The 1,153,433-nt window shown below is 43.1% G+C and overlaps 7 protein-coding genes, 5 long non-coding RNA genes and 2 pseudogenes across 48 annotated transcripts; 10 read left to right on the plus strand and 4 right to left on the minus strand.

Annotated features, from left to right (window-relative positions):
* Positions 1-38,560: 38,560 nt before the first annotated feature.
* LOC309847588 lies at positions 38,561-65,431 on the minus strand. 2 transcript variants are annotated; one of them, XR_014302507.1, is made up of 5 exons: positions 65,359-65,431; positions 64,591-64,679; positions 56,491-56,646; positions 39,875-40,010; positions 38,561-38,784 (listed from the first exon to the last, which is right to left on the minus strand). It is a non-coding gene; the product is annotated as an uncharacterized lncRNA (long non-coding RNA). The 2 variants fall into 2 exon arrangements; XR_014302508.1 differs by lacking the exon at positions 38,561-38,784 and having other exon boundaries at positions 39,487-40,010.
* LOC309847587 lies at positions 53,165-55,544 on the plus strand. Its single transcript, XR_014302506.1, has 3 exons — positions 53,165-53,463; positions 54,995-55,039; positions 55,202-55,544. It is a non-coding gene; the product is annotated as an uncharacterized lncRNA (long non-coding RNA).
* A 141-nt stretch (positions 65,432-65,572) lies between the features above and the next one.
* On the plus strand, positions 65,573-72,084 carry XBP1 (X-box binding protein 1). The gene is given in 6 exon segments (XM_082698138.1): positions 65,573-65,880; positions 66,824-66,920; positions 67,797-67,931; positions 70,489-70,524; positions 70,527-70,634; positions 70,942-72,084. Coding segments are annotated over 6 exon segments (1,173 nt in total). The 5' UTR covers positions 65,573-65,641; the 3' UTR covers positions 71,500-72,084.
* A 3,283-nt stretch (positions 72,085-75,367) lies between these two features.
* On the minus strand, positions 75,368-87,718 carry CCDC117 (coiled-coil domain containing 117). Of its 2 annotated transcripts, none has more exons than XM_082698154.1 (5): positions 87,381-87,718; positions 86,698-86,748; positions 81,113-81,337; positions 80,542-80,679; positions 75,368-78,329 (listed from the first exon to the last, which is right to left on the minus strand). In XM_082698154.1, the coding sequence occupies exons 1-5, from the start codon at positions 87,560-87,562 to the stop codon at positions 78,092-78,094; spliced, it is 834 nt and encodes a 277-aa protein (XP_082554280.1). In that variant the 5' UTR covers positions 87,563-87,718; the 3' UTR covers positions 75,368-78,091. The 2 variants fall into 2 exon arrangements, with proteins under 2 accessions (XP_082554280.1, XP_082554281.1); XM_082698155.1 differs by having other exon boundaries at positions 81,113-81,258; positions 87,381-87,445.
* Positions 87,719-87,750: 32 nt separating this feature from the next.
* On the plus strand, positions 87,751-102,548 carry LOC309847589. Its single transcript, XR_014302509.1, has 3 exons — positions 87,751-87,866; positions 96,834-96,922; positions 102,469-102,548. It is a non-coding gene; the product is annotated as an uncharacterized lncRNA (long non-coding RNA).
* Positions 99,052-130,747, minus strand: HSCB (HscB mitochondrial iron-sulfur cluster cochaperone). 7 transcript variants are annotated; one of them, XM_082698149.1, is made up of 9 exons: positions 130,394-130,723; positions 128,883-128,979; positions 128,440-128,529; positions 127,497-127,641; positions 123,518-123,565; positions 121,058-121,149; positions 112,648-112,690; positions 111,571-111,659; positions 99,052-99,288 (listed from the first exon to the last, which is right to left on the minus strand). In XM_082698149.1, exons 1-9 carry the CDS (start codon positions 130,627-130,629, stop codon positions 99,271-99,273), a joined length of 858 nt encoding a protein of 285 aa, XP_082554275.1. In that variant the 5' UTR covers positions 130,630-130,723; the 3' UTR covers positions 99,052-99,270. The 7 variants fall into 7 exon arrangements, 4 of the variants coding, with proteins under 4 accessions (XP_082554275.1, XP_082554277.1, XP_082554278.1 ...); XR_014302501.1 differs by lacking the exons at positions 99,052-99,288; positions 111,571-111,659; positions 112,648-112,690; positions 121,058-121,149 and adding an exon at positions 113,946-114,083 and having other exon boundaries at positions 128,435-128,529; XM_082698151.1 differs by lacking the exons at positions 99,052-99,288; positions 111,571-111,659; positions 112,648-112,690; positions 121,058-121,149 and adding an exon at positions 113,946-114,083 and having other exon boundaries at positions 130,394-130,747.
* LOC309847580 (small ribosomal subunit protein eS24 pseudogene) lies at positions 106,550-107,136 on the plus strand (annotated as a pseudogene). The gene has a single exon. The product of its transcript is annotated as a small ribosomal subunit protein eS24 pseudogene (transcript).
* Positions 130,748-130,855: 108 nt separating the features above from the next.
* On the plus strand, positions 130,856-182,167 carry CHEK2 (checkpoint kinase 2). Of its 20 annotated transcripts, XM_082698122.1 has the most exons (18): positions 130,910-130,952; positions 131,107-131,369; positions 132,159-132,209; positions 132,579-132,631; positions 133,459-133,786; positions 154,348-154,472; positions 154,592-154,739; positions 157,474-157,564; positions 163,137-163,245; positions 165,833-165,886; positions 169,260-169,321; positions 171,102-171,201; positions 172,898-172,984; positions 174,748-174,911; positions 175,120-175,235; positions 176,270-176,355; positions 181,027-181,107; positions 181,924-182,167. In XM_082698122.1, exons 5-18 carry the CDS (start codon positions 133,465-133,467, stop codon positions 182,011-182,013), a joined length of 1,635 nt encoding a protein of 544 aa, XP_082554248.1. In that variant the 5' UTR covers positions 130,910-130,952; positions 131,107-131,369; positions 132,159-132,209; positions 132,579-132,631; positions 133,459-133,464; the 3' UTR covers positions 182,014-182,167. The 20 variants fall into 20 exon arrangements, with proteins under 20 accessions (XP_082554229.1, XP_082554242.1, XP_082554244.1 ...); XM_082698106.1 differs by lacking the exon at positions 132,159-132,209 and having other exon boundaries at positions 130,889-130,952; positions 131,107-131,217; XM_082698107.1 differs by lacking the exon at positions 132,579-132,631 and having other exon boundaries at positions 130,918-130,939.
* Positions 182,168-186,920: 4,753 nt separating this feature from the next.
* TTC28 (tetratricopeptide repeat domain 28) lies at positions 186,921-832,005 on the plus strand. Of its 7 annotated transcripts, XM_082697968.1 has the most exons (23): positions 186,921-187,104; positions 234,445-234,723; positions 527,971-528,118; positions 537,069-537,341; positions 538,289-538,419; positions 651,890-652,397; positions 716,207-717,548; positions 718,858-719,381; positions 722,856-722,965; positions 724,701-724,830; positions 727,006-727,224; positions 729,164-729,329; positions 784,961-785,101; positions 801,127-801,271; positions 811,689-811,868; positions 813,753-814,473; positions 816,630-816,754; positions 819,045-819,276; positions 819,792-819,868; positions 821,432-821,455; positions 822,185-822,314; positions 825,360-825,467; positions 826,682-832,005. In XM_082697968.1, exons 1-23 carry the CDS (start codon positions 187,009-187,011, stop codon positions 828,301-828,303), a joined length of 7,431 nt encoding a protein of 2,476 aa, XP_082554094.1. In that variant the 5' UTR covers positions 186,921-187,008; the 3' UTR covers positions 828,304-832,005. The 7 variants fall into 7 exon arrangements, with proteins under 7 accessions (XP_082554094.1, XP_082554095.1, XP_082554096.1 ...); XM_082697969.1 differs by lacking the exon at positions 821,432-821,455; XM_082697970.1 differs by lacking the exons at positions 186,921-187,104; positions 234,445-234,723 and adding an exon at positions 403,225-408,114.
* LOC309847581 (small ribosomal subunit protein eS24 pseudogene) lies at positions 577,623-578,266 on the plus strand (annotated as a pseudogene). Its single transcript has one exon. The product of its transcript is annotated as a small ribosomal subunit protein eS24 pseudogene (transcript).
* Positions 832,006-876,893: 44,888 nt separating the features above from the next.
* On the plus strand, positions 876,894-940,743 carry PITPNB (phosphatidylinositol transfer protein beta). 2 transcript variants are annotated; one of them, XM_082698172.1, is made up of 12 exons: positions 876,894-877,010; positions 881,951-881,981; positions 884,760-884,905; positions 896,345-896,436; positions 897,059-897,066; positions 897,576-897,650; positions 899,235-899,318; positions 919,126-919,203; positions 931,834-931,944; positions 933,800-933,922; positions 937,434-937,519; positions 938,698-940,743. In XM_082698172.1, the coding sequence occupies exons 1-11, from the start codon at positions 876,991-876,993 to the stop codon at positions 937,479-937,481; spliced, it is 816 nt and encodes a 271-aa protein (XP_082554298.1). In that variant the 5' UTR covers positions 876,894-876,990; the 3' UTR covers positions 937,482-937,519; positions 938,698-940,743. The 2 variants fall into 2 exon arrangements, with proteins under 2 accessions (XP_082554298.1, XP_082554297.1); XM_082698171.1 differs by lacking the exon at positions 937,434-937,519.
* On the minus strand, positions 894,085-900,329 carry LOC309847590. The gene is made up of 2 exons (XR_014302510.1): positions 894,780-900,329; positions 894,085-894,626 (listed from the first exon to the last, which is right to left on the minus strand). It is a non-coding gene; the product is annotated as an uncharacterized lncRNA (long non-coding RNA).
* A 38,898-nt stretch (positions 940,744-979,641) lies between the features above and the next one.
* Positions 979,642-1,027,445, plus strand: MN1 (MN1 proto-oncogene, transcriptional regulator). The gene is made up of 2 exons (XM_082697975.1): positions 979,642-985,001; positions 1,024,387-1,027,445. Exons 1-2 carry the CDS (start codon positions 981,209-981,211, stop codon positions 1,024,566-1,024,568), a joined length of 3,975 nt encoding a protein of 1,324 aa, XP_082554101.1. The 5' UTR covers positions 979,642-981,208; the 3' UTR covers positions 1,024,569-1,027,445.
* A 51,675-nt stretch (positions 1,027,446-1,079,120) lies between these two features.
* Positions 1,079,121-1,080,475, plus strand: LOC309847828. The gene is made up of 3 exons (XR_014302649.1): positions 1,079,121-1,079,213; positions 1,079,326-1,079,447; positions 1,079,870-1,080,475. It is a non-coding gene; the product is annotated as an uncharacterized lncRNA (long non-coding RNA).
* Positions 1,080,476-1,153,433: the final 72,958 nt, after the last annotated feature.

A 1,153,433-nucleotide genomic window follows, 5' to 3' on the forward strand; every position in this document is an offset into this window, starting at 1 on the left:
TGTGGCATTTATCACCTTCTAACATACTAAATGATTTGCTTATTTTTGTCTCTCTTCCACGCCCCGAATACACACATGCCAGAGAGCAAACTCTATATTGGCAAAGATCTTGTCTCGATCACTGACTTAGGCCAAGGCTGCCTGGCCCAGAGTAGGCACTGAATACATATTTGTTGCATGAATTAATGACTAAATGAATGAGTGATAAGCTCATCGTTTTTTTATCCCTCCCATTTTTCAGACATTTGAGGCAGCCTGTTAACTAACAGCTGCTTAGGAGAACTGGACTTCTTAGGACCAAAATAAATTCTGAATGTGAAGAAGAGCAACAGTCCTTCCCCTCAAAGACTGCAACGAAAACCCAGACAAGGGTCAAAAAAGAAACCAAGTTCAATTTTTAAAACTCTGTTTAAAGAAATACGTGGTCAGTAAAACACAGGCCAGCGACACAAAGGTAACATAATTCTTCTCTCACCCGTTGTAAAGTTGTTTAGGAATGGAGATCTTACTGAGTAATGAAGTTTCACCAAAATCTGATGGGCAGTGAGGGGAGATAGGAAATAACTTCAAATAAGAGATAAAACCCATTGGCTAGGAGCAAGGACTGGATCGAGTGAAAGGAGTGAAGAGAAGTCAAGCCCATTCATTATTTTAAATGGCTCATCCCTAGTTAGGCCATCCTGAGTGTAACTTATCTTGTTCTTTTCTTTACTGATCAGACGAAGCTCAGATGAAAATAACGAAGAACAGGTGCATCAGAATCAGTTAAAGCTGCCAGACCTTTGGCAAATCTCACTGACTTAGACCAAAAACCCCACAAAGCTTTGGGAAATGTTCCACCATCAATGTTCTATTTATATGACCAAAGAGGGAAGTATAGGAATTTCAAATCCATAAACATATCCTTTAGTACCTAAAGAGACTCCGTCTGTGCTAAGTAAAAACAGACATGGATATTCACTGCAGTCTTGTTTTTAATAGTAAAAGATAAGAAACAACCAACATGCCCATCAATAGGGAATTAGTTAAATAAATTATGGTACATTTAGTTAATATATAGGACTCATATTCAATAGCCATTTAAAAAATAAGCAAGCACTCTATGAACTTCTATAGAATGATCTTCAATATGTACTGCTAAGTGAAAGAAATGTGCATGCGTTATATTACAATGGACGGGGGTGGGTAAGTAGACAACAGATACGTGAGGGTTTGCAAACATTAACTCTGTATGGAAGGAGATATAAGAAATGGATAAATAGGACACCTGGGTAGCTCAGTCATTAAGCATCTGCCTTCAGCTCAGGTCATGATCCCAGGGTCCTGGGATCAAGTTGCCATTAGGCTCCTTGCTCTCTGGGAAGCCAGCCTCTCCCTTCCTCACTCCCCCTGCTTGCGTTCCCTCTCTCGCTGTCTCTCGCTGTCAATTAAATAAATTAATTAAAATTTTTAAAAAGAAAGAAAGAGACAGGGTGTCTGGGTGGCTCAGTGGGTTAAAGCCTCTGCCTTAAGCTCCAGTCATGATCCCAGGGTCCTGGAATCGAGCCCTGCATCGGGCTTTCTGCTCAGCAGGGAGCTGGCTTCCCCCTCTCTCTCTGCCTGCCTCTCTGCCTACTTGTGATTTGTCTGTCAAATAAATAAATAAAATCTTAAAAAAGAAAGAAAGAAAGAAAGAGGGGCGCCTGGGTGGCTCAGTGGGATAAGCCTCTGCCTTCGGCTCAGGTCATGATCTCAGGGTCCTGGGATCAAGCCCCACATTGGGCTCTCTGCTCAGCGGTGAGCCTGCTTCTCCCTCTCTCTCTGCCTGCCTCTCTGCCTACTTGTGATCTCTCTCTCCTTCTGTTAAATAAATAACATCTTTTTAAAAAATAATAAATAAATAAATTAAGAAGAAGAAAGAAAGAAATGGATAAACAGCGGCCTCTGGAAATGCATCTGGGTAACTGGGAAGCTGGTAAAGGAGGGAGACCTATTTTTTCCTGTCTCCACTTTGTACTTATTTAATTAGCTCCATTGCATATACTACCTATTGAAGGGTAATAAAATAAAAGAGAGTAGCCTGCTAAATCACATTCATTTTCTATATGCAAATGAATTCATTTAATAAACTTTATTGAACATCTAATATGTGCCACTGGAATAAGAAAAGGGATTGGCTGAGAGTTACGGAAGGTGCTAGCATTAGGGATATCTAACACAGGAACTCTCCGTACGACTTTTGCAGCTTCTTCCAATCATTTACAAATAAAAACTAAATTAAAAAAAAAAACTGGATGATCCAATCCCTGTAGTCAGGGAGTTTTCTTCCTTTCTTCCCTCTTTCCCTCCTTCCGCAAACATTTATTACTATACAGGACACAGAAATCATAAAGGGTGATGATAAAGTACACTTTATTTTACCAAGTAATTCTAAGAGTTTGAATCTCATCTTGCTTCTTTAAGGTTATTCAAATTTAAGACTTGCTAGCATTCTTCCACAGTATTTATATCTATTTCTGGAAACTTTCATTTATTGTATTTAAACATCATATAATTCTCTTGAAAGGTACAATAGATGTTATACAGACAAGTAGCGGCAGTTCTTTCAAAACTCTTAGAAGTGTCTCTTCCGCCTTTGAAGTTATACCATCAATCTATGTCTACTTTGAGCCTTGAGGCAGAAGGCCAATCTGGGCCCCGATTCATCAGTGGTTTAAACCTTGCTTCAACCTGTCCCTGATTTGCAATGGCCACCCAACCAGGAGTCACAAACTCAAACAATGCTCCAGGGGCCCAGCCGGGAATGTGACTGAGTGAGGTGGGCCAGGTGCAAGCAAAATAACTAGCAACGAGATGGTAAATGGCAAAGGGGCCTCAGGCAAGAATACCCTTGCCAGTGGTGGTCTAGGAAACATGGCCCATCCAGAGGGTTATTACCACACATTGTTGCTCTGGGGAATGTGGGCCCAGGATTCACAGATCTTGTGATTTGTTCAAAAAAAGAAAAAAAAAAAGATATATTTTTAGTGTTTCTTGGTTTTTAAAAGTTTTTTTTTTTTAACTGTATTGCTGTGTGGAATCAAATAAACACACCTACAAGGCATTTTTTGGTGAAAAATACACATAAGAGGAGTCTGGTAATGCAGACGCTGATTAGACCAGGTCATAAAACTATCATTTCTAGATTGTGAAGGCGGAGGAGGAGAAAACAATTCCTAGATCTTAGAAGTATAAATACTGCACTATATAAAGGAGACAGTTGTGTGTGTGGGCAACACCAGAGGCCACAAGAGGCACCTGTCTTCAAGATGCAATATTTAACTGCAGTGGAAATGTAATCGCATGCCTACTTGACCAAGAAAGGCTGTTAGTGGATGAGGGGGTCACTGGAGCTTCGGAAGATAAGATACGTTGCATTGAGTATACCTCTAATTGAAAATAAGGAAAAAAGGACTGAGAGAAAACACTGGAAGAAATTAAGGACCAGTCACTTGCTTTTGTCCAACTGTAGACAAAAGGGTGGCTTAGCACAGAGGTGAGTTAACAAGAGAGAAGAGAGAGTTTGAGTGAGGGTGTAGAAAGGTACACTCCATTCACACTAGGAGGAAAGGAACACCCATTTTCAGGGAGATGGTATTAAACAGGAATTGTTGACACTGCATCCCTTCCTTTGGGTAACCACCTCTTTCTGGCTCGCCTCATCTCTCCCCAGCTGTCAATCACAGAGCTCAGCTTCCGGGCATATGTGGGCACGTGACCCTGAATGACCAATCAAAGTATTCCATGCCCTAGTTACAGTGATGGCTCAGAAGTAGGCACGTGACCAAAGCCAGGCCAATCAGTGTCTTCCCCGAAATATCTGTTGGAAAACGGGGGAGAGAAGATCCGTCTTCGGTGGGATTTCAAAATGCAAGGAATTGATCAATTTAAGCTGTTTGTGGCTATTTTCCACAACTACATAGAAAGTGTTGCTGCTGTAGAAGAGAAGCAGAGAAAAGCCAAGAAGAGACAAATAAGAAGGGTAATGACACCAGATTCATCCTTTGAACCCCTAGCTATACCCTTAAAACAAAAGATTCCTGACAAATTTAACAGTAAGGCAGACTCTGTCAGTGATAGCTTCAGTGACAATAGGAAATAGACACACACAACATAAAACCGAAGAAACTCTGAAGTCGAAGTAGGTCAAGAAACCCAAATTTTGCTCAAAGCAGTTGAGTCAAACCCAGTTTTAGCTTGAGATCTCCAGAACTTCACCCTCCCAACAGCACACACGCAAAATTTTCCAAATCAAGAAAAATGAGAGGAGCGCCTGGATGGCGCAGTGGGTTAAGCCTCTGCCTTTGGCTCAGGTCATGACTCAGGGTCCTTGGGATCAAGCCCTGCATCCTGGTCTCTGCTCAGTGGGGAGCCTGCTTCCCCCTCTCTCTGCCTTCCTCTCTACCTACTTGTGATCTCTCTCTCTGTCAAACATATACATATTTTTTTTTATGAGAAAGAGAGGGGTGCCTGGGTGGCTCAGTGGGTTAAAGCCTCTGCCTTTGGTTCAGATCATGATCCCAGGGTCCTGGGATGGAGCCCCACATCAGGCTCTCTGCTCAGCACAGAGCCTGCTTCCCTTCCTCTCTCTCTCTGCCTGCCTCTCTGCTTACTTGTGATCTCTGTCTGTCAAAAAAATAAATAAAATCTTTTTTAAAAAATGCAGCTTAAAAGTTGCCCCAAAACCTGGTGACACAGAGTGGGAAATGGGGCATCTCATTCAGAAGACAGTTGGGTAAAATCAATTAGCATTTGGACTGCATCCACCCTTTTTTGGGGGGTGGTGCCAGTAATTTTTTTTTCTGCCCTTTAGATCAAACAAGTTCACTCATATAAACTGATTCTTCGGCTAGTTTTATGCCTGCATGCAAAGGTTTATTTTTTTAAAAGATGTTATTTATTTTAGAGAGAGAGAGTGAGCAAGAGAGAGAGAACACAAGCTGGGATGGGAGGCCAGAGGGAGAGGGAGAAGCCAACTCCCTGCTGAGTGGGGATCCCGACATGGGGCTCAATCTGGAACTCCAGGATAATGATCTGAGCCAAAGGCAGATGCTTAACCAGATAAGACACTCAGGTGTCCCCAAAGATTTATTTATAAGGGACCTTCATTTTATCACTATTCATAAAAGCCAAAGAGTGGAAACCAACATCAACAGAGCACAAGTTATGGACAGTCATACAAGAACCTAAATATGCTTTAAAATTTCCACTGGTGGAGGGAGTGTGGGTGTGTGTAAAGATGAACCTAGATTAGCCAGATGTTGATAATTATCGAAGCTGGCTGTTGGAGACTTAGAACTCCGTTAAACCATTCTCTCTTTCATATAAGTTTGAAATTTTCCATGATAAAATGTTTAAAAATTTAAATTAGGATATGGGGTGCACCTGGGTGGCTCAGCCATTAAGCGTCTGCCTTTGGCTGAGGTCATGATCCAAGGGTCCTGGGATTGAGCCCTGCATTGGGCTCCCTGCTCAGTGAGAACCTTGCTTCTCCCACTCCCACTCCCCCTGCTTGTGATCTATCTCTCTCTATCTCTTTCTCTGTCAAATAAATAAAATCTTTTTAAATTTTTTTAAAAATTATGATTTTTATAAAATTTTTTAAAGATTTTATTTATGGGAATTCCTGGGTGGCTCAGTCAGTTAAGCATTTGAGTCTTGATTTCAATCGGGTCATGATCTTGGGGTCATGAAACCAAGCCCTGCATTGGGCTCTACAGTGGGCATGGAGCCTCCTTGGGATTCTCTCTCTGTCCCTCTACCTCTCTCCTGCTCACTCTCTCTTTCTCACTCTCTCTCAAGAAAAAAAAAAAAAAAAAGAATGAACTTCAATGACTCACAACAATAAGGAATGTACAGAAGACACTGTTATCAGAATTGTTTGAAAAAAGGAAAACTGGAAGTCTGGGATAAGAGAGACTGACTCCTTTCTCTAATGATAACAGAAATTCAACTCCAACTGCCTTAAGCAAAAAAAGGGAATTTAATGATTCACACAACTGCAAGGTCCAAGGATAATTTTAGTTCCAGACATAGCTGGGTTCAAGGGCTCAGAAAATGTTATCAGTTGTCTTCTCTCTCTCTCTCTAGCTCTTCACTCTGCTTTCCTCTGAGATGTCATTTTTCTTGGTTTCAGCACCTTGGCCCCTCTCTTCCAGGCTCATATTATCTAAGCTGCCAACACTCACTGGAAAGAGAGAGCTTCTTTTCCTCTCGGCTGCAACCCGAGTCATGCGTTGTCTCTCATTGGCCAGAGCTGGTAGACACACCTCACTGAACCAATCACTAGGAAGACATGAGTTGATATTGCTCTGCCGTTTTACAAATGAGGAAACTGACTCAAAAATTTTAACAAATTTACCTGTGATCACATACTGCAGGGACAGAGATTGGCTGATGACTGGTTCCCCTTAGGAAGGGTTGAATGGATGCTGGGCAGACAGAACTCACAAAACCAGAAACAGATGCAGTAGCTGCTTTCTCCTTGTCAGGCTCCCCAGGGGTGGGGAGATGCTTCTCTGCCCTCTTCCCTTTCCTGTCATACCTTAAGCAGATCTCTTTTAGAAGTTGGGTCATGTTGCCCAACATTCATCCATTTCCATGTCTGTTTCCTCCTACAAACCACTCAGCTCCTTGAGAGTGAAGACCATGCCTTTCCCTTAGGTAGGAAATCCCTGGCAAAAGGCATTCCATTCAGTTGGCACATGATAAACATACCCAAGACTGTGCTTGAACTAAAGGACCCTGCCACTCTCCCTTGCTGTGCTTGGTTCTCTGGCTGAAGAAGTCAGAACCAGGGAACTGGTAAGTTGATGGGTAGTGCTAGAGCTGAGAGGGCTAGGGAGGCTGTTTCCTACCACATGAAGTGATTACAGTGCCTCCTGTATTGAACATTTATTATGCACCAGGCACTGTGTCTAGGGTTTTGTGTCTGTTCCTCCCTTGGATCCCCACATGGGACCACAGTATCCCCATTTTATAGGTAGGGAAGTGGAGAGGAAATGGCTTGCCTGAGGTCACAAATGTAGTACATAATGAGGCCAGGACTGGACCCAGCTCTGATACCCGAACCCTTGCTCTTATCCCCCAAACAGAGGGAAGAATAAAATAAATGTTCAGTGACAAATCGGACAGGGGCTCTGCACTCCCAGAAAGAGAGAGACAAGGGCACAGTGGCTGCCTTGGCCTTGCTGCTCCTGCCCCCTATTTTCTCAGAAGCCCAGCTCTGTTTACGGTCCTTAGGTTCCTAAATGCACTCTGAATCCTCAATAGTTCGGTCTCCTTTTTGCTGAAGCCAGCTCTGTTTGTTGTCGTCCACTACCGACAAGCTGTGCAGACAGGCAGTTTCTCTCCCTCTCTGGGCTTGGGTTTCCTGGGTCTGACAAATGTAGGCCATCCTTGCAGCACTCAGAGGGGCGGCATGAAGGTGACATGAGATGAGTCATGGGCCGTGGAGGGCACAGTGACAGACCCGTGGATGCTCATGATGGCTGTGAGTTCCGGTTCCCCCATCTCTGAGCCCAGGGCAGGTTCTGACTGTCATACATCTGTGCTCCCAGCGCCCGGCATTACGACCCGCTCACTCAGGAAATGCTTGCCCAGGAGCACCCCTACTCATAAGCCGGACTTCTTACCCTCCATGAGACTCCTGGGGCTGGAGATATGGCCCACACTCCTGTTTTGTTTTTTCAGTGAGTTAATAATTTACCTCCAGTGTTTAGTTTTGTTTAAACAGACATGACCCCATTGGTGCTCAAGGCTCTGTCCCTGCCAAAGTGGCCCAGGGATCAAAGAAGCCCAAAGACACAGAGAGCCCTCCCACTGCCCTGTCCCAGAACTGTCCTTTAGCCTGCTGGCACCCACCCCGCCTCGTTGCCCCCTTGACCTTATCCGCCCCGCTTTTAGTCATGCTCTGGTTAGCCCTTAGCTTCTCTCTGAGGTGATTCTACCTGTCTTTGGTCCTTGCAGCAGCTGATATGCTCACTCCCTCACTGCCCCGGCCTCCTTGAGGCTCTCCGGGGCCCCTACTGCCTCTCTCCTCAGCTGTCTGGAGCGGATGCACTCATTCCACTGAGGACCAGAAACCAGGTTCCTTCCACTGTGACCCCGTCATTTACATACGGCTTCCTTCTCCCCTCCTCGACCCGTGGGAGTGGGCTGGCCTCTTGGCTTGGGATTTGGACAGGCTTCATCCCACCACGCACCTCATCTTCTCTGGCCCTCCAATCTAGGCTCCCTGTCCATCAGCTTTTCAGGCTTCCTCCTCCAGCTTCCTGCCTGTATTAGCGTCCTAGGGCTGCCATCACAAACTACCCCAAACTTGGTGGCTTCCAAAGGCAGCACTATATCTTCTCACTGTTCTGGGAAGCAGAAATCTGAAATCAGGGGGTTACCAGGACCATGCACCCTGCAAAGACTCTAGGGGAGGATCCTTCCTTGACTCTCCCAGCTTCTGGGAGCTTCCAGAGTTCCCTGGCTTGCAGCTGCATCCCTCCAATCTCTGCCTGCGTCTTCACATGGCCTTTTCCTCTTCTCTCTGTCTTTTCATCTTCGGTCTCTTATAAGGACACTTGTCATTGGATTTAGGGTTGCCCCAGGTAACTCAGGATGATCTCAATTTGAGACCCTTGTTCCAAATAAGGTCACATTTATAAAAATTCCATGAGAGCGCACAGGCAGTCATTTCTCTGACATTGGCTGTAATGAGATTTTTCTAGATACGTCTCTTGATGCAAGGGAAACCAAAGCAAAAACAAACCATTTAAACTATATCAAAATAAAATCTTCTGCACAGCAGAGGAAACAATCAACAAAAGTTAAAGGCAACCTACTGAATGGGAGAAGATTTTTGCAAATGACATATCTGATAAAGGATTAGTATCCAAAATACATAAGGAACTTATACAACTCAATGCCAAAAATAATAATAATAATAATCCCATTTAAATAGGCAGAACCCATGGGCGCCTGGGTGGCTCAGTGGGTTAAGCCTCTGCCTTCGGCTCAGGTCATGATCTCAGGGTCCTGGGATCGAGTCCCGCATCGGGCTCTCTGCTGGGCAGGGAGCCTGCTTCCTCCTCTCTCTCTCTCTCTACCTGCCTCTCTGCCTACTTGTAATCTCTGTCTGTCAAATAAATAAATAAAATCTTTTAAAAAATAAATAAATAGGCAGAACCCATGAATACACATTTCTCCAAAGAAGACATCCAAATGGCCAACAGACACATGAAAAAAGATGTTCAACATCACTCATCATCAAGAAAAGGCAAATCAAAACTACAAAAAGACATCACCTCACACCTATCAGAATGGCTAAAATAAAAAATTCAAGAAACAATAAATGTTGGCAAAGATGCGGAGAAAAAGGAAACTTCCTACAGTGTTGGTGGGAATATAAACTGGTGCAGCCACTCTGGGAAACAGCATGGAGGTTCCTCAAAAAGTTAAAAAAAAAATAGAGCTACCCTATGACCCAGTAATCACACTATTGGGTATTTACCCAAAAAATATGAAAACACTAATTTGAGAGGATATATGTACCCCTAAATTTGTTGCAGCTTTATCTACAACAGCCAAATTATGGAAGTAACCCAAGTGTCCATTGATAGACAAAGGACAAAGAAGATGTGGTGTGTGTGTGTGTATATACATACTTATGTGTGTATATATATATATACACACATATATGGCTGGGAGAGTCAAGGAAGGATCCTCCCCTAGAGTCTTTGCAGGGTGCATGGTCCTGGCGACCCCCTGATTTCAGATTTCTGCTTCCCAGAACAGTGAGAAGATATAGTGCTGCCTTTGGAAGCCACCAAGTTTGGGGTAGTTTGTGATGGCCGCCCTAGGATGCTAATACAGGCAGGAAGCTGGAGGAGGAAGCCTGAAAAGCTGATGGACAGAGAAAGACAAGTACTATATGATTGCACTCAGATGTGGAATTTAAGAAATAAAAACAAATGAACAAAGGAAAAAAAAGAGACAAACCAAACTATCAAGAACAAACAGATAGTTACCAGAAGGGAGGTGGGTAGGGGGATGGAGGATATAGGTGATGGGGATCAAGAACACACTTACTTTTTTTGTTTGTTTAAGAGTACACTTACCTTGGGGCGCCTGGGTGGCTCTACTGGTTAAGCATCTGCCTTCGGCTCAGGTCATGATCCCAGAGTCCTGGGATGGAGTCGCGCATCAGCCTCCTTGCTCAGCAGGAGCTTGCTTCTCCTTCTCCCTGTTCTGCCTGCCACTCCCCCTGCTTGTGTGCGCTCTCGCTCTCTCTCGCTCTCTCTAAAAAATAAATGAGTAAAAATCTTAAAAAGATTTTTTAAATCTTTAAAAAGAAAAAAGAATACACTTACCTTGATGAGCACTGACTAATGTATGGAGTTGCTGGATCACTATATTATCTACCTGAAACAAATACAACTAATACCATACTGGAATTAAAATAAAATTTTTAAAAAATGAGATTATGGGGCGCTTGTGTGGCTCAGTCAATTAACCGATTACCTTTGGCTCAGGTCATGATCTCTGGGTCTTGGGATGGAGCTTCGCATCAGGCTCTGCTCAGCAGGGAGTCTGGGTGCGTGTGTGTGTGTGTGTGTGTGTGTGTCTCTCTCTCTCCCTCTGCCCCTCCCACATGCTTGTTCTCGCTCTGTCTCTCAAATAAATAGATAAAGAAAAAATAAGATCACAGGTGCCTGGGTGGCTCAGTTGGTTAAGCCACTGTCTTCGGCTCAGGTCATGATCCTAGAGTCCCGGGATTGAGCCCCACATTGGGCTCCCAGCTCCGCGGGGAGTCTGCTTCTCCCTCTGACCTTCTTCCTCTCATCTCTCTCTTACTCTCTCTCTCCCAAATAAATAAATAAAATCTTTAAAAAAAAAAACTCAAAAAAAAAAAAAAGATCACATTTACAGATTCCAAGTGGATACATCTTTGGAGGAGGTACTATTCAACCCAACACAACTAGGACTCAGACCAGAAGACTGTGGAATGCCAGGAAGGAAGAACAAAACCAGCAGAGGCTGGAGGTAATAGAGCCTGGTGGGTCGGGGCAGTTGCCCAGGGGAGTGATGGGAGGGAGTTAGTACAATACTCAGTAGACTGAGGCGAGAAGACTCCAGCTTCTTCTTGTGGCCCTGGAAAGCCGTGGGAGAGTTTTAAGTAGGGGAATGATATTTAGTCAGTTGTCACTGATTTCTGAGCATCTGGTAAACAGACAACTTATTATCCAAATAGTGAAAAGAGGGGGATCCCACATACCCACAAATCAATTCCAAGGATGTCAGATTCCTCAACTTGAAAAGCAAAACTTCAAAAGCTTTTGAAGGAAATAAAAGCGAATATTGTTTTGACTTTGGAGTAGGAAAAGATTTCTTAAACAAGTCACACCATAAAGGTAAAAAGAAGACAAATCGAACTTTAAATCTTCTGTTAAAAAGGGGGGGAGGGGTGCTTGGGTGGCTCAGTCAGTTAAACATCCAAATCTTGATATCGGCTCACCTCATGATCTCAGGGTCGTGGGATCCAGCCGGGTCAGGCTCTGTGCTCAACAGGGAGTCTGCTTGAGATTCTCTCTCCTGTTCCCTCTGTCCCTCTCTCCTTACTCCCCCACCCCCACTCCACGCTGCTCACCCACACGTGGGGCTCTCTTGTGCTCTCTCTTCCTCTCTAAAAGTAAATAAATGAATATTAAAAAGGAAAAGATACCAGGGGTACCTGACTGGCTCAGTCAGTAAAGCATGTGACTCTTTTTTTTTTTTTTTTTTGACAGACAGAGATCACAAGTAGGCAGAGAGGCAGGCAGAAAGAGAGAGTGGAGGAAGCAAGTTCCCTGCTGAGCAGAGAGCCTGATGTAGGGCTCAATCCCAGGACCCCCAGGATCATGATCTGAACTGAAGGCAGAGGCTTTAACCCACTGAGCCACCCAGGCGCCCTAGCATGTGACTCTTGTTCTTAGGGTTCTGGTTCGAGCCCCACACTGGGTGTAGTGATTACTTAAAAATACAATCTTCAAAACAAAGAAAAAGACACCATTTTAAAAAAAGGGAACATGAACCACAGATGCAAAGAAGATTCCTGCAATAGCAGGAGTGCATAGAGAACATCTAAAAATAAACAGGATAAGGGCACCTGGGTGGCTCAGTGGGTTAAGCCTCTGCCTTCTGCTCAGGTCATGATCTCAGGGTCCTGGGATCGAGCCCCGCATTGGGCTCTTTGCTCAGCAGGGAGACTGCTTCCCCCCCCCCCCCCGCCTACTTGAGATCTCTCTTTGTCAAATAAATTTTTAAAATCTTTAAAAATAAGCAGGATACAGATAAACCTCATAGAAAAGGAGGCAAAACGCAACTTGGTAATCCATAGAACAGGTGACCTGAACAATCAATAAATGTGTGGAGAAACTCACAAACAGGGAGGAAGAAGTTAAAACCACAATGGGACCCATTTTCCCCCCATCAGATTGGTAAACATGTAAAAATCTGACAATACCAAGTGTGGAGCCAGGGGCACTCACATTGCCCGGAGTGTGTAAGTTGGCACAGTGTGTTTGGAGAGCAGCTTTGCAGGATCTGGTAAAGCTGAAGATGCTGGATCCCAAACAGCCCTTCAATTACAGGCACAGCTGCAAAAAATCTTGCTCATGCGCACAAGGAGGCAGGTACAAAAATGTTCAGGGAGCACTGCTTGCAGTGGCAAAAAATTGGGGGAAAGAGGACCATTAAAGGATAGTGGATGGGCACCTGGGTGGCTCAGTGGGTTGAGCTTCTGCCCTCAGCTCTGGTGATGATCCCACATTCCCGGGACGGAGCCCTGCATTGGGCTTCCTGCTCAGTGGGGAGTCTGCTTCTCTCTCTCCCTCAGCCTACTGCTGCCCCTGCTTGTGCTCTCTCCCTGTGTCAAACAAACAAATAAAATCTAAGAAGAGAGAGAGAGAGAAGAATGAATAGATGTGGCACTGTCACCATGAAATACCACAGGGAACACAGAGTGTGCCAACCTGGTTGATTCATAAATTGCTAAATAAAAAGGTGGAGAAGAACACACACCAGAGCATTTCATTTAAATAAGCTGTACAAACGTGCAAAAAACAATACTATTTCTTGTTGAGGCATATATTTAGATGTAATACGGTTACAAAGATATGCATGAGTATAATAACCATCAAACTTGAGATAAAGTTTATCAGGGGAAACTGAGTGGAAAGGGTACAGATAAGATTCTGCAATTTGGGGGATGTTTTATTTCATTTCTTATAATTTTATTTACTTGTCAGAGAGAGAGAGAGGGAGAGAGCACAAGCAAGGGGAGTGGCAGAGGCAGAGAGAGAAGCAGGCTTCCCGCTGAGCAGGGATCTAGATGCGGGGCTCCATCCCAGGACCCTGAGACCATGACCTGAGCTGAAGGCAGATGCTTAACCGACTGAATCACCCAGGCATCCCAAGGAATGTTTTATTTCTTAAGCCATGTGGTGGGAACATGGGTGTTTATTGTACTATTCCTTATATCTTTTGGCATGTCAAATATATTTTAAAGATTGTTTAAAAATCTAGGGGCACTGGGGCGCCTGGGTGGCTCAGTGGATTAAGCCGCTGCCTTCGGCTCAGGTCATGATCTCAGGGTCCTGGGATCGGGTCCCGCATCGAGCTCTCTGCTCAGCAGGGAGCTTGCTTCCCTCTCTCTCTCTCTCTCTGGCTGCCTCTCTGTCTACTTGTGATTTCTCTCTGTCAAATAAATAAATCTTTAAAAAAAAAAAAAATCTAGGGGCACCTGCGTGGCTCGGTGGGTTAAGTCTCTGCCTTCAGCTCAGGTCATAGTCTCAGAGTTCTGGCATGGAGCCCCACATCAGGCTCTTTGCACAGTGGGGAGCCTGCTTCCCCCTCTTTCTCTGCCTGCCTCTCTGCCAACTTGTGATCTCTCTCTCTCTCTCTCTCTTTGTTGAATAAATAAATAAAACCTTTTAAAAAAAGATTTTTTTTAAAAATCTTTATGGAAATCTAAATTACTGGGGTGCCTGAGTGACACAGTGGGTAAAGCCTCTGCCTTTGGCTCAGGTCATGATCTCAGGGTCCTGGGATTGACCCATTGGGCTCTCTGCTCAGCAGGGAGCCTGCTTTCCCCTCTCTCTCTGCCTGCCTCTCTGTCTACTTGTGATCTGATCTGTCAAATAAATAAATAAAATCTTTAAAAAAAAAATCTAAATTATTTTGGGGCACCAGGGTGGCTCAGTTGTTAAGTACCTACCTTTGGCTCAGGTCATGATTCCAGGATCCTGGGATTGAGCCCCGCATCAGGCTCCCTGCTTGGGGGAAGCCTGCTCTCTCTCTCCTACTCCCCCTTCTTGTGTTCCTTCTCTCACTGTGTCTCTCTTGGTCAAATAAATAAATAAAATATTTTTTTAAAAATCTAAATTACTTTGTAAAAGTAACCTCCACATGCAATATGGGGCTTAAACTTAAAACCCAGAGATCAAGACTCATGCGCCCTACTGACTGAGGCAGCCAGGCAACCGTGGTCTGTCAAATATTTTATACTTTAAAAAGGAGAAGCTACCAAAGAAGATACACAAATGGCAACAAGCACATGAAACAATTCTCCCTGTCTTTAGTAACATCATGGAAACACAAGTGAAAACCGCAACGGGATACTACTTCATACCCAATAGGATGGCTGTAAAAACAAACAAAAATCCAAAGACAAACAAAAACAAAAATCATAACATAACAAGTGTTAGTGAGGATGTAGATAAACTGAAACATTGAAAATTGGACCTGCTTGGCAGATTCTCAAAAAGTTAAATGTTAAAAAAAAAAAAAATTAAGCATAAAATTACTACAGGATCCAGCAATTCCTCTTTGAGGTCTATCCCCACAAAGAACTGAAGGCAGGAACTTGTACACCAACATTCACAGCAGCATTATTCACAATAACCAAAAAGCAGAAACAACCCAATGTTTATCAACAGATGAATTGATCAACAAAGCGTGGTCTAGCCCCACAATGGAATATTATTGTCTTTTTTTTTTTTTAAGATTTTATTTATTTATTTGACACAGAGAGAGAGAGAGAGAGAGAGAGATCACAAGTAGGCAGAGAGACAGGCGGGGGCGGGGGGGGGGGAGCAGGCTCCCTGCTGAGCAAAGAGCCTGATGTGGGGCTCCATCCCAGGACCCTGAGATCATGACCTGAGCAGAAGGCAGTGGCTTAACCCACTGAGCCACCCAGGTGCCCTTCAGCTGAGGTCTTGATCTCAGGGTCATGAGGTCAAGCTCTGTGTTGGGTTGCACACTGGGTGTGGAGCCTATTAACTAATCAACTAACTAGCTAACTAACTAACCAAATAGAAGAAGAGCACCTGAGTGGCTCAGTGGGTTAAGCATCTGCCTTTTGCTCAGGTCATGATTCCAGGGTCATGGATTGGAGCCCCACATCAGGCTCCTTCCTCAGCAGGGAATCTGCTTCTCCCTCTCCCTCTGCCTCATCTCTCCCACTCATGCTTGCTCACTCTCAAATGAATGCATTTTTTAAAGTCTTTTTTTTAAAAAAGACTGTATAGCTAAGTGGCATGCTTCTGAATCCAAACTAGTTATCACCAGTATTTGCTTAACAAATATTTTAATTTAAAAGATTAACTCTTTTTTTTTTTTTTTTTAAGATTTTTTAAGTTATCTCTACACCCAATGTGGGGCTTGAAATTACAACCCTGTGCCCAAGAGTTGCACGCTCCACCAACTGAGCCAGCCAGGTGCCCCTAAAAAATTAATCCTTGAAAGTTAGGTTTCTGGGGCAGTGTCATGCCCATTATTAAGTAAACTTTTTATTGAAGATTAATATACTTGCCAAGAAGTGCAAAAATCCTGAGGACACAGCTAGATTACGTTTTACAAAATGAATACATCTGGATAACTTGCTATTAAATCAAGAAACAGAACATTATCCTGCCCACCAGCAGCCCTCTTAATACCTATTCCCTGCCTTATCTTCCCCCCAGGAGTAACCAGCATCTTGCTTTCGTTACCCCCAATGACTTTTGTACAATTTTCAACTTAAAACAAATGGAATTAGATGGTATAGTTTTGTGGGTTTTTTACTTATTTATTTGACAGAGGGAGAGCAGCAAGAGAGGGAACACAAGCTGGGGGAGTGGGAGAGGGAGAACCAGGCTTCCGGCTGAGCAAGGAGCCCAATGCAGGGCTCAATCCCAGGACTCCAGGATCATGACCTGAGCTGAAGACAGATGCTTAACAACTGAGCCACTGAGGCACCCTAGATGGTATAGTCTTTGAGGTGGCTTTTTTTTTGTTTGTTTTAAGTCATCTCTACAACCAACATGGGGCTCAAACTCAGACTCTGAGATAAAGAGTCACGTGCTCAAAAAAAAAAAAAAAAGTCATGTGCTCTACCAACTGAGCCAGCCAGGCACCCAAGATGGCACTTTCTTTTTTTTTTTTTTAAAAGATTTTATTTATTTATTTGACAGAGAGAGATCACAGGTAGATAGAGAGGCTGGCAGAGAGAGAGAGAGAGGGAAACAGGCTCCCTGCCGAGCAGCCGAGCAGAGAGCCCGATGTGGGACTCGATCCCAGGACCCTGAGATCTTGACCTGAGCCGAAGGCAGCGGCTTAACCCACTGAGCCACCCAGGCGCCCCGGCACTTTCTTAAAAAAAAAAAAGATTTTATTTATTTCCTTGAGAGAAGGGAGAGGGAAAGAGAGAGAGAGAGCAATGAAAGAGGGGAAAGGACAGATGGACTCCCTCACTGAGCAAGGAGCCTGACACGGGGACCGATCCTAGGACCCTGAGAGCATGACTTGATCTGAAGGCAGAGGCTTAACTGCCTGAGCTACCCAGGTGCCCCTGAGATGGCACTTTTAATTTAACATTATGGGGGCATTTGTCTGGCTCAGTTGATAGAGCGTGCAACTCTTGATCTCTGGGTTGTAAGTTTGAGCCCCACACATGTTTTTAAGGTTTTTGATTCATATTGCCTCTGGAAGGTTGCCCTAATGTACCTTCCTGCTAGCATAGGATCTCCAAAATCTTGAGTTCCTTGACTGAGTGCAAGATGATAAAAATGTCCCCAGATGGTCCCTATAAAATTCCATATCATGTATCTTACATTGCCTTTTGCAATGTACTTTTAGCTTTATGACCTCATTTGACCCTCCTAACATTAGATAGGTAGAGCAGGAATAATTACCCTCATTTTACAGGTGGGAGGACTGAGGTTCTGTGATGTTTAGTCTCTCAGCTTATAAAGGGTGAAACCGAGAATAGAACCCAGGTCTGACTTCTAGTCCAGCAAAAGGGTGAAGAGGACACATTTTCTTGTACCCATTTTTTTAAATGAATTTTTTTTAAAGATTTTATTTATTTGACAGACAGAGATCACAAGTAGGCAGAGAGGCAGGCAGAGAGAGGAAGAAGCAGGCTCCCTGCTGAGCGGAGAGCCTGATGTGGGGTTCGATCCCAGGACCCTGGGATCATGATCTGAGCCGAAGGCAGAGGCTTTAACCCACTGAGCCACCCAGGTGCCCCTCTTGTACCATTTTTAAAAAGATTTTATTGGGGTGCCAGTGTCCTGGAATCGAGTCCCACATTGGGTTCCTTGCTCCGCGGGGAGCCTGCATCTCCCTCTGCCTCTGCCTGCCACTCTGCCTGCCTGTACTCTCTCTGTCTCTCTGACAAATAAATAAAATAAAATTTAAAAGATTTTATTTATGTATTTATTTACTTACTTATTTATCTGAGGGTGGGGGGCAGAGGGTGAGAGAGAGAGAGAGAAACAGATACCCTCTTAAGGAAGGAGCCTGATGTGGGACTCGATTCCAGGATGTGGAGATCATGACTTGAGCCAAAGACAGACACTTAACCAACTGAGCCGCACAGATGCCCCATCTTGTACCCATTTTCAAGTGGATATGGGTATATGAGAGAATGGAGACATCTTCCAGGAATGAAGCCCAAGTTAGTTCCAAATTTATTTGGAAGAACCTGATCTTTGTGCCTAAATGTACCACATTCTGCCCCTGGATCTGAAAATTCCAAGCAAAGTTCTGAAGGTCAAGGGCAAAGCAAAGATGAGTACATGCTCTCCTACCCTCCCCCACACACACTTCTTAATTGCTTTAAAACATGCTGGCCAAACTCTCCACACAAGTAAAGGCATTTTGCTAAGTCAGTGGCATAAGCACCATAGTCTTCAAACACTGCAAAGCATTATAGTCACATAAAGCAAAAACTCTCTTGTCTCTACCCAGCATAAAAAGTCATTGAAATTTTGACTGAAACACCGCAGAACCAGCCTTCTGGTCAATGCAGAAAGGACTGTGCTATTAAAACCCCATTACCATAAAATGCTGGCACTGGAAGGACTTTTAGAAATAAATTAAGGTCAACAGACAAGATAAAAATGTTTTACCTCACAGGCCAACTCCTGAAAAAGATTCTGAGGGGCCTCTGGGTGGCTCAGCAGGTTAAGCCTCAGTCTTCCACTTAGGTCATGGTCTCAAGATCCTGGGATCGAGCCCCCATTGGGTTCTCTGCTCAGCAAGGAACCTGCTTCCCCCTGTCTCTCTGCCTGACTCTCTGCCTGCTTATGATCTCTCTCTCTCTGTCAAATAAATAAAATCTAAAAAAAAAAAAAAAAAACGATTCTGAGATTCTAGACTCACTAGGAAAAGGCTCTTGTGAGAGCTACCTGTCAGACACAGGAGGTGGTGGGAAGGTATATAGGAAATGCATTTGTCATTATACGTCTCTTCCTCCTTTAACACGTAGAAACTGACACTCAGAGGGGAAGCCATTTGCCCAAGGTCACACCGTGTGTCACGGAGCAAGCTGGGACTTCACTGCAGTTCTCCTAGCATTCAGGCTCTATGCAGGAGACCTTCCCACCATTTGGAGGGTTCTCATCCAAACATCATAGCAAGACAGTATTACTCAACCATTCTCTTTTCCAAAGAAAATCTCAGTCTATATCTCAGTTTTTCCTTCTTCTGAGTGTCTGTTTGCCATTCACAGACAATTCCTTACTCAAATGCCATCTCTCCAACCACAATCATGAACCATGACAGAAAAATGATGGATCCAAGATTTCATGGGTGATCCAGCTCTGTTCCCTTTGATGGAAGGTTGAGTCTCTGACCAGCCATAGAAGGCTTAGATTTGCCAGCTTAGATTTTCAGAAGAGGTCGAGGAACCAAAGCAGAGCGCAGTTAGTTTTCCGCATCAACCCTTTTATCAAATAGCCGGAACTAGAATAGCAGAATACGTGCCAATGATCTGGTTGGATTGCCCCCTGGTGGCAGAAACAAAAACAGCACACTAGGGGAGTTGTAATATTTTCCAGCCGCAAAGTGATCTCAGAGATCTCAATTCGATCAAAACCCTTTATTTCAAGTTCTTATAAGGACACTAATCCTAACAGATTAGTAAGGAAGTTGAGGAAGGAAAGGGAATCACCAGAACATATGGCGATGTAGTGGTGAAGTCAAAACTAGAACTAAGTCCTAAATTTTATCTTCGGTGTTCAGACCACTTAGCAGAATGAAAAACTAGAAAATAATTTTTTTTCTTTTTTTTTTTAAAGATTTTATTTACTCATTTGACAGACAGAGATCACAAGTAGGCAGAGAGTCAGAGGAGGAAGCAGGCTCCCTGCTGAGCAGAGAGCCCAATAGAGGCCTGATCCCAGGATCCCAGGATCATGACCTGAGCTGAAGGAAGAGGCTTTAACCCACTGAGCCACCCAAGCGCCCCAGAAATAATTTTCTTAAAAGAAGTAATGACCCCGGGACACCTGAGTTACTCAGTCAGTCAAGCATCTGCGTTCCGCTAAGGTCATGATCCCAGGGTCCTGGGATCGAGCCTCCCATTGGGTTCCCTGCTCTGTGGGGAACCAGCTTCTCCCTCTCCCTCTGCTGCTCCTCCCTGATTGTGCTTTCTCTCTCTCTCTCTCTCTTTCTCTCTCTCTCTCTCAAATAAATAAATAGATAAATAAAATCTTTTTTTTTTTTTTTTTTTTTTTTAAGGAATGGGGGCGCCTGGGTGGCTCAATGGGTTAAAGCCTCTGCCTTCAGCTCAGGTCATGATCCCAGGGCCCTGGGATAGAGCCCCGCATCCGGCTCTCTGCTCAGCAGGGAGCCTGCTTCCCTTCTTCTCTCTGCCTACTTGTGATCTCTGTCAAATAAATAAATAAAATCTTTAAAAAATAAAATAAAATAAAAATTTTTAAAAAAGAATGACCCAGGGGCGCCTGGGTGGCTCAGTGGGTTAAGCCGCTGCCTTCGGCTCAGGTCATGATCTCAGGGTCCTGGGATCGAGTCCCGCATCGGGCTCTCTGCTCAGCAGGGAGCCTGCTTCCTCCCCTCTCTCTCTGCCTGCCTCTCTGCCTACTTGTGATCTCTCTCTGTCAAATAAATAAATAAAAATCTTTAAAAAAAAAAAAAAAAGAATGACCCAACCTAGTACATGCTATAAAACAGACAGCAAAATGCACATAACAAGTCTTTCTTCTAGAAAGTAAATTATTTGAAGGCAGAAACTTTGGCTAATATATGGAGTACCCTAACGCTTAAGAAGGCATGATGATGATTATGGTGTCTCTTATCACTTATTGTATATTCCCACATGCCAGACCCTCGGATTAGTAGCCTTTGGCAGCTATGTCCACAATTCTACCCACCTTCTTTCATTCATCCAACAAACACTCATGGAACTTCCTTGCTGGGCACTGTTGTTGGTGCTGGGGATGTCAAAGTACCAAAACAGAATCTCTACCCTCAGGGAGATTAGATTCCAAATGAGGGGAGATGAATGCTAAACAAGTCAATAACACATATGTTGGTGTCGCGGACTGAGTGTTTGCATCTCCTGCCCTACCCCAAATCCATACACTGAGGCCCAAAGCCCCGGTGTGACCATGTTCAGAGATAGGGCTTGTAAGGGATTAATTAAGGTTAAATGAGGTCATAAAGGTGCGACCCTGATCTGATAGGATTAGTATCCTTATAAGAAGAGATACCAGCAAGCACTCCCTTGCTCTCTCTGTCCCCAAGTACACAAAGAGGTCGTATGAGTACACAGTCAGAGAGAGCTCTCACCAGAGATAAAATCAGCCAGAACCTTGATCTTGGACTTCCCAGCCTTCAGAACTGTGAGAAAGTAGCTCTCTCTTGTGTAAGTCTCTTCGTGTATGGCAATGTGTTACGGCAGCCAGAGCTGACTAAGACAGCTGGGTAGTCATAATGACCATGAAGAGAAACAAGGCAGGGCCGGGGCATCAGGATAGTGGGGGGGGATATGGTCCTTCCACTAAAGTGTTACAGAAAAGGTGCCAGGGTACAGCTTGAGGAATTTGATGTATATCAGACTCACATAACACCCATTCAGATCAAGATCTGAAACACTTCCAGCATGCTCCCTCATGCCCTGCCCCCAATTAGTTCTCACCTAAGGGTAACCATTATTCTGACTTCCATCAGTACAGGTTAATTTGATCTGTTTCTGAACTTTATAGCAGTGGAATCTGATAACGTGTTGATGGACACTTGGGCTGTTTCCAGTTTGAGGCTATAATGAAGAACGCTGCAAAGAACATTCTTGAGCATGTCCTTTGGTAAATATAACATTCACTTCTGTTGGGTATATGCCCAGGAGTGGAATTGCTGGGTCACAGAGTTTACATTTAGATTTGGTAACTAGTGCCAAATATTTCTTTGAAGTGGTGGTATCAATATATCTTTCCATCAACAAAATAAGAGAATTCTGGTTGTTCGTCATCAATGCTTTGTAAGTCAGTCTCTTTAGTTTTGGCCATTCTGATGAGATTGTCATGGTACCCTTTACGGTTTCTATTTACACTTCTGTCATGGAAAAAAAAAAAAAGATGTTGAGCATCTTTTCATATTTTATTGGTTATTTCATAGTTTATTGGTCATTTTGATATTCTTTTCTGTGAAATATCTCTGCCCATGTTGAAACCATGGATTATCTACCTGTAGAATGGGAGGACGTCGGTACGAATCATGTAAGAGACTAGTATCCAGAATGTATAAGGAATTCCTGCAACTCCATGACAAAAGACAAACAAGCCAACTATAAAATGGGCAAAAAACTTGAATGGATGTCTTTTCAGAAAAGATATATAAATAGCCACCAAGCACATGAAAAGATATTTGATGTCATTAGTGATTAGGGAAATGCAAATCAAACCCATAATGAGATATCACTTCACACCTACTAGGATGCTTATTAAAACAAAGAAGGGAAGATAACAAACACTGGCAAGAACACAAAGAAATCAGAACCCTTGTACATCGTGGGAAGGTATAATGGTGTAGCCACTGTGGAAAACATTTTGATGGTTCCTCAATAAGTTAAACACAGAATTACCAAATCCACTCCTGGGTATATCCTCAAAAGAATTGAAAACATACAACCACATTTGTATAAAAACTTATATATGGGGGCGCCTGGGTGGCTCAATGGGTTAAGCCTCTGCCTTCGGCTTTGGTCATGGTCTCAGCATCCTGGGATCAAGTCCCACATCGGGCTCTCTGCTCAGCGGGGAGCCTGCTTCCCCCCACACCCCCACCTGCCTCTCTGCTACTTGTGATCTCTCTCTGTGTCAAATAAATAAATAAATAAATAATCTTTTGAAAAACTTGTATGCAAACGTTCTTAACAACTCGATTAACAATAGTCAAAAGATGGAAACAACAACTTGAACATTCATCAATTGATGAATGACTACAACAGATGGGTATATATATATATACACCCTTATAATGGATATATATATATATATATATATATATCTCATATCCATATAATGGAATGTTATTTGGCCATAAAAAGGAATGAACTAGGGGAGCCTGGGTGTCTCAGTTAAGCGTCTGCCTTCAGCTCAGGTCATGATCCTTGGGTCCTGGGATCGAGCCCTGCATCAGGCTCCCTGCTCGACAGGAAGCCTGGTTCTCCCTCTCCCACTCCCCCTGCTTATGTTCCCTCTCTCACTATGTCTCTCTTGATCAAATAAATAAATAAATCTTAAAAAAAATAAAAGGAATGAACTACAACATGACTGAACCTTGAAAACATCATGTTAAATTAAAGAAGTCAGTTCCAAAAGGCCACATATTGTTTGATTCCATTTATATAAAATATCCGGCCTAGGGAAATCCATAGAGACAGCAAATTAGTGGTTACCAGAGCACGAGGGGAGGGGGAACAGGGAGTGACAGCAGAATACATACAGAGTTTCCATTTTGGGGTGATGAAAAGCTTCTGGAATTAGACAGAGGTGATGGTTGCACAACATTGTGGATGTATTTAATGACACTGAATCATACACTTTGAAATTTACAACGGTAGGTATGCCTGGATGGTTCAGTGGGTAAATCATGAGACTCTTGATCCCAGGGTGGTGACTTCGAGTCCTACATTGAGAGAAGAGATTACTTTAAAAAAATTCAAACGTATGAGGTGCCTGGGTGGCTCAGTCCATTAAGCGTCTACCTTCAGCTCAGGTTGTGATCTCAGAGTCTTGGGATTGAGTCACTTGTCTGACTCCCCGCTCAGTGGGGAGTCTGCTTCTCCCTCTGCCCCTGCTCATGCTTCCCTCTCTCTCTATCAAGTAAATAAATACAATCTTTAAACAAAAAAAAAGTTAAAAAAAAAATAAAAAGTAAAAACTTTAAAAAAAATTTTATTTATTTTTTTGACAGAGAGAGACAGAGAGATCACAAGTAAGCAGAGAGGCAGGCCGAGGGGAAGGGGGAAGCAGGCCCCCTGCTGAGCAGAGACCCCCCCCATGTGGGACTCAATCCCTGAACCCTGGGATCATGACCTAAGCTGAAGGCAGAAGCTTAACCCACTGAGCCACCCACATGGCCCCAAAACGTAAGAACTTTAAAAAAGTAAGAACTTTAACAAAAAATTTACATTGGTGAATTTTATATATATTTCACCACAATAAAAAGAAGTATTATCTGCCATTTCTTATTGATTTGTATATTCTGGATGTGAGTTTTTTTCCAGATATATTTTCCTGTTCTCTAGGTCTTAGCTTTTCACTCTCTTAATGTTATCTTTTGACAAATGGCAGTTCTTAATTTTAATGATAGCCTAATCCTTAATCTATTATAGTTAGTGCTTTCTTGTGTCCTATTTAAGGAATCTTTGCCTATCCCAAGGTCATGAAATATTTTCCTATTCTGGATGCTTGTTTCAGATTTAACTTTATGATCTATCTCTAATTAATTTTTGTATATGGCATGACATATGAGTCAAGGTTCATTTTCCTCCATACAGAATTTAAATTTACCCAGATCATTTATTGAGAAGACTAGCTTCCCCCAATCCCCACCCCCAACTGCACTGCAAGGCCACTTGTGTTAAAGTCTGCTGACAATTGACATGGGGGTCTGGATCCTGTGTTCTATGTGTTGATATGTTTGCTCACCTTGCCCCAGGACCACATTGTGTAATTTGTTGTAGCTTTTCAGAAAGTCTCAAAATCTGGTAGTGTCTGTATTCCAGCTCTGTTCTTTGATATTATGTTGGCTATTCTGGGTCTTTTGCACCTCTGTATAAAATTTAGGATCAGTTTGCCAATACACACACACACACACACACACACACCCTGCTGGGATTTTGATCGGGATTCTATTGATGCTATAGATCAATTTGGGGAGAACTGACAGAGGCAAGAGGCCAGTTGCCATCTTTCTTTCAAGGAAGCAGGGAAAGACCCTGCTCCATCAGGTTCAAGTGACCGTCTCTGTTTTCCTGTCACCTGTAAGATTCCATTAATGCTACTTTCTCCCAGAAATACTGGTTTCCTCATCTGAACTCCCACAGAACGCCCTTTACATTCTGTTAATGCATCTCGACACAATTCTACATTGTATTAAAGTCACTTGGTTACCTGTGGTCTGGAAGTTTCTAGAGAACAGGGAATCATATCACTCCTTTGAGAGTGGATAGGGGAAGCAGTGTAATAAAATGGGAAAGGTGTAGACCACCCTATTCCAATAGAATTTCTGTGATGATGGAAATGGGCAATATTTGCACTGTCCCATACTGTAGCCAATAGCAGGGATGGCCACTGAGTGCTTGAAATGTGACCCGTGTGACTGAAGAACAGAATTTTTAATTTCTTTAATTGTAATTAATTAAATTTCAATAGCCCCATGTGGTTGGTGTGGCTACCATGGGAACAGATTTTGGAAGAAAGCAATTGGCTCCCAGCTCTGCCACTCATAAGCTGTCACCAAGCCCTGTCTATTCTATTTCCCAAAGGTGTGTCAGATCCACTGTCCCCTCCCCATCCCACTGCAACTCTTGCCTAGATCACCCAGGCCCCAGCCCATTCCAGAAGGTTCTTCAGCTTCCAAACTAACCTTTTGGATCAAAAATCTGATGTTAGTGAAAATGCTTTAGTCCTCCCACTGGCTAGAACTGCTTCTCAAACCTGGAGCTAATGACATATTTTGGGGGACTCCCTGCGTTCTCTATATTTTTTTTAAATTTCAAACCCACAGAGAAGTGGAATGAGCAGTTTATATAGTTTTCATTTAGAATTGCAAATCGTTAACCTTTTGCCCTCTCTTTTTTAAATTTAAATTTGTGTTAGTCAACATAGAGTGTATTATTAGTTTTCAGGGTTGTCCTATCTTTCTGTTTCACTTTTGCCAAACCACTTGAAAGTAAGTTGCCAATATGAAAACATTTTACTCCCGTTTACTTAAAAATACATCTCTTAGGAATAAGGATGTTTTCTTCCATACCTACAAGGTTATGTTTAAAAGCATTTTAAGCATGTTTAAGAGTTTTGCTTTAATAATGTAAACAACTTAATCTAAACACATTCTGGATCATCCAAAGGATATATACATTATCAATAAATGACTGTATTGCCATTCAAAGTCGGTGTCTGTGTTAGTCAGGATAGGCTAGATTATGCCTCAGTAACAAACAGCTCCCAAACTCAGTGTTTTGTAACAAAGTTTACCACTATCTCATGCTACATATCCTTTCTATGTTGGCTGATGCTTAGCTCCATGTCACTTGCCTCCAAACGCCAGGATGGTATCAAAGTAGCCCCTATTTGGAATACTTCTGGCTGCCATGACAGAGGGAAATAGTTCTCACACCAGGGAGCCTGGGTGGCTCAATTGTAAGTGACTGCCTTCAGTTCAGGTCATGATCTCAGGGTCCTGGGATTGAGCCCCGCATCAGGCTCCCTGCTCAGTGGGGAGCCTGCTTCTCCCTCTACTGCTCCCTCTGCTTGTATTCTCTCTCTGTCAAACAAATAAATAAATAAATAAAATCTTAAAAAAAAAAAAAAAAAGATCTTACACCAGCCCTTAAATGGTCTGACCCAGCTCACAACTTTGAGCCCTTGGGTGCTCAGAAGACAGAGAGGCAGAAATTTTGGTGAACACAGTTAATGAACATTGCAATGCCCAAGTTTTTGTTGGTGTTTGCAATCAGGATGGAGAGGAGATAGCACTACCTTTTTTTTTTTTTTTTTAAGATTTTTATTTATTTATTTGACAGACAGAGGTCACAAGTAGGCAGAGAGGCAAGCAGAGAGAGGAAGGGAGGCGGGCTCCCTCCTGAGCAAGCCTGGGATAATGACCTGAGCCAAAGACAGAGGCTTTAACCCTCTGAGTCACCCAGGCGCCCCAAGGAGATAGCACTACTTTAATCACCATAGGCTAATTAAAAAAGAACAGAATCGGGGCACCTTCGTGGCTCAGTCATTAAGCATCTGCCTTCGGCTCAGGTCATGATCCCAGAGTTCTGGGATTGAGCCCTCCATTGGGCTCCCTGCTCAACAGGGAGCCTGCTTCTCCCTCTCCCACTCCCCCTGTTTGTGTTCCCTCTCACACTGTCTCTCTCTCTCTGTCAAATAAATAAGATCTTAAAAAAAAAAAAAAGAACAGAGTCAGACTTAATATTCAAAATTTATATTTGCGTTAAGTGAAGTCTGGTGCCATCCCAGCATGGTGTGCCATGGAGTGTTCCAGACTCCCCCTTCCCCTCCTTTCTTGCTCTCTCTTCCTTCTAGCACTTACACTACCATGAGGACAAGGGCATGGTGCTCAGTATTTTACACAAACTACTTCATTGCCGTCTCCCTGTGAGACGGGTATTATCACCACCATTTTGCTCTTGAGAAACTGTGGCTCAGAGATGTGAAGTCTTCGGCCCAAAGCTCACAGCTGGTAAGTGGCAGATCTCATGGTCTACCGCAGCAGGTGACTCGGAGCCCACACTACTAAGATGAGCTGTTGTAAATATTGACATGGAGAAAAGCTGTGGGCAAACAGGGCCCGCCTGACCCGAGTCCTATAAACAGGCTAAACTCAAAGAACTGGGCCATGGCACCGGGCATCCTCCCCTTGTTTCGAGAGGTGATTAGTTTCAGCAAAACAACATCACCCGTCACATTAAGTGGTAGACAACTGCAATTTTTACTTGTCAATTTGCTTCCATGGTTCTGTAAGGAGTTTGTATCTAGTGTTACGTTTCTACATTACAATAAAAGTGCTTCCAGTGAATACTATGGTGGAGAGAGGGTCAGGAAGAAGGGTTCCCGTCCCCCCTTTAGAAAAGCCCACTTACACATTATTCAGGTTCAAGGAAAAGCCTCTGGGATAAAGCCCAAGTTCCTAAGCAAGTCTTCAAAGACTTTGTGATCTTGCCCCTGTATGTACCTCCAGCCTCATCAACTCTGTTTCCTTCTCTTCACTCTTCTGACAAACTTGTATCTCCCCACGCTTCTTTCTCAAGCCTTGTACAAGTTAGGAATCACCTTGGCTCCATATAACTGAAAACCCAGCTTATAATGGGTTAACCAGATAGGGCTCTTATTCCTCTCATGTAGTAAGAAGTCCAGAGGTGTGGGGAGCTTAGTGCTTGTAATGGTGGGTTCTCAATGCCCGCAGAATCTCCTACTCCATTATTCCTCACCCCAAGTGTGTGGGCTGTCAGCCTTGGGCTCATCCCCTCACAGTCACAAGATGGCTGCTCCATCTCCAGCACCTCCTCTACATTCCAGGCAAAGGCAAAGAACGAAAGACATGCCAGCCTGGTCTACCCTCTTTCTAAAAATGTATCCAAAAGCCCCTCTTAGCATCATCTGTTCACATCTCTTCAGCAAGATCTCTGTGATCTCTGTCCCACGGCCCCTAAACGTTCACTTACCTGCTGGTGGTGAAGTTGAGTTAATTAATAGGATTGCCACATCCTGGACAATGCCTGCTTCCATCACAAAAAGTTCCCCAAATACAAGTATATCAGCTCATCTTCTCCAAAAAGCAGACACCAGGATGGGATTAGATTTATGGGAGAAACACCTGTGGACAATAAAGGGCCAGGACTAGAGAAGGCAGGGAGAGCCTTTAGACCTTGATGCAGGTCTCACACCTGTGACAGAAGGGGGAGGGAGGAGGACTGGGTAAGAAGAGTCTCAGATTACTATCCAGTTTTGTTACAGTTTCAGCCAGCTCCATAGGGAGTCCTGGAGCCAAACTGGTGTGTTGCAAGGATCCCATGTCTCCTATGGATGGACAGCAGTATCCACACTGTGCTCGGTCATCTGCTGGGAAGCCTTGGTGGGAAAGCTAACACAGGGTGAATTCAGAAGGGAAGCACGTGGGTCTGCCAGTCAACCCTGCTCCCCCAGCAGAAGATCTAAGTGATGCAAATTTGTGACCTCCCCACAACATATTAGATCCCCTTGCAATACCAATAGAAACAGGTCTGAAGTTCAAACACACATCCTGAATGTCCTGTGCTCTTCTCCCCTGCACCCATTCCCCAGGATGGAAGAGGGAGTCACAATCATTGAGGGTTGAGTGTCTGTCGGGATTGTTTTTGGTGCTTTTCGATCCCTATGTAGTCATCGAAGGATTCTGCGAAGCGGTTATTGCCTCACTTACAATAGGGTGACCAAGCCTGGATGCTTAGGGGCAAGGGTAAGCCAGTATTTGAGGTCTGGAGTTTCTGGGGTGGAAAGTGGGTTCTTCCAAGGCTTACATAGTAAGGAACTGCATACACACAGAAAGGGGGGTGGTCCATGTGCTAGGCAGGGGGACAAAAGGAAAGAAAGAGAAATGTCCCCTCTACCTTTTCTGAACAGGACCCCTGTCCAGACAGGGCGGCAACTCTCTCCTTGTGCTCCCTAGGAGAACTGGTCCATTACCGTGGCCTTGGTCTTACCGGTGACGAGCGCTCGGATTTATCTTCCCATTGTAACTCCTCAGTTACGTGCGTAGGGTTGTCATCGCTCATTCTTTCATCCCAGTGAGCACTGGGCATTCTGTGGTAAAGGAAATGGACACTATCCCTGCCCTACCCAAGCTTCTGGTCTGGTGGGGAAGAGAACAGTAAAACAGGAAAGATACAAAAATGGGAAATAGAGGGGCACCAGTGTGGCTCAGTTGTTTAGCGTCGGCCTTCAGCTCAGGTCATGATGCCGGGGTCCTGGGATCAAGCCCCGCATCGGGCTCCCTGCTTGGCAGAAGCCTGCTTCCCCCTCTCCCTCTGCCCCTGCTTGTGTTTCCTCTCTCACTGTGTCTCTCTAGGTCAAATAAATAAATAAAATCTTTAAAAAAGAAAAAGGAAGGAAGGAAGGAGGTAAGGAAGGAAGAAATGGGGAGTAGAGAGTCCCATGGGAGGGCACAGCAAGGTAATGAAGCTGGGGCCAGCGGGGAGGGGAGGGGAATTATTTTTTTTTTTAATTTTACTTATTTATTTGACAGAGAGAAATCACAAGTAGATGGAGAGGCAGGCAGAGAGAGAGAGGGAAGCAGGCTCCCCGCTGAGCAGAGAGCCCGATGTGGGACTCGATCCCAGGACCCTGAGATCATGACCCGAGCCGAAGGCAGCGGCTTAACCCACTGAGCCACCCAGGCGCCCGAGGGGAATTATTTTAAAGCCCATGCGAGCTACATAGCTTTGGAGCCGATGATAGCTATTGTTTTGAATGCCTGGAATGCTTTCCCCTGCCAGCCTACCCTTTCCCACGTCCTGTGGTCCAGGCAAGGCTCTCATTCACAATGCTCTGTCCCTCTCCCACCACCACCCAACCGAGTGCTGAGCATGTGATCTAGGGTGGACCCTGAGAACACCCATCCCCATGGCCACAGGGATTGGTTTAGGCCTGGTTATGGGAGCCCAGGAGAGCCAATCAGAATCTTCCCTGATTCCCTCTTCCTCTAAGATCACAAGTCATAAAGACAATGTGGACTGGGGCTGCTTGCCATTTTCCCAGACCACACGGGAAAAGCCATCTGTGAATAGATAAGAATGAGGCCAATGCACATGGGGAAGTCAACAAGGATGGGGTCAGCCATGCTGAGATCTTTCAAGGGCCTGGAACCATTCCTGTCTGAAATCTGTTTCTAGAGTTTTAGTTAATGTGAATCATTAATGTTTCTTTGTTTGTGTGTTTCTGTTTGTTTTTTGCTTATTTGTTTAAACTACCTTATGTAGAGTTCTGTCACTTGTTAACAAAATCATCAGACTGATACACTGAGCCTTTCATCCTGAATTTTTCCTGCTTAGCCCAGGGTAAGGGATCCATAAATACTTGTTAGATGGATAGAGGTTGATATTTTAATTCCTCCATCCTGCTTTTCACCTTTTGAAGGTTAGTAAATGAAATGCTCTGTGAAGGGGCACCTGGGTGGCTCCATCAGTTAAACATCTGCCTTTGGTTCAGGTCATGATCTGTGGGTCCTGGGACTGAGCCCCAAATTGGCCTCCTCACTCAGTGGGAAGTCTATGCAAGGATTTTCTCTCTTCTTCTCCCTCTGCACCTCACCCTGCTCATTCTCTCGATCTCTTTCACAAATAAATAAATTTTTTTTTCTTTTTACTTGTGCTACTTTTATTTGTGTTATATGATCTGACATTGAGAGAAGGCTCAGTGGTTAAAGCCTCTGCCTTCAGCTTAGGTCATGATTTCAGGGTCCTGGGATTGACCCCCACATCGGGCTCTCTGCTCATCAGGGAGCCTGCTTCCCTCCCCCTCCTCTGCCTACTTGTGATCTCTGCCTCTCTGTCAAATAAATAAAAAATCTTTAAAAAAAGAAAAATTTTTATAAATAAATAAAATCTTCAAAAAAAAAAAAAAAAAAAGAAGAAGAAGAAGAAGTAGAAGAAGAAAAAGAAGAAGGACACCTGAGTGGCTCAGTCCATTAAGTATTTGCCATTGCCTCAGGTCATGATCCCACAGTCCTGGGATCAAGTCCCACCTGGGCTCCTTGCTCAGCAGTGAGTCTGCTTCTCCCTCTGCCTGCTGCTCCCCCTGCTTGTGCTCTGTCTCTCACTCCAACAAATAAGTAGATAAAATATTTTTTTAAAAGATTTTATTTATTTGACAGACAGAGATCACAAGCAGGCAGAGAGAGAGGAGGAAGCGGGCTCTCTGCTCAGCAGAGAGGGGCTGGATCCCAGGACCCTGGGATCAGAAGTCAGAGGCTTTAACCCACTGAGCCACCCAGGTGCGCCAAGTAGATAAAATCTTTAAAAATAAACAAACAAATAAATATTTTTAAAAAAGAAATGTTCTGTGAATAATTCCTGAATTCACTTCATTTTTAAAAAAATAATTTATTATTTACTTTTGTTTCTACCCTTACTGAGATATAATTGACATGTAACATTCTGTAAGTTTAAGGTGTACAACATGTTGATTTGAAACATACTTCATTTTTGATGTCTGAAAAATGCAGCCATACAACTATAGCTTCATGGCAGCTTACAAGCCCTTTTTCATTAGGCACAGAGGGATTATCTTTAGTAACAAATGACTTGGTTTTGCCCCTCCCAAAATTAAAAGTTCCAAAATGTAACCCCAAGATCTCTAACAATAAGGAGTACCATGACTGAGCACCTTTTGAGTCCAGACTTTGGTTTCTAATAGCATTTTCCCAGTACAGGAACCAGAGCCCCTTGGAGAAGAACCTGATTATAGGACTGGGACAAGAAATATACAAATGGGCCTGGAATGCCTTGTAGTGACAGGATAAGGAAGGACCCAGCAACAATCATACACTAATGGAGCTATGTCAAAGGGACACAGATCAAAATGATCAAAGCTGGAACAATAAATTGGACAATAAAACAAAGTAGTAGTGTTAGATTCTAGCCCAAAGGATAATGTAAATACCAATGAGTCGATACTGATACAATGATTGAAAAAAGAAACAAGACAGATCTCCCATGCAGTAGAATTCCAAATAATGTGTAGCTACCCTGTCCTCATGGAGGGTGTAACTCCTTCTTCCTTAAGTGTGGGCTGTGTACGGTGATGTCCTTCCAAAGATTACAGTACGGAAAGGCAGGCATAAAGAGAATTTTTACAGTGGAGAAAGCTGGCATGCACCACCTAACTCAGGTAATCAAGGTCACCATCAATGGTGACATTAAGATGAGTCAAGTCAAAAAAAAAAAAAAAAAAAAAAAAGATGAGTCAAGTCTTGGGCACCTAGGTTGCTCAGTGGGTTAAGCCTCTGCCTTTGGCTCAGATCATGATCTCAGGGTCCTGGAATCTAGGCCCACATTGAGCTCTCTGCTCAGCAGGGAGCCTGCTTCCCCTTCTCTCTGCCTGCCTCTCTGCCTACTTGTGATTTCTCTCTGCCAAATAAATAAAAATATTAAAAAAAAAAATGAGTCATGTCTTGTTAGACTGTGGTGAAAATGGCACTTTGGGGGCACCTGGGTGGCTTGCTCAGTTAAGTGTCTGACTCTTGACTTTGGCTCAGGTCATGATCTTGGGGATGTGAGATCCAGCCCCACATTGGGCTCCATGCTCAGTGGGAAATCTGCTTGAGATTCTCTTCCTCCCTCTGCCCCTTCCCCTGCTCACATGCACACACTCTCTCTAAAATAAATAAAATAAAATCTTTTAAAAAAAGAAAGAAAGTGGCACTTTACCTCTGTGGTCTTCCTCCTAAAAATTCCTAACTCTGGTCTAATCATCAGAAAAAAAATACCTGATCATTACTCCTCAAAACCATCAAGGTTTTCAAAAATAAGGAAAGTCTGAGAAACTGTCTCTGCCAAGAGAAGCCCAAGGAGATCTGACAACTAATCGTAATACAGCATCCTGTACTCTGTTACTAACAATGTTTTGATAGTGGCTCATTTATTATAACTGATATAAGATGTTAATAAAGAGGAAAACTTTATTACTGGGTGTGGGCTGGGTGGGAACGATCTGTACTATCTTTGCAATTTTTCTTTGTATATCTAAAAGAATTCTAAAAAATTAAGGTGTTTTTGTTTTTGTTTTTGTTTTGCTTTTTTAATGTATTGTGATCCGAGTTAGCACCAAACACAAGTAGAGAGCAGAGACATTGTCATGGTCATCACTGGCCTTAAGACCTCACCCTCCTTTCTTGAAGGCTGGAGGATTTGGAAAGTGGACCCACAAAAAGCAGAGAGCATGGGCTGACTATTCGGGTGTTCTATGTAAGGCCCAAAACAACCCCAGAGAAACACAGACTAAAGGAAGTACAACAGCTTCCTTTTATTCTAATGGAGGATTTCAGTTCAGTTAGAAAATACCTATCTCCTGTGGTAGGCCAGGCCAGTCCTGCTAAAGGGAAACCTCTGGAATGCCTTCTTGGGCATTGTTAGAAGGGCACCTGGGTGGCTCAGTCAGTAAGCATCTGCCTTCGGTTCAGGTCATAAGCCCAGGGTCCTGGGATCGAGCTCCACATTGGGCTCCCCGCTTGGTGGGAAGCCTGTTTGCTTCTCCCTCTCCCACTCCCCCTGCTTGTGTTCCCTCTCTCCATGTGTCTCTCTGTCAAAAACAAACAAACAAAAAGACAGAAGTGACAGGGAACTGTGGCACAGCAAGGAGTTTTGAATTTATAAGTCAGACAGGCGTTGACATACTCCCTCTTCCAGAATAAAAAGGAAAATTGGCCCCTCAGCGAAAAAGACCCCTCCACTGGGGCCCATTCCTCACTCCCCTAGGAAAGCTGAGGACACGGGACTTCAGGTGTACTCCTTTCTGCACACCGGGGCCAAGGGTACCTTCCATGTCAGATATTCCTTTAAGACAGCTCTTTGGCAGGTTCTGCAGAAAAGCAAAGGGAAAATGATTTCAATGGGGTCCAAGCCAGCTGCCTCACCAGTTCTCCTACCTGGCCCAGCCTTTGGGGGTCTGGCCTAGCTCACGGTCTTGCGCATTTTGGGTGGCCACACCACAGGGATGAAGGTAAGGGTGGCAAATGGCCTCACGGGTGAGCCAGCCCTCCAGGCAGAAGGCCTGTTAGTGAGAATCACATATGTAGTAAGTTGGAATCCCCCATCTGATACCATCAAGGCTTTCGCTTTTCATTTTATGGTGCCATCTGTCAAACAGATACTTTTAATTTTGATACAATCGCATTAAATATTTTTTCCTCAAAGGCTTGGAGTTTTTGCATCCTATTTAAGAGACCCTTTCCAGCCTGATGTTCTTTTCTTTTCCTTTTTCTTTTCTTTCTTTTTTTATTTTTAAGATTTACTTATTTTTTTTAAAGATTTTATTTATTTATTTGACAGACAGAGATCACAAGTAGGCAGAGAGGCAGGCAGAGAGAGGAAGGGAAGCAGGCTCCCTGCTGAGCAGAGAGCCCGACGTGGGGCTCGATCCCAGGACACTGGGATCATGACCCCAGCCGAAGGCAGAGGCTTTAACCCACTGAGCCACCCAGGCGCCCCTAAGATTTACTTATTTTAGAAAGTCCGCGAGGGGCAGAGGGAGGGAGAGGGAGAGAATCAGAGACTCTCAAGCGGACCCCTTGTCAAGCGAGAATTCCCTACAACAGGGCGGATCAAACGACCCCAAGATCAGGACCAGAGCTGAAACCAAGAGTCGGACACCTCACCGACTGAGCCACCCAGGCGCCCCTCATTTTTTTCCCCATTTAGACAGCTTTGATATATCTGACATTCATTTATCGTCTGGTGTGACCTAGGGAACCAATTCTTTTTTCCATATGAATAATCGGCTGCCACCCCTTCACCATTGACCTGGTCTGCGCTGAGTCAAAGCGAGCGGTTTAGACTCGGTGGAAGGCTGTGAGGGCCGCCGCCCGCCTGGATGCTCAGTTTGGGCCTTGCAGCCTCTTAGAAGCTGTGTCGATGAGGGAAAACAACTCTTGCGGCATGCATTTGTTTGTTTGTTTGGATGCTTATTTATTTATTTTTAAGTCATCCCCACACCCGTTGTGGGACTCAAACTCACAACCCTGAGATCAGGAGTAGCATGCCCTGCCCCCAACCCACATAAACACCCCCTTCTGGCTTTTAGAAAAGTTGCAATTTATTTTTTATTTTTATTTTTTTTTAAGATTTGTTATTTATTTATTTCACAGAGGGAGACCACAAGTAGGCAGAGAGGCAGGCAGAGAGAGGAGGAAACAGGCTCCCTAAGAGCCTGATGCGGGGCTCGATCCCAGGACCCCGGGACCATGACCTGAGCCGAAGGCAGGGGCTTAACCCACTGAGCCACCCAGGTGCCCGAAAAGTTGCAATTTAAAACTGCAGAAACTTTCCAGGCTGCGTGCAGAGTGGTACACAGCCGTAGCTCCGGATCCCGGCTTTGAAGTGAGACAGCCTCAGAGGCCGCGCGTTCCTTCCCAGCGCTCTGCGTCCCCTCCCCCAATCGCCGTGGGCTCTGGACAAGACGAGCCCACTCTTGGGGACTTGAATTTGGGCTCCCCAGAAGCAGAGACTGAGGCAGGTGGGGACTCGCCTGCGAGGGGTTGGGGGAGGAAGGGCCCCAGGGAGAAGCCTGTGGAGAAGCAAGGGAAGCTGGACAGAGCCGTGGGGAAGGAGCCAAGCAGACAGGAGCTTTCCGGAGAGGTCCCGCCGCAGCCCGACCCCGCGGGGAAGCTCTGGGGATTCGTTACAATGCGGGGTTTGTCCTGCCCTGAGGCCGGGGAGCCGGGCTTTGGACCCCACCCTATTAGTCATTCATTGGCCTCCCGCCCGCGCTGGCTGTGTGTGTCACCTCCCAGGCATCTCCTGGCAGGGCAGCTCCCATTCGCTAAGAGAATCCTCCAAAGATGGATGGAGTCGTGAGCTTTTAGCAGCCAACACCCAGGGCAGCTGGAAAGTAGGTGCTCCCGCCTCTGCAGGCGGGCAGGGCCCCCAAGACCATCAACCTCAGAGACCAGCTCTCAGTATACGCTGCCATTCAGTGTGAATTGGGGAGACACAGTCTCAGCAGGGACTGGGGACGTGACCATGAGAAAAAAAATTAGTGAAAAAGATGTACTTAGACACAAAGCCATATCTGGGATTCATCTATTTTACTATGTGATGCTGGTTACCTTTTTTTTTTTTTTTTTTTAAGATTTATTTATTTGACAGAGAGAAATCACAAGTAGACAGAGAGGCAGCCAGAGAGAGAGAGAGAGGGAAGCAAGCTCCCCGCTGAGCAGAGAGCCCGACGCGGGACCTGATCCCAGGACCCTGAGATCATGACCTGAGCCGAAGGCAGCGGCTTAATCCACTGAGCCACCCAGGCGCCCCGATGCTGGTTACCTTTTACTGGATTCATTGAATTGTCCTTTGGTTTTCTTTTTGCTGATGACAAGAAAAATCTGTGTTCATTGTAAAGGACCCAGATGCTAAAGTAATTCATTTCTTAGAAAGTAAAACTTGCCTGTAATGTCATACAACCCCTCCCCACACTCCTATCCTGATATAACCCCTGTTTTCCTTTAAGATTTTATTTATTTATTTATTTATTTATTTATTTATTTATTTATTTTAAGAGGAAGAGAGGGGTTGAGGGGGCCAAGGGGGTGAGAGAATCCTAAGCAGGCTCCACACCCAGCACAGAGTCCCATGCAGGGCTCTATCTCAAAACCCTGAGATCATGACCTGAGCTGAAATCAAGAGTCAGACGCTTAACTGAATGAGGTACTCAGGCGCCCCTGAGATTTTTTTTTTTTTTTAAGTAATCTCTATACCCAACGTGGGACTTGAATTTACAATCCGGAGATCAAGAGTCACATGATCTGATTGAGCCAGCCAGGGAGCCCCTGATAATCACTGTTCAGAGTTGGAAATATATTACCTCCAGTATTAGCTATAGAAATCATTGTTTTGAAAGGTCCAGAAAGCAGAGATCTTATTAAATATGATCCACTAAGAACCCTTAGCAAACAGAGTTAATGTTAAGTTTGAAAGGTTCCTTTCTGAGATAGGGCACAGGACAGAGATACCCGCTTGCATCACAGACGTTCACCAATGTCCTAAAGGCCTTAGGCCATACAAGAGGGCAATCATTACAAAAAGCTTGGACAGAAAGAAGTAAAACTGCCATTATTCAACAGTGACATGATTGTGCACAGAGAAAGCCCAAATGAATCTAAAAATAAAGTATCAGAATAAATAAGTTACTTTAGCAAGTTTGCTAGACACAGGTCAATACAAAAAACAGACTTCTACACATAGCACCAGTTATAAAATGAAATGTAAAAAGGTGCTTATAAGATGGCATCAAAAATTAAAATATCTGGTGGGACACCTGGGTGGCTCAGTTGGTTAAGCAGCTGCCTTCGGCTCAGGTCATGATCCCAGCGTCCTGGGATCGAGTCCCACATTGGGCTCCTTGTTCGGCAGGGAGCCTGCTTCTCCCTCTGCCTCTGCCTGCCATTCTGTCTGCCTGTGCTTGCTCTCCCCCCCCCCCATAAATAAATAAAATCTTTTAAAAAAATTAAAATATCTGGAAATCAATATAAAAAGATGTGTGTATGGGGGCACTTGGCTGACTCACTGGTGGAGCATGTGACTCTTGATCTCAGGGTTGTGAGTTCGAGCCTCACAGTGGGGATAGAGATTACTTAAATACAAAATCTTAAAAAAAAAAAAAAAAAAAAAGCTGTGGGACACTTGGGTGGCTCAGTTGGTTTAGCGCCTGCCTTCGTCGGCTCAGGTCATAATCCCAGCATCCTGGGATCAAGTCCCATTTGCCAGCTCAGCAGGGAGCCTGCTTCTCCCTCTGCCTCTGCCTGCCACTCTGTCTGCCTGTGCTCACTCTCTCTGACAAATAAATAGTCTTAAAAAAAAAAAGATGCGCATGATCTTTATGCAAAAACCACCAACAAACCTATAAAACATTATTGAGAAGAAATGAAGGATTTTTGGGATACTGCTCAGGAATCTCGTATGAAGTCTTTTACGTGGGCCTATTTGGGTGGGTGAATTTCTGTCCCTTTCGTGGGCTACACCGTCTTTCCATAAGTGTTGAATAAACCAATAGCAATATTTACATGTTAGGAACAGCCAAAAATACATGACATGCATGCTTCCCTTTATCTTCAGAACAAGCCTGCCCACTATTACTATATCCATTGTACAAGAAGAAACTGAAGGTCAGAGAGTTTAAATAACTTGCCTAAAGTCACCCAGAGAGCAAATTCTAACCCAGGCCTGTCTGAACCAGGAAACACCGCTCAGAATCACCATTCAATGGCTGGAAGCTCAGTCTTCGCATTTAAAGCAAGGCAATCCTTTGAAGTCAAAGGCTGTAAGAACATTTATAAAACGAATTTCAAAAATGCCACAAAGTAACAAGGGTTGATCCTTAACGCCAAAAACTCTTAGGTGTGAGTTCTCCATTTGGGGGCAGGATTGGCAGGAACAGCGTCACTCACACTGCAGTGTGGACATCTGGCCACTAGATGGCCCTGCAGCTCTTTGCGGTGCCGTCTCCACCCGCCTTCGTTGGTTTGCTCCTAGTGGCCAAAGCACACAGGAAGAGCAGAGAAATGAGAAAAGTAAGCACAATGTAGAGCATTTTTAAAAAAGATAAATGTACTAAATTGAAAGGCCATTCTACATTCTGAGAATGTGTCCTTCCTACTCTTTTTGGGTGGTAACGGACAATTGTTCCTATGGTGGGGACCCTTCCCTGCCACCCCCTTAAAAAAAAAAAAAAAAAAAAAGTCTTACCCAACTGTGAATTCTGAAAGTCTGGAATCAGTAAAGTACCAGCTTCCCATGAAAAACAGATCCAAGTCAAATATCTTAACGTGGTGTAAAGATCCCCAGCCCTCTGAGCAGTGTTTCTGGAAATAAACAAGCTAAAGTGCCTGCAAAAGTTAAATACAGTCATCCATGTTATACTTAGAAGCTCTTTTTCGTGAAATAGTTAGTGAAATGAAAAGATGTTGATAAAAGAGTCGTGAAACCAAGGAAGCTCCGAGTGGGTAGGAATTTCCCCAGGGAAACAGTGACATCAGTTCTTAAATGATGGGACCATGAGGAGGACACAAAATATAGGAAGTCGGTTCTAGAGAAAGTAAAGCAAAAGTTCGTATAGCCCATTGAAGGTCAAGGCACAACTGAGGGGTTCACAAGAAAGCTCAGACCTGCCACAGAGGATTGGGGAATGTTCTGAATTGGAAGGGAGAGCAAGACAGAGGAGGAATCCTGGGTAAATACGGTCTTTTCTTTCTTACTTAAAGATGGAGAGTGTCCAGGTCTCTGGCTGTGGTCAAAAGTGTCAGGTCCCCAGGGATGGGCGTAGAAGACCATCCAGTTAAGACACAGCCATGTTTTGTTGTGTAGTGTTTTTTTCTTTCAGAACTGTTGACATCTAACAGTTTCTGCTTGCTGTTTGCTTCCAGAAATCTTCACTCACTCCAAGTGGCTTCCCTCACCCACACCAAGCCACCTATCCGCTGCTGTTTCCTGGCATTACTCGAAATTCTACTTCAGTGTTTCTTTACCTAGTAATCTCCTTAAACCTACCCTGTGCCTAACACAGTTCTTACTGCTAGACATCTTGAATCTTCATAGTAAGAATCTTTTCTCCCAAGTCACCTGTGAGGAGCCTGAGACTACAGACAGGTGCGACAATTCCCTCAGTGTGACATTTCCTCTCGGTTGTGTAGGTAGATCCTGGGTTCTGCCCAGGCCAGGGCTCCAAGGGCTGGGCTGAGGGTGGAGTGGCCTGCAGCTGTGGAGGGCGGGGAGGAGTGTCAGAGGAATTAGAGCCTGAGCTTGAGTGAGAAAACCAGGGAAAGTCCCAAGTGTCAAGTTCAGGAAAGTAGAAGTTGGGTAAGAATCTGATGGGAAGCCAAGGCTGGGCACCTGAGAACAAGCAAGATGGGCCAACAAGTTTGGAGAGCAGTGCTGTAAAAATTCCCAGAAATACAGGAACTGGAGGGCAAGAGCGCTCTGGGGATTGCCACTGGAATCCATAACCTCAGATGGTGAAAGGCGGCAGGAAAAGAGGCCCAGTGTCCTGGTTCCTGAAGGAGGCCACAGGCACTAGACACAGCTGGGAAGATGGAGGAGAACGTCCTCTACTAGGACAACTGTCTTCCAGTTGTCTCATTTGTCTCCTCCCTCTAGGTGCTCTGAGCTCTAAAATTAACCCCATGTTTTCTGAATAGGAAATGGGCATGCCAAAGAGTTCAACAGGTTTGAGGTTTCCATTTTTTAAAATATATTTAAGGGGCACCTGGCTGGCTCCCTAGAGCACACGACTCTTGATTTTGGGGTTGTGAGTTCGAGCCCCACGTTGGTGTAGAGATTGGTTCAAATATATTGAAAAACATGCATAAAGCTTGTTTTGTTTTCAGGCAAGGCAGATTTAAATGGCTTACAACAGGGGCACCGCGGTGGCTCAGTCTATTGGGCAACCGAATCTTGATTTCAGTTCAGCTAATGAGCTCGGGGTTGTGAGACTGACCCCTGAGCTGAGCTCCACATTGGGTTCCTCACTCAGCCTGGAGTCTGCCGGGGATTCTCTCTCCCTCTCCTTCTGCCCCTCCTCTCCCTGCCGCATGCACACATGCACGCGCACTGGCTCTCTTTCTGAAATAAATGAATAGATAGATAAAATCATTAAAAGGATTACAACAAAATCCAGGCTGCCTATCCTCCCCCTCCCCTTCCCCAATCTTACTCCTCAGAGGAAAGTTCTTTGCTATGACTTCCTGTTTTGTCATCTTCATTTTTCTTTCTTTTTTTTTTTTTTAAGATTTTTTTTTTTTAAGATTTATTTATTTATTTATTTGACAGAGAGAAATCACAAGTAGGCAGAGAGGCAGGCAGAGAGAGAGAGAGAGGAGGAAGCAGGCTCCCTGCTGAGCAGAGAGCCCGATGCGGGACTCGATCCCAGGACCCTGAGATCATGACCTGAGCCGAAGGCAGCGGCTTAACCACTGAGCCACCCAGGCGCCCCTTTTTTTAAGATTTTATCTTTAAATAATCTCTACCCCATGTGAGGCTTAAATTCACAAACTTGAGATCAAGCATCTCATGCTCCACCGACTAAGCCAGCATTACATTGCTCTATCTCAATTATCAATCTTTGACTTCATTAACTGACTTCCACATGAGGAATTAATTCTCTTTTCACAACCACTTCCACTTCCCCTCTTTCTCCCAATCTATTTTATGTCCCCATTTTTATTAATGGTGTGCATTATTACAATGATGTCATTATTCACAGCTGAGATGCACAGTATACGATAATTAAACTTTATCTTTTATACCTTTTTGTTTTTCCTGTAATTAATAACTGCCTTGTTTTTCAATTGCCTTACTTTTCTGTTTTTCTATTGTGTTTTGTGTGTTGATTTACTTTTTTTTTTTACCAAACACTTAATAGATCTTTTTTTTAAAACTTCCTATCTAGAGCCCTCCTGCCCCAAAGCAGACGGTTTGCTCTCTTGGCCTGACACCACCTTTCTCCTCAGGTTCCTTTTAAACCAGTTGCATCCTATGTGGGAGCCCCTGTTTCCTGGATCCCATGCCTTCCTTTCTTGGAATACTTCCTTATTCTCATGAAGTACTTCCGGCCTTCACTTTTTTAAACATATCCAACATATATTATTAACAGCTTAGTTTAGATATAATCACATTCTATACAATTAACTGGCTTGACATATAAAATTACCCTCCTGACCCCTCCTACCATACCACCATTCCAGGCCCTGGCAACCACTTTTCTGTCTAGAAACCTGCTTGTTATGGACATTTCATAAAAATGGAATCATAGACTGTGGCCCTTTGTGACTAGCTTCCTTCACTCAGCATAAAGTGTTCAAGAGACATCTGTGCTGCAGCATGTATCAGTACTACATTCATTCATCTGTAATCATCATGAAATAGCTGTAAGAAAAAATTCACCCTCTTAACCATTTTTCTAACAATTTTATTTATTTATTTGACACAGAGAGATCACAAGTAGGCAGAGAGGCAAGCAGAGAGAGGGGGAGGGGGGAAGCACACTCCCTGCTGAGCAGAGAGCCCGACATGAGGCTCGATCCTAGGTCCCTGAGAACATGACCTGAGCCGAAGGCAGAGGCTTAGCCCACTGAGCCATCCAGGCGACCCTTTCTTAACCACTTTTTAAGTGTACAGTTTAGTAATGCTAAGTACACTCACATCACGGTGTGACCATCACCACCATCCATCTCTAGAACTCTTATCTTGTAAAACTGAAACTCTGTATTCATCAAACAGTTCCCTATTCTCCCTCCCCTCAGGCCCCGGCAATCATCATTCTATTTTCTGCCTCTGTGACCTTGGCTACTCTAGGTATTTCCCATCAGAGGAATCATATTCTGGCTTGTGACGGACTTAGTTAGCACAATGTCCTCAAGGCTCGTTCTTTTTTTTTTTTTTTTTTTAAGATTTTATTTATTTCTTTGACAGAGAGAAATTACAAGTACACTGAGAGGCAGGCAGAGAGAGAGAGAGAAGGAAGCAGGCTCCCCGCTGAGCAGAGAGCCCGATGCGGGACTCGATCCCAGGACCCTGAGACCACGACCCGAGCTGAAGGCAGCGGCTTAACCCACTGAGCCACCCAGGCGCCCCGAGGCTCGTTCTTGATGTATCAGAATTTCTTTCCCTTTAAAGGCTGAACGATATTCCATTGTATGTATATGACACATTTTGTTTATCCATTCTTCCTTTGGTGGACACTCGGCTTGCTTCCACCTTTTGGCTATTTATGAATAATGCTGCTGTGAACATGCGTAATCCAAATATCCCAAATCCCTGTTTTCAATTTTTTTTTTTTTTTTAGATTTTATTTATTTATTTGACAGACAGAGATCACCAGTAGGCAGAGAGGCATGCAGGGAGAGAAAGGAGGAAGCAGGCTTTTCGCGGAGCAGAGAACCCAATGTGGGGCTCTATCCCAGAACCCTGGGATCATGACCCCAGCAGAAGGCAGAGGCTTTAACCCACTGAACCACCCAGGTGCCCCTTCAATTCTTTTTATGGCCAAATAATATTCCATTGTATGGATATGCTACATTTTATTCATCCATTCATCATTTGATGGACATTAGGTTGTCTCTACTTTTTGGTTATTACAATAATGCTGCTATGAAAATGTGTGTGCGGGGTCCCTTGCTGGCTCACTGGGTGGAGCCTGCACTTTGGATCTTGGGGTTGTGGGTTCAAGCCTGCACTTTGGATCTTGGGGTTGTGGGTTGTGCATTTGCTGTAGAAATTACTTAAAACCCTTTAGGGGTGCCTGGGTGGCTCAGTTGGTTGAGCATCTGACTTTTGGTCCAGCTCAGGTCCTGATCCTTGGATCGAGCCCCAGGCTCTGCACTCTGCTTAGAGTTTGCTTAAGACTCTCCCCCTCCCTTTGCCTCTGTCCGTCCCCACTGCTCTTTCTAAATAATTAAATCTTATTTTAAAATATAAAATAAAACAGAATCTTTAGGGGCACCTGGGTGGCTCAGTTAGTTAAGCATCTGCCTTCAGTTCAAGTCATGATCCAAGTGTCCTGGGATTGAGTCCTACATCAGCCTCCTTGCTCAGCCGGGAGCCTGCTTCTTCCTCTCTCTTTGCCTGCCACTGCCCCTGCTTTATGCTCTCTCTCTCTCTGTGTGTGTCTGTCCAATAAATAAATAAAAATTTTAAATAGAATCTTAAAAAAGAAAGAAAGAAAATTTGACATATTTTCATTTCTCTTGGGTATATACCTAGGGGTGGAATTGCTTGGTCATATGATAACTCTGTGTTTCTTGTTTTGAGAAACTGGCAGGCTGTTTTCCGAAGCAGCTGCATCACCTTAAACACTGCCCCTATTAGCCATGTTGTGAGGGTTGGTTCCAATTTCTATCCTCATCAGCACTTGTTATTATGTCCTTTATATTATAGCCTAGTGGGTGTGAAGTAGTATCTCATTGTGCTTTTGACTTGTATTTCCCTAAAAGTCTGTTGAGCATCCTTTCATGTGCTTTTTGGCCATCTGTATGTCTTCTTTGGAGAAACAATACTCAGATCCTTTACCTACTTTTAGTTGGGTTATTTGTCTATTTATTTATTTTTATTTATTTATTGTCAAAGAGAGACACAGTGAGAAGGAACACAGGCAGGGGGAGTGGGAGAGGGAGAAGCAGGCTTCCCGCCGAGCAGGGAGCCCGATGTGGGGCTTGATCCCAGGACCCCGAGATCATGACCCAAGCCAAAGGCAGCTGTTTAACTGACTGAGCCACCCAGGCACCCTCAAGCTACATTTTTTTGAGTCCTCGAATGTTTGAAGAAATCCTTTATTCTATCCTAACACTCAGTTAGTGGGTCTGGCTGGGTCTCAAAGGTTTGGAGGCTGGCAAGTCCAAGATCAAGGTTCTAGCCAATTCAGCTTCTGATGAGGGCTTTCCCAGATTACATGTAGCTACTTTCTAGGTGTGTCCCTATGACCTCTTTGTGCAGGGATGGGGGCCCAGAGGGAACAAGTGAGTGTTCTCTGGTGTCTCTTCTCATGAAGACACTAATTCTGTTGGATCAAGGCCTCATCGTAGGCTTCATGTCACCTTAATTACTTCCTCCAAATACAGCCGTACTGAGGGTTTGGGCTCCAACATATGAATTTGGGGGTTGCGTGGGGGACCAACAGTCAATTCATAACCATTGTTTACTAAAAATTGCTTGTTGTTTATTTGAAATTCAAAGGTAACCAGACAAGCTCCATTTTATGTGGCAATCCCACTCACCCAGCCATGCTGTCTCTGCCCTTTTCTGTGCCAGGCCCTGGGCACTGGCTTAGCCCGCCCTCACAACAGCACTGCGAGGGAGACAGCATCCCTGCTTTTCCCCCAGGAGGAAGCCTTGCCTTGAGAGAGGTTAAGCAACTTGTCCCAAGTCACACAACTACCAAGAGGCCAAGCAGAGAGATGAGGCAAGAGTCAAATCAGGTAGGGGCGAGAGCACGTGACCGCCGAACCAAGGCATGACAACACCTCGTCATGGCCTGAGACCAGGCTCCTTCAGCCCAAAGTACATGAAGTATCAGGAATAAAATGTACAAAAGCCAGAAGCCCATGAGTAAAAGCGCAACCTCCTCGCCTCCAAAAACTGTATTCATAAAACAAACAACAAAGTAACAGAAGGTAGTTCTTCGGTGTAATACATTTAAAAATGGATGAAATGGCTCCCGGGAAACTTGAATCAGATACTGCCAGATCCTTTGCCTTTTTTTTTCCTCCCCAGCATATTCACCTTTCCTTTTCTTTTCAACTTAAAAATTTTTTTTCTTTCTTTAAAAAAATATTTATTTGCCAGAGAGAGAGAGAGTTCATGCAGAGGGGACAGCAGGCAGAGAGAGAGGCAGACTCCCAGCTGAGCAAGGAGCTTGATTTGGGAATCGATCCCAGGACCCTGAGGTCATGACCTGAGCCAAATGCAAACACTTAACCGAGTGAGCCACCCAGGTGTCCCTCATTTTTATTTTTTAAATGAGGTAGAATCAACATCAATAAAATGCATAGATCTTGGGGCACTGGGGTGGCTCAGTCCATTAAGCATCTGACTCTTAAGCTCAGGTTATGATCTCAGAGTCGTGAGATCAAGGCCTGTGTCAGGGTCTGTGCTCAGTGAGGAAACTGCTTAAGATTCTCTCTCCCTCTTCTTCTGCCCCTGCCCCCTCTCCTGTGCTCTCTCTCTCTCTAAACAAATAAAGTCTTTTAAAAAGTGCATAGAGGGAACCTGGGTGGCTCAGTGGGTTAAAGCCTCTGCCTTCGGCTCAGGTCATGATCTTAGGGTCCTGGGATTGAGCCCCGCATTGGGCTCTCTGCTCAGCGGGGAGCCTGCTTTCCCCCCACCACCTGCCTCTCTGCCTACTTGTGATCTCTGTCAAATAAAATCTTTAAAAAAAAAAGTACATATATCTTAACATACAATTTGACACTTTGCAACAAGCATATATACTCTGTAACCACTGTCCAAAACAAAATAGAGCATATTTTCATCACCCCAGTAAGTTCGCTTGGGCTTCTTTCCTCCCCAGCCCCATGGCAACCATTTTTCTGCTTTCTATCACCATAGATTAGTTTAGCCTGTTCTTGAAGTTCATATAAACAGATTCATACAGCTTATACTTGTTTGGATCTGGCTCCTTTCACTTAACATAATGTTTTGTTTGATTTTTATTTTGCTGAAATTCACATAGCCTTAAGTACACAATTCTGCGGCAGTTAGTACATTCACAATGTTGTGAAGCCCCCGCCCCTGTCTAGTTCCAGAGCCTTTACATCACTGGCCCGAGAGAAGACCCTGTCGCCATTCCATACTCACTCTCCAGTTCTTCCGACCGCTAGCACTTGGCAACCACTAATCCGTTTTCCATCTAACCTTTACTATCTATGAGTCATCAGTTCGCAACTGTCTGGTAAAACCCCACAAGAAGAGAGAATTACCAAAAAAAGGCTCCAAAAGAGGGGAGAAAGACAAAACCAATGCTAGGTAAAGTAAAATCAAGCCAGATGACTAAGCCACGAAGGACATTTCTCACTGCCAGTGAGATGAAGCCTACTCTTCCTCTTAAGCGGAAGGTCTCTGCTCCAATCAGTCTTGAAGGTTGCGGTAGCCTTATCTACACAAGTGCTGTTTATTTTCCTATGGACGAAGCCCAGTTCAGTGGCAATATTGAAAGAGAAAAGGCCCACAGCTGGCTCCTTCTGCAAATGGCATTGACATAAAGACCAAAGTAAATGTTAGCATCCTGCAAACAGCAGCAGGTGTTTGAAACACAAGAATAGCAGCCACTCGGGAGAACAGTGACCACCTGCTAAACAGCGTCTACTCAGAACCCATTTGAAACAGTCCATAGGGATGATTTCTGATGTGTGGGTGCACTTTATTACTGGGTTTTTGTGGGTTTGGGGGGTAGGTCTTTTCTTGCATTGCAGGGGATGTTTAGATAATGTCTGATTTTTTTAACTGGGTCCTTGCTCACCACCATAGCCTTAGCACCTAATACCTAGGATTACGCTTGGCACATAGTAGGTGAACAATTAGACATTTTGGAATAAATGAATGAGTGAAATATCTTTCCTACCAACTATAAAAGTGGAATCATAAAATTACTGTGTTTTAGATTCAGAGGAGAATGAGAAAGAAGGAAAACAAATAAATGTCCTCCCATAAGGGATCATGCAAGGTGGTTTCTATATATTACCTTATTGAATCCTCACAAATACCTTAAATATATGGTGCTGACTTCACAGATGGCGATACTGATGGTCACAGACGCACCCTGCTATGTCCCAGAACAGTGAGTCCAAGCCTTTCATTTGGTCACTGAAGACACTCAGAGCCAAAGCCATCAGGGGTCTTGCTCCAGGTGACAGAGCTAACCTTGTCGAGTGGCCTACCTAGAATGTTCCTATGTCTGTCCTTAGCTGAAGGCACAATATAATGATCCTTGAAGCCAAATGCCTATCTTTGTCTAAGGCACAGAAAGTTTCAAAAGGCAGAGTATTTGCTTGTAAAAAAAATGGAGGGGAGAGGGGAGTGCAGCTTCCTGGGCAGATTTTAGGCAAAAAAGCCTCCACTGGATTCATATTCCCAGAATCTTGGAGGATGGTTATGGGTGAGCAGCAGCAGGCAGGACACTGGGGAGGCCAAGAGGCTTGGGGCTGGAGCACCAGGGATTTGCCAGTGGGTGCTGGCTCAGTCACTGTCAGCCTTTCTGTGCCTCAGATAAGCAATTGATTAGCGACGTACTGAGTGCCCGCCAAGTACGCTGCCAGAAAGGGCAAATTGGATCGATACCACTCGGTGCAACCCAATGGCTCAGGGGCACAAAAGTGCATACGATCAGGTCCCTGCTTCCTACTCCGACAGGACAACCAACCACAATGGTTTGCTGTGACTATGTCAATGTATCCCACTAAATGTTCTGAGTTCTGGGAAACTGCTCAGTCCTGGACACACCAGGGCAGCGGCCACCTATGAGAGGTTTTGACGGGCAGAGGAAACCACATGCACAGTTATGACGAACACTATGGGTAGCATGTAAAGCCTGGTCTAATACAGAGACGCCACCAGACATGGGCAACCGTAAAGTGCCAACTGCGCCAGGGCCTACAGCAAAAGGAAAACCCAATGATAATGACCCTTCTTTTTTTATTTTTTTTAAAGATTTTATTTATTTATTTGACAGACAGAGATCACAAGTAGGCAGAGAGGCAGGCAGAGAGAGGAGGAAACAGGCTCCTGCTGAGTAGAGAGTCCGATGCGGGGCTCGATCCCAGGACCCTGGGATCATGACCTGAGCCGAAGGCAGAGGTCGTAACCCACTGAGCCACCCAGGCACCCCAATAATGATCCTTCTTGATTTACAAATATGATAGTTTGTGGGGCACCTGACTGCTTAGTTGGTAGAGCATATGACTCTTAATCTAAGGGTTATGAGTTCAAGCCCCACATTGGGCATGGAGTTTACTTTTTTAAAAATGTGATGGTGCTTGGGTGATTCAGTCAGTTAAGGGTCTGCCTTTCAGCTCAGGTCATGATCTCAGGGTCCTGAGATCAAATCCTGTGTCAGGTTCCCTGCTCAGCAGGGAGTCTGCTTCTCCCTCTCCCATTCCCCCTTGCTTGTGAGCATGCTCTCTCTCATATAAATAAAATCTTTTAAAAAAGCTTTTAAAAAGGGTGCCTGGGTGGCTCAAATGTTTGGGCATCTGCCTTCAGCTCAGGTCATGATACCCAGGTCCTGGGGTTGAGCCCCGAATCGGGCTTCCTGCTCATGGGGAGCCTGCTTCCTCTCTCTCTGTGTCTCTCATGAATGAATAAATAAAATCTTAAAAAAAAAAAAAGCTTTAAAAAATGTGATACTTTGGGGCGCCTGGGTGGCTCAGTGGGTTAAGCCGCTGCCTTCGGCTCAGGTCATGATCTCAGGGTCCTGGGATCAAGTCCCGCATCGGGCTCTCTGCTCAGCAGGGAGCCTGCTTCCTCCTCTCTCTCTCTGCCTGCCTCTCTGCCTCCTTGTGATCTCTCTCTGTCAAATAAATAAATAAAATCTTTAAAAAAAAATGTGATACTTTGCACATCACAGATTTTTTTCATTAACTTCGGTTTTTTAAAATATTGCATTAAAATTGCATAAAAATACATAAAATAAATATTGTATCAAAATATATTCCATCTTGGGGCACCTGAGTGGCTCAGTGGGTTAAAGCGTCTGCCTTCAGCTCAGGTCATGATCCCAGGGTCACGGGATCAAGCCCCGCATAGGGCTCTCTGCTGGGTGGGGACCCTGCTTCCTCCTCTCTCTCTGCCTGCCTCTCTGCCTACTTGTGTCTCTGTCTGTCAAATAAATAAATAAATTAGTTATATAATTTTTAAGAAATATATTTCATCTTGATTACTGACTTTTGGGGCACCTCCTTAAATTTTGCATCCGAGGGAAGTGCCTCTCTTGCCTTACTCTCTGCCAACCCTGCAAGGTCAGCCCTACATGTTAGCCCCATGCCTCCAATATAATCTTTGAGACCTGGGACAAATCTCTTGGCTTCTCCATCTGAATATCTTCCTCTACACTAAGGAGGGTGAATTACACAGCCCCTAGGGGCCCTTCCATCTCCAGGTTCTGTGCCTTCATGATGAGATGTTGGGAAATGGAGAGGAACAGAGGACAGATAATGCTGGGAACAATCAAGGAATGGAAAGAGTAGTAGCATTTCTGCTTGCCTACGATTAGAGAAAGAGAACCAGTAGGACATTTTTACATATTAACATAGATATGTGATGCATGTATCATATAGCATATGTGTATATATATGACATAATCACATATCATATCTACCCACTATATATATGATATATGATCTACATATATGTGATTTATCTCAGGGAATTGGCTTATATGATTGTGGGTTTGGCATGTTTGAAATTTTTGGCACAGCCTGGCGGGCCAGACACTTTGGGCAAGAGTCAACACCGCAATCCATAGGTGAAATCTTGGGACACCTGGGTGACTCAGTGGGTTGAGCGTCTGCCTTTGGATCAGGTCATGACCCCAGGGTCCTGGGATCAAGCCCCACGTCGGGCTCACTGCTCAGCAGGAAGCCTGCTTCTCCCCTCCCACTCCTGCTTATGTTCCCTCTCTCACTCTCTCTCTCTGTCAAATAAATAAAATCTTAAAAAACAAACAAATGGGGGCACCTGGGTGTCTCAGTGGGTTAAGCCGCTGCTTCGGCTCAGGTCATGATCTCAGAGTCCTGGGATGGAGCCCCGCATCTCTCTCTGCCTGCCTTTCTGCCTACCTGTGATCTCTGTCTGTCAAATAAATAAATAAAATCTTTTTAAAAAACATGAAACAAAAACATAGGTGAAATATCTTCTTTGAAGATACCTAGTTTAGCTTTAAAGCCTTTCCCCTGGATTGGATGAGGCCCCATCAGACACTCTCCTTTCGTCGACGTTAAACTGCGTCTACAAAATACCTCAGAGCAAAGCCTGGATTACTCTTGAAAAGAATACCTGGATATTACAGCTAAGCTATGTTGACTCATAAAATTAATCATCACAAGAGGAGGAAATTGCTCAGAGACGTGAAGTCGATTGTCCAAGATCATCCAGCTGATCAGAGTCAAAGTTGGGACTGAAAGTGTGCTATACATGGACCCCAAGGTCCACATTGTCCCAGGAATCTTGCTGTGTCTGGGCCTCCAGAGAATTTCCTGAGGCATCACAGCAGATTCCTAATCCCTGCATGACCCTGTGACTTCTCTGTCATAGCTATTTTTGTGTGTCTCCTTCTGGACTGGGGGTTCTTTGGGGAAAGATCCCTGCATAAATATCTTTTTATGATCCACAGTACTAGTGAAAAGCCCCACATCTGTCAAGCATTCAGTGACTATTTGTAGAATTAGTGAATCACTAATAATTCCCAATGTGTTGTTTCCTATATAGGAGCACTAAACTAAGCTTTAACTGTAAGATGTTAACTATAATTTCCAAGATTTTTCTAAAAAATTTAGTTGAGAGAGAGAGAGAGAGCATGAGCAGAGGGAGAGGGAGAAACAGGCTCCCCATTGAGCCAGGAACTCCACAAGGGACTCAATCCCAGGACCTGACCTGAGCCAAAGGCAGACGCCCAACTGACTGAGCCACCTAGGTGCCCCTAGATTTTAGCTATAACTTCTAACTTCTCCTTCACCTCTATCTGCACCTCCTTGTCCTCCTTCTTCTAGTTTAACTTTTGCTTTAATTGAATGTCAATTTCCCCACCAAAATAAAAGGGAAGGACCCTTGTGGCCATGGCAATATATTCTAGAAGCCTGCTGGGCATTCTAACTTAATGTCTTGACAATAGGTCAAGTGGGGTGGGTTCTACTATGATTCTTAGATGCATGACAGGAAAACAGAGTCTCTGAAAAGTTAAAGACCTGTCTAGGGCACCTGGGTGGCTCAGTGGTTTAAAGCCTCTGTCTTCAGCTCAGGTCATGATCCCAGGGTCCTGAGATCGAGCCCCGAATCGGACTCTCTGCTCAGCAGGGAGCCTGCTTCCTCCTCTCTCTCTCTGCCTGCCTCTCTGCCTACTTGTGATCTCTGTCAAATAAATAAATAAGATCTTTAAAAAAATTAAAAATGTTAAGGACCTGTCTAGAGTCACAGAATTTGTGACTGGACTCTAACTAACCTCTAAACTCCCCCCGACCAACTTCTGGGCCACACTGCCCAGGTCAAATTGTTCCCGGCAGCCACACTGGAGCTCGACCTCATCAAGCTGAGGAACTGAGAAGCACACGTGTTAATAATGGCAGCACCACAGGACGCCTGGGTGGCTCAGTCAGTTAAGCATCTGCCTTCAGCTCAGGTCATGGTCCCAGGGTTTCTGGATCAAGCCCCACATTGGGCTCCTTGCTCAGCTGGGTCTTCTCCTCCTTCTGCCTGCTCTGCCTGCCATTCCCCCTGGTTGTGCTTTCTCTGACAAATAAATGCAATCTTAAATAATAATAATAATGGCAACACCAGGACCAGGGCTCTGGGCTCCTGGCTTCTAGGGGCACATTCTCCTGGTTGTCTCTCAAAGCAAGGCCTCACTGGGGCCCTTGCAGGCTATGCCTGGGCCTCCCCGAGCTATTTACTCGGCTAGGTGTGGGCTCTGCCTGGCTCCCAGTCTGTTGTTTGCCCAGTAAACGTTACCTCCGCCCCACCAATCTACTACCCAACAAAGGAATGGCAACCGATGCTGAAAGGAACGTTCTTTTGCTGGTTTCAGACACCTTGTTGACTTCAGTTTTCAGTTTCTGTCTAATAAAATGCAAATCACTGAAAGTGGGGGTCGCCTCAGAAGCCTCACGGCCTCCAAGCAGTGAGCCAGGCCTGGGTCCTTTTCCCGCCAGTGCAACCTCTGGGAATCAGGCCATATATGAAGTCGGCAGGGATTTAGGGTCAAATCCCAGTTCTCCTGAGTGGTGTAACCTTGGGCCTCACCTCTCCAGCTTCCTCCTCTGAGAAACAGAGCCAGGGCTTACCGTGCAGGAATGAGAGAGAGAAGGGATGCCAGTGCCTGGCACAGAGCCCCATACTCATGGGCTGTCAGTCCTACTATTGGCTTAGTCCGCACAGCCTTGCACTTGTTTCCTTGACAATAAAAGAAGCTTTAGCGTAAGGACAAAAACAAGGCTTGCTGTCCGTGGCTACTCTGGTTTCCTACCACCTGGCTTCTTCCTGGAAAAAGGTTCCAAGAACTTTTTAGAGGTAGAAAGCGAACAAACAAGAGAGATTTTAATCAGTAAAAACAGGTTCTGTCTTTCTCAGGGAGGCGGCTGCCTACAGCTCCAAGCAAATCCTCTCAAACCGTAATGTTACCTCCGCGATCGATTTGCAACAGGAGGTTCTTGTTCTGGAACCCGGATACGCAAACAAGGGCGCTTTCAGGAAGGGAGGGGGGAGGGAGGGCGCAGGGCGTCCTTCGGGAGGCGGATTTCATCAGCTGCCCCCTGTCCCCGGGGAGCCCGCGGGACCTGTCAAGCCGGTGGCCCAGGCCAGAAGGCAAGCTGAACGTTTTAAAGTCCACGGGGCCTCTCTTCTGACCTTTTCATTTAAGTGGGCCACATTTAAGAAATGCCAAGGAGGAAACCGTGGTGATTTGTGGTTGCCAAGCCAAGTGGGGCGCTGAGAAAAAAGCGGATGAAATGGAAAAGGTCAGCTACCTCCGCTGTGCAAAGCAAGGAGGCTGGCTGGGTCCAGGCAGCACAGTCTCAGGATTCTGAGCTGCTGTGCCAACTCCTGACCCCAAGTGTTAGCCTGTCTCTGGGACTCAGAGATAGAGTGACTAAAGTCACCCTCAAGTCCCTTCTGGCTACTTTAGAGAAAGAGGCAGAGCAGGACCCCGGAGAGGGGGAGTGACTGCAGAATTTAAAGCCAAACAAGGATAGGCTGAGTGTGGGGGTGGCAAGAAATGCTCCCCCACATTCTCTCATATTCCTGCCTCCAGTTTTTTGGAGGTTTTTTTGTTGTTGTTTAGATTTTTATTTATTTTAATTGACAGATGTTAATTGACAGAGAGATAGAGAAAACAAGTAGGCAGAGCAGCAGATGGAGGAAGAGGGAGAAGCAGGCTCTCCGCTGAGCAGGGAGCCTGATGCCGGGCTGGAACCCAGGACCCTAGGATCATGACCTGAACCGAAGTCCGCCACTTAACCAACTGAGCCACCCAGGCGCCCCTTTTGTTTTGTTTTAAGGTTTTCAAATACATATTTTAACACCGTGGTGGTAAGATGCCTTCACATCCACTGCAGAAGTAGAATCAGAAATTAGGGAAGGGGAAGGGTGAAGGAAGGAAGGAAAGAAAAAAGAAAAGAAAGAGGAAGGAAGAGAGGGAGGCAAGAAGAAGGGGAAAGAGAGCAAGGAAGGGAGAGAGATAGGAAGGAAGGAAGGAAGAAAGAGGAGGGGAAGAAAGGAAGGAAGGAAAGAAAAGGAGAAAGGAAGAGAAAGAAATAGTGTATAAAGTATTTCCTTCCAGTAAAGATGGCCCTCAATCAAAAAAAGAAAAACGAGGGCGCCTGGGTGGCTCCCTGCCTACTTGTGATCTCTCTCTGTCAAATAAATAAATTTAAAAATCTAAAAAAAAAAAAAAAAAAAAAAAGAAAGAAAGAAAAATGAAATTCAGGGAAAGAGCGCCTGGGTGGCTCAGTGGGTTAAAGCCTCTGCTTTCAGCTCAACTCATGATCCCAGGGTCCTGAAAAAGAAGAGGAAATTCTGACTAACAATTTTGTTTTTGATCCTTTTGGCAAGGGTCATAGCTAAAGTCAGAGCTCAGAGACCTGGAACTGTGGACCACTAGTAAGAGCTAGCTGGGAGGCGAGGGCACTAGGCGAAGGATTACTGTGACTCCATGACCTGAGCGGATGGCAGGAGAGAAGAGTCCTGCCTCCAGTTTGAAAGAAAAGTTGTAGTTTATTTTTATTTATTTTTTTAAAGATATTTAAATTTGAAAAGTTGTAGTTTAAATAAGAAATATTAAGGACATCTTTGAGAGTGCTGAGGATAAGGGGATGGGAGGGACAAGGGATGTCCTGGGAGAGTTAAAATGAGTACACAGAAATTCAGAAGGAACTCCTCATACACTTCGATTTGAGCATATTAGCAGATGTTAAAGGTTGAGTATCTGTTTTGTGTTAGTTTCAGATCTTTTTTAGCACCAGATGAACTATTACCGCATTTCTCTCTCAGGGTCCAGGCGGCATCTGTCTTCTCTAGCAGGGAGAAGAGCCCAAGGTAAAAGAAAAATTAAAATCTTGGGCAAACTCCTACTTGTCCTTCAAAGTCCATGCAAATATCTCCTTTATGAAGACTTTCCTTATGGCCCTTGCTCCTTGGTGCCACCACCGGGCTGGCTGCAGTTATAATGTGGAATTACTTATCTCTTTGCTCTCCCAGGTTCCGCTCCATTGAGAGTAACATAAAGGTAACCCAGAGCCCCGGGGTTTTCTGGCAATGGATCTGATCATAATGTTGGAAAGAGCAGTATATTGCGTGTGGACACCCAGCTTCTGGAAACCAAGTAAAAATCATTGAATACAAATGGTTGAACACAGGTGTAGGGTGAAGATTTCCAGGAGAACCCCAAGTCGATACAAAGGCAAATTGTCACTTCTTCTTGCTGGAAACTGGGTTGGGGCGGGGACACTTGGTTGATCAAGACGAGAGTGTCCTGGGATGCCAGGGTGGCTCAGTTGGTTGAGCCGCTCCCTTTGATTTGATTTTAAATAAAATCTTCAAAAAAAAAATGCTAAGAGAATCCTTTTAAGAAAACTTTGTGGTCATTTTTCCCCCCAAAAATGCAAGTAAAACTTAGACAATTCACTTCCTGTAAGCCTAAGCAATTCTGATTTTTCAGGACACTTCAATTGAAAAATGTGATTTCCCCATCCAGAGCTATACACAGGACAATCTTCTTTACTCCTTTATCTCTTCCAGAAGGTAAGAAAAATTAGACTCACAGACACTTTGAGCTGTAAAGTCATCTGATCCCCTGGAAGGTGAATCTAAAAGACCCCTCGGGGAGCCTTGGTGGCTCAGTGGGTTGGGCATTGCCTTTGGATCAGGTCATGATCTCCGGGTCCTGGGATTGAGCCACGTGTCGGGCTCCCTGCTCAGTGAAGATTCTGCTTCTCCCTCTCCCCTGCTCTTCCTCATGCTCTCTCTCAAATAAAGGGAAAAAAAAAACTTTTTTAAAGACTTTATATATTTATTTAATAGAGACAGAGCACAAACTGGAGGAGCGGCAGGCAGAGGGAGAGGGAGAAGCTGGTTCCCCATGGAGCAGGGAGCCCAACTTGTGGCTCCCTCCCAGGGCACTAGGATTATGACCTGAACCAAAGGCAGATGCTTAATCAACCAAGCCACTCAGGAACCCCCCAAAAAATCTTAAAAAGAACAAAAATAAAAACAAAAACAAACTTCCTTTTCCTCACCTGTTCTGTGCAGAACAGCCGCCACAAGCCACCAACCCCCAGTTATGGTGTAAGCCAAACTCAACCCCAATCTCACCATGGGTCACAGGTGTGTGTGCTCAGCAAATGTTTGCAGCCCTTTGCTGGGAATGTTATCCCAGGTCACGTTAACAGGACAGATCACGGGCAGCCTGTCCAGGGTCTGGACCACCCAGGGGTCAAGTGGGCATTTTGTTCTCAGGGTAGGGGAGGGAGCAACTGGGGAAAACTCACCTGGTGTTCCTTGCTGTGCCATTTTTCCTCTTTGTGGACTCTGTCCCAGCTTATGACCAATGACCGAATTTTATACTTGGACATTTATTTTAAAGACTTGAACTCCCAGTTGTTCTGCTTAGACTTCTGGGACCTGTCAAGCTTCTTGGCTGTCAACTGGCAAAAGATGGAGGAAGGATGAGAAGAATGGTAGACGAGAGAGAATATGGGGATGCCCAGACGCATGAGGGGAGGTGGCCCTTGGCAACTGTAACACTTCACACACGCAGTTCATGCTTTCCCTGTGTCATGCACTGTGTTCAAGACAGTAATTTGTTCAACGCTTAATTCTCATTTTACCTACAAGGAAACTGAGGGTCAGAGGGTTCGTATGTGTTAGAGCGAGTATGTGTTAGAGCTGAAAACCTACCCTATGTCGATCCATTTCACAAGCCAAGGTCCCCATGCCCCCAGGCTGTTATGACCATCCTCACAGGGTCTAGAAATGGAAGATGGTTGGCCTCTGTCCCAAAGTTCTTGGAAGCAAACAATTATATGTCTTCCTCCTCTCTCAAAGCTTTTCTCTTCTCATCTCCCCTTTATTCACCAAACCAGAGTTTCATCTATATTTTACCCAACTGGCTCTTAGAACCACATAAATCTTGGCTGTTTTCATGAAAAAAAACATTATAAGAGAACAGAAATGGTATAGTTTGTAGTCTTTTCCCACCTGATTATTAAATGTATAAAGTTAGCTATAAATAAGAGAAATTGAAGGCTGAATCCAAAGACAACTTAAAGAACCTAAGGTTGGAGATAAAGTACTTACTGATCCTGAGCACCTGAGATCTCAGGACTCTGAAATCAAGACCTGAGCTGAGATCAAGTGTCAGATGCTTAGCCAACTGAGCCACGCAGGCGTCCCTCTTTTCTTTTTTGGCGTTGAGAACCCCTAGGCCATTCTCAGGAAATCCAGTCTCCTATGAGCCAAGTCAAGCAAAATCTCACAGCGACGCCTCACAGATGAGGGCACCTCACCAAAGGAGGAGGGGTTCCGTCGCTATTACTTTGGAGTCAAAACCTTGTGTGTGTCTGGGAAGGCTGAACTTGAGTCCAACTTCAGCTCTTCAGATAAAGGTCATTTGCTGAAATTAGTCGTGAAACGTTTCACAAAAATCGATACACCACACAGAAGTTAAGAAATTAAAAACAAGGCGGGATCTTCAAACAGGAAACAGACATTAAGGGAAGAAAACGTTGAAATCCAAATAAAGTCCAGAGTTTAGTTAATGGCAGGGTGTCAGTGTTGGTTTCTTAGTTTTGACAAATGTGTTATTTGGTCATGGAGGCTGAGAACATTAGGGGAACTGGCACCAGGGGTGTAGGGGGATATATGGTAATTCTCTATGCTGGACTTGCATCTTTTCTGTAGACCTACAATTATGCCAAAACAAAAAGGTTATCTTTTTTTTTTTTAAGATTTTATTTATTTATTTGACAGAGAGAGAGAGATCACAAGTAGATGGAGAGGCAGACAGAGAGAGGAGGGAAGCAGGCTCCCCGCTGAGCAGAGAGCCCGATGCAGGGCTCGATCCCAGGACCCTGAGATCATGACCTGAGTTGAAGGCAGAGGCTTAACCCACTGAGCCACCCAGGCGCCCCTTTTTTTAAAGATTTATTTATTTATTTGACAGATCACAAGTAGGTAGAGAGGCAGGCAGAGAGAGAGAGGGGGAAGCAGGCTCCCCGCTGAGCCGAGAGCCCGATGTGGGGCTCCATCCAAGGACCCTGAAATCATGACCTGAGCTGAAGGTAGGCACTAACTGACAGAGCCTCCCAGGTGCCTCCAAAAAGTTTAAAATTTTTTGAAACTAGTGATTTGAAATTTATTCTCCGAGTACTAATGAAGGGAGCCTGCTGCACTTCAACTGCACTTAAAACTCCTTTCAAGTAAGATAAAAGTAAGATAAAACTTGCCTCTCTTGCCACCTTTGAACCTTGGTGTCAATAAAGGTATGGACAATGGAGTGTTTGCACTTTTCTTTAAAAGGACAAAACCAAGTGCAGGGCCATTTACTGCTCTGGATCAATGCCAAGTAAAAAAGAGAGGCATGGGATATCTTTGCATTTTCCAAATAAATCTTTTCCTTTTGTTGTTGTGTCCTTTAGCCCCTGTTGAATTTACTGGGCAAATGAACTGTAGCATTTTGCAGAAGCCAAAGGAGTATTGAATTTCTTAGAACTTTAATACACACAAATGAAAGTCAGGAAGTGTCGCAACTCTTCTCCAGAAAGGGGTGGGCAGCCACAGGATTGAAGGAAACATTCGTCAACATGACCAGGAGGATTTCCTGTCCACATGCTCAGTGTCTCAACATTACTTAAACGGTTTGTAAACGTCTCACTTTAAAAACATATTCATAAAGTTAAAAGCAATAGGATCACTAGTCCTGGAAAACCAAAGGACTTCATTTCTACAGGGTAGGGAAGCCAGTCCTGAGCATACATACAGGATTGGTTTCGTAGTTGTAACAGAAGGACCTCAATTGTGTAAAATGACCAGGGAAGAGGAAACTGGAATTGGGGGAGGGGTGTACATAGCTCTTTGATTTCACTAAGGAAACAAAAATATTATATAGAATTTGGCTCTTCACTCTTTCCCGTATTGTTGAGTCTTTTTTTTCCTTGTGAGAATATAAAAAGTTGCCTTGGAACGTTTGCTTTCCTTTTCCAGTGTAGCTGGTGTTAGAACAAGAGTCATTAGTACTCTTTTTTTGCTAGAATCTGCCTCTTGACTACAGCGTGAGAGTCTATAAAATAGGATGCCAAGCAAAGCAAGCGAACACATGAGTCTTTTTAACCATGAATGTCAAAATCATGGCATCAGAAAGCCAGCATTCCTGAATTCTATTCTCATTCTTCTCCTGAACCACTTTAAAATCTATTTGATCAATAAACGGGGGATTATAAAGATGAGCCCGATGTCTTTGCCTTCAAGGAGCTTATGGTCATTTAATATGGAGATCCAGGCAGGTAAATTTCAACTGCCAAGTGTCACAGGGGTTTTGCTGGGAGGACTGACTGCATGGGAACAACCACGTGCAGAGTGGGGTTGATGTTTTGCAAGAGTTTAGAGTAGTGGTTCTCTTTTTTTTTTTTTTTTTTAAGATTTTATTTATTTGACAGATCACAAGTAGAGATAATGACATTCACAGGAAGTATGTAGACTGAAATCATTATTGAAATGGCATGAAGGGTCCTGTGAGTGGTTCAGTCTGTTAAGCATCTGCCTTCTGCTCAGGTCATGATCCCGGAGTCCTGGGATCAAGTCCCGCATTGGGTTCCCAGCTCAGCAGGGAGTCTGCTTTTCCCACTCCTTCTGCTGCTCCCCCTGCTTGTGTTGGGACATGTCAGAGAGGACATATGTCAAAAACAGGCTACGACATAGATAGCCTTGAAGACATTATACTATGTGAAATGAATCAGATACAAAGGGACAAAAGTGTAATTCCACTTATATGAGGTATCTAGAATAGGCAAACTCACGAGACAGAAAACAGAGAATACAGAACAGAGAATACAGTATAAAGGTAAGAGGGGTTGGGGGGATAGGGGAATGGAGCATTATTGTTTCATGGACACAGAGTTTCTGCTTGGGATGATGAAAGAGTCCTGGAGACGGATGGTGGTGATGGTTTTTGACAATGTGTAGGTACTCAAGGCCACTGGATTGTATCCCTAAAAATGGTTACTATGTTAGAACTTATGTTGTGTACATTTTACATTTTGTGTTGTGTACAATTGAAAAGGGGGACTCTCATTTGCAATGACGTGGATGGAACTAAAGGATAATATGCTAAGTGAAATAAGTCAATCAGAGAAAGATAATTTTCATATGATCTCTCTGATATGAGGAATTTGAGAGGCAGGGTGGGGGTTTGTGGGAGGTAGAGAGGGAAAAAATGAAACAAGATGGGACCAGGGAGAGATACAAACCATTAAAGACTCTTAATCTCAGGAAACAAACTGAAGGTTGCTGGGGGTGGTGGGGGTGGGATAGCGTAGCTGGGTTATGGACATGGGGGAGGGTATATGCTATGGTGAGTGCTGTGTGGTATAAGACTGATGTTTCACAGACCTGTATCTCTGAAGCAAATAATATATTATATGTTAATTTAAAACAATTAAAAAAAAAGGGGGGTGCTCAGGGCACCTGGGTGGCTCAGTCAGTTAAACATCTGAGTCTTAGTTTTGGCTCAGCTCATGATCTCAGGGCCATGGGATTAAGCCCCACACCGAGCCCTGCATCAGGCTCCATGCTCAACATAGGGTCTGCTCTCTCCCTCCCCCTCTCCCCTCCCCCCAACCCCCTTTCTTTCTCTCTCAAATAAATAAATAAATAAATAAATAAATAAAATCTTTTTTAAAAGGTTGGGGGGGCTTCATTTAGCCAAGCCTGAGACAGTTTGAGATCAAAATAATAAATTATTTCGGGACGCCTGGGTGGCTCAGTTGGTTAAGCAGCTGCCTTCGGCTCAGGTCATGATCCCAGTGTCCTGGGATCGAGTCCCACATCGGGCTCTTTGCTCCGCAGGGAGCCTGCTTCTCCCTCTGACTCTGCCTTCCACTCTGTCTGCCTATGCTCACTCTCTCTCTGACAAATAAATAAATAAAATCTTAAAATAATAATAATAATAATAATAATAATAAATTATTTCAACTTTTAATAATTTTTAAAGTAAAATAGGACTTTATGAGTTGATAATTATATAAATAAATAAATAAATAAATAAGGGGCGCCTGGGTGGCTCAGTTTGTTGGGCCTCTGCCTTCGGCTCAGGTCATGATCTCAGGGTCCTGGGATGGAGCCCTGCGTCTGGCTCTCTGCTCAGCAGGGAGCCTGCTTCCCCCCCTCTCTCTGCCTGCCCCTCTGCCTACTTGTGATCTCTGTCAAATAAATAAATAAAATCTTAAATAAATAAAAAAATAAATAAATAAGAAGGGAAAGGTCCACTGCACGTAGAATTCCACGTAATAAATACAGAATGATGGAATCAGGAAATCACTATTTGCTAATCATTAGTATAACCATTAATTTAGGCAAGAATCATCAATGGATCCTAAAACTGGTAGGTGCAAGTCTAATGAGAAACAGGATAGGTAGATATTTTAAAATACCTTTCTACAAAATACCTATTATTAGTAAGTATAGTACTTAATAATTAACTTCACAGTGGAGAAACTTAGCAGACCTCATTTAAACCAATTGATACAAGTTACTATCATTAGTAATGGGACAAACTGACATCACATGCCTCCTGATATCATGCACTAAGAAGAACATAGCAACACGCTGTGGGATTGCTGCCCACCATGCATAAATCATGAGGTAACATCAGACAAACCCAAAAGGAGGGGATTTCTACAACTGTGATTGACCTGTACATTTCAAAAATGTAAAGGTCAAAAAAGACAGAAAAGACCAAGAAACTGTTCCCAATGAAAGGAGCTCTCAAAACAAAATTAGTACAAATTTTGTAAGACTTTTTAAAACAATATACATTCCAAGCTTTGGTATATAATTATCAAACAGAGGGTAAAGTGATATTGGAAATGTATCTTTGGATTTACGTGTCAATAAATTAATAGTACTGCAAGAATGTGACAGATTCTGGCATTAATTTTATTTCTTTTTTAATTTTCTCACTTTTAAAAAAGAGGTCAGTGTCTTCCAAGACAATGTTCATTTAACTAAGGTGTGGGGAAGGGAAGCATTTTGTTGTAACAATGTCCTTCAATTGTTTGTACATCTTTCAAGTTAGAAGCCAAGTCACATAGTGATATATCATCAAAAAGTAGTCTATTGAACTCTCAGCTAATAATTCAATTTTGTCTTTCATCAATTTTTTTAAAGATTTTATTTATTTATTTGAGAGACAGAGATCACAACTAGGCAGAGAAGCAGGCAGAGAGGAGGAAGCAGGCTCCCTGAGAGGAGCCCAACTCGGGGCTCAATCCCAGAACCCTGGGATCATGACCTGAGCCGAAGGCAGAGGCCTTAACCCACTGAACCACCCAGGCACCCCTGTCTTTCATCAATTTTATTGAAAACAAAGAATTAGAACCAGTGCAGCTGGAAAGGGATTTGATATTCACTGATGAGGGTCACTTCCTTTCTCAATACCATCACTAATAGCTAAACTGGCCAATTTGTTTGCATGCCCAGAGATTTTTCTTTTCTTTTACTTTTTTTTTAAAAAGATTTTATTTTTAAGTAATCTCTATACCCAGCAGGGGCTTGAACTCACAAACCCAAGATCAGGAGTCACATGCTCTTCCAACTGAGCCAGCTAGGTGCCTCCTGTAGCACACTTTTTATTCCCTTCCCTCTCTTTGCCTGTGCCATCTCCCACATTGATATCATATAGACCAGCGCTATCCAACAGAAATAGAATGCAAGCCACTTCTTGTATTATTTAAAATGTTCTAGTAGCCAATTAAAAAAAAAAAAAACAACCACAAAACCAATTTCTAAAAAGCTGTTTAGGTGTGTGTGGGTAGCTCAGCAGGTTAAGCATCTGACTCTTGATCTCGGCTCAGATCTTGATCTCAGGGTCAGAGTTCAAGTCCCAAGCTGGGCTCCATACTGGGTCTGGAGCCTAATTAAAAATAAAATAAAAATTTTTTAAAAAGCAGTTTAACTCACAATATCAAATATACTATCACTTCAACATACAATCAATATAAAAAATGATTAACAAGGGGCGCCTGGGTGGCTCAGTGGGTTAAAGCCTCTGCTTTCGGCTCAGGTCATGATCCCAGGGTCCTGGGATCGAGCCCCACATCGGGCTCTCTGCTCAGCAGGGAGCCTGCTTCCTCCTCTCTGTGTGTCTGCCTCTCTGCCTACTTGTGATCTCTGTCTGTCAAATAAATAAATAAATCTTTAAAAAAAAATGATTAACAAGATATTTTACATTGTCATGTTTTCATGTCTTCAAACCGAGTGTGTATTTCACGTTTGCAGCACATTTTAATTCAGACTGGCCACATTTCAGGTGCTTGATACCCACATGTGGTTAGCAGCTACCACACTAGAGCAATTTTTGAATTCTAGTTTCAGATTATAACTGGGTTTTGTTTTGTTTTACATTGACATTTATTTTGACTTAATGACCTATGGTTTCTTTGCATTTCACAAAGTCTAAGAACTTTGCATTTTATGTTATCTCTTATCACAAGTGCCTAGTAAATGTTTTAAGATATTAATGGCACCTGATGCAAGAATTATCAGATTACTCTTACAAAGAGGATATGAAACTGTTCAAAGGTTTGGAGTTGAGTGACACTTGGTGGATGGCAATCTGCATTAGGTCAAATTACTGTTTTTGAGCAGGATTTTAAATGTGTATCAAAGTTAAAAGCCTTGAAAACAAAGCTGGGGAGTTAATTTCAACATTCCATTTCTACCCCATTAACCAAGACCAAAATGCAATCCAACCACCTTTTCTCCTCTGCCCCAGCATCTTGTTCCTTCTCCACATGGTTACTCATGGACACCTTGCTGGACTAACAGGGGCCTCACCGCATTTTCTTTTTATGCCTACATGATTTAAATTTTAGCTTCACTGGGACTTCTTACATTGCACCAGACATTCTCTTGGTGTTCACGAATGATAGCTTAACAAAAAGTTGCATGACAGTTACACGACTTTTCTCAGAACCTCTTACAGCTTTCTTTAAAGGTATAGGTCTCAGCCAGAAGGCACCCCAAAGACTTCTCCCAAAGGTCTCAGAGGGCAGGAGTGAGTCTCCCATCTGGGGAGGTAAGTTAGGACCTGGATAGCTCCCCACCGATGAGACTTAGGAAGGAAGCAGGCTTCATTGTGCGGAGTCTCTGATCTCCCCACCTCTTTCTCAGGACTTTGAAGCAGCATGTGTTCAGAACGCCCTCAGTTTCAATAGTCACTGATTTAGCCCTGCCAACGTGGAGGAAGAAGGCAGGCATGGGAGACTCGTGGCCCACTCCAGGGAGTAAAAGAAATTGGCACCCTTTACGGAGTTGATTTAATTCCAGCTTCCCATCCTTTTTCCTCCTCACCAGAATATAACTGAAGAGCTAACCTGACTTAATGACACTGCAAAATTACCTGAACCATTCTGCCTTTTCGCTTTTTGCTTATTTCCAACCACCCCATAGGAGTTTTACTAATCTGTAAGCACAGAGGAGAACAGTAACTACTTGTTAAACAAATTATCACTTTGTAACTCTAGGGAATTTCACATTTTGTGATTTACTTCAAAAAAGGCGAATGCGCGGGGGGGGGGGGGGGGTGTCCCGGATTGCCCCATTCTAATATCCTCGAGCCTAAACCGCTCCCCAGCTGCCAGGGCAGGAGCCTCAAACCTCCCCGCGTGCCAGCGGGCTGAGGGCAAACCCCGGGACCCTCGTCTGAACACATGAAACAAAAAAAGTATGCTCGTAGCTGACAACTGGGAAATGCACATTAAAGTACTTCGCATGCACTCCTACCACGCGGACCTGACGACGCCCGGGTTTGTGCAAACTTAAGAGCCAAGCCTAGTTCTAAAACGCCCAATTTCACTTTCTAAAGGCTATTTCGCGGAATTTCTTGCCAGGCTTTTTTCTCATGCAAGCCCGACTGGCTCGCGCTGTCTGCCCCCCGCGATTTTGCGCTCCGCTCGCGGCGCCGATGTGGCGCAGGAGATAAAATGTGGTCGGGCAGAGGGGACACCCGTCCGTCAGTCTCGGGGAAGGGTCATCAGTCCGGAAATCTCCCCGTTTGGAATTAGACCCAGTCGTCCGGGTGGAAATCCGTCAGCCTAGGGGGTAAAATCCGTCGGAGAAGGAAACCCCGCCGGGTTCCGTACCCTTCCTGAGGAGCCAGGCAGTCCCCAGGTCCTCCAGGGCGGCGAGCGCCAGACCCCGCGGGTCCCCCGCCCCCCACGGCCCCTCCTTTCCCGGATTGCGGCCTCCACGCTGGACGCTCCGGCCTCGCCCCCTCGGGGCCCGCAGGACCAATGGGCGCCGAGAGCCGCCGCGCGTCACGCGCCGCTGGCCAATCGCGGAGGGCCACGACCTTAGAAAGGCTGGGTGCGGCGAGGCCGCGCGGCGGACGGCGGCGGCGCGCACTGGCGTAGACACTCTCGGGCCATGGTGGTGGTGGCACCCGCGCAGAGCCCGGCCGCTGGGGCCCCCAAAGTGCTGCTTTTGTCCGGCAAGCCCGCTGCCGCCGCCGCCGCCGCCGCCGGAGCCCCGGCCGGCCGGGCTCTGCCACTCATGGTGCCGGGCCCGCGAGGGGCCAGCCCCGAGGCGGCAAGCGGGGGGCCGCCCCAGGCACGCAAGCGACAGCGCCTCACGCACCTGAGCCCCGAGGAGAAGGCGCTGCGGAGGTGGGCGAGGGTCGGGGCGCGGACCCTGAGGGCGAAGGGCTGGGAGCCGGATCCGAAGCCGGGCGCTGGCCGACTGCCGCGCTCGGGCGCCTTGGGCCTGGCAGGTGGGATGCCAGCGTGGCGCGGGGCGGGGCAGGAAGTCGGGAGTCCCGGGCTGCGCCAGCCTTTGTCCCCCACCCCCTTTTCTGACACATTAGGGATGCGTAGAGCTGGGGGTTCGCGCCCTGGGGTTCCAGCCCTCTTGCTATGTGACCACAGACCTGTCATTCAGTTTTTCTGAATTGGGGCGGTGGCTTGGACTCGATTGACCTACTTTTTTTTGGAGGCGTGCGGGGTTGAAATGACAGTTGTGGAGAGGGCTGTGAGCTCTGTGAGGCTCACTAGTCAGACTTCGTCTCCACGCTCTTAAGAGGGATTTATGTATTCATGAGTTCTTTGGAAGGATTGAGTGAGAAAGACGTAGCACCCAACCCAGTTCTCCGTAAATATTAGTTCTTTTGTGGTCATTGTGCCTTTTGTGATATAAGTGCCTCCTTGAGCTGACGCGGGGCCCAGCCGTCCGGGGACTGCCCGGAATGCCAGCCAGGGCTAAAGGCATCGGCCTCTCCTCTGTTTGAGTTATACGGGGGAGTAAAAATGGGAGGAGGAAGTCTCTTATGATGCAAGCTGAGTAGTGCTTGTGTCCTTCGTGCTTGCTGTGGCCGGGGTGCGACGGGGGTGTGGATGACGCAGTATGAGGGAGAGTGAAGCAGTTCTTCAAGCCAGATCCGCGAAACGCTGTTTTTTGTTTTGTTTTTATTGCGGGGAGGAGCCTGGAGTGTATTTTACTTTAGTTTACCTTATATGAATAGTAAATGAAAATGAAAACACCAGCTGGCTAAGTTCTCAAAGATAAAAATAAGGTTTGAGATGACTTAGTGTGGTATGCCCCTTTTGTTCTCAGGAAACTGAAAAACAGAGTAGCAGCCCAGACTGCCAGAGACCGAAAGAAAGCTCGAATGAGTGAGCTGGAACAGCAAGTGGTAGATTTGGAGGAAGAGGTAAAAATACTTAAGGTCAAACTCTTTTATTGTATATCCTTCCTTGGTGAATGTTCTGATTTTGCTGCCCATCCCAAGTTGTTTCTGTCTCTTTAGAATACAGTTGAACGTTAATTAAAAGTTAAACTGAAAAAAAAAAAAAAGTTAAACTGAAAAAAAGAAGAATCTAAATTAGGATAGATAGATAATTAAATGATTAAGTGGTGAAGCTTGATGAGAGCAGAAGTAGTTGACCCTCTGGCATTTGGTGCTAGATCTGACTCAGAGTTGGTGAATTACATTATAACTTTTATCAAGTTAGTACTAAGAAATTCATAAGAGCAGATAGAAAATCATTGCTTAAACCTGAGACCCTTCCTGGCTTGGCCAAAAGTCCACTAACGGTTCCCTTCCCCTTCTAGGGCCCACTTATTACCTAATCTTATATTGTTGCCAGCTATACATCTTGAATATATAAGGATTTCACACACACACACACACGCGCGCACACACACACACACACACACACACACTCTTTATAACATATTTTGATTTTATGGTCCACCATTACCACTTCTGTTACAACCTGCTAGTTCAAGATAGGATTTTTTTTTTTTTTTTTTTTTTTGGCCATCATATCAAAATTAAAGCCACAAGTCACCCTTTGCTGAGGTCTCAATGAGTAGTTGCAAGCATTGTTATTTGTGACCCACACACACACACCCTGACATGGCACTTACTTTTCGTAACCATGACCTTCCTTCAAATACCTACTGTGAACCAACTGTATAAGCAGGGTTTTCCAAAAGGTCAAGGAGAAGGAAAGGAAACCAACCATAGTGAAACTAAGTGAAAGAACTGGATGTTTTAATAGCTTCTTCTTGAACTTACTTCCAGAACCAAAAACTTTTGTTAGAAAATCAACTTTTGCGAGAGAAAACTCATGGCCTTGTAGTTGAGAACCAGGAGTTAAGACAGCGCTTGGGGATGGATGCCCTGGTTACTGAAGAGGAGGTGGAGACCCAGACCAAGGTAATACATCCCATTTATCTGATGTCTTACGTGAGAACTGGTTCTAAGTGACATGACCCCTTAATGACACCCATTTTTCAACTGTGTAGTGGATAGTACTAATTCCTAGTAATTAAAGCAAGTTACACAGCTCTTTAAGAGCAAATACTAACAAATACCGATAGCCAATGAGATGTACCCTATCACTGGTAAGGAGAACCAGAAAAAGAGAGCCAGTCAAATCTAACTGAATGCTCCTAAAACTGTAGTAGTTCTTTGATGAATATGAATGAGTAGGGAAAGGATTTACTGTGGTAGTGACACCCCTCTGGTAGAAGGTGATTATCGGTTTTAATGCACAGACATGGCTTATTTATTGACAGCACCTGAGGGGTCTAAGATTGATAGTAGGGCAGTTGTACTCTGTGAAGGTAATGTTCAGAACAAACTTAAAAAATTACTGTCCAAAAGGAATTGGGGCCTAAATTCACTATGGAACTTTATTACTTAAGAAAATCAGTATGGGGGTGCCTGGGTGGCTCAGTGGGTTAAAGCCTCTGCCTTCAGCTCAGGTCATAGTCTCAGGGTCTTGGGATCAAGCCCGGCATCGGGCTCTCTGCTCAGCGGGGAGCCTGCTTCCCCCTCTCTCTCTCTCTCTGCCTGTCTCTCTGCCTACTTGTGATCTCTGTTTGTCAAATAAATAAATAAAATCTTTTTTTTTTTTTTTTTTTTTTTTAAAGATTTTATTTATTTATTTGACAGAGAGAAATCACAAGTAGATGGAGAGGTAGGCAGAGAGAGAGAGAGAGAGGGAAGCAGGCTCCCTGCCGAGCAGAGAGCCCGATGCGGGACTCGATCCCAGGACCCTGAGATCATGACCTGAGCCAAAGGCAGCGGCTTAACCCACTGAGCCACCCAGGTGCCCCAATAAATAAAATCTTTTAAAAAAGAAAATCAGTATAGGGCAGGGGCGCCTAGGTGGCTCAGTGGGTTAAAGCATCTGCCTTTGGCTCAGGTCATGATCCCAGGGTTCTGGGATTGAGCCCCTCATCGGGCTCTCTGCTCCGTGGGGAGCCTACTTCCTTCTCTCTCTGCCTGCCTCTCTGCCTACTTGTGATCTCTGTCTGTCGAATAAATAAATAAATAAATCTTAAAAAAAAAAAAAATTAGTATGGGGCACCTGGGTGGCTCGGTCAGTTAAGTGCCTGCCTTTGGCTCAGGTCATGATCTTGGGCTGGGATCAAGCCCTACATCGGGGTCTCTGCTCAGTGGGAAGCTTGTATCTCTCTCCCTCTGCTGCTCCCCCTGCTTCTGCTCTCTCACTCTCTGTCAAATAAATAAATAAAATCCTAGAAAGAAAAGAAAAGAAAATTATTATGGAAGGGCGCCTGGCTGGTTCAATTGCTAGAGCATGAGACTTTCAATCTCAGGATTGTGAGTTCAAGTCCACTTTGGGTGCAGAGATTACTTAAGCTAAAATCTGGGGAGTGGAGTGCCTGGGTGGCTCAGTGGGTTAAGCCTCTACCTTTGGCTCAGGTCATGGTCTCAGGGTCCTGGGATTGAGCTCCACATAGGGTTCTCTGCTCAGCAGAGAGCCTGCTTCCCTTTTCCCTTTGCCTGCCTATCTCTGCCTGCCTCTCTGCCTATTTGTGATCTCTTTCTGTTAAATTAAACAAACAAAAAAATCTTTAAAAAAAAATTAAGATTTTGGGACGCCTGGGTGGCTCAGTTGGTTGGACGACTGCCTTCGGCTCAGGTCATGATCCCGGAGTCCCGGGATCGAGTCCCGCATCGGGCTCCCAGCTGCATGGGGAGTCTGCTTCTCCCTCTGACCTTCTCCTTGCTCATGCGCTCTCTCACTGTCTCTTTCTCAAATAAATAAATAAAATCTTAAAAAAAAAAAGATTTTATTTATTTGAGAGTGTACATACATATGTACAAGCAGGGGGGACAGGCAGAAAGAGAGTAGATTCCCTGCTGTGGTACTTGATCCCAGGACTCTGAGATCATGACCTGAGTTGAAGACAGATGATTAACTGACTGAGCCACCCAGGTGCCCCTAAAAGTAACATTTTTTTTTAAAGATTTTATTTATTTATTTGATAGAGACACAGCAAGAGAGGGAACACAAGCAGGGGGAGTGGGAGAGGGAGAAGCAGGCCTCCTGGGGAGCAGGAAGCCAGATGCGGGGGTCTACCCCAGGACCCCCGGACCATGACCCAAGCCGAAGGCAGACACCAAACGACTGAGCCACCCAGGCGCCCCTAAAAGTAACATCTTAAAAAAAAACACAAACATTATTATAGAGAGTATAATTGAAGATATTTAGGAATATCAGCCCTTCCTGAACCTTTGCTTGGGGCATAAAGATGTTTCATTGCATAGAAAATGACAGAAATTAGTCTTCCATCCCTTTTCTCTTCTTGAGGACTCAATAAAATGGAAATAAATGAAGGTAAGGGAAAGATTTCAGCTCTAAAGCATAGTTTTCTAGCTTTCTTGAAAGTTGAGACTCCCAGGTGCCTAGTGAGCATTTCCTTGAGGACTGCAGTTTGAGCTGTTGCATTGGTCTTTGCAGGGGAATGGAGCGAGGCCAGTGGCCGGGTCTGCTGAGTCCGCAGCACTCAGACTACGTGCACCTCTGCAGCAGGTGCAGGCCCAGTTGTCACCCCTCCCGAACATCTCCCCATGGATTCTGACAGCGTTGACTCTTCAGACTCTGAGGTAGGGGTTTTTTGGATTTTGTTAAGAGAATTATAACTAGTTAATTCATCTCTCTGATGTCTGACATTCCCAGCCATTCAGAGGAGGTCAGTAGAAGTTAGTTTTGGTTGGGTTACAGGTGAACATCGACTACCTTCCTATCTCCTTGTGATTTGGACGTAGAGTGAGGTATAGATGAATGGGTCTGTGGGACTCGGTGGTCATCCTATTATGATTAATTTACATTGTGGGACCTAGTAATAAGTATTCTAGGTAAATTTCAGTACCTTCTGATGGTTGGATTCTATTTAACTTTTGCCTCTTGCAGTCTGATATCCTGTTGGGCATTCTGTTCAACTTGGATCCAGTCATGTTCTTCAGATGTCCTTCCCCAGAGTCTCCCAGCCTGGAGCAGCATCCAGAAGCCCATCCCGAAGGACCCAGTTCCTTACCAGCCTCCCCTTCTCCATCACTGGGGACGTCATCAGCCAAGCTGGAAGCCATTAATGAACTGATTCGTTTTGATCACGTATACACCAAGCCCCTAGTCTTAGAGATACCCTCTGAGACAGAGAGCCAAGCTAATGTGGTAGTGAAAATTGAGGAAGCACCTTTCAGCCCCTCAGAGAAAGATCACCCTGAATTCACTGTCTCAGTGAAGGAAGAACTTGTAGAAGATGACTTCATTCCAGAGCTGGGCACCTCAGATCTACTTTCATCCAGCCACTGCCTGAAGCCATCTTCCTGTCTACTGGATGCTTACAGTGACTGTGGATATGAGGGCTCCCCTTCTCCCTTGAGCGACATGTCCTCTCTGCTTGGTGTAGACCATTCTTGGGAGGACACTTTTGCTAATGAACTCTTTCCTCAGCTGATTAGTGTCTAAGGAATGATCCAGGGCTGTTACCCTTTTCTTTTGACCATTAGAACTGCCTGGAAGATAGCAAAGAAGCCTGTGCTTCATTTTAAAAAGCCAAAGTAGAGGGTGTACAGTGCTAGGGAATTCCCTTAAAGTCTGTTAAACTGTATAGGTCACCCCAAGTATTGTCTTTGTCATCCAGCAGTCCAAAGTACTCAGATATATTACTACAATCCAGAATTACAGTTTTTGAGGTTGTACCCTTAAGGGCAATAGTCTGCCCTAAAATTCTTATGTAAGGGTCATCAGACAAGCATCTTAGACATGAAATTTATGAGTGGCCCTTTAACATTTCTTTTACTCCTTCTTGGCATCCCAGGCTTGCCTCCAATTTTAAGTCCTTTAGTTTGCTTCTGCAAGCAGAGAACCTACCTGAGGGGGCTCCTTTCCCTCATGTACAGTTCACGTAAAGATCAAGAATCTTGTGTAAAACTATGGAAATTTACTATGTAAATGCTTGATGGAATCTTTCCCTGCTAGTGTAATTTTTGGAAGGTGCTTTCTCCATTTATTTAAAACTACCTGTGCAATTAAAAAGTGCAATGCAGTGTCTTTGTTCTTGGGTAAGTCTTACTGTTTTCTCTAGGTGTTTCATTGTTTGCCATGATAGTGATTAACCCAGCTTCAGTGAGCATGCCACTTTTTAAAGGTTTTTTTTTCCCCCTTAGTTATTACCTGCTTCAGTTTCTGACTGCTGTGATATAATCTACTCTTTGAGCAGTTACTGTATTTCTGAGTTTCTTTAACCTAACTGGCCAATATCACAGATTAGTAAGTGGCAGAGCTAGAATGCTTAACATGCTAAGAGAAGGACATGCCATTAAATACCAAGATTCTCTTGCCATTATTATAAGGATTAAGAACATTTTCTAGACTCAAACTCCCCTGGGTTTAACTCCGCCACTGGTTAGCCAGATAACCCTGGACATATATCACTTCCTCACCTATGCAGTGGCATAACAGTCAACCTCTCTAAAGGTTGGTAGAGGATTCAAAGAGATGATGCGTCTTAAGTTCTTGGTATACATATACCAGGCACCATCCCAAGCACTCAAAAGTTAGCTCTTCCCTTAATCCACTTTGGAGAGTTTGAACTTAGAGAATTAGATAACCTCTAGAACTTGCTTCACAGAAGAATGAACCTGTTTAAGAAATAAAACCTGACACATTACTATTATCTGTAAACTATAGAAATGATAACCTCATCATCATCCAGGTGTAAAACTTTTCCTTGGGAATCTTTTATTTTTCCCCCTTTGGGAATCTTCTTAAAAGACACTGAAGGACTTCCCTCAGTTATAGAAAACATTTCACCTATACCAGGATCCTATGGCAACATTAAGACTACCACTACAGCAGTCAGAGTGAATGAGTATAGACTAAAGGTAGGATTCAAAAGATCTCAAGCAGCAAGACCAAGCATGCTCTACTTTCAGCCAAGTACAAGAGATAGTGGGGTGACTGGAAGCATGTCCACAAGACAGGCTAAAATCCCTGGTTTACAAAAGCCAGAGCTCAATCCTAGTCTGTGGCAACACAAGCTTACCTAGGCTCAATTTTCCCTTTTTTGTTTTAAAATTTATTTCTCTTAGTAATTTCTTCACCCAATGTGGGGCTCAGACTCACAAACTGAGATCAAGAGTTTCACATTCTTCTGAGTGAGCCAGCCAGGCACCCCTAGGCTGTTTATGGTAAATATAGAGAACCTCCAGCAGTCCCCATGATTAAAAATCTGATCACCTGATTTTCTATAACTGAAAACTTAAGTGCTGGGAATCTATTTAAGGATTGTCTAAGCAAATGTAATTACAGATGCATTTTAGCTACTCTCCATAATAGAAGCATCTGGAGATTGAGGTTCAAATAATTTACATTCAATGACATCACATGAAAGCAGCAGCTGTACTGGCAGGAATAACACACAGGACATATATAACCTGTGTCGGTCATTGGGGTTTTCATTTTCTGCACAGAGGGGTGAAAATGACTAAACACTGCCCAGTCTTGAGAAAACACCCGGTATTTAAGGAGAGCTCATTGAAACAAACTGGTCAGAAATAAAAATCAAGACATTTGTCTGCAAGGGGCTCCTGGGTGGCTCAGTGGGTTAAGCTGCTGCCTTTGGCTCAGGTCATGATCTCAGGGTCCTGGGATCGAGCCCTGCATCGGGCTCTCTGCTCCACAGGGAGCCTGCTTCCCTCTCTCTCTCTCTGCCTGCCTCTCTGCCTACTTGTGATCTCTGTCAAATAAATAAATAAAATCTTAAAAAAAAAAAAAAAAGACATTTGTCTGCAAAACCAAAGCAAGATTTCTATTAAATGCAGAGGGTTGTCCATAAATGAAACAATCAGGTGGCAAATGTCTTCATACCATTTCCCTAAGCCTCGTAACACCAATCTATGTGTGCCTCCTTCCTTTTCTACTAGGTATGCTATTGGAGCAAAATAAAGACAGAACTGTAGGCAAAAGGTAACTTGGCCAACTCCAGGAATATTTCATGGCATCAGTTAAATTCTAATATCCTATGAAATTTTAACTTCATGACTTCTCGAATTCATTAAAGGACAGGAAAACTGGCTTGTTTACCCACTCAGCAGTTGTTGAAAGACAACACCCTTGTCTTGCTGGAGCTGTAGTCAAAATGCATGCCATTCATCTCTAAAATGCCACTGACAGGGCGCCTGGGTGGCTCAGTTGGTTAAGTCACTGCCATCAGCTCAGGTCATGATCCTAATGCTGGGATCAAGTCCCATATCAGGCTTCCTCTACTCTGCAAGGAGCCTGCTTCTCCCTCTCCCTGCTTGTGCTCTGTCAAATAAAATCTTTAAAGCTAAAAAAAATAAAATGCCACTGACAGAGTATTTGCACCAAATGGATATATACAAAAGTATATTTTCTCAAGGGGTTTAATGTTACATTGACTGAACCACACTTTATTGTGGATTATGTTGATGAAGTCTAAATGACATTTTAGATATTCTATGAAAACACTATAAAACCACTGGTCAAGTGGGAAGAACACTGAAGCTGGTTAAGTTCAATTATAATCAAAATTATCACTATCTATTTAGTTTTAGTTTCCAAATATGTAAAATAAATTAGATAGCTCTTAGCTGTGATTTCCAAATTTTGGTGATAAACAATATCCTGAGTTTTCTGTAATTACAACCCAAACTTAACTCTGCCTCACCACACATCAGGGACCCACATCATCAAGCCAAAGTTGTAAATATGCAGGCAATACTGCCACCCAGTGACCTGTCAACTCTTAAAGAAATGACCACATAACTGAACATTATGGAATTTACCTATTCCATTTTCAATGGTCCTAAACCTGTAAAAAAAAAAAAAACCAACTGTGAACTCTACCATTTCCAGCTGTTTATTTAAACATTTTTGAAGACTGTCACTACTGTTGTCCGAACAGTGGCAGTCAATTACCACTGCCGATCAATGCTGTTGACAGCAGTGAACTGGTAGAGTGGTAAGCATTCTGTAAGCATTTAGAACAGCAAAACAGTCTGCCTATTTTGGAAATACTGAATTCACTTATACAGCTTAACTTTAACCCAACATAATCACCCTCTCAAATTTAAGACCCTCACTGATACAAATGCTTTTTCTTTTTTATTATTTTTTTATTTGAGAGAGGGGAGAGGGGCACAGGGAGAAGCAGACTCCCCTGGACTCAAGGATCACGACCTGAGCCAAAGGCAGATGCTCACTCAACTGAGCCACCCAGGCACCCATGAATTCTGCTTTAAATACAATTTAGAAGCCAGCAGAGGTAGCTGATTTTGTTTACTTATGGCAGGAATACAAATACCTCATGAAGTCAAAGCACTTAAGAAGTTTTATTGAAAACAATAAAATACAGAAACACCAGATTCTTGTTTGAAAGTAAAATTGACAGCATCTCCCAGAACGTTCCTAGTACTGTACCATTCTGGTCACTATTAATGAAAAACCAAGTTTTCAAATCCAAAATAATTAATGAACCTGCTTATAATAAGCATCGTTCTCATGGTTCTAGCCCCTACCCTCTTTTCCTAAAATTTTACATTTGCACCTTTTCAAAAATGAGCAAGTTTTGTTTTTGTTTCTTCTTTTTTAAATGACTGATTAAATTTGTGAGAACTGAACTTTATATTAAAAAAAAAAATACACACACACACCCTACTCAAACTCAGAGAAAATATACATTTGTTCATTAAAGCTCACCTGCTTTAGATCATTTTTCTCTTCACACATTAGCATAGTAAGCCAATGTTTGATCCATGCTTCAAAAGTTGTACAAAATAAAAAGACCTGTTGATTCCCTAAGGAAACCTTAAGGCAAAAGCAAAAGCCTTACACTACAGAAGAAAAACAAAGCAGAGGCATGGAGACTGTGGAGACGGCTCAGATGAATAAGCACCACAAGGATGAAGAAAATTTCTGTACAAACATATGCAAAAGGATAAAGTTTAAAAAGGAGCATTAAACATCCATTTTCCTGCAGAAATAATCACGTGAGATAATCTGACTCCTGAAACAAGTTGTTTGGATTTTAATTAACAGACTCTTCATTCTCTCCTGTATTTTACCAGTGGTATCAGAGCCCTGTTTTGGAGCTCTTCTTCCTTTTCCTCATACAGACCTTGGATCAGAGGCCTGGCCCACAATTCCTACCAAAGACTATCTTAGTGTGTTTTGGGTCCTTCTTTGGAAAGTTGTCAACTCCCCTTCTGCCCACTGGGACTAACTCCAAATCCTGGGCATTCACTTCATGTTTTTGAGTCATACCAGAAGAAACTTTTAGGACGGCGATTTCTTTAAGGCTACAAACTTTTTAAGTTGGTCCCATTAAACAATGACCTAAAGGCAGGAGTTTTTCAAACGGCATGAATCAAACACTTGCACATCTCAACAGAATACAGTTTACATTCATCTCTAAATCTGAGATTAAGAAACTATTAGCTGGTTTCCAACTGGTTTTAATACTGGTTTGAAGTTTGAATAATTTTATTGTGTAGACATTAAATATTGTTTAAATATTAAACATTAAATCTTTTCCTGACTGTCCAGACAGAAACAGAGAAAGCAGGAACAGGCAAGGGAAGAAACAGTCCAATTAACAGACTTGTTACTTCTATGCCATCTGTAACAAGGGGAGGGATTTCAGCATGGGTTTCAAAAATGTCTGGGAGCTTGTTTCTAAAAAGTCACCTCTACTTGGCATAAGCCATTTTTTTTTCCCTACACAAGGTATCTGAGTCCTACAAAGGGGGAAAAATACCCAGAAAACAAAACAAAAAGAACTGGGGTGGTCTCCTGTTGTGTGATGTAAGGGCAAGTATTACACTATTACACTCATTTAATAAGTTATAGTGGATACTTCTGTAGCACTAAAGGAAGTGTTATTTTACTCGGCACTACTGAGTCCTTGCCACACAGAAGAGCCCTTCCTGAGAAATAAAGAACTTCAATCATGGTTATCCCCAAAGGGCACCTTGAGCCTGGTTTAGTTCCTCAAGATGAAGATGTCCCGCACTAGCAGGAAGCCATTCTCTAGGTTTACTGCACAACAGCTGAAGTACCAGGCAAAGAGGTTGGTTCAGTAACTCTCAATGTCACTTACCATTTCAGTTAATTATTGTCATTGTTTTCTACATTAACACTAAAAATACTCAACTTGCTAATATAGGTACAATCTTTTTAAAAATACCTATCAACGCTGGGCTTTGCTGACATGGCAGTTCCTTGGGATTACTTAAGGGAGGCTTCTCCCATAGCTAATATGAACATAGGGTTACCTCACTATCACTTTTTAACGATCACTCAAAGTTAATTAAGTTGTAAACATTCCTGAATAACCGGGCTTATCAATTATGCAAGGGAAACCAAGGAGCAACTGTAGCACATGGCAAAAAAGCCTTGAAGGAAAAACCTTTTTTGTATTTTCATTGCCATTTTCAGAGGCTACTAAGTGAGCCACAATGCTACCAGCTATTTAATCAACGTAGCTACACAGAATTGACAATATACAAGTTTCAGAGCCTCTGTTAAATCTCTTGGCAATAGGCTAAGCTACCTTCCTCCCTCCTCTTCCCAATTTTACAGAGTCACCACTATAAACAAGCTCTGATCTATATACGCAGTTGTGACTCGGCTGTCAGGGTACAGCCATAGTAGGAGCATTCTTCTTTCTTAATGCATTGTTTCAAATTCAAGTGTCTGAATATTCGCCAACTATCTGAATGGTTTAGACAATGTGATAGATGATTTAAGTCACCCTCAGACACACAGCTTTTATACTTGCCTTTGCAGGCTGCAAGTTCCATTCCCTTAATAAGCCCTGTGGAAAACTCCTTTCCCTTGAGACAAGCTTCCATAGCAAAAAGTTGGATTCACGAAATGGCTACCCAAAATGAGAGTCCCACCCCAAATCACAGGTGGAGATATTATTACACCCGTTTCATAAAACTTTCAAGTCCCTATACTATACAAATACAAGTAGGCTCACAACTAAATACATGAGCCTTCTAAAATTTGACAACGTTAGCATAGAAACTGGTTTCTAGAGTTCCATCTCTTCTTCTGTGCAAGCAGCTGTCTCCAAACTATTGTAAACAGGCAGCCCTGTTTGCTGAGGTTCCAAGAACAGTTCAGTTCTCCCAGGGAAGGCAGGGCCAGCAGCTGCATGCTTAGTTTGGCTCTCTCCTGTATAGTTCTTAGTATTAGATGTCGGCTTTGGCTTATCAGAAAGAAGTTCAGGGAGAGGTTTCCACAGCACAAGCTCCATGGAAGGACGGCTCCTAAGACATAAAATACAGTTTCTTATAAAAAAAATTTTAGGATATGGAAATAAAAGATACATGTTGAAAATTTAATGTTTGCTACCAAATATCTAAAGAACTGAGAGAATTAAAATAGGAGATTTTATGATGATCTAAAGAGATCTTTAGAAAGGTCAAACACATACAATTTTATAGTTCTGCTCATATTTTTAAGAGATTTATTTAGAGAAGACACGCATGTGTACAAATAAGTGAGGGGAGGAGCAGAGAGAGGGAAACAGAGAGAGAGAATCCCAAGTGGACTCCCCACTGATCATGAAGCAGGCCATGGGGCTCGATGCCAGGACCCTGAATCATGACCTAAAGTGAAACCAAGAGTCAGATGCTTAACAGACTAAGCTACTCGGATGCCTCTGTTCTGCATGTTTTTAACCAACCTACTAGTTGTACTGATGCTGTGATTAAAAGTAATATAGGAGTGCCTGGCTGGCTCAGTCAGTAGAGCATGCAACTCTTGATCTTGGGGTTTTAAGTTCCAGCCCCATGTTGGGTATAGAGATTACTCAAGATCTTTAAAATAAAAGCAATATAAACATCCAATGTAAAAAAATAAAGGCCCTTGATTTAATGTAAAATTCCTTAAACTGTGGTTAGTATTAGTAGGTATGAGCTACTACCTTGTACTAAACCTTTATAAATGAAAATGAAATACTGACCAAACACATTAAACGTATCTCTGTTATGCATTCTGCTTAGTACAGCTACAAAGCAGAATGCTTTTTGCAGTAAGTACAAACGATTATGGCCCCAATGCCTACCTGCCCCCATGGTTTGATAGTTTCTGGGACCCAAAGGCAAGTAAGACAAACCACAATGAATAGTACCCCGAAATGCTAGCTTCTGGAAAACTACCAAGAGCAAAAAGTGCTCTTTTTTAGGCTGTAGGACAGCATGGCCTGCTTACTCTTGGCTAAATTAACTACCCACCCTTAGAGTTAGGTAGTTAATTATATACCCAAGTTAGGGAGCTAATGCAAAACTTCTGTGATCTAACATCAGCTGATGGGCGCCCGGGTGGCTCAGTAGTTTAAGCAGCTGCCTTCGGCTCGGGTCATGATTTCAGGGTCCTGGGATCGAGCCCTACATCGGGCTCTCTGCTCGGCGGGAAGCCTGCTTCCTCCTCTCTCTCCGCCTGCCTCTCTGCCTGCTTGTGGTCTCTGTCAAATAAATAAATGAAATCTTAAAAAAATAAATAAATAAAAATAAAATAAAATAACATCAGCTGAACCCATTGTGGCCACAGGCAATACTTATCTACCTGGCATCACTCAGACTGCTGTTCTCAAGAGATTTTTTCAGATACCTGACACCTACCCTCATACGGAGTTATCAAATCTACCTGCAGTTTTTTCTAGGCAATAAATAGCACTTTAAACCGGACGATTATTTTACACATGCTTCAGATCATGTAAGCTCAAGGACTATAAGAATTACAGAGCTATCATTAGTTCTGGTGTTAATAGCCCCAGGCTGCTTCATTTTTAAGGCTCTGATGTTTGCTTTCTAGTTTCCTCTCCTGTCCTCACACTATACTGTCACTACTCCCTAGGAGTTTTTTTCCCACTTCCTGTTCCAGTGTTTCTACTCTAATGGAAACCAGGTAACTGAGCTCATTAAACTTTGTGGTACTTCTATTGACTATTGGGAGATTTCTTTTGGTATGTTTTCTAAGTCTCAGTGGTCTTCCTGGATAACGGAGAGCCTGGTAAACAAGAACTTTTGAAATGTGGTTCCTATATCCTATGACACGAATTTAGGAGAATGGGCTCTCTTGCCAATCCTCCCAACCCCAAACATTAGACAGTGTGTTTCAGGACTTCAAAAGAATTGGGGGTTAAGGGATGCCTGGGTGGCTCAGTTGGTTGGACGACTGCCTTCGGCTCAGGTCATGATCCTGGAGTCCCGGGATCAAGTCCCGCATCAGGCTCCCAGCTCCATGGGGAGTCTGCTTCTCTCTCTGACCTTCTCCTCGTTAATGCTCTCTCTCAAGTAAATAAATAAAATCTTAAAAAAAAGAAAAAAAAAAAAGAATTGGGGGTTAAGAAGGTAAGGCAGCCACTCAATGCTGAGTGTGCTTGTCCGTCTCCCTCTGCTCCTCTCCCTGTGCTGTCTCTAAAAAATAAGTAAGTTTTTAAAAATAAATAAATGGAAACCAGGAACCAACACTTACATGGACTCAATCATTTTCTTTGTAAAGACTTCATCAAACTCCCTCTTCAAACCTGTTTTCATGGTGTCAGAAAGAACAAGACTGGGGAGATGGTTAATATTTCTGTCAGCTTCCACTTCTTCATCCTCATCAATTATCCTAAGACAGCAGAAGCAGAGAAAGAAAAATTTAGTCGAGTTATTATATATTTTAGCAATTAGACAAAATTAAAAAAAAAATAAGAGCAACAGGTGCTATAGGAAAAGATCAAGTAAAATATGAGGCTCTGAGTGAAAAAAGTACATACAGGAGAGTTACTCAATGTTTCACTTAAAAATTTTTACATCAGATGCAATCACATTTAAAGAATGTGTCCCTGGAAACTACCATAAACCAAAAAATTAATATTCCCAGATAGTGCAGTTCTATGAGAAGAGTTTGACATTAAATGTGTCGACTTTGAGTTCTCAAATTTTCATAGTCTGAGAGGTTGAAGATTACTGTTACCACCAAATGATGAATTAGACTAGCTTAAGAGTAGAGATATCACACGGGAACTGCAATAAGCCAATGATACAAGCTACCCGTTTACCTGTCCTCGATTTCTTGAAGCCTCCTTCGTGCAACTTCACACTGTGGTTCTCCTGTTGTCTGATCCATCTCTTCACATATAACATCTAACATGCCAGGTGCAGAGAGGCCACTAGTGCACGGATTTACTCCATGACTCTCTATATCCTGATGTGCACAAAGAATCCAGTCATTAGGACCAGCACAGAGCCCTGCTTCAGTTAGCCTTTTCTTTCTTACTGGACAACTGGAAAAACAAAAAACAAAACCTCAATGAAAATTCAGTCATATAAATGTTTATCATTCCTTTCTCTAACCAAACTCTTATATTAAAAAAACTCTGATTTTTGTCAGTGTGTGATTACAAGACAGAAAATCATGCATTTCCTTTTGTCATTCTGACAGCTTCCTTAAGATGTTTTCCTCTACTGCTCTCTACCAAATTAGGCTACACCTGCAAGATTGTGCTTTTTCAGATTAGTGTTCAATGTGGGAATTTAGAGTCATTCCTACTTATTTGGCTCTGGATAGGTCAAGTGGAAAGTAAAGAAACCAAACCACAAGCACCAATTCAGAACCAGCCATATTTTGTCGTGATTCTGCTTGCTCCCTATGGGGATGTGATCCACAGGCATCCTGTCTTCCCTTAGGGCAAAAGATAAATGCTTTATCAGGTCCATTCCAGGTACTCCAGGTTGCAGAGGATACTGTGATTTCTTGGTCCTCTCAGAAATGTCCAAAGACTGTCATTTGGCTCTGAGCCCCTTACTAATAAGGGTGTAAGTTTTTCTCCCGCTTAAACCATTTTCACTTCCTAGAAAAATTTGTATTACAGAAAGCCCTTAGAGTTCATCAATTTCTTTGTTTTGCAGATTTGGAAACTAAGACCTAGAAAAGCTAAAGTGGCCCCTCCTAAATGTCACATAAGGCAGAGCTGCACGTCGGGCACCAGAAGGCAGAGCTCCAAAGTCCTAGCTCTATGTCATTTTCACTGAAACTTATGGCCTCCTTAGGGAAGTTCAAGCTCTTACCATGAAGTAGTATTTGCATATGCTGCAATGTGCCCAGGATGGCTGAAAACTGTCTGAAGAAATTAGACAACTGGTCCTACTCTACTTAAGTGCTCTGACCAGGCGGACTTTACTGCTTGGGCAGCAAGTGTGGCCTCAAAACACAGCACAGCTCTGCAACTTAAAAGAATTCATTAATGGCTACCACAGCTTACGAGAAGGAAGTGGCATGTATTCTACAAAAAGAAATTTCTATTCATGTTAAGACTACAAAAATCAACATTAGGGACACCTGGGTGGCTCAGCTGGTTAAGTGACTGCCTTCCACTCAGGTCATAATCCCGCATCAGGCTCCTTGCTCAGCAGCGAGTCTACTTCTCCCTCTGACCCACCCACTTCTCATGCTCTCTCCCGCACGAACGCTCTCTCTCCCTCTCTCTCTCTCAAATAAATAAATAAATAAAATCTTTAAAAAATAATAAACATGAGTCTCTGGCAATATAAAATCTGACAAATAATGATGTTCTCTTGAACCTAGACTTTTACTGGAATTGACAAATCATTTTTTAAAATGTTTAGTTTTTTGTTTTTTGTTTTTAAGATTTTATGTATTTGGGAGAGACAGAGAAAGAGAGCGCACACACACAAAGGGAGAGGGAGAAGCAGATTCCCCGCTGAGCAGGGAGTCTGATACCGGGCTTGATCCCAGGACCCTAGTGGGATTATGACCTGAGCCAAAGGCAGATACTTGACTGACTAAACCACCCAGCGCCCCTTTTCTAAGTATAGTTGACATGCAAAGTTACATTAGTCTTAAGTATAAAACAGAGTCTATAATGCTGTATCTTCTGCTATACAATTGTAGCTATCATCTAAATATAAAGAACCCCTCACAAATTTGCATATCACCCTTGCACAGGGCCCATGCTAATCTTCTCTGTATAGGTCCCATTTTAGTCTACATGGTACCAGAGTAAGCACAAGAATAGTTTATGATTCGTTTTAATTGATAAGAAAATACTAAGACTCTCTATCTATACATCACATGTCTCTGTAATATTTGGATAGTTTTATGGTGTAATGTTTTGAAATCAGAAGAAAACTATACACATAAAACCAGCTAAGAAAAAGCAGAATAAATCTAGAAGGAACAGGTAATTTCCTAGCGCATCCAACAATGCAACAATGAAATGCAACAGACTGTAAGAGCTGGGTTCTAATCTCTGACTTCTGACATGATTTGGACTATATTATTTCACACTTGTAGGTCCATTTTGCAAATAATCAGAGATCAATGATAATTAAGTTTCAAAGAAAATGTGATATAAAAGACTTCGAAGTATAGCTAAGAGATATGAAGTGGCAGGTGGGCAGCACACTTATGGGCATTAGATATTCAAATGCCAAGTTCCTCATTCTCAGGGCCTCTGTCTCTCTATCTGTAAATTAAAGGAAGCTAACTGTTATGTATTGTTATTTATTTTTTTAAAAGCAAGCTCTACACCCAATGTGGGGCCTGAATTCACAATCATCCCCACCCTAGATCAAGGATCCCATGCTCTACAGACTGAGCCAGCTAGGAACCCCAAAGCCAACAGATTTTACACTTCAAACTTTTCACACTGGAACTCTTTACTCAATTACCTCTCTCTCTCGCCTTTTTTTTTTTTTTTTTTTTTTTTAAATGAGAGAGCTCACAAGTAGGCAGAGAGAGAGAGCAGGAAGCAGGCTCCCTGCCGAGCCGAGAGCTCGATGCAGGACTCGATCCCAGGACTCTGAGATCGTGACCTGAGCTGAAGGCAGAGGCTTAACCCACTGAGCCACCCGGTGCCTCTTTTTTTAAAAAATTTATTTATTTTGGAAAGAAAGCAAGCAAGCAGGGAGAGGGGCAGAGGGAGTGAAGCTGATTCCCGCTGTTTGTGGAGCCTGACACTGGACTCCTCTCAAGACCTTGAGATAACAGCCTGAGCCAAAACCAGGAGTCACAAACTCAACAGACTGAGCCACCCAGGCATCCCTATTCAATTATTTCTTCGAGTGTAGTCCAAAAGACAAAAGCAAAGAGAGCCCTTCTGCAGCAATTCCAAGGCAATAAAGAATATAAATGCTGTCTGGTCTGGTGGTTTTTAAACTAAGGCAACTTTCAAATCTATTTAGCTTATGCATCAGCAAGGTTAGAAAATCCAGTTTCTGCTGGCCAAAAAACAAACAAGCAAAACATATACAAAGTTAAAACAAATGACAGGGGTGCCTGGGTGGCTCAGTGGGTTAAGCCTCTGCCTTCAGCTCAGGTCATGATCTCAGAGTCCTGGGATCGAGCCCCGCATGGGGCTCTCTGCTCAGTGGGGAGCCTGCTTCTCCCCCTCTCTCTGCCTGCCACTCTGCCTGCTTGTGATCTCTCTCTCCATCAAATAAATAAACAAAATCTCTAAAAAAAAAAATAAAAGACAAATGACATATTTGGGGAAACATAACATACACAATAAACTACTGATTTCTTTAGTAAAGATTTCTTATAGATGAACATGAAAAAGATCATTAAGTAAAAAAAAAAATCAATAAGCCAACAGAAAATGTCAGAAACTGGAACAAGACATACAAACACAAATGGATTAAACGGAAAGATGTTCAACTTAACTTCAATTTACAATATAAATTAAAACAGTGGTCTTAAAAAAAAAAAACAACGATCTAATTTTAACTTTAAGATCCTATGCTCATACAATTCAATGATTAGAAAACATCCATCCATTAAAATAACATTCAAGGAGTGCCTGTGTGGCTCAGTCAGTTAAGCAGCTGCCTTTGGGTCAGGTTATGATCCCAGGGTCCTGAGATCGAGCCCCAAGTCTGGCTCCCTGCTCAGTGGAGAGCTTGCTTCTTCCTCTCCCTGTTGCTCTGCTTACTTGTGCTCTGTCAAATAGTTATATAAAATCTTAAAAAAAAAAATTCAAGATGTAGATTGTTGTCAAGACTCTAAAATGGTACTCTATTTCCTTCTCCCTACAGGTAAACACTTTGTTATAGTACTGTATATACTCTTGGTATGTTTCTTTTTACCCATATTATGTCTGAGACATATCCCTTGACAGGCGTCATATATTCTTTACCCCCCCCCCTTTTTTTTGCCAAATAGAACTCCACTATATGAATTTATAATTTACTTTATCCATTTTACTATAGAGGGACATACAGGCTGTTTCCAATTTTGAGCTATTATGAACAAGGATGTTATGAACTTTCTTGTGTCTCCTGCTGAGAGCATGAACACACTCAAGAGGGGAACTGTTGGGAAATAGGGTATGTATGTCTTTAACTTACTAGATAATGCCAAACTATTTCCCAAAGTGCTTGTACCGATTTACATTCTCATCCATAGTATTGCAGAGTTACTGGTGCTCCAGTACCTGGTGGTAAAGTAACAGATCTCATTTTGAGGCTTTACTAGGCATTTATTTCCCTGATAAGGTTGAATGAACACCTTTCATTTGTTAGTCATTTGGATATCCTCTTTGAGCGATTCCTTTGCTCATTTGTCTATTAGACTGTCTATGAGATGTAATTTTTTTTTAACCTATGAGTGAAGTGAAAACATTTGAAAATACAGTTCTGGTGAAGATGGAGAAACACGCATTTCCACTGCTAAAAGAATATAAATTGGCAACAACTCTTGTTCAAAATTTAAAATGCACACAAGGAGGGTAGGGAGAGGGTGCTTGGGTTATGGACATTGGAGAGGGTATCTGCTGTGCTATGGTGAGTGCTGTTAAGTATGTAAACCTGGCGATTCACAGACCTGTACCCCTGGGGCTAATGATACATTACATGTTAGTAAGAAAATAAATAAATAAAAATAAAAAAAATAAAATGCATACAATTCACCATCAAAGAATCCATTAACCTATTTGCAAATATATATAAGGAACTTTAAAAAGGACTGGCATGGTAGATTTAATCTACAGTAAAAGCAAAAACTTACAGGTAACTTAAAAATCTATTAACAGGAGACTGGTTGGTTAATGATCTCAATATATCTGGACCTTACAATAGTATTCTATTCAATGTTGCAGAAGAAATTAGGTAGAACCCTATGTGCCTATATGCAAGGAACTACAGGAGAGTAAAAAGATCAACGTGTTGCCAATGTCAAGAGTTACCTTCTTACAAATACATAAAACCACAGGCATATACAGTTATAAAGTTTTCAGATTATCTTCCAAAGGAGAAACAGGCAGCAGGTAACAGGGAGAAAAGCGGAGTGTGCATTCTAAGACTTTACAATGTGTATCCTTTCGCACACGTGAAATCCTTTTACTCTCCGCATGTAATAATACTCACATGGATGAAAATTCAAACGTTACTAAAGATTACAGGGAGAAAAGTTTCTCTCTGACATGCCAGCTATCCAGTTACTTTCCCTAAAAGGAAACCACTGTTACCAGTTCCTCCAGCCTCCTTGCAGAGATACTCGCCGTCCCCCACCCTGCCCCGCCCAGATACTTAATGTTTCACCTTTTCACTCAAAGTAAGTAGTTGAGGATATAAAACAAGTTAAACTAAGTGACCATAAAGTGAATAAATGGCACTTGAAACTTACTCATCATCTTCCTCCTCTCGCTTGTGTTTCTTTTTACAGCGAACTGAAACACTGTTGAAACAAACAAAAATAAGTCGAGAAATTCAGAGTCTGTGTTTTCGGCATCCACTCTCCCGTTCCTCAATAATCTCGCCCGTCCCAGAGCAGCGAGCGGCTGGCCCTTTCCTTGCTGCCCGGGATTGGATATACAGATCACAGATCGCTCAGGTTGGGTGACCCACATAACTAGAAGTTGAAATTTCAACTTCTAACTGTGTCAAAGGAGTGGGAAATAAATTTGGGGGTACGGCACTGGGCTAAGCGCTTTACTTCCACGATCTCACTAGCAGGACCCATCTCTGTCCCACTCAGAGGATGAGAAACCGAGTGTCCGAGAGACACGGAAAGTTAGCGCCGGCGGCCGCGCCGAGGGCACCGCCAGGCTCCGGTTGGCCCAGGTTCCAATCCCGGCCCGACTTGGGCGAGCTCGGCAAAGTCTCCTCGACTCTCGAAGGGCGCAGGCCGGTCGAGGTCCGACCCGGACTCCCGGGCTGAGCGGCCCCGGGCGACTTACAGTTAACGTCCCCAGGATCAGTTTCTCGTCTGCTATCTGGGGGCTCAGGAGCCCCCTACGGAGAGTCGGGAGGAAGATTAACGAGCCCGAGCTGCGCGCCCGCACGCCCGGGACCCGCGGGGCTCCTTACCGTCCGCGCGCCGCGCTCCCGCCGGGGCTGCTCGGGGCGGCGCGGAGTCCCGGCCGCGGAGCCAGCTCGGCGCCTTCTGCTCCCGGCTGGAAGGCCCGGCCGGGGAAGGCCGGCGGCGGCTGTAGGAAGTCGGGGCCGCCACTCAGGGGGAGGCCGCTGAAGGGCCGGCCGAGCGCGGCCATGTCCGGGGAGACGAGGAGGCTGCGCCCGCGGCCCCGGCCGCCCGCGTCCCCAGGCCCGGCAGCTGCGGCCACAGCGACTACTGAGAGGCGCCCGCCTCTGAGCCCGCTCTCGACCCTACGTCACGCCTTCTAGAACCCTCCACCCCGGGCCGCCCAGGGGCACGCCGGGATTTGTTGTGTGTGGAGAGCGGCTACCGTGGGTTGCCGGGAGTTGCAGTTCCAGCGGACTACAGCTAACATGGCTGCCTCAGCTTAGCTGGCTGGAGCTAGCTGGAGGACCGCTCTGGTGAGCCTTGAATGTGAAGTAAGTTGGTTCCAACCCTCACAACTCTGTACCTCAGTTTTCTCAACAGTAAAACCTGATGATAATAATAATACCTATCTTCTTAGGGTTGATTGGGAGAAGTAAATGGATTTAAGACATGTGGATCCTGGGCACCTGGGTGGCTCAGTGGGTTGGGCGACTGCCTTTAGTCCGGATCATGATCCCAAGGTCCTGGGATGGAGTCTTGCATCTGGCTCTGTGCTGGGCAGGGAGTCTGCTTCTCCCTCTCCCTCTGCCTGCTGCTCCCTTTGCTTGTGAGCTCTCTCTCTTCCTGTCAAATAAATGAATTTAAAAAAAAATATTTTAAAACATGTGGATCCTGAGGTGTCTGGGGGGCTCAGTAGAGCATGGGACTCTTGATATGGGGGGGGGGTTGTGAGTTTATGCTCCCTGTTGGGCATAGATCCTACTTAGAAAACAAACAAAAACTAGGTCTCTTAGAATAGTGCTCAGCACGTGGCACATACTCATTAAACATCACCTATTAATTCTTTCCATATTTTAATATAAATGAAGTTTGGTGTTGTCTTAGGGGGAACAGCTTGGAGGCTCTCTCTGTAAAAACCTCAGAGTGCTTTGAGAGGTACTGGCCAGTCTTCCAGCCTCTGTCTGGCTCCAAAGAATGTCTTTTCAGAGGGGCTGGCACAGTTGATTGACCCCAAATTGTGTAGGAAGCAAAGGCAAAAGAAAAATTAAATTTCCTTACTAATTACAGTCCATTGACAAGTCCTTGAAACAGGTAGAGTAACATTCCTCTAGGAACTCAGAGCTACCTCACTGTTAATACATTGCTAAGGGCAAAAGGTAATCTTAGCTTGACATTAGCCTGAACTCCAGGATCCTAAAAGTCTACTTTAACATATAAAAATTCCTCTGGGGGCACCTGGGTGCCTCAGTGGGTTAAGCCTCTGCCTTCCGCTCAGGTCATGATCCCAGGGTCATGGGATCAAGCCCAGCATCCCCTTCTCTGCTCAGCAGGGAGCCTGCTTCCCCTCCCACCCTCCCCCCACCCTGCTTCTCTGCCTACTTGTGATCTCTCTCTCTCTCTCTGTCAAATAAATAAATCAAATCGTAAAAAAAAAAAAAAATTCCTGGGGTGCCTGGGTGGCTCAGTGGGCTAAAGCCTCTGCCTTTGGCTCAGGTCATGATCCCAGCGTCCCGGGATCGAGCCCCACATCAGGCTCTCTGCAGGGAGCCTGCTTCCTCCTCCAATCTCTCCCTCTCTGCCTGCCTCTCTGCCTATTTGTGATCTCTGTCTGACAAATAAATAAAAATCTTTTTAAAAAATTCCTTTGGAAACTTCCTTTATCTCTACCCTCCAAGATGCATGTTAGCAATCATCCTCCAAGCATGACCCACTGATAAACATCTAAAGGATCTCATGACTAAGGTTTTATTAGAAAGTGATAAATGACCTTTTCCTAACAACAGCGTGCCCCCTCAAGGTCCTGGAAAACTTGCTTCAAAAATTCCTTAGATGGGCGCCTGGGTGGCTCAGTGGGTTAAGCCACTGCCTTCAGCTCAGGTCATGATCTCAGGGTCCTGGGATCGAGTCCCGCATCGGGCTCTCTGCTCGGCAGGGAGCCTGCTTCCTCCTCTCTCTCTCTCTCTCTGCCTACTTGTAATCTCTCTCTGTCAAATAAATAAATAAAATCTTTAAAAAAAAAAAAATTCCTTAGAGACAACGCTATCCCTAGCCCTCTCCCAACTTGAAAGTATATAATCGGCCACTCCTAATGAACACAGAGCAGCTCTTTCTGCCCACAAGTCATGTCCCCGTGCTTTAATAAAACCACTTTTTTGCACCAAAGAAATGTCAAGAATTCTTTCTTGGCCTTTGGCTCCAAACCCCAACACTTTCCTATAGCACCAACCACTGGTCCTACCACTTTTTCCATTCCAGAGAATGACATTATCATCCAGTCTGGGTGCTCACACCAAAATCAATGCCCTTTAGCCAAACCCCCCGCCCTGAAAAGACACCTATAATGGAACAAAGGTTTCTGGCTGTTTACAGTGAGGAAGTATCTCAGTAAGGAGGTGTTAGAAAAAGCTTGTAATGGGACTTAGGACTGTCTTAGGTGATTTGGGGCAGGGTTCAAGAAGGCAGGGCTTTGTTCTGGAATTAATATTGTCAGGAAGTAGGGATAATTCTGTGACTGGGTAACTTAGTCGATATTTTCTAGAAGGTAGAAAGAAAGAAGGGAAGCTAAACCTGTAATTGGTAAAGAGGCGAAGTCCTTCTTATTAGCCAGGGGGATGTTTGGACAATTTTGTGGTTTGCACAATGTTCACATTTTCATCTGTGTTTAAACATGATTATGAAGAGGTCTTGTTTTTATCTTGATCCATCAAAGTCACTGTCTCAGGCCTTGTTTGATGTTGATATTTTGTGGACTTATTTAACAAGAAGACACCAAAGCTGGGCCACCTGCTCAGTGGGTTAAAGCCTCTGCCTTCGGCTCAGGTCATGATCCCAGGGTCCTGGGATGGAGCCCCACGTAGGGCTCTCTGCTCAGCGGGGAGCCTGCTTCCCCCCCTCTCTCTGCCAGCTTCTCTGCCTACTTGTGATCTCTGTCTGTCAAATAAATAAATGAAATCTAAAAAAATTTTTTTAAAAAGACACTAAAGCTGATCTGATAGCTAATACGAGGCTAGTTGTCAGAAGATGCTTTTCTCTTTCTAACCAAAAACCCAAGCATCATCATTAATGCTTCTTTTTTGTTTACCCCCATATTTAATCAATCAGCAAGTCCTATGTGCTTTACTTGTGAAATGCTTCCAGATTCTCTTGATCTTTCTCCCTTTTTTCATTGAACTCAGTATGGTTTAAGAAAAAAAAAATGAAAGAACCTCTTTTGCCTAATGTAATATAGTGGATTTAAGTTTTAAGTTTTACGATTTAAGGTTTAAGTTTTCTTAGTGGCATTTACAATCCAGTTTTGCCTCCAGAAGGCAACACCCTACTTACTTCAGCTGGGTATAAAAGATAGTCTCCTGGGTCATTTCTACAAAGGACCACCTTATTCTTCCCCTGAAAAAAATATCCTTCCAGATGATGGTATAGACACATATAAATTTAAGTATATATTGATGAGGGGCGTCTGGGTGGCTCAGTCATTAAGTGTCTGCCTTCGGCTCAGGTCATGATCCCAGCATTCTGGGATCAAGCCCCACATTGGGCTCACTGCTCAGCTGGGAGCCTGCTTCTCCCTCTACAGCTCCCCCATGGCTTGTGTTCCCTCTCTCGCTATCTCTTTCTGTCACAAATAAATAAAATCTTTAAAAAATGATATAAATGTATGTTGATGAAAAGGGAGTGTCAGGGAGGAATAATTTTCCTCTGCCCTTGAAGACCTTGAAGTCCCTCTAGCTTGATGAGGGAACAGAAGCCTGGCTGAGGACAAAGTGAAAGCCTGGCTGAGGACAAAGTGAAAGCTGCAACTTTCCCCCACCCCCACTCCTGGGTGGGACATATGTAACATTCTTTAGGAATCTCCCACCTATCTTAATGTTAATACCTTGCTAATAAGGGAAAAATAACTTTGACAATGGCAAGACCTCTGGTATCCAGTATCTTGGAGGTTCTCTTTAGCATATGAAAGTTCTGTTGAAACCTCCCATTTTCCTTACCTCCCCCAACCCCATAGTATATAACCTGCCACCCCTCACAACCTTGGGGAAGCAGCTCTTTCTGCCCATGGGTCCTGTCCCCGTGCTTTAATAAACCACCATTTTGCACCAAAGATATCTCAAGAACTCTTTCTTGGTCATCAGCTCCGGACTTCACCCCACCAAAACTCACTTATATTGTAAAATTTCATCAGACTGAGAATCAAATTGACATGAGACAGGTTAACAAGAGAAAATCAAATTTAATTTTGTGCATACAGGAAATCCACATAGACAAAAGAAATTCTAAACATAATCAACAAGAGGCTTACATGAGCTAAGGAGAGGGGTAGGAGTAAAAAATACAAAGAGGAAGACCATTAACAGGAAAGTGAGTGTTGCTTTTAGAAAACAAAGGTTGCATTATTTTGAATGTTAAGTTTCTTTGGTAAAGAGGAATCCCTGTTAATGGCTCAGTTCCTGGCAAAGCAGGCAGTTGAGGGGGTGGTAAGAGCTTTTCTCAAATCTGCTGGGTTTTAATTGTTTTTAACTCAAAATAATGTTCATGCAAAAGTGGCCTGTCTTGTGGCAGCCTGCCATCGGCCCTTACAGTTCTCATACTCTACATCATTCTGAAACTCTTCTCCACCTAATTATATTTGTTGAATGCCTACCCAAATTCATTTTTTTTTTTAAGATTTTATTTATTTATTTGACAGAGAGAGCACACAAGTAGACAAAGCAGCAGGCAGAGGGAGAGGGAGAAGCAGGCTCTCTGCTGAGCAGGAAGCCCAATGCAGGACTTGATCCCAGTACTCTGGGATCATGACCTGAGCCGACCGCAGCCACTTAACCGACTGAGCCACCCAGGTGCCCCCAAATTCATTCTGTAGTTCACAATTCTGTACTAGGTTGTATATCTCTTAGCAGACAATGTACTAGAATTATTTATTTATTTAAATATTTTATTTATTTTGGGGGGAAGAGCAAACAAGCAAGAACAGAGGGGAGGGAAAGTTTGAGAGGGAGAAGCAGATTCCCTCTCCCCTGAGCAGGGAACCTGATGTGCGGTTCTATCCCAGAACGCTGGAATCATGACCTGAGCCAAAGGCAGACGCTTAACTAACTGAACCACCCAGGCACCCTAGAATAATTAAGTACTGTTTGCCCATGCTCTTTACCCAAATTCAGTTCCTCACTATAACGCCGTGAATTGGATGGACCCATAAGAAAATTGAGGCTAGTTTTAGTCCCTAGTTCCATATTTATAACTGAAGGCATTCAAGCCCAGGTCTGAGACACTAAATCTTGTCCTAAACTGCTAGGCTTTACTCTATCCCATTGAATTTCCTGGCAGAGGGTGCTTTGGAAGAATAAAGGAAAAGCCTTACTAAAGTTTGTCTGAGAGACTGACTCCTTTTGGTTTCAGACCCTGGAAGCAAAAGACTGAGTATTATTGTACATTGTCCCCTACAGAAACCTGAGAAGAGCAGGTGTAGAATCTAATGGTGGCATCTCTTCTTTTCTGTAGGGTAGACCTGCCTCTAGGTAACTTCCAATTGTCCTCTCAGGCAGTTACTGGATCAGACATATAGACATTTTTTTTTTTTAAGATTTTATTTATTTATTTGATAGAACACAAGCAGGGGCAGCGACAGGCAAAGGGAGAGGGAGAAGCAGGCTCCCTGCTGAGTGGAGAGCCTGACATGGCACTCAACCCCAGGACCGTTGGGATCATGACCGAGCCAAAGCAGACACTTAACCCAGCCACCCAGGCACCCCAGACCTCAAGACAATACCCTCCTGACTCTGTTTTCTTGATGACTAATCTTATCTGTTATATTTTTAGAAAAAATAATATTTTTGGTTATAAAACTAACAGTCTAGGGATATCTGTGTGGCTCAGATGGTTAAATGTCTACCTTTGGCTAGAGTCATGACACAGGGTCCTGGGATCAAGCCCCACATCAGGCTTCTGGCTCAGTGGGGAGCCTGCTTCTTCTCCCTCTGCCTCTTCCACTTTTGCCTCTCCCCCTGCTCATTCTCTCTCTCTCTCTCAAAAAAAATTTTTTTTTAAAGATTTTATTTATTTGACAGACTGAGATCACAAGTAGGCAGAGAGGCAGGCAGAGAGAGAGGAGGAAGCAGGCTCTCCGCCGAGCAGAGAGCCCGATGCGGGGCTCGATCCCAGGACCCTGGGATCATGACCTGAGCCGAAGGCAGAGGCTTTAACCCACTGAGCCACCCAGGCGCCCCTCTCTCTCTCAAATTAATGAAATAAAATCTTTAAGAAAAAAAAAAAAAAAAACTAACACAGTCTAGTAGAAAATAATTGGGCATGGTGCTAAAATACAAAGAAGAAAAAAAAAAGCCTTCATACTATCCCACAGGAAGGTCCATTATATGAATATCCTTCTTTTTTTTTTTAAGATTTTATTTATTATTTATTTATTTGTTTGACAGGCAGAGATCACAAGTAGGCAGAGGCAAGCAGAGAGAGAGGGGGAAGCAGGCTCTCTGCCAAGCAGAGAGACCCATGCAGGGCTCGATCCCAGGACCCTGAGATCACGACCTGAGCCGAAGGCAGAGGCCTAACACACTGAGCCACCCAGGCGCCCCTATGAATATCCTTTTTAATGTAGTTTTGGATTGTTGGTGAGGTTCAAAGCCAACCGCCAAGAAAGAATTGTTGAGACCTCTTTGGTGCAAAAAAGGTGATATTATTAAAGCACAGAAACAGTACCCATGGGCAGAGCGGCTGCACTGGTCTTGTGAGGAATGGCTGACTATAAACTTGGGCTTTGGGCACCTCCCCCCGCCAGGATTTAGAGAGGTGTCCAAAAGAACTTTCAGATGCTAGAGAAGACCCCTGGGATACTGCAGGCCTGACTATTGTCAAGCTAAGGTTGTTTTCTCTGGAGCAAAGGATTAACCTTAAGATAGATGGGAGTATCCTAGAAGAAAGTCACATGAACTCCACCCCTGGGTGGGGGGGGTAGTTGCAAGGTGTCAGCTTGTCCTTTGTCCTCAGCTTGCCTTCTGCTCCCTCACCACTTCTAGTCTTTTTTTCTTACTTGTGTGGGTATATGTGTGCACGCAAGAGCTATCTTGTGCAATTACAGACCCCAACGGTTATTTCTCATTGCTCTTTCTTGGGGCTTTGAGAACTACAACATTGCAACTGCCAGTTCCGAAGAGCCCCCATAGCAAGTGAATGCCTAGAAGGCCACACCTCATACCTTCTGTGTCCTTGATGGTGGGCCGAACATCCCAAAGCCCAGCCGTAATCACTCCCTGTCTGCCTGTTCTCTTACATCCCTGTAAAAGTCTAGGTGTCCGGCTTGCAGGCAAAGAGGCCATTTGTTAAGGCTTGAGTCAACCACCTCCACCAAAGTAAATTTCTCTCTCCTTTCCCAACCCTTGTCTTTTGAGAGATCGGGCTTCACTTGTTACAAATTTATCTGGGTTGGTTTAGCAAAGGTGTTGGCAAACCCAACCAGGAGCTATGCTTTTGATTTGTCCAGCCCTTCTGGGATTCCCTGGGATGGAGCAGTTGGCTGGGCATTGCGCCAAGGCTCACTAGTTCATTTTCTGAGTTAGTGGCTATGATAGGTCATTTGGTAACATGTGCACATATACATCTGTGTGCTACTGTATACTGATGAGGGAGCAGGAGGCAAGCTGAGGGCAAAGCACAAGTTACCACCCAGCAACACCCCCTCCCCCAGGTGGGATCTGTGGATCATTCCTCAGGTACTCCTGGCTGCCCTAAAGCTAAGGGAAGGGAGAAACAAATGGTTACCTTATAGAAATTATGGTCCTGTAGACAGGATTCTTCCTCATTTTACAAAATGTCTTAATGAGATATATATACATATATATATATATATATATATATGTATATGTATATATGGCATTCTTATTAGTAACCTAACTTCCAGAAGGAAACTCTCAGCTGAATGCTTTACTAGAGGGAGGAACAACCTTAACCTGACATGGCAAGGCCTCCAATATCTCATAGCTTTTTCTCCCTAGCATACAGAAATTCTTTTAAAAACCTCCCTTTTGGGGCATCTGGGTGGTTCAGTAGGTTAAAGCCTCTGCCTTTGGCTCAAGTCACGATCTCAGGGTCCTGGAATGGAGCCCTGAGTCAGGCTCTCTGCTCAGCGGGGAGCCTGCTTCCCTTCCTCTCTCTCAGCCTGCCTCTTTGCCTTCTTGTGATCTCTGTCAAATGAATAAATAAAATCTTTGGAAAAAAAAAAAACCAAAAACCCCTCCCTTTTTCCTTACCCCCAGCTCCCAAGTATATAATCAGCCAGTGCAGCAGCCCTTTCTGCCCATGCGTCCTGTCCCCCTACTTTAATAAAACCATCATTTTGCACCAAAGACGTCTCAAGAATTCTTTCTTGGCCATCAGTTCAGGACCTCACCCAACCAAACCTCACCTTATTCCAAAACATTACATAACACATACAGATCTCCACATTTTCTCATTTTACTCTCATAACTGGACCCCATGTATATATATTTTTCTTTATAAAGGTGATAAAACTAAAACGAGAGGATAAGTAATTTGTCTACCTAATTAATCGCCATCAGTTAATAGAATTTAGCAAGAGGGGCACCTGGGTTGCTCCCTCAGTTAAGCCTCTGCCTTCTGCTCACATCATGATCTCAGGGTCCCGGGATTGAGCCCCAAGGTGGGCTCCTTGTGCAGCGAGGAATCTGCTTCTCCCTCTCCTTCTGTTCTGTCTCTCCCTCCCAAATAAATAAATCTTTTTAAAAATTTTTGTTTGACAGAGAGAGAGCAGGAGAGCACAGGCAAGGGGAGCAGCAGGCAGAGGGAGAGGGAGAAGCAGTCCCCCCACTGAGCAGGGAGCCCAATGCAGGGCTTGATTCCAGGACTCCAAGATCATGAACTGAGCCAAAGGCAGACATTTAACCAACTGAGCCATCCAAGTGCCCCTCAAATAAATAAATAAATAAATAAGCAAGAAACAACCTTCTTAGGATATTAATACAAAAGTATTAACCTTCATCCCCTCTGGAAGAAAAGACATAAACCAAAATATTGATGGCAATGACTCATGAGAGGTGGGGTTATCAGAACTTATACTCTAAGGCTGTAAATTTCAGGCTTTTGTTCTTTTCCAAGGAATACGTGATATTTTATAGTCAAAGGATAAGTGTTTTGGTTCTTTTTTTTTTTTTATTTTATTTTTGGGGGCTCCTGGGTGGCCCAGCTGGTTAAGCATCTGTCCGGTCAGTTATTTGTGTTACCCCTCTACCCCAATTCAAATGTTGAAATTCTAATCCCCATTGTATTGGTATTAGAAGGTGGAGCCTACGGGATTCAGGGATTCATGAATGGGATTAACGCCCTTTTGGAAGATTCAAGATAACTCCCTTGGCGCTTACACCAGGTGAGGACACAGGGAAGCGAGGGCCTTCTTTGAAGGAGAAAATGGGTTGTGTGTAAACCAGTCATGGGAAATCATAAAAAATGGAGTTGGGAGGTTTTGGCAGGAGCTCTCATGCCTTACCATTCACAGTCAATTACAGACCCAACAGGAATAGAGGGACTTGGGGTGCACTTGGCACTTTTTATTTTGAAGGTTGTTACCAGACACAGGTTCTGCTGGCACCTTACTCTCAGATTTCTCAGTCTCCAGAACCATGAGAAACAATTCTCTGTTATTTATAGCATTTGTTATATAAAGCCTGACCAGACTAAGACACAGGGTTAAAGAAGATGAGAAGCAATTAACACTAGCTGCAAGCATTTCCTGACCATTAACTATACCAGACACTGTGCTAAGTGTTCTACTTTTTGTCAGTTTCACCAAAACTCAGTATTTTGGCGTCAGTAGCACTCCTTTGCAGAATCAGAGGCTGAGATGTCTCAAGGTCTCACAGTTACTATTGATGGTTTTAGATTTGTGTGATTCCAAAGCCAGGATCACAATCGTGGCTTTCCACAGCAAATGGAAATATTCTTTGCTGTTGAGCGCCCCCAGAATGCATATTTGAGGGAAGATCCCTCTATGAGTCAGGGTTCTCCAGAAAAACAGAACCAATAAGATATATATTTAAGAGGAAATCTATTATGGGAACTGAGTCACATGCTTATGGAGACTGAGAAGTCCCAAGTCACTTCTGTTTGTGAGCTGGAGAACCCTGAAAGCTGGTGATATAAGTCAGCTGGGTCCTAAGGAGGAGTTGATGGTGGAAATCTCCACTGAGTCTGAAAGCCTGAGAACCAGGAGCATGTTTTTGTTCATGGGCAGAAGAAGATGGATGTTACAGCTTGAGCAGAGCCAGTTCCTCCTTCCTTTGCCTTTTTGTTCAGTCTGGGTCCTCCCTGGATTGCATGATACCCACTCACTCCGGAGGGCCATCTGCTTTACTTAGGTCACCTATTCAAATGCTAATCTCTTCTGGAAACACCCTCGCAGACATATTCAGAAACAGTGTTTTAGCAGCTACCTGGGCTTTGTTTAGCCTAGTCAACTTGACACATAAAATGAACCATCACAATCCCTAAGGAATTAAATAACTTAAAAATGGCAGGATCCTCTCTTATCGAGGATGGGGTAAACACTGCATGGTCAGATGTTGCCACTAACATTCCAAACGTGTGGCACCTTCTCAGAAGCAGCATTTATTCATTAATGTTTAGATCATAAAACTATGGAAATACTATGGCTAGAGGTATGAAAAAACTGCATATGAAGATAATAAAGGGCTATAATATGTTTATCGAAAATACTGTGTCAGGTCATGGGTGTTTTTCATGATTCTTTTCTTTAAGATTTTATTTATTTAGGGATGCCTGGGTGGCTCAGTGGGTTAAGCCGCTGCCTTCGGCTCAGGTCATGGTCTCAGGGTCCTGGGATCGAGTCCCATGTCGGGCTCTCTGCTCAGCAGGGAGCCTGCTCCCCTCTCTCTCTCTGCCTGCCTCTCTGTCTACTTGTGATCTCTCTCTGTCAAATAAATAAATAAAATATTAAAAAAAAAATTCAGTTAAAAAAAAAAAGATTTTATTTATTTATTTGTCACAATGAGAGAGAGGGAGAGCACAAGCCCAGAGAGTGGCAGGCAAAGGGAGAAGCAGGCTCCCTGCTGAGCAAGGAGCCTGATGTAGAACTCAATCATTGTGACAGGAGCTGAAGGCAGGCCCTTAACTGACTGAACCACCCAGGCGTCCCTTTCATGATTATTTTATTTTATTTTATTTTATTTTCCTAAGATTTTATTTATTTGACAGAGGGAGAGAGATCACAAGTAGGCAAAGAGGCAGGCAGAGAGAGGAGGGGAAGCTGGCTCCCTACTGAGCAGAGAGCTCGATGCAGGGCTTGATCCCAGGACCCTGGGATCATGACCTGAGCCAAAGGCAGAGGCTCAACCCACTGAGCCACCCAGGCACCCCTTCATGATTATTTTAAAGCAAATCCCAGAATAATATCTTATCTGTGAATGTTTTGGTATTGATCTCTAACAAATACTTAAGAAAAAAAAAACACAATGCTATTATCACATCTAACAAAATTAATAATTTTTTAAAAAGATTTTATTTATTCATTTGTCAGAGAGAAAGACAAGAAAGCACAAGCAGTGGGAACAGCCGGCAGAGGGAGAAGCAGACTCCCTACTTAGCAAGGTGCTGGATGTGGGACTCCATCCCAGGACCTGGGATCATGACCTGAGCCAAAGGCAGATACTTAACTGACTAAGCCACCCAGGTGTCACCAAAATTAATAATTTTTTAAAATCACCTAATCAGGGGCACCTGGGTGGCTCAGTGGGTTAAGCCGCTGCCTTCAGCTCAGGTCATGATCTCAGGGGACTGGGATCAAGCCCCACATCAGGCTCTCTGCTCAGCAGGGAGCCTGCTTCCTCCCCTCTCTGCCTGCCTCTCTGACTACATGTGATGCCTCTCTCTCTGTCAAATAAATAAAAAATATGTTTAAAAAAAAATCACCTAGGGGCGCCTGGGTGGCTCAGTGGGTTAAGCCGCTGCCTTCGGCTCAGGTCATGATCTCAGAGTCCTGGGATCGAGTCCCGCATCGGGCTCTCTGTTCAGCAGAGAGCCTGCTTCCCTCTCTCTCTGCCTGCCTCTCCATCTACTTGTGATTTCTCTCTGTCAAATAAATAAATAAAAAATCTTTAAAAAAAAATCACCTAATCAGTAATCACATTTTCCAAAATGTCCCTAAAAGGTTTTTTTTTAATTATTATTTTTTTAAAAAAGATTTTATTTATTTATTTGACAGAGAGAGATCACAAGTAGGCAGAGAGGCGGGGAGAGATAGAGGAAGGGAAGCAGGCCCCCTGCTGAACAGAAAACCCGATGTGGGACTCGATCCCAGGATCCTGGGATCATGACCTGAGCCGAAGGCAGTGGCTTAACCCACTGAGCCACCTAGGTGCCCCTTAAAAGGTTTTTTTACAGTTGATTTGATGGCATCATAATTCAGCAGTGCGTTATCTTTCCTTGTCTCTCCAGTCTCCTTTAGTCTAGGTCCCCTGTCTGCTTTCTTCTTTGTTAATTATTAGTTGAACAGCTGTGTCGTCTGGACATTGGCACGGTTGTGGTGAGCACTGGTAGTGGTGATGAGGCATCTACACGTGGCTTCTCAGGTCAACATCAAGAAGGGAACCTAGAGCAGAAGAGAAGGGACGTGGCAGATACTATTAAACCTGTGTGATAAGCACACTCCCAGCGTGTGGCAGCTTCCTCATCTAAGCAAGTAGGACTGCCCAAAACTGAGAATATCAGTATCACCATGACCCCATAGGCTCCGTGATCTCTTTCTTGCTGGAATATCCTAGCTAGTCTCCCTACTCAACTCTTACTCCTCCAGCCTGTTAAGTATGGCACAGACAGAGGTTATTCGTCCAACATGCCATCCTGATGTGTTCCTCCCCTGCTCTAAAACCTTCCATGACTCCCTATTGGTCTTCATGGAGGCTTAGCCTCCTTACCAGACTCCAGTTCCTTCAGGATCCCTCCCCTTCCTACCTTCCACCTTCATCTCTTCCCACTCCCCACCTGATGTCTGCATGTAGCAGTTTGGATTTTCTTCTGTTTTCTATTGAATTTCTTTCTTTCTTTTTTTCTTTTTTTAAAGATTTATTTATTTATTTATTTATTTGACAGACAGAGATCACAAGTAGGCAGAGAGGCAGGCAGAAAGAGAGGAGGAAGCAGGCTCCCTGCCGATCAGAGAGCCCGATGTGGGACTCGATCCCAGGACCCTGAGATCATGAGCTGAGCCAAAGGCAGCGGCTTAACCCACTGAGCCACCCAGGCGCCCCTGTTTTCTATTGAATTTCTCTCAGCTCTTCTCACTCACCTCCAAATTCTTGTGTACATTTGTGATTCTCTCTGGTAACACTTGCCATCTTTTGCATCCAAACAGACCTTTCTAGTATATTAAATGTTTGTGGTGCTTTTGGAGCCAGAAGAGGGAATGAAATGGCACATGGTCTTATGTTAAACTCTTGAAGTACCTTATGGAATGTATTCTGCCAAGAGTAGGCTTGAAAACATGAAATTAGGGATTTTCACACATCTCTGGGGTTAATGTCAATGAGAATGCCCACAAATTTTCTTGATTTCCTTGATGCCCATGACTGGGGCAGAACAAATAAGCAATCGGTCTGAGCAGTGAAGCACCTCCCTTGCATTGTCCCAAGGAACAATGGGCTATTGTACACATTCTTAGTTATTCATTTAATTTGTTTTTCACAGTTCTCACGTGTTTAAAAACAAACAAACAAACAGGGGCGCCTGGGTGGCTCAGTCGGTTAAGCGTCTGCCTTTGGCTCAGGTCATGATCCCAGGGCCAGGGATGGAGCCCCACTTCCGGTTCCCTGCTCAGCGGGAAGCCTGCTTCTACCTCTCCCTCTGCCTGTGGCTCTGCCTACTTCTGCTCTCTCTCTCTTTTTGTCCAATAAATTAAAAAATCTTTAAAATACAAACAAACAACAACAACAAAAAAACCCTTGGGTTTGTTAATAAAGTTTTACCCAGAGATGTTTGCCTGCATAACACTGTGATGTAGTCTACAATTTTCTTTGTATTATTTCTGCACAGTGTGACAGAACATGTGTTTTGGCTTTGGTCCACCGCAGGGCTGGTATGCCCCTCCCTTACCACATACACACTCCTGGGGTAGGAAGGAGATTTTTTTTTTTTTTAGATTTTATTTATTTATCAGAGAGAGAGGGGGAGAGAGCAAGCACAGGCAGACAGAATGGCAGGCAGAGGCAGAGGGAGAAGCAGGCTCCCTGCCGAGCAAGGAGCCCGATGTGGGACTCGATCCCAGGACGCTGGGATCATGACCCGAGCCTAAGGCAGCTGCTTAACCAACTGTGCCACCAGGCGTCCCTAGGAAGGAGATTTAATCAAAGGCAACTCCTTTGGGTGCCTGGCTGGCTTTGTCAGTAGAGCATGTGACTTATGATCTGGATCTCAGGGTCATGAGTTCAAGCCTCACATTGGATGTCGAGCCCACTTAAAAAAAAAAAAAAAAAAAAAGCAACTCCTACAAGTGCTTCAGCTATCTTTCACTCTTCTGAACCCTAGAGGTTTCTGCTCATTAACATAACTGACATTAGAATGAGTTTTTCCATTGATACTATGAGTGATGTTTAAAATGTATGGATTAAGCTTTGCACAGTGGCAGGCAGTTTTGTAGCCAATGAGGTTTATCTGAGGCTGATTATTGCTAATTAAAATGTATGGATTAAAAAAACTAAAAAATAAAAATAAATAAAAATAAAATAAAATATGTGGATTAACTAGAATTGGTTTAGAGGTGTCTTTACCCTGGCATTAGTAAAGTATAAAAACCTCATGAACCCTTTACCTTCCATACTCAAGACAGCCTCCCAGATTTGATTCTTTTTTTTTTTTTAAGATTTTTTAAGTTTTTAAAAAACATTTTATTTATTTATTTGACAGAAAGACAGCAAGAGAGGGAACACAAGCAAGAGGAGTGGCAGAGGGAGACGTCTCCATCTCAGGACTGTGGGATCATGATGTGAGCCAAAGTCAGACACTTAACCCACTGAGCCACCCAGGTGCACCTGGAAGGATGCTCTAAATTCTTGGACTCTCCTGAACAGTAATTGTGTCTTTGTTATTCTTGAGCATCTTGGATCACTCCTGAGTTTATGCTAATGAATGAGATTACTCCAGATGGGGGCTGGTCACTAGAAAGACCCAACTCTGTGATTAGAAGATGGGGACTTTGAGCCAGCCCAGCCACCAGCAAAGGGAGGGAGGCTGCAGATGGAATTTAACCACATGGCCAATATTCAGTCAATGATATTTATAAATAACCCCCGAAAACAACTTTGGACACCAAAGCTCAGTAGAGCTTCTTGGTTGGTGAACACACTGATGTGCCTGGGATGGTGACATGCCCTAGGTTTCCATAGGGTGAGGTCTTAGAGAAGCTCTGTTTAGCATCCTCCCAGATCTTGTGCTATGTGTCTCTTTATTTGTATCCTTCATATAACTGTAGTCACAAATATAACTTTGTTTTGAGTTATGTGAACCATTCTAGTGAACTGTTGATTCTAAGAGGGGCCATGGGAACCTCTTGAATTCATAGCCTGTCTGTCATAAGTATGGACGACCTGAGGACTCCACTTGAGGCTGACATCTGAAATAAGGGCAATCTTGTTGGACTTAAACCTGTGCCTTTAAGCCCACGAAGTTAGTGACAAACACCTTATAAGTAATAGATGCTTGCTACCTTGTTCTCTATCTCCTGCTCACTCATGGAACAGAAAAGCACTCTTTCTCTAGCTCATTGTGTTGGCCACCTCTCCATATATCTCATGCCTTTCTCACCTGCCACCCCGCTTCTGGGATCTGTAAGTAATAGATCCTGTGACTTGACTTCCTTTGTGTGTGTATGCATTGAAACTGTGCGTTCAATCATGACAACCGCATGGTTTTCACTTCCCCAAACTGGGAGCTCAGATGTTGAGAAAGCTACTTACTGATCCTCTGTGGATGGTTTGTGTCCCCTCATTCACCAGGTCATAAATCTGCATTTTCTCAATTTAGTACACTGGCTCTAGCTTCTCAACACATTTTCCAATCCCGAAACAATGTCATACAGACATGAGGATGAGGTGTAGATCAATGGGATAGAATTAAGAATTCAGAAATATACCCATACATTTATGATCAACTGATTCTCAACAGGGATGCCAAGACAATTCAATAGGGGGAAAGAACAAACTTTTCAATAATGATTTTGGAGTAATTGGATAGCCACATGCAAAAGAATGAGGTTAGATCCCTGCCTAACACCATATACAAAAACGAACTCAAAATGGAGTATGGACATAAATGTAAGAGTTAAAAATATAAAACTCTTAGAAGAAAATGCAAGGGTAGATATTTGTAACCTTGGGTTAGGTAATATTTTCTTAGCTGCAACACCAAAAATAGAGTAACAAAAAAGAAGACAGGTGATTGACCTCATCAACATTAAATACTTTTGTGGTTCAAAGGACATCATCAAGAAAGTGAGAAGATAACTCACAAAATAGGAGAAAATATTTCCGAGCTATCTATCCAATAAAGGAATTGTATTACCATAGATGAAAAATCAACTCGATAGTAAAAGGACAACCCAGTTTTTAAAAGGGTAAAGGATAAGAACAGACATTACTTCTGATCAATTCTGAAAAGATTTATAAATGGCTAGTAAATATGAGATAATATGTGCAACATCATGAGTCAGAAATTCAAATGAAGACTACAGTGATTAGTAGCAAATGAAGATGCAGTGATACAGTCGGTTAAACACCTGACTCTTGATTTGGGCACAGGTCAACATCTCTGGGTCCAGTACAGAGACTGGGCTCCTTCTCTTTCTCCCTCTCTATTTTCCCTGCCCCCATCACTTGCTCACACTCTCTCTCCCCCCATCTCAAAAAAAAAAAAGCAAAACTACAATGAGATATCACTTTGCCACCTACTAGAATGGCTAAAATTAAAAAGACAGTAGCAAGTGTTGCCACAGATATGGAGAAATTGGAAACTTTATATACTGTGATAAGAATATCAGTAGTACAAGCACTTTGGAAAACAGTTTGGCAGTTTATCAACAGATTAAACATATAGGGACCATATGACCCAGCAATTCTACTCCTAGGCATAGATCCAAGAAATATGAAAATATATGTCCACACAAAAATGCGTACATACAGACATTTATTTATTGATTTAAAGATTTTTTTTTTTAGATTTTTATTTATTTATTTGTCAGATAGAGAGAGAGCACAAGCAAGGGGAATAGCAGGCAGAGGGAGAAGCAGGCTTCTTGCTTCCTGGGATCTAGTCCCCTGATGTGAGACTAGATCCCAGGGCCCTGGAATCATGACCCAAGCTTCAGGCAGTTGCTTAATGGACCGAGCCACCCAGATGTCCCTAAAGATTTTATTTTATTATTATTTTTTAAAAGATTTTATTTATTTATTTGTCAGAGATAGTGAGCACAGGCAGACAGAGAGGCAGGCCGAGGTAGAGGAAGAAGCAGGCTCCCCGCCAAGCAAGGAGCCCGATGTGGGACTCCATCCCAGGACCCTGGGATCAGGACCCTAGCTGAAGGCAGCCGCCCAACCAACTGAGCCATCCAGGTGTCCCCTTAAAGATTTTATCTTTAAGTAATCTCTACAACACCCAATGTGGGGCTCAAAGCTACAATCCTGAGATCAGAAGTCACATGCTTCAATGACTGAGCCAGCCATGTGCCTCCAAAATGTGTACCATTTATGCTAAAGGCAAGAAGCCAGTCACAAAAGACCACTCATTGTATGGTTTTGTTTGTAAGAAATATCCAGCCTAGCAAATCTACAGGTTAATATTTGCCTCGGGCAAGAGGTGGGGAGGATAGAGAGTGACTCCTAAGGGCACAAGATTCCTTTTTGAGATGACAAAAATGTCCTAAAATTAGATCCTGGTGATGGTTGCATAGCTCTGTAAATAGGTTTAAAACCACTAACTGTATACACTTCAGACAGATGAACTCTATGGCACATAAATTAAATCTCAGTACAACTTGTAGAAAGCAAATCTGGTAGCAAGGTTACGGTAGAGCAGCTAACTTTGACCTACCCAGTATTCTTGGTGGTTTCTGATACCTCCCAACAGGAACCCAATATCCATGGATGGGCAAGGTGGCTTAGGTCCACGTGAAGTACAAAACACCCAGCCTGCTAGTGTGTATGCCATCCTTCTTTCTAACATATGCCAGGAGGTTCTAGTGGTATGTGCCTTTTTTTTTTTCCTAATGCTGGAGGAGGTGTTGGTAATTATTGTGAATAAGAGATACATAGGGGTTATAGTGAGCTTTCCTCTACTCTGAGAATTTGAAACTAAGGAAGCCAGACAGAATATAAAACATCATAATGATGAAAGCACACATATACAATAACAGCAGAGAGAGTGAGCCAACACTTACATATAACTGGTAGTTAGAACCATATTTTCTTTCTCCCTTTTTTCTTATTGTGGTAAAATATACATTAAATGGGGCATCAGGCTGGCCCAGTCAGTAGACCATGTGACTCTTGATCTCAGGGTTGTAAGTTTGAGCCCTATGTTGAGTATAGAGATTACTTAAAAATAAAACATTAAAAAAATAATACATAGAACTTACCATATTAACTGTTTAAAAATATTTTATTTATTTAACAGAGAGAGAGCACATGTTGGGGCGGAGGCGAAAGGAGAAGCAGGCTCCCTGCTGAGCAACGAGCTGGACGCAGAGCTCTATCTCAGGACCCTGGGGTCATGGCCTGAGCCCAAGGCAGACGCTCAGCCAACTGAGCCACCCATGTACTCCAGTGGCTCTTCAACCACATAAGGGTTGGTGCCTTCAGTTCAGGTTGTGATCCCAGGGTACTGGGATAGAGCCCCGCATTGGGGGCCCTGCTTGAGGGGATCCTGCTTCTCCCTCTCCTCCCACTTATGCTCTCTCCCTTTCCAATAAATAAATAACATCTTAAAAAAAGAAAGAGAGTCTTTTTTCCTCTCCGGCTGCTTGAAGCTCGGCCGCCATCATGAACGACACAGTAACTATCCGGACCAGGAAGTTCATGACCAACCGACTACTTCAGCGCAAACAAATGGTTATTGATGTCCTTCATCCTGGAAAGGCAACAGTACCTAAGACAGAAATTCGGGAAAAACTAGCCAAAATGTACAAGACCACACTAGATGTCATATTTGTATTTGGATTCAGAACCCATTTTGGTGGTGGCAAGACAACTGGCTTTGGCATGATTTATGATTCCTTGGATTATGCAAAGAAAAATGAACCCAAACATAGACTTGCAAGACATGGTCTGTATGAGAAGAAAAAGACCTCAAGAAAACAGCGAAAAGAACGCAAGAACAGAATGAAGAAAGTCAGGGGCATTGCGAAAGCCAATGTTGGTGCTGGCAAAAAGAAGTGAGCTGGAGATTGGACAACAGAAGGAGTAAAGATGCTGCAGTGGCTTTATCTTTGGTGATTGTGCAGATTTTTCATGAGAGGATTAATAAACTAAGAATGTTAAAAAAAAAAAAAAAGAAAGAAAGAAAGAAAGAGAGAAAGAAAGAAAATCCACATATGAGTCCTGACTTCCCAAAAACTTAACTACTAATAGCTAACTATTGACAGAGGCCTTACCAATAATACAAATAGTTGATTAACACATATTTTAATGCTGTACGTATTATACATGTGTTCTTACAGTCAAGTAAGCTAGAGAGAAGAAAATATTATTAAGAAAATTATGAGGAAGGGCGCCTGGGTGGCTCAGTGAGTTAAAGCCTCTGCCTTCGGCTCAGGTCATGATCCTGGGGTCCTGGGATTGAGTCCTGCATCGGGCTCTCTGCTCAGCAGGGAGCTTGCTTCTCTGTCTCTCTCTGCCTGCCTCTCTGCCTACTTGTGATCTCTATCTGTCAAATAAATAAATAAAATCTTAAAAAAAAAAAAAAGAAAATCATGAGGAAGAGAAAATACATTTACAGTACTGAACTATATTGAAAAATTTCTGTGTATAAGTGGACCGGCAGTCCTGAAACCTGTGTTGTTCAAGGTCAACTGTACTGCTCTTCCTGACCTGGCTATCTCTCTCTCAAGCTCCTCTCTGGCCCAGGGCAATAGGATTCTTCTTCACTTGCATGCCACATCTGCTTATCTACCTGAAAATGCCAAATGCCTACAGGAAGCATCCATAATTCTGCCCCTAACCCCAGGTTGAAGCCAAGGTCCCTTCCTCTCTGCTCCCATCTCCTTCCGTGCTTCTATTACTATTTGCTGAGTACAGTGGCCTCCTTTATATACTCATCACTCCTGATGTCCCATTTACATGTCCTCATCGTTGAGGGTGGTGCTATGGCCATTCGTGTTTTACAGACAAGAAGACCGAAACTCAGACACTAAACTGCTCAATGTCACACAGTGAGTTAGAGGAAGCACTAGATGGGAAACCCAGTTCTGTCTGATTGTGTGAAAACTGGATATCACAAATATAATTTGTAACCTGATTTCTTCTTTCCTTAGTCCACTGGGTGAGTGCTCCTTCCTTCCTTCTTTCCTTCCTCTTTCTTTCTTTCTTTTGACACTTTACTCTCTCACATCACCTCCTCTGCAAAGCCTATCCTGTTCCTTCCTTTACCCCAGCTGAGTTAGGTATCTTGCTTGGGGCTTCCATAGTCCTGGCAGCCCCAGGGAAATATCCTTTTAAAATCTCAATTTTAACGTCTCTCTTGAAAAAAAATCATGAGACTGTCAATACAGTCTCCATGGCAACGATAAGAGTCTAGTACTATCTCCTCCGTAGCTTGAGATGGGGCACCTACTCCATTTCCTTGAAGACCTCACCCCGTCCCCATACATCGCTCCTGCCCCCATCATCCATGTGCTGTTTTCTGTCTGAAGCCCTTAACCCTTGGGAGTCTGATGATGTGTTTCTAATGATTCTTTTGCCCCTTGGACTCCTTGCCCCTTGCGACTCCTGGAAATGAAAAATGGTGTGTTGTAATTTTTCATCCAGCCACCTCTGATATAGTCAACATGTCACATAAAGTGACAGAACCAAAGAAATTCTTAGTCAAAGTAAAGCTTTACATCCAAGGCATTGGTCACCTGCTGTTGAACACACTAGGGGGCATGACTGCTATCTTGACTCAGAGCAAAGCAGCATCTTCCTATTGGCTTGGTGGCAGCCACACAGACAGGAAAAATCCAGTCAGCAATGGAGGTGCCTTTCTCTCTAGTGGTAGATGATTGGTTGTATAATTCCCTCTGCTATAATGGGAACCCTGCCTTGGCTTCTGTGCAGGAAAAAGTTAACATGGCAGTCCTGAGTTTGCATATCCTTTAAGCCTTTTTTTTTTTTTTTAAGATTTTTTTTTTTTTTTAATTTGACAGAGAGAAATCACAAGTAGATGGAGAGGCAGGCAGAGAGGGAGAGGGGGAAGCAGGCTCCCCGCTGAGCAGAGAGCCCGATGCAGGACTCGATCCCAGGACCCCGAGATCATGACCTGAGCCGAAGGCAGCGGCTTAACCCACTGAGCCACCCAGGCGCCCCCTGAGTTTGCATATCCTTAGAAAAGCCTGAGGACAAGCTTAGCCCTTGATTGGGAATCTGGATTTGGGGAGAGTTTCCTTATTCCCAGAATTGATAAGACTGGCCCATCATGCCTAAATTGTTTGTAGGAACAATATAGTGTATGCTGAATACCTGTTTTCCTTCTGGGAGTCTGGAATTCTGGCACACGCTAGGGAGAGAATACGTGTGACCAGTGTCCAAGAACTAGTCTGGGTATCCTTTCACTGTAATACATCATACCATGAGTAGGAGTCAAGTGATATTTCCTAGAGAGTCACTGCATCTAGGGTGGGTCTTGGGGACATCTGACACAGCTTCTCTCTGACTGTCCCGATTCTATTCCCGCTCTTCCCTGAAACCTTCTTACCTGGTTACTACATCTGGGAGTGATCCCTCCCTGTTCACAGTGAAGCTGTTTGTGCAGACCTTGGAAATAGGGACTTGCATCAAATCTGGCCTCTGTTTGGCAAGACACAAGCCCTGGGAAATGGCCCCTAGTTACAAATTGTTTAATCTTCTTGGCTGGGACTTAATTTGATAGGTTCAGCCTCCCTAAGAATGTAGGCTTAGTTGGACCTGGGTTTGAATCCTAGCTCTTGACTCTTATCTTCTGGGAGCTTGTTTCTTCATCTGTACAATGAAATTAAATTGGATTTAATTTGATGGGTTCAGGCAAAGTAATACACATAATAACTATGGGGCAAATGGGAACTTCTTTTTCCTGATTTTTTTTTTTTTCATTTTTTAGGAAATCTGTACACCCAGTGTGGAGCTCAAACTCACAACCCTGAGACCAGGACTCACAGGCTTCACCAACTGAGCCAGCCAGTCTCCCCAGCAAATGGGAACATTTATTATTATTTTGATGATTGGTATAAAATCCCTCTCCCCAAATAGACAGGAAGCTTCTAATTGTTCTCTACATCTCTCCCAGGGCTGAACTCTTGTTTACACAGAGTAGGGGCTGGAAACTCTGCTGAAAGGGTCGTGTTTACTCTGCTGTGAAAGACATGACTTTGTTGCCAAAATAAAAATAATAAAAGTCATCATTATAATTTTTTTAAAGATTTTATTTATTTATTTGCAGAGATCATAAGTAGGCAGAAAGGCAGGGAGAGAGGGAGAAGGAAGCAGGCTCCCCACAGAGCAGAGAGCCGTATTTGGGGCTCGATCCCAGGACCCTGAGATCATGACCCAAGCTGAAGGCAGAGGCTTTAACCCATTGAGCCACCCAGGTGCCTCTCTAGTGGTAGATGATTGGTTGTATAATTCCCTCTGCTATAATGGGAACCCTGCCTTGGCTTCTGTGCAGGAAAAAGTTAACATGGCAGTCCTGAGTTTGCATATCCTTTAAGCCTTTTTTTTTTTTTTTAAGATTTTTTTTTTTTTAATTTGACAGAGAGAAATCACATTATAATTTTAAAAATCATTATAATTTTAAAAATCACATTTGAAGACAAACCATAAGTGACTCTTAATCTCACAAAACAAACTGAGGGTTGCTGGGGGGAGGGGGTTTGGGAGAAGGGGGTGGTATTATGGACATTGGGGAGGGTATGTGTTTTGGTGAGTGCTGTGAAGTGTGTAAACCTGGTGATTCACAGACCTGTACCCCTGGGGATAAAAATATATGTTTATAAAAAATAAAAATTATATTAAAACAGTAAAAAAAAAAAAATCACATTTGAGTGCTTACTATGTGCTATGCATTGGACAAAGACTTTGCTTAATTAATTTCATTTAATCCTTCAAAAACCCTGTAAAATACGTTCTGTTATCACCATGTTGAAGATGAGCGAATGAAGCTTAGCATAATTGTGGCCTCACACTCAGATGGGGCAGAGCTAGGATTCAAATCCAGGTGTATCACTCAGGTCAGGCCCACAGAATAAAATACAATGGAGTGGGTGACTTCACAACAGCAATCAATTTTCTTATGGTGTGGAGGCTGGAAATCCAAGATCAATATGCCAGCATGGTCAGTTTCTTTTCTTTTCTTTCTTTTCCTTCCTTCCTTTCTTTCTTTTTTCATTTATTTATTTATTTATTTGTCAGAGAGAGAGAGAGACAGAGAGAGAGAGACAGAGAGAGCAAGAGCAGGGGGAGTGGCAGGCAGAGAAGCAGGCTCCCCACTGAGCAAGGAACCTGAATTGGGGAAATCCCAGGACCCCAGAATCATGACCTGAGCCGAAGGCAGCCGCTCTGACCTACTGAGTCACCCAGGCGCCCAAGGTCAGTTTCAGTTTTTGGTTAGAAGTCACTTCCTGGTTATCTCCTGTCCCCCAACCCTCGTGCATGAGTGTAGGGAGAAAGTGAGGGGGCTCCCTGGTATCTTTTCTCATAAGGACACAAATCCCGCCTGATGAGAGTCTTACCCTTATGACCTCGTTTAACCTTAATTAATTCCTTAAGAGGCACGACCTCCAAATATAGCTACACTGTGGGTTAGGGCTTCACCATATGAATTTTCCAGGTGGAGGCTGTGCACATCCAATCCGTAACAACGGATCTGTCTAACAACAGAGTCTGCAAAGAAATAATCACAAATTAGTCAAAACCTCTTATTTGTTTTTGTTCTCTTAAAGATTTTTATTAGGGCGCCTGGGTGGCTCAGGGGGTTAAAGCCTCTGCCTTCAGCTCAGGTGATGATACCAGGGTCCTGGGATCTAGCCCCGCGAGCCCCGCATCTGGCTCTCTGCTCAGCAGGGAGCCTGCTCCCCACCCCCCCACCCCACCCCCGCCTGCTTCTCTGCCTGCTTGTCATCTCTGTCTGTCAAATAAATAAATAAAATCTTAAAAAAAAAAAGGTTTTTTTTTTTTTTTTTAATTTATTTGAGAGAGAGAGAATGAGAGAACATGAGAGGGGTGAATTCAGAGGGAGAAGCAGACTCCATGCTGAGCAGGGAGCCCAATGTGGGACTTGATTCCGGGACTCCAGGATCATGATCTGAGCCGAAGGAAGTCGCTTAACCAATTGAGGCATCCAGGCACCTCTGTTCCTTTTCTTGTCCCCCTCACCCATTTTTTAAATGATTTTGTTTATTTATTTGACAGAGTGCACAAGCAAGGGGAGGGGCAGGCAAAGGGAGAGGGAGAAGCCGGCTCCCCGCTGAGCAGGGAGCCCAATGTGGGACTTGGTTCCAGGATATTGGGATCATGACCCAAGCCAAAGGCAGACACAACCTACTACTGAGCCACCCAGGCTTCCCCAAAACCTCTTAGTTGTTCTGATAAATTTTTTCTATATTGGGAAGGATGCTGGGGTGGGGTGAGTGCTTAATTTGCTTCACTTGGTCAGAAGTTTTAATTCAGGGTCGCCTAGCTGGCTGGCTCATTCGGAGGACCATGTGACTCTTGATCATGAGTTCCAGCCCCATACTGGGTATAGAGATTACATAAATAAATAAACTTAAAAAACAAAACCAAAAACAAACCTTTAGTCCAAATAGGGCTGCCAACTTTCCAGAAGTCTAGGAGCCTACCTCCCCATAGGGCATTCACGGGGAATACTTACAAAGTTTCCTGAATTTAGAGTCCCACTGAACTTGGGCTTTACCCTAACAGGGAAAGAATTTGGAAGAGTGAAGGAAAAAAAGACAAAAAACAAAAGTAGTTACACTGACTCAGAGATAAAGTCTTTTTATTTATCCCATAAATCAGAACTAGGCCCCGTGGCCCCGTGGCCTTTCCAGCTGATGGCAATCGGTAGGGGAAACGTTTCTTTGAAGTTCCTCCAAAAATGTTTATCTGATTTCTTTTTCTGGTCAGATTGTTTTGGTCCCTACCATCTTTCTGTAGAATAAAGATAGTCTGCAGAAGTATTTCGGTTCTTACTGCTTTGCAGAGGCACCCAATTTAATCATGACATATTTGCTTGCATTGTAATTGTTCACTTAAAGACTCCCTGTGTGTTTTTAGACCAGGAACCCATTCTCCTTATAAAATGTAAGAGGGCTGCTGATTATACTAATATTCCCAAATACCATGAAGCCAGACAGTTGCTGTGGTTAATTTGCCTTCAGAAGATCCATAAATCCTAAAATGATAACAAACTGAGTAGAACAGAATCAGAATTCACAAGATATAAATTCTAAGACAAGGCTGAGGGAGGACGCAAAGGGACTGCAGTAGTTTTAAGCTTAGTTCAGAGCTCTGATTTTTCCATTGTAAACAAGCAATGCTCTCCAAGCGTTGTTATTTCTTTAAATTTTTCTTTTTTTAAGCTTTTTTTTTTTTTTTAAATCTCTGTACCCATCTTGGCCCCACAGGATTAACTCTTGATAATATTATCTACATTTTGAAATGCAGGCCTGAGAGATCCTTAGGCAGCTATGCATGGTTACCAAACTGAATGCTCTGAAGATTAGACTAACAAGGGCACTAGTGAGGGGCCTGCCATTAGAAAGAAGATATGGTTCTAGGGCAGAGGTTGGGGAATCCCTGGGTCAAATCTAGCTCACTGCCTGTTTTGTAAACAAAGTGCTACTATGACAGTCGAGCAGTTATAAAAGAGGCAGGACGGGCCACAAAGTCTAATCATTTACTATCTGGCCTTTGCAGCAAAGGTTAGCCAATCCTTTCTCCAGAGCCCTAGGTTGGCCCCATCCCCACTTCTTTTACTGGCCTATATGGGGAGCATGCTGTATCAAGTATGACACAACTGACTGGCCAAGCTCCGGGTACTCTGTTTCCTCTCCTGTGATAAACTCCCATCCCTTAATGCTTGAGCTACAGGTTTAACTAAAATGGTAAAATTAGTAAAAACTAAAATGGTGAATGCATCCCTAGTCTCAATGAACAGAAGCCAGGAAAGAAATATACAAGAACTTTATTTTTGAAACTTTTAAACTAGTAATCATTAGAAGGGAATCTTCTTTAACTTGATCTTTTCTTCTACATTTGAAAAGTATCTCATCTTTGTTAACATTTCCTTGGCTTTTTCCAAATCATCTGAAATAAACAGAGACATTAAGGTGAAGCTTCATTTCATGCAAGAATAAAAATAACTCTGTTGACCAAGGTAGCCAGTCTGAATCACAGTTTTAATATGAAAACTGTGAGATCTGTATTTGCATTTGTCTGTACATTTATCTATGTCTGGTACATATATATATTTCCCTATCTCCCGACGGTATTACCAAATTAATTTATAAAATCCCTTATAAGAGCTGCATCCTTCCTGCAACCCAGCAATTGCACTAGTGGGTATTTACCCCAAAGATACAAATGTAGTGATCTGAAGGGGCACCTGGACCCGAATGTTTATAGTAGCAATGTCCACAGTAGCCAAACTATGGAAAGAGCCCAGATGTCCATTGACAGATGAATGGATAAAGAAGATGTGGTGTGTGTATATATGTATACACACACACACACACACACACACACAGAGGAACATTATGTAGCCATCAAAAAAAAATAATCTTGCCATTTGCAACAACATGGATGGAACTGGAGGGTATTATTCTAAGCGAAATAAGTAAATCATAAAGACAATTATTGTATGATCTCACTGATATGCGGTATTTAATAAACAAGGCAGAGGACCATAGGGAAAGAAAGGAAAAAATGAAACAAAATGAAACCAGAAAGGGAGACAAACTATAAAAGACTCTTAATCTCAAGAAACAAACTGAGGGTTGCTGGAGCGGAAGGGGGTGAGAGGGATGGGGTGGCTGGGTGATGGACATTGGGGAGGGTATGTGCTATGGTGAGTGATGTGAACTGTGTAAGACTGATGAATCACAGACCTGTACCCCTGAAAAAAATAATACATTATATGTTAATTACTTGAATTAAATTAGAAAAGTAAAAATTTATTTATTTTTTTTTTTAAAGATTTTATTTATTTATTTGACAGAGAGAAATCACAAGTAGTCGGAGAGGCAGGCAGAGAGAGAGAGAGAGGGTAGCAGGCTCCCTGCTGAGCAGAGAGCCCGATGCGGGACTCGATCCCAGGACCCTGAGATCATGACCTGAGCCGAAGGCAGCGGCTTAACCCACTGAGCCACCCAGGCGCCCGAAAAGTAAAAATTTAAAAAAAAATTGTATCCTGTCTTAGAAATAAGTTCTTACATAAATTTAGTCTTCCTAAAACTTCCAGAAATTCAGGAATCAACTCAAATATTTTTCATTGTCACATAACTTGTATAAATCTTTGGTAAATAAGACTAGTTTGGCATTGTTGGTTTAATAAACTAGGTATGCTTCCAGAGTTGTTAACTTTAAATTATAATGCAAACATACATTTTATTTATTATTTTAAAAGATTTTATTTATTTATTTGACAGAGAGATAGATATAGAGAGCCAGAGAGCACAAGACGGGGAATGCAGAGGGAGAGGGAGAAGCAGGCTTCCTGCTGAGGGCAGTCCATCACAGGACACTGGGATCACGACCTGAGTCTGATCTACTTAAATGAGCTACCCAGGTGTGCCTATAGCTTTTTTTTTTTTTAAATGAACTTTATTTTTTAATTTTTAAAAAAGATTTTATTATTATTATTTTTAAATATTTTATTTATTTATTTGACAGAGAGAGAGACCACAAGTAGGCAGAGAGGCAGGCAGAAAGAGAGAGGAAGAAGCAGGTTCCCCGCTGAGCAGAGAGTCCGATGCAGGGCTCGATCCCAGGACGCTGGGATCATGACCTGAGCCGAAGGCAGAGGCTTTAACCCACTGAACCACCCAGGCGCCCCTTTATTATTATTTTTTAAGTGATCTCTAAACCCAACGTGCAGCTTGAATTCACAGCTCTGAGATCAATACCCATACACTCCACTCACTGAGCCAGCCTCACCTCTTGAACTTTAATCTCAATAGTGTACTGACAAAACCAGAGTTTGTTTTTCTCGGTAAAATTAAAAGTTTTGGGATGTCTGGGTGGCTCAGTCAGTTAAGCATTTTCCTTCGGCTCAAATCATGATCCCACGATCCTGGGATCAAGTCCACATCAGGGTGCTAGCTCAGCGGGGAGCCTCTTCTTCTGCCTGCTGCTTCCCCTCTCCTGGGTGGCTCAGTGGGTTAAGCCTCTTTTGGCTCAGGTCATGATCTCAAGGTCCTGGGATCAAGCCCCGAATCGGGCTCTCTGTTCAGCAGGGAGCCTGCTTCCTTCCCCCGACCCCCTACCTGCCTCTCTGCCTACTTGTGATCTATCAAATAAATAAATAAAAATAAAATCTTTAAAAAAATGTTAAAAAAATACAAAGTTTTTTTGATTATTGGTCTAGTCTTAATAAAAGACTGAGAGATTTTTCTTTACCTTTTAATCTGCTTAGGTAGCATATATTGTGTCTTATCAAAATAATTTCCTGTGCTTTATGTTGTTTTTATCATCATGTCCTTTGTTACTTAAGAGAACAAAGTCTTCTCACTATTCAGAGGTAAGGTTCTTTATTTTTCATTTGCCTTTGCCTTTGAATTTTTATCACCACTTTGGTTAAATGGATAACTAAGTATTGTTTTACAATGACCTGTGATCCTATGTAATTAAATATTTAAAGCATTTAACAATTTGGGCAACTTCCCAAAATTGAATTCTAAATAAAGTCTTCCTGACCTCAAACTAACTGAATTTTCTGAGAGGATTACTGGAAAACCTCAAAGGATTTGTTTTCTCACCTTCTAAAAGGAGAGATGTTAAACTAATTAGGTTTATTTGATTATTATTCCCATTACATGGGAACCACTGTCAAAGAAGAGATATTTAACCTTCTCTAGGTTATATTTGTATGGGCAGAATGTTACTATTTTAGAAATTTTATAAAGTTCCTAGAAATTTGTCAATAGTCTCACTATAATATGCCCAGCTATAATATTTAGTTATTATGTTAAAATGTTCTATGTCACAGAAGCAAGCAAATTTCCCTGTCGACTGTATTATTTTTATAACAAACTCAGATCTTTAACTGTGGTGGTTTTATAGATAGTTGTGGTTTTACACTGATGTTTTCCTAAAAGCTCCGGCAACCAGCTATAAGCCAGATGGTGTATTTAACAAAAGGATACAGTCTCAGAGACCCATGGAAAAGGACTGTACCAGGTACAGGCTTCTGATGGCATTGCTTCAATACCCTCGAGATCAAAACAATAAATTAGGATTTCCAAAACTCCAATGAAAAAGCCAATAGGTTCATGACTTAACAATCTAGTAAGTCGTGCTTTTTTTTTTTTTTAAAGATTGAATTTATTCATTTGAGGTAGAGAGGTACAGAGTAAGATCGCATGAGCAGGGAGAGAGGCAAAAGGAGGGGGAGCAGACTCCCTGCTGGGCAGGGAGCAGAACTGGGGAGGGAGGGCTCTATCCCAGGATTGGGAGCTCAGGACCTAAGCTGAAGGCACTTAACCACTGAGCCACCCAGGTGCTCCAAGTTTTACTAAAAAAAAAAAAAAAGGGGGTGCTTGGGTGCCTCAGTGGGTTAAAGCCTCTGCCTTCGGCTCAGGTCATGATCCCAGGGGCTCTCTGCTCAGCGGGGAGCCTGCTTCCCTTCCTCTCTGCCTGCCTCTCTGCCTACTTGTGATCTCTGTCAAGTAAATAAATAAAATCTTAAAAAAAAAAGTATACACACACACACGTGAGTTTTTATTTAAATTACAGTTAACATACAGTGTAATATTAGTTTCAGGTGTACAATTTAGTGATTCAACATTTCCACACATAACTCATGCTCATCACAGGCCCTCCTTAATATCCATCACCTGTTTAACCCATCTCCTTAGTTACTTCCCCTCTAGTAACCATCGGTTTATTCTATATTGTGAGACTTTATTTCTTGGTTGCCTCTCTTTTTTTTCCCCCTATGATAGTTTTGTTTGTTTTAAAAGATTTATGTGTTTATTTTATTTTATTTTTTAATTTTTCTTTTTAAAGATTTTATTTATTTATTTGACAGACAGAGATCACAAGTAGGCAGAGAGGCAGGCAGAGAGAGAGAGGAGGAAGCAGACTCCCTGCTGAGCAGAGAGCCCGATTCGGGGCTCGATCCCAGGATCCTGGGATCATGACCTGAGCCGAAGGCAGAGGCCTTAACCCACTGAGCCACCCAGGCGCCCCTATGTGTTTATTTTAGAGAGAGACTGAGAGAGAGAGGACAAGAGAGAGGGGCAGAGAGAGGGAGAGAAAATCCCAAGCCAACTCCACGCTGAGTGCCAAGCCCAAGGGGGCTCTATCTCATGACCCTGCAGTTGTGATCTGAGCTGAAACCAAGAATTGGAAGCTTAACTGACTGCACCATTCAGGCACCCCCATTTGTTTTCTTTCTTTCTTTTTTTAAGAATTTTTATTTATTTGACAGAGAGAGAGACAGTGAGAGAGGAAACACAAGCAGGGGGAGTGGGAGAGAGAGAAGCAGGCTTCCTGCTGAGCAAGGAGCCCGGTGCGGGGATTGATCCCAGGACCCCAGGATCTGAGGACCTCGGACCCCATGACCTGAGCCGAAGGCAGACGCTTAATGACTGAGCCACGCAGGCGTCCCATGTTTGTTTTGTTTCTTAAATGCAAACTGGTGCAGCAACTCTGGAAAACATCTGGAGGTTCCTCAAAAAGTTAAAAATAGAACTACCTTACAATTCAGCAATGGCACTACTAGGTATTTGCCCAAAGAATACAAAAATACTAATTTGAAGGAATACACGCACCCCGGTGTTTACAGCAGCATCATCTACATTAGCAAATTATGGAAAGAGCCCAAGTGTCCACTCTCTGATGAATGGATAGAGAAGATGTGGTATATATATGTATACATACAATGGAATATTATTCAGCCATAAAAGAGAATGAAATCTTGCCACGTGCAACGATGTGGATGGAGCTGGAGTATAATGCTAAGTGAAATAAGTTAGAGAAAGACAAGTGCCGTATGACTTCACTCGTAGGGAATTTAAGAAATATATTTTACTTGTGTAAACAAAATGAAAACATTTATCTTTTCTCCTTCCATGATTCCTCAAAAATACTCTGAAACTATTATTGAACATTCTTATTTTCATGGCAATGTAACTATTTGCATAGGCTCAGCAAGAAGCTGTCCTCTTTGTGATAGGACATAATTTAAAACATTGATTATATGACCAAGGCTTTGACTGGAACGTGACATTTGAAAATGATGTATAAAATCAGACAGAACAGACAATTTTAAGGAAATAAGGTTGACTTTATGGGGCCAAAGCTCACTAAGCCCTTTTGGAAAAAACCGGGTTGACACCTGGCTTATAGGGTTCTCAGCATTATAGGTAAATAAAGAAGGTCACTAACCTGCAGGCCCAGGAAATTTAGGATGTTTTTGGGGAACCTCAAGAATAGAGGAATTCACCCAAATCTGTAGGTATTACAGGTGACATCTGATGGCAAATTCTTCGTTTGACTTCCTAGCATTGAGATGCTTTTTTTTTTCCCCTTAAAGATTTTATTTATTTATTTGACAGAGAGAGAGAGATCACAAGTAGGCACAGAGGCAGGCAGAGAGAGAGGGGAAAGCAGGCTCCCCGAAGAGAGCCCAATTCGGGGCTTGATCCCAGGACCCTGAGACCATGACCTGAGCCGAAGGCAGAGGCATAACCCACTAAGCCACCCAGGTGCCCCTTGTTTTCTTTTTTTTTTTTTAAAGTGGGCTTCCATGCCCAGTGCAAGGCTTGAACTCAGGACCGTGAGATCAAGACCTGAGCTGAAATCAAGAGTGAGATGCTTAACAGACTGAGCCACTCAGGCGCCCCTCATTGAGGGGCTTTTTAAGTTCAATCTGAGATTCCTTATGAAAACTTAAGGGTGCCTGGGTGGCACAGTCATTGGGCGGCTGCTTTCGGCCTGGACTTGCTGCCACTTGGGCTACCCAAAAAGCCACCAGAACATCTGTGTGTCTTCCATGCTCTGCTCCCAGTGTCCTGTAATTGAGGCCCACATTGAGCTCCCTGTTCAGTGGGAAGCCTGCTTCTCCCTCTCCCGCTCCCCCTGCTTGTGTTCCCCTCTCTGTCAAATAAGTCAGTAAAATCTTAAAAAAAAAAAAAAAAAAGAAAAGAAAACTTAAAAAGGTCTGTATTGATTACTATTCTTGTTGCATTCATGTAAATAATTAGGCCAACTTTAATGTAACTAAAGGTATTTTGTTCACAAAACTATTCTTACCTTGATTACCTTTGATAGAAATTTTATGACAGTGGAAAAGTATACCACACCCAGAATCTAGTCTTGAGGTTTTATTATCTTCCTATAAACCAAGCTGGATCCTGCCATCTTAGACATTTTGTCAGCCTTCAGCAAATTCTTACTTCTCCTAGTTTCCTTTAGCATCTGGCTACAACTCTCCAAGTGCTGTTTCCCATTTTCCTCCTCTCCTGAGAAAGAACAGTATGATCACTGAGATCTAAAACCTAATCCTTTTTGGGACTCAGGTCCTCTTGTGGTCGCCCTTTCCTCTGGGATCTGAAAATACCTCGTAAGCTAAGCCCAGACAATTTGATATAAGCATCAAAGAACTCATCACTACAAATCACGTGCTGGCAACCTTTGTGCCTGGACTTGCTGCCACTTGGGCTACCCAAAAAGCCACCAGAACATCTGTGTGTCTTCCATGCTCTGCTCTCAAAAATAGCCATGGCTGTGACACTGACGTCTATGCCATCACTACCAACATTCAGACTATAAAACAAGAAATCTATCAGATTGCCTCTGCTGTCCTCACACTACCATGTAAAGATGCTTAAGGGGTCAGTGTCTTCTCAAGTGACTGCCCAGTCTCTGAACTCAGAAACTGGGTTTATAGTCTGTTCCCACCATTAGCCTTTGTTTTCTTTTTGTTTCCATAGAGATGCTCCTCATTAAATGCCTGATTGCTCACGTCATCCACCAAATATCCTCTTCTACCAAGTCTCAACAGATGGTTCAGCTAGTCCTTAATAAACAAAGGGCAATCAAATGAGAAATGGACTTACATTGTTCGGAGAAAAGAAAAATGTCTCTTCTTCCTGTCTCTTACTGTTCGTTGCAGCTAACATCAGAAGGTAGGACTCCTGTCTCCCAGTGTCTGAGGGAGGGTAGAAGCCTAACTTCGATAAGCCCCAGTTAGCAAACCCAGATCGTACATGGACCAAATCCCACCACCTTCCCTTTTTCCCATTTTTATAATTTTCCAATTCCCAGACTCTACCGAGATCATGCTCATCCCCCTCCCTACTCCTTCATTCTCCCTTTATTTTTTTAAGATTTTATTTATTTATTTGAGAGAGAATGGGTGGGGGAGAAAGAGAGCATGAGCGGGGGGAGGTGCAGAGGAAGAGGGAGCAGCAGACTCCCTGATTCAGGGCTCAATCACAGAACCCTGGGATCATGACCTGACCTGAAGACAGAAACTTAACCAACTGGGCCATGCAGGTGCTCTTCATTCTTTCTTTAAAATGCCTAGTAACGCCTAGTAACCTCTGTATAAATCAGGAATTCAGTTCATATCAGACCTTCCCTACTGCAATAGTTGTTACTGATTGAAATATATCCTTACCACTCTAAGTAGTGTCTGGCTTTACCTTTACAGCCTACAAGCATCTCTTGGAGTCCCTGCTGTTAATTCTTCAGGTATATTCTCAGAAGTGGAATTGTTAGCTCTTACAGTGATCCTGTTTTTAATTCCTTGAGGAAATACCATAGTGTTTCCCATAGTGGCTGCACTATTTTACATTCCCATCAATAGTGCACAAGGGTTTCAGCTTCTCCAGACCCACAGCAATACTTGTTATTTTCTGGGTTTTCTACTACTAGCCACCCTAGTCGGTGTATGTTGTTGTAATTTTGATTTTCATTGGCCTAACGATTAGTAATGTTGCATATCTTTCCATGTTCTTATTGACCATTTGTATATCTTCACTGCATGTTCTATTTCTTTTTTTTTTTTTTTAATTTTTAAAATTTATTTACTTGACAGAGATCACAAGTAGGAGAGAGGCAGGCAGAGAGAGAGGAGGAAGCAGGCTCCCCGCCGAGCAGACAGCCCGATGTGGGGCTTGATCCCAGGACCCTAGGATCATGACCTGAGCCAAAGGCAGAGGCTTTAAAGCACTGAGCCACCCAGGCGCCCCTGCATGTTTTATTTCTTAAGCTGGGTGGTGGCGACAAGGGTATTTCTTCTGTTTTTATTCCTTAAGTTCTACTTAAATATTATTTATTCTTCTTAAAATCTACAAAAAAAAAAATCTACAAAAGTGCAGTAGGAGATGGGGGTAAACCCTGGTGGAACACGGAGTAGCCAGTGGCTTGGGTTCGTGGATTTCAGGCAGTCATATCAGGCTGTTAATCTGCATTTCCCTGACATCTTTTTAGAGGCCCTCCCTCTGCCTGTGTGTCAGAACAGACTTCTACTGCCCATGCAAGCTGGACAGCACACTGTGTAACCCTGTCCCCTCAGTACTAGCTGACTGGACTCGAGTGGACATCTGGCTCAAGCTGGACCAAGCACATCCCCCCTCTTGGAATCTAGAGTTGGGTCCAGGGAACTCCAGTCAGATGGTCAAAGTCCTTGTACTTATTAGGTAATGGACCTAGGCGAACTAAGAAGTCACCCAGTGCAGGAGGCCACTTTGGAGCACTGTACACTAATGAGGAAGTGGATGGAACTGGTTTATAGTGAGAAGAGGATAGAATGAAACTTGAGAGGCATTGAGTCCCAGTCCACAGCTTGGTTCCAGACTGCTTTCTGGCTCCCAGGCTTTGTCCCAGAAGAGCTCTTATCCCACTGTATACTATAATCCTCACAGGGACTTTTTTTTTTGGATTTGGGGAGCTAGTCCTAATTCCTTATAATAACGTCCTTTTTATCTGGGCTAGCCTGAGTGGCCTTTTGCTTCCTGCAGTCAAATGATCCTTCAGCCCAAGGGCCCATTACTCCTGTATTTGAGGGGTGGCACAAGTCTGGGATGGAGAAAAAGACTGTTCTTACTTCAAAATAGCCAGAAATAGACTGAATCTCTTCCAGCTGAAAGCCAGGAGCAATGGGGACCAGGAAGTTTGGGCACAGCTCTGCCATGGGCTTCTCCTTCTGGGCTTTGCAGAGGAAAGGGGCGTGCAGGCTTTGCCAGATGTCAACTATGCAGCCTTGCCCTCAGGATCTGCTTGTGTTGGCTTCAGCCTACATCCCGTACCTTAACTTCTCCTACTTGCTAATGGGAGACAGAAGCACTTTCATCTCCTCTTTCACTGGCATATCATGGTTTTTGGCAAAACTTATTTCTCCAGCAAGGCTGTGAATCCTTGAAGGGAGAAATGTCCACTTGCCTATATTTTATAGCTCCCTACGTACTTATTATAGGATGAGTATATAACAGTTACTTATTCAATCGATGGTTACACCTCAGTGCTTACAGTTTCTTTCCATATTTAAGAAAGTCAAGAAATGAAGAAAGTACCTTGTTCAAAAGCTCTGCTCACATTGTCAGTCAGTTCTTTCTGTTTAGCTGAAAGAGAAAATCACTATCTTAATTTTTCTATTTATACAGACTTGAGATGTGAAGATAACACGTTTTTTTTAAAAAAGATTTTATTTATTTCTTTGTCAGAGAGAAAGCACAAGCAGACAAAGAGGCAGGCAGAGGCAGAGAGAGAAGCAGGCTCCCTGCTGGACAAGGAGCCCGATGCAGGACTCGATCCCACGACCCCAGGATCATGACCTGAGACGAAGGCAGTGGCTTAACTGACTGAGCCACCCAGGCGTCCCTTGAAGATAACACTTTATAGCTGGTTTCAGCACAACACAATAGTGAGCTTAGATTCCAGGTGAGGCCTCATAAGCCCTGTGTCCACATGTCCCAAGACAGCAGCTGTGTTTTAATTTATTTGCTTTTATTTGAAAGAGAGAGAGAGAGAGGATGAATGCATGTGCCCAGGGGAGGAGCAGAGGGAGAGAGAGGGAATCTCAATTAGACTTCCTACTGAGTGCAAAGCCTGACTCCAGGCTCAGTCCCACAACCCTGAGATCATGACCTGAGCTGAAACCAAGAGTCATGTACTCAACAGACTGAGCCACCCAGGCTCCCCGGCAGCTTCTGTTTAGGGCAGTGTTGTTTTTCTACTCTGTAACGTCTGAGGGGCAATCACTAAGGCTTGTAAAATGGCTATACAATCATTAAAAAAAAAAAAAAAAAAGGATAAGGAAATGCTTTGATTATTTCCACCAAGCAGTATGAATTTTTTAGCTTATAGGTAGAAAATTAGCAAGCTGAGATTGCCTGTGGGCATCACAATGTTTCAAATAACCACTTGCAACTTACACAGCCTCCCAGGAAAATGAAACATTTAGATCCTAGATCCTAAGAGAGAAGATGCCAGATAACGTAAAGGAGCAGCTACCTCCTGTTTCTGCTATATCTTCATTAGGAAATGAAGAATTTTACTGTAAGTGTGTTTTCCAGATATAAAAAGTATCCATCACTTCTAGGTCGCTTGCTTTCAAAGCACTTTCAAATACATTATAACTCCATTGTAGGCGGAGGTATTGGGAGATGTTGGGAGACGGCCCTGCTCATATGGTTGGTTGAGTGGAGGAGCTGGGAGCAGGCCCTATCTATAGACTCCTAGACAGTGGTGAGAAACTAGCAACATAGTGTTGACAAAACACTGGATGAGGAGTCTAGAGGCTCAGAAGTTCTGCCCAGATCTAACCAGCTCTATGCCCTCGAATATTTGCTTACTTTAGGTCTTAGCACATGCCTATATGGGAGGAAACTTAGGAATTAATCTAAATGAAGGTCAGTGACCTGTCCAAAACCAGACATTCACTATAGGGCTAGAATAACCCCCACCAGTGACTGAGCACCTGCTATGGGTCAGGCACTGTTTTATGTGTTTTACATGTTTTATTTGATTTAACTTAATCCTTGCAACAACCAGTACTAATGTTATCTCCATTTTACTGATGAGGAAACTGAGGCTCAGAGGGATGAAGTCGTTTGCTCAAGGTCACATGCAAAGTCAATGGCAGTGTTAACACTGCACTCGAGACCCCCTCACAGCAGATCATGTTCCTCTGTCTTCCACAGCTGTGCAGAGGATTTTTGACTGTGAACCTTGAGGTCTTCGTCCAACACCACCCAGCCTTAAGGCTGTTGATACATCTCTAATTGATAGACTAACGCCCAAACCCCGATTTTACTGATTTTAGCTTCCTTTTTCATTATTTACTCAGTTTATTTACTGAGCCCACGTTATATACACCATGTACATGGGCTGAGCAGAAAGTCTCTGCTTCTATGGATTTTCAGTCTAAGGAGGGAGGGAGGTTAACATTGGTCAAATAATCTCATGTGAAACAGTAAGGTTATAACTGTGATTAGTCCTATAAGGGAGAGATACCCACTGCCAAAATGTTATCAATAAAGAGGTTCTCTGAGGAAGTGCTGACTGCCCCCAGATCGGGTAGAGGAAGAGTTCACTAGAGGAAGGAGAAGAGGGTTTTAAGCAGAAGAACAGCATGTGCAATGGCCCCAGGGTAGAAAGGTGCTTGGAAGAGATGAAGAACTAGAAATGGCCTGTGTGGCTAGAGTGGACAGGAAATGGGAGGAAGAGGAGTTCAGACTATACCTGGCCTTGTAAGCCATACTAAAGACTTTGGTCTTTAACCTGAGAGCAGTGAGAAGCCACTTAAAGTTTTAAAGCAACTTTAAAACTTAAAAGTTACCTAGGATAACCTAGGTAAAGATTAAAACCCAGGTAAAGATTAGATTTGGGTTACAAAAGCTCTCATAAGTGACAGTGTAGGAATATATTCGAAGGAAGGTATAGCTAGACCAGTGTGGAGCTATTATAGCTATCCAGGTGAGAAAGAACAGCAGCTTGGAACAGGGTGCTGGTGGTGCAGACAGACAGATTTAGGACACATTTAGAAGATCAGCATTTCAGGATTTGGTGATGACTGCCTATGGGGTAAGGGAGGACAAGTTTTTAAAAACACCCCCTCAGCGGTGCCTGGGTGGCTCAGTGGGTTAAGCATCTGCCTTCAGTTTGGGTCATAATCTCAGGGCCCTGGGATTGAGCCCTGCATCAGGCTCTCTGCTCAGCAGGGAGCCTGCTTTCCTCCTCTCTCTCTGCCTGCCTCTCTGCCTACTTGTGATCTCTTTCTCTGTGTCAAATAAATAAAATATTTAAAATCAACAAAAAAAACCCCACCTCCTCAGTGTGTTTTTTGGACTTGTGCAACTGGATGGTGTCATTCACTTAGAGAACATCAGCAGAGGAATAGGTTGTGGTTGTTTTGTTTTAGGAGGAGGGGAGAGGCTCATGAATTCCATTTTGGATTCACTGTGTTGGAATATATAAACTCCATGAAGACATGGACCATGTCTTTCTTGTTCACTATGTTTGCACAATGCTTGCTACACAGTGGGCATGCCAAATATTTGTGAAAGTACATATGTGCATACAATTGGAGCGAGAATGTGGAACTTTTTCTATGTGGCATGGTTAATTTTATGTGTCATCTTGGTTGGGCCCAGCTGTTCAGTCAAATGCTAGTCTAGATACAGCTGTGAAGGTATTTTGTAGATGTGATTGACATCTATAACCAGCTCACTTTAAGTAAAGATTAGCTTGGATAACGTGGGCACAGAAGCCTGCTTGAGTTTCCAGCCTACTGGTCTGCCTGACATATTTTGGACTTGTTAGCCCTCACAATTCTGTGAGCCAATTCCTTAAAATAGGTTTCTCTCTCTCTCTCTTTCTCTCTCTCTACATATATACATGTATACTATCGGTTCTGTTTCTCTGGAGAACCCTGACTGATATAGTGTGAAATAAAGCAGAAAACAAAGCAATATGCGATCAGAAGTCAGTTTTTCAATCTTTGCTCTGTAATGTGACCTTGAGCATTTCAATGAACTTCTAAGGCCTAATTATTCTTTTTTTTTTTTTTTTTTAAAGATTTTATTTATTTATTTGACAGAGATGACAAGCAGGCAGAGAGGCAGGCAGAGAGAGAGGAGGAAGCAGGCTCCCTGCTGAGCAGAGAGCCCAATGCGGGGCTCGATCCCAGGACCCTGGGATCATGACCTGAGCCGAAGGCAGCGGCTTAACCCACTGAGCCACCCAGGCGCCCCAAGGCCTAATTATTCTTGTCAGGGACAATAATAACATCTAAATGATGTCATGGGTAGGAAGGAGGATTTTAATCTGCAAAATATTATGATGTTCTTGGTTTAAGGCTGCCTTCTGGAAGGTTAGAGATGCTGCAAGTCTAACTTCCAGACAAAACTGGTTTCAGTATCACCAAGAAAAAAAATACTCCCTGAATCATTATGATGACCTATATGTAGTCTTTATATTCATTTTTCATTTAACCTTGAACATGTACTCAAAACAGCAATAAAATGCATTCAGTAGTATTTTATCTTTTACCTCTGACAATAGATTCAATCTCTTTCATGGCAGCTTCACTTTGAGCTTCTGCAAGTTTTTCGTTGATTTCCATTATTTCCATGAGGAACTGCCTGTCCATTTCATAATCTGTCCCTTCAGGAATCTCTACTCCATGGAGCTTTAGCTATTGGGACATAAAGCAGAGAAAAGTAAGGTTGATTGAAGAGACTGTGGCTAAAGTCATAAATCCTACTTACAGAATATAACAGAATATGATTCATTAAAAATCAAAAGTTGAACTGTCTCAATAGTGAGAATGTAAAGGTAGGGTATGGGAAAGTTACCCTGAGACAGGAGTGCTGGGACAGGATTCCTTTCTGCTACCTGGAACTGTGTGACCCCGGGGAGTTGTTTCTCCACTTGGGAGACTGAATTAGGTATCTGTAAAGGCTCTATTAAATCCTAAAATTCTAGGGCGCCTGGGTGGCTCAGTGGGTTAAGCCGCTGCCTTCAGCTCAGGTCATGATCTCAGGGTCCTGGGATCGAGTCCCATATCGGGCTCTCTGCTCAGCAGGGGGCTTGCTTCCCTTCCTCTCTCTCTGTGATCTCTTCCCTTCCTCTCTCCTACTGTGATCTCTCTCTGTCAAATAAATAAATAAAATCTTAAAAAAAAAAAATCCTAAAATTCTAAGGTGCTAAACTCTTCCCTTCCACACAAAAAATGCCAAAATTACTCTTTCCAGAACGCTATCACCATCCAATCCCTGAAATTTACAGAAAGTGGTACGAAAAAAAATGCACTTTGGCAAGTAAGATATACAAATACTCAGAGAAAACTATTCTCATTCAAGGCTAATTATCTTTGGGTCCCTAGACTAGCTCAGGTCGCAAGCACTCTTCTGCTGAATACAGGGCAGCAGTTGTCCCTCAGCCCAATGGATACCATGTAGTCACACATAGAAGGGTTGGGAAATCACCTTACAAGGTATAGTCCCCTGCTCAGGGGAGCCAGAAGGGTCTTATAGGCATCATTCACCAGGGTTGAATGCTTCTCTGAGAAGTCCTTTTCAGTCTGTTAGTGGAGATGAAGACAATCTCATTACCATCCAAATTAGCCACATTACATTCCCAAACTCTTTAATAAAATATGGATGGGCAGACAACTAAGGAAATCTCCTAGGTAGAACTGGTGTGGGATGAGCTGTCTTCATTCTCAACCAGTGGGTTCTAATTCTTCTGGGAAGTCAGGTAAAAGTTGTGAGTGCAAGGCAGGTTCAGGGCCTAACTACTAGCCGGGGTCAGGCTGTCCCAGGGTGGAGCTGGTTGTTTAGCTCTGTCTCTCATAATCACATCACCACAAGGCCACTGCCACCCACCCTGTGTACACTAGTGTTTGGGTATGATTAGGGGTGGACAATAGGCTACCTGAGACCTCTGGCTGAAGAAATCAGGGTGGACAAGACGCTGTAGTTCCTGGTACCTAGTCTGAAGCTTTGCTGTGTCAACTCTGAAGGCACGGTTGCTGTAAGGAAATTGGGATATAAAATTCATGTACCAAATATTTATAGATTTGTGTACTATGGGTCTGGTTCCTCTTCTCACAGGGGTAAATGGAATAAACATGGAGAGAGAATTTCAAAAAGGTCTGTGAAGGAAAAGAAAATAGGGTCAGAGAAAATGGTAAATGTCATGGACAAAGAAATGACATTTGAGTTGAGACCTAAATAATGATGAAAAATAAACAAAGATCAGAGAAAAAAAGTCATCAAGAGGCAGAGTGAACATGCAAAGTCTCTGAGGTGCGGACACGATTGGCACGTTTGCAGAACTTAAAGGATAGTGTCAGGGCAGCACATCATAAATGCGGAATGACTGGTAGGCACCAATCCCAGAGTTAAGGGGAAGGACCATTCCGGAATCCTACCCTGTATTTTGAAAGCCCAAGTCATCTTCGCCTCTCATTTTATTTTAACCCAGTTCCTTTCGCTTTCCATTCCCAGAGCCTTCCCTGTCTTAGCAGTTTAGCTCTGCTGAAATTTCAACACCTCTCCAAGCTCCTTAAGGTTCGGAGGAAAACCGGAAAAACAGCCACTTCTGACACTCTCCCTCCAGTTCTCATTTCTCCCTTAGACTCAGCCCACAGTATTAGGTTTTCCGGTGCTATTACACCCCACTCTGTTTTTCTTACTAGATTTATTTTATTATAAAAGGATGTAACTCAGGAACAACCACATGGAAAACATGCACGGGTGAAAGGGCGGGAAGCTTCCAAGCCTTCTCCAGGCACACTCCTCTTCCATCTCCACGTGTTCACAAACCTGGAAGCTCCTCAACTCCCTTATTTTGGACAGCACCTCAGTACGCCTTTCTTAAAAGTCTCAACCCAGCGGCGCCTGGGTGGCTGAGTGGGTTAAAGCCTCTGCTCAGGTCATGATCCAGGGTCCTGGGATCGAGCCCCGCATCGGGCTCTCTGCTCGGCGGGGAGTCTTCTTCCTCCTCTCTCTCTCTGCCTGCCTCTCTGCCTACTTGTGACCTCTGTCTCAACCCAACTTTAACCATTCTGATCCTATCCATCAACTCTAAGCAGCCCCTCTAGCACACTTCCCTCAGGTCCCGCCCCTCAGCTTCCCCTCTCAGGGCCCAGCCCTCAGGTTTCCCTCCACTGAAGCCTCCCTCCTCCAATTTCCCCTAAATTCCTTCCCCACCCCTCCACTCCTCCCTCCCTTCTCGTCTCCATTCCTCAGAGGCCCTATCCTCAGGCTCACCCCTCAATTTCCTCACTCACCCACCGCAATGGCACCCTACGTGTTCCCAGGCCCCGCCCCTACGGCTCCGCCCACCGATCTAACCGGTCCCGCCTTCTCCTTTGCAACCCCCAAATCGCCAGCCTGGCGTCTCTCTTGCCCCAGCGTGTTTCTCGAAACCACCTCCCGTACCAGTCCAGGAGGCTGAAGTAATCTCGACTGGGGTCAGGTGGCTGCAGCGCGCGGCACTGTGGACAGAAGAACCCGTCCCCACGCATGTGGCTCCCTGGGCCACCGCAGTTCCAACACTGGGGGGAACTGTTTCCCGCCAGAGACGCAGCACTGCAGCTTAGCGGTCTCCTTCCGAGGACCCCTGCCGGCCACAGGCCTCGCACCCGGAGCAAGGCGCCAGCTCTCCGGCCCCACATCTGGCCGCGGCCTATGTCGCCGCGGTCACCTGTTCGGGGGTTGGAGAGAGAGCGGCCGACCCGACCCGACTAGTGCTGCTCATTGGCTGAGGAACTGACGGGGCGGGATCCTGGATTCCGAGTGTCCCGCTCCTCATTTTAAACTACAACTCCCAGCAAGCATTGAGGTTACGTGTGGACGGCCACATCCGCCGCTGTTCATTGGTCCGGCAGCGACGAAGGGTGTTCTGATTGGCTGAGGGTGGAGTTTGTATGTGCTTGGTTAGCGCCACGCTGCTGGCTGCAGCTGCTGTTGAGTGTTTGACCTCAGGTGGGCTCACGCGGTGAGTCATAGTGGGGAACTTCTCTTGGGTGTTTGGGGTTCGATTCCAGTCCCCAGGGTATTAATGCACGCTGAATCTCCAGAATTTTCTCTTTGTGTGTTTTTTGAGCTCGGTCGGGGGGAGGAGAGGAATGGGTGACTGTCTTCCATTGCAGATGAACTTCGAAGTGAAGTTCACTTCCCCTGTTACTTACAAGCTGAAACTGGCCCAGACGTGCAGCGTAAGAAAGAACGAAGTTGTGTTCTTCAAAACCAGAGGGAAGTTGGTTTGTAAAGAGTTATTTAAATCTTAGTAATTACCATATTTTAGATTCAATTTCGGAAAAAACGTATTAAGAACCCAATCTTAGCAGCTAGGCGCTGCAGGAGCTGGAGACACACTGACTTGTGTAGGAGGATGCCCAGCGAGTGTCCATAAGTAAGAGTGTGGGATGGGGTGGCGAGGAGAGGGTAGGAAGGCACCAGCCCATCTTGGGGCTCAGTTTCTGTATTTGAAAAAAAAAAAAACTGTGTTGCACTTGTAAACCCCTTTCCGGCTGTCGGATTCTTTGGGACTGGAATTCTGTTCTCCCAATGATCAGGCATTACTGGGGGAGGAGACTTAATGTGTCATCTCATTTAATTATCAAGATCTACCCATTCAGTGAGGTGATCTACCTGAAGGTCATGCAAGGATTTGACTCAGGCATCCGACTCCAGACTTGTTTACCTCTAATATTTCCATATACTTCCTCCTCCTCCTCATAGCTGAGGCTTCTGTGGTTTCCGTCTGTCTACTGGACCCTTACCATAACCGGGGATAGCAGCCATTTCTTGACCGTCTTTTGTCAGTTCTCAGGGTGGAGAAGTCTTGCTCAAAAGCTGTAAGAGGTTGCAGCCTTGATTGAGGCAGTAGTATTAGAGCTTTAGGTCCTGGAGTGGCACACTCAGTTGGGATCACTTTCGTGGTGTGGTTTAAGAAAAAGTCATCAGTATCTTTGTATCTGGAAAGCTATCTGAGTATGGCTAACTGGAGAGAAGAGAGAATGCCCCCCCTTTAATAAAAAAGGAATCACACTAGGGATTTAAACTTAGGGATTGACAGTTACTTAGACTTGACTGTTATCCGAGTTTAAGTGTTCATCGAATTAACTCTAAAGTGAGGGTGGGAACCTGTTCTGGTCCGCTGTGATGAGCTTGTTTTCATAGGAATCTGTTGGGCTGAAAGGCCTTTTAGGATGAAAGGTGAGCACCGATAGTTACTCAGCATCACAAAAGGGTAGGTGGAGTTGTTTGTGGGAGACTTCTTTGTGTTACTGCTTCATTAATAGCCTGGCCCTCAGTTAGGAGTCAGGGAATCTAAAGTGAACAAACAGGATGTGGTCTTCACCGTCCTGGGGCAGGCTTGGGGGAGGAGGGGTATCTGTGACATTTAATGTAAATGGTCACCCCTGGCCTGGTGCAGTGAATTAGTTTATGTTTCTCTTTGGCTATCTTTTACCTGAAGCCATATGACCCTTCCTCTTCTTTATTGTTCCTAAACTTGAAATTTAAGTATAGTGTTGATTGTATCAATGAATACCTTTTAAGTTTCATTTCTAATTTTTATTTTTTTGAGATTTTATTTATGTATGTATTTGTTTGACAGAGAGAGAGCAAGCAGTGGGAGCAGCAGAGGGAGAGTGCTTGAGCCGAAGGCAGGCGCTTAACTGACCGAGCCACCCAAGTGCCCTTCATTTCTAATTTTTATTTTTATTTTACTTATGTATTTATTTGACAGAGAGAAGGAGGGCACAAGGAGGGGTAGAAGCAGCCAGAGAGAGAGGGAGAAGCAGACTTGCCACTGAATAGGGAGCCTGACATGGGGCTCAATCCGAGGACCCCAGGATCATGACCCAAGCTGAAGGCAGGCACTTAACTGACCAAGCCACCCAAGTACTCCACATTTCTAATTTTTAAAAATTAGATGAATGAAAGCTGTTATAAAGTCTTCCTTCCCACCCCCGACTTAGTTCATTTCTTTTAACTTATTTATAACCTTCAAATTATTTTTTGTCTTCTTTTCCCTGTGATTTGTGGCTGTCATACAAAAAACTGATCTAGTTTGAAATGATAGGATGAAAAGCTCAACCCAGAAGAGCTATAGATCAATCTAGTCTTAGAATTTTAACTTTTGCAGAACATGCTTGCTCTGGATTTTTTTTTTTTCCTGACGTTAAATATGCCCATCCTTTACTTTTTTATTTTTATTTTTTAAAAGAGAGAGAGAGATTGCCCTTGTGTGGGTGTGGGGAGAGTGGAAGAGCAGGAGAGGGAGAGAGACAATCCCAAGCAGGCTCCATACCCAGTGCAGATCCTGGATGTTGCAGGGCTGGATCTCATGACCCTGAGATTATGACCCGAGCTGAAATAAAGTGTCTGAGGCTTAACTGATAAGAGCCACCCAGGTGCCCTTGCCCATTCTTCCCTCTTGAACTTTTAGTCTTGTTTCTTGAAACTTACCTTATTATTGGACACTTACTTTTGAGGTCGTGATGTCTCGAGAGACGGAAGGGAAGTGTCAGCAGTCCCATGGCAGTGGCACCTGTTCCCAGTCCCAAGGTGGCTTCTCTCAGTCTCAAGGCATCTCCTCCCAGACACACGGCGGCTCTTCACAGTCTCAAGGCACGTCCAGCTCCAGCAGCACGGCACCCACATCTAGCCAGTCCTCTCACTCCAGCTCAGGAACGCTGAGCTCTTTGGACACAGTGTCTACCCAAGAACTCTGTTCTATTCCTGAGGACCAAGAACCTGAGGAGCCTGTCCCCGCCCCTTGGGCTCGATTATGGGCCCTTCAGGATGGATTCCCCAATCTTGGTAAGACCTTTTGTTACATCATGTAAAATGTTAATTGTTCACAAAAATAGTTCGAGAAAGCTGTAGCAGAGAGCTCAAGGCACTTCTGGAATGATTCCGAAGTTTGAAGGTGATGAAAGATGGAACCAAGGAAGCAGTTTTGGGGGGAATTTACTTTTACCTGCTGTGGATCCCCCCCTCATTTATCTGTCAACAAATATTAACTGGGCATCTGTAATGTTGTCCATTGGAGCATCTGAAGAGTGCAGCAAGCCATTTCCCTAGCAAAATGCTGATTCATGCAAACTTGCAAACAGTAATGGACAAATCCACAGAAACCACCACTTAACCTCTGCTGTGGCAGCTTCAGAACATCCATTTTACAGTTTCAGAATAGGGAAGGCTGTTTGTTGACTGTTATTATTAACTCAAAATAGCCAGCCTTTTAATTTAAATCTGCTCATCCTCTATCACATTTTCTGATTCCAGCAGTAAGATTTCACTCTAGGTATGTTTGAAATAGCATTTTGATATTAAAAAAGAATGACTAATATATTATTTGTACCTTATAACTCACTGTTTCATCTCCAACATTGATGACTTCAAAAAGAAACTGTAAAACTTAGAGAATAATAGAGGAATGTTCATAGGTACGACTTCAAATTTAGAAGTAAGTACTTGAAGCTGTTTTCTTTTACTCATGTAAGCCATAGTTTTAAGATAGATAGGCTCACGGCTTATATGGTGAATGGGAAACATATGGTGAGAAAGGGTGAAGTGGGCTGGATCACTATGAAAAGTGAGATTATAAAAATCTGAAAATTCTGGTAGGGGGAATAGCATAAAGTGACTGCTGCTCAATAAATAGGATTTATTATAATTATTAGTTATTGATGCACACCTGTTTTCTTCTAAATGTTTTATAGATTTACCCCATTGATGCATTTTGAGTTGCTTTTTGTATATGGTATGAGGTGGAGGTCCAGATTCATTCTTTTCATGTGACTATCACAGTTGTGTAAGAACTTTCTTGAAAAGACTCTTTTATTTATTTATTTTTAAAGGTTTTATTTATTTGAGAAAGAGAGCATGAGAGACAGCATGAGGGAGAGGCAGGAGCAGACACCCTGCTGAGCAGGGACCCTGATACAGGGCTCAGTCCCAGGACCCCTGGGACCATGACCTGTGTCGAAGGCAGACACTTAACCTACTGAGCCACCCAGGTGCCCCTTGAAGAGACTATTCTTTATGTGCTGAATGGTCTTGGCACCCTTGTCAAAATCATTTGGCCATAAATGTGAGGGTTTATTTCTGGACTTGCAGTTCCATTCTCTTGATCTATGTGTCTGTCCTTTTATGCAAGCACCACAAAATCTTGATTGCTGTAGCTTTGTAGTGAGTTTTGAAATCCAGAGTGTGAGTCCTGATTTGTTCTTTTTCTAGATTGTTTTGACTATTCTGGGTTCCTTGTCCATATGAATTTTAAGATGAGCTTGTCATTTCCTGCAAAGAAGGCAGCTTGGATTGTATTAGGGTTTACATTGAATCTATAGATCATTTTGGGGAGTATTGACTTTTTTTTTTTTTTTAAGATTTTATTTGTTTTTTATTCTAGAGAGAGAGCAAGGGCGGGGATGGGGAGGAGTAGAGGCAGAAGGACAAGCGGACTCTGCCCTGAGTACAGAGCTGGATGTGGGGCTGGATCCCATGACCCTGAGATCATGACCTGAGCTGAAACCAAGAGTACAATGCCCAACTGACTGAGACACTCAGATGCCCCTAAGTATTGACATCTTTTTTTTTTTAAGATTTTATTCATTTATTTATTTTAAAGATTTTATTTATTTATTTATATGACACAGAGAGAGAGATCACAAGTAGACAGAGAGGCAGAGAGAGGGGGAAGCAGGCTCACTGCTGAGCAGAGAGCCCGATGCGGGGCTTGATCCCAGGACCCTGAGATCATGACTTGAGCTGAAGGCAGCGGCTTAACCCACTGAGCCACCCAGGCACCCTGACATCTTAATAATACCAAGTCTTGGGGCACATGGTTGGCTCAGTGAGTTAAGCCTCTGCCTTCAGCTCAGGTCGTGGTCTCAGGATCCTGGGATCGAGCCCCTCATCGGGCTCTCTGGTGGGAAACCTGCTTCCCCCTCTCTCTGCCTGCCTCTCTACTTGCCTGTGATCTCTCTCTCTCTCTGTCGAATACATAAATGTTTAAAAAAAATTAATTCTAAGTCTTCTGATCTGTGAACATGGGATGTCTTTCTGTTTATTTAGGTATTCTTTGATTTCTTTCAGTGGTGTTTTGTCATTTTCAGTATGTAAGTCTTGCATTTTAAAAAATGTGTTCCTGGGGCGCCCAGGTGGCTCAGTGTGTTAAGCCTCTGCCTTCGGTCCGGGTCATGATCCCAAGATCCTGGGATAGAACCCCGCATTAGGCTCTCTGCTCAGCAGGGAACCTGATTCTCTTTCTCTGCCTGCTTCTCTGCCTACTTCTGCCTACTTGTGATTTCTCTCTCTGTCAAATAAATAAGTAAATAAATAAATAAAATAATTAAAAAATGTATTCCTGGGGTGCCTGCCTGGCTCTATCAGTAGAGCTTGCGACTTGTTTTTGGGGTTGTAGGTTTAAGCCCTGCATTGGATGTAGCAATTTCTTAAAATCTTAAAAAAAAAAAATGTACTCTTAAGTATTCTTTAAATGTTTACTTAGTATTTAAAGTTTTATTTATTTAGGTAGTCTCTGTATTCCACATGGGGCTTGAACTCAGGACCTCAAGAGTTGCACTCTCTTCTGACTGAGCCAAACAGGCTCCCCATGTTTACTTATTTTTGTTGTGGGAATATCTATATAATGAAAAGTTTTGCCACTGTAAATGGTTTACATTAAGTAAACCATTATGTTTAGTGTCTTTAACTACATTTATAAAATGTCGTGCAACTATCACCATTATGTATTTATAAAATTTTTTCTCTGGTAATAGTCCTCTCCCTGCTCCCCCAAGCTTTATTTACATGTAATCAACATGAGACATTGTTTAAATTTAAGGTATACAGTATGTTAATTTGGTACAGTTATATATTGCAAAATGATTACTACCTCTCATCACATCGCATAATTACCATTTCTTTTTTGTGGTGAAAATACTTAAGAGGTGCCTGGGTGGCTCAGTCAGTTAAGTATCTGCCTTTGGGTCAGTTCGTTATCCTAGGGTCCTGGGATCAAGCCCCACATTGGGCTCCTTGCTTAGCGGGGAGTCTGCTTTTCCCTTTCCTTCTGCTTGCCACTCCCCCTGCTTGTGCTCTCTCTTTCTCTAGCAAATAAATAAAAATAAAACCTTTAAAAAAAAAGTATTAAAAAAAAACAATTTAAGATCTATGTTCTTAGCAACTTTCAAATATATGATATAGTATTACTAACTGTAGTCACCACACTGTAAATTAAATCACCAGAACTTACTATCTTGTACTTAGAAGTTTGTTCCCTATAACAAACATCTCCCCATTTTCCCACTCTCAAGTCCCTGATAACCAGCACTTTCTATTTATATGAGTTCAGGTTTTTCATTATTTTTTTTTTAAAAGACTCTTATTTATTTGCCAGAGAGAATGAGAGAGAGAGAGAGAGAACAAGCAGAGTGGCAGGCAGAGGGAATTGACTCCCTAGCAGGGAGCCTGATGTGGGACTCAATACCAGGACCCTGGGATCATGACCTGAGCCAAAGGCAGATGCTTAACTGACTGAGCCACTCAGGCGTCCCAAGTTTAGATTTTTTAGATTCCCCATATAAGACATACAAGTGAGATTGTACAGTATTAGTCTTTGACTTATTTCATTTACAGTGCCTTCAGAGTCCATCTATGTTGTTGCAAATGACAGGATTTCATACCTTTTTAATAGCTGAGTAATATTCCAGTATGTATGTGTGCATTTGTGTGTGTGTGTATATATACACATATATACACATATACCATATTTTCTTTGTCCATTGACTTTTGGACATTTAGGTTGCTTCTAGGTGTTGGCTGTTGTAAACAGTTATGCAGTGAACGTGGGGGTACATACATCTTTTCATAAATACCTGGAAGTGGAATTGCTGGATCATATGGCAGTTCTGTTTTTAATTTTTGGAGGAATCTCCATTCTTCTTTCCATAATGGCTGCACCAATTTACATTCCTGCCCGCTTTGCATCAGGGTACCTTTTAATCCACTTCCTGGCCAACACAGCAAACTTCTTGTCTTTTATTTTCTTTTTAAATTTTATTTATTTATTTATTTTTCGAGAGAGAGAGAGAAAGAAAATATGAATGGGAGAGAGGTAAAGGGAGAAGCAGAATCCCTGCCGAGCAGGGAGCCCATGTGGGGCTCGGTTGTGTGATATGACCTGAACTGAAGGCAGACGCTTAACCAACTGAGCTACCCAGACACTCCTTAGCATAATATTTCAAAAGTTCATTCAGTTTAGGGGTGTGGGTGGCTCAGTTGTTAAGCGTCTGCCTTTGGCTTAGGTCATGATCCCGGAGTCCTGGGATCAAGCCCAGCATCAGGTTCCCTGCTCAGCCGGAAGCCTGCTTCTCCCTCTCCCACTCTCCCTGCTTGTGTTCCTACTCTTGCTGTCTCCATCAAATGTATAAATAAAACCTTAAAAAAAAAAGTTCATTCATTTTTATTATATATCAATTTTACTTCTTTCTTGGTTAGATAATATTTCATTGCATGTATATATCACATTTTGTTTATCCATTCTGTTGATGGACATTTTGGATTATTTCTTTGTTTTGGCTGCTGTGAATAATGCTGCTATGAATATTCACATACAACTCTCTGCTTGAGTACCTGTTTTCAGTTTTTTTGTTTATATCTAGGAATGGAATTGCTGGAGAGTATGGTAATTCTGTTAAATTTTTTGTGTTTTTTAAAAATTTTTATTTATTTACTTTTTAAAGTTATTGTGGTCTTTGTTTTGTTTTATTTTGTTTTTTAAATTTACCTTGACAGGGGCGCCTGGGTGGCTCAGTGGGTTAAGCCGCTGCCTTCGGCTCAGGTCATGATATCAGGGTCCTGGGATCGAGTCCCGCGTCGGGCTCTCTGCTCAGCAGGGAGCCTGCTTCCTTCTCTCTCTCTCTCTGCCTGCCTCTCAGTGTACTTGTAATTTCTCTCTGTCAAATAAATAAATAAAAAAAAAAATCTAAAAAAAAAAAAAATAAAAAAAAATAAATTTACCTTGACAGAGGGCGCCTGGGTGGCTCAGTGGGTTAAGCCTCTGCCTTCAGCTCAGGTCATGGTCCCAGGGTCCTGGGATCGAGTCCCGTATCGGGCTCTCTGCTTGGAAGGGAGCCTGCTTCCTCCTCTCTCTCTGCCTGCCTCTCTGCTGCTTGTGATCTCTGTCTGTCAAATAAATGAATAAAATCTTTAAAAAAAAATGTTTAAAAAAAAAAATGACACTATCACAGTGTCATTTAAAAAAAAAAAAAAAATTTACCTTGACAGAGAGAGACAGCAAGTGCACAAGTAGGCAGAGCAACAGGCAGAAGCAGAGGGAGAAGCAGGCTCCTCACCTAGCCTGGAGCCTGACAGTTTCAGGTGTACAATAGAGTGTTCAGCTATACTATACCTTACCCAGTGCTTAGCAAGGTAAATGTACTCTTTTTTTAAAAATTTTTTAAAGAATTTTTTAAAGGTTTTATTTATTTGTTTAACAGAAAGGGAGAGTATAAGCAGGAGGAGCAGCAGGCAAAATCGGAGGGAGAAGCAAGCTCTCTGCTGAGCCAGGAGCCAGATATGGGACTAGATCCCAGGACCCTGGGATCATGACCTGAGCCGAAGGCATCCATCCACTTAACGAACTGAGCCACCCAGGTGTCCCAATAAATGTACTCTTTTTTTTTTAAGATTTTATTTATTTATTTGACAGAGAAATCACAAGTAGCCGGAGATTCAGGCAGAGAGAGAGGGGGGAAGCAGGTTCCCTGCTGAGCAGAGAGCCCGATGCGGGTCTCGATCCCAGGACCCTGAGATCATGACCTGAGCTGAAAGCAGAGGCTTAACCCACTGAGCCACCCAGGTGCCCCCCCAATAAATGTACTCTTAATCCTCATCACATATTTCTACTCATCCCCCACCCCCCACTTCTCCTCTGTTCTATAGTTAAGAGTCTGTTTTTGGTTTGTTTGTTTTTTTCATTGTTGGGATGCCTCCAGCTTTGCTTTTAGTTTTCAAGACTGCTTTGGCTCCTCCAGGTCTTTTGTGGTTCAGTGCAACTTTTAGGATTGTTCTAGCTCTGGGAAGACTGCTGTTGGTATTTTGATAGGAATTGCATTAAATGTGTAGATTGCTTTGGGTAGTACAGACATTTTAACTATTTGTCCTTCTAGTTCATGAGTATGGAATATCTTTCCATTTTTTTGTGTCATCTTCATTTTCTTTTATCAGTGTTCCATAGTTTTCAGTGTACAGGTCTTTAACCTCTTTGGCTTATTCCTAGGTATCTTATTGCTTTTTTTGTCGCAGTTGTGAATGGTGTTGATTCCTTAATTTCTCTTTCTGCTGCTTCAGTTTTGGTGTATAGAAATATAGCAGATATGGGGCGCCTGGGTGGCTCAGTGGGTTAAAGCCTCTGCCTTCGGCTCGGGGAGCCTGCTTCCCTGCCTCTCTGCCTGCTTGTGATCTCTTTCTCTGTCAAATAAATAAATAAAATCTTAAAAAAAAAAAAGTAAAAAAAAAAAAAAAGAAATGTAGCAGAAACAAGATATGTCAATCTTGTATCCTGTTGCTATTTAATCTGGTTTTCAGTATTAGTACTTTTTTCCTGAGTCTTTTTGGATTTTCTATGTGTAGTATCACATCACCTGGAAATAGTAAATGTTTTACTTCTTCCCTTGCCAGTTTAAATGCCTTTTATTTCTCTTTGCTGTCTGATTGCTGAGGCTAGGGCTTCCAGTGCTATGTTGAATGGAAGTGATGAGAGTGGACATCTCTGCCGTGTTCCTGACTGTAGGGAAAAAGCTCTCAGCTTTTGCCCATTTAGGATGGTACTAGCGGGGCACCTGGGTGGCTCAGTGGGTTAAGCCTCTGCCTTTGGCTCAGGTCATGATCCCAGGGTCCTGGGATCGAGCCCCACATCGGGCTCTCTGTGCTGCAGGGAGCCTGCTTCCTCCTCTCTCTCTGCCTGCCTCTCTGCCTACTTGTGATCTCTGTCAGATAAATAAAGAAAAAATCTTTAAAAAAAAAAAAAGGATGGTACTAGCTGTGGGTTTTCATATATGGCCTTTTATTATGTTGAGATATGTTCCCTCTAAACCTACTTTGTTGAGGTTTTTTATCATGAATTTATGCTGTACTTTGTCACATGCTTTTTCTGCATCTACTGAAATGATCATATGGTTCTTATCATTTCTTTTATTAATGTGATATATTATTTTGCTTGATTTGCCAATATCAAGCCACTCTTGCATCACAGGAATAAATCTCACTTGATTGTAATGAATGATTATTTTAATGTGGTGTTGGATTCAGTTTGCTAGCATTTTGTTGAGGATTTTTACATCTGTGTTCGTCAGGGGTATTGGCCTATAGTTCTCTTTCTGTGGTGTTTTTGTGTGGTTTTGGTATCATGGTAATGTTGGCCTCATAGAATGAATTTAGAGGCTTTCCTTTCTTTTCAATTTTTTGAAAAAGTTTGAGAAGAACAGATACTAATCCTTTAAATGTTTGGTAGAAGTTGGCCTATAAAGCTATCTCATCTTGAACTTTTCTTTGTTGGGTTTTTTTTTTTTTTTTTTAAGATTTTATTTATTTATTTGACAGAGATCACAAATAGGCAGAGAGGCAGGCAGAGAGAGAGGAGGAAGCAGGCTCCCTGCTGAGCAGAGAGCCCCATTTGGGGCTCCATCCCAGGACCCTGGGATCATGACCTGAGCTAAAGGCAGAGGCTTTACCCCACTCAGCAACCCAGGCACACCTGTTGGGGAGTTTTTTTTTATTACTGAATCAGTTTCTCCACTGGCTGTTGGTCTGTTCAAGCTGTTTATTTCTTCTTGCTTCAGTTTGGTAATTTATATGTTTCTCTGAATTTATCCATTTCTTCTCAGTTGTCCATTTTGTTGAAACACAGTTTTTCACAATATTTCTTATAATTATATTTCCATGGTGTTTGTTGTTATTTCTCTTCTCTCATTTATGATTTTATTTATTTGCATCTTTTTTCTTCTTTTTGGTAAGTCTGGCTAGAGGTTTACCAATTTTATTTCATTTTTCTTTTTCTTTTTTTAAGAGAGGGACAGGCTGGGGAGGGGTGGAAGGAGGGGGAGAGAGAGAATCTTAAGCCACTCCAGGCATGATCTCACAACCCTGAGATCATGACCTCAGGCGAAATCAAGAGTGGGCCGCTTAACAAACTGAGAGACCCAGGTGTCCCATTTTTTAAGTTTAGTTTTTCAAATAACCAGCTCCTGGTTTCCTTGATCTGTTCTGTTGTTTTTTAGTTTTTTTTCTTTTTTTTTTTTTAAGATTTCATCCATTCATTTGACATAGAAGGTCACAGTGAGATAGGAAACACAAGCAAGGGGAGTAGGGGAGGGAGAAGCAAGCCTTCCACCAAGCAGGGAGCCCCACCATGACCTGAGCTGAAGGCAGATGCCCAATGACTGAGCCACCCAAGTGCCCCTGTTTTATAGTTTCTATGTCATTTATTTCTACTCTTATCTTTATTGTTTTCCTTTCTTCTGCTGGCTTTAGGCCTCATTTGTTTTTCTTTTTCTAGCTCCTTCAGGTGTAAGATTGTATTGTTTGAGATTTTTCTTGCTTCTTGAGGCAGACCTCAAGTATATTGTTACATACTTCCCTCTTAGGATTGCTTTTGCTGTGTAGGATGGAATGTTCTGAATATATCTGTTAGATCCATGTAGTTCAGTGAGTCATTCAAACCTATTCTTTGGGGTGCCTGGGTGGCTCAGTAAGTTAAGTGTCCGCCTTCTGCTCAGGTCATGATACCAGCGTCCTGGATGGAGCCCCACACTGGGCTCCTTGCTCAATGGGGGAGCCTGCTTCTCCCTCTGCTTGCCACTTCCCCTGATTGTGCTGTCTCTTTCTCTCTCTCTCTCTCTGACAAATAAATAAAATCTTAAAAAAAGAAAAAAAGCTATTCTTGTTGATTTTCTTTCTTTCTTTCTTTCTTTAAAGATTTTATTTATTCATTTGACAGATAGAGACCACAAGTAGGCAGAGAGGCAGGAAGAGGGGGGGCGGGTAACAGGCTCCCTGCTGAGCAGAGAGCCCTATGCAGGTCTCAATCCCAGGACCTTGAGATCATGACTTGAGCTGAAGGCAGAGGCTTAACCCACTGAGTCACCCAGACACCCCTCTTGATTTTTTGTTTGGAATGATCTATTCATAGATGTAAATGTGTACTGTTAAGTATTAGTATTGATTGCTTCCTTTATGTTTGTTTTTAGTATTAGTATTGATTGCTTCCTTTATTCTTGTTTTTAGTGCTTTATATATTTGGGTGCTCCCAGGTTCAGTGTATAAATATTTAAAATTGTTATATCTTCTTGTTGGATTGTTCCCTTTATGATTACCCAGTGTCCTTCTTTGTTTCTTTTTTTTTTTTAATATAAAGATTTTTATTTATTTATTTGACAGAGATCTGAAGGAGGCAGAGAGGCAGGCAGGCAGAGAGAGAGAGGAGGAAGCAGGCTCCCTGCAGAGCAGAAAGCCCGATGTGGGGCTCGATCCCAGGACCCTGAGATCATGACCTGAGCCGAAGGCAGAGGCTTAACCCACTGAGCCACCCAGGCGCCCCTCCTTCTTTGTTTCTTATTATAGTCTTTGTTTTAAAGTATTTTGTCTGAGCATTGCTGTCCTGGCTATCTTTTCTTTCTTTCTTTTTTTTTTTTTTTTAAAGATTTTATTTATTTATTTGACAGCGAGAGATCACAAGTAGGCAGAGAGGCAGGCAGAAAGAGAGGAAGGGAAGGAAGCAGGCTCCCTGCCGAGCAGAGAGCCCGATGCGGGACTCGATCCCAGGACCCTGAGATCATGACCTGAGCCGAAGGCAGCTGCTTAACCCACTGAGCCACCCAGGCGCCCCCTGGCTATCTTTTCATTTCCATTTGCATGATAAATCTTTATCTATACCTTCACTTAAAAAATCTAATTTATTTATTTATTTAAAGATTTTACTTATGTAAATAAATAAACTTATTTAAATAAACTTATTTAAATAAATAAGTAGGCTTGATCCCACAACCCTGAGATCATGACCTGGGCCGAAGGCAGAGGCTTAACCCCTGAGCCACCTAGGTGCCCCAGGATCTTCTTTAAATAAATGTCTGTTTAGAGCCTTTCATATTTTTTAGTTGGATTTTTTATTATTGACTTGTGTTCATTATATATTCTAGATCTAGATCCATTATCAGATACATGTTTTACAAATATTACTTCCATTCTTTGAGTTTTCACTTTTTTCTTTTTAAGATTTTATTTATTTATTTGAGAGAGAGGGAGCATGAGCACAAAGTGGGGTAGGGGCAGAGGGAAAGGGAGAAACAGAATCCCTGCTGGGCACAGAGCCCAATTCAGGGCTGGATCCTAGGACCCTGAGATCATGACCTGAGCTGAAGGCCAAGGCTTAACCCACTGAACAACTAAGGAGCCCCTCTTTTTCACTTTCTTTTTTTTTTTTTTAAAGATTTTATTTATTTATTTGACAGAGAGAGATCACAGGTTGGCAGAGAGGCAGGCAGAGAGAGAGAGAGGGAAGCAGGCTCCCTGCTGAGCAGAGAGCCCGACGCGGGACTCGATCCCAGGACCCTGAGACCATGACCTGAGCCGAAGGCAGCGGCTCAACCCACTGAGCCACCCAGGCGCCCTCTTTTTCACTTTCTTGATTATGTTGTTTGATACAGTAATTTTAAACTTTAATTATGTCCGATTTCTCTATTTTTTCTTTTGTCACTTGTGTTTTTATTTTTTTTTTTAAAGATTTGATTTATTTATTTGAGAGAGAGAGAGAGAAAGCACAAGCAGAGGGGAGGAGGAAAAGGAGAGGGAGAAACAGAATCCCTGCTGAGCAGGGAGTCCTATTTGGGACTCGATGCCAGGACCCTGGAATCATGACCTGAGCCGAAGGCAGACACTTCAGTGACTGAGCCCCCCAGGCACACTTGTCACTTGCGCTTTTAGTGTTCTATCTAAGAAAACATTGTTTAACCCAAGATGGCAAAGCATCATTACCGTTCTTTTTCCTTAGAGTTTTATAGTTCTGGTTCCCATTACTGTTAGCGTTTGATTTTGTTTGAGTTGATTTTTGTATGTGGCATGAGGTAAGGATTTTAACTTGATTTTTGTTTGTTTTTAAAGATTTTATTTATTTGAGAGACTGTGAGACAGAGCACAAGTGCGGAGGGCGGGGCAGAGGGAGAGGAAGAAGCAGCTCCCCCTGAACAGGGAGCCTGATACAGGGCTCAGTCCCCAGACCCTGGGATTGTGACCCAGAGCCAACGGCAGATGCCCAATCAATTGAGCCACCCAGGCACCTCTCAACTCTTTGTTTTGAATGTGGATATCTACTGGTCCTACTGGCTTTTATTGGAAAGACTGTTCTTTTGCCAGTGAATTGTCTTGGCACCCTTTTTGGAAGTGAGTTGACTGTAAATATGATTTCTTTTTGGTCTCCTCATTCTTCTCTTTTCATCTATATGTCTGTCCTTACGCAGTACTGCACTGCCTTGATGGTAACCTCTGCCTGCCATTATGCCTGCTGCTCTGCCTACTTATGCTTGCTATCTCTGTCAAATGAGTAAGTAAAATCTTTTTTTTTTTTTTTTTAAAGATTGTATTTATTTATTTGAGAGAGAGCACAAGCCAAGGGGAAAGGCAGAAGGAGAAGCAGACTTCTGCTGAGCAGGGAGCCCGATGCAGGGCTTGATCCCAGGACCCCGGGACCATGACCTGAGCCGAATGCAGAGGCCCAAACAACTGAGCCACCCAGGCGCCCCTTTTTCTGTTTTTTGTTGTTTTTATTTTTTTGTTTTTAAGATTTTATTTATTTACTTGACAGAGATTACCAGTAGGCAGAGAGGCAGGCAGAGAGAGAGGGAAGCAGGCTTCCTGCTGAGCAGAGAGCCCAATGTGGGGCTCAATCCCAGGACCCTGGGATCATGACCTGAGGCGAAGGCAGAGGCTTTACGACTGAGCCACCCAGGCTCCCCAGGGAGAGAGAATCTGAAGCTGATTCCATGCTGGGCCTGGAAGCCTGACGTGGGGCTCAGTCTCACAACCTAAAGACCAGGACCCATGCTGAAGAGTCGGAGGGCCAACTGACTGTGCCATTCAGGCACTCCCTCTTTGATTTTTGTTAATATGATGGTTGGAACATGAAATCCTAATGTATTACTTTTTTTATTTTAAGATTTTATTTATTTAGTTGAGAGAGAGAGAGAGAGAGAGAAAAGCAGACCCTTGCTGAGCACAGAGCCCAACATGGGGCTCAATCCCAGCACCCTAGGATCATGACCTGAGCTGAAGGCAGATGCTTAACCGATCGAGTCACCCAGGTGGCTGTATTATTTTTTAAAGTTCATAATTTTTAAAAAAAATTTTTATAAACATACATTTTTATCCCCAGGGGTACAGGTCTGTGAATCGTCAGGTTTACACACTTCACAGCACTCACCAAAGCACATACCCTCCCCAATGTCCATAACGCCACCGCCCTTCTCCTAACCCCACTTGCCCCAGCAACCCTCAGTTTGTTTTGTGAGATTAAGAGTCACTTATGGTTTGTCTCCCTCCCAATCCCATCTTGTTTCATTTATTCTTCTACCCCCTTAACCCTCCATGTTGCATCACCACTTCCTCATATCAGGGACATCATATGATAGTTGTCTTTCTCTGCTTGACTTATTTCACTAAGCATGATACCCTCTATTTCCATCCACTTTGTTGCAAATGGCAAGATTTCATTTCTTTTGATGGCTGCATAGTATTCCATTGTGTATATATACCACATCTTCTTGATCCATTCTTCTGTTGATGGGCATCTAGGTTCTTTCCATAGTTGGCTATTGTGGACATTGCTGCTATAAACATTCGGGTGCACGTGCCCCTTCGGATCACTACGTTTGTATCTTTAGGGTAAATACCCAGTAGTGCAATTGCTGGGTCATAGGGCAGTTGTATTTTCAACATTTTGAGGAACCTCCATGCTGTTTTCCAGAGTGGTTGCACCAGCTTGCATTCCCACCAACAGTGTAGGAGGGTTCCCCTTTCTCCGCATCCTCGCCAGCATCTGTCATTTCCTGACTTGTTGATTTTAGCCATTCTGACTGGTGTGAGGTGATATCTCATTGTGGTTTTGATTTGTATTTCCCTGATGCCGAGTGATATGGAGCACTTTTTCATGTGTCTGTTGGCCATCTGGATGTCTTCTTTGCAGAAATGTCTGTTCATGCCCTCTGCCCATTTCTTGATTGGATTATTTGTTCTTTGGGTGTTGAGTTTGCTAAGTTCTTTATAGATTCTGGACACTAGTCCTTTATCTGATATGTTGTTTGCAAATATCTTCTCCCATTCTGTCAGTTGTCTTTTGATTTTGTTAACTGTTTCCTTTGCTGTGCAAAAGCTTTTGATCTTGATGAAATCCCAATAGTTCATTTTTTCCCTTGCTTCCCTTGCCTTTGGCGTTGTTCCTAGGAAGGTGTTGCTGCGGCAGAGGTCGAAGAGGTTGCTGCCCGTGTTCTCCTCATGGATTTTGATGGATTCCTTTCGCACATTGAGGTCCTTCATCCATTTTGAGTCTATTTTTGTGTGTGGTGTGAGGAAATGGTCCAATTTCATTTTTCTGCATGTGGCTGTCCAGTTTTCCCAGCACCATTTATTGAAGAGGCTGTCTTTTTTCCATTGGACATTCTTTCCTGCTTTGTCGAAGATTAGTTGACCATAGAGTTGAGGGTCTATTTCTGGGCTCTCTATTCTGTTCCATTGATCTATGTGTCTGTTTTTGTGCCAGTACCATGCTGTCTTGATGATGACAGCTTTGTAATAGAGCTTGAAGTCCGGAATTGTGATGCCACCAACGTTGGCTTTCTTTTTCAATATTCCTTTGGCTATTCGAGGTCTTTTCTGGTTCCATATAAATTTTAGAATTATTTGTTCCATTTCTTTGAAAAAGATGGATGGTACTTTGATAGGAATTGCATTAAATGTGTAGATTGCTTTAGGTAGCATAGACATTTTTGCAATATTTATTCTTCCAGTCCAGGAGCATGGAACATTTTTCCATTTCTTTGTGTCTTCCTCAATTTCTTTCATGAGTACTTTATAGTTTTCTGAGTATAGATTCTGTGCCTCTTTGGTTAGGTTTGTTCCTAGGTATCTTATGGTTTTGGGTGCAATTGTAAATGGGATTGAGTCCTTAATTTCTCTTTCTTCTGTCTTGTTGTTGGTGTAGAGAAATGCAACTGATTTCTGTGCATTGATTTTATATCCTGACACTTTACTGAATTCCTGTATAAGTTCTAGCAGTTTTGGAGTGGAGTCTTTTGGGTTTTCCACATATAGTATCATATCATCTGCGAAGAGTGATAATTTGACTTCTTCTTTGCTGATTTGGATGCCTTTAATTTCCTTTTGTTGTCTGATTGCTGAGGCTAGGACTTCTAGTACTATGTAGAATAGCAGTGGTGATAATGGACATCCCTGCCGTGTTCCTGACCTTAGCGGAAAAGCTTTCAGTTTTTCTCCATTGAGAATGATATTTGCGGTGGGTTTTTCATAGATGGCTTTGATGATATTGAGGTATGTGCCCTCTATCCCTACACTTTGAAGAGTTTTGATCAGGAAGGGATGCTGTACTTTGTCAAACACTTTTTCAGTATCTATTGAGAGTATCATATGGTTCTTGTTCTTTCTTTTATTGATGTGTTGTATCACATTGAGTGATTTGCGGATGTTGAACCAACCTTGCAGCCCTGGAATAAGTCCCACTTGGTCGTGGTGAATAATCCTTTTAATGTACTGTTGAATCCTATTGGCTAGTATTTTGGTGAGAATTTTCTCATCTGTGTTCATCAAGGATATAAGAAGAATTTGGTCTAGAGCTCTCTTTTTTGATGGGATCCTTGTCTAGTTTTGGGATCAAGGTGATGCTGGCCTCATAAAATGAGTTTGGAAGTTTTCCTTCCATTTTTATTTTATGGAACAGTTTCAGGAGAATAGGAATTAGTTCTTCTTTAAATGTTTGGTAGAATTCCCCCAGGAAGCCATCTGGCCCTGGGCTTTTGTTTGTTTGGAGATTTTTAATGACTGTTTCAATCTCCTTACTGGTTAAGGGTCTGTTCAGGCTTTCTATTTCTTCCTGGTTCAGTTGTGGTTGTTTATAAGTTTCTAGGAATGCATCCATTTCTTCCAGATTGTCAAATTTTTTGGCGTAGAGTTGCTCATAGTATGTTCTTATAATAGTTTGTATTTCTTTGGTGTTAGTTGTGATCTCTCCTCTTTCATTCATGATTTTATTTATTTGGGTCCTTTCTCTTTTCTTTTTGATAAGTCTGGCCAGGGGTTTATCAATTTTATTAATTCTTTCAAAGAACCAGCTCCTAGTTTCATTGATTTGTTCTGCTGTTTTTTTGGTTTCTATTTCATTGATTTCTGCTCTGATCTTTATGATTTCTCTTCTCCTGCTGGGCCTAGGGTTTCTTTCTTCTTCTTTCTCCAGCTCCTTTAGGTGTAGGGTTAGGTTGTGTACCTGAGACCTTTCTTGTTTCTTTTTTTTTTTTTTTTTTTTTCCTTTCTTGTTTCTTGAGAAAGGCTTGTACCGCTATATATTTTCTTCTCAGGACTGCCTTTGTTGTGTCCCACAGATTTTGAACAGTTGTATTTTCATTATCATTTGTTTCCATGATTTTTTTCAATTCTTCTTTAATTTCCCGGTTGACCCATTCATTCTTTAGAAGGATGCTGTTTAGTCTCCATGTATTTGGTTCTTTCCAAACTTCCTCTTGTGGTTGAGTTCTAGCTTCAGAGCACTGTGGTCTGAAAATATGCAGGGAACGATCCCAATCTTTTGATACTGGTTGAGTCCTGATTTAGGACCGAGGATGTGATCTATTCTGGAGAATGTTCCATGTGCACTAGAGAAGAATGTGTATTCTGTTGCTTTGGGATGAAATGTTCTGAGTATATCTGTGATGTCCATCTGGTCCAGTGTGTCGTTTAAGGCCTTTATTTCCTTGTTGATCTTTCACTTGGATGATCTGTCCATTTCAGTGAGGGGAGTGTTAAAGTCCCCTACTATTATTGTATTATTGTTGATGTGTTTCTTTGATTTTGTTATTAATTGGTTTATATAGTTGGCTGCTCCCACGTTGCGTGCATAGATATTTATAATTTTTAGATCTTCTTGTTGGACAGACCCTTTGAGTATGATATAGTGTCCTTTCTCATCTCTTATTATAGTCTTTGGCTTAAAATCTAATTGATCTGATATAAGGATTGCCACTCCTGCTTTCTTCTGATGTCCATTAGCATGGTAAATTCTTTTCCACCCCCTCACTTTAAATCTGGAGGTGTCTTCGGGCTTAAAATGAGTTTCTTGGAGGCAACATATAGATGGGATTTGTTTTTTTTATCCATTCTGATACCCTGTGTCTTTTGATTGGGGCATTTAGCCCATTAACATTCAAGGTAAGGGCGCCTGGGTGGCTCAGTGGGTTAAGCCGCTGCCTTCGGCTCAGGTCATGATCTCAGGGTCCTGGGATCGAGTCCCGCATCGGGCTCTCTGCTCAGCAGGGAGCCTGCTTCCTCCTCTCTCTGCCTGCCTCTCTGCTTACTTGTAATTTCTCTCTGTCAAATAAATAAATAAAATCTTTAAAAAAAAAAACCAAAAACATTCAAGGTAACTATTGAGAGATATGAATTTAGTGCCATTGTATTGCCTGTAAGGTGACTGTTACTGTATATGGTCTCTGTTCCTTTCTGATCTACCACTTGTAGGCTCTCTTTTTGCTTAGAGGACCCCTTTCAATATTTCCTATAGAGCTGGTTTGGTGTTTGCAAATTCTTTCAGTTTTTGTTTGTCCTGGAAGCTTTTAATCTCTCCTTCTATTTTCAGTGATAGCCTAGCTGGATATAGTATTCTTGGCTGCATGTTTTTCTCATTTAGTGCTCTGAATATATCATGCCAGCTCTTTCTGGCCTGCCAGGTCTCTGTGGATAAGTCAGCTGCCAATCTAATATTTTTACCATTGTATGTTACAGACTTCTTTTCCCGGGCTGCTTTCAGGATTTTCTCTTTGTCACTGAGACTTGTCAATTTTACTATTAGGTGACGGGGTGTGGGCCTATTCTTAGTGATTTTGAGGGGCGTTCTCTGAACCTCCTGAATTTTGATGCTTGTTCCCTTTGCCATATTGGGGAAATTCTCCCCAATAATTCTCTCCAGTATACCTTCTGTTCCCCTCTCTCTTTCTTCTTCTTCTGGAATCCCAATTATTCTAATGTTGTTTCGTCTTATGGTGTCACTTATCTCTCGAATTCTCCCCTCATGGTCCAGTAGCTGTTTGTCCCTCTTTTGCTCAGCTTCTTTATTTTCTGTCATTTGGTCTTCTATATCGCTAATTCTTTCTTCTGCCTCATTTATCCTAGCAGTGAGAGCCTCCATTTTTGATTCCACCTTATTAATAGCTTTTTTGATTTCAACTTGGTTAGATTTTAGTTCTTTTATTTCTCCTGAAAGGGCTTTTATATCTCCCGAGAAGGTTTCTCTAATATCTTCCATGCCTTTTTCAAGCCTGGCTAGAACCTTTAGAATTGTCATTCTGAACTCTAGATCTGACATATTACCAATACCAATGTCTGTATTGATTAGGTCCCTAGCCTTCGGTACTGCCTCCTGTTCTTTTTTTTGTGGTGAATTTTTCCGCCTTGTCATTTTGTCCAGATAAGAGTATATGAAGGAGCAAGTAAAATACTAAAAGGGTGGCAACAACCCCAGGAAAATATGCTTTAACCAAATCAGAGGAGATCCCAAATCACAAGGGAGAAGAAAGGGGATAAAAAGAGGTTCAAAAAGAAAGAAAGAAAAAGGAAAAAAAAAAAAAGAAAAGAAAAGAAAAGAATTTAAAAGGGGGCGCCTGGGTGGCTCAGTGGGTTAAGCTGCTGCCTTTGGCTCGGGTCATGGTCTCAGGGTCCTGGGATCGAGTCCCGCATCGGGCTCTCTGCTCTGCAGGGAGCCTGCTTCCTCCTCCTCTCTCTCTCTGTCTGCCTCTCTGCCTAATTGTGATCTCTCTCTGTCAAATAAATAAATAAAATCTTTAAAAAAAAATTCTCTTTAAAAAGAATTTAAAAAAGAAAATGAATGAACAAAAGTATAAAAAAGAAAAAATACATATATTGGATAAACTAGTTAAAAAACGTTAAAAAAGAAAAGGGCAAAAGTTAAAAAAATATTTTAGCAGAAGAAAAAAAAAAGAAAAAGAAAAAAATTAAATTAACTGCAAGACTAAAAAATCACAGGTTGAAAGCCATGAGTTCCGTGCTTTGCTTTCTCCTCCTCTGGAATTCTGCTGCTCTCCTTGGTATTGAAACCGCACTCCTTGGTAGGTGAACTTTGTCTTGGCTGGATTTATTGTTGATCTTCTGGGGGAGGGGCCTGATGTAGTGATTCTCAAGTGTCTTTGCCCCAGGCGGAATTGCACCGCCCTTACTAGGGGCCCTGGCTGAGTAATCCGCTGGGCTTTGCTTTCAGGAGCTTTTGTTCCCTGAGCGCTTTCCGTAGAGTTCCGGAGGACGGGAGTACAAATGGCGGCCTCCTGGTCTCCGGCCTGGAGGAGCCGAGAGCCCAGGGCCCCACTCCTCAGTGCGCCCTCAGAGAACAGTGCCCAGTAACTCCTGTCTGCCTGACCTCCGGCTTCACTCGGAGCTCACTGAGCCTGCGGCTGGTTCAAGGTAACCCCGAGCTGTGATTTTACTGTCGGCTCTGTCTCTGTAGCCAGCTTTGTGGTTCCAACACCCGCAAGCTCTGCGACACTGACACCCCCGATCCTTCTATGACCCTGTGGGACCTGAGGCCACGCTGACCTCGCGTGGGCTTCGCCCCGGTTTAGCCTCTGGAGCGATGTTCCTCAGCGGAACAGACCTTTAAAAGTCCTGATTTTGTGCTCCGTTGCTCCGCTGCTTGCCAGGATCCCCCCGGGGTCTATCTTCCCGTCGCTTTGGATTCACTTCTCCGCCAGTCCTACCTTTCAGAAAGTGGTTGTTTTTCTCTTTCTAGAATTGCTGTTCCTCCTCTCTTGGATCTGCCGTTGGATTTGCAGGTGTTTGCAATCTTTAGATAAGCTATCTAGCTGATCTCCTCCTAGCTGAAGTAGTCTCAGGCTGCTACTTCTCTGCCATCTTGACTCCTCCTCCTAAAGTTCATAATTTTTTAAATGTATGCATGTTTTTGCATTTCTTTTCTTTCTTTCTTTTTTTTTTTTTTAAGGATTTTATTTTTAGGTAATGTTAACACCCATCGTGGGGCTTGAACTCACACCTCTGAGTTCAAGAGTTGCATGCTCTACCAGCTGAGCCAGCTGGGCACCTCTTGCTTTTAAAAATTTCTTGTGTTGAGTTACCTTGTCCGTTTTTTCTTATGTTTGAGCTATTTGTATTTCTTTCTCTTGTAAATTGTCTCTTCCTGTCCTTTATCCAGTTTTTACCGGATTGTCTGTTTTTTAGTTTGTGGTAACTTAACCCATATTACAGAAAGTACTACTTTGTGATATGAGTTGCTAATATTTTGCCTGGTCTGTCTTTCTGTCAATATTTACTTGCCTACTATATTCATGTTCTGGGTGCTGAGCTATGTAACACAGGAGATCCAAGGCTGGCCTTCTGGAGTTTGTTCTAACGGGGGAGTTCAGGGAGACTATATATAAATAATCAAGATAACTTCCGGGTATGGCCCATTCTCGGTGGGCAAGAAAACAGGATGTCATTGTAATGGGTGACTAGGTAGGAGTCTGCTTATATGGAATGCTGAGTGGAAGATGATAATTTGAGCCCAGACACAAAGGCTAGATGGCTGTTCAAGTTGCTGGGAACAGAGAATGCAAAGGGCACCAGGGGGGTTGACCCCAGCATATTTGGGGCAGTGGAAGGTACCAGTGGGACTGGGTAGGGTGGTCAAGCAGAGCAGTACAAGGTGATGGTGGGAGGGAAGGAGGGGCCAGATCCTGAGCATCAGTCCTGCCATGGGAAAGAGTGCACATTTTACACTAAGTATGGGAAGCTTCAAGAGGGTAATAGGTAGGAAGGTATTAGATTATAAGTGTTTTTTCAAATCATTAATAATTGCTTGAGAACTTTTAATGACTGCTTATTATTTCATAGTTATATATAAACCACAATTTATTAAAGTTGTTGGAAAATCGTCCCCCCCCCCTTGTTTTTACTCCTATAAAATTCTGATAGATAGCTCAAAGCTTGATTGCTTTCTTAGGTTCTTTTTCTACAATTAGAGTTTATGAGCAATTTTTAAAGGTGTTCTGGGCATGAAATTCCACAGCACTCCGGTGTGTACTTTTGTGTTACAGAGTGTGTTAATGACAACTACTGGTTTGGGAGAGATAGAAGCTGTGAATACTGCTTTGACGAGCCAGTGCTGAAAAGAACAGATAAATACCGGACTTACAGCAAGAAGCACTTTCGGATTTTCAGAGTAGGTGACAATGTATTCTTGTATTTGGGAGAACCGATAATGTCGTCACCATGCTGAGATATCTTGGCACTCTAACTCCCCACTGTTAAAACTTTGAAATAAAATGTTCTCTATTTTAGGAAATGGGTCCTAAAAACTCTTACATCGCATACATAGAAGATCACAGTGGGAATGGAACCTTTGTAAATAGAGAGCTGGTAGGGAAAGGAAGACGCCTTCCTTTGAATAACAATTCTGAAATTGCACTTTCAGTGTGGAGTAATAAAGGTAACATTACTCTCTTCTGGTTACTGGATCTTTTCTTCCTCTCCTATAAAGGGAAAATTGATGTTGTGCCCTTCGCAGAGTAAGGTTCGGATAAATAAAGTAAGAAGGTTAGTATTCAGGATCCAGTGCAGCCCTAGGGGCATTTTTAAACGAACGAAAAATTTCTACCAAGGTAGATTTTGTAAGGTTTGATTGGTTGGGTTAGTTTTGTGTTTAACGCTGTTTGCTGTCAGTGGAACGATACTCCTTAAGATGGTTCTTCGTTCATCGATGCAGTTTATAGCCCATCAGTCTTTGGGGTCGATGAGTTATTTTAGGCCATGAATTCTTCTCCCTCCCTCCGTTCTTCTCTTCCTTTCTCATTCTTCCCTTTCATTCCTTAATTGCTGCAAGTATCAGTTGAACTTCATGGGCCTGCCAGGCGTTAGGGATTTTTGGGCAGAATCTCATGTTAAAGCTTCTCCCTTAAATACCACATGGTTATCCCAAAGTGTTCATGTTTATTGTCATCATCGGGCAACATTTTATAAGCAGCCACTGCTAAAACTTTACCAAAATCACATGCAAACCAAACAGTTGTCATTCACCACAGAATAGTTAAATGTAATCTCACAATGATTCTAAATTCTTGGATAGGAGGAATATACTCTTGTTTCTTGGATTGAAAAGAAAAAAAAAAAAAAAAAAAAACCCAAAACAGAACTTTACAAATCCACGTGAGAGTTGATTGGGAAGGATGTCTGTGTGTGGGGGGAAGGCCTTAAAAATACAGATGCCCCCAGGTGCTGTCTGAAAGCTCCTGGTCCAGGAGTCCCAGGGATATAAAAAATCTTGCTTAGCTGATTCTCATACAGTCTCTAGACTGGCATCTGGGAATGATGGCTGTCCTGGGCATCCTAAAGCACGTTTTATGATAGTTTTACCTGTTGCTGTTCTGTTTTCTATCTGATGATTATAGTCAGGGCAGCTGTGCAGGTTATTGCTGTTTGAGAGCCCCTGGTAGAGGGGACAACCAGGTGCTAAGATTTGGTCCGTCTGACAGGCTCTGTGCCACCTTTTCCTGGTTGGTCTATCCAAGGAGCACCTTTTCTGCTTTGAAGAGAGGTGTTATATGGGCTAAAGGTAGAAATAGATTAGGTCACTCTGCAGGTTGCATTCAGTTTATTGGCATTTTATTAGACATTCGCTGTTTGTACTTGAACGTGAAAATCCAGGTTGCTTTGAGAAGGTGGACCGTCTGGCCATACTAATCCTATAACCCCATACCTGGAGCATTTGCCAGTGCTCAGTAGAACCTGCCTTTTATCAGATGCATGATATGTTTGCCCATGCCAGTCCTCACTGCTTCATGTTGTCTTACACTCAACCCAGCCCTCACTGTGTGTATGAGACCTTGGCCTCTGTGGGCAACTGAGCTTGCAGCTCTTGAAGTAGACCTTGACATCTGTGAGAAATAGCTCTCCAGAACCACTCAAATTTCCAGATTCTTAGATGCCACTGGAACATGTAGGTTCATAAGTATCTACAAGCATAGAGAAATAGTTGTATCTTGAACCACTGGCAGATTTCTTTCACTGCATGGGTCTGTCTCATGTGGACCGGCCTGGAATGAAGCACACTCAGGTGGCTCAGATTTGTGCCAGAGACTGGAACTCTAGGTTACTCCAGGGAGGTCGAAACCTGTTTCCTGAAATAAGAGAAACTCAAGGGTTTCAGCAAATTTCCCTCTTTAAGAGGATATAGGCAGTTGGCAAATTTACCACTGATTTTGTAGAATTGAAATGTTGATAATTGCAGCCTTGGCCCACATGGATGGTTAAATTTTTAAATGACTGGGGTTATTTTTTCTTTCTTTCGTTTTTGTTTTTGTTTTTTTTTTTTTTTTTTGGATACAGCCCAGATAATGGAGAAATAAGGGGATTTTGGGGAAAATGCTATTTATTTAATTTTCAAAGTAGGTTCAAGATGATTTGCACTTTAAAATGCAAGACCTGGGGCACCTGGGTGGCTCAGTGGGTTAAAGCCTCTGCCTTTGGCTCAGGTCATGATCTCAGAGTCCTGGGATCGAGCCCTGCATCAGGCTCTGCTCAGCAGGGAGCTTGCTTTCCCCTCTCTCTCTGCCTGCCTCTCTGCCTACGTGTCATTTCTCCCTCCGTCAAATAAATAAATCTTAAAAAAAAAAAAAAAATGCCAGACCTGTAGAGGAATATAAATGGCAAAGAGAAGAGAATACTTATCCTTTAGTATGGTGACCTGTGGTCTAATTTTACTAGGGTGTTTTTTGGCCTATAAGATTTTTTTCTGGGCTCAGACTAATTGCTCTTCAGTTCACTTGTTGGTCTGCATAGGTATTTTTTTTTCTGGCTCCGGCAGGGACTAATCTTTCATGGGTATTTTACATTAGTTATAATTGATAGATGAATCTGAGGCAAAGGAATGAGACTAGCATGTATGTATGGATTTCCTGCATGTATGTATAGTGAGATGATGCTGTGTATTTTTATGGAAGAATGAGATTTCACTGTCATTTTCATGGATTTCATAATATGCAGATGAAATATAATTTCATAATATTACAAAATTATTATTATCCTGGGTAAATAATTCCTTTAGAGTTACATGTTAAATATGATTAAAAATAATTGTCTCATATTACGTGTGTTTACTAAATCTTAGGACTTTTTATCTTTATTGAGTGAATTAATGAGACTTATTTCTGCCCTTTTCCCCTTAGTTTTTGTATTTTTTGATCTGACTGTAGATGATCAATCAATTTATCCTAAGGAATTAAGAGACCAGTACATCATGTCAAAAACTCTCGGAAGGTAATTTTTTTTTGTTATTATGGAAATTGCCTTTCATTTTTTTCTAAACATTTGTCATTGATTAGTTTTTATTCTTGGTTTTATAACATTCATTAACTTTATATTTGTAGGAAACTTGTTTGTGATAGGTGTGTTATTGATTTAATAAATTAATTTTTTTTAAAGATTTTATTTATTTATTTGACACAGAGAGAGAGATCACAAGTAGGCAGAGAGGCAGGCAGAGAGAGAAGGGGAAGCAGGCTCCCTGCTGAGTGGAGAGCCCGATGTGGGGCTCGATCCCAGGACCCTGAGATCACGACCTGAGCTGAAGGCAGAGGCTTAACCCACTGAAACACCCAGGCACCCCTGATTTGATAAAGAAATTTAAAAAAGTTTTTATACCATATAATTCACCCATATGAAGTATATAATTTAATGGTTTTTAATATATTCAAAAAGTTGTGAAACCTTTACCACAATCAGTTTTAGAACATTTTATTACCCTCCAAAAAAGAAGCATTTACTGCATTTATGCCCTCTTCAGAATCTGTGAAATCTTGAGAAGTGAAATGAAACAGACCAATCAGGGCATAGTTCTCAAAATATTTGGTTTCAGGACCCCTTACACTCTTCCTTCCTTCCTTAAAAGATCGTATTATTTGAGCGAGAGAGAGAGAGCATGAGCAGGGGGAGAGGCAGAAGGAGTGGGAGAAGCAGATATTCCACTGAGTGGGGAGCCCTACGCAGGGCTTAATTCCAGGACCCTGAGATCATGACCTGAGCTGGTCAGACATTCAATGACTGAGCCACCCAGTTGCTCTAGGATCCCTTATGCTCTTAAAAATTACTGAGGATGTCAAGGAGCTTTTGTTCACTTGGCTTAAATCTGTTGATACTAACTGTATTAGAAATTCAAATGCAGACATTAATGATACTAACTAATGCATTAAAAAACTCATCTACATTAAGATAAATAATGTTTTTGGATTGCCTGGGTGGCTCAGTTGGTTAAAGCGTCCAACTCTTGATTTCGACCCAGGTCATGATCTCAGGGTCCTGGGATTGAGCACCCCCCCACCGATGATTCGGTCTCCCCATTCATTGGGGAGTCTGCTTGGGGTTCTCTTTCCCTGCCCTATCCACTCACTTTCTCTCTCTCTCAAATACATAAAAAAATCTTAAAAAAAGAGATAATGGGGGCGCCTAGGTGGCTCAGTGGGTTGAGGCCTCTGCCTTCAGCTAGGGTCATGATCCCAGGGTCCTGGGATTGAGCCCCGAGTCGGGCTCTCTGCTCCGCAGGGAGCCTGCTTCCTCCCCCTCTCTTTCTCTGCCTGCCTCTCTACCTACTTGCGATTTCTCTCTGTCAAATAAATAAAATCTTAAAAAAAAAAAGAGATAATATTTTTAGTGCAAAATAATTTTTTAAAAAGATACTTATTTACTTGAGAGAGAGAGAGGTGTAGCGTGCATAGGCAGGGCGAGCAGAAGAGGAAGAAGCAGTCTCCCCATTGAGCAGGGAGCCGGATATGGCGCTCAAACCCAGGACCCCAGGATCATGAACTGAGCTAAAGGCAGCCACTTAACTGACTGAGCCAAGGAGGGGCCCTGCAGAATAATTGTTTAAATAAAGATTAGTGAAAAGAGAGACATCATTTCACATTTTTGCAAACGTCTTCGATACCTGGTTTATTAGAAAATGGCTAGATCCTGATACTGCTTCTTTGTTCAGTCCATTATATCACATGTGGTATAGCCTCTGGAAAACTGTATGCTCCTGAGGGAATGAGAATGAAAAAGACAAATAATGTCTTAGTATTATTCTGCAAGTAGTTCAGGCTTTGTGGACATCCTGCAAACAGCTTGAGGTCCCTTAGGGGTTGCTTAATCCTACTTTGAGAACCACTTCCTTAGGTTTTTTTTTTTTTTTTCCTTTTAAGATTTTATTTATTTATTTGAAAGAGAGACAGTGGAAGAGGGAACACAAGTAGGGGGAGTGGGAGAGGGAGAAGCAGGCTCCCTACTGAGCAGGGATTCTGGCTTGGGGATTGATCCCAGGACACTGGGACCACGACTCAAGCTGAAGGTAGATGCCTAAAGACTGAGCCACTCAGGCGCCCCACTTCCTTAGCTTTTTAAGTTTTATTTAAGTAATCTGTATACCCAATAAGGGGCTCGAACTCATGACCCCAAGATCAAGAGTCACATGCACTCTCAACTGAGCCAGCCAGGCGCCCTGAGAACCACTTCCTTAGGGACACCTTTACCACATTGCATCATGTCCTTCAATCTCCCACCCCTCCCCGACCCCAGAAGCCTTTCTTTTAACATTTTTGGAAACATGAAAGTAGAAGTTAATAGAAGGAAATAATTACCTATATTCCTGCCACATAGAATCAAACATAGTGTACTTTATGACCGTCTGTGGGAGATATTTTAGTTTGTAGATGTTAAATTCAGTACCTCACTATGTTTTTGTATTTGCATTGGTGCTTGGAAATTTATAGTGAAATTTGTGCCCATCCTTAAGAAATATATGTGACTTTTTTTTTTCCCTAAGGGAAAATCTTCTAGCTTTTAGCAGGTGCCAGAATCTTAACTCACATGAGTCAGAAAAGAAAAGAACTTTACTGACTCTTGTAATAGGGGCACAACTGATTTCAGGTATGACTGGATCAGGTAGCCTTTAGGGCTTTGTTTCTCTCTTTGAGTTCTGATTATCTGTGTGGCTTTACCTGTGGCTGGATGTAAGGGCTCCTAACTGTTGCCAGGGCTCTGGTGCCTTCACTTGATTCAGCTACTATAGATTTGCTTTCTCTTTGTGGCAGGAAAGATGGCTTCCTGGAGCCCCATTCGTATTTTCTTCCTTCTAGAAGCCACTGTAGGCAAAAATGTTTCTCTCCCAATATCCGCATTTGAGTCCAGGGAGAACCTTGACTGGCTCAATTTTGGTTACAGGTCCATCCTAGGTTACTGTTAGAGATCACCCACCTGAGCTGCATAGACTCAGGAAAGACTTCGCAGGCAAAAGGTGACTTGATCACCTTTTGGGCAATGTTTTGGACAGATGTTAAAAAATAATAGTTATATGGACTGTTACCTCACACTATCTGCAAAAATGAAAAGGAAAAAATGAGGGGCTCTTGGGTGGCTCAGTCAGTTAAGTGTCTGCTTTCGGCTTAGGTTAAGATCCCTGAGTCCCAGGAATGAACCCCGTATCAGGCTCCCTGCTCAGCAGGGAGTCTGCTTTTTCCTCGGACCCTTCCCTCTCCCATACTCTCTGTCTTACTCTCAAATAAATAAATAAAATCTTTAAAAAAAAAAAAAAGGAACAATCTAAATGTAAGAAATAGAAGTATTAAACTATAAGAAGAAAACAGGGATAACTCTTCATGATCTTAGATTTGGTGTTGGTTTCTTAAATATGGTACCAGAAGCATAAAAAAAAATGATAAAGGAAGAAAAAATGGATAAATTAGACTTCATCAAATGTAAAAACTTCAGTGCATCCAGATACTGTAAAGGGAGTGAAACAGCCACGGAGAGAAAAACACTCGCAAGTCAGTATGTCTAATAAGGATCTAGTATTCAGAATAAAGAACAATGAAAGGAAGAACTATCCAGTTTAGAAATGGGCAAAGGATTTAAATAGACTTCTTGAAAGAAGGTATACAAATGACCAACCACCACTTGACATGATGCTCAGCATCCTTGTCATTAGGGAAATGCAAATGAGAACCATAGATACTAGTTTGCAGCCAGGAGGATGGTCATAGTAGAGAAATGGAAAGTAACAAGTGTTTGTTAGGATGCAGAGAAATTGGAAACTCCATGTACTACTGATGGGAATGTAAAATGGTGTAGCCACTATGGGAAATAATTGATTGGTTTATCAAAAAGTTAGGCATAGAATTACCATATGATCCAGCAATTCCCCCTTGAAGGTATATAACCCCCCCCAGTTGAAAACAGGTGTTCAAAAAATAACTTAGGCATGGATATTCAGTTCCTCTCTATTCACAATAGCCAAATATCCATCAACAAATGAATAGCTCAACAAACTGTGATATATCCATACAATGGAATATTCTGTATATTTTTAAATTATTTTTAAAAAGATTTTATTTATTTGTTGGAGAGAGCATAAGCAGGGGAGCAGCAGGCAGAGGGAGAAGCAGGCTCCCTGTTCTGTAAGGAGCCCGATGTGGGATTTGATCCCAGGACCCTGGGATCATGAACTGAGCTGATGAAGGCAGACACTTAACTGAATGAGCCACCTAGGCATCCCACAACGGAATATTATTTAGCTATAAAATGGAGCGAATTACTGATGCATTCTACAGCATGGCTGAACCTTGAGAACATGCTAAGTGAAAGAAGCCAGACACAAAGGGCCACATGTCAAATGATTTCATTGAGATGGGATGTTCAGAATAGGCAAATCCATTGAGACAAAGTAGATCCATGGTTGCCAGTGGCTGGTTGCAGCATAGAATGGGGTGGGGCTTCCATTTGGGCTGATGAAAAAATTCTGCAGCTAGACAGGGGTGATGGTTGCATGACAGGAGGATGTACTTATACTTAATGCCACAAATTGCACATTTTAAAATGATTACGGGGGCGCCTGGGTGACTCAGTGGGTTAAGCCTCTGCCTTTGGCTTGGGTCATGGTCTCAGGGTCCTGTGATGGAGCCCCGCATCAGGCTCTCTGCTCAGCGGGGAGCCTGTTTCTCTGTTTCTGCCTGCCTGCCTCTCTGCCTACTTGTGATCACTCTGTGTCAAATAAATAAATAGAATCTTAAAAAGAAAAATGATTACAGTGATAGATTTTGTTAGGAAAAAAAAATGTCTTCACAAACCCATCATCCCATTCCAGAGTCATAGTAGTTACAGTCTACTTCGGGCATGTAATGAGGGATTGATATTTGAGTGGCCGTTACCTTCACTTGACCCAAGCTTTGGAGAACAGAGCCCACCGGGTTACCTGTATTTTAGGTGGTATCCTGGGTATCATTCCTCCTCCATTACAGTGTCCCAATTAATTGTAAATCTTTGAGAGTTTGCTACAAGCAGGTTAGTTGCATAAATACTTATGTGTTTTAGGCATTGTGATTTTATTTAGGGTGAAATTCCTGGCATTGACTGCTTATATAGTTCGTTTGAATAAGAAAGACGATATCGTTCAAAGTAATTCATTTGCAGATGCTGTTTGCTATAACTTGTGTCAGTCAAACTCATTTTTGTCTAGGACTTTGTTCGACTTGATGTGTTTCTGAATCTAGGATGAGTAATTTCTCTATTTGTTTTTAGTGTCTTTCTGAGAATTTCACACACTGGGGTGCCAGTAAGACTTAAGTCTGTATCTCAGCTCAAAAAGTGGAATTTGGAGCTGACTCAGTGCTATTGGATGATCCACATTCACTTATGCCCTTGACATTTTAACCTTGGTGAGGTTTCACTGTGTTGTCTGAAAATAGGGACAGTGGCAAGGTTGTGTGTGGATGGTATTTAACTTGTTGAGGCCAGCTCAGGAATGATGGGTCTCCCGATTAAAATCATTCTGATAATCGATCATTTTGTGTTTCTCATGCAGTGGTGCCTGTGGTGAGGTGAAGCTAGCTTTTGAGAGGAAAACGTGTAAAAAAGTAGCCATAAAAATCATCAGCAAAAGGAAGTTCGCTATTGGTTCTGAGAGAGAGGCTGTAAGTACCTGTTTGTGGATGCTCAGCTGTTTTTAACACTTAATGTCCCCCAAATAATTTTAGAGTGGCGATGTTCAATGTCAGGAAGAAGTCACTGTTCACATATGTGAATTTGTATTAAACAACACTGATGAATTTTGAGTATTGGGGCTCCTGGGTGGCTCAGTCAGTGAAGCATCTGATTCTTGATTTTGGCTTAGGTCATGGCCTCAGGGTCGTGAGGTCAAGCCCTCTGTTGCATCTGTACTGTGCGTAGAGCCTGCTTAAGATTCTCTCTCTGTCCTTTTGTCCTCACCCATTAAAACCATTAAAAAAAGTGTGTGTGTGTGTGTGTGTGTGTGTGTGTGTGTGTGTGTGTATACACACACACACACATACATGTAAACCTAACCTGGAAATGTACTTATCAATAGCTTGGTTCCAAAAATACTTCATTGTACATAATAATATACCTAGTAGGAAGTGGTGTTACAAGTTGCTACAAGTTTTTACGATACATGAAAGGGAATTGTTGGGTCGTGGGGCAGGAAACCCAGCCTTATCCCTTCCACTTTAACTCTACAACTGTTCCCAATATTCTTTTTTCTTGTAGTCCTTTTTCATAAAATTTGCATTTTTAGATGGTTGAAATCATATTGTATACATCATTTTGTATTCTGGTTTTCCACATAAACGTTAATGCATAAACTTTCCCTTAGTAGATGCCTTGTTTTGTTTTTTTTTTTAAGATTTATATTTATTTATTTGACACAGAGAGAGAGGGGGAGAGAGAAAGCACACTGGCAGAGGGAGCTGTAGGAGAGGGAGAAGCAGGCTTCCTACTGAGCGCAGAGCCTGAGAGATGGGCTCGATCCCAGGATCGTGGGATCATGACCTGAGCTGAAGGCAGCCGCTTAATTGACTGAGCCACCCATGTGCCATGCTTTGTCATGATTGAGTCTCTCTTTTCTGAACGGTATTATAATTTATTCACCCATTGTTCTGTTTAATCTTTTGGAATAATTTCTAGTTCTTTGCCCTTCCCAATAACGAAACAGTGAATATCTTAGCATCTGCAGATTTTTCAAAATCTTAATTAAATTATTTAATTAAAATTTTTCATTTTATCCCATTTTCCCTAATACATGTTTACTGCATTGGTGAAATGGTGAAATGTATTGGTCTTTCAACACATGACCCTACAAATTAATGTAAAGTGAGGTCTCTAATCACATTTTCTTTTGTGGCCAGCTGTTTCTGGCCATTATACTTTTAACATTCTTTCAAGATCGATCCGGGCGCCTGGGTGGCTCAGTGGGTTAAGCCGCTGCCTTTGGCTTAGGTCATGATCTCAGGGTCCTGGGATCAAGTCCCGCATTGGGCACTCTGCTCAGCAGGGAGCCTGCTTCCCTCTCTCTCTCTGCCTGCCTCTCTGCCTTCTTGTGGTTTCTCTCTGTCAAATAAATAAATAAAATCTTTAAAAAAAAAAAAAAAGATCGATCCCCCATCCTCCACCCGCGCCCCAAGGACAATGCCATTCTCATATGGCAAGAGCAATTTCCTTTCTGTGTTCACTTTGTGGTAGATCCTTTTCCCCTGTGATTCTGGGTTTGTTTTCCATTTTGAGGGGAAGAAAACACCTACCGGATTCTTAATGACTTGGAGCAAACTTACACTTCTTAATTTCATCTTTCAAATCAGCTTGGGCTCTTTAAGACCTCTCTATCATCAGAGTATGCCCTGACTTGGTAATGAGTTTAACAGCTTACAGGAAGAGGCAGGCTTTTAAAATTAAACATCTGGGTTTCTTAGCTGAAGTCCATTTTACATAAATATGTAATTCTATATCCTCTTTGCTTGGGAGGGTGTAGCCCCTGAGGCTGAGTGAGTCGATTCATCCTTTTGGAATTGCAGTGGAGAGCAACTCCAGTCCCCTGATGCTTCCTCTCCTTGCTGCCTCAGTAAATATGTCAGCCTGCAGCAAATTGGAGTCTGTGTCTGCTCCGTTATTAGAAATTTGGCTTGACGTTTTCCTTTTACAATTTAATTGAATACCTCTTATCTGTGGTTTATTTATTGTATCATTTTTATGAGTATAAACAATTCCACAGCCAGAGAGACAGAGCTTACAACCAATATTACATTGTATGTTAACCAACCGGAATTCCAATAAAAACTTAAAAAAAAAACAGAGAGCGACAGAGCTCACCAGGTAAGTGTGAGAACCATGGAAATACACTTGTTTCTGGCTTGTGAGAACCGGAGCGAGTGGCTTCCTTTCTGTGTGCCTTAGTTACTCCATCTGTGAAATGAGGATAATCATAGAACCCAGTTTACTTCGGGAGTATGAGACTTCTCTAAGATGATTCTTTCAAAAAAAGAGGCTGACATTGGGCCTGGTCATTTACTGAATGCTATTTGCCACGCACTTTGCAGACTGTTTTTTAGGTGAGCAATTTAATTCTCTGACCCCAACCCTTGAATTGTCTGTATGAGTAAGGCTGGGTGTGTGGAATTCAGGCAGCTTTTACCCAAATAACTTGTAACTAAGTATTTTCTAAATATTGACTATTATTAACAAACTTTGCTTTTTTTTAATTGATCAAAGGATCCAGCTCTCAATGTTGAAACAGAAATAGAAATTTTGAAAAAACTAAATCATGTAAGTATTGCTATAAAATATGAACCATACTTAAATCCACTTCTCTTAAAATATGGGAGGAGTACAAAGTATTTCAGTTTAATAAAGCTAGTATGAACTTGGGTTCCTTAATTATGTGTGTCTGTGTTGTGTGTGTACATGTGTGGGTACACATTCATGGGGGATATGTATTTAGCTGGAAAGAGCTTTATCCTGAAATTTTGAGAGGACAATACTGTATAAAGATTTCATGTTTTACTTCCACTGAGTGAGTTTTGACCAACACCTACATTTCCTAAGTATTTCATCTTAATAGGGATTTGATCAACTGATTATGTTTGGGAAGACGATGCTAATTTGGTAAATTTAGTTTAATTATACCTGAAGTTTCAGTACCTCTGAATTATACCTTGAAGGTGCTGATGTCCATTTATCTCAGCGGGTATAAATAGTTCCTATCTTTTGTGTAGTGATGAGCTTGTCTCACTGGAAAGAGAGTCTTTTAAGAAGTGAGAAGAGAACTTTAGACTGATCCATCTTCCTTTTTATTGTTTTTTTTTTTCTGTTTCTTCATTAATTCATGAGCCCCCGTGAAGTCATGAGCTAGGTTGGCACTGGAATTGAAACTTGCAATTAGACCTCCAGTCTGTTCAGCTAAGGATGATCTTATTTTAATTCTTTTTTTTTGAATGGGGCTAGGGGCAGAGGGGAGAGGGTAAGAGATAATTTAAGCAGACTCCATGCCCAGAGAGGAGCCTGATGCTGGCATTTGATCCACAACCTTAAGATCATGACCTGAGCCAAAATCAAGAGTTGGATGCTTAACCAACTGAGCCACCCAGATACCTGAATCTTAACTCTGGTTCTTAACCTCTAAGCAATGAAAAGATTTCTTCTTTCTCCACCTCCTCAAATGCCTCAGACAGTAAATAGAAATTATTTACCACAATAGTTGTGCCATCACCACAATAGTTGAATAGGTGGGTCTTGAAAGCCAGAGAATCTGAGTAGCCAGCATCCTGGCTTTGCTTTCTTCTAATTCCCTTGCAACTTCCTCCTCTTCCCCTGAATTAGCCTTTTTTTCCCCAAGGGATCTGTAATCTCTCGTTCAAGAGAGGAGTCCTCTAATCTGGGGTGGGGTTGCTTCAAACATACCCATAAGATAAACACTTCAAATCCTCAGGGAATTTTTCCTGATGTCAGAGGATCCCCAAACATAACATTTACACAAATCCAATGTCCACTGCAGTCGAGAGGAATTTAGAATCCTCGAGAAAGATCTCTGGAGATACTTTCTTGGCAGTTTACAAGGGTATGTGGAAAGCTCTTGGAAATTGAATATAGGCTCACGAGTGCATTTGGGGGATAATGAGTAGAGCCTGATAGCCCAGCACAGCCTAGTGCTTGGAGCCAGGCATTGATCCAGTCAGTCATCAGACACTGTGCCAGCCTGTCTTCTAAGACCTGGGTGGTGCTGAGCACAGATGGATTTGGCTGTCCCCCCTCTCCTGTGGTTTCAGCCTAGTGGGGGAGATAGACCTGGGTTCCTAGTCCCATCTTTCTTACCTCCTGGCTCTCAGGTGGTCATTTCACATTTCATAGCCTCTGTTTGCTCATCTGTGCAGTGGAGACAAACCATAAAGGTCAGTTGGGAATTCAATGAGATTTGCTCGCCAAGCTTTCTGTGTGGAGAACATGCTTGGGGAGTGACAGCAATCTGTCACTCCCTAAACTGTTCCGTGCATGATCTAAGTGGAGGGTTTAGGGTAGTAGCTCTGGTTCAGGGGAGATGCCTTCAGCTACAGTGCTGCAGCATGTGAATGACCCTAGAGGTGGTGGTGCCTACAGGCTTGGACTGCCGGGGACATCCTCGTGCTCTACCAGCTCCCAGACCCATCTGTTCCCAGGTGGGCCCTGGCCCTGCCGGGTGAAGCCAGGCAGAACCAAGCAGCTCTCATTTGTTCCTCTGATCTCCTGGTTCTTTTCCACGTGTGTCTTCTGCTTCTATATTTCATCAAGATGATCACATGCATAGAATCTAGAGAGTCAAATCTTGCTCAAAGGTTTATACACAGACTGTAGCTCTGCAGCCCCCTAATCCTCCCCTACAAACATTTTAGAACTCTTTCATCTGTTTTTTTTAAACCAGTGCATCCATATTTCTATATGATAGGCATAAAGTGCTGTTTCTTGATGTATCAATTTGAGATAGCCTGTTGCCTTCCTGTTACGGTATATGAGAATTTCAGTTTTCCTTTCCTCTCTGTTTCTCTTAATATAACACTATAATACATATCCAGTGTCTTCATTATTGTGACAATTAACAAATGGTCATACAGAGCAAGGATATGCTATGATCATAGGTAAGGAGTGGTGGAGCCGGTCTGTTCTCAGCCTCTCTCCCATGGTTGTGTATGCTATGACCAAAATGGGGCCTGCGGGGGCGCCTGGATGGCTTAGTTGGTTAAGGATCTGCCTTTGGCTCAGGTCATGATCACGGAGTCCTGAGATGGAGTCCCTGCATTGGGCCCCCTGCTCCTTGGGGAGCCTGCTTCTTTCTCTGCCTGTTGCTCCCCCTGCCTGTGCTCGCTTGCTCTCTTGCTCTCTGTCAAATAAATAAATAAAATCTTCAAACAAAATGGGCTGGCATAGTCTACCCTCAGTTGGTGGTGTTTTGTTTGTATTAATCTGGGCAGCATATGAATGTCTCCTGTGTGCCAGCTGCTCTCTGAGTGTTGGTCCTAGAAAGATAAATAAGACTCGGGTGTTGGGGGCGGGGGGGGACTCAACCCATGAAGTGCCTGATGGAAGGAGACCCATGGTGGGTATTAGTTTCCTTTTTCTGCCCTCCTGGAGCTCACAGTCTGGTGAGATAGACATTGAAGATGGGCGTCAGGCATGCAGATGAGAACCAATGCAGGGAACTGTGGGTGCATTCCAAGGGTGACATTGACCTAGGCTGACCTGAGGCTGGATACCCAGAGGGCTGGATCACCAGGCAGGAGGATGGTGAGCCGAGTGTGACATTGGGAATCTTGGGCAGGCAGGGTGTTTCATGGTCCAGAGAGGAGGAAGCACGCTAGTGTTTGGTTCTTTGGGTTCCTTAGGTGTCCTTCAGTACCTGGGTTCTGGGACAGTCAGCAGGGATGTTGGAAAGACACTGGCCTGCCTTCCTTGGTGCCATCCTTGTGTGTGAAACATGACCTGTCCCTCCCCAGCTTGGTGGGATGGAGGATTTATTGCACATTCTCATTGAAGAGCCAGCTCAGTGATGTGCTGCCTTTTCTGCAATACGGACTTCAGTGTCTTGAGGCAGGGGACCAAATGCCTGAGTCCTGCTCCTGTGGTTTCCCTCTTGGGAGCTTCTTACTACTTTTCCTCTGTTCTCTCTTAGCCTTGTATCATCAAGATTAAAGACTTTTTTGATGCCGAAGATTATTACATTGTCTTGGAATTGTAAGTAATAAACCTTTCTATTTGTTTCTATTTCATTGCTTATAAGCCACCAAAGAATTGAAGGCTGGCGTGCTTTTTTCCCATCCTGGGAACCCTCGTATGTATGTGGTCGTGGGGCTCACAATGTGTGCTTGTGGCGTCAGTGTTGATTCTAAAATCCCTCCAGTGTTTCCAGAAGCACGTGGCTTAGAAGTTCCAGGCCCTGAGTCGGAGGCCTGAGTTTGGATACTACTCTGCAGGTGACTGCCCGTGAATGAGTTTCCTTCATGTCTCTGAGTCTTTAACTTGTATCGAGAAGGTGGGTATGATGATACCCTATGCACAGAGTCATAAAGTTTCATCCCATGAGGGATGGAAAGTGCCCAGCAGAGCCTCTGGCACACATAGTTGCTCAGACACACGTGCATATTAATTACCCTGAAACACCTGCCCAGGTAGATCCTGCTTGGGATTGAAGTCCTGGGCGGTATGGTGACACCTGATTTTTTTGTTGCGGGTTTACTTGGTGGTCTTTTTCAGTAACCACAAAGTCCTGTCTTCTGTGGTGTGAGCAAAACAATTTTTGGTCCTGTCCTTGCAAGAGGCTTGTCTTAAGGCTCATTCCTGCCTAAATACATGGTGTTTCTGGGAGCGGCTCTTGTGGCAGACGGGCGAGGCTTTGCTCCTGAGTGGCACATAGTGGCTAAGCAGGTTGACCACTAAGATTTTAGAATAAATAGCCTCAGTCATAGCACTAGAAGACTGGGTGACCCTTGGGATGCTTAACGGAATATCTGTTTCTGTCTGACCGGACCTACTTAAAACAGTTCAATAATGGGGTGCCCGGGTGGCTCAGATGGTTAAATTCTGCCTTCAGCTCAGGTGATCCCAGCGTCCTGGGGTCCAGCCCTGCATTGGGCTTCCTGCTTGGTGCGAAGCCTGTTTTCCCTCTCCCACTGCCCCTTGTGTTCGTGCTCTCGCTGTTTCTCTTTGTCAAGTAAATAAATCTTTATTTACTTTGTCAAGTAAACAAGTCTTTAAGAAACAAAACCAGTTTGATATATTTAATATAACAGTCACCGAGACTAATGAAGCACTTAGTCTGAGCCAGTTCCTGCTCTGAGCATTTCGTGTGAATTGACTCCTTTACCCTTTGTGACGGTCATCCAGGTGACTCACAAGTTACTGCAGGGTTCCTATGTTTAGCCCCCCTTTACGGAGAAGGAAACTGAAGTTCAGAGGGATTGAATAACCCCACCAAGCAGCCACATTGTGCCAGCTGCCTTACCTATATTAATTATCTCTTAATTTTTACAACAGCCATCAAGTTAAAGGTTGGGTGGGGGGTGGTTATCCCTGTTTTTTTAAGAGGCAGAAACAAGCTCAGAGAGGTGATATAACTTGCCCAAAGTCCCAAAGCGGGGAAGTGAGGGAACTGGGGTTCAGCCCCCGCTGACCTGATTGCTCCAGCCACAGAATCCCCTGGGGCCTGCGATAAAAATGCAAGCTCATGGGCTCCACCTGGGGCCCAGTGAGTCAGATTCTTAAAACCTCCTAAGTGTGTCCAGTGCCCTCTGCCCACTCCTTCCATCTGTCCTCATTCCTTCCTTTCTAGCGGGGACCTCTTTACGGTAGAGAGGAGACTTAACGAGCTCACTGCTTTTCTTCCAAACAGGAGTCCTTAAGAGTGAGTAACAAAGGCAGCTCTTTGCTTGTCTGAAAGAATCTTGTTGGTGTTACTGTGTTAATCCAAGGGAGTCTGCCTCCAGAGGGAACCCCCTCCTTTGCCTATGTCTTCCAGGATGGAAGGAGGAGAGCTCTTCGACAGGGTGGTGGGAAATAAGCGCCTGAAAGAAGCTACGTGCAAACTCTATTTTTACCAGATGCTCCTGGCTGTCCAGGTAAGCGAAGCCCTTGGATCTTTTGACACCCTGCTCGTGGGTGAATTATTCCCGAAGTCAGGCAGAAAGCAAGGGATGGTGCGTAAAACCCAGGGTACAGAGTCTGCCTGTTCTTGTGTTGTTCTGTTCTTGGCAAAAACACCCCCCCTTTTTAAAAAGATTTTATTTATTTATTTATTTGACAGAGGCACAGCGAGAGAGGGAACACAAGCAGTGGGGTTGGGAGAGGGAGAAGCAGGCTTCCTGCTGAGCAGGGGCCCTATGCGGGGTTTCATCCCAGGATCCCGGGATCATGACCCAAGCCGAAGGCAAATGCTTAACAACTGAGCCTCCCAGGCGCCCCATCCCATGCCTTTGACTCAGATGGGAAAAGTCTTGCTGGGAAGCTTAAGTGACAGTAACAAGGGGAGTTAGAGAAATAAACAGGGCCCCACATGTCTTCTCTTTAACCTGGAGCAATATCTGGAGGGCACTGATCTCTTCTTGGGCCTGAACCTTGTAGAAAACCTCTTAACCTGCTGGGAGCTTGGGGGGTGGCAGGCAGGTGGGAGAGTAAGGGTGGGAAGGTGGGGTGGTTGTGACAGATGGATACCCCCCCACTCCAGTTCCAGGTGGCCCCCTTAGGTGCCTGTGAGCCCTAGCAGCAGGTGGGTGGGCATATGCTCCGCCTGCTCTAGTCTGTGGGGATGTTGGGTGAAGGAGTAGCTGGTGGTACCCTGCCTGCTTCTGAACATCACGTTTTCAAACCAAATTCAGCTGTGGCGATTGCCTGGCAAGACTTCTTCCCTTGAAGACCTACTCCACGATGGAAACCCAAGTGTTTGGAAGCAGTTCTCCTATGGAGTGGGGGTTGAGGGAGATTTTCCTGCGGCTGGTTCACCTGGGTTTGCCCTCCCTGGGGGCTTTGACAGGTCTTTCTCCTGTTGAGGGTGTTTTGGAGGAGTTTTTGTTCCAGGCCAGGGTGTGTGTGTGGCCGGGGTGGGGTGGGGGGCGGGGGCGGTGCATTCAGATGAATTGAAGTCCGTTAGCCCCTAACCAGTACTTTACTGTCTTAATAATTGATTCTCTCCCTTCTGTCATACCAAGAACATTAAGATGTGTTGAGTACAGATCCGTGGGTGGGGGAATTTTTTCCCTAAAGAAATGACTTGGTGTATAAAAATGGTGACCACAGAGACAACATCAACGTTCTATTTCAGGCATAGAGATTTTGAAGATGAACTCAATTTTTGTGTTGAGGAATACGTGAACTCTGGGTATTTAAACAGATAATTTATAGTTAGGTGCTTTACAGAGGCCTTTAAAAACTATCCTCAGGAAAAGAATAACCAAATACATTATTATAATTTTTTAAAACTTTTTGGAAAGATTTTATTTATTTATTTGACAAACAGAGATCACAAGTAGGCAGAGAGGCAGGCAAAGAGAGAGGGGAAAGCAGGCTCCCTGCTGAGCAGAGAGCCCAATGCGGAGCTGGATCCTAGGACCCTGAGATCATGACCTGAGCCAAATAAAGGCAGAGGCTTAACCCACTGAGCCACGCAGGTGGCCCTGGGGGAATATGGTTTTGAATAGCCTGGCTTATGGTTTCACCCAGCTGTAAGGGGTGTGTGTGTGTGTGTGTCTGTATCTGTGTCTGTCTTTACTCACTTACCTACTCCATAAATCCAAGGGTCATGCCTCCCTTTCTGTGTAGTACCTTCACGAAAATGGTATTATACATCGGGACTTAAAGCCAGAGAATGTTCTGCTCTCATCTCAAAAAGAGGACTGTCTTATAAAGGTAAGAAATTTATGTTCTGTTTGTGGCCACTCTAGTAGGTTTCTGTCCCCAAACTTATAAAATTCGTCAAGTAAAAAGTGGGAGCATGAAAAGGTAGAGAATTTGACCTTTCCGGTATTAGCGGTTTTTTAGTGATCAGATAGTATTGCTCCAATCCAGATTTTATTTTATTTTTTTTTAGAAGATTTTATTTATTTATTTGAGAGAGAATGAGTGAGAGAGAGCATGAGAGAGGAGAATGTCAGGGGGTCAGAGGGAGAAGCAGACTCCCCAAGGAGCTGGGAGCCCGATGCGGGACTTGATCCTGGAAGTCCGGGATCATGACCTGAGCCAAAGGCAGTCGCTCAACCAACTGAGCCACCCAGGTGCCCCCCCCTTTTTAAAAGATTTTATTTATTTATTTATTTGACAGGCAGAGATTACAAATAGGCAGAGAGGCAGGCAGAGAGAGAAGGAGAAGCAGGCTCCCCGCTGAGCAGAGTGCCCAACGCGGGGCTCGATCCCAGGACCCTGAGATCATGACCTGAGCTGAAGGCAGAGGCTTTAATCCACTGAGCCATCCAGGCACCCTATTTTATTTTTTATTAAAGATTTTATTTATTTATTTGACAGAGATCACAAGTAGGCAGAGAGAGAGGAAGAACCAGGCCACCTGCTGGGGAGAGAGCCTGACATGGGGCTCAACCCCAGGACTCTGGGATCATGACCCCAGCTAAAGGCAGAGGCCTTAACCCACTGAACCTAGCGCCCCCAAATCCAGGTTTTAATGAGCATTTATTGTCCTCTACTTTATACAAGCAATTTTTGTTTAAAGGGGAAGGACCGGGGGGGCGCCTGGGTGGCTCAGTGGGTTAAGCCGCTGCCTTCGGCTCAGGTCATGATCTCAGAGTCCTGGGATCGAGTCCCACATCAGGCTTTCTGCTCAGCAGGGAGCCTGCTTCCCTCTCTCTCTCTCTGCCTGCCTCTCTACCTACCTGTGATCTCTCTCTGTCAAATAAATAAATAAAATCTTTAAAAAAAAAACAACAAAAAAAGGGGGGGGAGGAGGGATCTAGATGGATGAGAGAATCCCATCCCCTATCTACCATTGCTTTTCTAAGGCAGTGTGCTTCCCAACCCTGGCTTCAGTATAGAATCTTCTGTTGATTAAAAAAAAAAAATCATGATACCCAGCCTGCATCTCAGAATTTTTCTTCCAAGCTCCTCAAGTATTTGAGTGTTGAGATTGTTTGAGAAACTAGGATCTAAGAAAAACCATGGATAACTAATTAGGTCCCTAGAGTCTGGGTTAGATAAGGATTATAAACCTTTCTTTAAGGTACAGAGAACCACAGGTAAATTGGAGAAGAAACCTTGAGCTTCCTTGGCTTGGGATGTTTAATTTAAGCAAAATAAATTTTTGTTAAAATTTTATTTACTTATTTGACAGAGAGAGATCACAAGCAGGCAGAGAGGCAGACAGAGAGAGGGGAGGGGGGAAGCAGGCTCCCTGCTGAGCAGATGCGGGGCTCAATCCGAGGACCCTGAGATCATGACCTGAGCCGAAGGCAGAGGCTTTAACCTGTTGAGCCATTGAGCCACCCAGGTGGCCCAAGCAAAATGAAATTTAACTTGCAGTGTTAAAGATTCCAGTTTAACAGGCACGAGCTATATAGGATGGGAACTGATCTCGCCTGCGTTGCCTTTTAGGACTGGCAAGACTATGTTAGTCTTTTTATTTTATGACACCATTAAAAATGATTCCCTTTTGTCCTTAATTTTAGATTACTGATTTTGGGCAGTCTAAGATCTTGGGGGAGACCTCTCTCATGAGAACATTATGTGGTACTCCTACTTACCTGGCTCCTGAGGTTCTTAATTCCTTTGGGACTGCTGGATATAACCGGGCTGTGGATTGTTGGAGTTTAGGAGTGATTCTTTTTATTTGGTAAGAAAAGTTTCATTGCTTCAGAGTCTGGTTGGAGGTAACTAGGTAAAGTCAGAAACGTGTCCAGATAGAGAGCTTGTGTTTAAATTGGGTGACCTTTTTTTTTTTTTTTTGACCATTTATCTAAAGAAAAATCTAATCTGTATGTCTAAATGCCACTGAGGATATAATTTGATTTCTTTTCCTTTCTCTCTCTGCCAATATTAAGCCTTAGTGGGTATCCACCTTTCTCTGAGCATAAGACTCAAGTGTCTTTGAAGGATCAGATCACCAGTGGAAAATTCAATTTCATTCCTGAAGCCTGGGCAGAGGTCTCAGAAAAGGGTATGGATATGAAAGGGTTAAGAATTTGTGGTTTGCCAAGATGTGTGTGTGCTGTGGTGGAAATTTCTATTCATATTCTTCATATTCTGTTAGGTTCCTCCTGTTAATTCTTAATTTCTGTTAATTGTTTTACACCTTTTGTGGGGCAAAGGAAGTTGAGAACAGAGCCTCCAGACAAGGCTTACTGAGGCTCATATTTTGTTTGGGTCTGCTACCCCTAGCTGTGTGACCTTAGGCAAGTTACTTAATGTCTCTGAGTTACCCTTTCCTTTATATGTAAAGCAGGTACAGTAGACCCCTCCCTTAAAGGGTTTTAGTGAGAGTAGGTATAACCTAAGCAAGTGGCTGGCACCTAGTAAGTGTACAAAATAATGACTAACTTTTCAGTTATAAAGTCTCCTTGGAGTGAGCAAGTAAGAGCTAAAGTAATTTCTTTGTGTTTTAGAATTTAAAAGTGTAACTTTGTACTTCTCAAAAGGAAAACTAGAAAAGGAAAACTAAATGTCAGGCTATGTAACATAGACAATTCTGTTAAATCTTAGAATGTTGAAGGAATAATATTGTTGCAATACAAAAGCCAGCCTCTACTTGCTTGCTGTCAAGCTTTGTTTCTGCCAAGCCTGCAGTTCCGAGGAGCCTGTTGCTGGCTGAGAAACTCTCACTGTCAAGTTGGGAGAGTTGGCTGAACATCCTAAGCACCCTAGAACTAGGTAGAAGTTCAGATTTAATTAGTTTGAACTTGAGTCCAGCAATGAATGGGGGGAACGGGGAGAGTTGAGGAGGTGGTGATGTGTGAACAAGGAGAGACGGGGGGGGGGGGGGCATTATATTCATTCCTGGTGTTCTGAATACAGAGTGAGGACTGGGGCGTGGGGGTGGGGGGCCTTGGACACCACACCTGCTGACTTGCAGTGACATCAGCCCCTCCCTCTCTTTGGATGTTGGCCTGTGATTCTGGCACACTTTAATTTTGCTGATTTAATGTATCTTCCCTTTCCACTAAGATTTGATATTTGATTATCTTATTGCTTTAGCTCTGGACCTTGTCAAGAAGTTGTTGGTAGTGGATCCAAAGGTGCGTTTTACGACAGAAGCAGCTTTAAGACACCCATGGCTTCAGGTTTGTATGGGACAACATTTGCTAGCATGAACTATGTGGGGACCTGAAGGATAAAGGAAGAAGTTGGAAATGTTCGCTTTGTTGAGACTGTTTAATGCACCTTCCGTATCTAGGGTATGTTTCTGTGTGTATATGCGTCATGAGCATAGGCGTGTCTTTGGGTACAACCTTTTCAACTTAACTTGTGGCTTCTGGAAGGCCAGGACAGGTCACTGGCCTTTCCTAGTCCCACTTGGGTTCCCCAAGTCTGCAGTTTGGCGGTGGCACCTTGAGAAGTGGTTCTAGCTCAGAACCTCCACTGCCACTCCCACCTGTGCCAGCCTCTTCCCTCACACAGGTGGGATGGGCTTCCTCCCAGCTGTCCTTGTCCTTAAGTCGGAGAGCAGGAGGAAGAGGAGGAGGGCAGCTTCTCTGGGGGAAAGGGGTGCCCTTTCTTAAGCCTAAGTGAGCATACAGGGTCCCACTTATTCCTAGTGAGTAAACAGACCATGAGCGCAGGCTGTTACTGCACCTTTCCAGTCTGTATTATCTCTGTATCCTTGATGTGGGTTTTACTGGATTATACTGTGACCTCATTCTAGCTGTCAGACTTAGAAGTCCTTTGTGGTTTTGGTGGACTGATCTTTGGTTTTAGAACTAGCTATAGCACGGGACAGGTTTTCTGGCGGATGTCAGGCCTCCTGTGAAATGCAGTTCCACTCAGTACAGCCGTACCCCTTTTTGTTGATTTCCATTTGGTCTGTTTCCTGTGGGGATGGGGAACTTAACCAGCTAGCTGGAGCTCGGGGCTCAAGTACTCTGGGGATTATTGGTCCAGAAACTCTTCCGGACCATCCAGTCTCAGGACTGTGCTTGCGGGGCTCTGGGAAGACTGTCCCTATTCTTTCATTCTTCCAGCTCTCCATACCTAACGGTTTTGCTCAGGCCAGCTCAGGTTGAGAACAACAAATCCTTGGAAGAAAAAAAAAAAGTAGATGCATTTGTTTGGGCTATTGCCCTGGAAACAGCGGTCTTCCCCCAGAAGAAATCTGTTGGATGATTTAGCACTTCGTAGACCACACAGATTTGAAACAGCAGGACCCTCAAGAAAAGGAATTTGGAAACAAGGGTGCCTTTGCGTGTGGGGATTTAATTTTGATGAAAAAGAAAAACATGCCTCTTGGCTCTTTTGATGTGCCCTAATAGGGAAACTTTTGGGGCCAGATGTGGAGGTGCAGGAGTTGTGCTGGTCTTGTTTTGGGGGGTTGGGGGGGTAGGATGTAGCTTGCCAGTTAGGCCAGGGCACTGAGTTTGTAGCTGCCCACAGCTTACGAACGTGCCTAACCTATTTTTCTTGTTCTGTTTGTCTCAAAAGAAAACTGTTACTAACAACTGAGGAAAAGGTGAAGTTCAGTGCTCCCCAGGGGTCTCACTGGAAAACTGTTGTCCACATTTTGTTTTTGCTGCAGAAGGTGGAGGGAACACAGAGTGAGGACAGGAATGCAGACACTGGCCGGCATTACTTATCTGCTAGTGATAGCTTAGGTTTTATTTTGGGAAATTTCAGTGCTTTTGAAGAAGCCAAATGGCTTTGTGGGTCTGGCCCTGGACTGAGTGTTTGGAATGTGAATTCCAGTCTGTCTTGCTCTTAACTGTGTTTGGTTTGGGGAACATCCTTTATGTGATCCCATGACACCCCATAACATCCACTCTTTGGCACTTCATACTCAGTTTCTGAAATGGAGAACTCCTTCCGGCTTGCCTTTGAGGCATTTTACAATATACATTTTTGAATAGATTGTAGACATCTCCAAGGAAGGTGTTTGCAGATGCACATTGTTACCTGTGGTATATAATGAGTGCCTTTTCCATATTATTGCTACTAATTGTTAATTTATTATTATTATTATTTTTAAAGATTTTATTTATTTGAGAGAGAGAGAGAGAGAGAACACAAACAGGGTGAGTAGGAATGGGAGAAGCAGGCTCCCCACCGAGCAGGGAGCCCAATGCGGGACTTGATCCCAGGACCCTGGGATCATGACCCGAGCTGAAGGCAGACGCTTAACGCCCGAGCCACCCAGGTGCCCCAGTTGTTTTTTTTTTTTTTTAAGATTTTATTTATTTATTTGACAGAAAGCACAAGTAGGCAGAGGTAGAGAGAATAGAGAGAGAGAGAAAGAAGCAGGCTCCCTGCTGAACAGAGAGCCTGATGTGGGGCTCGATCCCAGGACCCTGAGACCATGACCTGAGCTGAAGGCAGAGGCTTAACCCACTGAGCCACCCAGGTGCCCCCCCAATTATTTTTTTTTTTAAGATTTTTTTTATTTGAGAGAGAGCAAGCGCACACGAGTAGGGGGAGGATCAGCCAGAGAGGGGGACAAGCAGACTCATGGAGTCTGATGCCGAGCTTGATCTCACGATCCTGAGATCATGACCTGAGCTGAAATCAAGAGTCAGACGCTATACTGACTGAGCCACCCAGCTGCCCTGATGATTTGTTTTAAATGTAGGCCTAAATAGGCTTGTGGGCAGTTCTGGCTATACAACAGAGCTGCCGTCCAGTGTGTTGCTGTGTGGGTTTGTTCTTTGTGTTCGTTCTTTCAACGACAGTTAATGAGCTCATGTGTCAACACGTAGATACTGGGGATGCAAAGAAGAGAAAGATAAGTTCTTGCCTTGGGGAGCTGACAGTCTGGGTGGGGGCCAACCCCGACCATAGTCATCACAGCACAGTGGAATACATGTGGCAGTAGGAGTAGGTGTAGAGCATGAGGGGGGACCCTCAGAGAGAGACAGGGCCATGGTCCATTGGGTTTCAGGTACTCATGGGTTCACACAGTATGAAGAGGTTCTAAAGGCTGAGTGGCCTGGGGATGACATGGGTGTATTTAGTTTGCTAGAGCTGCTATAACAAAATACTGCAGACGGGGTGGCTTAAACAACAGAAGTTTATTTCCTTACAGTTCTGGAGGCTAGAAGTCCCGATTTCAAGGTGTTGGCACACATTTGGTTTCTCCTGTGGCATCTCTCCTTGCCTTGCAGATGGCTGTCTTCTCCCTGTCCTCACATGGCCTTTTCTCACATCTCTGTGCTCACATCCCTGGCGTCTCTTTCTCTTCTTGTGGGGAACACCAACCACACTAGATTGGAACCCCACCCTAATAGCCTCATTTTAACTTAATTGCCCCTTCAAAGGCCCTGTCTCCAGATGGTCACTGGGGGTTACCATTTCAACATTTGAATGTAGGGGGCAGAGGTGGGGTGGACATAGTTTAGTCACCATGGGTGGACCTCATTTTCAGTCCCTCTAGATGGAGGCCCCTGTGCGTTTTACAGTGCCTGGCACCTAAGGCTGCTCAGGAAGTATTTGTTCACTGAGTGAATGACAGCGGTGGGTGAGGGGGATGGGCAGGATGGCAAGGAGGGCATTCCTGGTGGGGGCTGTGAGCGGGAATAGGGGGAAAGAGGGGAAGGAATTTTGAGAGTGGCATGGAGTAGGAAGTAAGATCCTACTGGAGATTGTGGAGCAGAATCCAGATGAAGGTGGTGCTCTCAGAATGGGCAGTGGGGGACGCTACCCAGAGTGCCTCAGTAAACAGTGTGTTGGAAGCAGGTGATTCAGCCGCTAGATGAAGAACAGGCGAGTTCATTCTTGAGCACTGTAATTTTTCTGTACGTATCGAAGTGCTGAATGTTGGAGGCCTTCACTCCTATGTCCTCTGCCCCTACCTACCGAGGTGCTCTTGGCTTAGTGGGAGGAACGGGAGAGGGTTGGATGGGAAGGTTCATGGGGCCTTGGAATCAGGCTGCTGTGGGTCTGTCTTGTGCCGTGCTACTTTTGAGTGGCTGAGCTGGGCTTCTAGCTGGCCCCATCCTAGTCATGGATGTTTCACCTTTCTGAAGATGGGGAGAGTTGCACCAGGTTACTTTTCAGGATTCCCAGACACAGATCCTTAAACCCTGTAGAAGTAACACTCACGGAGGTGGGAATTACCTCATAGACATCTGGGCAGGAGTTCTGTGTGTGCACATGCACCTTCCACTCCCCCTTCTTCCTCTAGCAACACGAAACACCTGTAATGCTGTGGTCTGTTCATCTGTCCTCCTTTCTCTTTAGCTCTGGAATATTGTGGGCTTTAAAATTGTGACTTGTGTAGTATTTGCTGGGAGAATTTTCTGGGATGCTGGGTTGCTTTGTTAGGGAGGCCCCAGTAAATGCTCTTATTCCAGGCACCTCCTGGAAAGGTTTGGGGAATTTTATAGGGTCTGCTCTCAGATCCTATAAAGGGTCAGGACTGAGTCAGTCCCAGCCTCTGACTTCCTGATTGCCCTTTCTCAGGATCTGGGATGCTGGTTCTGAAAGTCTTTCGACTGCTAACATCTGTGGTTCTCCCTGACCCAATGAGAGCCCTGAGGCATGTGGATGTGATTCAGCCGGTGTCCACCGAGTCTGGACTCTGATTAGACTCCTCTGGGAAGGCAGAGCTGTGGAGTGCATGGCCCATTACCTTCTGAGCCTCAGCAAGAGTGTGCCTTTTGGTGGACAGACTGGGTGTCCTTACCAACTTTCCTCTTTCCCGGGCCAACTTAGCCCTGTCTTTTTAGGAGCTTGCTTTCCTTCAGACACAGTCTACTGAGGTTTTTTTTTTTCTTTTTTTTTTTTTTTCTTTTCTTTTCATTTCTTCACAGGATGAGGACATGAAGAAAAAATTTCAGAATTTGCTTTTTGAAGAAAATAAGTCGGTGTCTCTACCCCATGCCCCAGCCCAGGTATTTCCAGATGATGGTTGTTAAATGTAGGCTCAGTTTTAAAGAAAGAGCTCATGAGCAAGACTGATGAGCTCAGAAGGTCTCTTTAGTAGCAGTTGCTTAATATATTTTTGGAATAGTGTGGTAGATACTTTGTTTCCGCTCCATCTGCCCTAGTGCCCTTAGAAGACTTAATAAGGAGGAGTGAGTTGAATGCGTTAAAGAAACACAGCCGGTTTCTTTCAAGAGGTCTCCTGCAAGGCAAATTGGAAGACTCTATTAGAAGTTCAAATTGAAACTTGTTGGAAATTTAAAATCTGGGCAAGTGGTTGATTATTGATTATAATTTTATACCTCCAAGGTTCTTTGTTAGGATTAGTTAATATCTGCTCATTCGTATTCTACCTTCTTTTGCTGAATTATACTCCCCTTCCCACTGTCCCCTTGAAATTTTATAAGTGGGGAAACAAAGACACAAAAAAGATGATCTTTCCACAAAAGAGCAAGATCTGGGGCTCCCAGCAAGAGGTATTGTAGTCCCTTTGAACTTCATAATTTCGGAGGAGATGCTAGAGAGGAGGGAAGGTGTTCATGCTGCGTCCTTTCGGTATACATTAAGTGGTCTGAAGCCACAAAGGAGAGAAATGTCCTTGAATAAATATGTCTGAGTCTGGGCACGTTTGGTGGGGATTCAGATGTCAAGGGGGAATGACTCCTAATTCTTGGCACTAGAAGCTTCACGTGAAATGCTCCAGGTTTACTGGCAGCACAGTGGAACACTTTGATAATTTTAGAGCCAGTGGTTTTCTTTGAATATTTCTTCCTTTTTACTTCCAGCCGTCCACGAGTCGAAAGCGGCTTCTTGAAGGGGAAGCAGAGGATGCTGATACCACAAAGCGTCTGGCTGTGTGTGCTGCTGTGTCGTGAACACTGGTTTGACATGAAAGGAATCTGCCGCCTTGAACCCTGCTGCCATTTTCTTTAAATCTGTTTTTTTGTTTTGTTTTGTTTTTTTAATTGTGTATTGTAATTGTGGGGAAGGTTGCTTTTTCATGATCATCAATACACAATCCCAAACATAGTGGAACCTGGGCTTTGTGCTTTTTGCTTGATGATGGGCTCTTTGGTGGCATGCCTTTTTTGTGTATTTGCAGTTCCGTGCTTTTTGTCTGGCACTCTACGTTGGCTGGAACCAGGTGGGTAGCCCTAGTCTCAGCCTGGGCAAACTGCATTTGAAAGACCCTTTAGAAAGCTGCAGGTTGGGGTGGAGTTTGTAGAGTCTGGCTGGTCACCAAAGTCCTAATGAGATGAGAGGTATCTTGGTACCGTATATCACAGACCAGTTTTAAATTCTCATCCTCACCTGCATAAAGATATAGGTCCATCGTCGCTGAAATCGTTGGACCAAAAAATTTGTCAAATCCGAAATTTTCGTTCTTTCTTTTTTTTTTTTAAGATTTTATTTATTTCTTTGACACAGAGAGAGAGAGATCACAAGTAGGCAGAGCAGCACAGAGAGAGCAAGGGGGAAGCAGGCTCCCTGCTGAGCAGAGAGCCTGATGCGGGGCTCAGTCCCAGGACCCTGGGATTATGACCTGAGCTGAAGGCAGAAGCTTAACCCACTGAGCCACCCAGGCGCCCCCAAATTTTCCTGGTTTTAAGAAGGCTCCATGGCACATTGACTTTCTTATTTGTAACAGCCAGTAGAGTACTATAACTAAGCACTGTAAATACTCTTACAGCAAATACAATAAAAGAGTTAAAAGAGAGAAGACAACAAGTGCCTCATGTCAGTTTAGGTCACTTCTGTCCTGTCAAAGGAGTTATGGATGACACTCAGGTTTCAAAGCTGTTTGGATTTTGGAAATGCAAATGAGGCATGTGGGCATTTCTTGTTGAGCCAACAGTGACCAAGGAGACCCTGTATAAAGCCCTTCCTTTGGCTGGTCTTGTCTAGTTCTCACAGTAATACTGTGGTATAAGTCCTCTGGCTGCCCTGCTGTTGTAGGTGAAGAGCCCAGAAGGAAGTAGTAAGTTGACTTGGTCAGTATCACACAGTAAGTGGCAGAAGGAAGCACCCAACCCAGGTCTTTCTGACTCTTAGTATTTCTCATCTTCTCAGGTTCATACACAGTCAGATTCAGGATTGCTGACTCACATTGACAAAACTCACAAGGGACTGATATTTAAATCCTGAATGCGGTGTGTTCAATTATTATAAGAGGGTACAGCCCCACGATATGTGTAAGTTGGGACACCTTGGTGGCAAGGAACAGAAGCTCATTCAGATTACTTCATGAGAAAGGGGATTTGTTTCAAGGTTATAGATGTCAGAGCCTGGCATCCATCTGGAGCCCAGGCAGTTACAATGCTTGGTTCCTCTTGTCTCTTTCTGACCCACTGATTTTGCTTTTTTTTAATCTTTGGCTGGTTGATAGTGGGCCACATTGTAGCTAACTGGTCTTGCCATGAGTTGAATGCTTTGGTTCTGATGCCACTGATGAGCCAACCAGGGCCTTGTGCACACAGCTGTTGCCGTGGGTAGTTGGGTGGTGGTTGGCAATTTCCATTAGAATATTGTGCAAACATTCTGAGGCTTGGTTGGCCTGATGTGTGTAGTGGGGGGTTGGAGGGGCTAGATTGGGATTTAAGTGGTTTGCATATTTAAAAGAGTAAGGTGGAGGTTGCCAAGTTAGATGGGTTTTTAGCTCATTTGAATATTTAATGTGAAGGCTGTGGTTTCTTAGGGCATTTTTCCCTTCTTGGGGCAGAGCCAGCCAGCCCTTCTCTGTTTCCAGAGCACTTTATGTTTGCTCCCTCTGATTATTCCCACCATAGTAGACAGACTAATGGCTCCCAAAGATGACCTCATCCTCATCCCCAGAATATGAATACGTTCCTTTACGTGGCAAAAGAGACTTTGCAGATATGATTTAAGTTAAGGATCCTGACATAGGAAAATTATCCTGTCTTTTCTGGGTGGGTGCCAGAATGTTTCTGGGGCGGGTATGTCATCAATGTTTTCTGAGAGGGACACACACAGAAGGAGTTAGAGTTAGAAGAGAATGGAGTGAGCTACTTTGAAGAGGGAGGAAGGGACCACAAGCCAAGGGGTACAGGTGGCCATGAGAAGCTGAAAAAAGACAAGGAAATGGATTCTCCCCACAGAGTCTCTCCTGAAGGGACCAGTCCTTTACACCATGACTTTCACTAGTGGAAATGATTTCAGACATCTGAACTATAAAATTATGTAAGAACAAATTTATGTTAAGCCACCCAGTTTGTGGTAATTTGTTATGGAGGCCATAGGAAACTAACATACTCATCAATAAGATGTCACTGCTTATTTGGAGCCACCCAGCATCCACTTCTTCCTGACCTCACTCCAGTTTTCTTTTGAGGCAATTCTTTTTCCTTATCCCATGAAGTTAAGGGGAGGAAGGGGGAAATGGTAAAACTAAATGTCTGTCTGCCCTCTCAACTATGGAAGCTGAAGGGGGGGTACCAAGGGGTTCCTTCCCTGGTGGAGCTCTTCCCATTGGCCTCCTACCTGGAGGTGGGCCCAGGACTTTGAAACACAAGCAAATGGAACTGGAATGGCAATATTGGTGGTGAAAACAATATTGTGCCAATCTGAGCTCTCTGCACTTCCTGACTTTGGCTTTGAAATTGCTCTTCCTGACTTTGGCTTTGAAATTGCTGAGCTTTTATGTCCTTATCTATAAAGTGGGTGCAGTAGGAATACCAGCCTCATATGGTGTTTGTGAGGATTGAATGGGGGAAGGTCATTTAAAGTGCCTGGCATGGGATAAGGGATCTATCAGGGCTGGCTTCCATCCTTAAAGGTGGGAGGACCACAAAAGTAGCTGGAGGGAGCCATGGAAAATTCTTGAGCAGGGATGTAATATAATCTGTTCAGTTTCTGGGGGGCATGGGCACACACAAGATGGGTGGATAATTGAGATGCCTTTGACTTAACATTTGTTAAATGCCAGGACTGGGTGGATGGTGGGAGCAGAGGTGAGGGCGTATTTCCCAGTGCCTGAAGTAACTGCCACTCCCTTCTGCAGAAACAGGCATGTTGTTCCATGGTTGACCTGCTGCATGCTTGGATAATGGTGCAGTGGGCACCTTTTATTTGTGCCGGTCTTCAGCTGATGCTTCTTGTAGATGACTGCATTGTTATTTTTCTGGGGAATATATCTCTCTCTCCTCCCACTCACCCTGGATCCCATGCCCTTCCTAGAGGTGCTCAGTATAGCCAGGATTGGCCAATTTTGCTGTGATTGGCTCAAGTAGGGACTTAAATAATTGCAATGAAAGTCAGTTCTGAGACTGGCTGGAATTATTGGCAAACAGCTCCTTTTTTCCTGGTCAGATATGAGCTGGGTGCCGCGTAGGATGCTGGAGAGTGCTACATGAGAAGTCATCAGAAAGGGAAGTGGAGGTGAAAAAGACCAAGCTACAGGTCACTGAGCACCTGGATCCAGCTATGCCTGAAGTGAGCTACCGTCCTGAGACTTTTCAATTTGTTCTTTTTTTTACTCCAGGTTGAATTATTGTTATTGTCACTAGTACCTGGAAAAGGTCGAATTAATAAATTCAAACAGTTACAAACTCTGAGAAACCCTTGGAGATTGTTTTCTTTTTTCTTTTTTTTTTTTTTTTCTAGTAGGGAAAAACATTTGCTGCTGCTGTTTTTCTGCCAACTTCAGGGTTTTCAGAGAGGTTTGGGGCAGAGAATGGAAAGCGAAGATGTGGGAAGTTAACAGTCCTTCCAGCCCCAAGGTTGAGCGAACCCTCCCAGCTAATTATACCACAGAGTTTGGGAGTAGAGCCCCTTTCATTAAACTTTTAGGAGTCTTGGAAGGAAAGGGCCAGAATTATATAGCGGAGCCTGGAAAGCATGGTGCTGCCAGGCGTGCTCAAGGGACATGCATCTCTGAAGGCTCACCTCAACCCTGTGAGGTATTTCTGCCCCTCTCCCGTTTGCTGACTTTGAAATCAAGGCACTCTGCTTTGGTCAAGTGTCCTGTTAAAGGTTTCCCAGTTTGCAAGAGGTGGAGGCCAGACTGGAACTGAGATTTCCCCTCTTTAGAGCCCTTGGTATTAGCCAGTACAGAAAACTTGTTTGGTCTTGTCACTGATACTCAGTGAGTACTCAGTGAGCACTAGGAGCTGTGCTGACACCATCCGGATTGTTTCCTTCGGTCCTCCCAACATCCCTTAGTTATATCGGCCTTCCTGATTAAGGAGGGACAGGCTTCCCAAAGACCTGACCTTAATCACGCAAAGGTTAGTGGAGATGTGGCACTCGAACTCAGGTTCTCCACTGAGTCTGGCTGTGCCAGGGACATGGGCATTTACTGTGCCACTCACTCCTGCGCACGTGCTTGCACACTTCCCTCACGGGGATCTCATCACCTTAGCAGCGTTCTTCCCCCGGCACTTATTGGGGGTAATTATCTCCTGGGTTAGACTTTCGCCGCAAGGCTGGAATGACCTGTGAAGAATATGAGGCAACGCGGGGAAGGGGAGTACCCCGGTCTGCCCGGGGGTCGTCCGCAGTGCGGCAGGCGGCTGCGCCAAGTCCAGAACCGCGAGCGCTCCAGTTAGGCCGGACGGGTGCGGAGGGGGTGGGCGCGACGCCGGGAACAGCGGCCGACTCCGGAGGGCGCGAGGCGGGGCGCGCGGGGAAGGGGCGCGGCGAGTGCGCGCTTGCGCGGTTGGGGGGACCCGCGGAGGCGCGCGGGGCGCTGGTGCGGCGAGTGCGCGCGTGCGCGGTTTGGGGGGGGGGGGGGAAGTGCTGTGGGTTGCCGCGGCGGCGCGCGGTACGGCGGGAACATGGCGCGCGGGGCCGGCGCGCGCGCCTAGCTGGCGGGACCGTTAGCTCGAGGCGGACGCGGCCCGGGCCCCGCGGGGATGGAGCATTCGCCGCCGCCGGCGCCCGAGCCAACCACGGGGGCGACCCCAGCACGGAATCGTAGGCGGCGGGAGCCAGAATCGCCGCCGGCGCCGGTGAGTGCGTGAGGGGCGCGGGCCGGGAGACTTTCTTTGTGAAACTCCGTCGGTGCGAGCCGGGCCGGGCCTCGGCGGCTGACGAGCGTCCGCGAGACGGAACCCGCCTCACAGTCCGGGTTCGAGCTGTCCCGCCTCGCGCCGCTCAGCGGCGGGATTCGGTCTGCCGCCTGGCCGGCTCGGTTTCGGATACAGTGTGTGAACGCGCGCGTGCGCGGGGGGAGGGGGGGCGGTATACAGTTGGCGCCTAATGCGCACCATGTCTCATCTGTTGCCTTCGCCTCCGCGGGGCGGCGCCTCCCCTGCTCTGGACCCACGGGAGAGGTGGATGGCAGCCGCTTGGAGACAGGTGTCGGTACTGCCGTGAGAGACTCAGGTGCAGACAGCCCCAGGTGGAATCAAAAGGAGTAATCTGTCGGTCCATGGAAGGAATCAGGTCTGACTTTGGCTCAGCACAGAGTGATTTTGGAATGCTTGACATCCATCCCAACTTCGCAGTGTCTTTGGGGTATCGGTCAAGGTGAAGGATGCTGAGCAAAATGGACTTTGGAGGTGTGGCTCTCAGAGGATGAGATGGGATGGCCCTGAGGATTTGGCTCCCAAAACTGCCCAGGCATAGGAATAATCTGTAGCTTTATAAAAAATACTGGCGTCACAGTTCTTCCCAGGGCCACAGACTCAGACTTTCTAAGGCAGAGGAACAGATTTTGAATTTTTAACAAACTCTCAAGTTGTTATGATCAGGCAGATTCGAAAGGCACTATTTTAGAGTAAGGTTCCAGGGATGGGGGACCTGTTCTGTTTATAGCTCACCATGGCATCCTGGTAGCAGGCGCAGGGCTTGGCACATGGTAGATGGTCATTCAATATTTGTAAGAAGACTGAATAACTTAGAGGGTTTCCAAAATAGAAGCTCTTGAGACATTTTCAGGAGCTTTTGAGATTAGTATCTCTGTCGGATTTACTGTAAAATGTGATTTTTCTTGGTCCCAGCTTAACTTCTGTGATTGTGACTGTTTATATTGCCATGTTTTCAGTATGTTCTAGGCAAAATCAGAATACACATTGCTTAGTATAAACCATCAACTATGTATACCCCAGCTAGGTTCAAATTAGTTCTAAAACAAAACCTGAATAAAAAAATGCATGCTTCTTTCTCTTCATCATTTGGGAACACTAGGCTTATAGGATTTTGTTCCTTTGAGGCAGGTAAATATTTATGTTTTATCAAAGCAAATCTGCATTACTGTTTATTCAGAAAAGTTGGCAATTTGCTTAGACTTGAGTATTTGTAGTTTTTTTTTTTTTTTTTTTTTTTTTTTTTTTTTTTGACAGACAGAGATCACAAGTAGGCAGAGAGACAGAGAGAGACAGGAGGAAGCAGGCTCCCTGCTGAGCAGAGAGTCCTATGCGGGGCTCGATCCCAGGACCCTGGGATCATGACCTGAGCTGAAGGCAGAGGCTTTAACCCACTGAGCCACCCAGGCGCCCCGAGTATTTGTAGTTTTTATGTAACATTTTGAAATTAAGATTTATGTTTAGCTCAGGGTCAGTGCTAAAATAGAATTGTTTGAAAGTTATTTGATATTTCAGGGCTGTTTTTTCACGTTGTTTTGAATTTCAGTAGTTGATTTCATTTCTTTCGACTGGAAAAAATGTAAATATATAGAAATACAAGACTTTAGAAGTTGGGATTGGATCTGAAGAAAAATGGAAGAATTAGATGTTTTATTAGGTGTGTGTCATTTTTGTAGTTTATATGGATATTTTTTGTGGATTTTTAAAAAATTCTTTTTGTTGGGATACAATTGATATATAACATTAGTTTCAGGTCTAGGACATAATGACTTTGTATGTATTGCAAAATGATCACTGCAGTAAGTCTAGTTATCATCTCTCATCATGCATTGTTACAATTTCTTATGATGAAAACTTTCAAGATCTACTCTTAACAGCTTTTAAATATATCATTCAGTATTAACTATAGTCACAATGCAGTATGTTACATTTCCATTCTTGTCTTTTTTTAAGTGTTTTAAAGAAGAAAACAAAACAAACCTAGTTTTGTTCACCTACCATAAAATCAACTGTTTCAGTGTACAATTTCATGGTTTATAGTGAATACTCACTATATGTCCAACATTACCATTATCTGCTTTTAGAGCATTTTCATCATATTTCAAAGAAATACATACCCATTAGCATTCCTTGTTCACCTTTATCCCAGCTGCTGGCAATGCCTACTTTGTCTCTACAAATTTTACTATTCTGGACATTTCACATGTTGTTATCTTACAGTATGTAGTTTGGCTTCTTTCACTTAGCTCAGTGATTTTGTAAGGCTCATCCATGTTGTAGCATGTATAAGGACTTCATTCCTTTTTATTACTGGGTAATATTCCATTGAATGGATATACCACAATTTGTTTATCCATTTTTAAGAAAGTATTTATTTATTTATTTGAGAGAGAGAGAAAGAGAGATGGAGTAGGAGCAGGGGGAGGGGCAGAGGGACAAGAAGAAGCCTCTCTCCCCTCACCACTGAGTGAGGAGTCCCAACACAGGGCTTAACCCTGGGACCCTGAGATCATAACCTGAGCTGTAGTCAGATGCTTAACCGACTGAGCCGCCCAGGTGCCACTTGTGTATCCATTTATTTCCTGATAGACATGTAGGTTTTTTCCCCCACTTTTTGGTTATTATGAATAATGCTTCTATGAACATTTATGTATAAGTTTTAGTATGGACATATGTTTTAATTTTCTTGGGCATATCCTAATTGTTGGGTCATATGGTAACTTTTTAAATCTTTTGTGGCGCTGACAGACTGTTCCTAAGGTACTACATTGTTTTACACGCCTATGAACAAAGTATGAGGGTTCCAGTTTCTCTACATCCTTGCCAATACTTTTTTTTTAAGTTATTGTCTTTTTTTTTTTTTTTTAACTTTAGCCATCCTAGTAGGTATAAAATGGTATCTCATTGCAATTCTGATTTACATTTCCCTGATGACAAATGATGTTGGGGATATTTTTGGTGCTTATTGGCCATTTGTGTATCTTCTTTGGGGAAATGTATATTAAAATCATTTGCCTGTATTTTAGGTCCATTTTTTAACTGAGTTATCTGTCTTATATTGAGTTGCAGGAGTTATTTAAAATATTATGGATACTAAAACCTAGTCAGATACATGATTTACAACTAATTTCTCCTCTATGATATCTTTTGAAACTTTTTTGATAATGTTCTTTGTTGCAAAAAAAAAATTTTTTTTTTGTGACAATGTCCAGTTTATCTGTTTTTTCTTTTGTTGTTCATGCTTTTGTTGTCATGGCTAAGAATCCATTGGGAAGTCCAAAGTCATAAAGATTTATCCCTATGCTTTCTTTTAAGAATTTTCTGTTTTTAGCCCTTATATTTTAGGTTGTTGATCCATTTTAAGTTAATTTTTATATGTGGTGTAAGGTTATGACCCAATTCATTCTTTTGCATGTGATAATCCAGTTGTCCCAACAGTATATATTGAAAGGATTGTTTGTGTCCCATTGAATGGTCTTTGTACTCTCTTGAAACCCAGCTGACTATATGTTAGGTTTTATTTTTGGACTCTTAATTCTATCCTCTTGTCTATCCTATGCCAGTATTACTGTATTTGATTATAGTAGCTCTGTAGTAGGTTTTGAAATTAAATATAAGTCCTGTTTTTTTTTTCCCAAGGTGTTTTTGCTTTTTTCAGTCCCTTACATATGGATTTTAGGATCAAATTTTAAGTTTTTGCCAAAAATTAGCTGGGATTTTTATAGAGAGTGTGTTTAATCTGTCCTTTCAGTGGTGTTTGGAGTTTTCAGGTCCAAGGTTGCACTTCTTTCAAAAATTTATTCCTAAGTATCTTATTTTATGTGATGCTATTCTACAAGGAACTGTTTTTAAAAATTTCATATTGCCATTATTTATCATTAGTTCATTGCTAGTATGTGGAAGAAATATAGTTGAGTTTTGGATGAATTTTTTAATCTCATCATTTAGTGGTAATCTGTTCAAGTTTCTAGGTTTTGGCTCTGCTACTTACTAGGTGTATGAGTTTTGACAATTCTTAACTGTTATGCATCTCAGTGTTCTTTTATGTATAATGGGACAGTAATATCCATCCCAAAGAATTGTTAAAGAATATTGATAGATATTAAGATATTGATAGATATTAAGAACAATGCCTTACATGTGGTAGGGATTTGATATTTGTTGTTTCTCTTCTTTTACTAAATAACTCCATTTAAAAGCAGACCAAAAAATAAAAAGCAAACAAAACACCAAATCCAAACAAACAAAACCAAAAAACCCCACAAACAAACAAACCTTAAAGCAGAGACAAATCCACCCTCCCTCAAACCCAAAACCCACAAAGAAAAGCCACAAGAAAAACCTCAAACCTCTTCCTGTCTCCATTACTTTTCTGTGATCTAAGACATCCCTGGGAGAGCTTGAGAAACAGTGAAAGTCTCTTACACCACACGATTTTATTGTAAAAGCCCACTAAATCCAGGTTACTGTGTAAGGCATTTGACAGTGCATTCATAAGTATTACTAAAAATAATAGAACTGTGGGGGTGCTTGAATGGCTCACTCAGTTAAGCATCTGACTCTTGATTTTGGCTCAGGTCATGATCTCAGGTCCTGAGATTGAGTCCCGTGTTAGGTTCTACATTCAATGTGGAGTCTGGTGGAGACTGTCTCTCTCCCTCTGCTGTGCCCCCCCCCCAAATAAATAAATAAATAAAGTAACTCAAAGCTGTTTGTTTTTACCCCATAATTCTTATTAATGTGCTGTTCTTTTATTAATTAGCTAAAAGCACAAGCAATAATTTTTCCATTAAATTTGCTAGTTATAATTTTTATTTATTTTGAATGATTGCTTTTTAAAAAAACTCTGTTATAGCCAAAACCTGATGTTTAAGCTTAATATTTTACTCTTATTGTGGTGTTTCTTTAGTAGCCAGAGTAGATTGCTGTTTTATATGGGAAGAAACCAGAGACTCAGTATAATCCAAATTTGATACTTAGAATGTAACCTATTCATTGAATGTATATTCACTGTGATCCAAGGAAAATAATTGTTTACCTTGTAAATATTATTTTGACATTAAAAGCTTACCTTTGAACTCACAAATATAATTAGTTTTGTAACCCACAATCCCACAGATTGATAACTCACTGATAGGTCTATAAGAAAATTTTAAATCAAAGTTGATCTTTGTTTAAAAAACCCCTTTTAGGGGCGCTGGGTGCCTCATTTGGTTAAGCGTCTGCCTTGTGGTCAGGTCTTGATCCTAGGGTCCTGGGATCAAGCCTTGCCTCAGACTCCTTGCTCAATGAGGAGCCTGCTTCTCCCTCTGCCGGCCATTCCCTCTACCTGTTGATGCTCTCTCTCTCTCTGACAAATAGATAAAATCTTAAACAAACAAACACCCTTTTATTATGAAAACTGCACATACACATTTTATTTAAAAAACCAGGGGCGCCTGGGTGGCTCAGTGGTTTAGGCCTCTGCCTTCAGCTCAGGTCATGATCCCAGGATCCTGGGATCTAGCCCCACATCGGGCTCTCTGCTCAGCGGAGAGCCTGCTTCCTCCTCTCTCTGACTGCCCCTTTGCCTACTTGTAATCTCTGTCTGTCAAATAAATGAATAAAATCTTAAAAAAAAAACCAACCCACCCCATTATCAATATGGGGATGACTACTATTAATACCTTAATACATATCTTCCTGGAACTTCTTCTGGGCATCTTTTTATCTAACAGTACTTACTTTTTATCTAACAATACTTTTTTCTAACAATACATATACAGATGTACACAGGTATTTTAACTAAGACAAGATAAAAATGCACAAAATGTCTTTAAAAATTGTCTTTATTTAGATATCAATTGCATACAATAAAATTTACAGATTTTATTATTTTTATTTTTTAAAGATTTATTTATTTATTTATTTGACAGAGATCACAGTAGGCAGAGAGGCTGGCGGGGTGGAAATTATTCATTATTTATATTAATAATTATATTAATTAAATAATAATTTATTATTAATAAATGATTTATTATAATCACTAAATAATTATATTATTTATGACAATATAATATATAAATATATAATACATTATATTATATTATATTATTATTATTATAATTATTTTAGAGAAAGAGGTAGCATATAAGTAGTGGGGAGGGGCAGAGGGAAAGGGAGAAGCAAACTCCTTGCTGAGGGGCAGTGCTATGTGGGGCTTGATCCCAGGACACTGAGATCATGACCTGAGCTGAAGGCAGAAGCTTAATCAACTAAGCCACCTAGGCACCTCTGTCTAAAAATATTCTTTTTTTAAAGATTTTATTTATTTATTTGACAGACAGAGATCACAAGTAGGCAGAGAGGCAAGCAGAGAGAGAGGAGGAAGCAGGCTCCCCGCTGAGCAGAGAGCCCGATGCAGGGCTCGATCCCAGCACCCTGGGATCATGACCTGAGCTGAAGGCAGAGGCTTAAACCACTGAGCCACCCGGGCGCCCCTAAAAATATTCTTTAAAGCTATATGTAAAAAAATAAATTAAAGCTCTGTGTCAAAATCAGTATCTAATCCAGGACCAGGTCTTAATTAATGTCACGAAAGTCTCTTTTAATCTTGCCTGGTTCCTTTTTTCATGGTACTGACTCATTGGAGAGCCCAAAACAGTTGTCCTGAAGAATATCCTATATTCTAGATTTGTCAGGTGGCTTTCATGTGTTATCATCATTTATCTTGTTCCTGTGTTTCCTATAAACTAGGAGCTATATAAAAAGACCCCACAAGGACACCTGGGTGACTCATTTGTTAAGCATCTGCCTTTGGCTCAGGTCATGGTCCCAGGGTCATGATCCCAGAGCCTGAATGGGGCTGCCTGCTCAATGGGAAGCCTGCTTCTCCCTCTCCTACTCCCCCTACTTGTGTTCCCTCTCTTGGTGTGCCTCTCTGTGTCAAATAAATAAATAAAATCTTAAAAAAGAAGACTTAATGGATACAAGTTAATATTTTGACTAGATTATACATTGGTAATGTCTACTTAATGCTGTAATATAAAGTTTGTTTTATCATTAGTGTTTTCTTACTGTTATTTCCTATCTTCTATATACTGTGTTCTTACTAGTCCTTTTTACTAAAGATCAAAAGTGGTATTGGGAGAGTAATAAGGCAGTAACAGTAACTAGAGAGTAGAACAGAAAAAGGGGGATGGGGCGCCTGGGTGGCTCAGCGGGTTGAGCCTCTGCCTTCAGCTCAGGTCATGATCCCAGGATCCTGGGATCGAGCCCCGCATTGGGCTCTCTGCTCTGCGGGGAGCCTGCTTCCTCCCTTCTCTCTCTCTGCCTACCTGTGATCTCTGTCAAATAAATAAATAAAATCTTTAAAAAAAAGAAAAAAAATAAAAAGGGGGATGGAAATAGGTGTGATAGTATAGCTCTAATTGTCCTCATTGTGACCACTACCAAAAATCCCTTTTTTATTTTGTGGCTATATTACCTCTAAAGGAGGGTATTTCTGTCTGAAGAACATTTATTATTATTATTATTTTTTAATTAAGTAAGCTCTCTGCCCAGTATGGGACTTCAACACACGACCCTGAGATCAAGCGTCACATGCACTACTGACTGTGTCAGCCAGCTGCCCCTGACTGGCATTATTTTTAATGATTAATAGTGTAAAGATAACTTACAGCAACTTGGAATGTGATTTGTTGAGACTCTAGTTGACAAATAATTGATGATTTATGATGAAGATGTGTACTATTTTGTGGATAAAGAACAGAATTGCTAAGAAATAGTAGGTGATCTAGGTAACACAGCAAACCTGACTTTGTGTTGTTATTTTGCAAGAGAAAAAAACAAGTTAGTTCTGATTGTTGAGTAAGGGAAGGTGTATTATTTTATGTGGCTTCCCATTCTATTATTATACATTTGGCATTTCCATGCTATCATTGGCTAAGTTTGCCATAGTGGAAGTTCAAAAATTGCCATGTAATGTTTCAACTTACTATAGACTTGGGTCAGCAATTGGTGGAAAAATTTGTTTTTAGTAGTCATTCCACTTATAGACTTGCATAAAGAATATCACTTTAATAAAGATGAAGATTACTAAGATTATTGTTCTAGTGTTGGTAGTCATCATAAAAGAAAAATCAAATTAAACTTGATAGTATATTTTGCCAAATCATGCATATAGAAAGTCATTAGTGCTCATTTTTAGATCACACACAAGAAAAAAATAGTTTTTGAAAGATGAAAAGGGGAAAGTAATGATAGAATAGACTAAAAGAAAAATAAGTATTGGAATGTAATCAGCCAAGTAAGTAAAAAGTGAGGGGTGCCTGGGTGGCTCAGTGGGTTAAAGCCTCTGCCTTCTGCTCAGGTCATGATCCCAGGATCCTGGGATCGAGCCCAGCATCAGGCTCCCTGCCCGGCGTGGAGCCTGCTTTCTCCTTTCTCTCTGCCTGCCTCTCTGCCTACCTGTGATCTCTGCCTGTCAAATAAATAAATAAAATCTTTCAAAAAAAAAAAAAAAAAAAGAAAAGAAAAAGTGAAAATGGGAGGAGAAAAGAGGGTAATGGTTAGATTTAAAAGGTAGACATTTAAAAAAATATTGTTGGGGGATGCCTGGGTGGCTTAGTTGGTTAAGCCGCTGCCTTCAGCTCCCATCATGATTCCAGGATCCTGGGATGGAGTCCCATGTGGAGCTCCTTGCTCAGCAGGGAGCCTGCTTCTTTCTCTGCCTCTGCCTGCTTGTGCTTTCTCCCTCTGACAAATAAATAAATACATAAAATCTTTAAAAAAAATATATTCTTGGGATCTCTGTGTAACTGGATCACTTTTCTTTTGTGATTGAACTCTTAAGCATCAAGTAAAGCTGGAATGGATTCAGTTCTTTGGGGTTGCAGGTACTTTTTGGTTATTTTGTTTTAGCAGTTGGACTGAACAGTTTAAGAAATTTAATTTTGAAATAAGAATAAGTCTAGTTTGGGGCGCCTGGGTGGCTCAGTGGGTTAAGCCGCTGCCTTCGGCTCAGGTCATGATCTCAGGGTCCTGGGATCGAGTCCCGCATCGGGCTCTCTGCTCAGCAGGGAGCCTGCTTCCTCCTCTCTCTCTCTGCCTGCCTCTCTGCCTACTTGTGATCTCTGTCAAATAAATAAATAAAAAATCTAAAAAAAAAAAAAAAAGAATAAGTCTAGTTTTTTGTTTTTGTTTTTTTTAAGAATAAGTCTGGTTTTGATATCCCATGTTCATGGACCAGAAGACTTAACATTATTAAGATGGCAATATTTTCCTAAGTGGTGTACAGATCAAGTGGATTCTCTATAAAAATCACACCTGCCTTTTTTGCAGAAATCTACAGGCTGATTCTAAAATCCATGTGGAAGTATAGCGTACCCAGAATAGCCAAAGACAATCTTGAAAAAGAAAACAAATTTAGAGGACTTATACTTCTAATTAAAAAATTGTTTTAAAAATTAATTTATTTTGGGGCACCTGTGTGGCTCAGTTGGTTGAGCAACTGCCTTCGGCTCAGGTCATGATCCTGGACTTCCAGGATCGAGTCCCACATCGGGCTCCCAGCTCCTTGGGGAGTCTGCTTCTCCCTCTGACCTCCTCCTTTCTCATGCTCTCTTTCACTCATTCTCCCTCAAATAAATAAATAAAATCTTTAAAAAAAATTAATTTATTTTGAGGAAGAGAGAGTGCACACATGTGTGAGTAGGGAAGAAGAGCAAAGGGAGAGGGAGAGAGAGTCTTATGTAGATTCTGTGCTGAGCACAGAGCCTGATGCGGGGCTCGATCCCATGACCCAGAGATCATGATGTGAGCTGAAACCATTGCACCACCCAGGCACCCACACTTCCCAGTTTTAAAATCTAAAAAACTACAGTAATTACGTAGGGGTCCTACTGGCATAAGAATAACATAGATCAATGGAATTGAGAGTCCAGAAATAAACCCTCATTTTTTTTTTTAAAGATTTTATTTATTTATTTGACAGACAGAGATCACAAGTAGGCAGAGAGGCAGGCAGAGAGAGAGAGAGGAGGAAGCAGGCTCCCCGCTGAGCAGAGAGCCCGGCGCGGGACTCGATCCCAGGACCCTGAGATCATGACCCGAGCCGAAGGCAGCGGCTTAACCCACTGAGCCACCCAGGCGCCCAAACCCTCATTTTTATGATCAATTGATTCTCAACAATGGTGTGAAGACCATTTGGTGCAGGAAAGATGCTATTCTCAAAAAATGGTCCTGGACAACTAGATTTCCACATGCTAAAGAACGAATTTCAACCCTCATCTCTCACCATACACAAAAATGAACTCAGAGGGGCTCCTGGGTGGCTCAGTGGGTTAAGCCTCTGCCTTCAGCTCAGGTCATGATCTCAGGGTCCTGGATCGAGCCCCACATCGGGCTTTCTGCTCCGTGGGGAGCCTGCTTCCCCTCTTCTCTCTGCCTGCCTCTCTGCCTACTTGTGATCTCTCTGTTAAATAAATAAAATCTTAAAAAAAAATATGAACTTAGAATGTGTCAAAGACCCAAACATAAGAGCAAGAACAATAAAACACTTATTAGAAAACATAGGAGTAAACCTTTGTGACTTTGGGTTAGGCAGTGATTTTTATTTAATTTATTTAAACATTTTATTCATCGAAGAACAAGAGAGAGAGACATGGAACAGGGAGAGGGGCAGAAGAAACTCCCCATTGAGCAGGGAGCCTGAGGTGGGGCTTGAACTCATTACCCAGAAATCTAGAGTTACATGTTCTACCTAGTGGGCCAGCGAGATGCCCCATAGGTAGGTATTTCTTAAATATAATACCCAAAATACAACAAGAGAAAAAGTAGATAAATTGGACTTAATTAAAATATTGTGTGTTAAAGGACAGCATCAAGAAAGTGAAAAAAGGTCTTTCACAGGAGGCTTGCATGCTGCCGTTAGAACCATTGCCTGTCGTTAGTGATTCCTGAGAATTCCAGCACATTTGTGAGTACTCAACACCAATATCAATGGGCAGTGGAAAAGAGCCTTTGCCATCATTGCAGTTAAGGGTGTGGGGCAAAGATACATGATGTTGAGGAAAGCAGACATTGCCCTCACCATGGGATCAGGAGATTTCCCTGAGGATGAGGTGGAATGTGTGATTACCATTATGCAGAATCCATACCAGTATAAGATCCCAGACTAGTTCTGAAATATACAAAATGAAGGGGCACCTGAGTAACTCAGCCGTTAAAACTTGGACTCTTGATTTCAGCTTCGGTCATGATCTCAGGGTCCTGAGATCAAGCCCCCCTGTCGGACTCCAAGCTCAGTGGGGTGCCTGCTTGAGATTCTCTCTCTCCCTCTCACTATCCCCCTCACCCCTCTCATACTCTTTTTCTCAAATAAATAATTTTTTAATTAAAAATTAAAAAAAAATTAAATTAACATATAATGTATTATTAGCCCCAGGGGTATAAATAATTTTTTAAAAGATTTTATTTATTTGTCAGAGAGGTAGAGAGAGAGGCAGTGCGAGCACACAAGCAGGGGAAGCAACAGGCAGAGGGAGCCCCATGTGGACTCGATCCCCAGACCCTGGAGTTATGACCCGAGTCGCAGACAGACACTCAACCGACTGAGTCACCCAGGTGTTCCATAAGATAAAATACCTTTAAAAAACCCTCCAAAACCCCAAATTATGTGAAGGATAGAAAATACAGCTAGGTTCCGGCCAGTGGTCTGGACAGCAAACTTCATGAAGACTTAGGATGAAGAAGATTCGAGCCCACAGAGGGCTGTGTCACTTCTGGGGGCTCCGTGTCCCATGCCAGCACAGCAAGACCACGAGCCACTGTGACTGCCCTGTGGGTATGTCTAAGAAGAAATCTGTAGGCCTTATCTGTTAATAAATAGTTTATACAGTATGGCTTTCTTGTTTAAAAAAAAAAGTGAAGAAATCCCACATAATGGAAGAAAATATTCACATATTATGAATTGATAATGGAGTTGTGTCAAGAATATATAAAGAACTCTTACAACTCATGATAAAAAAACCTAATTAAAAAATGGACAAGGTGTTTGAGTAGACATTTCTCAAAGAATATGTACAAATTACCAACAAATGCATGAAAAGGTATTAGTCATCTGGAACATACAAATGAAAACCACAGTGAAATAACCACCTTCACACCTACTAGAATGGTTTAAAAGTAAAAGAGATAACAAGTGTTGGTGAGGATGTAGAGAAATTGCTGGTAAGAATGTAAAATGGTACAGCCATTTAGGAAGACACTTTGACATTTCTTCAGAATGCTGAACATGGAGCTGCCTGCCAGATGGCACAGTAATTCTACTCTGATGTATATATCCAAGAGAAATGAAAGCATTTGTCCACACAAAAACTTGTACATGAATGCTCATGGCAGTATTATTCATAATAGCTCCAATGTGGTAACAACTCATAAATGTATCAACTAACTGTTGAATGGATAAACAAAATGTGGTATATTCATATAGTGGAATATTATTCAGCCATTCAAAGAGAAGTATTAACCCATGATACAATATAGATGAGCCTTGAAAGCATTTTGAGTGAAAGAAGCCAGTCACAAAAGATCACATATTGTATGACTCCATTTATGTGAAATATTCAGGATAAGCAAATCCAGTAAGTGGAATAGTATTTGCTAGGGACTTGGGGAAGTGGAGTAGGGAATGACTGTTAATGGGTATGGGGCTTCTTTTGGGAGTGATGGAAATATTAGAATTGTAATGGTTATAAAGCTCTGTAAATAAATAAATACTGAGCTGCCCATTTGAAAAGGATGAATTTTATGCTATGTGAAATATATCTCCCTATAAGTATTAAAAAAATAAAGTAGTGGGGCACCTGGGTGGTTCAGTGGGTTGAGCCTCTGCCTTCGGCTCATGTCATGATCTCGGGATCCTGGGATCGGGCCCCACATCGGGTTCTCTGCTCGGTGGGGAGCCTGCTTCCCCCTCTCTCTCTGCTTGCTTCTCTGCCTACTTGTGATCTCTGTCTGTCAAATAAATAAACATAATCTTTAAAAAAAAATCAAGTAGAAAATCAAATAAAAAGGGGTGCCTGTCTGGCTCAGTTGGTGGAGCATGTAACTCTTGATCTCGGGGTCATGAGTTCAGGCCCCACATTGGGCATTGGAGCCTTCTTGAAAAAAAAGAAAAGAAAAAATATTTAATGTTTTAAAATGCTATTAAGAGGGGCGCCTGGATGGCTCGGTGGGTTAGGCCACTGCCTTCGGCTCATGTCATGATCTCAGAGTCCTGGGATCGAGCCCGAGCCCCGCATCGGGCTCTCTGCTCGGCAGGGAGCCTGCTTCCTCCTCTCTCCGTGCCTGCCTCTCTGCCTGCTTGTGATTTCTGTCTGTCAAATAAATAAATAAAATCTTTTTAAAAAAATTTTTAATTTATTAATACTTTGTAATAATTAGATACATTTTGAGAAATACTTGAGATTTGTAGAATCTGTCTTTACAGTATCTAAAATAAAATGTTCACCAAGCATTTATGTAGAGAACACCTGAAATTAAGAGGGATAAGAAAGTTTCTGTGAATTAAATGTCACATGAACATTTGGGGATGTATAAATTATATATATTTCTTTATATATGTCTGAACTTCCTTCGTAATAATCAGGCCTGTGACATTTTTAAGTGTAAGTGTAAGCGTTTTTAATGCAAGGACATTGACCTTCATATGCTTATAAGATTACTGAGCTAAGTTGTAGAACAGAGGAAACTGTCAACTCCATAAGACTTTCCCAGTGACCTGTCCTCTGAGACTAGAAGCTTAGTTTCCTGATACTTTGTTAGTGTAATTTGATGTTGAGGATTGTATATTTAATAAGGCTCTAAGCACTTGGATTGGGATAGTACCTTTTATTTTGTAACTAACCATTACACATCTGGGTATGTTCCCTCAGGAATTTGCATGTTACTAATGTGATTTTGGAATTCAGGGACCTTTATTGGACATTTGGCCTTGTGAGTATGTTGTTCCTTATCGGTAGGAAAAGTGTATTACAGCAGATTGCACAATTTCCTGAGACAGTGCTAAAAACACTGCCACAATTCCTTTTGTCTTACATGTAATGTTTTTGTATTGAGTGTTGTTTTGGATCCTTATGGTTTTAGCTTTTGTATTAACAGGATTTTTGAAAGTTGTTCTGTCAAATAATGCTCTTATTAAATTCAGGAGCTTTCTAATCTCCACAAAGATTTATGAAAACCATTTATAAAAATTGTTCTGGAAATTGGCCATAAATATAATTATATTAAAAAAATAAAATTTCTAAGGCATATTTGGAAAAACCATGTAAATTGTAGAGTAGTTGTATGGAGGGCAGTGTTCCTTCCATGGTATAGGGTCTGTTGGTTTCAGATTATTATAGCTAATGTATTATATTTACTAACTGCCATAATGTCATTATGTTTAATGTCATAATGTCATATGTTTAACGAGCCTTTGGCTCAGATCGAAGTCTTTTTTGTATCTTACCTAATTTAGTCCTCATAGCTACCTCTTGAAGTAGGTACTTTTGTTATTCCCGTTTTACACAAGAGCAGACTGAGGTACAGTGAGGTTAAGTAACCTGATCAAGATCACATGGCTAGGAAGTTGAATTATTCTGGACTTAATTTGAGTTAGCAGTCTTGCTCTAGAGTCTATGTTCTTTTTTTTTTTTTTTTTTTAAGATTTTATTTATTTATTTGACAGAGAGAGATCACAAGTAGGCAGAGAGGCAGGCAGAGAGAGAGAGGAAGGGAAGCAGGCTCCCTGCCGAGCAGAGAGCCTGATGCGGGGCTTGATCCCAGGACCCTGAGACCATGACCTGAGCCAAAGGCAGAGGCTTTAACCCACTGAGCCACCCAGGCGCCCCTCTAGAGTCTATGTTCTTAAACATTGTACTAGTTGGGTCTTTGATTTAAATGATCATTAAGCAAATAGTGATCAATTATAACTATATTTTGCTACTGAAGGTTAGATTTATTGCAAAACAGTAATGTAGCCAATTCTCTTGAATATCTTGTTAAAACCTAGTTTTACTGTGAGGTTTAAGGTTATGTTGGTGCAGTATTCTGGAATTTAAGTCTTTATAATGATAGAACAAAGAGTATTTGATACTACGTTTATTCTTGAATTATATTATCTAGTAACTTTTTATCAGTCAAAAGTTAAAATTAACTACAATGTAAATGGTTTAATTTTTTAAGTATTTGAAGTTACAAAATTGTAACTAAACTACAGTACCTGACATAAATGTTACTTGAATGAAGCATGGGAATTAAACCAGATAATGAAGAAAAGTATTAAATGAATTGAGGCTATATAAAAACAATGGTTTTTGGGGGGAGGGGGGTTGGGAGAAGGGGGTGGGATTATGGACATTGGGGAGGGTATGTGCTTTGGTGAGTGCTGTGAAGTGTGTAAACCTGGTGATTCACAGACCTGTACCCCTGGGGATAAAAATATATGTTTATAAAAAATAAAAAAATTAAAATAAAAAAAAAGAAAAAAAAACAATGGTTTTTAGAATAGTAAAGGAATGATTCTAGTTTCATATGTATTTCTGAAATAAAAAGAATTATAAAATAAAATCACAGCTTTTTGTTTGTTTGTTTTATTAGGTTGTCTCTATTTATTGTTGGTAGGGAAGATCCTCATGAGTTAAAATATTGCCTACTTTCTCCAGAAGTATGCTGAGGGAGGGGGTCCTAGAGTGCCCCAGATCGTTTATAGCAACAGTGCTTTGACCAAGAGCTGCTGGGCACATTCCCTCGGGAAAAGGCAATTGCCCCCCCCCATTCCCTGGGGGGGGGGGAACCCTCCTCCTCACACGTGGCCATCTCAGTGGGGTGGGTGGCCATCAGTCCTTGGTGGAGAATAAGTGGAGAGAGAACAGAGAGTAGGGGAGCATGAGAAGATAGACTGGTGATGACTACATGCAAGAATGGGCCCATGATCCCCCAGCCCTGGGGCGATATGGGAACGTCTAAATGAGGGGTCAGACTATTCAATGTGTTAAACAACCAGCAGTAAATCACTGCTTTATCTTCCTTCTTTTACTTAAGGAGGAAATCAGTCTTTATAATGCAAATTAAAAGTTGTTAAATAAAGACAAAACATATTAATATTGTAAATCATTTATTAATTCAGAATTTTAGCCTAAGGCTAGGTTTGTAAAACAAACATAATTTCCTGAAATAAGTTTTTTTGTTGTTAAAAAATAGATTCCTGAGGGGCGCCTGGGTGGCTCAGTTTTTGGGCATCTGCCTTCAGCTTGGGTCATGATCCCAAGATCCTGGGATAGAGCCCAGCAATGGGCTCCCTGCTCAGTGGGGAGCCTGCTTCTCCCTCTCCCACTCCCTCTGCTTGTGTTTCCTCTCTCATTGTGTCTCTCTATGTCAAATGAATAAATAAAATCTAAAAAAAAAAAAATTCTAGAAATTCTTCATTAGAGTATTCTTCATTTGAATTTCCTATGTGGCTAAAATATGGGTATTTACTTAATAAATATTAATTTTTGGGCTTATTATTCTTGAAATAGAGTTGAAACAGTTGAATGGAGACATTTTACACTGCTATATTTTAAGTCATGTCTATGTGTGAATTCAAAGCTACTTAGCACTTTTAAATAAAAAAAAAAGAGTTCTTTTTATCCTTTATGAGGTGGGTAAACAGGGTAGCAGGTAAGTAGACATATGATTACTCTTCTACTCTGGAGTTCATATTTATTTCTTGTTGAGGTTGGAAGAGCTGAAATTAATTCATGTGTTTACAGTTAAAATTTTTTTGAATGTGCTTGTTTTCCTACCATTGTCACAGTATTTTGATTGATTTTACAGAAGGAGTTGAAAAGTTTGTATTGATTTGGCTAAAATTAAAAAAAAACACTAAATAAATAAAATTTATTTATTAGAGAACTTCAGTCCATGAGCATGGGGAGGGGCAAAGGGAGAGGAAGACAAGCAGACTCCCCACTGAATGAGAAACCCAACATAGGGCTCAATTCCAGGGCCCAGAGATCACCACCTGAGCTGAAAAACTAAGTTGGACACCCAACCTACGAAGCCTCCCAGGCGCCCTAAATTTTGTTTCTTGTGCAGTATTATATTACTTTTTATACATAGTAATAGATGCAGCAGTATTTTACAATTGTCTTTTTGTAATCCTGAATATGCAGTCCTGAAACTAAAAACACATATAATTATGTTTAACAGTACTGTAGGAAAATAAATATTTTATTCAATTTATATTTATACAGAGTTTGTATGTAGGACATGTATTTAGTTTTTTAAAAATTTTATTGATTTGAGAGAGAGGGAGCACAAACAGAGGGAGTGGCAGAGGGACAGATTCCTCACTCAGTAGGGAGCCTGATGCAGGGCTCAATCCGGGCACCCCTGAGATCATGCTCTGAGCTGACGTCAGATGCTTAACTCATTGAGCCGCCCAGCTGCCTGACATGTATTTATTTAGTTTTAAAGATCAGGAGCTCTTTATTTTATATTCTCACCCCAGATATTTGTGAGCTTCAGTCTATAGAAATAATTTATACATATCTACTATGAATTAACTTACTTCTGGTTTCTGAGTGTGACAATAGTGAAGGTAGTAGTTTTATTTTGCAGTATGTAAGATTATTTCATTGTTTAATTTTCTGCCCATTTTATCCCTCATTGGTTGGGGTACCAGGAGTTTGTTGTCAGGTTGGATGTTCTTAGCAGTCTTGAAAAATACATGTGAGAAAAATGATATTCTATCTAGTTACAAATCCCGAAAAATGATATTCTATCTAGTTACAAATCCCGATATGAACTTTGAAGGAACATAGAAGCAAGTTGTGTTCAAGGAGTGTTGTATTTCAAAGGCTGCCTTACATTTAGAGAAAGTTGAGTATCATGGCACTGTAGCATATGTAGTGTATCAAAAGTGTAGGATCTGTATCTTATTGTCCTGTCTATAAAGTGAGAATATTACCATTGCCTACTTCACAGGTCTCTTGTAAGGATTAATGACTTAATATATATATGCTATTTAAAACAGCTCCAGACATATAGTAAATGCTAAATAAATGTTAGATTGGGTTTTGTTGTTTTATTACTATCGTTATTGCTCCCCAGGTAGCAGGACATCATTTAGTGTTGGACACAGATTGATATAGGTTTTTTTTTAGACTTTATTTATTTATTTGAGAGAGAGCGAAGGCGAGAGAGATCACAGAGGGTAAGGGAGAGGGAGAAGCAGATTCACCGCTGAGCAGAGAGCCCAAAGCAGGGCTCCCTTCTAAGGCTTGAGGCAAAGGCAGATGCTTAACTGAATGAGCCACCCAGCTGCCCCACATTGATACTGATTTTGATCCCCTGCACAAAGTTGTAGATTATTTTAAACAGTGTATGTGTTATCTTAGAACAGAAGGTATTTTGCCAGTCATCTTTTAGCTCCAAATCTGTCTTGTTTATTCTGGTTTGTTATCCTGGGGGCTAGGACTCTGCAAGCCACATTTCTACCCATTCTGCTGCACCCTCTGGCTGCAAGATTGGTGGCAGTAAAGGGCTGGAGGGTTAGGGAGGGACTTGCTCTTTTCTTTTTTGCTTCCTGTAGCCTTCCTCTCTGCTGTTTCCATGAGTACTACCCTAACAACCCTTCTTCATCCTGGCTGCAGCAGTACTTCCTATGGTACTTGCTGGGTCCTGTTTGCAATTTTTCTAACACTTTAGAGGACCGATTTCATCAGGCTTTCTTCAGAGACCACTAATACAAGCCCACTAACGCCGCCCCTTCTTAAAGGTCTGGGTCCCAGGTCCATGGATTCTCTCCTGGGAAGTCAGAGACACCAGTACCACCTGAACATGCCTTCTCAGAAGTCTGACTTTAAGTGTTTGGGCCCCTTCTAAACTTTGTTAGCCAAACTTGGACTTGATAGGTGCTTTCAGCATCTGCTGCCTCTGTGATCCTTAGAGTTCTCCTTTTTGCCCCTTCAGCTATTTACCTAGAAACTTCATACTCCTTAACAACTCTCAGTATTAACTTCTGTCTGTTCAAAGAACAAGTATGATTCCTTTCTTCTGACTGATCCTTACTGATACAGATAGAGGTGGTAAGGACTAGTAACCAACATGGGTTTGTTAGGAACTTGTCATTACCATTTTTTTTTTTTAAGATTTTATTTATTTGAGAGAACAAGCATGAGCAGGGATGGAGAGGTGAGGGAGGAGCAGAGGGAGAAGGAGACTCCCTGCTGAACAGGGAGCCCGATGATGCTGGCTGGATCCCAGGACCCTAAGATCAACACAGGGCTCTATTTTAAAAATCTGGTCTCGGGTAGGGATGCCTGGGTGGTTCATTTGGTTAAGTATCTGCCTTCAGCTCAGGTCATGATCCCAGGATCCTGGGATGGAGCCTGCTTCTCCCTGTGCCTGCTGCTTCTCCTGTTTGTGCGCTCTCTCTTTCTCTCATTCTGGCAGATGAGTAAATAACATACTTTAAAAAAATAAAAAATAAAAGTAAATAAATCTGGTCTCTTGTAATAATACTGTTTCTTGGATGAAGGCATGAAAGTTTCACAAATATGAGATGGGTAGATACCACACTGAAAAAATTAGGATTCAGAGGTAGTAATATACCAGACAACAAGATGAAACTGTGAAGGTATATATTCTGTGATCTTGAGGGCAGGGACTGTAAAGTTTTATAGGCGAGATAAACACGACACCAGGCGAGGTAGGTGCAAGGCAAGATTTATTAAAGGCACTCTCTGGCGAAGTTTCAGGGCTCAGGATAAGGAGAGCCAGGAAAGTCCCACCGGGAGAAGGTGGGCACCCTCGGGTGAGGTTTCTCAACTCTGGAAAGGGGAGTGGGGGAAGTCACGCTAGGAGGGAGTTGGTGGGGGCCAAGGTAGGGCATGGGCTCACATCCATATTTGGTGATCGGAAGGTATGGGGTGAGGGCTCCTGATACTCCTGTTTCCTGCATAGGTATCAAGTTACCTGTGGAGACGTGACCTGGGCATATACCCTTTTGGCGGGAGAGTCTAGGGTTAAGGAAGCCAGGGAGGGGACTGGAAGATGGCGGCCCCTGCCGTCATTTCTGTTGTTCCTCCTGCACTCCCAGAACTGCCCACCCAATATTGACCATGTCTATTTCCTTTTTTATGTCCAGTCCTTACCACAGAGTATGTGTTCAATGAGTGAATATGTTGATAAATCAAGACAAAATTAATTATAGGTGAGATTTTCCATTTAGGCTCAAAAACATGAAAAAAACCTTATTTATCAAACATTTATGGGAAGAAGCTTTGGGTTGTCTATGAGCCCGACATGAACTGTCTTCAATCACTAAGAAGCTAATGAAGGCAGTTTTAGTGTTCATTAGGGAAAATGGGAGTGTTATAGTCTTAGAAAGCTGGTGTTGGTTCTCCTCCATTCTGAGTTTGAGAATATCATTTCCCACTCCTCACCTGAAGACTTACTGGTCCACTGGGGATGGTTAAAGTGACAAATTTGTGATAACTTTTCTTAAAGGTTCAGCACACAACCGTCTTAAACCACACGCTATAGAAGCACATAAAAGATGTGGGAGTTGTGTATAATATCTGAAGGCAGAACACTTAATGTGTTTTAGGGCAGAAAACTCAGACCAAGTAAGTTATCAGGAGGCAGATTTAGGTTAATGAAAGTGTAACCAAGCCAATATGAGTTTGCTCGTTGGTGAGTCACAGAAATTATACCAGGTGAGTTGTCATACAAAAAAGTTTATTTGCAGCAAATAAATAGCTTCCAAAGCCATGATTTCCAGAATGAGAGAGAGAGAGAGAGAGAGAGAGAGAGAGAATGAGTACCTTTTGTTTAGAATTAGATACAGAAGCCTTGTCATCGTATATAGAGACAGGAATAAGGTCACACATGTGCCATAAGTAAGTAAACATGCCTGTTCCTACATTGTATGTTATGTAAATGAGGCTTGTGCTCCTCCTCAGACAGAGATTTTAGTATTGTGATGAGGTGAGGGTAATGGCCATTCATTCCAGGGGTCATTCCACAGTCCCTCTGGGAACAGGTGAATGTGAGGGCTTTAGCTCTACCAGTCTGGTGGTCTGTGCTGGTGGGAGGTCTTGTCAGGGCAGTTGCTGTAAACTGAGAGATAGTTTTGGGTTTCATTTGCCTAAGAGATAAGCCAAAAAGAAGAGCTTAAGGAAAAATGTTAAGACAAAGATTTAGTGAGCACAAGCACTTGGGCAGTAAAGGTCAGTTCTTGGGATCTCGCTGGTGACAAAAGAAAAAACCTTTCCAGACAGCAAACAATAGGAAGTTACATTTTCTGTTGAGTGCTTGGTATATAGGGTTTTCTTTGGTGTACCCTGAGAGCATATTTATTCAATAGGGATCAAATGGGCAAATGGTAAAGATACAGTCAGTTTCCTTTTTGCAGTATTGAGTTGCTTAACCTGGTGTCTCATCTAATTGAAGGACCATCCTGCTAACTGCCAGCGTTTTCCAAAGAAATATTTGTCTGTTTTGGTCCTAGAACAAAAAATAATCTCAATGTTTTGCAATTAAATCTTGGCTAAGAAGATTTTGATCTGAAAAATTTTGGAGCAGACATCTACATAAACTATAAAACAAAATCTCACTAAGGTTTCTATAAACTTCTAGTTCTGTGTAACATAAATTCCTTTTGAATTTTCCAGGTCAGATTACTATGAAGTACTCCTTTAAATAACTAAATAAATCTAGATTATTGAGGTTTTTTTTATATTTTGAAAGATGTCTGGCAAAAACAATAGAAGATTTGATATTAAGACTGTAAAGTTTTTTTCGGCGAGATAAACACAATACCAGGCAAAGTGGGTGCAAGGCAAGATTTATTAAAAACACTCTACAGTGAAGTTTCAGGGCTCAGGAGAAGGGGAGCCAGGTAAGTTGCACCGGGAGGAGGTGGGCACCCTGGGGCGAGGTTCCATGACTCTGGAAAGCAGAGTGGGGGAAGTCGCGCCCAAGGCAGGGAGGAGGGGGCTTTTAAGGGGTCTTGGGGGGGTGCTCAGGGGTCTTTTGGCAAGTTTCCCTTATTTGGATATTTCGCCTGCTTGTCGGGGTCCCATTGGTCCACTGGACCCCGGGGCAGTGGTCTCAGATTCCTGCTTGTCAGCGTCCCATTGGTCCAGGGAGCCTGGGGCCGGAGGTTCTCAGATTCCTGCTTGGGCCTTTGTTCTCCAGTCGGGGCTCAGGTCTTGTGGCAGGAACTTTTGCCATCTTGGGCCTTTGTTCTCCTGTCTGAGTTCAGGTTTTGTGGCGGGAACTTTCGCCATCTTAAGTAGCTCTTTCTGCCAGCCCAACAAAGACATTTCAGGTGGGGACGCTGCCTTTGACTCTGGTCATGATCCCAGCGTCCTGGGATCGAGTCCCACATCGGGCTTCGTGCTCGGCAGGGAGCCTGCTTCTTCCTCTGCCTCTGCCTGCCATTCTGTCTGCCTGTGCTCGCTCTCTCTCCCTCTCTCTCTCTGATAAATAAAAAAATTAAAAAAAAAAAAAGACATTCCACGTAACAGTTAGATAGTAGACTTGATTAACCAGAATAGCTTATTACTCTCTATAGCCAGGAAACTTCTACCAGATCATTGCTTCCTACTCTTTTGTGGACTCCAATTGGAAGAGGGCTTGAGCTCCCTCCATTTTGACCTCAAACTTTCTAATTGATAAGTTCTTTCCAGTTTATCTCTTAACTCTGGAGAAAGACTCTGAGGGCAAAGCATCCCCTGAGGGGAATGGAAACCAACCCCCAAGCAATCAGGGAAGCCCTGAGCCAGCAAGACCCTGCCTGATTGATTTCATGACAATGATCGCCTGGACCTTCACTGTCTCCCTGCACAGACCCACCAACCTTTCTCCCACATTTTCCTTCTATAAACCTGGAAGTATTTTAGGCACTTTGGAGATAGTCTTTGAGATGCTAGTACCGTCTTGCTGGTGTTGTCCTCACTGAAATAAATTCTTTCCTTATTTTACCACAACTCTTTGCTCTGTCTTTTGTCAGCTGCAGGTGTTCAAACCTGGTCTGTTTGGGATCCCTGGAGCCAGATGCTTCTGCACCCCTGCTGTATAAGGGAGGTCCATGGGCTGGATAACATGTATGCCAAGAATTACACATAGAAGAACTAAAAAAATAACTTGTTTACACATACTTTTTTTTCCCCAGATTTGTTCAGATACTTTTAGGATTCATAAAATATACATGTATTTAAAGGAAACACTGAATTCAGAGTAGCCTTTCCTATTTGTATTTTTTCAATTAGCGGTCTTAAAATGTACAATTAAGAAATCAGAAAAAGATTTTGATGCTTAAAAGGAGTTCAGGGACTAGGAAGTATTGGCAGTGATTGATTTAGATCAGAGGTTGGCAAACTTTTTCTATAAAGGGTTCGATAGTAAATATTTTAGGCTTTATGGGCAGTGCAGTCTTTGTTCTAACTACTAAGTTTTGCCGTTCTAACAAAAACAACCTTAGACAGTGTTTTAATAAATGGGTGTGGCTGTGTTCCAGTAATACTTTATTTCCAAAGACAGGCAGCTGAAGTTTGCTGAGCCGTGATCTAGACCTTGTTAAAGTGATTTCAAATTCTGAAAATTAACTTTAAAAAGATGGAGGTAAGAAGAGGGGTTACAGCTTAATCAGAACACTAGTCATGTTGATGAGAACAAAGTCAAAAGAAATGTAGATAAAATTAAGTTTCCTTACAATTTGTGACCCACTGACATACCTGAGAAGGTAGAGTATGAATTCCTTAAGGAATTCACAACTGCTTTAATATTAATGCTTTGCTGAAGCCAAAAAACAACTCTAGTTTAACAACAGGTAAGTCTTTTTTAACATATGAACATCCCTTTAGAAACTTCCTTTATCTCTACCCAACCCCACTTTAAAGTATATAATTGGGGCGCTTGAAGTAGCTCAGTGAGTTGAGAGTCTAACTTTTGATCTCAACTCAGGTTTTGCTTTCAGGGTCCTGAATTTGAGCTCTGTGTTGGGCTCTGCCCTGGGCATGGAGCCTACTAAATAAATAAATAAATAAATAATCATAAAGCAGCTCTTTCTGCCCATGGGTCCTGTCACTGAGCTTTTTTTTTTTTTAATATTTTATTTATTTGACAGAGAATAAGCAATGGGAGCGCCAGGTAGAGGGAGAGAGAGAGAAGCAGGCTCCCCACTGAGCAAGAAGCTACCCTTGCTCAGGTGTGTTCCTCCCCACTCCAATATGTTTTAGTCAAAACACCTTTTTTGCATAAGAACGTCTCAAGAATTCTTTCTTGGCCATTTGTTTCTGGCTCACATCACATCAAAGTGATTAAGTACCTTTCCCGCCAGCCATGATCCTTACATTGGTTTAAGCTACACATATTATGGAGGGGAGCAGGTGGAGAGGGGGTGCAAGGCGCCAGCTTTTGCTCTGTCCTCAGCCAGCCTCCTGCTCCCTCATCATTACCCCCTGAACAATTTTGACCCTTAAATCTTTAAGGTGGTTGACGGTGGAAGGTCTCATCTTCTGTAACTTCTTCCTGCTGTATAGGGGCATAGAGCTGTCCCTACCTGCTCAGGTCAATATTGATCAGGGTAGGAACGTATAAGGGAGTTACGAAAGGTGGAGGCTGCTGAATCCAGCGCTGACAGTGAAAAGGCGTCCTCGCGCGTGACAAGGATCGTCTGTCGTGGTGAAGTCATTGTAGTGATGGAGTCTCGGCACCACGTAGAGAAACATCGAACAAAGCAACATATTAAGGTTAATAAGGCGATAAGAATGAGAAGCCTGAAAAGGAGATTTGGCCATAGCCCTCCTCCAAACCAGGAACTTAACCAATCTCTAAGAGAGGGAGAAGGATCTTGTAGAGCCTTAGTCCTGTGACATTCTTGTGATAGTCTGGGATGTACACGCAACATTCTGTTTTGATAATTGCGCATGTGCCACCCTGGGCTGCTGTCAGGACATCTAAGGCCATCCTATTTTGTAGGACTGACTTGCGTATTTATGAGACTTCGGTATTAAGGAGGGAGATGCTATTTAGTGAATCATTGAGTGCCTTTGTAGTGTATTTATTAAGGGCTTCTACATGCCACATGACATCCTCTAGTTTCTCAGATGGAACAAAAATGGATGCTAAGTGATCATACCATTTAAAAACAGATCGTGTCCATCTTTGTTTCAAGTTGGGGAGATTAGCTGGAGTTGTAATGGTTTTAGTCATGTGCCCATGAATCCAGGCAAATCCTAAAGTACAGTGACCTATCCACCCTGGAGGAAGCCAGGGCCACAGGTTGGTTCCACACATCCAGTGGGTTCCGTTTGGAGCTGGCCATCTAATGCCAGGTCACCTTACCCAATCAGTAGCAAACCAGTCAGTAGTCTGGAGTACTATTATTTGGGAACACAGTTCTTTTTTTTTTTTTTTTTTTTTTTTACAGGTTTTTAAAAAAAATTTATTTGTCAGAGAGAGAGAGAGGGAGAGAGAGCGAACACAGGCAGACAATGGCAGGCAGAGGCAGAGGGAGAAGCAGACTCCCTGCCGAGCAAGGAGCCCGATGTGGGACTCGATCCCAGGATGCTGGGATCATGACCTGAGTCGAAGGCAGCTGCTTAACCAACTGAGCCACCCAGGCATCCCAGAACACATTTCTAATGATAGCTATCCTCGATGTCATGTGTTATTTGCCCAAGTACCTTATGTATGATTTCTTTTGTTCCCAGCATAAAACTGCCTTTTGACTGAGCCTTCCAATCAGTGTGGGTATGAACCACGAATATGTATCCCAGATTTGATATACACCAACCTTAGTATAGCGATAAGGAGGATTTTGTAACTTAGGCCCATATTTGATTGGGGAGTAATGGCTTGATAGCAAACCCCTTTCCTTCCAAATAGCTCTATGTGCATGTAGTACCAGGAAAGCATATTTGGAGTCAGTATAAAAGTTAATTCTTAGGCTTTGGCAATTGCAAAGTGCTAGTGAGCACTACGGCACACCTAGCTTTTCTTATTCTTTCTATGAAAACTACTGTCATCAGAAAACCAACTGTCATTCGTGTTTTTAACAGGGGCATCTTAAATCTGGCCATATAGAGTAAGCAAGATCAATAACCTCTGAACATTTTTGCTCTATAGAGAAAGAAGTACAGTGGTCAGGTTCAGACATACAGGTAACTAGGTTTAAAGTTTGACAAGTTTTAAGTATTATTTCTGGCATATCTGTTAGTGTAGTCCAGTATTTAATAAGTCGGCCTCCATCATCCATTGGTGGCCTTTGGCTTCTAAGACAAATCTGGACCTGATGTGAAGTCATTACAGTCAGGGACTGTCCCATAGTGAGCTTTGAGGCTCTTTTTATAAGGAGGACTGTTCTCTGCTTAGCTAAAGCATCTGTTTGCAATTGCACCTCAACAGAGGTGGCCTCTAGGATAAATATGACTAAGGGATGAAACCAATAAGACAACCTTTTGAGTGGTCCAGGCTTAACAATATCCTGACTACAAAGGATCACTGGCAAGTGGGAGAAAACTTGTCAAGAGATAAGGGGAGTTCCCCATGCATCATCCAATCCAATCATAAAGAAAGTGGGGTCATCCATTGTCTCCACAAGTCCATAGTTCATATCCTATGGAGTGCGATATGTTGGCTTTTAGGCAATTTCATTATTCCAGCCTCACACAAGGTGTTAGTTAAGTTATACAATTGTTGGGGAATCAATCCCATTTTTCCAGTTGTTTAATCATGTGCCACGGGGTTCTGCTAATATCCCCACAAAATAATAAGGTCGACTAAAGAAGCTATTGTGCAACTTTTCTGAAGTTTACCTCAAATTGTTTAGCTTAGGTAAACATTTAAAGACAATCAAGTCTAGAATTTAACATCCATAAAGGTGTGTTACTAAAACAGAATTTTTCTCTCTAAAATAACCCTCATTTCCAGAGATAGCCAAATCAGAACTAATTCACTTGTGAAACATGTCCAGTTTTAACAAACTTGGCCTAATTATTTACATAAGCTCAGCAAGAACAGTGAGTATGATCAATAGATCTTTTAGAATCTGCTTTGCTGGAACTTCTTATAAGGAATCTCTAGGTTGAACTTTTAGTAGCCTCTCCGGGCCAGAAGCCAAGCAAGCCCTGTACTTGCCATCAGGCATGCCTGCAATACCTGTCAATTTGGGCGAATTCCTCTTCTGAGACTGTACCTACCAAGGAGTGACATTCTTTACTCACCTGGTGAGGCTGCTGGGAACTCTGTAAGCAAGGTATCAGGCCAACAGTCCCAAAGGGCTTTATGGCTCCAGGTTTCATAAAGTCAACCTTAGTTTGTCTGGTCATATCTGAGTCTTTTCAAATATGACATCCCAGTCAAAGCCTTGGTAAAATAACCCGTGTTTCCAATTCTTTCCTGTTACAAGGAGAATAGATTCTTATTGAACTTATGCAAATGACTGATTGCCATGGAAGAAAGAATACTTACTGAGACCTTTTGGTTTCAGAGAGTTCAGATAGAGAGAAAAGTTGAGTGCCTTGATTTGTTTACAAATGAGCACTTTTACATCTCTGTAAGTTACAGATAACTAGGAGGAAGTATTCCTAGTCTGTAAGAGCAAACATTAGGGAGAACCAGCAATGTTTAAAGTAAGACAAAATATTAAGAGACACAACACTATAATCGTTTAGTTTATTTAGTCCTATGTTACTAATTCTGGTGAATGCGGCTTTAGTCAGTTTTGGAAATTCTTACCCATTTCAGTTCTAGGATTTTCAAGTATATCAAATATCTGTATTTGTCCTGGAAGTCCTTTATAGGAATCTCCTTGAAGATAAAACTCATTTTACAAGAGAATTAAAACAATTATAAATGACAAAAAATCGGAATGGATATGGTTAGAACTGAAGAGACGGGAGTTTACAATTTAGCTGCAAGGAAATCAGGTTACTTCTGTGACACATAATATTTTCATAATTACAGTATCAAGAGATGATCTCTCAAAACATCAAAACTTTAGGAAGTGCATAGAATCTCTAGAATAGTTATAGCATTTTCCCAAATGTAATCCAAGGTTTATCATTGGTTCAGTAGTACTTCATGAGCAACTTCACATACCAAGGAAAAGCCTGAGTTAAAGAGATTTACAATTTAAATCTTGTCAACATTTGCTAAAATCTTAGAAAGTTTTGAAGCACATGCCTAAATATAATTAGGGGTGTTAAACACCTGGAAAAAAAAAAAAAAACATAGGAACTGAATTTTCTGGGCAGGCAAAGAGAAAACCATTTACATTTTCTTAACAGCAGATCAATTGATCTAAGAAAATATTGTCCTTTTGAACAGAGACAATTTCAGTCTTGTACCAATGTACCTTTAAAACCCATTCATTTCAATCTTAGTCCATTCTTGACCATAGCTAAAATTCCTTTTCTGAAGATTTCCCTTCACAAACCTTCTACAACTTTCCTTTGCATTCAGGTTTTGTCCCAAGCCATTTCCTTCCAAACAACCATCTCATTTAGGACAAAATTACCTTCCCTTACCTTCAACAAAATGTATTCCCATTCCTTAAATCTTTCTTACATATCTCCTACTTTCCTACATACAGAGTTTCCCTTTATTTCCATCAGTCTTGGTTACACTAAGCAGAACTTTGTATTCTTGGAAACACCTTTAGGTATTAACCAATTGTGAACTGTTACAACAGAATTCTTCAGGTGGCAATTTATGAATCAGTTAAGTGGAAAACAAGTTTACCAGCAGATTTAAATACTCTTAGTTTCTTTGCAGTTAAGAAGTCAAAAACATAAACCTACATCTAGTAATTAACAACTTAGCATTTTATCCTGTTTGGTTAAGATATAGATGTCCACAATTCAATTCCATTTGTCATTCAAGCAAAACTTTAAAACTTTCAGGTTACCAAAGACTTTGAAAGCTACTTCAGCAATTACCCATTAAAACTTTGAGACAGACAATTAACCATCAGTAGTCATTTCTTTGCTAACAAATTTTAACAAGTAACACAAGCTTATTTGACCTTCAGTAAACTTCGAAGTTTCACATTTACTACTGTTAACTTAAAAGACAGGTCTTATCTTAATTAAACCAACAAACTTAACTTAGTTCCAATAGTGATTTACGCTCCACCTGGGCCCACTCCACTTTGAATGTTTACCTGAGACATGCATGGGAAGATCTGGAGTGGGGAGGTGTTAGGTCCAGGGGGTGCTCTTCTTGCTCCTTGACAGTGAAGAGAGAAGGAGCTGTGGTGCATGATCTAGAGGCTAGTCATGCAGGCTGCACGCACATTGGTGCAGAAACAGAAGGGGGAAACAGAGGAAACAAAGTGCTTCCAGGAGGCAGGGAAAGGATTCCCGGTTTTAGAGCTCATAAGGCCCAACAGAGGAGCAGACGCCATGCTTTCCCACCAGCAAGGGCGGAGGGGTTAGGCAGTCCAAGTCAGGCCAGAGAACACAGGGAAACTTCGCCGAAACAAAGAGAGTTTCGGCAGCTGCTTGGGAATATTCCTTACAGTCTCTGTCTCGAGTTAGACTAACCCCAGTTGGCTCCAGTTATAGCCATTAACACGGGAAGTGAGTGAGAGAGAAGCCCCCACATCTATTAGGAGAAACAGAGAGAAATAAAGCCAGAGTCCCCTTTGCTAGGGATGGCCCAGCAACCTGGGTTTACTAGAAGAAGGCTTATTTACGTAATTATCATTGAATATGTCAGGAGAAAGTTTACTAGCTGACTCATTTGGGCAAACACATTCCACAAAAGCCCCTTAGTCTGGGGTCCTGGTGTAGAGCAATGAAGGCCTAGGTATGAGCAATGCAGGCACCCTAGGTTCATTTGCCCTGTTTCCTGCAGAGGAGATCTAACTGATAGATCCCACTGAGGCCATGCAGTGTTACAGGAGCTCAGTCCTTTCCTAAGTTTTGCAATCCAAATTATTTCCAGTGGGTTAAAAGGCACCCCAAGGTAGAGTTCTTGGTAACTGAAGAAGCCTACTGAGGCCATGATTCCAGAAAAGTAATGAAGGTCCATTACCAAATCCCCCAACTCCTGGGTGGCGTCCCACACAGGGTATGTCAGAGGTTTTAGGTGTCAAAAGCAACCGGAGCCGTCCCTCAAGATATCGCTATTGATCACCATCCTGCCTTAAAAGGCCCTGGAGGGGTGCCGGCGTCCCTCCACTTCCCCATCGCATCCTAGGCTACAGATGGGTGCCTGGTGAATGGACTAGGAAACTGTGCCATGCCATTTTCTGTCCTGAAGACTGCATACTGTTTTGCCATATTAACCCATGGAAATACTAGAAAAGTTTGGCAAGGGGAAATTACCCAATTTCATAGCTTTAGGCAGTTTGTAGAAGACACTGACAAGAAATAGTAAAGACTGAAATCCATCATGGTCTATGCGACATTCCAACACATGTGGTCCTTAGAGCCAACTTCCCTAGGAAACGGTCCCCGTTTGCGTTTTAATTCAATCGGGTACTGATTTCGGCCGGCTCCCAGTGGAGGTCTCGCGGCCAGAAGTGGCTAGGCCAGGGATGTGGAGAGGATCACATTAGATCAATCAGGAGGAAACCTCACACGGAAGTCTTAAGATTGGCAGCCATCCTGGTGACTTAGGTGGCTGTCCCGTGCCCAAGAGAAACAACCTTCTATAAGAACAGGAATAAAGAGAGGCCATCAAGTTTCTGGGTCTTATTGCCATTCCGGCCAGGATACTAACTTACAGCCAAAAGGCAGCCGCTCTCCTCCCCGTAGAGCAGCCACGGGCTAGAGGGCTAGAGGGTTACAGCCTGAGCAATTGACATGCAAATGTTCCAATAAGACCATACTCCTTGAAAAGCCCTGAAATGAGAGTAAAGGAAAAGGAGAGGAAGTACTCACCAATTTTGCACCGAAGCTCAGAGTCCAAATGTAAAGACTCACAGCCCCACGTTGGGCGCCATATGATGAAGTTCTGGAACCTAGGTGAGGTTCAGTGGGCTGAGGTCCGGAGCCGATGAGCAAGAAAGAATTCTTGAGACATCTTTGGTGCAAAATGGTGGTTTATTAAAGCACGGGGACAGGACCCGTGGGCAGGAAGAGCTGCTGCTGCGGGTTGTGAGGGTAGGCATGTTATATACCTTGCAGTTGGGGGGATGGTGAAGGGATGGGAGGTTTCAACAGAGTTTTCACATGTTAAGGAGGGCTTACAAGGTGCCGGGGGGGTGGGGCTTGCCCTTATGGCCTGATCAATGTCGTCTTTAGGTCAGGCATTAACATCAAGATAGTTGGGAGATTCTTGGTGGGGTGTTATGATCCTGCTATGATTTACATTCCCTTCTACCTCAGCCTCCTCCAGTTTATGGTGGGGAGGGAGACATTAGGGTTTCAGGAACTGAGAGTTATTTGCCTCTGGAAATTTGTGCTATTGATAAGGTAACCTCCCTGTTTAGATCTCTAGGACATCTGTAGAGCAAGGGAGATTCCTGTTCTGCAGGACCGTGATCCCAGCAAGTTAACTATTTATCGTTTTATGGCAGTCAGGGGTGCCTGAGGAATGCTACACATATTATGGAGGGGAGCAGGTGGAGAGGGGGTGCAAGGCGCCAGCTTTTGCTCTGTCCTCAGCCAGCCTCCTGCTCCCTCATCAGAGGGACAGTCGATTTCACATTGCTCCTCCCCTGAAAAGGCCAGTTGGTATCTATTTAGAAATTCATTTTAGCATTTCTGATTGCCAGTACATGTGGGATATTTTGAATTCTCCTCTGAACTGATTGTAATATTTTATTGGGTCGCTCATTAATTAATGAGTTAAGTATTCTTTGATGTGTGTTCATTCCATATTTGTATGGCAATCGTGATTTTATCTTTACAAAAATGGATGTTGTAACAGAAACAAGGTCATTTATCTTTTTTTTTATGCATTAGTTCATCTCTCACAAAATGCCTATCAAAAAAGAAGAACATAAAAATATCACTAAGTTCAAAGATAAGTTATACCCTCAGGAATTTTTATTGTCGTAATTGCTTAAAAATGCTCTTAAAATTTAATGGCATGATGTAAATTACTTATGCTTACATGTTTCTTTTTTATAAAGATTTATTTATTTATTTATTTGACAGATAGAAATCACAAGTCGCAGAGAGGCAGGCAGAGAGAGGGGGTGGGGGAAGCAGGCTCATGCTGAGCAGAGAGCCCTATATGGGGCTCGATCCCAGGACTCTGGGACCATGACCTGAGCTGAAGGCAGAGGCTTTAACCCACTGAGCCACCCAGGCACCCCAATGCTTACATGTTAAATGTGTAAGTTGCATGTATTTGTGACTTGGTTGAGTTTGAATTTTTAGTAACTAATTTTTACCTGTGTATTTTGATTACCTGTTGTTAGGAGTAAACAAGCTAAACTATTTTTCTATATTAGTCTTAAAAGAAGGGAGTTGAGTTTTAACCTAATAAAATGGTATTGACTTATTTATAATCTCAAGCAAATAGAAGAGTGTAGAAGCACAGAGTTATGAATATCAGATTTATGTTTGTTAAAATTCAACTAGGTAGATATGAAGATGTCATTGGCTTTATTTAATGATTCTTGAATGGAGCAGCATTCCATTAAGCTATGAGAAAGGAGCTCTGGGGAGCTGTACAGAATGGAGGGATTTATAGGCAGAAGGGGGCAGAAAAAGGAAGTTTCTAACAAAAATTGAGTTGTTATAGGCAAGGTCACCTTCCTTTGGGGGAAGGGTGGCAGTCTGTCATGCAAATTACCTCACTAGTGCTATTCAGGTAATTCTAGATTGAGTTGTTAAAAGATTACATCCCTGAGAGAGGCTGGAACTGCAATTAGGTTAGATATTAATTCTTGTTTTGCTGTCATGGGGCAAGAGAACTCCACTTTGGGCCCGTTGTTCTTTTTTTTTTTTTTTTTTAACAATTCGTCCCTTTTGATCAGACTCTCACATTAACTAAGAGATAAACATTTAAAGATTAAAAAAAATTTTTTTTTTACTTATTTATTTGAGAGAGAGAGGAGCGCACACATACAAGAGGGGGGTGCAGAGGGAGAAGCAGACTCCCTGCTGAGCAGGGAGCCCCATGCAGGACTCCATCCCAGGACCCTGGGATCATGACCTGTGCTGAAGGCAGATGTTTAACCCACTGAGCCACCCAGGCGTCCCGGAAGGAGTCACCTTTTTAAGCCATGTGGCTTGCTCAGTGATCCTATGTAACTGAATTTCAACTTCCCCATGGGTGTTAATCCAGGTACAGCAGGTGGTGTTGGCTAAGGAAGTAGGGCCCTGCCAAAAGAAGCAAATCTTGAATCATGACTGCCTCCTGGTAATTCCCATTTGAAATTGTGGCTCAGTACTGCAAAGGCATGGAGGCCAGTAAAATTTTAAGGGTCTGTGGACCTCACAGGCGTTATTTCCGGTTATCCTTGCCTATGTCTCTTTCTTTGTGTAGAATATGGACACAGAGTTCCCCAAGTTTGGGTTTTTGTTTTGTGTTTTGTTTTGGAGAGGGAGAGAAAGAATCCCAGGCAGCCCCGCCACCCGCTCCGCCCCCCTGCCCAGGGCAGAGCTGATTTGGGGCTGGATCTCCTGACTGATGAAATCTTGACCTGAGCTGAGATCAAGAGTCAGATGCTCAACTGAGGCAATCCAAGTTTGGGGTTGTTAACCAGAGACAGGGAATCAGACCAGGGGTTCTCTAGCATCATGGATGGATCGGAGTTTTTTGTTTTGCTTTTTAAAAAATTTTACTCATCTATCTGACAGAGAGAGCACAAGCAGGGGGAGCAGTTTAGGAAGAGGGAGAAGCATGCTCTCCCCTGAACAGGGACCCTGACCCGGGGCCTCGATTCCAGGACCGTGGAACTGAAAGACCCGCGGATCCCCTTACCCAAGAATCCAACACTGCCACTGGATGCAATCAGCAAGAGGTTCTTTATTGTTACGCAGGCACCTGCGGGTGGTCAGCACGCGCCTGCGGGTGGTCAGCAGCTCCTGCTAGCTGAGCACACCCGGCTGGGGTGGTGCCGGGTTTTTATAGACAGGTGCAAACAAGTTTTGGGTGGGGCACAACTGGTTGGTGGACAGTTTGAACTTTTGAAAAAGGCATTCGTGGAGTTTGCTGATTGGCTTTGGGGACCCGCTCGCGCGAAGAAAGAGGCGGGAAGGGGGAACAAGCTGATTGGTTCTGAGGGCCCGCGCGTGGGAGGAGAGAGGCAGGGAGGGGGAACAAGAAGGGGGAAGGTAGGAATGCCATCATGGCGTCTTCTATTATTTCTATAAGCCAAGCAGTTACAGAAGGGCAAAAGAGCAATTAATCACGCAATTAATAACCTAATCTACGCCTAAAAGCCAGCGGTTCACAGAAAAGCAAACAAGCGGTTAGTTATCCTATCTTCTAGGGGAGGGGGCTTTCTGGGGGAGGGGTTTTTCAGAACCATGACCTGAGCCCAAGGCTGGTGCTTAATTGACTGAACTCCTAGGTACCCGCAGATCAGAGTTTTTGATGAAAAATTCAGCATTTAAAATCCATTAGTAATGGTCTGGGAGACATAAATGGTGGCGTTATCTTTCCAAGCCAATGCTAGAATGAAGGAAAGAGAAGAGAGGGGTTCATGTTTATTTTTTATTTTTAAAATTTTTTTCTTTTTAGGATTTTATTTATTTATTTGACAGAGATCACAAGTAGGCAGAGAGGCAGGGAGAGAGAGGGGGGGAAGCAGGCTCCCCACTGAGCAGAGAGCCCGATGCGGGGCTCCATCCCAGGACTCCAGGATCATGACCTGAGCCAAAGCCAGAGGCTTTAACCCCCTGAGCCACCCAGGCACCCCGGGGTTCATGTTTAAAGTTTGAGGTTTTGATATGGCATTTTGGGAGCAATTTACCTTGATGTCAGCTTCTACTCTTTTTCATTAGTTTGATTTTGACGACTCCAGCTGGTATATAGGACAAGATAGAAGTCAGGTGGAGTCTTATTCAGCTGTGAGATATATAGCCAAGATTCAAGTTTCTGAAGATTGGCTGCCAGCTGGATAGTGAGGAAGACCTGGTTGTAGACCCTTCCAGGAATATTCAAGGGGAGTCTTTGTTCTTGGGGAGTCTAAATTAGAAGGGTGGAAGAAATTGGAAGTGTTTGTTTGGAGAACTGTAGCCAGATATTTGAGGAAACTAGAATTCAGGATCCAGTTCAGTTACAGGTATATAACGAAACCTCAAAGGCAGTTGACAGGATTCAAGGCTAATATAGACAAAGGTACACAAACATAATTTTTCCCTCTATAATTACCCCCATTTTTTTATAGAAGATAATCATGGTAAAATTAATTTGTTTGCATCACTCATGACCTGATTAGTTACTTAAGTGGAGCAAGAATATTAATGGACCATATAAGCTCTTTTTAAGGCTGTTCTGCTGAAACTTTTTATCTCAGGTTGGACTTTTAAAAGCTTCTGAGGCCAGGAAGCCAAGCCAAGGACTCACCATCAGATTTTATCTGCAGTATCATTCCAGGCAAAGCCTTGGCTGTAGTTTCATTTTTGTCCCGTTATATGGATAACAGACTTTTATTGAACTTTCTAAAGAACTATATTGCTATGAAAATACTCAAGAGCTTCTGAATTCTAGAGGGATCAGATAGGGACAAAAAGTAAATTTTTTATCTTTGTTTACAGAAGTCTACTTTACCAAATTGTGAGTCATAGGTAGCTTAAAAGAAAAGGTTAATTTAAATATGGGGGAAAACACCAAAACAGCAATGTTTCAGGCAAAAAGTCATAAAAAATCATTATATTCATCCTTAGTTAATTCAGTCCCAAGTAGTTAATACTTGTTTTGCTTGAATCCAGTTCAGTTTTGTGATTTTTTTTTAAAGATTTTATTTATTTATTTGACAGACAGAGATCACAAGTAGGCAGAGAGGCAGGCTGAAAGAGAGAGAGGAAGAAACAGGCTCCCTGCCCAGCAAAGAGCCCCATGCGGGACTCGATCCCAGGACCCTGGGATTATGACCTGAGCCGAAGGCAGAGGCCCAACCCACTGAGCCACCCAGGCGCCCCCAGTTTTGTGATCTTAAAACTGTCAGAAACCTGTACTTGTGAAAGTCCTTTCCATGAATCTTCTTGAAGATGAAACACTTTTGCAGCAACTCTCTTACAAAAACATCTGAGTAAAACAATTACTGATAAAGATTTAAAAGGCCCATTGTTAAAGACCAGATGAGAGTTCATAAGGGATTTGACAAGGAAAGTTGGTTATTTCAGTGATGCACAACATTTAAAAATAACTGGAATTATGGCTGATAACATTATATATCAGATTTCTAAAAGTTTCATACGATTTCTAGCATACTTTTAAGGTATATGTATACAAAGAAGGCTTAGGATTACTTCTTATTTGATAATGCTTCTCATGTAATATCAAATAGCCCTAATTATTTTAATGTTTCCCTTTTTAAAGATTTAATTAATTTATTTGAAAGAGAGAGTGAAGAAGGCTAGAGAGAGAGGGACAGGCAGACTCCGCCCTCAGTGTAGAGCTCCATGTGGGGGCCTCATCTCACCACCCTGAAATTCGAACCTAAGCTGAAATCAAGGATCTGACACTTAACTGACTGAATCACCCAGGAGCCTCTAACATTCCTTTTTTTTTTTTTTTTTTTTTTAGAAGGAGAGAGAATAAATATTTTCAGATGTTCCAGAGACCCTCCGAAAAATCCCAAACTTAAAATGACATCATTTAGGATTTGATTTGGAGAAGTTTGTCAAAAATATCAAAGGTCCTAAAATACTTTGTGAAATAGGTCATTATGAAACAACACCCAGTTTTCCATTTAACCAGAGTGACAATAAAAGATTTTGCATGCGAAAAAAAAAAAAAACCCACAAAAAAAACAACTAACCAACCAAAACGAAAACCTTAGCTCTTTTAATAGAGACGATTTAGCTTTCTTAAGTAATCAGATACCTGATAAAGTCAACAGAGGAAATTATTTTGCCAAAACACAGAATCTTTGTTTTAATTTTATTTATTTATTTGACAGAGAGAGATCACAAGTAGGCAGAGAGGCAGGCAGAGAGATAGGAGGAAGCAGGCTCCCTGCTGTGCAGAGAGCCCGATGTGGGCTCGATCCCAGGACTCTGAGATCATGACCTGAGCCGAAGGCAGAGGCTTTAACCTACTGAGCCACCCAGGCGCCCCATCTAGGAAGTTTATGTTAAAGAAAAACCTTTGATACTCTTTTATCAAAAGCAGACCATTAGTCCAAGAAACTTTGTCCTTTTAACAGAGAGAAAACCAAATTCTAATTTTGCAGCTACTTACTTTTTTTTTTTAAGAAATTTTTTTTAAAAGATTTTATTTATTTATCAGAGAGAGAGCGAGCACAGGCCTACAGAATGGCAGGCAGAGAGAGAGGGGGAAGCAGTCTCCCTGCCGAGCAGAGAGCCCGACGTGGGGCTGTATCCCAGGACCCAACCTGAGACCATGACCCGAGACGAAGGCAGAGGCCTTAACCTACTGAGCCACCCAGGCGCCCCTGCAGCTACTTACTTTTGATGTTGAAGCTCATTTGCTTAATGAAATTTGTTCTAATCTTAGCCAGTCATGACCATGCATGAAATTCTTTACTAAAGATTCCTTTTGGGGCACCTGGGTGACTCATTCGGTTAAGTGTCTATGTTTGGCTCAGGTTATGATCTTGGGGTCCTGGGATTGAGCCCTTTGTTGCGCTCCCTGCTCAGCGGGGAGTCTGCTTCCCCCTCCCTCCTACGTTTGCTCCCTCACCTTCTCTCTGAAATAAATAAATAAAATCTTAAAGAAAAAAAAAAGATTCCTTTTCTCCAAAAAAAGCCCTGAATTTTTTAAAAAAAGATTTTATTTATTTATTTGATGGACAGAGATCACAAGTAGGCAGAGAGGCAGGCAGAGAGAGAGGAGGAAGTAGGCTCCCTGCTGAGCAGAGAGCCCGATGTGGGGCTCGATCCCAGAACCCTGGGATCATGACCTGAGCTGAAGGCAGAGGCTTTAACCCACTGAGCCACCCAGGCACCCCAAAGCCCTGAATTTTTAATGAAAATAGAGAAGTAAACAATTATTAACTGTCTCTTATATTAACATTCTGTGGATTGGCAAACTTATAAATACTTTTTATAATTTCTAGAAATGTATGTTTTCTCATGCTGACTTTTTCAATATGACATAAAATATGTTTATTAATAGACCTTCATTTATTATCTCCTGTATTTTGTGTTTTATATACACATATTTTAAACTTCAACAAGTCATTGTAGTTGAATAGTAATTATTATTCCTTTCTCACTACATTTCCATGTTTCTATCTAAGATCATTTTCCTTCAATATTTCTTTTAGTATTTCTTTTTGTGTAGGCCTGTTGTTGATGAATTCTCTGTTTGGTTTGTTTGTACAAGTATTTAACATACCCTTTTAAAAATTGAGATATAATTTACATATCATAAAATTCACCATTTAAAAGTGTATAATTCAGGGGCGCCTCAGGTGCATCAGGCTCCCTGTTCAGCAGAGAGCCTGCTTCTCTCTCTCCCTCTGCCTGCCGCTCTGCCTGCTTGTGCTCTCTGTCTGCTTGTGCTCTCTGTCTCTCTGTCAAATAAATAAATAAATAAAATCTTAAAAGAAAAAAAAAGTGTATAATTCAGTGTTTTTTTTTTTTTTTTTAAGTAAATTCATAACCATCAGCACTAATTCCGGAACATTTCTGTCCCCTTCAAACAAAGTCCCGTATTCATTGGGTCACCCATTTTTCCCTACCTCTAACACTGTAGCAACCACTTTTTGCTTTCTATTTCAATGGGTGTGATTTTTATGGATATTTAACATAAATGAAATCCTACAAGATGTGGCCTTTTGTGTCTGGCTTCTTTCCCTTAACATAGTGTTTTAAAGATTCATCCATGTTCTTATGTACATCAATATATTATTCCTTTTTTCATGTTCCATTTTTGGCGATGCCACATTTTGTGTATTCATTCATCAGTTGGTAGACATTTGGGTGGTTTCCATTTTATGGCTTTTATAAATAATGCTGTTATTAACATTTGTGTACAAGTTGTTGTGTGGACACACATTTCATTTGGGTAGATGCTTAGGAGTGGAAGTACTGGGTCATGTGATAAATCTATGTTTAACTTTTGAGGATGTGCCAAACCTGTTTGCCACAACTTTACCATTTAAAATTCTACAAGCAATGTATGCTGGTTCCTGTTTTGAGTTCATTTTTGAATAGTATTTTCTCTGGGTATAGAATTTTGGCTAGCTGCTATTTCATCTTTTATCATTTGTGTTAAGCTTAAAGCGTTGAGGATAATTAATATGTCTTTCCCTCCTCCACTGTTTTAACATTTTCTCTTTGTTTTTGGTTGTTAGGAGTTTGTGATGTGTGTAGGTCTAGTTTATTTTGTGATATTGTGGGGTTGGATGAAGTTCTTTTTTTTTTTTTTTTTTTTGACAGAAATCACAAGTAGGCAGAGAGGCAGGCAGAGAGAGAGAGAGAGAGCAGGAAGCAGGCTCCCTGCCGAACAGAGAGCCCGATGCAGGGCTCGATCCCAGAACTCTGGGATCACGACCCGAGCCGAAGGCAGAGGCTTTAACCCACTGAGCTACCCAGGCGCCCCCCCCCCTTTTTTTTTTGATGACGTTCTTAAAGCAGTTGGTTCAATATTCTATGAGTTGATATCAGTTTTAGAAAATTCTTAGTCATGGGGTATTCAAATACTGCTTCTACTTTCTTCTCTTTCTTCTGGAATTTCAATTATATGTGTGTTAGACTTCTTGGGCATGTTTCTTATTGTGTCTCTTATATACCTTCTTTCTTCCCTCAACACTTTCTTTTTGGGTATATTTAATTTTTTTTTTTAAGATTTTATTTATTTATTTGGTAGACAGAGATCTCAGGTAGGCAGAGAGGCAGGCGGTGGGTATGGGGAGGGAAGCAGGCTCCCTGCTGAGCAGAGAGCCTGATGCAGGGCTCTATCCCAGGACCCCGAGATCATGACCTGAGCCAAAGGCAGAGACTTAACCCACTGAACCACCCAGGCGCCCCCTAGTATATTTTATTTTGGGTAATTTCTATGGACTTTTCCTCCAGTTTATTAATCCTGCCATTTGTTATGTCACATTTCATAAACCCATCTACAAAGTTGTTAATTTGAAGTGATATATAGTTTAGTTTTGGAGTGTACATTGAATTATTTATTATATGGCCAATTTTCCTGTGAAATTTTGTCCTGTCTTTTAAAAAATTTTTATTAAGATTTTACTTAGTTATTTGAGAGAGAGAGAGAGAGAGAGAACCTGAGCAGGGGAAGGGGCAGAGGGAGAGAACCTCAAACAGACTCTGAGTGGAGCACAGAGCCCAGTGTAGGGCTTGATCTCCTGTCCCAGATTTCACAACCTGAGCCGAAATCAGGAGTCAGATGTTCAACTGACTGAGCCACCCAGGCACCCCATTATCTATTTTGTTTTTAAAATACACAACTTATGTATACCCTCTGCTTAGGCCTATGGGACGTTTATGTAAATTAAAAAATGGTCCTACTCTCTAGGTATAAGAATAGCTTGGTGAATGGAGAGTGACTTTGTAAGGTTTAGGAAGTGGTAGCCCCAGGGCGACTGGGTGACTCGGTCTTCTGTCTGCTGTGGGCTCAGGTGGTGATCTTGGAGTTCAGGAGTCCTGGGGTGGAGATCCACCTCAGGCTCCCTGCTCAGCAGAGAGTCTGCTTCTTCCTCTGCCTCTCACCCTGCATGTGTTCTCTTGCTCTCTCTCAAAAAAAAAGTTTAGAAAGTGGTAGTCCCCTTCCTCTAGGCTATGTAGCTCTGGGCCAGGGTACAAAGGTTGGCTTGTTATCTCCCTTTTGTCTTCTCAGCCAGGCACACTTAGAAAGTGAAGAGATTTGGGACCCCTAGGTGGCTTAGTCCGTTAAGTGAATGCCTTCAGTTCAGGTCATCGATCCCAGGGTCCTGGAATTGAGCCCCCCACTGGGCTCCTTGTTCAGTGGGGAGTTTGCTTTTTCCTTTGCCTGCTACTCCCCCTGCTTGTGCTCTCTGTCTCTCTCTCTGACAAATAAATACCTTTTTTCTTTTTAAGAAAATTTTTAAGGTTTTATTTTTTCAGTTAACAGAGAGGGAGAGTACAAGCAGGGAGAGCAGCAGGCAGACTGGGAGGGAGAGGCAAGCTCTCTGCTGAGCCAGGAGCCGGAGGTGGGATCCCAGGGTCCTGGGATCACCACCTGAGCCGAAGGCAGCCGCTAAAGGAACTGAGCCACCCAGGCGTCCCTAAATAAAATCTAAAAAAAAAGGTGAACAGATTCTACAACTGTGTATGTGTGCCCTGATACATAAAAGTAAGGTATGCTCTGTTTTCATAGTTTTTTTGTTCATATTTTGAAAAAAATAGGGAATATACGCATATAGTAAAATATCAGTACAAAATGGAAATGTAGGTTACTTTCCTGCTCCTACCTTCCAATTTTCAAACAACTCTCTTTTGAGGCAGTTATTCTACTGGTTTATGTATTGTTTCTGTCATAAGTAATCTATATAAATACATTTAAGCATGTAAGTGTGTGTACATGTATGCGTTATTTCCTTTCCCCTTTTTCAGTGGAAGGTAACATACTCTATATCTCTTCTACAACTTGATTTTTTCTATCTTTCCATATCAGTATATAAAATCTGCCTCATTCTTTTGGCTGGATTTGTAGTGTCGATTATATTGGTCTATGAAAATTAATTGATCTGTTTTCCTGTTGTCTGACATTTGATTATTTCTAACCTCATGTTAATACAAATGATGATGTTATGAATATTCTTGTATATGAGACTTTGTTTACATCGGTAAGTGTATCTATAATTTACCTGAAGTGGGAAAATTTCTAGAATTCAAAGGATATGTACCTTTTACATTTTTGCAGTTATTCCTTAGTTGTTCTATATAGAAATATCATTTTCTAGTTCCATCAAAAATGTATGAATGTAACTTTTTCCTTATCCCCTTACTATAAATTACATTTATCTTACTATGATAATTTTTTTTCCATTAGTATGAGAGAAGAAAAATAATATCTTATGGTTTAATTTTTTTTCAAAATAACTAAAGTTATAGGGCACCTGGCTGGCTCAGTGTGTAGAGCTGCAGCTCTTGCTCTCAGGCTTGTGAGTTCAAGCCCCATGTTGGGCATAGATTTTACTTGAAAAAAAAAACAACAACAAACTGAAGTCACACATTAAAAAATATGCTTAAGGGGTGCCTGGGTGGCTCAGTGGGTTAAAGCCTCTGCTTTCGGCTCAGGTCATGATCCCAGTGTCCTGGGATGGAGCCCCGCATCCGGCTTTCTGCTCAGCAGGGAGACTGCTTCCCTTCCTCTCTCTCTGCTTGCCTCTCTGCCTACTTGTAATCTGTCTGTCAAATAAATAAATAAAATCTTTAAAAAAATATGCTTAAAAGCCATATGGATTTCCTTTTTTTAAATAAAAAATTTAAATATTTTATTTATTTGACAGAGAGAGAGAGACTGAGAGAGGGAATATAAGTAGGGGGAGTGGGAGAGGGATAAGCAGGGAGCCCCATGTGGGGCTTGATCCTAGGACTCTGGGATCATGACCTGAGCCAAAGGCAGATGCCCAATGACTGAGCCACCCAGGCGCCCCTGGATTTCCTTTCTTATGACCTGTGTGTGCATATCTCTTGCGCACTGTTCTATGTCTATTGGATTGTTTTTTTCTTGTTTATTTGTAGATTTTTATATAGTAAGAAAATTAGCCTGTTATTATGTGTTGCAAAGAGTTTTTAAAACTGATTTGTCAGTTCATCTTTTCCCCTTTTTTAAATCTATTTTTTCTGTGTAGATATTTAAAATTTTTATGTTGTCAAATTTATCTTTATGTCTTTAGGGTTTGTGTTGTACTTAGAAAGGACTTCCTCAGTTTATATGATGAAAAATTCTTCTGTGTTTCATTTTAGTAATTTCATTATTTAATAAACATTTGATTCTTTGATTCACATACAAGTTTTTAATATAAAGGATAAAAAGTATTTCTCTATCATTTGAATAATCAAAATTTATAACTGGTCTGGAAAAATTATGGTTTGGTAATTGTATATGGCTGAATATTTTGAGCCTATTTCATCTGTATGTTATTGCCACTACCATTTCAAGATGAGTTTGTCAGAGGTCAGAGAAAAATATCAATGATGTTAATATATATTGACATCCATAAACTGTAAATATGTGAAATATATGAGGAAAGAAAGAATATCATAGGCAAAGTAGTGATTCCAAATTTTATTGTATTTTAAAAAATCTCTGTAGGTAGAACTATTCATTCCAATAATTCCTGAATTTAATATGTCCAGTTATTCCAAGTACTATATATATATATAATCTGAAAAATACACGCAAGATTCTTTTGTTTTCTCTGTTATGCCGAGTTTTATCAGTAGCTGAGAAGATAAACAGGGACTAGATAAATTATATTCCTTTTTTTAACTACACAGAATGCTATTTATTAGCCTCCTAAGGACCACATTGTACCGAGCTTAGTAGGAACAGGCGTATTTTGACAAATTAGAAGCTTCTGAACACTTACTGGAGTGCTTTTTTCTTTTAAATTTATGTGCACTTGGTGGTGATGATGATGTTAGAATTCTCTAGTATTTATAATCTTTCTGTACTAGGACTTTTCCATGGTGTTTTACTTAGCTCTTAGAGACTTTATTTAATAGTTTACATCAGAGAGTTTGTCTTTTTTTTTTAAGATTTTATTTATTTATTTGAGAGAGAAAGAGAATAAGTAGGGAAGAGGGAGAAGCAGACTCCCGCTTGAGCAGGGAGCCTGACGTGGGACTTGATCCGAGGACCCTGGGATTATGACCCGAGTTGAAGTCAGATGCTTCCTCAACTGAGTCACCCAGGCCACCCCTCCCCCCTTTTAAAGTAAGCTCTATGCCCAACATGGGGCTTGAACTCATGATCCTGAGATCAAGAGTTTTGCATGCTCTGCTGACTGAGCAGCTAGGTGGCCCAGTTCATATCAGAGTTTTAAGCAGTTTCTTGTCTGTCAAGATACTCTATCAAAAAGACCCCCTGATCTCATATGTATGGTTTCTCCCCTCTTAGATTCACAGTGTACAAAATAAAAGCTCTGAGAGCTCTTCCACTAAAGCAGAAACTCATTTAACTTTGTTTATCCAAGTATTTTGAGGACCTAAGAGGTCTTGGAGGAACATATTTTGGGAAGTGTTACTGTATATGGAGATAATAGAATGCAGGACCATCTATCTATCTATCTATCTGTCTATCGAGAGCATGAGTTGAGGGCGGATAGGGGAAGGGCAGAGGGAGAGGGAGAAGCAGACTCCCTGCGAGGGGGGCTCCATTCCAGGATCCTGAGATCATGAACTGAGCTGAAGTCAAATGCTTAATTGAGTCACCCAGGCACCCCAGGACCCTTCTTTTTTAAATTTGATTCTTATCTATATTGGCACTGAACCAAAATTTATTACTCTGACAAGCAGGAAATGCTGTAATAGTAGGAGCGTGTCTTTTTGCTTTTAGGTTACATTTGAATCTAACCATTTTACTTTTTAAGGCTGTTATTTGTATTTTTATGTCATACCCTTGAGTTTTCCAATACAAGATTGGTTTCCGTAACTTTTGGCTAGTACTGCCTGTATTTGGAGTCATGATGAGTATATTTTTCAAAATGGAATCAGTTTTGTACATAGTACCTCATACTTTGGCTTAATGATGTAGGTAAAATAATTAAAAATCAAGATTCTTTAGGAAAATCCTTATTACTTGCCAAATGTTGCACTAGTCCATTCATTTTCAGGCGGTATGTTTCATGATCATAAACAACAAACTAATTACAATACATTTTTAGTTAACCACTTTGAGTATCAGGAAGTTGAGGAACATAAGGACACTGATGGGTACTTGGGTGACTCAGATCGTTGGGTGTCTGCGTTCGGCTCAGGTCATGTTCTCTGAGTCCTGGGACTCAGTGTTGCACTCCTGTCTACTTCTCCTTCTCCCTCTGCCTGCTGCTCCCCTGCTTGTGCTCTCTCTTTTATTTTTTTAAGTTTTTTTTTTTTTAAGATTTTATTTATTCTTCAGAGAGAGAGGGGGAGAGAGCGAGCACAGGCAGACAGAATGGCAGGCAGAGGCTGAGGGAGAAGCAGGCTCCCCGCCAAGCAAGGAGCCCGATGTGGGACTCCATCCGAGGACGCTGGGATCATGACGCGAGCCGAAGGCAGCTGCTTAACCAACTGAGCCACCCAGGTGTCCCATTGTGCTCTCTCTTTTAAAAATAAACAATAATAATAAAAAGAACTGGACACTGATATTTGAAATTTCTAGGATATTTTAATGTTTCAAACTATCCTCAGAGTCTAGGATGTGATATCCCTGTAAACAGGAAAAATAATGGTGGCTTATGTAGGAGATCAGCTCTGCCTTTCTTCCCTCCTTTCTGTGGAATTTGTCCTTTTTATAACATATATCTCTATGGGAGTCCATTATTTTTCTAAGTATTGGTGTATTACATTATGAGATCTCTTCTCTTTTGAATGGAGGAAGTGGATTTAGTCTTAAAGACATGGGGAGACAAATTATACTTCACACTTTTTGTTTCGATTTTATTCATGACAAGCCTCATTAGAATTAGAATCTGTGTGAATACTGCTCTCTGAAGTTTCTTTTCTTGGGACCCTGATGCATTTCATCATTTTACTGTTTTAAAAATGAGTAACTTTTTTTTTTTTTTAAGATTTTATTTATTTATTTAACAGACAGAGATCACAAGTAGGCAGAGAGGCAGGCAGAGAGAGAGGAAGGAAAGCAGGCTTCCCGCTGAGCAGAGAGCCCGATGCGGTGCTGGATCCCAGAATGCTGGGATCATGACCCGAGCCAAAAGCAGAGGCTTTAACCCACTGAGCCACCCAGGCGCCCCTAAGAATGAGTAACATTTGACTCATTCACTCTTTTTGGTTTTAAGGTCACTGTTACTAAGTCATAGAAAGTGACTTGATGATTTGGAAAAATTCAACTTTGTTTTTTATAACAGGTCTTAAATTGCCAAGATACAGTTTACAGCAGATTGTTTTTTTCTTCTTGATTTCCCAAAACTGGCATTTGTCTTTGAAATTCCATGGTAACAGCCAAATTGCTAAATCTGCCAGTCTGAAAAGATTCTTTGATACATTACAGTTTGTGTTTTTTGTTTTGTTTTGTTTTAAAGTAGACTCCGTGCCCAGCCCAGAACCCAATGCAGGGTTTGAACTTATCACCCTGAGATCAAGACCTGAGCTGAGATAAAGAGTCAAATGCTTAACTGACTGAACTATCCAGGTGCTTCTAAAATTGATGTTTTAAAAGTTTTTTTGTTGTTGTTTTTGTTTTTTTGCAGTTTAAAACTAGGGCGCCTGGGTGGCTCAGTTAAGCGTGTGCCTTCAGCTCAGGTCGTGATTCCTGGGTGCTGGGATCCAATGCTATATCAGCCTTCCTGCACAGCAGGGTGTCTGCTTCTCCCTCTCTCTATCCCTCCCCCTCCTTGTGCTCTCTCTCTCTTCCAAATAAATAAAATCTTTGATACAAAAAATTTAAAACTTAGGCTCATTGCATAACATTTGGATACAAAAAAATTTTAAGAAAATAAAAATAACCCACAGTTTTATATTCAGAGATAACTTAGCATAGTTAATATTTTAATCTTGTTTCTTTCATTTTTTAAGTGCAGCCCTCTTAATATGGTTGAGATCATATTTTCTATTTGACTTATATTTATATTCTTTCCCTTAATAAAACTTTTCATATGTATGTATGTAATCATATGTATGTAATCACCCAATATGGGGCTCGAACTCAGGACACTGAGATCAAGAGTCTCATGCTCTACTGACTGAGCTAGTTAGTTGTCTTCCCTTAGTATTAACTGTAAATTGCCAAGGGAAAGCCAGAGTTTTCTTTTGCATTCATTCACGCTATCAAAAAAAATTAAATATATATGTTTATAACCATATGTATATATAAAAACATACGCATATAGGTAAGTACGTATCCAAGGTACTATGTTGGCTGCTTCTTGGAAAGTTTATGGTCTTTCAGGGTACCAAAGTTTTCCACGTAAAGCAGACCGTGAAGAATGTCCCTGTTCTCTTGAAGTTCAGAGGAGGATACTCTCTGGATTATCTGACAAAGTTTCTTTGTTTGTAGATTCCTCTCTTTGGTGCTAAGACTATTGGTCGGAGAAGTCCTGATGGACCAGTGTTGAGCAAAGCTGAATTTGTTGAGAAGGTTCGTCAGAGTAACCAGGCCTGTCATGACGGAGATTTTCACACAGCTATTGTTCTATACAATGAAGCCTTGGCTGTTGACCCTCAGAACTGCATCTTATACAGCAATAGATCTGCAGCCTATATGAAAATCCAGCAGTATGACAAGGCACTGGATGATGCAATCAAAGCTCGACTTCTCAATCCCAAATGGCCAAAGGTAGAAATTTCATTTACTTTTGCAGAATCTTTTTTGTGCTGATTTCTTTTTTTTTTTTTTTAAAGATTTTATTTATCCATTTGACAGAGAGAGATCACAAGTAGGCAGAGAGAGGCAGGCAGAGAGAGAGAGGAGAAAGCAGGCTCCCCGCTGAGCAGAGAGCCCGATGCGGGACTCGATCCCAGGACCCTGGGATCATGACCCAAGCCGAAGGCAGCGGCTTAACCCACTAAGCCACCCAGGCGCCCCTTGTGCTGATTTCTTATTTTAATGTAACATTTTATTGAATTTGCAGTTATTAATCTTTTAATAGTCTGTATATCTGCAAAGTGTAGAATGGCCTCATTGAGCTGTACACTAGTGAATGGCTTCCCTTTTTAATGCTTGGGAACTGTGCTGTCCATGTTCAAGTTTAATTCTATATGTTTGAAATTTAACATCTTTTTCACTTAGCTCCTTGATAGGATACATTTAAGTCATTTGTATAGGTTTTGACATCTTCTTTTTGCACAGATGTTTCAGATGGAGATGGTTTGTTTCTTTCAACTTAAAATAATTAATTTTATTATTCCCTGTCAATGACTGCTGGTATTTTGGGGCATTACCAACTGACAGGTGGTATTTAATCAGAGAAACTTTTTTTTTTTTAATATATCATTTTAATTATCTATGTTTCCTTGCACAGTTTAAGGTTTGAATTATCTTTGTTTTGTACATGCTTTGTTTTCAGTGTGCCTATTCACCATCTAACCCCCAGTCTGTTTTAGATTTCTTAAGATGTACTAAAATGTTTGAGATTTTTTTTTTATTGAATCATAAAAGCATTTGATCCCATTCTTGGCTTTCTATTATGTTAACAAAAGTTAATGGATATTTGCTAGAGATTTAAAAAATATCCTTACTCTCTTATTAATGTCATAGTTATATTAACTTATACTTAAACTCTGGTGGTTACTTTTGGCTTCATTCAGAGGAATTTCCAGTGTTGCTGCTGCCTCATGAATTGTTTAGTATTTTGTAATTCCCTAAAGAAGTTCTATAATTATTGTAGATTAAACAAAATCTGTTTTAAAAAATTGTTATTTGACAATTTGGAAGTTAGAATGCCGTTACCAAAGGACAGACCCAGGTTCGAATTCCTTTTCTTTTGTTAATGACAGTATGGCTTTTGGTAAATTTCTTAACCTCTCTAGGGTTACAAACAATAGACTAATAATACTTTACTTGTAAGGCTACTTGAGAGTCAGAGATATTTTGTTACTTGTTCATAATAGATGTTTGGTGGATAATAGCTATGATTGTGACATTTTTATTAAGGGTATAGATTAGTAAATTATTCTAGCAAGGCTTGGCTTGTTTCTTCTCTTTCTCTTCCTTTTTCTTTTAAAGCCTGTGTTGAGGGTGTCTGGGTGGTTCAGTTGGTTGAGCAACTGTCTTCAGCTCAGGTCATGATCCTGGAGTCCAGGGATCAAGTCCCACTTCAGGCTTCCGGTTCTGGGAGGAGTCTGCTTCTCCCTCTGACCTTCTCCCCTCTCATATTCTCTCTCACTCTCTCTCTCTTTAAAAAAATAAAATAAAATAAAGCCTTTGTTGATGCAATGAGCCTGTTAAATAGCTTAATTTTCAAATTAAGTATCTCCGTTCCTTCCTTTTCTGGATCTACTTATTTTACGTTCTTCTTAGATTTGTGAACACTTAATAAAAAATATTTATTTTAGATAGAGTGAGTGACAACAGTGGGGAGAGGCAGAGGAATAGAAGCCTTTTTTTTTTTTTTAAGATTTTATTTATTTATTCGACAGAGAGAGAAATCACGAGTAGGCAGAGAGGCAGGCAGAGAGAGAGGGGGATGCAGGCTCTCCGCGGAGCAGAGAGCCTGACGCGGGGCTTAATCGCAGGACCCTGAGATCATGACATGAGCTGAAGGCAGAGGCTTAACACACTGAGCCACCCAGGTGCCCACCTTTTTTTTTTTTTTTTTTAAGGTTTTATTTATTTATTTGACAGGTAGCAAGAGAAGGAACACAGCAGAGGGAGTGGGAGAGGGAGAAGCAGGCTCCCCGCTGAGCAGGGAGCTCCATTCGGGGCTTGATGTGGGGCTTGAGCCCAGGACTCTGGGATCATGACCTGAGCCTAATGATGATTAGATGCCTAATGACTGAGGCACCCAGGCGCCCCAAGGGATAGTATTTAAGCAGACTCCTGATGTGGGCCTTGATCCCATGACTCTGAGGTCACGACCTGAGCTGAAACCAAGAGTTTGACACTTAACCAACTGCCACCCAGGCACTCCCTATTTGTGAACACTTTTGGACTTTTATCTTTTTCCTTTTTCTGTCATTCCACTTTCTTTTGTTAACTTCTTGTGACTTAACACACAAAAAATTGGCTTTAAAAGGTGCACTTTTATTATTATAGATGAGAAATCAGCCTTTTAAGGTAACTTCTATCAAGTTTAAGTCTCTTTTTTTTTTCTTTTATAAGTGAAGTTGTTGTATATTTACAGTTGCATTAATATTTTAGCTCCATATTTGACTTCAAGCAAACTTAACTTTGGGATATCTAGAATTATATAAAATATAAATTAGTTTTTATTATTGAGATTATAAACAGGCTTTCATAACAATGTGATTCATAATAAAATCAATTTATAAAGAAATTTCTATTGCTACATAAATTTTTTTTCATTTCAAAAAATCTTGATTTTAGGGGCTCCTGGGTGGCTCAGTGGGGTTAAAGCCTCTGCCTTCGGCTCAGGTCATGATCTCAGGGTCCTGGGATTGAGGCCTACATTGGGCTCTCTGCTCAGCAGGGAGCCTGTTTCCTCCTCTCTCTCTCTGCCTGCCTCTCTGCTTACTTATGATCTCTGTCTGTTAAATTAAAAAAAAAAAATCTTAAAAAAAATCTTGATTTTATACTTATTTTTCTAGGAATATATTCACTGTGTAAAAGAAGGTTCACTTGTACTCTTTTGTCCTAAAGATACGTCTTGAAATTTTATCGTTTCATTTTTCTTTTTCTTTTGACTTTTAAAATTTTCAGTATAATTCTTTTGCCTTCCTGAAGTATTTCTCTGAAATGTATTACCTAGTTTGATGAGGGAAAACATAAATTCCAGTTTTTTTTTAAAGATTTTATTTACTTATTTGACAGACAGAGATCACAAGTAGGCAGAGAAGCAGTCAGAGAGAGGAGGAAGCAGGCTCCCTGCTGAGAAAAGAGCCTGATGTGGGGCTTGATCCCAGGACCTGGGGATCATGACCTGAGCCAAAGGCAGAGGCTTTAACTCACTGAGCCACCTAGGCGCCCCTAAATTCCAGTTTTTTAATGTATATATCCAAGGACTCCAGAGATGGTAGAGAGTCTTTGATTTATGTCTACTTTGGCTGAATAAAAAATGATTTTGGTTTGATATGGGCTGCAAAAGAGGTATGAACAAAGCACTGTGACAGCCTCCCAAAAAGAATAAGCCCAGTCTTAGTACTAAATTATGATACTTAACCCTGTCTCTTGGCTGTTGTCTGTTTATTTTCATTCTTTTTGTGTCCTGTTTAAGAAATATTGATCTTACTCAGGGTTATAAAGTTTTTCTTAGTTTTTCTTGTAGAATTTTTAGTTTTTTGTCCTTAGGTCTATGATTCATTCAGGGTATGGTATGAGATAGAGGTGAAGACTTATTATTATTTTTTAAGATTTTATTTATTTATTTATTTATTTATTTGACAGAGAGAAATCACAAGTAGATGGAGAGGCAGACAGAGAGAAACAGAGGGAAGCAGGCTCCCCACTGAGCAGAGAGCTCGATGCGGGACTCGATCCCAGCACCCTGAGATCATGACCTGAGCCGAAGGCAGCGGCTTAAACCACTGAGCCACCCAGGCGCCCCTATTATTATTATTTTTTTTTTTCAGTATAGATAACCATGTTTCAGCAACAGTTTTTGAAAAGACTATCCTTTCCCCATTGAATTATCTTTGGTACCTTTGCCACAAACCATTTGATCATAAAAGTATGGGGGTATAATTGGTCTCTATTTCGTTCCATTGTCCTATTTATCTGTCCTATGGCCTAACCATAGCCTTGATTACTGTAGCTATTGTATGTCTTTATATCACGTGTTATGAGTCTTCCATCTTTGTTTTTCTTTTTCTAGGTTGTTTTTGTTATTCTCTCTGTATTTTAATATAAGTTATGAAATCAGCTTATCAATTTCTTCAAAAAGCCTATTGGGAAATTAATGTGATTGCACTGAACTTTTAGAACAATTTTGAGAGGATTGCCATTTTTTTGTTTTTATTTTTAATTTTTTTAATTTTTAAAATAAAAAAAATTTTTTTTGACAATTGCCATTGTAACATTGCTCAGTCTTCTAATCCATGAACATGGTATATCTCTCCATTTACTTTGTCCTTTTTCATTTTCTTTTGCAAATTTTTAGTTTTCAGCATTCACTTCTTGTACAATTAAAACAATTTATTCCTAAGTATTTTGCTTTAAAAACAAAGATTTTATTTACTTATTTTAGAGAGTACGTGCTTATGCATGTATGTGCCTGCAGTGGTGGAATGGTAGAAGGGAAGGGACAGAGAGGGAGGGAGAGGGATAAGTGGACTGACACAGCGCTCCATCTCATGACACAAGTTCATGACCTGAGCCAAAACCAAGAGTTAGATGGTTAAACTACTCAGTCACCCAGGTGCCCTATAAATATTTTGCTTTCTGATGCTATTATAAATTGATTTAAAACTTTTTATTTTCTATTTTCTCATTGCTAGTCTATAGCCACTGAGGTGCCCTATTGTTAAGAGTTTTTGCATCTATCTTTATGCAGTACATTGATCTGTGTTTTCATTTTTGGTGATGACTTTGTCTGGTTTTAGTATCAGAGTGATACTGGCCATATACAATGAGTTGTGAAGTCTTCTCTCTTCTTTTAGTTTCTAGGAGAGTTTATGTTGATGGGGGCACTTGGGTGGCTCAGTTACTTAAGTGTATGCCTTCTGCTCAGGTCATAATCCCACAGTCCTGGGATGCCTGGCATTGGGCTCCCTGCTCAGCAGAGGCATCTGTTTCTCCTTCTCCCTCTGCCCCACCTCCCTTGCTTGTGCTCTCTCTCTCTCATTCATTCTCTCTCTCTCAAATAAATAAATTCTTTTAAAAAATAGTGTTTATGTTGGATTGGTATTGTTTCTTCCTTAAGTATTTGGTAGAATTCACCAAGCAACCATCTTCACATGGATTTTTCTTTGTGGAAAAGTTTTAATTATGAATTCAATTTCTTTGATTGATAGAAGACCATTCAAATTTTCTAATTCTAATTAGATTAGTTTGGAATTTTGTTTCTTTCAGTACACTTTTTTTTAATTTTTAAAGATTTTATTTATTTATTTGACAGACAGATATCACAAGTAGGTAGAGAGTGGGAAGTAAGCTCGCTGATGAGCAGAGAACCCAATGTAGGGCTTGATCACAGGACCCTGAGGTCATTACCTGAGCTGAAGGCAGAGGCCTAACCCACTGAGCCACCCAGGCACCCCTCTTTCAGTAAATTTTTACATTTAATTTGGGTTGCAAGGTTATTGGTATCAAGTTGTTAATAACATTCCCTTATTATCATTTCACTTTTTGTGGGATATTTAGTAATGTCCTTTCTTTCATTCCTGATATTGTTAATTTGTGTCTTTTCTCTTTTGTTTCATTAGTTTGCTTAGAAATTTATCAGTTTTATTCATCTTTCCAATCAGTATTAATTTCATTGATTTTCAGTATTATTGTACATTTTCTCTTTCATTAATTTCTACTCTTTATTATTATTTCCTTCCTTCTAATAATTTTACATTTAATTTGCTCTCTCTTTTTTTCTTTCTTAAATGGGAACTTAGGACATTGATTTTAAATATTTCTTCTTTTTTATACACATAGCACTTAAAGCTAAAATATTCTCTCCTAGCACTGCTTTTGCTGTATCCTACAAATTTTGACATTATATTTTGTCATTCTATTCAGAAATATTAGAATATTTAAGAAATATTAGAAATATTTAATACCTTTTTAGTTTCCTTGGGAGTGCTTCTTTGATTCCTGGGTTATTTAGAAGTTTATTGCTTAATCTTCTAATATTTCTTATTTTAAAAGTTATCTCATTTTTGATATCTAATTTAAACCTTTTGTGGTAGATGACTACATTTGGTATGATATTAATTTTTAAAAATTTACTCGGGCTTGTTTTATAACTCATTGAATATTTTATCCCGTTGAACCTGCCATGAGTGCTTGGAAAGAATATGTATTCTGCAATTGTTAGCCGTGCTTCTAGAGATATCAGTTTGCTCAAGGTGACTGACTATGTTGTTCATGTCTTCTATGTCTTTGATACTTTTTGTTTTTTTGTCTTATTATTCCATCAGTTATTGAAATAAAGACGTTAAAATCCACAATTAAGATTTTGGATTTGGGGCGCCTGGGTGGCTCAGTGAGTTAAGCCACTGCCTTTGGCTCAGGTCATGATCTTAGGGTCCTGGGATCAAGTCCCGCATCCGGCTCTCTGCTCAGCAGGGAGCCTGCTTCCCTTCCTCTCTTTCTGTCTGCCTCTTGACTACTTGTGATCTCTCTCTCTCTGTCAAATAAATAAATAAATAAAATCTTAAAAAAAAAAAAGATTTTGGATTTGGCTCGTTCTTTAATATTGACAATTTTTGCTTCATGTTTTTTAAAGCTCTAATATTAACATATACCCTTTAATTATTATTCTGTCTATCTTATTTATTGATCCTTTTATCATTATGCAAAGTCCTTTTTTATCTGTGTGGTAATTATTTTCCTAAAATCTATTTTGTTTGATATTAATATAGCCATTCCAACTTTCTTTTACTTAGTCTTTGCATTATATATCTTATTACACCCATATATTTTCAATTTCCCTGGCCCTTTACATTTAATATTTATCTCTTTAAGATAGTATATAATTGCTTTTTGCCTTTTAAATAAATTTTTTACTCTCTGCCTTTTAATCGGAATTTTTGTCCATTACCATTTAGTGTAATTATTGATGCTGTTGATTTTTTTTCTGTACCATTTTTTTCTTTGTATTCTGTTTTTCTTCCTCTGTTATTCATTTCCTATCATCTATTTTTTTTTTTTAGAGTGGTATTTTTTTAAACTGCATTTTGAGTTGATTTGTTTTTTTCTCTTGAGAATTTTCATTTTCATTTTCATTTGTTTTTGATTGTTGTTGATGTTGTTTATCTTGGTTAAAATAGTATTGCATACTTTGTTTCTTGAATTGCAGCTCTAGTTTCAGTGCAGTTATTTTGTCCTTACTTGAACTGCTTTAAATTTCTTCTGTATACATATAACTTGAGGGTTAACTATAGATGTAGGTAGACAGAATTTGAGTATCCTTTTTCTGGTTCTTTTCTTGCTGGGATTGCTTTCCTCCATGCCCAAAGTCAATAGTTTCCTGTGTTTCAGTATTCTGATTTCTCCAGCCAGAAAGGCAGTGTTCCTGTCACCCTACTCACCAATCTGATTGGGAATTCACCTCACAACTCTCTTCCTCCAGGAATCTGTCTGCTTTCTCTCCACTCTCCAGTGCTTTCAGGTAGGCTCTTTTTGATTATATCTAATATAAATATATATGTGTGTGTTTATATCCAGTTCTATCTTTTTGTATTATATCTGTATCTAGATTTTATAGTTGTTTTCTCTGTGGGAGTGGGTTCACTAAGATCTTGCTTAGTAGTTAGTGGAAGCAGAAATGATAGCAGAAGCACCAGTGATATAAGGTTACTCATGTTTAGTGGATCCCCAACAATGTCATCTTGCCTCCTTAAATCAAGTGGATTTCTTAATGTTTTGAGTTCTCTTTTTTTGGGTCATTTTTCTCAGTTCCTGGTCTCATTCATTTATAATATTTAGTTCCATTTCCTTGTTCATTCTTTGAATTGGTTAGTAACTCTTCTGCATTCTTTCTTGAATTATTCCATATATATCCTATGCAGTTTATTTCCACAGCCAGTATTAAAGTCTAGGTTGTTACAGTTTCAGCCTTATTATGTCATGAATTTTTTTATTGTAACAGTGTTCTCATGAAAAACTTCCTGTTGTTTTATGTTTCCAAGTGATCTGATATTCAAGATTCTGCACAAGTGGTCTCATTTGTCCCTTTATTTCTTGCTATTGTGCTGACAAACCTGCTTTTGTTGGTTGATCCAGTCTTTTCTTCTTTCTTTCCTTCCTTTTTATGCCAAGCTCTGTGCCTGCAGTTTCTTCCCTTGCTCTATTATATGGTAAAGTAGGTCTAGTTCAGTTCTCACTTTCCCTGGAAGCTACATTGAGCTTCTGTGAATATAACATTATCTATTGCTAATTTCAATTATTATTTATGTTGTTATATAGACATGTTACTTGAATTTTATCTCAGTCTTAAACTAGCTTGAAAATTCCTTGCAAGTTTGTCTTCTCTTTATTTTAGAGCCTAGACCTTGCTGGACACCTTAAATTTTTAAACTTAAGAATTTTTTTTAAAACCTTAATGTCTAAATCAATGAAAAAATTAAGAGATGTAACTGTGCATTTCTTTTTTTTTTTTTTAAAGATTTTATTTATTTATTTGACAGACAGAGATCACAAGTAGGCAGAGAGGCAGGCAGATAGAGAGTGAGAGAAGGAAGCAGGCTCCCTGCTGAGCAGAGAGCCCGATGTGGGACTCGATCCCAGGACCCTGAGATCATGACCTGAGCCGAAGGCAGCGGCTTAACCCACTGAGCCACCCAGGCGCCCATAACTGTGCATTTCTTATTGAAGACTTCTAAGGATGCAGATATCACAGACCATAAACTTATTGCTTTAACAGTTTAGAAGTTTTTGCTTGAAATTAGCCAAATTCTGCAATAACTTTAGTCCACTTTCTTTTTAAGAATATTATTTATTTATTTGAAAGAGAGACAGAGAGAGTGAGAGAGAGAGCACAAAAGCATGAGGGGCAAAGGAAGAAGCAGACTCTGCTGAGCAGGGAGCCCGGGACAGGGCTTGACTTGGGACTCTGGGATCATAACCTGGGCTGACAGATGCTTAACTGGCTGAGCCACCCAGACACCCCTGTTTAGTTCCCTTTTTAATCACTTTTGGAAGGAATCTAAGATTTCTTTCAAATCTCTTGTGTTAAAACCTTATTGTGTTTAGTGAGATAGCACAACGTAATGTAGCTAGGACACATGGGATCCTTGCTTTGCATGATAACACAGTACCATAGAAAAGACTGTACGAACGGAGAAATCTTGCAGTGTGAACTTTGCAACAATTTTGACTCTTCCGTGACCTTTAAAAGTTTTTGTCGAAATATTAAAAACTCTTACTGTGGATTATGAGGGTATAAGGAATGGAAAATTATTAAAACTAACATTTATTTAGTACACTGTGATTTAAAATGGTAGAAACATTGAGAATTAGTTTTATTTTTCTATAAAAGACTTTTCTGTAGTTATTTGAATAGTACTTACTGCTTTCTTCTCATATAATTTAAAATACAGAGTATCTTTTCTATGCCTTGGCAAATTGTCATACTACTTTCTAGTTTGGATTGGCTTCTAAAATGTTAATTTTTATTGACTGAGCCTTCCTGTAGTTACAGTAATTTTGCCAGCATCATGTTCTCTGGCACCTTTTCAGCCTTTTTGTCACAACTACTTTCCTCATTTATGTTGACAAGTTCATCCTCACTAAGTTCTTCTGACTGGACCTCTTGAACAGTGGCTATGTCAGCATTCCCATGGTCAGCTGTTTTCTTTTATGTTCGAGAATTTTACCTTCAGCATTATCACTCTTTATGTCTTTGCTGCATTCATTTTTATTCTTCAGTTTATTTTTTAAAAAAGATATTTATTTATTTATTTGAGAGAAAAAGAGAGGGAGAGAGAGAGAGAGAGAACATGAGCGGGAGGGCCTGGGAGGGAGGCAGAGAGAGAATCTCAAGCACACTCCACACTGATCCACTCGTGGGGCTCAATTGCGGGACCCTGAGATCATGACCTGAGCTCAGACCAAGAGTTGAGTCGAATCCTTAACTGACTGGGCCACCCAGATGCCCCTTTATTCCTCAGTTCTTCTTCAAAACCCCATTTTTATAAAATGACCACATAGGTTTCTCACTGGGAGATGAAGAGGCAACACAACTACCTTTTTGCTGTTTCTGTGTGAGCTGAATAACAGATGTTCAGTGACCAGACACCACAGACTTTGAAACAAGTGATGTGATTGGTGAATAATCAGATGCATATTTCTTAACTAATAGCAATTGTGGATTGAAGAACCAGCAGCGACATTTGTATTTTTTGAATTTACTTACAGTTAATATACCATTGTAATTGAAATTTAAATTGCATCATTAGGGATTTGGAGTCATTTAACTGTGGTAACTGAAATTCATGTGTATTGAAACAACATACTTACGAAGCAAGAACTGCTGGGTCTTTGGAGTTGGAACTAGGGTGTTTCCTCCTTACATCTTGCTTTACTTTACCTCCATATGTCTCACTTTTCCCATTTGTAAGCTGGGTGAACATCACAAACCTTGAAGGGTTGTATTGAGGGTTAAGTAAAATAAGGTTAGGTGCTTATTAGGTTAGCGTTTTTCACATATAGATTATAACATATTATGGTTATTAATGATGATCATTATCATCATGATGATATTTGTATTTAGACACACATAACTTCTTCTCAAACTACCCAAATATCTTTTGAACATTTTTCTTCCCTTTATAATAATTTTGGTAATCTTCCAAATACTTGCCGTTTCTGCTGATCATTTTTTAAAAAGTGCAATGATGAAATGGATAAAATAATCCATTAAGATATATGTGTTGCAGAGGAAAGAGGAAGAATTATTTTTTGCCAGGTATAGAGGACATACACTCTTTTGAATAACTTATCAGATCCTATTGCTCTTTTTAAAATGTGTTATATTTCATTTATTTGATTTCAGTAATTATCTGATAGGCATTTATTATAAGAAAGCATAGGTCTGCCACTGTCTTCTCTGGTAACAGTATTTAGTTGATTTGTCTTCTTTTTAAAATTTAGCATATTAACCTTTTTTTTTGAAGTCTTTTTTTTTTTAATTTTTATTTATTTATTTGACAGACAGAAATCACAAGTAGGCGGAGAGGCAGGCAGAGAGAGAGAGGAGGAAGCAGGCTCCTCGCTGAGCAAAGAGCCCGATGCGGGGCTCGATCCCAGGACCCTGGGATCATGACCTGAGCCGAAGACAGAGGCTTTAACCCACTGAGCCACCCAGGCGCCCCTTAACCTTTTTTCATTGTTTTGGTATTCTGCCTCTTTTCCATGATTAAAAAAAAAAAAAGAATGCATTGTTGATCTGTACTTGCATCAATTAGTTTTTGTTTTGTAACAAATCACTCCAAAACGGTGACTTAAAATAACAAACAACCATTTATTTAGCTCAAGATTCTATATGCCAGCTGAGTGGCTCTTCTGATCTGGACTGACTCAACTGATTTCTGCTGAGCTTGCTCATGTGTTCAGGTTCAGCTGGAGGTTTGCCTGATAGATTATCTAAGACAGTCTCACTTACATTTCTGACACTTGGTATGCTGTTGGCTAGGAGAATAACAGCAACTGGGCTGTGTGTCTCTTACCATCTTGCAGGTTTTCCTAGGCTTCCTCCCAGGCAATTGTAGGATTCCTACATCCGCAGAAAAGTGGAGGCAACAATGCATAAGCATATTTTGAGTTTCCTTGTACCATATATGCTATTATTCCACTGGCCAGAGGAAGTCACATGGCCAAGCCCAGACCTACCTTAGAAGGGGATTACCTAAGGGCATATATAGAAAGCAAAGAATCTGTAGCCATCCTTATAATTTACCCAGTATTTTTTGTTAGATTATATACGCCTTCCTAGATCATATCCCTTTTCAGTTGTATCTGTTTTATTTCAACTTTTTACCCTTGATCTTTCTGGTTTGGAATTTTCTTGAATCACATCTGTTTAGACATATTATTTGTGAAGTAGTTTATATAATTTTTGTGTGAATTATGAGTTATATTCTTTAAGGGTACCATAGGTAAAGAAACTTAAAGGAATAGTGGCTTTTCATATGGTGTAACTATATAAAAATTATATAAGGGGAAGGTCTACAGGGGAACTTTCCCATTAATTGTAAATATCTTCTCTTTCTGCATGAATTTAAAGCTCTTCTTATATTCTCATTCATTGATTATACTGGGTGACCAAATCTTATTATCAGGTATAATACTTGATGAGAGAGTATTATATTTTATTTGTTATGTATTAGACCTGATGAGGGTTAAATGTAAGAAAAAATGTTAAAAGATATCTTGGCCTCGTGTTTCTTTTTGGTTTAGCAAAAAGAAAATATTTTATTTTATTTATTTTTTAAAATATTTATTTATTTATTTGTCAGAGGTTGAGAGAGAGAGAGAGAGAGAGAGAGAGAGAGACAGCAAGAGCCTGATCACAAGCAGGGGAATAGCAAAGGGAGAAGGAGAAGCAGGCTCCCCACTGAGCAGGGAGCCCAATGTGGGGCTTAACCCCAGGACCCTGGGATCATGACCTGAACTGAAGGCAGATGCTTAACCAACTGAACCACCCAGGCATCCCTGTACTCATAATAATCTTATGTAGATATTATTATCCCAACTTTACAAAAGTGAACATTTATTCTTAGTGAGAGATCCAGGTAGTAGAAAAATAGAAGAGTTGGACTTTCCATCTTTCTAATGCCCCTAACCTAGATAATCTTAATAGTGTGCTTTCATTACATACTTTTGGAAGTATATCTACTTTTTATAATTTCAATTAATTGTTTTAGGTAAATACATTTTTGGGGAGTTGCCTGCTTGTGCACTCTCTCTTTCTCTGATAAATAAATAAGTAAATAAATAAAATCTTTTAAAAAAAGAAATTTATTTATTGAATGTTTCTGCATGCTAAGCAGTGTTCTTTAAAAGATTTATTTATTTTTGAGAGAATGAGAGAGAGTGTGTGCAGGGACCAGGGAGGGGCAGGAGGAGAGGGAGAGAGAGAATCTCAAGCAGACTCCCTGTTGAGTGTGGAGTCTGACACAGGGCTTGATCTTACAACCCTGAGCTCATGACCTGAGTTGAAATCAAGAGTCAGTCACCCAACTGACTGAGCCACCAAGGCGCCCCATAGGCAGTGTTCTAACTAAACCTTAGTGATTCAGCCAAGAACAATGCAGAACAAAGTTACAACTAACATTCCAGTGGGGAGAAGCAGATAATGAAGTTTGAAAGTAATAAATGCTCTGAAGATAATTTCAAACAGAGTAAAAGGATGGGAGAGTACTGAGAAAAAGAGATGACAGAATTATGGACAAGAGTTTGTGGGAGAAGATGATTCAGATGAAACCTGAAAGAACCAGGTGTGGGCAGAATGCGTTGTAGGCAGAATAAACAGCTAGTTTGAACGTGGCCGATTGAAGAAAATAGCACAAAGGCCAGTGGAACACAGTGAGTAAGTGAGTGTGAGTGAAAAGGAGGTGGTGAGAGATAGTTGTTGAAGTAGGCAGTGGCCAGGTTATATTGGGCCATTTAAGCCATTATAAGGAAGTAATATTTTATTCAGATACTCATGGGATGTCATTAGAAGATTTTAACTAGACAGATGACATACTTAATTTATGGTCAGTCTAGTTAAATGTTATACATATGTTTAACTTCCACATATTTATAACTTTCCAATTTCCCTCTGTTACTGATTCCAAATTTCATTCCATTCTGATTGGAGAACATACTTTGTATCATATTAATCCCCTTAAATTTATTTGGGCTTGGTTTATGGCCTAACATATTATCTGTCTCCAAGAATATTTCATGTGTACTTGAGAAGAATGTGCTGCTCTTGTTGGGTAGGGTGTTCTATAGATGTCCATTAAGTCTGGTTAGTTTGTAGTGTTTGTTGTTCAAGTCTCCTGTTTCTTTGATGATATGATAGATGCCATAATTCATTATTGAAAGTGGGATACGAACTCTCCAATTATTGTGGTTGAATTTTTTTTCTCTCTTTCCCATTTCCCCCTCCCTCCTTTCCTTCCTTTCTTCTCCTTTCTTTTTTTTAAGGTTTACTTAAATTTTTTTAGTAATCTCTACATCCAATGTGGAGCTTGAACTCATGACGCTGAGATCAAGCTTTTCTGACTAAGCAAGCCAGGCATCCACCCCCTTGTCTTTTTTTTTTTTTTTTTTTTAAGATTTTATTTATTTATTTGAGAGAGAGATAGTGAGAGCATGAAAGGGGAGAAGCAGACTCCCTGTGGAGCTGGAGGCCCGATGTGGGACTTGATCCTGGCACTCTGGGATCATGACCTGAGCTGAAGGCAGTTGCTTAACCAACTGAACCACCCAGGTACCCTAAAAGTTGAGTTTTCTATTTCTCCCTTCAGTTCTGTCATTTTTTGCTTCATGTATTTTGGGGGTTTTGTTTTTGTTTATTTGTATTTTTATGATTATTATATCTTCCTGGGAGACTGATCTTTTTGTCATTCTAGAAATATCCTTTGTCTTTAGTAACAGTTTTGGTTCTAAAATCTATTTTGTCTGAAATTAATATAGTCATTTCACGTCTCTCTTGGTTACTTCTTGCATGAAATCTCTTTTTCCATACTTTCCTTTTCAGCCTGTTTATGTTTTTGAAACTAAAGTGAATGTTTTATAGACAGCATACAGTTGTGTAATTTTTTAAAAATCCATTTTTCCAATCTTTGTTCTATGATTGTAGTGTCCCAATATTAGTCCATTTTTATTTAATGTAACTGCTGATAAGGTATGATTTACACCTGCCCCCCTTTTTTGTTTTGTTTTGTTTTTTTAAAGATTTTATTTATTTATTTGATAGGCAGAGATCACAAGTAGGCTGACAGGCAGGCAGAGAGAGAGGAGGAAGCAGGCTGCCCGCTGTGCAGAGAGCCTGATGTGGGACTCGATCCCAGGACCCTGGGATCATGACCTGAGCCGAAGGCAGAGGCCTTAACCCACTGAGCCACCCAGGTGCCCCCTCTTTCTGTTTTTTTAAAGATTTTATTTTATTTATTTATTTGACAGAGAGAGTGAGAGAGAGCACAAGTAGGGAGAGCAACAGGCAGAGAGAAAGAGAGAGAGAAGCAGGCTTCCTACTGAGCAGGGAGCCTGATGTGGAGCTTTGTGGAACACTGGACATTTTAAGTAATATGATATGGCAACTTTGAAAATTAGATTTTTCGCCTCCCATCCTTCCACTGGGTTTATTGTTGCTTTTGTTGTTGTCTTCTTTGAGTTAGTTACTTCCCTAAACTAATTTTTTTTTAAAGATTTTATTTATTCACTTGACAGACAGAGATCACAAGTAGGCAGAGAGGCAGGCAGAGAGAGAGGAAAGGAAGCAGGCTCCCTGCCGAATAGAGAGCCCGATGCGGGGCTTGATCCCAGGACCCTGAGATCATGACCTGAGCCAAAGGCAGAGGCTTTGACCCACTGAGCCCCTCAGGTGCCCCCCTAAACTAATTTTTTAAAGTCTTTCTTCTTTGTCATGTGCAGCCACAGAAATCTGTGCTCGGACGACTTAATGGTCAGCTGTTAATGGGACAGAGCTTCCATAAATTCCTTGAACCAATAAGTTTCCCTCTCTTTGTTGAAAAGTTCCCTGTGTGTTGAACATATCTTCAGTACGCTGGTAGTTTATAATTCTGTCTTAGCCTTTACTTCCTGCTTGTGTAGAACCTCAATATCAGGGGTGCCTGGGTGGTTTAGTTGATTAAGTGACTGCCTTCAGCTCAGGTTATGACCCTGGAGTCCCAGGATCAAGGTCTGCATCAGGCTTCCAGCATCTCTTGATTTTTTAAAGAAACATTTTTCTTTAAGGACACCTGGGTGGCTCAGTTGTTAAGTGTCTGCCTTCGGCTCAGGTCATGATGCCAGGGTCCTGGGATCATGCCCAGCATTGGGCTCCCTGGGTGGCAGGAGGCATTTTTCTCCCTCTCCCATTCCCCCTGCTTGTGTTCCTCTCTCTCTATGTCTCTCTCTGTCAAATAATAACAACAGCAACAACTATAAAAAAAAACAAACCCAAACATTTTTCTTTAGCCTCTTTTTTTACTCAGCTTATATTGCTACATCAGGCAGCTGTCATCTTAAGCAATTGCCACTGATTTTGTTTGACATATGCCCTTTGGAGAGGGCTGTTTGCTCTGAGTTATTTCTGAGCCAACTCAAAGAAAGTCCTGTGAATGGAGCTTTTCTAGGGAGCTGCCGGACGAGTCAAATAGTGGTAATTTTCTGGGGTGAAATCTGGGGATTTTAGGGATCCCCAAACCATTATGATCATACCATTGACTCCAGACCTTCTGGTTTTTGTGGCTATTGTTATCTAAGTTATATATAAAGTTTTATCATAAGTTATGAGTCAAATATGTATTACATTCATAATAAATATTTACAGTAAAAGTTGACTATTTTCCTTATGTAATTCTTTTGTATAATTTTATTCTTGTTTTTAAAGAGGTGATAATTTAGTTATTCAGAAGCTTTTTGTAGGCAGTTAGAATGACAAACGGGATTTTTCATATTCAGGAACATGACACCTTAAATATAACTGAAATTCTATTATGCTATTGTAAGCAAAATTCATCTCATGTAGTTGTTACTTCTATTAATGTTATAGATCTCATTACCAATTTATCTTTGGGACCAAATGGTTTCTTATTAATATGGGCTATTTTGTATGTTTAAATATATGATTTTATGACAGGCTTATTATTTGTATGCCTTTGAAGTATGTTTCAGGTGTGTGTACACGTACACACATATAATTTTTTAATTACAAAGGAAACTCAAAATTACTTTTGCAAAAATATCAAACTATAAAATTGTATTTATCTTATCCACTGTGCACTCCATTGTCCCTCTGCCATTTCAGTACTGGAGTTGACTATTTTAAATCTAATTTGAGTATTTTTGAGACCTTCTGCAATATGTCTATAGCTATGCACACATGTACACATATTCCTACATTTTTTGAGGAGGCTTTATGCCCAGTGTGGAGCCCAATTCAAGGTTTGAACTCATGATGCTGAGATCAAGACCTGAGCTGAGATCAAGATCTGAGCTGAGATCAAGAGTTGGGTGCTTAACCTACTGAGCCACCCAGGCACCCCTACCTATATACTTTTTAAAATTTTTAAATTATTTTTTACATTTTAAAAAATATTTTATTTATTTATTTGATAGAGAGAGACATGGCGAGAGAGGTAACACAAGCAGGGGGAGTGGGAGAGAGAGAAGCAGACTTCCCTCTGAACAGGGAGCCGATATGAGGTTTAATCCCAGGACCCTGGGATCATGACCTGAGCCAAAGGCAAACACTTAATGACTGAGCCCCCAGGCATCTATACTTTTTAAATATCAGATTTTGCAATGTGTTTATTTTTCTTTTTATTTATACACCTAATTATTTTTAACAGCTATATAATATTCCACAGCATAAATATGCCAATGTAGTATTTTTAATTTTTTTATTTAAGAAGTAGATAGTAGTTTATAATAAGAAGTGATGCAAAAGTGGTTTGAAAGCTTTTTCCTTGGGTATATATGTGAGGATGAAAGTAGTCTGTTTCTTTGTTATTCAAGAAAGGTTGCAAACGGACTATAGACAAAAGTACATTTTCTGGTTGCCACCATTTGATTGGTAGGTTTTTCTATTTGATGTTGAAGTAACTCTATCTTAAGCTCACTGGTCATTGTTTATTTATTTATGCATTTGGTTTTTATTATTGTTGATTGAAGATGGAAAATCAGTTCTTTACTGGGAGGAATTTTTTCTCATAAATGTCAGCCTGAGGTAATGCTGAGTCCACAGCATCTCCTTGGGGACCAAGCTTTTGTGGGATAGAACCAGCTGCTTTGTCCTTGGGAAATGATTCAGGAAGTCTGGCAAGAAGGGAAGTCTTGCTATAAAGGAAATTCAGGAAATAGGAGCTCAGTTATTTAAATTCTCAGATTTGTTTATCATAATTCATTTCAAGAATGTTCTAGTGACAAAGTTATAAACATATGATAAGTAACAAGTATCCTTCCAGCTCCCAGTTGGTACATATTTATAACTAAGGAATTTGAATGCATTGTTGTAAGTGAAGTGAAAGTTTTCTTGTCATTTATACTTGACGGTTGATTAAACTGTAGATATACACTTTGTGGGTGCTATTATTTAAAATGTATTAGCACACCCAGACTTTAATGATTTCTATTTGTCTTGGTTTCTGTAATAAAAGTTTGGTAGCATTTTTTATGTTAATGAAGAGAGTAGACTATCCGAGGGGTTTTCATAGTCATTTTTTTTTTTAAAGATTTTATTTATTTATTTGACAGAGAGAAATCACAAGTAGATGGAGGCAGGCAGAGAGAGAGAGAGAGAGGGAAGCAGGCTCCCTGCCGAGCAGAGAGCCCGATGCGGGACTCGATCCCAGGACCCTGAGATCATGACCTGAGCCGAAGGCAGCGGCTTAACCCACTGAGCCACCCAGGCGCCCCATTCATAGTCATTTCATAGAAGTGTTTTTCAGTAGTCTAAAAAATTTTCAGATTAGAAGCTATGGAAACAATTCCAGAAACAATGACCAAGAAATAGTTTCTATGAAAAAATGTTTTTATTTTTATGTATTTTCTATGAGAAAATACTTTATTTATTTGCCAGAGAGAGAACAAGAGAGAGAGAGTTCAAGCAGGGGGAGCTGCAGGAAGAGGGAGAAACAGGCTCCCTGCTGATCAAGGAGCCTGATGCAGGACGTCATCCCAGGCTGGATCATGACCTGAGTCAAAGGCAGACACTTAACGGACTGAGACACCCAGGAGGTCCCCACAAAATATTTTTAAATGATCAGGTTTGTAGGTGACCAATATATGTAAATAAAATCAGTCTTTTTTGGGACATGAACTATTACTGGTACCAAAATTAGAGCATGCTTTTTATATTTGTGTTACTATAGCAACACTGGAAGTCCTTGAATAAATCTAGTCATTGATTAAATTTAGTAATTTTTTCTTACAGATTGGATAATGTTTCAGAAGTGTTGATTACATAGTTTCAGTTTTGAAGTGGACTATGAAAAGCATTATTTTTATATTATATTTTAAAAGATACCTGTAGATAACTTTCTAGAATATTTATCTTGTTGCCTTTGCATTCTTTGGAAGGAGTACGTTCTAACTTAAGGGAAATATTTTTTCTTGCTGATTCAAGTCCAGTGAGGCTTTTGAGAACTGGAATTATTATTGGAGTACCTGGGTGGCTCAGTTGGTTAAGTGGATGACTGTTGGTTTTGGTGCAGGTCATGATCTCATGGTTGTGAGATCGAGCCCCTTGTCGGGTTCTGTGCTCAGTGGGGAGTCTGCTTGAGATTCTCTCTCCTCCTTCTGTCCCTCCCCATTCCTGCACTCTCTCTTTAAATAAATAAATCTTAAAAGAAGAACCAAAGTTATTATTGCTTCATGTGTTTATTTGTTTAGATAATTTTTGAGGTATACTGTATTGTTAAAACATTTCATTTACTTTAATTTTTAACTTTTAATTTTGAAATAATGTGTTTATTAGTTCAGATATTTCTTTTTTCTTTTTTTAAGATTTATTTATTTGTTTTTATTTAAAAATTTTAAAAAGATTTTATTTATTTATTTGAGAGAGAGAGAGAGATCACAAGTAGGCAGAGAGGCAGCCAGAGGGAGAGGGGGAAGCAGGCTCCCTGCTGAGCAGAGAGCATGATTCAGGGCTCGATCCTAGGACCCCAAGATCATGATCTGAGCTGAAGGCAGAGTCTTAGCCCACTGAGCTATACAGGTGCCCCCAAGATTTATTTATTTTAGAGAGAGAGGAAGAATATGATTGAAACCAAGAGTCAGTAGCTTAACTGACTCTACTACCTAGGCGCCCCTAGATATTTCTAATTTTTTTAAAGATTGTATTTATTTATTTGACAGAAAGAGACACAGAAAGAGAGGGAACACACACATGCAAGGGAAGTGTGAGAGGGAGAGGCAGACTCCCCGAGGAGCAGGGAGCCCGATGTGGAGCTCGAACCCAGGCCTCTGGGATCATGACCTGAGCTGAAGGCAGATGCTTAACTGAGCCACCAAGTTTCCCCTAGATATTTCTTTCTAAATATGCTACACTCTACTGTCAGAGCAAGTATAAATTTTATTTACTTTTATGTTTTAATATTTTTAATTTTGAAATAATGTAAAACATACAGAAAAGCTGTGAGATTAGTTCAAAGTATTCCTGTATATCCTTCATCTGGACCCTCCAGTTGTTTTTTTTCTTTTTTTAAAGATTTTATTTATTTATTTAACAGAGAGAAATCACAAGTAGGCAGAGAGGCAGGCAGAGAGAGAGAGAGAGAGGAGGAAGCAGGCTCCCTGCTGAGCAGAGAGCCCGATGTGGGACTCGATCCCAGGACCCTGAGATCATGACCTGAGCCGAAGGCAGCGGCTTAACCACTGAGCCACCCAGGCACCCGACCCTCCAGTTGTTAACATTATACTGTATTTGGCTTGTAATTGTCCCTTACCTGTTATTGTTGTTGTTATTTTCTGAACTGTTTGAGAATAGTTGAATACCTGATGTCCCATTATCCCTAAATCCTTAGGTATATATTGGGAATACTCTAATATATAACCATAATAAAGCCACTAAAATCAAGATATTAACATTGATGAAACACTGCTATTCAATCCATAGACCCTAATAAAATTTTAGTGTTTGCCGAGCACTATCCTTTATAGACAGTCTTTCCTTTCTGGTCCTGGATCACACACCTGGTAAGAAATACATTAGGAGTTTAGTTCAGATAGACTGTAGAATCAGGCCTGTACCACCTGCTCACATTATAGGTAATTTACTTGATTGACTGGACTTTGATGGCTTGTGGGTTCCTAACTGTTATTTTCTTGGTTTGTGCCCTGATCTTTGATCACTAAAATAATATATTCCTGATCCTTCACTATCAAATGTCAGACAGCCTTTTCCCATACTGCCTAACCTACAGCTCACTGCTTCCAGTCTGGACTTTTCTTGCCTATCTTGATCCTAGCAGTCAATTTACCTCTCTTTTTTTGTATCCTTAGCATAATATGTGAAGTATAAGTAATATTTTTGTGCCTGTGAATATCATGCCAGGCCCTCAAGTTGGGCGCCTGTTCTATGTAGGAGTTAGGCACAGTATAAAACTGTTGGCATTTGGGGGCACCTGGGTGGCTCAGAGGGTTAAGCCTCAGCTTTTGGCGTAGTTCATGATCTCAGGGTCCTGGGATCGAGCCCTGAATCATGCTCTCTGCTCAGCGGGGATCCTGCTTCCCCCTCTCTCTCTGGCTGCCTCTCTGCCTACTTGAGATCTCTTTCTCTCTCAAATAAATAATAATAATAATAATAAAAATACAAAACCTTGGCATTTGGAATAATTTCACGTGTCACAGCCAGCATTATGACTGTATAAAGCTGAATAGAGCTGCATACCTAGAACTCTGTGTGTGTGTATTATGTTCTGCTGTGAATCTTGGGGTAAGCAGAATGTTCTTTGGAATTATTTTGGATTATGCTCCTGCCTATAGCCTCCATTAAGTTTTAGTCTGGTCGCCTCACATACAGAAACTCCTCAGGTAGTTCATTATTTCCCAAAAGAGTGAACTAATCAAATCATAGCCTACTATTTAGGATCAGTTGGCAACTCCTGGAATAGATATCATAGACAGAATATTCACTGCCTGAAAATTAAATAGTTGATATTAGTATGATATATAGAACTTGCATCAATTTCTAAAAGTCAGAGGTCTATTTCCTATAATAAGTTTATTATGGTTGTAATCACTCAAGCTTTAATGATATTTGAAAATAGGCATTTTATGAGTTGGCCAGCTTCTAAATAATAGGTTTTCTGAGGAGGTTTTAGATTAAAAGGTGGCATAAACTTTTGATTAAAAGTCTTAATTTGGCCTGGTGATTCACAGACCTGTACCCCTGGGGATACCTGTATCCCTGGGGATAAAAATATGTTTATAAAAAATAAAAAAATTAAAAAAAAAGTCTTAATTTGGGGCACCTGGGTGGCTCAGTGGGTTAAGCCTCCTCCTTCAGCTCAGGTCATGATCACAGGGTCGTGGGATCAAGCCCGGCATCAGGCTCTCTGCTTAGCGTGGAGCCTGCTTCCCACCCCCTCTCTCTGCCTGCCTCTCTGCCTACTTGTGATCTCTGTCTGTCAAATAAATAAATAAAATCTTAAAAAAAAAGTCTTAATGATAAAAATAATAAATTTAGGGTAAAGTCAATTTAGATAGGGAATTTGTGTTATCAAAGAAACAGGGACTTGATTTCTGGGCAACATATTGAGAAAGGGAAATATTTTTAGTGTAATTGCCTCTGGTGCATGCATAAGGAATCTTTTATAAATCCATATGACCATACATTAAAAGCTGTGAATATTTGAGTAAAATGCATGTTGTCTTTGGTTTTATGAATCTTCCAGTCTTGTGCGCCCTCTTGTGTTTAATTTACAGTTAGCACTTAATTCTACATTCTGTGGCTTTCAGTAGTTTGATGTATGTGCATTTTTTGAAGAGATTAAAAATATACAAATATAATGATAAATATTCAATGAATATTACCAGTGTTGTTATTATAAGAGGAAAGAATGTTAAGTGTTTCCCTCGTTCTGTTTCCTAAATTAACTTTCACATACTCAACATCAAATTTTATTATGTTTAATGAATGCATTTATTGAAGTATATGTCCTTGACCATAAATTATTTTGAAAAAGGCTTAGGAGGTTTAATTATAGTATTATTTTTGGGGCGCCTGGGTGGCTCAGTTGGTTAAGCATCTGACCTTGGCTCAGGTCATAATCTTGGAGTCTTCGAATCAAAACTCACATCAGGCTATCTGCTCAGTGAAGAGTCTGCTTCTGTCTCTCACTGTCCTTTTCCTTCTGTGTGTGTGCGCTCTCTCTCTCTCTCTCTTTCTTTTGCATTTGCTCTCACTGTCTCTCAAATAAATTAAAAAAAACTTTAAAAAATTGAATTATACTATTATTTTTCTATGAAGGTTTTTGACTGTTGTGAGCTGTGTTGGGTGGTCAAGCTAGTAATAGTGTTTGGCACATTGGAGACATTCAGTAAATATTTGTTGAATGGAAGAAGGGAAGTCTTATAACTGATGACTTGTATTTTCTTACTGACTGAGAGAATTGAGTTTAATCGGATAATTCCCAACTTGTTACTTTGGTTAAGGATAATTTGTTACTTTGGTTACAAAGACACCTGGAAAACAAGTGGCTTTTGATCTTTGGGACCATATTTAATTGAAGTATAGGAACTTTACACTTCATGGTACTTTTTTTTTTTTTTTTAAGATTTTATTTCTTTATTTCGACACAGAGACAGAGATCACAAATAGAGAGGCAAGCAGGGGTGGAGGGTAGGAGCAGGCCCCCTGCTGAGCAGGGAGCCTGATGCAGGGCTTACTTCCAGGATCCTAAGATCATGACCTGAGCTGAAGGCAGAGGTTTAACCCACTGAGACACTCAGACGCCCCTACCTCATAGTACTTCTAATCATATTAAAATCTCAGTCTTTTTTTAATTGGCATGGAACTAGGACTCCTTTTATCTTGAGCCATTATGGACTATTACTTTGATTTTGTGGATCCCTCTAGAATCAGATTAACTTTGGTGCAGGTTTATGAGCCATTGTGTCAAGTGATTATGGGAAGTTAAGAAATAGTGTCATAAACAAAGCATTCCTTTAAAGGGGGGAGAAATTAAAAAGGTGATTATAAAGAGTTTGTTATCAAAGTCTCAGAATTTGAGAATGCCTTGCCTGCCTACTGGATAATAATAAAACCCTCTTACATTTGATTTGTGTAGGCAATTGGAGGCTAAATTGGTACCATTAGAGATGGAGATGAAGTACTTTGTATGGCTTTTTAAATTATATTCTTAAATTTAATACAATGTCTTAAATTTTAAAGAGTAAGATGTAGGGGTGCCTGGGTGGTTCAGTTGGTTAAATGACTGCCTTCAGCTCAGGTCATGATCCCAGAGTCCTAGGATCGGGCCCTGCTTCGGGCTCCCTACTTGGCAGGAAGCCTGCTTCTCTCTCTCCTACTCCCACTACTTTTATTCCCTCTCTCACTGTCTCACTCCCAAATAAATAAATAAATTCTTAAAAAGAAAGACAAAGAGTGAGATGTAGGATTCAAATCCCACATAGTTCTGTAACCATACAGTGTCACAGAGAAGTAGATTTGTTCTTGATTTTAGTGGTAATTTGTCCTATACGGAATCTTGCCTGTGCTTGTGTTCTTGTAATTTTCAGTAGACAAGGAATTCACTGAATGTTTTGCAATTTATCAAATCACTAATTCAAAAAGAAATTACTTTTGGAAAATTTACTTACATATAGTGTATTTTTGTAAAGACTTGCTGCTCTGTATATCACAAATAACCACACCCGTAATACTGCCCCTTCTTGTTCTTGTTGTATATAATATGTAGATTGGTATTTTGATCTTTTAACTTTCATCTCACCATTAGCAGATTTAAGAGAGCTCATTTTCTGTGCACCAAATAGAGGAAACTCTGTTTTCTCTTTCTGTTCGGTCCACTCTATAAAGTATTTGATAAATACTTAGTAAATTGTAGTTGTATACATAGCACCAGTGTCAACCATTCTTTGGGTATAAGGAATACATTGTTTTGATTTATCTTTAGACAGTTTATATATATGTAGAAGTGTTTACACCTTTCAAATTGCATTTACATTTATTATTTCAGCTTTTTCCTTGTTTCAACCCTAGGAAGTCAGCATGGCAGGGATTTTAATCCCATTTTTACAGAGACTGTGACTTTACTAAATGAATTGGTGTATGCAGAAATTCCTTCTAACATATAAAATAGAAGATAATTCTATTATTATCTATTAGGCTATTGTCAAATTTCAGTCTTTTTAAGTCTAATATTCTTTCTCCCAATGTATATACTGTGTTTTTCCATATGGATGGGTAATATCATATTGATTAGTTGCCCTACTGCTAGCAACCAGTAATTCTGACAGTAATTATGGTGGATTGGAAATAGTATAAGTGTGTATTACAATATAATTCTCCATGACTACTTCTGTGTTCCTTTCTACATAGTAGAGGCAATTCTTAGTTCTCATACTATCTACATTTTGGTTTAGGAAACAGGGATGAAATTGTATTTAAACAAAAACAAACTAAAATACCATCTGAGAAGTTTGTACACAGGGGCAGCTGGCTGGTTCAGTTGGTAGAATACATGACTCTTGATCTCAGGGTCTGAGTTCAAGCCCCATGTTTTAAAAATAAAATCTTAAAAAACAAACAAACAAACTTGTGCACATAATTTCTTTTAGACAGGCTGTACTATTATCAGTTAAAAAAACTAGGAGTGACATAGAAACACAAAATAGAATGGTGGTTGCCCATAGCTGGAGGGAGGGGGAAACGGAGTTGTTCATTGGTTATGGAATTTTAGTTTTGCACAGTGAGAAAAGTTCTCGAGGTTCATTGTACAACAATGTGAATATACGCAACACCACTGAACTGTACACTTAAAAAGAGCTAAGATGGTAGTGTTATGTGATGTGGTTATTTATTTATTTACTTATTAAGATTTTATTTTTTTATTTGACACAGAGAGATTACAAGTAGGCAGAGGGCCAGGCAGAGAGGAAGAAAGCAGGCTCCCTGCTGAGCAGAGAGCCTGATGTGGGGCTCCATCCTAGGGCCCTGAGGCCATGACCTGAGCCGAAGACAGAGAGGCTTAACCCACTGGTGCCTCATGATGTGGTTTTTTAAAACCACACTAAAAAAGCACATTGAAAAGGGTAAAAATGCACGAAGTTTAATGTCTCTCATGTTCAGGAGCCTACGACCTAGAATGAGATAATGATAATGTTTTCTCTGCAGTGACTATTTGTGAATTTAAATTTAACTGGATCTTGGTGTTCTAGTTGTCGTATTAGCCTTGAGCATCATTTTCAGGTGAAATATAAGTCCTTAATTTTTAAGCCTTTGCTGTATTTTGTTCAATTAATATGGTGAGAAGTGTTCTTGCTTCTAAGCATATGTTACCTTTTTCATTCTGGTTTCTCTAGTAAGAGGAAGAGATTTATTATGTTTAATGAGACTTCCTGCTCTCGCTCAGGAACCTCCTCTCCAGATGTCTGTCTGGCACTCATCATGGGCTGTTTGTAAAATTCATAAGCAATTAGCATAAGATCCTAGAATAGTCATCTATAATGTACAGTGGTTGATGCGAGAGCTTTTCAATTTCTTCCAATAATGGCTGTCAAAATCTCATTATTCTAACTTCTATTAAAATATTAGTAGATACTGCTGTTTTATCCTTTAGCCTGAAGATTTAATTATAAAATAACTTTTCACTAAAAAGTAATTTATTAAAACAGAAAGGCTCCCTAACCAATAGCATAGTAATTTTCCTTTTAGTGATACCTAATACTCAAGTGCAGCAATTCAAATGGGTAAGTACATGTTAGGGAGCCTTAAATAACTTCTCATCTCTTGTAGAGTAATATTCTTATCATGGCCAAAAAAAATGCCCTCATTTAGCTCCTGCCCACCTCTCCGATTTCATCTTTTATCCCTTACTCTCTGGCCTACTTTAATCACAGTTGTTTTTTTTTTTTTTTTACCTGGTCCTTGAATATTTGCTTTTTTTTTTTTTTTTTTTGTCCTTTATGGACCTTTTGCATTTGCCACCTGGAATTATATTTTCCCCATATAATTATGGCTGGTTGTTCCTTAAATCAGCTTGAATATTATTGCCTAAACTAATGTAACTACTTATTCATCTGTAGTCATGTTGCCCTCTTTAATTTTCTCGATAGCTGTTCTTAGTACCTTAGTACCTTCTTAGTATAGTTTTGTTTTTTTTTGTTTTTGTTTTGTTTATCTTCCTTTGTCTCCAGAATATATGCTCCATGAGAGTAGATAGCTTGGCTCTCTTTTTTACCACGGTATCCCCCATGTCCAGGACAGTGTTTGACTTGTAGTTAGTGCTTAATAGTTGGGCAAATGGCTGAATGATTCATTGTTGTGCCTAGCTATGCTCTAGATGCTGCAAAGTTCTGTAGAGGCACAGAGTTTAATCACAGAGACTGGCAATTCAATAACTATAATGCAAAAATATTAAGCCTTATAATAGAGGGATCTATAAAATGCTATGGGGCCACTGATAAAAGAGTAACTAATTTCTCCTAGAGGTAGGTCATGGGGTATTAGAGATGAGTTAATGTATTAGTGCTTCATATTTCACATTAGATTATTCTGCCCACTTTGCCGATTACTTACAGACTAGTTCTTGAATTTCTAATATTGCACTTAACCTTGCTATTTATTTTTCTGTAAAAAGATGGTGGTGATACTGACCTCAACAACGTTGTAAAGATTAATAGTTTAATGTTGACTAAGTGCTTTGAAAATGCAAAATGCTGTATAAGCCTTGATGTTCTCAATCATATTAACAACCACTTTCTGTAATTAACTTTTATTATGTACTTTATTCCCAATTATTCAGATAGAAATACATATGATACTATGTTTTTTAAAAAAGAGATTATTTAGGAAAGGCCTACTTACTATTTGACATAGACTTTTTGAATTGTGTTTTTAGTAGAAAATAATATCTGTATTTTCTATTTATACCACTGGTTTCTCAGAAGAGTAGTAATGTACTGTAGCCCCCAGGAGGCAGTAGTATACCAAGAAGATTTTGTGCTTCGGCAAACCAAAAAGCCCTGTGAGCTGTTAGTGTTTAGTGACCTGATATAATATGCAGAGACTCCTTTTCTTATTGATCAGATAGTGAAGGTTTCAGCAGATATTTTAAATGTTCCTTTTCTCATAGTATTGGGTCATCTTGTGTTTAAGAGTGTTTCCTTCCTCAGAGAGAGGATTCTATCTATTTTAGTACTTGGGAATTGTAAAGATATCTAGGGATTATTATATACAAAGGGTACCTCACTTTATACTATATTATATATCTTATGCTGTATAATTGAGCCTTGAACAATGCAGAGGTTAAGGTTGCTGATTTCCATGTGGTTAAAAATTGATGTATAACTCTTCAGTCCCCTAGAAATTAACTGCTAATAGCCTACTGTTTATTGGAAGCCTTATCAATAACATAAACAGTTGATTGACATGTATTTTGTGTGTTATATGTATTGTATGTATTGTTTTAAAAGATTTATTTATTTTAGAGAGAGCACAAGTGGGAGGGGCAGGGGCAGAGGGAGAGAGAAACTCAGGGAGACTCTGCGCTGAGTGCAGAGCCGGACATGGAGCTTGATCTCACCACTCCAAGATCACAACCTGAACTGAAACTAAGTGTCAGGTGCTCAACTGACTGTGCCACCCAGGCACCCCTTGTATACTCTATTCTTACAATAAAGGAAGCTGGAAAAAAGAAATTGTTATTAAGAAAATCATCAGGAAGGTAAAATACATTTATTTATAGTACTGTGGACTATAAGGTGGACCTGCGGGTTCAAAACCATCTTTTTCAAGGTTCAACTGTATTATAGAATTTTTTTCTGGAAGTTATGAATAGATTGGAATTTTAATAAATTGAATCTTACTTAAATTCATTTTGGCATTGAGTTTCAACTTTTGTTTCTGTCCTAAAGTGCTAAGGGATAAGACGCACTTAACACTCTTAGTGAGTGATTTTCAACCTATAGCACTTTCCCCCCCAGATCTTAGAGGGTCTCATGTTTCATTATCTATTTAAAGAGTCCTACTTCAGAGAATTAGGGTTAGCTATCTTCCAAGAATTAGGGTAGCAGCCCTCAAAAAGAATAATTTTCTTCTTCTTCTTCTTTTTTTTTTTTTTAAGATTTTATTTATTTATTTGACAGAGCACAAGCAGGGGGAGGGAGCAGCAGAGGGAGAGGGAGAGGGCAGTCTCCCTGCTGGACAGGGAGCCTGATGTGGGACTTGATCCCACACTCCAGGATCATGACCTGAGCCAAAAGTAGTCATTTTTTTTTTTTTTAAGATTTTATTTATTTATTTGACAGACAGAGATCACAAGTAGAGAGGTGGGGGGAGGCAAGCTCCCTGCTGAGTAGAGAACCCAATATGGGGCTCGATCGCAGGGCCCTGAGATCATGACCTGAGCCAAAGGCAGAGGCTTTAACCCACTGAGCCACCCAGGTATCCCCAAAGGCAGTCATTTAACCTATTGAGCCACCCAGGTGCCCCCAAAAGAATATTTTTCTTAGGGATACCTGGCTGTTTCAGTTCATAGAACATGTAACTCTTGATCTCAGGGTTGTAGGTTTGAGCCCAACAGTGGGTGTAGGGATTCCATTGGAAAAAAAAAAAGAATATGGGCACCTGGGTGGCTCAGTTGGTTAAGCAACTGCCTTCGGCTCAGGTCATGATCCTGGAGTCCCAGTATCATCAGGCCCTCTGCTAATCAGGGAGCTGGCTTCTCCCTCTGCCCCTCGGCCCTTTCATGCTCTCTCTCTCTCTCTCAAATAAATAAAATCTAAAAAAAAAAGAATACTATTCTTAATATTTTATCCCTGCATCCCACTTATCCTTAAGGTTTTTTATATTAACATACAAGTAAACAGTGTTTTGTAAAGTGCAGAAATTTTAAAGATTTTTTAACAGTGAAGCAGTTGGGCATTTATAGGCTCTTCTTGGGGGCTCCTCTGTGTACTATCATGATATCTAAGTACTGATGATAACCCTATCCTAAGTACTGACTTATCATCGTTAATCTCATCTGTATTCCTGGACTATGAGAGCTTCTTGAGGGCTGGACATTGTCTTGTTCACTTATGTTCTCCAAGGACAGTTTAGTGCCTGAGACATACTAAGTGCTCAACAAATATTGTAAATGAATACTGAATTTATTAGACTTGAGATATTTTAAATAAAAATAATTAGTGCAGAAACAGAAAGAGGCCATTTACCAGGGTTTTCTATTATTGAAGGCATTTAAGGAGTTGTTTACACAATACAGTGTATTGTAAAATTTTAGGAAATTCTTACTGGAAATACTGGTTTCAGAGCTTCTAGAAAGTACCAGTGGATACTTAAAACTGGTTTTATTCCTCTGTGACACAGGTATGGATGCAGGCTAGATAATATTTTTAGGAGGTGGTTTGGCACGTTGTTTAACTAATTACTAATTTTTAGAAATTAACTATTTTCAAAATAGGGTTGCGACTTCGTTTGAATTATTTTGTACCAACCTTTTTTTTTTTTTAACACTTCTGTATAAAAGGCATTATACATTCTATGGAGATTTGAAGGTATTAATCCCCTCATCTTCCTTGTGTAGTACTCTACCCTTATACCTACATGTATATTTTCCTGATACCGATTTCAGAGTCAGTACATGTGTATAGTTTAGGCCATTCTGTCAACCCAGGTAGCTTCAAGAGATTTGCAACATAAGTATGCTGTTCTTCTGTTGTTCAGTTCTAGAGATGTAGTCGTTGGCTAAATTTTGATTGACTGCATTTTCACCTGCGTATCCACCCTCATTACTAATAACTGTACAAAAAGCTGCCCAGCTTTATGTTACATAGATTGTATTTTGTACTTTTTGTTTTCTGTCATCCAGAACATGAGGCAATGTTTTTAAAAATATTTGAACTCGGGGGCACCTGGGTGGCTCAGTCGGTTAAGCCTCTGCCTTCAGCTCAGGTCATGATCTCAGGGTCCCAGGATTGAGCCCCGCATCGGGCTCTCTGCTCAGCAGGGAGCCTGCTTCCCCTCTCTCTCTGCCTACTTGTGATCTCTCTTTCTGTCAAAAAAATAAATAAAATCTTAAAAAAAGAAATGAACTCGGGAAAAAAAAGAACTTGGGGCGCCTTGGTGGCTCAGTGGGTTAAAGCCTCTGCCTTCGGCTCAGATCATGATCTCAGGGTCCTGGGATCGAGCCCCACATTGGGCTCTCTGCTTAGTGGGGAGCCTGCTTCCTCCTCTCTCTCTCTCTCTCTCTCTCTCTCTCTGCCTGCCTCTTTGCCTACTTGTGATCTGTCTGTCAAATAAATAAGTAAAAATCTTTAAAAAAAAATTTGAACTCTAATATAAGACTTCCCACTATAATTATTAATTTACTTTTTTGGGGCTCACTAACAGGGAAGTGCAAGGAATTTCTTTTCCTCCATTGTAATTTTTAAGAATTGAGAAAGAACTTAAAAAAAAAAAAAAACACCAAACTATTGGGGCACTCGGGTGGCTTAGTTAATTGATCAGCTCAGGTCATGATCTCAGGGTGGTGAGATCCAGCCCCTTGTTGGGCTCTAGGCTCATCAAGGAGTCTGCTTGGGTCTCTCTCCCTTTCAGCCTCTGCCCCACCCCCACTCACGTGCATGTACTTGCTCTACCAAATAAATAAATCTTTTTTATTTTTTTAAAGAATTTATTTATTTATTTAACAGACAGAGAGAGAGAGAGAGAGAGAGAGAGAGAGAGAGGAAACACAAGCAGGGAGAGTGGGAAAGGGAGAAGCAGGCGCCCCAGTGAGCAGGCAGCCCGATGCGGGGCTCGATCCCAGACCCCGGGATCATGACCCGAGCCGAAGGCAGACACCCAATGACTGAGTCACCCAGGCGCCCCATAAATAAATAAATCTTAAAAACAAAACAAAACAATACCCAACTATTCAGTTTTAAAAGGTACCTAGAAACCCTGAATTCTTTGGGAGAGAAATATTACCAGGTGCTAATGGCTTTGATACCAGAAGATAGGGAAAATATTCTAATGCTTCATTTTCCTAGGTTCCTAGAATGATTATTTGAGGTTAAAATGTCCAGTAAACTGGTAATTTATATAATATCCAATTTTGTTTTTTAAAGATTTTATTTTTAAATGATCTCTATATGCAATGTGGAGCTTGAATTTACAACCCCCCTAGATCACGAGTTTCAAGCTCTACATACTGAGGCAGCCAGGCACCCCTATAATCCTCAATTTATTCTAATTCCCAGATTGTACTTTTGACTAGTTCACACTTTCAGAGAATAAATGTTGAAATTATCATTTTCACAGTAAGGTTAAAAAAAAAACCTATAATTCTCTTTGGGGATAAGAACTAAGATTAGCTTATTAGCAATTAAAAAATAATGCTGGAAACTAAGTGTTCTCTAAAATTCATTTTGTCTTTAAAGTTTTAAGCACAGCATCAATGTCTCTCATCACAAATTCCAGCACTTTATCTGTGCCTTAATTATAGCACTGTGGACTTTTTTATTTTTGTCTTTGTATCACTTAAGAGTGATTGTTAAGTGGGGCGCCTGGGTGGCTCAGTGGGTTAAGCCGCTGCCTTCGGCTCAGGTCGTGATCTCAGGGTCCTGGGATCGAGTCCTGCGTCGGGCTCTCTGCTCAGCGGGGAGCCTGCTTCCTTCTCTCTCACTGCCTGCCTCTCTGACTACTTGTGATCTCTCTCTGTCAAATAAATAAATAAAATATTAAAAAAAAAGTGATTGTTAAGTATAACAGTGAGTAAATGAGGAAATTTTTTCCAAACTTGAGAAGCATTGACCAATAGATATTTTCCTTGTGATTACAAAACTTCATTCCTGAGAAGTCATTTTCCCCCTCCTATGCCACTTCTCTTTATAGCTCAGAGGTTTGAGAAGGGACCATAGATTAAAAAAAAAAACTCTGGTTTTGTGGGGACCATAGGGACATATAACAATAATTATGTGGGCATATAACTTTTTTTTTAAATTAAAGATTTTATTTATTTGACAGAGAGAGAGAGAGAGAGAACACAAGTAGGAGGAGTGGGAGAGGGAGAAGCAGGTGCCTCTCCGAGCAGGCAGCCTGATATGGGGCTCGATCCCAGGACCCTCAGATCATGACCTGAGCCGAAGGCAGATGCTTAACAACTAAGCCACCCAGGTGCCCCAACTTTTAAATAATTACTTCATTTTTGGACAGATGCGTATATGCTTATAGTATGAAATTCAAGAAGCTTCAAAAGGGCATATAGTAAAAAGATAAGTTTTCCTTCCATTCCTATCCTCTAGCCATTCAGGTTTCCTCTCCAGAGGCAATTGCTTTTACTACCTTGTTTCTTCTGTCCTTCCCAGGGTATTTGACAAATGGTTAAATCTCTCAATTTTTTAAAAAATATTTTATTTATTTATTTGACACAGAGAGAGAGAGATCACAAGTAGACAGAGAGGCAGGCAGAAGCAGGCCTCCTGCTGAGCAGAAAGCCCAATGCAGGGCTCCATCACAGGACCCTGAGATCATGACCTGAACCAAAGGCATAGGCTTAACCCGCTGAGCCACCCCGGCGCCCCTAAATCTCTCAATTTATATAATAATCTTTGTGTATCTATATCCACATATGATTAGATACATTCATCTATCTATCTAATCTATCATCTATCTCGATACCTAATCTATATATATGTGGTTGTTAACAGTTTGGGATTGGTAAGGAAAGTGGAATATTTTAGGAATGATTTGGGCATTAGGGCTTATATGAAGCTTAGAAAACACTGGTGGGGTGAATGTCAGGGGTGAATGTCACCCTGGAAGGTCAGGAAAGCTTCTGCTGGAAGGTCAGGGGTGAATGTCAGGGGTGAATGTCACCCTGGAAGGTCAGGAAAGCTTCTGCTGGAAGGTCAGGGAAGCAGACAGTGAAGACCTTCAGGGTTCTCAAAAGCTGACTGGGAAACTGCTGCAATTATCAAGCCTATTTGAGAATGCTTCTGTCATGTGTCTGGGGCTGGGCTGCAATAATGGAAGTAAGTGATTCTCAAACAAAAGCTGCTGTGCCCCAAAGCTACTATGTATCTGACATCTGCCTCCAGCCACTCCCAAAGAGAAATGGCTTCTCCTCTCTTCAGATCTCACATGCATTCCTTTCACTGGCAAAATCTGACCCAGCTCTATTTAGGGAAGGAGTTTCTGGGAAATGTTGAGGTGTTTTATTTTATTTTATTTTTTTAAAGATTTTATTTATTTATTTGACAGAGAGAGATCACAAGTAGGCAGAGAGGCAGGCAGAGAGAGAGAGAGGAGGAAGCAGGCTTCCTGCTGAGCAGAGAGCCCGATGCGGGACTCGATCCCAGGACCCTGAGATCATGACCCGAGCCGAAGGCAGCGGCTTAACCCACTGAGCCACCCAGGCGCCCCTGTTGAGGTGTTTTAAAAGAGTAGGTGGTTGGCCCTAAGTAACCAGACAATGCCCAGTAGATTTTAGCCCAGGAGAACTGCTGTGTTCCAAATGGGACTGTGTTCTTACCTGTACTTTAAGAAAGGGCTTGGAGGTTTTTGATAAAAGGTAATAGGTTATATACAACAAAAAGACCACAAAAAAAGGAGACTTAAGGGAGTGCAGTATCCTGAAAGCAAATGAAGGAAAAAATTTCCGTAAAAATCCAGCAGCTAATTGTAAACAGTGCTGTCATGGGGATAAAAGGGAGGAGGAAAAAGAAATACACTCAGTTTAAAATTGAAGCATGGTCATGGTCATTAGTGATATTCAAGAGTAGTTTTTATGGATTATCCAGAGCAGAGATGTCTTACAACTTGTCAATAGTGTCATCATAATCAGCCACGTAAGTGAAGAAAAGTTTATTAAATAAACTTTCCCAACTTTACCATTTTCTAGTCATATCTTACAGCTCCTTTTCTGCTATATTGTTTATATTATTAAACATAAATACCCAAATGGAATGTAATACTCCTATAATTGTCAGAGTAAAATAGTATTTACATAGAAACTACCTCTTAGCTCGTTTATATAAATTATCTTCACTGGAGTTTAAAAAAATTTTTTTAAATGATTTTTTTTTTTTTGAAAGGTGGGTAGAGGGAGAGTCTTTTTTTTTTTTTTAAGATTTTATTTATTTATTTGACAGAGAGAGATCACAAGTAGGCAGAGAGGCAGGCAGAGAGAGAGGAGGAAGCAGGCTCCCTGCTGAGCAGAAAGCCCGATGCGGGACTCGATCCCAGGACCCTGAGATCATGACCTGAGCCGAAGGCAGCGGCTTAACCCACTGAGCCACCCAGGCGCCCCGGGAGAGTCTTTTTTATAAGTTTAATAATTAGGGATGTCACGGTGGGTCAGTCGTTAAGCATCTCCCTTCAGCTCAGATCATGATCCCAGGGTCTTGGGATCAGGCCCTGCAATGGGCTCCTTGCTCAGCAGGGAGTCTGCTTCTCCCTCTCTCACTCCCCTGCTTGTGTTCCCTCTCTTGCTGTGTCTCTCTCTGTCAAATAAATAAATAAAATCTTTAAAAAAATTAAAAATTAAAAACATTTACTTTAAACATTAAAAAATTTAAATTCAATTAATTAATGTATATTATTGGTTTCAGATTATAGGTCTGTGATTCTTCAGTCTTATATAATACCCAGTGCTCATTACATCACATGCCCTCCTTAATGTCTGTCACCCAGTTACCCATTCCTCCACCTCTTCCCCCCAGCAACCCTCAGTTTGTTTCCTATGATTAAGAGTTCCTTATGGTTTGTCTTCCTCTCTGGTTTTTTCTTGTTTTATTTTACCCCTCTTCTCCTACGATCTTCTCTTTTGTTTCTTAAAATTCCACATATCAGTGAGATCATCTGATAATTGTCTTTCTCTGATTGACTTATTTCACTTAGCATAATACCCTCCAGTTCCATCCATGTCATTGCAAATGGCAAGATTTCATTTTTTGATAGCTGCATAATATTCCATAACACCATATCTTCTTTATCCATTCAACTGTCAATGGACATCTGGGCCTCTTTCTATAGTTTGTCTATCGTGGACATTGCTTCTATAAACATTCAGGTACAGGTGCCCCTTCGGATCACCACTTCATTTATATCTTTGGGATAAATACCCAGTAGTACAATTGCTGGATCATAGGGTAGCTCTATTTTCAACTTTTGAGGAACTGCCACACTGTTTTCCAGAGTGGCTTCACCAGCTTGCATTCCCACCAACAGTGTAGGAGGACTACCCTTTCTCTTCATCCTCACCAACATCTGTCATTTCCTACTTGTTAATTTTAGCCATTCTGACTGGTCTAAGGTGGTATCTCATTGTTGTTTTGATTTGTATTTCCCTGATGCCAAGTGATGTTGAGCATTTTTTCATGTGTCTGTTGACCATTTGGATGTCTTCTTTGGAGAAGTGTCTGTTGATGTCTTCTGCCCATTTCTTGACTGGGGTATTTGTTCTTTGGGTGTTAAGTTCTTTATAGTTTTTGGATAGTAGCCCTTTATCTGATATGTCATTTGCAAATATCTTGGGAAAGAGCCCTAAGCAGACTCTGTGGTGAGTATGGAGCCCCACGTGGGCTTGATCTCATGTCCCTGAGATTACAACGTGAGTTGAAACCAAGAGTTAGATGCTTAACTGACTATGTCACCCAGGCCCCCAAGAAAAATCTTTGATTCATGTTGTTTGTGGTCCATTATCATTCCCAGGTACGACAATAAAAAGTATATAGACCAATATCAATTCATGGTTTTGATAGCATACTATTTTATATAAGGTGTAACCACTAGAGGAAACATAGCAGTACATAAGTCCTATGTATTATTTTTGAAAATTTCTCTGAATTATTTTAAAATTTTCAAAAAGTATGTGGACTTAGAATTGAATCTAGGAATCTCTTCTAAGTAGCTGAGTCACCCTGGGAAGTTCACTTAACTTCTGTTAACCTTATTTACCATATCTATAAAATAGGGTTGATGATAATATACCTATATAAGGTTCGAATAAGAGTTATTCTGAAAATAGTCTGTAGATAGCAGAGCTCTATGTGAATCTGACTTAAAGTTATATACTTTTTTGGGGTTATGGGGTAGCTCAGTCAGTTAAGCATCTGACTTCAGCTCAGGTCACGATCTCAGGGTCCTGGGATTGAGCCTCATGTTAGGTTCTGTAGAGCTCAGTGGGGGTTCTGCTTGAGGATTCTCTCTCTCTCCCTCTGCCCCTTCTCCATGCTCACTCTCTCTCTGTCTCTTCCAAATAAATAAATCTTAAAAAAAAATAAGGATGCCTGAGGGCTCAGTTGGTTAAGTGTCTGTCTGAGTTCAGCTCAGGTCATGATCCCATGGTCCTGAGATTGAGTATAACATCAGGCTCTTTGCTTGGTGGGGAGCCGGCTTCTCCCTCTGTCAGCCACACCCCCTGCTTGTGTTCTCTTCCTCTCTGACAAATAAAATCTTAAAAAAAAAAAAATAAAATTTTACACTTCTTGCAATTAAGAATATTTTTACCTATTAGGGTCATCTTGTTTTTTTAATAGACCATTTCACAGATTCATTAATATCACTTTGAAGCTTTGAATTTTTTTTGTTTTTTTTTTTTAAGATTTTATTTGTTTATTTGTCAGAGAGAGAGAGAGGAGCGAGAGTGAGCACAAGCAGACAGAGTGGTAGGCAGAGGCAGAGGGAGAAGCAGGCTCCCGGCTGAGCAAGGAGCCTGATGCGGGACTCCATCCCAGGATGCTGGGATCACGACCTGAGCCGGAGGCAGCCGCTTAACCAGCTGAGCCACCCAGGCGTCCCTGAAGCTTTGAATTTTAATTCTACTTTCTAAAGTTATAATTCTTTCAGACTCGGTTTTACTTGCAATGACTATACTCTTAAAACTATGTGTATGCAACATTTTGCAGTGGGGTATGGTAACTTTTGGATTATATTCATATTTTTATTTTCTTAGGAACAACGGCTTGAAATCATCATGTGCAAAGCTTGCATTATCTGCAGGGCTAGGGTTTTATAATCTATTTGTGAGGCTAGAGTGAACAAAAAGAATCACGGCTCATGGCTCTTAGCAGTTGTGGTCCATTATCATTCCTCAGCCACTAGCTGGCCACTGATTTTTGAATTTGGAGATTTTCATTCCATAAATATTAATTAGATATCTATTATATGTTAGATAATGTAGGCACTTGAGATATATCTGTGAACCAAAAGAAAAAGTTGCCATCAACTGGGATGGAGAGAAATAAACAGTAAGTAAAATAAATACATGGTACATTAGAAAGTGGTAAGTACTACAGAAAAAACCAATGTGAAGGTTGGGAGTGAGGATAGGTTTTATGCAAAAGGTAATATTTGAGTAAAGAGTTAAAGGAAGTGAGGAAGTTAAATGTGAAGATATCTGGTGGAAGATTAAGCAGAGGGAACAGCTAATGCAAAGGCCCTTAGTCAGGAGGGTACTTGGCCCATCTGAAGAAAGAATTTCACATAGCTGGAATGGAACGAACAGAGGGGAAATTAATAGGATATTAAGGGTGATGAAGTTCTAGAACCTAGGTGAGGTTCGGTGGGCTGAGGTCTGGAGCCAATGACCAAGAAAGAATTCTTGAGACATCTTTGGTGCAAAATGGTGGTTTATTAAAGCACGGGGACAGGACCCTTGGGCAGGAAGAGCTGCTGCCCCGGGTTGTGAGAGTAGGCATGTTATATACCTTGTGGTTGGGGGAAGGTGAGGGGAAGGGATGGGAGGTTTCAACAGAGTTTTCACATGTTAGGGAGGGCCTACAAGTTGCCGGGGGGAGGCTTTGCCCTTATGGCCTGATCAATGTCGTCTTTAGGTCAGGCATTAACATCAAGATAATTGGGAGATTCTTGGTGGGGTATTATGATCCTGCTATCATTTACATTCCCTTCTACCTTAGTCTCCTCCAGTTTATGGTGAGAGGGAGACATTAGGGTTTCAGGAACTGAGAGTTATTTGCCTCTGGAAATTTGTGCTATTGATAAGGTAACCTCCCTGTTTAGACCTCTAGGACATCTGTAGAGCAAGGGAGATTCCTGTTCTGCAGGATTGTGATCCCTGCAAGTTAACTATTTATCGTTTTATGGCAGTCAGGGGTGCCTGAGGAATGTTACACATATGGAGGGGAGCGGGTGAAGAGGGAGTGCAAGGCGCCAGCTTTTGCTTTGTCCTTAACCAGCCTCCTGCTCCCTCATCAAGGGGACCAGATCATGTAGGTCATTGTAAGCCACTATAAGAACGTGGGCCTTTACTGGGGATATGTGGAGCCATTAGAGGGTTTTAAACAGGGAAGTGATAATCTAACTTACCTTTTAAGAGGATTACTCTGGCCACTGTGTTAAGAATGAGTTGCTCAGAATCAGAGCACAGAGACCAGTTACTAGACCACTGCAGTATCCATGTGAGATATGATGGTGGTAGTGTAGACGTAGTGAGAAGTGGGCACATTCTGGATTTATTTTGAAATAGTGCCAACAATATTTTTTGACAGTTTGGAGGAAGTCAAAGATGATTCCAGAGTATTTTGCCTGAGCAACTGGAGGAATTAGATCTTCCATCATCTGTCACAGAGAAGGTTGTGGTTGGAGTCGGACTGGGAAAGAGATCAGGAGTTCAGTTTTGGACATACTGAGTTTGAGATACCTAAAAGATACCCAAGTGAAATGTTAAGTAGGCACTTAAATATGCAGGTCTGGAGTTCAAGAGAAGTGTGAACTGGTTTTGTATTGAAAACCATAATACTGGATGGAATTACTAAAGAGAGTTAGGTGGAAAAGAGAGAGGTCTATGGACTGAGTCTGTAGGTTGTTTTCCATTTAGAGGTCAGGGAGAAGAAAACAATGAGCAAAAGTGTGATGGGCGATGTGGATAAACAAGAAAAGATGGCATTTTGGAAGCATCAGTGGGTCAGTTGTCATTGAATGTGAGCACGATTCAGGTATATGAAAATGTGTATGACATCAAGATGCTTTGTGACTATCATTCTTAAAAGTGGTAGATTTAGTTTAAGTGGGTATGGAAATTGATGATAGCATGTAGAAAACATTCTAGGAATTTTTTTTTTTTAAATTACAATACCTGTAATTATTTTGCAAAAGTTCCTTAATCATGTTACTTCATTGCATAAGTAAATATTTTGCATCATTGCTGGAGATTTGGGGAGTTCTTGCATATTTATTCCAAATTTTTCATGGAGAAGATTACTGAGGACCCTATAAGATTAGAAATTGGAAGATGCCGTGAGAGCAAATAGGAAGTTACAGGAACCTTTTCAAGTTCCTCTTATTTTTTTCTAAAGATTTTATTTATTTATTTGACAGAGAGAGATGCAGTGAGAGAGGGAACATAAGCAGGGTGAGTGGGAGAGGGTCAAGCAGGCTTTCCGCCGATCAGGGAGCCCAATGCGGGGCTCGATCCCAGGACCCTGGAATCCTGACCTGAGCCGAAGGTAGCCACTTAACCAACTGAGCCACCCAGGCACTCCTGTCCTTGTTATTTTATCAACTGGAGATAATTACAGGAAGTTGCCAAACTTCCATAGGCTCCATAAAATTGGGCTTATGTATAATAGTCCCTTTGGGGACAGTGTCACGAAGACTGTACAAGATTCTTTAGATGAACTGGAGGTTGAAAGATAGGGGGCTGGTAGTTTTATCTTTTAGCAGGTCTCATTTCAGCATATCTCAGTGCTACTTTATTTTCCTCAAATGGTAAAAGAGAAATGAGAGATAAAAAGGCTTGTGCATAGTATGACTGTAAGTTAAGGATGCTGCTCAATGAAAGATGCATAGTTTTTTTCTCTAGGATCTGAAAATCTGAGATCAACTTTATCTCATCAATTATTTTTACATAAAAGTCATTTACTTAAGGGTTCTAGTCTTTGGAACAGAATAACTAATCAAAAGGCTGTTTCATAATATGCAGTCAAATGCTCTAGGCTGTTTCATAATATGAATGAACAGGTTTTCAAGAATCCCAGGAGAAGTGTGCAAACCCTGGGTTTAGGTATTCCCAGTCATTTTGTAAAGTTAAGAGTAAAGGTGCAAAAGTCCATCCAAAACTGAAGCTCTTTCTGTAGTTCTGGGATTGAGGTTTGGCCTCGTAATATGTCTGCTAGTGGGGGTTGAGGGTCTTCAAGTTCAAAAAAGTACTTCATTTTTTGTACTGTTGTGCTAGTGTCAGATCTGCTGGTTGTGCTAGATGCTAGGGAAGCAAAGAGAAATGAACTTGGGATCCTGCCTTAAAGGAACTAAGAATCAAGTTGGGGAACTAGACCTAAAGTTATGACTTTTTCATTTCAACTATTGTCATTTTTTAAAAGGCTTTTCCCACTATTCTGCCATGTTAAACTCCGTGATTTTAAATTCCCTGTATGTTAGTTCCAGTATTTGGACTGATTCCGTTGATTGTATGGTCTCTTGGCAGTGTGTTATCTTTTCTTCTTCATGTATCTCATGTTTTGGTTGAAAACAGACATCTTGTGTAGAGCAGTAGACACTTAAGTCACTATTATTTATGCCTGGAAGTGGTGATGCTGCTTCTTTTGCTTGGCCCTTGTTGTAGGAGTTGTGTTAGGTTAGTCAGAAGCTGAGCTGAGTTTGGGTTTTGTTTGTTGTCCTTTTCTTCAGTCTACCACTGCTTCAAATTCATTTAGTGTTGACCTTGTTTCAGGGTGCGAGTTGGCTTACTAGAGACTTTTTTTTGAAGTCTGATCCACCCTAAGTCTCCCTTTGTAGCAGAAAGGGCCTTTTTCCACATTCTTGCCTGTAGCCCAGCTGTGGATCTTTTATCATTGGTTATTCAGTGCCTCCTAACTTGGTACTAAGGAGCCAGTGGAAAGGGTGTTTTCTGTTGTCCTGGTGCATCCTCAGCCTTGGGCAGGTGGTGGGTTTGGGCCATGTTGGTGTTCCCAACTCAAGTTCTTTCATAGGTGAGAGATGGTCTGGAGCTAGAATATAGCCCTGTCTCTTCCCCTGCCTCGGGTCTTTTTCTGATCCTCTCTCCCAGTCAGCTAATGGCTTTTGTTCTATAGGGTAGAAGGATTCGTAAATGGCTTCAGGTGTTCCCTGGAGCAGCGGTTGCTTCCCTCTCTGGGCTTATACAACAAGGGAGGCCCACTCTGCTTTCTTATATTGCCCCCACACTTTCTCCCCACCACCAGACAAAGTGTCTAGAGAAGAATATGTGAGTGGGTGCACTGCCTCTTGTTCTGTGCCTCCCAGGGTTTCTCCACTCTCATGCTGGCCCACATTTTTGGCTTTTAGCAATTCATTAATTCAGCTAATTTAATTTTGGCTTTTAGCAATTCGATAATTCAGCTGAATTATTTCTACAGGTGTGTAGCACCTGATATGTACTGCAAGTAATCAAGTGTTCTCTTTGGAGGCATCTGTCTTTCCTTAGATTTCAGAGTAGTTGGTTGTCCTACAACCTTAGCTCTCTAACAATTTCTAGAAAAGTTATATTTGCTTAGATTATCTTTTTTCTTACTGTTAGAGTGGGAGCAACTCTGTTTCCAGCATTTTGCATGCTAAGTGGAGACAGGAGTTATTTATGTTTAAAAAAATGTTAACTTTGTTTCTGTCATAACCAAGCTTTAAATTAACAATTTAAAGATAGTTCTAGTTATTAATGACAAGAAAGTATAGTGGTTTTTTACTGAAGTTTATAGCTTTATACGTATTTTTAATTATGTAGGCTCTTAGTAGCATTATCTTTTTATTAGTACATTTTTTTTCCTACTGTAGGGAAAAATCACTGATACTTTAGAAATTTGAAAAATAATTTAATGTTTGGGACACCTAGGTGGCTCAGTCAGTTAAGCGTCTGCCTTCAGCTCAGGTTGTGATGCCAGAGTTGTGGGATCGAGCCCCATGTTGGGCTCCCTGCTTGGTGGGGAGTCTGCTTCTCACTCTGCCTCTCACTCTTCCTCCTGCTCTCTGTCAAATAAATAAATACCTTTAAAAAACTCAAGTTTATTTAAATTAGGAGGACACTTACTGTTCAGAATTCAAGATAAATAGATCTGCAATGTCTTTATAAAAAGTTCAAATTATGATACAAATGAATGGTTTTAGCATTATTAATTGTAAAATTATCAATTAAACACATTTAGTTTTGGGATGCCTGGGTGGCTCAGTCAGTTAATCATTTGCCTTCAACTCAGGTCATGATCCCAGGGTCTTATGATTGAGTCCCACATTGGGCTCCTTGCTTAGCAGGGAGCCTGCTTCTCCCTCTGCCTGATCTGCCTGCCACTCCCCCTGTCTGTGCTGTCTCTCTCTCTCTCTGACAAATAAATAAATAAAATCTTTTAAAAAGTTAAACAACAACAACAAAAAAGTTAAGCACATTTAGCTTCTTTTCTTTTTTTTTTTTAGAGAGGGTGGGGGGAAGAGAGAGCAGGGGGAGGGGCAGAGGGAGAGAGATAATCCTAAGCAGGATCCATGCCCAGCACAAAGCCTGATTTTATGTTAAGTGTATTTACCACAATTTAAAAAGTTGGAAAAAGTATAGCTGAAAACTATACACGTATCAAAAGAATGTTGATCTAACATAGGAAAACATTGGTTTAAGCCCTTACTGTATATGCTTTTAATAGGTTATGCATTCAGCATTATTAGCTAAATAAGAACTGGTGATAAAAAAGAAGTATATTTTCTGGTCTAAGACCCACTCCTCCCTTTTTCTCCATCATGGCTAGGTCAGACCATCATCTTTAAACTTTTACTCTCATCTCACACAAGTCCTTGCCTCCTGCTTTACAGGGAAAATAGAGCATCATCAGGTTTTATTAACTTCACTTAATTTATTTTTAAAAGATTTATTTACTTATTTTGGAGGGAGAGAGAGCACGAATAAGAGGGAGAGGGAGTGAGAATTTCAAGCAGTCTCGCCACTGAATGAAGAGCCTGATGTAGGGCTCCATCCCAGGATTCTGAGCCTGAGCTAAAACCAAGAGTTAATGGACTGTGCCACCCAGGCCTCCTGAGATCATCAGGTTTTAATTTAATCTATTTCCTGCCATCTCTAAACCCCTTGTACAATAAACACACATACATTCACACTTACTGGATTTCTTTCTTTCCATCTCAGAGGAAGTGATTTTCCTGTTCTCATCTGAAATTAGTATCTTTTATCTAGACTGTTTCTCCCTATCTTCTCCAGAGCCTTGCCCCATCAATTACTGTATCACTCTTTTACATCTTTAATCTTTCCACAGATTCTTTACTGCTTCAGTGCTGCATTTCTATCCTCATTTCTACAGTGACCTTTAAGAGAATGAATTCTGGCCTGCAAAAGACCCTAACTTTATAATTCTAGTCCTACCAGAGTGTTTCTGGGCAAGTTAGTCCCTCTGAAGCTTAATTTCTCTAAGTTGAGGTTTATACAAGTTTGTTTTGAGGATTTAGTAAAGGTAAATGGAGTAATCAGTATGAATTCCTTCTTTGAAATTCTAGCGCATGATAAATTTCTCCATGCTATTTGTTGTTCCCTACTTCCTTTCTTTCTTCCTTCCAAGCCAGATTTCTTTCTTTCTTTCTTTTTTTTTTTTTAAGATTTATTTATTTTAGAGAGAGAGCGCATGAGTGGGGGAAGGGGCAGAGGGAGACTGAGAGAGGGACTCTTAAGCAGACTCCCCACCAAGTGCAGAACCCAATGTGGGACTTGATTTCACAACCATGAGTTCATGACCTGAGCCAACAAGAGTTGGATGCTTACCTGACTGAGCCACCCAGGTGCCCTGGAGCCAGACTTCTTGAAAGAGTGGTCTGAATTTGCAGTCTCTATTTCCAGTATAGTTTGTAACTCCATTATTACTCTAACTTCTCATTCTGAGATTACCAATAATCTCCTAATTGCCAAATCCAATGAGTACTTTTCAGACCTCCAACATTTTCTTTCCCTTTTCAGCCTCTAAAATCATATTCCCACAAAACAGCCAGAAAACACTTTTGAAAATGTAAATCCCGCCTTTTAGTAATTCTCTATCATCTATGAGATAAAACAAATCATTTCTGGTAGGAAAAGAAGTACTCTTGCTCTAAATTTGTACTGTCTCTAGTAGATTACTAGTCGTATGTGGCTATTTAAATTTAAATTCATTTGCAGTTGAATAAAATATAAAATGTCAGTTCCTCAATCAGACTAGCCACATTTCTTTCTTTCTTTTTGTTTTTAAAGATTTTATTTATTTATTTGACAGAGAGAGAGATATCACAAGTAGGCAGAGAGATGGGGGGTGGGGGGGAAGCAGGCTCCCTGCTGAGCAGAGGGCCCAATTCAGGACTCGATCCCAGGACCCTGAGATCATGACCTGAGCTGAAGGCAGAGGCTTAACCCACTGAGCCACCAAGGTGCCCCACACTAGCCACATTTCATGTGTTCCATAGTCACATGTGACTAACCCCTACCAAAGGCAGTTCAGATACAGAATATTCTCATTATCATATGAAGTTCTTCTGGACAGTGCTGATTTAAATTCAAGATTTTTTTTTGAAAAGGGAGTCAGATTGGCATTATATCAGACCTAGCTGGATTAGGCAAGAGAGGATGATGCTCAAGATCTCACTTTACTAACCTGCAGAGTCAAGGTTCTTGGGGAAGAACCTGGAGCTTCCTGGAAATGAGGAATACTTTGAAAGATCAGCAGGAGTGATGGTGGTATCAGGACCGGAGGGTCTACTTCTGTCATTATGTTGAACCATGGTTGAGGAATAAAATGAATCTCATTGATTAAATGATACTTTTTGCATTAGGTTGGGCATTTATCTCAGAAAGAAAAAAAAAGGTGTCTACTTTTTTTATTACAAGAAAATAATAAATTGAGAAATAGTTTCTTGGGATTTTAACCTTTTGGTAAATGTTACCTCAGATCTGATATTAACCTGTCTGCTTTTTCGGCTTATAGGAAAATTTGGCAAGTATAAATGTTTTTGCCAAGCTCAAGGAGATATTTTCCCCCGTATATTCTGTAAATAGTCATCACTAGTCTTTAGATTTATTTTCTGCTCAGCTTATAGTTAAGAATGCTGTGATTGTTTTACTCCCATCTGTGTAAGTTATTAGTGCCGTGATTTTTTTAAGCTCCTGGATATTAACGTTTTAAGTTCCCAACCTTCCACAAGACAGGGTCCATACTAAAGAAGGCAGTTGTAAAATGCAGGTGCTGACAAGCAGAAAAACAAAGAGATTTTTCACAAGGAATTGTGGGTATTTAATGTAACTCTTTAGTTCACAGTTCAATAAAACCGTGTTGTTTCCATAGTACTACATTCTGTATTAATCTTCTGTTGTATTGCGCAGCTAATTTTAAGGAAAAAAGATGTGTTAATGTTCATCATCTGCTTCCTATCCTGCATTTTAAAGATTTTTATTTATTTATTTGACAGACAGAGATTACAAGTAGGCAGAGGAGATAGGCAGAGAGAGAGGAGGAAGCAGGCTCCCCGTCAAGCAGAGAGCCTGATGTGGGGCTCAATCCAAGGACCCTGGGACCATGACCTGAGCCGAAGACAGAGGCTTTAATCCACTGAGCCACCCAGGCGCCCCATCCTATCCTGCATTTTAACTTTCAGTCCTCAGAAGGCAGGAGTTCTACTGTCTCAGCACAATTTAATCTACCTATAGTTTTGTCCACATTTGTATCTTTTACTTATTGATGAGGAAACTTCAATTTGTATTTTTTCATGCCTGTGAAAGTGAAAATGAATCACAAATTATAAGTGAAACTGACTAATTTACACTTGCTCCATTTTCTCATTAAGTCCTTTTAAAAAATAAGTTTGTAAATTGACAGTACTGCAGTACTGTAGAGGAAGAAAGGGAGAAGAGGTGGTTGCATTGTGATGGTGGTTAAAGGGGCAGGCATAGAGATCACTAGGCAACAGTCTGTGAGAAATGTAGCATTTCTCATTTGTGTTGTCATGTAACTATGGAGGAACCACCATAGAGCCTAACCTGGTATTTCTTTTTAATCAAGTCCAGCTGTTGGTCATGTGACCATGCTCTTTCCTTTGGGTGTTTGGGGTATGTTTTCTCCTTCCTTACAGTATCTTACATGGCTACTTACATATTACCTGGAATGTACCCATGTGTTCTAGGAGCCCCTGTTAAACTTTTTTTACTTACACTGATGCTTTATGAATCAGAAGTAAAATGTTCACCCCAAGTTGCATATAAAAATTTCAGAACAAAGAATGTGACTAGACCACATAAGTATTCTTTTCTTTTTCTTTTTCTTTCTTTCTTTTTTTTTTTATGAATAGGGCTCTTGTTTTTAATTTGATGAGCAGGGAACTTTCCAACTCTAACCCTCTCTTTACAATCTGTCTTTAATTTGTAAAGAAGACGCATTCCAATTTTTCAGACATAAAACTTTAATGGACTTTTTTGGATTCACTAGTTCTCTCTTCATAATGGGTTATCCTGAAATTCAACATATACAATTTCATGGATTTCAGTCTCCTTTTCTCATTTGCACATTTACTACTTTGGTATTAAAAAATAATTAGATGTCATCTCACCTTAGTCTTCCTTAAATAATACACAGTTGCAGCTGTTAGACTGTTTTCATAGAATGTTGTTACCAACCAGGTATTCTCTGGAAGAATTATGAAGCATTTTCAACATCTTGGATGATTTAGTTCATTTTACCTGTCCTCTGTGAGACATAATCTATGTGTATTTTTAAGGCTACTTGGTGCGTAGGCAGTGAACTTTTTATTCTGTATCTTCTTGGTGGCACTAAGAAACACTTTTTCCTTTGTTTTCTGGCATCTTCTTTTCCCCATCATTCCTTAATGTTATAGAAAATATTTAAGACATTGTAATTCTAAGTATTTTTTTAAAGATTTTATTTATTTATTTGACAGACAGAGATCACAAGTAGGCAGAGAGGCAGGCAGAGAGGGAGAGGGAAGCAGGCTACCCACTGAGTAGAGAGCCTGATGTGGGGCTTGATCCCAGGACCCCGGGATCATGACCTGAGCCGAAGGCAGAGGCTTTAACCCACTGAGCCACCCAGGTGCCCCTGTAATTCTAAGTCTTAACACTGGGTGAGCTTGGTCAATTAATTACCCATTCTTAGCTGAGAAAATGGGTAGTAATTATAGGTATGAATATTTGCCTTATGAGCCATAAAATTATTATAATAATACTGCTTTGTTTTAAAAAAGTAAACCACAAATTATTTTGAGATAATATCATGGTGTTTGCCAAAGCATTCTAAGTAATACAGTCTTTTCAAAAGTTTACAAAGCCATTAACTGTCTTTTAGGCCTTATATCAGAAACTTGAGAGGGCATATACATCAGTGTGTTGTTTAGGGTACACGATCTATTAGTATGATTATGCCAAGTAACTTAGATACATAGGAAAATAGCCATGTGACAAAAGGAAGAAATATTCTTGCAGTAATATCTGCAGATAAAAATCACTGAATTCTGTTAGTGGTATCTTCCTCCTACCTGTGGAAATTTCAGATTGTATGTATGTTTTTAATACTTACTCATGATTATTAGTTTCTGTAAATACTTTTAATAGTTATTTAGACCTTTCTCCACTAAATCACAACATATATTTATTGTTTGGAATTTCCTGATATTACTTGATTTATTACCAAATTGCTATTTTGTGATGTTCTAGGGTATGTTAGTTATCTCAAGGGATAATATGAAACTGTTAAAATAAAATTAATTTTTAAAAAGATTTTATTTATTTGAGAGAGAAAGAGGGTGAGCACAAGTTGAGAGCAGAGGCAGAGGGAGAGGGAGAGGGAGAAGCAGACTCCCTGCTAATAAACAGGGAGCCTAATATGGGGCTTGGTCCCAGGACCCTGAGATCATGAGTGGAAGGCAGATGCTTAACTGACTGACCAATCCAGGCACCCCTAGTTTATTGTATATAAATATATTTTAAAAAATTGTTTTTGAAGAAAAGAGCTATTGCAAAATCAAACAATGATAGTATGAGAATATTTGGTTTAAACAAAGACCAATTTTCATTAGTCTTAGAAGATATACAGTTGACCCTGAATAACAAAGAGATTAAGTGTACTGACCCCCACCCTATGCAGTTGAAAATTCCTGTATAACTTTTCACTTCCCAAAAATGTAATACTAATAGCCTGCTGTTGACGGGAAGCCATGCTGATAACATAAACAGTTGACTAACATCTGTTTTGTTTGCTATATGTATTATATACTGTATTCTTACACTAAAGTAAGCTGTGGAAAAGAAAGTATTACTAAGAAAACATTAAGTATTGAGGCGCTTGAGTGGCTCAGTGGGTTAAGACTCTGCCTTTGACTCAGGTTATGATCTCAGGGTTCTGAGATCGAGCCCTATATCGGGCTCTCTGCTCAGCGGGGAGCCTGCTTCCCCTTCTCTCTCTGCCTGTTTCTCTGTCTACTTGTGATATTTTTCTCTCTGTCAAATAAATAAATAAAATCTTTTTAAAATAATTGATTATTTACTATACTGTATTAACTGGGCAAAATTCACATATAAGTGGAACCATGCAGTTCAAACCCATGTTGTTCGGCGGTCAGCAAATGTAGTTTGAAACTGTTGGGATTTAGCTTCCTAAGATAGCCTTTGCAGTGCTTTTCAAATGAGATTGATAACTAAAACCTGAAGACCCAGTTGTTTTCTCCCCAAATGTCGTATGTTATACAATATTTTAGGAATTAATACCAGCTTTGTCAAAGAAAAGCAAGTGAAAATAGTTACGATTCTATATGTAGTAAGAAGACTATTTCATTCTAGATCTTATATAGTATTTAGTATTATGGGTATTTGATAAATATTTTTATATTTTCTCCAAGAAATGCTTAATTAAACATAACTATGTTTGAAATTTGTATAAAAATGACATTAGTTCTGGGGTACCTGGGTGGCTCAGTTGGTTAGACATCTGACTCTTGGTTTCAGATCAGGTCATGATCTCAGGTTGTGGGATCAGCTGCGTCAGCTCTGGGCTCACCGGGAAGTCTGCTTGAGATTCTCTCCCTCTCATTCTCCCTCTGCTTCTCCCCCAACTCATGTTCTCTCTTCTTGTTCTCTCTTTCTTTAAAAATAAAACAAATCTTTTAAAAAATGATACTAGTTCTAAGGATATAGGTAAACCCCCGGGACTCCTAGAAAAATCAATGTGGCATAAAGACAATCTCTGTAGAGAAGTAAAGAGATACAGTAGTGCCCCCTAATCCACGGGGCTTATGGTCCAAGACCCCCAGTAGTTACCTAAAACTGTGAAGAGTCATGAGCTCTATATATACTGTTTTTTCTTGTAAATACATACCTAAGATGAAATTTAATTTATAAAATTGGCACAGTAAGAGCCTAACAATAGCTAATAATAGAACAATTATAATAATATACTGCAATAAAAGACCACATATGAATGTGGTCTCTGTCTCAAAATATCTGACTGTACTCTTCTTTTTGTGATGATATGAGATGATAAATGCCTATGTGAGGAGGTGAGGTGAGGTGAATGATGTAGGCCTTGTGACTTACTGCTAGGCTACTTCTGACCTTCTGATGATGTATGGGAAGACGTATCATTTGCTTCTGGGCTGTGGTTGACTGTACATAACTGAAATAGTGGAAAGTGAGACAGCAGGTAACAGGTGGACTACTGTAGTGCCAGATGACCCTGGTACCTGAAACAGAGAACAGATTGGTGGTTATTAGGTGAGGGGTAGGGGGGTGAAGAAATGAGCGAAGGTGGTCAAAATGTACAAACTTCCATTCATAAGATAACTAAGTTCTGGAAATTTAACGTACAGCATGATGACTGTAGTTAACAATAGTGTATGGTTTATTTGAAGGTTGCTAAGAAAGTAGATCTTCAAAGTTCTGTTCACAAGAAAAAAAACGCAACTGTGAGGTGATGGATATTAACTGAACTTATTGTAATCATTTTGCAATATATACATATCCCAAATCATTATATACCTTAAATTTACACATAGATATGTACCAATTGTGTCTCAATAAAACTAAGGAAAAAAGTGAAGACATTCATTGAAAACTAAGGAAAGAAAACGAAAATATTTTTCCGCAGTGAAGATGTCATGGTACTTTAATAAGATTTGGGGAAAAATTGCATTAAAAGACTCATCACTGTAATGAGAGAATTAGGAAGGTGCACCTGTACTTCCAACCCATATAATTACCTACTATTTGGTGGAGAAGTCATAATAAAAAAATATCTGCAGGTTGGACAGAGTATCCCCTTTCTATATTTCCTTATTACCCTGGATATATCCTTATCACTCTTTCTCATTTGACACATTGAAATTTGTTTGCCTAAATATGTATTTTAAAGAAAAAAAATAAAACGCAAAGGCATTTCAAGAAAATAATGAAAAATTGTAAACAACCCACAAGCCTCTCTTAGGTAGATAGTCATATAAATTTCAGTTTATCTATTTGAGGGAGTGTGCTGTATTGGCCTGTCATCAGACTGGTGGCAAGTTGGCCACAATAGTTCCAGATACAACAATCTCCAGACGGTGAAAGAGAGCTCTCTCTTCCTGTCTCTCCTTTATGAGTGTGAAAATCTTTTCTGGAATTTCCCAGCTGACTTTCCCTTATTTCTCATAGCCTAGAGTTGGGTTTCATGCCAAAGGCATTGGCAAAGGTGATAGGATTTATGGTGATGAGGATTCGATGACAATTACTGCTACAAAATGTTAAAAGTGGTTTTATTTTTGTAGTAGGAATAATAGATGCATTAAAAATTATTTATTTGTCACAGAAAGAGAGATCACAAGCAGGCAGAGAGGCAGAGAGAGAGGGGGAAGCAGGCTCCCCACTGAGCAGAGAGCCTGATGTGGGGCTCAATCCCAGGACCCTGAGACCATGACCTGAGCCGAAGGCAGAGCCTTAGCCCACTGAGCCACCCAGGTGCCCGCCTCCTTGGTACTTTTTAAATGTTTATAAGGTTTAAAGATTTATTTATTTTCTAGAGAGAGAGAGAGAGAGAGAGAGAGAATGCGTACATGTGCAAGAGGGAGAGAGAGAATTCCAAGCAGACTCCCAGTGAGTATGGAGCCTGATGCAGGGCTTGATCCCAGGACCCTGAGATAATGACCTACACCAAAACTGAGTGAGACACTTAAATTATTGAGCCACCCAGGTGCCCTGAATTTATAAGGTTGAATGAAAAAATATTGCTTTAATCATCAGGATAAAATAGATACTTAATTAAAATATTTGGTTTTAATTATTTGGTTTTGTTGGTATGTCTTTGTCCCCAAACCATTCAAGGGCAGGACAGTGGACTGTGACTTCTTTATCATCATATCACCAGTGCTTAATCCATGCCTCGTGTGTAATAATAAGTTCTCAATAGTTGCTGAACTGAATCAAGTATTTGAAGTTAAAAAGAGGGGCACATGGGTGGCTCAGTGGGTTAAGCATCTACCTTTGGCTCAGGGCATTTGAGCCCCACATTGGCTCCCTGCTCAGCAGGGAACCTGCTTCCCCCCCCCCCCCTGCCTATTTGTGATCTCTCTGTCAAATAAACATAAAATCTTAGAAAAAAGGTTTTAAAAAAATGAAGTTAAGAAGAAGCAAGCAATAAAGCAAAATTTTATTACTTTTAGGTACAGTTCACATTGTGAACCACTGTATTTAAATGCTAATAAGTGAAATAATTAATGAAAAAGTTATTCACAATAGGCTCACATTAATTGCAATACATTTTTCTCATCTTAATTTTTAATGTTCCTATTTTTATAGGATTAATTTTTCTTTACTTTTTGAGAAATATTAAATAACTTCATGTAAAATGTATATGTATACCTTTAGAGATTAATTAGAAAGTGAACAGTTCTATAACAACCTCCAAAAGAAATAGAACATTACCAGTACCTTACATAGCACCTGTATGCTCTTCCCTATCTCACTCTCCTAACAAGGTAAACACTATTCATGATTTTATAATAAATCACCCTCTTGCTTTTCTTTATAGTTTTGCCATCTATTTATCCCTAAACAATATATTATCTAGTGTTGTTTGTTTTTGAAATTTTTTATAAATAAAATGATCTTTTAAGTATTCTTCTGTGATCTATGTCTTTAGGTCATTCCCGTGTTTAAATATTCATTCATTTTGATGAATGTAGTTGTAGCTTATTCATTTTTATACCTTTATTCAATTCCATTGGCATAAACATACTGTAACTTATTTATGTATTTCAATCTTTGTATTGTTTCCAAGTTTTAGCTATTGTGAACAGTGCTGCCATGATCATTCTGAATGTTGCTGTGAACAATTTTTTATGGGAGTTTCTGTTAAGAATTAAATTACTGGGTTGCAGAGCATACACATTTTTACCTTTAATGCATAATACAAAATTGTTTTTCAAAGTTTTGTTCCAATTGTACCCTGCCACCAGCAGGATATATTTGAGAGTTCTTATTGCTCCACATTCTTGCCAATACTTGGCTATTACAAGTTAAATTTGCCAACTGAGGGTGCCCGGGTGGTTCAGTCATTAAGCATCTGCCTTTGGCTTGGGTCAGGATCCCAGGGACTTGTGATGAAGCACTGCATTGGGCTTCCTGCTCTGCAGGAAGCCTGCTTCTCCCTCTATTCCCCCACTTGTGTTCCCTCTCTTGATGTCTCTCTCTTTGTGTCAAATAAACAAATAAATAAAATTTAAAAAAATAAGTAAATTTGCCAATTGAATAAATTGCAGTGCATTTCTAACTCTTAAATAACTAAAACTTACAGCTGATTCTTGATTTAAAAGCATAGTAAATCTTTAATTTCAAAACATGACTTTTTTAAAAAAAGATTTTTATTTATTTATATGAGAGAGAGAACAAGCATGAGCTTGATCCCAGGATCCCAAGGACCTGGGATCAGGTCCTTGATTCTAGGACCCTGGTGGGATCATGACCTGAGCCAAAGGCAGACGCTTAAGAGGGAGAGGCAGAGGGACAAGGAGAAGCATACTCCATACTGAGCGTGGAGCCAGACATGGGGCTCCATCCCCTGACCCTGAGACCATGACCTGAGCCAAAGTCAGTCGCCTAACTGACTGAAGCACCCAGGGGCCCCTTAAAACATGTTCTTAAAAAGGATATCTTTTCTGAATTATTATAAATTCTGAATTTGTGGCATCTAAATTATTAAGGGGTGTACTAGAGAGTTTGCATAATTTCATGTTAAACTCATTTATCCAAATTGTTTCCCTCAATTAGAAGAGATATCTAGGGCTCTAGCTGTGATAGAGAAATTTGAATCAGGTAGAAGAGGTGGTGGGCCAAAGATTTACTGTGCATAGTTTTATTTTGCTTAATCTGGCTAATGTCCAAAGTTGCATGCAGCCTCATATACTTTGAGTAATAGGCGCATAAACTATTTTTGTGAGCCTAAATCTATTCAGGTTGTATGATTTCCTCAAATATTCATGCATATCATCATTTTGTGGGTTGTACTTTAAAGATCAAATTAAGAGTAGTCTAAATCTTACCTATATAGACAGAAAAAAACCACCAACTTTAAAATTTCCTGAATAGTTTTTTTAAGTTTAGGGTTCAGGTTTGTCAAAGTTATTTATATAACTCTTTTAAAGGCTCAAGGAGGAGTGCCTAGGTGATGCAGTCAGTTAAGTGTGGACTTCTTGGTTTCAGCTCTGGTTGTGATCTCAGGCTTGTGAGATCCAGCCCCGTGTGGGGATCTGCATGGAGTCTGCTTGGGTTCCCTCTCCCTCTGCCTTTGCCTCCCCTCAAATAAATAAATGAATCTTCATAAATAAATAGATCAAGGAACTCTTGCACTCCCCTGTAGTGCCCTGCCTCTCCTTACCATCCTTCAACCATCTAGTTTCCTTGCTTTTTAGAGGTAACAAAATTGAACTCTTAATTTTACACTTTTGCTTTTACCTTTTCTTTTATTCTTGGTTGTAGAAAATATATAACATAAAATTTACGATCTTAACAATTTTTTAAAAAGATTATTTATTTATTTGACAGAGAGATAGTGAGAGAGGGGACACAAGCAGGGGGAGTGGGAGAGGGTGAAGTAGGCATCCTGCTGAGCAGGGAGCCTGATGCGGGGCTTGATCCCAGGACTCTGGTGGGTTCATGATCTGAGCCTAAGGCAGATGCTTGAGGATTGAGCCACCCAGGTGCCCGTTTCTTAACCATTTTTAAGTGTACAGTTCAGTGGCATACATCCACACTGTCACACAGCCATCACCACCTTTGCTGCTACTTAATTTTAGAATATTTATTGTACCGCATAAAAGATGAGGATTTAACTCTTTCCCCCCTTTCTTGCACATATGCACACTTCCTGTGCTCCCATCCTCCCAATATGATTATATCCAAAATTTGTGTAAATTGAAATTGATTATTTATATTGGTATTACTCTGAAAAGGTAATTCACAGCTGAATCATTTGGTAAAACTCTGTTTTCTCTTAAATTAATCATAATTGTCCCCCAGTTTCCCCCTTGTATTTATCATTAATCCATTCCCAAATTATCCTCTAATTCTCCAAAATGCTCTCATTGCACTGCAAACACACTGAGTACTCTGTCAGTTTCATCTTCCCATGGTGTCTTGTGTGACTGGTTTCCATTATGAGTGGTGGTTCTTTCCTGAACACATAGTTGTTGTTTTCAGATCTCCTTTCCTCATCCATCTGAAAATTCCCTTTGTTTCTAGCTTGTGTTGACTACTGGTTCTTGATTCCGTATTTTCTTCCTTGTTCATTCATTCCCTCCTTTTCACGGTGTACTTTCTTCAGTTGCTTCCTGAGAACGAGTGGGTGGGAAGTAAATTGGCTGAGACACTGCAGGTTCAAAGATTATCTTTTTCTTTGACTTTCCACTTGATGTTTTGACTGCTTATAGAATACTGGGTTAGAAGTAATTTTCCCTCAGGTTTTACTTGTCTTCTGTGTAGGTTGTCATTCTACTGGACTTTCTCAATCTGAAGTTATTCTGTATCCTCTTATCCTTTTCTTTGTCTGAAACCTGTTTATTCCATATGGAAGTTTTAAAGCATTTTCTTTTTAATCATAGTAGTATGAAGTTTCTTGTTGATATATTGTAAGAATACTAGACTGGGTCTGTATGATCTGATGATATCTTTTAACCTGAAAACTCATGACATAAATTCTGTTTTCCTTTCCTTTCTTTCTTTTTTTTTTTTTTTAAGATTTTATTTTTTTATTTGACAGACAGAGGTCACAAGTAGGCAGAGAGGCAGGCAGAGAGAGAGAGAGAGAGAGGAAGAAGCAGGCCTCCCGATAAGCAGAGAGCCTGATGCAGGGCTCCATCCTGGGACCCTGGGATCGTGACCCAAGCCGAAGGCAGAGGCTTTAACCCACTGAGCCACCCAGGCACCCCTTATTGTTGATTTCTACTTTAAAAAAATTTTTTTTTTATATTTTCCTTCTTGCACTTCTCTTTTATAGATGTTGTACTTCCTAGACTCTCTAGTTTTATTATCTTTTCTCTATGTTTTTTGTCTTTTTGTAGCATATTTTCTGTTTTTATTTCATAATTCTTTCATGGGTTTTTGTTTCTGTTATCTTTTAATTTTTTAATAAAATATTTATTTATTTATTTTAGAGAGCACAAAAATGGGAGGTGAGGGACAGAGGGAAAAAATCTCAAGCAGACTCCCCTCTGAGCATGGAGGCCCACATGGGGCTCAGTCTCACAACCCTGAGATCATGACCTGAGCCAAAATCAAGATTAGGTTGCTCATCCGAATGAGCTATCCATATGCCCCCTTATTTCTAATTTCTAAGAACTTTTCCTTTCCTTTTCTTTTTTTTTAACCACTCCGGCTTGTTTCATGGAGTAGTGTCTTACCTGAAGATATTGGTGATAGTAATTTTTTAAATTTTTTTTTTTATTTTTTAAAGATGACAGAGAGAGAGATTACAAGTAGGCACAGAGGCAGGCAGAGAGAGAGGGAGGAAGCAGGCTCCCTGCTGCGCAGAGAGCCCGATGTGGGGCTTGATCCCAGGACCCTGGGATCATGACCCAAGCCGAAGGCAGAGGCTTTAACCCACTGAGCCACCCAGGTGCCCCATGATAATAGTAATTTTGAATCTTGATTTGTTTTTGTGAAATGGGAACAAAGAAAAATGAAATGAACAAAGAAAAAATGAAATAAAAATCACCATACATTGTTAGCCAGTTTGAAAATGTTGCATCTTACTCAAATACTCAAGAAAATAGGACTTCTTTATTTTTGGTAATGACTCTAATTTTTCTTATAAGCATCTTATCCAGTTGGGTAATGTTAGGCAAGGAGGGAGACAGAGTATTAAACAGCTTGAGTTTGCTGATTAATCTTTCTTTCTTTTTTAAAATTTTTTTTTATTTTTTATTTTTATTTTTTTTTAAAGATTTTATTTATTTATTTGACAGAGAGAGATCACAAGTAGGCAGAGAGGCAGGCAGAGAGAGAGAGGAGGAAGCAGGCTCCCTGCTGAGCAGAAAGCCCGATGCCGGACTCGATCCCAGGACCCTGAGATCATGACCTGAGCCGAAGGCAGCGGCTTAACCCACTGAGCCACCCAGGCGCCCCTCTTTTTTTTTTTTTTTTAAACCTAACCAACTTCTTTTTTTTAATTTTTTTAAGATTTTATTTATTTATTTGACAGAGAGAGATCACAAGCAGGCAGAGAGGCAGGCAGAGAGAGAGGAGGAAGCAGGCTCCCCACTGAGCAGAGAGCCCCATGCGGGGCTCTATCCTAGGACCCCGAGATCATGACCTGAGCCGAAGGCAGTGGCTTAACACTGAGCCACCCAGGCGCCCCTGATTAATCTTTCATTAGCTAATTCATCTTCTCTCTTTCTCTCTCTCTCTCTCTCTCTTCTTTTTTTTTTTTTTAAGATTTTGTAGATTTAGGGGCACCTGGGTGGCTCAGTGGGTTAAGCCTCTGCCTTCGGCTCAGGTCATGGTCCCAGGGTCCTGGGATCGAGCCCCACGTCGGGCTCTCTGCTCTGCAGGGAGCCCGCTTCCTCCTCTCTCTCTGCCTACCTCTCTGCCTACTTGTGATCTCTGTCTGTCAAATAAATAAATAAAATCTTAGAAAAAAAAAGATTTTGTAGATTTATTTGTCAGAGAGAGAGAGAGAGAGAGAGTGCATAAGCAGAGGGAGTGGCAGGCAGAGCAAGCAGAGGGAGAAGCAGGCTCCCCGCTGAATCTGCCGAGCAAGGACCCCCATGTGGGACTCAATCTCAGGACTCTGGGATCATGACCTGAGCCCAAGGCAGTGGCTTAACTGACTGAGCCACCCAGGTGTCCCAGTTCATCATCTTCTTATTTTTTTTTTTAAAGATTTTTTTTTTGGACAGACAGATCACAATTATGCAGAGGAGGCAGACAGAGAGAGGGGGAGGCAGACAGAGAGAGGGGGAGGCAGGCTCCCCGCCTAGCAGAGAGTCCGATGTGGGGCTCGATCCCAGGACCCTGGGGTCTTGACCTGAGCCAAAGGCAGAGGCTTTAACCCACTGAGTCACTCAGGCGCCCCCCAGTTCATCTTCTCTTGGGTATATGCTTGGTTTTCCCGATACTCCCCCTACCTCTTTCCCCTGCTGTACTTCACGATGCTGTTTAAAGTGCCATGGAGTTGCTTTAATTGATTTTGTGAAGGTGGTAGAGTATCCTGGAATTCTGTACTGGTCATTGGTCTTCCATAGTATCTGCAGTAGGTAGCATCTCTAATCTTGTTTTGGACTTACTTGACTGCTTAGATGGTTCTTCTGTCCTTTGGGAGTGTTATTTCCAGAGCTTATGGAACTTCTGGATCCTCTCTGTGTATGGTCTTCATGGGAGCCAGGAGTATTGCCTCAAACTCATTTACGTGCTTCCTTCCTCTCCTAAGGTTCTGTTGGATCACACTGCATGGTGGTCTTCTCTCAGGATTTCATGTAGGGAGGTAGTCAAAAGCCTCCTGTTACTTTTGACTTTTCCCTTGTTTACATACTACAAGTGAAAGGGATGGGCTTTTTTTTTCCTTCTCATGTTTGGGTGGTCCTTTATTTCACTGCTCTTTCTTTTCTGAAGTAGTATTTGCCCCACTCTCTTAACTGGAGCTACAATGGCAGATGAGGTATAGGGAGAAAAACTTGCCAATAAGAGAGAATTCAAAAATACTATCCCTATTATATTAATTAATTGTTCCATTATATAGGAGGAAAAATTTTATCATCTCCTTTTAAAATGATTTCAGCACTTCTGAATTTTTTCATCTGTAATAGTAAATATACGTTCAAACTGAATCAGTCATTCTCAGTCATGATTTGTGAGATGTATTCTCAAAACAGAATTTGAAATTAGTAAGCAGTTAGAGCTATTTTTATATTCTTATGGCATTTCCAGAAGTTGGCTGGGATGTGCAGATTCCATTTTAGCTGCTTTTCGTTTGGGAACTCTTGGATCAGATCCAGTTCTTTGAAAGATGGATTATGTGAATATGTGTGTTTTAAGAGTACATCAAAATGTGTAATCAAGGAATCCCTTTTGACAGTTTTGTAGCACTTTAGGACTAGCCACTCCAAGAGCCACATATTATTAAATTCTGCCAGTTATCATAAAACGTCCTCTTTGGTACATTTGGAGAAATTCAATTTTTTAGAGAAATTTTGGTAAATTAAATTTTTTCTTAATATTCCTTATATACCCTGGTATATTGTTTCTCTTGTCTTCCCAGCTGAAGTGAGTAATAGTTGTTCTCTGCTGTGGATTGTTAAATTGTCACCCTAGAGAACTGTACTATATATGGATGAGCCTCATTGAATGTAGCAGAGATTTTCACCTTTGGTGGGAGTGGGTCATATATCTCTTAGAGAGTCTAATGAAGGCTATTGATCACTTCCCTCCTGTACCTTTATCCCCAAATAGTACATAAACACATTTGTTTCTACTTTAGTTTTTTTGCATTGGAATAAATATAATTTATAGACCAGTGAGTGGTTCTCAAGATTGATAGCAGAGGTGGGGCAAGGTGAAATGAGTTTGGGGAGAGAGGGATCAGAATGATTTGAAATATTTTGAAATTTTTATGTGTTTTCTTGTTTCTTTGAGGTATTCTCATATTCCTTGAAGTATGACTAACTGTTTGAGACTTCACTGCTATAGTGAGCCATTTTCTTTATGTATCGTGTAGCATTCTTCAGATGTCTAGAGTGTTGGGGTGGAAAAAGTATGGAAACCCTATTTCAGACAAAAATTAAACTGTAAAAATTAAACTATTAAACTATAATAAAATTGTCTATAAGGCATTATGTTAATACCATTTTAATATAAAAACTAAAAACTTTGTGGTTACTTCCTTAAAAAAATTGAAATAAAACCAAATTTGGCAAATTAAAGAATTAAGTCTGAATAGACCATTTAATCTATTTTGTGGAATACTCTTTGAAGTGGCATCTTGTAAGTTCTTTGACATTGATTTGATTTTAACCTTAGAGGTTTTTTTTGTTTGTTTGCTTTCTTTTTTTTTAAGATTTTTCTTTATTTATTCAACAGACAGGGATCATAAGTAGGCAGAGAGGCAGTCAGAGAGAGGGGGAAGCAGGCTCCCTGCTGTGCAGAGAGCACAATGTGGGGCTCTGATCCCAGGACCCTGAGATCATGACCTGAGCTGAAGGCAGAGGCTTAATCCACTGAGCCACCCAGGCGCCCCTCAACCTTAGAGTTTAAAAAAATAATTTTTTTAAAAGATTTTATTTTATTTCATTTTATTTATTTATTTATTTTTTAAAAGATTTTATTTATTTATTTGACAGAGAGAGAGATCACAAGCAGGCAGAGCGGCAGGCAGAGAGAGAGGGAGAAGCAGGCTCCCTGCTGAGCAGAGAGCCCGGAGCGGGGCTCGATCCCAGGACCCTGAGATCATGACCTGAGCTGAAGGCAGAGGCTCAACCCACTGAGCCACCCAGGCACCCCTCAACCTTAGAGTTTTAAAAAAATATTCTTTTTTTTTTTTTTTTTAATCAGATAGAGATCACAAGTAGTTAGGGAGTCAGGAGAGAGAGAGAGGGAAGCAGGCTACCACTGAGCAGAGAGCTCGATGCAGGGCTCGATCCCAGGACCCTGGGATCATGACCTGAACCGAAGGCAGAGGCTTTAACCCACTGAGCCAACTAGGTGCTCCTAAAAAAATTATTTCACGGGTACCTAGGTGGCTCAGGAGTTAAGTGTCTACCTTCAGCCCAGGTCCTCATTCCAGGGTTTTGGGATGGAGCCCATGTTTGGCTCCCTGCTCAGTGGGGACTCTCCTTCTGCCTCTGCCCCTGGCTCTGCTTATGCTGTCTCTCTCAAAAAAATAAATCTTTAAAAAAAATCCAAAATTTTACACTTAAAAAAAGGTGAAATTGACATTAAATAAAAGTAACAATTTTAAAGTTAACAATTCTGTGGGATTTAGTACATTTGAAAATAGTGCATCTACCACCTCTGTTTAGTTTTTCTAAAACATTTTTTCATCACTCCAAAAGGAAATGCAATAGCTATTAAGCAGTTTTTCTCCATTTTCCTTTTCCCTTAGTCCCCATCAACCACCAGTCTGCCTTCTCACTATGGATTCACCTGTTATGGAATTTCATATAGTTAGAATCATAAAATATGTGATCTTTTGTATATGGTTTCTTTCACTTTGCCTAATGTTTTTGAAATTCATCAAATTTGTAGCACAATACCACATTCCTGTTTATTAGGGAATCCCAGTTCATTGTATGTATACATTGTAACTATTTTTCCTTTTATGGTCTTTTAAAAAATCATTTAAATTCGATTTGGTTAACATATAACATATTACTAGTTTCAGGGGTAAATTTAGTGAATCATTAGTTGTATATAATACCTGGTGCTCATTATATCAAGCCCCTTCTTAATGCCCATCACCCAATTACCCCATACCCCCCAACTTTCCCTCCAGCAACCTTCAGTTTGTTTCCTATAGTGAAGAGTCTCTTAAGTTTGCCTCCGTCTCTGTATTTATCTTATTTTTCCTTCCATTCCCCTGTGTTTATCTGCTTTGTTTCTTAAAGTTCACATATGAGTGAAATCATATGGTATTTATCTTTCTCTGACTTACTTGGCTTGCAAAAATACCCTCTAGTTCCACCCACATCATTGCAAATGGCATGATTTCACTCTTTTTTATGGCTGAGTAATATTCCATTGTGTATACATACCACATCTTCTTTTCCATTCATCTGTTACTGGACATCTGGGCTCTTTCTACTGTTTGGCTGTTGTGGACATTGTTGCTATAAACATTGGAGTACATGTGCCCCTTCCAATCACTATTTTTGTATCCTTTGCATAAATAACTAGTACTGCAGTTGATGAGTCATAAGGTAACTCTATTTTTAACTTTTTTGAGGAACCTCCATGCTGTTTTCCAGAGTGGCTGCGCACCAGTTTGCATTCCCACCAACAGTGTAAGAGGGTTCCCCTTTGTCTGCATCCTCGGCAATGTTTGTTGTTTCCTGAGTTGTTGATTTTAGCCATTCTGACCACTGTGCAGTGGTATCTCATTGTGGTATTGATTTGTATTTCCCTGATGCCAAGTGATACACATATTTTTTATACATACTATACTATATATATATATATATACTATAAATTGTTTCTTTGTTCATCCATTGATGGACATTTGGGCTAGTTGCACCTTTTGGTTATTGTAAATAGTGCTCCTATGAACTTATGTGTACATTCAATTGTTTGAGTACCATTTTCACTTTTTTGTTTTAAAAAGTAATCTCTATGCCCATCGTGGAGCTTGAACTCACAATCCTGAGATCAAGAGTCACATGCTTTACTGACTGAGCCAGACAGGTGCCCTGTTTTCACCTTTTTAATGTATATATCTAGGTGTGGAATTGCTGGGTTAAAGAAGAAAACTGTAGTTTCCTCTTACACTTTTATAATGCCTCTGACACCAGATATATGGGTTTTTCACAAGCAAACAATTCTCTCATTCTCTGTGGGCACAAACTGGATGTCTACAGTTTAATTTGGTTCTGACCTTAGCCACCTGGAGTTGACACTAACTCCACAAATTAAGGGATCAGTCTCATAAGACTGCCCCCACACTTCAGATACTAATTGCAAGTCTTAGGTTGTCACCTGAACTTCAGACCAAATGGCTATAAATTGGGTATTCTCACAAACCCCTCTATGGGTTTAGTAATTTGCTGGAGTAGCTCACGGAACTATTTACTATTACCCATTTATTAGAAAGGACACAATTCAGGAACAGCCAAATGGAAGAAGAGGCATAGGGCAAAGTATGTGGAAAGGGGCGTAGAGCTTCTATGGTCTGTCTGGGTATGCAACTCTCCCAGGACCTCAATTCACCAACGTGGAATCTTTCTGAACCCTGTCAGGTAAGGCTCCATTATGTAGACTTGATTGATTAAAACATTGGCCATTGATGATTGAACTCAATCTTCAGCCCTTCTCCTATCCCCAGAAGTTGGGGGTAGGGCTGAAAGTTCCAGCCTTCAAATTACATGGTTGGTTCCTGTGGCAAGCAATCCCCAACCTCCAGGAGCCTCCTGTTAGCACACACTCAGGCATAGATGAAAGGGGCTTGTTATGAATTAAAAAAGACTTTCCTCTTATCTTGTCACCCAGGAAATTCCAAGAGTTCTAGGAGCTCTGTGCCAGGAACTGGGGATAAAGACTGAATATAAATATAAATATAAATATAAATATAAATATAAATATAAATAATATAAATAGATATCTTCTACGTTTAACTTTTTGAAAAACTGCCAAACTGGACTTGGGACTATTTTACATTCTATGAGCAGTTTATGAGGGCTCCAGTTTCCCTATGACCTCACCAGCATTTGTTATTTCCATTTTTGTTGTTGTTGTTTTTAAAATTATAGTCATCTTAGTGAATTGGTACCTTCCTGTGGTTTTAGTTTGCATTTCCCTAATAACTAATGATGTTTAGCATCACCCCCACACTGCCCCCACCCACTGTGCAAAAAGATGTGTTTGTTGGTTAATTTATTTGACAGAGACACAGCAAGAGAGGGCACACAGGTAGGGGGAGTGGGAGAGGAAGAAACAGACTTCCCACTGAGCAGGGAGCCCGATGCGGGGCTCCATCACGGTCCCTGGGACCATGACCTGAGCCAAAGGCAGACGCTTAATGACTGAGCCACCCAGGTGCCCCCCAAAAGGTGTTTTTATTAAAGTATGAGAACAGGACCCTGGGCAGAAAGAGCTGCCTGTTGAGCATTTTTTCATGTGCTTATTGGTAATTTACTTATCTTATTTTCATCAGTCTTTGGTTTTGATGCTAAGAATTGTTAAACACCTTGATTTACAAAGGTATATAGTAGTAGCAAAGCAAATTTTCAACTCACATTTGCTCTGACAGAAATTACTTGCTTCATATCGAGGAATCCCAGAAATTTCCAAGACTTGATTAATGTAATGTTATATTGTTTGCTCTGCCCTTTAGCAGGATCCCAACATCATTGACAGTGTCTTCTTTAGTAAGAAATGGATAATAAACATTTCCCATTTAAGGTCTTTGAGCAAAATTCTTTAAAAATATTTCTATGGGGCACCTGGGTGGCTCAGTCGATTAAGCCACTGCCTTTGGCTCAGGTTATGATCTTGGGGTCCTGGGATCAAGCCCTGAGTTGGGCTCCCTGCCCAGCGGGGATTCTGCTTCTCCCTCTGTCCCAACGCCCATGCTCTTTCTGTCTCTCTGTTTCTTTTTCTCTCATGTAAATAAATAAAACCTTAAAAAAAAAATTCTATAGATTTCTATCATTTCTGTCTTTTTTATAGATTTTATAGATTATATATCTTTTTTATAGATTTTATAGATTTTTTATAGATTTCTATCATTTCTTTTTTATGATTGACAATTTTTTGTTGATTAATAGGTATTCACTTTTATTTTTATCACTGAAATACATATCAACATATAATGTTATATTAGTTTCTTTTCTTGAAACACTTGAACAGCCTTCATCTGATGAGGAGATTGACTTTATTTTTAAAATTTTAAAATTTTATTTTATTTTTAAAGATTTTATTTATTTATTTGACAGAGAGAGGTCACAAATAGGCAGAGAGGCAGGCAGAGAGAGAGGAGGAAGCAGGCTCCCTGCTGAGCAAAGAGCCTGACACAGGGCTCCATCCCAGGACCCTGAGATCATGACCTGAGCCAAAGGCAGAGGCTTAACCCACTGAGCCACCCAGGTGCTCCAACAGGTTGATTTTAATGTCAGAAGTTAAGACTTCTCTTGGGTTTTTGGCAATCTTTGACACTAAACTTTGTGGGCTGGTTGGTCAGCTATGGTTTCTCAAGCTTCAGACCTACCCTTTTATACTTTCTGATTCTGGGGGTGGGATTCTGCCAGCTCTTTCCTTCTTCTGGTGCAAGGTACTAGAAGACTAGAAGTCTTCAAGTAGAATTTATACCCTCATTCATGTTTGCTTGCTTTCTTCTTCTTTTCTTCTTCTTCAGATTTATTTATTCAATTGAGAGAGAGAGAGAGGGAGAGCAGGAACAGGGGGAGGGGCCAATGTAGAGGGAGAAGTAGGCTCTCCACTGAGCAGGGAGCCTGACATGGGGCTCAATCCCAGGGCCCTGAGATGGTGACCTGAGCCAAAGGCAGATGCTCAATGGACTGGGCCTCCTGGGGACCCTTTGCTTGCTTTTTGCAATGTCACTTTACCCGGACAGCGACAATTAGTTTGAGTCTCTGGTTTTTACACTGTCCTTGAAACCAAATTTATCTTGCCCGTTCAAAGATAGCGGTACCATGAAGTCTTCATGACAGTGTCTCTCAAACTCATCTTTACATGTCGTAAATGTAAAATAACTTATTTTGCTCAAACACCTATACTTTTATAATGCATCTATAATGAAGAAGTTGAAAGCATCATAGACATAAATACAAAGTAATTGTTCCTCTGGAGGTCTTCTATGCAGCTGTTTTTAATTAGCTTGAATAAAGGTGACTGTATTTCTTACTCTCTTCTCCATGATTGAATTTTCCATTACAATTTTTTTGCATCTTTTTTTTTTTAACTAAAAGGACTTAATTAGTATGCTTGTTCAGCATTTTAAAAGTGGTCTAAGTATCTGATTCACTCTTTAGTGTAAGTGATTGATCTGGGATTTCATAAATATTTGAGTATCTCACATATAACAGATATTGTCATAGATATTAGAGATGTGATGATATACAATTCAGACATGCTCTCAAGGAATACTTATTTTGACAGGGCATATAGCTATTGAATAATTATAAAACAAATATTTCCTGATAGGGAAAAAACAGGATAGTATAAGAACACATGGCAAGGGGTCTAAGAATGGTTCACCTAGTTGGGTGGTTCCAGGAAAGCATCTCTTATGTGATATTTAAGATGAGACTCAAACAATTTGAGTATAGGTTAGCTGGATTTGAGATGCAGAGGATATGGAAGATCATTCCAGACTCAACATTGAGAGTGTGTGTAACCACAGTGCCACAGTGCCAGATGAGGCAGGAACCATATCACAGTGGGTTTTATAATTTATGTTAAATAGATTGGAGTTTATCTAAAAGCCAGTAAGAAACAATTACAGAGTTTTAACAGAAAAATGACATTATATTCATTAAATACATACAGCATGTCAGATGCTGTTCTAAGCCTGGGGATACAGAGGTAACATGGCAAATTTCCTGCCTCTTAGAATTTGCATTCTGATGCAGGCAATAGATAGACAAATATACAGTATCATTTCAATATTACTTCTTGATAAATGCTGTAGAAGAAACAAAGTAAGGCAGGGAGATAGAAAATGAAGGAGAGGAAGTAATTTTAGGTAGCTTGATCAAGGAAGTTCACCTTGAGGAGGTCATCCAAGAAGGTCTCTCTGAGTAGACATAGGAGCAGAGACCTGAATGAAGTAAGGAAGTGAGTCATATGAAGATCTGGGGAAAGAGTCTCAGTAAGAGAAAACAGATGATGAAAAGTACCTGAGTGGGAATGAATTCCCTTTGTTGGAGGAACTACAAGAAGTTCATGAGTGAAAATACAGGTGTGGGATGAGGTCAGAGAGATTGGCATGGCCCAGGTCATTGCTCACAGGACTTTGTGAGCCATAATAAGAAGTTGGGTTATATTTTAAATATGATTGAAAACAACTAGAAAGTTTTGAGGGGAGCAGTGTGATTTATGTTTTGAAATGGTTGCTCTGGCTGCTGGTAGAGTATAGAGTGTAAAGGGTCAGGCTAGAAGCAGGAAGGCCAATTAAGAGTCCGTTGTCACAATCTAGGAAAAAAATATGATGACTTGGGCTAGTATGATAGCTATTGAAGTGGTGAGAATAGTTGGATTTAAGATATATTTGGCAGATAGAGTCAGTAGGATTTGCTGAGGAGTTTGAATGTGGCTTGAAAGAGAAAGAGAGGATGACTGCTAAGTCGTTGGCCTCTGCAACTGGGTGAGTGCAGATGCCATTTCTGAGATGGGAGAGATTGAAGGAGAAGTTGATGGTTTTTTGGAGGGGAGTATTACAAAACCAAGAGTTCTGTTTTAATTGGTTTAATTTTTAAAAATTCTGTTGAAATTTGAGATTCCTCCTAAATATCCAAGTGGTGATGACAAGTAGATATTTTGGCCCATGGGAGAGGTCAGTGCTAAGCTATAAATTTGGTATTCATTAGTACATAGATGGTAATTAAAGTTATGATAAAACTTGATGAGATTCTTAGAGAATGTATATATGGAAGAGGGAAGTTCTGAGAACTGAGCCGTGTGGCATTTCAACATTTAAGCAAAGAAGCCTGAGGAAGAGCAGCCAATGTAGTAAAAGAAAAACCTAGAGAATATGATATCCTAGAAGTTAAGTAAAGGAGGGGACTGATCCATTATGTCAAATACTGAGATATATTCAAAGACCACTTTGATAATAGTATAGATGATAGACTAAAAAGGGAGCAAGATTAGAACTGGGAAAATGAAATACTGTTGCACCTACCCAGAAGAGAAATGATAAATAGCGTCTTATTCTGGGGCAGTGACAATTGGGATGGAGAGGTGTAGGCAATTCAGGAGGCAGAATAAACACACTTGATAATTGGGTAATGGATATGGGGATCATCTTAGCCATAATATTTGAAAAGATTGAACTTTAAAAAAACTAAAATATTTAGGGGCACCTTGCTGGCTCAGTTGGTAGAGCATGGGACTTCTTGATCTCACGGGTTGTGAGTTCAAGCCCCACGTTGAGTGTAAAGATTTGAAAAAAGACATCTTAAAAAAAAAAAAACCTAAAGTATGTAAAGAAGCAAACAAAAAACTGAAGTTACTGTAGCCAGAGTACTTTTTGATACATTGGAGGCTGAGGTTTTAGTTTTATTTGAACTGGTCAAGATTACACAAGTTTGACTAAGTCAAACTATAGTTGGCTCTTGAACAACATGGGTATTAGGGCACTGACCCCTCACTGTGTGGTTGAGAATGCATGTGTAATTTTTGACCTTCCCTACAACTTAACTACTAGTAGTCTGCTATTGACTGGAAATCTTACTGATAACATAAACATAAACAAAACATATTTTGGATGTTATGTGTTATATATACTATATTCTTACAATAAGGTAAGTTAGAGAAAATGTTATTAAGAAAATCACGAGGTAGAGAAAATACATTTACAGTCCTGTACTGTATTTATTAAAAAAATTTTTATGTAAGTGGACACATGAGGTTCAAACATGTGTTGTTCAAGGGTCAACTGCATTTAATGACAGGTTAACCAATAGTTTGGATTAGGGCATATTAATTAATCTTTGCAGAAAAATTTAAATATATGGATTAAGTAAGATTGCTAGGGGCATGTTCAACTTACCTAAGCCCTTTTTTAAGCAGTCAATTTTCAGCAGGCCTTCTACATAGCGGCCCCTTTTAAGTACACCATGGACTTGGAAAGAAACTGAAATTCTTCAGGAAATATGTTATTCAGACTTTGGAATATCTCTGACATGCTGTGTTCTCATTACATGCTAATGGCGACATCAATGGCATCCACAGTAATGAGGGGCTATATGATTAAAGTACTGCAAGGTTTTTGGGTTTTGGTGATAATCTACATGTTACTATGCAAATGAACTCTATTGATGAGTTGCTTATGATCAGTATTAAAATGAGTCCACGATAGGGGTTCCTGTGTGGCTCAGTGGGTTGAATGCCTGACTCTTGATTTTGGCTCAGGTCATGATCTCAGGGTCATGAGATCGAGCCCCACACTGGGCTCTATGCTCAGTGGAGAGCTTGCATGACATTCTCTCCCCCTTCCTTTGCCCCTCCCCTGCTTGTATGATCTCTCTCTCTCTAATAAATAAATAAATCTTCAAAAAGATGAGTCCATGATAGTTTCTCTGAAAGTATTTAACTGATAAAAGTTGAGTGGGTAAGAAGAGTACTTGAGAACTTTTACTTTTGGTATTTATTCCTAGTATTCTGGAAGAATACCAGGCAGATTAGATTAAAAGGACCTTTCACTGTAAACCACCGGATAATGCATTGCTGGTTTTACAGAAACTAAGGGAAGTCTTACAACGTCTTTCAAATGCAGAGCAAAATAAGACAAAACAAGAAAACAACACTGCAACTAAAAACTGTGAACTGAAACAGGAACCATGAAAGATTAACACACCTGAAAAGTTACCCTGCAGGTAGATGCCCATATCAGCACATAAGTTAAGAGTCCAAGCTTTAGGCTGATGACAAGGTAAGAAAGCTGAATATGAGATTCCAGCTTTAAGCCAAGGAAGCTTAAGTGAGACTGATAGAGCCCCAGGGTTCCTGAAGAAGCAAATACAAATTCTCTATGAAGGAAAATATTCTTCAGTTGCCCCCTAGGATTTTCTCAGATTAAAATCAAGCAGATATGTAGGTCACAATCAAAGATCACCAACCATATGAAGAAACAAGTTGTTATTATATGCATAACTATGCATAAAATATTTGAAGAAGTAAGAGATGGAGTCACAAAAATGAGCAAGCAATAAGAGATTATCAACTATGACCAGGAAAGAACCAATTAGAATATCTAGAAGTGAAAAATGTTGTTGGGATAAAAACTTCAATGGCTTGGTTAAACAGCAAATTAGACCCAGATAAAGAGGGAATCCATGAACTTGAAGATGGATTTGAAGATATCACAGAATACATCACAGAGGCAGGAAAATTGAAAATATAATAGGTTAAGAGAAATGGAATAAGAAGGTGTAATATAGGTCTAATCAGAATTCTAGTAAGCTTACCTTGAAAAAATTACTACCATCCCATGGGAAGTATCAAATGGGGAAGATTTGAAGCCTCCTTCTAACAGCTAGAGTCAACTTGTGAGGAATATAAGTGAACTACCTTGGAAGTGGATCCTCTGGCCCTGCTCAAGCCTTCAGATGACGAAGATGATGATGATGATGATTTTTAAAATATTTATTTTATTTTTTGTGAGAAAGAGACAGAGAGTGAGAGAGAGAGAGAGCACCACCAGGAGAGAGAGAGAGAGAGAGAGAGAGAACCACCAGGAAGGAGGAGCAGAGGGAGAGGAAGAAGCAGATTCTCCGCTGAACAGCGAGCCTGATGAGGGAATTCATCTCAGGATCCTGGGGTCATGACCTGAGTCAAAGGCAAACACTTAATGACTGAGCCACCCAGGCACCCCAGATGATTATTTTTTAACTGGAATTTTCCAAGATTATTGTTTATTGTGTCAGGTTTACATTGGTAAAAGGCAGGTTGTGAGATGTGAGTTAGACTGAATAGTTCTATCATTTCCCTCTATTGAGGTAGCATAAATGTCCAGATCTCCCCACATTTCACCAGTGGCTCAGGCAGCCATATCATTCTGTATTAACAGATAATGGTTCTCATTGGCCAGTAAAAATGCAGAACATCTGATGTATTTTAAGTGCATGGTTACTCAATGCACCCAGGGTTGTCTTTTGGAATAACTGAAAATAGCTCCCTTGAGATTGTTTTTTTTTTTTTTTTTTAAGATTTTATTTATTTATCAGAGAGAGAGAGAGCACAGGCAGACAGAATGGCAGGCAGAGGGAGAAGCAGGCTCCCTGCTGAGCAAGGAGCCCCATGTGGGACTCGATCCCAGGACGCTGGGATCATGACCTGAGCCGAAGGCAGCTGCTTAACCAACTGAGCCACCCAGGCATCCCTCCCTTGAGATTGTTTTGCCAGTTTTTTAAATTTTTGTTTTCGTGCTGAGAGTGGTAGGGAAAATTCTGTCAAGACTCATCAAATGGTTTTCTAAAGTGCAAGTCCATTTAATCATTCTATTTTTGATGTCATTATACAATAAAATAGAACTTATGGAACATGAGTACTTTTTAATGTTTCATTCTTCTCTTTTTATAGCTTAAATAGAGCAAAAATAGTTTTAGAGACTATTTTTTTATGTTATCTTTGCCACCATACAAATGAGAAACTTGCACTCCTGGGCAAGGAAGCTTGACTAATCATTAGCAGTGTTGGTTACAGGGAAAATACATTGCAATTACAGTTGATTCCTAGACACTAAGTTATTTGAGTAGGTATAAGAATTCTTGTGATTGATGAAATGAACTAAAACAGTCTTGTCTTTAAAGAATTGTAGCTTGAATAAAGAAAAATGAAACCATATTAATGTAGATAAAACTTACTGACATTTTATACTTTTGAGGGGAAATAAGGCCTTAAGCTGCTTTGGCTAAAATTTCAAAATGAATTGTAGTCATAATTCTGGCATTATGGCTCTTTGGCCCCGAGAAATTCTTTAAAAGAATTTACTGTCTACTTTGGTAAAATGTCAATAATACCACTTACCTCTTTTTTTCAGAAATATAGTGAGAAGTCACTCTTCGGAAATGGAAAAATGTTACCTATTAAATTGTTATATCTTGTCACTAGGAAATATCTTTTCACTGAATGACTATAGAGAAGATGGTTGTCATTGATCTTAAAAATTTATCCCACACTTCACTAAAATTTTTGGGAAATTAAAGCACACATCTACTTGTGAGCAAAAGTAACTTTTAAACTTTGGCTTATGAAATATAGAAGGGTGGGTATTTGGTGTATGAAATAATGATTTATAGCTGTGTTTTATATAACTAGTGAGGTTTGATCTTTAGTTGAGGAAAAGGGTAAAGGCCACAATTTCTGTATTTTTCTCTTCCTGTTAGCAAATCAAGCACATTTTTTGTTTTGCAAATATGTCAACTATAATAAGCATATAATATAGCCTCTGCCTTCGGCTCAGGTCTTGATCTCAGGGTCCTGGGATCAAGCCCCACTTCAGGCTCTCTGCTCAGCAGTGAGCCTGCTTCCCCCCCTCTCTCTGCCTGCCTCTCTGCCTACTTGTGATCTCTCTCTCTGTCAAATAAATAAATAATTCTTTTTAAAAAAGGGAAATAATTTTATTTTATTTTTTTTAAAGATTTTATTTATTTATTTGACAGACAGAGATCATAAGTAGGCAGAGAGGCAGGCAGAGAGAGAGAGAGGAGGAAGCAGGATCCCCGCTGAGCAGAGAGCCCGATGTGGGGCTCCATCCCAGGACCCTGGGATCATGACCCGGGCCGAAGGCAGAGGCTCTAACCCACTGAGCCACCCAGGTGCCCCAAAAGGGAAATAATTTTAAAAAGAGGTATCTGAACTATAAAAAACAGTTGTGTATTTTTAGATTTAATGATGTTTCTGTTCATTTGTAATTGTCAAATATTTGATTACTTATTAACATTCTAGGTACTGTGATGAAGGCAAAAGAATTAAGATACATTTTTTTTTAAAAGATTTTATTTATTTATTTAACAGACAGAAATCACAAGTAGGCAGAGAGGCAGGTGGAGAGAGAGGAGGAAGCAGGCTCCCCACTGAGCAGAGAGCCCGAAGCGGGGATCGATCCCAGGATTCTGGGATCATGACCTGAGCTGAAGGCAGAGGCTTTAACCCACTGAGCCACCAAGGCACCCCAAGATACATTTGAAAACAAAAAAGGTAGGGATGTCTAGGTGGTTCAGTTGGTTAAGTGGCTGCCTTCAGCTCAGGTCATGATCCCAGGGGCCCGGGATCGAGTCCCACATTGGGCTCCTTGCTAACTGGGGAGCCTACTTTTCCCTCTGCTGCCTCTCCCCCTGCTTGTACTCTGTCTCTGCCTCTCTCTCCCTGACAAATAAATAAATAAAAATCTTAGAAAAAAAAAAAGAAAAGAAAACAGAAAGGGTAGACTCTAAACCTTGGAGAATAGGACTGCTTATTTTTATTTTTGTATTCCTGATCCCTAGCAGAATGCCCAGCAACAATAGGTTTTACTGAAGGTTAGTTGAATGAATAGATGAATGAGAAGAACTTAATGGTTTCCCTCAGGAAATTTAGAGCCCTTAGATATAATAAGATGAATATACACAAAGCCAGGCTGAACAACAGACAGTAATAAGTATGTGCTAAAAAAAATATAAAATTTAGTTGTGCTTCTTGAACAAAATTGTTGATTTTTCCTTATTGAGGAGACCAGATGATGAGATCCAAGTGACATAATCTTTGAGTTTTCTTTCAGTCCTAGAATTTATGAATTTCTGTGGGCAATAGAATAATATATCTGGGAATGAAATTCATAGATACATATAATAAAACACCTGACAATTGTAATATGGGTAAAAATACTTAATTGGGGATGTGTTCATGTTTCTAACAGAGTGAAGCTAACAGTTGTTCATAAGGTATATACTTTCTCTTATATGAGACAAAAGTATCTTTTTTACTGTACTGCTCAATACTTGGTTAGCTTTATTTATATTTATATTATATATAATACAGTTTTTTTTTTTTAAAGATTTTATTTATTTATTTGTCAGAGAGAGAGAGAGTGAGAGCGAGCACAGGCAAAGTGGAAGGCAGAGTCAGAGGGAGAAGCAGGCTCCCTGCAGAGCAAGGAGCCCGATGTGGGACTCCATCCCAGGACGCTGGAATCATGACCTGAGCCGAAGGCAGCTGCTTAACCAACTGAGCCACCCAGCCACCCCCCGAAAGTAATACAGTTTATATGAACTGTCCAAGTGCAAGCATTGTGAATTAATTTTAGTTTCTCAATTTTTATTAATCTAGTAGAAGTAGAATTAGTCTGCAAATGCCTGAGCATTAAGATATAGTAACAGTTTAATGCAAAATAAACCTTCCAACAGATACCTACTTATAAGATCTGTCTAGTTTAGTAGAGCCTCCGGAATATTAGTCCATGGTAGAATAGATCTGGGATGCCCAGTATAGACTGGGCATTTATTTATTTATTTTTAAAGATTTTATTTATTTATTTATTTGACACAGAATGAGAGAGAGGGACAGCAAAAGAGGGAACACAGGGAGGGGAAGTGGGAAATGGAGAACCAGGCTTCCCACTGAGCAGGGAGCCCAATGTGGGGCTTGATCCCAGGATGCTGGGATCATGACCTAAGTTGAAGGCAGATGCCCAATGACTGAGCTACCCAGGTGCCCTCCAGTCTGTCTTTTGATACCCTGGTCAAATCTCTAAGAGGATATTTTGGTTGGGGACTGATAGGTGAAGGCACAAAGTGAAGTTTATTAGTTCGTTTTATTGGAGTGAACCCTGTCCTGCCCCAGAACAGAGTTCAGTCCCCAGACTTGCTTTGGGGCCTACCTTATCCTTCCAAGATGATTTGGAACTAGGTAGATCCCTTATGGTGACCACAAATTATACTCCTCTCCCTTGGTATAAATCAGTGTCAAGGACATGGTTGCTGAGGTGGGGAAAGAAAATCAAGTATTGATAGAGCTTTTGTCCTTTGTTAGACAATATTTAACTAATAATAAAAAACCTGGCACATAAGGATTATGTGACGTAAAATAATTTCAAAAGAGAGTACTGATATTGGGTGATTAGAGAGAAATTAGAGACATAATTTTCATATATAGTATTCTTGATGGAGTGATTGTAATGGTAAAAAAAAAACTGTAATCAAAGATGTCCTCATTTAAACACTGGGTTAAAAATTACTTTTTACTGTCCATTGTTAAAACACATATTTTTAGAGAATGGTCCATATTAAGCTCATTATGAATGATTTTCTCAATCTTTCCCTAAGACCAGATTTTAATAGGGAGATGGGTAGAAAGAGCATTTTGGTACATATCTCTAGAATTATGATACTTTAAAAAATTAGTTAATTAATTAATTAACTAGAGAGGGAAGGAGAGAGCCCAAGCTGGGGGGAGGGGCAAAGGGAGAGGGGAAAGCAGACTCCCTGCTGAGCAGGGAGCCCCGTGATATCAGGACCCTGAGATCATGACCTGAGCTGAAGGCGGTTGGTTAACTAACTGAGCCATCCCCAGGTGCCTCATATCTTAAGATAGTTTTTTTTTTTTTTGAAGATTTTATTTATTTATTTGACAGAGAGAGACACAGTGAGAGACACAGCAGAGGGAGTGGGAGAGGGAGAAGCAGGCTTCCTGCTGAGCAGGTAGCCCGATGCAGGGCTAGACCGCAGGAACCTGGAATCATGACCTGAGTGAAGGCAGACACTTAATGACTGAGCCACCCAGGACCTCTTAAGATTTTTTTTTTTAAGATTTTATTTATTTATTCGACACAGAGAGAGAGAGAGATCACAAGTAGGCAGAGAGGCAGCAGAGAGAGAGAGAATGGGGGAAGCAGACTCCTTGCAGAGGCTTAACCTAGAGCCACCCAGGTGCTTCAAGATAGTTTTTTTTAGAAAAAGTAATTTCTAGGGATGCCTGGATGTCTCAGTTGGTTAAGCATCTGCCTTAGGCTCAGGTCATGATCCCAGGGTCCTGGGATTGAGCCCCACATCTGGCACCTTGCTCAGCGGGGAGTCTGCTTCTCTCTCTGCCTCTGCCTGCCACTCTGCCTGCTTGTGTTCTCTCTGACAAGTGAATAAATAAAATCTTAAAAAAATAAAAAGTAATTTTTACACTTTAACATGGGGCTCAAACTCATGACCCCAAGTTCAAGAGGCATATGCTCTGATGACTGAGTCAGCCAGGTGCCCTTATGCTACTTTTCTTTAACATGAATCAGTGTTAAAATGTCCTTAGGAATATTGCATTATATCATAAGAGTCTGACTCTGGAAGGAAGGCAACCATATTACTGGGAGTGAATTTTTCATGACTGCAGCTCATAGATGTTAAATAAAAAATGATAGCTTTTTGGATTTGATTGCAGTATAAAGTTTGTGACTTAGAATAATAGATTCATAGACTAGAGGTGGAAAGACGACAGGACACTTAGTATGAGAGGCAGAAATGTTTTGCATACTTTATAAGAGATGAGAATCTTGAGTGTAGTTTTACATCACTTATTAATGATAGAACCACTTAGTTGAAATGAATTAAGTGCAGAGGCTTTTAATATTTCACCTTCACTTATTTAGCTGGTGTATAAGAGGATGGTTGTGATTAAATGAAACTTTGGCTGCATTTATTCAGGGGAAAACTTACTTAGTGGTCCCCATCACTGGAAGCACAGTCATGGAAGATTGCGGCATAACTGGAACACACACACACACACACACACACAGGAAAAGGAGGAGAGGGAGAAAGTGCCCCCCATAAAAAGTGCCCACGTGTTTGTGCCATTTTACACTCCAACAGCAATGTAGAATTCCAGTTGTGTGATAGTCCTTGTCAATGCATGGTGTGCTCAGTCTTGTTGATTTAATTTAATTTAATTTTTATTTTTTATAAGATTTTTATTTATTTGAGAGAGAGACAGAGAACATGAGTGGGGCGAGGGGAAGAAGGAGAAGCAGGCTTCCCGCTGAGCAGGGCTTAATCCCATGACCTGGGACCATGAACTGAGCTGAAGGCAGATGCTTAACTGATTGAGCCATCTGGTAGCCCCTCAGTCTTGTTAATTTTAGCTATTTGCATGGGTATATCATGATATTCCATTGTGGTTTTCACTTGTTTTACCCTGATTACTAATGTTGAGCGTTTTTTCATGTGCTTACTAACCATTTGTATATTTTTTATGAAGTGTCTATTCAGTTTGTGTTTTTAATAGGTTGTTTATAGATTTACTCTTCGTTAGTAGGAATTCTCAATATTTTCTGAAATGTTTTCTTATATCTATATATTATGACTATTTACTCCTGGTCTGAAGCTTACCTTTCCATTCCTTTAATTGATATATGCCTTACATATAACATTATATTAGTTTTAGGTGTATAGCATAATAATTTGACATTTGCATTTATTGCACAATGATTACCGCAGTAAGTCTAGTTAACATCCATCATCATATATAGCTGCAGACTTTTTTTTTTTTTAAGATTTTATTTATTTGACAGAGAAAGAGAGAGAGAGAGAGCATGCATTTTCTGGTGGTGGAGAGAGAGAGGGGGGGAGAAGCAAGGCTCCTCGCTGAACAGAAAGCCTGATGTGAGGCTCAATCCCAGGATCCTGGGATCGTGACCTGAGCTGAAGACACACACTTAACTGACTGAGCCACCCAGGGGCCCCATACTTTTTTCTTGTGATAAGAACTTGTAAGATCTACTCTCTTAGCAAATCTAAAATATACAATTCAGTATTATTAACTATAGTCACCATGCATTATACCTCCATGACTTACTTATTTTGTAACTGGATATTTGTACCCTTTGACCATCTTCACCCATTTTGAACCCCCCCCCCATTCTCTACCTCTGGCAACCACCAATCTGTTCTCTGTATCTCTGAGTTCACTTTTTTACTTATTTATTTTTTAGATTCCACATCTAAGTGAGATCATACAGTATTTGTTTTTCTCTGTCTGAATTCGTTCACTTAGTGTAATGCCCTCAAGGTCCATTCATGTTTTTGAAAATGTAAGAATTCCTTCCTTTTTATGGCTGAATAGTATTCCATTGTGTGTCTGTGTGCGCACGTGTGCATGTGTGTGTGTGTGTGGGTGCATGCATGCATATATGTGAGTGTGTGTATTACATTTTCTTCAAATATTCATCCATTGATGGACACTGAAGTTGTTTCCATGTGTTGACTATAGTATAATTCTACAGCAAACATGGAGGTACCTATATCTTTCAAGTTAAGTGTTCTCATTTCCTTCATTGAAGAAGTGTCATACTGTTTTCCATAATGACTACACCAATTTACATTTCCATTATCTGTGTATAAGGGTTCTCTTTTTCCCACATCCTTGCCAAGCCCTCGTTTCTCGTCTCATCTTTTTGATAGTAGATATTCATTGTGATTTTGACTTGCATTTTCTGGTGGTTAGGGATGTTGACTATCTTTTTATATATCTGTTGGCCATCTTATGGAAAATGTCTCTTCAGCTACTCTGCCAATTTTTTTAATTGGATTGTTTGTTTTTTGGCTGTTGGGTTGTAGGAGTTCTTTACATATTTTGGATATTAACCCCTTATCAGATATATGATTGCAAATATTTTCTCTTATTTGGTGGGTTACTTTTCATTTTGTTGATTGTTTCCTTTGCTGTGTAGAAACTTTCTAGTCTGATATAATCCCACTTGTTTATTTTTGCTTTTGTTGCAGGATTTTCTGCTTTTTTGTTAAATCCAGAAAATCCTCATCAAGACAGTTACCAAGGAGCTTGATATCTCTCTCTTTTTTTTTAGGAGTTTTATGATTTCAGGTCTTATGTTTAAGCAATTATATCCATTTTGAGTCAATTTTTAAAATATATTTCATTATTTTGTCCGTGATTGTCCAGTTTTCCCAAAATCATCTATTGAAGAAACTGTTGTATATTCTTGGCTCCTTTGTTGTAAGTTATGTGTGGATGTGACTATATATATATGTAGGTTTATTATTAGGCTCTTTATTCTGTTATATTGACATATGTATTTGTTTTTATGCCAGTACTATACTGTTTTGATTACTTTAGCTTTGCAGTATAATTTGAAGTCAGGAAGTGTGATGCCTCTAGCTTTGGTCTTCTTTCTCAAGATTCCTTTGGCTATTTGAGGTCTTTGGTAGTTTCTTACAAATTTTAGGATTGTTTGTTCTATTTTTGTGAAAAATGCCATTGAAGTTTTTTGTGAAGATTTATTTATTTTAGGGGTGCCTGGGTGGCTTAGATGTTAAGTGTCTGCCTTTTGCTCAGGTTGTGATCCTAGGGTCCTGGAATTGAACCCCACATGGGGCTCCCTGCTCAACAGAGAGTCTGCTTTCCCCTCTGGCTCTCTCCCCTGCTCATTCTCTCTTTCTCTCTCTCAAATGAATAAATAAAATCTTTAAAAAATAATAATAAAAGTTAAAAAATAAGAAAATATATTAAAGATTTATTTATTTTAAAGAGAGAGCGAGCATAGCAGGAGGGGCTGAGAGAGAGGGAGAGAGAATCCCAAGTAGTCTCCTTATTGAATATGGAGCCCCATGTGGGGCTCGATCCCAGGATCCTGAGATCATGACCTGAGCTGAAACCAAGAGTCAGATGCTTAACTGATTTTACGACCTATGTGCCTTTGCAGTTGGAATTTTGATGGAGATTGCATTGAATCTGTAGATTACTTTAGAGAATATGGACATTTAAACAGTGTTCTTCTAGCCCATGAGTATGGAATATCATTTCATTTGTTTGTGTCTTCAGTTTTACTTTTTAATTTTTTTAACAGTCTATGGAAGAGATTTTAACATTCTGACAAGATCTAATTTATAAATATTTTCATTTATGGAGTATGTTTTTTATATATAAAAAACTTTCCACCCCCAGGATTTTCTCCTATGTTTTCTTCTAGAAGTGTCACAGTTTTCACTTTTACATCTAAGTCCATGATCTACCTCAGGTTAATTTTTGTGTATGGTATAGGGTAGTGTTGACATTCATTTTATTCCCCATGGATCACCTGGCACTTTTGTCAAAAATTAGTTGACTATATACATAGTATATTTCTGGATTTTCTTTTACATTTTACTGTTATAGTTTATTTATCCTTATGCAAATACCACACTATTTTTTTAAAAAGATTTTATTTATTTACTTGACACAGAAAGAGAGATCACAAGTAGGCAGAGAAACAGGCGGGGGCAGGGGAATCAGGTTCCCTGCTGAGCAGAGAGCCCAATGCAGGGCTTGATCCTAGGGCCCTGAGACTGTGACCTGAGCCAAAGGCAGAGGCTTAACCCCCTGAGCCACCCTGATGCCCCTACCACACTATTTTAATTACCACAAATTTATAATAATCTTGAAATCAGGTAGAGTAAACCCTCCAATTTTTTTTTCCCAGTCAGTGTTCTAAATTTTAGATGAGATACTTTGGAGACTATGAATTCAACTATTGTAACTCAGCAGCCCAAACAATTAAATTGTGTGTTTGATTTTTAACAAGTAAACCCAAGGACCCAAAGAGAACAATCCCAGAATCCTATATTTAGAAGTTTTTTTCCTGGGACCTCAGCCTATAATAATCTGGTATCTGTCTGTGTCCAGTCAGGAGACAGTGATTTAAACATGGGAAGTTTAGTGTAAAGAATTACTAAGCTCTGAGAAAAAGGTATCTGTAAGATTTAAGAGTACCTTAATGTTTAGGGAGGGTACCCCAAACAGGACAAACCTGGAAGGGTGTCCCTTCCTCAGGACTGGAGGGAGACCTTGTTGGAGAAGGTGTAGTTGTAGCCTATTGGATGGTAGAGTTTTCTGGTTTGCCTGGGCCAGATCTGGTCTTCAGTGTATAAGCAAGCATGAAGCAACTCTCAGGCACCAGCAAGCCTTACACTAGTCACCTCAGTCTGGTGACCAGTCACATGAGCATGCAGATTAAATGTAGTACCACTCATGCGAGAGGCCTGGAGTATATGGTGTCCACATTGGTAGGGATATGGCACTGGGTTGAAGGAACCTCAGGGGAAAGGAGCAAGCAGGAGTTGAAGTATTATTGCGGGTGGGAAGCCTAGAGTGTGCAGCATCTGTGTTGAGAGGGTACAGAAAAGTAGTCAGCAGCCTGAGTCAGAAACTATGAATTTGTTAGGGGACAGAATGTTCTTATTTATTTCTTTTAAAGATTTATTTGTTTGTTAGAGAGAGGAGAGTGAACGCAGCAGGGAGGGACAGAGGAAGAGGGAGAAAGAGTCTTAAGCAGGTTCTGCTGAGCACAGACCCTACGCAGGGCTCAACCTCATGACTCAGACCTGAGCCAAAATCAAGAGTCCAACTGTACCATCTAGGGGTCCCAGGGGACTGTTTGTTCTTAGCACGTGGCAGGGGCAGAGTGCCACTAGATGTCCTCATACCACTGATCCTGAATGCAGCAGCCAGAAAAAATCAGAACTCTTGCTTCCTTCTCTGGCCCTCTAGTGCCCTCTACTAAGAAAGCTCAGTGTCAGGTTTAGGGGAGACTTCCATCCATTACTGCAAAGCAGGTATTGAAGGGTGAATTGAATGTGAGGCTGAGAGACGATAAATTAATAACAGACAAATCCATCACCTAATTCTTCAGGTCAGTGAGACGCTTTCAGTTTGAGTCTTAGCTGCTCTGCACTGTGTGGACTGGGAGTGTTTTCAGACAAGAAGCTATACACACACACAGACAGACACAGACACACACACACACACACACACACACACACACACAGAGTTCTTGCCAACTGTAGTCCTTTTCCTTTAGGGGTTGACTCCTTTCCACTTTCTGCCTGATTTTGGCTGTTATTTTCCTTTAATACTTATTTTTTAGTTTATCATTTATAAAATTATTTTGGGAGGGCCTATATAGGTTCCTCTGTCATTACTGGAGGTGGAAACTACATTTTTATTATGGAAAGAAAAATTTAAAGCTCTGAAAGATATTTGTTAGAATAATTATATCTAACATGTATTGAACATTCACCATGAATGAAATGAAATATGTTATTTTATTTCAACCTCAATGCTAGGTAGTTATTATCTCTAGTAGTTTTTCAGATCAAGGATATTGAAGCTCAGAGAGGTCCTTATTTTACTAAGATCATATAACACAGCTAGCATTTGAGTGCAAATGTGTCCTACTCTACAGTGCATGCCCCATACTTACAGATAATACGAATAAGTGCATATTTGTTTGTAGTGTTGGTATAACAAGTCAAAAAAATGTTCTGTAATGTTTCGACTTGTGCATTGGAATTACAATCTTTTAAGTGCAAAAATCGTGTGCCATCTCTTTTTTGTGATGAATTCTTATATTATAGGGAGCATAGTAGATTTTCAGGTATTTGCTAAATTGGATTTATTTCAATCTAAAAAGCCATGCAAATATTTCTAAGTACTGTACTATGAAGTTACGAAGTAAAAATACCTTTAGGTTTATAATGAGCTTGTTAATTCTTCTTAAATATCTATTTTATTGGTTTTCAGATTTATTTTCATGTTCCCATGAGTTTTAATTAATATTTAGGATGCAAGAATGAATTCTTTGTTATATTCATGACACCTGCACAGACTCCATTTATAGTATTTATGTCCTCTTTGTTGGAAACTTCACAGAATATAGATAATCAGAGTATTTAAATAAAATTATTTATAAAGGAAGAAATGCATTCTGTTGTGTAAGTTTAAAATGTTTCCCGTTCCCTAGAGTGATCCTACTTTTAATCATCTATTTAAAAAAAAAAGTGAATGTGTTTCTGCCTGAAAGATTTGTGCTAGAGAGTAACTAATAAAAACAAAATTTTGAATGAAAAGATTTTTTTAAAATACCAGTATATTTTAGTTGTTGACCATTTTAAAGATACATTGATTATAAAGAAAAATTACAAGTAACTTAAGCTCCAGTAAGTCCAATAAATGCTTTTTTTCCCATCTGATATTTCCTGAACACATTTCATGGCTATAGAAAGTTTTGAAAAATATGACTTGGAATAATTAAATACTATTTTATTATATGCAGGTATTATATTTTTATTATCATTTATTTCTTTCACTATTTTTCTATTTGGGTTCATGAAGATAGCTTCCAGTTTTCAACATGAAAATAGTAACAAGCCCATGATTATTCCTTAGTATAAATTCCCACAATTACAATTAAGGAGTGCTATGATTTTTGTGGCCAGTGAGATGGAGTTCCAAATTGTACTCCAAAAAGGTTTTATTCATTTATATTTTCATCAGAAGCATATGAGAGTACTTATTTTCACCATCCCTTTGCCAATGCTGGAAGTTATAATTAAAAAAAAAACTTCATATTTTTGTGAGGTAAAAGAATGGTTTCTTTGTCAATTTGCATTTCTTTGATTCTTGTGAGGGTAACATTTTGCATATATTTACTGACTACTGTTAATTTTTTGAGGGTAAATTACTTATTCATATTCATTTATCACCCTTCAAAAATGACTTTTTAAATTTTCAAACAGATTGAATTGAAATTAGTTTTCAATAAGGCTGAATTTTGATAAAACTGGTTTATTCAGAATCTGCTTTTTCATACTATTTCTCCTCCAGGTTTTCCTACTCTAAGTACTGTTTTGCCTTTATGCAGATAATAAGATGGGAAAGGAAAAGTAGGGGAAAAGGGAGAAGAAGGAGGGAACATATGAGATAATCAATGTAAGACTCTTGGCATTTATTAACCACCTAAAAAAAAATCCCTAGTATTGTCACTGCTGTTATTGTTATATTACCATTAAAATATACGTGTTTTCGGGTGCCTGGGTGGCTCAGTTGTTAAGCATCTGCCTTCAGCTCAGGTTATGATCCCAGGGTTGTGGGATGGAGCCCTGCATCAGGCTTCCTGCCCTGCGGGAAGCCTGCTTCTCTCTCCCAGTCATGCTCCTGTGTTCCCTCTCTTGCTGTGTCTCTCTCTGTCAAATAAATAAAATCTTTAAAAAAAATATAGATAGGGACGCCTGGGTGACTCAGTTGGTTAAGCAGCTGCCTTCAGCTCAGGTCATGATCCCAGCGTCCTGGGATCGAGTCCCACATGGGGCTTCTTGCTCAGCAGGGAGCCTGCTTCTTCCTCTGCCTGCCATTCTGTCTGCCTGTGCTCGCTCTCTCCCCCTCTCTCTCTCTCTGATAAATAAATAAAATCTTAAAAAAATTAATAAAAAATATAGATATATACATACATATGTATATATACATATATATATAATATATATACATATGTACACACACACACACACTTGTTTTCTATTGAATTTGTTTAGGTTCCTACTTTTTAAGATTTTAGCTAGTTGGGTTCTGGCAGATCTGCTTTAGTTTACTGCTTTACTATTTATAGATGTGACTCTGAACAAATTATCTAATCTCTCTGAGCCTCAGTTTCCACCTCTCTAAAATGGAAATAATAGCATTTATCTCACAGGTTTCCTGTGAAGGTTACATGTGGAAATGAGGTGATGTTTAGCTCAGTGCCAGCACATACTAAGTGATTAAATCATGTTCGTATTTGAAAAGATATTCATGAGGGGCTCCTGAGTGGCTCAGTTGGTTAAGCCTCTGACTCTTGGTTTTGGCTCAGATCATGATCTCAGGGTTGTGAGTTCAAGCCCCATGTGAGGCTCCATGCTCAGTGTGGAGTCTGCTTGAAATTCTTCCTCTCTGCCTCCACTCCTGCCCCTTCCTTTGCATGTTCTGTGTCTCTCTCTAAAATAAATAAATATAATCTTTTTTTTTAAAAAAAGATACTCTTGATTTAATAGGTTAAATCTCAGCAATTATGCATTTTCTTATTAAAAAGATCTTTTGTAGTGCCTGAGTGGTGTCTGGGTGGCTCAGTGGGTTAAGCACATGACCCTCTTGGGGCTTCTCTCTCAGCATGGAGCCTGCTGGAGATTCCCTCTCTCACTACCTCTTCCTATCTACCCTTCCGCTTGCTTGTGTAATTTCTCTCTCTAAAATAAAAATAAAAAAATTAAAAAAGGATCTTTCTGAAAATTATGCTTTTACCAAAGAAGTAACTTTAGTAGAGGGGATTTCAGACAGTATGGTAGGTAATAAGGGAAAACTTTTTGAGTAAAGAGCTTCTTCTGGTGAGGAGAAGGAAGCCTGAGGGAAGTAAAAATATTTTTGAAGGGAAAGAAGAATTCACAAATGCAGAGAAAAATTTTGTGTGAAAAGTCAGCTATTCTTGAGCTTGAAGCCATCTCCTCAATTGCTGCTGTGTGGTGATGCATTTTGAAGGTGCAAATATGTGTTCAACAGACTACATGGGTTGATAGAAGACAAAAAACTATTAAATAATGGCATCATTAGCTTTTTATTTTCCTAAAGCAAGTCCTTTAGGGAAGTTACTTACTAATGAAGCTAGAACAGCTGATTTATCTTAATCTAGGTTCTGATATAATAGGTTATGATTAGTCTCCATAGTTCCCTGCCACGTAGTATTGCAAGCTTAAAAGTTTTTATTGATAGTGGTTTCCAAAAGGTGTAGGGAGACTGCCATATAAATAATATTTGGCTGGTTAATTCCTCTTCTCCTGGGACTCAATAGACTTCAGGCTTTGGTAAATTATAAGGAACTGAAGCAAATGAAAAATGGAAGGGCAAAATCATCATTATCTCAGTCCTTGTTAAATAATTACTAATATGACCTTCTGAATAATTGGTGTTTTATGGCTTCAAGTTAAAGGCAACTGGTCCAATTCTTTGTGATTTTGTTTGGCTTAAAAACTTCCACTTTTGGGGCACCTGGGTGGCTCAGTGGGTTAAGCCTCTGCCTTCGGTCATGATCTCAGGGTCCTGGGATCGAGCCCTGCAGCAGGCTGTCTGTCTGTTCAGCAATGAGCCTGCTTCCCCCTGTCTCTGCCTGCCTCTCTGCCTACTTGTGATCTTTCTCTCTCTCTCTCTGTCAAATAAATAAATAAAATCTTTTTTTAAAAAAACAACAAAAAACAACAACAAAAACTTCCACTTTTGTCTTGTTCCTTAAATTTCTAATTTGCTTATAGTCATCAGCAAGCAGTTTTTGTTTTGTTTTTTCCTGGAAGCTGAAAGCTTAGTGGTTTATTTAATTTATTTATCTATATGGTTTTTTAAAAAATTAACATATAATGTATTATTTGCCCCAGGGGTACAGATCTGTGAGTCATCAGGCTTACATAATTCACAGCACTCACCATAGCACATACCCTCTCCAATGTCCATAACCCAACCACCCTCTTCCTACCCCCTCACCCCCCAGCAACCCTCTGTTTGTTTTGTGAGGTTAAGAACCTCTTATGATTTGTCTCCCTCCTGATCCCATCTTGTTTCATTTTTTTTCCTCCCACACCCTGCCCTGCCTCTCAAATTCCTCATATCAGAGAGATCATATGATAATTGTCTTTCTCTGATTGACTCAACATAATACCCTCTAGTTCCATCCATATTGTTGCAAATGGCAAGATTTCGGGTTTTTTGATGGCTGCATAGTATTCCATTGTATGTATGTGTGTGTATACACACACATATATACACATGTGTGTATATATACACATGTGTATACACACATATATGTATTATGTATGTATATACACACACCACATCTTTATCCGTTTATCTCTTGGTGGACATCTAGGTTCTTTCCATAGTTTGGCTATTGTGGATATTGCTGCTATAAACATTTTGGTGCACGTGCCTTTTTGGATCACTACATTTGTTGTATCTTTAGGTAAATACCCAGTAGTGTGATTGTTGGGTTGTAGGGTAGCTTTATTTTCAACTTTTTGAACCTCTATACTGTTTTCCAGAGTGCATCAGCCTTTTTTTTTTTTTTAAAGATTTTATTTATTTATCAGAAAGAGAGAGGGAGAGAGAGCCAGCACAGGCAGACAGAATGGCAGGCACATGCAGAGGGAGAAGCAGTCTCCCTGCTGAACAAGGAACCCAATGTGGGACTCGATCCCAGGACGCTGGGATCATGACCTGAGCTGAAGGCAGCTGCTTAACCAACTGAGCCACCCAGGCGTCCCTGCATCAGCCTTTTTAATTCTCTATTTTTCTGATGAAAAAATTACAAAAATGAAAACCATTGTTCGTTTTTCCTCATATTACCTAAATTATTACTTAACCTAGGATAAATTGTTTCAGTGCTTAAATTTTTCTGTCAGTGTATCCCTAAAGACAGAATTTATTACTGCTTCTTATAAAGTTTGTTCAGAACTGGCTAATGTGAATGGCTGAACTCTTATTTAAACTTAGTGACTCACATGAAATTTGTATTTTACTTATTCCATACTTTTTGTATTTATTTTAATAATAGATGATTCAGGTCATCTTCCAGTGAGCAAAATTGATATTGCAGGAAGTTTTATTGTATTTTTCTGTGGTTTGGTTTTCTTCTCCATCTCTGCCTCTTTGCCAGGTGATTTCCATATCAGTTTGGGAATTACAGAGTGTTGTTTCTGTCTTTTGGATATTTTTTGGATATTCTTTTGGAATTAGAGGGACTGCTAGAAGGTTATAGAGGATACTTTGCAAGGGCTTCATCTGGGACTTGCTTTCGATCATATTCAGGTTGTTTACCCTTTTCTTGCTTACATAAGGTTTCTGAAAAGAATGTAGTCATTTCAACAATAGGCTTGGCATTGAACTGTGGCTCTGCTATTTTCCTTGCTAGCTGTGTGACTGTGAATAACCCACCTAATCTTTCTGGGGGTTTGTGCCCTTGATTATAAAATGGGAATAATGATGCAGCTTATTCATTGGGTTATTTCAAGGCTGGATGAGACAGCACATGTAGAATACCGAGCACACCGAGGACTCTCAGATATGGACTTTTCCTCTTTGTCTCCAGTGGCCCAGAATTCGCTCTGAGAGCCTGAGAGAGCAGAACTAGAGCTCACTGAAGTGCCCGAGGTGTGGATCTGTGTGGCTGCCCAGGCTGAGTGTTGTTGATCTGTGCTATCTGGAACAGTGTCTTTAGAGATTGGGCCAGCCCATCCGGGTGATGGTGGCAGTGATGGAGGTTGGTGGGTTTTCCTTTTTGAATGGGCTCACACCCTTTTTACTGAAAATTTTCTGTTAGTAATAATAAACACTCAGATAATCTGGCTTTCAGTAGTATGGAGCCAATCAAAGGGTGGAAAAAAACACACCAAGATTCAACTCTGAGGTCTCGTGGCACACACAGTGGGAAGGCCTCAGGATTTTTGAGTTGCCAGTCCTCATTAAGGCTATAGTGAGAACAGACCTTTGCAAATCTGTCGCGAGGTTAACTGAATTATTTATTTTAAAATTAATATCCCAAATACCTGAGAACAGGGATCTTTGGGCTTCTCTCTCTTTTTTAAAAGATTTTATTGGGGTGCCTGGGTGGCTCAGTGGGTTAAAGCCTCTGCCTTCGGCTCAGGTCATGATCCCAGGGTTCTGGGATTGAGCCCCGCATCGGGCTCTCTGCTCAGCAGGGAGCCTGCTTCCTCCTTCTCTCTCTCTGCCTGCCTCTCAGCCTACTTGTAATCTCTGCCTGTCAAATAAATAAATAAAATCTTTAAAAAAAAAGATTTTATTTTATTTATTTGACAGAGATCACAAGTAGGCAGAGAGAGGAGGAAGCAGGCTCCCCGCCGAGCAGAGAGCCTGATTCGGGGCTCGATCCCAGGATTCTGGCTTAACCCACTGAGCCACCCAGGCGCCCCTGGGCTTCTTCTTCTTTTTATTTTTTTAAAGATTTTATTTATTTCTTTGACAGAGATCACAAGTAGGCAGAGAGACAGGCAGAGAGAGGGGGGAAGCAGGCTCCCTGCTCAGCAGAGAGCCCGATGCGGGGCTCAATCCCAGGACCCTGGGATCATGACCTGAGCTGAAGGCAGTGACTTTAACCCACTGAGCCACCCAGGCGCCCCTGGGCTTCTTTTAATGGCAGTTACCAACTTCATATTGTATCCATTTTGCTTTTGACGTTCTTTTAGGTGCTGGTGATCCAGTAGTGAAAAAACAGACTCAGAATCTGTGACTACAGAATTTTCATATTTATATACTAGTTGAGAAGACTGACAATAAGTAAAATATGTTAATTGTGATAAATGCTAAGAGATAAATATTAGGGAATACACTATTAGGGAATAATACGAGAGACCTGATTTAAATAGGGTAGTTAGGGAAACATTTCTGAGAAGATGACTTTTAATGTGAGACCTGAAAGCTAAGAAGCATTGAGCTTTGTGAGGAGATTGAAGCATATTTTCTTTGAGGTAAGAGAAATTCTTTGCGTTCTGTGTACTGGCAGAGGGACTCCAGTTTGCAGTACAGTGCTTGAGGGGCAGAGTGGTGGGAGGTGAAATTGGACAGGTGGCAGGGTCCAGAACATGTAGAAGCTTTATTTTAAGAGCAGTAGATGAATTTATTTTAAGAGCCATTTGATGGGTTTAATTAGAGGAGTGGCATGACCTGAATTGCATTTTTAAAAGATAACTCCAGAAGCTGGGAGGAGTATAGATTATAAGGGGGCCAAAAGTAGAAATGGGGAGATATGAGGCTACTCTTTTTTTTTTTTTTAAGATTTTATTTATTTATTTGACAGAGAGAAAACACAAGTAGATGGAGAGGCAGGCAGAGAGAGAGAGAGGGAAGCAGGCTCCCTGCTGAGCAGAGAGCCTGATGCGGGACTTGATCCCAGGACCCTGAGATCATGACCTGAGCCGAAGGCAACGGCTTAACCCACTGAGCCACCCAGGCGCCCCTATGAGGCTACTCTTAATCTAAGTGAAATGTGGTGATATTTTAGACTGTAGTAGTAGTATTGAAGGTGGAAAAAAGAGGTATAGGAGGTAAATTTCAGAGATAGCACTAATGGGAGTTGCTAGTAATGAGATGTGGTACAAGGAAAAGAAAGAGGCAAAGATGACACCTGTCAGAATGGCTAAAGCCAGAAGCACAAGAAACAGCAAGTGTTGGCGAGGATGTGCAGAAAAAGCAACCCTTGTGGCTCTTGGTAGGAATGCAAACCGAGGCAGCCTCTGTGGGAAACAATATGGAAGTTCCTCAAAAAATTAAAAATAAAACTATCCTATGATCCAGCAGTTGCACTATTGGGTATTTACCCAAATAATATAAAAATATTAATTCAAAGGGATACATGCACCCTCTGTTTATAGCAGCATCATTTATAATAACTAAATTACGGAAGCAGTCCAGGTCCATGGATAGATGAGTGGATAGAAAAAATGTGATATATATACATAATGAAGTATTACTCGAAGAATGAAATCTTTGCATTTGCAACGACATGGTTAGAACTAGAGACTATAATGCTAAGTGAAATAAGCCAGTCAGAGAAAGACAAATACATATGTTTCACTTATATGTAGAATTTTTTTTTTTAGGTAGGTGAAACTTTGTTTATAATTATCAAAGTCTAGAATTCTGTTTTATATGTAATCATAAAGTCTTTTTTTTTTAAAGATTTTATTTATTTATTTGAGAAGAGAGAGTGAGAGAGTGATTATTAGAGAAGAGAAGGTCAGAGGGACAAGCAGACTCCCCATGAAGCTGGGAGCCAGATGCAAGACTCAATCCCAGGACTTGGGGACCATGATCTGAGCCAAAGGCAGTCGCACAACCAGGTGTCCCAATGGTTGTGCAACTGCCTTTGGCTCAGATCATGGTCCCCAAGTCCTGGGATTGAGTCTTGTATCTGGCTCCCAGCTTCATGGGGAGTCTGCTTGTCCCTCTGACCTTCTCTTCTCTAATAATCACTCTCTCACTTTATTTATTTGAGAGAGAGAGTGAAGTGCACAGAGGAAGAGTGAGGCAGAAGCAGACTTCCCGCTGAGTAGAGAGCCCGAGTGGGGCTTGATCTCCCAGGATCCTGAGATCATACCACAGCTGAAGGTTGTTGAATGCTTAACTGACTGAGCCACCTAGGCGCCCCCAGACTCTTTTTTTCTTTTTCTTTCTTTCTTTCTTTTTTTTTTTTTTTTTTGAAGATTTTTATTTATTTATTTGAGAGAGAGCGAGAGAGCAAGTAAGCATGAGCAGGGGTGAAGGGGGCAGAGAAAGAAGCAGACTCCCTGCTAAGCAGGGAGCCCAATGTGGGGCTTGATCCCAGAACTTTGGGATCATGACCTGAGCTAAAGGCAGCTCCTTAACAGACTGAGCCACCCAGATACTCCAAGAAACACTCTAAACCATAGAGAACAAACTGATGGTTACCAGAGGGGAGATGACTGGGGGAATGGGTTGAAATAGGTGATGGGGGTTAAAGAGTACACTTACCACGATGAGCATTGAGTAATGTATAGAATTATGGAATCACTATATTGTATACCTGAAACTAACACTATGTTAACTATACTGAAGTTAAAAAAAAAAAACAATATTTTAAAAATACATACCTATATGCTGAAAGAAATTTACAGATCAAAGTAAAAGTGGTCAATACACATGGCACTAATAAAAAAAACAAAAGGAAGGCAAAGATGACTTTGAGGTTTCTGTTTTTTAGTAACTGTGGGGAGGGATAGACTAGTGCAGGAGAGGAATGAAATCAAGTGTTCTGTTTAGGACATGTTAAATTTGAGACACCTTGGATATACTCAAGGGGAGGTATCAGATAGGCAGTTGGATATTTGAATCTGTAGCTCAGAGAAGAGGTCAGGGCTGGAGATAAAAATTAGGACTTATCAGCATGTAAATGGTATTTAAAAACTTGGGATAGTATGAGATCACTATGTATCATGTGTACTTTAAGTAAGAGAAGAGGGCTTGGTGCTATATCCTGTGACTCTCCTGCATTGAGAGATTGAGCTGAAGAGTCAGCAGAAGATACGAGATGAAGTATAAGTGGAAGAGTGCAGGGTCACTGAAACTGAGAGAGACTTCTGTTTCAATAAAGGGTCATGGTCAAATGTGCCAAAAGCAAGTGAGAGGTTGAGTAAGATGATTTCAGAGAAGTGACCACTGCATTTGACAATATAAAGGTACTGTTGGCTTTGGTAGGTGTTTTCAGGGGAATGGTGCTGCCAGACATTGTATTCATATAAGAGGAAGAGTGAAGGGGGTTTTGAGAAAGTTGGGGGTTAACCAAGTTGGAAGACAGTATTTTGGGGGAAGCATAGCTATGAAGGGAAGCAGAGAAATGGGGTGATATTTAGTATTTTACATGCCTATATATTGTACCTGCTTTTAATCCAAACTTGTGAAGGAGGCATCGAAGGGTGCATTGTCCCAATGTGAAGTTAAGAGTCAGCGATACATAGGACTTGAACTTGTTTTACTCTTGTTTGTCAGAACATGATGAAAGAATACCTTCTGTTATAATCCTTTCTGTTCAAATTATTCAGATTTTATTCTTACCCAAGGAGATATGATAATGATCTGTTATTTAAAAAATTTTTTTTTTAGAGATTTTATTTATTTATTTGACAGAGAGAGATGACAAGCAGGCAGAGAGGCAGGCAGAGAGAGAGGAGGAAGCAGGCTCCCCGCTGAGCAGAGAGCCCGATGTGGGGCTCGATCCCAGGACCCCGAGATCATGATCTGAGTCAAAGGCAGTGGCTTAACCCACTGAACCACCCAGGTGCCCCATGATCTGTTATTTTAAACCCAACTGGATATTCAGTTCCTCTATGCTCTTGTAGATTTTCTGTCAGCTTTCTCTATCAGCCATTAAAATAGGTATTTGAAGTTTTCTACAATTAAATGTGGCTCTGTCTTCTTTCCCCTTTCAGTTTAGTCAACTTTTGCATTATATATTTTGATATGTTACTGGGTTGTATTAGTTACTCCGCTTTTGCGGCATTAAAAAAAAAAAACCTTAACAATCTCTGTGGCATAGAATGATAAACATTTATTTTTTTGCTCGTGGATGTGTGGGTGTGGGGTTGACTTTGTAGTTATGCTTCAGGCTACAGGCTGAGTTTAGTTCTCCTTCATGTGTCATTGTTTTGAAGCCCCCGCTGAAGCGGTAAAGCTATTTGGGACATTCTCTTCTTACGGTAGATCAGTGTGCACATTTAAGGGCTCTGCTCATGTAATGCTGAGAATCCGTTGGGTGATGCAAGTAATGTGCCAAGCCCAACATTTAGAAGAGTGGGGGAGAATACCTTTAGTGAGATGCAAAAAGGAATGTATGTTTGTTGAATAATAACTAAATTTATCATATGAAAGTATATGAATTTAGGATTATGATAATATCTTAATGGATTAACTTTTAAAATTATTGCTATGAAATGTCTCTATCTCTGGGAATGCTACTTTTGTTAAAGTCTGATACTCATGTTGCTATGCCAGCCTTCATTTGATTTGTGTTGATTATCCTTTTCTATCCTTGTGCTTTTGACCTTTCTGTATCCTTATAGTTAAAGTGTATCTCTTGGTGTGTCTGGGTGGCTGGGTTGGTTGTGTCCACTCTTGATTTTGGCTCAGGTCATGATCTTGGCGTCATGAGGTTGAGCCCTACATCGGGTTCTCTACTCAGTGGGGAGTTCACTTGGGATTCTCTCCTTCTTCTCCCTCTGCCCCTCCTGCAGAGGAGCCCTTCACTCTCTCTCTAGCTCTCAAATAAATAAATCTTTAAAAAGTGGTTTGGGTGCCTGGGTGGCTCAGTTGGTTAAGTGACTGCCTTTGGCTCAGGTCATTATCCCAGGGTCTTGGGATCGAGCCCCACATTGGGCTCCTCCTTCTGTGTGGGGAGCTTGCTTCTCTCTCTCCTTCTGCCTGCCACACCCCCTGCCTGTGCACACACACACACTCTCTCTCTCAAATAAATAAAATCTTTGTTTGAATTTTTTTTTAATTTTTTAAATAAACATATAATGTATTTTTATCCCCAGGGGTACAGGTCTCTGAATCGCCAGGTTTCCACATTTCACAGCACTCACCATAGCACATACCCTCCCCAAAGTCCATAACCCCACCACCCTCTCCCTCCGCATCCCCCCAGCAACCCTCAGTTTGTTTTCTGAGATTAAGAGTCTCTTATGGTTTGTCTCCCTCCCAATCCCATCTTCTTTCATTTATTCTTTTACTACCCCCCCAAGCCCCCCACGTTGCATCTCCACTTCCTCCTATCAGGGAGATCATATGATAATTGTCTTTCTCTGATTGACTTATTTTGCTAAGCATTATACCCTCTAGTTCCAGCCACGTCATCACAAATGACAAGATTTCGTTTCTTTTGATGGCTGCATAGTATTCCACTGTGTATATATATACCACATCTTCTTTATCCATTCATCTTTTGATGGACATCTAGGTTCTTTCCATAGTTTGGCTATTGTGGACATAGCTGCTATAAACATTCGGGTGCACATGCCCCTTCAGATCACTATGTTTGTATCTTTAGGGTAAATACCCAGTAGTGCAATTGCTGGGTCATAGGGTTGCTTTATTTTCAGCTTTTGGAGGAATCTCCATGCTGTTTTCCAGAGTGGTTGCACCAGTTTTTCATTCCCACCAACAGTGTAAGAGGGTTCCCCTTTCCCTGCATCCTCACCAACATCTGTCATTTCCTGACTTGTTAATTTTAGCCATTCTGACTGGTGTTAGGTGGTATCTCATTGTGGTTTTGATTTGTATTCCCCTGATGCTGAGTGATGTCGTGTATTTTTTCATGTGTCTGTTGGCCATCTGGATGGCCATCTGGATGTCTTTGTAGAAATGTCTGTTCATGTCCTCTGCCCATTTCTTGATTGGATTATTTGTTCTTTGGGTGTTGAGTTTGCTGAACCCTTTATAGATTTTGGATACTAGCCCTTTATCTGATATGTTGTTTGCAAATATTTTCTCCCATTCTGTCAGTTGTCTTTTGGTTTTGTTAATTGTTTCTTTGCTGTTCAAAAGCTTTTGATTTTGATGAAATCCCAATAGTTCATTTTTGCCCTTGCTTCCCTTGCCTTTGGCGATGTTCCTAGGAAGAAGTTGCTGCGGCTGAGGTCGAAGAGGTTGCTGCCTGTGTTCTCCTCAAGGATTTTGATGGATTCCTTTCTCACAATGAGGTCCTTCATCCATTTTGAGTCTATTTTCGTGTGTGGTGTGAGGAAATGGTCCAATTTCATTTTTCTGCATGTGGCTGTCCAATTTTCCCAACACCATTTGTTGAAGAGGCTGTCTTTTTTCCATTGGACATTCCTTCCTGCTTTGTCGAAGATTAGTTGACCATAGAGTTGAGGGTCTATTTCTGGGCTCTCTATTCTGTTCCATTGATCTATGTGTCTGTTTTTGTGCCAGTACCATACTGTCTTGATGATGACAGCTTTGTAATAGAGCTTGAAGTCTGGAATTGTGATGCCACCAACTTTGGCTTTTTTTTTCAATATTCCTTTGGCTATTCGAGGTCTTTTCTGGTTCCATATAAATTTTAGGATTATTTGTTCCATTTCTTTGAAAAAAAAATGGGTGGGATTTTGCATTAAATGTGTAGATTGCTTTAGGTAACATAGACATTTTCACAATATTTGTTCTTCCAATCCATGAGCATGGAACATTTTTCTATTTCTTTGTGTCTTCCTCAATTTCTTTCATGAGTACTTTATAGTTTTCTGAGTATAGATTCTTAGCCTCTTTGGTTAGGTTTATTCCTAGGTATCTTATGATTTTGGGTGCAGTTGTAAATGGGGTTGACTCCTTAATTTCTCTTTCTTCTGTCTTGCTATTGCTATATAGAAATACAACTGATTTCTGTGCATTGATTTTATATCCTGACACTTTACTGAATTCCTGTACAAGTTCTAGCAGTTTTGGAGTGGAGCCTTTTGGGTATAGTATCATATCATCTGCAAAGATTGATAGTTTGACTTCTTTGCCGATTTGGATGCCTTTAATTTTTTTGTTGTTGTTGTCTGATTGCTGAGGCTAAGACTTCTAGTACTGTGTTGAATAGCAGTGGTGATAATGGACATCCCTGCCGTGTTCCTGACCTTAGTGGAAGAGCTTTCAGTTTTTCTCTATTGAGAATGGTAACAAATAAATAAAATCTTAAAAAAAGTGTGTCTCTTATAGGTCACATATTGGGTTTTATTACATTTTCCCCCCAATAATAGCTGTACTGAGATATAATTCACACACAATTATATCCTTTGAAAGTATATAATTCAGTAGCTTTTAGCATCTTCATGTAGCTATGCAGGCATCACCACTAATTCCAAGAACATTTTTATCAGAGCAGAAAGAAAGTATAAATATCCATTAGCAGTCACTACCCATCTTCCCTATCCCCTCAACCCCTTAGCTTCTGACAACTATGAATCTACTTTCTGTCTCTATGGATTTGACTCTTCTGGATTTCATATAAATAGAATTATACCAGGGGTGCTGGCTGGCTCCAGGCAGCCTGTGACTTTTGATCTTGGTGTTGTGAGTTTGAGCCCCACATTGGTTACGCTGGTTATAGAAATTACTTGAAAATAAAGTTAAAAAAAAAAAAAAAGAATCATGCAATACCCGGTCTTTTGTACATAACTTCATTCATTTAGATCATTTTTAAGGGTCATCTATGTCATAGTATGTATTAGTCCTTCATTCTTTTTAAAATATTTTTCTCTTATTCTTCCTCAGTTCATTATTTTCTATTGGCCTGCTTCTAGTATATTAGTAATCTGCTGTTAAACTCATCTCTTGAATCCAAATTTCAGTAGTTTTTCTGCTTGATTGCTTCCATTTTATATTTTTAGTATATTTTAATCCTCAGCTGTAATTTTCCATCTTTTTTCAATATTTTCTATTTGTTTCTCCATTTTCTTTTCTTTTTTTTTTAAAGATTTTATTTATTTATTTGACAGAGAGAGAGATCACAAATAGGCAGAGAGACAGACAGAGAGAGAGATGAGGAGAAGCAGGCTCCCTGCTGAGCAGAGAGCCCTATGCGGGACTCAATCCCAGGCCCCTGGGATCATGACCTGAGCCGAAGGTAGAGGCTTAACCCAATGAGCCACCCAGGCGCCCCTGTTTCTCCATTTTCTTAAACATGTTATCATGGTACTTTAAAAGTTTTTAATTGCTAACTCTATTTTCTGAATCACCTGTGATTTTCTTATTTTTCCTCTTGGTTTCTGCCTTGTTTTTCCTGGCATATCTGGTGAATTTTGATAGAGAGGTGGACATTGTGTATAGATATGGTGCTTTCTTCTGGAGAGGTTCTGTTTCCTCTGCTAAGGCAGAGTGGGGCTGTTCACTTTAATCAGACTGAGTTGAGGCTAGCCTTCTAAAACTTGCAACTGAGTGCTCTGTGTGTTTACCAGGGCTTCTTGCTCTGATGGTTCTAAATTCTAATTCTTATCTCTTTTTCCTACTTTTTGAAGGCTCTTTGCTTAGCCTTTTGTTCCGCACTATTGCAAATGTCTTAAGGAGAAAGCTGGCTGCATGTAACGTTTAGTTCTCTACCTCTCTCTTCTCCCTTCAGATTTCTAATTTTTTTTTTTAGTAGCACTAGGAGACAAGCAAAAGCTCTGCTTATTTCTGTTTTCCAGAAGCAACCTTCTGTCTGGAGGGAAGCCTGGATGGATTCTCAGCCTCTTGTCCTTTGCCCAGAATTAGCAATGCCCCCAGGAAGGGGAGAGGGGCAGCTGAATATTTGTTCACCCCAGTTGTTCTTTTCTCCTTTCTGGAATCTTGGCTTCTCTATTTTCTATTGAAAGTAGAAGTTGCTTTATCAACTCTCTCTGATGTCTTTAGACCGTTTTTTTTTTTTTTTTAAAGATTTTATTTATTTATTTGACACAGACAGAGAGAGAGCCATCACAAGTAGGCAGAGAGGCAGGCAGAGGGAGTGGGGAAGCAGGCTCCCTGCTGATCAGAGAGCCAGCTGCTGGGCTTCATCCTTGGACCCTGAGATCATGACCTGCTGAAGGCAGAGGCTTAATGCACTGAGCCACCCAGGCTCCCCTGTCTTTAAACAGTTTAAAAAATATATATTATTTGAGGAAATGTCTATGCTACCTAAAGCAATCTACACATTTAATGCAATTCCTATCAAAGTACCATCCATCTTTTTCAAAGAAATGGAACAAATAATGCTAAAATTTATATGGAACCAGAAAAGACCTCGAATAGCCAAAGGGATATTGAAAAAGAAAGCCAACGTTGGTGGCATCACAATTCCGGACTTCAAGCTCTATTACAAAGCTGTCATCATCAAGACAGCATGGTACTGGCACAAAAACAGACACATAGATCAATGGAACAGAATAGAGAGCCCAGAAATAGACCCTCAACTCTATGGTCAACTAATCTTCGACAAAGCAGGAAAGAATGTCCAATGGAAAAAAGACAGCCTCTTCAATAAATGGTGCTGGGAAAATTGGACAGCCACATGCAGAAAAATGAAATTGGACCATTTCCTTACACCACACACGAAAATAGACTCAAAATGGATGAAGGACCTCAATGTGCGAAAGGAATCCATCAAAATCCTTGAGGAGAACACAGGCAGCAACCTCTTCGACCTCTGCCGCAGCAACATCTTCCTAGGAACAACGCAAAAGGCAAGGGAAGCAAGGGAAAAAATGAACTATTGGGATTTCATCAAGATCAAAAGCTTTTGCACAGCAAAGGAAACAGTTAACAAAATCAAAAGACAACTGACAGAATGGGAGAAGATATTTGCAAACGACATATCAGATAAAGGACTAGTGTCCAGAATCTATAAAGAACTTAGCAAACTCAACACCCAAAGAACAAATAATCCAATCAAGAAATGGGCAGAGGGCATGAACAGACATTTCTGCAAAGAAGACATCCAGATGGCCAACAGACACATGAAAAAGTGCTCCATATCACTCGGCATCAGGGAAATACAAATCAAAACCACAATGAGATATCACCTCACACCAGTCAGAATGGCTAAAATCAACAAGTCAGGAAATGACAGATGCTGGCGAGGATGTGGAGAAAGGGGAACCCTCCTATACTGTTGGTGGGAATGCAAGCTGGTGCAGCCACTCTAGAAAACAGCATGGAGGTTCCTCAAAATGTTGAAAATAGAACTGCCCTATGACCCAGCGATTGCACTATTGGGTATTTACCCTAAAGATACAAATGTAGTGATCCAAAGGGGCACATGCACCCGAATGTTTATAGCAGCAATGTCCACAATAGCCAAACTATGGAAAGAACCTAGATGTCCATCAACAGATGAATGGATCAAGAAGATGTGGTATATATATACAATGGAATACTATGCAGCCATCAAAAGAAATGAAATCTTGCCATTTGCGACAACATGGATGGAACTAGAGCGTATCATGCTTAGCGAAATAAGTCAAGCAGAGAAAGACAACTATCATATGATCTCCCTGATATGAGGAAGTGGTGATGCAACATGGGGGCTTAAGTGGGTAGGAGAAGAATAAATGAAACAAGATGGGATTGGGAGGGAGACAAACCATAAGTGACTCTTAATCTCACAAAACAAACTGAGGGTTGCTGGGGGGAGGGGGTTTGGGAGAAGGGGGTGGGATTATGGACATTGGGGAGGGTATGTGCTTTGGTGAGTGCTGTGAAGTGTGTAAACCTGGCGATTCACAGACCTGTACCCCGGGGGATAAAAATATATGTTTATAAAAAATAAAAAATTAATTAAAATATATATATTATTTGGGGATAGCTGACTGGCTCAGTTGGAGGAGCATGTGACTCTTGATCTCGGGGCTGAGTTCGAGCCTTACACTGAGTGTAGCGATTACTTCAATAAACATTAAAAATATATTTATTTGGATTTTGCGGAATATTTTTGATGAGAGAGTTGGTGTGTAGCAAACTACTCCATTATACTTGAAATCAGTGGTTTGACCTAACTGGATAATCTCACTTCTTTTGTTAACGAGTGTGCTGAGCAGAGTTTGTCACAGAAATATACTAACTTTTATAGTTTATTCATATCTATGCAGAGTTTATTCATATCTTTGCAGTTTACCACCAGTTATTCACTGTGAGGAGGTCAAATTTTGATATGAATTACTTCAAACCTTGGAGTTAGAGATTTTTAAGATGTGTGTATGAAACACTAGTTGGTAAAAAGCTTTTATATAATTACAAAACACTTAGAAAGATTTAACTTCATTTGGTCTTTTCAACTTTGTGAGAATAAACATTATCTTTAAGTTTCCAGCCAACAGTTGAGCTTGAAAAGACTATGACTTGCCTTCTATCTTTCATTTGTTGCTATTGAGTAGAATTAGGTCTCAAACTCAGACCATATGACCCCCAATCCAGTATTCCACCCCCCAACCCTTCCCCTTTTAGAACTTGAGAAATTGGTTCTTGTGTAAATCAATTTGTCTTATGGCCTAATAAAGTATTATAAAATATTATAACTACAAAGTAGTGTATAGCTTACAGATGTATTCAAAGGATACACTTTCTCTCTTTAATTTATCCTAAGTAGAACATGGGTTCACAAACAGTTCTGTGTTTTGCTTTAACTGTCAGCACTTGAAAGTGATAAATTTTACTTATGTCTTGTCTGTTTTTCTTCATCCTCAAGTTCAGTAAAATGACCAAAGCACAATTGAAGTGCCAGAAGAGAAATAAGGCCTTGAATAATCCATAGACAGCAGAGTTGTTTTCTTCCATTACTAATAGACCCAAATTACTGTGAAGATCCCTGATTATTATAATATTTTGGTCAGCTTCTACTTAAGCTATTACCAATGGTTTGATTCTTGTTAGACTTTCCTCTTCTCTCTCTAATTAACTATCTTTGTTTTGCTGTTGTTTGGGAGGCTAGATAACCAAGGGCGTTCAGATTCTCCTAAAAACTAAGAATACCAGGCGCCTGGGTGGCTCAGTCTGTTAAGCATCTGCCTTTGCTCTGGGTCATGATCCCAGGACTCCTGTGACGGAGTCCTGCATTGGGCTCCCTGCTCAGCGGGGAGTCTTCTTCTCCCTCTCCCTTTGTCCTGCGTATGCTCTCTCTCTCTCTCAGTTTCTCTAAAATAAATAAAATCTTAAAAAAAAAAAAAGAATACCATTTTAGGACATTAGAGGTTAGCTATCTGGGGTGGCGTTTTAAAATTTTATAGATAATGAAATTGAGATCCAGAGAAATTAAGTGCCTTGCCTAAAATACATAGCCAGGTGGTTAACAGGGCAGGAAGAACTGAATCTTCTAGAGACTACAGCCTGGTCTTTAATTTTTCTACCACTTTTATTTTTCAGGCCCTGAGGCTAGCAGCCTCTAATGAGTAAATCATATCTTTCCTGAATGTTAAAGACCTTTTTACTTCTTTCCTAATTGATAGATGAAGCCTGTCAGACATTTTACTTCAGCATCAGTTTGGTTTGTTTGTGTGTATGTGTTTACACTTACTTAATCTTACATACTAATTATCAAAAACTTATGTCTGTCATCTGTGATCTTAGAATAGTTTTCTGTTAATATAAACCAAGTACTTAACATCTCAATTCACTGAAATCTCTGCTGAAACTCTATAGCAGTCTTCATTTTCATGAATCTGAAGTTTCCATGCTGAAGCCAGAAAAAGCCAATGATAGGAATATTTGAAGATTTCTGCTAAAAATTGCTGAGCATAATATATCTACTATTTATTCTCAACCTCTTGACCTTTGCCCAGCATTAGCAATGCCCCCAGGGAAAGAGAGGCAGAAGAATACCTGTTATTTATAGTAGGTATATTATAGATGTGTAATAAATGTTTAAAAAATCCTCCATCTAAAAACTTCAGAAAAGAAAAATTGCTTTGTTGTTATTTTGAATGAGTTCACATTTAATATATTATGAAGTTTTAAAGCAGTGTTGGGGAAATAAAGAGTTGAAAGAATTTTCTTCCTGACTAATTAGAATAGTCAGATTGTTGCTTTAGTAAGTATTTAACAAGTATATTTAAGAAAAAAATTTTTTAAGACTTTATTTGAGAGAGAGCAAGAGTGAGAGAGAGAGGGAGAGAGCATGAGCAGTGGGGAGGGGCGGAGGCAGAGGGAGAAGCCAACTCCCCACTAACAGGGACCCCAATGCGGGACTCTATCCCAGGGCTCTGGGATCATGACCAGAGCTGAAGGCAGATGATTAACTGACTGAGCTACCAAGGCATCCTATATTTAAGAAATTTAAATGACTTTATGAAGTTTTTTCAGTTAAGATGAACTGTGGAACTCTAGGCTAACCTGCCTATTGGGAAAGGAAAATCTTGAATTCTTAAAGTCTAATAGTTGAGACATTAGGTAGCTTAGGGGTATAAAAGAGTTTTTTTTACCACAAAGATAGCCTTGCCATTAGCTTATATACTGGACCTAACTAGAAGTTCACTAGCTAGGATTCTGTCTCCTCTAAGCTCTGCCTAGAGTTCTCTGTCTGTATTTCTTTTGGGGGCAGAGGGTAGGTGAGAGGGTGGGTACTCTTTGAAACACTTGGTTTGAAAACCTGGCTCTACCACTTACTAACTGCAACCTTGGGCAAGATATTTATTGTCTCTGAGCCCAAGTTCCTCAGCTTTAAAATGGGTTGTAGTGAGTATTACCTACTTGCTCTGGAGCAGTAAGTTGTAATGAATATTAATGATAACATATGAAAACTATTCTATTATCCTAGAGTGTGGCATGTATTTTGCATTTAAAAAAAATAATTTTATTTTATTTATTTGACAGATCAAGATCACAAGTAGGCAGAGAGAGAGAGAGAGAGAGAGAGAGAGGAGGAAGCAGGCTCCCCTGGGATCATGACCTGAGCCGAAGGCAGAGGCTTAACCCACTGAGCCACCCAGGCGCCCCTGTATTTTACATTTGAATCATTGATTTTTCAGAACCATTATTTTTTTTAAAAGATTTTATTTATTTATTTGACAGAGATCACAAGTAGGCAGAGAGACAGGCAGAGAGAGAGAGAGAGAGAGGAGGAAGCAGACTCGCCGCTATATAGAGAGCCCAATGTGAGAGAGCCCAAAGAATGGCTTTCAGAACCATTCTTGTGTCTTAACATTTCTAAATAGATTTTGGTTTTGAGATGCTTAAATACTTCTTTTTTTTATATAATTTTTAATTTTTTTTAAATAAACATTTATTTTTTATCCCCAGGGGTACAGGTCTATGAATCGCCAGGTTTACACACTTCACAGGACTCATCATAGCACATACCCTCCCCAATGTCCATAACCCCACCCCGCTTCTCCCCACTCCCCTCCCCCCAGCAACCCTCAGTTTGTTTTGTGAGATTACGAGTCACTTATGGTTTGTCTCCCTCCCAATCCCATCTTGTTTCATTTAAGATGCTTAAATACTTCTTAAGAAGCATCACAATGTCTAGCAGACATGCTCATGCCTCAGAAAATTCATAGCATTGCCATACTCATTTACTATTTATGTTAAAATATGGATAAAAAAATAATCCAAATCATGAATTCACTGAAATTTTCTTATAAGTGGAAATATGTTACCATCCACTTTTGTAAAAAATGATGTAATGAGTTTGTTATGTAATACCTGACTTATTTTGTGATTTGTAAAATTTCAGGCCCCACTGAATGTACTATGTATAGGCCAACCTGTATACCAGCTTCATGTGAGGAGCGCCAAACGAAGAGATGCTGAGGCCTTTAAACAAAGAGTCCTGTACTCTAAACTCCATTGCATTGCTCAAAGATTAGGTCTCTTGATATTTGCCTTAAAACCCTGAACAGTTTGTGCTAAGGGCTCTGGTATTTGCTAAACTACCTCAGTAACCAGCATGCTATGAATCAAGACCCCACCTGAAATCTTTCAGCAATATCTTTTAACTTTAGTTTTCTTTCCTTTTTTTTTTTTTTTTAAGATTTTATTTATTTATTTGACACACAGAGAGAAAGATCACAAGTAGGCAGAGCAGCAGGAAGAGAGAGAGGGGCAAGCAGGCTCCCTGCAGAGCAGAGAGCCTGATGCGGGGCTTGATCCCAGGACCAAGAGATCATGACCTGAGCCGAAGGCAGAGGCTTAACCCAGTGAGCCATCCAGGCACCCCTTAACTTTAGTTTTCTTATACTTACACGTGTGGTTGATTATTATAGACCAATGGAAAAAAAACAATAATTTTATGTGAGTAATGTTGCCTTTTCCTCCAGTTTTTTCAGTGGTTTAAGAATAGTTAAGGACCTTTGATACCCTTTTGAAAATAGTTACCAAGGTTTTTAGCTATCTTGAAAGGTTATAGACTCCATTATATAATCATTTAAAAATCTTTTAAGTAGAATGTTTAAATTAGAAAATCAGAAAATTATTGAAAGCTTTTTTTTGATAGAAAAGCTGCTTTGATTTTTATTTCATCATCATTAATTAAAAATATCAGTTACACGAATTATGATTTACAACCCGCATAGTAATTTTCATCTGTCTTCATAATAAAAATTCACTCTGTAATCTCTTGCATAAAAAGACAGTAAACAGCACCTGCCAGAGCACTGTAGCACTAAGAGCCATCAAGTGTGTATTCACTTCACTATGCAAAACAACAGTGAAAGAGTTAATAAAAGCTGAATACATTACAAGATTACAAAGGTTTTTATTTATTAGGGGATAGGGAGGGTATGGAATATATGGGATGAAACATTAATAACCTCTTCATTCTGCCGGGCTGACCTGTTGCTTTGGAACTACTCTTTTAGCCCCACAGGGACTGTGAAACTGTGTTTTGGTGGTCTATAGGAGAGGTTCCACTTGGCAAAGGTAATGGTGAATGATGTCATTGAATGCATACCATATGTATCGAGAGTCAGTGAATGCTATTCTCACTGCCGTGCACAGGCATATGTAAGTGTTGGAATGGAAAAATCATTTTTATGAAAATACAGAGAAGTAAAACAAGAATGTTCTGTCCTGAGCCTGATCAAATCACCAGTAGCTGCCAAGTACGAACACTCCATGTAAGGTTTTCTCTTCTTCACTCTCCAGCTTCCGGACTTTTGTTGGCTCTCAAAGTATCCATTCTGAAGGCCTTATTCAGCATGTTCTTTCTATTGATATGATATGAACACCAAATGAAAGTTCTATTTTCTCCATTAAAGTAAAGCTGGGGGAGTATTTTAGTGTGCGTGGTTTGTACCAGATGGAAATGATTAATTGATTCAGCTAACTTGCCAAATTATTCTCCTTTTCCCAGTAGAGCTGGGTTATCTGAGAGATTCGTACCACTAATCATTGTTCCACTCATTAATATATAAGAAAGGATATAATTGCTGTGTTTTAATTATTCTCATTACTATTATTTAAGACATTATGCTCTAATGGTACATAACGGATATGTCAAATAAATAAAACAATTGATTCCTGTTAGGAATTTATAGCCTAGAAGATAGAAGAATACATGGAGATGCAAAAATGTGAATACCCAGTTATTTTATTCTTAAGTTTTTATTAGCAAGTCACAGTGTTCTTAGTAAAAGTCCAATGTCATTTTTCTTAAGCTTGAATATATGCCGTCTTAAAATATAGAACTCTTTTGTATTATATATAAAGACTACCTCATAGAAGAAACAATATGATTTTAATTATGTGAAAACAAAAGCCGTATTTGCACATTATAGGGCATTAGATCATATAGTAAATGTAAATAATGAAATATATAACAGAATTTTAACATTTTGATATATTTCCTTCTAGATTTTTTCTTTTCTTTTTTTTTTAAAGATTTTATTCAGGGGCGCCAGGGTGGCTCAGTGGGTTAAGCCGCTGCCTTTGGCTCAGGTCATGATCTCGGGGTCCTGGGATCGAGTCCCGCATCGGGCTCTCTGCTCAGCAGGGAGCCTGCTTCCCTCTCTGCCTGCCTCTCCGACTACTTGTGATTTCTCTCTGTCAAATAAATAAATAAATAAAAATCTTAAAAAAAAAAGATTTTATTCATTTATTCGACACAGAGAGATCACAAGTAGGCAAAGAGGCAGAAAGAGAGAGAGGGGGAAGCAGCCTCCCCACCGTGCAGAGAGCCCATTGGGGGGCTCGATCCCAAGATGCTGAGACCATGACCTGAGCCGAAGGCAGAGGGCCAACCCACTGAGCCATCCAGGCATATACATAAATACATGAACGTGTGTGTATAGACATAAGTGTATGTTTTAATTTTTATAAATTTCAGAAATCCTTTGAAATGAACATTTTCTTGACTATTTTTACTTAATAGTGTATCATGAGATTTTTCTCATATCATTAAAATGTTCTTAGAAATCTCATTTCAGAAAGAAATGAGTTTTCGTTTTAAAAAGAAAATGCTGCCTTTTGGACTAGAAAAAAATCAGTGTACCCTTCTATTTCAGCTTCTAAAATTTGAACCAAGGAAATAGTGGGTGGGATTAAATAGTGAGGTGGCTAAAATTATGACTTGACACATTAACTTTCACTTTGGATCTTTTCATTTTGTATCAGGGCATGATTATTACAGGGAAAATGCAGGAGTTAATACCTTCCTGACTTTGCATCAGAAAGTCAAAGTGTGGACTGGTTAATAACCACTACTTAGGGGCGCCTGGGTGGCTCAGCGGATTAAGCTGCTGCCTTCGGCTCAGGTCATGATCTCGGTGTCCTGGGATCGAGCCCCGCATCGGGCTCTTTGCTCAGCGGGAGCCTGCTTCTCTCTCTCTCTCTGCCTGACTCTCTGCCTACTTGTGATTTCTCTCTCTGTCAAATAAATAAATAAAATCTTTAAAAAAAAAAAATAACCACTACTTAGTGTGCTGTTCAGAGGATGAGTATAAAGAAAAAGTTTCCTGGGAAAATATTGAAAAAAGAAGTACAGTATGTAAAATTTATATGGGAAAGTGCTCTTTTTCAGTTAAAAAGTTTTATTATGGAACATTTCAAACATATGCAGAAGCAGGGAGCATAGTATAATGAATCTATATAAAAGTTTAAAAATTAGCAGCTCATTAGACAATCTTATTTCACCTTTACATCACCCTGGTCTTCCCACTGGATTTTCTTGAAGCAAATAACAGACATTATATGTGTGTAATGTCTGTCTGCCTGTATGTGTGTCAGGAAAGCATTTTTTATTAAGCGCATGTTTTCTTTCAGAGCTGGGAATGGACAATCCCAGAGGCTGACTGTTATAAAGTATAAGTCAGGTATCAGAAAAAATGTTATGATGGAGAGAAACTGTAAAATCCTTTCAGCAAACATTCACTGAATACTTCTTATGTTGAAACACTGCACTAGGTGGGTTTTTTTTTTTTTTTAAAGTAAGCCGTATACCCAGTGAGGGGCTTGAACTCGTGACCCTGAGATTGGAGTCTCATGCTCTACTGACTGAGCCAACCAGAAACCTGAGGGTACAGAATTAAAAGACATTGACTATACCTTCAAACAGTTCACTTTCTAGGAGAAGATGCAGATAAACACTGTATAATTATAATACAGTATAGCAAGTGTTGAGTTTATATACACACATGTGTGTGTATATACATGTGTATGTATATGTGAGATGAATGTGTATGCATACACACATACATGTATACATACATACTATACATACACATTCACATATGTATAGGATACTATAGGAATATCTAGGAGGAGTATGTAACCCAAGCTGTAAAATTACATATGATTAATGATCACCCTTTGTGCATCTAGCTTTCAGTTACTTACAGTTTTTTAAAAGTATTTTTTTAAAAGATTTTATTTATTTGACAGACAGAGATCACAAGTAGGCAGAGAGGCAGGCAGAGAGAGAGAGAGGGAAGCAGGCTCCCTGCTGAGCGGAGAGCCTGATGCGGGACTCGATCCCAGGACCCTGAGATCATGACCTGAGCCGAAGGCAATGGCTTAACCCACTGAGCCACCCAGGCGCCCTAAAAGTATTTTTCATGAAGACATTTATCAGAAAGAGATACCTATAAGGGATTAATGAACAATTATTTTGTACTTATTTCACAGATAAGAGGGAAAATAGTTTTTTCCTTTATCATATTCCTGATCAGATTACTATAAAACACGCGAAAAATGTATACTGTTTTAATGCCAGGTTTGTATTAAAGATCAAAGTTCATAAATGTAGCAAATATAACAAATTATTGATTTACATGAGTCTATTGACTCAAGTATAGTTGTGAGTGAACTGGAGAAGCTCATTTTTCCACTATTGATCCACACTTTAACTGGTGTATTTGTTCATGAGTCTGGCTCCATAGAAAATTCTTCTTTCTGAAGCATGATTACAGTGGGCCTGCCAGGCTTTCATGTGAGATGGACAATTATTATGAAACTGGCAATCGTTAGATCAGTGCTTGGAATCTGTCACAGTCTGCTACTGACTGGAACTAATGACTGGTTATTAATTTTTGTCAGATAGTTCCATTATTTATTAGCATCTTGATAATCTGTAAGATTTTTTAAAGACTTTAGTTAATACTGTTAAGATACAGCTAAAGACAGCATTAGCTGTAATGCAATGTGAAATATCATTGCTGAAAATAGTAATGGATTAACATTTTCATACATTTTAAGGTTTAGTTTACCATAAATCCCAATAACTCAGTAAGGTAGACTTTTCATTATTATCATTTCATAGATATGGAAACAGAAGCCAGTGATATTAAATGACGTTTTCAAATTTACTTAGTAAGTTGTAAAACTAGTATTCAAATTCACTTATTTATTAACAAATACTCATTTTGAGTCTGCTTGTAAAAGGCACTGGGAATAAAGTTGTGAAGACTCATGGCACTTACATCCTAAGGGAGAGCAAGATATTAAACCAATCAATCACAGGATTAATTATTTAATTACAATAGTGATTAATGGTGTGAAGGAGTACAACTCAGAATGAGAGCGTACAACGCAAAATGAAAGCATACAGCCAGGAAGACCTGACCTAGTCTGGAATTCCCTGGAGTTGTATTTTATCTGAATTCCGAAGAAAGTGGAGGAGATGGGGGTATTATTCCAGGTAGAGGGAGCAGCACGGACAGTAGTTCTGAAGGAGAAAGAGTGTTGTTATACTTAGAAACTGAAATTAGGCAAGTGTGTTTGGGGCACGAAGAATGAGTGAAAAGATGTATAATGAGGTAGTTCGGGTTAGGGTCCAAATCTAATGCTCTTTAGCAAAAAGTTCAACAAATTGCTTAGTGCCCATCATCCACGAGGCGGTGTATGATGCTGTATCACACAAGCCAGCCATGGACTTTTATGGGTACATTTATGGTATTATATGGTCAATTTTTATTAATAACATATGTAACCCGAACTAGGATCTGTTTGCTTTTATCCTTGATTTAAAGGATTAATCCCTTTCCTCTGACTTTTGTAAGAATCGAAGACGATCTGCATCATCTAAGATTTCTGCAATGACAAACTTATTGTCACCATCTTGTAGGAAGCTCTTTAGACTTTGGATGCTGCCTTTGCATTTTCTTTTATAATTCCTTCAGAAAGGAATCTGTTTGATTCCTGTTGTGTTGTCAGATAGTAAGTAATACTTAGTAGTACTGAAGTAAGCTGATGAACATTTTCTGAGCTGCAGCTCAGGGTGCAGGGATAATGTGGGTTAGGCTACACTCAACAAATTTTGGTGCTCTGTTGCAGAAACAGCAGTTCCTCTCTGATTGTTATCAGATGGATAGCACCAAAATTAGTAATTCTGTCCTGTTCCATTTGGGAAATATGTATGAGAGCACTATATTAATTATGTAAGTCTTAAAGAGATTTGGTGAAAAAACATAATGCTTTTATAGATACTAGAGAAAGCTTTTAGTAACAATCAGCTCTCCAACTTAAAACATCAGAACGTGCGATGAAACCCAAAACTTAATGGCATTTAAAAAATTCATTGCTTGAAAAGAGAATGATCTAAAAAAGCAAAGAAGTAAGTGATGATTTCAAAAAATATATTTTTCAGTATCACATGGATTATGTGAAAAAGCAAAAAGAATAGCATAATGAAAACACTCTTAGCTCATTTTACCTATTTGCATGATCACAAAGATAAGTTTTGAAATTTGCTTGGGAAAGAACTCAGTAAGATTCTAGTCCACTTTTTAAAAATCTGGATCAGCAAATAGATTTATTAAAAATATTCAAAAACTTAAATCAAAATTATTGAAGCAGAGTTTGTTAAGATGTAGAATAGGAAAGGGGCTTGGGTGACTCAGTTGGTTAAGCATCTGACTCTTGATCTCAGTTCAGGTCTTCATCTCAGGGTGGTGAGTTCAAGCCCTGAGTTGGGCTCCATGCTGGGGTAGGGCTTACTTAAAAAAAAAAAAAAAAAAAAGAAGTAGAAGAATAAATATCATATTTCAAACTGACTTTTACCAGATTTATAGTACAGCCATTCTGAGATTCAAAATTTGAAGTATCTACACAGGAATGTGCAATATAGGGTATATGTGTTGTGAGGTAATGTCCTGATGTTATAATATTTATTTTGTATCCCTTACTACATCAATTAGAGCAACTCTTTTACACTGTTGGTGGGAATTCAAGTTGGTACAGCCACTCTGGAAAACAGTATGGAGGTTCCTCAAGATGTTAAAAATAGAACTACCCTATGACCCGGTAGTTGCACTACTAGGTATTTACCCCAAAGATACAGATGTAGTGAAAAGAAGCAGCATATGTACCCCAATGTTTATAAAAGTAATATCCACAATAGCCAAACTGTGGAAGGAGCTGAGATGCCCTTGAACAGATGAATGGATAAAGAAGATGTGGAACATACCTTCTTTATCAGTGGAAAATTATTCAGCCATCAGAAAGGATGAATACTCAGCCATTTGTGTTGACATGAATGGAACCGGAGGGAATTATGCTAAGTGAAGTCAAGCAGAGAAAGACAATTATCATATGGTTTCACTCATATGTGGAACATAAGCAATAGCACAGGGGACCATAGGGGAAGGGAGGGAAATCTGAGCGGGGAGAAATCAGAGAGGGATATACACCATGAGAGACTATGGAGCCCAGGAAACAGAGGGTTCAGAGGGGAAGGGGGTGGGGGGATAGGGTATTGGGTGATGGGTGTTAAGGAGGGTACATGTTGTGATGAGCATTGGGTGTTATACGCAACTAATGAGTCATTGAACACTACATCAAAAACAAATGATGTACTATACAGTGGCTAACGGAACATAATTTAAAAAAAAAAAACTCCTGTATCAGAGCATTCTGCAATTAAAAAAAATAATTCCATCTTCTCTTTTCTATTCCCACTGCCACAGCCATAGTTATGACCCACATTAACTTAGAAGTCCATTTTGTTTATATATAATATACACAGAGAAAAGTGCAAAATCATGAGTGTGCAAGACTGAACATACCCTTATAACCACCATTTAAATTGAAGAAATAGAATATTATCAATGTCTTAGAAGCACCTCCTTTTGCTCTCTCTCAATAATTTACTGCCTCACTCAACTTTGAAGGTAGCCACTGTCCTGATATCTAACATCATAGATTCTGACCCTTCTTTATTTTTTAGTCTTTTTAAAAGATTTTATTTATTTTTTTAAGTAATCTCTACACCCAATGTGAGGCTCAAACTCTGGGATCAAGAGTCGCATGCTCCACAGACTGAGCCAGCCAGGTGCCTTGACCCTCTTTTAAGTGGAGTCCAACCATACACATTCTTTAGTGGCTTCTGAGTGTTTTTGACTCCTTTAGCTCCACATTATATTTATGAGATTGACTTATGTTACATGCAGTTGTAGTCTGTTCATTTTTATTGCTGTGTATATAACAATTTACTTTAACATTCTGTTGTGGTGGTGTATTTGGATTGTTTCTAGGTTTTGGTTATTATGAATAATGCTTTTGTGATTATTTTAGGATATATCTTTAGATGCATATATACACACACATTTCTGTAGACTATACCTGGGAATGTAATTATGGGGTCATAGGGTAAGTGTGTGTTCAACTTTATAGGTAATGCCAAACAGTTGTACCAATTTGAACTTTTACAAGCAGTTTATGAGATTTTCCACATTTTTGCTGACATTTGGTATTTTCAGTCTATTTAATTTTAGTCATTCTGGTGATTGTGTAGTGATATCTCATTATGGCTTTTATTTATGTTTCTTTCATGATTAATGAAGTTGAGCACCCTTTTGTTTACTGCCATTTGGATATCTTGATTTGTGAAGTGCCTGTTGAAGTTCCTTGTTGATGTGTGTGTGTGTGTGTGTGTCTTTTTCTTACTGATTTGTAGGAAAAGCTCTTTATATAATCTGGATACAAACCCTTGGTTAAGATATGCATTGTATATATTATCTTCCACTCTGTGATATGACCTTGTATTTTTCTGATGATATCTTTTGATAAACAGAAGTTCTTAATTTTTTTTTTTAAGATTTTATTTATTTGTCAGAGAGAGAGAGGGAGAGAGAGCGAGCACAGGCAGACAGAATGGCAGGCAGAATCAGAGGGAGAAGCAGGCTCCCTGCTGAGCAAGGAGCCCGATGTGGGACTCGATCCCAGGACGCCGGGATCATGACCTGAGCCGAAGGCAGTCGCTCAACCAACTGAGCCACCCAGGCGTCCCCAGAAGTTCTTAATTTTAATGTAGTTCACTGTACTATTCTTTTTCCTTATGACAGTGCTTTTATATCTTTATTCCCATTCATCAAGGTCATGAAGATACTCTCTTATGTTCTAAAAGCTTTATTATTCTTTTACATTTAGATTTATAATTTACCTGAGTTGATTTTATGTAAATGGTAAGAGGTAGGGGTAAAGTGTTATGCTTTTCCAAGGGTGGTTAGGATGGAAATTTAAACAGTATGATGTCTTTTTTTTTTTTTAAAGACTTTATTTAATTGACAGAGAGAAATGGCAAGAGAGGGAATACAAATGGGGAGTGGGAGAGGGAGAAGCAGGCTTCCCGCTGAGCCGGGAGCCTGATGCAGGGCTCCGTCTCAGGACCCTGGGATCATGACCTGAGCTGAAGGCAGAGGCTTAATGACTGATTCATTCCCAGTATGAGGTTTTTTAATCCATGAACATGGATGTCTTTTTATTTATTTGTGTCATCCTCAGTTTCAGTAATATTTTATAGTTTTTATTGTGTACGTCTTTTGTCTGCTTTGTTAAATTTTCTTCTGACTATTCTTTTTTATGCTAAATGGGATGTATATGGGATTGTTTATTTGGATTGTTCATTGCTAGTATATAGAAGCACACTGATATTTGTGTGTTAATTTTATATACTGAAACTTTGCTGAATTCACTGATTAATTCTAACATTTTTTTAATATATTAATCTTTAGGGTTTTCTATATATAGGATTATGCCATCTGTGAACAGAGATAATTTTACATCTTCTTTCCCGGTTTGAATCCATCTTATTCCTTTTTTTTTTTTTTTTTTTGCCTTATTGTTCTATGAGTTCAAGTACCATGTTGAGTAGAGGTGTTGAGAGTGGACAGTCTTGCCTTGTTCCTGATCTCAGGGAAAGCTTTCAATTTTTACCATTGAGTGTGATGTCAGTTTTGGTTTTTTCAGATATAGCCTTTATAATCTTGTGGGTTCCTTCTTTTGCTGAGTGTTTTTTGTTGTTTTTTTTTTTTTAATCACGAATGGGTGTTGAATTTTGTCAAATTTTTTTCTGCATCAATTGTATATTCATGTGGCTTTTGTCCTTCCTTCTGTTAATGTTTTCTTTATACACTGATTGATTTTTGTATGTTTAACCACTCTTACACACCAGGGGTAAGTCCCACTTGGTGTGGTGTATAATCTTTTTAATGTGTTATTGAGTTCAGATAGCTAGTATTTTATTGAGTATTTTCACATCCATTGGTCTGTGGTTTCCTTGTAGTTTCTTTATCTGGCTGTGGTATCAGGATAACGCTGGCCTTGTCAGCTGTGTTTGGAAGTGTTCTCTCATCAATTTTTTGGAAAAATTGGAAGAGTATTGCTGTTAGTTCTTCTTTATTTTTATTTTAAAAAGATTTAATTTAAGAGAGAGACAGTGAGAGAGAGCATGAGAAGGGAGAAGGTCAGCGAGAGAAACAGACTCCCCTTGGAGCTGGGAGCCCCATGTGGGACTCGATCCCGGGACTCCAGCATCATGACCTGAGCTGAAGGCAGTTACTTAACCACCTGAGCCACCCAGGTGCCCTGTTAGTTCTTATTTAAATGTGTATTAGATTTCTTCATTGAAGCTAGTCTATAGTCAACCTTGAGTTAATTTTTATGTAGGTGTGAGGTAAGGTTCTGAGATGTACTTTTTTTCTATAAGACACCAAGTTGTTAAGGTACTGTTAACTGAAAAACCATCTTTTTCATCATCGAATTAGCATGCTAATTTTTTTGAAAATGATTTGACTGTATATACCTGGGTCTGTTTTCAGGATTTTTTATTCTGTTCCTTGGTTTCTACATGTATTATGACATGATGACAATATCATCACTGTCTTGACTACTATCTCTTTATAGTAAGTCTTAAAGTCAGGTAGTGAGTTCTCTGACTTTGTTCTTTTTAAAAACTGTTTTGGCTATTCTAGGTCCTTTGCATTTCTATGTATGTTTTTGAATCAGCTTATTAGGTTCCACAAAAAAAAAAAAAAAAAAAAAAACCCTAACTAGCCTTTTAATTGGATTCATTGATTCTGTAGATAAATTTGGTAAGAACTGACATCTTAACAATAGTGGATCTTCCAATCCATGAACATGGCATATACTCCATTTATACAGGTCTTCAAACACCATGTCATTTTATTTGAGATTCAGATGATTTCCTTACCTAGAAGACCTTGCATATCACATCTTCATATGATTAATAACAGGCCCAGAGTCAGACAGCCTTTGAATCCATCTAAAGATTTTAAGGTAGTACTTATCTCATGTAAGTTGCTCATTAAATGTTAGCTTTTATGACGCTTATATTTCCTGTGTCCACTAGATTGTGAACTCCTTAAGAACAATGACCACTTTCATTCCTTTATTAGTACATCTAATGCCTAATACAATGCTTGGCATGTAGTAAATACTCTATAAATGTTCATTTTATCAATTTTTGCAGAAGTGTAGAAATGGATACTGAGGAATATTTTCTGAATTGTTCAGATTTCACACCAGGAAGAAATATTCCTCTGGCCTCTGAGATTTTATCAAGTAAGATGCTCTGTTTTTTAGTATGGTACTGGCACAAAAACAGACACATAGATCAATGGAACAGAGTAGAGAGCCCAGAAAAACACCCATGCTTATATGGTCAATTAATCTATGACAGAGGAGGCAAGAATATGCAATGGGGAAAAGACATTCCTTTCCCAGACAAATGGCGCTGGGAAAATTGGACAGCTACATGCAAAAGAATGAAACTGGTCTGCTTTCTTATACCATACACAAAAATAGACCCCAAATGGACTAAATACTTAAATGTGAGACTTCAAACCGTAAAACTCCCAGAAGGAAATATAGACTGTCAATAATTTTTTTGACATAGCCTATAGGGAAGTTATTCTAAATATGTCTTCTCAGGCAAGGGAAACAAAGGCAAAATTAAACTATTAAGATGCATCAAAATAAAAAGTTTTTGCACAGTGAAAGAAACCATTAGCAAAATGACAAGGCAGACTACTGAATGGGAGAAGGTATTTGCAAATGATATATTTGATGACAGATTAATATCTAAAATTTGCAAAGAACTTATACAACTCAACACAAAATCCTCCCAAATAATCCAATTAAAAATGGGCAAAGGACCTGAATAGACATTTTTCCAAAGACACACAAATGGCCAACAAACACATGAAAAGATACTCAACATCACTAATCATCAGGAAAATTCAAATAGAAACTACAATAAGACCTTACACCTGTTAGAATGTCTAGAATCAAAAAGACAAGAAATAACAAGTGTTGGTGAGGATGTAGAGAAAAAGGAATCTTGGTGCGGCTTTGGTGGGAATACAAAGAGGTGCAGCCACTTTGGAAAACAGTGTGGAGATTCTTCAAAAAATTAAAAATAGAACTGCCCTACAATCCAGTAATTGTTTGACTGAGTATTTACACAAGGAATATGAAAACACTAATTTGGAAGGAAATATGCACTCCTGTGTTTATTTCAGCATTACTTACAGTAGCCAAGATATAGAAGCAACCCTAGTGTCCATCAATAGATGAATGGAAAAAGAAAATGTGATATATATATCACATGTATGTGTGTATGGCTGATATCTATATCTATATCTATATCTATATCTATATCTATATCTATATCTATATCTATCTATATATATGTAGTGGTATCAGCCATAAAAAGAATGAGAGCTTGCCATTTGCAACAAACAGCATGGATGGACCTAAGAGGGTATAATGCTAAGTGAAGTAAGTGAGACAGAGAAGGACAAATACTGTATGATTTCACTCATATATGGAATTTAAGCAACAAAACAAATGAACAAACAAGGGGCACCTGGGTGGCTCATTGGGTTAAGCCTCTGCCTTTGGCTCAGGTCATGATCTCAGGTCCTGGGATCCAGCCCCGCATTGGGCTCTCTGCTCAGCAGGAAGCCAGCTTCCCCTCTCTCTCTGCCTACTTGTGATTTCTTTCTCTCTGCCAAATACATAAATAAAATCTTAAAAAAAAAAAAAAACCAAAACCAAAAATAAATGAACAAACAAGAAGCAAAAGACAAAAACAGAGACTCTTAAATACAGAGAGCAAATTGATGGTTGTCAGAGAGGAGGTGGGCGGGGGAGGGAAGGGTAAAATAGACAAAGGGGATAAGAGTACATTTATTGGGATGTATTGTATAGAATTGTTGAATCATTATATTGTACGCCTGAAACTAATGTAACATTGTATGTTAATTATACTTTAGTAAAAAATAGATACCCTGTTTTTCAAGTGTGTAATCAAATTAAAGGCAAGTATGATGGAGTGATGGATGTGATTTTTATTCCAAACAGAGTGCAGTACCTCAAATGATCTGTTTCTAGTTTCTCTTCCTCTTGTCTCATTTTGTGAAATTGTTAACTAAATTTTTATTTTATTCTTTGTACAACTTTATGCAACTCAAGTTTCAGGAATCATGTAGAAGACTGTTACTGCTAACAAATAGAAATTATTACTGCTAATGAAAATTATGGGATTATTGTGATAAGAAATTGTCTATTATAGATGTTGAGGTTTCTGCATATTGTATACTTTAATGTAATTAGCTGTGTCCTAGCAAGATGATATAGTAATCAAAAGATAAAACTAATCTGAATATTAAGGGATCAATTGGACCTACATCAGACTACTTCTACTGTCATTATTTTGTAATCATCTTCTGTTTGTAATGATAGATCCTTCTACAAGAAAAACATTTTTGTGGGGTGCCTGGGTGGCTCAGTCGTTATGTGTCTGCTTTCAGCTCAGATCATGATCCCAGGGTCTGGGATTGAGCCCTGCATCGGGCTCTCTGCTCAGCAGCAAGCCTGCTTCTCCCTCTCTCACTCCTGCTTGTGTTCCCTCTCTCCCTGTCTCTCTCTTTGTCAAATAAATAAATAAAAATCTTTAAAAAGAAAAAGAAAAAAAAAGACAAAAAAATTTTTGAAAGATTATTTCATGTCTCTGAATTCTTAACTTCCTATTTTATGAAAAGGCTTAAGAAAGCCATATGGACATAATGATTAAATTAAATGATCTAAACCACACTGACAGTGGCATTCTAATAGCAGAACATGTGAATGGATGATAACAAATGCTAGAGCTCTCAGAGGGCTCAAGGTAGTCCCTTTTGTTGGTTTGTTTTTTAAAGTAGACTCCATGCCCAGTGTGGAGCCCAGTGTGGGGCCTGAACTCACAATCCTGAGATCAAGATCTGGGCTGAGTTCAAGAGTCAGATATTTAACCGACTGAGCACCCAGGTGCCCCTTGTGGTAGTCTTTTAGGTTAAGGTGGTGATGGTTCTTTTTTGAAGACTTCTCCCACTTTTGCAGACTCTTCAAATGATTTAACATTAGCACATTGCATCCACACAACATTAGCACAATTAAACAAATATTATTTAGTACTTATTATTTATATTGTTTAGAAGGATGCTAGAATTAAAGTATATTATTATTTTTGTCAGCTTCATTGAGATATAATTAACAAAATTGTAAGGTATTTGAAGTGTTCATCCATAGTGATTTGGTATATGTATATACATTGGGAATGGGTTCCCTCCATTTAGTTAATGTATTCATCACTTCACATATTTATTTTTGGTGGAAACATTTACATTCTACTTAGTGTCGTCAACTATAGTCACTATGTTTTACATTAGATTCTCAGGTCCTACTCATCTTGTAGTTGAAAATTTGTATCCTTTTATGACCTCTCCCTATTTCACCACCCCCTAGCTCTTGGCAACCTCTGTTTTATTCTGTTTCTTTGAGTTTAACTTTCTTCTTTAATTTTATATATGTAGGTGAGAATATACAGAATTTGCCTTTCTCAGTCTGGCTTATTTCACTTAACATAACGCCCTCAGGGTTTATTCATTTTGTCACAAATGGTAGGATTTCCTTCTTTCTCCCGGCTCAGTAGTATTCTATTGTATATATATATATACCACATCTTTTTTTAATTCATTCATCTCTTGATGGACACTTAGGTTTTTTTTCATGTTTTGGTTATTGTGAATAATGCTGTAGTGAACATGGGAGTGGAGATGTCTCTTCAATATCCTGTTTTCATTTCCTGTGGTTATATACCCATAAATGGGATTGCTGGATCATATGGTAGTTCAATTTTTAATTTTTTGAGGACCCTCCAAACTGTTTTCCATAGTAGCTGCACTATTTACATTTCTACCATTAGCGTTTAAGTGTTCCCTTTTTCCACATCCTCATTAACACTAGATATTATCTGTTGTCTCTCTGCTAATAGCCATTCAAACAAGTATGAAGTGTGATATCTTTTGGTTTTGACTTGCGTTTTTTTGATTAGTGATGTTCAGCGTCTTTTCATATACCTGTTGACTATCTGTATGTCATCGTTGGAAAAACATCTATTTAGTTACTCATGTTTATTTATTTATTATTATTATAATTTTTAAAAAGATTTTATTTATTTATTTGACAGAGATCACAAGTAGGCAGAGAGGCAGGCATAGAGATAGAGGGGGAATCAGACTCCTGCTGAGCAGAGAGCTGATGCAGGATTGATCCCAGGACACCGGGATCATGGCCTGAGCCGAAGGGAAAGGCTTTAACCCACTGAGCCATCCAGGTGCCCCTAATTTTTGTTATATTTTTAAAAAATTATTTGAGAGAGTGAGAGAGAGAGAGGGAGAGAGATAATGAGTTGGGGGAGGGGCAGAGGGAGAGAATCTTCAAGCAGACTCCCTGCTGAGCATAGAGCCCAATGTGGGGCTCAGTCTCATGACCCATGAGATCATGACCTGAGGCAAAACCAAGAGTTAGATGCTTAACCAACTGAGCCAACCAGGTGCCCCTAGTTACTCTCTGCATATTCATATCAGATTTGTTCTTTCCTTTTGAGTTGTATGAGTTCTTTATACATTTTAGATATTAACCCATTATCAGATATATGATTTGCAAATAAATTCTCCTATTCAGTTTGTTGTCTTTTCATTTTGTTGATGGTTTCCTTTGCTTTGAAGAAGGCTTTTAGTTTGAGGAAGTCCCTAAGGGGTGTGTGTGTGTGTGTGTGTATGTGTGTATATTTTCCAATTCCAATAATATGTGTACAGCTTTATATGTATACTGTTGTGTAAGTCTGAGGTGCATAATGTGATGATTTGATATACACATGTATAGTGAAATGATAAAATTCATTTTCAAAAATCATAGTGTTGGGCCCACTGGAATGGCTAAAATGGGAAAAAAAAGGAAGACAGTAATAAATATTCGTGAGAATGTGGAAAAACTCAGATCCCTCATACACTGCTGGTGGGATTATAAAATGTACAGTCACTTTGGAAAATAGTTTGTCAGCTCCTCAAAACATTAGGGAGTTACCATATGACTCAGTGATTCTACTCTCAGTGATATACAAAGGGAACTGAAAACATGTTCACACAAAAACTTTTATAAGAATGTTTTTAGCAGTTTTATTCATAATATCAAAAAATGAGAATCAACCTGAATGTATATCTGATGATTGAGTAGACAAAAATGTGATATAGCCATACAATTGAATATTATTCAGCCATAAAGGGGAATAAAGTATTGATAGATGCTACAATGTGAGTGAACTTGAAAACATTATTCTTTTTTTTTTTTTTAAGATTTTATTTACTTATTTGACAGAGATCACAAGCAGGCAGAGAGGCAGGCAGAGAGAGAGAGAGAGAGAGAGCAGAAAGCAGGCTCCCCGCTGAGCAGAGAACCCGATGCAGGGCTTGATCCCAGGACTGTGAGATCATGACCTGAGCCGAAGGCAGAGGTTTAACCCACTGAGCCACCCAGGTGCCTTGAAAACATTATTCTAAGTGAAAGAAATGAGACCATATATTGTATAATTTCACTTATATGAAATTTAATATATGAAATTTCATATAAGTGAAATTATAACAATAGGCAAATTAGTAGAGACAGTAAATTATTGGTTTCCAGGGGCATAGGGGGAGGCAGATGGGGAGTGTCTGCTAATGGATATGAAGTTTCTTTTTGGAATGATGAAAATGTTCTAAAATTGATTGTGGTGATGGATGTAGAACTCTGAGATTATACTGAAACGAATTGTATACTTTAAAAGGATGAATTTTATGGTGTGTGAATTATATCTCAGTAAAGTTACTATTAAAAAAATCATGGTGCTGGAGTTTACCTAAGAGGCTAATTTAGAATTGCAATCTTAGATTATCTTATCCATATATGCTGTCTCTTTAACTATATTTTAAGGTTTTTTTTTTAATGAATTTGTACTTCCTTTAATTCAAGGGCCCAGCAATCTCTCTCTGTATTACACCGTCTGTACGTATGTGTGTATACACATATATAAGCACACAAATGTATCATATCTATGTATTTTTTTAATTTATTTGAGTTTTCACTCTATTTTTCTTAGTCAAACTAAGGTTTTGTCAATTTTTTTTTTCCAAAAATCAACTCTTAGTTTTGTTTTTCTATTGCTTTTCTGTTCTGTTTCATTTATTTATGCTCTGACCTTTATTTGTTTCCTTCTACTAACTTTGGACTTAGTTTGTTCTTCTTTCTCTTGTTCCTTGAGGTGTAAAATTAAGTTACTTATTTGAGATCTTTTTTTTCTTTCTTTCTTCTTTTTTTTTTTAAAGATTTTATTTATTTATTTGACAGAGATCACAAGTAGGCAGAGAGGCAGGCAGAGAGAGAGGAAGGGAAGCAGGCTCCCTGCTGAGCAGAGAGCCCAATGTGGGGCTCGATCCCAGGACCCTGAGATCATGACCTGAGCTGAAAACAGAGGCTTTAACCCACTGAGTCATCCAAGCACCCCAAGATCTTTTTTCTTAAAGTAGGTATTTGTTACTTCAGCTTTCCTCCTAGAACTGTTTTTTTCCAGCATTCCACAGGTTTTTGTGTGTTTTATTTCCATTTTCTTTTCTTTCAAGATTTTTTTGACTGTTGGACTTGACTACATGGAATTTACCAGCTACTATGACAGAAGCAGATTTGGTGGGGTGATGGGGGCGAAAGCCTGTTTGCCATGGGTTTAAGAAATGATGGGAAGAGAAAATTGGAGAGGTGAACATATATTATGAATTAAGTTGCCTAAATCTCCCTGACTGTGTGAAACTTATATGTATATGTTCAGACATATGAAACATTCTGACAATTTTATATTCTTGAAGAAGTCTCTCTGGAGCCTTCTGAACTGCTTTAGTTTGTACTAGTTCCTCTATAGCTATTGTGTTGACCTAACCATTTACTGTCAACTGAGGGAAACCTCTAATCCCTCTTTTATGTTTGATTCATTATTTTTTGGATCCCATGTCATCTTCCTATCTGTATTGTTTAGAGGTACATATTCTCTGTTTTGTAAGAAATGAAACATGAAGAAAAATGTTGAAGTCTTGCATGTGTTGCTAAAAATGTCTTTATTTTACTGTCACAAGAGATGAATACTTTGGTTATAGTAATTTTGGAGTAATTGATTATTCAGCCCTTGTCCTCTTCTCTTTTTGCTGTTGAAAATTCTGATGCAATTTAAAATCTGATCTTTTTTTTTTTTTTTTTTTAATTTGAAAACGTTCTTAGCTCTGGAAGCTTATAGAACCTTCTTTGTCTTTGGTGTGTTCTAAGCAGCATTTGTTTTCATCACTTGTGTGGGATACTTAGTGGCTAACTTCCAATTAAAAAACCCATGTTCTTTAGTTCTGGGAAGTTTTTTTTTTTTTTTTTTGAATGATTTCTCTAAAGATCTCATTTTCATAGTTTTCTCTATCTCTTTTCTTCTATCTTCTGACACCTAATCTCTCAGCTAATTTTCTAATAATGTTTCCCTCTTTTTTGCCATGTGTCATGTTCCTGAATCTTTTTTCTGCAATTTCATCAGCTCTATAATCTAACTCCTCTGTTTAACTTTTATATTTCTATCTTTTTATTTCTAAGAATTATTTTCTCTGATTTTTCCTTTTTTTCTAGCAGCCCATTCTTGTTTCAAAAATGTAGTAATTTCTCATTTCTCAAAGAGTATGATAGTTGTTTTGAAATTTTCTTCTTTATTTCTTCCAAGTTTCCTCTCCCTACTGCTTCCCTACCTTCCTTCTATATTTTAAGTCTCTATCTTTCATACTCAAATGTTTTTCTTAAATGTCATATGGTCTTTGAACCTTGTGTTATATATGAGGGCGAGGGCCATGCTGGTACTGTTGACTGGCTGGGCTGTTTCTTTGGGAGGAATTCTTGATGTCAGTCTTTTTAAAGGTCTTTTCTCTTGGGATTGTGAGATTGTGTAATGAAGACTATTTCAGTTTCTGGCTTGACGTGTACTCTTCTGACTACCAGTGCTCGCTCGCTCTCTTTTTAAAGATTTATCTATTTAGAGAGAGTAAGAGTGGGGAGGGGGAGGTAGAGGGAGAGAGAGAATCTCAAACAGTCTTCTTGTTCACAACCCTGAGATCATGACTTGAGCCGAAATTAGGAGTTGCGTGCTTAACTGACTGAGTTGCCCAGGCACCCTATGGCTTCCAATGCTCTTGAAGTCAAGTTGAAGAAGGAAATTAGAGAAGAATCTCAACATTCATCTAATAAATTTTAAATTAATTTTTATTTCATGCAGCTACACTTGATTGTTCCTGGTGTCCTTATATCAGAACTTATATCAGTTTCATTTATTTATCCTCTCCAGAGGACAAATTTTTGCTGTCTTATGCTGGGATAGGGGAAAGTAGCTCTTACATAGTTTGAAAATAGATATCTGGGTGACTGGGGTTGTCTAACTGCTTTATAAACTATTTCTTATGAAAACTTTAGGTACACACAAGTAGAGCATTTCCTATGTGCAATTATTAACTCATGACTAATCTTTTTTTTTTTTTTTTGGTCTATTATTTTGAAGCAGTCTTAGACATCATTGTTTCGTTTACAGATATTTCATATGTATTTATAAAGTCAATAGACATTTTTAAAAACAAGGAACATAATGCCATCTTTACACATAAATATAATTAGCAGTAATTTCTCATTGCTGTCAGATAGTTTGATCATTGTTGAGATTTTCATCATTGTTTCATTAATGGTTCCCATTTCCAACCCATAGCATGTTTGATTCATGATCTAAATTAAGATCTACATATTGCTTGCTACGTCTTATAGATTTCTTAATCTCTTCCCCACCTTCAAATGTTCTTGTTCTCTCTCATTCTCTGGCTCTTTAATTTCTTGCTTCCTCTATCCTCTTACAAATTACTCTTTGAAGTAACAGAGTCAATTATATCGTTTTTTCAGTCTGGACTTTGAAGATTATGTCCTTGTGGTATCCTTAACATGTTATGGCATCTCTTCTATTTCTGAAAAACTACAACCTAACAGTTGGAGTTTGATGCTTTGGTACACTCACTATTGCAGTTGCGTGTGTATGTATGTATTGGGGGGGCAAAATTACTTCCCAAGTGTTGATGCATACTTCTGTCATGAGGCACTTATGTCTTATTTTCCCTTTTGTGTTGTTAGCAGCCACTGATGATCATTGCTGGATCCTTAAATTAATTTGGGGCTGCAAAATGAAAATATTCTTATTCCTTTTGCCTTTATTAGCTAGAAAACTTCTGTAAACCTATCTCCTGTGCCTCCCCAGCTATTTGGTTCCTGTAGATGTGGTTCCTATAGAACTGCAGGATGAATGTTTCTTTCTCTCATCTTCCTAATTTCACAGTAATGAACCAATTCCTTCCCATCCTCCAAAGGAGACTAGTGAATTATTGTTGCTGTTGTTATTATTATTATTTCTTCTCCCCTTCCTCCTCCTCCTTCTCCTCCCTCTTCCTCCTCTTCTTCCTCACCCTCTTCCTTCTTTCTTCTTCTCCTCTTCTTTCCCTTCCTTCTCCTCCTTCTCTTGTTTTATAAGGTAGAATTCTTGCAGTTTGTATCCCTGATTGAGGACTGTAAAGAGGAGAGTAATGGACATAAAGGAGAGCAATTAAAAAACCTTGTTACTTAGAGCCACAGTGACTTGGGGCTTGGGTTGTATAGTGTGACCTAGTCTTTCTTTACTAACACACTATGAATGTAGACTTAGTTACTTGGAAAAATGTGGTCTTGTTTCCCCCATTTAGGCAGTTAAGAACAAAAAGCTATAGATGACTGATTAAAAAAACAAAACAAAACAGTGCTGTTTTAAAATCAAGCTTCAGTTCATGAGGGTGAAATTTTAAAGTTCTTTCAAGGTGAGATTTTTGGAGAAGTATGTTCTTCATACTTATTCTTATTACTTATACTTATACTTATTACTTTATTCTTATCATATCCTTGATAGATATGGCTAAATCATAGGAAACAGAAATGAAGCTTTAAATTCTGACTTTGTGGAAAGCTAATTATCTTTTAATATAGAGATAAAATATTGCTTTCTTTTTTTAAGGAAAAGCAATATGCTTGGAAGTTTAAATCTGTTGTGTTCTTTTTGCGATGTCTCACTCATGGTGGCTTATTTCCTTAAATGGTTTAGTTATTTTATTTTTATTTTATTTTATTTTATTTTAACTTTTTTAGAGAGAGAGAGGTGGGGGGAGGGCCGGAAGGAGAAGGAGAGAGACAGAGACTATTTAAGCAGGTTCCATACCCAGCACAGAGCTGGATGTGGGGCCCAATCTCACAACCTGAGATTACGAAAATCAAGAGTCGGCTGCTTAACTGACTGAGAAACGCAGGTGCCTGGTTTAGTAACTTTAAAAAACAGTTCGTCATTTCATATTTATTTGAAGTTAATCTGTGAAATTCCTAAGGGCCTAAGTTGGGGATTATTTATATCAGGAAAGATTTGCATTTCTTTTTATCAGACCAAGGGTTCTATAGACCTGAGACCACTTTAGCACTATCCAAGACTCTTTACTTAATTTCTGGGCAGAAGATTGTCATTTAGTTCATCCAGGGTTATTTCCTCCATGCCCCATCTCTGTTTCAGCTCATTTTTCTTTCTCCCCTTTAGAGCTTTTCCTTACTTACTCACATATAAGCTCAGAAATAGATTAAAATGTAATTTTATATCTTACCCTGGGTCTAACTGTATAATAGAGACAGAATCTTATTTTGTTCACTACGAGCAAAAGTCTTAGAAGGGTCATTATTAAGAATATTCAGAGACATCACATATACTTGAGGTGGACATTCATAAAATACTGTTCCACTGATAATAATGACACATTACATTCATATAATGCAGATGTATCAAGAGTTTTCACATGTCCTATTTTTCTCCATAGCAACAACAAAGTAGGATTTTTACCTTAAAAACAAAGGTAGGCATGTTTATTATTAAAAAAATAGTCATTTTCAAGAATGGCAATTGGTCTTATAAATCACAATCCAAGAAGGATATATTGATATTAGTACTTATAACAAAGTATCTCATTTGTTGTATTAACTATTCCATGCAGCAACATAGAATATTCTTATAATGGATAAAGAAAGAATATAAAACTGCATCTTTTGTGATTATAATTATTTCAGTTACAAATCATATTACAATTATATAAGCATCAGAAATGGATGTGCCAAAAATAAAAACACTTGATTGAAGTTGTTCGGATTGTTCAGACTTTATTCTGGTATTGTTCTTAAGATTTTATACAGTTAATAAAAGACATTCAAAGTCTATTCAAAGGCATTAATCTCTTAGTTTTTATTAAAGTACATATATTTGTACAGATAAGAAGTCTAAGATGGACAGATGTGTGATTATGTTTATTGGTAGATCAAAGTGTTAAACATTTCTATCTCTTGAAATCTCTGGTGGGATTTCAAGTGATTAAAAAATAATTCTTTAAAAAATTCTTTTTTTTAGAAAGGCTTATTCATTTATTTTAGAGAGTGAGTGTGTGAGAGCAGGAGGAGGGGTAGGGGGAGAAAGAGAATCTCAAGCATCTCAAGCAGAAACCCCGCTGAGCATGGAGCACCTCACAGGGCTGGATCTCACCACCCTGAGATCATGACCTGAGCCAAAGCCAAGAGTTGGGTACTCAACCTACTAAGCCATCCAAGTGCCCCTTAAAAAAATTATTATGATATTTTTATAATACTCAGTTTTAAAAACGAATTGATTAATTTCACCATTATAAAAATGATAAGGGTATTTTCATTTGGGGAAAAATGTTTTATGTGTTATAAACCTAGGCTTTGATTTAAAATTTTATCTTTTCGTGGGACTGAGGAAAAAGCGTTTATGTCCAAAGACGTATGTGGTAAAAGTACACAAAAATTAAGGACTAAACTTCTCAAGTAGATGTTGAGTAAGAGTCATTTAGCTTCAAAAGATCACATAGTAGGGCGCCTGGGTGGCTCAGTTGGTTGGGCAACTACCTTCGGCTCAGGTCATGATCCTGGAGTCCCGGGATCGAGTCCTGCATCGGTCTCCCAGCTCCAGAGTCTGCTTCCCACTCTGACTTTCTCCCCTCACATTCTCTCTCTCACTGTCTCTCTCTCAAATCATAAAATAAAATAAAATCATATAGTATACTCAATTTGTGAACATTTAACTGTAAATATGAGATATTTAAATAAATATTTGCCTGATTTGTATACTTCATTAGAGGAATTGACCTTTACTAAGGTAAGAGCCAGGTAATTTATATACATGATATTTAATGTCACAATCATCTCACAATGGCCCTACAGTGCTGGTATATCCTTCATCTTGTATTTTTGCAAAAATTGAGAATCTAGAGATTAATCTGGATTAATCTAGATTAATCCAGATTAATCCAGAGATTAATTTTAAACCCAGTTCTGAAAGATTTGAAAGGCTTTGCTCTGTCCAGCATGGCTTCCCATGATGAGTACACCCTTCCTGTTGTTTATCTTACTTGGTTTTGCTCTGTATTTATACCATTTTCATTTGGCACTTGGTTATTTCAAACAAAGGGAGATATTGGAAAATACACATAAAAGTTGATTAGTTGTAATTCTCATAAGATTTGAGAGATCCCTCCCCCCTACCCCGACTTTTTTGGCAGTGTGCAAATGGTTAAACTTGATGAAATACTAATGAAGAATTACAGAGTTATTTGTTTGACTTTGCCACTTGGGACACTTGGCAAATGAGACAATTCATCTCAGTGTGCAGCTAGTCTCATTTCTTAAAGAAAATTAATTAATGCAGTTTGTCTTCCTCCCATATCTCTGATTATGTCCTTTTATTATACCTTCACTTTCCTGCTATACTTTTCTTCCCTGGAAATATCTGTTTTTCAAGGCTTTCTTGTTTCTTTCTACCTGATAAGTAAAAGCAATTTTCCTCAGTATGAGTGTATATTTGTAATTTTATAACACTTTAGACAAGACAAAGATATTTGTGCAATATCCATAGGAAGAAAATTCCATACTAAAGAATTTCAAAGGCATCAACCCCTCTTTTATAGTGATTTAATCAATTCTATAATTGTCTTTATTACTCTTTGTCTTCTTTTTGGCAAAATGGGTTAGCATTGTGTATATTTGACCACAGTTGTCTTCCACCACAACAGCTTATTACTGAAATTTATTAACAATGTAATTTTGCACTTAATACCTTTACGTTTTAAAAATAGTAATACCTATGATTGGGGGGCCATAATTTAGTGGTTTTTAAAGAAGAGGGAGTTGTTTCCTATAATGTCAACAGTTATAACCAGAAAGGCAATTTCTTTTCAGAAAATGGCTTGAGCAGTTTATTACTCAGTCTCTTTGAATACATTTTTTCTCTATTTTCACAGTGGACTTCTCATTTTAAAGGTAGAATGACTACATGCTCATTTTCTTTCTCTTTTGATATTCATCTGAAAAACTGGGATTTCAGAAAATCTAGCATTTAAATCACTTTTAACATTTTTTTTTTCACTCCACAGACCCAGCAAGGAGTCAGTTTGAAAAAAAGTCAGATTGTTATCAATCATCTCTCATACCAGTGTTGTATAAAAATTTTTTAATCAGGCTAGTGAGAACATGGAGAATTGGCATGAATATATTTAAAGTCAACCAAAGGAGAAAAGAAAGGGTGGAAGTAAAGTCAATTAGGAATTAAGCAAGGGCCTTGTGTTAAGATAGCAGTTTGTAATTTTATATTTAAAATTAAATAAAGGCTGTATAAAAGTCACTGATACAGATTATTCTGGTTTTCAGATTATTTTATAGTATATATTGACTTCTATATAGCTAAAAATGAAATGGAATGGAATGGCTTGATTCACTTATGATATGATACCATTTAACAATAGAAGGATTTTATTTTTCCTAAGATTTGGTAGCCTTTCTAATTTTCTCATCAGACTAGGTTTTAGAATCATTGAATCATTTCATTCACTCACAGCCTTTTAAAAAATGTTGACTCTATGTAGATTACAGAAATACTGTTTCATTATTTGCCTCTGTGATCGCTGATGTCTGGCAGTTGAAGGAATGGTAACCTTTAAAATGAAATAACCCTGTCATAATATCATGGCAGAAAACTGACAGGATAGTAAAAATATACTGGACTTTGAGGGGCATTCTAGGGGGAGCAATTTACAGATATTTTTATTAGGGAGATTTACAGACGCTATGCTATTCAGTATACTTAGTGTCAAGCTGAGGAGACAGATCAGACACATAAATCATGTTTGAGGATGCTAAGATAACCCAGAAGAGTGTAGATGTCAGAGAATGGTTGTGAGGTTGGTCTGCTGTTCTTTTCTCTTAACCTTTTGCTTACTTCCTCTTGTTGTACACTTTCACTGGATTATTTCAGTGGAAATCTACATAGTTTTGTTGTTCAGGGTTCTTTTGGGATTGGAATTATGGAGGGTTTTCCTGTCTGACCCAGGCTATCATGAGTTTAATATCCACAGGAGTGATCTTTGATGGAGGACCCAGGGAGCAGAGGAAGAGAATAACTATAGACTTAAACTTAGGACTCAAGTATAGGGAACATTTTTGAGGTTGTCTACCCCTGAGGCTCCCAGGGAGGGATCAGGGGAGCTCCAAATATTAAAAATAACATACCATGGGGTTTCCCCTTTTTTACATATAAGTTTGACATTCTGAAGTGCTGGAATCATAAAGCTTTTAATAAAACTTTTGGGTGATGACTGTAGCAGACCTTTTGAAGAGTAAAGACAAAAGGCTTTTGCTTATCAGTCTTTATAGAATTTAATTATATATTATGAAAAAAATATAACCTCACATTAATTTTGGTGAACAACCTGTTATGAAGTGGTGTATTTCATGTCACTTTTTGTATGTGTAGCCAAACATTTAAGAATTTTTCTACTTCTTCAGTACCCTGTTAAATTTCATATTGGATCATATACTTAATAGTAAGCTGTAAACCCAGGTTCTCCCTCCAGTGATTATGAGTTAAGTTTACGCTGTACAGATTGCTCAAAGATTCTTCTAGCGTTGTCCTGGACCTCATAGCAGAGAAAACTATTCTAGTAGGTTAACTGTTCTGATATCAAGTAATGATTAGGTAAGATTATTATCTCACAACTATTATCTAAATAAACTTTCAGCTTACTTAAGTTTAGAAGGAACTAAAGTTCTCTGAAAAGTCTTCAGTTCAAATGGATAAAATGGCAAGGTTTTTTTTTTTTTTTTTTTAAGATTTATCCATTTATTTTAGAGGCAGGCAGAGAAAGTGCATGTGCGAGTGAAGGGGGCTGCTGAGGGAGAGAATTTCAAGCAGAATCCCTAAAAGCATGGAGCCTGACATGGGCCTCGACTCCAGGACCCTGAGATCATGGCCTGAGCTGAAACCAAGAGTCAGACGCTCAACCAGTTTGACCCACGCAGGCATCTCTGCAAGCCCTTTCTAATAGTATTCATCTAGCTGATACCAATACTTCTGAGGAGGAATGTCCGGGTTCACATTTCAGCTCAGCTACTTACCAGTTGTTATGTTGGGCAAGTTAATTCAACTCTTTTGTTTAGATCCCACATCTGTAAAATGTGGGTAATGATATTTCTTACCTCATAGAGTTGTTATTATCAAATGAGATAATACATAAAGCATTTAGAACAGAACCTGCTATATACTACTCAATAATTGCTGGTATAAAAACATATAATTAAGTGTGTTATCAGTATATAGTTAAGTATATTTTAAATACTTTAGAACAAAATTTCCTTTATTGTTTCAGCCATTATTTTATGAGCCTGTGCAGTATACAAAGTACTGACTGTAGAAGTTCTCTGGAGATGGAAAGAAGATTTAGACCGATTCTACCTTCGTGTTAGTACAGTATGGGTTATTGATATTTAAAGATTTTATTTATTTATTTGAGAGAGAAAGCATGCCCACAAGTGGAGTGGAGGGGCAGAGGGTGAAGCAGACTCCCTGCTGAGCAGGGAGACTGATGTGGGGCTTGATTCTGGGACCCTGAGATCATGACCTGAGCTGAAGGCAGAGGTTTTAACCCACTGAGCCACCCAGGCACCCCGAGGATGGTTTAATAATAATTTTGACTGATTAAAAAAAAACACACTTTGTAGGCTTGTTTGTTCACTTACTCATTTATGTAATAGATATTTGTTAAGTATCTGCTATGTGATAGGGATTTTTTTTTTTTAAGGTATCTGGGATACGTCAATAAACAAAACAAACCAGATTTCTGCTGTCAAATAACTTACGTGTTTGTGACAGGAAGCTAGTGATAAATACGCTAGAAAAACCATCCCAGATAGTGATAATGCTTTAAGAAAATAAAATGTTTGATGAGCTAGAGTGATGTGGATTCAGTGAGGAGATAACATTTTAAACTGAGACCTGAATGACAAGATGGAGCTAGCTGCATACAGATTTGGGGACAAAGCTTCCTGATAGAGAAAACAACAAACACAAAGACCCTGAGAGAGAAATAAATGATTTTGGTATACCTGAGGTACAGGAAGATCAGTGTGCAGGAACGAGGAGAGCAAAGAGTTGTAATAGGCAATAGTGTCAGGGAGTTTGTTAGAGACAAGATCATGAGGCTTTGCAGTAGGCTATGGTAAGATGTTTGGTTTTCATTTAAATATAGTGGTAAGCCACTGAAGAGTTTTAAGACTCAGATTGCCGTCATCTCATCAGTGCTTTAAAAATATCACTCTGGGGCACCTGGGTGGCTCAGTGGGTTGAGCCGCTGCCTTCGGCTCCGGTCATGATCTCGCATCCCGGGATCGAGTCCCACATCGGGCTCTCTGCTTGTCAGGGAGCCTGCTTCCTCCTCTCTCTCTCTCTGCCTGCCTCTCTGCCTACTTGTGATCTCTCTCTGTCAAGTGAATAAATAAAATCTTTAAAAAAAAAATCACTCTGGTTGCTGTGTAGATTATGGAGGTCAGGAAAGGAGATCAGTTATAGGAGGCGAGTCTTTTTTTTTTTTTAATTTTTTAATTTTTTAATTTTTTAATAAACATATAATGTATTATTAGCCCCAGGGGTACAGGTCTGTGAATTGCCAGGTTTACACACTTCACAGCACTCAACATAACATATACCCTCCCCAATGTCCATAACCCCACCCTCCTCTCCTTCCTCCCCTCCCCCCGTCACCCTCAGTTTGTTTTGTGAGATTAAGAGTCTCTTATGGTTTGTCTCCCTCCCGATCCCATCTTGTTTCATTTATTCTTTTCCTACCCTCCCAAACCCCCCACGTTGCATTTCCACTTCCTCATATCAGGGAGATCATATGATAGTTGTCTTTCTAGGAGGCGAGTCTTACTGCAGTAGTTTGAGTGAGTGAGAATGAAGACTTGAACTAGGGAAGTCGCAGTAGAGAAGGAGAGGCAAGGACTTTGGTTGTAGAGCTGACAGGACCAGGTGGTAGGATGGACATGGGGAGGAAGGAAAAGTAAGAATTAAGAATGAATCTTGGGGCGCCTGGGTGGCTCAGTGGGTTAAGGCCTCTGCCTTCGGCTCGGGTCATGGTCCCAGGGTCCTGGGATCGAGCCCCACATCGGCTCTCTGCTCAGCGGGGAGCCTGCTTCCCTTCCTCTCTCTCTGCCTGCTTGTGATCTCTGTCAAATAAATAAAATCTTTAAAAAAAAAAATGAATGAATCCTAAGTTTTAACTGAGTGGTCAGTTGGATGGAGGTGCTATTTATTGTAATAGGAAGACTGGAAGAGGTTCAGATATAGCATGGAAAGTATAAAATTATGTCTTCTTGTTGTTAAAGTTGAGATTCTCTGAAACATCTAACTAGAAATGTTTTAGATGCAATTCAGTATAGGAGTGTGTATCTGAGTAGAGAAGTTAAGGCTCATGATATAATTTGGAAGTCATAAGCACAAAGATGATAAGGATCAATGAAATCACCTGGAGACAGAGTGTAGGTGGAAAATATGTTAAGAACTAGTATTCTGCAATGGAGAATTTTGTTAAAAGATATGTCGTTTGTGAAAAAAGAAAAGTCAACTAAGAAGTTAATAAGGGAGTTTGAGTTTAGATTGACAAAATATAGGAGGCAAATTGATGAAGAAACTTAAGAAAATTGATTAGATTTTAGCCAGGATATTGGGTTTTGTTTACATCCCTGGTTTGCTTATATTAAATAAAATATTACAAAACTTAGTGAAGAATGTTATCTTTAGTCATATTGTTAAGTTCTTTCACTGTAATAGTGGACTTTAAATCATTCAGTCCTGAGTTAGAATCCCACTTTTACTATGTATATTTGTATGATCTTTAAAATTTACTTTATCAAAGTCTTTGTTTCTCATGTGTAACTGAGAGTGAGGATACTTACTCATATTAGCTACATATTTCTCTCTGTATGTATTCATATAAATATATATATACATATATATATCTAACTATACCAGGCATGAACTAGATACTCAAAGGATAGCTTTATGATGTTCAATGCTGAGCTAAAAATCTTTCTGTATATTATTACTACTCTTCAATATACATTATCTTCATATTAGGGTTCCTTAGCAATGTAGATGGTGATCCTGGTTTGGGGTGTAAACTTCTGATTTCTTGCTCTATCTATATAAACAGCCTGTTCTGTAAAGTTGGATTATGGATAGCCATTTTTTCACTCAACTAAATTGACTTAAAGGTAACAATGTACTGTGTCATTGCAGCATTATGTTTGGGATTTTTTAGCTATCTTTTAGAGGCTTCCAGCTGTACTATTCAAAATATATTTCTTAAACTTTAGACCAGAAGGAAGTTAGACATCATTTCTCCCGCACCTCCACCACACTTTCTGAAAATTGAGATACAGAAAATGTCACTGTCTTGCCCAAGGTAGTAGAGCAAGAAGTAGTATTAGGGTTCCTAACCCTTAGCCAGGAGTATTTGCCCCATGTTTGGAGTTTAACACTTTATCTGAGTTCATGATTTGCTAGTTATATTCTTTTGGAAATGGATGGTTTGAGATTATAAAGTCTTGACATTACACAACATTTTATTTGATGATTACCTCTAAACTGTAATCATATCTGAAATATAGGTTTGTTGCCACAGGGCATACTAGTGTTCTGCAGAATTCACCAGGTGGGTTTTATTTATGTATTGAACAAAATAAATAGTAAGAATCTTTAGATAAAGTTACCGGTCTGAATTAGCGTTCAGAAAAAAGTTACAAAGGGAATATTATTCTAGCCAAAAAGATGAAAGTCCTTTGAAAAAATGCCATATAAGCAATACCATTTCATAAAAAATAACGTTTCACTGCTGTTGAGGTGTCTGAAAGTATTTAATGATCTCGTTTCATGTGTTTATGTATCAGAGGCCTTTCCTGACCACTCTATATAAAACAGTGCCCTCCCACAACTCTCTGTGCCCTGCTCTGCTTAATTTTTTCGTATCATTTACCAGTACCTGATATGACATTTATATGTATGTGTATTTATATATGTAATTAGTAATTAACTAGTTTATGATTTTTCTTTCACACTAGAATGTCAACTTCATGAGAACAGGGACTTTATCTAGTCCATGGTCGGCATTTAGAAATGCCGGTTCAGCTGTGGAAAACAGTTTGGCAGTTACTTTGACCCTGCCCTTTTATTCCTAAGAATATACCCAAAAGAATTGAAAAAAAGTACTCAAATAAATATATATACATCCACGTTTATAGCAGTATTGTTACATTAACCAGTACCTCCATCCAGTAGATAAATGAATTAAAAAATTGTGGTCCATACATACAATTAAATATTATTTAGGCCTAAAGAGAAATGACAATTTGACATGTACTACAACATGAATGCACCTTAAAAATATCCTATTAAGCGAGAAAAGCTAGACAGAGAAGGTCACATATTATATGACATTTATATGAAATATCCAGAATAGGCAAATCCATAGAGACTGTATACACATTGATGGGGTTGAAGGACAGGGCTGAACGGGGAGAAACTGCTTAATGGGTGTAGGGTTTTACTTTGGGAGTGATGGAAGTGTTTTGGAACTAGATAGAGGTGGTGGTTGCACGACATTGTAAATGTACTAGCTGCCACTGAATTGTTCACTTTAAAGTGGTGAATTTTATGTTACATTAATTTTATTTTCAAAAAATTATTTTTAAAAACATTTGCTGCTGAGCAATGAGTGTGGCCAGTTTTGAGTGTTTGCTGTGCACAGGGTACTGTGTAAGACTACCAATTATTAGCTCTGGAATCTGAGCAAAATGGGAGAGTAGGAACAAGGAATGATTAGACTAAAATTCTAGAAAAGTTTTTGATTCATATGGGAGAAGGAAAATGCTTGATTGACATGGAGCACACATAGAGATATTTCCTACAACCTGAATTACCATGAGAGACAGAGCAGAATAAGATTGGTGGTGCATATAGAGTCTCTGTGACTGTGACGTTCACTTGTCAAGTTCAGAAATGCTAATCCTTTTGCTCTTTCCTTCCCAAGAGACTGACTGCCTGTATGACAGAGCTCATTTTATCTACCCTTCCTTACTTTATCCTTATTGTGGATCCTATATTACAGCTGAAATCTTCCCAGCTTGGAGGTACGGTAGAAGCATTGCAGCCCAAAACTGTCCTTTAATTGGCTAGAAGTATCACTCTTGAGTGACATGATCTTTCTTCCTAGGGGAATGAAAAAGAACAGTACCAAGAAATTAATCCAAATTCTGTCTCAACATTTGAATCCAGTCATTTTACCCCAGCAGCTAGAAAAGCTTGCCCTTCTTCAAAATAGAACAAATTTCCTATTCCCATCTTTTCACTAAGTTTCATTCTGTTGCTATGTTGAGCTCCACGATGATTGTCTGTCACATGCAGACTTTCTGCATTTTGCTAATCTGAATCCAGATAGATTTGGATTATTGTAAATTATAACTAAGTGTCCAGACTTGGTATTTCGCATATTAAAGTATAGCATTTTATGTATGTTCTGTAGTCACAAATTACTTTTTTCCCCTTAATTATCCTATGTTCCCTTTCCTGTTTATATTCCCATGTGTTTAATTATTAGCAATGGTTTCCCTATTACAGGCATCTCTCAAAATGGGGGAATATCTTAACAGTAAGCCCAGGGTTATTCTCAAACATAGATTGTAACTGCTTTTCTATGAAAATTAATAATGAACAACAAAAATTTCTGTGGTATGTCACCTGTCATGTAAGTGACAGAAATAAAAGTTGAAAATAAACATTTCATTCTTTTAAGAGTACCTGTCTCGAAATAGTTAGATTTTTATGTTGGGTAAATTTTATAGATGTAATGCAATATATAAGAAAGAATAGAATAACAGAGTAGCATAGTGGTTAAGGGCCCAGGCTTTTGGAAATAGACCTGAACTTGCGTCCCTTCTCTGCTATTTGCTAGCTGTGTGACCTTGGAGAAACCATTTAACCTCAGTAATCCTCAGTTTAGGGGCACCTGGGTGGCTCAGTGGGTTGAGCCTCTGCCTTCAGCTCAGGTCATGATCTCAGGGTCCTGGGATTGAGCCCCACATCAGGCTCTCTGCTCAGCGGGGAGCCTGCTTCCCCCTCTCTCTCTGCCTGCCTGCCTACTTGTGATCTCTCTCTCTGTCAAATAAATAAATAAAATCTTAAAAAAAAATCCTCAGTTTATCCATTTACAGAATGAGGATGATCAACCTATCTGGTGTGTAAAGCTCTTAAAAAAAAAATGGGATCTGACATGTCACCAGGGGTGATTATGCTTTTAAATGAGTGAATTTGAAAATACAACAAGAAAATCTGCAAGGTAATTTCTGTTTTTTGGAGCTGTGACTGCATTTTCTCTTTCTTGGTTTGCTTTCTTCCCTAACTATTCTTACCATTGTTTCATCTGATAGGAAACAGTCTTAGAAGCATAGAAAAGCATTAAAAGTAGGCTGATCTACAAATGAAATGTCTCTTCCTCTTCCAGAACCTCAGTTTTTGACTTGGTCCTTATGTACATATGCAAATGAAACTCTGAAGAACTGTGGAAGAGGACCTAAATAAAACATTGGTTTACCAGTCATCAGATTGTTAGTGTGCTAGAGAAATGTGCCAGACTGCTTTTGACAGACCCAGAATGAAAGGCTTTTTAAACAGCATGCCAAGTACTAATTAATTTTTTGAACATTTCAAGATTCCTACTGAGCTTATATTCCTAAGTCTTTCTGTAGAGTCTGTGACCTGGTGTTATTGCCAGTAAGTTGATGGTGAGGTCACAAGTATAAGAGCTTAGTTTTATAGAAAGATAGTTGGTATCAAACCTTGGGCTCTATGCAGAGCTTACATGAGAAACGAGTGTCTGAAAAACAAGAGAAAGAAAATTGTTGGATATGTTTGCAAGAATTTTCCCAACTCATTAAACAAATGCTTTTAGAATGAATGCTTGTAGCAGCACTCTTGTTTCTCATATATAGCCTTTGTGAGATTGCTGTGGTAATCATTGTGACTGACAGTTCACATCTGGAGACTTGTAAAATCTGCATATTGATAACCCCCATTTGGCTTTGCCTCATCTTCTGTAATATGAGCTTGCTGTTTGCCTTTTTCTCCCTCAGGAAGGAGATGCTCAATCCGATAGGTAAAAATGATATCTTTTTATAGTTTTATTTTTCATTTCTTTTATAATTCAATAAATATTTTAAAAATATGAATGGGTTCATTTTAACAAAAGCTTGGAGGCGAAGGAAAGAAAGAAGAAAAGACGAGGGACTGGAATGGGTGTGGAGAAAAAGGAGATAGGAAAGGGGAGAGATAAGTTGAGAATGGATGGCAGAATGGCAAAGGTGAGGAGACTGGGGGTACTGGATATAAGAGTGGGGGAGATGATTATTTTGAGGGTAGTGTCAGAATTTACACACTTGTTGTTTTAAGCTGATTTGAGATTCTGATTATCGCCTGTTACCTGTTGTCCTTTGAAAATGTTTATTAATTTTGATTCACCAGCTTTAATACTTACTTCATTAGAGATTTCATTCCGAAAGGGGAAATCAGAGCAATCAGAGCAATTTCCTAGAATGGAAATTCTCTTAGATGCCACAAGTAGTGACTGGTGTAAAATCATATCAAGGTCAGATTTGTTATCCTCTTATGATTAGATAGATCTTTTATAGCCCCAAAGGAAAAAAACACTTTTTACCTTTTGCATTAGAGTATCTTGTGAATAAATAAAATACATGTGCGTTAACACTGAAGCTCACCCTAATGGGGTTGTACTCACCCCTAATGCAAGCCCTGGAAATTCAGTGGTTATGGAAAAACCAGCCCACTTGTAATTCACAACCTAAGCTAAAGTAGCTCTCCTCATTCCATCTACTGTTTGTATATTTTCAAGAGAGACAGTTTGATTGGATCAGCTTGCTTCTCTGCATTGAGCACCCCGTTTGGTTGTAGTTCTGTGAACACATCTCAGAAGTGTTTTTCTCCCTTGTATTTAGCCCATGTGCATTGTCTTGACTTATGCATTTCAAACTCAGCTCAGGCAGCTGTGGTTTGAGTTCTTTATCTTTTGAGTGCCTATAAGTCAGACGAATGCTAGATGCTAGAAAATCAGAAGTGAACAAGATAGGAAGACCCCTGCCTCACAGAGTTTACATTTTGGGACTGTGAAGATAGTGACATAGAAAATAAACAAAGGAATGAACAAGGTCATTTCAGATGGTCATAGTCTAGAGAAGAGAGTCATCAGGGTGATATGCTGCAGACTGATTGGGAGAGGGTCTGTTTCAGACAAGGTAGTCCAGGAGAGGCTTTCTGAGAAAGTCACATTTTAACTGAGGTCTCAGTGAGCTCTAGAAGTAGTAGTAGCAAGTGCAAAGGCCCTGAAGTTGGTTGGCTTAGATTAAAAAACAAACAAACAAACAGGAGCCCATCTTGGGGCTCAGTTGATAGAGCATGCAACTCTTGCTCTCGGGGTCTTGAATTTGAGCTTCACCTTGGATGTTACTTAAGAAAAAAATCCTTGGGGACCTGGGTGGCTCAGTTGGTTAAGCGACTGCCTTCAGCTCAGGTCATGATCCTGGAGTCCAAGGATCGAGTCCTGCATTGGGCTTGCAGCTCCATGGGGGGTCTGCTTCTCCCCCTGACCCTCTCCCATCTCAAGCTCTCTCTCATTCTCTCAAATAAATACATACATACATACATACATACATACAAATCTTAAAAAAAAATCCTTAAAAAAATAGAACCCTCCAATTTTAATAATGGGAAGATTCAAAGAGAAAAGCACAGAGACAGTACATGAGAGTATAATGAACTCTCATGTACTCATTATCAGTTTCAATGATGAAATTTCCCACCCCACCTTCATATTATTTTGATATCATATTACTTTCTAGACATTATATTGTTTTACTAAGAATATTTCAGTGTGTATCTAAAAGATAAAGCTCTTTTATTTTTATTTATTTTTATGTTTTTATTTTTTTAAGGATTTTATGTATTTATTTGAGAGAGAGAACACAAAGGGAGAGTATGAGAGAGAAGCAGATTCCTCACTGAGTAGGGAGCCTGACTTGGGGCTTGATCCCAGGACCCTGAGATCATGACAGGAGCCAAAGGCAGATGCTTAACCAACTGAGCCACCATGGTGCCCCGATAAGGCCTCTTTTAAAAAAATATGAGCAGAATATTGTTATTATAATAACTAGAAAAAAATTGAACAATTAAAAAAATCATCAAATATCTAGTCAGTATTTAACTTTCATTTGTCTTAAAAGTACTCTACTGGTTATCTATTATCACAATTATGCAATATAACAGCCACAAAACCTCAGAAGCAGACAAGAGTAAACATGGTCTGTGGATCTGCTAGGTGGTTCTGTTGCTCTAAGCTGGTTTTGGGGGATTCACTCATATATTTGTGGTCAGTTTTGGGTTGACTAGGTGATTTTGTTAACCTTGGTTGGGCTTTTTCACATATTTAAGGCCTTGACTGGGCTGATTTGATTCTACCCCACTTATCTTTTCCTCCATTTGGCAATCTTGGGCATATTTTCATGATGAAAATAGGAGCAAAAGCAAAGCCTGATTGTTCAAGAGAGAAGATGCAAATGAATGAGTGCTTTTTAAGCCTCCGCTTGTCTCACCTTTGCTAATGTCCCACTGGGCAAAAAAGCAAGTCAGAGTAGGAGGGACAATAAGGATGCAGGACAAAGGGGGTGAATTCGGGGAAAGCCATCCAATGAGTTTATTTATGTAATCAATCTAACACAAATGCTGTAAATGATTTTCTTTCGCATTTTGTACGAATCAGAATGCAATTAAAGTCACATATTGTGATTATTGCTATTTCTAGGTTCTTCTCCCTCCTCTTTTTAAACTTTTTTTATTTTTAAAATATTTTGTTTATTTACCTGACGGTGGGGGGGGGCAAGTTAACCCAAGCAAGGGGAGAAGGAGAGGGAGAAGCAGGCTCCCTACTGAACAAGGAACCTGATGTGGGGCTTGATCCCAGCATCCTGGGATCATGGCCTGAGCTGAAGACAGATGCTTAACCAACTGAGCCACCTAGGCACCCTTGTATTTATTTTTAAAAAGAGAATTTGGAATTTTTAATAACTGTTGAAAAGGCCAATGCGATTAGACTGTGGTAACCAGGGATAGAAAAATAGGCAGGGTTTTGGGGGATACAGGCTAATTCATTCAATGCCTTGTGGGTCATGGGAAGGAGCTTGAGTTTTAGTCTAAGAGCAGTTGGGAAACTGTGCTGGGTTTGGAGCTGGGGGATGACATGATCTGATTTATGTTTTGTTTTTGATAAATCCGAGGTATATTTACATGTGGTAAAATACACTAATGAGTTTTGATAAACGTGTATACCCACATAACCATTATCCTTATCAAGATGTCCATCATTTCCATTACCCCAGAAAGTGCCCTCCTGCCCCTTTACAGTCAGTCCCTCCTTTTCCATTCTAGCAACCATGAATCTAATGTCTACATTAGAATCACGGGTCAATTATACCTGCTCCAGAACTTCATATCAATGGTACTATTCTGATATATTACTTTGTATCTGGCTCCTTTCACTCAATGTCTGTAACATTCAACTTTATTGTCTCAGGCATTAGCAATTCATTTATTTTTATTGCTATGTAATAGGTAATGGTTTGACTATACTACAATTTCTTTATTCATCTGTTGATGGACATTTGAGTGATTTCCAGTTTTTTGACTGTTATGAATAAAGTTGCTATAAATATTTTTATATAAACAAGTCCTTTGTCAATATGTTTCAGTTTCTCTTGAGCAAATAGTTAGGAATGGAATTGTTGATTCATTTGATTTAGTGTATTTCAGTTTTTTTTTTTTTTTACGAGTTTATTTCTTTAACAGAGAGAGACAGTGAGAGAGGGAACAGAAGCAGGGAGAGTGGGAGAGTCAGAAGCAGGCTTCCCACTGAGCAGGGAGCCCGATGCAGGCCTTGATCCCAGGATCCTGGGATCATGAAACAAGGTAAGGGCAGACGCCTAACTACTGAACCATATAGGAGCCCCTTGTGTATTTCAGTTTTATTGAAACTGCTTTTCAAAATTGTACCACCTCATTACTAATCAAGGAAATATAAATTAAGACCGCAGTGAAATACTATGTTCACCTAGTAGATTTGTACAAGTGCCATTATAGGGGCACCTGGTTGACTCAGTTGGTAGAGCATGTGACTCTTGATCTCAGGGTTGGCAACTTTGAGCCCCATGTTGGGTATAAAGATACTTGGGGAAAAAAAAAAAGAAAAAAAGAAGTGCTATTGTAGAAGTGCCATAGTGGGGATGCTAACTGGTATGACTGATTTTGAAAATAGTTTGGCAATATTTAGAAAGTTGAATTTTAAACTTTATACTCTACAACCCAGCATCTTCACTTCTAGATAGAGAAAACTCTGATACAAGCACACTAGGAGCTATGCATTAGCATTTTGAGAGTAACACTGTTTATGATGGAAAAAAACTGGAAAGTACCCATATCCGTTCACAGGATAAAGGATTAATTGTGCAGGTCCACACATTACAATATTACACAATGGGGAAAATGAATGAACTATAATTATATGCACCATTGATAAAGTTAATAAGCAAAACAAAGTAATATTTTGTTCAGGCATACTGTGATAAAACTATGTCAAAAAAGGCAAGGAGATGATAAACTCAGCATTAAGAGTATTTCCTCAGGCAGGAGGCAGGTGGAAAGAGTGGCAGAGGTAAACACAAGTTGTTGGTAGTGTTTTGGTCTTGGATTGTCTTATAGTTTAAACACAATCTTCAGTATGTCTCTTGGTATATCAAATATTATATTTATAGAGTTCATACAAATTAAACAATTACTTTGGCTTTTGGGTAAAAAAATACATTGTAAAGAGGCAAAAGAGGGACTGATTTCATTGAAAGCAGAATTTGTTGCAGGTATTGCAGCAAAGAACTAGCTCTTGCCTTCTCCTTGGAAGGGAACACTGTATTTGACAGAAGTGGACAGACATGGTAACCTATCCTTTACACTGTGGTTCTTGGATTAGTGATTCCCCATTCATGCTTCTTCAGTGTATGGGTCCAAATTCCCGTTGAATGGGCATTTAGAAACTTGGAAACATCTTACTTAAAGTACATTTATAGCACTAATTCATCATTTATTAATTCACATAGTGTCTGACTGGCATCTCCTTAACTATAACATTTATGTTGTCACTTGGAATATAAATAAGGATAAAGCTTTACTGATGGATTCATGAAGACTGATTCTTATTTTTTAAAGATTTATTTATTTATTTGAGAGAGCGAGAGAGAGAGAGAGGGGGGGGGGAAGAGGGAGACGGAGAACATGTGAGCAACCTGTGAGCAAGGGGAAGGACAGAAGTGGAGGGAGGGGGAGAGGGAGAGAAGCAGACTCCCCACTGAGTGGGTAGCCCTACAAGGTTCTATCTCTCACCCTGAGATCATGACCTGAGCTGCAATCAAGTGTCGAAGCTTAACCGACTGAGCCACCCAGGCACCTTAAGCCTGATTCTTTATGTAAAATATACAAGAGCCAACCAAAGGAGGTAGTAATTTACTTTGTGATTTGAGACTCCCCTCTCCTTCACCCTCTTGTTTTATCTCTGCAGCATAGCTGTTGTTCCTTGGGGGAATTTGTTTCTCACCTTTTTGGATCTTTTCCATGGATCCCGTGTATTCACTCATCTTTTTGGGTTTATTCTCTCATTTTGGCAGAGTATGCTCTCCAGTACCTTCCTAAGAAAAGGACCATAAGAGATGTTCTAATCTCACAATTAATTTAATTTTGCCTAGAAATAGTTTTTCCTCAGAATTCTTATGACATTGATTCATTGTTTTCTCATTTTCATTGTGCCAACAGCGAAGTCCAGTACTATTCTGATTCCTGATTCTTGGTATGAAAGCTGTTTTATTGCGTTCTTTCTTTACAAGTTTACAAGATCTTTTCTTTTTCCCTAGCATGCTACTGCTTCACAACAATGTACCTTAACGTGGTTGTTTTTATTCTCTGTGTTCTGGTAAATGTTTTACAGAACTTAGAAGCATAGAGTTTGATAGTTTACCTTATTACTTTTGCCCATTCTGTCTTCCTAGAATTTTTGTTACTGGGATTTTCAACTGAATAGACCCACCATTGAATTTTCTTACATTTTTTGTCTCCTAATTTCATTACTTTTTCATTTTGCTCTACTTTTAGGGGCCTATCCTCTAGTCTGTCTTTCAAGTCTATTGAATTTTAATTTTTTAATCATATTTTTAATTTCAAACATTCCTTTTTGAGATACCTGGCTGGCTCAGTTGGTAGAGAATGTGACTTAATCGCACAGTCATGAGTTCAAGCCTCAATTTTGGCATGGAACTTACTTAAAAAAAAAAAAATCTGTTCAGGGGCACCTGGATGGCTCAGTTGGTTAAGCATCTGCCTTCACCTCTGGTCATGATCTCGGGGGTCCTGTGATTGAGCCCTGCTTTGAGCTCCCTGCTCAGTGAGGAGTCTGTTCTCCCTCTCCTTCTGTCCCACCCCACTATTTAGGCTCTTTCTTGCAAATAAATAAATAAAATCTTTTTACAAATCTGTTAAAAAAATTTCTTCTTAAAAAAATTGAGATAAAATCCACATACCATAAAATCCATTAAAAAAAATGTCCAATGCAGTGGTTTTGAGTTTACTCATGAAGTTGTGCTACCACCACTATAATCTAATTCCAGAACATTTTCATCATTCCAAAACCTCTACTCATTATTCATCTTCTTTCTCCTAATTCCCCAACCCCTGGCAAAAACTAATTTACTTTCTGCCTCTATAGATTTTCCTTTCTGGACATTTCATAGAAGTGAAATCATGTAAAATGTGGCCTTTTATTTCTGGCCTCACTCAGCATAATGCTTTCAAGGTCAGTTTATGTTGTAGTTTGTATGGCCCCGTCCCAGTTCTTTTTTTAGTATACTCTGTCTTTGTTTCATTCAAACAGTATTTTCTCTCACTGTCTTTGGGGGGATATTAATGATAAATATTTGAAATTTTTATCTGTGAACATATTCTCTGTTTTTCTCAAATTTTTTTCCTGCTTGTCCTTGTGTCTGCTTTTTATATTGGGTATTTTCTCAAATATGTCTACTATCCTTTTTTTTTTCCTGCTTAGATTTAAAAGTGAGGTACAGTAAAACTTAATGGACTCTCTAAGCAAAGGGTGAGACTTATTTACTGCACTTTTCATCACATGGTGTTCTGGGTGAGCTGTGGAATTCCTTTGGGTCTTTTTTACCCCTTTTTGGGTCTAGATAGATCCTCTAGCACCAACTCTTCCATTTTCCTGCCTGAGGATTTATGTTTGGCTGCCTGTCAGTGTTCTGAGAGCCAAACATGTAAGTCTTTAATTCATCCACATGTTTTATTATGGAATCCTGCAACTTCGCCTATTACCTCTCAGCCCAGAGACTTCTGTTTTCCTTTCTCCAGGCTTCTGCCAGAAGAGGGAGGAGCAGTCATCTGGGAGGGTAGCGGCTTCTTAAACGGACTTTCAACCTATCTTCCTGTTTCTTGCCTGCCTTCATCTCAGCTTCCAGGGGGTGTGTGGTTGCTGCCACTTCCCCAGCCTGATGGGGATTCTGTAGTATAAATTGGGTTGCCTCATGGTTTTTCTCAGTGGCTTAAATTTTGATTCTGCTAAGTCACTTACCACTGATCCATCTGTTTTCTAGCTTTTAAAACTTTGCTGTTTTGCTTCTTCTCCTGATTTTTTTCATTGTGAGTTTATGCTATTTATAAGAACCTTTTATTATCATTTTAGTGGAATTTTGGAAGACAGGAGACCTAAATGCATGTGTTTAATTCACCATGTTCAACTCCTAGTAATTACTTTAACAGGGTATTAAGAAAATTGTACTAGCTTGCCAGGACTGCCATAACAAAGTACCACAGACTAGATGGCATGGCATAAACAGCACAAATTTATTTTCTCACAGTTCTGGAGTCTAGAAGTCTCTGATCAAGGTGTCAGCAGGGTTGATTTCTTCTGAGACTTCTCTCCTTGGCTCGTAGATGGCTGTCTTCTCCTTCTAGCTTCACGTGGTCTTTTCTCCATACATATCTGGTCTTAATCTCCTGTTCTTAAAAGAATACTAGTCATGTTGGATTAGGGCCCACCCATATGAACTCATTTTACCTTAATTGCTGCTTTAAACATCCTGTCTCCAAATAAAGTCACATTCTGAGATACTAGGGGTTGGGACTTCAACATTCAGTCCATGACAAGAATATTTTTTAAAAAAGATTTTATTTATTTATTTGACAGAGATCACAAGTAGGCAGAGAGGCAGACAAAGAGAGAGGAAGGGAAGCAGGCTCCCTGCTGAACAGAGAGCCCAATGCGGGGCTCAATCCCAGGACCCTGGGACCATGACCCGAGCCGAAGGCAGAGGCTTTAACCCACTGAGCCACCCAGGCATCCCAAGAATATTTTTGACATTTATTAAATGAGTTGATTTTATTGTTTTCAATCTGTATACCTTTTTTTTTTGTTACATTGTATTTATTTTATTTTATTTTTTAAAAACATATATTTTTATCCCTAGGGGTACAGGTCTGTGAATTGCCAGGTTTACACACTTCACAGCACTCACTATAGCATATACCCTCCCCAAAGTCCATAACCCCACCCCCCTCCTCCCTCAATCTGTATACCTTTTAATTTTCGTTTCGTTATAGTGTAAAGAGATCTTTTAAGTTTATAGGAGCAATTATGGGTCATTTTTTTTCTATTGAGTTATACTTTCCTCAAATATAATTGAGATGGGTAATATTTTAGCTAAGGCTCTTTTGCCATTCTTTTCTTTTCTTTTTTTTTTTTTTTTTTAAGATTTTTTACTTATTTGACAGATCACAAGTAGGCAGAGAGGCAGGCGGCGGGGTGGGGGTGGGGAAGCAGGCTCAGTGCTGAGCAGAGCCAGATGGGACTTGGGCTTGATGTGGGGCTCAGGCTTGATGCAGGGCTGGATGTGGAGCTCAATCCCAGGACCCTGAGACACTGACCTGAGCCGAAGGCAGAGGCTTAACCCATGAGCCACCCAGGCGCCCCTCTTTTGCCATTCTTTTGTAAGGATTAGAAACTCACACAAGGCTTAAATACTGTTGAGAAATCTAAAGCCATTCTGATTCTAAATCTTTTCTTCATGATGCTTTAATATTTTCCTTTCTCTAGAAGTTCGTAAGATTTTGAGTGTTCTGAAATTTCCTGATACAATGCCTTGATCTAAGTGTATTTTTGTTCATTGCATGGGGCGCTTAGTAAGCTTTTTCAGTTTGGAAATTAATTAACTTTAGAGTTTTCCTTTTTTAATTAAAGTATAGTTAACATACAATAGTGCATTAGTTTTAGGTGTACAGCATAGTGTTTCAACAAGTCTATACTTTATGCTATGTTCACCACATTTGGAATTTTCTTGAATAATTTCTTTGATGATTTTCTTCCTGTTTTTCTTTATTTTCTTTTGCTGGGATATTTGTTATGAAGATATTGACCTTTCCAGATTGGTCTTTGAATTTTTCCCCTTGGTTTCAGACCCTTTTCCTTTTCCTTCCTTAGTTTTATCTTCCCATCTCTAGTGCGTCCTGAATTTTTGTTATATAGTTAATTTCCAGGAGTTCTTTTTGATTCTCTGAAGTGTTTTTTATTGTTGTTGATTTGTTGTAAGGTAGCCTGTTCTTATTTCTCAGTTTCCCTGTTTATACATAGAGGATACACACACATATTTTCTTTTTGTCAAAATGTAATTTACAAACAAAAAGGTAAAAACAAGATGTATAATTTATCACTGACCAAACACTTGTGAAATTACCCCCAGGACAAGTAATAGAATGCATTTCTTTAAAAAATTTTTTTCTTAAAATTAAATTCAATAGAATGCATTTCTTCTATCCTATCCTTTTTACCGCCCATCTCCCACAAGAATTGTTTCTTCACTCCTTGAGACTCAACCTTCACTGGTTGAAGAATAACTATATAAGATAGTCTTCACCATTATTCTTTATAAAGAGAATAGCAGCCATTTAACCAAAGAAATGTCTTTGTATTAAAAAGAGAGTGATAGGGACATCAGGAAGAAAATCATCCAGGGTGGAGAATTGGAATGTGAAAAGTAGATATGATGTTGGGTGTAAATTAATAAAGAAATTAGATAAAAGTAGATACTCTTTTGTGTTTCTCAGTTGGTTAGAGTATGATAATGTATTTTGGGCTTTAATTAGGTATACAAGAAAGGCAGAGTCTTTGAAGAAAGGTTTTTGAGATTAACTTGTATCATTCATTTATCAACCAATCATACATCATTTATTAAGCCTTGAAGATTCAAAGACGCATTGAGCACAGTCACTGCCCTCCAGAGGCTCAAAGATGCTCTCTGACTTCAAATGGACCTTTCTTTAAAAGGTAGATCCTAATGAAGGTCAGAACATGAGGCATTAAGTTTTTGCCTGAGTAAAAGAAATGTATCTGAGACTGGCCTGGTAAGAGATTGGAATATTATGTTAATGTTCTCAGTGCTCTTTCTCATCTTATACAGAATTGCACTTAACTGATTCCAAGGTTCAGTGGATTAGAGTAAAATCTAAAACCCAGGAAGATTAATTCAAATCCTGTATTAACCTATTTGATCATTTCACAGTATTAGTGGATAATTTGTAATTAGTGACAAGCATTTAGAGTTCACGAATAATCCTGTTTGGGTGATTGCTCCCTTGTTCTGACCTTCCAAACTCTCTGTTGTTTCCAAGTGATAAATGGGCACTTTAGCTCTCCATTGTTCAGGACATTCTGGTTTTTCTTCACCAAATAATACAGTATCTTCCCAATTTATGTTTGGAATTCATCCCATCTACTGCACCCCCCTTCCCCACCCCCCAGATCTTTTCTTTTGTCTCAGAGTCCTTGCTAGGTGAGTATGTCTTTATTTCCCATGATTTTAGCTGTAGTATTTAAACCAGGATTAGGTTTCTGTTATGTTAGGATTTTGTTTTTCTGCATCACCAATCAAATAGTTTCTAATGACATCTCATCTTTTAATGTGAATTGAAGATTGAGGTACTAAGAATTCCAGCGCTATCATGACCTGTCCTATAAAGGTACTACAAGAAAGTTGAATACATTTTTTGGAAAGAGAGCTGTGCATACATATCATTAAAAAGATAAAAGACTGACAGACCAGTAATTATTCATAAAAGTACAACTTCCCAAGCTTTGAAACATGAAAAGATTGCTGAACCTGTTTGTTTCTCATTGTTGAGAATGGAAAACGACTTCTCTTATTCTGCTGAGATCTAGTGATTCATGTTGGGAGAGTATGATTTCTGGACTAAGCTCTTAAGATAGCTGTGATTTGTGAAGCACATATAGTTTCTCTGTTGATCCTCTAAATCTGTAGGCCTTAGGCTGATACCTGGGGAAAATCTGCTCATGTCAACTCTGGGTTTTCTATCTCATTATCTCTTGGTACCCCTTTCTTGTGTACTGTTCCCTTCCTTTTAAAACCTCCTCTTTTCTCATTGCTAGTATGTGGGGTTTTGCCACATCAACAACCAATTCTCTGATTCTCCAGACCCACCATTATTCTCCAGACCCTATAATTCTTCTCCATTATGGTACTAAGTATCCAGAGTTGGCACAAACTGGTTAAATAAGAGGTCCATCTTACAAGACTGCCCCCACTGAAGATAACTTTTACAAGTTCCAGTTTGCCACCTGTACTTCTGACCAAATGACTATAAATCAGGGATTACCATGACCTCTCCTCAGGTTCTGTAATTTGCTGTAACTCATATCACTCAGGGAAACACTTTATGGAAGAGATGAATAGGGCATGGTGTGAGGGGGAGGGAGATAGCTTCCATGTCCTCTCTGGGCATGCCACCCTCCCAGCACCTCAATGTGTTCACCAACCCAGAAGCTCTTGGAACCTCATTACTTGGGGTTCATAGGGAGGTTTCATTGTGTAGACATGATTGATTAAATCACCGGCCTTTGATGATTACTCAGCATTCAGCCCCTTTCCCTTCTTTAGAGGTCAGGGGGTAGGGCTGAAAGTTCCAAACCTCTAAAGATGCCTTGGTCTTTCTGGAAACCAGCCCCCTTGGACCACTCATCTCATTAGTATATCAAAGACAAATACCACTCCAGAGATGCCAAAGATTTCAGGAGCTATATGCCAAGAACCTAGGACAAAGACCAAATATGTGTTTCTTATGTATCATAATCACCTTACTGAATTTTCCTTTTTTAGATGCTGTTTTAGGTTCCTGTCTCTTCCCTTGTCCTTCTTGCAAAAGTACATTTTCTTTGTCCTATTTTTTAGGGCCAAATATAATAACACTTTGTTACATTAATTTGTTGATAAATCCATGTTGATATGTTCAGTTGATGCATTTATATTGGGGAATTCCACTTTCAGATAAAATAGGGTTTCATTTTAAGGCAAGACATTCTAGAGATAGTATCTAAAGATACAAGGATGACTATTGTGGTAGAAATTTGGGACATTGTTTTTGACCTTGTGGCAAATACATATTTAATCTGGAGACCATACATTATGGTTCTTTTAAAATTATACTGCATAGCTTCTTATGCTTTCACTTTTGGGCTTACTTTTACATTTTAGCTAATATTCTGGTTGGCCTAAGTAAAAATGTTGATATTTGTAATGAAATACTGGTATCTTGTGAAACCTCATGGCAAAAGGTGCAAGCTAGTACTTGAAGGAATTAAATCAAAAGCAGTTAGAAACTCAGGCAACAGCTTTCTCAGTCTCTCTGTCAAGGGCTACATGGTCTCTGTATTAGTTTCCTTTAAACAAATTATCATATAGTTAGTGGCTTAAATAATAAATGTATTCTCTTTAAGTTGTGGAGGCTCAGAAGTTTGAGATGGGTTTCATTGGGCTCAAATCCAGATGTTGTCAGGGTCATGTTTTCCTGGAGGCTGTAGGGGAGAATCTGTTTTCTTTGCCTTTTCCATCTTCTAGACCTCCATTTCTTGCTCTGTTTCTTCTCTCGTGTACCCTTCCTTCCTTCGTCTTTAAAGCAGCATGGCATCTTGCTTCCTCATCACACTGTTTTCTTCTGTAGTAGCATCTCCGCTTGCTTCTCTCTTATAAGAACACTTATAATTATATTTAGGGCTTACCTGGATAGTCCCCATCTCAGGATCCTCAACCTAACACATATGCAAAGTACTTTCTGCTATATAAGGTAATATTCCCAAGTTCTAGGGATTAGGACCTGGATATATTTGGGAGCTGTTACTCAGTTTACCAGCCTCATTGCTGCTCCTCTGTCTGCAGCTATTCATGCTTTTCTCTTTTTCTGAAAACCAGTTTTCTCTGTTTGGCCTGTAGACACTAAGCATGTCTAACCCACAGTGGCAGTCTTAGGTTCTGGGTTCAGAAGAGAATGGTCCAGATTAATAGAATAGTAGAAAATAGAATCGAGTGTCAGTTCTAGACTCCTAGAAGAGGTATTTTGAAGCCCTAACTTGGTCCAGTCCTGGTCCAGCTTCCTCTGGCTGGGTAGCAGATACATGCAGAACAAGCATGGTTTTGGACTCTCAGTCATATTGAGGAGTTGCAGTTCTCAAAGAAGGATAAATAGGGGACCTAAATTGAGGTTGTTAAATCCATCATAACTAGAGACAGAATAAATACATGTTTTAGAAAATTGCAGTTGGAATGTTTTGATTGTATCAAGAAGGATGACTCCGACAAGAAATGATAGAAACTTGATGATTACTATCCTTTGTTCTCAAAACCTAATGAGAGCCTATTCTACAACTGGGGCCCTCAACACAGCATCATAAGAGGTAAACTCTTATATGTGTGACACAAGTAGAGGATGAAAGAAATGATATTCCGAATTTAGAGGAGGGACAGGACACAGTCTATAGACTTGAGAATCAGATAGTTGTGTGTCTTTCCTGTTTGTATTTCTCCTGAGATTGCTGTTTAAATAGCTTTTCCATCATTCAAATAAATAGATTCTTTGGGTCTTGGGATTGCAACCCGAACAATAGTTGCAATTCCAATTTACGTCGTGAACCTAAAGATCCCCTCCCTTAACTTCTCCCACTGTTTGTAGACCAGCTGCAGATTTGCCATGGGGAACTACTCAGCTTCTTTTCAAAGAGGATTGTGTCTGTTGCCCCCAAATCATGCTCACATTCTTTCAGGATATTTTCCTTTTGGACACGCAATTATATTTGCATAGCATCCTTACTTTGAACTTTGTTTCCCTAAAAGAAACAGGTGTTTTCTGGGGTCTTTCAGATTTCTTTCATTTTAGGATATAAAAAAATTCTAAGCTTGTGAGTGCTCGAGGCATGCCTTTCTTTTATATCTGCTTGTCATGTATCATCCCTAATATGACAATTCCATACTGAAGACTAATTGACGATCCATTAATTGATGGCACTTGAGATTAGATGAAAATGACCATATTCAATAGTATATTGTTAGTCTAGAAACAAATTGCTACCACAGCTGCCTCACTGAATAGGCTCACATGATGTGTCTGGTTGGAGCTAGATGCCAACTGATCAATAAGTACAGAGTTATTATAATAATTGAAAATCAGTATTAAAATTTAACAAATAAAAGCCATGGTTTTGTCATTTTTATTGAATTTTCAAGAATTCCAGTTATTTGTGTGGATTATTCTTTAAAAGATGGGATAGGATTTATACTAGTAAAATATACGATTCCTGTTTTTTGGTAGGGGTGCTGATTTTTCACAAATAGAATAAAGAGCCCCTTTTCAAAATTATCTTCTGAATATGTTCTAAGTTAAAGTGATAGTGGCCTTTTTCCATGCCCCTTAGCAGAGTCCAACAGATGTTGGCCTTGGCCTGTTGGATATGAGAATGCTGATTATGGGACATGGGGAAAAATAAGAATAAAGGGGTGATGCTAGGAAACTAATGAAGAGTGAGGGGTTGGTACTGCCAAAACCTGGGCACCCATAAAGTACAGAAGATGTGGGTGCTGACCCACGAGTATGCAGAGTGCTAGTCTCTAAAACCATCTGGCTTAATGCATTTATATGAGCAAATTAGAGATGTAAATGTGGCCATGCAGGATTAATCACGCACTGTGCTGCTCTTTGCTAGTCTTAGTGCCAAATCACATTTCCCATTCTTTGTACTCTGTATGATTTCTTTAGATTTATTTCGTTTGGTATACCATCTTTTATACAACATTAATGCTCTACGGTGGAATTTTTTTTGGTGTCTGTACCTATAATACAGAGGAGGGAATCTCAAGGGGAACGAAGAAACAGAGCATCCAATCATAATTGTTTTCTTTTTTTGTTTGTTTGTTTTCTTTTTCTTTTTTTTTTTTTTCATTGCTCAAGTGTTATCCAAAATCCTTAGTAAATTTACTGTTGTCTCTAGGTTGATAATCTGTTGGCATTCTCAATATAACCTTATATTTACTGCCATTTTTCTTTCTTTATCCCTTCCCTGGGGTTTATTGAGATATAATTGACATGAGACATGGGTAAGATGCTTATATATTGCAAAATGATTACCACCATAGGGTGAGCAAACACTCTATGATGTTGCATAATAACCATCTCTCTCTTTCTCTCTCTCTCTCTTTCTTTTTTTTTGGGGGGGGGTGAGAACATTTAAGATCTATTTTCTTAGCGACTTTCAAGGATACAATGTGCTATTATTAACTGTAATCCCCATGCTATACATTAGATCTCGAGAACTTATTCATATTATGACTAGAAGCTTGTACTCTACATATGTCTAGTTGATTTTCTTCATGCCAAGAGTTGAGAGACTTTTGAGTGAGGAAATGTAAATTCACTTGCCTGAGGTCACAATTTACGTCCTGGTGCTCAAAAACAGTGAAATGTGATCGTCGCTGTGGCAGAAATTTCTCACCATTCCCCAATATTCACTTTCTTTTCTTTTGTAGCAATAAACTCTGCAATTATTAACTAGACTTTTGGCCACCCAGAATAAAGGATACATTTCCCAACCTCGCAGCTCGGGGTTACTCATAAAACTAAATTCTGGCCAGTGGGGCGTAATGAGAATGTCAAGTAAAATTTCTAGGACATATCTTTATAGGGATGGGTGGGCTTTCTTCCTGTTGGCCGAAATGTGGATATGATGGCTGGTGCTTAAGTAACTACCTGTACTCTAGTTGAAAGCTGTGTGTTGAAGATGGGGGTAGGCAAAAGAGGGGAATGGGTCCCTGATGGTAGTGGAGATGGTATATTAGCCTTGGCCTTCTGATCTCTGGACTTTGTCTGTATCAGAGAAATTTAAACTTCTCTCTCTCAGTTAAGCTTCTGTTATTTTGAGTTTTCTAGTACCTGCAGCTAAATCTAACCCTGAATAAAATAATCATCCCAAGATAAGACTTATTTTGTGCCTGTAGTAAAGTTGGGGCATTGACTATTTCTAGAATTTAGAAACATATTTTTAAAAATTAAAATCTGGCTTTTGGTTTTCGTCTGAACTGTAGTATTCCTGCAGTTTCCCCACACATAGAATTCACCTGTTTTTCAGGAAGATAACTAAAGAAAATGGTTTTCTTCCAAATGACAGAAAGTACTTAAGTTGGTAACCAGAAAATGTAAATCTATGATGTTTATAGTTATGCTGATTATATATGACCACTGGACACAGAGGTGTAGAAATGCAGTAAGAAACTGAAGTTTTGGGGGAGTCTATAAAATGGAAAGCATCTGGTATGAAGTCTATAAAAGGCCACAGTATCAGGTCAGGTTCTTTTGTGAGTTGAAATTTGGCTTAATATAAATGGCTTCCAAGTGGTATTGCTTCCTTTTGTTCTGGAAGAGGATATATTAAAGCAGTGAGGAATGTTATAGTTCAGTTAGGTGGATATAAAAATCCTGGGAGGGTCAACCGTGGTAAGTATCATCTTCTCCAGTATTACAAATGAAGTGATAACAGGGGGAGCTAGTAGAAAAAAATGGAGATGTCATACAAGTCCTGAGACTGAGAGGGAAAGAAGATGTTTTGTTTAAAATACTCTACTAGGGGTACCTGGGTGGCTTAGTGGGTTGAGCCTCTGCCCTTGGCTCAGGTCATGATTTCGGCATCCTGGGATCAATCCCCACATTGGGCTCTCTGCTCAGCAGGCTTCCTCCTCTCTCTCCTTCTCTCTCTGCCTGCCTCTCTGCCTACTTGTGATCTCTGTCAAATAAATAAATAAAATCTTTTAAAAAATAATAAAATAAAATACTCTTTTAAAGATACAGTCTGAGACGTTTTTCCCTTGTGAAGTGAGCAAATGAAGACCAATAGAATCTTATCACATTCTAATTTAGTCTTTTTCATAGCTAGGAGGGAAAGCCTTTCCTAAAGAAAACTGAAAACTAAGCATCATCAAGACGTTATAAAAGATATGCATGTAATCAGGAAAATGAAGGTGCCGTTATGGTAAGTTAGCATCTGGCTTCTTCACCAATTTCATGTACAAACATGACATGGTTTTTCTTTTTTTCTACAATCACTTCTTCCAACCATGCTCTGCCAAATCCCTCTTTCTGGGCAGTTTCCAGATTCCACAACTTTCTTTGTTCTTTTGGGTATTAAAAAATTCATTCTGGTCCAATTTAAAACTCCAGTATTACATACAGTTTAAAGTTCTTCCCTTCTCCTTTCTCCTGAGGCAATGGTCCAGGCTTCATCCAGAAAATTTTTTCCCCATCTCTTTTGGGCCTCCCATGAGAAAGTTAATACATAGGGTTTTCCATGTATTAGAAGGAGAGAGATGGAAAAATGTTATATGTTTCTCTCACTTTACTGGTCAATTATAGTTCATTCACTGTTGATTATTGCAGTTTCTTTGGTCAGTTTTGGCAGGTGTCCAAATACTAGTTCTCTTAAGGAAGCACATGAATGAATATTTTGAAGGACCTTTTAGGATCTTCCCCATTGCAGTTTCTTAATAGGAGAGACTAAGTTCCATTTCTGTCTCTTACAGGCTTTCAGTGTCCACCTCTAGCGGTATACTCTAAAGCCACCTGCTGCTAGAATCTTCTCACCCCCAAGGTAGTCGTCTGGGGTGGGATAGCAGCGAAGTGTCTCAAGCCATCTTCTGGGGTATCTAAATATTGGAAATTCTTGCATCTTTGCCATGCCAATGATGGGAGCTTAAACTATTTCACTGTTGCTCCCTTTCTGCTAGTTCTCTCAAATTATCAGGCCCAATCAATTATTCATTGCCTAAGCCAGTTATTTTTCAAATGTGGTGCCTAGACCAGCAGCATCAACATCACCTGGAAATTTACTAGTCATGTAAGTTCTCGGTCCTGATGGGGCCCACTAATCTGTGTTCTAAAATGCCCAAACAGCTGGTCTAACTGGTAATCCAAATGGGAACTGAGATGCCAGTCTTCTTACCATAGGTACTCTCAATCTTTATGATTAATTTTCTTGGAAGCCCCCAGCCCCACTTTGATTAGGTTTAGGGAATGCCAAATGACTCTCCAAGTAACTTCTTGAAATTTGTAATGTTGTTGTTCTTGTTGTAGAGACTGGAAAGGTAGGGGTGGGGAAAGCAGCAGCATGAGGAGTATTATTTGGAAATATTAGCTTATGCTCTATTATGGTGGGGTAACGATGTCCAAATCTCTATCTGGGCTTTGTCTGTATCAGAGAAATTTAAACTTCTCTCTCTCAGTTAAGCTTCTGTTATTTTGAGTTTTCTAGTACCTGAATAAAATAATCATCTCAAGATAAGACTTATTTTGTGCCTGTAGTAAAGTTGGGGCATTGACTATTTCTAGAATTTAGAAACATATATTTTTTTAAAGATTTTTTATTTATTTATTTGACAGAGAGAAATTACAAGTACACTGAGAGGCAGGCAGAGAGAGAGAGGAGGAAGCAGGCTCCCTGCCCAGCAGAGAGCCCGATGCGGGACTCGATCCCAGGACCCTGAGATCATGACCTGAGCCGAAGGCAGCGGCTTAACCCACTGAGCCACCCAGGCGCCCCTAGAAACATATTTTTAAAAAATTAAAATCTGGCTTTTGGTTTTCATCTGAACTGTAGTATTTCTGCAGTTTTCCCACATGTAGAATTCACCTGTGTTTCAGGAAAATAACTAAAGAAAGTAGTTAAATTAAAATCAATTAAATAAAAAAATATCTTGCTATAATTAACCTTTACCTTACCCATGACTTTATCTCTGGACTCAAACGTCCTAATACTAATGCCTTCATGTTCATATACTTCAACTCCCATCTGGCTTCTTTCATTTATTCTTTTTTTTTTTTTTAAGATTTTATTTATTTATTTGACAGAGAGAAATCACAAGTAGATGGAGAGGCAGGCAGAGAGAGAGAGAGAGAGAGGGAAGCAGGCTCCCTGCTGAGCAGAGAGCCCGATGCGGAACTCGATCCCAGGACCCCGAGATCATGACCTGAGCCGAAGGCAGCGGCTTAACCCACGGAGCCACCCAGGCGCCCCTCTTTCATTTATTCTTTCATCCTGATAAAAGTAGTCTGCTTTACAGACTCATCAGAGAGTTGTTCTTTTCCTATAGATTCTGAAGTTCACTTCTATTTTTTTATTTTCATTTTTTTATGGTGGTAAAATGTACATGGCATAATATTTGGCATCTTGAGCATTTTAAAATGTATATTTGTTTGTATTGAACTCTTTTTCTCAATGAGCCATGTTTCTCCACTTCGTCATTCTTTCTCTTTAGGGCGAGCAACATTTCCTGAAAGGACAGCCTTAAAGCTGATAGTTACAGTCACGCCTGGAGTATTGAGAATAGAGGACAATCTAGACAAGAAGACACATACCAAAGATCAGAGCTAGATAGTAGGTCAGGTGTCAAGGTCTTCTTGAGGGCAAGAACCAGTCATTGGTTCAGATTTCTGGGTATTCAGATACAAAGAAGAAAAACTTGGATAAGGAGCAGGCACGAAGGAGTCAGGTTCAGCTTTGGAGACTTGGGACAAAGGCAAGGTAATTGAGTAATATAGATCAGTAGCAGTAACAAGAAAGAGAGACTGCTTTCTGCAAATACCTTTCTGTCAAAAGCTGGATCTGCTTTTAGAGTATGGGTGGGCCTGGAAGAGGGAAGCAGGTGGCACTTTGACCCTGTTTAGAGAGAAAGGTGAGAACAAGGCAGTTTCTGTCAGATTTTATTCACCTTCTTTAGGCTTTCTGTTAGGAAAAACCATAGTAACTTGGAGTAGGGATACAAAACTCCCAAATGAAACTATTTGCCACTACCACCCCTTCTGTCAACACGTGTACACACACACACACACACACACACATACACACACACAGACACATGCTGCAGTGAGGAAATCTTTTGCGCTGTGGATGTTGTGTTCAATATCTTTTACTGGGATGCATGAGATGTTAATGATCTGATAAAACCAGAGTATGCTGTTATTATTCTGGTAAATATTTTAATACTATCTTTCAGAAACTGACTTTAAAAAAAGATTAAGCCTCTTATTTAGGACCATATCTTTTGATGTTTCTGTCTTTACCAAATACTGGTTTATATTAGTACCTCTATTTCAGGGGAGATTATCAAGAAAGTTATTGAAAACCAGGCTTAGATACATCTGGAATTTTTCAAACTGTCTCATCCATTTAAGAGTAGTTGTTATATATAAATTTGAAATGAAGTCCATACTACCTTCAAGCTAAAATCTCCTTTGGTAGGTTTTGTATTTCTGGATGAATTTGTTACCTTGTTTGTTTAATTTATTTTGTAATAGAGAATCCTTAGATTCTGCTTTCTTATTAATTTAAATGTGCTTTATTATTTTTTTGAATTGTATTCTAAATTTTTTAAAAAACAGATATTTATTTATTTATTTGACAGAGAGATCACAGAGAGGCAGGCGGGGGTGGGGGTGGGGCAGGGGAAGAAGCTCCCCGCTGAGCAGAGAGCCTGATGAGGGACAAGATTGCCTGAGATCATGACCTGAGCTGAAGGCAGAGGCTTAACCCACTGAGCCACCCAGGCGCCCTTGTATTCTAAGTTTTTTGAGGTAAAATGTTGAAACAGACTTTTATATCAAATTAAGGCAAAGATATTTACTGCAAATCTACTTAATCCCAAGAAAATCCAAATAAGTTGACTAAGGTACTAGGAAAAAAATGAGTTTAATAAAATAAGTAACATTTCACTTAGCATTCCACCTAAGTTAGAAAATCTAGTGGAAAAAAAAAGAGGTACATTTATCATAGTAAAAATTATTTAAGAATAATGTAAATAAGAACTATGTATGATTTTATGTAACAAAAACATTTAAACTATCAACTAAATTTCTCCTGAAATTTGACATGATTAATTTGAAATTTATGTGGAAGAATAAATAGGTTAGAATATCAAAGATTATTTTGATTATTTTGAAAAAATAAAACTAATAAAAGTGCATTAATTTTAAAATAAAGCATACTTTTTAAAAGCAATTATGAAAGCAGTATGATGGTATTTGATTTGGTTATTATAACAATTTAAAACTCATCTATATAAGTTTAACTATAGGAAGCTAGAAATTTCTATGGACAGCATGAGTTTTGGATTTTCAGAAAAGCGGATTATAAATTATTTGTTGTTAAGATATGACGGTGCTTCAGGAAACAGAGGTTTATTTGTTTTGTTTTGTTTTTAGATTTCTTTTAAAGTTGGAACAGATTTTGATACTTAGTATATATAGTCCCTGTGTTTTAGGATTGGAATTTTAAAATTTTATCTTTGAAGCAGTGGTGTTAAAATTGGTGAGGATTATCAGAAATAGCCTTTCCATTTGCTTTTTCTGTGGGGTTAGGAAAGGTTTGTGTGAAGGTTTTTTTGTAAGAGTTTGTAGTCACGGATGAGAAATGTTAGGCTAGCATATTTGTTATAAAGATTAGTTTCAACTTTATTTGGCCTATTAGCTTTGTTCTGTTTCAGTGGTTCTAATGGGGGTGCCTGGGTGGCTCAGTGGGTTAAAGCCTCTGCCTTCAGCTCAGGTCATGATCCCAGGGTCCTGGGATTGAGCCCCAAAAGGGGCTCTCTGCTCAGCGGGGAGCCTGCTTCCCTTCCTCTCTCTCTGCCTGTCTCTCTGCCTACTTGGGATCTCTGTTTGTCAAATAAATAAATAAAAATCTTAAAAAAAAAAAAGAAGAAGAAGAAGACACCATATACAGCCATGGTGTTCTTGGTAGAATACTATGAAATAGTGACATCTTTTATTTTATCTTTCAAATGCATATGGACAGTGATAATTAGAAAATGTTTCTGTGACATGTACTTATAATAAATTTGTATCATCAGCACATGTCTGGAATAAAGTAGCCTGTTCAACTAGGAATGTTGATTTGTTTTTTCAGGTTTTCATGCTAACATTCATTTGCTAATTATTTATTTATTTTTTGTCTGGTGCTAGAAGACAAAAGGTAGCTCATGCCAAAGACTTAAAAAATTTGTGATAGAAAAGTTTTAAGTACAGAGAATTATGTATTAATTTGTGAATTGGAGAAAGCTGACCACATTTTTAAATAATAGTTTTATTACAATATAATTCACCTACCATAAAATTCACCCTTTTAAAAAAGTGTACAATTCAGCTATTTTTTTCATATATTCTCAAAATTGTGCAGCCACTATCCAATTCCAGAACATTTTCATCTCACCTTAAAGAAACCCGGTATCCATTAGCAGCCACTCCTCATATACCCACCGCCCCCCCTCACTCCTCAGACCCTAGCAGTCCTAATCTACTTTCTGTCTCTGTAGATTTTCCTGTTCTGGACATTTCACATAAATGTAATCATACAATCAAATGTAATCACACAAATGTAGTCACTCTCATTTTTTGCAGCAAAATATCTGAATCCGAACACATCAGCAATCTTACCAAATCATATTTGAGCAAAGCTTTAGCTTTATTGCTAGGCTGTATTCCACATCTCAGGAAGTGGGTGACTCATGAAAGTGTGCATTCGATGGTGAATTCGTCAAACTAATAAAGGGAACATTTCAAGGAGATGCTCTTTTGTTTAGAATTATTGGTATTACAAGAGGGAGGAATGGTTAGGAGAAATGTGACTAAGACAACCCTTTAAGGTATTAAATGAGAAAAGAAAATAATTAAAAATATTTGTGCATTTTAGCTAAATCTTTACCCTTGTTTCTGTGGTTTTTTGCTATTCAATTTTTGCCATTTACAATACAAAACAAACTCCAGCTGCTCACAGGAGGAGTGATCTTCCGCATTGTATTCCATATGCAGACGACTGCTAGTTACTGTGCTCACTGGTGTAATTGATAAGTTTTTGTAGTGATTGGATCTTCTGAATTCCTTACTATGCAGGTCAGTTAGTTGCTATCTTACATTCAGAAAAATAGAAATTTCTTTTGGACCTTAATTCTGTTGCTTAATTTGGTAATCAGAATGTCCACCGTCTGACCCATTCATATCCTTCTGAAATAAGAAGAAAAAGCCCTTTCCTGTTTTTATATGGGTGGCCAGATAGACAGCGCTTTTAAAAATTAGCATATGAATGTTTTGACTCTCTTACTTAAGACAGCCTGTCAGTTTGGCAGCTCCGAGCCTGTTATTGCTGTGTCTTCTCTTTTTTCATTTTCATGTTTTGACAAATGAGATTGTACTTTTGACAAGTGATTCGTACTTCATCTAAGGATTTCAGAGTGTTTTTAATTTATTTATTAAACTATCTAAAGATCATTTTATCCATCCATTTTTGGGTAATGTGAGATTTTCCCTCATACAAATGAAAATAGAAAGTGATAGTATTGAAATTCCTTCAATAAAAAAAAATTGGACAAATAAATGATTTTTCAGAATAATTATTTTCAGAAGCTTGTATTTCTCATAATTGAACATCTTTAAACTTAGGCCAGGTGTAGTGCTCACTTCAGGGAAATGGCCCCTTTTTGAGTCTGAAATCCTTTTAGAACTGAGGGATTTTACAAGTACTCCTTGATAAATGAGTAAGTTCCATGCTGAAAATTTTACAGCAAAGGAAATTATATGTGTTTTATCTTACCATGTAACTGACATTAAATTGACTCATTTATTCAACAGTCATTTAATGAGGACCTAGCATGTGTTGGGAACTCTCCTAAGTATTGGACTTTTATAGTGGTGAACAATCCAGATACCATTCCATAGACATTAAAATCTGTTGGGTGACACACATATCAAATGAATAAATAATACAATTTCAAATTATAATATGTGGGTTGAAGAAAACAAAGTAATAGACTATATAGTAAATGTGGGGAGGGGAATTAATTTTGGTGAGGAGGCCCTCTTGAGGGCTTGCTGTTTGAAAGGAGAATTGGATATTGAGAAGGAAATACCTATTCTAGAGGAAGAGAATTCCAGGCAGATAGAATTGCAACCACCAAGGTCATGAAAGAAGCATAAGAAGGCAGGTCTGGCTGCGGCTAAGTAGAGGGGAAATATGGCAAGAGATGAGGGTGAAAGGTAGAAGCCAGATCATTTAGGGTCTTGTAGGCCACGGTAAAGGCTTTGTATCTTATTCTTTGTGCAAAGGGAGGCCTTAAGGGATCTGTATTTTTAATCTTATTTTATTTTAATTTATTTAAATAAATTAATTTGTTTTTGGTAGGCTTCACATCCATCATGGAGCCCAGTGTGGGGCTTGAACTCATTCATGACTCTGGGACCAAGACCTGAGCTGAGATCAAGAGGGGACATTTGGGCATCTGGGTGGCTCAGTTGGTTAAGCGACCACCTTTGGCTTAGGTCATGATCCTGGAGTCCCGGGATTGAGTCCTGTATTGGGCTTCCTGCTCCATGGGGAGTCTGCTTCTCCCTCTGACCTTCTCCTCTCTCATGCTCTCTTCACTCTCTCTCTCTCAAATAAATAAATAGAATCTTAAAAAAGAATGGGACATTTAACTATTTTTTTCTCTTTGTGAAAGGTGCCCCCCACTTTAAGATATAAATTTAAGTAATCTCTGCACCAAAGTGGGGCTCAAACTTAAAACCCCAAGATCAAGAGTTGTATGCTCTGCTGACTGAGCCAACCATCCACCACCACCCCCACCCCCGTATGTGCATAATCTGATTTACGATCATTCTAGAGGCACCTGGGTGGCTCATTTGGTTAGGCACCTGCTTTTGGCTCAGGTCAAGATCCCAGGATCCTGGGATCGAGCCCTGTGTGGGGCTCTCCACTCAGCAGGAGTCTGCTTGTGCCTCTGTCCCTCCTCCTGCTTGTGCTGAAAGACCCCCCCCTTGTCGTTAAGTAATTAACTGCTCTTTTGTTGTGTAAAAGTACCCCTCCTCTCCTTGCAATGAAAAGACCCTTCCCCCAGGGTTGAATTCAATGTAACTGCTCTTTTGCCTTTCTGTAACCGCTTGGCTTTTAGGGCATGACACTTGACTCCTGTTTGAACAAGATACCCTCTCCTAATAGCCGGGGCATGGTCATGTAGGCAAGGGGGCTGCATGGTCACATAGGTCACGTAGACAGGATGCCTTTCTGCTGAGTGATGGGGTCAAGCTTCTCCTCTTTGTTTCTTCTTCCCGCCCTTTTTCTTCGCGCATGGGGGTCTTCCAGGGCCAATCCACTAACACCAAGTATGCCTTTTTTCAAATGTTCAAATTGTCAGCCAATCGGCCCTGTCCCATCCGGGACTTGTTTGTACCTGTCTATAAAAATCCTGCACCACCCCAGCCAGGTGTGCTCAGCTAGCAGGAGCTGCTGACCACCCGCAGGCGCCTGCGTAACAATAAAGAACCTCTTGCTGATTGCATCCAGTGGCAGTGTTGGATTCTTGGGTAAGGGGATCCGCGGGTCTTTCAGTGCATTCTCTTTCAAATAAATAAATAAAATCTGGGGCGCCTGGGTGGCTCAGTGGGTTAAACCTCTGCCTTCGGCTCAGGTCATGATCTCAGGGTCCTGGGATCGAGCCCCACATCGGGCTCAGTGGTGAGCCTGCTTCCCTCTCTCTCTCTATCTCTCGCTTTCTCTGCCTCTCTGCCTACTTGTGATCTTTGTCAAGTAAATGAATAAAATCTTTAAAAAAAATAAAAAATAAATAAATAAAATCTTAAAAAAAAAAATCATTCAGGCTACATGGAGAGACCAAATCACAGGAAGCAAAGTGGAAGCTATTATAGTAGTCCAGGTGGTATTAATGGCATAAAGAAGACGTGGTAGAGGTAACACGAAGTGGCAGAATTTGGATAAGAATTTGTAGATAGAAAGTTGAGGACTTGTTAGTTAGATGTTGAGGACAAGTCAAGGAGAGGAATCAAGGTAACTGTAAAGCTTTTGGACTGAGCTCCTGGGTGAATAGAGATGTCATTAATCGAGATAAAATACAAAAAAGGACCAGATTCTTGGGGGGAAAATCAAGAGTGATGTTTAGGTTATATATAAGTCTAAGATGTCTGTTGTACTTCTTAGTGGAAATGTTGAGTTGGCAGTCATTTCTACAAGTCTGGAGCTCAGTAGAGAGAGAGGTATTTGAGGCATAAATATGGGTGCCATCAATTAAGAGATGGTATTTAGAGGCTTATGAGTGGCTCACATCTCTGAGGGAGTAATTATAGGTAGACAAGAGGGCAGAAGACTGGGCCTTAAAATGTTCCACCTTATACATATTGGTTCATGTAAAAGAAACATTTATGTTTCAATATAAACAAAATCAGATGTCTCTGTGAGAGTCAGCCAAGGTTCTTAGTTGCAAGTAACAGAAAATAATTGCAACTGTGTAAATCAGAAGGTACCTGTAGCTTAACCATAAGGGTGCCACAGTAGCCCTGGGTGCCAGAGCTGGAACTGCCATTGATGGAGCTGGATGATGGAGGCCATGATGAGCTCTGCTGGCACTAATGACATGGTAACTGGATGTGGCTGTGGCTACTGCTGGAGTAAATTCTCTTTGTGTGACTATTCCTGTGTCACTTGCTTTACATTCAAAGCTCTGGCAAAGAATTGAACCTAGGTATGGGTCTTCATCCTAGCTACAGGGTGGTGGGGTAGAGAAATCATCTGACCTTTTTGGTTTCAGTCATGAAAGATATTTCCTACATTCATCAAGACTTAGCTAATGGAGAATTACCTAGGTAGCTGAGTCAGTTAAGCGGCCGACTCTTGGTTTCAGCTCTGGTCATGATCTCAGGGTCCTGGGATAGAGCCCTATGTCGGGCTCCCCACTGTCAGGCTTCCCACTCAATGGGGAGTCTGCTTCAGGATTCTTTCTCTCCCTCTGCCCCTCTCCTCACTCTTTCTCTTTTTCTCTCTGAAATTTAAAAAAAAAAAAAAAAAAAAAAAAAAAGACATAGCCAATGGAGAATTTACCCTCAAACAGAATGGGAATACAGATATTGGGCAGTTCAACAAACACCATAAAGAAGTGTCAGTTTTGTGAATGTAATTTATTTGGTTGCTTATAAATTCATAACTATAAAGTTAAATAGGTTATTAGAGGGCCTCCAAATAGACCTTAAGAATATTTCTACTGACTTTCTTTTCTCATAGCCTATTTCCTGTTCTAGGGTTGAAAAGAGATTCCTTTTCCCTATACATATATATATATATACACATATACATATATATATATTTAACCATAGCCAGAGGAATATAGCCTCTTTTGGTTAAAACACACAAATAAGGGATGCCTGGGTGGCTCAGTGGGTTAAAGCCTCTGCCTTCGGCTCAGGTCATGATCCCAGGGTCCTGGGATCAAGCCCCAAATCAGGGTTTCTGCTCAGTGGGGAGCCTGCTTCTCCCCCCACCCCCCGCCTGCCTCTCTGCCTACTTGTGATCTCTGTCTGTCAATAAATAAATAAAATCTTTAAACACACACACACACACACACACACACACACACACACACACACACGAGTCCCAATTTCAAGCATCTTTTTTTTTTTTAAGAAAAACTTATATATGGGGCACCTGGGTGGCTCAGTGGGTTAAAGCCTCTGCCTTCGGCTCGGGTCATGATTCCAGCGTCTTGGGATCGAGCCCCGCATCAGGCTCTCTGCTCGGCAGGGAGCCTGCTTCCTCCTCTCTCTCTGCCTGCCTCTCTGCTTACTTGTGGTCTCTGTCTGTCAAATAAATAAATAAAATCTTTAAAAAAAAAAAAAAAGAAAAGACAAACTTATATATAAACACACACACAATTACTACACTTATACACTCAGGATTTCTTTTGGAAGGTTAATAAGTCCAGGGGTGCATATTCTGGTCCAAATATCTGACCACTTAATTTACTTCAGAGAAATTCTATAAACTTTAGCTGAAGATAACATATGCTAAAATTTCTTCTAGATTGATAAATTATGTAACAACAAAATTACATATGCTCTGTGGCTATGGCTCCCTGATAGAAAGAAGTAATAAGATTATAGCCCTAAATAGTATAGTTTATTGATCATATTTATATGAGAAAATTTGTAACACAGTTATAGTATCCTTATGAAGGAAGATTAACTGCTTGTGAAAGAGATAACAGAGTATTTCCAGGTTAGCATCTGTGTCCTTTAGTAAGTATCATTGGAAAACGAATGCTGGGCTTTTTCATTAAGTGCTAGATTTTGTTGTCTTCCTTCAAAGAGTATTGAACTTTGTTCTGGCAGATAGTTAAGTCACTTGTAGATTAAATATGCTTCTTTCAAGGTTTTTTTTTTTTTTTTTTTAAAGATTTTATTTATTTACTTGACAGAGACCACAAGTAGGCAGAGAGGCAGGCAGAGAGAGAGAGAGGAGGAAGCAGGCTCCCTGTAGAGCAGAGAGCCTGATGTGGGGCTTGATCCCAGGACCCTGACCTGAGCCGAAGGCAGAGGCTTTAACCCACTGAGCCACCCAGGTGCCCCTCAAGGTTTGTTTTTAAGATAATTAAATTACTTATAAATTAAATATGCTTCTTTTTAGGTTTGCTTTTAAGCTTTTTTTTTTTAAGATTTTATTTATTTTACAGACCGAGATCACAAGTAGGTAGAGAGGCAGGCGGAGAGAGAGGAAGGGAAGCAGACTCCCTACTGAGCAGAGAGCCCAATGCAGGGCTCGATCCTAGGACCCTGAGATCATGACCTGAGCTGAAGGCAGAGGCTTAACCCACTGAGCCACCCAGGCACACCTCTGTGTTTCTTTTCTTAAAAGATGATGAAACATTTTGAGATCCTACTCTTTCTGTCCCTTTCGTGTAACAGGTTCTTAGAATCTGTTTGACTTGGGAAATGTCTCTTAAGAAGGCCCCTTTTCTGTTTCTGCTGCTCTAAATCAAGGCCTCTTCTCTCCTATTGAGCTGTTGCAACAGAAACTTATTTGGCCTTCCTATCTTTATGGTTCTCCCATTCTTTCTGTTGCTCACAGTACTTCCAGCATAAAAATCTAATGTGTTTGCCAATATCTTGATTAAAACCCTGTGCCGCTCATCATTATGTTTGAAGTCAGAAGTTACGAACAAGGCTTTAGAATTGGAGTTAAATTTCCTTTTGACCACTTTCTGGCCATGATAATTTGAGAATTTACTTCACCCTTAGGCTTAATTTCCTCTTCTGTAAAATGGGCATGCTAGTAGTTCCTCCCCATGAGGGTGTTAGGAAGAATCAATGAAATAAAATATATAAAATACTTTAACGGACTCAATAAATGATAGGCATTATTGTTAAGATAATATCATTGTAAGATAATATCACTGACAGTCTTCTAACCTTAACTCCATCACACCTTGCCCCACATTAGGTCTAAGATCTATTGGATGACTTACTAATGTGACCCAGATTTCATACTTCCATGTTTTGGCTCATGCTCTGTTTCTTCAATCTGAAACACTCTTCCCCAAACTCTTTCTCTGCTTGTTGAAAGGATACTGTGCCACCTCTCCTGCAAACCTTTCTCATTTACCACAGTCAGAATTAATTGCTCATTATGGCTTCCATAGTCTTAATGAGAGAATATACCATTAGTTAGTCCATTCTTTTAGCACCTAGCTTGCACTAAGAGCTTGGGCTCTGAAGACTCAGACAAATAGTGAGATCAGTAAATGTTAGTTAGTTGCTATCATTGTTGTTATTTTTATTAGTTGTCTACCTGTCTTCTTCTTCAGCCTCCACCAGACTGCTGTCTCCTCAAGGGCAAAAATCATGTGATGCTTTTTTGTCTTCTTCCACACTGTCTAGTACAGTCCCTTGTATATAATGAGTTCGTGAGTCCATGTGTTTTGGATTTAAAGGGTGGGGCTTTTTTTCCCTGACACTGCCTGATAGTGGAAAGAAGTGAGGTGGTTAAGGTTAGGGGGGTCCTTTCTGGATGTTATGGAACAATTCCCTCCTGAGGATTAAGACGATGGTCCTGCATCAGCTTGGCTGTTGGGGCAGAATTCTTACTGTAACAAGTTATATTAGTTTTCTTTCTTTTGCAAAGCAAGGCCTTCATATTCTGAAAGCAACCAATTGTGTGAAATATCACTAATGAGGTAAAAAAATTTTTTATCTCAAATATCCTTCTACTTTTGTCCCTTTATTTCCTAACACCTCTTTAAATACTTGATACTTGAGAATAATTTGGTCTTTAGGAAAATTAATATATTTTCCAAATACTGTTTCACATTGAGTTGAATATTCTACTTATAAACACAATAAATGTAAATAAGTATGAGGCTAGCTTTTTCAGGCATTTACCCTGTGATCAAAGACAGACATATCATTCCTAAAGAAATCTTTTTTTTTTTTTTTTTTAAAGATTTTATTTATTTATTTGACAGAGAGAGATCACAGTAGACAGAGAGGCAGGCAGAGAGAGAGAGAGAGAGAGAGGGAAGCAGGTTCCCTGCTGAGCAGAGAGCCCGATGCGGGACTCGATCCCAGGACCCTGAGATCATGACCTGAGCCGAAGGCAGCGGCTTAACCACTGAGCCACCCAGGCACCCATTCCTAAAGAAATCTTAAGAAAATTTACAACAACGAAAAAAGGTATGTTTTCTTTATTCATTTCCTCTTTCTTGCTTTTGTTAAGATTTGAATAGGCAAGTAGTTATTGAGGAAAATACTATTTTAATAAACTGTTTTACAATATCTGCTTGTAGAGAAGTGATTTGTGAAGTGCTCTGTTAAAAAATAAAGCAATTGTGAAAAATGCCTTTTAGTAGCTGTGGATCTGAGAAACTGTGTTCTTGCTGTTTGATACTGGATCTTTTTGAAATAGCAAGCTAAATTATGACATTTTGAACTGTGTTAGCTTGGTAATTTTATATAAATAATTACTAATGGAGAAAGTATATTGGTATAATAATAATTCTATAAATATTTCAGATATAATTACCAATTCAATTTGGATTGAGCAAAATAAAGACATAAAATAAGTAAGGTGATTTAAGATAGAACTGGTATTTAATGGTCCTCTTTTGAGTGATACCTATTGGATGAAACCTGAAATACTCACCATACAGCAGGGGAAGAAATGCCATACAAATAAGTGAGCCAAAGAAAATACACTGAAATGACTGAAGATGAGTTTAAAATCTCGGATCACTTCAAAGTTTTCGATTGAATCTGTCTTTCCATAGAGACACAAATATAGGGGTACCTGGGTGACACGGTTGGACATCTGGCTTCAGCTTGGGTCATGATCTCAGGGTCCTTGGATTCCTCTGTGGGGCTCTCTGCTCACAGGGGACCCTGCTTCTTCCTCTCCCTCAGCCTCCCCTCCCCCAACTAGAGCACTCCCACACTGTCTTTCAAATAAATTAATAAAATCTTAAAAAAAAAAGAATAAAAAAGGAAAAATATATTTTCTCTGTATTCTTTCCTGATACAGCTCACTGTTCTCAGACCCCTGCTCTCCCCTAGTTTGAGGAACTTTGTCTTTTATAAAGTCCAACATGGTCTGGGTATGGGAGATTACTCTTCAGTCCATAGACCATGCATGGTGGTATGCATATGGATTCACAGATGCCTTCAGAAACCACCCCCTCCCCAGATTAGGAACCATATAGGTCCCTTAATTTGCATATGGGAAAGTGAGGCCTTGAGTGGCCTAAGTCAGCAGTCACAAATGATTCCATGCAGATGGAATTTAGACCTACAGGCATGTTTTGTTTGGCCTGTTAGGATGCTTTAAAATTTTCAAGCAAACAGTTAAATACAGGAGATTTTTAGCTTCTCATGAAAATTTAGAGTTTTTGGCAGTGTTAGACTGATACTCCTGCATGATATCAATTGAGAAAAGTTATGTCTCAGCTACCTCTTTTACATTACTCATGTATCTTCAGCTTTACAATACTCACAGTTCCCTTGTGTCTTATCCCTGTGTGTCACTTACTCATGTCACTTGCCCTGCCCTTCTGAAAATTTTTGTTATACCAGTAAATCAGAGACAGAGTAGAAAATAGAAACTTTTCTCTTCACCCCTAAGCAACTGTAGATTTCTGCTTTCATCACCCAGTCATTGATTTATAAGCCTTGGGCTCTACCCCTTTCATTGCCATTGACTTGCTGTGTGGCATTGAGCAAGTTACTTAACCCCTTGGAAGTTTAGCTTTGATATCTGTCAAACGGTCCTTGTAAGTATATTCATAGTTTACATAGTTTAAAAAAATCTAAAGGTTTATAAAAAATAGCCTTATAATATTAATATTATAAAGTTAATATTTTATTACATATCATAGTGCTTAAAAATGCTGCTTTACCTAAAAAATGAAAAAAACCCCCCACTAATTCAAAGGGATACATGCACCCCTGTGTTTATATAGCAGCATTATTTACAGTAGCCAAATTATGGAAGCAGTCCAAGTGTCCATGGATAGATGAATGGATCAAGATGTGGTATATATCTATATAGCTATAATGGAATATTACTTAGCCATAAAAAAGAATGAAATCTTGCCATTTGCAACAACATGGATGGAGCTAGAGACTATAATACTAAGTGAAATAAGTCAGAGTAAGACAAATACCATATGATTTCACTCGTGTGGAATTTAAGTAACAAAGCAAATGAACAAAGGAAAAAAAGAAAAGAGAGAGACAAGCTAAGAAACAGACTCTTAACTGTAGAGAACAGACTGAGGGTTACCAGAGGGGAGGTAGGTAGGGGGGATGGGTGAAATTGGCATGGGGATTAAGGAGGGCACTTTTCTTGATGAGCACCAGCTGATGTGTATGGAAGTGCTGAATCCCCCTATTGCTCACCCGAAATTAATATAACACTGTATGTTACCTACATTGGAATTAAAATTTTAAAAAATGGAACTAGATGACTGGGAAATTAATAGTAATCTCCAATATACAATTTACATACATGTATTACAATGTAAAAAATAAAATGCTGCTTCACTTATGCCCTTTGCCTACTATGAACACCTTCAGTGCCCTGCGTTCTATAGGATATAGTCCAAATTTCTCTGCCTTATAATGTTCCCTACCATTTGGTTGCGACAGACCTTGCCAAAGTACCTTTTACTTTTATGGAATAGAATTGACTTTGACTCTTTCATCATTCATCCCCTCACCGTTTACAGTGATTTCTTCTCACTTTGGGAACACCTACTGACTATGTAACTCCTTTGTTGCTTAACTGACTGAGGCAATGCCTGCTTGTCTTTTTATAGGTAGATTTTCTGTTTTGTCCTAACTTCTTTGTAATTTCTTGTAGCCTAGGGTCTTCTTAGAACTTTCTGTCCCAAATGTTACTTTGTACCTAGCTAGCACTTAATACATGTTTGTTTCGTGACACCCTGGCCTCAGATGTTAGCAGCAGAAATTTGAAAGTGGTGCCTAAGAAGCGATAGAACATGGTGATAGAGGAATGATAGAGGAATTCCTTAACATAAGGAATGATGTGAAGGTTTTTTATCCTGGAAAAACGGCAGAGCTATGGACAGGTAAAGGAAAGTTGAGAAGAGAAACTGATTTTGGGGTAGATTGCTGAATTTGCTTTGCAATTTACTGAACTTTCCATGCTAGTAGGATATCCAGGTTAAGCTGTGTGGAATCATTTGGATATGTCAGAACATAAATAGAGTGTTGGTGTTATTTACTGGTATTATTATTACTGGTGTTATTTACTGGTATTTACTGTATATAATTTCAAGAGCAGGGACAGCCTCTTACTCATATTTCTAGTGCCTGGAACAAAGGCTGGCAAATTATAGGTGGTTAAGCCATAGGCACTTTGTAGTTTTACTGGAATGAAAGGTAGCTGTGATGCACGTCATGAAAGGGTCATAGGCTCTGGAGTCATGATACTGTGGGTCTGAATACCAGCCCTACCACCTTCCATGTGTTGTGGTCTTGGTTGAGCACCTGACCCCTCTGAATCTCAGCATCCTCATCTGGCACATGAAACAGTAAGACCTTCCTTGCAGGGCTTGAGATAATGAATGTAGGCATAGGTCCTGCCAGATAGTAGTGGTTTATGAAGTAGTACCTATTCATTCAGCTCTAATGGTTAATATTATTACCATAAAAAAGACAGTGCTTTCACCATTGGATTTCAGACACTTTGGCTTGGAAAATATCTCAAAAGTAATGTTTCAGGTACCTGTTTTAGGTATTTTAATAACATTTGTAATCAGGTATAGTTAGTGTTCAATCTGCATAAAATGACCCACATCAACCAATCCTGTCAATGCAGCTAGAACTTGCAGAGTAATAAGTTAAACATTGTTGGAGCCTGGACTCATAGTACATCAGTTACTTATTATTAGGTACATTAGTATTCTGGTAGCTTACACCACCCATTATATTCCCATCTATCAAAATAGCCTCGTGGTGGGATAGGAGTTGATAGACATGTTGGATGACAAATAATAGTGGAATTACATAGTATCTCGTGTTTGGAGAAGTATCTCCAATAAGATGGAATCATTTAAATAAGATGGAATCATTTTACAGAAGACGAATTAAACAATCTCCATAGCAGTAGTTTATAATAATAAAATTAGTGCTAGATTTAGAGAAGCAGAGTTTATTCTTGATTAATTTTTCAAAAATCTTTTAAGATTTCTAAAATCTTTTGTCTTCAGATCACACATTGAGATTTTGTAGCCTTTTGGTCTGGAGTCCCTTTTTTTAAAAAAAATTTATTTATTTATTTGACAGAGAGAAAGAGATCACAAGTAGGCAGAGAGGCAGGCAGGGGGGGGGCAGGCTCCCCGCTGAGCAGGGAGCCCAATGTGGGCTCCATCCCTGGACTCTGGGATCATGACCTGAGCTGAAGGCAGAGGCTTAACCCACTGAGCCACCCAGGTGCCCCATGGAGTCCCTTTTCAATTCCTTTTTTCTCTTCATGTGACTCCCAAATTCAAATACATCTTTTGAAATGGTTTCCTGAATTTGTAGATCTCTCCTGGCTCTGATTCCTTAGGAGTTGTTAGGTGCCTCTCAAACTGTATGCTTACTTTTTGCTTTGGAGCAGATGTCGTGGCACTAAGACCCAGAAGCCGTTTGCTCTGTGTGGCTGGAGCTGGGCAGGCGGTGCTCACAGTGAAGGGAAGGAAGTCATTAGTGCAGACTGAGCTGTGGAGTTGGGTTCTTGCAGGATTTCCTTCCAGCCTTTCCCCACTAAGGTTCTTGGGAATTAAAAAAAAAAAAAAAAAAAAAAAAATCTAAACACACAAACCAAGTTTTCCTATTTACAGTGTTCAGGGAAGGTAGGCATTTCGGGAAGGGCAGATCCTTCTCCCAAGTTAGCCAAGAAGGAAGAAAAAAAAAAAAAACAGCGTAAAGAAGCTCTGATTACAGATCTTTGGAATTTTCTTTGCTAAATTTTACAAACGAGAAATACACCCAGAATTTTGGGAATTGCTCCAGGCTGCGCGTGAGGGTTTGATTGCTTGTCTAATCTTTTTTTTGAGAAGAGGAGAATTCGCCAAAAGGGGTTTGGATGGCAGGAGCCCGGCTCGGTTTCTGCATCAGCTCTCGTCCTGAATCTCTTCTCTGAGGGAGGGTCTCTGCAGCCGGCTTGGAGACCCCCTGCCGCAGGCTCCTTTTGCAGGCGCTGGCTCGGTGGGGGGGCGGGAAAATGCCCCGCTCTCGCTGGAGTACGCTGGTTGCTGCTGGGACTTCCTAGCCCGGTGGGAAGTGTGTTCGTGGTGTGGGGATACTTTTCATTGAACTGAAGGCGAAAAGACTGGACTCTCCTGGGCATTTTCCCTTCGCAGTGAATATGGGAAAGAATTAGGGGGTGGGAGGGAGGCAGCATGACTTGCAGTCGCTGCTGCCCTGCATCTGCCCCCAGCCCCCAGCCAGCATCTTGATGTTCCACGTATCGGCTGTACAAATATGATGAAATGGCAGCCCCGGAAGAAGGTAAGTGTCCTGGAGTGGGGACGGGGCCCTGATGCCCGACACAGGGAAGGGTGACTGGGGGCGGTTGCCCTCGGGTCCCTCCATCCCTTCCGTAGTTCGCTGGGCTGGCCGGACAAGCAGCTCTGTCCCTTTAGGGACTTGGCGCCAGTCCCTTAGGGACGAGTTACTAAATCAAGTCTGCGTCCACTGCCCTCTTAAGTTTTTCCTTCTTCATATGCCTGGACTCTCAGGGGTGACAGCTCAGGAACACCCGTATGCTTTAGAAGCCCCATGAAGCCAGCGACACGGTTAGCTTTGCAGGACCCAGCCAAGTGCTGCCAGAGTCCAAGGACTCGGTGGCGCCCTGTCTCTGGGGGGCCATTTGGGGTTGCACCCCGACACATTCCAGTGTCCCTGCAGGTGGGTGTTGTAGCACCTACTTCCCCAAGGGGTTAATAGGTTGCGAGCCGCTGGCAGCTGCTTCCCAAGGGCCCCGCTGGGGGGCGAGCATCCCCAGCACAACCGCCCAGCAGCTGGTTCCCGGGCAGCCGGGCCTCGGGGCCTCCAGCCCCAGCGCCTGGGGCCGAGCGGGGCCTTCTGCCTGCGGGGCTCCCGGGCAGCCGCGTGGGCCGGCGCGAGTGCGCGCGCCGGCCATTGTGCACGGGTGTGTGTCTGTGCGTGTCCGCGTGCACGGGCGTGTGTGCATCGATCGTGGGGAAGAGGGGGAGGAGGCACATTGCTTTTTGCGAGATTATTTCCTAATATGGCTCCTTTGTTGAGAACTCAAGGAAAAAAAAAATCCAGTGGTTCTATCAAAATAAATTGCTATTGGTCCCAGAAATAACGTTTCTAAATGTGGGACTGGTCCCTACCACAGGACGCTCAGGGAGAAAGACAGCTTTCTTCAAGTTGTTGGCGGCTGAAGGTTTGGCTAGGGCTCCCTTTTGCTAACTTGTCTGACTGGCGCTGCTAGGTGAACCCAGTGGTTCACTGCATAGCAGGACTCTCCCCCCACCCCCCCTTCAAATACCTCATTTGGCTATGGTTTTTATTGACATTCTTCTGAAGGAAAACACAGCGAACTGAATGTGCTATGCTCCTCCCCAGCCTTGACCTGTCTCCGTTAGCAGCTGCCTGGTGTTTTACTTGAACTAGCTAAACTGACTCTTTCTTTGTGGCATGTGTGATACGGTGTTTTACATCAGAGTTGAAATAGGAATCGTGTGTGAAATGATTCTCACATATTGTGCATTTGCTCTGTTGCTAGAGAATCTAACAACCTTTCTTTAGGATAGCCTAAATTGAAAGGTTTTCTTTGATATCTAATTAATACAGTTTTGATCTCTGACACTAAGTCATTTCTTACCTCATTCTGAAGTCCGAATCCCTTTTATATTTGTTCTCATCATAGAGCTTCTTTCGGTGAGATTGGTTTGATTTGCTTTAGTTAAGAGATCCCCCCTCCAATCCCCAGCAAAAATTAGGAGTCGCATTAAGGAAAACCATAGAAGGAACTGTGTAATTAAGCAATTTAAATAGATACTGTGTATTCCTAAAGTGCTCCCCCCTTTCTTCTAGGTTTGTAAATTGCATATTTATGGGTACTTTTAAGATGTCTGCAAACTATACATTCATAAATGTCTGTTTTTTCTATTTTACCCAATATGCAGTAACTCATGTAGTTATGTCTGTGGAAACCCCTCTGGGTACTGGTATTGCTTGAACCACGGAAGTATTATTCTTGGCAGTCAGGTGGATTTCTGGACTCTGGAAGATTCTGTTTCAAGTGTTAGGATTCACTCTGCAGTATTTACTCACTCTGTGATGCTTAAATTGCTATACCAGAAGGTTGTGTTTATTCACTGTATTCATAATCCCAAACTGTCATGTTATAAAGATCCAGATAGAATTTTTCATAGTTCGTGGAAGATTAAAAAATAAGCTGAGCCATCAAATACTGTATGATTATTTGGTGGTGGCTTGAGAACAATTCTTGCTTCTTCTACATTGGAAATGGAAGCTCCCTTGGATGATACTCAGTGTTCAAAACCGGTCGGGCACCAGTAAGTCTTTACAAAGATTAGGTTTATTTTCTTATTCTTGAGAGAATACGCTCATGACCGGATCATTGCCATCGTTTCTGGCTGGGTCTGGCTGGGTCTGCTAACACATTTGTAGTGGAACAGTCACATGCCATGTGTTTTGCCAAACTGTTTCATAAAAAGCATTTACACTACAGATGAAAAGTGATGCTGCATTGATGGGATTTTAACAAAGCTAGGAAGAACATCTATAGAATGCTGGCTGCCCCAGGTAGCATTTGCCTGTAGCTGGGCTTTATGACTAGGATTGCTTGGTAACTTGCTGTCACGGGGTCCTGTCAGCCACCAGTGCTGGCTTTTATAAAATCTGGGCTAACTATAAGAGAATGACCATAGGTTCTAGGTTTCTTCGTTTCTGAGCATGCAGCTGGGGTACAGCTTCTTAGTCCTCTTTGCTTACTTGCTGAGTTAAACTAAATACTAAAATTCAAGATGTGCACTCTGAAGTATTCAGTCAAGGTCCCCTAACTTTTTCGCAAAGAAACCACCACAACATGATTAATCACTTTCCACCTTAGAATTAGTGAGGAGTTTAGGACCCAGTCTTCCCAATCCTCCCACCAAGAGCTCTGTAATTGCCCTAGAAGGTAAGATTGGGTGCAGTCGCATCATGGTAAGAATGGCATTTAATATCATGCATTGTTAAAGCTACCATTTTTAAAGCACCTGTGCTGTGCTAGTAGGCATCTCTGCTTGTTCTATATACATTCATTTAACTCATATCCAGGGAGATGGTAGGTGTTACAGTTGCATTTTACAGATAAGGAAACAGGTTTAGAGAGGTGATGTGACTTACCTAGAGTCACACAGTGTGGCAGGGAGAGAGCTAGGATTGGACCAGCCCTTGTTTACCTCAAGATGCATGTTTTTCACCATTGTACTTGGGAATCTATCCAAGAAAGGTAAAGCCTGACTGCTGAGGCGATCTCAAAATATAAGGTCTGCCATAGTTTTGCTCCTGCATTTCTGGATACTGGCACCAAGATTTTCTTCTTCCCTCTCCTTCTTGAAGAAACATGATCATTTTATCTATCTTTAAATTCTTGGAGCATTTAGAATCTATGTTCTTTTAGGCTGTCTTTTGGGTTGTTAGCAACCTTTTAAAAAAAATCTCTTTATGTATGTATCTAATCTCTCAACTATACTTCAGGCTCCTTGAGTTCAGCAACCATTTTCATGGTTTTTTGTTTTTGTTTTTGTTTTTTTGGTGCCAAGGATAATATAGTTGCTCAGTAAGTTTTTTTTAGAAGAGAGAAAGAGGGAATCTTAAGCAGGCTCCATGGCCAGCACAAAGCCCTATATGGGGCTTGATCTCAGAACTCTGAGATCATGACCTGAGCCAAAATTAAGAGTTGGACCCCCAACTGACTCAGCCACCTGAGCACCCCTCTCAATCAGTATTTGGTATAAAAGTAAATAAGAACTATTACTTTGTAAAATTTGTATTTTTAGACTTTCATATTCTAAGAAGTAGTCAGAAGTTTAAATGTAAAAAAAATTCAAAAATTTCAGTTGACTCATAGATATTATACTGTGGTGGATTATTAAAGAGCTCCAGATTATATTGGCACTGAATTCTGGTCTTTTGTAGAGAATATTAGGAAGGGGACAGTCCTACTTTCCACAAGATGTCTATGGCAGTCATTGTTAAGGCACACTACCAGAATCCATGGACCAGACTCCTGATTCAGGGTCACTATCCTTTTATTAATGTAACCTTATTGGCCTGGCAAAATATACTTTCCCCTGTTTACACATTAAGAAGCTATCATGTAGCACATTATTTTTATCTTGTCTTGCAGAAATGATAGTAATTAAAATGCTTATCTCATAGAAACATGTTTGTTTACAATTCTGAAGTATGCTCTTTAAAATCCAAGGATTAGTATCAGATAACATTGTGTAAATAAGACTGCAGTCAAAACCTGAGCAAAGCTGCTGCTGATTGGATTTTTTTCATTGCTTATCTAATGTTATTTTACTGTTCACACATAATAAAAGATCATTAATAGGAATATGCCATATAAGCTACATTAATTATGTCATTTGAGAATCATATGATGTATTTATCTTGTTATACTTGTCACATTAATATAACATGAATCTAGCTTCTTAAGTGACTTCTCTGATGGAGCTTCATTTAAAGAACTTGTTTGGAAGATCACTTGTAAGGATTCCATCCTGTAACTTTGTGTCTTGAAAAAAGAATGTTAAAAAAAAAAAGAGTATATTTCAAATCCCTATACTTTCTCTATGGCACAGTATTTTGTTTCTGGATTAGAAAGCTAAGTCTAAATTTTAACTTCACTAAATTATGTACTTATCTGCCTGAATGCTATACTATGCTAGTTATTATTGATACTATTAATTTTGGACCACAGCTTCTATTAATAGTATAAAATTTGACAAAAAAATAATCAGACATTGTGGACAAAAGTAATTATAAAGAGAAGTCTCACAAATTTCATGATAAAGGTCTTTCTGCAAATCCGTTCTCTATACTATTCCCAGATCAGTGCAACCTAGGGACCCAGGTTTTAGTTCTGGCACTTCCCATGCCTTGTGTCCTTGGGCATGTCATTTAATCTTTCACATCTGACTCCCCACTGTTACAGGTTAGCACCTCATTATCACTTGCTGGATCTATTGCAAATGGCATCCTAATGATTCTCCTTTTTCTGGCCTCCTTTTCCCCTGTTTTTTTTCTTCTTACTCCTTTTAGAGTAATTGTTAACCCTCTCCCCTCAATCTGTTCACATTATTCACCTCCTTCAAATCCTGCTGTGTCTCTCCGTTGTCTCATAGAGGTCTTCAAAGTAGGTAAGCACACCTTGGGTTAGGGCCTGTGCAAGAAAATGACTGGGATATGGGGAAAATATGAGAACGTCTGTTTTAATGTATTTTTTAATTTGAAAGAATAAGAAATAAATTAACTTTTTCTGATCTTTCAGTATGGCTTGCCATTCGTGCCCTCATTTGTTCACAGGCCAACAGGGATTTGCAGTGGTGCCCACTCATTGTTCATGTCAATCATTTGTTCACCTTCAGTGTGCTGTGGGGTACTCTAGTTTCCATCATAAAAGATCTTGCCTTAGGTGGTTGGTTTTATTAGAAGAAGAAAAAAGAAAAATGTGGTGTAGATTGTATAGTGATGAAGAGATGGGCTCTGCAGCTAGACTGCCTGTGTTTGAATTCTAGCTCAGCTGGCTTAGTAACTGTATAGCCATTACTTACCTTTTCTGTGCTTCTCATGTCCGCTCTACTGAAAGGTGAATGGCACCTAGCTCTTCGTGTGGCTTAGAGGATACAATGTAAATGTGTACAAGGAGTGCACATAATGGGTACACATAAAATGTGCTTACCAGGTTTTTCCTGTGAGTGTGACTCTATCCTACAGTGAAGCTGGCCGTGGCTCATCAGGCGCCTGTGCTTTTGCATTTACTCTTTCCTTGGCCTAGAGTACCTTTTCCTTGTCCTCTCCTTAACTTGCCTTCCTTTTGCCACTGGTCCTACCCTTAAGAGCTAACTCAGTCTTCTTCTCCTTAGTGAATCCTTCTATCATTGCTGTGCATAGTTAGCCACACCCTCCTTTGACTATACTTGTATGGGCTACAGTCATAGCCCTGTACTATAACTGTCAGTGTGTCTGTCTCTACCTGTGTAAGTTTTCGAAGGCATAGGCACAGAGTAGGAATTGAATGAGTGAATCTTTGAAAAAATGTAATGTGTTTATTGGACAAGATGGTCAACGATCTTCTTCTTCTTCTTCTTTTAAGATTTTAAATATTTTTTTTTGACACAGAGAGAGAGATCACAAGTAGGCAGAAAGGCAGACAGAGAGAGAGGGGGAAGCAGGCTCCCTGCTGAGCAGAGGCTCTGATGCTGCTCTTGATCCCAGGACCCTGAGACCCCATGACCTGAGCCGAAGGCAGAGGCTTAACGCACTGAGCTACCGAGGCGCCCCTGGTCAATGATCTTCAGCCAGTTGGCAAGATTCTTCGACTTGCCAGTTACTGGAGATGCCCAACTTGCAAGTTTATCTCTACCCATTTCTCACCCTCTTAGAACACCATATGGACTATGAGTGAGGGTGATTTGTTAAAGGGGTATTCTTAACTATGCACCTATTAAAAATAAAGTCCAAGTGATGAGGTAGTGTTGCACAATATTGTGAATGTACTGAGTGTAGTGGTATCGTATAGTTTAAAATGGTTAATTTTGTATTATATGAACTTCCCCTCGATTGAGAAAAAAGGGGGGGGACTAGCAGTTATTTGTAACACATCAGTACAGCAACACCAAGGTTGTAAAACCCCTGGAGTAAATCTTTGCTTCCTTTAACCTGAAATATTTTTGATTCTGTAAGATTGGTAAGGAATGGTCATCTATAGAAAACTACTTCCAGGAACATTCGAGAAGCTGGGAATGGTTGATAGACTTGATAAGAAGTGAAGGAAGTCAGCAATGAGAAAATCTGATTTGGCACCTTTAGTGTTCAGGAGCTAGCCAGTAAACATTGCTGGTGTGAGAGGCTATAGTTTAATTGGCCCAACCTCAAAAAAGGGCGCCAGCAGCCACCTTCATTTTGCCAGTCAGTTACAGTGATGACATGCTGTGGAAAACACTGTGGAAGCAAGAAAAAACCTGAAGTTGTGGCCGGCTCTGTCAGCTTTTGCTTCCACAGTGAATTCATTAAAATATTAATAACAATGTATGTCTCAGCTTTAAAATTTGCTTTTATTGATATGTTAAAACCCTGTAGTGTTTTTGAAAGCTATAAAAATTATATCATTTAACTGACATTTTCAGGATTTACATGAATCTTTTGTCCTGAACTTTCTTGTTAGTGCCCCCTTCCCTTTTTGTTTTTTGTAGCTAAAAGGAGTATTCTCATTTGATTGAGTCCTTTGTTATTTATTGTGTTAGAATGTTGTCTTCATTGTTTTGAGTAGTCTGTGCTTTTAGCATATATTTTAAGAAAAACCAGAAAATTGTGTCCTTTGGCTTATATCTTCTTTGTAATAAATTTAGCATTCTAGAAAATGTACACGAAATTGGCTTGATGGCAATTGTCAAAGTTGCCCATCAGCTTTTTGCTGGTAGATGTCTCTTAGTTTGGACTTTCATTTTTTATTTTTTAAAGATTTTTATTTGTTTATCTATTTGACAGAGAGAGAGAGAGAGAGGTCACAAGTAGGCAGAGAGGCAGGCAGAGAGAGAGGGTGAAACAGTCTCCCCACTGAGAAGAGAGTCCTATGCGGGGCTCGATCCCAGGACCCTGAGATCATGACCTGAGCCGAAGGCAGAGGCTTAACCCACTGAGCCACCCAGGCGCTCCTCAGTTTGGATTTTTAAAGGACTGAAATAAATTTCTCTAGCTTATTTCTGATTATGTAAGTAAATGTCCATTCATGAATGCACCCATATTTCTAGCATTATTTAATTGTGGGCTTTAATATTTTGGATTTCTATCATGTCAGGGACTGAGACTTGTAGATGCACAGATTTTGAGGCAATTCTGTTAGAGAGCAGTTAACATTTAGAATAGGGTCAAAGTAGAATTGGGAGCCTAGAGGTCATTGTGGGGACTCACTGTGTTTGGGTATGTACTCTCTCGACATGCAATATACATACACTTGAACCTAGAAAGATAATAGCTGGGGGTAAGGAAGGAAGAAACTCATAAGGAAACTTGGTTGCACACTCTGGGATAACTTTGTTGTATCCCATATTGTCATACCAACACTGACTAGATTAGATAATGGGTTTCTTTTCCATTGACAAATGATTTTTTATTTTAGTTTGTCCAATGTGTGTGTTTGTTTTAAGGAAAATCAAAATACAACATTTTGAATCTGAAAACAGACCAAATGCCAACTTGTTTTATGTAACCAAAAACTGTGAGTGTCCATTATATTTATCTGGATCACTACTTCACTTCTCTGACAATCAGTTGTTAAGCATATTTTATATTTTTAACATTTATAAATGAGCACAGCAAGTATACATGCACACATTTCAGGATTACGCTCAGTTGTGGTATCTGTGAAAAACTATAGTGTTTAAGCCCAGACTTAGGAGATCTTTTTGGAGTTGTGTTTGTGGAATTGAGATTATCAGGCATAAATAAGATTGTTGTTTTTGAAGAGTAGAGAGAAGATGTCATAATGAGTGATCGTGGACTCATATTCATTTTTATTGAGTTTTGGGTCTTCATTACTTTAATAAATAGTTTTTTTCCAATAGAGGGTGGGCTTGAGAAAGAATAGATAAAATGCAAACCACTTTGTTTTACTGTTAATTTTGGTAAAGATTTTAGGTTGAACTGTGTGAAATTGCTGATGTTTGATCATCTTTTACCTAAAGAAATGGAAATTTAGTATGGTTCAATTAATACTTGGGGGTTAGGAATGGTGCTGATAAATATTGAAATTAATACTAAAATGTGTTTGGGGGATTAATTATGAATTAATTTCAAAGTCACTACGGTTCCCATGAAAAATTGCTACAGTAATATTTAATTTGTCTATGGTGTTCTTGTGAATTTCTTGTTAACTCAAACTTAATTCATTAACTGCCAGCCATTGTTAAATTTCAATCATTTTTTGATGTGAAATTTTCTAAAATATGTTAACACATTTTCTGCCTTCTTAAACAGAAGGTACTAAGTGTGATTTAAACTTCTCTTGGTTACTTAGGATATTAATCACAGACATGAATTATTCTACTTTGCTATAATATAGCAATACTACTGAAGCTTTTAAGGAGTATAGAATTATTTGCTCCTATACTGAATTACCCGAGTGCTCTTTGTTTCTTTTAAAATACTTTTATATCTTCTTTGTACAGTGTTTTTCTTTCTTTCTATGTTGCCCAAAGTAATGCTGCTGTCATGTGCCTACCTCTTGCAGTTCTGTTGTGTGTATCTGTTTCCTGTCTGTGGTGGTTAGGAAACCCAGCTAACTGAGTCTTACTGTGATTAAGATGAAAGTAAGTACTGTGAATGAAGGTTTCTCTTATGAGCGTGTGAACTTTATAGAGTATGAACCGTGGCTTTCTATTTTGTTGGCATAGAGGTTTTTTGTTTTTTGTTTTCAGACTTTCTGGCTTTAGGCTGTGTTTTAAATAGTTGAGGTGGTTAAATCAGTGACCTTTTGATAAGTGAGGTATTTATTATGCTGTTGATGACCGAGAGTTAGATATATTTGAGGATGCACGGCCAAAGGAATTGAAAACATTTGAGTAATTTGATAAATAACACTATAGTTTTCTCGTCTCTGTCTTTGCTTTGGTATATCTGGCTTGGTATTTTAAAAAATAGCTTGTTCAAATATATACACACAGTAAAAGACTACGGCAGAAGAAACTAATAGCAGTGGCTCATATGAAGGTAGAATTGCATATCCTTAGGGAGTGTATGTGATTGCCTTTGAGAAGAAATGACCAAAGAATGTGGGATTTATTTTAATATTAATTAGTTACATATTAATTGATATAAATATTATTTTTATAGTGACACAAACATTACTTATTTTAAACAACTTCTTTGGCTTTAGCTTAGGCTCTTGCTAGACAGTATTTATGATACTGAGACTAAGACATTTTTAGAAATGAAAGCACCTTAAGGGGCACTTAGATTACAGATTAGGAAGCAGAGCACCAACTGAAAGGGTAAACTGGCCCCCTCAGAATCATGTAGCTATTCTGAGGCTGGCTTAAATCTGGGTATTCCAAGGAGAGACCATATCTACTGGAGTGTATTGCTTCTACTTCTCTAGTAATTTGGAATAGGGTTGGTCTTGTTTGTAAGAAAAAAAAAAAGAAACCACTTACATGGATGGTATAGTTCAAAGACACAAGAAATCTTTTGCTTTCAGATACCTCTTCTGTGACTTATTTTCCTAAGATTGTCCTTTGTGCTCATGCTTTAAAAAGCTAGAGTAAAATGCAAATATGATAGTAGCATTTGTTTGCTGTTTAATAGCTTTTTAAAAAATACTTTATTTGTCAGAGAGAGAGAGAGACAGAGAGAGAGCACAAGCAGGGGGAGAGGCAGACAGAGGGAGTAGACTCCCTGCTGAGTAAGGAGCCCGATGTGGGACTCGATCCCAGGACCCTGGGATCATGACCTGAGCTGAAGGCAGCTGCTTAACCAACTAAGCCACCCATGCATCCTGCAATTTGTTAGTTTTGCTGTTGCTTAGTAAGACATTCAGGAATGGTATAAAGACCTTTAAAAAAAAAATGTTACATTAGTCACCACACAGTACTTCATTAGTTTTTGATGTAGTGTTCCATGATTCATTGTTTGCATATAACATCCAGTGCTCGTTGCAAAATGTGTTCTCCTTATTACCCATCACCAGGCTCACCCATGCTTCCATTCCCCTCCCCTGAAATATGTATAAATACCCTCTTGTCATAGCTGGTAGGGAGAGATTCTTGAGTCACGAGGACCTTCCTTAGTCACTGAGAGGCCTGCGTTGTGGTGGAGGATGGGGTCACTTTGATGGGGACCATGTGTAGCCAAGAAGCAGCATTAAGGGGGCTAGGAGTTCTGAAACACTGACTCCATCTTTGGCCCTCCATCTTATTCCTGCCAGTGCAATGACCTGCCTCATTGCTCCCTGTTCAAGGCCCCTGGAAGTTCATGTATGCCTTGACTGGAATGTAGGAAGGCTTGTTCAGATCTTCTTTTAAAGTGGCACACAGAGACTCCACTTTAGACAACTAGTAGAGGTCCTCTGGTGAATAGATGTGCCACTTGAGATAACTCCCCTGGGATTTTACCTCTGTGCCCTAGCTTTATAAAAGCTATGGCTTAAGGTCTGAACAGGGCAGGGAATGCGGTGGAGGCTGGGGCAGAGAATGGTTGTCTACCACCTGGATCATCCATCTGCCAGATGCCCCCTGTCAGTAAGTTGCCCTGAGTAAAACTCTTTCTACACCTATGGGGTGGTTTGCTTTGGTTTTTGGTCTTAAAGTGCCTTCTTGGTCTGGAGAATATTGACCCTCCTCCTCCTCCTTCTAACAAGGAGTCTGTGATTTAGGAGGACAGTTGAGAGTGAAAATAGAGGATATTGGCCACAAACTTCACATACTTCATAATTTCAAGGGAGGGCCAGTTCTAGGTCAGAGTAGTGGATACAAAAGGACCAAGAGTAAGGGAAGAAAAATTAATGAGTATTATCAATAAAGATCAAATAATGTCTCAGAAAAGTAAATGGTCTATGTAGGTTTATACAAATATGAAATAGACCTCACTGGTAAGTAAATCATATCAGGATGTACTTGTCTCTGTTCTAATTATTTCTGATGACAGCTATGATTCTTGAGAAATTTTAATGAAACATATAAATGCTATCCCTTTTATGGTGGTCACGAAACAATTTAGAAGAACTGGGTTATTATGGAAACCAGTGTATTCAGTAAATAAGTGTAACTGTGGGTAAATTGTCTGTGTTAATTTGAACAGAACTGTTTTATTTTTTAAAGTGGATACATAACAGATCTTTGCATTGCATTGTACAGACTTAAGAATGAACAAGAATGTAAAATTCCTAAAGCTAATTTTTAAATTATACATTTATATAATTTAAATTATAAATCTGTAGACTATTCTGCTGACAGAAGATTAAAAGAGGATAAAAATGTGGAGAAAGTAACTCAATTTCTTCATCTCTGAAAAATTTAAACAGAAAAATTCTAACTTTAAGAGATACCAGTTAAGGGGCACCTGGGTGGTGCAGTGAGTTTAGCCTCTGCCTTTGGCTCAGGTCATGATCCCAAGGTCCTGGGATAGAGCCCAGCATCGGGCTCTCTGATCAGCAGGGAGCCTGCTGCCCCCGCCCCCCACCTGCCTCTCTGCCTCTCTCTGTCATCTAAATAAATAAATAAAATCTTAAAAAAAAAAAAAAGAGATACCAGTTAAAGGAAGGAAGGATCTTCAGTTATAGGTCATTGACTATGTTATTACATAAGCAACACTTATATTGCTTATCAGGAAAGATTAATTGGCACAAAGTTTATATAATCTCATCATGAATGAGTTTTAAACACTGATATAAAAATGTACAAAATTTGGGTAAGTAGGACCAGATAGTTGTTCAGTGTTTAAAATGTTTAGAATTTCTTAATGGATTCTGTAGCCATTTCAGAGATTGTTTCAATGATATATACTTTCATTTAATTTTTTTTTTTAAAGATTTTTATCTATTTATTTGACAGAGATCACACATAGGCAAAAACAGGCAGAGAGGGGGTAGGAAGCAGGCTCCCTGCTGCACAGAGAGCCCAGTGCAGGGCTTGATCCCAGGACCCTGGGATCATGACGCAAGCTGAAGGCAGAGGCTTAGCCCACTGAGCCACCCAGGCGCCCCAGTGATATATGCTCATCATTTGAAAGATAAGAGTAATTTTAAAGCCCAAATTTCTTTTAAATGATCTAAGTGATTAAGCATTTACTAAAGCTGTTGGAGATGCAGATATAAATAAAATACATTTTCTGTGGAAGGAAGGGTGAGGCCAGTGCAAAAATACCTGAACTGTGGAGCGGTGTGTGTTTAGTAATTACCAGCGAGAGTCCATAAAAAGAGATGTCACAGCTGAGTTGGTAAAAGAAGGGGAAGGATTTGGAGTTTGGGATAGAAGTTCATAGACCAAGAGAGTCTGCCTGGTAGAGTGGCATTTCACCTAGACTTGGTGGGCTGATTTTTCCCAGATGGAGATGAGGAGGCCATTTCAGGCAGTGAGAATAACGGAGGGAAAGGCAAACTCTGAGCATGTTTTTACAACATGGTGAGGAATCCTAGTTTGGCTGGAGGTTAAGCTTCAAATGCCAGCTGAAATCCGGACAGTAATTGGCCCCAAAGATGGTGAAATTAAGTTTTCACATGCTTATTCTCCTCCTAATGCTTGGTGAGTAACTGATTTTTCTCACACGTTCTTATTAAAGGAAAATGAAAAACTGAGTAGGTTGCAAGTGATGGGATTTTATTTGACTCTGCAAGGATTTTTATAAATACTACAGCAGCTGTTTATATGTTTTTCATGATTGCCCTATGCATATCAGAATGATTCTCTTCATTGTTTCTGCATAAGTCCACATTTGACTCAACTTTATCTTTGAATGTTTGCCATTCTCATTTTGTTTGTACTCCCTTGAGTAGTGTTAGTTACCTGATGATAGGAATATCATAAATTTGGAATTCCAAGCACTTCCAACTTCAGAATGTCATCTCTTTACTACACATATTATGTAGTACTGTTAAACAATCAGTTTGAGGTCTGTAGCACAATTCACAAAGCAACAGATCTCTCCTGTATTTCCAAATAAAGTCCTTGAAGGGAATATTTGCAGAATGTGCTATGGTGGTAAATTTAGAGAGTACAAGATAATTACTTGTAATTATGGCAATTTCTGTAAGGGAAATCATCTTAATTTGTTCCTACTAAGAAATAGAATTGCTCTACTCATAGCATTTGAATCTTTTTAGGAGATTAATGCTGTGTGCCTTCATTACTTTGAATGGACATTACAGCTTTTCACTGCATCTGAAATTACCCCTTTAATTCACGCTTCTGTGTGAATTTCTGTTAAATGCAGCCTTCACTTTTAAAAAATCATATTCCAGAGCTCTTGTTGGAGAGAACTTACAAGTCCATCCTAAGCAAATTTTGAAAGAATAGTAGTACATCTCTACCAGGAGAATAAACTCCCAAAGAAGCCATAGTTTGGATGGTGAAAAGAGTCTTTAACTTGTGCTTAGAGCATTCACCTGTCATGTTATTCCCTGAAGATTTTAAAATTTAGATGGCCTTTAGGCTGATGGGTAATTACTATGGCTTAAAAGGAATGCTGTGTCTCGGCATTTTTAAGAAGACGGCATTCTGACTACTTTTTATTTTTAAGTATTTAATTATACTGTCTGGAAAGGTAACTTGTATGTAGTTAAGACAAAATTGGAGTGGGAAGAATGGGTTTATACTAGAATATAATTAATTGGAAAGAAGATTGAAACAAATGATGGACATATGTCTCCACAGGTGACAAAAGTACTAAGTATGGAAAGCTAACTCATTGTTAGGCTGAGATTGTCTACAAAAATAAGTGGTTTCAGTTTTCAGAGCTGGTAGAGTGGCTTAAACAATTCTGAGTTTTCAATTAGCACCTATTTCTTCACATTATACAGGAATTCTTTTGGCTGCATGGAGTTGAGACTGGGGACTTGGTGTTAAAATTTCTGTCTCCCCCGATGTCAGGTACAATACTTAGTAATCAGAAGTCATGCTCGAGTATAGCAGCTTGTAAGCTTGTAGGTAGGATCAGGCAGAGCTCGAGAGAGGCAAAAGCTACAAGTTGTTCTTTGATTTTGAAATGTCCTGCCCTTTCTACTAAGAACTAAGCTTGTAGTCAAACTTGGGTTAACTGATTGAATAATTATTTCAATATGCATTTGTTGAGGACCCATTATGTGTCAGATGCTGACTATTTATTTCATAACGAGGAGGAAAAATGAGTAATGCTTAATGGTAACTCCGTTATCTCAAAATTTGGGATAGTTCAGTTTATCCTTATGAATGTTTGCTCCGTAAGTTAGTAATTACTGAATTTGAGAGAACCAACTAATTTACTAACTATAAGCACTCTAATAATTTATGAAGTGTTAGACATTGGGAGTACAGATACAGATATAACATGATCCCCATTCTCAAGAAGCTTACAGTCTAGACAGGAAGTCAGAAGAGAAAATAAATTATTGCAATACAATGTGATAACAACAGTACCACATATGGGGTGCTATGGGAACATTGAAAAGCTGGAGAAAGGAGGAGGAGGAGGTGAGGTGAGCTAAGCATTGAACTATGTATGGAAGTTGTCTAGGTTAATAACTGGTGTGTATTTCTAGAATAAAGACTTCCTTAACATTTATTCTTTCATTTTTATTACAGTGATTTTCAAAAGTAAACTAATTTATTTTAATTTAATTTAGTTCATTTACTTGAGAGAGAGAGCATGAGAAGGGAGAGGGTCAGAGGGAGAAGCAGACTCCCTGCTGATCAGGGAGCCTGATGCAGGACTCAATCCCGGGACTCTAGGATCATGACCTGAGCCCAAGGCAGTCGCTTAACCAACTGAGTCATCCAGGCACCCCAAAGCAAACTAATTTTAAAAGGGTTCAGCACATTTTGATTTCATTTATTATTTCCATGTTATCATATCATAGTTTGATTTCTTTTTAATACTTCTAGAAGATAAGTATGCATTTCCTGTGTATTCACTTACAATTAGATTAGTTTTCGCAGTTGGATTCTTAATAAAATGAGTGCTACCTTGAGTCTGTCTTTTCGCTCCTTCCTTCCTTCCTTTCTTCCTTCCTTCCTTTCACCTTGTGGCATGATGTTTTCCCTTTTAAATATACTTTAATATACAGACCTTTTGAATGTATTATACCCATATTATTTTTTTCCTTTTTTTTTTTTTTTTAATTAGGAAAGCAGTTCCCAAAGTATTTTTCACTAGATTTGCTGAGGAGGAGAAAACCCAACGGTAAATAAATTTGGAAGAAGTGTACACACTGTTTTCCTTTTAGAGATTCATTTGGCATTTTGTGAATGTTCTGAGAAGTCCAGCAATTAAAAAAGAAAGAAAGGAAGGCAGGAGAGACTTCTTCACCTTATTTAACAAAAATCTTTCCTAAATATGACCTCTTGTTTTCATAACATAAGAACATAAGTATTTTGGGAGTTTGTTTTTAAAAAAAATTATATATTTAAAAATTTATTGACATATAGTTGACATACAATGTAATACTAGTTTCAGGTAGGACATAATGACTGGACAATTCTATACATTACTCTGGGCTCACTACAGTAAGTGTAGTTATCATCTGTCACCATACAGTGTTATTATAATATTATTAACTATGTTTCTTATGTTGTACTTTTCATCTCTGGGACTTATGTATTTTATAACTGGAACTTTGCACTCCTAATCCTCTTCCCCTATTTCACCCGTACCCCCTGGTCCCTGATAGCCACCAATTTGTTTTCTGTATTCAAATCTTTTTTAAGTTTTATTTTTTTAATTTAAAAATTTATTAAAAAATTTTTAAAGTAGAGTTGACACACATAATGTTACATTAGTTTCAGGTGTACAACATAGTGTTTTGACAAGTTTATACATTATGCTGTGCTCACAAGTATAGCTATCATCTGTCATGCTATTACATTATCATTGACTATATTCTTTATGCTGTGAATTTTATTCCTGTGATTATTTATTTCACAAGTAGAAGCCTGTATCTCCCACTTCCCCCTCCCCCCACTCTGGTAACCATTAGTTTGTTCTATGTATAAGTCTGATTCTGTTTTTTGTTTATTCATTTGTTTTGTTATTTAGATTCCATATATGAATGAAATCACATGGTATTTGTCTTTCTCTGTCTGACTTATTTCACTTAGCATAATACCTTCTAGGTCCATCCATGTTGTTGCAAATGGCACACTCTCATTCTCTTTTATGGCTGCATAATATTCCATTGTGTATACATATACACATATTCCTTATTCACTTGTCTATTAGTGGACAGTTAGGTAGTTTCTGATTGTTGACTGTTGTAAATAATGCTGCAATAAACATAGGGGTGCATGTGTTTTTTCAAATTAGTGTTTTCATTTTCTTTGGGTAAAGATTGTAGATTATTGGATTATATGATAATTCTATTTTTAATTTTTTGAGGAGCTTCCATGCTGATTTCTACAGTGGCTGTACCAATTTGCATCCCCACCAAAGGGTTCCTTTTCCTCCATGTTCTTGCCAACGCTTGTTACTTCTTGTCTTTTTGATTTTAGCCATTCTGACAGGTATAAGGTGATACCTCATTGTATTTTTGATTTGCATTTTCCTGATGATTATTGATGTTAAGCATCTTTTCATGTGTTTTTTTTGCCAACTGTATGTCTTCTTCTTTTTTTTTTTTTAAGATTTTATTTATTGATTTGTCAGAGAGAGCGAGCGAAAGTGAGCACAGGCAGACAGAGTGGCAGGCAGAGTCAGAGGGAGAAGCAGGCTCCCTGCAGAGCAAGGATCCTGATATGGGACTCGATCCCAGGACGCTGGGATCATGACCTGAGCCGAAGGCAGCTGCTTAACCAACTGAGCCACCCAGGCGTCCCCAACTGTATGTCTTCTTTGGAAAAATGTCTATTCAGGTCCTCTGCCCATTTTTTAATCTGATTATTTTTTTGGTGTTGAGTTATATAAGTTCTTTATGTATTTTGGATATTAACCCCTTGTCAGATACATATTTGTAAATATCTTCTCCCATTCCATGGGTAGCATTATTGTTCTGTTAACAGTTTTCCTTTGCTGTGCAAAAGCTTTTTATTTTGATGTAGTCCCAATAGTTTAATTTTGCATTTCCCTCGCCTTAGGAGACATGTCTAGAAATCTATTCCAATGACCAGTGTAGAGAAATTACTTCCTGTGTTCTCTTCTAGGATTTTAATGGTTTTAGGTCCCACATTTAGGTCTTTATTCTATTTGAGTTTATTTTTGTTTATGGTGTTAGAAAGTGGTCCAGTTTCATTCTTTTGTATGTAGCTGTCTAGTTTTCCCAGCATTATTTATTAAAGAGACTGTCTCGGGAATTGCTTTGTTTCTTAATATATCTTTGTTTTTGGGTTAGATGAAAGAATTAATACACATAACCAATATGGAAATATTTTTTTCTTATGGGCTGAACTTAATTAGAAGGAAATAACAAGAAAAAAGGCAAAAGAAAGAATAAAATGAGAAGGCTATAGAAATATAGGGATGTAATAGAAAAATATTGGTAGCAGCAGAAAGGTTAAAAAATTCTTGTAAAGGCTGCAAACTGTTATTAAAATGTGACATAGTGAAATCCATTTATCAGGTTCCTGGATTTAACATTTCCCTAGAGATAAGAAAATATTGCTAAGTGCCAAAGTATTTTTCTCACATTTAATTTTTACAGTACTTAAAACATTTTCCTACTTTTTTTCCTGAAAAATATTATGAGGCTTTCACTTTGTTATTAAAGGACTAAAAATTTTTAACCATGTAAAGTTAGATAAGAGAGCTGCTTTGTTCCCTTAGTAAATTTCACAACTGGGAAAACATTTTCTCCTTCCTGATTTTTTAAGGGTAGGTAAGTTTGAGGTGGTATGGAAAGAATCTCTTAAGTTTGATGCTGCCTGTGATGGTGTGAACTGTGGTAATTAAGTCTCCAGTAAAGCTATGAATTGTTCAGTTGTTTGGTTACTTTTTTGTTTGTTTTTGATGGAGTGCTTTTATTCTTTTTTTTTAAATGTATTTATTTATTTGACACACAGAGAAAGATGGCACAAGTAGGCAGAGCAGCAGGCAGAGAGAGAAGGGGAAACAGGCTCCCCACTGAGCAGAGAGCACAATGTGGGGCTTGATCCCAGGACCCTGAGATCATGACCTGAGCCGAAGGCAGAGGCTTAACCCACTGAGCCACCCAGGTGCCCCTGGAGTGTTTGTATTCTTTTTGAGCTCTCCTCGATGAAAGGGCATTTCTGAACTTGATTAGGGGGAGATCAGGAGGAGGGCCTTTGAGTCTGTCTACTCTTGCCGAATAGCTTAGATAAGAACAGGAACTGAGCAGGTGGAGCATGCTCTAAGTCTTGTCAAAATATTCTAGTTAGCTCTTGCTTGGTGCAGAACTCAGTGGTCCCCTTCCATCACAGCAGCCTTAGGAATCAGAAAGACACCTGGGAAATTGTAGAGACCCTTTGGGGTTAGAATGTGACTGTTTTAGATTAGAGATTCCTGGGGACAGCCAACTAACTGCATGAAGATGGATTCAGAAAACTGACTGTGTAAGTAAGACTTTATATTTAATTATATTAGTTAATAATGGTTTTTGCTTAGGTTTTTTTTTTTTTTTAAGACTTTATTTATTTGACAGACAGAGATCTCAAGTACGTGGAGAGACAGGCAGAGAGAGAGAGAGAGAGAGGAGGAAGTGGGCTTCCCGCTGAGCAGAGAGCCTAATGTGGGGCTTGATCCAAGGACCCTGGGATCATGACCTGAGCTGAAGGCAGAGGCTTTAACCCACTGAGCCACCCAGATGCCCCAGTTTTTTTTTTTTTTTAAACTTTGGTATTTGAAGTCTTGTTGGAAACGACCTCAGCTGTACTGAAGAGAACAAAAGGAAGATTTTGCTGTTGTTTTCCTCTATTCCCCCTAGGTTAGTTCATTCATTGAGCAAATATTTACTAAGTGCTTACTGAATTCTGATGAGGGAAGCAACACACCTATTGGTGCCAGTGAGATGGTGACAGTCACTATCCAAGTGACAAACTGACTAACCCCAGGCCAAGTGAAACTTTACTGGAAACAGCTCTGACACAAACACAGGAAATACTACTGGGCTCTGTTAGCGAGGAAAATTTTCCCTTACTCTGTCTCCATAGTACCCCATTCCATTTCAGTTTTATCAAATTGAACTCCTCAGGGCCTCTCACACCCTCTTCTCTCTGAGGCTCTCTGAGATCCACCAAGCTGAATTAATTCTTTCTTTCACTGCCCTGTTTTAAATCCTTATTAGGGCAGTTACTGGGGTTTGATCAGTTGATCAGTGAATTGATTGATAAGTTCATTTGTTCAGCGTATGTTTGTTAAACATAATGAATCAGTCATTCAACATATCAGAAGAAGGGGGCTGATGAGTAAGACTCTATCTCTGTCTTCAGTGAGCTAATTGTGCATTGCTTATTGCTTGTCTATACCGCTAACTCCTACTACATCTTAAACCCATAAAGAGCAGTGATGGTTCTTATTCCTCTTCTCCTGGGTGCCCAGCACAGCACCTGACTATAACAAGGCATTCAGCAAGTGCCTTTGAATATATTGAATTTGTTTTTGTTTCTGTCACAAAGAACTGAAGATGCATGGATATTGCTCCATTATAGTTGAAATTTGTATAATAGGCTTATATTGGAGGAAACCAGACAGCTTATATTAAGTGACACATCCAGCTGTATTTAGTAAGTCTGTAACAGATGAGTTCATATTTGATACTTTTATGTTAATTTACAAGCCACTGAACTATTGTGACTTACTTTAGCTTATTTTAAATAAACTGAAAAACTGAAGAAATATGTATTTGAAATATAATTTGTAGTAGAAACGAAGGGTTGGATCTTTGTTTATCCTGCACAATGATTTAGTAAGCAATAGAGTCAGATGTCAAAAGGCTTTTAGGTCACTGGATGAGTAGAGTTGTGGTTTATTATTTACCTTTTGCCTACCACAAATGTTCTTCTAATCCAAGAACCCAGAGTAAATGTTTGCTGAGAGTCTCTGCAATGCCTAAACAATGAAATATTCACATGCTTTAGTGGTAGCAAAATTGAATGGCAAACAGCTGCCAGCAGCCATTCCTAACTGATCAAATCCAGGAGGTTTGTGAAAGGGGAACATATGGATAGGAGCTAACTGGAAATTAGCAAAGATCTAAATGTTTGACTAAATGTGGTTATAGTTTGGTATGGTAAAGCCCAGAGGTGAGAAATGACCTCGTATCAAAGCCAAGTGGTGGGAAAGAGCTTTACTGGAAACAGCTATGGCACAAACACAGAATTAGGTATGAGATGCTTTTTCCTGGGACTACATTCAAAGGAAGTTGTTATTAGACTTACACTATGGCCTGAATAAGGATATAATACTTCAAAATGACTTAAAAAGGCAAAATTTCTGCCAGGGTGTAGTTGGGAAGCATATATTACTATCTAATTATAATACAGTGTTCTCAGTATTTTTTTTTAAAGATTTTTATTTATTTATTTGACAGAGAGAGAGAGAGAGAGATCACAAGTAGGCAGACCAGCAGGCAGAGAGAGAGGGGGAAGCAGACTCCCTGCTGAGCAGAGAGCTCGATATGGGGCTCGATCCCAGGACCCTGAGATCATGATCTGAGCTGAAGGCAGAGGCTTAACCCACTGACCCACCCAGGTGCCCCCTGTTCTAAGTATTTTAATGAAAGTATATACTACAAATATGGGACCACTGAGAATGGAATTTATTTATTTATTTTTTTAAGATTTTATTTATTTATTTGACAGAGATCACCAGTAGACAGAGAGGAGAGGAAGCAGGCTCCCTGTGGAACAGAGAGCTCGATGCGGGGCTCAATCCCAGGACCCTGAGGTCATGACCTGAGCTGAAGGCAGAGGCTTTAACCCACTGAGCCACCCAGGTGCCCCTGAATGGAATCTTGAGGGAAATAGAGGTTTCCCACCTTTGCAGAAGGTTTTGTTTCAGACAGAAAAACCTATGCAACATTATAGGCAGAAACAGGAAGGTGTGAAACACTAGAACACATTTGTTTAATACTTGTTTGTTTATTGTGGGAGTGTAAAACATGATGGGTGTAACTAGTAAGAGCCTAATTTCCTGTATTCCTTGATATAAATAGTACTAAAATATGATAATCAGGAAAATGTATTTCTTTCGGTCTTAGTCATATTTTCTTACTTTTTTTTCTCTCTTTTGAGAGAGTGTGCACATGCAGTGGGGGAGGGGCAGAGAGAGAGGGAGAGAATCTTAAGCAGATGCCATACTGAGTGCAGAGCTGAACACCAGGCTCAGTCTCACGACCCCGAGATCATGACTTGCACTGAAATCAAGAGTTGGACACTTAACCCACAGAGCCACCCAGGTGCCCCTTAGTCATATTTTCTAAAGTTTAATGCAGCATCTGTTAAATGAATGCAAGAACAACCTTTCATTGCATCTTTTCATATGCAGTTATTTTATTAGGTATTTTTCCAACTTATTTCATAAGGTTACTTTTACATGAGTTAAATATACCAAAGAGCCTGGCATTTCCAGATGTAACATTCAACATCCAAGTTTAAATTGCTCTAGTGATCCCAAAGAGTGATAATCTGTGATCTTGATAAAGCACACAGTGGACCATGTGTCACCTGTGAGTTGCTTAAGTTCATAGGAGAGCGGAACTGGCTACCCAGCAACCTCATGTTAACCTCTTTACAATAAACATTTGCATTACTGCTAGTGTCCCCTGCCTCCTCCCTGCTATGCAGTGTCCTCCATCCTCCTCTTCCTTACAATGCCTGTGTGCTATCCAGTGGCCATCATCAGCACTTGGAAGCCTTGCTCTGGTTTTGCACAGACAGATGAGGTTAATGTTGTTCCTATAATGATGGACCTTAATGGACTTCAGAGTTTATTTGCATGGCAGAATTTATTTTAATTGCCTCATAAATTCTTTTAGTCCAGTATTTATAGAACCATTGAGGGTCTGAAAAGGGTTATCTAAAATTTTCAGTCATATCTTGTGAATTTTGCAGGGGATTTGGAATGATTCAGAGGTCTTTAGGAATATCAGGGATCTGTAGCAGTTTCAAGTTTTTGACTGTTAATCTAGAATCTTTTTTATCTCAGATACATGGTATGTAATAGCTATATTTTATTCATAAAAAAAAAAAAAACTGACCTGTGCTTTTGGTATTTTGAGTGAAGACTGGAAATGAGCAAATGATAATACAAGTAAGTAATTTGAATTCTCCATCGATAGAAGTTGTTAATGTTAACAATATATTTAAAAATATATATATAATTGATTTTAAAATAAAAATTAGACTTTTAGTATTTATGAAATAAGGGCTTCCTGAGTTTTAAAATGCTTTCAAGCCTCTTATAGAGGCAAGGATAAAACTTATTTAATGTTATTGAATGGCAAAAGGTATGGACTAAGAATTTAGAGATATATGAGATTTTAAATTACATATGAAAAAAATGTGTTCGTCATGTTGAATTACATGGTTCCAAAAGCAGCTTTTGACCATTAACCTCTGAATCCCTCTGAATCATAAGGATGTATGTTTGCCCATTTGTATATAACCCTCCTTCCCCTGCTTACTGCTCATCAAAGCCATTTATCAGAAAAGGCATTCAGATTTAAAGCGAGAGGAAGACCACTTCCTTTTCATGTTCTTGAGCTCTACATTATTATTATTTTTGCATTGAATATAACATTTGGTGCTTTATGGACTTATCAGAGATACTTCTATTCATTTACTCCTCTCCTTTCCTCTTTAAAAATTCCAATGATTATTTTTTTTTTAAAGATTTTATTAATTTATTTGACAGACAGAGATCACAAGTAGGCAGAGAGGCAGAGAGGCAGGCAGAGAGAGAGAGAGAGGAGGAAGCAGGCTCCCTGCTGAGCAGAGAGCCCGATGCGGGGCTTGATCCCCTGACCTGGGATCATGACCCGAACCGAAGGCAGAGGCTTAACGCACTGAGCCACCCAGCCGCCCCTCCAATGATTATTTTTAAGAGAAATACAAGTGAAGATCATAATATCCCCAATGAATCTGTTTAAAGATTATATATTAGGGGCACCTGGGTGGCTCAGTGGGTTAAGCCTCTGCCTTCAGCTCAGGTCATGATCCCAGGGTCCTGGGATCGAGCCCCGCATTGGGCTCTCTACTCTGCAGGGAGCCTGCTTCCTCCTCTCTCTCTGCCTGCCTCTCTGCCTACTTGTGATCTCTGTCAGATAAATAAAGAAAAAAAAATCTTTAAAGATTATACATTAGACCACATTTCTTGCTTTTTTTTCCCCCTTGACTATGTACTTATTATAGCTCTTCCTGATTTGCAATAGCAACCATAGGCATTTTGTTAAATGCCTTAAACAACTATATAATTTCATCAGTTCTTGTGTAAATGATATTTCTTCTTTAAGTAGATAATTAGCCATAACTTGATAAATATTGCTAATATATATGGAAAAAATATTCCAATCTCATTAGTCATCAGAGAGATATTATGTACCTCTTTTGGACTCCTATTTCTTTTGATGATGTGCTTCTTTGTAATTTTTTTTTTTAAGAAATCATTAAATTACCCTGTAAAATGGAACCAAAACAATTCTTTTTTTTTAATGTATTTCTTTTTAAATTAACGTGTAATGTATTATTTGTTTCAGGGGTACAGGTCTGTGAATCATAAGGCTTACACACTTCACAGCATTAATCATAGCACATACCCTCCCCAATGTCCATTACCCAACCACTCTCTCCATACCTCCCCCCCCCCCCCGGCAACCCTCAGTTTATTTTCTAAGATTAAGAGTCTCTTATGGTTTATCTCCCTCCTGATCCCTCTTTAATTTTTTTCCTTCCCTACCCCTCAACCCCCCCCACTTTACCTCTCTGCTTCCTCATATCAGGGAGATCATATGATAATTGTCTTTCTCCGATTGACTTATTTCGCTCTGCACAATACCCTCTAGTTCCATCCATGCCATTGCAAATGGCAAGATTTCTTTTCTTTTGATGGCTGCATAGTATTCCATTGTATATATACACCACATCTTCTTTATCCATTCATCTGTTGATGGACAAGCAAAGCTTTATTTCGCACCAAGCATCGAGAATCAAACCGATTGTTCAGGGCGAGAGGGCGAACAATCTTACAGAGAGGGCGACCCCTCCCAGCCTCACAGACTAACTTTTATAGAGCAAAGGCCATGTGGTTGAGCCTGGCCATACATGGTGGCCAGTTGAATTACAATTCACCCCATGATGGCTATTTGAACTAGCCTGTCACCTTGGTCAGAATTGGTGCCCAAAAGGCAGGACCCACACTCCTTGGTAGCTAGGGAGACAGTATACGTGCTTTACTGATCAGATGTCTCCACTTGGCCCAACTCATCCCTGCATTTGGGCTCTGTTAGCCGGCACTGGTCCACCGTATTCTACTGGTTTCCAGGACTTGCTTTTAAGTAAGTTTCCCTGGGGGGGGGGGGTCAGTTTAAGTTTTACTGCATAAACAACAAAATCACTGTTTAACCAACCGGATGGAATCACTCTGGCTAAATAGGCCCTTACAATACTTTCCTCTCACAACTGCCTTTGCTGTGTCCCACAGGTTTTGAACAGTTGTGTTTTCATTATCATTTGTTTCCATGAATTTTTTCAAATCTTCTTTAATTTCCTGGCTGACCCATTGTTTCTTTAGTAGGATGCTGTATAGCCTCCATGTATTTGGGTACTTTCCAACTTTTCTCTTGTGATTTAGTTGTAGCTTCAGAGCATTGTGGTCTGAAAATATGCAGGGAATGATCCCAGCCTTTTGATATCAGTTAAGACCTGATTCGTGACCCAGGATGTGATCTATTCTGGAGAATCTATGTGCACTAGAGAAGAATGTGTATTCTGTTGCTTTGGGATGGAATGTTCTGAATATATCTGTGATGTCCATCTGGTCCAGTGTGTAATCTCAGGCCTTTATTTCCTTGTTTATCTTTCACTTGGATGATCTGTCCATTTCGGTGAGGAGGGTGTTAAAGTCCCCTACTATTATTGTATTATTGTTGATATGTTTCTTTGTTTTTATTAATTGGTTTACATAGTGGGCTGCTCCCACGTTATGGGCATAGATATTCAAAATTATTAAATCTTCTTGTTGGACAGACCCTTTGAGTATGATATAGTGTCCTTCCTCATCCCTTCTTATAGTCTTTGGCTTAAAATCTAATTTATCTGATTTAAGGATTGCCACCCTAGCTTTCTTTTGATTTCCATTAGCATGGTAAATTGTTTTCCACCCCCTCAATTTAGATTTGGAGGTGTCTTTAGATCTACAATGGCTTTTGTGTAGACAGCATATTGATGGGTTTTGGTTTTTTATGCATTCTGATACCCTGTGTCTTTTAATTGGGCATTTAATTGGGGCATTTAGCCCCAACTTTTCAATAAACTATTATTTTCAATAAACTATTTTTAGTTTTTAAACTTTTAAATAAACTATTATTTAGTTACCATTAATTACCATTAATATAGTGCCATTGTATTGCCTGTAAGGTGACTGTTACTGTATATTGTCTCTTTTTCTTTTACGGTCTACTACTTTTAGGCTCTCTTTTTGCTTAGAGGACCCCTTTCAATATTTTCTTCAGGGCTGTTTTGGTGTTTACAAATTCTTTTAGTTTTTGTTTTTCCTGGAAGCTTTTTATCTCTCTTTCTATTTTCAGTGATAGCCTAGCTAGAGATAGTATTCTTGGCTGCATGTTTTTCTCATTTAGTGCTCTGAATGTATCATGATCATGCCAGTTTTTTCTGGCCTGCCAGGTCTTTGTGGATAAATCTGCTGCCAATCTAATATTTTTACCATTGTATGTTACAGACTTCTTGTTTCAAGCTGCTTTCAGGATTTTCTCTTTGTCACTAAGACTTGTTAGTTTTACTATTAGATGATGGGGTGTGGACCCATTTTTATTGATTTTGAGGGTGGGTTCTCGGTGCCTCCTGGATTTTGATGTTTGTTCCCTTTGCCATATTAGGGAAATTCTCTACTATAATTCGCTCCAATATACCTTCTGCCCACCTTTCTCTTCTTTTTCTGGAATTCCAATTATTCTAATATTTTTTCATCTTATGGTATCACTTCTCTCTCGAATTCTCCCCTCATGGTCCAGTAGTTGTTTGTCTCTCTTTGCTCAGCTTCCTTATTCTCCATCATTTGGTCTTCTAGATCACTAATTCTCTCTTCTGCCTCATTTATCCTAGCAGTAAGAGCCTCCATTTTTGGTTGCACCTCATTAATAGCTTTTTAAATTTTAGCTTGGTTAGATTTTAGTTCTTTTTTTTTTTTCTTTTTTCTCCAGAAAGGGCTTTTATTTCTCCAGAAAGGGTTTCTCTAATATCTTCCATGCCTTTTCTGAGCCCATGTAGCACCTTGAGAATCGTCATTCTGAACTCTAGATCTGACATATTACCAATGTTTGTATTGATTAAGTCCCTAGCCTTTGGTACTGCCTCTTGTTCTTTTTTTGTGGTAAGTTTTTCTGTCTTGTCATTTTATCCAGATAAGAATATATGAACAAGAGAACAAAATACTAAAGGGGTGGCCAAGATCCCAGAAAAAATGTATGCTAACCAAATCAGAAGAGATACCAAATCGGGGTGAGAACAAAGGGGGTAGAAAGAAATTTTTAAAAAATTTAAAATAAAATTTAAAAAGATATGTATCTTTTTAAGTTTTATGTGTGTGTGTATATATATATTAGACTGGTGAATAGAATGAGCCACCCACTTGATTTTGGGTGTATTTTGGTCTCTTAGAAGAAACTACATACTATATTCAAAAATAAGGGTAAACATGATGAGGGGATGGAATATGACTATAACGATGAAAGTTTAAAAAAAATTCTAAAAAAGGAATTGATAAGATATGTTGGGTGGAAAAAGAAAGAAAAAAAAAGTGGAGAGAATTTGTTCAGGCTGGAGACTAGACCAAAGCCCTGTAATAGATTTAGGGTATATTTTGATCTATTAGAAGAAATTATATCCCAGAATTTTTTCTAAAGAAAAATCCCTGTATGTTTACAAAAAGTTAAGTTAGATACAATGAAGGATATATCTATAATAATGAAAGTTTAAAAAGATTTTTTTAAGAATGGTATTGTTAAGATAAACTAAAAAACATTAAAAGAGGAAAGAGAAGGAGCGCCTGGGTGGCTCAGTGGGTTAAGCCGCTGCCTTCCGCTCAGGTCATGATCCCAGGGTCCTGGGATCGAGCCCCGCATCGGGCTCTCTGCGCAGCAGGGAGCCTGCTTCCTCCTCTCTCTCTGCCTGCCTCTCTGCCTGCTTGTGATCTCTCTCTGTCAAATAAATAAATAAAATCTTAAAAAAAAAAAAAAAAGAGGAAAGAGGAAAAGTTAAAAAACATTAGAATAAGAAAATATAAAATTAAAAAAATTTAATTAACTTTGCAAGACTAGAGAATCATGGGGAGAAAGCCATGAATTTCATGCTTTGCTTTTCCCCTCCTCTGGAATTCCACTGTTTTCCTTGATCAGTGAACTTGGTCTTGGCTGGTTGTTCTTGTTGATCTTCTGGGGGAGGGGCCTGTTGTAGAGACTCTCAAATGTCTTTGCCTGAGGTGGAATTGTGCTGCCCTCGCCAGCGGCCAGGCTAAGTAATCTGGTTGGGTTCGCTCTTGGGAGCTTTTGTTCCCTGAATACTTTCCATAGAGCTCTAGAGGATGGGAATGAAAATGGTGGCCTCCCAAACTCTGGCCCAGAGGAGCCAAGAGCTTGGGGCCCCACTCCTCAATGCACGCTCAGAGAAAACCAGTCAATCACTCTTGTCTCCCTGGTCTCTGCCCGCACTCTGAGCTCACCCTGCCTATGACCGAGTGTTTATGTCTCTGGCACACATCCCTGTTTGGAGTCTTCAAACCCCCAGATTCCTGCTTGTGGGTCTTACCCAGTCTACCACTTGTGGGGATCCCTGCTCAAAGAGCAGTGGTCTGACTGTGCCATGGATCACAGTTTAAGGTAACCCCCAGCTGAAAGCTCACTCCTCAGCTCCGTCTCTATAGTCGGCTTCCCCGCTCTGATATCTGCAAGCTCTGCTACTCAGACAACCCCTATCCTTATGTGACCCCGCGGAACCTGAGACCACACTGTCCCCGCGAGGTCTCCACCCACGCTTAGCCTCTGGAGCAATGTCTGTCCATGGAGCAGACTTCCAAAAGTTTGGATTTTGTGCTCTGTTGCTCCACCACTTGCTGGGAGCCGGCCCCTTCTCCTGTGATCTATCTTCCCGTGGCTTCGGATTCACTTCTCTACATGTCCTACCTTTCAGAAAGTATTCAATTTTCTGTTTCTAGAATTGCTGCTCTTCTTCTCTTTGATCTCCTGCTGGGTTTGTAGGTGTTTGGAATGGTTTGATAATTATCTAGCTGAACTGCGACTGATGACATCTCAGTCTGCAACTCCTCCACCATCTTGACTCCTGAACCCCCAAAACAATTCATTTTAAAGGGTTTGCTATGATTTATATTTTCCTAGATTGGGACAAATCAATTTTCTAGGGCTGAAACTTTATTTAATTTTGAAGGACAAAGTGTCTTTTAAGATGTTTTTTGGATATGCACATAGAAGGAAGGAACAAAAGAGGATATGTCAAACTCTTTTTTATAGTTAGGTGATATAGGACAAAAGCAAGGAAGAAAGTAGAAAGAAGTACTTAAAAATACATGGGAACCGAATTAGAGGTCATATAGCATCTTTACAGATTGCTTGTCAGGTAAACCAGATACGTTGTGCCTTTTTGCTGTATGCTTTGTTGTTGGTTAATAATAACCAATATTAACCAATTGCTCTAGCCTCTGCAGGTTGCAACTCTGTAGAAGAATAAAGTCTTTCTTATGCCTTTTTAATGGTATGGAACTTTTTATTTGGTCAGTCATAAATATGTATAGTTGTGGGGTAAAATATGGCATTATGCATTTGAACATACATCAATTAATAATAAATGTAATAAAAAGAAGGAAAACCGGGATGCCTGGGTGGCTCAGTTGGTTGGACGACTGCCTTCAGCTCAGGTCATGATCCCGGAGACCTGGGATCGAGTCCCGCATCAGGCTCCTGGCTCCATGGGGAGTCTGCTTCTCCCTCTGACCTTCTCCTCGCTTATGCTCTCTCTCACTGTCTCTCTCTCTCAAATAAATAAATAAAATCTTTAAAAATTTTTTAAAAAAAGCAGGAAAACCTCTACTGTATTTTCTCAGCTAAAATTGTGTTTTAATGTTGTATTTATTGTTTTTTTGACTCTGAAAACAGGAGAGTTGGTTTCTTTCAACTGCTTGGGGAGAAAAAAGAGATAACCAGAAGGTCAGAGTAAAGCATGTGCTTTTTCTTTCAAATCTCTCCCTCTCTCTTTTTAAGATTTTATTTTTTTTTTAAAGTAATCTCTATACCCAATGTTGTGCTCCAACTTACAACCCCAAGAGCAGGAGTTGCATGCTCTACCAGGGGAGCCAGCCAGGTGCCCCTCTACTTTTAAGTGTGATTTTGGGAATTACAGAGCTGCAGAGAAGAGAAACTACCAGAAAAGTACTAAACTTTCACCTGGTTTTGTATTTAGTAATTTTGAATTGCTCTCAAAGTAGAAAAATAAAATTGGTGTTTCAAATAAATACACTTGAACTTTTGTATTCTACTCATGCCTTTTTAAAAATTAAAATCCTACTTATTTGTTAATAGTGAATTAAAAATAGATTTTTAATATGGAGGGAGAGAAATAAGCATGTTTATTACTCAAGATGAGCAGTTAGTCATCCAGCCAAAAGCTTTCATCTGTCTTCTTTTACAATTAAAACAAAATCTATTAGTTCTGTCAATCAGTAGTCATCTGGAGTGATGACAAGGGCTGTACAAACACCAGTAGCAGCTTCCAGAGAATCAAAGATGAAACTTTTCAGAATGAAGCTTACCTTATATGAAATAAATCAGCCTTTCATGATAAGCTGGGTAGCTTGAATGCTCAACTTCAATAAACCTGTAAATTAATATCCTGTAATATGGATTTGGGAACATTTTCCTTTTACTTAGTAATCATCTGGAGTTCTTTTCCTTGGAAATGCACTGAATCTCATTTTCATTTTAGAGCTGCTACTGAGAAAATAACATTCTCAGCTCTCTGGGTATTTATAATACTTGGAAGAAGTAAAGTAAAACAGAGAAAGTGTGCAATTTTATACTGAGAATGTGACTCAGATTTTATTTAAAGTGAAGTAAACAGATTTTTTGTTTTCTTGTTTTGTCATGGTCAGTTTGCTCATACTTGAGTGCTCAAGTTTAATCAGAATGCTGACATACCATTGTTTTCTTATTTAGAATGTTGCTTTGCTATTTACAACATCTTTTCAGTAAGAAAAACTTAAGTCAACTGCGTTTCTTAATAATGCTGTCAGACATAAGAAAAGACTTAAGATCTCTTCTGGTTTGTGAGTTTAATTCAGTTAAACAAATATGTTCAGAATATCTGCTTTGTGCAGGAATTAAATGCTGGAATAGAAACAGAGGTTCTCAGTAGATATATCTTAATAGGGGAGGTTCCATCTGTTAAAGAGTTTAACTTCTTGACTAATGCAAACAAGCTAGTGTAATATAAGGAAGATTATAAGAAACCTACTATAAAGTACTGTGGAACATGGGGGAGGAAACAAGTCCTGCCAGGGATCAGAGAGAAGACTCCTTGGAAGAAATAGCATTTTAATTTCTCATGAAAAATGAGTAGAATTTCAACAAGTGAATATGGAGGGAGAGGGGAAAGTATTTTAAAAAATGATGTTCATTTTTCTAAGTAATGAGTTTGCAAAAGGGAAATGTAGAGACAGTGAGGAGCTGTGACTTCAAATAGTCATATCGAATTCTTAGTTATGATTCTGTGTTTATTTAATAGAGGTTGTTTAGCTTCTTCATTCTTTAAGAGAGACAAAATATCCAATATAATGGTGATTCCTAAACTTGGGTGGTCATTGTAATTATCTAGGCCTAGGAGTCTTAAAAACTACAGGTTTCTAGACTCTGCTCTTAGACTGTCTGTCTCAGTAAGTCTTGGGTAGGGTTCAAGTTCAAGACTTTAAATTCTCTTGATTCTGTCCAGCCAGGTTTGGAAGGTAGCCTTCCTCATGAGCTTTTATTGCTCACTAAAAATACAATCTTCCTCCTTTCATTCCCAAGTTCCCAAATTGGAATAAAACAAATAGACATGTTTTATTTCATTCTATACTTAGTTATTTGATCCTTGAAGTTTCAATGTTCAAGTGGAATTGGAGTTTATTCTTAGCTATCGGCTCATAAGTGCGCAATAAATATGTGTTGAATAGTTAGAAATGTACTAAAAAAATTTAAGGTTGTATTGGAGAGTACTCCACAATAAATTCTTCCAAGGGACTCACCCTTTTTTGTTGGTTTCTTTGTTTTGTTTGGTCTGTTCTCTCTGTTTTTGACTGTAGTATGAAATGCTCTTAGATTTTTGGAAAAGCCCTGCAGGTTCCTTGTAGCCCTTGCTTTGAGCATCACTGATAGCGATGTTCCTATAACATTATGAAAGGCAGCTAGACTAAGCAAATCCTATTGCTGAAAATTTCTTTAATGTTAAGCCTCTTTGTAACCTGCATTTTTGCTTGTTTCTTCACTCAACCAAAAATCTGTTTTCTTTAGATTCTGAAAAGGGAATGGATGCTTATGAGTATTTTGAAGTTCTAAGCAGTTCAACTGCTGTCATTGGGGGTTGAACTGTGCAGTATTATTTGATTTGTTATAGCTTCTTTATTCTACTCACTCAGCATTTTCCTGGCAGTTAATTACACAGTGGCTTTAGGGTGCATTCCATAAGATGCTGAAGACACAGCTTCGCTGAAGTCTGACACACTTTCTTCCTTGGTTACATAGCTAATGGCCACTCTGGGATAATTAGTGAGAAGAAACTCCAATGGCCCAATTACTGTCTTCTGAAGGTTTTCCCTCTTAATTCTTCTTTACTCAGATCTTGAGAGATTGCCTCCATTGTGCTTCCAGTTTTAAACACCTGTGTCCTGTTTAAAACTGGGTTTTCCAAGTTGCAGTCAGACAAAAGGTAAAAGATCTGTGTCTTAGTGTGTTGGGAGTACTGTCAGAGGTTCCTTGGAATTTAGAGAAACCATAGAGTAGTACTATTCAGAGCAGAGATAGCTAGTATTTCCAAAGCCACAGTCATTCCTGGGTTAAGAGTCATACCAACTGTCCTCATCTATGTAGTGAGAGGTCTTGAGGTTTCAGGCTCAGAACTGTTGGGTTTCTGTAGCTTTTCCTGTTATGTAGATTAGTAATCAAAGTGCCATTTTTCTGTCAGGCAGCTTGACTTGGGGTATTGTAACTTACTAATGTAATGAAAATGCATGTGCATATGCCTTGGTAATGAAACTATGTGAACATGTCTACCACAGTGTTTGGTAGGTAGATAGAATCTAAATCTTATAAATTCCTGAGTCATCTAAGTCAGCCATATGTCGTCTGCCTTTTTAGAATTTCTTTCCAACATAGAACACAGTGAGTCCATTCTTTTTGCTAAGGTTCATGTCAACATAAGGTACTTCTCATTGGAATTGTGAAGCAAATGTCTGTTTCTGAATTTTGTCCAAACTTGGGGGAAAAAGTGGCTATGTTAAAAGAAACTGCTTTGAGAAATTGCTTTTTGGAAAGTTATTAATATTATGGCTATGCTATGGATGTGCCATTTTCTATGAATGTGTCCTTTATATAGAGAGAAGGTACTCACTGAATATCCATTGATTGAATTGATGTCATGATGTTTTATCATAGGAATTCTAAATCTTGCCTTTCGCTGCAGTCTTCTTCTTTGGTTTGAATGTTCCCAGCTCTCTTTGTAGAGCATGTTACTAATTCACCCAGCCTTTTGCTTCAGTGTTGTGTGCTGTGCTTTCCCAAGTGGCTCATGAGGATTTGTAGGGGTAACTTAAAACCTTGGAGTGGTGAAACTAAGCCAAAGCCACGTTGCTGGAGCTCACCCTAAGTTGTCATGTTTTATCGAAGTAGTAAGATTGATGGACATAAGAAAAGAATATTCTAGCAACAAAAAGTTCTGTTTTGCAGCCTGGCAAATCTTCCTCTGGTTTGTCTCCAGCAAATTAAAAGTTCTTTAGATGTAGAGGTTGCGGAGTTTGTATTCAGTATGCAATGACCACATCATGTTCAAATAATTAATTAATCTCTCACCTCAGATTGACACATGGAGGGGCATTGCCTGCTGGGACTGTTTGGAATTTTGTAGGAAATTATGATTCTACTAGTATATTTTCTTCTAATATACTCTCAGTTAATGAATATCTTTGCTAAGAGGAAATCTTTGAAAGGGTAAAGGAAAAATAATCAATTGATCCAGAGACTATTAGGATCTAGTATGCTGAAACAAACAGAGCTAGAGTTGGAGAATAAGACTATTGAACAGACTCCTTAAAACCACGGAGATTGGCCTCTCCAGTGTGGTTTTTTTAGAGGGGGGAGAGGGATAGAGAAGGGGAGACAGAGAATCTTAAGTAGGCTCCACACTGAGTGCGGAGCCCCACATGGGGCTTGATCTTATAACCCCGAGATCATGACCTCAATTGAAATCCAGAGTTGGGTGATTAACCGACTGAGCCACCCAGCCATCCCTCCGATGTGGTTTTTGAAGTTCTGTATACTTGCACAGAGAAAAAAATCAGGCAATTTATAGAGTCTTCTTTCATACGGAGATATTTAGGAAAATTCATATTTTAATCTTGAAATGTTGGAACTTCTTTAAAAGAAAGCTTTTAAGTCCTCCTTTCTCAAGGACTTTTCCAGAAGTCTCTGCCTTTGTAAATATATACATTCTTAAGTTTTTTATTGAAGTTTGCAAAATTGGTTGGAAAATATGTGCGTTTTATATTTTAAAGATTTTTTTTGAAATTATTTTGGCCCTTTTAATAAGTTACATCATTATTTGGATTTTGCCCAGTTTAGAGGCTGAAGTGCCTGATAAAGCATTGAAGGAAGATTTACAACTGTAGTTAGCATAAGCTTTTTTTCCCAGTGATGTTATCCCTTTCCTTTCATTGAAATAGAAGTCAGCAAATTGAGGTTTGCTGGCATTTCTTCTACGTCCTAGCTATGTGATCACAGGCACATTATGTACCCATGCAGAGCCTCAGGCTTCTTATCTGTAAAATTGGATAAGGAACCTTGCCTGTCTCAGAGGGCTGTTATGAGGGTCTTGAGGGATAATATATGTGAAAGCATTTGGGAACTGTAAAGCAATACATTATTATAATTTCTGTAAAAGGGAGTTTCAGATCATATTTACCTTGTGGTCACTATGGTCTATTATAAGTAAATCTCTATTTAAACTGCTTTATATTAATTTTCAAATGTGATTTCCCCATAGTTCTAGACTCACATTGAACATATGTTTCATTCTGATTGAACAAAATAATAGATTTTTCTTTAAATGTGTACCATGTATATTATTTTTTCTAATAAAAATGGTAATTGCTTATCTGTGTGACTTCCAAAGGATAGGCTCCACTTTTCTGTAATTATTTCTTTGCTTAAAATTTTTCTTATTTATCTCAAGGGAATTCCGTCTATCTGATATTATCTTATTTTTCTCTTGTCATTTAGGGAGTGTGTTAATTAAACTTAGACCTGATACCAACCCTGGCATATGCAGCAGACCCTCCTCCCATTTGACATATTTTCCTTTATCATTTTCCTATGTGATCTCAGAGCCACTTTTCAATCCATCTGGCAGTGTTCATATTAGGCCAATTTTAATTAAGCTTGTGAATTAGACTCTGAGACCCTGTCTAAGTTATTTTACTGGAATACAGTTTAGATCATTGGCTTTGCCATAATTCAACATATTATGCCATTAAAATATTAAAAGTAAATCGATCAAGTCTGTCCAATCTGATTATACCTTTTTTTGAAAGTTGTAAATATTGGACTGATTATTGCTTATTACTACATTTATTTCAAAAGAAGGTATTTCTTGAAGTTTCAATACAAAACAGGAAATTGTTTGAACCATACAGATTGGAAATTTATTGGACACTTAGCAGGGTTTTACTCTACTTGTGCTTAAATCACTGCTTGTTCACCTTTCCTCCCTCAGAGATAGACTTACATCCCTGTCCTGTCCTCACTTCAGTTCTTCCCCCTTCCCCCACTAATATAAATATTTGGACAGATACCCTTGGCTTTTGAGACGCTTGTTCCTTTGCATCCTGTTTGTCTATGTTGCCCCTTCGTGTCCAAAGCACTTGCCTGTGGGTGGTTTGTCGCTAACAAGAATGCTTTTCCCACCACAGGCCAGCTCTGCTGCAGTCTTCAACTCTGAACCGACTTCTCAAACCTTAGATAGTCTGACAACCACCGTCCTCTTAGAACAGAACATGTTGGGCTTTTCCTACACTTGCCATCACGTTACATTATTTTAGAGGGGTGCCGTTAACATCCCAGATGTTTCAAATATTCCTTCCTGCAGGCACTCCCTAGTTACTGTCTGATCAGCTTCAGATTGACTGTTGATCTCTAGAGAATGATGCTGCATCTGTGCACGGTGTTTGTTTCTGAAAGGTCATTTCCTGGTGTGAATTCTGACCAAAGGAGATCAAGCCAGAATGCAGTCTTCTTTCTCTTATGTCCTTATTCTACTTAGGAGAGAAATTAAGTCTCTACTCAGATGTGTTGCACAGAACAAAAATATTAGACAATGATGTGACATATTAATAATAGACAGAAATAGGTTAAAATAAGAACATTGAAGCTCATCCAAGCTTTGACATGTGTAATGGCTTCATAGTGAATTAAATAGAGAATTGTTTCTGAGTTTGGCTTAGTCAGTGGTTTATTTTCCTCCTCATTGCTTATAGTATCCCCTTCAAAGCTTAAGATAACATGGATTTGTACCTCTGTGTTGGCTTTTATATTGTTTGGCTATCCTTGTACTTTGCTTTTGAAAAACCCAAAGCAAATAGCTCTCCTTCATTTGTTCTGCTGTCAGTATCACAAGTGATAGGGACCACAGCTCAGGGGGATGGTTGGGGATGTTACCCAGTTTTTTTTTTTTAAGGATTTTTTATTTATTCATTTATTTGAGAGAGAGAGAGAGAGATCACAAGCAGGCAGAGAGGCAGGCAGAGAGAGAGGGGGAAAGCAGGCTCCCCGCTGAGCAGAGAGCCCAATGCGGGGCTCAATCCCAGGACCCTGAGATCATGACCTGAGCCGAAGGCAGAGGCTTAACCCACTGAGCCACCCAGGCGCCCCAACCCAGGTTTTTTTTTTAACCCTCAATCTTAATTCAGAATTTCTGAAAGCATAGATTTGTTTCTTTACCATCCTAAATGATTTTGACAAGGTGTTTTGAAGTATAAGGCATTCCTTCTGCATTATACATTTAAAATAAGATTCCCTATAACAAAATTGATTCTCCTTAACCCCTGTGGCCGCCTTCTAGGCTGTTTCTGGGATCAGCATAAGTGCTACAGTCCATTAGAGCATTTTAAGATTTTATCTCCCACTATTTCATGAAAATAAAATCGAGCTCGCATTGTTTTTCAGTAATACATCAGATGCTTGGAAATAGTCTGATCTAAAGGAGTCAATTAAGCATGTTGTTATCTAGATTCTTCGTAGAAGATCACCTGAATGTGCTTCTAGATGTTAAAGATCTAAATAATGTAGCAAGTGAGATGATTTTTTAAAAGTTGACAACCAGGGTTTAGAGAAAATATTTTAAATGGAGAATGTTTGCCTACAGCTCTTTTGCATGGCTGTCTACTTGCAGCCCACCTTCCCCATTCCCTGCCCGTTCAGTCCCCAAACATCACCTGAACACAGAAAGAGAAAGTAATATAGAAAAGCACAGTATGTGTGAAAACTGCGAAATCAATAGAAGAACAAACTTGAATCCTGAGAGCAGGGTTCATTTTGTTCAAGGAGATACATTTTGTCAGATGGAGAAGGGATCGGAGGGAAGGTTTATCTGGCACAGATTTGTGAGACACCTGGCCTACCTGGTAGGTGGAGAAGATCACGGTGGTGGGCTTTTAATGAGTTTGGTGGGAAGTTATAAGGCAGTGAGGCAGGGGAGACAGATTGGGTCATACTGTGAAGGCCTTGTATGCTAAGATAAGGAGCTTTGGTTTTGTTCAGGAGCCAGTGAGCATCCCAGATTTGTTTTCCAAACTGGTTAAGAACTGTGCTCATCTTTTCTCTCTGTTACTGTGTCTCTCTGGCTACATGGCACAATGTGAACTGGAAAGGAATAACTGTGGAGAAGGAGTAGCAGGAAGACCTTCTAACTCCTGAGGGATTCTGCTGGAGTTCTAATCAAGTGGTAACGAGGTTGGACTAAGATATTGATTCTGACCATCTGGCATAGCCTTCATTCATCTTCTCCATGATAGATCCTCAGATGTCTGAAGGCAGGCTTGTGTCTTTTATCAAGGCATATTTTGAGGGTGGGAGGGGAGAACTTATGAAGTCCCAGTTTCTCTTTCAAACTAGAACAGGGTCAGTAGTGACTGGTCAACCCAACTGTGAACTTGTCTTATCTCTTCTCATAACTTTTATGCAACTGTCCTCTTCTTATTACTTTGAAATTACAGTGCTTTAAAATATTTGTTTTGGCAAAAACATTGATGTGGGGGCTTTAGTTTAGAAAACTCCAGCAAGATTTAGAACTGTTGGAGAACAAGATCTGGAAACGTGTGTGTTACGATTCTGTTTGCCAGATCTCAGACTGGCCACAAAGAACCTTGGTTTTGGTTGTTTCGCATATCTCACATACTCTGGCATTCCATTTGCTTCCACTTGTGTTCTACTCTCTAATAGGAGAGGTTCTAGCTGTCGTTCCTACAGTGATTGGGACTGTTCTTTTTTTTAAAAGGTATTACTTTTGCTGTCTTTAATACTATGGAGAGCATCAATATGTGAAGGCCACTAAACTGACATTGCAACCATTGCTGGGAAACTGGTGCCTTCCTGCTGGTGTCATTTAATCCTGTGCATTTTTTGGAAGATTGTAGTTCTTGTTTAGCTGTCAAGGAACACAGTGCTATCTCATGAGCACTGCTTTCTGATGAGCTCTTGGAGCAGAGACCCTGTTCTTTGTAGAGCCTCTTCTTGAGGTTCTAAGGATGGATAAAAATGAACTTCTGAACCCAAATTCTTTTCAACGGTGTGTTTTGGGAATGGACTATTAGAGGAAGCTTGCTTTTATATTACTAAGTGTGATAAACATGGCTGAACTGTGGTGGTAACGCCTTCCCTTAAGAGTTAAATAACTTTGCAGTTGGTTTTCTGGCCCCAGATAGCTGGGATCTGCAAGTGTGACTGCTATTGACTCTGCAGCTGGATTTGAGAGAAAATTTTAAGGGTGGCAGAGTATCATAAAAATATAAAACTACTTTTATCTACAATCTGTTAGAAGAATTTGATCTAGGGGTGCCTGGGTGGCTCAGTGGGTTAAAGCCTCTGCCTTCAGCTCAGGTCATGATCCCAGGGTCCTGGGATCGAGCCCTGCGTCGGGCTCTCTGCTCAGCGGGGAGCCTGCTTCCTCCTGTCTCTCTCTCTGCCTGCCTCTCTGACTAATTGTGATTTCTGTCTGTCAAATAAATAAATAAAATCTTTTAAAAAAAAAAAGAAGAAGAATTTGATCTGGAGTTTTGCTGAATGTGGTTTAAAAAAATATATTTATTTATTTGAGAGAGAGAGAGAGAGAGAAGGGGGAGCCACAGAGGGAGAAAGAGCAGGAGAAAGAATTTCCAGCTGACTCCCTGCTGACGGCAGAGCCTGATGTGGGACTTGATCTCATAACCCTGAGATCATGACTTCAGCTAAAATCAGGAGTCAGATCCTTAATCAACTGAGCCATCCTGGGATTCCTTGCTGAATGTGTTTAAAAAACTAATGCCTTCTGGACAGATTTTCATTGGAATATTTTAAACTTTACCAAGTTTACAAGAGACTTGCTTACAGTTCATCACTTTTTTTTTTTACAAACATGAAAATAAAAGAATTGAGTAAAAATTAAGTCTTATACATAGCATACCCAGATTACTGTTTTAGAAACAGCTGTTTGGGGGGCACCTGGGTGGCTCAGTGGGTTAAGCCTCTGCCTTCTGCTCAGGTCATGATCCCAGGGTCCTGGGATCGAGCCCCGCATTGGTTTCTCTGCTCAGTGAGAAGCCCGCTTCCTCCTCTCTCTCTCTCTCTCTGCCTGTCTCTCCACCGGCAGGGAGCCTGCTTCCCTTCCTCTCTCTCTGCCTGCCTCTCTGCCTACTTGTGATCTCTGTCTGTCAAATAAATAAATAAAATCTTAAAAAACAAAAAGAAACAGCTGTTTGGTTATCTTTTTGTTTTGTTTTAATTCAATCCAAGGTGAGGAGAATTTTTAATGAAAAAAATTGTACATTGAGGTTTATATTATTAAAGATAGAAATCTTTTCTTCTGAAAAGATTGGAAAAGGATTCTACCCTTTCTTTTATTCACTCTCTTTGCTAGTTCACTAAATTACTACTTTTCTCTATTTTTTGAACATGTATTTATTTATTTTAGAGAGAGAGTGAGAGAGAGAGAGAGAGAGAGAGAGAGAGTGCGAGCAAGCAGGGGGAAGGTCGGGGGAGAGAGAGAATCTTAAAGCAGGCTTCCCCCGAGCTTGAGCCTGATATAGGGTTCCATCCCAGGACCCTGGGATCTTGACCTGGGCCAAAGTCAAGAGTTGACCACTTAACTGACTGAGCCACCCAGGCAGTCCACTACTTTTCTCTACTTCTAGACATTTATTTATTTATTTTTTTATCCTTATAAGGGTATCCTAATCTCTACATACATAAATACATACATACATACATACATACATACATATATTCTTAAATTTATTTTTTAAATTTTAAAAAATTTATTTATTTGACAGAGATCACAAGAAGGCAGAGAGGCAGGTGGGGGGGGGGGCAAGTTCCCCGGTAAGCAGAGTCTGACGTGGGGCTCTGTCCCAGGACCCCAAGACCATGACCTGAGCCAAAGGCAGGGGCTTTAACCCACTGGACCACCCAGGTGCCCCTAAATTCTATAGTTAAACCCTTTCCTTATTTTATCTTACTAAATAGCAGCTTTGTTATCCTCATATTGCTTTAGCCTTTCTTGGGCACCTCCCAGCCTACTTGGCTATTATCTCTGTGACTTCATTCTTTCTGAATCCCAGACATCATCTGTCAATTCCAAAAGACAGTGTTTAGAAGTCAGTTTCCTCTTCTCTCTCACATTAATACAATCTATGTTACTTTTCACTCTGAAACGTTTACTAGAGGTCTGTAACATTTTTTTTTTTTTTCATTTGAGAGCAAGTGAGAGAGTGAGAGAGAGAGGGAGAGCGCATTAGCGGGAGGCGGGGGGTGAGGTGGGTAGAGGCAGAGGGAGAAGCAGGCTCCCCACTGAGCAGGGAGCCTGATGGGGGGGACTCGATCCTAGGACCCTGGCATCATGACCTGAGCTGCAGGCAGATGCTTAACCGACTGAGCCACCCAAGCGCCGAAAACGTAAGTAACTTTAAGATGAATATAGAGGAGCTGGAGTATGCTCAGAATAGCCACCACAGCCAAAACAGTAGATGACAAGGATGCCTTTTAATATTTGAAGTGAGAAATGACAGAAGGAAGTGGATATATTTATTAATAGGAAGGGGCCTATTATACTGTCTTTAAGTATTGAAAGGATTATCATGTGTAAGAGGAATTAGTTATGTTCCACATTTTCTTAAAAGGTATGTAAGGATAACTTTTATGATATATGAATTACATCTTCAAAAGAATTGTGCAAGGACCAGCCAGAGGAAATGTCAGGGACATGTTTTGGTTTATTTGTTTCATATAGAGGAGAACTTCCAAAGTTAGGAGGGTCTCAAGATATGGCATTCTCTCCTGGAAGAAGTGAGTTTTCTGTTTCTGGAGGTGCTTAGTTAGGAGCTAGAGGGCAGCTGTTGATGGGATCTAGGCATCAGGTAGAAGGCTGAATTAGATGACCTCTCTACATTGGATTTCTTTGATTCTCAAAGATGTATTTTTCTCAGCTCTTTAATAATATAGGAGTCCGTAAACAATAGACATGATTATGAGAGTGACCTCTCTTTTAGTTTTAAGGTTAGAACCATATTATTTAACAATTGTTATTTTTCTTCTCATGATTATCACCAATTTTTCACAGTGGGAGAAGGGTGGAGTGAAACTCCCACATCTTGAAGGCGGATATTGTATAACATTGCAAGGAGGACAGGGAAGCAATGATAAGAGTCATAAATTGCAGCTGGAAGCTTGGAACTGATTCCTTTACCCTGCGGTAGCTCGGAAAGGATTCGGCTCCAAGTTTAATGAATACTGAAACATGATCTGAAGAAATTTTATGCAAGAAATACTTTGTTGCCTGGTTCTTAAGTGACTTGTAGTAACTGTATCTTCTGCTGTGCATGAGAAGCAGTTCGCCTCCTTCACCATCTCTTTCAGAGTTTGAGGTGATCAGGATTTGCTTGAAAAGCTTATTTTAATTATAGGATAATTTCACACACGTTGCTGGCCTGTGGTCGTTGCAGAGCAGATGTAGAAAAACACTGGCTTTAAGACTGAGCTTTTACAATGAAAGTTGGGGGGCGCCTGGGTGGCTCAGTGAGTTGGGGCCTCTGTCTTCGGCTCAGGTCATGGTCCCAGGGTCCTGGGAACGTGCCCTGCATCGGGCTCTCTGCTGCACAGGGAACATGCTTCCTCCTCTCTCTCTGCCTGCCTCTCTGCCTAGTTGTGATTTTTGTCAAATAAATAAAATATTAAAAAAAAAAAAAGAAAGTTGGGGACTTTTTCCTCAAAGCATTTGCTGATTGTATGTATTATGAAATGAAACATTACCTTCAGAATCATGGAATCTTCTTGGTGGAAGGGACCTTAGAAGACACTTGATCCAATCTCCTTATCCTGAGGGACTGAAACAACTCATTGGTAAATGGGGCTGACAAGTTGTGTTTGCCACATTCAGCAGTGATAGTTCAGAAACTTCTTTATTATTATTTTTTCAACCCTTTGCAACTTTTAGGAAGCTTGCTTGCTAGCATCTTATTAACTAAGTCTACTCTAAAAATGTATTTATAAAACAGGAAAAAGCAAAACAGGAGAGGGTATAGCTGATTTTAGAGTAATTCTTCCACAGTGTAACAGAAATATAAGAGATTACTAAACATTCACAAACATTTTTTTCTGGAATACTATCATTGAACAAAACCAGCCTCTACTTGTCATTCTAATAGTTAATTGAAACCCTGTAGACTTAACTTTGGTATCTAACTCACTTCTCTTAGACAGGATGTTGACTCTCTGGCATTCAATTCAGTTTCTTGGGTTGTATACTTGGCATTGTGCCAGATCCAACAGACTGGCCCGTTGGTCATTAAGCACCAGTAGAAGTGATTGGCTGTATGAGAACTAGAAAAATGGTGATAAGAGATTTGTCTCCACACTAATTCAGTCCTTGTATTCATTATATGTATAAATCACAGTGTGTATTATACTGCAGAAATACCTAAAGATGTTATTGTACCTTGTAACAACTAAAATTTTTTCTTTCTTATGAAGGAAGATTAGAGCTCAAAAAATTTAATCAGTGAAGCAGTTAAGTGGATTATTAGGCTATACCTACCTTGACCATCAGCCTTATAGAAAATGAAATGATATTGTTTTATCCAAACACCAAAACCTTGTATAAAACACTGAGAGTGTGTGTGTGTGTGTGTGTGTAAAAACAAGTATGCAACAATTCTTTCATGTTCCTTTAGAGCCCAGGGAGCCTGGGCATGCTGGACAGGCACGCCAGGGAAGGAACTTCGTTCATCACAGCCGTGGAGGAATACTAGGCACAGCGTACCATAGTCCCTGGAAATGAACATTGGTGTGCTTGTGTTTGCTTTTCTCCCTCCTATTTTCTCCAGAAGTTTTTTTTTTTTTTAAAGATTTTATTTATTTATTTGACAGAAATCACAAGCAGGCAGAGGCAGGCAGAGAGAGGAGGAGGCGGGCAGAGAGAGGAGGAAGCAGGCTCCCTGCTGAGCAGAGAGCCCCATGCAGGGTTCGATCCCAGGACCCTGGGATCATGACCTGAGCCGAAGGCAGAGGCCTTAACCCACTGAGCCACCCAGGTGCTCCTCCAGAAGTATTTTTTAATGCCAGGTCTAAGAAAAGACAAGACAGGCTAGAATAAGAACTCTTACTACTTTTCTTCTTAATTAGGCCAGAAAATAAGTAAAATAAATGAATTTTTTTCCCCCAATGGATTTGTTCTCAAGAAGCAAGTTGATTTTCAACTATGAAGTACCAAAAGGATAGCACTTATCCAGTTCGTAAACATAAAATGTGTTCCTTTGTAGTTGTTTTTAACGTGTATCCAACTTGCTTCAGGCAGACCACATATGTACTTCAGCAGGGGTTAGAATTTCTAGGGCCTGTGCCTCCTCAGAGGGTCAAAACTGACCCTGTAAATATTCCTGTGAATTTGTGAACAGCCTTTCAAAGGTTTAAAGCATTTCCATGAATTAATAGGCTTTAAAAAAAAAAAAAAAAACCCTCCTTTCCAACAGGAAGTAAAGCATTAGAATGGAACTCTGTTATGAGTTCTGTTTCTTATCTAAGGGGAAGGGTCCAGTGGAGGCAAAGTGTAAACTCCTCCAGGTTAGCCAGAGGACTGGGGTTAGACCTTGGGCCCCTGATGTTCTCAGTAGTGTTATATATGACTTTGAAATTTAGAGACTTGTTTTTGAGCTAAAGCATTTCTTCCCATGATTAGATGTTTACTGGTGCCAGGTTTTGAACTTTTAATGTAGCAGATGTTACCAAAGTTTCTGATTGTCTTTCTGGGTGTCTTTAGGATTGTTTGCTATATCCCAGTGGAAAATGCATTTCTAGGCCCACAAGGCTGTTCCTCTGCTACACAGCAGGGCCAGGCTCTTTCCCATCTGTCTCAATCATAGATTTCCCCCTGAAATTCAGGAAAACGTTTGCCGTGTTAGGTCATTAACAACTGTTTCAAAACAGTCTGATTTCTAACAGTTGGTGCATGTGGAGATACCTAATTGAAATAATTCCAGTCTCGTTAATAAGATAAGTGTGTTTTCTAGATGCTACAGGATTATTGCTATCAAATACAAAGTGTATGAGGCTTAGTTGAGTGAATGATGCTTGTATTTGGGTCCCTTTACCAATTTCATTGTGATTTAATAGTTAAAGTCCTTATTTTGGTTTCTTACATTTTCATTTCAATGACTGGAAGAGGTAACTGGAGAAGTATTATGGACGGGAATACTAACAACAGAGTACCTGTAAATTCCAGAGGGGTTTTAGGCACCCAGAGAAGTTCACAAATACTGAAATGCTGGCACACAGTGAAACAGCATCTTATCTGAACCTTCTATCACCATCTTTTTCACCAGCCCCTCCATTGAAATTGATTCCTTCCTTCTCTGAATTCCCAGAGTGCCTTATCTATCTCCTTCTACTTTATGCTGTGGCTATTTGTGCGTACATGTTATATAAATATTTATCATTACAGCCAGCCTCTATAACTGACCACTCTCTGGTCTCCCATGGAGTCTAGTGCAATGGCTTGCACATTGACATTCACTCAAAAATATTTGTTGAATATAGCTTAAAGAAAGAAATGACATCTGGGGTGCCTGGGTGGCTTAGTTGGTCTGCCTTCAGCTCAGGTCATGGTCTTGGGGTCCTGGGATCCATCCAGCCCTGTGTTGGGCTCCCTGCTCAGTGAGGAGTCTGCTTCTCCCTCTCCCTCTACCCCTTCCCCCCTCCTCCCGCTCTCTCTCAAATAAATAAATGAATAAAATCTTTAAAAACATATAAAAAATAAAAATAAAACCCCGTATGAAGATAGAATTCTTCATTAATCAGTGATAGCTCTGAGCTCTGCACAAAGTTTACTGTCCTGGCAACAGACACTATTAAATGCTAAACTAACAGGCAAGCAGAAAAAACTGCCACTCATTTGAGGAAGTATTAGAAAGTAAAATATTTGATCAAGCCCTGCTTTTATCAGTCAGAGTTCATTCCCAGCCCTGCATAACTTGGAAAATAAATTCTACAACTGCTGTCATGCACTTTCCTGGCTCTTGGTAGTGACCATTATCATTCTCATCTCCCCAGATCCCATCTCCCTTAAAGTTCTGTCCTCCCTAGGTAATTCTTATAAAATGAACATTAGGATTTTGGCAGCTAATGATAATGCCACTATTAATGCTGCTAGTAACAAATCCTATGGGAACACTTGAGAAAATAGGAGAAAGAAGATCAGGGGTGAGTGGGAGAAAGGTGATGGGAGGAATGATTGGAGAGAGGGAAGGAGCTGGGAGGCAGGCAGTGAGTGAGAAGCTATAGGGAAAATGGAATAGGATGACAGGTAGGCCAGTGCCTTGGAGAGGATAACAAGCATCTGCAGAATGATGGTCCATATCTGCCAACATCATTTCCTTTTTGCATGTTTGTCTTAACAACAATGCACATATTCTGTTTTTTCCCATCTTATTTATATTCAACTTGTCTTTTTATTGGTAGTTGTGTGTCTTTTGCTTCTAGAGCCTGTCATTTTGGAAGCAAATAGATCAAAAGCTAAGCCAGTCACATGATGAGGACGGAAGCTTGTTACTTCAGCTTTTTCAGCAGATGTTTACTTTAAAAAAAAAAATCTGTCTTTCCGATTGCCTTTCCAGCTCTGACTGACCTCCTCAGACCTGTGGTGTGAATGGCTACAGAGGTTGTTTTTATGATAAAATGAGACACGTCACTACTTTGAAACACACAAAACTGTTCACCACTCTTGGCACGAAGCCACGTAAAACCTGTCTCGTGCGCTCCTGTAGCCTCTTACACTCTTGTCATATGTAAAGCAGAAGAAATAGGGCATTTGTGAGAGAGGATGCTATTTACTGTCAAGAGACAGCTTTGATTGGCTACCAGATATGTTGGGAATCAAAGAGACCCCTATTTAATACTTTTTCTGAAGCACTTGGGTAAGATAGCTTGGGGAAGGTCAAAATGGACCTTCATGGACACAGCTGACTCTGGACAGTATCTGTACAAAGGGCCTAAAACAGGAGGTAATGTGCACAAATGTTAGCCAAACTTTGACTTTGGGATTTGGTGCCATGTTTAACAGGGGAGTGGGGTAATTGTCCACTTAATAAGTTGAAGAGTCACATGGAATCATTCTGTCCCTTCTCTGCCACACCCCTTTTGGACTTTAGTATCATTAATATTATAAAGGGGGCATCACCTCTGTTCATAACCAAATAGTCTGTGAGTAAAACAAAATGTTTTGGACCAGTTGTTTTTCCATGTGTTAACCTCCTGGTAGTCATGTTGGGGATCTGGCACCAGAAATAATATACAATTGGTCAGTAGTGAAGAGCAAAGATTGTGATCTGTGTTCCCTCCGTTAAGTTTGGTGGGAGTCCGTTGGTAAGCTTTTGTGTGTGACTCTGGGTTTGCTTAATGAACAGATTGATGTACTGTGAAGAGATACAAAATCACAATATCTGTAACCCTTGACACTGACTACTTCCATAGGTTAAATTGCTTTCTAGATTGGGAGATTGTATAGAAGTTACATAGCCCCCTTACAAGTCTGCGACCTGAAAATAACTAGACCATCTGAAATCTTGCTTGTAAGAGCATGATTGGAGATGAAACCTTCGAAAGTCATTTCCAGTTTTGCAAATGGAACTACAACAGAAGCACAGACAAAGTGGAGGAAAGTTGTCAACACTAATGATGGTAATAGCTACCATTTATTGAGTGCCTCCTGTGTGTGAGGCGCTGTGCTGACATCATTACCTACTTACATCCTAACAATACTGCAAAAGGATTTTAGAATGACTGTTTTACAGGGGAGGAAACCAAGTCTAAGACTGGGTCAATAACTTGCCGACAATCCAGGAATTCATAAGTAGTGATCTGGGATTTGAACCTGGGACTGTCTGACACAGGTGTGCTGCACAATTTCTGTAGTTGTGTGCTTTAAGAGGAAAAAAATTACAGACAGGCCTACAAAGAAGTACTGCCAAAACTTCTAAGGCATGGAAGCCCAGGAAGGAGAGCTTTCAACACGTTATCAAAGATCACAAAACAGTAACATGTGATGATCAGAATGAATTATGGAGTGAGTTACTTAACTAACACTCCGGAGTAATTTCAGGTAAAGGAAAGTATTAATAGCTTTTATTTTTGCATTTGTCACCACCTGATTTTTAATGACTTTCTATGCTTTAAAAATGATAGTGCTTGTAAGCCCGGTGTCTCCTGTCACCACGTTAGGCATTATTCAGTGCAGACACCAGGAACTTATTTTTCCTCCTTCATCCATTCACTGCTGCTACTGAAAACAGATGTTCCCCTAAGCCTACCCTCCCTGTGCTTCTTCTGACAAGTTCACGTAATGTGGTGGTATTGTGTTTCTCTTCCTACTCTACTGTTTCAGAAGACTTGAGTCTCTAGTACATTAGTGTTTATAGATAGATGTATTCTTTGGGAGCCCATATTTAAGTGTAATTAGTATTGAAATCAGACTTTAAATTTGGACTAAGGGTAGGGGAGCTTGACCAGTAAGCGTATGGGTGGGAGATCTTGGCTTTTACGTAAAGTAAGGGTCATTATCTGAAACATGGCAGCTGTGAATTAAGTGTGCAGATCTTTTCCAATGAGCATTGGTATTTAGGTTTGGCCTCATGGATCAGTAAATGAGATGATTATGTCTGTTTTGCTGTGAACCTAATGGCTTAGTTTGTTTAGTGGATGACTGAGATGGTAGCCTACTGAGAATATTATTTGGACTGGGTAAAGTGATAAGGTGGTGGTGGTGGTGGCTCTTCTTCTTTTTGTCATAAGGATGTTTTATGGTTTAAAGATCTGACTGATAGGCTAATGAAGAGAAAACATTAGTTTGATAGTAAATACCTTGACATCAGGGATGTGTGACAGTGCATGTGCATTGGTCAGCATAGAGCTTACAACTTTGGGATTTCAACCCACACTTGGGAATGAATGAAAGAGGAGAGTGTATTTCTGAATTTGAATTCTCTCAGTTTCTTTTATAGACATTTAAAAGCTTTGGATTTTATTTTATTTTGGTCATATTACTTGAGTAATTGCTTAGTGAGCAGTCACCCTGTTGCTACTAATCTAAGGAGGTGCCTTTAGTGAAAAGGCCATTAGATATTGGCTTCTCTTTTACTGGTTCCTCAACTGGTGTGATAAGCCTTTGAATTTTCCTTTTGTTTCCCCTTCTCTCTGGTTCTCTACCAACCTAACTTTATGTTTCCTTTTTATTTATTTTATTTATTTTCTTATTTTTTAAAAAAGATTTTATTTATTTATTTGACAGACAGAGATCACAAGTAGGCAGAGGCAGGCAGAGAGAGAAGAGAGCAGGCTCCCTGCGGAGCAGAGAACCTGATGCGGGGCTCGATCCCAGGACCCTGAGACCATGACCTGAGCTGAAGGCAGAGGCTTTAACCCACTGAGCCACCCAGGCGCCCCTGTTTCCTTTTTAGACTATAAACTATTCTGCATTATATTTCTTTTTTTTTTAGATTTTATTTATTTATTTGACAGACAGAGATCACAAGTAGGCAGAGAGGCAGGCCAAGAGAGAGAGAGGAGGAAGCAGGCTCTCCGCAGAGCAGAGAGCCCGATGCGGGGCTTGATCCCAGGACCCTGGGATCATGACCTGAGCTGAAGGCAGAGGCTTTAACCCACTGAGCCACCCAGGTGCCCCTCTGCATTATATTTCTTATCATACCTCCCAAATCCCCATTTTTCCTGCCCTTACATCTATCTTCTATCAACTCAAATATAAACAAGAATTAAAGAAGCTGTAACATTAATTTAAAATAAGATTAAAATATCTGCCTTTTCAGTGTTTGAATATGTATGTGTATTTTTAAGAAAATTTCAGAGTCTTAGAGTTGAAGAAATTGGATCTCATTGGACTTCTTATGCACACACACTCGTTTAAAATATAGGAGCCTTAAATAGTAATACTGGAAATATATTAGTTAAGTGGTCTGGGGAGTAGTTGCTATGCTATTGCTTTTACCATCTGGGCTATCCTAAATATTTTAGACAATATGTACATATTAAGTCACAAATTCATTTAGATCTTCTCAATCATTCTTGATGATAGAGCCTCCAAAATGAAGGTTCTTCCCACCCCCCACCCCCGCCCCCCACCCAGGCTGAGGACAAGTTGCTTTCTAACTCAGAAGTTTTTGCTTTGTGTTAAGCTCTCTATGTGTGTGATAAGGAAAGGTTTCCAAGTATAAGGTGGTGGTGGTCCTGGTGCTTCTGCCACTACTATCAGTGCTGTGTACAACTAACTGTATGTATACGGGGGCTCAGGGGTCGAGACCTGGCACTTTTTGAGATTCTGAACAAAAAGACTTGCACTATACTGATGGGCAAAGGGAAGAAGGCAGGTTGTACCTGGCTTGGGAGATACAGCTTAAAGCTAATATTGGTTGATGATGATTACATGTTTGACAATAATTTGGACAAACCAGCCAGGCTCCATGTGAGATAACTGAATTTGGTCTGGGCATTGGATGAGATGAAAACTTACTGAAATAGAAAGGTAAGTGCTTTAAAAATCAGGTTGCAGAAGAGTAGGTGCAATACAATTTGTGTGTGTGTGTGTGAAAGCCACACATACAAATGTATGTACGTGGGCCAAAGGAATAGACCTAATAAGATATATATCAAGATGTTAGCAGTACTTTCTCTGGATATGGAGATGTGAAATGTTTATTTAAAATTGTTTTTGCTCATTGACATTTCCTAACTTTCTACAGTGCACGTGCTTCTATTACTATGGTAGAAGGTTGTTTTGGAAAATTGACTGTTAAAGAGGACTGTCTAGTAGCTTTTCTTTTCATTGTAGATGAGGCTGGCTGTTGCTGTGGGGCCAGGTCAGGCAAGATGAGGTACTGAGGGCCTCAAGGCTTAAGTACGGTGACTTTGATAATACAGAACATCAAGAATAAAAAGAACTTCTTATCTTCTAAGTGATAGTATTTCAGATAAATTTATCAACTCTTGTGATTATGAGAAATTTACCTTCCTAATTATGTTTCAGAGCGATAATAAAATTAGTTTCTATTATAAGATTATACACAGATTACAGTAGAAAGAGCTCAGAAATGAGCTGGGTGGCTGGGGAAGCCAGCCTGGGATTTAAATTTTACAAAGATAATGCCGAGTTCATGGTACTAAGAGTTTGGCAGAAATCCCCAGGAGTTAAGAAATTTCAAACAAAGGCTGACAGGAGACAGTTGGCAGGAAAATGAAAAAGTCTGGTACAGTTGAAGTGCATCATATATTAGGATCATCAGCAATGCAATGAATTTTCATTGCCAAATCACTAAAGTCAGAAGTTTCAAAAAACAAAACAAAAAACAACTGTTGGTTTTTTTAGTCCATGTTTAAAGCTTTAAAAAATCCCATTATTTTTGAACCAGCTACTATAGTCCTGTTTTTCTAAACTGAAATAGGTGGAAGGATATAGAAATGATAAACTGTAAATTAGGAGAAGAAATGGTGGCCAAAAGCTGGGGATTCTCAGATGGTAAGGAAGTCATGTTTACCCTGAGAAAAATATTATGAAGCTGCACCTTACTTGGGAGGTCAGTTCCAAAGTCAGTACCTAAAGTGAAAACTAAAATAGTCAAAATGACCTTGAAAAATCCCTTTAAAAATTCCATGTTAGAGGGACACCCGGGTGGCTCAGTCAGTTAAGTGTCTGCCTTCAGCTTAGGTCATGATCCCAAGGTTCTGGGATCAAGCCTCCTGTTGGGCTCCCTGCCAGGTAGGTTTTCCCTCTCCCAACCCCTTCATATTCTTTCTCACTATCTCTCTCAGATAAATAAATTCTTTTAAAAAAAATTGCATGTTAGAGATCAGTACATTTAATACAGCAGATTTTTCCTCCAGTGTTAGAACAAAGCAACATTTCTTTGATTGAGTCCCAGACATACTTGGCTTGCATCTGTGGGCATGATGTTTAGGGAAAATTAATGCTTTTTACACTAGAACCACTGACAGCATGGCAAAGTGTTCACACCACGAGAGGCTCAGAAACTGAGGCTGAGGGGTACCTGGGTGGCTCAGTCATTTGGGAATCTGACTTTTGGTTTTGGCTCAGGTTATGATCTCATGGATTGTGGAGGTCCACATTGGGCTCCGTGCCCTCAGCAGGGAGTCTGCTTGAAGGTTCTCTCCCTCTGGCCCTCCCTGCCTCTCATAAATCTTTTTTTTTTTTTTTTTAAGATTTTATTTATTTATTTGTCAGAGAGCATACAAGCAGGGGGAGCAGCGGAGGGAGAAGCAGTGTCCCCATTGAGCAATATGCCCATGTGGGACTCAATCCCAGGATGCTAGGATTATGACCTGAGCTGAAGGCAGACACTTAACCAACTGAACCACTCAGGCGTCCCTAAATAAATAAATAAATTTTAGAAAAAAAGAAACTGAGGCTGACTGAAGGGAAAGCACATTCACAATTTTCATCCCTTATTTATGTTTAGATTTCTATTTCTTCTTCCCACACCTTTACTTTCCTTATCCCCCGCCACATTCATTCTCTCTCTTTCTGCCTCCCTCTCTCCCTTTCTTTTGTCCCGTTCCTCCCTCTTCTGCTGTCTTTCTGTCCTTGTCCCCTCTCTCCAGCTCTAGAGCATACAGGTGGGGCAACTAAAAGCACTTGGGGTTCTTTGTTCTTTCTATGACCATTTTAAGCAGTTACAGAATCCTTTTTGGTTCGAAATGGGGTGGGGGCAGGGGACACTGGTGTTCTGGCTTGCCAAGATTTATACTGTACCTTATATAACACCTATGTTTATGGAGCCATTTAGTCCTGGGGCAACTAGTGTCATCTTGAAGATGAGGTCTGAACTGGACTTTCAGGACTTCCAGTCCAGTCTAGGCCCCTTTAAGATATTTGGGCTGTGTTCACAAATTCTGAGGAATGTGAGAGTCCAGGGATTAATTTTGAGGCTACCTGAGACTCAGGATATACTCAGGGTTCCTGGACTGAAAGCCCTCTAGAGTATTAAAAGAGTCTTTTCCAAAACGAAATTCATGTGACCTGAATTTCCTTTGCACAGTCTGAGAGACTGTATTTTATAATAGGAAGTGCACTGAATGAAAGATGGGAAATTTGGTTCTCTACCACGACTTACTCGCTCTGTTCTGAGGTCATTGTTTCTCAGCTTTTCATGTTTGTGGCACATTTTCTAATAAGAGTTTTGGGGACATAATTGAAGGGAATAAAGCAAAAATAGCACTAAACAAGTTGACAACGATTCAGTAGAGTTAAAGTCAGAGCATCACAGTCTCTTAGAGCCCGCGAAAGCATCCTTGGTGGGGATATTTTTATTTGGTCACTCTTACAGCACTGTTTTTCTGCAAGAGCTGTTCACTGCCTGACTGAGCTTTCTCACTCAATTATGATGCAATAGTATTTGTGGTTTCATTAAATACACTCTTTAACACTGGCTTTGTGGTGCATTGCTCCTGTTGCCTCTTATTCATAGCACGTCTGTACTCTGAATTTGTGCTTTCATCTGCTATGAAATTTATGCTTTCATCCTCTTTTTTTTTTTAAGATTTTTATTTACTTATTCAACAGAGAGAGATCACAAGTAGGTAGAGAGACAGGCAGAGAGAGAGGGGAAGCAGGTTTCCCGCCAAGCAGAGTGCTGGATGTGGGACTCGATTCCAGGACCCTGAGATCATGACCTGAGCCGAAGGCAGAGGCTTAACCCACTGAGCCAGCCAGGCACCCCTGCTTTCATCCTCTTAACAGACAGGTAGAGACACTGTCTTACCTACCTCAGGACTGATGTGAGGATCAGGGAGTTATAAAGGATGCAAAAGTTTTATAAGACTTTTCTAAGGTTCTGAAGGGCTGTAGAACTGTAGGGATTTTTTTTTTCTTTAAAGATTTTATTTATTTATTTGACGGACAGAGATCACAAGTAGGCAGAGAGACAGGCAGAGAGAGGAGGAAGCAGGCTCCCTGCTGAGCAGAGGACCCGATGTGGTGCTTGATCCCAGGACCCTGGGATCATGACCTGAACCGAAGGGAGGGGCTTAAACCAATGAGCCACCCAGGTGCCCCAACTGTGGGGATTTTTGTTAGACTTTTGTTTTTTCTCTCATCTCTTTGCCTTGCTAGACAGATGATTGGAACCAAGGACTGGGGTTTTTTCTTTACTTAGTCCTCAGTATGTGGCTTGATGTTTGGCCCATAAAAGTGAGTCAATAAATATTTATTAAATTGAAATGTAAAATAATTTTCATTCTTAATACTGGACTGGTTTGCCACACAGCCAAGCTCCTCTGTGCAAAGCAGAATGAATGAGTAACACAGAGACCCAGCTGTGGCCTGGTAGATCTCATCCTGTGTGCAGAGGAACGAGGTGAGTAAGTGGCGCTTTTGGTGGGTTTGGAGGTGGAACAGGACAAAGAGACAATCAGAGATTTAGGTTCCCTCTTTTGAGACGCATTCCTCCTACATGTAGTCAGCTGGATTCTCGCATCACTGCTGTGTACAAGTAGAGCACAGCATCTTGTTTAGTCTGGTTTGAAATGTTCTGAGTGGTTTTTATTATTATAGTATGTCTATTGGAGGCTCATCCACAGCCTTATAGATTTCATTTTCTTTAATTGGGATGGGGAGGGAGAGAGAACAGCATTTACTTGGCATTCTTGCCTTTTAGAGCTGTAGGTTATTGATTCAGGGGCCTAGAATAGTAATGCTTGGAAGTAAAGGTTCCCTTGGGAGCACCAGTGTTAAAGGGCAAAGGGAAAATGATTAGAATTTAAATCTCTAGACTCCACTGAATTCGTGGCTTCATTAAAAAAGAGGGGGAGGAGGAAATGATCTGGGCCGGTGCTGTAGGCTTTGTTTAACACTTGCATCCACAAACTGATAACTCGGAATTACAGCCTTTACATGTTGAGCTATGTGGCCAAGTGTGAACAGCCAGGCAGTGGACACACTGCATTTACTGCAAGATAGCATTTTGGGCCTTGCTCAGTTAGGGCCAATCAATTCTAGAAAAATATCTCTTATTTTCTAAGGGAGAATGTAACCTTTGGCTTTGGCTTTCTTTGAATTAGTGAAATCTTTTCTGCTTGTTTGTGGAACATGTAATCACCAAATTACACACATACTTTGTTCTTTGATGTGTCACTCTTTAGAAATTCTACTTCCCCCAAATCAGGTTTCCTTTTTAGACTATTTATCTGATACCTTGTATTGCTGCTTTAAATGGTACATTCCCTAACTTGTCTATGAGCAGAGGAGAACAATGAGAAATAATGGGAAGAACATTAGACTATAATGACAAACAGGTTCTGCCACCAAACAGCTGTGTGACCTTGGACAAATCACTTAACCTGAGTATCAATTCCTTTGTGTTTAAAATGGAGGATGGTTTCTGGGTTTCTTTGAACTTGGGAATTTTGTCATTCAATGACATATAGTCTTGTTAACCTTTCAACTTTCAGCTAGTCAGAAAAATAATGTCTTTCTCTTTCTTCTTTCTTTCTTTCTTTCTTTCTTTCTTTCTTTCTTTCTTTCTTTCTTTCTTTCTTCTTTCTTTCTTTTTCTTTCTTGAATGTATGTGTTCCTTATAGAAAAACCATGTAGTATTAGTGGTTAAGAGCTTGGGCTCTGAATCTAGGAGGTCTGGGATAGAATCCTTGCTCTGCAATTTACTAGTTGATATTTGATCCTGGTTAGTTCTTTAATCTCTTTATTTCAGTTTCCTCATCTATAAAATGGTGGTATTAATAATGTCTACTTCTGGGGTGCCTGGATGGCTCAGTGGGTTAAAGCCTCTGCCTTCGGCTCAGGTCATGATCCCAGCGTCCTGGGATTGAGCCCCGCATTGGGCTCTCTGCTTAGCAGGGAGTCTGCTTTCACCCCTCTCTCTCTCTGCCTGTCTCTCTGCCTACTTGTGATCTCTGTCTGTCAAATGAATAAATAAAATCTTTAAAAAATAATAATAATGTCTACTTCCCAATATCGGTAAGGACTAGATTAGGTTATATACTTCTTACAATGCCTGGTACTTTACAAGTGTGACAATTAATTGGCTGTTTTCCTAATGAATTTGCTTCCTAATGATTCTACTTCAATAAATATTTAATGCTGCATATATTTTCTTAGCACATCCCAACAGGTGGAAAAGGCTGCCAAAATTGTTTGGGGTTGCAAGGAAATGTCATGTTGGTATCAGAAATAGAGAACACTTTCTAAGAAGAACACAGAGAGTTAACTAAGTATGGTTGCTAAATTAACATATGTAATTCAGAAACCTACAAAAAATTCCTGTCAATGATATTTTCCTTGCTTGAATTTATTTCAGAAGCTGCTTTAAAATCTTTTTTTTTCAGGCAGTAAAGAGAAGAATTGTGGTACTCAAGAATTAGTAGACCTGTAATTGTAGCATCGTGACCTTGGACCAGTCACTTCCACACAATAGGATTAAATTTTCTCATGTGAAAATGAGATGGCTGCGGTGCCTGAGTGGCTCAGTGGGTTGGGCCTCTGCCTTCAGCTCAGGTCATGATCCCGGACTTCCAGAATCGAGTCCCGCATCAGGCTCCCAGCTCCTTGGGGAGTCGGCTTCTCCCTCTGACCTTCTCCTCTCTCATGCTCTCTCTCACTCATTTTCTCTCAAATAAATAAATAAAATCGTATTTTTTTTTAAAGATTTTATTTATTTATTTGACAGAGATCACAAGTAGGCAGAGAAGCAGGCAAAGAGAGAGAGGAGGAAGCTGGCTCCTTGCTGAGCAGAGAGTCCGATGTGGGGCTCGATCCCAGGACCCTGGGATCATGTCCTGAGCCGAAGGCAGAGGCTTAACCCACTGAGCCACCCAGGCGCCCCAAATAAATAAAATCTTAAAAAAAAAAAAAAAAGAAAAAAGAAAAGAAAAGAAAATGAGATGGCTGAAGTATCTGATCTTTTAAGTACCGTCAGGTTCATATTTTAGAATTTAAGACCTAAGGGCATAACTCAAAAGTGTTTTTGTTGTTGTTATTGTTGTTGTTTTATTTTGGTCTATATTAGCCATAGTTGTGAATATTTTTCAAATTCTGAGAAATGTAAAATTTATCAGTACCTTTCCTGATTTTGCCTGCTTTGATGAAGGATGAGCCACAGTTCATATCCAAATGGTGATTAGGCCTTGAGTACATCATATTTAAAAATGTTGCTTTTGTTTGAATATATTTTGTAATGTAAATAATTTGGTTCAGCTGCATATGTCAGTGATGACATAGACCTGCAAGGACATGGGGGTTGTTTATACAAGGTTTATATAAATACACAATAACAATGAATATTGGGTTGTTGCTGTTTTACAAAGGAAAATGTTTTCTGGTACCACGACTGCCTCCCTGAAAAATAAAGGAGAAAGGAAGGGAGATTGATCAGCTTTATTAAGAAATATATATGTATGGTTGATATTTGTATATGTTAAAAACAAATTCTGTTGCTGTGTCCATGAAAATGTACACACGCACGTCTCTAAACTGGGTTAAAGAAGCATTGTCAGACCTGACTGGGGATATAGTACACTGTATTTCTAATCTTTTTGAACTGAAACTCAAGTCTCTGCCTGGGGACTTGAAATTAAAAATTAAAGTGTGGAGGCTTTTGCTTAAAATGGTATGCTGGTTATTCATCTTGTTGACAATAAGTAGATCATTTAAGCTGGTTCACTAGGAGTCATAGTGACTGTTATATCTCCAGTGTGTTTTTGACTATTCTGAGGAGGAGAGAGACAAAATATCGAGCAACGGGGGACAATATAATATCCTGAAGGCTTCACTATTGAAATGCCGTGTGTTCTACATGCTATAGGTTTCATGAAAACAAAGCAAGAGACCACCCTCATTAAGGAGATTGGGCAGTAGCCCAAGCAGCTGTGAAAGTGAATAGAAAACAGCTCTTGTTTGTCTCGGCTTTTCCATTCATTTTGTCCAGAAGTTTAGTGTCACCAAGCACAGAGGTCACATTGGTTATTGGGGTATGAGACTCATACTGTGATATTGTTGCAGATGAGATCTTTTTATAACAGTAGGTTGAATCTTGTATCAGCTGAAGCTATTTTGGTAGTGATTTTGGTGTAAGGAATAAAAACCTTAGCAGGAAAGGACTTCTTATGTGGGGCTGAGGGGTTTTAGGAACCCCAGAATCTGGATTTTATATTTGAGATCATGGAAACAGTGGTAACATAAAATGTTTTTGGTTATTTTCAAAATTAAATGCAATACACTTTAAGTGTTATAATCAAGACGCTGGGCTAGTGACTTTGGATAAAAAGGCATTTTACTAATACATGATATATCTACAGAATTGTACTAAAAATAATAAGGCTTGTGGGAAAAAAATGAGGGTAAGTGTAGATGTCGCAGAACCTCTGCAACTTTGAACCATGGAACCAAACCCCAATAGTTTTACAGCCCAGGCAGGCAGCTCAATACGTGTGGAAGTTACCACAGATATTAAACGTCCTAAAAAGAGAATTAAGAAAATGCCAGCTTGCAGAAATGTTAGATAATGCATTCGAAAGTGGAGCCCTGAGCCAGTGGGTTTGCCATTGAGGTGGGCACAGAAGGAAGTAAGACTTCCCCTGAGATGAGAACTAGAAATTATCCCTCTCTTAGCCTTGTGTACAGGCATTCTCTTTTCATTAAAATGGAGCAAAGGGCCATGTCTGTGTAACAGCCTAGCTGAAGCCATTTTACTTTTCCTTGTAAAGGTTATAATTCTTGTCTACTCTCCAGCTCCTCTTGCCTAAGAGAACAAAGAAAATCACATATGAATAAATGTTACTTCAGTATTCTATTGATATGAGCTAAGTGGTGCTTTAGAACCATGTGTTGTTGCAGAACAGACTATAAAAGAGCAAGAGATGCACTCTACCTATGTGAAACTGATCATCTAGTTGAGAATATGAGAAGTAAAGTTAAGTGATGGAAGGTCTAAAAATGGCTCCAGAAAATACTGCAAGAAATAACAAAGTGTAGTATATGATTATCAAATGATGAACATTATGGGTTACCAGAGGGGAGAAGGGGGGGGGGATAGGTGGAGGGGATTGAAGAGTACAGGACACTGAGTAAGGTACAGAATTGTTCGATCACTGTATTGTACTCCTGAAACTAATATACCAGTGTGTATATTAATGATAGTGGAGTTAAAGTAAAAAACATAATAAAAAACAAGTAAATGCTTCTGAGGTGTTACATAATATTTAAGATTCTGTAGCTATTGGGTATTTATTGTTTTGTTTTGTTTTTTTCCCTCCCACATATTTCCTTCCTTTTACTCCAAGGCATATTTTATTTTTTATTTATTTTTAAAGATGCATTTATCCATTTGAAAGAGAGAGTGTGCATATGTGGGGAGAGGGGTAGAGGGGGAAGGAGAAGGAGAGAATCTCCAGCAGACTCCCCGCTGAGCCCAGAGACCAGCCCACAGTGCTCGATTCCAGGACCCTGGGATCATGACCTGACCCAAAATCCAGTCAGACAAGTCAGATGCTTAACTGACTGAGCCACCCAGAAGCCCCCACCCCGAGGCTTATTTTGAAAAGCTCTCAATGGAGAGTACTTTATAGAATCATAGTATAGGAAGAATACTTCTGTTTGACTCAGTTCCCATTAAAGATAGGTATTTTAGGGATGGATCTTTAGCTTTCTCTTCTAGTGATGAGTAACTTGTGTCAACAGTTTTTTTCTGAATACCAAGTATTGCAGAGCACTGTGCTAATTGCTGAGTAAGATGTGGCCCCTGGGTGGGATTATGGACATTGGGGAGGGTATGTGCTTTGGTGAGTGCTGTGAAGTATGTAAACCTGGTGATTCACAGACCTTTACCCCTGGGGATAAAAATATATGTTTATAAAAAATAAAAAATTATAAAAAAAAAAAAGATGTGGCCCCTGGTCATCAAGAGGGAGAAAGAAAAGAGGCATAAACAGAGTAAAGTGGAAGTATAGGAGAGAGAGAGGGATAAATGCCAAGTGATAAAACTGTGCATGTTTTCTTGAAAAAAATGGAATTGGAGTGGGGTTTAGAAGGATTGCATGATTTTGGCAGACATACTGGAAGAGAAAAGTACTTTTGGCAGAGGTGGAGCAAAGAATACACATAGGAAAATGCTGAATGTGATCAGAACTAGTGAGTAGAGTTGTGGGTGGAGTAAAGTTTGTGTGGGGGCTCATTGATGGGGGTATTTTTAAAAGATGGAAAAGCGGATTGGAGCCAAACTGTGGAAGTCTTTAGATATCAGAACTCCAAAATTTGATTTATTCTATATGTATTGATAAGCCAGTCAAAGTTTCGAGCCAAGGAATACATGATCAGAGTTCAGAGAGGAAAGAAAGAAACCTGATGATAGTTGAGTGCCTACTATGTACTTTGCTGCTAACAACATTATATGCTTTATATTCTTGTTTATTCCTCATAATAGTCCTGAAAAGTAGGTATTATGAGTATGGTGGAATTATATAGGAACCCTTCCTACCTTTTGCTCTGTCTTGCTGTGGACCTAAAAATGTTTTAAAAAATAAGGTTAATAAAAGTTTTAAGAGTAGGTTTTATTCATGGCCCATTGTAGAATGGTGATCCTAATATGTTTTAAAAAGGGGGGGATTAGACATGTTTCCATGTACAATATGAATGTAAGTGTATAGAAGAGCCTGGAAGAAAGCATGGTCAGTGGCTAACAATGTTACTTACCTCTGTGGAGCGAGGTGGAATTGGGGGTGATGTTGCTGAGGAACCATCTCATGTTACTTAAGTACTTATCTATTATTTGAATTTTTACTAAAATGTATTCATGTGTTTACCTTTTTTTTATTAAAGATTTTTAAAAAGTTTATTTATTTGACAGAGATCACAAGTAGGCAGAGAGGCAGGCAGAGAGAGAGGAGAAGCAGGCTCCCTGCTGAGCAGGGGGCCTGATGTGGGGCTCAATCCCAGAACCCTGGGATCATGACTTGAGCTGAAGGCAGAGGCTTTAACCCACTGAGCCACCCAGGTGCCCTGTGTTTACCTTTTCTTAAACAACAAAGCTAAAAAAAAAAAGTAAGCTCAATTTAGTTACAAGTGAAGAGACTGTAACCCTGAACCCATTGTTCAAGGTCACATAGCTGGTAATTGACTGCTCAAGGACGTCTATACCTATCTTATTTTTGAAGTCATCTTTCCACTTATGAAGTGCATTAGAGAAGAGTTTGGATTCAGGAATGTAAGCCTGTTGCAGAAGATACATGATGTGAAGGTGAACTAGCAGTGGTAATATAAACAGACTATAAAGAGGTGTTATGGATGGAGACTTGACAGAATTTAAGAGATTAATGGGATGAGGGTAATAAGGGAGGGGAATTATTGAAGATACCTGTTTAACCAAGAGAATGTCTTCATTTGGTCACCAAATATTTAATGCACATTTATCATATACCTGGAACTGATTTAGGCAATGGGGTTTCAGCCCTGAACAAAGCAAAGTCCATGCTTTCATGTGTTGGGGAGAGAGAGACAATATGTAAATATGTTGGGATAGATGCAGTTTTATCTGGGTGGAAGAGAGAGGCATTTCTGAAGAAGTGGTGTATAAATAGACACCTGGAGGAAGTATGGGAAAAAAGCTATGTCGTTCTTGGGGGAAAAAAAGACTAGTTCAGGCAGATGGATCACCCAGGGTAAAGGCCCATAGGAGGAAATATGCTTGAACTCACAGTATAGGAAGGAGAACAATTTGGCTAGACTGGAGAAACTGAAGGTCCTAATGGTAGAAGATAAGATCAAAGAGGTTGCTGAGGGGAGGGCAGATCATATAGGTTTTGAGGGCCATAGTAAGGACTTCAGATTTTATTGTAATGGGAAGACATCAGAGGGCTTTGAGCAAAATAGTAACATGGTCAGACTGATGCTCAGTCGAATCATCGTAGGTGCTGTATGGAGAATAGACTATACGGCACAAGGATCAGATCCATGAAACCAGCTGGGAGGCCACTGTTTCAACGTAGGCAAGAGAAAATGATGGCTTGGGCCAAGGTGGTGACAGTAGAGTTGCGGAATTCATTTGGTTCTGGACATTTTTTTGAAAGTAGAACTGATTAGATTTGCTGAAGGATTTTATATGGGCCATGAGAGCAAGAATGGAACCAAGTTATTTGATCTGAGCTACTGATAGAATGGAGTTGCTATTTAGTGAGCAATGGGAAGAATGTAGACAAAAGAGGTTTTAGGAGAAGGGAGTTGGAATTAAGAGTTCAGTTTTTGATGCCATTAGAGATCTAAGTGGAGATTTGAGTATACATTTGGAATCTAATGAAGTTATAAATTTTAGAGTTGTAGATTATGAGTGGTCAGTTGCCCTGAAATCACAAACTGTGAATAGAGCTCAGTAAGGAAATGTGGACAGTATGGGATTAACATGTCACTACTGGGGACAAAGGAAAGTGTCTCAATGTCTTTGATTTTCATTAAAGAAAATCTAGAGAAGATATCTGAGACCCAAATACTGGGGACTGGAATATTTAGAAAAGAGAATCAGAAACAGGGAAGGGAAACCAAGAATGAATGGCCACTGCATGAGTGACTACAGCTGTTCTTTCTGCATCCAATCTTTTGTCTAATGAACTTCCTAACTGGAAAGATGGGAGACTTGAGAAGAATGGAGAGAGAATGGAGTCAATTGAAGCCAAAAGAGAAAGATGTTTCAAGGGTGAGGAAATGATAGGTCAAATAAGACTCTTGAGAGTTGATCAATGGATTTGACAGCATAGAGGTCATTGGTGGTCTTGCTTAGGGAAGTTTTGGTGGGGAAAGTTCAAGAAAATGGGAGATGAAGTACTGACCAAGAATAGATAACTTCCTGTGTCTTAAAGCTCTGTTATGAGGTGCATACACATTTATGATGATAATGTCTTTCTGATGAATTTGCCCTTTTGTAATTAGGAAGCATCCCTCTTTGGCTCTGTTTCTATTCTTTGTTTTAAACTCTACTTTGATATTAATAGACCATTTGCTGTAGCCACTTGAAGGCCTGTGTGGTCTAGTTCAGCTCTCATATTCATTTGACAATTAAGATTTTAAGTTAAAGGTATTTATTTTCACTGTGGGTGTGGTCCAGTGTTGTGCATTCTCGTTCTCCTGTTCATTTCCCCCTTCACTTGTGTCGGATAGCTGATGAACTTAGAAACAATTACCAAGGTCAGGTCCAGAGAAACCCTGTCAAAAATCAAATCTGATCTGTTACCTATACTTTCAAGATGACACAGGTAAATATCACGTTTTCTGTGCCTCATTTATGTCAGAAACATTGTCATAATTGCTACTATGATACCGTAGATTAGTATATTCACTTTTGTATCTTGAGGGAAAATGCAGAGAATTTACTTTAATTTGACATTTGGTTCGTTTGGATGATGGTTTGCTTTATTTCTTTTGATAGCTTGGATCATCCCAGCAGTCACGTTCCTTCATGACTACTGCACGCATCCCTTAATAAAGCTCATGTTGCTCGTTACAATAGAATAATTAAGTTCTATTGAGTCTGGGCTGCTTCCATAATGCTTACCTTTTAGGAAATTTGAATTTGGGTCTGGCTGTCTACTGTTGTCCATTTTATTCTTTAGCCAAATAATGAAGAGTAGGTACTTTCTCTTCCAGTGCCTCCTTCCAGTACACATCAGATACGTCTCAGACTAGCGTGGAGATTGAAGGGATGCTTAGTTTTTAATCTAATCTATTGAGGTATCAGAGAAATATGTTTTGAAATATAAATAGAACATAATTTTTAAGGAAAAAATACTCTTTAAATCTTGCAGTTTTCTTTGGCAGAGGAACAGTATTAACATCTGGTTACCAAACTGTGGTACCCTTAAGAGAATTGGAGGTGATCCAATTTCCAATAAAATATTGGATTAAGTGACTTCACTTGAGTTTTATTATTTTTAAGTACATTTTTAAACCTCTGTTCTCCCTGTAATTTGCAGTTTGCATTTACTTGCAAGCAGTGATTTTAGTTTACATGATGAATCACTCTCTATACCAACATTTGTAGGATACCACAAAAAGTATCGTCAGAGTGAAAATGCCAGGTTACTAAAACGCTGCAGACAAGAAGGCACCATTTACTAATAAGACAGCTCCATCCTTGAATCTTTGTGTTGGGAGGGAAGGAACTGATATCTCTGGGCACTGATTTTGTACCAGGAGAGTACATATTTTATCATATTTTAGGTTTACATATTTTATCTCTTTTAGGTTTGCAACAAGCCTTTGAAGTAGCCTCATTCATGCCTCACAACAATCTGCTGAATCAAGAAGGACAGATATTATAATTTCTGCTACACTAGTTTGAAATCTTAGAGAGAGGTTTGTGAGTTGCATAAGACCAAATAGCCAGTCAGTGGTGGAGCTGGGACAAGACCCCAAATTCCTCATCTTTACTTTATTCCTTCCACTGGGTCTCCTGATACTTTCTTTCTTTCTTTTTTTTTTTCTTTCCTTTCCTTTCCTTTTCTTTTCTTTCTTTTTTTCTTTTTTCTCTTTTTGGAGATTGTGGTGGTAAGAACTATGAGAGACTTTAGTGGATCTTTTTTCTAGTTAGTTCAGCATTCTCACCTAACCATCTCTCTTCGAACAACTGCAAATCTAGTGCATGTATGTGCCTGATACCAAGGTAAATACTGTCCCACCCTGTAGGAGTTCAGAATAGGGTAGGTAAGGCAGACATGAGGCAAATGCTTGCAGTGACATTTAAATGTTCGTTTCTGAGGGCCCAAAGAAGTTGTAATTCATGTAAACTTTCCCAATGACATAGTGGAAAAGTTAGGACTAGAGCACTCACCTGTAAAGATGGGGATAATAGCACATTCTTCTCAGGCTTGTTGTGAGGATTAAATGGATTATTAGAGAACCTACATAGAAAGTATTTAGTACAGTACCTGGCACAAAGTAGCTAATCAAGAAATTTAGCTTCAGTTTTATGCTTTTTTGACTCCATAAAACTGCCTCTCCAGATTGAAGTGGATAAGACGGTTGAGAATTCTCTGTATTTATCTCATAGACAGAAACAGTAGAGAAAGAAACATGTTGTTTCTTATGGAAATTTAACCAACAAATTATTACTCTTTAGCAGAAGGGACTGATTATAAGTAATTGGATTTCATACAGCATAGAGAATTACACAAACCAGTCCTTTCAAGCATGTGCTTAATTCTGAGCTCCTCCTACATTTCTTACGTGCCTGGATCCCCACATTTGTTGGGTTAGTTTTGGGATTTGTTTTGCTGTCACATATGTCACAACTTTGGGAAGGGGACATTTTTTATTTTGATATATGTAGACAATGATTTTTATGCTGTTCCAGCAGTGTTCAATGCCTTTATTCTCCTGTATACTCCTATTTAAGACAAACAGACAACATAAAATTGCTTCTCTTCTCCAAGTTAGACCTCACTTTGGAGTTTATTCATGTGTATTAACAGGGGAACTTTTTTTTTTTTTTTTAAAGATTCTATTTATTTGACAGACAGAGATCACAAGTAGGCAGAGAGGCAGACAGAGAGAGAGGAGGAAGCAGGCTCCCCTCAGAGCAGAGAGCCCGACGCGGGGCTCGATACCAGGATGCTGGGATCGTGACCTGAGCCGAAGGCAGAGGCTTTAACCCACTGAGCCACCCAGGTGCCCCAACAGGGGAACTTTTAACTCTTCTCAGAAGTGGTATGCTAACAATGCTTTCTTCTTTAAAAAAAAAAAAACCAACTTTTTATTTTGAAATAATTTTAGTCTTACAGAACAGTTGCAAAAACAGAACAGAGAGTTTCTATATACTCTTCACATAACTTTCTGTAATGTTAACATTTTGATTAGGCATAGTATAATTATCAAAACTAACAACTTAACATAGGTACAAAATTATTAAATAAACTACAGCCCATGCAATACCAGTTTTCAACTAATGTCCATGTCCTGCTCTAGGATACAATCCAAGATACCACATTGCACTTGACTGTCTTACCTTAAGCTTCCTCTACTATGTGGGCTGTCTTCCTTGTCTTGGTCAGTCTTTAACTTTTTTTTTTTTTTTTTTTTTTTTTGGTAGTATAGTGTTGCTAATGATGAATTTTTTTTTCAGTTTTAAAAATCTTTTTATTTTACTTATTTTTAATCATGATGAAATACACATAACACAAAATTTGCCATTGTAACCATTTTTCAGTGTCCAATTCTGTAGAGTTAAGTGCATTCACATTTTCCTGTAACCAATCTCCAGAACTCTTTTTGTCTTGCAAAACTAAAACTGTATACCCATTAAACAATAGCTCCTCATTCCTGCCTCCCCCATTCCTTGCCAATCACCATTCTACTTTCTGTCTCTATGAATATGACTACTCTAGGTATCTTATATGAATAGAATCACGCCATATTTCTCTTAGCAAAATGTCCTCAAGGTTCATCTTTGTCGTAGTCTGTCCCATGTATGTGTGTATCAGAGTTTACTTTCTAAGGCAGAATAGTATTCCATTGTACATATGGATTTACTGCATTTTGTTTATCCATTCATCTGTCAGTAGAAACGTGGGTTGCTTCCACCTTTTGGCTATTGTGAATAATGCTGCTGTGAACCTTATTATGCAAATATCTGAGTACCTGCTTTCAAGGATTTGGGGGTATATACCCGGATGTCAAATTGCTGGGTCATATGGTAATTCTATTTTAATTTTTTGAGGAATTGCCATACCGTTTTCCATGTTAGCTTTTATATATCTGAAAATATCTTTTTTTTTTTTTTTTTGCTATGGTATTTGAAAGATATTTTCATGAAGTCTAGAGATTTCTTTCAGAGATTTAAAGATGTTGCTACACTTGTCTTTCTTGTCTTTCTCAGCTTCCCGCTGAGCAGAGAGCCTGATGTGGGGCTTGATCCCAGGACACTGGGATCATGACCCGAACCAAAGGCAGATTAGCCTTTGGCCGACTGAGCCACCCAGGTGGCCCTGGTTTGGTTTCTATGGATTTATTCTTCTCCTCATTAAGGCTTATATTTTCCTGCTTATTTGCTTGCTTGATAATTTTTGATTGGATGTCAGGTATGGTGGATTTTACAAAATTGGATGCTAGGTATGCTTGTATTTACATGATGTTTTAAAATTTTCTTGGTAAGTTTTGTTGTTATAGGTTACTTAGAAATAGTCTGACCCTTCTGAGGCTTGCTTTTTAACATTCGTTGGGTGGGACGAGAGCAGCCTTTAGTGCAGGCTAGTTTTGCTCCATTATTGAGGCAATACCCTGCAGATGCTTCATGTCCCATGAATTGTGAGTTATTTGTTTGTTTGTTTCTTTTTCTCTCGGGGTGGTGAGAAGAATATTCCTGGCCTTCTGTGAGCTCCGGAGAGTGGTTGGTTCCACCTGCTTCTTTCTGGTGGTTCTTTCCCCAGTCTTGGATAATTTTCTCAAACTGATATGCTGTTCAACTCTCAAATGAAGACTTGGGATGGGAGGACTCTCTGAAGATCTCTATAGTTTTGTCTCGGTGCAGCTCTCTCCTCTCCAGTATTCTGCATGTGAATTCTACTCACCAGAGCATTTTGAGCTCCTTACATGGTCTTCTCAGCTGAGGGGGAGTGCTGGCTTCTTGGCTGCTGCTTCACAGAGCTACAGCTGAAAACTCTGTACAGTGAGCTTGGGCAGTCATAGGGCTTACCTCTAACTTTGTCCTCTCTCAGGGATCATTGTCCTTTGCTGCCTCTTGTTCAGTGTCTGAAAACTCTCATTTCTTCTCTATTTCCTTCCAGTTTTTCAGTGAAGTAATTAGGTATATAGGCCTTGTCCCTATTATTCCCTCTTGCCTAGAGACAGAATTTGAGCAAGTTATTTAATCTCCTTATGTTCTAGGGTACTCATCTATAAAATGAAGTTAATATTTATGGATTTGGAGGATTGAATAAGAAAAATCACATAAAGCACATACTATAGTTCCTGGCCAAAACTAAGTACTCAGTGAATTTTAGTTATTATTATTAGCAACAAAGAGGGAAGAGAACTATTAGTGAAAGTGTTTTTCCCTCCCCTTCCTCCCACCTTACTCTTCACTCTCCTTTTTATTTATTCATTTTTTTTAACAAGACCTAAAGATTTTTTTGTATATATACTTTATTACTTTTTTATAGTACATCATTAGTTTTTGATGTAGTGTTCAACTATTCATTAGTTGGTATAACACCCAGCGCTCATCACAACACGTGCCCTCCTTAATAACTATCACCTGGCTAACCCATCCTCCCCACTCTCTTCCCTCTGAAACCCTCTGTTTGTTTCTGGGAATCAGGAGTCTCTCGTGATTTTTCTCCCTCTCTGATTTCTTCTCCTTCAGTTTTCCCTTCCTTCCCCAGTGGTTCTCCATGCTATTCCTTATGTTCCACATATGAGTGAAACCATACGATAATTGTCTTTCTCTGCTTGACTTATTTCACTTAGTAAACACCCCTCCAGTTCCATCTATGTAGATGAAAATGGTGGGTACTCATCCTTTCTGATGACTGAGTAATATTCCATTGTATATATGAACTACATCTTTTTTATCCATTAATCCATCTTAATACCCTAATCAATGTAGAAGGTAGTAACTTTCTCTGAAACCTTTTCTCCCCCCAAAGTCAGAATAGTATAACAGTTAGGAACTTAGTCTATAGAGTCAGACTTGTATTGAAATCTTTGCTTTCCCTTTTACTAATCTGCAACATAAGTATTGTGCCTCATTTGTAAAATGGGGCAACACCACATATTTCATGTGGTTTTTGGGAAAATCAAATTAATGTGTATAAGATCCTTTAGCACAGTAGCTGTCACACAACTAGAACTTAGTAAATGGTAGGTAAGTGGTAGCGATTAGCTTTACTAGTAGTGAAGTTCACACCAGAGATCTAAAATTCAAATAATCATATCTAATTCCAGTGTTGTAGGCAGTGGTTTCCTTGTAGTAGTCTTTTCATTATACAACTAACCTAATAATATTTGAATATGACTTTATAGTTGGCAGAATATATTTACATACATTATCTTGTTTGATTCTTGAATCTATATCTCTGTTTTCCAGTGAGGAACCTGAGACTCAGAGAGGATAAACAATGAACTTAGGGCCAGACAGCTAGTAAATAATAGCCACAGCTAGACCCATGATTACAGAACTCCTGGTTGGGTGTTTACACTATCCATGTTGCTTCCTAATGAAACATTTCACTTGTGTCTAGATTTGCATATTGTATCATCAATAATGGATGTTCTATTCTACCATGGCAAGGATCATGGAGAGTCTTAACTGTTTATATTTTACTTAGTGGCCAGCATTCAATGTGTAGATATTATTTACATGCTATCTATCAAAAGAAAAAAATATGATTTTTCTTTTACTGCTTACTTCCCCCAAATGAGGGTTTATTGAGAAATTAATACATATTTGTGTGGGACACTGTTAAATGGTAATTCTTTCTTCAAAATGTAGCTGCGTAACTAGACTCTTGAGAGATTTTCATTTTGGAAGCAAATATCTTCTATGTAGGTAAATGTATTGCATTTTCTTCTCAGGATAAAGCTTTTCTAGAATTACCTCAAATAGAACTGCTATTTGCCAATTTCATGGAAGTTACAGTAATTCCTTTAGTAGATCCATTTATAGATCAAATGTCTATGACTAAATATAATTACTTACAGCTAAATTTGATCAAAGCAATAGGCTCAAAATAACTTATGTGGCATTTAAACCAAAGAAGGGAGGCAGGATGTTTCAAATGATGGACATTTCCAATTGTTCCTCTTGAAAAATTACTTTGAAAATGTCTATGTTCCTCCATGCTTACTTTCAGAAACAAAACAAAACAAAAAACACTTCAACTTTTATTTGATGGTTTTTGCACTAGAATATCCTTACAGGGAGAGAGTTTCTTTGGGGCAGTTAATTACATGTCAATTATCATGGCCTATTTATGGTTTTGATTTCCTTCCCTATACTTCCCTAGTATTAGAACAGTTGTACTCTTTTAAGGAGCCTATTTTGGCCAGTTTTTGCTATTTTACCATACTATTTATAGATATAGGCAAAAGATTGCTATCATTTTCAGAAACTAGTTTTGGTCAAATTCTCTTTATAAACTTAACATAGTTATTTGGTGGTTATTTATTTCCTTAGCTACTGCTTATACCCTACATAATTATCAATGGAACAATCTTTTAAAAAATATAAAACAGATTACTCTAGATGATAAAGCTGTAGTCAGTGGTCTTTGCTCTCATAATTAAAATATCTAGTGAGTACAGATGTTAAACAATGGTATTTTTGAAGATGTGGTTAGAATCCCTGGATTTGAGTGTTCTTCATCTTCTCTTCTGCAATGGAAGAGTCTGTCAATAGGCCTGTAATGCCCTAAGATGCTAAGTGTCACTATGTAAGTAAAGCAGCCTGAGCATTTGGGGTTCTCTTGATTTGCTTGTCTTTTATAAGTCATTGGATACTTATAAGCAATTAAACCTTTGTCTATCATATGAAGGAAGGGCTTCATAAAGTATCTGATGGAGTTAAAATAAAAGACTCCAAGGTGGTGTGTGTGTGTGTGTGTGTGTGTGTGTGTGTGTATTTGGAGAAATAGGAATGAACTTGCCTTCTATTTTCATCTTTCCTGCACGATACCTGACATTTAGTAGGTAATCGATACGTATTCTTTAAGTGAGTGAAAGAATCCAGTAAATAATGCAAGGTACTTCCAAATACAAAATTATCTCTAGGGTTGAGCTCACCAATATCCAGTGTTCTCCTCCTTTCTCTTTTACTTGCTCTTTGTGTTAGCCTACCCTACTCTTGTGGTATTCTTCATCTCTTTGTTGTATATTAGAATAAAAGACAGGGGTACCTGGGTGGCTAAGTGGGTTAAGGCCTCTGCCTTGGGCTCAGGTCATGATCCCAGGGTCCTGGGATCGAGTACCATATAGGGTTTTCTGCTTGGCAGGGAGCCTCCTCCCCGCCCCTCCCCACCTCTGCCTGCCTCTTTGCCTACTTGTGATTTCTGTCAAATAAATAAATAAAATCTTAAAAAAAAAGAAAGAAGAGACAGATTAGAAACATAGACTGTTTTGGAAGGGATTTAGCTCACCCACATTTTACTGATGGAAGTATTCCTAGGTTTGGAAATGGTTCTGTTCTCCTGCCTCCCGTGTTTGCTCCCATGTAGCACAAATCTTATTGCTTTTCCCACTTAGACATTTGCTAGCTGGGACATATTGACAGAGGTGAGGGGTCACGGAGACTGACTGAAAGGGAGAAAGGAAAAGGAAAAGGAAGGAGGAGGAAAAGGACAAGCTGACCATCTGCATCTAAGAGTCCCCATCCTGGCCCGTCTGTTAGGAATAGTTATTGTTTCTATCCAGTGCATAGAACAAAGAACATTATCTTGGAAAAATAGACATCAGTGTCTTACACTTACTTTCTTCCTTTTTTAAAAAAAAGTGATAAATAAGACAAAGAAAGAACAATAGGGAGGTGGGGGAGAGGAAGTGGCAGCTGGCAGAGGGTTCAGGGAATATGGCTGGGACTGTAGGGAGAGAAAAAACATTGCCCATGTGGGTGAGTGAAATGCTGGAGTTTCAAAGCGGGAGTAATTTTACACTGAAAATCCTATAATTATGTGCTTGGCTGTTTAATAAAAACATCCTGTGGTGAAATTACTATATATTTACTCTGTATCTGAAATGCAGAATATCTTAAATACATGTGTCATCATGGGATGGGTGCTACATCTTAAATTTTTTAAAAAAGGAAATTAGATGTTTTTAATAGCAGCTGCTCAGAAATTTTCCCACTATGAACGATCAATTCAGAGTTACCTGATTAAATCTGTCATTTGTCAGTCTTGAAGGTTTCCTGTTTTCTGAACTCTTGAAAGAAAATTTCTATGGACACAAATGGTTATATCATTAACTTCTTAGATGTGAACCGACTCCGGACCAAGAAAAAAAAAAAACAACAACGTGGTAGCAGGGGTAGTTGGGTTGAATATGTATGCCTGCATGCAGGCTATCTGGTCTGAGATTTAAATTTTTACTGAGTTTCTAAGGAGTGGCTCCATATGACTTTGTCTGTAGAAACAGTTATTCACTGCTTTCATGACAGTTAGAATGACCTTGAGTCGGTGGAGTTAACTGCAGCATTGTCCAGGTGACCTGACGGTGTTCTTAAAAACACAGATTCTGATTTGGTGGATCTGGGGCCAGCCCTGAAGTTTCTGCCACCTAAAATCTCAGGTGGTGCTAATGCTTCCAGGCCGAGGACAGCACTGACTAGCAAGGGTTTGTAGTGTTTGTTACTCTCCTCCTCTTTGTAGTTCTGCCTTTTTTTCTTTCTTTCTTTCTCTCTCTCTCTCTCTCTCTTTTTTTTTTAAAGATTTTATTTATTTATTTGACAGAGAGGCAGGCAGAGAGAGGAAGGGAAGCAGGCTTCCCACTGAGCAGAGAGCCTGATGCGGGGCTCGATCCCAGGACCCTGGGATCATGACCTGAGCCGAAGGCAGAGCCTTTAACCCACTGAGCCACCCAGGCGCCCCTAGCTCTACCTTTCTTGATCTATGTGTCTCTCCACCTCTGCTTCTGTTTCTCACAGTTTCTGCCTTAACTTCTCTGTGTGTAACTCTGCCTTGTCCTTCTCTGCTTCTCTCTGCTTTCCCCTTCTCTGCCTTCCCTCTTCATCTCCTCTCACTGACAACCTGCCTCCCTCTGCTTACCTCCTCCTTCAGCCTACTCCTCCTTCTCCTTCTCATGCATGTGCACAGCACATTCACAGAATTGTACTGTAGGGCACAGTCATGCTCAGTGAAGAATGTTGACTAGTATTTAATGATGTTGATGATGTATTTCCCATTTTGAGCCTAAGCCAAATCCTTCTTTCTCCCCGTTCTCAGAGATAAGGAACAATGCCAAGGATGGGGTGTGGGGTGCTGAATTTTTATTCACCATTCAGATTCTCGACATTGAGACATTCTACAGGTGATCATGGTTACCTCAAAAGTATTAGAAAAGCACATAAATCCCCCAGGCTGGTTTGGTCATTACAGAAGGTTGCAGTGGTCATTTGGAATCTAGTAATCTTAGCTGATGAGCTGAATTCCTCCCCCTAATTTAATTACTGCCCTTTAGGAAGTCATGCTTCTTGCAACCATGCATCTATTTGCCCCTGAGATTTAGTCCAGAACAGCTAGCTGGTAATTTTGAACTAATTACTTAAACCTTGGGCATTGAGTTCCTCATCTGTAAAATATGAGTTTAACTAAATGGTCTCCAAGGCTTCTTTTGGCTATGACATGCTGTGATCTTTAAAGTCACTAGGTAAAGAACATTTCAAATATTGGATGTTCAAATTATTGTTTGGATCATTTTCTCATGAAAATATAAATTTCTGAGGCACCTGTGTGGTTCAGTTTATATAAGCATCTTTCCTTTGGCTCAGGTCATGATCTTGTTGTTGTGGGATCAAGCCCTGCAGCATCTTGCTCAGTGGGGAGCCTGCTTCTCCCTCTTCCTCAGCCCATCCTCCCACTTGTGCTTTCTCTCTCTCTCTCTCTCCCTCCCTCTCTCTCACTCACTTTCTCCCTCAAATAAATAAATAAAATCTTTAAATATATATATAAATGTCTTTGTCTGTAAAATGGGGCTTGACTTGTTATATTCTAGATTTAATTAAGATTAATCAATATATTTCATCTTTCAATGATCCAAAGTAATATAGGTAAAGGGTAACATAAGCAAAAAAATCACTTTTATTTGCTTTAGAATACACTAATTACAACATAATTTTCTTCCCGATTGGTTTGCTTGGGCCGATATTGGGTATAGTTAGTATTTGTGAAGCTTCCTGGAGCTATGATTATCTACACATAGTATCTAATACTAGATGATCTGAAGATCTAGAAGCCCAGCTTAGTGCCTTTTACTTTTCAGTGCTCTGGATGCTCTCTACTTCTTATCACTGAACAGAAGGACAATTAGTAACTGTTTTAGAAGACACCACTGTTTTTGGAAGCATCCATCATATTTTCTTTTGGTTTGGGTGGGGAAGAAATGAGGATGCAAGGTAGAGTAGGGCTTTGCCAAGCTGAGTCTTTTCTTGTATAAATGGTCCCTATACGTGTTAGATGACTGCAGTCCTCATATGCTGGTACTAGTTTGAATGTTCCTGGGATTCACTATCTCAAAGTTTTCTATATTATATGTTTTCTATAAAATTATTTAATTATCAAGAAACTGTAGGTGATTATTTATCTTCTGTCATAAGACTTGACTTCTGTCATGATTTATGATTATAAACTCAGTGATAATGCAGATTGGGATGTGCCATCACCGGTGCCACAATGAAGGCTGGGCTGGATGGGGATTATGAGATTGCACAAAATGTAGACTAGTCTTTAGTATATGTGCTGTAGACTAGTCTTTATATAAAACATTCATTTATCCCTCAAACCAGGTATATCTTGCTTTAAAGAAATGCAGTATAGGGGCGCCTGGGTGGCTCAGTGGGTTAAGCCGCTGCCTTTGGTTCGGGTCATGATATCAGGGTCCTGGGATCAAGTCCCGCATCAGGCTCTCTGCTCAGCAGGGAGCCTGCTTCCTTCTCTCTCTCTCTGCCTGCCTCTCAATGTACTTGTAATTTCTCTCTGTCAAATAAATAAATAAAATCTTAAAAAAAAAAAAAAAAAAGAAATGCAGTATATAGTAAGTCAGGGTTTGGGGCGCCTGGGTGGCTCAGTGGGTTAAAGCCTCTGCCTTTGGCTCAGGTCATGATCTCAGGGTCCTGGGAGTGAGCCCCGTGTAGGGCTCTCTGCTCAGCTGGGAGCCTGCTTCCCTTCCTCGCTCTCTGCCTGCCTCTCTGACTACTTGTGATGTCTGTCTGTCAAATGAATAAATAAAATCTTAAAAAAAAAAAAAAGAAAGTCAGGGTTTAACTGAAGGGAATTTAGTGAGGGCACCATTTACAGAGGTTTGTGGAGGGTTAAGGTCACTGAAAAAGGATAGTGCGATATCTGGACCTGATACTCTGAGGAAGCAGGAGAGCTGGCATTGAAGAAGAATGGTGTGAGGGAAGCTATAGCTGCAGAGGAATGAAGTCCCTGAAACAGTCATGCCAGGGCTGAGGGGGAGCTGAGGGGTTGTGGGAGAGGGATCAGGAATAAATGCTCTGATACTTCTTTCCTCTTGCTCCTGATCTCTCATTGGTTGAGCCCGAAAGCCCAGGGTACAAGAACCATAGTTGTTATATAGGTTGGCCTCCTGGTGCCTAGGGGGAGCCACCAAGGCAGGGTATGGATAAGGTGGCAGGAGAGAGCAAACAGAATTCTCAGCACAGAAAAGGTTTATTTTGATTTACCGATTGAATTCAACTTCAAAGTAAAATGAAGTGCATCTGTGATTTTATCTCATGCTGACTATATATTCCTGTTAATCTTTGGATATATTTTTAACATCTTTTAAACTTTTTACAAGTAATTTTCACTGTGCCTTGTGAATACCTTAAGAAGTAGGAGTTCAAAAAAGGAGAAGAAGAAGAAGAGGTAGTAGTAGTAGTTCTATATGGAACTGAAAGCCAAAATCAGCTTGTTCCAGAGGTTTTATTTACTTCTGTAAATCTTTATTACACTCAAGAAAAGGAGATATGCTAGTTGGTCAAGTTGACATTTTCTTTTAAAGCTGATGAAAGATACTTTAAATTAAGCATGAACCTTTGAAGAACCTGCCAGTTCATTTTTAAAACATGACCAGTTCTCTGATGTACATGGATTGTATTAAGAAAGGATTCTGTTTTAGCACCTGATCTTTTCTTTTGAGTGATGTGCCATTAATCTAATTATAGTACTTGTTACAACTGATCACACGGAATGTAACCTTTTTCAAATGTGTCTGTAATTGACATACCTTCATGATACAACTTGGAACTCCCCATTACCTACTACTTTTCTAGAGGCTTACAAGTCTAGTTTTATTTATAACCCATTAGAGGCCCAGGCAGTGTGAGATCCTATCTTTTGAATGAGAAAGTTCTGTCTTAACAACAAGTAAAGCAACAACAACAAAATCCTAACAACTTTTTAGTATATTTACAAACAAGTAAGTTCCTCTGTCTGCCCTTAAATGTAGTCTTTTTGTGTTCAAGATATGGCCTTGCTAGTCTCGGTTGTACTACCTACTTAGAGGGAGCTCCCCCTAATAAGTCATACCCCTGGCCTTGATGAGGAGGACAGGTATCTTCCTGTCACCTTGGTTCATTTTTAGTACCTGATCAGCATACTCTTCAGAGTATAATACTATGCCAGTATTAACTTTTCAAGCCTAAACTTTTAAGAAAAGAGCTGGATTTTCCTTGTTTTGTTTTTTAGGTTTGGTTTTGGGGTGTGTGTGTGTGTGTGTGTGTGTGTGTGTGTGTGTGTTTGCAAAAGTTGTTTAGGGTAGATGAAGAGCAGTGGATGCTCTAAGTAGTGACTCCTTGAAAAGCCACATACCGTCCTAAGTCCTTGATTCAAATCTAAAGCGCAGCGACTTACTATTGTAGTTTGAGAGTAACTTCAGGTGTATGCATGCTCCCATTCTGGACTGTTGGATCACCTGCTTTTTAAATATTGTTTAATAGTTATATTTTTTTAAAGCATATATATATATTTAGGATATATAGGTAGGTAGGAAAGCTGAGGTATTGAAGGGTAGTGTTTTTTTGGTATGTTTTTATTAAGTCTTGAAATGGGTGTTGTTGAAAATTTTAAAGTCTTCTCAGTCTCTTAAATGTTTTTGCACATTCTTTCAGCACCACTCACGGTTCTATCAGTTTAAACACACATCTACTAGACAGTGCATTTACATGTTGTAGTGTACACATTCAGATGTGATTTCACAGTAATCTTGCAGCATCCTGTTTCCGTGAGGGGATGGAAGCGTTCTTTGTAGTTTTTCATCATGATAGTAAAAGAAAGTGTAAAATAAGACTGTTGTGTATCACTTATCTTTTGCAGTCATGGAAGAAATCAGGAGTCACATAAATTGTTTGGGTAGCTTAAGGAAAAACAAAATAAGGAAAAACAGCTAGTTTATAGGTAGCAGATTTCTTCTGGAGGTACCTGGAGGTACCTCCAGAAGATCTGGAGGTTGGTCCCTTCCAACTCGCATATTCCATCCTTGTCTACTTTATTCGCTTTGTCATATGTGGCCTTGTCACAAATACGGAAAACTATCTGAAGATGTAGACATCAGAGAGTGCCTTTTTGTATTGTTTCACTTATTTTTTGTTGAGGATTTTATTTATTTATTTGGGAGAGAGAGAGCTGTATTGTCTCAATTCAGTTCTCTTGAAGAAAGAAAGCAAGGTAGAAGTGAAATGATTGTTAATACCTGAATATGATCCTTTAATGCTTTTTATTTTATTTTTATTTATTTATTTGAGGGAAAGGGAGAGAGCTTGAGCGAGAGGGATGAAGGGAGAGAGACTCTGAAGCAGACTCCAGTGGCATGTGTTGAGCCCAGTGTGGGGCTTGACCCTGAGATCATGACCTGAGCCCAAAACAAGAGTCAGCTGCTTAACCTATAGTACCACCCAAGCGTCCTATCCCCCACTTAATGCTTAAAAAAAAATTTTTTTTTTACTGAGATACAATTGACATACAATAAACTGCACGTATTTAAAGTGTACAGTTTGATAAATTTTAATATATGTGCCTGCCCATGAAACCATTCTCACAATATTCACCATCCCCCAGAAGTTTCCTTGTATATGCCTTTTGTAGTTCCTACCAGCAATGTACTCTCCAGGTAACAACCAGTAGCCATTTTATAAATTAGGTTGCATTTTCTAGGTTTTTATAGAAATGAAATCATAGCATATATACTCCTGTGTATGGCTTCTGTCACCCAGCATCATTGTTCTGAGATTTATCCGTGTGGTTGCATGTGTCAGTAGGTCATTCCTTTTTTCTTTCCTTTCCTTTCCTTTCCTTTTCTTTCCTTTCCTTTCCTTTCCTTTCCTTTCCTTTCCTTTCCTTTCCTTTCCTTTCCTTTCCTTTCCTTTCCTTTCCTTTCCTTTCCTTTTCTTTTCTTTTCTTTTCTTTTCTTTTCTTTCTTTCTTTCTTTCTTTCTTTCTTTCTTTCTTTCATTCTGTTTTAAGATTTTATTTATTTATTTGACAAAGAGAGAGAGGTCACAAGTAGGCAGAGAGGCAGGCAGAGAGAGGGAGAAGCAGGCTCCCTGCTGAGCAGAGAGCCCCATGCAGGGCTCGGTCCCAGGACCCTGAGATCATTACCTGAGTCAAAGGCAGAGGCCTAAGCCACTGAGCCACCCAGGTGCCCTTCATTCCTTTTTCTTGTGGAATAATAGTTCCCTTATATGGATGCACCACAATGGGTTTATCCATTTGCCTCTTATTGGACATTTGGGTGGTTTCCAGTTTTTGTATAAATAAGGCTGTTGTAAGAATTTGTGTACAAATCTTTGAATATATCTGCTCTTGCATAAATACCTAGGAGTAGAATGGCTGGATCATATAGTAGGTGTATGTTTAACTGTTTAGGAAGCTGCCAAATTGTCAAAAATGGTTGCATCATTTTACATTTACTCTGTGAGTTTATGAGAGTTCTAGTTTCTCCTCATCCTTGCCAACACTTGGTATGCATGGCCAGTCATTTAATTTTAGTCACTTTAATGGGTGTGTAGTAGTAATATCTTGTTATGGCTCTAATTTTCATTTTGGTAATGACTAATGATGTTGAACAATTTTTCTTGTGATTATTTGCCATCCATATGTCTTTGATCAGCTAGTTTTTAAAAATTGGTTTGTTGGTCGTCTAATTATTGAAATTTGAAAGTTCTTTTTTTTTTACCCTGAATATAAATTTATGAGATAAATTCTTGACAGATTTTGTTTCAGTCTCTGGCTTATCTTTTTGTTCCCTTAATTGTTTTTTAAGGAGCAACAGCTTTTACTTTTGATGAAGTCCATTTTTTCAGTTTGTTACATTATAAATTGTGGTTTTGGTGTCATATGTAACAAATCTTTGCTAACTCCAAATTCACAAAGATTTTCTCCCGTTTTCTTCTAGACATATTATAGTTTTATGTTTTGGTCTAAGGTTGATTTTTAGTTGTTTTTTTGTATATGGTGTGAGGTATGGATCTACATTTTGGAAAGGGTGAGGGACATATGGATATTCAGTTGTTTCAGAACGCTTTGTTGAAAATACTATCCTTTCTTTACTCCCTTGCTTTTGTTCTTTGTCCAGAAACAATAGTTTTTTCTTATTGTACCCTTCTGCTTTTCTTCTATGTTGTTCAACACTGTGAAAACAAAAGGAGAACAGATAAAGACCAGACTCTGGAAAATAAACAAGACCTTTAATATAATTCGGCCCCAGTTCAACTCTCCTTGTTCATCTTCTGCCACAACTAGCTTCTTCCAATCTCCCCCCGTTTTACTATGTGGAATTGCTTTCAGTTCCCTGACTGTGTCATTGGCTTTCATACCTCTGTGCTTTCCCACAAGTTTTTCCCTCTGCCTGAGATACACTTTTCCCAGTGAATCATCAGCTCCTTTGTTAAGACCATCCAAATGCTGCTGAGAAAGCTCCCATTGTTAACTGCTCCCTCCTTTGTGCCAACAAAGCACTGTGGATCTTTACTGAGTATTTTTTTTTAAAGATTTGTTTATTTATTTATTTATTTATTTGAGAGAGAGAGCACGCACGAGTACATACAAGCGGGGTTAGGGGCAGAAGGAGAGGGAGAGAGAATCCCAAGCAGACTTCCTGCTGAGTGTGAAGCTCAATGTAGGACTCAACCTCACCACCCTAAGATTATGACCCCAAGATCATGACCTGAACCAAAATCAAAAGTGAGACATTAAATCCAATGAGTCACCCAGGTGCCCCTACTTACTACTTTCTATTGTCATTATCTTCATTACCTGTCTTTCTTAACAGACTGAGTTCAGAAGAAGATGTGTTCAAGGATCATGGCTAATTCATCTTTGTATCTCAGTGGGTAAATCATGAAGTAAGAAAATCTTAAAAGAATGGGTGCTTGAGAGAAGGGTAAGGAAATTAGAAGTGAGTATTTTAAGAGGAAAACTCATTGAGGAGAAATACATTGTGTTTAGATTTGGTTTACCTTTGTGGGCAGAATGTCCAATGGGCTATAGGAAATCTTAGATAGGACTGCGTATTTGTCCATGAGTTTCTTTATCAACTTCACAGGCTTCTTTGATGAGATTTGGTTACTGTGTCTTTACAGAGTTAAATACAGTTAGTAAATTATAGAGGAAAATAACAAAAGACAGTAATCAAGAAATGTATGTTGAGAGTAGTATTTTCTTTCTTTTTTTAGAAGAGTTTATTTATTCATAGAGAGAAAGAGAGAGCACAAGCAGGGGGAGCAGCAGGCAAAGGGAGAGGGAGAAGCATGCTCCCTGTTGAGCAGGGAACCCTATGCAGGGCTTGATCCCAGGACCCTGACAAAAGCAGACACTTAACTGACTGAGCCACCCAGGTGCCCCGAGAATGGTATTTTCAACATATATACATATAAAGGAAGAGGAAAGAAATTGTTGAATTAACAGCTGCTGAATTGTGACACATGCTGGGTTTGTTTGTTTGTTTGTTTGTTTTGGTGTGGGCGGGGAGTGTTCAGGTTTACATAGTGTTTAGCACTTAAACATGTGCAAATTGGTGTTTAATAAATATATGATTGATATCTGCCATATTTCCTGTTACTGCTTTTAAGCTGCTTGCAGTGAATGAAATTCAGTGCCACTGCCTTTTTGCACATAGTTTTAAAAAATTCTTAATCCTGATGAAAGGGATTTAATTAGAAATGTCCGTGGGATCTAATTTTGGTACTCATTTTCCCTTGTGTTGCTCAGTGATGTTTGGCAAGATTTCTAAAGACTAATAAATTCAAATTAAAGGAAGAAGTGATTAGAAGTAATACACAGACAAATATGCGTGTGTGTGTGTGTGTGTTAATGTCAACACACTGATTTCATTTTTTTCTTGCTTATGAGACTGGACTTCACCAAACAGAAAAAGGTTTGTGTTCTAGCATTTGCAGAAACAGTCTTCAAACAGAGGCCCTGAGCCCATTAACACTAATGAAAAGAGTCACCCAAGGGAGTAAGATGGATGTCTTGTGTTTGCATGTGGTAATTTCATGTATGTTTTCTGCTACAAATAATGTCCCAATGCTTGCTTCTGTGTTTTTAGGTTCATGTGCCTTTTTCCTGATAGCTAAACTGTTGGGAATGACACTTAAATGTTTCATTACAGCCAATCATTTCATGATCTTATTTCCTAATTTTGAATATCACCTAAATAAACATATCACAGCAGAGTTGTTTGTATATGCTGCTGGTATTGAAAGAAAATCGATTGTTTCTCAATTTCAGGTTTGGTATTGAAGTCTTAATGAGAAGGATACCCTTATACCCAGCTTTGAGAATGTTGGACTTTGGTTTGTTTATTTATTTATTAGATTTTTATCTATTTATTAGAGAAAGGGAGAGAGAGAGAGCATGAGTAGGGCAGAGGGGCAGAGGGAGAAGGAGAGGCAGACCCCCCAGTGGACAGACAGCCCAACATGGGTCTCGATTCTAGGACCCTGGGATCATGACCTGGGTTTAACTGAGTCACCAAGACACCCCTGGACTTTGTTTTAAAACAAAAATAGATGTGGCTCAGAGGATTTTTAGGACAGCAACACTACTCTGCATGATATTTTAATGGTGGATACATGTTGTCATACATTGTCTAAACCCATAGAATGTATAATTTTAGTGTAAGCCTTAATGTAAACTATGGACTTTGGAGGCTAGGGGTGTGTTAGTGTAGGTTTATCAACTGGAAAAAATACAGCGCTCTGGTGGGGGATGTTGATAATGGGGGAAGCTAAATATGTGTGGGGGAATATAGGAAATTTCTGTACCTTCTTCTCTGTTTTGCTAGGGACCTGAAACTGCTCTAAAAATAATTAAGTCTTTAAAAAAAAAAATCCCCCATGAAAACAACATTTTTAAAAACGACTGCCTTACCAACGTATACTTTGCTAGTGTTTCAGAAAATAATAGTTTTATATAAAAATATGATCCTAATTAGTGTTTGCACACAGCTTTATTACAAGCTATCAAGGAAGAAGTTTCCATGATTATAATATTCTGCCTAGGATCCCAGAGGAGGCTGCAGGCTTGGTTAAGCAGGTAGGATTCTGGCACATACGTTCTGTCTCCCTTCTCTGTTTGCATCTAAGCAGGCCCCTTTTAATCTGTTTAATATAGTGGATTTCTAGTTAAATTTTTGTTTGGAGAAAGATACTGGCTGCTTCAAGATGTTGCTGCTACTGATAGAGGTGGGAGGGAGGAAGGAGGAAGAAGAGGAAGATAGAAGGGAGAAAGAAGGAAGAGAAGGAGAAGTAAATGTTTTGGATTAGGGATTAGATGTTTTGGAATCAAGCGTAACTTGACTAGTTCCATGTCATCTTGGGCAAATAACTTCTGGGCCTTGATTTTCTCTTCTATAAAAGGGGACAGAGAAGTTTAAAGTAGGTGATCTCAAGGTATACAGTATCTCTACAACGCCCTATGTATTGCTCAGAATAGGGGCAACCTGAGCATGTGTAGATCAGAACTCTGTGCTCTGGCTCTGCCAGTCTCACATCCCCAGGCCAAATGGTCTCATGAAGAGCCATCAAAGCCTGACATTGATAAGAGGCCACCCCAGTGTCTCAGAATTTCCTTCTGTAGGGTGGCCTGTTGTGATCCACAAATGTAGCTTCTCCATTTACCATTGTGCATCTGCTAGACAGTTAACTGGGGGCACGTGGGCTTACCAAGAGCCATGTTCTGTTTCTTGGGATCTGCCCATATACTACTTATCACTTGATAGGCCGGTGAATGCCACTGGATCCAGAAATGATTGCACTCCCCCACCTCCCACATATCCTTCCGCACCAATATCTTAGGCTCTAAGGAAAAATCTGAAGCATATTCGGAAACACTACTCTGTAACTCCAATAAAATGTGTCTCATATGAGGAAAAATGGATTATTGGATTCTGGCTGGCAGCTCTTTTCCTTCAATCACTAAACCAAATTTGCTTGATCAATTCAAAATCTGATTTGAGAGGCGATCACAGACAAAGCTTATTGCTTAAGTGGGTGAGGTATATGACTACAATCAAACAAACCTTTTTTTTTTTTTTTTTCCAGTATGATTCTGTTGTAACACTTGAGTTAACCACTGGAGATAATGGAAGAAATTTCCTTTAAAAGTCTTTTCCTTTACTTACTGTTTAATTTTACTCATTACAATCCATATTCTAGAATTCAATCCATAGGCTCAAACCTGTTAATAGTTAAAATTATGCCAAAGTGTTTTTGCGCCCGTAATGGGTGTTCCTATTAATGAAATGATCTGATTATTAGAGTTGTTATTCTGTTTTAGTAATTTTTTTAAAAATATAGTTTAATAATTCTAGAAGGTTAGAGGAACCAGGATGCGTCTCAGGTAAGATCCCATCCTGTTTTACTTAGAGGGCTGAAGACAGGTGATGTGAAGGCCACATAGAAAAGGGGACAGTGGAATAGTAAACAAGGACAGGGTCAAGAAGAAGAACCCATTGGGAACTGAATAGAAGCGACAGCGAGGAGGGTCAGAGGAATCATCATGGTCCTCGTTCACTCACTGGTTGCAGCTCTTGCATTCGAGGCAGCTGGGAACATGGGTATGTCAGACTGCAAGCAGACAATTACTTCAAAATAATAAGTTCCTTGGCATGAAATGTTTCATGTACTGAGTAGTAGGATAAATTCTGTGATATATGAGGATATTACTGGCTTAGGACAAGGCTTTCTTTCCTAATTGGAGGTGCTTTGTGGGCTCACCATTAGCATACCAGCTGATTCCTCTTGTGTTGCACTGCAAATTGCTGATTAACTGCTTTTATGTATGCAGAGCTGACAAGTTGCCTCATTTAGGAACAAACAGTAGTGCTCTAAGGAACCAGTCAGAAGTTCAAACTGACATTTAGAAATTGTAAACCTACAGACTTCTTGACAAGTAATGCTGTCAGTTTAAATTATAGCTTTTCTACCTAGAGATAGGATAAAAAGAGCTCGTAATCTAGCCTGTGACCAGTGTATTAGAGAGAGATTCTGCTCTAGTGAGCTGAGAGATTGTGCTATTTGGATCTAACATTCAGTTGCACTTCTTTTTCCTTGGATATTTTCTGGGTGATCAGCCAGTGTGAAGGGTCACCAGTGCGAATGGTTGTAACAAATGTATATTAGTTCAACCAAAAAATGCTCACTTCTGCTCTCAGGGGAGACTTTTGAGTAACTGAATTAGGAAACGAATGAGTTGAGAGTTCCAGTCTCAAAATAAAGTACTTCATATTAACATGAGGAAGTTTAGCAACAATTTCACTATCTGGAAAGATTGAATTCTGTGAAATATGTAGAATGATGGTAGGGAAGAGTCAGTAAATAGTTCCCTCCTCGATTTTGGTATCTCCTAGCTAAGTACTTCCCGTCATCCCTTCTGTTACTATCTGTCTGGCATTTTGATGAACTTTCTCCCAAGTAAATCAAGGAAAGAGCTCTCCTGTAGTGAAAGTATATTGTATCCCAGAATAGCATGGTTTCATATGCTGGCTCTGTAATCCTTTGTGATGGACTGCTGGTGACTGATGTATGAACTGTAGGGGGTCCAAGATTGGTGAATCAAGTTGCATATTGGGGGTACTTTGGGGAAAGAAACTAACTTTGTTGGTGTTACTTTTTCTTTTTTTGGACTACATGTTTATATAAAACCTTTGAATTTTAGAATGGTGAAAAATCACTTGAGTTTTCAAACTGACTGGAATTGGCAAAATTTGACAGAAATAATTTCCAACTAATGATTAAACCAGTGGCTCATGTAGAGAAATGGTCCCTGTTCTCATCCCCTCCCATCTGCCCTTTGCTTAGGAAGCACATTACATTGGAAAGAACTTAGAGTCAAAGTCGTGGGTTTAACACCTGCTTTTCCATGCCTTGGGCAATGCATTTCACCTCTGAGTCATTTTTTCATCTATAAAGTAAGGATATCTGTTCATCTCTATTTATAGGTTTATTGTGAGACTAAAATAAAATTGGAACTATTTCGTGGACTGTGATGTTTTTCGCAGATGTTAGGTGGTATTATTATCATGTAGCATAGTGAGGACCAGCTTCTTGGGCAGGCAGCCAGTGTAGTTACCCAAGATCCTGTGCTCAGAAGTGCTTGGAATTTAAGGTGCTGTGGTCATCGTCCTGAAATTCTGAATCATTGTATCTTTGAAATTGTATTTTGATGTGAAGTCAGATGGGGCAATAGCACATGTGTTGTGGGCCTGGTGCCTCTATGAGCCAGTGTTTGGCCACTTCTCAGCTCTCTGGGGTGAATTCTTGGCTGCCCACTTCTGCCCCTGCCCAGAGACTGCTGCCACCCTCCATTCCTGGCAAGAACTGGGGTATGGGCCTAGGGGTGGATTTAGTGTGTACCCTACATACCAAGTCGTGGGTGGTTCCTAGGTGCCTGTGAGAATCTGCATTGTCCCAGGAACATCCTCATGCCCCCATATTAAGTAGGAAATTAAAAAAATACCATAACTTGTTTAGAGAGAGATGACAGAAAATAGGGAAAAGCTCCTTTTCCTGCTTTTAAACAAGAGGCCCCACAATTTTCACTTTGTACTGGCCTCCACAAATTAGGTGGCTGCCTCACAAAATATGTAACCAGGCCCAAGCAGAGTAATTTTCAAACTCTGCCCTTCGGAGCCCTACAGATTTCATTGAGCCCCTTCAAGGCCCTCATGGGGATAGGTGATAGAGACTTTGACAAGAACAGTTTGGAAAGGGTGGTGTAGGGAGTAGCCAGATAGGAGTATATGTAGGAGTAAGTGAAAGATGTATTTTGTAGGGCTCCTGGGTGGCTCAGTTGGTAAAGCCATTGTCTTGGGCTCAGGTCATGATCCTGGAGTCCTGGGTTTGAGTCCCACATCAAGCTCCCAGCTCTGCAGGGAGTCTGCTGCTCCCTCTGAACTTCTCCCCTGTCATGCTCTCTGTCTCTCTCTTAACTAAATAAAATCTTTAAAAAATTTTTTAAAAAAGAAAGATGTATTTTGTAGACAGCAACTGAAACAAACTTGTTCAAAAGATTGGCCTGGAAGAGTAGAGAGGAATGGAAGATAAACTAGAGGGAAGGGTTGCTTGTTTTTGCTTTTTTTAAAATTTTAAATAGAGTACTGAACATATTTAGATGGTAATAAGGTAATTGTGAGGGAAAAGTTAAATACAATCATTTCCAAATATTTGCTGAAAATATATTACATGGTTTTTCTATACTTTCTTGAACTGAGGTTCAAAAGTTTTCATTTTCCAAAGCACCAGAAGATGCTTTAGATTTTAGTCTTTATACCCAAATACGGGAGGGCAGTGTGAACCCCCTTCCTGTGGCTCAGGGCCATCCATATTTGGCTGTCTTTTCAGCTGTCATGGACTGGTGCTGAAGCAGAAGGCCACACAATCCGTTCTTCTTGACTCAATAGTACAGCAGGATGATCTTCTGCCCTTGCACACTGTGTTTGGGTGTGAGATCTGTTGGGCTTTTGAATACTCAGCCTTGCAACATGCTGGGGGCAGCTGTCATATTGGCTCCTTCAGGTATCTGGGATAGCTTTTGGCAGTGACTACTATTCTTTGATTCCCTAGGCAATTGGAATTAATTGGCTTCTACTTGAATAGAATATTTATCAGATTTTGAAAGTGGTGAATAAGAGTATTGTGGATTACTATATTTTTGTTTCTTTATCTGTAAAATATATACAATTCTACTACCAAATTGAGAGGATTAAAAAAGATAAAATACATAAAATTCTTAGTACAGTGTCTGGCATATGATTCAATGCTTGGCAAATATTACCTTCCTTTCTCATTCTTTTTTTTTATTAAGTGTTATGAAGATATGCCTTTCTTGATGCGATAGAGATTGTCACAAAAATGTGCAAAATCAATTTAAAATTTTAAATTATGTTGGATGAATTTTCCATTGCAAGAAAGCTTTCTGTGGTAATTCATTTTCCAAAGAGGAAAAAATGCTTTTGTAAAGAAAATTATCTCTTGTTTGTTTATTTATTTAGAGTGCACATACAAGTGGGGAGGAGTGGGGGGAGGGACAGAAGACAAGTGGAGACTCTTAAGCAGGCTTGAATGCCCAGTGCAGAGCCAGACCTGGGGCTCAGTCTCACCCTGAGATCATGACCTGAGCTGAAATCAAGAGTCTGTCTTTAACAACTGAGCCACCCAGGCACCCTTCTCCAGTTGATTAAAAAAACGAATTTTCCTTTATAGCATTTATATAAGTAAAGGCAAGTAGATTATAACCTCTATTTATAATCTCCTTTATTTGTAAAGTTAGGATAATATTAATATATAATGTGGTGGTGTTATGAAATTTATTTGAGCATGGCGGCTGACATAATATAAGTGTTTAATAAATATTAGCAATAATTATTATTTTATTTTGAGATTAAGGATTCTGTTTTTAAATACTTATACCCATATTTATGATAGTAAAACAGTATTTTTCTTTATTCTTTAAGATGTTCATGATATGTTAGTATATATTAGTAACATTGGGAAGAGGCATACTATGAGTCACATGCCAGTTCTATTTATTTTTTGTGATAAAATATATATACCATAAAATTTATCATTTTAACCACTTTTAAGTATACAATTCAGTGGCATTAGTACATTCACAGTTGTGCAAACATTACCAGTCTCCAGTTCCAGGATGTTGTCATCACCCCAAACAGAAACCCTGTACCTATTAAACGCTAAATTGCCCATTCCTCCTTCCCCTTGCCTCTGCTAACCTCTATTCCACTTTTCGTCTTTATGGATTTGCCTATTTAGGGTACATCATATAATTGCGATCATGCAGTATTTGTCCTTTTATGTCTGGCTTATTTCATTTAGTGTAATTAAATTTTTTTCTCTATTTAGCATAATGTTTTCAAGCTTCAGCCATGATGTAGCATGTATCAGAATTTCATTTTCTGGTATGGCTGGATAATATTCTATTGTATATGTATACCACATTTTGTTTATCCATTCATCTGTTGATGGACACTTGAGATGTTTCTACCTGTTGGCTATTACTGTGAATAATTCTGCTATGAACATTGGCATACAAGTATCTGTTTGAGTCCCTGCTTTCTATTTTTTGGTGGGTATATGCCTAGAATTGGAATTGCTGAATCATATGGTAGCTCTTTGTTTAACTTTTTGAAGAGCTGCCCAACTGTTTTCCATAGTAACTCTACCATTTTACATTTCCACCTATAATTCACCAGATTCTTTCTTTGCATTTTCACCAACACTTTTTTCCTCCCATTTTTTTTTATATTAACCACACTAATGAATGGGAAGTGGTATCTTACTGTGGTTTTGATTTTCCTAATAACTAATGACATTGAACATCTTCTCATGTGCTTGTTGCTCATGTTTAAATCTTCTTTGGAGAAATGTCTATTCAAGTTTTTGGCCCATTTTTGTATTAGGTTGTTAGTTTTTGTTGTTGTTGATTATAAAAGTTCTTTATATATTCTCGATATTAATCTATTTTCAGATTTGATTTGCAAGTATTTTTTCCCCTTCTGTAGGTTGTCTTTTCACTCTTTTTTTTTTTTTTAAGATTTTATTTATTTATTTGTCAGAGAGAGAGAGAGGGAGGGAGAACATAAGCAGGCAGAACAGCAGGCAGAGGCAGAGAGAGAGAAGCAGGCTCCCTGCTGAGCAAGGAGTGGGAGTTGATCCCAAGTCACTGGGATCATGATCTGAGCCAAAGGCAGCAGCTTAACCAGCTGAGCCACCCAGGTGTCCCGTCTTTTCACTCTTGATAGTATCCTTTGTTACATGAGTTTGATAATGTTCAGTTTGTCAGTTTTTTCTTTTGTTGTCAGTTGTTTTGGTTTTAAACCACAAAACCATTACCAAATAGGATGTCATAAAGCCCTACCTCTATGTTTTCTTTTAAGAGTTGTATACTTTAAGCTCTAAAGTTTAATTCTTTGATCCATTTGAGTTAATTTTTTATGTGGTATAAGGTAAGGGTCCAGTTTTATTCTTTTGCATATGGATATACAGTTTTCCTGGCACCATTTGTTGAAAGAGTGTCCTTTTTGCATCAAATGTTCTTTGCACCTGTATTGAAAATCAATTGACCATTTATGTGGATGTTTATTTGTGGGCTTTGTGTTCTATTCCATTGTTCTATGTCTGTATTTATGTCAGTATAACACTGTTTTGAATGCTGTATCTAAGTAGTAAGTTTTGAAGTGCAAGGGTGAGTCCTCCAACTTGGTATTCTTTTTGAAGACTATTTTTGCTGTTTGGGATCCCTTGAAATTACATATGAATTTTAGGATAGTTTTTGTTCTATCTGCTTGTAATACATTTGTTCATTTATATTTTAAAAAGGGCAGATTGAAAAAAATTTGTGAGTGCTCCAAAAAATAAATTCTTTTAGGTTTCTTATAGCTGCCAACATATAAGGTGATACAAAATATACCAAATTGATCTATACACTGAAAAAAAATCATACTCTCAAGTGTACAGTGAGACTATTGTATAATGGATTTGATCTTTGTAACTTTTAGAGATGCCTTATTATTTTAAAGCTGTATCACTTTGGAGACATTGTTATATAGTGTGTGAGAGTATGGAATCAGACATACCTTTGTTTAAATCCAGGCTCTGGCATTCATAAGTATGCCTGGGCAAGTGACTTGTCTTTGAGTTTTGGTTATCTCAACTGTAAAAAGAAAATAATAATAGGGTTGTTATAAAAGTTAAATGTAATAACATACAAGGATTTGTAGTGAAGAGTCAGATACAATTTAATACTCAAATGGTAAGTAGCTAAAAAAAATTTAGGCTTATGTGATTTCTTTTTAATGCGGTTATCCTTTTGGGTAGATGTTCGATAATGGAAGAGTGGGCAGCTGATGATCTGTGTTCTGCCTGCTTTGCCTCTAACAAGCTTGTAGGATTGAAGATGATTCTGGACTGGAGTTTTGTCATTTGTAAAATAAGGTCTCTTTCAGCTATAAATCTTCAGTTATGTCTTCATTTTTATTTTTCTCTGTATTCTCTTTCGGAACCCTTGTTAGATGTATTCTGACCTATCTTATTCTGTCTTCCTTGTCTCAACTTCTTTTTCCTGTATTTACCTCCTTGTCTGTCCTGCATTTGGAGTGATTTCCTTGGGTTAATCTTCCTAGTTGCTAATTATCAGCTGTGTATTGTTCAGGCTAGCTGTCGAGGTCCTCGCCACCAAATAAGATCCCTCCTCCTTTTATTTCTAGTTCCTATTTGATTCTTTTTCAGATATGCCTGGTCGTTTTCATACTATCCATTTTACCTTGTTACTTCTCTTATTTGTCTTCTTCAACATTTCAGACACAGTTGTCTTAAGGTTTCTTTTAGTCTGTTGAATGAGGCCTAACTCTTGTGGTGCAAATTCTGCCATCTGCATCACCGCTCTGGGTGGTGGGTGCAGTTTTTCCAGTCTGCATGGGCAGACCTTGGCAATTCTTGGCTTTATTCAGGTAGTTCTTGTCCACTGAGCAGCATTCATAAAAAGTGCCACCTGGGCACCTCTCACCAAGGTGTCATCAGTGCACCCCTCCAGTGGCTGAAGCCCATGACTGATTCTAGAACTCCTTCTTCCTGGGAGTTTTATTGGCTTTAGTTCCTGCTTACTGTTCTTTCTTTATTTCCTTTGTTTCTAGCATTTGGGGGAGTTCCCTTCCTTGGGTATAAACTTGGACATGTAGCCTAAAGTTCTTTTCATATATTCTACCCACTCTGTGTTTTCAGATTGACAGATATCTTCCCACAGGAGACGAGTAGACCATTTTTGTCATATTGGAAGCCCCTGCAGACATGTACTTGTCTATTTCCCTAATAAGTCTTTGGACTCTTTGATTAAACATACCCCCTGCCTTTTAGCCCTGGAGTAAAACTTAATAAAGTTGGTACTCAGTACCTAGCTGTTGAATGAGTGAATGAATGCATGGTTTCCAGTTTTGAAGTATAGTATACCATTGGCAAAACTTTAAACTTTATTGTTGCTTAGTTGTTTTTTTTTTTTTTTCTGCTTTATTTTCTTTTTAAATCAACTACATAACCTATTTTAGTTAAAGTGAACTGAATTAGAGGGTGGGTTGTGGAAGGGAGAATTACCCACAAACCAAAACACAGTAGAGAGTTCAAAACTGCATCAGGAATTAGTATTCCAAAGAGAGAGGTAAATATCAATAAGCCACTAAAAGATATTCTTAGAATCAGTGAAAAGCCCCCAGGGACCCTTCTGAAAGGAAAGAGCAGTGTTATCAGCTCCCCCTGTACCAACCATTTATGTTTTTTCATGAAATTCACCTCCTTATCTTTATAGGCAGACTTTGATAAAAGATTGCCGACTAAGTAGTGTGTTTTTTCTTGACTTCCAAAACCGCTTTAATTTTCTCATAAATACCAAGATAATCTCACTTAAACTAAGTGCCTCTTTGCATCTCAGGCAGAGCCTATTTTTCTGCTCTTCAGCTCGAGGAGGGTTAATATTGGCTTTGAATGAACATCTGCTGGCCCCATATTGACACAGGAATAAATTATTCAGCATGTAGTATTTGGGAATTTAAAAGCTCCATGATGAATTCTACAAAACTATATTATGTCTCTGACATTCTAGGGTTTCATTATTTTGTCTTCAATTATTCACAAAGGCTTTTCCCCTCTCAGAGTACATATGGAATTCTTCAGATCAAGTGAGCCCAAGGCTGTAAGGATGGAAGACTGTATTAAGACGTGATGTTTTCCTTTTTGTTTTGGTAGTATTTTTCTTTTTAGGTGGATTAAACAACCCCCTTTCTACACATACAAGAAAGAGATATGTTTGTTGTGAGAGTGAGTTCCTCTGTTTGCAGAGCACACGTTGTTAGGACGCACTCTGTGTGCAGTGTTACCGGTCCTTTCTTAACAGCTTCAGAGAAATGTTTCTTGAAGATTATAACAGTAATTCTCAAAATTTATTTACTATAAAAAAATTGTCTGTTTCCTATATGTGCATAGATTGGTGTTTTAAAATCCAAAGTTGAGGGCGCCTGGGTGGCTCAGTGGGTTAAGCCGCTGCCTTCGGCTCAGGTCATGATCTCAGAGTCCTGGGATCGAGTCCCGCATCGGGCTCTCTGCTTAGCAGAGAGCCTGCTTCCCTCTCTCTCTCTGCCTGCCTCTCCATCTACTTGTGATTTCTCTCTGTCAAATAAATAAATAAAATCTTTAAAAAAAAAAAATAAAATAAAATCCAAAGTTGAGCAAAGGCGGTGGCGGGGGGACAAGAGGGGGTCTCCTAAATATCTCTTGAATCTTTTTTCCGTTTCTCCACTATTGGTACATTAAGTCCGGCCCTCTTTATGTCTGATGGCATTGTTGTGATGACTTCCTACTAACTCAGGGATTCTTAAGTGTGTGTGTATGAGTGTGTGGGGAGGGGAGGGTGTGTCTGTAGCAGTCTGGTGTAGCCTCTGATTACAAAAAAGACTGTAGAAATATGGCTTCATCCATGGAGTCTTGTACAGCTCAAAGTGTGAAATATATTCTAGTTTAACCTAAGCCAGACTCAAAAAATATTTCATCGAAGCTAAAACTTTCCATTCTTGTGATTAACCCCAAAGCAAATTTTTGAAGTCTGAGAAGAACACATTAAACCATGAAAAAAACAACTTTTTTTTTTTTTGGATGAGCAGATAACTAATACTATTAGTTATTCAAAAAGCCTAGAAACTAAGAATAAAGACCCAGATTTTCTTAACAGCATTAATTCATATACACAATCCATTCAATTCCTAAAATTGCTAATAAATCTTATAGATGCACAGAATGTATAATATAAAAATAAGTTAAAACAGCTATGAGAAAATTGTGCTTTATCTAGGATGTAGTTAATGTTTAAACTAGCCACTTGAACACTGCTCTTATAGCTCTTGTTAGTGACTATTTTATATACAATGTGTGTAGGAAGGGACAAAGAAAGGTGAGAGATAATGGATCTGTTTCTCTCCAGTGCTTATGTTGCTTTCTGCTAATGAGTTAGATATGGGAAAAGGTGCATTTACTTACTCTTTCAACCTTCTGGGTATATACTGGAAAGGTATGCTGGTTTTGTACATGAAGATAACATTACTGTCTCATCTTCACTGTAACATAATGCTGGGTTAATTTTTAGAAGTGTCAGGTACTCTGGGGGATTAAGGGAAATGTGCTGGGATAATGTCATTCATCTGCTTTTTTTTTTTTTAAACCAGCTTGTTAGTGGAAAGTTAATTCAGATCTTTTCTGGGTTACAGTAGGAAATGATTTGTTTTCATATTTTGCCCCACATACATAATAGCATGAATTATAATAATTGCATACCTTTGTATCTAACTGTTTACGGAGCATTTTTTACTTATTTGATCCCATTTTGTCTTCACAGTAACTTGTGACACGGGTATGTCAGGGATTATTTATCTCTGTTTCACAGAAGAAGAAACTGAGGCTGAGAGAGGCTGTGACTTACGTAAGGTCACAGAGTAAGTAAGTGGTAGAGTGGAGATGGGATCTCAAGCCCTCTTAGCTCCTTCCTATGCCCTTTTTTTTAACTCCAGGCAGAGAAGCTCTTTGCGTTCTCTTCAGTATCTTTTTGTACTGCTCAGGCAGATGGATGGGCGTTTGTTCAGTCTTGGTAATGGACATGGATTATGTCCCCATCTGCTTGGTAGAAAATCAGTCACTATACTGAGCAATGTCCATTTAAAATATTAAATTGCATCAAAACTTATGACATTTAAAGTGCATTTACAATTTAGTTAAGATAACAATTTCATCTGTTTCTATGTAATTACAGAGATTTTCAGTCACTTTAATTTAGCAGACTGGAAAAATATGACCTCTGGCTACATGGCCTTTTTACTTCACAAATGTGTGTGTGTGTGTGTGTGTGTGTGTGTGTGTCTGTAACTGATGAACTTGGGGAGGTTTCATTACTTTCTGCTCTGCTTTTCCAAGGGCTCTAATTGTCTCTACTGCAACCCCCAAGCCTCTTCCTCCTGTCTGCTGACAGCAGTCAGGATTTCCACGTGACATAGAGCAGCAGATTATTGATTTTGTTTTTTGTGTCAGGGCACTGTGTGTGTCACTTGAGGTGGTCTTGTGGGCATTTAGTTCATCAGCGATTATGCACAGGGCCCACTTTAGCTTGAGCTGGGAAGGAAATGTCAAACAGGGAAGGGCTGGGACGATTCTTTTAAGAGTGAGCATCAGGGAATTTATACCAGAGAGAAACACGAAGCTGTCACTTCTCCTTCAGCGTTTCACTTTGATTTCCAGTTGGCATGTTTAAAGAGCCTGACATTTCGTTTCTCCTTGTTCACTTGAGCAGGGAGTATGGGATCAGAAGCCATCGATTGGTTAGCAGTAGTCTATAACTCTTAAATAGCATTCGATCATGAATGAAAGCTCCACATATTTGAAAGTTAGCCCCCAAATAATTGGGTATATCTTCAGCCCGTGGATTTCTTTCCTGTTTTGGTTCAAACATGGGAAAGTCGCTCCAATTCTACTAGGTTTCTCTGAAGCCTCAGCTCTTTTCAGGTGAGAGCAAATTCCAAGAACTTATGGAAATCTGTGTGCTTTATCCTGTCCTCAGATAATCTCAGGAGGCCTACTACACTAGGCCTGTACCTACTATCTCATGAGAACCCCAGTGAGTCCTGAATATCATGTCTTCCCCATGGCCCCTCAGCGGCATTATCCCTTTCAAGGATGGGAGGCACATGAGAGGACTTAAGTGCTGCCATGCACGTGCGTAGAGGCTGGGGTTGCATCTACTGCTTTCGGTTTTGTTTGTTTGTTTGTTTTTGTTTTTACAAACTGAGACATCTATGAGCTTTGCAGTTGTCCCTGGCATCTAGGAGAGTCATGGTTGTTTTCTTCTATGACTTTTACCCAAGGAGGGATTTTTCTCCTCTCACAGCCCTCAAGCACTAGGTGAACTGTCTGAAACCAAGGCACAGGTTCTAGACTAACTTGGAACACTGGTAAGGCATGTGCTTGGCTCTTTCTGGCTGGCTTCATGCTTGAGTGGCAATCCTGCTTTCAGTTTTAATTGGTTGATACCAGTCTGATAGTTCTGAAGGGAGATGTCAAAACCCCATCGCTCTAAGTCCCTTTCTCAAAATGTGTGAGATGGTGTGGATGCTGTTCTACCTGCTGCCCTTCTCTATGGGCCTCACCTAGCCTGAATGGGGCATTACCCAATTTTTGAGTTTTCCCTCACTCCTATCACACCTTCCTGGAACAATGGATTGGACATCTTACTTTCATGGTACTCTCTGCTTCCTCCCCTTCCTCTAAATTATCTGCATCGTCTGTACATAGAAAATGTTGTATGTTACAGAGATTGGCCGTCTGTGAAGTATGTACCAAGAATGGCTGTTAGGAAATTTTCATGGCTACTCAAGGAGGTTATGTCCACAAGTCCCACTCCTTGTCACCCATAGGGGCTTTTGTCAGCTGCATACCCTAACAGGTGGTAGCTTTGAGATCTTTCCCTGATATAGTGGTCCCCTGTCTACCAACTTGGATGCCATTCTCAAACTCTGGTGAGTTTGGAGCTGGTGTCACCCCTCCTGACTTTTAGATATTTCCAGTGAGCAAAAAGTAGACCCAGTATTTTCAATAAGAGCTGTTGGCCGACACATGTCTTCATCCCCAGCTATTTAGGTTGTTGTCCCTAATCCAGTGTGACACATTAGAATGAAAGCAGTGTGAAACTTGGGTGCCCCATTTTGACAAGGTTGGTAATGTCTGGTATAAAGAATGATAAACCATGAACTGACATGGGAAGAGTTAGACCTGAGTGTCTGTCCCAGATCTCCCACCTATTACCTTATGCCCTTGGGTAACTTATTTACCTTTCTGAACATTAACTTCTGCTTTGAAGATGGGCTAATCGTACCTATTTCACAGATTGTTGTTGAAATTAAATGATACCAAATTAAATGATACTATATATAAAGACCATCCAGGGTAGTGAGTACATGACATTCAGTGTTTGTTTTCCTTTCTTCCACATGAACCGTCCCTACCACCAACTCCCACCCTGAAGATTTAATAAGGACTTACAGGTTTATAAGACAGAATGAGTGATTCAGTTTAGTTATAGAGGAAACAGTTTCTTGCCCATGAATGCCAACTTTTTTTTTTCTGAGAGAAGGTTTTAACATTGAATGAATTCTCAATTATTTTAAATACTTTAATATAATTTTGTTTGAAGTGAAATGATAGACTGTGTAACTATTTAAGATCCCTTCAAGCCCTGGAGTTTTATGATTCTTTGTAGTTTTTGAAAAACCAATATAATATGCCTTTCTGGGTTTTAAGTTCTGATTTCTATGCAGTAAAAGTCTTAGAAAAAAAGAGAGAGCTTCATAAGAAATTTTTCTTGTTTATGTAACCGGAGCATTCATGTTTTTGTGATGATGTTTTCTTTTAAAAATAAAAACAACTAAAAATGAATTTCTTTGCCAAACTCTCAAAGTGGTTTTGCCTTGGGCTCTGTGAGCAAGCTCGGGCAGATCCATAAAAGGTCACTGCAGGCACCTCAGCTAACTCCGTGTCCTTCGCTCTCTAAGGAGATGGGGGCTTGTGGGGAAATAGAGCAGGAGGCCCCGGGGAAGGAGACGGTTCTGGACTTGAGGATTCAATAGTCCCGTGCACTGTATAAGGAGTTTTAGGGGGTGATTATTAGCATTGTGGCAACAGTTATTTTTCTTTCTTCCCTGTGAGCTTTTATTTTGGGGGTCTAGCTTTGGAAGTTCTGTTAACTAGCACTTTATTGGCTGTAGTATGGCATATTCCTTTGTGGTTCAAAATATTTGTGGCTGTTGTGGGTTTTTCTTTTTAATTTCAGTTCCTGTAATATTAAGACCAGCTGGTTAAAGTTATTTATTTTGATACAGAAAGGTATTATGACTAAACTGTGCTAAATAAAACTTCAGTCAGGGAGGCGGCATACTATAACGGGAAAGAGCAGAGGCTTTGAAAGTTAGATCTGAGTTTGAGTCCCAATTCAATTGGTAATAGAGTGTGTGTGACATAGGGCAAGGTGCCCAGCCTCTCACAGGCTCCTATCCCTCACTTGAAAAAATAAGTTACTAATTCTTATGTTTCAGGGTGGTTGAGAGTGTTAATTTATATCATGTGTTCTATATGTAAAGGTCTACCCACGTTAGTACCTTTCTTACCCTTCCTCTTCTACTCCTTACTCATAAAAGAATCCAACCTCTGATTTTCATAGAGCTAGAGCCTTACCAGATCCTCTGGAGATGAAAGAAGAGAAAAACCCTGCCTTCTTCCTCCTAATTAAGATCGGGGAGACTCATTTTCTCACCCCTTTGGGAAACTTCCTTATCCCAATGGTGGGCTATATCTTATTTCATGCAGATTATGGAATTAGGATGATTATAAAATAGCTTTGATTGGGGCATAAATGGAGTGTCTGTGTGGTTGGTAATTATAATAATTCCAATCAGAAGAATGGATTTATTATTCTCAGTTGTATTTCTTTTAAACTACTATATTTTCCAGCATGTGAGAGACTCAGTCTTATAACTTCCTTAATGCTTTCAGACTCTTGGGTTTGGCAGGTAGTATCAGGTTTAGTACTAGCAGCCAGGTATTTGTCATGTGTTGATTTTTACACATATTTCAAAAATACCTAGATTCTTTGTATCAAGAAGGAAAGCTGAAAAAATTTTGAGTTGAGATTATTTTAGAGACAACACGGTTGAATTTGCTATTTTCTTGGAAATACTGCTTCAGGGGGTATGAATTTCATTCTCTCTGGTTAGCGGTTCTTCAAGATGCAGCTTAAAAGCCCTTGTTTTGAACATGGTCTAATTTCTGAGTTGTGAGACACCGCACTAGATTGCTGGACCAGTGATCCCAGGACAGGCGTGTGTATGTGTTTGTGTGTGTGTGTGTGTGTGTTTAGCACATTCTTTCACAGGCCTAGATCAGACAGCAAATGACTTGTAGAGTGACTAAGGCTGTTTAAAATAATAAGTGTTTTTTGTTTCTATTGTATTTTATAATATTGCTAAAAAGTAATAGTGGTGTGTGTGTGTGTGTGTGTGTGTGTGTGTGTGTGTATGGCTGTGTTCATATATAAACAATAGCATATATTCAATGTTGAAATAAAGAATCCTTTTCTTCATCCTCTTTGTAAGCTCCCAAGGAAATTAAAAATAACAGAACACCGGGTTAATCCAAGTTTTTAGTGTTCATGTAATTTTTTAAATAGGTAGAAGCTAGTTTTATATCAGCACTGGAAAGCTGTGGAACAGCCAGCTGTACTGGTGTGCAGAATACATAACTCAGTGAAAATGTTGCTGCAGACAGCCTGGGCTCCAGTAGATGTTTATAGATGTTTACACATGTTCCAAATTAAATTATATTCATCTCCGGTGCCATGTTCTACAAATCTCACAAAAAAGACTTACCTGTGATCCATAAAAGTAATCCTTTGGAATTCTCAAATTAAACTGAGGACATTGTTGCTCCTTTGTATAAGAAACTTTTAAAGACATATGTGAGTTTCCCATCCAGGCTTTTCTGTCTAACCTCTACTGTATTTTATTCTAAATTTAAACAACTTCATGGATTGGGTATTTGGGAGATAGTTGACTGTGAGGTAAATTTATAAAATTTTGTGTATCTCATTTATGAGGTGTATTTTTCATTATGTGTACATGTGTATGTATGTTCCCTTCTGCTACCAACTAGAAGTTGTGAGTGAAAACATTTCTTTTCATTTAACCGTTTGTGTGTGTGTGTGTGTGTGTGTGTGTGTGTGTGTGTGTGTGTGTGAATAGCAGAGGCTGATGTGAATTAAAAGGTGTTTGGAATTTCCTCTTGTGGGTATAGTAAAAATTTTAGTCTGGGTCTGAACGTGTATTTGTTACTTTCTCACACTTGTTTGAAAAGTGCTCTATAGTTTAAGCTATTCTAGCTTCTCTTATCTCTTAGCCTCTGTGATATAGTTATAACATGATCAGTAGTTTGCTGTACAAATTAGACATGCTGCATGAATACATTTATCATACATACATCAATATGAAAGATGGGTTTTTAACATATGATTTAACATATATGCATGTGTATGTAATTTTATACACATTTTTGTGTGTATCATGCACACATAAAATCATGCACACATAAAATCGTGGGTCTTGTAAATTAACTTCCATCTTGTGTTTTGTCCACTTTTGTCTATGAAGATTTTATAACCAAATGACTATTTTAAACCAATTTAAGCCAAAGCAAAAAGTGAGAGTAATTCCAAATTTTATAAAATAATATATATCTTATGTTTGAATAGAAAAATACAGGCAATATGTAAGTGATCTCTGTGTGATAGGATGAAAAGATGAGTTTACTTTTGTTGTGCTTTTGTATTTTTCCCAAATTTTTTAGAATGAACACATATGAGAAAAATACAAATACTTTAAAATAAATATAGTTTAAATCTCATTGAAAGAAACATCTTAAACCTATTCTACCTCTTAGTGGAGAAATACATGTTTATATTTGATTAGTAATATGGTAAATGTGGTAGCATAAAGAACTTGGGTCCAAATTGCAAACTTAACTGTAAAATAATTAAGTAATATTACCTTTTTATGTCACCATCACATAAACATGTTAATTAAACTCTGAGAACACATTTTTCTAACCTAGGCCATATGTAGCAATTAGGAAGTTTAACACAAAAAACAACAGTTTTTAAGTTACGTCCAGAGTACAATACATACCAAAATCTGCCAACATGAAAATATCTTTATGATATAGGCTGAGTTAGTTTAAATATTGGGGGGGAAACCCCCATAAAAATTGGGAAGTCTGACAAATTTCAAAAGAAACATGAAATTTAACCATGTTATTATGACTTCGCAATTAATTGAGCAGCTTTTTCCCTTGCTCTGTTGTCTTGATGTATTGGTCTTCAAATGCCCACAATTCTTGTTTTCTTTTATCTTCAATTCATCTTAATTAGCCAGTTGAACTAAGGCAGTACTCTTGACCTTTGTGATAGATGTATCTTAGGATCATCAGTGCATTAGTTCTTATTGGGATTGTTGTAGGCTTCTTGAAGATGCCACATGTTGTACTCTTTGGAGATACTAAAGTATTTTCTCTTTCTGGTCGTCTAGTTTAATTCAGTATTTCAGGGGCTGTTAATACTGGAAAAAGTCATCTGAGGGATGAAAAATGTGGTATTTGCAAGGTATTCATTAATCTGTAAAATATTATTTTCTTTACTCTGGTCATTTTATTTTATTATTTTTTTTTTACTCTGGTCATTTTAGAGAGAACCTTGGGTGCAGACCCTATTTATTAGAGACTCCTGAATGCATAAATCAATTTTGACGTTTTCTTTGGTCTAATGATAATGTGACTTGTTAATAATTACTGTAGTAACTTCCAATTAATGAGAATTGTGACTTCAGATTAGGTTCCTTCTAATTAGTACTTTGTCATTTTACTTCATCAGAAAGTGGTGTTTGCTGGTCTGGAATTAAGAAGAGTTCCATTTGGCAATAGGTGGTTCATTAACACATGGAAAGAAATAGACTGGCTCACACCCTTCTTTGCCAATTGCGAATGTTTTGTTAAAAGGAAAAGCTTGCCTTCCTTTGTGGGGGATGGTTGTGACAGATTTCTTATACAAAACTCTTACATTAGGTTTTCTCTTTAGGGAGGAGGTGTTTGAAAAGGAGACATTGAAATGAAACCAAGTGTTATAATCACAAGGCTCTCAATGATAGTGAATGTGGAAGAATTTTTTTTTTTTTTTTTTTTTTTTTTTAGATTTTTTATTTGTGGGGAGAGAGTGAGAGGGAAAGAGGAGGGGCAGAGGGAGAAGGAGAGAAGCAGATTCTCTGATGAACACGGAGCCCTACAATCACTGAGCAGGACGCTGAAGTCACTATCTGAGCCCAGATCATGACCTGAGCTGAAATCAAGAGTCAGCCGCTTATCTGATTGAGCCACCCAGGAACCCCGAACATGGAATTATTAAGAAGAAATTTGGAATGCCTCAGCAGTTAACCACTCTATAAATAAAGAAGATCTCATTTCATAGAATAAGATTTTAGAATGTTACAGCTTTAAAGAACCTTAAGATATCACTTAACCCAGCCCCTCACTTTAGAAATGATGGAATTAAGGGCCAGAGAAGGCAAGTAATTGAAATTAACGTAGCTGGTCAGTAACAAGGGTAAAGGGAGCCCAAGGTTTCTTTACTCCTTGAACAGTTTTCTAGTTTACTACCATATATTATTACTTCTTAATTGTGCTCTCAGGAAATTTAATCTAGCCTAAATGTTTTGCAGGAAATGTGATTATGATTGAACTAGAGGCTAGAAAATATAGCAATTTGGGGCACCTGGATGGCTCAGTGGGTTAAACCTCTGCCTTTGGTCGTGATCTCAGGGTCCTGGAATTGAGCCCCTCATCAGGCTCTCTGCTCAGTGGGGAGCCTGCTCCCCACCCCCGTCTGCTTCTCTGCCTGCTTTTGATCTCTGTCTGTCAAATAAGTAAAATCTTAAAAAAAAAAAGAAAAGAAAAGAAAATATAGCAATTTATTTTTTTTTAGATTTGTCAAAAAATTTGGTACAAAATTATGCCAGAGAGATTTAACTTCTTTCACCATAATTAAACAAAGTAAGTGATGAATAAATATAAGGATTTTGAATTTGGGCATGTAAATTCTTTTTAAATTAAATGTCATTTTGAATAAAGGAGCCCAAATATGTAATTTAAGAGATTTTCCTAGAAGTAGGTATAGCTACTATAGAACGGTGGATAGAGGCACTGAATGGTCAGGTCAGAATTGAATGTTGGCAGAACAATGAGCATAACCTCGTTCATTTTCATGTAGAAGTAACCCCCTAGCATTATTGAAGAGCTTTCTCTGTTGTTGCAATGTGAGACAAAAGCTTGAAAGGATTGGGTTTTGAGAGGATACTGATGTCTCCAGACTATTTTGATTTCAAATACACTGATATCTGTATACAAAGTTATATCTATTTATGTTGAAATCTAGAGGCCTTCACTCTCAGGGGAGGATGAGCAAGACAGCAGGAAGAGATCAACTTTCTAGGCCTCCCTTTTTGTTTTTATTACAAGGTGTTTTTACAGTTGTTACTTTTGTCCAGTTTTTAAAGCAAACTATTCAGATTGTTTGAAATAACCATAAGAAAATTTGAATGATTTTCAAATAGACTAAATTGAGCCCTTATAATTTAAAATCGTTTTATTTTTGTTTGGGTTGGCCCTACTTATTGCTCTGAAATATTTCTTGAGGAAGGACTTCTTCGGATCTGTGGTCTCCCTGGCAAATGAAATCAGTGTAAGCTCTTGAATTTCAAATGCATGTTTTTTACATTTAAATTACTGTCCTCTGCTATAGGAAGAGCTCATGGAAAGCATGTATAGTTCATAAGGCTGGACTCTTGCAGTGAAATTAGAGGCCATTAGAACTCTTGGTCTTATTTCCAACTGAATTAGTTAACTGCCTGTTAAGGTTCAGAGCTTATTGACCAATAGGCATTTATTACCCTGGCCATAATGACACAATGATTTCCATTAAATTCCAGAGTTTATGGAAATAAAAAAGAGATCTTGTGAAGAAAGTGGTGAGTGGTTGCTTTTAGTTATTAGGATTAATTAGGCATTTAAATGTAGATATAAAGTATGTTTTAAAAACAAGTATTTCTCTTTCATTGCTCCAAGCCAATTGTGCTGCTGGAAATGAAGATTTTGTTGTTGTTCTTTCTTAAAGTACTCCGGGCTCTCTTGTTTCACAAAGTGTCTACTCTGAAATTGTTGAGCCATGTCTTTGGAGAGTACTTATCAATATTACAGGATATTTGGTAGTTTAACATTTGCCATTGATAATATTCAGGGTAATTTCAAAAATAATCAACATGGTTGGTATAGGATATTAAATGTGTTCATCTGGGAGCTTAAGAAAATGATTTGTCTTTTTTCCAAGGACTTTTAGTGTAAGAGTTTCAGAACCTGTTTTCCCATCACTTCTATATTTTTATTTAATTATGGTCACCATTTTATAATTAATAAGGATTCTTTACATAAGATATCAACTAAATTAGGGGCTTCACATATCGTTTTTTGAACTTGTAGTGGTTAAAAATGTATCTTAGGAGCTACTTAAAAGAACTTATTAAAAAATTAATGTATCCTGAAAGAAGGTAGAGAGAATGACAGATTATGAAGTAGAACCTAGTTTTTAAGCTTTTGGGATTCTATCCATTACATTAAAAATTGATATGGGATCTGAATATTCATCTCTAAGATCATTTGAAATGATAAGCTGCAGAATTAGAGCTACTTCTCTGTAGAAGGCTAATTTGCAAGTGTCAGGCAACATTCCTTTCAAACAACTTGAAATGGGTTTCTTAATTTGCTTTAGAAGTGTAGTTTCAGAAAGTTGATGCAAGCAAGCACATTTGCATTTCCTCTGGACAGGATAAATCCACTTCATTGATATTAGTTTGGATAATTTTTCCCCAAGGGGCAGTGCATCTTTTTCAAACCCAGAGATCCAAGAGCTTTATGGGTAAAGCTTGCTAGGTTAAATTCTTATCTGTCCTGGCTGGGGAGCATGCTGAGCCACATAAAAGATGTAAATATGGATTAAGTCTTTCTGGATTTCAGCATCTAAGCAATGGAAGGAGAGAACTGAGATTTTGAAAGACATTAAGTTCAAGGCATGAATTTGGAAGCAGTCAGGATTGCAAATTTAGGAAAAGCAGAATGAGAGACCTTGTAGGTGGAATGGAATTCTTTAGTTAATAAATATTTATTGATGGATAAATTATATCTCTATGGTAGGTTGTATGTATATAGATATGAATAAAAAATAACCCCTGCTTTTGAAGAACTTATTTTCCATTAATTTGTTCGTTTGTTTGTTCATTTAGTAATCTTTGGGTACCTACTGTGTATCAGATAACCACACTGGGGATACAAAGATGAAAATGCATCGTCTTTGCAGTGCAAGAGTTTTCACTCTGTGGAACACATTCCTGAGATACCTGTTTGGGCATGGAAAAAGTGCTCCCTTATCAATGCTGTTTTAGAGGGTAGCTACATGCTGTAGGAGTGGAGACCTGGCTTCAGAGTTGGATAGTTCTGGGTTTGAATATGTTCTGTTGCTTACAGCCTATTACTTTGGGCAAGTGACTTAACTTTTATCAGCTTCAGGACACTTATCTTTAAAGAAAGGCATCATAATAATCTAACTTACAGGATTATTAAGACTAAATAACATTACTTATGTGAAAGTTCTTGCCATATCCTAATAAACATTAGTTCCATTTCTGATCTTTTCTGTAATATTGCTAGTCCTGTGATTTACTGACATTTTGTATGAACTAGGTATTATGAACTGGCTGGATAATATAACCATACATATAAATTACATATAAACCATACATACAAATTATAGCATAATTTGTTTACGGTAAAATGCTTAAAACATTCTGAGCAACTGACTTGAAAGTGAACTTCTAGAAAACACTAATTTTGTACGTTGGGGAAGACCCATAATCAATTCTTACATGTACTTGTGTATATGTTGTTTTGAAATAATTCTTTCTTTTAAAGATTTCATTTATTATGGAGAGCATGCATTTGCATACATGCAAGTTGGGGGAGGGGCGGAGGAAGAGGGAGAATCTTAAGCAGATTCCGCAGAACCCAGTCAGTATGGGGCTTGATCTCAGGACCTGAGACAATATCAAGAGTCAGACACTCAACCAACAGAGCCACCCAGGCGCCCTGATCTTTAATTATTCAATATGCAGTTTTTATATATCTCCCCACATTGACTCTATGCTTTCTGAAAGCTGAGATTAATGATCTCTTCCTATATACCCCTATAGCAGTGAATTCATTTATACACAGTAGGTAGAGAACACATTTTTTTTTTAAGATTTTATTTATTTATTTGACAGAGAGAGATCACAAGTAGGCAGAGAGGCAGGCAGAGAGAGAGGAAGGGAAGCAGACCCCCCTGCCGAGCAGGAAGCCCGATGCGGGACTCGATCCCAGGACCCTGAGATCATGACCTGAGCCGAAGGCAGTGGCTTAACCCACTGAGCCACCCAGGCGCCCGGAGAACACATTTTTGATAAAAGGTGAAACAGTTACAGAAAAAAAAAGTGCCAAAGATTAATTTAATTAAAAATATGAAATCATTTTTGACTCTGCAGTTTAAAACCCGATAACAAAATAATACTAGAAAATGTTTCAGTCCAAAAGTTTTATAGCGGGCTTAAATGATAGAGGGAGCAATGTTAGCAATTTGTGATCTCCAGGAGCGATGCGTCATTGTTGCAGCAAAAGGTACCTGTCAAGTAAGCACACTAGAGTTATGTGGTGCAAGAGACCTTACCGGGTCAAAGAGGAGCACGAATCTGGAACTGTTTAGCCAATCGAGCCACCACTTGTCTGTGAATGTTACTATTTATGCATGATAATCAAAACCTAAGTTTATTAATAGAGTTACGCAGTTGCTTTTGGTGGCTATGCTTGTTTTCAAATGATTTTGCAAAGTATAGATAATCCCAGTGAATAGGCATGTGATATTATATTGATTATATTTGATATGTATATTACATTGATAGTATATCTGAATAAAATCTTCCAGACATTTCTCAGTCAAAATAATCTTTTAAGTTTCTAGTTATGTAGGAACTGCTATGCTGTTCTGATGGCTCTTTTTTGAAAGGGAATTCCTTTGTCCCATCCCTGCTGTTTCTTTTTTGGAATTGCCATAATTTCAAGAGGAATGCATCACCGAAAGGACTTCTGATGAATGAAAGCTGCCTGTGCCTGTTGGCAGGCACTAAGTAGGCTCTAAGCAAACTGCAATTCATTGAATCTTAGCAGGGCTATTAAGAAAATAAGTGCAAATTGTCAGGAGAAGAGAGGTTTCCTCCTTAACATCATCCTTTAACTCTTGGGTAAGAAATGTTAGGCAAGAAAGAGACTGTTTCAATTTGTCATCCTCCTGAGACCTTAAGATGTTATCTGTAGTGTTGAAATAAACCATTTCTTTCTATAAGCAGAGAAAATGAGAAAATGGTTTATGCCCAGATTGGTCCATTTAGTTAGGAGGACAGTCACATAAATAACTACCTAAGAAAACAAAAACAAAGAAAGAAAACGGGAAACCTGAATCCCTGGCATAAACCCTTTCAGGATTCAAGTCTCTGTAAATAGGATGTGCAGGACAGAACTGCCTGCTTACGGCTGTAATGGGCTTAGGGGAAGTCATTGTGCACCTTAACCTCTTTACGTAGTTTTTCCAACTGTAACATAAAAGCCATTTTCTTTTCTAAGGGGCAAGCTAGATTATAAAGTTGTAAACGACATGTGGGTTTGTTGTTGTTGTTGTTTGGTTTGTTTTAATAAGCAGTTTACCTGGTTAGATTCAGGGCATTTTATGGACTTTGGTTCCAATGCCAGTTAGGTTTTCAGAGAATTTGTGGTTCTTTTGTGTGTATCATCCATTGACCAGTCTGAGAATTGGGTGGTAGTTTAGTTCTCAAAACCTTGGTATGCTATTTAGTGTCATATCTAGAACACATCTTTATGGGATTATTCTCAAAAGTTCCCTTCTCTATCAGATGTCCCTGACACTTTCCAATTCTCTGGCTGCCCCCTTCCCTTCCCATTCTCTAGCTGAAACTGGGACTTTAGTTTCCCTGCTTTGCCATGCATCACATATATGAGGCATCAAATAGTGAGAGGGCAGAGAGAAAGAAAAAAACATTGGGACTCAGCCTGTACTCTTGAGAGTAGAGCTCTTGGGACCAGAGAAAAGGGTCCCTCAGAATTTGGGATGCCAGTCTAGCAACCACTGCTTTTGCTATTCCTGTTAATTGCCTGGGGTGTTAGACTGGGAAAGAATGGAAAGAGGACTTAAAATACAGAATTTTTTCCACTCTTACCCTCAGGAGTCCTCCTTTTTGCTGCTTTGATCAGAAGAAGGAGACTTCTTATTTTGAGCTGCTTTTGAGTCCGAGCCTGGTAATACCAGGTGGAAAGGATAAATAAAACAGGAAACCCATTGCCAGTTTGGTACTACTTTGAATTCTGGTCTCCTTCCTCAGTTCATTTGCTACCATTCACTCTTCAGAATCCTCAGAGAGCTGTCCCATAGAGTCTTTCTAGGGTATAGTTGTATTCAGTGGGGAATGGAACCCTTCTTTTTTGAAAAGATACAAAGTATATTATTACATTTTTGTGCTGGCAAGTATTGGGAGGCAGACACTTTCCTTTTTCTTGCTTTTCATTTTTGGTATGTGGTACCCTAACATACACATGCCAATGTGGAAAGATTATATAAACAGAAAGGAGAAAGATACAGGCAGCGAAGTTTACCATGTAGAAAAACATGAGTGAAATATTTGTGCAAATATTTGGGGGGCATATATTCTTACTGTGCAACCCTCCTCTCACCACCTGGTCATGTCACCCTCTTCATATCCCTCTCCCCAATACCTCCTGTTTTGCGGAGACTCTTTCTGATAGCTCGCCACTAAAGCCATTGACAAAAGTAGTTGTCCGTGGCATAGGCAGTGCTTCTCAGATTTTGCTTTGCCAAACCCCTGAAGTCAGAAGACAGGGACTCTTCCAGGGATTGGGGCTGTAGGCAGAGTGAAGATGGACATTTCCTTATGTTTTCTTTAAAAAAAAAAAATTATGTGAGCTCTTTATTTTCTTCTGTAATTTTTCATATAAAAATAATTCCCCATTGATGTTGAAAAACTAGCACTATGGTACCAGATGTTGATAGTGTGGGAAGTCCTGAGTATGTCAGAACAATGGTTATAATGGGAATTCTTCCTATTTTTCATTCAGTTTTACAGTGAACCTAAAACTGCTCCAAAAATAAAGTTCATTAATTTAAAAAATTCTCTCCCAAAAGCTTCAAATACATTTGGTTTTTCAGGAGATGTTTTGTGTCATTGTATAGTTTTACCCTTCTCCATGGTTCAATGCTACGGACTCCCATTTAAGTTACAATTTTATGAGAAAAACAGAGTTGGTCTATCAGCAAGATCATGGAGTTACTTATAGTGGAATTTCATCTGCTCAAGGAAACCCAATGTATGGCACTTACGGTTATAATTTCTTTTCTTTTCTTTTTAAAAATTTATCTGTTTATTAGGGTGAGAGAGCATGAATGGGAGGGGAGGGCAGAGGGAGAGGGAGAAGCAGACACCCCCTGAGCTGGTACCCCACCCCCCACCTGGGGCTTAATCCCAGGAATCAGATCAAGATCTGAACTGAAGGCAGACATTTAAGCGACTGAGCTACCTAGGTGCCCTATGATACCTATAATAATTTCTAATAGACTGCTTTCTGGAAGGAATGGATTCCCATTTTTTTGGCTTGGTTTAGATATAACTACACTATGGTAGGTGAGATGCCAAATTTTCTTTCAGCGATTAGTGAGACTTCAGTCTCTTTTCATTCCTATACTGTTAGCTTCACTGTTTTCCCACATCCACCAGTCTCTCTGCCCACCATTATTTTTTTCCATTTTGCTTCTGGTCTTACCACATTCCCCAGGACCAGGCTATGTGTGTGAAGGGGCACAAGCTCTGTATTCCAGGACTGGGGGAGGATTGGTAGGGCAGGGGCATAGAACTCATGCTAAAGCCAGATGATTTCTTGGAGAATGTTCAGGAAATTCTCTAGTTTTCTTCTTGGCAAGATTTTATACTCTTCCTATGCCACGCCCATATAGCAAAGGCACAAGATATGGAAAGTTCAGAACCATTGCTCTAGGGTACTTCAAACTTCTTTCACTGTTTATTTTTAAAGCTTGGAAGAGAAACTCCAGATGATGGTACACACATTTTATAATCTGACATAAACATTAACATTGGGAATCCCTCCAGCGCTAGAAAATGACACCTACTTAGTTAACTCCTGGTTGTCATTTCATCTTTTCTTTAACTTCTTATCAGATTTCTAATTTCTTTTTAAAATATGATTTTCCCATAATTTTTTTTAACCTTAGCACTTTTGATACAGTTAGCTAAAAATTAATTTGGGGAAAAGGAATAACTGATATGGTATGAAACAATCAGGACTGAGAGCAGATTAAATGGTCCAAAAGCCTATGTTGGGGAGAAAGACAATTCACAGCTGCAGATTTGGTTAGAATATTATGTTTAGACCACTTGGGCCTCTGACTCCAGGTTGCAAACTCAATAATGGTGTTTTCTAAAATAGCTTCCAATCTCTTGCTTGTGCTTTCAGCATACAATAAGGCAGACTAGTAAAAAATACAAGTGTAGTTTTCTGGAGAGATAGGAATGATTACTCCCAGCTGAGCAGGTTAAACATATTGCTACATGAAGAATGTACTCTTTGCTGATTCTCAAGGTTTTATTTATTTTTATTTTTAATGTAAAGTGTCAGCATACAAAAGCAAGAGAAAATTCATTTGAAAATGTCAGAAAATAAAAGAAGCATAGCAAGTTGTATTGCAGGTAAAAATCCATTTTAGCCAGCAAACAAACAAGGAATGGCTGAGAAGCTTGCTGATGGCTCCTTTTGTTTCTCTTTGATTTAAAGCCTCATGCCTGTAATCTAATTAACATCGAACTGAGTTGCAAGTACAGTGGCCTGTTTGGTTCAATAATAATACATTTATATGAAAGGTTAATGAAATGAATTTTTCCTCCATTCAATTCATTAAAACTTGTTCTACAATCAACGGTTGCTAATGGAATAGAGATTAAATATTCATGTTCATAAATTTTCTGTGTCATTTCTGATTTTCCTTCATTTCTGCCTCCATAGGTTGAATTTTGCGAGTACAAGAGTTCGCAGACAAAAACCTTGATTTAGAGGTTAATTGCACGCCATTAATTCTTTTATCAAAGAGGTAGTGTGGAATAGTGGAAAGAGAAAGAGTTTGGCAACGGGTTTGTCTCACTTTGTAGCTGTATGATTTGGGGCAAGTTTCATAACCACCTCTTTTGTGTAACGGGCATTATAAGAACGTCTCACAAGACATTGTGAGGGTTAGTGATAAACTGTAGAAAGCACCTAAGTGTTGTGTGGGACACAGAGGTAACAGTTCAACAGTTGATAACCAGAAAAGTGTTTGGAAAATAAAACACCTACATATATTCAGTAGAACTTAGTGATGATTTATAGTGGCAGGATGGCTGTGGTAGGATGGGCTTCTTATTAATTTTAAAATAGTTGTCAGGCTTGGGCCTTGTAAACCTTGTAATTCTCATGATCAGTGTGTCAGTGTAAAGAGGAAAAATTGTTTCATATTTCTGTACATAGATTTTTGATCATCTATTTTCTGCCACTTCCTTTTTCACTTGGGCCAGTGGACCTTATTTATTTAAACTGCATATGATGTTTTTCCCGGATAATGAATTTACAAGATAGTTGAAGCTTAATCGACTGCCAGAGTACATACCTTTTATTTTTTATTTTAAGAGAGGAAGGGGGGACCAGGGGAAGAGGGAGAGAGAATCGTAAGCAGACTCCACTCCCCCCAACATGGGGCTCGATCTCACGACACTGAGATCATGACCTGAGCAGAAATCGAGAGTCAGCTGCTCAACTGACTGAGTCACCGAGGCACCCCTACTTTACAAGCTTCTTAAACAGAAGATGCCAAACATAAATTAACTATTTCCCTAGTGATTCAAGGAAATCATTATGGTCATTAATTTTTGTTTTGTGTCTAATTTTTGTCAGTCTCTGGCCTACTTCACCAAAGGTGATTTCTTTTTTTTGTTAGCAACTTCTTTCTTAATATATTTACTTTTAACTCCAAAGTAAAATATGCTTTTTGCAGAAAATTAGGAAAATAAAAAAATATATATGGAAGAAGAAAATAAAACTGACTGAAAGCCCTTCCCTCAAAGGTAATTCTATTAGCATCTTGGTTTTTCTTTCAAAAATAAGCCGGGCGCCTGTAGTCCCAGCTACTCGGGAGGCTGAGGCAGGAGGATCGCTTGAGCCCAGGAGTTCTGGGCTGTAGTGCGCTATGCTGATCGGGTGTCCGCACTAAGTTCGGCATCAATATGGTGATCTCCCAGGAGCGGGGGATCACCAGGTTGCCTAAGGAGGGGTGAACCGGCCCAGGTCGGAAACGGAGCAGGTCAAAAATAATACATAGGTACTCCTATTCTTTTTAAGTCAAATTGATATCCAAGTATATAGTTTTTTTAAAAAGATTTTATTTATTTATTTGACAGAGATTCAAAGTAGGCAGAGAGGCGGGCTGGGGGGGCGGGGTGGGGAAGCAGGCTCCCTGCTGAGCAGAGAGCCCAATGCAGAGCTCCATCCCAGGACTCTGAGATCATGACCTGAGCTGAAGGCAGAGGCATTAACCCACTGAGCCACCTAGGCGCCTCTATAGTTCTTTATTTTTAAATTTTTCTTATTAACATATAATGTATCATTTGCTCCAGGGGTTCAGGTCTGTGAATTGTCAGGCTTACAAACTTCATAGCACTCACTGTAGCACATACCCTCTCCAATGTCCATAACCCAACCACCCTCTCCATACCTCCCTCCCCCCAGCAACCCTCAGTTTATTTTGTGAGATTAAGAGTCTCTTATGGTTTGTCTCCCTCCCGATCCCATCTTGTTTCATTTTTTCCTTCCCAAACTCCCCACTTTGCCTCTCAAATTCCTCATATCAGGGAGATCATATGATAATTGTCTTTCTCTGATTGACTTTTTTCGCTCAGCATAATACCCTCTAGTTCCATCCATGTCGTTGCAGATGGCAAGTGTCATTTCTTTTGATGGCTGCATAGTATTCCATTGTATATATATATACCACATCTTCTTTAACCTTTCATCTGTTGATGGACATCCAGGTTCTTTCCATAGTTTGGCTATTGTGGACACTGCTGCTATAAACATTCGGGTGCCTGTGCCCCTTCGGATCACTACATTTGTATCTTTAGGATGAATACCCAGTAGTGCGATTGCTGGGTTGTAGGGTAGCTCTATTTTCAACTTTTTGAGGAACCTCCATGCTGTTTTCCAGAGTGGCTGCACCAGCATGCATTCCCGCCAACAGTGTAGGAGGGTTCCCCTTTCTCCACATCTTCGCCAGCATCTGTTGTTTCCTGACTTGTTAATTTTAGCCATTCTGACTGGTGTGAGGTGGTATCTCATTGTGGTTTTGATTTGTATTTCCCTGATGGTGAGTGGTGTGGAGCACTTTTTCATGTGTCTGTTGGCCATCTGGATGTCTTCTTTGCAGAAATGTTTGTTCATATCCTCTGCCCATTTCTTTTCTTTTTTTTTTTAATGAGTGAAAGAGAGCATGAGAAAGGAGGAGGTCAGAGGGAGAAGCAGACTCCCCAAGGAGCTGGGAGCCCGATGTGGGACTCGATCCTGGAAGTCCAGGATCATGACCTGAGCCGAAGGCAGTTGCTCAACCAACTGAGCCACACAGGTGCCCCCCTCTGCCCATTTCTTGATTGGATTATTTGTTCTTTGGGTGTTGAGTTTGATAAGTTCTTTATAGATTTTTGGTACTAGTCCTTTATCTGATATATCATTTGAAAATACCTTCTCCCATTCTGTCAGTTGTCTTTTGCTTTTGTTGAGTGTTCCTTTTGTTGTACAAAAGCTTTTGATGGTGGTGAAGTCCCAGTAGTTCATTTTTTGCCCTTGTCTCCCTTGCCTTTGGCGATGTTCCTAGGAAGAAGTTGCTGTGGCTGAGGCCGAAGAGGTTGCTGCCTGTGTTCTCCTCAAGGATTTTGATGGATTCCTGTCTCACATTGAGGTCTTTCATCCATTTTGAGTCTATTTTTCTGTGCAGTATAAGGAAAGTTTCGTTTTTCTGCATGTGGCTGTCCAGTTTTCCCAACATCATACCAAAGGTGATTTCTGATCTGCAAGCTGGTGAAGCAGATGAGGAACTTGATTATACAACAAATACCAAATAAGAATAATAGTTAGTGAAACATTCAGTTCTGTTCATTTTAAAAAATGGCTACTCTGTGTTCTGTATTTCATATGTGCTATCAGTCAGCAATCATTGTTATAACCCTTTGAGGTCATCATCATTCTCCTTTCTTGAAGTGGAAATGGAACATGAAGTTTGGGGGCGTTAAGTGTCTCGTCCATAAGTAATCAGGACAGGATTCCAGCGTCAGCATTGTGAGTCCTTTCTCTTTCACCACAGCTGCCGTGGGAATAAGGCACATAGTTTTTGAGCTTTGGTAATAGTTATTTCTCTCATTTAATATGTCCCCTTTCAATTTCCAGTTTAGATTTGTGTTTGGAGACTTGTTGTTAGAGGAAGACCAAATTTTAGAACTGCAGTGTACAATCTAGTAGCTACAAGCCACCCTTGCCTATTTAAATTTGAAGTAACTAAAATGAAATAAAATTGAAAATTTAGTTTCTTAGTCACTTTAGCCACATTTCAAGTGCTCAGTGGCCAAGTGAGTGGCTAGAGGCTGCCATTATTCGAGAGAACAGAGAACAGTCTATCATTGCAGGAAGTTCTATTAATTTCTCTCTTTAAGTCGAACATATGTAACAAAATATATAACAAAAATAGTTTGCCTGTAAAAAAGAAAAACTAATTAGCATGTATGTGTCCATACAGGTGCCTATTTGATATAAGATGGTGAAAACTTACTGAGGAGGTACCTGAGTGTCTCAGTCAGTTAAGAATCCAACTCATGGGGCGCCGGGGTGGCTCAGTGGGTTAAGCCGCTGCCTTCGGCTCAGGTCATGATCTCAGGGTCCTGGGATCGAGTCCCGCATCGGGCTCTCTGCTCAGTAGGGAGCCTGCTTCCTTCTCTCTCTCTCTCTCTGCCTGCCTCTCAGTGTACTTGTAATTTCTCTCTGTCAAATAAATAAATAAAATCTTTAGAAAAAAAAAAAAAAGAATCCAACTCATGATTTCGGCTTCAGTCGAGATCTCAGGGTCCTGGGATTTACCACCGTGTTAGGGTCTGGGCTCAGCACAGAGTCTGCTTGTCCCTTTCCCTCTCACTCTGCTCCTCCCCCTCCTTGTGCTTGTCTCTCTCAGGTACAAATAAAATCTTAAAAAACAAAACAACCTACTGAGGACATGGGTTCTGTGCCTTCACTTCTATGTATCACATTTTTATAGGATATAATATATAATTTATAATAGAAAATAAATGTGATAGTAGGTAATTTGCATATATTTACATTTTGCTGATATGTGTCACATCTGTTTTAAGTAATAGTCTTTTATTTTCCCATACAAAGCGTTCCTGAAAGTCAAATATATAAAATATTTAGAAGGAAAATATTAAACCAGAGATTGACATGTTCAGTGAGTGGAAAGTGTTAATTCCTAGATAACTAAACAATAAAATCTCCAATCATGCCTTTCCTTTTCAAGAATCATTTTTTCATATTCCCTAACTTTATTCTTTTCCATCACAACTGAGCATAGTTAGTTGTTCTGTGTACATCAGTGATATTAAGGTTTTTCTGCCTTTGGCACTCTGTAATCATTTTCATTTTGACCCAGTTGTGTTAAATTATAGATTAATACCGCTGCTTTTTAAAAATAAGAATTGGTGTTTCTATTTTCCCCATTTCCATGCATTTTTAAATAAAATAATAAAGTAAAATTCAGTAAAATAGTTCTGCAATTTATAAACGTTGTTGAGAAAGATGGCGATGATGTGGTAGCAGGTGGTATGATTGGCTAGTAGGTATATCACCATGTTATAGATGTATTTATTCTAAAGAAAATGTAAAAATGTTCAAACAGGAAAGAATATTACTAGGAATATAAAGTATAACATGAGAAAGTACAGATTAATTGAAAGCAGAATATTTGTGAATACTTGAACTAAGTAGTAGATTGTACATGTAAGCAAATATGTTTAAATTTTTTTTAAAGATTTTATTTATTTATTTGACAGAGAGAGATCACAAGCAGGCAGAGAGGCAGGCAGAGAGAGAGGAGGAAGCAGGCTCCCCGCTGAGCAGAGAGCCTGATGCGGGGCTCGATCCTAGGACCCTGGGATCATGACCCAAGCCGAAGGCAGCGGCTCAACCCACTGAGCCACCCAGGCGCCCCATCAAATATGTTTAATTTTATGTAGCATTACATATCACATTTATTTGTTCTATGTTTTATGTCCTAAATATATACATGTGCCCATGAGCATAGTAATGTACATCACTGACTTGAGCAGTGATAGAGTAGCATGTTTGTGAGGACCGATTTCACTGATGTTTTAGAAATGGAAACCAGAAATGGGATGTTGAAAGTAAAGGCTTGTGGGTCCTTCACTGGTTCCAGGGGTGCTTGAAGCGTGAAGAACTGTTCCCCACGTTTAGTCTTTGTGTGTTTGTACTTTAACCCCGTTTAGTCCATCTGGACTGTTGTAACCAAATACCATAGGCCAGGTAGCTTAAACAACAAACATTTCTTGTTGGGAAGTCCAAGATCAAGGTGACAGCAGATTTAGGGTCTGGTAAGGGCCCACTTCCTAGTGTCCGTGCCTTGCTGTGTCCTGACATGCCAGAAAGGAAGAGGGAACTCTTGGATCTCTTTTATAAGAGCACTGATCTCATTCCTGGGGGTTCCACTCTCATGACCTAACCACCTCCCTAAAACTGCACCTCCAGATAGCATCACGGTGGGAATTAGGTTTCAACATACTAATTTTGGAGGGATACAAACATTCAGTCCACTGCAGACTCTCTGAGATGAGAGGAATGGCCACATAATAAAAAGCAAATACTAACAATTTCAACAATGGGCGTAAATACTTTGGTAGTTAGTTACATTTTTATTACTGCTGAAATATTACAAGCCCTTATTATTAGTAAGCGGCTACTAAAGTAGCAGTCACAACGTTTAGAGCTTTTTATATTCTTCCCCTCTGGATTGTGGGTAGCTTGAGGCTGAGAGTCCTGCCTGTTTCTTTTTACAGTGCCTGGTGCTGTAGATTTTTCGGGAATGCTAATGGAAGGAAGGAAGCATGGAAACTTATTCTTGTAACCAGTTGTATTTCTATTATTTGTGAGGTTATTTAGTAGTGTGTGTGGAATAATCATTGAGGCTTCTTTGTGGTGAATGACTCTGCAACACTCAAAACTCGAGGCATCTCACCTTCAGTCCAGTGTATTCACCAAGTCCTTTTAAATTTCTCTTCTTGGCTAAAGCTTCAGATTAAAACCATTTTTCTCAGGGTATAGGTGCTCTAAGTAGTGAACCCACTATGCCCTTCCTTCTCCATCTGCTGCATAACCTGTGGCTAGAATGTGGTATGTGTGGGGGGGTTGCTGTGGTTGGCTGGGCACCAAGGGTTCAACATTGCTGTGTGGGGCCCCCCTTCCCTTGCCATGCTGAACATATGCTGCTTCTGCTCAATCCTTAATGATAAAAATTTGCCCCTTTCCCAGATGAAGTAGGTTCCTGTGAAACCTGTGAACTTCTCTGGTGTCTGTAAGAGAAAAATTAGCACAAACCAGTAGAGGAGAAGCAGATAGGCTACAGCAGATCACATCAATTCTCTTGAAGCTACGGTAAACAGCTGTGCATCTCAGCACAGAAGGTCCTGTGAGTGGCTGCTGAATCTCTCAAGACCAGATAATACTAATTTGTCTTAGTTGGGTGGATCAAATTTTGTCTGGGAGCCTTGAGTTAAAGCTATGAGTTCCCAGTTGCAAACAGTCTCTTAGGGAGGAGGGGAGGAATGAATAAAGCAGTGATAGGAATTGGATCATGTTATATTGAATAGTAGAATTTTGAACTATTTCTTGGACTCCCCTTATATTCTGTGGGTCTGTAATTATGTATTCTTATTGTGATTCTTTTCTCATTAACTAATCAAAATAGCTACTTTTATTGTGTATTTACTCTGTGTCAGGCACACTGTGCTAAATTCTTTTTATTCTGTCCCAGTAACCAACAGTCCTTGTTTTATCATCATCAGTTCAACTCCATAGTGGTATTTCTCTCACGAAAGTACAGATAACTAATATAGATAGCTAATATTTTTTCAACAGCTGTCTGTACATGCAATGAATATTGTATGGAAAAAGTTGGGGAGTCCCGATCTATGAGTTTGGAACAGGGGTTTGATCACAGTTTGATCACAGGGGTTTGTCACAGTTTGATCTAATTATGCTTCGTCTTGACAGGGATACAACTCTTAAGATTTTTAATTGAGGAAATCTTACAAAGTTGAGCTTAGGGTTCTAGAGGGGCATAAGGCAGGACCAAGGGAAACTTTTGAGCCTTCTCTCTTATACCTCTTTTCAAAATCTTCTGAAAAAAGGAAGCTAGGATTGTGGGCAGCATGACCAAGTTGTACTTTTTCTCATCTCATCTCTTGAGTGTCCTAAGAAAACAAAATGTGCACACTCTTCTTGTGTAACTGCTGTGTAATCTGTGACCCTAACTTGCATTTAACACTGTACTTTGCCTACCTGGACAGAATAGCTAAATCATACTTTTCAGTGATTTCATTGTCAGACATGGAAAGCAGTTGTTCTTTCAGTGAAGTAATGAATGATTAAGTTTTGTTTTAAATATACAAGAAATTATCAAATTCAGGGGCACCTGGGTGGCTCAGTGGGTTAAAGCCTCTGCCTTCGGCTTAGGTCATGATCTTGGGGTCCTGGGATCGAGCCCTGCATCAGGCTCTTTGCTCAGCAGGGAGCCTGCTTCCCCCTCTCTCTCTGCCTGCCTCTCTGCCTACTTGTGATCTCTGCCTGTCAAATAAATAAATAAAATCTTTCAAAAAAATATCAAATTCATTGAGACTCTTATAAGGTTTTTGTGTGTATTTTCTGCCCAATTTTATTGAAATAACAGCACTGTCTGTATTGGTTGAGGATGTATAGCATGATTTGACTTCCATGTATTGTAATTATAATTGAAATAATTACCACAATAGATTTTTGTGTTTCTTAAAATACATCTTTAAATCAAAAACTACAGCCATTTTGTCTCTCTCCATAAATAATAATAATAATTTACAGATATTTGGCAAATGTATGTGTATACATAAATAAATGTACTTTTTTTTAGTTTATGTTTTCTAGAAATGCTATATTAAAGCTAAACTGTAGTTATTTTTACTTGGAATGTGGTATATATTGCCTCTTGGATTATAGAAATCACCTAAAACGTGACATGAAAAGAGTAGTGACAAATGTCTATAAACACATTAAAGATTAAAACCGTCGCTGAGTCCATTGAAAGGAAGTGATCTTATGAATTAGTAATGAAAGTGCATTTACAGGTTATTGTCTTACTAGGGTCTGAGTTTTAACAGCTGCTGGTAGTTTAAACTAATAGAAGTCTGAATAGCCCATAATTGAGTATTCATTCTGTTTATGGATTGTTTCTTAAGAGAAACACTTAATAGTATTACCCATCCTAAATTACTTCAACAGGGAGTTATAAAAATGAAATAAGATAAGGTAAGTCCATATGTTTTGTATACATGAAAAGTGCTCTCTCTCAGTGTATATAATATAAAATTATGAAATTATGTATTAAATTTATTGAGTGGCAGTTTTAGGAGTTGTTTGAAACTTTATTTAGATCCCATGAATACAATTTGTGATAATTTCAAAGTATATTGGACTAAAAAGTTAAATGTGTGTTATAAACATATAATAGTATAAGATTATTTAAGTGAAACAGGAGGCCACGTATTTTAGAAGATGTCATATAAGCAATGAGTGTATTAATTATCATTTTTCTGTGTCATTTAATCAGCTACAAAGTCCTTTGCTAGTTATGTGCTAGTAACATTTTATTCATTTACTTCTTTTTTCTCTTTCTGCTCATGTCTTAAGACTTTTCTAAAATTTAAATACTTTACTAACTTTCTGGCCCTTTCTGCAGTTAGCTGGAAGGATGTTTTCTTTTAATCAGAGTTGATAACACTGTTTTTAAACTAATCCAATTAAAGAATACAAAGGACAATAATCTTATTTTGTTTCTGAGCAAAGCACACATATTTTAGATAACAACTTTTAGGTTTTTTTTTAAAGATTTTATTTATTTATTTGACAGACAGAGATCACAAGTAGGCAGAGAGGCAGGCTGAAAGAGAGAGAGGATGAAGCAGGCTCCCTGCCCAGCAGAGAGCCCGATGTGGGACTCGATCCCAGGACCCTGGGATCATGACCTGAGCTGAAGGCAGCGGCTTAACCTACTGAGCCACCCAGGAGCCCCAGATAACAACTTTTAAATACTATGTCTGAAACACCACATTAAATGTAGCCATGTTCTAGTACTCATTGTTAAAATTATCTTAAAAACCATCAAACACTGATATTTCCCTTTAATTATATAAAAGGGGAAAATGTGAAATAAATGGAATTTGAGTGTCTTTCATTTATCTTGTATCATACCAGATACTTTGGAGAGATATATAAAAATCTCCAAACACTGTCATTGAGGAGTTTATGTTGTTAAAAGTAGGATAAAAAATATTTTAAAATCATTGGGGCGCCTGGGTGGCTCAGTGGGTTAAGCCGCTGCCTTCGGCTCAGGTCATGATCTCGGGGTCCTGGGATTGAGTCCCGCATCGGGCTCTCTCTGCTCAGCAGGGAGCCTGCTTCCTCTTCTCTCTCTCTCTCTGCCTCTCTGCCCACTTGTGATTTCTCTCTGTCAAATAAATAAATAAAATCTTTAAAAAAAATATTTTAAAATCATTAAAAAAGCAATTTGTAAATAAATGCCAAAGGATGTGGTAGAATTAATAAGTGTTCTTGAAGTGAAAAGAGTGAAAGTCTTAAATTTTCTTGAAAAAAGAATGCTCACATTTTAGGATGTTGGAAGAAATCAGAATTGATTTTGAACTGTTTACTAGAATTTTGAACCCAGGCAACCTCCATCTTAGGTATGCTGACCAGTTGTTGTAATAAAGAATCACCATCAGTCTTGGAGCATAGTATATAAGTATAACATGCATTATCTTTTCTTTATTTCAAGGCATACTTCCGACAGGGTGTTGCCCTCCAGTACCTCGGACGTCATGCCGATGCCCTGGCAGCCTTTGCCTCTGGACTGGCTCAAGACCCCAAGAGTCTACAGCTTCTGGTGGGGATGGTAGAAGCTGCCATGAAATCTCCCATGAGAGGTAAATAGGATGAAAGTATTGGTCTGACAATAATTTAAAGCAGGACATGTCTAGCTGTTGAAGACCTTGGACTCAGGCACTGAAAACTGATAGGTTATCAAATTTGCCAAGATTGGATATTTTACTCAAAGGAAGATCAAGAATCACTGTCGATAGCTGATGTTAATGAAGTGCAATGGGATGGTGGTAGGGCCACTGGCCCAGAATATTATGGACTGGGATTCTATTTTAAATTTTTTTTATAAACTATATGATTGTGGGTGAGTGAATTAACTTCTCTGGATTTCAGCATTATCTAAAGAATGCTTTTTTTTAAAAAAAATAGTTCTAAGATTCTGTACCTCTAAATCAAACACCGCCAGAGGTAAATTGATTGACTCAGTTAGACTGATATGCCATCTAGAAATAATCAAATAAGAGACGATATTAGACATTCTAATATTTCATAAAAGGAAGTATGGATCTAACTGTAAGCTGTGTCTAACATTTTTCAGAGGAACATGAAAAGATTATGTTGGATTAAAAGGAAAGAGAAAAGATAGACACGAGTTTACATGGTTTTCTCCTGCTCTTACTTCTGTTTTATACCAATTGATATTCTGGAAGAACAATGGATTGAAAATAGTACTGGAGGTTGGAGGCATTCTAAGGCCCAAATCCGATTGGCTTCCCTTCGAGGAACATTGATTTTTGCAGTAGCCCTTAGACAGATTGGGCTGAAAGGATACACCAGGTACCATCTTTGCAGTGACCGAGACACTAAGGCAGATTGATGTCAAACAATAGACAGCTAATAATGTTCCATATTAATTAGATTATGTCAGACAGAACTCTGTTTTATCTCTGAAATGGCATGTTTTTGAATGAACCTAAAAATTTTAATGGCAGTGTCATTAGATATTTTGTCTGGTTTTGAAAATATTTGTGACATGATATAGTATTAATATATCAGCTAGTACAGTATTTGGCTCATAATAAGTGCTAAGTAAAAGTCTGATGAACTAAATGGGACTCATATAGTCTCTGGGTGATTCATAGCTTATAAAAGTGTTTTCCTGGAAGTGGAAGGTTGCATGTTTTAGAAAAAAAGAGATAAGGAAATCTCTCCTCATGTGATTTTATAACCCCACACAAAGCTGAGTCTGCTTGTAGGAACCTAAATGGCTTCTTCCACTGGGGGACCTGCTGTTAATAAACTCTGACTTAGAGCAGATGCGCTTTGGAGCTCCAGGGCTTGCAGGGGGAAGTGGACAACAACAACAAAAAATCAATGTCTCTCCTTGCCATTTTCTGGCATTTTCTGATTCTCTTCATATGCCCTTCTGCAAGCAGTTTACCTGGAACATTTTTTTATTTAGTTTGTGAAGATACCACTTCCTTATTCTGAGATGCTTCTGCTGCTGCCTTAGAATACTGGAGTGAATGTGTTGAGATCAGCAGAATCATACTTACCATTTTGCCTTTGCAACAATTTGTTTAGATAAATGTAAGGAAATCTTCCCTGCCCTGTGAGAAATCACTCAGTGCTGCCGTCCCCCTTAGGGTTTTCTGTGCCATGTTCTTTCCCATCTTATACTGAGTGACCTAAGGCTGACCCCGGAGAAAGCTGCATCTTACAGGTGCCTGGAGCGCTTCAGTATTTTCTCCTCTTTCCTTAAGGCAATTTGATTTATCTCATTTATTTTTAGCATTGCCTTTACTACCGTGTCTATTCCAGGTGGGTTTCTCTTATCAACATTTTATAGAGGCTGTTGCTTTGCACGGTGTTGTTCTGGGCATCATCTCACATCTTAATGACCTCTCTTTTTGTCATATGGTTGTAATTCACAAAATCTGTCATCATTTGCTGCCCATTTTTTACCCACTGTTTATTTTAGCTTCACGCCAGTCAGTTTGTGCTGTTGTTGCATAGCTGTGCAGTTTGGGTCACTTTACATAGAGGTCTGATCTGTTGTTGTATCAGTTTTTTTTTTTTTTCCAAGATTTTATTTATTTATTTGACAGGCAGAGATCACAATTAGGCAGAGAGGCGGGCAGAGAGAGAGAAGGGGAAGCAGGCTCCCCGCTGAGCAGGGAGCCCGATGTGGGGCTCGATTCTAGAACCCTGGGACCATGACCTGAGCCAAAGGCAGAGGCTTTAACCCACTGAGCCACCCAGGTGCCCCTTATCAGTTGTTTTTGTTTTGTAATTCTTAAATGTCACAGAGGAAGCTCCCTAGTCCGAGTACTTCGATAAAGAAACAAAGCTCCAGTGATGTGCACAGTATCCCTGTGGTTTGGCCTTTTGGAGTAGTGTCAGGATTTCTTTTTTCTTTTTTTTTCTTTTAATATATGTGCTGCTGAAGTGAGCACAGGATTTCATTTTTTTTTTTTAAAGATAGGGCTGATCCACATCAATATGTCCTTGTTCCCAAATAAATGTTATATTTATCCATGTTGAAACTTACTTGATTTTTTTTACTAGATTTTTTATATTGTTGCTTATACTGCTAACTGGATTAAGTCTATTTTACTTTATTGAATCATTACTTAATGGTTTCACTCATGTTCACCAACCAAGATAACAATTAAACTACTTCTCCTGTGAATATATTTACATCCTTATACATACTGTATTTCCTTAAATCGTTAATGAAAATATAAAAATAAGTATAAATATAAAATGATATGCTTTTTCCTGACCTCTCAAGTTATCCTTTGCCTATTTTTCCATTTCTCCTTTTCAGGTAGCCTTTCAGCAGTTTCAGCTCATTGTATCTTGTAAATGTTTATGCAAATTTGCATGGTAGAGCATAGTACTACTGCCAACCAAATTCAATAGTATAATTACAAAGTGAGATTGAGTTTACCTTTATTTGTTCCTCTAAAGACGCCAGGGCTGCTTCTCGCTGAGGGTTCTCTTGTGTATATTTTCTCTCCTCCCGTTAATTCGGTAATCTAGACTATTACATTTATGGGCTATCACCTGCCGTGGTGTTTCTAGCAGCTCCAGAGGATCCAGGGAAGCTAATTTTATGGAGTGCTTGTGGAAAATGGCTCTGGAATAGATAAGCTTTTCTCTCAGGGTCAAGTTGGGGCTCACCTTTCATTTGCCTAATTGCCACCCACCCTCAGAAAATACTTTCCCTTTGATTTTCTTTTGGGTGGCCATCACTTCACAGGAGGCCTAGTTCTGAAATGCTCTGTTAGGAGAAGATGGGAATCTAATCCCAGGGCTGCCATTTGCTGTTGCATCGACTGAGTCAGGTTGCTTCCCTTCTCTATGCCTCAGTCCTCACCTGTAAGAGGGAAATGACAAGATATACCTCCTAGTACTGTTTTGTGAATCTGCCACTAGAAGGTATAAGCAGGCTCTTGCCAGCCACCTTCCCTGCCTCAGTGTGATGCACTTCTCCCTGAGGAGTGCACAGAACAGCCGTGTTAATCTGCTCTTGTATTTATGATGGGCACGGAGGTCTGGGTGTGGGAGGAATGCCGCACCGCCCAGGGGGGCCTCTCGTGTCAGCCCCCAGTGCCAGGAAAAGCTGCATTTCTCCTGAGTGGTGGTGTATTATTATTATTATTTTTTAAATGGTCTGGGAATTTTAGATGTGCTCTTTATCCTTTTGCTTCATCTTCTGTGAAGTGTAGAGCCTGAAATGTCCTGGCCACCTTTAGGAAATGGGCCGGGGCTTAGAGGCTGCCTGTCTGTATGCTGAGGTGTTTTTGTTTTTGTTTTTGTTTTTGTCTTATCCTTACTTTCTATTCATTCTGACATTCTGACTTCTGTATTTTCTACTTTTATTTCTATAGAAGGCCTTTGAATCCTTTTGGAACAAACCTGGGAAAATGTGAAATGGCTTAGACAAAGCACTAATAAGCGTCAGTTGTTTTTCTTTTCTTTTCCTCCTTTATTTTTTTTATTTTTTTATTTTTTTAGGAGGGTTCAGTTTTACTTTTTGTATCAATCAAAAGTTTTCTAATTGTGGTAAAATATGTGTAACATAAAATTGACCATTTTAAGCAGTTTTAATTTTATAATTCAGTGGCATTACATCCATCTACAGGGTTTGTGTGACCATCACCACAATCCTTCTCCAGAACTTTATCTTCTTTCCAAATTGATACCTTGTCCCCATTAAATAATAACTCCCTGGGACGACTGGGTGGCTCAGTGGGTTAAGTGACTGCCTTTGGCTCAGGTCATGATCTCAGGGTCCTGGGATTGAGCCCCTCCCTCATCAGGCTCTCTGCTCAGCGGGGAGCCTGCTTCTCCCTCCCCCTCTGCCTACTTGTTACCTCTCTCTTTCTCTCTCTCTCAAATAAATAATAAATTTCTCTCTCTCTCAAATAAATAAATGAAACCTTTAAAATAAATAATAACTCCCTATTCCCCCCCGCCCCCACCCAGCTCATGGCAACTACCATGCCATTTTCTGTCTCTGTGAATTTAACTACTCTAGGTACCTTCTTTTTTTTTTTTTTTTTTAGAAAGCGCATGCATGGGGGGTGCGGTGCAGAGAGAGAGAGGAAGAGAATTTTTTTTTAATAAATATTTTATTTATTTATTTGATAGAGAGAGATCACAAGTAGGCAGAGAGGCAGGCAGAGAGAGTAGGAAGAAGCAGGCTCCCTGCTGAGCAGAGAGCCCGATGCGGGGCTCGATCCCAGGACCCCGAGATCATGACCTGAGCCGAAGGCAGAGGCTTAACCCACTGAGCCACCCAGGCACCCCTCTAGGTACCTTCTATATGTGGAATCATACAAAAGTTGTCCTTTCGTGACAGCCAAGTGGTTTTTAATTTAGTTGCCTCTTTAAGGAATCACCCTAATAAAAGGTGACCATTAAAATTAACAGAATGTTATGAACCTCTCCTCTAAATTTGGGGTTTTGGGAGTAGTTTACATTCATAATACTTTGCTTACTTTCTTATCTTTCATTACTTGCTATTCTCTCTTTGGATCATTGTTTTGGAGATTTATTTCAGAATGGTTTCCATCAGTCTCCTGGATTTGCAGTGCAGTACTATATTTTAGTGATGTATCCAAGAGTAAGTGGTAGTGGTATCACCAGGTTTTTATAATCATCGATATATGGAAATGTTATAAGGGTAATTGGAAGCCTCTGGGTCTTCATAGTGCCATAGACAAATTGAAATCTGTGAAAGTGTTAATTACCTTGATGTTTGAATGATGACATAATTCTTTCTTGCGATTTAACTTTTTATTTTATATAAACTGAAAGAGCTCTATTGGACCTATTTAGACAGATCACTGTGAGGCACCATCATGTTTAGAGATATTAAATCCCAAATCCAGTGATATTAATATATGAATAAATGTGTGTCTCAGAACTGATGAAATATAGTGTATTTATTCACTGAGTGAGATTGTTTATTAATAGTCTCTACTATGTTCCTACAAGCTCTTCAAATGTCAAGAAATGTGACTTCGTTCATCTTAAAATCTTAAAGCCTATGCATTTTGAACGTACATAAGTGGTATTCAGTGAATGTTGCAGAGGCCCTCTACATTTTTACGTAGTTGGTTTAACATAGGCTATTTCATATATCATGCATAGTTTCTAGAAGGAAAACATCTTAATGGCTACAGGCTGATAAATCTGTTCCACCTAGCCTGATAAAATCACAAAGTTTGTCTCCTTGCTAATAGCCTATGTTTACTCTAGAATAGGAATTAGAGCAATAGAAAAGTAGAGTTGGAAAGAATCTCAGAGATAGCTAATCTAGCCTATTTTTTTTTTACATCAAAAAAAAAACCCTTGTTCTACCACTTTTATTTATCAAAAGCATGTATACCTGCTAACCAGAGCTTCTGACTAAAGAGTGTGGGCCAATGAGATATAATTACAGGCCAGAGCAGAGAAATTTGATATTAAAAATTTAAATATACAGAAAGTGAAATGGACTTTTATGTATATATCTGTGCACATACATATCTATGCACATAGATGTACATCCATGTATGTACATATGTATTTGTTTATGTGAATGTGTCCACAAGTATATATAGACATAGGCATATCTATAACATTATAGATTTATATAACCACTACCAGAGTCACAATCTATACCTGACAAAGTAAGGAGGTAGAAGTTGTGTGGCTTTGAAATCCACGTCTCTTTTTCCTTAGCTGAGTATTTCCGCCCATTATTCCACATCTGCTTCCTTTCCTATAATAGTCTCTGGTCCCTTCAAGCTGGCCTGTTCTTCATTCTCTGTCATTCCATGTGCCTATCTTCTCCTGGCACCTTTGTTTAGGACAAATCTGCCTAAAATACCCTCTACTCTCACAGGGAAAAAAAAGACACCAAAGACTTGTCCAAATCCTACCTACTCTTTCTCCAAGAAATCAAGTTGTGTTTCCATGAGGCTTTCTGATTACCCTTAATAATCACTCCCTTTTCCAAACTCTTATGACATGTATGTATATGAGCTTACATTTATTTTGTCTGTTAATGTATTTATAGTCTCTTTCCAATGTACTGCAACTGGAAATTTGTTCTTTTACCTCTTGTTCCTTCAACTGTGTTTTTATTTAGTGTAAATTTGTACAATTGAAGATTTCTTTCTTTCTTTCCTTTTTTGGCAGGGGTCATCTTCCAGGTATTTCCCTTAGTCCTTTAATTATGGCAATGTTTTCTTTTCTTTCTAACATGATACAGTTTTAGAGTTCAGTTAGAAGGCTCCTTTTTTGGCTATGATTGCTATGGTTAAAAAAAAATCACCAGCTAAAGCACGGTATCTTTGTTGACAAGTAGTCATTTTGGTCTCTCTGTGTCTGAACGCTCTTCCCGTGTTTTGGGAATTCCCTTTTCTACTTCTGCCCCCTGCCTTCCACTGTAAAAGCTGAAATCATCAGATCCTAATGTTCCCATCCTCCTTTGCAGCTAAGAGCCACCTCTGAGTTAGGAGCTAAAGGTTCAAAGAAGAAAGGTTAGCACAGAGTTTGTTCGGACGGTGTTGGTTGGCAGTTGTGACATCTGTTTTCTAAAGGTGGCATTCAGTGGTGGCGGAGGCAGCATTGGAAGCTGAGGTGTCCTGGGTTTAGTTTTGATGGTCATGTTGCTTTCACTACAGAGTTTTTGTGGCACGATTTTGACTGTGGGTCTGGAGGCCTGCTTTTTTGCCCTTCGCAATAGATCTTCAGTGCATTTCTTTTCTACTTAAAACCAGCCAAGATTGGTTTCTTTTTTTCAATAACTGAAATTTTTGCCTGGTATGGATGGCATCAGAGAGCCTGGCCTTAGAGCCCTGCAGTGGGTTCTGGTCTTGGCTCTGTTCTAAGCTGTCTGAACTTAGGTAAATCACTTCAGAACTTAGAGGCATCATTGCTAAGATGGGTATTTTCAAGGTCTTTTCGGCTTCAAAATTCTGTTATTTTTGCTTCTGCTAATTGGCTGGTGGGATGCTAGTAAGATCATCATTGACTCCCAGACCCATCAGTGGGTACCACCAAATTCTGCTCACATTGATGGTTCTAATTTCTATTCTAGTTATTCCTGGGTTCTTGTGCCTGTATTTAGCCCTATTGGTCAGCTAGTGTTTACTGGTACTACTCACACTTGCATCTTGACAGGTGTAAAAATGTTCTTTGTTCTCTATTTAGTGATCTGATTGAAGGGGGAAAAATGCTTTAGGCATCAGTAGGTTTCGAGGTTTCTGTGGTAATGTTGATTCAGATGAGAGCTCCTCAGTGTGGAGTTGAAATTCAAAGCCATAAATTATAAAAATTACATTTTAATGCAGTACCGTTGGCTGAGATATTCAAGATTTAAAGAGACCAGGGTTTTAATAGTTTTTTTTTTTTTTTTAACATATGTACAGGGGAACAACTAATGTGAAATAGTTTTTCATGAAAGCTAACAAATGTGTTATAAGTGCCACGTCATTATAGGGTTATAGCCAGTGGCTCTGCGATTGTCTTTAAAAAAAATGGGGTGGGGGGAGAAGGCACTTAGAGGTCATTCTCTAAGACTCAAGTGGAAAGAATCTCTTTGTGGCTTTCAGAGCCCTAGTCCATGTCCTTTCCAGATACCACATGAAAATAAAATGAGATCAACCTTAATTTTGTCTTCTGTCTTACCTTAGTATATTCAGGTGATGTTTTTCTTTTATGCTTTCATTTGTCACCCCAACAAAAGCTGGTAATACTTTTTTATTTGGTCATACTGGTCTTAGAAGAAGCAGCGGATGCTGGGTTGCAGTGAGGATGATGGGGATTTTGTTGGGAGAGTGTCTTTGAGTTCATCTTCCAGGGAAAAGGTAGATGGAGTTCTATTAATCAGTCATTCAGATTCAGATTGCACAAACGTTTATTGAACTCCAGATGTATTAGGGACTATCACCTGTGTTGCAACAGGAAGCTTTCGATTTAGTGTCCACATTGTGCCAATTGCTATGGCATTATTATAAAGCATTAAACACTCTATAGCAGTGTTCGCATTTAGCTGGGGAAATGCCTTAAAAATTAACATACATGGAACAATTCTAAAATAGTTAAGGGTAGAACAGCAATACCTATTATAAAAATGCAGCCAAAGTTTAGATATGAAGAGTCAGGTGGGCTGGAGGGCCTGGGAATACCATATGGTGGAGTCCAAACTTTAGAGTTGTGTTTATAAGATTTTGAGAAGACAGCAGGATGGAGGAGGGAAAACTGTCTGGGGGAAATGGCATGCTAAAGTCAAAGAAAGACCAGAAGAGAAGGTGGGTGTGGCTTACGCAGGTGCAGTGTGAAGAAGGAGACTACCTACCAGACGGAGGCTGAGATTACGGGGTCATATGGATAAGTGGACACTCGGGGTGGTGCTAGATTAAGGGCTGAAGAGTTTGTACTTGAAATGCCCCATAAAGAGGTACGATACACATTTGTTTCTAGAGCATATTACAAAAGATTGTTTTGTATATCATCCTACATTCTCTTGTTTCCTTTTTCTTTTCTCCCCAGACTCCCTCGAGCCCACTTATCAGCAGCTTCAGAAAATGAAACTGGACAAGAGCCCCTTTGTGGTCGTGTCTGTGGTTGGGCAGGAACTCCTGACAGCTGGCCATCATGGGGCCTCTGTGGTTGTCTTAGAAGCTGCTCTCAAGATTGGCACCTGCAGCCTCAAACTGAGAGGTTCTGTTTTCTCTGCCCTGAGCAGTGCTTACTGGTCTCTCGGAAACACGGAGAAGAGTACTGGATACATGCAGCAGGACTTGGATGTAGCCAAGACCTTAGGTAGGGTTGCTTCTGTCTTTTATTTCAATACAGAAAGGAAATAAAGCTGATTAGCCTCACATGGATGGGAATAACATATGCAATGAAAAGTGAGTGTGTCTCTAGAATGTTCTCTGTTTTACACCACTTAGGGCTTCAGGGCTTTTCTTATAAAAAAAGGCCGAGTTCTGTGGATTAACATATTAACATATTCATTGCCCTCTTCAGAGATTTTGGCTAACAGATTTAATATCCCAAGTGATAGTATTGATGGGTGAATCCTTCATCTTAATTTTAATTTTTGTCTATCTTAGAATGCATCAGCATTTTGTCAGAAGTAACAGTATAGTGCAGTGGTTGAGAGTGGGGCCTGTGGAGCCAGAAGGCTGAGTTTAGAATCCCCATTCTGCCACTTACTAGCCATATGACCTTCTGCAAGTTGCCTCACCTCTTGGTTCTACCATTTCCTCATCTGTAGAATAAGTGTGGTTTATGATTATGATCGTTGTTACAGTGATTATTCAGTGACTTGCAGCACTGCAGGAAGAGAAGAGTATAGTCGATCTGTCATCAGCACCGTTGTAAAGAAGCAACATGTCATAGTGGGTTTAGTTAAATGACTGAATCAACATGCTGATGGTTGTTCAGAATCTGAGGTCATTTAGCAGAGCATTGAGGTGACTCATAGCAGCTTGTTTGTGTCAAGGTCTTTAACCTCTCATTTCCAGGATACCTATGTCCCCAAATGTAGTTTATGTTATAACAACAGTTATTGTCCAGAGCTTTAAGTTCTAGGACCATAACTTACTACACTGAGTCTTGTAGAAAAAGAAAATACTTTTCTAAAAGAAGGCAAATGAAATCTTAGCTAATAAATCTGTGGTTCTTAAATTAAGATGGGCATTATAAATTACAATTAACACTCTAACTTAGAGAAATTTTATCTTTTTTTTTTAAATCCACTTTAGGTGACCAGACAGGAGAATGCCGAGCTCATGGAAATCTGGGCTCTGCATTCTTCTCCAAAGGAAATTATCGGGAGGCTCTCACTAACCACAGGCATCAGTTGGTGCTTGCTATGAAACTCAAGGATCGAGAGGTAGGAAGTTTACCTGCAGACCAAAAACACGTTTTTTGAAACATGGAGTCTTTATTGCTGTTCCGAATGTTTTACATATCGTAAAATATTACTTTTAGAGGTTAATAATCATTGCCTCTATCTTTAATGACAATCAGGTGTAGAATGTCTACCACATATGCACCTTGGGCCTATAGAATTGAGTAAGACTTTGGTCCCTGACCTCAGGATCTTAACAGCTTGCATTATTCGGATGCATGACTCTTATTCTATTCAAATATGAAAGGAGGAAACCCATGTAAAATTAACAAAAAATGGTATCTTCATGATATATCCATTAAATTAAAGAAGCACCCATTTGCTTTATTTGAGATGGAGTATTAGTACTGCATACTCCAAACTCTTCATTTTATTTCTTTGGCGGATTTTAAACTCAGGTGGTAGAAGCATATTAAGTGTGATTGAGAGACCTGAATTACAATGATGAAGAATATTATCCTATCTTTATTAGAGAAATGGAATGTAATATTCTCAGAGAGCTGATATCCGGTAGATACAGCATGAGAAAGTGCTTGCAAAGTAGAGAGAGGGTGGAGTTTGGAATAAAATAGACCCAGACTGGAATCCCTGCTCTAGTACTTTCTGGCTCTGGAATCTTAGGGAAATTATTACTTAGCTCCTCTTTGCCTCTGTTTTCTTTCTTAGAAAATAATGATTATATTTCTTCCTTACACAATTATGATAGGATTATAAATAATGTATATGTAAAATACCTAGAATGGTGCTTGGAAGTCCATAAATGGTAGCTTCTAATACATTTTATTAATAAGGAAGAGATGGGTAATAGAGGCAACAACAAATTTATGAATCAATCTATGTATTGGGAAATATATTTAGTTACATCTTAGCATTTCACTGTGGAATATTATAGAGATTATTTTTATTATTTAAATGACCTAGCATCTAGAACATGGTCATCCACTAGGAGGGGACTGGGGAAGAAAAAAGCCTTTGTTTTAATAGTGTGCTGTACTCTCCTCTTGGGAAGGTGAGAGACTTCCATAAAGTCTCTCTCATTTGTGGGTGTCAGAAAAAAAGCCTTTGAAAGCTACTAAAATGTATCATTCGAGAGAGATTGACTTTAGGTGATAATATTTTCAAGAGAGTTACCTAACTACTTTTCTCTTTGCCTGTTTACTCTTAGTTTACAAACAATTCTTATAAGCCAGATGATCTGACTTCTTGATGTTAAGAGATTGAAAAGAGGGATCAGACTTCTAGACACAGAAAAGCTGATGGCATTAAGTGAGAACCAGGTTTAAGAACTAAAACAGCTTAGTTGTCTAGATAGGGCCATTTAGTGAAGGCTGGGATGGCTCTAAGTATTTCAAAAGCTGCATTTATACTGTATTTTCCTGACCTTTGGGATGCATATGTATTAGCCCAGTTACTGGATGGGGTAGAAAGACTTGTAATTAGGATATAAGATTATCATAGGTATTAAAAAGAAGAAGTGAAAAAAAAAAAGGAGAAGTGAAAGTTTTCTGCCTTCCTTATTCTTAATATTGTAATTTTCTTTAGCCTGTGTTTTCTGGGTTTTATAAACCTTTGCTGTACAATACATTATTAAGAAATCACTGGTTATAAGGATGGAGGGGACCTTGAGATTGCATTGGAACCAATTCCCTCCCCAAATATTCCCTTCTTGGAATTTCCACTTGGCCACAGACACCCTGTTTCCTCCTCTTTTGGTCTCTGGTTAACCACTACTACAGTAGTTCACAAGTCTGTCTATTGGGAAACCTTCCTTATGTATAAGTAAGAATGATTTTAGCCCTCTGGGACTAGATAGAGAATGTTCAGCTCCTGTAATTAATGGCCTATGGCTTCTCCTTTTCCAAGTTGAAAAATCCCATTAATTTTCTTTTTTTTTTTTCCCCATTAATTTTCTCTTCAAATTTTCTCATTATCAAAACTTGAATAATTTTTACAATTCTCTTCTGGCTCTTCCACTCTCCCTGTTGCCCACTCTGCTTATTGGTTAGCCATAGGTTGGCCACCACAGAAGCCTTCTTTTGGGAAGTTCTTTCTAGCCCATGCTCCTGCTCTGTGTTGGCATATTTATCTGATTTCGAGACTGACCTATAGAATTTCTCTTGACTCTCACTGTGTCTCTTCTGTTGTATTTGCCTCTGGAATCATAGGGTACTCTTCATTTTCTTGAGAATGTAATGTCATTTTCTTACCTTTTTTCTTAATTTTTAATGTTGTATTTGAGTGCTGCTACTTGTCTTTCTGCATTTAGCTGGAAATCTTTATTCCCACATCCCTGAAACCAGCCAGTAGCTGTTAAGACTAGAGTTGATATTGGTCCAGAACTTAAAGGAACATAAAAATGCCTAAGGAGAACTATTGCAATCATATATATTTCATTCAGTTTCAAAGTTTTGGTTGGCCAGTCTTCTGTGATATGATTCAGTTAAGTGTGATATCTGCTTGCGATGTATCTAACATGTACACAACACTGTGCTGAGGGTTCTGGGTCTAGGCAGTAGGGGTGGGGTTACTCCCCGTGAGGGGTTTATGTTATCTTTGAGACAGACTTTAAGATAACAAAAATATCAAAACAATGCTTGAGCAATAAATAAATAATTAATCACTGCCAAGATGCTCGAATACCAGAAGAGAGAGAGACTGGTATAGACTTGTGGGTGCTTTGTGAAACAGGTGGAACTCATGTTGGCCCCTGACTGTGATGTAGAAATTGGCATGCAGGCTTCTCAGATCTGGTTAACATATCAGTCAGGTGATCCCTTATATCACTTGTGAGAGATGAGATAGTTCATACCATTAGCAAAGATCAGATACTATTTTCTGCCATCCTATTCGTTATGCTCATAAGTGTAGCTGTTTTAAAAGGTAATATTTATTAGTTTTATCCAATTATATAAAAAAACTCATGAAAATAACCAGCCATAAGCCTTAGATTTTCATATATATACATAATGATTGTTTAGACCTATCCAAACAAAAATTGAAATCCTCCTGTGATAACTTTTATACCTTGTTTTTTCATTAATATTTTTTCACTTAATTTTTATACATTTATGTATTTTATTAAATGTTCTCCTGAAAGTCTTATGATTTGGTCACAAATCATTTCATCTATACCCTTACTATAATACATTTAGTTTGTTTCAGAAGCTTTGGTATTATGAAATCTGGAAAAACATCTTTGTAAATACATCTCTGAACATATCCCCCATCATTTCCTTTAGCTAAATTATTAAAAGTGGGCTTCTTGGGAAAAACATATTAAGGCTTCTGATAATTACTGCTATATAGCTCTTGGGAAGGCTATATCTGTTTTTAGTCCTACCAGCAATGTATCAGAAGTTCCATTTCCCTGAACTGGCCAACACAAGGCATTACTAAAGAGTAAATAAATTAAAAAGTCAAATTGATGAGTAAAAAAAAAGTGATATCTTACTGTTTTACACTGCATTTGACTGCTATTGAGGCTACTTTTTTCCCCCCTAAGATTTATTTGTTAGAGAGAGAGGTGGGGAAGGGGCAGAGGAAGAGGGAGAGAGAGTATCTCAAGCAGACTCCACACTGAGCGAGGAGCCCCCTGCAGGGCTTGATCTCATGATCCTGAGCCAAAATCAAGAAGTGGGTACTTAACCAACTGAGCTACCCAGGCACCCTAGGGCTGACTATTTTAAAAAATGTTTTTTAAAAAGAGCTTTAATACTCATCCCGTCTTTTTCTATTGTGATGTTGGTTATTTTACGTTTTATTTTATTTTATTTTTTTATGTTGGTTATTTTGTGTTGATTTGATCCTGGGCCTAACTCTATCAGCCCAGTGAGCTGTTGGACAGTTTGTGCTCAAAAACAAATTTTTGCTTATTGTTGCTTCATTATGCATTTTACATCTGCTACAAGTTTCATAACATTATTCTTTTTAAAAAAATGTCTACAATATCTTTTCTCCCCTCACTACCCCCAAATACATTTTAAAATCATTTTGTCAAATTTTGGAGACTCTTCCATTGGTATTTTTGTTGGAATTTACATATAATTATAGATAAATTGATGTCTTTTCAGTAGTGAGTCTTCTATTCAGGAGCCTGATCTGTGCTTGCATTTCACTTTTTATGCCTTTTAGGGTCTGAAACTTTGAGGGGAGTATTGATGGCATACAGGAAGGGGGTTTGTTTTACATGTTTTGCATGTTTTGCCCATATGAAAATTCTCTTATAGCTCATAATTTTTTGTTGATTCCTAATTAATTTTCTTGTAATGGGAATTTTTTGCAAATAATGATAGTGTTGTGCATTTGTATCCATGTGTTATATCCCTACTTTTTTACCTCTTAATTATTACACCGTTAGAACTTTGAAAACTCCCCCCAAAAGTATCACTCTTCCTCTTGAGTACAAAAAGTTCAGAGAATGTACTTTTTATGACTACCCTATTCTCATATTATATCTGTGACCTCAAACTGTGCCTTGGTTTCCCTTTTACATTATTTTGATATTGAGATAAAATAATAGGAAACTGCCTTTTGAAACAAAAGCTAACCACTGTGAATGCTGTGACTATAAGAATAACAAGCTACCTCATTCTGCATTTCACATCTTTGGCTATAGTACATTTTAATATTTTCCCAAATAGTGACATAGCAGCCTGGAACCACTTTGTCCACTTACCTTAAAGAACAATAGGTTTTTCTGCTATACAGTCACCATCATACTTAGTAGGGGAGGTGATACCTTCTCCACAGGAATTTTTCATTCTAACTAACCTTCTATCTGCTTTAATGGTTTGAAAATTAATTTCAGGTGCCTACAGAGACCTTCCTATGAGCCAATATTAATTGTCAGAAGAACGCATAAATTATGTTGTATTAGCAATGTTGTTCTCTATTCAGGGAATCTGATATGCAAATATGCTGATGACTCTGAAGTTTTTTTCATCAGTCTTATTTCTCTCCTGGGCATCATATTTCTTTATCCAGTTGCCTCCTGGACACCCACCTTCAATTCTGTATGCCTAACTTAGCCCTCAGTCTGTGCCTATGTCTGCATTTCCTGTTTGTCCTGTTGTCCAAGCCACCTAAATCTCATGTTTGGCTTGTTACTGGGTTCTCTTTTTTCTGGCAGTCTCTTTGCTGGCCTGTGCCTTCCTCTGTGCCATCATTTGCCTGGACCCTTGCAGAACTTCCCACACTAACATGCACTCTCCATCAAGTGAAGAGGAGAGAATGTTTACTGCTTGGACATATGAGTATAGCCTGGAGTTGCTGCCATAAGTGGGTAATGTCTTTCTTTCAAGTATAGTTCAGTGTAGTTGAGAGTGTGAACTTAGGTTAGAGACAAACTTGAACTTTGGCCCTGCCACTTATTACCATGTGATCGTGAAAATTATCTAAACTCTTCTAAGTGTGATGGACAGGAGAGCTGTTTCCAGTTTTTGGCTGTTATGAAAAAGCTACTAATAAACATTCTTGTATATATCTTTTGGGAAACATCAGCATGTGTATCTGTTAAGCATTGGGTCATGTATATGTTTAGATTTATTAGATGTTTACCAGCTTTCCATAGTAGTTGCACCAAGTTATACCATCAGCATTGTGTAAGGGATTGTGAAACCTTAGTAGCAGGTAAATAAAAAATAAAAAGAATATGGAAACATAAATATCTGAGTAGATAATTCTGTAAGGGATTGTAATAGTAACTACTTTGCTTATTGTTGTAAGGATTAAACGAGTTCATATACAGTGTATCCTTAGCACAGTGCCTGAGACACAATAAGAATTCAACCATGGTGCTACTGTTATTATTGGCATTACTGTTGTCACCATCATTTAAATGATTCATATACAGTTGCATATGCCTATGTAATATCAGGGCTTAATTCAGTGTAAAATTGTTTTCCCCCAGATAGTCAAGTAAACTGAACATGCTTGGAAAAAGTATTGTTTATCCATTAGGTAACTTTGCATACTTCTTGTCACTCTGGAGAATGTAAACACTGTGATTTGTGAAATGTTTTAACTCTGCCCTGATTCTAATTTCTTCTTGATTTGATCCATCACCTAGTGAGATCTTTGAGTTATCCCTCGAAAATTCAGTTCTCATCATGCAATTTTCCTGCTTAAAAGCCTTTGATAGTTTTTTCTTGCCTTCAGAATAAAGTTCAAACCCCTTCATAATCTTTTCCCATTACTTCATCTACTCTGTATGGCATACACCTTATCATCTGTTCATACAAACCTACTTGCTGTACTTTGTTAAACATGCCTTATATTTTACCCTCCATATCTTTACTCAATCTAGACCCTCTGCATAGAAGACCCCATCTTTGACCCCTCAGCAAGGTTTTAGTATGCAGGTTTCATTAAATAGTCTCTGCATCACCAAAGCTCTCTTTTTCAATTTTTATTTTTTTTATCCATTATCATACAAATGTCTGTGAAGCCTGATTTATCAATCCCCTCTGACCCCACTTTAAAAAAAAAAATGGTTTGTGCCTTTTGTGTTCTGTTTAAGAAAATGTTTGTGTATCCCAGTGTCATGAAAATAGTCTTCTGTGAGGCTTTATTGTTTTACCTTTTGTGATTAGGTCCCCTGCCACTTGGAATTTACATTTGTGTTTGGTTTGTGGTAGGGATCAAAGTTCAGCTTTTTCCCTCATATGAGTATCAGTTGACCCAGTACTGAATATTCCACAAGACTGCACTGTGTGTGCTGCTTTTGTCATAAAGGACTCTCTTTTCTGTGCTGTTGATCTCTTTGTCTATCTTGATGCCAATAGCATATTGCCTAATTACTGCAGCTTTTTAATGAGTCTGGAATTCTGATCATGTAATTCTAGTAGCTTTGTTTTTCTTCGAGATTGCTTTGGCTATTTCAGGTTCCTTACATTTATGTACATGTAAGTAAATGTATGTATTTTAAAATTAGCTCTTGGTTTCCCCATCTTTCCCTCATGGTAGAGCATTGAATCTATATATCTATATCTATATCTATATCTATTTGAATCTTATAGTCTTTGAACTTGGTATATTTCTCCATTTATTTAGGCCTTATAAAATCTATTTCTACAATATTTATAGTTTTTTTTTAAAGATTTTTAATTTTATTTCTTTCAACAGAGAGAGAGATCACAAGTAGCCAGAGCAGCAGGCAGAGAGAGAGTGGGAAGCAGGCTCCCTGCTGAGCAGAGAGCCTGGTACAGGGCTGGATCCCAGGACTCTGAGACCATGACCTGAGCTGAAGGAGGAGGCTTAACCCACTGAGCCACCCAGGAACCCAATGTTTATTAGTTTTCAGTGTAGAACTATTGCATATCTCTCTATAGTTTAATCTTGAGGTTTTAGGTGTGTGCATGTGCATATATGCATGCTGTTGTAAAGAGTATTTTATTATTTTCTCTTTTAATTCAGTAGTATTTTATTTTTTTAAAACTAGTGTGATTAACATACTCTATTATATTAGTTTCAAGTGTACAATATGGCAATTCTATACATTATTCAGTGCTCATCATGGTAAATGTACTCTTAATCCCCTTTACCAGTTTCTCCCAAAGCCTCACCCATCTTCTCTCTAGTAACCACCAGTTTGTTCTCTATTCTAAGTGGCATTTTAAGGTTTATATTTTCCTGCTTCTCTTCTTCAGCCCAGATATTGAGCAACCCTCGGAACAGGTTTATTTGCGCAGCCATTCATATTCCCATACTACTTTCTTTTACCTTTTTTTATTTTTACCATTATATAATTAATATGTGAGTTAGTTGTTGATGTAAAAGATTAAAACATTATCTTTACCAGAAGTAACTCCTGTTACCAGTTTGAAGTATTTCTCTTCTAGACCTACATTGTCCTTTGTGGTAGACACTACTGTGTGTGGCTGTTGAGCATTTAATGTTTGAAATGTGAATTGTTTGAATTAAGGCATTATATAAATGTATAATACATTATATAAATGTATTTATATAATACATTATATAAATGTAAAATACATACTGAACTTTGAGGACTTAGAATGAAAAAAAAAGGAACCCCAAATATCTCTTTTTTTTTTTTTTAAAGATTTTATTTATTTATTTGACAGAGAGAAATCACAAGTAGGTAGAGTGGCAGGCAGAGAGAGAGAGGGGAAGCAGGCTCCCTGCCGAGCAGAGAGCCCGATGCGGGACTCGATCCCAGGACCCTGAGATCATGACCTGAGCCGAAGGCAGCGGCTTAACCACTGAGCCACCCAGGCGCCCCCCCAAATATCTCTTTACTAAGTTTTTATATTGACTAAAACACAATAATATTTTGGGTACATTGGATTAAATAAAATGTTGTTAATTCCACTTTTCTTGTCTTATATTTTTATGTGGTTATTAGAAAGCTTAAGTTATTTCTATTAGGCAACATGGCTCTAGCCCATTTTCTCTTATAGTTTTGTTTTTCATATGTGGGAATATGATATTGTTTTCCAAATGGTTTTTTCACTCAGTGGTCTTAAACTCCTTTTCATGTTAGCACATGCAGATCAACCACATTTTCTTGAACTTCTGTTTAGTGATGGTGTACCATTAGTATTTAGTTATGATTGTGCCATTCATCTGCTGATGGAATGTTTAAGGAGATTTTTTTACCCCCTTTTGCAAGCATGGTTGCCATAAAAAAGACCTTGTACAAATCACTTTGTACACATAAGGAGTCGAGTCGTGTCTAGCAAGTGGAATTGCTGGGTACACAACTATTATACACATTTTAAATGAAAAGATTTTCTCAAATTGCACACCAAAACGGTTGTTCTAAACCCATAAGCCCTTGATATTAATCTTTTATTTTTTTTTAATTGATTAGCAAAAGGTAGCTTGTAGTGATACCTCAGTTATAGTACTTACCATTTGTTTGTAATGGCTGTCTTCTCCCTGTTGTATAATTGGCAGCTTCTGGAGGGAAAGGAGAATAGCTTATTTATACTGATAATCCCATTCATTCCCTTATTCAACACATGTTTACTGCTCAGTGCTTACTGTGTCCCAGATGCTATAATGCCTTTGTGTATAAAGATGGATATGCCATTGTTCTTGCCCTCAAGGAACTCAAATATTCTAGCGGGCCATCTGCAGTGTTCCAGTCCCATGTCAGTAAATGCTTATTAACCTGGAGGAAAAACATTGAGGCTTATATAGTAGGTAAAGAGTGCTCACATCTCCTTGGTTCTTATGAATGGTGGTCTTCATTTTGTTCAGAGCTGGAGAAGAAGACTTATGGAAGCTCAGTTGTAAATACCAACTAAGTTTACTTTTCTGCAGCTACTTTGTGTCAATAACTAAAACCTATAGTTTACATTCAAAAGGATACTTCTTATATTCTGATTATACCCACCATATAAAACATTTTTTAAAAGACTTTATTTACTTATTTGACACACAGAGAGAGATTACAAGTAGGCAGAGAGGTAGGCAGAGAGAGAGAGAAGCAGGCTCCCTGCTGAGAAGAGAGCCCGATGTGGGGCCCAATCCCAGGACCCTGAGATCATGACCCGAGCCGAAGGCAGAGGCTTAACCCACTGAGCCACCCAGATGCCCCCATATAAAACATTTTTAAAGTGAAATTTCATTATTTGTAATTTTGAAGATTAAAGGTAAATTATAATCATTATCAACTTATGAAACCTCTGGTTTCACAAGAACTGTTATTTTCCACCCCTCCCCAAGGACTACTTGACTTTTTGAGAAAATTGATCCTTCTAGATTTCCTTTAGGATGTAGCTACAGGAAATTAATTAGACAGTTTTTGATGACATCACCCCAACCACAGCACTTTCTCTGAAAACAATTCTATTTTTCTTGGACCTTTTTGCAGCATTTTTTGCACTGTGTGTATTAGTGTATTAGTATGAAGTCCACACAAAAATTTGTGGAGGGGGGGGTGACACATACACACAGGGACAGAGACAAAGAATATAGTGAAATAATTATAATACTACCAGTAGTACAGGGGAGAAGGTTAAAAGGTAAAAAGCATTCCATTTTAGCAGAGAACCATATCCTCATAGGGAGTATTAAGTTCAGGAGGGGAATGCTTGGCAATGTTTTCAGTGGTGTGTATCTTACAGGCTTTTAAGAAACAAATAAGATTCTTAAGCTGTAACTCTTCAAATCACTGAAGAGTTGCAGAGTAGACACTTGTGAAGAATGGCCATAGGACATCAATTTCTTGATTGTACTCTTTGTACTTTGTATTACAAATTAGCTGAGCCAGAGCTTTTGAGCCTGTAATGAGTTATAAAAAAGCTCTTTTTCTTATACTGATAAAATAGTTATTGCCTCAAAAGAAATTGCACACCCAGTGAGTATATATGTATGTATGTGTAATGTCTGATATGTTTGCAAATCATTCTGCCCTTGGCTGTTCCATTTTCCAAATAATTTTTTCAAGTTCTACTCTATCATTACTTCTTCCATTATACTTTTGGGTGTCTTCTTCCAGCTAGGGTGTTTGGCAGTCTCTTCCACAGAGTAGAAGAAACCTCAGACTCAGAATGAGGAGATCTAAATTTGAATCCTGGTTTTGCTATTAGTGGCCTTATATTCTGGGAAGTCCTCTTGTTGCTGGCTCACCATCTGTAAACAGAAAGACCAAATCAGATGATATTTTACTGACCAGTGTAGTAGCCACAAGTAGTTATATTAAATTAAATGAATTAGAATTAAGGTAAACAATTCAATTCCCCAGTCACAAATAACCGTATTTTAAGTGCTCAATAGTCTATGTGTTTAGTGGCTACCATATCAGATATCATAGAAAAAAATTTCTGTTATCTAAAGTTTTATTGAATAGTGTGACTCTAAAGTAGCTCTAAACTTTAGTCAGAAGGCAAAAAGTGCGTCAGTGTGAATCATAGACCAACTTTATTTTTCCACAGTACCTGATATTTATACTAGAATCATCTGTATTTTCTTTTGATAAACAGGGAAGGAGGGAAGATTCTGCTTCTGATAATGGCAGAGTAGCTCAGCCACATATGACAACTGTGAACTTTGGGAAAAATATAAAACAAACAATTACATGGAGGTACTGGAGAGTGACCAAAAGCTAGCAGAAATTGAAGGAGAATTAAAACCTGGAAGAGGGGAATAAAACTAGATGAATTTCCCATTTTTTAAAATTTCATTTTAATTCCAGTGTAGTGTTGTATTAGTTTCAAGTCTATAATATAGTGATTCAACAATTCCATATATTACTCAGTGCTCATCAAAATAAGTGTACTTTTAATCCCCTTCACCTATTTAATGCATTCCCCTCCCCACCTCCCCTCTGGTAACCATCAGTTTGCTCTCTATAGTTATAAATCTGTTTTTGGTTGTCTCTCTCTCTCTGTTTCCTTTGTTCATTTGTTTCCTAAATTCCACATATGAGTGAACTCAAATGGTATTTGTCTTTCTCTGGCTTATTTCACTTAGCATTATACTCTCTAGATCCATCCATGTTGCTGCAAATGGCAAGATTTTATTCTTTTTTGTGGATTAATAATATTCCATTGTATATATGTATACAATATTCCATTGTATATATGTATCACATCTTTATCTCTTCATCTATAGATGGACACTTGGGCTACTTCCATAATTTAGCTATTGTAACCAATAATTTCCTGGTTTTAATGTCTTTATTGCCAGAGTGCCAATGCCATACCCGACAATGGTACCGAAATGTGTATAGAAACCTGTAGACTTATTGATTGTGGAATTGGAGGACCTATTTGGCCTCACGACAGTAACCGGAAAGAAAGGAGGAAATTCTGGAAAGAGATATCTACATAGAGAAGCCCCAGATTCTGTGTTTAAATTCTCATCAAATCTCTGGGTAATCTCTGCAGTAAGCATATGAGGGCAGATTCCAAGCAAGTCGGCTAAGGCTGAAGGAACTGAAGCGATTTCAGCTGCTGTTCACTTTAGGGCAGTCTGGTGTTTGAGTTTGTTAGGGTTAACTGCTTGCAAAAACAAAAAAGCCGATACTCTGTAGGGTAATATAACAAAGTCCTGAGTGTCTACAATGTATCATTCACAATGTTCAGGATATATTCTAAAATTATTGGACATATGAAGAAACTGGAAAATGATTTATACTGAAGAGAAAAAAATGCATTCAATGAGACCAACCCTGAAATGACCCAAAGGTTGGAATTAATAGGCAAAGGGTTTTTAAACAGTTATTATAACTATGTTCAAATCTGGAAAGTAAAATATGCTCATAATGAATGCATAGAAAATCTCAAAGGGAATAGAACCATTCTATAAGAAAGTAAAGAAAGCAAAATGAAAATTTTAGCACCGAAAGCCCAATATCTGAAGTGAAAACATTTATGATGGGATGTTGTTGTTTTTCTTTTTAAAATTTATTTGTCATTATTAAAGATTTTAAATTATTTATTATTTGACAGAGAGACAGCGAGAGAGGGAACACAAGCAAGGGGCGTGGGAGAGGGAAAAGCAGGCTTCCCACCCAGCTGGGAGCCCAACATGGGTCTTGATCCCAGAACCCTGGGAACATGACTTGAGCTGAAGGCACACACTTAATGACTGAGCCACCCAGGCGCCCCCAAGTTTTTCTTTTTTTGGTGGGGTGGTAGGGCAGAGGCAGAAAGCAAGAGAGATAATCCTAAGCAGGCTCCCTGCCTTGTGTGCAGCCTACAACTCAGGGCTTGATCCCACAACCCAGAGATCATGACCCAAGCTGAAATCAAGAATTGGACACTTAGCTGATTGAGCCACCTAGGCACCCTCACTGAATGGGTTTAATTGAATATTGGAGATGACAGAGAAGGAGATACCAGCTTGAAGATAGGTCAGTTGAAATTATCTAATCTGCAAATCAGAGAAAATAGATTGAGAAAAATTAACAGAACCTCAGTGTCTTCTTGGATAATGTCAAAGTGTCTTACACACACACACACACACACATACACACACACGTATGCATGTTGCAGAAAGTTAAAGAGAATAATGGGGGAAAACACTGGTAGAGAAAGTGGCTAAAATTTTCCTAAATTTAGTAAAAATAAATTTGGAGATTCTAGAAATTGAGCTAACCTCAAGCAGAATAAATATAAAGGAACTATACCTTTGCGATTTATAGGGAAATGACTATAAGCCAATTATAAAGAAAAAAATTTGAAAGTAACCAGGGAAAAATGACCTGTAACACAAAGAGGGACCAACTATACTAATGATGGCCGATTTCTTAGGAGAAATAATTGAGTCCCAAAGACAGAACAAAATTTTCAAAATGCTGAAAGGAAAACATAAAAACATAAAACTCTGTCAGCCCAGAATTCAAGAATGAGAAAAAATAATTTTTAAGAATGAAAGCAAAGTAAAGGTATTTAAAGAGAAGTGAAAACCAAGAAAAATATAAACAGAGCACGGTAAGAAAGGTTGAGAGAGGATTTTTAGGCTGATGGGAAATGGTATCAAATGGAAACTTAGACCTTTAGGAAAAGAGGAATAGCACCATAAATAATAAATATGCTGGTAAATATAAAATACTGCTTTTATTTTTTTTCTTCATAATTAAGAAACATGCCTATGGCTGTTGAAAGCAACAATTATAACATCAAGTTGTAGGATATAAGACATAGATGGTTGTCACACGTTTGCTTTTCCTATGTTGGAAATGTGAATGGTAAAACCACTTTAGGAAAAGGTCTTACAAGTATCTTTAAAATGTAAACATACAGAACACGGGGGTGACTCAGTTAGTTAAGTGTCTGCCTTTGACTCAGGTAATGATCTGGCTCCTTGCTCAGAGGGGAGCCTGCTTCTCCCTCTGCCTTCCTCTCCCCCCGCTTGGGCTCTCTGTCTCTCTCTCTCTGACAAATAAATAAAATCTTAAAAAAATAGACACTGACCCTTTGGTCCACCAAGTTCACCCCTAGGTATTTACCCCAGAGAACTGAAAACATGAGTCTGCAAAAGGACTTGTACAAGAATGTTCATAATAGCAAAATCTGAGAATAGCCCAAGTGTTTCTCAACAGAAGCATGGATATAACCCACTATATCATTGTAAAATACATGCAGTGACATGAGTGAATCTTAGAAACATGAGATTGTATAAAAGATGTAAAAAAACAGAAGAGAATGTATTTTATGATTGCATTAGCAACAAGCTCTGGAAAAAGCAAAACTAATCTGTGGGGAAAACAGATCAGTGGTTGCCTTTGGGAGCCAAGTGGGGACCAGGATTGACTGAGAAGAGATACAAATGAACTTTCTAGGGGAAGCACATTTAGTAAATTGCTAGTAATTGCAGAATCTTTATATTCTGAGATATATATATATATGATTTATTTATTTATATATTCACTATATAATTCTTAAAACTTTCCTGTGTCTTTGTAGTTTTTCACTATAAGATATCAGAGAATTTAAAGAATAAAGGATTTGGTGGTGAAAGAAGGATAAGCAGTAATTCTAGTGATCAGTCTGTTGGTGGGAGCTGACCCATGTGGAATACATTTCACTGGATGCCGCTGTCTCTGGCCCCAATGCTAAGAAAAGAAAAACCTCACCACAACTCCCTTCTCCTTCCTGTCTCTATACCCAACATATCCTGGAACAGCATCGCAGCAAAATACTCCTATGTGGGAGTGACCAGGTTTAACTCAATGTCAGAAATCTGTGACTTGCACAGTAGCCTTGCAAAGTATTTTGGGTGGTGTGAGTTGAAGGAGGGAGCAGGTGGCCGTCTGATCTCTGCTTTAGTGAAGGCGTGAGCTCTTACGTTGCCTGCATGACCAGAGGCCTTTTCTTACAGCATTGGCTGTGCAGATTCACCTCTTCCTTATGGAAAGGTGGTAGGACGGGGTAGGAAGTAAGGTATAGGTATCATGGAAAAAGTACCTTAGGCAGTTTATTAGAAGTCATCAGAGCTAATCCTTTCCTTTTATCCTTTTTCCTTTTAAGGAATAAAGGGCCTATAGAAATTAAGTGACTAATCCAAGATCAACAGAGAGTTGCTTCATATTGTTATATTTAAGAATAGTTTTTCTTTTGTGATTAAATGTGGCACTTGTAAAGATCTTAAAGTAGTCAATATTTTCTCTATAATATTACAATCTGGAGAATGTTACCTGTGTCCTAGTCATCTCAAATGGTGACCAGTGATAATGAATTGTGTGTGTGTGATTAATGTTTACTATTTACCAAAAAATTCTTATTTTTTATATCTTTTTTCATGTTATTCTCATACAACCTAGAGCAAGGAATGGATTTTTGTATAGTTTGATTTACTTCAGTAATTTCCCAGAGAGACAGGCTTCCTGGGCTATATACCAAAGCCTCTTGCTTGATAATGCATATGGTACACCATCATTAGGGAGCATGAACTGAACCTAGAGAGAAGAAATTTGAGCACAAAGGGTCAGTGTTAACTCAGGAATAGATAGAATCTGACATATTGCTGGTGGCAGCATTATCTTAGGACTAAGGGGAATTTGAGGGCTATTGTTCCTGAAGTCACTAATGACAGTCTGTAATGGGAAGAACCTGTCATTCTGGTGTGATAGGTGGCATGATGCTTAACAGAACAGCCACGGGATTAACTTGCACTCCCTCCATTTTTAACCTTGGACTTCTCTTTTATTGGGGACTCTGGAAACTTGGAAAAACTAAAGCAAATTCATGGTATTTTTCTTACTATCTAGATGAGAAAACCAAGGCTTGGGTGATTTTTCTTTAGGCCACACAATAAGGACTAGAATCATGGTTTTGGAAAACAATACGGAAACACATTCTACTAGCTACTTGGAATAGAATTTTTTGGTACACATCATTAATCCTTGCTGAAATGAAATCCATCCTGTGTGTGCAGTTTTTAAAAAGATAATTTCCAAAACAAAAACAAAAACCGTTAATTTCCTACAGTCCATTTTAATTCTGTAAGGACATCGCTGAGGTTTGTTTAATTTTATGTCATTGTGGGTTAGAACAATTAAAATCTGATGAGAATAGATTGTAAGAACAATGCCCTTCCCATCCACTGCTACAAATGATCCAAATTAGGAATCCTTTCTTATTTTCAATTTTAGTTCACTATCAAAAAGTCTGTTTTCAAAGCAATAATCAGAATCTTTTATTCTCCTGAATAAAAGCACTTTCCTCTAATTACCATAAAACACGTACGAATCTCAAAGTTCTTCTTTTCTACAGAGAAATCACATCCCAAAGAAATCACTATTGAATTGTTTATTGCTTTTCTTTCTTAATCCACATTCTTCTGCAGACTCACTAACCAGGTGTCCTCTGGTTTCTAGAGGTATATTAGAGCATGTCTTTGGGCCTTTCCTGGAGATAGAGGTTAAGAGTGCTAAGAATTTTCTAAAAAAATTTTTTTTATCATTTTAGCCTCTGATAATACTTCCTAATGAATTAGTTAATTAAACTGATTCTATTTAGAATTTATGATAATTGGTTAAAGCTAAATGTTTACCTTTTAACTATCTTATAGGAGGTTTGACCAGGCAAATCAAGAGGCTAAAATGATTACAGGATGAATAAAATTCTTTTTTTTTTAAAGAGTGAGCTACCTTTTTTTTTTTTTTTTTAAGATTTTATTTATTTATTTGACACAGAGAGAGTTCACAAGTAGGTAGAGAGGCAGGCAGAGAGAGAGGGGGAAGCAGGCTCACCACTATGCAGAGAGCGCAAAGCAGGGCTCTATTCCAGGACCCTGAAACCATGACCATGAGCTGAAGGCAGAGACTTAACCCACTGAGGTGCCCAGGATGAATAAAATTCCTAAGACAATAAACATTCCCAAATTCTCCGGAAATATTAGGCATATAAGGAATTAATTATGCTGATCGGAATTCATAAGCAGAATATGATTAACATCACATAGACTTTGGCTGAGTCCTCACTCTGACACTTATGTAGTTGAGGGACTTTGAGTAAGTTACTTAAAATTTCAGCCTCAGTCTGCTAATCCATAAAATCGGGGTAATATGCAGTAAAGCATTCAGCCCAGTGTTTCACACATAGCATGTGGTTGGTCGGTAAGTGTTAGCTGCTATGGGAGTCTCTGGCATTATTCTTCTTGGCCATGAAAGCTGTTAGAGCAGATCTAGTTACTTTCCTTACTTGACAGTATCATACTTCTATTTATCTAATCAAATCTTAATTAACTCAGATTCATCTGTCTCCTGAATCCAAACCAGTGAGATGTTTATTTTTCCTTTGACATATAATTTTACTCTATTACTTGATCCCAGTGTTTTAGGCTAGCCAAGTTTGAAATATTGATACATTTGAAGTATCCCTATAAAAATAGTGGTGACAGTCCCCACTTTGCTGATCTCTCAGCCATCTATAAAACTGTCTCTAAGGCCTGTCACCTTCTGTCTATCACTTACTTTGTTGTAGGGCACTGCTGCTTCAAGTGGGGGGATCAGAATCACTTGGCCAGCTTTTCCAACCCAAACATACCAGATCCCTTCTAATACCACATCTCCTGATTCAGTCTTCTCATCATCTCAGTATAATGGAGCAGAGTGGTCGACAGCATAGTTTGAGAAACAATTTTTTAAAAGAAACCTCCTCTTCTCCCACTTGAGAGGTTAAAAACCTGTTATTTTCCTCTAGTGCAGAATACTTTTACTTTCTCCAAAAAAGCAACTGGAGTGTCTTCTTTCAGCAAGAAGAGGTACAAGAGAGCATTTTCATCTAAGAACAATGTTAATTAAGTTCAAGTAGGAATATTTCTGTCAGCGACGTCTTTCCCAAGGCTCAGCATAGTCTGATAATAGTTTCCTTTACTAAATTACTGGAATGGAAGAATATTCAATAGCTGTAAAGCCTAAGAAACAAAACAAAACAAAACCATGTAAAGCCTGCACTCGGTTTCTGGTTCCTAGCATTGTCCAGTTTTAAAGCCACCATCACTGAATATGAGATCCTATAAGGACTAGGAAACAACAGCTGCCAAATCAGAAAGATGGCTTTATTAACAGTCTTTACCACAAACCACAAACTGATTTTTGTTTTACGTAAACTCATGGTGGTCGTGGGAATTTACTTTAAGGGCACGCTCTTTGTTCCAAGTGAAATGTGCGTGAGGTGGGAAAGGGCTTTGCTAAAGCTTTTACACCAGACTGATGGATTTTCTGAAAGTTGCCTTAGAAATGTCGAACTTCTTATAAAACTTACATAATAGAGCTTAACTAGTCCATTCTGTTTTAAAGTTCATGTTCAGGGTGCCTAGGTGGCTCAGTGGATTAATCAGTGGATTAAACCTCTGCCTTCAGCTCAGGTCATAGTCTCAGGGTCCTGGGATCAAGCCCCACATCGGGCTCTCTGCTCAGTGGGGAACCTGGTTCCCCCTCTCTCTGCCTGCCTCTCTGCCTAATTGTAATCTCTCTCTCCTTCTGTCAAATAAATAAATAAAATCTTTAAAAAAACCTCATGTTCTATAAGTGATTACTAAATTTCAGTCTGTCACAAATGGATCCCTTGCTGTAAGATCCAAGATATTGTATCTATTTTTTTGATCCATTACTATCAAATTACTCATCTCCTAATGCATTCTTACTAGCATCTTTCCTTCAATCCATATTCTTTTTTGCGGGGGGGGGGGAGTGCTCTTATTAAATAATTACTTCCCTCTTGTCTTAGATTCTTTTCATTTTGCTTATATTTGTTTATATACTGTTTTCATATAGAAACAAACATCTTATGTGATCAAGTTTCCAGCTTGGCCCTTAGCACCTTAGTCACTTTATAATCTGTAGATGAAGTAAAAGCTTCATCTCCTATTTCTGAGATTATCTCTCTCTTGAGAGTCTTTTGAACCCAAAGAATAGGTGCTGGAAAGATAAGTTAAACAATAGAAAGGAGGAAACAAATTGTGTATGGACCATTTGTGAAGTGAATTTGCAATGTGAGGACTACAGTTACATATTTATGTGTGTATGTGTTTAAGTAAACTTTTATTAGAATATAACATATACATTGAAAAATGCACATATCACTTTTTAAAATGATGTTTCACGTAGTGAACATGCCTGATTAACCTACGATCAGGAACTAGAACGTTACCAACAACCTAGTAGCTTCGTTCCTGTCTCCTTCCAATTTTTTTTTTTAAATATTTTATTTATTTATTTGACAGAGAGAGAGATTACAAGTAGGCAGAGAGAGAGAGGAGGAAGCAGGCTCCTTGCTGAGCAGAGAGCCCGATGGGACTTGATCCCAGGACCCCAAGATCGTGACCTGAGCCGAAGGCAGTGGCTTAAACCACTGAGCCACCCAGGCGCCCTCCTTCCAATTTTAACCACCCTCCAAGGATAACCACCATCCTGATTTATAATCTTGTAGGTTTGTTTTCCTGTTTTTGAACTTTGTACGGATGGGACTCATATAGAGTAGCCTCTTTTGTGCTTGGCTGCTTTGGCTCAGCCTTATGTTTGTTAGATTCATTATTGCTGATGGCTGTAACAGTGGTTCCTGTATTCTCATCCTTGTAGTTTTCTATTTTATACACACACACACACACACACACACTAATTATTCATTCATTTTGGCCATTTCTGGTTTTCTTTTGAAAATTCTGTTTCAGTGTTATTGTTGATCCTTTGAAAGTATCTTTTCCCCTCTCTTCTGGCTTTTTCCTTTTGTCTTTGGTTTTCAGCACTTTTACTGTGATATTGCCTAGCTGTGGTTTGCTTTGTATTTCTTCTGTGTGACGTTCTCTGAGCTTCTTAGATTGTGGCTTGATGTTTTCATCAGTATCCCAACATTGTCAGCTATTACCTCTCAGATATTGTTTCTATATTTTGCTTCTGGCCTCCTGTTCTAGGATTCCACTTACATGTAAGTTGTACCATTTCACCGTGTTCCATTTGTATCTTTTGCTTTCCATTGCATTTTCCATCCATTTTATCTCTGTATTTCAGTCTGGATGTTTTTACTCTCCTATATTGTAGATCACAAATATTCTCTCTTGAGCTGTTTCTAACTTTTATTAAGCCTATCGACAACATTCTTTTTTTTTTTTTTAAGACTTTTTTTTATTTATTTAGATAGGGCAGAGGGGGAGAAAGAGAGAGAATCCCAAGCCGACTCTGTGCTGAGCACAGAGCTTGATGTGGAGCCCAGAATCATGGCCCCGAGGTCATGACCTGAGCCAAAATCAGGAGTCTGACACTTAACCAACTGGGCCACCCAGTCGCTCCTCTACCACAATTTTTTTTATTTTTTATTATTTATAAACTTATAATATATTTTTATCCCCAGGGGTACAGGTCTGTGAATCGCCAGGTTTACACACTTCACAGCACTCACCATAGCACATACCCTCCCCAATGTCCATAACCCCACCCCCCTTCTCCTAACCCCACTCCACCCAGCAACCCTCAGTTTGTTTTGTGAGATTATGGTTTGTCTCCCTCCCAATCCCATCTTGTTTCATTTATTCTTCTCCTACCCCCTTAACCCTCCATGTTGCATCACCACTTCCTCATATCAGGGAGATCATATGATAGTTGTCTTTCTCTGCTTGACTTATTTCGCTAAGCATGATACCCTCTAGTTCCATCCACGTTGTCGCAAATGACAAAACTTCATTTCTTTTGATGGCTGCATAGTATTCCATTGTGTATATACACCACATCTTCTTTATCCATTTATCTGTTGATGGACATCTAGGTTCTTTCCATAGTTTGGCTATTGTGGACATTGCTGCTATAAACATTCGGATGCACGTGCCCCTTCGGATCACTACGTTTGTATCTTTAGGGTAAATACACAGTAGTGCAATTGCTGGGTCATAGAGTAGTTCTATTTTCAACATTTTGAGGAACCTCCATGCTGTTTTCAAGAGTGGTTGCACCAGCTCGCATTCCCACCAACAGTATAGGAGGGTTCCCCTGTCTCCGCATCCTCACCAGCATCTGTCATTTCCTGACTTGTTAATTTTAGCCATTCTGACTGGTGTGAGGTGGTGTCTCATTGTGGTTTTGATTTGTATTTCCCTGATGCCGAGTGATATGGAGCACTTTTTCATGTGTCTGTTGGCCATCTGGATGTCTTCTTTGCAGAAATATCTGTTCATGTCCTCTGCCTATTTCTTGATTGGAATATTTGTTCTTTGGGTGTTGAGTTTGCTAAGTTCTTTATAGATTTTGGACACTAGTCCTTTATCTGATACGTCGTTTGCAAATATCTTCTCCCATTCTGTCACTTGTCATTTGGTTTTGTTAACTGTTTCCTTTGCTGTGCAAAAGCTTTTGATCTTGATAAAATCCAAATAGTTCATTTTTGCCCTTGCTTCCCTTGCCTTTGGCGATGTCCCTAGGAAGATGTTGCTGGGGCTGAGGTCGAAGAGGTTGCTGCCTGTGTGTTCTCCTCAAGGATTTTGATGGATTCCTGTCTCACATTGAGGTCCTTCATCCATTTTGAGTTTATTTTCGTGTGTGGTATAAAAAATGGTCCAATTTCATTTTTCTGCATGTGGCTGTCCAATTTTCCCAACACCATTTATTGAAGAGGCTGTCTTTTTTCCATTGGACATTCTTTCCTGCTTTGTCAAAGATTAGTTGACTATTCCTCTACCACATTCTTAATTTAGGTAATTTTGTTTTTCCAGAATACCAGTTTGATTATTGTTTCATAGATTCTAATTCTCTATTGAAATTCTCCACGTTATCACTTTCTCATGAACATATTCATCACAATTAGTTTTTTTTTTTAAGATTTTATTTATTTATTTGATAGAGAGAACGCAAGTAGGTAGAGCGGCAGGCAAAGGGAGAGGAGAAGCAAGCTCCTTGCTGATCAGGGGGCCCGATGTGGGGCTCAATTCTAGGACCCCAGGATCATGACCCACACAGGCAGATGCTTAACTGACCAAGCCACCCAGGTGCCCTCATCACTATTAGTTTAAATTTCATGTCTAGTAAACCATGGGCTTGATTCTATTTTCTTCTTTTTTTCCCTTTTCTTTTATCTCCTCTTTTTCTCTTGGTCTTTTTTTGTTGTGCCTAGTTCATCGTTTTTGGTTTTTTTTTGTTTGTTTGTTTTGTTTTTTTATTGAATGCTTCCTTTGTGTATGAAAATAGTAAGAGATCTCAATGATACTGTCTTCTTCCAGATAGAATTTTCTTTAATGTCTGATAGGCATATAGGGGAGGAGGAGATCATCCTAATGCAGTCAAGAGTGAGTTATTTCAGAGCTGTGTTTCAGTCACATCAATTTCTGATTGAACTTCATATGTAGGTTTTTACTCCTTCAACAATCTCAACTGTAAATGTCAGGGTACTTACCAGGACCACCACCGTGGTAGGCTCTGAGCATTAATTTTTATCTTACCAGTACCAATGGGAATGCCAGTAAGGTGATTTCCTGCAGTTCCTCTCTGCTTGTCTTCTCCTCCTGTAGATGTGTGCTAGTCTAAAATAGTGACTGTCTGGAGGATTAAGATGGCTCACTTTTCTGTAGTATTGGTCAAATCCCAGCTTCCTTGGTAGCCCTCAACTTTGATTTTATTTCTGTAGTCCCATGTGATTACCAAAAGCTCTGCTCAGGTTCTGGGCTTCATAGTAGCCACTTTGTGCTTGACCTCTCTACCTTTTTCCCATGACCTTTTCAAATTGGAAAATTTCTCCAGAGCATGTCAGGCTCACCTCAGTGAGTTTTCTCTTGTCTACAGTCTTGGTCACTTAAGTCTTGAATGCCTTGATACTGCTCACAGTACTTTTTGCACAGTACTTGGGTTTTTTTAATCCAATTTTTTCTAGTTATTTTTCACAAATGAATTCTGCTACAAATTAGTCGGTCATAGCTGGAAGTAACTTTGTTATGTACTTTTTACTAATAAATATTTTTATTCCTGATGTTTGTTTATTTAGAATCACAATGCTGGGATCATATAAGGATCTTAGAGACACCTTGACCTCATTTTGTAGTAGAGACAGCAAGAGCCCTGTGATAGGAAGACCCACCCAAGGACACACAGCCCATTAATGGCTGTTCCCATATCGGGAGTCTCAGCTTCTAGTCCATTGGCTTTTACACCGCATCGCTGATAATGTAGTATTTGTGACTTCTACTCACTTACTGAGGTCATAAACCATGTCTAACCGGCATTCTATAAAATCAACTCAACCTTGACCCAGTTGAGTGATGATAGTGCTCTGATGGACTTTATATTATGAAAAAAGAGCTTATATTTTGAAGTTGCTATAGCGTTGTAAAATTGTGAGCACATCCTTGAAGCCTTATCTATGCTATTTAATACACCCACATTTAAAATTAGAGTTTCCCCCTTTGGTTAGCTTCTACATTTAAAATTAGGTTTTTGGGTTTTTTTTTTTCAATCTAAAGAGGATAATTTATAAAGAACATTACCAGATTATGCCCATCTCTAGTGCTCTAGAAAAGTATGTATTAACTACAGTAGCTTAGCTCTGTAAGATACGTATAGTTGACTATGCAATCACGTACGGAGGGTGCTGAACCAAAGACTCTTGTCTGGGACCTCACAATTTACCTTCAGAATGTTTGGATAATTTTTTTAAAAAGATTTTATTTATTTATTTGACAGAGAGAGATCACAAATAGGCAAAGTGGCAGGCAGAGAGGGGGAAGCAAACTCCCCACCGAGTAGAGAGCCTGATGCGGGACTCGATCCCAGGACCCTGAGACTATGACCTGAGCTGAAGACAGGGGCTCAACCCACTGAGCCACCCAGGTGCCCCTGTTTGGATCATCTTAATCTTATCTTAATCTTTTCAGTCATGTTGATACCTTCTCGTACAAAGGAAAACTTACTGTAAATTCAGAGGAACTGCTGTAGAGTGAACGGAGCTGTTTCTGGTGAAAGAGTCTAACCTGGCTTCTGGATCCAGAGAGGAGCCATTGACAATTGCCTTACGGTAGCATAGCTTGACTGGCTGGCTTCTCACGCTGTACAAGGAAGTGTAAGGTAGCATCTGGGTTGCTTATCAACTTACCTTTTGGTTTTTATGTTAGGAAAATGTTAGAAAACAGGTAATGGAAATATGTAAATAGAGAAAAACATTAATGGGGAATAAATATTGCTTAGTGTTTGACCTCTGTACATATAAAAGCTACTTGGAAATGCTTTTTGTTTGTTTTATTTTTAAAATGACAGAGTATAATCTGTACTTGATGACAGTCTGGGAAAGAATTCTAGTGTTGCTTTGGGCTTGCAGCTTTTCCAGACAAAGTACATTTGTTAGGCAATGTCTGATCCAGGGATTATTACTATTTAATAGTATTGCCAGAGCATAATTTTATGTGCCTGTGACTTTTTTCATCTCTCTGTTGTTATATTTTGAAGAGTAACATTTCTAACATTTGCTTTTTTTTAAATGCAGTTTTAGGATTCAGATGTTTCCCCAGTGTGCCTTTTGTTTGTCTTTTGCCTTTTACTTTTTTTTTTTTTTTTTTGGACAAAAATTAAAATATAAATGAAAATAGCTAAGGTGAGCAACAGGAGACAAATCAGTGATTCCTTTGTATCTAGGCCCAGAGACACAAAAAAAATTTTAGAAATAGAATTGTAGAGATGGAAAGGACTTAGGGAGATCATTGCTGGCACTCTTCTCATTTTATAGTTGAAGAAACCTAGTTGCCCGGGTTGTCTATGTAGCCAGCTGACGAAGAGTAGTTTTGGAACTAGTCTGCAGGCTTTCTGATCCCCAGCTCTGGTTTCTTATCTTTGGTCCTTACTTTTTCACCTGTGCTTTCTTATAACTTATTTAAAGTAAGGTTGTTCTTTGGTATTTATCTTTGTGCAGCTTGGATTTAGTCTTGGGCTTTGCCCCACTTTTCAGATGCTAGAGATTGACTGGGGTGGTACAGATTGGGCCCAGCACTTATCACTTGTTACTTTCTTGGGTGAGAGCTCTGCTTCTCTCAGTTATGAAAAAAGCTTTTAAGAAAAGCACATGGTTCTCTGCCGAGACCATTTCATAAATGTTTTTCTTTATCCCAATAAATGATCCTTGAAAAATCACTTGACTTCTCCCAACTTTTTTCCTGATCAGCATAAATTCAGAGCCAAGCTTTCCAAAGCTTACCTCCCAAAGTTACATGTAGAATGACATCGAATGACTTGGGCATTTCTTCATGCAAGGTCTTATTCACATCATGAGCTGCTCTATTGTTTTATAGAAATCAGTATTGGTACATTGTGCAAGAAGTCAAAAACTCCTCCCCTAAGACAGTATTGTTAAATGTAGCTAAATAGGTCTGGGTAGAATGGGCAATGTACAAAAATAACTTTAAAGAACAAAACTGGGAAGAGTGTTGAGAGACCACAAGGACTTGAAAGCAGAAATTAAAAGGAAAATGAAGAGAGCAAAGCAATGTGTTTCTCGTTGGGCAGAATTCCCCTGAGGGACCCTGTATTCAAATACTCTTTGACATTGCATTTGAATTCTTAGCTTCCAAAGGCCACTGATACCACAGAGACCCAACAGTGTGTAATGGTTCCTTCATCTCATGGGCCTCTAGACGCCTCCTATTACAGGCCCACATTTAAAAATAGCAGGGAAATGAGAGAAAATCATAAACTCGCTATAATAAAATTAGTGCTTGCGTGAAAGACTATTGCCAGAGAACAGCTTTTAGAAGGCCCATGGCTGCCAGAAGGCCGTTGGGCGTTGGCACTATTCAAGTATACACTGGCCAGCACGTAAAGACCAGAATTAGGCATTTTATTAAAGATAGAATGTCTTTTCTTTATGATCATGAGTATAAAAAGATTTTTAAATAGAAAATGGATAAGAAAAAGTGAATTGCCATAGTAAGTAATAGTGCTACTCATTCTCACCAAAATACTGAAGTAGAGATTAAATAATTTTGACTGACAAAGAAATGTTACTGTTTTTCTCAAAAAGACTGATTAAGTGAAGGGTGTCTAAGAGCTCACACCTAAGGAACTAGATGTCTAGTTAAGGAACACCACCACCGCTGACAAAAAGCTAATTCTTCAGTAATCTGTAAAAGGGAAAATAAAGGTCTGGTGAGGTATGGTGAGGATCATTGCATTTCCCATTAAATGCATACTTGCAGAAGATCTGGAATTCTCATTACAACTTAAAAGGAAAACTGATTCTCTCTTAGAATCAGATAGTTTCAAACTAGTATGTCACAGAGCCTGCTCTGGGTCAGTGGTTCTTGCTACTAAGTATGCATTCCCGTGGCAACTGGCTTTCGTTCCCACATATATCATTAACATAGATGAGTCTTGAAGTCAGTCTGCTTTCAAGGATGTGTTTCAGTGATCTGGATGAAAAGATTTTTACCCAACCTTATGAATCAGTCTTTTAAAAGGATTTTTCTTGGCACGCACCCCACCTTGTCCCTGCTGTTGAACTTGTAGCACTCCTTTCCTACACCCACTGCAGGCAGTAGTCTGGATCACGTTTCTCTGCAATATTCTTGTTTCTAGCAGCCTTGGAAAGAATGAGCTGGAGGATTTCAGTACAAATACAGTTACAAGGGCCATTTGAGTGAGAACCTCGGTTAAATCTAAAAAGTTGGATCAGCATCCGAAGCTTTCATTTTAAGTAAACTCTGCTAGGGCTGCTGGGGCCAGACCATTAATCTGGTTCATATAGTCCATTTGCTTTTAATCTCTTGAGTGTACAGAATATGCATCTCCATTCTAAATGGACAAAAAAAGAGCCTGTTCTTGATGGCACACTTGACTTCGACATACCCTTTAGATTTAAATAAGATAAATACCTGATATTAAACTTTGAAAATGTCAGTAAAAGGATTTCACTGCAGCTGACCAGCTCTGGTCCCAAAGAACTTGATCTCTGTCCTGTACTATTACCTAAGAATGTGGGATATCAATCATTTTAGAGAGATTGCTAAACAATTACTGAAACCTTTGAATTTAATGTTTGAATTTAGGAACACTCTAATTGTTGTGATTGGCTTTAATATGTCTAGAGAATGAACACTTCTGATTATTTACCACCCAGTTTAATTCATGTGTGGGCACTGGACACTAGGATCAGTGGTGCTAGGCTAATTTATATGAAGATCTTCCTCTGAAGAAATGAAAATATTTTATATGTCTTAGCACATTCAGTATTATGACTCTAAAACATCCATGTTTTCTTCTCATTCTATTTTATCTCTCTTGGTTACAGAAAGAATTGGACATAGGTAAAGGATCACAAAAAAGCAATTACTTGGCTCCTCCTCCCACCAAATTTCAGAAACAGATATTTTGGCTTGCCTTGTTCCCATTTGCTAAGTGTGATTTGCCCTGGCACCTAGCTGTTTTCATGTCCTGTGTGGCTATTAAAAGGAATGAATTTCCCAGCTTATAAAGTTTCTTCTAGATTGATATGCCAAGATTAGACTCTCGAATACTAGAGAAGTCTTTCCAGGAAATAGAACTAGAAATCCAGCTGCTTTTTCTTCTCCCTAGAAACTAATGTTTCTGTATGTTAGGTAACTGACTTCTTTCAAGGTATAGAATAAGGAATCACAGAAATTGAAAGTAGGAAAGATACTGTAGGCCATTTAGCCGGTGTTTAGTATAATACCTTACTACTCCCCCACAAGCATCTAGGAAGTCTGTTACTATGCAAGACAGTTTTCTCAAATGGATAGAATCTTAGCAACTCAGTATCCTTATTGCCTTCTGATTCTGAGTTTAGAAGTATCATAATAGGAAAGGTTCCTTATTTGATGCAACTGCTCATTAAAATCTGTTTACAAACACCTTAAAAAGAGTGATTTCCCAAATCTTTCTTCAAATACATACAACTTGGGACGCCTGGGTGGCTCAGTCGGTTAGACATCTGCCTTTGGCTCAGATCATGATTCCATGGTCCTAGGATCAAGCCCAATGTCGGGCTCCCTACTTAGTGGGGAGTCTGCTTCTCCCCTACCCTCTACCCCACCTCCTACCCCTGCTTGTACATGCTCAAGCTCTCTCTGTTAAATAAACAAACAAACAAACAAACAAACAAACACAACTCATATTATTGTTGAGATGCTGTCATGTAGTCATTCTGGTGGAGTCGGGGTTTTTGTCAGGTTAGTGAGTAAATAATTTTCACATGTTTAACAGTCATGTCGATCAGTTTTCTGTGGCTACAGTAATGCAGTAAGATAAAGCAATATACATTTATTTTTGCTTGCATATCTCTGATCAGAGCTAGGCTTGGCAGAGCTTACTTCCATGTCTGTAGTCAGCTGAAGTCAGCTGACTAGTAGCTAGGCAGCTTCCCTAGCCTCTCTCTCATATCTGAGACCTACCCTAGGGCAACTGGGTCAAACAGACTGTGTTCCACATGTCTCATCCTCCAATAGATCCCCCTGGGCATGCTCCTACTTAACAGTGAAGGTAGAGTAACAAGTGCTTGTCAGCCTTCTGCTTATATCACATTTGCCTACATTTTATTGCCCTAAGCAAATGAACTTGACTTAGCCCAGAGTCCATATCAAATCCTCAGTGGGAGGAATGAAGAATTGGGGCTATCAGTGCAATCCCTCTACCACAGTGTAATGGCATCATTATCTCATCAGGAACATGACTGTAACCCAGTTTACAAATACCTTTATAGGTATTGTTTTCCATGATTTCTTTTGAGGAAGTAATACACTTGCTGTCCATATCCTCAGAAGAAAGAACAGGACATAGGTTGACTAGAATCAGTTTACCTGGCACTTTCTTATTTTTTTCCATTTCATCCCCACAAAAATCTATAAGAACTCTTAATAATTCTTTTTTTGTTTTAAGATTTTATTTATGTATTTGACAGACGGAGATCACAAGTAGGCAGAGAAGCAGGCAGAGAAAGAGGAGGAAGCAGGCTTCCTGCTGAGCAGAGAGCCCGATGTGGGGCTCAATCCCAGGACCCTGGGATGATGACCTGAGCCAAAAGCAGAGGCTTTAACCCACTTGAGCCACCCAGGCACCCCAAGAACTCTTAATAATTCTAGTCATTTTTGCTATCCTTGAAATACTGGGCTTCTTCACTTCTATCTGGATGTGTGAAAAAATGTTGATAACTTTTTTTTAAGATTTAGGTACTTATTTGAGAGAGAGAAAGAGAGGAGAGAGAGAGATTGGGGAGAGGGAAAGAGGGAAAGAGAGAGAATCTCAAGCAGACTCCCCGCTGAGCATAGAGCCTACCTTGGGGATTGATCTCAAACCCGTGACACTGTGACCTGAAGTGAAATCAGGAGTTAGGTGTTCAACCAACTGAGCCACCCAGGCGCCACGGGATATTGGTAAGTTTTTAAGGCTGTTTTCTACAGTAAGGTTTTTATGACACAGTGGTTACTACATAGTTTTTCTAAGTATCTGACTCATTTACTATGTTATCTTGGCCAAATGACTTTGACCTTTTGTTTCAATATTACTGTTTCTAATATTAGTCTTAGAATTCTGAGTGTATAAATAAGTTGCTATCAGTCAGTCATTAGCAACCTGGCATAGGAGATGAGTTTTGAGTAGTGCTGCTGGTCATTTGGCAACACTGTGACATTATGTAATAACATTTGCTACCGTCTACTGAGCCTCTCATGTCCTGCAGGATATATGCAGTATCTTCTCTAATTTTTGCAGTAAGCCACAGGAGTTGGCTTTGCAGATGTAGAGACAGAGGTGCTGTCACAGAGGAAGCATTTCAGCACCTGATCTGGTGCTCAGAGCTTCTCATTTCTTCCTTCCACAAAGACTGACTGGGAAGGGAGTGAATTAATGAGCACTGATAAGCCATTTGGAAAGCTGTAGTTACTGGTTCCTCACATAGGCAGAAAAATCATAGGCTGGATGCATTGTATGTATGACTCCACAAAAGACATTTGGTTGAAATTACAATTGAGCAATCCGTCAGTCTTACAGTTCCATTAATTGTGTAATTTGTGTAAGCTGCTAATAAGAATAATTTTTTAAACCACATTAAAAATCCATGGGCATACATAAATATATGTTCCTCATTTTATTCCTTCCAGACTATTTGTGAAATATCTGTTGCAGATTTAGTTTACAAATACTGTACATTTACATATTATCTTTTTCCAAGGAGCTCACAGATAAAGTAGACCATTTTTGTAGGTCAAAAAAAAAAAAAGAGTATTGGTAGTTTCTTGTGGTTTAATTTAATATTCAGGACTGTTACCTGTAAGGGAAAATGAGGAGTCACTCAGAAATCACTAGAATTATGTCTTCATCCTAGACCTTGCTCTTAAATTTCAAACCCTTCTTTTAGACTTCCTTCCCTACAGCTCTGCCAGCGTGTGTCACACATGCTCTCAGCTCATCAGCTTCCCTAAAATTCACTTTGTCCATTGTAACCTTTATTCTGGAATTCTTGTAGACCATCTTCTCTGCTTGCCTGCCCTCCTCTTCCTGTTTTTTCGAGGCCTAATTCCTGACCCACTCCTGCCTGCCTCCCTTATTTAGGCTCTGTAACTTGGCTCCTACCTCGTACCAACTGTATTTACTTGTCAATCACATTGGACCTCTCGTGGTCTCATGAAAGACTGACTTGTGATAGTCATTCTCTGGTTTCCCTTTGAGGAAAGCCCTGGTTCTTCATTGTGGGATGACAGATTTGTCATATTTCCCTGCCCTGAGGACAGAAAAATAAGACCCTTCAGGCTAATATTTGGCCATTCCCTGCCTTAGGGCTTATCTGAGTGATTTGTGTATGATACATGACTCGTTGGGATTCTTAACAAATAGTCTTATGCTAGATCTGTCAGTCTAGGTCCCTTCATTAAGACTGATTTTACTTTATACATAATTTTTAACTTTAAAGGGAAAAAAAATCTCCTTGTTAATTGTATCAGAGATGAAGCTCTAGAAATAGGCTGTTAGTTAAGTTTCAGTGACTCAGAGATATTCTGGGCATGTGAGACTTATTTGAAATACTTTGATGTGAATAAAAGAATATCAGAGAAACAAATTGGATAATGAATATATTGCTTTGAAAAATCTAACTTTAATTTAGCCTTGCTGCAGTGTGGAAAACCCTATTTTTCTAGTTTAGTGGCTCAGAACTATTGTTTGCATAAATTCTAATTTACAAAGTCTGTAGCTGAGATAAACATTTGTGTCAGATACAAATGGATATGGGTTATGTCAAATTCAAGTAGCTGCATGGTTATGTTAGTCCTAATAGTTCAAGCTGTAGAGCTACTCCTGTGTGACAACCAAGCATCAGTGAGGGGTCCTCATTCAGAATGACTTTGACTTTGATTTTTGCCTAGTTTCACAGTATGCTGAGGGAGATTTTAGCCCTGATTATGCTTCCAAGTATTCCCGATTCCCTTCTCTTTGTCATTATTTCACTGTATCAAGAGAGAGAAAGGATAGATAGCCAACGCCTAAAGTTGTTTCATCTACTTTTCGTAACAAATCTCGTTGACCCTATGTAATAGTGGTTTTGTTTTTTTTAAATCTTTTTTTTTCAAGATTTTATTTATTTATTTGACAGAGAGATAGAGAGGGAGAGAGCACAGGTAGGCAAGCGGCAGGCAGAAGGAGAGGAAGAAACAGGCTCTCCACTGATGGAGCCTGATGCGGGGCGGGGCTCCATCCCAGGACCCTGGGACCATGACCTGAGCTGAAGACAGCTGCTTAACTGATTGAGCTACCCAGGTGCCCCTCATTAGGAATCTTCTATTAAAATATTTCTGATACAGAAACTTATTGGATCTCAAAGGACCTTAAAAGATCATTTAGGCCCGTTTTCTCTAGATTGGGTTCTGAACTGGTCCTGGAAGTGTGAGAAGGTGTACTGATAATAAAAGAGTTTTATGGACATAGTGGGTATGTGATACCTAAGGTTAAACAGTAAACTTAGTAGGCCCTTTCCAGCATGAGTTCTCAGAGCTTTAAATGTGTAAAGGCACTTTGTTAATCATAAAGGGATTATTTAGGGAGGGCTAATAAAGTAGGGAGGGCGACTCAAATTTGTTCAAATTCTTTTTATGTGGAACACCTGTTAACGTCTACCAGAAGGATCTAGTTAAAACAGTAACTCAGAGTATGCCTCTTTCGCTGCTCAAAACTAGTAAAAGATGTTCCCATCTCACCAAATAAAAGCCAAGATTCTTACAGTGGCCTGCAAGACCCTTGTAGCCCAGATCTTTTGTTTTTCTCGAACCTCTTTTGCTTTTCCCTACCCTGGTTCAGGTACACTTGTCCTTCTCAGTGAGGCCTGCACAGATCATCCTGTTGCCAATATTCCCTCTCCCTCTTCCTGCCCTATTTTTCTCCAGAGCATGTGATATCTTCTCCTCAACTAACTACATCATTGCCTTAGTTTTTTCTATTGTCTGTTTCCTCCTACTTGAATGTTGTTCCATGACAACAGAATTTTTGGTAGTATTTTGTGCTCTATTGTATCCCCAGCATCTACAATACTGCTTCACACCAAGTAGATTCTCAGTAACTATTTGTTGGATGAGCTAATTGTCCTTGGGAGAAATCAAGAATCTAAATTAGGGTGATATCCTCAGGCTAAGAGAAAGGTATAGATTTTTACCAGCTCCAACCGCGGCGGGCCAGGCAGGGAAGAGAGGCTCACACACAGTTGAAGGGTCCCTTCCAGGAAGTTACTGTAGGAGGACACAGGAGTCCTATTTTGGTCTTGCACTGTGAATGCGGTGACAGTTTCCTTCCCAGAACAAAGGGTGAGAAGAAGTAGGAGGAAATTAGGAATGATGATTCAGAAATAGGAATAGGTGATGGGGCTCATCTCACTGTGCTCTTCTCTCCTGTAATTACAACCAGTGCCCCATGAAAGAACAACGCAGCCCTCTGGCATGTCTTAAGAGTGAACCCTTAGTCCAGAGCAGAACTGGTTCCAAGTCCAGGAAACTTAGCCTTCTAGTGTTTTTTGAAAGTTCTATGATGATCATTCTAGTTCTTGCCACAAAGAAATAGAGGTTTTATTTTTTAGCTGTCTGACTTGTTGCAATTCCTATCATTTATTTATCAAAAAGAAATAAGAAAGAAATTTTTAGTCCCGTTCTTTTCTAGATGGATAAAATACACCAATTCTGTCCCATTTGCTAAAAAGAATAGATACAGTAGTGTTCTGGAGAGTTGTCCAACATTTGTTCCCTTTAATGCAAAATTTTGTAGTTCAAAATCACAACTACTAGTTTTCTACCTTTCCACTCCTGCCTCATAAAAAGAGAATTGTTCAGAGGTATGTTTTTGTCCCATGAGATTATCCTTTAGGACATGTGATTGCCCTAAACAAAGCACAGGCTCTGCTCATTCCTAATAAATTATTATGTCTTCCGCATCTGTTCCCGTCTTTTCTCCAAAGCATTCATCTAAGAGAACAGAGCATTAATTGAAAATACACGCATTGTGGCAAGACATTTTTCTGATAAATGCATTGACAGTTGATTTGTTGTGATTAGAGGAAAACCTCAGGAGTTGAGGGTTTGGGGCTGAAAACTGACTTTCTGCCTCTACTGCCAGACAGCGTCTCCTTCTGCCCTTTTCCCCTTTTCTCGCAATTTCCTCTGAGAGAAATCATGTGACCCTGTCACCACAGTTTTCAATGCCAAATATCTAAGTGTCTTTAAAATGCAGCACAACACTTTTAAAGGCAAATAGTGAAGTAGTTTCATCTGACATTTCCATTATAGCTGCTCTTAGAGGATTCTAGACATCATACATAAAGGTGGCTGGCTGGTTCTTTTTTAAAAAAATCATGATGCAAACCCATTGAGCTGTCTTTTCATATTTGATGCTCCATCCGTTGAACATGAAGTGCATTTTTTTCTTAGAAATGTGATTTGATCTGAGGATCTCTACAATAGTCTGGACTAAATTTTTCTAACATTTGTCTTATATTTTAGAGCTACATCCATTTTTTCTAGTTTTGTGATATACCTAAGCATTTCTGAACTAACATCAATTACTTTGTTATCTCTAGTACGCTGAGTCCAAACTGAAAAAAACAAAATGTTAAATTGCCACCATTATTGCCATTACTGTCAGAGTGTTGTTTTATGTAGAAGTGAAAATTATATTCTCAGACTTTGTATGCAGTTTGTTTTTGCATCTGAAAAGTTTTATTAAATTCATTTTTATTCATTTATTGAATACTTAATGAACACCTACTATGGGTTAGAAATAACATCTGACCATAATGATACAGAGATGGGCAAGATTCATTCCCTGCCTTTGAAGAGCTCACAATTCAGAAAAAAGGCAGGTGGGTAATCAGGGAAATTACAACAATTACAGCAGTAATAAGTTGCTTCTAAAGAGCTGTTGCATGTCCATGATATGTGCACATCTACCACATTTTACCAGTTGACTCCTCCCCAGTAATGGAAAACTGGGTGGCCTTTAGCTTCCTCCCACCACAGCAGTTCTTTGAAGATCCCCTTTGTATTTGTTCCTTTCTGGGCCTGTATGAGAATTTCTTTGAAACATATAATCGGAGGTCAAAGTGTGAGGTCATAGGATATACATACACTTGATTGATCCAAAACGGCCAGATTCTTTGTTGGAGTAGATGTATTAGTCTATACATCCACAAATATGTTCCTGCGTCCCACATCTCAATGGAGACCTGGCACTCTTCAACATTCTAATTTTTGATGACCTAATAAGAATAAAATGCTTCCTCATTGTTGCTTTAATTTGCATGTCTTTCATTACTAATGAATTTGAGCACCTACAGATATTCTTGTTAGCCTTTGAGTTTCCTTCTTTATAAATTGTTAGTCATTTTGTTGTTGTGGTGGTGGTTGCTGTGCTGTGAATTGGCAGGCACTTTTCACGTGCTCTTGAAAGCGTTCAGGTCATTCACCAGTGTTAGACTTTGCAGATGTCTTATTGCCATCTTTGTTGCGAGTGCAATTGTGTACTTATTTGTATATTTTGCATTTCACCCTTCATAAAAATGAGTGGGAAATTTAAATATCAAAGTTCTAATACTAACAAAAGAAGATTTGTAGGTCTCACAAACTAATACAGTTGAGGTAAAGATGGAGAATTATTGGTCCTGCCCCACATAATATGTCATTTTCCTCCATCTGGCTGTTTCTTTGAATTCTCCTGGTAAGTGAGGGAAAAGAATAAGACTGAAGAACATATATAAAATGCTGAAAATGTATATTTGAAGATCCCATCTAAGAGCTTCTAACTGTAGAACAGGAATTTCCCTTAGAACATGAAATTCCATTGTTTGACCTGTGCACATTCAGCCTTTTGTTCACGGTTTCAAGAACAAATTACCAGGAGCAGGGCCCAAGCTCTGAGAGACCAGTCACAACAGAGTTGCTAAGTAATGTCCACCACTTTAAGGCACCAAATAATTCCAACTTGAGTATGTTTATAGCATTATATTTGGCTTCTCCTAATGAAGGTGGAAGATAGGAGAACTAAAAGAATATGGAGGGCAAGTATTTTATTCTTTGGGGAAAATTTTGGAGACCTTTTATTCAGTGGCTTTTAATTCATAGAAAGAGAAGAGTTAAGTTTTCTATGAGGACAATGGTGGTAAGAATCAGCTAAGAATTTCTATAGCATTTGCTTAAATAGCTTAGTAAATTAAGTAAGTGATTAATGTAGTTTTTCTTTTCTGTCTTTAACACTTAGTTAACCTCTTTCTCCTCACCATCATCCTTACAAATATCTACAAGTCTCTTCTGTTTTGTTTTATTTTATTTTTTTAAAGATTTTATTTATTTATTTGACAGGGAGAGTGCACAAGTAGGCAGAGAGGCAGGCAGAGAGAGAGGGGGAAGCAGGCTCCCTGCTGAGCAGAGAGCCAGATGTGGGGCTCAATCCTAGGACCCTGGGATCATAACCTGAGCTGAAGGCAGAGGCTTAACCCACTGAGCCACCCAGGCTCCTCAGTCTCTTCTATTTTAGAATAAAATTCCCTTGACCTTGTGTCCCTTTTAAGCTACTATGCTATTTCTTTACCGCCAATGTGGGCCATATTTCTCAAAAACATAATCTACAGCTAATACTGACACTTTCTGACTCTGTAGTCATTCAAACAAACAAACAAACAAACAAACAAAAAACCTCTTTAATCATGTTGAAATATTTATTTTATAAACTTTTCTAAACCAAACTCACTTTAGACAGGACAGGCTAGGTTATCCTACAATCATAACCAGTTAGCCCCAGATCTTAGTGGTTTAGCACTACAAAGGTGCATTTTTTTTTTTTTTAATGCTGTATCAGAGACTCTCTGTTCATTGTAGTCACTCAGAGACCCACACTGAAAGATCAGCCACCATCTTGAGCAACACTGGTTACCATGTGAGAGTGAAAAGAGGGCCTTATACTGGAACTAACACGTTACTCACCTACAAGTAGGCTAAGAGGTGTGATATTTCATGTCTATAAGGCATAGGGCTGGAGATATTTGGTATTAGCACTAATGACAACCACAGTTAAATTATGTCACATATCAGGGGTCCAGGTTCTTAATTCTTTGTGTCTTGTGATGTCCTCATGGAGAACGTCTTTCTTGTGTGGTCTGTGCCTTTTTCAAATGGTGCAATCATCTATATTAGGAGTGACTGTGGAAGACTTTCTGCAGATTGGCTTTGCACTGGCTTCTGCTGAAGAAACTAAGATGTTTCCCTGGTCTAGAACTTGTTCTGTTTCTTTCTTTCTCTCTTTCTTTCTTTCTTTCTTTCTTTCTTTCTTTCTTTCTTTCTTTCTTTCTTTCTTTCTTTCTTAAGATTCTATTTATTTATTTGATAGAGTAAGAGAGCAGACACAGGCAAGGGGAGTTGCAGAGGGAAAGGGAAAAGCAGGCTTCACTCTGAGGAGGGAGCCTGACTTGGGGTTCGATCCCAGAACCCTGGGATCATGACCCGAACAGAGGGCAGACACACAACTGACAGCCACCAGGTGCCCCTAGAACTTATTCTTAATGTGGATTTCTTGGTTTGAGATTCCATAAAGTTTGGTAGGTTTTTTGTTTTTTGTTTTTATTTGACAGAGATCACAAGTAGGCAGAGAGGCAGGCAGAGAGAGAGGAGGAAACAGGCTCCCCGCTGAGCAGAGAGCCTAATGCGGGGCTCAATCCCAGGACCCTGGGATCATGACCTGAGTGGAAGGCAGAGGCTTAACCCACTGAGCCACCCAGGTGCCCCAAAATTTGGTAAGTTTAAATTCAGACTCGATCAGGGGCGCCTGGGTGGCTCAGTGGGTTAAGCCTCTGCCTTCGGCTCAGATCATGATCCCAGGGTCCTGGGATTGAGCCCTGCATCAGCAGGGAGCCTGCTTCCTCCTCTCTCTCTCTCATCCTGCCTCTCTGCCTACTTATGATCTCTGCCTGTCAAATAAATAAATAAAATCTTTAAAAAAAAAAAGAGAGGGACGCCTGGGTGGCTCAGTTGGTTGAGCAGCTGCCTTCGGCTCAGGTCATGATCCCGGTGTCCTGGGATCGAGTCCCACATCGGGCTCCTTGCTCGGCGGGGAGCCTGCTTCTCCCTCTGCCTCTGCCTGCCTCTCTGTCTGCCTGTGCTCGCTCGCGCGCTCTCTCCCTCTGTCTCTGAAAAATAAATAAAATATTAAAAAAAAAAAAAAAGAGCTGTGTATTACATAGTCCAGGATTTCAATCTTTAACTGGGTATGATATTTGTATACAACAAGACAGATAACAAGGTTTCTTAAGTCTTTCTGGGACAGGTTATCTAGTCCCCTCTTCATGGAGTTGGCTGGGGTGAGGGTTAGAGAACTGTTCCAGCGTCCTTGTTTTATACAAAGGTATCATTTGGTTCTCTGCCTTCTGTGAACCTATGGCCAGGTTTCCTTCTCCCCATTCAGGTAATCTTCCTCATTTGGGGGCCCCTAGACCACCACTCTATTGGCTCCCATATTTAATATTTTGGTTTTGAATTTCCTGTTTTTAGCACCTGGGAGATTTTATCATGTGGTTATATCTGAGATTTCTATGTGTTTTAGTGGGAGGAAGTCCACATCCAGGCTCAGCCACTCTTTATAGCATGTCTTTTCTTTCCTTAATATACGAACCCCCTTTTTTCAGTGGTTCTTGATTGATTGCCATTTTATCAAATCCCAGAGATACTTTTCAGCCTCTTAGCGTACCAGACATTTTTTGCGCATTCAGTATTCTTGAATGAGCACTCTGTTTGAGATAGTCTCCTTCCTTGCTTGGCTTTTCTGTCCTGATTCTTTTAGCACTTTGAATTCTTTCAGTTCATTTTTGGGCTTTCCCAGATATACTCACTCATCAAATGTTGATGTTCTTCAACTTTATTGTTCACTGTGTTTTTCTCTACATTCTCCCTTTGTATGATCCCATATATTTTCATCATTATAACTATTACCAAAAATATATTTTTAGACTTACCCTTCCTTTCCTCATATACCCACTGGCCTACCAGACGTACACAAACTAAGCTTTTTAAAACCAGGGCTAGGGGACGCCTGGATGGCTCAGTGGGTTGAGGCCTCCGCCTTTGGCTCAGGTCGTGATCCCAGAGTCCTGGGATCGAGCCCCACATCGGGCTCTCTGCTCAGCAGGGAACCTGCTTCCTCCTCTCTCTCTGCCTGCTTCTCTGCCTACTTGTGATCTCTGTCTGTCAAATAACTAAATAAAATCTTTAAAAACAAAACAAAACAAAAAAAAAAACCAGGGCTCATTACTTTCCCCTCAAAACTCACTTCTCTCCATAAATTTCTGATTCCACTTAATGATGCCACTGTTTTCCTGGTCATTCAAACAGGAAGCCTGACCTCTTACCATAGATTCTTCCTCTCTTCCTCCCTCAATGCCTCATCTAGCCAGATATCAGGAACTATAGCTCTTAGATCTCGCCCCTCTATCCCTACCACCATATGGAGTTAAGGTCCTCATTGTTCATTCATGTACTCACACAACAAATATATACAGGTTACCTACTATGTGCCAGGTATTGTGTGCTGAGTGCTGAGGTCACAGTAGTGACAAAGACAGTGACGTCCTTGCCCCATGGAGCTTCCATTCACACACAGGATATAGTGAACAAATCAATATGTAATGTATGAGATGACGCTAGGGAGCAAGAAGCCATTGCTTTGCAGAGACATTGTATTGTTACCTAGTGGTGATTTAGGTAACTTGCAGGTTTGGTGTTTGGAATGTGAATAAAATCTGACCTGAAGATTCAATCTGTTATTAAAATAAGTTCCAGAGCTCAGCCACCATCATGAACGACACAGTAACTATCTGGACCAGGAAGTTCATGACCAACCGACTAATTCAGCACAAACAAATGGTTATTGATGTCCTTCATCCTGGAAAGGCAACAGTACCTAATACAGAAATTCGGGAAAAACTAGCCAAAATGTACAAGACCACACCAGATGTCATATTTGTATTTGGATTCAGAACCCATTTTGGTGGTGGCAAGACAACTGGCTTTGGCATGATTTATGATTCCTTGGATTATGCAAAGAAAAATGAACCCAAACATAGACTTGCAAGACATGGTCTCTATGAGAAGAAAAAGACCTCAAGAAAACAGCGAAAAGAACGCAAGAACAGAGTGAAGAAAGTCAGGGGGACTACAAAAGCCAATGTTGGTGCTGGCAAAAAGTGAGCCAAAATTTTTCACGAGAGGATTAATAAACTAAAATGTTAATGTGAAAAAAAAAAATAAGTTCCAGAAAATGCCATACTACGACTATTTCCCTTAAGTTTGAAACATGCAAAACAGCATTTACTTTAAGTAGTTTGGAAGTCAAAACAGTTGTTTCCATTACATTACTGAAATGTGTTCCTATAAAAAGTAATTTGATTATATAGATATTTTTATTTTATTTTATTTATTTATTTGACAGAGAGAGATCACAAGTAGATAGAGAGGCAGGCAGAGAGAGAGAGAGAGAGAGGGAAGCAGGCTCCCTGCTGAGCAGAGAGTCCGATGTGGGCCTCGATCCCAGGACCCTGAGATCATGACCTGAGCTGAAGGCAGCGGCTTAACCCACTGAGCCACCCAGGTGCCCAATTATATAGATATTTTATATGGTGGTTTTTTCTTTAGTTATATTTAGAAAATTTCCCAGAAGTAGAAATATACACTCCCTTCTCAGGAATATTTAATTTTCTTTTAATTTAATATTTTGTTTCAATTCTCTGAATTTTATTGTTTTTTTTTTTTTTTTTACTTTGTTTTTTTACAATTTTTATGTAGACATGTAAACTTTTTTTGGGTGTCTTTAAAATTATGTGACTTTTTCAGAAAATGATAGCAAGACAAACTATGTTTATGGAATGAGCAGGGACTAGAGTACCTAAATCCTGTCTTGGCATTTAACAGGAAGGGTGTATATTTGGGTATCTTTATACCCACATTATGCTGTTCTTTGGCTTGCTACTGTTGGTGATGAATTTGTTATGTTTCTGAAACAACTATGTAACTGATAACTCCTGTTGGGGGATGGGCAGGGGGCAGAACATTGATTGGGGCTTGCTGGACGAGTTAACGGCCATCACACCTGTCCCTGCAGTCCGCTTCTGCCAGAGAATGGTGCCAGGTCTTTTGTGGTCTTTGAACACAAACCTGAATCTTTCCCCTAATGTCCTCATCTTTCAAAGACTCCAGCAGGGCTAAATGGAGATGAACCTGCAGTATGAAATGAGGGAAAAAAAGATCCCAGCATCCAACTTATTGCAAATGAACAGCTTCTCTCTGGTTTCAGCTGTTTCATTTAGATAAATGCTTCTAGGAAGATGAGACACCATTTGCATTTATGGGTTTAATCGTGGCAGTTACACCTTAACTATCTGGCTTCGGTTTTGTAGAAATACCTACCATCGTCCACCTCTTCCCCTCCTTTCTTGATCTTGCAGCCATCCTCAACTCAGGCCTGCAAAAGCTGGTGCTGCGGTTTAAAAAGGGTGATCGGAGACTTCACAATCTTATTTCTCACGGTGCTATACTGGACTTTTTTTTTTTTTTTTTAAAGATTTTATTTATTTATTTGATGGAGAGAGAGATCACAGGCAGGCAGAGAGAGAGGGAGAAGCAGGCTCCCCGCTGAGCAGGGAGCCTGATGCGGGGCTCAATCCCAGGACCCTGAGATCATGACCCAAGCCGAAGGCAGAGGCTTAACCCACTGAGCCACCCAGGCGCCCCGCTATACTGGACTTTTATTCTTTATTTTGGTTATGGATTTGTCATTGATGTTAACCAGTGGCTGTCGCTACTCTTGGATAGTGGGACAGGAGTTGTTGAAAATCTGTTGAAGTTGCCTTATCAATCGAGTTGGAGCAGAAGATAGCAGTGGAATCACTCCATATTGGCCCAGGGCTTTTCTCTTTTCTGAAAAGAGAGTCGTAGCATGTTATTCATATGCACAAATTATGATACTGAATAATTTTGTGGCTATTTCTGAGTTGTGTCCTCACTGCGTATAAATACAGTTTAATTTTCTCTCCTAAAAAAGTTAGTAACTGAGTGGAGAATGTCTTACAGCTAGCTGACGTGGCTAATAACCAGTTGTCTTGGGAGTGTAGGATAAATGCTCATGGCCTTGTTATGTGTTTGTTTTGCTTTTAATCATATGAAATATGAAATACTGAGGCAGGGAGAGGGAGAAAGGGGGAGAGGCTTTCTGATTCAGGATATTTTTTAATGGATATGGAGTAGAAGTAACCTATCTCATAGCCCTTTTAATGTTTCAAAGTATACACTTTCTCATGTTTTCATATCATTGGTTCCCTGCATTAGACTGTGAAACACAGCTCAAAATAGGTTAAATAAATTGATTAAAATGATTCCATTAATTAATAATCCTATGCCACCGTGTATTTGTGAATCACTTTACCTTTTAGTTGATAACTCATACATATTATATTTTTGTTTCTTCCAGCAGTGTCAGAGTCAGGTATGGAGTCCAGTTCTCATTTCCAGTTCTGTGGCTATTCCTCTAAAGTTGGCGCTGGCCAACTTTTTCAGTAAAAGACTAGGTTTTTTTGGGCCAGTAGCAACTATGCAATTCTGCATAGTAACACAAAATCAGCCATAGACAAACTAATGGGTGTGACTGTGTTCCAATTAAGCTTCATTTCAAAAATAGGTGGTGGGTGGGATTTGGTCAACTCTTTGTCTAAACCAATAGCTTCTGAAGTTCCCCTTACTAAAGGGCCTTTTGTGGTTCCCATTTGTGCATCTTTCCAGACTCTCATATTTTAAAAGTTGGACTTCTTCTTCTTCTTCTTCTTTTTTTTAAGATTTTATTTATTTATTTGAGAGAGGGAGGCTGCGGAGGGGCAAAGAGAGAGGGAGAAGCTACTCCCACTGAACAGGAAGCCTGATGCAGGGCTTGATCCCAGAACCCTGAGATCATGACCTAAGCTGAAGGCAGACGCTTAACTGACTGAGCCACCCAGGCACCCCACAAACTCAGTACTAAATCATAAAGATTTCAGTCTCCCATTTATAAATTAATGCTAATCAAAACCTGTCATGGCCATGTTTCTTGAAAGCTCTGACCACTGAGTCAGATATTGCCTTGTGATACTCAGATTCCAATTTCCTGTCGAGGGCATAGCCACGAAGATGATGATTTGAAAATTAGAAAACTCAGGCCCTAGGCTAGTGGCTTGCCTCCTTCTCTAGCTTCTGTAGTCTGTTACATGCCAGCCACAAAGAGGGGCCCACTCTGCCATCAGGGGGTGGGAGTAAGCTCCTGACATCTCCCTTTGTAGGCGGGCATCCCAGCCAGTCTCTCAATCACCAGACAGCCTCAAGCAGCTAACTTAACCCCCAACATTGCTTCCCAAGATAAGCCTTAATACTGTTTGGGAGGGCATAATCATTTCCTTAGTGAGTAAGCATCTTTTTAGAATTATGTATTGAAATATAGATGTGATTCAAATTCAAATACTGATATTCTTGTGTTAGGGATTATATACTTTAAAAATTTAAAAGAATTTGGTTTATTAGATTAATGGGTCAGCCTTGGGATTCTTAATATATGTCTCTGAGTAATTGATTAGACTTGTGATTTTGAATTAGAATGCCTAAGTTTATAAACAATATCGGAATATTAGAGAGCCAAAGAATGATCATATTTAAACATTTACTTATATGAATTATCTATGGGGTGCCTGGGTGGCTCGGTCAGTTGACCGTCTGCTTCTTTTTTTTTTTTTTTTTTTTTTGGACCGTCTGATTCTTGATTTTAGTTTAAGTCATGATCTCAGGGTTGTGAGATTGAGCCGTGAGTCAGACTCTGCTCAGCACAGAATCTGTGAAATTATACCCCTTTCCTCTCCACATCCCTTCCCCCTGCTCACACTCTCTCTCTCAAATAAGTAGGTAAATAAAATCTTTAAGAAGAAAAGGATTACCTACATTCTTTCTCTGTCAGATAACTAGAGAACTTCAAAAGAGAACTGAATATATTAAATTTATAAATGTAATTTAAAGCATGTAAGTGGGGACGCCTGGGTGGCTCAGTTGGTTAAGCAGCTGCCTTCGGCTCAGGTCATGATCCCAGCGTCCTGGGATCGAGTCCCATATCGGGCTCCTTACTCCGCAGGGAGCCTGCTTCTCCCTCTGACTCTGCCTTCCACTCTGTCTGCCTGTGCTCGCTCTCACTCTCTCTCTCTCACAAATAAATAAATAAAATCTTTAAAAAAAAAAAAAATAAAGCATGTAAGTGAATTTAAAACAATCTCTATTTAAATGTGAGAGTAGAAAGAGAATAATCAGAAAACTGAGCTTAAAATCTTAAGAGTGGAGTTTTGAATTTTGAAATATAATAAATGAATAAATAAAACAAGAAACACCTGTATAGTCTTTTCTCTGTATGTCCTCTAAGACATTAAAAAGAAAAACATCACACTGAAATGATCAGTATGAATATCATCATGACGGTACTGTGCTGATGGAATTCAAGGCACACCAAAGAAATGTGACATTTTAGTTAGATTGCACACTTTACAGTTTCCTAGGGGCCTTTGAAATATTGAAAATGGTTTATGAATCTCACGACTGTCTTCCAGGACCATGATTTGCCAGTTACTTACATTAGACACCTCTCTTATGTGTAGAATTAACTTCTTAGTTGAATGTTAATTGAAATGTTATATTTAAGTGGCTGGGAGTCCTCATTTTAATCACAACAAGAGGAATGAAATCTCAAAGATGCTGCTCTGAGGAACAGTGAATTGGTCTCTACATGAAATAGTGAGTGAGCGGCTGGTCTTCAGGCCTGACCTCTGAGGTAATGTCTCAGAACTGAGTTTTCAATAAAATAGATAAAGAATTTTTATTAAGTTTCCTGAGCTGGAAACACATCCATCCTCTCATTTTGCTGGACAATGTGTTTACCATTAAGGGACTGCCCGTCTCAGGGAGAGCTCAAGGCGGCCATAGAGGGCACACAACCCTGCTGCAGGGGGAAGTGAAGCTTGGCTGAATCCCACTTGCATTATGGGTCCTGGTGGAGGTGCTGCCCTTTTGCCCTTGTCCTTGGGAAATTCATCAGTTTTTCGAGCTACGAGAGATTACAAGACATTATCTCATTCAGCCCTCTGACTCTAAGGAGGAATGCACTTAAATTATCTATGGCAAAGGAGAATGTCTTCATGTACTACTTGTATAATTCAAAATTAATTTTGAAGATTGTATTTTTTTTTAATTACCTGTGGGAGATTCTGTTCTACCTACTCCTAAGATCTGCAGGGATGGTGAATCGCCTTGCTACCCTTTGAGAAGTAGTGACAAGAAAGATAATTAGAGCTTATAGATATCGAACATTTTCTGTGTGCCAGATACTGAAGCAGAAACTTTCTGTGCATTCACTTATTTAATCCTCACAGCTACCCAGTGGGGCAGATACTGTTCTTGTCCTCATTTTGCAAATGAGCAGACTCAGGGTTAGAGCTCCCGAGTGGTGGAGCTGGGATGTGAAACTTGGGTTTGTCTCATTTCAAGAACTGTGCTTTCAAATCTTCATGTTACTCTCACTTCCCAGTTGTGGTACTTAGTTTGTCATATTGTGTTTTTCTTCTGGGAATAGATTATTAGACTATACAAAGAATTATATCATACAGTGCAAATGGGAGAATTGGGGGCATTAAGGAATTCGTGTTATTCTGCGAGTCCTACCTATTATTAATTAATTGTGCAGTATTTATGTTTGGAAGGACGTTTTTACCCACATGGTATAGACAATATAAAAGGAAAAACCGTTTGTATAGTTCTGTATATCCTCCCTGTGTTAAATACCCCATAGTGCTTTAGGTTTTCATTTTGTTCCCTCTATGTGGAAAAGTGGAGAAGCTAGACTAGTGAATTATCAATCCTTTGCGAAATGAATTAGGAAACAACCTGCAAGAGAACCTTGATGTGAAATGAGAGTGTGGACCTTTATTCTTGACCTCTTGGATTAGAAGCCATATAGGTTTATGAGGTACTTTGGGCAGAATCCTTTCTTTTTCCCTAAGTAAACATCAATGGAGGGCGCAGTCTAGTGTGGCTTCCTTGGGTGTATATTATGAAGGACAAAGCAGCAGCCAGAAAGAGGGATCTTACTCCAAGTCTTTCCTCTTTACTAGTTATTGAGCTGAAAAAACAAAAACAAAAACAAAAAAATCCCTACCTATTTATTTGAATGGTGTATATGGTGTAGGGTATATATTGGCCATTTTCACAATATTTTTGTAGTTGGCAGTGTTGAGAATTGTGTTCTGTTTCAAATTCTAATGTCCTCCTTAATTAAAGAGCACCTCTGGAATTAAGTCTCATTTTTTCCATGGCGAATGAGACCCTAAGAAAGGAGTAGAGATTAAAGTAAATTCAACCCCCAGCCTGGCCCCTGGTTTCTAAGCTGGCTACAGTGAGAACTGTCAGGGAGATAGATGGGGGCTCTAAGGTTTCCTGGAGTTTTCAGCCATGTGTGGGCACCACATGTGGTGTGTTCAGTGAATACAAATACAAGAACACATGCTGTTTCCATTAGGGACACTTCAGACCCCTCTCTGTCCCCAGCCTTACTACAGAGTTGAATGGGTCATTTATCATAGGCCACTTACTGATACTGACTGGTGCTCAGGCCCTGTTACAAGTAGGCAGCAAACAGTGTGACTTAGTTCTTTTAGAATGTTTATTATACAAGGATATTATTTCTTGAGAATATCCAAGCTCATTTTCACAGAAGAAACATTTTATTAGGTGCTTGTAGCAGGGAAATGTTTTTAAAATGCAAATCTGACCATGTGTCTACCTTGCTTCAACCTTTCAGTGACTCATGATAGTCAAAATCATTCAAGACCAGGTTCTGCCTTCTCTGTAGCCTCATCCCCTTTGTTACCTTTAGAAGATTAAATTGCTGTTAGCTATCCACAAGTATCAGACCATTTTTAGCCTTCCCTTGACCTCTGCTTCTTGTGCCTTTTGTTGACAAGGCCTTTCTCCTCCTTGAAAAGGTATTCACATTTTATAAGACTTAGGTCAGGTATCATTTCCCCCAGCAAGCCTTCCCTATTTCTCTTCTCCCAACCTGGGTTTAGCATTTTCTTCCCCCTTTTGCTCAGAAAATGGGGAGATGTCATCTGTTATAGGGAGCTCTTCTCTCTCTGTATTGAAACAGTGTTTCTGCCCCCTTCTCCTGGTGCGAGCGGCTAGAAGGCTGGCTTGCATTCCTTTTCTCAGCCACCTTTAGGTGCCCAGCCCAATGTCTGGAGCAGCACCGAGGCAGCCGCTAGTGATTCTTGAACTCAATTGGGCTGCCTTGTAAGCAACTCTGGGCTTCACTCAGGCACAATCACATGTGATTCTCATTATATCCCTTATCCCAGTGCCTCGCACACCCACATCATGAGAAAGTTCATACTGAAGAACTGGCCGGCAGTGTGACTCCTTCAATTTTCCTTGATTGAAGAGTGCAGATACCCAAAGTGTACAGTCTGTTTTCCTTCATGAGTGTTGTCACTGGAGACACTCTCTATTGAGTGTTGTCTCTTGTGGGCCCCTGAGGCACCCAGCAGCCGTATCGTCTATTGTTTACAGTTAGCAGGAAAGTAGTATCTTAGAAAGAGCACCTCATATCTTGATCTTAATCATTTTTCTGTTTTATTTGGCATAGCTGTTCAGAGTCAGACAGATCTTGTCCTCAGCGAGGGCTCTGGTAGTTTCTCGTGGTTTCAGTGTGTGTTTGCATGCTGTTTACTTTCAAGAAAGGCATTTTCCCAACCAGGTGCTGGGATGGACACATGGTTGTTTGGATTTACTCTATCCCTGCCTTTTTTTCTGTCTTACTGTTTTTACTCGTTTGCTATCCTTGGTCTTCCCTCTCCTTACCATTCCTCTAGGAGACCACATAGCACAACGGGAGTAAGAGGAGCTTTGAAGCCTGGGATCTGGGGTAACCACTTACTAGATTATGACTGGCCTGCAGTTCAGCCCTTTTGAGCCTTAATTTTCTTGTTTGAAAATGGGGATAGTTCCTATGTCTTAGGTTGGTGTGAGGATTTAGTGAGTTAACATACATATAAAGTTGGCAAATACTAGGTCACTGCGATCATTACCACATACAACTCTGCTAGGGTCTATGTGGGGTATAAAATACTGACACATGAGACAAGTAAGTAGCAATATAAGGTATTATATGCAAAGAGACAAGATTAGCTCCTTGAAGAATCACAAAATGTTAAAAATCAGGAAAGAGCCTTGGAGACTAGCTAGTCTAATCCTTCCACTAAAAACAGGGTTTAAATTTTGACTATATCATTTATTAACTATATCACCTTAGATTTACTTCCTTATCTATAAAATAGGGAAATCACTAATATGTATCCCTTTACGGAAGTGGCCTAAGGATGAAATGGTATCGTTACTGTGCATTAATAAATGATAGTATTGGTATTACTGTAATTGTTAATAATAGAAGGTCTGTAATCTTCCTGCTGCGTTTTGGTTTTATATTAAAAATAGTTGGAAGTCTGTGATATTTTTTTTCCCCGATCATGACGCATGGAGAACCCTTAAAACTGTTACACAGTTTTCATGTATCTGCTAAAGGAAATTTCTACCTCTAAATCTTATCAAAACCCCAAAGGGAAGCTACTGTTCCCAGCCATTTGTGAATGTAAGCATGACTTCTGAAAAACAACTTTCCACGGTATAAAAATGAAGGTCTGGCCTGCTTTCTCTCTCCCTACATTCTGTTCTAACAAGCTGTAAGGGCATCTGAATGATAACTGCTCTCTCTCTCTTAATACATAATGTCTCCGCTTGAACTTATCTTGCTTGTAGGCATGACACAGTAACATCAAGGCTGGGCACTCTCAGTAGACCTCCTCCTAGGTGTATGTGGATGGCCAGCTAGATCACTTTCACTTCACTGAGCTGTGAAATTGACACCAAATTGTGCCATTAGCTTGTTTCTGAAGGGTATGTTGTGCTGGATGTTCTCTTCTTGCTTGCACAGTACATGAAAAAAGATGACAAGATAAAAATGTCCCATAAATGAACATGAGGGAGGAAATTTAGATGTAATTTGTCGTGAATTAAAAACATTGAATAATGTATCAAGAGCCCCTGGAAGCAGGGGTGCTGAGAATTCAGAGCAGGCAGCCAGTACTTGGGGGGAAACTGTAGAGCTTTAGGTTTTTCTTCTAAAGCTTTTTCAGATTTTTATTTGCCTTCTTGATACCCTGCTAGCAAGAGGACAGTCTTGCAACCAGTTAAATCATTCAGTAGCAGGATCTGTCTGTTTCCTGACTTAGGTGTAGTGGTGTGTTAATGTGTCTTTTTTCTCTCTAGATAAATAATTCTTTGCCTGCCTTTTGATTTAAAACACTGAGATAGATTATTTCTTAGTAAAATCTTTCTCCTATAGTTGAAAGGAAGCAAAGGTTACCTGTAAATGTGGGAGGAAGAGATTTCTCGGAGTGGATCCACATCATCCTCATGAAAGCGTTCTGCACGGTAAAGCAGTGGCTGGTCTCCATCTAGCCTTTGTGTTTTCCCTTTGTTTTTCTCCCAGCTATCCACTTAGCTCACTCTCTTACCCCTGCAGGCTTTTCTCCTGCCTGTCTTCCCTCCCTGCTTTATTTTCTCCTCCGAACTTAGCACCATCTAACTTCCTGCCATGTTTATTGCTTCTTGGTAAATATATATATGTTTCACACTTTGACATCTCTGAAATTGGGATATCTCTAATAATCAATGATGTCCTAGATTATGAAAAATAAATATGTGTATTAGTTCAGTTTCCTTATTGTCTTTTTCTCACCTTTAGTTATAAGCTCCACAAGGCAAAGATTTCTCTTTATGTTGCGCATTATATATATCCAGAGCCTGTGGTATTATGGGAACTCAGTATTTGTTGACTGATTTGATAAACTGTCTCAGTTCAGGGAATTTTGGGGAAAAGTTATTCTACATTTATTCCTTTGTCCTTGTCTGAACCTCCCTTAGGCCCCCTACTCTTCACCTTTATCTTAGCTTGCTTATCTTATCTGTACCAGAGGATACTCTCACTTTGCCTGGCCTCCAGTCTTCTCCAGCTAGCTTGTGAGGTCACTAAAGTAGTGAGGTGGGCAGACAGAGGATATCTGTTCCCTATTTCCTGTAATTCAAGCCTAAACTCTAAGAATTTCCCTGCCAGCTCAGACCTTACTTTGCCTAGCTCTATAGTTGTTTATAGTCTGTAGTCATGATAGGAGCATAAAAGCTTGCCCTGCATTAGGGCAGGGCTTTTCAAATTCTGTGGCTAAGGATCAGTCTTTTTTTTTTTTTTTTTTTTAAGATTTTATTTATTTATTTGGCAGAGAGGCAGGCAGAAAGAGAGAGAGGAGGGAGCAAGCTTCCTTCCAAGCAGAGAGCCCGATGCGGGACTCGATCCCAGGACCCTGAGATCATGACCTGAGCCAAAGGCAGAGGCTTAACCTACTGAGCCACCCAGGCACCCAGAATCAGTCTTAAATTAACAACCCATCACAGGGGTCCTGGCTGACTTCAGCCAGTGGAGTGTGAGATTCTTGATCTCAGGATTTGGGTTCAAGCCCACCTTGGGTGTAGAGATGACTGAAAAATAAAAAACAAAAAACAATTCACCACAAATTGACATATTTGTAAAATACAAAAAAACAAAAAGCAAAAATGAAATACATTTTTAAAAAAGATCTTTATTAGAGAGAGAGAGAGAGCATGCAACATGAGTTGGGAGGGACAGAGGGAGAAGGAAAGCAGCCCTCTGAGCAGGAAACCGAATGTGGGGCTTGATTCCCAGACCCTGGAATCATGACCTGAGCCAAAGGCAGATGCTTAACAGACTGAGCCATCTAGGCACCCCAAAATAAATTTTTTAAAAGATAGATATACAAGCCACAATTTTTAAATTAGATTAAATAGATATATCAATTTGATAAAAATGTTTCTATACTTACTCTCAATTTCTGTGCTTATCTCATTGCAGACCAGTTATAAACAGTTTGTAGATCAGGGACAGCCTATGAACCACAGCTCGAGAAGTTGTCTTAGAGCATGGTTGCCCAATTCTCTGTCTGTTCAGTTTTAGCATGCCCTCTAAAAGGAATCTGTTACTATTACTTCTGCCTTTACAGGTTATTAGTCTTAGGTATTAAAGTTGAAACTTAACCAAAACTAGGCAACAGCAGTAACTGATTGGTTAATGGGAAAAATCATTTAGAATAGAAATCATAGCAAGGATATGTACATATCCAGGCATGTTGTTTCAACTAAAACAAACATGAAAAACGCCCAACAACTTTAACGTGTAGAACCAAGGTCTTTTCTTTTAATCTGGGCCTTAGATTTCAGCCGACTTGTTCTTATATAAACTGTATACATTTACAAGTTCAGTTTCTTCAAAGACATGAAAGAATTGAGTGCAGCATTTACAAAGAAACCTGGGTGCAGAAGTTCTTTAGATTTTTATGATTTAAAGAAATTGATAGTTATTGCACCTACATTGGATTCACCACAAATTCATTGTCTTTCTAAAAAAATTCATTGTTGGGGTGCCTGGCTGGCCGAGTCGGTGGAACATGTGACTCTCAATCTCAGGGTTGTGAGTTCGAGCTCTGTGTTGGGTGTAGAGATAACTTAAAAATAAAATCTTAAAAAAAAAAAAAAGAAAGAATTCAGTGTTTTTTTGGGGGGAAAATAAGAGCTTTGTTTTTGTGCTCATAGTTAATTGATTTACCTTCTATAATTCCTGTAACAAATAAATGTGACACACTGGTTTGGGAGCAGTCATAGCAGACTCTTGGTAAACGAACTGTTCCATTAGGAGAAGTTCAAGGTGCCAGGGAATACTGGAGAGTAGACGGCAGTCCCAAGTGGTTGGTGTGCTTGGCACTGGACAGTGTGTTCAATGGAGGGAACAGATAGCAGGGGATAATCTGTGTGTTTGTAGGAAAAATCCCTAAAAATAGTTTCTTTTTTGCCATTTTATTTATGCTTCCTTTCTTCAAAGTGCCACTTTTAAGCTTTTGGTATTTATAGTGTTCTGTTTAATGAATCTGTTTTCAGCCATCCTGTTTATGATTATAAATGCTTCATTCATATTCTTGCTTTTTAAAAATTATTTTATTTTATTTTTTTTACTTACAAAAGAGCCTGGTCTTTTTAGTATATAACCATGTGCTACATCCCACTCCTTTGATTGTTTTAGTTACCTTTCTCTGGTTTCACCATCACTTTGTTACATTGTTATAACCCAACTGCTTTAAGTCCTGTGTCTGAAACATGAGAGGAGAGGAAGCACATTTTTTTTAGCTTTCTGTTTTTATATAATATCAAACTCACAAAAAACTTGTAAGAGTAGTACAAAGAGTACACTTATCATGATGAGCACTGAGGAAGGAATAGAACTGTTGAATCACTATATTGTTCACCTGAAACTAAAATAACATTGCATGTTAATTATTCTGGAAAAATTTTAAAAACTCTTAAAAAAGAGAAAGTAGTACAAGGAACTCTTGTGTGCCTTGTACCCCGGTTCAATCATTATACTGACTTTCTTTATTGTGTTTTCTCTCTCTTCATATTTTTTTTTATCTTGAATCTTAAAAAAAAAGATTTATTTCCTTATTTTGGAGAGAGAGGGTGTACACTTGTATGAGTCGGTGGAGAGGCAGAGGGAAAGAATCTTCAAGAGAAATGGGGCTCTATCTCAGGATCCATGAGATCATGACCTGAGCCAAAACCAAGACTCAGATGCTTAACAGATTGAGCCACCCGGTACGCCATCTTGAGTATTTTGAGAGCAAATTATGAAAACTTGCCTTTTATCCTTAAACTCTTCAATTTGTATTTACTGCAAATAAGGACCCACCCTCCCTCCCTCCTTCCTTCCTTCCATCCTTCCTTCCTTCCTAACCATATAGCACAATTATCAAAGTCAGGAATTTATGTCAATTCAATACTATTATTAAATCCACAGCTCTTACTCAAATGTTGTCAGTTGTCCCAGTAACTTCCTACCTGGTTGTTTCCTGGTCTAGGATCCAATCCAGGATTATACATTGCATTTACTTTTCATGTCTCCTTAATCCTCCTTCAGTCTGAATAGTTTCTCAGTCTTACTTTGTCTTTCATGACCTTCACACTTTTGAAGAGTGTGGGCTATTTCTTCGATGGAATTCTCCTCTTTGGGTTTGATGAAACCCCCAAATTTAGAATTTGCATTTGTCTGATGTGTCCTCATGATTAGATTCCAATTATACATTTGGGGGACAGGAATCCCACAGAAGTGATGCTGACTTTTCTCAGTGCACCCTCAGGGGCCACATGGTTTTGGAGGCCTCCTTCCTAGGCAGGTGAATTTTTATCACTTCTTTCAGTGGGGGTCTGCCAGGTTTCTGTACTGTGCAGTTACTTTTTTCTTTGTAATTTCTAAGTAATTTGTGGAGATACATTTTGAGACTAGATTACATATATTTCCTGTTTATCCCTTTTATTTTTCTTTGTTGGCATTTTATCAGAAAGAAGAGCTTTCCCTTTTCTAACCTTTATTCATTTATATCAGCATGGTCTCATGGATTCTCATTTTATTTTGTATTTCATTAAATGGGTTAAAAAACCTGTTTCTATTTTTATTTAATTTGATTTGATGCTCAAGTTGTCCCAGACTTGGGAGCCCTTTTAACCTGATTCCTGTAGCCTTTTGACATTATCCATTATTCTTTGAGCATTTCTTTACTTTCTGGTACAATGAGACGTTTCAGGCTCAAAATCTGCTTTTCCTGCCCAGGTGTCAGAATCAGCCATTTCCCCAACTATCCCTTGTTCCTTTTAGAAGGGAACGGTTTTTAGACATCAAGATCTCAACTACAGGTGTGCTCATTCCTAATGAGTTAACAATATTCCTCTCTGTAAACTAAGATGGGGAAAACTAGTTGTATACATATTATCTCTATGTCTCTATATATCTTTGTGTAGCTCACATCAGAAATATGTGTTATACATGCACATACATTTGTATATAAATATATACATAATACATACATATATGTCTATAGCTATTTCTACATTTAACTGTATTAAAAATCATGTATTAAAAATCATGACTCCTTGCAAATACCTCCAATTCCAGTCTGAATCATAAGAGTGTTCATTCTAGTCTTTCCTCTTTCCATATTTATAACCCTTTTATTCAGGAGTGAGAAACCCGACTTCTGTTATCCTCAATGTATGTTCTCAGTCCTTCCATATACAAAATTTGTTTCAGAAGTGCTAATTCAAATCATGAAAAACAAACTCCCTAACTGGATTCAGTGTTTGTTTATATCTGTTTTTGTCTTTATGTGAGGGTACATAATCAAAAGTTCAAGAGCTTGATTCACAAGTTCCTTGGGTTAGTTCCCATTTTTTAGTATAATTATATAATTCATCTGAAATACAATTAGCTTCATTTATTTCTGTCATGTAATAAATAGAGTTCAGGGATGTTGCTAAAAATAAACATCCTACAATACACAGGATAGCCCCCCACAATATTATTTATCTCCAAATATTGATAGTACCAAAGATGAGAAACTGTGGTGTATAACCAGTGAGATGTGGTGAGGGCCTGGGATGGGGATAGGTCTTAGGAAGATTAGTTTCTTCAAGGAATTCCCTTCAGGAGAGGGTCTCAGGCAAGGGGACCCTTGGAGGCTTTAGGTCCTCGGCATCATAAGACTATGCCTGCTATCTCCATTCCTTTTTTTAGGGTCCCATTCCTTTTTTCTTTTTCTTCCCTGTGAGAACCTGGTAGAGTGGCTGGAGGATAAACCCCTCTTTCTGCCGAAATTTTCCAGGAGCTTTATGTTATTATGCTAGACCATATTAAGCCTTTAGCAATTTGTTGACATTTTTTAGTTTAGTTTTCTTATTGGCTTTATGGTGTTCGACAGCATATGTCTCAGGTAGCAAATGCTCAGTCCTGTTTCTGAAGTTACTTGTATCTAGATTTTAGGTTAGTTCTCTGCCCTGTGACCTCCATCGTCCAATCAGTTCAAGACACTGATTTGTACTTTGTCCAGTTTTTTCTTGCTTTAAGATGGAGTGATGCTCTTTCCAGTTTTCTACATTTTTACTCTGAAACCAGAAGTCACTAGCCACATTTTAACTTCTCAGTAGCCACATGTGGCTGTTGGCTACCATGTTGAACAGAAGAGATTATAGAATATTTCTTTCATTGTAGAAGGTTCTATTGAACAGCACTGTGTTAGATAGGAAATTGGGAGGCAAGAAGGAAAGAAAAAGGATAAAAATTCTCCTTTGGTCATAATGGAATAACTAGGATTGAATTAGTCCTTCCACTGTAAAAAAATCTATAACTCTGGCTAATACCCATAAAAAAAAACATTTTCAGTCATTAAACAAACAGTTCAGGACTGTGATCCCTGAGAAAGAGGAAATAGAGAATTGAGTCTTAAATTACCCTGGTTCTACCTAGAGCCACTTAACCAGTTATGGTGCAGGGAGTGGAACCCAGATGGCACCCAGTGGTCTCACTGAATGGAAGAAAAATAGATCATAGTCTGAGGAGTCTGAAATATCTAGAATTTGTGGAGCAGCAACAGGAAAAGTTGAAAAGAGAACAACTTCCAGAAATCAAGAGGCTATATGGATCTTCTGGGTCTTTGGATGTGTCCTAAATTATATTTGCATAAGATCAGTTTGAATGACGTCAGACAAAAGTAACTCCTGGGACAAAAACCACTACCTGGGATCTGTGTCGATAAACTGCTGGAACTACCACAGGACCAGACTGGAAAGGCCTTGTTGAACAGCCACAGCATTTAGTAAAGAGCCTAAAAAGACCAGAAGTAGGACTAAACATCCTTGGTAAAGGCACTGCTGCATGCACTCTAACAGACTTCCAAAGAAGTCTTGAAATAAACGAATCCGTGAATAAGTGATACCCATGATGGAATTAATAGGCAAGTACTTTACAACAGGTATTATAAGTATGTTCAAGGATTTCAAATTGATGGTTGATAGAGGGGAATAGGATGGAGGAAATGGGAAGAATAGGTGAAGGGGATTTAAGAGGTATAAACCTCCAGTTATAAAATATGCAAATCATGGGATGAAAGTACGGCATAGGGAATATAGTCCATAATATTGTAATAACTTTGTATAGTGGCAAAGGGTGCTTACACTCATCATGATGAGCATCTCATACTGTATATAACTGTCAAATCACTATGTTATACACCTGAGACTAATGTAGTAGGCCAACTATACTTTAAAAATAAAAAATAATAAACATGTTCAAGGCTTTAAAAGAGATCATTTGATATAATGAAGGGAGAAATGGAAGCTATCCAAAAGAACCAAATGAAACTTCTAGATTGGGAGAATACGATATGAAAAATGAAAAATTACTGGATGGGCTTAATAACAGAGTAGACACAGCTAAAGAAAAGATCAAAGAACCTAAATGTGGAACAAGAGAATCCATCCAAACTGAAGAAAAGGAAAAATGGTCTAGGAAAATGCATAGAGCCTCAGTGGTCCTCTGGATATTTTAAGTGTTTTGCCACATGTGTAATTGAATTCCTGGAATAGAGCATACAAGTATTGAAGAAATAATGACCAAGGAATGTCTAATAGTATGAAAATTATACAACCATGGAGCTCAGTGAACCCTGTCCATACAGGATGAACATGAAGTAAACCCACACCGAGGCACACTACAACCAAACTGTTGAAAACACATGATAAAGAGAATGTCTGAAAAGCACAGAGAAAAAAGACATTACATACTGGGGAACAAAGATGAAATGATTTCTAACTTCTCCTCAGAAGCAATACAAGAAAAAAAAAAATTCCCAACAACAATGGAATGATGTCTCTGAAGTATTAAAAGAAAAAAACAGTCACCCTAGACTTCTTTAAGGAACCATAATATACTTCAGAAGTGAAGATGAAATAAAGACATTTTCAGATAAACAAAAGCTGAAAAATACTGTTGTCAGCAGACGTGCCCTAGATAACCGTTAAAAGAATCTTTCCAGGTGAGAGGAAAATGATTCCAAAGAGAACCTCAGCTCTACACAAAGGAAAGAACTTAAAATGCAAGTATGTGGGTACATATATGGATGCATGTAAATGCCATTTCCCCCTCATATTTTCCATTTGTTTAAAGATAATTTACTGTGTAAAGCAGAAATAATAGTAATGTGTTATGGGGCTTATAACATGTTGAAGTAAAATGTATTATTATAATAGCTCAGAGGACATGAAGCTGGTGTAAAGCCCTTCCATTATACATGAAGCAGTGTACTGTTATTTAAAGGTGGGTGGTAAAAAAGTTAAAGATGCATACTGGAAACCCTAGCAGCCTTTCTCAACTGGAGTTCCGCATATCAACTACAGAACACAGAAAATGATCTGAGTGACTGTTGTCTCAATTCTCCTAAAGGTGGAATGTAATTAGTACCACTCTACAATGCATAGAAGAGTTAAATCATTACACATAGTGGATACCTTAGAGCATTAGGGGCTTAATTCTGTCATAGAATCCCAGTTGAAGAGGGCTGTAAGAGCAACCGCTGAGAGAAAGAGAGAGAGAGAGAGAGAGGTATGGGGGTTAGGACAAGAAGGAGGGGGAGCTAATAAGCCAATAGAAGAGAAAAATGAAATCCTAAAAACTGCTCAGTTGATCCAGAAGAAGGCAGGGTAAAAGAGGGGGGAAAGGGAACAAAGGAGAGATGGAAGTTCCAGGTTTTTGTCAATCATTCAAATTGTTAGAGCCACTTCCGGTTACTTGAGCTCAGTGAACTTCTACGAATAAATTTGTTCTGCATTATATTCCTTTCACTGTAGCATCCAATACAGTCCTCAAATACAGTCCTTGGGTTTCCGTTGGTATGAGCTACAAAATCTCATAATTCTGCTGGTGTTTGTTTCCTCCTCATAGGTCACCCCTGAAGCTGCCAATCCTTGAGACTAGTTATTGGCCTGGAGCATTTCATTGTTCTCAACAGGAGGCACTTCTCCACCCCCCTCCTCCCAAGCACAAAGGGGACATTTGGCAGTATCCCATTTAACCCTGGTGACAGGATCTCTAATACCTCTAAGTGTAGTCAGAAAAGAGAACCAATTCTAGATTTGCTTTCATTCTGTTACCTTAGAACTCCACTTCCAAGACCAATGGTTATATCGGTCATGCAGGCAAATCCACTGTGAGTGTTAGGGGATAAAGGATTTAATATAGAAATTAGATCTTACACAAATGGGGGTATAGCTAAGGAAATGAAAGTCCACATGGGGGGGGGGTTTAGCGGATCAGTGGAAAAGTCACTAATCTTTCCTCCTCAAGCACTGGCACAGTGGACAAGCTGGAGCTTACAAAGGAATCTCAAAGGCTGAGCATGTTCAGCTGCTGAAGTGGGATTGTGAAGGGGAAGTTCATAGAGGGGTCTGTGGGGAAGCCCCTGCCATTGTGTCACTACTGCCGTTGGCCAGCTGTGGTTAGCGGAACAATGGAGGAAGACACACTGGAATATACGAGGTAACTCTCCACCTGTTCACCCCCGTACCTGACCATGAAGCCTCTCTGAGGGCAGTAATTTTGTGGTCTACTCTAACCTGAAGCCATGTGAGGAAGGGGATTCCAGGAAATGTAGTTCAAGTTAACAATGAAACAATCAGAGGTTTTGGCTTTTGTATTTTTATCTGTGATTCATTTTGAGTTAATTCTTGTGTATGGTCTGAAGTATGGATCTGGTTTTCTCTTTTTTCCAAAAACGATTCAGTTTTCCCCATCAACATTTATTAAAAATCCATTTCTGCCTCGGTGCCTTGAGAAGCTACTGTAATCATATTCTGAATTTCCTGATGTACTCTCATCCATTCTGACTTCATATTGTGTTCCATTGTTCACTTTGTCTGTTCAGGTACCATGACTACATCGTTTCATCCTAGAGACTTTTGGTGTCTCTTCATATCCGATGGGGCTAGTCTTCCTTTATAGCTTGAAAGCCCATGTTTAAATAAATAAACCCACTCTTACCTTACTTTAGTTAGAGCCTCACTTAAATCAGTGTTTCATCTTAAATATAAGGAATCATTAATGGGAAGGACAACTCTGAGATTTAGAGACCACTAACTTTGCCACTGATTATCATGGAGTTTCTGTGGGGGAGAAGCTGCTTTCCTATATGGAGCTAAGTAAAGGAGTAGATCCAGATAGCAAATGTCACTTCCTGGTCTCTTGGTCTTGCCTATTTTAGGAGGGAAAAAATAAAAAATATATATACCAATAAGATAGCATTAGAATAACTGGAGGAACAGTAAAGTCTGGACTAAGAGAAAGTGATTCCGGGGACTGGTGGTGGCTTTGACATGACACCTTTTGTGCCTACGGAAAAGTTGTTTCACCTCTCGGGGTTTGATCTCCCATCTGCCATATGAGTGGACTAGATTAACCACCTCAGTCTTTCCTTTTCTAATATTGTTTGCCTCAAACCTCATCATACTGTATATCAAAAATGACTCAGAGCAGAAGCACTCGTAATACATATTAGCCCTTTCCTTGAATATAATGTTAAAGATCACAACTTAAGTTGGAGCTTATCATTGGCTGATTGCCTATCAGTGAGCATATTTTAAGAGCTTATTATGTGTAAGTTCTCAACCCCACTGGAACAATTCAGCATTGTAGTTCTAACTTAGAAGTAAAATATAGTGTCTTCCTAGCAGTGTTCCTTTTAGTGTTCAAAGATTTTATTTACCCCTTTGTTTCACTAGGTATGGATAAATACTTCCAGGGATCTCAGCCTCTCTTTTATTCTGTAAGGTCTTTAAGTTAGAAGATGAGGCTAGTATAATAGAAAATGGAGTTTCGGGTCCTGATGAATTCCCCTTTCCCTAACAATTTTATAAATTCCTCCATTGTCATTTAGCCAGTGATGTATTAGGCTGTAGAATGCACATTAGTTATGGCCCCTTGTGCTCTTGTAACAAATACGACACATGACTTTGAATGGTGTAATGTATTGCTGGTGAATTTTTAATGTCTGAAGGGTATTTGGAATATATATGTGCAACAAGGGAATCAACCCCTGGGTTGTTTTTTTTTTTAATCATCATTTTATTTTTCACTATTTTACTAGTTATATAATAGACAAATACTCACATGTTCAATAACTTGGCAGTATTCTAGAAGACTGTGTACATTAACAAAAATGTATGCATGTCTTTGAGGTATAAAGACATGTTCTTATAATGAAGGGAAATTAAAATAATTAAACTATGAGCATAATTATGTGATATATGTGATGCTATTTAAAAGCAATGAAGTATGAAAAAAATATCCAACACTCAAATATAAATTGCTTGGGAGCACTTTAGATTATTCTTTCTACCAATGTAGTTGATTTTCTGCAAAATTATCACTGGAAGAAAAATCCAGAATTTTAATGCTTAAATAATATTATATTATTAATATTCATAATATGATATAGGAAATATAAATAAAATTTATATGTAAACTTGAAAATACTATATAAACAATATAATATCATCAAAAGAACTCTAAATAAAGGAAAGAAAAAACAATGTAGTCCTAAATCTGCAAAATACATTAGTCAAATTATTTTATGTGTTCACTCTACTTTTCTGTCTTGAGCCACATACAAGAATCAGTCTTAGCCCTGCTACTCAACTTTATTTTTTTAATTTATTTATTTTCTTTTTTTTAAAAGATTTTATTTATTTATTTGACAGAGAGTTCACAAGTAGGCAGAGAGGCAGGTAGAGAGGGAGGGGAAAGCAGGCTCCCTGCTGAGCAGAGAGCCCAATGCGGGGCTCGATCCCAGGACCCTGAGATCATGACCTGAGCTGAAGGCAGAGGCTTAACCCACTGAGCCACCCAGGCGTCCCGCTACTCAACTTTATTTAATTACACCAAGTCTCAGTTTCTTCACTTATAAAATGAAGATTGTACTTATGTATTTTGAGTTTCAAGAAACAGAAATCTGTGAAAAGCACATTAAGAAAATGGGAGTTTAGTGTGAGGATACATGTACCTGGACTAGAAACTCCATTAAGGACCACCACCTTTCACTGGCTTTACCCCATGAGCCCATCAGGGTTTCTCTTTTGAGGTCTCTGCTGCTCTCTGAGAGCCATTCCCTCATCTTCTGGCCGTGCCATGAGTGTCCCAGCCCCCAAAGCTGCCTCACGAGGCCTCTCTTTTTAGGTGTCCTTTTCAGCTTTGGTTTTGCTCTAGGTTAGACCTCTTTTTTTTTTTTTTTCCCTATTCCAGACCCCAAACCAGGTCGTTGGTCATCCAGCTGACTGGCTGTCTTTCAGTCAGATCCCAATGCCGTTCAACTAGCTGTGATGGGTGGTTGAAATACTGTGGTACTCAACATGGCCAGCTGTGGCTCTCAACAGGGGCTGGGATGAAGAAGGAGTTTCCTTTAAAAAGGACCTGTGGGCTGGCATTCCCCATCATTGGATTGTCTGATGTAAGAGAATTTATACTTGACTTACATGGCTATAGGTCCACACTTGAAAAAGTTATCCATGGCTCCCAGGTCTCTGCTGGGTACTACTTTCTTAGCACTACTGAGAACGACTGTGGCCCATAGGTATGTAAGTCTGGAATAAATATTTAAGCCTTATACCAAATCAGGAAAAAAAAATTCCTTAAAATTTCAAGCTATTGATTGATATTTTAAGTTCTATACAAATAAATTAAACCATTTTAAATTGTTTCTCTGCTATTATCAAAGCTGGAATTAATGTATGGTGAGAAGGGTAAATGACCTGATGGTTGACTTCTTATATTCCTTGGAACAACAAATATCTTCCTTCCAGACATTTATTTTCATGGACTTTTCTAATGGCCCTGCCCGGGCTGTTAGAGCTGAGCTCCTGAAGGCTCTTGTATAGCCTCTCCCCCATCAGCCATGTATAAACTGCTAACATTCCACGACCCCCCACAGGACCTGTAAACCAAACAGAACTCGGAGCTATTCCCAGCTGTGATCTACAGACACCAGCCCCTCTTGTATTGGATTTACCTTGTGATTCTAGGAGGAGTTAGAAGAGTTACAGATACAAGCTGTGCATTTTGACCTCGGCAGGGATTTGGAATTAAAAATTAGAACTAGGACTCTAGGCTCTTTTTCTTGCCTGGTGTTCAAAAGCCAGAATCAGATACGATGATTTTCTCTTAGAGTTTCCTTAGCTCCTGTATTAAAGCACTTATCACATTACATAGGCCTTTGTTTCACGTATCTGCCTCCTCCTACGGACAATTTGATTCCTCAAGTGCAGACACAACACTTAATTCATCCGCGCATGCTCTTCCCTACCCTCCCTCTCCTGCAAGTAATATATGACTGGATTCTGTAGTCTGCATTTGTGCATGAACAGGTTTGAAAGAAAAGCTGGAGATACTAGCTTTAGAACATACCCACCCAAATAAACGCAAGTACAGGGTTCAGCAGTGTTACTAATATTTATTATCATTCATACCTGTAAAATACTTGAAACATATTTTACCAGTACAAGCTTCCCATGTGGCCATACACATCTCTTGTACTTAAACACTTTTTTGCCTGAAACTCGCACAAAAAATGAGTAATGAGGTTAGACTTCCTATTACGTCACTTGTCTTGGCTGAGGAGGATTAGAATCCTGGGATCGGAATGAATGAGAGCTCAATAGTTTACAGTTCTGGGAAACTTTTCCTACCCATAAAATTTGGGTTCGACTCACTCTTAACTTAATGTTCAGACCCTTACCAGGTGGCATGATAGGGTATATATCTCCAAGGAAAAATGTCCCATTGCTGCTAAACCCCTCCTCGTCTCCGTCTGTGTCCCCAAATATTGGTGTGATGCAAGAAAAGCCACTGGGTGACTCTGTCATGGCATGTGTAGGAGATGCTCTGGAGGAAGGAATCCACTTGGAACACCCCCTCCCACCCCTCGTGATATCCAGGTTTCACTTAAGGATGAGAAACTTGTTTTCTTTTCTAGGCCATGAAAGACCAAGAATTTGGCCCTGGTGTGAAGGTGCAGGCTTCTCTTGCATTCACCTGTGAATGGATTGTAATAAGTCTTGTCTGGATCTCATGAGTTAGATTTAATAATGTTGCAGAAAGCTTCAGCAGGATCAATAAGCCTTTTACAGCTGACAGAGCTCCATGCCTGCCGCTGCTCAGCCGCGAAAAGTCAGCCTCGGCTTCGCTGGAAGGGGCCTTTCCGAGGCCAGGGTTATTTGCTTTCAGCCTTTGGCTGTCTCTCTTGTACATCACACTGCCACTTGGGCTGATGTGACCATGGCGAGTAGAAAAAGAGCCTGCATTTTTCTTTGTCAGGATCTGTGACTTTTCACAGAAGCAACGCCAATCCGAATCTGCTGTTAGAGGAGGCAGGCTACTGCCACAATGGCTTTTTCCGTTCTTGAATTTCCAACTGTTCTGTCAGCTGGTGACCAGGCTGCAGAGAGCAGGTTCCCACTATTTGACTCTTCCGTCTGGAGCCCAGACACACTGTGTATGTATCCTGTTTATTACCACATCATGAGGTAGTCATTAGCAATAGAATTTTGCCCTTTTTAAGATTTTTTTTAAAAAATTAAATGTCTCAGAATGTTTTCTAGAACTGTGCTTCTCAGAATCCTCTCATTGTAAGTGCAAAACATCATCATGTATATCTGATAGAAGAGGAAATTTGTGAGAAGTTATGCTGTGTCTAACCCCAAGAGCTCAGAGTGAGGCTTCAGAGTTACTGCTATCCACTGTGGGTGATTGTTCTACACGCCTGGTCCTTATGCCTGTAGAATGGAAGGGGTCCATGGGAAGTAAGTTTTCGCGACTGGCAGCCCTTAGGAACCTGTATTTTGCCTTCCATTTTACTAACCTTGAGCATTGTTTTGAGGACCCCTTGACTTTAATTATATAATCTCAAATAAATGGTTAGGAGAACAAGAAAATAATGAACTGGTTGAATCTGGAGTATTCAAATGAGCTAGTTAGGTCCATGTATTATTTGAATGCATTAGAATAGGGCTGCCTGGTTGAATTGAATGGTTTCAGAGTTGTCCTTTGCTGGGAACGTTGGTAGTAGTTCATTATTATAGCTGTTAAAGTTAATTATCTTCTTGACCCTCTTGATCTCTCATTTTTACCTAGCTTAACTTAGTTTTTTAGTTTGTATTTTACTTTTTCCTAAGATTTTATTTATTTGAGAGAGTGAGCACGCAAGCGTGGGAGAGAGAGAGCATGAGCTGGGGGGGAGGGGTAGAGGGAGAAGGAGAAGCAGAATCTCTTCTGAGCAGGGAGCCTGATGTGTCTCAATCTCAGGCCCCTGGGATCATGATCTGAGCCAAAGGTAGGCGCTTAACTGACTGAACCACCCAGGCGCCCTTTAGTTGGTATTTTGAAGCAGAATGGAGGGCTTACTTGTGTTTTGTGTGATTTTTAAAGACAGTAGATAACTTATTCAAGAGATACAAGATTAGCTCTCTTTCCCTTTGAAACTAACTTTATTATCTTATTGTGGTGTGTTTTTGTATTTAAATCATCTAGAAAATATTTTTATTCCATTTGTTGATTTAAATAAAAATTTAAAAAATAGTTTTTACCAGGGAAGTAGTCTTCACTGTCTTAGAGTGTGACTCTTATCAGATCTGGGGTGTAGTCTGAGCATGTGTACTTTTTCAAATTTATTTTTTATTTTGGTAAAACATAACTAAGTTTACTATTTTAACCATTTTTAGGTGTATAGTTCAGTGGCATTAAGTTACTTGACATGCTTGTGCAACCATCACCACCATCCATCTCCAGAACTTTTTCTTCTTGTCCGCTTAAACTGTATACCCTTTAAACACTGACTTCTCATTCTTCCCCCACCACCCTCCCAGCCCCAGGAGACCACTATCCTACTTTCTTTTTCTATAAATGTTACTACTCTAGGTATCTCTTATAAAGGAATCATGTATTTGTCCTTTGTGTCTGGCTTATTTCACATAGCATAATGTCTTCAAGACTCATCTATGTGATTACATGTATCAGAATTGCCTTCTTTTGTAAGTCTGAATAATATTTTATTTTGGGTATATACCATGTTTTGTTTATCCATTCATCAGTAATGGACACTTGGGTTGCTTCTACCTTTTGGCTTTTTGTACATAATGGTCTTATGAACATGGCTATGCAACTATTTTTTTGGGTCCCTTTTTTCACCTCTTTTGGAGTAATACCTTGAAGTAAATTGCTGGGTCATAGGGTAGTCTTGTGTTTAATTTTTAGAGGAATCACCATTCTGTTTTCCACAGGTAATGTTTATATTAACACCAGCAGTGCTTAAGGGTTCCAGTTTTTCCGTGTCCTCACCAGTACTTGTTCTTTTCTTTTCTTTTCAACATATAATAGCTTCCTAATGGGTGTGAAATGGTATTTCATCATGATTTCTTAAAGATTTATTTATTAAACAATCTCTACACCCAATGTGGAGGTCGAACTCACTAGCCTGAAATCAAGAATCACATGCTCCTCCAACCCAGCCATCCAGGTGCCCCTCATTGTGATTTGGATTTGCATTTTACTACTGACTAGTGATGTTGAGTATCTTTTCAGGGCCTTGTTGGCCATTTGCATGGCTTCTTTGGAGAGGTGTCTATTTAAGTCCTTTGTCTGTTTTTGAATTGAGCTGTTTGTTTTGTTTTGCTTTGTTTTAAAGATTTTAGTTATTTATTGGACAGAGAGAGGGAGATCACAAGCAGGCAGAACAGCAGGCAGAGAGAGGGAGAAGGAGACTCCCTGCTGAGCAGAGAGCCCAATGTGGGTCTTGATCCCAGGACCCTGAGATCATGACCTGGGCCGAAGGCAGAGGCTTAACCCACTGAGCCACCCAGGAGTCCCAAGCTGTTGGTTTTTTGTTGTTGAATTGCAGAAGTTCTTTGTATATTCTGGATATTAATCCCTTATGAGGTGTATTTTTTAAAAATCTTTAAAGGATTATTTATTTGAGAGAGAGAGAATGAGTGAGTATGCACAAGCAGGTGTGGGGGGCGGCAGTGATGGGAAGGGCAGAGGGAGAGGCCGGCTCCCCGCTGACTCCAGGGGTCAACCACAGGACCATGGGATCATGACCTGAGCCAAAGGCAGATGCTTAACTGACTGAGCCACCCAGGCTCCCCCTCCAACCATCACGTATATTATTTACAAATATTCTCTCTCATTCTTTGCATTGGCATTTCACTCTCTTGATAGTGTTCTTTGTATACAGCTTTTAATTTTGATGAGTTTGTTTTCCAGTTTGTTGCTTATGCTTTTGGTGTCATGTTTAAGAAACCATTGCCAAATCCAAGACCATGTAGATTTTCCCATATGTTTTCTTCTAGGAGTTTCATAGTTTTAGCTCTTTGATTTAGGTCTTTGATCAGTTTGGAGTGAATTTTGAATATGATGTAATGTAAGGGTCTAACATCATTCCTTTGCATGTGTATATCCAGTTTTGCAGACTATTTGTTAAAAAGACTGTCATCTACCCCTTTGGATGGTTTGGGCACTCTGATGGAAAATCTATTGATCATATATGTGAGAGTTTGTTTTTGGGCTGTTGTATTCCTTTGATCTATATATCTGTCTTCATGCTAGTACCATACTATTTTTTTTAAAGATTTTATTTATTTATTTACAGACAGAGATCACAAGTAGGCAGAGAGGCAGGCAGAGGGGTGGGGGGAAGCAGGCTCCCCACTGAGCAGAGAGCCCGATGCGGGGCTCAATCCCAGGATCCTGAGATCATGACCTGAGCTGAAGGCAGAGGCTTTAACCCACTGAGTCACCCAGGCACCCCAGTACCATACTATTTTTGATTACTCTATCCTTCTAGTAAGTTTTGAAATTAGGAAGTATGAATATTCCATTTTTTTTCTCTTTCTTTCAAGATTATTTTGGCTATTTTTCCCTTCAGATTCCATGTGAGTTTTAGAATGGATTTTTTTTTTTATTTCTGAAAAAAAAAAAAAAAAAAAGCCATTGAAATTTTGTAGGAATTGGATTGAATCTGCAGATAATTTTGAGTAGTATTGTCATCTTAACAATATTTGGTCTTCTAATCCAAGAGTGTGGATTAGAATCCATTTATTGTTGTCTTCTTTAATTTCTGACAACCATACTTTGTGGTTTTCAGTGTATTAGTCTTTCGTTTTCTTGGTTGAATTTATTTATTCATTCAATTTATGTTTACTGCTTTTAGTTATTTTATCATTTTTATTTTTATGCTACTGTAAATGGGATTGTTTTCTTGATTTTTTTTTTCCATTACTAGTGTATAGTAAAGCAATTGGTTTGAACATGGACATTTTTGAAAGGCTTTTTAGAGACTTTTGATGCATGTCTTGGGTTAAGCACTCTGCTTCCAGACCCTCTTAAACTCCCCAATAGGAATTGCAGCTAGAAAATGGTTTAAATCTCACATCTTCCTGGCTTATGACCTTGGACATTTCCTGATAATTAAAATGGAAATTATACTATTGATCATACAGGTTTGCTGTGAGAATTAAATGAGATAGCTGTGTGTATTACCAAGAATTTAGTAAACCTTCAATAATGAACAGCATTCATTTTGTTTATTTATTTAAAAATTTTTTATTTCACTATTGTTCCTGAATAGATAATGCTTGAAGTGAGTTTCAAAGCCAAGTAGAATTTAGGTGAAAGAAGGGTTTTAGCAGGAAGTAGCCCCACATACGAGGTGTGAAACAGTTTGCCATGTTGGGTAACTACATAGTGATTAAAACCATGGGGTTTGGAATTGAGTAGATTTGTATTCAAATTCCAACTTTTCTGCTTCTATACTTTATGTTCCTGGGCCAGTCATTGAGCCTTCCTGACATGAATTAAAAAATTCAAAATGGAAATTATTAAGTATTTTTAACTGAATGGAAATATACACTGCAAAAGCAGCACTGGGGGTGCTATACTGTAAAAGGAGAGTGGCTATACTGTAAAAGGAGAATCTTCCCAAATCAATGACTTAAGCTTCTTAAAAAAACTAGAAAAGGAGGGTAAATTAAACCCAAATTAAACAGAAGAAAGGAAATAATAAAGATCAGAGCAGAAATCAATGAAACAGAAAAAGGGGAACAATCCAGGACATCAGTTAACTTTGAGAAAATCATTAAACTTATAAATCTGGCCAGACTGATAGGGGGGAAAAAAAACCCCAAAAAACCACAAATTACCAATATTAGGAATGAAATAGTGAATATTGGTACAAATATTAAAAAGATAATAAGGGAATATTATGATTTATGCCAATTTATGCCCCCCAAAAATCTGACAATTTAGGTGGACTGGACAAATTCCTTGAAAGATAAAAATTGCCAAAATTATTCTCACTCAAGAATAATTAGATGACCTCGATAGCCCTCTATTTACTAAAGAAATAGAATTGATAAAATGGACTCCATCAAATAAAAACTTATGCTCTTCGAAAGACGTGAGAGGATAATAAGAAATACAACTTAAGAATTGGGAAAAAAAGGGGGGTGCTCAGTTAAGTGACTTCAGCTCAGGTTGTGATTTTGGGGTCCTGGGATTGAGCCCCCATGTCGGGCTCCCCACTGGTGGGGAGTCTGCTTGTCCCTCACCCTCTGCTCCTCCCATCCCCAAATCATGCTCTATCTCTTTCAAATAAATAAATAAAAATCTCTAAGAATTAAAACAATAAATAAAATTTGAAAAAAGAGGTGAATAAACATTTGATTGAAGAATGGTGACGAATGGAAAACCAATATAAAAAGATGCTCAATACCAGTAGTCTTCAGGGAAATGCAAATTTAAACCACAGTGAACAACCCTACGTATCTGTTATAATGATATGTCAAGTTTTTGCTACAGATGTGGAAGAGCTGCCATTCCCATACACTGCTGCTGAGAATATAAAATTGTATTACCACTTTGGAAAACAGCTTGGCAGTTTCCTAAAAATTTAAACACTTACCATAACTATCCAGCCATTTCACTCCTAGGTGCTTACCCTAGAGAAAAGAAAGCATATGCCCAAAGACTTGGGCATAGCAGCTTTATATTTAATAACCAAAAAAGTGAAAAAAAAAAAACCCAATGTCCATCAACAGACAAATGGATAAACAAATTGTGGTTATATCCAAACAATGGAATGCTTCTCTCTAATAGAAAGGAACAAACTATTGATACTTGCAACAACATAGATGAATGTCAAAAGAGTTATGTTGAATGAAGAAACCTCTCTCTGCCACCAAGGAGTACATATTATATGATTCCATTTGTATAAAAGTCTAGAAAATGCAAACTAATCTTTAGGCACAGAAAGCAAATCAATAGTTGCCTGAGAATGGGGGCAGATGGGAGGGGGGTCAAAGAATAGGGATTAAAAGGGGCAGGAGGAAGCTTTTGAGGAATATGGGTTATGTTCACCATGTCGCCCATCATGATGTATGCAAATGTCAAAGCTTATCAAACTGTACACTTATTTCAAATATATGCTATTTATTTTATGTCAATTACCTCAGTAAATAAATTGCATGCTGTTTTGAATTATCCAAACAATTCTACTCTTCTTCAGATCATTATATTTTCTTTTAATATATGTGTTATTGTCCATCAATGGTAGAAAAGTTTGTTTATCTCAACTTGAGGAGTTGATTGGAGACATTTCCCCCGGCAGGAGCAAGAATGAGTAACTTGGGATCATGGAATGAAAATTTGAGGAACTCTTGTTTTTCTAGGAGCTATGGCATAACTGTAAGGTTTATTATGGGATCATCAGTGGGCAGACTGTGTAGTTTAATGAGCATGGGATTTGGGAGTAAATATTTTGGGCTTTGCCTTTTACTGATTCTTAATGACATTTGGTAAGTTTGTTAACCTCTGAGCCATTGCAGGATTGAGGACAACCATTATGAACATGATTTAGTCAGGAATCAATAATTTTAAGTAAAGAAACCTCCTTAAACTGGTTTAAACAAAAAAGGCAATGTAAGCACAGGATAGAGAGATATCTAATGAATTTTGGGTCAGAAAGTTCAGCTGAAGCTCAGGAGGGACTAGAACCAAGGTAAGATCACTCTCATATTTGTCTTCCATCAGGAATTGCGTCCCTCCTTCCCTCCTTCCTTCGTTTTCAATCTCTCCCTTCCTCCCTAGTTTAGAACCTTCTGTTTGTCTTTGCACATTGGCCTGGTCCACAGCCATCCTGAACTGTGTGTTCTTGAACCACCCCTACATCAGTTTCTAGTTCCCACAATTGATTGCTGGCTCCTGGTTTTCAGCAGAAACCCTCTATAGTTCCTGAAGCCTGATGACAGATTCTTAGAAGAGCTTATCTGACTGGCTTAGCTGGATACTGGGGTTCATCAAGGTATAATGAGCCATGGCTGGAAGGATAAGATCATGTAGCCTACTCACTGGGGGTTTGAGACCAGATTCTTGAGAAGGGCTGCTTTGGACAGGCACACTGGATACTACATGGGATATTGGACCTTGGTACTTAGTGGATCAGCAGCATCAATATCACCTGGGAGCTGCTGAGAAATACAGTATCCCTGGCCCGGCCTCAAACACTGCATTTTAACCTCCCATGATGCATGGGCACTAAAGAAACACTGCTTAGTGTAGGACTTCTCCCCCTCAGCATTGATATATGGGGCCAGATCATTCTTTGTGCAGGGAGGAGACTTTCCTGGCTTCATAGGATGTTTAGTAGCCCTTGACCTCTACCCTTGAGTTGCCAGTAGCAACTCCCACCCCAACCCCAGCTGACAACCAAACTTGTTTTTAGGCATTGCCACATGTGCCATACAGGAATATCGCCCTTGTTGAGAACCATTGCTCTAGCGGACTGAAAGATATAATGAGTGAAGTGTTTTATAAACTATTAATATCTGTATAAATATTAGTCAGTCTGTTGGGATTTGACCACAAAAGCCAAAGGCCTTGTGAAAGAGTAGGTTTAATATCAGGATTTTGGTGAATTTTTATTTCTTCCTCATATTAGTTTATGTAACATTCTTGTACACTTTACTGCATTAAATTAGAAAGCCATTCCTTTTCCATTTTTCTAATATAGTGATAAAATGTTTGTTTACATAGATATCATGTACACATTAAATCTTGAAATTAGCCACTTGTTTAATTGTATTTGTTTTCTATAAAATACCTCTTGCCATTTAACAGAACTTTTCAAATAAATCTCTTTGGGAAGTTCAAGCTCTAATCATTCAGGAAGTTCTACTGCTGTGGCCAACTGTAGAGATGTAAAAACAGATCAAATACAGTTCACATAATTACTTTCTAATGCACAGATGTTTGAAGCTCATGGAAATGGATTATAAAAGCCAAAATCATTATAATAGCTTTCCTTAAACTTTTAACAATGAACAGTGGAAATAAATATTTTCTCAATTTCAATATTTTTTTTAGAAAAGTAAGCCAAGTATGCTTCCCAAAGGGACTTTGTTGGCTTCACCTAATGTGGTTTAAAACTTCCTTTTTTACATCCTTAATTTCTTACTTATGCTACTATGTTAATCCTGTTTTGGAGGAGTCTATTGTCATAATAGCACTGAGTAAGCTCTCAGTGAGTGTCTGTGGAATGGAAAGAAGGAACGACCGAAGAGCAAGCAGGTGTACATGATGGTACGTACAGGAGATGCTGGTTCTGTCCAACTCTCCCCATGGAATGCACCTGCTGTTATGCTGAAAGCATCTTGACAGAAGGGCCTTCCAGGTTCTGGACACATTCTCTCCACTAGTCTGACTCTAAGGACATATTAAGCAAATTAGTTCTTTTTTGCAGGGAGGGGGTGGTCAGCATAATGCTTGTTCCTCGTTATGAATGGAGTTCTTTATTGTTGTAGGCCAAAGGGCCATTTAAAAACCTGGATCTATGCATATTTTAAAATAAAATGAAAAGATGTGTGTATAATTTGTTCCCATTTCCAGGGTTTAATATCCATATTAAGAGCCAGAAAGGGATCGTGTAGATTAGCTGAGACCTTGTTTCCAGCCACTCCTGGTAGGGGTCATCTTGTACATTAACAATCAGATTTGAAGGATTCATTTCAACTTAACATCTTTCACCATAGAAAAGAATTGACTGATACTGTTGTGCATGTCTGAGGATGATGAATAGCCCTTCCCTCTCTTGTCCAAGTGAAGGTACACAGCTTCAGAACATTAGTAGTGCTGAACTCAATAGCCAGCCTCAAAAGTAGTCATTGCTGTGTCTGTGATCCAACTTTGTGCTTGTACATTAGGTTTAGTCATTAAAATCTCACATGCAAGGGCAGAAGGAAGCCATTCTCACATGCAGATTGAATTTTGAAGAGGAAATAGTTTAGCTGTAGCTTCATACACTAAAGATACCAAGTGCCAAGGCTTATGTTTTTTTTGTCAGTACAGGGAGAGGGACTTAAAATCACCTTCAGGTCGTGTGGATTTTCTGGGTTACCCACAGTGGCAGTTGTGAACCACACTTGGGATTTTCGGTCTTTTGAAAACATGTGGGTGTTGTGTTCTGCTTTACTTCTCACATCTGGTGATCAGAGCTCAGGGTCAACAGGGGAAATGTCTGACTGTGCACGCAGATTTGCAGTTTGTCCATAAAAGATTTAGTGCTGTTTTTTCAGCCCACGATCTCAGGCTTCAATAGTATTAATGCTCATTAAAGAGCAGCAGTTATGTGAACCCAGGCATACACACAGAACTGCCATCAATATTGCACGAAGTACGGTGTGCAGCAGCAACAGGATAAAGGGGTATTGGCGAGGGTCGGGGGAAGGAATTAGACTCCTAACACAAGATCAAGAAAGCATGATTTAATTGCTTCCTGGGTTTGTCATTTCAATAACTTTTATTGAGTAACTATGAGATGCCAGCCACTATTTCAGGTGTGAAGGACACAAAGTTGAATGGGTGGGTAGATAGAGCCTTTTCCTTCCCATACTCCCAGTCCATTAGGATGAAGATATGCAAACAATCATAGCTTGGTAAATGCCACAGTAGTGGTCTGGAAAGGAGGCACATTTCACAGGGAAAGTAGCATTTGAACTGGGTCCCAAAAGGTAGTAAGAATTCCCCAGATGGAGATGGAGGAGATAGGGCACTCTGGGCAGAGTAAACAAAGAGAAGACTCAGAGGCATGCAAGTTCAAGCCACATTTGGAACATGGCAGGCTGTTCTAGTGGTTTCAACCTTAGGAGTATCAACATGGAGGCAGACAAGACTAGATGGGCAGACTGAGGCTGGATTTGGGGTGACATTCATACCATACTATGGATTTAGACTCTACACAGTGTCCTATAGATCAGCAAACTATCAGAACTGGTTCCTGTCTTCTCTTGTTTAGTTCCCAATATCAATACCTCCCTGGCCAATGCGTCACTGGAGCAAAGGTTGTTCTGGGTTATTAGCCAATGGAATCTAGAATTAGTTTTGCTGCCCTAAACTGTGGTATGCCCAGATACTCACAAGTTCCCTAAGTTCTGTAACTGGACCTTTACTATATTCTTGTTCACCTGGTGACTGGGCTTATATTTCCAGATTAGCTTTCCAGTTCCCAGAACTAGAGCTTGCTTCAGGGTTCTGCCTTCCCAGCTAGAGCCCAGACATTGGGTCTATCTCTTAGTAGTCCTCCTCCTAGAGCTTCGGTTCTTCTTTCCATATTTCAGTGGCTCACTAGGATCCTGTTCCAACTGACAGCTTTCCTTGGAGCTACACCAGACTGTTAGCAACTTATTGTGAGTGCCTGTTAATTCTTACAGTTGTATCCAACCCACCAAATCAGATCATCTATACAGCAGTATATTCCAGTTCTCATCTGGATCTGTTGCATCTCTATGTATATAAATTTATATTGATAATAGGCCCATAACCTTGTTCCCCATAACTATCAAATTCATGAATTATTACCCTAATTGTGGCTCTTCTCAACTTTCTGTTTCCCCCCAGCCATGTTGCATGTTCTAATGTATCTGTGGTACACATACTCTTAATGTGGTCCCTATGATCCCTGCTTCCTGGTGTTCATGCCCTTGTGTGATCCCTTCCCCTTAAATATGGGAAGGACTTGTGACTTGCTTCTAACCAATAGGATATGACCAAAGCAACATGATATACATGCCATATTGATGTGATTATATTATATAAGATTATAGCGCCCATCTTGCTTGAGTCTTTCCTTTGCTGGCCATGAGGAGCCAAGTAGCCATGCTGGGGAAACCCATGTGGCAAAAAAAAATGCACGTAGTTTGAGGAGCTGAGGGCAGTCTCCACTGATAGCCAACAAAAAAATGGAAGCTCTCAATCCTGCAACTGCAAGGAACCGAATGCTGCCAGTGATTATGGGAATAGGAAAGCAGATCCTTCCCCATCCAAAACTCCAATTGGGAAACCCTGATTACAGCCTTTCAGAATACCCAGCTAAGCTGTGCCTGGACTCCTGAGTCAAAGAGCTGTGAGATAACAAATGTGTGTTATTTTAAGTTTGCTAAGCCTGTGGTAGTTTTGTTATGCAGCAACAGGTAGCTAATACAATGTCTCAGCAGAGCAAAACAAGACAGGACGGTTAGAATATCTGTTCCGGTTAAATACTTGACATCTGGTAATTAGATGTGTAGCTTTGCTTTATTAAACATTTTCTCTCTCGCTCCTACTAACACTCCTAAGGAAATGGGAAATTTTTATTTTCTACAAGGAACTGGCTCATCACCTTAATTGTCTCATTCCTGAAACAGGTGTCCTAGCTAAAGGACACCAGATGGGATCCAGCAGCTGCAGTAGAGAATTATGTTGAGTGCAACCTTGTGTGTAGCAGAGAACAGAGGAAAAACAAATGAATTCTTTTTTTTTTAAGATTTTATTTATTTATTTGACAGAGAGAAATCACAAGTAGGTAGAGAGGCAGGCAGAGAGAGAGAGGAGGAAGCAGGCTCCCTGCCGAGCAGAGAGCCCGATGCAGGACTCGATCCCAGGACCCTGAGATCATGACCTGAGCCGAAGGCAGCGGCTTAACCACTGAGCCACCCAGGCACCCCCAAAACAAATGAATTCTTAAAGATGTTCTTGAAAGACTTAGGGAAGGTGTCAGTAGTGTCCGAAGTACAATACTACATGGTTCAAGATGAGTCCAGTGAGATGTTCTACAAATGTTCACTGGCAGAGAATATAAACATTTGTCCAAAGCATTTTAAAATCTCTCTGTCTCAGAACAGATTAGATCTGTTATTTATGCATCATTCTTACAGTAATTTCCCCAGCTATCCTTAGTGCTTCTGATCTTCAGTCGTGTAATCTCTCTGGGCTTTAACATAGATGGAGAAATGAGATCTTCTCTATTTTTTCTAGGGGAAAGAAAATTAGAAATAACATTTTATGAACAACATTTTATGGCCTGTTTCTCATCTCCTGCGATCTTCACAGCAGGTCTATGAAATGGAATGATTTCTCAATCTTCCTTTTGTTAAGTGAGCAAACTAAGGCCGGAGGGGTTAAGTACTGTGCCCCAGAGCACACAGTTAGTAAGTCTCAGAGACAGAACTTAAATCCTAATGACTTCAGAACTCCTTTTCCCTCTCAAAGCCGGATCTGTGGACCCCCTCCAGTCCCTGAGGTCCTTTTAGGGAATGCATGATGTCAAAATTACTTTCCTAATGATATTAAGGTGTTACTCCTGTTTCAGGTGGTGGTGGTGGGGTTTGTTTTGTTTTTACTGCGCTGATATTTGCCCTCACAGTGCAGAAATGTTGGTAAGAAAAGCTGCTGGTGCCTTAGCATGAATCTGGGCAGCAGCACCAGACTGTCCTAGAAGTCATTATATCTTTCACTGCTATAAATTTGCAGTTAAAAGGAGAAAAAAAGCAAGTTTCATATAAGAATGTTCTCAATGAAGCAATAAGAAACATTAGTTTTATTGAAACTCAGTCCTTGAGTACGCCTTTTTAATATTCTGTGTGACCAAATGGGTGGTGTGTAGAAATTACCACTGCCACACACCCGCCTAGGTACTAGGGTCGTTTCAAAAGGAAGGCACTTGTGCAGTTGTATCATTTGTGAGCTGAATGACTGGTTTGTTTCTTGTTTTTTGTTTTTGTTTTTTATGAAACACATTTTTTGCTTGAAAGAATGACTGACAGAAAAACCGGTTATCCAGTCCTGAGAAGATGGAGAGATTTTATCAAAAACGAGTGAGTGACAGATGAGGGCAATGAAAGCTAAAATAAACCAGTGGGATTACATCAAACTAAAAAGATTTGCACAGCAAAGGAGTCCATCAACAGAATGAAAAGGCAACCTACCAAATGGGAGAAGATAATTGCAAATCATTCTTCTAATAAAGGGTTAATATCCAAAATGTATAAAGAGCTCATACCACTTAATATCAAACAAACAAACAGACAACCTGATTAAAAAATCGGCAAAGGACTTCAGTATACATTTTTCTAAAGAAGATATACAGGTGGCCAAGAGGCATACCACTAATCATCAGGGAAATGCGATGAAAACCACAGTGAAATATCACCTCAAACCCATCATATTGGCTATATATACATATATAAAGTTAAATAAACAAATGGGGTTGCATCAAACCGAAAAGCTTTTCAACAGTGAAGGAAACCGTCAATAGAAAGGCAACCTACTGAATGGGAGAAGATATATAGAAATCATGTGTCACGATGCACACGCACACACATGTGTGCACTGGACTATTACTCAGCCATAAAAAAGAATGAAAGCTTGCCATTTATGACAATATGAATGGACCGGGGGGATATCATGCTAAGTGCAGTAAGTCAACAAAGATAAATACTGTGTGATTTCACTTACATGTGGAATCTAAAAAACAAAATAAGCGAACAAGACAAATCAGAAACAAACTCATACTCATAGATAGAGGAAACAAATTGTTGGTTTCCAGAGGGGGAGGAATTGGAGAGCAGGCAGAGTAGGTGAAGGGGATTAAGAGGTATGAAATTCCAGATACAAATAAGTCATGTGGATATAATTTACATTATAGGGAATATAGATAATAATATTATAAAAACTTTGTATGGTGACACATGGTAACTAGACCTACCATGGGGATCATTTTGTAATGTATAAAAATAATGAGTAACTATGATATGTACCTGAAACTAATAGGATAATGTATGTCAGTTATACTTCAAAGCATGAATGACTGAAAAAAAATGAATAAATCTGTCATTTTAAGAAAAGTAGTATTTTTGTCAATTCAAGTTCTCAAGGAAAACATAGAATTTTGGGAAACTTGTGTTCATCAGTATGACTGTAAGTTTACTTCCCAGTACTTTTTTTCTGATGAGATTGGTAGTGAGGCTTTCATGTTGTATTATGAAATGTGTCAGCATTTGGAAGAGCTGTACACTCAGTGAATGCTATTTTCCAAATAACCAATGGATGATGTTACAGATGAATAGGTAAGAAATCCGTTCAAAGTGCAAGCTAGACCAGTGTATTTTAATGTAGCAGAGTATGGAAAGTTTATTGATACAGTCTCAGATTCCACACTGTGGCTAACCTTTAAAAATTATCACTTGTCAAGTTTTTGCATATTACTACAGAATAATATCCATATTTATCCCTTTTCTACTTCCATAGCTGTGTGAAGCTGGATTTTATATATTTCAAGCCAAACGACATATTGCAACAGATTGAATAGAGAAACAGATATGAAAATCCAACTGTAGTCTATTAAGCAAATATTTAAGGTTTTTAAAAATATAAAGTGATGCTACTCTTTTCATTGTTCTGTTTTTTTAGAGAACCTAGTTACTTTTCAGAAAAGTGTGTTGTTTATATTAACTTATAATTGATTTAATTATTATTAGTGGTTAATATTTAAATTTTCTTATAATTTTAATTTCTCACATATTAAAGGGTTCCTGAGACCAAAAAGTATTTTTAGAACTGATGCTTTATGCTGTATTGTTTCCTATACCTACATGTTCATTCTGAATGAAAATGAAATGTTGTAAGCAGACTAATTTGATAAGGCACTTTAAAGATACATTGTCTCATCCCTAGATGATGAGCCCATTTCACCTTGATTCTAACTGTTAGCCTTGATTTTGCTATTGAGAAAGAAATCTGATGCTATTAGGAGATTATATTTAATTACCACTTTCCTCCATCACGACAATTTCTTTCTACTAAATAGAATCCATAAATTAGACATGACTTGGCTGAACTGATATAAATAAGTGTGTAGTGAAACTTGTTTTATAATCATGTCTGAATTTATTGTTAGGTCATTTGTAGATTTTTCTGGCAAGTTACACTCAGTTTTAATGGTGCAAAACTGTAGACTGTTTTACTGACCAGTTTATGTAGGTTGCAGTCAAACTTGCCATTGAAATAATTCCTTAGTCATGCTGTCTGGGAGCAATATATATTGGGGCTGTTAATTATTCCCCTTCAATCTTTCTTGTATAGTAGAGTGATTCTTGGGACCACAGCTTGAGGACGGTCTGTATCTTGGGTAGTCATTAACACTCACCTTTTAGAGGCAATGAGTTCTTGACTTGGACCATTTAATGACACCTGATGAATATGCTAGGACAGACTACAGCAAATCTCTTGCTTATATCTGAGGGTGTTCAGTGTTTTTTCCACATTTGAGCTAAATGTTTTCATCACATGAAGTTTATTATTGAAAATAATATTTACTGTAATCAACAGCTTTAGTGGACACAAGGATCAATAATGACTGTGGTGTTGCTGGACCTTTGTGGAAGCTGCCAATATCCTTTCTTCCTCTGTGACTACCTCTTGTTTTGTTTTTTAAACTTTCCCTTCTATAGAAATGAGGCTGTGTAAGGCATATTGATTCTGTGCAGTAGGGTTATACATAGCAAAGATGACATAAACACCATTTCTCTCTTACTACACCCCACTCTGCAACCCCTAACTCACGTGGTATCACATGTCTCGCTCCAAATACCTTATCACTAAAGGAGAGTTAGACTCATTGAGTTTATGCACTGAAGGCTCTGTCCAAGTTCACCTCCTGTGCAAAAGGCTTTTCTGACTTTCTGTCCACCCCCACTCACTTAACCCAGTCCAAATTGATCACTCCCTCCTTTGCCCTGACTACACGAACTTCCTTCCAGATCAGCAATGGTAATTACTGCACTTGTCATGTGCTGACTCTCCATATGGAGCCCTAAACTCTTCAGTGACAGGGACTGTGTCTCATTCATTCATTCTGCAGATATCAAGTGCCCCGTCTCTCCGTTGCTGCACTAGGTGGTGAGGATGCAGCAGTGAGCCAAAGTGCATACCCTATCAGTACTTAGATGGCTGTGCCTATGCACCTAGCCCCATAGGGTCTGCTAGAGTAACAGCTTAACAAAAATTATCTGTTGAATGGTATGACGCTTTTCATTCACTGTCTTTTCTAGTGTTTAAGTTTTTAGTGAGTCACAATTTAATGAGCTTGTAGTCCATGTGTGTCTTGACTTTTTTTCTGTCTGATTTCAAGGTACCTTTTGTATAATAAGAGTAAGAAGAGTTAATAAATATATGTCTTATATTTGCCCTATGCCTGATAATTAACAGATTCTGTCCATACTTCTTATTTTATTTGATTCTTATAGCATCCCTAAGATAAGTAGAGAAGATGGTTTTATTTCCATTTTTAACATGGTCACTAGAATTCTGGTCTTCTGATTCCACCCCATCATACCTGTGCTGACAAACATATCCTCACATACACATGTGTGTCTGCTCTAAAATCATTTTAGAGATCTGCCAACTTAAAGTGGCCTTGATTTTATTCCCTTAGAGATATATTCTATAGTGAGACCACTATTGCAGGGAAGAAAATTGCCAAATAAGGAGACAAGGAACAAAGAGGGCAGGGGAGACATTTTTCATAGCAAAACCCAGTTAATGTGACCCATCTTGAGAACCTCTGCCTTCTCTTGGTAAAGTGTGAAATGGTAGCACAGTGGTGCAGCCGTGAATGAACTTGGAATTTCAGTGCCGGAAGCTACCATGTAGAGCATCTGATCCCATCTCCTTTGTTACAGCTAAGGCAACTGAGGTGCAGGGAAATGAAATGACTTCCCTGAAGTTTCTCAGCTGGTGTAGTGGTGGCTAGTCTATAGATCAGTCAGTGTGAGCATAGAAAACTATGAGAGCAGTGGTCTCTCAGCGTACACTAAGTCTGATTTAAAAGACTGTGTGTCTGGGAAACCTTTTAATTCAACTGACCTGTTTTGAGTCAGTGGCTACAAAGTAATTTTCTTTGGCAGGTCCCAGATGATTCTAATGAGCAATTGCTCTTCTGAATGATTGGCGATTGACCCTTTAGTATGTAGAGGGAAAGCACCTTCAGTCTAAAATCTGAGCACACAATTTTCTGACAGAACTTTTCCCACAGGCTGAAATTGCTTTCAGGTCCATCAAGTCTTAGAATCAGTGTTAGATGTTGACTACAGCTTTTTCCACCTTTGAGGCTTGAAAATATATTTTTTAAACTTTGGTTAGACGATAAACTACTGTATTTTAGAAGACCATGGATTGTTATAACTTGAACTCATAAGTTATTAACATATGTAGAAAAAGACAAGGTAGTATTGTATAAGCAGAGACTGTAGCTATCACTGGTAACCTAGGGGAGGTCATAGATAAATGTGTGGCTGTTTTTATTCCTAGATTTTGAGAGTCTTTGAACTTCAGGGTTTTCTTGCTGTGGCCCAAAGAAGTTAGAAATTATTCAGACTCAGAGCTGTGACCTGAACCCCGTTCTTCCAATTCCTCTAGTGTGGTGCCCTTTTCATCACCCCACCCACTGTCAGTGTGCAGCAATTCCAGCAGTCTCTGCTGTTTCTTTGTTTTAGCCACGTATCACATGGACAAAGAGCCTAATGTCATGGGGAGTTTACATGGAGGCTGGTGAGTGGGATAATGAGAGCCACAGTAAAGCTATTAGATTTGACTAATACTATGTTACTTCATCTTTCGTCATTAAGAAATGAAGATTTGTGTTTCCAAGAAACACTGTCAGTGTTTCTTGGAAAATCTATGCCTCCTTTGTTTATTTATTTTTTTTTAAAGATTTTATTTATTTATTTGACAGAGAGAAATCACAAGTAGATGGAGAGGCAGGCAGAGAGAAAGAGGGAAGCAGGCTCCCTGCTGAGCAGAGAGCCCAATGTGGGACTCGATCTCAGGACCCTGAGATCATGACCCGGGCCGAAGGCAGCGGCTTAACCCACTGAGCCACCCAGGCGCCCCTCCTTTGTTTATTCTGCAAACACTAAGTACCTTGCAGCATTTTAGACAGGTTGCAGAATGGAGGGGAGAGACTACACATACGACCACACACCACCTGTAACTTCCACATTTGCTGTATTACATAGGACTTGTAGAACCAAGGTGGTTGTAAGGAGCAGTCAGAGTGCAGCAGGGTGTGTTCATTGTCCCTTGGTACTCAGCTTCCTGAGACAATCCCCATGGAAGTCAAGTTCTATGACACTGAGTACCTCCTACTTTATAACCTTTTAAAAAACTATTATACTTTATCTGTTATTTATTTTAAACCACTTTACTGGTATGGTTGATATACACAAAGCTATACCTGTTTAATGACTACAACTTGGTGAGTCACACACATCCTTTTATTTTTAGGATTTCATCAGTGTGCCAGAGGAACTTACACTTACAGGATATGGGCTTCATTTAAGGATGTTTACAGACACAGGCTGCTCCTGGGTTCTCCACCAGGCTTAGTGTGAGCAATGTCAATTCCCTATTGAAGGAGAGAAAGTAGAGAACATCCCTGTGTGTTCTTGAACCATGTCTCTGCCTTCAGCTTTCCAGTGTCTCTGAAGTCCTCCCTTTGATGTTGATCTTGAGGGTTCTAGTGCTGAGTTTAGAAAAAACTCTTTATTCTGTACACCTACTGTGTTCTAGGTTCTCTTCTATAAGTTTATATCGTTAAAAATCTACAAGGACAGGTGTTGTTGGCCTCATGCATATTAAGTAGCATAGTAGAGACCAAGATTCATTTCCACATCTTTCTGATTCCAAAGGAGGCCCCTTCCCCTTTTCACTCTGTCATACAGTCAAAGACAGTGTTTCTAACTCAGTGTTTTCTGAGATTTTTGGTATTTCTCTGCTGAAATGCTATAGTGGGTTTTAGGATGAATTAACCCACAGTGATTATACTATGCCACAACAGTAGAAGAGGTATTTATCAAAGGCCTAATTTTTGTGCCCCTTTGTACAGCTTCTCAGCCTCATGAAATCAAGTGGCATCCTCTTCAAAGGGCTTAGTGGCTTATTAGTTATTTGAATTTAGAATTTTCCCATTAAGGGTACTACATTCAACTCATAGATAACCTCGGTAATAAATAATCCCCAAATGGAACAATCTAAGTATCATTTACGTTTGGAGGATTGTCCCAAATTTACCTAATAACAGTTTATATTATCCAGTCTTGAAATGTTAGAATGAATTACTAGTCCTGACCTGTCCTTTCTCTCTTTGTCCTTTGAGGTTTTATTGCCTTTGCCCCTCCCCTTTCTGCCCAGAGTGCAGACTTTTCCCCATTATCTGTAACAACATGAGTCAGTTGCACTTAAATTACTTTTGAGTGGCTATTTCTTGCAATAGTGCTGAGTTAAGTACTAATGAGGATGGTGACTAGAATATAGTGTGGCTCCCAGGATAGAAATGTGTCAGTTTTCTTTTTCCAGCTTCCCCATAGCCAAAATTCAGTGACTTTTCAAACCCCTGATGAGAAGACCCATCTCTTTTGTTTATGAAGCCCTAGTGCTATTTAAGGCAAAATGCAGCTCCCAGATCTTAAATGATTTAGCAGAGAAAATACTAATCAGAGCTCATCTCCTGCAAGGGACATATTAACCAGATTTGTACATCAGCAGAGTAGGCTAAATTTTCCTTTATGGCCTAATGTCTGAGCTATATGATAAACTATGTTCTCTTGCACTGACTCTGGACACTTAACTGCTGCTTGGGCTAGCACAAATACTGTAATTAGCATCTCATGTTATTAAAGTTGAAAGATGATTAGAAAGTGGACATGTTTTGTTACTTCTCCATTAGAATTAAACAACAAAAGATCTGGAGGTGCTATATGATCATAACTTTTACGAGAGCCCACAGTAAACAAATATTTTATACAAAGAAATCTGAGGAGACTAGAGCATTTGCTCACCAAAACCTTAGGGTTTTCCATCCTTCTGTAAATGCATAGATTTATCATCGCTTACCAGGATGCGATCATGGGCTTTTGTATTTTAATTAGCAATTACTGCACAGCTGACCTAATTCATAATTAGAATAATCATGGGAGTAGATTTTGCAAGCTGGCTTCCAAGGGACTTAGGTTGGAATTTTAAAGCAGTACTGTTTTGCTTTAGATCCTAGGTTAGAGAACCTCTCCCTTTCTCAATTTTCAGTAATGTTCCCCTCTTTTTTGACATCCCATGGCTATTTAGGGGTTTGTGCATACAGAGTCTACAGTAACCCTCTTATACTCATCAGATACTTAAACCTTAGCATGAATCAGTGTTGGGGGGGGCGGTTGGTGGATCAATGTTTTTCATGAAAATCAATGTGCTGCTTCTTCCAAGGGGTTATTTCCATTTAAGCCGATCTCTAGTGGTAAAACAAATGATTCTGTGGCTTGTTAAAGGAATTCGTGCATGGGGAAGGGGAGCGGGTTTGGGCTTATGTGGGCTCCTTTCCTGCTCTAGGAAATCGTACCTTCATTTCAGAGTTGGCCCTGCTCTCAAAAGCTTAATTTGTGTATATCCCATCAAATTTTTATTCTGTTGTTCACTTAACAACTTAACATCTTCATCCCTGAAAATCTGCGTTTAATTCATACCAACCAAATAAGTCAACCATTCACCTCTCTGATATTTTCTTATGTTAATTTCAATCCCCTTAGTCCTTTGGAAGCCGCTAGATGGAAGTGTCATTTTATGAAAATTTAATATCAATTTGACCCTGGAATATGGGCAGCCAGGCAGAATTATCACCAGGTGTAAATTCTGGTCTGGGCTTCAGGTGCACATGATCTTTTGTGGTCTTGTCACAGGTATTAATTATTGTGCTGTACCACCTTGAACAGAGGTTCTGGGAAAAATGAATCTTAAAAATTTGAGGATATTTATAAGGGAGAAAAATCCAGGTGTACTATGGACAAGTAAATGAGTTTGAATAGGGGTGTGTGTGTGTGTGTGTGTGTGTGTATGCACATGTGTGCTTCTAGCATCAAAGTAAAGGAACATCTCTTCATCTTCACTGTATTCATCTAAATTCCCTGTTTCAGTCCAAGAAGGTGCAAAGAAACATGAAACCAATATAGGTAATATTTCACAATGCCCCTTATGATAGACATAAGGCCAATAGTGAGTTTGTTGTATGGTCTCCACTAAGATCATATTTTACCTGAAATGTATTAGTCTTTGGCATTTGGTCTGAAATGAAGAGACTAAATAAATAATAAACAGTTTTAAGAGGAGGGTAGGGGAAATGCATATAATAGAGTAGTATTTATTGCTACCAAGAGTCCTTATCATTTAGACCCTTAATTTTCTTTGAAAAGAGCATAGGTATGTACCTGTCTTCCCTGTAGTGTATTTATAAGTGTTCAATAAAATTTTATCACAATTAATATCCCAAGTGGATTGGGATTTTTTTTTTCTAGGAGTTGAAAGTACTAGAGGCTTAGGAATCTTGGGAAAGATTTTGTTTTTCATGACTTGCTATTTGGCTGTGCGTGAGTGCATCCTGATTTTCTTTATTCGTTGTGCTCTTTGGTTCTGTATTGCAGGTAGTCCTCTCACAGAATGATGAGAGTCAGGCTAGAATTTATTACATTGGACACGTGGAGTGGGAAGAGAATGGCCTCATAGTTAGACCTGGATTTGAATTATAGTTCAACTGCAGTCTGGAAAATGGAGACAATTCTACTTCTCTTTCAGGGTTAATTAAGAATAGAACTAATAAAGAACCAGGCATGGCAGAGGCCCCGGATAATAGGGATTATTAATATCCCCAGACAAAGATACTGAATCCATGTGGCTATCAGAAGAAGCAGATTAGCGTATTCTAAGTGGTAGTTTTGGTTGGTGTATTAGCTAATGTCCCATCACAGTGTACCAAGTGATGAGTTCAATTTAGCACATTCTTTTTTTAAAAATAGTCTCCTTGCCCAGTATGGAGACCAACACGGGGCTTGAACTCACAACCCTTGATATCAAGAGTCAGATACTTAACTGACTGAACCACCTAGGTGCCCTTCAGTTCAGCACCTTATTATTATTTTTTAATGGTTTTTTTTAAGGTTTTATTTATATATTTGAAAGAGAGAGAGCATGAGTGGGGGGAGGGGTGAGGAAGAAGCAGATTTAAGCCAGAGGTAGGGCTCCATCCTGGGATCATGACCTGAGCTTAACCAACTGAGACCCCCGGGTGCCCAGTTCAGCACATTCTTAATGAGCGTTTCTGAATCCTATGAGAAGTGAGTAGGATGTCTTTCCGGACAGGAGCTTGTAGAGAATCAGGGCTACGTAAGGCTTACTACCTGCTGAGCTCTGGGCAACAGGCACATGCCCTGGTGTTGAGAAGAAAGAGAAATTATTACCCTGTTGGGGAGGGGAAAAGTCAGGATGGATTTCATGAAAGAGTTAGTAGTTTGAAAGGAATCATGAAGAATGGATGAAGTTTTGAAAGGCAGAGGTAGGTATGAGAAGTGGGATCAAGGGATTAAAATAAGGCGATGAATAAACATTTTTCTTTCTTTTTTCTTTTTTTATGGAGCAATAACATAATCAGAAGAGCTTTTGAAGGCACAATATCAATCTTCTTATGACAGGTGAGGCCAAGATGACATAAACAGCAATGCTTTTGCTGATGTCAGTATTGAGCCTGGATTTAGCATCTTTATTGGAAACACAGATGAATGCTCATTAAATTTATAGGTAACACAGAATTGTAGTGGAATGGCTTGGTCTACAGGGAGGTGGGCAGGAGAGGGGTTGGGGGGACAGGATTAGGCTTAAAAGACTGCTGTCAGTTTGATTCCTGATGACAGTCCTATAGAATGGCATTCGGTAGAAATCAAAGGCTTAGTGGTTTAATTTGGCTATTATAGTGAACAAACCAAGCCCAGCTGGGTAGGAGAATATATAAAAATTCACAGAGACTTGACCTGGAAATTATAACACCTCCTGTCACATTAGTACAGTCATGGGGCTATTCAAAGACATAGGATTCCTGAACAAATGTGAGGAATTCCACAAGTTACAATAAAAATAGCTGCCATTTATCGAGTGTACACTATTTTATTGTGACAAATAACAGTTAACATCTATTAAATATTTGCTTAGTGCCAGGCCTAAAGATAGGTACCATCTAATACCTCCCAATAGCTTTGCTAGGTAGCTTTTTGTCCCCATTTTACAGATCAAGAGACTGGAGCTTTGAAAGGTTCAGGAACTTGCCTGAGAGCCTAAGTGAAAAAGCCACGGTGCAAAGCCACAGTGCCTACCTGGTCACCCCATGCATGCTTGCCTCTCTTCAGCAGTTGTGTCCTGCTAAATAAGGCAAGTGTGTGCAAATAAGTATGGGGAAGCAAATCTGCAGAGGGATGTGTACAAAGTTACTGTTGATGTACAATTTGAAAACATACCAAAACACAACTTTAAGGAATTCACAGTAGCAATGATAGTATCAAATATATGTGGAGTGGTAAACACCAATGCCACAATAGTGGTCACTCTGGAAAGGGGAGAAGGAGGTGAACTGTATCTGTAATGTTTATTTTCCTTAAAAAAGGAAAGAGAAAAATCTGAGGCAAATACGGGAGACTGTTAAGACAAGTTAAAGCTGGGTTATAAGTATTCATTATATTATTTTTTTCATGCTTTTCTCTGTTTCAAAGTGTCAGAAAATGAAAAACAAAAAGAAAACCAGCCCTAAATTATCACGTAGAAAGTTTTGGTGGCACTCGCATTAGAAGGAGGGAAGAGACAGACTGTAGGCACCTCTGAGGTCCCTCTAGGACAGCTATAAAACTCAATGGTTCTTAGATGACCAAGGTCCCTGCCAGTTTGACACCTTTATAGCTAAGATACAAGAATGATGATGCAAAGAAAATTCTACCTACCCTTGTTTCTCTCCTTCTTAAAAACCACTGAGGAATAAAGCAGGATTTCAGAGTTTCTGAATTTATTTAGATGTGTAATGGTATTTTGAAAAGAGCCAGGGCCCTGTGAAGTCAGACGGACCCAGGTCTGAATCCCAGCCCTGCTACTTGACAGCTGTGAGACAGAGGAGAAGTTGCTAAACCTATCTGAGCCTCTGCTTTCTCTGTGAAATGAGGTTGAACACTATCTCACAGAGTTGCTGTGGGATGAGATGTTGTAGGATATCTTACATGACATGTATGCAGAGTTGAGCACAGACTACGTGCTCTTTTTAAGTTATTTCATTTGGCCATGAAAGCTCTATTCAAACAAGAGTTCCATTCAGTTCTGTACTTCAATATTTCTCATATCTGCTTATTTCTCTCTAATTCTAGGATCATGACCTACATTCATCTCTCGATAAATAGCCTCTTACCTGATCATTCTGTGCTGCACTGGGTCCCCTCCAAGTGTGTTGCTTCCAGTAGTCAGGTCTTTCAGAAACCTGAGTCAGACTACAGCCTTTCTTTGCTCATTTCAGCCTTTCATGCTCTGTGCTGGGCACTCCTTGAGCTGTCCCTGCCATCTTCTCTCATCTTCTTTCTCACTGTTCTTGCTTGCATCCAGTGACTCACCCATACGGAGTTTTTTTCTAGTGTCTTGTTTCTTGTCTACCTACCCTGCACCTTGCCTTACCTCACCTTTTTAATTTTATTCATTTTTCAGGCTTTACCCCACACCTTCTTTTTAAAATTGAGGAATGATTGTGCCTGGGTGGCTCAGTCAGTTAAGTGTCCAACTCTTTTTTTTTTTTTTTAAGATTTTATTTATTAATTTATTTGACAGAGAGAAAAAGAGAGATCACAAGTAGGCAGAGAGGCAGGCAGAGAGGGGGAAGCAGGCTCCCTGCTGAGGAGAGAGCCCAATGCGGGGCTCGATCCCAGGACCCTGAGATCATGACCTGAGCTGAAGGCAGACGCTTAACCCACTGAGCCACCCAGGCGTCCCAAGTGTCCAACTCTTGATTTTAGCTCAGGTCATGATCTCAGGGTTCTGAGATCAAGCCCCATGTCTGGTTCCATGCCCAGATTCTCTGTCTCCCAGGGTACCTGGGTGGCCCAGTGGGTTGAGTGTCTGACTCCTGGTTTTGGCTCAGGTTGTGGTCTCCGGGTCATGAAATCAAGCCCCACATCGGACTCTCTGCTGGGCATGGGGTCTGCTTAAGATGCTCTCCCTCGAACCCTCCTACACTGTTGGTGGGAATGCAAGCTGGTACAGCCACTTTGGAAAACAGCATGGAGGTTCCTCAAAATGTTGAAAATAGAACTGCCCTATGACCCAGCAATTGCACTATTGGGTATTTACCCTAAAGATACAAATGTAGTGATCCAAAGGGGCACATGCACCCGAATGTTTATAGCAGCAATGTCCACAATAGCCAAACTATGGAAAGAACCTAGATGTCCATCAACAGATGAATGGATCAAGAAGATGTGGTATATATACACAATGGAATACTATGCAGCCATCAAAAGAAATGAAATCTTGCCATTTGCGACAACATGGATGGAACTAGAGCGTATCATGCTTAGCAAAATAAGTCAAGCAAAGAAAGACAACTATCATATGATCTCCCTGATATGAGGAAGTGGTGATGCAACATGGAGGCTTAAGTGGGTAGGAGAAGAATAAATGAAACAAGATGGGATTGGGAGGGAGACAAACCATAAGTGACTCTTAATCTCACAAAACAAACTGAGGGTTGCTGGGGGGAGGGGGTTTGGGAGAAGGGGGTGGGATTATGGACATTGGGGAGGGTATGTGCTTTGGTGAGTGCTGTGAAGTGTGTAAACCTGGTGATTCACAGACCTGTACCCCTGGGGATAAAAATATATGTTTATAAAAAATAAAAAATTTAAAATTTAATAAAAAAAAAAAAAGATGCTCTCCCTCTGCTCCCCCCCACTCTCATTCTCTGTCAAATAAAATCTTTTAAAAAAATTTTCTCTCTCTCTCTAAAAAAATTAGTAAATAAAAATAATAAATAAAATTGAAGTATAACTGACATATAATGTTGGTTTCATGTATACAACATAATAATTTAAATATTGTGAAATGCTCACCACAATAAGTCTAGTTAACAACCCTCATCACACACAGTTACAAATTTTTTTTCCTATGATGAGAACTTTTTAGATCATCTATTCTCCTAGTACCTTTCAAATGTACAGTACAGTGTTATTAACTATAGTCACCATGTTGTACATTATATCCCCATGACTTATTTATTTTATGACTGGAAGTTTGTACCTTTTGACCTCCTTGCCCATTTTGCCTCTCCACCGTCCTCTTCCCCGCTTCTGGCACCCACCAGCCTGTTCTCTGTATCTAGGAGCTTTTTTTTTTTAAAGATTCCACAGATAAGTGAGATCATACATTATTTGTCTTTCTCTTTCTGACTTATTTAACCTAGCATAATGCCCTCAGGGTCCATTCATTTGTTGCAAATGACAAGATTTCCTTCTTTTTAATGGCTGAATAGTATTCCTCTCTATGTGTATGTGTGATGTGTGTGTGTAGCATAATTTTTTTAATCCATTCCTCTCTTGATGGACATGTAGGTTGTTTCCATATCTTAGCTATTGAAAATAACACTTGAGATTGAAAATAGCAGTGCATGTATCTTTCTTTTTGAGATAGTGTTTCATTTTCTCCAAATGAAATCCAGAATGGAATTACTGGATCATAAGGTAGGTCTATTTTTTAGTTTTTTGAGGAACCTCTATACTGTTTTCTGCATTGGCTGTACCAGTTTACTTTCCCATCAACAGTGTACCGGCTTCCCCTTAGCTCTCTATCCTTGCCCACACTTGTTATTTTTCTCTCTCTCTCTCTTTGACAATAGCCATTCTAACAGGTATGAATTGGTATCTCACTGAGCTTTTGGTTTTCATTTCCCTGATGATTCATGGTGTTGAGCATCTTCTCACATACCTTGTTGGCCCAGGCTTCATTTTAAATTTCAGTTTCTAGGCAGCCTTTGCTGATCCTTACCCAAAGTTACCTCTTGCCTTCTTCACCTCATCTCCTGCAGTTCCCCAGTCTTCATCAAACTCTGTCTTGTAACTTCCTGTTTACACCTGTGCTCTTGCCGGCCTTACACTCAATGAAAGCAGAGTTTTTTGTGGTCCTTGTTATTTTCGCAGCCTAGCTCACAGGTAATAGGTACTCAGAAGTACTGGTTTGGTTGTTGGAATGAATGGATTTTGAGAGCGATCACATGCTGCTCCTGTACTTCTCTCACTGTGTGCTCTTGATTGAAGGACCTGGCTGACACTCGGTTTTCCATCCTTTGAAATGAGAGAATACCATCCAAGCCTGGTGTGCTGTGAGTTGCAAGTAAGCCAAGGTACATAAACTGGCATATTGTGGATGCTGAAAGAAGTACTGTTTTTCCTTCATAACCATTAAGCCAGAAGATATTTTCCTCAAAAACTGTAATCGTGTTTTTAAAAATAAAAACATTACTTATTTATATAGTAATGCATAACCTAACTTTTCTACTTGTAGATCAAGTAGAGCAAGTCTCTGAGAACCTATTATGAGCTGCTTATCTCAGCAGAGTTTTTAATCTTTCTCCTACCTAGTGGTGGCCCTAGGCCATTTCCAGCCTTCTAACCAGCCACTCTGTTTATATTGCTCCTTAATTGCTAGTTGGAGATGGCAGTGCTCAAGACTGCATTACTGGTTCATTTGTTCCCCATTCTGGGCCCTAACTGCCCTCCTGTGGCTCAGAAGTTCTCAGAGGAGCGGTCTTCCTTGCCCTGCAATTCTAAACCCAGCTCAGAATTGTTTGTTTCCAACCCTGGGTGTGATCTCTATGGTAGAATGTTGAACTCCCTTGTGAAGAGCCAGGTACCAACAGTGTCTCTGACCCATTTGGTCCTAATTTATTCTTTCGGGACTGTTCTTTTTAATTCAGAGTTAATAAGACTAGGATTCTTTTAAAAAGCAAACCTTTTTTGAATTGTAAATTAGTGCATACTGCTGTAGAAAATTTAGAAAGCAATGATCAAAAAGACAGACAAAAATGATGTGTCATCTCATTTTCCATCTGCAAGCACTGTTAACATTTCATATTTATTTTCAGTTTTTGTCATTTTCTTCAAAAAAAAGCTTCTTTAAAAATTTTTTAGATTAGTATTTATAAATAAATTTTACAAAAACAACAAATGTCAACCATAGTTTTATGACTCAAAGATAATTACTATTAATATTTTTATTTCTGACTTAAAGTATATGGATATACATAGATAGATTTTTGTAGTAAATTTTAAAACATTACAGGGAAAATGAACTTGTCTTTTGTTCCTGCCCCATCCCTCCCCCTCATCCTCCCAGATTAACTTCTGTCCATTCCGTGCTTACCTTCCTCAGGGTGGGCTGTTGGGTGGGGGTTGTTACTGGTACCTAGTACATAAAGGCCAGAGATGCAGCTAAACACCCTCCAAGGCCTAGGACAGGTGCCCCTTCCACCCCGACCCAACAGAGAGCTATCTCATCCTAAATGTCAGTAGTGCCACTGTTGAGAAACTTTCTTCCAGACCTGGAAGAACACGTGTGCAATGTTCAATGAACACATACAATTTTGTGTTATCCTTTTTAAATGTAAGTGGCATCATTTTATTGTTCTTTTTGCTCCTTGCTCTTAATAGTATGCCTTAGAGAAATCTCCAACTTGGTTCATCTAGTTCTTCCATCTTTCTTTTATGGATAGTATTCTGTACTACGGGTTTGCCATAGTGTATTTGATCAGTCTCCTATACAATCATTTACGCAATTTGCGATTGTCTTATCTTTGCACTGATTTCTTTGTGTGTATTTCTCTAGAGAATATATTCAGAAGTAGAATTGCTGGGTTGCGAGGTATTACTCTTTTATCTGGGAATATGTGAAAAAAAAAGAAACAGATTTCAATTTCAGTATATATACTGAATACAATGTATTAATACTAATAAACAATACTAATACAATGTGTTAATCCATTCTGTTCATTTAACATTATATCATGACTTGGACAGAGACTGAACTATTGGTTTACCAAATATGTTTTCTCTTTTTTCTGCACCCATGACTAGGTTACATATCCCAGCCTCCTATTCAGTTGGTGGTCTCCTGTGACCCAGTTCTAGACAATAGAACGTGAATGGAATTGATTTTTCCTATTTCCCAGCCATGATCATCCAGCTGCTAGATAGACATTAACAGTATGGGTAGCTTTGGAAGCTATAGTGGCGAAGAAGGCAGAGCTGCTGGCAGCCAGGGTTTCAAAAGGCCCGTGTGGGACAGAGCCCCACCTCCACCTCATTTTGCCTCCACCCATCTGGCATCACTTTGGACCAATTCATGCACAAGAAATAAACTTCCTTTGTGCTAAGTTAGGAAAACTTTGGTGTTCATTACAGCAGCTAGTGTTATTCTAATTAATAGAAACATTTTTTTTTTTCATTGAATGTTTTGAAAACACCATGTGAAATTACTGTATGGTTCCTCACAAAATACGGTTGCCATCATTTATTTCACCATTCTGTTATTACTGAGCATTTAACATGTTTATAATTTTTTCTTATAATGTTGTTACAATTTACCTATAAAAATCTTCAACCAACTTTTTCATTATTTTGTTTGTATAGAACAGTGGTTCTCAACTGGGAAAGCTCTGTTTACCACCCCATCCCCACACCCCCAGAGGACATTTGGCAATGTCTGGTGATGTGTTTGGTTGTCACAAGTTAGTGCAGTGGCAGTGGAGGGGGTGGTTAGACTGGCATCCTGGCATCCAGTGGGTAGAGGTCATGGGTGCTTCTAAACATCCTACAAGGCATGGGATAGTCCCCTACAACAAAGAATTATCCAGCCCCAAGTATCAACAGTGCCAAAATCGGAAACTCCTGGTTTTGAGACTAGAAGTAAAATTACTGCATCAAAGGACATTTTCAGGACTTTTGATTTGTTCTGTTAAATTGTTTTTCAGAAAGTCTCACCAGTCTGTATTCCTCCTAGTAGTACATGAGAGTACCTACCTCACTCCATTCTCACTGACGCAGTGAATTTCGTTTTTGTGGTTTTTTGGTTTTTTTTTTTTTTTTTTTTATTTGACAGATAGAGATCACGAGTAGGCAGAGAGGCAGGCAGAGAGAGAGAGAGAGGAGGAAGCAGGCTCCCTGCTGAGCAGAGAGCCCGATGTGGGGCTCGATCCCAGGACCCTGGGATCATGACCTGAGCCGAAGGCAGAGTTTTTAACCCACTGAGCCACCCAGACGCCCCAGTGAATTTCATTTTAATAATTTTTTTACACTTTGCTATTAGAAAGTTGAAGGCGAATCTTATTTTCTTTTGTGTTCCCTTGATTACTAACAAAGAATTTTTCCATGTTTGGTTTTTTACATTCTGTTGGTGAATTATATGTTCTTTAATTCTTTATTTATGGCAGATTTTTTTTTTTTTGTCATTTAATTTCCTTTGTGATGTTTGCCATGTTTTGGACATAACAGAATTTAAATTTTTTTTATGCAGTCATATCTTTTGACTTTATTCCTTGGGCTTTCTATTGTTTTTAGACTTAGAAAGTCCTTCCCCAGTCAGAGATTAAGTAATCACCTAAATTTTCTTCTAGGGTTTTGTGTTCTTTTTTTGTGTATGTGTGTTTAACTTTTTTAATCTATCTTATTTATTTTGAAGAACTGCATTTTTTAAGCAATTGTTTCATCTCCGTTTTCTTGATAATCCTTTATTTCTCCATTGATCTTATAAGCAGGATTTTTAAAGAAGCCTTTAGCATGATTTGAAAAGATAAACTTGCATTTAAATATGTTTCTTATGATTAAAAATTTAACACAAATATGAACCATGGCCTTGAAGCAGGAAATGATGTGGATGTTTAGAGAACAACAAATATGCCAGGAGGTCTGGGTTGTAAGGAGGGAGATAATAGTAAAAAAGAAGGTTGAATCACATTGTGAAAATCATTACTTGCCAAGCCTAGGGGTTGGATTAGTATGCATTGGGAAGTCATCAAAGGTTTTTAAGCACAGGGATGGCATACTCAGAGCTATGCTTTAGAGAAATTAAGAGAGTGGTATGGAGAGGGTAGAGGCTAGGACCTGTCAGGAAGCTGTTAAAGCAAATGCACTTGAGAGACAAAGGCCCAGAGTGGAAAGGGCCTAAGGTAAGAACAGGGGTCTCAAAAAGCAGGTGCCCAAAGGAGCCACGCAGTGCTGCAAATGAATGAAGTGTGTTTAGATGTGGGGAATGGTGGAGTCTATGAGGAACTTGAAAATGCATACAGACACTGTCTGACCCAGATAGCCACTATTCAGTTAGGTGGTTTTTCCTATATGAGAATATGGGTTGATGTTGTCACACGTGTTTTTTTTGTTGTTCATAGGGAAGTTGTAAACCTGAGCTTGTATATGAGATTGCCTAATTAAAACAAACAAACAAAACAGCAACTCTATGTGAACCAAATAAAACATGTTTGCTGTCCCCCATGTTCTACATTAGATACATCTCAAAGGTAGATTCAGTAAGGACTTGCCCATCATTGGATATAGGAAAAGAAAGAGATTTTGAGGAATCAAGATAACTTCAGAGAAGCGATGTGGTCCAGCAATACCTGGGGCAGCATACTACAGCACAGCTCATTCTTGCATCCTAGCACCGTGACTTACTAACCGAATGGCCTTGGTCAAGTCACTTCTTCTTTCACCTGTGAAATGGGGAGGATAATAGTATCTATCTCATAGGATTGTTCTGAAGATTAAATGTGGTAATATATGTAAAATGTTTAGATTAGTGTCTGGCACAGAGTACTTCTATCCTAGGTGATAATTAATATTTTAAGTGGTTATTAGAGTAAGCATGGCAGTTAAGAGAATAGGTTGTAGACACAGCTGGCTTGGGTTTGAATCTCTTAGCACTCTTCTGCCGTGTGACCATGGGTACATTACTCCACCTCTCTGTGCCTTGTCTATAAAATGGGGAATAACAATACTTTTCTAATTCTGTTGCTTATTAAAGGGACCAGCACAGTGGTCTAATAATAATTAGACTTGTTGAGTTCTTTTAAAACTATTAGGCTTCTTAATGAGAATAGCAAAACTGAGTACTCCACTAGTTAATTAACTGTGAATATGATGACTTTCTTTCTTTCAAAAATTTCCCTTTGCCTTTAGCTTCTTAACTTCTTTCTCCTTAGCTTCTTGGGTTACAGATGGAGCTTGTATGAGAAGTTACCTTCCCTTAAGTTGGCCCTGTCTTTGTCCCCTCTACTGTTTCTCTGGTTCAGGCCCTTATAGCTTCCTCCAGACTTTGTCACTCAACTTCTGTCTTCCTTGCCTGCAGTCATGCCTCTGCCACAGTTCATCTTCACACCACCCCAGTGATCTTTCTGTATAGCAAAATTAGAATTAATTACTTTAGTTTTTGTGGTTGCTATAGTTGTGTTTGCTTTTCTGTGTGCCAGTCATTAGCAGAAATATTTTTAACTGAACTATAAAACTCCTTTCTAGAGTGCCAAACATATCAAATAATCTGTACCTTTTATTTTTCTAGAGAAATCCTCCTTGCAGTCTTTTGTGTACTGCTCCAAGCTTGATTAGTTGTTCTGTGGGGCCCTTCATGGATGCCATTCCGAGACTTCCCTCCCTGTGATCCTGAGAATTCCTTAGCCTCTTTCCTGTCTTGTAGCCTTTGTTTCCTGAATTGCATCTTCATTTTCGGTTCACACCCATATGTTGCTGGAACACATCCTCATTAGTTCCTTAAGAAAAGACCCGTGATCCGGAAAGTTTTTAGGACCTTAAATATCTTAAAACTCTTTACTCCTGCTTTCTACTTTGATGGATAATTTGGCTAGAAATAGAATTCTAGATTGAAATGCTATCCTCCCAGAGTTTTTACTGTATTTGATCCATTTGATCCAAGTCTTTTAACTTTCAATTGCCATTGAGAAGCCAAATGCTACTGATTCCTAATTATTTGTGTATTAGCAGATCCTTCTCTCTGGAATATTTCAGGGTTTTTGTTTGTTTGATTGATTTTTTTCTATGTGTGGGTTTTTTTGCCTATTATCCTGAAAATTCATAGTGGGCCTTTCTTCATTGTCTGGAATCTCATGTGCTTAATTTCAGGGAAATTGTCTTAAAAAATTTTTTTTATAATTTATTCCTCTCCATTTTCTTTGTTCTCTACAGCTAGAACTTTTATTAGTCAGATGTTAGGCTTCTCAGGTTGATCCTCTAATCTGTCTTTTGTTGTTCTTTCTCTTTTCTATTTAACTGGTCTTTAAAATCCTGTTTCCTGAAGTAATATTCCTCTTCAATTTGTTCTACTTCATGTGCTGTTTTCTGCTGTTATTTAAAATATTGAACAATTATCTCTTGTCTTCTTATTCTTTTTGTGTGGTGTTCCAAAGGTTCATGGCTGCAGGCTGTTATTTGATGTCCCTGAAGACTTCATAATTTTTTGGAATTTTTTCCCCCCATCCTTTCATTGCATCTGTTCTCTCTTGAGCACTTTGTTTGTTTGTTCATTTTGGTCACTGACTTTCAAATGAGAGATTTCCTCAAATGTCTAGTAATCTTTGGCTGACTGCTCATAAGAGGAGTGAGGCACTAAAAACCGATTAGAGCCTCTGTATGCTTGGATGGGTCTTGTGCACAGAAAGATTTCAAGCAGGTTGAAAAGACTGGGAAGGGGTGCTTTTGGGTTCGTGGGTGGGTGGGGGAATCCCCTCGTGTTTACATGTGCACATCTTTCCTTTGGACCAATTTCCTCAGAAACTTATAGTCTGCTGCCAGAATATATACATGAAGCTGCCAACCTAGGTGAAACAGCAGAGGAAAGGTGCTTGTAATGTGGAGAGGGGTGCCCTGTGAGGAGACTCTAGCCATTCAGAATACAGACTTTCACTGATCTCCCTGTGTGTCAGTGTAGTGTTTCAGTTTTATCTTCATCTCGAAATCTCTGCAGAGAAAGTAGGCTTCCATCTTCTGCCAGATTGGGGAAGCAGATCTAGGCTGTAATTGCTTCTTCTCTAAGCTCCGATCCCATCCTCGGCCTCAGCTCCGAATCCCTTCCCCTGAACTTCAGAAGCCTTAGCGCCTCAATTCCTGCTCCTTTCCAGCATTCTGCAGCTGGACTTGGCACCCCTCCTTGCAAGCCGTTTGGTTTCCGCTCTTCCTGTCCTACTAAATCAGTTACCATTCATCCATCTGCTTTCCATCTCCCAAAATTTGGTGGATATCTCTCATCTGCTGGCATCTTTCTCAGTCTTTTTGTTTTTCTGGGCTTACAGCTTTTGAAAAAAAAATTTTTTTTTCACTATTGTTTTACTGGGGTTTCTGACCAGAAGTTGAGAAAGTTGGGGTTTTCATTTGCCCCAGGCACCAGAGGTCTACTGCACTTACTGTTTTCCTGTCTGTCTCTGAAGCTGTGAGTGACTCTACAGCAGATGCCATGTCTCATTTATCTTTCTAGTCCCAGGGACTAGGACATAGTGAGCACTCCAGTGTTTGTTGAGTGAACGAGCAAACAAATACATTTGAGCTATTCTCTGTTAGTTTTGCAAAGCATTTGTTCTTGAGGTTTCTGGAAGATCAGTGCCTACAGTGCCTATCTAGATATTCTGCCATTGTGGTGAGGCCCATCTCCTTTGAACGCAGCTGTTATTCACAGTATGCTCGAGTTACTTAGAATTCCCAGTGGGCATTGTTATGCAAAGGATTTTATTAAGTATCCAGTGATGAATATATCTCCCAGCCTCTTATTACCAGCCCCCTGAAGCACATCCTTGATGCCCCCAGCTGACTTAATCACCACATTGCTCTCAAGTGCCCACCGCATGTTTAATGCACTACTCCAGTTTTGCCTCTGATGGCACCCATGAGAAGTGTGAGGACCGCTATTTATCTTGTTAGAGAGGAGACATTGGAGGAAGCATCCCAGGGGGAAATGTAACTCACACTTGGGCACATCTGGATTCTGCCCTGAAAGACTGGCAGATCCCCGACTGGAACCTAGAGTGAGGCTGTGGATAGTGGCCTCTGCCTTTTGTCACCGGTTCAACAAGTTTAATTTCATTACAGTAAAAATTAAGTTAAAAAAAAAAATCAGTGGCTTAAAGCCTCTCCATTCGGCTCGGGTCATGATCCTGGGGTCCTGGGATCGAGCCCCATATTGGGGCTCAGCGAGGAGCCTGCTTCCTCCTCTCTCTCTGCCTGCCTCTCTGCCTACTTGTAATCTCTGTCTGTCAAATAAATGGATAGAATCTTAAAAAAAAAAATCAAAGTTCTCTTTTTTGACAACTCATCAAATGCAAATCAAGTTTCTGTGTTTCTTTTAAATTAAACTCAAGTCATCACACTTTCACATCAGCAAAAAATTACTTGTGATAGATTAATGTTTTAGTGTTGTCTTTTTTTTTTTTTACTTCTTTCTATTTTTTATTTTGTACTCCTTCTGTATGTAAAAGATCTATCTTAACCCTTACTGTCACCTAATGACTCCTTTTCAGCATTTCTGCCTGTTTTTCTTAGGTTCCAGGTACATAAGCACTGACCTGTGGAGTCACTACCAGTAGAGGGATCTTAGAACTTGGAAGCAAAACTTTATTTATCCTTGTCTTTTCTCCTTATTTCTTTCCTCTTCCTCTTCTGAGCCATAAAATTAAGTGAAATAAACATTCCATGTAATCAGATATGATACAACATGTATTATGGGGGAAATGTGCTGCTACTTTCTTGGGAAAAAGCCAGAGCAGGAAAAGTGTGTATCCCACCCCCCTGTGGAAGGGGGCAGCATCAGAAGTGTCATCACTCACCACTCTACTTTCTCCCACTCCTGCTTCTTTTTCTCTTTAACAGTGACCCAATCGTTACCTCCCTTTCAGCATTCACTAGAAGCAAGGTAAACCAATCCACTCCTAATCCCAGAATTTTTTTTCAGAGCAAAACTTCTGAGGTTTCCATAAAATGACACACTTTCCAGCAGTTTCTGCTTACTACCATAAGACTTTGAATAGAACCTTCTGCAGAGGGATGCTGCCATTCTAGGAGTTAGGCTAATTCTTCCTTCATGTTCAGCTTCCAGCATACATACATTACTAAGGTTCATTTAAATGGTCCTGCCTGAACTCAAAGCTCAATACCACTGTTGAAAAACATCTCTATCCCTAAATGGAGTAAACTTAAACCTGAATCAGAATCTATCCTCTTGGGAGCTGCTTTCTGGGATTTTTCAGGCATCCCAGACACATTAACCCATCCTAGACTTGGCACATTCCCTAAAGTTTTCACTTTATATCTCAGAATTTATATATAATCCCGAGGACAATATTAATCAAATAAAATACACCTCTTTTTAGACTCATGAATGGGTTGGCAAACTTGAAACTCTAAAGGTAGTTTTTCTATCTAGGAGAGAGGGAGTAAAATATGGTAAGGTGCTACTACAGTGTAGTAGAATTGTTGCAGTTTTTTCATCCTCAGTCTTAATAAAATTCTGAGTCTGTACCCAGTTTGTTATATGGTTTGACAATAGCCATTTTTATTAAATGTTGCAAATTAGAAACACCTGCCTGCTAAGCTATTCTAAGCACCTAATTGTAAACAGCAATAATGAGTCCTTTTCAGAGCAAGTGCCCTTGCCTTCTTCCTCATTTTTTTTTTTTGTCTAGGATTTCTGGAGGAAATGTAATGTGATGGGAATATTCACATTTGCAGTCAGGTAGGCCTAGATTTAAATCCCAGCCTTCCCGTTTATTTGTTATTTGACTTTGAACCAGCTGCTTAATGTTGTCTTTTTCCTCATCTGCAAAATGAAGGTAAAAATTCTTACTCTGTAGGTCCTGGTGATGATTTGGAATAATGTAAATAAATCACCTGATATATCATAATTCACTGATATATCATAACTCCAAGATGCACATTTTTTTTTTCACATTTTAGTATCTCTGAAATAAGTAAGTAAGCATACTGGCATTGTTTGATTGTGACACTGTTGTCCTTCTATCTGTGGTTCATATTGTAAGATGCTTCTTAAATTGATGGCAACTTTAATTTGACAAAAGGTAGTGTGCTTGGCTCTCAATGATTAGCCGTTATACTTACTATGATGATCTATTTTTTCCTAAGAAGGACTTTAGTGGTACCCAGAAAGAACCTGAATTTTACTAACTTTTCTGGACTTTAATCTGGACTACCATTATAATTATTCTTAGGAAAAGAGTATTATAACAAAAAATAATAGTGACCCCTGTTTAGTCACTTTATGTCTCATGCAAACAATGCAAAGGTAGAAGGGAGTTAGACGTCATAAGGCTTAACAAGAATATGATTGATTGGATGAGAAGTAGCAGGTAGAAGAAAATCAAGGACGAATATGAGCGATTGTGTAGACAAACACCAAGGGGACAACTGAGCAGGAAAGTTTTCATGAACTAGGATTTTGCTCGCACAGAGCTAGAGGTTGAGAGGTCCTGGTGCCACCTGTTCATTCTAACTTTACCTTCGAGGCTAGAGTTTTCTTCTCCTAAATCTTTGTGTAGACCCAAAGTCCCGTGACGGTCAATTTAGTTCTGTAAGTGTTTGTAGAATGCCAGGTATTATGCTAGACGGTGAAGTTACAGAGATGAATAAGCCTACTCTAGGCTTCCAGAAACCCCAGTCTAACCTGTCCTGTGCTATGCTCCTTTTCCCTTCACCTGTATCTTTTCCTGTTGCTTTAAGTAGAAAATATATGAATCAACTCTTTTTGCTTTACAACGTATTTCCTTCGAAACTTTAGTACATTTCTGGTATTCACTTTCATCCAAAACAAGCATACCACTGAAAAACAAACATGAAAACTAACATGATGAAAAGTTTGATTATACTTGTAATTAGAAATTTTATCTATCAGTGTAACCTATATTTAATGTCACTTTGGGTATTTTTATAGCAAGCTAATATTAAAAAAAAGATAGGATCTTAATTAAAATTTTGGTTTTCTTCAGGGAATGTACTGTGTTCCTTTTTTAGATCTTGGTGTAATGTCTTCTTTCCTTGGGGATTCCCAAAAAGGAATGTTATGTGGTTGCATGCCCAAACAATTTTTGTGCCAAAGGAACAGTGACAAATGCAACAAAAGGGAAATGACATTTTCAGGTTTTTTTAATTAATATAATAAGAGAGGGAAGGGAGGCACTAATTTAGTACATTTAAATTTTAAATAAATGTACAAAATAGATTAAATGAATATAAATGTATGACTTTAAAATTACTTAATTTACTCAGTTTTATTGGTATTTAGCATCTATAACAGCTAGCAGTAACTGAATACTTGTTATGTGCCAGACACTATTCTAAGCTCTAATGTATGCTTCTGACAGTCCCATGAGACAGATATCATTACCCCAACTTTATAGATAAGCAAACAAGGGCAGAGAGAGTAACTTCCTTAAGGGAACATAGCCAGCAGAGTCAGTATTCCAACCTAGGTAGTTCTAATCACTATATTACCCTGGAATTGGTAAGTCCATTATTATTTAGGAGACAGAATCAGTAGCTGTTAGGAAAGCTAATAAAGTTTTTTTTTTTAATTAAAAAAATTGGGGCAGGGTGGGGGCAGAAGGAGAGTAAGAGAGAGAATCCTAGGCAGGCTCCATGTTCAGCACAGAGCCTGACATGGGGCTTGATCTCACAACCCCGAGATGATGACCTGAGCTGAAACCAAAAGCCGTTGGCTTAACCAGCTGAGCCACCCCAGCGCCTCAGTTACTAAAGTTTAATTAAAGTTTGCTGTTGAGGGGTGGGTGGCTCAGTGGTTAAGTGTTCAACTCTTGATTTTGGCTAGGGTCATGATCTTCGGGTCATGAGATAGAGCCCCACCTGGGCTCCACGCTCAGCAGCGCTGGGATGGGGGGTTTCTTCTCTCCCTCTTCTTCTCCCTCTGTCCCTATCCCTGCTCACTCTCTCTCTCTTTCAAATAAATTAGTAAATTTTTAAAGAAAAAATAAAGTTTGCTGTTGAGTTTGTCACTGAATAACTGGCTGGGATTTTAGAGAGAAGAGCAGTATGTATTTAATAACACTTACAAACCCCATCTGTTAACATTGCCACACAATTCTGAAGAGAATATTTATTATTTAAAATAAAAGTGTCAGAAATTAATTCTAAGTGGATCTTGTATATAAATAATCAGCATTTAGGTAAAGATTATTAAATAAAAAGTAATATGATTATAATTTCAGGAGTTTAATAAAGCTGATCTTGGGGAGGGCTGCTGAATATGAGGGCCATAAGACAGGTAAAGGGGTAATGCTGAACTTTTGGCTGTTTGGAAGAAATGGTGACAGCATTTGCTTCTTTTGTTTATCATGGAAGTCATAGGAGTAAAGGGGACTTAGGAAGGGCAGTGAGCCTGAGTCTGAGGAGACTGTGAGCTGGTGTGGTGCAGTCTGGCAAAGCATGGTGAGGAGGTACTAGTGGGGACCTAGAGATGTAGGCTCCAGTCCTGCTCTTGCTGGTTCTTTAGTGGATTGGTCTTTGGCCAAGGTACTTGACGTCTCTTGCCCTTAATTTCTACATCAAAAGACATTGAGGAGGTCTACTGATGAGTGGTCTTCAAATTCTGCTCTAAAGAATCCTTCAGGGTGCCAGAGATTCTCTTAATACTTAGGGACAAGAGTGCCCCCTAATCCAAGTTAACCTAAACAAGTACACTTAAATCACAGAAATCATGTGTATTTGTAATTTGGTTTAAGCAAAGTTTGAAAACTGGTGGATTAGGTGATCTATAAGGCCTCTCCCAGCTCTAAAGTCTTCTGTCTCTTGTTCTAAAATCCAAGTTTGGAATCATGCAACAGGGGCAGAAGTTGAATTTGCTGGAGGGAGCAGTTGTACAGAGAGCTGAGATTCCGAGCAGTTATTCTTGAACAGTTAGAAGACATTCATTTGAGAAGGTCTCAGCCTGCATGAGGACCTATCCTTGACAGTGAGAATGCTGTACTGATACTCCTTCCGGGTAGGTAGGGAGGTTCTCAGTTGTTTCTTCATTTTCTAACATATTTCCAGGACCCTTGGAAACTCCTTTTCACCCAGTTTAAAGATTTCTTGCTTAAATTGTTATCTGCTGGCCCCTGCAAATAAGCGATCCTTTTCCTGGGCGTTCTTCCTTCTGAGAAATGTCTCATGTGGCTCTTGTGAATGCACACATATGTGTTTTCTCTCTGTCTCTTTCTTCCAGTTTCTCCATTATATCCTACCCAGGCAAAGCCAGATTTTATGATTTGGTGTAAGTACTGTCTTCAAAGGGTGATTGACTACATTCCAACACCTACAGAACAATGTTTTATAGCCTACTAAAAGTCAGGTTGGCTGGCAAGAGTAGAATGGAAGAGTTTTGATTGGTCTAAAACAGCATTAAGGTAGGGCGCCTGGGTGGCTCAGTGGGTTAAGCCGCTGCCTTCGGCTCAGGTCATGATCTCAGGGTCCTGGGATTGAGTCCCGCATCGGGCTCTCTGCTCAGCAGGGAGCCTGCTTCCTCCTCTCTCTCTCTGCCTGCCTCTCTGCCTACTTGTGATCTCTCTCTGTCAAATAAATAAATAAGATCTTTAAAAAAAAAAAAAAAAAATTTAAAACAGCATTAAGGTAAAGTATGTCTCCAAACTCAGGCCAAATCATTGCATAAGAGACCTGAGTGGATTATGTCTTTAAAGGCTGATTTTAGATTAGGTTATCTATCACTCCTCCAAATAAAATTGCAGATGTAGGTGAAACTGAGGATGGGAAATCAGTTTCCAAAAAATGATCTGAGCTGATTATTTCAAGTAAGTGAGGGAATTTACCCCCAGTTAAATTCGGCTCCCTAAAAGGACTATGAAGACTCTAAGATTTTTACATGGCTGTCATTTTGTGGCCAAGAGCTACATAGAAGGGAGGCAGTTGTTTGTAAAAATCATCCTAGGTAGACAGCGTGGGGCTGCCGTGGAAGGTATTTGGATGTGAAGGAGGGAGGAGAATCCTTACGTAACCTGAGAGAGAGGTTGGGGGCTAACATACCTTCCCTCTGACGTTCAGCATTGACCTTGCCCCTGCAGTCCTTCGCCAGCAGCGGCCGGCACTCTTCACTGGCTGCAACTTGGCAGTTCCAGTGCATAGCATGGATGCCTGTTGTATTGCCTCAAGTTTACATGGAGCATCAAGTTTTTTAAAAAATGAAATCATTATAAATTCTGGCAGTTTTTATGGTATAATTAAAATGTCTAACAGGATACCTCTGGGAAACTAAATGCAGTTTTACTATTTATAGAGCCAGCTGAGGTAGTGTTTCTTGCCAACTTTCATATCTTATGACCTATAAATTGCTCTTAATAGCTAATCTGTCATCTCAGCTTCTCAGACAAGAAAGCTTGTTTCCTTATTAATCTGTTAATTTGCATCTGCAAAGGACATTTACAAATTCTTGGTTTGAAAACATGGCTGCATTAATGCTGGGCATTATAAATAATTTATCACCTGTGATAGCAACTCTTAGGTCTAGGTAATAGATCTTTCTGACACTGTGTTATTCTTCCAACCCTAATATAATTTTGATAAAAATAATTATTATGAAAGCTCCTCTGGCCCCACAGTATTAGAAAAGGCTGACAGATTGCTGTGGAGAAGCTATAACGATCACTAACTGCTCTCTAAGCTCAGAGTAATAGATTCAAACCAACTATTTCCACCATGGGTTAGTATATAATAGAAAGAATTCAGATAGACTGATAGACACAAATCAGTCTTTTACCTTTTCAGAAGTAACTTCAGAGTAGTCCTCCAACTCTAGCTTTAGGCATTGGGACAGACTAGTTAGATTGATTATAATAAAGCCAGCACCAATAATGGCATGCACACCACAAAAAAAGATTTAAGAATACTAAACACCATATAATTACAACTTCCCTGTTTAGTGTGGTATTTAAGTCTCTTTAGGTTGTGGCTGTGAGTTCACAATTCTTAGAGATCCCATTTTGGGACGCTTCCTCCCTACCAAGAGCTTTAATATTTAATTGTTTTGTTGATTTGTCCTTTCCTCTATTTTACTACAAGAAGAATTTGTTGGAGGTAAGACACAAAACCAAAAAGGGAAGAAATCAGAGTAATGAGAGCATTAGAGTTATAGCATAAGGCTGAAGCCAGGGCAGAATCTGTGTACGTATTATCTGATTTTATCAGCCTGTTAAAGAGAGGCTCTGCATCTCAAGCTGTAAGCTGGTAATCCGAACACAAAGGTAAATTTGACCACTTTAAGATTCAGAGGTTTTGTGTTTTTTTGTTTTTGTTTTTGTTTTGTTTTGTTTTTTTAGATAAACCCATAGCAGCTGCTTGGTAGAAGCTTTGAAATCTGAAAGAAATTTTTCTGTTACTCCTTATAAAGATGACATTGGGTGATATCATGGACAGTGTCCTCAATAATATAGATAATAATTTCTTTTTATTTTATTTGTCCAGTTGGTTTTGTGTGACTTGAGTAAGTAACTCCAGATGTTCATGACTATCATTTAACTTTTACACAGACTTACTCTATCAGCTCAGCTGCTGGTTAAGGTAGATTTTCAAGCTACAGTATGCTCATTAAATAGAGAATGTGAGTCATTTCAGACTGTAGGAAGTATACAGACCCCACAGAACACGATTCAGTCCTCTGTTTCTATAGGTTCATATGGGGGTGGCTATAGAGTCCCTCCTAATAGGCCTGCGCTTTGGATTAAGTATTACCAGATAGACAGTTTGTCTCTGGGTTAGGAAATTTTTTAAGGATTCGCTAAGTTCTGATTTTAGTACCTAATTCTTCTCAAATTTTGTTTTTCTATAAAAATTTCTAAAATTTCAAAAAAAAATTTTTAAACTTCTTCATCTATAATCCTGTGGTAATTGGTAAATGCCTAAAATTTAATCATTCAGAAACATGGTAATTCAAATAATTGAATGATCAGGAAGCATTAACTATAACTATGATGACTGGAGCATGACAGTTAGTAATTAATAAAGCTGAATATTGTATTGATAAGGCTAGGCCAGGTTATGCTGCACTAACAGTAAATCCCTAAATCTCAGTGGCATAAAACAACAAAGATTTGTTTCTTATGCCCACTGTATATTCACTACTGGTCAGCAAGGGCTCTGTGCCATATTGCCACGATTGTCACTTCAAGTTCAGTTCTGGTGAAGCAGTGTGTGGCAAGGGAAAGAGAATGTGGTGAAGCGTGCCCTGGTTCCTAACGCACCAGCTGGATGTGATTACATTTATCAGCCAAAGAACAGTCACTGACCCCTGACTTCATGCATGCAGGGATGTGCCATCTTACCTGCTTGGAAGGAGGGAAGCTAGAACAGTTGTGAACAGCCCCAAAGAGGACATTAAATATAATTAGTGATTAAAATAGGTCTTTTTGTATTCTAACTAGTCATTATTTTAGTTAGGCATCGTGGTGTTGTTGGTACCACTTATCTTGCTTCTTTTCATCTATTTCATGGAAATAGATGCAAGTACAGATCTGGTCTGGTCAGCCCCCTGCTTAAACCAGTGGCCCTTATTGCCCCCTGGGTGTCTGTAATTCCCTCAACAGGGGCTAAACTCTGTGTAGTCAAATGTGCAGGATAGCCAGGGCCTGACACAGGTGGATGTGAACCTGGCTTTATTATTAATTGTGGACTTTCAGGCATGGCACTTTATCACTTGGAGTCTAGTGTTATCTCACAAATGTACATAAAAATAATGACACATGTGTGAAGGGTTGTTATAAGGAGCAAATGAAACAACATACATGGAAAATGCTTTAGGGGCACCTGGGTGGCTCAGTGGGTTGAGCCTCTGCCTTTGGCTCAGGTCATGATCCCGGGGTCCTGGGATGGAGCCACCCCATCCGGCTCTCTGCTCAGCCGGGAGCCTGCTTCCCTTCTCTCTGTGCCTGCCTCTCTGCCTACTTGTGATCTCTGTCAGATACATAAATAAAACCTTTAAAAAATATTTTTTTAAATACAAATAAAATTAAATTAAAAAGAAAATGCTTTAGATTTTACAAATTGATGGACAAACATAACTTACCCAAACTCACCTTTCAGACTCCCCTCTTGCCACTACCCCTCCTCTCAGGTCTGAATGGCTTCTCGTCATCCTTCATGCCTTTGCTCGTGCTGTTGCCATTTCTAAGAGATACCTACTCCTCAAATGAGGAAAACTCCAATTTATTTACTTTTAAATTAATAGACTGCATTTTTTAAGAGCAGTTTTAGATTTACAGAAAATATACAGATTTACAGAGAGATGCCACACACCCTCTTAGTTTCCCACTTAGTTTCCCTCACTGTTAACATCTTGTGTTAGTGTGATACATTTGTTACAATTGACAAAACAACATACTCTTATTAGGTGAAACTCATAGTTTACATAGTTTACATTAGGGTTCACTGTCATGTGCAGCCCATGGGTTTTGACAAATGCATGATGTCATGTGTCCGCCATTTAGGTATCATGCAGAATAGTTACACTGTCCTAAGAATCCCCTGTACTCCACTTATTTATCCTTTTCCTGCAACCACTGACTTTTTTTGCCTTCTCCATAGTTTTGACTTTTACAGAATGACCATAGTTGGGATGATACAATAGATAGCCTTTTTAGGCGGGCCTTTTTCATTAGCAGTGTACAGTTAAACGTCTCTGTATATCTCTTTGTGGCTCCATCATTTCTTTTCAGCACTAAATAGTATTCCACGGTAAGGATGTACAAGGGCTTAAGCATTCACCTATTGGAAAACATCTTGGCTGCGTGCAGTTTTTGGCAATTATGAATTCATGTGTAGGTTTTTGTGTGGACCATAGTTTTCATTTCATTAGAGTAAATACATGGGAGCATGGTTGCCACATCGTATGGTAAGAATATGTTTAGTTTTGCAGGAAACTGCCCATCTGTCTTCCAAAGTGGCTGTCCCATCTTGTGTCCCCACCAAGAAATGAGCTCCTGTTGTTCCACATCCTCGTCAGCATTTGGTATTGTCAGTTTTTTAGATTTTAGTTATTCTAATAGGTGCGCATTGCTATTTCATTGTTCTGATTTTCAATTCCCTGATGACATATGATTTGAAGCATCTTTTCATATGCTTATTTACCATCAGCATATTTTCTCTGGTGAGGTGTCTGCTCACATCTTCTGCCCATTTCAAAATTGGATGATTTTTTTTGTTGTTGAGCTTTAAGTTTTTTTTTTTTTCCCCATATTTTGGATACTAGTCTTTTGTCAGGTATGTGTTTTGCAAATATTTTCTCCCAGTCTGTGGCTTATCTTTTCATTCTCTTAATAGTATCTTTTGCAGAGCAGTTTTTAATTTAAATAAAGTTCATCGTGTCTATTTTTTTAATGGGTCATGCCTGTAGTCTTATATCTAAAAATTCATTGCCAAGCCCTAGATTTTCTCTTATGTTAATTTGTAGGGGTTTTATAGTTCTGTGTTTCATACTTCAGTCTGCAATCCATTTCAAGTCAACTTGTTTGAAAGATGTAAGGTCTGAGTCTAGATTCACTTTTTTTGCATTTGGGTGTCTAGTTCTAGCACCCTTTGTTGAAAAAACTGTCTTTTCTGCATTGAATTACCTTTGCTCTTTTGTCAAAAATTAGTTTACTATGTTTGCATCAGTCTAGAGATTTTTCATGAATGAATGAACAAATGAAGAAACCAACTAACAGACCCAAAACACTCCAATGACTGTGTAAGCTTTGACCACTTGAAGTCAAGTGCTTTTCCCAACATTAGGTGTTGGATATACCAATGATTCTAGACTGCTCCTGGGTAAAGGGTGAATTTTCTTATGCCTACATTTGCAGAAAAATACTATGAGTAATATGATTCAATGTAGGAAGGTAATTACACATCCTCCCATCAGTGGGGCAAGCCTTTTGTGTTGTCTCTTTAGTTCTGATGACATAACTTCTTGTTCTATTTTCTGGTCATTTTCTGCAACATCTTTAATTTTTTTTTTTTTATGACTCACCACATTGGAAGGTATTAATAGTTCCCATTTACAGATGAGGAAACTGAGGCTCAAAGATGTCACATTACTTGTGTGGTATCACAGTTCATGATTGAACCTGTGCATGCCTGATTTGAGATTCTGCCCCTATTCTTCTACATCCCTCTGCCCCTTGGGTTGTAGGTGGTGAACCCAGGATGTTGAGTGTGAGGGCACTGAACTGGCAGGGAATAGAAGGTGCATGTGGATTTGGAAGAAAAAACAAAATTCTTGGTACTAGCTGGTATATTTCCCCTTTAAAAAACCATCCACAATTAATCAGTCAGTAGTTATATTGAATATACAGAAAATATACAGATATCTAATTATTTAGATCTGTCATTTTAATGCTAATTTTCTATCTCTTATCTCTGATAAGAACCACATATTTAAGTATTTAATCTTTAATGGCAGTGTTATCAATGTGGTTATAGTTTGAGTAGTTTAAACTTTCTCTATTTTATGTCTCAAACTGCAAGTCCTTAAAGGTGGTTTTAAAAAGTCTGAGCGAATTTCCTTCTCTAGTTGCATAAAGCTGACTTGTTAGATACAGTTCTTCTGCAAATACTCAGGTCACAGAGCAAAGGGTGAGGACTCCTGTGTACTAAATCTGCAGCTGGATATCAGGCTTTGGCAAGAACTGGAGTAATTTATATCTTGTAAAAAGAGGAAAGTATTGTCTTATCCCAACCAGATAGTTTGTTAGCATAACTGTTTGTGCGCATTTTAGTATTCAAATACAGATGTTCCAAAATGTTTCCACTGTGGGAAGCAGCTGTTGCTATTCTAGCACAAAAATCTCAGAGAGATTAATATACAAAGGCAGCAGTGAACCTTAGTGGCAAACGTAGCATCTGCTTGAGGTGGGGCCTGTGATTCCCCATAGATGGTGGGTCTTCAGATTCTCGTTAACAGCCTGAAACCATGTTTCAGATCTAAGCTTATTCTACAGGAACAGGAACAAAGACAAGTGATTAATTTGTAATTCACTTAGCTGATAAATAACATCACATGTTATTTGCCCAAGGGCTGTAAAACACTGGACTTCATTTCCTGTGGCAACTGATAGGAATATAGTTGTTCGGTCATAATGACTGATGTGTTCAGTTGCCATTACTAGCTTCTGCTAGGCAACAGAGCTTAGCCCAGCCAGCTTGCAGTCATAAAACATCCATCCACACCTTAGTGATGCATTTTCTGGGAACCTGGTGGTTTATGCAGGATACTGAGATGCACTGCTTCATTTGATCCCATCCCAGCCCTGGGAAGTATGTACATTGTCTTTATCAGTACCATTTAAATATAAAGGAAACTCGGGTGAAGAAGAAGAGTGACCTATCAGGGCTGTACAGCCAAGGCTTCTGACTCTAAATCCTGTTCCATTCTTATATTACATCTCTAATGTAGAGCTGCCTCTCTAATTTCAGAGGCTGGGATGTGTGCTTCATAAATTCTATTGTCTAGAGAAGCTGGTTTCCAGGACACCTGCCATGAAGAGTTGCAATGAGACAGCACTGTCTAGTAACTGGAGGGTGCCAGGGAAGAGTCAATACGGTAGTCCTTCCCTCTTTCTCCTGCACCCCAGAGGGGAAATGCCCCAGCACTCCCTTTCCTTATGTTCAGAGAACTGCCCCGTGAGCTCCCCTGTCTTCCTGGCATTTTCAGAGAAATGAAGAACGGAAGTAGAAGATCCCATGGCTGTCATTCTGAGTTGCCTTAAACCAGAAGTCCCTAAGAGCAGTGCTGGGGTGCTATGCCTGCCCCAGGCCTTATGAATCCATCCCCCATGGTGTTCAAGGGCTCATTGCCTCCAACCAGATCTACAATTTGGAATTATCTAGTGAATTATTTATGGTTTGTATATTTGACAGAGGCTGGAGTTTGAAAACTCTCTATTCTTGGTGCTCTGCTGGGACCTGGAAACGTGTGTCTGGAAAACCGAGGCTCAGGGAAGTTAAGTTTCAAAAGGCGCCAGAGCTGGTAAAGAGCAGTGCAGTATTGAATTGTGTGCCTGATTCTAAGTTATACTAGCTACATGGTGAGAGATCTGTGTGCAGCATAGATTTGTGGGTGGGGTTTGTGGACAATGTCCTGCTACTTAGCCAGCCATGGGGGGAGAACCCCAGAGAGGAAGGTGGGAGGGCCAGGGGGAAAGAGTTGGGGTCCCTGGGCCCAGAGCAAAGAAAGAAAAGGAGATTGTTGGGGAGGAGTGTTGTGAGCAGGAGAAAGCCTTGTGTACTGATGTACAGTTCTAACCTCTGGTCCCAAGGAGGTTCCTGAAGTGGCAAGCCGATACCAATACACGTCCAAGGGGCATGCTCTTCCATGACATCATTGCTACTTCTGCCTCAGTCACAGTGCTGCAACACTGTGGATTTTATGGACTCATTTCTGCCCTTCTCTACTCAGAAAAAACATAAAAGTAAATTTCTAAGTATCTGTTTCCTCTGCTTTCCTCAGTCTTTTTATTGAAATGTCTGTGAAATGATAAAAGCAACTTAAGGGGCGCTGGGTGGTTCAGCCAGTTAAGCGCCAGACTCTTTCTTGACTGGGGCTTGAGTCTGGATCTCAGGGTCATGAGTTCAAGCCCTACAATGAGCTCTCCACCAGACGTGGAGCCTACTTAAAAAAAGAAAATGCAGGGTACCTGGGTGCCTCCGTCAGTTAAGCAGCTGCCTTTAGTTTATGTCATGATCTCAGGGCCTAGGATTGAGCCCTGCGTTGGGCTCCTTGCTCGGGATGGGGGGAGGAGGCTTCTTCTCCTTCTTCCTCTACTCCTCACCATCCTTGTGCCACGCGCTCTCTTTCTCTCTCTCTCAAATAAATAAATAAAACCTTTTATTTTAAAAAAAGTTTTTATTTTATTTTATTTTTTTTTTATTTTAAAAAGAGTTTTGATCAAGAACTACTCTTTCGCAGTCAAAGAAATAGGGTAGTAAATCACTCACATCTATAAAATATTAATGAAAGTGTTCTGAAGTGCACATCTCATAAAGAAATGCCCTTACTCCAGGTGGGACAGCCTTCTCTCATTGTTATTCCCTAGCCTGGAGGCCCTTGTGAAAATCACTTGCCTAATTGTGACAGAGCACACCCTTTGTTCTGCCATGATCACGTGCTCCTGTTGGGAAAAGGGATCGTGGTGAAGAAAGGTGATACATGGCTAGAGCTTTAGGCTAGTGTGAAGGTTGTTAAAGGTAGACTTGTAACAGGTGAGTGGAGGATGGGTTAAACAGGTGATGGGGACTTGCAATGAGTACCTGCTATTGTATGGAAGTGTTGAATCACTAAATTCAACACCTGAAATTAATATTACACTGTATGTTAACTAACTGGAATTTTATAAAAACTTAATTAACAAAACAAAATGCCAAAGGAGGTCAGAAAAGGCCCAGGGTAGCTAGTGTCCCCTTTATGTCTCTACAAAGAAGTTAGAAACTAGACTAGAATCTAAGACTACATGCATTTGTGGAAGATTCCAGAACCCATGTAACCCTTTTGATATTTTTGTAGTCCCGGTTTGGTTCACTATACCAACATACAGTCCTTTTCATTAAAACCTTTAAGACAAAAAAGGCTCACATACTTTTCTTTACAGGAGCACTGTGTGTGTAGCAAGCACTGTGAGGGGACTAGGAAGATAGCTTTTTTCTGCACAGAGGCCAGGGTCAGAAGAGCCTCTAGGCAAGAGGAGTAAAGCTGGAAGAGCCACGGACGCATAGGTGGCTCAGTAGGTTAACTTCTACCTTAGGTTCAGGCCATGATCCTAGAGTCCTGGGATCAGGCCCCATGTTGGGTTCCCTGCTCAGCAGGGAGTCCATTTCTCCCTCTCCCTCTGCCCCTCCCCTTGTGCAAGCATGCGTGTGCATGTGCTCTCTCGCTGTCTCTCATAAGTAAATAAAATCTTAAGGGGAAAAAAAAAGCTGGAAGAGCCAATGTGGGCCTGAAAGTGGGTGGTGAGGCCCAGTGGGACCACCCCATTCCAAAGAGGTGTAGGCTGGAACCAACCATTGTTTTCCAAATCTAAACCCTCCACAGTAATCAGCCTGGATGATGTCACACTGAGGGAACACAGATCGGAGAACAGGACCTGACATTGTCAAAACTGACCCAGTCAGTGTCAGGAGTCACAGAATTATCAGTTGTCATTCTAAACGTCTCCATTACCATTAATCTACCCATTTGCTTTGGGAGAAAACACATCTAGAGAAATGCCCAGGAGCGCAAACACCCAAGCATGGGTTTCTCATGAATTTCCTATGCTCTATTATATGTAGTAATTAATTCGGGTTTTCTTCAACATTTTCTTTTTTTTCCCCCCTTGCTTACATTTTATTTTCATTCTTCAACTTTTTCTTATACTGCAGAGGTTAATGACTATTAACAGAGATATAGCATAATACTAAAAATGTCAATAAGTCTTTAAACTAAAACGAAGGTTATATGGAACACAGCCTGTTCTGCGAGATTAGGTATTGAAAGTTACTGATTAAATTACCATTGTCTTTTACTAGAAACTTGCTGTTTGGATGGGCTCTTTTTCAGTACTGCACAGGTCTGTGGACCACTGATAGAAACACCATTAGACACTTGGTTGGATGGTTACAGGCAAACCTCGAACATTTTATCTGCTAAAACAAGCCAAAGGCATTTTCTGATGTGCTTTCATTTCTCTGCCTTATCCTTTCTCTCCAGGCAGCTTCATCAGCCTTGAGCAGTCTGGGCCACGTGTACACAGCCATCGGAGACTACCCCAACGCACTGGCCAGTCACAAACAGTGTGTTCTTCTCGCCAAGCAATCCAAAGATGAGCTTTCTGAGGCGCGAGAACTCGGCAACATGGGAGCTGTGTATATCGCCATGGGTGACTTTGAGAACGCTGTGCAGTGCCACGAGCAGCATCTGAAGATAGCCAAGGACCTGGGGAACAAGCGAGAAGAGGCCCGGGCCTACAGCAACCTGGGCAGTGCCTATCACTACAGGAGGAACTTTGACAAGGCCATGTCTTACCACAACTATGTGCTGGAGCTGGCACAGGAATTAATGGAGAAGGCCATTGAGATGCGGGCCTACGCTGGCCTGGGCCATGCTGCCAGGTGCATGCAGGATCTGGAGCGGGCGAAGCAGTACCATGAGCAGCAGCTGGGCATTGCTGAGGATCTCAAGGACCGGGCTGCAGAGGGGAGAGCGTCCTCCAATCTGGGTAAGGACAGGCTGGCCTGCGAGATTCAGGGTCAGTGCCCTGGGCTAGAAGTAGCTGAGGTAGCCCACTATCTTTTACAGGAATCTGAGTGTTTGTATTGAAAAGAATCTCCGCATTGTGTGTGCTGTACGTTTCCTTCAGATCTATTTCCTTGGAGCCTGCCTGCTCTAAATCACACGATCCTTCCTGCCATCACAGTGCTGCAAGGATTAGAATTCTGAAATACTGGAAAAACAGAACACCCCAACCTTGTAATCTGTTTTGAGAGAAGAGCAACTAGATTTCACTAATTAGAGAGAAAGGGAATGAAATGAGGATATAAAAGCTATGTTTGGTTTAAATGAAAGAGAAGCTGCTAGGAAGTCATCAATGGAAGGGAATTTGAGAAGAATTTTGTTTAAAGGGATTTCTTTACTTGGTGACTTTAGTGACACAGAAAATGTATTTTTTCCTCAAAAGTATGTGTATTCACAAATGGCACTGCGAATTTTAGTATAAAAGCAAAACTCCTTTTTGAAAGATCTATTTAAATAAGCTAGATTTGCAGTCACTGTTTGATAGTACTTGGTTACAATGAAGACATTTATAAATTGGAGAATTTATCTGTAAGGGTAAGAGACAATAAGTATTAGTCTCTGGCTACTTTTTAGAAGATCCTGTTATCTTGACTCTACTCGAACAGATGTGGGTACACAATGGAAGAAAAAGATGTGTTTGGGAACAGAACTGGAATTCATCCCTGAGCCCCATTGTTTGTTCTCTGTACACACGGACTCAGGACAGGGAGAGGACAAGGAGAAGGTGACCTCATTGGTCTTAGTGTATGTTTCTTGGATATTAGTAGCAGCAGAATGTACAACTCAGCTCCCTCTTCTTATGTGACCTAGAAAACTGAGACCGCCCCCCCCCCCCCCGCTTCGCCATTTATTTAATTTTAACACTATTCCTCCCTCCCTTCTACCCTCTGCTTATTGTGACCAGAGGATTTTATGAATACAGTTCCTAAAAAAAGTCTGGCAAATCCCTGGAGATAACTCTGAAGATGGTACTGAGATCAGAATGACAGTCTAAAGAGTCTGATAAGAACCACAGAAATAAGCTCTTGGCATTATATATTCATTCAATAAATTACAAGTATTTATTGAATCATTACTATGTGCTGAATCCTGGAATAGTTGCCCTAAGGATAGAGATTTAAGAAAAAAAAATCTTTGCCCTCAAAGAGCTTATAATTTAGTTGGGAAAATAAGAGTTAACTCATAGGACAACAGTGACCTCCCTACAAAACAGGGTTAGTAATGTGATGTTGCCATGAAATTCCAAGAAATGAGTCCCTGAGATCTGGGAATAGCCTGGAAAGCTTCTTGGAGGAGTCTAGACCCATTTAGACCTTGAAGAATGAGTGAGGTTTGGCCAGGAATGAGATGACATTGATGGAAAGGGGTATGTGAAAGAATGGGTTGGCATTTCTGAGGGATGGTGGCATGAATACCCTTCAGGACTGTGCTAGAAGATGCCAGATTGGTACAAAAACTATGTAAGAGATATGCTAGCAGAAACTCCTGAAAGTTTTGAAATGTAGGAGTAAGAAGATAGATTGGATATTTAAGGAAGACAAGTCGAACAGTGGCACGTAGGATAGATTGGAGGTTTTGAACCTGGGGTTCAGAAGGCCATGCATATTGGACCATTCATATTTTCTTTATTATCTTGTGTCCATTTGATAACTTGTATTTTCCAGAGACTTTACTCATTTCATCTAAGTGTGGAGTTTAGTGGCATAAAGTTGTTTATAATATTTCCTTATTTTCCTTTTAATTCTTGTAGGATATCTAGTGACATCTTTCAGTTTTGTTATTGGTAGTTTGTGTTCTGTACTTGCAAATCATCCCCCTCCCCTTTTCTAGATTGTTCTACATAGAGATTTATCAGTTTCCTTGATCTTTTTAAAGATCAATTTTTGCTTTTGTTAATTTTTTTAATCGCTTGTCTCATTTCTGTTTCACTTATTTCCAGTCTCATTTTTATCACTTTCTTCTTGCTACTTACTTTGGGTTCTCTTGCCAGCTTCTTAAAGTCAAACCTCAGGTATCATTTTTAGACCTTTCTTCTCTCTAATACAAACATTTAAAAAATATAAAATTTTCTTCAAACACTGCTTTACCTGCATCCAATAATTTTTGGTATATTGTGTTTTTACCTTCACTGAGCTTAAAAACATTTTCTAAGATTGTGTGATTTTTCTTTAACTCCTAGAGGGGTTATTTCATTTTAAATATTTTGAATTTTCCTAGATACATTATTGTTATCAAATTCTAGTTTAATTTCATTGTGGTCGGAGAACACACTTTGTAGGATTTCATGAGATGTAATGTCTTACAGATGTCAGGTCAAGGTAGTCGATGGTGCTGAATATTCCAGTCATCTTTGTCTGTTTTGCTTTTTTTGTCTTGATGTTTTGTCAATTGCTAAGAGGGAGGCTGTTAAATCTCCAGCTATTACTGTGGACTTCTCTGTTACCCAATTAACCTCCGTGAAACATGGTTTCATGGACTTTGAAACTCTGTCATTGGGCACATACTCATTTGTGATTGTTTTTGTCTTCTTGACAGATTGGTCCTTTTATTGTTATGAAGTGGTTTTTTTTTTTTTTTTTTTGTCATTGGTCATACCTTTTTGTCTTGAAGTCTACTTTATCTGATACTCCTACCTTCTTATACTTACTGTTTGTGTGGTCCTTTGTTTCGAATCTCTTTACTTTCTATCTCTCTGTGTCTTTATATTTAGTTTGTTAACTGCAGATACATCTAGTTCAGTTTTGTATTGATTTTGACAATTATGGCATTTTAGTTACAGAATTTCATCCACTTAACATCTATTGTAAATTATTGGTGGTATTGTATTTAGATCTGTCATTTTATTTATTTATTTATTTTTTTTTTATTTTTTTTTTAAAGATTTTATTTATTTATTGGACAGAGAGAAATCACAAGTAGATGGAGAGGCAGGCAGAGAGAGAGAGAGGGAAGCAGGCTCCCTGCTGAGCAGAGAGCCCGATGCGGGACTCGATCCCAGGACCCTGAGATCATGACCTGAGCCGAAGGCAGCGGCTTAACCCACTGAGCCACCCAGGCGCCCTAGATCTGTCATTTTAATGCTAATTTTCTATCTTCCCCTTTATATTTCGTTTTCTGTTCTTCCTTTCCTGCTATCTGTCCGTTATATTTTAACTTGTCAACTTGCTTTTTAGCTCTACTTCTTTGCATTATATTTTAGTGGTTGCTCTAGGATTACTTTATGCTATCCTTAAATTTTCACAGTGTACTTTGAGCTAATATCTTACCACTTCCTTTAAAATATAAGTACCTTACAACTTTATAGGTCCTTTTATTCCTTACTCCCTGTACTTTGTGCTGTAGTCATCACTTATATTACTACATCTATATTCTTTATAAACTTCACAATACAATGTGGGGGTTTTGTTTTATACAGTTATATTAAAAAATTAATAGGAAAAATGGTTTCTGTTTACTCACTTATTTATTGTTTGTGGTATTTGAAATCATTTCTAAGGATCTGAGTTTCCATCTGGTATCATTTACATTCAGTTTAAAGAATTTCATGTAGAATTTCTTGTAGTGCAGGTCTGCTGGTGATGAATTCTTTTCATTTTAATTTACTTTAATCATGTTTATTCACCTTCAGTCTTGAAGGATATCTTTGGCAGATACAGAATTCTAGTTGATGGACCTCTTTAAAAAAGCAATGTAGTCTTTCCAGTGTTTTTTGGTCCTTATTATTTTGATGATAACTCAGTGGAATTTAAAATCTGTAAGGCATGTGCTAATTCTTTTCTTTGATTGCTTTCATGATTTTCTCTAAACTTGATTTTCAGCAGTTTAACAGTGATATGCCTAAATGTGGCTTTCTTTGTATTTTCCCTTTCTCTGATACTTTGAGCTTTTGAACCAGCAGGTGTATATCTTTCTCCAAATTTAGGGAATTTTACCCAATATTTTTTCAAATATTTCTTCTTGCCCATTCCCTCTCTCCTCTATTTCTGATACACTGTATTACTTTAGATCTTTAATATTGTCCTATATATCACTCAGGCTCTGTTCACATTTTAAATCTTTTTTCTCTGCATTTTTCAGATTTAAAAATTTCTCATCTTTAAGTTCATTAACTCTTCTGTCATATCTTCTTTTTAAATCCATTCAGGGATGTTGAGTTTGGCATTTCCCAAGACTTCTCTCACTTTGGACATCAGCTCTGAGCAGGGGTCTCCCAGACCACCCTCAGGTTCAATAACTCACTAGAAGGATTCACAGAATCCACTGGAAGCTGTTATATGCATGGTTATGGCTTATTACATGAAAGAATACAGAATAGAGTTAGCCAAGGGAAGAGGCACGTGGCAAGGGAGTTCTAAGCATGAAGCCTTCAGCTGGATCTTCTGTTCCCAATGGAGTCACAGATAGTGCCTACGCCTCAAGCAACAGTATTGACTGTATGCACAGACCGAGAGGTCACTTGAGCCTTAGTGCTCAAAGTTTTTATTTGACCTTGGTCACATAGATATGGTTGACCATTTGCGTGGGTGACCTTGGTTTCCAGCCCCGCAAAGATGGAGCTGAAAGCCCTCACTCTGAATCACATTGTTAGCATCAACTATTTGGCATAGCTAACACCCTCTGGTAAACAAAGACAGTCTTAGGCTGGATGTTCTGAGGGTTCATAGATTGCTTCCAAGAGCTGAGGGCGAAGTCTAGGCCTCTCTTTGAGCAAGATTCTTCACTGCATAAATAAATTTTTTATCAGACACATATTGTACTTTCAGCTTTAGAATTTCCACTTAGTTCTTTTAATTAACATTTTAGTTTTTCTGCTAAGATTTATGTTAGCTTATTTAATACATGTATATTTCGTTTACATAGCCAAGCCTGTTTATTACAAAAGCTTTTAAAACCTTGTCTTCTAATTCTGTGTGGGTCTTCTTAGAGTTAGACCATATTTTTTTAAAATCCGATGTAGTTAACATATAGTGTTATATTAGCTTCAGGTGTACAATATAGTGACTCAACAATTCATTACTCTGTGCTCTATCATAACTGTACTTTTAACCCCCTTCACCTGTTTCACCCGTCCCCTTCCACCCACCTCCTCTCTGGTAACCATCTGCTTGTTCTCTATAGTTAAATGTCTGTTTCAGAGGTAGACAGTGTTGATTGACCATCATTGATATTATTGTTTTTTTTTTTTTTAAGATTTTATTTATTTATTTGTCAGAGAGAGAGCGAGAGCGAGCACAGGCAGACAGAGTGGAAGGCAGAGTCAGAGGGAGAGAGAGAAGCAGGCTCCCTGCGTGGCAAGGAGCCTGATGTGGGACTCAATCCCTGGGATCATGACCCGAGCCGAAGGCAACTGCTTAACCAACTGAGCCACCCAGGCGTCCCGATATTATTGTTTTATAACAGCTTGATTGAGATATAATTCACATATCGTGCAATTTACCCATTTAAAGTGTATAATTTAGTGGCTTTTAGGACTGTCACAGAATTGTGCATAGATTGCCTTTTGTTTTAAATATTAGTCACATTTTAATGTTTCTTTGTATATCCAATAATATGGAGTTACATCCAATATTGTGAATGTTACTATATAGAGACTCTGGATTCTGATATATTTCTCTTAACAGTATTTTGTTGTCATTGTTCTTTTATCAGTTAACTTGGCTTAATTTAAGCTCCAAATTCAGTCTTCGGGGGTGGCAGCTAAAAATCTCTGTTCAGAGCTTTTAGCTTTAACTGGGCTGCTTAGATTCAGCCTGCACATGCATATTTCAGGTGTTTGAGATTTGGGTAGAATTTATACTCAGCTTTGAAGGCTCCCCACAGTGGCTCACTCTGGGACTTTTCCTCTGGTTCTTTAAGCCAGGAACACTATGTTTCTGCCTATGCTGTAGTCTGGCCACATGGTACTAATTGGGCCTTTCCTTCTGTATCCCCCACCACCAAAAAAATGCCCTCTGGTATTTCAAAAATAGGAAACTTAACCAATGCCATTCCCTTCTTCAAAGGGTCAACTCCAACCCTCCTGCTTTTGGTTGCATGGTATCCGCTTGTAGATTCCTCCCCCTGCATCCTTCATGGCTACCGCCACCCTATAGAGTACAGTTGTTTCGGTAAGAAGGCTGGTTTGAAAGGAGCTGCTTCTCCATTACTGGGAGTGGAAGTCCCATTCATTTTTAACCCATTGAAGTTTGACTCCCAGCTTTGTCTCTTTTTTTTTTTTTTTTTAATTTATTTATTTGTCAGAGAGAGAGTGAGCGAGAGCGAGCATAGGCAGACAGAGTGGAAGGCAGAGTCAGAGGGAGAAGCAGGCTCCCTGCGGAGGGCAAGGAGCCCAATGTGGGACTCAATCCCAGGACGCTGGGATCATGACCTGAGCCGAAGGCAGCTGCTTAACCAACTGAGCCACCCAGGCGTCCCTCCCAGCTTTGTCTCTTGAAAAGGATCAAGAGTGATCTCCTCATGGCTGAGTTGAGAGATCTTTTGACAGTTTCCCTAATCATATGCAGCATTTGTACGTTCTACTGATTTTTCCCTGAAATTCTCTCCTTTTGTAGTCTCTGTAAAGCACTACTGTCCTGTTCTTTTCCTTCATTGATGCTTCCTGGTTGCCCAGTCTGCTGCACTAGCATACTAGTTGGGTTTTCTTTACCACCAGACCCTCCCTCCCCTGTGTCCTTCCCCCACTTATCAGTACGACACTGATCCTCCCAAACCTGTTCTGCAGCTAGTAGAGGCTACATAGTGCACACAACATCATGGCCAGTGTCCTCTCCTTGAAATGGAGTCTGTCATGATTTCCATTATGTAATTCCACTACTCCTCTGTACATACCTTTTACTTTTTCTAAAACTGGGCTCTTCCATCTTTGTTAATCTCACCACATTGGCTATGCTTTCTGGCTTTACTGTATTTCCCTAAGCTATTTTTTCCATTTAGAACGTTTGTGTCCCTCTCTTGCTTGTCTAAAATTTGCCCATCTTTTTAGGATCATTTCTCAATACTGTTCATGTCTTGAAGCCTCTCTTGATAATGAGATAAGCTTTTCTCAAAAAAAAAAAAAAAAAAAAAAAGCTTTTCTCTTGTCTGAGCCCTAAGAACACTTTTAAGATTTCTCTTGTTCTATTTATATTCGATCATAAGTTTTGGTTATTTGTTTTCTTGTGTAGTTACTGCTACTGGATTAGAACTCATTTGGAAATATGACATTATGTCTATAATATAATATAGACAGTATGTCTATAGTCTCTATCACTCAGTATAACTCCTTATGACATAGTGGATACTTAGTAAATGCTTATATGGTTAGATTGAATGAGTGAAAGCTTATCCCAAGATGTTGTGCCCAGATGATTGCAGGAATAGTGGAGCCTTTGGAAAGAAACATGAAGGCTGAGTGGAAGAACTAGTTTGGGGGAGCCTACGATGTTTGGTTTTATACATGTCCAATATGTATTATCTCTTATTGAATGTAACATGAGCAAATAGTACTGGAAACAGGTATCAAGAGGGCCTCATCTTGGAGCATGTGGCCGGCTCAGTCAATTAAGCATCTGCCTTCGGGTAAGGTCATGATCCTAGGGTCCTGGGATTGAGTCCTACATCGGGGCCCCTGCTTACCGGGAGCCCTGCTTCTCCCTCTGCCTCTGCCTGCTGCTCCCCCTGCTTGTGCTCTCTCTCTCTCTCTCTCTCTAATAATAAAATCTTTAAAAAAAATTATTTAAAAGAGGGCATCATCTCAATGATACCTGTAAGGTAAGGGCAGAAAGCCAGCCAGGGAGACTGAGTTAGGATCATAGACGGTAGAGGGGATCCAGGGTAGAGGTCAGGGAGAAGAGAGCTTCAGGATATGGAGGGCATATCACTTATATCACAGAAGCCAAGGGGAATGAGATTTGAATCACTAAGAAGGTTTTGTTTTTTGTTTTTGGGGGTTTTTAGTGGGGATGCAATAGAAGCTCTCTGTGCACATCTGAGGGGGAAATGGTTAGAATTCCTGGAGATAGAAAGAAAAGGTAGAGATGACATGAAATCTTTTGTCCTCAGCACTGAGCATGTACTAATATTTATTATCCACCTTTATTTGTTTTAAAATAAAACAAGGAGAAATGACTTGGAGCCTTCAGATTTCTTATGACAACAAAGAATAGCCTAGTTGTTTTCTAGGCATGCGTCTTGTGAAGATAATGTTAATATATATTTTGGCTTAGAAAATGTCCATCTTTCCTTTTAGACTCAAAACAACTGTAGTTGCATGACAGTATTTCTGTAGCCTCTGTGTTTTTAGTGGCCTTCTTTATGGTTCTGGGTTAGAGAGTTTGGAGTCAAGTCTCAGACTGTAGAGTAGGTCACTGGAACAGATCCTCAGTTAAAGTTGTCAGTGATCATCACCAGTCTTCTCATTGACTGGGGACTAGTCACACTTGCCTCTTGTCTTACTGTGGAGTGAAATGCAGTCAGGAAAATGAGAAAGGAAATGTTAGGATGGCTACTTTCAGTTTTTCTTTCCTTCCTCCCTCCCTTCCTTCCTCCCTTTCCCCTTCCTCCTTTCCTTCTTTCCTGATGAAGGTGACCTCTAAGTTTTTCACTATGCACTGGAGTATATATAAAGGTGAACCCCTTTTTAGAAGCCACTTCCTAAATACAACAGTGTCGGGGCTGGCTATGTTTCTAGGATTGGGTCAAATATGAGAGATAGAAAGTTCTTCCCACCAAATTCTGGGGTCAAATATCTAATAATCCATCTATGGAAACTAATTGAAATTTTAAAAATAACCATCCCTTTTTAGTCAAAAAGACATATCTAGACCATAGGTTATTTGAGAAATAAAGAAAAATGGGACTAGTGTTCATTAATTCATTTGTTCATTTAATCATTCATTTTTTATTCAACAAATATTTATTGAATGTTAGCTATGTGATAGGCCCATTAGTGCCTACCTTTTAATGAATAAAACCAATGTAGTTCCTGTCCCTCTGGAGCTTATGGTTTTTCATTTATATTGAGAGCTGCTCTATGCTACATTTATATTCACTTTCATATTTAATCCTCTCCACAAACCTATGAGGTCAGGAGTATTAATTAATTTTACATATGAGAAAAATCACAGCCCAGGTAGGTTAAAAAAACTTGATCCATTTAGTCGCAAGAGATCTACAGCATAAAAGATTCATTAAGGTCTCATAAAATAAAGCTTGGCCTCTTTTATACCATATTTTCAAACCATCCTGGGAGTCACGTGTTGGAATAAAACGTTGGTAGCCATCCTGGTGGGTATACATCATTCTTCTTATTTGCAGTGCAGCAGATGATAATCACCAGAAATGGTGATTTTCAGCTGTTCTAATTCTGAGATTTAAGAAATAGCACCTAAATAACTTTTATAAAAATTACATTTAAAAATTAAGTTTTGGCAATCTGAATCAGAAAGTTTTGAATTCCCAAGGAAAGGTGGAACAGCACCATTACATATTGTCTCTATAATATATACAGATATTGTACCTTAATTACATATTATTTCTGATTTAATTTTATGAATTAAATCATGACCATGAACATAATGTAAAACTCAGTCTCCTAAAAAAATCTTAAAACAAATTTGTCAGAGAAAAAATATCCTATAATGTGGCGATCACTCTATTTCATCTGTTTTTCACATTTCAATTTTTGTATGTTGGAGAGAGATGGAGAGAAGCCTAGCTTTATAGGTAGAATGTTTATAATAATTGTAGGTAGTAATTAATTTACACTAATTGAGTATTTTTCTTTGGAAATCCATAATGTGATTTATTCAAAATATTCAAAATAACTGCTCAAGATGTCAGAGGCTCTATGAGACCTCACTTGGTATAGCAGTGGGATCCCACCACATTTGTGATTTACACCACTTGTTCGTCTTTCTAATAGCCCTGGGGAGTAAACTGTTGTTATTGCTTTTCGCCGATGAGGATCCAGAGATTAATGAATGCTTGTGACTTAACCAAGATTGTAGAGCAAGAGGCAAAGTTGAGGCTAGGCTTCAGGTCTCTGATTTCCATGTGTCCATAGATCCTTCTGTGAGGGAACATTCCCTCTAGAAGGGTGGGCTCCAGTGGGAGCCATGCTAGGATTACCCAGTCTAGGGCTCCAAGCCAGTGTTGCTTCCTCTTCTGCACACCACCCGCCCTTCATATATAGGAAGATGGAAAAGAATAAGCACCAGTAAATGGGTTATAGGTCACCTTGAAGCAGTGATCCCTGCTTGTGCCCCAGGAGGCAAAACAGCAGGTATTCCTAGAGAAGTATAGGTACCACCAGGATGGAAAAAGCCTTTCTTCTCTTTCCCCAAAGAAGCTGGTATCAGTTGGTCATTTGCACTGAGCTGGACACTTTGCAAACATTGCTTCATTCTCACCTTAAAGCCGTGTGGTAGACACAGAAGGAAGGATGCTGGCTCAAATTCAGTTTATAAGTAGCAGCGGCAAGATTCAAACTTGAGTCTGTATGCTGTCTTCTAATGCAACCCACAGGCCCCCTCAAGGACCTCCATATTTACTGAGCAGTTAGTTCTTCTGCTTGAGAAGGGTGGAGGAGACTACACAGATTGTCAGAGTCTAGTAATGTCCATGATATAGGAAGCCAAAGCACACACCTCTGCTTTCCATTCAAAGCAGCTCCGATTAAGGGTCACGAAAAGGGGAAATATAAATTTTTAAAAAATGTGACCCAGAGCTGGAAAATAGGTATTTCTAGACACCTACAAGACAGTAACAGGAATGTGCTTTCTGTTTGAAAAGAAAAATGAGAAATGGAGAGCATCCTCCAAAACAGGAGTTTTTCTGATCAAGCACCAGAGGACTCACAGAAAATGATTCAGACCCTCATTAAGGTTGTGACACGCACATCCTGCGCGGTGCCCCACACCTATCAGTGCCTAATAAATATTAATAATATTTACTCTCTACTTGAGGTCAAGATTTGTCAACCTGCTTGTCTAGACATTGCTGTTTAAAAGGAGCTGTGATTTGCTTACAGATACAGTGCATCTGTAAACATGTGAGCGGAGGCAGACGGGGCGGTAAATCTTGGTCAGAGCTGCACTTTGGACGGTTGCAGGAGAGGCTGCAGAAACTGTTGTTGGAATAATGAAGTGGGTGCTTGCTGCCAGATCCCAGAGTTCTGTCTCCAGCAGGCAGAGTCTAGCAGTAAATTAGCTTATGTTTCAGCTTGGCAGTTGGCACTTGGTTCATTTGTAGATGCTAATTGTAATCTGATGTTATCAGCAGCAGGTAATTGAAATGGGCTTGATGAATTACTTAATTTCTTTTAATAGCTGAGTCTTCAAGAACTGAATAAAGAAGATAAGGTGATCGGGAGGCAAATACAACAGCTCTATCTTTCTAATTAGTGCTTGGAGCTTTTTTCTTCTTTACACAAATGATTATGAACATGTGAGGCTGAATAGGTTTATGAGTCAAAAGCCCCCATGGGGGCATTTCCCATTAGGCAGCCCAGTCCTGAGCATTGATAACACTTCTGTTAGGACTTCAGAAAGGAACACTTGAATGATCCCTTTGAAGAACATTGATTTCTGAACACAGTTGTGCTTTCCCAGACTTAGGTGGGTACTGGCTGCCAGGAATACTGCCACTTTGCCACACATCCTAACTTGGGCCCCTGGCCCCTCCTCTGTGGCTGTGCTCTGTGAGCTCTGATGCCTGGCACTGTGCAGTGTGCAGGGAAGCCTTGCAATGATGTGAAGCATTGGCTTCTGCTACCCACACCTGGTGCCGGCACCTCCCACACCTGCCTGTCTCTAAGTCTTTCCATCTGTAGCAGCTCCTTCATATCCCTTTGCTGTGCCAGCAGGGGTGGGTGCAGATGTGATCCTGGGTCCTGCCATCTGTGCTGGACGCTGCTTACTGGACCTATGCTATGTGACTGCAATGCGTTTTGGGGTCTCTCTTCCAGCATCATTTGGCCCCACTTTTAGTCGCATGTTGGTTCCTTAAGGAATCCATCTGTTTGGGGGTGAATTTGGAGGAACTGACTTTTGACCTTTTTTTTTTTTTTTTGGTCAGAAAATTAAAATAACAGCAGAAAATACAGAGCACTAGAATCCATTAGACTTCAGCTTCTTAGACTTTGGGAGATGATAGAGTAGTGATTATTCAGATCACATATGTGGTTCTCCTGCCTGGTCAGTTCTGTTTAAGTCTGCTTATTGTTAGAGGTGAGGATTCTGGGTCTCTAAGCTACCAACATGATTGTGGCAGTGAATGCCTTTGCTAGTAAATGCATTGCAGAGATCCTGGTAACATTCTGCTTCTTGATCTGAATGGTAGTTATGTGGCTGTGCTCACTTTGTGAAAATTTATTGAATTGTATGCTTAAGATTTCATACCTTTCTGACAATATGTTATACTTTAAAGGTTTACTTTTTTAAAAACAGATTGCACTCTGAGGGCAGAGTAGAATTGGAATGGTATGCTTTTCTTGATTCCATCCAGGCCTACGGCTTTCACCACCATGCACCACCTTCCCAAACTCCTGCTTCTTACACTCCCCGATCCAGAGGCCCCAGATGGATCTCTCTCCAAGTCTGTGATTTCATGTTGTGTATTCTCTTATTCTGAGAATGACAACACAATCTCAGCACCCAGCCCAGAAATCTCAAAGTTGTCCTGGGATCCCTACCCCCTTCCCTCACAGCCCAGACCTACTTGGTCAGAAGTGCTGAGAATTCTGCCTCTCTACACAACTCGTAAGGCATCTGCCAGACTGTGTTTTTAGCCTCCCGTCATCTCTTAGCTGGGTCATCACAGTGGTTTCCTCAATATTGGCCTCCTAGTTCCTCCTTCAGATTATTTTCCAATTGCTTCTATGATAACCCTCTCAAAATCCCAACTGCTCAATTGCTCAATGCCCAATCTTATCAAATCATTTCTTTACTTAGGACCCTGCAATGGTTCCCCATTAACTTTAGGATGAAGTCCAAAATCCTTAGCCTAGTGTGAGATTAAACACACACACACACACACACACACGCACACCAGCTCCTGGCATCCTGGCACAAGGCCCCTAAAACCCTTTCAATTCCTTAAGTGATAAACACTAGGAGCACCTTTGTTTTATGAGAGGACTCTGAGTCAATTGGATGGTTCCTGGAGGGGGCCTAGTTACCAGAAGGACCTAGCCAGGATTAGAAGGTTGGAGTTTTCAGCCCCACCTATAGACTAGGGAAGGGCTAGAAATGGACTTAATAACTGATCAAGCTCCTAGAGGAAGCCTCCATAAAACTCCAGTGGTAGGAGATTCGGAGAGCTTCCACATTGGAAAGCACATCCCCTCTGGGAGGGTGATGTACTCCAACTCCAGGGGGACAGAAGCTCCTGGGCTTGGGACCCTTCCAGGCCTTGCCCTATGTATCTCTTCATCTGATTGTTCATCTGTATTCTTTATCATATCCTCTATAAACTGGTAAACGTCTAAATTCTTGTTCTAGCAAGTTAATCAAACCTGAGGAGGGGGTTATGGGAACTTCCAACCAGTAGCCAGTTGGCCAGTAGCACAGGTGGAAAGCTGAGCTTGCAGCTGGCATCTAAAAGTGGGGCTGGGGGAGCAGTCTTGTGAGACTGAGCCCTTACCTGTGACCGCTGATGCTGCCCCTGTATAGATCACATCAGAGTTGAGTTGAACCGTAGGACCCCCCCCAGCTGGTGTCAGCGACTTGCTTGTTATTGTGGGGAAACCCCCACCCCCACTTTGGTGACCAGAAGTGTCAGAAGTCAAGTATTCTGTATGAGTAAGTAAAGGAGGCTCAGAGGAGAGAAGCACAGTAGGGAGCAACTGGGTTTTTCTCCATGTAGGAAGGATCAAACTGAGTTTTTCTACTTACACTCGGCATATATATTTTTCAACAGCTCTCAACATTTAAAAAATATTTATTGAGCACCTTCTCTGTGCCAGAACCTATGCCAGTGGCTGTTTGGTAGACAAAACACGCATCTTAAGTGCTTGCAGGAAAAGAACTTAGTGATTTCAAAAAGTATTACAGGCGTGTAAATTTAATAGGGAGGTTTCTGTAAGGAACTGGCCCTGATTTATCATACTGATGCCATTTTCTGCTGTTCTCACCCCTCACACTCAGCGCTCTCCAAACCTCTGAGCACTTTCACTCCTCCATGGTTGTCCTCAATGCCATTTCTTCTGCCCTGAATATCTTTCTCCTTCTGTCAAGCCTGTAAAGTCTTACTTATTTGCTCATATTTCAACCAGATGCCATATTACCCTTAATTAAACCTCCCAGGCTCTTCCAGGAAATTTGGTGTTCCCTTATATTTTGTGCATGGTGGTTACTAAATGTTACCATTATTTACCAACGAGATCATAAATGTTTGAATGGGCAAGATATGTATCTTAAATTTTTTGTGACCTTATTGCCCAGTGCCCAATGCTTGGTCCACCGTGTAGTGTATAATTTGAATGGACGAAGGATGATGAGAGCCAAGCACTATGGAAAATGTCTGGAATTAATAACTGGAGTCTAAAGTCCAAATAATTACTTACCTCTTCCATGTTTACTGTGTTCATCCATTTGTGTCTTACCACTCACTGCCTTTAAGTTCACATATCATTCCTGCTGCCTCTGATCCCATAGCCCAGGGAGACTCATTCTGGGGAACAATGGCAGTTTCTATATATTGTATATTGGACCTTCACATTCTCATTGGTATAAATGATCTCTAAAACTCTTTACTGCTCTAAAAAGTTGAAATTCTATGATCTTTTCATGGAAAGACAATGTATATGGAAGTTGGAACCTGATTCCTAAAGCCTTTTAAATGAACCAAAAATATAATCAACTTGAGAAATACTGAAACCAGCAGGCAGTGATTAGGTTTTATGATACCCATTTTAATTTTACTCCTTACAGTTAGTAGGAATACTGAATTGAGCAGATTTTTCTCTTTCTTTTGCATAGTCCTTTGCCCGATAGCTAAATGAGACAGTCTGATTAGCAGGCTAACCAAATAATATATTAACCTTTCTGGATCTTTATCCAAGAAGTTTACAAATCAGGGCTAAAGTGAGGTCCTTTGTGCAGGTTTGAAGAACCCTAATATTTATTACTTTTGGACAAGAAAATCACTAGAATAATCACACTGTTTCTTCTTTTAACTACATGAACTTAATAGTCTATTCTTTGCATTTAACATTATGCTTTAGGAAACTGATACTAGCTTCACTTTTTAGGTAGTCAAATAACAGGTTCCACAGAGAATATATGAAAAGGCCTTTGTGATCTCTCCAGCACACCTTTAACGTAGCACAGAAGTCAGGATAACAATAAATGGAATGACACTTATGGAATGCCTCCAACGTACTAGCACTAGACTGGGTGGCTTCTTAAGCAATGTTTTATCACTTCATTTAAAAATTCACAAAGCTGTGCCTTCTTATTCCCATTTGAAAATGAAAAACCTAAAGAACAGAAAGGTTGGTAGTCAAAGACCCCACAGCAAGTGTGTGGCAGAGCTGGGGTGTGAGCCCAGAGTGGTCTGAATGTAAAGTCAGTGTTCTTTATATTCTGTCCCACTGCCTCTCAAATGACAGTGCCTAAAGTTACTTAGGAAAGAGCTAAAACTTAGCACTTTGGTTTTTTAAAAAAGGTTTTATTTTTTATTTGACAGAGGGAGAGACAGTGAGAGAGGGAACACAAGCAGGGGGAGTAGCAGAGGTAGAGGGAGAAGCAGGCTTCCCACTGAGCAGGGAGCCCCATGTGGGGCTCCATCCCAGGACCCTGGGATCATGACCTGAGCTGAAGGCAGACACTTAAAGATTGAGCCACCCAGGTTCCCCTAAAACTTAGGACAGTGTCGCATTGTAACTGGGAAAAATGGAAACGGAGCATTTCTCTTTACCCACGGCCTCTCTTCACTCACTTATCCCCGTTTTATACTAGGCGCACACAGAACACACCTTCGGGCTGAATGCAGGTGGGAAGCGTGGCTGTGCGTGTATATACCACAACCTGAACCTCTCCCCTCTTTGCCAGCATGAAATCCACAAGAGGCTGAAGTGTTTAAGACTCTCTTCAGCATAATTAGTAATTTCATGGTGCCTTCAAAAAGTAGCTTTTACCAAGAACCATTTTCAGCATGTTGTTCCAGAAATTCTTCTTAAGGCTGTGTCTCTGACACAGCAGAAAATGCATTTGTTGAATTGAATTAAAGCTGGAATGCAACTTTTAGTGGATATTGCTGACTCAGCCTGTCCCCACTTGACTTTCGAACAGCTTTGTTAGCTGCTGTATACAGACTCTCCATTTTCAGTGGATTTCAAGAAGTGGGCCTTTCTGCCCTCCTTTGAAGGGTTAAGTTACTCAGGGAAGTGAACACTTTCATTTTCTAGTAAAGATTGTACTGGTGCCATTTAAAATGTTTCCAAGAGCAATTAAAAAGTGAAGTAAACGCTTTGTTGTTATGTGTCCAATGTGCTTGTAAAGCAAGCCCTCATCAGAACAGCCCCAGTGGCAAAAAAAAAAAAAAAAAATTAAAAAAGTAACAGATTTGTGTTCTTGAGCCAGAATGTCAGAGTTGGCCACTTATTCGAAACAACAGCAATTCTGTAATTGCATTTCCTTGATTCAAATGGAAGTTCCCATCAAATCCATTATCTAATACCGAGTAAGACAAAGACAGCTTATAACATGGCCCAGCTGTTGAAGTGCTCTGGAGGGAGATATAATATGCTCTGTGACTCGGTAAGCAGAAGGTAATGGACTAAAAGTTATCAAGCCCTTCACAACAAGGAGATCTGGAGTTTAACCAGAAATTTCAGACTGTCAACCTTAACAAAACAGATGGTGTTCTCCAGTTCACAGCACCATCCGGCGAGCTGGCATGTCTGCCTTGACAACTCCTGGTACTTCTTAAATGCCTGATGGAGAGACATCCTCTTTGTCACCAGTGAAGAACTTGCACTAGTTTACGTGTGACAAAGGAAATAAGCAGTACCTATGTGCTAAATCCCGCAGTGAACGCTCTGATGATCTTTCTCCCCTACTCCCCTTTTGGCCTCTGATGCGATGACCTTCTACATAAGAATCTGTTGGACTCTTCTTTTTCTTTCTTCTGGTACCATAGAAACCACTCAGGGTGTGTGCCCATTTCTCCATTTTAATCACTAAGATGTCCCATTCACAAATGGCTCAACTTGACTGCCAATGTCACGGGCTTTTACAGTTATTATATAGCAAGGATGACTAGATGATTTGTCACTGGGACAGTCCCAGGCACCACCAGGATACAGGATATAGAGTCACCAGACATCTAGCGTGCTTATGAAAAACCCGACTGCTGGAGTCAGATGGCCTGGATTTGGATCCTAGCTACACCCATTTAAGGGGTCTGTGACCTTGGATGAGGTGCTCAGTTCTCTGCATCAGTTTCTTCTTCTGTGAAACAGGCATAATTATAACACCATGGGTCAATATGTGGAAAGCCCTTAAAACAATGTCTGGCACACCAGAAATGCTAAATTTTATAATCACTATCATCATCTTAGTTGTATATTATGTGGGGAAAAGTATAACACAAAACTGAATGCTGAGAGAAAGGGGGAAATACTACTGAAATACATAGCATTTATTACCTTTCAGACAATTCTGATCCATTGAAAGTTGAAGGTGGCTATCAAGGACCAGCACATGCTATTACTTGATCTCTTCATCTCATTTCTTTTGTACTCCAGCTTTATTGAGACAGAACCGACACCTGTTATGTAAGCTTAAGGTAACAATGTGATTATTTGATACAGATAATACCTTTGTGAAATGCTTTACCATAATAAGGTTGATAAGCATAACTTTCACCTCACATAATTACCATTTGTTGTTGTTATGGTGATATCATTAAAGGCCTACACTCATGGCAAGTTTCAAGCATTAAGTATAGTGTGGTTGACTATAGACATCATAGTGTACATCTGATAGCCAGACTTATTCTTCTTATAACTGACCCAAATCTCTCCATTTCCCCCACTCCTCAGCCCCAGACAACCACCATTATGCTCTGTTTCTATGAATTTGATATTTCTGGACGCCACATATAAGTGAGATTGTACAGTATTTGTCTTGCTCTGTCATTTAACTTAGTATCATGCCCTCAAGGTCCATTTATGTCGTTGTAAGTGGCAGGATTTCCTTCTTTTTTATGGCTAACAGTCCATCATATATATACATATATATGTATATATATACATATATATGTATACAGACATATATATACATGCACACACACATACACACACATGTATATATACATATACATATATATTTATATATATCACATTTTCTTTATCCACTCATCCATTAGTGGGCACAAGTATTTTCCATGCCTTGGCAGTTATGAATAATGCTACAATAAACCTGGGAATACAGATTATCTTTTTGAGATAGTGTTTTCATCTTCTTCAGATATATGCTCAGAAGTGGGATTGCTGGATCATACAGTAATTCTATTTTTAACTTTTTGAGAAACCTCCATACTGTTTTCATAGTGGCTGTACCAATTAACATTCCCACCAAAAATGCACCAGGGTTCCCCTTTCATCTACATCCTTCAGCATTTATCTCTTATCTTTTTTATAATAGCCATTCTAACAGGTGTGAGGTGATATCTTATTGTGGTTTTGATTTGAATTTCCCTGATGATTTGTGATATTAAGTACCTTTTCATGTGCTGCTTGGCCATTTGTATGTCTTTGAAAGAATGTCTACCCAAGTCCTCTGCCTGTTTTATTTTATCTTTTTTTTTTTCCCTTTGCCTGTTTTAAAATCAGACTGTTTCTTTGCTGTTGAGTTTTGTGAGTTCTTTATGTATTTTGGATATTCACCTCTTATCAAATACCTGGTTTCCGAGTATTTTCTCCCATTCCATCATCAGCTGCCTTTTCATTTTGTTTATTTTTTTCTTTTGCTGTGTAGAAGCTTTTTAGGTTAATGTAGTACCACTTGTTCATTCTTGCTTTTGTTATTTACACTTTTGGTATCATATCCAAAGTAATCATTGCCAAGACTGATGTCAAGGGGCTTTTCCCCAATGTTTCCTTCTAGGAATCTTATGGTTTCAGATTTTATATTTAAATCCTTAACCTAGGAGTGCCTGGGCGGCTCAGCAGGTTGAGCCTCTGCCTTCAGCTCAGGTCATGATCTCAGGGTCCTGGGATCGAGCCCCATATTCGGGCTCTCTGCACAGCGGGAGCCTGCTTCCTCCTCTCCTCTCTCTGCCTGCCTCTCAGCCTGCTTGCGATTTCTCTTTGTCAAATAAATAAATAAAATATTTTTTAAAAATCCTTAACCTATTTTCACTTAATCTGTGAGTGATGTAAGATAGGAGGGGTCCAATTTCATTCTCTTGCATATGGATATTCAGTTTTCTCAACACCATTTATTGAGCAAACTCTTCTTTCCCCATCAAGTATTCTCGGCTCCCTTGTCAAATATTAGTTGGCCACATTTGCATGGGTTTATTTCTGGGCTCTCAATTCTGTCCCATTGGTCTATGTGTCCATTTTTATGACAATACCATACTGTTATGATTATTACAGTTCTATAATATAGTTTGAAACCAGAAAGTGTGATGCCACTAACTATGTTCTTTCTCAAGATTGCTTTGGCTATTCAGTTTTTTTGGTGGTTCCTTAAGAATTTTAGGGTCGCTTTTTTTTATTTCTCTGCAAAATGTCATTTGAATTTTGATAGGAATTATAGTGACTTGATAGATGACTTTGAGTAGTGTGGACATTTGAACAATATCAACTCTTCCAGTCTATGAATGCATGATACCTTTCCATTTATTTGTATGTTCTTCAATTTCTTTTTCTTTTCTTTTTTTCCTTTTCTTTTTCTTTCTTTCTTCTTCTTCTTCTTTTTTTTATTTTTATTATTTTTTTTTTTTGAGAGGAGAAGGTGTTGGGAGAGGCAGAGGAGAGGGAGAAAAAGTCCCAAGCAGCCTCCACTCTGAGCGTGGAGCCTGACTCAGGCTGCAATCTCAGGACCCTGAGATCATGGCCTGAGCCGAGACTCCTTGGCACAAACACTTGACTGACTGACCCAGCCAGGTGCCCCATCTTTTTTTTTTTTCCTTAAAGATAGTTCATTTTTAGGATATAGAAATGCAACTGATTTATATATATATATTTTTTTTGTACACTGAAACTTTACTGAATTCATTTACTAGGCCTAACAGTATTTTTGATTTTCATTATCTTAATCATGTCATCAGCAAACAGACAATTTTACTTTTTCCTTTCTGAATTGGATGCCTTTTATTATTGATCGATTGATTGATTGATTGCCTACCTACTTGCTCTGGCTAAGATTTCTAATACTATGTTGAATAGCAGTGGTGAGAGTGGGCATGCTTGTCTTATTTCTGATCTCAGAGGGAAAGCTTTCAGCCTTTCACTCTTGAGTATGATGTTAGCTGTGGGCTTGTCATTTATGACCTTTATTATGCTGACATATGTTCTTTCTATACCCAGTTAGTTGAGAGTTTTTATCATAGAAGAATGTTGCATTTTGTTAAATGTTCTTTCTTCATTTACTGAGATGATTATATGATTTTTCTCTTTCATTATGTTAACATGATACATTATATTTTTGATCTGCAACATCCCAGAAGTACATCCCACTTGATCATGGTGTATGTTCTTTTAAAGTGCTGTAAGATTCAGTTTGCTAATATTTTGTTGAGAATTTTTGCATGTATGCTCATCAGGGATACTGGCCTGTAGTTTTGTTTTCTTGTAGTATCCTTATCCAGCTTTGGTATTGGGATAATGCTGACTATGTAAAATGAGTTTGGGGTGTTTCCTCCTTTACAGGTTTTTTTGTTTTTTATTTTTTAGAAGAGTTTGAGAAGAATTAACATTAATTCTTCTTTAAATGTTCACCCATAAAGCCACCTAGTTGGGGCTTTTCTTTACTGAGAGGTTTTTGATTCCTGATTCAATCTCTTGTTATTGTTCTGTTCAGATTTTATATTACTTCATAATTCAATCTTGGTAGGTTGTATGTTTCCAGGAATTTATCTGTTTCTTCCAGGTTGCCGAATTTGCTGGCATACAAATGTAGCGTTTTATGATCTTTTGTCTTTCTGTGGTATCAGTTGTGATGTCTCCTTTTTATTTAAAATTTTATTTATCTGGGTCCTCTCTCTCTTTTTCTTGATAAGTCTAGCTAAAGGTTTGTCAGTTTTCTTTATCTTTAAAAGAAAAAAAGAACAGTTCTTAGTTTCACTAATCTTTTCTGTTGCTTTTCTATTCTTTATTTCTTTGATTTCTCCTTGGGTTGTCTTTTTTATTTCCTTCCTTCTGCTAACACACTGCTTAGTTTGTTCTTGTTTATCTAGTTTGTTGAGGTGTAGTTAGATTATTTATTTGAGAGCTTTCTTTTTTCTTATGTAGGCACTTATCACTATAAATTTCCCTCTTAGTATCACCTTTACAAATTTCCATGAGTTATGGTATGTTGTGTTTGCACTTTCATTTGTTTCAAGATATTTTTTAAATTTCTTCTTTGACCAGTGGTTTGTGCAAGGAGGTGTTAATTTTCACATAATTTTGAAATTTCCAGTTTTCTCCTGTGATTGATTTCTGAGTTTCATACCATTGTGGTCAGAAAAAATATTTGGTATAATTTCAATCTTAAAATTTGCTGAGACTTGTTTTCTGTCCTAACTAACACATGATCTATCCTGGAGAATGTTCCATGTGTGCTTGAGAAGAATGTGTTTTATTCTTCTGCTGTTGGATGTGTGTTCTGTAGATGTCTGTTAAGTTTGTTTGGTCTAAAGTGTTATGTAAGTCCAATACTCCCTTACTGATTTTCTGGTCTGGGTGACCTATCTGTTCTTGAAAGTGAGGCCTTGAAGTCCCTACTTTTATTGTATTGTTGTCTATTACTCCCTTCAGATGTCAGTTATATGTTTAGGTGCTCCTATGTTGGATACATACACATTTTTAATTGTTACATCCTTTTGATAAGTAGACCTTTTTATTATTATATAATGAGCCTCTTTGTCTTTTATTACAGTTTTTAAAAATTTGTTTTTATTTATTTGACAGAGAGAGATCACAAGTAGACAGAGAGGCAGGCAGAGGGAGAGAGGGAGAAGCAGGCTTCCTGCTGTGCAGGAGTTGATAGTTTCAAGAACTATCTGTTCTTGAAAGTGAGGCCTTAAAGTCCCTACTTTTGTTGTATTGTCTATTACTCCCTTCAGATGTCAGTTTAGGTGCTCCTTGTTGGATACATATACATTTATAATTGTTATATCCTTTTGATAAATAGATCTTTTTATTATTTTATAATGAGCCTCTTTGTCTTTTATTACAGTTTTAAAAAAATGTTTTATTTATTTAACAGAGAGTTCGCAAGTAGGCAGAGAGGCAGGCAGAGAGGGAGAAGCAGGCTCCCTGCTGAGCAGAGAGCCTGATGGGGGGCTTGATCCCAGGACTCTGAGATCATGACCCGAGCCGGAGGCAGAGGCTTAATCCACTGAACCACCTAGGCGGCCCTTATTACAGTTTTTTACCTAGAAGTCTGTTTTATGTGCTATAAGTCTATTTGGGTTTTCATGTGCTTGCCATATCTCTTTCTATCCCTTCACTTTGAGCCTCTCTGTGTCCTTGAGGCTGAAGTTGGTTATCTGGCAGCCTATAGTTGGGACTTCTCTTTTTCTTTTCCAGCCATTCAACCAGTCTGTGCCTTTTGATTGGAGACTGTAATCTATTTACATATGAGTGTGTTTAATCATGGCTGCACAGCTTTCCTCTGCTTGTGTGCATGGCAGCGGAGGCTGGGAATGAGGGTCTGGCCAGGGGGAGGCCCGTGGATGACTGGAGGGCATAGTGCTATCCATGCCTGTGGGGGAAGGGGGGCAGTTGCAGGGGTGTAGTCAATAGTGCTCCACATGCCCATAAAGGAGAGGGGGTCAGTGGCAGGGGTGTCGGCTGTTGTTTTGCACTTGCACAGCAGCAGAGGGCTGGGTGGCTTCCTGTGCCATTCCCAGGCTCCACTGAGGGGGTGAGGAGGAACTCAGGTGTCTGGCATCAGCAAAAATGAATAGGTTTGGGGTGAAAACCGGTGAAATCTGCAGGTGGTTTGCAGTGGCTATGCTGGCCATTGGTCTCTTCAATGGCGAAAGCTCCACAGCCTTCTGTCCAGCAATTCACAGGGTGGCTGTGTGGCTGATGTAGGTAGCCCCTACATTTTTCCCTTGTTCCTCGCCTTCTCTGTAGGTGTCTGTCTGTTACTGGTCTCTAGGTGGGGTTAAACTGAAGCAGAGACATCGTGTGGTACACCAGAAGGCTGCGAAGCTAGTTGCTTATCCTATTCTTTTTTTCTCAGGGAAGGGAGAAAGTTCAATTTGGAAAGTTCCCCCTTGGCACTGAGTAATGCTGGTTTGGGGAATGGGATGATGCAGGCAAATTGAAGCTATTCCTCTTTTCCTTTTCGTGTGATTATTCTCAATTTTTTTGTCCCACTGTGTTGCTGAAGTTTCTTAAGTGGACTCCAGAGCTCTTCCAGAGCTGTTTTGTTTGCAGATAGCTGCCTCGTTGTTGATCTTTGCCGGGGACAGAGGCTGGGGTCTCCTACTCTGACATCTTGGTGATGTCACTCCTCCTTCAGATCTCTCTTATCTCCGCCGGAGAAACTCTTGTTGTCACTGGCTTACATCCTTCTGACAAGAAACACTTCAAATAAAAGAGACCCATGGAAAAAATCCAAATCAAAACATTGACTAGGGAGAACTCACCCCAGATTCTAGTGTTGCTGCCGCAGCTCACTGATCTTTGAGGTAGGGTGATCAGTTTTGGATACCAAGGAAGGAAAACTCAAGCAGATCTGACAAGCTAAGGTCCTGTGACTCAGCGATGGCTGGACTGGGAGTTTGACATTTGAAAGCCCAAACCAGAGCTCTGAACCTTACCTTTCACACACCACTTCTCCTTCTAAGCCTCAGTTTTTTGACATAAGAAAGGGCCACGTATTTGTTCTTCCTCAGATGGTTAGTAAACTCAAAATGAAAATGTGACTGTGACAGCAATGTTTTGAGGGCTATTAGGTACTGAACAAATAAGAGTCCCATCAATATGACTCTACTGAGAATCCTGAAGTTCATGTATTTTGTTTGTTTGTCCAGCTTCTCCCCTCTAAGACAAAAGTACCCCTGGGCGACAAGCTTTAGTGGGGATATTTTCCTGTGAGGCCACAGCCAGTGATGGGCAGTGCGTGGTTTTGAAGTGAGGTTAACCTGGGTCAGCCCGTTTCAGTGCTATGTACCTTTTGCATCGCTTCATCCTTCTGGCTCTCAGGTTCCATCCTGAGGTGTTGTGAGGAGGAGACGCCCACCTCTTCTAAGAAGCTTCCACAGGTCCACTTCCACACGCTTGCAGTGCTCTGTGCCCGACAGGCGGGGACCCGCTAACTGTCCTGCTGGGCGGCATCCTGGCCTGTCTCTCCCTTCTGGCTGCAAGCCCTTGGGGGGACAGCAGGCTCCCCGTCTGACGCATTGGTATTCCCCGTGCTGAGCTCTCTGCTTGTTAATCTTTGATGCTGCGTGAATTGATGAGTAGTGCTTAGCACATAGCAAGCACTCACTGCATGGTACTGCTGTTGTTATGCTACAAGAGATTTGTCTCTTTTAAAATAAGCTTACAGATGTCTCCACTCATCTCAATTAGCTGGATGTTAAAATGCAGACTTGGGTAAGGAATGACCATAGCACAGCAATTTTGGCTTCCCAGAAGCCTTTTACCAAAGAAAGACAACAGCTGCCAATTGTTTTGTAATGATGAACCCAGATTTTTAAAAACTCTGACCAGTGAACTCAGATCATGGCCTTGAAAGAACTTGAAGGCATACCTGGTAGGTTTCTAAACCATCTTCCACTAGGAAGCCTGAGAAAGCCCCAGCTTCCTGGGATTCTCAGAGGGCGGAGAGACTGTGGCAGCCAGGAGTTTTGGTGTCAGATGGGACCGACCTGGGTTGGAATCCTTGTTCTGCCATTTATGAACGTGTGGCTTTGGGAAAGTTAGAGAAGTTCTTCAGATTTCAATTCCCTCATCTGCAAAATGAAATTAAGAATAGAATCTCCTGGATGGGGGTCCAGATGCAGCGCCTGCGAGGATGCAATGAGACTGTGAAGGTGAAGTGCTTTGCACCATGCCTGGCACACAGTACAGGCTCAGGAAATCCTGGCTGTCGTCGCGCTGAGACCTCCCCCTGCCTTGGGGCACTGCTGGCACCACTAGGCCCTTTCCTTCTCTCCTCTGTACCTGTACTCCCACTCTCTCTTCCTCCTGAGTGATGTCAAGGCTCTGGGGAAATTTAAAGTAGTTCTTCTTCATGGAAGATTTGAAGATTCCTGACCTAGACAGATGATTGGAGCTAGTTCCTTTTGCGCTGTGGGATTTGCTAGAAGAAATCCTCCTGTGCTGGTGAAAAAATAACTTTCTTCCCTTATATGGTTTTAACTTGTACTGAGCTCCTTTTCCTGTCTTAACATTTCAGACCTTCTCTGTGATCTTGAAAAGCATTTCGTTTTCTTCTAAATATGTTCGGAATAATTGCAGAAGCAGTGGTGAGCTTGGAGAGTGTACGCCCAACTCTTGGTCCACCTCCGTGTTAGGGCCTTTGGCCTCTTCAGCTTCCTTGTTCTCCCTCGTTATGCTGCACGTTGAAGAAGGGAGTCAAACTACATGTTGTCAGATGATAGCAGTCCTGTTTAAGAAACATGTTGACCCGTGCTTGTTCTCACGCTCATTCTTTTGGGAACACACACACAATACTCACACAAACACTAATGCTCTCCAAAACAAAGTTATAGTTAAAAAAAAAAAATTCGTGGAGTCAGATTAACAATGTTTGCTAGGTATGATCTCTCTGGATTTATTTCTGAAGTATTCAAAAGTTGTGTTCTCTTTGACCTTTTTGGACTCTAAACACACAGAGGATGGTTTTTATTTTTTTTATTCATGTGTCCATTTAGCTATTTAGCCATATATCGACTTATTCATCCATCTCTGGGCCCACCAAGTAATTCTGAACACCTATCACACTTGAGGCTTCATTTATGTGAAATAAAACTCAGTGGGTTGGGTGTGAAGGGATTTAGCTCCAGCTCTGCCATTCACTCAGTTTCCACAGTAAGGAGAAATGACTTGCTCCAGATTACATGGTGACACTGAGCTTTTCTTCCTCTGATATTTTATAATACACCCCACCGGAAGATTTAACCACTGCTCAGGTGCCGTGGTTGAAGGACATTTCACACTCTTTGAGATTCACGAAAAATGTACAGATGGCTCTGTTGTACACTGAGGCACTCTAATTTATGTCAACATTCACACTTTCCTCAAAAAACGCACTTTATTCTGGGGAATCTCATGGTAGTGGTGTTTATGAATGACAGCATGCCCATCTTATCATTTTTGGCTTCTCTGATGGTTTCCCAAATGTTACATTTTCATTTTGTCAAACCATTGACAATGGTGGACAAGGAATGTCAGCGAAGTCCAACCCTGATTTTTCTTCTTTGCCTTTCCTTTGTTCTGTTTTTATGGCTCCAGTAACAGGAATTTTATTATAGCAGTTTGTGTCCTCAGCTCTTTTGCTGAGGCTCTGCATAATTTATGATCTAGATTCCAAAATGTTAGTGAATTGCTGCACCAGAAATAATGGAATGTGACAGCAATGGATTCCACATTCTTGGCCCAAATATTTGTGTCTGTGGTTTACAAGTCATTTCGGAGCATGATTGCTACATTGCTCAAGCTGTTACTGAGAATGCATTCTGACAAAGGAAGAGAATTTGGGTAATTATAAAAACACAAAATGGGTCTGTGCAACAGCATTCTGTTCATGGGTATCGGGAAGAAGAGCATATCCCCTGCCCCCAACCTTCCCCTCCACAGACATGCTTCACCCCTCTCTGGTGGGCCACATTGCCCAATCCTGGGTATGTGATTCAGATCTCAGAGTATCAGTCATGTTAAAGGTATACGTGGTCAGGGAATCAACTAATTGGCCACTTACCCTGTCTGAATAAAGTAGGTGTGTGCCCTGATGAGGTACCCTTGGAGCCATCACTTTCTTCTTAAAATTTTGTCTTCCTGGGGTGAATGCCTGATAGGCTAGTCAAAGATAGATCTCACATAAGCCCAGATGACCCCAAAGCTCCCTAATCTGTTTAATTCCTTTTTGTTGAAATGAATTTTTATTAGGTATATCTTCCAACTCTTTCAGAAAGATCTGGAAACAGAGCCTACTTTAAATGCAAAGTCATTTAAATGGACCCAAAACTGCAGTCACTTCAGAAGTACTGAAGAGACTGTTTTCATGTAAGAAACGCATCCCTTGCTCTCATGTTGATGTGGCTTTTGTTGGTGAGTCAGAAGAGGTTTAGTGGTTATGGAACCAACTCTGTGAAAAATCTGGGAGGTTTGTATGGTATTAAATTGTCCTTCATATGGCAAAAATGAGATAAAAGTCATCTGGCCAAATTCTTAGACTCTTCATGAAAAGAGTCTGTATATTATTTTTACCGAGTGGATAGAAAGGACATATACGCTGTGTGGACCAGTGCGTGTTGCTACAGTTGTAAGGGTGTCCTCTGATTTGTAGGACTGAGAGCTGCCCCTGACAAAGAGCTACTCTCATCTCTTAGTAAAAATACCAATGTATTGTCTCCACACTCAGTGTGAACCTTTACTTTCATTATACCAGCCAGAATATAGATAGAACTATGAAGTAGGATGTATATATGAATGTACATAACCTCTTTCTTACCTCCAGTGAGATGTGACAGAGTGAGACTTAGCCTCCAGGGAGATGTGACCAAAAAATGCAGGCCTTGGGATTTTTTATTTATTTGTTTAGTTTATTTATTTGTCTTTAGTGAGCACCCTGTCTCGAGCACTACTATAAGCATTGTGGATAAAGCCGTGAATAAAACAGAATTCCCTGCTTAGCTTACACTCTAGCACAGGAGACACAGTTTTTTAAATAAATACATAAATGCTATGAAGGAAAATCTGGGAGAGGGGAGAAAAAAGAACAGCAGGAGGATAGAGAGGAAGGAGGGAGTCAGTATGCCGGCTGGGGTATTTTAAGGAGTGAGGTCAAGGAAGGCCTCTGTGAGGAGGTGACAGTTGAGCTGAGAGCTAAAGGAAGCCCAGAGTGCGCTAGAGAGCCAGCCAAACTTGGGTTCGATTTCCATCGTTGTGCTTGCTGTTGGACCTCTCTGCTTACATGGGTGTATTTGGTGTTTATCGATAGTTTCCTTCTTCGTCTTGAGTCCTCCTCCTCTTTTTCTTTTTGCATTTAGAAATTAAATACAGTTTTATATTCTGACTGTGCTGGTTAACCCAGAGTTTATAATATTTACAGGAACCGTATTTTCCAAGTAAAAATTCAAGACTCAGAAATCTGATCTGAAAAAAAAAAAACACACTTATTTCTGTTTTATGGATTTATATGCATAAATATCCAAGGGAGTTATTAAAAAATAATTATATTTAGTTCTATATGTAATTAATCTTTTCCTTTATTGAGAGGAAAATTGTATGAACTTGGCCATTTCTTGAAAGTTCTACCCTATGGATGGAAACCTTGGTTACCTTAAATGCCCACAGTCCCATGAAACTCTTTTGCAGAGCGTAGAAGTCAATTTTAAGAGATAGAGATCTTAACTTCGTGGAACTTTACGTGAGACAGTGGGTGGCATGAATATTGACCTAAGTGGGAAGTGACAGAAAAGTTCCACACTTAGAATTTCCAATGTGGTGTGTTTGGGAGACTGTGATCTGAGTGGGATTGATGTGGACAGCATTGCTGTCAGCTCACAGTAACATTAAAAGCGTCTTTAGAGAAAGAGTCTGCTGGGACCTTATTAGTTCTAGAGCCACTAGCTGCTCTGGGGAGAGATTCAGAAGCCCATCAGCCACGAGGCTGTGTCTGTTTTACGTCAAGTTTCCTCTTGGGGAGCAGTATCTGTGCAGTGCTTTATGCATCACTTCATTTTGTCCCCATCAACAATCCTGTAGAAAGTCAGCGCGGACCCACTTGACCAGTTGGACAGGGAATTTATGTGCCTGAGATCGCCCAAGAAGCCAGGACTGTACCCAGATCCAAACCCATGAGCAAGTTTCCCCTGGGCCGCCAAGGTGGGCTGCGGGCTACCTTCCTTAGCGTGGTTGCTGCTGATCCGTGGCAGATCCTTCTACAGAAATCACCTGGGTGGGTGCCGTGATCCTGGTCATTAGGATGAGGTAAGGCAGGAAAGGAGAAAAAGGAGGTTTGGTTTGGGCCGTGAAGCCAGAGAACCATGTGGGGAGAGATGGTACCTAGAAGGGAAGAGAGACCTTCCTTGAACACTAGGATCACACATTTTAGAGCTGGAGAGGGACTGTGGTGGTTGTATAATCCAATCGCTTTAATGTTTAGAAAAGCGAAATGGCACAAAACTAAATGACAGCTCAGAGAAGTTGAGGGATTTAAATCACAGAGCTGGTTCGTGGCCAAGCAGTATGAAAGCCTGGTGTTTCTAATGCCCCAGCAAATGCGTTTTGTTTTATTTTCCTTCTTTGTATCAGGCTTACTGTCCTTAATCTCCCTCCTGCAGACGAAAGCCTTTGAATTTTTGACAGTTTCTTATTTCTAAAAGCAGTCCTGATTAAAACATCTTTAATTGAAATAAGAACAGTGATTAAGGCCAACCTGTCCTTGTGTCTGCGCGTTTATCCTCCTCACTGTCCTCTCTGGGACTTGTGACTGGACCGCAGAAGCGGAGCTCAGCGGGTGCTGGAGGGAGGTGCTCATTTCATATAATCGTGTTTTATTTTCTGTTGTTTCACATATCACAGTGTGATGTTCTTTCATGTCTCTTCTCCCTTTAGGCTGTGCACTCCTTGAAGGCCTGGCCCCAGGCTTAATGAGTTTGTACTGTACCCCCTAGCACAACACAAGACCCTCAGAAAGCTTTCATTAAAGGCGTCTGTCTGGGTAGCATGTTGATGACACTGCATCTCTCTCAGTGCCCTCAACGCCACCCCATGGTCTTTCCCACCCCCTTCCACCCCAGCCCCAACTCAGGATGAAAGTAGTTCTAGAATCCTAGTCGTTAGCAGGAGAATTTGGAGCCTCATGATTCATGCTCATGTTTGTCTTTTTAAGTGTCTGTATTTTGAGAGCGAGTGGTCATTGTTATTCTTTGTTCATTTGGACTGTCCTCTATTTTTGTTTGTATCTTTGAGTTCAGTTCAACGATATTGATTTCCTTTTAATGGAAAAAAAACCACCCTCAGATCTTTCCTGTGTATTGAAGTTTTGTCTTGGTGTTCAGGAGAGGCAACGCCACCTAGTGATTAGGAGCTCAGGCTGGGGAGTCAGAGGGGCACAGGGTCTCTCCTGTCCTCCCCGTGGGGTTATCTCTGGGCCAGTCGTTTGGCCTGGATAAGCCTCAGGTTTTTCCCATGCTATTAAAGCCACAGCTGCCTTGACCACATCATTACTATTCTAAACAGCAGTGTGTTCTTGGATTGTTTTCTTCTTCGATCATCCATGCAGATGGAGAGATGGGCTTCTGCCAGGATGGGTATCTTGATGGTGATCCTGGGTAGGAGGAAAGATACAGAATCTCACACTTTCAAGCCTCTTATTTTATTAGTTATTAAAGCTTCCCTTATGCAAATACTTGTAAACATTTGCTCAGTGTTTTTTTTTTTTTTAAATTTGTGGTAGAAAGAGATTTATTGGACCATTTGAAGATTTTTGGATCCCATTTCCCAAGAGTCTAGCAGTTCATCCCTTTACCCATTATTAAACATTTATAAAAGCGGAGTTCTGACAGCTTTTTACAATATCTTGAGATTATAATGATTTCTGTGTCAGACATTTGTTTGCTTCAGAGTCTGCCTGGTTGATACTCTAGTTCATTCCACAGACTGAGTGAGAGAAGGTTTAGGAGTATGGTGATTTTAAAATACAAGTTCCCTGACATTCCTTCCCTCAAAAAGGCGAGTCTAATTCTCCTTCCCTTGAGTGTGGGCCATTAAGGATGCCCTTCTAACCAATAGAATATGACAGAAGGGAGGCTATATGACCTCTGAGGCCAAGTCATAAAAAAGATACAGCTTCTGTTTGGCTCTCTCCCACTTGGGTCACTCACAATGGGGGGGAGTCAGTGCCACGTTGCAGGAATGCTCAAACTTCCTCTTCCTCTCCTTGTGGACGAAAGAGGTGGTATTCCCCCTTCAAACCAAGAGGGGCCGCCAGAAGAACTACTCATCACCTCTGAGGTACTTGTAGGAATGGGAGGCATATTCTTCAAACAGATGTCTGATTATGTAGTGAATTTGCTGTTCGGCCTTATGTGTCTTCCTGAGGTGGGGAGGAGAAGGGTGGAGATTGGCCAGTAGCAGAGAACTGGCACTCTCCTATTTGGCAAGTCACACACACACACACACACACACACAGACACACACACAGATTTCCTGTGGACCAAAGCTTCTTTTGGTTGAGCGAACCCTAGCAGCATGAGACTGTGGGGTATAACTCTATGCGTGGGACCTGAAAGAGGGTTCCCACATCCGGAATTGTGCAATGGGTAGGTCTCTCCCCAGAGGCTCCCAAAATCTTACATAAGACTCCCACAAATGGGGTCAGCATTTGAATGCCTGAACAAAAGGCAGCGATAGCCAAGAAAATACTGGCTAAAAGTAAGGGTTACCTGGCCCTTTCTGTGCCCTCCTAGCCCAACACACTGGAGTGAGGGAAGAGAGAAGCAGCTCTGTTTGAGCTGTTTCCCAGGAGAACCTGGACAGACCTTTGTCTGTGTTGCTTATGCCTGAAGTGACAAGCATGTTCCCAGCTTCCCTGACGAGGCTAGGTGACTGCTTCTAGCTACTAAAATATGCGGCTGTGGAAAATGCCCGTGTAGTTTCTCAGTGTCTGTTTTCCTGCCACAGCCACTGAGGTGGGGATGGGTGGGTGTGCAGAACAGAGCCTCCTGCTGACTCACCTTGGAAATCCAGAGTGAACAAGAACAGTCACATGGCGAACTAATGCGACTGGTGTGTTCTCTGTGACAGCGTAACCTCGCTTGCCCAGATTACTACAAGCAGGGGCACGGAAACAGAATGCCCTCCTGTTAGATGTTTCCCCGGACATCTGGAGCTCAATTGAGAAGTCAGGATTTGAATCCGAGGTCTGTGCAGCCCGCGCCTGGCCTTCGGGAGCAGCGCTGCCCTAGGCAGGGGTGGGAGCCGGTAGGTGACTTATATCTTCCCTGCCCCAGAGAAGATAAGGAAAGAAAGCAAGAGTAAGCGTTTCAAAACCTTGATAGCGGCTGGCCATTGCCATGATGTTTGATTGCATTTTACAACAGTAGTAATAGGCAACAGACTGTAAAAGGCAAAAAGTCCCCGAGCTGGCCCTTCGCAGAATAGTTTGAGAAGCACAGCCTTATAATATATTCTGATCAGTCTCAGATATAGTTAAAAGAGTAATCAATTTTGGAATGATTTCTTCATTGTATTTACTCCACATATCTATTCTGTTCTTAAAGCTTTTTGATCTCTCTTTTGAAATGACTGATAACACTTAGTGTAGTAATGGCAGCAGCTGTGCGGTGCAAATGCTTGTATTTCCTCCCCTTCCCTTTCAAAGCTGGCCTCATCTCTTCAGTCCTCTTCCTCTAAGCTTGTCTCTCTCCTAAAATCCCATTTACTTTGCCACCACCCTACATCTGGCTTTTTCCCCCTCCTCTATCACCAACCCCCTCCACCTTTCTAATAAACTTCTTTTGCTAAAGTATCCAGGGCTCTTCTAAACTTCTCCCGAAGCTTCCTTTCCTTGAACTCCTCACCCTGTCTGCCCCTCCTGACACCTTTCCTGGGACTCCTTTGCTTGGCTTCTGGAGTTCCTCTTAGTCCTGGGGTTTGACTTTTCAACATGAACTCTGCTTAGCAGAAACTGGGAATACATCATCAGGAGAGTAAATTTTTAAAATTTAGCTCATTAATGGATTTAATAAGCCACTGTACATATTTGGTAAAGAATCCTTTTATAATGTGAATAAGCATTTTTTTCAACTGTAAAAGGTAAGCTTTTCTACTTATAGCTATTTTTTCTTTTTAAGGGAAGTCATACTGGAAATCAAATACACATACTGAGTAGCATGAACTGATTCACTCTTAACTTCCCTTCATCCCAAGGCATTATGAAATGGGTCTTCATTTTAAGACATTTCAATTTCATTTGATTTGCGTTAGTCATCACTTACTGAGCTCCCCCTTGGTTGAGCACTGGGCACATTAATTCTTTATTCGGGAGGTGAAATGACTTGCTCAGGAAGTCCAACTTCCATTTCTAGGAAAATGAAATAGACATAATTTTCCTATTTCTTCCACTAGGGACGACTATTTTATGTAAAACAAACATTCTATGTAAAACAAACATAGCTTTCTCTCTCAGAAAGGTAGAGGGAAGAAGGCAGATGAGCTAGGGACCTCGGAATGCAAGAAACAACATGATAGTGAGTTCCCTGGTCTCCTTTTTGCTTCGTATATCCTTGAATGGACAGTGCAGAAACCAGCAACCTGGAAACACCAATGGGTGCAGATGACCTCTCACCAAACAAACAAAAAAACCAACCATGAGAAAAGCTTACTCTTCAGCCAAAACCTCCATCTACCAAGACAGAAAACTTTTAGACAATCTGCTGTACTCCAGCCAAATACCACAGGAAGAATTGTGGCCACACCCACATCTACAAAGGCTAAGTGGAGATCCTGAAATTTTTATCCTTGCCAGACTATAACAGGGCACCCTGACTCACCTGCTGAGGTAGTGCCAGAGAAGACAAGTGAGAAGCCAGAAGTTTTCTCCCTACCAGCTGAAACTTTCATTTCCCGCCCCCATCTCTGTAAGAGCAGAAGCCATGTAAGGACCCTAGATGGCCACTCTTACCTAGTGGCAGCCATGTATTCTCCCCTCCCCTTCCTGGGGTGGTGTCAGAGAGACATAGTAGAGAGTCAAACCTTTCATCACTAATCAGTGGTAATGAGGCCACTACTCCCTTGCATCCCCAAGTCATTGGGTAACACATGTTGAGTCTGTACTTACACCCCCACCCAGCAGTAACAAGGTACCCCTCCTATCTCTTCTCTGAAGGCTTACTGGAGAATCAAGACGTCTACCACCTCTCAGCTAGAGAATAGAAACAAGGCCATCCCACTCTCATGGTATCAGTAGAGGCCACCCTACCCTTCCCAGCCAGAGTAATATCAGTAAACTTCCACGCCCACCCAGCAAAAAAGAAATGCTTCTTTCATCCTCTCAAATAAAACTAAAAATCCTGGATATGTAAAACAAACAACACTCAGAAATGTAGAGAGAAGAGGGTAGACCAGCTAGGGACCTCAGGGCCCAGAGAACAACAAGGGAATGAACTCTATATTAATGAGTTCCCTCAACAGAAGCTAAGTGGAGAGACCTGCCCCCATCCAGCAGTGACAAGGTGGTACTCCCCTCTTTCCTATCAAGACACAAGGTTGAGATAAGATGCAGAATCTTAACAATATCCAAAAAGATGGAGTTTCAATTGAAACTCACTCATCATACCAAGAACCAGGAAGATGTCAAACTTAATGAGGAAAGACAACTAGTAGATGCTAATGCCAAGACAAAACAGATGTTGGAATTATTTGACAAAGATTTTAAAGCAAACATCACAAAAATGCTTTAATGAGCAATTGTGAACATACTTGAAACAAATGGAAAAAATGAAGAGCTTCAGCAAATAAATAGAAGGTATAAAGAAGAACCAAATGGAAATTTTAGAACTAAAAAAATACAGTAACTGAAATAAAAGCTCAACAGATGGGCTCTACAGCAGAATGGAGAGGACAAAGGAAAAAAATCAATAAACTTGAACATAGAACAATGGAAATTATCCGGTCTGTGCAATAGAGAAAATAGAGTGGGAAAAAAAAGAGAGAAAAGAAATAGACTGAGAAAAAAAATTAAAAGCGCCTCAGGGACTCTCACATGGGACTATAAGGAAAGATCTGACATTTGTGTTATTTGAGTCCCAGAGAGCTAAAAAAGAACATGGAGAAATAGTGGCTGAAAATTCCCCCAAATCAGTAGGAAATGTGATTTTGCAGATTCAAGAAGCTGAACAAACTTCAACAGGACAAATCGTAAAAAATTTACACCAAGGCACATCTTTGTCAAACTTCAGAAAACTAAATACAAAGGAAAAAACCCTGAATGCTACCAGAGGCAAACAACACATTACCTATAGGAGAAAAACAATTCAAACGACAATGACATTATTGGAAACCATGGAGGCCAGAGGAAGTGGCATAACATTTTTCAAATCCTGAGAGAAGAATTATTTCAACCCAGAATTCTGTAGCCAGTGAAAATGGAAATTAATACATTCTTAGTTGAAGGAAAACTAAGAGAATTTTCCCCAGCAGACTTACTCTAAAAGAATGGCCAAAGGAAGTGCTCTTAACAGAAAGAAAATGCTGAAGGAAGGAATTCTGTAATATTAGGAAGGAGGAACATGATAAAAGCAATACAGGTAAATACAAAGGACTCTCCAAACAGCAAGAATACGTATGGAAGAACTCAACACCACTATCAACCAACAGGATCTGACATTTATAGAACACTACATGCGGCAACAGCAGAATACATTCTTTTTTTTTTTTTTTTTAAAGATTTTATTTATTTATTTGTCAGAGAGAGAGCGAGCGAGAGCGAGCATATGCAGACAGAGTGAAAGGCAGAATCAGAGGGAGAAGCAGGCTCCCTGCGGAGCAAGGAGCCCGATGTGGGACTCGATCCCAGGACGCTGGGACCATGACCTGAGCCAAAGGCAGCTGCTTAACCAACTGAGCCACCCAGGTGTCCCAGCAGAATACATTCTTTTCAGGCACCCACAGAACATATAACAAGGTAGACCATATCCTGAGCCATAAAACAAACTTCAACGAATGTAAAATAATTGAAATCCAAGTATGTTCTCTGACCATAACAGAGTTACACTAGAAATCAATAAAAGAAAGGTAGGTTGAAAATCTCCAAACACTTGGAAACTAAACACACTATTAAATAACAAATGGGTTAAAGAGAAAGTCTTTAGGAAAATGAAAAAAAAAATGCATGAACTGAATGAAAATGAAAATATGTCAGAATTTGTGGGAATCAACTAAAGAAGTGGTGAGAGGGAAATTTATAGCACTAAATGCTTGCATTAGACAAGAGGAAAGATCACAGATCAATAACCTAAGCTTCCACCTGAAGAAAGTGGAAAAAGAAAAGCAAAATAAACCCCAAGCAAGACAAAGGAAGGAAATATAAAGGGAAGAGCAGAAATCAATGAAATTGAAAACAGAAAAACAATGGAGAAAAATCAGTAAAACTAAGAGTTGGTTCTTTGAAAAGATCTATAAAATTGGCAAACATAAAAAAAATTGGCAAACGTGGCAACACTAACAAAGATAAATAGAAGGCACAAATTACTAATATTGGGAATAAAACAGGGAATATCATGATAGACCCTGCAAAACTCAAAAGGATAAAGAAATATAGTGACTACCTCTCCACCCATAAATTTGACATCTTACATAAAATGGACTAATTCCTTGAAAAGTACAAGCTGTGATAGCTTACCCCATGTGTACTAGATAATTTGAATAGTCTTTTAACTGCTAAGCAAATTGAGTTCTTCATTAAAAGCTTCTCTAAGGGGGCACCTGGGTGGCTCAGTGGGTTAAAGCCTCTGCCTTCGGCTCAGGTCGTGGTCTCAGGGTCCTGGGATTGAGCCCCGCATCAGGCTCAATGCTCAGTGGGGAGCCTCTCTCTGCCTGCCTCTCTGTCTACTTGTGATTTTTCTCTGTTAAATGAATAGGTGGATTCTTTAAAAAAAAAAAAAAGCTTCTCCAAGAAGAAATCTCTAAGCTTAGATGGTTTCACTGGAGAACTCTACCAATCATTCAAAGAAGAATGAACAGCAATGTTGCAGTCTCTGGCAGAAAATGGAAAGGAGGAAACACTTCCCAGCTCATTCTAGAAAGCCAGTATTACCCTGATGCCAAAAACATTTTATTTTTATTTTATTTTAATTTTTTAAGGATTTTATTTATTTACTTGACAGAGACACAGTGAGAGAGGGGAAGGTGAGAGGGAGAATCGGGCTTCCCACCAAGCAGGGAGCCCAATGCAGGGCTCAATCCTAGGACCCTGGGACCATGACCTGAGCCAAAGGTAAGTGCCTAATGACTGAGCCACCCATGAGCCCCTGGCAAAAACATTTTAAAAGTTATATGCACATATATACATGTATATACAATGAACATAGATCCAAAATTCTTTTTTTTTTTTTTTAAAGATTTTATTTATTTATTTGACAGAGAGAGATCACAAGCAGGCAGAGAGGCAGGCAGAGAGAGAGGAGGAAGCAGGCTCCCTGCTGAGCAGAGAGCCCGATGCGGGGCTCGATCCCAGGACCCTGGGATCATGACCTGAGCCGAAGGCAGCAGCTTAACCCACTGAGCCACCCAGGCGCCCCTAGATCCAAAATTCTTAACAAAATATCAGCCAGTAGAATTCAGCAACCCACCTGGGACACCTGGGTGGCACAGTTGGTATAAGCATTTGACTTGATTTGGCTCAGGTAGTGATCTCAGAGTCCTAGGATCAAGCCCATGTTGGACTCCACTCAGCAAGGAGTCTAGTTGGGATTCTCTCTCCCTCTCCCTGTGCCCCTCCTGCTTGTGCTCTTGCTCTCTCAGATTTAAAAAAAAAATAAAAAAGAACTCAGCAACATTTAAAAAGAATTATATATCATGGCCAGAGGGGTTCATACCAGGAATGCAAGACCTGTTCAATATTTGAAAGTAAGTCAGCATAAACCACCATATTATATTAACAGGCTCAAGAAGAAAAATCACATGATCATATTAACTGATGCAGATTGGAAAAATAAAAACAAAATATCAGATAATTCCAAATACAGTGAAGAGGTAGAGCAATTGGAACTCTCATACATGGCTGGTGGGAAGGCAGACATGATATAGCTACTGTGAAGAAGGTTGGTTCGCCATATGACCCAGCAATTCCAATCCTAGGTATTTATTCTAGAAAAATAAAATCTCCATACTATCTTTACAACTTTCTGTGAAAGTATAATTACTTCAAAGTAAAAGATTAAAAAAAAAGAAAAATCACTGAGCCAGCTAATTTTGGGACTGGAATTGAGAAGAGCATTCTTTTTGGTCTTATCAAAAGTTTGGGGGATGCCTGGGTGGCTCAGTCAGTTAAGTGGCTGCCTTCAGCTCAGGTCATTATCCTCGTGTCCTGGGATCGAGACCCACATGGGGCTCCTTTCTCGACAGGGAGCCTCCTTCTGCCTCTGCCTGCCTGTGTGAGCTCTCCCTCTTTCACAAATAAATAAAATACTTTTTAAAAAAATATGGTTACCATTCTGAGCCCTCAAAAAAACAACTGATTTAGCTCATGTAGTCTCCGATTGCCAAATCTTGATGCCCAAACTGGTGAACTCTTCTAAGTCTTCAACCTGCTTGACTTCTGGAAGCACTTGGAGGCATTTTGCAAAAGCCACTGGCATATCCTATAGTTTACTACGTTTGTATTTGCCAAAGAATTTGAAATGGCCTCTTCCCTTTGGTACAGTTAGTTTGTGACCTGAACCAAGCTGTTAGTAGGGTGCTTCCAACCACTATTGATGACACGTGAGAAAAATCAGAATCTTAGTGTGTATTCTAGTATGAAAAGGATCTTAGAACCATGGGATGTTAGAATCGAAAAGACTTTATAAAATGTTGTTTGGTCTAACTCCTTCCCTTTACTCATAAGAAAACTTACTTTGGGGGGATCCATTGACTAACCTGAGATCACACAACAGATTCATGGCTAAGCCAAGAGAAAAACACATTTCCCATGACCGTGGGTCGGTTTCTGTGTTGTAATGCAGGTCCTATTGAGGTGGCCAGGCTGGAAGTTGTGCTTATGACATCTGTGGAGACGATCGGATGAGTAGCTGTGAATACCTCTGTAGTCCATGCTTTTTTTTTTTTAAGACTTTATTTATTTATTTGACAGAGATCACAAGTAGGCAGAGAGGCAGGCAGAGAGAGAGAGGGGGAAGCAGGCTCACCACTGAGCAGAGAGCCCAATGAGGGGCTTGATCCCAGGACCCTGGGATCATGACCTGAGCCAAAGGCAGAGGCTTTAACCCACTGAGCCACCCAGATGCCCCCAAAAGGGTTGTCCTATTAAAATGTGTAGTTTTATGGGGCAACAAATGTGTAAGTGCTTCATGGATTCTACCCTACCCCTCTCAACAATATACATTCACACACTGGAATCCAAGGACTCAGTTTGGGCAGTTGATATTTTTGTATCTTCTCATTCTCTTCTTTTCTGTTGTTGTTGTTTTTAAATTGAATGTAGATGAATATTTTTCCTTTTCCCCCAGCGTGTGACCCTTGGAGACTGTGGTCACGGAGATGTCATAGCACTAATGGTCTGTCTGTAGCTTATTTTGCATAATGGCCACAATTTTATGAAATCAAAATTTCTCTGTCTTTTGAATAATGAGTGGTGTCTTCCCCCACTGCTGTTTTACAGATTAGTCCAGGGACAGAAGAAAATAATCAGAACAACCAATTGAGTATTCAGTGCCATATAATAAAAACTATAATAGCTACCGTTTATTGAGTGCTGAATCCATACCAGGTGCTGTGCCCTTAATGTGCCTCTCAATCTTTAGAACAGCCTTTTGTTGTAGGTGTTATGACCCTTTTATGGATATGAAAACTGAGGCTTAGGGAAGGTAAGCAGTTTACTCAAGGTCACAGAGTTGGTACATGGTAGTATATAGAAATCTCATAAAATTGATCAGGGAACTGGTTTTTAGCCAAAAAAATATTTACCTTAGAGAAACTTTGTTTTTTAAGCTTATAAACAGAACCAACCCTCTCAACATAATACCCAATTATCCGATACATCTTTTAAATAAAAAAGGCCTTCATGGATCTTTTTACTCTTGGTCCTTGCCTGAACACCCCCAGCGCCTAGCACTGAATCACATCCTTATACACAGGCACTACCTGTGTGTGTGTGCGTGCTCGCGTGCACACACACATGTGTGTTGGGCATCCTGGCTGTTGTAGCTGTTGTCCCAGAGCACTGAAATGCCTGTTCCTCTGTGGTGGCGAAGTTGTATTCCCCAAAAAAGCAGAACCCACAGGACTAGAGGAAACTCTGTAGAAGTGATCACCAATTGAAGTGAGTCACTCCATTTGTGTAGCAAAATGGAAATCCAGGTTTTCCAAAAGACAGAGTCGACTTTCAAGGGTGGTTTTCAAAATTATTTTACATAGACACCTTAATTAGTCAGCTGTTTTTCTGCATCGAAAATAGGACTTGGTTTCTTTCTTTTTTTTTTTTTAAGATTTTATTTATTTATTTGACAGAAAGAAAGAGAGAGAGATCACAAGTAGGCAGAGAGGCAGGCAGACAGAGGGGGAAGCAGACTCCCTGCTTAGCAGAGAGACTGATGTGGGGCTCAATCCCAAGACCCTGAGATCATGACCTGAGCCGAAGGCAGAGGCTTAACCCACTGAGCCACCCAGGCACCCCAATAGGACTTGGTTTCTTATGCCCAGTTTTTTCTTTAAACATTTTTTTAAGATTTTATTTATTCTGCAGGGGTGGGGGTGGGGGAGAAGCAGAAGGAGAGGGACAAGCAGACTATGTTGAGCATCAAGCCCTACATGGCTTGACCTCAGGACTCTGAGATCATGACCTGAGCTGAAACCAAGAGTCAGTCGCTTAACTGGCTGAGCCACCCGGGTGTCCCCTTATGCCCAGTTTGGGGACATAATTGTATGTAAAACTGGATACATATGTATAAAACAAAAATTCCACTATCATTGCGATAGGGAACACACAGATTATTTTAACATAAGATTATTACGCTAAAACAAAACTATTGATGTTAGGAAACACCACTGTCATTACAAAGACGAAACGGGTTAGGTTTCTGAAGCATCAGAGAAGCAATTTATTGTCACATTGCAAATGTGGTGGGAGAAGCCTAGCGCTCCTTGGAATTAGTAATGGATCTTCTGCTTTTCCTCAGGAGCAAACAAAGGGAGAAATATCTTTAATTCTTGGGAAAAAAGAAGGGCCAGTGTGTTTTCGGCGCTCTTACGACTCAGATGTGTGTTCCTGAAGTTGAATTCAATGCCGACTAATCGCAAAAAGGAAAAGACTGTAAGGAGAAAAACACTGAGCTTAAACCTTTTAGCTTATCATACAGGATCTCTGACTTACACTGGTTTCTTTATAGGTGTTAAACTTGTTACAAAGTCTTTCAAAGTAAAAATATTTGACGATTCAAGAGAGTAGGTATATGATGATATTTCCCAACGGTCTGTTAAGGAGATACTAGTAGTGCTTCACTGCCGTAAAGAGCTCCCCATTTACAGTCTTGGTACTCAAAGTGTGGCCCATGGATCAGTGGTATCTTATCTCCTGGGAGCTTATTAGAAATGCATACCCTCAGCCCCACCTCAGACCTGGGAAATCAGCTTCTGTATGTTAACAAGGTCCCCTGTGATTCTGATCCACATTAAGGCTTGAGAAGTCTTGGTCTGCAAAGTACTTTTATGTGCATCATCTGCCCTGCCAGCGTAGCATGAAGATAGGAGAAAGTGATATTGACCTTAGTGCATGCAGGAGTCATTTCCCCTGAGGTGAGGGAAATAATGAAGGTAGCAGTTGTCATTCCTTAAGCCCCCACTTATGCACCAGTCACTCTGCATAGGTGACCAGATTCATTTATCCTCACCACACCTCAGGAGGGAGGTATTATTAGCTGCATTTAACTGTTGAGGTAAACATAGCTCAAGAGGGGAAGTAACTCACCCAAGATCACACAGCCAAGAAATGCTAGAGCCTGGATAATTCCCTATTCTCAGAGGCCCTGCTTTTTGCAAGTATTCAAGAACATTCTGGAATGAGAAGGAATAACTACAGTGGACTTCCGTCTTGGCTGCATTTTAGAATCGCCTGTGGGGCGTTATAAAACACTGATGTCCACTCGCCTGTCTTAGTGTGTTTGAGCTGCTATAACAAAATATCAGAGATTGGGTAGCTTATAAACAGAAACTTACTGCTTACAGTTCCAAAGGGTAGAAGTCTGAGATGAGGGGAAGTCACCTGGTTGGCTCAGTCGGTAGGGCATGTGACTCTTGTCTTGATCTCAGGGTTGTGAGTTTGAGCCCCACATTGGCTGTAGAGATTACTTAAAAATAAAACCTTTAGAAAATAAAGAAAAGGAAAAGGGACACCTGGGTGGCTCAGTTGGTTAAGCGTCTGCCTTCAGCTCAGGTCATGATCCCAGGGTACTGGGATCGAGTTGCAAGCAAGTCGGGCTCACTGCTCAGCAGGGAGTCTGCTTCTCCCTTTTCCCTGCTTGTATTCTCTTTCTTTCTCAAATAAATACATAAAATCTTTTTTTTTTTTTAAAGATTTATTTATTTATTTATTTGACAGAGAGAGATCACAAGTAGGCAGAGAGGCAGGCAGAGAGAGAGGGGAGGAAGCAAGCTCCCTGCTGAGCAGAGAGCCCGATGTGGGACTCGATCCCAGGACCCTGAGATCATGACCTGAGCTGAAGGCAGCAGCTTAACCCACTGAGCCACCCAGGCGCCCAATACATAAAATCTTAAAATAAAGAAGTCTGAGATGAAGGTGCCAGCATGGTTGGGTGTGGTTGGGTGACCTCTTTCCAGGTCATAGCAGAAGGGACTAAGGATCTTGCTGGAGACTGTTTTATAAGGCACGAATCCTATTCATGAGGGCTCCACCCGCATGACCTAATCATCTTCCAAAGGCCTCACCTTCTAATACTCTCACCTTTTGGGGGTCAGGGCTTCCACACATGAACATGGCAGGGATGTGGGCCCTCAGACCATGGCACTCACCCTCAAAGGTTCTGATTTAATTCATTTGGGGGCTGGGCCTGGCAATGGAATTTTTAAAAGCTCCCCATATAATTCGAATATGTTTCCCAAGGTTGAGACCCACTGGTTTGCAGACAGATTGGATGGCTCTGTGTTTGCCCTGTTGACAGGACCTCCATCAGGGGACCACTCACCTGCCTCAGTTCACTTGTTGAGCAGGTAGACTGTGAGGCTGCTGGCCACTGAGCATGCCGGGGCAATGAGATAAATAAATACCTAAAGCATTTCATGCATTGTTAAACACAACAATCGCACTGCATTCAGGGAGAGAGAAATTGGCCACTGAGATAGGGCTAAATGTCTAAAGGCAGATAAACGTATTCCGCTGTCTTTATGATGAGCACAGGTCTCTTATCTTATTCCTTATACAGCCTGGCCCTCAGCGTCAAGCTTACTTAAAATCTTGTGTGTAAGTCTGCAAGTGGGTCTCAAGTATTAGGCACAGAAGTGTTTAAAATAGCAAAATCATAATCCTCTATCATTTGGCGACAGGATCTGTCTGTGTGCTTTACAGAAATATTTTATTTACTCGTTACCTTACCGTATTTCTCAGGGGAGCAAACTGAGGTTCAGAGAAAATAAGCAATTTGGCGGAGCTTTGATTCAACTCAAAATAATGTCAAACAGCCCATGTGGTTTCCACACTTTCTAATAAGAAGGAGAGACTAACTCTAAAGAGTCACACTTTTTAATAAGAGGGAGAATCTAACCTAATGGAGTCAATCCCTGGGAATTCAAGTTAGTTCAACAAAGACTTCCAGAGGCTCTGATGTGAGCCAGACACTGAACTCTAAGAATGAAGAAGATAAGGTCATCTGCCTCACAGAGCTCACAGTCTTGAAGGGTAGACGAACGGACAGAGCAGCAAAGCTCAATAGATAATGTGAGCCACGTTTGTAATTTAAATTTTTCTAGCAGCCACATCTTAAAAGGTAAGAAAAGGCGAGATTGATTTTAATAATATATTTTGTTTAACAATACATAAAAAATACTGTCATTTCAGCATGTAATCAATATGAAAATTAATGTATTTTGTATTCTTTTTTTCATACCAAGTCTTTGGAGTCCTGTGTTTATTTTATTTTGAGAGAGAGGGAGAGAGTGTGTATACATGCACGCAGGGCAAGGGGAGGGCAGGGGAAAGGCACAGGGAGAGGAAGAAACTCAAGCAAGCTCTATCCCCAGCATGGAGCTCCAGGCGGGGCTCGGATCCCATGACTTGAGATCCCGACCTAAGCAGAAATCAAGGGTCTGACGTGTAACTGACTAAGCCACCCAGACCACCCCACACACATGTATTTTATATTATAACACATCTCAATTCTGACTAGCCACATTTCTTTTCTTTTTAAGATTTTATTTATTAGAGAAAGTGAGAGCAGGAGCTGGTGGAGGAACAGACTCCCCGCTGAGCAGGAAGCCTGACCCCGGGGCTCCATCCAGTGATTCTGGGATCATGACTTGAGCCAAAGGCAGCCATTTAACCAACTGAGCCACCCAGGCGCCCCCAGATGAGCCACATTTCAAGTGCTCAGAAGTCACATGCAGTCAGTGGCTACCATACTGGACAGTGCATGTCTAATGAAACGTTGAGGAACTCCTGTGTTTGTTGTTGAGGAACAGGGGTCAGGGGAGACTGGTTGTTTGTTGCTACCATTTTGTACTTTAAAAAGTATTTAAAAGGGATGCCTGGGTGGCTCAGCTGGTTAAGCGGCTGCCTTCAGCTCAGGTCATGATCCCAGCCTGGGCTTGAGTCCCACATCGGGCTCCTTGCTCAGCAGGGAGCCTGCTTCTCTCTCTGTCTCTTCCTGCCACTCTGTCTGCATGTGCTCGCTCCCTCTCTTTCTGACAATAAATAAAATCTTTAAAAAAAAAAAAAAGTATTTAAAAGCCCCACCTTGGGGTGATCCTTAAGTTGTATCTGTACACTCAGTGAAATAATGTAGTTATGCTTCTTAGAGACCCTCTGCTGTAAATGCTCTCATTTATCAAAATTTCAGCAAAATGACTGATTCTGACTTGGACAGTGTTTTTCAGCCTAGCCTAGAGAAAAGTTATCTGTGTCTCCCAGGCCTTGTGACCCACTGGTGGTTCTTCCCATGAGTAACACACTTTTTTTTTTTTAAAGATTTTTATTTGTCTGACAGAGAAACAGTGAGAGAGGGAACGCAAATAGGAGGAGTGAAAGAGGGAGAAGCAGGCTCCCCGCTGAGCAGGGAGCCCGATGTGGGGCTTGATCCCAGGACCCCAGAATCATGACCTGAGCTGAAGGCAGACGCTTAATGACTGAGCCACCCAGGTACCCTCCCCCCACCTTTTTTAAAAAAGATTTTTATTTAGTAACACACTTGTAATAGGGCTTGACTTTGTAATGATTATAGTTATATCAAACCTTTTAAAAATCAATCCAAACAATAAGTGTTTTACTTTATTAGAAGATTTTTGTAAGCTGACAAGATCACAAACTGTTCTATAGAAACCCCCTTCTGGGAGATGTAGGGCTTTCTGTGAAGAAATAATTCAGGATACCAGATCCCCCTTCAGGAAATTCATCCTGCAGATATTAGCGTCTGAAAAGCTCTGAGAAGTCCTGTATTAACTTTGCTTAATCCAGGGCTTCACATACAATTGACCATGGAAGACACATGCGTCTCAAGACATCTGTTAGCTTCTCATGGGACACAGCTGCTCTGTGGAGCAAGGTACGGAAAACACAAAACTAGATGATTACTTTCCTGTGACCCTATAGTAGACAGAACGGCAGCCCTCCCCACTAGAAGGGTAAGGCATAGAACCTTTCCTTTTTCAATCTAAATTTACATAGTACAGGCAGTAGAAAGTGACTCTTCAGGTCAACAGACCTGAAGAACTGCCATTATTTTTGTGGAAATACTGAGTTCGCACCTCTGTATTTAAGGAAACTGTTGCAGAGAGCGGGACATGAAGAGGAATATGGAACCTGGATTAACCTCCTCCCAAACGCTGGTTTGTAAAACCCTGGAAACCCATGGCTCCCCATGGCCAAGCCAACCGCAGTTACATCTGTAATTTTGATCCATCGGCAGGGTTATATCCAGAGTCCAGATTAATAAGTAGATTAAATGGTTTCATGATTAGATGACCTCATTGTATTAAGGAAAGGCCACTCATCCTTTTGGGGAACAAGGCTCGTCCTTCACTGGCCACACCTGGCACCATGTCGTTTAAGAACTGTTATCAGGCTGGGTTTCCTTACTTCAGAAACCGGGGGACTCCGGTCAATGTAGAAAATGCTCACACCTGCCTCTCCGCAGAGCTGAACTCCTTCTCTCTCTCCTCACCTCTGCAGTCCGCTCGAGGACAAGGTGTTCCCTCTTCTGTCGTGTGTTGCTTTCTGCCTCAGGGGTACCGTGTCTTTCAGAAACAGAATACAGTGACTTTGCTGCTTTTTAATTTCCATTTCCCCAGACCCTCTAAGGATCGTAGACAGGGATGTGCAGTCTCTAAGCACCAAGTGTGGAATTTTTTTTTCCACCTAATTTATGCAGTTGCCTCATAAGAGAACGCTCATCCTTTTGTTTCTTACCCAGTTTTTTGTAATGAGCTATGCAACATCTTAAAAATTGAACGGATGGGTATGTTTAAAGCATTTTTGAATTACTTATAAATTCACTTGTATGCCAAATAGATTTCATTAACTATTTTTTTTAAATCACCATTAAGCCAATTAACATGTCTTATTAGTGATTGGTGACAAACCTTTTTTTCAAACCGACCTTTATGAACCATCGCAGATAAGCACATATTAAAAAGAAATATGAATCCTCTTTTTGTCAGCAAACACGGTATTGATCTATAGGAAGTTCAAGGTGGGAAAGCACTTTTTATCCCCCCCCCCCACTCAGAAGAAGAGACTTACGCAGCATCAGTGGTCCTCAGAGAGAGCACGGAGCTGCGCTTGGAGGCTTTGTGTGTTGTTTGCAGGCATCTTCGTTCCTGTGCAAACTCCCCTATGCTGTGATCCTGCCTCCCCACTCAGGCTGTGAGCAGGCACCTTGTGTTCATCATCTCTTATCCCTGATACCCACTGTGGCACTACAGTAAATGTTTGCTGAAAGAATGATAAAGGCAGTTTAGCAAATTATGTCCAGGCCAACAGAGATGAATAAATCAAGTTATTTTTCACTCTGGAGGGCTCTCAGGACCTGATCCTAAAGAGATGAGATAGGAAACAGGTACACACTAACAGTAACCAGCTGTCTGACTTTGAGTAGGTTGCTCCCCTTCTTTGTACTTCAATTTCTCCATCTGGAAGATGAATGATTAATAACCTCGCATCCCTCCGAGTAATACTATAAAGATAAAGGGAAGAGAGAGATGAGAGCATAGTGAGCTCTTTGGAGGCAAGATCTATGTACCACTCAGTCATCATAATTGCCACTGCTATTATTTCTCCAGGGTGTGCAATGAATTCATTTTACTCCTTTGAAGAACATGGAGGAGAGCTAGCTGGAGTGGAGGGTTCACACTGGTGAGACATGGAAGACTAGGCTGGATAAGCATTTTAGAATCCATCTTTTCAGGATTGGGGAGCCTGTGGGACTTTGTCTTAAAGAATAACCTTCCCCCACCCCAATCCCAAATTGATGAAGCGAAAGCCTGAGACACCTGGAGACCCATGACTGGATCTCAGGTGAGCAATCAAGAGATGATTTAGTCACTGGGCAGGGACACCTGGGTGGCTCAGTCACTTAAGCTGCTGCCTTCGGCTCAGGTCATGATCCAAGGGTCCTGGGATCGAGTCCTGTGTCAGGCTCCTTGCCCAACAGGGAGTCTGCTTCTCCCTCTGCCGGCACCTGCCCCTGTTTGTGTGCATACTCTCTCTCTCTCTCTTTCTCTGACAAATAAAATCTTTTAAAAAAAAAAAAGTCACTAGACATAGATAGTGCCTCCTTAGATTCCATCTTTACCTAGATCCTGCTCACAGAAGCATTGGTTTATTGCCCAAATGCTCTTAGAAGCTATCAAATATACTGGTTAAGAACTTGAAATTTAGAATTGGACTGCCTGGGTTCAAATCCCAGCTTGCTACTTTCTAGTTGTATGATCTTGGGTAAATTCCTTAACCTTTCTGTGACTCATCTGGAATGTGAGTGTAATTACAGTTCTTAACTCATATGCTCTTGTGAGAATTACATTAACACATATAAAATACCTAGAACCGTGCCTGGCACATCGTAAGTTCTCAATAATTTTAGCTATTGAAATAGATATTACTATATAGTGGGATTGAGCTCGACACTATCTTTATCACCTTTCTGTCATCTGACTATAGATTGGAGAACAGGATTTGGCCAGCACCCAAGCACATGGAGAATGGGGCCAAATCTCACTGGAGCATAGACCATTATTTATGAGTAGATATTAGATACAGCTTGCTTTACTTAAAGGTCAAACAGGAAAAAAAAATAGAAATGGAAAATTGTTATAGAATAAGGGAGAGGCAATGTTGATTCTCAGAAGGTAAGCGGACCTTTAAGAATTATCCACTGTGGGGCGCCTGGGTGGCTCAGTGGGTTAAAGCCTCTGCCTTCTGCTCAGGTCATGATCCCAGGGTCCTGGGATTGAGCCCCGCATGGGGCTGGCTCCTCAGCAGGGAGCCTACTTCCTCCACCCCCCCTTCTGCCTGTTTCTCTGCCTACTTGTGATCTCTGTCAAATAAATAAATAAAATCTTAAAAAAAAAAAAAAAAGAATTATCCACACTGTAAGTACTAAGAGAAAAGTTTACAAGTTTGGCACCCTTAGTAGGTACAAAAAGACATGAAATAGAAGTAGGAAATCATAAGGAGAATGCAGGCTGATATGGTGAGAAGAGGGTCAGATGCAAAAGAACATGGGTTATCGAAAGAAGAACTGCAAGGAACCTAACCATGTAAAATCTGCAATAAAAGTAGAATTGAATGTAACTGATACAGTGGGAAACTGAGTCAGCGTCGTGGGGAATAAGCTCTGCTAGAATATAGAAGAAAAGAACAAAGAGATGAAGACAGGAATTAGGAGGTATTAGCAGAGGGCTTAAGGGTCTTCTTTTTCTCATCTTGCTCCCACACTTCAGTTGGTTGGCTTACTGGAAGGTGGCTTCTTCTGCCAAGAGAAATTTGAACCTGCCATGTTTTCTGTCATTGGCCCTTTCTTGGGATCCTTGACCAATACCAGGAAATGTGTTTCTTTCGCCACATCCTTCACCTCTGATCTCAAATGGAATCTCTCAACCAGTGTGATACCCCTGAAAGCCTTAACTGATATTCTCCTGACTCAACACTTCCTACGAAGGCTTAGTTACTTTTACATTGTGAAAACACTGTCAGAAGAGTTACTGAACTGAAAATGTTCTTGTATTCTGTAACACAGAGCTTAGAGAGCAACATAATGGCCATTTTCATTACCAAGAAATTTGAGAAATGATAGTCTACATCCTTTAAACCCATATTAAATGTCCTAATGGTAAACAAAGACCTGCTGGCAGGTATCATCTGTCGTCAAAATCTTTTTTATCATTATCTTCCTTTAAGGACCTGGTCTTGTTTTAATTATATTTAAAAATCCGTACATGTAATATGATCTCAATAATATAACCCAAACAATTGACAACAACACAGAAACAGATTGTCAGGAACTATGCTAGGATGTTAGCAATGATTATTTCAGACCAGTCACAAAGTAAGGTAGTTTTTCTGTATTTCGCATTTTCTTCATTAAATATGGTAGCAGCAATCCTTTGGCAAAGAAACAGGAAATCTGATGTAAAAGGCTTAAACAAATAGGGGCTTATTTTTCTCACAAAATGGTAAATGTGAGATATCTGACATTGATTCAGAGGTTAAAGATGACCGGGCCTATTACTCTGCATTTAACTCTCCTGGCCTTCACTCATGCTGGTCCTTTATGCTCGTCCTCGTGGTCACATGGTGGCTGCTGAGCCTCCAGGCATTATGACTTGTTCACATCAGAAGCCTGACATGCTGAGCCAGCTGCTTCTGTATCTTCTTAGTTATTTCAGAGAAACAATTTTTCTAAAGACTCAGAAGCATTTTTCTACAATGCTAGCACACTCCTGCTTTTGTCTGCTGACCACAATAGTGTCACTTGACCAATCCTAACTGCAAGGGAGATTGGGAAAGAGAATATTTAGCTTTCCAGCCCCACAGCCAGAGACAGCTAGGGAGAAAGAAGAGAGTTGAAAATGGGTGTTGAGTGAGCCAAACTTTGCTATCTTACAGAAGGATTTTTGAACATGTATTATTTTTATAATTGAACAAACATTTTTGAGATTATTATGTTCAATTTTTATCATTATAGAATCTGAATAATGTAAAAATTTGCACACCAAGAGGATGCAAAGAAAACCGCAGAAGCTTTAAAACTGTCTGCTCTGGGTATTGACACTGATAATATTCTGCATTAGTGTTCCTGTATGTAATCAGAGGGGGAGAGATTAAGTGGTTATTTTATTTATATGTACTTGGAAGAAGTGGTTGGCCAGATAGACAGACGGGGACCTACCCTTTCCTGATGTAGCAGGGTTGAGACATGTCAAGAACTGACAAATGTTCTGGGAAGCCCGAGTTTCAGTGATTTCTATGGGTTCCTCTTACCCTGTGAGTCTACAGTTTGAATAAAGGAGGTAAATGAGGTTTCAGATTTAAAGCAGTTCACAAGAGCTTTCTAGTAAGACATGTTTAAATATCATCTCTGTGATATGCACGAGTGAGTCAGCCTCAGGAGCCTCTAATTTCCTAAGTAAATCCCTCTCAATTAAGCAGAAAGGGAAGAAAAGCTGAAAGCACTAAATGGATCACAATTTTAATCCTATCTTCCTCTTTTCCATGTTTTTGAAATTGCCCTTACCAAAAGCCCATGTACTAATAGAAAAATGAGCAGAATATATGAATCACTTGTTTTGATAGCATTATGCTTAATCTAGCTAGAACACTTCACACAATCATTGAGTTTGAGTTTTCTATCCAGTGTGAATTTTTAAAATGAAGCTTTTCAGACCCGATTGCCTTGGGAAAGCAGATTTTATAATTTGTTCTCCAGCCTGGCTAGAAAATCCATCTGTCTTTGCAATTGAATTTGCAAAGTGAAATCATTTCTGAAGGGCTGTTCTTTTGGCCGGCTCTTCTGCTGCTCCTCCCTTTCCCTGTCTGTTTCCAGGGCTCCCTGTTGGTCTGGGTACATCATGCCATCCTCTCCTCCTCTATGGGCCAAGGGAGTGATGCATCCCTGGGGGATGGGCTTTGTCCTTCCCCCAGATTGCACAGCTGAATTCTGCACCCATTGCTGCCTCAGACCCCCAGAGGAACAAAGTCACTCAAGGGGAAAGTGCCGGGCTGGCAGGCAGTGGGCTCAGGTGAGTTCAAGTCTGAGCTCTGTAACTTTATGACCCTGTGGCTTCAGTGAGTGTCTTCAAAAGCAGCCCCGGCCACCCTGCTTTTTTGTCCTTGAGTCAAATAATTTAATGGAGACCCAAGAACTTTGAGAACTGACAAGTGTCATGAAATGGCTTTGAATTCTGTTCCACAATTCTACAAACAGTTTTGGAAACATCGAGTTTTAGGTTACCTGAGGTCTGTCCATCCAGTAGGCAGTTAGATTTAAGAAACCGATGCTTGAGAGAGAAGTCTGAGCTGGAATTGCATATTTGGGAGCCACAGAGCTGGTTGTTGGTGTCAGGTATTGAATGAGGTCACAAAGGAGAATTTTGTATAGGATTGTCATTTATTAGTGCTATTACTCTTTTTATTACGTAGTAAGGGCTCCCCTCTCCCTTTTTAATTATCCTGATGAAATTGGGAGGCAGCCCATATGTAGGTATCCTTTATTTTTTTATTATTTATTTTTTATAAATATTTTAAGTATTTTTTAAGTATTTTTACTTAAAATTTTTTACTTTAAAAATAAATATTTTTAAAAAATTTTTAAGACCTGGGGGCAGGGGGTTTGGGAGAAGAGGGGTGGGATTATGGACATTGGGGAGGGTATGTGCTTTGGTGAGTGCTGTGAAGTGTGTAAACCTGGTGATTCACAGACCTGTACCCCTGGGGATAAAAATATATGTTTATAAAAAATAAAAAATTAAAAAAAAAAAATTTAAGACCTGATCTGAGATCAAGAGTTGAGTGCTTACGCAACTGAACCATTTTTTAATGTGCCCCCATTTAAAAAATTTTTTTCTAACTTTTAATTTAAATAATCCCTCCACCCAACATGGGGCTCGAACTCATGACCCCAAGATCAGGAGTCCCAGGCTCTTCTGACCAAGCCAGTTAGGCACCCTTATAGATGTCTTTTCATTTATCTTTTCAATGAATGACATTCCACAGGTAAGAAACTGGTGAAGGCAGTTGGTCAGTAAGCCAGATTTTAGAATTAAGGATCCTCGTTTCATGGTGTTTTGCTTAAATTATTGGATATCAGTCAAAATACTCCCCAATTAATTAATTTTCATGATTGATTTTAACAACTTCAGCTGAATGACAGGACAGAAACAAAGTTGTGGGTCCTTTTTTTCCCCTCAGATTATTAATTAGTGCCCTGGTGTAAAATCACCCCAGATTATCCAGTGTTTCTCAATGTGCTGTACTGGCATTTGGGTGTGCGATAGTTCTTCATTGTGCTGGAGTCTTCCCACATGGCGCAGGCTGTTGGGCTCCCAGATAGTGTGACAATCAAAATTGCCCCATCTCATATTCAAATGTCCTTGGGGAGGGGGAAGTCTCTTCTCTGACATGCAGACACTGAAACCCTTCAGGAAATGGGCCCCATTCTCATGTCACCTGCAAAGCTTGACTATAATATTCTCAGAGCCCATAATTTTGCATCCTTAGTGGATGAAATGAGGAGTTGCCAAGTTCCCTTCGGTGTGCTCACTTTGGAAATATGATGGCATCTAAGACCTAGAACAAATTACACTCTGTAGTAAAATAATGGTAGAAGGAGTGGCCTATTTTGATTTTGTTATTTGTAATATTGAGGACTGTGGTCACTGAAGCTGTATGGAATAATCCCACCCCCTGGAAAACAGAGTGTCATACCTCATCATTCACTTGTATTTGATCTTCCTGATTGTCATCCGAGGTAGAGGCAAACTAGAGGCTAGGAAAAGTACTTACTTTCTTGAGAGCACGAGACAGTGAAGAGGCAGGGCCAGAAATAGGGAGATTACCGTTCTGGTCACAGCATCTGTCCAGCATAAAGCACTATATCAAGCAATGGGCACTGCAGGGTTATTAAAGCTGGTAGGACAGGGCCCACAAAACAAATAGCAGCAAACTGGAGAAATGGCAAGCTGAGGGGTAGGCAGATTACTGAGGCAAAGTCAGTGAGCACGTAACAGATGTAAGAGATTTTTCTTGCTTGCTTGTCTATTATGTTTTTCATTTTATAAAGGATTTTACTTAGCTTACCATATCAAATGATGATGCTATAGAAATACAAAACCAAGATCAGGGAAATAAAAGTAGGAAACCAAGGTCAGGGAAAAGAGCCCAGCAGAGGCTAACATGGTTGTTAGAGTTTCATATTTAAGTGAGAGCTTCCTTGTGGCCAAAGCAAAAAAAGAAACACATAATTCTTATTATCCAAAAGATGGGAGCATAGAATTCCTTAGGGGAAGGAAAGCTGAATCCTAAAAGAAATTTTTCAAGAGACATTTTATTTATGGGATTATATTACAAATAACAAAATGTATAATGTAACTAAAATTTTAGCAGCAAAGATTATAATTGATTTTAGGATGCTTTTTCTAATAATAGACTTGCATTAAAAAAATCAACTAACCCTAGGGCATTAAGATAAAACCTCAATTCACTAAAGCCTGTTCAGTGTGGGTCAAGTTCGTTTGGCTCAGATTTATAGATTTTAGTGGTCTCACTTGATTCAGGGCTAGGATTCAGGACATCCAGAGGTGTGGATGACTCAAAAGTGCCCTTGGAGACTTCTATTAATAGGTGTCTCTCCTCTGACATGGACTTTCTTTTTTTTTTTTTTTTTTTTTAAAGATTTTATTTATTTATTTGACAGAGAGAGATGACAAGCAGGCAGAGAGGCAGGCAGAGAGAGAGGAGGAAGCAGGCTGAGCAGAGAGCCTGATTTGGGGCTCGATCCCAGGACCATGGGATCATGACCCAAGCCGAAGACAGTGGCTTAACCCACTGAGCCACCCAGGTGTCCCTGACATGGACTTTCTAAGGACAGTTGAAAATTGTAGGTTAGAGCAAAGGCTTGGAGGGTTGTTATTGGATGGTACGTCCTTGATGATGGCTGGGGTCTGTTACAGTAACAATAGCCCCAGATCTTAGTGGTCCAAAACAGGAGAGTTTATCTTCACACACCGGCCACCAGATTCACATAACACTCAGGGTGCACCTCACTAATCCCGGCCTCCCATGGCTCCATCTTCTCCAGCAGCACCATCTGGAACACATAGCTTCTGCAGTCAGGCAGGCAGGGGAAGAGAGAACAGGGAATATCGTAGTCCAGCTCTTAAGTGCTTCTGTCTGGAAGGAACACATTGCTTCTCCTCATATTCTGTTGGGCAAAACAAGTCACTTGGCCGTGCCTGACTTCTCCTGAGTATGAAATATGCATCTGGATATAGAAGAGAACCAGAGCAGGGAACAGGAGTAAAGGCTCCCACAGTCGGGGGAGGAAGGCAGTCCAAACCAAGCAAAGGGAATGAGAAAGTCAAGCATACAAGGCAGGGTGGGATCGAGCAGAAGGGCTGGCGGGGCTTCTGCTTGGCTGGGATCGCATAGGGAGCACTAGGCAGGGATGGCTGGGTTGGCGTTGGATTGGCAAAGTTTGTCTCTGCCATTTAAAATGGGTCCACGCGGGCGCCTGGGTGGCTCAGTGGTTAAGCCGCTGCCTTCGGCTCAGGTCATGATCTCAGGGTCCTGGGATCGAGTCCCGCATCGGGCTCTCTGCTCGGCGGGGAGCCTGCTTCCCTCTCTCTCTCTGCCTGCCTCTCCATCTACTTGTGATTTCTCTCTGTCAAATAAATAAATAAATAAAATCTTTAAAATGGGTCCACGCTTTTCTTTGCTAGCCAGAGGGACTCCGAAAGTTTTCCAGGGAGGTGGAACTGGTGCAGTTTTTAGAGGCTCAGCTCAAGGGAGAAGCAGAAGCAGTTATCTCTGCATTTCAGGGATTCCACCCCAGACCTTGAAACAAAAGAAGTGTTTGTTTCATATTGAAATTAACTCCCTGTAACATTCTCTGCATTGTTAACTTATGAGGGTGCCTCCCTCCTCTTATTGTGATCCAGAATGAGAACCAGCCACACTGTGCCTTCTCCAAACAGTGACTAATGGCGGGCCTTGGCCAGGCAGGCCCAGCGAATTTTTCACTCCGCTCTGGGCTTCCCACCAAGTTCTCTCTCCGTGGCCTGGCCTCAGCCGTTAGGGATGACTATGCCTAGCACTTCCTACCTCATCATCCATCTCCGGAGCACCCCTCTCCAGCCACCTCCTTTTTAATAGGTTTAATTATTACTTCCCCTACTTCATGGCACAATTAATCTTCCCCACTGCCTTAGGATTTACAGCCAAACAGGCCTGGGGAATTTCTGAGCTATTCACCTGGAGTCTTGGTTTTTAACTCTCTGAGGGAGGAGGAAGTGGGGCCAAGGATGGAAGCAGTGAAGTAACTGGGCTCCATGAGCTCCAGGCTGGCTTCTTGTCACTGTCATTCAGCCCACGCCTTTGGGACAGTGGCAAGAGGGGGCTGCAGAGAAGCAGATGGGGCCTCCATTCAGCCTAAAGAGAGCCTTAAGGGCTAGAGATTGAGCAAATAGGGCCTCTCTGTTTCTCTTCCAGCTGCATTCTATTTCCTCCAAGTTTGGTTATCAGAGGAGTAAGTTCTGAGGTTCTAACATACAGCATGGCAGCTACAGTTAATAATACTGAAGGTATACTTGGAATTTACTAACAGAGTAGATCTTAAATATTCTCACCGCAAAAAAGGGTGATGGATGTGTTAATTAACTTGATTGTGGTAATCGTCTCACAGTGAATGTGTATATCAAATCATCACATTATATACTTTAAATATATACAGTTTTGTCAGTTATGCCTCAATAAAGCAGGGGCGGGGTTGGGGAGAAAAAGGCAGATACTTTCCGGTGGAGTCTGTCTGTGTGAGGCAGAGAAGGCGTGTGCAGGGATTTCCTTGACCTTACTACTGTAGTGGGCTCCTCTGGAATGAAACAAAAGGGGAGGGCAGTCGGTATCTGGGACAGAAGAACTCTCAGTGCCACAGAAGACAACTCAAATTGCTGTTGAAACAGAAGATAACAGCCCCTTAACTTCACTTACCCTTTGCAAGAACAAGAAGAGCCTGGTGGGTTGGGTAGAAAAAAGTAGACAGATGTAATTAAGATAAATGGTGGCAGAAGAGACATGTGATGGCCCGAGAGTTCTCCAGAGGTGACGCCCACACGACGGATTACATCTGCCTCCTCCTACTGCATTCCTGCACCTCTTAGCATTTCCCGCCTGCTAATGTACACTTCACTGCTCCAGATACAGATTTAGCCAGACCAGCAATCTGTCCTCATATAGCTGCCACGAGATTGGTTCGCCACAACAGTATATGAACATTAATATAGGAGAAGTAGGTGCAAAGTTATGACCACCTTTCACTAGAAGGCAGTCCAGCTTCATTCTGGGGAACAGGTGAAAGCACGGATTCCTAAGTCAGAAGAACCTAGGGTCCAGGATCCATTCTGCCACGTGGAGCTGTATGGGCCTGAGTGAGTTCTTGAAACTTCTGGGTCTCTGAGACTGCAGTAGTGATCTCACAGGATTTTTTTTTTTAAGATTTTCTTTATTTATTTGACAGAGAGAGATCACAAGTAGGCAGAGAAACAGGCAGAGAGAGAGGGGGAAGCAGGCTCCCCGCTGAGCAGAGAGCCCGATGCAGGACTCGATCCCAGGACCCTGAGACCATGACCTGAGCCGAGGGCAGAGGCTTAACCCACTGAGCCACCCAGGTGCCCCTCACAGGATTGATTTGAGGTGTGCCTGAGATTATCAAGTAGAAGGGCAGGCACTGGTTTTCAGGAAAAGCTTTTGTACCAGGAAGATGCTTGTAGCTGAAATCACATGAGAGATAATTTTAAAATTATCTGCATTTAAAAATTTCTGTACCTTTGCTGTCCTCCACTGGCAAAAATAATGAGCTTGTCTCTAGGCTAATAAATAATAACCTGAAAATGAGATAAAACATCCAGTCGGTTGCATTTCTAACACAGAGCACTTTGCTCTCATGCCTTTGATGCCAGCCATCTGTTTACTAAGCAGGTCTGTCCCTTCCTCCCCACTCCAAGCCTTGGGATATTTTAGGTGCTATGTGGACAAACTCTGTGTGACAACTTGAGAGGTAGAGGATCTGGGGAACCTAGAGAGCTGAAATAATGGGTGCCCCAAAGAAACTGGGGCTATTCTTCCTGGTGGAGAGCGTGGGGGGAGCAGCTGCGAATACACAGCACTGTTTGTATTAAGCACGTTTGTCCGCTGTTCTGGTGGAAACACCTTCCCTCCCCACCACCCTTGCCTGTTGGACTGACAAAATGTCATCCTATCCATTAGGAGCCTTTGAAATTAAAGGTAAAATTAAATATTGTGTCTGTAAAGAAATCAAAGCAGTGGGACAAGACACCGTGTCACTGTGAGTCTTCCCAGCCTGGAGAAGGACATGGAGGCTGGCTTGTGTAGGCATGCCGGTGAGCAGCTGATTTCTTTCTCTCCTGAGGTTCTATGGACAGACAAATGAACTTAAATATCCCATCGGGACATAGCTATGAGGAAGTTTCCTGATCCAGAAGGAACAATAGGAGAATGTGTCATACAGATCTCTCTGCATATCTTGATTATTTGATTTAATTTTCTGTTATGGAATGTTTCGCGCGCGCACACACACACACACACACACAGAAGGAATAGAATAACAAACCCCCACGTACTCATAACTCAGTTATCAACATTTTGCTAAAAAAAAAGAAATACATTGCTAATCTTGTTTCATACACCCACCCACCCACACAGGCTCACTTTCCCCCTCTGCTAGAGTGTTTTTGAAAGGAAACCATGTTGTTTCACCTGTAAATACTCCTGGGTGTGTTTCTTTTCTTTTCTTTTCGTTTTTTTTTTTTTTAAAGAATTTATTTATTTATTTGACAGAGAGAGATCACAAGTAAGCAGAGAGGCAGACAGAGAGAGAGGGGGAAGCAGGCTCCCCACTGAGCAGAGAACCCGATGTGGGGCTCGATCCCAGGACCCTGAGATCATGACCTGAGCCGAAGACAGAAGCTTTAACCCACTGAGCCACGCAGGCGCCCCTCCTGGGCGTGTTTCTAATAGATGAGAACTTTTAGCACAGCTGCTGGCCCATGTTACACCTAGGACACTATTAATAACAGTTCCTTGATGCCTCCTGCTTATCTTGGATGGGCTGGTACAGCTGAGGGTGTGTGGGTCAAGAGTACCTCCCGCAGCTCTGCCAAGACCTCACTTCCTCTCACTGGATCTGGGCTCTGTCATTTATAAGTTGACACCATAGGAGGGCCCCTTCTAGCTCCCACAGCTCGTGTCTCCTGAGAGTGGCTGGGGCTTTGGCTAGGGTGGGGCAGAAGCTAAGCTCTTGGAAAGCTTCGAGAAAGGACCGATGAGCTCTTAAAGCCCCATTTGGATCCCATACTATCAATAATCAGAGCAATGCTATTTTCAGTAAATGAGAAGAGCACCTCCACTGTTGGTGGAAATACACTGGGGCCCTCCTTTCAGAGAATTCACAAGAGAGAAGGCAGGCAGACGTTCCTGCGGAAACACTAAATGTTCTCATTTAAGCAGAAATTCTGCTAGGCCCATCATGGTCACAACTCCCTTGGTCTTTGCTGGTAATGGTTAATAATAGGAAGCAAACCAAGTTGAGCATTTACTGTGTCTGAGTCACCTGTGCCGGCTTCTCGTGAGCATGATCTCCTGGGTCCTCACTCAGCACTTCATGTAGGTGTTACTATTCCCAGGCAGTGACCATTCCTGTCCCCAGGGTAGAGGCCCACCATGGTGATCTATAAATCCATATCCATGTGTCCTTTCTCCGCACGCCCTTGTGGGAACTCGGCTTTGTGAGGCTCTTCTGCACCACTAATCTTCGTTTAATCCCCCTCCCTGCAGCACGTTGTCACCTAGCACACCCCTGCTGACAGGCTCTCTGTAAGTCTTCATCTGAGTGACGGCCCTGGAAAATCAAGCTGTGGTCTCGAAAGGGAAGGAGGATCTGCAGATTATCTCCTCAGCATGTGCAGTCACTCTGCTGGCAGTTCTCAGGGCCGCTTTTATGTTGCCTCAACAAAGAGAACGGCTGCCAAGAGTGTGTAATGCTCTGTTCAGAATTCTCCAGGCTGGCAGAGAGGCTGGGACAGTAGAGACGCAGGGCGGATGAAAAGAAATCCCCATCTCAGCCAGGCCCATTGCCTCCTACGCTTGCTCATGTCCGGAGGTCTTTGTTTTTGAGAATCTGCCTGATTCTTTAGAGAGCCTCGGAAGTGTCAGATGAGGAGGAAGGGGAGAAAGAAGGCGAGTGTGTGGGCAAGCTGGCCGGGGGTCAGATCATTTTGCCATCTCCAGCAGGCAGTTGCTTTCACAACTCACTGAGCCCTGGGTAGCCATTATCATCCCAACTGCTCCCTATTAACTAGGCCAGACTCTTGAGGCCATGAGAGGAAACGTGGAATTCCTTTTCCTTTTTGTCACTCTCTAAATACTGCTTGTACCATGTTCAGATACCATGCTGGAGGTTACAAAGCATACTGATATATACCATTATGTTTCTCATACCTTTTCTTTGACATAGCATAACCCAACTTTAATAAAGAAAACAAAAACACCAAAAAAGTTTCAGTTAGAAAAGAAAAGGAGGGGCGCCTGCGTGGCTCATTCGGTTAAGCGACTGACTCGGTTTTGGCTCAGGTCATGATCTCAAGGTTGTGAGGTTAAGCTCTGCATCGGGGTCCATGCTGGACATGGAATCTGCTTCAGATGCTCTCTCCATCTCCCTCTGCCTCTCCCCTTCCCCTCAGCCCCCTGCTCACATGTGTGCATATGCACGTGCTCTCTCTCTTCAAAAAAAAAAAAAAAAAAAAGGAAAAAAGCCTCATGGAATTAAAGTGACCATCTCAAAGGTACCCAGCTGAACGAGGTAGGAGCTGGGCTTGTAAAACAGAACTGCTGACTTAAAGTTCTGCTTTTCCATGATAGTTCGCCATCCAGATACTTAGCAAGTTTCCTGTAGGATGGTGTACAAGTGGAGAGGGTAGGGGGCTAGCAAGAGAGACCTGTGTCCTTGGTGTCAGGGAGCATGAAAGTTTACCTGAGCTTCCCCCATTGCCTTCTCTGAAGGGCTCATGCTGCTTGTTTCTTTTTAACATCATCCTGGGAACCAAGTAATGATCATATTGGCTTAAAAGAAAAAACACTTGCAAAGAAATCTAAAAGCTGTGAGGGAAAAAGAAAAAAAAAAATCTGCGCGAAGGCCTTGCTGTGGGAGAAGGTGCTCAGAGGGAGATGTGGGCGCCCCAGCTCTTGCCCCCTTCCCCGCCCCTACACCAGGCGCTGGCTCTGTTCCTAACTGTGGACTCTTGTCTGGGCAGATATTTTTCCCTCTCATTTTAAAAACGCAGAAAGTGAAGACAGAGGGAGCAAATGATTCATTTCCTTGAAGGATTCCCGGAAATTGAAATCTAAAAATTTTCTCTTTACATAAAAGCAGTTTAGGAATACAGGTCAAATTCAGGTCTTCAGAACTGAAATGTTTGTCACTAATCATTTTTCAACACTCATGCAGTTCTAGGTGATGCTAAGATATTGCCTTTTGGGTAGCTTAGAGTTTCTAACTTGAGACAGGTTCTGAAAAACCGCATCCTTCCAGCAAGGATACCAATGACATCTCCAGCCCAGGGGAGTGACCAGACCCAGTCCCCACGAATGTTACTTTGCTTGTTGGATCAGAGTTTTAAAAATCCTTTCATTAATTTTTAAATCAAGTGCTATACATTCCTTAGAGGGAAAAAAAAAACCCACTTAAAATACAGAGAAACAAAATGGAAAAAAAATGGCAGTTCTACCACCCAAAGATTACTACTGTTAACATTTAAATAAATTCTACACTGTATGTAGACACATAAATGTAAACATACATGTATATACATCCATTAATGTTTTTATTACAATATACTGTTTTGTGACCATATATTCCATTAATATGTTATAATTTTTCCCATGTCAATATATCCTCTTCGACTTCATCATTTTTTAATTAAATCATTTGTTCTGGGAGAGACTCAGGGTATTTTTTTTCCTACTTCAACATTTTTAATGACACTATGTTATTCCATTGTATAGAGGGCCATGATTTACTTAGTTATTTTTAAATTATGCAATACTTTACTCCTCTAAGAAAATACCCAGAATAATTACCATCGTTTGTTTAAACTCTACCACCTTGAGAATTCACAGAAGCATGTAGTAATTTCAGTGACTAATACCTGAATTCCAGTCTGCAGTTACAGTGCACTCACACATACGTGATTTCATTTGATCCTCACTACTGCCCTCTAAGAATGGCTTCGAGATGATTCTTTTCCTCACTTCATAGACGAACTATGAAAAGCTCAGAGGGACTGAATGATGTATCCAGTACCCCGAGTCGAGCTAACATCAAAAAGCTGGCCAGACCCAGAGATGGACAAGTCCTGTGACAGGGCAGACCTCCAGCCCAGGCAGGGGAGGACACGGGGACAGAAGAGGGGCCCTGGCATTCTCCTTTCTGCCCCCCTCACTTCAGCGTTTATGATGTGTGCTGACATTATTCATTTCCTGACCGGCTCCCTCATGACCCGGTGCACTCTCTGAGGGCAGACTTGCATCTCCTTTGTTTGTCCCTGCTGCCCACCTTAACACAGTAAATCCTGGGGGCAGCGCGTGAGTGAGTCAGTGAAAGTGTCACAGAAGCGAATTGTGGGGCCTGGATTTTGACAGCTTGCTTCTCAGCGCGTCTATTTTTAGTTCAGACTTTTAAGAAGAACCCAGCTTGGTGTTTTTGCTTTTTGTACTTCTGTGGGTTTTGGTCACCACTGCAAAGCTCACACATTGATTCATGGAAAAGTATGTTCAAATCCAAGGGCAAGGAGAAACCTGTTTGCATACTAGATTCTGTCCATCTTTTCCAGGGCTCCGCACCCCAAACCACCCCCACGCCAGATTGAACCAGGCTCTCAATAAAGGTGCCTCCCAATTACTTTGAATCATCAAAGTAATCATCCCATATTTGGAACTACTTTCTCTTTTTTTATTTCGATGATATATCTTGTTTTGAACTGCTTGTAGAAACAGTACCTTAGCTGCTAGAGCATAGTTTATGAGCGTTGTTTAAAGTGCTGTTATTAATGACTATAAAAGCAGAATTCTAAGAAATTTTGGAAGAAAAAAATCATGCAAATCCCATCACCTCACAAGCAGTTTCTATTTTTGCATAATCCCCTCAAGGTCTTGTCCATGTGCACACACTTATTTTCCTGGCTGTTGTCACGGGGAGCATGCAGCGTTGTTTTCTGCCCCTTTTTTTTTTTTTTTAACCGCTTATTATTGTAAGAACCCTTTTCCCTCATTTTTCTACCCAGACTTTATAATTATCTTTTAATGACTGCATAATCCTCTGTGGAGTTGATATACCAAAATGTACTTCTACAGTCCCCCAGTGTTTGCCATTTAAGAGGTTTCTGATTTCTCACTAATCTATAATGCTGCAGTGAAGATTGGTATGTGAATAGCTTTTGCATTTGTCAGATGATTTCCATAGACTATATTCCCGTGAGTAGGACTGCCGGGTCTGAGCAGGACCACGTGTGTGGTTCTCGCCATCCTGCTTCTCCATAGGCCATTCCCGTTTATGTCCAGCAGCTGATGTGTTTACCAATTTCAGGCAACCTCATCAGTATAGGGTGCTGCTTAAATTTTTTGTTTGCTAATTTAGCCTCAGTAAAATGGTACTTTGGGGTTGCTTTATTTTGCATTTCTTTGATTATTAAAAGAAATTAGCATTTTCCCCCTGTGGTTACTTCTGTATTTCTTGGATGTGAGTTGTCTGCTCACACTTACTGTTCTTTGCTTATTTCAGTAAACTAGAGTTTGATTTTAGATTTTTTTTTTTTTTAAATCAGACCAAGTGAAACCTTGGAAATCTTTATACACGATAGCTATTGGATTTTGTCATATATGTGTCACATATTTTTCAGTGTCGGGTTTGCCTTTTAATTTTAGATATATATTTGAGTACAAAACCTCTTAATTTTGTAATCAAATCTGTCTGTGTTTTTTTTTCTGTTTCTTCAAAGCTTAGAAAGCTATCTCCCCTCTGGAGCGCTGATAAATATTTAATTCTACCTTCTGTTATTTTAAATTCTCTAATTCATCTGAATTGTGTTTGAGTATAAATTGAGTTGCAAATTACTTTTTTTTCCCCCAAACTGCTCATCAGTAATTCTAACCTTTTTTTCTGTTCCTTTATTCTCTTTCTTAGGAATCATACACCAGATGAAAGGCGATTATGATACTGCTCTGAAACTCCACAAGACACACCTGTGCATCGCCCAGGAGCTGAGTGACTATGCTGCTCAGGGCCGTGCCTATGGGAATATGGGCAATGCCTACAATGCCCTGGGGATGTACGACCAGGCGGTCAGGTACCACCGGCAGGAGCTGCAGATCTCCATGGAAGTGAATGACCGGGCCTCACAGGCGTCGACACACGGGAACCTGGCTGTGGCTTACCAGGCCCTGGGTGCCCATGACCGGGCCCTGCAACATTATCAGAACCACCTGAATATTGCTCGGGAGCTTCGTGACATCCAGAGCGAGGCCCGGGCCCTCAGCAACCTGGGCAACTTCCACTGCTCTCGGGGGGAGTATGTCCAGGCCGCCCCCTATTATGAACAGTACCTCCGGCTCGCTCCTGACCTTCAAGACATGGAAGGGGAAGGGAAGGTCTGCCACAATCTCGGCTATGCCCACTACTGCCTTGGAAATTACCAGGAGGCTGTAAAATATTATGAGCAGGATCTGGCACTGGCCAAAGACCTTCATGACAAGTTGAGCCAGGCGAAAGCTTACTGCAACTTGGGCCTAGCATTCAAGGCTCTGCTGAACTTCAGCAAAGCTGAAGAGTGTCAGAAGTACCTATTGTCCCTAGCCCAGTCGCTGAATAATTCCCAGGCTAAATTTCGAGCCCTGGGGAACCTGGGTGATATATTCATCTGTAAAAAAGATATAAATGGTGCAATAAAATTCTATGAGCAGCAGCTGGGCTTAGCTCACCATGTCAAGGACAGAAGACTGGAAGCCAGTGCATATGCAGCCCTGGGCACGGCATACCGGATGATCCAGAAATACGACAAGGCCTTGGGTTATCACACACAGGAACTGGAGGTCTATCAGGAGCTGAGTGACTTGCCGGGGGAGTGCAGAGCTCACGGGCATCTGGCTGCGGTCTACATGGCCCTTGGGAAATACACAATGGCCTTCAAGTGTTATGAAGAGCAGCTGGATCTGGGGCAGAAGCTGAAGGACCCTAGTCTGGAAGCCCAGGTCTACGGCAACATGGGGATCACAAAGATGAACATGAATGTGATGGAAGAAGCCATTGGCTACTTCGAGCAGCAGCTGGCCATGCTGCAGCAGCTGAGTGGAAATGAGTCCGTGCTCGACAGGGGCCGCGCCTATGGCAATCTGGGGGATTGCTACGAGGCCCTGGGTGACTATGAGGAAGCTATCAAGTACTACGAACAGTATTTATCTGTTGCCCAGAGTCTGAATCGCATGCAAGACCAAGCTAAGGCTTACCGGGGCCTAGGAAATGGGCACAGGTAAAGATGACAGAGGTCAGATGTGGTTGATCACATGCACTAAGAGCATCTGTGACAGTAAAGGCAACTTACTGTCTGCATGGTGGCTTGTTACCTACAAAGCAGTTTCATGCGTATCTTATTCAGCTCCCCCAATGATTTTGTGAATTTAGCAGGGTTATTATTACCCTTCAATTATGGAGGAAGAAACTAAGACCCAGAGGGGTTAGGTCGATGTCCAGGGTTACGCAGCTTAAAAATTAAGGACAGCTGAGAGTCAAACCCAGGGCTGTCTGACTGCAAATGCAATGCTTCTTTGACTACCTCATGAGGTGCAGGATAAAAGAGATAATGGGAACGGGAAAGGTGAATGCATCAGTTCAACTGGTGTTTTCTGAAAGTCTCTCACATTATATGAATGTGTTTATTAATGACACATCTATACCTGCGAATTACGTGGACTCCCGTTTTGTTGCTTTTAGTGAAAACCACCTGAAGATGGTGGGAGTGAATAAATGAATAAATAAGTGAATAAATAAAAATCCTATCATCATCATGCTAGGCACCTTGCAGAGATATCTTGCTTAATATTTACAGCAATCCTGTATTACTCTACACTTACTATGGTCTGCGATGGGCTGTGGGATTTACTATCATCCAGAAATGGAGGCTCAGGGAAAGGAATTCATGTGCCCCACACAACTGACTTGGTCTGCTGCCCAAATCCTTGCTCTTCCCAGTCTTACCATGTCATCTCTTAGCAGCACAGAAAAGACACACTGTTGGCCAAGGTGATGCTTTCCTTCTGAGTGTGGGGAACCCAAGAAGGTGTCTGTGTCTGCAGAATTTATAGCCCTTCCAGATCAGCAGGGGATTAGGGCTCCTGGAGTAGAGGAAGGGCAAGGGTCAAGCTAAATCATCACCCACAGAGTGCTCTGAGAAGCTCAGGGTGAAAGATTTATAGCCATTGTAAAGTGATTTCAAAAACATAGTCTAAACGGTAGTGGAAATTGGGAGGCCCAAAGAACCAAACAGTTCACTCGCTATCATTGTGCCTATTAATATATTTTATGTTTCCTCTGGGGTGTATATCCCATTGAATCTCAAGCTCTTGGGAAGGTCACTAAGGGATGACTTTTGAATTGCTTTCCAGATTATGAAATTCCCCTGCATCTCACTCTAAGGGCACATGATAGATTTTAGCTAGAAGAGGAGTTAAGAGCTTCTATAGTAAGTGACAGTGACAAATGCTTTTCATTTTCTCGGGGGCTTTAGCATGTCTGCACCTGCACAAAATAATATCATTGCTTTTCTGTCTACATCCCCACAGGGCAATGGGGAGCTTGCAGCAAGCCCTTGTGTGCTTTGAAAAGAGGCTCGTGGTCGCCCATGAGCTCGGGGAGGCCTTTAATAAAGCCCAGGCCTATGGAGAGCTAGGAAGTCTGCACAGCCAATTAGGGAATTACGAACAAGCCATTTCCTGCCTTGAACGCCAGCTGAACATTGCTAGAGAGATGAAAGACCGAGCTCTGGAAAGTGATGCGGCCTGTGGCCTCGGTGGCGTTTACCAGCAGATGGGGGAATATGATACAGCCCTGCAGTACCACCAGCTCGATCTGCAGATAGCAGAGGAAACCAACAACCCCACCTGCCAGGGCCGAGCCTACGGGAACCTGGGCCTCACCTATGAATCCCTGGGCACCTTTGAGCGGGCCGTGGTCTATCAAGAACAGCACTTGAGCATCGCCGCGCAGATGAATGACTTGGTGGCTAAGACAGTGTCATACAGTAGCCTCGGAAGGACCCATCATGCCTTGCAGAACTATTCGCAGGCAGTCATGTATTTACAGGAAGGTAAGTGAAAAGGTCCTGTGTGGTTCCTGTGGGGTGGTCTCTGGGTAAGCCCTGAGGTCAAGTTCAGAGTGTACTCGGAAGGAAGTAGGCACAGTTTGAGTGGCCACCCCTGCCCAGAGTGAGGAGCTCAGAGGCCACATCATGAGTTCAACTCCAAAACTGTGGTGCCCCCACTAGGTGTGCATTAATAGCACAAAGGCGTTCCCTTGTCCAGAATGTGTTTCCTGGCTTGTGTAACCCTGGGAGCTGGCTGTCCAGGCAGCTGGTACCCTCCTTGCTCCTTGGAGCCCTCACCTTCACAGCAGACGACACATTCCCACACGAGAGGAAGCAAGTAAGATTTAGTCGCATAAAATTTAAGGGCCTGAATCAGAGGAAGATGCCCATCTGTCCCAAGCCGCGTTGTCCATCCTGAAAATACCTAAACTATAACAAAACTGTGAAGAAGTCCATTTTGAGGTCACAGCTGAGGTTTAATCCAGTCTGAGGTTCGCTCAAGCAGTTGGCCAGGCTTCCTTCTGGTGCTTGCCCGTAGTGCTTGAGCTGATGCTATGGCAGTCTTGTTCCAGACACTCCCAGAAAGTGACTGCAGCTGCCTCCTCCTTCTCCTCCTCCCCCTCCCCCACCCCCAGGCTCCTGACCCCTGCTGTCAGGTTCCATGCAGCCACATGAGCCAGTCCTCGGAGCTTCCTTCCTCAGGAAGCAGAAGTCCCACAGCCGTGTGCTGATCCTCTACCCAGTACACTCCTACCCCGGAAAGCACTTCGCCTCATGGGGGCACATGGCGCCCTCCCATCCTGGAAGGGAAGAAGGGCAGATAGGATGTTCTTGGCTCACTAGTAAAAGGAAGTAGTTGCTGATTTCCAAGCAAGAACTCTCATTTCCAGCTTCCAAGGGTCTTTGCATGTTTAGTTTATTTAACCGGATTTCATTCTCACAGTAACCTTCAGAGGTGTATCTCTACTTCCGTTTGCGGCCAAATGACCCGAGGCTCAGGGATTCCAGTGGCTTGGTCCTGACCATGTGGTCAGTTCATGGTGGAGTGGGCCCCAGCCCAAGTTTCCAGCCCCAAGAACCACACAAGACCCTGTGTGTTGTTGTTTCTAAGCACAGCACAGGGTTGGAACAGTGATATATCCCCCATTACTCCGGAGCCCCCTGGGAAGCCAGGAGGGAGGGAAGCAGGAAGCAAAGGGGAGACTGGGCCAGAAGCTGACGGTTTGCTGTCATCCTTTGTACAGACCAGGGATTGCTCTGGCCTGCAGGCTGAGAGGTTACCCAGAGGCTGGGAGCCACTTCCCAGACCTTTTTTGGCTTCCACTCCATGGGCGCTCTGCCTCCACGCATCAAATATGAGAGTTGGCTTTGGGTTTCCTGAAACTTAACTGTGGTAAAATTCCAACAGACTGGGGGCGATTTTCAGTCGAATTTGTGAAAACCATTAAATTCAGACCCAGCAAATGACAACCTTTCAGCTGTGTTCTTTTGTACTTCCTGAAATATTGTTTCCATAAAGCAGCTGCTTTGCCTGAGACATTGTAACATAATTCTACATTTATGGAAAACTCTCAATTTCACTTTTATTGTTTCTTGTAATTCTGAGTCTCGTAGAGATCTAAATTCTCATCATGGCATCTCCGTGGTGCCTGTTCTGCGGCTGTACTCCACCAGAAAGCCTGGTGCGGCTCCTGGGTGGGATTAGATGCCTCTTCTCATGAGCTATTACAGGTGCGGACACCTGGAAGGCCCTTTCTGAGTGCTTCTGAGTCAGGCCTGCAGCCTCTTGCACTGAGGGTACAGTGGAGCCAGAAACCACCTTGGTGCCTGCCCCTCTCCTGGCTCTCAGAGGGGGCTGTGAGTCAGCATCACCCCGCCCCAGGGCACTTGAACCTCACTGGTGGGGCCTGGTCTGAGATTTGGGTAGAAGCTCTCCAGGTAATGTGTACAGACAACCCTGATCAAAGCCACTGGTCTCATCCGGCTTTCTCTCTTTTTGTAAGTGAAGAAAAGGAGCCTGGGCCCATTTAGTGACCTACCTGGAGCTACATGCAACTAGTTCCTGGGAAACCAGGCTTCAGGGATGCTGGGGTGCTGGGTTAGATTCCTAAGAGACAGGCTAATAGGAACGAGGGGGACAGATACTGTGTCTGCCCGGCCTCTTAGCTCTTCACTGGAGAACATTGAGCAGGGATAGCTGCCTTGAAGAATGAATATGCTTAGTGTGTTGAAGGTTAAAACATTCTCCTGGTTTTCATCCAAGAACCATTTGTGTTCTTCTTCCATTTGTGTTCCTATTGTATGAGGTGTTTTTTGAACATGTGAATAATTTGCAAGTATTATTTTTGTTATCCAGTGACACGTTTTAAACTTAAAATGGTATTTCTAAGTTTTCTGAGTTAAGTGCCTTGTGAAATGCATAGTATTTTACGAGCACGAACCTGAATATCACTTCAACTGACTCAGTTCCTTTTCAGAAGTCAGAAATTGCACTGGCCCAGCATGCTCAGAGGCAGGCTCCCATCCACTGTAAATCAGATTTTAAAAAAGGAAGTCGTTCCTTTGTGCGTGCAGCTGTAGTGTGGGAACCTTCCTGTGCTCTTCTGCACAAGCTAACTCCTGTGTACAGAGAGCCAGATCATGAGGACACAGTGATGCTGAGAACTGCTTAGTGGCCAGGACAATAAATGGTTGCCCTCAGATTTGGCTTTCCCAAAGCTTTGGAGGTTTTTTGTGTCCCGAAAGCCAGAAGCTTGCTGTAGGTAAGTGACCCAAACTGCAGGTGTCTGTCTGAAGGCCACTAGAATGAGGACAGTCTCATTTAAGGCTTTCAACTCATTATGTACTTGTTCTGTAACCCTGCCGAGGCATATCAAAGTATCAGCCTTAAAGGAAAAACAGATTGGACATGAAATGCCTCAGTGGTGTCGGTAACAGAAGGCAGGGTCAGACGGTGTGAGTGTTCTGCTTTGGGGGAGAACATCAGATGTGTCTCCCATCGACACTGATTGGATGCTATGTACGTGAGATAGGGAAGAGTATTAGCTTGGCTTCTGTGCTTGACTTGAACTGTCAGGGAAAGCTTTTGCCTGCCAAAGAATTCGGTTGGATAAATTTATAGGCCAGAAGTTTTCATTTGCAAAGCTAGGGACTTCACAGCTGGGAGGGCAGCCAGGTTAGGTTCCATTCACGTTTCAGTGTTTCTGCCTGCCCTGCAGATCTGTTTCCTGCTGATAGCCATCACCTGAGCTCTTGCTGGGGCATCTTGGACTGTTCTGGAAAGGTTGCCACTAACACAGAATTTGAAGAGAATGTTTACTCTGCCTTGACTGATTCTACTCTTGTTCCGCATTTTAGTTAGCTCTGTTATTAACATTCTTTATATACACCTGGTGCAGAATTAACCTCCAGGACTCCTTGGCCAGGGGGGATTGTCTGTCTTCCGTGTGTCCTTAGCATTTCTCTATCTGATTTCAGGCTTAAGGTTAGCTGAGCAACTGGGCCGAAGAGAAGATGAAGCCAAAATTCGCCATGGTCTTGGCCTCTCCCTTTGGGCTAGTGGGAACCTGGAGGAGGCCCAACATCAGGTGAGTAGAAGAACCCCTGTTCCAAGTGGATTTTGTTGCCAGAAGCATGGAAGCCCTTGGGATTACTGTCCAAGTAGTGATGACGTTTGTTACAAGGTGCTAACCTCTGCACTTGGATTAGTGTATAGATTTTCCAGCCCAGAAGTGCTGAGCTTTAGTCAAGATTCCTGCTCACTTGTATGACAGATTTCTCAACGATTTCTTTAGCATTCTTGTGTTACGTGTTACCATTCCTCATTAAACCTTAATATGAAATTACATATATTTTATGAGAGAAGTAATTCAAGAATTCATAATTATTGGATTTAATGTCTTTATAGGTTTCTAGACACATCAGTGGATACTTCCTTCTCTCTCTCTCTCACACACACACACACACACACCCATACACATACACGCACTTGTACATACACACATACACACACAGAGTTCATGTTTCTGCATATGTACAAATAGTTGAAGAGAAGCCCACTCTCATGCTGGCTCTGGAGACTGGAAAGATCCTAGAGTTGTGGTTCCTCTGTCAAGCTGAAGGAGTTGTGAGATGGCATCATCCAAAATCACACACTCAAAGCTTAGGCCGTGTGTGAGTAATTCCTGCTGAGGCATTGTGCTAGGCCCAGGAGCACAAGGCAAGGTGAATCAAGGCTCCTATCGGAGGTGCTCACAGGAACTGATGAGGTGATGTGACTGAAATTGTGCCATGGCCTCCTGGAATGTGGTGGTGTTTCTCTCTCCTTTTTAAACTATTAAAGGCAGTTTAAAGAATTTAGTTCCTTGTTTAAAAAATTAAAACTTATATTACTATAGTGATTTGCAGTTTTCAAGTACTGTCACTCACTGAATTTATTCCTCAAATACCTCTGAGGGTAGAATGATAACCATCCCCTTTATAGAAAAGAAGAAACTGAGACTCCAAATCTTGCCCCAGGTCACAGGATGAATTAGTGGTAGAGCTGAGGATACTAAGTCTAAGTTCTTAATCCTAGAATTCTTTTTTTGTTTTTGTTTTTTTTAATTTGCATGAACTTAAAATTGGATACTATTCCTTGCATATAAATATTAAGAGAAAAGTCTCATGGAGAAGCCACTTGGAGCAGCAGGGGAGTGTCTCTGTAGGAATGTTGAGCATCTGGTCCTGTGGATGTCCCTGTGAGCAGGTGTGGCTGCGGGGAGCTTGTCCTGGAAAGACCTACTCCTGGTCACCGTGGCAGAGGGCAGTGTTTGATTTGGCTGAACTGCTTGCCAAAGCTGACCTCCTCCTGAAAGGATGGCTGCCTGCTCCTCCTCCCTCCCCCCATCCCAGCCTTGTTTCCAGCCTGGCTGCTCTGTACCTGCTCTCACTCTGGCCCTGGGGCTGAGTGAGGCCGGGGTACTAAATTATGGTTGCTTGAGGGCAAAAGGAGAGGCTTTGTTTGTTTTAATCAAAATCAGCCCTTGATTGGATTCATAGCTGATTTTTTTTTTTTCTTACAACTTTCAGACTAGAAGTCCATAAGCTCTGTCTTTTAGATCGCCTGGTCTAATTGAGCACATAAACAACCATCATTTCCTGGGTGTGATCTGATATGATGCCTCTTCCAGTTTACAGGAACCTACCTGGAAATGAAGATCCGTCCTTTCAAACCTCTTAAAAAAGTGTTTCTAGATTGGAGCACCAAGTTGGGTACAGAAGTTGTCTCTGGCCATAGTGGTTTCTGGGGGAATGAATGACATTCTTTGTCCCTACTTGCAGCTCTATAGGGCATCAGCGTTATTTGAGACAATCCGACATGAGGCGCAGCTGAGCACGGACTACAAACTCTCCCTCTTTGACCTGCAGACTTCGTCCTACCAGGCCTTGCAGCGGGTGCTCGTCAGCCTGGGTGAGAGCGGCCGGGGTTCCCACTTCTTGGGAGTGAGCCTGCCTGTCTGTGTCATTCCAGGGCTGCTGGGGCAAAATCTGACTCATGACGTCAGGCCATGAAGCTACAACTGCAGTCCAGTCACCGAACATGTGTCCGTTTAGTCAGCAAGTATTTATAGAGCACCTACCAAGTGCCATGTGCTAGTCCTGGGAATGAAAGGCCAGAAGGCCCAGTCCCTGGCCTCCAAAAGCAGTCAGCCTGGTGAAAGACAGACATCAGGGAGTCCTGTACGGTATGACGGGTGCTTAGGGTAAAAGAAACTCAGGTGCTGTGAAAACAAAGCATATTGGCAGACAGACCCAGGAGCTGGAGAAAGTGTCCTGGGGCTAGAGAGGCTTGAGCTCCTCTCCCTCAGCTTCCCTCCCACCACTCACACCTGTAGGCGTACCTGACAAGATAAGATGCCTGGCCTCTTCCCTGTTTCCTCTGCCACATAAGTCTTTCGTTTGCTGCTCTGTGAGTGTTTTTACTCTCTGGGTCTGCCCTCTGGGCCGTGACCTAGTCAGTGATCATTCTCCCAGGCCTGTGTGCTGGCTTGTACTGGGGCAGCATGCATTTCCCTCACTGGGGCCTCCGCTGTCCATCATCCTCTTTTAGCTGCCCTGTCTTCTGCCTCTTCTCAGGCCTGTCCAGCTCTGCTGGCCATTTCCCCCAACCCAGACCATGGATGGAAGAGGTATTTACCAGAACTAACAATGTCTTTGAAGTTGGATGTTGAGGCCTTGTCAGTAAGACCCTGTCCTTTGCTGTGTGTATCTGAATGCCCAGGCTTCCCCTTGAAAAACGTATCTATTAAATATGCTCATTGCCTGAGATTACAATTTATTATCTATTATAATCACAGTGTTAAGTCTGCCTAACACTTTGGGGCCGATTTTCCAACGTGCACAGAATTCATCCCTGCTGTTCCAGTTAATAACTTAATAGGGTAAAGAAGACATTTGCATACACACATGTAAATCCCCCTTTCTACTGATACTGGAACTGCAGGAAGCTAGGCATCCTTGAAGTGCTGTCGGAGTACGGCATCTGGTCTCCTGCCTCTGCCTGTTCTCTCTTTGGACCCTAGTTTGGGCAAATCTTCCCTCTCTGTATTTATGATGCAAGCAAATCCTCTGCATTATATTTCTTCTAAACACTCTGAACAATCCTCACTTGAAAGTATGTTGCCTTATACATTGTTGGTGCCCTCATGTGTGTGCATTTAGCTTTTAAACTAGATAACAGACTAGTCTCTTAGGGAAAGGGATCAGGAATTGGACTGAAAGACTGAAGAAAAGCTTTGAAAGAGAAAAGCAATTTCAAAGAATTAGAGACTTCAGAGGTTTAAACCCTTTGCCCGTGGGGACCGGAAGAGAAGAGAAACAAATGTGTGGGAGCCTAGAATGGAATGAGATCTCAGCCCTAACAATAATATCACCTGTTATATATGTGATACTTTGAATAACCCATTCAGGCATCTCACATGCAGCACCTTGGTCAATCTTTACAATAGCCTTTTTGAGATGGAGGGGGCAACTGTTAGGACCCTCCTTTTGAGCCAGGGTTGAGAGGGAATAGGACACATTCAGCAGAGGGACTGGCAGGTTTGAAGACACAGAGGTATCATGTGGGGGGATGTGCTAGTGGGGCTGGACAGTGTGATGCCTGGAGGGGCTGCATCGAAGAGAAATAGAAAAATGGTCAGGAACCAGGTCCTGTAGGTTTATCTGCCAAGGCCAAGTCAGAATCAAAGTTGAGCAGGAACGTGAGAGGGTAAACAGCATGCAAAGCATTAGGTCTATATAGCTAAAGTGAATGGGGTCAGACGCCAGGACGCCAAAGAGCAACTCAGGTTGTGGATTAGAGAGCAGGCAGAGCTGAGGACCATCCTCTGAACAAAGTTGGCTCTCTTGGGGTATGACTGTCGACAGGGAAAGCCTAATGGCTTGGGCAGGGGTGGTCTGAAAACGTGGAGTTTTAGAAGAGTGGCGCTGTACCTATCATCTGAGGCAGGGGGTTGGATGTGAACGGAGACTGTGCCCCACAGAGGAGTGCAGTGAGGTTTCCACCCAGGATCTCTGTACCTGATGGCCCTTTGTGGATAAACACACTCCCCCAGGGACTCCTCACCATGTGGCTTTTGTATCCTAGGCCATCATGATGAAGCCCTCGCTGTGGCAGAAAGAGGACGGACACGGGCATTTGCCGATCTTCTGGTAGAACGACAAACAGGACAACAGGACTCCGACCCCTACTCCCCAGTCACTATTGATCAGATCTTAGAGATGGTTAATGGCCAGAGGGGACTAGTACTTTACTATTCCCTGGCCGCAGGCTACTTGTATAGCTGGCTGCTTGCTCCTGGGGCAGGTAAGATCTCTTTCTATGGGAACTGGGCAATTAAGACACTAGACTGAGAAAGTCTAATGACTAGAGGTAGAAGAGGCACATTACCATAGATCAGACTAAGGAGCTGATGTCGGCTTTCAGCAAAACCTCAGCCACGGCCGATAATCTGTGGTAGGGCATTCAATTAATAAGACAGCCCAGCTTTCTCATTTCCCCAAGAAATCGCTGCTCCTCACTGGTGAATGTGGAAGCATTCATCAAGGAACACGAAGAGCGGAGGATTAATTTCACCAGCAGCCCTATTTTTAGGCAGCTGTTGTTCATTAGCTAATAAAGCGATGACTGGAAGTCCTAACGAGTTCTTTCTAGATATGATTTAATAATTGTGACCCTTTTTCAGGGTGAAGTTAGACTGAAATGATCCCAGCAGCTCTTATCACCATATATAAACAAAGTCTCAGGCTTGAAATTTCCAAGTTTAGCAGAACCCATTTTAACCAGTTCTGTTGTAAATCTGTTTCCGAAGTAAAAATCCTCTTTGATTAAATCGGCATTAAATGTTCAGGCTGTAACTGTTTCACTAAATACAGAACCACTAATTAGCTGTTAGGGCCATATTTTTTGCATAATAAAATGCTGATGGCTTTACCGTGTTGGAGACACACCAGATCCAATTAGAGTTTATTGACTGGGGAAGTGGATCTTATAATTGGGAATCTTTAAGAATGGGCTTCTTGAATATCTGTAAGCGAATTTCAGAAAGTTCAACTGCCAGGGAGAATTGACAAGATTTTCTTGATTGTGTTTCTGTCCCTTTGGTTTAAAAAAAAAAAAGGATGCTGGCTGGATGACAACTCTCTGATGCCTCTTGGGTTCTGAGCACTCGTGCCTGGAGTTTCAGTACCTTGGCATAATTTTTTAATAATCTTTCCCCCTTAATTCCATGTTTTTTTATGGGATTTCCATAAAGAACATTCTTACCTCTGACCTTTTTATGCTGAGGTTTTAGTTGTGATGTTCGTGGTGACTTGGGGAGTGTCAGCTGCAGTGGAATGAGTCCCTGTGTATGCCCCGCCCCCCAGTGGGGCACTGATGCCTGGGAGGACATGGCTGGTGATGGAGGTATCAAGCTCTTTCTCTCTGTCATTGTTATGTTTTGGGGACATGATTTGACAGGTGGTATGTCCAAATCCCTGTAATAATGAGCCATGTATAATGAGGCTCCCATTGTTTCTCTTTCCCGTCCTCTTTGCTCTTAATGAGACTCTGAAGCTTTCACTGGGGCTCTAATCCAATCAGAGAGGAGCAGCGTTTTCCAGGGCTGACACACCTCATTACCATTTGAGAATATGTCCTATGTTTATTGCCAGAAAACCACTATGGATTGCTTCAGTTTCATGCAGCCACAATTTTTTGCTCCTTTAATCCATTAATGATGGTTGACCAGTTAGTCTTATTTAAAAATGGTTTAAAATATTTTTATCTGGCCTTTATATGACGATGCATTTATTTCAACTAGCTTTTGTGAAATAAAAGGTCTTTGAGTAACACAGTTTCCACTTGGCTAGTTATATTTCTGTTCAGAATTTCAGTTTCTGGGGAGAATATACCTTGGCATGCTCGTGCACCATTCAGGAAAGAAAACTTTCCCTAGTTGATGCTTCTGAGAAGCATCTGTTTGGAAATACATATGAAGTAGTCATCCCATAAGCTTCTGAATATAGTGTCAAGAGCAGAAGCCTTTTCTTAAATTCCCTGATTTCAAGCACCAAATCTCTTGACAAAAGCTGTAGAAATGGGTACTGACCAAATTCTGGAAAGCCCTCACAAGACCTTGATTTCAGAATTTCTTCACACGGTTTGGATGGCATGCTTGCCCAAGAGGGCTACCCCCTGCCTCCAGCCCTCCCTCGCGTAACCCTGGCCTTGCATGATGTTGGCTGTGCCTGTCTGGTTTCAGGAATTCTGAAGTTTCACGAGCACTACCTGGGTGATAACGCAGCGGAAAACTCCAGCGACTTCCACGCCGGCAGCAGCACGGCTCTTCCAACAGCCACCAGCTCCGTCCTCGAGCAGCACATCGCCAGTGTACGAGAGGCCCTGGGAGTAGAGTCTTACTACTCGAGGCAAGTAGTACTCCGATCCCAGTCCCATTTTCAGACACGACCTCAGGGTGTTGGGTTTTTTCTCTCTTTCTTTTGTAAACATCCTGTTTGAGCTAAATGGAAGAAATCGATGGAATTCACACTTCGAGCGAAGTCTGTTCACAGTTGCTACAGGAGAGACAACTATGTGTCTCTGGAGGGCAGATCCCTTTGTGGCTGTCTTATTCTTTTTGGTAATTTCCTCTCAGATAGGGAAAGGTCTCCTCGGAGATGCGTGTTTTCTAAGGAGGGTTTGTTTGTAGGATGTTTAAACCTCCACATGACTTTGAATTTAACATACCAGCTAATTAAAACTGAGCTGATTTGGGGGTTATAAACCGATTAATAATGAGTTTGTTTGTACTACAGCTGAACACCTGTTTGAGAGAGTAATTTAACACTAGTGACAGGACCTCTGCGTTGTGGGGCTGAGGTGAAGGAAGTTGAACTCCCAGCATCGAGAATAGAGAAGGGAAGTGCTTTTTGCAAAGATCGTCAAAGATATATGCTTATGAAAACATTTTATCATGATTGACTATTTTACATACAGAATATAATTTTCACAAGCATCCTGCTGCTGGGGAAAATGGAAAGAAGAGGGGGCCATCCTGGGTGACAGTCAGATTTTCAGGTATCTCAGGCCTCCATCCTAAGTGTCAAGAAGGTTTGCAGGTCAGAGAATCTTGTGTTAGCTGGTGTCAGGTCTCAGGGACATCTGCTGGTCTCTTGAGTGATTCATTTGCAGTCATGGAAATCCCAAGACATCACCATAATTCTTTGGAAAGGCTTATCCCAGATTCCAGTGTGTGTGTTGGACAGTGCCAGCAGCTGGGTTGGTCTTTGGGTGCTTATGAAGTTGGGGAAAGTTCTTAGATGACTTGGATAATGTAATGTCAAGAGAGAAGGTGCTATTGGGTCTTCTAGCCGAACTCCCTTATTTAACAGAAGCCAGCGTGGAATAAGATTGCTGACAGCCAAGTTCGTGTCAGAGCTGGGATCACAACAATAGAGATCTCACCCAGACTCCCAGGCCACTGCTTGTTCTGTTTTTAATTATCAAAATTAATATCATATTTGTGAAAATAGCCAAAGCATGTAAAAATGTCATCTCCAGCTTCTGTGTGTATGAAGTATGAGCAGGCTTCAGCCACATGCACACATCGTTGTCCTATTTCTTGTATGACTGCAGTGTATCCTGGGGCATCCCTTCCCTTAACCTTGAGTCGTGGTGTGCTGATTACAGAAGCTTGATGGTGTGGTAGCCCCAAGAACTTGGAAGTATGGCTATTCTATGAAATGAAATTATACATGACCATAAACTCGGTTAGGCCAGGAGAGAACAAAGCTGCTTCAGCAACAGAATGGCACTGCAGCCAGTCCAATTCCATTGTAACCTGACCAGAGTTGTTGCGTATCCAACCAAAGTGAGTGTTAATGGGGCGCCTGGGTGGCTCGTTGATTGGGCCTCTGCCTTTGGCTCAGGGTCCTGGGATTGAGCCCTGTGTTGGGCTCCCTGGTCAGCAGGGAGCCGCTTCTCCCTCTCCCTCTGTTGCTCCCCCTCTCTTTCTTTCTCTCTCTACAGTCAAGTAAATAAATATTTTTAAAAATTAAAATAAAATAAAACAATGACAAAGTGAGTGTTAAAAGGATGGTTGGCCAGCAGTAGAAACACAAAATGAGGGAAAGAGAAGAGGGCAGATTTGGCAGTGCCCATTTCTGACACTGTCAAAGGGAAAGAGGAGCTTGGTTAAGGGACTTGAACTCCGATTGGAAGGCTGTTCCCACAGTAGACCTGCAGCCTTTGTGCTCTCTTATCCTTCCCCACTTCCTTTCCACAAATACTATAATGCCTGCTGTGTACTATATGTACTAGAGATCAGGAGTAAGGTGGTGAGTAAGACAGACATGGCTTCTATTCCCAGGGACCTGAAAGATCAGAAACAACAGAGTATAAGAAACCTTTTAATTAAAATTGCCATAGTGCTTAAAGGAAAATGCAGGGTAGATAAAAGGTGTAAGTGGGGGTGGGAAACCGATCTGGGGGAGCTGGGGAAGCTTCCTTGGGGAGGGGCTATTTGAGCTGAGCTCCAAAGGATGAGGAGAAATAGAGGAGATGAAGGCCACCTCAGGCAATTGCACAGAGGCCTTCAGTAACCATGGCGGAGAAGACCTCTCAGGTCGTCCCCTTGCCTTCCCATATTCAGGACTTCTGATTATCATTTGATTTCTCCTACAGGTGTACTTGCAAGTAGAGAATGTGCATAAGAACCTGGCATTGTGATCTGTACAACTCTGCTTGGCCAATGAACATGGGCTCTCAAGAGGCAAAGCCTTTTAGAGCACATTAATATGCGATTTTTAGATTTCTCTGAGATGAGATCATGACGGGACACAAGTATGCAATGCCTCTCATTTGAAACTTCTGCACGTGCTGAAGGGGTTTCTGCATGCCGCCTCTGTTATGGCACGCTGGTGACCACACCTGGGTCTTCTCCGTCCATACTAACCCTGATAGGGCTCAGCCTGCAGGAAAATAGGGATTTTACTTGATCCCAATTTTTATGGATCTAGATTAAGATTCACCATAAGAAGGAAGGGGAGGGGCGCCTGAGTGGCTCAGTTGGTTGGTAACTGTCTTCAGCTCAGGTCATGATCCTGGAGTCCCAGGATCGAGTCCTGCATCAGGCTCCCGGCTCGGCAGGAGTCTGCATCTCCCTCTGACCTTCCTCTTCTCATGCGTGCTCTCTCTCTCTCTCATTCTCTCCTTCTCAAATAAATAAATAAATAAAATATTTTTAAAAAAAGAAGAAGGAAGGGGACTACCCTTTGAGTCTTCCCAGTGCCTGCCCCCACCCCCACTGTGTATAACTACAAACACTTATGCCTCCACAGTTCTTTTGTATGAAACTAGAGGTTGAGTAATTTTGCTTCCAGGTGAATTTTGAATTGCAAAAATGGTTTTTGGGTTATAGTTCAACTCTTCATCAATGGTAGGGAGAGAAGAGAGACTGTAACTTGCTTAATCTTCCACATTAATCTTTTCCTTTCTGCTCTCTACAGAAAGCTGACAAGTTAGGATGAGTCCTTAGGGATCTGTCTCTAGGATGTTGGGTAGCTTGATGCTTAGCATGACTTTGTCGGGCTGCCCTTGGTAGCTTCGATGTCCAGTTGAGACTGCCAGAAATTAGGTCTTTTCTGCTGCTTTAGACTAGTCTTATTAGAAATTTATTCTTATTTTGTGAACTTAAACTGAAAATTGAACGCTTCAGTGGCATGGTTTGAATTTACTGGAATAGAGTTTGGTGAGACTCTGGTTTCTGCCTCACAGTTTCATGAAAATGTCAAAGATAAATTATTTTTCATCTACAAAATTTTTAGATATTTTTAAAGCCATAATGCTTAATAATAGTAAAGATGTGGTGAATGAGCAGTCTTATACAGTAGGGATATAAGTTGGTCTAGCTTTTCTAAAAATAGCTTTTTCAGCAGATTCAAAAATCTTTAAATCTTTAAATCTTTGGCCGTTAACTCCCAAATTCTCATTTTGGAAATGGAGTAAAGACGTATTCATAGGAATATTTATAATAAGTCCATTACAGAAAATTGATTGATTGATTTTTTTTGTGGGGGGAGGGTGGGACAGGGGAGAGGGAGAGTGAGAATCTTAAGCAGTTTCCAGGCTCAGCATGGAGCTGGTTGCGGCATTTGAACTCACGACCCTGAGGTCATGTCCTGAGCTGAGATCAAGAGTTGGACACTTAACCGACTGACTCACTCAGGTGCCCCATTATAGAAAATTCTAAAAGTCTAAATGTCCACAATAATTGAATGTAAAATTATTTTATATCTATCCAATATGACATCACATTGTAATTAAAATTATGTGTAACAGAGACTCTTTAGTCCATAGCTGAATGTTTATGGCAAAATATTAAGTGAAAACAGTAGAATATAGAATTATTATATATAGTGTAATTTCAGTTTTGTAATCTATACAAAATATGGATGTGAAAAGTAAGAAAAAAAGTCCTTAGGAGGAAATCGGCTATAGTGTTAGTGGTAATTATAGGTGGATGGTGGAATTATGGATGGCTGGCATTTTATTCTTTATGTGATTCCTTATTTTCATTTTTTTCACAATGAACATATATTACTTTTTATATGAGAAATAAAGCCATGGATAAACAATTCTGTTATTCAAAGGGGGGAAAAAAAGAAACCTTTTACAGAAATCAGTTTACAGAAAATAAAATCCAAGTTTTGGATCTTGACACCATGATCTAGCTCTAGGAAGTCATTCTGGGTTTACTTTCCATCTTGTCTCTTGGTGAACACCATGTTCTGGCTACCTTGCCTTCTTCTCTTTTCTCTAAATATACCCTGTGCTGCTTTCTCAGGCATCTCTAACCTCTAAGTCTGTAGGTGCAGCTCTCCAGCAAACATCTCTGCATGGGAATCTTCCAGGAATCTCTAGTCTAAAATATCTAAATCCCAACTCTTGAGTTTCCCCATTTCCCTCCTCAATCAGTCATTGTAATATACACCACATTAACAGAATGAAGAACAAAAACCACATGATGATATCAACAGATGCAGAAAAGTCATTTGAAAAATTTAACACTCTTGGGACGCCTGGGTGGCTCAGTTGGTTGGACGACTGCCTTCAGCTCAGGTCATGATCCCGGAGTCCCGGGATCGAGTCCCACATCGGGCTCCCAGCTGCATGGGGAGTCTGCTTCTCCCTCTGACCTTCTCCTCGCTCATGCTCTCTCTCACTGTTTCTCTCTCTCAAATAAATAAATAAAATCTTTAAAAAAAAAATTTAACACTCTTTCATGATATTAAAAAAAAAAAAAAAAGAACCCAACAAGCTAGGAAAATAAGGAAATTACCTCAACATACTAAAGGCCTTTATGTAAAGCTTGCAACTAAAATCATACTCATTGGTAAAAACTGAAAGTTTTCCCTCCAAGATAAGGAAAAAAGCAAGGGTACTTTCTCTTGTCACTTCTATTCATGGTACTGGAACTTCTAACCACAGCAATTAAACAAGAAATAGAAATAAAAGTCCTCCAAATTGCAAAAGAAAAAGTAAAATTAGGTCTGTTCACAGGTGACATTATATGTAGAAAACGCTAAAGATAACACCAAAAACCCTGTTGGAACTAATAAATAGATTTAGCAGAGTTGTAGGATACAAAATCAATACTCAAAATTCAGTTGCATATCTATATACTAACAATGAGTAATTGTTAGAAGGAAATTAAGAAAACAAACCCAATTATAATAGCATCAAAAAGAATGAAATACTTAGGAATAAATTTAACTCAGGAGGCGAAAGACTTGTATACTAAAAACTGTAAAATATTGCTCAAGGAAATTAAAGAAGACCAATAAATGGAAAGACATCCCATGTTCATGGATTGGAAGAACTAATATTGTTAAAATATCCATTACTACCCAAAGCAATCTGTAGATTCATTTTGTTTATTTAACAGAGAGAGATCACAAGTAGGCAGAGAGGCAGGAGAGAGGAAGGGAAGCAGGCTCCCCGCCGAGCAGAGAGCCCGATGCGGGACTCGATCCCAGGACTCTGAGATCACAACCCGAGCCGAAGGCAGCGGCTTAACCCACTGAGCCACCCAGGCGCCCCATCCCTGTCAAAATTTTGATGGTATTTTTTATAAAAATAGAAAAAAAAATCCTAAATTCATATGGAATCTCAAAGGACCCAAAAAAGCTGAAACAATTTTGAAGAGTCAAAACAAAGCCAAAGGCCACACACTTCCTGATTTCAAAACATCACAATGCTATAGTCATCAAAACAGTGAGGTACGGGCATAAAGACAGAGACACACAGGTTAATGGAATAAAGTAGCCCAGAAATAAAGCCTGCTATGTAGGTCAAATGATCTTTGACAGGAGGGCCAAGGCTACATATTGGGGGGAAAGGATAGTCTCTTCAACAAATGTTGTTGGGAAAACTGGATATCCACATGCAAAAGAATGAAGTTGGACCCTTGTCTTATATCATATATAAAAGTTAACTCGAATTAAAAACCCAGAACATAAGATCTGAAAATATAAAACTCCTTGGAAAAGCTTCATGACATTGGATACAGTTTCCTGAATATGACACCAGAAGCCCAAGTAACAAAAGCAAAATTACACAAGTGGGAGTACATGACATTTAGACTTCTGCAAGGCAAGGGAAATAGTCAACAGAGTAAAAAAATCAGCTTATAGAATAGGAGAAAATATTTTCAAACCATAGATTTGGTAAGGAGCTACTGTTTAGAATATGTAAAGAACTACTACAACCTAACAACAACAGCAATAGCAAAAACAATCTGATTTGAAAATGGGCAAAGAATAGACAGTCTCCAGGGAAGATAGTCGGTCAACAAGCACCTAAGAGGATGCTCAACATCACTGATCATCAGGAATATGCAAATCAAAACCACCTTGGTATGGATGGATATCCCCTCACACACATGAAGATGGCCACTATCAAAAAATAGGAAATAATGAGTGTTGGCAAAGATGTGGAACAGTCAGAACCCTTGTGTTCTGTTGGTGGGAATGTAAAATGCTGTGGCCAATATGAAAAACAGTATGGAGGTATGTTTTTTACCACAAGTAAAACAAAGGTATAAAAAGTACATTTGAGGGGCGCCTGGGTGGCTCAGTGGGTTAAAGCCTCTGCCTTCGGCTCAGGTCATGATCCCAGGGTCCTGGGATAGAGCCCCACGTCTGGTTTTCTGCTCAGTGGGGGGCCTGCTTCCTCCTCTCTCTCTGCCTGCCTTTCTGCCTACTTGTGATCTCTGTCAAATAAATAAATAAAATCTTTAAAAAATAAAAAAAGTATATTTGAATCCACCCACTCTGTCTCCACCACCACAGGCATAGTGCGGGTCCTCATCATCTGTAGCCTGAACTACTGTTGCCACCTCCTCTCATAGCCTTCCAGACGCCTTCACGCAGAGCGACCTTTCACAGATGTATTTGGGACTATGCTTCCTTGTTCTCCCCAACACCAGGCACCCCAGACTCGTCACAAAGCATCCCCCCTCAAAGCTTCTGAATGTTTTTTACATTTCACACTCCTTATGGCAGCCTGTAACCCCAGCTGATCTCGCCTCTGTCTGGCCATTGAATGACACCTCTGGTCCTTCAGCTTGACATATCCCTGTGTGGTCCCCCAGCCTCCTTTCACCACCAGGGCTATTCCAAGGGCTGTCCCACCTTAGGGTTTAGCGTGTGCCCTTCCTTCTATGAAGTTCTGCCCACTGCCGTTGGTATGGCGGGTTCCATCTCCTCCTTCAAACTCCTGCTTCCCTGCTAACTCCTCAGAAAGGCCTTTCGGAAGCTTGGTTTCATTCACTTCTGCATACCCAGTGCCTGGGGCGGTCCTGCAACATAGTCCATGCTGAATAAATGTTTAAATGGGCAACTGATTGACTCTCTGAATGCATTAAGTCCCTCTCCCTGCTGTCCAGAATTGCCCTACTTTTCCTACAGATATTCTAATCACCTGTGAGAGCCCTGTTCAAATCTCAAGAGGACCACCCAGAGACCCTAAGTCCGAATGAGGTTTTTGCTCCCCCTCTGAGGTGCCTAATAATAGCTCTCACTCCATTCTTTCTTATTTCATAATCACCTGACTTGTGTGTTTTCCCAGGCAGGGGGCGATACCGTGGGAAGCAGGTGCTATGTCCTCTCTGAATGCTCACCACTAACACAGTGCTGGCCTGTAGTGAGATGTCCATAAATTTGAATTTCAGTCACCAGAAGATGTGCTGTGAGCACACTCTCTGTTCATGCTGGGCCGATTTACTGCCTCTTTTCCTAGTGGATGTGAAATACACTGTGCCCCTAGAAATTGAGTCTCTGTGTCTTGGGGAACACCTTCATTCAATTACCCACAGCCTGGCTGTGGTGTCCTTGTTATAATGCAGATCGCTTTTGCTTTCCTTAATGGTATCTTGCTGCTGAAAGGAAGTGCAGTGGTACAAAGGAGTTTCTGAAAATGGATTTAAAATAAAAGAACTGCTTTTATTAAGTGTTTAATAAGAACTTCCAGTCCCTTCCTTCCTCCCAGATCAAAAGAGGCATAGATTGAAACCACTGCATAGAACATGAACCTCCCATAAGGGAGACGTTATGAATTTCAAAACACATCTTCAGTTCTTAATTCTGGTATTTGGCCAGAGTCTTGCTGTTTCCTGGGCACCCGGGACAGTGCAGTGACACTGGTGACACTGAGCTGACCAGTGAGAATATTAGTAGGTCTGGAAGGAGTGCTCCCAAGAGATTTTAGATAAGTTGCAAGCATAGGCTGCCCTTATAATAGGGGAAATATTCCTTCATTGTAGTGAATATTAAACCTTGATAAATTACAGCTGTTATTTTCGTTTCTTTCGATGCTTTTCTATATTTCTAATTTTTTTTACAGCAGGTTATTTTTATAATCCAGTGCATTTTCTTATTTCATGGATTAATCTAGGTTGTACCAATTTGTGAATACTGATGCCTTTCTGTTAGCTCTAGACTGATCACAAGTGGTAGCTGTTAAATCTGACAGTGCCAAGTGCTGGAGGAGATGTGGGTCCATGAGATGCCTCATATGGGCTGGTGCGAGAGTAAATGGGCACAACCACATCAGAAGACAGGTTAATATTACCTTCTAAAGCTGAACATTTATTTAGCGTTTGACCCAGATCTATGCAAGCATACTGTCCGAGAAAGGCTCTTGTACATGAGCGAGGATTTTCAGAATTGCACTGTAAACAATAGCAAAATGCTGGAAGCCCACATGACATTGTAAGAGAGTGGATGAGTAATAGACCCAAAATGGAATCTTAAGCCACAGACGAGCCACTGGAAACCCAAAGATGTGGCCAAATCTTAAAAATATAACCAGTGAATAAAAGCAAATCCTCAAATATTACCTATGGCATGAATCCTTTTAATAGATAAAACAACTAAAATAAAAATATGCTTTTAGAAATATAGCTAGATGCAATAAAATTTGTATAGAAAGGACAGGCAGGGGACGATGGCTATGGGATTTGGGATGGGACTTTCCTCGGGATGGGGAAGCAAAGGATGGGCTCCATGGGAGGTACACAAACAATAAGATGTGTTATTCTCTGGCTTTTGTTTTGGGTAGTGGTTTTGTGAGTGCTCATTAAATTATTAAAAAATTACTAAGTAAATCAATGAAAGCAGGCCATGCATGGATCAATGATGAAAGTGTGTCAGAAATAGAAGATTATGATTAATCCAATCCCAGAGAGATTCCCCCACCCCCAAAAAAGAAAAAAAGCAGAATTTCTTAAACAAATTACAAAAGCAGGATTGCCTAGTACGTATTTAATCCATGTAAATAAATGGACAGTTGATAAATTGCTTTATTTGTATCTGTTCTTTTAAGCAAGTACCCAAGCACTATCATTGTCATATTGTTTATTATTTTTAAAGATTTTATTTATTCATTTGACAGAGATCACAAGTAAGTAGAGAGGCAGGCAGAGAGAGCGAGAGAAGGAGGAAGCAGGCTCCCTGCAGAGCAGAGAGCCCGATGTGGGGCTCGATCCCAGGACCCTGGGATCATGACCTGAGCCAAAGGCAGAGGCTTTAACCCACTGAGCCACCCAGGTGCCCCGATATTGTTTAAGTTACAGTTTATTTTAAGTTACAGGCTTATTTTAAGTTACAGTTAGTATTTGAAAGTTTAAAATTATCTTTATAATATTTTCTAATTGTAGCTTTGTGCTAATCAAGACTGATCCCCCCATCAATCCAAACTAGTAAGTTTTTATTTTAAAAATCAAATTTTTTTTTCTTACCCCAAATCATTTTCAGAATTATGTGGAATAAAAGTAGATATAATAATTTGGGAGCATTTATTTTGTTTCATAAAACAAAGAGTTTCCCATTTCATTCTAAATTAGGGTAGGTTAAAAAAAAAAATTAGGGTAGGTTACCATTTTGAAAATATTTTATGCGATGTAGTCAGTCTGTGCCAGAGCTAGTTCTGAGCCTGGAGATACATGCATGAATAATAGCTGGAATTCTTGGCCTTGCAGTAGCTCACAGTGTGAAACATGCAACAAATGTATAAATTATTAATCTACCACGTGCAAAATGTTATGATAAAGGTCTAAATAAAGAAGGCTCCACCTCCTTGCTCTGCCTCCTTGGAGTTAAGGCAGTTGGTTCAAGAGGCCTCCACAGAAGTGACATTTAAGCTGGACCCCAGAGAGTGAAGGGAGAAAAGTCAAGTGAGCAGAGGAATTCCTCCCCAGGCAAGGGTGTAGAGGAAGGAAGGGCCTGTGGCCTCCAGATAATGAATGATGGGCGCAAGAGGAGGTCCATCTGTCTTCTGCTGTAGAATTGTCCTCTGTGTCATAACCACTCAGTGCAGCCTCCTGGGGTTCACCTCGTTCTTGCAAGATCTGAAGGTGAGCCCCCTTTCTGATGGGGTGGGTTTGCCTGTCTGGGTCTCATGCCCTGTCTTCTTGAGACATGGCTGGGTCCAAAAGGCAGGCTTTATCTATGAGGTGACTCACTCAGGCTCGGCTATCCATGTTTGAGAAGATGATGCCAGATTAGGGATTACATCACTGAAGAGACACAGCTGCAGAAATGAATGGAATGCACTGGAGACTCTGGTCTTATGCCCTGATTCCCAGATTTAGATTCCTTCCAAAAGGATGAGTACAGAATAAATTCAGAAAGTTGCATTCAGTAAGCTTCTTAGGGTATCAGCGGCTTAGCAAGAAGGATAAGTGGAGTTGGTCTTCTTGTCTGACCTCTGAAGTAGCTAAATTGAATCCCCTTTTATAGGTCTCATGAGCTTTTTAAAAAGCAGAATTCTTGAAATTGCTGGGTTTCCCCTTATACATGGGAGGGCTAATCTGGTAAATGGTAGAATCCGCCTAAAGACAAAAAGCAAACAGCAGTGATGTGGGGCAAAGTGTTCTATGCCTGTTGTTCGGCCTGTCTGGTGCCTGGAACTATGAACGGCTTGACTTGCCCTGGGTTTCACTGACATTTCTGTTCCCAGGCCCCAGAGCACTAGCTTGTTTGGTAGATGCCATGAAAATCTGTCAGGGGCACTATTTTAAACAACATTTCTCAGACATTTCTTTAACTCTTGTCTCCGATCCTTAGTTCCTGGTCCCAAAGCTTGGGATAGCATCCCTGCTAGAAGAAGGGCTTGGTTGGGGGGAAGGGGCGGGGCAAATCTCTTGACCAATCCAGACCTTCAGCTCTTCTCCCTCAGTGTCACGTCAGCTGTTGGCGGGCTGTTGCCATGACCAATTTCGTAAAAATTCTTTGAACTAATCAAATTTCAATATCCCTGACTTTGTATACCCTGCCCTTTGCCCTGGTGAAATTCCCTGGCCTTTTCTTTCTGATTGATTCTGTGCAGCTTTATCTAACAATCGATATTTAAGACATTTAATATGTAGCTCTTGACTTAACTTGCTTTGGGAAAATGACCCAGTATAGCCACCAAGTTCCTCTCGGAACCGGCTAAAATAGGTATTGCTTTTCATCCCATTTGTCCTTTTATGATTTGAGCACAGTGGTTAAGGAGGCCCTGGAGAGGTACCGTCCTTAAAAGAGCACGTTTCATGGTGTCAGACGCCCAGCTCACGCTGTATGAGTCAGGTTTTCCTCCAGTAGGGTCATGAACACCTCAAGATTTCAGAGACTTGTAACCACAGACATGTATTTCTTGCTTTGGGGCTGCAGATTAGCTGGAGTGGTTCTGCTTAGGCTCCCTGGTGGCCTTAGGTCCCTGTGTCTCATCTTTCTGTGACCAGTGGTGACCAGACAAGACTCTCCTCACAGCAGAAATCAGGATTGCAAAGGACCAAGAAAAACAGACACTTTGAAAGCCCTGCTCGCCTCTGGTCCACTGATGTTCTGTTGGCTAAAGCAAGTCCCACATCAAGCCGAACATCAGCAAGGCAGGGAATATCTGTCTCCTGTGGAGTGAATACAAGCCTAACAGTAACACCGCCTCCCTCTGCCCCTCGCCCATAGAGGCCTGGAGAGAGAGAAGGATGATCCTTGCTCAGGCCTCATGTGTCTCTTCCCTTCAGTGTCTGATGGGTGACCATATTTCTGCTTGTATCTTTCTCCCCTCAACGTAGCACTCACCCAGCTGGGCAAGACTTCCCACGCACCCCTTCCTCTCCTGTGGCTTCCCATCTTCCTCTCACTTACCCTTGGCTACTTTATTTTCCCTTGGAAACATAATCTTCCTCGAGGACAAGGGTCTACATCGCTGGCCCCATGTCTCCCTCAGTTTTGAGACTTGACCATCCCCCTGGAATTCACCTCTAGGTCAATAAATGCACGATCAGACCCTTGCTCAGGCACCTGCCCAGTCTGGCACACCGTGACTCCCAATTTTCCCCACTTATTTTAAAGCCTCCATCTTTCCCCCACAAGTTCTTTAAATCGTTAGTCCTTAAATTTCCCTTTCCTATATTGCTGTTCATGTAACCAGTCACTGAACTCTGTGTGATCCTGCTCGTCTGCCCTCTGTGTGCCCTGCAGTCGTGTCTTATCTGTACGTTACTAGCCCTTGGCAGTGCCTAGCCCTTAAGAGGTACTCATGCCTCCATGAGTATTCATTGAATAAGGGGGGTTGGAAGAGGAAAAGACCGAACTGCGGGAGTCACCTCCAAACTTGGCCACACACGGTCGTTAGAGCATCTTTGAGTGTATGGGCAGCCTGTCATCATCAGTGTAGCAAAGCATGACCCAAGCGATCCCATGTGTCTGAGTCACTGCTCTAGCCTTTTCTTCCCACTCCCACCCCTGTGCAGTCCCATGAGGGCAGGGCATCATCGAGGACACTCAGAGAGGTGTACTTCTCCAGATCTTGTAGACCTTGAACTAACATCCACATTACAAATTTGACCCCATAGGCCAGCCCATGAAACTCTTCTGATTCACAGTAACGCATTAAACTCATTATGTCTTCAAAAGTAATGAGATGCTCTTTCTTCCCTTTTGATAGACTTATGCTAATGCAGTGAGGAGTCAGTGCTAATAAGCTGGGAGAGGCAGAATTGATTTAAGGATCTGTCACTTCCAAAAACATACTGTCTGATGGAGACAAAGTTATCATCATAAACTTGTCTTTTTCTTTATTCTTGTGCATGCTGCTCATCTCACTGCTAATTAGAAACATCGGGAGAGAACACTTCATTTTTCTGGCAGCTCTCACCAAAGCTTTCTGCTTTTAAGAAGGACTGAGTACCTTCCTATCGCAGGATGTGGCTCCTATCTAAGTGACATTCATCCCTCGCTCCTGCCTCAGCATGCGGGCCTCCCGCAGGTGTGATGCTGATGGGGGGGGGGGCTTCAGTTCACTTTCTGTGTCCTCACCTTTAGTGTCACTGGTGGATCAAGCCACAGTAGACACTTCCACCTAAAGCCAGAAGCTGGATGGACCTATCCTGTCCATGAAAGGAGATAGCCATGGAATAACTTTCAGATCTTCTGTAAGTTCAAGTACACAGCTATTAATTAGACCTGATGAGGTTGAAACTGTATGTGTTCACATACTGATTATCACCCCAAGGTTGGAGACAGCCATTCTTGGGAAGATCAAATAGCAAGACCAAGGGATACATGACATTGATTTCCTTTCCTGCAGCCATCCACGGCAAACCCTCTCTTCCTCTGGACTTCTTCATGAGGCTTTCGCTGCCACAGTCCTGTCGATGATTTAGGAAATCTCTTTAGGGTTGCTGTCAAGTCTGGGTAGTCCTACTGCTATGGGTTTCACTGTTTCCTTCTTGGCTGCCCCTAATCACAGTATTACTTACTGCATGAGGTTCATTTTTTCGTGTCTTTTCCTCCCTACTGGACTCGAGAGCCATTGAGGGTGGGGATTAGGTCTGCCCACTATCAGGGCAGTACCTGGAATGTCACTGGCGCTCAGGGAAATTAGTCATTGAATGACTAAATGAGATGGGTCCACCTTTCCTTTTTTGCATATAAACATGGTCTCTTCCTAATTACATGAAAGCTCAAGCTGGGAACATCTCTGATCAATGCTAGAATTGGTCTGGCTGTGTATGAGAAAAGCCATTTCCAAAGAAGGATACAGAAGGAGCAAACAATGCTAACAGCAAAGTGAAAAGAAGAGGAACAAGAAGAGTGTGTGTTTGCACAAACTTTCTTTCAATCAAGCATAAACTAACATTTTATTGTATTTTTCTTCTTCTCTGCTTCCTCCTACTTTAGTTCAGTATTGAGTTTTAAGCCTCAGAGATAAAAACTCAGCATAGTTTATAGTGGGTAAGGGCTTTGGATTACAGCACTTTTGAATGTTGGAAATGGCTAAATTTAAAAGAGGTAGAGAATTATAGTTGGCAGAAAGTTACAAGGAGGAAAAAAGCTATTTGTCTAACTTGTCTTTGAAAATGAATCAAACAGGCAAGAGAGTCCAGATTCTGTACAATATGAGTCATTTCGGTTTCCCATCACAGATAGGATTTTTCAGTGAATGGATACAACTTTGATTTCGTCTTACACTCTTAAATAATATTAATAAATCAAGGTGCAGAACATGCGTTGGTGGGTGCTCTGTAATGCCAAGTGAGTGCTCGTGTTTTAATTCTGACTTCCTATCAGGACCTCTCAGATTGCCAAGAAGGGAAAGGGCCTCTGTTGGCCATTTTCCATGTGTCAGACACAGGTGTGCAAACTCATAGATGTTTTTATTATCCTCTGAGTCTGTGCTTGTGGTCCCTGTTATATCTATCAGGAAGCTGAAACTCAGAGCCTTTTAATGAATTGTCAAGGGTTCTCACAGCTAGTTAAATGCTGGAAACAATTCAAGGGTGGGCTTTAGAAAGGGCTTCTCAAAAACAAAGAGTGCCAACATGCCTCCTGGGGCTCTAGAATTACATCTTCAAATGCTTTTGTTTGAGGATGAGAAAAAGAACTACAGAAAATGTCTCATTCACTCCTTTACAGACTTTGACTGTCCCTTGGGAGATTTTGGTAGACTTTTTGCCTCCCTTCTGGAAACCTCCATTGAGTCTCCCATACTGGGTATCGTCCAATCTCACTGGCCTTAGCAATAGATGGAAGCAAGAAAAATGTGGAAAAATAAACAAGATGGAAAAATAGAAAAAGATTCTGTCACAGTGCAGTTGAATACATCATTTAAATCATCTTACTACAGTGAATTTGAGAGCAATGAGAGTGGTTTCTCATTGAGAAATAAAAGTCCTTTGACTTGAAGAATATTTTTAAAAAATAAATCGTTCATTACCCTAGGTATTTCTTGAAAGGAAAATCATCCATATCAAGACATATCATGAAAGAAATAATTCAACAGTCCTTGAGAAGTTACGTATTTTCTACTCGAACATTAAAGTAATCGTTTAATCTTACGTACAATTCCCTGAACTCTCCCTAAATAATTGCCTTGGTGATTTTAGCTCAACCTTGAAACAGACTTGGATCTGTTGTATATTTGACTTTATTTGAAAGAGAAAAGCAAGTTTAAAGAACTAGAAACTTCAGAGGTTTAAGCCCTTTGCCCGTGGGGACCAGCAGAAAGGAGGGAAGCAAACGTGTGGGAGCACAGGATGGAGTGAGGTATCAGGTCGAACAATAACCATGCCACCTGTTATGTACATGGTACTTTATAGAACATCTATCTACCAGGCATCCTCGCATTTAGTGCCTCAGTTTACCTTTCCAGTAGCCATTGGTGATAGGTAGGGAGGCTCTTGGGACACCTCCTTTTGGGAGAAGGACACTGAACCTCAAAGACTGACTTGTCCAAGGTCACACAGCTAAAGAATAAAGTCAGAACTTGAACCCAGGCCTCCAGCCTCTGGTCTTCTGCTCTTTCCATCAAGCCATTTATCTCTCAAGAGGCAAGTATTTATTGTGGATAAGCTCTCGCTAGATTTGCCAAGGCTCCTGCAAAATCTTTGACTGCAGTGGAGCTTTTCCTATGTTTGAGACGTGTGAATGTTGCCTGAGGTTCATAACAGTATTTATAGCAATGGAATTTGAGCTGGGGTAATGAAGTTCTGAATTGTTCTCTGCGTAACACTAAGCTTTAAGAGGAGCTCAGTTTAAGTCAATGGCATATGAGTAAACTGGTCTACTTGGACATAGCTTGGGCATGTGGGTTCCAAGATAAATCTGCAGCTGCTTAAATAAAAGTGGAAGAAGAAGAAAAAAACAGAAAAGAAGAAGTAAATAAGGTGTCACTTAGTGTGATGCAACTCTGGTTGCAGAACAGCTGTGAAGTGTTTGGAATGAAGATAGTGTGGACAGTTTTAGAAGCCGTTTTCCAAGTAAGTTAGCCTGGTGTCCAAATTTGAAATCTTCTATCCATTTTGTCAATAAGCAGCTGTTTGCTGAATATCCCCATAATGTCAGTCACTGTGCTGGGCCCCAAGGATTCAGAAACAAGGCTCATTTCCTGTCCTTGTGGAGCTCACAGACCAGCAGGTTTGTGGGTGTTATGACTAGAGACATCCAGAAGCACAGGTGTAAGTTTCACAAAGGTCCATCTTATGATGGACACCCAGTTTACCTGCCCCCCCCCCATTTCCTAGTCTTTTCTTGAAGTTGGAATTTTCAGTATTTCATATTAGAAGACATGTTACCATAAATCTGATTTGTGATACACCTAGTTAGCAAGACAGTCATTCAGCAAATATTTGTCAAATGCATACAATATGCCTGGTCCTCTGCTGGGTATTGATTGGGGTTACAGGAATGAAATCAGTAGATTTCCTGTTGCAAGGTGCTCTCAGTCTAAGAGGGGAGAAATAATACACAGGCATACCCAATCCGGACTCTGCTGCTTACTCTCTGCATGACCTTTGGCAAACAATTTAATCTCATGGAGTTTTTGTAACTATAATATAATGCTGAAAAGCAATAGGCTAGAATTGGGCACATAAGAAGGCTTCATGTAGTTGCCAATTATTGTAGTTGTCAATTATGAGAAAGGTAGGAGAGATACATAGAGGTCAGAGAAGCCACTTGTGCCTCAGGGAGGGCTCAATCAGGAGAGGCTTCCTGGAGGAGGGTTTTTTTTTAAATAATTCATCACTTACATTTAATACCTAATGCTCATCATAACAAGTGCCCTCCTTAATACCCACCACCCATTTAGCATATCCTCCCCCCATCTCCTTCCATCAACCTGGAGGAGGTATTGCTTGAACTGAATCAGAGATGCAGTGCGTTTTTGCCATGCCAACACAGCAGCATGAAAGGTGGAGCATGGGGCACAAGCCAAGGCATGCGATGGACAGCTGCCACACTTAAGGAGATGCAGGGAAGGTAGCACAGTTGAAATATAGGGTATAGGGAGGACTGGGACCCAAACACACCTTTATATAAATGCAAGGGGGCCAGATGCTGTGTGACAGTGGTGGGGGGTGGTGGTGGCCCTATAGCCAGGGGCCAGAGGTTTGCTTCTAAGAAAGACATGTGGTCCAAATTGTCCATTTAGAACTTGAGATCATTTTGCTCTCTCTCCCTGAGTCTCCTGGGTTAAATGTTTTACATTGTCTATTGGCGTAAGGAAAAGAAGAGAACCACTTTAAAAACCTGCTGGGCAGTGAAAAGCCATGTTGAGCTTCTGAGCAAGAAATATTGTGCATGCAAGTGAGGAAAGATTCACTTTCTATTTCTAGAGGAAACAAGAAATAATTTCCTAATTTGGTCTAGCAAATACTATAAGAGTAAGTCAAGTATAAAATATGTACATTTCCTAGTAATGTCTTTGTGTTGGCGGAAATTTACCTATCCAGGATATACATTCAGGGGGACCAGAAAGGTCTTGGCTGTGCATGGTCTAAACCAAAATCCTTTCTCTTTAAACCCACCTGAAACAGCCAGGGCCTGAGTCCATGAGAGCCTACAATCTGAAATGGTATCAGAGTCTCTTTCTATCCTGTATACTTTTAGAGTTAAAAATCAAATACTTTTGTCATGGTGTCAGTGAAACTAAAGAAAAATGAAAACAGTAAAAAGAAATGGTCTCCTTTTTCTGAAGGGCAGAGGAGGCGGTGACTTGAGCCATCTTACCATATGCTAATAGCAGAGCTGTCCAAGGAGCTCTCGGGCCCTCAGCTTAGCCATAGAAAACACCTTTTCTTAAGTTATTTTGGCCTTATAGGTTTTTTTTTTTTTTTTTTTTTAATGAAAAATGATCACAGTTAGCATGCCTGACCTTTGTTGGCCTGATCACTTTATGAAGAATAATAATATTATGGCAGAGTAGTCTGGAAAGAATGTCCGCTAACTTAGACTAAAGATTCTCAGTGACCTCGGAGCGCACACCAAGGCGGTGGAGAAAGAAGCGAGGGCTAAGTGTGTAGATCGTGAGCTGTGGCGGAGTAACCAGTACTTTCTTCGGCATCTGGGGGTTTTCACTTCCTTCTTTGGAAGAAGCTCATCTCAGTGGGAAGTATAATTGCCCTTGCCTATGCCACTTTGGGAAGAGAACGTGTGTCCCCAATCACTGAAAGGAAATATCCTTGCGCGGTCAGAGTTCATCCTGGCTGGCCTCGTGAGGTTTAGCAGCTGCCGCCAAGACTCTGCAAGGGGGTGGCCCGGCTGGAATTAGAGAGGCACTGCTGGCTTCTGGATGTGATTGCGAAGGCCGCACATTCCTGAGGATAATGTGTCAAAATGCTGCATCAATACGCTGATCACTCTCTTATATGCGTCTCCTATTCACTCGTCATTTACTTTTTTTTTTTTTTTAAGATTTTATTTATTTATTTGAGAGAGAGAGAGTGTGAGAGAGAACATGAGCAAGGAGAAGATCAGAGGGAGAAGCAGACTCCCCGTGGAACTGGGAGCCCTATGCAGGACTCGATCCCGGGACTCCGGGATCATGACCTGAGCCGAAGGCAGTCGTCCAACCAACTGGGCCACCCAGGCGTCCCTCGTCATTTACATTTTTATTTTCAATTTTGTGTAAGTGCTACTTGCACACGGTACAAAATTCAAGGGTTCAAAAGAGAACATGGTGAATAGTTTCCTGGGTCCCTTTCCAGAGAAAAAGCCTCATCACTTACCCTTATGTGTCCACCTTGCTTCTCAACGGAGGACGGAGTGTTTGGCAGTAGGTGGATAAAACTGCTTTGCAGCCTTAGTTCTGAACAGGGAGCCGATGTTGAAAGTTTGAAGTTATTGGGGAGGGGGGAGGCTTTCATTAGGCCTGCTTAACAATCAAATATTGATTTTTATCTGATATTTTGTAGCCATAAAATATATTTATTCCATGTCTCATTTTACACTTATGACAATCTAAAAAACACATAAGAGGAGGCATTATCTTCATTTTACAGCTCATAAAACTGAGGTGAGGAGAGAGTAAGTGCCTTTCATTATGTCTTACAGCTAATCAGTGGCAGAATGAGACCAGAGATGGTCTATTGTTCCCCCTTGAGTTCCTACTTCTGTCCGGTGATGCAAGCCTGATGTGAGGGGGATTTTCCATCACCATTCATTTTGAGTTGTAAATGGGCTGATTTCTGATTTTAAATTATTTTTTTTAATTTATTTGACAGACAGAGATCACAAGTAGGCAGAGAGGCAGGCAGAGAGAGAGGAAGGAAAGCAGGCTACCTGCTGAGCAGAGAGCCCAATGCGGGGCTTGATCCCAGGACCCTGGGATCATGACCTGAGCCAAAAGCAGAGGCTTTAACCCACTGAGCCACCCAGGCGCCCCTCATTTCTGATTTTAGACATACCTTTGTTTCTCGCCTGGAATAAAATATGGGAAGAAGCAATAGGGGTTATTAAAGATCTACCCCAAGAAAGGGATTATTAAAGATATACCCCAAGAAAAATGTCTCATCATAATCAACATCTGAGCCCTTCTCTGTTCTAGGCATTGCACTGTGTGCCTTATGTATGCCATTTTTGGACACAGAGCCTAATGAACTGGGTGATATTAACTCATTTTACAGTTTGGGAAACCAAGGCACAGAGAGATGAAGTAAACTGCCAATATTTATACAACTTGAAAGTGGTAGAACTGAAATTCAAATCCAGATCTGTGTCTGTTTCTGCTTGGCAGTGTTGCCTTCCCGGGTTGGACGGCCAGAGCAGAACTGGTTATTATCTTTGTAATACAGATACTTCATTTATTTAAAGATCTAGCGAATACATACAAGGCTTGATTATGATTAGTTATTAAAAAGGTGATAAAAAATCAAGTGGGGAACTCTGTTAAAAATACCATAGAATATTAAATAAATAAAAGCTGATTTCCTACTTTCAGGATGTTACCATCAAGCTGAAGGCACAGAAGTAGCACAAATGAGCTTCAGAACATAAATAACATGATCATAAAACCACACTCGGAAACATAGAATCAGAGAGGTTTGAAGTTAGAGAGGCCCGGGAGGTTACTTAGAGACTCCTTCCAAGCCTGAAGTCATTCTCTTTCCCTCAATTTGTGTGTCAGTGATACCACAAGCCTCCCAAGATACCAAGCCACAGACATGGAGTTCTGGTACATTCCTTCCACTCCTCCATCTCCAAGCTCCTGAGGAGCAGCCTTGCAGACTAAATTTAAAGTGACCATCAGTACAGTACCCCTTCCTCATCCACAGAAAAAGTAATAGGTCCACGTTGGTTCTTTTAAATCTGTCCCCAGCCCTGCCAACCGTGCTTCTCCTGGATCATCTCCTGTTAAATCCAGGCTTAAAAAGGACATCAGATTTCTGGGCCCCAGCCCCTGGGCAGTCCAGATGCAAACTCCCCTTACCCCCAAGGAGGCTCTTTAACAACAGCTCTCCTGCCACTCCCCTGAAGACAAGGCTGTGGCGACTCATTTCTGGGGGTGTCCTCATTTCAGCTCTTACTCCAACTCCTCACGTGCCAGCTTCGGGTGCCAGCCTCTGCTTCTGCTTGGGGTGGTACCTTCATTCAGATGCCTTCGCACCACACAGCCATGTGGTAGAAAGGCACCAAAATGTGTCATTTATGTCACTGGGGAGTTGGAATCACCGCCAGAACAGATAGACAAACTGTGATGGAAGCCTCCCATGGCATGCCGTGCAGCAATGGGTATTGTAATGGTTCTACTTCTGGGTAGTTCCTGGCAAATGAGCTCCTTCCGGGAAGTACCCCAGCAAATGCCAACTAAAATCTTGGGGTAAAAATAGCACCTACCAGAAGGTACTAGAGAGTGAACAGATGCAAGTGGATTCTGGAGAAGTGTCAAAACATGGAAGAAAGGAATGGCACAGAGTATGTTTCCCATTTTTATGGCTTTTAGACTAAGGTCAAACCACAGTCAGCAGCCACATTTGGCATTTAAATCTTCAGCAGAACACTAGAGCCATTCTGGTCTGAAGACCAGCCTGCTTAGGGCTGCGATAGCCTGTAGAAACTCTGCCTAAATGTCTGGCTGACCCCTAAACTGCAAAGGCAAGGGACAGATTCTAGCTAAAGACAGAACTAACCCGAGATTTGAATTGCTACTCAAGAGATAGGTTTTTTCATCTGAATCTAATCAAATCAATTGCCTACTTTATTTAAAAACAACAACAACAACAAAATCAATACTCTTTAGAGGAAAGTAACAAACTTCACATCATAACTTTCACAGTGTCCTGGATACATTGAAAAATTAATTTGACATACAAAGAACCAGGAAAATATGACTCAATTATAAGAGAAAAAGATAGTCAACTCATACCAACCGAGATGACTCAGGATGCTGGAATTAGCAGACAAAGATTTCAAAGCATTTATAACTCACAATAAATGAAAATATAAGACAGGGAAACCTGGGTGGTTCAGTTGGTTAAGCATCTACCTTCTGCTCAGGTCTTGATCCCAGGGTCCTGGGATTGAGCCCTTATCGGCTCCCTGCTCAGCGGGGAACCTGCTTTTCCCTCTCCCTTTGCCTGCTACTCCCTCTGTTTGTGCGCTCGCTCTCTCTCTGTCAAATAAATAAAATATTTAAATATACATATATAAAATAATAATATATAAAATATATTAAAATGTTATCAGGTATATTTCAAATATACATAAAGTAATAAAATATAATTCAATGGAGAACTAGAAACTTTAAAAAAGAGCAGAATGAAAATTCTAATATTGAAAAATACAATATCTAAAATAAAAAATTCACTAGGTGAGCTTAACAACAGAATGGAATTGACAAAGGAAAGGGTGAGCTTGAAGATAGATCAGTGGAAAGTATCTAATTTTAAGAAATATAAAAAAGATTGGGGGAAAAATGATTAGTCTTATAAACTTGTGGGATAATATCAGAAGATCTCACATGCATGTGATGAACATCCAACGAAAAAAAAAGGAAAATGAAAGACTAAAGAGGAAAAGATGGCCAAAACTTTCCCAAACCTAGTGAAGAACATAGACTTAAAAATTCAAGAATCTCAGAGAAACCCCAAGTAAAATAAATAAGAAAAAAGCCACGCCTTGGTACATCATAAGCCATTTTTGTGAATCAGATAGAGAAAATTCTGAAAGCAGCCAGAGCAAATCAACATTACTCAGAAGGGAACAGTGATTCAAGTGACATGGATTTTTGAACATAGTTAAGAATGGAGGGTGGAAGACATTGGAATGATGTCTTTAAAATGTTGAAAGAAGAAACTGTCAATCGAAAATTCTGTAAAGAGCAAAAGAATCTTCCAAGAATGAAGGCAAAATAAAGATGTTTTCAGATTAAAACAAAACAAAACAAAAAAGCTGAGTGTATTGATATCAGAAGATCTAAGCTACAAGAAGTGCTAAATGAAGTTTGCCAAGTTGAAGAGAAATACCGGGGGAAGACTGAATCGTCAAGAAGATATAAAGAACATCAGAAATGGAAAATAAATGGGTAAAAACAAAAGACTAGTTTCCCCTTATTTTTTTAAAAGTATATATGATATAAAATGAAAAATCAGGGTGCCTGGGCGGCTCAGGGGGTTGATCATCTGCCTTTGGCTCAGGTCATGATCCCAGGGTCCTGGGATTGAGCCCCACGTCGGGCTCCCTGCTCATTGGGGAGTCTACTTTTCCCTCTCCCCCCTGCTCTTTCTCTCTCTCAAATAAATAAATAAAATCTTAAAATCAGATCATTCTATGATGTTTATAGCTGTACCACATATCCTAACTTTATGATAAAATCTGGAGGTGGTGTGAAGTTGCAAGGTTTCTACTTTTTTACTTGAAATATGTCATAATCCCTAGAACCACCGCTTTAAAAAACAGAATGATATATAGCTAACAAGCCAATGTGCATTAAAAAGGAATTCTAGAAAGCATTCAAATAATACAAAAGGAGGTAGAAAAGGAGGAGGAGGGGGGAAAAACCCATAGGGAGCAAACAGAAAATAATAAAATGGTAGGACTTAAATCCAACATATTAATACTTTAATTAAGTATCAAGGAATTAAATACTGCAATTAAAGGAGGGATGTCAGAATGAATTTCTTTTAAAGCAGAAACAAAGTATCTGCTATTTATAAGTAAATTAAAAGTAAATTCATGGAAAAAGGTACACCCTATTAACAGAAGTATAAAGTATAAACAGAAGTATAAAGAAAGCTGGAGTGCCTTCAGTCAGATAAAACAGACCTCAGGACAGAGTGTTCAAGAATAAAGAAGAATATTCACCCAAAACGTATAAAGACCACAAATGCATTTTTGCCTAATGACAAATGAAGCAAAACTTTATAGATTTAAAGGGAGAAATAAACTTTTCTGTAATTGTATGCAGTGATTTTAACACCACCCTTTATTGGGAGAACAGAATTTTATTTTTAAGATTTTATTTTATTTGTTTGTCAGAGAGAGCCCAAGCAGGGAGGAGTGGCCAGCAAAGGGAGAAGCAGACTCTCTGCTGAGCAAGGAGCCAGACACGGGACACACAGGACTCAGTCCCAGGACTCTAGGATCATTACCTGAGCTGAAGACAGACGCTTAAGCAACTGAGCCACCCAGGCATCCTGGGAATAGTTACAATTTGATAAAACATTTTGAAAAAAAACAAAAATCAGTAAAACATAGATGAAAGAAAAACACCATTAACATCCCCAAACCAAAGGATACACATTCTTTTCAAGTGTCCATAGTATCTACAACAAGATAGATCATAAAACAAATCTCAGTGAATTAAAAAGTATTGAAATACTGTAGAGTGTGTCTTCTGACTTCAGATATATGAAAAATAAACACACTTCTAAATAAGCCATAGGTCAAAGAAGAAAACAAAGAGAAATTTTAAAATATTTCCAATAAATGATAATGAAAGCCAACATATCAAAATTTGTGATATAGAACTAAATACACACAGAGGGACATTTATACCTTTAAATGTTTATATTACAACTAGAGAAAGATATAAAATCAGTGACCCAAGGTCTAGAGAAAGAAGAACACTGTAAATCCAAAATGAAATAGAAAGGAGGAAATAGTAGGGATAAAATATAGAATCAATGAAAGAGAAAATGGATAAACAACAGAAAAATTCACCAAGCCAGAAATTGATTCTTTAAGAAGAACACACAACCGATAAACCCCTAGTGAGAGTGGCTAAGAAAGGAAGAGACAGAGCATGAATTTTGAATGTAAGAGCTGAAAGAAACCTTATTGCTTCAGATCTTATGGACATTAAAGGGATAGGAGAATATTATGGACCACTTTATACCAATTAACATGGCAACTAAAATGAAATGGAAAAATTACTTGAAAAATGCATTCTAGGGCGCCTGGGTGCGTTAAGCCGCTGCCTTCGGCTCAGGTCATGATCTCAGGGTCCTGGGATCTAGTCCCGTATTGGGCTCTCTGCTCAGCAGGGAGCCTGCTTCCCCCCCCCCCCACTCTCTGCCTGCCACTCTGTCTACTTGTGATTTCTCTCTGTCACATAAATAAATAAAATCTTTAAAAAAAAAAAAAAAGAAAGAAAAATGCATTCTATCAAAACCGACACTAGATGAGGGGTACTAGGGTGGCCCAGTCAGTTGAACATCCAACTCTTGGTTTTGGCTCAGGTCATGGTCTCGGGGTCATGATATTGAGCTGTCTGTCGGACTCCATGCTCACTGAGGAATCTGCTTGAGATTCTCTCTCTCTCCCCAAAATAAATAAATAAATAAATACGTCTTTTAAAAATTAGATTTTAAAAGCCACCAATACTAGATAAAACAAAAGATGAGTAACCCTATATCTGTTAGGGAAATTTAACTCACTTACAAAACCAAAATTTTAAAAACAGGGGCACCTGGGTGACTCAGTTGGTTAAGTGTCCAACTCTTGATTTGAGCTCAGGTCATGATCTCGGGCTTATGAGGTGGAGCCCAATCTGTGCTCAGTGTAGAGTCTGCTTGAGATCCTCTCTCTTCCTCTGTCTCTTCCCCTCCCCCCAAAAAGTAAATAAATAAAATAAAAAAGTAAGAAACCTCTTAACAACAAATTCACTTAAAACCTGGATTGTTTCACTGGTTAATTCCATAAAATAGTAAAGAAAAAAAACCATTTTATACAAATCCTCTCAGAAAGTAGAATAGGAAATGCTTTATTACTTATACTATATGGGACCAAAACCCGACAATGCTATTAGAAATAAAGGAAAATTACAAATGAATATCCCTCATGAACATAGGTACTAAAATATTCAGCAAAATATTTTCAAATCAAATCTAGCATGACCAAATAGGGTTTATCCCAGGAATTCAAGGCTGGTTTAGCATTAAAAAAAATCAGTCAATATACTTCACTATATTAATTCACTATATTGGAAGACTCGATATTATTAAGATGGTCTAGCATGGCTGGTTTAGCATTAAAAAAAATCAGTCAATATACTTCACTATATTAATTCACTATATTGGAAGACTCAATATTATTAAGATGGTAATTCTTTGCAGGTAATTTATTGGTTCAACAGTATATCAGTCATAATCTCCAAATTGATAAGATGTTCTAAAATTTACATGGAAATGCAAAGGATCTGGAATGGAAGTTCATAAACCAAGGCCTGCAGACCAGCTGCAGTTTTGTAAATTAACTTTTATTGGAACACAGCCGTACTCATTTGTTTATGTGCCATCAATTGCTATTATGTTGTAATAACAATGTTGAGTAGTTATGACAGACACCAACTGGTCTTCCGAGCCTAAATAAAAGTTTGCTGACCCTTGACCTAGAATACCCAAAGCAGTATTGAGAAAGAAAAGTGAAGTAGAAGAATTTATACCACCTGACTCCAAGATTCACTGTAGAGCTATAGTAATTAAGACACTGTGGTGTGTAAGAATTGACAAGAAGATTGGTAGAGCAGGATAAAGGGCCCAGGAATAGACCTACAGTTATGTGCTCATTTGATTTTTGACAAAGATGCCAAAGTAATCAATGGGGAAAAGAAAGATCTTTTCAACAAATGGTGCTGGAACAAATAGGTATCCCCGTGGGGAAAAATGAACCTAACCCTTACCTCACACCAAACACAAAAATCAATTCAAGATGGATCATACATTTAAACATAATAGCTAAAACTATTAGAGGAAACTACAGGAGAATCTTCCTTACTTAGGGGTAGACAGGTCATAGAAAATAACAGGTAAAATAGGAAAAAAGTATATGTTAGGTTTTATCACAGTTTTTTAAAAAATGATTTTTATTTATTTGACAGACAGAGATTACAAGTAGGCAGAGAGACAAGCAGAGAGAGGAGGAAGCAGGCTCCCTGCTGAGCAGAGAGCCCGATGCGGGGCTCGATCCCTGGACCCTGGAGTTATGACCTGAGCCAAAGGCAGAGGCTTTAACCCACTGAGCCACCCAGGCACCCCAGGTTTTATCACAATTTAAATCCTAAAAAGATATGCAGGAAATGAATAATCAAGCCACAGATTACATATCTGACAAAATACTTGTACCCAGAATATATAAAGAGCTCCTACAACTCAACAATAAAGTGGCAAACTATCCAATTTAGAAATGGAGAAAGATTTGAACATAAAGCTCATAAAGTTATGTGACCATGGCCATGTATGCATCAGAAAAATATTTAACATGATGAGTCATCAAGGAAATGTAGTTTAAACCACAAGAAGATACCACTCCTTTCCCACCAGAATGGATCAGATTTAAAAGACTGACAACACAGATGTTGGTGAGATGTCAGAAACACTCATGTATTATTGGAATGACTATAAATATCTATTCACTCTGGAAAAAGCCCCCACAGTTTTTATGAAACCAAACATATAACTGCCCTATATGCCAGCAGTGTCCCTACTAGGTATTTATGCAAGGGAAATGAAAATATATGTTCACAAAAAAGAATTCTAGAATGTTATTAGCAGCTCTATTCATAACATCCTCAAACTAGAAAAGGCTCACATGTTTATGACTAGAAGAATGATTGGACAAACCAAACAAACAATGCTATAGTCATACAGTGTAGTCATACTCAACAATGAAAAGCAGTAAGTTGAAGATACAAACAATGGCATGGATGAGTCTCAGAAATACTTTGCTGAATGAAAGCCTTAACCAGAAAAGTATACGATGTGAGTGGTATGTGATACCATTGCTGTGAAGTAATAGAACAGGCTTAATTGCTCGATGGTGAAAAAAATTCAGAACAGCAGTTGCCTCTGGGGTGGTGAGGGCAAAGATAAAAAAAACTACGGAGAATGATGAAGGAACTTTCTAGGATGAAAGTAATGTTCTTTTTTAAATTTTTATTTATTTATTTATTTTTAGGATGTTATTTATTTATTTGAGAAGGAGAGCATGAGAGGGGGAAGGTCAGAGGGAGAAGCAGACTCCCTGCCAAATAGGGAGCCTGATGCGGGACTTGATCCCTGGACTCTGGACTCAGTTGGTTACCAACTGAGCCACCTAGGCACCCGAAAGTAGTGTTCTGTATCCCAATAGGTTTGTGGACACAGTGCATGCTTTTGTCAAAACTCACTGGATGTACATTAAGATATGTGCTGTTCATTTTATGTGATTATTTTTACTTTTTTACTGTATATAAATTTTAAATTAAAAACTGTAAACAAATATTGTACTCTAGCTAGTAACATACCTTCTGAAGTATTTAGGGGAACTTTAATTGAAGTCTGTAAATTTATTTTGAATTACATCCAAAATAGAATGAATAAAATGAATGGAAAGAGAGAAATAGTTGGGTAGACATGCAAAAAAGCAATTTTACCAGAATGTTAATGTTAGAATTTAGGCAGTAAGTATTTGGGTATTTATTATAAAAATTCTTTCAACTTTTCTTTAGGTTTAATTTTCTCATAATAAAGTGTTTTTGTAAAATGTAGAACTGTCGCATGGACATATGGATCTTTAAGATATTGTGGAAAAATAAGATGAAATATGTAATACCATGTCACTTAAATGATTAAAATGCCTATGTCTAGATTGAAGGGTAGAAGTTCAGGCAAAATGATATACAGTAAACACATTAGAGCAGTTGCCTGTGGGGAAAGGATAGTGAGTGGGATTTAGGGATGACGGAATGGGTGCCAGATGGGTGTGGGGTAGAGAGGCCTTGTGTGGATAAGTGATGGTAACGGGGAGAGAGAGGGAGGTAGGTGGATGGATGGAAAATCATTAAACTTTGTCAAATCTTAGCCTTACCAGTTACTATGCCATTTTAGGCAAATTGTGTAACATTTTTCAGTCTCACTTTTGACATCTGTAAAATGGGCACTACGATCTCTTCCTCACAGAGTTGTGAGCCTTAACACTAGAGAATGTCCAGGAAATTCTTAGCACAGCCCTTAATCCCTGGCAGACATTCGGCAAAGATCTATTCTTTTCTTTCCATTTATCTAAATCCTTGGTGACCTTCAAGGGGCTTACCTTTTCTTTCTCTCTCCTTTTTTTTTTTTTTTTTTTTTTTTAAGATTTTATTTATGTGACACAGAGAGAGAGAGCGAGCAGGGGTAGCATCAGGCAGAGGGAGAGGGAGAACAGAGCAGGGAGCCTGACGCAGTGCCCTGGGATCATGACCTGAGCCAAGGGCAGACGTTTATCTGATTGAGCCACCCAGGCACCCCAGGGGCCTAGTTTTTCTAACTCCTTGTTCTCCAAAGACCATCAGCTTTTGTAACCCATTCTATTCTATCCCACTTTGTCTCAGGCAGGTAGAGTTGCTTTGCGTGTATTTCCCTTATCTCTTCCGATAACCATCCATAGCTTCTGGAGGGCTCAGCATATATGTAGCTTGAGCTGAACCAGTCACCCAGCACTGTTGTGTGTGGTTATTTGTATGCCTCTCCCTTGACCAGCAGTTCCAGGAGGCCAGAGATGGTATCTGTAGGACTCTTTATTTTGTCTCCATGTAGAAAACGCTCAGCGAAAATTTGATGAGTGAATGGAGATTTCCTATTTCTCAGTGCTCTTTTCACTCAGCACATTGATTTATCCTAGCTTTTGCCCACCGCCAGACTTGCTGAACTTGTCCAAACACACAGATGCAATGGTATCAGCCCAGCCCAGCCCTGCTGTGAGATACCACTCCAGAAGCACAGTGGGCTCAGACAGGGACCCTCTCTTTACTGTGGGTGCTCTTTCAAATTTTCTGTTAAACTACTGATAACATTTTAAGTTTGAAGTCGACCTTAGATTTTATGTAATTAAACCTTCAAATACTAAAGGTTAGCTGGAAGGATGGGAATCTTCAGAGGCAATCGGGGATTAATGGGATTAGTCAGAGAGATGGCCTTCATAGACGAGGAGTGTATTAGGCAGAGTTTATTGGTAGCGAGTGATGTGGGTTGTCTAGAGAGAGGGTGGAATATTCCAAGGGTATAGAGTGACATGAGCTGGGGATTGGTGATGGCAGCAGAAACATGCTGGAGGGGAGCCCACAGTGGGGTGTTGGCTGCTTCCCAGGATTATCACATGACATAAAGGGGACAAGATGGCGAGTGCATGAGGTTGGAGGCCGTCAGCATCCTCTCTCTGCTCTCTTCTTTGCCACAGCCTTATCTCATCCTTAATTTGGTCCTGACCTCCTTTTTCTTTTATCTGGGTCAAGGACGGGCTCAAACCCTGATTATAAGATGAAATCCAAATGACACACTTGGAACCCTATATTTCAGTCCGGAAATGTTGGTTTTGCGTTGTGTCTGGTGCAGAAAACAGCCAGCTGAGATGGTCTGACACTGAGGAGGGTCCTTTGGCAACTGCTTCAGCCTGATATTTCCATGTCTTCAAATCAATCCAAACCACTCATTAGGAGGCCTTGCTTCAGCGAGCGGTCTGGTACATGTGGGAGCATCCTGGGACTGGATTGCCACAGCCTTCCCTTTGGTCCATCTCATCATTCCCTCTTCATTTCTGCCTTCACCACAGTTCTGGACCCTGGAAAACAGCTGAGGAAGCCAGCCTCCTTTTTTTCTCTTCAGGAAGGCCAGATATGGCCCCTAAAGAAGTCCCTGGGTTATTTCCCTCATCCAGATCATCCCCTTTGACTGGGTAAATGTTCCAGGGTTTGTTGAAGCCTTCATTAGGGCAATCATCAGATTACCTTTACATTTAAAAGAAAAAATATTTAATGTATTCTGAAAACCTTAAAAGGCAAAAATGTCCATCAGCAGGTATGACTCTTTGCTTCAACTGATACCAGGGAGTACTTTCTTTGGGTAGAAACAGTTTTTCCAGAAGAGCTTGCTTCTCTTTTCCCCAGGAGTTCTTGACCTGCCTTCCTTTTCTTTTCTCTAATCATTAAAAAGGAAAACAAACAGACAAACAAAAAACGTGTGTTTGTCTCAACTCTGACTTTCCAGGATCCCAGCCCCTGAAATATGTGTGGTCAAGGGCAGGTAATCTGTGAAACCCTTCAGGGTTAAGCAGGGAGAGACTATAGGTTAGGGTCTTAGGGATTCTGTTTAATGGGCAACAGCCTTTCTCCACGTAACATGGTTTCACAATTTATGCAATAAAAATAGCTCTGGAGCAATCCAAGCTGTTACTACCCTCGCCCTTTGAATTGGGATTTTCCAGTGTTCCATCCCGAACCTTAATGATGCAGGTTATTGCAATTTGTTGCCTCTCATGGTACATGTAGTAAATCCTAGATTCAGAGCTAGTAATTCTCAACTCTATCTTATCTTGAATAGAAGCTACTTTTCTTACTTGATTTCTCAGCAGCCACTACCGAGTTTTTCTTCTTTAAGGCTAAAAAAAAAAAAAAGCAGACCACTGGCAGAATAATTTGGATCCATGTAGAAGCGGGGCAGATGCTCAGTGGGAGAAGATAGGCCACCCTGATCTGGAGGGCTGGTTGATAAAGACGGCTTACTCAGGTCTGGTTCTCAAGCCTGACACAACGGAAGCCATCTCCCTTCTTTGTGACCAACATGCTGATAACCTCCACCGAGCTACATAGGCAGTGTCTCTAGCATGAACAGCTTTCATTCCTGCTCCTACTCTGCTGTAAACCTAGAAACAAATATTTAGCTGGCTGTGGAGTGCCATCTACATGAGTGCTCTCTCTCTGGGGGTCTGCTGCACACACAGTGCCTGGCTAGTCCTTTCACGTCGTCGCCCAGGACATATAATATATTTACGTCTCGCGTAACCATAGAAACCTGTTGTGTCGGAGAAGACTTTATGATTTTGCTGCTCTCCAGAAAGAGATGAATAAAGCCACAGGGCAACCTGCCACCTCTTGTTTAGTTACTTTGTAATCATTTAGCAATTAAGACTGCAGAACATATTTACTATAATTTTCACATCTGTAGACATTTTATAGAGTATTGAATATACATAAAGAAATAAAAGTACTTGAAATATTATTTTAGAAACCCCACAACCAGCTCATTTTTTTTATATTACTTACAGAATTTGTACTTCATTAATTATTCTTGAAAATGGCTGGTCTTTTTTTTTTTCCCCCCCTTTCCTTTTCTGTGGTAGGGTTTCCTCTAGGTAATCCTTGGCATAAGGAATGCATACACTTTTGTTAGGCCAGCTATACAAAAGGGCTGTAAGAACACCAGCTTGGGAGTTGGGAAGAGCTGGATATAGAGAGCTGGATATAGAGCCCAGTCTAAGTCTGAGCTCTTCCACCAACTGGCCGGGCTTCCTGGGGCAAGTGACCGAGTCTCATGGAGCTTTTCACAATATGCTCTATGACATGGGAATAATTATATCTGTCTTGATGGATCACTGTGATGAAAGTAATAATATAGGGGAAATACCAGGCACTTGATAGAGGGTCACTATGTGGCACTATTAGCTTTTCTCTAATTCTTACCTTCCATTTCCTTTTTAAAAAAATTTTATTTATTTGACAGAGAGATCACAAGCAGACCGAGAGGCAGGCCGGGAGGGTTGTGGGGGGAAGCAGGCTCCCTGCTGAGCAGAGAGCCCAGTTCGGGGGCTCGGATCCCAGGATCATGACCTGAGCCGAAGGGAGAGGCTTAACCCACTGAGCCACCCAGGTGCCCCACCTTTCATTTATTTAATCTAATGTGGAATGCACCACAAGTATATTCTGATACTTACAGAAGCTTGTTTTGTGTAGCATATATATGGTACTTTATACTTATCAAAGGCTTTACAAATATTTATTAATTATAAAACCCCCAAGGGAGTGGAGGAATACAAATTCCATCTCTTTTCCAATTAATTCTACACCTTTCCATTTGGCAAATACATGTGTTTCTGCGCTTTTAATAGAGCAAGGAACCCCCTTGGCTCTTTTGTCTATGCTTTGGATTGTTTAAAGGAATTATCCAGGATGTCATGGAAGCTCCGATTTGGCTGCTGGATGACTTGGGCGACCCCTGCTGGCCGGCAGCAAAATCAGGAATGCCCAGCCAGCCACCGGCTATACCCTCACCCCCGGCCTGTGTAAATTAGCTGTGGACCGCGTGGGCTATGGGTGGTAGGGTATAATCAGGGCTGCGAAGGCATGGAGTTTACTCTTATTGTTATTATTTGCTCTATTATTGTTATTTAAATGGAGGTATTAGAATGCAGGGGACGTTTCCCACCAGCTAATAACCATTTAAGTTGCATTTGGGGGCTTGCACGACTTGACAACAGCTTTTCAAAATCTCGAGCTGTTAAACCCCCTACCGGGTTAATGTGGCAGAAAAAGACAAGAACGACACCAGCCAGCGGCTTTTTGTACAGTGCTGTACCGCGAGCATCTGGAATAGAGAAGAGGAAACGGATCCTTTTAGAAAATCCAATTAGAGAGAGAAGGAAATATGCTTTGCTGAGAAGTGGGGGGGAGTGGGGGACAGGTTCTTCCCCAGAGGTAGAAGACTTAACTATTAACAAAGGAAAATCCCGCCTTACTTTGACTGGTTTTAGAAAACCAGGGTTTCTGGATGTCTCCTCAGGAAAACACTGCCTGTGAACCAGGGGGCTGTTTCCACCCGAAGATCCATCTAAACAATAAGAGATAGAGGACTCTTCAAAAACAGCACAGAGGTGGAGAGATCAAAGACTTGCTATGATTCCTCTCAGAAGCATAGGAACCACTTTACTGCTTGCCTCTTGTTTTTCCATTTTAATTAAACAGTCTTACAAGAGAGCCAGGGGCTCAGAAGGGATTTTTGGAGTCACCCCTGGGTTGTAGGGACTACACATCATGTGAAAATATCTCCCCTCCTCACAGCTTTCTTAGCATGCTGTCACACCTTGACTTGCTTGGTCCAGTGGTCCTGTTATCCACACCAAACAGACACTGTCTGGTGGCTCCGGTGACCTTATTTGTATAGAAATGTCAAATGTGTGCCATTTGCCAAGGTTTAGAAGATGGTAAGTAAAACTACCACCACAGCCCTTCTGCTTTGCCTCTTTAAGGGGATCATATTGGATTGGAATGTGCATTTTCATTGTACATTATACATACAGGGCCGATTGCATTTGTAACGACTCTGAGGGCCCTTCTCACTGCGTCCCAATCCCAGGGAGGGTGCTAGCTGCGGGACAGCCATTACCAGCAGATGCGATAAGAACTCTGCTATAATATTCTCATTATCCTAAACCCTCGTCTCTTTTTCATGTGTTAAAGGAGTCATTTGGCTTTTTAGCATAACTTGTATTAATGCTGTAACCTGTATTAATGCCGGTATAGGAAGCCCAAATCTTTAAACACTGACCCCACATCTTTAAACACTTTCTCTGTTTAACAACTAGTAAAAGGTGTGCCCTGACACCACACTCTACCTTCGTGCTGCTCAAACCCCTCTCTGTATAAATGCTTCTGAATAATATGTAGTGTGTATGTCACGTATGCAAATGGTCCTCCCAGAGACCTTCTTGGGTCTTAGTATTCTGGAGAAATGGACCTCATGGTGATCTTTGAAGACCATTTTCCCTTATAATAGCCTGTTTTCCACAAGAACATAGAATCAGATGAAATTAAAAAGCATGCATAGCATATAGGAGCTCCCGCTGCTGCTAAGAGGGCTGAGCTAATGGAGCCACTTCCGTGAACCTGGGGCTTCTCAGTTCCTGAGTGCCTTTAGAAAATGTGTCCCTGGGTCAGGCAGCTTCTGAGCCCCTGGAGGCTGCATTGCTGTGTGGGAAGACACGGACCTGAACTCTAGCTCACCTGACTCCCGGGCCCACTTTTGCTGCTGATTAGCAGTAGGGCCTTGGGCAAGTAACTGAAATTCGGAGTCTCTGAAAACATCTTTAACAAAGAGAAGATCTACCTCCTAGCTATGCTACAAGGATTAATATTAGCAGGGCCCTGGTGCTTGGCTATTTGCTTGAGCTGTTATTAAGAACATGTCTCAACTCTGTTGCCCTCAGGATTTGGAACTGAGGGCCCTACAGATGAGAATTGATACCTTATTTCAGATGCCCAGGAGCAGGGCCAAAGCCACTCACCTCACAAAGCACTTTGTCTGCACGATCCCTCACTTACCCTCACATGACATGCCTTATGAGACACAGCTGTCCCGCAATGCATCCAGCTCGCCCGTGACACTGTCACGTCACACAGCAACATGCTCACACACACCCCTCACACAACATATACATTACACACACATTCTTCTTGTGTCCTCACTACCGCTACCTGAAAGATGCCCACACTCCCCCCTTTCACCCATGCGTATATGAGTACACACCCACACGCCCCGTGAGAAAGTGAAGCAGGGCCATCGGGAGCCCTCAGACAGTACCCAGCCAGGGTGGGGAAAGGAACAGCTAAGGCCTGTTTTAAAAAGAGCCATGGATTTGGGACCATTCTCCAAGGGCACAAGGTCTTCCAGTTCTCTAGAAATTTCACTCAAAATCCATCCTTGCTTTTTAAAAATCCTTCTCTAATGGTCTCCCCTTTCTCTGGTCACCTCACAGGAAGAAAGTTTAAGATTCTAGGAAGGAAATGGAAGAAAGACATTTTACAGTCACTGTGATGCTAACATTTACTTCAGGGTGCAGGTTCCACTGTCTGATTTGGTTCTCTGATGAGGGCCACAGGTGAACCTTGGGGCAGGGTTTTTTTCCCCACAGCACCATTTCACAGTTGTATCAGGGGTACCGTGCGGGTGCTGAGACACGTCTACTGGGCACTGTGATGCATCCAGGGTGGCCCTCAGTAGTTCTTAGGCAGCCCCCAGCCTATGCCGAGTTGGCCCTGCACTAGGCCTTGCGAGGACCAAGAACATGAAAGGGCTCCCGCCTCTGCACCTGTCCATCCAGTGAAGGGGTAACCAGCTATATGTCAAGGGCCTTATGTCTAGAGCTCAGGAGTTTTCACCTCAAGGTATGCTATGGGACAGAATTGTTCAGGAGAAGTTTCTAGAACAAAAGGCCTCTGCGCTGGTTTGGAGAGAGAGGCATAATTTCCACGTGAGGGGGGAGTCCGGGTTGAGGGCATGGCCAAGGTAGAACAGAGATGGCACACTGCAAGGTGGGTTCGTGAGAGGGGGAGTATACTGGTTTGGATGGAGCAGGCCCAGCTCAGGCAGTGCTTGGCAAGAGACTGGAAGGGTGAACTGTGGTCCCCAACACCACCCTGACTTCTGGGACAGCATCTGTGGCACTCATGCAGTTAATGCCTACTCTGGGTGCTGGTGTTAGGAAGATTCGTCTGACAATATCCCTTTTATCTTTATTCCACTTCTATCCTTTTGCTTTCACTGTTTCCTCCCCCAAATACCCTGCTCCATCACTGCGCCCTGCTCCAACCCCAGATCACTCCTTGAATCATCCCAAGGACCACCACCTCATAAAAGGTCACCTCTCCTGCCCCGCAGCCCCCATGTCCTTCTACGTTGGACCCTTTGCAGCTCCTGGCCTGGGGTGCTGTCACATTCGTCTGCCTTTCAGCCCCACTCTTAGGCTGGGAGCTCCTGATGCCTGACTTTTGTACTTTGTGGGATCTCTCCTAGCTGCTGGCACTTTGCAGGCCCTCCTGTCCAGGAAGACTCAGGACTCTGGGTTTCTGACACGTTAGCTCCCTCATCTTCACGCTTCTCAGAGACAAAGAGCCCAGTCACCGGTGGATTTACCAGGCAGAAAGAAATCATCCGCGCAGGCTAGTGTGGCTGCTCACCACAGAGGCCTCTTGCTCAGGACCTCAGGACAGTGGCTCTGAGTGCTGCAGAGCTCCTTTTTGGGGACTGGAAGGAACAGAGCAGTCCTGCCCTCAATTTTGAGCAAAAACTTGACTCTAGAAAATAATCCAGGAGGAGGATAAGGATGCTTCCCTTCTTCCGTGCCGAAAGGTGGTAGTTTCCCGGATCAGAAGAGGAGACAGCCCAGAATAGATTCTTGTTATGGAATAAATTCGGAGGCCACTTAAATTGTTCTCCCTCTAACCTGAATGTGTTCAAGTGCCCAAGGCCAGGCTGGGTCCCATTTTGGCCTAGGAAAGCATTACACTCCCCTGGCTTGCTTTGGGCTGGAAGCCAGCCAAAGGGGAGGGGACAGGCTTGCCTCCTCTGCTGTTCACTCACTGCTCTCACAAGCGGGAGAGGGCCCTTGTCGTGTGGGTAGGTGGCTATGAGAACTGTGAGTCTGGTGGATGGTACAAGCAGAGTCTTCAAGTGGGCCCTTCGTCGGCTCTTCCCAGGGGTCCAGCAGCTTGTTGGACCTGTGTGGGCGCACCTCTCATCCTCCAGCTTTCTTCTGCAGGCTCCCGCAGACAGCTTCTCGGCCCTTGGCATCCTGTGGTTCACCTCCTCTGGCCTCTCCAGGTGGCCTTGTTGGACAGAACATGAGATGAGTCATGCCAGCCCTCCCCTCCCTGCGGACCACGTCTGGTGGTGGGAAACACTCCTGTGGCCCCGACCCCTGCAAACGCTAACAGTGCCAGCCAGACCCCCACTCCCAGCTGAGCAGGGGCAAGGGTGGGACAGTGAGGCCCACTAGGAAACAGGCAGTCTCTCTCCCACCTTCAGGGCACCCCTTTCCAAGCTCTGAGTGGTACCCTCATGAAAACACGCCCTCCAGGCTTGAGGTAGGTGAGGTACCCTTCGCTTCTTGCCCAAAACGGTGTGATGGGGACTGATTCTATGGGGGTAGCTCTCTCCAAAGAACTCTGTTCTCCATTCTCCTCACTCCCTTCTCTCTGGGTCCTCTGTGACCCTGGAGCTAGCTGGGATCCCAGTTGGTTACGTTTTGAACCAAATTAATATTCATCACAAGTATATTTTACTTCTAGTTCTGGTGTGTTCTCCAAGGAGAGCACGCACTGCTGCCAAATACCAGTATGGCCAAGATGTCCGAGAAGCACTTGTCATAACAACACAACGCTAACATCCAGCTGTGCCGTCTACCTCTTTCAAAGGGCTTCACCTCTGCTCTCGCTGATGCTCAGAGCAATCCTGTGGCTCTGGGTTGGCTTCCTTTCCTGAGCACATTTGGGCATGTGAGTGTGTGGGGGTCTCTTCTCCTACAACACGCATGTATCATCACAGAAATTCACGCCTTCATCTCCCAGGTCGCAGGGCTTTGTGTCTTTCTACTGTGGCACACATGTCCAGATGTGTCCAGTTGGGCTTTACTGATATGACAAGGCCAAACTGATGCCAGAGAGTTCCAGAGTCACGTTGTCAGGGGAGGAGGACTCCACGGCCAGTGCTTTCTCAGCAAAGATTTCAGAAATGAGAGGCCAAGTGATGGAGCCTTCCAATCAATTACCATCTTTCCGTCTCCTTGTGCATAGACTGTCGAGCTGGCGGAAGTGAAACCTTCTCATTTGTTTGATCACTGTGTTTACTGAAAGGAAGAAAAACTGAGGAAAAAAAAATCCCATGTCCCTCCTCATAACACTCAAGTACAGACTGAATAATTTCAGGTCACGAGATAGGGTATTCACAAAATGCTTCTGAGTCAAAATCGCACAACTATTCTGGTCACCAGATGCCGGGGGCTCTTTTGGTTTTGATTCAAATGAGCCTCTTAAGAAGGCATTGCAGAAGAGGAATTTTATTACCCGTTGAACACCCGCAGCACATATCAGAACGTATTGATTCTGTGTGTGTATGTGTGTAGATTCCTGGCAGGTAAATATAATCATTTGTCTTCTGATCCACAGAATGTTTGTTCTCTAAGTAGTAGCTGTTAGATAATAGTGTCGCTTAATAATCTTGAGATGATACAGAGAAAAGCAATTTCTGGGGTAATAGTCAGAAGAAGAACAAAATCTCGTTTCATCCAAAAACAAGCATTTCCAGAGAGACGAGGCTATGACAGTGACTTTGGCTTTCTGAGGAGAAACCGTCGCATCCACTGGGCAGTACCAGCATGGAGTGCTGGAGGGGTCCCACGGCTGGCATGGATTTGATCCAGCGGCTGTGACTTCAGAGTCCGTGCTTGCTGCACTACGTCCCCTCCGCTTATAAAGTCTGGAAAATGATAAGAGCGGGCTCACAGGGAGGGGTTTTCTGAGGAGAATCGTAAAGTCTGGAAAATGATAAGAGCGGGCTCACAGGGAGGGGTTTTCTGAGGAGAATCGTCTCCACAGTGTCCTTGTCCTCAGGGGTGATTCTAGCCCCTTTCTCCAGGGAGCAGCTACCACTTCCCCAGCCAGTGATGCTTGCTGGCCTACTTCCCTGAGCCCTCCAAGTCTGAAGGGACCGAGCAACTTGGGCAGCCATGACCCCAGCTCTGCAGGAAGCCCACAGTCTCTTGGGTCACCTTTCAGCCCTCCCTCAGTCTCCCCCAATAGCAGACCTCACGAAAGTTTGCTTTAGGGGTGCCTGGGTGGCTCAGTGGGTTAAACCTCTGCCTTCAGCTCAGGTCATGATCTCAGGGTCCTGCTCAGTGGGGAGCCTGCTTCTCCTTGTGCCTCTGCCCCTCCCTCTGCTTGTGCTCACGCAGTTGTGCTCTCTCCCTCGTTCTCTCTCTCTCTCAAATAAATCAATCTTTATTTTTTTTTTAAGTTTGCTTAAACCAAAAAGTGGGGGACCTTATAATGAGGTTATGAGGAGGAGGAGTCCCATGAAATCCAAGGCAGGCGTGCAACGAGAAAGGAAAGCCTGGGCTGCCTGGGACAGGCTAGTTCTCATCACTCCTCAGCCACTTCGTTCATGGGCACCTCCTACTACAGACATCCAATTTGCGATTGGAGGTACAACACGCTCTTTGCTGCCAGCCCCAGAGTGAGAACACGGCCACCGTGAGCTGCCCCTGTGCTCACACACAGCCTGCAGAGCTAGCCACAGGAAGTCACGCTCCAATCTTCCTGAAGTCCAATGCATACATTTTGGGGCAGGGAATCTGACTGGCCTAGCTTAAGATATGTCTACCTCCGGTCCAGTCAACACTGGGGGGTCTTCGGGGATGAACTTTGCACTGGGAAATCGCCCCTATGACCCTGTGGATCAGGGAGGCAATTTCTAGAATAGAATCTTTATGATGAAGGCAGAAACACCAACACCTTCCCTCCTCCTGATGGTATAGCCCGTTCTCCTGCTTTAAAGCCCCACATCTCTCCTCCTGGGTTCTTCTCTTCCAAGAGACAGCACATGGAGCAGGATGCTTTTTTTCCAGCTTCCCCTTTCTTTGTTGTCCCTAAAAGTAAGCCCAAGGCTCCTTTCATCTTAAAGGTTCACTTATAATCCCTGTGAAAACACAGATGGGGTCTGGCAGGCAATTCACATGGGAAGAATTTCAAAGGTCTCAGAAATCTTGAGTTTCCAAAGTCCCAGGTCTTTAGTTTCTGGGATTCTTGCTAAGTGGTTTCTGGGATAAATAGGTCTTTTCAACTGCTGGCAGAATGGCCAGGTAAAGCACAGCAAACGTCCCTATTTCCTCTGTGCATCTTTTCCTATCTCTGAGACCTTCTCTGCTGGGAGGCTCTGTGGTTCTAGAATGTGGGTGCTGCCAGCTAGACCTGGCTCTTGTAACCAGGAGGCCCCACGTGATAATATGCAGTGGTGCCAAATAAAGAAACTCTCGCTTCCTCAGGCTTTGTCAATTATAGAGCGGACTTCGCTTTGAAAGAAGGGGCATTTTCCCACCCCTGATATGATTTCCTGGGGCTCCTGGCGTGGGAGCTGCCTCACCACCCAGAAACTGAAGACGGGGCTTCTTACCCACTGTTTCTGGCTTCAGGGTTGCAAGTCGGTCTTTGGCAAGTAGCTAGCTGGTTATCAGTGCAAAAGAAGCCAAGAGATGGGGTCTGGGGAAGGAAGGAAGGAGGAGTTAGCATAAATAAAAGCTTGCCTGCGTGGAGCTCCAATTGCAGCCGTCAGAGCAATGACGGAGAGTGTGTACTTGGGGAGATCAGGAGGCCAGACTTACAAACGAAAATCCTCTCTGGAGCCTCTTGCCAAGCCCTGTCCCTGAGAAGAGAATGAGCTCTGGCACGGCTCTGGGACTCTTGATTCATGGGCTATTTCCATCTCTCTGGGGAGAGCCGCATGTGAATAGCATTCTGGAGCTGGCTGCTGGTAATGGCACGATTTCTATTCCCCAGAGTAGGTGGGGGGCGGGGGCTGGGCTTTTCGCAGAGTCCCAGGAGCAGATGCTGGCAGCTTCCCCCAGCACCAGGGGGAAGCTGTGGCCCACCTGCTGGACTGCCCACCTCCCCTCTCAGCCCATCTCTGGGACCCATGCTGTCGTCCCGCACTCAGGCCAGCTTATACAGACTTTAACCTTCTGCCCTCATTGTTCTCTGTGACTGAGATGATCTAAACCTCAGCCATCCACCCAGCTCCACGCAGGGTGCTGGGGCTGGATCCAGCTGGGACTCTGGCGGGGGGCGGGGGTGGCGGGGAAGCACCAGGTCAGGGACCTGGAGCAAGAACAGGAGTCCAGGAGTAGAAGGGGCTAAGCCTGAGCCAGAAGCCTTAGGCCTCAAGAACCACAGGAAAGGGGAGATAGTATAGTGACCAGGCCCAGCAGACCGGACAGATAGGCAGGCCAAGGGTCCAAAGCTGGGTCAGCAGGACTGCAGTGTGAGTAGAATGGGGGGAAAGAGGTGTGGTGCCTCCCCGGCTTACCAAAGCTGGGTGGCTGACTAGGTCAGGAGCGCCCTCCTCCACTCCTCCCACCTTGCTCCTGGCTCACATCTTTCTCTCCCTCAAGGCCTTCAGGTTTCCCCCGTGCTGAACTGTGACGACGAGTTTTACCTGCAAAGCCAGCACTTCTCTCCTGTTCTGCCTCACATCGCAGCCAGCAGAATCAGGCCATGGGTCCAAGTGCTCCAAGGGTTCTTTCTGCACGACTGGCTGTGCACTCACTCAAATTCTTAATTCAGTCCGTCTCTCTTCCTCTCTCTCCCATCACCTGCTGATCGTTCATTCGGTCTCTCTCGGGTTGTACACATAGACGTACACACCGCACCATGTCATCATTGACTGTTTTGTGTTGCAGGGTTTAGTGTGCCCATTTAGCACCTTCTTGGAGCTTTTCAGGGGCAGAAGCTTGTCTTCACTCAGAATAATCCTAGCCCCAGCCAAGAGCTTGGCACACACTGGTCACACAGTGAATGTGTTTGAGGGTTCGTCCACCTGATGACCATACGGATCAATGTGTGGCACCAAAGTTTATCTTACTTTTTTGAATCCCTCTTAGGATTTGGTAATAACAGGATTTATTTTATTTTATTTAAGTTAACATACAGTATGTATCTGCCAGGATCAAAGCAGCAACAAGGAACCACACAGTAATTTGAATAGGGATAATTTAAGATAAAGAATTGTTCACTGGGGCATCTGGGTGGCTCCGTTGATTGGGCACCCAGCTCTTGGTTTTGGCTCCGGTCATCATCTCGGGGTTGTGGGATCGGCCCCGCAGTGAGCTGCACACTCAGCTCTGAGCAAGCTGGGTTTTTCTCTCCCTCCTCCTCTCCCCCTCCCCTTTGTGCTTTCTCTCTCAATGGAAGGAGGGAAGCGGGGGAAGGGAAGGAAAGAAGGAAGAATTTTTTTTAAAAATTTACTGTAACAGATATTAGAGTAAAGATGAATTGATTGGCTATTGAAAGTATTCTAAAGTACATAGGAATCATAGATGTAAGGAATAGTCACTACCCTTTGTAAAGTTTTTCCGACGAAATAAACACAACACCAGGCAAAGTGGGTGCAAGGCAAGATTTATTAAAAACGCTCTCCAGCAAAGTTTCAGGGCTCAGGAGAAGGGGAGCCAGGAAAGTTGCGCTGGGAGGAGGTGGGCACCCTCGGGCGAGGTTCCGCCACTCTGGAAAGCAGAGTGGCGGAAGTCGCGCCCAAGGCAGGGAGGAGGGGGCTTTTAAGGGGTCTCGGAGGAAGCTCAGGGGTCTTTTGGAAGTTTCCGTTATTTGGATATCCCGCCTGCTCATTGGGATCCCATTGGTCCATGGGAGCCCGGGGCGGGGGTCTCAGATTCCTGCTTGGGCCTTTGTTCTCCTGTCCGAGCTCAGGTCTTGTGGCGGGAACTTTTGCCATCTTTAGTAGCCCTTCCTGCCAGCCCAACACCCTTGAGGACTGAGAAGGATGCCCAAGGAAGAGGGTCCCCACTCCCACTGAGAGCTGAGATGAGGACGTCTCTGGAGAAGGCACTGCCATGGCTCTCTCAGTGGCAGAGAAGTTGCCGCATACCACACCCATGGAACTTGCTGAAAGTCCACCGTCAGAATTTGCAAAAACGTGCTCTGCAGGGTGCTGTGGAAAGCTTTTCCCAGGGAGATGCCCCACGCCATTACAAAAGCACCCAAGGAGTGGTTACCAGGGGACATTGATGACACAGTGGGTGCTGGCTGCCACATACTGCAGAGGAGATGCTTTGGAGAAAGACCCTTATTACGGGAGCTGGGTCATGGAGCAACCTCGGGTGGTTCCCGGGTGCTTGGGAACCTGCTTGCACAGCTGGCACCGCACACAGGAAAAGCCAGCCATGCAGAAGGAGCCCGGGCTGGGGCACACTGCGTGTGCTTCCAGAGCCTGCTGAACAAGCACACCGGAAGCAGGAAGGCAGCCCTGTTTCCTCCTGACATCTCTCCAGGGCTCCCTGCTGCCCAAGCTCCAAACTGTGCCTGCTGGCAAAAGACAAATATGTAAAGGGCCGTGTTCTAGTATTTGGAGCAGGTAACGAAGGATGAATGTGGAGCACAGAGGCAATGAATGGATGACTGGCACAAAGTAAAAGTTGTTATTTTGGTGTAAAGTCCTGTGAATTTCAGTCCATGTATGGGTTCTTGTGACTGCCTCCACCATCGGGATATGGAATGGTTGCATCATCCCAAATAACTCCATCTTTCTATAGTCCTTCTCTGTACCTCCTTCTACCCCTAACCCCGGGCAACCACCAATCATTTCTCTGTCACTCTCATCTTTTCTTCTGGAGAATGTTGTATATATAGAATCATACAGTGCATAACCTTTTAATACTGGCTTCTTTCACTCAGTCTGAAGTTCTTGATTCTTCCAAATTTTTGACTATCATATTTGCAGTTCATTCCTCTTTATTTCTGAGAATTCCATTGTACAGATGTACCAGAGTTTGCTCATCTATTCACTCACTGGAGAACCTTTAGGTTGGTTCCAGTTTGGGGCAATTATGACTAGAACTGCTTTAAACATTCATTGATACACTGCTTGAGGGTAAGTAGTGTAAAGAAATTAATTTCCTCTGGAGTGGAATTTCTGGGTCATATAGTAAATATATATTTCATGCTAGAAGAAACAACAGAGTATGTTCCAGAATGATTAAACCATTAAAAAAAAAGATTTTATTTATTTATTTGTCAGAGATCACAGGTAGGCAGAGAGGCAGGTAGAGAGAGGGGGAAGCAGGCTCCCTGCCAAGCAGAAAGCAGGATTCGGGGCGCAATCCCAGGACCCTGGGATCATAACCTGAGCTGAAGGCAGATGCTTAACAACTGAGCCCCCCAGGTGCCCCATGATTTGTTCCCCACCCAAAGTATAGGAGAGGTCTAGCTGCTCTTTGTCGGCACCTGATATCATCAGCAGTTTAAATTTGAGCCATTCACATAGATGTGTAGTGTATCTTGTGGTTTTAACTTGTATTTCTCTTATGGCTCATATTCTGAACATTTCTTCATGCACTTGTTTCTAGTATTGTGCAATTCTTATATTCTCTTTGAAGAAGCAATTGTTCAAAGTCTTTTGCCCATTTTTAAAAATTGAGTTGCATGCTTTCATATTGTTGGGTTTGAAAGGTCTTGGTATACCTTCGGGATACAAGATCTTTGACAGATACGTGGTTTGCAAATATTTTCTCTCAGTCAGGAGCTTGTCTTCTTTTCTCAACATGTCTTTTATAGAGCAAAAGTTTAATTTTTCTGACGTCTGTTTTGTCAGTTATTTCTTTATGGATCATTTTTTTATAAAATGTCTAAGAATCTGTCATTAATCTTAGGTCAATTTTTCTCCTATATCCTCTTCTGAAAGTTTTATGGTTTCACATTTTTATATTCATTTGGAGTTAATTTTTATGTAAGGTGTGACGTTTACAGGGCTTTTTTTTTTTTTTTTTTTTTTTTTTTGGTAATGTGGATACCCAGTTGTTCCCAAGCCATTTATTGAAGATTCCTCTGTTAAATTATCTCAGCACCTTTGTCAAAAGTTAATTGGCCGTATTCAGGTGGCTCTATTTGAGGGCTCCATTCTGTTTCATTGATCTATATGTCTATCCTTTTACTATTACCACACTCTTTGTTACTGTAGCTTTATAGTCAGTCTTAAAATCTGAATGTCATTCCTTCAACTAATTACACTTCTTCAAATTGTTTTACCTGCTTTGGTTCATTTGCTTTTTCATATAATTTTTCTTTTGCCTTTTCATATAAATTTTAAAATCACCCTCTCCATAGCTATAAAAATGTTTTAAGATGTTGACTGGAATGTTGTTTAACAATGTAGATCAGTTTGGGAAAAATTGCTTCTTTATTATACTGACTCTTAAAACCCAGGAACATGGAATATCTTTCCATTTACTTAGATCTTTGATTTCTTTCATCAGCATTTTGTAGTTTCAGCCTACAAATTATACACACACACACACACACACACATACATACATACACACATGTATATATGTAGTAGATTTATACCCAGGTATTTCATTTTGGGAGCCATTATAAAGGAGATAATTTTTTAAAATTTCAGTTTGGAATTGTTTGATGCTAGTATGTAAAAGTACAAACTTTTTGTGTATTGCTTTTGTATCCTGCAACCTTGTGAAATTCAACAGCTTTAGTAGTCTTTGCATTCCTTGGCATTTTCTACTAGACAATCATGTCTTCTGTATATAGCCACTTTCTCTTCTCCCTTTCCAATCCATAGATCTTTTATTTCCTCTTTTGCCTTTTTGCATTGATTAGGGCTTCCGGTACTGTGTTGAATATGAATGATGTGAGTTGACGTACTTAACCTTGTTCCTGAGGTAAGAATGACATTAGCTGCAGGCTTGTTGTAGCTGTTCTTTATCAGGTGGGTGACATTCTCTTTTATATTACTCATTTGCGAGTTTTTATCCTAAGTTGGTGTTGGATTTTGTCAGATGCTTCCCTGCATAAATTGATATAAATGTGTATCTTTTTCTTTATTCTGTTAATGTGATAGATTATATTGACTGATATTTCAAATATTGAGCAAGTCTTGTATTCCTGGAATAGCCCTACTCCCCTTCAACTATGTGTATTATTCTTTTTATATGTTGCTGAATTCTATTTGATATTCTTTATTGATTAGTTTTATGTCTGTTTTCTATTTGATCAGTGGAATATTGATCTGCAGAATTTCTTTCCTTATGTTACCTTTGTTCACTTTTGGTATCAGGGTAACACAGGCTTGCATTTGGAAAGTGTTCTTTCCTCTAGTTCATGGAAGTGATTGTGAAGAGTTAGCATTATTTCTTCTTTAAATGTTGTATAGAATTTGCCATTATAACCATCCAGACCTGGAGATGTCATTTTGGATGGTTTTGAACAATGAGTAGAATTCTTTAGTAGTTATAGGACTATTCAGGTTATCTATTTCCTTTTGAATGAGTTTTAGTAGTTTGCAGTTTCTGAGTACTTGGTCCATTTCATCTAAGGTATTGAATCCATTTGTGTTTGTAGTATTCCCTTATTACCCTTCTAATTTCTGTGGGGTCACTAATTAGGTTTCCTCTTTCATTTCTGATACTGATAATTTTTGTCTTCTCTTTTTTATTCTTCATTTGTCTGGGCAGAGGCTTATCAATTTTATTGGTTTCTTTTAAAGAGAACCAACTTTTTATTTCACTGATTTTTTTTTTTAAAGATTTGTTTTACTCTTTTCAATTTCATTGATTTCTGCTCTGTTATTTTATTTCCTCTACTTATTTTGGTTTGTTTTAATCTTTTATCCCTAGGTTCTTAAAGTACAAGTTTAGATTATTAATATCAGATCTTTTTTCTAATATAAACATTTAATGCTATAAAGTTATCTCTAAGACTTTATCTATATCCCATCTCAAATTTTATGTTGTATTTTTCAGTTTTGTTCAGTTCCAAGAATTTCTCTAATTTCCATAAAGGTTTCTTCTTTGACAACTATTTAGAAGTCTTGTTAGTTTGCAAGTTGTTGGAGATTTTCCTGGTATCTTTATTTTCTCACTTTCAAATAATCTAATTCCGTTGTAGTCAGAAGACATATTTTGTATGCTTTCAGTTATTTTAAATTTGTTAAAGTTTGTTTTATGACCCAGAGTATGTGCTATCTTGGGGAATGTTCTATATATGCAATTTACAAGAATATATATTCTGCTTTTGTTTGATATAGTGTTCTCTAAATGTCAGTTATACTCATTGGTTGATGATATTGTTCAATTCTCCTATATATTCGTTGATTTTCTGTTTACCAGTTCTTTTCATGGCTGAGAAAGGTATGTGGGAAGTCTCTGCTGATCTATCCATTTTTTTCAGTTCTGCCAGTTTTTACATCATGTATTTTGAAGCACTGTTGATAGGTGAATACACACTTAGAATCATTTTATGTCCTTGGTGAACTGGATCTTTTATCATTATGTAATGTTCCTCTTTATCCCTGATAATTTTCTTTGCTCTTCAATCTACTTTGATCTTAATATAACCATTCCAGCTTTGTTTTAAGTGGTGTTTATATGGTATATCTTTTTGTATCCTTTTACATTTAACTGATCTGTATCACTGTATTTGAAGTGAGTTTCTTATAGAAGCATTTAATTAGGTCATTTTTTTAAATTCCATTCTGTCAATCTCAATATTTAGACCATTTACATTTAATATAATTATTGATACATGTCGATTTATGTATGCCATGTTAATATTTGTTTTGTTTGTTCTTCTGATTTACATTGCTCTGTTTCCCCTTCTTTTGGGTTACTCGAACTTTGTTTTGAACTCCATTTTAATGTATCTCTTATGTCTTTGACTATATCTCTCCTTATAGCTCTTTAATGCTTGTTCCAGAGATAATATACAGACTTTTCACAGTTTGGAGTCTACTTACTATTGATATTTTATTATTTCAAATGAAATATAGAGATCTTACCACCATGGGGTAACCTTACCCTCTACCCCCATCTTGCATTTTTCTTGTATCCTCTGTCTACATACACTAAAATTCCATCAAACAGTGTTAGGAGAATAGTCTATTAAATTTACTCAGACATTTAATCTTTGTTACTTCCCTTTTTCCACTGATGTTCCTGGTTTCCTTCTGGTATCAATTCTCTTCTGTCTGAAGAAGTTCTGTTAGTAGTTTAGTGTAGGTCAGCCGTTAGTGAATTCTCTTAATGTTTTATTAGTTATATATTGCTGAATAATAAATTCCCCAAAATTTAGTGGCTTAAAACAGTAAAAATTTATTTTCCCACCATTTCTATGGGTCAGGAATCCTGGCATGGCTTATTTTGGTTCTCTGCTTCAGAGTTTTTCTTGAGGCTGCAATCAAATTGTTAGTTATGGTTGAGGTCTTGTCTAAATGCTTGACTGAAGAAGAAACCACTTCCAAGCTCAAATGATTATTGGCAGGATTTATTTCCTTTCAGCCTGTAGGATTGAGAGTCTTGGTTTCTTGCTGCCTGTTGTCCAGAGACTGCCTTGCATTACTTGCCATGTAGGCCTCCCCAACATGACTGCTTATGTCATCTAAGGTACACAAGCCAAGAAGGCAATAGAAGTTACAGTCTTATATACATAATCACAGAAGTGACATCTATTACTGTGCCATATTCTTAGAGGTAAGTCGTAGGCCCTGTCCACCCTCAGGGAAGAGATCGATTATGCAGGTGTGAACAAGAGAGTATGTTTATAACCTCTGTTTGAGAGTATGATTGCAATCTCAGGCTGCCAGTTTTCCTTCATCTGAGAACCTTTTTTTGTTTATTTTATTTTATTTATTTATTTGACACATAGGGAGCGATCACAAGTAGATAGAGTGGCAGGCAGAGAGAGTGGGGGAAGCAGGCTCCCCATTGAGCAGAGAGCCTGACTCAGGACTCCATCCCAGGACCCTGAGATCATGACCCAAGCCAAAGGCAGAGGCTTTAACCCACCGAGCCACCCAGGCACCCCCTGAGAATATGTTTATTTTACCATCATTTATGAAGGATATTTTCACTGAACTGGAATTCTAGGTTGATCATTTTTTTTTTCTGCCAACACTTTAAAAATATATTTCCATTTCCTTCTGTTATCTGTGGTCTTTGATGAGGAATCCTTAGTTATTTGAATCATTATTTTCCCTATACATAATACATCTTTTGTCTCTGGTTGTTTTTAAGATTTTTTTCTTTATCTTTAGTTTTTTGCTATTTGAATATGATGCATTTGTTCATGGATTTCCTTGGGCTTATTCTGTTTGTGGTTCACTTAGCTTCTTGATCTGGACATTTATGTCTGACACCAAATTTGGCAAATTTTCATTCATTATTCCCTCAATTTTGTTCTGCTCTACACTCTTCCTTCTCTCATTCTTGGGCTCTGAATACATGGATGTTAGGTCTTTTGTTCCCTCCGGTTTGTTAATTTACTGGAAAAAAAAATCCTGTTTTTCTTGTTAATTGGATCGGATAATCTCTATTGCTCTTCTGTCTTTAGATACATTGATTTTCTTTTGTCATCTGCATTCTGCTAGTGAGTCCATACACATAGTTTTTATTTCAGTTGTTTTCAGTTTCAAATTTTCAGCTGAATCAAATTTTAATTCCAAAATTCATTTGCTCCTCCGTAATATCTTATGATCTTTGCTGAGATCTGCTTTCTTTCCATCTTTTTGAGAGTCTTTGCCCTTACTTTTAGCATTTTAAAATAGCCGCTTTAAGGACTTTGTCAGAGAATTCCAACATTTGTGTCATCTTAGCATAATTCCAGAAGGCATCTGGTGATTGCCTTTTCCCATGCAAGTTGAGAATTTCCTAGGGTTGTTGTTGTTTTGTGTTTTGTTTTGTTTTGTTTTTTGCATACTGAGTAATTTGGGATTATATCCTGACGTTTTGAATTATGTTATTATGTTAAACTCAGGGTCTTGTTTGACTCTTTTGGAGGACATTGATGTTTTGGTTGAGGTGGGCAGTTGACCTAGTTAGGTCATAAGCTCTGACCAGACTTCATTGTAAGTTCCATTTTCTAAGGTCTTGCCATGTTAAGTTAAGTCCATCCCACAGGTGCATTACTCATTGGGTGTTCAGGAGCTGGGTCATCTTGTATTTAGCTTCTCATAGGCTTTAGGGTCAGATCTACACATATGTAGCTTAGGGGTGAATCCAGGAATTCATGCACAACTTTATGTGCTCCATTTTCTGAACTACTCCCTCTCTGCGTTCTCACCAGTATTTTTCAATTCCCCAGTGCTCTTTTTGGTCCTCTCACCAAAAAGCTGGGGATTTATTTACACCATCTCCCCACCCACTTGCTGCACCTTCCCTGCAGTGACTCGCCCATCACGGACCAAGGGACATGGGGTGAAAGGAAGAAAAAAAGCAAAGGTTGAGTGGTGGAGTTACATCTCCTCTGATTAGACCCAGACTTTCCTTACCTTCAGAGTTTAGACTCCTTCTGACCCTCTCTGTTGCTGTCACTGCCACTACCAACTCAGGATTGTTTGTGGCCTAGAAGATGAGAACAGTGATGAGAGAATAAGAGAGATGGGGGCTTTTCTGTCTTCTCTCTGAGTAAGAAATACAGAGCTCCTCCTGGAGCTTTGTCTGTTTGTGCTGATGCCCATTTCTGCATTTTGGGCTGCATGGAGACCTAAGGGATTCCAGAGGGGGGAAAACATGAAGCTCACTACTGATTTGGTGGCACTTCAAATTCTGGTCTCTTTCCCCAGTTTGCCTGATTTTATTTACTCTTCGCATTCCTCACATAGCGGCTCCATGCAGTCCATCCCCATCCAGGGTTTAGAGATCCAGCGAGCAGAAAGGATGGGGTGGAATGTGCCTACTCCATTTTACCTGGAACCAGAACCCAGTATAACAAGCTATTCATAAGCAATACTTGGTAACATTTGTTGAGTGAACAAATGAATGAGACATCAAACAGTTGGTCTTGACCTCTCCACTGAGCCCCAGACCTGGATGTCTGTAGTCTCTAGGCCTTCGGGAAGTCAGTGTCTACATAACTGAGTCACCATCTGGATGCCTGGCATTGCCAACGGAACTTCTTGTCTGCATGCTCGGCACGTCCAAACTGAACCCATTCCTCTTCCACCTAAGACCACCTTCTACTCTCCATTTCTCCCTTTGCCACCAGTTGCCCATCTGCCATATTTTAACTGCTCCTGTCCCTTCAGTGAGTTTCCCAGGCAAATTTCTTTTCCTGGTGTATTTCTTCTGCCAGTTCCCACTTTTCCACTCTCAGCCTTGCCAGCCTTGTTCATATGTCTAGACTAATAGGATAGTTGGCCCACCCCGAGGACAAGCCGGAACCGTGTTGTTGATAACAGAGAACAAGAAGCGGGGAGAAATGGTGCTTGGGTGGTTCAGTTAAATGTCTGCCTTCAGCTCTGGTCATGATCCCATGATCCTGAGATCGAGCCCTACCTTAGTCTTCCTGATCAACAGGGAGCCTGCTTCTCCCTCCCCCTTTGCTTCTCCCCGCCGCCGCTGCATTTATGCTCTCTCTCTCTCCCTCAAATAAATAAATCTTAAAAAAAAAAAAAATGGGGAGGAATTCAGAAAGTTGGGTTATGCCCAGCTAGTCTGTCTGTAGGGGAGATAGGGAATGGAGGCTTAGAGCAGAGGAGGGAGCCACTGTCAAGATTTGTGAGCCTAGGGGTTTGTGGAAGACTTGCCTCACCTGGCATGTTGAGGCTCAAGCACATTCATGTATTAGCACGATGGTAACTACCAAAAATGGGGCTTCTGGTTGGTGTAGGGGCTGATCAGGCTTCAGGGAGCTTTACTCTGGGCCCTCAGGGCTGTTTCTGAGCAGGTGCTGGTAATAGCCACCCAGCCATCCCACATTCTCCTCTCTGGACCAGTTGACTACCTGCCAAAAGCAGCCCTGAGCCTGTCATCCCATGTTCAGAGATCTGGGCTGACAGTTCTCAACCGCCTTCCAAGTTCGAAGCTTTCCACCATTATTCCTCCTCCCTCCCACTCACACACCCTCTACTCCAGCTCAACCGGGCTATTCCCTTGGCCCCAAAGGGCCCCCACACTGTCTTCTCTCCACGCCTTTGTTCATCCCATTCCCTCTGCCTGGAAGCACCCTCCCCCCAAGCCTTACCTATCAAAGTTGTATTCTTCAAGATACCTCTGAGATGCAGCAAGTTCCGGGAAAGCCTTTATACCCTTTATACCCTATAACCCTATCTTGGTTATAGGCTGCTACCCTCCTTGTACTACTCCTTAATCCATCTTGGCCAGTAACCACTAGTCATACTCGCTTGTAAGTGCCTTGAAGGCAGGTGTAATGTGACCCTCCTCTGTTTAGGCTCGGCAATCCTGGCACATAGGGCCTGCTCCAACTCATTGTTGAGTCAAGGCGGGTGGAATCAGACTAGGTAATGTGCCATCTCTAGAAAGTCTCTCAAAGACATGGTGGGGGTTGGTGATCGTGATACAAAGGCCCTCTTGGGATCCCTGCTGTAGAGATGAGGCTTGTTTTGGTAAATGGAAGATTCCTTTGTCTGCGACATCTCCTGTTTGCTTTTCCCTTCAGTGTTAGTACTCTGAAGGGTCAGCAAATAGGAAACAACCCCATTAGGCATGAGATTCTGAGGGCTCTGTCTGCGGCTGACAGCAAGAGTGGGACTGCAAGATAATAGAGGCTGATACCAGTTCCAGCCAATTCTTCTCCCCTTTGCCAAGCACGGAATGACAAGCAGACTGCTCAGCTCCAAGCCGGCAGTCGCATTCAGATGATGAATGTGTCCCTGGACAGGGGAGCTTGTTGAGTGATATTTACCAGGGTCTCTGTGAAGGGCCCTTAGCCCCCAAGGGAGCATTTCAAACCTTCAGCTGCTCGCCTGTTCAGCTGCTGCCATGGGGCCGAGAGAGGAATTAAACCCCATCCCCTGCTTTCTGGCAGGATGGAAGCCATGGTGATTTGTTGAGGTGCTCTGCTGTTTCCTGGTTTCTCTTGCTTTCTGTATTCACCCCTCCCCCCACCTCGTCAAACCCCAGCTGGGAGAGACTTGGAAGTGTGAGAAGCCTAGAGCCTTGGGGTTGGTGGGGAGAGGATGGGTGGGGAGGTCAGTGCCAGAGACCTGCGTTCAGGCCTAGCTTTACCTCTTGGTGCCCTTTGGCCACATTCCTTGCTTCTCTAAACCTTAGTCTCCTCAGAAGATGGAGACAGTAAGAGCTACACACAGACAATAAAATAAAAATACTTTGCATACTATAAAATGCTCTCCAGCTCAAGTCATTCATTCATTCACCAGTTTCTTGTGGCATACTTACTCTCCATGCTAGGCGCTGAGGTGGCTTTGAAGTGCTCTTCTGGCCGTAGGAACAGTCAGACTGCTGGGAAGAAAAGCAGACTAATGGCTTTACCAACGCTTAGCGGGGTTCTGGGGTGAAGGTGTATAACTGGCCCCGAAATCAGACCTCTGGGCTCTCTTTGAAGACTGCACCACTTCTGACACCTTTAGGGCTTCAGCTCTTGGCAAACTTTCCCAGTGACTGGGCCTTTGCATGACCTTCTGTGAAGAACATGGCTGAATCAGGGCTCTGGTGCCTACTTGGCCGGTGTGTTAGTCTAGGTTCTCCAGAGACATAGAATCAATGGGACACCTGCGTGTGTGCACACACACACTTGCACACTCATGCACACACACACAGGGTTATTATGAGGAATTGGCTCACATGGTTACGAAGGCTGAAAAGTCCCAAGATCTGCAGTTGGAGAGCGAGGGACCCAGGAGGGCCAATGGTGTAAGTTCCAGGCTGCGTTCAAGTCTGAAGGTGGGAGAAGACCCATATCCTAGCTTGAAGACAGTCCGGTAGAGGTGGAATTCTCTCTTACTCAGCCTTTTTGTTCTGTTCAGGCCCTCAGTGGACTGGACAGGGCCCACTCACATGGGGGAGGGCAGTTTGCTTTCCTCAGTCTTCAGACTCCGATGTTAATCTCATCCAGCAACACCCTCCAGTACACAGAATAACATTTGACTAAATGGCTGGTCACCCAGGGGACCCAGTCAAGCCGGCCCGTCACACAGAGCATTCAGGTTTTTCATGCAGCTCCTCACACTGTTTATCACTTGGCTCCGTAACAGTCTAGCGAGGGGCTTAGTACCCTTCTGGTTGTGACCTTCTGATGTTCCAGGTTCGCCAGCCTGTCTGTTTGAAGCAGGTCATGTTCACGTGAAAGCCACCTCTTGGTACACAGAACCCGTCCCTCTTGGTGATGGCAAGTCCATCCCTCTCCAGATCCCACTTCCTCAGCATTGAGAGGTTTGCGTGTAGAGTCTGTCTTCTTCCCCCAGGGCCCTGGCGCCCTCCACTCTTCCACACTGGCTCTCAGTCAGCAGTGAGGACTGAGAGCTGGCTGTGGCCTGGATGTCACTCAGCATTTCCACAAAGTCTGAGCGTAACCATCCTGCTGGAGGACGGCAGGGCCCAGCGTGGGGCCCTGCTTGTGCCAGCCTCAGGCATGATGAGGTGTGGGAACAACTGGAAGGAGGGCGGCCACAGGTGGGCAGCACCCTCCCCCCAACACTTCGCCACCACAGGGGGCCGGTTGGAGCACAAGTGCTTGGCTTTGACAGTTAACAAGCCTTTTGTCATTTTAATCATGCTGATGAATCAAAGCACCCTGGGTATTTCCATTTATTTAAAACCCATTGTAGATGTTCTTTCTGTTGCAGTCTGTCATAGGGGAAGTATGAATTTATTAATCTGAAAATTGTGGCATCCTCCTCGCGAGCTTGGAAAGTGGGCTCCCATCAGCAGGGCTTCTCCAGCCCACATTTCAAACAGCGCTCTCTCTGCCTGGCATTGTTGCTACTTGTATGCATATCTGTCCCCTTGTGTGGAAATTGCCTTTTAGGGGCACCTGGATGGCTCAGTGGGTTAAGCCTCTGCCTTCCGCTCAGATCATGATCTCAGGGTCCTGGGATGGAGCCCAGCATTGGCCTCTCTGCCCAGCAGGGAGCCTGCTTCCTCCTCTCCTCTGCCCACTTCTCTGCCTGCTTGTGATTTCTCTCTGTCAAATAAATAAAATCTTTAAAAAAAGAAAGAAAGAAAGAAATTGCCTTTTAGGCCAGGTATTCCTGAGGCCCCTTTGAGCCAGACCTTGAGCCTGGCCTGTGCTAGGGGCTTAGTTACTCTTTCTGAAATGGGCCAGACTGGAATGTGTGCTGGGAAGAGTACACTCTGCCACGTTTGCCGGAGTTCTGATCTGGGAAGATCATGCAGTTAGCCCACCACGCTGCTTGTTCAGCACCCAGCTGTTGAGCACCTACTGTGTGTCTTTATGTGAGATGCTGGGGTGTAAGTCTGGCTCAGGCACTGCTCCGGCTGTAGGGGCTTCACAGCCAAGTGGGGGCGACCACCAGAACAGCCAACCAGAGTGCATCTCCTCAAGCACTAGATGGAGGAGGGAGGAGACTGCAGGCCAGGGCACCAGGTCACAGGGGTCTCAGGGAGGCCTCAGTAGCGGGGGTTTGCAGGGTGGTGGGGGCAGGGATAACCCGTGACCTCAGGGCAGACTCCGGGGCTGAGCGCTTCCTCTCTCCCGCTGGCTTACGCTGCAGTTCTCCTTGCAGGCCTTGTGCCAGCAGTGAGACGGAGAGCGAAGCTGGAGACATCATGGACCAGCAGTTCGAAGAGATGAACAACAAGCTCAACTCCGTTACCGACCCGACCGGCTTTCTGCGGATGGTTCGCCGGAACAACCTCTTCAACAGGTGCGTGCCGGCTTGGTCTCAGCTTGGTCTCCTGTCCCGGCGGTGGGATACTGGCTTCCGGCGGCTCCTGCTCCTCCAGCCATCTGGGCTGCCAGCCATGAATTGGCAGGAGTGAGTGTGATGTGTCCATAGCCCCACCCTCCCAGGGGCCTCAGGGCCTCGGCGCAACGGCAGCACCTCTGGGTCGAGTGGGAAAAGAATGACAGGTTTGATGTGACCATCCGTGTTCATCCGAGGTGGGAGATCCAGGGGCCGGCTGGCTGCCTCTTCACAGAGCCCAAGGGCCGCCTTTCCGAACAGCAGGCAGAAGCCAGGCAGAGCGGTTGCACCTCTCCTTTGCCAGCTTCGGTCAGTGACGTGTGGGCCAAACACCCGAGACTGAGGGAGGTCAGGGAGAGTAGGGGTGCTGGCCTTCCTGGAGGGAGGACATGTCCAGACCCAAGCCCACCCATCCTCCCTGAGACCTGGGGTGGGTCGTATGACTTGACCAAATAAGCCTGCATGGCTTTAAGATGAGTCAGAATTGAAATTGCCAACCAGCACAGCCCTATATCCTTTTATCAGGGTGATAGCTGAGCGGTGTCCAGATAAAGGGGGGCAGGCTGTTGGGGCTGAGGGGCAGCTATCCCGCTTTCATTTGGTTGCCTGGCCACAACCCGGGAGTCACATTTAGAACTTACCAGAAAGACATCCCAGATTCTCAGGTCCCTGACACAGCCTTGACTTTGAAGGACAGCATGTGAAGCCTGGAACACAGAAGGGAAGTGACTGTGCTCTGGGCGGAGGCAGCCTCTGCCTGGCAGCCCTGCTTTGTGGGGCAGAGGGAGCCCCGTCTGCTCCCACCGCAGGCCCGTTTCCTCTCGTTATTGTGCTGTCGGGGTGACAAATGTGTGTTTACTTTCCCAGGGCTGAGCTGAGTGAGATGGGAGCCAGGGGCCAGGGATGGGGTTGGCAGCGTGGTTGGAGGAGACTGCGACTTCAAGCTGCTTCACCTCCAGGTCCTCCTTTGTCCCTCCCACTTCACGCATGTCCTGCACGGCTGTTAGTTTCATTGAGGGGACATGACTAGTGGGACAAGCCCGCACCTTGTATCGTCCTCCTCTGCCAGCATCCAGGCCTGTTGAGCAGGTGACTCTTGATTGCTGGGAGATGCCAGCATGGCTGGGAACCGCAGTGCAAAGGCTCAGATTATGATCTTGCTGCCTTCCTGCTGTGTGAACACTGTCCATCTCTTTCCTCATTGCTAAAATGGGGACATGCTTCTACCTCGCAGTTTTCCCTTAACGTAGGGATTAAAGGAGCTTAAGTATAAATAATACACTGGCAGGCTTCCTGATGCATAGAAGACACTCATATCTGGTGGCTTTCTACTGTTTTTTTGTTTGTTTGTTTAAAGATTTTATTTATTTATTTGACAGAGAGCGATCACAAGTAGGCAAAGAGGCAGGCAGAGAGAGAGATTGGAGGAAACAGGCTCCCTGCTGAGCAGAGAGCCCGATGCGGGACTCGATCCCAGGATCCTAAGATCATGACCTGAGCCGAAGGCAGCGGCTTAACCCTCTGAGCCACCCAGGTGCCTGGCTTTCTACTGTTTTGAGTAAAGTGGGAAGGACAGTGCCACGGTGGAATTCTTCAGATACCGTGGGTGGGTAAACTGCAGATGGGGTGAAATTTGTATGCAGCAGGTGGTCGCCCCTAGAATGGGGACTCACCTGCTTTTCTTCGGACCCCACCTCCTGCCTTACCTATGAGATAAAGCCAAAGACAGGCCATGAGGCCTCCATGGCCCGTCCGATCACAGGCCTGCCAGAAGCCAGTCAAGACCTTTCAGGGCTTTGGGCATACGGTAAGAAAGGGGTCAAAGCAGGACTGTCTGAGACCCTAGCTCATCATCCCAGCGTGGTAACGGCTGTGGATTTTGGGTCATGTAACTGCTCATTTTGGAAAAATGGTTTTCGTCCTTCACCTCTGCTCTGACGTAGGTCTGATTGATGAAGTTCTAGAACCTAGGTGAGGTTTGGTGGGCTGAGGTCCGGAGCCGATGACCAAGAAAGAATTCTTGAGACATCTTTGGTGCAAAATGGTGGTTTATTAAAGCACGGGACAGGCAGGAAGAGCTGCTGCCCCGGGTTGTGAGGGATGGCAGGTTATGTACCCTGCTGTTGGGGGAAGGTGAGGGGAAGGGAGGTTTCAGTGGAGTTTTCATATGCTAAAGAGGGCCTACAAGGTGCCAGGATGTTCCAGGCCTGCCGGAGGCCTTGCCCTTGCTGCTGGATCAATGTTGTCTTTAGACCAGCCATTAACATTAAGATCTTTGGGAGACTTTTTGGTGGGGTCTCACAATCCTGCTATCAATCGTCTTTGTTAGTGAGATTTAGAACATTTGTAAGCCAAGGGAGACTCCGGTCTAGCAGGATTGTGAGCTCTGCAAGTTAACTATTTGCTTATTGTTCATGGCAGTCGGGGCTGCCTGAGGGATGCTACACATATGGAGGGGTGCGGATGAAGGGGGGGTGCAAGGCGCCAGCTTTTGCTTTGTCCTCAGCCAGCCTCCTGCTCCCTCATCATGATGAGCACAATACCATGGATTAATTTGTGGGTTCATTTAAACAGTGCAATCTCAGGTGAGGACTGGGCCAGCCTCGGGGCTGGGTGGGGAGCCTGGGCCTCACTGCTGTCTGCTCTGCAATTAGCTCCCTTAGCCACATCAACAGACACTTCTAATCTTCACCTTTTAGGGGCTTCTGAGGGCAGACTGTATGAGGGCAACAACCTGTGTTTCTTCAATTTCAACACAGTTGAGGCATAAGGCCTCAGACAGTTTGCCATGCCAAGGGCTCTCGGCTGCTTCCTGATGAACCCAGGAAGGAGGTTCTGGTTTCCATCCAAGGGGAGTAGTGTTATAGAAGGGACCACAGAGGCAAAGGTATCTCTGTCAACCAGCACAGTGCAGGCTTTTACGAACTTCCAGTCTGGCCCTGCACCTCACAGCCGAAGGGCACACGCACGCTAGGGGCTGGGGACCCAGGCAGGAGCAGGGGCCAGCACTGACTTCAGGCCATGCCTGCCAGTGCCCCGCCGGCAGGTGCCTTCCTGTGTCCCCACACCTTGAGGGTTGCCAAATGCCCAGTCCTGCCCTGCCCTGCCCTGGGGTCCCAGGCCTCCCTCTCTGACCCTTCCTTGTCCAGCGATCTCCTTGAGGAGGTGAGCTGCTTTGTCGTTGAATGGCAATGGCTAAGAAGGGGCTTGTGTTCGGATTCCTGCTGGCGACTAAGGGCTTGAAGACACTGGTCCCTCAGAGCCTTCGGAGGGAAGTGGTGGCAGCCGTGTGTGTGTGTGTGTGTGTGTGTGTGTGTGTGTGTCTGTCTAGGGCCTTGTGTGCCAGAGCAGCAGCAGCAGCTCCCCTCCCCGAGGCTGCCCAGCAGGGTGATCCCTGGGGTCCTTGGCCTTGTGGTTCCGGGCAGTTTTCCAGGGTGGTCTGGGGAGGAGGCTGCCGCAGCTGGTGCACATGGAGTCAGACTCAGCATTAGAGCCTTCTCTCTTGCCACCCCTGGCCTTGTTGTCTGTTGTGTCTTTGATTCGAGGTCTGCACAACCACTGATTTTCTTTTTGCCAGTGTGCGGTGGTGGAAACCACACTTACATGAGTGCGGGGCAGTCAGGAGTCTTTCCTTGTTTAGCCCCCTGGCCCCGGGGCGGGCCCACTCAGCATAGCGGCAGCCCTGAGGGGCCCCCTGGCCTGCATCCCTCAGAATGCTTCCGAGTTACCAGTTACGCAGACTGCTGGAGGGCCCACGCCCATGTAGGGGTGGGGGAGATGGGGTCTGCGCCTGCGCATGGCTGAGCCTGTGAAAGTCAGGTCACAGTTGCTACTGGGGATTGGAGAACGGGACGGCTTTGGACTGCACCCCAGATTCAGGGTCTCAGGGTGGTGCCATGGCCTTGACGGTGCACCCATCCGGCATCAGGGCCAAGATCCCAGAGAAATATTCAGATCTCTGTTGCTACCGCTGGCTCAGTACACACGCTAGGTCTGGATTTTTCCAAATTTATGGCAGTGTGTGACATGGTGTGCAGGGGGAAGCCTTCCCTGGTGCCCAGAAATGAGTGGCTAGAGCCTACACAGAGGACAACCAAGTGTTCTAGAGGTGCCACAAGGGGCCAGGGCCCTCCCTCGGGTCTCTGCCACCTTTAGCTAGCATCCCAGCCATGCACCAGCCCCCTCTAAAAGGAGACTGGTTGGTGAATTGGTAAATGAGATTTTGGGGCCTGGTGGGAGTCCTCCAAGAGAATCCCCCACAAAAGCTGAGTTCCTGCAGGAAGGGAGGAGAGGTATTGCCATCCCGTGGAAAGCAGGCTCCTGTGACTGTGGGCTTGGTAGAGGAGAGCCTAAAGGACAACCTAAGTGACAGCGGGCAGGCCACGGTGTGGCTGTTGTGGCTTCAGCATGGCCCTTTCCAGAATGGTGCATCCCGTGGGCTCAGCCACTTGCTGCTTCCCACTGAAGGGGCTGCTTCCCAGGCAGAGGACCTCAGCAAGGAGAATTATTGGATGTGCAGGATGTGGCAGGACTGGGAGGCTGCCCTCTAGATCGGGTCACCCCATGTTGGGGATGGCAGGGGGAAGCTCCTGAAGAACCCTCAGAAGTGCTTGCTCATGTGTCCCTCCAGGGGACCATGTGGAGGGGCATCAGCAGCACCTGATTCCCCGATCCCACCCCTACCTGCCCTACCCTGGAGAGTCAGACCTAGGCAGTGGGGAGGGAGGAATGTTCCCTGCCCTGCAAATCCATGAGCCAAAGCCTGGCCTGTGGGGGAGGTGGGACGAGATGAGGGGGGCACTGCAGAGCAGACTGGGGCCCACTTCTCCCAGATTCCTGAAGGCACAGGGAAGAATAGTGACTGCAGAGAAATAAAGCTGACCCCATAAGGTCAGCCCCATCAGTCTGCTGGAAACCATGCAGACCTGTAACTGTCTCTGCATTTGTGTCACGCATGTGTCTACATGGACACATGGTTGCAGTTCTTTATAAACATCCGAATTGCCCCTGCCTCCAGCGCCGCCCCAGAGCAGGCTGCAGGAATGCCGCACACTCCTGCACAATGGGGCTCTGGCTATGCCTGCGTTCCGTACAGCTAGGCATTTTTCCCTGGAGTGGCACATAGTTGGTGGAGAGCCTTGGGCTCTGGGGCCAGGCAGACCTGGACTTGGGACCTTTCATTAGTTGGGTGACCTTGAGCCTTTTATTTTTTCATCTGGAAAATGGAGTAGTAATGGGAATTATGAGGATGATATCCATGTGGTGACAGATAAACAGTGTAGTAAGCAGTTTCTCTCTCTCCCCACCTGGTCTGAGGTTTCTTTCCTTCCCTTTCTTTCCCTTTCCTTTCCTTTCCTTTTCTTTTCTTTCCTTTTCTTAGATTTATTTACTTACCTGAGAGCAAGAGAGTGTGTGTGAAAGCAGAGGGAGAGGCAAAGGAAGAATCCTCTGGCAGGGTTCCCACTCAGCAGGAGCCCAGTGAAGGGCTTGATCCCAGGACCCTGAGATCATGACCTGAGCTGAAATCAAGTTGGAGACTCAACCCACTAAGCCATCCAGGCACCCCTAGGTCTGAAGTTTCTGTGGCACCAAAGGTCCTTTGGTGGGGGGCGGGGGGAGGTGGTGCAGGAATCAGCTTGCTGCTCCAGAACCTGATGATAAGATAGTTCAGTGCTTCCTCCCCTAACAGCCTCTCTCAGGCCACCGAATACCAGAAAGACTTAGAATCAACGCAGAACAGTAACCCAGCTAAATGTCTGTTATGGCCATAGCTCAGCTTCTGACTGGTATCCTACCAGCCCTGTCCTCAGCTCTTTGGTGGTGGCCCTGTGGCTCTGGGCCAGGACTCTGTCTTGCTCTCCTGCTGGAGCCAACAAGAAGGCTGAGCATTCTCCCCAGTCCTGACCTGCATCCCTGCAACGGTGGTAATTCTGAGCAGGGGTCTTCCTGCCAACAGCTGTTCCTTCCATAGGTGGGTCCGTCCCCAGGCCTCAGGCAGGAGCCCCTGTCCTGGCATCCAGCTGATCAGTAGGCACACGGACCAGCCCTCCTCAGGACCCCTGCTGCCTAGTGCACCACCTCTAGGTATCTGCCAGCTTCCTGCTCATGGGACACCCCTACCCCCTACCCCCACCCCCATCTGTGTTTCTCTGGGGGCAAATGAGGTACAGGTGTGATGTTAGGAATGCTCTATCAGAAGTCACTTGAAAGGTGACTACATGGCCTCAGCCCTGACCCAGACTTACTGACTCAGTCTGCCTTCTATATAGAAGTGCTGCTCAACCTTTGCCCAAGGCCCACACCCTGTACAGCTCCTGAAGGGTGCTGAGCCTGGCCTGCCACCCTGCCCCTGGGGCGCCTCCTGCATTCTGCTAACTCTAGGTCACCTCCCCACAGAGACCTGCCAGGTGAACCCTGTAACATTTCATTTTTGGTCTCCAACTCTCTGTCTATTCCCGCTGCCACGACCTTTCCTGGAGATTCACTGTCCCCCTGACATGGCCATTTAATGCAATCCTAGGAGCACACTTGCCAGGTCACTGATGCTCAGCAAATTTTCTGGCCCGAGTCTCCCACCTTGTCAGCAAAGATCTGGGCTTGGTTTCCCACAGGCTGAGCCTCCATTGGTCACACTGCTGTCTTCACCACTCACCGGGCCTGCAGGCCGCTCGTCTTCACCTCCTGCCCTGGTTGGAGTGCAGTTCTGATCAATCACCTTCCCACTTGAGGTCCCAGGGGCCCCAAGGTAAAGTGGCAGAGCTTGGTGTTTGAGTTCCCACGGCCTGGCTCCGCCACTCTTTCCACTTCCCACTGCATTCTTGCTTATGCTCTGTCCTCACCTGAAGGGACCCTGGACCTGCCCTTTCCCTCCTCAAGGCCTTGGCTTGGGCATGGGACACAGCCAGGGAGGGCTTTCCCCTGGGGTCCTTCTCCAGAAGACCCTTTCACAAATCCATCTTGGTTTGCCCTCACTGGGAATACTTTCCTCCTTCTCTGAAATTCCAGGGCACTCTTACCTGTCAAGAAGGAAGCCATGGAAGCCATGCATCCTAATTACGTGTATCCGTGCCCTGTCCTGTCCCAGGCTGTGCCCTCCTCTGAGGCCGGATCACATCTGATGTCTCTCTGTGTCCCCCAGGGCACCTTGCCACCTGCCTTGTGTTGAGTGGGTGCAGGTACTTGTTTGTTCATTAGGGGAAGGGGGGGGTGGGTAGAAAGGAAGGAAGAAAGGGAAGGAGGAAGGAAAGAAAGGAAGGAAAGGCCGCTGGCTGGGACTGAGACAGACAGGAATAGCCATGGCACTGATGATGATGATGGTGGTGGTGGATGTCTGTTATTTACTGAGAACCCCGCACCGTGCTAAGTGCTTTCCCCGCATTATCTTAGCCAACCCCTACAACAGCCGTGAGGGGAACAATCGCAACCCTTTCTTAAGGATGAGGGTCCTGAGACTCATTGCCCAGGGTCACACAGCTCGTCAGTGACAGAGCCGGCTTTACGGTCCAGGTCTGTCAGTCTTCAAAGACAGTGCTCTGGCCCCCAAATTCCTACCTGTCTAGCACCCCTGCCAAATGATCACAGCCTTTGCTTGAACTCCTCCAGTGACGGGGAGCTCACGGGCCCCTGAGGTGGTGTTTTCTGTCTCTGGACAACACTAATACAGCTCTGGAGGTTCTTTAAGAGCCAGTACATGAGTCTCCACAGGTTTGTTGGACACAAGGAAGGCAGATATGTTTGACTCAAATCGTGTACAGGGGCAAGGCCCTCTGGAAGGGGGTTTTCCTGTGTTATGGGACACACATTAGCTAGACAGACCTCCACAGGATCTTTGTTTCTTCTCTCCATCCCTGAGTCCATGATAAGCCTGTCCCCCAAGGACTGCCTGGCTGGGGGCATCTGTCCCAGCTCCTGAACGTAGTCAGGAGGAGATGCCTGTGCAAGGCTGGCCTGCGCATCAGGTTTTCCCAACGCAGAATCTGCAGGGTTGGTTGTGGGGGCCTCATACGCATTAAAACAGAGAGCAGAGCCCCCCGACTGAGCAGAGGCGGCCACTCCTCTGGGTGAAGGTTTGTGCCACAGTCCTTCACCATGGCCACGAACCTGCCGACACACTGAACATTCTAGGAGAGTCCAAGAGCAAGAGGCCAGAAGCCACGTGCAGCCACCGGCTGGTCCTTGAACTAAAGAGAAGCCAGCATTGCTGGAAAAGCAGGGGTCCCTGCTTGAGCCCACCCAGCCTCAGCTCTCCTCCTGTGGAGGGAGCCAGACCCGGCGAGCCGGGCAGTTGGTAATTAAGGAGGCGAGCAGGCAGAAAGCACTGGCAGCTTCCTGAAGAAGTACTTAAAATGCCTTTGACAGCCCTCCTCTCCCAGAGGAGACAGCCCTTCGTGTGAGATGTTCAGCAGAGAGTCACTGAACGCTATCAGAGACCTTTTTAAATTGAATTGAGGCATCTCTGGCTACTTGAATATAATGGATTTGCCAATTAATTTTTCCACTGGTTCCTTAAACCCCGGGTACTTGTTCAAATCTCAGGCCAGCTCCAATCCCTCAGAAGACTCAGTTCAGAGTTCGGAGCCCTGGAGGGGAATCTGAAGCATCCTGGGCAGGACTGAGGGCGGGGAGGAAGGAAGCAAAGGGCTCAGCTCACTGTCTGGTGGGCATGCGCCCAAGAGCAGGGTTCGCTGTGAGGGGGAGAACCCCTCTGACCAAGGGGGAGGGGCTCTCTGGGCTTGACAGGAGCAGAGGCAGCGCTCCTTCTGGCCCAGGACAGGCATGGCTCACCCCTGCGGCTGTGAGCCCTGATGGTTAGCTGCCCAACCCAGCCATTAGAAAGTGAAACTGTCTGATAAAGACATCCTGAGAAGGTGAGGAGCCGAGTCAGAAATATGGCTGAGAAAAGGCAGCCCCATTTGGAGCAAGCTCCCCACTCCGAGCAGCAGCCTCCTCGCTCCTCCCTGCCCCCCAGCGCGGCCCTGACCAGGAGCTTAGGTCCTGCTCACAGAGGGCCCCTGGAGACCAGTCTCCAGGGAAGGCCTTCTGTCATCCTGGGGGAGACATGCATTCCAGATGCACTCCAGATGAGGGTTCGGGGCCTGAGATCAAAAGAGCACCAGGCCTCGGGCTCCCCAAAGGACACAGCCTGACCTCATGGCCTTAGGCAGGAAGCTTATCTCTGTGCTCCCCTGTAACAGCGGAGGGTCTGGGCCTGCGAGGGGAGACCCACCTTGTGTTAAAGATTCCCATGACCTGCGTACGTCACAGCCTCGATCTAGCCCACCCTGGGAGATGTCCCATATGGGGACCTCCCTCCCCCTCCTTTCTGGTGGTTCTGAAGATGTCATATCTTGGTGTGCCCTGCTATAAGCCCTCCTGGCTCAGCTTCCTCCAGAGCCCCATGCCCAGAGAGACAGGAAGGCCCCGAGTGCCTCGTGGGGAACTGAGAGCAGAGGGGTAGGACCGGGGAGAGAGGTAGGAAAAAGAAAACCCACTCCAAGGCTGCCTCAACCCTCCTGCCTGCCTTCAAGCTTCAAGGCCACATGTGCATACACACTTGGGACTGTCTCAGGCATTCCTCCATCCTCAGGATATTATAAGCTCCAGGAGGACAAGAAGCAAGTCTCCCCTTCACTAGTGCCTCTCTGCGGTCACCCCAGGTGGGCTTCCGGGGTGGGGGCAGTCACTCAGGAAGCTGGACAGCTACTTTCTCGGGCACCCTCAGGAGAAGAGCCCCAGCAAAGCCAGTTCCTCCCTCCATCAGATTTGCCCCTTTGCATTTTCATACTGTGGCACCTTTCCTCTCTGCACCCCAGTGCTCTGCTGGGGGCTCCTGCCTCCTCCCCAGATCGGGGAATCCTGTTCACAGTCTACCAGGATATTCCCTGTGAAGGGCTACTTATCTCTGGGTCCGATGTTAGTAGCGGAAAGCCAAAGCCAGCCCGTCCCTGTGAAGCTCTGGTTCCTCCCGGTGCTTTAGCCACACTAAGCTCTGGGTTACTGGCTCTTCTCTCCACGCGGCAGAGGCAGGAAGGACAGGATCTCACGGCCTAGTGGCTCTGGCCATCCCTGGTGTGGTCAGGTTTGAGCGGGGCCCCTTTGTAGTCTCTCCCAAGGGAGGGTCCGGCCCCTGCTCCCTTGTTTTCACCTGCTAGTCTGCTCTCCAACTTTGAACATGAAAGCATGAGAACTCAGTGTGTGTGTGGAGGGGTGGGTGCTTAGCATGTGCATCTGTGTGCCCAGTGACCTAACTGCCCCCTCCAACGGAGCCCTGATGGGAGGGGCAACTGGCGTGGTGCCTGCAGTTTGGATGGAGCCTCGTGGTGTCCCCCTCCGCCTCCCTTGGGGCCCCGCTGGTTCACTGGGCAGGAACACACGCCCAGCCCGGACAGCCACGGCTGGGCGGCTGGGCGACTGGGCCCTGTGCTGTGTGAGCCCGAGCGAGTCTGAGCACCCAGGGTCTTCTGCAGGCCCGTCCCAGTTAGAACTCGCCCTTTTTTGGGAATAGATTTCTTCATCCGTGGAAGGAGATTCATGAGCAGCACAGGCCACCTAGGCCGCCTGGTGTTTGTCATCATTGCGGAGACATCAACAATGCGTCTGCCCTCCTCGGTAGCGCTTCACACATCATCTCCGGCCCTGCATTCTGTTCCTGCAGAGGCCAGGCAGCTTGCGCCCTGCTGCCAGGCTCCCTCCTCCCCGGCTCCGGGCTTGCGCCCTCTCCTTCCCCCGCTACCACCCAGACAGCCGTGCAGGGGAGAAAACGAATATTTCTCCAGAAGTAAATTAATAAAAATCATCTGAGGAATGAGCTAATAAAGGCGGTGTTGTGTGAGAAAATCTCTCTGCCGAGAGCTAGGCTGTCAATTAGCCCCGCGGGGTCCCTAGCAATAAATGGACGGGCCTTGAGGAAAGGGGGCCAGTGCCACCTGCTGGCGCTATGCGGTGGTGCAGCTGTGAATCCCGACAGCCGGGTCGCTCCCAAAAAGCTGGAAGCCAGCGGCTCCCAGGAGGGGCTGCCTAGATGTCAGCTCCACCTGTAGGGACCCAGCAGCGGGGAAGGTGGGGATCGGAGGCAAGTGCAGGTGGGCAGGTCCTTCAGTGAGTCCTGAAGGAGGGGAGGGGGCACGAAGACCCCTCCCATACCAGGTGGGAGGTCTGCCTGGCTCATACCCTCCTCTTTGGCTTGTACAGGTCCCTTACTCTTTTGGAGCCTTGTTTCGTTATCTGTAAAGGAGGAACAACCACGACTATAGGGCCCTGAGGGGGTGTGGATGCGGCAGACCTGGCGGACATGCGCCCCTCCTGTGGCTCACCCTCCTGCCATGAGGCAGTGTCTGCAGCTGTGTCTGTGCTCCCATTCTGAGAAGTGGAAGGCACCGTTCTCTGTCTTCCAGTCAGATTTCCGAGGCAGAGAGAAGGCAGCCAGGCTGAAAGGTCCCACAGAAGGCACCACGGCGCAGTCAGAAAGCTCTCCCCATGTAGGATCCTTGGCCCACCCCGTGGCCGTTCTTTCACAATGTGGTCGCTGCACCAGGAAGGAGGCAGGTGTGCCTTCGAGGACAGCCCAGGGCTCCTCATCCCACACACCAGTTCCCACCCACCACCACTGCCAGCTGGGGCTCAGAGCCCTGGGGGACCTGCTGCCATTTGGCCATGACTCTGATCCTCTCCGAGGTGGTTGTGTCCACAGTGTCCCCTGTCCAGGGCAGGTGATGGCACCTGAAAGCTGCAGGCACACAGGGCGCTTGCGGGGAGGACTGCCGAGCTTCCGGCTCTGGGGGCTGGGGCCGTGGGTCAAAAGAGCCTCAACGGTTTCCTAGCAGTGAGTAGATTTTTAATATATTAAAACTAAAAGAGACCGGGCACCTGGAGGGCTCAGTCAGTTAAGCGTCTGCCTTGGCTCAGGTCATGATCTCGGGGTCCTGGGATGGAGCCCCAGGGAGAGAGCTGCATGGATTAACTGTGACTTCAAATGATGGTTTCGGGTTGTTTGGTTTTTGTTTAAACATGAATGGAGTATTTGGGGGGGCTTTTGTTTTTCACTTGAAAATGGCATCTCGTGCACCTGGGTGGCTCAGTGGGTTAGAGCCTCTGCTTTCGGCTCGGGTCATGATTCCAGGGTCCTGGGATCGAGCCCCGCATCGGGCTCTCTGCTCAGCGGGGAGCCTGCTTCCCCCCTCATCTCTCTGCCTGCCTCTCTGCCTACTTGTGATCCCTGTCAAATAAATAAATTAAAAAAAAAACAAAAACAGGGCGCCTGGGTGGCTCAGTGGGTTAAGCCGCTGCCTACGGCTCAGGTCATGATCTCAGGGTCCTGGGATCGAGTCCCGCATCGGGCTCTCTGCTCAGCAGGGAGCCTGCTTCCTTCTCTTTCTCTCTCTCTCTCTGCCTGCCTCTCAGTGTACTTGTAATTTCTCTCTGTCAAATAAATAAATAAAATCTTTAAAAAAAAAAAAAAAACCACAAAAACAAAAAAAAAAGAAAATGGCATCTCTAGGGATAGGGGTCCTCCCCTGAACAGAAGCACAGATTGGAGGCTTGATCTCTGGGGCTTCCTGGCTGACCAGTGTAAGCCGCCACGTTCTGGGTCCAGGTGTGCCCACCCAGGCGGGGATCAGGGCCTGGGAGCTGTTGCTCCGAAAATGATTCATCCGTGACCCACCAGCACTTGAGAGGGACTAGGGTGAGAGTGTGAGAGATCACGCTCACACGGCATCCAGGGGTGGAAATTAGCAGGGATTGATGATGTAAGCTTGGGCTTGACAGCTGGGGAGAGAACAAGACCAAGGTGCCACAGGCAGGGGGGTTCAGCTGAGACTTGAACAAGGGGCCTAGCCCCTGGCAGGTTTGTGTGACCTGGGGTGCCCAGGTCCTGGTTCTTGAAGAGTCTGCACTGCCTGGAAACAGATGCTCAGAGAGGGTGTCCAGGGAAACCTGCTCAGAGCAAACAGATGTCTCGATCGACTGTGTATTTACCAGCCCTGGTCAAAGGCATCTGATGGGTTCTCCATCAGACTGGCCAGGAGTGAGGGTGGGGTGTCACATGGCCTGATCACGGCTGCTCTGCAAAGTCCAGCCCTGGAGACTACTGGGAATGTTTTCAGGGAAGGGTCATTCTCTGACGACCTTCCTCTGATCTTGCCAGGGAAGGAATTAGCCTGGGGCAGGAGCTTCCTGTTCAGGCAAGCCTGATGTTTAAGGTGGTACCTGGCCTCCCCACAGCACAATCCCAGAGCCCCAGGCCCACCTGGCGTGCTTGTCCCCCACACTCATCACCCCAGGCACTCCAGTCTCTGTCCCCCAACATCTGTGCCTTTCCCCACAGTGTTCTGTCCACTCAGAATGGTCTCCACCTTGTCCACGGGCACGCTAACTCCAGATGGTGGTGCCCACATCAAAAGCCTCTCTCCCAGAAACCCCTCTGTTGGCTCTGCCTGACCAGCAGTTGGTCAGCGTCTTGTGACTTTGGTATTCCCAGACCTCTACTGGAGCTGCCCACTTTCCTCACAGCCTGGTGCAAGGACCCCACAGGCCTGCCCCATCATGGGCAGGGCCCATATGGAATAGGTTAGTGTTGTAGGGCCCTTTAGATGCCTCTGGAACTTCATGGATTTCAGTCAAAAGACACCATGGCCATGTGTGCTTGTGCTCTGGAATCCTGCCTGTGTTCCCCTCCCTCCTGCCAGGTCTTTATCTCACTCACTGACCCATCAGCTGAGACTCCCGACAACTTTCCGTGCTGGATGTTTTCTCCAATCCTGACGCTTCATGCCTATGGATAGCATTTCTCCTTTGTGCAGGTGCAGAAAGCAAGGTCTGGAGCCCCAGGCTGGGATTTGCACCCAGCAGGTCTGCCCCCAGATACCTCCCCAGCTCCCTAGTTCCCTCCAGACATGTTCCTTCCCAGGCACTGCCTTGGCCACTTCCAGAAACCATGTTTGGGCACCACCCCCTGCCAGCATTATGCCCTGCTCAGGCCTCCAGGGAGTACCCTGCCAGTCATGGTGAGCACCTGTGGCCACCGCATTGTCTGGGGATGTGGCACTCCCCCTGGACACCTGCAGCTGGATTAATCAGACTCAGGTGCCCCCCGGGGGTTACAAGGCCGCTATCTGGGCAGGCACCTGTCTAGGGGGTGGAAAGGGAGGCGCGTGGGGAGGGGACACTGAGTGGTCCTGTCGCCGCCTCGTCCTACTGACTGTGCGGGCTTTGGGGGCTGTGAGCTCTGTCTGCCGAGGATGAAGGTGCACACAGGCCCGTGACAGACACTGCGTGTTCTGCCAGAGCATCTCCTCTGGAGAGCAATTTGGTTCTCTCCTTCAGGGGACCATTGCTCTTTGCGACGTGTTCTGTGGAATTTAGTGCGCCTCTCAGTGTCACTGCAGGGCGATCTCTGCTTTCCTGGCACCGATGGCAAAGATGCGCCGCAGTCCCAGTCGCTTGGAATGACGTGTTTCCTGAGTGGGCGAGACAGAGGCACAGACGTGAGCAGGCTCCCAGGCCTCCAAGTCCTCTGCTCTTCTCTTGCGGGGGCGGTGGCTGCTGAGGGCGCTCCCGGCTTGGCGCGGCATGGCCCTGGAATTGAGGTCAAGGGGGACATTGTTGAGAATGCTGAAAAGAGGCGGGGGAAGCCTGGGGCAGAAACCATACCTTGAAAACACAAATGGTCATGGATCCTGGCCAGGCCCAGGAGGGAAAGCTGCCTTCTGGTCTTTTCTCAGGAAACACTAGAGCTGCCACCCCCAGTGACCCAGAGTATTTACCAAAACTTGGAGGTATATCTCATAGACTATCCATTTTTTTCTCCTTATGTGTCCTTAAGGACATAGTAGAGACTCCAAAAATGTACATTGTGTCTAAATCAAGGTTAAGATACCACTGACTGTCCAGCAATGATGCAGAGAATGTCCCCCAAGGCTGTGCTGAGGCCGCAGGACGGGTAGGGGGCAGCCTGGTTTCTTCAGTGGAAATCCACATGTCTCCCGCCTGCTGTCTCTTATGCTCACCTGTGCCATGTGGCCTCTGGAGGCCCCCAGGGCTGACAGCAGGGCCTGGCAGGTAACCGGTGGTCAGGAAACCTTCTTTCTTTTACTTTTTCCACCTTTTTTTTTTTTTTAAGATTTTATTTGGTTATTTATTTTAGCGAGAGCAAGCAGGGGCAGTGGGGGGGGGGGTCCCAAGCAAATTCGTCATGAGCAGGAAGCCCGACGTGGGGCTCTATCCCACCACCCTGCCATTATTACCTGAGCTGAAACCAAGAGTGGGACGTGCAACCAACTGAGCCACCCAGGCACCCCAGGAACCACTTTCTAAGGGAATGAATGGTCTTGTCCTGTTTCAGGAGTGTGAAACTCCAAGCTCTTGGGATCGAGAGTGCCATCTGCACTGATTAAACTGCCTGGCAACCCCTGCATAGAAGCCAAAAGCAAAGCCCAAGTCTGCAAGTACCCTAGAGCAGACCCACCATGCGGGAGCTGCAGGGCCAGGGCCTGTAGCTCGCTGGGGCCCAGGCAGTTTCCCGGCCGCTGACCCGAGCCCCGGGCTGGGGTCAGCACACCCCTGGTCTTGTCCATGGCTCCTGCCGAGAGAGCAGTTGGCCTGGGAGCACTGTCCTCCCTGTCCGCTCGGTGGCTGCTGCTGATTCTAATGGTCCTCACGTTTGCCTGCACACAATCGCTTCACACGAGGATGTAATTAAATCCTTTGAACAGCACTTTGGGACATCTGATTATGCAGAAAAACTCCATAGAAATGTAAGCTGTTGTGTGCAGCTGGTTTACCCTGAGGTTTCTGTCAGTGCTCACTGTTCTGTGAAAATTACCTGAAAGGAAGGTGAGGAAGGCGAAGCCGGGAGGGAGGCCGGGCTGGGCCCCGCTGTGCAGCCTCTGACCTGCCTTTTCCAGGACCCGGAGCGCTGCGGAGTGAGCAGCGCGGCCCCGCCGGCCCCGTGTGGGCCCTGCTGACTCCCCCGGCCCTTCTCTCCCCAGGAGCTGCCAGAGCATGACGAGCTTGGTCAGCAACACCATGTCGCCGATCAAGGACGGGACCTCCTCTCTCCCCAGGAGGCAGAGCTCATTCGCCAGGCCCCCGCTCCGTGCTCTGTACGACCTGCTCATAGCGCCCATGGAAGGGGTAAGTTCCCCCCACCCTGGGGCCCAGGGGCTTCTAGGCGTCAGGACTCATCATTTCCCATTCAGTGCCCACATGTGCCCCTTAGATATAAAATGGGCTCCTGAGACAACCGGGGACACACATCTCTCTCCAGCTTTCCAGTCAGTGTCTGGAAGCGCATTCTTGGCTGGCTGCTTGTAAGGGGGAGATGCCCCAGGTTCAGGCTGCCAGGTTAAAGCCTAGCGTTGCTCCTTTCCAGCCAGACAAATCTGGCCTCAGTGCCCTCCTATCTTCTCATCAGACTTTGGGACCAAGGGAGGCGCAGGGCTAGGCCCATCTCCACAGTTGTCAGAAGGAACCACGCCATCCATGTGAGCCCCGAGCAGATGGCAAGAGGGGTGTGCATAGCCCTACCTCGTCCTGCTGGGAAGGCCTCCCCATCTCCACCTCTCATTCAAGGCTCTCAGCAGGGCTTTGCTTTCCGCTGAGAACAGATCCCTTGGCCTCTGCCACTGTCAGGAGTCACGGACTCCATTGCAGAGTCTGACGTCAAAGACACCCTTCCAGCTGGGATTTCTCGAGAAGGCTGAGAATGGCTCCTGATGGGTTTCGGTGTCTCTGGACTTTGGATACCATCCTTCAGTCCGGATATGGCGCTCTCAGCGGGTGGGGGAGACCAAAGGGCTTGTGGGTTTTATGAATCTGAATGGTGAGCCTATCAGATGGCTTCATGGATGACTGTATCAGCTCTCGCTGCTGTTAACAAAACACTTTGAACTGGGCGGTTTAGACAACAGACGTTTATTTCTCATGGTTCCAGAAGCTTGAAGTCCGGGGCAAGGGTGCCAGCAGGTTCGGTTGTGGCGCAAAGGCCCTCCTTCTGGCTGCAGACAGCCCCCTTCTCATCGTGTCCTCACATGGTCGTTCTGGCCTTTCCCCCTTCTTATAAGGGCACTAACTCCATCGTGAGGGGACTGTCCTTGTGGCCTTGTAAACCAAGTTATTCCAAAAGGTCCCACCTCCAAATACCATCCCACTGGGGATTAGAGTTTCAACATATGGATCTGGGGGGATACCAGCATTCAGCCCATAACCCACCCCAAGGAAAGCCCAGAGTGCCGGCAGTCATGGGGGCCTGGCTGTCGGGCAGGGAGCGTGTGATTGACAGGCCTTGGAGAGCAGGCTGCAGGCCTACGCGTCCTAGCAGCTGTCTGCAACCTGGTGGGAGTTTTGTCTCACAGACATTGGGGTGGCCCCTCGGCGGCTCGCTCTTCCGCTTCAGCCAGCTGGCAGAGATGAAGTGTGTCCTTGACAGCGACGCCTTCATCCCCTGGAAATATTTGCTTATGCATTTCCCTGGCTGGCCGGCCAAGGATGGGTGTCAGCTAGCCCAGTATTTTTCAGAAGGCTGCCTGCCTGCCAGGCCCTGCAGACTTCCCTCACTCAGGGACCCGGGGGTGGTGAGGAGCCCAGAACTTTGGGGGCTGGCAGTTAGGACTCAAGTCTGACTCTGCCCTTCCCTGGATGGGTGATCTTGGCCAAGTAGTTTCTCCTCCTCAAGTCTCTGTGTCCTCATTAGAAAATGAGACGATGCCACGGAGCGTGTCAGGTCCCAGCAGGGCTGGGCTTCGAGGCGTGTGAGGAACGCATGGGACAGCTGCAGCAGCAAGAGGGCCCTGGCGAGAGGGGGCCACCGCGCCCACGTCGCTGCCCCTTCCAGCACTTCAGGGCTGCTGGTCCCGTCAGCACAGAGGCCCAGGCCTGTCTTCTCCTTCCCTGCAACACACCCTGTCCTATCCTTCTTAGGTCTGTTGTCCCCTTGGTGTCCTCTTTTTAACCAAGGGCCAAGGCTGCTGAGAGTGCCCCGGCTCAGAGCATCTCAGAGGCCATGCTAACTTAGCATGATTTATGTGCTGCATCCTGGGGAGAAATACACACCTACACCCTCGCGCTGATTTGTCTTCAGATGGCCAAGCAGACCATTTTGGTGACTTACCCCCACACTCTGCTCGCCCTGAGCTCCGTTCTGCACTGATCCCCCATCAGGTCCTCCGAAGGCTCTTTGGACCCTCCATTCTTTCACTCACTCGGGCCTTCTGGGGTCCTTGGCACTTCCCCTTTGGTGTCCAGGTCCCAGATGACTTGTCCCATGAATGTGGAATGGGCTGGTGGGGCTGGCGAGGGGGGCAGGGAACAGGGGGCCAGGCTGGAGACTGGCTGGGACCAGCGTGTCCTTGGAGGCTCAGATCATGTGGAGTTGGCAAGCTCCTCACCTCTCTGGCCCAGATCGAGTGTCTCCTCCTCTTAGGAGCCTTCCTTGTCCTCTTCTCCCACCACCCTGTAGCCTTCCTCCACCTCCCTGCTATTGGGTCCCCTCTATGCCCCCATGTCTTTCATGGCACCCACTATCTCGCTGGACTCAGAACTTAGCTGGTGGCATGCCTCCCCTCCTCCCCCTTGCTGCCCACCCCACACTCCCTGAAAGCAAGGATGGTTCCTCATCTGTGTCCCCAGGAGCTGGCCCAGGGCCTGGTACATGCTGATACTCAGTGAAGTTTATGGAATGGTCCAAAGCTGGGGGATGGGGAGAGGCAGCCCTCCCTCTCGCCATCCAGTACTTCCTCCGAGGAGAGAAGCTACTGCAGCCTTGAGTTGTCCTTGTTGGAGAGCCTGTGGGATTATAAAAGCTGCGCTGTGCTTTTCCTCCCTGAGGACTTGCCCCTGTGACTTAATAAAAATGTGCCTGTGGGAATAGTGCAGCTCGTGCCTAGACACCTGTGTCCCTCCAGGGCTGCTGGGAAGGGGAAGAGTTATAGCTCTAAACAAGTTAGAGCAGGGAACGAATTCGGGCTTCCTAAGGGGAGCAGCCCAGGGAAGGGAAGGGCCTGGCCACCAGATGGTGCCAGTGCCCCAAAGCCTGCGGTTCAGGACAGATGTACGGGGCACCGTGCCCGCCTTCAGGGGTACAGTCTCATCGTGGAGGGAGCCATGCAGTTGGGAAGCGTATCCTGACTTCTGGAGAGAAGAAGTATTCTCTCTTGTGACCTAGGTGTCCAAATACTGTGAACGAGTGTGGCTGCCTCGCATGAGCCGCAGAGTGAAACCCTGCAAAGGCTGTTAAAGCAAACGGTCAGGGGAAGAGCTTGTCCTTGGCAAGAGGTAGCCATCCGCTGTGTTTCAGTAAAGACACCCTACTGACAGTTTCATCTGTTCGTTCCACAAGCAGTTGTTGGCGTGTGTTGGGTCCATACCGTCCTGGAAGCAGAGGAGGCGGCTGAGTATGTGGCTGTACCATGTCTGAGGCTCACAGGCCGTGCTCAGGTTGGGTGGGCTGCAGAGAGGAGGAGGAGGCTGGGCCTTCCTCCTGCTGCCTGAGGCCAGCACCCTCACCTGCTCCAGAGGCCACTAGAGGGCGACACAACACCATCCACCTGCCCGCTCCCAGCGCTGTCCGCTGCCAGGCCGAGCCAGACCCTTTTCCACATCTTCAGTGAAAATACGAATCAAAACCGAAAGTCCAAGCTTACGAGTCTCTGACACTTCAAGACTAAAACGATTAGCCTCTTCACTTGGGGCTTATAATTATTTGAACAAGTGCCTTTGTGTAGCCCCAGTCCTGTGGCTAAGGGACTAGGTCAGACAGTATGAAAAGTGGAACAGAAGAATATTTTACCGTCGGCTTGCACCAGTATTTGATTTAATTTGGCTTCAGGGAAACACGGTCGTGCCTCTTTCCTGGAAGCATGCCGTCCTTTGCTGTCAGGATGGGGCAAGCCTGCCCAGCTGTCTGCGAGGAGGGCCCAGCCACGTCTGCACGTAACCCGTCAGCAGACATTAAGTCAAGCCCTGTCCAATACCCACAGGAGAAAATGTCACCAAAGAAAAGTTGCAAGGGTTTCATGGGAAAGAGACTGGGACCCTGTGTGCATCCCTGGCATTCATTTTTCATCATTTTAATAGAGCAAAACACAGTAAGCCGTGCCTCTGGGCCCTGTCTACGGTGAAGGGACAGACCTGGACCAGTCTTGTCCCACGGCAGGATCAGTATCACACAGAAGTATGCGCCAGCAGCCATGTTCCAAAAGATGCATCTGATGTGACGAGGTCCCCCAGGGCTGCTCTAGGGGAAGCCGCTTGCTCAGTGAGGTCCCAAAATCACCCCCTCAGTTTGCAGAGAGGGCTTCACCAAAGCCAGAAGCTGGTCTGATCAAGAAGCCAGATGGAGAATAGGAAATTGCCTTGGATTTGGGTGACTCATTCTCCAGAGGTCCAGAGTTTGGAACCTTTCAGTGTCACTGGAGTTTGGTCTCATTCTAGTTATAGTCCCATCTTTGCCATTATTTCCATTTACTGAAATTCCCTGTTTCCTACATCTACAGTCATAAAACTGTAGTTGCAGGACAGGTAGCAAGAGTGAATGACCTTGATCATGAGGAGGAGTATTTCTCGGCCACCTCTGCTCTGGATTAAGGTCACTGCCTGTTTATGTGGATGCATCTGTTTCAGGACCCCCAGAAACTTACTTAAAACTTGTTGTTCAAGTTGGTTAGGTTGGTAAACTGCTTCCTAAACACTGGGGCTCTGGGAATTCACCCCAGACCTCTCATCTACACGTGCAAGGCAGGGGCAGAGCTCAGCTCTAACTGGGGCCTGCCCTTAATTTCAGCTCTAGGGGAAAGGATCCTTGCAAAATCAAGTAGCCTGATAAACCAGCTCACCCCAGAATAGATGCCTCTGGAAACAAGACGGCCCATCTAGGTGCCCGTTTTCCAAATGGATGGAACGTTTGGAGATAGTCAGGGAATAATTGTCCCAGAAACAATCTGCCCTGCACTCCAGACTATGGAGCAGAGGCCGAGGCCCTCGAGACTGGCCTGCTCAGGGCTCAGGACATGCTCAGGGCTGGCAGCCCCGCCACCAGCCCGTCTAATTGATTTCTGAGTGAGACATCTGTTGTGATATTCAAATAAGGACACACATCACCCAAGAACAGCATTTCCACAACCAATTAGGACAAGGAAATATGGAGGCGAGAAGCTGCCTGGAAAGTTGAAACTGTTGTTGAGAGGGGCCCGATGGGCGAGCGGCCTCCCAGGAGGGGAACATTCCTCTCTGGGTGAGCGCTGTTGGGCTGTGGCTCTGCTCTGGTGGATGTGCAACAGCAGCCGTCTCAGCCCCACCCTGAAGATGCCTGTCCCTGGGAGTGCGCGGGCTCATTTCCCCACAGCAGCCAAGAATGAGAGGTCAGCTGTCGGCCGGAGGTCCATGGCCAGTCCCTCTGGCTGGTGTGGCTGGTGTACCTGGAGTTCTGGTGTGCCTGGACATTGGTGGCAGGCAGACCCCTCTGGCTCGGGCTGGCCGTTCGTCACGTTCCTCCAGTTCCCGAATTCCAAACCCCTCCCCTCCATTGGTTCTTCCGGCAAACCAGCGATTTGTTGTTGGGGCAACCAAAGAATCTTGTCGAGTGCATTGACCTTGACTCTTGCATTTCTGGTTGTATTACAGGGTCTGTGGTCTTTGTGGGTTTTAGTTGTGGTTTGAGGGTTACTCCCCACGGTGACACTTGCTGCAGCTCTCTACATCCACCTGTGATGCCAAGATCTCCTGGAAACATCACAGAAAAGGTTTCTATATTTTAAAAAAGTTCTGTTTGACCAGTTCACTCAATCAAAAATGTGAGTCCGGGAAAAAAAAAACCCAGGCCTGTAAGCCAGCTCTGCAGTAGCCAGATGCCTGCCAGTTCTTGCTTCTGTAATCCTTGTGGGGTCTATTTGATCCCAAATCTAATCTGCCTGGAAACTCCTGAACCCAGGAGTTTTCTGTCGCTCCCCCATCGTGCTCCCGGATGTTTATTCCCCTGGCCTGTGATGCTGTGACACAGCGAGTGGCTTCCCATGTCCTCCAGTGAAAACGAAGCTCACTGCACGGGGAGGGTGCAGACTGATCCCTTGAACCATGGTGACCTCCATGAACACGTAGCTCTTAAACCAGAAGCCAGGACACGTGCAACGTCAAGTGCTGGTATCAGTGCTTTTGAATGGATCAGTGTTGCTGGTCACCATGCGTCTGTATAGGGCCCAGCTGGAGAAATGGTGATTGCATCCAAAATTTCCACCAACCATATATTCAGGATCTGTGGCAGTTGCCTCGGAGAACTGCAGACTCAGAAAGTGGACTTCAGGGTCACTGTCGGGTGGCTGACCCCACAGGTGTCAGGTATCACGGGCACTCAGTGAACAGCTGGTGGATGATGGTGACAGTGACACGAGGAAGGGATGGATGGTGGTGACGTTGGTCTGTCAAGGTTCCTGGGTCAAAGTTTGGAGCTGGGTGCTCCAGAGGGGCCCCTTACATGTTTTAGCTCCGTGCATGTTTATAAACACCAGAGGGAAAGGGGGTGAGTTATATTGGAAATTGAGGCCCAGGAAAAAATAATAGTGTGGTTGAGCTTTGAACACTATGGGTCCTATGTAATGTGGGGTACCCGTCTTTGGTGCAGTGAAATATCCAAATGGAACTTCTGACTCCCTCAAAACTTAACTACTAATAGCCTACTGTTGCTTGGAAGGCTTATCAGTAACAAGGAATTGATTAACCTAGATTTTATAGGTCACATGCATTATATACTGTAATCCTACAACAAAGAAGCTAGAGAAAAGAAAATGGCATTAAGAAAATCTCAGGAAGAGAAAATACACACTTACAGCCCTGTCCTGTGTGTGTTGTAAAGAGCCCACGTGTAAGGGGACCCACGCCATTCAAATCCGTGATGCTCAAGGGTCAGCTATAAAAATTATAGGGCCTATGTTGACCATATTTCAAGAACCTACAGACAGTCGTGAGTTCACATTTGACTAGTATGTCCCAACTGCCCACTGGCTGCCAGGCCCCATGGCACCGCGGCCTGCTTTGACCCATGTGAGGTCATGGATGTGCATGATGTAGTGCTCAGGGGCAAGACCAACAACACAGTAGATCAACCAGGGGACGTTTGATAGACTTATTCCCTGTGGCCAAAGACTAGCAGTCAGCTTGAAGGAAACTGTGGTTTTCTCAGGCTGAGGAAGTTTACCCAGGAAAGGATGGACCCCAGGAAAGGTATGTGGTTCGGCCCACTGGCTAGCAGAGATGTTGGCTGGTTTGGCCGGGCTGGAGCTGGTCTCGAGTTGCTGGTGAGCAAAGGCCGCCCTCCGCAGGGGGCAGGACAGACATCTGCTTCCAGTGGCAAGGGTGTGCAGAGAGAGTCCAGGCACCTGCTGGGCAGGCGGCCTGCTGAGAGCACGGGTGGCACAGGCCAGGGTTGTCGTGTGGAAAGGACCGAGGGAAGGGTATCAGCAGGGTCACAGACGGGCACAGTCTGGGCTCTGCTGTGTGTCTCCATGCACACACACCGCTGACTTGGGCCAGCAGGAAATCCTCTACCCTTGGCATCGCCCCTCTGCGCCCTCCACTGAGGAAGCTCAGCACAAAGCTCCCTCTACAGGAGACCCAGCTGCAGGAATCTAGTCACTGGGCAGGTGCTGATGGGGCAGCAGGAGGGTGCTGAGGGTCTGTAAAGTGACAATAGTTGTCCACACCCACCAGCAGGTGCCCACTGCCCGCCCTGGCTAAAGGAATAGCCCTCCCCCTCTGTGAGGACTGGGCTTAGCCCAAGTCCCCTCGCTCCGAGGCCTCCCTGCTGGGGCACTCCATGACCCCAATTCCATCCTGGGCCTGAAACACCCTGAAACAGGCAGGGTCACCAGGGGAATTAGACAGGTTTCAGCACCCCTGCCCTTGATGTCTTGGTCTCCTTCAAAAGATCCATTTCTAGAAACTTCAGAGGTCAGAAAGTCTAAGTCTTTGCTGGAATTTTTTGGGCTCTGTTAGTTGCTGGTGTGGGGCTGATGCTGAGCCCTTTTATCTCTCAAACCCAGGACTTAAGAAGCCAGCAAATACCCTTTCTAGACTGACAGGTGGAGACGCAGAGAAGCCTTTCCCTGAATTGTCTTTCCTTTTCTATCTAAAGGATGATATGTAATTTGGATAGAGACATCACTTTATTTTCCATTTTCAAGTTCACATTGGATTATAGCTGATCTTTCAGAACAAGGGCAATGCTCATGTATCCTGGAGGCAGAATTCAGAAGACCGTTCCCGGGCCATCTTTTCCAACAGGTTCAATCCGTTTTCCTGCCGTCTTTTAACTGAAGCTGTCAGTCTGTTGTGCAGCCTGTCGACCCGCAGGCCAGGGTTGCTGGCGCTCGCCTCCTTCCTGCCCAGACAGGGGTCCCATGTGGGGCTCTCACCCAGGGCCATGTGCGGGAGCCAGCCCAGCCCTAGCCACGAGCCTCCATTCTAGGAGGACCCAGACCTCTGAATTGGGGTACTCTATTCATTCAGAGCAAACTCTCCCCATCTCCAGGCTAGAATTCCAAGAGCCTCCCCTCCCCTCACCACTGAGGTCACTCTTTACCAAGTCCCGGCAAGCCTCCCTTCTCTTCCTGGGTCTCTCGCTGTCTGAATCAGCGTGCACAGCCCCAGCACATACTGCCCCTTCTCCTGTGGTGCAGGCTGCCTCCAGACACTTCCCTGGAGGTTCGTCCATGGAGAATGTGCATGGCAGGTGCTTAGAGCCTGGAGGAACCACGCTTCCCTGTCTGAACTTGGGCAGGGTCCTCCACAGTCTGGCTTCCGGGTCTCTCCCCAGACTTGCTCTCTATTTACTGCCCCCACCCCCGCACTGCCCTGGGCCTCTTCTGCCCAGGCCAGCACCACATGGACTGCCCCCAAGAGAGGTCAGATTCCTTGTCAGAGAAGACACCATGTGGCCTGCAGGGACAGGACCTCACCTGTCTTTAGGCTGATGCCCCAGATAAGGTCTTGCAGGCAGAGCATGCAGAGTGCCTACAAAGACCCTACCAGCAGCACCTCTGTGGGCGGCTTCTAGGTCCCAGTCACAACCCTACCCTGCCTGACACTGCCCTGCTGGCCTTCAGTTCACATGCATGCATGCTTTTGTGACTAGGGACTTGCCCGAGAGTGGCGTGTGTCCCAGGGAAATCAGTGACCTGTGGGGTGGCACCTGACAGAGACTTACTGGGGTTTGGGCCCTGGCAGGGGGGTCCAGGGGAGGCCTGTGAGGGTGGGGCTGTCATCTTGTCCCACAAATGCCTGGTGACCCTGGATCAGCCAGGGGTGGGTCTGGTATTGCACACGGCAGATGGCCTGAGTCCCCGCATTGCCCACATGTCGGGGGGACAGCCCTCGCTGAGCTGGGAGTGGTCGTCACTGTCCCAGCTGTGACCCACCACCAAGGTCAGGGCCCCATCGCCCAGCTCCTCTGGCCCACCTTCTAGGTCTGCTTGGCACAGACCAGAGTGGCTCCCCAGGGCCGGGGGCAGGGAGGACCTCGGTGTGGCCGTGGTGGGGGCTCCCCCCAGGCCCAGGAGCTGACTGCAGGTCCCCCGTCTGCCTCACCTCCCTGTGCCAATCCAGAAATCCGCAGCAAGCAGTGTGACATACCCCACTTCCTCCTTCCTGGGTCGTACAATGATTCTTTTACCCCTTCTTGGTAAATAGCTCTTAAAGCAAACAACCAGCAAATTGGCCTGTTTTTATTTCTGATTTCTTTAGATGCATTCACAATTTTTTTTTTTTTTTTTTAAAGAAAAAGCCAAAGAGGGGTTGTAGAGACTGATGGGCCTGCCAGGCATGTGTCACTTTGGGTTAGCGGAGTGCCGTGTGCCAGCCTCAGCCCAGCACCCGGGGCAGCAGTCAGGCAGATCAGGCAAGCACCCTCACTCCCGCCGAGCACAGTGGCGCCCTGGTGGGCACTGCGCCCAGTCAGCCAGAGGGGGCTGGGGGGACAGGAGCCCAGCCATGACCACCCCCGGAGCCAGAGCTGGGCCTGTGCTCCGCAGCAGGCTCTGGGTGGCATCTCCTCATGCAGCAGCAACATCCGATTGATCTTTCCTGTTCGGCCTGAGCCCAGTCTGGGGGTCACAGTGTCACTGCCTCTCGTGAGAAGAGTCACACCTACATTGCTCTTAGGGTTTCTGGACAGTGTAGCATCCCCTGGCCTGGCCCTCCGGGGGTCACCATGACTCACAAGGCTTTTTCTGGGACAACTCCTTGCCTCCTATAGACCTATTGGGGCCAGTCCTTGTCTTTGTGGGACATCCCTGTCCTTGACAGGTGACCCGGTCTCTCCCCTTGCCGTGCAGACTTAGACTGGCCCCCAACCTCCTTTACTGCAGGGTCTATGAGACAGGAGGAAACCCCCACTCGGTGATGGTCCCCTGGGCAGCGCCCCAAGCCACCACCCACTCTCCCCACGTGGGCGCTGTGGGCCTACCAGGTGCTTCTCGGGTGCATGTGGTTTGTGGCCCAGTAGGCCCCATGCGGGCAGGCCGTCACCTGCTGGGCCCTGACTCAGGTGCCCCATGCCTCCCTGCAGGGCCTGATGCACTCCAGCGGTCCCGTGGGCCGGCACCGGCAGCTGGTCCTGGTTCTGGAGGGGGAGCTCTACCTCATCCCCTTCGCCCTCCTGAAGGGAAGCTCCTCCAACGAGTACCTGTACGAGCGCTTCGCCCTCATCGCCGTCCCCTCTATCCGCTCCCTCAGCCCACAGTCCAAGGTAAGCCTCGTGCTGGTGGCGGGTGCCTAGCTGTGGGGTTCTGGAGGATGGCCTTCCCGGCCAGACTGGGCTGCGGGGGGGCAGCCTGTGATCTCTTCCCAAGGTTCCCTCAGCAGTTTGCGGCCAGGGAGGCTGTCTTTGGAGTAGATCTGTCTGTCTCTCTGTCTGAAGGTGGGAGGAGAGCCCCCTGGCCTCCAGACTCATCTCTGCTATCTCCAGAAGCCACAGTCTGTGTCCTTTCTCTCAGAACGTCTTTGCCGTGACATCAGGACTGTGAGCTCCTCAGGGGACTGGGTCAGGCTCCAGGCCAGTCCAGGTCTCTGAGGAAGCTGCTTTCCCCTGGTGCCCACCACCCTCACGCTGTCCACTGATGGCGCCGGCTGTGCCCAGCAGAGGGGCTGCAGGCAAGAATGGCAGACACATGAGAAAAGGGTCCCACGGGCCAATGAAGGAACTGAACATAAATGAGGGGGCTTTCAGGGAACAGATTTTTGGGTCTCATTCAGCAGAAGCGTCAGTGTGAGCAGAAATATCTGTGAAAATCAAGAGGGCGACAGTGGACTGTCCACAGAATCCAAGGTCTCACCCACGAACCCCCCCTTGGCGTGCCCACCCAATCAGAGAGCCTTCCAACCAACCCCTTCTCAAACTCCTTCAGACCCTCATGGACCCCGATTTGCCGAGCGTGCACTTGTGGCTGCCTCGGCCGTCCTGCTCCGTCTTCGAACTTGAACATGCCCTCAGAGACCAGCAGACCACGAGGAGAGCTGGGTCAGACAGAGCTCCTCCCAGTGGGAGAAAGTGGCTCATTCAGGAATGCGAACCCTGGGCCCTGGGCGTGGGCGGTCCCCATGGGACCTGCCGTGGCTTCTGTTGACCATGATCAGTGACATGGCTCAAACCTGGCCCGCATCTGTCTCACAGGGGTTTGGAAATCTTAGATCTGTTTTCTGTGACTGAACAGTAACTTTCTCATGGGACAGAACCAGTTCAAAGTGAAAGAAATGCTTTTCTCGAGTTTTTGGCGTGTCCGGGGCTGACTGAATGGCCTCGTCAGACGCTGTCTGGCTCAGAGCGCTATTTGTTGCACCTGCTGCCAGAAGCACCCAGGAGGTCAGAGATGGCCCGTGTTTCGAGCACTTCATGGTGACAACAGTAAGCTGGCTGTTTGCCAGGCTAGCCAGGGAGTGGAAGAGCCCTGTCTCTGGACAGACGCCCAGCAGGCGCTTCTCCTACCCGCGGTGTGAGGCAGCACCACCATGGAGCCATCAGGTTATTTTGAAATAATTTGATACTTAATATTTCCCAAGAAGCATCAAAAGACCTCGTTGGGGGAAAATCAGAACTTTCCTGGACTCCTCTATGCAGATTTTATAATCCAGTGTTTTCTTTCTTTGGCAGCACATGAGGAGATGACAAGTATAATCTTTTCAGCACATGGTGGCTGTACCGGGCTGAGGTTAGCCCTGTCGCCACTGAGATTGACTTGCTTTTTGTCAACCTTCAGAGCCCTGGCTCATCAGGAGTAGGTCTCCCCCGTTTCGGGGCCCAGAGGGAGGTCTGTGGGAGTGAGGCGCGTGGGGCAGGCCAGCACCCTCCACCCTTGCCTCCGGCCGCAGCGCCCCTCAGGACTTGACAGATGGGAAGGGCTCTTCTGAGATCCAGTCCTGATTTTCCAGAGCTCTGCAGCGCAGCTGTGGTTCTCAGTAGGATGAGCAGCTGGGCGCCAACGGTGTTGAGCGTTAGAGTGAACGAGGTTATTGGGAGCACAGGTGTAGCCGAGGGGATGGAGCCCGGTGCTCACGGGAAGCCCAAGGCTCAGCCGGCTAGCCTGGCCCCTGTCTGACGGGCGGGGTGGTCTGCTTCTCTGTCTTCCCCTCCTAGTCTCACCTGAGGAAGAACCCACCCACGTACTCCAGCTCTACGTCCATGGCGGCTGTTGTCGGCAACCCCAAGCTGCCGTCGGCGGTGATGGACAGGTGGCTGTGGGGGCCCATGCCATCGGCCGAGGAGGAGGCGTACATGGTGTCAGAACTGCTGGGCTGTCAGCCTCTGGTGGGCAATGTGGCCACCAAAGAACGGGTCATGAGCGCCCTGACCCAGGCCGAGTGTGTCCACTTTGCCACCCACATTTCGTGGAAACTGTCGGCCTTGGTCCTCACTCCCAGCGCCGACAGTAACCCTGGCGGCAGCAAGAGCTCCTTTGGCCACCCCTACACGATCCCCGAGTCCCTGCGGGTGCAGGACGACACCAGCGATGGGGAGAGCATCTCGGACTGCCCGCCCCTGCAGGAGCTGCTGCTCACGGCCGCCGACGTCCTGGACCTGCGGCTTCCTGTGAAGCTGGTGGTCCTCGGCTCCTCGCAGGAGTCCAACAGCAAGGTCACGGCTGACGGGGTCATCGCGCTGACACGGGCCTTCCTGGCTGCCGGCGCACAGTGTGTTCTTGTGTCTCTGTGGCCTGTGCCTGTGGCGGCTTCCAAGATGTTTCTCCACGCCTTCTACTCATCCCTGCTCAATGGCCTGAAAGCCAGCGCCGCCTTGGGGGAGGCCATGAAGGTGGTGCAGAGCAGCAAGGCCTTCTCACACCCCTCCAACTGGGCAGGTAGGAGCATGGACCGCTGGCTGGTGCCTGTCGGGTGCCCAGAGCTGGGTACTCACAGCCTCCCAGGTTGGGGAGGGGAGGATGGGGCACTGGGGAGATGCTGCGTGGGGCGGTGCCGGCAGAGGGCCTTGTTTGCTGAGACCCTCGCCTTCTGCCAAAACAGTCATTTGTCACTGAGGTATTAGTCTTTTTTTTTTTAAAGATTTTATTTATTTATTTGATAGAGAAAGAATATGAGTAGGGGGAGGGGCAGAGGGAGAAAGAATCTCAGATTCCCCACTGAATGCGGAGCACGACACAGGACTCGATCTCAGGACCCTGAGATCATGAGCTGAGCTGAAATCAAGAGTCGGACGCTCAACTGACTACGCTACCCAGGCACCCCTAAAGTCATCTTTTTTTTGACTAGGGAGCAGCAGAACAGCCTGCCATTGGGGTGTGAGCATAGACTTCAGGGATAAGGGTGTGCTGGTTGATGCATTTTATGGTGCCCTCCTGTGAAGTCCCAGGATGGTGACAAAGAGCCATGTGGTAGAAAGTCCCAGGTTTGGTCATCGGAACACTTGGGTTTGACCTAGTTCCATGTCCGGGGTCTGTGACCTGAGACCAGCTACTTACCCTTTCTGAAGGGAGGTGAAGAGAGAATGTTCTCTGTGATGTCTGGTCATGGGAGGTGGAGAAGGCATGAGCTGTGGAGCTTCCCATGGCGGAAGCTGTCCCATCAGGCCGCCAACCCAGACTCCAGCCAGGGCCCTTTTGCTGACACAGCCCACGGTCCTTCTGTCCATGCTGTCCCTCAGGACTGGCTCCTGTCCCTCCCCAGGATGCTCCAGAGCAAAGATGAAGTCCCATCAATGCTGTGCCCATGGGACTGACCCACAAACACGGTGTCTTAAACCTCGAGCAACAGAGGAACACCCAAAGCACTGTTCTCAAACATTTGTATTTTGTTATGAGCTACATAGCATTTAAAAACTGGGGACAAATGACTTCTACCTTCCCCTTCCTCTCAAAATGAACCCGGTGGGCCCGTGCACTGTGCCGGCGCCATTTCACTCTGGTGGGCCATGGAAACGTGTTTGCTTCACAAACAGCACAGCTGTGGTGTTTGCCAGACACGTGTTCGAATGAAACAACAGAATCTGGCTGGGGGGGGGGGGGGCGCATGGCCGCGAAGGGAGGACAGGGCAGGGTGGGCGGGTGTGGAGGCCTGTGTCCTGGCCCTGCCGCCCTGTCACTGAACTCCCGCTGCCAGGAGACGAGATGCAGGAATCGAAGGTGGTGGCGGAGGCTCCGTGATCACAGCCCCACGCGCTGTCTGTTCCCGGTGCGCCCCAGGGCTGTAGTGCTGGCCTGGGGGGAGCCTGGCATCTGAACTTGATTCTTCCTCCCCAAGGGACTCTGGCCCCTCTCTGTGGGCCAGAGTGTGTGCCCTGTCTTCTCAACGTGTAGGGATGTGGTATATTTGTCCTGTCTGAGTGACAGATGGCATACAAGTCGCGGCTTAGCGTGGGAAGATGGTGTTTAAGTCCTGCGCTGCTCACCTTAAAAATAGCCGTGGCGCACTCCGGCTCTTGGGAAACCCCTTTCTCCATTATTTAGGGGCAGGGTGGTTCTAAGTGGCTTGGCGGCTTGAGGAGACTGCTCCGTGTGCCTGCCCCCCGACCCTGCATCTGGGAGCGGGACAGGATCCTCATAGACGTGCAGGTTGTCCTCCTGTCCACATCCCGTGGTGCTGTCCCTGGGCAGGTTCCACATGCATCTCAGGGGAAACAGGGCAGGTCCTTCTTGGGATGGTGGCCAAGCCTGGGAAGCACGCTGGGAATCCCTTAGCCCCCTCACCCGGGGACCACCTGGCCACTTGCTTCCTCCCTCACTGTGCAGCAGAGCAGAGAGGCACTTCCCTGAGGAACTTTTGTGCAAAACCACTTATGAGCCCTGAAAAGCGCTGGTTCTTAAAGAGGAGGGGACAGAAGCGCATGAGCGGGTCCCCTCAGTGAGAGAGCCCTCCTGCAGGCCTTTCCATGGAGCAGCTTTGCTGTGCAGGCCCCCTTGGGGGCAGGGTGGCTGTGAGGCCCCAGGGAGTGAGGGGGCTAGCCAGAGCTGCTCCCTCGAGTGGAGGGCAGGCACCGAGATGCCCTTCTGTGTTCTCGCAGGGTTCATGCTCATTGGGAGTGACGTGAAGCTGAACAGTCCCTCGTCGCTCATCGGCCAGGCCCTCACAGAGATCCTCCAGCATCCGGAGCGCGCCCGAGATGCCCTGCGAGTGTTGCTGCACCTGGTAAGCCTGTCCCCCGGGCTCCCACGGGGCCCTCTGCCCTTGAGAGCAGTGAGCCGGCTGCAGGTGCACGAGAGAAGAGCTGTGGCCTGTCCCTATCCCCAGGGGACACATGCAGGCAGAGGGGACCCACAGGTGGAGCCCGCCTGTTGAGTGGCAGGCACTTGTGTCACGGTGATGGATGTGGCCTCCTTGCCAAGGTCCTGGGGCCCACACTGCCGCTGTTTCTGGGCCATGAAGCTTTGGGCAAGTCTCCTGGCTCTCTGAGCTTCAGTTTGCTCCTCTGGAAGCAAGGAGAAAAATTCTCATTTTTCCAGGCTATAGTGAGACTTAGAGCAGAGGCAAAGAGCTGGCACACAGGAGGGTTCTAGAGGCCGGGAAAGGATATTTTAAAGGCAAATGGCCCTGGCCTTTCCCTAACTTCGGGTTGGAGGAAGAGTCCAAAGTTAACCCAGTATGTGGCCAGTCCAAAGCTTGGTCGGGCTGGGGGTGAGGGTACACACGTCCAGAAGTTACAAATCCAGCCGAGAGGCAGCGAAAGAAAACGTGTTCCGCCCTTCTACTTTGCTAACCGGGAAGGCAGCCTCTGACACCTGAGAGTTGTTAGCCTCCGTGGGGTTCTGCAAGACAGACCTGCCCAGCCCCAGCTCGGGGTCCACGTGGTGTGGCTGGACAGCCCGTGCCACATCCACACTCCTTCCAGAGCCCCCCAAACAGCAAAGCCCCAGCAAACCACTGCCCCTGGAGGGACAGAGGGGCACACGCCATGGCTGTGTCAGAGCTCGAGGAAGGACGTGGGGGATAGTCCCCCACAGGCCCTGGGGAGCGGGCTGGAGGCTCTGGCTGGTCAGTTCAGTTTGGGGGCTGGGTCCCAAGGGGCACATCCCCGCAGCGGGGCAAACTTCCTACTCCCTGGGCCTGGGGCTCCACGCACTCCAGGTGGTAGGTACGTCCTGTCCATCTCTTAGGCTTGGGGTCAGCCTGAAATCAGCATGAGACTGGGTAGGAATGATGTCACCTGAGAAGCCCAGGCAGCTCTCAGGCCACACCTGAGGTGGCCCCTGCCACGTGCTCTGGGGTAGCTGTGCTCACGCACTTTGAGAATCTGCGGAGACTCTCTTAACTGATTTTAACCTGTGTCTGGAAACGGCATAGAGCAATTCAGCTGCTCAATATTAGGACCTATTCTGGTCCCTGTCACCCCCGAGTTCCCTCCTTCCTGGCTGCAGCTCCCAGGCTGCTTTTCTTAGAAAAGAGCAGGCTGCGGGTCAAGAGCCAGGCCTCTCAGGCCCCTCAGGCACACTTAAAGGTTGTCACTTCTTTCTTGGCTTCATTTCTCGGGGCAAGTACAGGGGCCATGGGCTTTACCAGCTCTTACCTCCTTCTGACTAACCATGGGACCCCTTGACCCTGGGCAGTGTATCTCCGAGGAGTTTCAGCCCCGATGGCAAGCCCCCTGGCTGGTCATCCTGCCCAGGACCACTCGTTTTCTCCTGCCGGCAGGTCAGCCCCCTGCATCCCAGGGTTATACTGTAAGAAAAGCCTCAGGTGACACCTTGGAAGACTCTTCTGCCTCTCTAGTGATGAAAGATGTCCCCCAGGGCGTGCAGTCTCACAGGTCAACCTGAGATTTCTCCTAGAGAGAGAAATGGTGGGGAAGGCCCGGGGCCGCCGGAAGTGCTGGGGAAGGCTCGCTGGGGGGAGCTGACTTACTGGTTTCTTCTAAAAATTCAGCCCACAGGTGCCAGGCATGGGTTTAGGCCCTGGCAGGTGGGAGAGGTATCGGAGGTGGAGGGGGAGGCCTAGGTTCCAGAGGCCACTCCTGTGGGACAGAGGGTGCGTCAGAGTCCTAGGGAAGAAGGGCATGGCCAGCCACAGCCCTGGGATGGGTACTGCTTGGTGTATGGGAGAGCTGCAGGCTGTGAAGGGCTTCTGGAGGGCCTGAAGTTAATCCCAGTGATGGGGAACCATCCCATGGTTTGGGGCAGGCCCTGGCCTGAGAATGGATTTTAGTGTCTGAGGAGGAGAGCCTGGAGTGGGAGGAGTGGGCCAGGAAAGGGACAGAACTTCTCTGAGTCCCCCAGACTTGCTGGTGCTGGGACAGGGACAGCCTTCCCCTTCGCCCCCTCCCTTGCGAGCTGGGCCGTTGCTACTGGGCCATGGTCCTAAGGCTGAGGCGCCCAGGTGGCAGGAGGCAGCCCCAGCTTCACACCCGAGGCTTTGCATGTCTGCAGAACCACCAGGAGAGACGCCGGTGACCGGAGTGGCGCTCCAACTGCCCCTTCCCCTGCAGGTGGAGAAGTCCCTGCAGCGCATTCAGAATGGGCAGCGCAATGCCATGTACACGTCCCAGCAGAGCGTGGAGAACAAAGTGGGCGGCATTCCCGGTTGGCAGGCCCTGCTCACTGCCGTGGGCTTCCGGCTGGACCCCCCGGCCAGTGGCCTGCCGGCGGCTGTCTTCTTCCCGACCTCCGACCCTGGTGACCGGCTCCAGCAGTGCAGCAGCACCATCCAGTCCCTGCTGGGTGAGAGCCGGGCGGGCAGGGCCGGGCTGCTGCATGGGCATGGCGGTTGGTGGCGGGAGGCTGGATCTCACAGTGGGGAAGGAGCAAGGAGTCGCAGACACAGAGCTCCCCTGACCTGGAGGCGATCCGGGAAGCAGGGCGCGGGCCCCACTCTGCCTCCTCCCGGGCTGGCACGCTGGGCACACAGCAGCTGCCTTGGCGTTTCATTGGCAGCTCCAGGTGTGCCAGAGTCGGCGGCGGAGGGTGAACCTGGGCTCAGGCAGGCTGCGGGTGTTGCCAATTTTTTCTGGGCCTCGCTCCGAGCAGAGGTCCTGGGATGTGACCACACACCTCAAGGACGGGCCTTTCTCCGGGACCCTTGTCTCCATTCTCAAGTTAGAGACCCACAAGCCTGGCTATCCCCAGCTTCTGGAAATGCCCCCGATGTGGAGTGTCTCAGGCTCTTCGCTTAGGGAGGGAGCAGGGCTGTGGGTGCGGGGCCCCCTTTGGGTGACATTGCCTTCTGTTTGGTTTAGGTCTGCCCAACCCTGCCCTCCAAGCCCTCTGCAAGCTCATCACTGCCTCGGAGACGGGCGAGCAGCTCATCAGTCGGGTGAGTTGGGCCAGGGCGGCTGAGCCCAGGCCTGGGCGCCAGGGAGAGCTGGGCCTACACAGGAATCTGCAAGTGCCACGGTCTGGTTACCTTTTTCCACCCCTGTGACTAGACGGGAAAGACGAGGGCTAGGGGCGAAAGAGCCCCCGAGGCACGCACACGTCCGGGGACACTGGGTTCAGGGCACTGGGTTCGGAGAGCAGTAGGGCCTCCTGAGACCCCTGTCACCTGCAGTAGTGGGGCATTTCCTGAACTCTCCATTCAGCGGCTTCCTGCACCTTGTCGTCCCCCGCCCACTTTTTCTGCTGGTTGACAAGTGTCACAGCTACACTCCCTCAGCCTGCAGGTGTGGGGCCAACCTACCAGATCCCCTGCAGGGTCCCTGATGCTTATGCCCAGATCAGGGGATGAACTCCACCTGAAACTGAGTAGCCACCAAGGGAGGCAGAGCAGTGAACACGAGGTCAGCTCTAACGCAAGCTACTGCACAGCAGGTTCTATACACGGACTTTCTTTCAGGGGAATGGAGGTCTTATTCAGGAATCAGGAGGATTCAAACTCTCAGCCTCACGTAGGCCTTTCCCAGCTTGGCCTCAGAGCTCCCAATCTTCCTACCAGCCAGTGAGGGTCTGAAACAAGGGGAAGGAGGGACACAGTGAACCCTGGGTGACCGCTGTGTGGGGGAGGGTTTCTGGCTAGAACAGCAGCCCTGAAGGTCACGGAGCAATTTTCTCTGGTCATCTCATAGTGTAAGAACTTGAAAAAAATGACATACCTCATTATTATTGATCAGATTTTATTGTAAATGGAACAAAGCTGCTCTGTCTGGGATTAGCCTCTGAAAATCCGAGTGGTGCCTGGAGCCTCCCACCTACCCAGGGTGGTTTCCAGCCCGGATTCGGAGCCCAGCCCAATGACATGCCTCTTCTTGAGTTCCTGCTTACTTGGCAATGAGTGTGTTACGTCTCCTTGTTGAAGAGAATCAGGAAGGCACTTCTAGAACATGGCATATAAAGACATCCTGAGCCCAAGAGGGCTGGAAGCCTGTGCTCTAGCAACAGAGGACGTTAGAGTTACATTTGCAGGGCAAGCCTGAGTCCAAAAAGCCAGCTGCTTGACTTCTTGCGTTTGGTGGCATCACGGGGACTTGCTGCCGACTCTTCCAGCGGGTCGCAGACAGATGTCCGGCTGCCCCCAGGGGCTGGCCCGTGGTGGGCTAGTTCTCGAGTCACTCTGGAACCATGGCCCTTGGTGTCTAGAGTGGCTTCTCGATGCCCTCTGTGTCCCCTCCCCACTCGAGCCCTGCCTGCCCTGCATCTCTCCTGGCAAGGAAGGGAGGGCCTGGCTGCCCCTGCCCGCGTCTGGCCTGGTGTGGCTGTTTGTTCTCCTGTGTGTCCCTGCTGACTCTCGCTCCTCTCCCCTCCCGGTCGGAGCCACCGCGGACCTGCTGTGGCGCTTCCTAAAGCAGTGATCAGCTCGTGGCATAACAACCTGTGCTTGAGTCTAAACTCTCTTCTCTCTCTCTCTCTCTCTCTTTCTTTTCTTATAATCTGCTGGCCGAAGGCTGTTAAAAATATGGTGGGAATGGTGAGTACGACTTTAAGTAGCAACTGTTGTCAGGTGAGACCCTCAACCCGCCCAGCCCCTGCGTCCCCTGCACCTGCTCTGAGCCCGGGCGCATGTGCTGTCGCTCAGAGCCGTGTGCACGTGCCCCACGCGCTCCGGGCCGCGGTGACCCCTTCCTCTGCTCTGGCTCCCCCTTTCCTGCTGCACCCTTCTCGTGTTCTCGATTGGACCTCTCACGTTCCACCAGAACAGCAGGGGCAGAAGCGACTTTGAGCGAGTGACACTGTGAAGCCACCACACAAAGCCCCAGAGTAGACGGGGGGTCCTGGAGTGCCCCAGGCCCTCGAAGTGGGTGTGCGGGCTCCTCCCCAAGCGCTGCGGCTCTGGGACAGGACGCTGGGCTCTTCTTCGCCATGTAACTCAAGAGCATCAGGGGGGCTTAAATAGAGAAAAAGAAATGGAGATGACCGGTCCTACACCCCACCCCTCCTCTGGTCCCTGCCCCTGCCACCAGGGTGCACCAGGGAAGAGGCGAGGCCACTCCCTCCCTGTGACACCCCCCCACCCCAGCCTCCAGAGAGGAGACAGGACAGCAGGCCTGAGGCACCGTTTAACAGGAATTTGCAGTGTGATGCACATTAAGGTCACCAGGGAGGATGACACAGGAGTAACGCGGGGACACATCCTAGGCGGGCCGGAGGGAAGGCGGCTCTGGGAAGGTGGCACGCTCACGCTCGTCTCCTCGCTCAGCTCCACCAGGTGCTGGTTCAGCTGCAGGCCGGCGAGAAGGAGCAGGACTTCGCCTCGGCCCCCATCCAGGTCTCCATCAGCGTGCAGCTGTGGCGCCTCCCCGGCTGCCACGAGTTCCTGGCGGCTCTAGGTAGGCCAGAGCGTCCTTCCCCACCTCCTGCAGTTCCCTTTTGTGAAAACTCCATCTCTCCGCGTTTCTGTTGGGTAAAGCTGGCAGAGTCTCGGGGCCTCGGTGTTTTCTTACATGTCACCCCACAGATGGTGGCCTCGGCGATCCCAGCCCTTGAGCACACTTGGCATACGGCCCTCCTGCCTTGTCCCAGCGCCCGACATTTTGGTTTCAGTGCTCTCATTTCTAGTCCTCGCCTTGATAGAAAGCTGCTAGATGTCAGCATCATTGGGAGTCCAGCCATGATTAAAAAGCTAAAGAAAAAAAAAGTCATAAAATAACAGTTTCAAGGTTGGTCTTTACTGTGCCATTGAAACCAGGTCTGATTTGATGCCAGGAACCTAGAAGCACCGGCACCAGAATCTGTGTTCATCTGCGACACTTACTTTTCCTTTTTGGAGAATGTAACATGGCTGAGGCAGCTCCTGCCAAAATTGCTGCTTTAATAGATGCATTTTTGATAAAATACCACACAAGAGGCTGTGAGCTGCTCTCCCGTCCTATTTAAGTGCTGGTGCGATTCCCAGGGGAGCCAGTCACTTCCCAAGCTTTCCTCTGAGCACCTGTGATGTGTCGGGCAGTGCGCCAGGACGGGGGACAAGCCCTCTTAGGGTTTTCAGTCTAGTGGGGAAGATGAGCAGACCTAGTAAACACGTAATCCAAGCGGAGGGAGCCCCTCAGGAGGGGGGCAGCGTCCCAGACAGGAGCCCCGGCGTCCCCGTGATTGCTGGCGGGACGGAAGGCAGGGAGCCAGGGAAGACCTAGAGGGCCTGAGGGTGTCATCAGGAGGAAACTCCAGGACGAGGGAAGAGCGTCGGTGAGCACAAGTGTCAGGCCCACACACTGGTGCAGGGCACAGCGGGGACAGATGAGGCAGAGGTGGGGCAGGTCCTGTGGGCCGTGAGGCCCCAGGGAGGCCTTTGGTTCTTAACCTCAGGGAGTGGGGACTCTTTGAAGGATGACACAGCCTCAATCCAGAGTGATGGGGACCAGCCGCCATTTTACATGGCAGGCCAGCCGGTCCCTCACAAGCAGTTTTTCTTCTCATGAAATCTGGATTTCACAGCATTAGGCCTTTCTTTTAACCCATTTTGCAGATGCCTTTTCCCAGCCCATGTCAGCGTAGGGCTGGCTTCAATTGCCTTTGATGGGGGAACCCCCAGCCCCCACAGTCACTCTGAATCCAAGTAGATGTTCTTCCACCTTTGGGATCTGTGCTGTGTGCTGCCTTCTGTGGGCCTAAAGCAGTCGTCTTGCCATGCACGTAGTACATTTCTATCTAGATAAAGGCCGACAGTAGCAACTGGACTAAGCGAGAAAGGCCAGGTCTACGCAGCAGGGATCTTATCCCTTCCAGGAAGGGCTGTAGGCCTGGCATTGGGACAGTGACACAGAGCACAGGTGAGGGAAGACAGAGCCAAAGCGGTCTTCCCTGGGCAGGGCCCACACCTCTCCTCCGTATGGGTGTGACAGAGGCAGGCCCCCTTGCCTGCGGACTGGATATTTCCAGGTGTGTCACTGGTTCTTCCTGGTGTTGGGACAGTGGGTTATTTTCATCGATGGCCTCTACTTTTCTGTGTTTTCCAAACCACCGATACTCAAGGGATGAGTCAGTGTGCACATAGTTATCCTTGAATCCCGTGGCCTGAAACCGGGGGAGGAAAAGTCTCTGCAGGCCCAGCCTTTGGAGAAGGGGCTCCCTCACTCCCGAGCACTCTGAGGCTCCTCTTTCCAGCCCTCAGCCAGCACCAGTGCGTCCCGGCCCAGGGCTGGCAGTTATTACCTCCGTGCTGCTGGAGCAGTAACGATCCGTCATCCTGGTAAAAGGAGAGATCTCTAACTAAAACCTTTATATTAATTAGTTATTTGTATTTAAATGCTGAGTTCTCGGAGACCTTCCTGTTGCTTTCAGGGAGTGATTCTGTTTGAGTTCAGAGGGGAAAATACCCCACAGCAACCAGAAGTCTGAAGTAGCTCATTGAGTGAACAAATTCCCAGAGGAACGACAGTGTCAGGCTGACCTCAGAATCCCAGCCTGGGAATAAAAAGACCCATTTCTCCGTTGGTGACTACTGTGTCAGAAACTGCACAGCATGCAGAACACGGCGGCCTTGTGTGTCACAGATCCTGTCACCGGAGCACACATCATAGAAGGGAGGGGGCCCTGTCCCCTGGCAGTCAGCACCAAGCACTTCCACTGTTCCGGCCGAGCTCAGTGTCCCGTCGAGTGGGCTGAGCCACATGTGCAGGGCTGAGGGCTGCCCCCAGGCCCCGCCCCAGCCATACATTGGTCAGCGGACAAAGCCCTTGGCCATGGCATCTGTGCTCGGCTTTGTCCGCCTGTGCTCTTCTCAGGGAGATGGGGGCCGGCACCCGGTGGGGTCTCTGAAGTCTCACTGCGGCAGCAGCTGGTGAGCCGGCCTCCTGCCCCGAGGCTCCTGCCCTCTGCTGTGCCCTCCTGGAGTCTCAGGAGAACTGTGTCAGGGCGGCCCCCTGGGCTTTAGCAGAACGGGGTCTGGTCCCTGCAGGGCGGCTCAGCCCGGAGGGCGGATTCTCCCTTGTCAGAGCCGGCTGGTTTCAAAGCCCTCAATGGCAAACACACACGTCTGTGCCCTTGAGAAGCTCCCACCTTCCCAGGCAGCACCTTTACATACTGGACCCTGTGCTGAGTGGAGTGGCCCAGTTTTGTCCTCCTTAAAGTCTTCTTTCAGTGGACTGTTGTGGGAAAGGACGGAGAGAGCAGCTCATATTCCCCAGCCCTACGAACTGGGACCAGCGCTGCAGAGAAGAGAGCTCAGGGCCAGAGAGCAGCGGGTGCTCCGGGAAGGGGCAGGAGGGAGCCGGGCCCTGCGGGTATCGGGGTGAGGGTGTGCGCAGCTCCCAGGCCCAGGGCAGCCCAGGCCGGGCGCTGGCCGAGGGGCCTGCAGGGATTCCGGGGACATGGGGCTGTGGCTCTCCTCCCCTCGGGGACACGGACACAGAGATTCATGGTCTTTGTTCCTCTAGGGTTCGATCTCTGTGAAGTGGGTCAGGAGGAAGTCATCCTGAAAACCGGGAAACAAGCCAATCGGCGAACCATGCACTTTGCCCTGCAGTCTCTGCTCGCGCTCTTTGGTAAGCAGCCTCCCTGCGCTCCCGCCACGCGCCCCAGGACCAGCCTGGCTGCGTTTGGGTAAGGGGGAGAAAAGCAGAGGATGTGGTCAGGACAGGGAAGAGCAGAGGGCAAAGCCCCGCTCTCACGAGCTTAGCCAACACATGCGGTATAGAGTCGGGGAGCTGCCAAGGCCTGTGAGGTTGTGCAGAGGGAGAGTGGCAGCGGGATGCGAACAAGGGAGGAGCGGTGCCCCAGGGCTTAGGCCACAGGCAGTTTTCAGGGCGCAGGGGGCACGGCCACGTCATCACGCTTCTCGGAGGGCCAAGCCGGCTGCCACGTGGAGACAGACCCGTGGCCGCGGTTCGAAGGCAGAGTGAGCTGAAGGATGTCAGTCAGACACAAAGTTTGGGGGGGGGGGGTCAAAGGTGATACCTTGTTTTTCGGAACAAAGGCCAGAATGGGACTGCCTTTTGCTGAGACATTGAAAGTGGCAGGAGGAGGGGGGTTTGAGTTCCCTCTTGAACATGCTCCATTTTGAAATCTCCATTAGACAAGCTGCCCTGACAGCTGGGTACTGGAGGCCCAAGTTCAGGGAGAGGCCAGCTCGGAGGCAGAAAAGGGCCTGCAGGCCCCGAGGGGGAGGGCGGCGTGGGGTATGCAGTGGCCGTCACAGGTCCCAGGGATGGGGGGCCCAGAAAGGAGTGGTCAGCGAGGGCAGTGGGGACCGACTGCACAACTGAGCAGTGAACGCTGGGTTTGGCAGCACAGACGCCCCTGGAGACCTTTACGAGAACTGGGGAGGACACAGACTTGAGCGGAGTATTTGAGAGAAGGTTGGGAGGAAAGGCCATGCGGACAGTGAATGTAAATGCCCCTGAGGAGCTGCTGAAGCATGGAGGGTGGTTTAGGGTTTAGGCCAGGGGTCCCCACAGACTGCCCACCTGACCCCAGAGGCCCAGGCCGACGTGGGGTCCTGTGAGATGGGAGCATGGTGGAGGCGGCGCGGAAGGAGGCTGGGGCCGGCTGGCGCTCTCCAAGTGTCTTGGCTCAGAGTTACATTTACTCTCTGCAACAGGACCGTGTGCTTCGGGAGCATGACATAAATTCGGATCGTGCGAGAGCAGCACCCACACGGGTCCCTGCCAGCTTCTCTGCTGTGAGGTTGCTTGCGATTTTGAAAGAGTAAACCACAGGGCGTTCTAATTGCCCTCTGGGCACCTGTGTTTTGTCTTAGATTCTACTGAGCTGCCCAAGCGCCTCAGCCTTGATAGCTCATCCTCCCTGGAGTCTCTGGCCTCGGCCCAGTCAGTCTCCAACGCCCTGCCCTTGAGCTACCAGCATCCCCCTTTCTCCCCCACGGGCGCGGACAGCATTGCCTCCGACGCCATCTCTGTGTACAGTCTGAGCTCCATCGCCTCCTCCATGAGCTTCGTCTCCAAGCCCGAGGCTGGATCGGAAGCGGGGGCTTCCCGCGGCCGGCAGGACTACGACCGGTCCAAGAACACCTACCCACAGCGATGCACCCTGCCGCGGGGCCAGCTGTCCCCCCAGTCACACCCTGCCGGCAGCAAAGAAGAAGAATACGAGGGCTTTTCCATCATCAGCACAGAGCCCTTGGCGGCCTACCAGGAAACCAGAAAGACGCGCTTCTCACCAGATCACAAACAGTGCCACGTGGGGCCAGCCGGAGGTGTGAAAGTTTCCGTAAGCTCCAAGGGGAGCGTCAGCACACCCAATTCTCCAGTTAAAATGACTCTGATTCCCAGCCCAAACTCCCCCTTCCAAAAGGTGGGAAAGCTGGCCAGTTCCGACACGGGAGAATCAGACCAGTCTAGCACAGAAACAGACAGCACCGTGAAATCCCAAGAAGAAAGCAACCCAAAGCTTGATCCGCAAGAGTTGGCGCAGAAGATTCTAGAGGAGACACAGAGTCATCTCATCGCGGTGGAGCGTCTGCAGAGGGGCGGTGGCCAGGCCAGCAAGAGCAGCAGCCCCGAGGAGGGCCTCACAGCGCCCAACGGCGCGGCCGTCTTCCGAGCGTCGGAAACCAGCGCATTCAGCAGGCCGGCCCTCTCCCACCCCAAGAGCCAGCCATCGCCGGTCCCCGTGAAACCAAAGCCCCCCGCTAGGAGCTCGTCCCTCCCCAAGGTGAGTTCAGGATACAGCAGCCCCACGACCTCCGAGGCGTCCGTCAAGGGCAGCCCCAACCAGCACAGCGGCCGCCCGTCGCCCGGCTCCGACTCCCAGACTTCTCTCCCCGACCAGCCGCTCTTCAAACTGAAGTACCCCAGCTCTCCGTATAGCGCCCACATCTCCAAGTCCCCCCAGAACGCGTCCCCGAGCTCGGGCCATCAGTCTCCGGCCGGGAGCGCGCCATCCCCAGCGCTCTCCTACTCCTCGGCTGGCTCGGCGCGCTCCAGCCCCGCCGACGCCCCGGACGTGGACAGGCTGAAGATGGCGGCCATCGACGAGAAGGTGCAGGCCGTCCACAACCTCAAGATGTTCTGGCAGAGCACGCCCCAGCATCCCACGGGACCTGTGAAAATATTTCGGGGTGCCCCCGGCACGATGACTTCCAAGAGGGACGTGCTCAGCCTGCTCAACTTGTCCCCGCGGCACAACAAGAAGGAGGAAGGCGTGGACAAGCTGGAACTGAAGGAGCTGTCCCTGCAGCCACCCGGAGAAGCGCCCCAGAAGGGCCCTCCGAACGGCCACTGGCGCACGGAGACCACGGCGCTGGGTACGCTGCCCCTGCCCGCTGGGCCCCCGGCGCCCACCCGCCCGCTCAGACTGCCTTCTGGAAACGGCTACAAGTTTCTGTCCCCAGGAAGATTTTTTCCTTCCTCCAAATGCTGAAGCTTCTTCTGTATCCGCGGACTCAGGGTGCAGCAGCTGCGGGGGCCCAAGCCCCTCGGCTGAGCGGGTCACCCCACGCAACCACCAGCCACCTCACGCTGGGCGCGCCTCGGGGCGCGGGCCCCACGCGCACGGCCGCTGGCGACTCTGGGCCCCGCTCACCGGGAGCCGCGACTTCTGTGGGGTTGGCACGGGAGGCCCAGGCAGTTTTCTACACACTTTGCCCGATGTTTACCTTGAACTCCCTGCTTCTCATCTTTGATGTGATTCTTCACCAGGACTTTTGTACGCAAATGGTCACGGTTCGGGGTGGGCAGAGGGAAGGGAGCACATATTTTGCTCAGAGGCAGATACGCAGGACCTTTTATACACAGAAATACAGATGGAGCTTTTTTCTTAAGGCTTTCAGGTGCTCGTTGGGGGTGGGATATATAAAATCTACGTCGAATTCTACATGAAAGTGTGATATTAGCCAAAAACAGTGGTTTTTAAAATGCCAATGATGTGTCATGAAACTGTAGCGTCCCCTGATCCGGGTCCCATCACAGTAGCAATGCAATAACTCACCTTTCCGCAGCGCTTCCTTCCTCAGCTCGGCTCTGCTCCGGCGAGCTCTGAGACGTCCGTGGGGCCCCACTGTCAGCCAAACTTGAATTTTCTTAATAATTTTATGTAACTTTTCTCCAGGCATTTTAGAACTATGCAATTGCGATTTAAAATGCAACTTTGTGCTTTTAAAACATTATTGACCTTTTTTGTACATGGATAAACAACTCGGTTTTATTATCAATAGTACTTTGCATTTATAGCTATTATTTTTAAAAGCTCAAATTTTTTAAAATGTCCAATTTTGAATAGTCATCCGTAAGTAACTGTCAAGTTTGAGGGGGGAAAGGTTGAAATAGTTTCCTTGTAAACATAAAACACAAAACAAAACCAAAAAAAATAAACCCCAAAACTTCCACAGCTAACTTGACTTAACCAGAATGGAACTTCCAGCTCCCATCCCTCAGCAGCTGCTTCATTTTATTCTCTTCTCCCAACTCCAGCCCTCGAACACCTCTCTCCTCTAAGTCTGTCCCCAGCTCCCATGCTCCGGCACCCCACATCTGCTAGCGGCCGGGCACCCTCCCCGGAGCCGGGAGCAGCCCCCTCCCTTCCCACAGTGTGTTCACATTCACGTCCATGGCCTGGAAGCAAGGGTCTTGGAGGGGGGTTGCCGTCCGAGTTACAGCTGAGCAAGGAAACACGTATTCCTGAAAGTGTCCTGGACAAATGGGCGGACATGTCCTCCGGCTGTGACAGTACATGGAAGTTGTAGCCAGCTGAGACGAGCGGTAGTCTGGGTGGGGGGGCAGTGAGCATAAACTTATAAAGAAATGAAATGCTGAAAGTCCTATTAGTACTAAGTTTAGTGGGAGAATTTAAACTCTTTTTACATAATTCTAAAACGAAAACCTGACCACTCTCCCCATGAGGCAGTGTCCCACACCACATGGAGTAGACAGGCAAGGCCTGGCAGGAGACCTCCAAGGAGAGTTTTTAACCTTGGGTAGGATCTCACTTTCTAAACATACCGTTCCTCTGTGTACCCTGAAAAGAGGAAAGGAAAATATTTACTCAGCTATGTCACAGCGGTTTTTGCCTTTACCCCGCAGCCATGATGGCAAAAGACACTAAGGATGTCCCATTCTAGCCCTGACCCCAACACTGGAAGACAAATCCTTTATAAAGAAGCAAGTACCTGTGTGGTTCTTTATATCAGGAGGGTACAAAGAAACGGTAATAAAGTACCAGAGTAGCCAGTGGCAGCAAGTTTATAGCACTGTGTGTCTAGATAGCAAAATCAGGTCCTCAGCAACAAAAACGAAACCTCAGTCAGTTTCTGAACCCACGTAGATAGTGGGGCTGTTCCTTTCTCAGCCTCTTTCCCAAGTGCCAAGGAGCCCTGGAGGACAGGCCTAGGGTCTGTGCCCCCTGTGAGCGCACCGGTTTGCCCACCTCTGCACACCCTCCACCCCCTGCTGCTTCCCATGGTTACCAAGCCAGCGAGGAGGACTCGTGGCCCCCAACCTGGTTTTATCCTAACTATGTTGTTGTTTTAGGTTTCATGTTGGAAAACCAACTGGTGTGATTTTTTTTTTTCCTTTCTTTTTTTTTTTGGTCCTAGATAGAAGCTTTGATGAAGGAAAGCAAACGTGACAAAAATGGTAGGAATGATCTGAAAATCACCGTAGAGTTGCCACTTCTTTAAGTTTACTGTCCGTGTCGGTGTTTTCCTTATGAGTGAGACGGACGTCACATCAAAGTTCCTTTTTCAGGCTCCTCCCCTGAAAAACACGTGCACTTAAAAATGACGTGAGACTGTTTAATTCACAGACTTCTTTGTGCAGATCAGGGGCAGGCAGACGATGACCCACAAGCTAAGTCTGCTCAGAGGCCGGGGTTGTTAGAGCCACAAGAAAGGACTGGATCAGACGGGTTTAAATTGGTCTGTCAGCATCTGCGTCATATTCTTGATTTTTGCCTCGTGGCCAACAAAGCGTAGAATACCTAATGCCTGACCTTTTGCTGACTCCTGGTGTAGGGGACAGACAACATAATTAGAATGTTTCGTTTCTACGGTCTAGGGAAAGTGAGTGGCAAGTTGTGGTTAAACTTGTTATGTGTGGGCACCCGAGCCACGTGGCGAGAAGCGGAGGCCTCCCGCACGGCCCATGGCTCTCTGGCCTGTCTGGAATGAGCCAGGGGATGTGGGTAAAATTTACAAAAAGATCTTTTCCTCACTATATGCGGAGAGCACTGGCCAGATTTCTTTCTCAGCTCAGGAAACTGGACTGTCCTGCCCCTGTTCCGCTCCACCAGAGGCCAATACACTCAACACGAGCAATAAAACCTTCCTCTCCTAGGAACCCTGGTAGGACCACAGAGCCAGGGCAGATCCTGTCTGAATCCGCACCAGCAAACCACTCAGCTTCTTCACTGACTTCAGTTAAATCAAAATACCAAGACAAAACAAGCTCCAAAATTCACATTTTGATCCACGTTAGTGTGTAGTGAAACAAAGTCCTCACCTGCGTCCCGTTTGAAACGCATCGTGGTCCACGCGGATACTCCCTGGGTCTCGGCAAGGGAAGAGGGGCCGCGCACACTGTCCTTCCCCTGCTCACGCTGTCCCAGTAGGTCTCAGCGGGTGGTCACCGTAGCAAGTCCCCTGTGAGGCTCCTGTCCCACCGCCTCCCACCATCGCTTTCTTAGTTTTAATTCAGTTTAGAGAAAATACCATGCAATACTCTGGTTGCTTTTAGTAAGCAGGCAGAAGGTGAAAATTGCCCAATTTTCATCACACATGTTGTTGTTTTACCTACAAGGATTGTACATGTGGTTTGTGGACTGGGCCCTTGTTTGCGACAGATCTTTCAAAGACGGTCCATGTAAGGACACAGGCGCTCACCTCTCCCCTCCTCAGACACCTCCCCCACTTGGCACTCACCTCCCCTTGTATGCAGTGTTAGCCATCTTTGGCCTATGTGGACTTTTTTTTTTTTTTGTAAATTACAGTTTCCAGATGGCATTAAACTTTTTATATTACGAAAATCTACCATGTAAAAAGAACTTCATATTTTTATTGAAATTGTTAAGGCACTTGGCCTTCCTTTGTGATTTCAGTGTCTATTAAAGCATGAGTTCCCTCGGTTTTAAGTGCCGTATCTGAATCGCTTCCTGTATACGTCCCACTTTCTGGGTTTCTTCGAGCACACGGAACGGTTGTGTGTCATTAACGAGCAGTATGTCAGTCTGAGGTCTCCTGAGACGTACACCATAACCTCATGTTTGCTGGGAGGAGAAGTGGGGTGCACAAGACTGACTGCTCCTGATCTGTGATCACAGTTGGAGGACCAGAAAATTCCACAACTGTGTAAGTGTGCTGATAAACAAAACCAGAGATCATTACCACCAGATCCCTGTAACTAAAGAAGCTTCCAAAGGAAGTATTCCAGGAAGAAGGAAAACAATCCTCCGTGTAAAATCTCAGAGGCATGAAGGACTAGTGAACAGATAACTGAGTAAATGTGACTAAATTAAGAAAATATACTGATTGTATAAAAACAAACATCTCAGGGTGCCTGGTGGCTCAGTCGGTTAAGCATCTGATTTCGGCTCAGGTCATGGTCTCAAGGCCCTTGGATTGAGCCCATGTCTGTCTCTGCTCTTAGTGAGAAGCTGCTTCTCCCTTACCCTCTGCCCCTACCCCTACTTGGGCTCTCTCTTTCTCTCTCAAATAAATAAAATCTTTAAAGACACCTAATATCTCATTGGAGTAGCAATAAAAAATTAAAATGCTGGACAGTAAAATGTGAAACTAGGAAGTTAAATTGTTATAGGTTGTTTAGGAAGAGAACAAAGAGTAGATTATTTGTTGTGAAAGTTAAATACATCAAAACACACAAATAGAAATAGAGGGTCATACCAAACTAGCTAGTGGAGGGGAAAAAAGGTCGTTTTAAAAACTTGGTTGATCTAAAGGGATAGAAAAAAGAGGGAATAGCAACAGAAACCATTTTTAAAAAGCAGGACAAATATTAAACAGCATAAAAGAAAGATTACTAGTAATTATAAAAGTGATTTAAAAAAATTTTTTTAAAGATTTTATTTATTTGACACAGAAAGATCACAAGCAGGCAGAGAGGCAGGCAGAGAGAGGGGGAAGCAGGCTCCCCGCTGAGCAGAGAGCCCGATGCAGGGCTCCATCCCAGAACCCTGAGACCATGACCCGAGCTGAAGGTAGAGGCTTAACCCACTGAGCCACCCAGGTGCCCCCATATAAATGCAATTTTTAAAGAAGATTATTTATTTGTTTGACAAAGCAATAGAGGGAACACAAGCGGAGAGAGTGGGAGAGGGAGAAGCAGGCTTCCTGCTGAGCGGGGAGCCTGATGTGGGGCTTGATCCCAGGTCCCTGGGATCATGACCTGAGCCAAAGGCAGATGCTTAACCAACTAAGCCACCCAGGTGCCCCAGTTATAAATGTAATTGAATGAACTAAACAAAAAGGAGAATGGTGATGACACTATGCCACATGCTCCTTAAAAAACGATATGCCTCTCCGGGGGTGGGGGGACAAACAAACAAACTTACCAAAGCATAAGGCCCAATGGTTTACAACCAAAGAATCAACAAAATAGATAGAAAGTAAAAAGCACTAATAAAAACCAAGAAGACCCATTTTCTAATGTTAAAAAAGCTTAGCAAAAGGGCAAAATTCTAAATTTGTATGCAGCTAATCATATCATTTCAAAATTGATAAAGTAAAAATTGACAGAACTATGGGTTTGGAAGACTATACTATTATTATTTAAAGATTTACTTATTTTAGAGAGTGAGCAGATGGGGGAGGGGCAGAAAATTCTAATGCAGATTCCTGCTGAGTGCAGAGCCCATCCTGGGGCTCCATCCCAGGACCCTGAGATCATGACCTGAGCCAAAATCAAGAGTTGGCCACTTAACCGACTGAGCCACAAAGGCGCCCCAAGACTATACTATTCTAATGGGAAATCTCACCTTCCACTCTCAGTAATTGCCAGATGAAAGATGCCACGCAGGGAACATGCAGTAGATCTCAGCAGCTCAGCCAACAGGCTCTTGAAATGGAGCCGCAGAGAACCCGGTCCCTGACAGGAATCTATGTTCTTCCCAAGTGCACGTGGGACATATGATGAAAACGAACCCCCGTACAGGCCACGGAGCAATCCTCGGCAAATCCTGAGGAATCTGTTATCACAAAACAGTACAATTCAGTTAGCATGAATAACAAGGTGATAATGGAAGTTTCCAGTCACTTAGATATTTTAAAATGCACGACACAACACATGAAGTGCTCAAGAGAAATGAGAAAATACTACAAATCCAAACTGGTAGATGCCTCCAGAGCCACCCTGGGTGTTTGTGGGTTTTCCTTTATTAAAAATAAAAATATTTCTTATTTAAGCCCAGAAATCCAAGCAGCAGTCCACAAATAATCGCATTTTCACCCAATAAAGTACAATGGATAATTTTATTTCTGCTTCCATGCTTTCAGGAATATGTAAATTATAGAACAGCTTAAGAATAAAAGGAATCTAACATCCCATAAAAAAACTAGTGGGATGCAATTACAGTAGCATGGAAAAGAAAAACTTGTAGCCCTAAATGTTGATATTCATAAGCGGCATTCAAAATGCGTACCTGCCGGAGCCCCAGCCAATAAGGAGGGGCGTCAGGCCCGACAGCCCTAGCGGTGATGTGCGTGGGTGAGTGTTAGGGGAAGAGCGCCTGCTGCCGAGCTACGTGACCCCACCCGGGAGTGATCAGAAGAGTAGATCCAGAGAGAAAAGAAGCGTGTAAGAAGAATAAGAAACTGAAAAGCAATGCAGAAGACTGAGAAGTCAAAACTTGCAAAAAAGATACAATATGCTCATTTCTAGGGACTGATGTTTATGGCAACATGTATCTGAAAAAGGAAAAAAGAAAAAGTGGACACGGCTAAAAGTGCTGCAGAGATTACAAAATACTAGGAAAAATATGGTGGCAATATATGTGAAAATGCAAAGTGGCACCTGACACAGTTCAGGCACGCACATGTGGCTGAGGTGTCTAGAAATGTGGGGACCGACGGACGGGGACTGCAAGACCGTGGCGCCTCGTTGGGGGCAGGAGCCACGGGAGCTCCAGCTGAACGGCAGGCACCACACAGCTCTGCTGGTTCTGAAGCGCATGCTCCTCTGTGAGGAGTGAAAAGTACTATTACCAACGGTACATATTGTGAATATCAACATTTAGGGCTACAAGTTTTTCTTTTCCATGCTACTGTAACTGCATCCCACTACTTTTTTATGGGATGTTAGATTCCTTTTATTCTTAAGCTATTCTATAATTTACATATTCCTGAAAGCATGGAAGCAGAAATAAAAGTAAATCAAAGGAAATAAAAGGAAATCAGACTCTCTCAACTTTTAGGGAAAACATGAATAAAGAAGAAGGAAAAGAAAAAAACAAACACCCAAAGGCTGGGAAGCTAAAATGGCAATCGTACCCCCTGCCTCTCACCCAACTCTTCAAAATCACACAGGCCCAGACGGCTCACCCGTGTCCCAGCAACTCTCCGAGGGCCAGAACATCCCTTACCTTTTCAAAGTATTTAAGAAAATATAAAAATAAGAAAAGATATTCAAATCATTTCATGATGGTATTCTTAGTGCTCAGATCAACAACAGATCATAGAAGAAAAGGAAACGAAGGGCCATTTCATTTGTGAATCCAGACATAAATACCCTAAACAAAATACTGGCCATTAAATCCCTTTGTTTTTGAAAGTAGGAAAACAAACTGAAAGTGGATCTTTGCATGAGTTCCTGGAGCACGAGTGTTTGCTGCCCAATGAACACACACACGGTGTTCCCGAGGGGCCAGAGCTCTGAGCCCAAGGGCATCTACAAACACACTCAGATATGGACGACCAACAACTATTAGACGCCAGAGAACTTGAGCGTGCTGAGAACTGGAGAGGCTGGAGTCTATGGTTCCCACTAGAACTGGACGAGAAGCAAATCTATTATACTCCTCCCACAAGAACAATGAAATATGTATGCCAATGGAAAGGAAATTCTCTCTCTCTCTTTTTTTTTTTTTTTAAGCTGCGGAGAGGAGGCAGAAGGAAAGGGCAAGAGAGACTCTTTTTTTGTTTTTTTGTTTTTTTATTTGACAGAGAGATCACAAGTAGGCAGGGGGTGGGAGGAAGCAGGCTCCTGGCTGAGCAGAGAGCCCAATGTGGGTCTCGATCCCAGGACCCCAATATCATGACCTGAGCTGAAGGCAAATGCTTAACCCACTGAGCCACCCAGGCGCCCCACCAAAGAGACTGTTAAGCAGACTCCACACTCCCGCTCCAATGTCTAACGTAGGGTTCAATCTCATGACCCTGAGATCATGACCCGAGCTGAAACCAAGACTCAGATGCTTAACCGACTGAACCAGCCAGCCAGCCACCCCAGGGTGAAGGATTTGAAGCAGTTCTACCATTTCTTAAGAACTATATATCCTGTGTTATTGCTGAAGTAGAAGTCGATTCCAGTACGATAATCCAGAGTGAATGTGAGCGCCACACAAGGATTTATGAGCACGACAGTGTGGCCCCTGCTACCTTAGGAGACACAGTTTATGTTTTCTGTTCCTGCTACAAAGTCTGCACACCCAATTGTGGAACATAAGGTCTGTTACAGGATTCCTGGGTAGGGAGAATGGCCCTTCATGAGGGTGTGGTACCGTGCGCGGGGACCTTGGCTGACAGCTAATCCAAAGACGGGGACAAGCAGGGCTGCTTGTGGCCACTGTAGCTGCTTCTCAATATTCATGTTCTAAACATTTATGGTCACTTGGTTTTGTTGTTTTTAACCTCAGAATTTCTGGGCATGGACTGCAGCTTGGTACCTTTCTCAGTTTAAAGCCTTTCTTGCATGCACACTCACGGTGTCTAATAACACTAAATAATGGTAAACAGCAGGGAACTGACAGGCTAATGCTGCATCCACTCCAGCAAATGAGGTCGAAACATCTGGATCCAAATGCATTAAAGGGACAAGTTAGCATTAAGGAAACATTTTGCCTCTCAACTGAATTTGCATCCAATCTCAAGATATTTATTAAATTTGTAGCAACTGTGCATTTGGGCTTCAGAGAATAATAATATTTTTAAATATATAAATATTCTCAATATATTTATATGAAATAAAACTTTTTAAAATTCTAAAATAACTTTAAATCCCTGTGGCAGAACTCCAAAGTCTACCCTCTTTGCTAATTGGGACACGTAAATGAATTTGAATTCTGATTTGCCTTGGCAGCATTTTGCCAGAAGTCCAATTTTCTTCATACATGAGCTTTCTGAAGTACAGCTTTTTTAAAAAAAGATTTTATTTATTTATTTGACAGAGAGAGATCACAGGTAGGCAGAGAGGCAGGCAGAGAGAGAGGAAGGGAAGCAGGCTCCCCGCTGAGCAGAGAGCCCAATGCGGGGCTCGATCCCAGGACCCTGAGATCATGACCTGAGCTGAAGGCAGAGGCTTTAACCCACTGAGCCACCCAGGCACCCCAGCATTTTCTTTTTGAACCAAAAGCACAAAAGGACATGAAAACTGATATGTAATTCAGGAAAGGCAATTCTTTTTTAAGAATTTTTATTAACATATAATGTATTATTAGCCCCAGGGGTACAGGTCTGTGAGTCATCAGGCTTACACACTTCACAGCACTCACCATGGCACATACCCTCCCCAATGTCCTTAACTCAACCACGGGAAAGGCAATTCTTATCATTTCAAAAGTCATTCATTCTACAAGTATTTGCTGAGGTCTGTTGTGATAAACAGAATATAGCCAATAAAAAAATAAACAAAGTTAAAAGAGATGTTTGCAAGTCCGTAAAATAAAGCTTGTGCACATCACTTAATTAGATGCCGCTCTCTCCAGGATCATACGCAGAGCTCCAGGAGAAAATCCCTGCGGTCAGACTCCTTTTCTCAGGAATTCAGTCCAGGCCAAGATCAGGTCTTTGCGGCCGCAAGGGAAGGACGGAAACTGTGGTCCGTGGGGCCAAGAGGGCCGTGTGCGCACAGCCAGAGTCGCGGAGGTGCCAAAATTGAGTGAGAAGAGGAAGCCAGTGGTAGAGAAAGGAGAAAGGAACAGAAGCAAAGGCATTTTGGAAGCACAGAAAGTCCCTGAGGGAGCCGCGTTCCAGGCCACTCTACACGTCCACGTTCAGTTCCTTCCCATTTGGGGCAGCCTGAATGGGAAGTGGAACAGGGAGGGAGGTTGTAGAGTCAGACGATCTGACAAACCGAAGCCAGAGGTGATAGTGAAGGAGGTAAGATGTGCCTGAAACAGAAGAGCTCACAAAATATGGAAGCCTGAGGCATCCGGTACTTCTCAGTTCTGGACACGTGGATAGAAGTAAATAACAGAAGCCATCAGAAGAGAAGTCCATGTACCTTCTTATGACTCATGCTCACCTGCCCCCGTTCTTGTGGAGGGAGAGCCACGGGGCCCCTCTCCTCAGCCAACAGCTCCACTAGCCAGACCCGCTCTCACTTGCCTACCGGCAACGGGCGTGTCAGTGACCCCCGCTCTCCTGCACTGTCAGATTTCTCCTCCCGGATGAATCACTCCTATCAGCACGTTAACATGCTGTAATCTCTCCAATTTAGCTCCGTATCCCCATCCAGTGAACACACCATTTCCTGCCTCTCTTTCAGAACCAAAAACGTCCTCCTTTTACAACCACGCTCCAAAATCTATGGTCAATTCTTAGTCCTTCGTAATGCAGTACAAAGGACAGAGCATCACTTACAGGTAGTCTTAAAAGTCAAATCTGCATATCATTAAGCTTTTAAATATATATCACTTTCAATTGACTGTTAAATACTGAGATTATTAGAATGTGTTACACAACATCATGAGAAAATGATGAGGTGACTCCAGAACTTGGGGCCACCTGAGAGCTTTTTGCTACAACTCCCTGCAGTGAGGAAACCTGTGGTATCTGATACAGCAGCCACTAGACACGTGTGGCTCTTGAGCAGCCAAAATATGGTGTGACTGAGAATCTGAATTTTCATCTTAATATAATAATTTATATGTATGTATAAACAAACCAATATTATAAAGAAAAAAATCGAGGCTAGGGAGCCTTCAAGAATAAAAGAATTTTAAGAGACATCACAACTGAGTGTAAATACAATCATAGCTCTGTAAACCAACAAAAAACATCAGAAAATAAAACCTGTTCTGCTTACCATTACATCAATCAAGATAAAATAATCAATGAAAACACACCACACTGTCTAGTTATAAAAGGTATAGTTTAGAATATGTAAATTATACCTCAGTAAAGTTGATGAAAAAAAAAGATAAAATGTAACAAAAAAGAAGACATCTACATTGAAAACTACAAAACATCACTGAGAAAGAGTATAAACTGAGAGAGATACTATGTTCATGGAGGAGATATTTAATAGAGTCAACATAATTGAAACCAAAGGATTGGCAGGAAAAAAAATCATAGCAGACTTTTTATCAGAAACTGACAAGTTACATCTAAAACTTATTGGAAATGCTAAGAATCTGGAAAAGTCAAAAACTTGAAGATGTTGACTTCAAAATTTACTTTAAAGCTATAGTAAATAATACTGTGTGGTTTTGTCATATAAACTAGTAGATTAGTGGGCAGAGTCAGAAATACATGAAGAGAAAAGAGCCCAGACATACACGGTCAACTAGTTTACAGTAGAGTATCAAAGAAATCCAACGGGGAAAGAACAGTAGTTTCAAAATATGGTACTGAAACAAATGTATATCATCTAGAAAAACAAACAACAATTACCTCAAACTATACTCAAAAATTAATTCAAAATGGCTCATAAACCTAGATGAAAAGTGATACAACTTTGTATACAGGAGAATATCTTTGATCCTGAGTCAGGCAAACATTTCCTAAAACACAAAAAGCACTAAACATAAGAGAAAAAAGTTAATAAATTAGAATTTATCAAAATTAAAGCTTTCTTCTCTTTAAAAGATACCACTAAGAAAATGAAAAGGCAAGCGCAGCCTAGAAGAAGATATTCATAATTTTTTGTGGTAACTTGACCTGACAAAAGACCTTTATCTGGGATCCTTTGCCTTGAGCAATGAAGGCAAAGATGTCAACAGCACTTCACAAAGGAAGATATACAAATGGCCAAAAGCACATGAAAATGTGCTCAGCCATTAGTCCTCTGGGAATGCAAACTGCAACCAAAATGAAGAAATTCTTCCCACGTTTAGAATGGCTCCATTAGAAAGATCGGCCACACCAAATGCTGGTGAGTCTACAGAACAAGCAGAACTCTCGTACCTTGTTCGTGGGAGTGTAGAATGATACAACCACTTCGGGAAATTTTTCAGCAGTTTCTCATAGGACATTAACATACACCCACCCAACCCCATGTCTAGGTATTTGCCCATGAGAAACGAAAAGAGATGCCCACGAAGAAATTCATACAAGAATGCTCACAGTTGCTTTAATCATAGCAGCCCCCACATGGAAGAAACCCAAGTGGCTATCAGCAGCTGAACGGATAAACCACTTGTGATACATACAACGGAATGCTCTATAAAAATAAGGAGGACTGAGGACTGAGGTACAAACCATGAGGTATTGTCAGAAGCATTAACTTGAGCAAAAGTAGTCAAGCACAGGGCGCCTGCGTGGCTCAGGGGGTTAAGCTTCTTGTGCCTTCGGCTCAGTTCATGATCTCAGGGTCCTGGGATCGAGCCCCACATCGGGCTCTCTGCTCAGCGGGGAGCCGGCTTCCCCCCTCTCCCTGCCTTCCTCTCTGCCTACTTGTGATCTCTTTGTGTCAAATAAATAAAATCTTAAAAAAAAATAGTCAAGCACAAATGAGGTCATACTTCGATTCCATGTGTATGAAGTCCTAGGATAGTCAAAACCAACTTATGGTGATGACAAATCGAAAGACTTCTTGTCTCTGGGAGGAAAGGGGGATTGACTTGAAAAGGGCAAGACAGAACGTTCTCAGTGATGAAACTCTCATATCTCGATTGCAGTATGGATTACATGATTGCATACGTTTGTCAAAACTCGTCAAACGATACCCTCAAAATTTATACATTTTATTGTGTGTAAATTACATAAAAAGCCCCAGAAGGAGTTTGGGTGGAAATTGACAGGCTGATTCTAAATTTTATATGGAAATCCAAAGGGGCCAAGAATATCCAAGGCAATCTAGGAAAAGAACAAGGCTGAAGTTCTGCTGCCAGAAATGAAGCTCCATTATAAAGCTGTAACAATGAAGACCATGTGGGGTCGGTGCAAATACAGACAGATGAGTGAAACGCCACAGGAAGTCCAGAAACAGACCCACACGCCTGATTTATGACAAAAATGACACTATGAATTGGTGGAGAGAGGATGGACTTTTCAGTAAATGGAGCTGGGTCAACTGGTATAAATATTTGCAAAAAATCCATCTTGACCTCTACATACCACACACCGATACCAGTTCTTGGTGGATTGTGCCACCAAAGTAAAAGGCAGAAAATCCAGGGAAAATATTTAGAAGAAAACACAAGAGGGGTGCCTGGGTGGCCCAGTGGGTTAAGCCTCTGCCTTTGGCTCGGGTCATGATCTCAGGGTCCCAGGATCGAGCCCCACATCGGACTCTCTGCTCAGTGGGGAGCTGGCTTCCCCCTCGCTCTCTCTCTGTGTGCTGCTCTACTTGTGATCTGTGTCAAAAAAAAAAAAAAAATGAAAGAAAGAAAACACAAGAGACTCCCCACGATCTGAAGGTAGGCATGTGTTTCTCACACAGGACAGAAAAAATACTAAGTGCAAAGGAAATGTCTGATAAGTTGGACCATCAACGAGAGAACGCATGGACTTAACAGTGGTGTATTCATCCAACGGCACACGACATGGTGACCAGAGTGGGCGACTCTCCCAAATACAAAGAGGCCAGACAGAATACATACTGTACATTTCCACTTCTATAAAGTTCAAAAGATAGCAAATGGATGGTGTTAAAATTTAGGATATCGTTTACACTTATGGTGGGAGTGGGCTTGCTTACTTGCTTGGTAAAAATTCATCACGGTGTACAATGATGGTTTGTGTATTTTTCTGTGTGTTACACATCAACACGTATAAAGTTAAAAACAAAGCAAAACCACCTGATTTTCTCCCCAGTCTTCTTCCCTCTGAAATCTTCTACATTTTAGTAAAATGGCAACCCGGTCAAATTGTTAGGACAAAATCAACGAGGCCATGCTCAGCTTTTCACATACAGTCCACTGCAAACTGCTGGGCCCGACATCCTTGCCCCCCGCTGACGGCCCGCACCACTGCTTGCCTAGACTCCTGTAATGGTCTCCTCACTCGTCTCTTCCAGGCCCATCAGCCTCCTTCCCTTCAGGCTGATCTACACATGCAGCCACAGCAACCACTGTAAAGCAGATGTTGGCTCACCCCACCTGTGTGTTCCAAAGCCTCCAAAGCCAAAGGCCTTCTAAAATGCCCACAAACTGCTCTGGGATCTGGCCCCAACACTTTCCTTCCTGCCCACATCACTCCAGCCAGAGATCTTCTTGCTGCTTCTTGCATGTGCCAAACACACTCCTACCCCAGAGCCTTTGCACTGGTCACCTTCTCTGATACACAATTGGCTGACTCACCACCCCCTTCAGCTTTCTACTCTGGTGTCACTCCTCAGGGCCTTCCCTGACAACTTTAAGTTTTTAATTCCAGTTAGTTAGAACACCATTCTTTTTTACGGATGAACAATATTCCATTACACACACACACACACACACACACACACAAACACACATCACATCTTTATCCATTCATCAGTCGATGCACACTTTGGCTGCTTCCATATTTGGCTGTTGCAGATAATGCTGCAAGGCAAGCATGCGGATAAAGGGGAACCCTCTTAGGCCGTTGGTGGGAATGCAAACTGGTGTAGCTACTCTGGATAACAGTGTGGGGCGCCTGGGTGGTTCAGTGGATTAAGCCTCTGCCTTCAGCTCAGGTCATGATCTCAGGGTCCTGGGATCGAGCCCCGCATCGGGCTCTCTGCTCAGTGAGGAGCCTGCTTCCCACCTGTCTGCCTGCCTCTCTGCCTACTTGTGATCTGTCTGTCAAATAAATAAATAAAATATTTAAAAAGAAAAAAAAAAAACAGTGTGGAGGGTCCACAGAAAGTTAAAAATAGAGCTACCTTATGATCCAGCAATCACACTACTGGGTATTCACCCCAAAAATACAACACTAACTTGAAGGGGTACACGCACCCCCACATCTACAGCAGCATCATTTATGATTCCCTGGCAATGTTTTAAACCTCTCTTGCCATCGTGTTCAATCCCCTTTACTGCAGCTTTAGTTTTCATCATCGTTCTTCCTACTACAAGGTAATATATTAAATGATAATTAGTTAATATATTAGATAATAGATGATAATTAGATCATTGTCTGGTTTCTCACTGTTGGAGTTACAAATAGCAGAAACTAGAATGAACCCTCTATGGTGCTGGATGGAAACTGAAACCACTGATGTAAACTCATGGTTTACATCTACTTAGTGATATATCTATCAACTGATGAATCAAGCAATTGAAAGACATATATATTCCCTATTCCGACTGGCAGCAGCAATACCCTCATAGGAATGAAAACACCTAACATTCATATCCTGGCTTCCTTAATACTATTCTTCTCTCAAAGAAACCAGAGCTCCTTGGAAAATGATTGATTTCAGGTTGATTTTCAGATGACACAGATGACAACTTTAGGGGCTTCCACTGGCCAGATCAAGTACAATTTGGGTATCAAAATAAATAATGATAGTAAATCACAATCCATTATAAAATGGAAAACGGAGTCCATTCAAAAAGCACAAAAAATGAATAAATTGAAAGTTAATGAAGAATAAGATAGTTTCTATCTGTAGAAATATTTGGGAGTTTGGGGGCTTGTTTTCTTGTTTTTTTTTTTCCCCCTAAGATTTTCGTTATTACTCCTTACCATGCTTGTGCTCTCCTCTACCTTGAAACATAAGAAATGTAATTGCTGTTTCAATGTCCTTGTTTAATTCTATCATCTGTGTCATTTCTTGTCAGTTTTGAACGAGCCTTCTCCTCATTAAGGGTTGTATTTTCCTCCTTTGCATCCTTGGTGATTATTGGTTAGATGCTGGACGTTGTAATTTCTACACTGTAGTTGCTGGGGTTTTGTAGGGAGGGTTTTCCCTGTAAATATTCTTGCACTTTGTCCTGGGACATCATTACGTTACTTGGAAACAGTTTTATCTTATCAGGGCTTGCCTCTAATCTCCATTAAGTTAGGACCAGGGCAGCCTGTAGTCCAAGGCTAATTCAGCAACACCACTGAGGTAACCATCTTGGGAACTCTATCCAATGCGTGTATCATGAGGTGTCTCTGCTCTGGCCATTGGGAACTATTCCTATTCCCTTCCTTGTGAGCTCTACAGAATGTTCTGCCTCTTCATTATGGTGGGGCTCTCCCCAGCCTCGTGTAGTTTCTCACAGACTTGTCAGAGACTTGAGAACTCTTTGTCTATCTCCAGAACTGTTTTGCTCTCTCCTCTCTGCTACTCTGTTCTGTGAATTCTAGCCACATTGACCTCCCCACATTTTCAACCTCAACTCACAGAGACCACGAAGCTTGTATGAGTCCCCTTCCCTGTGATGAGGTCGGGAAACTCTCTCTAGGCAAGCACTTAGGGCAACATGGGGCTCCCCCGATCTGAAGGGTCAATATCCAACTGTTCCACATATTCTGTTAGAATTTCTGTTATTTTTTAAGACTGCCAGGTAAGTTTGGACCCTGTTATTCGGTCGCGGCTAGGAAGTGGATGTGGAGAATGGGGTATTTACTTAGTTTCAAAGGAACTCTCCACAAAATATTTCCCAATTACAAAGAGAAAAATAGTAACTTTACATAGAGAAGCCTGGCAGACATCATTGTGATGAAGTGACCAAAACTAACATCATCGGAAATGGGAGAAAATGGAATCATGGGCCATTTTATAACAATGGTCCTTAACTGGATGTGCTGGGACGATCACATCTTCACTTCTGTGACATTCTTGCCAAACTCGAATCTAATCACAAGGCAACATCAGCCAAACTCAAACTGAAAGACATTCTACAACACAACTGACCTGTGACCTGTGTAAACATTTTAGGAATTAACTGGTAACAACTATGAAAGATGTTTATAGCCTGTGACTCCACAATTGGATTCCTAAGTAATATATTCTATAGAAACTGATACATGTGCACAAAAGAGACCTACTGGAACGTGCATTTGGTATTATTACAGCAGAACGTGAACATCAACTTAAATACCAAGAGAATGATGAAATGCATAGCACTGGAAAAGAATAAACTAGAGCCACACATACAAACATGGGTAAATCCCCACCAACAGTGATGAGTAAAAATAATCTATTACAGACGAGGCGTGGGAATTATGATAGATTTACAGGGTAGGTACGGAGGAGGAAATATGATCTGGAACATGCCAGCGGTTTCGATTGTATTTATAATATTTCCTAGGATAGAGGGTACACATGAATTTTCATTGGGTTATTCTCTTTAAGACTGAAACTTTTTTTATTGAAAATTGTTGCTAATCTAAGTTGGAAACATTTCCATCCAAAGACGTTAAAATAAAACATTGCTAAAATGGTTCCATTTATCATGGGTTTTCTGGAAAATGTATTCACACAAGGAAGTTCAACGCAGGTGTTCTCAGATAACTTTCATTGGATTAAAAATAATTTCCAAAACATCTGGCTAATTTTGACAGCAAGGTTATCAGTTTAATTTGGAACCTGCCCAAGTTGATAACTGTCCAGATTTTAATAAATGACAAAGCTTTATTATAACTTAAAAGGCTAAGTGGGATGGCTGTTATCAAATGACACTGAAGAGTAATAGAATATAGGACATTTGCCATGTGGCTACTTCATCAAAAAACATTAACTTACCAACCAAAAGCTGTATTTTTAATCAGAAGTCATGAACACACAGCAGATAAGCGTACAGGATAAGAGAACATTCTGGAGTTTAAAGTTTCCTGTCAGAGGTAACACGGTAGGGTTGTTTTTTTCCTACTCTTTGGGCAAAAACAACTGAGTGAGAAGTGAAAAATTCCTCTGGGCTGGCCACATAGGCTTCAGAATGGTTACTTTCACTGTCATCTTTAAAAAAAGAAAAAAAGACCCAGTAAAAGTGATTATATGTACAAGTTCTGAAAATGCCAATGACTTCACAACTGAATAGACAGCAGATTGCTTTCTGAGGTCATCCCAATCCCCAACCCTTTGTACACCATTCTTACCCAGATCCTAACACACAGAGAACTCCTCTGTAGCTTTCCAAACTTTCAGAATTTCAATCTCTCAGAAAGTTTTTCAAACTTTCAGAATTCACAGAAGGCTGTTGCCATTTCTATAGAAGTATAGGTTTTGGATACATCATCCTGGCTACAAAACAGCACCTGGCATTTACCATATTTTGTTTGAAAAATAAGTTGCAAACAATGGCTTTTTTCTTTGAAAATTTGCCATCAAAGAATTCTTTTGAAAGAAAGCCCACATACAATAAGATTTGCATAATGCCGTGCATAAATCTTGAAAGACCTGTTTTTATGTGTATGTTAATTTGGATGTTCTTGTTAAATCACATGTGCAGAAACACGTATACATACACATACTCTTCAACTTCCGAGAAGATTTTTGAGAAGCTGTAAATAAAAGCACAGAATCAAATCCATCCACACAAAAGTAAGAGTCAAGTAATGAGGAAGGTGAAGGAAGAAAATGAGTTACACTAGAGGGTTTTATCAGGTGGTGGTCTGTGGTCAGACACATGAAGCTCCCAAGGGCTCCCCTAAGTTGGGACGGTATAGAGCTTCGGACACAGCATGGCGCTCTTCTGAGACACTGAGTCAACACTGGCAATACTCTCCATGCTCAGAGACTGGCTTGTGGCCCACACCCTGCTGCTTCTCAAGGCTTCCACCAGCAGCCCCAACAAGGGATGATCAGGCGACTCCTTCACCCAAAAGGCCAGAGCTCTTAACGTTGCTCTCTGTTACCTTTTCTTCCATTTTCCCCCCATGACTAAGTTGGCCTTGGGAGGACTTCTAGAAAACGTGTCTGGGGAGTCTCTACATCCTTGAGACCACAGACGAGTTGCTAAGTCATTGAGAGGAAGACTTGCCATAGCCAAGCTTTGCTGGTCCCAGCAGGGCACTAAGCCCTGGACATTTGCCATGAGCTTGAGGATCAAAATGTTACTGAATATTTCCCGCTTGTTACTTTCTGGAGTTTCTGTTCTGACTTTTTCCTCTCTCCCTTGCTGTGCTCTGAACTCCAGGCAGAGGATTTTATGTTTATTGTAGAATGAACCGATAAAGGGAAATGGTGGAACTGGGAGGACTTTGTTAACGGGACTCATAAACTTTAATGGTTTATTATCCTGAAAGACATCCAATTACCACAGCTCTAATATCTTGCTAATCTTGTATTAAGTTTTTTTAAAGGGCAAAATGCCAATGAAAAGTATCTCTACTTTCCATTTTCTGAAAATTAAGCTGAACCTTAAAATGATCGCATGAAAATAAAATGTTTAACTCATCAGATTAGAGTATGGTTAACACATAAGTATTTTCTTACTATTATTTTCCAGATTCACTTGGAATTCCCCTTTCAACACAGCATATCAGAATAATTTGCCAACAATATTCATCATGACTTAAGGAAACATCAATATATTTTAAATTTCTTAATGTGAGAAGCACCTTGGATTTGCTGGTCCACGGGTGACATAAAGTAGAAATGCTACTTATACTTAAATGGAGAAATTTTTCCTCAGTTGATCATGAAAGAGAAATAACACTGCTCTTTGAAATAATAAGTGACTTTTTTGTTAAATTACATTGATAAACGCATATGTAGAAAGATAAAATACAACCAAATCAAGATGTTATCTCAAGTCTAATTTTTGTCAACTAATTCTGTATCTGTAATAATGCCTAAAAATTGACAATGGGGAAGTATTTTTCTGCACAGCCAAGCACAAAGTTGTGGTTCCAGGGGTTGGATTTAACTAAATGAAATAAATTTGGCATTTCCCTCAATATTCCCTAAGGGTAAAGAATGAGAATCTAAATTTGGAATTATTTCTAGGTTGTTTTTAACACAGTAAACTGGCCCATAGAATTGGTACCCTCTACTAACACCTAACAAAAATTGTTTCTCATTCTGAAGAAGATGTTATCTTCAAACCTTCCAAGTTTTGAGTTATAAACATCCAGACCCATTAAAGAAGAAAAACAAAAACATCTTCAGATAGGAAAAATTTCACTAAGCTTCTGTCTTATCAAACTGGATATCATGAAACCAGGTTTCATTTTCCACTAAAGATGGAACTTTGAGTGGAGGGAAATAGACTTTTTTCTTTTTCTAAACAATTTATTTATTTGACTGAGAAAGACATAGCGGGAGAGGGAACACTAGCAGGGGGAATGGGAGAGGGAGAAGCAGGCTTCCCGCTGAGCAGGGAGCCTGTTGGGGGGCTTGATCCGAGGACCCTGGGATCATGACCTGAGCTGAAGGCAGACACTTAATGACTGAGCTACCCAGGAGCCCCTTAATCCATTTTTAAGTGGCAGAATTCATCAGCAAAACCATCTGGGCTGAGGTTTTTCTTTGTTGGATGACATTTAAATACTTATTAGATTTCTTAACTTGATATACATATATGCAGAGTTCCTATTTCTTCTTTAGTCAGTTTTAAGAATTTATTTATTCCATTGAAATTATCTAATTTCTGATGTTTAAGTTGTCCAATGTCCATTATGAACTTAAAGAAATTCATAATATTCTTTTTCAGTTCCTTTTAGGGTTCATAATCACGTCTCCTCTTTCAGTTTTCATTTTGGCAATTTTGGTCTTTTTTCTTGCTTCATCTAATTAAAGACAATATTTTTTTTTTAAAGATTTTATTTATTTGACAGAGAGAAATCACAAGTAGATGGAGAGGCAGGCAGAGAGAGAGAGAGAGGGAAGCAGGCTCTCTGCCGAGCAGAGAGCCCGATGCGGGACTTGATCCCAGGACCCTGAGATCATGACCTGAGCCGAAGGCAGAGGCTTAACCCACTGAGCAACCCAGGCACCCCAAATTAAAGACAATATTTAAAAATCTTTTCAGAGAACTAATTTTTGGTTCCATTGATTTTCTTTTGTTTTTATGTTTTCTATTTTATCGACTTCTGTTCTGAATTTTATTATTTCCTTCCTTTCAGTTACATGAGATTGATTTGGTCTTCTGTGTCTAGCTTCAAGTGGAAGTTGAACATATGAATTTCATAGCATATAAAGCTATGACCTTCCAAGCACTGCTTCTGCTGCATCTCATAAACTGTTTTCATGTTGTGTATTCATTTTTAATTCAGTTCAAGATCTTTTATAGCCCTTGTGATTTCTTCAACTCATGGATTTAAGTGTAAAGTTTAAAATACAAGTGTGCTGCCTGGATGGCTCAGTTGGTTGGGCGTCTGCCTTCAGCTGGGGTCCTGATCCCAGGGTCCTGATATTGAGCCCCGTATCGGGTTCCCTGCACAGTGGGGAGTCTGCTTCTCCCTCTCTCTCTGCTCCTCTCCCTGCTTATGCTCTTTCTCTCTCAAATGAATAAATAAAATTAAAAAAAAAAAACCCAAGTGTTCAAGGATTGCCCAAATTTCTATTGTTAATCTCTACGTGTGATTGAAGAATGTAACTTTTTGTTTTCTGATTTAATTCTCTTGCACCTAATATAGGATTTAAATAATCTCAAACCTTTAAGCTTGTTGACAAAGCTCTATATGTACTTTCAAAGCACGTATATTCTGCTGTTGCTGGGTGGAGAGTTCTATATTTTTCAGTTAAACAGAGTTGGGATATTACTCAAGTTTTCCATATCCTTACTGACTTTCTGTTTAGCTTTTTTATTAGAGTATTAGAGTATTGAAATCTCCATCTGTAATGGCTGAATTTATTTCTTCTTCCTTTGAATTGTTTTTGCTCCATATATTTTAGTGCTGTTATTGGATGCATTTATGATTTTTAAATCTGAAGTTTTGTTGCTTCTATCATTATGAAACATCTCTCCATTGTTTCTAGCAGTTTCTTAAAAAGTCTACTTGTCTGATATTAATGTAATTCTTCCATCTCCTTTGTGGTTACTGTCCTCATGGTACATATTTTTCTATCCTTGTATATTCGAGCTATTTGTATTTTTGAATTTAAAGCCTTTTCTATATAGTATATATTTTGGATCTTGTAGTATGACACACTTTGCTTTTGGTTGGAATACTTACTCCATTCATACTGAATGTAATTACTGATATGGCTAGGTTTACATGTACCAATTTGTTATTTGTTTTCTATGACTCAACATTATTATTAATAGATACACAGACCCAACAGTATAAATAACCATAATTTACTTAATCAAATTTCCTATTTTAATTTGGGTTTTCAATTTTTCACTCTTATAAATGATGTTGAGATATTAAATAACCTAATATATATTATTTCCTTGAAACAAATTTAAATGGAATTCCTAGGTCAAAGGTTTTGTACATATTACATATGGAAATATTTTAGCAAACTGCTTTCCAAAGAAGCTGATTCACTAGTACTGCTACAAATAACTATTGAGGGAGCTTAGTTCATCAATCTTTTGCCCAAATTGGATTGTCTGTGTTTTTTTATTTTTAAAGTCTTTTTTTTTTTTTTTCCCCATAAGATTTGAGAGAGCAACTGAGCAAGCACATGAGCTCCGGTGGCGGGAGGGGCAGAGGGAGGGAATCTCAAGCAGACTCCCCACTGAGCACAGAGCCCAACGTGGGCCTCAATCTCATGACCCATGAGATCATGACCTGAGCCCAAACCACAAGGTGGATGCTTAACCAACTGACCCACCCAGGCTCCCCATCTAGGTTTTAAATCTTTATTTTGGCAATCTGATAATATTTTATTAATTTCCACCTCTTTATTAATATACCTGATTTTTTTCTTTAAAAATTTCCAGTATGCTTCTAAGGGTCTAATCTATTCCAAAATTGTATACATAAAAGCCTCATTAAAAAAAAAAAAAAACACCCCAGTTAATAATACACATGCTGAGGTGTTTAAAGGGGGAAAGAACACGGACATCTGAAGTTTACTTTGAATTAAAAAACCTAGATTGGGGGCACCTGGGTGGATCAGTGGGTTAAGCCTCTGCCTTCGGTTCAGGTCATAGTCTCAGGGTCCTGGGTTCGAGCCCGCATCGGGCTCTCTGCTCAGCGGGCAGCCTGCTTCCTCCTCTCTCTCTGTCTGCCTCTCTGCCTACTTGAGATCTCTGTCAAATAAATAAATAAATCTTAAAAAAAAAAAAAAACCTAGATTGAAGGAGGACTACATGTGATACAGCAAGAACACTGAAGGTTACTGGTAGAGTCTAGGTCTAGGCATATGAATGTTTACTCTAAAATTTCTCCAACTTTTCTGCATGCTTAAGAATCTTTCATAATAAAATGGTGGTGAGGCACCTGGGTGGCTCAGTTGGTTAAGCATCTGCCTTTGGCTCAGGTTTTGATCCTTGGATCCTGGGATCAAGTTCTGCCGTGGGCTCCCCACTTCAGGGAGAACCTGCTTCTCCCTCTGCCTCTTTCTTGGTCTCTGATGAATAAACAAACAAAATCTTAAAAAGAAAATGGTGGGGGAAAACCTACATATACTTCTGGCATTTCAGTGGCTTTTTAATTCAATGTTTCTGCCAGAGATCCACAGTTTTATGTACTGCACTGCACTCTAGTATCTTACAGAGAAAGTCTTTTGCCCGCTTCATCTTCAAAACTTTCTAGGCTCTTCTCTTTTTTCTTTTTGAACTTTTCTCTTTGAACTTTTTTCTTTTCAAGAGAGAATGGGAGAGAGAGAGACAGACGTGTGGTGGGCAGTAGGGAGAGGGAAAGAGACTCTCAGGCAGGCTCCATACCCAGTGCAGAGCCAACATGGGGCTCGAACTCATGACCCTGAGATCATGACCTGAAATGAGATCAAGAGTTGGATGCTTAACCCACTGAGCCACCAAAGTGCCCCTTTTCTGGATGAACTTTAAAATAAACTTATTAAACTAAAATACCTTGTTTTTTCTTAAAATAAACTCAAACTTCCACATAATTCAATTCCAAACAAATTAAAATGGGATTATGTACAGATATTATTTTAGGAAAGTGTTGTTATAATACTGCTGTGCAATTAAAAATTTTCTCATTTCCTTTATTAAAATTCCATAATTTTCTTCTAATATTTGTACTTTATTTGTACTTTTCTTATTAAATTTATTTTTTCTAGGTTATCATAGTTCTGTTGCTATAGAAAGTGGGGTCTTTTCTTGTATTATATTTCTTACACTGTTAGTTCTGGTGTGTAGAATAACCGGTATTTTTTTTAATCTGCTTATATTTGGCTGTGTTAGTGCTCTTCGAGTTGATTAGTTTGGATTTTTCAAAGTACCCATAAAATATTTGTGTTTTAATGATGCAGTTGGACCTAAATAAGTGACAGGCAATAGAGACAGACAACAGGAGGAGGAGGTCAAGAGTTATAATATCAAGCTAATACTTAATGTTTAGGACAAGAAGCTTTGCTTCATTAGAACATATGGAAGACTAGTCAGAGAAATAAATAGTTATACACAGAAAGGGACACATTGCTAAAAGCACTTTAATAATTGTGAATGCTTTTATAGACACTGTGAGATGCTATTACATTAGTAATAACTGTATTATAGCTATTGCTGTTTTACTACACAATGTTGAGTATTTTAATCCTTCAAATCTAAAGCCAAAAATTCTAGTATTCGAAGCGTAAAGTATGCTTTGTGCTTACTTAGGAAGAAAACAGATGTTCTCCTGTTGCTAATTTATACATTTAAGACAATTTTAACTTAGGATGCCTGGGTGGCTCAGTCAGTTAAATGTCTGCCTTCGGCTCAGGTCATGATCCCAGGGTCCTGGGATTGAGTCCTGCACTGGACTCCCTACTTGGCGGGGAATCTGCTTCTCCATCTTCCTCTGCTCCTCCCCCTGGCTCATGCTTTCTCTCTCAAATAAATAAAAACCTTTAAAAAAGGACAAATTTAATTTAAAAAAGAAGCTTCTGACTAGTACTGGGCACTATTTTGGAGGGCTTTGTCATTGTTCAACTAGATGGGACAACTCAAATGTTCATTTGGAAATTAAAAAGGTAGAAATATCTAGAAAAACTCTGCTGAGGAAGGAAAGAAAGAATGGAGGAGTGGGGCACTGGCTATACCAAACAGTAAAAGCCTTAATTAAGAAAGTGTGGTTCCAGCACCTAATAGGCAGATAAATGAAACAAAGCTGAAAGAATGGAATTGGGACTCTACTACATGGAAAGTTAATATGTAGTGGAGGTAGCATTGCAAGTCACTAGGGCAGAAACAGGCAATTCGGTAAACCATATTAGGATAATGCACTACTTAAAAAACTATACACCAGGATTTCGTATGGAATCAGAGTTAAATGTAAAAAATGGAAAAATGCTTTACTAAAGACACTAGAAAAAATATGGCAAAGTTCTGTAATAGCTTTAGACTGAGAAGGGCCATTAAAAAAAAAAAGATTTTATTTATTTGAGAGAGAGAGAGAGAGAGAGAGAGAGAATGAGCAGTGGGGAGGGAGAGAGAGAGAGAGAAGCAGACTCCCTCCTGAACAGGGAGCCCAGTGTGGGTCTGGATCCCAGGACCCGGAGATCATGACCAGAGCTGAAGGCAGATGCCCAACCAAGTGAGGCACCCAGATGATCTTGGGTGAATCTTTTAACTAGATTCAAAAATCCACAAACTGGGAAGGATATTTAACCTTATAAAAACAATAACAACAACAAAACTATACAGGAAAAAAAAATCACAAAAGCAAACTCAAAATAGACAAAGTGGGAAAAATAGTTATAATTCACATTGCACAGGGCTAATATAGGAGACCAGCAACTTAAGAGAGAACTAACCAAAGGATAAAACTAAAATAAGATAATTTTGTTAAAAATCCAGAAACTTCATAACACATTTTGTTGGCAAGGGTGAGGGGAAATAGTCCTACTCACGCAACAGTGGTTAAGAGTGTAAATTGGTACAATCTGTACTGGTGGCAATTTGCTAACACTACTCTTCAAAAGTAAACATGTACCTTTCATTTTACCCAGCAATTCTATTTCTTGGAATTTTCCCTACCAATACCCTCCATACACATGAAGTGGTTTTGCCTTGCAGCATTGTTTGTAAGAGCAACAAAGTTAAAAATCTTAATGTCCACCAGAAGGGGACCAGTTACATAATAACTTATGTACTCAGTGGAATATACTCTGAAGCTGTTAATAGAACTTCTAGGCCAGTGGATAAAATAAATGCATGTGTCATTTTTTTTAGAGAGTACCAAATTCCCCTACATGAGGGTTGTGCCATCATGTACTAACTACCACCAGTTATGGGTGAGGTGCCTGTTTCTCCACAGCATCTCCAACAGTCTAAATTTTTGCTAAGCTAGTAAGAGAGAAGTGACATTATAGTGGGGTTTTGATGGTTTTAAGATTCAAGGTTTGAGGTAGAATTTACAAACCAGAACATTCACCTTCTTCCGTGTAGTCGGATCGGTTTTGTTAAACATGTTCACGTGACTACCAACATAACCAAACTGCAGAATATTTTCATCACCCCAAACATTCCCCTCCTGTCCCAGCACACCACCCCCAGCCCTTGACAACCACAGATCTGATTTTCTAAAATTTTGCTTTTCCAGAATGTCACAGAAATGGAATCACAGTAGGTAGCCTTTGTGGCAGGCCTCTCTCACTTAGCATAATATTGGTATCAATAGCTTGTTCCTTTTCATTGCCAAGTGGTATCTCAGGTTGTGGTGTCCATTTGAACTCCAGTTACTCTGAGTGGGGCTGAACATCTTTAAATTCGTTCAAAGGCCATTTGACTCTTTCCTGTGAGCTGGATGTTCAAGCTTCTGCCCAGTCTTTTACTGGTTTCTGATCTCATTTTTTGAGAGCTCCTTGTAGTTTAGTGAGATCAGCCCCTGTAATATAGGTTACAAATACCATTTCCCAATTTGCTATTGACTTTACTTACAGTATTTTTGGTATGCAAATGCTCTTTAATTTTCATAGAGTCACAGTTATCAATCTTTTCTTTTATAGCTAGATTGAGCCAGAGTTAGAAAGGTTTTTGATATCACCAGGTTATAAAGGAAAGTCATCCGTTTTTCTTTCTTCCAGCTCTTGTATGGTTTCATTTTTTTACATTTATCTCTGACCTATTTGAACTTACTTTGGTGTGCAGTGTGAGGTTTAGATCCAATACCTTTTTCTCAAATTGTGATCCAGTGATCTCAACATTACTAAAAAAAATTACTTACTAAAATCATTACTTACTGACTTACTAAAAATCTTTGATTTGAGACGGCAATATCCATATACCAAATCTCCAAGTTTATGGGTCCATTTTTGGAGTTTCTCTTTTGTCCCACCAATATGTCTATACTGTTACCACCTCTTTTTGAATTGTAAAGGCTTTATGGTAAATTTCAATATTTGGTAGGGCTAATCCACAATCCAATCATTACCCTTTCCAGGGATTTCCTCACTATTTTTGCTTATTTATTGTTTATATGTATTTTATAAGTAATTTTTGTTTCCTTGAAAAAAAACTTGGTATTTTTACTAGGATTGTGCTTATTTTTTTTTAAAACATGGAGAGAAACTGACATCTTTGTGATACTGAAACATCCTTCTAAAGAACACATAATATCTTTCCATTTGTTCAAGTCTACATTTGTGTATTTCAAGAATGTCATAAAGTTGTCTTCATGTAACTTTTAAACATTTCATTAACTTCATTCCTAAGTACTTTATTGTCTCTGAACATGAGAATTTCTCTTTCACTGGTCTACGTGGTCCTTATATATATGAGAAGGTTACAGATTTTTGTGCATTAATTTGAAGAAAACATACTCTGAGCTATATAACTTAGAGCAATTTGATTTCAAATTAGATTAAAAATTGTTGAATCAAAAGCATTTTACACTTGAAGTCAACAAATTTAGAGTTTTCATCTTGTTCTCTGTAGAAAAGCATTTACATCAGAAAAAGCACCCATAACAACTACACATTCTATTAATAATCCTAAGAAGCAGCTAAGGACAAAATAAACCTGAAAGAAAACTAGACATCTTTTCTTTAAGATGGTCTTTTGAGATTAAAATTAATACAAATAGAGAAGAATGCTTATATTATCACCTGTGTGGGGAAAGAACTTTAGAAGTAATCATGTTAATATTGTCACTTTTTAAAAAAAATATTTTATTTATTTGACAGGCAGAGATCACAAGTAGGTGGAGAGGCAGGCAGAGAGAGGAGGAAGCAGGGTCCCTGCCGAGCAGAGGGCCCAATGCAGGGCTCGATGCAGGGCTCTATCCCAGGACCCTGGGATCATGACCGGAGCCAAAGGCAGAGGCTTTAACCCTCTGAGCCACCCAGCCGCCCCAATATTGTCACTTTTTAAAAACACGCAATGGACTTCAATTAGTAGAGAGAAAGAAGCAGTTGGTGTTTCTCCTGTATTACGGAGATACTAATTAAAATATTTGAATTAATATCTGTCTTAAGCTGATACAGAGCATATAGACTTTATACTAACATTTAATGCAAAAACATTTTTATGCATTATATTAAACTGACCACCAACCAGCCACAGAAACGAGGACTTAATTCCATGGAAAAATCAGCACATTAAATAGTAAAGGCAGGTCATAGAAGAAGTTCACTGTTGATGTACACAATAGCAATAAGTTTACTATGTATCCATTTTTATAAAGTAGAACATGTTTTCATTGGCTATGATTTGGTATTATTATGAATGGTAAAAATTGCATAGTTTTTCCTTTATTTTTTTCTTCCGCCACCTTGCTTGTTTTTCACTTTATAGGTATGCCATCAAGGTACTCCAGTGCTGCAATGCTGGCTCAGTAATTATTTATTGATTGCTTCCTAACCAGTTTAATTTAATAACAAATATTTAAAAAAACTTGACACTTAAAAAACTATGTTTTCTGGAATCTCTCTCTTGCCACCACTTAACCTTATGAGAAGTGAACTGTAGGAAAAATTAGAGAAACCAGAAAACTTTACTTATTATAAATGGCAAGGAAAGGAGAACTCAGAAGTCACTGTACTCCTCCAGTTTAGCAGAATATTCCCTCCAGCACCAAGTCTTATCTCTAATAGATAATATGTGAGAAGATTCTACATGAGTGAAAACAGAAAATGCAATTACATTTTATTGCAAGAAATTTGGAAAACGTATTTTTAACAAAGTTAGCTATTCAAAAGTATTACCTTAGGCTGTCTCTTAATAGCTCCTTTTCACAAGTGTGAAATTTAATGAAGGCAACTGCACTTACAAGCAAGACCAAAATGGTATCTTAATTACTAGCTGCATTTTCTTAGGCAACAAGAGATTAAATGGAAAGAGAAATTAGTTTTACAAATGGCATCATACATCTTTATGTTACACCCCCCTCCATCAAGTCACAGATGGTTTCGTATCTGAAACTTCCACATATACCAGGCAATTTTCTTTTCCTTGGGTACACCCAAATCCATCACTGCTCTAAATTATATAGTATTTTGAATCATTTACAAGACTGAAGTGGTTTCTCATAATGATCTAACATTTAGTGACCACAGGGAATGGACTTTTCTCTCCCTGGACTCTACATGAGTACAAAACTTAAGACCTGTTGAAACTCCTGGCCCTATAATGTTGCAGCGTCCTCCTGACATACAGTTCAGAGAAATAACTTAACTTGATCTAATGCTAATAAAGGGTTCCTGGTCCAATTACTACTGCCAAATCTCACAGCCAAAGTTTATGGTAAAGTCATGTCTAATACTGTTGCCGATCATGTAATTCAGGTCTAAAGACAGGAACTCCTGAGAGTCCATGGGGAACTGCTCTCCTCAAATGTCTACAAAACTAAGGCATTAAAAAGAACCCAGAGATTTTGCTTCTAATCACGGCCAAGTAACACCTACAGGAATAACAGTTCCACATATAACAATTAAAAACTCTGGACAAAATTTTTACAAATTACCTAAAAGCACTGGAGAGGAACCAAAAGAAGGGAAATTCTATAGTGGAGTGTTGAGCACTGTGGTGGGTTTTGCATTTTCTACTATGGGCAGGCCCCAACCCATGCCATGTCAAGAGCCAAGAATGCAGTTTTAAAAGATCTCTAGTGTTCCTTGTCTAAGAGGAAAGATTTCAGGGCAAATGCAGCAGCTGGTGAGGAAGAAAATGCTACAAAGGAGAGAACAAGAGAGGAGTACCCCCAAATCGTGTCATAAACACTGTCCAAATCTTTGGCTAACCCCTGAAGCACACACATGAATTCCAAATAAGGTTAAAAGAACCAAACAAAATTTTGAGCTGCTCCCCACTATGGAGGAGATGAATTTCCAGTTCCAGTTCAGCCAACCAAATGGACTGATTAAAAAAAAAAATCCCATACTTTTAGGAGGAATATAACAGAATCCAAAGTCTTTATACTGCAGCATTCACAATGTCTAGGATAAAATCCAAATGTACTTGACATAAGTAGAGACAGGAAAATACAAACCATACTTGGAAACATTCAATGGAGTCTGACCCTGACAGGAAGCCACATGCTGAAATTAACAAACAAGGAATTTAAAGTAGCTATTACAATCACGTTCAAGGACACAAGGAGAAAACACTTGTAAGAAATGAATTAAAAAAATCAGCAAGAGAAGTGGACAATATATAAAAGGACTAAAAGGACATTTTAGATTTGAAATTACAGTATATAACATAGAAAAAATTCCCTGGATAGGTTAATATCAATTAGAAGATAACAGAAGGATATATGAACTTGAAGAGACATCAACAGAAACTAGACAATATTTACAGAGAAAAAATATTTTTAAAAATTAATGGAGCTTTGGGGACTTAGGACAAAATGAAAAGGTAAAACTGGATTCCTAAAAGAAAAAAAATCTGAATGAATGAATAATCGTCAAAAACTCACTCTATAGGGTAAAAAGACATTAACTTTTAAGAAATTCAGAAAACCCTAAGAAAGATAAATACAAAGAATATGCATAGGCACAGGCATAATCAAAATAAAAAAACAAATAACCAAATAAAAAACCAAAACCAAAATTAAATAGGAAAATCTTTAATGCTTTCCAGAGGAAAAGACCACATCACTCATAAAGGAAGAATGCAGGATTCAAAATGAGTGATTTTTTAATCAGAAAAAATAAAGGTAGGGAGAGGATCAAGATGGAAGAGTAGGAGAATTTGAGCTCCCCTCCTCCCATAGACATTATGACTACAACTATTTATGGAGCAACTCTGAGGTTGGCTCTCCCATAGCCAGAAATATGAAGTGAATGACACACTGAAACAGGTAGGAGGGCAGAACATGGTCTGCTCAGAACTGACACTTCTGGTGCAACAACCCATGGGAGGGATACCACAGATACAAAAGTCTTCCCTGAAGAGTGAAGGGTTCAAGCTGGGGACCCTGGTACCGGGAAGACAAGCCCCATAACTTCTGCTTTGAAAATCAGTGGGTCTTAACTGTGGGAGTGCTGGAGAGCTACAGGAAACTAAAACTCTGCTCTCAAAGTGTCCTGCACAAATTCACTAGCTTCTAGACCTAGCACAGAGCCAACAGACTGTAAAGCACCTAAGTCATATGTGACTTAGGAAATGTGCAAATAGTACAGAGATCTGTAGGAACCTTCTCTGGAAACAGGAGTGCTGGTGAAAGCCATTAAAAAAAAATTTTTTTTTTTTAAATTTATTTGAGAGAGAGAGAATGAGTGGGGGGTAGAAGGCCAGAGGGAGAGGGAGAAGCAGAGTGGAGCATGGGGATTGATCCCAGGACCCAGAGATCATGACCTGAGCTGAAGGCAGATGCTCAACCAACTGAGCTACCCAGAAGCTCTGGTGATTTTTTACCCTCCTTCTACCTACCTGTTCTAGCACTGGTGGGTGCCATTTCTGACATTTTCCATCTACCTTACTAGAACTGCTTTCCTGCCCTGGTGTTCACCTTTGGATCTGTCTCTATAACCCACTCGCCCTAGCAGGTAACCCTCCAATGTGGTTCCCACCCTACTGGACATAGCAGGGAACCTTGGCTGGAACTCCTGCACCCCCAAAGTGGCTTTCACCCATCAGGACACCAGCCACACCAGGGGCTAGCCCTGCATACCAGCACACCAGCACATCTGCAGCAGCTGAGTCTGGGCCTCTCAGCCAGCATGGAGCCAGCCTCATGCACCTGTGTGTGTGTGTGTGTGTGTGTGTGCAGCAGTTGCTGCTGGGCATTGCAGCCAGCAGGCTGGGGCACCAGTCTTGCCCACCAGCATGCCTGCGACAGTCACAGATCAGCCAACAGGATGGTGCACACAGCCCACACAAGGGCTACCCCTGGAGCACCTGGTTCTGGTGACCAGAGGGAATTATCCTTTTGGACCCCACAGGACACCTTCTCTATAGGGTCACTCCTTCAAAACCTGGAGATGAAACTAATATACCTAACAGACAAACACACACACAGAGTCAGACGGATGAGGAGACAAAGGAAGATGTTCCAAACAAACAAAAAAACAAGATTAACAAAACAAAACAGGAAACTACAAGAACAGAGATAAGCTGTCTACTTGATAAGGAGTTTAAAGTATCAGTTGTAAAGATGGTTACCAAACTCAGGAGAAGACTGGATGAATACAGTGAGAATTTCCAGAAAAAGAAAACATGGAAATGAACCAATCAGAACTAAATAATACAATAACTGAAATAAAAAACACATAGAGACTCAAATGCAGATTAGATGATAGAGAAGAACTGATCAGCAGTCTGGAACACAGGGTAGTAAAAATCAAGCTGAACAGCAAAAAGAAAGAATTTTAAAAACTAAGGATAGTTTAAGGGACCTCTGGGACTACTAGATCAAGTGTACTAAAATTCACATTATTAATTTCTCACAGAAGTGAGAGATAAAGACAGAAAACTTATTTGAAGAAAAAGCTGAAAACTTCCCTAAATTCAGGAAGGAAACAGGTACCTGGTCCAAACAAGATAACAAAGAGAGCCCCAAACAAGATAAATGTAAAGAGGCCCACACTGAGACACACAGAAATTAAGTGTCAAAAATTAAAGGGTATTGGGGAGGGTATGTGCTTGGGTGAGTGCTGTGAAGTGTGTAAACCTGGTGATTCACAGACCTGTACCCCTGGGGATAAAAATATATGTTTATAAAAAATAAAAAATTAATAAAAAAAATACTCAGGAAAAAAAAAATTAAAGGGAGAGAATCTTAAAAGCAGCAAGAGAAAAGCAATTAGTTACACACAAGGGCACACCCAGAAGGTTATCAGATGACTTTTCAGCAGAAACTCTGAAAGCCAGAAGGGAGTGGCAGGATACACTCAATGTACTGAAAGGAAAAAATCTAAAACCAAGAATAATCTACCCAGCAAGATTATCTTTCAGAATTGAAGGAGAGATAGAGTTTCCTAGATGAAAAAAAAGTTAAAGGAGTTATGAACTCTAAATGGCCTTATATGGAATGTTACAGGGACTTCTTTAAGCAGAAAAGGTCATAACTTGAAGAAAGCTGTGGAAGAAAAAAATCTCACTGGTAAAAGCAAACATATAATAACAGTACTTAAAAACCAAAGTAATAAAAACAACTATAATAATTAGTTAATATATATACAAATAAAAAGATGTAAAATAGGATATCAAAAGCATAAAATGGTTGGTTAAAAATGTAGCACTTTTAGAATGTAGTTGAACTTAAGCAACCATCAAAGAACAGACTGCTATATACAGAGGGTGTTAGAGATGAACCTTATGGTAACCACAAACCAAAAACCTAGAATACTTACACACAACACACACACACACACACACACACACACACACACAGAAAAGAATCCAAACATAACACTAAAGTCACCAAATCACAAGGAAAGAGCAAGAGAAGAAAGGACCAAAGAAAAGCTACAGAAACAACCAGAAAGCAACAAAATGTCAATAAGTAAATACCTATCAAAAATTACTTTAAATGTAGGGCGCCTTGGTGCCTCAGTGGGTTATAGCCTCTGCCTTTGGCTCAGGTCATGATCTCAGGGTCCTGGGATCGAGCCCCACATCGGGCTCTCTGCTCAGCAGGGAGCCTGCTTCCACCTCTCTCTCTGCCTGCCTCTCTGCCTACTTGTGATCTCTGTCAAATAAATAAATATTTTTAAAAATTAAATGTAAAAGGACTAAATGCTCCAATCAAAAGACACAGGGTAATCAAATGGATAAAAAACCAAGATTCATCCATATGCTCCCTGTAGAGCTTCGCTTCAGACCTAAAGATACATACAAACTGAAAGTGAAGAGATTGAAAGAGATATGCTATGCAAACGGAAATGAAAAAAAAAAAGCTGCAGTAGCAATACTTGTATTAGACTAAATAGACTTTAACACAAAGACTGTAACAAAAGAAAAAGAAGTGCATTATGATAAAAAGATAAATTCAATGAGCTGATATAATAACTATCTATGCACCAAAACAGGAGCACCTAAATACATAAAGTATTAACACTTATTAAAAAAAAAACCTCACAGTAATACAACAGCATGGGACTTTAACATCCCACTTACATCAATGGATGGCCTATTGACAGAAAGTCAATAGGGAAACAATGGCCTTAAACAATACATTAGACCATTATTTTATTGATACACAGAATAATCCACTCCCAAATAGCAGAACACACATTCTTTTCAATTGTACATGGAACATTCTCCAGGACTGATCAGGTTTTACCACAGAAAAAAGTCTCAATAAGTTTAAGAAGATTGACTTAGTATTAATCATATCTTTTAACCACAACAGTGTGAAGCCTAGAAATCAATCACAAGAAAAAAAAAACATGAAAAAACCAACCCTGAAACAAATAAAAATGGAAACAACTTCCAAAATCTAGGAGATGTGGCAAAAGTAGTTCTAAGAGGGAATTTTAAAGCTATAAAGATCTAACTCAAAAAAAAAAGAAAAATACCAAATAATCTAATTTTAAAACAAAGGGATGAGAAAAAGAAATAAAGCCCAAAGTTACTAGAAGGAAGAAAATAATAAAGATCAGAGTGGAAATAAATGAAATAGAGACTGAAAAAAAAAAATAACCTAAAAGGAAAAAAAAAAAAATCAGTCAAACTAAGGACTGCTTCTTTGAAAAGATAAACAAATTTGATAAATCTCTGGCCAGAATCTGCTCCTTCCTCCACTTCCCTCCCTCACAAAGAACCCAAATAAAATTTAAAAAAATGAAAGAAAAGTTACAAATAACACTACAAAAACACAAAGGATTAGGAGTTTACTATGAATAATTATATGTCAACAAATTGGATAGCCTAGAAGAAATGGATAAATTCCTAGAAACAAGTAATCTTCTACAACTGAATCAGGAATAAATAGAAAATCTGAACAGACTGATTACTAGCGATGAAATTGAACTGATAATCAAAAAACTCCCAACAAAAAAAAAAAGTCCAGGATTAAAGAGCTTCAGGTGAATTCTGCATAGCATTTAAAAACTTTATACCTATTCTTCTCAAACCACTCCAAAAAGCTGAAGAGGAAGGACATTTCCAAATTTATTCTACAAGGCCAGCACTACTCTGACACCAAAATCAGACAAAAAAAAATACAAAAAAAGAAAATTACAGGCCAATATCCTTGATTAGTATAGATAGATACAAAATCCTCAAGAAAATACTAAAGGAATCCAACAATAGATTTAAAGGATCATATACCATGATCCAAGTGGCGTTTATTCCAGGGATGCAAGAATGGTTCAATATTCATAAATCTATCAACATGACACACCACAGTAAAATGAGGAATGGGGTACCTGGGTGGCTCAGGTCACAATCCCAGGACCCTGGGATCGAGGCCCAAATTGGGCTTGCTCAGCAGGAAGCCTGCTTCTCCCTCTCCCACTGCCCCCTGCTTGTATTCCCTCTCTTGCTCTCAGTCAAATAATAAAATCTTAAAAAAACAAAAACAAAATGAAGAATAAAAATTATATGATCACATCAACAGATGCAAAAAAAAAAAAAAAAAAGCATGACAAAATTTAACATTCACTTATGACAAAAACTCTCAACAAGGTGTGTATAGAGGAAATATACCTCAAGGTAGTAAAAGCCATACACGACAAGCCCAAAGCTAACATCAAACTTGACAGTAAAAAGCTGAAAGCTTTTCCTCTAAGATGAGGAACAAGGATGACCGCTTTTCATTCAAAAGTTAATCGCCACTTTAATTCAACATAGTACTGGTAGTCCTGGCCCACAGCAATCAGACAAGAAATAAAAAGCATCCAAATTAGTAAAAAAAAAAAAAAAAAAGTAAAACTGTCACTATTTACAGAGGACATGACATATATAGAAAACCCAAAAGATTCCATCAAAAAACTGTTAGGACAAATAAATTCAGTAAAGCTGCAGGATAGAAAATCAATATGCAAAAAGGCTGTTGTGTTTCTATACACTAATAATGAACTATCAGTGGGGTGCCTGGGTGGCTCAGTGGGTTAAGCCTCTGCCTTCGGCTCAGGTCATGATCTTAGGATCCTGGGATCGAGCCCCTCATCGGACTCTCTGCTCAGCAGGGAGCCTGCTTCCTCCTCTCACTCTGCCTCTCTGCCTGCTTGTGATCTCTCTGTCAAATAAATAAATAAAATCTTTAAAAAAAAATAATGAACTATCAGAAAGAGCAACTAAGAAAAATGGACAATTTATCAAAAAGATTAAAATACCCAGTAATAAATTTAACCAAGCAGGTGAAAGACCTGCATTCTGAAAATGAAATGTCACCATGTAAGAGTTTCAAAATGTATTTTAAAAATCAGAAAATGAAGGCTAAAGAAACAAACTGGCCTTAATCTACTAACAAGAGCCACACTTAAAACAGAAGGTTGAAAGTCAGGGAATGGAAAACAACAATAACACTTGTAGGAAAAATTATATGGTATCTTGAATTTGCTTTAGAATATACCCCAAAATAAGTAACCTGGGAAGGGAGAGTGAGTGGATGAAACAAAAATGCCAAATTGATCATTGTTGAAGGTGGGTGATGGACACATGAGATTTCATTACACTCTTCCAACTTAGATATTACAAAATTGCTTTTCTAATAATAAGCAGGTTTAGGGGCACCTGGGTGGCTCCCTGGGTTAAAGCCTCTGCCATCGGCTCGGGTCATGGTCCCAGGGTCCTGGGATCGAGCTCCGAATCTGACTCTCTGCTCAGCGGGGAGCCTGCTTCCCTCTCTCTCTCTCTCTCTCTCTGGCTGCCTCTCTGCCTACCTGTGATCTCTGCCTGTCAAATAAATAAATCTTAAAAAAAAAAATAAACAGGTTTAAAAAGACACAGAAAAAGACATCCCAGGACAATACTAACCCAAAGCAACTTCATATAGCTGTAGGAGTATCAGAAGAAAGGTGAAAGCATTGCTAGAAGGGTATTATACAGAATAAGAGCATCAATTCCTGTGAAAGATGTAAGAGTTCTACTTTCTATGTACCTAACTGTATATCCTCAAAAATAATATGGAAAAAAATGGAAAGAACTAAAAATGAAGAAAAAAAAATATATCAATCACTACATTGGGAAATTTTACCATGTCTCTTCCAGTAATTGTATACACACACACACACACACACACACACACACACACACACACACACACACACCACTCAGGAAATTTGAACCACACAAAGAATAAATATGACCTAATAGTCCAAATACAGGAGAAAATGGAGTTTAGGAATAGTCACACATTTTACAAAACTGTCACATGTAGAGAGATCTTGGAAAAATTCTGATATATCAGCATATATATCAGAGGAAAGACTGTTCAAATAAACTATGGCAAGACTGTTATCCATGTGAGGGGGAAAAAACATTGGATCCCTATAGCTCACACCATACACAAAAAGTAATTCCAGATAGATTAACAACCTAAATATAAAATGTAAAACTTTAAATTTTAGAATATCTTTATCATCTCTGGATGGAGAAGTCTCTTATTTTTGAAATATACTATTAGCTTAATCTACAATAATTCAAGATGGTGATTCTTTGAATAGAAGGCAAGAGATAGAAGGGAGATGCATTCATACAGGTACACATGAGGGCTTCAACTTTACTGGCAATGATTTCTTCACTAGCTGGTAGGCACAAAGATATTCAGTATATTATTCTATATTATTCTTCACGTCATAAGTGTTTTACAAGGAATTCTTAAGAGAACAAACAAACACTTGTCTACACTATGCAATACACACTATAAAAGTTCAATCATGAGATTAAGGTGAAATGGATTAGATAGTACCTATTAAATGGAAAAGAAAACAATGTGAAAAAAAAACTGAACAAAGTTAATCCTAGTTAGAAGATAGAAGAAGTGGCAGGGCACTTGGGTGGCTCAGTTGGTTAAACCACTGCCTTCGGCTCAGGTCATGATCCCGGAGTCCCCGGATTGAGTCCCGCAGTGGGCTCCCAGCTCTGTGGGGAGTCCACTTCTCCCTCTGACCTTTTCCCCTCTCATACTCTCTTTCTCTCTCAAATAAATAAATAAAATCTTAAAAAAAGAGAGAGAGAAGATAGAAGAAGTGGGAGTAGTTGAGAACATCTTTTCAGGGGTGCCTGGATTGCTCACTCAGTTAAGCATCTAACTCTTGATTTTTGGCTCAGGTCATGATCTCAGGGTTGAAAGACTAAGCCCTGTGTGGGGTTCTGTCCTGAGTATGGAGCCTGCTTAAGATTCTCTCTCCCTCTGCTCCTCCCTGCACTTCCCCACCCCATGATCACACATGCTCTAAAATAAAATCTTTTAAAAAATTAAAAATTTTTAAAAAAGGAACATCTCTTCAGATATGGAGATTAAGAAAATGAGTGGAAACCAAGTCTCTGAGTTTAGTGTTAATCTGATGTAACAAATTATATATTATTACTATGTTACTATATTACAAATAGGACTCAGATAATATAAATGGTACAGCCAGAGTTTTCTTGGCTCCCCCAAAGCCAGTACTTTCTTCCATTACAACATGCTTTCATAAATAGAAATGGCCCAGAGGGAAAGCTAGCACAAATGCACATACATGAATGATCACCAACTAGTCTTAAAAAGATGTTTGCAGGGGCTTCTGGGTGGCTCAGTTGGCTAAGCGTCCAACTCTTGGTTTCAACTCAGGGTGGTGAGATGGAGCCTGCCTCAGGCTCCATGCTGCTGAATTTGGAGCCTGTTTGGGATTCTCTCCCTCTCCCCCTTCCCTATGTTCATGTTCTCTCTCTCGTTCTCTTTCAAAATAAATAAGTAAGTAAATAAAAGATATCTATCTATCTATATATGTTTTAAGATGTTTGCATACAATAAAAATTATAGGTCTTTGCGCACAGTAGTGTTAGTTGCCTCACTGGGATCTTGTTACACAACCAGCCTCAATCAAATATTCAAAAGATTTTGGAGGTTATTCAACCTAGCATAGTTCTGGGGCTTGATCCCAGGATCCGGAGACCACAATCTGAGCTGAAGGCAGATACTTAACCATCTGAGCTACCCAGGCACCCCAAGATCAGTCTTTGCAGGCTAGATCCTATCATACCAGATACAAAGGAAGTTACCAAAGACTATCAGGAACACTCAAAAGTACTCAGACAACTTGGAAGAGGCTCGACTGGCCACAGATAGGTGTGTGTGGACAACAATACAAATAGTATAGAAAACAGCACTTCAAATTTGTTTAAAGCTACACTAAAAAAAAAACAATAGCAATTGATTACTTTTAGAGGATGACAGAAAAAAATTATCATTTTGAAAACTGGTTTAAAAAGAAATGGATAAAAATCAAAGGCTTATTCTTCCTTTCCTATATAAATTGTGCCACTAGATGGCCAGTTTCTCTTTATAGAAGCATTCTAGCCAACACATCAAGAAATGATTGAATAAAAAAAAATCATGACTTTGCAATCCCTAATCAATTAATGGATCTAAGCATTTAGCAATAGTGGTAATGGCTACCATCACTACAAAAAGATAAAAGTGTGATCAAAACTATAAACAAAGGCAAAGATGTGGTTCCTGTAAAAGTCAAGAAGGGAAGAGGGAGTTGTAGCTAGAATAGGTGCATGGAAAACTTACAAAGAGACTGGCAATGTTCTCTTTCTTGATCTGGCAGAGATAACAAGTGTTGTTTATAATTAATTGGCTATGTTTTATGTAAGATTTTTGTATCTGTACTATATTTTACAATTAAAAGTTTTAATAAAATGTTTGAAAATACATTCAAATAGTTTGGGATAATGGGTACTCTCCTATACATTGCTGATGGGAGCATAAATTGGTAGTCTTTATGGAGGACTCTAAGGCAAACCCTGTAAGAATTACAAATGCACATACCATTGACTTAATAATTCCAGTTTCAAGAATTTACCTTATGGTTACTATTCCACACATATGAAACGTAACAGGCTATTTACTGCAGGACTCCTGCAATAGCAAACAACTGGGTACAACCTAAGTGGCTATTGGTAAGAGACCAGTAGGAAATTATAGTGCACTATAGAGTGGAATCATCATGTACCTGTAAAAAAAATGAAGAAGCCCAAGGTGATCTACACATTTGCTACAATCTCTACAAGATACCAATGCAGAAATAGAAAAACCTATCCTAAAATTCATAAAGAGGGATCCCAAATAGCTGAAACTATCTTGAAAAAAAAAAAAAAAAAAACTATCTGGAATACTCACACTTCCTAATTCCAAAACTTACCACAAAGCTACAGTAATCAAAACGGTGTAGTACTAGTACAAAGGCAGACATATAGATGAATAGACAGCCCAGAAATAAACCCTTGCATATATAGTGAAATGATTTTTGACAAGGGTACACAGCCATTCTATGGGAAAAGGAAGTCTTTACAACAAATGTTGCTGGGAAAACTGGATGTCGACGTGCAAAGGAATGAAGTTGGATCCTACCAACATCACATACAATAATTAACCCAAAGTGGACCAAATATCTAAATGTAAGAGTTAAAACTTAGAAATTCTTAGAAGAAGATAGGGCAAAAGCCTCGTGATCTTGGATTTAGTAATGATTTCTTAGATATGACACCAAAGGCACAGGGAATAAAGGAAAAAAGATTAATTTGACATCATGAAAATTAAAAAATTTTGTGCAACACAAGATAGTAACAATAAAGTAAAAACACAGCCCATGGACTGGGAAAAAAATCTGCAAATCTTCTGATAAGAAATTAATAAACAGAATATACAGAGGACTCCTAAAACTCAACAGTAACAACAACAACAAAACAATTTGAAAATAAAGGACTTGAGTAGAAATTTCTCAAAAGATATTCAAATGGCCAATATGCACATGGAAAGATGCTCAACATCACTGATCATTAGAGAAATGTCAATCAAAATTACAATTAGATAGCACCTCATACCCATTATGATGGCTACTATCAAAAAATCTGAAAATAACAAGAGCTAGAGAGGATGTGAAGAAACCGGAATCCTTATGCACTATTGGTGGGAACACAGAATAGTACAGCAGTTAAGAAAAATAGTACGGTGGTTCTTCAAAAAATTAAAAATAGAATTACCATATGGTTTAGCAATTTCACTTCTGGATATATAATTGAAAAGAATTGGAAACAGGGTATCTAAGAGATGTTTGTACACTCATGTTCCTAGCAGCATTCACATTATTCAGCCAAAAGGTATAAGCAACCCAAGTATCCATCAACAGGAAGATGAATAAACAAAACATGGTCTATACACATATACAAGGAATATTATTCAGCCCTAGAAAGGAAATTCTGATGCATGCTATAATATGAACCTGGAGAACATTATGCTAAGTGAAACAAATGAGTCACAAAAGGACAAATACCGAATGATTCTGTTTATATATTTGTAATAGTGAAAATCATAGAAACGCAAGTAGAATGATGGTTTCTAGGGGCTAGCAGGGAGAATGAATTTACTGTTTAATGGGAATGTAAGTTCAGTTTTACAGGATGAAAAGAGCTAAGGAAATGAATGTATGACATTATGAATGTATTTAACAAATACTGTTCACTTAAAAGTGGCTAACATAATACATTTTGTTATGTGTATTTTACAATAAAAAATAAAAACTTACTTGAAACGGACTGTAGACCTAAATGTAAAGGGTCAACTTTTAAACTTCTAGAAGAAAACATGATTAACATAAAGTCTTTGGGACTTTGGGATAGGGTAGGTAAAGATTTCTTCAACAGGACACAGAAAGTATGAATCATAAAATAAAAAACTTCATAACCTAGACTTCAGAATTTAAAATCTGTTGTTTAAAATACAGCAACAAGAAAATGAAAAGGCAAGCAGCTGGCTGGGTCAAAATATTTGTAACATCTACATCTGAGAAAGGACTCAAACCTAGAATATATAAAGAACTATCATAACTCGATACTGAAAAGATAAACCAGTTTAAAAATAGGCATAAGTTTTTATTTATTTCTTTGAGAGAGAGAGGGAGAGAAAGCATGCACAAGTCGGGGGGAGGGTGAGGGAGACTTCCCATTGAGCAGGGACCCCCAACCTGGGGTCCTGGATCAAGCTGCTAGGATCACCTGAGCTGAAGACAGATGCTTAACCAACTGAACCACCCAAGTGCCCTTAAAAATAGGCAAAAGATTTGAACAGATGCTTCACAAAAGATATATGATCAATAAGCACATGAAAAGTGCTCACTCGCATGAGTCTATAGGGGAACGCAAATTAAACAATGAGAGATCACAACATATCCATTCACTAGAATGGCTAAAATGTGTTAGTGGGGATGTAGAGGAACTAGACTGATATATTGCTGGTGGGATGTAAAATAGCACAACCACTTGGCAAATCAATTTGGCAGTTTCTCCTAGAGTTAAACATATGCTTCCCTTATCATCTAAGAAAATTTTCCCCCAAGAAATGAAAACATACCTACATAAAGTTGTTTTTTTTTTTTTAAAGACTTTATTTATTTGAGAATGAGCAAGAGAAAATACAAGTGGGGTGAAGGGCAGAGGGAGAAGCAGACTCCCTGAGCAGGGAGCCTGATGTGGGGCTTGATCCCATGACTCTGGGATCATGACTAGAGCTGAAGGCAGATACTTAACCAACTGAGCCACCCAGGCACCCCTACAGAAAGCCTTCTGCACAAATACAGCAACTTTATTTTTAATGGCCAACTACAAGGAAGAACTTAAAAGCCTATCAATAAATTAAATGGACAAACAAAATCTGATATATCAGGGCACCTGGGTGGCTTGCTCAGTCATGTCTGCCTTCGGCTCAGGTTATGATCTCAGGGTCCTGGGATTACGTCCAGCGTCGTCAGGCTACCTGCTCAGCGGGGAGTCAGCTTTTCCCTTTCTCTATGCCCCTCCCTGCTGCTTGTGCAGTCTCTCTTTCTCGCTCATAAATATTTTTAAAAAAATCTGATAGATCAGGGTGCCTGTGTGGCTCAGTAGGTTAAAGCCACTGCCTTGGGCTCAGGTCATGATTCCAGGGTCCTGGGATTAAGCCCTGCATTGGGCTCTCTGCTCGGCAGGGAGCCTGCTTCCCCCACCCTCTGCCTGCTTCTCTGCCTACTTGTGATCTGTCAAATAAATAAACAAAATCTTTAAAAAAATGTTAAAAAAATCTGATAGATCTATACAAAGGAGTATAACTCAGCTGTGCAAAGGAGTTAACTACACACAACACTGATGAATCTCAAAAACATTATGCTGAATGAAATAAACCCGATACAAAAAAGTACACACTATACGATTTGATGATATACTGTAAAAAAAAAAATAACAACAAATAAAACAAGCCTAATTTATAGTTACTGAAAGCAGTTCCATGCATACCTGGGGCTGGGAGTGCAGGGTGACTGACAGGACAGGGGCACAAGGAAAACTTTTATAGAGATGGAGAGGTCTTGCACCTTGATTGCTGTATTATCAGAGTATCTATTTGACATAACTCTTAAAACGGTATATTTAAAATAGTGCATTTTACTGTATGTAAATTATAGCTTAGTATATAGTTGGTTAACATTTTCTACACATTATAAGACATAAACCTGACTTCTTATAAAATAGGGATAATAATAGTACCTATTTTATATGTGCTGTGGTGAGTAAATAGGTTAGGGTTAGGTTATGTGAAACACTTAGGGATTGGAATATGTACTCAAAAAAATGCTAGTGGAATAAGATTTTCTTAAAGATAAATAGCTGCATAACAGAGACTATAAACCATTGACTTTCAAACAGGGGTAATTTTGCCCGCCCCCCCCCCCCCCCGGGGACAGTGGGCACTGCCTGGAGAAATTTTTTTTCTTTTTTAAGATTTATTTGAGAAAGAGAGAGAGAGAGAGAACATGGGAGGGGAGAAGGTCAGAGGGAGAAGCAGACTCCCAGCAGAGCTAGATGCAGGTCTTGATATGGGACTCCAGGATCATGACCTGAGCTGAGGGCAGTTGCTTAACCAACTGAGCCACCCAGGTGCCCATGTCTGCAGAAATTTTTGATCGTCATGACAGGAGAGGTGCTACTGGCATCTAGTGGATAGAGGCCAGGGATGCTGCTAAACATCCTACGAGGCACAGAATAGTCTCCACAACAAAGCATTATCAGACCCAAAATGTCAATACTATATGGATCAAGACACCCGGCTACAAACTAAGTGATAAAACCACTCACAGAATCCAAAATGGCTATGTATATATTCTTCTATAAATCAAAAAGAGGAAAACAAAACCAATAGGAAAACAAGCAAATAAGAACAGACAGTAAGCATGCAGATCCTGACACTGCAGGGAAATGTCAAGTGAATACATGAGATAGCATTCTAAAACCAATAAAAGCCGCAAAAATAAAAAATTCTGACAATACCCAATGTTGGTGATGATACAGAACAGAAATCTGTATTAGGCTCTGTAGGTGAAGGGGTAAGTTACATATATGAATATATGCATACATACATGCATTCTTATTCATACATTAGGATGAACAGTGATTAATGATAGTAGCTACCTCTAGGAATGAAGGGAGATGGATGGGAGGAACTTAGTTATATATTTACTGTTCTGCTTTCTGAAAGCTATATGCTTTAAATGATTCCCATTCATTGAACATTTATTATGTATCCGGTAGTAACAGGTTCTTTACACACTTCTAACTTATTCCTCACAATAATTCTATGTTATAGATATTCTTTATAGAGACAGTGTCTCTGAGAGATTAAATAATTTACTCAAGGTACATAGTCAGCAAGTGGCAGAGAATGAATTCAGGCCAAGGGTTTTCTACTGTAAAACCCCATCCTACATCCCCAAAATGGCACAATATCATGACCGATGCCTTAAGTTTTGATAAAATTAAAGCATTCTTGGAAATATTTCTAGTTTTCATAGAAATAGTCTCAACCAAGTTAATTCTTGAATGGGAAGAAGGTAAAAATAGGATGGCAAAATGCAGACTAAGCAAGGCAATGTAAGCTACAGACTTCTCCCCAGGAAAAACGGACATAAAATTATGTACTTTCAGTGGCTCACAAATTCCCTAAAATACACCAATATTTTATACACCAATAAAAGCCCTGGTTAAAAACATCTTCTTTGGGAAAAAAAGGAAAGGGGAAAAACTGAATTATATTTGAAAGACTGTTTGAATTTGAGTCGTACTTTACAACTAGTGTATACATGTTCCAAATATAGCTCATAGTCAGAAATCTTTTGATCTGCCTCAATAAATCTATGACTATTCTTACTATAATGAGCTCTTTGCTTCAGAATGATACAAAGGAGATTGGTGATTATATATATGAAGCACGTAGAATTAGTTAAATTCAATTGTACATCTGTGTGTAAAGTTACCATTGTTGAGGGCTGAAAGTTAGAACAAAGAACAAGGGACACCAGGCTTAAAGATGTTGGAGTTTTTTCTATATCCAAAAACAATTACTAGTAAGTTATATCCCATATTACATCCATATTTACAAAATGCACAAGATCTTCAGTTTTAAAATAAGAATATGCCACACAATCTTTACTTTTTATGTGTAATGATCTTTTTCTTTATAAGTCCTCCTTTCTCATTTTGGGGTAATGGTGCATGTCTTTGCTGCTCCTAGTCCTCTTCAATATTCCCTCATTCTGCCACTTCTATGTCCCAGGCAGACAGCACAGTATCTAGATTTAGGTTTTCTACCAACCTAGTTAATTTTGAATTAGTATTTTTTCCCCTCAATAAATACATCTAAACTGGTTACTTTCTTAATTTATCTTTGTAGTTTGTATTGAATGTTTTATACTTTTTTTTTTTTTTTTTAAATAGAGAGCATAAGAGGGGAGAAGAGAGGGAGGGAGAGAATCCCAAGCAGACTCCACACTCCGCTCCCGACCCCTACATCATGACCTGAGTGAAATCTAGAGTCTGACACTTAACTGGCTGAGCCACCCAGGTGCCCCTTGAATGTTTTATTTAATATGAATCTTTGGATGGCAAAGAGAAACATCCATACCACAGAGTGGTTCAGAGTTATGCTCCATCTAGCACATGGTCTCTTTATTTTACAAACATTTGAGTGCTAACCATGAGCCGCAACTGTGCTATGCAGACAACGGAATCAACAAACACGTGTGGGAAAACTTCAATTAAGTTATACAACATACTAATTTTTCTTAATGATTGATAAAGTATGTCAACCACAAATTCATACACGAAGTTTTTATAAAGCTGTATTTTCACCGTGCTTAACAATTAAGGAGAAACTATGACATAAAATGGCTATTTACAAGTTTGACAATATTACCTCCTTGGATCTTAGAAAATATTACACCTGCATACTAGGCATACTATTCCAATTTGTACTTTCTCTTACTGCTAAGTAACTTCTAGATTTTTAACCATAACCTTTTTCTTCCTATAATTGAGAACAATTATTTGTCATAAAGTTGTCTGCATGCCCCACTTACTCGTTTTTTTCTAAACAAAACAAAACAAAACTCAGTGTAGCAGAAAAACCAGACTTTGAGTTTTCAAAATCCAGATAGGAAACCTCGTTCTGTAAACAAGCTGGCTGAATGATGTCTACACAGATCACTTAATTTGGCTCCCTGAATTTCGTTTTTGTTCCTTTCTAAAGCATGCTAAAATACTTGTATCATTGCCTTCTTCTCAGGATGAAAGTAGATAAAGCATCTCCATTACCTAGCACAGTACCTAGCATAGGGATAGGTGCTCAGTCAATGGAAGCTACTCCCACCTTCTAACCTCCTGGAAAGGGAACATTTCCTTGACTTGTCACCATCATAATACCTAGCAAAGTGCTTCACACATCACAGAGATGATCCCCCAGATAGTGCCTTGGGAGGAAATCTCCAGCTTTTTAGTAAATATTTCACTTCTATTACTTTTGAGGCAGCCCTAATTCCACTAGGTGTCTTCTTGTACCAGATACACCACACAGGTTTATAGCAAACATTTTTAATGTTCCTTTCATTCTTCTAATAACTTTCTAACAGCTTCCCATGGTTCTCAGAATAAAATTCAAATTCTTTACTATGGCCTAGTGACCTATTTAGTGGCAGCTTATCTCCCCCCCCCGCCTCATTTAAAATGTTCTAGCCACACCGACCCTCTACCTGCCCCTCAAATACTCCGAACTTTTTCCAGGCTCAGGGGCCATCTCCCTCTAACTGGAGTGCCTCCCCCACCATCTTCACAGGCTGGGCTATTCCTAACCGTACACTCAACCTTCGCTTCCTGAGAGTCCTTGTCTTGATGACTCTACGTCCTGGGCAGTTACCCGGTTTCATCCATTTACGGAAGAGCGCTTCCCGCTACACCGAATCCTCTCTTACTGATTTGTTCCCCAGGGAGGTCAGAGACCGTGCGAATTTTGTTTTCAGATGTATCCCCAGTGTCTGGAACTGTGCGTGGCATAGAGTAAGCGAGGGACCCCCGGATCACCACTCATCCGAAGGTCCTTTTTGGCTTTCAGGCAGGTTGCAGGCTGGGTGTGGGTAGGAGACTGTGACCGAGCGACCGCCCTCCCACCCAGCTCCCCTTCCTGGGTCTTCTGGGCGAGCACCCCTCGCCCTCACAGGGGACGTCGTCACCAGTGGCGGGTGCTCCTCCCGTCGAGCCACTGGATTCTGGGGTGGATTCCGGCGCTGGGCAGGTCGTGGGGCCACAGCTGCTGGCCCTAGCCAGGTGAGCAACGGTCACACGGCTGCATTCACGAGGCTGCCGGAATATGCACGTGAGCGAGCCAGGTAACCTTTTTCGGTCCCGCGGACTCCGACGGAGCCCGCGACGGGAGAACGCGGTGGCGTCAGCCTCCCCAACCCGAAGTGAAAGCTCAAGGAGAGGACCTCTTCTCAAAAGCGGTGGGAGAAAGTTTTACGCTGGTTACTAGGAAACGACTTCCAGAGAACTGACTGAAAAACTCACCAAAGAGCGTAGGTTCCCCACACGCCCCGGCAAAACCTCGACCGAAAAGAAGAGCCGCAAAAGGAGGACTAGGGAGCGCGCGCCTCAAGTGCGCAGCGGCAGTAAAAGCTGCACCGCCCCCTCTCAGCCAGCCGCGCAGCCGCAATGGAAGCTCCGCGAGCCCAGGGTGGGGCGCGAACTAGGGCGGAGCTAGCCCCTCGCGCGCGCTGACGCGACGAGTAGCGGCGGAAGGGTGTGGACGCGCAGGCGCCGCGGTAGTTCGGGGGGAGTGAGGAGGCGGGGCCGCGCAGGCGCCGTGAGGGGCGGTAGCGGCGGCGGCGGCGGTGGTGGTAGCGGCGGCAGCTGTGAGGGGGTTCCGGGAAGATGGTGCTGATTAAGGAATTGTGAGTGGGTCGGTGGGCGCGAGCGAGGCTACGCGACGGCGGTGGTGGGAGACTCACTGATTGAGAAGTGGTGGAAGCGGAATATTTTTAGAAAGGAGCGAGCCTCTGTCTGGCCGCTTCCTGCGCGCGCCCCCTCCCCCCGGCCCGTGCCCCTGGCCCACCGAGGGCCTCACCACGTCGCGTCCTCAGACCCTCTCCCCTGGCGTTGCCGTGGTAACACCGCCGCCCACTCCCCTGGGGCAGAGGCTCCTGGGTCCCGGTCGGAGCGCGTGGCTCGGGAAGCCGAGGCCGGGAGTTTCCGCTGGGACCCGCCTTCTCCCCATATACCCCCCACCCCCTACCTCCAGTTTTAGCCTGGGCCCACTCGCAGGCCCGTCGCTGGGGAACCGAGCCTGGGACCGAGTTGGAGCCCGAGGGTGGGGAGGCGCGGTGGGTCTGACAGTGATTTGTCGTGCGGGGTGGAGCCTACCTATAGCCCGCGGAAGATGGACTTGCCAGGTGAAGACAGCCCCCGTGTCGCGACTCGAGGTGGGACGTAGGCGCCCTGAAGTTCAGACTGGAGCTGGGAGTTCGGAGAACTGCGCTCCCCAAGGCAGCGCAGTTGTCTTAATCGGGAGAGCCGTCTCTGCTTTGAGTCTCAGTTTTCACATCTTTAAAATGGGGTGACGCTGGGTTCCACCTACTTCACGAGGTTGAGGTCAGGAATTGTTAACACGTGGCCTGTCAGATGGAAGGACTTTCAGGTGCGTTGGACCGGCGGCGTGCTTTTACTGAAAGTTAGGCATTTCCCACCGGCAAGCACTGTAGCTATCACAGGAAATATGTTAGCCATGATTGTTGAGCTGTCACAGCTGACTCGTATCCTCAGCATCCTGTGGGCAACTAGGGATTTCGCGTATGGCCTGTTAGGTTTTTTCAAAAGCTGCTCTCACTTTAATTCTTAAACGTACATTTTGGTTTAATTTAGTTATCTCAAGACGACTTATCTTTAGTGTTCTCAGGTTTCCTTTAGAAAGTCACTTCTGTCACTTCTCTGCTTAAAACTCTCCAAAGACAACCCCCCCCCCCCCCCAGTCTCACTGTGAATAAAAAAGTCCTTACAGTAGCCCACGAGGTCTTAACGTTATTTTCTGTTCTGGTCTGATCGCATTTACTACCCTGCACATTCCCATGTCCGTTTCAAGCTCAAGCTTCCTAATAGTTCTTTCTTACTTCAGGAAAAAAGCTCAGTTCAAGGCCTTTCTGCTTGCTGTTCCCTCTACCTGAAGTGCTCTCGCTATGCTGCCTCCTTCAGGTCTTAAGTATCACCTTCTTAGGGAGTCCCTCTTTGAAGACCTAATTGCAACCCCCACCGTTTGGTATTTGCCTTTCCTGCATTGTTGTAGCAATTATTACTGTCTAACATGCAATACAGTCACTTTTTTTTTTTTCTATTTTACCACATGTATTTTCTTGCTACATGCAAGCTCCATGATTTTGTCTCTTTTGCTCACTTCCATATTCCCAACTCTTAGAATAGTTCTTGGAGCATACATAGTAAGGGCTCAATAAGTACTTGTTAAGTTAATGAAAAATCACAACTTTAGTCAGTCACAGGGATCCTAAGAAAAGACACGTTTTTGGATAAAGTTTATTTATAGTATTGAACTCTGGATAAAGCTTTTCTTCCAAGTCCTTTATGCAATGTATCGTGAAAGTTTTATTTATTACTCTGACATCTTTGTAATGTAGGTAGGTGGCAGATATTAAGACAAATGGAGAAAACAAGACAGAAGGAAATTGACGTGGCCCAAGTCACATAGCAAGTGAGTTGCAGAACTGATCTTACATCATACATCTCATCATTTTTATTAGAGTTATTTCCTCCCTTCTAAAATGTGAATTAAGTGTTCAATAGATCCCTTTGACAGTTAGGGAGGAGTATCAAGCTAACTCATGGAAAGCAGTTCCCACTGGGAATTTGCACAATATGCTTTTTTGTGAAACCATTACTTTCATTATAAAAATTTAAATACGCCAAGGTAACACATGCTGAAATGTGCCCAAACGTAATTTTTTTTCCTAAACAGTTATAAATTACATTTCTTGATGTTCACGCTTCATGTGTGTCTCCCTAGACTTTTTTTTTTCTCCTTTTAGACTTTTTAAAAGCAGAGTCTGTTTTTATTTTGTGTCTAGTACCAGTGTAGCATCTAGGCCAGCATACTGTAAGTGCTCAGTGTTGTTGAATGAAAAACAGAATTCTTCCTATTTGTGAGTCAACTTTCTAAAATCGTTTTTGGTCAGGAGCACTGAATAGGTCATTCCTATGTGAAGATGTTGGTAAACTGTAAAATATGTCGGCAAATGTTTATTGTCTTAAAAAATGTTATCTATTTTTGACATAAATATGTTAGAAATGACTTTTCAGGGTGGGGAGTTCCCTTAAGTTGTTACTTAAGCAATAGATGAAGTTGCCATTAGTGTAGAGTCCTAGTTTTAAAGAACTAGTTGCTAGTTCCATTTGGAAAATTATTTTCCTGAGGATTTTCAGAGAATTCTGAAAATTTTCAAATTGTTTTAAAAGATGAATGAGGCTTTCAGAAAAAGAGAAAATCAAACCCTGTCTATTCCTTTTACTTTTCGTAAGCAAATAGTGAAGAATTTGACTCATCATTCATCCAGAATGTCTTAATCAGTCACTTTGATTTTGTGAAATAAGTTTTGCTCTAAGTGTTGTTATATTAAAATAGGGATCTTCCCACTAGTGAGTAGTGAGTGATTCTTCGGTTTTGTGAAAGTTCCAGGAAGTCTTTAACTCTTTCCTCTCTATTCCTTCCATTTCTTCTGCAGCCTGTCTTCTTGGTTCAGGCCTTTGTAAATCTTTGCCCGGCCTCCCCAAAGACGGTTTTTTCCCCACACTCCTGCCTCTCAATGTTTTTTAAACAGTTACAGATGACTTCTTTAGATTAGCTATAGTTATGTCACTTCCCTTTTGGAACAACCTTCCTGGATCCCTTGTTGCCTAAAAATGTAATAGATTTCTTTTCATTGTATTCCAGGTCCTAAAAATATGTTCCCAACATGTATCTCTGTCTAGATCTTTCTTTATCTTTCAGAATATGCTCTCAAGGGGCGCCTGGGTGGCTCAGTGGGCTAAAGCCTCTGCCTTCGGCTCAGGTCATGATCCCAGGGTTCTGGGTGGGTATAGGCTCTCTCCTCAGCAGGGAGCCTGCTTCCCCCTCTCTCTATGCCTGCCTCTTCACCTACTTGTGATATCTGTCTGTGAAATAAATAAATATTTTTAAAAAAAGTAAAGATTAAAAAAAAAAGAATATGCTCTCAACCTATATCTTAGTCTGCCTCTTCCCTCCTACCATACATACCCTCTTGGCCCCAGTTTATTTTCTGTTACTGAGATAGTGAGGCAAATCAGTGTGTATTCTGAGGAGACAGTTAATGCAAGATTTTTTGTATAACAAGTTTAGTTTTGATGAGAATAGGAATTAGTCATAATGGTGTTTGAGAATGTTCTCGTCTTTAGGTGACAGTTATCAGAGAGACAGAGAGTGTTGAGTGACCCCAGATAGTATCAGGGGAGAGTAACAGGAGGCATGTTTTATACATGCTGGAGGTCAAGGTGATGTGAAGACTCAGGCATAGATGTTTGAGGAGAATAGGGAGAGAGGTATGGGTAGACGTGCAGCTGAAGAGAAGTTGGAATGAGGAAAAACTACTGGGAGTTTTCTATAAAATGAAAGTCAAGGTGACTGTTGTGGGATTTTTTTTCTGTTTTCTTATAATAGAAAGTTAAAATGAAAATTTTACTTAACACTGCTATGGTACCCTAATAGTTAGTAGGGAAAAGTCTGAGAAAGACCAGGCCAAAAAAAGAAGTTGCTGTCTTGGACACCAGCTATTATCATGAGATAATTGATAGGGATTTTCAGAGTGTATGCTGGAGATAAGTGAAGGTACTTCCCTATAAAAATCTGGTGATAAAGTGCAGTATTCTTTTTTTTTAATTTTTAATTTTTAATTTTTTATAAACATATAATATATTTTTATCCCCAGGGGTACAAGTCTGTGAATTGCCAGGTTTACACACTTCACAGCACTCACCAAAGCACATACCCTCCCCAATGTCCATAACCCCATCCCCCCTTCTCTCAACCCCCCTCCCCCCAGCAACCCTCAGTTTGTTTTGTGAGATTAAGAGTCAAAGTGCAATATTCTGATATAATTTACCATAATATTCTTTTTTTGGATTATATCTTCAGGGGCATTATGCCTCCATTTCAGTCCTTTTGTTGGTCTAGTAACAAACTCTTGGACAGAATCACACACCAGTCAACCTTACATTGTGTTTGCCCTGGAAGGGGTTCTGTTTCTAAGGTTCAAAGTATTTCCTTTGGTAAAGTCTTTTCTTGTTACATCAAAAGGAATTTTTACTTGTTTTTCTCTTAATAGAACTGAGGAGTAATCGGGTACTGGGGAAAAATTTTTGGAAACATTCATTCATGAGATTCAAGACATACATTCTATGAGAAATAACATAAAAACAAAATATGTAGTAGATAGATAGAGAATGAAACCATACTAAAAATTTCATGAGGGCAACCTGACCAGACATTCTAAAAATAATATTCAGTACCCTGTAATTTTCAGTGATGAGTTTACTCTTGTTCCTTTTCTCCTCACAAGAATCTCTGCAGCTGTGTTTTTGGGGTCCTGGTACAATGAGGTCACTAAATGGAAGTGATCATTGAGTCCCACAAGTGGTAGTTTTACTTCCCCAATTTAAAAATTCTTATTTAGAGCCCGAGGCATTGCAAAGACAATAGCATCCTTTTATTACGCTATCATTGGATTTAAGCGAAAGTTCTTCTAAGTGTAGAGATCTGTGTTTTAAAGCCAAATATTTCATATGTGACATATTTTTTTTTCTTTTGTTGTTTTAGCCGTGTGGTTTTGCCATGTTCTGTTCAGGAGGTAAGTCTTCCTTTTTTCCTGTATTATTTTGCTGATATAGCTTATTTCAGTATGTTAATCTAAAGTAATGTTTTTGTTCTATTTCCTTACCTTTACATTCCAGTTTGTGTGATAAAATGAATTGTGGTATATTACAGATAATTCATTGTAAACGAATTCTGATACACTGCCTTGTTTTGGAAAGCTCTAAAGACTGTGGTTTCATTTTCTGCCAGTTCAGAAATTCTGGCTATAGTATCCCAGAGAAAGGAGGTTCCAGCCTTAAGGCTAAGTAACTTGCAGCTTAGAGATATTTTTCACTGTTGGATATTTTAAACATTTGTCTTTAAGCCAAAATTTGCTTTCCTGTAATGTTTGTTGTTTACAATTTCTTCCATTTGTCCAGTGGGAAATAAGCCTGTTCTGTCTGGCATATGGTAGCCCATCAGGTTTTCTCCTGGCCATTATCTCTGCTCCCCTCAAGTTCTTTTGTTCCATCTTCTCTGCATGAGGTCACAGGGTTAAACATTCGCAGCATGGTCATTTGGCCTAGTATAACATGACCTCTAGATTTCCTTACCAGCTGGTGTCACTACCTCTTACGTTGTAGTTGTTGCTCTTAAATAACTGCAAACAGTATTCCAGATGTGGTTTGACCACCATGTAACTGTGAGAGATTATTGTCCCCCTTGATCTGCACATAATAGAGAAATATGCTACCTGTTCAGAACTTGCATGTCCTTCAGTTGTAGCTATTTGTGGTAGAGCCAGGAAGAGGATAAAAGCAGAGAAACTGAGATATATGTAGCAAACCCCACAAAGCCCGCTGGGTTGTTCAATAACTTGCACGCAGTTTGCACTTGCTCAGTTATTTTCGTTTTCCTGGAGCTGACAGTAGATTAGAAGCAGTGAATTGGAAGCGGAACAAAACAAACTGATAACCTAAGAAGTGACAGCTGACAGTAAAACAAAAACAAAGTAAAATGCAGGAACTAAAAATGAATAGCTCTCTGGCACAGCCTAAAGTAGACTTGAACTTAGCTGTATATATCTCAGTAGTGCCCGAGGTTTCCCCATATTTAAACAGTCAAGACAAACCAGGCACCCCTGTGCTTTGCTTGGGCAATTGATTGTTTGAACTTGAATGTAGAAATTGACATTCTTTTTTTGTTAATTTTTTTTTCTTTTGTTTCAGTTAGTTGGATTAACTTGTCGAAATCTTTCCGAGTCTTGGTGTTGTCACTGAAAATAAGCTCAGTTTTTTCTTCTTTTCAGGCTTATTAACTATGCCTTCTGTCTCTATTTGAATTAGTCTTAAAAATGAGAATGACAGGCTACTGGCATGTCACAAAATAGCAGTTCATTAATAACTTTTTTGGATACTGTTGTTTAGTTGTTTCTTTGTAAAGTTCTGTTACTCTGTTTCTGACCGAGATTAAATTTACCTTTTGATTGAGACATTTTAATTATACTTTAAAAATATGACAGTGTTGAAAAGTACATTTTAAAGGACTTAAGGATTGTAGCATTATTGGATTAACCTGATATTATATCACAAAAACCAAAGAAATACACCCTCTCTGCTGTCTAAAATCCCTACAGAAATTATTTCTGTTGCTTTTAAGAAATGTGTTTGGTTCACCCTTCTAAACCCAAACTGAGTGATTGAGTTAGTGTGTATTTAAATTAACCTTCAAGATAATGTCATATTCTCATGGACTTTCTAGATATAAATATTTACTGAGCTTACAACTACTCCTATTTTTTGTCTCACATAAAATGTTCATTTTGAATGATTAGTTTTTAGAGCTTTTCTTTGAAAATGTGCTTTAAAACAAAAGCATTTCTTCAGGCTGTCCTTGCCGGGAGGAAGAAACTTAGCTAAATTTTAAGAGATTGGAGACAGTGCCATGGTTGAGTCACTAGAACAAATTAGAACATGAGAACTTTGCTTTTTATTATTTGTTGGAACTGTTAGCAGTTCCAGATTGGCACAGAACAATACTGCCCACTCACAGGTATTGGTTCAGGTTATTGAGAACGCTGGTTCACTTTAAAATGAAATAGAAACCACCATCAGCAATTTCTTGCCTTTTATAGTAATTCTTGTGTATTTGTAATACTTGTTTACTGGAGAACTTTACAATTAACAGTTTGGATCCTGTATACCCAGTACTGCTTCTTTTGAGGCGGAGAAGGGTGAAATTGGGCATGTCAGGCATAAGTCATGGGAAAAAAGATCCCAGAGCTCTACTGAAATTTGGACTTTAATAGTTCTTTATATTTTCAGGCTTTTTTTTATTATACTTTATATACTTTCTCTTTATTTATTGATGATGGTATTCTGGTCGCTCAGCTTTCTTAATTAGCAGAGTAACAATTATATTCCTTCATGCTCCCCCCCCCCCCCGCCGAATTCTGTGAAATTAAATGAGATAGAATAGATCTGGAAGTGCTTTGGAAAAAACAAATGTATGCTATACAAAAAGTTGGGCCAAGCATCAAGATGTTTTCTTGATAAGTGAATAGGACATATAAGGGCACCCGAGAGTATTTGTAACTAGCAGTTTTCCCAAATCATGGAAATCTCATAAAATATAGTTTCTTGAGGTTGTATGATCGTCTAATCTTTAATCTTCCTAAGCATATTAATTTTTAATTTGAATCATATTTTCATATGGAACAGACGTGCTGAATGGTTTGGATAAGCTTTTTTATATCATATGTGGTAAGATTTTAGCATAGGAATTTTCTGCAGGTACTATTGGCTTAATGAAATTCTGTGCTCTGAAATTCCAGTATCAGGTTGGGCAGCTTTACTCTGTTGCAGAAGCTAGTAAGAATGAAACTGGTGGTGGAGAAGGAATTGAAGTCTTAAAAAATGAACCTTATGAGAAGGATGGAGAAAAGGGACAGTATACACACAAAATCTATCACCTAAAGAGGTAAGCTGATTGTTCACATCAGATGCTTAGTCATTCTATTGAAGACGATGCTTTAATTCTTTAGCTTATTTATTGAGCGGGTAATTCCCTAACTTCCTGGGCTGTATGCTGAGATACTTTTTAAATTTTACTCTGACAATATGTTGCATTTTAATTTTTTGAGAGACCTCCCCATTGATTGTTTTTAAATTATAAAAGTGATATAATTGTTTATAAAAACAAACAACAGGGAAGGTTATAAAATAAAAGCCTCTTGCCATCACATATGCATAACCTCAGGGAGAACCACTAGTAACAGTTCCTCCTTCTGGATCATTTTCTATAGATATTCAAATAAGTTTTTAAAAATAAACATACAGAGAGCTGTATCACTTGCGTTATTTTTTGTTTTCTATGGCAAATGGGATCCTATCATACATATGCTTCTGCAGTTGGCTTTGTTTTTCATGGAGTGACACATTGTGAACACCCTGCGGTGTTATTTAATGTCCATGTCTTTGTTTTGAAGGCTGAGTGACTTTTCTTGCTGTGAACAAAGCATAGGTAATGTAACCATTCTCTAAATGATAAGTCAATTTAGGTGTTTTAGGTATTTTCCTTTTTGCATGTTACAAATAGTATTTCTGCGAACATGGTTGCACATGCCTTAGGTTACTGTTTCTCTAGGAGAAATGTATAAAAGTGAATTTTGCTGCAAGGATATGCTTATTTAAAATTTTGATATTACTCCCAGATTGCCTTCTAAGAGTTTGGTAGTGTTCATTTTCTGTATTTTTCTCCACTTGTTTATTTGCCAGTCTGATATGTAGAAGTAGTCTCTTGTTCAAATTTGCATGCTTTATTAGTGAAGTTGAATGTATTTTCCTATTAGTAGATCATTTGAATTTCTTGTGCAACTTGACTGTTGAAATCTTCCATTCATTTTTTTTTTTTTTATCTCTTTGGTTTATAGAAGTTCTCCTGAGTTTGTCACAAATATTTTTTGAAAAATACTTTATTTATCTCAGAGAAAGTGAGTGAGTGGGAGGAGGGATGGGGTGGGGGGAGAGAGAGAGAAAGAGGATCTCAAGCAGATTCAAGCAGATTCTGTGCTGAGCTTGGAGCCTGACATGGAGCTTGATCCTACAACACTGACATCTTGACTTAAGCCACCCAGATACCCCTAGCTAGCATAAATATTTTAGAATAGAATATGCATGCCAGTATTTGTCCAAGGGCAAAAGATCAGTAATGGTTTTTAAGAGTCTATTTAGTCAGTGGTCCCCCTAATTTACTAAAAGTAGGAGGGATCGGGACATCTAGGTGGCTCAGTCGGTTAAGTGTGTGCCTTTGGCTCAGGTCATGATCTCAGAGTCCTGGGATTGAGTCCTGCTTTGGATTCCCTGCTCTGAGGGGAGTCTGCTTCTTCCTCTCCCTTTGCCCATCCCCCTCTGCTCATGCTCCTGTGTTTGCTCTCCTTCTCTCTGACAAATAAATAAAATCTTTTAAAAAGTAGGAGAAATCTTTGGTCTTTTCTTGGCTTTACTTCTTCATAATGAAATGAGTAACACTCATTTTTGTAGATTGTTTTTTTTTTTTTTTTTTGTAGCACTCCTTAAAGTTGTAGGTGAGTTGTGTGATAATCAGTCTTTTCTGTTTTATCAGTGTAAAATCATCGCTTGGTTTATACTGACACATGAATATAAAGTAGGTTACACTTTATAGAATCTTAAATTTTATTTATTTATTTTTTTCTCCTAGAATGCAGTGTTTCTTTGTTTCTGATGCAGGTTTGAATGAAGGCAGTAATTCTTATCAATCAATTATCCATAGAGACTGTCTTATTTAGTCCTGTTAATTTGTTAGTCCCCTAAGTATATCTAAAAAAAAAAAATGTGTTATTTGGAGAAAAGTGTGGCATTCTAGATAGTGTGATCTATAGAGTATTTATAGTATTGAATTTGTTTATGTATACTTAGTTTTATTTTTTAGTATTTTACATTTACTCATTAATTGGATTTTACCAACACATAAAACATTTTCATTGTAAGCATTTAACTTTTTGGGGGGATTCTAAAATTAACCAGAAAGTTCAATATATAAAACTTTCTGTTGGTGTATGGTGTCCATATGTGAATAATCATGAAATAGATTCAAAATACCCTTCATTTAAAAACTGAGAGTTGGGGCACCTGGGTGGCTCAGTGGGTTAGGCCTCTGCCTTCGGCTCAGGTCATGATCCCAGGACCCTGGGATCGAGCCCCACATCGGGCTCTCTGCTCAGCAGGGAGCCTGCTTCCCTCTCTCTCTCTCTGCATGCCTCTCCATCTACTTGTGATTTCTCTCTGTCAAATAAATAAATAAAATCTCAAAAAACAACAACAACAAAACCTGAGAGTTGGAAATTGAAGAAATGTTTGATGTGTCATTAAATGGAAAAGATGAATTGCTTAATATGTACATAAATATAAATATGCACTGCATTACATGTATTTTTAAAAAACTAATCAGAGAAAGGCCTAGAAAGAGATTCATTAAAATGTTAATGTTTTTCTCTTGGTGGTGGGATTATGGGTGATTTAGATTTTTTTTTTTTACATTTCTGTATTTTTAATTAGAAAAACGATAAATATTTTGAGGCATCTGATTCAGATGACATTCCAGCCATAAATAATTTCTTAATTTGAAGAGGGCTATATAAATACGGTTAGTTCAAGAGATGTTACTATTCTGAAGAGTGTATTTGGGGACAAGGTTCAGAATTCCTCTCAGGCTTTTAATAGATTAAATAAAGGAAAACCATGGCTCTCTGGAGGCCAGCCTCCCAGTGCTCTCTTGGCTCTCTCTTCTTCATTCCTAGAAGGAACTGAAGTTATTCCCAGTATCCTTTGGTTTTACCCTGTCATGCACTCATTTACTCCTCATTACTCCTATTGAAAAATACGGGATATGCCTGTTGTACCTAAGAGGATACCAAAATGCATGTTTGCCCAAAGTCACACAGCTAGTAAGTGGCAGAATGGTAACTGTAATCTGGATTCTCTGGATTCTAATGCCGTGCTCTTTTGGTCACAGTTAGGCAGTCCCAACTCCCTGACAATAAGCATGTGAACAAAGGATCTGATGAGTACAGGTGTCCCATGAGAAGGAGGGGAGGGGATCTGATTGGATGGGAAGGGCTGTTTGATGCCCATAGAAGGCTGGCTTTGTCACACAAAGAAAGATGGCAGCTGGGGACAGAGCGTGGAGAGGCCTGAGACAGGAAAGGAATAAAGGAAAGAGGATGGCATTAATGGATCTCAGTCACTGTGGTGGGTAGTAGCCTCTCTGACAGTGGTGAAGAACAGCCAAAAATCTGTCCGGTAGTGCAAACAAAACCAGGACCAACTGTTGCTGTAGTCTGGGGGAGGGAGCAGTTACAGCGCAAGGCAGTCACATGTCCACATGCTCAAAGGCATCTGTTTTGTGCTGAAGGCCCAATAGCCATGGGGTAACTAGATTATGGAAGGGTAAAGAATCATTTAGCAGTGAGTGCTGAGGCCTTCACTGTGCCATAGGGAAGATAGCAATCATGACATAGGGCTGGCTGTATAGCCTGTCAGACCTCAGTATCCTGCAAGCGCATCCTGCAAGTTCAGCATGCGGTAGACCTCCCCACAGTTCCTAGAGAGTTTTAGAGCTCTCTTCCTGAGGAAGTTAAGTTTGTGTCCTGTAATACAGATTTCCTTTTTCAGCATGTGCTCCTTGGGTAACTTCTAGTGCTGTGTGCACTGTCACTGTATAGCAGCAATAGAATTGCAGACTTGACTGGCTAAATCTGTTGCCCGAAGCCACCCACACTTTATTGTATGTTTGAAATACTTGAAATTCTGAGATCCACTCTACCCAGTGGAATCAACATCTCTGGATTCTCTGGCCAGCATGCTTTCCCATTTTGGCAAAACACTTCTTGGTGTAAGATACACACACTTTATCTTAACCAGAAGATTGAGAAACATCTTGGAAAGGTATTAAAAAAAAGACCATAATTTAGTGACCATTGACCCCCCCGCCCCCCTTGAATCTCAAATAATAATCTTAGAGGATAATGAGATTCTCTCCATATCCTTTGATAATTTACAATAAGTAGTTGCCCATGGTAATTCTAAGCAGAGGATCTAGTGCTTATTGTGTTCTTACTATGTGCTGGTTACTGTACATGCTGTAGGTCGGAGCTCAGTGATTCCCCATAGCAGCCGTTTCTATTGAGGAAATGAAGGTCCAGAAAGGTGTAAGTAACTGGCCCCTCTGTCACAGCTGTTGGTAGCAAACATGGGCAATGAACCCAGGCAGGCATTGTGACTCTAGAACTTGCCCTCTTAATCGTTTTGCTCTACTACTGAGCCCTGTGGGAGGGTTAGAATATTTTCCATTTTCTAAAATGAATGCCAAAGAGGTTTGCCGACAAATTCTTCCAAGGCAATAGTTTTCACTGATTCCCATGTTCCCATAGTCTTTAAAGTCTCATCTTCCAGAATAAATTTAAGTTTAATAAGCTACTCGAGATTATCCATGTTGCTCCAGTTGTTTTAACTGTCTAGAATAAAAACTATTAGCTCTTAGCAAGCCTGACTCTTCATTGTCTTCTAGAAGTGCCCTGTTCAGCCCCTAAGGTTCTTTTCTTCTTATGATGTGGGATTGCCCGTAACCTGTTTCCTGAGCATAGCTCAGCTCTGTCCTGTTTAGAAGCATTCCTAGACTACTTTTATTCTTCCCTAAACTTCATCACTTTTTGTCACATCTACTCATTTTAACACCTGATCATGTGTACTTCATGTCTGTATATTTGTCTTATACCCTATTTACCATAAAAGTTTGAGTATGTTTCTTTATGATGTTCAGTATGCACTTAATAGTGGATGGTGGGGAGAGAGGACAGACTGTCCGGCAAAAAAATTTGAAGCAAGGCAAGGAAATGTGTTGCAACCTTTGAGATGGTTATTTCGGAGAAAAACTTGTAGCTCTCCTGAGACTTTGTAGGAAGGAATACACTGACCTCTCCTTTTGTTGTTTTTTCTCCCTTCTTGGGGAAAATTAGCTTTACTGTTTTATTCTTTATAAGCATTATATCTTCACCATCTCCAGTCAGTCCTGAATGACAGAGAAGTTATAAAACCATGCCCCTGAATGGTCTTGTTCCCCAAAGACTGAAACAGCAGAGGTTTAATTGAAAATCATTTAAAAATTTCATGTAGTTCCATTTAAGAGCTCATTTCTGTAAGCAAAAGAGTCATTTTCCAGGAACTAAAGTTACATTCATGTTTAAAAATGAGAAGTTTAGGGGCGCCTGGGTGGCTCAGTGGGTTAAAGCCTCTGCTTTCGGCTCAGGTCATGATCCCAGGGTCCTGGGATTGAGCCCCGCATCGGGCTCTCTGCTCCGCGAGAAGCCTGCTTCCTCCTCTCTCTGCCTGCCTCTCTGCTTACCTGTGATTTCTCTCTGTCAAAAAAAAAAAAAAAAAAAAAATCTTTAAAAATGAGAAGTTTAAATCACCTGAGAATTCAAAGATTGATTATATCTGATGATTCACAACAGAGCATCTTTGCATAAGTATACATAAGAAATTAATAAATACCAGCCCAATATAGTAATTCATTCTTAATTCGAGAATTAGTCACCAATGGAAAGGTTTTTCTTTGTGTGTAGTTTTAAGTCTTCAGTTTTGCACAGTTCAGAGTTTTCTAAATAGTGACCCTTTTCCAGGGGAATATCAGAAATACTTCTGTAATGCATTGTTTCCTTCTTATGGTATGTTTCTCATTGGTACTCTGTTTCGTTATGTGGAAAACACTTCTTTCCTTCTCTCTTTTTGTTATTTCTCCAAAACTTTAAAGTCTTGTTTTATCTTCTGAAAGTTAGCCAATTTGTGTCTGGTTATTTTACTCCTTCCCTACAAATCAGGATTTGAAGTCATTTTGTAATTTTTTCCTGTTGTTCTACCCATCTTTTCCATCTCCATACCCACCACGTTAATGCAGGTTACCATTATCTCTTTCTTTTGAGCTTTTCCACTTGTTTCCAGACTGATCTCTTGCCACCCATTCTTTTGACTCTTATAAATGTGTACGAGTTTCTGTGTAGACATGTTTTTATTTTTTGTGCGTATGTGCATACGTGCACACATACTCACTCATTCTCTCTCTCTCCTAGTTGGAATTATGGGGTCAAATGGTAACTCCTCACTTTTTGAACTCCCAGACTGTTTCCAAAATGACCGAACCATTTTACATTCCCCTCAACCATGTGGGAAGGCTCCAGTGTCTCCATATGGTTGCCAGCACTTGTTATTATCAGGATTTGATTTGTTTTTGTAATAGCCATTTTAATGGGTGAGAGGTGGTATGTCAAGGTTCGGATTTGCATTTCTTTGCCAATGCATGATGTTGAGCATATTTTCACGTAATGTTTATTGGTAATTTGTAGATCTTCAGAGAACTATCCGGTCAAATCTTCTACCTGTTTTTTTAATTGAGTTGTCTATTTTAAGAGTTCTTTACATATTCTAGATACTAACCCCTTGTCAGGTACATGATTTGCAGTTTTTCCCCTGTTCTGAGTTTTCTGCTCACTTTCTTGACGGCATTAAAAAGTTTATAATTTTGATTAAGCCCAATTTACTTCTTTTTCATTCATCATTTATGCTTCTGGTGTCCTATCTGAGAAACCATTGTTCAGTCCATGGTCCCAAAGATTTATATCCACATTTGCTTATAAGAATTTTATAGTTTTAGGGGCGACTGGGTGGCTCAGTCAGTTAAGCATCCAATTCTTGATTTCAGCTCAGGTCATGATCTCAGGGTCATGAGATCGGCCCCACACTGGGCTTCATGCTCAGCAGGGATTTGCATGAGATTCTCTCTCTCCTCCTCCCTCTGCCCTTCCTCCCATTTGAGCTGGATCTTTCTCAAACAACAACAACAAAGAATTTTACAGTTTTAGCTCTTAAATGTAGATCTTCAGTCCATTTTGAGTTAATTTTTCCCTCCATCCACTCTCGCCCTCTCCAGTTAATTTTCATTTACTAATACGACTCTACTCTAATACTTAAGAACAAAGAATGTTCTTAAGACTTAAATCTGGTGGTGTCATTCTTCTCCTTAAAGCCTTTAGTAGCTTCTCGTCATACAAAGACTAAAACCCAAACTCTTTGGCTTATAAAATGGGCCTCATTGTGATCTGTCTGACCTCTGCTCTCCTCCCCATCCACATCTTATGTCCATCCCTCTGTTCTTCCTTCACCACAGTCTAGCCATGCTGGAGGCCTCAGGGTGACCCAGGCAGACCAAGTCTTTAGCAATTTTAGGACTTTGGGGCCTGTGTCTTCATGTGGCTGGCCCTCCTCACCCTCAGCTCACCATTGTATTATCACTTCCGCAGGGAGGCCTTCTTGGGCACCCTTAAACACGGTGCTCACAATGTCCTGTGCTCTCTTCCTCGACTTTACTGCACTTCTGGAGAGGTAATTCACTCCTTTTGTTATTTTCTGCTCTGTTTCCTGCTGATTTCCCTAGAAGGTGAGCTCAGAGTAGGAGTTGTCCATTTGCACACTTGTTATTTATGTAGTCCCTGGCATACTGGACACTCAGTAAATAAATACTTGAGTGAATGAATGAGTGAGGTGGCCATGTATTTAAGGTATATTTCATTTGATTATAAAATGAAAGATTATTTATGGCAAATTAATCTCATCTTCATATTCTTCCATATGTTTTTCTATATTTCGATGTTTACAGTAGGTTGTAGGATGGAAAAATAGAACTGTACACTTGGCTCATTTTGTTTATAAGTGGATGTAAAACTTTCACAGGAAAAATGCAGTTTGAAATGATTTGCCAAGATGTTATGTCTCAGGAACAGATTTTTTAAAAAAAGAATGCTATTAGGTCAGAGGTTCAGTGTACATTATGGTCATTTATTATATATCTTTGAAACCATATAAGCTCTTTGTTTTACTCTACCACTATGACAGAGTTGTCTTACACTTAACAGGTTCACAGCCATTGTTGTAGAAGTTAGATCTTCATGTTATCTCCTGTCAACACAGTTGATGGAACATTTTTGTTGAATTTTACCCTGAAGTTAAATGTTCTTCATATACATTTAGAGTTGGGATGGGAAAAGGACTATGTATGGCAAAGAACTTTTTGTGCTCTTGGACATTATTTTATGCCTGACTCTTAGACAAATCTAGAAGTGTTTAGCTTGAGTTAAGTTCTATCATGATCTATCTATCATATCAAGGTTTGTCATGAGAGACTATTTCATGATTGTTGGGAGAACAAGAAGAGGAATGTCCTTATACATCTGTTTTTGAAGGCCTGTCTCTCTTTTGTTAATTCACTTAATATTTGTTCTTTTTCTGAGACTCTAAGCTTCTAAAACAGTATTTCCTTGGTAAGTAGATGATAGAAAACCAATGTGTATGCTGTCAATTATATAAATGGCACATTTGCAGCACCTTGTTAGGAATATTTTAAAGTTGCCACTAATGAAAATTTATTTTCTTTAAAGCAGAATTGAAATTTAGTTTTATTTACTCCATGTATGCATTTTCCCTGTGTTTAGCCCATAATGAGATTCACTGAGGGGAGAGGTTTGTTAGTGTTTTTATGTTAAATGTAGAACGCGAGTCAATTTGAAATAACTATCTCAGAGGTTTGGTCATTCTTAATTAAGTCAAAAAGTTGACTCTTGGAATTCACATAGTGGAAAAGTATCCTGGTGGAAGTAAGAAAATAGGCATTTGGGAGCAAAATGAAGACATGTTAAAACTTTCTTTTAGATTTGGCTCTTTCTGGCCTTTAGTGACTGCCAATTTTCTGTTTGGGTCAGTAAATTTTAGAGCTTTTGATGAATGTTTAAGGTTTTTAGACTATTGGGCACTATGGGAATAAATAGGATAATTAAAATAGGTTTCTGAGCTGGTATGTAGCTTTTTTCCTGCCTTTTTCTTTTCTTTTTTAAAAAAATGTTTTTTAGAAGTTTTATTTGTCAGAGAGAGAGAGAGCAGATGCACACACAAGCAGGGAGTGCAGCAAGCAGAGGGAGAAGCAGTCTTCCTGCTGAGCAAGGAACCCTATGCAGGGCTTGATCCCAGGACCCTGGGATCATGACCTGAGTCGAAGGCAGAAGCTTAACTGACTGAGCCACCCAAGCATCCCTCTTTTTTTTTTTAAGAATTTACTTATTTATTTGCCTGTTAGGGGGAGGGAGAGAGAAGGGGGAAGAATCTTTAGCAGACTCCTCACTGAGTGCAGAGCAGGAATCCCAGGACCCTGAGAGCTTAACCTAAGCTGAAACCAAGAGTAGAATGTTTAACCAACTGAGCCACACAGGCACCCATTTCCTGCCTTTTTTTACATTAACCACATGAACCACTGATAGAGCTGTTGGTCATACTTTGAGATTGATAGGTAATCTTGTAGGTATATTTTAAAAATCACCCAAACGTGTTACATTATACCCAGATGAGACCTCTCCCAGTTAAAGGGATTTTGGTTTCAGTACTTGAGGAATGGAAGAAATAATTAGGATTTCAGGTATTCATTGACTTTAAATGTGAAAGAATTTTCAGGTAGCTTGGCTTTATTTTGGGGAGGTTGTGCCCCTTTGCATGGATCTTCCCTAGATTTGAAAAGAATGGGTGCTCGAAGAATTAGTTCTCCTTTATTGTTATCTTTTCAGGGTGTAAAGGCATAGGTAAATCTTTTTATGCCATGGGACTCTTATTTATAATGTCATGTAACAGTGCTTCAGCTTTTCTTTGCCAGTGGTTTAATTTGCCACAGTAGTGGAAGCTCCAAGACATGCACATGATTTTGTGTACTGAAGAGGCAACGAAAGGGCTGTCCAGACTACCTTTTCTGTTTTTTTTTTTTTTAAGATTTTATTTATTTATTTGACAGAGATCACAGGTAGGCAGAGAGGCAGGCAGAGAGAGTGGAAGGGAAGCAGACTCCCTGCTGAGCAGAGAGCCCAATGCAGGGCTTGATCCCAGGACCCTGGGATCATGATCTGAGCAGAAGGCAGAGGCTTTAACCCACTGAGCCACGCAGGTGCCCCCAGACTACCTTTTCTATAATTGCACGGCCTCTGGCTGGTGGAGGTTCCTTACATTCACCTTACTTAGCTTCCAGAATTCATAGGGATGCTTCTGGCTACCTGCTCCATCTTAGTACAGAGGCAGAAGTCCTTTCTGGGCTCCAAGTCTCCTTAGTTTGTTCTTTTTCCTAACTTAGGAAATGAAGTTGTATGTGTCGGTTCTCAGAGAAGCAGTTCTGATACAGAAAAAGTATATAGGGCTTCAAGTTGAAGGAGGTAGTTTTGATACGTAGTTATTTAGCCACTTAAATGCTGGTTACATGGAATAATAAATGAATGTGTACCTTGCAGTGCTGTTGGAAGATACAAGTGAAGAAAGGCACGTGAAAGTACTCAGCTTTATGTCAACTTATAATTAAAGAGCAGTACCTACTGTTTATTGAGCTCTGCCTCTATTACACAATGTGCTAATAAACACATTATAGGATTATTTGATTGAATCCTCCCAATAACCTTGCAGAGGAGGTAATAGGAACAGTGTTCAACTCATGGGGAAGTTCAGAGAGCCAAGTGATGTGTCCAAGATCACACAGCTTCTAAATGCTGATGTTGGGATTTGAATATGATCAGTATGAAAAGCCTGTGCATGTAAAACTGCTTTCTTTAAAATCATTAGAAGTCATTCCATTTGCATTTCTCTGAAGACGGAAAAGACTGATTATTCCATTTGTTAACTAGTTTTGTTTTCTATTTGTAGCGTGTCTGTGGATGTCTTTTGCCCACTTACCTTTGGGATCTTTGCTGATTACCCGAGGAATTGGCGCAAACTCCTCATGTATTATATACTTAACCCTTCTCCCACCATAGTGGAGGCATTCACTTTCCAAACATACAGAATTTTATACTTGGATATGTTTTAAGATCTCCTTTCCATCTGGGTTCTTCAGATGGTCACTTTTAAGTTTATTCTGCAAAATGTATTTGAAGACTTTTATTCAGAGATACTCCCATATTTTAGGTACTCTTTCATGTTAAACAATGAATGTGATCTCACCACATGCACAGTCTGAATAGCCTCAGTTAACTCTCAGATTTCACTTTAGGGGAATAGAGCAGAAGCCAAACACAAAATTGTTTCTTTTTTTCCCCGTTACATCTTGTATACAGCTAAATGTCTTTAATCATGTTGTTTTTACATTAATTTTCCACTTGATTACTTTGGGAGTGAAACTGAAACCTATTGTGAATAATCTTGAACATGGGTTCATGAAACTTAGAACATAATCACCTTTGATGACAGTACTCTTTGAGGTAGCCCAATAGATGTCAACAAAAAAGTGATGGTACTATTGAAAATATATTCACTGTTCCTCTCTTCACAGCAAAGTTCCTGCATTCGTCAGGATGATTGCTCCAGAGGGCTCCTTGGTGTTTCACGAGAAAGCCTGGAATGCATATCCCTACTGTAGAACAAGTAAGCCTGGTTGCTGGCAGTCATTCCACCCCGCTGTCCCACTGCTGATGAGGAGAGGGACTCTTGGTTCCGATGCCTTTGAGAAAGGTGGCGCCCAAGAAAGTCCTCTCTGGGTTCTTGGGTAGTCCCTGCAGGTGCTGTGGCAGAGGGGAGATTTCTGTGTTCCTCCTCCAGACCTTTGTGAGGGCATTGGTTCTTTTCCAGAGGTCCTTGCTGACTGTACTGGCTCCAGGGGTGAGACCTGAAAGTCATCCACACTCAGAAGTGTCCTTTGGTTTAGTTTTAATAGTATTTTTCTCATATTGCCACATATAGTAGAATAGGAATATGGCAGACTTCTGAAACAGTTCCCCTGTTGTTTGCTAAATTGGCCTTAAAGTGATCTATTGCTTTTGTGAAATTATTCTACCATTGTTTTAAAATTAGATTATTCACTCTAATCTAAGGCAGACTGTAGTATCCCTTGTGTAGAAATTTTTACAGACATAAACTACTAAATGCTCTGTGCTTTCAGGTAGTTTAATCATCGTGACTTAATAAATAATATGACCGATTGTTTTGACTTGGATTAATATTCTGAAATTTTTCCCCTTTTATTGCCCACCTGTCCATTATGCCTCAGTTGTAACGGTGAGTAAAACTATTTTTGTGTCACTTATTCTTCGTCTTTAAATTTTGCTTTACATAGTAATTATTTTCAGTCTTTTCTTGCTTTCTAAATTCAGACTGCCCGCTGCTGCCTGGTCCTTCTCTGTGCTCTTTCCACCAGCCTACACTCCACCACATGTTCCCAGTGTTAATGGGTTTTTTCCAGCCTTGTCTCAAAATCTCCCTGTCGACTTTGTTTGCTTCTGCTACTTCTTTTGAATGCTGTATTTGCTCACCAAACCTCCCAGCTTCTTTAATATTAGCCCTGCATGCTGCATGACAAGTAGGGTGGTTTAAATTATTTAAAAGCATGCAGCATTTGGTTTGCCTGAGAAGTCCATAAAAACAGGTAGCTAATGATTCTTGGTCACTTGAGAATTAGTCTTATAGAGTCAAAGCACGGATGCTTATGCTGGGGAAGGCTCCTGCAGACAAAAGCCCCAAAGAACCGGTGAAGGATCACTGTCATTTTGCTGTTGTGTTTTCTGCAGAATGAATATATGAAAGATGATTTCTTCATTAAAATTGAAACATGGCACAAACCAGACTTGGGAACATTAGAAAATGTAAGTTTCAACTCTGGGCTTTCAGTGCAGAAGCCCCTGGAAATGGGAATATTGTAGTCCATTCTGTCATCACCAGAGTGATGCCACCTGCAGGAGACCAATACCTGGACACACCAGGGCATGTCCGATTGCAGTGAGGCAGGCCAGCGATCAGCAAAAAATGGGGCTTTCCCTCTCAGCCTCCTTGCTTTTGTGCGAGAGTGGACGGTGGGGAGAGTTGGTGTTTTTTATCAGCACTCTTTACCTGGGACAGGGAGAGCAGAGATAAAATTCACAAGCCTATTTTAACCATTAACTTTAGGTATCTTTCATCTTTTCATCTCTGTATGTTTGTCAGAGCTACTCTACAAAGCAAAATTGATGCTTTAATTTTCACCTCCACTCTGCTTTGCAGGGTTGATGTCAGAAAAATGGCCAAAAGGTGAATGGGAGGAGCAACTTTGAATATTTTATAAAAATATTGACAAGCTTCTTATTTTTACAAGTTGGAGCACATTTATTCCTCAAATGTCAAGAATATCACTTAAGACTCATTGTAATCATTAACTTTTGATAAGATGTATCAGAGACTTAGGGAAGGCATCTGGTATTGATCGGTGCCTTTGGCCCAGTGGCTGTCCAAAGTGTGATCTCTGCAGCAACATCTGGGAACTTGTTAGATATGCGCGTTCTCAGCCCTCACCCCATACTTAGTGAGTTAAAATCCCTGGTGGTGGGGCCCAGTATGCTGTGCATTGTGGTGCACGCTCCAGTTTGAGAGCCCCAGTTTGAGAACTACTATTCCAACCTTACCCTGTGCTGTTGTGGTAGATAATGCTTTTATGTGATTGGTGCCAATTAATAGAACTTTTTATTTATAATTGGTAGTATTTGACTTGAGTTTTTCTTCCAGGTGATCATTTGACATTTCATAGTGTTTTTTTCATAGTAATTCTAAAATTTCGAATCTAAATGAGATGATTGGATGTGTTTTAGTCTGTGTATGAGTTGATCTGCCTTTTTCAGCTTCCAAATGGACAAACTTTGGCAGTGTGTAAACAGTTCTTAATTGGTTCATAGAGGGAGTTTTCTAAATAAATGATTAACATGAGGAATGGAGGAATTGCTTTCCTATCAAAACTGAAAAGCTTTGGGATAATCAAATTCAGAATAGGTTTTAAACTTCCCAGTGCAGCTTCTTGAAATCTAATTATAATGTTACCTTATGTTTGTCTAGGACTTAAAGGTTAAAAGGAATTGGTCGTGTATTACTGGGTTAAACATAGGTTAGGTACATTTTGTTATATAATTCTTCTCTAAGGACAACCAGAGAATAATGATGACAGATTTCTGTTAATTGGGCAGCATCCTCTCACACCACCCCCTCCACTTGCTTATTTTTTGGGTATACAAGGGTAACATAAGATTTCTAGATCCCTTAAGGCTTCAGATCGCTAATTTAATGAAATAGCTATCTGGATTTTTAAAATTATTTGTATTGTGGTCTAAAAGACTCAGAGAAAGATTACATATGTAAGTGTAGTCGTTTGTTTAGTAAGAATAGTCTACGGTTTGTTGTGTTTCATTTCTCTTTGTCATTTATAGGTACATGGTTTAGATCCAAACACGTGGAAAACTGTTGAAATTGTCCACATAGATATTGCAGATCGAAGTCAAGTTGAACCAGCAGTAAGTACTGCATACTCCCCATTGACATTTTAACCTGTTGCCTCTTACATTTAAAAATGATCATCTTTCTTTCTTTTATGGCCTGCGTTTCTACACTGCAGGGAGCCTGGAGTTTGGGTATGGGTCTGTGCAGCAAAAAGACCAGAGAGTAGGAGAGAGGGTTATTTGTTTTCTTGTGTGGGTTTCACCTTTGCACAAATGATCCCTTTGAGAAATCCCAGTATGTCTGAGATATATAGAGATTTCTTTTCATTGGCAGGGGTGGGGTGGAGACTAACATTATTTTATAAATGAATTCTCCTTTGGGCTTCTATAAATAATGTGGGTCCCTTATACTTTTAAAGTGTGATTGAGAAACCTGAACAGTTGTGTAGCTCTCTAATCTTTACTTTTACTAGATGTAAATATTCATAGTCTAGGCTTTTGACTTAATATCCACCCCCTAGAAGTGAAGACCTGCATTCTCCCATAGTAAGACCCTTTTATTACTTTGCCACAGTTTGAAAATACTAACTCAGTTCTTAGAGTATGCTGGTGCTGCTTGCTTTTGCAGGGCACAGTTGTGGACTTTTCCTATGTTAAGACAACCATTGACCCTCTTTATGCTAGTGTAGAGAGCAGAAGTTTTGAGACAAGATTTCTTCTGTCATGGTAAAGCCTAGCATGTTCAGTTGGCATTTTTATTTCATGACTTTTCCATTTCATTTTTAGTGCTCATTGTCTGAACACGAGTAGTGTTGTAGGCTGTACAGAAATAGAAATAACCCAAACACGAAATGTCTGTTTTTGCTGTTGAAATTTAAAGGTAAATCTTCTAGGGGCCCCAGGTTGGCTCACTGGGTTAATGTCTGCCTTCATCTCAGGTCATGATCCTGGGGTCTGGGGATTGAGCCCTGCATTGGGCTCCCTGCTCAGTGAAGAGCCTACTTCTCCCTGTCCCTCTGCTTGCCGCTCTGCCTACTTGTGCTGTCTCTCTGTCAAATAAATTAAAAAAATATTTAAAAAAATAAATGAAGATTACATTTCTAAAACCAAGGTCTCCCACCTTTTCTCTGAAATTGCTGGGTTTGAGACTGCCAGCTTTGACCCTCTGCTAGGCTGGGTTCTGTTCTGGTAGGACTCCCCTCCCTGATTAGAAATGTGAGCACTAATGAGGGATCCTTGTTGTAGAACTTCTTAAATTTTAGTTGTGCTATGATTTGACATGATTTCAATTTTAAGGATAATTATATATTGAAATTATATAGGACTTTGAAATTATATAGGACTTTTATTTTAATCCTCAGAAGTGAATGTATGTTCTGTTTTAGAAACAGTATTCAGATGTCTGTTTTGTCCTTTTATTTCTCTTGTCTTTTCCAGCCATGTTTACTGCATGTGAAAGAATGACGGTAGGAGGAAAAATCCTTGGTAGTGAGCAATGAGTGAGTTGGTTAATGGGCTAGTTCAGGGTTGCCTACGTGCTTGGAGCAGGTCACAAGATAATGGTGAGCGGCAGTATGGGTGTCCCAGAGAAGGCATTCAGGTTTTATTGTTGGTGTTTGAAAAAGTCGTATCAGCCAGACAAAACGACCTGATCTTGTGGTTCATGGGTTTGCATTTTAGGTTGTTCTCCAGCAGAACACAAGGTACCTTTGGTTTTGCTGGGGTCATAAGAGTTCTTTGTTCTTGTTCTTGGGCTAAAATGGATGCTCAGTCAGTGTTTGCAGGCATGAATGCAAGTAGATAGAACAGTTAAGGCTGATTGTGTAAGAGCCCCAGAGGCCCCTGGTTTCATTCCTTCCAGGTCTCATTCCTTCCACCCCAGCCTAGACCAGTGAGGAGAGAAGGCGCTGCTGGCCTTGAGGGGTGTGACAAGGGCACTTGAGATTGTTGCTTCAGGTGGAAAGCACTGCACATGCAGGGGCCGAGCGGGTGCTTCCCTGTGTGGGATGTTGTCTTGGATGGATACATGGGGAAAGAGAAGGGATTGGGCCCGAATGAGAAGGGTCTGTATTCTGAGTCCACAGAGCCGTGACTAAAAGCATATGTTCTGAAACTAGATTGGCTTTGGGTTCAGATTCTGAGGTTCTTCTACCTCCTTCTACCAACACTACCATTCAGTGTTGGATGGGTTGCTTTCTCTCTCTGTGCCTGTTTTATCTTGTGTAAAATGGGGCTAATTATCTCACAGCATTAAATGTGAGCACTGGAGCAGTGCCTAGTTTACCCAGTGTTCACCATCATTGGCATTGTGCAGGGGTTCTGAGAACTCTCTTCACACCAAGCATTGTTTGGGGAGTAAATCAATAGGTATGTGTGGTTTTGTTTTTCAGTGTTCACATCTCCTGTTTGCCAGTTACACTGTAGAGATTAGTAAGATACAAACTTATTTTAAAGTTGACTGAATTCCCAGTACTTTATTTTATTGATGAACTATACCTAGCATTTACCATTTTAACCATATTAAAATGTACAGTTCAATGGCATTTAGTACAAGTACCTTCATACCATCACTGTCCAGTTCCAGAACATTTCATCACTCCAAAAGGACACCCTGTACCTATTAACAGTCACTCTCTACTCCTCCCTCCCCCCAGCCTTTGGCTACCATTAAGCTGTTTTTGTGGACTTAAGCTATGCTGGATAATTCATAGAAGTGGAATCATAGCAATATGTGACTTTCATTGTTGGCTTCATGTACTTTAGGCTGTTTTTATCCCCACTGTGGTGTGTGTCATTACTTCATTTCTCTTTATGGCTGATAGCAGTCCAGTGTATGAATATACTACCCTTTGTGTATGTATTCATCTGGGGAGGAAGGTTTGGGTTGTTTCTACTTTTTGGCTGTTGTAACTAGTGCTGCTGTGAAAAACTGTGTGATCATCTGTTTCTCAGTTGTGAATCCTGGAAGTAAAACTAATACCATGTAGGGATTCTTAGACCTTTGGATATAAAAAAGGAACCCTGACATGCATATTTGGTGCCAAAGGGAACTCTGTGTGCTAGGAGGCAAGGGTATCCTGGGCAATTTGAAGCCTGGGGATGAGGAACAGAGCATTGAGCTGCCTGAGGATGTGTGAAGGCTGAGGGGATGTGGGGTGGGGATGGGTTGTGGGGCCAGTGCCCATTCTGGCAAGGAGGTGGGGAAGGAGGAGGGCAGGGACCTTGGGTCTGCCCTTTTCTTCTCCTCCTCCTCTTCTTCCCATACTTTGGGAGGTTTGGGACATTCACCCTGACACTCGCCCTTTTGGTTCTACCCCATCTATTTTTGGCCTTGAGTATAATTTTGTTTTGTTTTTTAAGATTGTATTTACTTATTTGACAGAGATCACAAGCAGGCAGAGAGGCAGGCAGAGAGAGACAGGGGGAGGCATGATCCCTGCTGAGCAGAGAGCCTGATGTGGAGCTTGATCCCAGGACCCTGAGACCATGACCTGAGCTGAAGGCAGAGGCTCAACCCACTGAGCCACCCAGACGCCCTGAGTATAATATTTATCCTAGGAATTAGCTTCTAATGCAAACACTTGGAACACCTGGCTATCCTTACTGCTTACTAGATCCAGTTTGGTTTTCTGTTGCATTTATTTGTTCTTTTGATTCTGACCGCCTCCCCCCTTTTTTAAAGTTTTTATTTATTTGAAAGATGGAGAGAACAAGCTCAGGAGCACGGGCAGGGGCAGACTGAGAGGGGGAGAGAGAAAGAATCTCAAGCAGACTTCTCTCTGAGCTCAGAGTCCAAACATGGGGCTTGGTTTCATGACCCTGAGAGCATGACCTGAGCTGAAATCAAGAGTCAGACACTTAACTGACACTTAACTGACCAAGCCACCCAGGCAACCCTTGATTCTGCACTTTCATGTTCCTTGAAAATTTTGATCTGTGGTGTTGAGAAAGGGAAGTTAAGCATGTATTTGCAATTCTCAAATGACAGTGTTTTCATAGCAATTAACAGGCAGTGAGTGCCTGCTCAGGCTGTGCTCCTGGGGTATTGCGGTAGTAGCTGTCCAAGATTGGGATAGAACCTTTGAGAGGCTTGCAGTCTGGGTGAGACAAGCCCACCACAGTGAAGCAGTGAACAAATGGCAGAGGCTTATGCATGGTCCAAAGGGCTGCAGGGTTTTGGAGGAAAGAGTAAACGATCTATGAGGACAAAAATCTGGACAGACTGTATCGAAGAGTCGTACCAGGAGGGAGAGTAGGATTTGATGGGTGGAACAGTCCACCCCCACCCTCATTATACTTTATTCTCTAACCTTCATTATTCTGACATACTATAAATTTGTTTACTTATTTTTCTCTTCTCCCTGAGTAGAGATTGAAACTCAAAGGGAAGAATCTTTATATTTTTAACTTGTCTCCCCAGCTCCTAGAAGAGTGCCTGAGCTATACATAGTAGGTTCTCAGTGAACGAATGTGGTGTAGGGAAGCAGGGGTGTGGCTCTGTTACCTGACACTGAAGGGAAAGTTGGAATAGTTTTTAGAGTTAAAGGGGACCTGAGCTACTCAGGCCACATTGCTTTTGAACAGTGCTTTGCATAATCCTAAGAATTTCTTGGAGGCCACCAGTTTCTCAGGCAGTCAGGATGGAGCGACTAGAACTGGGGTTGAGGAGTTCCCTCTGTCCCCCTCTCCAGCACAGTTCTGTCTGTCTGACATTAGTCTTCACTGTGCAGTTTGCTTTGAACACACAGTTCTGCAGCTACAGAAAGTTTGATTTCAGGGCTAACCACCCTGTTTTACAAGTGAGGAAACTGAAGCCCAGATAAATTAGTTTCTCTCAATGTTGTTTAACCAGTGCCAGAAGTAGAAATTGTAACTCTTCAATCCAGTGTTCTTTCTCCTCACTCTTGGTTCCTTTGGCGCCAAGGCCCTGGGCTTTGTTGCTCTTCAAGCTGCTGTCTTCCTCTCCTCGCTATTTGTTCTGGCATGCCTTCTGGGACTTTCTCTCTGTCTGAGGCCCATGTGTCCTGTAAGACAGATTTCATTTTCTCCAGGGAGATTTCACCCATGTTAGAATCATCTACTGCTTTCCTCTTACTCATTTCATTGATGTATTTTGTTCTCCATGGTCAGAAACCCATCCCCTTTTCAGAGTGAGTACTTCATCAGTATTTGTAGAGTGAACCTGATGAGCTTGAGGATCCTGATGAAACTAACTTTTTTGAATCAAGAATTTGTATAAAATAAATTTGATGTCAGTTTGTAACACCTGGGTTGGAAACAAACACTCATACATTGTCCGTGGTAGTGTAAATCAGCATAACCTGTTCTGCAGAATTAGAAATGCATGCTTTTTGACCTAGCAGAATCCTATTTCTGAGAATTGATCTACTCGGGTGCCTGGGTGGCTCAGTCAGTTAAGCGTCTGCCTTCGGCTCAGGGCATGATCCCGGGGTCCTGGGATTGAGCCCCGCATCAGGCTCCCTGCTCAGCGGGAAGCCAGCTTTTCCCTTTCACAGTCCCCTTGCTGTGTTCCTGCTCTCTTTCTCTCTCTCTCTGTCTGTCAAATAAATAAATATAACCTTAAAAAAAAAAAAGAATTGATCTATTCGTTAAGTAACTTGTATAAAATAAGACTGGAAACGTTCTGGAGTCTAAATGTCTCCCTCCAGAAGAATTAAGGGAGTGAGCTCTACTTGTACTGTTTGGGAATCCTTCACAAGGTAATATGGCTGGAGAAAGATAAAAAAGAACATTATAGGATACTTCTGTTTGTAATATTGTAAAAGGGGTAAAATATATCTATGCATTTATTTGATTGCTCATGTATAGATGGTTGAGAACAATGTGTAAGATGGTAGGAAGCGTGATTCCTTCATGATCGGTGGTGAGGGAGCTAGATGTCTGGGGAACAGGGTAGAAGAATTGAGGTCTTTCAGAAATGTGTGCAAAGAATTGGGAATGGCCTCTTGCTTAGTGTATCGGTTTCCTGTTGCTGCCTGACAAATCACAAATTTAATGGCCACGTAACGCAACTTAATCAAAGGAGTGACAGCCCTTCTACATATATAGTCTCTTGGTGAGAAGCAAGTGACAGGTTTCACCTGTGCTCCAGGAGGAAGCTTATACAGGAGTATGATTCGCTGTGGGAGTCCTCTTAGGGGATGTCTGCCATGCCATTGGTCAATTTTTAGGAATTAAAACTTGCTTTCCAGGGATTAAAGAGACATTAGAATTGATAGTTTGGTAATTCTGACAAGACCAACAAAGTGGATTTTTGGTAAGGAAGACCTTGTGAAGGTGTGGTGATCTCTCAAAGTTCAGACTATGGTACCTTAACCCCCAGAGGTTTTGCTCTGTCTCAGTCAGTCTGAATCCATTGATTTTCATTTGGTTGTTAATAAACTCTGTTTTTTCCTGAATGAGCTAATTTTTCCAAAACTTCTTAAATGGTTGAATTTCTGTCCTGCCTATTACTTTAAAAGAAGTAAAATTAGTTAATTAGTAATTTTGAGAGGATAAATAGCCAAATCTCCTTCTCAATCAAGAGAAATATGAAATAGTGGGAGTTCATTAAACCCAAGAATTTGGAAGTGAAGCTTGCTTCTTTTATCTCCACCTGGTGGGGGTTTTCTGTCACTGCAGGTGGATTTAATTCAAATACAGCCCTAAACGTTTTAATTCAGAGTGACTGTTGATTACTTTTAGGATTTACTCTCTTTGCTGGGTTGCTGGTTTCAGACAGATTGTATGTCACTCTCGTTGTAGACTTGCTGTTTTTTTGATCATGCTTATGAACTGTACTTAACCATGCATAGAACGGATGTGATTGAAACTACAGAGTAACTAAATATTTCAGTGGATGCTTTGACATATTTATGTAATCGAAGGGTGACATTGTCACAATAACTCTAGGACTCAAGGATTTGTAGTAAAAGTTTGTCAGTGTGCCCCAGGGTCACAGTAATTTGCTTCAGAAATCCTACGTATGTTTAAATGTGTGGGTTATTCATTTTTTTGTTGTTGGTTAACTTTGGAAAGTCTGTATAGAGCTGTTACTACAGCCACCATTGTCTGTAATTTTCTAGAAGATGAGTGATTGCCTAGTGAAACAAGCTGAGGAGTCTTTTAAGTTTTCTGCCCAAATGTCCCCACTCATTTTCCTTTGGCCACTATACAAAACAGGTTTCCTATTTTGGGGGAAAGCAGCATTGAGGTCAGGGGTTAAGGTGTTATATCCCTTAACAAGGAAGCCTATTTCTACTTGGTATGTTGTTCTAGAAGACCACATCTCTTAAGCCCCCACACCCTCCTGGCCCCTCCTGCATTTCAAATCTAACCCAGGAAATGCTCCTGAAAAGCCTTCCTTTTTTCCTGCTACCCTTACCAAAGGGTAAATTGGGTACCCTTTGGGGGCCCAGTCTATACTGTACCTCATCATCTCTGTGTTTCCAGGATCTAGCAAGGTGCTCAATACAAGACATCAAGTGAACTTATCAACATAGATTTGGTGAATCAGAAAGAATTTGCAGATTTTTCCTTTGTTGTGTTTTAAAAAAGGCGGAGTGGGGAAAAGACCATTTGGAGGAATTGAGGTTTTTACCATTCAGATATTAAATGGACAAAATGCTACTCTATTTCCTTCTTTACTAATCCTGAGTGATGAAGCACATGTGATATGTCTTTAATTCTAAAAATTCATTTCTAAATGAGCAAGTATCTTTCTGTCATATTAAAAAGTGTTTTCATTAGACCAAACTGTAATGAGTCAAGGTTTTATCTAGCATACAAAAGATACCAGAATATAATTTTTTTTAATTTCTAAAGTTTTTGATACAGAACTGCAGTAAAAAAGTTGAGAATTCTTTAAATGTCCTGATGAAATGCGCATGTATATCTTCAACTCATTTCCAAAACTTACACAAATGAGTCAGTTGACATCTGCTTCTGCTTTTTTTTTTTTTTTTTTAAGGTATAAATGTGAATCTGACTCCTTTTAATCATCTCCAGCACTTTGCCTAAGTAGCCTTTCATGATTTGTATACAAAAGTCACTTCCCAGGAGAGGAAGGCTCTTTAAAGTGTAAGCTAAAGTATACACACGATTAACATGAGAGAGACCTTCGTTTTTGGAAGTAATTTGAAAGAAAATGAGCATGGTTTGAAAAAAAAAAAGAAAGAAATTGGAACCACATTTTTTAGTTATATGTAACCAGAAAGGACTGTATCAGTCTTCCTCTATAGTGTATATTTCCTCTGCAGTGTATGCTGTGTGACTTCATCATTTCCAAGAATTTATTTTCATAGAAATAATGTTTAATTGATGCTTTTAAGGCTCATAAGTCCAAAAGTGATATGGTTTCATATCCAGCTGTTTTTTAAACATCAGTAAGTAGGAAATACTAATGATATGAAACTGTGGTGATGTTTCACTGAAGATGATATGCCTGCCAGTCGTTTCTGGGTTACAGAAAGGATGTGCAGGGTGTGCTGTGACCGATAGGGTCCTTCTTAGGGACTTCCCGAAGAGCTTGAAGGGTCTCTCTGATTGTGAGTGACCCAGTAAGCTTATGTTTTTAAGATAAAGCTCAGATTTCATTCCTACCTCTTCCTTCTTTTGTTCTTTTTAGCCCCTCTTGTTACCCTCTTGTTGTTTCTCAGTCATATTTAGCCCAAGTCTCCATCCTTTCTCTCAGTCCCTCTCCTTTGCAGATACCTCCCCCGCACCCCCCCCGCCCCCGCCCCCCCAAGCCGGGGAGACTTGGGACAGGTGTGTCCTGCAGTGTGGTCCCGAGTGCAACAGCCACCCTGCAGCCCTGATGCCTGCTCTGCAGAGCCAGACTTCCTGAGCTGTGGTCCTTGGGTCCTCACACTGCTGAACTCTGGACCAACCTCTGTGCCACCTCTTGGCAGTACAACCCTTCTCCCAGCAGTTTTTCAGCATGAGCTTCTGGACCACTGTGTGGCTCCGCTCCCTAGTCACAGTTCTTTCCTTGATAACCTCACAGGACACAGGCATTCCCAGCTGAGGGGGTGGGCTGCTGATAAAGTTTGCCTTTCCTTCCGGTACCTGGAATTGCCTCCCTCAGTCCAGCCCACTTGGCCTCACTCTTCTTGTTTATTTTCTTTTGGAGAATACCCCCCACGGTGGCTAGAAGGCAGGTCTGTACATGTGGGAATCCCAGTTGTGGCTGAATCTGCCCACAGGTCCAGTTCTCTGAACATTGTTTGGAAGTGAAGAGGTTCTTTTTAGGGTTCTTGAGGCCCTCTGTGGAGCATTGTGACTAACTCCCAAGCTTGCCTCTCAAAGCCTTAAAACTAGGACTCTGGCCAAAATGCTTGAGGCCCTTTTCTTTCCAGCTGCCCAGGGACAGCTTGTTGGAAATGCAGATTTTTAGCTCCCTCCCTGGTCAGTCTCTGGGTGGCCTCTGGGCTCCGTCCAACTCTCTGGGCAATTTCTGCGCATGCTCACTTGGGACATGCCTCCAGTACACTATACCTGGTGAAGATTGTACAGTGTGCACTCTTCGAAGATTTTAAAAACGGAAGGAATCTCACTTGGAGGCCAGGATCCAAAATATTTACCCCAGCCTTTATTTTTACTGTTAAGGAGTTTGAGCCCAGGGGAGGTGCTATAACTTCTCTAAACCACATAAGTGCTAGAAAGGGAAGTTGGGGACTCTTCCCATCTCCCCTGGTTCCTGGAAAAAGCAGTTTCATCAGTGGCCTTGGTCACCTCCCATGACCATTGTAGACTCTGGGATAGTTTGAAATTTGCAGATGTGCAATAGAATAGTAAAAGGTTTAGAGCCCCTAAGATGTCTTTTGGTTTGGGTGCTTAACAGAGAACACCGCTCATGTGTTTTCTCATATGTTCACTTGGCAAATAATCTATTGGAGCTTGCTGTTTAATCTGTGTGTATAAGGTAAATATTTTTCTAGATAGGAGAATAATTGTGTCCGTCTAAGGGAGTGCAAGATTCTTAATCAGGGAACACTTTAAAGTGTTTCTAAGTGACTTGTAGTTGTTTGCTTGTTTAGCGTGGTGGTGCTAAGTTCCTCTGTACCTTGGGGTTTTTCCTTTTCTTTTCCCCTTTTCCCTCACAACTGATACAAACCAGTGCTGGGCTCCAGGCTGCCGCCAGAGTGAGATTTCAAGGACTGACTAGAACCTGGAAGCTTGGAGTTTTTGTACTTTATACTAAAAGAAGACCATGGCCCATTTTCATTGTACATTGAAAGATAACAATGGAATTGTTGGACTCTTCTAAACTGCTCACTTAAGCCATTTGTAGAAATCCCTTGGTAATCTTTTTAAATTTTTTAAAAATACTGTATTTATTTATTTATTTATTTATTTGAGAGACCATGAGAGGGAGGAGGGTCAGAGGGGGAAGCAGACTCCATCCTGAGCAGGGAGTCTGATGCCAGACTGGTCCTGGGACTCTAGTATCATGAGCTTAGCCCAAGGCAGTTGTTCAACCAACGGAGCCACCCAGGTGCTCCCTCGGTAATCTGTTTAAGGATTGTCATGTTTTGAGTTTGTTCTTAAAATTTGTGCTTTTTCTTTGTTCTTTCTAGAATTGCCCATTTGTTCTTTGTTTATGAACGATTTGTTGGTATGATTTGGTAGGCGGAACAATGCCCCATTTTAGTTGAGAGCAGAAATAATGCTAAGCAACACCTCATTTTCTGAAATCCCATTTGCCTTTGTAAATGAATATATAAAGGCCTGCTGTTCCTTGAATTTAGCCATTTTTACTTTGAACACACCATTCACTTGTTTGACTTTTGAACAGTCTGACACTTTTTAATTGTTTTAAACTGTGAGGGTATATTGTTTTTAGTTATTGCTTTTTTAAAAAGAGACTTCTTGAATGTCAGCCTTGGAATGCTGATGAAACTTGGTTTAATTTATTTAGGCATGTAAGTTTGGTCACACCTTCAGCAGTGCTTGTTTCTGGTGCTCAAGGAAGGATTCAGGCATATCTTTTCCTTTGATCAGACATTCCGTGAGACAGTGCCCAGATGTTGCACATTTGAGTATATTCTTGGCAACATATGCTTTACTGTATTGCCTTTAGAAAAAACGTTATAATTTTAAAAAAATGCAAGAATCATAAAATGCACTTTCTAAATCTTTAAGATTAATTTTTTTCTTTAAAATTAAAAACATGAAATCTGACTGGAAAAAGCTAAATATTAGATCAGACTTTGTGAAATTGTTAGTATTTGTCAGCTTTTGAGCACATAAATGACATTTTTGGGGATCAACCTAGTAGACCTTCCAAATTAATCTTTGATGGATGATAATGCTAGCAGTCAACACCGGTTCATTATCTCTCACAGCTTTCAAAAAGCTTCGCAGTTGTAGATGTTGCTTTCATTCCAGCTCTTGCTGCTTACTTCCTAAGAAGGCCTTCCTGCTTCTCAGAGCTGTGCAGTGGCTACCCAATTCTTTAGCCCTGAAGAGAGCTTTTGTTCATTAGAAGTCCATGGCTGAGATCCAGCAAGTCCGAGGAGAGTCTGTGTTTGCCAGCGCTGCTTCCGTTGTTCTCTTTGGCATGAGCAGACACTTGATCTAGTAAAGTACCTCTTCCTTTTACCATAAATGAACCTAGACACTCAGTTTCTATCTTAAAAGTTTGTAACATATCTCTAATATATGTGCGAGAGCTCCAAAAGCTCTTTGTTAAAGTGCGTGCATAATGAAGAGGTGAGATGCCTGACCCAGCTCCTAATTGTAATAGTAGCCCCCTTCAATGCAGAGAAAAGCAAAGCAAAACAAAACATGGGTTTTCAGATAGCAGTGATTTTGCATTTGCTTACGAAATTTCCCCTGGTCAGATGCTCGTCTCGTCTTGCCTTTTCTGTGCCGTGAAGCATACTGCTGTTGAAATCCTTTCTGTAATAAGTTATAGGGGTTCCCCCCTTTTTTAAGGACATATGAATAAACATAAGCGTAGTTTCTATTAAAAAGAAATGTAAAAATGTTTCTCACTTTATTCTGTTGCTTTACACAGTCAATTTTTGGAACTCTTGGAAGATTCATATCCCGTCATGTATTTAGAGAATGTGCTCTAGTGTATTTGAAGGCCTAGTTGGATGGCAGTGCCCTCTTGTGGGAGAATAACATATTGTTTATTGCATGCTTGGTTAAATTTTAGAGGTTTCTAAATTTCTCTTAAAAATCTGCACGTATGAAGAATGCCTGGGTGGCTCAGTTGGTTAAGCATCTGACTCTTGGTTTTGGTTCAGGTCATGATCTCGGGGTAGAGGGAATCGAGCCCTGTGTCAGCTCTGCTCAGCACTTTGAGTTGGCTTGAGATTGTCTCTCTCCCTGTGCCCCTAACCTCCCTGAGATGACCTTATTTCTTGCTTGGTTAAATCTTAAGAGTGCTTATGTGCCTTCTTTCTCGCAAGTAAATAAATCTTAAAAAAATCTGCATGAACCAGTATATTTTGCACAAAATATTTTTTCAACTAGAACCTATTAACTTAATGTTTATTTTTGATCTCTTCCATATTTTAAAAATAAAAAAGTAGGGAGGGTGGTGGAGGTGGTGAGGTGTGAAGTAGAATTGCTCCAGTTTCTGGGTGGGGGAAAAAAATGCATTTTTGAGCAGCTGAAAGAAATTAGCATAAGTGGCTCCAAAATCGAGTTTTTAAAGTGTGTATTCCTTACAAAAGCCCCTTACCCCACGCTTTTTTTTTTTTTTTTTTTTTTTTTTTAAAAATAAATCAGTGTTACTCTTTCTTAGGGAAAGTTCTCCAGGCAGAGAGGGAGCCAAGATCCCTTCAGGTACCTGAGTCTTCTCAAGTGATAAAATGGAAATCACATCGTATTTGCAGTTAAAGTATGGTGTTTGGCCTGGGTATTGACAGAACAGCATCTGAGTCTTGGTTCTTCTGCTCCACAAGGGCAAAGGATTTCATTTCCCCACCCCCAGAAGTGGTGGTATATTACCTTTGTTCCAAGATTGTGAGGATTAACTAAGAGAATGTGTGTGCCTGGCATATAAGTAAGTTAAAATATAGTAGCAAGAATGATGCTATTTATTGGCTTATGCTCTTCCTGTTAAAAAAATATATAATTTTTTTCTGTAATTATTTCCTATTTAGTAGTTGTTTAATTAGTGCCAATGGGTTAACTGGGGTCATGGGTCTTAGGAACAGCTGTGTCTGAAGGTCAACTCATAAACCAACATGAACATTTTGCTGGAAAGGGCTCACCTGAATATTTATTATAACTTTCCCCCTTGTTTTAGTTTAAGGAATTAGATATGGTAGGTTTATATTGTCTATTTATATTTATCCATTGTCATTTAAGGAAGTAAATACATTTTGTGTTAAGACTTTCTTAAACATACTACATTTCAGGCCTTTGCAATTTAATCTTAAAATAACATTTAACAAGCACCTTTAACCAAATTGACTTGTTAATGTGTTAAAACTTACTGGTGTCAAGAGTTTTAAATATCTTCATTTTAAAATGCTTTAATAAATATATAAACATACTAATGAATATGTTGTAGTAACAAACATACTGTCTATTTGTGTATGAAATGTAAGCTTACCCAGACCAGTAGTAGCCCACCTACTCTGAAGGCAGGGCTAAGGAGTAGCCCCCCCTGCCTTGGGCTATCCTCTTTCCCACCTGCCCACATCTCAGAGCACAACTATTTGGTTTCTTTTTTGGGTTGTAGATGGATTTGTCACTTCAGGCTTCAAAAAAAAAATTCCATTTGGAGCCCCAGCATGGGGCTCGAACCCATGACCCGTAGATTAAGAGTCACGTGCTCTAGGATCTGAGCCAGCCAGGTGCCCTGTCATTTTAGGCTTTTGGTTGTAACTTATTTTCAGGGCTGGAATTTTGATTTCTTTCTGTTTATTGTAACCTTCCAGAGGCTTTGGGGATCTGCCTTCATAAGCATGACAGTGTCGACTGTCTCTGACTGATACTGATAAGATGAGAAAGAATGGAAGAGGTGCTTAGACTGACTGTACCCCAGCTTGGCTGTGCCCTACCCTGACTGTGCTCTAACCAGACTGTGTTCCAGCCTGGCTGTGCCACAGCCTGACTGTACTCTAACCTCGCTGTCTGTAGCCAGGCTGTGTTCTGGGCTGTGGCCACCTTATAACATAGAGCTCTGTTAACAGTCTCTGCCTGCTTCCTAAGCTCAATGCCATCCTCACCCCTACCCCAGATGTCTATGCAGGGTCTCTATGAGATTAAAATGATCACAAAACAAGTGTAGGTTTAACTGCATTTCTTTTCTCAGTGTAGTTGTTTGAAAATTCTCCTTTTAGGATTCATTGGTGGGAAGCCGGTAAGGATTAATGAGAGGGCTGAATTAGAGAATATTTTTTAATGCAGTTTTGTTCCTCTGAGGTACATTCAGTAACAGAAACTAGGCCAACAAGTTATTGACAATTAGTGGTCCTTTGGGAATCTGCTTTAATGAATAGATAAGAATGATTTGTAATTAGCATAATAATTATATGCAAATGAATGCTTCTGAATTGCTCTAAAACACTTCTGAACTGTTTAAACAGCCCTCCTGAGATCTTGTTACTCTATTAATTTGTGTAGCAAATCTTTTTTTCATAGATCACGCAAAGATAAACTTCAGTCCAGCCCCTGTCCGAATTATTATGAATTCCAAGGTGGTAGGACCTGAATTAATGAGATTTACTTATACTGTATTAATGGTGCTCTGTGGGAACCTGAAAGGGTGAGGAGTCCTTGGGGAGATGTAATTAAAAATAGGAAAGAAAGCTGCTTATTGCAAATAACTGTTGAAATGAGTTTCTTAAACAAGTTCGTAAATGTTATTTGTCTTTACACCTCTGTTACTTGCTTTTGCAAAATTTAATGCAAACATTTTTTTTTTAATGGGCTTCCCCTCTGGAGTTTGGCTTGAATTTTGTCAGGTCCAATTAGTTATGCACTAGGGTCAGCGGTGATCGGATCCAGGAACTCCTTGTGTTCCACGTGCCACAGTGTGTACTGAAAAATGAAGGGCATTGATAATAGATGAGGTTTGTTACTGATCTTCGTATTTAATTTGGTCTTTTCCCACTCATCCTGGTCTTTACTTTTAGGATGTGATTAGAGGAAATAAGCTTTGCTAGGTTGAGCAGCAATACCCATGCATTCTAAACTTAGTGATTATCTTTGAGCTATTTGAATAGACACCTAATTAATCATCTAGTGCTAAAGGAAAGCATTTTACAGCAGGCTTTAGGATCCTTATATCTCTCTCAAGTTTTTATTTTTACCCTGTAGAATTGGTTTTTTTGTGGGGGTGAGAGGCAGGGGAAATGCCCTTTTATAAGCAGGTGTGGAGGAGTTGCTAATGCTTGTGGTTTGGGCCCTGTTTTCCTCAGCTTACATTTAGCCTCACCTGTGGTAACCCATGCATGGTTCTTTAAGTATCTGGAGCTCATCTCGATTTTTCCACAAGCTGTCAAGAAACTCCTACCAGTCCCCCGCCTCCTACTCACTTCCCCATTCATAATCATGAGTTAAATCTGGGCTCAAGGACATTTAGGTTGGCTCAGCACAGATTTTGTACTTGCATTTTGGGGAACAGCCACTATGCTAAAAGATTCATAAAACTAATATTCTTTGTCTTCAAAATGAATCTGGTTTCTGTTGAGAGCTGTAGTGAGTAACAGATGTATACCCAAGAGGTAGCACAACTTTTGTATTCCAGTGACAGAAAAGGGCTATTTATAAGAATTTAATGAATGTATTCTGTGGCTTCAGCGTGGAGACTCAGTAAGCCATTTATTTACCATATTATATTTTATTTGTTCTCCAAAGGGTGTCTTGACTTTCACTTGCCTCCTTTTTTTTTTTTTTTTTTTTTTTTTTTTTACTTAAATAAGAGTTTTCAATTAAATAGAGTTGTATTAAAACTAATCTGAATCTACCTTATGCTGATACCATTGTGTTTCCCTGTTGTTCGGGCACTAGTGTTGGTGGAGAGAGCAGTGTCTAGGGACATTACACCTAACTTGATAATGATGGTTTTACTAAGCCCTTATCCTGGCCAGGCCTCTGGGCAATACAGATAATTAAAATTTGATCATAAAAAATTTTAGACACAGTGCACCTTAGCAATAAGATTTTTCTACTTTTAAACGTGATTTTAAAACTCATTTTAAAAATACATTTCCTTGGCCTAGTGAATTTGCTTTCTTTTTTTCCCAAGGATTACAGAAAGTGCATAGCAAATTCAGCCTTCAGAATACCCAGGAGCTGAAGACTCAAGTAGGCTACAGCTGTCTTCACCCACAGTATTCTAAAAGAACTAATGAGATGAGAAGTCTGCAGCTGGTGGCAAGCACAATAAACCATGAGCCAAGGGCTTCTCTTCATCAGAGCCTCCCTTTCCCCATGGGATCCCAAAGGAGACAGAATACTAACAAAGCCAGCAGGCTGTCTCATTCCACACTATTGCTCATTTGCAGCTATAATTGGTAGCTGAGGTTGCATTCTGTATGCTGAAACTGTCATACATGAAGGAATATATTTGTTCATTGTGATACGGATATAAGTCGGCCAGTTCTCAAATGCAGAAAGACCAGACTAGATACCCAACAATAAAATTATAGCAAAGACGATTCTGTTAAAAAAATTAAATGTTTGTTATAAAGGTACAAAACTGAGGTTGTTAAAGCGACACCTGCTTCCTGCTTTTTAATACCTTGCTACTTAATTCAACTGATTAAACATTTACGTATTCAAACTAACATTAAAAAAAAAAAGGCACAAAAATTCCTAGGTTTTAACAAGATGCATTATCCTCATCTGTCAGGGTTAAGGTGCTATTGTTAATAATTGGGTTCTGTTACATTTTCAGTATAATACCTTTAATATTTGCTGCTTTTTAGTCAAGAGAAAAAAGCCAGGGAGACTTACCTTTGGAGATCTGCGTATGTGTGTATAGTATTTTATATGCACATACTCCCGCCTTACAGGCAGATCTACTTAGATACCCCTGCTGCTGCTTGGTGTTGCTGGAATGTGCTTTGCTTATCTGGCTCTTCTGCCACCTCCTGTGTGGTGTACTAGAGTGAGCCGGGGACCAGGACGGAGGCTAAGAAGCCCTCGGGTAAGAGAGCCATACCACTTCCTTGCTGGGACTCTGGCCTCCTCATCTACAGAAAGAGGCTTCTGGGATGGTCTCCAAGGTTGGGAGACCTTTATAATTCTCTGAGTTCTTAGTTCAGAAAAGTATCGCTGTGAATAACTGGTACTGGTGATGGGGGCTGGGAAGTGGACTACAGCGGTGTGTTGGGCACAGAGTGGAGAAGTTTTGGAAGCATTATTCCATGTTCTTCATTTAATTAATCTGTCAGATAGGCATTGAGAAGCCCTGAGGTTGTCAGCCTGGTGGGGAGCTGGGGTTGGGAAGGGCCTGAAGGAGTGTTATCAGTGAAGTCTGTCTGATGCACCTGTTCGTTTTCACCCTCACTGGGGCCATAATCGTGTGGTAGTTCTGCAGGCTCCATCTTATCAGTTCTAAGGTTCCCCTGCCCTCTTTTCCTCACATTTTAATACATTTGAAATTAGGGTTTGTCTTCCAGCTGTGGCATATTTTATTGGCTGAGTGTGTTTCTTCTTAATGGCACATAGAAAATGATGGAGCATCCTCTCACTGCCATCCTTTCAGATTTGAGAAATGTGATATTTACTCTTTAGCATGTGCCAGGCTCCATAATATCTCAGATTTTGCATTAAAAAGAATATTTTGAATGGCATACCCACAGTGAGGTCGCACCTGAGACTGTTTAAAAAAAAAAGTATTTTGCCTTTAAATGGTATGAAATATAAAACACTTGTCAGGCCTCTGGGCATTATAGAGATAATTATAACAATCATAAAAATTTTTAACATACACTTTAGCAGTTAAGGTTTTTCTACCTTTAAACATTTTAAGAATACATTTATTTGGCTCGTTTCGCTTGATTTCGATTCTGAGTATAATTCGCTTCATTCTCTGTTGGCAGTTAATCTGTGCTCTCTGGGGTTTCTGTTATCTTTTCTTTGTTTGCCTCTCTTTCTTTCCCTCAGCCCAACTGTGACTTCTAGGAGCTAGCCCCGAGTAAGTGTTGGTTCTCCTTACATCCTCAGACTCCTCGGACTACCTCATAGTATCTTGCTTGCTGCCTTCCACGTGTGGTGGCTACGGAAATAAATAGACCTCGATGGAGGGAGATCGTGTCAAAAGTGATTATTTGATAGAATGTTAAATATTTTCAATTTTGGAGAAAAGTGAGATTGTGTCTAGGTTTCAGTTCTAGGTGTCAGAGCTAGAGAAAATGTTTTCTGGCACCACGTGGTTATTTACGTTAGTTTGCAGGATGGTGGAGTCTGCACTGTGAACCCAGGTCTTGAGACCACCTGTCCAGTTGGTTCTTTTCTCAGCAGTGAAGTTGTTAATTTGAGGGTGCGGCTCTAAATTGGAATTTAAGAACTTGTGTAAGTTGACAGTAATTGAACTTTCTGCTGATGTGCCCAGACGCACGAGTAACTCCCAATTCTCCAACTCTTTGAAGACGGCTTGTCCTGGGTCACTGTTCCTGGATAATGCTGACTGACCTCATGCCTGTGGCTGCACCACACTGCATCACTCGGACTTCACATTTTTCCTTCTTCACACTATTTACCTATAACTTTGTCAATAATTATTTGCATGTCATGTGCATTTCCTGAGTACGTGTTGAATCTTGAGCTGCTGCTTCTCAACATGTTTTCTTTGATTTGTGAAAGTTTGTCATATACTTTGGAGTCTGTTCAATGCTTGCTGTTTTCTCTAGAACAATGACTTTTCATATTTGACTTGTATGGGATTTCCCCCAAAATATGTGGTCCTTCCATGAATGCCATGAAGGACCCCTGGCTGAGAAATTCTATTCCAGAGGGCAGGGGCTCTCCTTTTGTAGGATTTTCAACTCACCAACTGACCTCTGCTCACTGGTACCATTAAAACTCATTTATTAAAACTCATTTATTTTTTTGAATCTGGACTTTTGCTCTTCAAAGGGAGTTTTTTCCTATCGCTGGATTGTTTGTGTATATGTGTGCAACGACAGAAGAACTTTTGTAAAGCAGACAGGCTTAAAAAGATTTACTTCTTTCATTTCCTCCATTCTTTATGGAAGAGGATGTTAGGGAAATAGAATTGACACATGCTATAGAACTTTGCTTAAAAGTTCTATAAAAGTCTTAGGGCCATTCTCCTGTGACATGATATAACTGAGGTAGTCCCATCACAGAGTCGTAAGCCTTTCTCTCACCTTCTGTGACAATGAGGAGCTGCCATGAGAACAGTCCCTCTTCCATGAGCAGGCCAAAGGATTTGCACTTAATGGATCTCTGGACGAGGGTTTGTTGAGGCTGGCTTTGTCGTGAGGCATCAGGCACAGACCCAGCCATGAAAGAGATGGGGGTGTTGCAGGATCAGGAGTTCAGTGTGCGTTCTCAGCCACAGTAGTCGCTCTTGGTCATCACCTCTGGGTATTGTCAAGACTGGGATGGCTACCTTTTATTTCTCGAATATGACTATATACTTATCAAAATGTTGAAACTGTTTAATGTGGGAAGATTTGTTCAGTAATCTGTGGTTTGCTCATCAAGACTTTTTTGACTAAATATTATGTAGTTGTCTGGCCTTAACATGATAGTATAAAGCAAAGAGAACCAAACCATCACTTAATGTTGTAATGAACTATTTTGCTACGTTTACACAAAAGCACAGCAAGTGTTAGCAGTTTCTGTCCCATGTTTTAGTAGTGGCAAAGAGCTGTTCTGGCAAGGTTAAAGAATTTTCTCTGAGTTTCTTCTCTGCCTCTGACTTTGTTTTGCTTTGCAGGACTACAAAGCTGATGAAGACCCAGCATTATTCCAGTCAGTCAAGACCAAGAGAGGCCCTTTGGGACCCAACTGGAAGGTACTGGCTGCTGACCTTTCTGACAGGCAGAGTCTTGGCAACAGACCACTTGACAGGTCCTGAGTCTGGAAGAGCTGGTGATGTTTAAGTGAAAAATAGAAATGGCACAAAAATAGTTTTATTTGTGATAAGGACTTACAGCCAGTTGCAGTTGGCCAGCAAGTCTGTGCTGTATTAACAAACAGAACACAGCCAGACTGTCACTTTCAGCATAATGTTATTCTGATAACTCTTAAAAGAGACAAGTGATTTAGTCTTTGGGGATTGTAATGTTCTCTTTTGAGACTTAAAGCAGTACAAAAATCCATGTTAAATGAAGGTTTATAGTTTATATTTAGTCTTAGTAAAAACTGAACAAGTTGCCTTCACCTAAGCTCATGTTCCTGGCCTTTTAATAGTTACATTCTGGAAACCAGGACACCAGAGAACAATTTTGATGGCAAGTAGTTGTTTTCTAATAAAGAACACATCCTTACTTTATTCATGGGAGTAGGAAAAGCAATGTCAAGATAATCATTTAAATTGCTATAGAAATATAATATATTTTAAAGATATCCACTAAACTAAATGACAGACCCTTAAAGACAGCCTTAATGTGGTGATGGCAAGTTATAACAGTTAATTTGACAGAAGCAGAGGAACATTAAAACCTAAACATGCCCAAAGCAGATTTCCACCAACGTGTTTTAACTTGGTAACTAATCTCTTCATGCTGATGCCAGTCACTGGTCATCGATAAAATATGTCTGGGTGCTAGTTGTTGTTTGCAGAAAGAGGATTACTATAATTGCCCCACAAATAACCCATTGAGTGGTTCTCCGTGGGTGTTGGATTGTTTTGCAGACTGTCTTGCACATCAGCTAAAATGAAGAGTGGGTCTGACTTTGTTCTATAAGAAATGATTCATAATTACCTTAATTTTGCATTTGTTCTCTGTTTAGAGTTTAGTTCAAGATTGTCCCAATTGAATGGTCACGGCCAGAGACTTTTAACTTTAAGTCCCAGGAAATGATCTATGTTACTTATAAATTAAGGAACAGATTTGGTATGTGTGATCTGAATTTCAGTGACTGGATTTAAAGAATTTCCCCACCCTTTTGCAGATTTCTAATTGTGGACTTTAGAACTCACACTGAGTCAGAGGAGAAGTCTTTCCCCTTTGAGATTTAACCTGGCCTTCCAAAAAAGCAGGTCGTGTTGGAGCAGTAGATGGGTGGCACTTCAAAGGCAGCCCTATCTTCTAGAAGGCTGTCTTGCTCCATTAAGTCCTAATGCTAGCTAGCAATGCTTTTACAGGGACTAGAGAGAGAGAGCAAAGTTGAGACTAATTTCCAACCTTTTAGAACTTGGAATATGATTTTTATTCCTTTTTTATTTATGATTTTTACTCTTAACCAACATTGCTTTGTCTTTTATCATCAGTGATTAATTAAAATTCTAGAATAGGTTTAGTTTTTAGAAATGTGAAATTTACATTTTTTTTACGTCACATTATAGCATTCTTCCCCATTTTGTGTGTGTGTGTGTATGTATGCACATGAGACAGTTGCTTATTATTTCTCTGAGAGGATGCTGGTTGAGTGTTCCCTTTCTACCCATTTATCTCTAGGTTATTAATTCCAGCCAAATGATGGTGTATGTAGCTACTCTTAAAAGTGGAGTTAATGCTTAACTGAATTACATTGAATTTTCACAATCCCAGAAATAACCAGTAGTCTGTCATTGTCTGCCCTCACCTCACCCCCTGCTCCCTGCCCCCGCCTCTGCAGTTTCTCTTTTTGAGGTTTCATTTATCCGTGGTCAACTAAATTCTGGAATTAGTTGTTCCTTCTGAGGTCAGAAGGTCAGTGGTAGTCTGACACTGCATCACAGTGCCTGCGTTGTTCACCTCACTTTGTCTTACCATGTAGGCATTCTGTCATCTCACACCATCACGAGATTCGTGAGCTCAGTACAAGAAGATACTTTGAGAGAGAGAAAGACCACATCGTGTAACTTTTATTACAATATTTTGTTGTAATTTTTCTGTTTTGTGATTAGTTGTTGATGTTTCACTGTGCCTGATTTATAAATCAAACATGGTCATAGGTATGCACATATAGGAAAAAACATAGTATATATAGGGTTTAGAACTACCCGTGATTTCAGGCCTCCACTGGGGGATTTTGCAGCATACCCCCCACGGATAAGGAGGACCTGCTAAATTATACCATCTGCTTACTCCTCTCAAGGAAAATAAAGAGTAGAAAGGATGATGGTAACTGGTAATTCAGCATGTAGAAAACTGTGGACTGACTTGATCTTGATCTTCTTGGCGGCTCCTGTCTCCGGCAGGCCCAGTTTGTCAGTAATTGTACTCCTTATGGCACTGTGGGCAGCACTGGGTGATAGTTGCAGATTTCTGTGCTTCTGAAATAGGAGAGAAGGCAAGGAATACATGGTAATTAGGGCAAAAAGGATGAAGAAATCCCGTTCTGGACCCACTTACCCCAGTGTGTGTGTGTTGGAATGTTCCTGTGTCAGAGCTGCTTCGTAGCTCTGCAGCTGCTTGAGAGGCCTTCCAAGTGCCATCTTACCCTCACTCTTCAGTCTCCCTGCCTGTGGCCCCTCGGGAGAAACTCCCCTTATAGGAACATATTCATAAGTCTCGTCAGCACTAAGTGCAAACTCTGTGATCTCTTTGAAACTTTTCCTTACTTATCCCACACTGGGGTGTTCTTTTGACCTATTGCAGTATTTACTGTTTGTCTGTACCAGACTGGAGAGTGGAAAAGAAACTTCTCCTTTGGTGCCAGGCACTATGCAAGGTCGTGTTTAATCTTCACGACCTTCCTGTGGGGTAAGTACAACTGCTTCATTATATAGATGAGAAACTTGGTCAGAGAAACACAGTTAATAGCTGTAGGAGAAACAGCAGGATGTCTCCCATTTCTGTAGCACTTGATTGAGGGCTTGGCACAGAGATGTTTAGAGACATAGCAGTTTCTGACTCAGAAGCCCATGACTCCCCAATCACCAGTGTATCTTTTATGCCCTGTTGCCTCAGAGCACTTGTATGGCTCTCTGTATTCATGGTATTTGCCAGGTATCAGTTGTATGTTTCCAGTGGTCAGGGAGTCTGTGGGTGAAATCCATTCCCTTATCCCATATGTTACAAGTTGTGAGTTCAATAACTCAATCCTAGCTCTGGGTCTTGGTTTCCACATCTCTGAAATGGGAAGGATGTTATAACTGCCTCAGAAGGTTGTTGCCAGGACTGAACGAAGTAAGGAATGTCATATTCCCAGCGGAGAGGAAGCTTTGGTCTTTAGGAATGAAAAGCTTCATCATACCTAGGGGTTGATTACATCTATGCATAAGATACCCTGTTTATGACACAGCTATTCTTTGTCTCTGTCTAGTCTCTAGGGCTTCCCTCATTCTAGTATCTGGGAGTTGTCAAACTTTTCTTGACTCACCTATCCATACCCTTTATGGTTATGCGTATTTAATGAGTGCTTGGCTTGGGTCAGCCATAAAGCAGAGGCTGCATAAAGTCGAGGGAGTCTTTGCTAGCAGAGGATCATGGAGATGCCAGGGAATAGATTTTCATATTTTCTGATTGGGCAATAGATATTCATATTTTCCAATTTCCAGGTTCCCTCCCCCGCCGTGGTATGATACATACCTTTTATTTTTTGAAAACTTCAGGCCCAGAGATGTTGGCCTTAGTTATATATTTATTTTTCCTCTGAAAAGATAATTTTTTAAAAGTCTTAGTACATGAATTCTGTTTTGTTAAGTAGTGTTCAACATTTAAGTGCTTAGTATTAGAATGATTTATAACCTGATAAAGATTTTTACTTCAGGGTAGATTTGTGCATTTCTTATGGATTTAAATGTTCATTTTGTTATAGCACTGCATGTATATGCGTGTGTATGTGCACATGCTTTGGTTTCTTTTTGGTTTTGAGGGCTTTGTGTGTATTAAGTCATGGGTATGACTGCTTATTCTAATGGCTTATCAAAAACAACATACATTTGGATTCCTTTAGCTTTCCAGTTTACCTCCTCCAAACTGAAGACTTGTCATTTTAGCAAATTGAAATACCATCTTTGAAGATTATAGTGTCATTTTAATTCTATGGCAAGGCCTCATTTCTTTCTTCATTTAATCCAGACTCCTCATGAAGACTTAAGCTTCTGTGTCTACATATATAAGATAGTTGATAATTAGGCCTTTATAGGAGGCTTTGCCAAAGTATCTGGCCCTTAGAGTACTTGACATGTCTCGAAAGAGTCATCTTGCGTCTGAACATTGAGGTACAGGGGATCAGGTCAAATGAAGGTACTGGTCTAGAAATTGGGATTTTTATGTTATCTTATATGTGTATTACGTGCTCTATCTAACCATAAAGACATGTCGTGTTAATGTTCTAATTCTACTCTGGAGCAGAAGCTCTGGCAGTTGGAGCTTTCACAGCATTATGTTATGCTGTTTACCTGCTCAGTCCTGCTTCAGACTCATTTTAGAATTACCAGAGAGCCTGTTCTGGATCCTTCAAGCTAGTTGGATGGTAGCCATCTTTGTGGGTTATAGGGCCGCTAATTTGTTCCCTGCCCTGCTACCAAGACTCCTTTCTCCTCCTGCCTCATATCTGTGGAAAGAAGTGGGAACCTTGCTTGTCAGTGGCCTAAAGTAAAGATACCTCAAGGTCCTGTTGGCCAGGGATGGGAAGAATGGAAGTGGGGTGAGGGAGAAGTTACAGTTCAGTTGTGGAAATCTCTTTGAGATAGAGGTTGGTGAGAACATAGCCCAGAGAGTCCTCAGGAGGCTGATGAGCACTGACAGCCCCCCCAAGGAGGGAGACTGAGGGTGCTCTCCTGAGGTCCTCATCTAGACATCACTGTGAGTTCCAGGAAGGATGTGAAGACATTTAAAACATGTTCCCTCCCTAGAGTCTCACTTTCAAAAATGTATAGTGGGTGACATAAAGATGCTTAATACATAACCACATATGGGTTATGTATAATAAAGCAGACCTTAAAACATGGCTGTTTTGTTTGTTGAGCATCTGGTTTGGAAAATAGATATTTTTGTTTTGTTTTGTTTTTTAAGATTTTATTTATTTGACAGAGACACAGGGAGAGAGGAACACAAATAGGGGGAGCGGGAGAGGGAGAAGCCAGCTTTCCGTTGAGCAGGGAGCCTATGCGAGGCTTGATCCCAGGACCTCGGGATCACAACCTGAGCCAAAGGCAGGCGCTTAACAACTGAGCCAACCAGGCACCCCGGAAACTAGGTTTTTAATACATTGTAAAATATAAGTAACATTTGGTATGTATGAATTATTTAATACCTACAGAGGACACCAAAAAAGCTGTTCCAGGTCTTCAAGAAGCTGAGTGCCCCAGGAGTGATACATGATTAGTTCTCACCTTATCTTGGACACTGAATGCCTTTGTTATCAGGCAGCACCAAAGGATTCAGGCTTGGACAGATGGAGTGTCTTACTTGAGTTCGAGAGGTGACTTGACAGGATGGGCCCCTTGCAGAGTTCTTACTGACGCTGTCAGGGACGATGTTTTCTTCATGGGTATTATCTGAAGGGTGAACTTGTGGTTTCGCTTGTATATAGTGTCACTCCTAGAGTAATTGGCCACAAGCATGAAGGACATGTCAGAGTTCTGATTAGCACAACGGGTGTGAGTGACTACAAAAATACGAAGTTTGGAGACATGGAAAATGTGACTGACTGCCTTGCCCAAGGAAGGAGGCTTTCCTTTTTATTTTCATTTTGCCTATTTTCATGAAACTAGTTTAACCTGTGATTAGTTTCATCTTTTGAACTTTGATTTCACATTTGCTTACTCCATTTAACATTTCCCATTTGCCCAGTCAGTTAGGAATCTTCCACTTCTGAACCCTACTGAAGGCCTTTGTTGGTGACCTTTCTCATGGTACTTTTTGTGTTCATGACGGGGTACTGGTTTATGTGCTCACCCTGTCTTCCTTCCCCACCTCCTTTGTCCCCTTGTATACACTGAGTTTTCAGCCATAGGCTCTGTGTCTTCTGACCTACTTAATATGGTGCACTGCCTAGCACAGAGGTTTGCTCCTGAGAGAGGCTTAGTAAGTATTTGCTGGATTCAGGTTAACTGCCTTAAAGCAAATAAAACACAATCAAATGTTGGACTTGCTCTATACTTACAAAGAATATAATGCCCACTGTAGGTATGTCCCAGTGGCTACCAAAATCTAAACAAAACTGAGGGAATGGTATGGCTGAGTGAGGAATTGGGTTTTGCTTGAGTTTTGCTACACATACTTCACATATATTCTGTAATCTTCTGTTGATATTTACTGATGCATGCACTGGCAACAGCCCCAGCAGTGTATTTATTTTTAACTTTCTAAGTGAAATCTGGGTTGGAAACTTAACATTATGAAATCAACAGTTGAAATTGAGCATTCAGATTGTCTAAAATTGAAAAATTAAAATATGAAGACAATGTGAGCCTACCAGAAACGCCTGTGTCCTTCCAAAGTATTAACTCTGATTAACTGTAGCACATACCAATTCCATCTTCATCCCAACGCATTTTAGGTAGGAAAAAGTGTGTGGAGTTGCTATGTAGCATGGAACTATAAGAGGACCACATTTTCAGAAAATGAGTTCCCAGAATGCCTTTGGGTTTGTTTTGTTTTTTTTTCTAATTGTCTTTTACATTTGTTTATATTTGTTTGTCACAGATACAAGAAACTAGTTCTTGTGAATAACGTGGCCTGATTGCTCACCATTCCAGTCACACACACTGTGTTTTGTTTAGTTCTGTTGCGTGGCTCCAGTATACATTCCTCTCCCTCAGGCTCAGTCCGCATACCTCAGAGTAACCTAATACGCGTTGTTAAATTAAAAACACAATTTGAGTTTGGGGGTTTCATTTATGGTTAGAAACATGAAATGTAAGGAATTCAGTGAATACACAAACTAAATACAATTTTGGAAGCGTTTTCACAGCTAGCTTGTGCTTGCTGTTTTACAGATGAAATTTAAATTATGTCGAGATGAGTCATAATTTGGGGTTCTTCAGTTAGCTCAGGGTTTTCATTTAAAACTTGTGACTGTTCTTGTCTTTTGGTGGCCAACCAGTCTGTACATTTTATTTTCAACTGCTCTTTTAAATTTTCATGCTTTAATCTATATACAACTCATATTTATCAGTGAAATAATTGTTTTTACTTCTAGATTTAGGAAAGAGTGAATCCTGTCTTTCTTTAAGTTTGGAAATGTTAAGTTTGGGTTATGTTGGAATGTGGTGAATGATCTGAATTTGGATTTTGGCTTTATTTGCCTTGGGTTTTTTTGTTTGTTTGTTTGTTTTTGGTTTTTGTTTTTTAACTTGATGGAAGAGGAAAGAGAAAACATTTATATTGTTTAAGGCTAGAGAGGAAGCTCTGCTCGGCCCCAGTGAGCCTCCTGAGAGCTGAGCAGACAGACTGGAACTCCTTTGGGTTCTCTGGATCCTAGAACATTCCTCTGAATGTGGAGGCCCAAATATTTGCCCTGTTGAGATAGTTTACATTTTAAAAATTACACATTTTTCACAAGAATATTCCTAATAACTTATTCTGCATGTGTACCTCATTTTTTACTTTAGAAGTTTAAGATTAGGAAAAATGTAGTATGGACTGGACTGAAGTTAGATATTTAAATCTTAATTTAGCTTTTAGCTTGATTTTGTGTAGCTTTTATTTATTAAACATCAAAATGAAAAGAAGCAGGAAAACATTTAGATTGTTTATAGTCAAAGAAGAATGAAGATTTGAACTAGTACCTAAGGCAATTTAGGGCAAAATAATTCTTTGTCCTGGGGCGCCTGGGTGGCTCAGTGGGTTAAGCCGCTGCCTTCGGCTCAGGTCATGATCTCAGGGTCCTGGGATCGAGTCCTGCATCGGGCTCTCTGCTCAGCAGGGAGCGTGCTTCCTCCTCTCTCTCTCTCTGCCTGCCTCTTTGCCTACTTGTGATCTCTGTCAAATAAATAAATAAATAATCTTAAAAAAAAAAATAATTCTTTGTCCTAAAATGATCAGCTTAGGGCAAAAACTTTTGTAGTGTATTTTTGAAGCATAATTTTTTTCTTATTACAAAATGATAGATATTAAGTTTTGAAAATAAAGAATTATACACAGAAGAAAGTAAAAATCAATTAGTGTTTTACCATTTAAGTATTGCTATTTATTATATTTCCTGATTTGTGTAGTTTTGTTAATAAGTGTTTATGCCATGCACAGATACCTGTTTCTGTTTAGATTATGTCTTTTTAAAAAAATGAACGTTCTTTAAAAAGATGGTTTTTAGTGGCTGGCTGCACAGTAACCCATTGTTAAGTCCAGGTTTTTGCGATTATAAATAAATCTGTAGTGTTTTTCCTTACCTGATGAACTGGGATACATTTCTGAAAGTGGAATTGCCGAGTTAAAAGATACGTGGTATACATAGGAAATGAACAGCTTTAAGGCACTGTAATGATGTGGGGTCAGATCTTACCCCAAGAAGATGGTGCCAAAAGTATCATTTCAGCTTTTACTTAACCATATCTAGGCAATTTCTCTATTTTTGGTTTCACCATTAAGTATGGAAACCTTTTTTTTTTTTTTAAGTGATCCCTACACCCAACGTGAGGTTCGAACTCAGGACCCCAAGACCAAGAGTCACATGGTCTTCCAACAGAGCCCACCAGGTGGCCCTAAGTGTGGAGACTTTTTAAGTCATTTTTTAATTTAACCATTAGTCTTAAGGCCATACATAGCTCAAATTAAGAGGAGAATTGCATGAGTCATTTTAAGAGCTGAGACCTTGACTGTCGTATATATTAATAATGAGAAAAACACAACTTCTGTGTTCTCAGCTCGCTCTTCTGGTTATTTGAGGTTATGTGCCTCATGCTGTAAGGTGTTGATACTACAGAGAATTAGGCCAAGAGATAAAGGCAGCAGGCTCTTCATTTTCTTGTATGTTCTTTAATTGGTACATACTTCCCCAACTTTTCTTCTAATAACTACTTAACAACTTTCATGGAAAACAAAAAGCCAGTGAGACTGGAATACACATTTTAGATCTAGGGAAGATAGTTCAGAGAACAGGTTCTTTTTGTCTCCCACTTAAACTAAATTTTATAGATGAGTATTAGTTTGTAAATTACCAGTATTACCTTAATTGATTTGAACAGACTGCCAGAGTCACTAGATAGAATGTGAGAAACAGACTTAGGTAATTGTTGAAGTCCTGTGTGTCCTGCTCTTGGATCCCAAGTATGGTATGGACATATTTGTATTAAATTTAGTTTACTCTTTAACTAGAACCATGCTTCATCCCACTGCTTTTATAAAATGGTAGGAGAATTCTGAGGAGTTGGTGTTCTGCTGAAAACAACCAAGGATTTTGGTTAGCACAAGGTGTGCAATGATTTGGAGTTTTGGAACGAAGCCATCAGCTGCCCGTAATTAATAGGACCTTGGAATGTTCCATCTGGAAGTTATCTTAGGGGTAATGAGTGGTGCATCAGAGGTTCTCAGCCATGGAGGGAATTTAGCCCAAGTACATGGGCAGGAGGATATTGCACTAAGCCCATTATAGAATAAAGTGCAAAATTAAAATGTTAAGACAGGCCATCAGATGTCAAGGACATGTGCTTACTGCCTGTAGCGCTGGGCCACCCCTGACCCTGGACTAAGTAAGTTCACTCATCCTTGCTTTTAGTATCCTATCAGTGGAGGATGAAAAGTTGAACCTTTCCTTTTACTGACTGAGAAATAAGGCCCAGAGAGGTTAAGGATCCTACCTGCCTTGCATAGGAAGTTACCTTGCATAATGGGAACTGCAACCCATGTCCCCCTAGTCTTACTACTATTTAACAGGTATTTAAGTACTATATTCTTCATATCCAAAATTGTGTTTCATATGAAGGTTTTCAGTGACACTCTTTGGATTAGAGAGTACCTCAACATTGGCTAATGGCTTATTGGAAAAATGACCTGTGAAAGACCAGTCTTGTGATAATTTCAGTGAGGCTGGTCATTCAGAAGCTAGTTGTGTGGAAGGCTGGCTGGCTACTTCCACACACAGAAGCCCAGCTGAAGTGCATGGGACCAGCAGGCCAGGGAGGGGGAGGGGGAATTGCAAATATGTTTCAGGCCAGGGCCGCAGCAAGAGCAGCAGAAGGGTATCTCTTCTGGTAGAGCTCATTAGCACCAAGGATAGTGGTTTTCTTGTTATTTATGCACATGTAATGACTCTCGTCTCTATTGGCCACTTTTGTGACCTCTTAACAACACCTAGCATGGATAGAGTTGTAAATGACACCCTCTTAATACTTGCTGAATTAAACTTGTTCATAAAGTATATGGGATTGTATATGTATGGGTGTATATATACACATCTGTGCTGAATTTTAACATTAGTACTCTTTTATGGCAGGGGAAATAGAGCTCAGCTAACCAAATTCTTCTGTTGACATAGAACTCCCCTGTACAAGGACAGTTTGCTGTATATATCATGTTTTCATTTAAATGCGAATGGTGCTACCTCACTGATTTAATCCATGTACCAGCTCATTAATAGGATGAAATGTTTTGACAGAAGAGATTCCCTGAGAAAAGTTGATCAATCATGCAGGACTCTATAGAACATGGAGTCATATTAATAATAATACCAGGAAAGAATTTTTTCATCTATCCGGTCTTTAGAATTCACTTGGGACTGGGACATTATTGTGGATTTGGGGGGAAATGTGGTCTGGTGCTATGGTTGCATAAATGAAGAATAATTTTGAGGTTTAGACTATGACTTAGAAATTCATGATTTTTTTTTAAGAGTAGGTACATATAGTTGAATGGAACAAATATTTGCCACAGCAATGAACCTCCTGAAAGTGGGATGTGCAGAGGGGTTGCAGCTAACAGAAAGGGACAGCGGCACACAGTGTAACCAGTGCTGGCACTGCAGTGTCTTGAGTGTGGGGTGAAGCTGAGAACAGTGGTGAAGAAGGGGGAAAAGCCCTTCCTTATAAAAAGACTGCTTTCTCTTTTCACTCAATAGTTCAGTGTTTATAAAAAGTGCCCCCACATGACTTTGTACTCTTTTGAGAAGTTTTATTTAAAATTGTTTTGCAAACTCAAACTGGTTATTCCTACTCTTATGAAAGAATAAAGGAGAGTGAGAAGTAATATGTATTAAGCTCTGGAGTTTTCCCAGCTAAGCATGGAGCTCACACTGTTTTACTTAGTCTTCACAAGAGGGTCCTGAGACATAGCTTTCATCCTGTAAGTACACCGGCCCTGGGGCTTTACCAGTTTACCAAATAGTTCTTTCCTCAGACCAAACCTGCAGTCCTCTCTGCAGTCTGTGATCCTTTGACACACACCTCCTTTCCATGCACACCGTCAGGACCGGCATGAGCCCGTCCCAGGTGCTGTTCTGGTTCAGCCCAGGAGGCTTTTGGTCTCCTGCACGCACCTTGCAAGACCCACATGAAGCTCGCTCCTTAACCCTTCCCTCAAACTTGCTGGTGCATTGAACTTGCCACAGCCGAAGCCTTACTCAGTTTCACAGAAATGGGCGGTAATACAGATTGCAGTCCCCTGCCAAGTTTTTATAATAGAAATTTCACAGTTTGCCCCAAAACCCGGAAAGAACAATGAGCACCTGCACCTAGATTCACCAGTTGTTAGCACTTCACTGTCCCCTCTCCACTTCTCTTTCCTCCTTCCCTCTCCTCCTCTCTCTACACAAATGTATTGCATATTTCCAAGATTTTTGGCTGAACCGAGGTTGACATAATCTGAAGTTCTAAATTCTAATTGCTTTTTAGTATTTTTCTGAAAGTACATTATAGACATTATATTTTACTTCTTTTGTGTCTTTTAATCCAGATAACCCCCCACCTCTCTCCCTTGTTCCTTTTTTTAAATAGCCCCCCCCACCTTTTTTTTTTTCCTTTCTTTCTCTCTTTTTCTTAACCATAACTCTTGGTTTGATTCCCTGACTTTGCCATTTGCCATTTAAACTATGAGGTGTGACCATTTGTAGAAATTCAAGTCATGCTGTATGGGACTATCTTCAAACACTTGGTCATTGGAGATCATTCCTCCTGCTTGCCGTGCCCCTTTTCAGATTGCCCTTGCAGGGACGATACCTCAGTTAACAAACAGTGCCACTCCCTGTGCCTGTGTTAGAAGACAAGACAGCTACACTTTGCGATCGTTCTTCATGGTGCCTCAGCACATCCATGGCGGGAGTGCGATAATGGTGTTAGGAGAACCCTGCCATATCCGAGTTCACTGTTGACACTATATGGATAGAATTTGGTATTTAATATGAAATCTGAACAGGGTAATTTGAGGCAGCACAATGCACCTATTAAACTGCAGAGCCAGGAAGTAACTTCGTCTGTGGAAGGAGGGTTTGCAGCAGGGGAATACCACTTCTTTTGCTAAAATGATTTTGAATTTCCAAATACCCAAATTAAACACATAAGAGATTGTACTTTTCTTCATGTATGTCTGTGATGTTGTTACATAGCAGTCAATTTTCATCAAAATATAAATATCTAAGTCACGATTTCTCCTTTTCAATTTTCTTCATCTAGAAGGAGCTGGCAAACAACCCTGACTGTCCTCAGATGTGTGCTTATAAGCTGGTGACCATCAAATTCAAGTGGTGGGGACTCCAAAGCAAAGTAGAAAACTTCATTCAGAAGGTAAAGGGCTGTTCAAAATGCAGTGACTTAAATTAGGTAGCTGTTAATGGGGTATTTTCTGTTAGCACTGCTTTTTCTCACTTATGAGGTAAAAATTATTGCCTCTCTATAATTCCTCTCGTGTTTCTTTTATTCTCCCTAGAAACAGCAAAGACAGATGCCAGCAGGTTTTAAGGGGCTTTCTTTGGGGAAGAGCATAGGAGTTTTTTGTTCCAAGTGCTTTCCCAGTGGTTTGCCCAGCTGTTCTGCAGACAATGCTTTCTGCATACCGTATGTCCCCAGTGGGACCTACTGTCCTTGCATTGGCTGGAGGGAGAGGCCAGGCCTTCCCTGGTGAGGAGCTCCTTTGTCCTAGCTCAGCTGGGCCCCCACTCACACCCCAACCCGAATCTCTCTCTTGACACACTTTTTTTACATACTTGGCACTTTCTCATGGGATGTTTTCTTAAGAGGTCCTTACTGGGAATAGTTCCCCTTTGAACCTAGGGTGATAGAATCTGAGGGTCCAAATTCTGATTACCTCTTTTTTGTGTCTTCTTTATTAAAGTGAGAGTAACATGGACAATTTGATCTAGAAAGAGGGGAGAATTGGAGCTCTGTAAATACGTACACATGTTGAAAACACATAGGGAATATGAAAAGTTTCTTCGGTGTCTACTTTTCCTGTAGTGTAGTATATTTTTTCTGTTACCATTATTAAGAAACCCCTGGTATACCTCTGAACCCACAACTGCTCATGTTTGTTCCACCATAACTTTTCTACTGTTAAGCTGGAACTGCTCTGACATTTTTTTTTTTTTTTTTAGAAGGGTCCTAATGTGCTGGAAACTGTGATTACTCTTGGGCCTGCTTACAGCTGGCCCACGATAGGCACTCTATAAATGTTGGCTTCCGTCCTTCCTCTTGGATCACAGTAATAGATTAACAATCTAGTTCGTCACACGTGTAATTGATGAAGTCCCTTCTGTTCGTGGAAAAAAATTATATAGTTGAAGATTATCCAAAAGTATTAAAGTACTCACTGTTCAGTGCATTTTTTCTCTTCTTGGGAAAATTTTGTAAAATTTAAATAATGCAGCAATTAAAACCACATTATATACCTGGTTGTGTGTGTGTGTGTGTGTGTGTGTAACATGGGAGTATAAAAATTAATGGAGAGTGCTTAATAATTCTGTTTTTAAAGATTTTATTTATTTGAGAGAGAATGAGAGAGGGAGAGAGAAAGCATGAGAGGTGGAAGGGTGCAGAGGGAGAAGCAGACCCCTGCTGAGCAAGGAGCTTGATGCGGGGCTCAATCCGGAACTCCAGGATCATGACCTGAGCTGAGGGCAGTCACTGAACCAACTGAGCCACCCATGCGCCCCTGTGTGTAATAATTCTTGATTTAGATAAACATCTTATTCCAAAGAACCAGGATTCTTTAGTTTCAGTACACATTATAGTCTACCTCATAGTATTTCTTTGCATTGCAGAGAAGAATGACCATGTATAGTCTTATAGTAGAAGGAATCGAGTTGACCTTTGGTCACTGAGATATAGAAAAAGGTAAAAATAGGTCAGGTCTAGCAGGAGTTGATGTGGGATCAGAATGTGCACACCATGGTTTTTTCAGTTCTTGATAAATTGTGCTGCCTTTGCAAGGAAGGATTGTTTCACATTTCACAGGGAGATTTTTCTTTTTCATTTGTTTTACAAAATGGTAATGGGATGGAACTAAAGATTTCTACTAGTCAACAAAGTGGTCTTTTCAAACCAGGTGTATGGAGGTTGCATGGGTTAATTGGGACATAAAAGTTAGTATGTTAACGATCTTAGATTTTTGCTGTCTTACACTACTTTTCTTTTTTTTTTAAAGCAAGAGAAAAGAATATTTACAAACTTTCATCGCCAGCTTTTTTGTTGGATTGACAAGTGGATTGATTTGACAATGGAAGACATTAGGAGAATGGAGGATGAAACTCAGAAAGAACTAGAAACAGTAAGACTTCCCTTGTTTGTGGAAATTCTCTCATTTCCCCTTTCTAAAACTGTGTGCGTGCTGAGTAAGTGTAGACTTAGGATTAAGAAGAATGTCATTAAAAGCTGTTTTTTAATATTTACCCTCATCAAAATCAGTTTTCTTAGACACTAACATCCCTCGCATGTACTTATTTCTCTTTTCTTGAGCATCTTCCGTGAAAGTAGACTAGAGCTTTATTGATCTAGAGTTGGTTACCCGTAAAGTGGTTCTGTATTCTTTGTCATGCATTAGCTCTCTCTTATGGTTCATAGTCCTTTTAGGCACTCACTTTATCAGACCAAGTTGCCTTTGGCTCCTATCACTGAAAGTTACTGATGTTAGCACATTAAGTCGTACTTCCCTCTTTCTATGGAAAAGATAAGCCTGGCCATATTGTCCCAGATGCCAGAAATGCCTCCTTCCCTGCAGCTAGCACTGAATCCTTAGCTCTTCATAAGCTTTAGGCCGAAATTGAGGTGATGCTTGGGCTGGAGGTCAGCATGCCATGTTTCACAGTTAAAACCTGCCCTAGCTTCGGCCCACCACCAATGAGCAGGGTAGGCCCTATGTCCTGTGAGCGCCCCCTTTCTGCCAGGGTTAGATTCTTCCCACTTCATCTTAGAAGTGTCTGGTTTTGCTTTTGCTCTGAGCTGCACTGCTTTTCAGTTGAAAGTAAGGCCCTTCTGGGGGGAAGTGAACCCAAGGAATGTCCGGGATAGGCTAGTGGTTTCCATGCAGTCATCCAGAGTCCCGCCAGCAGTCCCAGTTTTGGAAGCCCTGCAGACGGAGTGTTTGACAAACGCCTGTGTGTGAGGCAGGACCCCCACTTAATCACAGGAGAATGGCAGCAAATCAGGTTCTTTGGCACAAAAGGCAATCTATTTGTCTGGCACACAGCATTATAAAGAATCTGTGTTTAAAATTGCTTACTTTTGGTGATTACAGCAGATCTGCTTCTAATTAGCTTTATACAAACCTTCTGAGAGGACTAGGACATATTTTCTTTATAAGGCAATAAAATGTTTTAACCTTATCTTATGCAGAAAGTAAACTTTCGGCAGTCTCCAACTTATGAATGGATTTTGTTCCAAAGTTTTAAGTTGACTTTTTGGAATTTGGGATATGTTTTACCATGGAGACAACATTATAAATTGGAGTTCGGTTTCTAGGCCAGACAATAGAAGCCTCTTTGACCTCCATTTCTCATACTAATAGTATGACTCTGAGTTCTGGATCGCAGGAGTAGAGCGATAGAATGGCAAGCATGGAGGGCTCTCCCTCATCCCCTTAGTTTTAGGCTGGCCGCTAATATTTAAACCAGCAAGAGTAAGTCATGGATACTTCCTTTTTCCCCTTGTCCGTCTCCCATTTCTGTCTCTCCTTTTTCAAGAGTCCAGTGCTTCCCTAAGAAGCACCCCTTCTCCTACCCAGTTTTAGTCCCTTTTCCCTTGTCTTGCCTGATTCTGCTCCCTCTAGGTGCTTCAGGCTCCAGAGATACCTGTCAGCTGTCCCCAGCCCCTCTGAGCAGCTAGGGGCATGGTGACCATGCTCATTCCTACTACATTCATGGCATAGCCTTGGTATCTTCAAAAAGGATTTGCCAGTGTTGAGATAAAACAAAACATACTTATTTTTCTTGGTTTGAACTCTCAAAGAGGAGTTTTGGTTTTGGTTTTGATTTTTTTTTTTAATATGTTATTTATTTTGAGAGAGAGTGAGCATGAGTACAGAGGGAGAGGGAGAAACAGACCCCTGCTGAGAAGGGAGCCCATTGTGGAGCTTGATCCCAGGACTCTGGACTCATGACCTGAGCCAAAGGCAGATGCTCAACGGACTGAGCCCTGTAGGCGCCCCTGGTTTTGAGTTTTGCTCTGAGAGGACTGTCCATAGCATGAGGAAAAGAGGTCATGGTTGGAGGGTGAGGGATGAAACCCTCCCCAGTTGGAACTGAGTCCTACCTACCTCTGGACCTCTCAGACAGATCTCTTCCTTCAGAAGGGCATCCTTACTTGCCTCCCGAGTTCCCAGTTTCAGGACACAGAGCATTCCCAGTGTGAACACAGTGAGTGCCCTGATGAGGTGGGGACGCTTGCTCCCGTCTCTTGACGTGGGCCTGCAGGCTCAACTCTGCTTCTTCATGCAGGTCTGTAATGTAGACCAAGTAGTTACACAGAAGCCCGGTTTATTAGAAGATACCATTGTTGTGCCTGCCTGGCTCAGCCCGACTGATTCCCACATGAAAATCGTAGAAATCTTTTGTTGGTTCAGGGTTTGGGGGTATGTGTCAGTTTCTTTTAAGTATTTCCAAAACATTTTAAGGCAATATCAGCATTCTTTGCTGATCATCATAACGTAAAATGCACTTAAGTTACTTTGCTCTGGGTCATTGGGGAGTGCTTTATTCCACATTCACGTTGCTGCTGCTTTGAGCCTTGACAGTTGGTTTGTGAGCATCTTCAGACTCTGGGCAGTAGCATGCCTGCAGGCCACAGCACCCTACCCAGAAAGCACCTGCCTCATGACGGGGTCTTAACATTTCCAAGTCTTCGCCACCAGAAGTTTCCCCTTTTTCTTGAGGTCCTGTTTCCCTGAGACCTGATGAGAGAGTTTGATACATTGTATTCTCTTCTTAATTCACAAATATTTTAAGACTTGGATTTCGTTCATAAGGGTTTTGGCTCTGGAGAAAAGGAACAGTATCTTGAGACCTTGGGCATGACAGGAATGTCCCTTCCTGGAATCCTAAAGAGAAATATGGGTTTAAGGCTCAGCTGCTAAAGAAGTACCGAGGGTAAACTTAACTGCCTGTTTGTTCACAACTGGCACTTCTGGGGGGGCGGGGAGAAGTGTTGAGGTTTAGAAGTGTGTTTATTACATCTATTCCTTTTTCTGTCCATTCTTTTCTGATTTTCTCATTGAGATTTTTGGAATTGTCTGTGGTCTACTATACGAATGCCTGTTCTTTCTGAGGCATCCTTATGTCTTTTGTTTTTTCGTACATTGTTCCTATGCTCGCTTGTTCTTCCTTTTGTCCTCCCTCTTTTAAATAAACTTCCCATGAAGAACTCCTCTCAGGGACTCTAGTCTCGGAAGTAGCAGAGGTGGCTACACCTCGTGTCTTCTTCTCTGGTCCAGGGACTATGAGAATCTGAATCAGACTGTCAGGGCATTTTCTCACATTATATTAGTGAACAACAGTTCATTTACCCTTGGCTGTCTTTGATAATTTCATACCATCTGCAGGCTTTTGTTTCCTGGATTCAAAAATAGATACACATTTTTTTGTGTTGTTGTAAGAAAAGCCTTTTGCAGGATTTAGATAGCCAACATTACGAGAGGGGCTTCAGAACTTCATTCTCAGTGTGTATGTGGTGTTATGAACAGGCAGCAGTTATTCACAATCTTTCCTAGATCCTTTCTTCTGCCTTCGCTTACTAACCCAATTTAGAGTCTGTGATTTCAGCAGCTCATGATTTTATTTTACGTTTAGATGCGTAAGAAGGGTTCCGTCCGAGGCACGTCGGCTGCTGATGTCTAGATGAGTTCCCTGTAGGGTCAGAGACAATATCAAACTGTGTAAGTGAAGACCCGGTAAAAAGAATGTTTAAAAACCAGTACCTTGTTGGTAATGGATAGTTAACTTGCTGAGCAGAGACTAAGTATTAAATGTGGTTTAATTTTTAGAATTTAAAGAGATAACATATTTTAGAGATTGATATGGAACGCTGAAGTTACTTAGAGTTTTATTCTGTGGAACAGGTTGAATATAGTAATCTCCAGTTAGTGCTTAGTGTTAGGGCCAGAAACCAACTGTCAGGCATACTCATTCATCACGTAGTGTTGTCCTGGAAGCCAGCTGATTCTTCATTGATGGCCAGTTAATTGACCTATTTCTCAGTAGGACCATATGTGGTTAGTAAGGAAATACATAAAAGCATTCTAAACCAAACAGAGCTCCTTCGTCCCATATCAGAAGAGATCCCATACCAGAATCACCTTAGTGATTCATTGTAGTTGAAATTTTTTCTGAACATCTCAACGTTTTCCTTCATGTTGAATCTTCAGTTACCTTTACAGTTAACTTTAATATGTATAAATATGCTTTGGTTTTCACAATAATATAAAACATTTCTCTGGCTTCATTTCCCTAACATAAATTTATATGCTCAGATAAGAGATAGTCCTTGAGGGGAAACAGGAAAGCAGCATGAGTAAACACAAAGGGACAGTCCACTGCCACCAGTTGTTACTGTTGAGCTACAGTGTTTATTGAGGAAAAGCACAAGACAAAAAACCACTCTCCTCCCTCACTGTGGTTCTTTGGTGCTCCTTACGTGTGCTACCTGCTCTTTAGTTATCGAATTATCAAACACACGAGAATTGAAGTGTTCAGTTGTGAACACAAGTAGTTGTACAAATGAGAATAAAGGAACTCTGCCAGGATTCCTCCAGAGCCCTGTCTTTAAATACAGTGTTCATTTAGAAAAAAAAAAAATTGTTACTTTTGTTAAGTTCTCCTAAGTTCTACTTCCAGTGTATTTTCTCCCTGATGAAACAAAATGTTATGTCACAGTGAGACCAAAATCTTCAAGAGATTAAATTTTTTAAAGTAGTAATTGAGGTACATTTTCTGCCAAAAGTTTTGCCCCGTTGAGGATTTTTTTTTCTTTTTCTGGAGATGTATGTGACACAATAACATTTTTTGAGTGTCTCTGTGTTTTAACATATTGCCCTGTCTTTCGCTTTTTTTACAGTTACGTAATCAAGGTCAAGTGAGGGGAACAAGTGCAGCCAGTGATGAGTGAAGAAGAATCTGACCAGTATCTTGCAGTGTTGATGTTTCCCAGACGTGTGCTTGTGATGATGTACTCACTTGCACAGGTTCCCAACCACGTGTGTATATATGTTTGTGTGTGTATAAATCTGTAGCTGTATATAAAACGCATGTAGAGCTACAGATCAAGATACACACACTTGTGTATATATGTACATACAAACATACTGAAAGGATTAGTACAATTTCTCCAAAGTACTGTACCTATCTTCAGCAAGAATGCAAAAGAAAATATTTTCAATATATATACCTGGAACAGATTTTAATAATTATCAGAGTAATACCATTAATGGACAAATTGACTGCAATGTAATACTAGCTGGTATGTTTCATAAATGTCAAATTGTGGACCAATATATATAGCCTTTTATTACTTTTCTGTTCTTTTAAATCAGCCTCTTACAAATTTTTATTTTAGTCCCATGAGCAACAGACTCCCACAGAAAAATGTATTCAAAATCTTTTGGTATTCCAATGAATCTGGAATGTAAACTTTGAATGTATTTATAACGATTTATTTCGGGATGGTTATTATCTTAAATTCAAATTGGACAGTGTCTATTAGTAAGGAGTATAGTTACCGGCCAATTTTTACTTGTTTGCCCTGAGGGGGAAAAAATCCTTAAAAAAAAATTCTGGTTTTTATTGGATTTTTGTATTTTAAATTTCAAGTATTTTTCTACATCAAACGTAACAAAAATAGAGTTGACGGTTTGTGATTTATAATAAACACTATATAATTTTCAGGCTCCTGTTAGGCAAACAAAGAAATTGATGAAGAAATGAATAGCATCATAGGCTGTAGGAAACTTGGAAGTAGAGCACTTCCATGGAGTCTTGTTTCTGAAATGACTGTTTTCTGAAATTAGAGCTTGGAAACTATGCAAATGATCTAGATTCCTCACAGCTGACACACTAGAATACAGATAGTGATGACGGTTTTTTGTTTTTTGTTTTGTTGTTTTTTTTTTCTCTTTTCATATTGAAAATACACCCTGAGGGGAGGCACTGCCTTTGAGATGGTGGGTAGTGGAATTTCGCCTTTGAGAAAGTGGATCAGAGGCAGGATCAGAGGCAGCTGCAGGCTGGTCTCCTTGCGTGGGAGGTCACCCTGAGGGGCCAGTGCTCTGCCGCCCACGCCCATGGGGAGGTGCTCTCTACTAGGATGCCATTGGAACCTGTCATGAGTAAGCGTCACGAGCGTGCGGGTTAGCAGCGGCTGCCACCTTGTCCTTCCTTCTTTAAGAAAGGAGCCATAGCTAGGTAAGATTTTTATCAGCTTTTTCTGTCCAGATCCAGTTTTTCTCCTGTCAGTCGTGGAAGCTTGACTAGAATGATATTGTTGAAGCCTTCCGGTCACAAACTGTCTCCTTTAACCTTTCGTCCCTCCTGCCACACGCTGGTCCCTGTAGTCCTATCACATTTGTAATCTGATTTGCTGACAGTGCTGCCCACCCTGCTCCCTGTTTTCCCACACGCCCTGTGTCCCCACCGCTGTGGTGGCCGCGAGTCAGATGAGGGTGTTGAGGATCACTGCCGCACCGCGATGCCGTTAGCCTTGGCTCCGAGCCCCACATCGCATATGTCCCCTGTGTACTCAGGATCAAGACTGATGTTTACTCTCTGGGCACTGTTGTAAGATAGGTGTTGTCAAAGCATAATCATTGTCTGCAAAGTGTTTGGTGCAAGGAAGATTATTGCTAATTTTGTGAAATAAAGAATCTCGCCCTCTCCTTTTAATGGACTAAACTCTCACTGGCGTCTGTAGCATTGTTGGGAGCTTGGGCGCACATGGAAATCCATGCCCAGTGCACGGATTCTAATGTTTTCCTAACAACTGTGGAGATTTGAGGGAATGCGTGGTGAATGTAAAATATCTAGTTTACTTGGCAGTCTCTTGTGTAAATTACAGTAAAACAAAGTAAATGAAATTGAAACAAAAAATAAATTTGATCACAAAATGCCACTTGTGTGCTTGAGTGGTTGTTTCCCTAGTGCCACGTCTGGTTCAGCACACTGCGGACCACTTCTCTGCCTCTCTCTCAAGACGATTTTTGTGCAGCCCTGACGTTCTGGGAAAAATAAAGGAAAAACATGGTTTTTAAAAAATTTTCACTGCAAACTCTTACTCTCGAAATGTGCCTATGCTACACTAACCCGTTACATTTGTTTTCTTAGATAATATTCTGCTATTAAAAGCTAAGGAGAAAACTAAAGAAGGGTTATTATGTCTTAGTGGTCTCAGAGGTTTTTTAAAAATTATGTTTCCAGGGGAAAAATAAGGAAAGCCCATAGTATTTCTAGAAGCACTCAGGATTTTGTTATCAGCTTCTGATTGTTTCAAGATGGTGACTTTTGGTTTGGTTGGGGCGGCGTTTCACCTCTCCGAGACGTCGTGGTTTCCACTCCTTGTTTCAAGACACCTCACAGCTATTGTCTCATGATCCCGTCTTGTATTCTAGAGCTGCTCAGCATTAGGAGAGGTGGCCTGCTACATGGATGGACTCGTACAGAACGTTATATTTCCAGGTGGTCGTTCTGTTTCTTGAGGTGAATTTCTTAGTGTTGTGCCTCAGAGTTAGTGTCTGCGTTCGTGGGGCTGGTCTGTCGTTCGAGATGCTGATGCTAAAGCTCAGCGTTTGGCTCTCTCCGAAGGCACCAGGATAAGTAAAAGCAGCACACAGTCCAGTGTGGGAGACCGACACATGAACAGATAATTACAGTTCAGTAGGATGATTGAGAGAGAGCTTAGACATCATCCACATCGTACAGATGCAAAAGGAAATGTTCAGGCCAAAGGCAGCTGGACGGGAGTTGGGCACCCGAGGAGCCTAGGGTGCTGCTCTTGGGCTGGCATTGCCCCAGGGGGCCTGGGGTCAGGCACACCTCAGCTCCTGCTGAGTGCCAGAGTGCCCCTCTCTGCAGAGGATTCAGGATCAGTCGGGACGTGTCACCGAGCACATGGTGCACCCTCTTCCGTGTCCTCTCTCCCTTCCTGTTCCTTCGACAGACTGCCTCCTGGTTGATTGGAAATCATAGTGGACCCAACACCTGGACTTTATAAAGCTCACCTCTCTCTCCATTTCCAACTTGCTAAGCTGTATGGTTTCAGAGCCCCGCCTCCTCACTTGTCTCTGAGGAAGAGACACTGCAAGTTGCTCTGTTCATCTCTCAGCAGCTGTATTGACAAGGGTCACTGTGGGATACCCTGTTCTTGACCATTTGGAAGGAGAACGTTCTGCCTATTCTTAGACCCTCCAATCTGACATCCAGAGAGCCACTGAATATTACAATGTTTTATGATTTAGGATTTTTTTTTCAAGTTGCCCTCACTGGCAGTTGTGGAGTTTGTGGAGAGGGAAAGTGCCAGGAGATAGGTTGCAGATTATCCCACTGAGCTTAGAGCATCCAATGCCCACAGGGAGTGCTGCCTAGGGATCCTGCCAGGGTCACGTGAGGTTGTGTCTTCTGACTTGGAAAAATGAAGCAACAGCTGGTCTCTTCAAAACCAGTCTTGAACCAGATTGGATTGGGAAGAGTAGATAACACAGCTGTTCCAGAGCAGCCTCTCAAAAGGCCGTGCCCTTCGAGGCCATGCTAGGCATCTGAAGCAGTGGTCAGCAGCTGGAGGCTCTCTGATGCTTTGATGCCCATCCCTTTTTTCCTTCTGAAAGTGCCATGTTGCCAGCTTATGTAGTTAAAAGGGATTCAGAGCCAACTCCGTTTGCTTCCCAAATTCCCTAAGATCGCTTGCGCTCCCCCAGGGTGGTGGGGGGTGGAGGGAGCTGTGTGGAGAACCCCTGCTTCCTGTCTTTCTCATGCTCTTCTCCAGCATTGAGTTTTAGTATATGTGTTGCTGAAGCGAGCACGTCCAGCATTGAGTTAAATCGTGAATTAAAATCCGTCACTGGATGATTCTCTCCCCAGGCATCTCAGGGGTTCACATCTCTTGAGTGTTAGCTCTGTCCTGCTAGGGCTAACTGGTTTGAAAAAATCCAGTGCGTGTAAACCAGAGATTCTCAGCCTTGGCAGCACCCTTGAGTCACGTGGGGGAGCCTTTAAAAGTATCAGCTGCCCACCAGTTGCCTTTTCTGTGGCTTGGGTTCAGTGTGCCCTGTTTTCAAAGGACAGGGAAAGAGGGCCCAGGGAATTCCCACCCTCTTCCTAGGAGATGACAGAGAAGACGGCTTTGTCTCCAAGCAGTCAGACTCCTACCCGGTTGACAAAGCCAAATGCCACTTGTTCCACGCAGCCGGCCTTAACCCAGTGTGGTCTCTGCAGCAGTCTGTACTCCTCCTGTGGCACCTGTGGACTCCGTGCATCCTCAGTAGGTTATTCGATGCTGTCGTCTTCCGTGTCTTTGTGTCTCACATCCCAAGTTAGCTTGGGACCTCCTTGTGGGCAGGAGCCACCGTTGTTACCCCTCCACACCTGGGACGCCTCCCTTGGGGGGAGCTTGGCCTCTGAAACTGCTCTGTTCCCCTTAGCGCACACCTGCCCACCCTGTACAAGGCCTCTTTTGAGTTCTGGGGTCAGAGGGGAAGGGAGCAGAGTTTCCAAATCTAAGTAAGCTCTAATATCTGCCCTTAGAGAATTAAGTGTGGCAACGAGCTGAAACAGGATGTAGTCATTCTAGAAGCTGACGGTACAAAGTACGGGGAGAGGACAGAGGAGGGAGCTCCAGGTCCACATTTCCTCCTCTCTTTCCAGACCTCTAAACCGGAGCTTTGGTAGGCTCTTCCAACTCAAGAAGTCTTAAACCAGATTCAAGTCTTCCCTCCTTCCCCTAGGCGTACGGTCTTCCGTCGGTTACCTGCATCGCTGCCTGCACTGCCCAAGCCAGGAAGCCTTGCTGGCCCGAGTCTTAGAAGTGCCCCAAGTGCCTATGATACCATATCCCACTGCTCGCAGGGGCCTGCTCCAAGCCGTCCTCTTGTCTAGGGCAGGGGCCCGGCAACTTCTCCGTAAAAGGCTAGACAGTAACTATTTTAGGCTTTTCAGGCTGTTTGGTGTATCCCAGCTCCTGAGTTGTGCCCTTGTACTGCAGAGACAGCCACAGACAGTACCAGTACACAAATAAGTAGGTCTGTTTTGATAAAAGTTTATTTATACAAATAAGTGGTGGGCTAGATTTGGCTGCTGGGGTCAAAGTTCGCCAGGCTCTGGTCTAGAGCACAGATACCCCAAATCAGGCTGTGCCAGAGGAGACTTTCTAGAACGCCCCTGATTGTGCCAAACCTCTGCTTGAACAGCTGCATGGCTCCCTGAGGCCCAGAAGACCAGTGCTGCCAGGGCCAATGAGCAGCCAGAGCCACCTCCTGCTCTCCGTAAAGTGGAGCCAGTGATGCTCGTCTTCCTCACAGCCGATGGATGGCCAGGCTTGGGTGGAAGGGACTGAGCTGATGTCAGCTGTGCATAGCGTGGATATTGTGCTAGAAAGCGCTCAGCTTCGGAAGACAGTTGCTGTTGTTTGCCATCAGATTGCCAACCAGTACCAACCCCAAGCTGAAGGGTAGAGCTGTGATGTGCTAACAAAAGCTGTTGGTGTCTGAAATACAATGAAGATAATGCCGGTTAGCTAAACTTCTCAACTGGCATGTGTTAACGTCCCTGTCTGTCGTCTGTTGTCCAGAAAATACCATCTGTGGCTGTTAAACTGAATGCTGTGCTCACGGAAAAGCTCATAGATGCCCTATGTGTTTCCCACGATTGAAAGTCGGTTTTCTAGATACCACTGCTAACAGGTTAACCCGAGCTTGGCTTCGTGACTCCTCACGGGGCAGGGCAAAGCTGGGCCCTGGCCTTGAAAATCAGTCCCGTTTTCCCAGAGTCAGTGACACTCCACCCTGGGTCGACTCTGTTTACTCCTTGAATTTCTGAGAAGCAGTAAAGCACCGTGACGTGCCTCCGCCTTGTTGATCCCTTATATATTCTGCCACCACCTGCTAATCAGTCGATAGCAGAATTGCCTCGCACTCCAGACTGAGGGAGGTTCATGAAGTGGAACGGAGGAGTGGCCTCCAGTGTTTATTAATGTATGTGCTAAACAAAAGCTTTGCCTCTGGGCATCCCGTTGCACGCTGGCTCCCTGCAGCCTGGAATACTGATGGCGTGTTCTCTCAGAGCACTCTCTCCATTTTCCCATGGCCTGGGAAGCCCCGAAACAACTCAGCCTACCGAGAGGTTCTGTGAGTGTTTTGTATCCATAACTCCAAAATGTCATTCCCAGAGAGGCACTGTGTAGGACAGGAGACTTCTCCCAAGTAAGGCTGGAGGGAGGCTTAGAATCAGGCCCACAACAGTCCTGCACGGACATCGCATGAGCCCTCCGTGCCTTTCTTTAGATGAGTGGTCAGAAAATTCTATAAAGGGCCATATGGTAAATATTTTGTGCTTTGTGGGCCGTGCAGGCTCTGTGGCAACTATTCAACTCTGCCTTTGTAGCGTGAGGGGAGCCTTAGATGCAATGTAAACTAACGAGGGTGGTGGTGTTCCAATAAAACTTTATTTACACAAACAAGTGGTGGGCCGGAGAGTTTGCCAATCCCTACTGTAGATTCTTCCCTCCCAAAACAGCCAGCACCTAAGAATGTGTGTCAGGCATTGTTCTGAGCACAACATATAAACAGCCTTACTGAATCCTTAACAACCGCCTTGTGAGGTAGGCACTGCTATTACACCCCCTTTCTACAGATGAAACTGAGAAACTGAGGCCCAGGTTAATGTTGCCACGTCCTGTTCCCGAAAGTGGCAGAACTAGGAATATCACCCGTGGAGTCACACTGGAGTCACCCGTAACCAGTCCCCATCCTGCCTCCCTGTCTTTCAGGACCTCTGAGGTCCATGCCTGTGGCATTTACTAAGAGTCGAAGGAAGGAGCAACCCTAATGATAAAAATTTTATCGAGGACCCTTTGTTCTTAAACACCGCTTAGGAGCAACCTTCCATGACCAATTCTTCCCAGAGCCCAGACCGAAGAAAACATTTTTTTCCTAGTCAGTGTCAAATTTCGGCCTCAGTCTTCGGTGTCAGGCAGCTCCCATGTTGCATTTTGTGTCCAACTGAGGCAACTTCTCTAGGCAGGCTTCCGGACCTAACTCCTTCATCTCCCTCCCAAACCCAGCCGCCCTTCTCAGCCCTCACACTTGTTTGTGCAATGGCGCTGTGAAAACGGAGGGTTTGTGGTTCTGTCTCTGTGCCTCCTGCGTCAGGCACCTCAGAGTACATGGGGGAAAAGATTTAGTGATAATTCTGAAATGCGTGTGGAAATACAAACATTCTCTGCAATGTAGAGGTGAGAATTCAGAGCTGCAGTCTCTCCTCAGCTGCAGGAAATCTCAAGGCCTGTGAACATCTGGAAGGGAGCCACCAGGCTTGTTTTGTTAACATGGCGGGATTGTGGGTCATTCTCCCCCACTACCCCTGACCCCCCGAATTGTCTTCAGTGTTTCACTTTGCAAGAGAATCTTATTTAAAACTCTATTTGTGTTGTGCCAGGCCTTGAGAATGGACACCCCCATACGCGAGTGCCCAGCAGTGCCTTTTATCACTGGGGATAAGATCTTTTGCTTCTGCATCTGATGGGCCATGAGTTCGCTCCTCTTCCTAAGGCGCGTGCCAGAAAGCCGTTGGGGAGGGGATTTCAGGATTCCTCCCAGCCCCTTCCAAACCCAACAGGCTCAGATTTTCCACTTGTGCAATTGAGGTCAGTGCCTGCATTCCGGCCGGCGGGCTCCTCGCACATGCGAGCTCCAGGCCTCAAGCAGGGGCTTCTCCCACTTGCCCTGGAATTCACACCCCTCCATCTTTGGTCCTCTTTGGTCCTCTCCATTCCGGGGCTGTTTGTGTGCCGCTTGGCCCCCAGCATCCGGGGGATGTTCTACCGGTGACTGAGGACAGCCTGGCCTAGCCCTGGCTCTGAGCCACCAGGATACAATGTTGGCCCCCGTGTTTGCTCAGGCCTTAGTGTGAGTCGGAAGGAGTCGTCTGGCCAGGCGAGGAATCGTGAGATGACTGTTGCTTACGAATAACTTTGTTCCCTTCCTTGTCAGCCTATCCAGAGAATGTGGAGCTTGGCAGCCATGATCTCTGCCAGTGGGTTTCACTAATGGTTGCTGCTGCTGTCTCTCTCCCCCATATCCCCCGTGGGAGAGGCCACGATGGACAAGGGGGTTTCGGCATCTGACACCTGCATTTGGAGTCTGCCTCATCCACTTGCTGAGCAATAGGCCAGTGAGTAAGCCTCAGACCCTCTGAGCCTCTGCGTTCTGCCCAGGAAGATTGGGGTACTAATACCAACACGGAATTGGGCCCCGAGATAAAAAATGTGTAAGTCATGGGTGAAAATCTCTCCAGCACTGGATTTGCGCCTTAGTGGGTCTCCTAACCAGTGAGGGCGACTAGCCATCCCAGTTCACCCAGGATAGGGGAGTTTCCTGGCAGGCTGGACCAGGATGGTCCTGGGCAAACTGGGGACAGTGGGCCACCTTATTTTCAGCCCCAAATATTCACATTCTTTAAGCCAGCAGCTTCATCTAAAAACAAATACAAAAGCCAAACGAACATAGAATGGGAGACCAGCAGCCTTGCTCTGTACCCTGATGTGGCCCCGAACCAGCCACCTCATCCTTTCTCCAGCCTCCATAGGGCACAAAAGGTTTCGGGGTAGGGTAGACTCAGGAAGGTGCTGGTCAGGGGGGCCTGGGATTACTTTGCTCCAGCAGGGCCATTCCATGGGGGAGAGCGTGAACCCCCTTCTCCACCTGAACACCCCCTGCTGTGGCTCACACTCCCCGCCCCCGACAGCGGCCCCCTGGGGGAGCGGGGAGTTCTCACATTTCCCTATCCTTGAGGAAACTAGGGCACACACAGGTCAAGAAGCTGCCCTCTGCTGAAAAGGGGAGGGCTTCCCGCAGCCCAGGGGCTCTCTAGAAGGAAAGTGGATCGCCTCATTCCATCTTTGCTTTGAGGACGGGCAAAACTACTTCTGAGGTTTTGAGGAGGCCCTGCGTGTTGGGCCTGGCCACCCTCTCCGCCCTAACCCCTTGCCTCCACGATCCAGGTTCTCGTGACCAAAGCCCATGGTGTCCCCTAGGCCCAGAGTCCCTTTCCGTCCCCCGTTCATCCTTCGACCTCAGCCCAGGGTCCAGGTCCTTGAGGACCCCCTCCCCTGACCAGCTGACTAGGCCCGCATCCCTTTTGGATGTTCAAAGGGCAGGTGCCAGGATCACTGGCCACCGAGCAGATCTGTGCTGAAAGAATGGAGCAGAGAAACCCCACATTGAAGCCCTCTCCTCCCATGCGTCTTCCCACGGAGCAGGCAGGCCGTGTCTCTCAACCGTTAACTGCCAGCCAGTCATTCCCCTGACCCCCGCCGGTAGCACGGCTGAGGCTGCGTCCCGGTAAGACCCCTTCCACCTCGATCCCATTCTTGGCGAGGAAATATTTCTGTTTTATGACTAACTCTGCTCCTCATTTCTCTCGTGTTATCTTAATGAATTAACTGGGTCCCCATTGCTCCCCCGGCCCCCCGCAGTTTACGAGCTGTACGGTGATATCTGCGATCTTAGTCAACCCCACGCAGTTGTTGTGCTGGTTCCTATTACAGTAATTGGCATAAACTTTATTCTTTTGCAGAGAGATTTTTTGGCCCGCTGAGACTGCATAACCATCTGCCATAAATTGAGACTAGTACGGCTTATTTTGGTGAATGCAAAATTGGATCCCATTCTTTACTCTGTGGCTTGATTCAACTTCCAGATGGTTAATCCACATGAAGTAATAGGAATGCGCCACATCTCTGCTTAGCTGAAGATGGAGACGTAATATTTATTTGCTGATGTGGAGGCCTCCGAACGCTGCCCTGTTGGGATGTCAGCATATAACACAGCAGCGCAAAATGTCAGCCCGCTTCATAGGAGCGACAGCCTTCCTCTGAGTTGCCATGGGGGACCCCCGGATGTCTTTTTTTTTTTGGTCTGCCCTTGACCTAATCTCAAGAGGTTTTGTTCTCTCCTGGGCTGTTTCTTATCAGCTATGTCTGCCCGTGTAGCCGGCTTCGCATCTGCTTTGACTTTAGTGCCTGTGACATTTTCATTAATACTTCTTCAAGGTTGAGCCTTTCCTTCAAATATCCTGCAGCTCACAGAAGTCGGAGCTCAGCTGTGCCCAGCTAGGGGCCGCTGGGAAATTTGGCTCAGCAGTATCGACAAGCTCAGTTGTCTCCATCCAGTTGGGCTAATCAATCCGTTTTCGGTTTTGCTTCTTCCCGCACTAGCCTGCCATGCTGGGAATGCTCTGAAGGAGATCTAGGTCAGCAGATTCTGGGTGCTTAGACCCCCAAGAGCACTTTTAGGAGTCTTGACTGCTCCCTCTGCCTGGATTACCCACGCCCCTACCCCCGGCCAGCTGAACTTGCCTTTGTAAACTCCCCACCTACTCTATCTCTGGACTTCAGAGGTGGGCCATGTTACCCCATCTACCCAAGGGAACACTGGAGCTCAGGGCTTCCTGTCAGCTCCCACGGGACCCCGTGGAGCACCCACGTTTGAATCACTTGGGGAATTTTAAAAATTCATACTTCTGGGTCATGGGAGACCAACCATCCCAGTTTGCTCAGAACTGTCCTGGTTTTAGAATTAGAAGCCTGCACCCTGGAGAACCCCTAAGGTCTGGGCAAATGGGACAGTTGCTCATCCTACTTGGGCCCTACTCCGGACCCACAGAGGGAAAAGCCCTGAGGGCTCAGGCCTAGGGTTCTGCATTTTGATCGGTTTCCAGCAGTGATGCTGGTACACACTTGAACTTGGGAAGTGTAGCAGGAAGCCACAAGTGCCCGCAGAGCCCATGCGCTCTCACTCCTGTGCCTGGCACAGATTGGATGTATAGGACATTTGGCATGAATTTAAGCACCAAATGCCATCATCACTTACTTATGTAGAGTGTTTTTTTCCCCGCTGACTGTGAAACCCTCAAGAGAAGAAAAAGCCTCTGCCCCGTTCACTTTTGAATTCTTAGTTCCAGGCTCTGTGCCTGGCCCGCAGTCGACACTCCAAACAGACTGGAGTAATAATTAGATACAAGCAAATATTCGTGGTAGGGAAAGTGACCCAGACCTGTTTCCCACATACTTCTCCAAAGTTCTGGGATGGACTCGATTAGAAATTAGATCAAGGAAATTCAAGTTAGGGCAGGAATTAGATCTAGGATATTTTTTAAGGAAACAAAAAAAACCTTGGAAGTCCCAAGATGGAACACACAAGAAATTAGATCTAAGAAGTTCTAAAATGGAATGGACGGGAACTGTGAATGTTCTAAGACAGAACCATTCTTTCTTCCTTAATCGTCCCGGGAGCTTCTGCAGCCAGAAAGAACAAGAGGCCGGATGCCTTGTACCTGATTATCACAGCTCCACATCCCTTAGGTACCTTCCAATGTTGAAAGTCTGCAGCTTCCCAAATAATCACAGCTGTGGACTTAAGTGTGAGGTTTCCAGGCTGGGTCGGGGGGAGCCAGGGAGCCCGGAAAACAAGCTGGGCCAAGGGTAGAGGAGTGGGAACCCATGCCTGGCCCCAGTAGGATCTCAGCACCAGGATCCTTCACTTCTCAATGGGCAGAGCTCAGCCAGGTGAACACCCCCCCCCCACCCTGTCACCTGAGGGCAACCCCCAGCTTTATTCTAAGCTGTGAGGTCACACCACCTCATCTGTATGATAAAGATGGAAAGACTCTCCTCTTGATTGTGGTGCAAACATAAAGGATTATTTGCATGGGTTTGCATTGCATGTCTGTGAAAACACTGCCCTTGGCTCAGGGTCCTGGTCCCACACCCTCGTGATCATCAAGTTGGCAAGAGGGAGCAGATGTGAAGAATAGAGGCAGTGAGTGCGAAAGGAGCCAGGGGCTCACCTTAAGGGACCGAAACTGCCGGTTTCACTGGTTTTAGTGGCTGTCAGCACGGTTGTTCAAGTGTATCATCTGAGGCCCCAGTGGTAGGCTGTAGAAGGAAGCAGGGGACCTCTCTCAGTGCCCCAACTCCCTGCCTGGATCACTCTCTATTTGAGATCATGTAGGCTTCACTTTCAAAATATTTCCAGAATCTGACCATTCTGATCATGTCCATTCACCACATGGTCAATGATCCTGACCCAGTCTAGCCATCATCCTTTCTTCCTGGGTAGTGACTCAAGACCTTCGCAACTGGGCCCCTTTCCCTCCCATGGAGGAGCCAGAGGGTTTCATTTAAGTACCAGACAGGTCACATCCCTCCTTTGCTCAAAGTCCTTCCATGTGACTCAGAATGTATAGGTCTCCTTTACTGTGACCCCTCTCTGTGACCGCCCTCTCTTAGGCCTCCTGTCCCTCACTCCCTTCCAGCCACACTGGCCTCCTGCTGGCTGCTCTCCAACACTGGGCAGCTCGCCTCAGGGACTTTGCACTGGTTCTTCCTGCTGTCTAGAACACCCTTTCACCAGAGTCCCTTACAGCTCCCTCCCTTGTCTCACCTGGATGCTCCAGGGTTCCTGAAGGCCACCTCATATAAGACCAGGCCCTCCCCCATCTGTCATAGTTCCTAATCCTTCACAGCACTTATCACTACCTGCATGGTGCATACATGCCTACGTGTTTGCGTGCACGTGCGTATGTACAGCTAGTCTCTCCCAGATGGACTGGAAGTTCAACAAGAGCCAATTTTTCCCAGTCCTCTATTCCCAGGGCCAGGTATGGTCTCTTCTAGGTGCTCAGGAAGCGTGGGCAAAGGAGCAGCTCTGATGTTTCTCCCACGTTAGACCAGGCTGGCAACTCTCGGCGAGATCACAATATAACCGAACAGGGCTGTCCAAATGCAATGATGGCCATTAGCATCTCTCTACCCCAGAGCGGCGATTCTGGAGCATTCTGTGTAATTGGAGCACAATTAAGCATATGGCCATGTTTCCACCAGGCCGTACATCTGATTCTGAGCTTCCTCGACGTGGGCTCTGGTTTCTTTCTTTTTTCCCTGTAACAACAAACCTGGATCCACCATCGGGCAGGCCCCGTGGTCTGGATCACAGGGGAATACTGGGGAATGAGATTCATACTAACAGGATTTAATCTTGAGACATTGGGCTATATATCCAGTGGCGATTTCCTGGATTTTGCAGCCAACATAAATAACAGCGAGAGGATTCCCGCTGTGTGACGTGAGATGCGTCCTGCTAGTCTGGGGCAGGAAGCTGCCCAGCCTGGGCTGTTATTGATGGAGCAGCCAGGGCCTCCCGATGGAATCAGTGGAGCTGCACATACCCCCTCCCCCCAGTGCCGGACCCCCTTGCTAGCCTTGCTCATTGCACCAGGAGTGCCAGGCACTGTGGAAAGCATAATCAGGATGGGAGGAGTTTAGAGACTGGTGGCTGAGATGAGAATTAAGAAACACATTGGCACCCTATTCAGCCAAGCAGTGAAATCTCTTTTCTGTACATACAAGTCTATGATCCCTGTCTTTCCGACTGGACTATGACCTTCAGGGGCTGGGTCGGGGGTAAGCTCTGCTTTTCAGGTGCCCAGCTTGTGGGAAGCTGGAAGTTGCCTGTGGCACCTCATTTTTATAGAAGAGATAACTAAAGAAGGAAAATGTAGGTCTAGTAGGGCAGGGTTAGAAATGTCTTGTGTCTCCATCCATGGGGAAGTGGACAGATAAAATAGGGGATGGTCATGCAGTGGAATATTATACAGTAGTCGAAAGGAGGGAGCTACCCCTACACTTCCCAGCCGGGATAAAATTAATACTGGGAATACCGGGAAATTAATACTGATGGAGAAAAGAAAATTGCAAACAAGCCACAGAAGATGATATCTCTTATGTTTGTTTAAAAACCACTTACCCATTATTTATTGTTCTTGAGTACATAAATATGTACGTGAAGGGCAGCAGGTGTCCTGGAAGGATGAAGCTACATTTCAAATATGGTGGCCCATGTCCACGACAGCAGGGAGGGGAACAGTCTGGTGGGGAAGGTCTGGCCAGCCTGGTGATAATACTGAGCTCTCCTGGATGAGTGCCTGAGGGAATCCGTTCATTCCTGTGCACCTGCCAATCAAAAACAAGTCAGTCGAGCCCCATGTTGGCTATAGAGATCACTTAAAATATATATATCCCAAAAGAAATAAGTCAGATTCCTGGTGTCTCCCAGACTATGGTCCTGGGTTCCCTGAGCCTCAAACTGCCTCTTCTGTGGGTTTTCATTATATACCTGTTCAATTCATAGAACTTCTGCATTCATAAAACCAGTATACTAAAAGAGATTGCTTGGCCAAAAAAGAAAAAAAAAAAAAAGATTATTTATGGAATCCTGCAGATAAAAATCCACCTTCTAATGCCTCCTCTCCTCTCCTGTTGATTTTCTGATTAGCATGGAACACTGCCATGTCTGCTTGTTCTTGTTGTTCTATCTGTTGCTTTTGCTGCTCTGTCTGCTTTTTCTCGCTGCAGGAACCTGATCAGCTATAGCACTGCATGCCTTGGAGGTCTTTTCTCTTCCCATGACTGAAGTTTTCCCTTGGTTCTTGCCCCCCCCCCGCCCCCCCCTTCTCTTTATTTAACCCATGTGTCTTGAATAGCTTCTCTGTGCCATTTGCTCTACTGGGATTCAAATGTCAATGCAAGATCTTTCCTCCTTTCAAGACAGGTTCAAATTTAATACTCTCCCTTTCTTAGGCCAATCAACAAGCGTAAGAGGCCAGGGGTGGAGAAACAGGGATGCCCACTGGAAGAGGTCCTCTGTTCTAAGCAGGAACTCTCATAAAGGCCACTGACACCCAGGCATGTATGCAGAGGAGGATGAGCAGAAGGAAGTGGAAACTGAGTTCATAAGAAGGCTGGAAAGACCTGGAAGTCCACATTCCATTTTGGAGACAACGAATCTCTCCTCCTGTCTACAGCCCTCAAGGACTAGTAATGTGAGTTTGGGGGAAGGAGGGCCGCAGCTGGGAGTCCACACAGGTTGAGACAATTAGGAGGATAATTTGGGCTGAGTCATCTTGGCAGAGGCCAGGAGGAGAGTATTGGGTGGGTGGGGTCCCCAATCAGCATAATTGCTCCAGACTTCGGCTTCTCTTTGACACAGCAGTAAAATAAGTTAATCCACTGCTTGAAAAGGGTTGAGTCTACTCATGCAACGTGGCATTAACAGCAAAATATGCCCGAACCTGATGGTGACCTGGCAAGGACCCTGTCCTGGGACAAGAGTAGGGAACATAGAGGGCACAACAGGCGTACTATACCCCTGCCCCGAGCCTCAATGCCCCAACCAGGAAAACGGGGAAAATGCTGTGTTTTGTCAGTTCTAAGTGCCTCCCTCCCCACCCTGCATTTTAATAGCTCTAAAACTGGGATGTGATTTATAACTGATAATGTCCTAGATTTGGTGAAGATTGGTGCTAAGAAGAAAAAACTAGGAGAATCATTCTAGTTTGTGGCATGCTTACTCCGTACCAGGTATGGTTTCCTGGAACCTTATGGTTTAATCCTCCTCAATGAATACTGATTTCGTGCCCATTTTATGGATGGAAAAACTGAGGTTCCCAAGTGAATCATATGTCCTAGTTTCCAAAGCCCGGGAATAACAGATACAAAATCCTGCATAGCAGTCTTATGATGCTTCCATGTGCACATGTAACTTGGGGCGAGAGCGCATGTGAAGTTTCAACATGGTGCCTGATTGCGTGGCAGGTGCTTGATTGTTTCTGCCATTCCAACCTGCCCTCTGTTCAGAGCATAGCACCGCCAGCCGTATGGAGGTCCGAGAAATGTTCGCTGCCTGCCAGACCAGATGGGTGAACAAACTTTCTGTAATGGATGCCCTGGAACGTGTCCTGGCCTGGCCCACCCTGGAGATCACGTGCACACAGGCCAGCAGCTGTGCTCTCCAGCCAGGTGAGTGAGCAGGCTGGCTGCAAACCCCAGAGGGTTGACGCCCCCAGCCCCACCCCAGGAACATCCTTAGTCAGAACAGGATGGGTATTGGGGGATACGTACATACAAGCTCCCTTGTCCCTCGGGTGGAGCCCCCCAAGTGTAATCTGCACAGCTTCCCAGACGGCCCAGCAGAAAGGCATCCCTGTTGCCCACAGTGGTACCCCACTCCTGAATGCATCCTTTATTGGCTTTCCTCTCCTCTCACTTCCCCCTTCCTGTTCCACTTCCTGGATCTCCTGCTAAACAAGGGGCTTCCCTCCAAATCCTTGCCTCGGAGTCTGCTCTGGGGGGAGCCCAGACTGAGTGTGTCTAGATGCCAGCCAGGATGGGCAAGCCAAAGGAACCCAATGATAATCCAGGAGACCCACAAGGGGGATGAGAGGGGCCAGACCCTGAGATAACCATCAGCGAGATTCTGAGCTCACTGAGGTTTGAATCCCAGCTCTGCGGTTCCCCGGCTCTGTAACCATGGACAGGTCACATGCCCTGTCTGAGCCTCTCTGTTCTCATCTGTGCAGTGGGGGTGATAATGGTCTCTGTGTCACGGGTTGCTAGAAGGATGCATCACAATAATGTGTGTAAAGCGACTTACACAGAGCCGAGTACAGAATAACCCGCCACTGCAGTGCCTGGGTCTGCAGGTGGAGTCAAATACCGGCTTGGGAGACTTCCAACATCTGCGTTTCCATTTCCTTTTATCTGAAAAGCAGTGGGGGAGGGTGTGGGATATCCTCACCATGGAAGTATTATAAAGATTAAAAGAGATTACACACAGGAAGCTGTGTGGGTCCCTGTGCAGCGGCCACACAGCAAGTGTTAGCTGGAACCATTGGTGTTAGGAGCTAATCAAATTTATTTTGTTCCCTGGACACTTCCTATGCTCCTTTCACACTGATCTTTTTGGGTCCTACCACAGTGCCTTTGCACATGCTGTTTCTATTGCCTGGAATACTGTTCCTCCTTTCTTTGTTTTGTTATCTCCCCTGACCTTTAGCTCTTAGCCTGTGAAACCCTCTATGGCCCCACATTCTCTTGGCATCCTGTACCCCCTTCTTGTCTTCTGACTGTATAGCTTCATGGGTCAGAAAGCATAAAGAAGAGAATGTAAAACCATGTTCCAGCAGAGCCAGCTTTGTCTGCAGGCAGAATTACTTCTTCCACTTCCCTTAGAAGAAGGGTCTCTTCTTACCTGTGCGGATGACACTCTAGAACTCTCCCTGAACCTGGGGCCAGGGGATGCGCTGTGGTTATGAGGTCGTTGCCTACCTCAATGTCATCATCACTGGGTCAGATTTCATTGCATGTAAGGAGCAGATGGCCACCCTGGCGGCTCTGACACATCACTCTGTTTGCTTGCCTGGCAGTGCGGCCCCAGTGGGAGCGGGCGCTTTTGTTCTCAAGACTCAGACACAAGCCGGGCTGCAGCCATGCGGGTATGTTCCAGGCCATTCCTGTGTGTTGCGGAGACTTCTCCGGCCAGTGTCCCTCCTGGTCGGCAATGGAAGACCTGAGACCAAGTCTTGGGGCAGGGGTCCAGGGTTGGGGGACAGCGAAGGTGCAGGAATGATCAGCAAGGGGAAGAGAAGGATCTGGAGGCAAGAGCTCTGTCTTCAGCACTCAGGAGGGTGGCAGAAGTGGCTGGCACAGGCCAGGGATGGCACACAGCTCCACACAGGGGCTTGAGGTCCCCCTCTGAGTCAGCTGCCAGCCTTCCCAGCCACATCGTGTGCCAATGGCTGCCTTCCCTGACCTCAATTGCCTCATCTCTAAAATGGGAATAATAGTACCAGTGGCCTGAGGGGATGTAATCGTAAAGAAACTTTAGAAAGATCTGAGGTGCTGTCACCCTGACCCCACGGCAATGTCCCTCCTGCACTCTTGTCCTGTCCCTCCCACTCTTATCCTGTGTGTGCACTTAGCTCCCCTGGCTGTAGGCATAGGGCATATTCCACTGTTCTTAACCCTCTGTCCCATCCCACTTCCTGTGTTCTGTGTGTTTGCAGAGTTCGCGGTCTTAGGGTTGCTAGATAGTCCATGCCATGGTGTCTCAGGAATAACTAAAGCATGTATGCACACACACACATTCACACACACACACTTGCACACACACTTATATACACATATACACATGCACACAGAGACACACATCCACACACATATACACACTCACATACACATACTCTTTGCCACCTGTGAGGTGTTCCCATTGTTCCTAGGTCCCCACCACGACAAAGCACTAGAGTGAACATCTTCCTATGGATATTTTGGGTTTTTAAAAAAATTCCTTTGAACTCTCTCCTGAGAATAAAATCCACAATGGGAGATCTCTGAATCTTGTTCTGTCATTTTGCCATCCTGAGGGGGTTGAGGATGACATTCCTCGTGGGGCTGTCCAACAAAGGGACAGACTGTCTTAGGTGGCAGTGAGCCTCCTGTGCATGGAGGTGTGCAAGACCACAGGGGCTGCCACCCATTGATCTGACAACCATTCATTGGTGAGGACACAGGTGACATGGCCCCTGGCTTCCTGGAGCTCACAGTGCAGGGGAGGGCACCGAGGGGTAAAGAGCAATGACTCACAGTGGGCGCCATGCTGTGCTGGGAGGGGACACTCAGGGCCATTTGCTCTCCTGCTTACGTGACAAGGAGCCCCCTTCCAGTAGCTACAGCTCTGCGTGTCAGTACTCCCCATGCCTGGGTGCTGAGCCCCTGGGGCCTCATGTGCTTCACAGCCCCTGAGCTCCATCCTCCTACAGTCCTCTCTTCATGGCTCCCACATGAAGGAATGTGTTCTGGGGGCTTCCGTGCTCTGTTCCCAACTCTAGATCAGAGGTTGCTTGAGGCTTCCCGTCTCTTGGTTAGTGTCTATTGAGAAGATGCAGGAAGGCAGCTTCTAGAGTCACTCCTTAAGTGTTTGAGGCTTTCTGGATGGCGTCTCTGGGCTGTTACGGGGAGTGGGCATACCTCCTCCCCTGCAGGGGTATTGTGAGCTCTTGGCCTTCGCAGTTGTCTGAAGGAAGTCTGGAGACCTGAGTCCTTTTGGGTGGCTGTGTGACCTCCTGCCAGTCACTTTACCTCTCTGTTTCCACTTCAGGGAAATGAGAGTGATAGTCCAGTGGAATCCAGTTACAGCCCAAGGCTGGGCTACTCTTTGCTTCTTCCCATTCACGGCCCATGATCAAGGATTTTAGAAATAGAATTCAGATTTTCCTTTGGGGACTGGTCCCCTTCCCATCTCAGACTGTGGCTTTGGAGTGGGGCTGATCCCACTCCCTAACTCCAAGTGTGGGCCTTGATGTAGATCTGGTCAGTGAGATACCACTGTAACTGGCTGAGATGTGGGTCTATCCAAGCCAGCAAGTGGCAGCACTAGGACTTAGGCTGAAAGTACCATGACAGGCATTCTCTTTCTGGTGGGGTGTCTAAGTCACAAAGCCAAGCCTTGCGCTTCTGGGGGCAATCCTATCATCAAAGAGAGAAGGTCTATCTGGGAAGATACCAGAACAGACTAAGACATGGAGAGAGACTGGTTTCTTAATTGAGCACCTGGATGCAGCCATGCCTGAAGCTAATGCAATTATGTAAGTTAATGAATTTCTAAGCCAGTTTGAGCTTGGCTTCTTTCACTTTCTTCCTAACTGTTCTATTGACTCGAGTCACAACCCCTTCCAGCATAACCACTGCATAGGAACTGGAACTGTCTTTCCAAAGTACAAATTTGATCTTGTTGGTACAGTTTAAACCCTCTCATGGCTCCCCAGGGCCTTCAGGATAAAGTCCAAATTCTTTAGCCTGGTGTTCAAGCCCTCCAGACCTGGGCTTTTCAACAGCAGCTTCCTTTCCTGCTCTGTCCCTCAAGACATTATATTCAAGTACAGTCTCATCAGTCCTTACAACTTTAGGCCCTGCCTTACACTTTTCCCTTAGCTTGAATGCTTATCTCCATCAAACGTCCATTCTGTGTTCACTTCCAAGGCCATTCCCAGTGGAGCTTGGTGGAGCTTTGCACACTGAAATTACTTGCTCATAGGAGCACTGGGAGGGTGCGTTATAAACAGAGATCCTTCAGCCACTGAGTTCGATTTTCTAGGCATGGAGTCAGGAGATCTCTGATTTTAATAAAAGCCCCTGCAGATTTTGTACTCTCCTGCTGTTTAACTTCTCTGCACTGATTCTCAGTTGCCTGGTCTGTAAAATAGGCATAACATCCCTGAAAAGATGATCTATTTATACAAAGCCTTAACATGACAAGGGGCACTGAGACGATGGTCTCTAATGGCTATGATGGTCTTGCAGGGTGACCAGCTTTCCCCATCTACCCTAGACTAAGGGGTTTTCTTGAGTGTAAGGCTTTCAGTTTTAATGCTAGGAAGGTCTCAGGCAACTCAGGATGAATTGGGTACTTTATATTTCTTGTTCTAGCCCCTCCCCCTGAGCCGGCTCAAAGATCTTGCTTCTTGGCTTCCCTGGCCAGTAGGAATCACTAAACTGGGGGCCTCCAACAGAACAAAAGGGGTCGTAAACTCTGAACAAAGGCAAAAAACGTTTTCAAAAATATTAAGAAGTGGTGTTTTCCTTCCAGGAGTCATATCGTCTACGTGTTGCCCTTCATCCCACTAAAAGGGTCACATTATGACCCCCCACTCTACATTCCTGCCCTCTAGCCTCACCCACATGCATGATGGGCTAGAGAAAACCACGTTGGCCTGAGTTCCCTGAGTTTTTGACGCTCCAAATTCTACCTCTAAATATTCCTTCCATTAGAGCTTTGAGGATTTTTTTTTTTCTTCCCCTGCATTGAGTTCCTGGATTTATTTTGAGCCAAACAGCTCCTCACCCAAACTCTTCTGCCTCCTTCTAAAACCCAAGGCCACGTCCAACCTCGCAGGCCCAAACCACGCTTACATAACCTGCAGTGACACTCAGTGTTTGTGGGGCCAGCCGGAGCAGGGCCGGGGCCGCCCGCGCTGGAGCACAGGGGACGTTCTGTCCTGCAAAGTGGTGCTGTTTGATCTGTGTGTGTGTGTGTGTGTGTGCGCACACACGTGTGTGTTTTTCCCCTCCCAAAATTCAAAAACAGCTCCTTTTGCTCAAGCTGTCAAGAAGAAGAAGAAAAAGAAAGAAAGAAGAGGAGGAGGAGGAGGAAGAAGAAGAAGAAGAAAAAGCGTCTGCAGTGATTTCAGTGTTGGGCCCAGATCAAGAATCGCAAATGCTAAGAGAATATTTTCCAAAGTTGTGAGGCGAGTAAGAGTTGCCGAGTTACGGGAAATCAGAGGCTGACCTTGTGTAAGTTCCAGGGGCTCTGTCTCCTGGCGCGTGCCTCAACAGGGGTGATGAGGTTTTTCTTTGACATCGTCGCTCTCAGAATGATCTGGTCCCTTCCAGACCAGACCACGCGCCAGGCACTTCTATCCTCGTCCTCTTCTTATCCCATTCCATTTAGGAGAAAAATCAAGTTCCGAGAAGTTGAAGGGACTTGTTCAAGGTCAGTATATCCGTTGGGAGAGTGGTGATAGGAATCGAGTTCTGCCCGACTCCCAAGTCCTGATTTTCACCAGCACGAGATGTGGATGTGAGCACCTACTGTATGCAGACAGCTATGGTTGGGTTCATCTTTCCTGTGGCTTTCTTGTCAGACATCCAGCTAAGATGTAATTTTCAAGCTTCTAACCCGTCTTCTGAGAGTGGCATTTGGTGCTTCCCGGGGTGGGGGTGGGGAAGTCATGTTCAAGAAGGTGACACCTGTGGCCACACTGTGTGCTTCACATGGATGAGACTGTGATGAATGCCCCTATAACCTACTTCTTTGGTGGAGAACCCTGAGGCCCGGGTTCAACCCCAAGGGGTCACTTAGCTCAGAATCTGCCTCTGTGGAACAGGCCAAAGAGAAGAAGAAACTGCTGGTTGTTGAACAGCTCCCATGTTCAGGGTGGACCTTGTTTGGTTTAATCCTTGCAAGGTCTGAAGCCAGGTGTCGCTGCATATACCCACTGTAGAAATGGCAGAACTGGGCTCAGAAAGGAAAAGGGATTGCCCAGGGTCCCAGGGTCACACAGCCAGGAAGCAGAGAAACCGGTATGAGACCCAGATTCACCCATTCAACTGGTGTGTCCCTGAGCACCCACTCTGCTAGATGGGAGCCCAGGCAATATGGAGGTGGAAGGGACACATTCCCTGACCTTAAGAAATCTAGCTGAAGAGATGGGTCAACTTTACAAGAAGACAGTATTGGGATGGGGTAACACCTGGGGCCAGGAGAGCTCAAAGGAGTCCCCTGGACAGTCAGGAAGGGCTTCTTAGAGGCGGTGATCATCTATATTGAGACCCGATGGTTGGTCCATCATAGCAGAAGGTGAGTTTGTCCTGGTCACTGCTGTGTTCCCCAGTGTGGTGCCTGGGACATTTCAGGTGCCCAAAATATAGGCCTTAGATCACTGAATGAATGGGAGAGGTCAAGGTCAGAGGCAGTGATCATCTCAGAGAGAATAACAGCCCCCGAAGATGTCCAAGTCCTAAGCCCTAGAACCTGTAAATATGTTTCCTTGTGTGGCAAGAGGCACTTTGCCAATGTGATTAAGGTTAAGAATCTTGAGATGGGGGATTATCCTGGTTTATCTGGTGGCAGAAGCACCATAATCAGGGAACCCTTCAAAGCAGAGCATCTCTCCTGAGGGTTCAGAGGGAGAAGTGACCGTGGGAGGATGACTAGAGAGATGCAGCGTTGCTGGCTTTGAAGATGGGAGAAGAAGGCCCACGAGCCAGGCAAAGGGGCAGCCAAGGTCCAAGAAAACAGAATCTCCCCTACAGCCTCCAGCAAGAAACACCTTAATACTACGCTAGGGAGACCTGGACCTCCAGAACTGTAAAGTGATAAATGTGTGTTGTTGGAAGCCATTAGGTTTGAAGCAATTTGCTACAGCAGCAACAGGAAGTGAAGACAGTGGTGGAGACTCGCTCCACCATGGGAACAACATGTGTGCAAAAGGCCAGGGGTGATCACGGACATACTGTGCCAATAGGAGCCTGAGGCTGGTATGCTTGCTTCTCTCCTCTCCCTTGCTTGATTGCCAGCAACAAGGGCGGGTCCTTACCTGCACAGGTAGGCACCTGAAGGCTCCCCTGGGTGCTCCCCTGTGTACCCATAGTGCACCCTCTCAAAAGCTGGCCAGGGCAGACCCACTGGCAGGTCGAACTCAAAGTGTACCCCTCCTCTCTGGCCTGCCTTCTTTCCGGGGATTTTATGAGAACAAGGTGCAATAGAACCCTTTGGAAAAAGGGAGAAGGCTGGGCCAACCTAAGGACCACCTAAGGGATGTCACTTGTCTGCATGGAGCCCAAGGTTTGGTCCCCATTTTGCTTTCATGGCTATCATACAATTTCTTGAACCAAGAAATTTATCATACAATTTCTTGAACCCCTGTGAGGTCTGCAGGGCCAAGAGCAATAGACCCAATAGGAGGACAGAGATGCTCAGAGAGGTTCCCTCACCTACCCAAGGGTGCTCAGCATGGAGGGAAGAGCTCAGCTGGTCTCTGTGTCCTTTGATGCTATTTCCTGTCCCCATCCTGTCTCTTGCCTGCAAGAGGAGTGATAAACACATATGTTTTTATTGTTCCAAAATACATACAAAGTGATCATTTGGACCATTTTAAAATGAATGAGTCAGGGGGACCTGAGGGACTCGGTGAGTTAAGCCACTGGGTCTAGATTTCGGCTCAGGTCACGATCTCAGGGTCCTGGGATGGAGCCCTGAGCTGGGCTCTGTGCTCAGCAGGGAGCCTGCTTGAGGATTTGCTTTCTCCCTTTTCCTCTGACCCTCCCTCTGCATTCTTCCAAATAAATCAATACACCTTTAAAATAAAATAAAGTGAGTGATTCAGTGGCATTGAGTACATTTACAGAGTGGTGCAACCATCACTTCTAACTAGTTCCAGACCATTCTCACATGGAAAGGAAACCCTGTACCCCTTGTAACAGTCACTCCTTATACCCTCCCCCCAAGCCCCGCTTCCCCCAGCTCCTGGGAACCCCTAGGCTACTTTCTGGGTGTATAGATTTGCCTGTTCTAGACCATTTCACATAAAGGGCATCACATGGCCGTGATCCTATGACTGGCTTTCTCCACGTAAGCAGGACGATGTCCAGGGACATCTGCATGGTAGTCCAGGGACATCCGCATGGTTGTGCATCTGTACTTTGTGCCTGTTTAAGGCGGGCTGATATTCCATCGTTCAATACACCACGTTTTGTTTATCCATCCCTCTGTTGCTGGACATGGGGCTGCTTCCGCCTCTTTAGCTGCTAGAAGCCCTCCTGCACCCATTTATGTCGGAACCCTGGCTTTCAGTTTTGGGGGGCATACACGCGGAGTGGACCAGCTGGGTCCGGGGCATGACTTGTCAGCACAGAATCTGGCGCTGCGGTGAAGGTCAGAGATGTTTGTGGACATCCCCACCTGCTCGTTCGCTGCAGGCTGTGCACGCGCTGCTGCTGGGGCTGGGGCGACAGCGGTGGCCAAGGCAGCCATGTCCTTCCACCACAAAGACCATCTGGGAATGTGTCCCCCGGGGGGAGCACTGAGATAGATCACATCGGGGCTTCCTCTAGGAAGTGATGCACAAGGTGATCTGTGACGGGTGAGATGGCCATTCACTGGGGAACAGGGATGGCAAGAGAGTCTCGGGCAGAGGGGACAGGGCTGCAAAGTCACGTACGCTGGAGAGGACTTTCGATGTCACCCAAACTCCTGTTTTATAAAGAGGGAGAGACCGAGGCCCCGGGAAGGGAAGGGACTGGCCCAAAGCTTATCATGGTTAAAGACCAAATTAGGACCCATGTCCACATCAGCTACGGGTCCCAGCTTGAGACAGAGAGTGTTGGCCAGTTTTAAGAGAACAGGAGCTGTCCCCTGAGTCCTTCTTGGGGCTCGGTGCAGATCTGTCACCTGTCTCACAGACTTGATCCCTGGCCCTTGCTCATGGGAAGGGCCCTTTATGAACCCCTCATCCCATTCCTTAACTCTGAGCTCCTGCTGGACCCAGGCAGATGTGGGCACAGAGTGAGCACTCAGTGCATAAACATGGAGACTGTTTTCAGCTGCTTACGATGCACAGTGCCTGGTCCCATGAGAAAAGTCAGAAGCTAGGACCAGAGTGGGCCCAAGGTCTCAAGATACAGTTTGATTCAAGAAAGATCATTGGTGGTGGGGCGCCTGGGTGGCTCAGTGGGTTAAACTTCCAACTTGCGGTTTTGGCTCAGGTCATGATCTCAGGGTCGTGGGATTGAGGCCTGTGTGGGCTCATTCGGTGGCTGGCATGTTCCAGGCTCTTGCTAATGCACCCAGCAGAGTGGGGAGTTGGTGGCAACTTTTCATTTGAACATCTTTTCTGGAGATGTCCCTTCTCTTCAAGGAGGTAAGCAGGGCATGGTTACCTCAATAAGCCGAGGCCCACACCCAGCTTGGGTAGGAAGCTGCCACAGCCCCTGCCTAACTGCGTGACTTTAGGCAGGTCACTTCATCTCTGAATCTTGGCAAAGGGGCAGCAGAGTGGTTTTGAGAAATAAAATAAAATAAAATAAAATTAAATTAAATAAAAAAAAAATGAAGTGAGTAGCTGCTGCTTTTAACGGGGTTTCAAGCTCCTTAAATGCGTCATTTTGTTGTGTTCTCAAGGACAACAGCTGCGTGAAGATCAGATAAGCTGAGGCATAAGCAATTACATGAATTTTTTTTTATTGTGGTGAAATTCACGTAACATAAAATTCACCATTTTAACCACCTTCTAGGGTCTCATTCTACAGTGTTTGTGGTACCTTCCCAGTGATGTACCTCCGTACAGTTCCAAAATGTTTTTGTTATCCCAAAAAAAGACCCTGAACCCATGAGAGCTCTAACTTGCCATCCGCCTCTCCTCCGGGCACCAGGCAACCACTAACCTTGTTTCTGAGTCTGTGGATCTGCCAATTCCTAGAAAAGGAATCATCACAATATGTGGCCTTTTGCATCTGCCTCGATCCCTTAGCTTACTGTTTCCGAGGATCCGCCACGTCATAGCGTAGATCAGTAGTTCATTGTTTTTTTTTTTTTTTCATTGCTGAATAATATTCTGTCATAGGAACTCACCACATTTTGTTTACGCATTTGTCCGTTGATGGACATTGGGTTTTTTCCACCTTTCTCGGCTGTTATGAACAGTGTTGCTATGTACATTCATGGCAAAGTTTTTGTTGGAACAAACATCTGTTTTTAATTTTCCTGGGTATATACCTAAGGGTGGAACTTCTGGGTCATCTGGTAATCCTACAGTTTCACTGCTTGAGGAACAGGAATCTGCTTTGAACTTCCCCTTGGTCTCAGAGCCTGTGAAAGTCCAGGTGGAGCTGGTGTTTCTGATTTAAGTCCAAGTTCTCCTCTACCATGTGGTCCTCACGCTGAGCGGCATGGAAGTGTCTGTGTGCTTTGGGCACTACACAGCCCTGAAGAACTGTCACTTTCATTTATCAGAAATTCGAGGGGAGCCAATGGGTTCCTTCAGAGGAGGTGAGATCGGTCGGGCGGAGAGGTTCTGGGGGAGGTGCTCACGTGTGAACTTGAAGGAACAGGGTGTGTCTGGGTTCCAGTGGCTGTTGGATGTCCTCTCGGGTGACCAGTGGGGTAGAGCTCGGAGGTGGGAATGCATTCCATGTGTGTGACCATCAACGGGATGAAGAGTGTACAAAGGAAACAGTTTAGAAGATCCAAGACACCCAGGTCACGTCTGGCCCCCTCACGTGGACCCATGTGTCCCTACGCCTCAGTTTTCCCATCCATAGAACGGGAGTCCTAGTCTCAATTTCCTGGAGCGCTGAGGACTGGCAGTCACGTGTGTAGGAGGGCTGGCACCTGTTAGGGGCTCCGTGAATCACAGCTGTCATGATGGCTGTGGGATTGTTTCCCCTTAGAGACTTCCCAGCCCAGGCTCAAGGCCCCAGTCTGCCCTGAGTTAATCTTGTTCCTAAAAAAGCATGGGGCAGATTCCGTTGGAATGATCACCCTCACATTTGAAACAGGCTCCTCACAACATTTCTGAACCGTTTTGCAGTGTGATCTCCCTTCACTGCTAATATCTTTAGGGATGGATATATATATATATATATCCATATATATGCAACAAAGAAGCTTTTGTCTGCTGGCCTGGGCAGGCTGGCGGGGATTTTACTCGAAATCTGATCGGCAGAGGCTGGCCACAAGTCTGCTGTTTTGTGCTTCAGCCGTGGCCACTGTGGCTGTGGCTGGGTTAAACTGGGCCTTTTGTTGGGGCGGGAAGGGCCTCCAGCCATGTGACTCAGCAGAGCATTCTCCTTGCCAGCAGCCCTTTGGGGCCAGCAACCCCTCCCTCGAAGTCACCCAGCCTTGGGGATCTGTCACAGCAGTCCCAGGACGGGCAAGATCTCCATCCCTGCTTTCCAGATGAGGCGTTGGTGAGGGACTTGGTCAAGGTCACCCGACATGCGAGTGACATAGCTGGGATGTGGGCTAGGATCTGAGCACAAGCCCTGCACTCCTCTGTGGAACCAGGCCTTGGGTTTTGGGTCCAATCATTCAGCAAATGTATGTTGAATACTTACAACACTTAACTCCAGTTCCAGGCACTGGGGATCTGTTAATGAGTTAGACCATGACAATGGTTCATTCGTTCATTCATTCATTCGCGCGTGCCACTAACATTTATTGAGCTACAGGAGCCAGGGAACCAAAAGAGGAACTGTCCAGCAAGAAATCAACTTTATCACTCACACACCACCCCCCATGCTGTGTTCCGCAGCCCCAGAGCTCAAGGGAGCAGCCATGTTCCTAGCTCTTTCCCTGTTGCTTTGCCAAGGCCAGGTACCACGCCTGGCACACAGTAGGCTGCTTCAAAAAGAAGCAGCTTTAGGAACGTGTTTGCAACAGCAGCATCCACAATAATGCAAAGGCAGAAATAACCCAAGTGTCCGTCCGCAGGTGAATGGACACACGAAATGTATATCCTCACTGTGCCGTGTCTTGCAGGAGCATGAGAAAGATCCAGAAACACGAGTAGGATCCCAGTAGGTTATTTTAGCCCAGTGGGTTCTACGCTATAGAAATATTATTCTCAGGGGAGCCTGAGTGGTGCAGTCAAAGCCATCTGCTCTTGGTTTCAGCTCAAGTCGTGATCTCAGTGTCGTGAGATCGAGCCCTGTGTCGGGGTCTGCTCTCGGCGCCAAATCAGCTTTGAGGACTCGCTCTTCATCTCCCTCTGCCCCTCCCACTCATGCTCTCTCTCTCTCTCTCTCTCCAATAAATCTTCAAAAAGAAATACTAGTCTCACCACCTAGACTCTGTCCTATCTTCTTCAGCCCAAATTATCACACACAGATTTTTTTAAAATTTTAAAATAGTTGTCTCATTTTCTTTGGGTATAAAGCTTGAAGGATTACAGTATTTTTTTCTGGCATGAGTTATCGTTATAGTTATCATGGATATACAGTTGATCAAAGTAACAGAAATAGATTATATCTTTTTATAAAATTATAAACTGTTGATTATAAGAATGCAATTATTATATAAGATATTTATCATCATAATACAATTATAAAACAACCCTAGTTAATGAAATAATTATTATTAACTGTTCAGTGGAACATATCCTGTCATGAGGTGACTCATGATCAGACTTTTCCTCTGCTTTGAGTGAAAGACAAACCTAGATGTTGCTCACGCCTAATTGGTCTGCACTTATCTCCTTTAAAAAATTTAAAAAAAAATTTATTTGACAGAGAGAGATCACAAGTAGGCAGAGAAGCAGGCAGGGTTGGGGGAAGCAGGCTCCCCGCCGAGCAGAGAGCCCAATGTGGGACTCGGTCCCAGGACCCTGAGATCACAACCCGACCTGAAGGCAGAGGCTCAACCCACTGAGCAGCCCAGTTGCCCCCTCCTTTAAAATTTTGTTGTTGTTGTTGTTGTTGTTCATTATTGGCTGAACCTGTGAGATGAACTTCAGATTATCTGTCATTAGAGGACTTTGTGATTTTTTAAAAATTTTATTTATTTATTTGATAGAGATGACAAGCAGGCAGAGAGGCAGGTGGGGGTCGTGGAGGGCGGGGAGCACACCCCCTGCTGAGCAGAGAGCCTGATACGGGGCTCAATCCCAGGACCCTGGGATCATGACCAGATCCAAAGGCAGAGGCCTTTACCCTCTGAGCCATACAGGCACCCCAGGACTTTGTGATATTACCTGATAAAATATATTTGAGCATCTAATCGAGTATCACCTGCAGAATCTGGACAATTCTCGTCCATGGGTTTGATCCAGCGTATCTTGGAAAAGTCCCTGCAAAACGTTCTAGTTGAGTTAAAGGAACCAGAGTGCACTGAGTCGAATAGCCTATCCCCGCAAAATTCAGGCCCACCCAGAGCTTGGAGATGTGACCTTATTGGGAGAGAGGGTCTTTCTTATTTGTGGATGTTATCAAGTTACAATGTGTCCGCACTGGGTTAGGGCGGGCCCTCCATTCTGTATAACCCGGGTCCTTATAAGGAAAGGGAGATTTGAACTTAGAGACACACAGGAGGAAACCACATGGGGATACAGGCAGAGACTGGAGGGAAGTGTCCACAAGTCTGGGAAGCCCAAGACTGGCTGGAGGCCACAGAAGCTGGGAAAAGCAAGGAAGGACCCCTGCCCTCGCCCCCCACCACCATCCTAGAACCTTTGGGAGCAGGGTGCAGGCTTCCAAGACCTTGATTTTGGACTTCTATCCTCCAGGATGACAAGAGAGTATATTTCTGTGGTTTGGAGCTGCCCAGTTTGTGGGGCTTTGTTATGGGAACCCTAGGACGTTAATATGTGGGGTCACTACCCATCTTGCTTTAGCTGCTTAAATGTGAGCTTTCTCCAGCTGGTAACATAATGCAAGGATGAGCGTTGAGACTCTTGGGGAAGAACAGCTTAAGTTAGGAGGAGGGAAGGAAGGGGAAGGACAGGGAAGAAAGGAGGGAGGGAGGGAGGGAGAGGATAGCTCATGAGATACGACAAGTCAGAGCTCAAGAGGATCAGCTCTCTGAGGAGTGGGACCTTGTCAGTCTTACTCATTATTGTTTCTGCAGGGCCTAGAACAGAGCCCTGCAAAGACAGGCTCACAGGAGGTGTTAAATGCGCACTGATTAATCGAGTGAATCAATGAATTTCCCTGCCCTTATTCTTGAACGGCTTCCTTTGGTCTGTGAGTCTTACCGGCCTGGCTCCTGTCACTGCCTCTCATTTCTCTGGTCTGTCTCGTTTCCTGATCTTCTGCTGGTGCTTCCTGCCTCAGGGCCTTTGTCTGTGCCATTCTGTCTGCCTGGGGCACGTTTCTCTCCCTCTCTCTTTCTCTTCCCTAGTTAGCTCCCACCTGTTCTCCCTGGGCCCCAGCTCATTCAGAGTTTCTTACTGTCAGGCTCTGTCTTCTTCCCCTTCAGAGACTTTAGGGCCCTGATCTCTTTGGAATCCTGTGCCGTTCCTTGTCACTGTTGTACTCATACCCCATCTCCCTCTGGACTATGGGACTCCTTGAAGGCTAGGACCGCATCTGTTTTAACTCATCATCATGGTCCTGGTATGCAGCACATAGTAAGGGCTCACTTAGAGTCTGTTGAAGTGAATCGTCTTTTGTAGGGGTCCTAATCTTGTCTCTTCCCCTCTATAGCCTCAGTTTCCCTTAAGTGCAGGGCCCACTACAACCCATTTTGCATGGTGCCTGGGAAGCCACACCATGTCTGGCTCTGGGGGGTGGTCTCAATATGTAGTTAGGGCTGTACCTGGCATTCTCAGGGAAAGAAGCCGTGGGCCTGGAAAGAGACATTTCCGTTTTTTGTTTTTGTTTTTGTTTTTTAATTCAGCTGATGGGTGTCATGAATGCAGTTTCTGGGCTGCCTGAAGCTAGGCAGGGCTGCCTTCCTGCCTCCCTTCCAGCAACAATGAGTCCTTCCGGGGACCCCAGGCTGCTGCCCCCATCCCTCCACTTGCCTCTCTTCTGACTCTTCCTGCCTCCTCACCAGCCAGTGCATCCAGGACATGCATGCACGCGTGACCTTCATTTATGCAAAGTAGAGAGGACTAGCCTTCCCAACCAGCAGTCCAAACAGAAAACTGAGAGCTCTCTGGGGCTCTTCCTTGTTGGCCTTGTTGGAATGCCCTTGCTTCTCCTGCTGTATTCCGGTCAAGCGTCACCCCCTCCAGGAGGCCCACCCTGATTGCCTCTCCCCTCCAGGGTCTCCTCTTTGCTCCTGCAGATCTAGAGCTTCCCCCATCTAGGCATTCAACGACTGTTCCTGTGTTTCTCTGCCCAGTCAGGACCAGCGCCAGGCTTAATCTAACAGGTTTTAGAAATGTTGTTCTGCACCCCCAATATTGCCCCTTTCTCTGGATGCACAATGTCTTCATTCATTCATTCGGTAAATGCGGATTGTGTTCCTCCATGATGCCAGCAAGCCAGAGGAACCCAGAGGCAGGGAGAATCTCTGCCCGCCTGGCACTCACTATTGAGTGGGGTGGACAGAGATTCATTAAAAGATCCCCCAAGCTAATAATGCTGGCTGGATGTCCTCGGTGATGAGCATCACTCTACTCAGTCCCAGCGTGAGGAGAACTTCCTGAAGTCAGCTTTTCAGGTAGGACTGGCTGGGGAGGACTTCCCTAAAGATGTGGAAATTGAGCTGAGCGATGGCTGTGCCTCACCTGAAGGAGAGAGGGCATGGGCAGGAAAGAGACTACCCCCCCCAACGCCTGCCAGCTGGGGGCACCGCACCTGTGAAGTTTTGTGAAGGATGGAGGAAGGGCCTGGGAGGCATGGCTGGGCAGAGACAGGGGTGGACATCACCAGGTCTCTAGGACCTGTCAGACTGTGGCAAGGAATTTAATCTTTATTCCCAAACACTGGGCTCTGCCTACATTTTCAGAATGTAGGAAGGGTGGGAGTGGGGAAGGAGGAAGGGAGTATGTGATCTGATTTGATCCGACTTAGTTCCGGAGTGGGGTGGGGGTGGGGAGGGTAGCAGAACTAGGGAGGGGAAGGAGCCAGGAGAGATTTTGACAGGACCTAGGGATGTGCGTGTGTGTGTGTGTGTGTGTGTGTGCATATGTACGCACCCCCTGGTGCGGGTCCAAGCTGGGTGAACCCCTCCGGACCTCCCTTCCTCCACCAAAGGAGTAGGCATGACATCGGTGGTAGGTGGAGGTCCAGTGCTTGGAGGCGGCCCCTTTCTCGTGGCCCCACCTTTGGAGTGACATCAGGTCGCTGCTCCCCGGCCCCTTCTGTCCATTCCCTATGATTTAAGAGGCATTTTCCTTTTGGGTGATATAGATTCCAAAACGCGGCATCCATCTCCTAGGCCTGGTGAAGCCAGCCTGTCTGAGTTATAGCAGATTGCTTTCTGCGTGCACAAGCGGGGCGGAGGGCACCGTTTTGCTCTCTCTGCTCCCTAGGCCTGGAACATTTGAGCAAACATTCCTGGCTGCTTTGGAAGTTACCAAACCCAAATGAGCTCATCCCAGCCAGAGGTGGGGGCAGCTGGCGAGGGGAGCCTGCCCAGAGCTCACCAGGTGGCCTGGTGGCAAATGTCAGAGGCAGCAGGGCCTCAACTGGGGAAGGAGGGTGAGTGGGGGGAGCCAGGGGAGGGTGGGCCCCACACAGCTGGGGCCTGGTCCAGAGAACCTGGGCTGGGGATGCTGGCCTGCTGCGCCTCCTTGGAGCTGGCTTAGTGTTTGGCCTTGCCAGGCCTCTGGATACAAGCTGGGGGCCTTGGACAGCCCAGCCAGGGGCTGAGAGGGAGCAAAAGTGTGGTCCGGGCACCTCATTAATCCTCCCCAGGCCTGCCCTGTGGGAGCCAGGCCCGCCCTGTAGGAGTAGCATCGGGTGGCTGTTTATGGAGTGTTAACTATGTGCTAAGTACTCTGTGCTGGGTACCCCCCAAACGGAAGACCCAAGGGATGATTATTCTCCCCATTTGACAGATGAGGACACTGAGGCTCAGAGAGGTAAATTGGCTGCGAGTGGCCACACTTGAGGCCAATCCCGCTTACCTCTGGGCTATCCTGGCCCTCTGCTTACTCACGGAAAAGCTTGCCGAGGAAGAGCTGTTCATACTGTCACGGGCCAAATAGTGATAATTTGTGAACTTTTTCAAAGATCTGACTCCAATCAGCACATTACTGACTCGGCCTAGGCTCTGTTGCCTCACTGGAGTGGGAAGGGCCCTCAAAGCCCACCAGCCCTGGGGTTCACTCCACAAGCTTCAGTGGCAGGGGTGGGGTTCCGGAGTCTGAGCCTTCGCTGGGGAGTTCTCTTTATTCTGCCCCCCAACCCCGGGGTCTTTTGGCCACAGGCAAAGGCTCTTATTTTGAAGGAAATTTCCCCACACTCCTTCCCAAAGCAGTGCACCGTCCTCTAAGTTCCCTTCTGTAAAACGGGTACATGCATAACCCTGCGTACTGCTGCCTTAGGAGTTAAAAATAATCTAAGGAGCAGACTCAGCACAGAGGCTGCCGCAGGGAGCACTCAGACCAGGAGAGCACGTTCCTCCTTGTGGGTTGCTAGCCCTCTCCGTCTCCTACATTGACTTCTACTTCTCTCTTGGGGGTTCAACATTGAGACACTCAGTCAATATCATTTCATGGTATTCTCATGGAACACCTCCTTCTTAAAAGATTTTATTTATTTATTAGAGGAAGAGAGAGCGAGAGAGCGAGCATGCGTGTGTATGAGTGGGGGAGGGGCAGAGGGAGAAGCAGACTTCCCTCTGAGCAGGCAGCCACACGCAGGGATCCGGGGTTTGATCCTAGGACTCTGAAATCAGGACCTGAGTCAAAGGCAGATGCTTAACCAACTGAGATACCCAGGCGGCCCCCTCACAAACATCCTTTGGCATAGGTATGCCGGGACCTGCTTTTTCAGATGAGGAGACTGAGGCACGGAGAGAGGAATGGCCTGTCCAAGGTCATAGATATCACATCTGGGGGAGGCTCTGAGCCCTGCCAGCCCTGTACCTTCCCTCCGCAGCCGAAAGCTAAGGAAGTCTTAGCCAGCAGCCCCCTGTGGCTGTCGCTGCCACTCACCCACAGAGTCATTCTTCAGACTCTAGGTCCTCCCAGGAATCCTCTCTGGGAGACAGGTCCTTGGCCCCAGGCGCTGCTGGACCAGGTCTGGGTGACCTTCCCTTTGCCTCGGCCCCCTCTCCCAACCCCACTGGAGACACCACCATGCCACAGCCTCCCCCCAGCAGGGGAGGGTGGGGGAGGAGGGAACAACAGACAAAGTCGTTTGAAAGGCTTTGGCTAATGACCGGCTGGTCCAAAGTTTTCCCATCATATATGCTTGTTTGGTTCTGTTTATGGAGCTGGTTTGCCAGCTAGATTCTCGGTGGTAATGAGCTCACCTCAATGACGGCCGCTGGGAGAGAATGAAGGGAGGGGTGTGCGTACCATGCTAACTAGATTTGCTGAATAATTATGAACCCCTCCGAACTTTTGCATTTTCTGACTCATTGTGTGCTGTGTGATGCTTCACGCGTGGTGCCTGTTATTTTGCTGAATGAGAACTTTTTCAGAGGGAGGCCCAACTGGGCGATGGAGTCGCCAGGCCTTCAGTTCCAGCCCATGGAGCTGGTTTGGGTTATTTTGGGACTAGGGCCTGGGTTCAGCTTAGAGAATGGAAAATAGAAGCTCAGAGCTGGATGCTGTCTGGAGAAGAGAAAACCTTGTAGATGGAAGGGTTGGCCAAACAGCCTGAGGATCCTAAAGCCCAGAGTCTGAGACCAGGCCTGGCCATGGACAAGCCGTATGGGCACCAGCAAGTTTCCAAGGATGATGGAGGCACCTGTCTTCCTCCTAGGATCTTTTTCAAGATTAAATGAAGTCAAGGGGAGTTTCTGTGCTCAGAGAAGAGGCATCTCTTATTAATGCTACTATTCATACTTTCAAGCCATGGTCTCACTTCTGGTCCCCTGGTTCACAGCTGAGCATGTGGGTACTGACTTGAACTAGGCTCTTGAAAGAGGAGTGTGCCCCAGGGAAGGCCAGGTTTTGAGGACAGCTTGATGCTGGAAGCAGGTTACAGGCTCGGTCCCTGTGTGTTTGGGTCCCTGGGAAGCTGGATGGCTATATGGTGGCAAGAGCTCCTGTCCTGTGTAGGGAGCCCTCCCCAGCCAGGTGAGCTGTGAAGTGGCCCAGTCATATTCAAGGGGAAATTCACTGGCTCTCTTATATTGAAATGCTGTGGTCAGACCCCAGACACCTCTGGGAATAAGGGGTATGCAGAAAGGAGCAGAGAGCAGGGGGACCCCCGATCCAGGCTGGGAGTCTCCAGGGACAGGGGAAGGAGAAGTTTTTCTGGCAAGGTCAGTTCCCTTTCCTCCCCTGGGGAGGCTCAGACCCAGGCCAAGCTGGACAGATGGGACTGGTGGGGGGCTGATCATAAGGTCAAGTCAGTCTTGGTGTAAGTCCGGCTCTGCCCCTTGCTCTCTGGAAACTTGGGGCAAATCCTTTCACCTCTCCGTGCCTCAGTTTCCTCCTGTATAAAAGAGGAAAAATAATAGAACTTACATCACAGGGTAGCTATTCAATATAATATAGGATATAATAAATAATATGTTACATATGATATATATGATATTGTTTGGGCTGGGTGCTTTCCCATGCTTGCAGTCTCCCCGCCACCCTTGGAGGCTGGTATTATTATATAGCTGGAAACTGGAGCTCCAGTCCAGGTCTGGTCCACCGTCATGTGATCCGGGGGTGGCGGAACTGGGCCTTGAACTTGGGACATCTTGGACCTGTCCCTCGGTCTCCTCTAGCCGAGGGCCAGGTGGGCCAAGTTCAATTCAACACGGAGCAACATCTGTAGTCACTGGGGTGAAGGGACCCTTGTCTAGGAAAACCAGCGGTTATTGTCTTGCTCTGTGCTCCCTGCCTGGTTACAGACCCTAGGTTATCCCCCTCCTCAGGCTCTGTTTCCAGGGAAACCAGTGAAGATGGCTTTTGGGTGCATCTTGAAAGGCAAAGGAAGCTGAGAGCCTCAGGTCTCCAAGGATCTTTTAAAACCCACCCCTAACGAGGTCACTTGGCTTTGCTTGAAACCCTTTCCTAGCTCCCCAGAACCACATCCAAACTCTCCCACCTGCCTTATGTTCCTCCCAATTCAGGTCCTCCTGACCGTTTGGGCTTTAGATCTGCCTTTCCCTCATCCAGCTCTAAACAAAGTGCTGCCCAAGCCTCCCCCACGCACTCTAATCTGATTTCTCTGCTTGGCAAGTCCCTTGACCCTGTTCTGGTTGTTAAACTCTTATTCTATCTTCAAAACCCACCTCTGAGAACCCCTTTCTCCCAGATCAGTTATTTTACCTCTTACAGTGTGTAATGTAGTCTATCATACGAGGTTGTTTCTTGGATCTGCCTTGAGAGATAGGACTGGAGCTTCCCCCTTTTCCTAAGTTCTCAGCATGAGCCCAGTGGCACATGGTAGACATTCAAAGGACAGATGGAGGACTGGCCTCCGAAAATATCAGGCATCTTACATAGAGAGAGAGAGGAGATGTGGTTGCTTCACAACCGGCAACCTGTGGCTACTTGAGGGTCTCATCCCTTGCAACCTCTAGCCAGGTCCTCTCCTCTGCCTTGGCCATAGCTGGGCCCTCCCAGAGCTTTCAGTCCTGGGTCTCCCTGGCCAGCTGCTGGGCCTGCACCCATTTACACCAGCAAAGTGTGAAGTCGGGGAGGTTATGCTGACCACAAAACAGAAGCATCTTTTCTCTCAAAAGACTGGCTGGTGAAACAAGGCTGGTTTAATCCAGTTTTTCTGGGATCTTTATTTTGCTTTCCTCCTCCCTGGATCCAAGCAGAGAAGAAACAATAATGATAATAATAGAGATAAGAGAGGCCACCTGCTATGCTCTGAGCCTCTCTTTAAGCATCTTCTCCAATCCTTTCACTCCATATGCGCTGGCTGTGATTCCCCTTTGCAATGGGGGAAAACTGAAGCCAAGAGGAGGCAAGTATTTTGTCCCAGGTTGCACAGCTCAGAAGCGGTGAAGACAAGATTGGAATCTGGCTAGGTCATGCCAAAACTCATACACTCCCCACCACTGACTCAGGAGAGGTAGTCATTGCGTGGATGCTCTACCCTTGGCATTAGGGGAAGCAGGTCCTGTTGGCTGCATAGCAACTTGGGGATGCTGTGGTTCCTGTGAGTTCCTGGGCTCTAAAGGGCATGGGGGTTAAGGGAGAAAAGGCTGAGGCTATAAGTGTGTGTATGTATATGTGTGCCCATTGCTCTCTCCAGTCTGTGTGGGGCAGGGGAACACACAGAGACTAATAATACTCATCATAGCCACAATCATATTAATAGTGATAATAACGGCAGTAGTGATGAAGGCAGCTACCATTTTCTGGTATTTACCGTGTTCCCTGCCCTGTGCTAAGGCGTTTACCTGAATGATCACATTTAGGGACAGCAGGCAGTGGTGAAGAGCCAGGGCTCAGGGACAGGTGGGTTGGCTTGGAATCCTAGCTCTGCCACCATTGGACTCTAGGAAAGTCACTTGGCCAGTGTGAGGCTCCATGTCCTCGTCCTGTAAAATGGGTTCAGAACCCCAACCTCGTGGGGGCTCCCATGAGAATGAGATGGGACCCCAGATACAAAGCAATTAGCATTGAGCCTTCCATACCCAGGAGCGGGTGTTCAGATGAGTGCATTATGGAGGTGCATGTGGGCAAGTGTTCCTGTCTTGGTGTTGGGGACCTGAGGGGCAAGGTGTGAGGGCTGTGTGTCTACTAGGTGAAGGTTGTTGAGTATTGATTATTCTGTGTTTTTGTTGAGCAGGGTGTTCACTGGTTGGGGGGGGGGTCTCCCTTTTAAACTGGAGCTCCTAGGGTCGTTCGAATATGCCAGTCTCTCGGTCCCAGGAGGGCAAGTTCTGGTAGCCCTTCTGGGGGCCCTTTCAGGCGGTCTCTTCACTTGTCACCAGCTGGGAGCATCCCTCCGCAGCTCCGGGACCCTAGTCCAGTATCTCCTTTCTCCATCCGGGAGGCCCTACTGAATGCCAGCACACGCAGCACCCCTCGAGGACCAGGCCGAAGGAAGGGAAACAGGAAGACGAAGGGTGGACCCTTTGGCTCTAGGCTCTGTGCCAGCGGGCGGGGACTTTGAATTGTCTGAGCGCTAGGGGGCAATGTGTCTGTTCCAAAGAAACCGCAGGCTATCGTTGGTGGAGTGCTCATCCCGGCAGACGCAGGGGCGCCCATCCCATGGAGGCACAGTCTCCAGTGTGTCCACAGGCACAGATGGGTCCAGGTGGGCGCCCACTCTCACACTTGCAGAGAAAACAGACACACTTGAGCAGAGACTTGAGCATACAAGGTGTGAGGCAGCCGCACGCCTGGGGCCAACACAGGCAGGCACAGAGAGAGAAATGGGGGTGGGGGTCCACAGCCCTTCCCCGAGGGACATTCAGCGAGATGCCCAGAAGCACATGGAGGCACGTCCACAAACACACACGGCTGCCCAGCCACCCCCACTCAGGCCAAGACACAAAGTGCAGGCCCCCTGCCACACACCCACACAACATTCTAGTGTGAAGGAAAGGTGACCCAGACACATCCTGAGCAGAAACCCAGCCAGGCCCCAACACACCCTCTTTTCAGACACTCACACACCTTGTAGACTGAACTCTTGGAAACAGCCCCAGAAAAATACTCCCACACCCCCCCTTCCCCGGAGCACACAGAATTATTCCACAGGAAACCTGCCCAGGTGTTCAGGGGACCCCCACCCCCGTGTGAAGTCATGGCTTAGCCGAGAGCACATCCCAGCCAGGGTCTCCCCAGACTGCAGGTCTGTGGGCCATTCTTCCCACTGCCTGGGCCCACCCAGGCCTCCAGACAGGTCCCAACTTCCCCCATTCCCTCCAGACATCCAGGAGACATAATGCTTCTCTCATAGGGCTCCTGAGACATCCCTCTCTCCCAGCACTGATGGCTCTGGACAAGGCGTGCCACCAGCTAGTTGTCACGGGCTTTGCACAGGCCTTTGCCCATGCAGAGTCCTCCTCTGGTGACCATTCCCCCTGCTGGTCCCTTTCCTGACCAGGAGGCGCAGGCTCTCCCTGTCTCTGGCCTGGGTGGGAGTTGGGGGGCCTACCCCCACCCAATGGAGGCCTATCCAGTACCTTTATTTCTTGGTGCCTAAATCAGCCAAGCCCCAGTCTTTTCCGGCTCTCACTTCCTTGTCACTTTGCTAAGTAATAATTTCCATGTCCGATTCCATTTCTTTCTAGTTCTGGAACCTCTAAGCTATCAGCAAGAGGATAGTTCACATGAAAACTAATTACACAAAATCAATATTTAATCACAGACCAACAACCTGATCCTGCAGAAAAATCCTTTTAAAACTCCACCACCCTGTACAAATACTTCTTCCCGATGCTTATTTATGGACTCCATTTTTGGTGGGGGTAATTTTGATTTTTAATTTCAAAAAGAAAAAATATCTGTAGACATCCACAACAGGAAGGTCCCAGGAAGGACCTTGGATCTGAGCTGGCTTCCGCTCTCTGAGTTTCAAAGTTGCAGGTTTTTATTGCTTGTTTTATTTGTATTCTTTTGGGGAGGGGAGTTATTTTCTCCCTCAAGAGACCCTGCTTCCCTCCTCCCCTCCCCCTAAGTGGAACCCATTTTCCTGGCATTTTGGCTCAGGAACACCCAGGGTCTGCTTTCCCAACAGCGACACGGGGGAGCAATGAATCCCTGTGCTCGCAACGTGGTAACTTTTCAACTCCTGCCTGCGACGGTGGAGTGCTTAATCTGAGGTTTTTAAATAAAAAGGGCTCAGGGGTTGGTTTTATTATAACGTTTATTTCATTTCAGATTTCATGCGCAATTTAGCAAACGCTAGACAGACTTGGATGATAAACACTTTCTTTTGTGGGGGGAAAAGGCATTTTTATACACCATGCTTAATTTTATTTAGATTTAATAGTGATATCGGGGCACTTCAAAGAATGTTCTTTCTTTTTCCCCTCCCCTTCTCCGACGAATGCTGGTTTGCTAGCAAAATCACCTCGTGCTATTTTATGGCAAGGGAAATTACAGGCCTTCTCCCCCTTCCTCCCTTACACGCACTTTAGGGAGGAAAATACACGCAGGCACACAGAATAAACATCTTCTCCACTCTCCATCCCCTCTAAACTCCCAACTTCTAATTGCAAGATAGATTTCAGCCTCAGTGGGGATCAGTAAGATCTAAACATTTTAACTAAGATTATTGGGATAAATATTTCATAAAGAGAAGGGCAGATATTAAATTACTCCTATTGATTTTAGTATCACAACCCAATTCCGTTCCTTGGCCTCTTCAGTTTAATTGATCTCTTAAGGAGGCCAACCTCGCGCCCGGAGAGGGCCTGGGCCTTGGCCCGGGTGTCCGGAGGAGGCTGCTCCCCCGGGCGGGCGCGCCCTATGCGCACGGGTCTTCTCGAAGCTCCTAGCCGCCTCGCGGCTCTGGCTCTGCGTTCATTCGACGTGCACCCCTCAGTCCCCCACAAGTAGCCGAATGGTTATGGCTTCTCCGGGCGGAAGCCTGCGACTGAAAACGGGGAGCCCCAGAGTGCGCGGGTAGAGAACAATTGTGCGCGCCCTAGTGAGGAGGAGTGAGCAGGCGCCCGGGCCTTTCGAGCGGAACCCTAACTTCGGGGTTCCCCGTTTGCTTCCACCTCCAGAAAAATCCGAGGGCCGGCTGACTTGGGTGCCACTAGTAGGCAGACAGCGGTGGAGAACCGTGGGTTCGCCCCGGGGTTGAAGCGCAGTTGACTGTTTGCGACTTTCCGTGGCGAGTCCAAGAGCTTTGCTCGGCGACCCTATTGTCTAAGCGCCCCGCACCGCTTACCGCCCACCTCCCCGCCCCCTGCCCAACCCGCAGGTCTCTCTCCAGTTAGGGGTGGGGAGTTGGGAACTGTGTGAGTGGGAAGGGGGTGAACAAAGCCAAGAGCCCACCATTCTCCGCCTGCGCCTCCTCCAGCCCAATGCGCCGGGAGGCCAGGGCGCTTCCCCCAGCGCACTGGCGTTGACCCCGAGGCAAAACCCGCGCGGGGTACCCGGGAGCTAGCGGAGTGCGGGTTCATGGCGGGGGCCTCGGCAGCCAGCAACCAGGACCACCTTAAGAGCGAGCCCCGCCCCGGGCCCGGAGCTCGGGCTGCGCTGATTGGTGCAAATGTAATGGCTGAAATTGATTGCTGAAATGCAAAACTTGTTGCTGCTTCTCCCGGCGCTGGGCGAGAAGCAGACACCGAGAGGGGAGCCGAGACCCTCGGAACGCCCCACGCAGAGCCCCCCCGCCAGCCAGCAGAGGGGTGCGCGGACCCCCCCAGGACTGCCCCCCCCCATTCCGGGCTCCTAGAGCGTAGCCGGAACGCCTCAACCCGATCGCCTAGCCTGGCCCCCCAACCCGCGTATGCCCCCCTCCTCGGGTCCGAGGGGGACTCGTGAAGCACCTCGGCTTGGAGGCAGGGAACCCGAGCTTCGGAGCGACCCAACCTCTCGACTCGCTGCCCGCCCGCGCCTGGAAGCGGGCGCGGAGACCCCGCGAACTCAGAGACCGAACAGACAAGGACAGAAGCGGCAGGCGGCGGACGTGGCCGCGAAGCGGCGCGCCGGGGTGCAGCGCACCCGCCGCGGAGCAGGGGAACCGCGCCTTCCCTCAAACCTGGGCTCCAACCCCGGGCGCCTGCTGCCTCCCCAGCCCAGCTGCGCCCTCGGCTCAGGGCCCGCACCCGTGATGCCGAGCGGAGCCTCCAGCCTTCCGACCCGCTGAAGAAGCAGTAGCTGCTTGCTCGGGGCCGACGGAGACTGTGCGAGCGGACAGTGCTCGGCGGAGGCTCGGGCTGCGGAGCGCGGGGACTCCGGGGGGAGGGGGGAGGGACCGTTCTGTCCATGCCTGGGCGCCAGCCACGGCTTTGAAAGGTCTCCCTGCTCGGCCCCTTAGCAGCTCCGCCACGGACTCCGGGAGGCTTCGGGAGACGTCCTGGGGCTTCCCACCCGACCCGATCGGACTTAAGAAGGTGATCGCTCTGCTCTCCCTTCCTTCCCGCCTCCTTCCCCCGACTTAACTTTTTGTCTCCACTCGCCCGCAGCTCCGTCCCCTCCGCGCAAACCCACCCGCGGCTGTACCAACCGCTGGGGCATGGGCCCCCCAACACGGCTCCCCGAGGCCCCGCGGCACCGCAAGATGTGAGAGGCCCGGGTCCGGCAGAGCCAGAGCTTCGGGAGAGGAGCTGATAACCCCCAGCCTCCACACGCCAGGCGAGGTGGCGGTGCGCACTGCACCCCCGCGGTGCTGAGCGTCCCAGAGCGCCCAACCCTGGGCCGGAACGTTTAGCTGGCCGGAGGCGCGCCGCGGAGAGCAGGCTGTCATGCCCTATTGATCCCCCCGCCCCCTGCCAAGTATGTTTGGGCTGGACCAATTCGAGCCCCAGATCAACAGCAGGAACGCTGGCCAGGGCGAGAGGAACTTTAACGAGGCCGGACTAAGCATGAATGCCCACTTTAAGGCCCCGGCTTTCCACGCGGGGGGACCCCCTGGCCCCGTGGACCCTGCCATGAGCGCGCTGGGCGAGCCCCCGATCTTGAGCATGAACATGGAGCCTTACGGCTTCCACGCGCGTGGCCACTCGGAGTTGCACGCGGGGGGGCTGCAGGCGCAGCCGGTGCACGGATTCTTTGGAGGCCAGCAGCCGCACCACGGCCACCCGGGAGGCCACCACCCCCACCAACATCACCCCCACTTTGGGGGCAACTTCGGTGGCCCGGACCCAGGGGCCTCATGCCTGCACGGGGGTCGCCTACTTGGCTACGGCGGCGCCGCCGGCGGCCTGGGCAGCCAGCCGCCCTTCGCGGAGGGTTATGACCACATGGCGGAGAGCCAGGGGCCGGAGAGCTTCGGCCCGCAGCGACCCGGGAACCTCCCGGACTTCCACAGTTCGGGCGCCTCGGGTCATGCGGTGCCTGCCCCATGCTTGCCGCTGGACCAGAGCCCTAACCGAGCCGCCTCCTTTCACGGCCTGCCCACCTCCAGCGGCTCCGATTCCCACAGTCTGGAGCCTCGAAGGGTGGCGAACCCAGGTGCCGTCGACTCGCTGGAATACAATTACCCTGGCGAGGCGCCCTCGGGACATTTCGACTTGTTTTCGCCCTCTGATTCCGAGGGGCAGCTGCCTCATTATGCGGCGGGGCGCCAGGTTCCCGGCAGCTCTTTCCCGGGTGCCTCGGCCATGCCCAGAGCTGCAGGCATGGTGGGCTTATCCAAAATGCACGCGCAGCAGCAGCAGCAGCAGCAGCAGCAGCAACAGCAGCAACAGCAGCAGCAGCAACAGCAGCAGCAGCACGGCGTGTTCTTCGAGAGGTTCAGCGGGGCCCGCAAGATGCCCGTGGGGCTGGAGCCGGGAGTAGGTTCCAGGCACCCGTTGATGCAACCTCCCCAGCAGGCCCCACCGCCCCCTCCGCAGCAGCCCCCGCAGCCGCCGCAGCAACCCCAGCCGCAGCCGCCGCCGCCGCCGCCGCCGCCACCCGGGCTTCTGGTCCGACAAAATTCGTGCCCGCCTGCGCTCCCGCGGCCCCAGCAGGGCGAGGCGGGCACGCCCAGCGGCGGCCTGCAGGACGGGGGCCCCATGCTGCCCAGTCAGCACGCACAGTTCGAGTACCCCATCCATCGGCTGGAGAACCGGAACATGCACCCGTATTCGGAGCCCGTGTTCAACATGCAGCACCCCCCTCCCCAGCAGGCGCCCAACCAGCGGCTGCAGCATTTTGACGCGCCCCCCTACATGAATGTGGCCAAGAGGCCGCGCTTTGACTTCCCGGGCAGCGCGGGAATGGACCGCTGCGCTTCGTGGAACGGCAACATGCACAACGGCGCGCTGGACAACCACCTCTCGCCCTCCGCCTATTCGGGCCTACCGGGCGAGTTCACGCCGCCTGTGCCCGATAGCTTCCCCTCAGGGCCACCCCTGCAGCATCCTGCCCCGGACCACCAGTCCCTGCAGCAGCAGCAGCAGCAGCAGCAACAGCAGCAGCAGCAGCAGCAGCAGCAGCAGCAGCAGCAGCAGCAGCAGCGCCAAAACGCGGCCCTCATGATTAAGCAGATGGCGTCGCGGAATCAGCAGCAGAGGCTGCGCCAGCCCAACCTGGTCCAGCTAGGCCACCCTGGGGACGTGGGCCAGGGCGGCCTGGTACACAGCGGCCCGGTTGGCGGCTTGGGCCAGCCTAACTTTGAGCGCGAAAGCGCCGGCGCGGGCGCGGGGCGCCTGGGCACTTTCGAGCAGCAGGCGCCTCACTTGGCTCAGGAGAGCGCGTGGTTCCCAGGGCCGCACCCGCCGCCGGGGGACCTGCTGCCCCGTAGGATGGGTGGCTCAGGCCTGCCGGCTGACTGCGGCCCGCACGACCAGGGCCTGGCGCCTCCCCCTCCCCCCGGTGGTTCCGGAGTGCTGTTCCGTGGCCCTCTGCAGGAGCCGCTGAGGATGCCCGGAGAGGGCCACGTGCCCGCGCTGCCCTCCCCCGGCCTGCAGTTCGGCGGCAGCCTGGCGGGTCTGGGCCAACTGCAGTCGCCAGGGGCTGGGGTGGGACTGCCCAGCGCTCCCTCCGAGCGCCGACCCCCGCCGCCGGATTTCACCGCACCAGCGCTCGGGGGCCAGCCTGGCTTCCCATTCAGCGCGGCGAACCGGCAGGCCACGCCGCACAGCGGCCCAGGCGTGAACTCGCCGCCGAGCGCGGGCGGGGGCGGCGGCAGCACGGGCGGTGGCAGCGGAGGGGGCGCCTACCCGCCGCAGCCTGATTTCCAGTCCAGCCAGCGCACCTCGGCCAGTAAGCTGGGCGCGCTGTCGCTGGGTTCCTTCAACAAGCCCAGCTCCAAGGACAACCTGTTCGGCCAGAGCTGCCTGGCTGCACTCTCCACCGCCTGCCAGAACATGATCGCCAGCCTCGGGGCCCCCAACCTCAACGTGACCTTTAACAAGAAGAACCCGCCCGAGGGCAAGAGGAAACTGAGCCAGAACGAGACCGACGGCACGGCTGTGGCCGGCAACCCGGGCTCGGATTACTTCCCCGGAGGGACTGCCCCTGGGGCCCCAGGGCCTGGAGGCCCGTCGGGGACTAGTAACAGCGGCTCCAAAGCCCCAGGGCCGCCCAACCCGCCTGCCCAAGGGGACGGCACCAGCCTCTCCCCAAACTACACCCTGGAGTCCACGTCTGGGAATGATGGCAAGCCGGTCCCCGGGGGCGGCGGCCGGGGACGGGGTCGAAGAAAAAGGGACAGTGGTCACGTGAGCCCTGGGACATTTTTCGACAAGTATTCGGCAGCGCCAGACAGTGGGGGCGCACCTGGGGTGAGCCCAGGGCAGCAGCAGGCACCTGGCGCAGCCGTCGGGGGAAGCTCCACGAGCGAGGCTCGCGGGGCTCCTACGCCTCACGAGAAAGCGCTCACGTCACCGTCGTGGGGGAAGGGGGCCGAGTTGCTCCTGGGGGACCAGCAGGACCTCATGGCTTCCCTGGACGGCGGGGCCAAGTCGGACGGTAGTTCGCCGCACGTGGGCGAGTTTGCCTCGGACGAAGTGAGCACCAGTTACGCCAACGAGGACGAGGTGTCATCCAGCTCCGACAACCCCCCAGCCCTGGCCAAAGCGAGTAGGAGCCCCCTGGTGACAGGCTCGCCCAAACTCCCTCCGCGTGGGGTGGGCGCTGGGGAGCATGGACCGAAGGCGCCCCCGCCCCCCCTCGGCCTGGGCATCATGTCTACCTCTACCTCCACCCCTGACAGCTATGGCAGCGGGGGCGCGGGCCACCCTGGCACGCCGGGCCTGGAGCAGGTCCGGACCCCAACGAGCAGCGGCGGCGCGCCACCCCCGGATGAGATACACCCCCTGGAGATCCTCCAGGCGCAGATCCAGCTGCAGAGGCAGCAGTTCAGCATCTCTGAGGACCAGCCCCTGGGGCTCAAGGGTGGCAAGAAGGGTGAGTGCACTGTTGGGTCCTCTGGTGCGCAGAATGGTGACAGTGAGCTGGGCAGCTGCTGCTCTGAGGCGGTTAAGAGCGCCATGAGCACCATCGACCTGGACTCGCTAATGGCAGAGCACAGCGCCACCTGGTACATGCCTGCCGACAAGGCCTTGGTGGACGGCGCAGAAGACGACAAGACGCTGGCGCCTTGGGAGAAGGCCAAACCCCAGAACCCCAACAGCAAAGAAGGTATATGCCCTTGTTCCCATCTCATCTCCCCCCGGAGGCCAACCCCCCACTGCAGGCCTTAGCCTAGCCTTGAGTGGTCCATTGGAGGGGATGATCCCTTGGGGTTAGGAGGAGCCCCAGGCTCTCTTAATGCCCAGCTCAGGGGTGGACACCATCCCTTTGGTTACAGCAAGGACTCTGCGGGCAGATCCCCCCACTTCCATCCCCCACCCTTCCCCGCCGGGCACTGCTATCAGGTGGATTCTATTTCCACACCGAGGTCGGAACTTTGATGGCAGCCCTGTGGGCATTATTTCAGGGTCCCTTTACCAAGTTTCAGCTGAGTTGCTGGGTGCTCAGAGGACAAGCCCAGGCCCTTTCCTTTCACACCAAGACCACTCCTCACGCTTAACACTCGGGCTGGTTCTACTTTGTGGGAGTTGTGTGCCTGCCTCTACACCCCGCCCCCCCGACTTTCCTGGCAGGACACCTGGGAACTTGTGTTAATAACCTTCCCACCTTATCCTAGGCAGCCAACCTCCAGCTTGAGTTTCCTTCCATGTGCCAGCATCTTTAGAAAAAAAAAAAGTTACCAGGTGCTGGTGTCAGCAGCATCACTCCAAGGCAATGCCTAATTTGACATTTGTTCCTAATGAATAGCTGTTTTGTCTCTTCTTAACTATTAAGGTTTCATGGAAACCTGGAGACCTGTCTGGTTGTAGGAGGCAGGCAGGCTTTTCCTGGTTGCATCTCCTTGACATTCGGGTTGGGGGGTTGCTGGGGCTGGGGTGGAGTCTCTGCTTGGCGGAGACCGGACGACTCAGCTGCGGCATCGTCTGTGTATGGGGTTATGGATATATAGTCTTAAGACACAAAGGACCCGCGTTTGTCAATATCTCGCCTGGCTTTGGTGACAGATGTCTGGTCCCAGCTCTTGTTTGCATTCTAAGCACTCCCTCCCCACCGGGCCTGGAGGCCTTTAAGGTGGGTGGGGTGGGGGTTAGTAAAGGGACAGCCATTGCAAGTTAAAGTCATAACAATTTTGTCTTTACATCGTAAGAGGATGGGACTGCAGTAGATAACCGTTTCATTTTAACAGGCCCTTTCTTTTTTCCACACATAATTGCTTCTTAAAATTAATATCATACATCTCCCCTCACTAACCCCCCAGCCCCCACAATTCCTACCTTTTTCTTTTAAACCCTTGATGCCTTCCCTAGGTTTGGGGCGCGGGGGGTGGCGGGGGATGCTGACTATTACCATGGAACCAGCGGCTGCCCATTGAACCTGTCTTTAAAAAACAGACATCCTCTGATTCTTGCTCTCTCTTAGAGTTCTTCCTCTCTGTCTTCTTTGGCCTGGGCCTCCTGCCCCTGAGTTTAAGGTGCGGGTAGGTTTTAGGAGAATGGGCTGGAGGAGGAGGAAGAAGAAGGAGTGGGGAGGGGAAGCGCGGCCCCCGGACTTGGGTGGCTCAGAACTCCGGGCTTTCACCGCTGCCTGCCGTCCTGGGTAGGTCGTCCTGGATAGCGTTCCCGCTTAGGTTTTTCTAATTCATGAATGCGGCCTCCCCGCTTTTCTCTTTGTTCGCCTACTGCCCAGCCTGGGACGCTGCTCTCTCATTTGATGCCTGCTGCTTAGCATGCACGGCAGACCCTGCGGCCAACATCAGCATTCTCCGGGCTTCTCCCAGGCAAGGCCATAAATTGGTTAGTTTGGGACCCTCCGCTTCTTCTCCCTGGTTTTTCCCCCCCTTCCTTTTTAAAATGGACTTGGACATAGCATCCTGTTTGCCCAGCTCTTGGCCACCCTCCCCACCCCAGTCTCTTTTATTTTCTTGTACACAACATCTCGATCCTACCCCGATCGATAGCTGGTTAGCACAAATCCCAGCCCCTGTCACTTCTACCTGGCTTGGCCAGGCTGCCCCTCCCCCGCCCCTCCAGCCCTCCCCCTTCCTTGTAATTAAGAACATATTGGCCAAAATAGGGTGAGAAAAGTTTCTTAAGAGCCCCTGATTTCGAGAATTAATATAGAAAAACCAGTAGCCCTCGGCCTGTGTGCCTTCTGAAGGTCCTTCGTAGATGAGGTCCGGAGGAATCGAGTGGTTTTAAGATTTTTTTAAAAGGTGTCACAGAGCCCTCTTGCCAGGGGTCCCCCTAACCTTCCTTCCCGGAAGGAAAAAAAAAAGATGCAGCCTGTGAATGAAGAGATGTCATTAAAGATACATTTTGTTTTGTTTTGTTTGTTTCATTATCACAGTCAGAGGAGCAAAAATATTTTTTTGGAAGCAGATGCTAGTCACTTGAGGGTTGATTCGCCCTGTAAGCTAAAGGCAGCCCTCCCTTGCCCAAGGGGGAGGACAGGGGTGGGGGGACGGGGACTTCTTTCTGGACAGGATGGGCTGGGGACTGGGACGGGCTGCGGGGCTGGCCTCCTTAGCAGCCTCGCAGGGACACCCACTTGACCTCCTTTGTTTTCCATTCTGTGATGTGGGAAGGGCAGTTTCCTAGATAAAGCCCCGAATTGAGGTCACTCAGAGCTTCGGCAGCCTTGGGGCTGCTAGTTAAGGCTTTATAAGGTATCTGCATCAGATTCCTGCTCCCTTACTGGTAGTAAATAAGGATGATTAAACTTTTCATTATGATAACACCCTGCAGTTCCATCTGTACATGTTGTATAAATAGGTACACAGAGCCTTCAACAGCCCCCCGAGTCCCCTGGCTGAAAATCAGTGAAGTGTGCCACTTCAAAATAGAGGTGAAAAAAAAATTTTAAAGTACAACGTCCTGCTTGTCCTTAAACACATGCCCCATGGGCCCATCGGCCACGAAATGGGGTGTCCAGCCGCTTTGAACATCCCTTCTGGAGGTCCCAGCCCCCAGCCAACCCCTTCCCTCCCACCCCCTTTCAGGCAAAGCCCGTTTTTATAATGATATTTTATTTTGTCACGCCGTAAAACATGCCAGTACTAATGTGATTAAATATTAACACCGTTTCTGAAATTCTTCGCTCCGATGACAAAGTACGAGTCGGTATTTAACAAAATGATCTGTGCTCGGATTGGTGAGAACGGATCAGTCTTCAGACCCGCACAAGCCGTGTAGTCGGTGGGACGTGCCCAGATTGTCTTATGGGGTTTAGATGTCCTTTGGAGGGGAGGGAACTCAAATGGCAAGTTGTAGTTCTGGCAAAGGCCAGACCCGAATCATGTGTGATGATGATTTTTTTTTTTTAAACCAGGTAAGCGGGCTTCTCCAAATTTTGCTTCTCCTGACTTCTTAACCCATCCAACAACTTTTATATAATGAAACTCCTCATCTCCTCTTGAGGTTCTGTTTGCACAAAGTTGGGGGCGGAGGTGGGAAAGGGTGAAATTGTGCGGAGGGATGGGGAGGGCAGAAAAACCAGCCTGAGTTTGGCCCTCTTCAGACATCTGTTAGATCAGCAAGGACGACACGGATTTGAGAGGAGTTGGCAAAATCGTCCACTGATCTTGGTAATAGGTGTGTGGCTGCGGAGGAATTCCAAAACAGAGAAGGAGGGAAAATGAGGAATTGTAGATAAGGGCGTATTCAGTCTGAAAAAGGCCGTTTAGCCCCCTCCTGTCCCTGACGGTTTTCAAAACTTGAATTAACTGTTTTCCTTACTAAGTTGATCTTGCCAAACTTCCACTCCGTGGCTTGCTCTCTGTCCTGAAATCTGGAGTGGTCCAGAAACGTTCCTTCGCACACATTGAAATAGAAGAGGGCTCCATGTACACTGTGCATGCAATCCTGCCCTTTTTGGAAGTATGATATTTTTACAGTAATGCGGGAGAAATTTTTGGAATTTTATCCCTCTCGGAATGTGCCGGTCGGAACTCAGTAAGCAGTACTGAGAAAGAGTGGGCAGGCAGCATTTGGACACTGAGTTTCCTTAGACGTGGGGGCAAGCTTGGGGGAGGAGGGAGGCCCCAGTGCTCTTTCCTGAGTAGTTTCCCCCACTCCTCACGGCGGCGTGGAGAAAATTTTTTCGGCTCACTCAGGCTTGTTTCGGGAAGGCAAGGAGCCTTGCCTTCCCGTTTTCCTGCGAAATCACCCAGCATGGGTTGCATGCCTTCCTGTGACTTTTGCCCACCCCCCTCAAGATGTAACCCAAAACTTTGCAGGTGTTAATCAGGGGCAATGTAAACAGATAGGAGCCCCCTTTGTAGAGCTGACGCTCTGGCCTGCTTGCTCCCTGGCTAGTTCTGGATGCACTACTACTGTTCTTTGGTGCTTGTTTCATATTTCATGGTTGTAATAAACCCGTCTCCTTTGCCCGCCTCCCGTCATAAAACCCCAACCTAGCGTACATCTGCAATTATACATTTCTACTAAATATTAATAAAGGACAGGGATTTTTGAGGGTTTGAAGCTTATCGGTGTTGAACTTGTTAATGGCTTCCACCACTGGATTTTTCTGACTGTTTTGATTTTAAGTAGCTGCTGCCTTCTGATATATCTGTGTTGACCCATGTTCATAGTTGCACATATATATGTGAATATATAAATAGATACAATTTTTGTAGATCCAAGGGCTTTCCTCAAGGATTGCTTTCTTTAATATCAATTCATTTACATTTCTTGTGGGGCCCTTCAGACCGGAAGTAAGGAGCTGTTGAAATGTACTTCTGTTTTACCGAGGTTTCTAGGAAGGGAGTGAGGGCTGGTAAATCTAATAGCTCTTTCTAGCAATGAAATTCTATGATTCCTGATACGATTTTGTTTGCCTGACAGAGGTATTTAAATTTCCACAAAGAATCTTAATAGGGCCTGAAAATCTTAATAGGTCCTGAAAAATAGATCCTGCCCTTACCAAGAAGTTACCCGATATTCTCTGCTGATATAAAATATACATCTTAAATAAATAGCCCAGGAGGACCAGGTGAAACTGGAGGAGGGAAATTCTTCCCACTCTGGCGGGACAAACTTGAACGTATCCTTGGGATCTCACAGGATCTCCTGGACTCATTTCGTGCTGGTGCGGAGAGTAAAATCATCTCTCTCCACTTGAGTGACAGTCGTGTTAGGGTCACGTTTTTTGCCCAGGGAATGATCTGGTTTGCCAAAGGCATTTAGGAGATAAATATTCCTGGTAAGGAATACTGTATTTACCTCTGGTTAATTTTAGAGGATAAAAAGCTATAGCTTTTATGTCACGGGATCAAATGTCTGGGCAATGTACAAGGGCAACCAGGCTTCCCAGCAAATTATGGTATAAAACCCCAACCCTTCTGATGCCAGAGGGGATCTGGGTCTGTCTGCCCCACCCCCCCATAACTGAGTGGGTGTACTTTATGCCCTTCCCTCTCTGTCCTCCCGTTTATTCCACCCAAATATCCAGTCTGGAGGGTCTGGAATAACCAGCTTCATCCTTTTGACTCAAGTTGGGATTTTTGACTTGCCGAGCGATGTGTTTGTTTTAGGACGATGCCTATTTTTAGGCCCAACTTGGGTGGACAGATTTGAGTGTGGGTTTTGATTGCTGGTGGCGGAGATGTTGGTATATACATGAGTGCGTGATTGAGAAGAGAGACATTTGGTGGAAATTTTTCAAGCTTCCTTACCTTCTCGAACCCACGGAAGCCAAAGGAAGTGGTCTGGGGGCCGGCTTGAAGGAATGTGGCCGAGGTGGGTGTCGGCTCGGGATCTGCCCGCAGCCCACGAGAGGAAAGCAGGGCCCCTTGCAATTCAGTGTGTGAAGGAGGCCCCCCTCCGTCCCCCACGCCCCACCCCTGCACAAGAACATATACATATGCATGGCCAAGTGTATTTCCATCAAATCATCCAGCCACTCCTCCACTTTACCCTTAATCTGCTTTCCCAAGGCAAGTGGGGAAAGGAGCTAAACCTTCAGTTTCAATGGCGTTAGCTGACAGGTTCTGATTCTGTAAAGGACTGAATGAGCGCAAGTCCTAAAAATAGACAGAGGATTTTGAAGATCCTAATTGCGAAATCTCGGCCTCCTGGGCCTCCTGGGCTGTGGGTGACTTTGATCTGGAGTATTTTGGTAGCAGACACGCATCTCCCCTTGCTGGGTTTTGTGCGTGAGCGTGAGCGTGTGCATGGAGGTGTCTCGCTGGTTGAGTTCAGCTGACACCACTCTCCAGCCAGGAGAGGAATCTTTGAATCGGTGCCCACCCCGCCTTCCCCCTGCTCCTCTCCCGCCCTCCCCCTCCCAGTTGTGGGAAGCAGACGCTGCTTCTCATTTATGGAAATTCCTCTCCTTCATTGTAATCTTTTGGTACCAACATGGAGGAGACGATGCTGGGCTTTCGAATTAGTCACAGCCTTGCCTTCGGGGACCCTCTGTGTCCTGACACACTAGAGCTCCACTGACAGTTCCCAACTCCATGCCACGCGGGGCCCTGGGAAACTCTGAATGGGACCCGAAGGAAGAGATGGTTCTGGGACCCTGGCACCTTTTGCCCCATGGGCAGCCCAGCGAGGGGGGGCCCTGAGCATTTTCTGATGTCTTGAAATGATGCGACAAGAGGTACCACGCCTCAGCAGGGTAGCCGTTACTGGAGAGATGAGAGAGAAGGTGGCCTGAGTCACAGCATGTCTATGGGGGGCAACAACTCCAGACTTACTCTGTGCCCAGGATGGAAAGGCAGAGTGCAGTTATGGTGCTGTGAGTGCGGGCGGCTGTTTGAGAGACAGCATACTCTCGGGGTGTAATTCTGATAGGACAAGAGTCCCGCTTTGTTTGCTGGTCTGCATTTTAATCAGCGTCCTCCAAGGTTTGGGAAGCAAAGGAAGGGTCTGTTCCAACATGGTATTTACCCGGAAAGGACCCGGGAGAGGAGGCAGTGGAGAAACTTTGTCAGGGGTTTCCCCATGCCTTGAAATCTGAGGGGCTGTTTCGGGTTCTTGATAGCTTTGAGCTTTGGCCCGATGAGGCCACATTGGACTGCCCTCCCTCCCCCGGTACCTAATGGGTGTGTGTGTTGGTGTGTTGGGGGGTCCATAGATCTACGGTATCATCCCAAATTCCCGTTCTCCCTCCTGGCTGAGAAAACCTTTTCCTTGCAAAGCTGGATCAGAGAGAGAACTTTATAGCGATCGTGTGCATCTCCTTCCATGGTTTACACATCATCTTATGGACCCAAATGCCCTTTTAAACATAAAGGCAATTGAATTGAACTGTTCGGAGGTCTGAGTGCATTCGCAATAACCTACTGGCTCTCTCTGCATGTCCCAGAAGGAACATCTAACACGGAATAGATTTGTCCAAAAAATGGGAAAACCTACAGCAAACATCCTAACACACTCACCTTGTAAGAAATAAGTCATTTAGTGTACTGATCTTTAAAGTTCAGGGGTCCAGCAAACTCAGCCTGCCCCCCTCTTCCCTAATTGTTACTAGGATCCACTGTGTGACCCAAAGCCTCTGTCTTCCTTCCCACTTTCCACCTCTCTGTGGAAGATCTTGGGCACCTCGTGAACTGTTTGGCCCTGGGATTCCAATCCCTCCAGTGGTCCCTGGTTTTCTGGATTGCAGACTTACTTATCTGTGCCAGGGTTTGGTTTGCGTGAAGGAAATGTGCTGGACAGGGGTTTAGGGAAACAGAGAGACCCTTGGGCAAAGCCATAGTTGGGGCCCCTGACTGTGGACATCTTTGGAAAGTCGAGGGCTTCGAAGACCCACCCCCCTGCCCCCTGCCGCCTCAGAGGGAACCAGGTCTTGCTTTTATCCGGCATGTCTCTGAAACTATCTCCACGGTTACTCAGCAATAGACAGTGATTGTCATGCCTTTGGAGGAAGCGCGGACTGACTCTGGTGTTGAGGCACTTGGCCACCCCCGCGTTCCCCTTTTCCCTCTTCCAGCAGCCTGTCTTGGGGGAACAAAGTGGCTCGTAGAGGCGTTTGATTCTGAGGATTTAAAATTAGGTTTCCTTCTCGTTGCTGATAGTGATTTAAAAAGAGTTTGGGCACCAAGATTTAATTTGATCTGAAAGCTCGGGTCCGAAGTGGCATTGGAACAAACCCTGGTCTCGGGCCGTTCTGAGCAGCTGGCTTAGTGTGGCGTGTCTGGGGAAACCCGTCTGTCCCAAAGTTGAGGGCCGCAGTGTAGCGTTCCTGGTTGTATTTGGGAGCTCCTGGAACGTGAGGTGACAGCTAATGAGTGAACCCCTCCATATACACTTGCATGCACACACACACACACACACAACGGGCGCGTGCACACATACAGGCACACACACACGGGCATATGCACACACACAGGCACACACACAGGCACACACACACGGGCGCATGCACACACACAGGCACACACACACGGGCGCGTGCACACACACAGGCACACACAGGCTCACACACACACGGGCGCGTGCACACACACAGGCACACACCAACACCCTGCTCCCTATCCATCCAGTCATCCTGGGCAGGGTGGGATGTCAAAAAGAGATGACCTTTTTCAGTTACCGTGAAGCAGTGTTTTCAAACGCCCTTGGATCTTCGAACGCAAGTATTGTCGAATGATTGGCAACGACCACTAGGAATAAAATACTTTGGAGGAACCATCTTATGATCAGAGCGGGGGTGGGGAGTCCGAAGAAAACATAGCCTTCTTTGAAATCTCCCAAGCTCAGCCTTCCAGCGAAGGTGACGGGTTGGTTGGGAACTCACTGAGAAATGAGGGGGTTCCACCCCGGCCGCGTGGACTGTTCGAAAAGTCCTCGCGAACATCAGGGTCCCCAGGCCTCATGTGTATATTCCGCTCTCTTTTCCTGTGAGAAAAACACCCCTCTTTGGGAAGACTGAGATCCGGGAGTGGTGTATTTTCTCGGGGCGGAGGGGGGCGGCTAGTAGAGGGGTGGGCGGAGCAGGGAAGAAGCGTGTCCATATGAATCAGAATGTTATTTACCAATATTTGGGGTTTCAGGAGTGGCAAATGATTTCTAAATGTGGAAGTCATTTATAGAACACTTCCTGGGCAAGGCTGGGGGTGAGCGAATTGTTTGGGGGCTGTCGTCGGCCATCGCAAAAGCACGCCAAGTTATGGTTTGAGCTTCCCCGTGACCACAGATTTTGGGGGGTAACATAGACGTGGAGGACCCAGTGTGGACTGATGACCGAATGGTGGGTCCGTTAGCAATTAGAGCCCTATTTTGTTTAGATAGTGGCACGGGGTGTGGGGTGGGAGGGGTGCGTGTGGAGGATGAAGACCCACATGGGCCCTGGGTGCGTCAAGGCCTTGTAATATGCCTGTGGCCACCTTTTCCTACAGAAGAGTTGGCCCCATGTGGCCTGTTGCAGATGCACCAAGTTTCGAAGATGAGCCCAGACCTTTCCATTAAAGAGGGATGATGGGAGTGGGAAAAAGGAGAGACCTTTCCCCTGGTGACCCCATAAGGTGACACTGAGGCTTCCTTCCCAGCACCCAGCCACTTTGGTGATAATCTTGCCTTTCATAGACCTCTCAGGCAGGTCCCACTGCTTTGAAACGCAAGCAGCGCCCTCCTACACAATGTATATTTTTTTCCCCCTTTTTCTGAATGGTAGGCAAAAACGGAACGAAAGTCAGTGATGAATTCAGCAACAGGAAGATCTCCCTGACTTGAGATAAGCCAAGTGGGGAAAGGAGCTGCAGACATTCAGGTCTCCTCTCTCTTCCTCTTCAGGAGACCCCCGGCCCAGCCATCGGCAGCCTGGAGTGCTTTTGTAGGGAGGCCTAATTGGCTCAAAACAAATTGACCATTTTCAACCCCTGCAATATAACTTTTGGTGGTTGTTTAGTATTTGAGGGAAGAGAGGCGGTGGCCCAAAATTTGGCTTTTTTAAACAAGAGCAATTTCACGATCCTTATGCCGTGACTATTTCTAAATTGTCTGGGCATAAAGCCTTTTGCTGGATTCTGCTTGTGCGTGCTTACCATACACACACACACACACACACACACACACAGGCCTGAGAAGTCTTCATAAGAAATGAGAAAATAAATGGGTTTCTTCCCCATCTGCACCCCCTGCCCGAAAAGAAGGCTCATACAAAGTTTTGGGTCCTTTCAGTTTTAAGTAGAAGCTTATTGATCTCCGTGTGGTCAATTTTTGGCGAATTTGTAATCCTGTTAGGCCCCCGGGAGAGGCATGATTAATTTACTTGTGCATTTCACTATTTGGGGTCAGTGTAGTTAATAAGCATTTATTTTGTGCTCAGTGTGAGAAGCATTTTTCTGGGATTACGATTGTGGGGGTGTGTGGGTGCGCGCGTGCGTGCGTGTGTGTGTCCGTGAGGCTGAACATGTACGGTAAGAGCCCCGGCTCCCCCAAGGCTGAATAAAGACCCCCAACTGCCGTTCCCACCACCTCCCCAGGACAGGAATAGAGAGAGGCGAGTGGCCCCTTCAGCCATCGCTTGTCGGGAAGGAGGCAGAAAAAGCCCAATTGTCCAGCAAACCCAGCCTCCCCAAAGAACGTGGATTTCCTCCTGGTGCCTTGGTCCCTGGAAAGTTTTCGAGCATTACTTCTTAACTAACTGGGAGCTGAGCGCTGATGTGGAGAAGACTTAGAATCGTAAACCTTTTTGGAGCACCCTCCGTGCTGCTGCTTTGACAAACAGTGGTGCTGGGATGTGCGCGTGCGGAACTTTTAGAAAAACGCATGGCTGGACTTCCAAAGAAGGAAGAAAAAGTATGTGTAAGTCTTGAAAGCTGGGACAAGGAAAAACAGAGCCAAACAGCCTGCAGCTTTGGCCTCTCCTAACGCTGAGTCTCAAAGGGGGACCGTGTGTCATCCTGATGGTGCGGGCTCTTTGGCCCGGAGTCTGTGGGTACCCTCCTCTTCCTCCCTGGGCTCTCCACAGCCTTCCTGTCTCTCCTCTTCCAGATGATGGGTTAAAATTCCACTTCTGTTATGATTGGCCTTTTTTTTTTTTTTTAAAGATGGGTCTTGGCCATCATGGTTTTTGAGCAAATGATTTCCCGAGTAACCCCGCAACCCCCATTTGCTTGATTCTACACACACCAGTTTTCATGGAGTCCTTGCCTTTGTGGAGCGAGGGCAGGACGGAGTGTTTTCGGCGCCAAGCCAGCCTGAAATGAACCTGAGTCACTGAGGAAACGGGCATTTGGAGAGATGAGGATACAATTTCTTTTTTTATGTGGGCCCGTTAAAGTCTAATGGACATTGGTGTCTGGCCTTAAATTTGGAGAGGGTCTTTATCTAACCCTTAAAACTAGAGTCGTTTCCTGTAATTACGACACCCCAGGCAAGATCACTAAATCTTTCAGAAGCTCATCTGGAAGACGGTGCGGGAGTGGCGGGGCGGTGGGGGGGGACAGAGGGGGCGCACACCTGTTACCTGGATCAGCTATAATTATGACATCTCTGGACTCCTGGTTTGAAAGGAAGAATTTATGGACCCAGCAGTGCCGGAAGAGAGCAGCCCGAGGCATTCTGTCTCCTGGCAGCGAAATCACAGCCACCTCCCCGCCTGCGTCCCCCTCCCCGCCCCCCCCCCAGCTTTGTGCCCATCACAGTCCCTGCATCTCTTTAATGAATTAATTTAGCTCCCCGACATTTGGTATTAAGTAAGTAGCTATTTTGGGAATCCAAGAGAGAAAGAACTAGAAGACTTTTTTTTTTTTAAACTCTTTGGAAAAAAAAGTGTTGCATTTTGAAGTTGGAGATGCCTGAGAATCCAGGCATGGCGTTGTGAAGGAGAACACATTTGGTGGGACGTGGCAGAATGTGGCAAAGCGGGCTGACCCCGTCCCTGCTGTGTTTTTGCTTCACTGAGGAGTGTTTTTTTCCAACTCCCCCCCCCCCCCAACGTTGTTAAGAACGGAGGAGGCCACAACCCCCAGACTCCATGCTGTTTGTTTGGAAGTATTGTTTGGATTACTCTCGCTTTTCAAATTGAGAGAAACTTAGTTTAATGGGAAAATAGCAGTATTACTATCTTGGTGTGTTTGCTTTAGCGTTTAAAAATAGTTTGTTTTCATATCCTGAATTTCATCCTTTCCTTGTTTGCTTGTCTGATGGGAACCCGTGAGAGCGTGTGCGTGCGTGTGTGTGATACCAGCACACACATCTGTCTGTACACACTCAGGCAGGCAAATGATTGCAGTCGTGCAACCAAAAATCAGTTGCAATTTCACAGCTGGTGCAAGAGACCCAGAGCATTTGCTTTTAACTTAAACCATCTTGTCCCCCTTCTTCCCCACCAGCACCCCACTACCAGCCTTCCCCTTCCATCTCCCTCAGCAACGTTTATTCCTTCCTTAAAAAAGGAATGCCGGGCCTGTTTGCGGAGGTCCCCGTTGGAATAGATTTTCAGGGGTTATGTATTAAATGTGTTTGAGGGTGATTTCAGCCCTCAGCCTGGTCGTCCCAGTACTAATGGTAGCAGGGCCTATTATAGGGAGGCAAAGAATATTGTAAATGGCTTATGCAGAAAAACCATTTAGATAAAAATGCAATTTTCCCTTCTGCATAGAGTGCTAAGAATTAATAGCACATTCTTTCTAAATGGGTATTTTTATATTATATTTTCCTCCTAATGAAATTCTTTTCCCAAACAGGGGTATGTTTCATTTTAAACTTTAGAGTAAAATTGATCTCTTTGTAAGCATACAAAAAAAAAGGGGGGGGGGTGTCCTGTTTTGAGCAGGCCCCTTTCCTCCTGACCCTGTGCCCAGGATTTTTTGAAGTTCGATCGTGCAGAGGTTGCGTGGAAATGGTGAGTCTGCCGTAGGGAGAAGGGCTGGGTTTGTTCACATTGTTTTTTTCTTTTTCTTTTTTATTTTTTTCCTTTCTTCTTCCTGGGGTGGGCTTGGGGGCTGTTTGGTGGTTTCCACAAGTACAGAAACTGGTCTTGGAATTGGAGCTGTTTGTGCTTGGCACCTCTCACCCCCTCACCTGCCCTCACCTCCGCAGGCAGGTTTCCCACCATGCTCTCTCCCTGAGACCCAGATGCCTGCTCCCTGCTCCCCCTCACGGGACAGCTGTGAGAGATGGTTGCTTTTAGCTTCTGTGCACCCAGTAAGGAGTGATTCTGTGGCCCAGCTCTCTGCCAGGGCCTCTGAGGCCATTGTAGGGGGCAGTGGAAATTCAGAACTTTTTCGAAGGCCGGCTTTGTGCCTTCCAGCAGAAGCTTGCAGCAGCCTCATCATGGAAAGGCTTTGAGAGCTTCTTGCTCTGGCTGCCATGGGCCAGTGTCTGCTGACCCCAATTTTCCAGCCCTGCCTGGGTGTGCACCTATGGAGACACACATGTGTTGGTGACTTCGATCTGCAGACAGGACAGCAATCAGAGCTGTGGTGTTGCTCTAGGTCAAAGTCCTGGGGCACGTGCTCCTAGCTCTCACTCTCAAACTAGCATCAAGGTGAAAATTTAGGTAATGTTGTAGATGGGGAGAGAACATCTCCTGGTTTTGTGCCCTTTCTCCATAGCTGTGCCCAGCTGAAATATCCAGGGCCCAGAGAGGGCAAGCTACCTGGCCATGGTCACACAGCACGGTTGCAGAACAAGGAGTGGACAGTAGCGGACCCTGGGCCTCGACCTTCCCTTACTACCTCTTGACCTTCTCATCTGTGAGCCAGGATCTGATTTTGCCTGGTTAAGCCTTGTGTGTACTGGGGCCGGGGCCATCGTAAACCAGAAGTCTCCAAATCCCCTGTAGAAATCACCCTGACATCCATTCCTGAGGACAGAAGCACTTACTCTTCAGCCTCTCAGGAGGTGGATGTTGTTTAAGACACCGTTCTTGACCTTGAGGAAGACGCAGCACCTGATTCTGCCCGACGGGTGGTCTTGGGTTCAGGACTGGCCCTTCGACTCTTCTGAGCTCCGTGACCTTAAAGCCACTTCAGTGGTCTTAGCTTGGTTTCCTTATAACATCAAGAAAGCAGAAAAAATTAGTGCTTCCCCTCATAGAAGTATTGTGAGGATTGAATGGGACGATTGTAGCTAAACAGGACTACATGGAGGGATGATAATGATGTGGTTAAGAGCATGGACTCTAAAGCCAAACACGCTGGGGTCAAACTCCAGCAACTCCCATTTCCTGGCTGTGTGACCTTGGGTAGGCTCCTTAACCTTTCTGTGCCCCCTTTTCCTAATCGGTGAAAGGGGACGATCATCATTCTTACCTCATGGGGCTGGGAGGGTTCAGTGAGTTCAGACATGCAGGAGCAACTACTTGGAAGGCTGCCTGTCACCAAGAAGCACCATGCCAATGCAGCTTTTATTGAGCACCTGCTGTATGCCAGATGTTTCATAGGCATGACCCTTCGATGTGTAGGGTGGTGGGGCTGTTGTTGTTTGTCCCAGCAAGGGAGGCCATGGGACTTGTCCTCTGCCATCCAGTGGTGCAGGCTGGAGGGGGACCACAGGAGGCCGTGCATCAGGTGCTGAGACTGGGGCCGGGCACCAGGAGCTTGCTCAGTAGATGTTACTGTGTCCTGGGTAGGGCAGGGCTGGGTTGCTATCCACTGCCCCTGCAGCAGCCACCTCTGGCCTCATTGTGGGTCCCTCTCCTTATGTGGGGTGGTCAGAACCCCCCCCCCCCAGTGGACAGTGGTGGGCCGGCCCTAGCGTGGTGTGGCCAGCCACGGTCAGCCACGCTTGCTGGCTGCAGGATGGCAGCACCGTGATATTTTTCTTCCCCTGACAGCTCTCCCTGTGCGCTGAAGGCACAGTTCCCTGATAGGCGTGAGTAATGGTCAGCCTTCTCATTGAAGGAATTCATGAGATGAGCTGATCCCCAGCCTCTGAGCACTTTGCCAGGAGCCCGCGCCGGCCATAAACAATTTGAGAGCTGGCAATAAAATATTAACCCCCTGTGTCTGGCACCTCAGGTGGGGCCTCGGGAACCTGGCAGGCTTCAGCTAAACAGCGAGAGCGCCAGTGAGCACATTCGAGAGGAAGAGAACATCCCTGCCACAGTGAGAGTGGGAGGGGCTGGCTGCCTAGGCCTGAGTTCGAATCCCAGCTCTGTTACTTGGGTGCTGTGTGACCTTGGACAGGTGGTTCACCTCTCTAAGCCTCTGTTTCGTGGGTGTGATCCTTCAGTCCCCTCTAAGATGGTTGCTGCGGGGGTCGATGAGCCTTGTGCCCTGGGGGCAGTGAGCAGTGGAGTAGGACTTTGGAATCAACTAGAGGGGAGTCATTTTTTGTTCCCACATTGGCCAAATCATGCTGCCTCCCCAGCTTTAGTGTCCTCTGCTATGTGCTGGGGAGAATAACAGCTCCCTCAGGAGCCTGAGAGTGAGGGAGTGAGGACCCCACACCTCCCCTCCCCACCCCCACCCTCCCCAGCCAATCCTCACCCGCCGGGCCCTTGGCAATGTCTGGAGACATTCCTGGCTGTCACAGCTGCAGAGAGGGAAGTTGCTCCTGGCATTTAGTGTGTAGAGGCCAGAGCTGCTGTGAAATGTCCCACAGCACACAGGACCATTCCTACCCCAGTCCTCCCCCACAAAGAATTCCCAAGCCCAGAAGGTCGAAAGCGCTGGTGTTGAGAATCCCTGAACCATAGTGAGGGATCGGGGCTAGGGTTCAAAATAATCCAGACGTGACAGCAGTGTCTGCATTCAGCAAACGTGAATGAGGCCGTTAAGGCTGTTCTGGGTGCTGGGATGTGGTGAGGAAGCAGAGGGACAAAAGCCCCGGCTGGCACAGCGTTTATATTGTAGGAGAGCAGACAGATGGACAGACAAGCAGCAAACCGAGAAGAATGATGCATAGTGGGCAGGGTGGGGAACAGAGCCTTAGGAGAAGGGGACTGGCACGGGAGTTTCTCTACTGGGCCACTGGGGATGCCTCTGGGGGGTGGTGACAGGTGAGCAAGAGGCTTGAATGATGAGAAGGGACCAGCCAGTGGTGTGGTGCTTGTCAGCAACAACTGGCTCTCTGGGGGAGGAGGAAACATACAGTTTCTGTTTTGTAGCCTCTGCCAGTTCCCCTGGAGTAAATGCTCCCCAACAATTTCGGCCCTCAACCGGCTTGTGGAATTCCCATATAGCGAACGGTCTACACCCCCTGGAGCCAGCAGAGTCCAGGTCTACAGGAATGGGCTTTCAGGAGGGGATGCAGCGGTGAGGGCAGGAGACCCTGGCAGGACTGAGCAGAGAGGTGTTGGTGAGGAGGGAGAGACTGTTTGGGCGGGCAGGGGCTAGACCGCTGGGGGCTTATCATCACCGTCAAGTCAGGAGTGTGGATTTTATTCCAAGTGTGACAGTGGCCCAGGAGAGGGTGGTGAGCCCTGGAGGGATTGGATCCGATAGCCCATAGTAGATGAGCAATTAATAGCGATTACATCTGAGCCCAGAGTCTCTGAGATGATGTCTGTTTCCCATTTCTTACTTGGTGCTGGGCCCCTTCTGAGGAGGCAGAAACTCTCTTCCCCTAGATTGGCAACATCTGGGCCACAAGTGAGGGCAGCGGGTGTATGCTCCTTCCCAGGAGCAAGGCACTCAGAGCCCAAGGGGACTGCTCAGCCTGCCGCAGGTGGGGGGTGTGGGGGATGTCCGTCTGCTCCCTGGTCTGGGCAGGCCACGATTTATGTCCCGGCCCAGGGAGCCTCTGTTTCCTTCTTTTCCCAGGCATTGTTCTCCATGCCTGACAGAGGTCACTGAGACAGGAAGGCAACAGGCCCTGTGTAGAGGGCTGAGCCTCTGGGTGACCTGGGCTTGGCGTCTACCTTCTGGGAGCTTTTCTTTTGCTTTCCTCCCTGACTCTCTGAGCTAAAAAGCAATTGTAACAAGCTATAGACAGAGAGGGCCAGGTATATCCAGCCCCATATTATAGATGAGTAAGCTGAGGCTCAGAGAGGCAAACTGACCTGCCCCAGGGCAGCTGGCTGGGAGTGAGGGCAGAGCGCACATTCATGCCTGGGCCCATGCCCAGGATGGGAGCCCATGCTCAGGATCGCTAAGGACGATGCAGCTGGAAGCCGATTTCTCACCAACAGATGCTCAAAATAAAAATCGACTCAGGGTCTCTCCCCCTTCTGGCAAATGTCAGCCATATCATTGGCTACTGAGATCTTTACCATCCGTGTTTTCCACTGGTCAAGGTGCTGGGGGTAGGGTCCCCAGGCCTGGGGGCGGAGAGGTGACCTGCTGTGACTGAGCCTCAGTCTGCCTATCTGTCAAATGGGTCCTTTCTGGTCTTTCTGGTCTTTTCTAGGACCGCCCTCCCCCCCCCCATAGGGAGGGAGCATCTGCTCGTGTAGCAGTCACCTTTCTCTGGGCCCTTGCCCGGGCCAGAACCATAGCTGTGAACCAAACACACTCTGCCTGTTGGGGGCTTGAATATGCTTGAATACGGAGGAAGCATAGGTAAAAAGGACAGTTGCGTGAATGTTCCATCGGAAATTGGCCAGTGGAAGGAGAGTGGGACTGGGGTTGGCCTGCTGGCCGGGAGGGCTGGGAAGCTCTGACACAGGGGTTGAGACCACAGTGAAGACAAAGCAGCAACCATTCCCAGCACCTGGCCCTGGCTTGGCAGCCAGTAGCCATCTGGTGATTGAACGACTGAAAGAAGGGGCTTTACCGAAGGTAGGGGTGCGTCCCTGCCTGGTCCCAGGGCTGGAGGTTGAGTGTCACCCCAACAGTCCTGAGATCTAGGAGGGCTGGTGGGACTTTTCCTCCAGAGGGGCTGGGGTGAGGAGGGAAAGGAAGGGGGCCCCCGGATATTAGCATCAGAATTCCTCATCCTGCCAGCCCTGCTGGTGTGCCTTGGGTCTCCATCCCCAACACCAATCCTCCCTTGCCCCTCCTTCCCATGGGTCCCGCTTGCCTGAGTCCCAGTAGCCCAGGACACAGCCTCTGTCCCAGTCAAGGCTTGTTCCAGATGCCAGGGCCTGCCTGACCCAAGTGGGTCATCTCAGGGTGCCTGAAGTGGCTACTGGAGCTGCTATTTATGCCCCAGACCTCAGGGAGGAGGATGGTACAGGAAGTCTGGGCCAGAGCTGTAACAGCGTGGCTGTGGCCTCACCCTGGACTGATCCCTTCACCACCCTGGGCCTCCATTTCCTTATCTGTTTTTTTTGGGTTAAACAGGGTCTTAGTGATGATTACAGGAAATAATGGACTAACCCAGCATCTAGCTCATCACAGAGGTTACTAAACTATGACAAAAATACAGGTGCCCCTCTGGGGTGCCCCCTCCCCCCTGGCCCCACAGGAAGAACTCGGAGCCTTCGAGGGGAAGGCGGGAGTGGGGGCCGCCTTACGGGGTTGCAGCTTGCAGTGAGAAATGTGCCTGCAGAGTTTTGGACGGTGGTCTTCCATGCCATGGAGGGGAGAAACAGTGCCCACAGCGGTTGGCAGGAACTCCCCAGACAGTTTAGGTGTTCTAGGACACAAGTCCGTGAGAACACAAATCTGAGGTAAAAATCAGACATTTTTTGGGAGTCCCTAAGGAGTTTTCTCTACCCTGGTCCTACATACCCACTTCTTAGACTCCCTATCCGTATAGGATTTACAAATCAGTCCCTTGCTAATCTTAGGAATCTCTCAAAATCATGGCCAGAGTGCTAAGGAAGAACGTAAGAATATTACTCCCGCTTCTACTCTGGATGTAGATAGGGATGGGCTCTCCGTGGGCTGTTAGGCGACACCATGCATGGTGCTTAAACATGGCGCTTGGCTGGCAGGAGGCCCCAGTGTCTACTACCTGCTACTTGGTCACCGGCCTGGGCCACCGACTGGGGACAGCAAGGACGCTTATCCCCGGGGACTTTGCTTCTTGCTTGTGTTTCTCCCCAAATCCATGGGGCTGTGAGTAAGCGTGTTTGCTGGAGATGTCCTCCTCAAACATTCATTTATGGTTTCAGCTAACAGAAGCAAGGCAGAGAAGCTGGTGGGCAGGAAGTTAAAACCTCTCTGTCCGGAGTGGGGTCCATCGATGTCCCCCGTGCGTTTTAAACACTGGTACAAAGACTCTTTGCCTGCCAGTCCCTGGGGGACAGAAAAATATCCCCAGCTGTGGTTCTCCAGGTGTTCGCTCTGTCTCCCGTACCCCCCCCCCCGCCCCCCTCTCCCTTTCATTCCTGGAACAATGTCCGGGCCAGTTCCTTTGGGCTCCTCCACATTCCCTGCCAAAAACAAAAACCATTCTTAACCCCAGATGACCAGGCCTGTAGTCGTTTTGTCTGGTATGTGGCGTCCGCCTGGGGTTGGGGCGGGGGGTGGGGGGGCACGCATGCTTCCAATTTATATTCCAGAATGCCAGCTTCAAGGGGAGCAAAGGCCGGAGGAAAGAAAAGGCCTCAAGGAGCAAGGACTCCAGAATCGCCCAGATTTCCAGAGAGGAGAGAGAGAGAGAGGGTGAGGGAAGGGCCAGCTGGCTCAGGGGTCTGAGGCCGGCCCCTGGGGATGTGCGTGAGGGGATTGTGGGTCAGGCCAGCCCGGCCCTTCACCCGCTCCCTCCTCCCTGCTCCCCCCACTTGTTAGCCACGTTGTGGACCTCGGATTCTGCTCTGTATTCTATTTGGTTATGATTATTTTTTAATGAGGTCAGACTGAAAATCCATCTGTCTGGGCCTGCCTGCCTAGGTTTGAAGGCAATTAAACTGGAGACTAACCTCTTAATTAGGGTTTCCCTGTGTAAATCTCGTTTGATAAATTCCTTATCATCTTTGGCTTTAACTACAGCGAGGCCTCGAGAGGGGATTGTCCCCCCCACCTCTGAGTGAATCCCCCCCAAAGAGGCTGCCTCCTCGACAAACGGGGCTCTGCCAGCCAGAACCTCCCCCAGGAAGGGCTGGGAGAGAGGCCCCTTTCAGGGTTAATTAATCAGAAAATTTAGTGGTGCCCGGTGATTCCGGAGAATTTGTCTGCCACCTTTTTATTCTCCTGTTCCTCCTTCTGCCTCCCTTCTTGGTCTTTCTTTAAAAAAATTTGGGGGGGGACGGGGGTGAAGTGGACTCTACAGAAGGAAATCAGCAGCCCCCCCCTTTCCTTGTCACCCCGCTCTACTTCTCCCCAACCTGTTTGTCTCTGTGGATGGTTAAATTTTCTTCCTTCCCTTTTTTAAATGCAAGTGAGGCTGGGAGGGCTGGGAGTGGAAATGTCAGGGGTCAGTCTTCAGGCAGCAGGGAGCAGGGCGGGCAGTCTTTGCCATTTGGGAGAAATCAGAGCTGAACTTAACCCTTTGGAGCCCAGCCCTGGCCTGGGGGCTTGGGTGCTGCTTCCTACTCTGTTCCTGAGAGTCAGGGGACTTCATCACCTGGACTCCGTCTTTTAGGGTTTTAGGCCCAGGGGGCGAGGGGCAGGCCAGGGACCGTGCCAGGAGCAGCCCTTAGGAGAATGTCAGGTTGAATTTATGGTACTAAGCACCTGTGCTCTGTACTGGGGACTGGGCTCCATTTGCTGTCCCTTTGGATGGGGCTGGTGGGTAGGCGTGGCCACATTCACTGCTTTAACCCTGTCAGCATCCCAGGGCATGCCCCCCTTTACAGATGGGGAAACCGAGGCCCGGGGGGCGGTGGCGTGGTGATGTGCTGAGTCTCCCAATTGGTAACAGGCAGGGATGGGGCTGGGGTCTCTGTCCTGAACCCTTGATTCCAGAGCTTCCTGGGGCCCAGTAGGAGGACAGGTCTGACTCAAGCATAACATTTGGGCTCCTGGAGAGCCCAGCAGGAGCCGGCACCTTCTTTGAGCCATGCCTGTGGCATCCTCACAGCTCTGTGAAGCAGCTGCTTTTGTGTACCCATTTTACAGATAACGGGAGTGAGGTGCAGAGGTGGGTGTGGTCGGCAGGGATAAAGCCCAGTCTGCACCCCCACCTTTCTGCCCCCCGGGCCAAGCTGCCCCTTGGCATGGCGACAGCACCAGAACACAGAAACGGGAGAGATGGTACAGAGCTCACACCTTGTGACCAAAGGTCCTCATCACCTATAGGGGGTCTCCAGGGGGTAATGGAGGGGGATGCATGGTCTGCGAACCTGGGGCTCACTGCGCATGTGGCTGGGTGTTGGTCAAGGTGATACAGTGAACTTAGTCACGTCATGGCTTAGGTCAGCCCCTGGCAGAGCTGCCCCCAGCATGTGAGGCCCATAGGGTAGTTGTCACAAGTGTTCTGCCTCGGTTTCCTCATCAGTGAAGACAGGATGATGGCAGCGTCCATCTCAGAGGGTTCTGTGGGAACTACCTTTGTTCCAGCATGAAAAGCCTTGTGATCAGTGGCTCACACCTGGCAAGCTTCAGTGCAATTAATGTGGTGTTATCTATTCTTAATCATGGCAGGGGCAGTCGGGGAGGGGGGATATAGGCAGCCACAAAGTCCCAAAGAGCAGCAGCCCCATGTTGTGGTGGCATGTCTGTGGATAGCCAGGAGGGAGGGGGGGACAGTGAGAGGGAGGAGCCAGAGGGACTCTGCCAGGGGCTGGCCTCAGAACCTAGGCTGTGTGGCCCTGGGCAAGTCACCTCACCTCTCTGTGCTCTGGAGGTGGGAGGGAATGCCAGCTTCCTCTGTAAGCAGTGGCATGAGTCTAGATTTTGAATCTGCAGGGGGAGTAGAGGAAGATTTGCTTCATGGCTTTGTCCTTAACTGGGGTGTGGCTCTGGGATCTATTCTGCTGGCCGGGTGTCAGTTTCTCTGTCTGGAATGTGTAAATCGGGGTGAAGCCTAGAGGAAGCGACATGCCCAGATGTGTTCTGTAGCCTCCAAGGAAGCTGTTCAGACATCAGAGATTATTATTAGAATGAGAGAAAGTGGGATCGTTTCTCTGCCGAGTGGAGGGATATCTGAGCACGGTGGAGCCACTGCACTTGGAAGCTCCAGGTCTGCCCCAGGACCTTTGCTTGGCATCTGCCTCCCAGAGGGCACTGTAGGGAGAGGGAGAGAGAAAAGGAGCCCTTTTGTTGTGTGGCCTTGAATGAATCCTGTTGCTGCTCTGTGCCTCAGCTTTCTCATCTATAAAATGGGTGCGGCAGTTGCTGCCTCTTAGGGTGGACGTGAGGACTAAGTGAACCAAGGTAGAGGTATTCAGGGTGCCAGTCTGGGCTCCCATGGATGCCATACATTTGGTCACTGGTCACTGGTCACCGTGACAACGGCTCAGGCTGAGCTGAGCCTAGGAAGGTCTTTGGAGCTGCCTGAAGTGGAACTTGAATTCTCCTCTTGCTGGCCTGTGGCCTCCCTTCCTCCCGCCTTCTGAAACCGAAGCCCAGCATCTGCTTCCCCAGGAGCTGTTTAATATTCTGCTGGGGTAAAATGAACTCATTGGAGCCACCCGAAAACAGCTGAATGAACCCCCGGTGCCCGCGGCCTTTCAGAGAGGCTCCAGACCGCCACCCCCCCCCGCCGCCACCCTCCAGACCTCTGGGAGGCTGGCAACCACAGCAGCTGTGGGAGAGGGGCCCCCTTTTCTTTTTGGTGCCCCGGGGGAGCCTGTGCCCCCAAATGGGGCTCCTGGAGGGTTGGGAGCTGGAGCACGGGGAGGGGCTGCCTGGGTTTCTCGGCCTGTTTGGGGCCTCGTCTGTACTTCTTGGCTCAGAGGTTCTGTGTGTGGGGCCTCCTTGGGGAGCTGAGAAAGCCAGGCCTTCCCCAAATTCTTCTGATCCTCCCCGCCCCTGGTTCAAACTGGGTCCAGTGGAGGCACGAGGCCCCAGCCAGCAAATCTGTACTACTTGATGTCAGTGACCAATCGTCACGGTTGTACTTGTTGAGCACTTGCTCAATGCCGAACATGGGCCTTAGCATGTTGTCTGTGTTATCTTACTGACTCCCCAAGACCACGGTGGCAGATTATTTCGTCTCCTTATTCCTGTTTGACAGATGAGGACACTGAGGCCTGAGAGGTGAGCTGGCTCGTTCAAGACCATGCCGCTGGGAAGTGGTCAAGCGGGAATCCATCCAGGGCCCAGGTTTCTCTTGGATGGCACATGGATGTCTGCCCGTGATCCTTTGGGACCTGGTGGCCTCTTCTGTCTTCTGTAAAGTGGCAGTGGTGGGGTGTGTGGCTGACGTGCCCACCTGCAGGGCTGTCCTGAGGTTACGTGACTATCATGCCGGGGGGGGGGGCATTTCCCAGGAGCACACAGTTGGGGCTCCCTTATGTCTTTATCACCTGATTATTACTTTGCAAATCTCAGCACCCTCTCCCTTCTCCTGCCTGCCTGTCTTGCCTGCCTGCCTTCTTTTTTCACCCCAGCAACCTGGGAAAGTGAACGGTAACAAAGTGCTTCCAGGTAAAAGCTGAATTAATTTCATGTAATTATCCCTGATAAAATTAAATATTACTTGCAATTAGTCTTGGGCAATTTTGCTCCCGAAGCAATGGGATAAAAACAGGCTGAGTGGGTGCCCCCTGGGCCAGGCGCTGGGCCTGTTGGCAGGTAGGTGGGAGCTGCCCATGGGTGCCCCATCGCCAGGAGGAGCCTCAGCAAGTAGCACTGGGCTGGGTCCTCCCTGCAGGTTGTCCTGACGCACCTCTTTGGCCCCTCTGACCTTTCTGGAAGGTCCCTGCAGTTCACCTCCGGGAAATGGAATCCAGACCTTCGTAGCTTCTGCCCAGCTGTGGCATTTGGAACAAAATATCTCCCTTTCCTGAGCCTCAGTTTTTCTCATCTGTGAAATGGGGGCAGTTTTGCCCATTCAGTGACTGAGTGGCAGAGGAGTGAGCAAACCTATTCTGTAAAGGATCCGATCCTAAATTTGTAGGCTGCTCAGGCCACTTGGTCTGCATTATTTCTACCTAACTTTGCTCTTGTCATGTGGAAATAGCTAGGATGTGTGCCCAAGGGGACTGCCCAGTAAATGGAACCGGTTACTGTTACTATTTCCTGGGCTTGAAATACCTTTCATGGAAGATTTCAGAGTCTTTTTACTTTTTACTGTTCACACAGCGTCTGTGCATTTTTTAAAAATTCTAAAACGAAGGAGGGACATAGTACCCCCCACCTTGCAGGGAGACAAGGGTAAAAGAAGGAAACTGCCTTATCCAAGGTCACACAGTGGGGAGAAGGCAGAGGTGGGACCTGAGTGTGCACCTGGTTCTCCGCCTGGCTCAGGGTCTGCCTGGCAGGACAGTTGTCAGTATCAGATTGTGCTCACCCTTTAGTGAAGATGTGACCTCAGGCAGGTCCCCTTGGGTCTCTGGGCTTCCTCATACCCACATTGCAGGTTGTCATGAGAGTGAAGGAGGGGCCGGGGTAAAGGGACCCACGAGGTCGGGCATGCAGCAGGTGATCAAGGCAGAGGCCTCCCTGTTTGTATGTCTGAGGGCACTGCATTTCCAGGCCCTTTCTGAAGATTGCGAACTCTCTCTCTCCAGATTCCTTAATGGTGAAGAGCTTTCCTCCTGGCCTGGCCTGGACCTGCCGCCTGACCTTAGGAAAGTTGCTTTATTTCCTTGGGCCTCAGTTTCTTTATCTCTGTGAGAACAGGGCTTCCGTGTCAGCTACAAATCTGGAGTGATGTCGTTCTGGCTGCCTTGAACATTGGGTTGAGAAAGACTCTGAGGCTGAGTCTGGGCTCTGTGGGAGCCAGTGTTGTGGGTGGTCAGCGAGCGGTACTCTGCTGTGGGCTCACAGGGAAATACGTTTTGGTGGGAATCTTTGGTGGTGGATAATCTCAGAAAAGAGGATCCCTGTGGTTCCTTCCTGGACCCTAATTTACCTCCGTCTACAGAACCCCCCCATTTGCAAAATGATGGAGTTTGCCTTTTGTAAGCAAAGCTGTGGACACGGCAGCTGCTGACACAGACGGGATTTGTAGATTATAATTCTAGATTGTCCAATAGAACTTTCTGCGATGACGGAGATTTCCTCAGTCTGCACTGTCCAGTACATAGTGACCACCAGCCCCGGATAGTTGTCGAACCCTTGCAGTGTGGTTAGCTGTGAATGAGGCATTGATTTTTAAATTTAAAAAAAGCCACATGGGACTAGCGGCTGCCAGGACAGCCCAGTTCTAGACCCACAGAGCTCCTGAGCTATGTTATAGGGTCCCTGAGATCACAGACTTGTTATACCCCAAGCGGGTCACGAACTCTGGGTAGGTTGTTGGGTGCAAGCCTGTTGCTTAGTAACAGACATGCAGTAGAGCTCTGCCCCAAGGCAGCAGCCGGAAACCAGCCGGAAACCACCCCTGCAAGAGAGTTAAGGCTTTTCCCTGCTGTCCCACTCCCTTCCTTGGGGTCCTGATTGCTCAGGGCTCAGACTCTGCAGTGGGTAAGGCCTGGTCTGAATCAGCTGCCCCCACCAGATGGTATATACGTTAGCTTTGCCTCAACCCCTGGCACCCCAAGAAAGTGGCAGGTGCTTCCAGACGCAGAGTGGGCGGACCGGGAGGGAAGGCAGGATGCCAGCCCTTTAAAAGAGACAGGATTTTTTTTTTTCCTTTTCCTTTTCCTCTCCTCTCTCTCTCTTCTCTCTCTTTCTGGTGTGCAGCAAAAGTAGAAAAGCCTTTAGAAACGGACTTGACCTCACCCTGCATCGACTGCTCCCTAGCTGTGTGGTGTGGGGAGAGTCACCCAACTGCTCTGAGCCCGTTTCTGCATCCTTTAAAAAGGAGTGACAGCCCCTCCCTGTGTGGGTTGCTGGGAGGTCCTGATGCAATGGTATAGACGTAACTTTTAGAACAGTGTCTGGGATGTGGTCTCTTTCCCTGAAGAAGAAGGAAAAAAAGAGATGGTGTGAGGGCTATTTAACTGAGTTCTGTGCTTGCTGTCAACTTAAAACTCACCTTGGGGGTCGTCTGAGTGGGTTTGGGGGCTCGAGGCCAGTAGGCAGAAGGGGTGGGCTGGGTGGGGTTATTGGTTGGGAAAGGGGCCTTCCTGAGTAGTCATTCTTGGGTGGAAATTTCTCTCATTTGTCAGCTAACCCCCACCGCCCCCAAGTTTTCTTTCCTCGAAAAAGGCACCTGCATTTTGGGGCTTCCTCACATACCTACAGGATCTAAAATAATTTGGGAGAATTCTAGTGCCCAAACTTGGAAGGAAGGGTGTTGGCTGTGGGGTTTTGGTTGTGGAAATAAGTGGATATCATTCCTCCATTGCTGGATAATAGTCTGAGAGGGGGTGTGGTCCCTCTAAGTACATTTTGGGCAGGGGTTAGTGAGAAAGCCTCCTACTGAAGTCTTGTTTCATTGGCACCAGGAAGCCTTGAAGAGTTCCTATTCAGATCTGTCTGGAGGCCCACATGATATGGTTTGATCTTCCTTATTTTAGTGATTCTTTAGGGTCTGTTCCTGCCCATAGGAATTGGTGGAGTCAGCATATACTGGTTGAGGGTCTACCAAGGGCCAGGTGCCAGGGCCACAGTAGTGAATAGGAGAGTCGGGGCTACGATTTCATGGAACTCCTATTCTAGGGGCTATAGTAGAGAGTAGGACAATTAGGAGAGGTTGGGGTTAGCACCAGGTATTAGAATACAGTGTACACTTGAGTCTACTGAGGGGCTTGAAAAGACCTACTTGAGGAAGGAGGAGACAGATGAGTTATTTAGGTGAAGGGCAAAGTGATAGTAGTGGCAAAAAGAGGGGAGAGCAGGCAGCAGTAGTGTTGCCACCACTTGGTGACAGCATACTGCAAACTCCATTGTCAAACCTTCTGAAGGAGGAGAGGACTGAGTGCTGGCTTAGGCAAAACAGGCAATAACTCTCTGCTTTACTTATAGTTCTGCCCCTGACTTACTCCTCTCTGGCCTCAGTTTCCCCAATTTACAATACCAGCTAGCCCAGTCTTCCTAGGGTCCAGTTCTGCCTTCCTCAAAAAAACCACAGGGACAAGAAGGTGTGACCTCTGCCATGGATGGAGCATGGTGGCCCCTGCTTTTCCTTCAGAGCCCACATCCTATCTGGCATTGGAGGCCCCAGTGGGGACACAGTGGGCTGAGCCAAATCCCCACTCCCAGGTATAGCTTAGCCTACAGTTCCCATAAGTCCATAGCATAATTTGGGTTGGACAATATCTACCTGGGTGGCCTCTTTAGGTCACAGAGTGACAGGTCTGGCAGTAGGGATTCCTGCAGCCCAGGGAGAGTGAGTGATAGCCCTGGATTTGCATAGCCAGCTTCCACCACTGGGTCCTGGTTTCCCACAGTAGGAGAGGAAAGGAAAGCAGGAAGGAAAGCAGGTTGGGGGTTGTTTGCGGCAGAGGCACCTCTCCCCAGAAGCCTAAGCCAGACCTTCCAGAACCCATGGAAGATGGGAGCTGAGGATGGGTGGGCCAGCCACCAGGCAATCCAGGGTTTCTCTTCCCTGTCGTTTAGATGGGAGTGACCACCCAGCTTCTTCTAGGCCTGGACCAACTTCCGCTGTTCTGCCCATCTCTCTCCCCCAGGTCGGGCAGATGCCGCAGGTGGTTAAGGTCATACAAGGCTCTGGACTCCTGCAGAGCTGGGTTTGAGTTCTGACTCTCCACTTTCTTGCTGTGTGACCTTGGCCCTGCTAGGCGGCTGATGGCATAAATGAGATCAGCCAGTGAGGAGGCCCCAGGGCCTGCCCCAGGGCTGGTGCTCTGTGGCTCAGGGTCTACATAGGCCTGCTTGTCCTGCCTGTCACTGTCCCCTTTGCCCATTGCTCTGTCCTTCCAAGTAGAGACTCAGAGGTCATGCAGGAGTGAGCTCTGGTTGGGGTTGGGGCACCCATCTCCCCTGGTCTGATGGGGCTGACTTGTTCTGCCTTGGAGAGACCCCTTTCTCTTTTTGTTGCATGGTAGACACATTTTGGAACGATTTTTTAAAATAGCAACCCCTATCCTCCCCACCCCTCCAAACCAACATTTTAATGTTTTATTGATTTTTTAAAAAGATTGTATTTATTTATATGAGATAGAAAGGGAGCATGAGCTGTGGGGAGGAACAGAGGGAGAGAGAGAAACAGACTCCCTGCTGAGCAGGCAGCCAGGGTGGGGCTTGATCCCAAGACTCCTGGATCATAACCAGAGCCAAAGGCAGATGCTTAACCGACAGAGCCACCCAGGTGCCCTGCTTTATTGATTTTTAAATAGGAAGGTAGGGAGGTTTCCCCTGTAGGCGGAGAAGGGACACAGTGAGTGGGAGGGACATTTCTGACTCTCTAAGGGTCACTGTGCGCGTCTTCACCCATCAGCAGTGTTGTTTACATATTGACATGTTCCTAGGGAACATGTGTGGAGCATCTACTGGGCGCCTGGTGGCTCCTTCCTACTTGTGTGAACTTAGACAAGTGATGTCGCCTCTCTGAGCCTCAGGGTCAGGGGTCAGCAAACTTTCCTCATAGAGGGTCTAATAGAAAATATTTTAGGCTTGTGGCTTAAATAGTCCCTGTCACAACTACTCAACACTGTCATTGTAGCATAAAATAGCCATAGACTAAATGTAAATCTACAAGTGTGGCTATGTACCAATAAAACTTTATTGATAAAAACAGATGGTGGGCCAGATTTGACCTGTGGGCTATAGGTTGCTGACCTTAGCAAGTCCTTTACCTATGAAAGGGGGCTGAGAGAATAGAAGCTGCCCTTTTGGGGTTATGGTGAGGAAGTTTAAAGGAATGAATGCATGATAGGTATTGACCCCAACCATTTTCTGTTATTGTTAATATTATTGTATTCATTCTCCTGGCAGCCTAGCCCTGCAGGTGTTATGGTCTCATTTCACACATGGGGAAACTCAAGATGTGGAGAGATAAGAAACTTTCCCTTAACCTTTCTGCTCTCTGTTGGATAACCTGAGATGCACACTTTGGCGCCTTGGGTTTCCCACCTGTATTCTCAGTGAGGGTCTGTTGATGTCAGTTCACAGGGCCCGGTGGTCACATCTGTTGAGTGGAGAGGAGATGGAGGCATAGAGAGGTGGAATCCCTTGCAAGGGCCCTCGGCTCCTCGGCTGACACATGACCAGGCTGTGCTGGGTTTCTTGGGGACCTGGGTTATAGGCATGTGACTCAGAAGCTGCTGGGGAGGGATGGCCTGCCCCATTAGACCAGAGCTGTCTCAGAGCACCATTCCCTCAGGAGTGGGATCAGATCCCCCCACTTGTTTAGAAGGACCTTGGAACACAAAGGACCTTGTCCCCAGTGGAATGTGTTTCTGATTCAGGTGTACTGTGCCAAGGCTGGAATGGATGAGGTACAAGCCTCTTATGCATGTTGACCGATTCCTGATGCCCCTTCCTTGTTCAGCAGCCTTCCTTGGCTCCCTTCTGCTCTCAGGAACAAAGCCAAACACTTCCTGGGGCCTCCAGGGGCCTCTGTGACTGACTTCATTTCATCTTTGCAGACTCCTTTTCCTCCCTCTCCCCCAGGCCCCAAATCAGAGCTCCTGGGCTGGCCCCCAGTTCTCTCCAATCACAGCAGAGGCTGGGAGCTCACCTCCTGCTTCTCTCACTGCAAAGCTTTATATTCATCCTCAAGTCCCCCCCCCCCACACCTCACGTCCTCTCCTCTGCAATTTCTCCTCCCCCCCACCCCATCGCTGCCCCATCCCCACCTATCCCCTGGGTCAGTGACACAGGGCAGACTGTCTCTGTGGCGGTGACAGGCTCTGTTTGACACTAGGTGTTTACTGAGTATCTCTCAGCCAGACTGAGAACACTGGGGGGTGGGGGGAGGGGGGCAGGCTGGGAGCTCTGTGATGGGATCCCCTTTCTGAGTCCCTCACCCAGCACACAGCTGGGAACACCTCCCTGTTCAGCTGGGATGCTTTGACTCATCGTCCTGCTGTTATTGCTATCTTAAGGCCCCTTCTTCTTCTTCTTTTTTTTTTTTTTTTAAAGAGAAGGAAAGAGGGTAGGTGTGGGAGGGGCCAAGGGAGAGGGAGAAAGAATCTTAAGCAAGCTTCATGCCCATTGCAGAGCTGGATGTGGGGCTTGGTCTCACCACCCTGTGATCAAGACCTGAGCCCAAACCAAGTCAGCTGTTTCACCGACTGAGCCCCCTGGGAGCCCCCCAAGGACCCCCTCTTACAGGCTGGCCCCAGGAAGGCTCAGGTTTGGAGAAGCAATTGTGGGATATGGAGGGGCAGCTGGGTACCAGGTCCCTGGAAACTAGCCCATGGCCCCTCTCTGCAAGGCAGGAATGACTGAAGACATTTTTCAGGTTTGGAAATGGAGGCTCAGGGGGTCAGAGTAGCTGATGCAGGGTCCCACAGCCTGGCAGTGATAAGGTTAGGATTGGATCCCAAACCCTAGCTGCAAAGCAGATGATTATCCCACGATGGACTCCCACGCAGAGCCCTTCCTTGGGGATGCAGAAATGCTATGGGAACCTGCATGGGTGAGCAGGTCCCCTGCAGCCCCATGGGCCCCGCGTGGGAAGGTCCCAGAGCTCCCGCAGACACTTGGATGGGTGAGTAGGGCACATGTCCTCAAGAACCACCACCCAAAGCATCAGCACTTTGGAGACTTATTTTGTGAAATCCTGAGTTGTCACTAAATTGTCTCCTTCCTTCAGTGGGCTGAAAACAATGGTATTCTACTTCAACAGAAGCATATGTGTCTGTCTGTCTTCTTTTATAAAATAAGTGTTTAATGGCTGAATGCCCCCAGGCATTGTGCTGGGAGCTCAGGGAGGAGTCTGCCCTGGTTCTAGGTTGCCCCCAGGATAGAGGGGAGGAGGTGGGGGCTCAGAGAGGGGCAGAGACCTGTCCAGGGCCGCCCAGCGCTGGGCCTAATGCCATGGGGCATGAGTTGTGAGCGAGAAGGGGAGAAAACAGGGCTAGAGTGGAGATCTGGGTCGAACAGTCCTGCTCACAATGCTGAGAGCAACTACTGTTTCCTGGCTTATCCTTGGTGCCTGGCGGGGGGCTGACTCTGCCCCCTTTACCACAGGGGCCATTCCCGCGTTTCTAGCAGAATGATGATGCCCCCGTTCCCATCTGGACCCCTTGGGAAGGGGTCTTCCTGCTCTGGGACCCTTGTTGCACCACAGTGGGCCCCGTCAGAAGGAAGGGGCAGGCTGAGGGGTCGGCCTGTGGCCCCCTCCCTACCCCTAACTGTCATGTCTCGGTAGCAAACAGGCCAGGAGTGGCCCGGGGAGTGCACGGGGCTGCATCTGTCACAGGTCACTGGCCGTGGGTCCCGAGGCGCCAGGAGAAGGAGCCCAATCGGAGGCTCGGGCTGGGGTGAGGGGCCCGCGACGTCTGTCCTGTGGGCTCTGGCGCTCTTCCGCCACCCTGTCTCCTCCTCTAGGGCTGGGCCAGGTCCCTAGCGTCCAGCCCCTGCCCCCATCCCCAGCGCTCGGCCGCCCAGTCCCCACGATGCCCTTGCTGCTTCGCCTCAGTGGAGCCCTGAGCCAGTTCTCAATCTAAATGACAGCTGCCCTCAGCCAAGTCAACTCCAATTAATTTCCGAAGGCTTCCAGGGGCCGGTGGAGGCTCCCACCAGACTCCGTTGCCTGGCGGCCCGTGTGCGCACGAGGCCCCTTCTTTACCCTCATGGGGCCCAGGCGGGTGGGGCCGCACAGGGTCCCTCCTGATCCTTGGTGGGGGGCCCTTTCTTCCTCCTAGGAGCCCCCATGCTGGCTTTGGATCACGCCTATCAGGTTGGACTGATATGGAAAATCTCAGGCAGTGTCCGTGGAGAAAGACTGAATGGCGGGCCTCAGATTTTGTCCTTGGCTTCTCTGTCACTCTGGGGGTCATTCTCATTCCATCTGTGAGCATCACGGCCCTTCCCCAAAAAGTGAGAGTTGATTTCAGGGAAAGACAGGGAATTGAGATCAGGGGGAGAGAACAGAGAGATTGAGAAAGAATTGGGGGGGTGTCGTGTGAGAGACAAAGAGAAAGAATAGGGGTCAGGGAGAGGGAGCGCCTACCACTTTCGCTGGTAAATTTCACTTTTTCATGTGACTTTGATGGACCCACACACTGTGGCATCAGGCAGACCTGGGAGTGACCCTGGCTCCTCTACTGGCTGGCTGCATGACTGTGGGTCAGTGACGTCTCCTCTCTGAGCCTTAACACCCCCGCCCTGGGCGAAATGACCTGGTGTTGGACCATCTCTCCCCAGGTTTTGGGGTCAGTGCTCACTCTTATCATCCTTGGAGCTGACAACAGTGGGGATGGGCTCACGTTTCCTTTTTCCTTTCCTCATTTGTCATAGTAATACCCCTGCTTGAAGTTGTCCTCGAAGGGAGGGGAGGGAATGGATGGGGTGCGGGCAGAGGGCTGGGCTGAGGAGGGGCTGGTCCCTTGACCTCTGTGAGATGACTGATTGGAGTTATCATTCAGGCTGCCAGCAGCCAGCCCTCTGTCCCTGATCCCCAGGGTTGTGCTCTTGGGGATTCCTTAGGTGAAGGTATCTTAATGTCCCTCACTTGGGGTGGGCTCCTGCCCCAGCTTCCACCCTACATCGAATGTATAATCTGATTTTCCTGAAGGAATGAAAAGAGTCAGGGAGGTTGTATATCTACCCACCACCGTTCATTTCAGAGAGGACCAAAGAGGCCCAGAGAGGGGGAGTGACTTGCCCAAGGTCACACAGCAAGCAGGTGAAGAGCTGGAATGAGAATGTGAATCGTTCTTTCAAATATTTAACAAATCTAGGGCGCCTGGCTGACTCAGTCGGTGGAGCATGCAACTCTGGGTCTCAGGGTTGTAAGTTTGAGCTCCAAGTTGGGTACAGAGATGACTTAAAAATAGAATAAAAAAAAAATAAAAAAAAATAAAATATTTAACAAATTCTTTTCAGCAGCCTACTGTGTGCCAGGGACCAAAGAGACAGCTGGGATCCTCGTGAGTGTGTCTGCCCTCAGGCCAGGCTCCTCTGAGAGGGGTTGGTCACAGGAGAGATTTTTAGCCCCCCTCTCCAGAGGGGGGACCAGGCGCAGCAAGTTGAGCTTGCCCAAGGTTATGGAATGGGTGAGATTTAGACCGGGGTGGAATTTGAATCCAGGCTCTGAGCACGCAGAGCTGGGGCTCCCCCAAAGCTGCTGAGGGTAGGGGAGGAGAGCAGTGGGGGGTTGGGTGTGCCGTGTTCCTGCTTCGTTGGTGGCTCTGTAGACCCTCTGTGTGCGGCCCCCCATCTGGCTTAGATTTTCTGTTCCCACCCTCAGACCGAAGTTAAGTGAGTCCCCTGGACCCTGTGTGTCTCCCTGGAGGAGGAGACATGGGCCAGGGACCCAATATGGACAGGCAGCTGAGGAGGGCTTTTGCTTTGGGGTCGTGGGGCCCTGCAGAAGGCTTCCACGGGGGTGTATGGGGGTGGCGGGGGTCAGTTCCAACTAGGGTTGTGTCCCCCACATTCCCAGTGGCAGATTCTTAAAAATGTGCTGCCTTAAAAATCCTTGTGACTTTGCTTACCACTGGGCAAGGCTATCTTTTCCTGTGACTATTGTCTGCTGTGACAGCTGGTGGCCATTGCGTGAGCACCTGCCGTGTGCCAGGCACCGGAGAACCTGGGGTAACCTGGCGAGGAGCTGGGTGCTATCCTTGTCCCATTTCACGGGGAAGGAAGCTGAGGCTTGGAGAGGGGTTACGGTTTGCCCAAGGTCAACCCACTGGGGGAGCGTCAGGGCCCGAGATGCAGACTTTGCTCATCTGGCTGCAAAGCGCCCCCCTCCCCCATGATGTTTTTCATCTTTGGCAGCTTGTTGTCGAGGGCCCTGAGCACAGGACCCCCCACCCCCTTCTGGCAGGGTGAGAGGTGTCCGTGCACCCTATAGCCAGCCCGGGGGGGGCAACTGAGGCATCATTGCTGGCTGGGGGCAGGGGGTGTCATGTGAGAGCGGGGAGGGGGGTTACCCACCTCAGAGAAGGGGTGTTGGAGAAACTTTGCCACAAGGCTGACAGCCAGGTAGAATGTGGGAGTCAGCAGGGGCGAGGGGTGGGGAGTGCTAGAGGCAGAAGAAATGGCAGGTGCAGGGCTGTGGAGGCGGGAAGGATCAGGGCTTCATGGAGAGACTGTACAGCAGGCTCACGGAGAGGTGAGGCTGGAGGCCCACAAGGAGAGCAGGCCAGGTTATGCGAAGCTGGGAACTTTACCTTGGGAACACTGGGGAGCCGTGGAAGATTTATGCAGGAGAAGGGGCTGCCGTGTTTGGTGCTTTGGGAAAGGTATCTGACTCGCAGGGGAAAATGGGCTTGGGGGCCAGTGGGGAAGCAGGAAGGAGGCAGTGGGGGCCTGGCCCGGGGTGGAGGCAGTGGGGAGAGAAGTGGGTGGATTTTGGAGGCAGTGTCCTCCTTCCCTGGTGCTTAGGCTCTGGGCCTGGGCAAGAGTGAAGAGAGACATTCAGTGCCCTGGGTGCCATATCCCACCTTTCTTGGAGATGGGGAACAGGAGCTGGGAGAGTCATGGAAGTATCTGGGGGCCTCCAGGCCTCCCAGGCTGCAGGACAGGGGCGCTGGTAGGATCTGGCCCAACCCTGTGGCTCCCAGGCCTGCTTCTGCTTCCGGGCTCAACGGCCCACCCTCCAGCTGAGTGGCAGCTGTTAGACACCAGCATCTCCCCCTGCCAGGTCCAAATAAAGGAAAAACCAAAATACATTTCCCTTTGTCGGAATCCGGTGAGGGTGAGTCGGGCGGGAGTCATTCGCTATTGTGTTCTGGGGCCCACACTGCTCCTTACATAAGCTGGAAGTTAAAAATATGCACGGAATTCTAATTTGCCTGCTTTGCCTGGGATCGTACCCTGGTCCCCCTGCCCCACCCCACCTTGGGGGGCAGGGGGCAAGGCAGGCCCCCACCCTACCTTCCCTCCCCGGCACCCACAGAGACAAAGAGACCATCCTGTGGCCAGTATCCCCTACTGGCATTTGGCAGGATTAGCTCCAACCACCTCCGAGGTCCTGGGTAGTTAAAGCCCAGTGAGTGTAATAACCCTAAGAGCAGCTAACGTTTTTGGGGAGCTCATCACGTGATTAAAGTCTTTATCCGTGTTATCTCCATTAATCCTCCCAGATGCCTGTGAACTTGGTTCCCATTTTGCAGTACAGGTTAACACCTTGCCCAGGGCATGCTCTGGATGCGCAGCCAGGGAACCTTTGATCTGGGCCCTACCTGGAGGTCCCCCTGACCCCCCTGACCCCCTTTCTCTGGCCTTCCCTATGGTGGGTGGTGGGCGGGTGGTGGACAGGAGGTGGACAGAAATCCCCTCTCTGAAGGTTCAAGGACAGAGCCGTGCGGTGCTGCAGCTCCCACCAAGCCCTGCCTCAGGGAGGGGATGAGGATCAGGGAGTTGGGGGGTGGCGGCTGTCCCCAGCTCAGGACCCCTGACCATGTGCCTCTCCCAAATTGGGACCCAGTCCTGAGGATCCTGAGTGCAGAGCAAGGTGGTGACAAGGCCTGTTTTGCCATGTTTACAAAAGAAAGAACACCTGGCTCCCTCTGTGGGTGGCCTCTCTGGGAGGGAAAGGAGCCATGAGGTGTCCCCAGGTAAACAGACACGAGTCTGTCCCCTTCTCCCTTCTCCGTTTGCGTCTACAGGTGGGTCAGCGGTGCTGCTGGGCAGGAGTCGGCTCTGTGCTGGGCAGCAGGCTAAGCCTTTTACATGGATCATTTCATTTAATCCTCGTCGCCGCCTCCATGAGGGCCAGTCCTATTATTTCCCCCATTTTCCAGGGCTCAGGTTCTGGGAGCTGAAGTGATGTTCGCAAAAGCCCTGTGCTCTGCAAGCGGTAGGCGCTGTCATGGTTGAACCCTGTAGGAGAAATGACATTCCTCTTGTTATTCACTTTTTTGACACTGACTCTAGGTTCTCTCCTTCCCTTTGTGGCACTTACCGTCCCTGTTGGGGGTCCATCCGACGCAGGCCCCAGGGTCACTGTGGGATGGAGCAGGGGGCAGCCAGCTCCTCCATGCCATGGTAGCAAGTTGGTGGCAGAAATGACCGAGTGGCTCGTGTGCTGTGTGGTGATGGGAGGGGGTGCTGGGGAAGGGCTGGATAGATCAGCTAGGACATGTTTGTGCACATGAAGAAGGATGGGGAGGAAGAGCGGGCTTCCGCCCTGCAGGCCCTGCCTTGCTGGGCGGGCGTGACATCGGGTCCCAGAACCGGAAGCCCCTCACCTCGACCCCTGGGCTGCCTGCACGGGGTGAGGGTCATTTGGGGTGACAAATTTGAGATGGTAACACCCCTGCCTCGAGGAATGATCCCCCCACATGCACAGTGTCTCCTGTCATTCTCTTGTATGATCCCCCCAAGCTGCTCGGAGATAGGTCTGCCAGGGATCATCATCCCCAAGTTGCAGATGCGGCCGGCTGCCCATGTATGGGGGGTTCAAGATCTCACCTCAGCCCAGTGCTTGGGGAATCCCGGACTTGAAGGAGAGGGCTGGTCCAAGCTGCTGACCTGGCCCTGGGTGATGCCTGCGCAGTTCCCCCGCCTCCCCCACCCAGGGCCTCAGTCTTCCCATCTGTCAAATAGGGATGAGAATCACTCCACAGCCCCAGGCCCCCAACGGAGCCCCTGTGTGCAGGGTACTGCGATGCCACAGTCTGATGGGGAGGCTGGTCGCTAACAAGTAGAAAATGTGAAGGTCTGCATTGGTGTCTGTGTGCACTGAGTAACTCCTAGTCCTGGGAGCTTGGGGAGGGTGGTTTTTTCTCTGGGTCCTTGTGTGGGGGGCCGGCATGCCTGCCATCACCGAGGAGTGGGGACTGGGGACTTCTCTGGAGCAGGGGCAGGCCCTGACTTGAGGCGGCTTCCGTGGGACTGATTGATTTGCAGCCACTCAGCAGCCCTGGAGGGGTGGAGGGGAGCTGCGGTCCTAGGGCGTGTTGGGTACCCCCAGCTGGAATGAATCTGGTGGGAGGAGGAGTTTGGTCATGCTTGGGTTGTCAAGAACTGAAGAATAATATTCTCTCTTAAAAATATTCCCCATGGATACCAGACTCTCTTGCTTGTCCCAGGCAGAGGCTGGGGAATCCTGCGCCTATGCCCTGTGACGTTGGGCAAGCCCCTCACCCTCTCTGAGCCCCAGGTTCCCCTTCTAATGTGGGGAGAAGAGGCGCCCAGCTGTTGGGCTTGCGGGGGGCATGGGACGGAATGAGATAACACAGGGACATCTTCCGCTGTGTGCCTGGCGCGCCCTCACTAAATCTTCTCCAAGTAAGAGGAGCAGCTGTCTCTAGGGTTGGCACATGGTATGCTTTGGAGTCACCCAGAACTGGGGAATATGGCATCTCGAGGACACGTGGCTATTTGGGCCAGTCTGGAAAGATCACTCAGCAAATGCAGCTCCCAGAAGGGTCTGCAAGCCTCCTCCGTCTGAGCACAGAACTCGGAAAATGGCAACTTTCCTTCACCTTCCTAGCGTTGCAGTCCCAGAGCAAGGGAGCCAGGTGCCAGGTGCCTGGTTCTGGGGGTCTTGTCTTTCTTTAGCTGGGTGGACTTTGGCAAGGGGCCTTGGTTTCCTACCTGTGCAATGAGTACAAGCCTTGCTGTGTTGGCTCCTTGCGATCATGAGTGTGAAGTGAAATAAGGAATCCTTTTCAGAATCTTCTCTCTCTCCATGGCAGATGCTCCCTTTCCCCAGTCCAGATCTCACAATGCTTGGAACAGGATTCCTTCTGAGGGGATTAGGGAGTGGGGTGTCACTAGGAGCAAAGCCTAGGCTCAAGAGCAGAGGTGTGGGGTGGGGGAAACTGAGGGTCCTAACTTCCTGGGGTACCTTCTCCCCAGGAGTCCCTGGGTGTGGCATTAACAGCATTCTAGGACTACCACTGCTAACCAGCTTTGAAACCTGGAGCCCAGGGCCTCAGCTTCTCCTTCTGTGAAATGGGCGCATAGATGCCAGTCTCATGGGCAGGAATGTGCCCGCCTGGTCAGTCCCAAGGAAGGGATGAGGCTTGGGGGCCTCTAGATGGCTGCAAGGACCCCTCACCTCCTGAACCGTCAGAGACTATGCCAGCAGCTCTGTGGGGAGGGGATCTCTCTGTATGCCAGGCCATTGTAAGGCCTGAAGGAGAGACATGACCCCCACTTCTGCAATAAGGAACTAAGGCTCGGAGAGTGGAAGAGGGGCAGACCTCTTGCCACATGGTGGTGGGGCTGGGATTAGGATTCAAGCCCCATGGTGTCTGTGATGCTCTCTCCTGCCTTCACTGCCAGCTCCTGGAGGAGGAAGACAAAGATAGCATCTGCCTTACTTCCGGCCGGATCCGCAGGGCTGGAGCCACGCCTGGCACATAGTAGGGACTCAGTAAGGCCTTATTAATTGGATGAATGAGGAAAAGAACAAGGGAGAGAATCTTCCCCCCGGGCCCAGCTGCTCCTGGCAGGAAGGTCCTTAGCTGGGTGTCTCTGGGGCTCCAGGGTGGAAGCCCGGTTAGTCACAGCCTGGCCCATCCTCTGGGAGGATTTTCTCTGCAGGCTATGGCTCAACTCCCAGGGGAGGCCTCCCCCTTAATCCCAGAGGATGGGATGGGTGGGGTAGCTCCTGCCTGGCACAGGGCCCTGCTGGGAGGGCGGGCCGGTCGTGGAGTTCAGTATCTGGGCGTGCTCCTTCAGCTGGAGTGGGGCCCCCACCCCCAATTACAGCTTTGCTCACTTCTTCGGAGTCAAGAGATTGACCACAGGCTCACGATCAAGCCCAGCTCTGCCCCTTCCTGGCTGTGTGACCTTGGGCAGGTCGCCTCTCTTCTCTGAGAGTCAGGCTCTAAAAAAGTGGAAATGATGAGGACACTCGTAAACATAGAGTAGATCTGAGAACAGAACCATTGGCCACTTGGTAGCAGTAAACTAGCAGCTCCCCAAAATGACTGTTCCATTCCTTCCCTGCCTCTGAACCCCCAGTTCTTACTCTCTTTGAGTGTAATTCATACTAAGGTGTGAGTGGTTATCAAACTTCTTTCCCTGCAAGTTGGTCTAACTCAGGCATCGCTATGATCTGTGGTGTTTCTGATGCTGTGTGACTATGTGAGAAGGAAGTGGCAAGCATTTTCACCGACTCCCTCATCCCATCACCGGAAGTCCCTTCATAAAGCAGCTTGGGTTGGGCCAAGGGCACTCGTCTGATTGGGGAGTCTGGACTCTTCTGCTCTGAGCAGTGTCGTACTGTTTCAGGAGGTTCCCAGCACATAGTGGGTCTCTAGCAAATGTTCAGAGGATGATAAGAGAAAGGGCTGTGTTCTAGACTTAGACAACCCTCCCCTTTACCCCTAACTGCATCTGGTGAACTCTTACATATGCCTCAACGCCTAGGTTAGATGCTCTTCCTCCAGGAAGCCTGTCCACCTTATTTTATGTCCAGTCAATCTTCTGGGAACTCTAGTCCATCAGAGATGGGCCAACCCTGTGCAATTCTCCCATTTCCTGAGGGGGGAAAACCTGATATCGAGCCAGAGTCTTACCCTTGGCTAAGGTCTCACAGCCACGTCAGAGGCAACAGCAGGGGGATTTGAACGAAACTTCTCTAGCTCTCCTCAGATGAGACGGTCTTCAGGCATGAAAAGAGGGCGTGGATGGTGCCTCTCTTCCCTTGCCTCTCCCACTCCCCCGTCCCCTAAGGGCCTCCCGAAAAGCTGAGCCTGCTGCTAACATGTCTTCCTTTTTTCTCCACAGCCCACGACCTCCCTGCAAATAAGGCCTCAGCAACCCAGCCGGGGAGCCACTTGCAGTGCCTGTCTGTCCACTGCACAGACGACGTGGGTGACGCCAAGGCCCGAGCCTCTGTGCCCACCTGGCGGTCCCTGCACTCCGACATTTCCAACAGATTTGGGACATTCGTGGCCGCCCTGACTTGAATTGACAAGAAATGCCCAACCCCCACCAGGCCCTTCTCCCCCTCCCATCGCCCCCTCCCCCTAACCCTGCCCCAAACCCCTTCCCTTGACCCCACCCTCCTATTAATTTGAAAGGGCCACTATTGCTGAGTGGATGATTTTTTTTTCTAGGTTGGTACCTGCTTAGTGGCATATGGACCGGAAAGGGTTAATTTAAAAGGGGGGGGAACCTCAAAAAATTTTTTTAAAAAAGAAAACTCGTCTGCCACAGTATGTTACCAGTGTTAACCCTTCTGCAGTTAGCAAACTTTTGCTTCAGCCTTTTTCCTGCTAGATAATTCCCGTTTTTCTGTAATCTTGGCATACGTTTTTTTTTTAGATGACCTCTTTCCTTGTTTTATTTTCATGCTGCTGTATGTCCAAGCATTGTTATTTCGTAATAAGACAAGAGTTACTTTCTTTTTTATTCTCTTTTATTCTCATTCCTCTCCTCACCAATCCCCAGTCTTCTTTTTTTTTTTTTTCCTCCTTTTTGCTTTGTTCACTGCTTATTAAAATGGAAATCCTAGAGAATAGTAGTTCTGGAATATTGCCGGGCGAAAGTCAAATTGTCATCACGATATTATATATTGACACCCAACTGTCATCAGTCAGGCAGGAGCCAAACAATTAATGCCCCCCTTAGGTATTCCGCCTGGGATTTTGTTTTGTCTGTTCCCTAAGAAAATAGAGAGAGATATATTTTCGTTCCTACAAACACACGCTCAGCCCTCAGCTCCATTCTGTCTTCTGCTGGAAGCTGTCCTCTCTGCAACGGAGGTGATGACGTGTCCAGCCCGCTCAGTGGGAAGGAGTCGGAATGTTCAACAGTGGTGTTTTCTCTCCTTTTCTGGGCCTCTGTGCAAACGCCCAGGCTCTGAATGTTCGTGCTATGCTAAGCAGTCCTGTGTGCACGAGGGATGGTGTCCTTCCAGCTTGCAGAGTCTCTGGGGGCTCCCGGCTTCTGCCCTGTTGTAGCAGGGCTGGCCGGGTCTTGGGTGCCCAAGTTGGGGAGGATCCATTCTCAGCCCTTGAACTTTGCCCACACAGCTGATGCCAGCCAGGCCTTGGGGGAGGAAGGATGTGGGACTGCATGTATCTTCCCGACCACTCCCATTCTGTCCTTGCTGCCCATCTATTTCCCCCCTCCAACCTGGGTAGCCCCCCATCCCTGGGAGGGTTGAGGCTTTTGCCAGCACTTTTCTGGGGGCTCAGGGAAGGAGCCCCCAGGCTCAGCCTGCCAAGCCCCCCTTCTCTGAACCTGGGTGTATTTCTTTACAGAGGTTGACAGGTTCCTGAGGGCTATCGGAAGGAAACAATGACTTTGATGCCTAGGCCTTTTTCTTTAACCCCAGAATACCCCCTGCTTCCCACCTTTTGATTTAATCTCACCCTATTGCAAAACTAGAGCCCTGTTCCAGGCGCCTCACCAAGGAATCAACTCTTTGAGCAAAGATGGGGGGGTGGCTAGGTGAGCAGGCAGTATTGAGCAGGGCTCCTGGACACCCCCCACCCAACTTCGAGGACCCAGAGTGGCAGACATTGCTGGTCCAGTGCTGGTGGGGCGGGCACCTTTGGGTGCTGTGGAGGCCTATAAAAGGCTCTTATGATTCAGGGGTGGGGGGTCGTGAGGGGCACACAGACTCCAGGGTGGGTCAGACAAGAAGTGACTGATAGCCCTTCACCCAAACCAGGAACTCCACCATTTTCCTTCTATTTTTGCTAAAGAGCAAGTCTTGCTAAATGCTCTATTTTGAACCTGGCGCCCCCTCCCCTCTGTCCCCAGGTCCCCAGAGTTTCTAGACCTGGCTTTTTTGTTGTTGTTTTTTAAGTAAGTGACCTGAAGGCTTTGAGTTCACCATACAACACCCACATTGTTTATTTCAAAGAACTTTCCAGCAAAGGGAGAAGAGTGTCCAGAAAAATCTTGCTCTTTCTCCTCCCTCTTCTTTCCTGCTGGGGCCCTTTTGGCTCAGGTCGGCGTCTGGATTGCCTTTGCTGGGGCCATCAGCCAGGGGCCCAGGTCTGGCCCCTGGGAGCCGGCAGCAGACAGGCAGAAGAGCAGGTGGTGTGAATTGATCAGCAGTGGTAAGGTGTGAACTGACTCAGTCCTGGAGTTCTGCCACCAGAGGAAAGAGATAGAGAACGTTGCTCCTGCCAGGGGCCGCAGGAGAAATCAGCCATAGTCTGAGCAAAACTCCACGCCCCTTCTGATTCCGCAATGTACAGCTGTTTGAGAGCTTTATCACTTTATTTTTTAAACAGGAATGATTTCTCCTTCATTGCTTAAGGCCGGGGAGCCAAGAGTCTCGACTTTCGTCTTTGACTTTCCCTGGGTTGAGTTCATTAGCACCTGGCCATCAGCTCCGTAGTCCTAGCAGCATCGGAAACCCCTGAAGTTTTAAACTTTCTCACTCCCCACGACCCCAGAATGGAACAGCTTTAAAAATAGCCTTAAGCAAAAGGATGTTATTTCATTAAATTTGGTTTAATGGAAAGAATAAAAGCAAATTAAAAACACACCCAACCCACGAGACTCCAAACACTGGTAATCGGTACTGCATAGCAAACTTTTTTTGGGAAAGAAAACGAAAACGTTATTGCACATGTAAAATATAAAATCTTAACTCTGCTGTGTGTTAGGCAATCCTGTAATCTTTTTTGACTCTTAAAAGAAATTCATTTCTGAAATGCTTGGTTGGAAGACTGTGACAATAGCTCATGAAATTGAGTGTTATTTTTTTCTTTCTTTTTTAAAAAAATATGTAAAGTGCAGTCTTCTGTATTCATGCATATTGTATATACCTGTATATGTTTTCCTGAGCAGCTAAATAACAATAAATATGACGTTAATGGTGACTGTGGTACATTTGTGGGTGGGTCTTGCTTCATTTCCCCCCCACACTCCCTCTTATTCCATAGGTCTATTCAGAATCCCATGGGGGCTGGGAGCGCAGGTCTGGACACTGCAGTGCGCATGTGTGCATGTGTGCCTGTGTGTGTCGATGCTGTTCTACACTGAGTCATCTTAGAGTTTCTCAACCTGGACACTGTGACACTCGGGCTGAATAGTGCTTTGTGGTGTCTGTCTCCTGCCCTGTAAGATGTTGAGCAGCCTCTACCCACCAGATGCCAGGGACACCTCTCCCCTCTCTCCCAGCCCCGTGACAACCCATGTGCCCTGGGAGGCTTGATCCTTCTGGGACTGAAATCCACTTGTGTCTGATTGGTGTGGGAGGGAGGGGGCAAGGAGAGACCACCCAGGTGGCCATATCGTGAGGCTTCTCTTGGGTCGCAGGCTGAGTTCGCATCCCAGTAAGCTTTGTGATCTCCTACAAGTTATGTGTGTAGCGTCTCGCTTCCTCCTTTCCCTCATCTGTGAAATGAGTAGAACTTGTGAAGTTACAGGAGACAACGTGGGTGGACCCAGCAGGTAAGAGGGCCCCACCTGCATTAATTGGAGCATGGCACAGCTGACAGCCTTTTGGGATCTGGTTGTCCTGGATTGGATGCTGCTTCCTCTGCTTACAACCACGGGTTCTGGGCAAGTGGTTTAAAGGTGGTCTCCATTTTCTTTTCTCAAAAATGGAGCAAAGAGGGGCACCTGAGTGGCTCAGTTGTTTAAGCTTCCAGCTCTTGCTTTGGGCTCAGGGTTGTGGGATCTGGTCCAGCCTGGGGCTCCCGGCTCAGGAGGGAGTCGGCTTGTGACTCTTTCTCTGCCCCCCCAATAAATAAGTAAAATTTCTTTTCTTTCTTTCTTTTTTTAATGGAGCAAATAAAATCTAGCTTGCAGGTTACTATGAGCACCAGCCCTGTTCCAGGCCCTATAAAAGCTCTGCCACCCTTTGGCATCAGCTTTGTTCTGGTACCTGAAGCCTCAGATTCAAGGTCATGCAAGACATTGGTTTATAGAAGGAGTTTTGGGGGGTGAAGAGATAGACAAGTAAATTGACAGTTAAAAGTGAGGGAAGACAATGCCCCATAACCTATGGCAGTACAGAAGACAAATGTCACTCTGAGATTCCCGATCCCATATAGGGGGTTTAGGGCAGGCTTCTTTTAGCAGGTTTTGTCCATTTGGGGTTTTGAAGGATGAGTAGGAGCTCATCTTATTCATTCCAGTATATAAATTGGCCCTGATTTGGCAGAAATTTTGTTGTATTTCTTACCTTCAATGTTTAAAGGTTTCTTCATATACGCAAAGGGGTATTTGTCAGAATATAAAGTTTTAAGGACAAGGCCTGTATATCCACTTTAATTTGGAGAAGCTTAAAAATCTCTCTAACCTTTAAAGGTCTCCTGCTCAAAGTGACAGTGGTATATGATCCCATTCAGTACGCAGGAAAGGGAAGAGAAATGACAGAATGATGAGCACTGGGTGTGGGCATTGGAGAGACTTCAGGTCAGTGTGAAATGAATGAGGGAGTGTTGCGGAGGGCCCAGGAACCAGAGAGCCATGGACTGGCACGTCCCTTAGGGATAAGTGGGAACCTGTGACTTAGGAGCTGCCCCATGTGGGGTGCATTTTGGCCTCAGGGAGGGTCCCTCTTAGGGCTCCAGGGTAGGGCACACGTTGCAGGGTGAGCTTTCTGAATTGACAGAGAAGTGTCATCTTACCCGAATGTTCCAGCACATACCTCATCCACCCAGCTCTGACGAGGGGATGGAGGAGGTTGGGTGGACCCTCTGCTCTTCCAGAGCTAGGGTGAGGTGAAAGAAGGACATTCCATCCCCTTCCCCTTTAAAAAAAAATTAGAAAACGATTCTAAGAGCACAGAGGACCATGGGTTCCCCTCCCTGACAAGAGGACGGGCAGGAAGGACCCCACCCAGAGCACCGCAATGTGTGGGAAGTGCCAAACTTTGGCCCCCAAACTGCGCTGGCCCGAGGTGGACGTGATTGTGGGTGAGTACCAAATTCTGCAGTTATCACGTGGTCTAATGAGGTGTCCCAGGAACCTTGGAGAAAAGTTTTTTTGTTGAGATAAAATTTATTCACATAAAACTCACCATTTAAATGATTTTAAAGCATAGAATCCAGTGGCTTTCTGTGTATTTACAATGTTGTGCGACCATCCTTGCCATCCATTTCTAGAACATTCTTATCACCCAAAAAAGAAACCCTGTACTCATGATCATTAAATTCCAATTACCCGCTCCTTCCAGCCCCTGGTAACCACTAATTTACTTGCTGTTTCTTTGGCTTCGCCTATTCTGGACATTTCACCCTAAATAGAATCATACAATCTGTGGCCTTTTGTGGCTGGCTTCCTTCACTTAGCCTGAAGTTTTCAGGTTTGCTCCTTTTTAATGACTAAATACTATTCTGTTCTATGAACATACCCCATTTTTATCTAGTTGCCAGTGGACGCGCATGAAGGCTATTCACACTTTTGGGCTATTATACATAATATTGCTGTGAACATTGAAGGTGCCAGTTTCTCTGTGAACATATGTTTTCAAACCTCTGGGTGTATAACCTAGGAGCAGAATCACCCGGTCCCGTGGTAACCCCTCATTTTAACTTTTTCAGGGAACACCAGACTGTTTCCTGAGCAGCTGTACCCTTATACGTCTTGGAAAGGAACTTTTGTTTATTTAACCCATTGTTCCCCACTCCCCTTTATCACCTTTACAAGATTGAGGCATGATCTACACACAAGGAAACCCATGAATCTTAAGTGTTCAGGGTGGTGCATTTTCAGCTATGTCTACACCTATGTAACTCAAACCAAGATCCTATGACAGGACAAACTTCCCAAAAGGTTCCCTCTTGCCCTTTCCGGCCAAAAGCCCACCCCTCAAGCAACAACCCATTGGACTTCTAGTATCATCGATTAGCTTTGCCTGTTCTTGCATCTTGATGTCCTATAAATGAAGCATGAGTCAGGAGTCCCTCCCTCTGTATTGCTGAATAGCATTTCCTACTGCAGACATTCTGCCATCTGTTTACTCCTTTACCTTTTCATAGACATTTATTTCCAGTTTTGGTTACTAGGAATAAAAGTACACAGATCCCGGTGTACAAACTTTTATGTGGACATAGGCTTTCATTTTTTTGGAATGTCTGGGTCGTATAGCAGGTGCATGTGTCTTTAAGAAACTGCCTGGGGGCGCCTGGGTGGCTCAGTCAGTGAAGCCTCTGACTTGATTTCAGCTCAGGTTGTGACCCAGGGCTGTGAGATGGAGCTCTGCATTGAGCTCCATGCTGGGCATGGAGCCTGTTTGAGATTCTTTCTCCCTCTCCCTCTGCCCTTTCCCCTCCCTCTCTTGCTCCATCTCTAAAGTAAAAAAAAAAAAGGGGGGGGGGAGAAACTGCCAGACCATTTCTCAAAATTGTACTATGTATGGGATTTCCAGTGCCGCCTAATATCTTTGCTAACACTCGATATTATCTTTTTTTTTTTTTTTAAGATTTTTATTTATTTGACAGAAAGAGAGAGAGCACAAGCAAGGGGAGCTTTTGCTGGCAAAAGCAGCTGGCAGAGGGAGAGGGAGAAACAGATTCCCCACTGAGCACGGAGCCTGATGCGGGCCTTGATCCCAGGACCCCGGGATCATGACCTGGGCTGAAAGCAGACACTTAACTGACTGAGCCACCCAGGAGCCCCAATATTATATGTCTTTTTAACTTTAGCCATTCTAGAGAGGATGTATTGACATCTCACTGTGGTGGTCATGTTTATTTCCCTAATGATGTTGAGTATATCTTCATGTATTTATTTGCTATCTGTATGTTTTCTCCCGTGAAGTGAAGTTAAAATCTTTTGCCCAATTTGTTGTTGTTGTTTGTCTATTTTATCATTGCCTAATACAAGCTCCTTCTCTGTGTGTGTCAAATACTTTCTCCTGGACTGTGGCTTTTGTCATGATCTTTTGAAATGCAAAAATTTTAAAATTTCACAAACTTCATATGGTCTATTTTATCGGGTTTCTTTGATGGCAAGAGCTGCATCCTCCCTAGGGTCATGCTTGCCCCAGTAGCTTGATGGTTTTACGTTTAGCTTTTGATGGTACATTTTGGTTTAGGTTTGAGGTGAAGGTAAGAGTTCCTTGTTTCCAGAATGTCCAGGTGTCCTGTACCATTGGTTCAAGACATTTTCCATTCTTTTGTTAAATGGGAGGTGGCTTAGCCATCCTTGGTGGAAATCATTTGCCTGTGCACATAAGGGTCTAGTTTGGCATTCTCTTTTGCCCCTAGGATGCATTTTAAGCTGGGGTCACATGAAAATTTTGGTGTATTCCCTCCGAGAATGGAATAGAATAGAGGGAGTCCAGTGGAAAGGTTCTGATGTGTTCTACCTTGATCCTAAGATAAACCTTTTGAAAACATGGCCGTGTTACTGTTGCCTGATGAAAACTCCCAGCCCAAGACCTTCTGTTTGTTGGAAAATGAGGTTGGCACTGTTGAGAGAAGTGTTAAAAACCTAGCAGCTCTGAGCAGACATTTTCTCCTTGTAGCAGCACAGAGCTTTACAGGGTTAGAAGAGGAGTGCCTTCATTGCTGGGAGATCGGGAATTGCTCAAGGCTGTCTTTGCACACCTTCATGTGTCACCGTGCCTCAGACTTCCCAGAAATGTTGCTCAATCTCTCCATTTTACATGTGAAGAAACAGACACTTAAACGTCCAGTGTCTGGCTCAGGGTCATGCAGCAGTCAGCAATGGAGCTGAAACCAAATGCCCTGCCTCCCTGCCATCTCCCATTGTCCCTTGTCCTGGCTTCAGGACAGGAGGGAGGTAGGGAGGGAGGGAGGGCAGCTCCTCGCAGGGTGAGGTGTATTCTGTATCCACAGTGGAAGCCGGCACAGGGCTTCAGACAACAGGTCAGGAGTGAACACTGGTATGAAAGCTAATGGAAATAGAAGGGGAAATGAGACTGCCCAGAGATGCTTCCTCAGAGAGGGCCTAGAGTAGAGACTGAGAAAGTGGGGCAGTGAGCCAAGCAGATATATGGAGAGCAAAAACAGCATGTGCAAAGACCCTGTGGTAGGAGCATCCTCAGCATGTTGGAGAAATTAGTGAGGTGGCTGTGGTAACCTGGCACTGGGCCCAGGGCTTGTAGAGAAGCATAACAGCAAGGGACTTTCAATGGGAATCCAGTCCCCATCCTCTGAACCTCTGACTCTGGTGCATTTAAAGATAAAAACCAAAGTAAGTTCCCAGCATCATTTCTGTCTCATGACTCTCTCCTGGGATCCCACAGTGTTTTCTTAAGTTTCTCTGTTTTGATTTTGATCCACCTGCTACCTTGTTCCCTGGGCCTGGCCTGTCTCCCAGGTTTCTGCATCTCTGCTTCCCACGGAAGCTCACTGGGTGTTAGTTATTCATCTCACTTTATTTTGCTGAAGGAGGTGACCCTAAGGAGCTCTGTGTATGCTGAGGCTGCCAGGCTGGAGGTGACAGCGTCAGGATCTGGGGATGCAAGAAGACCCGGGGGGACCAAGGAATAACCGTGATGCTCCCCTACTTGAGCTAGAAACTTGACTTCTGTCTCTTGGTGGTTTGGGGTTCCCAGTCCCATTTCTGGCTTTCTGGGGGCAGGAGGGAGATTGGGAATAAAGCTGTTGCTGCTGGTACCCCTTCTCTCTCATGCTGCACGTGCCCAGGGACTTCCCATGCATCGACCGTAAGCTCAGGCTTCTTCCTTCTGAACCCTTCTCCAGGATTTGAACCCTGGCCCACCTGAATCCCCATCCAAGAGTCTGCCTGTGCTCTGTGGCCCCCAGGAAGTCCCAGGCCAGCAGGGTCGGGCACACGGTGGGGTTTGAACAAGTGTTATGAGGGAGCCAGTGCCAAGTCCCCACTGATCAGCCCAAAGTCCCCACTCTGGGCTTAATTTTCCCATCTGAAAAATGGGTTTAAACCAGTATCAGCCTTGGATACCTCCCAGGGCCAGACTTCTCTGAAAGATAGGAGGGGGAAGATGAAAACACTGAACTCTTCTGGGCTTCGAGGGGGACACCCTTGCTTGTTATCAGAGCCCATCCAGCCAAAGGTTACTGATCACCTCCTGTACCCCAAATGCTGGCCAGGTGCTCACCCTGCCCACTCAGTGCTCAGACAGCCATGGGGATTGAGGGCTTCAGAATCCTTCCTCCTTTATAGATGAGGGAAACAAGACTCAGGGATGTGTCATCTGTGGGCCAAGGTCACTCAGGAGGTGAGTGGCAGGCTGGATGCCCATTTGGGGAGATCTGAGCTCCCAGCTTGTGGGCTGGCAAGGGGTCATCTTCTTCTACTGTACTTTTTATAGAGATTGGAGCCAACAGGAGTCCACTCACCCCTCCCTTGTTTTTCTACCTTGTTTTTCTAGGGATGGTGGGGTCCTAGAAGGCACCAGAACAGAGGCAGAGAGGTAAAGCCACTTGGCTCAGGTCACCCAGCCTGCCAGTTTCAATGGGGCAGGTTCCTTTTGTTTTTCCTGCTCCACTCTCTGTCTCGCATAGAATAATCACTGGATAAATGTTCTGTGGCCCACCCAGGGCGGGACCTGGTCAAATCTTCTCTCTTCCAGTTGACTGTTGTTCACCAAGCAGGTGGGGAGGAGAAGCTGGGAGGAAGAGGCCCCTGACTTTGGTGCTCCCCTCTCCGGGCAGGGCAGGGTATGGGCTCCAGGTTGCCAGTCATCCAGGGGGAGGCAGGAACTCCTGCTTCTCTGCCCCTCCTCTCTTGCTTAGAGCTACGGTCCTGCAGGTCTGGCCAGTTGCAGGATGCCTGGAGTGAGGGGCAGGGGTGGGGCTGTGGGGATCTCCCGGACAGTGTGCCTTGTGGCTGGAAACTTTGTCCCCACCATTCTAGTCCTTTCCCAAGGATGGGAGGAGCCTGACCCCATGGGAATCTCACGTAGGAGCACATTCTTCCGGGCCCTGCCTCCGGAGCCCCCCCACCCCCCACCCAAGGAGCCTCTACTCCTTTAGCCTTTGTCCCAAGGAGGAACCCTCAGGAGTTCTGAGCCCCTTGGAGGACAAAGGGCTCATTGAGGCGCCAAGGCCAAGCGGAGGGGGAGGGGAAGGATATAGGAAGGAGCAATTGACAAGAGTCCGCAAGGCTGCTTCTGCCCACACACACCCTGTATGACTCTGAGGACTTACCTCTGAGGTCCTTCATTTACCCATCTGTGAGATGGGGTGACGGGGGGTGAGTGTTCCCAGTGGCTGAAGATTGCCTATAGCTGTTATGTGTATCATGTATGGAGGTAAATATTGTTGACTTAGATATGGAGACCACTGTCTTGCCTGGAACCCCTGTAGCCAGATGGGTTTGCAAATCCAGACTTTGGGAGAACTTGAAAAGGTAAGCAAGGTAAGATGCATCCTATGGGCTCAGTGACACCTCTGGGGGCTTGTAAGCAAATACAAGAAAGCGCTGAAATACTTTCATTAGGATACAAGATGAGGGGTGCCTGGGTGGCTCAATGCGTTAAGCCTCTGCCTTCAGTTCAGGTCATGGTCTCACGGTCTTGGGATCGAGCCCTTCATCAGGCTCTCTCTCTCTCTGCCTGCCTCTCTGCCTGCTTGTGACCTCTCTGTCAAATAAATAAATAAAATCTTAAAAAAAAAAAAAAAAAGGATACGAGATGAATAAAGACTTCCAGGCATGCGAATCTAAGAACTTGCTATTTTTAGGACCTTTTTGGATGTCAGGATTGCACTCTGCCGTGTGCAATCCTTTTCGGCTAGAATTCATGAAGTCATTAATTCCTTCCCTCAACAAATATTTATTGAGTCCCTGCTATGTGCCAGATGCTGCTTAAGGCTCAGGGGACCCAATGGGGAACAGAGCAGAGCTCCCATCTAAGGGAGCACACACTGGGCTGGGCGTGGCCTAACATCTATACCCATATCTCCAGATGCCTGGGTTTGCGGAGTTGTCAGACCTCATGGAAGGATGAGGTAGTCAGGGTCTTCTACCCCGAACCCTCAGGTTTTCTGAGAAACTCTCCACTGTATTGTGTTAAAGGCAGGGGTGAGGATGGAACAGTGATTGTCTTCTGAAATGGACATAATGACCAGCTTGAAGATAAGACAATAAACCTGGGCCCTAAGTGACTTGCAGCTCGTGCCTGCAGTGGGCAAGGCAGCGCCTGAGTCATTTGTGGTGCCCAGAGCCTCGCTGCACTGGGAGCTGGCGGCAGATAGTGGGGGATGCTGAAGGTTGTTGGGTTGGCCTGAGTTCAAATCCTGTTGGCCCTCCTGCTGTCCCTGTGACCTGAGGCCAGCCAGGTTGCCCTGGCCCTCAATTTCCTCATCTGTCAAATGGGCTCAAGGGGTCCTTTGGAGGGCTTCTGAGAGGACTGAATGACTGATCTACTAGATATGAAACACTTAGAGCAGATCCAGCTCCAAAACAAAGCAGCTTTTCTCTCTGGGGTTCATAGCAGCTTTCTGCCTCTTGGTGAGCAGTTGTAACACTTAGGGCAGGTGGGCAGGAGGGTGGTTAAAAGGCCATAGAGGTGCAGGTCCCCATTCAGATTCTCTGAGCTGGTCCACTGACTTCTGGCTAGGTGGTGGTAGACTTCAGGTTGAGATCCAACACACTCAGCTGTCCCATCCTGATGACTGCTGACCCCTTATAGTGGGGAGGCCAGGACAGCTTGGTTTGGGGATGGGGGACCAAGGGCTGTGGGTCATATGTTCAGACTTGGCTGGGCTGGCTTTCTTCCCAGTTCAGGGGAGGGCAGCTACATAATTTACAGGGCCCGGTGCAAGATGAAAACTTGGGTCCCTGGTTCAAAAAGGAGCTAAAAAGGGACACCTGGGTGGCTCAATTGGTTGAGCATTGGACTTTTGGTTTCGGCTCAGGTCATGATCTTGAGACTGTGAGATCCAGCCTTGGGTCCAGCTCCCCACTTACTGTGGAGCCTGCTTGGGCTCCCTCTCCCTCTCCCTCTGTCCCTCCCCCTGCTCATGCATTCTCTTTCTCTCAAATAAATAAATCTGTAAAAAAATAAAGGCAGAAGAAAGGTGCTAAAATAAAAGTTTTCTGTTTCTTCTGTAGTCTGTCCTCGACCTGCCATGATGTTTTTTACTGGCTATATAATGTGGTTCTAAGCAAAGAAAAATCACACCTTTAAATTATTAGCACAAATTCTACCACTCATCTTTCTACAGTGCAATGCTACTTTTAGGGACAAATATAAGAACGTTTAGTGCATGAGCCGAGTCACTAAAATTACACAATTCGTATTCGTAGTGCGTGCACACATAGGCATTCTGTTTTATCCAGAACAGTGGAGATGTTACTCAAAACGAGCTCGGCTGTTTTTATTTCACTTCTTGAGACCTGAACATTTGCCAACACTCTGCCTTCGGCTTATTGCTGAGTGAGGGAAGGCTGGAAGGAGGGAGGAATGATGGGTCATTTGATGAGCTCACTTCTTTTCGTCTGTGTCATTTTCAGCATCTGAAGACACGAATCAGACCACCATAATGTGCTCTGGCTGGCTGTCCGTGTTTCTTCAAGTGCCTTCGTTCTGACTTCGAAGGAAGTTCGGGTGGAAAGTGGGGCCTCTCCAGGCTGGCAGCACCCCCATTTACTCGATCTTAGATGCAGACTGCTTACCTTCTCGATGTGCCTTTCACCGAATACGCATGCGCAGCAGACCGCGAGACTGTTAACAGGGGGAGCCGGGCAGCGAGGCCCAGCAGCGGACGTGTGTATTACACATGTCTCTTCTGCTCATTGCGTCTCTACGGGACTTCACTCCCAAAACACGAGTTAAAAGATAAACTATTACAGGTTTTCAGGCAGGGACAGCAAAACCTGAAACCAAGCCTGGCGCCTTGAGAGTATGGGGGTCCTGTGGACTGTGTAAGTCATATGCTCAGGAGGCTGGCCCTGTCCGGGGGCACCGCTTCCTTTACAGGTGGGAAAACCAAGGCCCTAAAGAGGTGCAGGAACCTGGTTGAGGTTGGAGACGGCCAATCCCCCACCTGGGTCCTCCGATTCTCCTGTTTGATTTGAAGATCAGGTTTGCCTCCCGGGGAATGGGGTACTGGTAAGCGACAGAAGTGAAAATGAGTCTACAGAAGCCAATCATTTCCCTGCCTCCTGTAGTTCAAACATTTGCTGATTTACTCATTCAACAAATGTTACTTGTCTGTCTACTATGTGCCTGGCAAGACTGACCGGATCCCAGTCCCGGACGGGCTCCCCATCTGGTAGACAGGGCCCTCTCTTCCAAGCCTAGATACACTGTCCAGAAACTTCCAAACCCCGAGACCAAAGGCCTTGACTACTGATCACCCCTTGATAAGTGGCCAGAGGTTGGGACACATCTCACTGAGGGGCCACTGTTGAGTTTTCCAATAGCTAGAAAAAGAGCATTTTAGGAGGAGGGCACAGGTTAGGGAGAGATCCAGCTGTTAGCAAGGGAAAAACTGCCCAAGCCTAGGACCTGGAGGAGCGGAGGTGAAGGCGTGGATGGAGGTTTGAGCCAGAGGCCCCAAAGGAGATACTCAGGGGTCATATGACTCCAAACCCCATCCCCAAAGTGGTCAATTCTTGGAAGACGTCCCTAGCCAATATTTCTCCTTGGAACCCGGCTCTCTGGCTGAACTGGAATTGTTCTCAGATAGCACTGCCTAATGGCCTAGATGTGTCAGGTTTTCCCTCCCTCTCTTGCTGTCTCCCTCCTTTCCACCCCCTCCCTTCCCCTCTCCCTCTTCGCCTCCCTCCCTCCCTTCCTCAGCGGAGTCTCTGCTTGAAAATCTCAGCTGCTTTGTTTATCCAGCTGACTGCGGATCCAGCACCGTGCCAAGCCTGTGGATCTTCTCGCTGAAGCCTCACCCAACCCTATCGACTTGGAGAGGAGAGAACTGAGCTCAGATAGTTGGAAGTGACTCCCTGCCAACCAAGGTGTTGTGAAAGGGGAAACTGGCTCTAAACCAGGCCATCTGAAGATGACTGGTGGGCCCCAAATTGCCAGGCCACCCTGCCACAGGCCTGCACGCTCATATCTCTCTGCTCTTTATACGTCCATTACCTCTGCCCTTCCTACCTGGTGAGCTCTTACTCATCCTTCAAAGCCCTCTTCTTTGTTTCTTTGAGTCCCCAGACAAGGAACATTCCATTTCTCTACCTAACAAATATTTGAGTAGCTCTGTGTTCCTGGCCTGCTAGGTCCTGGTGAAACACTGATGAACAAATGAACCTGACTCTACCGGTTAACAAGCAAACACAAATCAGTGTGTTGTTACGAGTTGTGAAAAAACAGTTGTGAAGGACATGAATGGAGGACTCTAATAAAGATGAATCAGTTGGGATTATTATATATTGGAGAATCAGAATAGTTCTTTTGAAGAGGTGAGATTTAACATGGCCTCCAGGCGGGGAAGTGGCCAGTGCAAAGGCCCTGGGGCAAGAAGGGTTTGCTCTGTGCAGAGAACAGCAAGGAGGCCAAAGTGGCCAGAGTGCAAAGAGAACAGAAAGGGTGGTGGGAATGGGAATGAGTCAGTGAGGTAAACACACCTCACTTCGAGTTGTCTTTTTTTTTTTTAAGATTTTATTTATTTATTTGACAGACAGAAATCATAAGTAGGCAGAGAGGCAGGCAGAGAGAGAGGAGGAAGCAGGCTCCCCGCTGTGCAGAGAGCCCGAAGCGGGGCTCGATCCCAGAACCTGAGCCGAAGGCAGAGGCTTTAACCCACTGAGCCACCCAGTCCCACTTCAAGTTGTCTTTGAAGGCACTGAGGTTTTAGAGCCCTCCTGGAGCAGAGGGACCAGGTCATATCCTCACGGCATCTCTAGAGCAGGGCCTGACTCCTAGGAGTCAGCAGGTCAATGCCAGGCCTCTCTGTCCCTTCCATTCTTTCTTCTGGACTTTCCCTACTCAGCTGGCTCCTAAGGGACACAGTGGGTCAGCTGGGTTGCAGGGGGTGGGAAACATGAGGCATGCTAATGTGAGACCCAGGAGGGGACCAGGATGGCACTCTTTTGGGAGTTGGGCACTCTCTGTAGCTCATTTTCATGTGTCATTTGCATTTTCTCCAAAAATTTTTAAGGTTCCAGCCAAGTGCTCTGTCACGTAGGTTGCCACTTAAAAGAGCATCACGGGAGCGGATGGGCATCAGGTTTGGCCTCTGCAGGCTTACGGCCTCCCTCGGTCCTTATCTTCCATCCCCTCTCCAGGCGAGGGGACTCTTGGAGAAGAATGGGGAAGAATGGGGAAGAGCCACCAGTCATGTCCAGCTAGTGTTTGCGGAGTCCCCCTCACCATGCCTGGCCCCAGGTGCTCAGAAAGCTCAGAAAGCATCATCCAGGTGCCACAAGAGTCCCATGCAAGGAGCAGGGCATGATCCACTCAGAGCTGCAAGTCTTCTTACAGCGAACGGAGACGGAGAGGAAGCATCTAGCCAGCTTGCTGGGGAGCTCCCGTTCTTGCATTAAGGGTGAGCGGCTGTGCCAGATGAGTACAGGTCTGCCAGCTTCACAGCCCGGGTCCCCCTGCTTTGAGCAGGAAGGGTTCCCCGAGGTCCTTTCCTACAACCAGTCAAAGCTGGGGAAACTGCATCCCAACAGGCAAGAAAGGATGAGGTTGGGGTTTGAACTGGGAATGTCTGCTTTAGAGAAGGATAAATGATGTAATCTCAGTCATTAAAAGGTCAGCCCCCAGTAGCCTGAGGTTGGTTCTGCTCGGAGGATAACAGGGGAGGGAGACTCCTGCATGAAGTACCCCACCTGGCCCATCCTGAAGGGTGGGGTGCACCCCCCTCCCTCAGTGGGAAGTGAGACAGATAATTTCAAAGTCCCTAGTGACTTTGAAAAAAGTCACTTTCCAGTTTCTCTCATGACATCGGGGAGAGACTCCTGTTGGTGCTAGCTCCCCGCCAGCTCTTGCTCGACTCCCTTTTCCACAAAGAAGCCCAGAACCTTCTGCAGGCAACGCTGTCTAGCTGGAATTTAGTGGCAGCTTTGTTGAGAAGGAGCCATTCGAGCTGAGCTGGGGAATGTCTCAGGGAGTTAGACAGGGAATGGGGAGGAACGTTCTGCTTGGAGGGAGCAGTGGGTGCTGGGTCCTGCCCAGAGGCATGGGGGAGCAAAGCCGAACTGGGAGAGAGGAAAGCCGTTTGATGCAACTGGGACTGTGGGGCGTGATTGACAAAGTGGGAAGGGATCTGAGTGGCAAGGACTCTAGTGCCAGACGAAAGGGCTCACAGCTTATTCTATGGGTGGTGGGAGTCATGGAAGAAATTTGAGCAGGAGCAAGGGGTTTGGAGGTAGTGAGACTAGAGGCAGGGAGACCATTAAGAGAGTCTACCAGTGCTCTTGGTTAAAAGATGACAGTGACCCAGAGGAGGATAGTGTAGATAGTCCTCTGTGCTGACTTAACAACTAGGCTTTGCCTAGTGGTATGGGTGCTGGTGACAGTGGTGATGGTAGTGGCTTATGCCCCAGAAATAATACCACCAACTAACATTCCCTTCCACACTCCTCATCTCATTGTTATTGAGTCACTATCTCATGGGGTTGATCCCATTTTTATCTCCATTTCTCAGATGTAGGAACTGAGGTTTGCCCCTGGCCACCCAGCTGTAGAATGGCAGAGTAGGGATGGGGAGCCAGGTTGGTCGCACTCCCGAGCCCCGAGTTCTGGACTTCGTGCCTCCTGGCCCAGGGAGCAGAGATAGTGCGTCCCTCTTGTTCCCAGGCTTTGTCCTGCTCTGATCCTATGCGGGGGCGGGGGGGGGGGGGTTAGGTTTGAAGGCACTGCTTGCACCTTTGGCTGGGGGCTTGTCATCCCCTTGGCATTGGTGGCTATGCTCCGGCCCCCAGGGAAGGTAGAGAAGCCTTTCCACAGCGCTCGGCCCTTTTGAGCCAAACCCCGCAAACCCCGGCCCTGTGTGAGAGGAGCATGGAGGAATTTGGTCCATATGGATCCAATTTCTTTTGGAATATACAGCAAATGATGCTGGACCATGGCAGGCTGCCTTGGCTGGACTTAAAATACGTGGGCATTTGCTTCTGAGATGTTTGACAACTCCCAGACTCAGCAGAATGGACCAGCAGCACTGGGCTGCAGCCGCCGGTCCAGGAGTGAACAACCGAATGCCATGGCTCATCCCAAGAGTGTGCCAGGGACACGTGGACAAGGACCAAGATTCGGGGGAATTTAGCCAGGCTGGGCGAGGTGCTGAGGAAGGCTGCCCGGGCATTGGAGCCTCTTCCCTCCAGGAGACATGATATCACATTGTGTGGGGAATGAGGTTTTATTTTCCTGCTGTGTAACCTCAATGAGTCTGTTGACCTTGCTTAAATTTAGGGGACTCTACCCGTCCAGTGGTGCGAGTAGTCCCAAGAGTAGGTCTGAGCAGAGCCAAAGCAAGCCTTTTGGTTTTCTGCAAACCTCCCTGAACAGGGGCACCTGGGTGGCTCAGTGGGTTAAGCTGCTGCCTTCAGCTCAGGTCATGATCTCAGGGTCCTGGGTTCGAGTCCCGCATTGGGCTCTCTGCTCGGTGGGGAGCCTGCTTCCTCCTCTTTCTCTCTGCCTGCCTCTCTGCCTACTTGTGGTCTCTCTCTGTTAAATAAATAAATAAAATCTTTAAAAAAAAAAAAAAAAAAAAAAAGAGAAACCTCCCTGAACAGGCACCTGTTCTTTCTTTTCTCAACATGGGGCTACCAGTCTTAATGTCCCACCACCTGATGGTAGTGATTGGTCTAGAGATGGGTGTGTGACCCACACTGGGCCAATCAGGTCCCCGCCCTGGGATTTCTGCTCTTGGACCAGATGAACACAGCTCCCTTTCCTCCACAGAGGTGAGCCCTGGGCTAGCAAGGAGGGCAACCCCTGCTTTAAAGGGAAGCTGATCTGTGGGAAAGAAGGTGACCAGTAATGAGAGAAGCAGATGAAGATGAAGGAAATGTCCAAGGAGGTTGGCATCCTCACGCCTATCCCCCCTCGCAGAATTTTTGGTGTTGAGAACCAAGAACACATCTCCTGTTCTGCTGAAGCTAATTAGACTTGTGTTTCTGTCTCATATGACTAAAACAGGTTTGATAAATGCAAGTCTTTCCTGGCTTCCAAGGCACCTCCATGGTTCATTAACCCCATTGTTTCTTAGAGCTGCTCTCTAGATGGGTATTAATATTCCTATTTATAGATATTAATAATCATAATCAGCCTTGCTTCTGAAGAGCTCAATGCCTTGCCAGGCACTAAGCTAAGCCTCTTGGAGGAATTATTTTATCGCACCCTACAATGCCCTTGGAGGCAGTGGTTATTATTATACCCATTTTACAGATAAGGACAATGGAGGTGCAGAGGGGTCAAGGGACTGACTCCAGGTCCCACAGCTGGCAAATGGGAGGAGCCAGAATGTCTGCTCTCTTCCAAAGCATGTGCCCATAAATTCTATGCTTTGGGCCTGGTGCCATTAGGGTGAAAGGAAATGCCTCAGTTCCTCTCCTGATGCTTTCCTCCCTGTCTATGCCCCTCTCTATGATGTGGCTTTGCAGCTCCTTCCACAGAGAGGTGAGTCTCCATCTCAAGCCTTGAGCCTGGCCTCTACCCTGTGACTTGGGTTAGCCAATAGAATGTGGTAGAAACCACACTCTGGCCGTTCCCAGCTGGGCTTTCAAGAGGGTTTGCTCTCTCCACTCTGTCTTGAACCCTTGCCTGGCTGCCAGGAGAAGAAGCCAGGGCGAGCCTGCTGGAGCATGGGAGGCACGTGGACCTGCCCTGAGTCGATGAGGCCAGCCTATCAGCCAACAGAGAGCTGAGCCCTGGGTAGGAGAGCGAGTCTGGCCAAGATGAGCAGAGCTACCTGACTGGCTGCTCTAGAAGTGGGAGGAGTTGACGCTTGGCCCTGGACTGCACCGAGGGTAGGTCATTATTTGTCAGGCAGATGTATTGTGACAGAGAACAGGCAATGACAGTGGGGGAGAAAGGGAGAGTGTCTTCCTTAAGTCATGTCTGGCTGCGTCTGCTTTGCTGGATGCCATAATGAAGGACCATGAGACACCATCTTTGTCCACCCCCCCACTCCCCCCACCAACACCCATCCTTTCAGCAGCCAAGGTATGACAGGGGTTCTAGAACTGGGCTTAAGTGCCTGTAATTAATAGCAGACCTGACTCCGAAGGCCGGTCTTGCCTGCTCCCCCCGCCTGCCCGCCCCAGTCCGAGTGGAGTTTGCAGGGGTTGAGTAATTGTATTGTTTATTGCACTAAATGGAACATTCATCAAGGAGCTTGAAGGCACTCAGGCTGTCCCCACAGGCCATGCTCCCTGCGGAGAGCAGAGATGGGAAGCGGCCACCTGCTGGACTTGCATGAGGACATGGGGGAGGCCAGCTCCGGCCTTCTAGAAGCTTCCTTCCATTACCTCCCTGGTCTCCCTGGGTTATAGTCCCCATTTTAAAGATGTGGAAACTGAGGCCCAGAGAGGCTACATCAGTTGCTTGAGATCACCCTGCTGGGAAAGGAGAGGGAGAAGACACTAGGTATACCGGTGTGAAGAGCCAGGCTTTGAGCACTTCCCTGGCAGGCTCCCCTGGGGGGCCCCCTGATGGCTGCAAGGATCTTTTTCTCACTCTTGCTGAGCCCTCAGAGGAGAGACAACGAAGCTGGCAGATGTCACCGAACGCCGGGATGAACTGCCTAACACTGCAGAAGATTCCCGAGCACCGGGCGCCTGTCAGTCTGCACGAAGTTGCCCCGATTGGGCTCGGCACGCACCGGTGCAGCTCTGCCAAGTGCCCGTGACTTTCCACCTCTCACCCGTGGGTGGGGAGGGGGTCTCTCTCTTCCCTACAGCTCATGAAAAGGTGGCTATTTTTAAACTCCTCTACTTAAGGTTGAAACAGGTTCCTGTCAAAGCCACTGCGTAAGGAACACCTCAGGCATCCTGGGAAGTGACGTTCAGGCAGGGCCAGGGCCAGGGAGAAGCCTTGGGTTGACGTCAGAGCCACCAGGCTGGCAGGCTGGGGTGGGGCTCCAATGAGTCACCCCCTCTTCCTCACATCTATCTGATGTTCCTCTGTTCCTGGTGGCTGTTTTGTTGGGAGCTTCCTAGAGACAGGAATAGTGACCCAGCTAGACTTGACCATCCGCTCTGTCCCCCATTGTCCGTAAGAGAAATTCCCTCCTTCCTCCCTCCTCCCCTGCACGCCCGGACCCTGCCCTTCTGGCCAGCTTCAGCTTATGCCACTTCCTGCTCACGCTTTGTGCCCCAGTTACTGACCGTGTCCTCTGGGTCTTCGTGCATGCTGATCCCTCCACCTAGACCGCTCTTCCTCTGACCTCCTTTACCTGGCTGACTCCTATTTGTTTTAAACATCACCTCCAACAAGAACCAGGAGATGGGATGGGGAGATGGGACAAGGAAAAGCAACTGGGCTCTCCAAGATTATCTTGGAGGAGAACCAGAGATGCAGGAAACCCATGAAACAAGACAACGGGACCGGGGACAAAGACCAGGTGGACCAGTTAGATGATGCAGGGAGGTTTGGACTACTTCTTGGGAAGTTGAGTTTCTGAGATCATGGAGGCCACAGCAGAGCCCTCACTGTGTTCCCTCCACCCTGTTTTTCACAGACCTTCCCCAGAAGGTTTTATTAGAAAGAAACATTTTACAGCTTAAAAAAAAAATGTTTGAAAGCCCTAAGTTTTGAAGTCAGACTGCATTTGTCCAAATCTCTGCTCAGCCACTTAGCTGTGTGACTTTGCACAGGAACCTTATTTTCCTAATCTATGAAATGGGCATAATGATAGTACCTATGTCACAGTTGTTTTGAAGAAGGCGACAGACTGTATTTTCCAAAGATGGTCCTAACAATATCTCCCATGCCTTGCGCCCTGGTAGAACCTTAGCTCTGCCTCATCAAAAAGTGGGGTCTAAATCCACTCACATTGAAGCTGGGTGGGCACTGGTGACAGCCTTGACCAACAGAGTACAGTAGAGGTGATGCTACGATTTCCAAGGCTAGGTCGTTGTGCCTGGTTCTCTTGTGACACTCATTCTCGGAACCCAGCCTCCATGTTGTAAGGAACCTCAGGGAACCTGCAGACAGGAATGGGGACCCAGACAGAGTTCACAACCAGGACCAGTCTGCCAGCTCGGTGACTAAATGAAGTCGATCCTCTACTCCATAGTGGGTCTGCCTCAGCTGATGTTGGGGGACGCAGAGGTGAGCTGTCTCTGCTGAGTCCCCACCAAAATTATAGATCGGCAAGCCAACAGAATAGTCACAAAAGTGACTATTATTGCTTTGAGACACTAAGTTTTGGGGTGATCTGTAATGTAGTAAAAGATTGCCAGAACAAGGAGTAGGTGAGATAAGGCACATAAGCAGCTTAGCCCAGGACTACATGCATCGTAAGGTCCTTTTACACAAGAAGAATTGGACACAGAGATGGTGGTGGGTTGGCCCAAGGTCACACAGCTACTGGGCATGTTTTCCATCTACTATTTCTGCTGCTTCTCGGCATGGGGGTGGTCAGAACACAACTGTTGGCGTCTGAGCCCAGCCTAGGGCTCTTCCCAAAAGAGTTGTACCCAGCACTCAGAATAGGGTTCATCAATCAGTCTTAGTTAAGTACCTGCACGTGGGGTTCACTGCCAGCTATTGCCTCCCTGACTCTTCCGTCATGGGCCTTCCATGGCTGCCCCAGGGGAGGTGGGGCCGAGTGGTCCAGCTGGGCATTGGCAAGTGAAGGGCCCCGGAGGTGGGAGGGGGCAGATCCTGGCACCAGCCCCTGCTTCCTGTCTGCCTGCGGCGTGTACTCCCAAGCGTGAGTTGCTATGAGAAAGGCTCTGGGCGAGTCTTGCCTCTCAGCATTAATAATACTGTTAATTAAGCGGCCAAGAGAAGAACACGGCTGGCGCCAATGAGAGGACAATGGTCTGAAAAGGGAACAGAGAGACACATCAACAGCTTCCCATGCGGGGCTTTCAAAAGAGCAGCTGTAGGGAGCAGGCGGGTGGAGAACAGAGGGGACGTGGCCAGAGCAGTGATCACGGTGTGGAGGGGCTGGGGAAGCACGGCGATGAGCCCATGCCAGCTGCCCAGCTGTGCTCCTCCCTGGCACCCCCTCCCTGCCCAGCTGGATGAGGGCTGCCGTGAAGCTTCTGGAGCGGGTGGGTGAAGCAGGCAGCCAGAGGGTACCAGCTGGTCCACAGACTCCTCCTGAGACCTCTTGCTTCCATTTCTGCAGCCACAAAATAGGTCGGTTGAACTGAATCCCATTTCTTCTTAGTTGTGGATGTGGATTGTAGGTGGTTGCTGGGGATGCTGACTTGAGAAGTTAGAAGCCGACTCACTGCTTTCTGGAAGAACACACTGGGATCGATTAGTGATGTCTGCCATGGGAATGGGATTGGCAATTGGGGCTGTGGGTGTCATCGACGGGTTGGATCCTGTTCCTTCATTCAATAAGCAGTTAACAAAACACCTCCTAAGTGCAAGTCTTCCTCTTCTTCTGTGCTGGTTTCCTCATCTATAAAATGGGTGTACAGGGGACAAGATGTTCTTTGCCTCTGGGCTATGGAGATACAGAAAACGAGAAGAGCCTTCTTTCTGTAGGAAGAGCTCTGACAGGATATGTCAGGGGTGATAAGAAAGTCTTGGTGTCTGCTTATCACTTCACACTAGGAGTCTGCCAGCCCTAACCCATGGGCCAAGAAATAAGGTTTTCCTGGAAAACAGCCACATCCCTTTCATTTATGTTTCGTCCATGGGAGCTTTTGTTCTCCGAGCGACGGACACCCTGTGTTCCATTGCACTTGGTTTTCATGCCCACCCCCTGAGTCTGCCAGGGAAGATATTATTCAACTCCCTTTTCCAGAGGAGGAACCTATGACCTGGCTGCAGGAGGCAAGACCTTGAGCTTGAGATCCTCTTCCTGGGCCTCCTGTCCCACCTGGCCTCTGATCTGGGTCCCACTGCTACTTCTGCTCCTGGAATCTCTTGCATAGTTCTGTCCCCAGGATCACTCACTTGCCAGGACTCTAACTGCCTCCAGGATTTCTCCTTCTGTGTTATCCTACAGTGACGGGAGAGGTTTCTCTTGAACCCAAATATGGTCAGGTCAGCCCTAGCTCAAAGCCCTTTCACGGTTCCCTAGTGCCCCACTTCAAAACCTGAACCCCTGAGAGAGGTCTGTGAGTCCCCAGTGCACTTGGAGTCTCCCGATTCCCGGTCTGCTCTGGGGTACTTTGCTGCTTTCCTCCTTCTGCCTGGAACGTCTCTCCGCCCCCTCAAGCAGAGTTTCTCATTTGTGAAGGCTTGACTTCAGTTCACAAACAACCCCAAGGAAGCCTTCTCTGTTCCCTCCCTGTGTCCAGCCAGGTCAGACCTTCCCCCCAACCCTGGCTCCCCTAGATCCATCCCCTACCCCATTGCTGTTCACATGGGGCTGGAACTGTCTGCTGACTTCCCTGTCTTTTCTTTTAGCCTCAGCACTGAGTGAACGCAGGGCTGTGTGCTATGTACCACTGTAACCCCAGCACAGACCTGCATCCAGTAGGTGTCCATTAAATGCTCTCACCACCTGACTACCCTGATAACTGGGGCTTGGCCTCAGCTCACAAATCCTAGCACCTGTGTTGGCCCAATGGAGAGGTGCCCAGCGCCAGAATATGCCTGAGGTCCCCTACTCCCCTTCTCCTTCTGGCTGTCCCAGGGAAGCTATGAATTTGCCAGGCAGAGATCATGGTGACCCTGGGCCTCACTATTTTCGGCATCTGTCTGGTCCCGATTGTCTTCAGTGAAGAAGGAAAACAGCTTGATGGGAAGATGCTCTGACAGACATTCCATCATGAACACATTTTGCTCATACCCTATATGGGGCACCACAATCCATTTTGAAGCATTTATAATAGAGGGAGAGCAGTCATACTAAAATGATTTTAGGGGCATGGGAGTAAAGGAAGAAAGGAACTAATATTGCCAAGCAAGTACTTACCGTATACCAGACTCTACCATTTGTATAACACTTACTATGTACTAGGCACCAAAAAGCTCAACACTGCCTTCAGGCATAGCTGGATCCAGGTGCTCAAATGATATCAGCGCTTGGTTTCTGCTGGTTCTGTTTTCCTCTTCGGGTTGGCTCTACTTATAGGACTCTGGGAAATTCCAGAATTATATTATTCTTTCAGAACTATAGCAGAACTATAACATTATTCTTTCAGAAAATCACCACCCTCCCCCAAGCGCGCGCACACACACACACACACACACACACACACACAAATAACCCCAATGAGCAAACCAAAATAATCCTTCCCAATGGCTCAAACACAAGTTCCAGAACTCATTATCACTAATTTCCCTTGAGTCACATGCATGTTCCTGAATCAATCACAAGACCGGGGGGGGGGGGTAGAGTGCTTTGATTGGCCACACCTGAGTGATATGCCCTTGGGAGAGCTGAGGAAAGGGATCTTTCTCAGACTTCAGAGACTGAAAGACGTGGGAGGATGGTCCCCAAGGGAGAATCAGTGTGCTGATCCCGGAAGAGAGGATGGGTGATAGGCAACCGGGTGTCCGTCGCAGAGGTCCGCGCATCTCATATTCATGTTACTAATGAGGAAACTGAGTCACAAAGAATAAATGACCTGCCCAGGCTCACACAGCTGATAAATGCAGAACCATGGTCAGAGCTTGGGGCTCGAGGACTGACTTAGAAAACCTTTATGGAGCAATAAAGTCTGTGTCTTCCCCCCACATTTACAGAGCACCCTACTATGAGCTAGGCTCTGGAGATTACAAAGATGAATAATGCAGATATAGTATCTGCATAGACAGAGCTTAAATTTGAGCAGATCAGGGTTTCCTGACTCCCAGGTCTCGCCTATGGTGTACTGACACATGTCACAACCCTCTGTCCCAGCACCTCTCCCTAACACTTTTCTGTCTCCATTGGCCTGGTGACTGTCCTTCCTGTCTTTCTGGGTCTAGTTGAGGGGAAGGGACGCCCTCCTCTGCAAGCCCACCTTGCTGGCTGCAGCCAGATCTTTCTCCCCAACACCCCGCTCCTTGCCTGGACCCTTTAAGCCCTTTCCTGCATCAGAGCACTGGCTCTCTGAGGGTTGGGCTAGTGGACTCCTAGCATTTGGCTCCTGGTGCCCCACACAGAGCCTGGCCCATTGCAGGAATTTGGGAAAAGCTGACTAAGTTGCCCCCAACCCTGAGAGAGACCTGAGTGTCCTGCTTGGCTCTGTTAGGCTGCCTCACAAGGAATTCAAGCTGGACCCCTGTCCTCGTAGGGGAGAATAACATGGCACACCTGAGTGGCTCAGTCAGTTGAGAGCCAACTCTTGCTTTCCTCTCAGGTTATGATCTCGGGGTTGTGGGATCAAGCCCCACATTGGACTCCATGCTTGTTGGAGAGGCCACTTGGGATTCTTACCCCCCTGGTCCTTGCCCCTGCTTGCACACACACTCTCTCTCATTCTCATAAACAAACAAACAAACAAACAAACAGATAAAATCTTTTAAAAAATAAGGGAGAATAACACAGATGGTCTCTCTGTTCAGCCTTGAATGGAGGGGTTCACTCATTGCCAGTCACTCCCAGAGGCCTGAGCACCCTGTCTGCCCCCGAGATGGGCAGAAAAGATGGAGAGGCTGCTCATTTACCAATTCATTCATTCATTCACAAGCATTTAGTATGCGCTTACTGTATGCCAGGCAGTGCTCATATTAGGCACTGTGAATGTACTCAGCGGTGAATGAGAACAGGTCCTGTCCCTTCCTAGTCCCTACTTCCCAACCAGGAACTCACAGTCTACCAAGAGAGACCAAGTTTATGGAGTAAGTATATACGGTGCTTCAAAAAAGACGCATGTGGAGTGTTGAGAGTGTGTATCAGGGAGGGCTTTCCCGAGGAAGTGGCAGCTGAGATTAAAACTAGGGGGAGAGCAAAAGGGACAAGCATTCTGGGAGGGGGAATAGCATGTGAAAAGGGTCTGAGGGGAGGGGGGGGTATAAGTCTCCTGATGGGCTGAACGGAGGCCAGTGTGGCAGGAACTCTATGCCATAAGGCTGAGGGTGACTTAGCCACAGGAAGGAGGGAAATGGGGCCATGAGAAACCAGTGAGGGGTTTTAAGCAAAGGAGTGACAGGGTCCAAGATTTGGGTTTAGAAAGATGGCTGTGTAGAGAGAAGTCCCAAGTGTGAGGGCAGTCAGATGGGGAGGCAGCTGTGCCCTCCAGATGGAGATGAGGGTGGCTGGGATGAGGGAGGAGGCAGCAGGACGGGGAAGAGGAGCTGAGAGATTCAAGAGAAGTTTCGGCGGTAAAGAGAGAGGAGTGTAGGTGTCGCTTGTTCTGGCGTGGCCAGTAGGAGGGTGCCGACCATGACCCCTGACCTGACTGACTTGGGCCCCTGGGTACAGAGCAGACACCCCGTGGGAGGGGGGATGTCCCTTGCATGCCCTCACTTCCTCCCTCACAGTCATCCTGCCCCGCTCACACTCTTGCTCACTCCTGGATTCTCCCGCGTCCCTTTACTCTGAAGGACACAGAGTCCCGCATCAGTCAGCGTGTGCCAGGTCACACTGCCATAAGAGTCATCCCCACCGCCCCCACCGCCCAGCCAGAGAGGCTCCACTCCCACTCACACACACTCACACACACACCCAGTGTCCTCCCCACTCCCTCCTGCGGCCCCTAGCTCCCATGGACACGGTCATGCTATCTGTCCGCGTGGGCTGGATCGCTCTGTAGCCGCGAGCAGCCCCAAACCTCAGCATTGTGGAATCCTTTGCCCCTCACACTGCGTCCTCCACACGTCTGGGTGCGGGCTCTGCTCCACCCCACCTTCCTCCCACCTGGTCCACCGTGCAGACTCGATCTTCCTGTGGTCGTGGCAGAGGGAAAGGACCACCACACCCTGGCCCTTAAAGCTCCTTCCGGAAGTGATCACATGGCATTTTCCCATTCGGTTGTCCAGAGCAAGTCACAGGGTCATGCAGGACGTTAAGGAAGTGTCATCCTTCCATAGGGAAGGATGCATGCTTAGCAGTGCAGTGGCTCAAGGTGTCCACACAGGCCCACGGAGGACCCCTTCCCCAGCATACTTGCTCTCATCACCACTCCCAGCACTGCTCACCTTCCCACCCATGCTCACTGCTCACGCATTCTCAGCCACGTGCTCTTTGCTCACACTCACTCCCTGTTCTACCCGTGTGCCCCTGCACTCAGCACCGTCCCGCCCTCCGTTAAACACACTCCCTCGAGCTGCTGGCATCTGTGTGCTCACTTTTACACTGCCCCACACGCTTTTCCTTTCACACGTATGCTTACACTCAATACCTGGCGTCCACCCACACTCACATCAATATCGCGCTCTCAGACATGAACACACACATGGCTTCCAGCATGTGCCCTCCAGTTGCAGCCCTGCTCACACTTGCCTATTTGCACCCACACTCATGTCTGTACATGGACACACACACACACACACACACACTCTAATGCTCACACACAATAGCACACATAGAACTCAGATCCTTTGCTCCCTCCCATGTGAAAGGGTCTCAGGGTGCCTTGCTCTCTGGGTCCCAGTGTCCTACGGGGTCTGGCTCGAGCTTGCCAGCCAACCCTCAAAGATGAGTAGGCTCTGTGTGAAGCTTTGCTCAGGGAGAAGTCCCCGAACCACCCCCCCAACCAGGAGCACCCGAGCCTTGTCATCTTCCTGCACACCCCCCACGAGCCTCGAAGCTATGGTGTCTCTGTAATTGGCAGTGCTGGGCGGATCGATCAGCCTCTGTGTACACTGGCCACAGGAAACATAATTAACAGTGTTTGGGATCTGTTAATTGCACTGGTTTGGAATTCCAAACAACCTAATTTGGAACTTCACTTCTGAGTGCATCTTCTCGATTGAGCTCAGGGAGACAGAGGGGAGCTGCAGAGGGTAATTGATGCAGAATGGGAGCCAGGAGACCCAGGCCCAGCAGAGGTGGGGGAAGGGAGACTGCTCTCCTCCAGGGAGGCTTCCTGGATTGCCCCAACCCCCTTCAGTCACCTCTGCCATCTTCCTGTGCCCCAGTTCAGCTCGTGGCCTCCTGCCTCACTGGTGTGAGGTTATTTTACAAGGATCTGCATCACTTTTCCTGTGGTCAGGGGCCTCGCTCCCCACTACCACCCGGAAAAGCCTGTTGCCCATTACCATCGTTATCATCATTGCTTATTTACCTGCCCCCCACCCCCCGCTGTCAGTCTACTCAAGGCCTCATGTGGGTTTGATGTACTGACCTTCCTTGTGGAATAGGGTTTCCTTTGTCCTAAACTTTGAAAAGTTCAGATCTGAGGAAATTAAAAAAAAAAAAATCAGATTAGTATGGCTGTCTTAAGGACACCGTGAAACATATCACGGAAAATGTCTTGAGCTTCTTAACCTCTGACCCATGAAGAGAGAGAGAGAGAAGAAGGAGGAGGAGGAGGAGGGAGAGGGGGGGAAAAGAAGAGGAAGAAGGGGGGGACGGAGAATCTGTTGAAAGTTTTGGAGTTGCTTCCCAAGTGTGTTGGGCTTGCACAGGGTTCAACTCTGACCTGTGCTTTCTTTTTCTTTTTCTTTATTTATGTGAGAGAGAGACAGAGATAATGACAGGGAGCTTGAGCAGGGGAGGAGAGCTGAGCAGGGAGCCCAATGTGGGGCTTGATCCCAGGATCCCGGGATCATGACCTGAGCTGAAGGCAGAGGCTTAACCGACTGATGCCCACACATCCCTGGGAAAGGGGGGCGACTGCATTCAGTGTGGGGTCCTACAGTTTCTGCATTCATAGCCATTCTGTGGATACTGCTGATGTGGCCACTGTACGCCCAGTGTGGTCCTGCTCGCAGGCACCTTGGGTGGGCATAGCGCTGGGCACGGTGTAACCAACCAGGAAATGCTTAGACGGGGACCCAGGCCTCTGTACTCAGTTCCAGAAGCTGCTGGGAGCTAGGCCTTCCACAGCTCCCACGAGGCTCCCCATTCTCTGCCACCCCATGTTTTACAGGCTCTGTGAGGATGGCTTGCATGCGGAGGGGCATCAGCGGGTGGCTTTCATGCGCCCGGGCAATGCTCTGAGCTCAGGTGCCAGGGGCTATAACTCACCCACTAAATTATGGCCATAAATTTCCTCAAAGAAATGGGTCCCCAGGCAGGTGGGTGGGTGGATGCCTGTGCTGTTGAACAGAGTTCAGTCTTCTGTCCTCATTAAACAGGAGTATGGGTCTCTGCAGGGCCAGCTGGCCCCCAAGGTTGGGCGCTGCTGCCCCCGGTGTCCGCTGTCACTGGGCAGGAAGCTGGTGGGACGGGATGGGACGGGCAGTGGAGGTGGGTCCTCTGCGCGTGCGTGCATGTGTGCGTGTGTGTGTGTGTGTGTGTGTGTGTGTGTGTGGCTAGAGTAGGAGAACAGAACACTCAAGAGTATCAATCCCGACCCCACTTGGAGTGGCAGGAATGGTGGTCTCCCAAAAGATTTCCCCAGAACCTGTGAATGTGGTTATTTGGAGTCCTTGCAGATGTCATTGGATTAAGGATGCTGTGATGAGATCCGCTTGGGTTAAGATGGGCTCTCAACCAATGGCAGGAATGCTCAGAAGCAGAGGTAGTGAGGACACAGAGAAGGGGGCCGCGTAAGGCAGAGACAGAGGCTGGAGGGACAGCACCATATGCCAAGGGGGGCCTGGAGCCCCCAGAAGCTAGAGGAGGTGAAAAAGTCCCCTTCCCTAAGCCTCCCTTCTACCACCTTGATTTTGGACTTCCGGCTTCCACAGCTGAGAAAAGGAGAAATTTCCGTTGTTTGAAGCCCGTAAGTTGGCGGTCATCTGTTCCAGATGCCCCAGGAAACAAATCCACTGCTCTGCAGTTTTGGGCATGTCCCTCAGCCTCTCTGAGCCTCAGTTTTCTCCACTGGCAGATGGGGCCCATGCCCGCTTCTGAGGCTATGGATAAGGCATGGTTTGGGACACCTGCAAAATGCCCATCCCTGCCTGTGACTGGCAGCTGGGGGGCTTCCAAGATGTGGGCTGCACGAGGCCCCAGGGTGTGTGTGTGTGTCCCTGGCTGCAGGATGCATCTGCTGGGATTGTGCTTCGAAAGGTCTTTTGTAAACTGCAGTGAGGGGCTGCAATGAAAGGTGGACCCCTCAGCCAGGGCCCTCCCCACACCTGTCATTCACCTTCTGCTTGGCCAAGTACCTCCGTTTCGCTGCTACCAATGCTCACATGTATGTGGTGCTTTTCTTTATATCAGCTAGTTCTTTTAACTTAAAGGAGAGCATTTAAAAAGGAAATTTTATATTGCTATCATAAACGGAAAGTGCATTCCACTTGCCCTAAATGGACGGTGACTTTAAACCCAAATGCAATGAAAACAGAGCGGAACGATTTCCAGAGAAGCCAGCTAGGTATGGCAGTCCACAGGTGGGGGTAGTGGGAGTGGTAGGGGGTGGGATGGGGGGGGTGGGGGTGAGTGGGGAGGTGCTCTGAGCCTGAGATCCACTTGTTGTTTGTCGAAAAGGCAAGTAGTCAAAGAGGAGGCATTAAAGACATGTCAGCACCAAACAGAGATTTTCCTTCCTTCCCTTTTTTTTTCCCCAGAGACTTTCCATTTGTTAGTAATCAGAAAGTGATCAGAAAGGAGGTAACAATAAAAAAAAAAAAAAGAAAAAAGAAAAAAGAAAAAAGAAAAAAAAAGAAAAAAGAAAAAAGAAAAAAAAGAAAGGAGGTAATATTTTCATCAGGTAATTCTTTTTTTTTTTTTTTTTTTAAAGATTTCATTTATTTGACAGAGAGGTCACAAGTAGGCAGAGAGACAGGGGGTTGGGAGGGAAGCAGGTTCCTTGCTGAGCAGAGAGCCAGATGTGGGGCTTGATCCCACAACCCTGAGATCATGACCTGAGCTGAAAGCAGCGGTTTAAACCACTGAGCCACCCAGACGCCCCTCATCAGACAATTCTTTTTTTTTTTTTTAAATATTTTATCTTTTTAAAATTTTTTAAAAATGTAATTTTTAAATTTTTTAGAGCGGGAGGGCAGAAGAAGAAAGATTTTTTTTTTAAAGATTTTATTCATTTATTTATTTGACACAGAGAGAGAGGGAGGACAAGTAGGGGAAGCAGTAGGCAGAGGGAGAGGTAGAAGCAGGCTTCCAATCAAGCAGGGAGCCCAATGCAGGGCTCGATCCCAGGACCCCAGGATCATGATTTGACCTGAAGGCAGCCGCTTAATGACTGAGACACCCAGGTGTCTCAGAAAGAATAAATCTTAAAAGCAGGCTCCACGCCTAGCATGGAACCTGATGCGGGTTCTATCTCATGACCCCAAGATCATGACCTAAGCCAAAATAGAGTCAGATGCTTAACTGACTGAGCCACCCAGGCACCCCTCATTAGGTACTTCTTAATTTTTAAAATATATTTAATTTATTTATTTGAAACTGAGACACAGAGATAGTGAGAGGGAGAGCTCAAGTGGGGAGGAGATGGAGAAGCAGGCTCCCGGCTGAGCAGGGAGCCCAAGGTGGGGCAGGATCCCAGGACCCTAAGGTCATGACTCAAACCGAAGACAGATGCTTAACTGACTGAGCCACCCAGATGCCCCCCCCACCCCGTCATTAGGTAGGTCTTTTTTTTTTTTAAATTTTTCAATTTATTTATTTTCAGAAAAACAGTATTCATTATTTTTTCACCACACCCAGTGTTCCATGCAATCCGTGCCCTCTATAATACCCACCACCTGGTTAGGTACGTCTTAAAGCGGAGTTCACACATCCTCTGAAAATCGGCCTCTCAGGGCACATCCCACACTGCAGAAACCATGTTTCCTCATCTGTGGATTAGGAATTAAGAGAGCTGGATTATGGGAACTAGGGCAGGCGGTGGGATAGACTCAGAGCTGAAAGAAAAACGACCACTAGAATTTGGGTCTTTCGATTCCTAATCCAATGCACTTTCGTGTTAGACTCCCTCGCTCTACTTCAAAGAGGCCTTCAGGCAATGTATTGCTTGATCCCAAGTGGGTGAGACTAAGCGTGGGATTTGGGGCACTGGATGGATGACAAGTTACTCCTCGTGACAGCAGCTTCGGAATTGGGCCAACTTGATGGCCCTTCAGAGCTTAGAACCAGGGTGCTTAGGGCTGGGCCCAGGGCCTGCACCTCTTGGAACCTTAGTTTGTCTACCTGTTAAACGGGCACACTCATCTCTTCCTCGAAGGATTCCTGAGAGACTCAGCTGCGGTAAATCGACGGTGCCTACCTAGAACACTTGGAGCCGTCATGGACAAGATCCTTGCTATTGGCATGGCTCACAGAGCTCGGGACCTTCATCATGAGGGACAGGGCCCTGGGCCCTAGGGCCGGGCTCCCTGTGTCAGCAACTGGTTTCTCAGTAAGCTGTGTTGTTCTGGTACATTTGCAAATTTCTGAGGGTGGCAAAGAGGTTGAAAACCCCTGTCTGTCCCGGTGGGCTCTGTGGGGATGGGTCTTGAGATGTTGGCAGGGATCGGAGCCAGAACATCCTTGGCGGTTTCTGGGGCTGTGGTGGAAGGAGCACTGGGCAGTGAAGGGTGGTGGGGGGAGGACTTTTCAGTGTCTCAGCTCTGCTCCAGACTTGCTGGGGACATGGGCTCCGCATTTCTCCTCTTGGGCTTTGCTTCTCTGTGCTCATCTGTGAAATGGGAATAACTCGTCATCAGATATCCTGATTTCTCACTCAGTCACTCACTCAGGCAACACTGACAGAGCCCCTCCTCTGCGTGGAGTCAGGTGCCGGAACTTACCTATGTCCCCATCATCACATCAAGGGACAAGATGAGGAATGCCAGGATCCTTCTGAGATGGATCATGAGAGGGTAACCTGGTCCTGCAGCCACATGGTGTGCGGATGGGGATGCGGTCTAAGAGATCCCGGGCATGGACTCCAGGAATCCCAGACAGGTCAAGGTCAGAGCTGATTGTAGGAGCATTTCTAACATTTCCTTTGTGGCCTGGGGGAGCACAAATGATCTCGGTGAAGGTCAGGGTGAACTCTGCTGCTTCTCCAGCCTGCTCCCCAAAGCCACACCTTGGGATGCTTCCTTTGTCATAGGAACAATGGCTGTTCTCTCAATTGTCTCTACATCGTGAAGAGCTGTGTCTCGTGTTGTTGATCTGAAGCAGGCGAGGCACCTGCTGCATCCAGTGGGGGTCCCCAGCAACCCCTCTAACCAGCACCCCCACCCCGTGCCCACCTGGCCTTCAACCTAGCTGCTAAACACAACCCTCTGGGGGTGAGAAATAGGGACGTGACATTCAACCTCCGAGACTCTTCAAGGGGGAAGCTGGTTCTGGAATTCTTTTTCTGACCCTCCGTCTACACCGAAGAGAAAGCCACTCATCGCTGATGTGTCTTTAGTGTCTTTTTAGTCCCGGCTGATCGCCCTTTCCAGCACACAGAGAGAAGGCAGGCTTCGGGCTTGGAGAGTTAGCAAACAGTAGTACTATTTATCTCGGATTTCGTGGCACGCTTCGGCTTTGTTTTATCCTATTTGTCTTTATTTCCTTCTCTGGGCTGGTTACGCTGCTTTTCCAGTTTTTGGTAATGATGATATAAAGGTTCCTTGAAAAGTCAATTTCTTAAAGTGAGCCCATTTGAAGAGAACATAACCCCCGGACCCTGTTTCTTCCGCTGCTGCATGGACAAAGCAGGACTCAGGAAGATGAGCCTGGAGTTTTGCAACGGCTGTCCCGAGTGGTGGGAGCCAGGGAAAGTCTGTGAGCAGGGAAGGGACCACCCATGACAGTCTCCCTGGAGGTGCTGGGGACCCGGAGACTGGCCCTGGCCTATCCTGAGTCCATGAGGCCCCAGGCCCCTGAACTTCCATGGTGATGGAGAAATATAGAGAGACAATAAGGCAGTGAACCATGGCGGAGGGTTTATGAGGCGGCCATGCTCGAATGGTTGAAAGTTAGGGAAAATGTATTTATTACAACACTTTTCATGGGCAAGTTATCATTTTGTCAAACTTTATTAGAGGGACTAATTAATGGGTTGTAAAAAGTACTAGTGCGTGGCCAGAGAAAGAGCTGGTCCCGGGGACATTGGCAGACCCAGGATTTATGACCCCTTGGTTCCCCATTTATTAATGCAGAGAAGGCACGTGGAGTGGGTTATATATGGGTTGGTGCAAAGCTGCTTCCCCTTCGGGGAGGCTGGGGGCCTAGGAGGGGATGTAGGCAGGGGTCCTCTGGTGCTGCCTTCTGGGGAGGATGAAGAGGCAGGTGGAAAAGGGCAGGGACCTGGGTTAGGAAGGGGATACCTGGCTATGTGACCTTGGAGGACATCTTCTTCTCTTAGCTTCCGTTTCCTCATCTATGCCCCTTAGGGCAGATGTGAGGAGCCTAGAAGGTTGCAGGGAGGAACGTGTCTTATAAACTGTAAAGTGCTTTGCAATATGAGACCAGCTGCTGAAAGGTGAGGGTCAGGTAAGGTCAGGCAGACATTAGGAATGACCTTGATGGAGCCTCCGTGTACAGCAGGAACTGTGCGAATCCTTCTCTAACTCCATTCCCCTAATCTCGGTTCCTCCCCCAGCCCTTTGCATGGCGGCTTCTTCTTGTCTAAGCTCTCAGTTCAGGGGCCTCCTCCCCCAGGCAGTCCCTGCTGATTGCACCATGCGCTGCACTCTCTGCACGGTGCTCAGTTCATTTCTCCCATACCTGTGCAATCTTTGCTTATTTAGTGATTGGTCACTTACCTGTGTGTCATCTGTCTCTTCCATGTGATGATAGAATGTGTCCATCTTGTGCACCGCTCTGTTCTTTAGGATCAGTGGGTATTTGCTGAGAAGTTGAGGGAGGACCTCAACCCTGGGAGGTGGGACCAGGAGGGCACAAGCAAAAAAGTTCCAGGAACCACTCTCTGGGCAGCGACCACAGTAGGCACTCAATAAATAAGGTCACTGGGTTAGAGGGTGTCTATTTGTTCCTTGTTCTGACCCTACCCAGGTGGCAGTAGGGCCAATTAGGGCTCAACATTCTGGCATAAGCTCCCTCTGTCCAGGCCATGAGTTATGGGGACAGCTGAGTTGGGTTCCCTGGGGGAAGAGCCCTCAGACCCTCGGTGCAGGCACCCAGGGGCCTTGAGTGAGAACCCATGTTTTTATCCACTCTTTCTCGAAGGTCTCTTTGCTGCAGACACAGAACAAACAGTCCCAACATGGGAGTGTAGAAGGTGTCCCCAGGTCATAAACACCGATGGCAAAAGCCAAGCTTGGGAAGCAAGGAGGCTCAGGATGTCCTATAGACGTGGGTTCAAATCCTGACTTCCCTGCTTACTAGCTGTGAGGCCTCAGGCACATCACACAACACTCAGTCTCAGTTTCCCCATCTGTAGAGTGGGAATGCTAAAGGCACATAACCAGCTGAGCTGGTGTTGGGGATTTGAGATGATGTGTGGGAAGCTCTGGGCACCAGAAGGGCCCCATGGACTGGGGGTGCTTGGCCTCAGTTCCACCTCAGTCTTGACCAGGCCGAGGGCAAAGGTGGGAGCCTCAGCTCCTCTTTGGGTTTAGCTCTCTGGGCTGATCCTCGTGACTTCTGTGAGGACAGCTGGCCCTTGGCTGAGGATAAGTTCTCCTTTTGGTCTCTTGACCGGTGTGGTATGAGGCCAGTGAGTGTTAGCCTGGCAGGGACACTCTGCGGGGTTGGGGTAGGACATGAGAGGAAGATGGCTTTGAGGAGCCCAGGACCCATGATCTGCACTTCTCATTAGTGCCTTTTTTTTTCCTGGCAGGGGACAGATGCACACAAGTGTCATCCTCACTCCCCGCAGGCAGGGGTTGGTTCCACTCTGGCCTCCTGGGATGCCCTGAGGGAGAGCCATTTGTTTCTTCTGAGCTGTCCAGCTACCATGTGGAGCCTCGCGTGCTCGTGTCCTCCTCCCCACAAAGCTGGGAGGCTGGAATGATGATTCCATTCTCCAGTTGAGGAAACTGAGGCTCAGGAGTTTAAGGCATGTGGACCCAAAGGACCCTTGGGACAGGGTCAGATGGTGAGGGAGGGAGACACAGTGTCCCTCCACTCCTGGAGAATTTCCCTGTCCAATGGGGGTGATGGACCCAGAATGTCAGAGGAGGATCAGAGCCAGACTCGGGACAGAGGAGCTTCCCGGAGAAGGGGACATTTTAGCTGGGTAGGGAGCAGGAATTTTCCAGGGACAGAAGGAAGGGAATGCTGTTGCAGACAGACAGACCAGCAGGTGCAAAGGTGCAGAGGATGAAGAGGACCTGCTGACGGGTTTGGTGAGGTTGGAGTGAACAGGGAAATGTGGGGTAATAGAAGGAGCCAAGGCTGGCAAGATCAGCAGGCACCACCCACAAAAAGCTCTGGAGGGCGGGCTGAGGGAGAAAAGGAATCTGATGGAGGAATCAACAGCCACGCCAGGGACTCCTTGGTTGATGAGATCATTTCGGTATGAGTGTGTGGACCTTCACCAGCTTTGACAGCTTCAACTCCTTCCCAGCTTTGTGGGCAAATCTAATTTGCAGTGAGGAGAAAATCCAGACCACTCGCACGTTTGAGTCTGGGGGCCCCGTGGGGGGAAGACAGGGGCCTCTGAGATTCCCAAGTCACTGCTCATCAGCAGATGGCTGGGAATCTTTCCCCCAGAAGGTCTTTAGTTTTCTTACTCCGTCTGGCCAACTGAGCTTCATCATGGCAGGTACTGAGCAGGTTTGGTCAACGGCAAGGAGCACCATTGGTAGGGGGGCAGAGTCCAATGCCAAGCTGACCCAAAGAAAGGTGGCATGTGTACTGGAAAGAGCCACCACTCTCCCTGGGAGTATGTAAGAGAACAAGGACAGGAATCTTGATCTACACAGATGGTGATCAAGTACGTGGTATGACCGCCATGAATTCTTTGTGGCACCATATTGTGGTTCTCGCCACTGTCCCTGTCTTGTTTAGTGTTATTCTGAATGATTTCATCCTTTTGACAAGGTGGCCAAGGATTCTGACTTTTGAGAGTGTGCTAGGAAGATTCAGATTTTGGGAGCAGCTGCCCATGGGAAGGGAAGGCAGGCTTATTTGCGGGGAAAGAGTCAGATGTTCACCCATGCCAAGATGAGGTTACATTGGTTTCAGGCACCTCTGATGGTGGGCTCCAGTTCTGCTCAAAACTTTCTCTGGGCTTATTTCTGTCTTTCAAATCAAGCCCCAGACTTCTGATTTATCTGTTGAGCTCTTGGGGACCTGGGCCTGCTCACCTCTTTCTCCTGCATGCACTGCTCTTACCACACCCTCCTTACTTTTTCTGTCTGTTTTGTTTTCGGTCCCATCCTCAGAGCCTAGCACAGTGCCTGGCACACAGTAGGTGTTCATCCAATGTATACTGGTTGGATGAGTGAATTTTTGCAGGGCCCAGCAAGCCCTTTATGGGCCTGTCTCCCTGACCCATCACAACCACCCTGCAGAAAAGCTGAGAGAAGTCAGGCCAGGCCCTGCCGAGGATGTAAAGCCAGGAGGAGAACCTGTTGGTTTCTTTTAGTTGAATCACTCTGGCTCACAGGACTTGTCTGAAGTTATATGATGGGATAAGATCCTGTCTTTATCTATTTGTTCAGCTATTTGGAGAATCGTATCTTCATAACCTGACCCCCCGCCTCCCGAGACTTCCAGACATAACCCAGCGGGAGCTTGTGAGCAGGAGAGAAAAGGTAATGCCCAGGTCCATCAGTGCTGATGGGGCACAGGGTGAGGGTGCCTAATGCCGACTTTGTGGCCTGGGATACGGGGTTGGAGATGGGGTTGCCCTGAATAGCTGCCCCAGTCCCTTGGCTCTGTCTCTTCATCTTTTTTCTCTCCTTCTAGAGACTTCTTGGAATCTTCCTAACTTGTTCATTTTGGGCTACCCAGATTCCAGCTGTGGCCAATTGTTGGACTTTGGACCCACTGTGGGGCAGGGGTGTGGGGTGAGCCTCTAAACCCCTCGGGTTTACAGCCAAAGGGGGGGGGGACTGTACATGCTATCAAGCATTGGGCACTTACTGTGTGCCAGACATTGGAGAACAGAGAGGAACAGGAAGGGTTCGTCCAAGAAACGTATTTGGGAGACAAGATGCCCAAACCAGTGAGTGTCAGAGGGACTGGGCAGAAGGATGGTCCAAGAAAAGGAAAGTAAGCAAAGACCTGGAGAGATATCTGCTTGAGGGATATCTGGAAAGATAAACTGTTTTCCAGATGTACAAAAGGAATTCCAGGTGAGGGACATAGCCTGGACAAGGTCAAGGAGGCAGGAGACTGCCAGGTGCCTCTAAACACCACCCCAAGAGTGCACGGGGAACCATCGCAGGTGTAGCCTCTTTCTGGGGGCCCCTCACCAAGAGTTGGGGCTTTGTCCTCTCCGCAGAGGTCAGGAAGCCTTGTCTAGGCAAGCAGGTGATGGTTGCAGGGGGCACAGTTAATCCATTTAGAACAAACTCCCCTGGAGGATTTTGGTGCCTCTATTATTTGCATGCGGATGGGAGGACACTAACTGTAGCTGGTGTTTGGGATCCATGAAGGCGGCCCCCAAGGGCTAGTTAGGAAGCTGTTGGCAGTGGGAGTGCCTTGTGCCTTCCAGAGGACGCTCTTTCTCTACAAAGCTTATATATTCAGTCAGCCACTAGGCACACATTTATCAAGTGTGCCCTGTGTGCCGGACCCCATGCCAGGATCCAGAGATATGCAGTGACTGGGTGCACAGGGTCCTGCCTCAGAGGGGCTGACAGTCCCAGGGGCAAGACAGAGAGTGACAGCCTGGATGGATGCTGGGAGGACAGGAGAGAGGGATGCTGAGGGAGGAAACAGGACAATGATGGGATGGTGGGAGGGGTACGACTTGGTTTGGGTAGTACAGAGATAAAGATTCGAAGGCAAGTGATTTGTGTGAGAAATGATTCTAGAAAGCACCTGAGGAGGAGTGGGGCAGTGAGGCAGGGAGGAGAAGGCAGCTCCTACAGGGAACGTGAGGCCATGACGGTGGTGGGCAGCTGCCATTCCAGCTGGGGGCGCCTCAGGAGACCATTTCTGCACAAGCCATGCCCCTCCAGCTATGCTCCTAGTATGGAGAGGGAGCTGGGATGTTTATACTCCAACTCCCAAAGCTCTTAGTTCCCCAACACTTCCTACATGCCTTTTGCTGGTCTGGAAAAACCCTCAGGTGGGTAATGCTGGGAATACGGAGACAACCAGTCTGAGGTGTATGAGTTTCCTGTGGCTGCTGTAACAAATCACTATAAATGTAGTGTCTTTCAACAACCCACATTTATTCTCTTATAGTTCTAGAGCCCCGAGGTCCTCAAATCAAGGTGTTGGTGATGTCGAAAAACAAAATTCGACTGAGAAAATTTGAAAGATTTTCTTGGCTTTATTCAGACTCATGGGCAAGGCAGCATCCCATCTAGGGGACAGAAGAGCTCTGAGGAGTTACACAATGAGGAAGACTGTTATAGGCAGATGGGAGTGGGGACAAGGATGTTCTAGGCAAACGAGTGGTTTATTATTTTAGGGTTATTTTCCTTTAGGAGAGGGGAAGGGTCCATCAAGCTGACTGGTTTAAGATCCCAGGGACAGGCAGAACTGTAACTAAGTCTCAGTTTGGTGGCAGGAGGCTTAGTATCAGTAACTTCATTTTGGGCCTGTTGTCTTGTTTTTAACAGTAGAGATGATTTCTTTTAGAGGCCCCTGGTGGAGAGTCCGTGTCCTTGCCTTTCTAGCTTTCAGAGGCTACCTGCCTTCCTAGACTTGTGGTCCTCTACTCTATCCTGAAAACCAGAACTTTGGATCTTCCAATATCTGTCTCTGTTGCCTTCTTTGACTCTGAGTTTCCTACTCTTCCCTTAAAAGGTCACTTATGATGGCATTGGACTCATCCAGATCAGCCAGGATAATCCTCCCATCTCAAGATCCTTAGTTTCATCATACCTGCTGACTCTCTATTGCCAGGTAAGGTCACTGATTCATAGGTTCTGAAGTTAGGGTGTGGGCAACCTTGGGGGTCATAATTCTATCCACCATGCTAGGCAGGTACAGGAAGACCTCCTGAGAGGGCAAGGGCATTTAGCCTGAATCTGAAAACTAGAGGTTTCCCTGTGCAGGGAAAATGGCCAGGCAGTGGATGGGCCCCTGGGCAGGGGGTCTGAGCTGTGTGTTCCTAGGTCCAACATGAGGCCAATGTGAATGGAGTAGAGTCAGTGGGAGGGAATGGACAGGAGGGACACCGTGAGTGATTACCTGGGCCTGGCCAGTGGGGACGGGGTCATCCAGGAACTTGTAGTTTATTCTGAGCCAGAGGGAACCCACTGGAACATTTTAGTTAGGGGAGGAGTCTGATTCGCATGCTGGGAAGAAGACTCTATTGGCTGGTGCAACCTGGTGGATGGGCTGGAAGGCGGTCAGCAGAAGGGCCAAGAGAACTGAGTTCTGAGCAAGGCTTGAGATGTGTTCTGGACAGGGGAGGGACTGGGGAAGGAGCATGGTGGTGGGGCTTGAGGAATATTTAAGAGATAGAAACAAAGAGACTGGGATCAGCTGATGTCCGCAGAGGAATTAAAGTAGTCCCTCCCTTCTATTGGAGGCTTTGGGAGCACAGACCCCAATGAGGGATTTTATATGGCTGATCATTATACAGGAGAACATCCTTGGCAAATGGGAAGGATCCCAACTCTGTTCTAGGAAGCGTCGCCAAAGCCAGTGGCCATGGCTATAACTGGTAGGGGTGGAGTGGGGCTTGCAGGTGGGGGGTGGGGCCAGAAAAGCTAGGTTCCCCTCCTTTTCCCATCTCCCTCCTGTCTTCTTTCTTTTATTTCTGTTCAACTTAAATATTTCATATTTTAAAGCAGAAAGAAGAAAGCAGTATTATTAACTCCTTATTCTCAGAAATTCACCCTGCTTTACATGTGTGTTAAGTAAAAAGCCCCAGCCTTGCTCACACTATCCTTCCATTACTAACTCTCCAAAGACTATCAGTCCCTCCAGTGTCTTTCCAGACATTTTTGTGGTGGTTTGTTTTCTCGTACGTGGTATAATCTGGGTTTGCAAGCTCATCTTTAGTGTGACCATACCCATGGGAATCCTGGACGTTACCGTTGAGTGGGTGTCTGATCCCCTCCAGAAAGATCTACAGAAGGATGAGCATTTGCTTCTGTCTGGTTTGGCATGATATGCTCATTCTTGGTCTCAGCATGGAAGTTCCCTTCAGTGCAGGGAATACAGATTTAAACTCCAAAGTGGTGTGATTGTAGGTCCATGGTTACAAATTCTTAAGGGAAATATTTTCCCTCATGGAGTCCAAGCTGGGACAGGCAAAATTCCTTGTTTCTTCTCTTTGTTGGTATGTGATTTTTTCCCCCTCTATTTTGTTTATCCTTTAAGAATATTGCCCTTTGGGGGGTCCTGGTTTTAGGTAGGGGCTCTTGGTCCCAATACTTCATCATCTGAAAGCTATAGACTTTGCTTCCTGTCTCCATATGGCTGTTAAAACCTGATCCTCTTGGTTTCCAGAAAACTCTTGCTCTGTACCTCCTGCTTCCCCCATTTTGAAGAAATGGAAATCTCCTGCCAACCATTATGCTTGTTCGTGCCTGGGGAGCCTATGGAGAGCTTCATGGCTAGTTGTGGCTTTCAGACTTCCTCGGTATGAATAATCCTAGCCCACCACTTGCTAAAGACATGACCCTAGGGCACTCATGACTGCACTTCTGAGATTTATTTCTTCATCTATGACTTGGGGTTGTTAACGGTTCCTACATCATAGGGTTCTCACAGGGGTTAAAGGGAGGTGGTGAATGTGACTGCTTGACTTAGAGTACATTAAGCCCATGATAGGTGCCGGCAATATTGATACATGTCATCTTGTTTTGGAATGGGAGCACAGCTGATGCACTGTTCTGCAACCAGCTTTACCCACTGGATTGTTCTGTGTCAACCCAGATGGCTCTGGGGCATTCTTTTTAATGGCTGCATAGTACTCCCTTCTGTGTATGCGCCTGTTTATGTGACTTGGGTCCTGTCGTGGAGCAGTTCAGATATTTCCAACTTTTCACTTAGACAGTATGATGCTGAGTTACCAGGATTATCCTTGTATGTCCATCTTCACTATTCACCTGTTCCTGATTCCCTCCAGATCAAGTCCACAGAGTGGGATATCTGGGGGAAAGTAAGCCTCCTTCCAAGGGTAGTTTCCCTTCCTTCCTCTTTATTTCTTTGTCCCCCTTTGCCAACAGAGACTCAGGGGATATAGTGCCCAACAGTGGCCCTAAAAGTTGGGTGCATGAACCTTTCCCTTCTCTCCTATCTTATTTTTTTTCTACTGTAAAAGATATCTTGATTAGACAGTAATTAAGAGTGTTTTGGACAGCACATGGCACTAACAGCCTCCCAGGTGTTTAATAAGTTCCCAGGCTGCCAAGAGAAAAATTTATTTAGCATTATAAGAGGCTCCGTGGATGCCAGGTTTGCCTTCAGTCATGGCACGGTCACACTGGTGAATGCAAACAGGGTCAGGGCTTTTGGGCATGCTGAGGAGAGCAATTGAGGCGAGAAGACTGGGTGAGGAGCCCGACAACTCTGGGTTCTAAGCTGATCACTGCCACTTTGTTCTGTGACTGTGGCCAAGTGATGGACCTCCCGTGAGCCTCCGTGTCCTCAATCGTAAATCTGGGCTTGTCCTATCTACGCGTGGGTTCTGGAAGGCCAGCAATTCAGAATGGGAACCTTCGACTCTAACTACTTCTGTATATCAGCCTGAGGACTCTGGACAGCTTTCTGAATGTCTTTGAGTCTTGATTTCCTCATCTGTTGTGGTTAAGATAAAGAAGAAAATGTGCGAGAGAGCACGGTGCTTAGCACATGTTAAATGCCCAGGAAATTAGTGGTTTGTGATACTGATGCTAGAAGTTTGTTGAATATTATAGCAGATGATGTATATACAACTGAAAAAATATGTAGAACCTACACACAGTCATTTAGGCAATGCTGGCTGCGTTGATATAGAAAATGGATGCTTCTTTGGTTTAACGCAATAAAACTTTATTCCCCACTAATATCATAGCCCACTGCTGGCATTCCTTGTTGGGGGGCCTCCCTCTGCGCCATGACTCTGGCACCCAAGCTCCTTCTGTCTGTGGTTCTACCTTCTTCACCATGTGTGTTGACATCCCATGCATTCTGCTGGCAGATGGGGAAACAAAGGATGAGGACACACATGCCCTTGTTAACCACATGGGTCCTGAAGCCATGGGCACCACTTCCTCTCATAACCCATTGGTCAGAGTGAGTCACATGACCCTGCCCTGGTGCAAGGGTGCTGGGAAATGTAGTCTTTGCCTGATCAAACTTTTCCCAGCAACAATTCTATGATAATGGGAAGAAAGGAAGAATCTAAGGTGATCACCTCTATGTAGCTCAGAACCTTCATTTCCAGAAAGTGGCCTGGAAATGGCCCCAGAGTAGGATCGTCCTCCCCAAAGTCAGCCAGTGGTTTGGAGCTGGGGGTATGCAGGAGCGTGTCCCAGGGCTTGAACCCAGGGCTCTGTCTGGGCTGGAATCAGCATCATCTACTAGATAGATGCAGAGAACCTTTGCTATGACACACCCCTAAACAGCCCTGACAGAGCGCTGTTACTGTGACCATAACTCGTGTCACAGATGAGGGGCCAAGTGACAGTCCGGCGACACTGCCTGTACCAGATACCACAGCAGGGCAGGGGAAGAGAACTGGAACTCGAACACAGAACTTGACTGTGAAGACAGTCATCTTGGAGGCCAGGGTCAAGGCAGAGTGTTCCGCATCTGGGGCTGGAGAAAGAGTCCCTCCGCCTCCCGCCAGCAGATCTCAGGCGCCACGGCACGTTGGACAAGGCCTGGCTCCTATAATGGTGAGTAAACAAACCAGCGGAAGAACAAAGAAGAGCGGGTGTTCCTTCTAGAACCTCTAGTTTGTTCTGGGAGCAGGTTAAACATGCCCCTGCAACCTCACCGACCCTCTTCATTGGCTCTGTAAGATCTTAGGTGGCTGTCGTGGGCATCTTTGTAGACCCAGCACTTAACACGGAGCCAGACACAGCAAGGACCTCTGCATCTATTTGCTGAATAAAAGAAAAGAAAGCCCCTGGGAGAATTTACCTAAATTACAACTAATTTCACATTTATGTGTGTACTTATACACTGTAGAGGTTAAACAGAGCCCTGCCTAAGTACTAAGGACTGAGGCCCTTCTCTGAAGCCTCACACAGCTCCTGGTATCTCCACTTAGCGGATGGGGAAACTGAAGCACCCCTCGCCATTCCTCATAGGTGAGGCCCACCGGACTCCTTGTCCCCTGCTCTCGTGCTGTCTCTGGGTTGGTCAGGTCCTGCAGAGCCAGGGGTGGACAGGGAGTGGGTCGGCTTGCTGGCAAAGACCTTATGGTCATAGGGAGAACCTTCCTTTCTTGGGCAGCCCAAGCTTCCTTGGCCCTTGTCCCGAGTCACAAGGAGCTGAAAAGAGACCTTTGGGCGTCTATAATTAGGCCTTGCCTGGCATCAGGGGTGACGGGATTTTCTGTCTTGGCTAATGTTGGCTGAGTACTCACTACGTGGCAGGCACTGTGCTAAGCCTTTTACACCCTCGCTCTGACCCGACTCTAAGCCCCTGGCAGATGCATTAGCCTCTGCGTTTTTCAGTAAGAGAATGGAGGCCTTGCCTGAGATTGTGCAGCTGAGAGGTTTCTGTGTAACAGTCACCTCCTCCAGGGAGCCTTCCCTAACCACACCTGCTCCCACGCTGTCCAGCTATCTTCTTCTTCAAAGTGATCTCCAAGTGCAATGATCTTTACTCGTTTGTTGAACATCCAACTAGGAACGAAGTCCATGAGAGCAGACTGTTTCTTGTCCTCCCTGTGCCCTCAGGGACCCAACCTGTCACATGGTAGGTATCTTAGAGATGTCAAGAGAGTGACTGTGGGTGAGGGCTCCTCAGAGACAGGAGGCTGCCAGGATGGACGGGCAGGAGAATGTCTGCAGGGACAGAGCCTCAGGCTACCTGCGTGCCCAGAGTGGAAACTCCTTCAGCTGTGGGATAATAGGGAGCAGGATCCTGGGAGAGGGAGTCTGGGGCATGTGCAGTGGGATGCCGAGGGCAGCCAGATCCAGCTCTGGGACAGAGGGGCCTCTCTCTGCCCAGCTCACTCTGGGGCCATCGGACAGTAGTTGCTTCTGGAGAAGAGCTCTCTCCTGGACTGAGGCCTGGGTGTCCAAACAAGGGGACTGGCTGGGGGGCACTGGAGATGGGGCAGCTAGAATGTGAGAAATGGAGGAACTGGAGGTAAGGAAAGGGGGACGTTTGTCGTACTTTAGCCAGTCTATCCCCTTTGCCAAAGCCTGGCAGCTTGCTCTGTAAAGATTGCTGGAGGAATGAATGAGGGGGTGGTGCTGGGCAGACTCTAAAGTTCTTGTTCTTTAGTGAACATGAGATGCTGAGCACGTGCATTGGGTTCAAAGTGCTTTTCAAGCATGAACGCCTTTTATTCTCATAACAACCCACGAGTGGGTCCTGTCTTTAACCCCATTTTAAACAGAGAAGGAAACTGAGGCACAGAGAGGGGAAGTGACTTCCCCAGAGTCACACAGCTAAAACTAGGATCTGAACTTCGCCTTTTGGCCCTAGAGTGTGTGCTTTTATTTATTTATTTTTATTTTTTAAAGATTTTTACTTATTTATTTGCGAGAGAGAGTGAGTGAACGAGAGAGAGAGAGAGAGCCCCAAGGGAGAGTGAGAGGGAAAAGCAGACTCCCTACTGAAGATACCCTGGGACCCCAGGATTATGACCTGAGCCGAAGGCAGACACTTAACTGACTGAGCCCCCCAGGCTCCCCACTTGTGTGCTTTTATCTCTCTGCTCTGCTGCTTGCTTTGGGCTAAAACACTCCGATGCCCGCAGTAAAGGGCAGGGGTTTGAGCTAGAGTTCTGGAGTTTTCCATGGGTGAATTCCTACTTGGAAACCCAATATACAAAAAAAATGGAAGATGAGAGCCACCCTGGCTAGAGTGGGAACTGGAGCCTTGGAGAACTCCAGGCTCAGCCCCAATCCACTCCCACCCCCTGCCAGGGTTCTGGCTCCAAGTCCTGCCTTGTATCTGCTTTTCTTAGGGACTCTCACATGCCTAGAAGCCACAGACACACCGAAGGGACCTTCCAGTTGCTATTGTTCTTAATTGTTTCTTAGCCCCCAAAAGCCTTATGAATAAAGCAGGTCTGGGTAAAGGGGTTTGTGTCTTCCCTGATTGGCGGCCTCTGAGACTCCAGTGATGTCCCATGGGGGTAAGACTGCTCGGGAACCCTGCAGGATTCTGACATTCCAAGACATTCTGGCTCCCTAAGATAGTCTAACATTCTAAAGATACTTTGAATTGCGAGACAATTTGGATACGGTAAAAGGCAAATAGTGCATTACCCCCTCTAACCAGCACCCGAACCAAGATAGGACATGTTTCTAGCCCCTGATGGCTCTATAGGCCTCTTCCAGTTGTCCTAACCACTATTATTTCTTTATTGAAAAAAAATTATTTATTTATTTGACAGAGGTCATAATTAGGCAGAAAGTCCCCGCTGAGCAGAGAGCCCAATGTGGGGCTCGATCCCAGGACCCTGAGATCATGACCTGAGCCGAAGGCAGAGGCTTATTCCACTGAGCCACCCAGGCGCCCCACCACTACTATTTCTAATTTTTTGTGATCCTTATATTCTCTGGAGAAGCCACTAAAGCTGGAGTTAGCAGATTATGGCCCATGGGCCAGATTAGACCTGCTGCCTCTTTTTGTAAATCGAGCTTTAGTGAAATGCCCATTTGCTCACATCCGACCCTTGGCTGCTGCTTTCTCTTTTCTAAAGCAAAACTTTCTTTGATGGCGGAGTTCTGGAGGGCTGCCACTATCCAGGATGGTAGCCACGAGCCACATGTGGCACCCCAGCCCTTGCATGTGGCCTGTTTGATAGAGTAACTGACTTTTAAAATTTTATCTAATGAAACTTAATTTACATTTAAGTAGCCTCCTGTGGTACGGGTGCTAGAGGGTTCTAACACAGGGATTCTAAGAATTCCAGATAGAGACTAACATTCTGAGGAGGGACACAAATGGGTCCCCAGGCTGAGCCCTCCAGAAGTGACCCCACAGTCTCTGGCCAGCAGCTTTGGGGTTAATTAAGAAGCAGCCTGGTATTTTCTCCAAAGATGTTGTTTGTATTGATAGATTTTTGGATGATGCTTTAGCATTAAAAAGAGAGAGAGAGTGAGTGAGAGAGAAAGAGAGAGAAAGAAAAAAAAAAGGGAAAAAAAATCAATTCTTGGCTGATTGTACCAGGAAGGGCAGTCGATTGGTAAAAAAGCTGGAGCTGCGTATTGGGAAATAGATTTTTCTGCCCTCCAGACATTAGCTTGAAATTCTTTGAAATGAGGGACCACAATCTGTGTCAGAAATGAAAGATTAAAGAGGTTAATATGCTGGGCCTCCCCTCCTCCTTTTTAATTTCCACGTCCCAGGTGCCCTTGGCCTCCTGAGGAAGGCACACAGGCTTCGCCACACTCCCCTTGTCCATGCTCCCTTCCCCCATTTCTCCAGCTCCCCGATCCTTCCCCCATTTCTCCAGCTCCCCGGACTGGTTGCAGATGGAGGGAGAGGATGGCTGGCCTTTGTTCCTGGTGGTGCTGGTGGGGAGGGGTTGGCGGCGCTCAGGACCTCTGGATCTGGTAGCCTTCTCCCTGGGGGTGCTTTTCTGGGAGCTGGTCCCAATCCTGGCTCCTCACAGGGATCTCTGGGCTTCGGGCAGCCCCGTTCTCAAGCCGTGGTCCGGCCGGTGCTGAGGACAGGGCTCCCTGCGACCCCCTGAATTCCTGCCTTATCTATCTGCATGCGTGCTATGAAATTCAAATGTGTGAACATTGAGCAATAAGTCCCTATGTTCTAAAGAGGTGAGGCTGCTGTCCCCAGAAAGCTCAACTGTATTATTAAAGCCCCCAGTAGGCTGTGTTTAGGCAAAGTCACTGATAGTCTTTTGCTAGAATTTCATACGTGTCCACTTAGCTGGCTCTTGCCCTTCACAGTTGAACATACAGCCGGCTCTCTTTCAATCCGATAAGTAGCTATTGGGGTGAAAGACCTGGGGGCTCTAGGACCCTTCCTCCGGTGGACTGCTCCACCTTGTGATCCAGAGACAGGGAGCACGGGGTCCAGCCACCACCCTCCCGCTCCACCCATCCACCGCAGCCCCTGAACCTTCCTGGGGGCTGAGTTCTCCCCATTTGGTGGGTCCCCCCTTTCACAGCGGCTGCAGCAGCATCAGGTTGATGGGGAAGGATCAGACCATGGGCACTGGCCAAGGCTGGATCTCCTGGCTTCAGGCCAGGAGGAAGAGTCTGTCTAGGGAATGTCCCCACTGGTGGTGGCCCCCAGCACAAAATGAGCGTGTGAGTGTGCGATCAGAGAAGGTGAGCCAGAAGGCATCTTCTTGACCTTTCTTCTCCACATGCTGGGCCAGCTTCTGGGGCTCCCTCGTAGTCCCGGCACCTGCTTCTTGGCAGTATTCCCTCCCCCGGTGCCATTCCTGAGTACTGTCTCCCTCCAGACTAGAAGCTCCGTGAAGGGTGGGCTGACATCTATTATAATTCTTGCAAGCCCTGTCTTTCTTGTTTGTTGCCACTTCTTGAGAACCCAGGGAAGGGCAGGAACTGGCCCTAGACATCAGGTGGGTGAGTGAATGCATGGAGTCATCGTGAAGGGAGAGAAGGGCAATGCTAGCAAGCACATATTTAGCGCTTATGGTATGCCAGGTGCGGCTCTAAGCACTTCCCTGTATTAACCCCAGCAGAAAGTCATGGCCCAAAGAAGGCATTTCACAAATAGTTCCTGATGCCTATGGACATTCTTGGAAGGCTGCCCTCCACTCCCCCAAGCCTGCTGTCTCCTAGTCCAGCCAGTATGACGTCATCCCGAGCAAATAGATTCAATTCTCCTTTGCTCTGAAGGGGTGAGAGCTGCCCCTGCACAGGCATCCTCTCCCTCCCGTCTGCATCCAGTCTGGGGAGCTGGAGAAATGGGGGAAGGGAGCACGGACCCCTCAAGAAAGCCCAGAGCACCCCTGAGCTGGTTTTACCTGGAGCCAGCAGCCTGGCTGCCCTGCCTGCCCTGCCTGCCTGCTCCCAGGGCTGCACATGTGGGGCCCGGAGCCCTTGTTTTCTGTCATCCTGGCGACGGGGATAAAAAAATCAGGACACACAGCAACTGACATCAGATTTCTTGGATCTGCAGGAGCTGAAATTTTATAAGGGGTCTTGAACTGTGAGATATGTAAAAGATCTTTTTTTTTCATTTATTTGTTCATTCATTCATTTATTCATTCATCACTCACCCCTGTGGCTGGCTGTTGATTAAACCTGCTTCCCTGTGACTGAATTCTGGCTAACAGAATGTGGGCAGAAGCAACATAAACCATTATTTAGGCCTGATCCACAACCTCCCTGACCCCCCAAACCCCTTGCTCTCTCTCTCTTCCTGAAGGCAGGAGACTCTGATGTCCTAGAGGAGGGTAGAGCCATACAATGGAAAGAGCCTGGGTCATTGGAGGGCTGCCTACCGGTGGAGAACACCACGTGACCTTCAGATGAAAACACAATCGTGGTGTCAAGCCACTGCCCCAGGGGCTTGCCTCTTATAGCATCTAATCCTATCCTAAAAACCACAATTCATTCTGCAAATACTTACTGAACTGCTCCTATGGGCAGGGCACTGGGCTAAGCTCTGAGATTTAGTGGTGAACAAGCTTCCATTTGAGTTGGGGAGACAGTGGATGAACAAACAGGATTATTGCAGTTGGTGACAAGCACAATACAGAGAAACAAAGCAGGTTAATGGTGGAGAGAGAGTCAGGGAGGGGAAAGGAATTCTTTAATGAGGCAGTCAGGGAAAGTTTCCTTGAGAAGGGACTATAGCATCTGGCCTATAGACCTGGTCCCACCAAGGTCTGCAGGAAGTATGTTCCAGGCAGGGAGAGCAGCACGTACAAAGGCCCTGAGGTGGGGAGGGAAAGGAGGTCAGAGTAGTTGGAGGGAAGTGAGGAGTGAGAAGAGAGGGGTTTGGAGAGGAAGGTGGGGGTTCAGATCAGCAGAACCTAGAGAGCACAGAAAGGGGTTTGGATGCTGGCTGAGGGTACTTTAAATTCTCTTAGGAGCCATGCATTGTGTTAAACACAGACAATAAAATGATGAGCAAAAGTAGATGCTGTCCAGTTCTCCTGGTGCTCATATTCCAGGTAACCAACTACCTGTCTCTGCCAAGCTGCCTCTGTTTGTCTTCCTCCAGTGACGGGGAGCTCATCACCTAACAAGTAGACCATTTTTTCTTGGCATAGTTCTAATGGTTTGGTGCCCTTCCCTAAATTGCCTTCTGTGGTCTTTCACTTTCACTCAGTGGCTCGGGGAGGAAATAGGGAGTCACCACCCCCTTCTGTCTACCATGTGCTAGGCATCAGGGACACAAAGGAGCATAAAAGAGGTCCTCACTGGTAAATAGCTGATGTTCTTTTAGGAGAGGTGAGATCTGCTCAGATCTCATATAGCATATTATCCTGTGCTATAATATTAATTCTCAAGGCCAGGTTGCCTAAAGCTTGGAGAAGAAGGAAAAAATGAGAGCAATTCTCATTTAGATAAACCAAGGAGGGCACTCTGGAAGAAGGGTATTTTAGCCAGCTGGAGGGCAGAAGGACCCAGACAAGGGGTGGGGTGGGATCTTCTCCCCAGGAGGATTTGGCAGGGCTGCTGTTTGGCTCAGGGTGAGTCCTAGCTGTGCATGGGAAGCATACTCTGAGCGGGTCAGAATGATGCTTTGAGCAGTGAACTCATGTCCCCTACTTCGCCATCCTTCCTCCATTTTAAGTGGCATAGGGAGTATTCTATATTTCTGCCTTAAGAGTGGTTGTACCAGCAAAAGAAGAATAAGAAAGCATCAAATTTATGGTTTATTTCAAAGGTTTATTCTATGGCACTGGAATCTAGCTTTTGAACCTCGAAAGTCTAAGTCTTGAAGGGCCCAGGGCACAAAATTTAGAATACGATTGGTAACATGGAATACTATTACGAGTCACAGATGTTGCCACCCTGGGATAGAGGGCAGTTCCTGGGCTGGGGGCACAGAAAGAGGGGATGGGAGAAAGGAGAGTATCCCATGGAGGGCAGTAGGAACCCTACCTAGTAATCGGGAAGCTATTGGTGAACAAAGACAGAGTAGGGTGATAAAAGCAATGGCTGATATCTCATAAATGTCCAGTTACACGAGTCTGTGCATTTGTTCCCACCTCTTGCTCTCCCTGTGGCTAATCAGAGCTTCTTCAGGTGAGTCCAGTGTCTACTGGAGAACTCTCTCTTCTGGTGGAATTGCTGAGCCATACCAAAGGGAGAGCCTGCCTGAGAAAAAAGTCAAACAAGCAGAAAGCTGACTTGAAAGACATAGGCGGCTTCTTGTTGGCATTGTTAAGCTCCTGGATCCAGCCATACCTGAAGGTGTCACTTCAAGAATTTTTCAGGTATGAGAGAGCCCAAATGATGGTTCTTGTTTGCTCATTGCTTGAGCTACTATGAGTTGGGTTTCTGTCACTTACAACCAGGAGTCCTGGTAAGACCACAGAGCAGTAGGGAGAGGAGGGATTGCCATGCATTAAGTCAGGAAGAATGTTTTCTTGTTTGTTTTCCTGCAACTCTGTGAGCCTGGGAGCTCTCTGATTTTACAGTCAAGGCAGTTAGAACTCAGAGGAGGCACAGAATGAGCCCAGGAGTCAGCAGTGGCATGGTCAAGGTTTGAACATGGCTCTGTTCTGTAATTCAGATTCCCTCCATGCCTGGATGTGCTCCTGCTGTAGGCTGCCCTGTTGCTAATGCTGCAGCGAGAAGAGGGGGGGTATCTGGGGTGTGCACAGAGTCGCAGAAGTGAACCATTAGGCAGGAGAGAGCCGCTGAGCGCATCTGGATGGGGGAGAGAAGCAGATGGCCCATCTGACGCTACCACGTCGTGGAAGTTTATGGTGGCGGCAGGTTCTCCTCCCTGCTGCGTTTATAGGGATGTCTTCAGGATTTCCTTTTTGATATATGAGAGAGACTCGTTGGCTGAGGCCCCCTCTGTTAGAGTAAATCATAGCAAACCAGCGGCAAGTGTTTGCACGGGCCCGCACCCTGTGCGTGCTTTGGGATAAATCTTCTGAGTAACGTGCTTACACGTGTGACCTCGGAGACCAAACAGCATGAAAAGGTCAAGTGCGAAGGGCAGAGAGGAACTTGTCCTTTGCTCTCACTGCTCTGGACCAGATCAGGGAGCAGGAAGGTGGTAGGAGGGCAACCTGGTTTCTCAGGTCTGCCGAAATGGACATGTACCGTGAACTCAGGGACACAAAACTACAGAGATTTAGTCTCCCCAGGTTCTGGAGGCTAGAAACCTGAAATTGAGGTGTCAGCTGGGGTATGCTCCTTCTGAAGAATCAGAGGGGGAATCTATCTTCACCTCCTCCAGCTTCTGGGACTTGCCAGCAATTCTTGGCATTCCTTGGTTTGTAGACACATCCTTCCAACTCTATCTCTGCAGGTATGAGGCAAGAGTTCCCTCAGCGTATCTCTGTCTCTGTATCTAAATCTCCCCTCCATTCCCCTCAAAAGACACCGGCCACCAAATAAGGGCCCACTCTGGCCACTATGACCTCATCTTAACTTGGTGGCATCTGCAAAGACCCTCTTTCCAGATAAAGTCACATGACTCAGTTCTTGATGGATAGGAATTTTTTTGGGAGGGGGGGACACTCTTTAAGCAACTAGGGCACTTCCTGTGTGAAGTTGGAGCTTGTCTAGAGGTAGGAGGGTCTTCCGAAGGTACACATGCCCCTTTGGGAGATTTCCTTAAGATAACAAATATTCTAGCAGTTTCCATTCATCCTGACAAACAGTTGGGCCCCTATGGAGCCAGTGTAGGCTGAGTGAAAGCATTCCTTATAACCCAGCCACTTTGCTCTTGGGAAAATCCTCAGTAGAAATGAGTCCTGGGGTCATCGGAAGATATGCATGAGAATGTCCACAGCAGGGGCGCCTGGGTGGCTTAGTGGGTTAAGCTTAAGCGGTTAAGTGTCTGTGTTGGGGTCAGGTCATGATCCCGGGGTCCTGGGATCAAGTCCCGCATCCAGCTCTTTTCTCACTGGGGAGTCTGCTTCTCCCTTTCCTCCCTATTAGTGCTCTCTCACTATCTCTGTCTCTGTCTCTCTCTCAAATAAATAAATAAAATCTTAAAAAAAAAAAAAAAAGAATGTTCACAGCAGAATTAATCATCTTGGCTGAAACTGGAAACTACCAAATGCCTGTCCTGGTAGATTGCAAAAACAGCCACAATCCTTTAGAGCCCATCTCATGAAGAAGCAGAGTCTGTTTCTTTTCCTTTTAATCTGGGCTGGTCTTTAATTGGCATGGCCAGTAGAACATGGCAGAAGTGACACGTGCTAGTTCTAGGACTTCCAGAGGTCTTACACACTTCCCCCCTGCTCTCTTGGAAGTCTGTAGTCACCGTGTGAGGAGTCCAGGCTGGCTGGCTGGCAGATGGGAGATGGGTGGGCTTTCTTAGCTGACGTCTTTCTAGACCAGCCAGTCCCAGCCACAGATGCAGGCACACGTGTGAGCCCAGCAGAGATCAGCCCAGTCCAGCCCAGGGCAGCCTAGAAGAACCAGCTAGCAGATCCCAATCCAAATCTACCAGCAGAAGGCAGTGCTAAATAAATAGTTGTTTTAAGGCACCAAGCTTTGGGGAGTTTTGTTACCCAACCAGAGCTAACTGATACATTATCAAGAGTAAAATGGTTACATTGTGGTATAGTCACAAGTGGAATAATACCCAGCAAGGGTTACGAATGGACTACCACAACACACAAGGGGGATCAATCATAGATGTCCTGTAAGTTTCCCATAGCAGGGAGCATACTCTATGATTCTATTTGTATATAATGTGCAGAGTAGGTGGAAATGATCTCTGGTTAGGTAAGTCAGGATAGCAGTTCCCCTGGGGGACAGTGACTAGGACAGGGTAGGAGAGGGGACTTCTGGGAGCTGGTTATATGGGTATGTGCACTTTGTGAAGCTTTTTGGAGCTGTAGACTTACAATGTATGCCTTTTTGCACATGTAGGTTCTACTTTGGTAGAGATGAAAAAAAAAGCCAGATCTCTTATTTCTTTTTGAATTGCCGGAGAGCTGATGGGGCTGGGGGATGTGCTTATTGTATATAACCTGCCTCATTGTGGGGATGGGGGGTGGGGAGGGATATGGTTAGTTAAGTTGACCTTGACTCATTTTAACGAAGTTCAGTTAAAATCACTTATGACATGAGGCCAGTATATTAAGGACTTAACTCTTGATTGACCAGTTAGTTGTTCCTTGCCTATAATCCCAACACCTCCTGAGCCATCTGGGATGTCAGGGTTGTGTCATAAAACCTGAATTGTGATCCTCATGTGGCCCCAGGCAGGTCACCTAATCTTTCTGGGGCTCAATGTCCTTAGCTATAAATAAATGTTGGTTGGGAGTGGAGGTGTGGTGGACTTGGAAAAATGGGTCCCCTCTGCCAGTCCTAAGGTTCTAAGCTGCCCTTTGGGAGATAAAAACACCCCAAGCCCCAGGTCCTAATGGCTGCCATAGACTTTCTGGGTGACCCTGGGCAGTGCAGGCTTCCCTGCTTTATCTCCCCATCTGTGTGTTGAGTGGTTTGGTTCCATAGTTTTCTGTTTGCAGACCCTGGGCAGAGGAAGGCATTGGGGCTGTAGAACAGGACTGCCATCACCGGTTCCAGGAAGGAGAGCTTGCTTGGAATAAAGACATGCAAGATGGAAGTCCAGAAGCCTGAGGAGCAGGCAGTATGCTTATGGCTTTGGGGGAGGGGTGCAGGCAGGGATGGGGCAGCTTTCCTGCTGCGTCCCCATTACTCCTTTCTGAACTTGTAGAGCATCCCTGAACCTGACTGGAGGTTGGGTGGTTCCAGCAACTGCAGGTGGATCTGGGGAGGGTGTGGGTGGGTATGCAGGGACACCGAGAAGCAAGAATGGCTGGGGAGACAGAATGAGAGGGACAGGGGCAAGAGAGAAAGCCAAGGAAGAGCATCCCACTTGTATGCACCTGACAAATATTCACTGAGCCCCTGCTAGGTGCCCAATGCCATGCTGGAGGCAGAGACGGAGGTGGAGAGAAAGGGGAACATGCAGCACAGATGAGAAGAGATAGAGAGACAGGAAAAAGGACAGAGAAAAACCAAGACAGGTTTCATTCATTCATTTCACAGGTGTTTATTGAACACCTACTATGTGTTAGTGGCAGAGAAGAGAGAAGCTGTTGGACTGTGTTTGTGGAGGGGCCATGCCTTCTGGGTGAGAGCAGGATGGTCTGGAAGCATGCACACAGTCAGGTCTCCTGAAGACAAAGTTTCCTGGTTCGTCCTGTGGATGGACCCCCCCCCCCAATCCATCCTCTCTAAACCACCCTCTTCCTCTGAATTCCACCCTTAGGACTTTGCTTGGTGTCCCCAAGTCTGGTGGCTCCCCAGAAGTATCGTGGAACTCAAAGAAACTACAGAGTCTTGGATCCCAACTTTGGCAATTTGGCTGTGGAGATGGGGCCCAGGGCCTGGGATTCTGTATTTCAGCAGTTCCCTCTGGGGCTCAGCAGGGGTGGGAGCCCAGGTGGTGGACACGTGTCCCCAGGGGGCCTCCCCTGGGGCTCCCGCTGCTGTCACAGCCACACACGTCCTTCTGCAAACACATACAGCCCATGATTGATTCTCTGCCGTTCCCCTCACAGCCCAGCGGGTCTGATTGAATGGCCGACGTGCTGCCCAAACACCCCGCTGGAACCACTTCCCTGCCCTCTGCCCCGGAAGTCGTTTGTTTGTTTTTAGACGCAGCCTTTATGTCCAGCTGAATGGCCAGCGGGCTCCTCAGAGCCGCCCATCAGAGCTGAAGATCGTCTGGGGCTGGAGCTGGAGCTGGAGCTGGCAGTGGTCCTGTGGTCACTCTGGGGACTCCGGGAAGGACAGCCGCGCTTCCTGGGAGAGGCGACTCTAGACTCACCCAGGCCTGTGTCCCATGTGAAGACACACAAGGACGGGGAGGGGGGGTGCATTGCAGCACTTGAAGGGCCATCTCTCCCTTTCCTTAACTGCTGTGAAACACTGGAGCCAAGCTCCTGCATTCTAGCACCTTCGGTTCTGGTCTTTAGGAATGAACCCATGGGCAACCTCTGCTGTGAAAAGGACTGGCTCTGCAGTTCAATAGACTTAGGCTTGAATCCCAGGGCCAACCCTCCTGCCTGTGCCTCAGCTTCCTTATCTACTTTGTGGGGATGATCAAACCAGCTTCAAAGGGGGGCTGGGAGGTTTCCTGACATCCTGGATGAGAGAGACATGCCTGGCATGGACTTGGCATGCACCAGGTGCTGGGAACCTCTCTTCCTTCCCCCTTTTCCTCCAACCCACATTTCTCTTGGTCTCTGCCCCAAGGCCTCCCTTCCCACCTGGACCTGCATAGTAGAGAAGGGGGCACAATGAGCCAGGAGTCTAGAACCCTGGGTCCTGATTCTCACTTTGCCCTACTCTGCTGTAAGACCTCAGGCCAGTATTTGCCCCTCTCTGGTCAGATCATCTCAAAGGCCCTCTCTCACATTGGGTGTCCAGGTTGTGAATTCCTGGGGACAACGGAACTTTCTATGTGCTTTCAGTCTTGCCTGGGACACAGTAGGTGCTCTGGGAATGAACACAGAAATGTGATTAAGTGGTTCATTAGCAATGTCTGGGCACCAAATTGTATGGATTTGGTTGGAGGGCTCTGGCTGTCAGGAGGGGCTCATTCTCCTGAGGGGGCGGTGAGCAGGGCTGGGTTGGTGGGGGGGAGGAGAGAGGTTCTTGTACTTCTTATATTCATGGAAATTTTGTAGCCTCAGCCTCCTTATTTTTGGTGAGGCAAAGAATGGGGATGGGGTGGGATTAAGGCACCAGCTTTAGCTTCAGAGACCCCCAACCCTCTGTTGGGCTGGAAAGACACCTGGCTGTGCCCTTCCCTCCCCTCCCAGGGGCCTCAGCCTGCCTTTTTTCTTCCTTCCTTTCTGGGTATAGCAGGGCCTTGTACTCATCCGTTACTTCACCTCCCCCTCCCTTACCCACCCATCTACCCACTTGCCCCACAGGCGCAGCTGTGGACTTGCCCTGAGGGGCTCTGAGCCTGGTGGGGGTGACAGCAGGTCAGGAGGCTCTGATAATTCAGGGTGTTGGGGGCTGTGATGGGGACCCACGGGGCATGTGGGAGCCCTCAGGGGGCTTCTAAATCAGCCTGGGGTATTGGTTGTCAGGGCAGGCTGCCTGGAGGAGGGGGTGTTTGACAAAACGCCTGCAGGAGAAGATGGGGAGAGGGTGAGGGGAGGGAGTGTTTAGGGTCAAGGGAAAGGAATAGCAGGTGCAAAGTGCTGAGAATGGCATTCTCAGGCACCAAAGGCAACTGAAAATGGACAGAAATGGGGAAGCCAGCAACTTATCCATCACCTTCCCCAGATGCATTGTCTCACTAAGTCTTCCCCATTTTACATCCATCCCCATTTTACAGACAAGGAAACTGAGGCCTGGTGAGGTGGAGATTGAGCCTAGGCCCCAGGCTGCCTGAGGCTTGTCTCCTCACCAGGTGGAAGAACCCAGCTCCAAAGGGGCAGGAGAGGCAGGGTTGACAGGCTTCCTCCCAGAGCTCCACCCCACCCCCAGGCTGGGCTGGGCTGGAGGCCCCGGCAGGCCCTGCTGGTGGGGGCGGGGCGTGGGAAGGCTGTAAACTGGTTTGGGAAGGCAGGGCTTTCCTGTCGCTGCTGGTGGCCCCCGCCTTTGTCCTCATGTGTCACTGAGGAATGTGGCTAAGGTCTGGATAAAGGCATCTTTGTTTGGAGGCCTCAGGAGTGGGGGAGGGGGGAGGCTGGAGAAAGAGGGAGGAGCATGGCCAGGAAAGGGTTATAGTCCCTTCCTCCTGGCTGGCCCCACCTCAGGTCTGGGCAGGCAACACCCTCGCCCTGTAGACACCTACATCCTCTGACAACAGATGCACTTCCCGACCTTAGTTCCCCAGTTGCCCTTTCTCTGAACCTCAGTCTCCACATCAGGGTAATGGGAGTCATCTTCCAACCTCTATGGATAGTTCTGAGGCTCCAGCCAAATAAGCCACATGGTTAACTGCCTTGGCCAGGGCTATTAATGAATGAGAAAAAGGCAGCCTAGAGAGTTAAGAAGACTGTGCTAAAGTCATGCAGCTTCACCTTGAAGGGGAGATGAAGTCAAGTGCTTGCTGAGGGTGGGTGAGCGGGGAAATGGTCACCTGTTTGTCTCCTTTTGCCAGTGGCTGGGCTCCAGGTGGGGCCTTTGGCCTTGGTGAGGAGTGACAAGAGTCACATGTATGTCTGCACTCTCTCATGGACGCCTTCTGAGGGTGGGCGCTGGCTTAACCATTGGCTGCCAGTGTCCCCCAGTGCTGGCACGAGGCTGGCAGTGAAGCCCGGTGGTTCAAGCCACAACCTCTGTGTGATCCTCGGGTGGTCCTGACCTTCTCCACGTTCTGGTCTCCCTCTCTGTGAAATGGATCTAACATGGTCACACAGGTCACAGGGTTATGGGGCAAGTTCAAGGAAATAATGGGCCCAGAGTCTGGCCCAGAACCTGGCACTGGTTATAGGAGGATTAGTGGAACAGTGGACATCTGCTTGATGGCTACACAAAGGATTTTCTCAAGGTCACAGTGAGGGGAGCTTGGATCAGCCCAGGGCTCCTCCTAGCTCTTCCTGCCCAGGAAGGAAGGGTGTGAGTCCTAGAGGAGCTGCAGTCCTGGGTGGGACTGTTGAATGGAGAAGCAGGTAGCCTGAGCGGTCAACTTTAGCCTTTTGGGAGGAAGTGTTACATGGGGCTGGAGCTCAGGGACATAGCTCCCCACCCCCTCCCCACGGTGACAGACTTGGACAGACAGATGGGACAGGGCTCAGCACGCTTAGTCATGGCCCAGATATAATCTTGTCCCCCAGGGGCGGCTACCTCTGTCTTGCTCCCTCCCAGCAGCTGCAGCCAATCCTAGTAAATCCTAGCCTCTCTTTGCTCAGGGATTGTCTGAGCTCACTCCCTATAGATGCAAGAGGACATGGAAACCCAGAAAGGGGGAGCGATTGACCCAAAGCCACACAGCCAACAAGGGACACAATTATTCACTCACTCATTGACTTGGCAAAGATTTTTGGAGTACTAAGGGCAGGTTAGGTCCTTTAAGGAGGGCATTCCTGGAGGAGGGTTGGTTTGTGCGAAGATCTGGAGGAGTTCTGAGATGGTTAAGGGTGTGGGCTCTAGAGCTGACCTGTAGGGTCAAATCCAGGCTCCGCCACTTGCTGTGTGACCTTGAGCAAGGGAATGAACTGCTCCGTGCCTCCATTTCTACATCTGTAAGCTGAAGACCTTCACAGTTCTTCCATTATGGGATGAAGGTGAAGATGACCCCCAGATAATACACATAGGGTGCTTAGCGTGGGGCCTGGTGAACAATACATGCTCAATAAACATGGGTTGGTGAGAAAGTATAGAGAATAAAGGGCAACTGGACCTGGAGAACCATGAGTCAGAGGCGGGTGGGGAACGTCTGAAGCCCAGAGTGGGAGGTTGTGGCTCAGTTTGAACAGCCACAGGAGGAGTCCTGTGGTCTGACTTGGCACTTTAGTGGGGACAGGTGGGGGGGCCCCGAGGTGAGGGATATGACCCAGAAGAACAGTAAGAAGGGGACTGGGCATGAGCAGGGAAGAGAAAGAGGTGGAAGGCAAAGACCCGATACTTGTCTGGAGGTGGCAGGAGGAGGTATCACCTGGGGTAACAGCCCTAGGGCTCTAAGGGAGGTCAGGAATGGTGGATGGAAAGGGGAGATGGAGTCCTTGACCAGCACAGGAAGCCCCTTCAGGAAGCCTCCTGGGAACCCAGTGATTGGTGGAGCTCAGTACAAAAATAAAAACCACAGGGCTCCTTGTTCAAAAAGCAGCAATAGTGCTCATAACGGTATTAAAGTATAAAGTCTTTTCTTTCCTTCTGCCTGTCTTGTCTGCCCGCCTGCATGCTATGCTCCCACTATCCCATCAGGCTTCCCTTACGAAACACAGTTTTCAAGATAAAATTGCTAAAAATTTTAAGAGGGTAACAGAGAAATGTGAAAACTGGTGCAGGACCCTGCACTCAGGAGCACCCACTCTGCCCTGCCACCGCCCACCCAGAGCCTCCTGGGATGGCAGAGATCACACATCAGTGAACCCTGACCATGTCCATTTCCTAGATGAGCCTCCCAGAGGCTCAGGGAGTTAAACGAGGGGACGAGCACCCTGGAATTCTCATGCACTCCAGAGCGCCCTTTATTTCTCCCCCACCATGCCTTCTCAGGTCTAATTTCCACGGACCAAAATCCAGAGAGGAGTCCAAGGCCATTTACCATAGAACACAGGAGCTGTTAACACAGAGGCAAAGGGAGAAACCAGTTGCCCTGTGGAAGGACCCAAGCTAGACCTGGCTGTCTGACCTTGGACAGGCCACTATGTACCCATGGTCCCTCTGCAGAGGCAGGCTGGGAGCCCAGAACTCCTGCCCACAGGGGGCCCTCCTCTCCAAGGTTGGCCTACTCCCACCCGCATCCCTCCCAGTGTCTGAGGCTTGAAGCACTCATAAAAAATAAAACCACAGTCCCCCCAATGTGCTTGCCGGCTTCTCAGGCCTTATTTTTTTTGGCTGCTAAAGAGACTAATAAATGGCTTGCCACTTGACGTAATCATTAAGGGCTCCACTGAGCTGTGGGCAGTGTTTCCTCCCCTCCTTGGCCGGGCCTGGGGCGCCCAGCCATCGAGGGTGGCAGTGATGGATGGTGTCATCACGGGGCTTGCCCAGGGGGGAGTGCGGGCGGTGGGCGGGCATGGCTCTCTCCTGCAGGCTCCTGAGCTATTCATTATGGGAAGGGGGAGTTGATGTGTGGGGCTGACGGCTGGTTTCCAGAAGGGGCAGGAGCAGGACTTCCAAGGGGAGGGTGGGCCGGGGCGGGTGTAGAAACTAGTGTCTGGGTATGTCGAGCCCACTGAGGAAGGGCCGATGAACAGATGAAAGAGGGAAGAAAGATGAAAGGGGAAGAGGGTAGCCTCAGTAGTAGGTGACCCGTAAATACGCATGACGATGTATTTGTTGCTCTTGTTGTTAAGAAATTGTAAAAAGTATTTTAAAATATCATTTAAAAGGATGATACAGGAATCACACAAATTTTCTCAATACTCTTACTCTCCCTGTACGTTTTGCAATATGGCTTCCCAGTCCTTCCCATCAAAAGGGCGTTTGGTTCCCACTTCCGGAATCCAGATTCAGTCATGTGACTTGTTTTGGCCAATAAGAGATGGCGGATGTGCCGCCCTGCGGCCTCGGAGCGACGGCGGGAGCATTAGCTTGTTCCGTCTAAACCGTGCTGCCACCATGGGAACAAGCCTGGGCCGGCCGGCGGGAACATGAGCGTCCCGGTGGAGCAGAGACCCAGCCCGGACATACGACAGCACCGCGTCACGATCAGGGGAGGCACCCAAAGATGTATACTCAACTGGCAGGAGCCCCGCCTCGCTGACCTGTGTAGATGCAGGAACAATCATAAATGCTTGCTGTTTTAAGCCAGTTTTGGGAGTGAGTTTTTGGGGTGGCTTGTCATGCAGCACTAACTCACTGACCTAGATCGTGAGAGCCAGTGTTGGCCGTGGTGTGGGCAAACAGACTTTCTCACGAAGAACCAGCAGGAGGGCAGCTCACTAAAATTGTGCTTCTCCATGGAAGTAACTAAGATGAGAAAGATCAATGCAGTTTTGTGGGCTTCAGTTTCCTCATCTGGGAAATGGAGGAAATCGTGCCCAACTCACAGAGTTGCTGCAGGGATTCAGAGATAGGGTTAGGACGCAACTCTTGGGACTTGGGGTACTTTTTTAAAGAAAAAAGCCCCCAAATGACTGTCCCCATGGTCTCGGCATTGGAGATTAATTCTCTTGGAAATCCCGCCCCCCTATTTTTGTTAAGGTTATTTATTTGAGAGAGGAGAGTGAGCGAGATACATGCATGGCGGGTGCGGAGAGGCAGAAGGAGAGAGAAGCAGACGCCCCACTGAGCAGGGAGCCTGAAGTAAGGATGGATCTTGGGACCTCAAGATCATGACTTAAGCGGAAGGCAGATGCTTAACAACTGAACTGCCCAGGCGCCCATCCCTCGGAAATCCTAAAGCATTTGTCCCTTGTGGACAAAGATTTATCAACATTTGTAGTGAGCAGATACCAACAAACGAAATGACCAATACCAAAACAACCACTGTTACTTCTTTGGCTGCCTTTTTAAAAATTAAATTAAATTAAATTAAATTTTATTTATTTGACAGAGAGAGATCACAAGCAGGCGGAGAGGCAGGCAGAGAGAGAGGAGGAAGCAGACTCCCTGCTGAGCAGAGAGCCCGATGCAGGGCTCGATCCCAGGACCCTGAGATCATGACCTGAGCCGAAGGCAGCGGCTTAACCCACTGAGCCACCCAGGCGCCCCTGGCTGCCTTTTTTTAATGATTGCTTATTATTCACTGATTTTTCCTAATATTGCCCCAATAAATTATATATGGCTGAAGGCTGAAATACAGTTCAGCCACGAAAATCAGGGTTTCGAGGAAACTTTACTGACATTAACATTTTCAGGCCATGACATGAAAATAAAGAAAACTTTACTGACATTAACATTTTCAGGCCATGACATGAAAATAAAAATCAAGTCACAAAATAGAATTCTAATGAAATCTCAATTCTTGTAAAAAAATTATTTTATCTCTCTCTCTAAATCTGTGCCAAGAAAAACTTCTGGAGGAAATGAACCCCAAATGTTGTCTGGGTTTGTCCGCAGTGGTGGGGCGAGGCGTCTCTTTCTCTCTCTTTTTTGTCTTCATTTTAATGCATAGATTTTGAATCTATTCGGTGCCAGGTACCTTAGGAAATTCCTCTGTTTGGGCCTCTGTGATTTCTCACAGTGAATCTTAGAGGTGGATTCTAGAACTGTCCCTTTTTTTTTTTTTTTTTAAAGATTGTATTTATCTATTAGAGAGAGCTAGACCAGGGGTGGGGAGGGGAAGAGGGAGAGGGAGAAGCAGACTCCCCATTGAACAGTGAGCTGGACACGGGTCTTGATCCCAGGACCCCAAGATCATGGCATGAGCTGAAGGCAGTTGCTTAACCGGCTGAGCCACCCGGGCGCCCTTTGAACTGTTCCTGTTTCACAGATGACACCATTAAGATGGAGGGATGCTGTGTAATTGTGAATTCGGTGAGTGAGTGAGTAAATGAGACTAGAAGCCTGTAACCAAGACAAAGAGGACTCTGGAGTCCTCAAATAAGGAACAGTGAAGGCTTAGGTGTCTGAGTGCCCCCCACGCCTACTGGTCTACCATACTCTCTGAAACTCCCCCATTGGCCTCTCCTCCTTCCTTCATTTACAAAAGGACCCGAGTCCCTCCTGTCATCTGCTCAAGTTCCACACTGCGTTTTCCAGACTTGGAGGAACCCTGAGAAATTATCTAGCTTTTCCATTCTCAGATGTTTTTAGGATTTTTTAAAAAAGGTAACTTTTTCACTCTGACGAACAAAGAACTATTCATTGTGGAAAATTTGAAAAATGATAAAAGTATGAAGGAACAGAAGAGCTCCCCCTCTTGCCCCCCATTTCTACCATCAGAGCAGTCAAGGTTGACATCTGGCTGTAGTTCCTTGTGGAGATTTTGCCCTCTGTTTTTCTCTTTACGTGGTTGAAATCATACTGGCTCTTTAATCTTATAACTTGCTAGCTGTACGTCACGTCAATAAGAATCCACATAGATGTCAGCACAGCAGTGGAAAATTCCAAGTGTGGGAATCCTCAGTCGACATAACCAGTTCCTGGGGTCTGAGGAACCCCACAGTTTTGTAGGGAAGCTACCCACTCTGAGCCCGAACAGCTCTGTGATTGGCTGCTTTAGATATTGGGGACCACCTACAATTTTGATCAAGAAGAATCCTCAGTCTGAAAAGGATCGGCTTATCATCTAGAGAGAAGGTGTGATCTGTTCAACAAACGTCCCCCCAGCAAATCAGGAGCAGACCTGGGGCATGGACCCAGGCCTTCTGCCTTGTACATTTATCAGACGATCATTAGTGGGTACCGTCTCTATGCCAGGAACTGTGCTCAGCCCCAAGGAATCAAGGCCAGATCAGACAGGCTTGGTCTCTGCTCTCCCGAAGCTTCTGTTCTACAAGGGAAGCTGTGAAATCCAGGTCACCCAGACAAGTGCTTGTTTACAGACCGAGACTGGGGGCGATCGCAGCTGAAGACGGGGTGGGGTGGGGAAAAGCGGAGTGGATGGAAAGTTGGGGGCCCTGGGGGCTGACCTCTGAGCTGAGGCTTAAGGGATGAGAGAAATGAGAAGGCGAGAGGCGATGCTGGCTTGGCATGAACGAGGGAAAGAGCAGGGGGAGCCAGGGCCAGGGCACAGTCTCAAAGTCCGTGGTCAGAGGTGAGCAGAGGGTTTAAGCATGGGAGGGACGTGACCGAATTCCAGTTCTTAAAGGTCATGGGGTTGCCGTGGGGCAGTGGCTAGAGGTCTGCTGAGCTTTGAAGGTCCAACCTTCCAGTGCGTGGCTCCGACAGGAACCCTCCCAGCCCGACCCTTCCGGCTTCCTTTCCCCCCTACCCCGGGGTTGCACAGCCGGTGGGTCCTTCAGCCTGGCCATAGACCAAGGCCCCCTTGCACCTATGGAGATTGGGGACCACCTTCCTTCACTTCCAGTTGGTGGGGAACAGCAAATCCCTTCCCTGGCCTGGCCAAGGGCTTGCCTGCCCCACTGGGCCCCAGTGTTACCCCTGCTCTGGGCATCCCCCAGGGCTAGGCTGGCTGTATCCTACTTCGCTCAGACTCCCAGCAACCCTCTGACCTCAGCATCATGACAAGAGAGGTGGCCTGATGACCACAACTCGCTGGGCACCCCGTTGAGGTCAGAGCCTGAATTAAGTGTCTTCTTCTCAGAGCTGCTGGCTTATATCTACTGAACATGCTTAGTTTCGACAAGACACTCGGGGCCATGAAGTCACTAGCCCTGGATCTACCCAGGGCTACCCATCCAGCCAGCCCATCAGGGGTACCTGTGGTCTCTAGGACAGCTCTCTGCCGACCCCACATGTGTCACCCTATGCTCGGCTTCTCAGCCCCCAAGAGGATGCTTGCCATTGCTCAGAGGAAGGGGTGTGGGGAACAGTGTTCCCACCAGTGGGAAGAGCTTATGCCAAATCCCAGATGGGACAGTGTATAACATGTGGGTGTTTTTTGGTAACTGCTTTATTGAGATAGGGTTCACATACCATATGATTCACCCATTTGAAGTGTGCAGTTCAGTGGTTTTCCATATATTCAAGAGTCATGCAGCCATCACCACAATGAATTTTTGAACATTTTCATCATCTCAAGAAGAAAACTTGTACCCTTAGCTCTTAGCCCCCAGGCCCTTCATCCTTTCCCCAACTCTACGCCAGTTTCTGGCAACTTCCAATCTACTTTGTTTCTGTAGAGTTGCAGATTCTGAGCCCCTCATCGAAATGAAGCCATACACTATGTGGTCTCCTGTGACTGCCTTCTTTCTTGCAGTAGCCTAGTGTGCAAGGTTGTAACGTGGATCAGAGGATCATTCCTTTTTATGGCCGAAAAATATTCCATTGCATGGACAGACCACACTTATTTTTTTTTTTTTGAAGATTTTATTTATTCATTGGAGAGAGAGAGAGAGGGAAACAGTGAGAGAGTGCTGGGAAGGGGAGGGAGAAGTGGACTCCCGGCTGAACAGGGAGCCCAGTGTGATGAGGGGTTCCATCCCAGGACCCTGGGATCATGAACTGAGCTGAAGGCAGACACCTGAGCCACCCAGGTGCTCCCACACCACATTTACCTACCATTCATTAGTGGATGGACATTTGGATCATTTTCACCTTTTGACTGTCAAGAATAATGCTTCTATGAGCAATTTTGTACGTCCTTGTGTTCTCATTTCTCTTGGGTGTATTCCTAGGAGAGAAGTTGCTAGATCGTATGATAGGTCTAGGTCTAACTTTTTAAGGAAACTCCAGGTAGTTTTCTGAAATAATTCAAAAGTAGCGTGTGTGTGTGTGTGTGTGTGTGTGTGTGTGTGAGAGAGAGAGAGAGAGAGAGAGAAAGGGGGGGGAGAGAGAGAGAGAAAATTAGTGTGCATGAACACTTGGGTTTGTACATGTGTGCTAGGTATGTAAGCACATTTTTTATGTGTCTGAGTGTGAAATTGCCCTGAAATGGCAGCTATTGTGATACATTCTGTTCTACTTATAGAGGTAGGTAGGTGGGCATAGCTGGCAGGGGACCTAGTATGGGCAACAGCTGGGAGGTAGAAACGAGAGAGGTGAGTTCTCTCTTGGGAAAGTGCTGGAAAATGGCCAGGTCAACCCCAGCCCCTCCACTCCCACATTTGAGCCCCCATGTCTTCCTTTCACCCACCCAACCAGGGCCACCAAACCCAGAGCATCTCATGCAAATCATATGCAAATCTCCTGCCTCCCATCAGCCCTGCGGCACCCAGAGGAGTGGGAAATATTCTCGTTTGGGTCCTTCCCTTCATTAATTTCCAAGCCGTAGTACATTACTCATGGATAATTAAGAGTGAGCTATTAATACAACATTTAATATTCAAGTGCAGCGAAGAGGAGAGAACTGTAAGTCACAGAATCCTATTCGACAAGACATTGCAGTTTAGCGATGAGATTTTTTTTTTTTTTTCACCTTCCAGATGCTCAGGACTGCTTGCTCTAAATGTGGGCCTGAGAACTTCATTTATTGATAGAATATGAATAAGACCTTAAATCACCAGGAAATCCATTTGAAGAAGCCAGTGGAGATGGCCGGGCAGTAATTACCCCAGAAGTGTAACTGTCTCCATGGGGCACGTCCAGAGCCTGGAGATGGTCCAGCTGTCCCGTCACTGACAGGGATTGACGGCAAGTGGGCTGGACAGGGGCAGAGACAAAGAACCATGGAAAAGGGACCATGTCTGCTACACCTGGGGCAGGGGATGAGATGGGGGTGTGGAGCAGCTGGATTCCAGCAACCCACAAGCCCTGTTGGTCTTGGCTGGAAGTTAGGGCAGCCTGGACTGGCCCAATTCCCTCCCCATGTGACCTTGAAAGTGAGGATCCTCCTGGAGGCATCCAGGTAAGCACCTGCCTTCCGCTCAGGTCATGATCCCAAGGTGCTGGGATTGAGCCTGGAGTTGGGTCCCCTGCTCAGTGGGGAGCCTGCCTCTGCCTCTCCCTCTCCGTGTTGCTCCCCCTGCTTGTGCTCTCTCTCTCTCTCTGTTTCTATCAAGTAAATAAATAAAATCTTAAAAAAAAAAGGGGGGGGGATCCTCCTGTGTTTTGACCTCATTGATTCCCAGAGCCTGACATAGTAAAGGAGCTCTATAAGCACATTTGAGCATCTGGAGACCTCAGTTTCCAAAGCCATAAAATGGGCTCTCGGTGGAATAGTCTCTAAGAGCTAGTTCAGGTTCCTGGCGGGGGACCTGCATGTGGTTTCTGAGGGTCACTTGAATGTCAGCAACTGTCTAGTCATGAAGGCCGCAGTGCATGTGTGGTGGCAGACCTGGGTCATGTCCTGGGCCAGCTGCTCACTAGCTATGTGGCAAGCCCTGTCCCCTCAACAGTGGTTCCTCCTTGCCCTCTATGAAGCAGGGATAAGTTGTCCCCAGGACTGCCGAGTTAATGCATGTCATGGGCGCTCTGGGAGGTGAGGGGCAGAATGTGGCTCTGTTGTTTTGGCAGTGGCTTTGCTGCGCGCTGATCGAGAGGCCCAAGGAATCAGGGTGGGGGTGTCAGCAGCAGGGGCTGGTGGGGGTCTACAGGCAGTGGGGCAAGGTGGAAGAAAGGCGCTCTTTGCCTAGCATGAGCTGGGTGCTTACGAGGGATTGGTCTAACCCTCATGCCCAGGAGCAACTCATTCCTCCATTTTACAGGGAGGGCCAAGGAGGCCCAGAGCCATCGAGGAACCTGCCCAAGTTGCCCAGCAGAGCCCCATCCTAAGACTCCTGGATCTCCATCTCCAAGGCCAGTGCTATGTGTCCTTGCCTGGGATTCAGGGGAGTAGTTGGCAGGTGGGGGTACCCGCTGGGACTCGGATTCAGACTGACCTAAGTTCGAATCCCAGCCTCACGCTGGATAATCATAGGTGTTATTTCTTGTTCCATCACTCAGGCCTCTCATCTTGAAATGGGGATAATAAAAAAGGAACCAACCCGTTGGGGTTGTTCGGATGGGCATATGAAGCAATATTTTCTGGGCCCACAGGGATTGCTTAATTCATCTTACCAAGGGGAATGATCTTGTACCCATTTCACAGATCACAAAAAATTAAGGTTCAGAGAGGCAAAGCACTCCCAGGGTCATTAAGTAGCAAAGTTGTGCTTGAACCCAGAGCTGTCTGAATCCAAAATAAGCCTTACTACACCCCAGTTAACGTTAGATGAGTTAATATGCTAATAGCAGTGAGGTAGGTATAGATTTCTTCTCCTGCTCACCACTGGGGAAGCTTCCTGACTCCATCACTCTCAGAATTTGGTGGTGATAAGCCACGAGGGATCCTGGTGGGACCAAACCTCAAGGGGCAAACACAGACACAGGGAGCAGCCCTCTCCCCAGCTCTGTCCTGGCCTGACAGTAAGAGAGATCTGTCCCTGGTCCTCCTTTCTTGCCCACCATGGGCCAAACAAATGGGCTGTCACCTGTTTCTGGGCTTGTCCTTTCCTTGGGCCTCTGCCAGCCTCTGCTATTCACCTCAGCCACTGAAGGAGGGCAAAGGTATGACTTGGACCCTAGGGCCTCGGAGTGTTGCTGGTTGCTGAGAAGGCTTGGGAGTTCTTCAGAAGTTGTTTTTCTCTCTGCCTAAGCTCTAGAGAAATGGTTTCAGATAAAGCAAGAATTTAGCAGAGAGGACGCGATCAGAGTTTACATTCTGAGAAATAAATGTTGGCATCTCTGAGTCAGAGGTGAGGTGCTGTTCAGTCTAGGGGGGCCTACCCCGACTCCAGGTTAGTATGTGGGACTTGTTTGCTGTTGCCTCTATTGATCTTCTAAAGGTCTGATAATAAAACTGAACCCCAGAGTCAGACACGGTTGGCACTGGCCAGGCTGCGTGTCAGGTTGGTCATGTGTTTAGGCTGGGGACCATGTGTAGCCTGCTATGGAGCTGGGACTATATATCTCAGGGTGCCTGAGTCCCTGACCAGTGAGTGCTTCCATGTTCTCAGATGGCTCACCTTGCAGAAAGCTGGGGAAAATCGATTTCCCAGTGGGGTATAGAAGCCTGGCAATGTGGCAATGAGGATATAAATTGATCTCCTTTCTGGGGTGTTAGAAGGGAGAGTTTGAGTTCATATGTTAAATGAGAAGCTCTGTGTGTAGGCTGTGAGCACAGGGACACTCACTGGAGGTAGGCAAAGGGAGCGGTTTCAGGATCATATCACAGGGGCCTCTGGCTCTCACAGAAAGTTAGAGAATTAAAATTAAACAATCCTTCTCTCCTTAATGGTGGCCATATTTGACAGTGGATACCATGATGACGGCCATATTTCGTGTTGGCTGATAGCTGTGACATAACCATGGAATTATGGTTCTGAGCTAAGGTATGCAGTGGGCAAATAAAATTTCTAGATTTTCTGTTGAGTTCACCAGAGGTAAAGGGAACATGAAAAAAGAAGAGAAATCTGGGTAGTTGGAAGGAGCTGGTTGTTGTCCAGCTCTTCATTTTACAGAGGAGGAAATGGAAGCCCAGACAGGGACTGTGTCCAGGGCCATTCACTGAGTCTGCAATGGCAGCCAGACTCAGGGAGAAAGTATGACCTTCCTGAGGATATATTTTCCACTGAACACTGTGAGTGGCAAGGTGTCATAGCCTAAGCGCATGGTCTGGATCTGAAGGCAGAATGTTTGACTCTGAAGTCAGGCCCTTCTCTGCTAGGCCATCTGCTGAGGGATAGCCTACATATTCTGTAAAGTTTGTGGTGGTGGGGACAATGCCTGCCTGCTTCCCTGTCCTGGCCCCAGTGTCCAGCCTGGCCCTCTATGCAGATGCTTCAGAAAGGCTTGTTGAATTAATGAAGAAATAAGAGAAGGATGTTAGGTTCATTGTCTACCCATGCACAAACAAATCCACCCATTCACCTGTGGACTGGATGTTTGTGTCCCCTCCCAAATTCATGCATTGAAGTTACAACTCCCAGTGTGACTATATTTGGAGATGGGGACTCTAGAGGAATCATTAAGGTTAAATGAGGTAATAAAAGTGGGCCCTGATTGAATAGGTGTTGTATCCTTGTATGAAGAGACACCAGAGAGCTCTCCCCGCCCCTTTCCGTGCACACATACAGAGGAATGGCCATGCAAGGACACAACAAGAAGGCAGCCATAAGCCAGGAAGAGAGGTTTCATTGGAAACTGAATCAGTTGGAACCTTGATCTTAGATTTCTAGCTTCCAGAACTGCACGAAAATAAATTTTTGTTGTTTAAGCCGTACAGTCTATGGTATTTTGTCTTGGCAGTGTGAGCTAATACACCTTCCACTCCCCTTTCACCTTCCTCCTTGCCTTTATTCCTTTTTTCCTTTCTTCTTTCCCTCCACCCACCCATCCTTCTATTATTTCATCTCCTAGCCATCCATCCCTCCATCCATCTATCCATCCATCCATCCGTCCATCCATCCATCCATCCATCCATCTATCCATCCATCCATCATCCGTCCACCCATATATCATCCGTCCTCTCTTCCCCCCATCCCTTCCTTTTTCCTTCCTTCTCTCCTTCCATTTATCCACCCATCCTTCCATCATTTCATCCATCCACCCATCCATCCATTCAGCCATTTATCCTTCATGTATCCCTCCATATATCATCCATCCTCTCTTCCCCCCATCCCTTCTTCTTTCCTTCCTTCTCTCCTTCCATCATTTCATCCATCCACCCATCCATCCATTCAGCCATTTATCCTTCATGTATCCATCCATATATCATCCATCCTCTCTTCCCCCCATCCCTTCCTCTTTCCTTTCCTTCTTTCCTTCCACTCATCCACCCATCCTTCTGCCCCATCCTTCCTCTGCTCACCCCTTATCCGTCCCACCCTGGCACTGCTGGGATGTCCCAACACTCTCACCCCACTCCCTGTACCATAGCATTACCCAAACCACATCAAAATCTTCTCCTGGGGCTCTTAGCCCAGGGCCCCGACGGGATACCTCTGTATATTTTCTATCCATGACAACTTACCATGGTAATCTTTCTTACTCATTTGTCACACAGGAAAACTTTGTTAAGTCAGAGCAACAGTATCCTTTGAATATAATAATAATAAAAAAAAATTCAGCCAGCCGTGTGTTTGTACCATGAGGTAACAAATAGAAAATTAATATTATTTACATAAATAGTAATGACAAAATCCCAACAGCTGTCCAGGTATCTCATGCTGCAGAGGCTGGAGCATTCAGGCAGGACTTTCAGAGGGGAGGCTGGCCTGGAGAAGCCAGGTACCTTGAAGAAAGGCCCCCCAGGGGAGCTTGCCAAGAATTCCCAGCAGCCGGTCCCACCTGCTCCACCTCAGCCCCGCCCCGCTGGCTCCATGCAAATAACCCAGGAGCCTCATTTGCATTGACACCAGCTCATTTCCATATCCCCCAGCTCTGGGTGGTGGGGTGGTCACAGGCTGGCTGACAGCAGCCCTTTTGTTTCCACATGCCATTCAAGGAGCTGTTCCTTCATTCTTCTGACTTGGGGGCAAAAAAGAAAGAAAGGGAGGAAAAAGAAAAGGGAAGGGAGTGAACCCCTCAAGACAAAGAGACAGGCACCATGTAGGCAACAGAAAGAAAGTGCCACTGTCTCCTGGGGGAAGCAGGCAACTGGGGGGACTACGGGGCCTTAGGGTTAGCTGGATTAGGGCCTTTTAGATTTGCCAGCACTGGCTGCAGTCCCATCCTGGACTTGGTTCTGGCATCATGGGCAGGTGACCTTGAGGCCTGTGCATTGGTTTCCCCACCTGGGAAATGGCAGCTTCCAGCCACCATGTGGAGATTACTGGCAGGCAGTAGCTTCCCCAGCTCGGCTTGTAGGGTCACTCTTGCTGTAGATCCCTGGTGGTCAAGGGACCTGGAAGTGTCCCACCAGCTCTGCCCGGCCCCTTCCCCTCTCTGTGCCTTGGTTTCCCTTGAGTGGTAGGACCTACGAGGACTGATTCCTTCTGGTTCTCCCCTCCTCTCCCTGTTGAGCGAAGAACAGCAAAAGCCAGCCTATGTAGTGATGGTAACAATGATAGGAATATTAATCGTGCCATGTAAGCACAATTTGACCCTGGCCAAGCTCTATACCTGAATTTCCTCATTTTATCCAAGTCCTCACTGCCCAGTAGCCCAGATTTTACTGTCCCTTTGACAGATGAGGACACGGACATCCAATGGAGGCCTCAAACTGACTTCGGCAGGCAAAGCTCTAGCCTCCTAGAGGACTTGGCTCGTCTCCTCCCCACCAGGTGCCTACTCTCAGAGCAGCTGCTGGACACCCCTGTAGGGCCTGAGAGGGAGGGGGATGCACTCTGGTGGTGCCAAGGACCAGGGGCTGGGATTGCTCTTTCTCAGTGAGATGGACCTTGCCCAGGGGAACCCTCATTTAGGGCCCATTTTGGGCTTTGGTGGGCTAGAAGCCGGAGTGTCTTATGGGTGGAAGAAAGACACAAATGTTTGATTGGCACTTTGCCCCTGACCTCGTGATCCCTTTCATCCTTGATCCTGACCTCACCTCTAAAACTACTTGCCTCTCATTTCTCATGACACCTCTGAGTCTTTCTCTTCTTCCAGGTTCCTGGTTGTTTGAATGTGATGCAAAGGCCCTGTGGTCCACACATCTTAGGGTCTTTTTTCCTCTTATTCTCACACATTGGATCACATCATGTGTATATGCAGGTGTTTGTGTGCCCATCCCACAACCAGGAAGAACGGGCCTCAGTGCATGTGGTTGTGCATTCACATATGTATTAGGGCCCTTATGTCTCCACAGGGTCTAAGAGCTATGGATCCTGCTGTGCACATGGGCACACCTGTACTTTCTGCACCTGTGTGTATTGTGTGTGACACGTGTATTCAGAATGGGTGGATACAACCTAGTAGCTGTGAGACCCTCGTAAGGTATGGCTTCATGCTTGCTCTGAACATTTCATATTGGTGTTCAGTAATTGAGGAATAACTTAATTGTTGTGGAAGGTTTTGTAGGGAAATCGAACTTGCTCTTCCTTCAGGTGGAACTGGGATTTGCCTCAAGCCCTGCTAAAGAGGCTCTTTTGTCTCTGTCTCTGTCTTTTCACCCTGGAATCAGGAACAACGCCTCGCGCTTCCTGGGTCAGGAAGCAGAGTGTGGCTCCAACGAGCAGGGCAGGCGGGCAGGCGGTCAGAGGGCTGGGGGCGGGCAGGTAATTCTCCTGCTTGTCTGCACGGTTGGTTTCAGGAGCCACTCTCTGGTCACACCTTGGAACTGCCTCCCTCTGTGGCACTCTGGGGGGCCTGGGGAGGCCTCCAAAGCTTTTTCTTTGGCCCCAGTTCTCCCCCTAAGTGTTTTCCCGAGGTTCACGTTGCAGTTTTAAATTTAGGAACATGAAAAGCCTTGTGTAACCCCGGCTGATTCATCTTTCCAACCCTGGCTCCTGTGTGGGATCTGGGGACCTCTTAGAAGCTTTTTGGAAGGGGTAGAATTGGAATGATCAGGAGGAGGATCCGAGGGTGCAAGAAACCCTCGGGTCCTTCATTAGAATACCCTGGAACACACCCCCTTTCGTAATCATTCCTCTCTATCCGACAGCCTGCAGGCTACCTGGTCATGTGCCTCTCTTTCGGTTGGAGGAAGCTGGTGCCAAGACGGAATACTGAGCTAGAAGTCACAGGTATGGGTTTGAGACCCAGCTCACCTCCAAGTCTCTGTGCATGCTGGCAAGACCCATCGGCCACATGGACCTTGCTCTCCCCACCGATCCAGGGGGCTTTTTGTTCCTCCCTTGGTCTCCTTGAGGATGGTGTGAAGATGACAGTGTCTGTGATCTGCAATTCACTGTCTTTTCTTGAGTTTCCCGGGAAGACTTAACTCCAAAAATCTCGGTGGATTCATCTGCTGCTGGCGGGGAGAGCAGGAGCGTGGGGTGGGGAGGACGGGGTGTGGATGGGGTTCTCCCAGAGGTCTTGATTTTTGTTCCCTGGGAGCCTTGGGCACATAAGAGTTGCCGTGCAAAGTGGTGGTTGTAGGATGACATCTCCCGGGAGTGGTGGGTTCTGGAATGCACCCTCCCCACCAAGGTCATATAGCAGGCGAGGGTCAGCTGATTGTTGTGAGGGCATGGACCCTGGTGGCGACACAGGTCACCATTGTGCAAGTCCTGTGTGTGCCTGTCCAGGAGGAGGAGGGGGAGGGATTAGCACCCAGGGACACACGGCCACTCGTGGAGGCTGCCTACTCCCTGGGAGGCCTGGCGAGGCAGTCATCAGGCCAGCTGGTCTCAGGGGGAGGAGTGGGGAGAACCTGACACCCCAGAACACTTGGTCCTGTCAATCCCAGGGGATTTGGTGAGCTGGTGGGTAACCTGGTCGGGTACATGCTGTGCTAGATGACCAGGAGGGTGTGGGAGGGCAGGGAATTGGTACATTCCTTGTGAGGTCAGCATAGTGCCGGGCACACAGTAGGTCCTCCAATACATATTTTCGAATGAGTAAATAAACAGAACAACTCTTAATCTCCCCACCTGAAAGCTCCAGCCCAATATATGTTCCCGCCATGATCTTAAAACCTAGATCCAGAAGCCTGGATGGCACCATTGTTTCCTGCCATCTCCAAGACCCCCCGATTCTACCTCCAGTTGAATCCAGACCTACGCTCTCCCTTCTCTCACCCTCACCACAGTCTCTCCCCTCCGCCTCTCTCCTGCTCCTCCTGTTCTGTTTTCCACTGGAAGCAGGGGAGGTCCTGGCCAAGTGTGAGTGGTCACCTCAGTCCTCTGTTCACCTCCTGTGGCTTTAAGCCCAAATGTAATCCCGGCCTGCAGGGTCCTCCTCTTCTCCGTCCTCAGCCCCATTGCTCTCAGTTTTGTTCCTTAAACACGCCAAGTTCAACTAGGTTCCCACTTCAGAACTTGGCTCAGGTTGTTCCTTCTTTTTTGTGTTCTCAGGGCTGGTGTCTTCTTGTCTGGCAGGTCTTGTCAGTATTTGAACTTCTATTTTTATCCCCTTATGTTCTTTCTTGTGGTCATTATCTTGATATTTAGTTATAGGGACATGGCTGGAGCAAGATTGGGACGATGAAGGTGGAGGGTGGCTGAAATGATTTTGCAGGAGTAGAGAGGCACCCTTCACTAGGATGGGCTGTTTGCTGTGTAGTCATTTGTTAAAAAAATTATTCCTCTTTTCTTCCCTTCCTTCCATCCATGCATCCATCCCCCCCATCCCTCCATCATCCATCCATCCATCCATTCATTCCTCCATCTGTTCATCTGTCCGTCCATCCGTCTATCCATCCACCAGTCCCTTTCTCCACCCATCCACCATCTGTTTATCCGTTCATCTGTTGTTCATCTACCCACCATCCATCCAACCATCCATCATCCATCTGTCCATCTGTCCACTTGCTCATCTATCCATCTATCCAATCCCCAACCAGCCATCCGTCTGTTCACTTGTCCACCCACCTACCTGCGTACCCGTCCACCCCCCCGTCCTTTCATCCATCCACCCCACCTGTCCACCCACCTGTCCATCCCTCCATCCATCCACCCATTTGTTCATCTGTCTACCTCCTCACCCGACCACCTCCATCCATCTGCCCATCCAGCCATTTATCCACCCATCGTTTCTTCCATCTGTCCATCTACCCACCGATTCATGTGATCTTTATTAAGATTTTTTATTTGGCCTGGCCAAGATACATGACCTTGCTGGGCCTCAGTTCTCTTTTCTTTAGAATGGGACAGCACCCCTACCTTGCCGCACTGCTGTGTGGATCACACGAGTTGATGTATGCACAGCTCTGAGGGTATGCCTGGTACAGAGGGAGGGCTCTGCCAACACCTCCCTCAGAATCCTTGGCCTCAGTGCCTGGATTCGGGAAACAGACACATCCTCCTCCTCCAGCTCTCGCTGTTGCCCAGGGTCCACCACCTTTTACCCAGCAAGTCCCGGGCTCAGCCATGTCACACAATGCCGGTGAAAGGGGAAGGAGGATCTCCTGCCCAGGTGACACCCCTGGCTGCGGCGGGCATGAGGGCGGCCTGTCCCCTTGCCCTGGTAAAGGACTGTGGAGGGAGAGAGTTCACAAGGGGCTGGGCTATATGTGGATGTGGGACCTGTCTCCCCTTGATCTGTGCTCATATCCTCTCCCTCTGCCTTTGCCCCTCCCCTCCTCCTCCTTCCCTTCCCTCTCCCCTGGCCCAGCCCGCATCCTCTTGCTCTCACTCTGTCAACAAGAGCGGAAGAACCTGCTCCTGTAGTCTGGCCCTGGTTGTCTCCCAGAGTCACACAATAGCAGCCACGTTCTTAGACTCTGAGAGTGACCGCATGTCCCAGTTGAGCCACAGAAGGCTTCAGAACAGAGAACGGGCATCACCAGAGATTCACAGACTTGAGAATCCTGGGATCCGCAATCAGGGTCTCTCAAATCTGGGAAAACAGTAGAGCACCGGGGGCAGGAGGTTTTGGACTCTCGGGGAGCCCTGCTCAGGGCTGGTTGTGTGAGTTGTCAATACCCCACCTTGTGTTGCCAGTGTCTTTCTTCCACAAATATTTATTGAGCACTTACTATGTGCCAGGCTCTATTCTAGGCCACCTGGGGAGAAATCCATGGCCCAAGCTGGCCAGAATTTCCTGCCCTCTGAACTTCACCCATGGAGGGGGAGGGGGTGTGACCACACAGGACCAACCTGCCTGGCAGGTTAGGGGGTGAGCGCTGGGCTTCTGGGCCCTGTGTCATCTGCTCCATGTTCTTCTGGAAGTTGGCTCCCTTTACACACAAAATACATTCTCTCAAGGAAGCTTTCTGTTGCTGAAAATAACAGGAAACCAATATCAGTGGCCCCTGACAGAAAGTCTTCAAACATAAACACCGCGAGAGTAAAAAGCTGTCATGTGACAGCCGACTCGATGGTTTGGGATCTGCCTCTTGTTTGAGATCCCTGGAGGTAGGCATCCCCTTCGTTATGAAGGGTAATTGGAGGCTGTTGGAGCCACCAAGGACAGGAAGTCCTTGGACGTAATGAGGCTGGAAACAAAAAAGATATTATTATTTTCAAAGATTTTATTTATTTATTTGAAAGACAGAGGGCACGAGAGGTGCGAAGGGGCAAAGGGAGAGAGCCTGATGCGGGGCTTGATCCCAGGACCCAGAGATAATGACTTGAGCCGAAGGCAGACACTTCACTGACTGAGCCACCCAGGCACCCCTCAGAAGGATATTATTTAAGCATTCCCTCCATGCATCACTGAAACCCTTGAGCCTCAGCCCACCTCTCTGGGCCTCTAATTAGCCAGGTGACATCAGGCCTGTCATCTCACCCTTCTGAACCTCAGTTTTCCCATCTGGAAACAGGGCCGTAAGGGATGCACCTTTGTTCTGGGGCTGGAGCCGGGCAGGTGAGCTGAAGGCTTGGCAGGTTTGGTAATTCCTCTCCCAGGCCCCTACCCTCCAGGCACATCTGTACAGCTGTTTCTGGCTGCCAGGGAGAGGGTCCCTGGGCCCAGCCCCTTCCAGGCCACCCAGGCCCCTCACACCTTCTCCTTCTCCACGTGACCCCTGTAGTTGCTGCTCAGGGGGCCTCCTCTAGGCTGAGCCCTCTGGGCAGCGGCTCCAGGGATATTTATGGGCCCGCTGTCCCCTCCCTCCCCCAGCTGTATTTCATGCCCACAGAGATTTAGGGCCCCACCATTTTCCTGTAGGGAAATCGGGTGGAGGGGAATGCGAATGTGCTTTCAGCACCTCTATCATGCTCCCTTTGCTTGTCAGGCCAGCCTGTACAGGTGGGGTTGGAGATAAAGTCTCTACAACGTCATTCCGCTCGAGAAGCGGCTGTGGGCCATTCCAATGGTTCTTAATACCCAAGTCTAGAGCTTCCAAAGGGTCTGAGGACTTGTCTAGGTGGGACAGGTGTGGTTCATTCGTTTGTTCCTTCACTCACTCACTTGCTCAAATATTTAACCTGTGCCTGCCCTGAACCACGTGCTGGGGAAATGCAGTTGGGAAGAGAACATTGTCCTGGCCCTCCTGTGGCTCACACTCCCAGATGCAACAAGCTTTATCTTGAGAGACCCAGCGTGCCATGAGGGCCCTGCAGAGGCACCTAGCCTGGACTGAGAAGGCCAGGAAGGCTTCCTGGTGGCGGTGGTGGTGGAGAGCCTATGAGCTGAGTTACAGCAAGACAAGGGGTGTGTGATTCCAGGGTGAGTGGGGCGAGGTGGGAAGAAGGGGGGAAGGAAAGGTGTGGGGGGAACAGCATGTGCAAAAACTCAAGAGTGGGGAAAGGTAGGGGAGCCTCGGAGGAAGCAGCTATAGCACAGTGTGAGTGGGGGTAGGGTGAGGATGATTCTGGGGTGCAGGAGGCAAGGTCTCTGGCTGGGGCCAAGACTATGTCCTGAGAACCACAGGCCAGGAGAGGGGCCTGGTCAGCCGTGAGGAAGGGGGCTCTGGAGGGGCCAGCGAGGTCACAGGGAAATGACCAAGGACATCGCTGCAGTGTCCAAGAGAGATGGGGGCCGGGAATGTGGGGAAGTGGATGCATTTGTATTTCTCAGGTTACCCTGACTCAGAGATGGCAAATCTCTTTTCTAGGTTCCCCTTCCAGCTCCTGGAGATGGTGGGTGCATGGGAGGATGGAGCCATGGGGTGGGGTGTGGCAGTGGGCCCGGGGGGGGGGTGGTGCAGAGGTGACAGAGGGGGGCCCTTCTCCCTTCTCTGGGCTACCCCTCTGGTGTCCCCAGCGACCCTGTGGTATTCCCTTCTGTGTTTCTCTCTGCAACGCCAGTTCGCTCTTTCTTGGGTCTTTTCTTTTCTCCCTTCCTCCTTCCCTCCCTCATCCCTTCCTTCCGTTCAATACAAATTTATTGAGAGCTCTCTATGTTCCAGGTGCTTGTTCTCTTTCTCTCTCTCTCTCTCTTTCTTTCTTTCTTTCTTTTTTTTTTTTTTTAAAGATTTTATTTATTTATTAGAGAGAGAGAGAACACAGAGGCAAAGGGAGAAGCAGGCTTCCCGCTGAGCAAGGAGCCCAAAGTGGGACTCGGCCCCAGGACGCCAGGATCATGACCTGAGCCGAAGGCAGATGCTTCACCAATTGGGCCACCCAGGCATCCCTCCCAGGTATTTTTCTAGGCACTGAGGGTACAGCCCAGAACTCACCAGGCCAAGGTCCCTGACCTCATGGAGCTTACATTCTAACAGGAGGAAGACCAATGATACACAAAATAGGTCAAACTAGATGATAGGTCAGGTAATGGTAAAAATAAAACAAAGCCTGAAGGCAGGCCCCTGGGGGTGGTCAGGCCCCCAGAAGGACAGTGCTCCTGAGTTGGGCCTCTTATTCCCAGGCCTGGTCTTTACCGTGACTGCCTACGTGTGTGACCATGAATGGCACCCGGCGTGGCTTGGCATGTTGCAAAACTTTCTGTAAACGCAAGCATCCCATATGTAGATTCCGTGATTGCTTTCTTGGCTCGACGTTCCCGTTTGAGACTGATCTTTGTTGATACGTGACGCTCCAGTTGACACACTGTCACCGTGATAGACTGTCCCGCAGTAGGAATATGTCACTACTCATTGAATCATCCTCCTGGTGATGGACATTTAGGTTGTTTCCAGTTTTTTTTTTTCTTTTACCACCCAAGCTGTAGGAACTTTCCCGTACCCGTCAACACCCTCGGCCTCCAGTGTTCTTTTAGGAAAGAAAACCACCTGGTGACAGAAAGCCAATAGTATCTGTCAAACTGCTCAGCATGCCCATGACGACGGGGATGACGAGGATAGCAGACAGCTCCCAGGTCCCGAGGGCTTCCGTCATCCAGGTGTGCTGCAGGCGCCTTAGCCCACAGCCTCCTTTGCATCCTCACGTCCCATGGGGCGGACCCCAGCATCGAACTCATGTCACAGACATTGGTGTGGAGACCACAGAGGCTAAGCAGCTTTCCCCAGGCCACCCAGCCACAGTGCAAACCCTCTGAGCGTAACATCTGCCTGGCCCTGCGGGTCCCGCTTCCCTCCTCACCCCTCTCCCCCGACCCCATCACATCCCTCAAATACCCCCAGCTTGGTCATAAGTCTGAGCATTCGCACCAGCTGCTCCCTTCTGCCAAGAATGCTCTTCCAGCCTCATCTCCCATGCTGCCTCTCAGGACCCTTCCCGGACCCTTCCCACTCATGACACATAGAATTCACTAGTCCTTTGGGTCATGGTTTGTGTGTGTGTGTGAGTTCCACAGAGCTAAGACTGGATTTTCATCTCTATGTCCTTAGCACCTAGCCCCGTTGTCTAGGTACTCATTCAGTAATGCTCAGAAGGAGAGTTTGTTCCACGCCAGGCCCCAGGCTGAGAGCTTTACAGATACGGTCTCACTTGATCTTCACAATCGTTTCCTGAAGTGGGGCTTCATTTTATGGGTGGGGAGGCGGCGGCCGTGGCTCAGAGGCGTTAACCAGTGTTGAGGGATTTGCCCAGGATCACACATCAGGGACAAGCAGAGATAGGATTTGAAATCAGGTCTGCACTGCTCACATCACCATTGGCCTTCACTTGTCTCCTTGGACCTGTTAGCATCCCAGAATTCACATATAGGCCACCTTCATTTTGTAAAAGGGAAAAGAGAGGCCCAGAGAGGGGCCCAGAGAGGGACCCAGACTTGGCCAGAGTCACACAGACAGTCGGCAGCATGCAAGGCCAAGCTCCTGGTCACCTCCTGGACTCCCAGGCCCCCGGCCACACCGGCCCAGACTCTACCACCACAATGGAAGGGGGGTATAAGTGCCACATCTCTCTCTCTCCACACCAGGGGCCGGTGGCCAGGGACGTGGCTGGGAAGGAAAAGCTCCGTGGCAAAGTAGGAGAGGCCTGGATCCGAGATATGTCTGTCACTCTGGCCCTCTGGCTGGATGCTAAAGGCGGCTCCATTATTCAGGTCATCAGGCTGAACCACCAGGCGGGGGAGGGAGGGCCTGCTGCAGCCGGGATGCAGCCGGGATGGTCAGCTGGCCGGGCTGCGGGGGGCCGCGGGGCCCTGGGAGCTGTCACCGCTGACTGATGGATGGGGACAGCTTCCAGTCGCCGGCCATCCCTGCCACGAGCCCCGTGGCCATTGCTGCGGCCGCCCACGCTGGCCTCCCGCCCAGCGCCTTTGCTTTGAACGTCCACAAGGCCTTTTGTTCCCACAGCAGGGGCTGGGCGGGCAGCATTGAGGGGCCCCTTTCAGAGGAAGGAGCCGCCTGCTGAGGCTTCCCCCTGCCCCCAACCCCCACTGCGTTCCTCTAATTACCTGTGGGCAGGAGGGCCCCTGAGGGGCCAGCTAAGCAGTTAGGAAGCTGCTTGGAAAGGGGGTGGGGGAGGTGGCTGGAGAAACCTCGAATTCCAGCCCCCAGATCCCAGGTGGGCAACCAAGGCCCAGAGAGGGCAACAGCTTTGCCTGAGGTCACACAGTCAGTTAGACGGAGGGCTTGGGCTGGACTCAGGAGCAGTGAGACTCCCCAAGGTAAGAGGAGGGAGGAAAATGGCCCTTTGTCTGTATTGAACACTAGCCGCGTGCGAAGCCCTTGATACCCACTATCTTGAATCAGATAGACCTGTTTCAGCTTACCTTCACTTGCCAGCTCTGTGTCTTCAGGCACACTAGTTCCCTTCTCGAGATGCCCTTATTTATCGAGCACCTCCTTTATTCAGGACGGAGAGGAGCTGTAAATCAGGCACAGTCTCCAGCCTTGCAGAGATCTCTGCCAAGTAGGGGGACAGGTGAGTTAGTAGAAAGCCCAGCACACAAGGTAAGTCCTGAGGTGGATGGGTGGAGGCTACAGGAGGACCTCAGGGGGGGTCCCCCACCCCTCCTGAAGTCCAGGAGGGCCTCACGGAGGGCACCATGGAGGAAGATTTTATCCAGAGAGCAATGGAGTACCATGCAAGGGTTTCCGAGGGTTTGGGGATATCACCCCAGGTTGGAGGGGCTGAGGCAGAGGCAGGGGATGGCGTCGGGCCCCCTGGGAAGGTCCAAGTGGGAGGTGACTAGATCCTGGCCCTGCGCCCCACATTTTCACACAGGCTGGAGTCCAAGCCGGAGGGCTGCAGACTCCCGGTGTACTCCAGTTTGCCGGGTCCTCAGAAAACTTAAGATTTACCCTAGGGCCCAGCAATTCCACTCCTGGGGATGCACCGCAAGGGCTTGTAAACAGGGGTTCTGAGGGATATTCATATACCCCCATTCCTGGCTGCTCTACTCACAAAAGCTCATGGGGTAGAAAGAGCTCAAGTGCCCATCCCAGGTGAATGGATAAAATAAAATGTAGTCTGTCCGCACAATGGACTATTATTCAGCCTTAAAGAGGAATGAAGTCCTGACCTGGGCTACAACACAGATGAGCCATAAACACATCCTGCTAAGTGACAGAAAGTAGACACAAAAGGACAAATACTGTGATTCCACTTAAAATGTTTCCAGTAGAGGGGCGCCTGGGTGGCTCAGTGGGTTAAGCCGCTGCCTTCGGCTCGGGTCATGATCTCGGGGTCCTGGGATCGAGTCCCACATCAGGCTCTCTGCTCAGCGGGGAGCCTGCTTCCCTCTCTCTCTCTCTGCCTGCCTCTCCGACTACTTGTGATTTCTCTCTGTCAAATAAATAAATAAAATCTTAAAAAAAAAAATGTTTCCAGTAGAAGTAAATTCCTAGGCAGAGGGAAGAGTAGAGGTTACCAGAGCCTGGGTGGGGAGTGGGGAACGGGTATGGGCATTCTGTTTAGGGTGATGAAAAAATTTTGAAAGCAGACAAAACTTTGGGGTGGTGGTTTCCCAACATTATGAGATTGTAACTGTACTTAACGCAATGGAATTGTCCAAAGAAAATGTTTAAAACAACAAACTTGATGTGATATATATTTTACCACAATTAAAAAAATTAATCATACACCCAAACCTACTGAATTTATACATTAAGTGAGTCTATTTTGTGGCGTATGAGTTCTGTCTCTAGGAACAGAACAGGCGGGAGCTATGTTGGGGTTCCTCCGATGCCCAGTAAAATGAGAAGAAGGGGAAGTTGCCTTTGCGGGGAAAAAGACCACTGTGTGCCCCATTTGGCAAATGATGGCTGGCTGTCTGTGACCTCTCCCTGTGGATGGATTTTTCCCCCTGAGGCTTTCTAGAGATTCTGGCCCCACTCTTTCACTGACTTGCTGTGTGCCCTTTGGCAAGTCACACAACCCCTCTGGGCCCCGTGTCCTCATTGGCACATCAATTCCGTTTGTGGGAAGCTGTGTGCTGTCAATTGTCTCTTTCAGTCCTCACCATATTCGAGAGGAGGGCCCCAAAGCCCAAGGAGGGTGGGAGCCTTGTCTGGGCCTCCCGGCCAAGCAGCCGCAGAGCCAGCCTTAGAACCTGGTCTGTGGCTGGCCTGGAGTCGGCCTCTATTCTCTTTCCCCTTGGCCCTGAGCACTCCCTGGCCAGCCCCCCTTCTTCCCCTCTGTGTCCATTTGGAGCTGGTCACGGATTTTGTTCCTTCTGCAAATGATCTCCATGTGTCAGGGATTGGGTTTCCCCTTGTCTGGCCCTGTCCCTCCTGGGACCCAGTGGCCCCCCACGGTCTGATGTGGCTCAGGCGGGGCCTTCCCAGCAGCTCCATTGCTCATTCTGCGCTGGGAGGGGGTCCAGGCAGGACGGGGCCTGGGCATCTGGTTTAACCATCAGAGCAAGGACTTGTTTCCCTGTTGGTGACCCATGGAGCCCCCGGGAGCAGGAGAGAGAGCGGACTGGCAAACAGTGCACACACACACACACACACACACACACAGACATGCACGCACACATGCACGCATAGATGAGAAAGACCCTTGCTGCCTACCTATTTGCAGACCTTGGAGTGTTCTTAGATCTCGCCTTTAAATTGCTTGCAAGTCTCCATGTACGCCCTGTTCTGTCCAACAGTCTAGGCTGTTCCTTCATTCCTGTGATTGCCAGTGCCCTGGGAGCCCTTTCCTGATCACCGTCCACTGATGCCCCCCGTGCCCGTCACTGGCAGGGCCCTAAGCCTTCCTCAGACTGTGGGTGAGGTGGGGGCTGTAGGGGTGCTCTGCTGGGCCGTCTTGGACAAGCCCCTTCCCCAGTGACCCCCTGTTCCTTCCGAGTTTCCAGTGCCATGCCTATAAAAAGGGCAACTCCAAACATTGTGTATCATTGGCTTCTCATTGAAAACCCTGCTGTGATCATTCCCATTTTGAGGATGACAAAGAAGAGTTCAGAAAGGTTTAGCAATTAGCCCAGGGTCACCCAGCTGGTTAGTAGGAGCCCACCTTCTGTTGTTAAGGATGGCTAGCCTGGGCTTCAGAGAGGTCTCAGACATTGCTGCGGGGCCCCTCAGCCTTCCCCTGCCCCCCCTTCCTTGTCATTATGACAGTGGGCCCATTTGGTCTCTGCCCCATGCAGGGGCCTTGGGCTTCTCCCAGCCCCTCTGGCCCTCATCCACAAGCAGGGAAGCCTGGTCTCACTTGCTTGGCCTGACCCTCCTTGCTGGGAGGTAGAGTGGATGGGAAAAGGGGCTTTCTCAGAAGGGGAAACTGAGGTTCAGAGGCTGGGATTTGAACCCAGGCTTGATGGGCTTCATTCATCAATACCAAATTGGCTTCTGCTTCCTCCTGGTAGGTGTAAGCCAAGCCCAACTGGTGTGGGGGGCTGTGCATCTTGCTAAGCCCCTCACTGATCCCAGCCTTGGGGCTCCCAGTCAGAGCCAGCAATAGGGAGGGGCTGGGGAGGTGGTCTGGGGAGAAAAATGTTCTCTGGGGACTCCAGGCTCCGTGGACCCTTCTGCAGCACTTCCAAGTGGAGTGGTGGCTTTATCAGGTGGGTGCATTATGGAAATGCAAATGAGTTAGCTACAAAATGTATCCAATGCTTAGAACAGGACTATGTAAACGTTGGCTGTTACTAACATTATCGATCATCAGCTTGGCCTGGCTTTGGTTCAATGCCGAGGCTGCCTTTTTAGCAAAGATCTAGTTCATTGCATGAGGACTTGGATTGGGTCAGGCCCTGACGCTGGCCTTGACCTCTCCAGACCTCAGTGTCTGCATCTGAGAAATGGGGACAATGCCCCTGACCTCACCATTCTTTTGTAATTAGAGTCTCAAGCTGTTGGGGTCACCAGATGATAGACCTGATGCAGCCTACCTGGGCTCCTCCACCCCATCCCTGACTGCAAAGCCTCCTGCCCCAGACCCCAGTAGAGCCCACTTCTCCAGGATGGGTGATGGGTGGCGGCAGCATTAGGTTTCAACACCTGATTTCTCCTGCTGCAGTGGCCAGTCTGACTCTGTCCAGACAGAAAATACCCACACAAATCCTGCTTGTAAAATACCCAGCCTCCTCCCGCTGGGCCTCTGGGGGATACACAGAGGCCAAAATAAGACTGAAGTGAGCAGGGACCTTTCCCTGGTCACCCCTGATTCTGCCCAGCCCCTCAGGGCCCAGCGCTCCTGGCATGCGGGATTCTGTAATGACGGTGGGTCATTTCATTGATGGTGCCAATGTGAGCCACCTCTCACCGCTGGGGGTGGGAGGGTTTAGAATACAGATTCCTGCCCTGACTCCGAGAGGCAGAGTTAGCAGCCTAATGTGGGGATATGGTGTGGGGGGTTGGAAACCTGCTTTCTACAAAGTTTCTAGGTGATTCTGCTGCCTGCTAGCATGGGGCGTCCACCTGCCGCCACCCTTGGTACTGATTTGCACTCTTGTCTTCACATTTGTTTCTCTTGCAGCAGTGGGGACCTCTGAGGGCAGGGCTGGGCTGGGTTACTGCTGCTGCTCTGAGTAGAGGCTGGGCAGGTTGAATGAATGAACAAATGGATGAGTGGATATGCGGCTCACTGGAGAATTTTGGATTTTCTCAGTCCTGACAGCAGGGAGAACTATGGGGCTGATATTCCTTAACTTAGAGGTAGGAGGAAGTGTTTCCTAGATTGCCTGGGGGCCCCTCCTCCAGGCAGTCTTCCCTGCTGCCTTTCCCATCTGCTCTACCCCATGATCTCGGGGTTCCCTCACCCATCTCATGTTGCTTCCTTGTTTGTTTCCCTTTCCGTGTGCCCACGCCAGGCCTGGCCCAGATTAGGAACTGTTGAATGACCAGATAGATGAATGAAGTGTCCACGCAACCAAATCCTTCCCAGTCTTTGCCTTTGAGTGGTGGGAAGTCTTGGTTAAGCACCACCCCCTTCTTGCTGGGCTCCCCCTCCTTAGCTTTGTGCCAGTCCTGTTGCATGTTTTAGGATTCTCGATATTTCTCCTGTACCCTCCCTGCCCCGCACTGCATGTGCTGTGCCTTCTATCTGAAACTCCCTCCCTTCTAGCACATTCCTTCTCCTCCTCCAGATCTCTGCCTCAACACTCCGGCTGTCAGTGGGGCATTCCCTGATCATCCCCCCAGAACCCCAGGCTTGGACTGAAGCTGCTGTCTGCCTATTTGAAGTGTGAGCTTCTCTGGGCAGAGGCCACATCCACTTCATCTCTACTTCTTCAGTTCCCAAGTGAGCTAGGAATGTTTGTTGAATGAATGCATGACCTTGTTGGAAAACCACAACCCCCTAGGTTCTTTTGAAGATTTATTTATTTAATTGAGAGAGAGAGAGAGAGAAATCATAAGCATAAGCAGGGGGTGGGAAGAGGTACGGCGAGAGAGAGAGACAGAATCTCAAGTAGATTCCCCCACTGATCTTGGAGCCTGACCCAGGGCTCAATCCCAGGACCCTGAGATCACAACCTGAACTGAAAGCAAGAGTCAGATGCTGAACTGACTGAGTCACCCAGGAGTCCCTGTAGCTTTTTAAAATGTTGGTTTTAAACCCCAGTGTGGTTGGGGAACCTGAGCTGTGGCCCCAGGGAAGTACGTAAGTCATGAAGATTTCAGCTATCAGTTTGGGGAGGGCCTTTGTTGGTCCTGTGTGGCCTGAGAACTGGTTGATCAGCCTGGAACCAGAGCCTGTTTGTTCTCTGAGTATGGGCTCCTCTACCTGAGGCTGCAAGGACACTCCCGTGAGGTTGAGATGCCCTTCTATCCCAGAGCTCAGAGAGGGACTGAACCAGCCTAGGTCACACAGCAAGAGGCAGAGAAGCAGCTGGCTGCAGGCAGCCCCAGAGCCATGCTGGAAAGAGTGGGTTCTGGCTACCCCCTCCCCACAGCTCTGCTCCTCAGGAGGAGGAGGAGTTATTCAACAGACCCCTGTGACCCTCAGTGGCTATTGTCATCACCCCCAGCTGTTCCCATGGCCAGGAATGGCTTGATTCATCTTCCTGAGTAATGGTGATGATGAAAATGTGAGTGCTTGTGCTGAGTGCTAGGGAGGCAGAGAACCAGAATAATGCAACGAACACATCCATGAAGTGTTTGCCATGTGCCTGATGCTCTCCTAAGCCCACTTCCTATATTAACTTATCTAAGCCTCTCAATAACCCATTTTACAGATGAGGCAATTGGGGCCCTGAGCAGCTAAGGGAGTCTCCCAACGTCAGAGCCGGAAGAGGGTAGAGATAGGATTTGACTCAGGACCTTTGTGCCCCTGACCATGACAACAGGTGACATGTGGGTTGGCCACAGTCCCTGCCTTGAGGGGGCCAGGCCCGCTGACACTAACCTCTAAAGCCCCTGCTGTTGGTGGCTCTTTGTACTTGACATGAAAGATGCATGCCTTTCTGTCTTCTTTCACACGCACTCAATCAACAAACACTTGTTGAGTACCTACTATGAGCCCAGACAGGTCTTGGTGTTGGGCTACTGCTAAGTGTGCCCCTTCTGGGGAACATGAGTTTGCAGCTGACCTGCACTCTGTGTGTGCTCTGAAGGGGGAGTCCAGGGAAATGTGGGACTCGCCTTGTTCTGTTTCGCTCTTTCTGTGGGACACAAGGCGAGGCTTTCCCAGAGCAAGTGAGGTTGACATGGAGGTCTTAAGGGGGATGGAGAGTCAGGAGGGAGCCAGCAGGTGCGCAGAGACAAGGAGAAGATAAGATACTCCCAGGGGTCTGATGTTGTGGTTCTTTCCATGGTCAGGCCTTCACTCGGCCTTTCCCTCCTCTTACTCTGTCTCCTAACTTGCTTTGCAGGCTTTAGCTCAGACAATATCCCTTCTAGGAAGCTGTCTGCTTCTCCCCCAGTCCCCTTGGCTGAGTTGGTGGCATCCTCTAGGCCCTGACTGGTCCCCTGTGCCTCCCAAATTGCTCACTGGGCTGTGAGCTCCCTGAAGGCAGGGCCAGGTGTGGTCACCACACTGTCTCCATCATTACTGTGGGGTGGGGGGCCCTGGGAGTGTTGGTTGAGTAAAGGAAGGAGTGAGTAAAATCATCCCCAGGCCACTCTCTGCTGAGGGTGAAGGCTGTAGACGCTGGCACCCAGGAGACCTACAGGGATAGTCCCTTCTGCTTCCAGTGGCCCCACCCCGGAAGTTTGCCTACACCCCAGCTGATGACCCCGCAGGGACCCCCGGGGTGGGGCAGCGGTGCTGGATGTCCTTTTCTTTCAAGAGCAGGAGGAAGCTTCCACCAGAAGGCGTGAGGCTTCATCTGACGGGTCAACTGCTTTTGATTTGATTTTTGTTCTCAGTTGTTTGAAAACTGTCAGCACACATACTAAGGACCTGTGCAAACACACAGACACAGGTATACACAGAATCACAGGCAGAGGAGCACGTATATATACATGTTCATGGACAGACACACACACGGATATGCAAACACACTTATATGGACACACACATAGATATGCACACAGACACGCACGGACACACACACACACACACATGAATATGCACAGATTTACATGGACACACACATGCACACGGACCCACACAGACACACACACTGCTATGTACACAGACTCACATGGACACACACATGGATATGCACATAGACCCACACAGACACACATACGGATATGCACACAGACTCACAGAGACACACACAGATATGCACACGAACCCACACAGATATGACACCGACTTATGTGAACACACAAATGGATGTATAAAAGGACTCACACAGACACACACCGACACACACATGGATATGCACACGAACCCACACAGACACACACATGGGCATGCACACAGACACAGAGACATACACACACGCACACGGACGCACACGTCACGTGCCCTGAGGCAGGAGGACACTCCCGGGTAATCCGCAGGCCTCTGGCTCTGCCCTGCGGTCTCACACTCTCCCCACAGCCCAGGGGTGAATCGGGCTAACAGCAGCTACCTGGCACGCAAGCTTACTGTGAGGGTTAAGTGAGGGAGTGTGGTAAAGACCCCAGCTTCCTGACCCCTCCCCTGCCCCAGGCTGGAGGCTCTCAGCACTTGGGGCAGGGTGGGTGTCCTGGGGCCACCTCTGCCACTCTCAAGGGCCCTGCGCTTGGCTTCCTGCTCTCTCAGCGCCATCTGGAAATTCTCAGTCACTTCTGAACAAGGCACTTCACGGTGTCATAGGGCCCTGGGCCCTGCGAATGAAACAGCTGGCACTGGGTGTGTCCCCGAGGGCTCCGACCTGCAAGCACCGAGGGAGGGTCCACCTGCACCAGACTTGTGCTAGAGTTTTCTGGAAACAATGAGGCCAGGCAGGAAGGGTGAGGGAGGCCAGGCTCCCACGTGGGGAGCCGGACCACCCCAGGGGCCCAGAAGCGGCAGACTGGTTTACAGCGAGCATCATGGTGCATTGGGCCAGGAGCAGAGAGGGTGAGGGTCCTGGAGCTCCCAAGATCCAGGCCTGCCTTTGCCATTGCCTCAGACAAGCAGTGACCCCTCGCTGGGCCTCAGTTGTCCCCATCTCTGCACCCGGCACTGCCCACAGACCGGTCTGAATGTGGGGGCCCTGTTAGGGCTCTGCCAGGCCTGTTCCTCAGCCTGGGAGCTGGAGCCTGATGATGTCTACATGGCAAATCTGGCCCTGGGTCCCCTCCTGGAGATCAGCTGGCTGGCCGGCCCGAGGGGGGAAGGGAGGGCATTATCTGGCCTGGAGCAGGTGGAGGGCCTGAGTACTCTGGGCCTGCTGCTGCCTGGTTTGTATTTTTAACACCCGGCTCTTGGGCGGTGACAAGGTGTCTGCTAAGTGAGGTAATAGGCAATTGAGTGGGTTCCGCTTTGCCGAGGGCCCTCATAAATCACGTCTGTCAGGGGCCTGGGTCACGGTCCAAGGCAGCGGCCGCGCGTCGGCAATTAGCCAGCCTGCGTCCGGTGGCTGGCCCACAGCCCACTGGCCCGGCACCTTGGTCTTGGCAGGGCCCGAGGGGGCTTCTGCCCCCCACCCCCTTTCTCTGCCTTTGCAGCAACCCCCTGGGCTTAGCCTTACACTGACAAGGAGGGGCTGACACAGCGCAGGACCAGACCCCAGGAGGGCAGCTGCTGCATCACTCAGGAAGCCGCCAGGTGAATTCAGCCAATGTCTTCCCCTCTTGGGGCCTCAGTTTCCTCATCTGTAAAGTGGGTGAGATAACTCTTGCTTGAGGACTAATGAGTGGAAGTGACAAGGGCCGTTATGATGACAATAACAACTGCTTTGATGTCACTTGCTCTGAGCCAGGCGCTACTCCCCCCAGACCCCCCTCCCCAGTTCCAAAGCCTCCTTTTTTGGTGGAGATGGGGTGGTGGTGGGCGGCTTCATGGAGGCTCAGATAACATCCAGGGTAGTTCCTAAGGTGGAGCTGTGCTCCTGTAAATCCTCAAAAATCCTGCCAGGTACATAACTCCTTTCTGCAGATGGGAAAACTGAGGCTAGGTGAGTCACAGCTAGTATGATGAGCACACGTCTCGAACCCAGGAAGTCTGGCTTCCCTGGTGCCTACACCTCTCCTGTGTGGTTCAGGTGGACAGTGGTGCGACCTGATGCTCTGGAGGGAGAGAGCTCTCCATCTGGCAAGAAGGGTAAACAGCAGCTGGGCGGACCTCTCATTGGATACTGGGCGAAGTGGGGAATCCTCTATTAGGACAGAGAGTAGGATGGACCCTCTGGGAGATCTAAGCTTATGGGGGCCTGGGTGCTGATGGGGAAATCGGGACCAGAGAGGGAAAAGCACTTGTCCAAGGTCACATAGCCAGTGGTAGCAGGTGTTTAAGACTTAAAACCTGCCCGAATCTCCTGGGCTAGGTTCGATTTGATTCCACAGACATTGTTACATGGGACACCTGGCATGTAAAATGAAGCCCCAAAGGGCACCAACCCCACAGGAAACCGGATTCTTTCCATCCACAAGGTAGCGTCCTCCCGAAGGTCTGGTTTTCATCCAGCTCCAGCATCCCCACTCGGCAGCTCAGCCCTGACCCTGGCCTTACTCTACTCATCTGTAAAATGGGCTTTTGTCAGTACCTGCCTCACAGGCTGTGAGGACAAAAGAAGGGGCTTGGTGGAGGCTCAGGCTCAGGCATCTATCTAGAGGGGGCAGGTAGTGGTGTTCATTTTATTCTTATTAAATCATTTTTCCAAATTCATATTTTACCAGGGCTGAGCTGGAAAGCTCCCCTCTAGCAGGGGACCAAGGCCAACACCCACATAGGCTAGGTGCTCCTGGACCTGGAGTCTCCAGAGGAGGACACAGAGCCCTGAGGTCCTTTCTTAGATACGTACCCTCATCCAGAGGGAAGACAAAATGCCACACGGTCACACACACACACACACACACACACACACACACACACGAGCTCAGAAACACAGATCCTGCACAACACCTATACTACTAATAGCTCCGACCACCTGCTGTGTGTCCCACATGGGGGATACAGAGAAATCTGTACCCCTGAACCCTGCCCCATTGCACACAGAGCCTGATACCCCAGACCCCCCCACCACACAAGAGGCTCTAGTCACTTTCTGGGGTCTCCACTACCCAAGTCCTCCGCCTCACTCCCCTTGTCCCAAAGCTTCGGGCTCTGGATCCCTGGGTGACTGGAGTTTGGGGGGAGGGGGACAGAGACAGCACTGATGGCCAAAAACAAGGCTGAGTGGGGAGGTCCCCCGATGGAAATCCTGTGGCTGTCACTATTTCCCTCCCTGTTCCCCACTCCACAACTCCCCAACCCCCCACACCCCGCTGGCTGAACCAGCCTTTGTGATGGGGGAAGGGAGCAGGGGAGGGCCCAGAAGATTCTTCAAAGAAAGCCCCCAGCCCCTGCTGCATTCAGAGCCTCTGGTGTGGCTCCCCAGTGGGCCTGTTCAGAATAGGGGCTGGAGGGGGCATCCCAGTGGTTTGAAGAGAAGAAAGATGCTTTGGTGTGGGGGGCACTTGGGCCTCAGCAAGGCAGTCTTTTCTGAATATTTCTGCCTCTTTTGGGGGGCACCAAACACCAAAGTCCAGCCTCCAGGCTCATCTGGGGCCCATCAGGTGCACAGGCCTCTGTCCCAGCGGCCAGCCCTAGTTGGGGGTGGGGACAGAAGACCCTGGAGACCGCCATCTGCGTGGCCGTCTTGGCTGCCTTGTCTCCCTGGGGGTCACGGGGGGCCGGGATCGATGCCGGGCCCAGCTGCCCAGCGGCGCCCCATTACGAGCCGGGCCCGGCCTGGCTCTAATTGATTACACTGGGGCGTCTGTGCGGGCCCAGGTGGCAAGGCCTGGGCAGCCTCTGGCTCCCTCAAGGCACAGCCCGGCTGGGGACAGGGGAAAAGGAAAGAAAGGAGCCACGGGGCGAGGGCGTCTGTGAGCCCCAATTAAGCCACGAGTGGCACGGCCCAGGCAGCTCCTAATTTGGTTTGGGATAATGAGCTGGGGAAATTGGCTCCTGTCTGATTGGAGTTTAAGCCCCATCTGGGCTGGGCCCTGGGAATAGCCCCTTCAGTCCCTGGCCTGTGGACTGGGGGAGTGGGGCTGAATCAGGCTCCTGGGGTGGGCTTATCTCTCTGCAGCGTGCACACACTTTCCCCTTCGTGTTGTCAATGGCATCTGTTGGTGGGGCTGGGGGTGTGTGTGGGAGAGAGAGAGAGAGAGAACACGCGCACGCTCGCACCATCATAGCCCCATTTTACAGACGGACAAACTGAGGCCCAGAAAGGGGAAATGAGGGAGTCCCCCAGTTGACACCTGTTCGGATCTAAGCCTTGGACCTACATCTTCTTGTTCTTCCTGAGATACGTTTCAATCTTTCTTTTTTTTCTTTTCTTTTCTTTTTCTTTTTTTTTTTTTTTTTGCTTTTAGGGTTGTCTGATTTAGCAAAAAAAAAAAAAACATAGGATGCCTGGCTAGATTTTACTTTCAGATAAACAATGAACAAAATGTAGTATAAGTCTATCCCGTGCAATATAGAGGACATACTTGTATTGAAAAATTGTATTTTCTGTCTTCTACCTGGCAACATTCTCCAGTCCTTAAGAGCCTTGGAAGAGTCTGGGGGTAGCAGAAATGAACTTCAGAGCCAGTCAGATGTAGTTCCAGCGGCTTCGGGTACTTTCTTCTCATGAGGTTGCAGTGGACAGAATGATACGCTTTCCCACACTTCTTCCCGAAGACCCCTGCATCCTGCTCCCCGGGAGCTGTACTATGTCACCTTACGTGGCAAGAGAAACATCAAAGTCTAAGATCTGGAGGTTGTGAGATGATCCTGGATTATCTGGGAGGGCCCTCCGGGAACAAGAAGCTCTTTCTGCGAGGAAGGTGGGGGTCAGCGTGACAGAGGGAGAGTTCGGAGTGATGCACTTTGGAGACGCAGGAAGGAGCCTTGGGTGGTGGAATGCAGGTGGCTTCTAGAAGCCGGAAGAGACAAGGAAACGGATTCTCTTCTAGAGTTCCCAGAAGGAACATGGCCCTGTTGACACTTGATTTTGGCTAGAAAAGTCTCATTTTGGAATCGTAAACTCCAGAACCGTAATCAGTTTGTGTTGTTTTCAGCTGCTGAGTTTGTGGGGACTTGTTATAGCTGCAGTAGGAAATAGATATGGGGCCTTCGGTGAGTTGTTAAGGCTCTCTGGGCCTCTGTTTTCTCATCTGTGAAATGGGGGTAGTCCCCTCCAGACAGGGTTGATGTGAAGCTTACCCAGGGAAGACCCGCCAGGTGTTCCCCTGGGCTGTGGTTATCGTAGAACCTCAGTGGGATTCTGAGGGCCCAGCCGCAGCCTCCTTCCTCCCAAGCGCCAGGCCGGTGGCATCTTCAGATGACCTGGAGGGAGACTAGAGGCATCCCTAACTTTCTGGGGCGTTGAGCTGGGGTCTGAATCCAGAGGCTAGGGCTCATCTCCTCTCCCAAACATGCTCTTCAGAGACCAAGTAATGTGGGTCCTGGGGTCCCCCGCTGTTTCTCAGCTGGGGGACTTTGGGTAAGTGAGTCACCACTCTGGGTCTTAGGACACCCCACCACCCCGGATCCTTCAGAGGATGAAGTCCCAGGCGCTCAGTGAGCGCTGATTCTCCTGGACTCTGGCTCACTCCCATTTCACAGGCGAGAAAACCGAGGTCCGAGAGGCCTTGCTGAAGACGGCACAGTGTGTGGGCACCAGGCTCTGGGCTGCACCCTGAGCCTCCTCCCGTAGTCCCTTCTGCACTGGTTTGACCTGATGCTCTCCTCTGCAGGTATTCTAAATCTTTGGGAGGCAGGTTCAGGAGGAAAAAGAGCACGTCCTCTATTAGACTGAAGGAGACAGCTCTGAGAGGTGCTTTTCACTCTATATGTCCAACAACTTGTATGTGGGCCTCCAGGTGACTGTGGACCCTGCTGAGTGGCCCCCCTGGGCGGGGGAAGGCTCAAATTCTGAAGAGCAACTGGTTTGCTCACATCATATCGAACATATCCTCCTTGGGCTCGAGTTCCGAGCCAGCAAACCAGCTGGCCCTGCTCCAGCCTAGTCTAGCCTAGTCTAGACCCTTCTCCCCTGCGACCAGCCTCTCTCCTTTCCCTGCTGGATTTGGTCAGGGCCTTCCTGGCCTCCTGGGGACGCAGACCCCAGAGACCAAACCCTCATCCTTAGAACACCCACTAAGCCTGTGATAGACTCAGAGAACCTGCCCAGACCATTCAGCTGCAAGGTACTGGTTGGAAAGGGGACCCACCACTTGGGGTGGCCCCCAAACCTGCTCTCCCCTCACCAGTAAGGTGAAATGTTTTAGTGGTTGTGAGGCCTTTGATGCCACGCTTCCTGAGTTCAAATCTCATGCCTGTTGCCCTAGCTGTGTGACCTCAAATGAGTCACCTAAACTCTCTGAGGCTCAGTTTCCTCATCTGCAGAATGGGGTTGATAATAACAATTGTCCCTACCCCGAGGACTGTCAGGGGGTTACATGTGCTAACAGAAATGAAGAGCTCAGAGTAGGATCTGACACATAAGAAGCCCCCACCCCCCCACCCTTTGAGCACTGACATCCTTATATTTATCTTATGGTGGCTGTTACACGGCACACGTTTCCTGTGCCCCGAAGGCTTCCTGTCCCCGTGCCCACCATGCTGGGCCTCTGGGCCCACATGCTATGTAATCCTGGCCGGAAGGCTGGACAGGAACCCACTGGGAATTTAAAAACCTGAGATGCAAAGTCTTTCTTCGTATCACTTTTGTCTTTCTGAGCCTTGGTGTCCCTACATATATGACAATTACACAGGTGATCCCGTTAGGAGCTGACCACATTATTTCGAGAATGTGGTGTGTTTCAGAAACTGCAGAGTTTCTTTGAATCTCCGAGGGGTTTAGAAACACTAAGAAACTCCTCACCTTTTCCTTTTCAGTCTAAAGATTTTTTTAATTTTTTTTTTAATTTGAGAGAGAGTGAGAGCGAGAAAGCGAGCATGAGTGGGGGAAAAGAGGGATAGAAGGGGAGGGGGAAGCAGGCTCCCTGCTGAGCAGGGCGCATGACGTGGGGCTTGACCTAGGACCCCGAGATCATGACCTGAGCTGAAGGCAGCTCCTTACCTAACTGAGCCCCCAAGCGCCCCTCTCCATTTCAGTCCAAATCAACACAGCCCCACTGTGTGCTTTCTTTCCCTGCCAGCCAAAGTCCCCATTGGTACAATTTCTTCTGGACGGCAGTTTGGAAGTAGGCAACCAAAGCATTACATATAAATATGTATTTATTGATCTCTCTGCTTAGCTGTTTTATTCTTGGGGCGCCGTCTTTAAAAAAGTAAGTTATCACCATATACGTAAGATTCAGCTGTTATAAACATTTAGAAGCAATCTTCCTGCCCAACCATAGGGGACTGGTTAAATGAATCGTGCGGCATCCCCATGGTAGAATATCAGACAGCCGGTCTATTAACAGGATACAGCAGAAGAATGTCATCTCCAGGGGGGTAAGGTTCTTGTTTATCTTTTTGTTTTTTTGTTTGCTTGTTTGTTTTTCACTGTTCTTTTCCCTAGGATCTAGGACAGCCCCTGGCGTATAGGAGGGGCCCGATAAACATTTGTTGGCAAATGACCCCAAGGTCCTAAGGCTGGCGTTCCCATCTGAAGGCGTGGCCCTCTCAGGGTGTTTGCTTTATTTCTGTACAAGTGGGAAGCAGCTCCCCAGGGCCCTGCTGATGATATGTCTGGTTGGAATGTCTTCCATGATATTTCAGGATTAAGACGTCAATTCCTCCAGGTGGGAGGTGGGGTGGCTGGAATGGCCACTGGACCCTAACCCCGAGTCTGTGGTCGAGGCCGGGACTGGGGAAGGGGTTGGAGGTCTTGGGATGCTCCCCACTCCTGCCTGGCTGGGGGCCTCCTCCTCCTCACTGGCACTGGAAGCAGGAGGCAGCTTGTTTCCTGGGGACAGTGAAGCATTGGGAGCCCACATCAGATGGGCAGGGAGTGGCTTTTCCTCTCTGATCTGTGGCAACCTCATGTCGATTACAGGAGGAATGGCAAAGTGCTTAGCATCAGGCCAGGCACACAGTAGGTCCTCAGTGCATCACAGCTGCAAGAACTATTTTTATTTATTTATTTTTTACAATCGTTCTTACAAAGGGTAATTGAACGGGACATACCTGTTGCCCCCATGAAGATTGTGGAGGAACAGGGGAGCAGAGAGGTCAGGATTAGCTGACCTGAGTGAGGAGTGCTCGAGTGTAAGGGATGGATGGGCCGGGGCAAGAAGCAGGGTAGGGGAAGAAAGGGTCCTCCAGGCAGAGGGCACGGCATGCGCAAAGACTTGGCAGGGTAGCAGATCACTGCTTCTTCCAGCGGGAGAAAGGAAATTCCATGAGGCTGGGACATCATTCATGGGGGTCAGTGGCCAAGAGAAACTGGGGTGTCCTCAGAAAACCTATCATGCGGGATCCCACAAATGGTGGCAAAGGAGTGTGCCGTCTTCCTGAAGACTCACGGGTTAAACATGGGAAGGTGTGCTGTGCCCAAGGATAGCTGCCAACAGTGGGCTCCCTGGCACGGGCTGCTCTTTGGGAAGGTAGGCCTGGGGCAAGGGCCGGGGACACGGTGTGTGATCAAGTGGGGCTTTCCAGCAGCTTCCATGCCAAAGGGTGCAGAAGGCCAAAGACAGAGCCTGAAGAACCAGGTCAAGGGGTGCAATTATCATTAAGCAGAGATAGTAGAGTTTGGCTTCTCCTTCCTGACTCTGGGGGAAATGTGTCAGTGAACTTGCTATCACTAGTTGTGAAGGAGATCAGTGGGTTCCATTGAACATGGGAAGTGGAGATCCACCAGGAAGTGGGATTCCTGAGCAAGGCCGCTGGGGGTGGGGGTGAGAGGCCAGGAGCCAGACTGTGGCCCCAGGCCTGTTCTGCTGGGGTCTGGAGAGGGAGTGTGGGCTCAGATCCAAAGGAGTGGAAACCTGGCCTGGGAAAGCCAAATAAAGCCCCCAGTCCAGGGGCCTGAGTAGTAAGGACCCCCATGTATGCATAGGGATTTTAATTTACAAAGTGCCTCCTGAGTCCTCCACATACTGTGGTGGTGGTGGATCTGGGTTCCGAAACCAGAGATTCTGGTTCGAATCCCTCCACCCTTTGAGAGCTAGCTGATCTTAGAGAAGTTCTCTTTACCTCTCGGTGTATTTTCTCATCTGGCCCCACTGACAAGTCAGGGTCCCCCCGTGGTCTCCAAGGCTCCATACTGCTGATGCCCCCACCACTCCCTCTACCTGACTAGAAACCTCCTCTCTGTTCTGGGGCTTTTCCCCCCTATTGCTCCTCTGCAGGTTTCTCCTGTGAACTTTTCTTCTTATCTCATAGACTGGAGCTTCTGAACTCCACACAGATGCTCTTCCTTCTCCCTCTTACCTGCCGCATTTTCCACTCCCCACTTCTGCTTCCCACTTTAGTTTTTCTAAGGGACAGGATTTTCCTGCCTCAGGGCCTTTGTATCTGCTGCCCACACCCAGGGCTTGATGACCACTTTCTACCAACACCCCCCCAACCTCCATTTCCATCCCAGACCCATTCCTTCACCCACCCGTCCATCCGCCCACTCATTCACTCACAACTATCTGTTGCTGAAATTTTGTCACTCCGATGGAAGCTCCCTCATGCAGGAAGTCTGTCCTGCTCGCTGCCTTCTCCCCAGTTCCTGGAGCAGGACTGGCACATAGGAGCCCGGAACCCCACTTCTCTGTGAATGAATGAACTGTGAGCCTCAAGGGAGAGGCAACCTCATTCCCTGGAGAGAGGAGGCCCAGGAGGAGACTAACCTCCCTAAGCCCCAAATTACATGCAAAAGAGTTGGAAAAGTTCTTAAAAGATCATTCAGTTAGTTCATCCCTTTCACCCTGACATAGCAGATGAGGAAGCTGAGGCCCCAAGCGACCAATGACTTGCCTGAAGCCTGGGTGAGGAGCCGGCTTACGGAACTGTGCTCTTGTCCTGGCGGCCGGCGCGGGGTCCAGGCAGCGCCAGAGGCATTCCGACAGCGGTGAGCCGTGTCGTATTTCTGTCATGTTACATAATGGCAGGCAGGTAATAACCACTCCGTGTCTGCCGTCTCGGCGCATAATAGGGAGGAAAATGAATTCAAATGTCATTCGCTACAATAAAAGAAAGTATTCTTAGTGCTTGCGGTGTTCGGCGGGGCTGAGGTGAGGGCAACGCGCATTCTCAATGAATCACCCGGTACCGTGGGAGCGACGGGATCTCAATTATTCCCTGGCAACGTCAGCCCCGTGAAGTCTAATCACCAAGGTTATTTTTATAAGTGAGCCTGGTGGAGAGGGGTGTGCGTGTGCAAAGGCGCTGAGGCCAGGTGTGTGCGCGTGGGTGCCTGGGGCTGCTATGCTGGCATATGGGTGTGTGTCTGTGGACCCGGAGAGGGTGTGTGGGCTTGAGCAGGTGTGTAAATATGTGTGTGCACATGCTCATGTGGGATACTCACAGGTCAGAGAACATAAAAAGGATGTGCACACCCCCTGGAGAGTCTGCCCCGTGGGGATGGGATTCCTGGTGGGTGTTAGTCACTGATGATAGGGTTTCCCTGCTGCCCCAGCTGGTGCCTGGCATACAGTAGGTGCTTCATAAATGTCTGTTCAGTACATAAACAAACCACTCGGCCCCGCTGCTTCTTTCTCCAATAAAACCTTTAGATCTGACTGCTTTTCTGGATCCCAGTCAAACCCACCGCCTCTCCTCCATTGTGACCCTTTCAGCATATTGCTCAAGCTGTGGCCAGGAGGGTCTTCTTAAAATTCAATTTGGACCAAGCCACTCTCCTGATTAAAAAACAAAACAGGGGCGCCTGGGTGGCTCAGTGGATTAAGCCACTGCCTTCGGCTCAGGTCATGATCTCAGGGTCCTGGGATTGAGCCCTGCATCAGGCTCTCTGTTCAGTGGGGAGCCTTCTCCCCCCGCCCACCCCCGCCTGGCTCTGCCTACTTGTGATCTCTCTCTCTATCAAATGAATAAATAAAATCTTAAAACAAAAACAAAACAAAACAACAACAACAAAAAAAACAAAGCCAAAACAACCCAGCTGCTCCCTGCTGTACCGAGAACAAGCCCCCAATCCTCCCCACGACATGCAAGATCCTGAGGAGGCTGGAGCCTGCCTACCTCATTTCCCACTGCCTTTAATTCTTCCAACAGGGAGGGTGCAGCCTTTCCTACCACAGGGCCTTTGCATGTGCTTTCCCCACTGCTCTCAGCACAGCCTGCTTAATTATGGTACCTCTCCTGCGGGGCCTTCTCTGCCCACCCTGTAATCTCCACACCCCGACTCAACTCTGTCCTTCATTTTCTTTAGCACAACTTTGGGCCCTCAGGACATTTCTCACAATCCATGAAGATCTCATTCATGTCTCATTCCTGACAGCCTGGAAGCTCTGGATGGCAGGACTATGTCTGCTTGATGATGGCACAGAGCATTTGGAGTCCTCTACCATGAACTGCGTGCATGGTGGCTAGCTACTACCTACCAGCCGGTGGCTGCTGAATGGGTGTGGGGCATCCTTCTGGAGAAGATGAGGCCCGAAAGCCACCCATCCACCAAGCTGGGAAAATCACACTTCCCAAGTGGCCATCCCTCCTTCCCAGGGCTGACGTTATCCACACCCCACTACCCTGTTTCTAACTTCACCTGTGTTTAAAGACATTCACTTCTCATTTCATCAGGATGCTGTCTTTCATTGCTTTGAATTGAAAACTTGCCAGAAAGGAAAAGTAACTCTGGAATTAGCAATGCAAGGGTCTTCCAGGTGCAGCTGGCCGTGTCTTCCCCTGAGGCTCCTGGGCTCAGATCAGCAGCAGCTCCCTCCCTGTTAGAAGTGGGACGTGCAGCACCAGGCGAGGTCTCCCCCGCGCCAGATTCCAGAGAGCTGGAAGAGAATCAGGAGGACTTGTGTCACTCTGACGTTCAATGGCATTTGCCTTGCTGTCTGTGGCCAGCCCCTGGCCCCTCTGGAGCATCTGCTTTCCTGCCCAGAACTTTCCGATCCCCCAGAAAGAGCAAGACACTTTTTCAGCCTCACTGCCTCACTCCCAGCCATCCAGCAGGGTCCTTGCATCATCACAGTCTGGGGGGGTAACGCTTTTGCTCTCGGGCCTCAGTTTTCTCTTCTAGCAAATGGGGATGCCTACCCGGGGAAGGATGGGAAGGTGAACCACAAGAGGGGAGCCCCCCTCCCCACAGTCCTTCCCCGGGCTGGGGGGGTGGGGTCTTGGCTGCAGTCTTTCCTGCCTTTAGAGCTGCCTCCTGGGACAGTTTGGAATTTTTCTTTTGGTCTTTGTCTGCATGAGCCTCTTTACAGAATTTTCATTCCCTGAGGCTGGAAAGGGGTTCTGCACAGGTGTTTGTGGGAGGGAGGAGAGGGAGCCAGGAGCGCCAGGGTGGCCATCCCTGGTGGGAGGCCAGATTTGTCTGCTCTTCAGGACAGAGGGGAAGGAGAATGGCAGTGCGACGGAGCATCTCTCTACTTACTGGGGTGCCAGCTGTCACCCACCCCCCTCTTAGCTTCTTTCCTTCAAACCACTCACAAGGCAGGGGCTGCTGCCCCCCTCTCCCATTTTACAGATGCAGAAACTGAGACTCAGAGAGGGAAAGAGCTTGCCCAAGGTCACACAGCCAGGAAGTGGCAGAGTCAGGATTTGAACCCAGGTCTGCATGGTTCCAAATCTATAACTTGATCTACTGTCTCTCAGCCCTCGTTTCAACAATAACAAGGCTCCACACAGAAATAATGATACCCCTTCCATTGGAAAAGCTCCCCCTGGCTCACCAAAGGGTTTGGGCACATGGGGGAGGCCCAAAGAGAGAAGGGGACTTGTCAAGGGTGACACAGCATTTCTGGGTCCCCCACCTCAAAGCTTCCTGTCCCTCAGCAGCTGGTTCTGTCACTACCCCATTGTACCTCTGTCTTTTCCTGAAGAAAGTCACCCCGCATGGTCGGCACAGTGGAGATTTCTCAGCACCGAGGAACTTGGGGAACCCCCTGCTGACCCCAAGGTTTCGAGAGCCCAGTGATCTCAAAGGTCTGGAGATGTTATTGTCTACAGAGGGAGCCTCTGGAAGGAAATCACCACTCTGATCCCAGCTTTCAAGTGACTCTGCTCTATGGAGGGAGGAGGCAGGAGACGTTAGGATGGAATCAGGGGTGTTCCCTACCACCCCAGATTCCACCAGCCCTCGCGAACCAGCGGTCACTTTGGCCTTCAGAACTCTGGCTTCAACTGCTTTCAGACTGGCCGGGCTCCCGTCCCTGCTCTGTCCCTCTGTCTGTGTGCCTCTCCTCTCTCCACGGACTTTTCCAGTCTCCTGTGTCTCTCCGTCTCTGTCTCTGCTTCTCTGTTTCTCTATCCCTTTCTCTCTGTCTCTTTGCTCCACTTCCATTTTACTTCCAATCCTGTGTGTGTATGACCCCCCAAAGGATAGACTTAGGAAAAGAGATGTAAAAGGACACAAACCATAGCTACACAAACAACACAAACAACCTTTTTTTTTTTTTTTTTTGGATGGGAGCGGGAGGAGGACTCAAAGGGGGAAAAAACCCCAGAGCAAACAAGATAAATATTGTATGAATTGAGTACAAGATGAGAAAAAGGAATGTCTCAAGACAATGAAAAAGAACTACAGACAAACTGAACTCCTACTTCTCTCTCAAAGCAGTTTGGAGCCCAGCTCTCTTCTGAGAAGTGGGAGAAAGACCTCCCCTACCACCCCACCGCCCCTCCAGAGGACAGGAGGCAAGGTGCTCAGAAGAAGGAGGGGGTGGAGCTGTGCGTGTGGGACCTTCCCGCCCTGCACCTGCCCCAGAGCTGGTGCTCATGGGGTGCTTTCAGCTGTGCGGTCTTGGATAGGCTGCTTGCCCCATCTGAGCCTTAGTGTCCTCATGTGCGAAATCAGGACAGGTTCAGAGTCCTGGCCATGCCCCCCAGGAGTGTCTCCATCCTGACTCTGGAACCTGCTATAGGCGGGCAGAGGGGGAGGGGGGATAGATGGAGTTCACAGGAGCCAAGTGGTAAGGGAGCCGGGAAGGGGGAGAAGCTGCACCCTGAGGTGGGGTAGAGACTCCGGAAAGGCACCTTGGGGTACCTCTTTCTGTACCCCAGTCCTGGGTTCAAATTCCCACCCACTGACTCTCCTATCCGACCCCCTTCCCCTGGCTGGCTCGCCTCACCTCACCTGTATGTTTATCTCTTCCTTGCTGGTCTTCAAAATCTGCCCACCTCCTTCCTACAGCTTTGCTCTAGCTGTTCCCTCTGCCTGGAACATTCCCCCTGCCACTCCTTCCCTGATGCTTCAGCAGTCTCCAGGGAGCCTTCAACCCCAACTAAGTTCCCCTTCCCCACCCTCCATCTCCCATCATTGCTCTTCCACCAGCAGGCACCTGAGTAGGGACTGGAACCCAGGTCCCATTGATGGGCTAGTCTCCTGAAGTTCATGCCTCCCCACCACCTCTGGGGGTTAGCAGGGGAGTCACTGGTCCAGTTCCCTGTTGCAGTGTTCTAGATGATCTTTGCCCTAGGGTCAGAGAGGTTAAGCAGTGGCCTAAGGCCACACAGTATGTTGCTGGGGGTCCTGGCTAGAGCCTGGCACCCCGCTCCCTGTCCGGGGCTGGGACTGAGATGGCTGAGATTCTGCCCTGAGCCCCCTGTGCACTCTCCTCCCTCCATATGGTCCATAGGTGGGGGTGGGGGAGGTGCTGGTGACACAGGTTGGGGCCTCAGGACTATATCAGAGCCCCCACTGCTGGGCCACTTGCTGTGAGCATACGAGGTTGATTAGCCGGCTTGGGAAGTTCATCAATAATAGATCTGGCCGCAGTTGATTGCCCCTGCAGCGGGCGCCTGTAAATCAGCCTGACCGGGGTGACCACGCTGGCCAGTGCCTCATGACCAGAGCACAGCCCTAGGGAGTCTACCGGTGACCAGACCGGCTTTCCTGGGTTCCTGGCCCCAGGCAGGGGCATACCTGACTCTGTTCTCCCAGTTTCTGGCTCTTCTCGCTCTCCCTGTCCCCAGAGCCCTTCGTCCCTCCCCACAGTCACCCTGGTCCACAGGGACCGCCCCAAGCCTGGCTTGCTCTTAGTCCCTGGCACCTCCAGGCCCAGGTAAGACTCTTCCCTTGCCACCCCTGGCTCAGCCTCCTAGATGCTTACAACCACCCTAGGGTCAGAGTGCAAACTCTCTAGCAAGTTCCAGGGTGCCTCAGTTTCTCACTCTCTGAAATGGGGATAATTCAAGTACACTCCACATTGGGTTTCTGGGCTAATAATGCATGATAGGCCATGCAGTGCCCAGGATCAGTAAAATCTCAGAAATGGGAGCTCTGCCCCTTTTCCTAGTCTACCTGTGGTCACACTTAGCACTTGCAACACACACATGTCCCTCCACAGCAGTCCCTTGATTTTCCTAAAATGCCCATGGTCTTCACATGCCCACATGTGCATCAGGTGTGTCAAGGACACATTCACACAGACATCTTGCACATACATGGCTATGTGTGTTACATCCACCTGTGCGTCCTGGGTAACTATGCTAATCAGTTTGGGGAGAAGGTGCACCTGACTGAGGAAGCAGCATGTGCAAAGGTCCTGTGGTGGGAGGGCACAGGGATGTTCAGGGACTAAAAGAGGCCATTGTGCTTGCTGTGGCCACATTCCTGTTTCTCTCCAAGGGATTTTGGGTAACAGGCAATTTTGTCACCTAATGCAGTGTGATTCAGTCTCTCGCAGTCTTGCCAAGCAAATGCTTCTCAGATCCTGGTCTTTCAACTTGCTCCTACCCTGCCTTTAACCACAAAGTTTCACTTTCTCTTAATTCAGGCCCCTTTCCCCTGCCCCACAGAAGGTCTCAGGCTTCAGGGGCCAAGGTTAAGGGAGCTCAGTTTTGGTGAGAGTTGCATGAAGGCAGAGGGGGCCAGAAGGGAGGAAGCCAGCCATAAATTTCCAGCAAGTTGCCACTGGCAGCCCTCTGCCTGCTCTCAGAGGCCATAAAATTTTACTAGAGCTAGAGCTGCTGCCCATCAGGGCGGCCACGCAGGATTAGAGCCCACCAGGGTGCTGGCCCTCTGTGTTTCCATCACCTGCCAGGCTGCCCCACTCCAGGGCTCATCCATTCGGCCTGCCTTCCTCAAAGCCTACCCAGGGCAGAACACTTTCCAGTTTAGGAAGTCATTTCCACTAGCCCTACAGGGAATCTTTCAGGCCTCCCAGGGAGCTGGCAGGACAGCGTTACCACACTCATTGGACAAATGAGGAAACAGGCTCAGAGAGGGTGACTATACTGGCTGAGGCTGCACAGCCGATTAAGGGGACTTGAATCTAGGGTGCTATAGATAGGACCCCTATAACCAGAGTATTTTTTCACCCTTGATTTCTTCTTTTTTATTCACCCTGTCATCCATTCACTCATTCAGCCTTTCTTCTTTCCAACCATCCATCTATTCATGGTCCTAACCAGCCAGCCATCTGTCCATCTTCCCATCCTTCCGTCAGTCTGTGCTTTTTTCTCTCGGTCTGTCTGTCTGTCCATCCATCCATCCATCCATCCATTCACCCAACAGATGTCTGTGAAGCACAGATGAATGCAAGGTACAGAGGCAAACAAAACAGAGCTCTGTCCCCAAGGAAACAAACAGCCGTGGTCCAGGGAGAAGGTGAGCGTACACCCTTAAGGCACCCATAGTGTGCAGAACAGTGCTGGGTGCTGACGACACTGTGGCACCCATCACCTACTCTTGCTCTCAAGTTCCCTTTGGTGCGCCAGAAACCACGAGAATGATCTCTAAAGCCCGGCCACGCATTTGGATCATGAAACTTCCACATGCCAGGCCTCCCACGGTGGATCTAATTTATTGACATCTTAGGCTTGTGAGGTCTAGTGTTTTGACTCTTGGTTGGGCCTTCGGGACCCGAGGCTGCTGGGATGGGGGCAGTTAAAGGCTTTAGGTGGAGCTCGGTCCTGAGGTGACTGAGGAGCAGAGGCTGCTGGGAAAGTCTTGTGGTGGGCACCAGTAGGTGGGGGTGGTTCAGCCTGGCTGAGGCCTGCACAGGAAACATCTTTGCCGTGCAAACAGGATGGTCGTTTGCCGTCTGAGCCTCGGGGTGCAGTGGGGCTGGGGAAGAAAGGCCCAGAATAGTTCTTGTCCTCCTTCTGCCCCCGGCCCCCTGCCAGGCCCCTGCCAACCATTCCGCAGCCTCTGAAGCAAGGCCACTTCCTCTGAGCTTCCCAGGGACCTGAGCCCACAGAAGGGCAAAGCAGAGATTCAGGGAGCGGAAGTGGCTGCCTGCAGGATCCCACCAGTGCATGGTGGGCCCTCAATTAAATCCAGGTTCCAGTTCCAGACCCAGGGTTCTTTCAGGATCTGGGAGTTGGAGAAGGAGGAGCTCCCTTTGGGGGTTTTCCCACCTGCTGGCAAAGCTGCTATTTGAACCTGGGGCTCCCAGCCTTCGACCCTGTCCCCTGTCCCCCCAGGGTGCTGTTCCCTCAGCTCTAACCATAGAGCAGAAACCCTTCCCATGTCCTTCAGAGGCCCTTCCTAGAGGCAGGTGGCTCTTAGAGAGATTTCTGGCATGGAGCTTGGTGATGCAAAGAGTGTGGGTGTGGGGTGACCCTACCTTTGATAAGCTCTGAGTCTAACCACTTCTCCAACCCCCTCCAGCACCACCACCCCCAACTCCATACAGAGTGCCTGGCAGCTCTGTCCAGGTTTGAGAGGCTGGGCACACAGACCACCACCCTGCACTGCCCCCAGGGTGCCTGGAGTCCATCCCTACTTGCTGTGTCATCTTGGGCAGATCACACACCCTCTCTGGGCCTCCTGATTGCCCTGGAAAGGACATCTGTTAGGGCTCTCTTTTCTTGCTCTTGAATTTTCTAATTTGAGAATTTTAAGATTCTCTTATCTTCAGGTCCTTTGAGGATAGTCTGTTTCTGAGAGTCTGTGATTCTCAGACTCGAGCTTTCCAGAATTTTCTCAACCACTGGGTCTCTCCCGTGTACACCAGTGATTGTTCTCAGAAACACAGCAGCTAAGGCTCACAGCCAGCTGGTGGTCCCCCTCCCAGAGGGGTCCCTCTGCTTCAGCTTTGCTTCTGCAGCCCCAAAGTTACTGGCCCTGTAGTTTGTCAGTCAGCCTGGGCAAATCACCTCACCCTCCTGGGCCTGTTTCCTCATCTGACAGATGAACATCAGGCTGCCCACCTCTGACCTTGCCTGCCTGCTGGGGGAGTGTGTGGTGGTAGTGGTATGGGGAGAGTGAGCCCTAGTCAGACCATGCTGCCAGGGCTACTATTTTGGTGAGGAGACAAATCATCAACTGTCTCCTCACTATCCTAGGAGCCCAGCGAGGGGCATGAAGCCGCGGGAGGCACCCTGACCCCCGGGGACCCAGCCTCAAAGGCCCGAAGGGGGCTTGAAAGTCTGAGCTCCCAAGCCTCCAACGGCGAAGCGGGGCGTGAAATCCGGGCGCACGCGGTGCGGCAGAGCAAGGGCTGGGCGGACGCAGGCAATCCTTTGATGTGCATTTGGGGTGTGTAATTAACTGTAACTGAAATATTATTTGATCTTTTATGTGGAAAATCAAATTGTGTTGTGTCAGACGTGAATAAATACACACCGGTCCGTTTCTGCGGTGGCGGCAGCTTCTCTCCAACCCCTCTCCTCCCTCTCTCAGCCCCACCCCCTGCGCCATGGTAGAAACATAATTCTCGCCTTTTAAACTTTTCCCTTTGTCTGGTTCTGAAAGGCCCCATTGTCCTGGGGCTGGGGCGGGAGGGGGCTGGGGCCCCGGAGCAGAGGTTCTGGAGAGGGGCGTGTCCCACCCACAGATGGGGCTGGGGCTCCGGGGCCTTAGCATTGGGAGGGCCACATTGTCTCTCGTCTCTCGCACTGGGTGATTTGGAGCAAGGAGCTCCAGCAGCCTCTGCCTCAGTTTCTCCATTTTTTTAAAAAGATTTTATTTATTTATCAGAGAGAGAGAGAGAGGGGGAGAGAGCGAGCACAGGCAGACAGAATGGCAGGCAGAGGCAGAGGGAGAGCAAGGAGCCCGATGTGGGACTCGATCCCAGGACGCTGGGATTATGACCTGAGCCGAAGGCAGCTGCTTAACCAACTGAGCTGCTTAACCAACTGAGCCACCCAGGCGTCCCTCAGTTTCTCCATTTGAGTTCCCTCCAAGGAGAGCACAGGGCCCCTGGGTCCTAGTGGGGGGAGACATATTTTGTAAGTGCTGGGCCCTGGTGGTGGGATTTGAGGCGCTCGGAGTTACTTTGAAACAACAGTGACAGCCTCTCTCAGAGACTCAGTAGGCGATCTAAGCTTTCAATCTTTTCCTCCGCTGAAGCCAGAGGAGGATGTTCGAGGCAGGGAAAAACGTAGTCTAGTGGTTCTGGACGGACTTCTGGACCAGCCAGACTTGGGTTCAAGTAGTGCCTCTGCCGTTGACCAATTATATGATGCCTCTGAACCTCCGTTTCTGCACCTGGAAAATGAGGCTGATCTCTGTCACTGGGTTGGAAAGCACCTTCACCTTGGCACATTCTATCGCACCTGCCTGGGACTCCCATTCCTCCCCTTTCTTCCTAGTTGACACCTATCCATTAGGCAGAGCTCAGCTTGGATGTCACTTATTTTTAGGAGGGACCTTGGCTGGCACCTCTGAGCCTGCCTTCTCAGGGTTCCCTTGACTCCTCCTTTGGCTTTCCCCAGTTCCCTGCCATGACCCTTCCATCCTACTATGCATGGACTTCTTCTGTGCCCACCTTCCTCCTCTGCACTGTGAGAAGAGGAAGCTCCCCAGAGATGTCTGTTACCTTTTTGGCAAAGTCCCAGCACCTGGAACAGCATGAGGCACAGATTAGGTGCTCAGGAAGTGTTTGCTGCCATTACGCCTTGCAAACTCCGGCTCCTTCAGGAACCTCCGTTGGCCCAGACCATGCTTATTAACCCCCCTGAAAGAAGTTCTACCAGTCCCTATAGGCAAACCTGGTTCTGGGAGCAGGAATCAGAGATGGCCAAGTAAAAACACTGGGAGCTGGGCCTGGGCCAGATCAAACATCCGGGAATTAAAGAAATAAACAACAAAAAAAGAGAAGCCACAATGATTGTCTAAACCGGTAATATTTACCTGACTGGGAGACAATGTAATTTTGAGGAGTGCTGGCTGGCCTGCCTCTGGGGGTGAGAGTGGGGTGTTTTTTTTGGGTGGGGGGCTTCTTGCTTCTCCAGGCAGAAAGGCAGAGAAAGAGCTGGAAGGGGATCCCTGGCTGTGGGACTTTCACTGTACAGCTGGGGAAACTGGCCTGCCAGGGGACAGCTTCCAAAGTTCGCAGAGAAGGAGAAAGAGTCCAGAGTGGTTTGTCTTGATTTTTAGACCTATGTCAGTTCCTCCAAGAATGACCATAAAAACATTTGTCAAATGTATCATAGGTGCTGGGTCCTAAGCCAAAGGCTTTCCATGCAGGTACTTTTTTTCAACCTTGTTTTATAGGGATCTCATTTTAGTTTTCATAAGCTCCTTTCTTCATTAAAAAATATTAAACATGAGATTTTTATGACTATGTTGGTATAATGATGAAAATATTAATTTTATATATCAAATATTTGTATTCAAAAGTTCTTTGTTTTTTCTTCTGATTTAAAAAAAAATGAAAACATTTTTAAAGCCCCTCATGCTATTGTGGGCCCTGGGCTCTGTCACTGCCACACCTGATGGATAAGTTGATTCTGTACAGAGGGGAAACTGAGGCATGGGGAGGCAGTTGAGACTCAAAGAAGTAAGGCTGCTAACCCAGGGACACATAACCTGTTAACAAAGGAGCTGGAAAACCAAGGTTCAGTGTGTGTTTTGGAGGCAGGCTTACCACAAAGATTGGGGTGATCTCACTGGGTCCCTAGGACTGGCCTCTGCCCAAAGCCTCTTGCTAATCCCCATGTTCTCCTGGGTCTGGGCTGTAGCCATGATGGCTGGTGTCCAGTGTCTAGGAGGCCTTTGGTAGTCTACAAGGTGACACATTCCCAATGTCCTCAAAAAGCCCGTTCACAGGTCTCCCCTTCTTGGTTTCTGTAGTTTTGGGACTTCCTGCCCAGGCTGGGGTCTTGGGCCAAAAGCCACTGTTGGGAATCCATAGATCATTCCCTCCCTGCCTTGGTCACTAGGTCAGGACTTCTGGACTTCCCAAGGGCTGGACCACCTGCCCAGGGCTGGGAGAGGTGCTGCTGTGGGCACAAAGGGCATTTGATAGGCAGAAAGTGGCTTCTTGCTAGTTTCCCTTCAATCTCCTGGTATAACACCAGGGAAAAAGTCTCAGTAGGGTGCTAATGTGTCAGTGACACTTGTCCCTTATAAGACTGGTTTATCTCCCTTTGTTGCACCTTACGACCGGGGAAGGTAACAATGTTTGTCTCTAAGTCAGCAGCATGTTTTTTCTTCATTTTGATGGTTCCTTTTTATCAATGGCATCTTATACTGGTTTCCATTTAAGGTGGGATATTAAGTTTCTTTTAAAAATAAATTTAAGTAGAAAATAAAAAAGATCAGCTTAAGTAAAAGAGGCAGGTCAGTTTAGAGGAAACTACTAAGTATATCAGCACAGAAATCATGCTGGAGGCCACAAATACATCCGTGTTTTTTTGACTTTGAGGCTCAGAGAGGGGCAGTGACTTACCCGAGGTCACACAGCAAGTGCATAGCCTCTAGAAAGGATCCACTCAGGTCTTTGTAAAACCTCTGCTTTTATTGCAGGAGTCACTCAAGTTTTGGAATGGAGTGGTGTTGGAGATCGGGGCCCAGTTGGTGGCTGGTTCCTCAGAAAAGCTTGTGAATATACAGGCATGATTTTGCTAACATTTCAACAGCTTAGGCTCAGAACTTCTGCTTATACTCTGCTACATGTCCCCTGTGACTACCTCCCTCGTATGATGACAGATGTTTTCCCTGGCTGGGACTCCATCCTGCTCCTGATTACATTTTTAGCGTACAGTCCTTTCTCTAAGGGTCACCATGACGTAGAAAATGCTACAGGGGACCAGGGGGATACACGTCCCTGACTGTGTCCAGATGGCCCCCGAGAGCAGTGCAGGGAGCCAGGCCTCCATGGGTGGAATGAAGCTGGTTCTCACAGCCTCAGCTGTTCCATCCAGCAGGGCTTCCTGGCTAAGGAGTGATCTCTCCATCACTGGAAGTATGCAAGCAGAAGCTGGGGTTGCAGTTCTCACCCTGGGAATGAGATTGTCTCTGAGGCTCTTCTTCTTTAGTAGATGTATTCCCACCATGTCCATGGGGTTGGGGAGCACAGTTTGGGCAATAGGATCAACCAGGGCTGGTTTGGATACCCATCTCCCCCAAGCTCCACTTCCCTCTGCTCCTCTCCTTGACTTCCCTCATCTCCTGGTTTGATTTTTCTCGCTCATGCTCATCACCACTTTCATTACTTTGCATGTTATTCTAGGTGTCCGTGCCTGGGTTCACAAATGACCCCATAACTTACTGGCTTAAAACAGCAACAATCATTCAATTGGCTCCTGAATCTGTTATATGGCGAGGGCTCAGCAGAAAGGACTCCTTGTTGCTCCAAGGGGTGTCGCTGCTGAGGTTTGCCTGGGGACTTCTGTTCCTCTTTGTGGTCCATGAGCTGCTTGGTCTCCCTCATAGCGTGGAGGCTGGTTCCTGGAGTGAGATTTTTCATAGAGCATAGTGGAAGAGCGTGATGTCTCCTGAGCCAGGCATGGGAGGAACACGGCCTCCTTCAGCTACCCTCTATTGGGCAAGCCGTCATGAGGGTCTGCCTAGTTTCAAAGAATAGGGGACAGAGGCTTCCCCTCTTGAGTACCAGGGACAAGGGAGACATTTGTGACCATCTCTGGAAACTATTGCCCATGTCTGTTTGCTTCTTCATTTACTGTCGGGACCTTGTGTTACTCCCTGTCTCATCCTCTGCTTCTAGACAGTGCCTGGCAAACACTAGGTGCTCAATATATGCTCATTGGATACACAAATGGAGAGGGTGAAAAAAAGGGCCCGAGTGTAATGAGACACGAAGGAGCAGTTAGTGGGGAGGAGGGTTGGGGACCAAGGGGTACAAAGATAGGGTGAGGCCCCGTTGGTGCCTGGTGGAGGGGTGACTGACGGAGAAAGGGAGCCCTCCTTGGGGAGGGTGGAGTTGGCCAGCCTGTGGGGTCTGTCACCCGTGAGCCGCGGTGGCACCAGCCCAGGAGGGTGACGGTTGGGGCAGGCGAAGACGGCGTCCAGCTCAGGCAGCCTCCCTCCGCCGGCAATTTCCCTACCGGCCAGAGCCGCACAGCCAAGAGTAATGAAACAGAGGAATGTGGGTGACGTTTTTCTAAAGAGGAAAAATGTGGAGTTTCAAATCCAACTGAAAGACTTATCTGGTTCGCAGCGAGGCCGGAGCTCACTTTGGAGAACAAACTGCTGGAGTCCCGGGGATGTTCGCTCTCCGCTGGGGCCATGTCTGGCGACACTGCTTTGCCTCCCTTGCTGGCGTTGATTTTCCTCCAGATCATTCTAAACAGGGACTGGGATGAGTCTGGGGATGGCAGTCGGGGGAGCTGAGCAGGGTCTTTGTGGATCGGGGCCGAAGAAGCCCAGGCAGGTGGGGCAGGTGGCCTGGTGGCTGGGAAGGAAATTGACAACACCCAGCCCGATTTGCCTAGCACTTTCCATTTGCCCACTGAGAACGTTCTCTTTCCCCTGTCAGCACACCCTGTCTTGTTTCTGATCCCCCTAGCAGCCCTGGGAGGCTCAGAGGGCTATAGGGACTCAGCCAGGGTGATACTGTCAACCGGTGGTAGAGACCTGATGGGGGCCCTGGTCTTCTGGTGGTCAGGCCACCACGTCTGGGGTTGGGCCTTTGGGTGAGTAGAGGACTCTGGTTAAGTGTTGGCCTCCTGGCCAGTCTTTTGGGTTGAGATGCAGGCTTCCAGAGGCTTCATTTCACACTGCTGAGCCCCGTCCGTTCTTTGGAGGTTCATTCACCGGGTCCTTGGACCTACCTGGATGTCAGCACCTTCACTCCTGTTCTAAGAGCATCTGTCGTGGGTTAGCTGCCCACAGTGGACATCTGGAACTCGATACGTCCTCAAGGGAACCTGCCACCCCCTCCTCCTCCCTCCTTGCTCTCCTCTGGGGTGGGTTGTCTCAGAAACAGGAGGAACAGCTCTGTCTTTCCAGGAGGCTCCCTCGGCTCCTCTCTCCCACGAGTCCTGAGGCGCAACCATCCCCGAGGCCTTGAGAATCTACCTGACAAACCTCACCTGAGTCTGTCTGCCTCTCCCTTCAGGCACTGACACCGCCCAGTTGGTGCCGTCATCTTCCCTTTCCTCAAACACTGTCAAGGGCCCCTTGGTCTGTTCCCGTCACAGCTTATCTGCTGCACAGCAGCCACAGTCTCTCTCTCCCTGCCTCCAATCCAGCTTCTCAAGGGTTTCCTGTGTTTGGACCCTGCCCACCCACCTGCCCTCCCCAGCCCTGTCCCTCTCTAGGCCAAGCCACAAGCACGTGGCCAGATCTCCTGTAATTTCACATGTGTTCATTCTCTTCTCCCTCATACCCCAACCTGCACCCGCTATCCTTTCTGCCTAGAAAGCCATTGTATATTGAAACAGTTTGTGCCTGTCCTGCCCTGGGGCAGTGAGCTCCTTGGAAACAGGTCTGGACATTATGCCTTTGGCCTCCCTGGCACCCATCACAGGCCTTAGCACAGAGCATTGAATGACTGAATGACTCTAGCCTGTTGGTCAACCAGGTCCTCAGAAGAGGTGGCCCAAAGCACGGGAGGGAGGGGTGCTTGCCCAGACACGTGGTGGGTCCCAGGGGCCTGGACATTCAGCCTGTGGTGTTAAGGGGCTCAGCTGTGCAGAGATAGTCTCCGGGGCTGGGGCTAAGTGGGGCTCATCATGTGGGAACCTGGAGCCTACGGTGGTTTGGGGAAAGGACTCAGGTCAAGGTGGCTTGGGTCTCGTTCGGGACATAGGGAAGGGAAACTTAACTGGGAACAGCATCCTCTGGAAAGTCTAATGGCCTAGACAAAGGCTTGGAGGCTCAGAAGGGAAATTGCCACAGGCTGGGTGGAGGGGGATGCCCAACAATGATGCTTGTCTGAAGCCAAGACCTGTGTAGTATCAGAAAGTCAGACTTAGGCAGGTAAGCATCTGACTCTTTTTTTTTTTTTTTAAAGATTTTATTTATTTATTTGACAAAGATGACAAGTAGGCAGAGAGGCAGGCAGAGAGAGAGAGAGGGAAGCAGGCTCTCTGCTGAGCAGAGAGCCCAATGTGGGGCTCGATCCCAGGACCCTGATATCATGACCCAAGCTGAAGGCTCAACCCACTGAGTCACCCAGGCGCCCCAGCATCTGACTCTTGATTTCGGCTCAGTCATGATCTCAGGGTCCTGGGATTGAGCCCCACATCAGGCTCTGTGCTCAGTAGGGAATCTACTTGGGATTCTCTCTCTCCCTCTCCTTCTGCTCCTGCTTGTATGTGCTCGTGCATTCTCTCTCCCGCTCTCTCAAATAAAATACAATCTTAAAAAAAAAACAAAAAACAAAAGAAAGACTCAGGGGTGGGAGGACCTATAGAAACCTCAAACCCAGCCCTCCGCTTACAGGTGGGGAAATGGAGGCCAGGGGCAGGGGTCTTGACCACAGTCTTCCAACAGAATCAGGATGGAAAGCCAGGACTCCCTACTCTGAGTCAAGTTCCTCTCGTTTGAGAACAGGCTTTTGAAACATCCTGAAGAGAACACCAGGAGGTCCTTGGCCTACAGAGAAGCATTTGGGGCCAAGGAGGGAAATTCAGACATGTTCAGATCATCTCAATGTTACCTGAAGTGTGGGTGTGGGGGGGTCACAGATGCACAGACTGCAATTTCTTCAAAGGAAATTGCCATCTATGGGGAAAAATGTCTGGGGCTGAACAGATGGAGCCTGGAGGGTGGACGAAGGGGAGGGAAGGGAGATGCACTTCGTAATGTCTAGGTCACTTCTATCATCATCTACCTCCGCCTTCTGGGCTGGCCCTGCTGTCCTCGGTCGGGGATAGTGGGAACTCGCCAGGTTGGGAGAGCATTTGCTTTCTGATCCTGCTCCAGTCCCATCCAGAGGGGGTTGGGTGGGACTTCTGTCTGGTGTCTTCATCAGCTGAAACCCTGGATTACTAATAGTAACAATAAATAACACCACCATTGAGGGAACGCTTGTTCTAAGTGGGACATCATGCATTGTCCATCTGACTTCACGTAATCCTCAAGAGTTAGGAATTCTTCCCAGTTCATAGATGAGGAAACCGAGAGTCAGTTGTCATCTGGATTCAAACCCAGAACTGCTGGCTTCAGAGCTCTGAGGTATTAGGCTGAGGGTTATGGATTGACTTCGGGCTCAGTGTTTAACCTGCAGGTGTGTGCCCGGAGCTGGCTGGCCCCAGGCTGGGGTGTGCCTGGGCTTCTCGTTCAAAGAATATCAACAAGGCACAGTTATCAGCCACCAGATACTTGGTCTAGAGGGAAAGATAAGATTGCCCTGGAATGCACCTTATAGAACAACCCAGAGGTCTCCTCAGAACCTCTCCCACTGCACACCAAGGCAGGCTGCTCTCCCCTTCTTCACAGCTCTAGCTCACAATGGTTTACAGGGCATTTGCTTTACAAGTGACCCTCTCATTAGATTTGAAACTTGTAAAGATGGAGATTGCATCCCTAGCACAATGCCTAGACCTCGTAGGTCCTCCATTAATGCTGATTTAATATTGTAAAATAAACACCCTCCCCCATGCCAGAGTAAGCCAGGATGTATAATGAAATAAGTCAGGATATGTAACAAATGGATTTCAAGCAGGACAGTGCTTTGGAAGGATTATTATTTTATATGTTTTACCAAGTGAGTCATGTTCATGATAAAAATCCTAGAACATTGAGATAAAAATAAAATTATTCTCCCCAGTAGCCACTATTACTATTTTGGTAAATAACCTTTCATACTTTTCAAGCTATATGCAGGGATGTTGCATTGACCAATTCCAGTAGGCACCATTCATACAGAACCCTTGAGTGATTAAAGTTGTCTAAAGCACAGCCTGGACCACTGCGTATGGCAACCCTGGGTATGTGTATATCTGTCCATGTTTGTTTTTTATAGAAATGACACAAAACTACATATACTGTTTGAAAAGTTGTATTTATTACTAAAATAATTCTGTTACCATCTTTCATGTTAATAAATAGCTCATTTTCCAAATGTCTTTAAAATAATTCAAGTTATTAGTTTATTTTCAATTTTAATCCTCTCAGTGATAATATTCCATATTATGATGTACATGCTCTGGGTCTTTGTCCATTTAAGTTCCTGGGATAAATTCTAGGAATTTGGAGCAAGAGGATATTTGATGTCTTAAGGCTTTTGATACACAGTGCCAAATTGTTCTCTAGGAATGCTGTGCTGATGGGCTGTTTTGCTGATAATGAGGGAAAGAAAAAAGGTTGGTATAAATTTGATAAGATGGTAAGAGAAGGAAAAGGAGAGGAGATGATGGAGTACTCGATTTACCAGGAGCCTGTAGAGAAAGATTTTGCTTTAGCAGGTTGAGAGAGGAACAGTCTGTCAGTGAGGGCTCAGCCTCCTGGCCTGTAATCTTAAAGCCATAACTTTAGAGCTCCTCCTAGGACTCTGCCCTGAATCTCTATTTGACTTTGAGCAAGTCATTTACCTCTCTGCAGCATTTTCCCCTCTGAGTTCTCCCCCTGTAAACTAGCAAAATTGGGCTACATTTAGAACACTAAATAGGATCCTCTTGGGATTGATTGGTAATGCCTGCCTTGGAGGGCTAGATTGAGATTGCCAAGTTGTCCCTACTTGGCAGGAGAGGTTCTGTGATCAATTAATAATGTCTGCCATGGGTATAGGAGGCGAGGTTATGGAGCCTTTGCTGTGTATTTGCTATTTCAGGATTAGACATGCTCAGAGGCTATTAAAGCTCTGAGTAGGTAGGGATTTTTCCCCAAGACATTGTTTCTCATAGATGTCTGGATTTTGAGGGCTGCTTCATCTAGTTAGCCAAGTGCTCCTACTCTGGCCTGTCACGTTCTGAGTGTATTGCAATGGAGCTAAGAGGCAAATGACATCTAATTTCTGTCTCTCGACCCTAATCTGTGTCTCATGACATTGTCTTCAGCCTGCAGAGGGAGGTTTGGGGATTTCCTGCAATTTCAGTATTCCATTCAGTTTTTATCATTTTAAGGTTCATGCGTTTCTAATTGTTATGAATACCATGGCAAAATTAATAGTTCTATGGTTGGTTTATTACATTTAGTAAAATTATGTGCATGCAGTGTTTGCCAAGAGAAGACGCGCAGGCTCCTTAATCATGTAAAGATGATAATTTAGTTGTTACACTTGTTGAAATGATGGGATTAATTTTTAAAAAGTTTGCAAACTGGAGAAGAAATGTAAAACATTAATTTAGTTAGACAAGCAAGCCGACAACTGACAAATCCTTTCAGCCAAACCTGGTAATGGAGATGCTGTAGACCCAGCAGGGAAGAGACTCATCAAGGAAGCTTTGGTTCTTTCACGGAATTGGGAATGTGAGGATAGAGTGTGCTGTGTGACTTTTGGGGAGGCACTTTCCTTCTCTGGACCTTTGTTTTTTTTCTTCTATAGAATGGGACTATTGATATGGTTTTCAAATCATGTCCCACAGAACCAAGTGTCTTGGAGGTTTAAAAAAAAAAAGGCATATGAGATAAGATTTGAGCACAGTGGGCATTGGTTTTGGGGAAACTGTCTGGACCTCTTTTTTGGGTTCTGACACCTTGATTTTTCCTTGGGGTAGCTCTCTTCTTCTGGTCTTATTAGTCTATGTAGTTCTCGAAGGGTTAACCCACTTCCTGGCTCCAGAGGGTGGCTCTGACCCAGGATTGGCCGGTAAGATTAACAAATCATCCTGACTATAGTGATTGGTTTGGAGAAACCGCATGACTCATGTGTGGTCAGTCAGAGCTACTGAACCTTCTTCCTGGCATTTTTGCTAGAACTATTTAGAATAAGTCTCTCTTAACTTCAGGGTAGCAGAGCCAGGGAAATGAGAGACTAGAGCTCTGGAGGTCATCTTGGTCATGATTTGGGAAGACATTGTCTCAGAATGAAGTTGATGCCTAAGAAAGTAGATCCAAAATACAAAGCAGATTCCCAATGTCAGCTTTCCAACTCCTGGATCCAGCCATACCTGACATCTTGGACTCTTCAGTTCTAGGAGCCTATGAGCTTATAAATTCCTCCTTTTTCCCCCTTCAGCAATTATGATTTGAGTTTCTATAACTTATAACCCCAAGGGTCCCAACTAACATGGACTCTCATCCTACTTTAACTGGAGCTGACCTACATATTTCCATCTTGAACTTTGGAATTCTACTTTAGAATTTTGTTTGAACAAAGAATTCCATTACTAAAAAGTCAGGCTGAGACTAGATGATTCATTAGGGCCGTTCTGTGACCTCCTGTGTCTCCATGGGTGACACTGGAGGTGTGTGTGCCCACCGTTGTATGAACTAAGCATGAGCACACACACAGGAAGGATGCTGAGGCTAGTGAACTTCACTGAGTAGGCACCAAATGAGGTGGATTTTGAAGGGTCAGTAGGAGTTCTCTGGAGGGAAGGAGGAGGCAAATGCAGTTACAGGTAGAGATAACAGCATATGCAGATGGTTGGAGATTGAAGACTGGAAGGCAGGACAATCTGGTGGGGCTCAGGTAAGGGCTCTGTGGGTGGATAGAGCGTGGAGGCTTGACAAATGAGGCGGAAAAGCAGGAGCAGACCCACCAGGCAGGACCTCACATGTCGGCATAAAGATTTGGACTGTGGCTGGTAGGCAGTGGGCAGCCATGGAAAGTTCTTTGAGCAGGAAAGAAGCAGGGCCCATTGAGAGCTGGTTGCTGGGAATGGGACAGACTATGGAGGGGAAATCAGTCTCCCTGGACGGCTCTGCCTGAGACTTCTGGTCCTTCTGTCAGCTCCGGAGGGATCCCAGGTCCCCTTAGCTTGCATACCAGAACTGGCTCGGCCTCGCCATTCCCAGCCCTGGAATCTGAGCATTCTTTTGAGGAAGGGGGCCTGGGAGGCTGCTTGGTGGAAATTGGGAGGGTGGGGAAGGGGTTCTCAACTCTGCTGGCTTCGTCTAACTGGGAGTGATTTACGGGGATATTTTGCTGGTTCCCAGGAGAAACCCATCTTTTCCCACCCCACTTGGGACTTTGTTGGAATCTAAGGGTATTATGAAAATTCTTACAAGTTTTTTGGGGCCTACTCTCTTTTCCCTTGGCAGTCCCTTCCCCCCATTCTGCCATATGAGACACGTTTCACTATAGTTCAGAGCCTGTTTCCCTCTTCCTGGATCGCCCTGTCCTGATTTTCTCTTGCCCCAGGGTAACAGTAACCCTAAAAACCTTAACAACACCCATAACAACCCTAACAGGACAGCCAGCAGCCACAACAGGCGCAAACCTATATTCCAAGTCTACAATGTGCTAGCACAAGGCTGAATGGTTTCTGTTCACTTTCTTACAACATTCCCTAAATAGTCTGATGAGTCTATGACTTTTATTGTAAGCAAGCCAGAGATGAAGAATTTACTAAGGCCTACAGCCGGGAAGGGGGGAGGGTGAATTTGAACCCAGGGCTATTTGTGATAGGCCATGCCTTGGATTTTGGGAGGCTTGGTTGGAAGCTTGAAGAATCTGGGTAAAGGGAAGAGCAAGAGGAAGGGGGCGGTGAATCAGGGGTGTGAGAGAAGGGTAAGGGGAGGAGAGGGATACTGAGTCACGTCTCACCAGCCCCAATGGGGACAGTTTGAAGAGAGGAAGCAGAATTATTTGCAAAAGGTCCACGAGGTCCCAGGCAAAAGGAAAAGAAGGACATGGGGGCTCTGTGTTAGGAGGAAGGTGGGCAGGTGACTGACGTTGGGTGAGAGATGGGGTGCAGAGAGCTGGAGCTTCTGGAGGCCCCAGCCTGGGAGGAGGCACAGGGCATGGTGCCTGATCCCCAGGGCATCATAAGGAGAAAGGCGAGCCCCTGGCTGCTTTGCTTTCTGGGCCTTCAGATCCGGATTATCACCCAGAGAGGGGCAAGAGGCTTACGAGTGTCCAGGTGCCTTTTACAAGCTTGCCTTGACCGAAGCATGTCTCTCAACACAGAGAAGCCACAGGCAGGGAGATCGGCTCGTTCCGCGAAATGATTGCATTGAAAAAAGCCACATGCTTGGCTTCATGGATGGCATCTTCTGGTACCAGGCAAAGCCAAACGTGTTCTGCCTTCTGCCCTGTTTGTGGCTCTCCATGACCGAGCCTCTGAGCAGCTTGAGAGGCGCTGTCCAAACCTCTAAGCCTGCACCTGAGGCCCTCTGGGAGGAGGCGTGTGTGTGGCAAACAGTCTACTGATCATCCCTACCCTGATGGGCAAGGCCGGGCAGGGTGACTCTCCACCTGCCCTAGCTGCATTTTATCGAGGAGGGAAGGCTCGGAGAGGACAGGCTGGCATCTGGATGTGAGTCGGCTTCCGAGAATCCTGCCCCCAGTTTCTCAGTGGTGGGTGTTCAGCTGGTTCAGAAGGACATCCCCTCCACCTCAAAAATCACCACCCCTGCCCTTGGTCGGACCCCACTGCAGGTGCAGCTTGAGATCAGAGAGTTTGAATGTCACTATGACCGGTGTTGCTGAGTGACCTCGGTTGGCTTTTGCCGCCAGATCCAGCCTCTTGCCCAGGGGGATCCCAGAAGCTGCAGGCGGCAGGTAAGATGGGGAGAAGGGGGAAGAAGGAAGAAGGGAAGAGAGTGAGAAAGGTTTAATTCAAAGGAAGAGCAAATGGAATTAATGCTATTCACGAAAGATAGAAATAATTATGATAAGGGCATCTAGATAGCTCAGTTGTTAAGTGTCTGCCTTTGGCTCAGGTCATGATCTCGGGGGTCCTGGGATCTAGGCCAGCATCAGGCTCCCTGCTCAGCAGGGAGTCTGCTTCTCCCTCTCCCTCTGCTCCTCCCCACTGCTAGTGCTTTCTCTCTCTCTTCTGTCTCAAATGAATTAATACAATCTTAAAATAATAATAATAATAATAATAGTAGTAATAGCAGGTATTCTTGATAAGCACTTTTTATGGATTATCTTTTTTGTTTTTTTAAAGGTTTTATTTATTTATTAGACAGAGAGGTAGAGAGAGCACAGGTAGGCAGAGCAGCAGGCAGAGGGAGAGGGAGAAGCTGCATCCTTGCTGAGCAAGGAGCCCATATGGGGCTCCATCCCAGGACCCTGGGATCATGACCTGAGCTGAAGATAGATGCTTAACTGATGGAGCCACCCAGGTGTCCCTTCACAGATTATCTTACAGAATTTGGAGGCAGGCACTTTTATGCCTCCATTTTATAGATGGGGGACACTGAGGCTTAAGGAGCTGCAGAGAAGGGCCCGGGATTCTGGCCCCAGTTGGGTGGGTGTGGGAGCACATGCGGGCAGGGACAGGACCTACATGACCTTTCAGGATCCCCTGCCTGTGGAACCACTGTACAACACTGGACTGGGTTGGCCCAGAGCCCTCCAGGCTGCCCAGACAGTGGCACATCTCCCTATCCTTCCCCAAGGGATCTGTGGGTCCTGGGGAGGAAGCATCCCTTCAGACTGGGTGAGCCGGTTGGGCGGGTCTCCTCTCCGAGGTGGGGCTTTCCCTCCAGATGTGAGCTAGTGGCAACAGGAACAGCAATCACCAGGGCAGGGAACAGGGACCGTGCTCCGACTCCGCGTGCTATACACAGCCAGGCCTTTGCTAGCTCATCTCATCGAATCCCGTAATATCTCCACAAAGTGTGACCAAATTTTCCATTTTACAGAAAAAAGAGACTAAGGCTCAGAGAGGTCCAATGACAGGCCCAAAGATGCACAGCAAGGGTAGCTCTGGGGTCTCCCCCTCCATTCAGCCTCTGCCTTCCTCCATCCTGAGGTTCACTATTAGCCCACCGTCATGAGCCCTCCCCGCCTGGCCCCTGGGGACCCCTACTCCGGGCCTGACACAGACGGCAGAGAGAGCAAACCTCTTGGATTACACTCACCTACTATGTCCTCCCTCGCCTGGCCCAGTTCAAGTCCGTGTGATTTATGCTGCAACAAGCCACTATGTGTGTTTAATCCGGAGGCTGTGATGACCGCCGCTTTGGCCTGATTTATGAGGCTGTCGTTTTTTTATATGAAAATCACTACCTGAAAATATCCATCCTCCTCGTATTGACGGAGTTGGACCATTTGCTTGAGAGGCGCTGAGAGGAAAAGGGAGTCCCATCTTTTAGCCTCTGGGGCTTGTGCTGCAGATTGCTTAGGAAATGACAGGAGATGCACATATGCACGTAGCCACTGGGGCACGCATTCACGCTCATATGCACGTGTTCCAGCAGTAGGCATGCCCACATACATGCACACGTGTGAGGGAATGCAGAGTCACACACACACGTGGGCTCACGTTTACACTCAGCCACGGTGCATGCACACACTGGTCACACATGTGCATAGGTCGTGGTCCTGCCCACATATTCATGGGCGTGCATGCACATGCACATGCACAGGGAGGTCACACTCATGTGGGAACATGCACTTAACTAGGTTTAGTGCCTGTGCACTAAACCTGGATGTGTATACCCAAATACACTGGTATGCTCGTTCATGTGCGTCCTCACTGCAGGCATGCCCACACACACACTCATGGGTGCTCATGCATATATTTGCACACCTCTCCAATATAGGTACACACTCATACTTTTGTACAGTTTCATGTCCCACACTCTGCCCCTGGCCCAGGCCTGCAGGCATGGAGAGGGACTGAATGAGGAGACCCAGGGATCTGTGTTCAAATCCTAGCTCTTTCCCTTCCTAGCTGTGTGGCTTTGGGGGGATAGATATTTAACTCTCTGGGCCTCGATTTTCCCATCTAACCAAATGCGCACATGGAAGCCAGCTCAGAGTGATGAATAATTAAGGAAGACCACGTTCATTAAGAGCCTGGCACATAATAGGGCTTAGGGAATGATGACTCTTCCAACCAGTGGTTGGACCCTCATGAACCATGACTCAGGATAGTATGGTTGCTTCCCAGCTTTGTTGTCCTTTGTCCGTGTCCTATGCACCACACTCCAGCTCTATTGAGCCCAGTAAGCCTTTGGAGCCTTTAGGATTTTAACATTTATATTCCCACTGCTTGGAATGCCTTTCTCTTTTGTCTCTCCAGAAAACTCCTACTCATTCTGCAAAACCCAGACTAGGAACCATCTCCTCCAGGAAGACCTCCATGAACACATCCCCCTCTACGCACTCTGGAATGCAGCAATTACTTGCAGTTACACTCTTTAGTAAGAGATTCGCACATGAATCCACTCCCAGGACCATGCTCTTTTCCCATCATGGAATAGAGGCCTAATGATTAACAATAAAGGGCCTGCACAGGTTGCTTCCTCCTGGACCCTGTGCTAAACACTACACCCTTACCATTGAACTCCTATCCCATTTTACAGATAAGCAAGGCACGGCACAGAGAGATGAACTGGCAGGCCCAAGAGGCCTGATGAAGAGGAGCTGGGCCTGATACTTGGAAGATTCCAGCATTTGAGTCTTAGCTACCTACCGTGGGTGATGGTTCTATGATGGACTGGTTGGCTGGCTGAATGAGTGAATGAATGAATGAGGAACAGCCTGAAGGAATGAACAAATGAATCAAGAGGCAAATAGGCCGATACAGATGTCAATGGCTGCTTTATATTCTCATCGTGGGTTGCCCGCCACAAACCCCTCAATGTGACCAACCTTGAGGCAGATCCTGCAGCCGCCTCTCTGGTCAGGTGGCCCCAGTGGCCCTGGGCAGCTTTGATTTCCTGATGGACCCCATCTGTCCCCCAGCCTGGGACTCCCATTTTATTTAGATGCCAGGGGACACTGGGCTATGGCCATCTATGGGACGTGGACGCCACAGGACGAGGCACTCACGTGCCCAGCCCTCCTGCGGCTGACAGACAGGAATCCATCCACAGCGAGTTAACCCCCCCTCGCCCATTGCCTGCAGCCTCCTCCCGACCTGCAGCGAGAGGGAAGTAGGTCAGCTGGAGCCTGTCGCCTGAGACGTGGGCCCATAACTCATAAGGGGAAGACGTCAGGGGTGTGTTTGGACTACAGAGTCATAAGCTCCAGGATTCGGGTCTGTGAGTGGCGTCCTGACAGATAAATTGGTTGGAATTCAATTGTCTGTGACAGGAGGGCCGATTTCCCCAACTGTTTTCTGCCTGGGACTGCATGGCTCGAGGGAAGGGAGAGCGGGGAGGCCCGCAGGAGTCCAGCTTCTGGCCAGCGCCCTGCCACCATCCCTGCAGGCCAGCGCACGCCCCCCCCCCCCCCCGTAGGTGCAGGAGGTGGGAGAGCGGGCAGGCTAGTAGCGTGGCACCTAGGGACTCTGATTCTTGGCTGCTTGACTGCTGTCTTGCTGTGCGACCTCAGGCAAACCTTCTTCCTCTCTGGGCTTCGGTCTTCCCTATTTTAAAATGTAATGTTTCATCATCTCTCCATCTTCCCTCTCCCCCTCCCTCCGCTATTCCTCCCTCCCTCTCTCTGCCCCCCTCCCTCATTCATTCCTCCCCTGGGTGCTAAGAGGATGTTCAGACTTACAAAGGGTTTAGTCCTCTAGGCAAGGTACTCATTCATACATTCATTCGTTCAACAAATGTTTATTCAGGACCCACTCTGTACCTGGAGCTGGTAAAGAGCAGGGGACTGGGAAGACAGGCCCTCATCCTCCTGGAGCTGCCAAGTCAGGGGGAGACAGGAATCTGGTCAACCCACCAGTGTAGTCAAGAGTACAAATTCTGCTGGAAAAGCTATAAAGTAAAAACAGAGGAAGAGAGAAGCAGGGGTCCCACCTGGAGAGGGTGCCCAGGGACGTCTCAGAGAAGGGGAGGTTTAGGTTGAATGCCTGTGGGTGACTTTGGGAGTGAAGAACATTCTAGGAGGAGAGGGGCCCTGTGCAGAGGCCGGGACTCCAAAGAGGGTGCTGTGGCTGTTCCAGGATTTCCTAGGGGGAGGGAACCTCTTTTTCTGCATCCTAAGTTCGCCCAGCCTGTCTCCAGTGGGCCTGGACCTTGGCCCACCTGAGTAGATTGTACACTTCAGCGCATTGGAAAGATTCATCCATTTTCTTGGGCTTCTTCATTGAGCTGACTCTCCCCCGTCATACCCCAGAAAATAATAAATACCTCAGGAAGCAAAAGAAATCTCACGGGAAGTAAAAGGTAGGCAGGTGTAGGGTCAGGTGTGGGTTGGACAAACAGCCTGGAGAAGGCCCCTGAGGACCACCAGGGGTGGGGGGCGAGGAGGCTGGGAGCTACGATCTGCCTGTGGCTGGGTGATTTGCCCACCGCGGCCTAAGTGTCTTCATCCACAGATGGGGAGCCCTGCTGGCTGGGTGGTCCCTCTTACCTCCCATAATTTTCCAGTGCTGAGCGGATTGAAAGCTTCCCAGCACATCCAGCTTCTAGAAGCAGCCAAGAGAAGGGCTGTGAGCCCAGCCTCGGTGTCCCACAGGCCCGGGTCTGAACTGCAGCTCTGCTTCTGTCGAGCTGGTTGACCAGGCGACTCCGCCAGCTCTCGTGGACCTCTGAGGCTCTGTTTGCCTCATCCATGAAATGGGCACAGTCTACCAACCACGACGGGCTTGTGAGGGTTAAGCCCCAGGACACAGCATCTGTCCAAGTGTGGTTTGCATTTCACTCGTGGGTTGGACGAGAGGTGATCAAAGTTTCTATTTTTCCTGTTTGTGTATTTGTTTTACTATCTATTGGACACACGGCTAATGTGGGCATTCCCACCTGGGGTTTTGTGGGTGTTATTGCTTCGACTGTGACTCAGGTGGGAAAAAAATGAGTCAATTAAAGAAAAAAAGAAGACAAATAAATAGTTGGGACAGTCTTTGAAGGGGGCAGAAGTGGGAGAGGTTCTGAGGATGTTTACGGGGCTTAGCAAGGCCTGTAGGATGGGCCACGGCAGCCAGATGATCTTGAGGAGGAGGAGGAGGAGGAAGAGGAAGAAGAAGAAGAAGAGGAGGAGGAAGAAGAGGGGAAGGATTTTTCCGGTTGAGGGGACACCGGCTGCTTTGGTGAGATTGTTGTGTGGCCTCAGGCCAGGTCCTCCCCCTCTCTGGGCTGGCCCGCACTCACTCGGAGATCTCAGCAGATAGCAATGCCCTATGATGGCCTGTAGTTCCTGGCCTTTCTGTTTCACAGAGGCTCTGAATGATACGGCCTCGTGCAGGCAGCCTGTGTCCTCCGGCGCTCGGGAAACTTCTGGTGGGAAGATCAGGGCAGAGTCAGCCCCAGGAGTATCCAATGAAAGCCTAGTGGGTCCCTGCCTCTGTTGCCCAGCCAGACGTGACCTACACACAGTAGCACTTCTGCCGACCCTGGGAGATTAATGTACCTGCCCCGAAGGTCACGATGTTTCTGCCTTTTCAGCCAGGGAGGTCAGTAGGGTACCAGCAAGAGGGTGTTTAATGAGGCAGGTAAATATTAGGTGAGCGCTGGTGATGGCCACAGGCTGGGCTTCTCCCAGCTGGGAAGCGTGAGAGGTCCCGACCATGTCTGTGTCTGCGGTGGCTGCGTCAGCTCCTGGCTCCCCACTCCAGAGCACGTGTCTGAGCAAAGAACCCACCGGAGATGGTAGCGTCTAACCCTCAGATGGTTTTGCCTGGACCAAATTCATGTCTTGTCTTCCTTCTTCAAGGAGCAGGCCCAAGGGTGCAGAGTCTTGGACTCAAGTCCTGTCTCACTAGCTGTGTAATAATTGGGCCACTCTGAACCTCGGTTTCCTTCTCTGTAAACAGGGATAAATTTTCAAATGCAGCTGAGAGTCTAGAAGCAAAGCCAGCTTTGGATGGGGTTGATGGCCTTTGGGAAGAACAGCATGCATCAGAACTGGGAAGAGCAAGCCCGAGCCTGGGTGAGGCTGGCGAGTCAGCTGGAAAACCCCACAGCTTGCCTGGTAAATAGTGGGTGCTCAATAGTGTCAGCTCACGCCTGGTCTCGAGGCTTGAGAAAGAGATCTCAGGGATCCTCAAAAAGAGGTCATGATACGGTAGGTCAACAAGACAGGGCATCCTGGGCTCAGTGGGGAGCACATGCAAAGGCCTGGAGATGGGACGGATTCTGTGGTTGGTTAGGAAACCATGCCCAGTCTGGGTGGCAGGGTAGGGGTGCAGGCAGGGTGCCTGGCGAGACGGGAGAGAGGAGGTGGGGCGGGACCGTTGGTGCGGGGAGTCGGCACGTGGCAGGAGAAGGCAACATCAGATCAGTTTTCCTGCTCTTCAACTTTCAAAATTCCTATATACACTCCCCATGTATGTAATTTTATAAACCCGCATAAATGTCATGTTGCCCCTGTGTTTCTCTAGTGTTGACAGTTTTATTTCCTTTTTTTTTCTTTATCCTCAGCTTCCTCTTTCCCATCCCCAACCCTTGCCCCGCCCCCGCCACCTCAGACCACCTACCCAACAAGGTCACCCAAGTTAACAACCTAGTCTTAATTCCTTTACAATTGTCCTAACTGGCCCTGTGCTCGCAGCATCATAACCAGACACACACAAATACTGATGCAAAGTTTTGTGATTGATGTGACTTTTCCAGCAAGAGGGTCCCATTGTTTTGCTCCACCTCACTTTTCCCACTCAAAATGGCTCTTGTAATCTCTCCAGCTGACCAGTATAGCCCTGGTCCCTCTTGTCAAGGGCTCTCTGATAGGCTGTGGGATGGACACACCCTCCTGCGCTCATGGGTTCCCGCCTGAGAGCGTTTGTGTGGTTTTGCCTTGCTGAGTGTTTGCCATCACAAATGATACTGCAGGAAATGTTCTTGAGCCATGCGTTTACTTCTGTGGGAGAGCCTCCCAGGAGGGGCATTTGCAGGCCCCTAAGGTAGATTTTCCATTTTCAGAGATGTAGTACAATCGCTTTTCTGGAAGGCTGTGACACCTTACATCTGGTGGTGATGATTGGGGCGGTGGGGGGGGGGCACTTTTCTCCCTAGTCTAGTGGGGGTAATTTTTCCCAGCCTAATGGGGGTCAGGGATTTGGGTTTCCCAAGAGTCTTTCTGGGACCACAGGGAGGAATGGGTTAGGGGTGAGAAGCGTTGGTTCTGTTGATTATTTGATTGATATATACCAGATTGTGAACTCTATGAGGGTAGAGTCTGGTCTGTTTTGAGCCCTGGATCCTCCAGTAGTAGAATATACAGAGGAGGTACTCAGTGGACATGGGTTAAATGAAAGGAGAGATGGGTGGTTGGCAAGTGGATGCGTGGGTGGATGGATGGATGGATGGATTGATAAATGGATAAATGGATGGGTATATAGATAGATGGATGTAAGGATGGATGGATGGATGGATGGATGGATGAATTCTGAGAGCAAGCCATGTTTTTTGGGAGATTTCCATTTTCCCCAGTCCTGTGTGTGAACAAAAATTAGTAAATTATCAGCTCCACCCCTTACATTGAGGAAGTGACAGTAGGACAGGCCATTGGCAGAGAGTGGCAAAATGTTTCTGAATGGAGAATTGATGAGCGGTTGTGGAGATTATGGACAGAGTGCTTTGGTTTACCTTGCCCTGCTGG

The sequence above is a fragment of the Mustela nivalis genome (assembly GCF_964662115.1).
Source record: "Mustela nivalis genome assembly, chromosome: 14".
Lineage (NCBI taxonomy): Eukaryota > Metazoa > Chordata > Mammalia > Carnivora > Mustelidae > Mustela > Mustela nivalis.

Excerpts from the sequence above, each read along its gene's own strand:
- CCDC117 (XM_082698154.1), bottom strand. The coding sequence starts at position 87,562 with ATGGCCGCGCTCGGCCGGCCCTTCAGCGGCCTCCCCCTGAGTGGCGGC. Across the intron at positions 81,338-86,697 it reads CGAGAGGAGGAAGATGATGA|TTGTCCAGTAAGAAAGAAAA; the intron begins GTAAGTTTCAAG and ends TTGTTTTTCCAG. Across the intron at positions 80,680-81,112 it reads CTTCAAGAAATCGAGGACAG|GATAATTGATGAGGATGAAG; the intron begins GTAAACGGGTAG and ends CTGCTGTCTTAG.
- HSCB (XM_082698149.1), bottom strand. The coding sequence starts at position 130,629 with ATGTGGGGCCGGAGAGCTGGCGCCTTGCTCCGGGTGCGAGGCCTGTGG. Across the intron at positions 128,530-128,882 it reads TCTTCAGCCAGAGGTCTCAG|ACTGAAAAGGACTTCTCAGA; the intron begins GTAGCCTATTGT and ends CTCCACTAACAG. Across the intron at positions 123,566-127,496 it reads GATTGAATCTATTGTCAGAG|CTAAACAGAAAGAACTGACT; the intron begins GTAAAAGATAAA and ends TTTCTCTTTCAG.
- CHEK2 (XM_082698103.1), top strand. The coding sequence starts at position 131,107 with ATGAACTTCGAAGTGAAGTTCACTTCCCCTGTTACTTACAAGCTGAAA. Across the intron at positions 157,565-163,136 it reads ATGTCAAAAACTCTCGGAAG|TGGTGCCTGTGGTGAGGTGA; the intron begins GTAATTTTTTTT and ends TTTCTCATGCAG. Across the intron at positions 181,108-181,923 it reads TACCCCATGCCCCAGCCCAG|CCGTCCACGAGTCGAAAGCG; the intron begins GTATTTCCAGAT and ends TTTTACTTCCAG.
- TTC28 (XM_082697968.1), top strand. The coding sequence starts at position 187,009 with ATGGAGCATTCGCCGCCGCCGGCGCCCGAGCCAACCACGGGGGCGACC. Across the intron at positions 724,831-727,005 it reads GCGGGTGCTCGTCAGCCTGG|GCCATCATGATGAAGCCCTC; the intron begins GTGAGAGCGGCC and ends TTTGTATCCTAG. Across the intron at positions 729,330-784,960 it reads GTAGAGTCTTACTACTCGAG|GCCTTGTGCCAGCAGTGAGA; the intron begins GCAAGTAGTACT and ends TTCTCCTTGCAG.
- PITPNB (XM_082698171.1), top strand. The coding sequence starts at position 876,991 with ATGGTGCTGATTAAGGAATT. Across the intron at positions 877,011-881,950 it reads ATGGTGCTGATTAAGGAATT|CCGTGTGGTTTTGCCATGTT; the intron begins GTGAGTGGGTCG and ends TTGTTGTTTTAG. Across the intron at positions 931,945-933,799 it reads TAGAAAACTTCATTCAGAAG|CAAGAGAAAAGAATATTTAC; the intron begins GTAAAGGGCTGT and ends TTTTTTTTAAAG.
- MN1 (XM_082697975.1), top strand. The coding sequence starts at position 981,209 with ATGTTTGGGCTGGACCAATTCGAGCCCCAGATCAACAGCAGGAACGCT. Across the intron at positions 985,002-1,024,386 it reads GAACCCCAACAGCAAAGAAG|CCCACGACCTCCCTGCAAAT; the intron begins GTATATGCCCTT and ends TTTTCTCCACAG.